Source organism: Emys orbicularis, chromosome 13 (genome assembly GCF_028017835.1).
Source record: "Emys orbicularis isolate rEmyOrb1 chromosome 13, rEmyOrb1.hap1, whole genome shotgun sequence".
NCBI classification, from domain to species: domain Eukaryota; kingdom Metazoa; phylum Chordata; order Testudines; family Emydidae; genus Emys; species Emys orbicularis.
The window spans coordinates 30,515,725-31,669,157 of record NC_088695.1 but is presented as its reverse complement, the minus strand read 5'-3'; the positions used below and the strand labels follow the sequence as shown (position 1 = coordinate 31,669,157).

The following is a 1,153,433-nucleotide window of genomic DNA, read 5'->3' as shown; positions in this document are numbered from 1 at the left end:
GTAAATAGGTTAACATAATCCAAAAATAATTGGAAACAAATAATTCATGTAAAATTCCACTGACAAGTACTTGTATTAATATAACTTCAGTGAAAATGAAACCATATTTGTTGTTTAGGTTTCTGAAGGTCACAAAAAAAGCACCTTAATGATCATTGTCACATTACTTTTCAGGCTGGCCAACAAGAAGAATATCAAGCGTTTACATAATGGTGCTGAGACATTTTTGATCCCTTCTGGTTTTGCTGTGAGGATGTTATTTATTATGGAGAACTTATTGTAAGTTGTAGTATAAAATTCCATGTTAATTGTCAAGCAACAAATTAAAATTCATTAACTGAAACTTCATTGTGGTATGTTAACATTAATAAAGAGTGTGGAGTGTACTATTTCATTATGGAAGTCCATAATGAAAACTGCATCAGGGTCAGACACGGCACTTTAATGGGAAAGAGAAACAGCAAACTACACCAATACTAGTAGAATAACTTCTGATCAGCTTGAGAATGATGGCTTACTTTCTATAACCTTTGAACATTTTATTCACACACAAATATGTGGTGACAATGTTCAAATGACATTCTAGAAGCGGTGGTACCATCTGATGTTCATGTTTTCTTTCCTGTAATTTTTCCCCCGAAAGTCCTCTTCTTATGGAGCAGGTTCAATACATGCCTGGATTTTCTGCAGAGAGGCTGTGCACTGAATGATGAGTTTTGATAGCTAGTGATGACATGCATGTGCAAATACTTACTTTGATAAATTTCAGTGTGTTAATTATTTTGATCACTCATGTATTAGTTTTCATTTTATTAAAACCAAAATAGTGCTTTTTGAATCTTTACTTATGTTTCAGTTACAAAGGCCGTATCAGCATTGAACATCACAATAATTATTAAAGCTCAATAGAGTAGTATTGATTCTGTATATAATTGAGAGTTTGTGTGTAGTTACTAAATATGAATAATCCTGGAAAGTTTTCATCTGGCAGTAGTGAACTAGGTATGTGTGTATGTTCAATATGTGTGTATAAAATGGCTTGGATAAAACTGTGAGCCTAATTGGCCAAAGAGAATGAAGTCCTATAATCTTCCATCTAACACACTCATGGGGATTTATGTGTTGATACTGCATCCTTCAAGTCAATCAGAGCTTTTCCATTGACTTGAATGAGACCAGGATCAAGCCCTGGTCTTGAGACAAACTCTTCCAACTAGACCATTACACACAATATGCTATTTTTTAAAAGGCACTTTAGTTCAGCTGTTGTTACAAAGCAAATGCTACCCCTTTTTCTTTAACTCTTCTTTTGCTGGCTTTGAAGTACGGTAACACTGAGGAAATTCTGTGTCTTATTGAATAATATAAAATAACTATTGTCAAACGTTACATGGGCCACCAACTTGTTGAAATAAAACAGAAAGGGGTGGTATTTGTTGGAAACTTTCTATTGAGAAGGAATGTTTTAGCACTTTATATTATATCTTTCTCTCTGTTCATTCAAAATTGTGTCCCTGGCTGCCTGATGTTCAGTAATGCAAGCCTAATTGCTGACTTAGTCTGGCCTAGAAAAAATGGCATCTTTACTGGTGGCAGTCACTTCAATGATGAAAGAGTTTAAAGGAAGGTTTAGTCTTCAACTTAACTTTGTAAGTGGCATCATAGACAAAGGATTCAATGCTCAGTGTGGGTGAAGCAAAACATACAAGGTCACCCTAGTGCACATAACTATAAAAGAGAATTTTGTCAGGGAACTCTGTCCCCATGTGGTGGCTGAGCACTGAACTACCATCCGCTCTTTCCAGACCTTATGCATTATAAATACATAATTGAAATATTTATACTGTTAAACTTATTATGGAAATAGACTGAAAATCACATACACATTAAATCTTCAGTGTCAAGTTAAGCAAAATAATGGCCGTTTGGCTGATGGATAATATCTAAATATAGTATGGTCCATACACTTTACCTCACCTTACTGGTCAATTTTTCTTAAATTTCTATTGTAGAATATGCACTTGGAGTTGAAGGAAAGAGTAGATATTGCTTCATATTTTCTTCTGGACTGTTACAATATACTGTGATTATCTCTAGAAGTTGATACATAGTTGAATACTTTAAGTAGCAGGTTTTGGAGGGTAGAATACTGGACAGTGGTTTGGCCCAATGCATCAAGTAGAACAGTAAACTAGAGTACATGTTTAAGTACGAGGGGAAAAAAATCTTATCTGGCTGTAAAAGTTAGTTCTGCTGTTGTGCTACCAGTATATTAAGTAGAAAAGATTCATGGTCAAATGGCCATTTGAGCCAATATGTAACTAGCCTCCCAGGAATATTAAATGTAGATATATGACTACAGAGAACTTGTGAAAGGGTGGAAGTTTCATCCATTTCTTAGGTATTAGTTTACAGTTGAAGTACCTAAGAAATGGATAAAACTTCCACCCTTTCACAGGATAGATCATCAAATGTGTTTAGTTTAGAAAAAATTCTGAAGTGTTCCATTTCATATGAACAGTTATTTACCTACAGGGCATAGCCACCACCAGTATGATTTTAAACAGGAAAAAAATGGTTTGCTATAGAGTGTTGGTTTTTTGAATGCAGCATTACTGTTGCAGTTGCTTTCTGTGTAGCCATAGGTCTTCTATTTCCTTTACTGGAATTCAGAAAGAGATATTGAATCTTTTAAATGTAAGCGTTCTAGCTGTATTTAAACTGGGATACATTTGGAAACCTCCTTATAAATGCAGGTACACTTACCACTCATTTACATGGGAATTTGAGTACAAAAATACAGAATTTCATAACTACTAAATTTGGTAGTTGTGTTCTTTCTCCTGTTTGCATTGGCAAATAATTTTTTTCTTGTTTAAAACCATAAAATCTGTTGATATGAAATGGAATACTTCAAATATGCTTAGTTTAGAAATAATTCTGATAATCTGTCCTGTATTTTATGAGATTTTCTTTTTTGGTTAATTATTGTAAAACTTCATGAGAACAGTTTTCTTTTTAATAGCTCTTGCCCTTTATTTAAAGTGTGAAATGATCAGCCCTGTAACATCACAACTGATGTCTGTATAGAATGGGAGTAGTTTTCTTTTATTTTCCCAACTTTAAAATAAACATGTTTGGATGTCTACATTGTAGTTCTTGTGAGGAATAAGCAGTGGGAGCAGATATACCTTGGAGAAATGCAGGCGTATTCCTTTATACAGTAAAGAATAAAGAAAATAGGGTAGTTAATCAAAACTGTTTTTTATATAGAATGTACATCCATTTTTTGTGACACATTAACAATTCTGTTTCTATTATAAATGCCTATATTCAGGATTTATCATGCAGTCATAAATCAACAAGGGAAAACTAGTCACGCACATTACTTAGGATATATAATAGAGATATAGAAGTCTTTGGTTCTAGTTTCAGCTCTTCCATAGACTTGCTGGGTGATTTTTGTGGACGTCAATTTTCTTTCTGTGCCTCCATTTCTTCATCGATGCAATGGGAAGAATACCTACTATAGAGGAATTGTGAGGTTCAAGTGTGTTTTGAATCTTAGAAGAAAGGCACATTAGTACAAAGTATTTAGTAAATAAGGCTGAGCTCTAACCATGATTATTGTAGAAGGGGAAGCCAAGATTTTCCAAAGGTTACTAGTGATTTTCTTCGCTTTGATTTTTTGTGTACCCAGCTCAAGATACCTTAAAAGAGCCCCTTTAAAGTGTGTCAAGTTGAGCACAAAAAATCGCTAGTCACTTCTGAAAATCTTGGTCAATGATTTTCATGTTCTAAATGTATGCTTGATAGGCCCTTCAGGATTTTTGTTATGAATGGCTGGATATAATAACACTTTAAAACAAATTTCCTTGCAAAGTTCGTGCATGGAGGAGAACTGGTGGTTAGAGACAGCACTGCAGCTGTGCAATAAACCAGTTTACTTAATCACAGTGAGCTCTTAAATTCTAAAAAACTTTTTTTGCATGCAGGAATTAAGTAAAAGTTAATGTTAAGCAGGGAGTAGAGAGGAGGGAAAGGCTGTTTTTTTGCAGGGGCAGGGCGGGGGGTGATTGGTGTTGGGAATAGTGGCGAGTTGGCATAGTAGGAAGTTTTGGACGGGGGGGCTATGATTGATGGCATGAGAGGAGAAGCAGTTGTGTGTGAGGGTCAAGGAAGGAGAGGACTGTATGGGGGATCATTCTGTGAGGGCAGTGGGGTTTCAGTTTGGTGGGGTGGGAGATGAAGTAGAAGAGGAATTGCAATCTGAATATTTTTATGGCTTGTCCTAAGCCACAGCTACTTTCTAATTCCACTTCCTCTCCCTGTTCCAGAAACTGCTCTCCCATCCCCTCCACTCCTTAACAGAACTCCAGTTCTCCCTCACCACCATGATACCCAGAGTCTATGGTGAGTGGACATGTGTGTGGAATTCACCTGGGGTGTTGAGAAATAGACTAGGCAACTTCTAGGAGTGAAAGTAGCTGGTGGATCTAAGCAGTTCTCATTTCATTTCTTTTCAAATGTAATTTACCTTATATTGAATAAGAGTAATAACTTGGATGTAAAATTTAAAAACTGCTCTACATGTGATGTGCCATCAAAATGTTTGTGAAAGAATTTTGGAGTTTGTGGTGATGCTGGTTCTTTAGTAACAAGACTCAAATGTTTATATTGAAATGCTTTCTCTACTGAAGTTACTAAATCTTTGACCAAAAAGTATGGAAAATTCACTTGTCCTCTGAAGTTGTTGTATTTTATATATGGAACTAAATCAGTTATTAATATGTGAAATGCAGCTGTTTTAGTATTGCTTTATGTGCAATAGTCAATGAAACGATAGGCTTGTTTATTTGTGTATAAACACACTCCAATTTCTTTTATTTTGGAAAGCTGGAATGGTTTTACAAAGAATAGGATGCAGCATGTGCACTCATCTTGCTTTACTATATCTTTTCTCTTTGCCCTTTTCACCACTACTGTAACAAAGTTTTAAAAAAAAGACATAACTTGTCAGCATAGGAGTAGTTTTCTTTTATTTTCCCAACTTAAAATAAACATGTTTGGATGTCTGCATTGTGCAGGTATAAAAAAATACTGAATTTAGATACTTTTTTTGCATGTGCACAACAAACTGTCTGCACAAGTATATGTAACAAGTGTTTTATGAATTTTCAGATATACTGCAAGGGCCTTAATTTCCCAGGCATTTAGGGAGAGCATGGGCTGCGCTGGTTGGGGTTGAATACAATGTCTGCTGTTGAGACATCTTATTTTGTTTTTAAGTATATTTGGTGCATTGATTATTCCACATTTATATCACTGTGAAAACTGTGTAGGAGGTCACAGAGCATGGGGTTGCATACCTTGTTATAATATCTCCATATTTATATGGATATGGAAATATTAATGATATAGTGTAGGTTGATTTCTCCTTACATTATTTCATCACATTCTAACCACAATAAGTGGAAACTTGCATGCAGGATCCTCTGCCAGGACAAAACTCTTTCTAGGTAGTTTAAGGAGAAACTGGCCAAGGCATTTTTGAAACATGGGTGTTCTGACTACTTGAAATTTCTTTATTTTCCCCCTTTACAGCTCAAAGTCATTAGAATATCAGAGGGAATTTCAAAAAGGGAGAAGCACTTATGACTAATTTTTGGGTGGATGGAGGCTCTAACTATTTTGGGGCTAGATTGTAGATTGCCCCTTATGCAGCTGTGCAGTGTGGTTGGAAGCATAAGTTACTTCTTCCCCCTTGCACTTCCTGCATGGGTAGGATAGAGTTGCAACTCCCATGCATGTGGGTGTGCAGGTGCTATTGCTAAGTGACTTCTGCCTAGGGCAAGCTCCCCCTCAAAAAAGGGGGAGGAGTAGGGAAGATCATGGCTTTGCCCCCATCCACGCCTGCTAGCTTTGCTGTCCAGCCTTAATGGGAGAGGGGAGGGAGGGAAAGATAGGAGTGTGACACACCGCTTAGTGGGGTGTCATAGATTTCACTCCCTCTAATACACCCACAGAGGTCTCGGAGAACGCTTTACAATGCTGTGCCAACACAAGGCTATGGCTTAATGCCACAGGTGAGCCCTTATTTAAAGGGTGAGGGAGTCCAGCTTGATTTTGGTGGAGTTCTTATCTGGCACATATAATGCAAGCATTATACATTCATAAACGTACATGGATCTGATGCAAGCTACAAAATATGTGCGTAGATCCGATGCATGTATTGTCTGTGCTGGGTGCATGCATGTATTCTAAAAATGTGTGTAACGCTGCATGTAACTTTATGCCCGAACATCAGACAGCTGCAATGCTAATAGTAGGAACTATAAATCCACAAAAATAAGCTTTGATAATGTAGGTAGAATATATCACACCAAATGGTCCTTAATTAACCCACTAAAATATTAATATATCCACAGATTATGCTGGAAGAGCTAAAAAGCCTGCCTATTGAAATCCATATGAATGCCTTATACATGGGCATAACCAATTCCAAATGAAAAAGTTGGATCATTATCTTGCCACATCCTGAACCTTTTGATATTGTATTGACACTTTAATAGTTTATGACAACTGTGGAAGTATTCAGCTTTAATTTTGTACATGAATAGCTTGGCTAATTACTTGTTGCTTGTGAACTATGAAGTATTGCTTAGTTCAAGATAGCTGCAGTAGCAGCAACATGTAAGCTTTTCAGAACAGGGACTTCTCTTCAGATATGTGTAGAAAGCACTTAGTACATAGTGGGTGGTGCTGTAATCCGTATAACTAATCTTTCAGGCTATTTATACAGTAGTCTGTAGTTGAAAATACACTGGATTTAAGATGTCCACAGGAAATTCTGTGTGCTCTTCTTACAAGACTGAAAATAAGTACAACTGACCTATCAAAGCGTTCAGCGTATTAGATGGTGACAATCTGGTGTATCACAGATGCTATATGTGAGGATCATGTACTTCTATTTAAGATACATCTACAAAAACCACAAGCTTGAGTCTTAATAAAAATTCCAGGGAGATTCTTAAAACAGTTTAGATTTAAGATATCCAGAGTTGGCAAACTTCTTAAAATCCTTAGTTACACTTTCAAGATTGACTAGGACCAATCCCCTGAGGTATAAGACTCTCAGGATTTGTCAAACTGAGATACAAATATCAAACTTGCATGTGCCACAAATGGCGGGGGCCTAGAGTGCTGGTCATAGGGGATAGAGCAAAGGTGGTTTGGATGACTCCAGCTGTGCATTTCCAGATTTTCAAACTTCTTATAATTGAACCTTAACTTGTTGCTTCTTGACATTACACATTTTTTTTTAATTCAGTAGTGCTCTCCAAATTGTTTTCCTCTTAATTTTGTTACTTTTCTTTTTAAACCATAACTCCAGTTTAGGATTTTTTTGTCTTGTCATTTGATATAGTTCCTTGGGTTTTTCGGTTCTGTGGAAATATACATTCAGAAAATTCCAGGGTACACTCTTCTGATCTTAAATATTGTTATTGCATATGTGCACAATATTTCTATAAGCTTCTACTACATGTAGCATATGCTCTGTAATTATGCAAGCTATTGTCTTAAGGTAAGATTTTAAATTATGACTATTTAATATTGTCTAGATAATGCTTTTTTTGTAATAAAAAAAACCCCTTAGTTATTCCAGTCTAAGATAGTTAACGCCAAACCTTTCAGTCATTTACAAAAACAATTGGAAGGAGCGGTAGCTTAGGTAACTTTTGTATTGTTGTGGTCCTTTAGACCAGGGGTTCTCAAACTCCATTGCACCAGGACCCCCTTCTGACAACAAAAATTACTACATGACCCCAGGAGCGGGGACCAAAGTTTGAGCCCACTTGAGTCCGCCGCCACGGGCGTGGGGGGCCAAAGCTCAAGAGCTTCGGCTTTAGCTCTGGGCAGTGGGGCTCAGGCTTTGGCTTTGGTCCCGGAAAGTCTAATGCCAGCCCTGGCGACCCCATTAAAACAGGGTCACGACCTACGGTTTGAGAACCGCTGCTTTAGACAAATACATATGCTAACTTTCAGTGACCAATTAAAAATAGTAGTAGAAACTTAGTACTATTAAGGATCCGATTTTAAAATGACAAACTTCAGGAAATAAAAAGAATAATGCTGCCTTTTTCTGAGAATTATGAGTAACAGATGAAATGCTGACAGCTTGTATTAACCAGGTTGCATAGGGCATTCAGCAAAGAAATATCTTAGCTAATTTTTTTGTAATTCCTTTATTTCTGCCTCTTGAAATCCTTTGGCAATTACTAATTTATTAAAGACACTTTAGATCGTTCTGCATCATGAATTGCACAGGATCTCTGGTATCAATTAAGTTAATGAACTGTTTATTTTAGTGTCTTGATTAAACTGGGAAGTCAGAGCTCTTGGAAAGAACTTAAGTTAATGAACACTTTGTGCTAAATGACCCTTTCTCTCCTCCCACCCTCCCCTGAAAAAAAAAAAGCCTGGTTAGTGGTGCAATTCAGTGGATGTTTTAGGGTTTAAGTCAACTTTAATTTCAGCTTTCCAGATCCCCCTTTAAGATTGGAATGTCAATTAGATATTTATTATTTAAAGAGGTAGGATGATTTCCAAAATTCAACCTCCCCCCTTTAGAAATGACACATTTTGTTCTAAAATATCTTCCTTGCATTGTAAAAACATAAAAAAAAAAAAAAAAGTTACAGCAGTGTTAACATTCCATATCAGGAGTTGGGCAGCTCAGACAATAACAAATCCAGGATGATGTTTATAGATGAATGCACTCCCATTGCACAGTCCATCAACTCTCTGTTGTCAGCTCCTTTCCTGTGAACCAGAAGGGAACTGAAACTGACTAAAATCCTGCTTTTCAAATGTCTGAATGTAAGATTCTTACCAACTTCAGCCCCTGCTGGCTCTGAATCATGGAGCCAGCAGTGATAAGTGATAAATGGTGTAGCATGTATCTGTGATCCTGGTACATACTGAGTTTTGTTTGTGTTGCTTATTAAAGCCCTGGTTTAGGAGAAGTTATTGCAGCTCCTGGTTTGGAGTAATAGTCTGCCTTTCTTATAAGAGAAATTGTATCTAAAAATGTAGAATTTTGGGGGGTGATTTTTTTTTTTAATATTAGATTTTTGGGTCTGTTGACACTGATGGGCTTCTAATATTTTGTGTATAATAGATATACAGCATATGGAACATGATATGTATGTCTAAGCTTCAGAAAAATAAAAAGTTGTGAAAATCCTAAAGCAAAAATGGAATGTGTAAAGATAGCCCGAAAATAAGTCCTGGGTAAAAACTATGGTAAGCATGCTCTTATGATTTGTATCTCTTTGCTTTTTGTTTAATCAAAACAGAGCATGAATGAAAGAGAAGGAGCATGCACAAGTCTTGCAGTAGCATGCACAAGACTTTATATGGTATGTCTACACTGCAACGTAAGCCCCTGCTTGAGCTTGGGCTCGGGCTCAAGCCTAACTCCCCTTTGCATCTGCAGTGCAATTGTGCTAACCCAGGGTCCCAGGGCTCAGACCCAGGGTCCCAGGACTCTGCAGGGCTGGAAGGTCCAAGCACAAGTCAAGCTGAGATCCAGGGTCCCAGCCCTATTGATTTGTAGTGTAGATGCAGCCCCGCTTTACTCAGGTCCTGGGAGTCTGCCAGAAGTACCACAATTCCATGGGACAATTTCCTTAAATCCTCTCTTAGTCCCAACAATCTGCAATCCACTGTATTGAAAATGGAAGCCACACCCCTTGGTGAATGGCAGCAGCTCAGCTAATCGTTAACCCAGGGGTCGGCAACCTTTCAGAAGTGGTGTGCCGAGTCTTCATTTATTCACTCTAATTTAAGGTTTCACATGCCAGTAATACATTTTAACATTTTTAGAAGGTCTCTTTCTATAAGTCTATAATATATAACTAAACTATTGTTGTATGTAAAGAAAATAAGGGTTTTAAAATGTTTAAGAAGCTTCATTTAAAATTAAATTAAAATGCAGAGCCCCCCGGACCGGTGGCCAGGACCCGGGCAGTGTGGTGCCACTGAAAATCAGCTCACGTGCTGCCTTCGGCACGCGTGCCATAGGTTCCCTACCCCTGCATTAACCCATTCTCTTCTGATCACCAAACTGAAAGCACAGTATTAGAGAACCTCCTGGGTTTGCAATGGAAAGTAAGCCAATCAAGCTTTTTTCAAAGTGAGCTGCTTCATGGTCATGGGATCACAGCCAAATTTTGGTGAATTTCTGATGTAAAGCAAGTAAAACTGTGGACTTCAGCAAAAGCACCAAAAATGACCACACATACTAGCAGATAGCTAGAAAGCTAGCAGATCTGCAGATTGTCTGGACAGGCGATCAATGCAGGGAGCGCATTAAGAGGCTGAAGAGCGAGTAGCAGAAGACCAGGGACTAGAACCACACCTTGGGCAATTGTTCAACAACATGCCCACTTTATGATGACTTTGACAAGGTTCTGGGCACTGTGCCCAACACAGAGCCAACCGTATTTCATGAAGATCTTGTCAGTCAGGATGGTGCCCTCTTGGTCACTGAATCCAGCATGGAGACTGATGGGAGCCAGCATTAGGCTCCCAGTAAGGAGCATGAAGTGACTCTTTTAATGAAATCATTCCGAGAGCAGGCTGTGGATCAGGATCAACAGCAAATTCTTGGTCCCTACTTAGAAGAACTGTTTGATTCCCCCCTGCCCTCAAGGAACAGCCCTTTGCTGAATCTATAGAAAACTTGGTGGAGAGAGAAGCCACCCCAGAGCCCGGTAAGTGTATGACTGAAACATACAGTTTATTATTACAGTAGCGGGAGGGATTTCTGCTGTAAGAAGCAATGCAAAAATGATAAGCCCCGGCTAGCAGTGTGCAGCCACCAATGGCAGATTGTCACAGTGCCTTGGTGTCTCCACTTCCACCACTACGTGGAGTTCAAAATGACAACTTGGAATTTCAAACTTCATAAACAGCTGTTATTTTAACTGTTAAGTCACAGATGTTTGCTAGGGTCATTCATGTTTTCCTTTCAGTAATAAATTTGCCACTCTGTAATCACTCCTCCGGGGTCCATGGAGCAGCCTTTAAACAGTGAACTGAGTGTGTTGTATTTGGGAAACAGTATTCTATTTCCAAATTTAGTCCATTTCAGCTAGAGGTAATCCATGCAGTATGTGGGTCACAAAATCATTTCTCCAAAGTATGAGTGGGCTGCCAGTTTTTCCCCAGAACTATGCCGGGTGCGGGCTGGAGGAAAGCTGCAGATTTCAGAATGTTCGCGTGCAGCAATAACAGAGTAAGCCATATGTGAGCTAACACAGCATCATATTAATTCCCTCATGGCTTATGACCCAATCTTGGCTGCTGATAGCTGCAAACTTTTCCTGAAGCAGGACTCCAGATAGTCAATCACATTGCAGGGAAGGGTGTATTTTCTAGCCCCCCCCCTTGTATAGCTGACTAGTCCACTCCAACAACAGATTTGCTGTTTGGTCACTATACATTTGAATACTTCAGCTGCATACACTGCAGGTTTCCCTCCAGGTGCTTGGAGTAACATCTCCCTCTGCTAATAGGGTACCACAAGAACAGTTGTCTTTCACAATATGGAAGGCCTGAAATGACAGAAAAAGCCTTTTGCAGCAAGGGCACTATATACACCAGCCTTCCGCCCCCCATGGAAATTAAGAAAATTTTATGAAACACAAAAAAGGGTTATAATTTTAAACTTACCGTTGTTTCTGCACTTCTGTGATTGCGATTAACAAGGCTGTATCCAGAGACAGTCTGAGGACTGAAGCATCCCCTTCACATTATGTGTTAGTTCACTTTAGAAATATTACGTTTTGTCCTTGAGATTCCACAAAAATTAATTCTGTGCTCTAGCTTAGACAGTTACCCCCTATTTCATGTCCTACTTCAGGACCCTCAACCTATGTACCGCCTGCTCTTTTTCAGGAACTGGATCCCTGGCTCAACGTACCTTCACATTCCAAAAGGAAGTGTTTCCATGATCAAGTTGATGTTCTTGAGAGGACAGACCAGCAGGTCCAGTACCAGAAGAAGAGTGACAAAAGACTGGAACAATGGCATGTTGACAGGCAGGAGGACAGGCTGAGGTTTGCTGTCAGGGGGAGGACAGGTTTCAACTAGGGAGCAGGCACTTGCAAAGCAGTGCCTGGCATAGGAATGGCGGCTAAGGGAGGAGGACAATGCTCAACAGAGAGAACTGTTTCAGCAACTCCTGTCCATACTGGCTGCAAGAGTACTATCTCCAGCTGCCTCTCCAACTCCATGGCATGATGTTCCTGCAACATACCCTCAGTCCAGCAGTAACTTAGATAATTCTGTCAGGTGGCCTATGCATTCAGGACTCGTGAGTGGCTGGGCAGGGCAACTAAACCCTGTGCAGCCTTCCTTCATCAATCCCCCCTCTGGAGGAAACCTCCACCACCCCTGCCGCCGTCAACTGGTGGAAATCTTCCTCTCCCCTCCCGCCCCCCCACACCACCACCACCACCACCAAGTGAGGGGGAAATGTGTAAAGAAGGGACAGGAGAATGTTGGGCCAGGGAACATGTAGTGATAGGGGGATTATGTCGTGTATTAACTATTTCCTGCCCTTTTGGGTGTGTAGTTTTGGAATGGCAGCTGGCCTGCCCAACGCTGTGTGTTTTACTATTTTAGAACATGTTTAAAAATAAAGCATGTTATATTTTCGAGAACGTTTATTGATATTGCATTGCATCGCATCATAGAATTATGGCTTGAGATAGTAAAGCTAAAATATGTTCAGGAGCAATTAATAGGTTTGCTTACCAATGCTTCTTTTATTTAGGTAAGGTACATCAATTCACATTTCAATAAACTGGCTGTACACCCATTCTGGTCTCCCCCCACAACCAAGTTCATTATTCATCATGTCATTCAGACTTACATTGCATGTGAATCAAGCCTACACCCCTCCCAAGCGCTGCCCACCTTCAAAATAATTAATAAGCCACTTTTTCCTCACAAGCACATTCCTAAAGGTACTATTCCTCCTCTTCCTTTGGGCCATGCAAGTTCATAATGTGAGAACACAAAGCATCTGTGACTTCTGCTGCCCGGTGCAACCAGCTCCCACAGTGGTACCTGTACTTTCTGGTTGAGGGTACTGATCCAGTATCCCCTTGCTATCAGAGGTCCAGTCAGGGGGAAATAGCTCACCTCAGGCTTCGCGACGGCTGTGAAGAGCACAGCAAGCCACAGTAATTGACATCGTTGATGACACTGGCATCCAAATGAGATTGTAGACACCTCCAATGTGATTTTAATCTGCCAAAAGCACATTCAACAACCATTCTACACGTGCTGAGTGTGTAATTAAACCTTCTTTTGCCAGGGTCTCTGAAATGGTTTCAAATGCCAAGGCAAAAGGGAGTATGCGGGGTCCCCCAGAATAGCAACGGGGAAAGCAACATCATTTCTGTCAATGTCATTTGGTGGGAATAATGTCCCAGTGTGGCCATGAATGCAGACTCTCAAGTGGCGAGAAACTCTGGCATCACAAACTTTTCCAGTACAGACAACGATGACGTTCGGAAATCTCCCTCTATAGTCTACTAGTGCCTGCATAACTGAGTACCCTTTGCAGTTTAGGTACTCGCGCTCCTTGAGGAGGGTAAACTATGGGCACATGAGTCCCATTAATGGCCCCAGCACAAGTAGGAAACCCCATTCTCCCAAAGCCAGCAATTACCTCTGGAATATCTTTAATGCATGCCACCTTGGGGTAAGCCACTCAGTTGCCTCTGCCACTACTTTACTAACAGTCAGCTTTCCAACCCCAAACTGTAGATGCTCAAGCCCAGGGTTCCCTAACATGAGTCAACCAACTGGAGTCCCACTAACCTTGGGCTTACAATGCAGTGTAGACATGTCCATAGTGAGGTGTTAAGATCATACCTTTGAAACACAAAGATGACGGACTTAAAATGCTTCTGAGAAAGTGTTTTCCCAGGAAGTACTCTGATTTCTGTTGATACAAGATCTCAATACCTAGGGATCCCTATTTTGACCATTAGCTTTCCCACCTTTAAAGCTCTCTGCCATAACCAAGATCCTAGCTGAGAACTGGACAAGATTCAGCCATGTATTTCTTGATCTGATTGTTAAACCAATATAAAAGCAGGATGGAAAGTGATTTCTTTTCTTTCATGTGGCAACTTGAAAAGCAACATAAAAGATTGACATTCAAGTTTCTCATCCACTCTGTGGCTTGTAGTGACATGGTGTGAACCAAGGTTGTCCCTCCAGAGAAGGATCTTGGAGGACAGCAGTTGACTAGGTGGTCCATAGTTTGGATATCTTCTCCACATTCACATATTGGTTTGTCCTTCTTCTAGTTGTATAGTAGATAATTGCAACACCTGTGTGAGGTTCTGACATGGTTCACTGTGATCCATATCTTAGATGGCACAGTGAAGCCAAGTTGTTGGTCTGTAATATCCATAATCTGTTCTTGATCCTGCTGTCTTCTCACAGCCTCAGCCAGTTGTCTTTTGATGACAGTCCCAAGTTTTAAGAGCTTTGGCTGCTACTCAGACAGGGTTCCTGGACCTAAGACAGCATCGTCAGGTGGGCGGGGGGGAAGGGGAGGGCAAGTTTAGAGATCTTCATAAATGGGAAAATCTGGGTTTGTTTATTGCATTGTCATAGTGCTGTATTATTGCTGCTCCTCTTTGGAGGGATGATGGTGAGATATGTGCAATGAAGTGAGACTGTTGGTGTTGACTTCAGCACTCCTGTGACAATTCCCATAGCAGTGAACAATTGCATGTTGACAAGTTTCATATGTACTTTATCCATACTAGTGCGCAGTATTCAGCTACTGAGAAGACAATGGCCAAGATGGCTGTCTGCAAGGTGTGAGCATCTGCTCCCCTATTGGTCCCAGCTAATTTGTGGATTTTATTATCCTTAGGCTTTATTTTGACAGTGGTCTTTGTCAGATGTTGTATGTGAGGCTATGATCCAGAACCACTCCAAGGTATTTCAGGAAATCCTCGTGCCTAAATTTCATGTAGCAGAAAGTGACATTTAGGTGCTTCTTTGCATGGTGGTTGCTCAGATGGAATGCGGAGACAGTTGTTTTTTTGAAGGTTTGGTCAGTCTCCATAATCAATAATACTCCTCCAGTGTTTTCAGAGCCTCTGTGATTCATTCTGCTTGGGTAAAAGTGCTCACTTGGATGGTGAATGTGAGATCATCCGCTGTCCAAAAGTCTGGGTCTGGGTCAATGGCATATTGCTGATACAAATATTAAAGAGTGATAGTGCCAAGATTAATATCTGTGGGAGCCTATTGTTAGTAGACAGGGTCTGCTAGTCTGTTCCATTAGTATACAGAAATCTTGCAGTTGGTGACATGACTGTCAGTACATGCAGTGTTGTTCTGCATACACTATTTTGACAATTTCTAAGCATTTAAATGTTGAACAACAAAAGCTTTCAAAATCCTAACACAACTGCTACCAAGAGATCTAGTCAGCATTATGGGGGAAACTACACAGTCATAGAGCCATTTGAGAGCATTACTGCAATGTGCTCTACCTTGGGCTATGTTAGAAGACCACTTGGAAGATTCAGCTAGTATAAAATGCAGCACCCCACCATCTTGGTAGTATGTATTAGCATAAAAAATCACACCTGTGCTTCATGAACTGCACTGATTTCCTTTTGTGGTGAATCGTTGGTGTAGATTTTGTGTTGTTCAGTGCCATCTTGTTCCAGAAAGTGTTCTGATGGTGAGAAGTGTGTTGCAGAAATGTTTGTATTTAAAAATGCTAGTAGTGAAAACTGACTTTTTTAGATTTTGAGTTTCTGCGCTTGGAACAGGAAAAACAGTATTTTAGATTCTGCAGATAGCACATCACCTTCATTTTTGCTTCTTCAAAATTTCTTATTTCTTGAGTCAGAAAATGTTAGTTTCTGTTTCACCCAGCTTAATTACCTCGGTTGCTATAATTGTGATACTATATTCTCAAATGGAAAACTGCAAAAGTTTTTTAGTAGCAAGATTTCAGCTCAGGATTTGCACAGATATCTTTTGACATTAGCCAACAAGCCCATAGCAAACAACAAATGTACAAACATAACTAAGAAGCTTGTAGACATTGCAGCTATCTTTTCTGCTATTGCATTTCTAAGAGTCGAGTACCTTTTTAAATTAAGGTTTCCACTCCACCTTTACTTGCCACAGATTACACACAGTGAGGAGGATTTTTCATTATGTGAACTCAGATTGTAGTGCTTAGCAAAATGGGCACTTTTCTTCTAACATATATGTATGTTATTGGGAAACTACATGTAGCAAGGTTATTTAATTAAATGACAATTTATTAAAAAAGTGAAGCACCTTTAAAAATCAAACTTAAGTGAATTGTTCTACGTTTTTCTTCTGTTCAGCTTAATCTTGCCCCAGAAGGGCAGTTTCTGTTCTCAGGGGATTGTTTCAGAACATGCTAGGTGTAATAAATGTGTGAAACATTTGCTTGCTTACCTTTATTTGTTGGCTGCAATCATGACAGGGTCAGTATCTATTGACTCCAGCAGCTTCTGTTGCATCTTCTCTCCTTTCTGAAAATCAAATGTAAATACAATAATACCAGCTAAAAATAACAACAGTCTAATTTAATTAACACAATACACAAATGCAGGTGGGTAGGATGAAGGCCAGGCAAGAATACTTGAACTCCTGCAAGATGACAGGATTATTCTGCCTTTTATTGGACATCTGTCACTATTTGTTATCTTTGAACATCAGTGGCATTCTGAACACACAGGCATTTCTTGTTTTTAAAACAGTTCCTTCTGCAGTGGCCTCTTTGATTGCTGAGATTGATCTGATACTTGGAGCTGCTCCTGGTGTTTTAGTGGTTAGTGGTTCTTACATCTGGTAGAACAGGAGCTCTGCCAGTAGTGTTCTAGATCAGAGGTTCTCAACCTTTTCTTTCTGAGGCCCCGCCAACATGCAATAAAAACTCCACGGCCCACCTGTGCCACAATAACTGATTTTCTGCATATAAAAGCCAGGACCAGCATTAGGGGGTAGCAAGCAGGGCAATTGCTGGGGGCCCCACGCCACAGGGGCCTCCATGAAGCTACATTGGTCAGGCTTCAGCTTCAGCAGTGGGTGGCAGGACTCAGGGACTGGGCTTCAGCCCCATGTGGTGGGGCTTCAGCTTTCTGCCCTGGGCCCCAGTGAGTCTAATGCTGGCCCTGCTTGGAGACCGCCCTGAAACCTGCTCGAGGCCCCCTACGGGGCCCCAGACCCCAGGTTGAGAACCACTGCCATACTTGTTTTTGTTTGGGTGTTCTCTGTTTTTCTCATGAGACTTTTAGGGTGATTATGACATGTGACCTTGGTGAATATGATACAAATGATATATTGCCTGCTTTCTGTTTTGGAATTTAACATTCTTCCCCATTTGCAATGGGGGTAAATTGTACGACATTTTTGTCATAGTATGCTTATCATAAAATATTTCAGTACTGGTGCTTCTGTGACCGTTCTTAATTTCCAATTTTTTTCTCTTGCTGATTATCCCAGTGCCACTGTTTATTGTCCTCAAACAGAATTCTGAGTGGAGTACTTAATTGTGACAAACTAGGTATGTTAATGTGCCCATGAAACACTGAAAGGCTCCTGTATTTTGAAGTTTTTACAGTTGTCCAATTTTCTCTACCTTTCTGGGTCTGGTTGAAATCCTTTGTCACTGAGAATATGTGTTTCCTGCATAACTAATCTCATTCAAACCAATTTGGCATGTGTTCCTTTTGATTTTGTTAAGATTTTTCCTATGGCTTGCTCCAGATCATTCTGTAGTCTTGTACTGTGTTCTTATTTTCTCCCCAAATCACATCATCAGTATGTTTACCCTGTCCAGATCTTTATAAATCTGGGACATGTAGCTTTGGTGTACCACAGGTGCATTCAATCCCAAATGAAAGTTTCTTAAACGCATACCTTCCAAAAAAAAGGTTGAAGATGCAGAGTTTTGCACATTTTCTATCTAATTGGACTTGTCATAACGCTTGTCATGAATTCTGAACTTTTAGACATGATCTTTCTTCAATTGTTCCCATGAAATAGCACCGTTTGGCCTTATTCAGAGGTTTTGAATCATTATAGGAACATAATTGTCATACTGGACCAGACCCAACGTCCATCTAGACCATTATCCTGTCTCTGAGAGTGGTCAGTACCAGATGCGTCAGAGGAAGGGATCAGAACTTGCAATAGACAGATATGGGATAATTTCTCTTTCCTCACCTCCTGAAAAGCACTCATCCGGGACTCTAATAGTTACTGTATATTTGTAATTGCTGTAGTATCTAGGAGCCCTAGTCATGAACCATGACCCCATTATGCTAGGCACCATACAAATACAGAAAATGACAGTACCTGCCCCCAAAGAGCTTACAGTCTAGAGACTGGCTTAAGCCCTGAAGCACAGGGTTTAAGATATCTCGTAGAATTTCTTGTCATTTAATTATAACAACACCAGTAATTCTTGATATCCACATAACTATCAAGTCCTTTCTTGAGTCTTTAATTCTTGGCCTAAACAACTTCCTGTGGCAATGATTAGTCACATGTTGTGTGAAAAAGTATTTCCTTTGATTGGTTTTTAATTTCCCACTTTTTAATTTCATTGAATGTCTCCTTGTTCCTGAGCTATGAGACAGGGAGAAAAAAAAAGCTCCAGATCTACCTTCTCCATGCCATTCATTATTTTATATACTTGTGTCCTGCCCTCTTACTAATTTCCTTTCTAAGGCAAACAATCCCAATCTTTTCAATCTCTTCATGGAGCTTTCTCATGCCTTTGATAGTGCTTGTGCTCTTCCTTGACATCCCTTTAGTTCTGCAATATCCTTTTTGAACTGGGGTGACCAGTTCTGCACATGGTATTAAAGAAGAGTCTGCACCATTGATTTTACATAAAGGCATTATAATATTCTTTGTATTATTCACAATTGCGATTCTTATGTATACTAGCATCTTGTTTGCTCAATGCGCATCTGTTGAAAACTTTTTTTTTTTAATTGAGCTACCTACAGTGATGCCCGGGTCTCTGTCTAGAGTTGATACAGTTAATCTAGAACCCTATATGGTGTATGAATAGTTCCCTCCAATGTGCATTGCTTTGTATTTATTGACATTGAATTTCATTTGCCATCATGGTGCCCATTCACCTAGCTTGTTTAGGTCTCTCTGAAGTTCTTCACAGTCAGGGCCGGCTCTAGGATTTTTGCTGCCCCAAGCAAAAAAAATGTTGGCTGCCCCCCCCCTTTTTTTGGTGTCCCCCTCCCCCCGCCCCAATTCCACCCCTTCCCCAAATCCCCAGCCCCGCCTCCTCCCCCGGGTGTGCTGCATTTCCCCCCCCCCCATTGCTTCCTGGGAGCCCCTGCGACCTCCCACCCTAGCTCACCTCTGCTCTGCCTGCTCCCCCGGGTGCGCCGCTGCTCCGCTTCTCCCCCCTCCCTCTCAGGCGAGGGAGGGGGGAGAAGCGGAGCAGCGGCACGTTCAGGGGAGCAGGCAGAGCGGAGGTGAGCTAGGGTGGGGGGGGGGGGGCGCAGGAAGTAACGGGTGGTAGAAGAACCACTCCCCTCTCGAGCTCGCCTCCGCTCCACCACCGCCGCCCTGCTTCTCCTCCCTCCCAGACTTGCTGCGCGAAACAGCTGTTTCGCACGCAGCAAGCCTGGGAGGGAGGGGGGAGAAGCGGAGTGGCGGCGGCGCGCTCAGGGGAGCAGGCGGAGGCGAGCTGGGGTGGCGGGGGCACTTTTTCCCCATGCCCTGGAGTCGGCACCTGTGATGGCCGGCGCCAGAATGCTGCCCCTAGAAATGTGCCGCCCCAAGCACCTGCTTGTTTCGCTGGTGCCTGGAGCCGGCCCTGTTCACAGTCCTCTTTGGTCCTGACTAACCTGAATAACTTTGTCATCTGCAAATTTTGCTACCTCATTACTCACTCTGCTTCCAGATCACTTAATTTGGCTTTTTATTATGGGGTCCATGTTGTCTGAATCTGCTCAATAACATTTAATTTTACTATCTGGTTATGTTCAGGTTTTTATCTTCTATTACTTGGTGCTGCAGACACTTTATGTGGTGCATGTATTATAGGCAGCACATTGGGACCTCTATCAGTGTGATGTTTTATATCCTTAATGCATCCCAGTACATTAAACACTTCATCACATAATTTGAGAACATGTTTTGCATCCTGCTGCGTACATAAGTTATACACACATTTGCTCGTCTGCATTTGTAGAATGCTGTCCAATTCAAGCACATATGGAACTTCCTGTTGAACTATTTTAAACTCCCAGAGTGATAGCCATCCTTACACAGACATACTGGTGTGGTGTTACCACTTGGGATCATTTTTGTAACTGCCATATGAAAAAAGTTTGGCTTTTTAAAAATTCTAATATTGGCATTAGATAATCTTTTTATATATGATTGCTATGTATATGTTGCACTTAACTCCATTCTTTTTAAATTCACTTGTCATTCATTTTATTTCTGATTTCACAAACCAATCTTTGGGGAACCTTACTTTATAAACATATTAAGTTACTCAATAAACAACTCCTGTTGCTGTGTTATCAGAAATTTGCACTCCAACTGTATGTTCATTAAATGTATTTTGCTTTTGTATTTGCCTTTGTGCTGAGAGCAACACACATTTGTGAACTGATTGTTTTTGTTGCATATATTACTCAGCACCCCTGTTTGGACACTTTTGTGTCATGATTTCCTCTGTTTATTGCAAACAAATCTGGTTCCTGCTGCTTGTTTACTCTTTTATGCTGTCTTTAACGCCTTGGTATGTATTTTTAATCAAAAAAAGTGAAATGATTGGAGTGCATCTAATACCTTGTCATGAGGGAAGTACAGTTTTCATTAGTCCTACCAATATGCACCGTCCTTTGCAAAATCCAGTCCATTTTCATCATAACCTTTCTTTGGTCTGGTTACTGGTTTTACCAAAAAATAATTGGTAAAACCAGTCTCCAACTAGTCTGTGTGTTGACAAGTCAAATTCCCATGACTTAGCTTTACTACATAGGCCTGTAATGGTCAACTGACTCACCTGGGAGTTGGTTTTGAAAATATGTCTTTCCCAGATGATATTCTTGCATCGATCAGAGTATTCTTCAAATATTTGAATGACTTTATCAAGCTGTCTTGTAGTTCCTTCATGCTCCCACAGAAAAGTATTATAGATCTCAGATGCCTCAAGGCCTTCCACTTACAGCAGTTGTAGAGGGGTTCACCCTATCTAGTTTCTCTTTAACACCATTAGCTTCCAAGAAAACTGGGGCATGTCTATGCTAGGAAGTTATACTGTTTTAACTAATATACTGGTATAGTCTACAGTGGTATAAAACTCCCCTGTGAAGGCCGTTTTATTGGTATAAAGATGCTTTAAAGTTATAGCTTTTCCCATGTGGGAAGGGGAATAATTTCACAGGTATAAGGCACCTTTATACTAATATAACTACATCTACACTAGGGCTTGTTGATCTATGACACTATTGGTTAAAACTGATATAATTATACTGGTATAACCTACAACCGCTACTTCTACTTTCTTCAATTCGGTCAGGGACCCTTACAGATTGAGTGATGTATGCTTCATTTACTCCATTTTTTGACCAGGTTTAATTTACGTCTGACCCCATGTAATAAGGCTGTGCTGATAAGAGACTGAAACTTTATTACCTGACATGGGTCAGAGTTATGAGAGGTTAAAACCCCTGTCACATGGCCGGGTCAGCACCCACTTACTCCAGTGGTTACTGTTACAATGGGGGAAGATCCTATCAAGGGTTTAATACAGAAAGACTAACCATTCTTAATTCTCATAGTGCATCCTGCCATGTTACTCAAGTCTACTGATTTGAGGATATGTAGAAATTATTCTAAAGAGTGCCTAAACATTTTAAAATAGTTGTTTAATAAGTCTCAATATATGATGTTTCCTTGAAGCGCTTTCACAATACAGTATGATTAAGGCTGGTTAATTCTTACAGAAAAAATGCAAAAGTCATAATTTCAGTTTAAAGAAAGTTATGGCATAATATTTTAGTAACTGCTTATCCATAGGTGTCAATAATAATTATTAAATTTATCTAATTAGCAAAACACCAAATTAATGTAAATGGCCAAATATGGTTACAAAATAATGGAAAAGTTTTGCTCAGTAGCAAGCTGATTGGTGTGAACAAGACTAGCATATGAACAAAAACACTGAAGTTCACTTTTGTCAATGGTTGTGATAAGCATCCAACCTTAACCACGATGATAAATACTAAATACAGGCAGTGCTGCAATCAGTGTGTGTTTTGCTTCTGTGATATTAAGACTTGTTTTATGGGACAACATTAACATTTTTGCGGTGTAGAAATGGAAGAAATACCAGATTAAAAATGCCTTTGAACAATCTATCCCCATCTTCAATGAATTGTTAAAATAGCAACAATAAAACAGAACAGTGAAAAATTTATCCTATTGCCACTTTATTTTAAATCCCATACTAGGTTGAACTACAAAAGTAATGAACAGCGGGGTTAAAATTTCCAATTAAAACATAATAATCCTACGCATTGTTTTAAAAAACCCTATTGTTGGGTACCTTTGAGTGCCTATGTGGATCTGCAGGTCTTTTTAAACACAGTTATTACTCTCTATGGGTGGGGGATGTTGCATATTTAAAAATCATACTCCCGTCTGAATGTTTTAACCTTCTGTTTCTTGTAACAATTTAGAAATGAGAAGACCATTTCCCCCCCTATTTTTTAGCTAACTTTGCTTTTGCGTTTGATTACATTTTGGTTGGCATTAGTTTCACTGTCTTATTTGCATAATAATTTCTCCCTTTTTGTGTGGGTCTTTTACACCGCAACAATGGAGAGGAAATATTTTCAAAAACAGGGAAATGAGATTGTAAAACTACAAAAATTGGCATAGGAACTTGGGGCTGGTATAGCACCTGAAACGACTTAACTTATTTAACAAAAAATTAACTAGATTTCAAGTTGACAGTGTCCCTTTGAGCTGCCCTTGGCTCTGCTACATCACATGGTTTCTTTCATTAGAAACTGTTGTAATCTCTCAAAACACATACTGTTGCCTCTGAAACAGTCTCTCGGGCAACTGCAGGCAGTGTTTCATAGACATAACTGACTGGTGTATGCTCAGGTGGTGATTGTTCTGCCTGCCCCACCCCCAGGGCCCTTCTCACTGTTTACAAACACACACTGCCTAGGTCACTGCCCAGACATTGCTGATGATGTCATCTAGAAAGCACATGTCTCTCTGCAGTTTCAAAGCTTGCAAATTTCTCCCAGCAGGGTGGCGTAAAGTGCAGTTTGAAGGGGCAGGGGTTTAGCTTGTACCCTACTGATGAAGCAGACATCTCCATACATCTTATTCGCTGTTCCCATACTACATGGTTTTGGTTAATCAGAGATTATTGCTCTGCACGTTGCAACCTCCATAAGCAGCTTGGGACCTAGAGCATGCTGGGTAACATGGTTTGTAAACCAACTGCAGACATTTGTGTTGGATAAAATAACTGGCGTGGATTTCTCAGTTTGCTGGACTGGAGCTAACCTAGGGTTATAAACTACCGCAGAGAAAATCCGACTTGTCCTTATTCTCAGCAGTACCATATAATGCTTAGCTTTAAATGTTTAGTGATGATAATTAGCATTTACATATCAAAGACAGCTGATTAGTTTTGTTCTGTTTTTTTTAATAACTAATGACATATATTTTTGGAATTTATTATAGATTTTTTCCCACCTATGTTGTTGTTTCAGCACCAAGTAGATTAGTACAGAAGCATGATGCAGATTAGAGGGTCTGGTTTAAAAACCCTTCCCTGCCAAAAAGAACCAAAAACAAATCGAAACTGAGTGTGCAAGCAAACTAGAGGAGGGAGGCGTGTTTATTTGTGGCTTTTAAATTACTTTTAAAATGGCCTAAAAATTATCACACCTTTTGATGAAGATTTTTGTACTGTTTTTTAAGATAGTTAAAATCTATATTGTGAAGGCTAAAATTCCTGCCTTCAGAGAGAAAGTGCTGTTTTTCGAAAGTTGTATGCAATTAATTTATTGAAAATAAAAATAACTATTTTGGGATGACAACATTTTTTGATTTTGCTGGATTTCAAGTCATTGCAACAATTTATAGATGTTTAAGTGTACACATGGCAATTTTTTCTATTAAAGGAGAGATTTCCACACCAGACCTCACCCCGTTGGATTTTTTTTATAGATTTGTTTAGAATTACACCCATAATTTTAACTTTAAAAATCTTGCCTTTCACCAAAATAATCTGCCATTTGCAAAGCAAACCATTAGACTATGGCCTCAGTCCTGCAAAGACTTAAACAATTAAGCATGAGAGTAGTTCCATTAGTCAATGGGATCACTTGCATGCTTAAAATTAAACGTGTCCATAAATCTCAGCAGGACTGGGGCCTGGGTTGGGGAGCTGTTATTACTCCTTACAATGGCCTTGCAAGATGATAAACAGAGAAAATGTGTGTGCTCCTCAGGGAAAAACTCACATAATTTAAGGAAAGAGAGCTCTTGACAATTTAAGGATCATCAAGTTTCTCTTCATCTCACCCGCATTTTACATGAGGCCAGTGTGAATGTTTTTATATTTTGTAAAATGAGAACTATGTGAAATAGTATAATTTAAGGATAGAGTGCAACTTCTGAATTTGAAATATTTTGTTGTATTGAATTGGATCCATAATGTTACTTACGTGGGTTTATATGTCAACATTTTTTGTGAATAAAAACAATCTCAGTGGAATTATATGAGAGACTTCTGTAACACAGGGATTATTGATAGATCATTATGGTTTGGGGAGCTGTTAACTTCAGTTGCCAATGTGTACTTTTAGGGACTCTTAATGCACAGATCAATTGGGCTGCTCTATAATCCATTTTGTCATGTCAGTGGAAATATGTATTTCTAGAAAATGATACTTTATCCATAAATAGGGCACGTGCATACAGCAAGAATGCATGAGAGAAATCCTCTAACTTTTCTTTAAATTATTTTTCTCTGTCTTAGTAATACAGGCTTGGACAGGGCTGGCTCTAGGATTTTTGCCGCCCCAAGCAGAAACAATTTTGGCCGCCCCCCCCTCCCCCCCGTTTTTTTCTTACCCCACCCTCGGCCCCGCCCCTTCCCCAAATCCCCAGCCCTGCCTCCTCCCCCCAGGCTCTCAAGCCTAGGAGGGAGGGGGAGAAGCGGCGCGCGTGCCGCGGCCACTCGGGATCTCCCCCTCCCTCCCAGGCTCTCAAACCTGGGAGGGAGGGGGAGCAGCGGCGCGCGTGCCGCGGCTGCTCGGGATCTTCCCCTCCCTCCCAGGTTTGAGAGCCTGGGAGGGAGGGCGAGCAGTGGCGCACGAATCAGCTGTTTCGCGCGCCGTGGCGTGCGAGCGGCAGCAGCGGAGGTGAGCTAGGGTGGCCGGGGCACATTTTTAGGGGCGGCATTCTGGCGCCGGCCATGCCGCCCCTAAAAATGTGCCGCCCCAAGCACCAGCTTGTTTTGCTGGTGCCTAGAGCCGGCCCTGGGCTTGGAGTATTATAGATAATACTGTCTATGAAAATATATTGTTAATCATACCCATTGTGTGTTGAGTATAAAACAAGATCCTGAAAAAAAAAATCAGAATTATTTTAATTAAAAAATGGATAGTGTGTGTCTTCTTGGATGAGACCTTATATACCAAGTATCAGTTAGTTCATTTTAAGGTTGAGTGATAAACACTGAAAATAGGGCTCTTTAACAGAATTGCTGACAGACCCTTAATTACAGTGATACTAACAGGTGCTGCTATAATATGTCAGAGTGGATTAGACTACATTCAGCTGTTTAGCAAATCAGGCCCAAGCCAGTGAGGTGCTATGCACCCACAACTCCAGTTGCCTTCAGTGGGAGTCACACATGCTCAGTCCCCTCAAAAGATTAGATTTCTACATATCTACAGCCCAGATCCTGGCCTAAATAGTCAGGATGGGCATGGGGCAGATGAATCTCCCCGCCCCCCCCCCCCCAAGGCTGTGAAGCAGCTGTGGAATAATTTGTGGTCCCTTATGTAGCCCCCCACCTCCAGACAAGAGGATATATGCAGTGATGAATCTTTTGGCCCCATCTATACAGAGGCCAAGCACAGAACTGCTGAGCTCTGTGCAGAGGGTATGGCTCCACTGTGTCCAGCCTCTCTGTCCCATTTGTGGAACAGAATGCGGAACCACAAATGGGAGTCAGAATGCAGAACCACAAATGGGAGTCCTGTTGTCATGGGTCCCTCTTTCCCTACAGAGAAGGGGGATGAATTTTTTCCTCAGTGAGGAAAGCACTGGCAGTAAAATTCCTCCTGTCGCCTCATTAAAATAGCTGTTACCAATACATCATTACAATGACTTACTCCTGAATGTTGTGTATAATCTTTTGCAGAGTAGCATACTGGTTACAGGACATTTCAAAAGATAATTTATGATTGCATTTAGTAATCTATAGTCTCATTTAGTTGTTGATATTTAAATAATTTTTCTGTACAGTCTTTATGCAAAGGAAAAAAACTGAATTCAGTTTGTATATTTCATGTTTTCCACCATGTGAATACTAACTGCTTTTTAATGTTTTTTCTCAACAGTTTTAATTTGTGAATTAAACTATTAAACTAGCATGAATAGATGAAAAGTGCAGGTATAAGAGCAATGCAAAGTGAAGTGGCTGCAGCTGGCCAGTTGGGAATTTACCTGGCTCCTATTCCAACCTTCCTCTTCCCTCCATCCCTGAGTGTAGGTAGTGTGGTGAGGAGGAGGAGGAGCTCCTTTATGGCAACTCTCAGCTTACCTTAAGGACCATAAGGTATTACCTTAAGGACCATAGCCAGCTATTGTAAACTAGAGCATCCCCTAGGCTGCTCTAATTTACATCCAAGCCAGTGGTGGGGCAGGTTGAGAATCAGGAGTCATAACTGCGTCCTTGAAGCCCCCGCTCTGTCTGTACTTAGCATATCTTCACGTAGGAGAAAATCTGTCCCTAAATCCCAAAATATGTGCAAGATTAATCAAAAGAGCTTAACCCTTACCCACTGCAATATATTACTGTATGTCTGACTTTTTTTTTTTATTTGGAACTGGTAATGCACATATCTCTCTGAACATCACAGAATAACAAATATGTGAGTGTCTAATGAACTCATTCACTGCTGGTGTAAGCAGGCAACTCCATTGGCTTGAAAAGTGTAGCACCTACATACACCAGCAGTGAATTTGATCCTACGATCACAGAACATTGGCTTGATATTACTTTGCACATAGTATGCAATGTGGGTTTTTTTAAGCAAGTTAGTTAATATATATTCTTAGTATCCACTTTTACAGTTAAATACCTGTTAATTTAAACTTAAAAAAACCTTTAGTTCAAGTCTTCAAATTTTGGACTAGATATCTGCTATGCCTTTTAATAAGTGAATTGTGTTTTGGTTAGGACATGAAAAATACATTTCCAAATGTATTTTAAGTTCTGTAGAGAAGCATACCTATGTCTCTAAACACCTTGACATTCTGTTTGGAAATAAAATGACTTGTTAGCCACTATTTCCTCAATATCTACTGGAGTCATCTAACAGCCAAACAAAAATCTCTTGAGGACTTTTTCTGTTGAAGTATTTGTGGGGATTATATCTATGTATAAATATAAATAGGCTTCATCTTCAATGTGCAACATCACGCTGCTAATTATAGAAACTAAGAAATGTATAGCTATGCTATCTGAAGTCCCAATTCAGACTTTAAGTACACAGGTGTTGTTCTTTTGAAGGCAAAGTATTGAGTGCAATTAGCGAGGGCCTTTCTTAATATTTTCATATTGTTATACTTCAGGTCCTTCCTCTAATATATTAAAACCATGAACAATCCTTAGCAAATGTCCTGGTTCATCTGATATCTGCATTGTAAATAGATGGGAAAGAGATGGTGGTAACATATGTAGGAGAAACTTGCATCCTTTTGACATACCTAAAGATACAGCAGAGCCCTCTGTACAATTTTTTAAAAATTGAAGTAACTCCTTTATGAGACAGACTACAGGCAAAACCATGGCCTGAGTGTGAGGATGCATGTGGGAAAGTTAGTCTCTTTCACACCCTACTTAGCTTCCTCTGGAATCAACAGAGCAAAATCTCTAGTGTGTTGAGGGAGGAGGCTTAGCTGCTGCAGAATGTCTCTGCCTGCTCTGATCCATCCTGCCCTTCAACTGTTGGGAGATATGGGAGGTGCAGCTGGTATCACCTCACATCATATGGTAAAGACAGGCTTTCTGCTCATGGTGGTGTATGTATTGTACAATACAAGATAGATTGTCTTCAGAAATTGAAAAGCCTGATTTAATTTAAGTAGTTTTTGGTAGCAGCCTGACTGGGGGGGTGGGGGTGGGGGTGGGAAGGGAGCGGTCTTGTGCTTGAATCATTACCTTGGCGCACAGGAGTCTTAGCTCATCCAGTCTTTGCAAGGTCAAGCAAGTCACTGGCCTCTGTGCTTTAGTGCCTGTCTGTAAAATTGGAATAATTGGGTCTTGTTTACATCTAAAATTTATACAGATTTAACTACATTAGTTTAGAAACTTACTGAAAGTAGTGCAAGTGCCTTATGTGGACACTCTTAAATTGGTTTCAGTGTCCACCAGCGGGTTGTACCCATGAACTAAATCAGTACCTAAACTAATTTAGCTAACATTGTATACCTTTTGCATGGAGAGAGAACCTTATTTTTTTCCCTTGGGACAATAAACTCATTTGTGCTGATAGAGCACTTGGCCATCCTTACAGCCTAGGAGCGGTAGGCAACACATTATTTCTCAAATAGCACTTACAGTAAACATAGCTTGGGTATTTCTATTCTTGTTGTTTTATTTCCTTTTACTAGTGCTTGGTGGTGAAAAAGAACATCCTGTTTCTGAAAGCATCCATGGAAGGGGGTAACAAAGGCTCAAAAACTGATGATAGTATTTCTTCTGGATTGGCTGCTGTTGTGTACTAAAGGACAGGGGATGGCTGCTTAATGATGGTGTAGCCTTAGTCAACCCCCTGGGGTTGTGTGGTACTGGGCAACTCCCCCCCACTTCCCCAGCATCAGACTGGGGTTCAACCCAGGCTGTTGGCTGGGAGAAATACATCATCATCCCTTTGGAAGTGTCCTGGTGTGTGTAAAGCAGGGCGTCCCTGCAGGTGACAGCAGTCCCCTTTAAGGCACAGGGTAGCGTATCCCCATGCCTCATGGGTATCCAGTGCCAGTTGTCACTCTGGGGCTGAAGCACTTGTCCCGTTGCCTTAAGGAGAAAGGTTTGGGAGGAGGAGAGCAGCGGGCACAGTGCCCTCTTCTTGCTGGGGCGAGGGGCTGTTAGCTGGACTGTTTCGTCTTGCCCCGGGCGGCTCGGGACTGGCCTACTTGTGTCTCCCTTGTCCCTGCAGCAGCCTGGGCTAAGGCTGGCCCTTGCCTTCCCTAGAGAGCACTTCGCCTTTGCTTTCAGTGTGGCTGGAGCTGGCAGTGGAGGCGCCTCGCTGAGCCGCTCCCGCTCCTCCCATGCGCTCCGCTCCGCATTTTCCCGGCCTCCGGGTGTGTGCCTTGTTCTTGGGGCTAACACGCTAACCTGTTGAGCTACGCTGGTCCCAGCGCCTCTCGCCATTGGTCGGCGCGGCATAGCCGCATGGGCGTGCGGGCCATGCATTGGCCAGGCCTGGCTGTCCATCAGCGGGCGGCGGACTGCGTCAGGTTGGGTTGAGCGGCGTCCCCTTCCCTGCTCAGTGTCTGGCGGCGGCGGCGGCTGCGGCGCCGGTGCGGGCGGAGGGGCGCAGGGAGGGCGGCCCGTTCGCTCGCTCGCTAAGATGGCGGCGGCGGCGGCGGCGGCCGTGGCCCGGCTGGAGGGCCGCGAGTTCGAGTACCTGATGAAGAAGCGCTCGGTGACCATCGGCCGCAACTCGTCGCAGGGCTCGGTGGACGTGAGCATGGGCCACTCCAGCTTCATCTCCCGGCGCCACCTGGAGATCTTCACCGCTGCCCCCCCGCCGCCACCGGCCGGGGCGGACGGGCCGCCGCTGCCTCAGGGGGACGCCACCGGTGGCGGGGCGGGAGGAGGCGGCGGAGGGGACTTCTACCTGCGCTGCCTCGGCAAGAACGGGGTCTTCGTGGACGGCGTGTTCCAGAGGCGGGGGGCACCCCCGCTGCAGCTGCCCCGAGTGTGAGTACGGGGGAGCGGGACGGCTGCAGCCCGACATCCTCTGGCCTGGCCGCCCCGGGGAGCAAGCCATGCCCCAGCCTCCCCGGGGACCCCCTGCTGGAGGGCGGGTGGTGCTGCCTCCGCACGCCGGCTGCCCCGTTTCCATTTTGCTGGCACATGGTGCATGACAGGCAGGGAGTCCTCTCGGTGCCGGGGACACGCATCATGAATCCCATCCGTACGTCCCCCAGAGCACCCAGCCAGTGCTCGCTGCAGCCATCCCTGTAAACTGGCTTCGCGGTGGGTCTTTGCTTCCTTGTCCAGCATGCGGGGTGCCCCGGCTGGTGCCCCTGAGCTGTATCCATTCCACCAACATTCATCTTCCTTTGGGTTGGCCTGTAAGATACAGGTGGCAAGCATAAAATCACAGGAGCATTGGGGCTGTGTTTTGGCGAGGGATAATCCTTCTCCCTCTGCCTTCTCTCGCACATAACAGTGTGCAATAATAGTACCTTGTGGGTATAAATCAGCCTGCACCACTGCTTGGAGCTATTACTGTTGGTAAACAGAATCGAATACACTCTTGCGTATTGTTTGTGTGTTGCAAAGGAGAACTCAGTTATGTGTTTATCCACGTATCTGGGATTTCAGATCAGCGCTAAGCACATTTTGTGGTACCATTTGTCCCGTTTTAATAAGTTTTTGTAGTATTTTCTGCATCTTCTGTGTAGTTTAAGACTAGTTTTATATTTATGGTTAGCTAAATTGAGTTATGTCTAAAATATTAATACACTCAGAATTTTAACATGTAGTTTTTTAGGTAGTTTAACAATGAAGAGAAAGTTGGCAAACAACAATATATTCCTTCACTTTTAGCAAATATTAATCTTTTTCTGCAGAATATTTTTCTGGTGAAGTGTGTGAGGCCTGGTATTTTTAAGGGTGCATTGAACTACAAATATACATTCCATCCTTTGAGGAGTTATGTGTGAAAAGTGAGGTGTTTGTCACAGTCTGTGCATCCAAAATATTTCAAAAACATAGCGTATCTTCACTAAAATATATGAAAAAGTTGTTTTTCATTATTTCTGGAAGAGTAGTTGTGAAATGTTTTAGGGGTGTGTTTCATAGAAAGCATTCTGTCACTGACAGAATCTTGATACCGCGGAGGTTTTTAACTTTATTTTGGAGACTGAGAGTGTGGCTTAGCTATTTAACGTTTTTTATGTAGTTTAAGCAGTTCACCTATAAAAATCATACTATCTTAAACCTGTGCTTTCTAGGAAATGCTATAATTCTGAAAGGGTTTGTTAAGGGGCTGTGTGTCTAGTGCTGTATAATCCATAAATACAGTTGGATGACTTGTTTGACCTCTAACAACTGTAACTTCTATTTTTGCTTTTTTTTTTTTTTTCTATTGTAATAACCCTGTCTGTCATATGGCTAATCTATTTTATCTTCCTTTTATGACTGGCTTTTAAATATTATTTTAAAATATTTTTATCTAAGGATATTTGTTAAATACAGGAGCAAGAATGCACTATTTTTAAAAGAATCTATGTATTTAATTTTAAACAAGTCTTTAAATTTGTATATGATGTACTGCAAACAGACTTAAAATTAATTTGAGCAACTTAATCTGGTAGCAAATTTCCACTAAATACCTAAGGTCATAAGAAGCAAAACACATTACATTTACTGTGTGCTTCTCCTGTTACCCTATCAGTGTGGGTCTTGAATTGTATTTTGCTTTAATCCTTTTAAATCTGTAATTTTGCCACATAACATTTTCTGCCCCCATAAGAATTAACTTCTGTTCAGGGTAATTTTACACACATCAAAACATTTTGCTTAGTGAACAAAGGGAAATTTTTACATAAGGTTAAATTGTCTCGTGAGCATAGGTGGAGTTAAGTAAATTAATATTTGTTTGAAATTGATTGCATCAAATGATTGCATGATTATTTGGACTGCATACTTTTAACATTAACTTTTAAGCTTTGTAAATTGGTTAAAGTAATATTTCCTGGTTACAGAATGTCCTTAAGTTGAGCCTTGTAAACAGGGTAGTGCACTTGCAGCCATTATCAGAAATTGTAGAACATTTTACACTAAGGACTGGTCTACGCTGGGGGGGATTGATCTAAGATACGCAACTTCAGCTACGTTATTCGCGTAGCTGAAGTCGAAGTATCTTAGTTCGACTTACCTGGCCATCCTCACGGCAGCAAGTCAACCGCCGCGGCTCCCCCATCGACTCCGCTTACTTCTCCTGCCGAGGTGGAGTGCGGGTGTAGATTCGGGGATCGATTTATCGCGTCTAGATGCAACGTGATAAATCGATCCCCGATAGATCGATTACTACCCGCCAATCCGGTGGGTAGTGTAGACGTGACCTAAATAGATTGTGATTTCTTTGAGAGATGTGAGGATAACTTTTAAAACTGTAAGAGCAGGCAAAATTGATAATGTCACCAGTAGGCTGTTGAACAAGATCTACTTTCTGCTAAATACTGTTGAATGGCTTATGATCTGTATCATTTCTGAAATATTTAAAAGCCCACTTTTGTGGAAGTTAAGCCTTAAAAAAATGTATAGCGTAGTCGTACCTTTCTAAGTTTATCAGTTCTTTTGCAGCAGTGCTTAGGCAAATCCAAAGCAGACATCAATTGCTTATACCAAGTAATTACTATGAAATGTTGATGACTAATGTTATTCATTGAAGCCATGTCCTTGAATTTCACTATGGATTTAAACTGACACATTGAACGTTATCTGCAAAGATTTAAATAAAAATAAAATTACTTTGAGTCCAGGTGAGCTAAATATATTAATTAGCAAGTTATGTATTTGAAATTAAAATATATTTTAAAATTAAAAGTGAGTGATGCAAGTTTCATATCTTCCCACCTATGGCCAAGGTGATTACTCAGACTTAAAAAAAATATATATACAGTAGTAAATTGCCAGCAATATGACTGGCTTGTGATAAAATTATAGTTTTAAAGATTGTCCAGTGGCAAATATGCTTAAGCAAATCTGAAACCTGCTTGTCCCCTCCTTCATTTCAATTTTTAAATATTTCTCAACCTAATTAAGAGGCTGGAGACTAATCCTAAATTTTAATTGTTATGAAGAGTATTTGTAGATGTATGATATTCATTTCATAAAAATAAAAAATACTGCTGTGAACTTTTACACCAAGGTGGTATTCCAGTAGTTAAGGCCTGGAAGTTTACCTGTATTTAAACTGTTACACTTGAATATGAATGTCTTCTGGAATTAAGCTTTCGGGTGCTATGGGATAATCTTCTGAATATACGTGTGGGGTTTTTTTGTTTGTTGTTTTTGCTGTTAATGGCCACTGTTTTTGTAGGATCTGAACACGTGTGTGTGCAAGCAATTGCAGTAGTTAACTCAGCAACCTTATTCCCAGAGCAGTTTAAGTGCTGGTGCAGTAACAAGGAAGTAAACAAAAATCCTGTCTAGTTTCAAATTCCAGTAAAAGGCCAGGGAAATTGGTGTCCTAATGGTAAAGGGCACAGTTAGTAAAGATGAAAGAAAACCTTTCCCAATTTCTCAGCGGTAATGCAAACAATGACGCTTAAGACAAAAACTAAATACCAGAAACCCATTTACTCTTGAAAAAATAATTGAAATGTCTAATTTTTGTCACTGTTCCTGTTAAGCATCTAAAATTACAAGGTTCATGGCCTCTGACTTTAGTACAATTAATATTTGAACATGATATAATTAAAATTTTAATGTTACAGTCCTACCTGTTCCTGGAAGTGGGGAACTGAAATAAAATTTGTCAATCTCTTGCAGAATACAAACCTTAAGAATCTGGGAAAAGGGAAGCTTTGACAGTTTGGTAAACAAAGTGGCATATTTGTTTCAATAATAAAGATTGGTACAAAGATGAACACCATGTAATGTTTAATTACTGTTGATTAGTTGACTGTCTTAGTCACTGTAACTTTGTTTTGATTACACTTCTCTGAAACTTTCAATCATAATGTAAATGTCTTTTCAGTCAGGAGGCACTATTAGTGGGAGCAATGTGGTTTTTGTTCCTAGGCCTAACAGATTTACATATACACAGACTGCATGTCGCTTTGCTAGATGAACAAAATGGGGGGAAAAATTAGTAGCAACTTTACACTCAACAATAAATAGCGCTTCGCTCAATCTAAGCATTCTGAAGCATGACATAAAGTGTTCAGAAACCAGTTAAACTACTTGAGTTTGCATAGCTTTAAGTAAAACCTGTTGTAATTACCTTTGAAAGACCCACAGTTTGACATTTTTTATTAAATACAGTTTCTGAATTGGCTCCAGTTGAAGTCTGTGTCAGAACTCCCACTGGGTTCATTGGAAACCAGATTGGGCCAATAAATAGTAATGAAATTGGAGAATTGGATTTTAAAGTACAGTATGTATTACATATATTTCTCTCATTTTGACCAGAAATAGACGGTAAATCTATAACAGTAAACCTCTTCCACCTGACAAGGGTAGATTTCACCATAGTGCAGTACAAATTTTTGTTTTATCTGATGAGGACTACTACAGCACATCTAGGACATTGAAAATAAGTGTGATGTAATAGCTGCTTATAGCATGTCTTAAGGAAGTAAAATCAGTGGTTGTACTTGTAAGAGTTTACAAATCACAGTTTTGAAGGAGCCACGAGTTCAGTCCTTCTGTCAGCTGGTCAATAGGAACTCAAAGTACATTACAGAATTTCAGCAGTGCATTTGAAGAATGAGAAGTATCTTTTTTGCTGGGAGTAGAAGCAGTTGGTAACAATGCTATTAAGTTTTTATAGTATTTTTTTCATATTGCCATCAGTAGTTAGGAATTATTTTTTAGAAAGGCAGTAATGCACACTTGAGTGCTTGAAGGTACCTGAAACTTTGGCCTTAAGTGTCCTAATACACCACCTCTGGTATTGGGGTATTTTGATTAAACCACAGACTTGTATATCAAGGATTACTGATGGGTTTTGGCATCCTAAAAATGAATTAATAAAAAATACCATTTAATATGCAAAATAGTAGTATGAAAATAATGTAGCAAGACATATAATACTTCCAACTCACTGGAGAAGTACAGATATTCAGCACACCACGTAACTCAGGGTCTCCTCTTGCAACTGTGAAATAGAACCCCCCCCCCCACACACACACACACAAACTCGCACCACTCTGAAAATTACAAATGTTAAATATTTATATGCCAGAGTCTCACTTATTCTGTGGAGACGACTAAGTTACACTTTTAGTTATGGTATGTTGTCCAGGTCTACAAAGTTAGGGCTCTATTAGTGCAATTAAATTACAGCATCTCTCCCACTTATTAAAACTAAGAGGTTCTGTACAAAGAACAAGCTTCTGTACACTACCTGAACTTTTACTTAGTGAAGTTACTGTTGTGTTCAGCATCAGTTTTTTAGGGGGGAAAAAATGAGGCACTCCAAAACCAACACTATTTCAGTGCCCTTTGTTTATTTGGACACTAGTGAATGCAATTGCTTGATTTATGTGCACAAGTCCAGTTATTGTATAAATTAGGTTCATAATTGCACACATGCGATGTGAAAAGTGTCACCAGGATTGAGTTAACAATTGAGATGGATGGGAGGGTAACCTCGCTCTCCTGGAGCTGTTGCCCAGTGTCTGCAGATTCAGAAAGACAATTCTTCTAGTTTTCTTGGCATATGTTCAGTTCATGTTTTAAAGGCTTGATGAATATAAGAAGTGGATACTTTTATTTTTTACAAAAAGCTCATGTTCTGAAAAATCTGAGTGTCACAGCAACTAGATAAATACCTCAAGCAAGCTGTATTTGACAAACGGACAGGGTTTTTGATACCACTGCCCTAGATAAAATTTTTTGAAAGGGACACAAAGTTGAAATATTGTTGAAGCCTGTGGTTGAGGTGCATTTGAGGGCTTGATGGGGTGGCTGAGAATTTCATACAGATGACCACTAAAGTAACTTATCTGTTTAATAATTTTAAGCATAATATTAAGAAAAGTGTGGGTTTTGGCTGCAGCCTATGAATCAGACTTCAGAATTTTTTAGTTTATGTTCTAGAATGGGTAACGTGTTGTCTATTGACAAAAATGACTAATGTTAATTGGGAATATATTTAATTGGAGTTTGTGGCTACTTTAAACTTGTGTGTAGCAGAAGTAGAATCTCAAACATCAAGCACAGTGAAGCCACACTGCATTGATCATTAACAGATTAAGGTACAAAAGAATGTGTTGTGAGTAAAGATAAAACACGTGCTCTTTGAAATGAGACTACAAAAATGAATGTGATATTTATATAAAGTCTTTTATGTAGCAGTTGTCTTTTGCAATATGCAAAAGACAAAATTTCACAATTCTACACTGAGATTATCAATTTGAGTATCAATGTTTAAAGTTTTACAGTAATATAAATATTCAGACACTAATCTGTTGGTATGGAGTGCAGTATGCAGTCAGACTAATACGATGCTATATTTTCTGTATATGTAAACCTGTTTATGGTGCCGTATATCCGCCCTCAGTATCTCTCTGTAAAATGATTTCACATAGGAGAGTTTTACTGCCTTTTTTAGTAAGCTTACTAATGACCATACACCTAAGTTAACTATAAGAGGAAATATATTCTCTGTATTGTTACATGAATTAGTAGAAACCAGGAAATACATTTAAGAATTGGTAGTTTTTCTGTCACATTATTACAATTCTAATCATGTGAAAGAAGAGAGATGTTCTTTTGCTTTAGAAGCAGTAAATGTTACAAGACAAATTGAAAACAACTTATATCAGTTTTATAAAGCCTGAAAAATACCTATTTCCTTTCAGAATTGACCAACATACTGTAGAAATACAAGAACGCTTTTGAAATCCCTACTTCACAATTGCATACATGGTGTAATACATGCATATAGTAAACATGATGATTTCCTACAATTTGTCTCTTGAAATTAAACCATAATGTGGTGGGGTTGTTTTGTTTTTGGAGGGAGGGGAGAAGAGTAACAAACTGTTATGCATTCTATTTCTTTTGCTACTAAGATTAATATGGGGAATTTAAGATGAAAATAGGGAAAATAAGCACCGTGGTATCTTCCACTCTCCCTTCCAAAATGGAGTAATATTGTATTGTTGGGTTGTTATGCTTCATCAGGAGAATAGTTTTGGCCAATTATCAACAGTTGTACATAATATACCACAACCCAAAGATGTCAAAGTAATTAGGACATGCCATGTAAGTTTTAAGCCTGAATCAAGGTTGTATTTTAGAAAATTGTCCTCTCCTGTGAAGTAATATTACATTGTAGGGATCTATCCTGTACTTCTGGGAAGTGGTAATTGTGTAGTGCACAATACAAATATTTTTTCCTCATATCAATACCAGTACTAAACCAGTCAAAGTATGAAATTCAGTTGTCTTGTGCCTCTGCTACATTTATTGAAAAATACAAGAATGTCTTCAAGAAATCCTAATCCTAACTTTCTTGTCTAAAAGTGTATAAATATTAGAAAATCAAAGGGCATATATTTTGAAAAAAGCTTCAACCTTTAGGTCATGCAATAATCTGAGGTCATCTCTTCTACTACATCTAATGAGTTTATAACGGACTAAGTAATAACTAGCTGACATCTCCCATGAAATTTCATGCTGAGTTTTTGAGAAGGTGATGGCTTTATCAACTGCCTCACTTATTTTGACTATACAAAGTTGAAATGTAATGACAGTTGTTTCCTGTGATCTTCTGCCTCTGAGGAGTTTTTAAACCTAGTTATAGCTTTTGGGGGGGGAGTAAATTTGTTAATTCTGCAACTATTCCTTGTTGGATGGTATTGGAAATGAATGTCATATTCCTTAGTTGAGATTTCATTACTGTTTTGGAATGATTGGGATTTCATGGCTTTGATGGGTGGGTGTGACACAGGCCCATTGGTGGTTCACTATTCTGTCAGCAACTCTTGGAAGGCCTGACATACTCACTATACCTAACACACTGTTGTCACAATCTGTGTCTAACAGGTGTCATATAAGGTATCGTATACAAACTGTAATATGCTGGTCTCGGAAATCATTGCATGGTATATGTATGGGTTGCGTACAAAAAGTCATAAATGTGTGCTGAAATTAAATCCTTCAAATGTGTTTGGCAAGCAGTGCATAAGACCAGTCTGCCCTAGACAAAGGAATGTGTATTTGTTTCTCAGACCAGCGTGGGTATCAGGCAGAGACAGTGAAGGTATATTTACATATAAGGTAAACAAAGATATCAAGCTAAGAAGTGGGGGCGAAGGCAGTATAGTATCTACACCACAGCCACAGAGAAATTTATGTATTTCAAAGGTTTACTGGACTAGAAGAAGAACGGGAAAGAACCCTATAGTTACCCTTTACCTGAGTTGTCAAATAAACCAAACACTTTGAGCTCTGTGTGTTGGGGTTATGGCTAAAGAGCAGGTTGGCCATGCTGAAAGGATTGTCATGAAAAAAACTTCTTTGAACAAAAGATTCTAGTTTAAGTTTTGATTTAGTCTCAGGCTATGGCTACAGTAGATAGCTGCAACTGCACCGCTGTAAGCTCTCTAATTTAACCGCCCTAAGCTGACAGGAGAGAGCTTGCCTGTTGACTTAATTAATCCATCCCCAATGAGTGGTGGTAGCTAAGTAGGCGGGAGAAGCTCTCCCACTGACAGAGCTGTCCACATCGCCGCTTTAATAGTTGTAACTTACGTAGCTCAGAGGGTGGCTTATTCACACCCCTGAGTGCCTTACGTTAGACCGACATAAGGGGTAGTGTAGACATAAACTCAGAGGTGTATTTTTACTTTTGTTTGTAATAATTTCTATCCTTATTTCTTTTAGTTGGTGTCACTTAAACCTATGACCTTTTGTTAACAAACTTGTTTTACTATAAACTAACTCTGCTTTGATTTAAGTGGAGGGTTTGGCAACTCCACTTAATAAGCTATGTACTGTCTCTTTAAAGGAACAGCGCACTTGTTAAGGTTTAGTGGGTGCTACAGTAAGGAGGGGCTGAACACTACAGAGAAAAGCGTCTCTGAGGAACTTGAGAATTGGAGTTCACTGATTGTTATCTTCTAGGCAAGATTTGGACTTGCAGAGTCTTGAAGAGTTTGTTGGCAAGGCAGACAAGCTGGTGTGTCAGGAAGGTGACACATTGCTTAGCTGCCCCAAAGCTCTCACTTGCTGAGGCTGAGAGGGGTAACATAGTGCCTCACACTTCTGGGAACCCCAGCAGATCATCAAAGCAAAGTACACGAAATAATGATTTTTGTAGCACCTCACATTTCAAGGTAGTAAACAGGTTCAAAAATTCTCTTCAGCTCGAACAGTTAAGATCTTCTAAGTCTCTTCTCATTTGCTTGTGTTATTTGTATCACAGCTTTTAAATGTGCTTCTATTTTGTACTTTTTGCTACAATACTGGAAATTGTATATAAGCTTCTTAAAGAAGCACTGTCAAGTATGGTTTGTTCCACAGGTTAGGTTTCTGTGAGGGATGGGAAATAAGATTAGATATGTCTTCATGAATAGCTAAACAAATTTCGTAATTTATACATTTTTCTTAATCATGTAATTTGGCTTACACCAATAAATGTCAAAGATCAGTTGCTTATTAACAGTATAAAAATACATCAACTCCTGTGCAAATTCTTGAACTGAAATACAGCTGGTAAGGCCAAAACCTTTCTGTTAGTCCTGATACTGATAGTAAGTCAGGTCACTACGTAAACAGACTGGAGAAGGTTATTTCTTTTTACACATTTAATGGAAATTAAATTTGGATTTTCTAAAAGTAAATAAGAAAATTAAAAAGAGAAGGCAGCGTGATCTGGAGGTATGAGCACGGGGTTGGGAATTCTAATCCTAGCTCTGCTACTGACTTCTTGTTTGCGACAGTGGGCAATTTGTTTAACCTTTTTTGTCTTTTTTTCTCATCTGTAAAATATGGATAACGACTTACCACAAAAGGGTGTGGGGGGGAGGGGAGCGAATGTACAGTTCTTTGAGCATGTAAACTGCTATGTACATGCTAATCATTTTTATTTATAATACCAATGTTTACAGAATCGTAAATCACTTCCTGTGCTTGTTCAGGTCAGAAGAAAAATATATTTGTGTGTCTGAGAGCGGGAATAGAGTATTTGATTTAAAATTTTGTTGGTTAGAATATGTAATTGGATTAAGAATCCAAAACTACTACAGCACAAAAAAAAAAAAGTGAAATTGCTATTTAAGCACAAATATTTCTGCAAAAACTTGGACCTGGAATTTTGATATTTTAAGGCTATGGATCTCAGTGTTATAAAATGTTACTGTACCAAGCTGAAGCTAAAAATCCTATATGGCTGTGGAGCTACAAGCACTTAGTCAGCTTTTTTTTTTTTTTTTAAGAACTAAAAATGAGTGTGCTAAATAAAGCCTATGAGTGAGAAACATAATTTGTCATTTTATATGGTAATATGGGGGTGCTTTATGGACAAAACTCTTGCCCCAATAAATTTTCAGTATAAATCAGACAAAAGAGGCATATGGCACACAAATCAGATAATTTGGACTTGCACAAATATGTTGGTTCCAGGTGTTACATTTCTTTTAATTTTGTAAATAAAAGTTAATGTGTTTGGGTGTAGGAATGGTGAAGGATGAAGCAATAGTGATTTTTGTAGGAAGTCCTTGGAGGAGGAGATGTAGGAAGCTTGGAACACGGGGGGGTGGGGTGGGGTGTGTGTTAACGGGTAGAGGCCTGTATGGAAAAAAAGTCACATGTGAGAGGGAAGAGGCAGAAGGAGTTAATAGAGCACAGAATATGAAAAGGGAAGTAGTGAGAAATAAGGACAGCTCAGAGTGAACATCCTCATGCAGAGCCTGAATGTAAGGATGAGGAGTTTAAACTTGATTTGGAATGAGCTGATAAGCAGCCGAGGGAATTTGAGCAAGTGGGAATATTATAACAAAAGCATCAGACAAGGATGTTGATTTTAGCCTCATGGTTAGTGTGTGTGGATTAGAGAGGGGAGAGAGGAGGTTGCTGTAGTCATATGATAAAGATAAAAACATAGCCCAATATTTTTACATTGGGGATGGAGTGGAAATGGTGGATTTTTGGAAATGTTCAAGAGGGAGATGTAGCAATATTTGATAAGAGGTAAAGATGGGGGAAGAAGTTGAAGATGATGAGAGCTTGGGTGACTGATGTGCGGTTGTCAGCCTATAAGAGAGTAAAGAGGCTTCTGGTTTTTGGCATTTAATTTGAAGAAATATCATTATTGAGGAGGATCTGGAGTCTCATCAGTCATAAAGGTGGTAACTGCAGCCATAAGAGCAGGTAAGCTCACCCATGAGGCAAGTGTGGTGAGACAAAAGGAGATGCTGCTGATAGGCTGCGGAGGCACCAAAGGAAAAGGGAAAATAGAGTAGCCACTGAAGGCACGTTGGCCATGCAAGAGAAAAACAGAGTGCAAAGTCATGAGAGCACTTGGAGAGCTTCTCAATGTGATGGGGGTTATAAATATTTGTTTAAACTATTAAAATAGTTCAAAAAGGAAATGCAAGGAGCATAGATCCTAGGTGTGTTCCTCCTTACCTATGGCATTCAGTCAGAAGAACATTTTATGACTGTTCCTCCTTTGTGTGTCCCAAAAGTCAGCTCCTCAGCTGCTTCCTGGCTTTGGCTGAGATTTTTCCTGCATCTTGGCCTAAATCTAAATACATGGAGAAGATCACTGGAAGAAAAGGCACAGGTACCCTGATTGCAACTCCCCACCACTGACTGCCCTTTGTTGTAGGGCCTGTTTGTGCCTTGTGCTCCAAATCATTGCAGATCTAGCTCAAATGCAGGCTTTGCTTCAAGATGATGGCAACATGTTATCTTGGTATGCTCCAGGGCTTGTACCTATCCTGTATCCCCAGTGCAGACAGTGCTTGAGCATACTGAAGACTGGAGGAAAATGACAACCTACAGGAGTTGTTGAGGAAGTAGGATGCAAAGGAGGTGGGTGGCCCTGGTTTCTATTTTAGAACACTCATTTATCACAGAAGGGAGATTTTCTGCCTACGGGGCAAGCAACTGAATAAGGTTTATGCCACCTGCTTACTTTCCTCCTGAAAGGATCCATGTCCTCCACCTGGAAGAAGCTTCTGGAAGTCCTTTAGGATTCTCCCCTCACCCACTTCTGCTTGGTTGGTGCAGGAGCCACACACATCCATTGACTTTCAGCAGGAAATACCTGAAGATGCTGAAGTGGTTTGGATCTAGATGACATGTGCTTGCCTATCTTTTTGTCATCTGAATTCCTGTTTGGTGTCTTGAATAACTGGGTCTTCAGGACCACTTGAAGGACAAAAAATAAAAAAAAAATGCAGGAAGAATTGACACTGCTTACCTTCTACATGGGTGAGGAAGGGAAGAAAAATAAGAGAAAATTCCTCTTCCACACCCCTCTGTGCAAATGGTAGAATCAGACTGCCACTTCTGAAGCAGATTTGGCTATCCCCTAGAAATTTTAGAAGCTTTATAGTGGGATTTGTCCTTGAAGGACACCTGGTTAGCAGACCCTAAGGACGACTGCATCATTTCACTGCCTTGTGAGCGAGAGTAGTGTCACTCTCAAGGATCTTTCAGACAGGAAAATGGATGGAGCAGTTAGGAAAAATCTTCGGTTTAGAGGGAGCTCAAATTGCATCAGCCAGCATCTTTCATTTCTATAGCCACTATGAAAGGATTTTGGACTTTCAAGCTGGCAAATAAAGTCAGCAGGAGTTTAATGTAAATTAGTTGGGAAAAATCTGTCTAAATGCAGTTTGCTGCCTCCACAGACATGTCAGCATACGTACACAGAGCGCTGGTAGCCAGCAAGAAATGCCCCAAGTGCATCAAGAGTAATGCCCTATTGAAGGAAGCAATCTATCTCTTATGATGTGTGAATGTTCTGGGCTGACTGATGGGGTCCATCGGGGGACACTGTCCCGTGACGCTGTCCCATGGATGATCTCACAACTTCCACAGCCATCAATTCACCTCTTTTTGTCTTGGAGCCGGTCACCAACTGCAGCAGATTCTGGTTGCAAAAAGCATGGACCCGGGATGCTTTTTTGTTCAACTAGAAAGGATTGATGGTGCAAGCATTTCCATCTCCCTTTTCTGCTTCTTTTTTTATATATAAAATTAATATAATTTTATGGAAGCACTCAAGAGGCCCTAGGCAAAATGTTGATCCGGTTGTGTTCTATGCTGTACAAATACATATAAAGAAACAGTATTGGTCTTGAAGAGTTTGTAATATAATCTTAGCTAACTTTTATTAAAATGACCTGAATTATGGAACCCACAGTCAGACAGTCTGACTTACAATGATGTCATTGAGTGCTAGTTTACTGCCTTTTCCTTACAGCAAGTTTGCAGCCACATCACCTAGATCAAGAGTAAATACTATGGTTTAAAATAGTTACCGTTTCAATATGAGTATGTGTTTTGAAATGAAGGCAGAAATGAGTTTTGAGTTTAGGGTAGGCTTTTCAGTTGTAGTTATTCATTCAGGTTTCTAGATATTGATAATCCCAACAAACAGATTTTGGACCTGAAAACCACAGTGCATTTGTCAGTTGAAATGATCAAATAACAAGCACATTGGCAACATACAGGAAAGAGATGCAGTAGGTAAAAACCACAGAAGAGCTTCAGTTGTTTGTTCTCTTAAAAATTGAAGTGTAGACCTTTCTGCTTTTAAAAAGTGTTGCTGGTACTGGCCTGTTCATAAGATTGAGAAATGCAACCAATTCATATTCCCAGCATGTCCCAGAATTATTCAAACACAATGTCAAAGTGTGCAGTGAATAGAGCTGGTCAAGAAACAGTTTAGTCAGAAAGTGCTGATTTGTCAAACCCAAAATGTTTAGAGAAAACTGTTTGGGTTTGACAAATTGTCTCCGTTTCCATATTGAAAGCTGTGAATGTCCAATTTTTCAGTAATAACGTAGCTATCTTCCAGGAAACAGCATATTTAAATGTTATTGAAACTATATTTTGATCAAGCATGCTTGCTGGATGAGCCTTTTTCTTCTCAACAGGAATTTTTGCAGGTTGGAATGGCAGTTAGGTGGTGGCATGATTCAGCTAGCCATACGCTACAGAGATGGTACTGGCACTGTATCTCTGGTGGCAATGCAGGACTCTCTTCAGACACTCCATTAAGAGTTTCAGCAACAATGACCCAATATGTTTGCTGTGTCTTATTACTTATTAGCCTTGGCTTGGAATATGAAATAGGGCCTTTATTAAAGGATTTACCAGTTACCTGTTCTTAGAGAAACTAAAATAAAACTGCCCCCTTAAATGCAATCCCTCACCCTCAGGAACAGGGACCAAGTTCCCAATACATAGTCTCTGCTTTTATCAGGGCCCAGGCAGACACTCACCTTTGTTTCCAGAGGCAGGGAAAATTACTTCCAAATAGTCTCCGACTGGCTTCATTCTTCAGTAAAGTCCACTTTCTCTGAGTCATCACCATGTTGGGCTGTGTAGCTCCTCCCCAGAAGTTTCAGGTTCTCCCTGTTGGTTCCAGGCTTTCCTTTATCAAATCCTTCCTTGGACATGATGGAGGGAGGTTACATTTCTCAGCCTAGTACGGTTTCCTCTTTATATCCTGTCCCGTAATAAGCTCCTGTTAAAGCTTTCTGCCTCTATGATTGGGAACTGGCAGTTTCTTTAGATCAAGCGAGGTACTCTTTCCACTTCAAGGAAGTCCTTCCTTGCTTGATTGGGTGTGGGGTCTGTACAGAATGAGCATCAGCTGGTGGAGATGGGCATGAGTATTCTAGATCTCTGATGACAGAATCACAGAAGATGAATAATTATATTTGTGGAGTATCAGAGGGGTAGCTGTGTTAGTCTGGATCTGTAAAAAGCAACAGAGAGTCCTGTGGCACCTTTAAGACTAACAGATGTATTGGAGCATAAGCTTTCGTGGGTGAATGCATGCATGCATCCGATGAAGTGGGCATTCACCCACGAAAGCTTATGCTCCAATACATCTGTTAGTCTTAAAGGTGCCACAGGACTCTCTGTTGCTTTATATTTGTAGAGTTTTCTCAGTTTTAGGCTCATCTGTGATCATTGTAATATCTTCTCACTTACGTTAATTAATTTGGCCTCACTATCTATGAGGTAGGGAACTATTATTACCCCTTTTCTGATGGGGAAATTGAGGTAGTGAGAGGCTAAATGACTTGCCTGAGATCACACAGGAAGACTGGCCCAGATTAGGGTAGAACCCCGATCCCCCAATTCCCTTTCCAGTGCCTTTAACACACAGCTCTCCAGTTTTCCCAGTAAACCCTTTGGAATACTCTAAAGTTACTAGCCCCAATCTCGGACAATTTGGAATGGTTTTCGTCTTTGCTGCCACTAGGTAGAGTCAAACCGAACCTTAATATACACCACCTTGTCCATGAGTATGTTTAGTTTCTGTCTCAGTAGGACAGTCCTGCTTATAAGAGTGTTGTTTTTCTGAGGTTAGAAGATTGGTGAGGCTGGAAGTGATCACTAGCCCCAGCTTACTACTTGACTATAAATAAAGCTGATCTTGCGAGGACTGAGTGGCAGTAATAAGTAACCAGGAATCTTGTTTGAGAGAATTAAATATTATCTTGAGTTACCGCCAAAATGGATGTCCTTTAAACCCTCTAAAGAAAGAACTAGTAGAAGTTGTTCCTTATATACTCTGCTGATGCTAGTTATCACTGCTGTTAGCGTTTGCTTCGCTTTTCATGGAGCAAGACATCAGCCTTTATAAAAATAATGGTTGTTGCGGAAGTCTGTTTCTCACAAAAACACACATGCTGATGCAGCTGACTCAGCTCCCAAAGGGAAGTGTAAAAGTATAATCAAAGAAAATGTGGTTTTGTTTCTGAGTATGGGAGCATTATCTCTAGCAATCCCTCTGGCCTTCTTAGTAGCAGCTTTGACAGGGACCAAGAGGGATAGTGTTCTACCCTATCTACACAGAGAGGATGGTCTGTTGTTGGTATACACAATATGCTGTATTGTACGTGAGGTTTATGAAACAAAACCAGTCCCTGCCCTGAGGTGCTTACAATCTAAAAAGTGTGTATAATAGAGAAGAAAAGTAGTGAGATGAGAGAGAACGTGGTTTGACTATTTAAGGTATCAAGCTGAGGGACAGATTGGAGGCTGAGGGGAGCAAATCAAGGAAGAAAGTATTTCATCATGATCATCTTTGGTAGTTTAACCAAAATTGACAGTTGCACGTAGTAGTACACTTTGGAATTTCTAAAGTTACTATTAAAGTATAGCCAAAACCTGCAGTTATTGAAGTGAAGGAATAACTGTTGAAATCGTTTCCTTTAGTCTCTGCTCTTGAGGAATTAATGTAATAAAAAAAAATTCTAACCATAAACTGTTCTACAAGTAATATTTACTGTGACTGATTCCAGATGTGTAACTAATGTAGAAGACTCTTCTAGTATTAGTTTTAAGTCTACCCTATTTCAGAGATGTTCTATTAGATTTAAAACTTTTTTTAAGTAGTTGTTAGTCTGGTTCTGATACTGGATTTAGCTTCTTGTTCCAGTTGGATTTCATACACTGGAAGATTGAGTAGTGCAGGGCTAATTATTTCCAGATAAATATAGGTAAATACCCTGGGGGTTGGGTTGCTGCTGTTACAGTGACATTGCATTTCAACTTAGAGGTCCCTGGGCTCTGATTAAGGAACCATTGGCTGTTGGATGTGTTAATACTAATGCACTTTTGTCCTACTTATTATTAGTCTTTGTAGGAGCTGCCTGCTCAAACTGCAGCCCAATGTGTCCCTAAATCTGACTGCCAGAAGCTGGGACTGGATGACAGGGGATGGATCGCTTGGTAATTGCCCTATTCTGTTCATTCCCTCTGATGCATCTGACACTGGCCATTGTCAGTGGACAGGATACTGGGCCAGATAGACCATTAGTCTGACCCAGTATGGCCATTCTTGTGATCTTATGGGACTAACATAGCTACAATAACATCACAAACATCTATATAGGAAAGGTAGGACCCCCCCCCCCCCCGAAAGGTGTAAAATTGCAGAGAAGTGAAACTCAAATACTATCATGTGGGGGAATTCGTAATAGGTCCTTTCATCAGTTCTGAATCCAGAACGGGCCCAAATTATCAAAAGTTACTATCTGGTGGCTAGTTGGTGATCTCTGTCTATTTGCAGTGGACATATGTTCATATCACTGTTGGCACCAACTGGCAAGGACCCTTGCTGGCAGCCTCAGATTGAATTGGTTATGTATATTGAAGAACAAAGTCGATTGCTGCAGAAATCGGTTGTACCCATATTGCACACGCTCTTTCTGTATTTTGGAGTTGTACTGTGTTAGAAGAGTGAACTGATTGATGGTTGATCTGTGCCACCTTTTATATTGTCCTGTTTGGGGGCATGAGGACAAAGGGAGGTCGTGTGCCCAGCCAGAGGTCACTACTCTTCAAAAGTTCTTAGCTCATGCACCCTTCCTGGATCTATGCAGGCAGTCGCCTCAGAGATCATTAGATACTATAATAGCCATTTTATATAATTGAATCTAGCAGTTGTAGAAATTAGTTTAACTGCCGCCACACGTAATATTTGACAGAACTCCTTCAAATGAATCCATGCCAAGCAAAGCCATTGTTTGGGGTACTGTGGAATAACAGGCAAGCCAAACGAAATTAGTATATATTCATCTGCTGAGTGACATGTATGTCTCATTTGGGCTGCCACATACTTCCTATGTGACCTCCAGCAAATTATTTAATATCTCTACCTCAGTTCCTTGTCTGTGAAATGGGAATATTTTCTTTCTCCCATCCTTTGTATTCCCTGTTTAGGTTGTAAGCTTCTTCAGGGTAAAGACTCTCTCTCTTTGTCTCCATACAGTGCCTAGCACTTGGAGGCTTCCAGGTACTGCTGTAATACATACAATTCTGTTGAATTTTGCAGTCAGCTAAGGTAGTGCATGTTACTCCTTGAATTGTGTATGGTAAACCCTGAAGGGGATACATTTTTGCTCCTAGTATTATGTGTTGCTGCAGTAGTTCATTCCTCTAAGTTTTTAATAGTTCTTCTTCGAGTGCTTGCTCATATCCATTCCAGTTAGGTGTGTGCGCGCCGCGTGCACGATCGTCGGAGAAATTTCTACCCTAGCAACACCCGGTGGGTCGGCTGTGGAGCCCCCTGGAGTGGCGCCTTCATGGCGCTGGATATATACCCCAGCCGACCCAGCGCCCCCTCAGTTCCTTCTTACCGCCCCTGACGGTCGTTGGAACTGTGGAGCGCGGCATAGCTGTTCTCCACTCTCCTTAGCTTATCCTTCTGAAGTTACGTGTAGATAGTTGTATTATTGTGTTAGATTCTGTAGATAGTGATTTATTTTACTTTGTTGTAGTTGTAAGTAGTTAGCGGGGGTGAAGGGGGTTGTTCTTCCTCCCTTTTTCCCCCCGGCGCACAGCCGGGCTCATGCCCAAGGCTCCTGGCTTTAAGCAGTGCGCGTCCTGCGCGAAGCCTATGCCGACCAGTGACCCGCACAACTCCTGTTTGAAGTGCCTCGGAGAATCCCACCAGGCAGATAAGTGCCAGATCTGCAAGGCCTTTAAACCTAGAACTCGAAAGGAGCGGGACTTCAGGCTTCGGCAGCTCCTGATGGAGGCGGCACTTAGCCCGGATCCTCCCTCGGCGCGCCCAGCCCCGGCACCGAGCGCCTCGGTACGCAGCGCCTCGGCGGCGCCTACCGGCACTGCAGACAAGTCCGCACGGCACCGGCCGACTTCGGCACCGCGGCCGCCTCAAGGGACTCGGCGCCGGTCTCTTTCTCCGGGCCACAAGAAAGCCCGTAAGGCGCAGGAGACTGCTGCCCTGAAGACGCCGGCTCCCCCGGTGCCGGGGGTAGAGCCGCGTCCGCCTTTGGACCGCCCAAAGCAAGGGCCAACAGCACCGTCGACTCCGGCACCGAGGCCGTTGAGTCCGGTGCGGATTGAATCTCCACCTCGGTCGGTGGTGGAGCCTTGTCTGCCTTCCACCCCGGAGACGTTCGCAACGGCGAGGGACCTTATTGCCCTCACGGAGTCGGCACCGCCTCTACTTCCGGCACCACCGGCACCCCGCGCAGTGCAATCCAGGGGCAAGCCTGCCCTGGTGCGCCCACCATCTCCGGCCGGGGACTCTCGGCACTGCTCCAGGTCCAGGAGTGGGTCCCGACGCCGCTCGCAGTCCCGGCGCCGACTATCACCTCGGCACCGGTCGTACTCGCGGCCAAGATCTTCGTTGCGGCACCGGTCTACCTCTCGGCACCGGCGCGGCCACCGGTACCGATCGGGATCCCGGCGGAGTTCTCGGCACCGGTATGAGCGCCGCTCGACCTCCAGGGGCCGCTCCCGGTACCAGATTTCGTCGCGGTCATCGTCCCGCTCAAGATCCGGGTCTCGGCACCGACGCGGCTACCGGCACCGATCTCGATCCCGGTACCGCTCACCGGCACCGCGCAGGGACCGATCCCCTTATGACCGGCACCGATCGGCACCGTCCCATCAGGAGCCGATTGCATCGCGCTCAGCACTGCCTTGGCCGTCGAGATCAGCATCTCGCTCCTCTGAGGGGGCCTCTAGATCAGCCTACCCTCCTCAGGGGCAGGCGGCTTCGGCGGATTTCGGCCATTGGCAGGAGACGGCCGAGGACCCTGCACAGGGACCTGCGCACTGGTCCTTTTGGACTCCGTGGGCCTACCATCAAGCGCAGGGGGCTCCACCATCTGCCTCCCGCTCGGCACGTTCCGAGCCCAGGGCCCCGGAGGCCACCGTCTCCCGCCCCCCCCCGGGGGCATGGAGGCTCCAGTGCCCACACCTGCGGAGGCCCTGGACCCGGGGACAGGCGATGCCCAGCTCCATGAACACCTGGAGCAGGATCCGCCATTGGACCCCTTGCCACCGGAGGCATCCTCCTCCTCCTCCCCGATGAGGCGGTGGCGGGTACATCCGCCATGGGCCCGCCCCCTATAGATTTTCGGGCCCACCAGGACCTGTTGCGCCGGCTGGCTCGCAATATGGACCTCCAGGTGGAGGAGATTGTGGAGGTGCAGGACCCGGTAGTGAGCATCCTCTCCGCGGATGCCCCATCCAGAGTGGCGTTACCACTCATACGGACTATCCAAAACAATGCCAATACGATCTGGCAAACTCCGGCCTCCATTCCACCCACAGCCAGAGGGGTGGAAAGAAAGTACTTTGTTCCTTCTAAGGACCATGAGTACCTGTATACCCATCCCCAGCCATGCTCACTGGTCGTGTCGTCAGTGAACGCACGGGAGCGCCACGGCCAGCAGGCTGCGGCGCCCAAATCGAAGGACGCTAAGCGCTTCGATTTGTTTGGACGCAAGGTTTATTCGGCTGGGGGGTTACAACTTAGAGCGGCCAACCAACAGGCGCTCTTAAGCCGATATAATTATAACTCATGGGCATCGATGGGGAAGTTTAAAGAACTGGTTCCCCAAGATTCCAGGGAAGAGTTCGGGGCCTTGGTAGAGGAGGGTAAGAAGGTGGCACGTACCTCCTTACAGGCCTCCTTGGATATCGCGGACTCGGCCGCTAGAACTTTGGCCTCGGGCATAGCCATGCGGCGAATCTCCTGGCTCCAGGTGTCAGGCTTGCCGCCAGAACTGCAGCAAACCCTGCAGGACTTACCCTTTGAGGGCCAGGGCCTGTTTTCAGAAAAGACTGACTCTCGGCTCCAGAGCCTTAAGGACTCAAGGACGATTATGCGCTCCCTGGGGATGCATGTCCCAGGGCCCCAGCGCAGGCCCTTCAGACCACAGCCTCAGAGGTTCTACCCTCCCCCGCCTCGTCTGAGACAGGACTTTGCCAGAAGGCGGGGTCGGGGTGGTAGGCGTAGGTCGACTGGCCCTCAACCGGCCCAAAACCAGGGACCGCCTAGGCCACCTTCAGGCCCTAGGCAGAACTTCTGAAGGTGCGGTCGAGGACGGCACCACAACCAGTACCCAGGATTCAACTCCCCCCTTTCGGGATCGCCTCTCCCGTTTCCACCGTGCTTGATCCCTTATAACCTCGGACCGTTGGGTCCTTCGCACGGTGGAGAGGGGATACGCTCTCCAGTTTTCCTCGCCCCCCCCCTCCCACTCCCCCTCCCCGTCCCTCTTCAGGGACCCTTCTCACGAGCAACTCCTTACACAGGAGGTTTTTGGGCTCCTCTCTATGGGGGCCATAGAGGAGGTTCCACCAGAGTTAAGGGGCAGGGGGTTTTATTCCCGCTACTTCCTGATCCCCAAGTCAAAAGGGGGTCTACGGCCCATCTTAGACTTGCGCGGACTCAACAAATTCATAGTAAAGTTGAAGTTCCGCATGGTATCTTTGGGGACCATTATCCCTTCCCTGGATCCTGGAGACTGGTTCGCCGCCCTCGACATGAAGGACGCATATTTCCATATAGCAATCTATCCGCCTCACAGGCGTTTTCTGTGATTTGTAGTAAACATGGTGCACTACCAATTTGCAGTCCTTCCCTTCGGCTTGTCCTCAGCTCCCAGGGTGTTCACAAAGTGTGTGGCGGTCGTCGCGGCATACCTTCGTCGACAAGGGATACAGGTGTTCCCGTATTTAGACGACTGGCTGGTACGCGGCCGCACCAGAGACCAAGTTCAAGCTCATGTCCACATAGTGACACAAACTTTCCATGAGCTGGGCATTCTACTCAACAGAGAGAAGTCCACGCTAGTGCCAACCCAGAGGATAGAATTTATTGGAGCAATCCTAGACTCCAGATGTGCCCGAGCCATTCTACCAGACAACCGCTTTCATACCATCACAAGCGTCATTCAAGGGCTCAGGACCTTTCCGATTACCACAATACGGTCATGCCTCGCCCTGCTAGGTCACATGGCCTCCTGCACTTACGTAACCAGGCATGCCAGACTGCGACTTCGCCCACTTCAGGCCTGGGTATCATCGGTATACCGTCCTCATCGAGACAACCTAAACATGGTGGTCATGGTTCCGAACTCGGTCCTGGCCTCCCTCACCTGGTGGTTGGATCGCCGGGTGGTTTGCGCAGGAGTGCCGTTTCACGCCCCGCAGCCCTCCCTACACCTGGTCACGGACGCTTCATCTCTAGGATGGGGCGCTCACCTCGGGGAGCACCATACCCAGGGCCTGTGGACCGCACCCCAACTCGCCCTGCACATCAACGTTCGCGAGCTGATGGCGGTGCGCCTGGCTTGCCAGGCCTTTCTCAATCTCCTACAGGGCCGTTGCGTGTTGGTTCTCACGGACAACACCACGGCCATGTTTTACATCAACAAACAAGGCGGAGCCCACTCATCTCTCCTATGCCAAGAGGCCATTCGCCTGTGGGACTTCTGCATCGCCCACTCGATACATCTCACGGCATCGTTCCTTCCTGGAGTCCAGAATACGCTGGCAGACCGTCTCAGCAGGTCCTTCCAGACGCACGAGTGGTCAATTCGTCCAGACGTCATCTATTCCATCTTCCAGAGGTGGGGATTTCCCCAGGTCGACCTGTTTGCATCTCGAGCCAACAGGAAGTGCCACGCATTCTGCTCCCTACAAGGGTGAGCGCTGGGCTCTCTATCGGACGCGTTCCTACTAACCTGGAAAGGCCACCTGTGCTATGCTTTCCCTCCATTTCCACTGGTCCACAGAGTACTGCTCAAGATCCGCAGAGACCAGGCACGGGTAATTCTCGTCGCTCCAGCTTGGCCGAGACAGCACTGGTACACCACACTGTTGGAACTCTCGGCTCAAACACCGATCACGCTTCCGTTATGTCCCAATCTCATCTCTCAGGACCACGGCCGGCTGTGTCACCCAGACCTGCAATCGCTCCACCTCACAGCGTGGATGCTCCATGGCTGAATCGGACAGAGCGGCAATGCTCGCAATCTGTCCAGCAGATTCTGCTGGGAAGTAGAAAGCCCTCTACACGGTCCACTTACTTAGCCAAGTGGAAGCGTTTCTCCTGTTGGTGTGAGCAACGAGCTACGCCCCCCTTGCAGGCGCCTATTCCTCTCATACTGGAATATCTCCTGTCCCTAAGACAGCAGGACTTGGCGATATCTTCAATCAAGGTTCACCTCGCCGCTATTTCGGCGTTCCACCCAGGAGAACTCGCGTCCTCGGTCTTCTCTAACCCGATGGTCGTTAGATTCCTCAAGGGCTTAGACCGGCTGTACCCACGGCAACGCCAGCCGGTTCCGACGTGGGACCTCAACCTCGTTCTCCCCAGGCTCACAGGGCCTCCATTTGAACCATTGGCGACCTGTTCGCTCCTGTACTTATCCTGGAAGACAGCCTTCCTCGTAGCCATCACCTCAGCACGGCGCGTTTCTGAACTCAGAGCGCTCACGTCCGAACCCCCATACCCGGTGTTCCACAAGGACAAGGTGCAGCTTCGCCCCCACCCTGCCTTTCTTCCAAAGGTGGTCTCACCTTTCCACGTGAACCAGGATATATTTCTCCCGGTCTTCCATCCAAAGCCACACGCTACTCGTCAAGACCAGCGTTTGCATTCTTTGGACGTACGCAGGGCCCTGGCTTTCTATATTGACCGTACAAAGCCATTTCGGAAGACGACACAACTCTTTGTTGCGGTAGCCGACCGGATGAAAGGCTCACCGGTCTCCTCGCAGTGCCTGTCCTCTTGGATCACGTCCTGTATTCGTGCTTGTTACGACCTAGCCGGTGTCCCGACTCCGCGCCTCACCGCTCACTCCACGAGGGCCCAGGCCTCCTCGACTGCCTTCCTGGCTCAGGTCCCGATCCAGGACATTTGTAGAGCTGCAGTTTGGTCTTCCGTACACACATTCGCTGCTCACTATGCGCTGGTGCAACAATCCAGAGACGATGCTGCTTTCGGGTCAGCGGTTCTGCGCACAGCGATGTCTCACTCCGACCCCGCCACCTAGGTGGGGCTTGGGAGTCACCTAACTGGAATGGATATGAGCAAGCACTCGAAGAAGAAAAGACGGTTACTCACCGTTGTAACTGTTGTTCTTCGAGATGTGTTGCTCATATCCATTCCACACCCGCCCCCCTTCCCCACTGTCGGAGTAGCCGGCAAGAAGGAACTGAGGGGGCGCTGGGTCGGCTGGGGTATATATCCAGCGCCATGAAGGCGCCACTCCAGGGGGCTCCACAGCCGACCCACCGGGTGTTGCTAGGGTAGAAATTTCTCTGACGATCGTGCACGCGGCGCGCACACACCTAACTGGAATGGATATGAGCAACACATCTCGAAGAACAACAGTTACAACGGTGAGTAACCGTCTTTTCTGTTCATAAACTCTCTTCCTCTTGTTTGTTTTAACAGGGAATTTATGGGTTTCTCTTCTTACATAAGTTAGCTGCTTACATAGGACAAGAAATATTAAAACTTCAAATATTAAAACTTCTGATATCTGTGTAACATTATGAAAGGAGAAAATTGATGGAAGGTTCAAGCAGTGGAGATATTTATAACTGAGGGGGATCCACTACTTTTAACCACTAAAGGAGAATGGAATTTTATCATAATTAAAACGGGTCTCCTTGAAGTACTTTACTATATTACTTTTATAAAATGTTTTTAATTCTGTTTTTTTCATTTACAACATAAGTGATTCAGAAATTGGCAGCATATTTTAAAAATATTTAGGTGGTACAGTCATCCTTTTGAACTTCAGGTTCACCAATCATTTCCAGTGCAAAGAGTCACCCTTATTGTCTTGTCTAAGCTTTGCTGTTTGGCTCTGTTTAGTAGAGCCCTGCGCAGATACAAAAATGTGTATCTGCATCTGATCTGCATCTGCCAAGATCGACCTGCAATCTGCTAGCCGTCTTTTACTTGTATCTGATCCGCACCTGCAGCAGCAAGCGGTCTCACAAGGGCTAGCAACGGAGGGGAAGAAGGGAGCAAGTGGGGGGGCAGGGTCTTGCAGGGAAGAGGCCGCACGAGGGTGAGGACTGGGGGTAAGGGGCAGCGCAGTGGCTGGGTCTCAAGGAGAAGGGGTGTCGCGGAGGAGGTGTTGGGGGGGGAGGGACGTCTCATTACATACTGCTCCCAGGGCTTGCGAGTAACGGTACACAGAAGCAGCAGTGCGTATTGCATCACAGTGGGGTGGGGCGGCGGGGCCCCGCCCACTCCAATCCCCATGGCCAGGGGCAGGCCCTATCACTCAGGAGCCAGTGGGCCAGGTCTGGGAGCGCGGCCAGTGCTGCCGGGTCAGGCCATGGTGGGGATGCTAGCGCTGCCCAAGGGGCCTGAGCTGCTGGACAGGAAGCGGCGCAGCGAGCAGGTGCTGGACAGCCCTGACTCAAACCTGTCTGCTGGCCCCTAGCAAACTGCTCCGCCCGGGTTGCCTGAGCCAGACGCAGCGGCCAGGCGCAGCCAGTGAGCAGAGCCCTGCGTGGTTGTATCTGCATCCAATCCACTATCTGCAAAAATGGTCCACAGATATGAAGCGGATATCCATGGATTTTCAGGGCTCTACTGTTTAGCTTTTTGCAATGAACTTTGTAATGAAAGTGGCCTACACACTAGGGAATCACTGCTGAGGACAACCAGCAGCAGCACATTTCAAAAGCAAAAGTGCCACCTGTTTACTACTACTACCACAGTCCCTGCCTGTCTTCAGTAGTGCTTTATGGCAACCATGGTACCTTGAACTTTGAGGGCCTGATAGTATTTACGTTAAGGCTACTTTCCCCCACTCTGGCAGCATAAGGGGGGGGTGTAAAATTGATGTAAATGACATTTAACCATTGTACACTGCCAGAGTGCTGTAAAGTTGTCTTAAAATAAATGAGAATCAGACCCTTAATTCCTTTCATGGTCTTGTGTGAAAGACACACAAGCTGCTATAGCCATGGCAGCTTGGGGAAGGAACTTCATTGTGGGGAGACGGAGATGCTTGATAAACCTAGATCAATCACTAAGATGTGTAGACATGGCATGAAAGGTATTCATGAGAAAAGTCTGTGAGGAAGCTCTAGTCTTTGATGTTTCAGATAATACTTTAGTGTGGCAGTGCGTTTAAGTATTGCAGTTCTGTGGCTTACCAGTTGGGAAGTGATTAACAAGCCCACTGCACTTGTTTAGGGGGAGGCATCTTGTTCGTAGTCCTAGTCACCAAACTCCTGATTCCTGGCCTGGAGGAGGGGGCAGTGCATTGATGATACTGCTTCTGTGAGGAGTTGTCAAAGTCCACAGTCACACAGTCCTGCAATTATCTGAAGATGATGCTCAGGAACTGCTCCGTTCAGGAAATCTCTGTTCAGTCTTGGGAGAAATAGCTTCCCCTTAGGGTCTGTATCCCATTCCATGAGAAAATGGTGAGTGAGACAAGGAGCAAACACGATGTACATCCTGCCCTTTCCAAGGCAGTGTAGCATTTCTCTTAGCTTCCAAAATGCTGCTATGCCTGGGGCCCCTCTCACACTTAGATGCGACAATAACCTTGTTAGTCAGAAAGTCTGTGCTCTTTGCTGAGACGTTCTATGAAATTGTTTGGTAGCTTTCTAGTGGGGATTCTGATCCACTAAGAATTAGATTGACACAACTGATTTCATATAGGCCAACAAAAATGCTAGTAGATAAGGATTTTTTGTCACTACTAAACTGTGGTGGATTTGAATAGGTGATCTAAAGCTGAAGGGCTTCATATCCCATTGCCAGTCTTCTGCATCATCTGGTGGTCTCTTCCCTTACTGCCTTCCTAACCCTTAAATAAAGGTGAAAGTCAATGACTTTTTTTCTAAAATTGTTGGAATTATCTCATGAGAGTGCAAATTAGCTTTAAGATACAATTTTGTAACTGAGCTAATTAGTGTTCTAAGCTTAGTGATTGTGATTCCTGATGATAATGAAGGGAAAATTAGTTTTAAAATATCAATTAAAACTTTTTGACTCGTATAGAAAATAATGAAAAATAAGTTCTTGTTTTATGGCAAGTTTGTGATATATGGGAAAAGTTTGAAGTTTTACATACTGTTACAGATGTTAATTGTCTTTACAGTTAGTCTTTAAGTAGTCCATGTGTCTGTAGTCTTCCTTTTCAGCTCCCATTTGATTTCAAAACCTTTACCACTTTCTCTAAATGCTGGAAAGGATATATATGGTCATAGAGAATAGCTTAATACTGGATAAAGCCACACAAGTGCCCCCAACAAATATACATACCATTATTATTATTTTTGTTTTTTGTATTTCTGCCTCTTCTCCCCCCTAGCTCTCCCCCCCCCCCCAACTTTCTATTGGAACTAGTTCTTGTAAAGTCTACAAATAGAAATAGTATATGGTCTTTCACTGTTCCAGGTACCAATATTAATTGAGATCATCTTAATGTATAAATACGTTGTGAAGTATAAGTTTAAAAATGAGGAAAGCTGGGTAAAATGGATACTTATTGGTTGGTAGCATTTACCTTTGCCACTGTATTGTGATATGCTTAAACAGAACTGCCATAAATAATGTGGTAAATATCCAGTTTTCAATGGCACCTACTTTAGCAATTGTAAGGGTTTTGTTTTCCTGGAATGTCTTCAGGATAGAAAGTTTTTGCCATCAGTGAACAGTAGCAGGTGCTTGGAAATTAGGAAGCTTTAAGTAACTGAAGTTTTTATTGCTAAGGTGTAAGTTTTCTCATCACCATGGCATCTGGCTGAAACCTAAATCAAGCTTTCTAAATATTCAGACATTGACCATCTTCATGTCTGAGCGTAAACATGACACTATATTAATATGGTGGTTGTGGGGCATATTGTAAAGAATGACTGCAATTCTGGTTTAAGTGGTAGTGAAATATATGCACAAACCTTTTTAAAAGTATAATTAAAATGCTTCCATGTTCCTCTGTTCTGACATAAAGGTAAATTCTGCGGTGGAATTTTGAAAGGAACATATGAATGGTGACATTTTTTTTAAAATAGGCAAATCTATTTTTGATTTCACTGTTTGTAGTACAAAGTAATATGAACTGTTACTTTTATATTATCCAGTATTTGTGCGTGGAAAAAATTAAATAATGGTATTACATTTTCAGTTTTTTCTTAAAAGGTTAAAATCCATCAGGTGTCAGCTGTGAAAAGTTAGGAAAAAGAGATTTCACAATATATGAAAACTTTGAGAATTCAAGATAACAAGTGGTTTACATGTCAGTTTGACAGTCCCATTCAGTGAAAAATGAAGTCCAGTTGATATGCTGGGGAAGCTGGACTGAGCAAACTTTGCTGGTTTTTTTTATAGCAAGCTCTAATACATTTAGAGCAGATTTGCAAATTTTTGCTCACCTGAGGCAACTTAATTGTTGGAGTAAGTGAGCAAAAATTTTCCCTTTTGGTCTAGTGGTGCTATGATGCCCTTCCTGCTGCAGACTTTGTATCTTGCATTTTTATAGTGTTTCTTGTCTAAAAGGATCCCAAAGTATTTTACTAACTTAAATAGCTATACCAACTTGGTTTCCTCAGAAGGGAAGGGGGGATTCTGTGCTACAGGGTTAGTTGCTGTTGTGGAAGCTTTTAAATAGTACAGGACTAATTGTCATCTACCCTGTAATTTTAAACTCTGGTTTAATGGAATTCCAATCTTGGATTAGGTCTAGCATCTGCTAAAGAGGGACAAGAATTTAAAGGAAATTGATTAAAAATGGTGGAAATCCTCACACCTTCAGGTTAAAATTCAGAGATTCTTCTGATCCTCCAAAATGCCTTAGGGGAGACAGTAGAAATTCAGAGCTTCTAGTGTGGAAAGCTGTTCTCCATTGGCTTTTAAGGGAATGTAATGGATCAGCAAAGCTAAGTCACAGTATCAATTTTTTTTTGCAGGCAATCCTGCAATAAAACCAAAAGAAACTGCTCCTAAAAGAGCACAAAATGTATGACTTAAAGCAAAAATGTCTGTTGGGGATTCATCATGTCTGACTGGACTAAATGTTATCTTTGAATATGATTTCATATAGAACCTTTCATCCTGGAGGATCGCTCTGAACACTGTATACCTTGCTACCCACCTACTGAAATGCATCTGCCTCCGAAGCAGAACACAGTTAATGGTGAATTGTGTTCAGTCATTTACGACAGGAATTGAACACAGTTTATTTAAAGATACTATCAACAAATGAATCCCAGTGTTAAATCTCCACCTTCCAGTGTAAGACAAGCTAGGAGCTCTGTTTTTGGCTATCTGAAGCTGTTCTAGTTTCATATCACTCACTTCTTCCCACACCAAGTATCACTTGCTTAGCTAGCTGAAAAGATATTGGGGAATGTAGGTAGCAGAATGTAAATACTTTAATTACAATTTAGCCGTGACACAAGAGTCTAACATGACTGGACTTGTGAAAAGTGTTCTGGGATTTTTAATACTTCCAAGTGGTTAGGATCTCAGTTACATGCCCAACAACCTGTGTGTTAAGAGTAATACTACCCCCCTAATATTTTAGATATTTACTTTTAAGGATATAACTGCATTTTTAAAAAAATATCAGCTAGTCTTAGAGATACTAACTTTAATTTTGTTGTCTTGGAGAAGGTTCCATTTTTAGAGATACTGTCAGCTTGAATTTTTTTAGATGTTTTTAAATGCTGATGAGCCTTTCCTTTATTGCTAGCTGCCCCTGACAGAAGCAAGTTCTGTTTCTTTAGTCATTTTAATTTAATATCAAAGCTGTTTTAAGCAGTAGGTTGTTTGATGGCTGTGTCTTAATCTGATGCCCTGAATTTTTACTTTTACTTTTATATTTTGAGAACGCATTCCTGATGTTAGCTTTCTCTCATTGTCCAGACAAATTTCTCCTATTCCTAGTTCATCCTTTTTACAGCAGTGAAGTTCTTTCAGAGAGGCAGAAACAGTAGCAAATTCAGCGTGTAGTCATCTCCCCAATTTCCCAGAAATTTGTTGTGTAAGCTCCAATAGATGCGTAAGATGTCTATGTAACTGCTGTACATGAACATCTACAGCCCCACAACGCAAGCAGAGTATGTACAGATCCTAAAGAGAATGCATGCACCTGATACGTAGCTTTGCCATCATGCTCACTTTGCCTGAGGGCGAAGTGCAGGAGACTACAAATTCTCTCAGCTGTGGTTTTGGGAAGGACATGGTGGGAGAGGTAGTTTACTAACACAGAAACAAATCTAAGAGAATAAATCCATTGATCTGAAAGTGCAGGTCTTACAAACTTCTGACTGACTTCAAGATTTTTTTTTCACCTTGCTGTCTACAATCTAATGACTTTTAACTGCTTTGAGACACTCTACTGCTCTTGTGCAGTCAGTTCGTACATTATAAATTCTTTAACCTGATTTAAAGGAATTTTTCAGCTAGCAGGACTGTAGATAAGTTTCCCCCCTCAAAGTGGCATCAGGGAGAGGTTGGGAGGGAGGGGAATGATCATAGGGTTAAAGCAAAGACCAGGAGTTGGAAAATCTAGTTATAACACTTCAGACAAGTCACTAACCTCTCTGTGCCTCTTCCCTGTATCTGAAATGTGGGGTTAATACCCACCTTACATGTGTGTTGTGTGGCTTAATTCATTATGCTGATTCTTGTAGTGCTTTGAGATCCTCTGGTGGGAGGTGGTATAGAAATGTAAATGGATGTTTGTTTTTATTACATCACAGATGTGACAGAGAAGATAGCATGTGTGTATGTAGAAGTATATGGTTGTAGATCAAAATATATTTCATTTTTTCTCTTTAATTTAGTTTGATTATAAATTTTATTCTTAATCTGATTTCTGCTACTGGCGGGTGCTTAGACTGGCCCAGGTATTTTTGGGTGTGTTATTTCGTTTTAAGAGATGTGACTGCATGTCATTAACATCTTCACATTGGCTTCGACCAAGAAAGCAGGATTCTCAAAATGTCTTAAAGTAACTAGGCTCTGTTGTTCAGCATTGAGCGTAGAACCTGTAAACAAGGGTGAAGACTTCTTTTCACAATTGGTCACTTCTAGGAGCTTGGACTTCCTGAAATCAAGGCATAAGTTTCTCATAACTTTTCCAAGCATATGGTTAGAGCAGTCACATAAAGTAGGACATTCTTACAATATGGTTTTTAAATTAACCTGACATATCATCTGGTCATGGATTCTAACAACTTTACTTTGTTGTCTTAGAGAGAAGATGGGTATGTGAAGATGAAAAGCTTAGAACAAAGGGTCACAGGCCGCAAAGGGCCTCTCTGTTTCATGAGCTCATGGGTATAATTAGAATAAAAGAATTAAACTAAGAGCTCTAAGAATTGGTTTCTAGATGATAAGTTTTAAGTTGGCATCAGAGTACTGGGTTCTGTTTTTGACTCTCCCATTGACTCTTGGCAAGTTACTTAACCTCTCCATGTCTGTCCATGTACTCCTGTTCTTTTTGCGGATACAGACTAACACGGCTGCTACTCTGAAACATGTCTGTTTCGTCATTTGTAAAATGGGGATAATGAAAGCTCTTCAGAATACTCGATGCAAGGGTCTATGTCTGTAGTATTTATTCTTTCTGTGCAAAAAAGATTTCCAATAACATGAATGTCTTGTTAGATTTAGTAATATGATTACTATATATTTACTCTTCATTAATCTTTCCCATATTGTACTTTTCTGTTGCCTGTTATTCATACTGTAATTATGAACTGTGACTACGCATACTTACGGTTGTATCTTCTCAGGACCTCTCTTGAGGCATGTTTCCTGAGTGAGAATCCATACATTGTACTTGGATCTATACCAGTGGTTCTCAACCTGTTTACCCATTGTTGGCCACATATGCAGCTCTGTGTTATGTCATCTGCACCCACACAATATATATACTGCTTGTATGGCCCTGGGGATGTTACGTGGGCTAATTGGGCTGCAAGCGGCCTGCGAGTTGAGAACCACTGATCTAAACGCATCCATTAGCAGTACAGTTATGTTAAAAACATAATGCTCAGAGCACAGCTAAAACCATGGATGTCCTTTAGCACTTCACGCTGCACTGCATGGCCAGTTGTGGAGTAGACCTAACAGGGATGCAGCTGGGAGAGGAGTCTGACAAAATTCTGTAACATTTGTCTGCTTGAAGTTGGGATAAATGTGAAGTACTATACCTCTATCCCGATATAACACGAATTCAGATATAACATGGTAAAGCAGTGCTCCGGGGGGGGGGGCTGCGCACTCCGGTGGATCAAAGTAAGTTCGATATAACACGGTTTCACCTATAACATGGTAAGATTTTTTTGGCTCCTGAGGACAGCGTTATATTGGGGTAGAGGTGTACTTGTAGCCTCTGGCTCACTTTTTCAGTGGGCTGCAGTAATCATGGATTAACAGATGAGGTAATGGACAGTATTACCAAGGATAGAGAGACTGGGCTTCTCAGAAGCTTAGACATGGCCTATACATAAAACTTAGGTTGACCTAGCTGTGTCACTGAGGAGTATAAAAAATTAGACATCATTAGGTTGACCAGCTGTTGACCTAGCTACTGCCTCTCTTGGGGGTGGATTAAATACAGTGATGGAAAAAATACTTCTGTTGCTGTTGCGGCTGTTTACATGCTATGGTGCTACAACAACACGGATGCAGCGCCATAGGTGTGCCGCTGTAGCGGGTATAATGTAGACAAACCCCTACTGTTAAGTAGACCTCATTCTCTTGATTCAGAAGTAAAGTCCCATATATGCAGACTTGCCTCTGCAGGTAGCTGTTTTAATGATAAGAGGATTTTGGCATAACTTGTGATAGAATATGGGTATCTGGTAAGGTAATATATATACCCCTTTGTTCTAACCTGTGAGTCATAGATGCCTTTTATAATTATGCAGACATCTCAACATTTCATGACAGCACTCTTTCTCTACTTCCCCCTTCTGTTTTTATTGTAAGGGATACTACAACACTCAAGTACTCTGTTTTAAAGTATTTGTTGGTTTTAATAGGGTTTTGCAGGCAAATCTGTTGCTGACAGTTTACTTAGAAGTGAATGATTATATTGTTAGAGTGTGGTGTTTCCACATGTTCCTTTGCAGCCAAGCAGTACCCCCATGATATGCTGAAGGGGGGAAATGCTGAAGTGGATATCTGTGGCTGGCCCGCACAATAGTAAAGGAATATAGTACTGTTATTTTGTATAGTGTCTACTTCCTTTAGCTTTTTTATAAAATGTGTTATTTTTAGTAAAAGTGTTTCAGAACAGTTGAAAATGTAGGCTTAAATATTTGGTGGTAATAGGAGAATCATTCTAAAATGCAACTGTATGAAAGGAAGAAATAGGAATTGATTTTACTTTTTTGTTTTTAATTAGAAGCTATGGTATAGTGCAGTGATGTATGACTTGAAAGGTGCTGAAATAGCCATTTGTAAATCTGGTACAGGTATGGGCATATTAAGTATCTTTTTAAAGAAATGAATTAAACTTTATCAGTTTAGGATGAAATTTACTGATGGAGACCACACAACCAGACTGCACACTGCTTTTGTATACAGAGATGCTAAATACTTGAAAATGCAGTATTTCCATAGGCGGAGTTTCTTTTGTATTCACAGACTGGGGAGCCTCAAATTCCAGAGGCATTACATGAGCAGTTTTAATGAATTAGTGTCTGGTTTTGCTGCAGCAGATGTGACAAGCAGCTTTATAAGCTGCTTCCCATCGATCGCTGTTTCCAGCTCTTTTGTCTCTTTCTTTTGCTTAGAGAAAAGCAGTGAAGAGCTTGGTTTCTACAGTAACTGCTGCCTACATTCCTGCCTGCAGGCCAGTTTCTTTCACTATTCCTTGCAGCCTGTGCAGGGCTACTGTATTAGGTTTCTTTAAGGTTGTTTCTTTCCCCACCCCCTTGGTGGCTTTAACATTTTTCAGAATCAGACGATCTTGTGGTGGGAATTTGTAGTTTCAGTATATGTATTTCTATTTCAGCAAAGCACACTTCCAAGAATGTAGACTAGCATCAGTATTACTTGCAACTGATGAATGCCAGTTTTTGTATGGCTGATACTTGAAGAGCATTAAATGTCTGACTGCAAAAGAAGAATTATGGTGCTGGCTGAAAATTTGGGATGCCACTATATATTGTTTGTGGTTTAATTACCCCTTGAAAGGGAAAGAGGTGTTAAATACCTATATTCATGTTTGAAATTTATTCATTCCCAAGTATGCATTAGCTGATAAAGGTAAACGTGTTTGTGAATATTTATTTTTTTCCTCTTTCTCAGCCACCCTCAATATCTGTGTGTCATGGTGACATCCTGTTTCTCTGGCAGAGGAGAGAGCTAGTTCCAGATCCTTCTGGAAGTAGTCAGTAGCCAGTAGCCATTTCAGAAGTGGTACTGAGATCTCTACAGACTTTCAAGGTGCTCACTTCCCCACTCAAGCTGCAAGATTGTACTTTGAATCTCCAGTGTGGTAGCGTATGGTTTTACTGGCACATTTCTGTGCCTGCCCTTGAGATTCTGCAAAATTATGTTGACCAGATTGGGAAAATATGCAACTGGAGTATAATCTTGTCATAGTGGGACACCCCTTTTGTGCTGAGTCCTAATTTACATGAAAGTTTTTGTATCACAAATCTGACACTGTGGTAGTTTTTTTCATAGTTGTTAGAGCATGTGAACAATAACAGCATATGCTAAAATACTTAAATGTTTAAGTGGAAAAATGTTCCTCATGCAAAAAAGAGCTACTTGTAAATTTAATAGTCCTGACGTCTTGCCCCCCAAACTATCTTGAAGCTGATTGTTGCAGAGGCATTGATGCTCTGATATTGGTGGGAGAATATACTTTGCAACTTTCAGCCCTTCGCCAATTAAGAGGTAGAGATGATGGAAACTTGTAAGGAAGTTTCACTAAGGCAGTGGTTTACAAACTGTGGGTCGCGACCCAGTACTGGGTCGTGGAATGTAAGGCACTGGGTCACAGCGGTTCTGGTCAGCACCGCCGACCGGGCCATTAAAAGTCCTGTTGGTGGTGCTGCCCGGCTAAGGCAGGCTAGTTCCTACCTGTTCTGACACCGTGCTGCGCCCCAGAAGCGGCCATCAGCAGGTTTGGTTCCTAGGCGCAGGGGCGGGGAGGACCAGGCTCCACACACTGCCCAAGCACCGGCTCCGCACTCCCATTGGCTGGAAACTGGCCAATGGGAGCTGGGGGGGCAGTGCCTGTGGGTGAGAGCTGCATGGACCTCCACCTAGGAGCCGGACCTGCTGCTGGCCGCTTCCAGGGCGCAGCGCGGTCCGCAGCACCAGGACAGGCAGGAAGCCTGCCTCTCCACCCTGGTTGCGCCACTGACTGGGAGCTGAACCTGCTTCTGGCCGCTTCTGGGGGACAGCGCGGTCTGCAGTGCCAGGACAGGTGGGAAGCCTGCCTCTGCACTCTGGCTGCACCGCTGACCGGGAGCTGCCGGAGGTAAGCCCGCACCCCAGCCCCACGCCCCAATCCCTTGCCCCAGCTCTGAGCCCCCCTCAAACCCAGAGCCCCTTCCTGCACCCCAAACCCCTCATCCCTGGCCCCACCCCAGAGCCTGCACCCCCAGCCCAGAGCTCTGACCCCCTCCTGTACCCCTACCCCCCAGCCCTGAGCCCCCCTCAAACCCGGAGCCCCTCCTGCACCCCAGAGCCTGCACCCCCACCCCAGAGCCCTGAGCCCCTCTGGCACCCTAACCCCCTCATCCCCAGCCCTGAGCCCCTCCTGCACCCCAAACCCCTCATCCCCAGCCCCACCCCAGAGCCTTGACCCCCCTCCTGCACCCCAACCCAGAGCCCCCTCCCACACCCTGAACCCCTCATTCCTGGCCCCACCCACACCCCAACCCTCTGCACCAGTCCTGAGCCCCTCCCACACCCCATACTGCACGTCCCCAGCTCCGTTGGGTCGCAGGCATCAACAGTTTTCTTCAACTGGGTCACCAGAAAAAAAGTTTGAAAACCACTGCACTAAGGCATATCAGCATGTGGAGGTAGTTGAGAGAAGCATCCATGAGGACATGCTTTCTCCCCATTTCCCCTAACAGCTAGTTGCCCCTACTTAACGTGCAGCTGCTCTTGATGATTTCATTTAGAAAAATGAGTCATAATCAGTAAATGGCCAAACTTAATTGAAGTGGAAACTGGTGGCAAATTACCCAAATCAGGGTTTATTTAAAACAAAACACACATACTAAAAACCTCACCCCATACCCTGATCCAAAATTTGTCTTCCTGTTTATAGGAAGCAACACTGCTCTCCTGCTTGAGTAGTTTTTTACATTGCCAACAAAGGGTGTGGCCTAGAGCAAATAGAAGAGGCATGAAAACTTCCTTTTTAAAAAGCTGTTAGTGTTTGAAATCTTCATGTTTCAGTACTCTTGCGTTTGACTTGTAATATTTAGTAAACAAATTTTGTGAAATCTTATGAAAAAATTCACACTCTCTCTTCACACCATACGTGAATTTTTACAACTTAGTCACAAAATCCCTAAAGCTGGAATTTCTAGTGGGGAAACATGGGTATAAATGGTACTGATTAAAAAGCAGCTTAAAATACACCAAAACCTCCTCATTTAGGGCGAAGATTCAATGTCATTCCCTTTTTTATTCCAAGAAAAGAGTACTCTTTCCCCCTGTAAGTGTCCATTATAGCATTTTTTACACTGTTAGTGATTGTCTTATTTGGATATTCTTAGAAGGAATTTTTATGAGAATCTCTGAACCATTATTTGTTTTCTTTAAATATATTTAAACCTTTTGAATAGCTTGCATTTCAGTTATTAACATAATAAAAACATTTAATGCTGAGGAATTTGAGATAAAAATCTAAAACAGTAATGGGGATTGTTTGAATTAATTTTATGGAACTGTCTAGATGGATTTACATATCTACCTATAGTTTAAATTGGGAGCTGCTTTGGAGCTAGTGTTAAAGTTTACCCTAACAGTTTTATAGAAGTCATTACATTATTAAATCCAAACTTTTTAAAACTACCTTTGCTTTTTACAAATAATTTTTAGTGTCCAGAGAAGATCACATTATTCTGAAGACTGACTGTATTTGTGACTTAGTTAATTGTTTCTGCATGTTTCATATGAATCATATTAAGCAGAAATACTTAAAGCAACGCTGAATTTGTAAACTAAGCAACAGTACTAGAATGTAAAATCTTGCTAAGAATATCTTGTAAATTTAACTGTAAAACAAAGCATAGTATCTTAGTTCCTGTTTTTCATACATTTCATTTATGTTGGTTCCATTGAGGGCCGAATTAAAAAGAACAACTCTGCTCTTTAAGTCTGTTTGAGTTGATTGGTGTGTGACTTGCAAAATGTGTCAATTTGGAATTCTCTTAAACATAGTCCCAACTTGTTTACGCTGATGTTACAAAATGTTCTGGGAGTGAATCGTTCCGTTTGCATATGCCAAGCAAAGTGCCCATGAACCTGAAGTTTCATGGTACAAAATTTAGCTGATGGTATGTTATGTTTTATACCTACTTCTGTTGGAGGTGTGGGATGGCACTGGTGGTAAGGATAAGTGAAGGAACAGACTCTCTTTCTCACTGGGGGATAGACTTGTTACTCCTCAAGTTGACAAACATTTATCACTTTTAAGTATCTAAAAATGCAGTGCTTTACCCCATCTCTGGGGTTTCTTAGTGGTTTCTATGCTTCGCTTTGGAGTTTGAAGCAAACTGAGCACAACTCTTTGAATCCGAACAGCCCTTCTACTCTTACAGGTCTAATTTAGGTGATAACTGAACAGTATATTCACTGTACCAAACTGAAAATTTAAATGGGGGGGGGGTATTTTGTTTATTATGTAATATGTTTTCTGTCAGCCTTTTCCTATCAAACTAATAATCAATGAAGCAGCAAAAGGAGAAAAGACTCAATTGTGGCTCTTTATATATACTATTTTCATGATGAATTAAATATCTAAACAGCTTACAAATGTTTTAAAATCCTATCTTCCTAAATTTGTAATGTTAAGTAAGACTGGATGGCAGCCAATTCTACACCTTGATCATAAATTTGGTAGCAAAGCTTTTCACTTAACAGTTTAAATATTGCTGTAGTAATAGGGAAGAAATAAAATGCTGTGTAACATTACAAACTTGCTAGAACTATTTTGGATAAAACAGTTGAGTTGCTTTATGTAAAATATAAATGAACAACAGTTCAGGTCTTGAAGTGGGCAAGCATGCACTGGAACATCTTAATAGCAACTGCCCCATCTCCAGGCACACCCTCCCCCCAGCTATGTATATCACACAACATTGTCAGCCTGTGATGGAAGTGCTGTCTATATACAATGCGCCTTTGAAAGGTCATGCTTCCTTGTAGGCTGAACAATCTTCAGTGAAGATCATGGTGGTTTTCTGGTAGAGTGAAGGGTAGACAAGGTAAAAGAAAATTGTGTAAAAGAGGAGAGGAATCAAAACTGGGGAAGAAAGTCTAAGTTATTGAGAAGCCATCCTGAAACCAAAAGAAAAGGGGATCCTTTTTATGATGTAAATGACACTCCAGGGGAAGGATGGTTTTATCTTGGGAAATACTGTGATCTCTCTCTCTCTTGGTCAGTTCAACAATCATAGAAGGGGAGGAAGAGAGACTGTGGATCACATTATTGGTGATTACGTTGCAATCAAAGAAATCCTAAGTGAAAACCTACAGAGTGACCCAAGATTCTTGTTGTTTACTTTCATTTCTATTTGAAATAAAGTGCAATGGGGAAGATAGAGGATCCTTGTCACTCCCATTCCTTATCCCTTTATTGTTCCTACCCATTTTCCAGATTTTTTTTTTAGTGAAAGTTTTACAACGTCTTCTAAAAGGAATCTCCCCTGAAGATTTTGAAACCAGGATGATTCGTAGAGTTATCAGTGCTAAGTCCTTATAATATACTTCCATTTGAAAAATGGAGGTGCTGATAGAAGGAATTGACTTGTTCTGTAGGGGCAAATGGTGTTGCCAAACCATGTCTTGATCACTACAAGACAGCTTCAAACTGAATGTTCTAGGGCAGTGGTTCTCAACCTTTACATAAGAATGGCCGTACTGGGTCAGACCAGAGGTCCATCCAGCCCAGTATCCTGTCTACCAACAGTGACCAATGCCAGGTGTCCCAGAGGGAGTGAACCTAACAGGTAATCAAGCGATCTCTCTCCTGCCATCCATCTCCACCCTCTGACAAACAGAGACTAGGGACACCATTCCTTACCCATCCTGGCTAATAGCCATTAATGGACTTAACCTCCATGAATTTATCTAGTTCTCTTTTAAACCCTGTTATACTCCTAATCTTCACAACCTCTTCAGGCAAGGAGTTCCACAGGTTGACTGTGCGCTATGTGAAGAAGAACTTCCTTTTATTTGTTTTAAACCTGCCCATTAATTTCATTTGGTGGCCCCTAGTTCTTATATTATGGGAACAAGTAAATAACTTTTTTCCTTTTTCACTTTCTCCACACCACTCATGATTTTATATACCTCTATTATATCCCCCCCTTAGTCTCCTCTTTTCCAAGCTGAAAAGTCCTAGCCTCTTTAATCTCTCCTCATATGCGACCCATTCCAAATCTCTAATCATTTTAGTTGCCCTTCTCTGAACCTTTTCTAATGCCAGTATATCTTTTTTGAAATGAGACCACATCTGTACGCAATATTCAAGATGTGGGCTTACTATGGATTTATATAAGGGCAATAAGATATTCTCCATCTTACTCTGTCCCTTTTTTAATGATTCCTAACATCCTATTTGCTTTTTTTGACTGCTGTTGCACACTGCGTGGATGTCTTCAGAGAACTATCCACGATGACTCCCAAGATCTCTTTCCTGATTAGATGTAGCTAAATTAGCCCCCATCATATTGTATGTATAGTTGGGGTTATTTTTTCCAATGTGCATTACTTTACATTTATCCACATTAAATTTCATTTGCCATTTTGTTGCCCAATCACTTAGTTTTGTGAGATCTTTTTGAAGTTCTTCACAGTCTGCTTTGGTCTTAAGTATCTTGAGCAGTTTAGTATCATCTGCAAACTTTGCCACTTCACTGTTTACCCCTTCCTCCAGATCATTTATGAATAAGTTGAATAGGATTGGTCCTAGGACTGACCCTTAGGGAACACCACTAGTTACCCCTCTCCATTCTGAAAATTTACCATTTATTCCTACCCTTTGTTCCCTGTCTTTTAACCAGTTCTCAATCCATGAAAGGATCTTCCCTCTTATCCAATGACTTTCCAGACTACTGTACCCCTTTCAGGAGTCTGATTTGTCTTGTGTACCCCAAGTTTCACCTCACTTAAAAACGACTTGTTTACAAAATTGGACATAAAAATACAAAAGTGTCATGGCAAACTATTACTGAAAAATTGCTTACTTTCTCATTTTGTCTGTATGAAATTTTAGTTTATAATGACTTCACTAGTGCTTTATGTGTAGCCTGTTTTAAAACTAGGCAAATATCTAGATGAGTTAAGGTATCCCCTGGAAGACTTCTTCGTACCCCCAGGGGTACGCTTGCCCCTGGTTGAGAACCACTGTTCTAGGGGATATTGAAGCACTGGGTCTGACAATAGGACTTGAAATACTGGTGCCTCAAAAGGACACATCAGTGAGAGCTAGGAGTTCTAGCCTGTTTCATGCTTGGGTGCTGAGACAGGACTGGGAATCCAGTCAGGGGATAAATTCAGAGAAGAGGACTTACAAGTGAGTAATTCTGCCCCCCCTCCCCCCCCAGTATGGACAGAGCTGGTGAAGCAAAGAGGGAATGCTTTAAATGTGGATGTGACAAGTACAACCATACTGTATACATTTGCTCCTCTAATGAGACCATTATCTAGCAGCTTATGAAATTATTTTTATTTATTTAACACTTACATTGCAGTAATGCCTGCCCAGTCCCATTTTGCTAGGTGCTATACAAACAGATAGTAAATGACAGTCCTTGCTCCTAAGGAGTGATTGGAAACAGTCAATCTGTGGATTCACTTTTTTTCTCTACCCCTCTGGCCTCCCCAGCTTCACTCAATGCATTCTGGATTTATTTGTTTGAATAGAAAAATTGTATGCTGCATCTTACTCCCACCCTCTAGTCTGTCCTCGGTATGTTTTCTGTTTAGATGATAAGGGCTTTAGGGCAGGGACCTGTCCTCCATTTGGAGCTGTGTAAATAATAAATACAACACAAGTACTGTTGTCCTGATTCATTCTTCTTTTTTTAAATGACCAAAAAGTGGATGCTATCAGTTACAAATTTTGGAGCTGGTAAAACCATGTTGTTATATAGGGTTACCATATTTCAACAAGCAAAAAAGAGGACGGGAGGAGCCCCGCCCCCGTCCTGCCCTAGCCCCGCCCCCGTCCTGCCCTAGCCCTGCCCCCTCAGAACCCCCAACCCTCCCCCTGCTCCTTGTCCCCTGACTGCCCCCTCCTGGGACCCCTGCCCTTAACTGCCCCCCAGGACTCCACCCCCTACCTAAGCCTCCCTGTTCCTTGTCCCCTAACTGCCCCCTCCTGAGACCCCCCCCCACACCCTAACTGCCCCCCAGGACCCTACCCCCTACCTGTACCCTGACTGCCCAAAACCTTATCCACACCCCCCCCCCCCAGAAAGCCCCCCCCGAACTCCCGACCTCCCCGTCTCTTGACTGCCCCCTCCAAAACCTCCCTGCCCCTTCTCCGACCCCCTGGCCCCCTTGTTGTTGGCCTTCACCTAACGTCTCTGTGAACTTGCTCAGGAACGGCCTGAGCCGCTCGTCCCGGCACGCTGGGCAGCAGTGGAGGAGGAGCAGGGGAGGAGCTCCAGACTGCCAGAGGTGATCTGAGAATGCAGGGAGGGAGGGAGGGAGGGAGTGATCTCTGCTGCAGGGGAAGCGGAGGAGGGGCTCTCTCTGGCTGTTGGAGCCCCATGTAAGTGGCACCATCCGGCCGGCTGCCCTGTTAGCCGCGCACGCTCTGCATGGGTGGGGGGGAAGTCCGGACATTTACAAATTCCCCCCGGATGCTATTTTTAGCTCAAAAAGCCGGACATGTCCGGGGGAATCCGGACGAATGGTAACCCTATGTTATGTAGCTTTTGGAAATATTTATTTTCACCACTTAGAAATATGACACAAACTTTTCACCTTGTTACGGATGGTTTGAAAATATCTGAAAATATTTTAAGTGTTTTTGATCAATCCCAAATGTACCCATTTGATTTCTCATTGTGAACTGCAATACCTTCCCATGTGTGATAGAGCAGGAAGGTTTCAGTGGTACAGTAAGATGAAATGCAAATATTTAGGTGTTAACATGTTTAACTAGATTAGAAGTTTAGCTGGAAGCGTATTATATCCTCCTTATAACACCATCCTTTCAGAGCCCAGCATTTGAAATGTTGAAAAGTGTGTTGGTAATGCTCCCACAGTATAAATATAGTACCTAGCTTGTAACAAGTGGTGATAAGCTTGGCACAGAGTTTAATATCCAGTACAGAGCTTTGATTACCCAAAGCTCCTATCTTCTCACACTTGACCAACACTTGAGAGCCATAATGGTCTCAAACATAGTTTTTTGGAGTCAGGGCCTTGGACTTGGCAGGGGAGAAGCTGTTCCGTATCTTTGTGTATGATGGCCAGGGGGCAAGAAGTGATCAGAAGATAGAATGGCAACACAAGACGGGAGAATTTTTAGTGGAGTGTAGATCGATATGTAGGAAGAGGGGGTTTGTGCTGAAGTTGACCTGGAATTCACATTTTGTGGCTTTGGATTTGCCTGTACTTCAGTTTAGGTTATGAAGCCTCTCTCCCACCCCCCAGTAAAAGCCCAGCAGCATTTTGAAGCATTGCCTGCTTATTAGTAGATGGTATCCTTTACTATGCAATAACCAGTCTGACCACTGAATCAGCACTTGAAGTTATGTACAGCTGCTTCTGTATTGCTCTTCAGTTGAAATGAGTCTTCTCTACAAGGTATTCAGTCATTGAGACTGAGGAGTAAATACACTTGAATCTGGAAAATAGTTACATAAAATATGTAGAAAAGTCTATCCCACAAAAGTCTAAATATTTAGGTCTCAAACATACAATATTGCTACTCAATTTCTGTTATTAATGTTTACTTAAAGTAAACATTCTGGCTTGTTCTTCTGTGCTGACAAAATGGATGCCTTTGCTTGCTTTCTACTTGTGTGCTCTTGAAGAGTGATGATGTCATTGTTGAGAGAAATGTTGGTTGGGATAACATTGGCTTTGACCAACAAAACAAACTTTATTCCTTCTATCAGATATTTAAGGAAAAGACAAATGATGGAGGAAAGATTTTTATTTTCTATAGAAAGAGCAAGGAATTCCAGCTTTATGGTGTAGCAGTAATGTCTTCATTACTGTTTACTCAAGTTTTTCTACATTTCTCAGCTACAGTCCTTCATTGTGGCTGTTAGTATAAAAACAATTAAGTAGGATTGCATAGTGAAGGAGGGAGAGTCTAGTCCCTTTCACTTTCCTGCTGCAACCCATGTGCAGTGTTTTGGCATAGATTCTGTTCCCAATTTAGTACATCAAGCATGCTTCGGAATCAAGTTGTCTGTTAAACTCAGACATGGTCCTTATGAAATGAGATTGAAAGGAAGGTCACAGTCACATTCCCCCCCACCCCCCTTACTCTTTAAGCATGTAACATAGGAAAACATGATCCATGGCCACTAGCAGTGAATGTCCATGTTTGCATTAGATGCATCTATCATTAAATGTTGTGTCAAAGTTATAGTGACACTTGAAACAAATGCTGCTTGCACCTGTTCCAAAGCAGCTTTGTTTCCTTTCTTAATAAAACTACAGTAGAACCTCAGAGTTATGAACTGACCGATCAACCACACACCTCATTTGGAACTGGAAGTACACAATCAGGCAGCAGCAGAGATTTAAAAAAACGCAAACATAGTACAGTATTATGTTAAAAGTAAACTACTAAAAAATTAAAGGGAAAGCAGCATTTTTCTTCTGCCTAGTAAAGTTTCAAAGCTATATTAAGTCAGTGTTCAGTTGTAAACTTTTTAAAGAACAACCATAACATTTTGTTCAGAGTTATGAACATTTCAGAGTTACAAACAACCTCCATTTCTGAGGTGTTCATAACTCTGAGGTTCTACTGTAGATCTGTGTAAAAGGATCACTTCACAATATGGTTTCTAAAGTTTGTTTGTAGATTGTCATTGGCAAAGCCTCTCAGTGAGGGGCATGTAAATATGGCCCATACATTGGGTCCTTTGCATATCTAACATGGGTTCAGTCCTGTGCATATCTGACAGATTTCCAGGGAGGAGAGGGCAGCAGTACATCTAACATTTATTAGATTATTGCTGATCATGAGCAAAAGGTAAAATTACCTGAAATGGTTTTTGTTGGTGCCATGGTTAGTAACAGAATTAAATTTAGGTATGCTCAATCTGTTTGTGTACAGTTAAACTATAAATAGCCTATTCTCCTGTTTAATTGGGTTAATTTCTGTATGCTGTAGTGCTTGCCTAATGAAGGAGGGGGGAAGGAAATGTTTTAAAAGTTCATTAGAGATGGGTTTTTAATGAATATATACAAAAATTAAACATTTTTGCATATTTATATAACTGGATTTTATCAAATTTAAAACAGTTAACAGTTAAAGCAAACATACAGACGTATGGTTTAACTTTTTGTTTATAAGTGACTATTTTTTGTGTTAAATCTGTTTTAAACAGTCTATTTTTCTGAATCTAAATTAAAGCTACATTTGCCATGACTGTTCATTTCTGTAGTACCTATTGCTTTTACAGTTAGGCACCATTAGCTTTGCTGTATGCATAGTAAATAAAGTACTTTAGGAGAAAAAGAACAAAAATTGCTTTTAACCTCTACCCCTATATAACGCTGTCCTCGGGAGCCAAAAAAATCTTACCGCATTATAGGTGAAACCGCATTATATCGAACTTGCTTTGATCCACCAGAGTGCGCAGCCCCCTCCCGCCGCCCCGGAGCGCTGCTTTACCGCATTATGTCTGAATTCATGTTATATCAGGTCGCGTTATATCGGGGTAGAGGTGTACTAGTGAAATTACATAAACCCTAATCCTACAAACGCTTATGCACCTGCTTAACTTTACTTCTCTGAGTAGTTTCACAATAGGACTACTCAGTGAGTAAAATTAAGTAACTTCATAAGTATTTGCAGGATCAGGGCCAGAGTGAACAAAATTCTACGGATGAATGGATGTTGGAGGACTTGTTAGCTCTCTTAAGTAGTTAATGACAGTTCAGTGTACTTGAACTGAGGTTTGAGATTTTTCTGTGGCAATACTGATTGTCAGGGATACTATAAAAACCAATTTACAAGTTAATGCACAAAACCCATTCCTTCTGATGTCATTGTTCAGATGTTTTCAAAATAATACCCCATTTGGAGTATATTTTCAGTTCATCTCAAGATGGACTACAGGAAATCTAGAGAGAGCTACAGCGTTAAAATAATTTATATACTTAATACAATTCTATTTGTATTCTGAAGTCTAAAATTGACTTTCTAGTGTTTACTAGATCTCTATGCCTGTGTGTAAAATGAAGATAATTGCAAATCATTACCCAAGATACACTGTTTATTACTTTAATCAGGGTTAAGTATTGCTTGTGAGTTGCGCAAAAAAGTCTGTTATGTATTACCTGTAAACAAGTTGCATATATATTTGTTTTTATTTTTCAGATGTACTTTCAGGTTTCCCAGCACAAACATCAAGATAACATTCACAGCTCTGTCCAATGAAAAGAGAGAAAAACAGGAGTCCCCAGAGTCTCCAGTGAAACCTGTGCAACCCCAGATCTCTCCCTTAACAATAAACATTCCAGACAACATGGCGCACCTGATCAGCCCTCTCCCGTCTCCCACAGGAACTATCAGGTATTTAAAACTTGCAAAATTGCATGTAGGGTAATATATGGTTACAGAATCAGTACAGAGATGTAGTTCATTTGATGTTGCTTTCCTTATGTAATAATGCTTACATTGGAGCTCAGAGCAGCCTCAGATGAGCCTTGGAGTAAAATTATAGCATTGTGTTTTTTCAGTGGCTACCTATTCATATAAATATCCAAATCTGTTACTGTCATTAAAGTCTGACTTTAAATTGACAAAAGCAATAAAATTGTGTTAGGGCTGTACTCTGAATGCATCCTTTTGTTCCTAGTATTCTAGGACGGTTAGAGCAGTGAATGAGCCCACATTTCCCAGTGGCTGAAATATTTGGACACACTAGAGTGAGTTTAAGAGTTAAGCATCAATCTTAACTTACAATTTTCTTGCCTTTGTTGGTCTTCATTATACCTGTGACAACACTTTAATGTAGTTTCTATTTTTATTTCCATTGTTAGTGCTATTCTTAAGCAGCTGACTAAAATCCAGTGCTCTCAGTAAGTTTGTCAGCAGAAAAATATGTTTTAGCAGTTTGGCAATGCTTACTTTGAAAGCTAAGGATTAAAAAAAGTCTCTTACTGACTAGTGACTACAGTCAGTAAACTAAGTTTCTTATTTATAGTATTTCAATATAGCATCAGGAGAAGTATAGTGTTGAGAAATGTTATGGTAGGTGTGGTTAATTTGGGTCTGTCAGTTTAGCTGTGTTGATTAGAGACTCGCAGCCATCATTTGGCTTGTTTGTTGGGTTGAAGTTCAATTAAACAAAAAGCTTAATTGCTCTTCTTGCAAACTATTATAAAAGCATTTTGAATAGAATTTTCAGAAGCACCAAAGTCACTTAAATATTTTGAAAATTCCACCTTTTCCTCACAGATTCTGGTAGATCTGCTTGATTCAAGGAATATAAAGCTAGTGTGTCTAATTCTGTTGATCTTTACATTTGGATCCTGTTATGAAGTTTAAATTCAGAGGTAAATCTGTTGATACTCAACAAGAGCAGAGATCTTGATTCCAGTTTTGTGATGGTGTTTGCAAATTGTGCATTTGGAAAAAGTGATTTGATAGTATAGCAGTCTTGGATTTTTTACTTAAACCAAGAAAAATTTATCTTCCCCAAGAAATGACTGCATTCATAAATATTTCAACAAGTATTTCACCATTGCTTTTTGCATTATCTCAGCTGTTGCAATTATCTCCCAAGGCTACTAAACAACTATTAAACTATACCATTAAAAATCACAGCAGTTCTGAGTCTATTTGACTAGCTTGACATTTTCTTCTTTAATTCACCAGGTTGTGTGGAGGATTTGTAAACTTGCTTTGATTATACCATATGTGTTGCTGTGTAAATACATGGTACAGTGAGCTAAGTAAAGGGATACTGTCAGTTGATATGCGCAAAACTTACATAGCACAGCAATGACCAACACTTTTTAAAAAGTGCTGATCCTCTGACTCTTAACCCTCAAAACAAGGCCTGTTCCACACAACATTAACAACATTCCATCTTAACTGTTAGTGGACTGTCCAACAGGGAACTTCAAATGTTGGAATTGTGGAGATAAGAAGTTTCTCTTCAAGAACAGTGTTTTTGTATGTTACTCTGTCTACACGCAAGAACATGGCAGGCACTGCAGAGGGAGACAGCAAGATGTTCCTGTCTGCTTGCAAAGCAAATTTTGGCAGATACAACTTTTTGTCCCGTCAGTCCAGATGGTATCCCTTAACTCTAGTTTTCCTTAAAGTTTTAAATTTTATATATTTTGATTAATCTAAAATAGTATCTTTGATTTGTAACAAGACTAGTGGATGGGGACCTGGCAGACTTCTCAGATTCCTGCTTTTATTTTCATATATGTGTTTTTTTTTTATGCTGCTGAGGGCAGAATTGAATCCTGTCATTATGTAAACATTTTTGGGGCTTATTGGTTTACATGAAAATATGTAAGCAGTGAAATGATTGCTCACTGACTGTTGCTCAACTGTAAAGGGACAAAAGGGAATTCTGGAAGAATAGCTCTTTATACAGCTATGATTCCGGGTGCACTATAAAAGGTGGAAAAAAACATAAACTTTCAAAAGATATGGTAGAAATTCATTTGAAGTTTAGAGTTTAATATTTTATACCTTCCCAACACTAATGAGCCTTAGCAAACTGCCAATTATCAAATTTTACCTTTGGCTACTGTTTTGTTGGTGTCTTTTCCACTTATGTCGTCATCTCCCCAGTCTTTGACCTATTCGATTATTACGTTACATGAGGATTTATAGTGTTCATACAGCTGAGTGTCTGTATATAATTCTAAGTCAATTTACCTGAAGTATATATTGGATTAAATAAGAATCACCCAGAACTCTTTCTTGTAGCTTGTAACTTTATTATATTTTCACAAACATGCTGTTTTGTCCAGATACATTATCAGTGTTTCTGACTAAGCTAAGAACAAGCACGTGGTGGAAATCTCACGTAGACCTATTTTCTGAAAACTTTCAGATCAGAGGTTCAGACGAGTATCCAGAATTTTTGGTTGTATAAGTAGATTGAACCTCCAACTAAAATGTACATATTGTCAGCAAAGCTAACATAAATACAGTATAGCCTACAAAACAGTTAATCTTCTTTCTTTGAAGAGAGAGGCTGAAACCTCATTTGACAGGTTTCTTCCTGGAGTGATTTTGATTCTTACAGCAAGTTATAAATCCCATTTTCCAAGCATTTATAATGGAAATACTGACAGACCCTTAATGACAGTCTGGGAACACTAGTGAGTTTTCCTACAACTAGAGCTATTTGATTAGACATAACGTGGTGATATACTGTATAACAAAATAGTAGGATCCTCTTTTTATATTCTACAGTGCTGCAAATTCCTGCCCATCTAGCCCGCGTGGTGCAGGCTCTTCAGGGTACAAAATGAGTCGTGTAATACCATCTGACCTACATTTAATGGCTGACAATTCACAGTCAGAAAATGACAAGGAAGCATCGGGTGGTGATAGCCCAAAGGTAAATGTTGCACAGAATAAAACCATAAATAAAAATAAAGCCTTGAGCCCAATGTACCAATGTTGCAAATTTGTTATCCAAAGTATATGAACTTAGACATGATTTGGCATTTACAAATTGAAGCCAGAGATCTTTGTGGTTCAATGTGCCTTGTATCTTGATATTTTTTTTTTTTTTTTAAATATAGATCTCCATTGAAAAGTTTCATGTCTGTACTGGCTTTTAGTTACTTGCATGCTCATCGTTTTTTAGACATTTAGATTCGTGGTCCTTGGTTAAATGTTGTATTAGTTTCTTTTGATTTTTACTGTTCTCTTAAATCCTTCTGACCGGAAGATGTAAGTTTGGTTTTAGCTTTTCCTTTTTAAATCCTCAGGTCATCCAGAAGTGTTAAAAAATGAAGTTGATTATTGCATTTTGTAATTTTAGAAAAGAGGTATACTACTGTAAAGTTTATGGAGGCAAATATTTTAAGGGTTCTTTTATTTTTTTATAGGATGACTCAAAACCACCTTATTCCTATGCACAACTAATAGTACAAGCAATTACAATGGCACCTGATAAGCAGCTTACACTAAATGGAATTTATACGCACATAACTAAAAACTATCCATACTACAGAACAGCAGACAAGGGCTGGCAGGTAAATTTCATTTCTAGTATTTCTTTTAAAAGTCATGAATAAAAACTACTATTAGTATGATAAATGAATGATAGTAAATAATCCAAGTCAACTTGTTTTATTTATACTGGTTATATTAAGTGACCATGACAGCCCTTCAGTAGATTTTTGGTGGACTGACTGGGTCATAAATTCATATGTAATGGATTTCTAATCTTAAAATCTCTAGGTTGGCAGGACCTTAGGTGTACTATGGCAGCATCGTTCTCTAGCCTTAGTATTCCCTAGAGTTCCAATAGGGGAATTTACAGGACTTCCATTGGAGAAAAATATAAACATAGGTAGAAATGGATTTACGTGTGTTTTTGCCATAAAAGAATTAATATTTTATTAGAATTTCTGCTTGCGTTAACATGCTTGTGTTACCTCAACAAGCCAAAATAAGATCCCAAAATCTCGGAATACAAGCTTGTTGAAAGCTGTGGTCTTGACCTTACAGCTCCTTAGCTACAGGTGTACATATCTTGCTTTATCTTGCACTGTTGACTACCTCATTTTTGATTGTGCTCACACAGGTGACTAGAAAGTTCCATTTGCCCACTTAACTGCTGATGAGAATCTATCCCTGCTGAGTGTGGAAGGCTAATCCATCTATTTCTGCAAAATTTTAAGCTTTTAAATAAACAAATTTCTAACCAGAACTTTTACCAGGATAACCAATTGAATATAAACCAATGCGCTGTTTTTTCCCCAAGTACACAGACATACAACTACAGTGCCTCTGCTGCTGCTTTTAGTTTTACCAAGGGACAGCAGAGAGCAATTAGCAGGACTGATCAGTTTCTCTGCTGCTCTTCAGAACCCTGTGCATGCCTTTGAAATCACCATGTCAATTATGTAATGTCAATTTCACTGCTTCTGTTGCTTAGAAAAGTTGGTATCTGCAACAGAGGCAGATACCAGAGTTTATTTTCAGGGACGGTACAACCAACGCAAGCTGAGGAGGGGTAGTGGCAAAGAGTTACTTTTCACATTCACAACAAGTAGAATGCTTCCACCTTCCCAGCAGTAGGGCGGACAGGCGTTTCAGATTGATCACCTACTAGCAGGAGGGGTATATAAAAGATGGATCACCCTGGTAGGAATCCCAGTACCCTTTTCAATCCCAGGAGCTTGAGGATACCAGGTTTATGGGCTTCTCAATAGGGACTTGGCTGGCAGAGAGCCTCACACTTCTCAGCTCTTGCTCTGGCTAGGTGTCTAGTAAATTGTTCAGGCTATGTATGTTTTTCCCCCCCCCCCTCTTTCACACACATAATATAGTATTCTGTTTGTGTGTGTGTGTGTGTGTATTTATATGGTCAGTTCTATTCTAACAATAGTAATTGGGTTTTAAAATATTTTTGCACGCCTTGTATAAGATATATTTCAGAATTTTGTCTAAAGTACATATATATTTGTGTGTATTGTACTCGTGTTTTCCATAGACTCTAGTTGGTTGATACAGATGTGCATTATGGCCTCTAGTTTTAAAATTAGGTGTTAGATCACTGAATGTTTAGATGCATAATACTTTGCAAAAACAAAATGGCAGGCACAGCACACCCCTTATGTTTCAGAGAATTACGTAAGAATTACACTAATGCATAACAACAATAGGAAAATATAATAAAACAGAGTGGCTGTTTTGGTCAGTAGTCATGTAAAATATTGCCATAATGGTAGGTAACTTACCTCATTTGTGAACAATACTCTTAGCCTCTGGCTTCAGGCAGTAGATGACAATTTTGGTAACTAACCTATATGCTTCAGGCTATGTTTTAGATAATTGTTTCAATACCTAATGAGGCTATAGATATATTCATGTATATCCTAGAACTTTTTTTGAAGATCCATCATGTTGGACTCATTCTGTCGTGTATTTTTCCTCCAATCTAGAAAAGTTGGATTTAATCTTTTCTTCTAGCAGATGGAGACACAAATACAACTGATAAACTTATATTCTTCACACCACCTGCTAGTTCTGTTTGTCACTGGCAGGGGAAACAGCTTTTGTTTGCAACAGATTGCATTGAAGAAACTGTACAAGGGTAACATTGCCCTAAATTCTCTAAGCCTGCTGTAAAGGTCATGAATCGCATCTGAGGCTGACCTGTGACTAGGATTGGATTAAATTTTGAGGATTTTGAAGAGTCTTGATTTGGAATGTTATGAAAATTTTCCCCAGATATTTCAGTGCTAACATTCAGTGGATCAGAACTGGACAGTTAAAGTTAGTACAAACTTGAATGGTTGTATTTGTTTCCCTCCACCTGAGTTACCAAATTCTGAAAGGTCTCAGTGTGGTGTGTGAGTGTATATATATAAATATGAAGCATATAAAGTCAACAATAGATTTTCCCCTTTCATCAGAACACTGGTACCTTCATACATTTCCATCCAAGTCCTCTATGAAGTGGCAACAGATTTTAGTCTTCGTGCCACTGCATATTGGGCATATGGTAATATGCAGACCACAGCATGGTATGATGATCACCCTAGAGAACTGCATTTGGATCTACCGCCATTCAGAGTTTTCCTAGGCCCACTGAATCCTTGGCCTCTGTTGAGACTGTCAGGTGATTGGTATCTTTCCCTGTTTTGGGGAAGAATAACTGGGAACTGAAGTTGCCTAGAGAATCCTCCTCCTTTTGTGTGGCTTCTGGTAAGGAAAGGTGAACTCCCAAGTATCTAGCTGTATCTGAAATTTCTCTAATAAAACCTTTCCTTTCCTTACTATGAAATAATGATAGAGTATTATTGTACAAGATCAGCACCAGAATCAGTGAATATAGCATGTTTTAGCAGCCCAATGGGAACAGTTTTGACTTTCATTTGAGCAGTGGAGGAAGGTATGGTGTTTCAGGTACTACTAATTCTTCTTTTTATCCACTGCTTTATGTCCACACAACTTTTGAAACCATGCGTTGTGACTACTGTCCTTCTTGCGAGAGGATTGAAATGAGATTCCCTTAGGAGCTTGTTAGCATTGTTCTTTAATTGCTGGGAGAGGTTTGAGCAATGCCAAGGCTCCCTTCCCCAGGCTTAGTTTGCTGCTTTTATAGCGCTACCAGGGACCTGCTACCCTAAGGAACTGGAGACCTGAACCCTGAGTCTCCCGTACTACAGACCACTGCACTAGGCCACATTCTGACTTTTTAGTAAAAATATATATGAATTCTACATATTTTTTTATGTTCCATAGAATTCAATACGCCACAATCTCTCTCTGAATCGTTATTTCATCAAAGTACCACGTTCCCAGGAAGAACCAGGCAAAGGCTCATTCTGGAGGATAGACCCTGCCTCTGAAAGCAAATTAATAGAGCAGGCTTTTAGGAAAAGGCGGCCTAGGGGAGTACCTTGCTTTAGAACCCCTCTGGGACCACTCTCTTCTAGGTAAGGAAAAACAGATGAACAAAAAGACATTTAATTTTCAGAAGTTTACCTTAAATGTTAAATTTCCTGCTGGAAGTAAGAGAGAACAGTACTTTAAATAGTAATATGTTGGTACGGTAAGACTGAATTATAATTCTATAACAGAACCAAAAACAATGGCTGTTTTTAACCTTCAGGCTCGTACAAACTAGATAGTTTTGTATACAGTACTAAAATCACAAGTTTAGTTATTTAATTTAAAACACCAGTAAAAGATTGCCCTCATGCACGAGGTTTGTTTTCTATTGCTTTTTTTAGTGCTAATGTACTGGCTCAGTTTACTTAAGTAATTGTTAGCTTGTTAACATATGAAGGGCTTTCTGTACTTCAGTGTTACACAATTACAATTTTAATTGCTAACTTTATCCCTCCCATGCCTTTAAAAATTGTGTTTAGTTTGATAATGTTTTACTAGTATTCTTAATGGTGAAATATACAGACTTAATTACTAGCTATGTAATGATTGTGTCCCCTTTCTGCTGCTGCTGGCTTCCTTTGACTTACCCTTAGATAGAGCCGCTCATTATTCTGCCCCCCTAGAAAAAACATTTGTACTGTTGCATGGATTGCTTGGAAACACTCCATCAGAAAATGTTCAAATGTTTCTATTACATTAACCTTAGCCAAAGCCTGCCTTTGAATTCTCCCCTTGGTTATGACAGAGGCTTTATGCAGAATCAAAATCATGGATTTGGTGGGTACTTGTTTGGTAGTAGGCAAAGGGTTCCCCCTTGTGGAAAGTAGATATATTACAATTTTTTTAGAAGCAAGGTCACTCATCTTTCACAATTACTTAAAACATACCAGCTGCCGCTTTCATTTTCTTAAAATACAGAAGTGCCCCAGCTTCTCCTAATCATTCTGGAGTGTTGTCTGCCCACTCCAGTGGCGTACAGACCCCAGAGAGTTTGTCAAGGGAAGGATCTCCAGTCCCAATGGAACCTGAGCCTAGTGCTATCCAGCCAAAATTAGCAGTAATACAAGAAGCACGATTTGCACAGAGTGCCCCAGGTGAGAATTTTTAAAATATTTTTTTGGTGTGGGGTGATGAGGGAAAATTTGTAAAGTATGTTGCCTGAAACAGTCTTGGTGGAATTCACACCTAAATTAAGAAATCAGTGAATGTTTTCAGATAGATAATTAACTTTTAAGGCAAAGCATGGAGAAGTGCATAAACTCGGTGTGTGAAATATTTCCTGAAAATGGCTAATACGGTCGATACATTTCCTTCCTGGTATTTATGTATGTTCATTCCAGCACAGATAGATGCTTACTTTGCTGGTAAGCAGAGACTGTACTTCTATCTCAGTTAGGAAAATAGTGGCATATCAGTGACATCTCTTCTTCTGGAAAACGATTATATTTTTTTGTGCAAGACAGATTCTCCATGTGCAGAACATGAATTTGGATAAAAAGCTCAATTAAGAATGGTTGGTGAAAACCAAAGTGATTTCCTGGATCAAGGGTTGCTATACTAAATAAATAAATGTCTTACTTATTTACAGTACACATTTGTAGCCATTTTGCTCTTACCCAAAGCAGAAGGCAAGAGAACCAGAATTGGGAAGGGTTGAGGAGTTGAATGGTGGGATGTTTCTTTTGTATTGATTCATCCTCCCTACTCCCCCATATTTACCTGTGTTGTATTGGTAGTTTTATTTGTATTCTAGCTATCAAGTTTCCTAATGATATCCCTTATGATAAGTGAAGGCCTGTGTAGGTCTTGTGACAAGATGCATGGAGTCAGCAACAGCAGTCCGATCATTCCAACTCTACATGCTAAAATTGTAAGGTGTAATTGTAAGGTGCAATAAGAGTCTTTATTTTCCATGTTTTAGCTCTTGTAGCAACCAGTGAAAGGGAGTGTAGTGAGGGTTGTTGCTTTTACAAGGCTTCAGTGTTCAGTGTGTTTAAGAGGATGATTAACAAAAAACATATACATGATTCAAACTTCCAGTGTAATTTATCTTTGCCTTTTTTGATAGGATCACCTCTATCTAGCCAACCTGTTTTAATTACTGTACAACGGCAGCTACCACAAACTATTAAACCCGTCACCTACACTGTTGCAACTCCTGTGACAACATCAACATCCCAGCAGCCAGTAGTTCAGACAGTTCATGTTGTTCACCAGATACCAGCTGTGTCAGTCACAAATGTGACTGGATTAGCACCAGCAAACACTTACACGGTAGCTGGACAGGCAGTGGTTACACAAGCTGCAATGGTAACCCAGCCCAAGGTAGAACCTCAAGAGAATGGAGATCACAAGGAAGTAAAAGGTGAGAATTGGCTTAGTTCAGTAAGTCTTATATCTAAATATGTGTCTTATTTACCTTTAATGCCTTATTTGCCTTTAAAAAATCACTTCATAGGTGCAAGTGAAATTTTTTTTTTTAAACTTAGGGCTGTTAAGCGATTAAAAAAATTAATTGCACGATTAATCGCAATTGTAAACAATAATAGAATGCCATTTATTTAAATAGTTTTGGATATTTTCTACGTATTCAAATATATTGATTTCAATTATAACACAGAATATAAAGTGTACAGTGCTCACTTTATATTATTTTTTATTACAAATATTTGCACTGTAAAAAAACAAGACATAGTAATTTTCAATTCACCTAATACAAGTACTGTAGTGCAGTTTCTATAACATGAAAGTTGAACTTACAAATGTAGAATTATGTGCAAATAAATAACTGCGCTCAAAAATAAAACAATGTAAAACTTTAGAGCCTACAAGTCCACTCAGTCCTACTTCTTGTTCAGCCAATTGCTCAAACAAGTTTGTTTATATTTTCAGGAGATAATGTTCAATGTCACCTGAAAGTAAGAAATGGCTCTGTTGTAACCAGTGTTGCAAGATATTTATGTGCCAGACGCACTAAAGATTCATATGTCCCCTTCATGCTTCAGCCACCTTTGCAGAGGACATGCATCCATGCGATGACGGGTTCTGCTCGATAACGACCCAAAACGGTGCGGACCGATGCATGTTCATTTTCATTATCTAACTCAGATGCCACTAGCAGAAGATTGATTTTCTCTTTTGGTGGTTCGGGTTCTTTAGTTTCTGCCTCAGAGTGTTGCTCTTTTAACTCTTCTGAAAGCATGTTCCACACCTCATCACTCTCAGATTTTGGAAGGCACGTCAGATTCTTAAATCTTGGGTCGAGTGCTATAGCGATCTTTAAAAATCTCACATTGGTACCTTCTTTGGGTTTTGTCAAATCTGTAGTGAAAGTGTTTTAAAATGAACAATATGTGCTGGGTAATCAATTGAGACTGCTATAACATGAAATATATGGCAGAATGTGGGTATAAAAGAGCAGGAGACATGCAATTCTCCCCCAAGGAGTTCAGCATCATCAGCATGGAACCATGTCCTCTGGAATGGTGGCCGAAGCATGAAGGGACATACAGATGTTTAGCATATCTGACACATGAATACCATGCAATGCCGGCTACAAAAGTGCCATGCGAACGCCTGTTCTCACTTTCAGGTGACATTGTAAATAATAAGCAGGCCGCATTATCTCCCATAAATGTAAACAAACTTGTTTGTCTGAGCTATTGGCTGAACAAGAAGTAGGACTGAGTGGACTTGCAGGCTCTAAAGTTTTACATGGTTTTGTTTTGAATGCAGTTATGTAACAAACAACAAATCTACATTTGTAAGTTGCATTTTCATGATAAAGAGATTGCACTACAGTACTTGTAAAAGGTGAATTGAAAAATACTATTTCTTTTGTTTATCATTTTTACAGTGCAAATATTTGTAATCAAAAATAATAGAAAGTGAGCAGTGTACACTTTTTGTATTTAATAAATTTCGATTAGTATTCTGTTTAACAGTGTGGTTAAAACTGCAATTAATTGCAATTTTTTTAAATTGCAATTAAGCTTTTCGAGTTAATCACGGGAGTTAATCGACAGCCCTAGTTAAAATAGAATTTTTATTCCATGTTTTTTCAGTTGCTTTGAGGTTATTAGTAAGATTAATTATGTTCATTGGAGGGATAAAGTAACTAAATCACTTTTTTGTCATGTTCTGTTTTAAGCCGTCTTGTCTTAACATAACATATTAAATAACTTTTGTTGTTTTCCAGTTAAAGTGGAACCTATACCTGCTATTAGCCATGCTACAATAGGAGCTGCTAGTCGTATCATTCAGACATCTCAGACCACGCCCTTACAGACAGTTACTATAGTGCAACAGGCACCTCTAGGTCAACACCAGTTACCAATAAAAACTGTAACGCAGAATGGAACGCACATAGTACCTATCACCACAGCGATACAAGGACAGGGCAACACTGGTAAGCTTTTGATCAATATTGCCTATAGCCACAAACATTTCCAGTGTAGGAACTGCCTTCAGAATGAGCAAATTTGTACAATTTCTCAGAATGTCCATTGTAAAATCTCATTTGTTGTATGTGTGTGTGTGTGTGACAGACAGACAGACAGACATTTGGTGTTTCCTTTCACTGGTTGTTACCAGAATGGGAATTTAATCTCTGGAATTCTTAAAGGGGCACTGTCAGGGATTACAACTCCCAAATTAAACCCAAAAAACTTTTAAAATGTTTTTTTAGTTCTTGAAAAGCAAGGGCTGCAATAGGACTGAAATGGACAACCAGTCCTCTGGGTGATCAAGAACAAACTGGGTGCAAGGCTTCTTTGTGGGTCAGCTTTTTAGGTCATTCTTCTGCTCTACTTTTCTCCAAAGCTTGTGAAGAATAAAAAATATTAAAATCTACAAGAATTCTAAAGGATTCTTTTAAAGCTTCTTGCCTGTCTTAATACCCTCTGACGTCTCAGTTTTTGAGTAGGCAGTCTGATTGGATGGCAGGACAAACGTACATTCATATCAAATACAGCTTTTGGTTTGGTTTGCTGATAAATCTAATTTCATGCCTATTTGTTTTGACAGTTTCCCTTTGAAATAAATATGCCCAAGGTGAATTAAAAAATTATGATTTAAAAAAATCAACAGTTGATTATTTAAAGAAGATTAATCTACATGGTTGCTAATTCTTTGCTTTCTTCTCAGTTTATACTTGTTTCTTTAATTAAGTTTCCTAATTGTTCCTGGAATTTCAGATTTTACATAGGAACTTCTTTCTAAGAAATTTTCCTACTTAACTTGTTCATGTATGCTTGGAAAAGTCAAGTCCAGGCCTTTGTGAACATCCTTACTATGAGAAGAACACAAACGCAAACATAAAATGCAAAGATAGCACAGGCTATTGGGGTTGTCAGACAACAACTCCTTCCAACATAATGAGCTTCCACAAGTCAAGATATCTGGAATGCTTCATCAAAGCTATATTCCTCCATCAAGGTTTGCAGTTTGAAGTCCGTTAAGAGTTCTTGAAAATGCCATTCTTGGGTGCCTGGCTTTGTATTTCGGAACCTAATTTTAGGCTTCTATTCTTAAAAATATTGGCCTTTGTATACAAAAAAAAGTTTGCGATAACTTTATTATTATTGAAAATCTGAGTAACTTTTCATTGTTATCACTGAAACCATTTTGTTTTGAAATGACAAAGATTTTATGTCACTAGGAGAAGTTTTTAATAAAAATACAATTTTAGTCCCTGATGCTATAACCATTTAGATGCATGCTTAAAGGTAAGTACATGAGTAGTTCCATTGAAGTCAGTGGGACAGTTCATGTGAGTAAAATTAGATGTGTATGTACAGTATTTGCAGAATCAGAACCTTAATTTTCAATTTTTTTTTTTTGCCCACAGCAGTTTTATAAAATTCAAATAGACCCCTTTCAGTTAAGGCATTTAAAAACAAAAACCACTTCATTTATAATTCATTATAAATCTAAATCTAAAATTGCCATAGCACACATTTTCAATTAGTTTTACAAAGCTTCAGCCTGATTTAATCTTTGATTTAAATAATTTAAAATTACCTTAACTTTAATCACTCCACCCTGAATTTGCCATTCTGGAACAGACGGGTGATCCATTTATTGTGAGCATCTTTATTTTTGACAGTGGCCTGTACCAGGTGCTTCAGATAAATAATCCTCTTAATGGACAGTTCTGGAGTAACTACTCAAAAGGGAAGTTGTGTTCTTAACCCAAGTATTTGCTTATGCCCAGAAGCATGGGGGCTTATATCTCATAGATTTTCTCTTAACTGTAACTCGGTGGTCATATCCATATGACTGTCATTTTTTGAATGCTGCCTTGTCTTCTGGCTAGTAGTTTGCACAAGTTAATACCTTATTTTCTAAACAAAACAAAACATTTCCTGTTAGTTTAAATTTTTGTTTGACATTTAGTTTAATTGGATGTATCCTTTTGAATTATGGTAATAATTTGGACCATCTTCTTTATTTTTTCTGAACAATTTACTATATGCCCCCTCTTATTTGTCTCCTCAGTTAAGCAGTCCTAATCTTTTCAGTGTCTTGTATAGGAACCTTTCCATTTCTCTGTCGTAGCAGATCATCTTTGTGTCCCTTCTGTATCTGCTAAATTTTTCTGAGATGGGATGGCCAGAACTAAAAGCAGTATTCAAGATGAGGATGTAACATCATTTTATATAATGGCATGATAGTATTCTCGATATGAGCAGGTATTTTATTGAAAGCTAGGTCCTTTTTGTGAGTGGTTTCAGTTAAAATAGAATGCTGTAATGTTTATTAGTTTAAATTATTCTGTCCAGTGTGCACAATTGCAATTTGGAAATATGCAAAGTAGAACTACTATCATGGTGTCCATTTGCCTGGCTTTGATAGGTCCGTCTGAAGTTTAGTCTTTTTTTGAGTGTCCTAAATTTTGTCATTGTGACACTTCAGTTTTCCCTTCATTTTTGCTTTTGAAAATGTTTTTGAAATTAAGTTCTTAAATCATAGGAGTTTTTGAAAATTTTACCCCAAATCCAAAGTCACCTTTCCTCTTGTGTGTGCTAAAGCTAGTTGTTCCAAGAAGCAAGTATTTATGGAATCAAGGGATTACTTCTCTAAACAGGCTTATATGCAGGTGACTGAAGTCGCCTACTGTTGCTTGTGTTTAGAATACATTACTTTCTCCATAGGAGCTTTTTCATGTAGAAACTGTCATCTTTAAAGTAAGGCTCAGACTTTTTATACATCTGGGTTTTAAAACCGCTTTTTATGTAATGACAGTGGTCTCTCTTTTTTTTCTTTTTCTTTTTTTCCATCTGAAGTATCTATCTTCCTTGCTAGCTATTCAGAGATCAGATTAGGAGTTAATCACAGTGCTGACTAGAAAGCAAACGATATGTGCAAAACCAAGCAAAAAGAATATAGCAAGAAAGAAGTCTCTTCACTGGGAGAAGAGACTTTGTGAAGTATCTGCTGTATCAGAAAAGCGTCTTGACAGTATAGATGGTATCAAGCTGTTTGCTGGCCACATAAAATAACTGTGAACAGGCATTCTCTACTATAATTTAGTAAGAACAAACTAATCTGAGCTCTGTAAAGGAAGTTTAAAATCAGAGTATCTATCAGAAATGCATGTTTCTATTGTTGGAACGAACAAGTAGCTTTTAATTCTTTTTAATAAAGTGTTAATGAAACCTTGTCTAGTCTCCAAACCAAATTTCCGATAGGCACTCATCCCTGTTTAATTTTCATTTTCCATTACAACCATTAATGTCTTTCCTGAATGGGTAAAAGCAAAATCAGTCTTTGAACAGTCTTTTGTTAGTTTAAATTACAGTGTTGCAGGATGTTAAATTGATCTTGACTAAAATACTGATGCTGATATTCCAGATGCTGGTGATTCAGTCGCTATATACAGGAATTGATTTTACAAAACATGGTGCTGCATATATTGTCTAGCTTCCTTTTCAAGGTGATGCTGAAATTTATTTTCCTTTGCCCATTAATTTATTCTGGTTGGGAGCTGGATTTTTCTGCTGCAGAAAACATTGCCCTTAGATTCTTAATCCTATTTTTGGCCAAATAATTTTTTTTTGTTGTACATTGCCCCCATTCCTGGCCATTGGGTTCATTGATTGTTGTAGTTTAAACACCAAAGAAGAATATGAGCTGTTTTCTAAAAATCTACATTTTGTCATCTTTATAATGTCATCCTTTTTCTGCAAGACATATTTACAAAGGTCAGAGGTGTATTGTGTCTATAAAATTAGAGTAGCTTGTGCACTTTTCAGTCACATTTATTCCCCCCTAACTGAAATTATATTTTCACTAGAGCTGTGAGAGTGCAGAAAGGAAGCTCTTGTATGTAGCCTGATGGTGTCCTTGTTAAAGTCAAAGTTCTCACCTATCATTTCCAAGTCCTCGGATATTTCATTGTCTAACATAATAGTATTTTAGTAGTATTTGCAGTGGACGTTATACAGTACTACTAGGACCTGTGATTTTTTCCTAAACGCTGACAAGTAGAGGGACAACTGCTTTGGGAGAGAGCTTCTTAGGACCTTGGCTCCTCTCTGGCCACATGACTTCAGATGAGGTTTATATACTGCTCCTAGGACAGCTAGGTCTCTCTTCTATCCCTTTTATTCATATATTCCAACAGGAAATACAATATAATGTGTAACAATTAGGGGTTTCTCAAGTACACCCACCACCAACCTAAACACTAAAACTTAGGAAACGCTGGATTAGTCAAACACTCTACACAGCAACAGTTCAGCCACTTATAGAATCCCCAGTCTTCAGCAGGCCCTACTCAGTACACATACATCATGCAACAGAGCAAAATCTCCACCAAAATAACGTTGGGGCACGAACAGTCAGATATCAGCTACGCAGCTTTCAGACCACAGTAACTTATGCTGTGAACCAAAGGTGGCCTCAAGATTTGGGAGAAGTAAAGGTGACTTAAAGCTGTCTTCCCCATCTTCCCATGATACTTCGCTGAGCACAGCTCAGCCAGGTCAACAAATCTGGTCCTTTAAATCTAAAAATTGAACTAAAATACTTTTAGTCTGAGAGGAAAAACATTTAAAAAAAAAAAAGCACCAGATACACATTTCACTTATTCAGTATGGTGCAGAATACTTTGCTAAATTTCTTTTACGTAGCATTAACTGTTCAGTCTGCTAAACTGTAACAATGCACTTAATCAGCTACCCCCTAATTTAGCTATACAGGACTGTGGAACTTTGCTCTGTATAAGATCCTGCTTTCAAAAAGGAATTAAGCAATATGATGATAGGTTTTGTACTACAGTGCATCAGTGTTTTATTTGCTGTATACATTACACTATTGCATACAAAAACTGCCCCCATGCAACCTTAATTTAGCCCTCATATGCATTATGATACGGTCTTTAATTACATGATCACATACTACTTTTTCTACAGGACCCCTGCCTCATTCAGTGTTAACTGAATGAACAGCCACTCAATAGTTCGTTTTATCCTTCTTGTTCAGTGTGTGGCCAGCATTGCATTATTTGTACACCATTCAAACCCTGCTCTCAGAACAGTGAGTTTTGTTGTTTGGTTTTGGTTTTGTAAATATTTTTCTGGAAATTCCAGATTCTGTTCATCTGGCTTACATCAGTATATTGGGGAAATCTTCAAATGGAGTGCAGAGAGAAGGTTTAAAATATAACTTCAGCATAATATGCTAGTCCCTTGTTGCCAAAGAAAGTAACTAGATCTGAGAGCACTTCCCAGCTGTGCCAGAGACTCCATGTGTGATGCTGGGTTAAGTCACTTAATCTCTCTGTGCCTTAGTTTCCTGGCCACAGAATGAAGATACTTCCTTTCTCCCACCCTTTTTCTTGACTATTTAAATGGTAAATGCTTCAAGGGCAGGGATTCTAATCTTTGTACAGTGACTAGAAGAATGTGCCCTGAATCCAGATTGAGGCCTCTAATGCGCTGCTGTCAAACAAATAATCAAGGAATTCATAATGTTCATAATGTTTAACAACAATGCTAGTTTGACTCTTGTATTGTCTATTTCAAAATTAATTTGGAATCTGAAGTTTTTCATTATCTTTCTTACAGCTGCTGCAAGTCCTTTGCATATGTTAGCAACCCATGCATCCGCATCAGCATCTCTTCCAACAAAACGCCAGAATGGAGACCAGTCAGAACAACAAGAACTTAAACGTATCAAAACAGAGGATGGAGAAAGCATAGTCATAGCTGTTAATGTGGACACCCCATCTGTTGCAGTGAGTGATCAAGGCAGCCAGAACTAGAAACTTAGTGGAGTTTTCTTTTTCTTTTCTTTTTTTTTTTTTTTTGAAAAAAAAAAAAAAAAATCAACTCCATGGTGCCAAAAGGAGACACTTAAATATAACACCTAAAACATTGGAACATGTTCTCACGCAGTGGGGAAAGGGGCCCTGTGATCAGACTTCAACTTTCAGCACTGAAAAAACAACACAGGTGGCCTTAAAACTCAGTAATTTAAAAAAATCAAACTGCAAAACATCTTGTTCCAGAGGCTGTGACCCTGCTCCTCCCCATCCCCTACTGAACTAACTCTGTGTACACTGAGGAGAAATCCAGTGTTGGGGAGGTCTGCAGCTTTATAAAATCTTTATTGGATTATTTTAAGGACTGAGTATCTCAGTGTAACGGCAGCATGATAAGCGCTTAGTGTGAACTGGTTTCAAACGATTGTATATTCCTTAAAGGGAACAGAGGCAAGGAGCCATTTCCTACATCTTGGCAGCTAGCCTTTCATAATGACCTACCCAATGCAGTTGTTGGTAGATATGCAGTATTTTGTTGTTCACATGTGGAATTAGAAATTTTTGAGGTGTATTTTCATTTCTTTGCAAAATAATGGGGTCTTTGACATTTCAAATCACTCCATTTCTACTCCGGAAACTTTGGAATCACACAATACTTTTCATGTGAAATTTTGTTTCGTAAAAAACTGAATGTAGGGTTTTTTTAACCAATGGAATGATTTACTTTTGTCTGTCCTGTTAAAGTTCAGATAAAGCTACTTTATTACATCTACAAATTTTCATATTTTAGCAGTTGCCTGATAAATTTAATCAAATTTTATTACCATGTGTAGTGATCAAATGCTTCTTCGGGCTTGCATGTAACTGATTAGAAATTACAATGTAAATGAGCCGTTAACTGACGTAAAGAACTGCTATGAATTTGACCAGAGCTGCACTTACCTGTTTCTCTTTCTTGCTACCTTTTGCTGTTTGTTACTTTGTGTTGACTTTGACTGTCCCTGGCATATTTTTCCAGTCTAAAGTAAAACAAGAGTCTCGCTTAATATTGTGTATGTTTAAGATAACAGACTGTTCTTCATTTAGAAAAGATAAAATTCTTTATCACAAGTCCTTTTAAAAAGAGAGTAAAAATTATCTTGTCAGAGGTATAATCAGTATTTTTAAGCTTAAACACCCATCTGTAGAAATTAATCTGACCAGTTTATCCATAAAACTTTTGATGTCATACACTGACCCTCTGGGGTCTCCATTAAGAGTAGCTGTTGTGGTTTTCTAACAGTGGCTACCATATTATTATAATAAAAGGTTTTTTTTTTTAAAGTGTGTGTTCTGCGGTTGAACAGTTTAAAATGTATTGGTAATTATTCACTTTAATTGTGGTAATAGATTCCACCTTACATTTCCAAATTAAACTAAAAGTTTAGGCTGCTGTTCAGTCTTTAATTCACATAATGTCTTGTTCCTTCATACGGTGAGGTGAGTGAAGGCTGGAGAGTGGGCTTAAACTTTGAATTCCAGTTTGTTACTCTCTGTTATTATCATGCAATTATTTATATAAGTATTTGTTTTCCATTTCAAAAAAGAAAAATGTGTATTTTCATGATGGACTGAAACGGCTTATATTTAGGCAGCTTTAGGAAACTCTATTTACCTGAAGACCAAATTGAGAAATCTGTACTGAGTATCATGTTAATCCACAAAATGGAGCTGTTACAATGTCAATGCAGATAATACATATTAAAAATTATGAAAAATACTGTACACTAGCTGAGTTTATAAGAGGCATTTTTAAAAAATCCATGATGTAAAACTCCAGAATGATATTCAGAGTGTTAATGGGAGTTTTAAAAAAAAATGAGAACAATAAGCATCCCTTGATAGTAATCTGTTTTTTGTTATTGGACACTTTATAAATTATACACAGCCATGTAGATTTAATTTAAAATCAAGGCAGTAGTTGGATATAAACCTACTGATTAGAACTTGGTTTATATTCAGAAGTGAGTCTGTTCACAACTAGAAATGAGTGAATGAAATCTTTTTAATAAATTGTTAAATTATTCAAAAAATGTCACTAAGTTAGTCTAACAGTTACTCCCAAGTGTGTTTATGAAGTGTTCACTTAGGTCTGCTGCTTGACAGTTTATACTGGCAATGCCAATATAGCTGCTAATAGCAGAGCAAGTGGTGACTTGGTCCTGAATGTTTAAGCAGAAAAAGGCTGTGCTTGCAAACTGTTCCTGATCCTGCTAGTATGGAACAGATTTGGCTCTATCTCTTTTATACCCTGAAGGTTCTGCAAATGGAAATTTGGTAGCAGATCTTGATTGAAACCATTTTGAGCCACATGGAGTTTGTCACAGGAAGTTGCCTTCATTAAAGGAGATAAATCCTGTGCATGAACTCCGTGGGATATATTTTTCTTTTAATGTATGGGTTTCCAAGCAATCTTTAAAAATACTCAAGTAAAAAATGCATAACCTCTTCCACGGATGCAGTACAGGATTGAACTACTTAAAATTCAAACCTAAATGAATTGACAGTGTCATATTAAACTACCAAAGGAACAGTTCAATTTAAAAATAATCTATTATACTCGCCTTAATGTCAAACACATTTGGTGGTAGAAAGCACCTAGATGATACAATGATGCATGTGGTAAGACAGGTTTGGTGAGATTCTGTATTTATAACAGTGCTTCTCTTGATATGGTACTGATGACCTTACTGAGTCAGAGTAGAATCTTACAGCCACCTTGCTTTTGCTTTGACTGACCAAAAACTTCCCCAAATGTGCCATAAATGTGGGGGTTTGGCCTCCCTCTAATATTGATTGGTCTCTGATCCAATTGCCTCTATGACTGTGATGTACTGTATTACGCTAACTGCCTTCCCTTGGATTCCTTCCAGTGTCCATCTCTCCTTTTTAACCCTGCTTTTATGAAAAAGGCTGTGAAAGAGTCTAATATAAGCAACCCAGCTTGTAGTACTCTAAATGGGATTTGACCAAAGCATTTTATAACTTCCTGCCTTACTTAGAGCTTGTTTACAATTGGCTATAACTTTGCTGATTCAAATATGGAAGATTAAAGTGTTCACTAGCAGCCAGTGCTAGTAGTCTGTGTCTTGCTCTTATGCTGACTTCCCTGTGTGATGTGACTCTTCATGGCAATGTCTCCAAAACCCCACCACTCCACTGGCACTCACTCCAGACAGCAAGACTTTAACCCAAGCCCCTGGGAGATAGGATCCTCTTTTAGTCCTTGAACAAGAATATTCTCAGGCCTCTCCTCGTGCTGGCCATATGATGCCAGCTCTCATCTATTGTATGGTGCTGCAAAGCCATATTCAGAGCCCAATACAACCAGAAAGGACTGCTGGTACAGTGGGATAAAACACTCATTTTTTCTAGTAAGTGAAGTTATCTGAACATTGAGCCTTCACACAGATTTTTGTCTGTTTGCCACTTTGCATAAATGCACAACAGTTTACTATTACACTATTCTTGATTTTACTGATTTAGGTACAGCAGCCTATGCTAACCACAAGGATATCTGTGAAAGTGTTTGGGTGAGTAAATCCACGTTCCAGTTTAGATAACTAGACAGAAGAGAAAACTGGGATGGGAGTTTTTTCGATTTTCCTTATTTTTGTTTGTTCGAGAGTGAAATTATTTAAATCACCAATTTTAATCCTGATTAAAATCAGAAAGTTGGAAATCTTGATTTAAATATCAGTTTTGTACTTTAGTTATTTTTCTAAAGAAATGTTGATTCTCATTGGATGTTAACCATTAAACATGTGGATTTGCAACTAAACAGAGCCTTCACACTAAATTTGGTACTAATTTGGTCACCAAGAAGGTAAAGCATATTTATACAAATTTATGTAAGCCGTTATATAGCTTAACATACATTTATTCAGATTTTTTTATTGTTCCAAAATGGTGAATGATGCATTTATTGACTGGATTAATTTTTTACTTGTAATTTGTGTCAGTCTGCAAGTGTATGGAAGTTGGAATTCAATCAAAAATGCACATAAACAGCAACTTAAAATTGTTTTTTATTAGTTAAATAAACCTACCTTAAATGTGCTGGACATAAAAGGGGAAACAGGGTTATCAAAACATCTTTTGAATTTATGTGTAGTGAGTGAGTTGAACTGATTTGTTTCTGGTCGTCATGTCCTTTAATACTATAGGACTAGTAGTTCTTATCCTCATATCTTATTTTTATTCATAGATTGGAAGAAAAAAAATGAGCTTTCCTGCTGCTTTAACTTATGCTGCTTTCTTAGTTTTGAATGAACTAGTCATTGAACTGAAATGAAAACATTCTCTCTCAACCTGCAGAAGATGATACTGCTATCAAAAACCAGATTAGTGCTTCAGCAACCTGATTCCAGGTGTTCGCCACTGTCATCCAGCAGTTTGGCTTTCTTTAATTTAGATTTCAATAGATTACAGTAAGTCTAGGCCTTAATATAAGTTGCTATAATTTAAAATTTATTTCTAAAATGTAAATCAGATTAGTATGATCTCCCCTGGTTTGTTCGTTGATGGGAGGTGCAAGGACAATATTTATTTCCTTTCATTCTTGTGCTGAAACTGTATAAAAAACAGCAGTATTCCTAGCATCATAGTTGAAGAAGAATGTGGGAAACCTTGTTACCTTCTCATTTTGAAAGGAGACCTATTGGAAATGAGTACCCCACTCTGAAGAAAATTAATTCTTAATTATCCTTTTATGGTGTAATTTTTGCTGTTAGCAAATGTGTAGAAATTTCACGGAAGACATTGAATTAGGAATGCCCTATTATTGCATTTATTGTACTGGCTAACATAATTTTTCTTTTCAGGATTTTGGACTGTCTTGTAGATGTTAGGATTGCACACAAAAGGAGGAGGTGCTGGTAATCTCTATGTCCAAAGTCAAGATGGTATCAGAGCATTTCCTGTTCTCTGAAGTTGTAATGGGTATGCAATGTCTTCTGGATTAAGAGTATACATATGCTTTTGATCAGCAATAGATTAACATCTGTAGGTCTTGCCTATGACAACCAATACATAAGCTCCTCATTAAGTCAAGAAGGCTCTCTTTATCTACAATCTATTAATATCGGCTTCATGAGCTAGCTATACCCCTGGGATAATTCTGCGCTACTGTGTGTGTGCATAATTAGTGAGCCCATAGATTTATTTTTTTGCACAGAAAAAAAGCTTCTGTTGAACTGTTGCTGTAGTTCTGCCTTTTCCCCACCAGATGACGCTGTGGTGCAAGAACAGCAGCAGCTCCCAGCAGAAAATAACTGCTGCGGTTCCACCATTTGCCCACTAGAGGGTGCTGTGGGGACAGAACAAAGCTGCAGCTCCTGGCCAGTAGTGCAGGAAGAGAGAGCCTGACTTCTTCACAGTGCCTGTTAGGCCAGGTCAGGAGACGGGCTCATATGGGCTAGTGGGAGGGGACAGAGTTGGGCAGGGGCTGAATGGGAGTGGAGGTACAGGGCCAGAGTGGGGGAGGGAGAGGCAGGTCCACATGGTGATGGGGGAGGGAGGTGCAGAGTTACAGAGGGACAGAGAGTGGCTGGGTAGGGGCACAGATGACATGGACAGGGGAGTGGCTGGGTGGGGGCACAGACACATGGGGATGGGGAGGGAGTACAGGGACACAGGCACAGCAGAGTGCCTGGGTGGAGGCACAGAGACATGGGGATGGGGTGTCTGTGTGTGGAGGGGGACATGTTGGTGTGCAAAGGCACATGGGGGTACAGGAACACATTGGGACAGAGGCAGATATGCCTGACTGAATGGGAGAGGTGAGGGGTCAGCCAGGGTCTGCATGGAGGAAGCTCCCTAACAATCCCTCCCTGCACTTCAAAAAAAAAAAAAAAAAAAAAAAAACACACACACACAAAAAACACTATTCCATACTCTCTTCCCCTCCCCCTCCCCCCCCATTACCCAACAACCTTCCAAGTTCACACCGAGGCCTTGGCTACACTTGAGAGTTACAGCGCAATAAAGCTGCCCACAGCGCTGTAACTCACTCCCCGTCCACACTGGCAAGGCATTTGCAGCGCTGTATCTCCGTGGCTACAGCGCGGCAGGTACTCCACCTCCCCGAGAGGATTAACAGCTGGTGCGGAGTGGCTGAGATGTGTAAACGGGGAGTAACCTTATTACGCAGTGATTGACCTCCGGAAACTCCCCATAATCCTTTTAAGTGAAGGTTCCTCTCTTTGTTTTGTTGTGAACTCCGGATGCTCCGGGAGCTGCTTATCATCAAAAAAACAAACACAGCTACTGTTTGCTTTGGGCTCCCTTTGGAACACTCACAGCTAATGTTTGCTTGAAGAGAGAGGCTGCGCGCGGGGGGGAGGGTTCCGTTTCGGGAGCGGCTGCTTATCTGGTCTGTGAGAAAAAAACGAACAGCTGCTGTTTGCTTTCAGTGAGTGAGAGAGGGGTGGAGGAGGGAGGGGGGTCGGAATTTGCAAGGCAGGGTGCTGACACAGTGTCGGCACTCCAAAAATCCACTCTCTCTCCCCCCACGCTCCCTGTCACACTCCACCCCACCACCCCCCTTTTGAAAAGCACATTGCAGCCATTTGAACGCTGGGATAGCTGCCCATAATGCACCGCTTCCAATGCCGCTGCAAATTTGGCCACGACAGTGCACTGGCAGCTGTCAGTGTGGACAGACTGCAGTGCTTTCCCTACTCAGCTGTATGAAGACAGGTTTAATATTCAGCACTGTACAGCTGCAAGTGTAGCCATACCCCCAGTCTCCTTCCCAGCAATTTACTTCCCCCTCCCTCAGCTCCTCTGTTACTCCTGACTCCCCCCAAGCCTTTGCACTGCTTCTGAGGGGTGTGGGAAATATGGTTCTGTATTGTAGTTTAAATGAATTACTCAGAGTTCTGTATTAATATGCCGAGTAAGGAATCCATTTGTCAAAAAACATTTCCTGAATCTTTTCTGTTGTCTGTATTGTTACAGATATACTTGCTGACAGGTAGCTTGAAATAAATGACCAAAATAATTGAAACTGCTGTGATTATATTGTTGTTTGGACAAATAAAATATGCAGAATTTTTAATTATTTGGCACAGAATTCCACCAGGAGTATAGCTACTTTTAACTAAGACAACATGCTCTACCATCTTTTAAAGATTAAATACTATTTAGATCTATTAGTTATGGTAAAGTAACCTAAAACCTTTCAAAATCTTAAATTTAAACCTTGGATTTTTAACCTGTACTGAGTAGACCTATTAACTGGTAATGGAAAGGTGTGAGTTTGTTGGGCACTTGATTACTTCATATCCTGGCCCCTATTACTAAAGTCAAGATATACCACATCATCTGCTTCCCCCCTATCCACAAGGCTTGTTACTCTGTCAAAGAAAGCTATTCAGGTGGTTTGACATGATTTCTTCTTGACAAATCCATGCTGACTGTTACTTATCACCTTCTAAGTACAGTATTTGCAAATTGATTGCTTAAATTATTTGCTCCATTATCTCTCCAGGTACTGAAGTTAAGCTGCCTGGTCTGTAATTCCCTGGGGTTGTCCTTATTCCCTTTTTGATAAACGGGCACTATATTTGCTCTTTTCCCTTCCATGACTCTTCAAAGATAATCTCCGCAGTCAGCTTTGAGTATTCTAGGATGTATTTCATCAAGCCCTGATAACTTGAAGACATTTAACTTGTCTGAGTAATTTTTAACTCCTATTTTAGCCTCTGACCCAACTTCATTTTCACTAACATTCACTAAGGCCTTGGCTACACTTGCAGATGTACAGCGCTGTGAGTTAAACCTGACTTCGTGCAGCTGAGTAGGGAAAGCGCTGCAGTCTGTCCACACTGACAGCTGCCCAGCGCACTGTCGTGGCCACATTTGCGGCAATTGCAGCACTATTGGGAGCGGTGCATTATGGGCAGCTATCCCACAGAGCACCTCTTCCCATTCTGGCGCCGTGGGTTGTGGGAAGGGGGCGTAGGTGTGGGGCATTCTGGGTCCTGTCCCAACGCCCCGTGATGCATCACTTCGCATCCCAGAAATCCCTTTGTTTCTGTCCACCTTTGGCACCATCTTTCAACGGTTTCTGTGCAGCGCGATCTGTCTGCGGGAAATGGAGCCTGAACTGCTGAGGTGTATGCTGACTTATCTCGCCAGCACGTCACGTTTGGCTGTTGAACTATTCCTTAAGATCCAAAGTGACAGTGAGACTGAGGAGTCCGACGATGCTATCAAGCCGCGTAACGCGTACGACACGAAATTGCTTGTGGCATTCACGGACATGCTCAGCACCGTGGAACGCTGCTTTTGGGCTCGGGAAACAAGCACCGAATGGTGGGATCACATCGTCATGGAAGTCTGGGATGACCAGCAGTGGCTGCAGAACTTTCGGATGAGAAAAGTCACTTTCATGGGACTGTGTGAGGAGCTTGCCCCCAACCTGCGGCGCAAGGACACGAGATTGAGAGCTGCCCTGCCAGTGGAGAAGCGGGTGGCTATTGCAATCTGGAAGCTGGCAACTCCAGACAGCTACTGCTCGGTCGCAAACCAGTTTGGAGTGGGAAAGTCGACCGTTGGAATCATGTTGATGCAAGTTTGCAAGGCCATTAATCGCATCCTACTCAGAAGAACCGTGACTCTGGGTAACGTGCAGGAAATAGTGGATGGCTTTGCACAAATGGGGTTCCCTAACTGTGGAGGGGCGATAGATGGGACGCACATTCCTATTCTGGCACCACCCCACCTAGGAGCCGAGTACGTTAATCGGAAGGGGTATTTCTCTATGGTTCTCCAGGCGCTTGTGGATCACCGTGGGCATTTCATTGACATTAACACAGGCTGGCCCGTTCAGGAAGATGCAGGCCGGGACTTTTTTCCCAAAGCGGAAGATCACGGTAGGGGAAGTTGAAATGCCCATTGTGATCCTTGGAGATCCCGCTTACCCGTTAATGCCGTGGCTCATGAAACCCTACACAGGGAGCCTTGACAGCAGCAAGGAACGGTTCAACTACAGGCTGAGCCGGTGCCGAATGACTGTGGAGTGTGCCTTTGGCCGTTTAAAGGCCCACTGGCGATCTCTGTATGGGAAGCTGGACTTGGCCGAAAACAGCATCCCCGCGGTTATATCGGTGTGCTGTGCCCTCCATAATATTTGTGAAGGGAAGGGTGAAAGCTTCACTCAGGCATGGACCTCTGAGGCTCAACACCTGGAGGCTGAATTTGCACAGCCAGAGAGCAGGGCTATTACAGGGGCCCAGTGCGGGGCTGCAAGGATTAGGGATGCCTTGAGGGAGCAATTTGAGGCTGAAAACCAGCAGTGATATCTGGTGCCCTGCACAGGAGTGAAGTGCAGTAGTTCCAATCTTTAAGAATCAGTGTTTGCTAAGCAGACTTGCAGTGCCTGTTTATTTCCTGGGCTAAGGAGTCTTTTACTTTATGCAATAAAAAAGAATGTTTTCAAAGCCAAAAAATCCATTTATTGAAAAGAAACAAGGGGGTGGAGTGGGGAACGGTACAATCACAGATTCGCATATGTCCTGTCTGGTGTGCTGTGCAGTGAGTGCTGCACTTCAGGATAGCTATACTGCATGGTGATGGGAGTTGAGTGCAGAGGGTAAGGGTCGTGGTTTTCAGGGCTGGGTGGTGAAGATACTGGTGTTGGAGGCAGCGGGTGGCGTGAAGAAAACAGAAGTTGGGGAAAGTGGGTGGGAGGTGACAGTGGGGCACAACGGAAAGAGTTTTGGGACAAGGGCTGTGGGGTGTTGGCGTTTGCGGTACTGCTCCTCTTTCTGCATGGCTACGAGCTCCTGGATAGCGTCTGCTTGGCGCTCCAGGCTGCTTATGAGCCAATCCGTGCTTTGCTGCCGGTGCTCGGTGCTTTGCCGCCGATGCGCTGCATTTTCCTGGCGGATCCTGCTTTCTCTCTCCCTCCAGTTCTGTGCTTTCTCATTCTCTTTAATAGATTGCCGCATCACTTCTTGCAGCATGTCGTCTTTGCTTTTTCCTGAGTCTTTGCAGTCTCTGAGCAGACGATAAGAGGGACGGCTGAGGTCTCAAGGTTGATGCAGCTGTATAGGCAAAATGCAACATTTAACAGGCAGCATTGTTTATAGCAGACAGAGTAATGATTCCCCCTGCACTTAAGGAGTAGAAAACACACAGGGTCTACACAATAGCATAATTTTCCCGTCCGAAACAGAGCACACACATCCCACGGGAGCCTCAAAATGGTGAGTTAGGGGGTCTGATTGTTTCAGGGCTGCACTGTCCTCTGGGTTTCTGTGCCTTGGGGAGAGCCAACCGCTTCAGGGGGCACCTACACTGAACGCTGTCCCAACATTTTCCACAGGAGTTAGTCTTGGATGCTATCTCGCTGCTGAGGGTGACCTGGGAAGCAAGGGAGGGTTTTCTACTGCAATGCGGCTTCCGCCCTGGCCCCTATGCAGCTTGCCTGTGTGCAGCAATGGTCCCCCTGCCCCTTGCGGCACAGTGGTGTGGACACGTTAGCCTGACTGGGATAAGGACCCCGGTGGCTCTCCCGATAAACCTACGCAAGCGCATTGCACATGTTCTGGATGAGACATTCGAGGAGATTACTGAGGCCGATTACCGTGATGTGATAAACCACATCAATGCACTATTCCGCATCTAGGCATGCATGCCTAACCCTCCTCTCCCAAAGAGCCTGCACCAAAAAAATTCCTTCCCGAAAAAAAAAAACTGCTTACCAAAACTGCTTCTGTTTGTCCTCCACCAAGTACGGGCCGCTGCGACTGGCTACCTTCCTCCTGGCTCAAGAAGAGCTCCTGGCTGCATGGCTCCAGGGAGTCAGGGGTGTCTCCATCTGGCCCACCACCATCACTCCAGTTTTTCTCCCCCCCCCAGGCTCTGAAGTGTCCATGGTGGTGCTCGGAGTGGAGGCGGGGTTAACCCCAAGTATCGCATCCAGCTCTTTGTAGAATTGGCAGGTCGCGGGGGGAGCACCCGATTGCGTTGCGGGCTTTGCGGTAGGCACTCCGCAGCTCCTTCACTTTAATCCTGCACTGCAGGGCATCCCGGTCATGGCCCCTTTCCATCATGTCCTTTGATACCTTCCTGAAGGTATCGTAATTTCTACGGCTGGAGCACAGCTGGGACTGTACAGCTTCTTCCCTCCAAACACTGATGAGGTCTAGCAACTCGCCATTGCTCCATGCTGGGGCTCGCTTGGTGCGTGGAGGCATGGTCACCTGGAAAGATTCGCTGATAGCACGCCATGCCGGGTTGAGCAAACAGGAAGGGGATTTTTAAAATTCCTGGAGAATGTAAAGGGTGGGTCACATGGTTGGTTACCTGAGGCCAGGGCAGTAGAGTTTGAACTGATGACCAGAGTGGCTAGAACAGACATTGTGGGATACTGCCGAATAATTCTGGAGGCCATTCACAGCGCATTAGGTGGCTACACTGGTGCCGCAGCAGCAGCGCAATACTCGCTATTCCTTTCGGGGAGGTGGAGTACATGCAGCGCTGCAACCACGGAGATACAGCGCTGCAAATGCCCTGCCAGTGTGGACGGGGAGTGAGTTACAGCACTGGGGGTGGCTTTACAGCGCTGTAACGCGCAAGTGTAGCCAAGGCCTAAGTTAGATATCCAATTGCTACTAAACTTTTTGGTGAGAACTGAAACAAAAAAGTCTCTTAGCACTTTGGCTCCAGCTAGTTTAATCTCATTTAGTGCCTTTGCCATCCTAATTTTATCCCTATATATATATATTTTGTTTATAGTCATCCTTTGTAATTTGATCTAGTTTCCACTTTTTATAGGGCTTTTTTGAGTTTCAGATCATTGAAAATCTCCTGGCTAAGACAAGGTGGTCTGCCACACTTCCTATCTTTCCTATGCAGTGGGATAGCATGCCCTTATGTCTCTCTGAAAACTGTCAACTCTCTTGAACGGTTTTTCCCCTTAGACTTATTTCCAATGGGATCTTACCTACCAACTCCCTGCATTTGCTAAGCCTTTTTGAAATTTATTGTGTGCAGTTTTCCCTCTTATCATTCCTTAGAATCATGAATTCTGTCATTTCATGATCACTTTCAAATTCTCAACCAGTTCCTCCCTATTTGTCCAAATCCAATCTAGAACAGCCTCTCCTTTAGTAGCTTTCTCCCCCAATACATTCCAAGAACTTGTTGGATAATCTGTGCCCTACTGTGTTGTTTTCCCAACAGATGTCCGGGTAGTTGAAATCTCCCATCATGACCAAGTCCTGTGCTTTGGATGATTATTAGTTATTTTAAAAAAGCCTCATCCACCTCTTCTTCTTGGTTAGATGGTCTGTAGTAGACCCCTACCATGACATTACCCTTGTTTTTTTTTTTTATCCCTTTTACCTTATCCAGAGACTTCCTGCAAGTTCAAGTGTATACGTCTTTTGATCTATAAGGCAACACCTTTTTTCCCTGCCTAGCCTTCCTGAGCAAGCTGTACCCTTTTCTACCAATATGCCAATCATGTGTATTATCACACCATGTCTGATGCCAACTGTAAGTAGTTATGTTTATTAACTAGCATTTCAAGTTCTTGCTTCTTCCCCATACTTCTGGCCTAAGATACTGATTTGATTCTCCTCCCCCCCCCCCCCCCCCCCCACCCTACAGTCTCTCTTATCCCTGCTATGATTCTGACCCTTCTTCCAGGTCTGCATATTTTTAACTTAACTGTGGTCTTTTATCTCCTGCCTTCAACCCTAACTTAAAGCCCCCCTCGCTTGGTTAACCAGTCTGTATCCAAATATGCTCTTCCCCCTCTTTGAAAGGTGGACCCCATCTCTGCTTAGCAGTCCTCCTTTCTGGAACAGCATCCCTTGGTCAAGGAAGCCAAAGCCACCCTCACACCTAGACATTCACCTCCATGATGCAGCTGTTTCTGCATGGGCTCCTACCTTTGTCCAGAAGGACTGAAGAGACCACCACCTGTATCCCCAGCTCCTTCACCCTTACTCCCAGAGCCCTGCTCAGGGTCATACTTTGCAATATATTAGTGCCCCCATGGATGAGTAGGCAGAGGGTCAGATAAGCCTCAACAATCCTACGTGGAGAGAACATTAGAGCCTGTTCCTCTGTTTTGTTTTAATATGAAGTACTTGAGTTTGTGTAAGATTTGAAACTTAGCCAAAAAGTTAACCATTTTTAGCCCTAGGCCCTTTATTAAAAGGGACATCAGCCATTCTTGACTTTGGGATGGATAGTATAAAACTGCTGCCTAACGTTGTGCTATTAATCTGCATAAGTTTTTCTGAACTCAGTGTGTGTGAGAAAAAGTTAATCCAGTGCTTACCTTAAATGAATACAGCAAAATTAGTCATTTATTTAAAAGAAACATTACAAATAAGTGTGCAAACCAAATGATTAAATACACATAAAAGCAACATGCAAACTTGACCACACAATCTGCATAAAAGCTAGTCCTTGGTCCGTTTTATTACCAGATACTAAAAAAAACTTGTCAAATTTAGATAAGATTATTTAGCTGAAAATTAAGAGTGAACTAGGACTTCAACTTTGAAGCATTTGTGAAATTAAATCTGAGGCATTGTATGAATATGCCTCAGCTAATTAGTACGAGGAATTGAGAACTTGTGTTCTATTTCATGTTTTTCAAGAAAATGGCATATGCCTTATTTCCAAAAAAAATCAATGATGGGGGGGGGGGGAGAATGGATGCAAGTCAGGTGATAGCTGTTTGATTTGACCTAACTGCACCTAGGCAAATACCATTCAGTATGCAAACACTTCAAAAATGCTTTGCAGATTTAGAGTCATCACAAGGTGTACTTCACATCACCTACTTTAAACTATGTGTTAAGTGGCCTGTAAAGTCTTCTGGTTGAAGCCCAGAGAGTTGGTTTAACAGATGCATTGGATTGCTTCTAAAATACCAACTTAAATTTTTAGTTGGAATGGATGTTTCATTATAGAAGCAGCAGCCTCCCCTTCAAACATGAACTTCATTTGCCACAGTATCCTATGCAATTTACTTCATGTGCTGAGTAGTGGTTAACCACATCTGCAGTACCCAAATGTGCCTGTGTCTCTAATATATACAGTTTGGCACCACTGAAAATTAGATTAGTGCTGATAGTTAATTCAACTTAACCAAGAACATCAGTGTGTACAGGACTGACAATCTATGGCCACAAGACAACTGCACCACACTCCAGCCCAGAGGGCAAGTGCAGTTCAGATTGGGTTTATTATAGCAACCTGTGTCCTCTCTTTCCTTCTGCATGTTAAGGTGTGTGAAGAGGGAAATAAATCCCTCCTGTTCTAAGGCAAGCTGCTGGTATAACTATTCTAGTTACCTAGTATTTACAGTTATTTCCTGCCCCCACAGTGAGGTTCAGTGGAAGTGATGTAATATGATGCCTGAAATAAAATTTTTACATCCTTGCCTGAAGTTTGTACAAAACACCTCAGACATGTGGCAGGCACTCATCTGCACTCTAATTTCACAGTTTAACTAAAAAGAGAGAGACCCTGTAGGCACAAGCTGTTGAAAGCCACTTCTTGAAGATTGAAGAGTTGACAGAAACCCAATTTTTTTCTGATATTGAAAAAAATAGCGTACGAGTTTAACATAGGCAGAAGTCCTCTACATCAGCGCTTGTTCTGCTCACGATGGGCCAAGCTTCTCAATGAGGTCTGTTACACATCTTGATCAGTATTGGACATACATACCCAGTCCTTCTAAAGAAGCAGAATAACCAAGGCAGTAATTTGACCAAAACACTTTCTTCCTCAGTTTAGTCAAAGCTTGTCATCAGTCATTTCTAGAAACTGAGCATAGACATCCCTTGAGCATTCCCCTTTTTGGTTGAATAAGAATTTGTAGTAGCTACCATCTGCACATATTGCTGAAACAAAAACACAAAACAAAACAAAAAAGACTTGTTTTACAGCCTAAAAAAGCACTAGCACATTACTTCCGTGTGCACCTTTTTGGAAACTCACTGTTCTCAACCCAATAGGACACACCTTGTTCAACATTAGTTTGGCTGGCAGCCTGGAGAAAGTTACTGTCTATAAGATGTTTGTCCTAAACAGCAATCAGTGCAAGGAATCTTCTGCTGTTTGCTTAAAGCCCACATTATTGGTCACACACCCTACATCAGGGGTGGGCAAACTACAGCCCACCAGCTATTTTAATCCAGCCCTCAAGCTCCCTATAGGCACCAGGGTCTGGGGCTTGCCCCACTCTGGTGCTTCAGCTGGGGAGCAGGGTAAAGGGCTACTCTGTGACTCCCAGAAGCAGCAGGTCCCCCCCTGTCAGTCTCCTACATGTAGGGGCAGCCAGGGGGCTCCACACACTGCCCCCACAGCTCCTATTGGCCAGGAACCACAGCCAACGGGAGCTGCAGGGGCAGCACCTGCAGACAGGGCATGTACAGCAGAGGCCCCTGGCCATGCCTCCACATAGGAGCCAGAGGGGGGACATGTTGCTGCTTCCAGGAGCTGCTTGAGGTAAGTGCTGCCCAAAGCCTGCACCCCTGATCCCCCTCCCACGCTGTTGTCCTAGCTTAGAGCCCCCTCCTGCACCTGAACTCATTTCTGGCCCAACCCCAGAGCCTGCACCCCAACCCCCAATTTTGTGAGCATTCATGGCCTGCTATACAATTTCTATACCCAGATGTGGCCTTCAGGCCAAAAAGTTTGCCCACCCCTGCCCTAGTTCTCATTAGCACAGATCCTATGCAAGCCTGAGGGCCTGGCCCACGATGAAGGTTTGCTTGCTCACTTTTCCAGACAGCACTGTCAAAGTTGTTACCATGATCCCTCCCTCAGACTGACAGGCTCCAGTGTCTTAGCCAGTCATCCTTTACAGTATTAGATAGATTAAAAAACTAGTCAGTTGTGGAAGAGCTTGCCAGGGCTTGCATTTCAAACAGAACCCTTGGGGAAGTTCAGATAACTTACCTATGACAGCATTTGGCTCTGTTCCAAAGGCACAAATGCATGGAGAGCCTGAGGGAACCTGGAATTTGGAAAAGCTCCATTTGGAACTGAAGTATTTGGGGAGGAAGCTGGCTGAGGCCAAACTGGAAAAAGAAAAAAGATGTACATAAAAGATCCACCACAATGATTCTGATGCCACTTCCTTGATTGTTATGGTACAGATCCAAATAAAGACCTGTACCCCCAGCAGAGTCTGTGTCCCATAAAAAGGAATACCAGAAACACCATGAGGTCCACTAGTGCTATATAGATGCTTTGGGAAGCACTCACATATTTGTGTTTGTTAGGTGGCAGTATAAAAGCATACAATACATAGATATCTTGGGTTTCTTATCTGCCTCTTTTATTCATGCAACATAGCTAGGGTTACCATTCGTCCGGATTCCCCCAGACATGTCTGGATTTTTGAGCTGAAAATAGCGTCCGGGGGAAATTTGTAAAATGTCCGGACTTCTCCCCCCCTATGCAGAGCGCGTGCGGCTAACAGGGCAGCCGGCCGGATGGTGCCACTTACATGGGGCTCCGACAGCCAGAGAGAGCCCCTCCTCCTCTCCCCTGCAGCTGAGATCACTCCCTCCCTCCCTGCATTCGCAGATCGCCTCCAGCAGTCTGGAGCTCCTCCCCCCCTGCCAGCCAGCCTGCTGGGACTAGCCTGCTGGGACGAACGGCTCAGGCTGTTCCTGAGCAAGTTCACAGAGACATTAGGCGAAGGCCAACAACAAGGGGGCCAAAGGGTCGGAGAAGGGGCAGGGAGGTTTTGGATGGGGCAGTCAAGAGATGGGGGGGGGGGGGTCGGGAGTTGGGGGGGGCTTTCTGGGGGAGGGTGTGGATAAGGTTTTGGGCAGTCAGGGTACAGGTAGGGGGTCTTAGGAGGGGGCAGTTAGGGGATAAGGAACAGGGAGGCTTAGGTAGGGGGTGGGGTTCTGGAGGGCAGTTAGGAGCAGGGGTCCCAGGAGGGGGCAGTCAGGGGGCAGGAGTGGGGAGAGGGATCGGAGCAGTCAATAGGACAGGGAGCAGAGGGGTTTAGATGGGTCGGGAGTTCTGGGGGGGGGGGCTGTCAGGGAGTGGAGAGTGGTTGGATGGGGCGTGGGAGTCCCAGGGGTCTGTCTGGGGGTGGGGGTGTGGATAAGGGTTGGAGCAGTCAGGGGACAAGAGGCAGGGAGGCTTAGGTAGGGGGTGGAGTCCTGGGGGGCAGTTAGGGGCAGGGGTCCCAGGAGGGGGCAGTCAGGGGACAAGGAGCTGGGGGGAGGGTTGGGGGTTCTGAGGGGGCGGGAAGTGGGAGGGGCAGGGGCGGGGCTAGGGCAGGATGGGGGCGGGGCTCCTCCTATCCTCTTTTTTGCTTGCTGAAATATGGTAACCCTAAACATAGCAATGATTACTCTTCAATGTCAGTGAACTGAGTTTTTGCCTCATTAAATGCTTCTATGGGGCAAAAAAAAAAAAAAAAAAAAAAGCATTCTGAAACAACTTGGGGGAGGGGGAGAAACAGTCTTGCTAGCATGTGTTTAATACTGACCAATTAAAACCTAAACGATCTCAAACCAATAGGCTAGAGGATGGATGAAAGCCTACCTAGACTGCTTGTTCCTTTTGGGGTCTTCTGCAGCAAAAATATGCACTGTGCCATGGTCACTTGATACACAAATTAGGGAAGCATCCTGATTGAAGTTAATGCTGTAGACACAAATAATTGCAACAGATTTTTATTTAGCCTTCATACACCATAGTAGCTTGATTTGTAAGGTGTGTATGTATTGCATTTAACCTAGAGTTAGTCAGAAAAAGGAAACACTTAGCACTTCACAAACACTAATTAGGCCTGCACACACAACCTAAATTTAAAAAGGAACAAAATGTAGTTAGGCTAGGCACCTTCTGCCTTTGAAAAAATCTTCCCTGTGGTGCTTTGTGCAATCTCAGCACAAAAAAAAAAAGATACCAGACACATCAAAAGATGGAGAAAGTACATTCAGAAGGGAGAAAAAAAATTTAAGCTTACCAGTAGATATTCGCTGCTTGTGAACCTCTTCGTAACTCCTGGATTAAATGCCCTGATGAAGTATCAAATATTCTTATGAGAGTCCCCTGGAAAAGTAATGAAACATTTTATTAGTAAAGGAGGAAGAAGTCTTTATCCTGTATTCATAAAGTATTGCAAGTGCATCCCATGCAATCCAACATCCTGGAACACTAGTATCTTGCTAAGAATATCAAATCCTAATTGATTTGTGTGTGGATTAGTTTTATCCCATTATGAACCAGGAGGATCCCTCATTAAAGGTTATACTTAAGATTTGAAAGTCCTGGAGTGTTCTGTTCACACCACGGGTCTATTTTATGGCATGGTGCCTTGTTTAACCAATGTCAGCAAAACTATTTAGTAATGTACAGATGACCAGTTGTAACATTCTGAAATGTTACTGGAGTCCTGATATTGGTTTATTGGAACAGATTTCCAATAAGCTGGGCAAACATGCCAATCATCCATTTCTCACATTCAGAAATCATCCTCCTCAGTCACTACTCTGCATATTTCTCAATTAAACCAAGGCCAGACAGCATAAAGCAGGAAAATCCACAAGTTTAGTTTATTGTGTTGGAATCTTCTGGACGGATTCCCTAAGTACTGTTCTCCAAGCTAATATTTCTCACACCACCTGGCATCAGGCAATCCCCATTGCAAAGCATTATCCCATTTCAGTAAACCAAGCCATTCAAGAGACCCAATAAGAAAGCCAAACTGCACTCCCTCAGAATACCACATTCATGTCAAACCAACCTCATAGCTTATTTTGACAGTGTAACAAGCCTTGTGGATGGGGGAAGGCAGTAGATGTGCTATATTTTGAATTTAGTAAAGCTTTTGATACGGTCTCACATGACCTTATAAACTAGGAAAATACAACTTAGATGGAGCTACTATAAGGTGGGTGCATATCTGGTTGGAAAACTGTTCCCAGAGAGTAGTTATCAATGGTTCACAGTCAAGCTGGAAGGGCATATCAACTGGGGTCCCACAGGGATCAGTTGTGGATCAGGTGCTGTTCAATATCATCATCAGTGATTTAGATAATGGCATAGAGAGTACACTTAAAGTTTTGTGGACAATACCAAGCTGGAAGGGATTGCAAGTGCTTTGGAGGATAGGATTAAAATTCAAAATGATCTGGACAAACTGGAGAAATGGTCTGAAGGAAATAGAAAAATTCATTAAGGACAAGCGCAAAGTATTCCACTTAGGAAGGAACAATCAGTTGCACACATACAAAATGGGAAATGACTGCCTAGGAAGGAGAACTACAGAAAGGGATGTGGGGGTCATGTGGATCACAAGCTAAATATGAGTCAGTGTAACACTGTTATGCAAAAAAACCCCAACCATCATCATTCTGGGATGTATTAGCAGGAACGTTGTAAGCAAGACATGAGAAAAAAATTCTTCCACTCTACTCTGTGCTGATTAGGCCTCAACTGGAGTACATGTCCAGTTCTAGGCACCACGTTTCAGGAAAGATGTGCTCAAATTGGAGAAAGTCCAGAGAAGAGCAACAAAAATTATTAAAGGTCTAGAAAACATGACCTATGAGGGGAGATTGAAAATATTGGGTTTGTCTAGTCTGGAGAAGAGAAGACAGGGGGGACATGATAACAGTTTTCAAGTACATAAAAGGTTGTTACAAGGAAGAGGGAGAAAAATTGTTCTCTTTATCCACTGAGGATAGGACAAGAAGCAATGGGCTTAAATTGCAGCAAGGGTGATTTAGGATGGACATTAGGAAAATCTAACTGTCAGGGTGGTTAAGCACTGGACTAAATTGCCGAGGGAGGTGGTGAAATCTCCATCATCGGAGATTTTTAAGAGCAGGTAAGACAAACACCTGTCAGGGATGGTCTAGAGAATACTCAGTCCTGCCAAGAGTGCAGGGGACTGGACTAGATGACCTCTCGAGATCCCTTCCAGTCCTATGAAAACATGTATTTAGTCTTAAATAGAAGACCAATTCAAACATGTACAATAAGACCGCTTTTAAAAGAGAATAAATAGTGCTAGTTACTTTGTTTCGAAGTACTGTACCACTTTCATCTGAGAGAAGCCTAGTACATAACACGGTCCCTTGAAAATGGGAGTTACAGCCAAAATTACTGCATGCATTTATTTCTCATAGCCCACATCAGTAAAGGGTAGCCTCCTTTTATCAAGTTAATCTAACTTTGTAAGTAATACTAACTTTTAGACAATGCTTATAGAACATTCAATAAGCAGTGTAGTTTGAAATGGTTGCCTACCTCATCGATCATTATTGACAGTCCCTTACGCATGCTCTTACCTCAGTTTACGCATATGGATTAGCCACTTAAAGTTATCAGGAGCTATGCTGTCAGCCTGGAGGAGAACAGTAGTCCCCCCGGTCTACATTCAATCACTAACTTTCATCTCACTCTTTGTCCCTCTGGCTTTTCATCTCTGTCATTCTCCTTCCCTTTAGGGACAGGATTGGATTTTTAATAATTTTTAAAAGTTTAATCTTAATTTAGGAAAGACTGTCAGTTTTTTTTTTTTAGCATTTGGCGCTACTGGAATGTACATTAATACAGCCAAGATTCTAAAAAGACAGTGGTTTGAGAGCTTATTTCAGTTGAAGGGATAGGAGGAAAGGTAGCAAAGAGTATAGCTAGGATTTGGCTTTTCATTCCTCCAGTTTCTTTAAAGTGGAGTTCACCAGACCGTATTTAGTCTTCCTGCTGTCTCCATATACATGGGGCCTCTTGTGAAGCACTCTGCCTTGCATTCTTTCCACTCTGCTCTTCAAAACGGTAGAGGAGATATAGGTAAAGAGCAGCACAATCCACAAATGGGAGCAAAGGCAGAGATATGACAGGAAATGTGCAGCCAAAGTATTCAAAAACAGAAGAAGCTTAAGGTTAGGATCCTAGGTCTGTATTTAGGAGCCCACAGGTGAGATTTGAGTGTTTAAGTGAATCTGGAGCACTGAACTCAACATTTTTTTAAAATCTCATCCCTGAGATGCCTCACTGTGGCTCTAGGGTCCTAACTTTAAGCTCCTGTTTTTGAAAGTGTTGTCCCTGCAAAGTTAGAGCTATACACGACCATCTTCTGAAAAAGACATCCCTTGACATAGCAGCATGAAAAGTGTCCAGTGGAAATCTGCTTCCATGCTCCTCACGTACTGGCTGACTTTAGAGAGCTTTTGAAGCTTAAACTGATTTAGGAGTACAAATCCTACTTTCAGTGAAAACGGTTCTGAGTCACTTGGGTGCTTTTGGAAGCCCGCACCCAAAAATTATGTAAAAGAAGTGATTAGCTGTTATCTAGTAAAGTTATTCTGATTGTGATACTTATATTAAAACAGGATGGCCAAACAGGTTTACATTCCTCCAGTCCTAGAAGTTAAAAAGGTTTTACAATGAAATGATGATGGTCCTCAAGAGCAGAGCTCCTGGCATCATGCCAAAAATGAAAATCCATTGGTATCCATATAGCAGTAACTTCTAAATTATGCAGTTCAAAAGGGTCTGGTAGAGCTGTAAAATATTTTCTAGGAATGTATAAAGCTTGGAAAACATTCTCCAACATTTCAACATAGTGATCAAATATGTTTCTGGATCTGAAGCTAAAAATCAAGTTCAAGCTGAACTGAAGCCTAGATAGTAGACTAGCTAGTACAGCACCTGACAGACTTGTAGAATGCCCTCCCTTCCAGAAGTGAGCTTTTTAGTTAATAACAATTTGACCAGTTACACATTTGTATGTCCATGTACAAGACGGTCAGGGATAGTGGAAGATGACAATTTTCTGAAACTTTAGGCTCAAGGAGGTTGTCTTTCAGTAAATCCATGGATTCCTTAGAAGCAAATTAAGACTCCAGTCATGGGTGGCAGGTATCAAAGGCAGGGGAAGGCTAAGCCTACCCAAACTGCCTGCATGGCCCCGCCCACACTCCACCCCCAGACCGCCTCCTGCTTCCCACTGCGCTCTGCTGCAGCTCTTCCTTCCCATGGTGGAGCCCGGCCAGGGAGCCCAGGCAGCTGTGGGGAACCGCAGCAGCCTTCCATCTGTCCAGGGTGCAGGGGGACTGACAGCAGCCCCCAGCCTGTGTCCCTGCCACCAGGGCTCCCCAGCCACCCAGGGCAGGAGGAAGGTCTGTGACTCCATGCTGGCTCCCCACAGCTGCCCACGCGGCTCTCCCTGACTCAGCTCTGGACGGGGGAGGTCCGGGGGCCTCAGAGCCGCAGCCCGGCCACGGTAAGAGCCTTGCAGGCAGCTGTGAGGAGCTGTGGACCCTCCACCTGCCCTGGATGGGGGACCCAGGAAGCAGGGACATGGGTCGGGGGCTGCTTGGGCCCCCCACACTGTGGGCAAGTGGAGGGTCCGCCGTGGCTCCCACAGCTGCCCAGCTCTTATCATAGCCGGGCTGCAGCTCTGCGGCCCACCCTGGGCCGAGCCAGGTTGGGGAGAGCTGCATGGGCAGCTGGGGGGAGCCTGGGTCCCTCCATCTGCCCTGGGCGGGGGGCCTGGGACATGGGCAGGGGGCTGCTTTTGCCTCCACCTTGGGTAGGGGGTCCCAGCCTCTCCCACTTTTGGGAGGGCTGGAGCTACTGGGGGCCGGTCTGCAGCCAGGGACTCTGCGCTGCCTGCCCGCCAGGCGCTCTGGAGGGTGGAGTCCTCTGGGCTCCAGTGGGGGAAAGGGGTCAGCCGGGGGATAGCCTACCCAAGCCTGTGGTTCACCTGCCGCCCATGAGTCCAGTCTAATAAACAAAGCCTGTTCTTGGCTCAAGATAGCTGGACTCCATTTGAATAAGTCCATTGGGTTACTGAATGAAAATGTCTCAGCTGAGAGCTGCTAGAGTCATGCCAGATCTCTAGGGAAGTATCCAGTTTTGCTGAGGGAGCAGTAAAAATCAATGGGAAAAATTCTGTGCACACTAGGTTCCTTAAGACTTAGTTTTCCAGTAGTTGCAGTGTAACAAAGCATTTGTGCCATTAATATTAGGACCATATAGTGTATTCATAAATATAGCCACTGATAATAGAACATTTGATTATTTGCTTACTTTTTCTGATGCTGTTGCAATTCTTGTTCCCTGCAGGTTTAAAGCTATACAGCTCAAGACTCCTTCATGAGCTGGTATGTCTACAGGAGGCTTTTCTGTATTAGCCAGATCCACTATCTGCACATGCCCAGTATGTGTTCCAGGGAATGCAAGAAGGGAATTATTACTATTTGGACAGAGGACACAGAGACCTAAAAACAAAATTGACAAAAAAGGAGCAATTTTTTTTTTTTTTAAAGGCTTTGAAAATAAAATAAAATAAAATAAAATAAAATAAAATAAAATAAATAAACCACACCACACACACACACACACACACACTAGTTCTTACAATACACTACAATAATTTTAACAAAGGGAAATCCTAATGTCACATCTTAAATTTAGAAATACAGTTTTGAAGTTTACTACAAAAAGTGAAGACATAAGGTTAAACAAGCTTCTAGTATCTCCAAATATAATCCAGCAGTAAGTGCAGTGCATGTACAAGCGAATGGGCGGTGGGGGGGGGGGGGAGGGGAGGGTTAAAAAAGGAGCATTGCAAATTAACAGAGTGATCTCTGGGACTGCAGTTCATCCTACAGTACAACCAGGATAGCCCATGCTATGTCTAAGAATCTGGCCAGAAGAGGGAGGGGTATTTATTTCAGGATGTGGTCCCCATCGAGTATGGTTTGTAAGTGCTTAATGATACCCATATGGGTTCCACTGTGGGGTGGTAGGTGACAACTGGGACTGTGCAGTCGGGAGGGGGTTATTTCCATATTGGAACAGGTTCTCTTGGTATTTGGGTGGCCTGTTCCATGATGTGAGCTTTAGTAGGAACTATCCTTGATCATTAGTATTCTGTGCTAGAAAACTCATCTATTTTCAGAGCACACAGATTTGTAACTTTACAAGTACTGTGCAGAAAAGGGCAGCACCATCTTTCTTTGACAAACCAAACCCATGTATGATAAAAATGTAGATTAAGTGAGAGCTTTCCTGCAATAAAGTGTTATGAAGCATTGTGAAATAGACTTCATGCTAACAGTTTGCAACAAAAGCATCATTCCACAAGTGTATGATTGTAATGTTTCAAAACAACTCATTGTTAATTAAATTAAACAGAAAGTGAATAAAGCAAGGAATTTGAACTAGATGAGTAATGTAATGATAAAAATGGGACAGACTCAAAAGAAGAGTAACAAGGGCCAAAAAAGAACACCTACCTTCCCCCACTTTAAGTACACTACTAACCTTTAGGGTTGTAGCAGGTTTCAAAGACATGCAACTGGTGGGGATTGTGTGTGAATGTGAAAACTTTAATCATGGAGTCCAAAACTACCACAATTCTGAAACAGATAAAAAGGGAAGCACTTATGTCTTTTCAATCAAGAGCAGGGAAAGGTGACAGACAGATACACACAGAACTACTAATGCATAATTATTTCAATTGTACAATGCCTTCAACATACTTGAATTAATTTGATTCTTACACTTTTACCCTCCCAACCAACAGGAACTGCAGTTCCTGCAAAACCACTTTGTCATGGCTGAAGGTTAATTAACAAGACAGAAAGCAGATAGGTGCCAGCTGTTCACAAATTCAAGCAGGGGTTCCAGCTACAGACCAACAGGAACCCCTGTAACACTCTTCTGTACATGGCAAAGCAGAAAGTTTCAGTGGTAAGCTATACACCAATCTACTTGAACTCTGATCCACTCACCCTTTAAAAAGCTTATCCAAAAGCCCCATTTTAAATAGATTTCTAGTTGCAGACATATGCTTTAAAGAATTTCCTTTCATAAACTGAGAATATCTCAAAAACACCTTTACACATAACAGACAAATAACGCCTTGCACATGATAAATTTTTACTTATACCTACCTATCTCTTCGCAATTTAACTGCTTTGACTTCTGTTGAAAATTCTATTTCAATAACGGTCTTCTTTTTCAGATCATCCCAGATCATCACTAAAATGGTGGAAAAGATCCCATCAGAACAGCAGTAATATTTCATTTCAGATTTCTAAAAAGTTTGACACAATCTCTTCCTAACTGGAAAGCACTTGTATCAGTTTGATAAAGTGACAAGAAGAGCTATTTGTTGGACATTGGTCCTAGTTTTGTATTCAGCCTGGGCTTACCGCAGTGGATGGTTGCTTTTCCCCCCTAAATTAAGTAGTAAAGAATTAAGACGGAAGCACAATTGTCGAGGTATTACTAGAACATTAATATCTCAAGTGTTTCCAGAGTGCTTTACAAACTATGTACAAACCAACCAAACAAAAAAAAATAAACTCACTTTACTGATCTCTGAAATGCAACCAACTCTGTAGAGCAGGGGCAGGCAAACTTTTTGGCCTGAGAGCGGCATCGGATTTCAGAAATTGTATGGAGGGCCGGTTAGGGGAGGCTGTGCCTCCCGAAACAGGCAGGCGTGGCCTGGCCCCCGCCCCCATCCAACCCCCCCCGGGACTCCTGCCCCATCCAACCCCCACTGTTCCCTGACAGCCCCCCCAGATCCCTGCCCCATCCATCTGCCCTTCTCTGTCCCTTGACTGCCCCCCACCACCCCATCCAGACCCCCTCCTTCCTGACTGCCCCCCCCGGGACCCTTGCCCCATCCAACCACCCCTTCTCCCTGACTGCCCCCAGACCCCCCACCCTTCACTTCCCCTCACCCCTAACTGCCCCCTGCCGCACCAACACCCCCTCTCCTTCCTGACTGCCCCCCTGGGACCTCTGCCCCATCCAACCACCCCTTCTCCCTATCCCCTGACCGCCCCCAGAACCCCCACCCCTGACTGCCTCCCGCCACCCCATCCAACCCTTCCTCTCCTTCCTGACTGCCCCCCCCAACCTCTGCCCCATCCAACCACCGCCCCATCCAACCACCCCTTCTCCCTGACTGCCCCCGGAACCCCTGCCCCCATTCAACCCCCCTGTTCCTCACCCTCTGATCACCCTGACCCCTATCCACACCCCCAACCCCCCTCCCCTGCTCCCTTACCGTGCTGCCTGGAGTGCCGGTGGCGCAGCTGCACCAGGACAGGCAGCCCTGCCACCCAGTGGGAGCCAGCCACGCACCGCGCAGCACAGAGCACCGGGTCAGGCCTGGCTCTGCATCTGCGCTGCCCCAGGAGCTCGGAGCTCCGCCGGCCAGAGCATTGCATATGGCCCGCGGGCCGTAGTTTGCCCACCTCTGCTGTAGAGGAACATTGCATCTGTTTAAGAGTATACACCAGCATAAAATACTTTAGGATAGGAAGTGAATACAATCAATTGAAACCACAGAGAGGATTTAGGTAGCTAGATTAATTATGGAAATGAAACACAACCAAGACACTAGGGCAAAAATGACAAGTGGTCAAGACCTCCATTGTAAATGCTATCTAAAAAGACAGCATCTCCAGTACAACAGTAAATTCTAACACCAGTGGATTGGTTCAACATGAACTGAAAGAACTCCATGCACTTCAAACCACTTACTGCATTACCATGTGTTTTCTTTTGTCGTCTCTCATCAAATTGAGCTTTCTAGTTAAGTCTTAGGTGGTATAGTTGCTGAATATAATACAAAGGCTGACACTTTAAAAGAAAACTAAGAACATAAGAACGGCCATACTGGGTCAAACCAAAGGTCCATCCAGCCCAGTATCCTGTCTGCCGACAGTGGCCAATGCCAGGTGCCCCAGAGGGAGTGAACTTAACAGGTAATGATCAAGTGATCTCTCTCCTGCCATCCATCTCCAGCCTCTGACAAACACAGGATAGGGACACCATTCCTTACCCATCCTGGCTAATAGCCATTAATGGATTTAATCTCCATGAATTTAGCTAGTTCTCTTTTAAACCCTATTATAGTCCTAGCCTTCACAACTTCCTCAGGCAAGAAGTTCCACAGGTTGACTGTGCACTGTGTGAAGAAGAACTTCCTTTTATTTGTTTTAAACCTGCTGCCCATTAATTTCATTTGGTGGCCCCTAGTTCTTGTATTATGGGAACAAGTAAATAACTTTTCCTTTTTCTCTTTCTCCACACCACTCATGATTTTATATACCTCTATCATATCCCCCCTTAGTCTCCTCTTTTCCAAGCTGAAAAGTCTTAGCCTCTAATCTCTCCTCATATGCGACCCATTCCAAATCTCTAATCATTTTAGTTGCCCTTCTCTGAACCTTTTCTAATGCCAGTATATCTTTTTTGAGATGAGGAGACCACATCTGTATGCAGTATTCAAGATGTGGGCTTACCATGGACTTATATAAGGGCAATAAGATTTTTCAGTCTTATTCTCTATCCCTTTAATGATTCCTAACATTCTGTTTGCTTTTCTGACTGCCACTGCACACTGCGTGGACGTCTTCAGAGAACTATCCACGATGACTCCAAGATCTCTTTCCTGATTAGTTGTAACTAAATTAGCCCCCATTATATTGTATGTATAGTTGGGGGTGTCCCCCCACCAATGTGCATTACTTTACATTTATTCACATTAAATTTCATTTGCCATTTTGTTGCCCAATCACTTAGTTTTGTGAGATCTTTTTGAAGTTCTTCACAGTCTGCTTTGGTCTTAAGTATCTTGAGCAGTTTAGTATCATCTGCAAACTTTGCCACCTCACTGTTTACCCCTTTCTCCAGATCATTTATGAATAAGTTGAATAGGATTGGTCCTAGGACTGACCCTTGGGGACCACCACTAGTTACCCCTCTCCATTCTGAAAATTTACCATTTATTCCTACCCTTTGTTCCCTGTCTTTTAACCAGTTCTCAATCCATTAAAGGATCTTCCCTCTTATCCCATGACAACTTAATTTACATAAGAGCCTTTGGTGAGGGACCTTGTCAAAGGCTTTATGAAAATCTAAGTACACTATGTCCACTGGATCCCCCTTGTCCACGTTTGTCAACCCCCTTCAAAGAACTCTAATAGATTAGAAAAACATGATTTCCCTTTACAGAAACCATGTTGACTTTTGCCCAACAATTTATGTTCTTCTACGTGTCTGACAATTTTATTCTTTACTATTGTTTCAACTAATTTGCCCAGTACGGACGTTAGACTTACCGGTCTGTAGTTGCCGGGATTGTCTCTAGAGCCCTTTTTAAATATTGGGGTTACATTAGCTATCTTCCAGTCATTGGGTACAGAAGCTGATTTAAAGGACAGGTTACAAACCATAGTTAATAGTTCTGCAATTTCACATTTGAGTTCTTTCAGAACTCTTGGGTGAATGCCATCTGGTCCCAGTGACTTGTTACTGTTAAGTTTATCAATTAATTCCAAAACCTCCTCTAATGACATTTCAGTCTGTGACAATTCCTCAGATTTGTCACCTACAAAGGACGGCTCAGGTTTGGGAATCTTCCTAACATCCTCAGCCATGAAGACTGAAGCAAAGAATTCATTTAGTTTCTCCTCAATGACTTTATCGTCTTTAAGTGCTCCTTTTTTTAATCTCGATCATCCAGGGGCCCCACTGGTTGTTTAGCAGGCTTCCTGCTTCTGATGTACTTAAACATTTTGTTATTACCTTTTGAGTTTTTGGCCAGCAGTTATTCAAACTCCTTTTTGGCTTTTCTTATTACATTTTTACACTTAATTTGGCAGTGTTTATGCGCCTTTCTATTTACCTCACTAGGATTTGACTTCCACTTTTAAAAAGATGCCTTTTTATCTCTCACTGCTTCTTTTACATGGTTGTTAAGCCACGGTGGCTCTTTTTTAGTTCTTTTACTGTGTTTTTTAATTTGGGGTATACATTTAAGTTGGACCTCTATTATGGTGTCTTTGAAAAGTGTCCATGCAGCTTGCAGAGATTTCACTCTAGTCACTGTACCTTTTAATTTCTGTTTAACTAACCCCCTCATTTTTGCATAGTTCCCCTTTCTGAAATTAAATGCCACAGTGTTCGGCTGCTGAGGTGTTCTTCCCACCACAGGAATGTTAAATATTATATTATGGTCACTATTTCCAAGTGGTCCTGTTATAGTTACCTCTTGGACCAGATCCTGCGCTCCACTCAGGACTAAATCGAGAATTGCCTCTCCTCTTGTGGGTTCCTGTACCAGCTGCTCCAAGAAGCAGTCATTTAAAGTATCGAGAAATTTTGTCTCTGCATTTCATCCGAGGTGACATGTACCCATTCAATATGGGGATAATTGAAATCCCTGACTATTACTGAGTTCTTTATTTTGATAGCATTTCATAGTCATTATCACTGTCCTGGTCAGGTGGTCGATAATAGATCCCTACTGTTATATTCTTCTTATTAGAGCATATAATTAGAATCTCTATGGATAGTATGGAACATGTGGATTCATTTAAGATTTTTACTTCATTTGATTCTACATTTTTCTTTCACACTAAGATGTGGGGACAGGATGCCTTAATTGAAGAGAGAGTCTTTCACTTTCAAGTCAACTGGTTTGAGTAGGTACCTCAGTGTTGATGGTTTTTATCAGATTTAAAGACATATGAATGCAAATAGCTGAAGTTGCAGCAATTATGATGAAATACAGGCCACTTCACTGCTACCACATTATGAGCATTCATTGTAACCTGACAGTGTCAAAAATAAAAATAAAAAAATAAAACACACACTAAAATGGCCAGCACCTTATAATTTGGCACTGAGAGCAGGCCAGCTTCACTGACTTGATAACAAGGGCTTAGCAAACAATTGAAAAACCTCCAAAACTAAGTGCCAATCTTTCAGTCTTTGTGCATCTCAGACCACCAAGTCCTCCAGTTCAGAAAGACTTGGTCACAGAGGAGGGGCTTAATTAATATTTTGTTAGTTTTCGTCCAGTTCTCTAAACATGGCAGGCACAATAATGAATATAACTATGGCTTCCAGGAAAGTTTCCAATATTGTCAAGATTGAAAGTGAATTGTAAAACCATTACTGCAAGAAATCTGTGAAGATTTCCCCCAGCCCAGCCCTCTCAGACAGAGGTTTTTAAATTGTTAAAATGTATTAGAAAGTTTTAGCCAATATACAAATCATTGGCCAGGCTTGCAGCTCTGTCAGGGTTCCTTTCTATTTTTGCATGACTGATTTTTATTGGCACGCAGATCTGAGTGATGGTGAAATTTCACCATCACAAATGCAAGCATTCCAGAGTAGGTTTCTTTAGTGTTTATTTTCAACATCTTAGAAAATGGTGAGCAAGCCATTCACCAAGTAAAATGATGTAGAAAGAGCCACAGATGTTCCAAAGTAAGCATGACAGAAGTAGCGATATAGAGTCTGGGGTCAAATTCACGAGCAGGCACAATTCCCATTGGCTTAAGAGCAAGATACACATCATTAATTGAACTTAAAATACTAAAACAATTTTAGGCAGGTTGCAACTCAAAGGCTACACACAGACTTTCTGGATTCTATAAAAAAAATTTAGTTTGAGGTTTCTTGTTGGACACAAAGATGCCAGAAACATTTATGAAATATGTTCCTTAGTGCTCAACACTGTACCTTTGTTAGGTGGATATTTTGGCTTTTTCCCTCCACCAACTAATGCTAAATAGTTGCACCGAAACAACATTTCAACATGGCCAACGCCTCCTTCTAGAAATTCTGTAAAACAAAAAAAAAATGAAATTTGTAAATATACTCAGCACTTAATTTCACAGCAGAATTGGTCTAAGATAGCATTGGAACATTTTCTTCTTTACAGAAAGTGTAACATTTTAGAATTTACTATAAAAGTGCAAAATACAGTTGAGGTCAAGCCCATGTTAACAGGCCTTTTACTGCATTGCCACAAGAAAATGCTTCATTGTATGACTAAGGCTACTCCATAATGTAGATAACTGAGAAAGATACTCTGTGGAGATCTCCTCCTGTCCCCATCTGCAGGGGCGGCTCTATGTATTTTGCCGCCCCAAGCACGGCAGCATGCCTGCGGGAGGTCCACTGGTCCCGCACTTTGGCGTACCCGCCGCCGAATTGCCGCAGGACCAGCGGACCTCCCGCAGGCATGCCGCCGAAGGCAGCCTGACTGCCACCCTCACGACGACCAGCAGGCCTCCCCCCGCGGCTTGCTGCCCCAGGCATGCACTTGGTGCGCTGGTGCCTGGAGCCGCCCCTGCCATCTGGATACTAAGAGAATCAAAAGAAGAGTGATTATTCTTAGCTACAATTAACAGCTTTTTCAGCAGAGACCACCACACAGGACACTTAGATATTCAAAATTGTTTATGATTACAAAAAAAAAAGTATGATGTCCCTCCCCCAACCAAATACTGAAGTATACTTTTTAAAATGAAAAACAAGAAGTTACTCATTTATGGTACGTATATATCGATGATCCCATTAAAATTAATTTCTCTTTTACGGTATGTTAACACTTCTTGCAGACAACAAGAAAGAAGAGGCTTTTTAGGAAGGATTTTGAGTGAGAAAAAGTGGCTTAGTAAATATAGATTAGGTAGGCATGCCATGTTTATGGGCAGTATTGAAAAAAGCAGAGGAGATGATGAGGCATCAAAGCTAACATCAGATGTGATGGGAGAGATGTAAGAGAAAAGGGCAGAGGCACTTGTTACTATTTTATGCCATTTACTTTTTTATTTCTTCTCAGTTTATGCAATTAAACTAAACAAAAGAAACTTTATTCTAGCCAGTTTCACTTTTTGGTTCTCAAAATTCTATCATCCTTCCATACAGTCTTCAGGGGCAAAATTGAGCGGTTCTTAAATCTCACTCTGCACAGTGAGCTATATGGTCACCAATATCTGGTGGAAGAAAGTTCCATAGCTGTAGGGCAGCCACTCAAATTCAATCCCCTCCCCCCATGAGTCTCATTTTCAAAACTATTAATTTTATTGGCTCCAGTCTCTGCAGTTAATACTAACCAGGGCTTTGTACTTAACAGTGCTATAAGCGCCTCAATTCTAGTGAGCTGTGAAACGTTACTTGGCATATGTAAGAAAGTTCTCTTGGGCAGGGCACAGTAGATCAGCATGTTGACCTGGATCTGGTATTGGACAGGTAGCCAGTACAGCATGCAGAACAATGGGGTTGAGGAGGAATGTGCTCAATCTATTTTGCTCTGAAGATTAACCAACACATGCACATCCATCTGGAGCTTCTTCATGGCATTCACTTCCATCCCCAAGTAGCAGTGAACCATCTGGACTAGGAAATAATGAATGCTTTGGTCCAATGGGAAGGAACTTTTAGCTAAAAGCGCCATTTGGGTATCCAAGAGTAGGAGTCCAGAAGGACACTTTAGACCAGCATCACACTGATGGTCAGTGGACAAGTGCCCTAACATTACGGTTTTAGACAGTTAGGCAATCTGTATTGGGGGGGAATTACCAGCTAGGACCAGCTTTACCATTTTTGCTGCCCCAAGCGCTCCCCCCCCAAAAAGCCGCTCGGACTGCCGCCCCAAGAATGGACGGAATGCCGCCCCTTAGCACGTGCTTCCTCCGCTGATGCCTGGAGCTGGCCCTGTTACCAGCACCACTTCTGTCTTGCACAGATTAAGCTTCAACCAGCTGCTTTTTAACCAAGTGTCTCTCTGACTCAGATACCAGGAAACCAGAGTGATGGTGCTGTCTATGTTTAATGTAAAGGAATGACAGCCACTATGCTTGAGGGCAATGTGAAAAGTGTTGGATTATATACAATTCAAATTTACAGACAGATATGGAGGAGCATGCACCACCAACAAGGCCTTCATGACAGGAGGTTTAGAAAAGAGAGACCTCTCCTTTGGAAGTCTCAGACAAAAGACGAATGAGAAGCAGACACCGAGGTTTCAGAGAAAGAGAGGAAATGGAGTTTAAGAAGTCATGAATGACAGTGAGCTTTCTGAAGGCAGACTTGGAATTCCAGAAGGAATAGAAAGAGGAGTGGGATCAGAAAGGCTAGGGACGGGACAGATTAAAGAACGTAGAGCCTGAGGGATGGGAAGCAAAATAGGAATGGTAGGAGTATACTCAGCAGGGATGAGATTAAGATAGATGTCGCTAGCAGTTAGGAGGAGCTACATCCCTCTTAGGACAACTGAAGGATATGTGGACTGGAACCAGAGACCTCCACACTACTTTAAGTTACAAGAGAATGCTTAAGAAAGATGACTGGAAAAGCAGTGAGGCTGTTAGGAAACCCTGGAGGCCTCACTGGCGGTCAAACAGGAGGGTATGAGAAGAGAAGGGGTTATATTTGAGGTACAGAAAACACTGCCATTCCTCTCAGAACAGATGCAGTCTGGCTCCCTCCACTGGTTAGAAGAATGGTTTTCGCTAAGTTTCTGTCGAGTTTTATTCTTGAGCAAAAACTGTATATAGGCTTTAACAGAACCACCAAAGCAGTTTTTACATGACAGGATTGGCTGAAAAAGCCCAATACAGATTACAACCTAGTCCTCTAGCCACTTGATGTGGAGTTCTCCCTTATAAAACACACCCCAATCTGTTGTTTAGGCTGTGACCTTAGAGAGCTACCTGAGTTTTTTCATACTTCCAATGTGTTGCTGACCCCCCTCTACAAAAACAACAAGGAGTCTGGTGGCACCTTAAAGACTAACAGATTTATTTGGGCATAAGCTTTCGTGGGTGAAAACCTCACTTCTTCACTTTCACCCACGAAAGCTTATGCCCAAATAAATCTGTTAGTCTTTAAGGTGCCACCAGACTCCTTGTTGTTTTTGTAGATACAAACTAACACGGCTACCCCTGATACTTGACTCCCCTCTAGTGACCAGTCCACAGAGGTTTCAGTCTGATGCTAGCTTCAAGATCACACACCTGAGTCCGTTAGCTCAGGCAATAGAGGGTTACCAGAAGTTAAACTGCCAATCTAGAAGTGGCATGAATGAGACTCCTTGTGGAGCCAGTGGAGCCCTTCTTGACTGGAAGGAAAATCATTGGGCAAGGGCTCAATGCAGGAAGAAAGTAACCCAGGCAAGAGCCCTGTGGAGAAGACAAGTAGGCTGGACTTTCAAAACAGAGCTAACATAGAAAAATGAGAAAGCATCCCACACCTTGTTTCTCTTTTTCTTTGAGAGGATCTGCATTATAAACTCTGAATCCATTTTCCATTCCACATGCAAAGCATCCTAAAACATAAAATGAAAAATATGCATTAATTATGAAATACAGGCAAAACAGAGTAAGTCAGAGGGCTGGGGGTCACTATTCAAGAGCTTTAACGTCAATGAAATTTATTTCAAGAAGACTGTTGCATGTCTTTAGTAGTTCAAAATAGAAAACGTGAGTGGAAACTGTGCAAAGTTGGTTTTTCCTCACTTTGTTTCAAGGTTGGAAGTCCCTGGTGTTCTGGTTAAACAGGTGGTGAAGAAACAATGGAAGGAAAGGAGATATTATATCACATAGGAGGCAGTTTGATCACGAGTCAATGTGGGAGAAGGAAATCACAGTTTTGGTGTATTCTTACTGAAACTTACACTCCCCAGTAATAGCTAGCACAGAAAACCCCTATATTCACTTCATGTACTAAAAAAGGAGTCCTATTTCAAATATTCAGATTCCTAATTAAAACTTTACTATATTGTCTAACATGTTCGTTCCTGAAATAGGTGAGAATAGTTCTTTAGCTACCACGCTCTGAAGTCCTTTTCAGGATAGTGAAAGTTGGAAGTCCATCAGTTCCAATTAACTGTGGGGAACTAGTATCAGAGGGGTCCGTGTTAGTCTGGATCTGTAAAAAGCGACAGAGTCCTGTGGCATCTTATAGACTAACAGACGTATTGGGGAACTAGAGGAACTCAAGCAACTGACCTTATAAACTAAAGAGTTTATAATATACAGAGATTTTACAGATCTGACCATTTTTTTAAGCTGAAGTCCAGAATTGAGTTATGCAGATCTCTTAGATGGGGGGGGGGGGGGAGAGAAAAATGCCTTTTTAATGGATTCCTTCATACTCCCAGTGAGAGTTCTTCTGCTGTTTTATTTGATTTAAGTTAGTAAATACTAATGGTTCCACTTATCACAAGTAAGTAGTGAGTCATACTACCTGCCAGTATTGGACTAAGGCAGAACACATAGAAGCCATTAACAAGCATTCAGAGGTGGTAATTATTGTGCATGCAGAGATTGTTACAGAAAAAAATTAACTTGATAAAACAAATACACAATTTAAAAGTGAGATAAGGTGGGTGAGAAGAGCTCTGGGTAGCACAAAAGCTGGTCTTTCACCAAGAGAAGCTGGTTCAATAAAAGATATTACTTCATCCACCTGGTCTATTGTATCCTGGGCCCAATCCAACTACAACACAGCAAACAATAATTTACAAGTGGCATACCAAAATTTATAGAGAACTTTGAGATACAAGGTCACAAAATAATTGGAACAAGTTTGATTTTATTCCTCTGAAATTTTTTTAAACAACCTTTTATACAAAAGTTGAAAACTTGTGTATTAAGTGTCTATCCATAAGGAACATGATTTGCTGATGTTTATTGTCCTGGTAATGTATGTGGCAACACTGTATGTAAAGTTATAAGATTCTACTGTATGATGTTAGTAAAGGCTAGTCTACACTAGAAGTGCTACAGTTCAGTTCTGCTACTGTAATGCGTCTGGTGATGACACTCTATGCCAACATGAGAGCTCTCTCCTGTTGGCATAATAAAACCACCTCCGTGAGAGGTGGTAGCTACATTGGCAGAAGCTCTCCCACTGACAAGCACTGTCCACACCAGCACTTAGGTCAGTGTAACTTGCGTCACTCAGGGGGTGGCTTATTCACACCCCAGAACGACATAAATTGTGCGGAGATAGGGCTTGTCTACGCTACAGGTTAAGATCTATTCCAAATCTGGGGAAGCAGCCACAAACCAGTTCCTCAGAGACAAAAGGCAAACTGGTGTCAACGAAATCAAATGGACCATCACCTGGTTAAGTGGCCATTCTTTAGCAGGAAAAAGGGTATGAGTGAGAAATTTACATCTTGTCAAAGGAACAGTTGGAGGTTCCCATCCCCACAGACTATGTCTCCTGAAACCCAGCAGGAGAAAATTCTCAAAGAAGAGGAAAAGGCACAAGAAGGGGAATAGATGCCTCAAAATATTCCTCCCTCTCTCTCTACCCACAGCAGCCACAACACCTGAGTAACAAAGAAAAAGCCTAGGACTGAGGAAGGGATCCTTTCTGAAAGGAATTCAGCCAGTAAAACTGCTGAATTATGTGGTGAGAGACTTTTGTTTTGGATTCACTTAGCTTGTTGCATGCATTTTACCTTTTATTTCCTTGTAACCAATGATGACTTTTATGCCTTGTTATTTTAATCACTTAAAATCTCTCTGTAGTTAATAAATTTGTTTTATCTAAATCAGTGTGCTTGGATTGAAGTGTTTGGGGAACTCCATTTGAATGATATGCACAAATCCTGTAATTTCTATTAATAAAATGACATTTATATGAGCTTGTGCTGCCCAGGACAGGGCTGGACACTACAAGATGTGCATTTCTGAGGGAAAGTCTGGGACTGGGAATTTGCTGATGTTGCTCTGCAGCATAATTCAAGAGTATCTGTCCATAGCACTCACACAGTATAGCTGGGAGTAATTTACATGCTGGAGGCTGTGTGCGAGCAGACCAGGTAGCAGTGTAAAAGGCATGCCAGGTTGGAGAATTGAGGGGAAACTGCTGTTCAACAGATTGTACCCCAGGTAATGTCACAAACATCTACTCCAAAATAATAAAAACAAGGGTCTTGTCAGGCTCTGAGTTAAACACCCCAAATTAATATCCACAAAATTAATGAAAACCTTACTTCACACTTTCCTTCATCTTGCCAAACTATTTGCTCAGATCCCTATGTCCAATTGTTCCTGTATGTCAAAATAGCTTAGTTGTTCTGCAGCTGAATGGCAGAGAGAGCCTGGAAATAAGGTTCAGACTGCATATTTTTCTCACTTTTGTAAACCCTTTACAGCAAGCAGACATCTTATGATAGCTGTACTTTATCTATAATGTTTATTATGGATACCTACAATTAATGAAGCGACATATCCCCAAAATGATTATATCTGGTACTCTAGATCAGTGTTTCTTAATGACTGCCCCATGGACTGTCACTAGACCCTGAGATCTCCCTGACACAGTTTAGGAAGGCAGCAAGCCAGTCCCTGGGATCATTATGCCGCATAAATATATGCGGTGAAGCATCTGCATGCCACCAAGGATATTCAGAATCTTTTGACTATGGATCATCAACTATATACTGGAATTATTTTACAGATAATTTTAAGATAGGTATGGCTGATATGGCACAGTCACTGAAAAACAAATAGATTCAACATTTTTGTTTTTCCTGAAATTTTAACTAGCTTGCATCAGCAAATTATAAATTTCAGGAAAATAATTTGTTGAGGACTGACAGCATCCTGTATTTGTTTGCATGGACCTTCCAGGTCAGCAGTCAAGATAGTACTTGGTATACGGAGAAATCCCTACCCTTCTCACAGAGGGCTGAAATACTGCCAGAATTTTAAATTAACCCAATAGCCTATTAAGCTGTTTCAGTCTAGGCCAGCGGTAGGCAACCTATGGCACGCGTGCCAAAGGCGGCACGCGAGCTGATTTTCAGTGGCACTCACACTGCCCGGGTCCTGGCCACTGATCTGGGGGGCTCCGCATTTTAATTTAATTTTAAATTAAGCTTCTTAAACATTTTAAAAGCCTTATTTACTTTGCATACAACAATAGTTTAGTTATATATTATAGATTTATAGAAAGACCTTCTAAAAACTGGCACGTGAAACCTTACATTAGAGTGAATAAATGAAGACTCTGCATACCACTTCTGAAAAGTTGCCGAACCCTGGTCTAGGCCAACAAAAAAGTTTGAGGGAAAAGAGATGGACGAAAATGACATTAGAAGTTTGTGCTGAGAACTTTGAATTGTTAAATCACTGGATTTTTTAGGGTATTCATTCTCTTTTCCTCAGTTTTATTGCCATCTTACTTTAAGAGACAGTTTCTTTTCAAATATGATCATCCACCAGCTTGATTAGTTGGAGGGGAGCCATTATACCATGCACAGGATGCAAGTTTGGGAGTGTCCTTAGGATTCCTGCTGACTGAGCTCACGGAAAGCAACAATTACAACAGGTGCACTACTCCTCACATTGATGTCAGCAGGTGCTTTGCCACAGATTTTCAATAGGTGTAGTATCAGGCTTTTATTTCGCAAGCACTCATAGCCAGCACACACCCAGGGCAACATAAGCAGCTACCTCTGCATCTGCTTTCAGTACTACAAAAATCATCAGAAGAGAAGAGAAAGGCCAATGATTTTCTTCACAGCTACTCATGTACTAGTTTGTAGAGCACAACTTCAAGCTAAGCTTTGATATTTCTGCTTGGCTCAGTTTCTAAAAAAGTTCCATATGTGTGAGAGTGTATACACATGGAAAAGGGCAAATGCCTAATATTTACCAATCAAAAAAGTCTTTTTACTAACTATAATATTAAAGATGCTTTAATGTGTTGAACTGAGAGGATTCTAGTCAAGCTAGATCCACAGCTTCATTTTGCCAGGTGTCATTGATTTGCAACATACATCAAGCTGACAAAGCAAAGGGCTAGTTCCATGAGCTGCAACTATGGAGTTAATAAATTGATAAGTTATCTGACAAACCTTACAACTGGCTCTAAGGCTCTGTAGTTTTTTCCCCCACAAGGGAGAAATTCTCTTTCCAAGGTAATGGCAAGCATGGTATGGCGATGATATAGTTCTGGATGAGAGCTGATATTTCTTGGAGGCTATTTTTGCAAATTAAATTTCCTTTTGACGAGAGGCTCACTATAGAATGATGGATATATTTCCCGTGTACGGTGGTCGTAAAGTAATGCTTTTTTTAAAAAATTGTTAGATACTAAAAAAGGCTTTTAAATGCTGCTTTATATTTGTGAAGTACCAGCATTGTATGACAAACCCGAATAGACTGTAGGTTAGCAGACATTAAAATTTGCTATAATACCACTGCATGTTTTCTACAAAGGCAGACTCCCCAGGGTAAGGGAACTAGAAGGAAAGCGCAGACATTCCCAAGAAACTTAACTGAACACACTATATTTAGGGTATGTCTACTTTGCAGCTGGGAGTGTGCTTCCCAGCCCAGGTAGACAGACTCCCACTAGCTTTGCTCGGCCTAGCTCACTCAAAATAGCAGTGTGGACACTGCAGCATGGGCAGCAGCTCAAGCTAGCCACCCAAGCTTAGACCCAAGCGGTCAGATTGGCTCAGACTAGCCACCCAAGGCCAAGCCTATGCCCATACCACAATGTCCACACTGCTATTTACAGTGCACTAGCTCAAGCAAAGCTAGTGTAAGTCTGCCTACCTGGGATAGGAGGCATGCTCCAAGCTGCAGTGTAGGAATATTGTCAGAGACCACCTCAGCAGTTGCTGGAGTGGGAGAAGGAAGGAAACAAGAATGAGCTTCCATATTTAAGGGTTTTGTTTTTTTCTCGACAGTGAAAACTATGCAAGACAAGAGGACTCTAAGTTCATAGTCCAGAGGTTTGAGGAGGAGAGAAGTTTAACAGCAGTTTATTCATCACTGCTACAAGCCTGATCCAAGAACTTTGCAATTATTGTATTTATTTGATTCTTTTAACCCTCACCTTTCTTTCTTTTTATAAATAAACCTTTAGATATTAGATACTAAAGGATTGGCAACAGCGTGATTATTGGGTAAGATCTGAGTTATATACTGACTGGGGTATGTGTCTGGTGCTTTGGGATCAGAAGAACCCTTTTGTTTGATGAAATTGGTTTTAAATAACCACTCATCATTAAGTCTAGTGTCTGGGTGTTGAATCCAGGACAGTAATACCTAAGGAGGCTGCATTTCTGACTTCTTGTTAGCCGGTGTGGTAAGACAGAAGTTTACTTTTGTTGCTGGATTGGTATACCTCATGGAGGAATAACCACCGGTTTTGGTGTGTGTCCACCCTTTTTCCCAGCAGCTTGTCCTGAATTTGGTATTCTCAGTTGTGACCCACGGAAGCATGGTGACAATCTCTGCTTCACATGACAAGCTGCTCTGAACCTTTCAGGTGAAAGACTGGACCAAGCAAAAGATACAGATGTTGACTCGGACAGGAGGTATCATTACTACACTTTCAACTCTGTAACTTGTGTTTCCATAACCTAAGAATAAGAAGAAGCTCTTATTCCTGTGACAATTCCAAGTGACTTAGGAGCCCAAATCCCATTTTCAACAGTGGCTTAGGCATACAGATGCCTAAGTCTCACTGAAGAAAATCAAAGGGACTTAAATGCTGTATAAAATTTTCAAAGGCACCTAGAATCATAAGTATTATTTTCTTTACTTTTATCCTTTCTTATTTAAAGAAAAAAGTAGTACATTGTTTAATCTGCAACTATAACTTGAATTTGACTATTATTGGTGGAATGAGTACAGTCTGCCCATATTGACTCAGTGGTACCAAAGTAAAAAGGGAGGGCTTGGAAGGGGCTGAAATGCTTGCCCTAGGAAGCGCCATGTTGCATAGAGGAAATATTTTTACTTTAGGATCGAGGATACATAGATGTGTTGTTATATTGATGTCTAACAGCATCCTCCGATCTACGCACATTAGCTAAGACTGCACGCTTTGTCTAAAACCTGTCAGCTGCAAAGTCAATTCTGCATCATGAGGTCTAACCATTTTGTTTTGCTCTGTTAGGCTTGAGAAAGGGAGAACAGCCTAATAGCTTGAACACAGGACTGACAGACAACTTCTAGATTCTATTATCAACTCTGTCATATGCAGTATGACACCTAGGGGGCAGGGGGCATGAAAGGAGAGGAAACCCTCAGTATGTGAAACTACTCCTTCCTTAGGTGACAAGATTATGAGGTTTCTTTCATTTGTTCATTAATTTGTGAAGTGCTTTGAGATCCTTGGACAGAAAACACTACAGAAGTGACTAGAATTAAGATTATATCAAACTTTAAATTAATAAAAACTTTGAAAAAAATTTTGTTGTGAACTACTTGACAGCACTTAGTCTTTTCTATAAGATAATTAAACTTCAATGCAAAGGGATAGCTCAGTGGTTTGAGCATTGGCCTGCTAAACCCAGAGTTGTGAGTTCAATCCTTGAGGGGGCCACTTAAAGATCTTGGAGAAAATCAGTACTTGGTCCTGCTAGTGAAGGCAGGGGGCTGGACTCGATGACCTTTCGGGGTCCCTTCCAGTTCTATGAGATAGGTATATCTCCATATAAATATATATATAAAAAAATAGTAGTAATATTGCTCGAAGCATAAGAGGAAAATATGGATTTCTGATACTGCAGATGAAACATGCTAGTCACAGAAGTAAGGTCTTTTCCAGCCCTATTAGATCATTCCTGTGAGTACAGGATTGACTATTCTTGAGCTATGAGAAATTAGGTTATTGCAAAATTATATGCAAGCACCCACACTAAGTTTCAGCACTCCAGTGACTCAGATTTCTATTTTTGGTTAGTAGGAAAATGGAAGAAGTAGTGAGGTTTTCCTCCTAACTACTGTTTTTAGAATTACATTCAAAATGACCAGGAAAAAAAAAAAAAAAAAAAAACCTAATAAGGGCTAGTCTACATTCGCAATGCTAGTCTACGCGGCAGCGCTTTAACATGGCTTGTGTGGTTGCGACAGAGTGCTGGGAGAGCTTTCTGCCAGCACTCTTTTTTTGTTTGTTTGTTTTTAACAACACACCTCCAGGAGGGGCGCTGAAACTTGCTGAGCTCAGGCAGGTGTTTTTTCACACCCGAGCGAGAAAGTTGCAGCACTGTAAATTGCCAGTGTAGACAAGCCCTCAGATAAGCACTTTTGCATCCTAAATGTTATCAGGTATCATAATGGTTAGGCTATTTTTTAAATGTACAAATATACCACATATAACTGGAAAGAGTTACAATAGCTTGCAAACAGAACTTCCCTCACTTTCTTTGCCTCTATAACTAGGGGACTGTTTAATTTACCAGTTTAATTAGAATAGGTACCTAACAATGCAGTTAAGGGAAGCTCCTCAGCTCAGGGACTATCTTCCTAAGAGTCTGTACAACTCCTTCATACATTTTGGGGTGCTACCATAATTAAATAATGCTCAGCATCAGGGGTGTCATTTCAGACAAATGCAAGGGGTGGGGGCAAAGTTGCATCAGCATATACAACATTCTCTGTCCCAATTGGCATCATTAAGAATTACTACTAGGCGATTATTTCTTTTCTAATGACACATAAAAAGTTGTGTTACAACTTAAATATCTTTCACTGCAGTGACTAGTGATTTTAGGTGCCTAAATTTAAAAGGGAACCTGATTTTCAGAAAGTGCCAAAGGACCCGCCAACTGAAAAGCAGGGACACCCAAAAAAAAAAAAAAAATCACTAACCACTTTTGAAAATTCTGGTCACAGACTTTGGCTCCAAAGCATTCTTCTCAGACTTGATGGCTGAGAGAAACACAAACAAATGAGGGCATGGCACTGCAAATACCATATAGAAATATCCCTCTACTTTAAGGGACACAATAGCTGCATCTACACTGGTAAAATCCAGATAAATAATGCCCCACCAGCAGTAGCAAGAGTGGAAAATGTAGTGTACACAAGATGGTAGCAAAAACACTGGCACTTTGTCGATGTGATAGCTTTCACTGTTCTTAGCATGTATAGAACTACATGCCAGATTTTTCCTAATATACAAAAAGCATCTCTAAACAGGATTATTGCAGAAGCCACACTATGAAGTGGTCCTAATTCTAACATTTAATTTCCCTAACAGCACTTAAGCTAAAACGGTTAACCACTGTCACACTCCAAAATACAAACCACTTCCCAAACCTGCTTTAGTATTTGAAGATTTACAGTTGTGGTGCCCTAGAGTAAAGCCACACAGCCCCTGAATTTAGTCAAAAGAACAGAAGTACTTGTGGCACTTTAGAGACTAACACATTTATTTGAGCATCAGCTTTCGTGGGTTACAGCCCACTGCTTCAGATGCATAGAATGGAACATATATTGAGGAGATATATATACACATACAGAGAGCATGAAAAGGTGGAAGTAGCCATACCAACTGTAAGAGGCCAATCAATTGAGATGAGCTATCATCAGCAGGAGAAAAAAAAAACTTTTGAAGTGAGAGGTCAAGACAGTGCCTAGGGCTGCAGCTAAACAGCACAGTGTGGTGTCACCAGGAAGGCGAGGAGGACATGCTTCCACACACAAGCTGCCCTGGAGTGGCATTTCAGCCCCACTCCAACCAACAACAGGTCATACTCCCCTTTGCTTCATGGTGAACCCCACTCCCTCCGCAGCCGGGGGGGCTAGTTTGTGTTGTCCCAAAACTTTTGGGGTTTTTTTTGGGGGGGGGGGAGAAGAGGAGAAGAAAGGGAAGGATTGAGGACAAAAGGAAGAAATATTTCCCCATTGCAACACCCTCCCCCACTACCCTCCCAGCCGACTCCTCCCCCGACCCCACACAACCCCTCCACTCCTAGCCCCACGCACCCGCGGCCCCGCCACCCCCTCACTCCCAGACACCCCCCGTTCCCCGCCCCCGCGGCCCCGCCACCCCCCCTGCACCCGCAGCCCCGCCATCCCCTCACTCCCAGACACCTCCCCGCCCCGCACCCGCAGCCCCGCCATCCCCTCACTCCCAGACACCTCCCCGCCCCGCACCCGCAGCCCCGCCATCCCCTCACTCCCAGACACCTCCCCGCCCCGCACCCGCAGCCCCGCCATCCCCTCACTCCCAGACACCTCCCCGCCCCGCACCCGCAGCCCCGCCATCCCCTCACTCCCAGACACCTCCCCGCCCCGCACCCGCAGCCCCGCCATCCCCTCACTCCCAGACACCTCCCCGCCCCGCACCCGCAGCCCCGCCATCCCCTCACTCCCAGACACCTCCCCGCCCCGCACCCGCGGCCCCGCCGCTCCCAGACACCTCCCCTCCCCGACAAACCCCACAGGAACCCAACCTACTCCTACGATGCCCCCACACCCGATTCCCCTGGTTCGGCCGCAGCTCCCCGCTCCCTCCGGCCCCTCACCATGGTCCTGGTTGAAGCCGGCGTACAGCAGCCCGTTGCCGTGCGGGTTGGCCGGCAGCAGGTTCATGGCTGCTGCCGGATGCGTGGCTGGCCCGGGGCCTTTAAACCATCGCGGCCCCGGACGGACTGAGCCCCGCCGCAGCCCAGACGCCGACACTCCCCGCGGCCAGCGGGCGGGCACAGGGACAGGCCAGCGGCTGCTTCCGACCCCGCCAGGCCGCGCGCCGAGCCAGATACCATCCACCCGCCAGGCCGGGGAGCGCCGAGCAATCGAACCGCCGCCCGCGGAGGCCGCCCCCTTTCCCCACACGGGCAAGGCAACCCCTCCCCCACCTCCTCCGGAGACCCACCCCGGACGGGCATGTGGGATCCACTGCCCCCCTCCTGGGGCAGGGTGACCCGGGGCTGGCATGGGGGGATCCAGTGCCCACCCCGGGGCTGCAATGGGGGATCCACTGTTCCCCTCCCGGGGCTGTCATGGGGGATCTACTCCCCTTTCCTCCAGGACTGCCTGGGGAGTCTTCTAGCCCCTGAGGAATCTCCCCTCACTTCCCACCACCCCAGAGGGAAGCTCTGATTTAGTTGGGGTTGGTCCTGCTTTGAGCAGGGGGTTGGACTAGATGACCTCCTGAGGCCTCTTCCAACCCTAATCTTTTATGATTCCTTCTGGGGCTGCTTTGAGGGAGGCTCACATATGGGGTTGGCAAAGGTGGAGCCTGGATCTGGGTATGCATTGAGGACCTAGAAGTCCTCTGTGTAGCACCCATGCAAACTGTGCTAAGGCAGGAATTTTCTGTTTCTATTGTGTTATTCTCTGTGCCCTCCAGCTCAACACATTTCAGTGGAGTACTGTACAAAGGGGTGCCCTGCCTTTTCTCCCCTCCCCCCCCCCATGTCCCTGATTACACCATTCAAATGGTGGCAGGTATGGAACATTCCCTTCTCTCCCTGGGCATTGCTACAGCTCTCCAACATGCTGTGCCCCATTCTCAATCCAAATTCTGCCCTAGGTACTGATGGGTCATCACCCATCTTGATCTGAACAATGGCTGTATCTCAATACGGGTTTGTGTGTGCAATACCCCATTGCGATCTAAGTGCTACCGCCTGGCCGGTCATAACTGAATGCACAGTGGTCACTTGAACTTTCTGCCAAATAAATCACGCCCTTCATAGCCTTCTACATAGCCACAGGGGCACCAAAACTTTTCATACTAGAGCCATGTTAGCAGTTTGGATGGGAGCCTCAAGGGTTACCCTTAATTTATATAAAATGGAGCAGATTGTTGCAGCTAAACTCATCTTTAATAAAGAGATGCAGCCCACAGAGGCTCCAGGTTGTGACACTGCCTCCCTTTGCTCAAGAAAGAGTGTCGCATTCAGGACCTCGATACTACTGATGTTTCTATTTAGGTACAGCCTATAGACCCCATTCAGGATAGGTATCCAACTGTCCTAGGCACTGTACAAACATAAAAAGACACAATTATTGCCTCAAAGAGTTTGTAATCTAGTTTAAGACAAGGTGCAACAAGTAAGTGTAACAAACAATAGGAGGGAAAGGGGATGAGGATGGGAAAACAAAAAGATGAAATATTAACAGTGTAACACTGTTCTAACCATTTTTCAGCCAATCACTGCCTATTTCAATTTTATTGTTATTCTTTTGTAACCACTGCCTGTTTTTTTTTTTTTATTGTTACTAGCTATTACTATTGGGTTTGTGTGTGTGTACTACAGAGGATGCAAGCTACATGACCACTCCCAAAATAGCTACAGCTGAGGATATTGAGAGCAATACATTTAAAAAGAGGGAAAAGGGAAAACATTATTTTGCTTGACTGATCTCAGTATATTTATTATTACACACACACACAATAAGTGAAAATAATGTTACTAAGTAAGGCCCTGATCCTTCAATGACTTTTGCACATGCTTAATGTTATACACTGTGAATATTCCCAAAACAAAGCCACTGTGAGCTCAATGGGACTGCTCACAGTCCATAACATTAAGCATGTACCTGAGTCTTTGAAGAATCAAGGCCTGAGACTAAAGTCAATCTCTCAAAAGTTAGACAATGCCAGAATCAAAGTGGCATGGGCATGTGGTCTCCTTGTGTAGTCTTATACTTACATGTTCATGTACTAATTTTTCCACAGAGACCCAGCCTCATTCAGCAGTCAGGATGAACAGTACTTACTGAATGAGGTGGCCACTCAAGATTTCTTTTTATCTTTGTCATGCACTGTTATGGCACAGGCCTTATTGATTACACTCTAAATTGTGCCACTTGGCTGCAGCCACAAAGGACCATTATACCAGTTGGGGATCACCTGAGCACAGGGACATTCTGTCCATGTACTCTTTTCCTCAACAATGTCCCATACACAGGAGTTCTTAGCTAGCCAAATCCACTGGTTTGGTTCCTTTGTACTGACAGAGAGGCAGAGTAGAAATCTGACTCTGAGAATGCAGAAGAGGGACCCATATTTAATTTTATACTCTCCTATTTGTATCTTCTCTTGCTATGCCATATCAGCCCCCTTGCCATGTAATGTATGGACTCTGCAGTATGCAGTACTAGGGCAGCCTTTACCAAGAGCATGAGAAGTGAGGTGAATTTTTATCCCTCTTATCGAGAGGCTTTGGCTACCATTTGCCCAAGAGATCCACATTTAGAGAGTGCCCAGCTTCCCAGGATATCCCAGAAAGAGCTTTTTATCATCTGTGACCCTTCCTTTACAATGTGCTCTATTGTAGGCCTCTCCTTAGAGACCATTCTAGAGCTACTAATGCAGAATCTGACTGCTTACAGGTTTGGTGGTGGTAGATACTGAAAAATCTATTACACCATTTCTCTAAAAACTGCACTGACTACCTGTTAATTTCCAAGTGCAATTCAGGATGCCTGCTTTGATCTTCAACATCCTGTGTGGTTTGAGCCCTGTCTCTTTGGGAGACTCTCTCCCCCATGGTATTGCCATTGTTGAGATCTCCTAGGGAAAAGATGTTCTCCGTAGATGGCCCCCAACCACTGTATCCTCTTACCTCCACCCTCCAACTACTCAAACTATCTGTTAGTGTTTATGGCCTGGTGGAAAGTTTATCAGCCTCTTTTCTCTGATGTTTGTCTATGGCAGTGGTCTCCAAAGTGGGGTGCGCAAGAGGATCCTTGGGGGTGCACGGCAGGAGGAGGAGCGCTTTTTTTTTTTTGCTTCGTCAGTTCGGGCGGGAGTCTGAGCGGCTTTTGCTTTTTTTTGCACTTCGGCAAAAATGGTAGAGCCGACGGCAGGGGGTGCATGCTAAATTTTTTTTACTGATGGGGTGCGCAATCAAAAAAGTTTGGAGATCACTGGTCGATGGGGTAGGATGAAGTTGGATAAGTTGGTGTGTAATGTAATTTGAGGGGTTAGGTAAAAGTCTTTTGTTTTTAAGAGTTATCTATGTTGTTAAATATCATACAGGCACCCAGCAAAGTTGCATTGGTTGCATTTTACACATTTTTGAATAAGCATGCACTGTGAAGCAAATTACCTCTCTCTGCCTACTAGCCAGCACACCCTGTCTTCTTGAAATTACAGTTGGGAGGTGGAACAATAGCCAAAGCCTCTCCTAAGTGCTCTAGCTTTGCAGAGGGAAGAGAGAGACACACAACAAGACACTCCTCATACAGATAAGGATATTGAATGGCCTGGAAACACCCTTCCTTTGGAATAATTAAGACAAGTATAAAGTTTGCAGGAGAACAAAAACTGAACTTTGCTCTTTTGTGGCTAATTTTCTCTTTGGCATCCAACTGCAGACACACCCTTGAGCAAATCAATGTTTTTCCTCTCACCAAACAGGATCATAACTTTCCTTTTTTTTTTTTATTAAATAAAGAGCGAGCAAAAGAGTTCTAGTCACCCATGTTTTGGGAAACAATTTATTTATAGTTGAAGGGAAAGAATTTGTATAGGACAAAAGCATGGAATTTTGTGAGATCTGAGTTCCTCTGTCCCAGACTTGGTGCCATTTGGAGCAGGCATGTTACTTAACCTCTTTGTGACTCAGTTCCACAGTTTGTAAGATGGAAATGATAATATCACCACCCCCACCACAACTCTGTTCACCCCCCTGCCTCTGAGGTCTGTCATCATTTCTCATTATGTTCGCCAACAAATTCAGAGTGTAAGCTTCTGGGGACAAGGAACTTTTTTAAAGGTTGTCTATAAAGTGACATGCACACTACATAATAAAAATGCCACTACATAAAAGAAAATTGATGGTTTGTGGAGGAAGGATTCTGCCATCACTAGTACTTAGCTTTTTCCCATCTAATGTGATAAAAAAAGAGAATTTCTCTATAGTTTTCTTTTTTGCCAGCCTGTAGCATTTAATTGAAAAATTGTATCTCTGCTATAGAGTTTTATTGGAGGGTTCAAAAAAAAAAAAAAATCCACCTCAGGAAAAAGTTGTTTTCTATTAAATTGTGTAGATGGAATAACTTCTACAGTACTAATAAGGATGGAACTAATAAAATTATGTAGGACTTTTCCATAACACTATGCTCAAATATTATAGTTTTGGACATCTAGCTAGCAGTTTGAGCCTGGTAGCAATGAACCTATTGGAAGCAGGAATAGGTCCTAGAATGCGGATGATTGTTACGGATTTGAGGCAAGACAGCCTGTTGTATTAGGTATGGAAGCTGAGAAAATTGGTTCTAGGCCCAGCACTGCCATATTCCCTTTGTGACTTTGGTCACATCAATTTGGCCAGAGATTTTCTTTTTAAATGTATCCACTATATTTGAATGCTCAGTCTGAGCTACCTAGATCATGATTTTCAGAGGTGTTGAACACCTGTGGCTTCCACTAACTTTTATTTCAGTTGCAGAATGCAACAGCACAAATTGCTTATGTACAGTAATTAAAAACTACAATGAGAGATGAGTGATCTATTACCAATTCAGATAATGCTTTAAACTGATCCCCTAAAATAAACATACCATTAAAGATACAAGTAGAAGTCAGTTGTACTGCTTACCATTTAGGGTTTCCTTTGGGCACTTGGCTTTACATATCAAATCTTATTCTGGAAAATGATCTCACAGTCCAAACTTTCCATTTCCCTCTTGTGCTTGTTTGTTTACCCCTTATTTATTCTGATGAGTAAGGGTAGAGACAGAGCGGTGTTTCAGGATCCAACTATAAATTCATTTGGTGTTTTTAAGAGAATGAAGATTTTACACTTTTACTATTGGACCAAAAGTAAAGAATGTCAACTTGAGGGAGTGTCAGAGCTAATAATAACCCCACTGACCTGCCTTGGTGTAAGAGTTCTAGCAGAACTTGCTCTGCCCTTGCAAAATAGAGACTTTGCTTCTACCCACATGCCTGCTTTGGGATGCTCTGTTTCTGGCTGCACCTGCAATCATTCAGAAGTAATGATTCCCAAAAAGAAAAAAACGGAGTGTGTGTTTCCCCCCACCCCAATTTAATCTTTATAACAGAGCCCCACTTTACTTGAGTGTTACCATCTGATCTTCTAACACATCTGCATCTTGTTATCGTTTATTAATCTTTTTGTTGTGCATAACCTATTGGCTAGAATCCCAATATAGCCTTGGCATTTTGTACCTGATAGACTTGCACCACTAGTGGTCTGTTGCTATGGAGATGTAGGGACATCTATGATGATTCAGAACTACTGCTACTGCAAGATGTTACCAAATTACATTTCAACAGAGGCACTTGTAAATGCTGCAGTGAAGCTACATACCACTCTCACCAAGGGTGCTGGAAATTGGTGTTATCACTCCTCTGCGCGTCAATGAGCCCAGGAGCATGGTGTCACACCATTTCCATCACTTAGACACCTTTCCCCACAAACTGAGGATTTAACTCATACTGCTCTTCAAAACTTCTTATGCCACTTTTGAAGATTTATGCTGTAAGAAGAGCATCCCCATGATCTATGGAACAGCCTCGCCATAAAAGGAGGGCAAGCCACCTACTGAAGAATAAACAACAGGCTTTGTTTTTCCAGGAACATTTATTTTTAAATAATATTGTTCTTTCCCTATAAAGCAGCTCTTCAGTCACATTCTTCTTATGCTTGTTGCAACTATTGTCTTTGGCATTTTCTTCCTAGAACTACCTTGTAGAACATCTGGTACAAAAAATGTAGATTTACAGAAAAATAAGAATATAAACCACAGATTAATCCCCAGAAGTATTAAATAACATAGCAAAAACTTTATCAAATCTGCTTCATACACTAATGGGACAAAAACATGTTGTGCATAATATTCTATATACACATTTGCAGCTTAGTTAAATTAGTGCTTCGAGGTTACCAAGGAAGTTGTACAAAAAATAATCATATCCACTACTTCAATAGTACTAGAATGTCTCACCATTTGTAAAATGTACAATGTATACAATACATTGCATTTAAAAAAAAATCTCTGCTTTAATCTACAAACTGACACACTAATTTTTGCCTATTTGTAAATGAAGTTTGTGATAAAATAGATTTTGATCTAGTGAATTACACAAGTCACTTCCAAGATCTCTTGTAATTAACAACTCAATAAAATGATAATTATTCCCTTTATAAAAAACACATCTCAAAACACAGGCATTGTGCACATCAAAAATTCCAATCTAAAAGTCCAAAAGCAAAGTGTCACATCCACTTCTGTTGCACAGAACACATCATTCATTCCAAAGCAGCATTGTTATAGTGAGCACACTGTAAAATAAGTCTTTCCTTATTTTTGTCAATGTCATGTGATACACGGAGCATGCTCAGCTATTCAACAGGACTCCTTGTGTTCAAGGCTCCACGTGAGGAAAGTCAACCTTGTTTTTCAGCCACATCAGGTTTAGGAAATTTTACAGCTGTTTCTCGTACAGTTTTTTGGTGGGCTCTGTGGGGGACGGATAATTTTAGCTTTCTTTAGGCTGTTCCTTTTGTTGTTGTTGCTGGCAGTGAGTGAGTAGGAGCGTCCATGCATCATCCTGGCATTAAGGCCATTGGCCATAGAGAAAGATTTGAGATGACTTCGTAAGGCAACAGGGAGCGGGAGTTTGTCAACAAGATGCACAGGGGTGCAGGAAACTATGGCACGGCAGCAGAGATCTTGCAGACTCAGTACTTAAAAAAAAAAAAAAACATTATAATACATAGTATGCTTTTGTAAGCCACCTGGTGGCAGCACACACAGTATCATGCGTGTCCATTGTACGTTTAAAACCAATCCTCTAATTTTTCCTCTCTTTACAGTTCATTATACCCTTTCTCAAGTACTAGATACTTGCCCATAACTCTAACCTGCCCAATCTCGCAAGCCCTACACACATGGAACTTTCATTGGTTCAATGAGAGATCTTGCAAAATTGTTCCCCTCTCACCCAAGTTGAATAGACCAAGGGTACCATAAACACCTCAGTGACTTAGAAGCTTAAGTGCCATTTTCAAAAAATTACTTTCATTTCAGTCTCATTGAATGGCAAAGATTTTGAAAACTTTTACCCCAACTCTGCCTAACACTCATACTGAACTCTCATTGCACTGCTTTCCAGTCAGCTGGAATCCCATCGGAATAATAAGACTATTCTTTGAAGCTTTGAATCTCTCACTCTGGTACCCTTATGTCATCCAGAACTGGAGGGAATCATTCAAGCTCATAAGTAAATGTTACTGGTTAAATTATACTACAAACTCCAGCAAAAGACAATTTCAATCTATATTTTTCAAAAAATTAAATTAGCTGCATATTAATTGCTCAGAGCCAGGAAATACATTTAATTTGGATAAATCCCTTGTTGGCATTTGGCAAGGAAAGAATGAATGTTGGAAGTGATTAATATTTTTACTCCCCCCTCCTAAGACTTAAAGCTTAGGAAAGACAGCATCTAGTACAAACTCCTAAAAACGCCACTCACTGCCGCCATAACCCATTCATACATCTCCAGACTTTTCTTCAGAGACTGGGATAATTTGGGATTCGGGATCTGGTGCTCTTGTATGATTTTTGGGATGTCCAATTTTTTTTTTTTTAAGGTTGTGAGGAATATTCTTGTCTTACTGCTTAAGTGAATAAGGAGCGTGATACTGCACAAATCAAAATAAACCTACACCAGTTTGTTAATCTAGTTTTTGGTAGGGTACCTACTTAAGTTAAGGAAATATAAAGCTTCTTCAAAGCCAGTAAGTCCTTTTAAAAGACACTTACATTTTGCTACAATTTGTATCAAAAAACCCCATCCCATTTTTATTCCAATAGAAAAACCCTCTTTAGATATCCAACAATGAGGTCAACTGAGCCCATTTTCATTTAGAAAAACAGTTATTTGTACTCTATGATCCAGTTTTCATTAACCGTCTTAAAGGTTTTGAGACATTTATTATAGACATCAGTTATATGGTAGGTTGGTGGATATCCCTCACAGCAGTACAACCTGTGAAAAAAAAAGCATGACAATCTACCAGCCCAGATACCAAGTCTGCTCTCTCACCTTTACAATGATAAAGAAAAAAATTCATCTGCTCCAGGTGAGAGAGCAAGGAGAATTTTCCAATACTGCAAGAATAGTTTACAACAACAAGTCAAACTAAAAGATCCAGAACAAACCAGAACTAACATTTACTGACAGGTAACCTAAAGGAGTCATTTAGAGGGCGAGGACAGCACTGCATCAATATTTGCTCATATACTTCTTATATCCAAGAAACGTATTGCTCTATTACCAATCTCTTGTTTGTGTCAGAATAGTGAGAAGGTCCAGAGTATACACTTTGGGGAAACATTTTAACAACCTGAAAGAAAGAAAACCTTGGGGCAGATCCACAGATGGTATAACTGTCTTAGGTGGTGTGTGTTTTTGTTTGTTTCTCTGCTCCTCCTTTTCCATGCTTTTTATCTTGGAATCAGCTGAGGTGAGTCATCTAACAATGTACCTGTTCCAGAAATTACTTTGTCAAAGCATAAATTGTAGTAATCCTCAGACAGAGTCCGATCCTGCGAGATGCCGAGCATCCTCAATTCCCGTCGACTTCAAATGAAAATAGAGAGTGCTCAGCACCTTGCAGGATCAGACCTCTACAGTCTGATTGCTATTAAAAATGAATCATATAAGCCAGTGACTCAATGAATTACTTAATAGACCCAAATGAATCAGTAGATGTCTGTCACTGCACAATTATTTTCAGATGCTTTTTTAAAAAAGCTTGTAACAAGAAGTTCATCATAACGAAGTAATGGGAATATAGAATTACCATACTTGATTAAATCAATGGGTTCCTCAAGTCCAGTAGTCTCTCAGCAACAGCTGCCACTACCAATGCTTCTGAGTAAAATGCAAGAAACCCTCCATTAAGTAAATATGGCATTATCTGTCTCCAAGGAAAGATTCCTCCTTACCTTCAATAAACGGAGGCTGGCTTAAGTCCTGAAGCATGCAGGTTTATATCTCTTCCAAACATTTTTTGAAAGTAAAGTATTTACTATAACAACTATGCATATTCCTATTGTTCCTAAATAATCTCTTTTTGAATCTTGCTCAGCCCTTGGTCTCAGTGATATCCTGTGGCAATGGGTTCCACAGGCTAATTATGCATTGTGTGGGGAAAGTATTTTCTTTTATCAGTACTGAATCTGTCACCTTTCAGTTTATTGAATGTTCCCTTGTTCTGGAATTATGAAAGGGTGAACAGAAGCTCTCAGTTTAATCTTCCCTAAATGATTCATTATTTTGTACACTTATCACATCCTTATTATCCTTACCTCTTATTTAGGGTAAAAACAAGAAACAAAAAAACCCCAATTTTTTTCAGGTTCTATTCACCTTGTTTCACTGTCAGCATGTGTCATTTAAGGAAAGATCAGCTAATAACATTGTGAGCAAACGTAGTCTCTTTACATTTTTATTTAACAAAAATAAATTAATAAAGCATTTAAGGTACATGTCTCAATGTTTTCAGCTTTTCACTATTACTTTTAAGGCTTTAGGAGGTTCAGTCTGAAAGGTCTAAGAGTGATGAACTAGAATGAACAAATGCGTATTGTGTTTTGCTTACCCTTGTTTGGCCTCCAGAGCCGGTCCATCCCATGTCTCATTAACACTATTCTTGCCAGCTCAGTAAAAGACTCTGTGATGTTAAAGTTACAAAGTGGGCTAACTTCAAAAAAAGTCATGCCAAGTCTCTCGGCATAGGCTTGTGCTTGTTCAGTGGAGACTTGACGCTTGAAGGCTAAATGAAGGCGGTTTCCAACCAGGATTTTAGGTACACCGGGAGCATGCTGAGTGAAGAGAAGCAATAATAGATTAGTGTTATAACCCTTCACCCCATCCTCCAATAAAATTTGTAAGCTTTCCACAAAGATTCAGAAACAATGCTCTACTCATGAAGCATGTCAAGCGGCAAAAGGATATATGACATGATGGAAAAGGCAGCATCCTCATATCTACAAGAGACTGGGTTGGGATGAGAAACGAAGGGACTATGCTTAGTTCTTGGGAAATGGGGCAGTAATTATTTTCTCCCATCCTTGAAACCCGTCTTTTCCCAAAGCTTCCTCATTCAGTTTATTACAGAGAACAAACATTATAAATTTTCATTGTTAAGCTGCTTCTTTAAAAACATAAGTACTGTATCTTCATGGCTAAATTCAGGACAGAATTCTCTCTTTTGGGGGGTATGTCGACATTGCAGAGAGGGTGTTTGATTGCAGCACAGGTACGCATACCCAAGCTAGTTTTAATTTAGCTAGCTCAGGTTCCAATAGCCGTGAAGCTTCTTCAAGCCCACCTGGGACTCTGGGGTGGCTGGCCTGCACTGAAACCTGTGCTGCCACAGTTTCACTACTCTCAATATTCAAGCTAGCTAGTTTAAAGCTAGCTCAGATTAGTGGCATGCTGTGACATTTTTAGTCTGGCATGCAATTCTACACTTGCATGGAAAATGGCATTTCCTCTATTCGACACTGGTGAGGCCACAACTGGACTATTGCGTCCAGTTTTGGGCCCCCCACTACAGAAAGGATGTGGACAAACTGGAGAGAGTCCAATGGAGGGCAACAAAAATTATTAGAGGCACATGATTTATGAGGAGAAGCTGAGGGAACTGGGCTTATTTAGTCTGCAGAAAAGAAGAGTGAGGGGGGGATTTGATAGCAGCCTTTAACTACCTGAATGGGGGGTTCTAAAGAGGATGGAACTAGGCTGTTCTCAGTGGTGGCAGATCACAGAATAAGAAGCAAAGGTCTCAAGTTGCAGTGGGGGAGGTCTAGGTTGGATATTAGGAAAAACTATTTCACTAGGAGGGTGGTGAAGCACTGGAATGGATTACCTTGGGAGGTGGTGGAATCTCCATCCTTAGAGGTTTCTAAGGCCTGGCTTGACAAAGCCCTGGCTGGGATGATTTAGTTGATGTTGGTCCTGCTTTGAGCAAGGGGTTGGACTAGACCTCCTGACGTCTCTTCCAACCCTAATCGTCTATGATTCTATGATCCTCCATGTGGTGTGACCTTGCACAAAAGGTGTGTGCAAGATCATGATGTGCGGAGGATGCAATCTTGTTCTACAACATGATGTCCTCCATGCGCATTTGGGGGCCAGAGAGAATCATCCCTTGGGCACACCACGTCCTGGGACATGCAGTGCATGCCTGGCATACAAAGACAGCACGCCACCGGCTCAGATATGTGAGATTAGATATTTTTCTACAAGATATGCTCTAGTTCATACAGAAATTAACTCAGGGAAGTTCTATGACCTGTGTTATGCAGGAGGTCAAATGAGATGATCGAAGGGATCCCTTCTGGATTTATAATATGTAACTCTATGAACTAGGAGTGTTGACAAATAGCATTAGTATTATAGTATCAAAATCCCACATCACATGTGCAGGATTTTAGGCCCATTTTCCTCTTTTACAGAATACATATTTTCACATTATACAGGTAAACTGCTTTTAATTTAAGACAGTTTGTATGTATCAGAGAAGTAGTCACTTGCATTCAAAAATCCAAGATAGTCTTTTGAGATCTTTGGATGAATGCACTATAACAGTGCTTAAGGCTTTATAAATAGTGACTTAAACCTCATAATCCCCATATGAGATGGGAAAGCATTTTTTTTTTCATAAGAGGAACTGAGTCAGAGGTAAAGTGATTTGCTGAAGTAACAACAAATCTGTGGCAAAAGTGGTTATTGAACCTAGGAATCTTGATCTCCATCTCCATTTTCTTCATCTAGAATTGACACCTTTTTAAATAAGTGGGCAGTTCACTTGTTTGTTTCAGTCTAAAAGTATAACAAAAATAGAAGACTGTCATCTTGGATTCCTGTAATGAATTCTGACTGCAGTTACATAGTATAAACCAGTAACTGGAAAACACCATGAGCAAAACACATGCTTAATCACTAGTCTTGTTATACATAAATGATGTTTTAGGATGCACCTTACCTCATCTATCTCCTTTATCCATCGATCAATACCATCAAATGACCAGCGATTTGTAATGTCATATACCAGTATCACCCCCTATGTGAAAGAATATTAACGTGAATTTCACTTAACATATACAAAATGCATAACATACTATCGTACTCTAACACCATTCTATTATCTGTATCAGGATTATGGGGCTTACAATCCTGCCAGATGCTGCATGCTCCGAGTGGAGTGGAATCTCACAGCATCTTCCAGAATCAGCACCTTTGTCCCGATATAGAACTGGGAATTGAAGGACGCATGGAGAGTGGAAAGCACTCAGCAACTTGCAGGATCAGGCCCAGATTTAGCAGTTTGTGGTCAATGTTAATTCAACTATAAAATCAAATTATGAACACGTTTGGGTGATGTATACATCACAAGTCACTCAGACATATTGCTTCCAGTAACACTGTATAGTGTCCAATAGCTAAGGGCCTCAAATTCTATGGAGATCCAAATACCTCACTACCAGAAGTAACCAATGCACATTATCATTGTTTACAGCAATACTTTTAGGAGCCTACCCCATGTTTTCAACCTGCAGCTAATAAACTGGTGTGTCAGAATGCAAAAATACTAAATATAATGTAGCTGCACAAACATCTGAGACTGTGGTAATAAACTGGATTTATAATTTCCCCCAATTCTTGACCAAGTTACATTAACTATTTATCCTTCTAGTTACACTCAATTTGAGAAAGTTTAGCATATACAGTACACTTGGGAGTTTTAGTCAAGAAGCAAACGTCCATTATGCTTCTAGTTTTTACTGCAACCTCTATTCCAGAGGTTCTCAAACTGGGGGTCGGGACCCCTCAGGGGGTCGTGTGGTTATTACATGGGGGGTCACGAGCTGTCAGCCTCCACCCCAAATCCTGCTTTGCCTCTAGCATTTATAAGGGTGTTAAACACTTTTTAATATATTTTTAATTTATAAGGGGGGGTCGCACTCAGAAGCTTGCTATGTGAAAGGGGTCACCAGTACAAAAGTTTGAGAGCCACTGCTCTATTCAGAGGTGTAATGATAAGAAGGACTGGATATGTCTGTAGGGCATATACATCCTGCCCTCTCTTTTGGTAGAGATGTAGTGGTTGCTAGAGGGCAGTATTAGGCGTGTAATTCCTCTAAGGCAGGGGTCGGCAACCTTTCAGAAGTGGTATGCCGAGTCTTCATTTATTCACTCTAATTTAAGGTTTCACGTGCCAGTAATACATTTTAACGTTTTTAGAAGGTCTCTTTCTATAAGTCTATAATATATAACTAAACTATTGTTGTATGTAAAGTAAATAAGGTTTTTAAAATGTTTAAGGAGTTTCATTTAAAATTAAATTAAAATGCAGAGCCCCCCCGGACCGGTGGCCAGGACCAGGGCAGTGCGAGTGCCACTGAAAATCAGCTTGCGTGCCGCCTTTGGCATGCGTGCCATAGATTACCTATCCCTGCTCTAGGGGCTCCTCCCTTTCTTACTGTAGCTTCAGATTGTGGCATCTTGTTAGGCCTGATACTCTCCCTCTCAATGAAGACAGCAAAATTATGACAAGTAGGACACCAACATGAACACGAAACTTATAAAAGTGCTTTATTTATACAGCACATTTATACGTACACCTCTACCCCGATATAACGCTGTCCTCGGGAGCCAAAAAATCTTACTGCGTTATAGGTAAAATCGCGTTATATCGAACTTGCTTTGATCCGCCGGAGTGCGCAGCCCCACCCCGCCCCCCCAGAGCGCTGCTTTACCGCGTTATGTCCGAATTCGTGTTATATCGGGTCGCGTTATATCGGGGTAGAGGTTTATTTTTATAGCAGCCAAAGGTGGATCTGGCATTTTAGATGAAACTCCCCTTCTTCTGAAATATACAGCTCCAACCTCAAAGAGTTTACAATCAAAGCCCTTAATCCTGCCAGGGGAACCATGTAGACAGAACCCTGCATCCAGATGGAGTCCCACTGATGTCAATGGGGGCTCATCTGCATGGGTCTTGCAGGATCAGGCCCAAGATTAGATTTTATTATCCTGGCTTGTTACATCAACACTATGGAGTGGGGAGGAAGGCCAGTGTTTACAGCAATATGATCAGGCAGTGACTCAGGTCAGGCATATAAAAATCATGATGTATTTTTTAAATTTATAATTATGATTTATTTGACTTGTGGCTATTGTGGAAGGAGTGAGCCTTGGGGGATTTAAATGAGGAAAAGGTGGCAGATTAGAAGACCAGAAATGGGAGGGCATTCTATGCATACGGGCAGCACGGAGAGTGTTGTGCGGGAAGCAGATGAATGGTGCATCAATACTTGCACTGAAGTTGGGGTAGGAGGGGCAATGTAGTGCAATAAAATATTTTGGACGGACGGACAGAAGGAGAAGACAAGAAGTTCAAACTTGCTGTGGGGGTGAAGGTAGGGCCCAGCGGAAGGAGTCAAAGACAGGGGTGACACTGCCAGATCAAAAGGCAACCAAGACCATTTTAGTGACTGCATTTTGAATTGTCTGAAGGAGGCCACATGGGTGTCCTAGGGGCGGAAGAGGACCAGGCTACAATAATCAAGATGGGAGATTATCAGGGAATGGATGATAGTTTTGACTCTAGGAACACAGAGGAAGGACTGGAATTTAAATTAAGTTTAACTGATTCAAAGAAGCCCCGGGGGCAGTTCCGATCCTGAAGCGAGGCTAACACTAAACAGAGAGAGTCTGAGGAAAAAAACAAAGATAAATTAAAGCAGACTAAGGACCTGATTATCTCCTATAGCATAAAATTCTACGCAATATAATGACATTCTGCTACAGCAAGTCATACCTTCCCTTTTGGGATCAGTTTCCCCTCTTTTGGCATTAACTAATCTTCTTGTTTTGCATACTATGCAAATTTACAATCTTCTTATAATTTCCCCTCTTTTAAGCACATGCTTAAATCCATCCCTATTCAACAAAGCACTTAAGCATGTGGTTAACTTTAAGCACATGCTTTACTGAATAGGGATGGACTGTTGAAATAGGGTCTAAAAGTACAAGTCCCTAGTGCAGTGATTCTCAAACTTTTGTCCTGGTGACCCCTTTCACATAGTAAGCCTCTCAGTGCGACCCCCCTAATAAATCAAAAACACTTTTTAATATATTTAACACCATTACAAATGCTGGAGGCAAAGCCGGGTTTGGGGTGGAGGCTGACAGCTCGCGACCCCCCATGTAATAACCTCGCAACCCCCTGAGGGGTACCGACCCCCAGTTTGAGAACCCCTGCCCTACTGCTTGAGCTAAAGGGAAAGCTACTTTAGCTTTGGGCAATAACAGGCTGTTGTAGTAACGGGGGCCTCCTGGGAGGAGTAAGACATAAGATTATGCATCAAGTTAGTGTATTACACTACCATTTCCTAAGTTTAGTCTTGTTCTTCATTTATTTAATAAGCAAGTAAACAATACTGTCACTTTGCTGAGGTTGCTCTCATTTCTTTCCCCCCAAAAAACCCTGTGTTGTATTCAGGAATATTACAGTATCTGTGTGCAAATTTACTTTATACAGTGATCTTTAAGAGCCAGTGTAATAAGGTTCGCTACTCTTGTGATATATCTTTACCAGCTCTACATTCATTCATCCATCCATCCACCAGCAATTACATATTAGAATAAAGATAGCTTTGAGCTTACCTGAGCACCTCTTGAATAGGAACGAAATATGGTGCAGAATCTCCCTTGTCCCGATGTATCCCTAAACGAAATAAGTTACAGGCTATTAAGAGAAGCAGGGCAACTTCTTATATTAAGAGTTTGATATTAGCAACTCATACACACATCAGCTCATACTAACTGGACAGCATCACTCTCTTCCCATCTGTTAGGCAGTAGCAGCCACCAATACACAGAAGAGCTTTTCAGCGCTCAGCAGTTATTTACACACTAACTTGCTTTCTGTGTTAGCGTTCTACCCCTTGCTCTAAAACAGGGGTTCTCAATCTTCATGGCACCATGACCCCTTTCTGACATAAAAAATTACTACACGACCCTAGGACGGGGGGACTGAAGCCAGAGCCTGCCTGAGCCCCATTGCCCTGGGTGGGAGGGCCAAAGACTTGCTGAGGCCTGTAACCTAAGCCCTGCTGCCTAGAGCTGTGGGGCTCGGGCTTCGGCTTTGGCCCCAGGCCCCAGCAAGTCTAAGCCAGCCCTGGCAACCCCATTAAAACAGGGTCGCGACCCACTTTGGGGTCCCGACCCACAGATTGAAAACTGCTGCTCTAAAAAGAGAGTTGCTCAGCTTAACCAAAATAAGAGGACAAGAACTTCCAAGCCTTACTCAAGCCACTGGCAGTGGAAAATAAGGAATATGAATATTATTAGTCAAATATATTTTACAGCACCCTCCCTTGAGCTTACTTCATCTCAAAAGAAAGTTGTCTCCTGGTTTATGAAAGAAAAGCCCTTCTTTTGCAGCAAAAGAAAACAAAGCAAATGAGGGCTGTCTCCAGGGGAACTGAATGTGAATACAACAGGTTCTCAATGAGGGGCACTCAGCACCTAACAATCTTTTGTTTATTTGTCCTCGCAACACCTCATAAGGTAGGAAAGCATTATTATCCCTACTTCATAGATGGGGAAGTGCGACTAAGTGACCTGCTGAAGGTTACAAAGGAAGCCTCCGGTGGAACAGGAATTGAATCCAGATTTCCCAAGTCCTAAGCTAGCATCCTAACCACTAGACCATTTTTCATCGCTTTGCTCCGTGCTTTCAGAGTGCAGAAGACATTACCTGCCTTGAAGAGTTACAGTCCACTGACTAATACTGTTTAAAAAGCACTGAGGAAGAACAATGGAACAAACACTTACCACAGCTGTAATTTTATTCGACGGCCATCCAGAAGTATTGTTGTCGTCTTGTAATCAATACCTGGAAAATAAATTTTGTTTAGAGTTAGAATCTTAGACCTACTGCATTAAGTACAGTGTCTAGATATTTATATCTTTAAAAGAAATTAACAGGAAGGAAAAAATATTTCCATTAGTGCAATGTGTATGGGTCAAACACATTCTGTGGATTTGAAGTTATGGAGACCGCTCAAAGTATGAGTGTGGTCTCCTCATTCAGGAGCACATTTTCCCAGCTCCGTCTGATGGGCCACCTCTCTTCCCATTCATGATTATACAACATTCTTGCAGCAATTATCTCCACTGTTCCATGTAAGCAACTGGTGTATGTTCAAAAGAGTTTCATCCTTTTTGAAAAACAGAAGATGACACTGTCCTCTTCCCTCATCCCCCTCCACAGACTTTGCTGCCACCTTGTCCTCCTTACCAACTGCAGATGCTGCCCAGCTAAATGCTATTCCTTTCCTTCTGTTCCCCTGGACATACTGCCTTGTTCATCTCTCCCCTGGAAATTACTCTCCCATGGTAGCTCTAGACCCACTGGCAGCTCTGGTTTCCAAGGACAGCTCCCATGTTCTCTCTTCTTATAAAGCAGCTGTAAGAAGCTGGGCTGGCAGCTTGTTTCCAGCTCTTTTCGCATCCTTATTGATACATTAAGGTCAGAAAGGACCTTTTTAATCAAGTCTAATTTCCTGCATAGCACAGACCAGGCAATTCCACCTAGCAAGTCCTGTATCAAGCCCTTAACTTTTGGTTGAGTTCCAGCGTCTTTTAGAAAAAAGTGAGTTACCACTCTAGGGGTTTAAGAAATAGCTCTGTCTCCATCCCAATGGCACCTGAGACTACATTATGAATAGTACTTGAGGTGGTATGTTTACAATGCAGACACCAGTCTGCTATTAACTGGATCAAACGGGACCAAAACCATCAACCCCATTACACATGAACGACATAACAGGTTGTCAGATGTTCACTCCTTTTGTTCATTAGTAACCTGAACTGAATGGCCTTGGGGTAAAATTTGACCAAGTACAACAATATTAAGCCCTAGCTATATCACTTTCCGGGGGGGGGGGGGAAGTGTAAGAGTCATAATTCATTAGCTTAGAAAATAGTAGTCAGAAGTGGCTATGTGGTTGTGGGTGGCACTACAAAACCCCACCATAATGCTAGCTAGCATCAGTGCTCTGAAACACAGGGCTTGGGTACTACATCTACAAAGCATACAGTTAAGGACCTTAATAGACCCCAAAATTCAACAGATCTTTCAAATTCAATTATTAAACATTTTTACAAATGTGTAACAGTCTGACCACTGAGCCAAACCATGCAGTAGCACTGGTAAATGCACTTCAAGTGTTCTCTAAACATTTGGCTTTGTCGTAGGTCAGTCATTTCCTATTTAATTCAACATGCTTATTCAAGAATTCCCCCAATCAGTGACAACGGTGGAGACTAGCTCTGAGAACTTACCCAAATGTGACTTGACTCATATTTATGAAGACTAAAGATGATATATTTTATTACCTGACGGCAAAGTACTAGATAAGCAAAACAAGACTGAAAAGAAGGGAAAATGTGTTGCTGTGGAAAAAACAAACATGCAAAGAATAGGGTTTATCACAGCTGAAATCTTCAGTAAATCCTTATCAGAGGAAGAAAAAATGGTAGATATAGTATTGTTATCTGCCAGTTACTTAGACACACAGTTATAAAGCACTATTTTGGGGGGGGTTGGGGTAGGAATACTGCACATTGTACTTTTCTGTGAATGGGCAGAAGGAGGGAAATACCAGGCGTCACAAACAGCTAGGATGGGTAACACTTCTGTGAGACCAGTGCCATCTTGTCCCAGCCTTGTCAACTGCATGAGCATCAGAGCTGCTCCATGTGCTGGAGAGCTGCTCCCCCAGCACATGGATCAACCAGTGCTCCCTTCTGCCTCCATCCTAACTGCAGAGAACTTGAGGGTGCAGGCAGGGGAGCAGTGGTTCCTCACCCATTCTGTTCCTTACCTAGTGTGTGTATATCCATCTCCCAATGCTGCTGTCCACCCAGGCCTGAGAAGAAAGGGGTGTAACAATTGTATGTGGTCCTGTGGCAGGGAGGGGAGAGCCTTTTGTTGTGTTGTCTGTATCCCTGTGTGTATGTTGGGGGAGATCTGTGGGAAGGTCTGTAATCTGTATGGTGTTTATCAGATGCGTGTGTGTGGTGTCTGTATCGACTGAACTGCAATGTGCAGGGATTGCATCAATTTTGCATGTTTGGGGTGGGATTTTCTTGATTTTTTAAAATTTATTTTTGTTTACATTGGCAGCAGTGGGTGGGGAGGGAAGGAAAAAGCTGTTAGGTAAAATGAAAACAAAAGAAAGAAGAGGGGACATTTAGGTGAGGGAGATAAGGACAGAAAAAAGCTTGGAAGGCAGATAGCATGAAGCTGAAGTGAAGCGACTGTAAGAAGAGGCAGGAGAGAACTGGAGCAAACAGCTGCTACTCAGCAGAAGATAAAGTGCAGAATTTAAGAACGGTAGAAAACAGCCTGACTGTCCAAAGGATTGGTGAAGATAACAGGTCATAATAAATTAAAGCAATGATATCAGTTATCTTTCTATTTTCACAAAGAAGGAAGAGAGAATATCTACTAAACTAATTCCAACTGCGACCTTCGCATTTGGTCGCATCCAAGTACTCACTACGCTCAACACTACTTTTCCTATCAGATCTGATCAGATTCCAGCCAAGGCTGGAGTCATGCATCTGGGTTTGGGACATTAGGATATGTTGCTGTGAAAATGCAGAGATATCTCTAAATTTGTTGTGCTATAGACTTCTTTCCAGTCTCCTTCCTGGAGTTCAACTGAGATGAAGTGCATTCTCTATGAAAAAATAACAGGAGTACTTGTGGCACCTTAGAGACTAACAAATTTATTAGAGCATAAGCTTTCGTGGGCTACAACCCACTTCTTCGGATGAAGTGGGTTGTAGCCCACGAAAGCTTATGCTCTAATAAATTTGTTAGTCTCTAAGGTGCCACAAGTACTCCTGTTATTTTTGCGGATACAGACTAACACGGCTGCTACTCATTCTCTATGAAGTTATATTACATATTTCTGATTTATAAAGGCCTACCTAGATACCATTTTGACCTGCTCTAACAAGTCAGAACACTGGCTGTACAAGACTATGTAGGAAAAATAAACTAAGGTATGAATTTAGCTTGTGTATACAAACAGCTAATAACAGAATCTGAACTTATCAGTTAGCATTAGTCACTGTGATGTGACTTTTAGAATGAAAGGCAAAGGCTTTTGCCATGAATCATCAGAAACAGCATGAAACCATAACAATGAGACCAAAAGATGTCAATTGTGTGGTTGTAGAAGTCTAATGTTCTTCTGAATGAATAATGTTCTTCTATGGAATAGCTTTGTCTGGCTTCAGCTTTAATATACACAACCTGAAATCTATTTCTATGGCGTAGAGGGAGATGAATGAGGCTGTTAGAGCAAAAGGTACAGTTCGTGTCAAGAGCCTACTGTAAGTGCAAGCAACAATAAGGTAATCTGTTTCTTCAGCTTCCTATTATACAATAAGGATTACAGAAGAGTTCTACATAATTTCTACTGAACCAATCTGCATTTATTAGAAGACAAGAAAATAAATCCTTTAACTCTGCTGGGAGCAATATTTGAGTTTTGGTTTTGCTTTTGTAAAGCACAACATTTTAATTTGTTGTAAGTTCTAAATTGTTACGGCTCTGGCCCAATTTGTGAAAGAATGTATTTGAACTCCAAGTCACACTTTGGAGTAATTATGCCTTATTATTATTTACATCTGCAAAACAGTAAAGAGAGTCTGGAACAGTAATTATAATATATCTACCATGGAAAATTCAAATGAAGCATATCATTCACAGATGTGGGCATCAGAGAGGGTCACTGACAGAGGGACAAATTAAGGACCCAATTTGGGAAGGTGCTTAATGTTAAGCATGTGCTTATATACCTTGCTGAACTGGGACATCCAGCTGAACAATTTCTTTGAGGTAATTATTTGTGGGAAACACATCCCTTTCTTTTTGTAAATCATACTTGAACTGCTCCCAATTTCGATTAACATTTATTTGTAACTATTCACCAGATAGTTTGGAACAACATTTTTCAACCAATGGGTTGTTTGTGCTCAACTTGAATACTATATTTACTATTTGTGGCCTGTGAGAGATCACCTAAGCTACACTGTACTGTTTCTGCTCCTTGGCTGGATGGCAAACTTTTAAATAGAAGGGAGAGGGGGGGAAAAAATCAGGTAACTAATGAACACTCCTGTCTGCACACAAATGCCCTTGCTCACATACAGACATGGCTATCCATATATAGAGTAGCCATTTTTCTCCAAACAAGAGTCACGTGAATTATTTCAAAAGCAAGCAAGGCAGAACAAACATAGTCAAAACAGCATTTCAGGACTGAAAATAAAATTTGACCTGCTCTAAAATCAATTATGGTTTGATAAATATGGCACAAAAGAGATGCATTAGTCCCTTCATATAAAGCTTCATTAAAGGTGCAGTTGTCTGAGAGTATATTACTTTTGAAGAATACCTTTTATTTTTATAAAACCAAGGAAAAGCAAAGTTAAGGCTTCACTTAAACAAGTATCTTAACTCCACTCCTGTAAGAGATACCTTTAGAAAAATCAGGTCATATTATTGTCTTCAACTATAACCTCATTTTATCCATGATCATGAAGAACAGAATTCTTTAGTATTACAATGCTTGTGCCACTTTACAGACTTATGAGCCTTTTGAAGGAAAAATTCTCTCCCATGCTTCACTGACAATCACCCTAGTGACTGGGTTACATTTTGAAGTCTACCTCTATGGAAAGGGGTTAAACTTTTTCCCTCTACAAAAACTGAATGTCAATCTCCAGCAATCATTGAATGTGCTAGACCAGAGGTCCCCAAACTTTTTTTTGCTGAGTCCCCTTTTGGAGATTCGTGTCCCAGGCACAGTCCCCTTGGCACAGGGCAAAGGGGGGGACCTTGATGGTGTCCAGTTTGGACCAACACACACTGGCTACCCTGAAGAAACAAGAAAAAACTCATAACCAGTCAAGTCCTTCAGCTTGTTGTGCCCCACCAGGGGGAGCACCCCACAATTTGAAATGTTTCCTAGCTGACATTCCCTAGAGATGTTACAAATGCAAGAGTTAAACTTCCGAAGTTAGCACCGAAATTTAGTTGTCTTAAGGTCTATCTTCTAGATCACTGCTAGGGAAATCCAATAAAGCAAGTTTTATTTCTTGCCTGATTTCTGCTACAAAATGGCTAAAAAAAAAAAAAAAAAAAGTGCATATTTTTCTTTTTTTACTCCACGGAACACCTGTAAGTTTAGGAACTTATAATTCAGGGACCCCTTGTCAATTTCACTTCAAATTTGGTAAAAAAGTTTTACCTTAGCCCCAGATCCAATCTACCAATGGTGAGGCCACTGAGATTTTTGTGCTTTTAAAGGAGTGCAAGTCCCCCCTCCCCCCAAAAACCCCCACCAGGCTTAAAATAGTAACTGAGGTTGTACATTTGTAACTATAGTGTGACTAACATTGCTTCATAAGCTAAACTAGCATTACTGCAGTCATTACCAGTGCCATAAGAAACATTTCCAAGTATAGAGCTATAAAAATGTTTGTGGCTATTTCTGATGATATTCAATACTGGCCTCGTATACGTTTACCAGTGCAGCTGCTAATATTAATGTGTAGGAGTTGCTACTAGCAAGCTTTTTTTTTTTTATTAAATAAAAGCATTATATAATATCTTTTGGGTCTCAGTAACAAAGTAGTTTCCTAAAGATAATAAAAGGCATATTTACAAAAACCAACCAAGTAAAGAGAAATTGATCAATAAATGAAACATAAAAATACAGAATGCCACCCTGAGACACATCACTGTCTGTTAAATGATATCCTCATGTAAATCCGCCAAAGTCTATTCGTCAGCAGAATTGCTTAGGTACATTATTTGACTTTCTTCAATGAACATTTTCCACACAGAGTGGATTTTAAAAAATACTCACATTTCATTCATATAACATTACTAAAAAAGTTTAATTTATCATTTTCAAAAAATACTTTTAAGTCTTGTATTTCAAATAACAGCCCCACTCCATTACTGCTGGACACTACATAAACAAGTTCAGGAAATTGGTTATCATATTGATGTTCACAAACAACAGAGAAAGATTGTGTGACTGTTTTCTTTTAAAACTCATCTGTTTTGTTCTTATAGGCAAGACTGATTTATAATTTAAAATGTACAAGAAGCCTGCTAAGTATATATCCTCCTCATAGGAACAAAAGACAGAGTACAAGGCAAATAACTACCTATACCCTTATTGTACACATAACCAGTACCTTGTAGGACACGGGTTTGCAAGCTTTTTTTTTTTTTTTTTTTTTAAATGATGAAATGTTATGTAGGTGTATTAAAGTAAGTCACACAACAACCCCAGTGAAGTAGTGTGAATGAAGAGGTTATTTGCATAAAAAAAGATTGCTACTTCCTTGAGCTTAAATCTTTGCATTTCAGTTTTTATGGCACAGCCACTAACTAATCTCAAATCAGTTCCACGTTTTGAAAATGAACTTTGACACCTCCTGAATGAAGCTGATGTTGACAAGCCTGGACAGATTCTTAATTATCCTCACAGCTGCATTTTGATGAGAATGGCACAGAAAGTGTCTCAATTATGTCAAGATAAGAGACTTACAGCAATATCAAATGGATAAAAAGCTATGCATTAGGGTAAGTCAGGGATCCGCAACCTTTGGCACACGGCTTGCCAGGGTAAGCACCTTGGTGGGCCAGGCCGGTTTGTTTACCTGCCGCGTCAGCACATCCCTCGGCCCGCGCTACTTCCCGCAGCCCCCATTGGCTTGGAGCGGCGAACCGCGGCCAGTGAGAGCCCTGATCAGCCAAACCTGCGGACGCGGCAGGTAAACAAACCGGCCTGGCCCGCCAGGGAGCCGCATGCCAAAGGCTGCCGATCCCTGGGGTAAGTATTGTGTCACTCTTGCTTGGATTTAGGTAGGTTATTAGGGAAAAAAAAGTTAGCCACAACAAGAATATGCATGCTTTCAATAAAAAAGGTTTCAAAAGACAAAATCCTCTCACTTGCAGGATCACACACACACACACACACACACCCCTCAATATTCTGTTCTTCCACTAGGAATGGTCTAGATAATACTTGAGTTGCCACGAGTGCAGGGGACTGGATTAGATGACCTCTCAAGGTCCCTTCAGTAGTGAAAGATTTTATTCAATGCCATATTTGGGCTTGACAAATCCAAAGAAACCAATTTTCTGTACTTTTTGAGATAAAAATTAATCCTTTAATCTTTGTACTTCACACACAATAATATTTACATTTTACTTTTAAAAATAACTCCATTTTCATTAGCTTACTTATTTCCCTCTTCCTTTAACTGTATGCATATTGTGTCAGCTAAATTCACACACCGGTGTTTGTCAGACCCCAATCACCCATCACAGTACTGATCAGCAACTTTCATACTTACTACAGTTGACACAAGAGACCATCACCTAGTCAGTGAATTCAACATTATGACTGAAAAAAAAAAAAAAGTTACCTAGAACAACTTTATCAGATCCTCTGCCCATCTTCCATAAGCTTCTGGATTCCAGCAAACCAAGCCCCACCCTAGCAGTGCACAACTCCATCAACTTGTACATCTTCAACAACCAGTGATAGCTGATTCCACCCACTAGCCAAAGCCTTTTCTCCTGTCACCACTACCACCACCCATTCCTCACACATACACACACTTACTTCTAGACATTTCAATGTTTTATTGTTTCCTAAAGAATAACAAGAACTTGATGTGCCCATCATTTCCGTTCTAAAATAGCTGGAGTTTTTATTTACACATTGAAATTACAGTCTGTTTTTCATAAGAGAGCCTTTCACGTGTGTTTATGTATTTCAAAGTGACGCAGGAGTTCAAATTCCATCCATTACCCCTTACCCCTCCCTCCAAAAAAGACCACACCATGACAAAAGCCACTGATTCATAATTCAGTATTTTTTTATTTTAATAAGATGTAAAAAACCAAGTCCTATACTTATGAATATCATTCCACAGAGAGTTTATAGCAAAAAAAATCAAATTAAAATAAAATAAAATTGGGCTGCATCTCTTAACGTTAATGTAAAACAAAGGTCCGGTTTAGTGTCAGAGCCATTTTTGCCTTCTGCTTACTTGTCATTCAGAATGATCATTCTCTAACTTTCAATCCCTTCTGTCGAACTTAATTACTGTACTAAAAACTATCTGTTTAAAGTGTACAGACTGTACACATACTGAGAAAAATAGAGTCTTGGCTCCCAAGTTACTGGATATGTAAAATGAAGCCAGGAATTATAATACACTCTCTCACACTTTAAGGGAAGCTGTTGTTTCAGTCATCCCCCGACATGCTAAAGATCCCAGGCTGCATGGTAAATAAAGGTGAAGCTCACTCATCAATTGTGACACCCAAATATTAGCTACTGCACTTTCAAAGGGCTTGATAAAATCCTATCCCAAATTATTCATGTAAATTAGAACTAAAAAACTTTCCACTTCAAAAGGAAGCATCAGTTACAAACTTCAGTTCAGCATTTCCTCTCCTCCGTTCATCTAAAGGAAAGGATATCAGAGGCAGGCAGTAGCTCCTTAACTGAATGTTTACTACAGATTTCAGTTAGCATCCTCAGATGAAAGGTGCTATATATAACATGTTATTGTGTATAAGTATTATTAGCATTACCGGAGGAAAAAAACATGCTTCCCTTATTTTGGTGCATTTTAGTCATGGCTTTCAGAAAAGCAGAAGGGAATCTCACCCTGCAAGTTTCAGAAATCTCAGAAAACTCATCAAGATTTGTTTTTTAGAAAGATACAGGATACTATACAGAAATAGTATTTCTCTCCCCTCGAAGCGAATGTATGAAAGGTGGTCCTCCTTCAGTTTATTCTGTAGGAGGTTGGCCCTGTTTCCTCATGGGGCCTGCTCCTCATTGGGAGATTTGCCATTGACTAGCATGGGAGCAGGAACAGACCTTAGATACTCTTACCTTCTACCCTGGGAAACCATTTGCTTATGGTTATGACCACTGGATTTTATACTACCCCCTCCCGCATGAGTGAGTGAGTGAGTGAGTGTGTGTGTGGCCAATCAACACCAACGGAGAATCTAACTCTTCACTAGTTATCTGCCTCTCCACACAAATGTGTTTTGCCAATCCCAAAGCAGTTTACTTCAGCTACCCCTCTGGTCAGCAATGCTCAGAATTAAGTTTATTTCAGAACATGTTACAAATTAGAGAAAATAATGTGATTTTTTATAAATCTAAGAGTTTTTTTAAAATCCTATTATCTGGGATTTTTTAAAATCTTTTTCAAACAGCAATTCTTCCCCTATACAAAACTGATACAAGATCTAATATAAGAGAGTGTCAGTGTTGCCTTGGAATGGTTTTCTGACTAAGACTGTCAAGTATTCGTAGGTCTCAATCCTTTTCTCAATTTCACATTGGCATACCAATGGCTGGTTTTGCGCTCATTTTTGTTTTTATAAATTTACAGTCCTGTATTTGTTGCTATAGGCTGGGGGAGGGGAGCCTGGGAGAGGGTGAAGGAAGAAAAGAAAATTGTTTTACACAATAAGATATATGGAACTATATGGGCAAGTATAAAGAGAATTTGGAACTGTGTACACCCGCATGTATGCTTTTATGGTGTTCTGTTTTTTAAATCCTCCAGCAAAGTGAATGTATGTGACAGTTATTTGTAATGGCTTTGAATGCACAAAATGCTAAGGGGCTTAGTCTCAGAGAGTCATTATTACATAACAGCAAACAAACAAGAAGTGCACAATTTGTCAGCGCTAGACAGACTACTAAGTTTGTTCCTGATCTGCAAGGAACTGAACACAATGATAAGAGTGCCAAATACTGTACTGAAGTAGCAGTAGGCCAATAGGTAGATTTTGTCTTTTTAACAGGAGGTCATGGGATTTTTAGTGATGGCATTTATATAATAATAACAACAACTTCTCAAAACACCACAGTTCCTTGTTTTGCTTTATGTTGGTAGAACAACTAGCACAATGGGGTCTGTGTGTGATAGTGCAAAGTAACAACAACATTCTGAAGAGTAACAAAACAGAGGTGAAGTTATGGATCTTACCTACCTCCTGTACACCTCTACCCCGATATAACGCAACCCAATATAACACGAATTCGGATATAACGCTCTAAAGCAGTGCTCGGGGGGGGGGCGGGGCTGCGCACTCCGGCGGATCAAAGCAAGTTCGATATAACGCGGTTTCACCTATAACACAGTAAGATTTTTTGGCTCCCGAGGACAGCGTTATATCGGGGTAGAGGTGTATTGCACTTTTCATCTAAATGCTCCTCTGCTACCTCTTTATTTCCAAATGATGTTAGTCAAATGGTATTATGATGCTTTCACCACACACTTTGCCAAAGCACAAGGACATATGCACACTTACACAGGATTTGGTTGGGGAGAGAGAAAGAAAATCCTTAAGCTAACATAGTAACTCAGCCTACAAATATATTTTATACCCAGATGGTCCCAGCTAAAATCATTGTTACTTATAAAATAGTAACCGCATTTTAGAGTAATACATGAAGGTAGTTCACATTGCCATTTATTTTTTTAAAAAATGATGCCAGCAGTTTGCTGGTGTGCCAAAACCACTGCCTTTAATGCTGACCAATACTGTCTTACTGTTTCCCTGTACTCCCCTGTTGACCTGTCTGTATCCATCTGTTGTCTCTTATCTTATATTTTGATTGCAACCTATTTGGGACAGAGACGATCTTTTTGTTCGGTATTTGAACAGCGCCTAGCACAACAGGGTCCTGGTCCATGACTAGGACTCTTAGGAGCTACAGTAATGTACACAAATAGTACATTTAATGGCAAAATTAAAGACAACTCCACTCCAGGGTTGCCAACTGTCTAATCATACAAACCCAAACACCCTTGCCCCACCCAGCCCCATCTCTGAGGCCCCGCCCTGCTCACTCCATCCCCCCTCCCTCTGTTGCAGGGGGTTGGGATGCAGGAGGGAGTGTGGGCTCTGGGCTGGGGCTGAGGGGTTCAGAGTGTGGAAGGGGGCTCTGGGCTGAGCCTGGGGCAGGGGGTTGGGGTGTAGGAGGGGGTGCAGGGTGCAAGCTATAGAAGGGAGTTTGGGTGTTGGAGGTGGCTCAGGGCTGGGGCACAGGATTGGGGTGTGGGAGGGGGTGAGGGGTGCGGGCTCTGGGAAGGAGTTTGGGTGCAGGAGGGGGCTCTGGGCTGGGGTAGAGGTGCAGGAAGGGGTGTGGGGTGCAGGATCTGGGAGAGAGTTGGGGTGCAGGAGGGGGTGAGTGATGTAGGCTCTGGCCGGGAGGCGCTTACCTCGGGCAGCTCCCAGTCAGTGGCACAGAGGGGCTAAGGCAGGCTCCCTGCTTGTCCCGGCCCCGCCCCGCCCCCGGAAGTGGCCGGCACGACCCCCTGCGGCCCCTGGGGGGGGGGGGAACCTGGGGACTCCGCACGCTGCCCGCACCCACAAGCGCCGCCCCCACAGCTCCCATTAGCTGCAGTTCCCGGCCAATGGGAGCTGTAGAGTCACTGCCTGGGGCAGGGTACCATGAAGAGATCCACTCCCCGCCAGGGGCAACAGGGTCGTGCCAGCCACTTCCAGGAGCGGCGTGGGGCCAGGGCAAGCAGGGAGCCTGCCTGAGCCCTGCTGTGCCGCTGGATTTTTAGCGTCTAAAATCTCCTGGTTTGACTTCAGTAGCCTCCAGGAGATAGGGTCTGATTCCAGGAGACTCCAGGTGAAACCGGGATGGTTGTCAACCCTGCGCCACTCTGAAGGAAAACAATTTGGTTTAGAAATTAAAGTGTACTATCAGCTGAAAAGCCAATCCAACAGGATTACTCGGCTTTCTGCCTTCCCTACACCTTCTTCCATCTATTGCTGCCTTATGATCATAGTGGATGGTGGAATTATGACACCAGTGGAGAGTCAGTCCTCCCCTTTAGTTCATCTGCATACTGCAAGTCTGTTGGTAAAAGTGCCTTACAATTCTAAAACCTCAATTTAAAAAGAATATGAACTCTCCGGGGCAAAGTCTGTCTTCTTTGTGCTTCTATAGTGCCTAGCATGCTGTGGGTCTTACTGGAAACACACACAACTTCAACCTCCTTATCTTCTGCCCCCCTTTTTGTGGTATACACAATCTCTATGAACACAATTCAAGCAAACAATATAAGATCAGGCATTCTGTCCATCCAGGAAAGAACAGTAAATGGACGCTTGGCAGATGTGAAGTACTCTGACACCACAAAAAGTACCATGACTTTATGAAAAGTTGTCTTATCTAAGCTTCCCTAAGTATCTGTTTTTGGATTAATGTGCACACCCAGTTGGTTAGGCGTAATAACCGCTCATTTGCCTACTAACCGTAACCTAAGTTCCCTGTAAGCTGTGCAGCCACACGGTCACATAGCAGCCTAGTTAGCACCGCGCAGCCGCAGATGGGGCAGGGGCGCCCTTCCCCCAGCCCCAACTCAGCCCCAGACCTGCTGTGGCCAGGGGAGAGACAGCCCGAACCCAGATCCGGCCCAGACCAGCCGCGGCGTCCCTCCCCTGGCCTCAACTCAGCCCTGGCCCAGCCCTGCCGCAGCCGGTGGAGGGGCGCCTATCCCGCGGCCCCAGCCCCGGAGCTGCCGCGGTGGGGAGAGGCGCCTCTCCCCCCCAGCCCAGGTGCTGCTGCGGGGAGAGAGCTGGGGGGAGTCCTCTCTCCCTGCCGTAGCCCCAGAGCACCCTCCTGCGCCCCAAATCACTCATTCCCGGCCCCACCGCAGAGCCCGCACCCCCAGCTGGAACCCTCACACCCCATACACCCTGGTCCTGAGCCACTGGCCCTGAGCCACTCATCCCTGGCCCCACCCCAGAGCCCACACCCCAACCCTCTGACCCTCAGCCCCACCCCAGAGCCTGCACCCTCAGCCGGAGCCCTCAAACCCCTGCACCCCAATCCTCTGCCCCAGCCCTGAACCCCCTCCCACACTCCAAACCCCTCGGCCCCACCCCCGCCACATGAATTTTGTGATGTGCACCAATATGAAGGTTATGTGTCACACATCCCCTCCATATTGATGCACATCACAAAATCCATTCCGCACGGGTGGGGAAAATTAGAGGGAACAAGGACTGTAACTGTTCAGCTGCTTCTTGTACATTTACACTAAGGCAAGGTTGGAAGGGATGTACACAGAGCTGTTACAATAACAATAAAAGACTGCTTTCCAGTTCTTACGAAACTTTAGTTTACTTACTTCTCAAAACACAAAGTTTAAACACAGTCAGAGTTTGTACTAGAGAATAGCTTCAAAACTCAAATAATATTGAAAACAGATGCAATACTTCACATTGTGCAACATATTCCAGAAGAAAAACACAATGGCCTCTCACATCTTGGCACTTAATAGTAAACAAGTTTAAAATATTTGGCTCAAGAGAATCATGTACTCTGAGTTACTGAAGTCATCGAGAGTCTTTCCAGTGATTTCTTCAGGCTTTGGATCAGGCCTCATATGAAGAAGCTGATCCTAAAGGAAGAGACAAACCCATTTTAGTTAAAAAGATCAAGCTATGTTTATGAAATGGGACAAGATGCAGCCAAATTTCGTAATTTGTATTTTGTAAATCTACACTGTGCTACCACAAGCACTCTCAGAGGTCGTGATGACCTTTGCTACAATGCAGCAAGCTTTGACAGAGCAAGGGGAGATCCAAAGTACAGCTGTAGTGTCAGAATGACAGCATTCTCCTGAACCTATATATTGTACATTCAAATGGAATAAAGAGAATATTTGAAAAATGTTTCTTCAACCTGAAAGAACTGCACATTAAGTTCATCCTCTATAGTAAAAGAAGGCCAAAGTTGGTATTCCCAGCCAGTGCATATATATACAATGGTCATTTAACTAAATACTAGCAAACAAATTCTTATTGATGAATTCATAATTCACTCATGTCCCATCCAGTAAGCCTTGTCATTGATTCAGTCTCCATTGAGGAGGTTTCTTTATGCCCTGAAGGTTTCATGACCCCGAGACAACACCTTTGCATCTAACCTTGGAACCATGACTCCCCAGGCTAAAAGCTACTGCCTGAAAAATCAGAGACACCACCCATGCAGCATTGGTACTTACAAAGACAGAGATTTCACCAGAAACTGTATGTTTCCAAGCGCAGTAGAAAAACTACTTTGGCACTTCTAAAATGTGAGATTCTAAGTCACTTTACAAATATTAATGAATTCAAACACCCAATGAGGAATGTTATGGGGATAAAACTTGGCTGCCCCACTTTACAGATGACAATCCTGCAAATCTCAGAGTTCAAAAATCATGAGACCCCCCCTCAAAAACACACACATACATACATACAATAAATCCCACACATTTGGGTTCTGGCTTCTGATTGAACTTTCAGCAGAAAGCACCAGTGTGTGCACTCATCTTTCAGGACAAAAACGCAACACAAAATGCATGCAAAAAATGGGGTTCTCCTTTTAACAAGGACTTCTCTATCATAACCTATGGTGTGACAGCCTCTCTTTCATGGTCCCCTGTTCACACTCCAGTCCCTGGATCTCCCAGTTTCTCTTATCCCTCTCCAGCACGCTCCAGCTTGCCAGCGAAACTGTTCTGCTCCTGACAGAGTAAGCAAGATAGGTATTTTTTCCAATACTTCCTGATGTTCTACATGGATTACTTCCCAACCTTCCTTAGTACAATGGAGAAAGATCCAGCTCCCTTGTGCTCTCCCATACTGCTGTTTCTGCAAGATTCCCCTTCTCTGTAACTACTCTGAGCACAGGAATCACAGTGAGCTGCCTGCTCAGGAAATGGAACCAAAGTCAGCAGCAGAAACTGCAGGCAAATGAGCCAGAAAATCCAAGTTGCTCACAGCCCTTCAGGTGATCCTGGATAGTGTGGAAAAAAAGCTGCCCCAAAATTATGGTACAAATAATAGTCATGCAGTGCTGGCAACTCTGATGACACTGTCACACACAGGTTAGTTTACTTGTTCATGATACTGAAGAATCCATGGCAGAACCAGGAACACAATATGTAGATCTCTCAACCCCTTCCCAATACAACAAAATCATCCTTCCTATTAAGGACGGAACTCTCAGATCAACTGAGATCTACAGGGACATATTAACAAATAGGTGCATGAAATCAGGCCTAATGCACAGCAATTTTGGAGACTTTGGAGAGGATGCCACATGAGCAGAGAGAAGCAGCAGTAAAAAGCTGAGTCTTCAGATTCGCCAGCATTGCATGACTATTATTTGTACCCTAATTTTGAGGCAACATTTTTGCAGCTGAATGGTGGTCATAGAATCATAGAATACCAGGGTTGGAAGGGACCTCAGGAGGTCATCTAGTCCAATCCCCTGCTCAAAGCAGGACCAATCCCCAGACAGATTTTTGCCCCAGATCCCTAAATGGCCCCCTCAAGGATTGAACTCTCAACCCTAGGTTTAGCAGGCCAATGCTCAAACCACTGAGCTATCCCTCCCCCAGTGCACAGTGAAGGAGCCACACGTCCTCTCCTGGTGTTAATGGGGGTAGGGAGGGCATGTATAATCGGGGAAAAGCCGCTCAGGGAAGATCTGCAGAGCTAGAGGAGGACATTTGGCGTTGTGGAAAGATCATCAGGATCTTGACATGCCACTTCAGAAGTGTATCAAAACTAAAAGGTTTAAAGACACCAATGGAAAGTGAAAGAAAGCAGAAATATGAAAACATTTAATGCACTCAATGGGTTAATCTGGCCTGGCGGACTGAATGTATATCCCAGGGGTAGGCAACCTATGGCACGCGTGCTGAAGGCAGCACGCAAGCTGATTTTCAGTGGCACTCACACTGCCCAGGTCCTGGCCACCGGTCCGGGGGCCTCTGCATTTTAATTTAATTTTAAATGAAGTTTCTTAAACATTTTAAAAACCTTATTTATTTACTTTACATACAACAATAGTTTAGTTATATATTATAGACTTATAGAAAGAGACCTTCTAAAAACGTTAAAATGTATTACTGGCATGCGAAACCTTAAATTAGAGTGAATAAATGAACACTCGGCACACCACTTCTGAAAGGTTGCCGACCCCTGGTATATCCTGTCATGACCCACCTAGTCGGAATAGGTTATAAACAGATTTATATATTTACCAAAGCAAATTTTATCACTTATCCATTACAAACCCTACAGTTGTTATTTCCATTTAATGTGTAGTGCAACGGCTGTCATTGCTATGTTTAACTTTGAAGGAAACATTGATGTCAGCACCCTAGCATTCACAAGTAATCCACAACAAAAGCATTGCTGCACAGAAATAGTGCTATACTTCTCTTACACCAGCTGAGATTTATTAGGAAGCAAAGAGCCAAAAAGATTTAAGTGAAACCATAATGCTGCCCAAGAGAATGTGTCTTTTCCAGGATGGGGAAAAAAGGTGAGATACAAGAGACATCTCAAAAAAGAGTACAGCAAACAATTACAAGTATTAGGAAGTATATAGAGTGTGGTCTTTAAAGCAAGATAATAATTTCAGTGTAATTAATTATGTGTACAAGCCTTAATGCAAATTTCTATTAAAAATGCTTTACAAGCTAAGAAAAAAGTAACTCTAAAATCATGTATGGCTATCATTGCTACACGAGCACGTATATTTCCAGAGCAAGTTAATGAAAATGGTCTACAACACCAATACACGATCTTAAAATTAATCACAATACAAACTCTGTGTATCCATTCAAGCAATGAAGTCTGATGAGAGACAGTTACTGCATGAAAAAACAGATACTACCTTTAGCTACAAGTACTTGTTTAAATATTGTTATTTACTGGCAGAAAGCCTAAAGTTTCCCATTATACAGAGTATAAACAATGTATATATACACTCAATATATATAAACATGTATAAACAATTTCTCACTACCAGTAAGAATCCTACTTTAGTGGGTTATGTAAAAGTAGACATTTTTCATATCCAAAATGGAGGTTTGTATTTTTATATTCAAAACATTTAAAAGAAAAAAGGTTATGTATGTGTCAAGATGGATGAAAGCAGAGAAAACTGAAAATGTCATAAAAGTAAACTTGCTCTTCTGCCATTCTCCCACCATCAAATAAAGCACTGCTTTTGAATAGAGCCGAGATCTCTGTAGTGGAGAACACATTATGCAATATGCACACATTTGTTTTTCCTACAGTGATCTGTGTTGTCCTCTAGATGGCTAAACAAAACCTCTTATCAATCTGAAGGAGTAAAAAGAAAGAGCCTATACTTCTAGGCCAGTGGTTCCCAAACTTTAACAACCTGTGAACCCCTTTCACTAAAATGTCAAGTCTTGCAAACCTCCTCCTAAAAATGAATATTTCCAGGGATTTTCTCCTTTACCTGAGTATAAATTATAAAAGCAGTGATCTTGGAAATATAAAATTTGTTTTTATGACATGCGTATTACACACTATTATTAATTATTTATCATTACAGTATTTTTATTACATTATGAAAACAGCAACACTCTTCCAAGATCTCACTTTCGTAGCTTGTATCACTTTGAATAAGACAAGGCTCCTATGTTTTTCATCAAAGAGTATCAGATGTGAAACAGCATGAAGGTATTTAAAAAGCCAACTCAAAGAGTTCCTCCTACACAAGCATTCAGGTTTTGAGCAGTCCAGGAAAACAACATACGTTACAACAAAGCTTAAACTTGTTCTTCATAATAATTTTAAAAACAATACTAGCTGCCTATTTAATTTTAAAAACAGCAAAAAATATCCACCTCCCTTTCCATTTCTTATAAAAGGAGTCTTGAAGTTTAAATCACCTCAGTGTGATAGTTACGATTGCTTTGATCTGCTTAGCTCTTGGAAGTCCAGGGGCTCCAGGGCTGCTGGCCCCGTGCTGTCCAGGGTCCCTACGGACAGCTCTATTCGCCATTAGGGAATTTTTTCCTGGGAACCCCCTGTAACATTTCACGAACCCCAGTTTGGGAACCACTGTTCTAGTGTAAATGTTTATAAAAAAATTTGTGTCATTCCCCAATCAGTCTGCACCAAAGGATTTTTAATTAAATTCACTGGTTTCCAGTTGAATAGAAAGATGATGCAAGTCTGTGTTCTGCTGGACTTCAGTATAAGTTATTAGAATTGCAGCTTTTTAGTCAATCAAAGACCATATAATTATTTCCCATGTAATTTTCTACACTCAACTGTCTGGCTTGCAAACGTCAGAGAAAAATCCTATGTAGGCGGAAATGAGATAGTAGCTGTCAACTAAATTACACTTCTCTCAAATACTTTAAGCAAAAACACACTCTGCTTGGAGATAAAGACTAATAATTAAAAGAAAAATATTGCATTACAGAGTTTCACTAGCAATGCTATCGTTAAAGGGTGTTTGTATTCTCAGCCTCTATTTAGAATATACAGGCTTTAAGTTGTTTTTTTAAAGACATTCTTCACGCTGAAATCTTTCACACTTTGTCTCAGTCCAGAGATGCACTTTTCCAGAGAGTGAAGAAAATCCATTTAAATTATTTGAGTCTTTAAATAAAAAAACAACAATTTTTCATGCTTTAATAAAAGTTATCCACATGCATTTTTTGCACACCAGTAACTCAAAAGTGGTTTGAAGAGACAAGGCTGGCCTGTATGCAGTCCTCAATAAGTATGTGTTAGTAAGTGTGAGGAAAGATTGGATAAGAATTAAGTCAAGAATGATTGAGATAATTATTGTGCACACTGAACATTTTTCCTTGCTGACGCAACTGTGCACTGAGTGTGGCTATCCAGATACCAACACACTGGGTCTTCATCCACAGGACTCTCTCCAGCCTGAGTCAATCAGCCCCTTCACTGCATAGCCCCTTGTATCTCCCTTCCCAGATCTACCCTTAAAAGGCTGACAGACTTGTTGAGTCCCTTCTGGAGTTATGTGGCTGCGGCTTTCACATTTCATGCATGGGAAATTGTAGATTAGTTTGTGAAGACATATGGACACCTCTCCTTTCCCCTTTTGTTTAGGGACAAGGAAGTTACATTCATACAGCGTTGTCGCAGATTTTAAAGGGATATGGTCAACTTTAATTTTACATTTACTAATTAAAAAATTCAATTTTCTGATAAATCTACCTTTGACAAGCAAGTACAGAATTTCTGTTGTGGATTAAGTTTTGTAACACTTTTCTATTCTCATGCAGTTATTAAAGTTTTTTTCCAGCAAGGATTTCTGGGCAGACCTAACCATATTACCACTAAAAATACTTTCAATATTTTCCTTCTGTGCACATATGTACCTGCTGCCTTTTCAGTTCTACTGCTGCAGTTATTGGGAAACACCTATTTACAGAGCCTGGGGAATATCCTGCATGCAACCTCACTCCACAGCAGTGGATGAGGGTGATGCAACTGACCCTCAACAAAACAGTGAAACTGACTATACACCAAGTGCTGCTGACTTGCAAAGAAAGGTGAAAAAATAGAGAAGCGTTTCTCTGTTAATCTCAGATGCTATTTGCAACAACGGATGGAAATGTGATGTTCAAGTTTATAGTGTCCTTTTAGAACTACAGAAAATTAGTTTGGCTTTCCCCACAGCAATCATAACTGAGCCACATTGCATATATTTAATCACACCTAGCCAGAAACCAATGTTGCTAATGTGACGGTTGATACAATAAATAACAATGTTAGGAAAAATACTGGGAAACTTACTTAGAAGAAATAAGTTAAGACAGTATACGTAAAGATGTAAAAACCCTTTGTTCAGGCATTTGCCAACTAACATCTAGACATGCAAAGGTTAAGTATAGGGACTCTGGAAACCAAAACCATTTTTTCAAGTATGCAAGGGGTTAGTTAATTTAACTACTAACTTCAAAACCATCTAATTACTTCCTTTTTTACGTTATATTCCATCCTAATGGTAATTACAAACATTTTTAGCAGAGTCTTTTCCGTCTCCTACAATAAACAAAGTGAAAGATTGGATTTAGAATACAGGCTTGGTCTCATCCTTATGACAGACGGACAAGGTTGTCTCTCCACAGATTTAAAATTTTTATTAAAGCTAATGTTAAAATTATATAATACACAGGTTGAGAAAAGAGTGTCTGTACATCTGGGTATAGTGCTTAAATTATCCACAAATACAAAGTTTGTTTAAAAAACTCATAGGATACATATAGTACATAATCTGCAATAACCCCAATTTAGATAAATTTAACAATATACTTTGCATATTAGAAACTGAATACTCGGGTACATCACTCATGAAAAGTTATACAGACAGTTAGTTATAGAAAGCAAATATAGGAATGAGTGTAGATTGTCCCTTAGTAATTGAGCATTTAGGATGGGTTGTCCCTTAGTAGATACAATACGTCAGAGAAGTATGTTAGTTACTTGCACTTCAAGAGTGCATGGCATTTTTACAGAAGCTACTGTGGTTAACAGGCAGATTTAAGGCATTGAAGTTCACACTATATGAATAAGAATAAACTGCATATGTGAAGAGAGACCCTAGTTACTGGTGCTATGGGAAACATAACTTTGAATCTTCTGACTTTGGGGTATTCAAAATCTCAATATTGAAGCTGCATTAATGTAGTGTGCATTTATGAATTAGGATCACAGGAACGGCTACACAAACTAACCAGTCATCCACTTACTCTGGTCAATGTTGAATGCTCCAGAAGAAGTAATCAAATTCTGTTTTTTCTTGTATTAAAGAAACCAAAGTGGCTTTTTTATTTCATTATAATTTTATACTGCTCTTCCCTAAGAGAACAGACCTAGGTAAAACCTTCCAAAAGCACTTAAATGAATTAGGAGCCTAAGTCCACTTTCAAAAATGAACTAGCCACATAGTCACCCAAGTCCCATTGAAAGTCTATGAGGCTTAGGATCTCTAGTCATTTTTTACCCTGAGTCTTGTTACCCTCGTGTTGGATAGCAGCCCTCCCAACACAGGCACTCCATCCAACCCTAGTTGCTTGTTTGGAGAGCTTTTATAGAAAATTTCTGCTACAAGATGACAGGTTTAAGAATCACTCTGAGCTCACTCATTTCACCTCATGGAGTAGGTTACCAGCAGCCTTGAAACCAGGATTTCTTCATGCTCAGGCAAGATTTTAATGTTCACTTATGATTTTGAAGCAATACTATTGGTCGACCTAAACTGTGTATATTTTCTACCCTTGGCTCACCAATTATTGCTTAGTTACCATCCCCTTTTGAAATTGATTTATTACATTTATTTCAAACTTCTGTCACATTTGTTAATTATATGTAGGGTGAGAGAATTTGCTTCTACCATGTATTTCAACATCAAAAGCTGTGAACAACTCAAGTTGCAGCAAAGTGTTAAAGTCATACTATAACCAGAAAGCCAATTTCTCATGAGAAATAAATAGCTCTCCCATTTCCCGGTCCGCCCCAACAACAAAACTCAACGCCCTTTATCACAGCTGTGTCTCTGCCTACACAGCAATCACAAATTACTGTGCTTGCAGAAGGTGCTTTTATATGGAAATTAGGGTATTTACATTTCTAAATCTTGCCCCTCCCTGTCACAGTTGCCAAAGACTCACCTTCTTCACCCTGCAGAGACTGCCCTACCGACCTCACCAATCTCCACATTACATGTACCTGAGAACTCACCAGTTCTCTAAGGATTTGCCTTTTTGGTTTAAAACCCATGTTTTAATGAAAGCGGCACGAATACGGTACTACTGGCTAAAGACAGCTGACAAATATAAGCCCATGACCAGTGTACAGACAGATTAACAGCCTAATTAACATGTCAGACAGGAATGTAATTATACCAAGAGTGGGTAGTACATGTTATAGCCCGGGGCCTTTGTATTTCAGCACATTGGATCCAGCTTACATAGCCCCTCCAAATTCTGCTACCAACACAATTTTCTCTCTCCTCCCTATCCCAGTCCAGATGAGACACCATCTTCTTGTCCACTGCCACAAGCTGTTGTAAAGTATTAAGACAGTTTAACTATGCATGAGATCTTAACTCTCCTCTCTTTCGTGAGATATGGAAGAAAGGGAAAATTGTGACAGTGGGTGGGTGGAGCATTTTGTGAGTTAGTGTGTGTGGACTCTAGGTGAAAGTTTAAAGTCACCCATGTTTAAAGCCACAAGCCTCCAAATTAAAGGTGAGGCAGAGACTATATCTACACTAGCACTTGTGTCAGTAAAACTTTTGTTGGTCGGGGTGTAAAAAAAAATAACACACCCCGATCGACGTAAGTTTCACTGACAAATGCACAAGTGTAGACAGTGCTATGTCAGCAGGAGACGCTCTCCCACCAATATAGCTACTGCCACGTGTTAGGGGTGGTTTAATTATGCCAGTGGGAGAGCTCTCTCCCGTCAGTACAGAGTGGCTACATGGGAGACCTTGCATCTGCAGCGGTACAGCTGTGCTGCTGTAAGGTCTCTAGTGTAAACATAGCCAGAGATTGTCTTTTTGTTCTGTGTTCATACACTGTTTAACACAATGAGGTCCTGGTCCATCACTGAGGCTCCTAGGTACTATTATAATAAATAAAGGTTTAAAGGCTATCAATTCATATTCAAAACTATGCAGAGCCAATTTTGTAGATCTCATTTAAACAAGCCAAACATTAAAGTAGTATGTACTTGGTTATAATTTATGGCACTGAATGTAAGACTGGGCATTATGGGTTTTTGTATTATTACATTATACTACTTACAATTTTTCTTTCAATACTAATAAATAAGCCATAATTAAGATGTATGAATATGGAGCAAGTTAGTGTTAAACTTCAGTCTTAACTCTGGAACTGAGTGTTTTCTTCTCAATCATAATTCTGCATTAACAATAGTTGGCTAGACTATGATACTTATTTATTACAACAGATGAAAACAGAAAAGAGAAAAAACTATTATTTACTTGTCCACTTAATCACTAAACAGTTTTGGGTTCCCAATTGAAAAATTCAGCCACCTAGGTGGTTTTCACAATAGCCAACCAAAAAGAAACATGTTGGGACTATTATATAAGTAGATTCTCCACACCAGGTAAAAGTGCAAATGTTCTTTAAAAAAAAAAACTAAGGCAAACACACCCAGCTCATATTGGGTAAATATTTAACCCAGTATTATTTCTTCCTCACAATTCTCAACCTGAGTTTGAGAAAACAAACAATCCAGAGAATCCGAGTAAGAGCCTGACACAAATAAAACATTCTAAGGCCTTGTCTACACTGCCACTTTACAGCGCTGCAACTTTCTCGCTCAGGGGGATGAAAAACCACCCCCCTGAGCGCTGCAAGTTTCAGCACTGTAAAGTGACAGTGTAGATAGTGCACCAGCGCTGGCAGCCATGCTCCCAGCGCTGGTAGCTACTCCCCTCGTGGAGCTCTCCCAGTGCTGGTAGCTACTCCCCTTGTGAAGCTCTCCCAGCGCTGGTGCCGTGACTACACAGCCACGTTAAAGCGCAGTCACGTTGCTAGTGAAGACATAACATTAGTAAGTTGATTTCTGCTTTTCAAGCCAATGATCTCAGATATTTTCCATTCAGAGTTCAAATCTGAAAACAAATAGGCTCCAGCAACACATTAAAAATTAGCCAATACACTGGCCCACATTCAGCCTGAGTCAGAGTTCAGTCCTAGTTGGTTTAATGGGACACGGTTAGATTGAAGTCTGATTATTTTTTTAAAAGTTCAAGATACTTTCAAATAGTGTACCTGTCCTAAGCCCCTTGCCAATTTTGTGTTTTTACAACTGCTTTTCCCCCATGTTTTTCTCTCTCTTGCAGCTGTGAAAAACCTACACAAGCAACAGGGAGACTGACTGCACATGACAAAAGCTGAAATTGGCTACATGCAGAGAGATGTTGAATGCACAAAGTAAACTGGGGGAAAAAAGAAAACTACTGTATTTTTCTTTAGTGTCTTTCAGTTAAAATAACCTTAGGTGCTACGTGTAATAATAGCAAATTAAAGTCACTTGTGTGAATTTAGTAACAGAATCTGAGATAAGAAACACTACACCAGTGTCAGATTTTAGCACCTCATTATTCTTCTAAAATACTACATCATGTAGAATATATTTGATCAAAGACACATTTCATTTTGAAAAAGGTAAGTTAGGGGAAAAGTCAGTTAAGTCATAAAAACGATATTCGTGAAAATCAGGTATTTTAAAGGTTAATCATTTAAATGATCCACTTAAACAAACTACCATGTTTTTGAAGGAGGCACAGACAATATAAGCCTACTGATCAATTTGGTTGAGAAGCATTCGTCTAAAGATCCTGTCCTATGCTGAAATATGGTGCTGTGGCATACATCTAATGTATGGAGGAATAGATACTATCACACCGACGTACCTGAGCTACACCATGTCAGGACAGATAGATGATCAACAGAAGAGTCAAAGTGGGAAGAATGTGGTGTGCAGTGAAGCAACAAAAAAACTAGTCTCTGCACAAGGCTGGAAGAGATATGGGTCCCTGTGACTACCTTGCCTAAGTAGGATGAAGGTCTGTCTTCTATTTCCTTTAGTAATGAAAGCTGAAGATACAGACATGATTCTGTTACAAGGTCTGTAAAGTCTATTGACCTGCATAACAGCTATAGATTGTGTCATGTTGCTTGAAGCCTGGAATGAGGAAATGCCAAAGCCTTCTTTGCCACGTGGCTTAAGGAGGGTTCTGGGAATTGGGACATCTTGAGTTTTCTCTATGTGTTGCTGCATATCAAATTTTGGAAAAGACCAATCAGGTTATGTCTGAGAAATAAAAAGTGAATTAGCAAAAAAGTCTGCAATCTTCAAAATATGACAAAAAAATTTCAAACTAGATTCCAGTCCTGTTTTGAGAGTAGAAAGAATTTGTAGCAACTCAGGCAAGAATGACAGGGATAGGTTTGGATTAAGGTTCCCATTCAGCATCATCCAGTTCCCCCAACCCATGCAGATGCCAACTGCTTGCACCTGATAATTTCTTAATGGTAACGACACCTAAATGCTGGGCACTTTTCAAACATTTAGGAAGGATGGTCCCTGCTCCGAGGAGCCCATGATCTTAGGACAGATGGAGGTTATGGGAATAATAGACAATGTGATATGAAATTAAGGAGAAAGGAGACAGTGATTGAGGGAACAGAGCAAGAGGGAGAGAGAGTCAAAGCTCATAGATTTTAAATCTGATGTTCCATATAGAGAAGGATTTAGGAGGAACACAAGTTTGGATGAGAATTACATTAGCTTTTCATGCCAAGCAGTCTTAGTGCAAATTCAGTTTTCTCTTTTCTAGTATGAAAGCAAAACTAAAAATACAGTGGATAAAAACTAAATGCTAAACACCAAAATATTGGTCAACCCAATGACAGCAAATCTGAGGTTTCATGTTTCAGTTTAAAGGCAATTATCTCTCTTAAATTTAATTCTGAAGGATAATTTAATGACACTCAAAAGCAGATTTAAATCTCTATAAACCCGAATTTATAGAATTTCTCATAAGTTCTTTACTGGGTGAGACTGCTTTTTTGAATCTAGTGCAGAGTCAGTCTGCTGGGAATTGCAATTCTGATTTCAAGGAGGATTTGGAAAATCTACCAGACATATATTACCCCAAGAATTAAACCTACTAACTAGCCCTCACTATCCCTGACTCTGGGAGAATGGGAGGTTTTCTACCAAGGAGTTCTTCGTGGACCATACTTACATGCTCCATCTTTCATGCCAACCCTTTGCTAGTATGGTTCTGATAAAGCTCCCTTCTCTTTCCTTTCCAGATTCTCCCTGGTGCAGAATGAGGGCTTCTTCATTATTCTACCCCTTCCTCGGCCTCAGGGTTGCTGTGAGGGGAGGGGAGGAAAGGAAGGGGATTTTGCAATCCTGCCCCAACCCCAGCCTCCTCTACAGTGAATTAGAGCCTGCATGCACTAGTCTGTTTTCCCATATTGTAGCAACCATGTAAAAGTGTTACATGGTTGCTACATGTCTCATTTCTTTTTTCTAGTTAATAAACTTTTAGAAAGTTTATTACAGGATTGGTTACAGGCATTGTCTTTGGTGTAAAATCTAGGATACCAATTGATCTGGGGTAAGTGACTAGTTTCTTGGGACTGGGAGCATAGGCGGTGCATGACTCCCTCATTTGGGGAGGTTGGGCGGGAGCGCCAGAAGCTTCCTAGAAATGGGGTGCCACAACCCCTGCTCCGACCCGAGGCCCTGCCCATGCTCCACCCCTGCTCCACCCTGAGGCCCACTCCTGCTCCGCCCCCTCCCCTAAAACCCCCCTGCTGCTCCCACCTCTTCGCTAGAGCCCTGTGTGTATACAAAATGTATATCCACAGATATAAATTGGTATCTGCAGAGCTGCAGGGCTCTACCAGGAACCAGGCAAAAGCAGCAGCGTGTCGGGCTGCCGCTCCCAGGAGTCAGTGCCCCGTGCCGGCACCTCCTCCGGCGTGGCCATACTGCTCCCAGCCACACCAACTGGGGCGGGCACCAGGCTCCCTGGCACTGTGTCGTGCTATTGTGTGCGAGCTGCTCACATGCCCCCAGACAGGAGACTCAGACCATTGCATGGAAGGGACTCCTGTCCAGGGGTGTGCAAGCCGCTTGCACACACTAGCGCAAACAGGGACAGCTGCTGGTGAGCTGGTGCCTGCCCCAGTGGGCAGGACTGGGGGAGGTAAGACCACGATGGAGGAGCTGCTGGCACAGGGCGCTGGCTCCTGGGAGCGGCAGATCTGGGGGAGGGATAGCTCAGTGGTTTGAGCATTGGCCTGTTAAAACCAGGGTTGTGAGTTTAATCCTTGAGGAGACCACTTAGGGATCTGGGGCATAAAAACAGTACTTGGTCCTGCTAATGAAGGCAGGGGGCTGGACTTGATGACCTTTCAGGGTCCCTTCCAGTTCTAGGAGATAGGTATATCCACAGACAGATAGATAGGATCGACATGCTGCTGCTTTTGCCATTGTGGTTCCTGGTTCACTCCACTTCGCCCCTTCCCTCAAGATCCCCCCTGCTAGCGCCTCTTTGCCCCTTCCCCTGAGGGTGGCCCCCCTGCCACTCGCGCCTCTTCGCACCTTCCCCCAAAACCTCCCACACACACTTGCTGGGGACAGAGACGTGTGAGTGGCCAGGTGGGGGAGGCCTTGGGGGAAGAGGCAGAACAGGGGTGGGAAGAGGAGCAGCACAGGTGGGACCACAGGGCGGAATGTGGGTGAGGCCACAGCCTGAGTGCCCTTTCAGCAATGGTGCTCTAAAGCCGGCAGGCTGCCGCACTTCCAAAGGGAGGTGCACCACGTCCTCTTTAGAAATGCTTAGCCTCCCTTGGCCTATTATACTGGCTGCCCACAACTGAATATGCTGGGATTTTTGGTGTAAGTGACCAATTATCACTAGTGCAGTTTGTCTGGGTGGCAAGATAGACTGGAGAGTCTAAAGGGACTGTCTGTGACTCCATGGTATGACTGTTATAATGACCCAGGAGTTGACATTTGTCACTGGGTTGGTGAAATCTAATTATAGAACACACCACTAGTTTTGGGTGTCTGCCCTGATTTTGACAGTCTGTCCTGGGGTAGGCACTCACAGGCATGAACCACTCCAGACAGCATGACAGATATGTCTGCACATTTTGCATCTGTTGTTCTCGCAGGATCTGGTGCTGCTTTGACTGATGTGTCCTGGTCTGTGTGGAGCTTGCTTCTGATGAGGAGTCTGACAATGTATTAGGGGTGGATAGGTGAAAAAAAACACCCTATCACTTGTGGGTGAACACTTTGCACAAAGTGATCACTCTATATCTGACCTATCAGTCCTCATCCTCAAAGGAAACCTGCACAGCACTTTCAAAAGATGATCCTGGAAGCTTAAATTCGTAACTTTGCTAGACATTAAAAAGCATGTTCTTAATAAAGACACAAATTATGGCTTATTACAACAATTTTTAACCCACTAATCCCACTTTTTTTGTCCTGTGACTGCACAGGTCTTAATGGCCTAATTCACCTTGAATGGTCCCTTAGAATATGCACTAACTACTTATGTGAAACTATCTGTTTGACCTAGTATTTAGCCATGACACTCGTACCTTTCACAGACCTGAGGAAGAATTCAATGTAGCTCAAAAGCTTGTCTCTCTCACCAACAGAAGTTGGCCCAATAAAAGGTATTACCTCACCCAGTTTGTCTCTCTAATATGTTCATTTAACTCTGCCACTATGAGCAGCAGCAGAGGCACCTGAGTCCTGCAAACTCAGAAAGACATCACTGCATTCATTTACATTTGGAAAGGGATCTATGCAACTATAGTGGCTAAGAACTTCTTTTTAATAATGAAGATTTATGTTCTGTAGAAATTAAGGCTTAGGTCCACATTCATTCGTGAGTGGATTTCTCTCTTTGTGCCCTCCCTCATAAACCCTCATTTCAGATGCAAGAGTATTAGAGTCATACCTAAAATACCCATAATGCAACCTTTCATTTGTTTGTGAGTCGCTGAAAATGTCAGTCATGCAAACAGTCCAATTACAACATCAGCAACATATAATTTACACTAGTTCATGAGCAAGGCTCTGTGTAAGAACATTGATGTTTAGGCAACAACAGAGAAGCTCTCCTTTACATAAAAAGGGTAATTAAAAAAAATAAATAAACACGTGGACTAAGATTTCTTTACAATGGTTTTAGTAGTTTCTTGCTCACAGACACACTCCTGGAAAAACTTTTAAACTCAACCCAGCAGGCTGCATCCACAACCCCGCTAAGCAATGCTCATAGGAATTCAGGAGCATAAACTGAAAGCTAGTTACATAAGTGGAAAACACTGCAGTTTTATTTACCAAAGATCGTTCTAATACAGCACAGGCAGAATCAGTAATGTATTGCCATTCAAACCATTTGCATTTACTCCCCCAGTTTTAGCAGCAAGTAGATCAGTTCTAATAGAGCTTTGCTTTCTTTCAGAGTACTGAGAAAGGAACAGCTACCAGGACTTTTAGAATTGTTTTTAAGTTTGAAATTCCCCACTAATGAAGAGAGAAACATTTAGGATTGCACTGATGTAAACAAATGGAATGCCTCTTTAAACATACTGTTAAGGCAACTCAGGGCCTCACAATACATCTGTCCTTCAGGACAAAGTGCAAAGACAGCAGGGAAACTAAACTTACTATGACTACTTAACTACAGGTGCTCTAACTGACCTGTGGACCATGGGTGATCTGCAGAGAGCTGGCTGCTCACATAATGCCCATCTTCCCAATCCTTAAAGAATCCACCCTTCAGCCCACCTCTCTTGCCAACTCTTGCCCCAACTCCCTTCACCTTTAAACTTATCAAATGTGCCATTACAACCAATACCTCAACTTCCTTTCCTCCTGCTCACTCATGAATCCCTTTCACTTTGACTTCTGTCCTCGCTACTACATTGAAACTGTTCTCAGAATTTCTATCTATTTTGCCCTATCTCAGAGCCTCTACTCCTATCCTCATCCTTTTAGACCTCACATCTGCTTTTGACACTGCTAATCACATTTTTAAAACCTTGGTCTTCCCTCGTCCATCATGACTTGTCCTCACTTGGTTCTTCTTCTTCTACCTCTTTAATCATACCTTCAGTGTCCCATTTGGAGTCCCCTCCTCCTCTATCCATATGAGTCACATAGGACTTGATATATGGCCCCTTCCTATTCTCATTTTACAAGCTCTCTGGGCAATCTCATCTGCCCATCTGGTTTTGACAATCTTATGTCAATGACTTACAGCTCTCCCCTGTATCTAGTGTGGAACTGCAGCCTGTCTCTCTGACATCTCTTGAAGATTACATGGTCAACTTAAACCTAACATGGCCAAGACAGAATTCTTGACCTTTCTTCCCACACCCTTCCCTTGCTTTTTGTTCTGTTACTTTTGCCATCAATGCCAGCCTCTTCCACCATGTCATCTTCACGCAAACCTCTCCATGCCTTCTAGCACATCACCTTTACCCAAGGAACACCCTCTTTGAGCTGATCCATCAGCTAACCTCTCTTCCCTCAAATCCAATCTCAGGACTCACCTCTATAGTTATAGGACCCACCTCTATTACTTATCAGCCTATTATACTCCAGGTGCTTACAAACTGATTGTTTAATAATTTTTCCAATATCTTTCCATGTATCAAAGTTGCCTGACTGTTCTATAATTCCTTAGGTCCTCTTTGTTCTCCTTTTTAAAGACAGGTACTAAGTTTGCCCTTCTCCAGTTCTCTGGGACCTCACTCATCCTCTATTAGCTCTCAAAGATAACCATTAAAATAGTTCCATGGTTGCTTCAGCAAGTTTCTTAAGTACCATAACATGAATTGCACTAGGCCCTGTTGACTTAAATACATGTAATTTATCTAAATAGTCTTTAATATTTTCTTTCCCTATTCTGGTTTAAGTTCCTTCCCCCTTGTTGTTGCTAATACTCACCAACCACACTCCTTCTTCAGGCCCACCTCTTCAAGCATTCTCTCCTTCTTATATCCAATAATTCCTTCACTCTCCTTCTGATTTATTACCCTTGTGTGGGCACAAACCACTGTGTTTGTTTAATCTTTATAATTTAGAGTGCAATTTCTCTGTCAAGGTGTCTTATCTGTTTGTGAAGTGATATGTAAACTTACTGCCTTATGTGCATTTGTGTATGATTATTATTAATAATAAACAACGGATTTCGAAATGTGTTCAGAGTGCTAGTGAAATGCTGCAAGAGAATATTTGTATTACTTGATTGCCAGGATCTCTACTCACAGGAAAGCTATGCTAGTTATATTATACAATGTAGAAATTTTTTACCAGCAAACCAAAATCAATGGAAGTTTTACATAAAACTGACTGATGCAAGATTGGTGACACTGGGAGCTATTTCAACATTCTCTCTTACTTACATTAAGATACATTCAGGGACGGAAGTGTTGGCCCAGTGTGGCCTTCTGTATGTAAAGACACAGTATACAATGAGTGCTCTTAAGAAAAAAAATGCTGTTTTTGCCTTGGTTGAATAGGTATTATTATCTTAGTATTTAATATCCCAAATAATATGGGCCTGATTCAAAACCCACGGAAGCCAATGGAAAGACCCATACAGACTTCAATGCTTGTATCAGGCCCATACTAAGGGCTTGTCTTCATGTACAGCACTGTAGCAGTGAAGTGTGCCATTGTAGCACGTTAGTGAAGACACTCTTATGCCGATGGGAGAGCTTCTCTCGTTGACATAGTTACCTCCTCTCGCGCCGCGTCGGTGGATTAATGATGCTGACAGGAGAAGCTCTGCCGTCGGTGTAGTAGCATCTTCACTAAAGAGCTAGAGCGGCACACTGCACTGGTGCAGTGCTGTATAAGAAGACAAGCCCTTAGTATGGGCCTGATACACCGAGCATTGAAGTCTGTATGGATCATTCCATTGGCTTCCATGGATTTTGGGTCAGGCACATATTATTTGGAATATTAAATACTCAGTTCTCCTCTTGTCATAGCACTGTCTTCACCGGGGGGTTAGGTCGGTATAACTGCATCACTCAGGGATGTGGATTTTTCACACCTCTGAGTGACGTAGTTATACAGATACAAGTTTGTAGTGTAGACCTGAGGTAAGATAATGGTAGTCATTTAAGGCAGTCAGCAAATTTGCAAGGTGACCACTGCAGTTCTAACATATAACATACCTTTATAAAAGAGCTAAATTGTGAAGCGGAGTTGGGTTCTATCAAAACAAAACATCAAACAAAAAATCCACAAAGGACATCTCTTTTGCCTACACACAACCCATCAGAATTCAGTTTTGAATCAGTTTACGTAGCTCACAATTCTCTGCTTTGCAAATATATCTGGTATTGATGGGGGCTCTTCAGTCTCATTCCTTAAAAGGTTAAATGAAGGAACAAACTACAAATAGAAACCCCATCTTAGAGGGCCACTATTCTGACGTCACACATTTTTTATACACCAAAAATATAAAACTGACATATGGTAACATTTCATTGCAACTTATCAGTCTTACATTACCAATTTGAGTGATTTTAAAAGTAAGGGACAAGGGAAGAAAAGGGTAATCCACCTTTTTGGCTTTTTGCAATCAGTGCATCATTTGCTGACTATTCATTTTAGAATAAGTATTTGCAGCTAAAAGAAATAATATATATCAGCTTATTTAGTTATACTTTTAAAAATATATATACCAAATGCAACCATGTTAAATATGTGATGAATTTGTAAAAGGGAGGTTGGTTCAGAGTGTTATAGCCCATCCCTTAAAAATGGTTTGCTTTTAATGGCAACACTTCCACAGAGGAACAAACACCCCAAAAACATTCTGCTGCAAATGACTAATTTATAAATAAAGAAGACTCTACCAATGCTCAACGCCCCTCTTTACTTATTGGTCACAGGGAACACGGAACAGAATGTTATTAGGACAGCTTGGGTAGGGTGACCAGATGTCACGATTTTATAGGGACAGTCCCGATTTTTGGGTCTTTTTCTTATATAGGCTCCTATTACCCCCCACCCCCTGTCCCGATTTTTCACATTTGCTGTCTGGTCACCCTAAGCTTGGGTAAGATGATCCCTACTTCTTTGACCAGTGATCTCTACTTGCTATTGATGAAGCATGTCTCTCAAGTCTTAGCTCCCAAAGTAGTTTCGAAGTAGAGACTTGCTGGCATGGGATTTGAAACCAAAATAAATAGTGATTCTACTCCCTTCTTCAAGAGCATAGGTGCAGGAAAACATCACACCTCCTCTACTTTCCATGCACCCTTCCCATTCCAACTATGCCTGGGAACATCACAGTCATATCAGGAGAGATATGTGGAGGCGGCCGTTTCAAACGTGTCAGGCAACTGTCAGTCTAAGGATTTAGGTGCACCAGATAGTACCTCTGCCTCCCATTCAATTGTTAGTTCTCTAATTCACACTGGAATTTGATTGCTGGAATCTGGAATAGCCTAATGGTGCCTTTGAGCACACACTGTTAAAAGGGAGGCAGGCAGCAGCAGACTGAAGCTCCAGAAGAGAAGTTCATCGTTGTCATAGGGAGGGGAAGCCTAGCAGCACTGAACAACGGAGGCTGGGAAGGGAACTAGTGGGAAACGAGTTACCATCTCAAAAACCACTTGCAGGAGTGGTATAGCCTCTGTCCTACTTACCCATGTTGTACCCATAGGGTGATTCAGTGGCTCCATCCTGCAGGCTAGCCAGGATCTCTCCTTTGCCCACGTCGCTGTCCCCCACCAGCAGAAATTTCAGCAAGAAGTCATAGGCTTTCACTGGGCTGCCCACGTGGCTCATCCTCTTTTTCCCTTACCCCCCGAAAAAAATCTCTCCGGCGAATCAGCTCCCAGAGCCCATCACGGGAACCCAGGAGGAAAAAAGTCACCGTGGGAGCAGCAGCAGCAAACAGCAACAGGAGACAAACAGAGGCATGTTCAACAGCACCACCGCTCAGGGCAGGCTGCAATGGGGCAGGGGGCGCCAGCCACGCACGGAGGAGGTAACAGGTGGTGCAGGGCTATATACTGCGACATGAAAACGCATCTGGTGCCAGGGAACGGTCTCAGACTGCGTGACCCTGGGGACATTCGCTACAGCCCAACTTCACACAGGCACGGGGGCTGGCTGCTGTATCACAACAACACAGGCAGTAGCAGCAGCAAGGGAGTTGGGGACGCGCACTCTATGGCACTGGGGGTCCAGCACCCCCACTAGCGGGGGGTAGTTACTGAGCAACGGGGACACCCGTCATGTCATGACAGAGTAGAGGCAGGCGTCTATCGCTACAGGAGAGGGGGTGGCGACCTATCAGGGAGACGGGCCACTATCACAGGGGGCAGTCGCGGGGGGGTGGCCTATGGAAGGGAGGAGGCTCCTGTTGTCGGAGGGGTCACGGGACAAGCCCGGGCCACAGCGGGATCCAGTCGCGGGGCTCCAAAGTGCAGGTGCGCGACGCCCCGTCCCGGCACCACCGCCCTGGCTCCCCAGGGGATCGGGGGAGTCGGTGCCCAGCCCGGGCTGGAGCTCGGTCCCTCCGGCCGCGAACGAAGCGCGGGTCTGGGTCTCGCACTGCTCCTGGCCGCGATCCTAGGTCCCCGCTACCTCCCCTCAGCTCAGCGAGCTCGGCACTGCAGTGGCCCAGACTCTCTACCCCCGCTTTGCCCCAGCACGCAGCACCGTGACAGCAGACCCGGCCCGGCCCCACCCAACTCGGCTCCCATTGGTGCCTCAGGATCCTGGTCCCCGCCCATCTCTTCTTCTATTGGAGCACTACACTAAGGGCCGCGCCCACCTCTTTTTCCATTGGGCAACGGATCTCCCAGCCTCGCCCGCCTCTTCTTCTATTGGGCTATCGAAACCCTCAGCCCCGCCTTGCTCTTTCTCCATTGGGAGCAGGGTATTCGGAATCCCGCCTCCTCTTGTTCCCATGGGGGCACAGCGGTTCAGTTGCTAGGCTAGTTCTCCCGCGCTATTGATGCTGTCGCCCGTCGATCACGGATTTCCACGCCCCCTGCAGGAGCGGGGCGGCCTGTTTCATTGAAAGTAGAGTTTTGGGAGTATTTAAACTGGAGCAGAAGCCGTGGGTTCGAATCCAGGCGCCGCCCCTGGGATCCCAGCCTACTCCCATGCCAGCGATTTGAGGCTGCAGGGGGCTAAGCCAATTTACAGCAAAGCTGGGTCCCATGCAGCTGAAGGGTTTGTATCTGCAGCCATTGGCTTCAATAGAGCCCTACTCCCAGGGCTGGGCAGTGCAGGGCAGTGCTGTGACCACATGGGCAGCTGGCCCTGGCCATTTAGAGTCTCCAAACAGCAACTGTGGCATGAGGCCTGGGCAGCCATTGGTCCTGTCAGCCCTGATCCTGTGGGTACGACTCCCGAAGGGCTGGGTACTGGCTGCTTTTCTGAGCGCCTCCCCCCACTAGTGTGACATATTACCCTGTTCCCCCCTGCCCATCAGGTCGGGTAACCAGATGTCCCTATTTTATAGGGACCATCCTAGTATTTGGGGCTTTTTCTTATATAGGCATCTATTACCCCTGTCCCGATTTTTCACACTTGCTGTCTGATTCCTATCCTCAGGTCATTTCAATGAACAAGCCCTAAGAACAACATAACAAGGAGCCCACTGGTTTGGGGAGGCAGGAGACCTAGGCTTTCATCTTGACTCTGTAACCCAGGCTGCTGGCCTGCTCACATCAGGACTGAATGAGACCCAATGGCTCTCCTGGCTCACACCTCAGAAAGCGCATGTGAGAATTCAGCGTGTTGGGATGTCAGCACAAGAGGCATTTCTACCTTTCTAGGGACATTGGAAGGGCTAATGAGCAGCAATGTAGCCAGGTCAGGCAGAAAGTCAGAGGAGAGGTAGCTTCAGGCCCATCTAAAATTTCAAAGTAGACATTACGAAAATTCATTTTTTTTCACTGACCGAGTTTGTCTAGAGATGGTTCCCCTGGAGGCTAGAATTATTAATTATTTATATAGTGCTATAGGTGATCCTGGCACAAATAAGCAAGTTCTCTCTGTACAACAAATGTCTATCTTTGGCTATAACTGATTGCTTGCTTATACAATCAAACATGAACACACCAAAAATGCATCACTAATTTAAATAGAATGGCTGGGATTCTATGTAAAATATTACAAATAATATTAGTTCTTAGACATAATGCTGTTTGTCAGTACACTAAGGTATTCAGTAGTTAGAAATTAATGGTTTCATGGAACAAAAATCTAAAATGGTGTTTAGCTCATTGCTATGGTCTGGCACTGAAGAGTCAGCACTAAACATAGATGAAAATGGGCACAAATGGAAATTGGAATGAGGATTTTAAAAAATTGAAGTTGTTTAAAGTTGCCTGTAGCCATATTCATTTTAAGTGTGATTTTATCAGATCTCACAGGCTTAGGCTGGGCTGAGCTAATCATGAGCCAGGAGACCACCAAGCAAAATCTCTATGTGGCTGAAAAGAGTGGTTGTAGTACTCATTTTGGTTCAGTACTGAACCAGTATCTCACCAAGGTACTACAAGACAGTATGGTATTGGAAGTATCCTGCTGTGGAATGAGTGCTCACCCTCCTCCTCCTTCCCCCATCAGTAATATACCTGCACATCTACCATTAGAGGTTAGCATTAGTGCAGCTAGATTAGTGTCACTAGACCAATGCAAAAAAACAAAAAATCAGAAGTAGACAAAGCCTTACAGTTAAAATTTAAGTTTTATATGGTTTGTTTGCAGCATTTCATAGCAATTAAGTACAGTTTTGATAAATCACATGTTCATAAAAAATCCAGTAGCATTCAATATAAACATGTTTCTCTAACATGGAGGACAAATATAGAACTGCCTAGATGGCATAAATATATATTTTTAAAAGCAGGAAGACATACAGTAGCATTAGAGGTGACATTAAGATAATAAGGGCTTTGGTAAACACAACAGCATAATGCTGTGCAACTACAAAATATAACAGCATACAGGGCCCTTTGAACTGGAAAAACAAGCAAATCTTGTTTTGCTCTGTTTTGTTGGAAACCTAAGCATCATTACCAAGAGCATATTGCTGTTGGGAGCAGCAGCAAATACAGCCAGTCAGGGTTTACTCTGGGTCATCTCCCTTATCATACTTTTTATTGATAACAAAAGAACTTTCTTCACTGCTAAATCCTGTGCACATAGGTATAGCAGAAAACCAGTCTATAGGAGCTGTATTTCAAAGCTTCACCCCAGTCCCGAACCAAACTATTTAATTGCTTGTTTAACCCCTTTGGATTAGATGCACCCAACCTTTGCAATGCATACATACACCTAAAACAGCAACTTGTCAAGAGCACAGGGTCTACATTTAGGCCTGTTTCTGGGCAGTGCTGAGTGCCTTCACCTTCCATTGATTAAGGTGGAAGTTGAAACTATCCAGCATCTTACAGGACTGGGCTCTTCATTTGTAAATACATAATAGGATTATACCATTATACTGATCATGTAAATAATTGGTTTAAATGGGTTTTACTTCTAATTTACACCTTTTTAAATTAAAGAAAAATCTAAGCTACTTTGACAGGAGATAGGTGTGTGACACACTAAAACTGTCAGATATAAGTAACAGCAGAGCTCTGTAAGGTCTTGAAGACAAGGATGAGAAGTTTAAACTTGATGTGGTGAAAAAGATGGAGCCAATGGAAGGATTCAAAGGAGTGACATAGACCAATAGGTAAGTGAGAACGTTTTAGCAGCCCCATTTGGAATAGAGGAGAGCATGTAGGTGTTGGGGAAAGGGGTCATTTACATTTGTATAGCACATATAGACTAGTGAATGGTAAGGGTTACAGGTTAAAAATTAAACATCCAACTTTTTTTGTAATATTTACAAAGTACATGAAATTCACTGTGCATGTACATATATCTTGCTGTGTGTATCCATGTCAATCTCTTGGTGCATACAAATGTGCAGCTGTGTTGCTTGATTTGCAGAAATAGGAATATTCAGAGGTATTTTACCAGCTTTCCAGTTAGTAACATTCAGTTAGAATTATTTAAAAGAGAGAGGTTACTGTATAGCACTCTTTGCTCAAGTTTTGGCTATCAGCCCCAATCAGAGGAGCACAATTGGAAGCTGAGGTCTGAAAACTGGCCAACTTAAATTCACAGCAACTTTTGTTTTCAAACTTTTTTTTTTTTAAATATACGTATATCAGATTTCCATAGGAACTTCTAAGACTGTCAGGGAATGGTCCAGAGTCATTCACAATGTGAACATAGTACAACCAGAAACATTTGTGTTTGTAATATATGTACTTTATTTCTTTGACATGGCACAGAATACTGCACTCCTATCTTTCATTTTAAATCAGGAATTTTCATTTAGTGTAATCACTCAGATGATAGTTATTGCTCTGTGTGCTCCATTCATTACTTTATAGGCTCAAAGTCCTTCCAAGAGTATTGGAAATTTGTTTTCTGCAATAAATTCTAGTTTCAGTGGTGTGATAATGTGATCTTTGGCTTAATGCATGAGCTAACCGTGGAACTTCATCATATAGTAGCATGTTGCTGGAACCTCTCTCTCTCTCTCTCTCTCTATATATATATAGAATGTGTGAGAAGTGTACTTTTTTTTCCCAGCTGCTCTCTGTGTCAGATCATGTATTTCTAATTTTTAAATTTGAGCTAACAGACATATACTGCTGTCTTGGTAGTTTTCAATTTTTTTGCTATGCAGGCAACATTCTGTGCTGGCTAGAGCACAGCACTGGAGACTAGTGTTCTAATCCCACTACTAACGCTAACTTGTCTTGTGATCTCAGGCAGGTCATTTCAGTTCTCTGTGCCTCAGCTTTCCCATCTTTAACATAAAGGAAAGAAATTACTTAACACTTCTTTACAGTAGGTATGGTCTGAGGTTTAAACCACAAATGGTTGTAGAGTGTTTTGAGATCCTAATATGGAGATTGTTATACAAATGCTAAGTATTAATTATGATAAATTATATACATTACATGTAACAATTGTGCATGTGTAGGTTTTTTTTTTTTTTTTTTTTTTTTAATATATATAGTGGTAAAACCTTCATGCTGGTGGTAATCTGTTCATTCCTTACATTTCTTCAGGTTTCGTTATGGCAGACAGCTAAAGGAAGGACAGGAGCTAAATTCTTGAAGTGGTAGAACTGATGGTTAAATTGTACTTCACTGGATTGTTACTGTTTGTTGGGGTTGTTTAGCTTATTATGAAACATTGTAAGAAATATGAAAACAAAATATTAAAAATAATCATTTTTATAACAGGGAATGGGAAACATAGTGGGTGGGTTCTGTTAATCTGTTCTATTCCTTAAATTTGCAATGGTTGTTTTTCAATTGTTTCTAAGTTATAGCAATAAAACTTACACTTTTCAAATGTTTATTTTGATATCAAACTATGAAGCACTGGAGTGTTTCCCTTTTCCTGAATATTTCCACTTACCTTTGACATTTACTTGTAATCATGTTAGGAACAAATGCTTGGGATGAGCCCAGGTTTGTTTTGCACAGCAGTTCATAGTTACACTTTATACAGGAACTAGTGGACTAGGAATACGCCCACAGTTCCTTAACCCATTAGTTGTTCAAGTAGATGTAAAAGTATCTGCTAATCCACTTTAAAGTATCATCATTGCCTGGTTAGTAACAGTTGAAAATAATGGTTTTAAAAACAGGAGAGGAAATAAAAAAATTCCCCAGATTATATATTGTTTTATATATAGATCAAGTCTGAAAACAATTCTGAGTTGCAAAAAAATGAACTACCTACCGTTCAAAATAAAGGAATAACTCACAAACATTGGTTTCCAAAAGTGACAGCTTTGCAATAAATCCTTTGGTTTATTTTTTGCCTTTTGTTATGAAAAACTTAAACAACTGTCCTGTTAATTACCAGGTGCAGTTTCAAAACAGCAGTCTCCCTATTAGAAGTGAGTCAGAACATGAAGATTTTATCTAAACTTCTCACCAAAATGTGATTTGGAAAGAATGGAACCTAATGGGGTAGGGTTTGCCACACATGAAATGGACCATGGGACCAATGCCCAAACCAAACTACTCTAATTTAGACTGGGGGCCAGGGACTGAACACAAAGGGGTGGCAAGGTGATTTCTCCTCTCACCAGTTCCTGCACTGACTGCACCTCAGCCAGATAGGTCTTCTGACTTTAGTCCCACTTTCATTAACATTCTGCCTAAAGGATCTCTTTGGAAGGCTGCAGAGAGTTAGAGTGTTACTAAGGCCTGGATCCTGCAAACAATTATGCATCTGCTTAACTTTACTACCATGAGTAGTATGTTTGCAGAATCAGGGTGTAAGTGCCGAGTCATTTGATTTTCTGCTTGTTTCATTTACTCGTTTGCTCATAGAGCTAGTCAGAAGCTATAGCTACACTAGAGAGCTTACAGCAGTGCAGCTGCACTGAATCAGCTGTGCTGCTAGTGCAGAGGTTCTAAGCCCATGGGCAAGAGTCTCCTGTTGACTTAATTAATCCACCCCCAATGAGTGGTGGTATCTATGTTGGCAGGAGAAGCTCTCCCACTGATGTAATACTGGCCACACTGGTGCCTAGGTCCGTGTAACTTACATCAGTCAAGGGAGTGGCTTATTCACACCCCTGAGCGACATAAGTGGTAGTGTAGCTGTAGCCTTTTTTTTAAAAAAACAGGTTTTGCCTTTTTTTTGGTGTTATAGAATTAAAGAATGATGAAAAGAAGCATTAACAGCAAATCTGTGACCATGTTAAATAATTTCTTTCTGGAATGGAAATTCCTACATCCTTCCGGCACCACCATCTATGGATGGGGGGGAGTGGAGCCCAAAGCGTATTTGCCTTACATTCACACAAATAGAGACTTGGAGTCTGAAAAAACTGTGTGTGTGTGTGTGTGTGTGTACACAACCCAACCAATAGAAAGCTCCAAATGCCAATTACCTTTTCTTTTTTTGTACATACTGTCAAGCAGTAAATAGAAATTAGCAGCTGCTGCAGTGTTTTATTCAGGATGTATTAACTGATGACTCATCAAATAATTCACAGCCCAGGGTACCAGTTGTCTTCTCCTCTACAGAGGGAAACACTATTTTAAACAGAAAGTTAACCACCAAGGACATCACAGGAATGCCAACATGTATCAAAAAAAGAGAGATGCTTTGATGAAGAACTCCCTCCAGGGCTTAGAGAAGGGCAATGTTTAATTTGTAATGAAAGGTGCTGGAGCTGAATAAATTTGTTTACATTCATAACTGATGCAGGAAGCCCAGAGGTGCCGGGGCTATCAACTGCCAAGCCTAGAGGTGCCGGGGCTCAGCCCTGGCATCAATTAAGCACTGCGGATGGGTGTGGTCTCAAGAATCTACAGCAAACGTTTTTTTAAATGTTCAAAATCAGGAGCAAGCAATCTACAGAAGAGGAAAAAAATGATTATACACTATGTCAACCCACTCTTTTCCCTCCACAGCATGGCCTTGTGTATCATTAACTTCCTCTTTTTCATCAGGAAGAATCTGCATTGTATTACTTTAACATCAGTATTTGGTTAAGATTTATTTTGATACATCTTTATGAGAAGATTGGAGATATGGTCTGATGGTTTCTTTAGATTCTTTTCAACATGTAATTAATGAGGCTACCACTACAGCTTTGGCCAATAGGCAAGCACTTGTTATACCCACAGCAACCCAGTTTGTCCCCCCAAATTTTGAGCTAACTGCACTCCAATCCCTTACGATTAAATATTAAACTATTCTCCAGTACAGCTTGCTATACAATTATTTACTGATGGCATTATGGAGGAGTGTATTGCAACTCCATAATTAAGACCGTCAGCAAAGTGACTCAACACCAGCTGGAGCACTGCCTCCTGGCTAGGAGCAGCATTGAAGGGTTTTGTTCTCTGTAGTCCTACTGCTCAGGTCTACTAGTGGTCCTATTTTGCATTGTGACTCAGCCTTCCAGCTGGGTCACCTTTGGTCTCACCACTTTTGGGGTAAATCAGGGTTTTCATCTAGTACTCCCAGGCCCTCACACATGTTGATAGACCTCATCCAGGCCCAATAATGCTTCTAGCCTCTTGTGTCTGGGATCTTCTGGCTAGGCTTCCCTGTGAAGAGGTAGGGGAACCCATCCCTCCCTCCCTCCCTCTACCGTGGGTTCAAGCCCAAGGATCCTTGTGGCAAGTGATTAAGGTCTGTTTGGTCAGACCTCTTGTTTCTTCCTGGGACTACTTCCTACAGTGCATCTACCCTCTCCTCAGAGGGCTCGTATTCTCAGCAACAGCTCAGCCCCTAGTCTCAGTCCTCAAGGTAACAAATTAAAAGAAACTAAATTAACCCAAATAAAAAGCAGCTCCACCTTCTCTGTCCTACCTTGAGCCTCCAGCCATCTGTCCTAGTGTTTGGTTTTTGCATTCAACCTAAGCTAGCTTGGTGCTCTACTATACTCCTTCCTGAGAGCTGAGGATGAACACTCTGTTCCCCTCCCCACACTAGAGCTTTCTGAAGTGAGCTTCTTGCTTTTGAAGGCTCCTCTTCCAAGACTGGCATGGTCTCACAGGTATGGGGTTGTCTGAGCCCAAAGCTACTCTGTAACCTCTTCATGCCTGGTGCAGGGTTGGTACACCTGTCACAAAACCAAATGGAATTTCCATTCTAAGCTGCATTTTCTAGCTTCCTTTAAATTTTGGTTGGCATAACCAATTTGTTTTCAAATTGCTTGGCTTAAAAGTCAGGCATGAGCGGAATTTTCCCTGAGAATTTAGGAAGTGCTACTTAAATAAAAATTACTCAAGGTTTAAGTTTTTCCCCAGTCTTGTAATTTTGCAGCCCATGTGTTCTCCAAGCTCCCAGTGTCAAACACAGAGACAGCATCTCATACACCTGACACTGGGCATTTCTCAGGTCAGTTTTATTGAGTGGTCATATGTCCTTATGGCTTGGAGCCATAGAGAATAGGGAGAGATCAGACTGGACAAGTTAGTTTAATTATCCTGGAAAGTGCCCTGCCTGTTTGGTACTATTCTTTCTAATTCTGCAGAGGGGAAGCCAGGGAGGAGGGGAAGATGTGTGGATTGTGGAGGAGACACTTCCCCATGCCTCCTACTGCTCCCTGCCTCTGTAGAGAAATTCCAGGGGAGTGAAGACTGATTCCATCCTCCATTCTTCCTGCTGTTTCCCAGGCTCCATGCAGGGGGTCCAGACTTCCTCCACATTATCTCCTCTCCTCCCCATAAACCACAGTAGGCTCTTCAACCTACTGTGGCTTCTGGGGAGGAGAGGAGATAATGCAAGTTGTTGGGCTTGATAACGTCACTTATGTAACAGGGAAGCATAATTCTCTCCACTGCAGGAATCACTAAGAAATTCTCTGGTCTGTGATACACAGCAGGTCAGACTAGATGATCAAAGTGGTGCCACCAAATCTAGGAAAGCCATTCAATGTTCCACAATAGGCTCATCAAGGCTTATGATCCTAATTAGGCTTATGGGGTGGCCGACAAGTTGGGGGTAAGGTAAGAAGCAGATTCCTGGGGAGTGAAGTATCTCTACCCTTCAGGGGCGGCCGGTTTGTACAATTTTTGCTGGTGCCCAGAACGGGTCCAAGTCCCGTCCCCCCACACCTGCCTTGTAAGCCGATATATATTTTTGTAAATAATGTAAAAATGGATTGGAAACAGTAAGCATTTAACAGTTCCTATATTGCACAATGTGGGGGGTGTAGGGGGATGAGGGCTCTGGCTGGGGGTGAGGGCAGTGACGGAGCTGGGGCCAGAAAGGAGGACTCCACAGTCCCCCCAGCAGCACACTCACCCAGCACCGTCACTGCATGTGCTCCTAGGGGCTGGGCCCCTCTCAGGTCCAGGAAGCCCCCTCGCCTCCCCTGTGGTGGGTGCCGGGGGAGGAGGGGGAAGGCTGCTGTCATGTGTGTGCACCTCCTCCCAGGAGCGACGCCAGGGTTTTTGCCGCCCTAGGCGGCAGTGCTCCTCCTCTGAGCATTCGGCGGCGGGGGTCCTTCCGCTCCGCGTCTTCGGGGCACTTCGGCGGCGGGTCCCAGAGCGAGTGAAGGACCCGCCGCCGAATTTCCGCTGAAGACCCGGAGCAGAAGGACCCCCCACCACCGAATTTCCACCGAGGATGGCAAAATGCCACCCCCCAAATCCTGCCTCCCTAGGCGACCGCCTAGGGTCACCTAGTGGAAGCGCCAGCCCTGCCTCCTCCCTCCACAGGTGGCGGCTGTGCTGCCACCTCAGCCTGCTGCCGGCGCCACTCCCTTTTGTAGCTGGCAGTGGCCGGCGAGGGAGCGCAGCATGGAGCAGCAGCAGGCCGCCCACTGCCCAGGGCACAGGCAGGGATGCTCCGGGGAAAGTGTGCGGAGAGAGACCCAGCCCCAAACATTGGTGGAGCTGGGCCCCTGTGCCCTGAATTTGCTGAAGCTCGGGCACTACGGGCCCATATAACTCGCCACTCCGCTACCCTTCCAGGGGTGAAAGTAAGCCGGTACGGCGTACTAGTAAAAAGTGGCCACCAGTACCAGCCCGAACTCAGCTGATGTTAAAGCGCTGCTGCGGCAAAGGACCCTGCTTAAAATGCTGCTGTGGCAGTGCTTTAATGTCGTTGCCCCTTTTGCCCTACCCCCACCCCAACCGCCAACTGGGGGCGGGGGAGGGATGGGACAAAAAAAGCATTTGCCCTGGGGCTGTAATTTAAAAGGGTCTGGGGTTCCGGCCGCAGCTGCCGCTAGTACAGCACCACCCAGAGCCCCAGGGCCTTTCAATCACCGCTGGAGCCTTGGGCAGCATGGGCCAGGCAGTGCAAATGGGCTGGCTGGATGACGCTGACCCCCAGCCCCGCCCCTTCCGCCTGAGGCCCCGCTCTTTCCGGGAGCCGGAGCCGGCCCCCGTACCAGTAAGTGTTGAATGTTACTTTCACCCCATATCCTTCCCACCTGCCAAGTACTCCTGCTGCCCCAGATCTTTGTTGCAGAGGGCCCCAAGCTGTGAAGAAACTATGGCACGCTCCCCCTACATTGGGCCCCAAGAGCATAAACATTTCCAAATTAAAAATAAAAGAAAAATTACCAGGATAAAAACATTGCTAAGGATGAGATTACATACCAGTAACTTTGAGGTTAAAAAAACATTAATTACATTCTGGCTTTAATATAGGAAAGATGAAAAGAATTAAATATGTCTAGTTTAGCTAAGCTAGTCCAAAGCAAGGAGGTAAGTTTCTACAGATACTGTATCAGAAGAGTTTTCACACAAAGTAGGGAAGGTTTTTTGTGTGTGTGGTGAACCAGAAATAATGGGATTAAATTAAGAAAGGGAAAAATAGGCTGAATATCAACATGTCATCATGACAGTAAAATGTAGTCAAGTATGGAACACTATCCCAAGGGAAGCAGTGGGAATACCATCACTTGAAATATTTAAGACTAAACAAAATACTAGAAAATAAATGGAAGGGTGCAATCCTGCACTGGCAGGGAGATGAATGGAAGATCTAAAGCAGTGGTTCTCAACCTTTTGGGGCTCATTACCCATTTGTAAATGTTTATGGCCTGTTGCAACACAGTAAACAGTGTGGGGGGTGGAGGCCCTTTCTGTCCAATCCTGCCCCCGAGGGGATTGGGTGCAGTTGCTGCTTGGCACTCACCCCACAGTGGTGGCTCCTGCAGCTTCTGTGCTGTTGGGCTGGCTGGGTTTGTCTCTCCACTCCGGGCAATGCAGCCTCCGAGGTTGCAGTGCCGCTCAGGTTTGTCCCTGCCCCCCTGACTGGACCAAATGTGTGTGATTGGAGTTGTGACCTGGCTCATGGGGTTGCAGTGCCACTTACTCAAATTCGGCCTATCTGGATTCCTGTCATCGTGACAGCGAGGCTAAACCTGAGTGGCGCTAGACCCCAGAGGTTGCAGTGCCTTGGAGAAGGGAGGCAAGCCCAGCCATTCCCCTGGGACAGGAGCTGCCCATGACCCTTGGAAACATTCTGGTGACTGTGATGGGATGAACAAACCCCAGACTGGGCAACAAGGGGTTAAGGGATTATTTTGGGCCCAGCCAGTCCCGCCTCATCACACCTGAAGCAAATGCTCCATCTGGTGGAGGAATTAAAAAAAAACAGGAAACAGCTCATTTGGTGGTAGACCTGCAGTGGGAAGGTTGAAGTCTCTAACAAAACTAGTCCAAAGGGCCATCCCTGAGGAAAGGGAGGACCTATTCCAGAAACAGTCAGAGAGGGAAGTATTCCCCTCTCCCTTATATATGGACATGGCATGGACTATTTATTTTCATGGTTTCCCCAGCAGAGGAAAGCCTTGGACTGAGTTGGGGGGAGGTTGCCCTCTCTAGAAAGTGGCCTAGAGAGGGCAACCTTAAGCAGCCTCGGTTGCCAGGCCACCCTGGGTCAGAGCCTGGTGGAGTTGGAGGTCCTGCACTCCCCTAACAACCACCCCTTCTCCCTCCCCTCCACCCCTGCTGGTCACGGGGTTGTGGCCCTGACTGTTCTGCCATGCTTCCTGACCAACTGCTGAGTGAGGATTGTTACACCAATCTAATTTGGAGTCCTGGGTGGAGAAACCCTGATTTAAAGGATCTTTTCCACTTCTAAATTTGGCAATTCTTAGTTGCCATAGAAAATTCTTTGTGAAATAAATTAACGAAAACAATTTCAGTAGGAAAGGAACATTATCATTCTGCATCATTTCAGACAACATATTGCTATAGCTGCTCTGGTTAGTTCCTACTATTAGCAAAATATTCTTGTTGGAAAAATCTAATATATTATTCTGTAATAACCAGAAAGCACTGAATCCAAATATTTTTAAAAGCACAGTATTTTGCTATTATCTTGTTTCACTGACACTAGATACATATTTCCCTACAAACTGTTTTCCTGTACATGTGCTTTCTTTGCACTTATATTAGGAAAGAATCTAAACACACCCTAGGGAAACGAGTTGAAAGAGAACCATTTTCACATTCTGTTTGTGAAATAACACTCCAAAACAGGAGCAACTGTTGGCAATATTAACTAGACTAGCGTGGGTACCTGCCCAGTGTGGACCAAACAACCAGGGAAAGATCCAGAATTATTTGGCCTAGTCACTACATTGACAAGGGGGTGGGGGATGTGGAAAAACAGTGGCTCCCCTTTGGTCCTTATCTCCTGCTGGGCCACGATTCCCTCTCCTCTCCCCCCTGCCCCACACGCAAAGCAGTGACTACTCTTTAGTTCACATTTTTTTCTGGGGTTCAGCTTTCTCCCCCATGCAGTCTGTAAAGCACAGGGCCGGCTCTGGCTTTTTGGCCGCCCCAAGCAAAAAAAAAACGGGGCGGCCAGAACGGCAAAGCAAAAAAAAAAAACAACCTGCGGCGCGGCCGCAGCGCGGATACAGGGGGACCGGCTGGGGGGGGGGGGGAGCGGACAGGAGAGAGAGAAGGGGGCTGCCAGGGCTACAGCAGGGGCGCTGCCACGCGGCCCCTCCCGCTGCGCTGCCGCCTGCTGCGAGGGCTCCGCTCCGGTCAGCGGGGAGGGAAGGAAGAGGACTGCCCTGCAGGGCGCTCTGGTTCTCCGCGCCGCCGCCCCCTACAGGGCGGCCAGGACGGAACAAAAAAAAAAAAGGGGGGGGGGGCCGTGCCGCCCTAGGATTGGGCAGAATGCCGCCTCGAACAATCTTTTTATTGTTTTCATTGTTTTTATTTCAGAAGGTTGAAAAAGCTACTAGGGGGGAAGCTGTTCTAGACTTGATTTTAACAAATAGGGAGGAACTCGTTGAGAATTTGAAAGTAGAAAGCAGCTTGGGTGAAAGTGATCATGAAATCATAGAGTTTGCAATTCTAAGGAAGGGTAGAAGGGAGAATAGCAAAATAGAGACAATGGATTTCAGGAAGGCAGATTTTGGTAAGCTCAGAGAGCTGATAGGTAAGGTCCCATGGGAATCAAGACTGAGGGGAAAAACAACTGAGGAGAGTTGGCAGTTTTTCAAAGGGACACTATTAAGGGCCCAAAAGCAAGCTATTCCGCTGGTTAGGAAAGATAGAAAATGTGGCAAAAGACCACCTTGGCTTAACCACGAGATCTTGCATGATCTAAAAAATAAAAAGGAGTCATATAAAAAATGGAAACTAGGACAGATTACAAAGGATGAATATAGGCAAACAACACAGGAATGCAGGGGCAAGATTAGAAAGGCAAAGGCACAAAATGAGCTCAAACTAGCTACAGGAATAAATGGAAACAAGAAGACTTTTTATCAATACATTAGAAGCAAGAGGAAGACCAAAGACAGGGTAGGCACACTGCTTAGTGAAGAGGGAGAAACAGTAACAGGAAACTTGGAAATGGCAGAGATGCTTAATGACTTCTTTGTTTCGGTCTTCACCGAGAAGTCTGAAGGAATGCCTAACATAGTGAATGCTAATGGGAAGGGGGTAGGTTTAGCAGATAAAATAAAAAAAGAACAAGTTAAAAATCACTTAGAAAAGTTAGATGCCTGCAAGTCACCAGGGCCTGATGAAATGCATCCTAGAATACTCAAGGAGCTAATAGAGGAGGTATCTGAGCCTCTAGCTATTATCTTTGGAAAATCATGGGAGACGGGAGAGATTCCAGAAGACTGGAAAAGGGCAAATATAGTGCTCATCTATAAAAAGGGAAATAAAAACAACCCAGGAAACTACAGACCAGTTAGTTTAACTTCTGTGCCAGGGAAGATAATGGAGCAAGTAATTAAGGAAATCATCTGCAAACACTTGGAAGGTGGTAAGGTGATAGGGAACAGCCAGCATGGATTTGTAAAGAACAAATCATGTCAAACCAATCTGATAGCTTTCTTTGATAGGATAACGAGTCTTGTGGATAAGGGAGAAGCTGTGGATGTGGTATACCTAGACTTTAGTAAGGCATTTGATACGGTCTCGCATGATATTCTTATCGATAAACTAGGCAAATACAATTTAGATGGGGCTACTATAAGATGGGTGCATAACTGGCTGGATAACCGTACTCAGAGGGTTGTTATTAATGGTTCCCAATCCTGCTGGAAAGGCATAACGAGTGGGGTTCCGCAGGGGTCTGTTTTGGGACCGGCTCTGTTCAATATCTTCATTAATGACTTAGATATTGGCATAGAAAGTACGCTTATTAAGTTTGCGGATGATACCAAACTGGGAGGGATTGCAACTGCTTTGGAGGACAGGGTCATAATTCAAAATGATCTGGACAAATTGGAGAAATGGTCTGAGGTAAACAGGATGAAGTTTAACAAAGACAAATGCAAAGGAAGAAAAAATCACTTAGGAAGAAAAAATCAGTTTCACACATACAGAATGGGAAGAGACTGTCTAGGAAGGAGTACGGCAGAAAGGGATCTAGGGGTTATAGTGGACCACAAGCTAAATATGAGTCAACAGTGTGATGCTGTTGCAAAAAAAGCAAACATGATTCTGGGATGTATTAACAGGTGTGTTGTGAGCAAGACACGAGAAGTCATTCTTCCGCTCTACTCTGCTCTGGTTAGGCCTCAGCTGGAGTATTGTGTCCAGTTCTGGGCACCGCATTTCAAGAAAGATGTGGAGAAATTGGAAAGGGTCCAGAGAAGAGCAACAAGAATGATTAAAGGTCTTGAGAACATGACCTATGAAGGAAGGCTGAAAGAATTGGGTTTGTTTAGTTTGGAAAAGAGAAGACAGAGGGGACATGATAGCAGTTTTCAGGTATCTAAAAGGGTGCCATAAGGAGGAGGGAGAAAACTTGTTCACCTTAGCCTCTAAGGATAGAGCAAGAAGCAATGGGCTTAAACTGCAGCAAGGGAGGTCTAGGTTGGACATTAGGAAAAAGTTCCTAACTGTCAGGGTGGTTAAACACTGGAATAAATTGCCTAGGGAGGTTGTGGCATCTCCATCTCTGGAGATATTTAAGAGTAGGTTAGATAAATGTCTATCAGGGATGGTCTAGACAGTATTTGGTCCTGCCATGCGGGCAGGGGACTGGACTCGATGACCTCTCGAGGTCCCTTCCAGTCCTAGAATCTATGAATCTGCCGCCCCAAGCACCAGCTTGCTCAGCTAGAGCCTGGAGCCGGCCTGGTAAAGCAGCAACCCCTTCCCCCACCCACAGCACCTATCTGCCCTCCAATTCACTGACCCCAGCATCAGTCACTATCTGCCTGCCCCAATGCAAAGCAGTTTCCCCTCCCCCTCAGCCCTTCTCTTCTGCCCCACAGCAATGATTCCCCCTCGGTCCCTCTCTGCCCCCCCAATACAAAGCCGTGGTCCCCCAGCCCCGGCAGCTCCCACAGAACAGGCAGCCTCGCGCCCTAATCCCCAGCGCCCTCCCGGGGACTCAGATCCAGCCGGTGACTGCCGAGGCGGCTGTCACTGCGCATGCCCAGTGATAGCAAGGGAGGAGGCTCCTGGCGCCCTAGCGGCCGGGCTGCTGCAGCTGCTCTGCTCGGCGCGCGCCCCGCCCGCCCCGGCTCGTGAGGGCCGCCAGGGGAGTAGCATGGAGGCCGCGCTGAAGCGGGAGCTGGGCACCTCAGTGCTGCGGCCCACGGGCCACTCGGGCGGCGGCTGCATCAGCCAGGGCCAGAGCTACGACACCGACGGGGGCCGGGTCTATGTGAAGAGCAACTCCAAGGCGGAGGTGCAGGGGGACTGCGTTAGCGGCGGGCCCGGGGCTCCCCTGGGGGCTGGGTTAGCGGCGGGCAATTGGGCAGGGGGGTTCACTGGGGGCTTGCATACTGAGCAGGGGTTTCACTGGGAGCTTGGATGCTCCTGCAGTTCTTTTGGGTAATGGGACTAATTGGAGGGCTGTTCGTGCTAAAAATGAGCTGGCTTCACCTTTCAGGATTGGATGGAGAGAGCATTGCTTAGGCTCGGGTGTAAGAGTGAGTAGTTGCAGAGCTGGCTGTACCACGCAGGAGGTTGCTTAGGGGCAGCAAAATGCCTAGTAATTCCTGTGTGAAGGACCGTGCTGGGTGGATGTTTGCTAGCCTGCCTAAGGCAGTACTATTCCAAGAGCTGGGTTGGGGCATAGTTAGGCTTATGCCACATGCTTGGAGATACAGACTCCATCTTCTGGGTGGGATGGAATTAAGTATCTATCTTCATTGACCGCTAGGGTGGGTGGCAGCATCTGGTGGTCCTTGAGGTGAGCAGCTGTATGTGTATCAGGCACCTGGCAATATCAGCTAGCCATAGACTGCAGCACAGTGGTATATTTAATGTCCTTCATGATAACATGGCAATGGTAATGCTCGCTACAGATATTATTGTGCCCCATCACTTTACTACAAAGGTCTGAAATAGACTGCTTTATCCTTTCTAATGTATTGGGGATGTAATCATAGAATTATAGAACTGGAAGGGACCTCGAGAGGTCATCTAGTCCAGTCCCCTGCACTCAAGGCAGGACTAAGTATTATCTAGACCATCCCTGACAGGTGTTTGACTAACCTGCTCTTAAAAATCTCCAATGATGGAGATTCCACCACCTCCCTAGGCAATTTAGTCCAGTGCTTAACCACTCTGACAATTAGGAAGTTTTTCCTAATGTCCAACCTAAACCACCCTTGCTGCAATTTAATCCCATTGCTTCTTCTCCTATCCTCAGCAGTTAAGAAGAAAATTTTTTCTCCCTCCTCCTTGTAACAACCTTTTATGTACTTGAAAACTGTTATCATGTCCCCTCTCGATCTTCTCTTTTCCAGACTAAACAAACCCAATTTTTTCAATCTTCCCTCATAGGTCATGTTTTCCAGACCTTTAATCTTTAATTTTTGTTGCTCTTCTCTGGACTTCCTCCAGTTTGTCCACATCTTTCCTGAAATGTGGCGCCTAGAACTGGACACAATGCTCCAGTTGAGGCCTAATCAGCGTGGAGTAGAGTGGAAGAATTACTTCTCGTGTTTTGCTTACAATAATCCTGGGTCCTGTACTAGTCAGTATTTTTGGATAATGGAGCAAGAGTATGCTTATAACGTTTGCAGATGACACTGAGCTGGGAGGGGTTGCAGGCACTTTTGAGGACAGGATTAGAATTCAAAACAACCATGACAAATTAGAGAACTGTTCTGAAATTAACAAGATGAAATTCAGTACTTCACTTAGGAAGTAAAAATCAAATGCACAACTACAAAATGGGGAATAATTGTCTAGTACTGATTAAAAGGATCTGGGGGTTATAGTGGATCACAAATTAAACACGAGTCAACAATGATGCAGTTGCGAAAAAGTCTAATATCCTTCTGGGCTGTATTAACAGGAATGTCATATGTAAGACAGCGGTACTTGGCACTGGTGAGGCCTAAACTGGAGTATTGTGTCCAGTTCTGGGCGCCACACTTTAGGAAAGCTGTGGACAATTTGGACAGAGTCTAGGGGAGAACAACAACAATTATAACAAACCTGATGTATGAGGAAAGGTAAAAAACAACAACAACTTAGTCTTGAGAAAAGACCAAAGGGGACCTGATAACAATCTTCAAATATGTTAATGGCTATTATTAAGCAGATAGATGGTGGTTGATTGTTCTCCATGTCTGTTCGTTGAAGGTTGGACAAGGAGTAATCAGCTTAATCTGCAGCAAGGGAGATTTAGGTTCAATATTAGGAAAAACTTTCTAACTTCAAGGATAGTTAAGCTCTGGAATAGGCTTCCAAGGGAGGTTGTGAAATCCCAGTCTTTGGAAGCATTTAAGAACAGGCTAAACACCTGTCATGGTGTTTGGTCCTGCCTAGCGCAAGAGGCTGGATTAGATGATTTCTCTAGGTCCCTTCCAGTCCTACATTTCTATGTTTCTGTGATTCTTTAGGATGTAAGTCAGTCTGTAACTGCCTGCACTTAGGAAGAAACTTCCCTTATGGACCAGGGTTTTCCATAATTGTGTTTGATGGGGTTTCTTGCATATTCTTTTGCAGTATCTGGTATAAGCCATTGTGTGAGACAGGATACTGCATTAGATGAAACATTGGTCTTATACAGAATGTTAGTTCTGTGTTTCTGTTGGAAGTGAGGAAAATTATAAGAGGAAGATATTCTAAGGGTACACTTGATTTAGGCCCTAGGTGGAAGGAGAACAATGGGCATATGCAAGAAAGCACGAACTATTTACCTGTAGTACAACAACTGTCCACTATGTCTGTTCCCAGTCTTTCTACCCTTTCCTGCTTGGCTGTATGAGCAGCAGGGTAACAATGTCACTCAAGTATGCTGAGGTCCCAGCTAGAAAGGTGATGAAAGGGCTTGTTGTCTAGTAGTAGACTTAGAGCACCTAATAGTGATGGCAACCTAGTACTTCCATTTGGGCCTCAGTTAATACATACAACATTCTGTTTGGCAATAATTCTTTCAGCACATTTGGGAGTGCTTGAGAGAACTAGGAGCAGGATGGTGTTGAGTAACAAAGGAGAGGTGTTATTTTAAACAAAAAAGTCAGAAGACCTGGATTAATTTGCTATTCAGTTGGCCACTGTTTTCTATGCTTTTGCATGTGTCTATAAATGCAGAGTGCTGATGAAAGCAAACTTCACCTGACCGTATTATAATGCTGTGCTGTGTATGCAGCAACGTGCTATATCAGCAGTTGTATTATAAATGTTTGTTTTTAGTTATTTACTCTATCAAAATTTGCAACTGGCTTAAGCCTGGCATAATATTTCAGGCAGAGATACAAATGCCTACATTGGTTAAATAAAATTGTAAGTCATAAAGTATCAAACTCCTTAATAGATAATCCAAGAATTCTTACTTGCCTCCAGTCTGGGGAGTTTGTAATCAATGCCCACTGCAGTTTGTCCTGTGACTTTAATTCCTGTATCTGGCCCCAAACTGTTCTGTTGCTATTTTATTCACTAGGCAGTTATATTTAATTAGTTTCATTAATGCTTATAGCATAGACTGCAGCTTCTCTAAGAGACCTTTTGTCCAACCCTTTCTCTCTTTGAGTAGTATTTACTTATGTGATTAGTCCCATTGAAGTCAATGGAGAGTAAGTACTACTCAACATGTATGGCATTGGCAGAATAAGGACCTAAAGTTATAACTTGACGAGATTCTCACTTGAAAGAACATCACAGCTGCAGGTTAGCCACAAAGTCATTCTTTATATTTCTGCTGAGAACACAAACTTAAGGGATGGCAGCAGCTATTTTAATATTTGTAGCTAGACTTTTAGGTAGACTGTTAATTTTGTGCAAAGCTACACAGAATACCAACACCTAACACCGTCCTTTTAATGTATCTATTGATTGTATCCATTTTTCTACACAGATGCTGCACATCACGTTAACACAGTATTTTTGTCAGCAGTATGCATGTGAACTCTGTTCCATGAATGGAGATGGACCCTCCGATGTGTGACCCAGGCTTTGATTCAATTGTTGAGTTATTTGCCTGACCCTATAAAATGCTAGACGCCACACTGCTTCTATAGGGGCAGGTTTATGGATAGGAACTTCTGTAATTCTGAAATTATTATAGGTCAGACTTAGCAGTGTAGGTATCACAACTCTGGACCGCAGGTATCTTGTATCTGCTCTAGCCAAAAACAAGCTATTCTCTGTTTAAAATGTTTACTTGGGGAAAGACCCTTCATTTAGCCATAAGAGCATTCAAGGGGAGTGACGCTTTTCCTTTGTATTTGACAGGCCAGAAGAATGTTTGAGGGAGAAATGGAAAGTTTGTCAGCCATCCTACAAACACAGACAGTAAAGGTGCCCAAACCCATCAAAGTTATAGACGTGCCAGGAGGCAGCACTCTATTTGTGATGGAGCATTTGGAAATGAGGAGTCTTAACAGGTAAATTCTAATTGTGTCATTGCTTCTTGCTGTGACCAGAAATTTAGATTTAAGGGAAACCATTTAAATTACTTGTTTTGGGGATGAAAATCCATTTTGATATGTTGTTTTTTTCGCTAGATCTGGGACAGGAGGGGAAGCTGCACTCTGTATATGGTGCCCCTTAGTATCTCACAATACTTTTATACCATGAATCAATCATAAACTGAAGAGAAGCTCCAGTTATTGGGAAGAGACAGGTAATAGTTATGGGGGATTCAATCATTAGAAACATAGATAGCTGGGTTTGCGATGACCGGGAGAAACATATGGTGATTTGCCTGCCTTGTGCAAAGGTTGCGGATCTCTCGAGACATGTAGGTCAGGGGTTGACAAACTTTTTGGCCTGAGGGACACATTGGGGTTCCGAAACTATATGGAGGGCTAGGTAGGGCAGGCTGTGCCTCCCCAAACAGCCTGGCCACCACCCCCTATCCGCCCCCTCCCATTTCCCGCCCCCTGACTGCCCCCCTCAAAACCCCCGATCCATCCAACCCCCTCCTGCTTCCTGTCCCCTGACTGCCCCAACCCCTATCCACACCCCCACTCCCTGACAGGCCCCCCAGGACTCCCACGCATATCAAATCACTCCCTGTCCCCTGACTGCCCCCTGGGACCCTCTGCCCCTTATTCAACCCCCCCACTCCCCGCCCCCTTACCATGCTTCTCAGAGCACCAGGACTGGCAGCCGCGCCGCCCGACAAGAGCCAGCCACGCCGCCGCGCTGCCCGGCAGGAGCTCACAGCCCTGCTGCCCGGAGCGCTAGCGGCACAGCGAGCTGAGGCTGCGGGGGAAGGGGGACAGCAGGGAAGAGGCCGGGGGCTGGCTAGCCTCCCCGGCCGGGAGCTCAAGGGCCAGGCCTTAGTTTGCCCACCTCTGACCTAGATAGACTTATGTGTAGTGCTGGGGAGGAGCCGGCGGTCGTGATACATGTAGGTACCAGTCTCATGGGGAAAGATAGGAGAGAGGTCCTGGAGGCAAAATTTAGGCTGTTAGGTAAGAGATTGAAGTCCAGGACCTCCATGATAGCATTCTCTGAAATGCTTCCAGTTCCCTGTGCAGGGCCAGTTACATAGGCAGAACTGCAGGGTCTCAATGCGTGGATGAGACAATGGTCTAGGGAGGAGGGGTTTAGATCTATTAGGACCTGGGGAAACTTTTGGGAAAGGGGGAGCCTATACAGAAAGAATGGGCTCCACCTTAACCAAAATGGAACCAGATTGCGGGCACTTATAATTAAAAAGGTCATAGAGCAGTTTTAAAACTAAGGGCTGGGGGAAAGCCGACAGGTGCAGAAGAGCAGGTGGTTCAGACAAACACATCCCTTAGGGGAGGATCTATTAATGGAAATTCTCTGTCATAGTAAGGAGGAGAGGATGGAAGATGATAAAATACGGGTAGGATCTGATGAGAAACAGTCTAATGAAAAAGAGTCCCATTCAATTACATCATGTAATGACAGACAGCTAAAAAGTGACAAGTTTTTAAAATGCTTATATGCAAATGCTAGAAGTCTAAATAATAAGATGGGTGAACTAGAGTGCCTTGAATTAAATGAGAATTTTGATATAATAGGCATCACAGAAACTTGGTGGAATGAGGATAATCAATGGGATACAGTAATACCAGGGTACAAAATATATTGGAAGGACAGAACAGGTCATGCTGGTGGGGGAGTGGCACTATATGTGAAAGAAAGCGTAGAATCAAATGAAATAAAAATCTTAAATGAGCCAAACTGTACCATAGAATCTCTATGGATAGTAATTCCATGCTCTAATAATAAGAATATAGCAGTAGGGATATATTACTGACCACCTGACCAGGATGGTGATAGTGACTATGAAATGCTCACGGAGATTAAAGAGGCTATAAAAGCCAAAGACTCAAAAAGTAATAGCAAAAATTTTTTTAAGTACATCAGAAGCAGGAAGCCTGCTTAACAACCATTGGGACCACTGGACGATTGAGCGGCTAAAGGAGCACTTTAGGCAGATAAGGCCATTGCGGAGAAAGTAATTGAATTCTTTGCATCAGTCTTCATGGCTGAGGATGTGAGAGAGATTCCCAAACCTGAGCCATTCTGTTCAGGTGACAAATCTGAGGAACTGTTCCAGATTGAGGTGTCATTAGAGGAGGTTTTGGAACAAATTGATAAACTAAACAATAAAAAGTCACCAGGATCAGATGGTATTCACCCAAGAGTTCTGAAGGAACTCAAATGTGAAATTGCAGAACTACTAACAGTAGTTTGTAACCTATCATTTAAATCAGCTTCTGCACCAAATGACAGGAGGATAGGTAATGTGACTCCAATTTTTAAAAAGGGCTCCAGAGGTGATCCTGGCAATTACAGGCTGGTAAGCCTGACTTCAGTACTGGGCAAACTGGTTGAAACTATAGTAAAGAACAAAATTGTCAGACATATAGATGAACATAATTTGTTGGGGGAAAAGTCAACATGGTTTTTGTAGAGGAAAATCATGCCTCAGCAATCTACAAGAATTCTTTGAGGGGGTCAAGAAGCATGTGGACAAGGGGGATCCAGTGGATATAGTGTACTTAGATTTTCAGAAAGCCTTTGACAAGGTCCCTCACCAAAGACGCTTAAGCAAAGAAAGCTGTCATGGGATAAGAGGAAAGATCCTCTCATGGATTGGTAACTGGTTAAAAGATAGGAAACAAAGGGTAGGAATAAATGATCAGTTTTCAGAATGGAGAGGGGTGAATAGTGGTGTCCCCCAGGGGTCTGTACTGGGACCAGTCCTATTCAACATATTCATAAATGATGTGGAAAAAGGGGTGAACAGAGAGGTGGCAAAATTTGCAGATGATACAAAACTACTCAAGATAGTTAAGTCCCAAGCAGACTGCAAAGAGCTACAAAAGGATCTCACAAAACTGGGTGACTGGGCAACAGAATGGCAGATGAAATTCAGTGTTGATAAATGCAAAGTAATGCACATTGGAAAACATAATCCCAACTATACATGTAAAATGATGGGGTCTAAATTAGCTGTTACCACTTACAAAAGAGATCTTGGTGTCATTGTGGATAGTTCTCTGCAAACATACACTCAATGTGCAGCAGCAGTCAAAAAATGAACAGAATGGGAATCATTAAGAAAGGGATTGATAATAAGACAGAAAATATCATATTGCCTATATATAAATCCATAGTATGCCCACATCTTGAATATTGCGTGCAGATGTGGTCACCCCATCTCAAAAAATATATATTGGAATTGGAAAAGGTTCAGAAAAAGTCAACAAAAATTATTAGGGGTATGGAACGGTTGCCATATGAGTAGAGATTAACAAGACTGGGAATTTTCAGCTTGGAAAATAAATGACTAAAGGGGGATATGATAGAGGTCTATAAAATCATGACTGGTGTGGAGAAAGTAAATGAGGAAGTGTTATTTAATCCTTTTCATAACAGAAGAACTAGGGGTCACTCAATGAAATTAATAGGCAGCAGGTTTAAAACAAACAAACGGAAGTATTTTTTCACACAATGCACAGTCAACCTGTGGAACTCTTTGCCAGAGGATGTTGTGAAGGCAAAGACTATAACAGGGTTCAAAAAAGAACTAGATAAGTTCATGGAGGATAGGTCCATCAGGAGCTATTAGCCAGGATGGGCAGGAATGGTGTCCCTAGCCTCTGTTTGCCAGAAGCTGGGAATGGGTGACAAGGCATGGATCATTTGATGATTACACTGCTCTACAGCCAAAATGCTTCTGAAATAAATGTAGTCAAACTTTACCAATTCTGGGTCACTGAGAACGAAAATGATGCTTAAAATTGTTGATTGGCTCTAGTTTTCAAGATATGCTATTGGGTCAGTATATACGACCCTTGACTTGGGAATGGCGGAGGATAAGTGAGTTATAAAGGGAAGGGATCTCAGTTTAAACCAGAAATGACTAAAATACATCTTTGACTGGATCTATGAATAAATCTATGACTGGGTTTGGACAGTACTTGCTTTTTAGGCAAAACAATGATGCAATCTGAAGCTGGTATTGCGTCATACATGATATGAATTGCATCATGTTATTCCTAGAAGTCATGGATGATGCAATCATAACGAAGCTTACATCACTCTGCTGAACAAATTGCCCTATATCAGCTCTAGAAATCATACAGTGTCGTGCTCTCTTATTTGTCAGTGTTTGATTTTGCAAAGGGACACATTTCTGTTTAGCCAAAGTGAGCAGAGATGCCTTGTACTTGTGTGAACAGTGCAGTTAATTTCTGCTATGTTTGTGGTGAAGTGACTTTTGCATCACAAAAGCGCGGTATAACCACTATGGTTAAGAAAGCCTATCACCTTTATTTTGGCTGCAAAATTGGAGATCAGGACAAGAGGTGGGCCCTACACATATGCTGCAACACTTGTGCAACAAATCTTCGCCAGTGGTTGAACAGGAAAAGGAAATCTATGCCTTTTGCAGTGCCAATGATTTGGAGAGAGCCAACAGATCATACCAGCAATTGTGACTTCTGCATGGTGCCTCCAGTTGGGAAAGGTGTGTCAAAGAAGAAAAAGTGGACTGTGCATTATCCAAACATTCCATTAGCTATACGCCCAGTACCCCACGGAGAAGGACTGCCGGTTCCTGATGCACCAGAATCATTCTCACTTGAGTCAGACGAAGAAGAGGAAGAGGATGAAACTTCTGGTCCTGAACCATCAATGTCACAGGACCCACATTTTCTCCCATCCTCCTCCTCTGAATCACACCTCATAACACAAGGTGAACTGAATGACCTTGTCAGGGATTTGGAACTACCCAAGAGTAAGGCAGAGCTGTTGGGCTCCAGACTACAGCAGTGGAATCTCCTGGCAGGTGATGTTAGGGTTTCCATGTTCCGTGACCATCAAAAGGATCTTGTCCCATTCTTCTTCATGGAAGGTGATCTTGTAGCCTGCAACAACATCGATGGTGTGATGGCAGCCCTCAACATCGTTCACGATCCAGATGAGTGGAGACTGTTCATTGATTCATCGAAGACGAGTCTTAAAGCTGTTTTACTGCATAATAGCAATGTTTTGCCATCAATTCCAGTTGGTCATGCAGTCCATATGAAGGAAACCTATGACAACATGAAACAACTTTTGAGGTGCATAAACTATGACCAACATCAGTGGCAGCTTTGTGGCGATTTGAAGGTTGTTGCTCTCTTGCTTGGTCTGCAGACTGGATACACAAAGTACTGCCGTTTTCTCTGCGAATGGGATAGTCGTGCAAGAGATTCCCACTACATCAAGAAAGATTGGCCACTCCGACAGTCATTGGAGCCTGGGAGGAAAAGTGTTCAGCATCCACCACTTGTTGAATCAAGGAAGATTTTGTTACCACCCTTACACATCAAGCTGGGTCTGATGAAGAACTTTGTCAAGGCCATTGACAAAACACAAGCAGCTTTCAAGTGCCTCCGTGGAAAATTTCCAAGGTTAAGTGAAGCTAAGATAAAGGAAGGTGTCTTTGTTGGTCCTCAGATTCGTGAACTTCTTCGAGATGATGCATTTGACCATGCACTGCGTGGCAAGGAAAAGACGGCATGGAAAGCCTTCCAGTTAATGGCAATAAATTTTCTCAGAAACAACAAGGCAGACAATTACAGGTTGTTGGTGGAAAACCTCCTCAAGGCATACAAAAGCCTTGGTTGCAACATGTCACTAAAGATACCTTTTTTGCACTCTCATCTAGATTTTTTCCCACCGAACTGCGGAGCAGTGAGCGACGAGCACGGCGAGCGATTTCACCAGGACATTGCAACAATGGAGAAACGCTATCAGGGCAAATGGAGCCCATCAATGCTTGCAGACTATTGCTGGACAGTGACAAGAGATGCTCCATTTAATGAATACAAGAGACAAGCCAAGAAGCGCCGAGTAGACACTGAATAGGACTAAACTATGTACAGCATAGTTTTTTGCCTTTTGTTTCATAATAAATTTTATTTATATAACCCTTTTGCTGATTTTTAAAGTGTTACATAAACAGGACAGGTGAAATATTATCATGTAAAGCAACCATAAACACATGAAGAGACCTAGGTTTACAATTTAAAACTCTACTATCTACACAATATACATAGACATAAAATGTAAAAACTTAAATATCTTAGAAACAGTAGCCAATCAGTTGTTTTAATTGTCATATTTGAATTCAGCACATCAAAATACATAATAAATAGAACATTTTATCTCTGAAGCAGACGACTTCTCAAAAATTGTAGACCAGTGTTATCTGTTCTGTTCATTCCCTCTGGGGCACCTGGCATTGGCCACTGTCGGAAGACAGGATACTGGGCTAGATGGACCTTTGGTCTAACCCAGTATGGCTGTTCTTATGAAGATTTCAGAGTAAGAATTGTGGGAGTTAGGGAAAAGAACTATGAGATCATCTTGCCATGTGATTCTCACCTTTGGGGGATATGAAGCACTATTTATTGTTTCTTCTATAGCACAGGAGGGGTGTACATTGCACTTCCAGATAGATAAAGTTTGTGTCCTGAATATTGATAGCTTAAAATCTGAGGGCCTGATTGTCCCCTTTCCTGGAAGAAAACCCACTATGGAGGTTGTTCTCAGTTGTTCCATCAGGGAGCTGAGTTGCGCCCTCCTCACCCCTCTGGGCTTCTGCAGCTGGCTTAGAGAGCTCATCAAGTAGCAGGGCTGCAGAAATGTAATAGTGTTTGGTCGCACTACAGATCCTCCTTGATCTGTGCTGGGCTCAGGCGATAGAGATGCATGTCTGCTCAGTTTGCTCACTCCTCCTCTTGCCCCCTGCTGTCTTGGCGGATGCTCAGATTCATGGGGAGCCCACCGTGAGGTCCAGGGAATCAAAGGGATCCTGCTGCAAAGGTGGCTGAACTCCCTTTCTGTGAAAGTTGGGGAGAGATGAGCATGAATATGACCCTTGATGTACTAATTTCAGAGGTATGATCAGGCCCCGTGTTAGAACAGGAACAACGAGAAGAGATGACAATGCACTGGATTCAGGGAGATGATGTGGCAGGTGAAGACTAAGAGAGTGAACATAAGGTAACTTGGGAGGCTAGTATCTTGAGTATTACATGGTAGGTTTCTATCTTGTGGGAGGAGTTGCAAAATTTTCTAGAGAATATGAGCTTGTACTTGGAAAAAGTCTAAGAATGGAGGGTTAGAATGAGAGGGCAGAGGAGATGGATATGAGCTCAGAAGTCAAGAGGAGCAAATTCATATGGAGTTTTAAGCAGAAGGATAACTTTCAATTCTGTTTGGAGATAGATAGGAAGCCAGTGAAGGTGCTACAGGAGATTTGGTCTTGTTTCCTGGAGGGTGAGAGCAGTCTAGCTTTAGCATTCTGGTCTCTGATGTAGAGAGGAGAGGTCTCGGAGAGCCTTAAAATTGCAATAAATGAGGCATGAAATGATGAAAAGAATAGACACTTTAGCAGAGGTAGAGCCCAGGAAAGAGTAAATCCAACTTATCCCCTGCCTCTAAAATGTATCTGGAGGTACAAAAACTAATAGGCTATATGATGCATGATCTTCTCACAGGCTGATGGTCTACAATTTTTGAGAAATCGTCTGCTTCAGAGATAAAATGTGCTATTTATTATGTATTTTGATGTGCTGAATTCAAATATGACAATTAAAACAACTGATTGGCTACTGTTTCTAAGATATTTAAGTTTTTACATTTTATGTCTATGTATATTGTGTAGATAGTAGAGTTTTAAATTGTAAACCTAGGTCTTTTCATGTGTTTATGGTTGCTTTACATGATAATATTTCACCTGTCCTGTTTATGTAACACTTTAAAAATCAGCAAAAGGGTTATATAAATAAAATTTATTATGAAACAAAAGGCAAAAAACTATGCTGTACATAGTTTAGTCCTATTCAGTGTCTACTCGGCGCTTCTTGGCTTGTCTCTTGTATTCATTAAATGGAGCATCTCTTGTCACTGTCCAGCAATAGTCTGCAAGCATTGATGGGCTCCATTTGCCCTGATAGCGTTTCTCCATTGTTGCAATGTCCTGGTGAAATCGCTCGCCGTGCTCGTCGCTCACTGCTCCGCAGTTCGGTGGGAAAAAATCTAGATGAGAGTGCAAAAAAGGTATCTTTAGTGACATGTTGCAACCAAGGCTTTTGTATGCCTTGAGGAGGTTTTCCACCAACAACCTGTAATTGTCTGCCTTGTTGTGCATGGTCAAATGCATCATCTCGAAGAAGTTCACGAATCTGAGGACCAACAAAGACACTTTCCTTTATCTTAGCTTCACTTAACCTTGGAAATTTTCCACGGAGGCACTTGAAAGCTGCTTGTGTTTTGTCAATGGCCTTGACAAAGTTCTTCATCAGACCCAGCTTGATGTGTAAGGGTGGTAACAAAATCTTCCTTGATTCAACAAGTGGTGGATGCTGAACACTTTTCCTCCCAGGCTCCAATGACTGTCGGAGTGGCCAATCTTTCTTGATGTAGTGGGAATCTCTTGCACAACTATCCCATTCACAGAGAAAACGGCAGTACTTTGTGTATCCAGTCTGCAGACCAAGCAAGAGAGCAACAACCTTCAAATCGCCACAAAGCTGCCACTGATGTTGGTCATAGTTTATGCACCTCAAAAGTTGTTTCATGTTGTCATAGGTTTCCTTCATATGGACTGCATGACCAACTGGAATTGATGGCAAAACATTGCTATTATGCAGTAAAACAGCTTTAAGACTCGTCTTCGATGAATCAATGAACAGTCTTCACTCATCTGGATCGTGAACGATGTTGAGGGCTGCCATCACACCATCGATGTTGTTGCAGGCTACAAGATCACCTTCCATGAAGAAGAATGGGACAAGATCCTTTTGACGGTCACGGAACATGGAAACCCTAACATCACCTGCCAGGAGATTCCACTGCTGTAGTCTGGAGCCCAACAGCTCTGCCTTACTCTTGGGTAGTTCCAAATCCCTGACAAGGTCATTCAGTTCACCTTGTGTTATGAGGTGTGGTTCAGAGGAGGAGGATGGGAGAAAATGTGGGTCCTGTGACATTGATGGTTCAGGACCAGAAGTTTCATCCTCTTCCTCTTCCTCGTCTGACTCAAGTGAGAATGATTCTGGTGCATCAGGAACCGGCAGTCCTTCTCCGTGGGTTACTGGGCGTATAGCTGATGGAATGTTTGGATAATGCACAGTCCACTTTTTCTTCTTTGACACACCTTTCCCAACTGGAGGCACCATGCAGAAGTCACAATTGCTGGTATGATCTGTTGGCTCTCTCCAAATCATTGGCACTGCAAAAGGCATAGATTTCCTTTTCCTGTTCAACCACTGGTGAAGATTTGTTGCACAAGTGTTGCAGCATATGTGTGGGGCCCACCTCTTGTCCTGATCTCCAATTTTGCAGCCAAAATAAAGGTGATAGGCTTTCTTAACCATAGTGGTTATACTGCGCTTTTGTGATGCAAAAGTCACTTCACCATAAACATAGCAGAAGTTAACTGCACTGTTCACACAAGTACAAGGCATCTCTGCTCACTTTGGCTAAACAGAAATGTGTCCCTTTGCAAAATCAAACACTGACAAATAAGAGAGCACGACACTGTATGATTTCTCGAGCTGATATAGGGCAATTTGTTCAGCAGAGTGATGTAAGCTTCGTTATGATTGCATCATCCATGACTTCTAGGAATAACATGATGCAATTCATATCATGTATGACGCAACACCAGCTTCAGATTGCATCATTCATTGTTTTGCCTAAAAAGCAAGTACTGTCCAACCCAGTCATAGATTTATTCATAGATCCAGTCAAAGATGTATTTTAGTCATTTCTGGTTTAAATTGAGATCCCTTCCCTTTATAACTCACTTATCCTCCGCCATTCCCAAGTCAAGGGTCGTATATACTGACCCAATAGCATATCTTGAAAACTAGAGCCAATCAACAATTTTAAGCATCATTTTCGTTCTCAGTGACCCAGAATTAGTAAAGTTTGACTACATTTGTTTCAGAAGCATTTTGGCTGTAGAGCAGTGAAAAATGTACAGGCCTCATGTAGAGCTAATACATAGCAGAAATGTTGTATTGCAGTAATTACTTTGTGTTAGGGTTTCTCTCACTTTCATTTCAATGTCACATTGTGAGAAATAGCCATTGTGTCCTAATAAATGCAATTTTCAGAACTTGTTGGTCTTAAGCTTTTTTCCCCTCCTCAAAAGGATGTCTTTGCTCCAGATAGAGCATGTGGAAAAGTTCTCAGCAAATGTACATGAGTAATTCCCTGCATATCAAGATGTGAATTCACTGCTTACTATATGATTCAGTGATGCTAAAAGAACTTATTTTGGTTTCTTAGGCATTCAGCAAAGCTTGGAACACAGTTGGCTGATCTCCACCTTCACAACCAGAAACTTGGAGAGAAGATGAAGAAAGAGGGGAACACTGTTGGTACAGTACATAGTTGTCTGTAAATTTAATGACATGAAGCTAGTTAATAGATAACTTGTAAAACAGGCAGTTGCTAAAATGACCTTGTTATTTCAGGAACATGTATTTGGCTCCAATAACACTGTCATGCAAATAAACTTGGAACAAATTCCTTTTTGTATTTGAAACAAGATTCACAAATAGCAAAAAGCTCTTTATCTCTTTCGTGGGTAAAATATTTCTTAGACTTGCTGTCCCCACTATTTATTCCAGATCATTACCTACAAAAGCTTTGTTTCAGAGGCGATATATCACCAGATGATGTGATTAAGATTAAAATTTAAGCATTTCAATCTTGTCCTAAAGTTAACTGAAGGCAGTTTAATAAAGATACTGCAGTGTAAGCTGTCTGCTACCAGCAAACTACTGTATCTCCATCTGATTTAAAGCCTACCTACACTGCAAATACTTATAATCTTTGTAATCTATGTTTTTATTTTTTTGGTTTGCAAGGTAAAAGTGAGGGGCAAACAGACATCCAGTTCGTGGATCGATTTGGCTTTCATACAGTCACCTGTTGTGGCTATCTCCCACAAGTAGGTTCTGCTTAAGTCTTGGAATTTATTTAACCTATTGGCATTTCTGTTGTTTTACATTCTTAGGGATTTAAATGTAACACTTTAAGATTTTGCTATACATTTTTCTAATTGTGGAAGAGCAAATGTTTGGATTGTAAGAGATGAGTTTTTGCTTTGCTTTGGAAAACACAAAGGGCCAAGATTATTCTAGATGTAACTCCATTGATTTCAGTGGAGTTACACTAGGAATTAATATGTTCCAGATAGCTTGGAAAGCAAAAGCCCAAGACAGGGTTTGGTGCTACAGGGTTTGGGTACCTGCGATAATATCTGCTGTTGCTTTTATTCAATGAATGAGATTTTAAAGAAGACTTGAACCTTTCCTGAACACTGGTTAGAATAGACAGCTGAAATAGTAACACCTTGCACTAGACAGACATCAAGGGTATATCTACACTACCCACCGGATCGGCGGGTAGTGATCGATCTATTGGGGATCGATTTATTGCCTCTAGTGTAGACGCGATAAATCGATCCCTGATCGCTCTGCTGTCGACTCCGGAACTCCACCATGGCGAGAGGCGGAAGCGGAGTGACGGGGGAGTGGCGGCCGTCGATCCTGCGCCGCGAGGACGCGAAGTAAGTGATTCTAAGTCGATCTAAGATACGTATTCTCATATTCTCGTAGCTGAAGTTGCGTATCTTAGATCGACCCCTCCCCCCCCCCCCAGTGTAGACCAGGCCTAGGCACAAATTGTTTTATTTCCTCAAAGGCTATATTTAAAAAATGCTACCCTGTCTTATGTTGTGTGTCCAATGCCTAACCTCTGCTCCTGCTTTTCCAGGTGAATGACTGGCAGAATGACTGGGTAACTTTCTATGCCAGGCAGCGAATCCAGCCCCAGATGGATATGGTTGAAAAGAATTCAGGAGACAGGGAGGCAAGAGAACTTTGGGCACAGCTTCAGGTAGAAGAGCTCCCTGTGACTCTTAATTTATTGATAGCTAGGTGATCCATCCCCTGTCACCCATTCCCAGTTTCTGGCAAACAGAGGCTAGGGACACCATCCTCTGCTCATGGATAATAGGAGGTTTCTTACCCCTTCTTCCAGTGGAGCAGTATCTTTGAATTTGTTTGCAACTGGCTAAATTTGGCGTACTGAGTGAATTTTTAACTTTGGACTTTATAACACTGAAAAGCGGTTATGACACATACTGAAGTTAGGAAGAAATGACAAACATACAAGATGGAATCTTTAACTGAGACATTCCCCTGTATTGCAGGCTTGGGGATGGGATATACGATTGGATGACTATGGTCTTCAATCACTAGTATCTATGATTCTGTAAAAGTAGAAACCATGTTGATCCCCCTCTGAAGTTTTTAATTTTAAATGTCAAAAGGCACCAGTCTGTTTTGATTGGCAGTTAACCAGCTAATTTTTAAGAATGTTGAATTCATATTTTTAACCTTTATGTGTGTGTGTATGCTTACTCTGGTGATTTCAACATCTGCTGTCTAAAGTAACTCACACCCCACCATTCTTCATCTTGAGGCATTTCACTGGTAACTCTTGCTTTCTTTTCCCTCCCCAGCTGAAGATACCCAGTTTGTTCTGTGACTTGGAGATCGTTCCTGCTCTCCTTCATGGGGATCTGTGGGGAGGAAATGTAGCCGAGGATGACTCTGGCCCCATTATTTTTGACCCTGCCTCCTTCTATGGTCATTCAGAATATGAACTTGCGATAGCCGGGATGTTTGGTGGTTTCAGCAACTCTTTTTACTCTGCTTACCACAGTAAAATTCCCAAAGCTCCAGGGTTTGAGAAACGACTCAAACTGTATCAGCTTTTCCACTATATGAACCACTGGAACCATTTTGGATCAGGGTACAGAGGGTCTTCTCTAAACATCATGAGAAACCTGGTAAAATGACTTCACCCTCAAGCAGAGTATCTCACCCCCCACTTAGGAAAACCCACACTTGTTGGTGAGGCACCTACAATAATATTAAAACAGATTCTTGACCCTCTCCCTCTTTGCACAGCTAAAGATCTAGAATCAGAGAGTCCTGCTGAATCCCAACTGTGGCATTTTCCATCCCTTTAAGATATAGTCACTTGTTGCAGGAATAATTTATTAGTTTGCTATCCAAGGCAGTGCTAATTCCAGAGTTACATGAAAGAACTTGCAGGGTCAGGGTGTTGTTGTACAATTCTGTTTTGGCAGATTGAATCAGAGAAGAAAACTCTTGAGTGTAAATAACTTGGAAGAGGTCCTATGACTGAGACCAACTGTGCCACATATTGTTAAGTATTTGCACTTGCACATTGACTCAAAAATCAACACGAAAAGCTTGGTGAAATGGAAGGATGGCCTTTCCTCACATACCAATGCAAATGGCTGAAGGAGTTGCTCATTGAGACTTTTCTTTCTGGTTGCTTGTTCGGCCAAATTCTTTTCAGCCATGCATTTCTAGGTACAGCTACCAAAGCAATAGCATGTTAACATGAAATCCAGAAAGGAATAAAAAGTGATCAGGGCTACCCATGAACAATTTTAATATGGTTCAAATGGGTGGAGTCCTCTGCCCATCCTATTGCATAGTACTGTGTACAGACTTCTCAAATGTTTCATGTTTTGTGTGACACCATGTGTTTGGGTTTTGTTGTCTGTCCCATGTCTGCTAGTCAACCAGCTTCTAGCTAGAGCGTATTTAGAACTGATACCATCCTGCTTTTTGAATGGAGCTGTTTGATAGGGTTTCCTCTCCTGCTGGATGTCTTCAGGCAGGGCTGGCTGCATGTACACTTCCTCTGTGGAGGTACTGCTGACTGGCACACACAACTGATGATCATTTTTGTGGTTGCCATCTCCCACAAGTAAAGAGAGGGCAGTTCAGTGCCATTAGATCAGTGGGTAGTTTCCACATAATTTGTCCAGAATTCACACTGCAGGAGCCATGATGTCTCTTTTTGTATTTCCAAGAGCCCCACAAACTGCACTACTTAGCTGTTGGCACTAGGCATTCAAGACCAAGGGAAGTCAAACTTGGACTGTTGATGCATGTAAGAGCATCTCACCACTTAATATCTGTGTCACTAAAATTTCTTCAAAGAATTAATGCAGGAAAACATTAGGTTGCAGGATAGTAGCTGTCCCATGTGTGCTTGCAGGACAGTAACACTAAAACAATAGCTCTGCTGTCTAGTTGTGGGCTTCTAGTGATGTTTCGACGAAAGGACGCCAGGTAGGTGAGAGAGATGCATGATTCCTTACATGCATGTTAAGAATATGGGAGTGATTTTTATTGAACTAAAATGTTTTTCACTGGATTTAAGTTGGTACTCTGATTTGCTGAATTTCTCTGACTGCTGGTTTTGCTGTGAGTACTGATATGAATTTTGGTGACTACCATTAGAATATTTCTCCTCCCCTAATCCTAGTAGTAGTTTCACTGGCTGTTAATTGTTGGCTGAAAAAAAACCCAAACCTTGCTTGGCAGCATAGGTTTTTACTCATCTCCTGCTGTTTAAATAAAATATTAGTTTCCTAATTGATTGTTGTGGTCTGTCTCTTGTCTGTATGAATAGCTTGCGGCTTACTTTCACGACTGGGAAGCTGCTCTAAACTCCTGGAAAATAGGAAGGTCCTATATCAGGGGTAGGCAACCTATGGCACATGCGCCAAAGGCGGCACGTGAGCTGATTTTCAGTGGTACTCTCACTGCCCGGGTCCTGGCCACTGATCCGGGGGGCTCCGCATTTTAATTTAATTTTAAATGAAGCTTCTTAAACATTTTAAAAACCTTGTTTACTTTATATACCACAATAGTTATAGAAAGAGACCTTCTAAAAACATTAAAATGTATTACAGGCAGGAGCGCCGCCAGCTTTTCTGCCGCCCTAGGCAGCGGAAGGTCCCGCCCCGAAATGCTGCCCCCCACAGAGGCGGCGGAAGGTCTTGCTGCCGAAATACCACCGCGGTCGCCGCCCCCCAAATTGTAGTGCCCAGGCGACCGCCTAGGTTGCCGAATGGGTTGCGCCGGCCCTGATTACAGGCACGCGAAACCTTAAATTAGAGTGAATAAATGAAGACTCGGCACACCACTTCTGAAAGGGTGCCGACCCCGTCCTATATCCTTCCCAATAAAAACCCAGTGTGATGGTTCTTGGGGCACCCAGGACAGTGAGTTATCGTGTTACCTCCTTCCTTCAGCATTGAGGTAGTCTTGCATGTGCCAAGGTGGGTGTCAGCTTCCTAACACCACCAGCTCTGTCATTCAGGCCCTTTCCTGTGGGCCTTGCCTTGCAGGTTAGCAAGAAGCACACCCCAATCTCTGAGTTTCTTTGAAGTGTTCCCCTGTGCTATACAATCCCTGACACTGGTTACTCACAGAAGTCACAGATCCTCTGCCCCCAAAGGTGCAGCGTACCCCAGCTTTACCTTGTACACTGTTCCTGTATAGCACACCGCACTTGTAATGACACAAAAGGAGGTTTACTTAGGAAAGAGATTCTACTAGAAACAAGAGGGAATGATGGAAACAAATTGTTACAAAACAAAAGAATAAAATGTGAACCTGGGTCTATACTTACTAACTGTTAAACCTTTCCTATCTAATAAAGTAGGTTCTGCCCCTCTACTCCCAGATCAGTCTGTTACAGAGCTAGCTGGCTGGCTTCATAGCAACCAGGATCCAATTTTTCACATGAACATCCCTGCTTCTCAAGATGTCTCCTCAATAAAAGGATCAAGAGTGCCTTTCCCCACCCTGTGTTGTACTGAAAGAGGCTTTTGTCTTATTCATAGGCAGGGTGATTCTTTGTTGGTTGTAATTTTCCTTTTTTTTTTACCCTGAATGGTTTTGATTGTTTGCAGTTGTCTCTGGGGGTTTTCCATTTAAAGTCTTGGGATGGAGCAAAGCTAGACAGCTGGTTCTGGCTACCCAGGGTAGGGTGACAACTCCTTCCTGCTTAAATGTGCCATCACAGAGACATTATTCCCTGATGACTAACTTTTATTTCAAGTCCATAAAGCATACTTTCAATATATTATTACTCAATTATTACCTGTACGTAGATTTCACAATGATTATGAATCTTGACACATTGTGATGTGGCTGGTGTAGTGAGTTTGTCAGGTCTGAAGTGTTGTTTGCACAGAACAGGGGACCCTTTGCCAAGGATTCTGTGTCACACCTGATCCTGCTTTTACTCAAGGACAAAACTCCCATTGACATCAGCTGGAGCTGAAGTAAGCTCAAAGAGATCATATTTGTGGAGTCTGTCACTGAATAAATTAACCTAGATACAGTGTAGTTGGGGGAGTGCCTGCCCATGTTGCCAGACAGTGCAAGTGACATTGACCTGTTTGTTTCTAAGGGGGTGATATGTTGTCATGCTATTACTCCAGGTGGTTTACAACATCCACCCAAACTTAATGTTTGCTTTCTGGGTAGTGGTGGGGGGCAGTAATGATGATTGTTAGGCAGTGGCCAATGTGGCTGGAGCCCTCACTGTTCACTTCCAGACTCTCATGTTAAGGGTCATATTATTTCTGGGTGTTGTTGGGACTCAACTGCAACGCGTTTCTAACCTGAGCACTCTTTAACTTTTGTTTACAAATCTCTTCAGCAAATTGGGATTTTTTTTAAGAGTGTCTCAGACTGATAGCCTGCAACCAGAAGGTCAACTCTGATCTGAAAACAATGGCAGATTTTGGATCAGTCACTTTCCAGAGCGATCAAACTCTCCAGAGCGAGTAGCCCTCCCACACGCAACAGAATTTTAGAAAAAAATGATTATAGTGTATGTAGTAGGCACTGAACAAAGATTGCAAATATAAATGGAGATTGAGCAAATAGAAGTAATCACGTTGAAAGCAATAAAATTTTCCTAGCATTTGGTTGCTTTTTTTTAATCTACATTTTGCTATAATTAAGGACCAAAGTATATTATACAAGAATATACATGACATGCAAAGTGGCATCAGGCTCTGCTGTACCACTAGTCCTTGGGTGCAGTGCTTCCTTCACCCTGTAAGTGACAGCAGAGTCCCAAAGGGTGGCTAGAGTCTCTTCTGGAGAGAGGCAGCCAGTGGGTTTTCTTAGGAATTGCTATGTCCTATAAGGTGAAAAAGTGTTATCAGATATTTTCTTCCCCAATGTGTAATTCTACATTACTGTGTTATAACTCTCCTCTTTCCTGCCCTCTTTTACTACCCTTTCCCTCCCACCCACCCCCCATGCTCCTAAGTTCTCCTGTTGCCTCCTATCTCCCTCCTACATGCCTGATCAATATCCTGCTCCTTCCATGCTTCCCTCAGCCTTTCTGCAGTCTGACACTAGGGAGCCTGGTTCATTTTGCCTTTACCCTCATGCCATGTTTCCTGGTTCTATACCCCCACTTCTTCTGGGGCTGTTTCCAATCCGTGCCCTTGCCCACTTTGCTCAGCAGCTGGAGACAGAAAATCAGTTGAGAGGTATAAAAGTTGCTCTTTATACTAGTACACTTCAAAATAACTTATCTTTTCGCATCCACCCTCCATCCCTTTTTTTTCTCAACAAGGTCACCACCCCCACAGAATCATTATTTCTAGGCCAAATCATTTTGGAAATTCACTGAGAAAAGTTCTTTAATTTTTTAAGAAGTGAACAAGTAAATTTTCAAAAAACCCAAAATTCAAAATGAACTTTTGGAATTAAACTCCCTAGAACAATTCCACCCTGGGGTGAGATGTGATCTGCACAATTGCAGAAAGTTAAGCTTCTCTAGGAGGAAGTTATAGTGGAGGAAAGAAGACTGGGCTTATAAAGGGAAGCTGGTTTCAACCATCAATGTGAACCAGTTATTGAACCTTCATAGTAAGACCAAGAGCCTGAAAATCAAGTAAAACATTTCCTGTCTGGAAATAAATTTCAAAGGAGGGTGTGTTAGGCAGGAACAAACTGAAAAAATGAATAATGAGGGGTTTTATATATTTATAGTGGGGTAACATGTAAGACCCCCAGTCAAGGACAGGACCCCAATTTGCTAGGTGCTGTACAAAGACAGAAAACAAATGCCACCAAGAGTTTATAGTGTAAGTATATGACAAGACAACAGGTGGTTACAGATAAACTGATCGTGGAGCGCAAGAAATAAATGAGATGCTAACTAAAAATGTTATCATGAATCTGTGGTTAATGCATTTTCTGACTGCTTTTAATGCCATTTACAACCCACTTCCCATGTGCATAATGATTAGCGTAGCAAAAAGTATACAGCGAGCGTGCACACTATCTTCAGTTTAACATAGTTAAAAAGAACAAACGCTTCCAGGACTTGCCAAGTCTGCCTAGCAGTCAATCATCTGGGCCTCCAGGATTACATGCTCCTCAGGTTACAGGCTGCTATCCCTTCGTGTTAATAACTGGAAGAAGGGTAAAATGTGTTCTGCAGATCACGGCTGTGAGGGTGGAGTATATATATCTATATATAAGGTGTGTTAAAAATAGACCTATGGTTTTGAATGTCAGGCTGAGATGGCCCATTACTGACGTATCCACATTGTGGAGTCATGCAGGGACCCTGGCAAACAGGTGTGTGAAAAGCTTGTGGGCAGGGGGATAGCTTTTAACTGTATATAATAATCATAGAAATATAAGGCTAGAAGAGACCTGAAGAGGTGATCAAGTCCAGCCTCTGCATTGAGGTAGGATCAAGTAAACCTAGACCATCCCTGACAGGTGTTTTTTCCAATCTGCTCTTAAAAACTTCCAATGATGGGGATTCCACAGCCTCATTGGGAAGCCTATTCCAAAATTTAACTACCATTAGAGTTAGAAAGTTTTATTATAGTTGCTGTTTTAGGGTGGGATTTTCAAGAACTGATTGGAGTAGAGAAAGGCCAATGCTAAGTCAAAAGTAGAGAGAGGTCAGTAAAGAGTGTGTTTGAAAGTCCTGCCTATAATATCACTCCCTAATCCCAGGACTGCATCTCTCTTGGTCACTGACCTGTGGACTCATCTTTATCCCTGGTTTTCAGTTTGATCTTTTCACTCACACAGACCTCACCCACCATCACAGTTGCAAAAACTGCCTGGGGAGATAAATTTTGCAGTTCCATGCTGCTTTTCTTCATGTGCTTCATCTCTACTATTCTTGTTTCAGTATGGATCCCACTCAGTGATCTTGTTGGCCACTGGTTGTTCTCGTAGAAATAAGCAAGACTGGTTAAATCCAAGTTTAATGAGCTAGTCTGCCAGATGCTTTTCATGAGAGGAGGAAAAAAAAACTTTTCTTCATGACACCAGACTGCCTGTATCCTGCCACCAGAATAACTTCTCTTTATTCTTTTACAAAGCAAAAATATAGTCTCTTACATTCAAGAGAGTTACCATGTTCTTGGTTTAAATCTTCCATCGCTGAGCAGGGCCCAAATTATATGCTGAGCGATAGCCTGCACATCTTCAGTGAAGTCCAGGGGGTTTACAGGATTAAAGGAGTGCTGATTTCTTTGGCCCTGAAAACTTAGATGAATAATTGTAAAGGCTCTCCAGCACGAGCATGGATTTTCTAATGAGAAATTGTTGCCCCATAGGCTCATACAGTTCTCAGTAGTGTGTTGATGACTAGTCAGCTTTCTTATGGTTCTAGAAATCATTGTTATTCCCAGGAAGAAAAATGCATCCCTCTCAAATAGAAAGTAGAGGGGCCTCTGCATTCTTTCTGAGTGGCCCTGAGACTTGTGTGAAGATAAAATCTTTTTGCAAACACTTCTAGAGCTGTCATTGCAATTAGAGCTGGCCAGAGGACAATTGTTCTGTTTTGTGACTACTTTCAACTCGTTGAAATTTGTTGTTGTTTTGCATTGCAATGAAAATAAAACCTTTCAACAGTTTTTGCAAAACAGAATTGTTGAAACATCCATTTTCAGATCAAAAAGATCAGGTTTTTTATTTGGGTCTCTCTGTCGAGTCAGAGCACCCTGGAGCTCAGAAACTGTCCCATCAAAATTGATATTTCTCCATGAAACATTTCAGCTTTGATGAAATGACATATTTTGATGAAAATCTGTTTAGTTGGAAATGTTCTATCCAGCCCTAATTGTAATTAAGTAGAGGTTACTAGAGGTCAAAACCAGATTTCTAAATATGATCTCACACACCTGTTTTACTAAGATTACAGTATGTACCTAATCTTCTGCTCCTTGATAGGACAAAAATGTCTTCAAATCAAATTGGCAGTTTTTTTATTTACTTCAACTAGGTTAATGTTGCAAGGAAAATGGCTCTGCTAGGATGTGGATGAAAATAGTGAACATGAAAGACAGCTGGAAGAGTTGTTTTGGGCCTGTCATTTGAGCTTTGTTTTGGGAATACAACAAAATAGACAAACCCCCGAAACCACAGTGAAAAAGGATCTGTGCAAACTCGAGCTGGTGGGGAGATCATCAGTTCTTGAAACGTATCAACCTGTAGCAGTACTATGTACATAGAAGTGGCTGAAAATAGAGAACAAAATATGTTTTCCTCCATGCCACACATTTATGCATAAACTCTATTCTCCCTTCCCAAAGACACCAAAGCATCAGAGGAAAGTATCTGTTGCTTATGCTGCTGAAATACATTACTTGGTAGTGTGACATTTAATTTCCTGCAATTCAAACAGTGGCCATTCCTCTCCAATTAGTGATTAATTTTATTTTATTGTCCTAGTTTATGCAGGTGACTGAAAGATACTGTAGACTTGAAGACTGGATGTTTTCCTGGCTTCTCTATCCTACAAAACCAAATGGAAATCAGAAGCCCTTTCTTGGCAGGGGCTCCTTTTTAAATATAAACACAGACTATACATCCAGAGCATTAGAGGTTTCAAGTTTTGATGGGCTAGAAATTATTTTTTTTTAAATGACAAGCATGGAGGGTTTGGGGCAAATCTGTTTATACTACAACTACCCCTGATCAGAGACAATACAAGTTCACAGCGATAGGGCATATCAGACCTGAAATGTGTTTTGTAAGTGGTTTAATGACTTGGATGTGTCCCGAGTTTCCTCTCACTCTTGCATCTAAAGACTTGAATGGAATTACACCTGACTTTCACTGGTGTGAGATCAGAATCAGGCCCTATATCACTACCCATCACAGCCATGATAATACCTTTATTTGTTTCTTACAGTGGATTGTGTTCTGCCACCCTTACACTGAGCAGTGCCTTACTCCCCAGTGGGATTGCCTGACAATTAAAGTATTACTCTACCTTAGTAAGGGCAGCAGAATTTGGCCCTGAATTTGCTGCTTATTAGTGATAAGTTAGTGTAGTGATTTTCCCAACCAGAGAGGGAAAAATAAAATAGTGAAAATCTACAGTATATATCTAAATGCAAAGCAACACTTATGAGTTTCAAAAGCAGCCTTTAAGGAAAATATACTTTCTATATAAACAAGTTATATTTTATGTTTTAAAGGGTCATTCATCAAACTTCAAATCATTATTAATATTCAGTGCAGCCATTTGCTTTCTAACATTAAGTGATAGCCACTAGAAGGTGTTACTACAGTTGCTGTTTGCTGTTCTGTCTAGAGCTGGCCTATTCTGCACTCATTTATTCAGGTGCAACTCCACTCCGAGCAACTTCAGCTGGGCCCAGAGTTTGCAGTTTGATCTTGTGAAGTGTTGTGCCTCTGTTTTATCTCATAATTGTAATTATATTTTAATTCATTAATAATCATACATCTTAATAAAAGAAAAAAGTCACCCATGCATTTAGAGGTATAAGTGAACAATATGGTATTAATCTATAATGTACAGTGCAGAAAATACTTCCGACGTCCACTCAACAACCTTAAGAATATATTTCATGTATATCTTAGCTATACGTAAAATAAAATAGCCTTGTTCTGTGACCTTGTAAGCCATATCAAAATCACCCTAACCTGCAAGGTTACTTCGTGTTTTAGAAGACACTATATATCCCAGTATATGAGATTATGACATATGCATCTGAGAAAGGTGGGCAAAATTAATTACATTGATCTGGTTTAGTTCTTTGGAAAATGTATTTTTGTAATCCTACTGAGCTCTTATTCCACTGGAACATCGCTGCTGTTACAGGCACTTACTCCATGTTGTCAGAATTAATCCATTGGCAGAAATGGTCACCAGCACAAACTAATATTTCTCTCAATATGATAAGAAATGTAGTTCAGTGGAATCATCCCCAAGAGTGCTGATTCAACTGTCAGCTTGAATGGTTGTAGCCAATACCATTGAAAATAAGCACACTTCTGGGCAGCAGCCCATGTCCCTGGGCTTTGCAGTCACTGAAACTGCTCCCTTTTCTGAGGGGGTCTTTTCCCCTTTGCAATGGCATGCCAATTTTAGCTTTATGCATCTAGCCATCTGCCTCGTTCCTCTCATCTGATTACCATACACTTATGAGGCATAATACTTACACGTAAGCTTCAAAATGTTTGTTTGAGGGTGGGGGGAACTAAACTACTTAAGTAGAAGGCATTACATCTGAGCTGAGCCAAAATACAAGAGACGAAGTGTTATAAGTTCTATTCAAGTTCTTATACTGCCCTCATTATCACACTCAGCAGATGTATACACCACATGCCTATATAGCAAATTAAAACCTACAGCACTGGGGCCTCTCCAGATCTCAAACAAGCTAGTGTGTTTTAGTCTGTCATTGTATGTGCGTACTGTACAATAATAACCCCTCTTACCTGGCCTTTGTTTATAAATGCCAAACAAAGTGAAAAATGTAAATACATGTTGGGAGGGATTGAGGGAGGGAGGGCCGGTTTGCTTGCTTGCTTGCTTGAAGTAAAAGGGGTATGTATCACTGTTATGAATGTCATTCTTACGGTAGAAAGGCCTTTTTGAAGAGGAAGGTTCTGGAGTGTTTTCCTAAAGCTGGTCTGACTCTGGATTCACATCATCTCTTCAGGGAGTTTGTTCCATAGCCAGATCCTTTGAGTGAGACTGCCTTTCCCCAGCTCTCATGCACTTAGTCCTGGACTTTGTGAACTGCTGATGCTTTGCTATTTCAGTGTCTCTAACTTCCAGGTACATGGACAAGGTGCACCCTGGTGCAGCCACTGGAATGTCCCTTCTACATCCCTGTTGAACTCCCAATATGTAGAAGAATATTGCCATGTTCCACTGTACTACAAACAACAATGAAGGGGTTAAAGGAATGTGTCGTAATATACCTTGAGACTTTTTCCCTTCTCCCCATTGTCTGTCTCAGTTCTTTGTCCTGGAATAATGAACAGCTGGTATACATAGCTCCTGGCTGCTCTGACTGATGGATGCATGGCCCTTCTGGATCACTTCTCAGGGAATTGCTGGAAAGCCTTTTTCCTCCGCTTGCTCAATACAAACAGGTTGCTTGGTGATTGATCATGAAGCATCATACTTTGCAGAGCAACCTTTAGATTTCTGTGTCTCAGGTAAGCTGAATGATATGATGTAACATCACATGTTTGTATCATAAACTGACTTTCAAGCTACTGAATAGAGCCAAGGCCCACCACCCTTGCTACAGCTCAGTTTTCTGTTCAGTGCCAGTTAGAACATCATAGGCAACAGCAATAGGAGACGAACAGAACTACAGCAAAAGGATAAATGGACACAAATCAGACGTCAAGAATTATAACATTCAAAAACCAGTCGGAGAACACTTCAACCTCCCTGGTCACTCAATTACAGACCTAAAAGTCGCAATTCTCCAACAAAAAACATTCAAAACCAGACTCCAATGAGAAACTGCAGAATTGGAATTTATTTGCAAACTGGACACCATTAAATTAGGCTTTAATAAAGACTGGGAGTGGATGGGTCATTACACAAAGTAAAAACTATTTCCCCATGCTAATTTTCCCCTACTGTTACTCACACCTTCTTGTCAACTGTTGGAAATGGGCCATCCATTTTTTTTCTCCTGCTGATAATAGCCCATCTTAATTGATTAGTTTCGTTATAGTTGGTATGGCAACATCCATTTTTTCATGTTCTCTGTTATATATATCTTCCTACTGTATTTTCCACTGCATGCATCCGATGAAGTGGGCTGTAGCCCACGAAAGCTTATGCCCAAATAAATTTGTTAGTCTCTAAGGTGCCACAAGTACTCCTCGTTCTTTTTGCAGAGCTACAGAACTTGCAGGAAAACAAAACAGCTTGTACCTACCTGCAGCTAACTCCACTCCAATCTATGGCAGCATAATCCAGAGGATAGACTCTGAGCTTTGGAGTCCAGAAATGGTCCAATAAATAACCCCTTCTCCCAGCTCCTCACGGCTCTCCTTTAATTTCCCCCTCATATTTCATTGTTGTTTAAATGTTAGCCTTTGTGATCTGACCATGGTGCTGAACTGCTGATGGGACAGGGCTGGGTTTACTCCAAGGTGGTTATTGTCAGGCACTTTTGTTATTAAAAACCCATCTGGGACATTTCTGAGTTGGTTTGTTTCCAGTGTATTAAATCAGGACGATTTAAACATGTTGATTAAAAAAAAACAACACAACTTAATAATAGGTTGTGAAGCCTTTCACCTCTAGGTCATCCATTCAATTCCAGCCCAGGTCAATAGCAAATATCATCTCATGGATGTTCCATAACCTATGTGAAATAATTGGATTATCTCAGTCAAGTTCTGAGTGGATAGAGGTCCACAGCACAAAAAGACACCACAATTGGTAGCAATTGGAAACCTTGTTAGAAATCTCACCAAAGAAGCCAAAGACTATTTGGACTGTGGAAATGGAAAGTGAAGTCCAGGGCAGGATTCAGGAACAGTCATTGCAGTGTGGGTGAAATGTGCCCTGCTGCATCCTTTGCTATGCCTATTCAGTGGGTAGAGAGAGGATTTAAGTCTCCAGGCTTGACAATCTGGCACTTTTCACTGGCACCATTTGATGTTCTCTGCTCAGTGTCCCCAATCGGTTCCCCTATTTTTCCCTATAACCACACTCCTATTCCTACCATTTTTTTAGTGGTCCCAAAACACTCACTTGGTTTCCATATCATTGTGGTCCCTCTCCTCCTGTAAGGGAAGGGCCATAGTTGTTCCAGTGGTGGAGCCTTCTTCAGGGTCTCCACACGCTCCTGGAAGTCAAATAGTCTGTCCCTTCATTAGCCACACATCACCGCTAAGTGATTTTTTAAATGCCCACAAGGAACAATCCAGGATCCAGGGAAATGGAAAATAAACTGTTAAATTTTATCGGTCTGAAAGTACAAACATCTTTTAGAATAACACTACTGATGTGATCTCAGTACTAGCATCCGGCACTGAACAATTTAATTCTAGTAAACAGGAACCGTTGACCCTGTTGGATGTTGGTCAGCATCATAAAGCCTCTCCATAATTTGGAACAATTAATTTCTACTGTCCATTTCTGCTCAGGTGAGGCCCAATACTGAAATATCAGGGATTGCTGCCCCTCAAGATGGAAATGTGTTGTCAGAGCTTTGTGGGGACCCAGGATCTGGAATAGCTACAGAGGTTGCAACTTTTAAGATTGAGATTTATTGGCAGAGCTGTGTTGAGGTCCAGCACTGGCATAGCAGAGGATGACATCTCTCACTCAGTACTGAAAGTTCAACTCTCACTTTGATGCCAGCCTCCATCACCCCCTTGTTAAATTTTCAAAAAAGAGTCTGATCCTGAGCATTTCCTGAAAAATGCTCAGTTCCATTAACCTCCATTGTCTATAAAAGGGTTTGGTGGCACTTGGCTCCAATTGAGGGCAATGGGAATCTTTCCATTGACTTTAATGGGAGCAGGGCCAGGCCCTGAAGAAGGCATGCGGTCTAATGTGTGACACAATGGTTCCTAGTCTATACAAAGCAAGTACGAGCAGGGAAAGATCATTGCTTTTTCCATATCCCAATTTGCTGATTTGTGGTTATATTGTGGCCTTTGAGTCTCCTGATCTTAAACATTTACATGTACAACACCACCACCACCAAACTCTGCCTCTTGCACAGTCTTTCATAAAACACAACCAGTTTATGTTATTGTGTGTAGTTTTCATTGCTGAGCTCCCTCTGGTGGTTGATGATTTAAACTTTATCTCTTTGGTACTCATGTGAGCAGGGGGGAGGCAAAGAAGAGGTCAGTCCATACTGATTACTCAGCGAGAGGAACTACAAATACCAGAAGCTCTCGGGACAGCCATCGAAGGACCCCAGGATATTCCAACAAATTCAATATTTCCTAAATATCTATTTTTAAAAAAACAAGTAAAGCTCTAATCTCCAGAAATAAACATTTTGGGGAATTATTGACTGATTTGATTTTTCTAACAGCTGTTATTTTTCTCTTTGGTGTGTGTCAATTTCTATCTCATAGCAAAGACACAGCAAAAAAGGAAGGACCCAGACCTTTAATCCTGTTTTGCAGTGGATTTAGGAAGAATCAATTGCAACAGGCTGGAATTAGCCAATGGAAAAGCTCCTGAAAACTGAATTGAAGACCTCCATTCTGAAGGCATTTGGGAGCTCAGGAGGAGGGTATATTAGCAGAGGGCAGAGCTATGAAACTGACAGTGGGCGAGTGTTTGTGAAAATCAATCACAAGCCTCAGGTTAATGCTGATAATATTGCTGCATGTTCACTGCAATGTGCTTAATTGTCTGGAGATGTTTGTTGATGATTGTAAATTGTGTGTTTTCAAGATTAATGTATTTTTCTCCTTTTAAGAACTGAAATCTTTTTAAAGCACATTTTAGACAGCAGGCCCAGTTAATGTTAATTTGTAATGCTGTTGTAAAGCAACTTGACATTCCTTCGCAATACCAGGTGCAAAAGAATTTACATTGCTGCATAAAAAAGCATAGAGCAGAGCAGTTGCCCTTGTGCTTAGAATTTGTTATTGGGCCAAATACCATCCCTGAAATGGCTATTCCCACACAGGGCTGGGGAACAGCATGAGCTTCCAGTAGCAGAGAACATTCTTTTATTGGGGAAAGGGTTTTGTTGAGCATCTGCAGTGCTTCCTGGCACCATGGCAACATAACTCCTACAGGAGATATGGTCCCATCGGCTTCCGTATCCATCCTTTCTCCTCAATCCCCCTTAAGAAAGTGGTTTCACTTGATGTAGTGGAAACTGAAATATGTTAATGCTGACAGTATCAGGAATCCTTGAATGGTTGTGGGAGAACGAGGGACTACTTCCTAAACTCCACTTCCACCCATTCTGATCCTACCCATAGAGTCTGTTCCCCATGGCATGGGGAGGAAGAAGGGAGTGTGCTGTGGTGCTGGCAAGCCACTATCCTGGATCTTCTAATTTTTCCTACCCTCTGTTCACAGAAGCAAGGGAGCATGTGGGCCACTGTTATGTTGTATAATTATTTAAATTGTGTCATATGAAAGGAGAGAAGGTTAGCACTCACCTTGATAAGAGTGGGAGAGTTGTAGTGGCCCTTTCAACACACATAAGGTTAAGGCATTGCCACTTACTCATAGCACCTAATCACTTTTGGGGAGGATGCCTAGAGCCCTGCATACGTATCCCTTCTTATGTTTTGTACAATTCCAAAATAATAAACAATTGTTTCATGTTAAGGCAAAACTAAAAAAAAAATACTTGAACTAAACCTCCAGCTCCAAACACCCTATAAGTTTGGGAATATTGTTATTCAACTGTGATGTTTGTGGATTGGGTCGTCTGCTAGTCAGAACAAGACTATCGGTCAATTTACAGTTGAGAAATGGGAGTTTAGGAGGAAACGTGTGGAATCCAGATGCACAGAGGAGCTGAGGGAGATCCAGCCTAGGGGCAACTGCTTGACCACTGTCTGCTGGCTGGTTTTTAACACAGAGTTGCCATAGACTCCCCTGGAACCTGCTTTCAGGTAAGAGGTATTGATGCCGCATTTGTGGAGTCTGCTTTAGAAAAACAGAAAGACTGCCTCAGCCAGGAGAAGAGAAAGAAATCAGTTTAAATGTGCATCTTGGGATTTTTGTTTCTATCACATTTAGGAGATTTTTGAAGTGGTTGGTAACATTTTGCTGAGTTAGAATGTTTTAGCCAGGAGTCTGAGAAGGCTAAGTCATCAGATCCCAATTGTTTAGGTTTACCAGATGGTTCTGTGTGTGCATGCGATAATTAAATCAGCTATCAGCTGATTGCTGTAAAAACCTTGATTAACACAGTACAACCCAGTAAGAGTTTAAAAATTCTTTAAAAGATAATTGAAATATAATTGGAAAAAAGTCTCCAGGCTATCTAGAAACCTGTTTTATTCTTCATCTTCCTTTTTAGGAAAACATTAATCTTTCCACAACCCAAGGAACTTAAACAAGAAACCCCAAATTATATTGCACATGCAATCTCTGTATTCCTTACTAATACCTGTGCCTGCAGCTTGTTGCATGTCAATGAGTTCCTCCATCTGTGTGGAGCCCCACTGACCTCAATAAGGCAATCACAATAAGTAGTAGGATTGGGGGCTAAAGGCCTGATCCTGTCTATAATCCTTACTGAAGCAAAGTGTCCATTGACCTTAATGGGGGTTTATCTGTGTAAGGAGTGTAGGGTTGGGCACATAGGCATTTTACAATAAGGAAGAGACTGACTTTCTATACTGTTATTAAGGATGGTCCAGTGCCTAGGGCAATAGTTTAGGGTTTATGAGACTTGGGTTCAAGTCTCTATTTTGTTACAGAGTTCTTGTGTAACCATAGGCAAGTCACTTAATCTCTCAGTTCCCTATCTGTGAAATGGGGATATTAGCACACCCTTACCTCCCAGGAGTGTTGTGTGGATAAAGATTGTGAGCTGTTTAGCTACTATGGTAATAAGAGGATGTGAGAACCTAAGACAGACAAACCCTTTCCTTATCCTCCTAAAAGAGAATAAAAAGTAACATAAAAGTGCTCAGAGATTTCTATTCCTGAACCCAGAAATCAAGTATGCAGCAAGCATCTAGCAGAAAGGAAACATTTCCTTACAGAAGAAAATGTGGGAGCTGCAGTTTTCGCTCAGTGGGATGTTTGAAGGAAAAGGCTTTAATTTTCCAGGACATACTCTTAGCTCTTCTGTTACTAAATAAAGGCAGAACAAAAAATTCAGCCATTAATTTGTATTTCAGTATACGGGAAACTGATAAGTCTGGGTTATTTCATTTAAAAATATACAATTAAAAATGGGTGGAAAGAGTAATACTGTCACTTTGAAGGTCAAACTGTTCAGCAGTACACAGACTTAATTAATGTGATCAATCTCCATCTAGGGGCTTGCTGCTTAGTCACAGTCTAAGGATTTACTCCTTTATTTCAAGTGGCAGGGGTTTGTACTTTTGTTGTTGAAAGTTTTGGGTTCTAACCCCACTGATAACCCTGCTGTACCTAGGTAGGAGGCCTGGCCAGAGATTAACTACACATAGATGCTTTGAGCATTTACAGTGGTAAGTTGTGTAATGTGTTGTACTGTGCTGAACTTGCAAGAAAAGCAATAACAATACAATCAAACAAATTTATCCTGGCTGGGACTGAAGCCTTGATAATTTGCTGCTACATTTTATTATGAAGGATGAATAGATTCACAGATTTATAAACAACAAATATTTTCCAATACACCTATTGCAGAAATCACATAATTTAGGCCAAGGATATTTGCTCCAGTGAAATTCTTGTTTCTGAACAGGCTAGAAAAATGTTTGAAGGTGAAATGGCAAGTTTAGAGGCTATCCAGAAAACCAACATCCTGAGGGTGCCCCAGACCATTAAAGTGATTGATCTTCCAGGAGAGGGTGCAATGTTTGTCATGGAGTACCTGAAGATGAAAAATCTCAACAAGTATGTCTGAACTTCATACTTTTTTTGTTACTATGATTTTGAGAGAATCTGCTTATAATGCTGTTGTGTCGGTGGGAATCTCTGAAAGAGTCTATTGACTATCTTCTGCAAATGATATCACTCGTGAGTCTGATAATTGTAAAAATAAAAAGTAAAAGTGAAATTCAAATCAACAATCAAGCTTCTAGGCCAAATTCTCTGCTGAATTTGGCCCTTTATCTCTTTCAGCAATATGTGGTCTATACCTGACTGTTCACATTTGTCAGAGCAGCTTTATTGACAGATAGCAGCCATGTGATGTACATTTCTCAGACGATTAACTTGTCTTTGAGAGGTACCTACTGTTGAGTTAACCTATTCCATTGCTTTCTCTTTCTCCTGATTTTTAAATTGCCTCCTGCTTTAGAGTTGCTCCTTGCTTTCTCTGGTCTTTAATTCTTTCTTATGTAATAAATGGTGTTTAAAGGCATATTTTAAATGAACAGATAAAGAATGTATGGTTTTGTTTCTCTGATCTTACAGACACTCTGCAAAGTTTGGAGAGCAGATAGCAGATCTTCACCTTCACAACCAGAAACTTGGAGAGAAATTAAAAAAGGAAGGAAACACTGTTGGTAGAGTATAGATTTAAAGTACTAGTGCAACACTGTGATAATCTCTTCTGGATATGACACAATATTTAATACATGTAGCATTATAATCCTTATTAATGGAGAAAACCAGTCTAAAGGGCCACTATCTGCTAAAATACCAAATATATATACAAAATATCTTTTGATCCATAGAACACTAAACTGAAATAATTTGTAACTCTTTACTTTTCCGCTACTTTGCTAAATTAAAAAAACTGACAATAATAAAAAGATTTCTATTGGTTTTAGTTTTTGTGATTTTTTTTTTTAAACAAAATAAAAAAATTGGGTCAGATTTACCTTTCAGTATCCCTGTAAGCCTTTCATCATCATGTACTATCAAGATATAATCCTCTGAAGGTTTTGGAACCAACAAAGTAAAAAAACAACAACAACTATTAAACATGTCTGTAGGTCAGGTACAGCTAACTTGTTATTATAACATGTAATACCATTTAATACAAAATATACAGAAATTCACATTTACTTACACTAGAGATATTTTACAACTCACACTTGCAGTAAAATACATAGCACTTTTTATTAAAATAATAAAGGAATGTATCCTTAGCTTAATAAAGAGACAAATTAGTTCTGCTGAGTATAACTGCTCTTCTTGAAGGCAAAGTTAATTCAGTAGGGTTCTGATCCAGTTTCCACTTAAGTCAATGGGAGTCTTTTCAATGACTTTTTCTACAGTTTGATCCAACTCCCACTGAACTACACATGAAGCAAAGCAAGATCATTTGCTATGTCAGGGTCCGTAGTATTCAAATCTAATGCCCAGATTTTGCACCTAGTTGTGTTTGCATGGTTTCAATTGATTTCTGGGGAGGACAGAATGTGCCCTATAGTGGTATGCCTATTACCAAGTAATTACAATATTTGTGAGTGAGGTGGTAGATTGCTGATCTGTCTGAAATAATGTACAGTATGAGACACAGAGTCAAAAGTTTTGGTTAGGAGGCAGCAGGGTAAAGTGGTTAGAAAATGGTGAGTACAAATCAAGAGACCTGGGTTCTGTTCCTGATTCTAACACTGACTTGCTCTGTGCCCTTCATCAAGTCAATTAACCTAACTGTACCTCAGTTTCCCTAGCTGAAAAATATCGTAGGTTTATTACTTCCATCTTTAATAGGTCTGTGATTCCCCCAAAGAAAAAAGCTATATATACATGCACAGAATTAGTACTATTAGTGTCTTAAAGTATTTAGTTAACCTATTGTTTAATTATGTTTGTTCCCAATTTTTTTCTGCCTAGTCATATCAGAACTGGATTCATAAACCTATTGCTTTTGCAAAGTTCAGGATTGGAGGGGAAAAAAAGCTGGTTTGCCCTTTGGACATGATCAGTCTTTTTGTTTGCTAGGTAAAGGTGCAGGACATTCTGAACCTCAGTATGTGGATAAATTTGGATTCCATACAGTTACATGCTGTGGCTTTATACAGCAGGTAAGTCCCAGCTCTGTGAAAGTTATTATTACACATTAAAATCAAACACAAATTCTATATTCAGTGGCTTATTTTAACCACCAGTTTTGTTCTCACTGTTTAATTTTCATCTTAAAAGTTTTTAAAGTATAAACAAAATATAAATTTTACCTCCAATGTGGGAAAAGATGGGGTTTGTTTTCCTGCACAGGACTGTTACTTTCCTGGACTGACAAGGTTTTGTTCCTATTTCAAGAATGTAAGAGTTCTGATAGACAAAAAACGTATTAATTACATTACCCTTTCTCAGTCACTGAGCAGTGCCTATTCTGTGTAATCTATAAGGTGGGAGTCCTGTGGAAAATATAGTATATAATTTTTTACATGATCCTAATGCATATGCATGAGGAAGAAGAATTAAAGTTACATGGGCTTTCTTAGATTTGGCATTTCCCAACTTTTGTTTGAGCTTCCTAATATTTTTGAGTGCTTAATTTTGCAATTGTAATAATACTCCTTTAAAGTAGTTTATTTGTGTGTGTGTGTGTATATATACACATAAAAAAACTGGAATAATTTAACCATTACTGAAATATAGCCACTTCTGAGGTGGAACCTGGCAGCACAAAGCAAGCCTACACAGCAGTTTTGGACAGGAGGTGAAGACTACTAATTGATTCTCCACTTGCTAAGAAAAGGATTCCTTCACAAATTACCATACTTCCATCCTCTCCCAAAAACCACTACATAGTTCTCAAAAGGTGAAATTCCCCCCATCCAAAGGGCCAGTGGCAAAGTCTATGCAACACTTAAATTCCATTTAAAACCCTCAGAGCAGGCTTTATATGGTGCATGGGCCTTCTTCTGGCTCTCTGCACGGGGTGAATTTCAACCAAAATATTTAACCGTGCAGACCATTGAGAAGGACTTTGTAGACTACTAGTTGTCCCTGAACCACAATTTGAGAACCATTATCTCACTGAAATGTCAGGGGGAATTTTGGCTATCCAGAGCTAATATAACTTGGATAAAGGGTTAAGAGATGTTTAATATCTGCAAGTGCCCAGAACCTTAAGTTTATTTCTCATATCAAAGATAGCTCCTCTGTAATATGGACTCAGAAGGAAGAATAGCCTTAAATGAATGATCAACAAAACATTTAACAGCATCCTAAATTTTTCTTGGTGGTCACCCATCCAAGAACTGACTAGGCCTTGATCCTCTTTAGTTTACAAGCACCCAGGTAGCAAGGCAACAGGCCATAGTATCAGTAATATACAGTTTAATTTTACAGATATATCAGCAGAAAATCTTTACAGTGCTGTTTCCTCTTCAACTGATCATGATCAGCTGAATCTTGATATCTTATTTTTCAGGTGAATGAATGGCAAAGTGATTGGCTTACTTTCTTTATACGTCACCGACTCCAAGCTCAAATGGATTTGATTGAGAAAGTTTATGGAGACAGAGAAGCAAGAGAACTGTGGTCACAGCTTAAGGTAGGTAAATAAATACACGAATGTGTCTCATAGAGATAAAAGGTCCATTGTACTTATAAAAAATATACAAGAGAAATACTTCAGTGGAATTTTACACATTTTTTATGGCAAACTTTATATGGCTTTTAGTAAACAGGTCTAATTTCACTTAAGGTCCAGATGCCAGAGTTAAGAAAAAAGGGTGTATGTCACTGTACTAGCCTTTTAAAATTAGAAAGTGAGTGTAATCTGGTGGCTGCTTGCTTGGTTTTCAGAATCACTGTTCTGTTCTGACACTAAAGCACCAAGTTTATTTGTTCCATAATGGTACATCAGTGAGCACAGGAGACTCAGGATTTTGGTGCTAAAAGTTGTTTACTTCTTAGAACTGTTCTAATGAAAGGAAGTTGTTCTTTATTTATTGTGATAACCTGTATTGTCTATGCCTGCAAGCAATATGACAGTAGCGAATGTGGGTACTAGTGAATGATTAAACTCTGCGTGAAGTGAATCAGAATTATTCTTGTTGATTAACACTTTTGACCTGCTTCTGCATGCATTGACTGTAGTTTTAATAGGACTTCATAATGACTGAAAAGAGACAATGACTTTTATTTATTCTGTTATTTGTATTGTATTGACTTTTAGTTTTTTTCCTTGGTCAAGTTATAGTTTTTGCTTGATTGGTCATGCTTTTTCCAGTTGAAGATTCCTGAGATGTTCTGCGATGTGGAGATTATTCCCGCTCTTCTTCATGGGGATTTGTGGGCAGGAAATGTTGCCGAGGATGATTTTGGCCCACTTGTCTTTGATCCTGCTTCCTTCTATGGCCATTCTGAATTTGACTTAGCGATTGCTGTCATGTTTGGTGGCTTTAGCAGCTCTTTCTTCTCTGTCTACCACAGTAAAATCCCCAAAGCTCCAGGTTTTGAGAAACGAAACAAGTTGTACCAGCTCTTTAATTATATAAACCACTGGAACCATTTTGGGACAGAGTACAGGGGATCTACTCTAAATGTAATGAGAAAGCTCTTAAAATAATCATTCAGAGGGTGTTCCTCAGAGAGAATCTATTACAGTCTCTTATTAATTCACATGGCCTACTTGTTGATAGCAACACAAGCTAGAAAGAGTGAAATATTGATGAGAAACCCACACGGCAGATGTAAAAGACGAGGGGGCCTTTGTACACATTTGAGCCCACTAAATGCTTGCAGTGGTTGTGTAATTTCTGCATCATGTTCTAGTTTACTAGCACATATCCACACTGGTGAGTTAGGAGATTGTGTACAGTCTGTTATTTAGTTGGTGAAACTCTACATGTTTGAAAAGCAGTCTGATTGACAGCCTAATCTCATTCTCCATGGGATAACCCAGTTTTTCCCACTCTTTCATCACTCTTTGCCCTTCCTGCCCTATAAGGATTTTATTGTGGGGTTATAGTATTGGAAGTAATCACTAATTTATCACTTCCTCCTCCTCTGCTTTTCCATTTGACTTTTCTCCTCTTTCTCTATTCTCCTCTGTTCCCCTCTACCTACCTTCTAAAGGATCAGCTCCAACATCTGTTGAAGTCAGTGGGAGACTTTTTTGGCTTTGAGGGCAGTTGAACTGTGTCATAATTCATTTGCATAGTGTTAACACTGCTATTATGAATCACAACTTGAAAAACATCATCCTTCCAATGAAGTAAATCACAGCAGCTATTGAAACAATGTAGATTTGTTTTATCTATTTTTGTATGCCTTTCATTTTGTTTAACTTATATAATTCACTTTAAAGTCTCAGAAACTTTGGACAGTAATCAACTGGATTTTCTTTCATTGTTCACAAATATAATGGCAAAATCAGAAGGTTAGATTAAAAACCATACTGCTTCTGAATTCAGTTAAAATGATGCCAAATTATCACAAGTAATGAAAGTGATTATGCTTCTGTGATTGAAATGGAAAGGTGGAATAATCTTGTTTATAACTAAATTGATTGTGTAGTTATTAGATTGAGAATCCAGATCTGAGATAACAAAGTCCACGAGAGCTAATATGTATTACCTAAAATGTGAACTAAAATACATGTACTGCTTTGTAAAATGTGAAATTAAGATATGTGCACATCAAATAAAATCTTGATACTTGCACTGCATTAACAAGATCCTGATGTTTCTATATCTTGTGATTACAGCTTTTCTGGGTTAGTGAAGTTGAAACTAATGATGGGACTGTTATTTGGGAGGGGGTGGAATTGTTGGGTAATGGGACTCTCAACACCAAGAGGCATGGCAGAAGGAGAAAGTGGAAGATTGGATGCTGGGTTCTTGGAGGGAACACAGCAGTGGATGGGAATAAGGTCCTGGAATAGAGCTGAAGTGTGGCTGGAGGGTGAACTATTGGTCTGGAATTAACTGAGGTGGAGAGTTTCTGGGGATAGGTAATAGCCAGTGGGAAGGGAAACATTCCTAACATAAGTGATCACTGTCATGGTAGCAGCCATTTTTAGTATCTGCACAGTGACACTTGTTAGAGGGCTTATTCCTTCACCCTCCCACTTCCCTGGTCCTTCTTGTGAGAACAGAGAGCAACAATACCCAAAGTCTGAAGGTGCAAACAATTTTGATGTTATTGGGGTGAACTTCCAGCAAGCTTAAATCCAAGTTCCTTTTTCCTTATTTTTGAATCCCAACTTACTTCCTGTTTGCTCCTAATTTATATAGTAATAGTCTCAGCTATACATTAACCAATCATTTTACTGAAATTTACCTAACCAATCCTAACATATTGTAACATGATTAGTTAACCAATTATATCCCACCACCTTAATTAGTTTACACCCAGCAAAATTAATTATACAGCAGACAGAAACAATCACAGAACCGGACAGAGACCATGCAAATAAACAATAGCAAAGTGGGGACTATAATGACAAAATAATACAGAAGTGAGGATTTCACAACTACATCTATAAAGATAAGGGTTTCCAAACTATGTCTATCGATAAATGTGTTCTTACCAAACAGAAAACTATCAAACTAAATTTCCTTTTACATCTTCTAGGCTCTTCCCTTTATCTGAAGATGATAGATTGGATCACCTTTCTAACAGTCCCAGATTGCCTTATTTCAATATGACTGGTTTGAAATGTGTCCGGACGTGACCGGATGCTTTCCAGCTTATGGCTGCTCCCACTGCTTAGCCAAAGGCCTTAGTTTAAGAACAGGGCCTCAGACTGTCACAGTGAGAAAAGGCCCTTACACAGGCAGACAGTGATTTTGATTCTTTCTTTTATACTTTTATAACTAGCTAAATGATAAACATATACCTAAATTCTTAAAGTATACGCCTTTACAGACAGGCCTGAATATCTATATCCTAACACTCCACCCCCTTTTTAAAAAAAATTTCTTTTGGGATCCTCCTGCCCAGGTATCCCTGGAAAAGCAGAGAACATATGGCGATACACTTCCTGATAGGACCAGGCTTCAAGGTGGAAGGTGTCGACTTTCCTAACATAGATGATCACTGTCATGTGGTAGCAGCCGTTTTTAGTATCTGCACAGTGACACTTCTTTCCCTCCCTCCCCCCTGGAATGACTGTATGAAAACAGTTCATTTTATTTCAAGGACTGAATATAATTTGGCTCAGGATTGGGCATTGTCTTATTCTGTGCTAAAGCATATACTGCATGTTTCTGTAGACAACACGCAACTGCTCATGAAATAGGATCATAAATGGAGTGATCTGATGGTTTGCTAGCCATTCTGCTTACAACCTATGCAGAGTGACTCCTAAGACAAACTCAGTGCAGCTCTTACTGGCATGAGCAGGGTTCTGCATTTGCTGAGCTGGACAAAGCTGCTATCTTGGGACCACAGACATCCTAGAGTGAATTGAATAGTCTAATAATGCATAGCAAACAGATCACATGCACCCAGAGCAAATCCAAGGCTTGATAGGGAAGCTCTACAAGTAGGTTGACTACCAGCTGACTACTAGGCTGGCAGACACTACAGTCTTTTTATTGGAGTGTAACAATATTAGTCAGAACTGATTAGCTCAATCACCTCATATAGCATGTGTACCCATTTCCAAAGGCTGTCAAAGAAGGGTTCTCACTGATGAGTCTGCTTTCTAACACCTGGTGTAAGTGCTAAACTAGAGGCAGATGTCCCCCAGGACTAGGGGCCAGGAACACCTGAGTTCTAATGCCTGCCTTGACAATGACCTCCTCTGGGCCCTTTGGCAAGTAATATAGGCCAAAATTTTCAAAAGGGTCAGTGAATGTTGGTGCCTCAGTTGTATAACACCCAGCTTTGAAATATGTAGGTCCTGATTTTCTGAGGTGCCCAGCGCTGGCAGCTCCCACTGACTTCAAATGGCGGTGGGGATGCGTGATGTTTCTGAGAACAGGGCCCAAGGCATCTCAAACTGGGCATCTAGAACTAGCAAATGCTGGATGAAGGGGCCTCACCTTGCATGTGCTGAGGCGGGGGACACCTGCCTGGCACACAGACCCAGTGGGAGGACTACATAGCTAATGGGGGGGCAGTGGAGTGGCTGCTAGCTCCCCAAAAGTCATCAAAATTTCAGACCCTGGAACTCTGATACAAAGGAAAGGTCACAGCGTGAGGAGACATTTAACACCTCCCCACAGTGCTTTTGTTTGGCAAGCCACTGTGGAGCTGAGGCTAACAGACAGGCTGTTCCCACAACCCCACCATGCTTGAGAGTGGAGCTCATGGAACTGGGTCTCTGCAACGCCCGCTTACTCCCCGCCCTCTCGGCTGCAGCGGCAAGGAGAGGAGTGGCCGCGTTCAGAAACTGAGTCGTGCCTGCGTTCTTCTGTGCCGCGCGGCGCCCCGTAGCCGAGAGGCAAGTCGGGCAGGGCTGAGCACGGGACAGGCAGGTTCAGTCCGCTGAGAGGCCCCGGTAGCGGAGCAGCGGTTGCCAGGGTAACGCGGCAGCTCCTGGGCCCCTGGTTCTGCATTGCCCCAGCCAGCGGGGACGAGAAGCCCTGCACGTGGTTCCGGGTGCAGCAGCTCCGCGTATGGATGGCGTGAGGGGTCCCCGGGGAATGGGGTAGCTGGAGATGGAGCTTCCTCTCCAGCAGTGATTCCCAGCCTTGCGGGGGAGCGGCGGGATGGGGCCTTGCGGTGGGGCGGGGCTGGGATAGGGCGGTGGGGCATCCGCATCCCGCGTGTCGGGGCTGACGGGCGGGAGGGGCCCACGAGAGAGTTACCTGCAGCGTGGGAGTGGCTCCTGGTGTAAGATGGAGCGGGAGTCAGCTAGGAGAAGAATGGCCCCTGGGGAGGATGGCGTCTCTTTCAAACCTCCTTCCCCAGCTGTGGGATGCTGGGTCTCGGGAGAGTGGGGGTGGCATAGGTGCAGGAACTAGGGGTGCTGCCACACCCCTTGGCTTGAAGTACATTCCGTTATATGTTTGCTCTTATGTTACCAGGGAAGAATTGGCTGCTGGCTTTGGAAATGGCTTTGAGTGAGATGAACGGGGATGGCTCTGAACAAGAGGAAGGCGGATGCCAGGAGCCAGATGTCATTGCCAGGGGAAATATACTGGAGAGTTTTGCAGAGAGTCAAGAAATCAGAGGGTTAATTAACAGCCTGAAAGGCGTGTATGGGGATCTGGGAACACAAGAGGTGACAACTGAAAAATTTATAGGTAAGATTTCTTGGTTTGAGGATGTACAATCTATAGGGAGTGTATTTTTATGTTGGTTGAAATAACCTCATAGGACAGGGGTAAACAAATGTTTTTAGACCAATTCTTGCTTTTACAATTATTCAGAGGAAGATTAGTTTTATTATTTATTCACTTTACCTTCCAGATAGCTATACCAAGCTTATTAGTTGTGATAATGGGAGACAGTGCTATCTTGGCTGTCTGAACTATCATATAACACAAGATCCTCTCAGTGTATCAAGGAAACCATTCCAGAATGAACAAGCAGTAGGTTTAGATATATTTTTTAATAATTGACTTTAAGGGTGAATTATCTGTCCTTGGGCTCGGTCCTAGTCCCATTGAAGTCAATGCAAGCAGGAAGTGGACCTTTTTAGTTAGTTCCTGTCCTTGTAATACTGCTGTTTGATTATTGGTTTCATGAAATGAAGTGTTGCTATCTAGCTGTTAAAGCACAGGTCTTGGAGTTGGAAGATCTGAGTTCTGATCCCAAGTTAGCTGCTTGTCTCCTGTGTGACTGTTGGCAAGTAACTTAAGCTTAAATTATCCGATGTGTTTACCAGCTTTGTGTGCTCAAATTGAGACATGTAGGCCCTGATTTTTTTTAGAGTAAGAACAGAGTAAAACTATGTTCAATAACTTCTCCCTTAGCTAAAGGGCACTTGCGGTTTTGTAGGGAGTTCTGGGTTAGTGGACAAAGGCTGGCAGTGGCCTGCTTAGGACTCTGGTCTTAAGTACAACTGTAACACAGTTACAGAAATCATGATAATGGTGCATAGCAGACCAGAAATGGGCTGGTCACTTTAGGACTCCTGAGGGACCTCTCTCCTCTTTTTAGGAAGAGCTCTTTGAGAGCTGCTAACTGTGCCAGGAGTGGTGGGAGCTAATCAAGCAAGAACAGTCTGTAGACACCAACAGCTCAAAGACAGTGGCTGTTCCCTGATTCCTGTTTCTAGACTATGCTGACTGAGTTGTATCATGATTGGATTATTCTTGTCTGCCAAATACTGACAGCATGCTTGTGACTGTACAAGACAATTGACAACCTGTGCTTTGAAAAGCTTAGAGTATGTCTATATTACCCGCCGGATCAGCGGGCAGTGATCGATCCAGCGGGGGTCGATTTATCGCGTTTAATCTAGACACGATAAATTGACCCCTGAGCGCTCTCCCGTTGACTCCTGTACTCCACCAGCATGAGAGGCGCAGGCGGAGTCGACGGGGGAGCGGCAGCAGTTGTCTCACCGCCGTGAAGACACCACGGTGAGTAGATCTAAGTACGTCGACTTCAGCTACGTTATTCACGTAGCTGAAGTTGCGTATCTTAGATCGATTCCCCCCCAGTGTAGACCAGGCCTTTGTCTAGGAGGGGCATAGAAAGTAGGTAGTGTGAGGCCCTGAAGAATGAGTTGCTTAGGTAACTTTCCTCAAATTTTAAATTCTGTTCATTTGTTTTGGAGGCTGATTCCTAACAAAAGTAGGTCTCTCGGAGGGATTTGAGGAAAGGGTTGTTGCCCTGGTATCTGGGGAGTGGGAGGGAATTCAGTGCATAGAGGATATATATAGAGAGAGATAAAATGATGAACAAGGAATAGAAGATCAGGGTGGAAAGAACATGGGAGTAAGAGTTCATGGTTGTGCTAAGCAAAAGGAAAAATATGCTTTAGAAAAGAGCCTTTAGAAATATCATATTGCCTCTATATAAATCCATGGTATGTCCACGTCTTGAATACTGTGTGCAGATGTGGTTGCCCTATCTCAAAAAAGATGTATTGGAATTGGAAAAGGTTCAGAAAAGGGCAACAAAAATGATTAGGGGTATGGAATGGCTTCCGTATGAGGAGAGATTAATAAGACTGAAACTTTTCAGCTTGGAAAAGAGATGACTAAGGGGGGATATGATTGAGGTCTATAAAATCATGACTAGTGTGGAGAAAGTAAATTAGAGTTGCTGATCATCTGCAACTTCCATTGAAGTCAACAGGAATTGTAGGTGCTCAGCAATTCTGAAAATCAGAACCGTGTCTCAAATTAGACACCCCAAAATTAGTGGATGTTTTCTGAAAACTTAGGCCTTAGGTCTTGTGTGCGTTTCCCCATGTGTAAAATATGACTAATATTTAAGTATGTCACGGGGTATTGTGAAGATTAAATCACTGTTATATGTGAAATGCTTTGAGATCCTTGTATAGAAGGTCCTGTAGGTGTACAGAGTATATTAGGCAGCTACTGTGATGAAGTTAAGAGAAGTATTACAGAGAAGTGACAGTTACCAAAGGTGATACCTGCAGCAAAGATACCTGAGGGAGATCTCAATTGGGTGGGCCAGATTGTCATGATACATATTCAGCTCTGAACAAATATGGAAATAGTGAAGAAGTGACTTATTTTCTCCAGCAATTATTTAGATAATGTCAAGAAAACATTATATTTTTGGCTTTTTGAAATATTATTCCTGAGGTTGTATGTTGTTTTGACATAATTACTATTGAACATACATTTCATGGAAGAGGACTTATTATTAGAATGTTAAGATTGTGTGATTAAACACTCAAGTCAAGAAATGCCCAAGTTAAGGTTGTGTGTGTGCAATCTTAACTTTGCTTTCTATGGGTCACAGTAGTCTCTAATTATACAATTGCGTTCTGTTTTTCAGATACCGTAGTACAGTGTATCATACAAAAAATCTAGGTCTACAACCTTAGATGCGCATGTGTTATAATGTGATATGTTCAATTTTTTAAATCAACAAACATCAGTTTAATTTTTATAGTGTGCCAGTCTATCATCTTTTGTATTAATTTTATATAATGGTCTTTCTGATATTTTAGTTATTTTATCATTACCCATGTCCTGTATATTTTCTTTTCACCAATAAGCGTAGCCTTCCCAGAGTGTAATTTTTAGGGGATGAGGCAGTAAGCTACAAAACTAATTTAATTATGTGTTAGCAAATTTTCACAAGTACTTGTGAACTTTGTACAGTGTACTTGGGAGTAGGCACAATGTCTATGGATCCTTCAGGGTAGAAAGGACTGAGTAAGGGTTACTGCATGCTTTGCGTGGTGCAGAGAGGGAAACCTCACTCTGCTGCTCTATAGAGTCCTATGCACCTTACAAATACTAAGTATGCAGCTAAGTGATCCATGTGTGAAAATGCAGTGAAACCTTACTCAGCTGTGTATTTCAAGAGTTTACAAAAAGTCTACCATGCATGTTCAATTTTTGATATTCAAACTAAAGCCAGTTTTTCATCCATTAAAAGGGATAAAATGACACTAAACTTTAGAAAGGGAGACTTCAATAAAATGCAGACTAGTCAAAAAGGCCCTGAAGTTAAACGTAAAAGAAGTAAAATCTTTGAGATGACATGGATGCTACTTAAAAAACACAACCAAACCAAGAAGAGCCTCAGAAGGTATGCATATTGCTGAACAGAATGGGAACCAGGCAGGCAAGTAGTAAAGCAGTGTGGCTAAATGGCAAGGTTTGAGAGGCTATTCAAGCCAAACAAATCCTTTTAAACTTGGAAATGTGATCCAGGTGAAGCCCACAAGTAGGAACATAAATTACAGCATGTGGTATATGAGGGAAATTAAAGGACTGGAATGGATTTTGAAGAGCCAGTAGCTAAAGCTGTAAAAACAAAGATTCCCAAAGTATATCAGAAGCAGGAAGCCTGCAAAAGAATCGGTGGGTCCACCTGATAAAATTCAGCACTGCCAAATAAAAGATAATGCACTTTGGAAGGACTTAACTAGAACAACTCACGGATGCTTGCTGGGTTCTAAATTAACTGTAGCTGCTCAGGAAAAAAGACTTGATCATCACTGTGTACAGCACACTGAAGCGATATTTTCAGTGTGCTTTGGCAGCCAGAAAACATACCACAAGAACAAGTGGTTGTCCTGTGAATCTGAAAGGTAACACACGTAACACTGATAAAAGGAAATATCTTTTTTACACAGTGCATAACCTGTGGAACTTACTGTCAAAAGCTATCACCTAATCCAAGAATTCACCAGTTTTAAAAAATGGGTTAGACACCTTTATGTGTAAAATGAGAATTTTCTACAGTTACATTAGATCCCATATAATGTTTTTCCTACCTAAACCTTCGTGCTTCAGGGCATAAGCCAACCAATAACTGCCTAATAATAGGAAGAAACTTACCATATATACCCGTTCATTAGCCCGTTCATTTATAAGCCGACCCCCCAAGATGGTTAGGTAAAAATAGCAAAACCTGTATGACCCTTTCATAAGCCGACCCTATATTTCAGGGGTTGGCAAACTTTGGCTCCCGGCCCATCAGGGTAAGCCGCTGGCGGGTCGGGACGCTTTGTTTACTTGGAGCGTCTCCAGGCACGGAGCCCGTCGGCTCCCAGTGTCCGCGGTTTGCCGTTCCCAGCCAATGGGAGTTGCGGGAAGTGGCTGGGAATGGCAAACCGTGGACAGTGGGAGCCGACGGGCTCCGTGCCTGGAGACGCTCCAAGTAAACAAAGCGTCCCGATCCGCCAGCGGCTTACCCTGATGGGCCGGGAGCCAAAGTTTGCGAACCCCTGCTATATTTTAAAAGCTGGCATCACATGAAACACTCAAAAGTTTTGTTGGAATTATTTTAATGAAAAACCTGTTGTTATAATAATAACTGGACAAGTATGTATTCATCTTCAAAATTACAGTCAATATTTAAAATCAGTAAATGGATATTTAAAACAAGTAACTTAGAACAATATGAGACTTAAAAAAGTCTTAAAATCCTTCAAAGTCTGAATCAGTCTCTGATTCACCAAACAGTTCATTAAACTCGGCCTCAGTCACAGCTGCACCTGCATTGTCATCGTAGATGTCGTCAGTGTCGTCTTCAGAGTCAGATTCCTTCTCATCATCAGCCTCTGTTGTGTCATCATCAAATATGGCATCATCTTCTGACCCGTCGAGTGCATTGCTGATACAGCATTTTCTAAATGACTTTTCTACCATTTCCGAGGGAATGGACACCCACGCGTCCTTGATCCACTGGGCAACCAGATTGATTTCGGGCTTCATAAGATTCCCGCCTTTTGTCAACTTCACCAGGCCTGAGCACATCCATTCAGACCACATTTTGCGTAGCCTGTCTTTAAAGGGTTTGTTCAGGCAGACATCAAGCGGTTGTAGAACTGAAGTTAAGTCTCCAGGTATTACAGCCAAAGTAGTTTTCATATTTTTGGCCACATTTTTCACCTCATCCGTCTTGTGTGCCCCGAACATGTCCCAAACGAGCATAGCAGGTTTCTTGAAAAGTGCTCCTGGTCTCTTATTCCACACTTTTTCCAGCCATTCAGTAGTCCCACTTTCATCCATCCATCCCTTTTCGTGTGCACGTACGATGACACCAGCAGGAAATTTCATGTTTTTAGGCAAGGTTTTTATTTTAAAAATAACAACCGGAGGGAGCTTTGATCCATTTGCCAAACATGATAAAACCACCGTAAAATGGATTTTTTCATGGCCAGTGGTTTTAATTAAAACTGTTTTTTCACCAACACCGGTTACTGTTCTGTTGCTCGGGAGATCGAATGTCATTGATGTTTCGTTCATATTTCCTATTTGTGACAGTTCAAATGCATATTCCTTTTGATATTTTATAATAAACCTTTGGAAAGATTTGATTTTTTTCTTCCCGATCTCTAGGCAGCTTTTGCACTATCTTTGTTTGCTGACGAAGACAGAGACTATGAGGGTTCATGAAGCGAGTACACCAACCCGCTGATGCGACAAACATTGGCGGCTTTACTGACTTGTATTTGTCGTCTTTCGACATTTGCAGAGCACGCACACGAATTCCGGTTCTAGTGACAATGTACCCATTTTGATGACATTCAACAACCCAATTATTGAGATCTATCTCTAGCTCAGGAAAAGAAGTGCACCTTGTTGGACATTTTTTCTTGTTTCTGGCGGGACGTTTTGTTTACCTGGAGCGTCTGCAGGCATGGAGCCCCTCGGCTCCCTGTGGTCGCGGAATGGCGAACCGCAGTCACAGGAAACTGAGGGGCTCCATGCCTGCAGATGCTCCAGGTAAACAAAACGCCAATGTATTAGATATTCAATTCAATGATTCCATAGAGTTTAAAATCATCAAATTTTGGTGTAGACCCGTTTATAAGCCGACCCCCACTCTTTGATGCGTCACATTTTTACCAAAAATATTCAGCTTATGAACGAGTATATACAGTAATCTGTGGGCAGAATATTCCATAATTGTCCATTACAGGGTGTTTTGACACTGTCCTCGAAAGCAGTGGCTCTCAACCTTTCCAGACTACTGTACCCCTTTCAGGAATCTGATTTGTCTTTTGTACCCCCAAGTTTCACCTCACTTAAAAACTACTTGCTTACAAAATCAGACATAAAAATACCAAAGTGTCATAGCACACTATTACTGAAAAATTGCTTATTTTCTCATTTTTACCATATAACTATAAAATAAATCAATTTAAATTTTAATTTTGTACTTACATTTCAGTGTATAGTATATTGAGCAGTATAAACAAGTCATTGTCTGTATGAAATTTTTAGTTTGTACTGACTTCAGTAGTGCTTTTTATGTAGCCTGTAGTCAAAGTAGGCAAATATCTAGATTAGTTGATGTACCCCCCCTGGAAGACCTCTGTGTACCCCCAGAAATACGTCTGCTCCTGGTTGAGAACCACTGCTCTAAAGTGTCTGGTACTGGGCATTGTCAGAAGCAGGGTACTCACTACATGGGCTACTAGTCTAATCTGGCGTGGGAATTCCTATGAAGATCTGTCCAGTGGTACCAATTTAATTTATTGAACCCTAAAGAGTGAAATTATAGCATGAAAAAAACCTATTTTCCCAGTTCACTTTTTCTAACATTATGATCTTAGGGCTTATTTCAAGTTGCTGGATAGTGATGGGCATGCAATTTGTCAGGGTACTGAGACTATGTACATGCTACCACTATCTATAGTATAACTTACGTTGCTCAGGGGTGTGAATAAGTGTGTGCCCTCCCCCCCTCCCAGTAATGCAAGTTACACTGACCTAAGTGCTGGTGTGGACAGCGCTATGTCAGTGGGAGGGCTTCTCCCACTGACATAGCTACTGCCGCTCATGGGACTGGAGTAATTAAGTCGACAGGAGAACTTTCTCCCTGTTGGTTTAGAGTGTCTGCACTAGCAGCGCTACCTGTAAGCTCTGTAGTGTAGCCATAACCTGAGTTGTAGTTAAACCCCCTGGGGGACTGCTTAGTTGCCTTCCTAATCCCCTCCTGGGGGAGTCAATAGAGTTCATCAGTTTGCAATTGCTTAGATCTAATTACACAGTCCCTTCACAGGTAAAGCTACCATTGACTTCAATAGGATATTGGTCTTTGTAAGAACTGGAGAATTGTGATTGTTGCTAATAGATAGCATTGTGTTACCCATATCAGTGGAGTTATGGGGATGAACATAACAATATTAGTGAATTGGTTTAAGTTGGTTCCATAGTGCCATCTAGTGGTATTTTTAGTACAATGCTGTTAAACTTGCATTGCATCTGGGTCCTAACAATTGGTATGGTGAAGAGAGGAAAAAACAAAAGTGGAGGAGCAAATGAATAAAGAGCAGAATGATTTGCATAGGAAAAGAAATGCAGGAAAAAGGAAGGGTTAGAAGGATGTTGTTTTGGTTTTAAAGGACAAAAGAGTACGTTTTTCCTAAGAGAGATAAGGTATACAGAGGAAGAAGAATAACCCGATGGGGTGAGAAGGAAACAGACAAAAGAAGAAAGGATATGTTAGAGTGTAGTGAGGGGGAAAAACGTCATCATTTAGGCTATAACTTGATTTCCCTGGCAGTTATGTCCTACAGTAATATTTATATGTTACACATCTCCATCTCAGCATGGTTCATTATTGCTGAGATGATGCAGTTTTACTTGGACTTGCTTTTCTGGGACTTGCTGTTGTTTAATTGCTTTTCTTGTCATTGTGGGCAAGACCTTTACTACTTAATCTTGATTTTTTTTGGTCCATTGTTGATAGGACATTTTCCTACTTGAGTAAAATTCTAAAATGACGCAGGTTATCATTGATGCAACACTTTTTTTGCTGCATGATCTTTTCTGAAATTTAATTCTTATTTCTCGAGATTCTTTAGATTGGCTTTTACTTCTTTAAATTAAAGGTGCTTTATTTGTAGAGGTTGTGACAGGTTGCATTCCTGGCATTACAAGTACTAAAATGCATAGTACAGGTTGTTTGGAGTCAGAATTTCCCTGAATAAAAAAATACATTGCTGTGACCACAATATAGTAGGTAACATGGAAATCTCTTGCAGGTGTACAGTATTTGATGGTAGAAAGGGTTTCTTTAGAGGTTTTTTGCAGTGGTTTCAGTTTGTAGCTGTTCAGGCAGGGCATGAGAAATCCATTTGCCAACAGTGAGTAGGAAACTTCCCTGGCAAGTCGGGGTAGCGGCTTTACCTGTCAGTTTCTGAAAAATGCTAGCCCTTATACTGGTGAAGAATACCTTCCAAATGTGAAACGATGCAGTATTGTCTTCTGAAGTCTGCAGTCAGGCAGGCAGCTTGAAATAGTAGAGAGGTGTGAACTCCACAAGGCCCCACATCCTGGCTTCAGTGCATAGCCAGAGTAGCTGAGCTGTATGCTGAAGAGTTTCTCCAGTCCTGGAGAGAAGAAATGGTGGAGCTGCTCCATGGTTGCTTTCCTGTGTCCACTTCCCCAGCACTGGCGTAGCCTCTCTAATGTGATCCATTGGTTGCTGTTGGATATGCATGATAGTGGCTCCAGCAGCCTTTTTCCTACCCTGCTTGGACTCTAGAAGTCTGTTTATGAGGATTTTCAGCTGGAATCAGCAGCTGTTGATGGTGAAGGACAGAATAGATTGCAATAGCTTGAAGATGGGTGGGAAAAGGAGTATGTCAAAGGGACAAGCAATGGGAGGGGTGAAAGGGGAATAAGTCCGAGCTATTGGGAGTGCAGGATAAGGCTGGACTACTTGCAGCAGCTACAGTCCATACTCAGTATAATGGTGTCCTTCATTTGCAGTGCTGTATCAGAAATATATGACTGACTGCTTGATCTTGGGAATGGAGAGCTACAGTGAGATCAGCAAGTGGAGCACAGCAGCACACAGGGTGGGGAGGTATAACAGTGGCCTCACTCACACCTCTTCATCTCTGTGCTTATAGGTTTTCCCTTAGCAATGTGGAAGAGGCCTAGAGGAAACTATGGGTCTGTGGGTGCCTTTACTATGAACCTCATACTACATTAATGGACAGGATGCATGATACGCGTAACCTCTCTGAGAATTTTGTACTCTTTGGTACTCTGATATGCAGTGGAGGGCAGTGTCCGCATTTAGCCATTAAGGTGGAAAAACTTTAGTATAAGTTTTGTAGCAGGGAGTATATTTAAATAAAATTAACACTGTCTTCACTCTAAAGATAACGTCTACACTACAAGCTAAGGATATGATTCCCAGCTCACATACACATAGTAGCACAGGCAGGTGCTGAGTATGTATCCGAGGGGTTCAGGCAGGTTTGTACTCAGCAGAACTAAGCTGTGCCTCTGCTATCCATGCTACTGCGGCTACACTAGTATTTATACAGGTGTGTACGGAGGTGGAAGTCACACCCCTACCTCACAGTGTAGATTTAGCCTAATTAAGGACATCACACTTGAATAATTTAAATCTCTTTTTTCAGTTATTATGGACAAGTACCAGGAACAACCTCACTTGTTGGATTCACACCTAGGTAGGAACATTATCTCTGTATGTTTTTTGTGAATATTTTTTGACACAAGCTGCTAAACTTAAATGATTCATGTTTGCCTTGTAAGCCTGCTGTGGCTGGTGTTAAACAGTATGCTATGTACTGTTGTACAGCCACTTCCTAACTTTTCATGATTAGAAACATGCAAGCTAATTCTAATGCTTCCTGTGTTTTATTTCTCCCCCCTCCCCTCCTTCTTCTCTAGAGTGGATGATGCACTTATTGCTGGATATAGTGCGGGATAAAAGGTCTCCTTCTCCACTAGTACATCTGGCTTTTAAATTTCTTTACATCATTACAAAGGTATAAATGAGTTTTTTAATAAATGTAAAAACTTTCATCAACTTATTTGTTGGTTAAGAATGACTTTCTTTTTAAAATATTTGGAGTGATTTTATATTTCAAAATATTGCAGTTGAGTTTTGAATTAAAAATAACACAATATAGCTTTCTGACTTACACTGTTGTATTTTAGAACACATTAAAATAGATTTTAAAATATTGTATAAGATATTCATCCTTTTTATTGTTTTTTTTTTTTTATAGTGTTGATCACAGCTTAATAAAGAGCGATTATCTTATGGGCACCTCCTCTCCCATTTGTGGCCATGAGGATCACTTCCCCCATTTGCAGTCCCATAATGTATCTGTGGCTGCTGCTGCAGCAGCAGTTGTCTACATGCAAAATATTTAGATACATTTAGCTGTCTTTTAAATGTGATAAGTGTTTAGTCTCGTTTTGAAAAAAGATACATCTACTGTGTGCTTTTGTTCTTCATTTTTATCTCTTGTTCCCATCTGTTCTGTTTCTCTCTTTCTATCTCCACCATTGCTCATGTTTTTTGCCGCATTCCCCTCCTCTTCTCTCCCTGCATATGTTTTTCTGCTGCTTGGACCCTTCTCTCATAGACATTCTAGTCCCATTGGTGGCTCTGGTCCCAGCATGTGAATTTTGTTTCCTCTCTTCCTCCTTTTACTTAGCTTTGGCCCCTAGTGCAGGGAACTAAGTAGGCTCTTCCTCCCCATTTCCTGCTACTTTGCCTGTTTTTACAGGCCTCTTGACTCTTCTTTGCATTGACGACACTGGACAACTGTAGAAGCAGTTGGAAACAACAAGTTGGTACCATGTGACCTATCACCTCTCAGTGTTGAACCATTGCAGTAAAAGATCTTAAAATCAGAGAAGACAAAATATAAAACCTTTGTTCAGCAAAAGTGTTAGTTGCTCATGAGGCTCAAAGTGGTAATTCATATGCTTTTCTCACCAGTAGGGTTGCAGACTAAGTTAATGCTGAAGTAGTCAGGGCCAAATCCTGGTCATGTGGAGTTCACCCTTGACTTCAGTGGGGCTAGAATTTGGAGATTCTAGAATGGTGTCCATTTTGTGTCGCAGTGGCATGTCTCCCCATTACTTGAATTTAAGAGCCACCTTGAGACACCTACTCAGTGGGTGATATCATGTAGGTAGTGTTCTGACTGCTCATCTCTTTGGTTTGCCTGCTATCTTATTAGCAGAGGGGCAGTAATGGTATTCTCCTAGTTCTGGATGGGAAGAGTGGGGTGGAGAAGAAATTTTGCCATAAAGGTCGAGCAAAAGAAGGGATGATGAAAGAATGTTGTGGATCTCACAATTACATGGTTGGTTTAGTCATATGGGGCTGTTTAGTTTCTGGACTACTGAAGTACTAGTATCAACAGCAACATTAAATGCATTAGGAGGGTGCTGGGCATTTCTTGAGCAAATTATTAGAAGTTAATATTTTAAAGTTGAGCTAGTTAAATTCTGCCACTGACTCTAAATTAGTTGGTGATAAATCAAGATATCCCAGCTTGTCACCCAGTAACAGTTTTAGTTTGTGACGTGTAGTATTTTAAGATATTACCAGTTTATTTGAAAGTTAATTCATATCACTTCTGTATGTACTGAACATCAGATATAAGATGCTTCCAAAAGTTGTCTTTGTATTATTTTCCTTGAACATGTTTTATTAAATTATGAAGTCATTTCTTTGGTAGGTACGAGGGTATAAAATTTTCCTCCGACTGTTTCCTCATGAAGTAGCTGATCTACAGCCTGTTTTGGATATGTTTGCAGATCAGAATCCTAAGGACTATGAGGTGAGATTCTCCCCCCCTCCCTTTTGTTTGTTTTAAAAGGGAAAAAAGCCAAAGAAGGTATTGTGTAGAAATGAAAATGGCGCAACATAGCTTGATGCAATTAATCTCAAACTGGATATAAAAGTATATATTATATGTCACTTCATATCATGAAACACTTAGAAATGTCAACCTGATAGCTAGATTTAACATTCTGAAGTGTCCTTTTCAGAGGAAAAATGTGGTCTTACTAAAAGATGTTCTGTTGGATTTTTCCATTTTTATTTTTGGGAGTAGGGAGGTGTGTAGGTAAGTGAGTGTTAGTAAAATTGGTGTAAACACCAACAATAGAAGATGCAAGGGCTAAAAATAAACTATAATGGACAAGGGTTAAACTAAATTTAAAGGGGAAATAGGAAAGGGTTAAATACTGAAAAAAAATTAAGTAGGGGGGAGAGAGAACATAGGCAAGGGACTAAGGAACAATTAAAAAAACAACAACAAACTTTCTATCCCAGATCTCCCCAGACAAAGGGGGTTATATTATAGTTTGTTACATTGAAATGATGAAAAATTGTGAAAATAAAATCACAGAAGACAGGATAGTTCAGTCCTGTCAGATTTTAAGGCCTTAATTCCTGTCCAGACAACTTGGCATCAAGTGAGTATGTTTTAAGCCATGTGCGGATACAAAATGTATATCGGCAGATATAAAGCGGATATCCACGGAGCTGCAGGGCTCTACCTGGAACTGCAGCATGTTGGGCACTTCTGCCGCTCGCAGGAGCCAGTGTCTCGTGCGGGCAGCTCTTCTGGTGTGGCTGTACCGCCCTCAGCCCCACCTGCTGGAGTGGGCACCAGGCTCACTGGCAGCTGTCCCTTTTCACGCAGGTGTGTGCAAGTGCCTTGCACGCTCCTGGAAAGGAGATGCAGACCTCTCTGTGGAAAGGACTCTTGTCTGGGAATGCGTGAGCCCCCCCGGCAGAAAACAAGTTATATTTTGGGGACATTGAGGAAAATCATAACGTATCTGGGCAAAACATATCAGTTACATTTTTCAACTGTTGAGTGCCCAGTCCTGAAAAAACCCCAAAACATTAAACTGTTTGTTTGCTGACACCTTTTGCCTTTTCACTGAGGAGTAAATTCAGGAGACTGAGTTATGAAACTGTGTTATGAAAAGGCAAAAAATGATTTTGCCATGTAGCCAGCTGCTGTAATGTTTGAGATGGCTGAGAATGTTCATAGAATCATAGAATATCAGGGTTGGAAGGGACCTCAGGAGGTCATCTAGTCCAACCCACTGCTCAAAGCAGGACCAATCCCCATACAGATTTTTGTCCCAGATCCCTAAATGGCCCCCTCAAGGATTGAACTCACAACCCTGGGTTTAGCAGGCCAATGCTTAAACCACTGAGCTATCCCTCCCCCAGGGGTTCTAGGTAGGAGAGTCTGTTTGCTTAAATATTTTTTTTTTCTATCCAACAAGATGACATGGTGTGAACTGTAGTTCTTGAATTCCTGCTAAAGGTGGTGATTGAGTCCAAAATTTGTGGTGTTTGACTACTCAGTGAGGAAAACTATACAAATGTCTTGTTGAGATTGAATTAAAAAAAAAATACTTCCTTTATACTGCTCAAGCAACAAGGCTCATCAGTATGAAACGGTGAATTGCACTGCAGTTGGGGCTCAAAATTTACATTAGCCAGTTGCTAATTATGAATACCCTTTATTGTTCCTGCCTGTGGTATGATCCAATATACCATTGTTATTAATAACCAGCACACAAATGGTAAAACTTTCAAACATAGATGTGGGGTTTTTATTCTATCAATGTTTTGATTAAAATACAAGAAATATTTTCTCTCAAAATTGGCAATTTCTACTAAATTATTCAAAGATACTTTTCAACACTTTAATCTGTGAATAAGTATCTTTCCAGACTGTAGAAATGCGTATATAAAGGATGAATTTGCTTGCACAGTGAAACTTTGATTTCTCAAGTGATTATATTGGGGAAGCATAGACATGAGAAGTTATGAAAAAGTTGCAGATGCTTTCTCTTGTTGTTAATTTAAAATGAGTATGTAGGAATTGCCCTTCAGTGTTTGAGGAGACATATCAATTTAAACCACACTCCTGTCTGAAAATCTACTGTTGTTACAAGTAACATCTAAAAATACTGTTAAGAGATTAAAGTAGAACACATTTCTCTTTTTAGTTTTGTGCACGTGACAATGTCTACAGTAAGTTTCACTTTTACTCCTGTATAGTCAGTTTCCCCATGTTTGTGTTGGTCTTTCACACAACAAGAATAGAGAGAGAGATTTTTTTTAAAAAGACCCAAACAAACAGGAAAATGGCAATAGCTAATTTATGTGATTTTTTTTTTTTTTTTTTTTTCCCCCCCCCAGAGACTCTCAGGACAGGTGTGGTACCTGACACTTCTTTTAAACTAATTTTTATAAGTTTGCTAGATTTCAAGTTGACGGGGCCACCCTGAGATTGCTTAATCAGGGCAGACGATTCCGAAAACTGGTGGTTATTCTAATACTTAGATTCACCAAGCCAGCAACAAAACAGCTTCTACAATACCTTACTAGTTACTCAGAAGCCAGAAATAGAGTTCCCTTAAAACAACCGAGCCTTGGGCTCCCACCCAGACAGCCAAGTCAAATATGAGGATTACTGAAAACCTTGTTCATCATATAAAAAGTTCTATCAGTCCCAAAGGATCAGATACTTTACCCACCAGGTCAATGAATATTTCAGATCTTACCCAAATACACGCTTACGGCCAATTCTTATTAACTAAACTACAATTTATTAAGAAAAGAGCGCGTATAGGTTAAAAGATCATTATACATACAGACATGAATAAAATTCTTAGGTCAGTTTCATTCTGAGGTCAAAGCTTAGGTGAGCTTTAGAGTTGCAAAGAGTTCTTTCAGAATTAGTTCCACAGGTTATAGTCCAATATCAGGGTGATCCAGACTGGAGCCGGAGACCTCAGTCTTGTGACTGAAACTTCCCCTGATAAAGCTTAAGTAGATCTGAGATAACAGGATCAGGGCCCCAGAGTTTGTTTTATAATTCTCTGGGAGCCTCTTGACAGCAGGCATTCCTTGGGTGAAGCATTGCGGCTTTGAAGTAAGACTTCCTATTTCATCTTCACCATCGGTAATTAGCTGCATGGATTAGCATAAGGCAACTTCCCATCTCCAGCCATTTACAGGTAGTTTACTACAGACTTCAAAGAGAAATAAAGACAACGATATTGTTACACCCAAACTTCATCAAAATGTTAATATTCCCTTTTGATCTTTGAATCAATAGAACATAGTGACAGACAGGAACCATCTGATTACATTGTCAATATCTAACAATATGAATGTAAACACACACAAAATTACAATCATTATCTATTAATATGTCTCGAAAGGTTCAATCTGGGTAATTTTATCCTGCTAGTTGCTTAACCCCTTCTGGCTCAGTGTCACAGCAGCTCTTAGTATTTGGGTGCTGCCACACTCCTATCTCCTGTGATATTCTAGGGCATCTCGCATCTGAATGGCTTTCCCTGTATACTTAGGTTGCACACTCCTGAGAGCATGGGCTGTGTCTTTGCTCCAACAACATACTTGGAGCAAACAAATAAAGTTTGTTTTATTATAATTTTTTCCTAGACGTGGGAGACTCGCTACATGCTCTTGTTGTGGCTCTCCATGACATGTCTGATACCTTTTGATTTGGCTCGTCTTGATGGAAATATCCTTTCTGAAGAAGGATGCACTCGGATGCCAATAATGGATCGCATACTCAATGTAGCAAAAGTAAGTGCTACTTGGTTTTCTACACAAAGACCTCACTGTATTTTATTATGTATGATACATTTTGACCTCTTAATGTCCAGGCCTCATTTTGCTTGTGTAATACGAAAGGGTTTAGCCCACAGTTGCAAATCCTGCGTAAAGTTTTTTCCATTCTTTAATGTTAGAAGGAAATTAAGTTTTTCATTCTTCTAAACTGGTAGACTATTTAATTTTAAGACACTATATGGTATAAATGGATATCTTGTTAGACTAGTTGATTTCAGAAGTAAATGGCTAGTGTTTTCATGCTATAAACCCAGGTTAGTCAACTTACAGTCCCAAAGGAAATTAGTTTCTCTAGAGCGAACAATGATATATGAAATAGATGTGAAAAAGTGCTCAACAGACTACAGCCAGCTTGTCTGAAAAGTAGCATCTGTGCAGATGCTTTCCCACAAAGCTTAATCTGATGTAAAATGAAATGGTTAAATTACAAATCCCTTCAGGATGGTTTTATAATAGCATCAAAAATGAATAGCTGATGTTATTGACATTAGTCTGTATTGCTTTAATGCAACAGTACAGAAAAGATGATCCCACTTTGAAAGACAGTGAGATTTCTGGCATGTGGCTTGCTAAATGGAAGATTGTTTAAACTTCTTACTTTCGTAGGCTTAGTCCAATGTTCATAAGAATAAACATTAAGAAGTGCATATTTTCAAACCTGTTGTGTAGTTTTATTACTAACTCTGTCTCTGCAAACTCTGACAGTTAATTTTCTTTTTACCTTTAGACTTACCTGGTTGTCAGTGATAAGGCTCGAGATGCAGCTGCTGTACTGGTTTCCAGGTAAGTCTTGTGCTGATCTTGGCAAAAAAAGGAAATTTTAATTTCTTAGCTTGAAAAAATTTCTATTGGTAGTACTGGGTGGATTTACAGTATTGGCAGTAGTACATGGAATACTTTACTTGTATGAATGTAGCCCCAATATATGGTGATGAAAAGTCATTGCCATCAGGCAGCTGTTTGGCCTATCTGAAATAAGCATATTACTTTCTCTTTATGAGGGGACGGGTGTCTATCACAGTTGATGCTTTTAGCAGTCTTCGTCAGTACTGCCAAAAAAATGGAATTTGAATTTCATTTTCTTGCCTGTAAGGAGTGCTCTTTAGTATAGGATTCAGAAAGGGTGGAAAATCATTCCCTACTGCTGCTGATCACATAATATATTATGTGGATTATGAGAGGATTTCTGTCATCAGTTCTGTTAATTGGGTATGTTCTTGGAACACTAAATTCATGCAGATGGACTAGTAATATTTAATTTCATTCTGTGTAACAGTCCTTTTGTCATCTTTCTTTTCCCCTCTCCCCCCCCCCCAAAAAAAAAGTAGTGCTGCTATTTTCTTTGTTTTTTATTATTGTCAAAGAAGCCTTAAAGTGAGTTAGACTTAGGATGTTGGAACATCCTAACCACTTATCCTACATTACACGTGTTCGAGCACCAAATAAACCTGCCTGTAACAAAGTTACAATAATTCTCTGTCACAGAGCTGTAAGATCGAAAGTTTGTTTCTCTCACCAACAGAAGTTGGTCCAATAAAAGATATTACCTCACCTACCTTGTCTTTCTAATAGGCCAGTGGATATATATTTGGCGCTGTCAGCAGCCTGTCATGTTTTCTTGTTCTAGTCCAGGGGTCGACAACCTTTCAAAGAAGAAGAGCCATTTTTTTGTTTTTGTCTTTGACCAAAATATTTTGAGAGCCGCATCACACGCAAAGCTACTTGTAGAGTTAGAATTTATTAACTAATAATAACTGAACATATTAAAATTATTGCTACTCATCCATACTTGTAATGTAACTTCTGCAATTTGAATATAAACAGGATGGGGCAGGGGTCTGGGGTGCGGGGTCTGGGAGGGAGTTTGGGTGCAGGAGGGTGTTCTGACCTGGGACAGGGGGTTGGGGTGTGGGAGAGGGTGTGAGGTGTAGGCTCTGGCCAGGAGGCGCTTACCACAGGCGGCTCCTGGCCAGCGGCACAGCAGGGCTCTGGCCCCACGCCGCTCCCGGAAGTGGCTGGCTGCTGGCACGTATCTGCATGCCCCTGGCGGGAGGGGAGGTGGCTCCGCGCATTGCCCCCAGCACTGTCCTCACAGCTCCCATTGGCCGGGAACTGGCCAATGGGAGCTGTGGGGGTGGGCAGCGCACGGAGACCTGCTGCCCCCCTTCCTCCAAGGGGCGTGCAGAGATGTGCCACAGCCAGCCGCTTCCGGGAGCAGCATGGGGCCAGAGCCCTGCTGCGCTGCCGGCCCGGAGCTGCCTGTGGTAAGCGCATCCCGGCCAGAGCCTACACCTTGCACCCCCTCAAAAAACGGCTCCCTGCAAGGGGGCAGCCAAAGAGCCGCATGCGGCTTCGGAGCTGCAGGTTGCCGACCCCTAGTCAATTTTTAATGTGCGCTCCCACCCTGTCACTTCCCAAAAAAACAAACCTAACCAAACTCTTCAAAAGAGCTAATCTGCATCTTTTTTTATCTTCTTCCCCCCCCAAAAAAATTAAAATTCCATCCACCACTTTGTATTGTAAATTCAGTTACTATAAGGCATTCATAAAGATGAGTTATTCATGAAAAGAGAGAAGTTTAATAGCTGGACTGAATCTAATGTCCAATCTGACTCGCCAGTAATACTGTACATTAATGTAAGTTTCAAGCACTTGCTAACAAGATGACTTCACAAAGAAGCCCTGTGTTTCTGTGCAGGGTGCTATTCTGCCACCTTGTTGTCAGTCCCCCACCGCCTTTTTAGTTAAAATCTAATTTGCATATGGATATGCACTCATAACAAATACCAGATAATTGAACTGGAGAACAGTCTGAAAATATTTTGATACACAATTGGATCTATTGATTCTTAATGTAAGGTTGTAACATTAGCAAAATTATCCTTTGGCGATAAATTCCAGTGACTCTTTGCCTTAGGTTTTACTTGGGAGGGAATTTGATCACATGGTTAGTGTACAAATCAGGGAACCAGGACCCCTGGAATTCATCTCTCTTTGGGACTGTGGCTACTTTGCTGTGTGGCCTTAGGGAAATTGTTGTAACTTTTCTAAGTCTGTCTGTTTTCTCTGTAAAATGGGTATATTACTATATTTCTCAGAATGTGGTGAGGATTAAATAATAAAATGTTTTTCATATGCTCAAATAAAGATGCAACAAATACAGATGATATATTCCTTGCAATATCTAAGACTAACATGACTGTACTGCTGGTGATTAACACTGAGCAGTAGTGACACATCTTATAATTTTTGAGCAAATTCTTCAAATTTGCAGAGGTTGATCATTTTTATTTTTGTTTTGTTTGAGTGCAGTGGCTTCCCATAAAATTGAAACAGGAAAAATAATGGAAAGCATCTTTTTGGGGATTCCTGAAAAAGCTTAACAATTTGTAGTTCCCTACAGTTAAATTGATAAATTTCTTAAGAATTCCAGTTACAGGACGCTGCATTTATAAATGAAATGAAATATTCTAGGCTAGGAGTTCATTTGGAAATAGCAGAGTTAAACATCTGACATTTGGAATGTCCCTACCAAAAATGTCTTGGAAAATGTCCATTTGACAGTTGCCTTTTAGGAACTGAAACCAGTTTGGGTAACAAGCAAAAATAGTTATTAATTGGATTGCTCTGAATGGGTAACTTGCAATGTGTTTTTCTGTGACAGGTTTATTATCCGCCCTGATGTCAAACAAAAAAGAATGGCAGACTTCCTGGACTGGGCCCTTTCAACATTATCTAAGTCCTCCTTCCAGACCATGGAGGGGACTATTGTAATGGATGGCATGCTTCAGGCCCTGGTAAACACCTGTTGATACTATAAAAGATAGTCCAAGTAAATTAATGCGTTTATGGTGTTTTGTTCCACAATGTGCTAGTACTAAGGCACATTCCTGTTAAAATGTTCAGCCTTACAGAATTATGTTTGTATGATACGTCATTTGGGTTTTTACTAGAACACTTCTAAATACGTGCAGGTTCTCTTATTGGAGAATTACTCTTTTTGCCATTGAAAGATAAAATATAAAAGTTGGTACCCATCCTAATTTTTAAAATATGCGTTTGAATACAAACTGGTCACTTCCTAATTCATCATTTATTTCCAGTTTGGTACAAAAAGCTGAAAATGTGGCATAATGGTGATATTAACTGACAATGTCCAAAACGGAAAGGACAAGATTTTCAAAAGTCTGTATCCCTTGTAAGATCATTCAGATTGGATATCTAAAATTGCTAGTGATTTGTGAAAGTCTTGGCCCAGTGTTCTATTGAACTGGAATAATGATCTAACTATTTTTAACAGGCTATTTTATTTCGACTGTCTTTGTATAATCCAAAAAACCCCAAAACCAACAACCCATGTTATGTAGTATTTTTGCATTAGTCTGTTTTTCAGCTGTTGCTTCCTCCAGTGACATTGCTTGCATTAAATAGTACTAATAGAGCCTATAAATCAGAGGTTTATTCCAAGATTGACATTAAAGACTAAAATAATTTTTCTCCTATGAATAGTGTATTAATTTCATATCGTGTCTAACTGTAACCACTCTCCATCAATGATCTTTTGGGTGATTGCACTCCCCTTTCATATGTACAAATGTCCAAGATGTCATATGTAAATAAGATCGTGTTTGTGGTTTGTCCTTATTACATATAGATAACTTTAAGGATGATGTACATGCTTGATGCAACACTTTATAATATATTGTATCTAGCATTTATTGTGATGTTTTTTAGTGCCCAAATATATCGGAGTGTGCTTTTGTTTTGGTTGGTTGTTTTTCATCAAAGCTGAAGTAACATAAGTGCCATTAAATAAAGTGTATTCTTGCATAGTCTTATTGGATTCAGGATTTGCTAACATGCAGTGAGACTTTCCATAACTTGCATAAATTTGCCACTCCCAAATAACAGCGTTGTATGTTTGTTGTGGTGCATTACTAAACACTGATGCAAGTTTCTGGGGCTGTAGTTGACTTTTTTTGGTCTTCACTAGCATCCCCAAATCAGAAAAAATGACCATGAGCTACATTTAGAATAACTTGTCTTAAGCCTTGTTGTTCAAGAAAGGGGAAGTGTATGTATTGCAGTGCTTTTTCAAAAGAGTTAGAAAACAATGTTTCATCATCTCCTTGTCAGATCTGGAAAAGCAGACTGTAGACTGTTCTGAGGTGCTTGATGAAACCTGCAGGGTGTATATTACATTAGTGTTTTGTCATTCCTTTGAGTTTGGCTTTGGTTTTATCCACCTGTTCATTAATGCGTGTTAAGCGAAACAGGTGAACACTTAACAAGTAGAATCGAAACCAGAGTGTGATTTAATCCCTGGAAGCAACAGGTTTGATATGATGATTTATTTTCTTCCCCTTGTGGGAAGGGAGCAACTGTTTGGCAAATTTATGTCATTTGTGTGTTCTACTGTTGGTAACTCACATTCAAGTCATTATTGGCATTAATTGTTTAAAATGCCCTTAAACCTTTACTTGCCTTCAATCCTGAAGGGTTTCATATCAATTATAGAAATGAGAAACAAATGGACTCAAAAGGAAGAGAGGTTTTATAAAAAAAAAAAATTAATATCTTAAAAGTAGAGTAGAATATGAGTAAATGAGTAATTATTTCTTTCAGGAAATTCATTTTAGGAAGCTCTACTTTTTTTATACTGCACACCTGTTGAAGTAAAATCATTAGTCAAAATATAGATTTTTTTTTTTCTTCCCTTCTCCATTGGAGAGGCTGTATGGATTACATCGTACTGTTCACCCTAGTTAGAATTTTGAATAACTGATATTCAATAAATCATTGAGTGGTGTGGAACAAAATGCAGCCTTGGCATGTGAGCACTGAGATTTGTTAACAATCTCCAGAAATCTTTACGCTATCCTTTTTGACCCTTATAGTACCTATTTTGTGATGATAGCCCCACCTGCACAGTCTCCCTTGACTGTGAGTCTGTCCCATCCCAAACAAATGAGCAAAGACCACACCCCAATCATGCTGAATTAGCATGATAGTAATTGATTCTGGTAAGGGATGGTCAGAAATTTATTACCCTCGTGGAGCAAGGGTGAGAAGAGACACAATTTCTTCCCTGGGCTGATTTGAAATGCTTTCTGAGATTGATATTCAAAGAATGTACTTTGGAACTTGCTTTTAGTGAGCTTGGATATGGCAAGACTGTTTTGAATTAGAATGAAACTCACAAATTGTTTCAGTGCAAGTTTCAATTCTGGTTATAGTGGATCCTCCACCTACTGCAAAAACTTTCTCTTTGTGTGCTGGAAAACCTTGGCTATAAGAATATTCCACTGATCACACACAAATGCAGGAGTTCTACATTGCTTCTGGTTAGTCTGCCTCTTCCTCGGTTTAAATTTCAGTGACTGGTTATGTTACTGTTTAATCTAACTCAGCATTTTAAATGGAGCAGGTACTATTGTGTCATGATTCTTGTTGAAACATGCACTATGCATTACACATCTAAATTCCACTGAGGGGCTTGGTTTTTTTTACACCTGCTGACAGTAATACATCATTTCACAACAGGTGTGCCTTAGCAGGAAGCACTGCTTGTAGTATTTCAGATTCAGTTTTTAAAAGCTTTTTTTCTTTTTCTGTAACTAAAAATGCAACATTTTAAAATGTACTGTGTATATATATATATATGATTTTCTACTTCTATAGAATAGGCAAGGTCACAAAAGCTGAATTATGAGGAAATGATTTATAAAATCTTAATTTATGGAAACATCTAATGTATTTCAAGGATCTGCATTCTAAATTATCTTGGTCTGAAGGTTTGCTTTTAAACCTGCCATTATATCAAGTAGCCTTTTAGTTATTGCTGCAGGGTATAGCACTCCCAGTTCTTGCGTGACAAAGATGACATAATGTTGAAGTAGCTTAGGGCATTGAAACTTATTAAACCTTATTTAATTTGTTTTATAAGTGACTCAGTATACAAACGTGAATAATAATTAAAAATAAAACACCCTACACGGTGATTTGATGAAACTTGGGAACCTGAAGAACGACGTTTATTTGTATCTAAGAACAGGGCATTTCCCTGAGCTGCCTCTAGTGTAAGGATTGCTTGGTAATAGTTTCACACTTATATGAATTGTGCCTCAGGGAAGAGTCAGCTCTTCTACACTGTCCTTTCTGACCCAGAGGCACAAAAATAAATATTTGGTGTAAACATTGCCCAAGTCTTTTTATATTTTTGGTGTTATCAGATAATTAGTGATTTTGGGGCTGTCTATTGCTCTTAGGGATTTTATCTTTTAAAAGAAAATTGCTTAGTTCAGGGCTATAAAAAAAACAAACTGCACAAATGTAAGGAGAATGAAGCTGTGGGGGAGGGGGGAGAGAAGGGCATATCTTTCCAAACCCTGTAGATGGGGAGGCCACTGGCTTCTTCGCTGCAGTAATATCCCTGTCCCCTTCCTGATGGGCTTAAATGTTCCAATTTCCCATTGTGTCACCTTTGCAACTTTTCCCATTTCTCTTTCTCAAATAAACAATTCGTTTAATTAAACTTTTTATAGGAGTTTTCATAGTGACTAGTTTGAAGTTCAGAATTTTAAGTATCAGAAGCCTGCTTCATTTCTTGCCAAGCCTTTATGCTGCCTTGGGCTGCTGATACTAAAGTTGTAGACGTTCAAATCTGTATGTGCTCAGTTAGTCTCATCCCTTGACCTCTGTGTAGTTAACATGGACATGAGTTAGGCAGATAAATTCCCTCCGCCCCCAATGGTTTTAAAATGTTGCTTGTATCGTCAAACTTCTTGTGGGGGACAACACACTATAACTTCTGCTTTGCCCTGGATCTGTTTCGTGTGTTCCTATTAATGTATGAAAAGCAGGTAGTTGCATACTTTATTATTACCCTTTGAATTAGTTGCTGTGCAGAGTTTCACACAAGAATAATTTGAATGCAATGTTGAGTGTGGTGCAGAGCCAGACGGTAGCAATTCCTGGTGGTAAAGATTTGGTATTAAAATACTTTTATACTTCAAACCAAGAATCTTTAATAAAATATATTGCATGAGGACATGATTTTAAGGATTGTCTTTTGGAAAAGGTTCTATTATTTTCTTGCTTTACTGTCTGATATAGTTATGCTATTGGGAGGTAATGAGACAGTTCTAGCTCTTCCTTATGTACTTACGGAGTCTTTGTATAGGACCACGCAACTCAAAGATTTAAAAAACCACGAAGTCTGAAGTTTGAATGTAGATGAATACAAACTTAGCTTTCAGTTGATCAAAATTTAGAGAACTTGTGACAACTGAACTGTTTTGATCACTCTGCATAAAATTATGCTACATATTGAAGTTTGCATGACAATGTACTAAACAGCAAGTTCAAATATGCTACATATCGCTATATGTAGCATATAGAGATAAATGTGAATGCTCTACTGAAGGAACACATTTATGAAATATGCTAGTTTCCCATCTGATGTAAACAGAAATTATATGAGGAATAAAATAATAAAGGGTCATAATTGAGTTACTTTACCATAAATTACATTAAATAATCTTTTCGTTTCGGTGAGGTCCATTATTCTGACTGTTTTTCATCTTAATGTTTTGTCTACATTATTGTACCTAGCCCAGAGGTTGACATAGCTGATTGTTTTCTGGATATTATTCATTTGACCTCTAGGGGTTGCTCCAGAGTGATAGAATATACTGTTTTCTCGCCTCCCTCTGAAGGTTGGGATTATCCCTCCTCATCTTGGTTTATTAGAGCCGGAGGATAGCTTCAAACTTGTGTCTCCTGTTTGACAGCAAGACGTGCTTGTTGCCAAGCAGTCAGGCCACCCTTAATAGTGATGATTTGTATAGCTTGGGGAATATGTCCCAGAGGTAGTACTGATTCATACATCTCATAAAGGCCAGGCCTAAATGGGATATTTAGACAATTGGAAGGTGAGGGGTGTGTGTGTGTGTGTGTGTGTGTGTGTGTGTGTGTGGTGGTTGTTTTTTTTCTTCATGATTGCTAAAACTAGTTTTTGTTTGTACCTTACACCATGTTGTTTCTAAAACAACAAAACCAGACTTGACAGTCAGATCATTAGTTATATGGCAATGATCTTCTCTAATTTGTAGGTGGCCTAATTACTTAAAGGAGAGGGAGTTACATACCTTTCAACAGGTTGGTTAAGTTGGCATATATTTTATGTTCTTATTAAAGTGGAAGGAACATGGCGTAACTTTATGATTACCTGGTACATCCAATAGGCAGCTTCCTTACGTTCAATATTATTTGTTGCTGACCTTAAAATTTTCTAAATAGGAGGAAAACAAAGAATATTAATTGTTTCCTTTGTATCATATTTTTCTAAGAATGATGTGCCTTGATGTTTTTCTTGCTTAAAGGCAAGAAAACTGAATCTAAATCTTATTTGCTCTCTGTTTACTCTCTGACTTTTCTCCTTCTCTTTTCTTTTCCATTCTCCTTTCATTGGAGCGAAATTTAATCTTTTTTTAATTTTTAAAACCATCCAATGTGTGCTCTAGGATTGCAGAGTTGTTCTGAGTCCATCACTATATCTTGTACATATAAACAACCAATCCTGTATGCCAGGAAAAAATATGCATGCTACTTTTTTGAGACCACCATGCAATTAAAATGCCTTTTATTTTCCCTGGAAAATAAATCTTGTACATTTGAAGTTATTTAGTGGTGATACAAAAAGGATTTCTTTAAAAATTGGGCCTGTGCTTGGTTTTTGCTTTTTTTATAATGTATAAAGAAAGCATGAAATTTTGTTTTTTGTTTGTTTTTTGAATGTCAGAAATATCTGGAATATCAAGTCAGGTTTTCCCTACCTCTTCTGGAAGATCTCTTGGGCATCTAAGAACACATTTATTTGGAGTTCTCACAACTTGGTTACTACTTCACCTGGCATCTTAAAACATAATTTGCTGGGAGAAAGTAATATGGGTGTTTGTTTACTTTGAGGAGACACATTTATCTTAAACATCTTTTACAGGAGCATAATAATTTAGTGGAAGGTTTTATCTGTCCCTGTATTGTATTTTTGGTTGTGCAAAAGAAGTCTTTTGATCTTTTTGACTTACTGCATCTCTTCAACCATGACCATTTTATCTCCTGGTGAAAACATGCTATCCGTTAAGTTGGGGTTTCTTTAGGTGGACAGATATTTTAAAAATGAATTGTCTGGTTGAAAGTTTGCATTTATATATTTATATAACACCTGCTCTAGTGTTAACTAGTTGTCTTGTAGTTATATTAAAAACAACAAATGTTTGTCAGCCTTGTGTCACTGCTGCCTACTTGTGTTGGTGCCGTTAAGGGGTGGGAAGGAAGCCTTGCCTTGTGTCCAGAAGCTTGCTAAACTCAGAGCTGCTGTGGACCTCCAGGAAAGCTGATTCTCTAGGTATAGCACCCAATTTGAGTGCCCTACCACTGGTCCTAAAGACTTCAGGAACTGATAGCAGTAGTGATCCAGCCAGTATCAATACATGAAACAAGATATGGGCAGATAATCTCATCTGTAACTAGTCCCAGACCATTAGGTCTTCAAAGACCATAGCTAGTTCCTTTTAGACTGTTCCATGAAGTGAATGGGTCACCAATGCAAAGCATGGAGCTTGGTGTTATGTGCTCAAAGCCTCCAACCCTATTAAGCAGGTGAGTCACTGCATTATGTACCAGCAGGAACTTTTGGATGCTTTTCAAAAGGAGCCCTAAGTAGAGCACATAATTATATGCAGTGTATATTGGAATATACATATATATTAGAATATAGAAAGATCCTCTCATAGGAGTCGACATGAAAAATATGTTCTTTATATAGCGCATTGTGCTATAGACCCACTACAATGATTATTTCATTCTATTAATTGCTGGTAATTATAGTGGATTAACCTCCTATTACTGAATGATCCAATAACTCAATACTTAGAGTAGATGCAGGGTTATTCTTTTCAACATTCATGGTAATATTTGTGTGTATGGGTATGTCTACACCGCAAATAAAAACCAGCGGCTGGCCCGTGCTAGCTGGCTTGGGCTAAGGGGCTCTTTAATTGTGGTGTAGCCTGAGCTCTGGGATCCTGCAAGGTGGGAGGGTCCAGAGCTTAGACTCCAGTCTGAGCCTGAACGTCTGCACTGCAGTTAAGCAGCCCCTTAGCCCAAGCCCCATGAACCCAAGTCAGCTGGCACGGGCCAGCTGCAGGTATCTAATTGCAGTGTAGACATACCTTTAGTGTAATTTGCCTTTTGAAAAGAGGCAGCAGCCATCAGGTTTTCTAGTATAGCTAACAGTTCTACAGCAGAGCTGTCTCAGTGATTTTATTAACACTTGAGTATGTACTGTAAGTAGAAGCCTTCCTTCACTGCTGTAACTAGTGGTGGAGTGGTTCTCTACCGGAAAGTAGGGAATAAAGTAGTTCAGCTTATTTATGTAGCAAAATCTTTGTAGGAAAATTGTTGCATGTTTTATTCCACTGTTCACCTTTCAGAGAATATGATATGAAGGAAAGCATTACAGAGAAATTGTCAACTTGAATTTTTTAAAATTGGCTATAGGAAAATCAAAATAACTTTTAAAAAGTTTCCTTTAAATAGTATGTGCTGAATAGTTTTTAAAAATCCTCTAAAATATTTTGTTTCCCTGCTCTCCTTTTTATGTCTAGAAAGATCTTTTTTTTTTTTTTTTTTTTTTTTTTTGGCCCTGAGAGCAATGTCCCCAAATATTATCTAACTTAAAATTGCTCACCTATTAATTACTTGCTGCTGCTTGTTTATATAGGGGGAGGTACCTTCTAGTTGCGTTTCCTGAGGGGACAGGATAAAACTCTCACAGTGGCCATTGAGGATGTGAAACTTAAAGGCTGGTTCACTTTCTCTCATGGAGAAGCCTGTGGGATGAGGCCAGAATGGAGGGACTACAAAATCCAAGTTTCAATTCAAGGACTTTTCAGAAAATTGTTCTAAATGGGAGGATTTAGGGGTGCTGTGGAGAAGATGAGGGTGAAAGTAGGCTTCCAAAATCTAGACATCATGGCGATCCATGGAAAAGGGCAACCCCAGAGTTTCATGAACAGCTGCCCATCTGTACTCCTGCAGGAATTGTACTGCCCTTGGCTTGAGTCCCCTTTGCTCACTATAACTCTGTAGGAGTTTATTGCTTGAAACAGCATTTGTTCTTGCCTGTATTTCCACACAGAAATAATGTATTTCTGTTATGGTAGTGTCCAGAAGCTATAATCAGAATATAAGGACGTTGTGCTAAGATAATACAAAGATAGATGAGTTGCGTATTTTGGTGAGTAGAAGATGGTGCTGTGGTTAATGGTTGGTCTAGTAATCTGCCCCAAATTCTGCAGAATGGCTTCCTCATGGTCTTGTGGACTTGGTGGTAGATGGCAGATGGTGTAGCAGAAGTGTCCACACAGCCAGGGTGGCGATGAAATAGGCCTAAGTAGCTTGCTGCAATGATCTTTCTTTAGTAAACATAGAGACAATCTAGACTAGTTTGTCGTGATAGGCGTTTGAGCAGAATTGGGCTGTATATTTGAAAATAAATTATTTTTTATACAGATTTGGTACCTTTATACAATGTTGTTTATGATGGTAACTATATTGCTACTGACTACATTTTTGAGGGAGTTTGCACTTCATAAGTTATTTAGGGCTCAATCATGTGCTTGAAAATTTCCCTAGTACTAATGTAAGCTGTCCGGGACAGGATATTGGGCAAGATGGACCACAGTCTGACCCAGTATGGCAGCTATATGTTTAAATATAAAAATAAACTGATATAAATCTTCAAAGCCCACTGTGTAGCTTGTAATACAGTGATCAGAAATACTAATTTAGGATCCTAAAATGCAATTTAATAACAAACTAAAAGCAGGTGCCTAGCCTGAGGGTATTTTTGTTGCTTTTAAACTATACTTGAAATGACATAGGCATGTAAATAGTTGGTGTGTGTGTGTGGAAATATTTCTAGGGTAGGGCTGTGTTCCTATTACTTTAACTCCTGGCCATATTTACCTTGGAGATTTCTTTCCTTGTGAATGACAGAGGAAAAATAAGGTTCTCGATACAGTAGCTTTGCTGCATATTTAGAGGAGTGTTTACAGATTGTGCAGAAAAATTCTTTGGATACCTTTGGTCATTTTTGTTTGGCTTAAGTAGCTTTCTCTTGATTGTAATGCTAACTGAAGCCTAATCCTGTTGAGATTTTTAACTGTAGCTCTAAATATGCCTCAGCAAATTCTGTTTCCAGAATAGATTTCATTTTTATGTGGGTCAGTATTGTGTTCTGATTTTCAAAAGGTTTATCTACATTGTTGACTGGGTGGGCAAAAGGATAAGATAGGAAGGTGAATTATGTGTATTTGTGAAGTGACTCAAGTTTTTGGTTACTCCATCATTTTCTGTTTTCTAGAATTGACCTCTATATAAGAGATATAGACTATATTAAAACCTTAGCTAAATCCTTCATTTATGGGAAATGCTATTTTTCTTCATTTTGGATCCTTGATTATTGCTATGTATTATTGCTGTAAACTGCTAATAGCTGCTTCATATCACTCTAGTTCAGGGGTCGGCAACGTTCGGCACGCGGCTCGCCAGGGTAAGCACCCTGGCGGGCCGGGCCAGTTTTATTTACCTGCTAACGCGGCAGGTTTGGCCGATCGCGGCCCCCACTGGCCGCGGTTCGCTGTCCCGGGCCAATGGAGGCGGCGAGAAGCCGCGGCCAGCACATTGCTCGCCCGCGCCGCTTCTCGCCGCCCCCCCCATTGGGCCGGGACGGCGAATCGCGGCCAGTGGGGGCCGCGATCGGCCGAACCTGCCGCGTCAGCAGGTAAATAAAACTGTCCCGGCCCGCCAGGGTGCCGAACGTTGCCGACCCCTGCTCTAGTTGTACAGTAGCTGCATTTCAGTAGTGGGTAGAATCTTTCCTATAACTTGTTACATTATAGAGGATCCCAAAATAAAGCAATGAAGCTGAATAAATACAAGGTTGTTATATTCTTTTTTTTTTTTTCTGTGCTACCATCCTAAAGGGCCCAGGACACAGCCACAGTTCTTGTGGCTGAAGCTGTGTGTGTGTGTGTGTGTGTGTGTGTGTGTATAATATATATTCTTGTAGCTGTATATTGCACAACACCTTGGGTGTAGCCACACATTTGAAATTAGTGTGCGTGCTGGCCAGCTTTTCAGTTGTAATTTTCTCAAGCAGGTCTGCTATTCATCCAAAATGATCTGTAACACAGTGGAGGTTGTTACATAGAGATGACTGTTACATGTGATAAATGGCATAAACAGGCACCCCCCACCCACCCACAACTCTTGCTGTTCACTACAAGATAATCTTCCCCATAGAAATTAAAACTGAAATATGCAGCAAGTGTCATTTATTGTGTGAGAGACTCACAAATTTCAGTTGTTGAGCTTTAATATAGCAACAGTCTAAAACAGTAAGAGAAGGAAATTGTAGCTAATTGAAACTAGTTGGGTGCTTTTCTCCTGCATTATTTTTTTCTCAGAAATCAAAACTATCTCCTGATTTAAAAAAAAAGGTTGGAGAAGTTCACTATTCTGACAAAAAATTACTGTGCTTTGAATATACGTGTGGCTTTTGTTGTCATTATAAATTTGTAATGAGTTTAGATACTAAGGCTGGACTTACTGAAATCATATAGAATTGATTAATATGGTGTTAGTGAAAGTGTAAAGGGAACACATTGTAATAACTTACTAGCAAAAGAAGATGAAGAGCAAGAATGTTTTTTAAAAATATTAATGAGTGATGTAAGATTTTATATTCCAGTATCTCTTTGTGAGCTATTAAATGTACAACGTTGAGAAATGTAATTAGGCAATGACCTTATGCCCTCCAGACACGTAGACTTTGCCCATCATTTGACATAGCACCTTGTTTTGAGATGTCTTTATTCTACTTGGCTGACCATAAGTGAGCACCCTGTGCCAAATTCTGTCTTCTGATACCCATAACTTTAACGGGAGCCCCACATGCATATCAGATGGCATAATGTGGACTGCACTATATTTTTATGGTGTCTTGTCTCATAACAGATTTTGTTTTCCTTTGTAGATTGTCCTCTGCCCTCAGCTCGCATTTCACCATTTCAGCTCATAGTATATGTCCAGGGAGAGAAGGTTCTATGATTGTCAAATTGTTTAGAAAAAAATGCATTTTGAGTGTGTGGGAATATATAGGCTGTGTTGCATTTTATGCAGAAAGACAGAATATTTTTATAAATTACTCCAATAACGTACACTGGTCTACAATTTTTGAGAAGTCGTCTGCTTCAGAGATAAAATGTGCTATTTATTATGTATTTTGATGTGCTGAATTCAAATATGACAATTAAAACAACTGATTGGCTACTGTTTCTAAGATATTTAAGTTTTTACATTTTATGTCTATGTATATTGTGTAGATAGTAGAGTTTTAATCATAAATTGTAAACCTAGGTCTTTTCATGTGTTTATGGTTGCTTTACATGATAATATTTCACCTGTCCTGTTTATGTAACACTTTAAAAATCAGCAAAAGGGTTATATCAATAAAATTTATTATGAAACAAAAGGCAAAAAACTATTATGTACATAGTTTAGTCCTATTCAGTGTCTACGCGGCGCTTCTTGGCTTGTCTCTTGTATTCATTAAATGGAGCATCTCTTGTCACTGTCCAGCAATAGTCTGCAAGCATTGATGGGCTCCATTTGCCCTGATAGCGTTTCTCCATTGTTGCAATGTCCTGGTGAAATCGCTCGCCGTGCTCGTCGCTCACTGCTCCGCAGTTCGGTGGAAAAAAATCTAGATGAGAGTGCAAAAAAGGTATCTTTAGTGACATGTTGCAACCAAGGCTTTTGTATGCCTTGAGGAGGTTTTCCACCAACAACCTGTAGTTGTCTGCCTTGTTGTTTCCGAGAAAATTTATTGCCACTAACTGGAAGGCTTTCCATGCCGTCTTTTCCTTGCCACGCAGTGCATGGTCAAATGCATCATCTCGAAGTTCACGAATCTGAGGACCAACAAAGACACCTTCCTTTATCTTAGCTTCACTTAACCTTGGAAATTTTCCACGGAGGTACTTGAAAGCTGCTTGTGTTTTGTCAATGGCCTTGACAAAGTTCTTCATCAGACCCAGCTTGATGTGTAAGGGTGGTAACAAAATCTTCCTTGATTCAACAAGTGGTGGATGCTGAACACTTTTCCTGCCAGGCTCCAATGACTGTCGGAGTGGCCAATCTTTCTTGATGTAGTGGGAATCTCTTGCACGACTATCCCATTCACAGAGAAAACGGCAGTACTTTGTGTATCCAGTCTCCAGACCAAGCAAGAGAGCAACAACCTTCAAATCGTCACAAAGCTGCCACTGATGTTGGTCATAGTTTATGCACCTCAAAAGTTGTTTTATGTGGTCATAGGTTTCCTTCATATGGACTGCATGACCAACTGGAATTGATGGCAAAACGTTGCCATTATGCAGTAAAACAGCTTTAAGACTCGTCTTCCATGAATCAATGAACAGTCTCCACTCATCTGGATCGTGAACGATGTTGAGGGCTGCCATCACACCATCGATGTTGTTGCAGGCTACAAGATCACCTTCCATGAAGAAGAATGGGACAAGATCCTTTTGACGGTCACGGAACATGGAAACCCTAACATCACCTGCCAGGAGATTCCACTGCTGTAGTCTGGAGCCCAACAGCTCTGCCTTACTCTTGGGTAGTTCCAAATCCCTGACAAGGTCATTCAGTTCACCTTGTGTTATGAGGTGTGGTTCAGAGGAGGAGGATGGGAGAAAATGTGGGTCCTGTGACATTGATGGTTCAGGACCAGAAGTTTCATCCTCTTCCTCTTCCTCGTCTGACTCAAGTGAGAATGATTCTGGTGCATCAGGAACCGGCAGTCCTTCTCCGTGGGGTACTGGGCAATTTGTTCAGCAGAGTGATGTAAGCTTCGTTATGATTGCATCATCCATGACTTCTAGGAGTAACATGATGCAATTCATATCATGTATGACACAATACCAGCTTCAGATTGCATCATTCATTGTTTTGCCTAAAAAGCAAGTACTGTCCAAACCCAGTCATAGATTTATTCATAGATCCAGTCAAAGATGTATTTTAGTCATTTCTGGTTTAAATTGAGATCCCTTCCCTTTATAACTCACTTATCCTCCGCCATTCCCAAGTCAAGGGTCGTATATACTGACCCAATAGCATATCTTGAAAACTAGAGCCAATCAACAATTTTAAGCATCATTTTCGTTCTCAGTGACCCAGAATTAGTAAAGTTTGACTACATTTATTTCAGAAGCATTTTGGCTGTAGAGCAGTGAATGTGCTTTGAATATATAGATGATGTGCTGCCAGAACTAGATGGCAGTCTACATGTAACTTTTAATCTCCTAGGCATTCAGGATTACTGTTATCTTTTGTTCACGCTAGGAAAGATATTGCGACTGAAATCTTCACCCTGGCTCTGGCCCATTTAAGCTGGGGAAAAGGGCCAGAGCGGTGTAAAGAGGTTCTAAAAACCTTGGTTATGGTTGGAGAAGAATTCCTCTGTTGCAGGAAATGTGAAAGCTAGTTGTAAGATTGCTTGTGAGAAACTGCCTTCAAGTCCTGACATAGGGGCTGGTAAGGGAAGGCTTGGGGTGGGGGTGCAGTACATAGACCGGCATAGATTCAGTGCAGCACTGTGTCACATTGAGTGACCTGGAGTGACTGGTGTAATTTAGACAGGCCCCCAGGGTATGTCTGCACTGCAATAAAACACCTGCAGTTGGCCTGTGTCAGCTGAGTCGGGGCTCTAAGTGTAGATGCAGCCCGTGCCTGAACATCTATACTGCAGTTTTATAGCCTCTCAGCCTGAGCCCCACAAGTCTGAGTCAGCTCCCATGGGCCAGCCGCAGGTGTTTTATTGCAGTGTAGACATACCCTAAGTTAGGTCATGGGCCTCTTCAGCCCTCATACCAGCCCAGGTCAGAAGGGCACAGATGTGGCTTAAAGCTACATTAGGCCTCTCCTGTGTCTGCAAGATGTGTGCTTTGCTTCAGGGTACATCTAAACTGCAATCTGGGTGTGTGATGGCTTCACTGCTATATGTGCTGCAATGGCATCACTGGCTTCAGTATGGGCTGTACAAAGCCCACCTGGGACTCTGAGTATGTACTTAGGAAGCTAGCCCACGCTGAAGTCTGGGCTGCTGCAGCTTCACTACTACACCTCTACCTGGATATAACGCTATCCTCGGGAGCCAAAAAATCTTACCGCGTTATAGGTGAAACCGCGTTATATTGAACTTGCTTTGATCCGCCGGCGTGCGCAGCCCCCCCACCCCCCGGAGCACTGCTTTACCACGTTATATCATAATTCGTGTTATATCGGGGTAGAGGTGTATTTGTATCCAAGATAGTTAAATTAAAGCTAAGTCAGGTATGTCTATATGTGCTGCATTCACACCTCCGATTGCAGTATAGACTTACCCTTTGAGGTGCATCACAGTATCTCATATTGTATGTTTATATATTATGGTGAAATATGTATTATTGCAAGAACATTGAGGAATGCTTTGGATCCATAGGTTGGTAAATTGTGCTTTATAAGTTGTAAAGTTTATAAGTTACCATGTTTCACAAACATTTTTCCTTATTTTTTTCTTAGGCGCAGTTATTTAAACATGGCAAGAGAGACGATTGTTTACCATATGGTAAGGCATATATGCTCTGTGATATTTATTCTTAAGGGGAACTATTATCAGTTCAAGTAGTTAAGAGAAATTGTTTAAAAAAAAGAAATGTTATATAGTCCGCTTTCAGTGCTTTTTAGTGTGACACCTTGAATCTGCTTTTGGGCTCCTTGATTATGCAGGCTTACAGCAGCCTGGCTAAGAGACGTTCCTCTTAATTCAATATTAAATACTCTTCTTTTTGATCGCTAATCCTGGACCAGTGGTTGGGAAAAATTTTTTGGTCTTGAAAACATTTTTGTTGGGCTACTAAAGACTTGGTTAGATTCATCCTTAAAATTGTCATTATGAGTTTCCCAACTTGAATTTTGACATGGCTGACTTCAGTAGTCTCTCTCTAGAACTGCTAGAGATGAATTGTTAATGCAGTTGTAAAGCTGGAATGGTCTCAGGCTTTCAGAAGGCATAAAGCATTAATTTCTATAACTGAAATAGGAACCACTAAGACAGTGGTTCCCAAACTGGGGTTCACAAAATGTTACGGGGGTTCTCTGGAAAAAATTCCCTAATGGCGGACAGAACTGTCCTTAGGGACCCTGGACAGCCTGGGGCCAGCAGCCCATAGCCCCTGGACTTCCAAGAGCTAAGAAGATCAAAGCAAGCTTATCTATCACACTGAGGAGATTTAAACTTCAAGACTCCTTATAAGAAATGGAAAGGCAGGAGGATATTTTTTGCTGTTTTTTAAATTAAATAGGCAGCTAGTATTGTTTTTAAAATTATTATGAAGAACAAGTTTAAGCTTTGTTGTAACGTGCGTTGTTTGCCTGGACTGCTCAAGACCTGAATGCTTGTGTAGGAGGAACTCTTTGAGTTGGCTTCTTAAATACCTTCATGCTGTTTCACATTTGATACTCCTTGATGAAACATAGGAGCCTTGTCTTATAACAGGCTTATTCAAAGTGATACAAGCTACGAAAGTGAGATCTTGGAAGAGTGTTGCCGTTTTCATAATGTAATAAAAATACTGTAATGATAAATAATAATAATAAATAGTGTGTAATAAGCATGTCATAAAAACAAATTTTATATTTCCAAGATCACTGCTTTTATAATTTATACTCAGGTAAAGGAGAAAATCCCTGGAAATATTCATTTTTAGGAGGGGGTTTGTGAGACTTGACATTTTAGTGAAAGGAGTTCACAGGTTGTTAAAGTTTGGGAACCACTGCACTAAGTCCGTGGTAGAATTAAAGATAGTGATCGGAAAGATGTGTTTTTTAAGACAAACTGTTTTGAAATTTGCCAGGGCTGGAAAGAGATGCTTTATAGCATTTGAAAGTTAGGAACTTGTAGATGGCTTCCAAATTGGATTTTGAAACTGTTACTATTAGGTGAAGGGATTAGTATCTTTTTTTTTTTTTTTTTTTTAAATCACTTTTATACAGGACTAGTATAACAAGTTGCAGAACACTTAGGCCAGTGTAATGTTTAAATCATTACACTTGTAGCACATTCTGTAAGAATTAGGGCTGTCAATTAATCACAGTTAATGCAAGCGATTAACTCAAAACTAATTAATGTTTTTTTTTTTTTAACAAGCGTTAATTGCACACCAGGGCGTCATTCTCAGGGGGGCACTGCTGTGTGCCTCTGGGGCAGGAGTGCCCCTCTTCCTGCTGCCTTGCTCCACTGCTGCTCCCACCGCCTCCTCTCCCCCTTCCCCCCACATGGAGCTTCCCCGGCCAAGCTATTCTGGACCGGGAGCCTGTCTGCTGCGCAGAGTGGGATGGGGGGCAGGAGGGCTGATGTCAGGGTGTCCTCCTCCCCCGCCCAAGGTCGCTGCTGAGTTGGGGTCGGGGAACGTGAAGCCTGTCTGTTGTTGCTGCTGGCTCAGGAGTGAGTGCTGCCCGGCTCTAAAATGTTCAGGCTCCTGAGTGCTCTGCTTAAAGAGACAGCTCACCCCCAGAACCCAAAATATTTCAGTAAATGGCTTTCTATTATTGTTTAACAGTATGTTTAAAACTGTGATTAATCACAACTATTTTTTTAATCTCATGATTAATTTTTTTAATCATTTGACAGCCCTATTAAGAATAAAATAAAAAAATATATGGGGATATACCTATCTCATAGAACTGGAAGGGACCCTGAAAGGTCATTGAGTCCTGCCCCCTGCCTTCACTAGCAGGACCAAGTACTGATTTTGCCCCAGATCCCTAAGTGGCCCCCTCAAGGATTGAACTCACCACCTGGGTTTAGCAGGCCAATGCTCAAACCACTGAGCTATTCCCCTCCCCCCCCCCCCCCCATGATAGCTGCATGGGTCATACATCAAAGCATTCAGGAATCATTTCAGGTTTCAAATATAAAAGGCTTTGTTTTTATTTGTAATCAAAAATGAAGTCTCCATCTCGAGTACCTTTAATACTACAACTTTATACTGAGAGAGTTTTGAGTTACTCATTTATGACAAGAGCCTCCCTCAGCTCTCACTTTCCACCAGTTTTTGAAACTTGTGATACATGAATGTACTGTATGTCAGTGATTAAAGATAAACCTTGTAACAATACTTTTGGTCATATATATGTATATGTGTCTATATATATGTATATATAATGTATGTGTGTGTGTATAGAGAGAGAGAGAGAACTTGTCATGTTCAAAGTGCTTTACAAACATTAATCCTCACAAAACTCTCCTGGAGGAGAGGTAGGTAGGTATCTCCAATTTATATATCGGGAAAACAGATGACTTGCTCAAGGACACAGAGAGAGGCTGTGTTGGAGCCAGGATTAGAATTCCTGACTCTGTTCTGTTCTCAGATCACTCATCATAATATTTCGCGCTTTTCATGTTCAAGGCTCTTAACATACGTTTTTAAAATGAATCCTTCATGACATCCCTGTGAGGTATGTAAGTAATGTTACCCCCATTTTATCAATGGGGAAACTGTTGCCAGGGCCGGCTCCAGGCACCAGATGAGCAAGCTGGTGCTTGGGGCGGCAGATTGTTCGAGGCGGCATTCTGCCCAATCCTAGGGCGGCACGGCCGCTTTTTTGTTTGTTTTTGTTTGTTTGTTTGTTTTTGTTTGTTCCGCTCCGGCCGCCCTGTAGGGGGCGGCGGCGCGGAGAACCAGAGCGCCCTGCAGGGCAGTCCTCTTCCTTCCCTCCCCGCCGACCGGAGCGGAGCCCTTGCGGCAGGCGGCAGCGCAGCGGGAGGGGCCGCGTGGCAGAGCCCCTGCTGTAGCCCTGGCAGCCCCCTTCTCTCTCTCTCTCTCCCGCCTGCTTCCCCCCCCCCCAGCCGGTCCCCCTGCACCCGCGCTCCGGCCGCGCCACAGGTTTGTTTTTTGTTTTTTTTGCTTTGCCGTTCTGGCCACCCCGTTTTTTTTTTTTTTTTGCTTGGGGCGGCCAAAAAGCCAGAGCCGGCCCTGGCTGTTGCATTGTGGTTAAATAGTAATAATAAGTTATTTGCACTTCAATAACACTGTAAGATGAGGATCTCAAAGCACAAATATTCATGAATTTTGCTACCTGACTCTCCTGGGAGATAGGCGTGATCCTTTTCTTTTGCAAATGAGGAACGTGAGCCACAGAGAGGTTAAGTGACCTGCTTAAAGTCAAATAGGAAATCGGTGGTGCAGCCAGGCATATAACTTAGATCTCGTAAGTGCAGTCCTGGCCCTTAACCAAAAAAACATTTTTCCTCCTCTAAAACCAAAGTGAGTTAGTGATGGAACCAGGTTTTAGAACTTGGAGTTCCTGGTTTCAGATTCTGTTGCTCAAACCATTAGATCACCTTCTCTTAATTATAATTATGCTTATGTATTAAACATTTGTTGTTTCAGGATATTGATGGGCAGCAATATAAGACTGTAAGGTAGATGGATTAGATATAGACATTTTAAATAAGATTGAACTTTATTAACAGAGAAGCATTTTTGTTCAGCACATTTCCTTTCTCTTTTACAGCATCTACTGTACTTGAATGCCTTGATAATTGCAAGCTGTCAGAAAGTAACCAGACGCTTCTTCGTAAACTAGGGGTGAAACTTGTTCAACGACTTGGATTGACATTTCTAAAACCAAAGGTGGCAAAGTGGAGGTTAGTTTAAAAGAAGTAGAGCAAACTTACATGCATTAGTCCTTTAAACAACAGTATTGGATTTTGCTATTCAGATTTACTTATACAGTGGATGAGTAATAAAACTGTACATATTCATTTGATTACAAGATTGTCTAGTTTAAATGTTCAGTTAGATATCCTTCATCTAAGTTACTTGAATACAGTAGATTTTTTCTTTGTTGCACTGTGAATAACTTCTTGTCAGTGCCTGGAGTTAATGTGTTCTATATTTAACTTAGCAATTATATAGCAGATTTCAGTGTAAATTAAAGTCCTGTGATGTACTATATGTAACAAAAAAAGGGCACAAGCATAAACATATTCATATACAGTGGAGAACTTTTCTAACCTGTTGCAAAGATGGAAATGTAGTGACCTCATCACCAAGTTTGATTTAGTTCAGTGTACTATAAAAGTTACACCCAATACTGTATTACAGAATTTTTACTCCCTGATCAAGTGTAATGCCCATTTGGGGAAAAAAAACTATTCATAAACCGACATTATTTAGTTTAACAGTTTAGTCAAATTCTATTGTCACCTTTCCTCTAGTGCCTGATTTTATTTATTGCCACAGGGCAGACCCTTTTTCAGATTTCTCGCACTGATATTTTAAAATTGCAGGCTCCCTTGTCAGCTATTTTTATCATTTTGGATTGTATCTTTCACCTTTGAGAAAGTCCCTAGGCTTAGGAAATTCTTTTTAGTTGTAGAATGTTCCCTCCTGACTGCCAGAAACATATACTTGTTTAGCAAGCTGAATACTTTCACTTCATTGCATATCGTGTTTTCTCTAAGGCCTGGTCCACACTAACCCCCCACTTCGAACTAAGGTACGCAACTTCAGCTACGTTAATAACGTAGCTGAAGTCGAAGTACCTTAGTTCGAACTTACCGCGGGTCCAGACGCGGCAGGCAGGCTCCCCCGTCGATGCCGCGTACTCCTCTCGCCGAGCTGGAGTACCGGCGTCGACGGCAAGCACTTCCGGGATCGATCCCAGAAGATCGATTGCTTACCGCCGGACCCGGAGGTAAGTGTAGACCTACCCTGAGTTGCACAAATGGTGGTGGTAGTGGCTTTGAGTAAATTGTCTTTTATTAAGGTTTTTTTAGAATTGAACCTTTTCAGTTTCGGCAGTAGTGGAAAACTGTTTATATTTTCAGATTTATTTTAGTCTCTAATATATTTTGTAATCTTTCAGTTAATCAAATTCCCTTTCTTGTGTCTTTCCCTTTTACCATCTTAAGAGTTTGCTTTCAATGATAAGGGTCAAAAATTGCCTGCTCACCACACTCTTTGAGTTTGATGGGAGCAGGGAATTTGCATGTAAGTGCAGAACTTATCCCTATTTTTTTTTTTTTTCATTTTAAACATGGACGTGTCAGATGTTGTAGCATTATTTACTTTGTTTTGTGTACATAAATTACAAATCTAGCTCTCGTGAAGAATAATATCATCTGTAATTGTTGTGTTGTATATGTCTGAGTGTACAAAAAGTTAAATTGTCAGTCATGTAGTGTGTGTAATCATATTGGCCTTTGATAACTTCATTATTTAATATTACAGTTTAGCTCTTACCATGGCTAATTTCTATCTAATTAACCTTTCATAGTAATAAAATGCAGTGACTAAAATGGAAAAGTTCTAATATACATTTCTAAAGTTCTATACCTTTTTCTCACATTTGGCATGATTTTCAAGCACCATGGAATACAAAACAAGCCAAGTTTTGAAGCTTCAGTTATTTGAGATATTGGAGTATAAAATTTCTCATTAAAAAAAAAAATAAGAAAAGTATGTGTATATGCTTGAATAAGTGAAAAAGTGAAGTTGCATTACAGCTAAGACCAAGCATGGAAAATTACTGCCCAAAAGAAACTTGTTTCAGAAAGTTGTGAGCAACTGACGAAGATTAGAATTGAATTTGGAATTCAACTTTAACTATACTTAGTCTCTTTAGGTCTTTTATAATAATGATTTGCATTTGTTGAGTGACTTTCCTAACAAAGAAACTTTGATCACTTAATAAATGTAAACTGATAGACATAACTCGTATAGGAATCACTTCACTTGCTGCTGAGTTAGAGCTATCTCTGAGTTAGTATTTTGCAGTTGTTTTACAGTGCACAGCAATTTAGTGCAGGAAGTGCTGATAAACACTACGTCCATGTGAATTGAGATGGGGAATTTGAGGCAGAAAGTAGTCATTCAGCTTGTAATTTTTCCAGGACGCTGGAGTTAACTAACTATCTTGCTGTTGCTATAGGTGACATGGGATCTTAATTTTATTTATTGTTTGTTCTTTCTATGAATCAATTATCCTACACTATGGGTGTACAAGGTGGTTTACGGGCAACAAAAAAGATATGGTCCCTTTCTGCAAGAGACTCGTAGTATTGTTGAGATAAATGTCTAAGTTAAAAAGTAAATGGAGGAGAAAAGGAGAGAAATTATAAACTCTCAAATTCTCTAGTCTTTGCATGTTCAATTTTTTTTTTTAAATATACAAATGTATTTAAGTTGGCATGGAAGTGGAAAGAGGTGAAGGAGGTTGTATGGCATATAGTTTCATTTCAGGGATTTGGAGAAGTATAGAGAGCTTGGCTGATGACAATTGTGAAGGAAAGCAGGGCTGGAGGAGTACAGGGTCCAGATGGGGAATAGTATATGCTGAGAGAGAAGCAGGGATTTGAGGAGTAATTAGAATTTGAAGATGGAAAATAATTACCACACTTAACCTGATACTTACATCTTGTCCAAAAGATGATACCTTCAGTAGCACAGTGCTTCCTGGTACTGTGCTGGAGAATTGATTTCTTGTTGTCTTAAGCTATGCCTACACTATGAGCTAGGGCTGTGATTCCCAGCTAGCATACACGTTCTTAAGTTATTGTGGGTGTAAATAGTAGTATAGCTGTGGTAGCATGGGCAGCGGTGACACGGCTTAGCTGTGCTGAATACAAATCCTTCCCGACCTGTGGATATGTATTCAGCAATCAACATTGCTAAGCTTTTCTGCTACTGCCTATGGTACTGTGGCTACGCTGCTATTTATACTTGTGCTAGTTCTCACTGAGCTACCGCTGGTACATGTATGCAAATTGGGAATCACACTCCAAGCTCATAGTGTATATAGCTGTAGAAGGAAGGATGCTACCTACTGAATCTCCAGCATATTTTCTGAGGGAATTAGGTGTTTAAGGAGGTATTTCAAAGTGCATCTGTTTTGCTTGTGAAATCTGATAGCTCACAGCATAAGGTGCTGTGAGAACACAAGTGCTATTATATGAACATACATATGGTGTTCTTTGCGTACTAGAACAGTGTTTTTCCACAGTAGATAAAAAATACTACAGTGAAAATGTACTACACTGGGAGAAGGTTTTGAGGATGGCTTATGCTGTGTTCCAGGATCAACTTAGTAGGCACAAACTTAGACAAAAAATTGCAAATAAACTTTGTTTCTTGTACAGGTATCAACGTGGTTGCAGATCTTTGGCTGCCAATCTGCAGTTTTCTGCCCAGGTTCCAGTTGCGCAGAACCTAGTAATTGCTGCTGATGATGAAGAGGAATATGACATTCCAGGAGAGGTTGAGAATGTTATAGGTGTGTTGGATCCAAATAGAAATATTTTGTTTAGCCAGCAGGCATTACAACTGGCAACAACCTGGGTTGGGATTAAGAAGGAATTATGGTTACACAAACTGCTGGTAAAGTAATGGAGAAAATTATAACATAATGTGTCTGTATATAATTGGACAGGGTTTACCATATTTTGTAAAACTATGTCATGGTTTTCAGATTGTCACTTTTCCCACAAACAAAAATGAAAAACTCCCATGTAGGAAAAAACAATTATTTTACTTTGAAACACACTTTCCCAATCTTATCCACTAACATGATTCAGATCTTTCTGCTTTTGGAGTGGGACAGGATGAATTATATTGTTATGTTTTTAAAAAAGGTCCAAATTGTGTTCAAATAAAGTTAAAGGTGTGGTAGGTCTGATGATTGAAATTTGAAGCTGTGGTAGCACCAATGGGACAGCTTATTGTAGCTAGGAATCCTAGCATATAGGGTATGGTCATAAACTTAGTGCTCAGTTCATTGATTGGTATTTTATAAATATCTAGGCATTAACAGCAATAAAGGGCTCTCAGCACTGGGCAATGTAACAAGCCACTCAAAATACCAAATTTTGTTTAAAAATGTCTTTTATTTAAAAAATACCAGTACTTCTGCTTTGAGTATGTGTCAGCGTAGATCTCATTTTAGGTGCTTATAAGCCTCTCACACAATTGGAGTCTTTCGAATAGCCATGTCTGAGCCTGTGCATGCTCCCTGTATCACCTTGTGCTCCTGTACAAGGACATAAAAGGTGGGACAGTTATGACTCCCTGTACAAGGCAAGCTCATCACTCCTGGTGTACTCCAACCCTTTAGGCTTCAAACCTTGCACTTCCTCTGATGGGCTAATCCTGCAAACAGATGAGTATAGCACATGCCTGTTCTGCTTGGATGAGACTTGTATACCACAAAGATGCCCTAGGATGCTGATCATTTTCTTCTAGGACTTGAAAGTCACAGAATGCTCAACTGAAGCTTCACTTACTGGCGCAGTCAGTGAAGGTTTCTTTGAACTGAAGAAGTCAGGTACCGGAGAAAACAATGTCTGCAAACACCCCCTCCAGCAGACGAGTGACACCCAAGGCTAGCACAGAGAAAATCCTGGAAATGAAAAAAGGCCTGGTGCCAGTACTGAAGTCCAACATGGAGAGAAATCTCTCTGAGCATAAGGACAGAAACTCTAAATGGAACTCAATGCCTTCCAATAGAGAAAGATCACATAAAGCCTCTGGGGGAAAAACTCACTGAGCCCCTCAGTGAATCCAGGGTTATTGAGAAGGTGCCATCTACTATCATGGCACCCATGAAGTTTACCATGATTCTATCTCCTCTGATCCAGATGACTGCAGTCATCTGCGTCATCTTAATTGGCAGTTGCTAATGGTACCAATGTGCATGTCATTGGAGTCTCTCGCATGTCCTTCTGAGACTGTCGGAAATTACCCTGTCACCAAGACAACTACTGGTACACTGTGGACCTGATACCAGGAGTGTCATATGTATCAGTTATCAGAGGGGTAGCCGTGTTAGTCTGAATCTGTAAAAAGCAACAGAGGGTCCGGTGGCACTTCTGTTAGTCTTAAAGGTGCCACAGGACCCTCTGTTGCTTTTTACATATGTATCAGTGCTGCCCTTAGAGGAAATCTATTCTTCCTTCTTGTCACTGGGACATACTTTCTTGCCTTCCTTGAGCAGGGAACCCTCTCCCCTGAGGTCAGCAGGTGAGACCATGGACAGACAAGGCAGTTCTCCCTATAAGGCCATACTGCAATCCCTCTGGAACTGGTATTGGATTGGCAACCATCACACAAGCCAGCCGTACCCTTTTGGAATATCACCATGGTCCTATTGGACTCAGTGGGTGTTACAACCCAGTGGCCCCCTCCCTTACGGGGTCCCCTGGGGAGGAAAATTAGCATTGTATGTTGCTAATGCTGTTGCAAGCATTGCAAGGCATTTAGGGAAGGGTTAAAGGTGTGAATGTGGAGTAGAAGATTTTTTTGCAGGTTGCAAGAGGCCGAAGGGGGAGGAAGGAAGAAGAGTGGGTTAATGTGATGCCTTAGCTTAGTTTGAAGATAAGACACTGGCTTTAGTTTGAGGTTACTGCACTTGAATAGATTTTATGCCGCTAAGAAGCTTGCAGCTGCACTTGGAGCTTATTTAACCCCAGCCAATTGTGTTCTTAAAAAAAAAAAAAAAAAAAAAAAAGGCAAGCTGAACTAGATTGCAGGGGATTGCAAAAAGATAGGGAGATGGTGAAGGCCAGTGAGGGGGGGAAAAAACCGTTTTACGTCCCTAAAGCTGGTGTGTTTTGGGAATGCTAAGGAGGCCACAAAAAGCCGATCTGAACTGGTACAAAGAGCACGGGGGACAGAGGTCCCTGAATGAAACGCCCCTGAAAGATCCCAGGACTTAAAACCCTCCCTAGAGCTAAAGCAAATCGAAGATCACCAGCGGACCCTGGACGGCCTGTGCACAGGACAGAACTCTCGTCCACCCTTCCCCCTCTTCTTCTTACGTTACACCCAGGCTTGGCCAGCCTTGGGTTGTCTGTGTGTGAGTATGAAAGTGGGTTAGGGCACGGACACTAACGCTTTCTTCCTTCCTTTTGAGTGACGTGGGGAGCCCCCGCACTCACCGCTGTAATTTTATTAATAAAGCTTTAAAACTTAGACCCTTGGTGTGCTCCTTCATCTCCATCTCCTTCCCTAACAATCCTGCGGCCTCAGCCTAATCACCTAACGCCTCAAGCAAATTAATAACAAAAATCTGCCACGTGGGGTGGTCCTTCACATACTTCCAGGAGCATCCGCATCTGGAGGAGGAGGTTGTGCTGCCTGGTGACGTCCCTGGCCAGACCACTGTCGCTGGGCCATGAAAAATGCCAGGAAATACCAGACATGGGACCAGAGGAGCAACACAGTCCTACTTCACCTTCCAAAGATTTGTTGTCCTTGTTACCAGATGAGGTAGTAGCCCCAGCACTGATACTGGTGCTGAACTAGTTTAAGATGTTCCAAGATCTGCTTATGAGAATAAAAGACAATCTAGAAATAGAGATGTCAGTTATCTAAAAAGATTCTCAGGTTGTTCAGTTACACTGATGACATCCATGACGAGGGCAGTGATGATGTGAGGGGCCTTGTGGCTTCACATTTCAGGCATTCCCAAGGAGGTGCAAGCCATGATAGAAGATCTACCCTTCGAAGGGAAGGAGTTGTTTAGTAAACACACAAAGCTCTGCATTCCTTGAACTCCAAAGCTACGCTGTGCTCCTTGGGAAACCATACCCAGCCCCCTTACTGAAAACTGTCAACAGTAACCATGGATGATAGAGAGGAACCAGGCATGTCACACATGCTTGATTATCCTTCCAAGAAAAAGCTCAGAAATAGCAGGGATCTTCCTCCTCTGGCACATGGTGCTAGCATCACATCAACAAATTTGATGGGACTGTCAGGAACCGCATCAGAACCAGTTCCAAGCATGTAACCGTCGGAAGCCACCTCATCCCATTCTGCTGGGTATGGTCCGCTATACCTTCAGACATACGTCATTGTCCATGGCTACCCTATCCAATTTAATTCCTTACTACCCTCCATTCTTTCCCTTCCCTCTTCAGAGGCCCTTCTCACGAGAGTCTACCATAAGTAGAAGTGGCCTTGTTGCTTTGGCAAGGAGCCATAGAAGAGCTGCCACCTGAATACAAGGGAAGAGGCTTCTGTTTCTGCTATTTTCTTACCCTTTCTTCTTCAGAATATTTTTGTCCTGGGGAGACTCAACAAATACATAACCCACCTCAGGTTCAGGATGGTAATGCTTCCCTCCATCACCCCATCTCTTCAAGTTCAGGACTGGTTTGTGGCTCTGATGTGTGTGGCATGTACTTCCACATAGCCATCCTACCCAATCCAGAGGAAGTACCTAAGATTCACAGTGAGGCCCAACTATTACCAGTACAAGGTACTGCCATTTAGACTCTCAATGGCACTCAGATTCTTCATGAAATGGTTAGAGGTGGTAGCAGTATGTTTAAGGAAACAGGGCATCCACGTCTACCTGTACGTAGATGATTGGCTGGTCAGAGGCAGGTCTCTGCAGGAGACAGAGATAGCCCTAGAGTATGTCGTCCTCTTGTTTGTCCAGCGGTCCCTTGTTGTGAACTACAAGAAATAATCTCTGTCCCCATCACAGTCAGGTGAGTTAATAGGGACTGTGATAGACTCTCAATTGGCAAAAGCCTACTATGCATTATGTATATAAGCAGGAAGCAATCCTGTGGATGGGGAGTCATCACCCTGGGATAACCCCATTGGCTCTGCACCTTCCATGAGTCAGCAACATCCTGGCAGACTTTTTGAGCAGACATGCAGCAATCAACCATCAATGGTTACTGTGGAAGTCCATCATAGAGCTGATACTGGCTCATTGGGGGACTCCCAGAATAGACCTTTTCACCATGAAAGACAATACCAAATGCCTGACCTTTTGCTCCAGAGAAGGCATGAGCCTGGGCTCATTGCCAGACTCCTTTCTGATACAGTGGATTCAAGATGTCCTATATCCCTTTCCACAGATCCCCCTGAACTCCAGGGTGATATCCAAAGGACAGATGGGACAAGGCCACACCTTATTGACCAAGGCAGTTTTGGCTGTCAGACTTATTGTAGATATCAATCTGCTGTGATCGGCTTCCCTTCCCTCCTTCCAGTCTCCCAACCTGTCTGAATATAATATCCCAGAATCATGGTCAGATACTGCACCTGGACCTACAGTGATTAAATCTGAGGGCTTGGATGTTGGCTGGTTCAGCACTATTCACAGAGACTGCTCCTGACAAGTTCAGGAAATTCTCGTGCAGAGCAGAAAGCAATTTATGAGAGAGACCTATTAACCAAAATGGAAAAGGTTCTCTATATGGGCAGTCCAACATGATCTAGATGCAACAGAGGCCTGGATACTGAAAATAGTTGACTGCTTGTTTCTATTGAAGCTTTTAGGAGTCCTCAGCAGCTAGGGTCTTTGAATTGCAAGGCAACTGACAGAGGGTTGCAGCCACCCTGCCCTTTTTGCTTTCAGTGGGAGCACAGGAATATTGCGCGTGTGATCCAGAGCTCCCAGGTATTAAAATGTTTCTGAACTTGCATGATTGAGGTGCATGTGTGCCTATAATGGGATCCATGTTGACTACAACAACATCTCAGAGAACCACAGTTACTGTAGGATAAGTAACAGTTCTGTAAACATTGCCCCAGCCTAGTCCCCTGCATCCCAGGGACAATTAATTGCATAAGAAGACAGGTGGCAGCACCACTGATTCCCCACTTTGGGAGATTGCACAGCGGGAGCTGCTTTAAATTATGGTCTGGGTTCTGTAATAGCCTAGACAGTATAGGCAAGAGAGATGTGCAGATTCATTGTATTCCCTGAGTCATTTGGCCATATTCTTCTCTGGCTAGTGCTGGAGAGTGAGTCTGTCTGTCTGTCTGGTGCTGACTGATTTGTAGGCTCTCTGGCAGGACATTGTAGCCTTCCATCTGAGTGCCTGTTCCCCCCTCCTCTCTTTCACCTTTGTCTCAGGGCCTCAGCCAAGATATGCAAAAGCAGACATAGGGTTAAGTGTGCACTGCAAGCAGAAGTATGGCTGAAGCACCTGTAGACATTTCCCAAGCTATCTTTGAACTATCTAGCTTGGGTAGCAATACCAGTGACGCTGTGGTATCATAGGCTAGCTGATGGGGCTGTACCAGCCTGCCTGGGACTCCATCCTGGGTATGTACTCAAGAGCTAGCCTTTGCTGCCCTGGCTTCTCTGGTATTGTTATCCAAGCTAGCTAGATCAAAGCTATCTCAGGATGGCTGCACATGCTGCAGTCACACATCCGGAGTGCAATGTAGATCTATCCTTAGTCTTTGTGCTAAATTACAGAGCTACCATCTATTCAGAAAGCACTTGTATCATCTGTTTGATTTTTGTGTCTTCACATTTCATTCTTGTCACAAACACAAGTAGTATGGATACAAATGTTTTGGTTTAAATTAAGAGCTGGTTTTGATAATAGGGAAATGAGTTTTGAACATTGTAGGAGAATTGCTCTAAAGAACTTGGAGTAATCTGCTTTGTTTAAAATAATATTCTCTACAGAACAATTGCTGATTGGATTGAAAGACAAAGACACCATTGTCAGATGGTCTGCTGCAAAAGGGTAGGTTTCTTCTATTTAATTTAAAGCTAATAGATTAACATAATAGCTGAATGTTTCCCAGGGCGAAATAATTGCATGTTGTTTTCTCAGTGTTATCAGTTACTTATGATGGTTGTAGCACAAGTGATGACATGGAGCCCATGTCTGCTAGTGTTCTTGGATGGAGGTGGAAGTGGGGCAGCGAACTAGGAAATTGTAACTAGGGTTGAGACTGGAATGGTGTGAAAGGATTTTACTTGGGGCTTTTTTGCAATAGTGCTTTTCCCCAGTTGGCTAGTCCACGTTTTCTTCTTTTCTATTTGAAAATCTCATTTCTTTGTTAGGCACGTTATTTTGTAGCTTTTTAGCTTGTAGCCTGACATTTGTGTCCTAGTGCGACACCGTTGAAATAATGCATTGTGTCATCTGTAGTTTGAATCCTGTTATCTTAGTGTAAACTTGTATCTTAAATTACTGTAATTATACAACAAATCACTTTTCTTCTCTTTTTTTGCAGGATTGGTAGAATAACTGGAAGGCTTCCAAAAGAGTTAGCTGATGATGTGGTTGGGTCTCTGTTGGACTGCTTTAGGTAATGCTATTTTGTATTTATGCAATGGCTTGCATCCTTGGATCTCAATATGCTCCTGTGCTGTGTACATAATTTTACAGCTGCCATGTGGCCATTTCTGGAGTGGGAGGGCAACATTCAGGCAGGCACCTGGCCCAGAGCACATATAAAACGATAAGGAGAATTTGAATTTTGGCCAAGGGCATGGGGCAAACACCTACACATGTGAAAAGTACTTTTGGAACTTTAACGTCCATGCAAGTTTGGACCTCATTGTTAGGGTCTCCTAGAAAGAATAGAACAGAATTTTGTGGTGGTAGGTGGTGATTTGGATTAGTGCACTAACTTTTTCATGACAGATCTGTGTTCAAGTTGTGATATGCTATATGTGAAATTGGTGGTCTTTCCTATCCTAGGTATCTAGTGAATATTTCTTCACACAGCTATGATTTGCAATGTGGCATGTTTCAGGTCAGGGGTGAGGTGCATTGGCAGAGCAGTGTGGGAAAGTTTGAACAGTGTCCTCCTACACTGTTTGTGGCTCTGTCTAGTACTGATGTAGTTTTAATTAATTAATGGAAATATCCTATCTCCTAGAACTGGAAGGGACCTTGAAAGGTCATGGTGTCCAGCCCCCTGCCTTCACTAGCAGGACCAAGTACTGATTTTGCCCCAGATCCCTAAGTGGCCCCCTCAAGGATTGAACTCACAACGCTGGGTTTAGCAGGCCAATGCTCAAACCACTGAGCTATCCCTCCCCCCGAACACCACAAAGTTGATTCAAAAGTATAAAAAGAAAGATGGAATGTTTTCTTGTAAATGTAAGAGCAGAATTGTTGCATATGTGAAAACTAAATTGCTATGAAACCCTTTTCTTCCCATTCAAAGTTGCCTATTGTGTTTAAAATCAGCAGAAAAGCTGAGGAGTACATGTACGTTTGTTTTGCAGGTTACTTGTCCTAGAGTTAAAAGTTCAGAAGTAATGCTTGGCTTCTTGATGTGGAAGTGTATGGTCATGGTTGTCTTGCTAAAAACTATATCAGCATATTGCATACAGGATCCATACCTACCTTTTGTTACTCAGTGTAGGCAACTTTGCAAGCATCTAGTCAGTATTAAATGTTCCGCCTTAGATGTGTGTTTTTTTTCTTGTATGTAGCCTCTAGCATGCCCAGGAACAATTTAAGGAGTGTAGTAACTGTGTGTCAGATGTTGGCTTGCAGATTATCATTTGTAACCTAAATAAAACATATGTAAGAATTTCTTGTAATGGGAGTATTCCAATAAAGAAATGTCTAAGAATGAAACAGCAGTAGTTCAAAGTGGGGGAGGGATAGCTCAGTGGTTTGAGCATTGGTCTGCTAAACCCAGGGTTGTGAGTTCAATCCTTGAGGGGGCCATTTAGGGATTTGGGGCAAAAATCTGTCTGGGATTGGTCCTGCTTTGAGCAGGGGGTTGGACTAGATGACCTCCTGAGGTCCCTTCCAACTGTGATATTCTATGATTCTGTGAAAGGACACTACAGAACTTTTAGCGCATGATAGGAGGGTATACGCAGCCAGTTAGTCTGCAACAGGCTAGAGCATTGTAGCTTTACACCCCAGTTTGCTGCACACTAACTCACCAAATAGACATTCCCTTTGTGTAGCAGGAAACTGAGTCTTATCTGCTTTATTTTTTGAATGTTGGAGTAGATTTGGAAATATTTTATACTCAGATAATCTCACTCTGGGGACGAAGAACTAGATGTACCTTTTTTAAAATCTCTGAGGATACTCAGAAACTGTTAGCAATAATGGTCTCATAGAATGTCAATCAAAATATGTAGAAAATGTATTTTTGTCTGGATCAAGAAGAGGGAAACCACATTATATATTACACCTCAGACCAGAGAGTAAGTGACTAAGAAGAAGAATAAAAAACAGGAGGAACTAATTAATACACATGATTGATGCTGCTTTTTTCTATGGGAGTCACAAATTCTGTGATTCTTCTCCCCCCTCCCTCCATCAACATTTATTTTTAAACCACCATCATAGTTGATATCCTGTGGGACTTTTTTTTGGCCTGTAGATTAATGTGATACTAAGCATGTGAACCAGTTTCACTTAGAATCTTGAGCTGCCCAATTAAAAAATTGTCCAGCTTAGGTGGCTAAGCAACCACACTGTGTCAACACAAAGAACCAGACCAGTGAGATGTTTCATTGCTCCAGGGTTAGAAAGCTTTACCTTCCCTCAAGGTTTAAAAAAAAATAAAAAAATACAAAACCCAACCTCAAAACATTTCAGAAATCAAATTCAGAGAGAGATGGGCTTGGGTGCAGTATTACAGCTGCCTGCTATTAACACAATACAAGCATGGTTAGTTAATTGTACTTAATTGTATAAATGTATTTTAGTTACTAATTTGCACTTTACTTTGACTTTTTTTCACAATTATTCTCCCATGGCTTCTCCCAAAATACTAGAATAAAAATGCCTTATTTAGGGTGGTTGACACAATGTTGGAATATTGACTTCAGTCAGCAATGGCAATAATTCTAGCATTCCTTGGCTGATCTCATCTGAAATTGGTGTAGAACGGACACATGGCAAACTCTTCCTCTGTTTTGTATTGTAGCAAGGAAAGTGCTATGGGGGAGCACCCAGTAGGTACGCATCCAATTTGTGCTGGAGGATATAACTAGACCTTATGCAGAGAGGCCAGGACTTGTAAATCAGCACTAGGTGTGGCAAACTGGTTAGCAAGTAGACCCAACAGAAAATTCTTCAATAAGTCCAACTTCAGGCTTGGTATCTTTAAGTTCTATTTCAGCACAGCCTGTTTGTATGTTTTAGATGTCTAGATGAATTCTAATTAACAACTAGATTTCATAAACTTAAGTGTACATTGAAATTCATAGAACTATCCAAAGTAATAAGTAGCTTCAGTTGCTTCCTTGGATTCTCTTTCACAGGATTGCCATCTTGGATTTTGTGATGAGCTGGCAATGGTGAATAAATTAAATTGGAGAAACATTTACTTGAATTGAAGAGTAAAGATGTGAATACAAACTGCAGTAGACAAATAATTATTTGGATTACACATGATAAAACCCAGAAAGCTCAAGTTATACTTAAGTGTTTCTGTGTTCTAAAATTAGTTTCCAGGAAACGGACAATTCTTGGCATGGCGGATGTCTGGCTCTGGCTGAATTAGGCAGGAGAGGATTGTTACTCCCTTCCCGAATCACAGATGGTAAGTTTCTTGAACCCCAATAAGTCTACACAGTAATACTATATAATAGCATGACAGTTCTGTATTTGGCAACAGACTTGTATTCACCGACATAAGTGGGACTAGTAATGGCTGTAGCAACATCCATGAAAGACATTTAAGACATCTTTGTCAATAGAATTCATTGTTCTTTAAAACCAAATAAATAAATTTGCTCTCCAAAATAATTACTAGGATTTATTAATGTGACTGTATATAATAGTTTTATATACTATATGTCTGTTAATGCATTTATTCTACTTTTAAATTATGTGTATACACAAGTTAACTAATTGATCGTTAACTTGCATATTTAGGTTGAGAGTTTGCATTAATCTGTACTACTTAATCAGAATTGAAAAACCTGGTGTAAATTAGAATTTTAGTAATTTATGTTAGTCATTATTTGACTTCTGCAATCAGTAACATTGGCATTGGTTATTTTGTAGAAATATCTTTGCATGCATTTCATACACAGTAATGGTTGCAAGGATTTTTTGGGCACCATGGGACAGGGTAGAGTACAAGAGTCTATGTGCTTAAAATCTAATACCACAAGGGTATTAGATTGTAAGCACTTTGAGATAAGGACGCTCTTTTTGTTATGTGTATTTTAACTACTAAAAAGTGCTATATTCTTCTAATCTACCAAGTGTTGTTTTAAAGAACTTTGGCAGTGTTTATATATAGGAAAATGTAAAATACAAATTGAAACAACCTGCCTCTACCCCCCCCCCCCCCCGAAAACAAAACAACCTGCCTCCACCCAGCAACTGAAAATGATTATCAGATGTTGTTGAAGTGCTTGTATTGGAAGAAGGTAAGGCTGGCTAGAAAAGCTTGCCTACTTTTCTACGTTAACCAATTTTTGTGCACTCGCCTAAATTCCCAGGCACCAGACTTTGGTTTTAGTTGCTTAGAGTAGAGGACTGACTTGAAATAATTGTCTTGCCTCACTACTCAAGTAATTTGCCGTATAGTTGAAATGATTGAGACGGAGTGGACAAAGGGTTAATTTTCAAAGCTGTATATAGTATATGTATAGAAAAGCTCCAGTATCACATCAGTGAAAGCTTCATGGCCTCAATCTTTTGTCCTGTTTTGAAAAATCTATTGATTCTTTATATTCTCTTTATTTCAGTACTGCTTCTCTTCATTCTCTGTCTCCATGAAATGACAAAGGCCAAAGCTGTATAGGTCAGGAATACAGGAGGTCTTTTATCATTGCTTAAAATAGTTCACTTATCATAAATTGGCAGAGCCTCCTTTTTTTATTTCTGTATAATTTGAGGTTTTCCTCCTACACAGAAAATCTTGGTACCATGCAAATATCTTTCTGCTGATACCACTACCTAATTACTTTGGCCCCAGTCCTTCAAATTTATATATTATGGTTAACATTAGGTACATGAATAGCACCATTGAACTCAAAAAGTTAAGCATGTGTGTAAGTCCTTACAGAATTGGAGTCTTAGACCTTTTATATCTGGAATCTGATAGCCTGATAATGCAACATTTTTCAGTAATAATATGGAGAATGTCAACTGTAAATTAAGGGGTTCCAGGAAGTTTGGAATCAAATGTGGTTGGTTGGAATCCTGGCTCTGCCAGTAATTTGCTGTATGATGTTGAGCCACATCACTTTACCTCTTAGCCTCAGCTTTCAACATGTATGAAGTGGGGATGACAGTTATACCTCCCCTACATAGATGTTAACAGTACAAACATCAGTAAATCTCATCTGAATATGCATGGGCTATATATGTATTAATCTGTGGGTTTTTGACCATCAAATTTTTTCATGGACATTCTGAGGGGTAAAGAAAGATGGGGAAAAAAAAACCCATTATGCTTTGCAGCAGCCTGTTTACTTTGATTGCACATCTACATTTTGTGATCTGAGAATGTAATGACTCTCCTGCAGAATTCCTGCTTATGATATAGTTGTCTTTATATCTCTGTCTATGATACTCTTATTTAAACAATTGAATACCTATATCCTCAAAATGAACCTTGATAAAATAATATAGTGGTAATCTTTAACAGGGCCCTGTAACAGGTTCACAACAACACCAACCCCCTTTTTCCTCCCCTCCTTTCCATTTAGGGCTTTATACATCAAAACCCACATTTTCAAACTCCACCCTGAAGGCAGCCAGTGCAGGATATGCAGCATAGAAGTCATGCTTTCTCACAAAAAATTCTGCTTTATAAGTGGGCTGCTCTGTCTTGCCACTTTGATGTAAGGTGTATCCCCGTATAAGAGTGCATTACAGTAATCCAGTCTTGAGGTGACAAAAGCATGGTTTATGGTAGCAAGGTCTACATCTGAAAGAAATGGTCACAATCTCTAGGTAGACACAGATTAGAAAAAAAAAAAAAAATTCCTGGACACTGCTGCTATTTGATCATTTAACAGCAACTAGGGTCCCAGTCCTACCCTCTGGGTTGCAAATATAAGTCACAAATGAAGGGTATGTATCCTCAATTAAAGGAAATGTTGTTATTTCCATATCTTCCAGTTGCTTCTCCCAACTAATCAGTGTCACAATCTCAGTCTTATCTGGATTAAGCTTCAGGCAGCTAGCTCTCCTTGATGCCCCACTGTCCCCCAAACATTGGGCCAGGAACTCAACAGCACTGGATGTTTAGCAGCATACTGAAAATATCAGATTCTGTATCTCTTCAGTAACCCTTTAAGCAGCTCCCTGTATGCACACCTCACAGGTGAGGGAGACAAGATGCACTGCATACAGTTCCTTTAGGAGGAAGAAGCATCTGTCCTTTCCCACCTTCTGTGAATACTCATTGAATAAAGAGTGGAATTGCTCAAGAGTATCATCATCCACTCCTACTGTGATCTGCTTGTGCAACCATACTTCTGAACCAACTCCTGGGTGACTCAGACTAAGTGCATGTGTACACGAGCACTTACTGCATGGCAAGCTGGGATATAAATGTACATTGCTTCAGTGTGCTATGCACTAACTCTCCATATGGACTGTTCTGTTGCCATATAAAAAGTTCCCTAGTGTGCATTGACCTACTGCAGTTTCAAACAGCAGGATGCAAAGCACACTTAAGAGCTGGTTGAAAAATTTGCCATGAAAAATCACCCAAGTGCTTTGTTTATATAAGGCTGAAGCACTTCATTTTGATTTTTTGTTTTGATATACTGTAAATGAAACACTTTGATCTTGTCAAAACAGCGTTGTGGGAAATTTCAAAATTTTGACTTTTTAATTTAATTAATGGAGATATCCCATCTCCTAGAACTGGAAGGGACCTTGAAAGGTCATCGAGTCCAGCCCCCTGCCTTCACTAGCAGGACCAAGTACTGATTTTGCCCCAGATCCCCAAGTGGCCCCCTCAAGGATTGAACTCACAACCCTGGGTTTAGCAGGCCAATGCTCAAACCACTGATTTAGGATGAAAGAAAACTTCAAAATGTCAAAATTTCTCCTGGATTGGAAATCTTGAATTTCAACCAGCTCTAGTCAAGAGTAACCTCTCCTCTTTTAGGGCCCAGAACAAACTGTTCCAAGAAGCAATAGCTGATAGTATGGAGACATAACTTCTCTAAACCGTGTCCTGGTATGACATTCAACAAGTTTATACCAGTAATTGAATTGCCCATTATTACTGTCTAGTAGGTTGTTGTCTCTTTCTCAACTTTCTGCAATCACCATCACTTATCTGATACAGAGGTTAGTAGCATGCATAAAATGTTCCTGTGTCTCACCCCCTGTGTGTTATGCTACACCAGGCTACCTTTAAAGAGGACTCCTTACAGGGACTGAAGATGAGGCACTATCTAGGGTGGGTGGATATTAAAGATGTAGAATAACTTGAGAAAATAAATTACACCACCCTGAGCTGAAGGGCATTTCATACAAGAGCTTTAATGATCTACGGAGCGAAGTATCTGTTCTACTTACAAAAAACATATACCTTATCATTAGAAAAGAGCTTATCTTCAGGAAGGCGAGTCAACATTGTACTCATCTATTGTTAATGAAAGTGCTGAGGGTGGTTTGGGAAATTGTAGGTTGGTAAATCTTGCTTTAAATAACCAGAAAAAAAAAAAGAGAAAAGTTTAGCTAGTAAGTTATAAAGCATCAGTCTGAATATAGTGGGCAAACTAGCATTTAACCTCCTAGTATGAACCATGCCTCTGTTAGAACACTATTGAAAATTAAAACAGGTAAAGGAGAACGGGTGGGTGTAGTTTAAAATGGCCTTTGATGAAGTTCCTCACAGAAGGCCATTAAGCAAAATGACTAATAGGTGGGTGGAAGATGAAGTCCTGCAATGGATTTTTTTTTTTTTTTTAAAGGCTTGGGATAAGAATAGCTAGAGTAAGAATAGACTGTTTTCAGTGTGGAAGGAGATTCTGAGAAGGGCAGTGGGAATTTTGGAGGCATGGTGGTAAGAGAACATGTGGTAAAGAGGCATGAGAACATGTTTTTATAAAATAAGATTATGAAGTTTGGCTATGAAAATATATGAGTCAGTAATGAATGGGATGGAGGAGATCAGCCAGTTGCTCAGGTCTGTCCTTTCCAATAGGTGGACTTGTGAAGAAAGCTGCAAGCAAGCTTGCACAAGCATGAAAATGGGTACAAGGAATCTTAAAAAGTATCTCTGGGTATGTCGACACAGCAATGTAAGCCGAGGGTTAGTGGGACTTGAGTCAGCTGCCTGTTTCAGGGAACAATGGGCTTGAGTGTCTACGTTGTATTTTAACCCTAGGTCTAGGGCTCTGGTGTCCACAGTGCAGTGCCCAGACTGAAGTCAAAGTAGTCCTATCCCAGAGTGCCTAGCAGCCTGTGTCTCACCCCCCACTGTGTCGACACTCTAGTCCTACGAATGTGTTGCACTGTGGGAAAATGCTACTGCTATTGATGGGACTCAGGTGCCCATAAGGAGCACATGAGTACATAAACTGCATAATTAGCTCCTTTCATGGCTGTCTCAGTAGAATGACTGCAGTTTGAGAACACTTTAAACTGAACTACCATGTAATCTGAGAATTGGCTCTCCACCATTAGGTTGAGTAACATTCTGCTGGAAACTCTGGGATACATCTGGAGAACTTCCAGGACCTGAGTCTAGCTGGGGCCGCATGCACACAAGAAAGCAATAGGGCTCAGGATCCTAGGTCCCAGCTTAACATGGGCTTGGACCCTCCAGCCATACAGGGTCCCGGGACTCTAGGTCCAAACTCTAGATTAGCACAATTGGTGTGTGGATGCAAGGGTGGTTAGGCTTTAGCCTGGGCTCAAACCTGTGTAGACATACCTAATGTGTAGCTAATCTATGGAACTTGCTGCCTTGGTATATTACATCTCTACCCCGATATAACACGAATTCTGATATAACGCGGTAAAGCAGTGCTTGGGGGGGCGGGGCTGCGCAATCTGGCGGATCAAAGCAAGTTCGATATACACGGTTTCACCTATAACTCAGTAAGATTTTTTGGCTCCCGTGGACAGCATTATATCGAGGTAGAGGTGTATTGATGAAATTGGCTTAGTCCCGCTCAAAAAATAAAATAAAAATTGGGCTCTAGTAACAATGGTATGTACAGTACTAAGGACCCTTGTCATTTATCTTCATACTTCAAGGAATTAAACTGAATACCAGCTGGGATCAGGGAGAAATTCTCCCTACTCTCTTCAACATTTGGTATTATACAGTTAGGTACATTATAGGTATCTTACACCATATTCAGAAATAGCCAGAATTCATGACAGTTGGATTTCATTGGCCTCTTCTGCTTGGCCTGGTTAGCTTTCATTGGCCTAGTTCCTCTGTTCAAACTCAAATTGGTATTCTGTTTGAAAATCTGTGGGAAAACTTTTTGTTCCTCATGAAGGAATGTAAATTAGTAACCAAGTTATTAGTGTCGGTTGTTAGAATTATCAAACATCTAATTTCTGTAGTCTGCAGTTAATATTATATCTAGCAGAACCTTGCCTAGCCAAATCCATCTTATCCCAAGATACCATATTATCTAGAAATTAGATTATGCCCCCAAAGTGCATCAGTTGCATTGAAAAGCATCCGTTCTTCTTTAAATGCATTTTATGGCCATTGCTGTCTTTTGTATAAATGGGGATTTCCTGTATCTGAGTAATTAGTTGATGTGAAAGGTGTACATGTGATTTAAATTGGTTTATGATTGATCTTTCTTTGTTTTACTCGAACTGATTGGGCAGTTTCAATTTTTTAATACCAGTTACATTAGCAGCTGCTGTACAAGTCCAAACATGATGATTATTTATGAATCATAAGTAGTACAGTTTTTTGTTAAAACTTTGGCAAAGCTTGTCTGGATAACATCTTTGTGGGATTTTAGGGAGTGCCTGTAATTTCCCAAATGGCTGGGATGTACAGTATGCAGATTCATTCACCTGTAGCTTTCCAGTGAAGGAAACTCATCTTAATATAATAAGATAAGTGACTGATATACTAGGCCATGATTTACTTTAATTGCTAGCTCAAAAGCCAATAGTTATGTTTAATCTGCTATTGATTATTTTTTGTGCAAAACACACTTTACCAACAATAACAACATAGACAATTTATTCCTTAATCATTAACATATATGGAATTGGTAATTAAAGTACAGTACATAGCTTTATTTGAAAAATGAGAAGTTCTTATACACAATTATAGAATTAGAAAATAGTTTGTCTGCAAAAGCACATTAAGATCCAGAATTAGTGATACATATGTACTGAAATTGAAACCTTCACCAGCAGTGCTTTCCTCAAGTGGAATAAATTATTGGCATAACTATCCTTTTAGGCTGGGATTTCCAAAGGCGCCTAGGGGTGTTAGGTGCCCAAATCCTGTTGAACTTCAATGGAATTTGGACACTTAACTCCTTGGAAAATCCCAGCCTTAGGGCTTGTCTGCACACAGAGTTGTACTGGTTTAATTCAAGCTGTAAATTTAAACTGTTTCAGTTAAACTGGTGCAAACCCTGTGTGAGCACTTATATTTCAACTTGAGAACTTATTTTGGTTTAAATTTAAACCTGTTCTTAGCTGGCTAAATTGGTTTCTGGGCCTTTGCTATGTCTGTGTTCTCCTGCAGGACTAATTTGATGAAGAACAGGTTTAATTTAAACCAAAGTAAGCCTCAGAAGCTGGAATAAAAGTGCTCATGCAGAGATTTGCACTATTTTAACTGAATTGATTTAATTAAACTGGTGCAAGCTTGTGTGTACCCAAGATCTTAAATTTATGAATGTTTCTTCAGTACAACCATTGTGGTATATTCACATTCAAAACAGAGTTTTCAAACTAAGGTCTAAATAACAAATTTAAATTTTAAGCTGAATTTAAACTACTGCAGAATTAAAGAAAAATTATTTGCTAGGAACAAAAAAATTAGATTAATTAAACAAAATTAAGTTAAATATGGTATCACAGGACATGATGAACAGTATATTGTTTCTAAAGTTTATAAGTCTTGTAGTAAAAGCAGATGTAAAAGGTATTTTACCATATTGCAATTCCCAAAAACATTAAACATCCATCTCATGTACTTTGATTGGCTTAAGTTATGAATGCAAAAGGTTTCTCATGAAAATCTGAGTTTACACATAGGAAGTTTCAATTACTTAAAAACATTAGTACAAAATTATAAACACATTCTATTTACATGGTAGTTTATACATAGCTTCTTATGGTCCAAACAAAAAAGTCAGCCAAACAAACAAAAAAAGACGTCAGTACAGAGAAACTGTGTAATCTAGCAGATAAGTTTAACAGTTGCTCCATGATGTAAAAGGAAATATATTAGCAAGTGAAATAATATTATGATACTCGTGTTCTCTTTCTTAGAGTAAACACTCTGCTGCAGTCATTGGGTCTTACTCTTTTAGACCCTTGCTGTGCTTTTGCGGATTCTTTTTGATTTGTTCTTTTTTGTCCTTTTGCTTTGTGATTGCGGTGATTATCCTGAGTATCTGAAGAACTGAGGGTAGGCTCTGTACATGGAGTATTACAGTCTTGAGAACTTTGCTCTTCCTTGTCCAGTCTCATTTTACTAGGACTATATGCAGCTAGCTGACAAAGAGCAACAGCTGCTGTTTGTTTTTGTTCATCAGAATTGTCAATTACTCTTAAATCTTGAGCTTCAGTACTCTGTGCTGTGAAAGAAGGCTTGTCACAGGCACTGTTAGGATTCATTGTGTTGTATACATCTTCAGAATTTTCATTTTCATTGTTTGGAGTGGTGGCAGTCCCAGCATCATATGATGAATGCTGAAATGAAGTTTTCAGGCTGACGGTGTTATAGGAATCTTTCACTGAGAGATTCAGAGGCATGTCTTGCAATTCAATAAAACTCTGAATTTCCATTTTGGAAGCATTTTTGTACAGGTGTTCATGAACAACTCCTGTGTGTGTGTCAGGCTTCTTTGAAAGATTAAGCGGAGTTATCCCTGTGTCGTCCTCTGTGTTGGACAGAGAGGCCTCATTCTTTGCTTGACATTCAGTCTGAACATGTGTATCTTCCCCAGTGACGTGAATACTGAAAGAAATGGAAACAAAAAACATAATTCACTAAGTTTTTTATTTTCTGATGGGGGGGGGGAGGAGAATAGTTTGACCAGAACTCTAACTACATTGGGCACCCTTTAAATGTGAAAATCACTGTAGCTAATATCAGATTTGGTAGTGTTCTGGATATTTCTTTAGAGTAGGTATAGGGAAATGCAGATAGTAATGAAGTTATATATTTAAGGAAAGCTGGCAAGCTCAATTATATAACCACTGTACTTACAGGTTTTATGGGAGCTGGTATTATACTTTGCATAGATATACATAGAATATTTTAAAACATTTTTTAAACATCCCAACAGTGTAATATTTCATATACTAGACATTTAAAATATGAATAGAGTTGTCTTTGTTTTCCCCTAGTAAATCTTGAAAAAGCAATTTGCAAAGGTTTTTTTTTTTTTTTTTTTATTACCTGGTAGATGAATCTCTATCTTGCTGGTTCTGCACATTTTGAAGTAGAGTTGATTGATCTATGCTTTTCCTCGCAAGTCTGAGGGCTGAGAAATTTTCTTCCTGTTGGTCATACTTCCCAATTACAGTGGAAGATGATTTGTTAGAGAGGTCAAACAGGCCTTCACAAACCTGGCTTGTCTGAGTGAAGTTAGTTGGGCTGGGTCTACCAGGTGAGCCTGTTGCTGCGCTCCCTGCACGGGGGCTCATTTTGGCATTCTCTCTTTCATTTGGGTCTTCTTTTGAATGGTTTTTGGCATGCAGCAGTGGAATTTCTTTTTCATAATCAGTCTGCTTTTTATGGGAGCTTAATGAGTATTGTTGAGATGGACTTGAAGAAGTTGGGTACAGCAAGGTAGTTTCCTCCATTAGATGAGAACTTGTATCTCTACTAATACCAGCTACATGTGGAAATCTATAAAATGGAGGATCTGTTGGTCTGCAAAATCCATATGGCACTGGGGGACTGGAATGATATTGTGGAAGTAATCGGTAGTGCTCATATGATGATGGATTTATTGGCTTTGGGAGTGGCCCAGGGTGGGGAAGAAAATGTCTTTGATCTTGGGTCCCATAGACAGACAGCACAGAGTTTTCACACTCTGGTGAGTTACTTGGAAGCAAGTAAGGTGCATAGATAGCCAGTCCATGCTCATAAAAAGGGGGTGAATACTCTGGAATCATTGGATGCATGTAAGGTGGAATGGGACCAAAACCTTTTGTGGGAGGAATTTTATGTGGAAACTCTGGTGGGATAAAAGTAGAACCTGATTTCCATGGGTGGTTTGGAGCATGAAATGCAGACTTTGCATGAAAAGGCAAGCTTTTGTTGTTCGAATTAGACAGGGATATCATTTCAGCAACCTCATTAGTTTCTGGGCCTTTACTATGTCTGTGCTCTCCTACAGGAACAAAAGCTGAGGGCCTTACAATGCCATCCAAACCAGGCTGCATGTTGATTACACTTTCTGCGGTAGTACTGGCAGGAGTTAATTCCTTCTGTATTACAAGCTTTTGTCCTTGAGCTGATTTATTTGTTGTCTGATTTTGTAATTCTACATTTTCCTTGGCATCATCTTTTGCAAAAGCATATTGAGGCTTAGAATCAAGATTTGATAGACCGTTTGTGATAGATTTAGAAGAAGTTGGTTTAGCTGTAGGTTCTATCTGATTGATCTGTTTGGGCTCCAAGGAACCAGACTTTGGGCACTTGATAACTCTATCCTGCTCTGATACTAAAGTAATTGAGTTTTTGCAGAGACCGTACTTCATATGGTTAAAAAGGTGGGATTTCTCATTGCAAGTAAAGGGGCACTGAAAACACTTATATTTAAAAGGTTTTCCTGGAGGCCTTGGGATATAATGAGGTTTCTTTGGTTTACGCTCTTTGAGGAGACTCATTTTTCTGCTTTAATGCTTATATTTAATGTTCCTTTATAAAATATTTTTGCAGTTTTCTTCAGTTTCAAACTTTTGATGTTTTCAGTTTTTCAGGTTTCAAGAATCTCTTCTTCACATTAGAAAGGATAATTTGATTTGAAGCCAGCTCCTCTGTTGCAAGATGTCAGGGAAAAATCAACACTCCAGTAACTTATAGTACAGGAACTGTAACAGAAAAATTAAAATCAAATATGCTGGCACACAAGAATTAAATAAAAAATGAATGCATTCTTCTGACCACATCTATCTGAAGTTTTTTCCCCATTGAAATGTGTCAAGCACATGTATTACCCATATGTAATATCAAGTGGGTGCATAGAAAGCTGAAGTCCAAGTTTTCGGACTTGGATGCCTGAAGTTAGGCATCCATGTGCATATTTAGGCACCTAAAGAAGTGGCCTGTTTTTTGGGTTTTTTTTTTGTTTTTTAAGAGATGCTCTAAAAAAAAAAAAAAAAAGCTCTTCTGAAAGCTGAGGGAACATTCACCCAGAAGGTAAATGGGACAAAAAGAGTATAGGTAGGTGGAGCTGTAGGGAGGGATGAAAGAAGAGGGGGAAGAAGGCAAAGGGTAGGTTCTGGCAGCAGCAGGTGGTATGGGGCAAGCCTGCCAGGCCAGCTGGAATCCCTCCTCCTCTTTCCCCTGGCTGGGATGTTAGGGTGGAGAGTGGGATTGGCTCCACCCTTGAGAGCTGACCCAGTCTTTCCAGAGACCAGCCAACACTCCCTCCTGCCTGGCATAGCATCTCCTGGCAGTCTAAGCAAATGTCTGAAAGCTGGTCAGTCTGAATGGGTATGTTAGGACTGGCTAGTGTCTCAAGGATAAAACCAACTCCCATTTTGGGTCTGTCTTAATTCAATTAAAAGACATGGGCATTAGAATCTCTAGTTAATAGAAGAATGGTCTGCTTGACTAACATTTAACATTCTTCATCTGTGTAGGGGACTGTGGGGGCAAGGGGAGTGAGTATGTGTACAGTATTTAATATTCAGGTAGAAACATGTGTCAGACAGCCATTGATTTATAGGGGTATGATCCACTTGCCTTCTTTCAGAAAACTAAAGAAGTGGATACTTTATATAGTCTGATGATTTTCGTGGTAGATAAGTCAGGAGGGCTTGTATCAGCTTGTTCCAGTATGTTCACTGATTCTGAAGGCGTGAGAACCTCTCAGAGTCAAGTTCTCATGATTTTATAGGATGTGTTATGGCAGAGATCTAAAAACGGATGATTTCATCACGAACTATAAGCATCATTATCAAAATGATGACTGTTGCAAAACCACGTACTGTATCTATTGTGTTGCCCGAAACTTCAGGAATCCTAATTGTGAGTGACTAGTATAGTTTGATATTTTTCTAAAAGCTTTACTTACATAAAAGGTTGAATTAGAAGTATTAAAATATTAGATTTAGGAAAATAATTACTGGTAACTACATGCTGTTGAGATTTTATTTAAAGTATGAAGATGTCTTGCATTTCTCAAATCGGACACTTTATTAATAGAAAATGATGTGCAAGACATTAATATTGAAACCTGAAGGCAAAGCTAGAAAATTGCTGCTTATTTGAACAGGTATAGTAATTCTAGAAAAATGTTCTTATATTAAATATATTTTGTGTTTTTGCTATCATAGAAATTTAAGTATTTACTGTTTTTAGTAGAATTGTAATCTTAAAGGCAGCTTGAATAAATTCAGCAGCACTTTATGAAAAAAAAAGCTACATTTAGATTTATCTATAAGAATAAGCCTGATTTTGATTCTTACAAACATTTAGTTAAGTATGTGATTTAAATATATAGCTTTACAACAATTTAAATAACTAGAAACCAATAACAGCATGGTAATATTTAATGTATTTCTCTACATCAGGAAAAAAAATTCAAAGCTCTTTCTGTTTTTTTCAGACATAGATCCTAGTCATCTCAGCATGATGTTAGTAAAATACATGCCAGCATGTTAAGATTTTGTCAGTATCAGTCACTTGTTAGAATTATGATTCAGTACACAGAAAATAAATTGCCAGACAAATGAAATTTATCTAGAATCTCTATGAAATGTGCAAGCATTGCTCTTGCTAAAATAAGAAATGGAAAAAAAAGTTGTGTGATTTGCCCTTGTTTTGACTGAAATAAAGTTTGCTGCATTTTTGACTAATGTATAACTAAAGTGGAGAGCTTATAATAACTTGGTCAAGTCAGTTTGGACATGTTAGTCTTTGTGCTTTCTTGAAAGTACCAGAAATAATTGTGCTTGAAGATAGTGTTGTCAAAACAAACCACCCCGGGCATGCATACTTGAGCAGTTTACATCAACAGTTTGAGTTTGTATTTGAATTTCAGATGACAATATTTATTATCAAGAGAATGTTAATTAGTTTTTCTTGTTTAATAATTAGTTTCTCTTTTGATTAATAACGTAAATTCTCATACTTTCCTTTTTGTGTATGTTTTTTTTCCTGTTGTTGAACAGGAATATTTTGAATAATATTTTAACTATCCTTTCTTAATCATGTAAGTGGATTGCTGCACCTCTCAAAGCTAAAAATTCATATTGTAGGAGTTGGCAATGTCTTTGCAATGTGCGTATAAATGGGCGAGAACTATAAAAGCTTTATATATATATTTTTTTAAAGTTTATTTTACCCTAGTGTGATTCTTACCTACCCAGCGTGATGCCAGTAGTGCTTATAGAGGAAGATGCCCTGACACCTCAGGCAACGAATAAGTACATTGAGGGTTATTTTGAGGTTTTCACCCCTCTTAATTTTAGACCAGTGTCTGCCTGTTGTATCTGTCCTCTCCTTATTTGCAGTGCTTCCCTGAGCACTAGCTAAACCTCTTCTGGTTGAAAATGCCAAGAATAAAATGCTTCTGGTCCCAGCAAAGACTGAGAAATCCAGTTCCATTCTCTTAAGTAAAACCCAAAAATATTTGCAGGGGAATATATTTCATAATTTAAAATAATTATTCACAAAATAAATACAGCTAGGAAATATATTAGATGGTCTAAAATAGCTGTAAATTTTTAAAGTTGCTGTATGCACAGTACATGAAAAAAATAATTACCTCATAGCTGCACTATATGTTGTTTGTGTGCTGGGGATATTAAAAGTTAAACTGTTAATATTAGAATAGCATTGTCAATGTTTTCATGGGGAAAAAATATCTAAAATTTATCATAATCTTCAGTAATAGTCATAATTTTAAAGTAACACTTTATTTCATTATTACTGTGGTTATCTGATTTTTAAAATTCACATTGTTATAATTACATAATTATCCAAAGTTCCTATCCCTAGTTTCCAACCTTGCTGGTATTTTTAATGGAAAATACATTTGGTTATTGTTTGGTGAAACTAGAACAGAAAGGTTCATTGGCCTTTTATGAATTGCTTGTCTATGGTAGGTCTTTTAATGCAAACCGGGGTAGTCAATTATTTTTTTTGTCAAGGTCCAAATTTCTTGGTCAAGGACCAGACTCCAGAGAAACATTTTTCATACTACAATAACGATAATAAGTAAATAAAAAGGTTTTGAGGTCTGTTCAAAAGCATCTGGTGGTTCGGATTTGGCCCATGGTCTGCCTGTTGAATATCCCTGTACTAGACTGTCCTTTTGCATAACAGCCCCTTACTCCTACCCCTCAGCCTAGATATGTGTAATTTTGGGTGGCCACAAGTTTTTTGTCCTGGTTTTTAAAGAGACAAAACTGTTACCAGCCTCTTATTTTCATACTATGCTAGCAAATCCTACAAGAAAGAATATTGTGAATTTGTCACTATATAAATATAAATAGTTGGTATCGGGGTTCTAAATGGTAAAAGTTATTTAAAAAGCCTAATCTACCAAAGGGGTAGTTCCAGAATTGCTTTTATTGCAAACAGTGGTGGTAATTATAATCTTTCTTTGTAGGACATTGCTATGACAGGTTGCGTAACAGTTTGTCATACACATTAATATATATGCTCAATTGTTGTTGCAGTATTCCTTTTGCTGATGTTGATTTTACTGACCAGGAGTACTCATTGGGGTGGAACATTTTGAAGGGCATGCTATAATTAAAATATTGTGATGTGGCATTATTGCATAATTCAAGGACATGCCATTGTCACCTAACTTGTCTGCTGCAAGAACAAGATTTGTGAGTTTTATTCCAGTTGAGATTTTTCAGTGATAAACTGCCACTCCCTCCTAGACTTTCAGTTCTTTTTCAACTGAAAAATAAATGTTAGCACAACTATTAGTTGATTGGGAGGAAACATCGGGAAGAGGGGTGGTTTGGTGGGTAAATAGAATAGGACACAGGAGGTTGGGGAGAGAAGGATTTAAGGCTGCATGAATAGCTCAGCCAGGAAGCACAATATAGTACCCCAAATCTGTGGTGTAAATACAAGGTTAATAGCTTCAAACCTCAGTTAATCAAAGACAAAGTAAACTGAGTTCAGTCATTTTTATAAATCAGTGATGCACATTTAAATAATTTAAAACTGAAGTTGTTACTTTGTATGTACTTAATCTGATACATTTTAATTAACCAAAGAGACAGATGATTGTGACTAATAAAACTGCTGTATTCTCTCATACTGTGTAGAATATACCTCCTAGAAGCTTAAAAAAAAAATTGAAACAAGTGCTCAAGATCTTATTTTGCACAAATTTTTCAATTGGTCAAAATATTAATATTTTATAGTTAGAGAATAATCAAAAGAATATCTGGTAACTAAAATATTTGTGTTGTCATAATTGTAAAACAGTTAAAATTGTTAATGTGCTTGGTAAACAGGTGCTTTAAAATATTTTCATTGGAAAAATATAGTAATTAATGTAAAAAGTCAATGGGAGCTAAAATGAAGAAAAAATCCTTTCTTTCTCACAAAATAAAATCACTATTTCACTTAAAAAGTCTTGTTAAAGTTTTATCATAAAATGTCTATGCAATAAGTGCACCTGCTAGAAGAGGAGTTATTTTGCTTACAGAGATAGTGAAATATAAATGCTAAAAGAATGATAAGGGAATACATTTTGATCACTTTGTATTGGGTGTCAGTCTGATTACCATTAATTGAATTTACGTTTAAAAAAGTACTCACCAGATACGTAGATGGCTGAAGTATTCAAGGTGTTCACTGTTGCTAAGCTGTAGCTGTCAGTGCGGAGAGAGAAGTACCTGTTCTGTGCTTGATGGCCAAGTGAAACTGAAGGAGGCTGTTTCAGTGGGAGGGATTTAAAAAGTGTAGGAGTTGAGCCCTCAGGGTGTAGAGATGCACCTGATATTACTCCAGCCTGAAGCTACGATTCATGTATTTGTATCCACTGCTTTCGTTCAGCATTACCTCAGCGTCTGAGCTATCAAACAAAACTCTTGTCACTTTTGTGCCCTCCAACAAGCACATTTCTCTGTTCCCACGGACTGTCATGTTTGTGCCACTGCGTAATGATCTACTGTGTAAGTGGGGTGAAGCATGGTGTAGATGTGTGTTTAGCTTATGATCTTTTAAATCCGTTTAGGTGGGACACAGATCATAATGATTAAGTGGTTGGTAAACTGTAGAAAAAATTGCATGTAAAACACAGCAAGCTGCAACAAACAATATTTGGTTTTAGTTCTATAGAAACCATAGTTTTCTATGAATGCCTTTGTATGGTCGGCTTTTTAACACACTTGCTTATTATCTTTTTTCTCTCCTTTTATTGAAATCGCGTTGTCCTTCCAGAGTCTCTTCTCTGGCGAAGGCGGGACTCCGCTAACCCCAAGCTTGCTTGCCACAGGAACCTGCCAAAGCTTGCTTATGATCGACAGCCAAATGCACAGATACTGTAAATGGAAAGGAGACTCCTCAGTAGGAAATTGATTATCACATCCATGCATTCACTCCTTTTGCAGTTTAACTTTATGGCTGTTGAGCAAACCAAATTATAACCCTTTGCTAGCACTGACACTTGCTTTTAGTTAGATTTATAAATATGACAAATTTATTACCGTGTTTACCAGAACTAAATTAGACACCTAAAAGTTAACTTTGCAAAGCTATTAAATGAGGGAATGTAGCTCTTATATTCTATCCCTTTAAAAGTCTTTATGATGCTTCATATTTTCTCTGAAATAAATTCCTTAGTTTTTGAAAGTCAGAACTGAATATAGGCAGAGTCAAAGTTCATGTAAAAGAGGGCTATGAAACAGCTCTCCACATTTAGTTTAACAAATTCCTTCATTTATTTCCCCTGTGAATTCATAGTGTAGTCAGGCAGTCAGCTTCAGACTGGGCACAAATTATTTTGTCTGATTTCCCCCCCTCCCCCCCCCACCCCCCAGCGTGAGAATCAGTTGTGGAATTTTGAAAGAGTTTCTGCTGATCTGAAAGGGAAGGGTGGGTTTTTCTCACTGGGTGTGTTACTTCAAGAAAGGAAAAACCAGAGGGAATGTTTCTGAATGAATATGAGTTTGGTAATTTGCCATTGAGAGAGCTCTTTTGACAAGAGTGTTGTGTCAGGCCTCTACAACAGGAATATGGAGACCAATAGAGAATTAGTTCTGTAAATGCTGTTTCTTAGTGTGTAGGCCATATTCACTGCTGGCATAAACAGGCATGGTTCTGGGAGTTGTTTGTTTACACCAACAGTGATTTTTGCCTTCCATAGTTGTTTAAAATCTATGCGCCAAATCCTGTTATCAGTCTGCACTAATGTTTCCTATGGACTAAAATTGGAATTGTGCATGTGCAAGTTAATTTCATATTAGGCAGTAAGGTGTTTGGTTCAGGTATGGGTCTGTCTTCGTTTGCACAGCATTTCACATGATAGGGTGCTGAGTCTCACTGAGGCACTCAGGTGCTACTGCAATATAGATAAATAATAAATTTTAAGGCCCAGCAGACAACAACGTTATGTTTGTATTACAAAAATCATACAAAATACAAAACTATACTTGTCTAAAAAGGTATGATTTCCTTGTACAAGTATTGCTAAGAAAAGGGACACAGTGTATCCTGTTTTGGCTTAATATGGGATGTAGGACCTTGTGCGCAAAGTAAAGGTCATTAAAAAAAAATATTCTAAAACTGAAGTTTTCAAACTTTTTTTTCTAGTGGGACCCAAAATTTAATAGATGGATTGACTTGTGGATGTCTCCAGTTCTATTCACAGTTGCACAGATCAAGTCCCTTCCCTTTTTTCAATTGCACAGCATCTCTGTGGCAGTTACAGTGGAGGAGTAACATTAGGAAAACATATTTTTAGGTTCTTTTATTGCAATTTAGCGGTTTGAAAAGGAGTATCATCAAGCTCTGCCTGCACCATTTGTCTGTAAGGACTGTTATTTCCCCCACTCTACCCCCTTAGGTAGGTAGGAGAGGTCTTAGAAGATGGTCAGTCTGTTTGTACTCTTAAGAAAATTTTAATCACAGGGGAGTTTGTCATGTTTCTGAAAACACTGTTCCTGAAAGGAGAGTCCTTTGTTTCCTCAAATATTTGGGAGGTTTTCCTTTAGTATTCCTTTTCCCACTGTAGGAAACCTTTCTCTTGTGCTAGTGAGACTGAACGATATACTTGCCAGTCTCCTTGTGTCTTCTCTAAAACTTGCAGCATTTGTTTGTTTTTCCATCCCTTTTCCATGGCATGAGAGGATACATTTTTTTTGTCTTTCATTCATTCCCTTAAGAGAGATGGGCCTGTTTGACTCTTGGGAAGCTGAGGTATGTTTTCCTGGATAGATTCTGATAAAATATTTTTAAGTACCTGAGAGAACTTTCCAGTTTCTGAGAGTTAAAGGAAACTTGGGAAGTTGAGGACGTTTTTGGGTATTTTGTTAATACAGGGTGACATTTATTGAGCTGGGACAGAGAGGCAGTTAAGTTTTAGAAACTACTGATTTTGTTTTGTTTTTCTGGTCCTGCTCTGGCAAGTGTGAGGGAGGCAGTGAAGTGCTGTCCTCCTGCTGCCTTGATCCAGATATAACATGGAGCCTATTAAACACTTAGCCACTCCATAGAAATGGCTGCTGTTAGGCAGGCCAGCCCAGCTCAGCTGTGGCTGAAGTACAGCTGCAGCAGGGAACAGCTAAAGAAATTGGAGTACTATTTGTATGTTAAAAGGGTATAAAAGACATGAAATCCAAAGCCTTAAGAAAATTCCAACTGGTAGAACCTATGTGATAGGATAGCTCCTGTATAACCTCTGCTAGGAATAATAAATTCCGGTAACACAAAGACCTAGTAAAAGCTGGTAACCAATATTTATTTTATTGTATTTTGTTAATTCATTGTACTTGCAGCTTCTATCGTTATTAGATAAACCTAGCCAGTCACCTGATGCGTGACACCGCTTAAACGACGATGAGCACAACAGTCATATTAGATGGTATAAACTCCAGGACTGATGTAACACTCTGGTGTTTATCACTGGGCTGTCCTTTTATCATTGTTTTAAATGGCCTTTTATTTCTGCAGAGGTCTGTATCTATAGTTTAAGTCCTGCCCCTTCTGTAGGCTAGGAAATGATTCCTATGAATCTTAAATGGAATTTAGACCAGTCTTCCTAACAATCAAATAAGTGTTACCTAGTGGCCGTAGTTGGTTTCCTCTGACAATTGTACTGTAGCAAATAGCCTTTCTTTAAGATGCCTAAATACTAGAGTATTGGTGCTCTCTATGTAGTAAGGAAGGTAGCTAAAGATCTATGTTTAATTTATCCCTTTATTTCTGAGACTCAAAAGTGTAGTTGACTTGGTCAGAGAAAAGCTGTAGGGAATTTTTGTAACAGCCTATGATTTCCTCACCTAAAAACATGGAGGGTTTTTGGTCTGTCTTTGATATAAAGAGCTATTTTTAATACAGCAAATTGTTCACCTACATTTAATTTCCCTCACCAATTTTCTCTTATTTTATAACGCCACCCTTCAAGGTCTGTGTAACAATGTCCACTACCCTGCTGATGGTTATTTTTCCCCACAGTCATTTTGGCCTTTGCCATTGTTGGGGCTCCTCTGAAAGCAGGAATGTAAGTTCCCACCTCAGATGAAGCAGAGTCAAAAAGGGTGTAATAGTTTAGGCATCTTGTCCAGGGCAAAGGGAGTTGTGAATCCCCTCCCCAAACAGAGCTGCAAAAGAGATGGCAATCTCCAGCATTAAATTTCTGCATCCTACTAAAGTTGTCTTAAAAGTATAAATATATTGAGCAGCTAGTACAGATAATGTAGAGAATCATAAAAGATAACTGTAATGTAACTCATCTGGTTGGATACTACAGATGCTTTCATTTAAGAATGGAAATATTACCTGAAAACATAATCACATGTCCAGGAAGTCCCCGCTTTCCACTGCAGAACCTGTCGATGTAGTTAAGTGTTGACAGATCCAGTAACAATTAGCATGCTTTGGATTACATTACCCTAGCCAATCCCAAAATAGCAGAATCTTCTTTTAAATCTATTTGGTATAACTCCAGTGTTATGGTTCCTATTGTGCCCCAAAACATGCATGGATTTTACACAATATCCTCTTAAGTATCCTCTTCCAGTTCCATATGGATAGTTATTAGTTTTAATGATTCTCCAGTAACACCTTTTGAGACATATCTTTGTTCTTCCTAACGACTTCGAGTTCCTGACTTTGGAGATATGTCTGGGCATGTTAGGTTAGCAATCTTTTATAAGCCATTTGTCCAAGCTCACTAGTTCAACATATTCATACAGAAAATATATAAAAATTCTGAAGTTTAATACCAAACTACAAATGATATTTTCAGATGTTTATTGTGGCCTATATTGTAACTGCCTTTTTAGCATTGGAAACTAGGATTCTTGTGCTGGCTCCTAACGTCTCCCCTGGGTAGTGAACCAGCATGGGGGAAGCAGGTTACTTTGGAAGTAGATGCTTGGGGCAGTGTTATAGACTGTTTATAATGAGGGGTTTTAATAGTCATTGTTTTCTTTGCGTACCAGTCCAGCAGAGAACCAAAATATGCCTTGCTTCTATTTGTGGTTGGCACTTGTGTTTTTTATTTTGCTCCAATTTCCATGTTTGCTTAGGATCGCTCCCACAAATCCATTTGCTGATATACTATCTAGTGTTTCATTTAGAATTAATTTGTACATACCTTAATTGTTCCATGTTCAGTCCTACTATACCTAAAATTGTTTTAGACACTGTCAGAATATTAAACTCGAGGGGCTAGTCTTATTAGTTATATGTGATATATTCCAAGTACGATTCTAGGTATAGTTTATTTTGTGTTTTTCTCTTGAAATTTGACTCCTGCTTCCTTGAAAGATGTTAATAAGTTAAAAATTTAGGTAGAATTTTTAAAGACTTTCCACTGGAGAGAGGAAATATTCCTTATGGTGTGTTTTCTTACCTGCCTTAGAAATCTGTAATAATAAAGCGCATAAATCAGCAGCTAAATCATATTTAGTTGAATAAGATATTTGTCCTGTTTCTGAAAAAGATTTTAAGAGTGAAATTCCTGTACTATTCTTACTAATTGATTATATTATGTTATCTATTCTAAATATTTAGGTATAGGTAAACATTGCATGTTAGCAATTAGCCACATGACTTCCATTAACTTTAACTTTAGTTGTGAGGCTAAATTCTTGCACACTGAAAATTTACTCCTTCAAGCAAAATTATTAGAAGTAATTTAGGCAGATGAGGTGATTGAGGCAATGTCTTTTATTGGACCAACTTCTGTTGGTGAAAGAGACAAGCTTTTGAGCTCTCACAGAGGTCATCTTCAGGTCTGGGAAAGGTAATCAGAGTGGCACAGCTAAATATATGGTGGAACAAATTAACAAGTTAACTTGTTATAAGAGACCATTTGAGGAGAAGTGGGCAGTTAAGACCTCTGCAGTCATAGGATGAAGGAGGGTTAGTGGTTTACAGATTGTTGTAATGAGCCATAAATCCAGTGTCTTTACTAAATCTGTGGTTTTTAATATCTAGCAAAATTATGAATTTAAGCTCCCCGGCTTGTCTTGAAGGTGTTGTGCAGGTTTTCTTTGAGGATGAGGACTGATAGGTCAGATATGGAGTGATCATTTTGTGAAAAGTGTTCACCCAGAGGTGCTATGGTGTTTTTTGTCTTTTATCATTATTCTTTGTGAGTTCACTTGAGAGCACAGTGATTTTTTTTTTTTGTCTGGTTTCACTCATATAGTTGTTATTGGGGCAGTTAGCGCACTGGAAGCGGTACACCCCATGTTGTGATAGGCATGTGTAGAACCCCTGGATGTTGAAACTGTGTTATGGGAGGTATTGATCATCATAACAGTTGGATGTATGTCTGCAGGTTTTGTGTCTGTTGTTCTGACAGAATTTGGTGCCACTTTGAGTTGGTGTATCTGGTCTGTGGGGAGCTTGCTTCTGATGAGCGTAGTGAGATTGGGGGTTGTTTGAATGCTAAAAGAGGAGGTTCAGGAATGGTTTCTTTCAGGATGTCATTTAAAATGTTAATACCAGGAATCATTGGAGAACTAGCGTGGACTACTACACTGAGGATTGTAGCTCTCTTAAATGAAAAGCTTCTTACCGTACAGCATTTGTAGGTGATGAAATCTTAATATGCGAACTTGGTTGCTGTATGATTTAACATCTCTTTGGTCTTGCTGCTGTCTTTGTGGTTTTGTAGGCTTCAGCCTTTTTTTCTTTCTTTTTTTTTTTTTTAAGTTAATTGGGTGGGGATAAATACTAAACAAACAAGAGAATCCTCGTTTACTTGAATTTCCGGTTTGCTTGTGAAAGGACCTTATTAAAATTTCTCTTGATGACATTACAATATAAATTTTAAAATGCCGAGGGTTTCCTAATATGCCAGCAGTGAGATTAAAAGTGTTTATACCGAACTCTCCACAGCTTCTTGATCACTGCAAATAGTCAGAGCTATATTTAATTAGCAGCTGTAAAATTAGGGGGCTGATCTTGCTCCTATTAAAGTCAATGTTAGTTTGTAATTGATTTCATGTTTGCAGGTAACTTAATTTTTGCATAGTTCACTATGGTCCAAGCACATTCTTACTCTTTTTTTATTTAAACATACTAATTGTTAAAGTAAGATTGGAAGCAGTTGCTTCATGGAGATTAGAGGAAATGAAGCAGAGGGGAGATGAGAGGCTCAGCAGAATGACTTTGCATGGTTGAACATGAAACTGGATTGGTGTTAATTTGGCAGGATTCCAGTAAGGAAAACACTTTTGTTGTCAACCAGCCTACACATTCATACTCACTTATTCACTCGCAGAGGATGAATTTCATCTCTTCCTGTACTGCGTCTAACAATGAAAGCTGCTTTTTATACAACATTTTATATGGAAAGCATTCACTTTGATATACGTAAAGAGTTGAATATGTGGTTGGCTCAGAGGCTACTGACAGTTCAGTGTAGGTGATCCAAGTTCAAAACTTGGTTTCTCACTCCCAAACTAGTGGGATCTGGGAACATTATGGATGCAGTAGAATCAGTTTCTGATATAGAAGGTGGAAGAGAATGCTTTGCATACCTCTTTAGCACTCAGTGCATAGTAGGAGGAGGGAAATAACTTACAAACGGAAGCAACTATTTTCAGGAGAGGGAGGGAGGGAGGTGGGGAGAAGGGGTAGAGGACAGAAGGAAGGAGGAGTGGAACATGGAGGGCTGAGAGGAGAGGGATTATGAGAGATGGGGTGGGAAGCAATCATAATAAACAGACAGCACATAAAAGAAAAGTCCAGGGACTGAGAAGGACATTCAGCTGCTTCTGGGGAATGGCTTTTCCTCCGATGGCTTGCTCTGCCCCTGGGAGTGCCTGCTTTTACCTTTGTAATTCCATGTAGCTGGGATCAGGGTTCCATGGGGCTTGATGTCTCTCTTGATCTCCTATAGGAGGAACCTTGGCTGACCTTATTTCTTGCCCTTGCTGTGGCTCAGGTTGCTGTTTGGAGGGAGTCTCTATAGCTTCCAGGCCTTGCTTCATCCCCGGGGCTCCTTGCTTTACTGCCTCCAAACAAGAGCATGGAATCTAATGCTGTCAGTACAGAAAAGACCAGTGTGCTGATTTAGTGGAATAAATTGACTGTGTACTGTTCCAGTGAATGGTAATCATGGCGATTGTTTCTGTAAGAGGCATAGAGGTATACACTATGTAGAAGTACACTAATAAATATTTCTGTAAGATATTGAAAAGAATGGTCTAGGTCCTCCGCCAGTATAAATTGGCATAGCACCATTAACTACATCAATTTACACCAACTGAAGGTCTAGGGTAGAATTATCAAAAGAACCTAAGACACTTAGCCTGAGTCCCATTTTCAAAACATTTGGAAGCCTCAGTCTCACTGAAAGACAATGGGACTTGTGCTTCTAAATTCCTTAGGTGCTCTTGAAAATTTTACCCTGGACCACTATTTCAGCAAAGATTTATGTAAATTAAGCAGCCTTTCAGTCCTTGCAGCCACCTTTCAGTTGTCATTTCTGTTCTATTCCCGAAATGTATGCCATATCCATCGCCAATTAAATAGATACATGAAATGAGAGCTTTTTATGCTGCCATCATCGCTGTGCTGAGGTTTCACTAATCTCAATGGCAGACATTCTGGCTTTAAAGAAACATCCACCTATGTGTAACCTGCTGTGTTTATATTATACAAAAGTTCCCAGCTACTGTGAATGGTCTTATTAATTTGATTAAAGTGGATATGTCCTTTGTGACCTGTGATAACAGCAGAATCTTTATTGGTGTTGTTCGAGGCACAGAGATACCAGCATACTTGTTGATGTTGGTAAGGTAACAAACCTCCATGTGCTTTGAACTGGTAGTACGCAGAATGGTGACCCTTGATGTTAGAAGCAAGCTTTATTCAGCAATTGGTGTCAAGGTGTGTGTATATTTATGCAAGGTCACTATCAAACTCTGTAGCCAAGGAGAGCAGGAGCCAAGAGTGAAATAATCCAAGAGAATTATAGTTTCTGTTGATAATGATATACTTGTCTTTACAGGCAATTGAGTTGAATGTTTAAAAAAATTCTTAAAACTGTTTCATTGAGAAGGTCTAGCACCTTCATGCTTTGGAGCAAGGACTTGAAATCTTGTTAAGGGGATTGCCTTTGTGTCAGGAATGTGCCTTTTGTTGTTCCTATGTAAGAACTGCCAGAATTTGGCCAAGTTAGAAGTATTAGAAAAATCAGTTTGCACATGCTCAGTAGAGGCTTGTTAGAGTTTGGCAGCTAAATTCCTCAAAGATTCCATCTGTACTGAGCATGTTCCATCCTGGGTCTGGAGGGCTTGAGGAAGACTTTGCCTGCCCTTGTTACTCCTGGCAGCCAGGGGCCAATGTGGTTCAGAATGCCAAAAGTGAGAACAGAGTAGTGTCTGTGGTGCTCTCAATACTGACCCCTGCTGGTGTCCACGCAGTGTGGAGGAAAAGTATCAGAGGGGTAGCCGTGTTAGTCTGGATCTGTAAAAAGCAACAGAGAGTCCTGCGGCACCTTTAAGACTAACAGATGTATTGGAGCATAAGCTTTCATGGGTGAATGCCCACTTCGTCGGATGCATGCGACGAAGTGGGCATTCACCTACGAAAGCTTATGCTCCAATACATCTGTTAGTCTTAAAGGTGCCACAGGACTCTCTGTTGCTTTTTAGTGTGGAGGAAGAAACTGGCTGTGGGGAGTTAATTGGGACAAGGAACCTGTAGAGATGGGCAGACTGGGACCCAGTTGGCGGAAGTGGGTAGGTGCAGGAAGACAAATTGGACAAAGAGGTGGCATGGGCAGAGAGACTGGAACAAGGAGGATGGGGAAAGGGAGGAAGATGACAGGGATTCAGGTGAGGATCGTGGAGGGGGACATTGCTAGTGGTTTGGCAAGAAAACTAGAACTGGGATGAGAAGCCAAGAGTGGTGGTGATGTTATGGATTGGTATTCTGTTCTTATGGAAATTGATGATATGTTCTATATATATGTACTGATTACTTTCTCTCTTCTGCCTCTAGAGTAGGTTGTTTAATAGAGTAGGTGGGTTTTTTGGAAAGAGAACCCATCAGGAAGTCAGGCTACTGAGGTGTATTATTATTCTGCTTTGTGGTGTTAGTTCATTGTGAGGCTTTTGGCAGGTGTCCAGATACTTTTAATCCTTTTCATCATTAGCAGGGTGGTGAAGCACTGGAATGGGTTACCTAGGGAGGTGGTGGAATCTCTGTCCTTCGAGGTTTTTAAGGCCCGGCTTGACAAAGCCCTGGCTGGGATGATTTAGTTGGGATTGGTCCTGCTTTGAGCAGGGGGTTGGACAAGATGACCTCCTGAGGTCTCTTCCAACCCTAATCTTCTATGATTCTATGATAAAAGAAGAAATGGAAGATAGATTATTTTAATTAGGAAAACAAAGAACACAAGGACTTACAAAGGCTAATTACAGAAGAGTAGCTTTCCTTTAACTCTTGGAGGGATTTTAAAAATGATATAAGGTTTCAAAAATAATACATTGAGGAAAAATTATTGGGCATTGTGATGGGATGTACAAATCCCACACTGGAGAGCAAGGGGTTAAGGAACAGCTCTGGGCTTAGGTGGCCCTGCCTAGCCACACCTGCAAAGCCTGCACATGCTGGAGGCAGTGCTTTAAAAAGGAAGCAGAGAAGCTCAGAGGCAGGCAGGCAGTGGAACAGACCAGATGGCTGCTCTGAGCTCTTAGAGGAAAGTACTACCCAGGAGCTCATTAGTTGAGACTTGAAAACACAGACCTGTACAAACCTACGAAGGAAAGGCAGGTGACTGAGTGTACAGGTCAGAGACTTGATTAAGTTTCTGTGATGCTAAAGGAGACTGGGGTAGGAAGTGGTCCGGGAGGCCTGCTGCTTTCATAGCTGTAGTATTTTTAACCCTACCCTCAAGCCCTGTTTCAGGACATCCCTTAAGCACATAGTTAAATGTTACCCTGAGTAAGATGCTTTCCTAAATCTGGGCCTAAAACCCAAATATTCAAAAGTAACCACAGCACATAAATATTAAATGCATTCTTTTGCTGGACACTAAAGTGAAAATTTCAAACCTAGGTGACTGAAATAAATATAAGTGGCCTGATTTTCACAGATGCTGAGCATCCACAAATCCCATCAAGGACACTGAGAGCTGCATGCTCGCATCTGTGAAAATCAGGCCTCTTAATTTTAAATGTATAAATATGTATTTAGGAGCCTAATTTTAGGTACCTTGGTTTCAAAATTTTGGTCTTAATCCTGAAACTGCTTGTGATCGCAAAATTAAAATTGCTTATGATCTAAAATGAGAGAACTTTCTTTGACATTTGAGTAATGATGATGGATATGCCCTATGTAAAATGTGGCATGTTGACTTGGTGCACAGAGTGCATGATCTTTTCACTCCTCATTATTGTCTTAGGCTCTTAAACAAGTTAAACCCACCTAAGGATACATCCACAATATGTTTGTTTTGAGGAGTAGTATTTTTGTGCTTCAAATGTATGAATTTAGTATGGTTCTTGAACAAAATTAATTCTACCTACCTATGTTTACAGCTTTGTTTTATACTTTGTGATTCATTAATAATCCTGACATGCTTAGTCTCTTTAAAAGTGTATTTTACACAGTACTTTACTAGTAGTAGCCACCTAACTTTTTGTTAGAAATAATTATATATCCGTTTACTATTTCCATCTTATTTATGATCCTAAAATACTAGGAACTTTGCTTACTATTCTTACACTAATTTGGGTTATCTGAATTACATAATCCCAAGTAAAGTAAGAGAAGGAAGTTGCACCAGCTGAATTCAAGTTATTTTTTAAAGAGTGGTTTATTTTAGGTTAGCTTAAACCAGTTCCTAACTGACTTAAGCTAAACTGAAATAAACATGGTTTAAACCAAAATAGTGTCTGTCAACACAGGGGTTTGCACAAGTTTATAATCAGTTAAACCTGTGCAAGTTTCTCATGTAGACGAGCCCTAAGGCTAAAGGAGGTTTTTTTTTTTTTTTTAAAATTGCACTATCCCTGTGTCTTATATACTAAACATTGCAATGAATGGAAAGCACATCAATGTGTGATAGTGAGGTCTAATTGCATTTGTGATTCTTGATGATATTTGCTATATTCCATCTGCATGCAGAACACTTTTGGAAAAATCAGTTGATTTAAAGACTGAAGCTAGAGGTATTTTTTGTTCATTTAGATTGAAATGTCTGACTTGACTAATATTGCTTGTTAGTTTCATTAATTGTAAAGTGTTTTAAGATTTTCTGTGCAAGTTGTTGTTATAAGGTATTGTCTAAAAGGTATTGTGTTAAAAAGCAAAATATTTTTTATATTCTTGTTTCCCTCCAGTCTTTGAGAGAATCTTCTAATCTATGTAAAGATGGGAGGACAGAAGTTGTTTCTCTGTTTTTCACAGGACCTGAAGAAAATGCTGTGTTGCAACCTGCAGTTATGTTGTTAGGTTAGGTAGGGTGGAGTGTAACAGGTGCTTATTAATACCTCTAGGCTATAGCTAAAGGTGACTGTATTTTCTTGAATGTTCACAGAGCTCAGCAGGTGGATACTATTTTAATAACTGGATCGAGAGTGGATTCTGTTTCCTATCTGAACAAGATGATGTACATCCAATACATAGCAATTTTACAAATTCAAAAATTGTTCATTTCAACCACGTTTGTTCAGTTACTCAAAATAAAGTAGCATGTTCCCAGTTTTCTCAAAGTATGATGAAACACACTAGCTCCTGCATTTCTAGTCCCTTCTTGTTTTTTCTTTTGGAAGTTGATTTTAGCTACAAGTTAATGAAATTCTTTTGAATTTGTGAAAATTGGAAGTAATGTAGACATACATACACACAGCAATGTAAAAATAGAGAATATTTGACAGTTGACTGCATAACAAATTAAAATTACATCACTGATCAAATACAAAAGCTGATTGTAAAGCACTAGAGTCTTTTACTGCTCAACACGCCAAACAAAGCTGTAGGAGAGAATGAACCTAATCTGTTTACTCTTAGAAAAAGCTTAGGCAAGATTTAATTAATTTAAAAAAAGTGTGTGCTTGTGAGGAAGTATGAATAATTTCCACATAACCACATAATAACAAGCTGCACAATATCAAGAATTTTGGGGAACAGTATTATGAACAAAGGGCCAGATGCTGCAAATATTCTGCCCACACTACTCTCTGTTAACTTCATATGGAATCTCATGTACGTAGCAGCTATACCACCAGTCTTTGAGTGGTTTCTGTGTTGCTAGAACTGTGGGTTAAAAAGTACATCAATATACTAAGAGTAGTTTTGATATTTATGGTACTTGAATACCAAGATAAAACACTCTTAATGCAAGCTTTATAATTTATTCTAAAGTTTGATCATGAACCTGCAAATGCTTAAGGCCCTGAATAATCCTGTTGAACTAAATCAGGTGGCATATGTTACCCACAGAAATGGAAGAATTTGTAGCATTGGGTCCTAAGCACTTAAGACTATCTAGTAATGTATTTATGTAATCTTGTGGGTATTTTTATGTTACATTTCATTGTCAAAATTATATGATTTTGACAATGTCAAAACTAGTACAACAAAAACATATTAAGCAGATGTAAAGGTGTGGGGGAACAAATCATGCCAAACAACCTAATTTCCTCCTTTAACAGGGTTACTGGCCTAGTGATACAGCACTTCAGAGGACAAGGTTAGAATTCAAAATGACCTTGATAAATTGGAGGATTGGTCTGAAATCAATAAAATGAAATTCAATAAAGACAAGTGCAAAGTACTTCACAGCTACAAAATGGGGAATAACTGATAGTACTGATGAAAAGGATCTGGGGATTATGGCGGATCACAAACTGAATACAAGTCAACAATGTGATGCAGTTACAAATAGATTAATATTCTGGGGTGTATTAATAGGGCTGTTGTACATAAGACATGGGAGGTAATTTTTCTTATCTACTTGGGACTAGTGATGCCTCAGATGGAGGATTATGTTAGGGTTTGGGTGCCATGCTTTAGGAAAGATATCAATTAATTAGAGAGGGTCCAGAGAGAGCAACAAAAATGCAGGGCTGGATTAACTCTTTGTGGGACCAGCACCAAACGTATTTGTGGGTCCCCATGGGGAATGATTGTAAAATGAAAGAGTTGGGTGGGCAGAAGGCTCAGGGCTGCGGGTCGGGAGCGAGGGGCACCGGCAGAGTGTGTGGGGGAGTCCAGGGCATGGCCTGGCTGCAGGAGGCTGCCCAGGTCAGTCCCCGAAGCGAGGCAGAGGCTGGGGGTAAAAGCACAGCGGGGCATGATGATGGGGAGGATTGGTCTCTGCTGGCTGGAGTGAGGCAGGGGCTGGGGGCAAGAGCACTGTGGGGCATGGTAGGGAGGATTGGTCCCCAATCAGAGAAAGGCAGGGGCCAGGGGCAACCATAGGTGCTGGAACTAGGGGTGCGGGGGGTGCTGCAGCACCTCCTGGCGTGAAATGGTTTCCATTATATCCAGGGTTTACAGTTTGGTTCAATGGCTCTCAGCACCCCCACTATAAAAATTGTTCCAGCACCTCTGAGGGCAAGAGCACAGCGGGGCAGGGGGGAGGGTCAGTCTCTGAAGCGAGGGAGGGGCCGGGTGTAAGCACAGCAGGATGGTGGTGGTGGGGGGGGAACAGGATTCCCCCTCCTGGGCCGCACAAAGTTGGTACCTAGCTTTCTCTGCTGGAGCTGGTCCTAGCCAGTTCTTTGTCTCTCTTTTCTGCTGAGTTGCCCCTCCTCCAGCAGCTGCTCTTCCTGCCCTCGGGGTGTGGGGGGGAATGGGATAAAATGCGGTTACTCCTGTAACCGCGACTTTTAGTTTCCGGTCAGCACTGCTAACTGGACACTGCCAGGTCCCCTTTTCTACTGGAGTGGAGTTTCCGGTCGACAACTGAATACCTGGCAACAGGGGCGCCAGAATAGCCTCCGAGGAGGGGTGGGGGCCATTATTTTTAAAAGGTGAGCAGGGAGGGGGTGGAGCCAGTGGTGGGAGAGGGGAGGAGCTGGGGGCAGAGAAGCCCTGGGTAGGCTGGCCAAAATGAGCAAGTGATGGGAGGGAGCCAGGGGATGGAGAGAAGCTAGCGGGGAGGGCCCTGTCTGTGCTGCCCAGGTAGGTTGGAGACTGTGGGGATCAGCTGACAGCGTGTCTCAGCACATTGTTGCGTTTGATGCCCCCCCACCTCACACCCAGGGCTGGCTCCAGCTTTTTTGCTGCTTGGCGGCGAAGAAAAAAAAGAAAAAGAAAAGAAAAGCCCGATTGAGCGGAGCAATTGAGCTGCTGCCGAAGAGGAGGCGAGGCACTGAAGGACCCACCACCCAATTGCCGCCGCAGACCCGGACGTGCCGCCCCAACAACAGATGGACTGCCAGCCCTTTCTATTGGCCGCCCCAGGCACCTGCTTCCTTCGCTGGTGCCTGGAGCTGGCCCTGCTCACACCTGACCCACCAACAAAGTGCGAGCGGGTCGGGAAAGCTTGGGTGCACAGAGTGGCCCCACCCCCTCAGTAGCCCCGTTCCTGCCCACCACAGCCACTGCCTGCGGTGGAGTTGTGACGCAGGTGGAGGAGGAGATGTTTCAGGGAGCCCGGGGGGGGAGGGGCCCCGCCCACCCACCACTATTCCGCTGCAGAGCTGAGCAGCAGGCAGGGGGGCTGCCGGTGACGGTCCATGGCTTTCGGGCTCCCTGGGAGAACCCGAAGTGGCAGATCATCTGTCACCGGTGGCCTGGAGGAGCGTCAGCAGCTGTGGGCTCCCTCCCCTCAGTCACTGGCAGGCAGCCTGTGGGTGCTGTCTGCTGGTGACGAAGGGTGGAGAGAGGAGCCCTCAGCTGATTGGCTGAGAGGAGCGAGTGGGCGGGGAAAAGCGCAGGGCTGGAGGGGCTGGAGAGGAGAAGACCAGGAGAGGAGCCAGTGCTGCAGCCGCTGGGCTGCAGTGCAAATGAAGTGAAGCCCCGGGCTGGGCTGGCGGGGCCCCAGCCGAGTGTGGGCATGGCGTGGTACTGCAAAAATTATTAAAAGTTTAGAAAACATGACCTATGGGAAAAGATTATTTAAAAAAAAAAAGGGGGGGGGGAAGACTGGGAGGGGGGAATCTGATGATAGTTTTCAAATATAAAAGATTGTTATAAAGAGGATAATGATCAGTTACTTTCCATGTCCGCTGAAGGTAGGACTGGAAGTAATCAGCTTAATTTGCAGCAAGGGAAATTTATGTTGGATATTAGGAAAAACTTTCTAACTATAAGGATAGTTATGCACTGGAATAGGTTACCAAGGGAAGTTGTGGAATACCTGTCATTGGGGATGTTTAAGAATGGGTTAGACAAACACTTGTCGGGGATGGACTAGGTTTACTTGGTCATGTCTAGGCGCAGGGAACTGGAGTTGATGACCTCTCGATGGCTTTTTCAGTCCTACTTTTTTATGATTCTATAATCCTGATAACTGGGTACCACAGTGAATAGGTGTCTTAGAGACCGAATGTTGTCTATGGTGTATAAAAAGTCTCACTGAATTTTGGAGTTATCAGATTTTGCAGATACCGACATCTTGAATGATTAAGTACAAATTGTTGTGAACTAAATACTGTTTACAGAGTAAAATAGATAAAATGTACTGTATTTTATACTTTCAACAAGTATAGGCCTGTGAATAATTAATTGTTAAAAATTATAGGGTTTTATCTAATAATGGAATTATGTTATGACTTTATTCCAGAATAATTACTCACTTTCAAAAACCCATGATATATCTAGAGGCTTTGAAGAGAGGACAGAATCACTGTAGGTCCTCAGACATGAGAATGCAGTACTTGGTTCATCTGCTTTGGAAGGATAACTGGCTGAATTCACCCAGGCAGGAATAGAAATAGTAACTTTTTTTTTTTTTTTTTTTTTTTTTTTTGGTATAGTGACAAATGTGTCCTCAGCTGGCTTTAGGGAGTTTACATGATAATATCAGAAGATGACACTCATTTTCTTTTAATATACTTGAGATGTATCTTATGTCTTTCTCTGCCAGGTTAAAGAGCTCTCTACTATCAGAAATGTTTTCTTCATGAAGCTGCTTCTAGACTTGTAACATTCCTTTTGACAAGTTTAAATAGTGTTCCCTTTGATAAGTCCTCAATTCTTTCACTGTAAGGTGGGTTTTCCAGACCTCAGATCATTCATGTACCTCTTTTCTAAACACTTTCATGTTTTTCAGCATTCTTTTTGAATTGTGAGCGCCAGAACTGAACACAGTATTCCAGTGAAGGTTTCACCAGTGCATTATACAAAGATAATACCACCTCCTTATTCCTGTTCAGTATTTTCCTGCTTACTCATCCTAGGAATGCATTAGCCCTTTTAACCACAGCATGGCATTGGGAGTTCATGTTCAGATGGTTATCCCCCATGACCCCTAAATCCTTTTCCGAATCACAGCTTTATAGGATATAGTCCCCCTGTAATTGGGACATGTGTTCTTGTTTCCTAGATATTTGACCTTGCCTTTGGCTGCATTAAAACACTTTTGACTGTGATCCAGATAGCTTGTATAACTGAATTGTCATTATTTATCACTCCACCAATCTTGGTTTCATCTGCAGACTTACTCGGGATCTGGAAGAAGTAATAAAATCATTGCTGGTAAATTTGAATGGCATTGATCCAAGAACAGATCTTTGTAGGACCTCACTGGAAACATCCCCATTTGATGGTGACTTAAACTGATGAAAATCTTATCAAATAAATTATTGATATCTATCAGTTAGCAAGCTTTTAATATGTGTTACATTGATTTTGTATGAGCTATTTTTTTAACTGGAATGAATGTCAATGTGGTACTTAGTCAAAGTATCAGAATAAGTCATCAGCCCCCATCCTCATGTTCTGTCACTCAGCCTTTCTGTGACTTTCAGTCCATCAGCACTGATAACTTTTACTCTCACCATTCTACTCCCTGCCATCTCTTCCCTTTCTTCCATTGATATGGCTGTTGAGTCTCTTCATGCTTCTCTCTCTCTTCCACCCTTGATTTCTTTGCTCCTCTCTCTCATCACAAGGTTTGCTCTGTCAACCCGCAGCCTCGGTGCACCCTCAACACCTGCTTCCTCCATTCCTGCACTCTCACTGTGGAGCATCTCTGGCAGAAATCTCTTGACCAGGGTGACTTCCTCCACTATAAATTCATTCTCTCCTCCTTCAGTTCTTCCATCTTCCTTGCTAAACAGCTCTGTTTCTCCAAAATAATTGAATCCCATATATGAAATACCGGTGTCCTTTTTACTACCTTTAATGCACTCCCCACACACTTCCTCCACCTGCCTCCACTTCTCTTTGCACAAGAACTCACCAATTTCTTCCAAGAGAAAATTGACAAAATACAATGGGACCTTCTCCCTCCCTCCCTTACCCCCCTTGGCTTGCTTTCCCTTTTCCACCTACAACTCTCTTTTTTTTTTTCTTTTCCTTCTCCACTGTCACAAGTGCAAAATTTCTTGCCCCTTCACTTGCCACAGGGACCCATGCAAGCTTCTAATCTCCTTCATGCTCACTTTCATCCCACCCTTACTTGTATCCTTAACCTCTAACTCTCCCCTGGCTCTCTCCCCTCACAATACAAGCATGTTTTAGTCTCTTCCATCTTACTCACCCTTGACTCCAGTTGTCTTTTCAACTACCACTCCATCTCTCTTCTCCCTTTAATCCATAAGCTCATTGAACATGCTTTTTACAATCACTGTTTGGAATTCTTCTCTTCCAAGTCTATCCTCTCCAGTCTGGTTTCTGCCCCTTTCACTCCAGTGAAACCACTCTCACCAATGTCTCTAATGACCTCTTCCTAGCCAAATCTTAGAACCATACTCAATCCTCATCTTCCTTGATCTGTCAGCTGCCTTCGACACTGTTGACCATGTTGTTGTTCTGGAAATCGTAGCTTCCCTTGGCCTCTGTGGCTCCATTGTCTTCTGATTCTCTTCCTACCTCTCTAATCACTCCTTCAGCATATCCTTTAGCGGATCATTCCCCCCCTGGAATGGAGGGGATTCTGCATGGCTCTGTCCTTGGCCCTCTTCTTTTCTCTCTACACCTCATCTCTGGGTATTGTCATCCATGAACACAAGTTCAGCTACCATCTCTATACTTATGACTTACAGACCTACCTATCTACACCAGGCCTGTCTCCTGTCTAAACTAAAATCTCAGCCTGTCTCTGTCTCCTTGTGGATGTCTAGCCATCAGCTCAACCTCAACATGGCTGAAACACAGCTCTTAATCTTTTCTCCCCAAAGCCCTCCACGATACCTACTTTCTCGATCAGTATGGACAGTGGCACCATCCTGTCTGTCACTCAGATTCTTAAGCTGGTCACCATCTTTTCATTCGGACCTTTCTCTAGGTCCTCACATCCATTTTGTCCAGGGATGATGTTAGGTTAACGGGCCTAGTTATCCTGGTTATTTTGTTTGCTCTTTTAAAATATTGGCACGATGTTAGCTTTTTTCTAGTTCCATAGAACTTCCCCAGTATTCAAAGAGCTATTAAAAATCAATATCAGTGGTTCAGAGAGCTTTTCTGTAAAACCCTGCACGGATACAAAAATTTCCACATCCAATCCGCAAAAATTGTCTGAAGATATCCCCAGGTATCCACAGATTTGCAGGGCTCTACAAAAAGCTCCATAGGACACTGTGCATCAGTGACACAGGGCTGCGCCAAACTCCTGCCCCCCACTTCTCCCCAGAGACCTCCTGCTCCACCGCCCGCCCTGCCTCCGCCATACCACCTTCCCTGCTCTAGGCAGGGAGGCTACATCCTGGGCCCTTGTGTGCAGTGCCACCTTCCCAGCGGGGGAAGGGGGAACTCAGACACCCCAATGCAGCCGCAGTGGCTCTAACGCACGCAGCGCTTGGCTCACTGCGCAGGAGTACGCAGTTGTGCTCCCTTCTGGGAGGAGTTGTCCCCATCTTGCTCAGATGTAGGAGGTAAAACTACAACTCCCAGAATGCCCAGCGGGCTATTGCCACATATCACAGCCTACTGCTGCGTGATTCAGAGAACCGAGCTGGTGTCTGAGTGCTGGATGACAGCTGGTCCATTTGGATTAGTGAAGTGGTTCCCAAACTGTGGGGTGCTCCCCTCTATGAGGTCGTGGAGGAACATTCAGGGAGAGAATGCGGCAGGGCCCAGTGGCCAGCTCCCATGGAGGGCGGGGAGGGAGTGCTGCCCCGACTCTGCTCCTGCTCCCACTCCACCCTCAGCCCTTGGCCCCAGCTCCATCCCCAGCCCCAATCTTGGCTCCTGACTATGGCTCCGTTACTGGCCCCATCCCCACTTCTGGCCTGGCCCGGCAATATTCTTAGATTCTCAATTATCTCTCTCCTTTTTCTATTAAAATTATTTCTTCCAGTCAGAGTTGCTCATGATTGTTTTCAGCTTTGGGAAATTGGCCCCAAGTATCTGTATTGCTAGGTGCAATTGTATTGTCTTTGCACATAATTAATGTAAGCAAGTCATAATAACTTGTACCTAGGCAAGCACTGATTTTTAGTTCAGTGATCAATTCATATTTATCCATTAGAATGAGGTCGTCTTATAGAATTTCCCCAAACTGGGAACACTTTTGTGTTAGGAAGCAGTTTTGTATTAGAAAATTCTCATCTCTAATCTGTAGAAACACTAGAAATGCTATTGGCATTATAAGACTTCCAGTACGTGTTCCCCAGTTTGAAATTGCACAGTTTTTCTTTCTACATATTCTAGATAGATGATTAAGGAGCCACTTTTTCCTTTCTCTAGTCTTGTTCAGTTAAAGGGGGAGGACAGCCATAAATGTCCAAAGTAGGTGGAGTAATCAGTCTTTGCTGAAGGAAATTTGTAGTAATTTTGTAAAAGTGCCTCTGGGAGCTGTTTCAGCGTTCTTGTAGAACCAGCTAATTCCATTTTTCCATCAGTTAATACAGCATTTTTCAAATCGAGTTGGACTGCATTTTTGAAGATGGTGGTTGCTGTTTATATCAGAAATGGAAAAGAAAATAGCAAAATATCAACTTTGCTGTGCCATTTTCCTTTGAAGAGGGGTTGTATGCCCCATATTTCTTTTATGTAATATTTGTCATCCTATTGGACCTTGAATACTTTTCTGATTATGACTATTTTATTTATCAGGCTAAAATCCATTTTAAAAGTTGTTTTGAATACATCCCTTTCCATTTGTTGTGGCTTTAGTGTTTTCCAACAGTTAGTGACTGAAATAAAGGTCATAAATGGACCTTATGTATATTGACATTTAATTAATTACTATTCAATTTTTTTCTTCTTGTGATCTAAGGGTAATTCACTAAGGGTAAGTACATTGACCTAACTACATCAACTTCAGTGCTACGCATCTCGCGGAGGTGGAGTTAAGTCGGTGTAGTGGGCAAGTTACATTTTAGTATAGACACTTACAAAGTTAGGTCCATAAGGACCTTTGGACCCATGTATTGTGAGAAACAGTGTGGTCTGCAAATCTGATATCTCAAAGAGAGGATTAAGAGTTAAATTACTTCTGTTTCCCCATAGGCTGTTGTTTCTGCAGGCGTTATTAGTTTATTAAATTACACGCTGTCTAGAGAGAAATGTATTTAAATTTTATTACTGGACTCATTGCCAAAAGGAAGCCCTCCAGGAAACTTAGTAGATGTGACAAACTTTGACAGTATGTTACAGGAACTGTGTAAAAAACTTCATTCAAAGGCATTCTGAAGCTTCCTCATTCTTGAAAGGAGTGAAATTAGGACCTGAGAGCTGTAAATTTGTTTTTAAAAGCTGTTTTTCCCCATACATAACAGAGGCAGTACGGTTTAGAAAAACATGCATCATCTCTTCCAGTTTTGTTTGTGACGGGGACCCCCACAGACATCGGAGCTGTGATTTTCACTTGCCCATTGTCTCAACCATATTCTCACCACTTTACTGCTTGTGACTGCAGGATCATTTGGCCAGTCTTGTTAGGTTCTGGGGTTTTCATTTGACTTTCCCTTTGGTGATATGTTTTACTGTAACTCAGTAGTTACCACTTTTCCCATGTGACTAAGAAAGCAAAATACTTTTCTGTGGCTGTTATGCACGAAGTATATGATTTATTTTATTCAGATTGGGAATCAAGAATAGAAGCCAGAACACTTCAGCTCCTTATAGTAAACTGACACTTCACTGTTGATAGTTTTATTTATTTATTTTATGTTATAAAACAGACCAAAAAACCCCCACATATCATAAACTCTGAGCGAATATAACCGTTATCTAAAGCCACAAATAACCATGAAGATAAGACCAGCAGCAGTTTTTACTGTATCCAGGAATAGTTGGTACAACCTAACAGTGTGCCTCTTTCTCAAAATTATGCCTTACGTAACTTCCCCATTCACAAAGCCCTGCAACAAGATGAACTTTTAAGTGTGCCCTGAAGGTCAACAAATTCTGGCTCTTTTGGACCAAATGCTGTGGCTGTTGGGTGTGGGGTAGGGTGGTGAGCTGCAAAGTTTAGTTGGAGGGGTCTTATGGAGAATACTCTGTCTGTAGTGTCCCCATTTTTATATTGAGTGAGCTCTAGCTCGAGTGCCTTCGCAATATGGCAGAGGGAGAGAGGTGGTATAATAAGTAGTCAGGTCCTAGGCCTTTTAAGACTTTATAGGTCAAAACAAATACTTTCTGTTCAACCTGGAAACTCACAGACAGCAGTAAATCAGGAAGCCTTGGTTTAACTTCACAGTGAGCTGCTCCAGTTAACAAGCCCCTACAGGCAACCCCATCCCATTCTGCCCCCAGAGGTAAGCAAATAATATCCTGCAGAATACTTCTGGACCATAAATAGCTTTCTGAACCCAGGTTACCTCCCTCTACCCCCAGAACACAACTCATGCTGTCAGGAATCCTCTTATTCTTCTTCGAGTGCTTGCTCATATCGATTCCAATTAGGTGTGTGTGCGCCGCGTGCACGACTGTTGGGAGATTTTTACCCTAGCAACACTCGGTGGCGCCGGATATATGCCCCAGCCGACCCAGCGCCCCCTCAGTTCCTTCTTACCGCCTGTGACGGTCGTTGGAACTGTGGAGCGCAGCTTAGCTGATCTCCACTCTCCCTAGCATTCACTTTAGTACCTGTTAATAGTTCCTGATTAGTTGTTTATAGTTGTTAGTAGTTGTTAATACTTAGATTTAGTTTTCTTAGTGGGGGGGAATGGGGTCTTCTCCCCTCTCCCCTGTCCCGGTACCCAGGCCCATGCCTGGGTCTCTGGGCTTCAAACCCTGCTCGGCTTGCCTGAAGCCGATGCCAACAGGAGACTCCCACGACTCTTGCCTAAAGTGTCTGGGGGAATCCCACCAAGCGGACAAGTGCCGCATTTGCAAAGCCTTCAAGCCGAGGATCAGAAAGGAGCAGGACTTTAGACTGAAGCAGCTTCTTATGGAGGCGGCCCTTAGCCCAGTCCCTTCCTCCGCGCGCTGGGACTTGGCACCGTCGTCTTCATTGCGGAGTGCCCCTGCAGCACCGACTGGTCCGGCACCGTGTTCGGACTCTGCTAAAGACTCGCGGCGCCAGATCCCCCCGGTACCTCCCTATCTCCGGGCCAGAAGAAGCAGCAGCCCAAGCAGGTGCCGGCTGCTTCTTGTTTGTTGGTTCAACAGCCACCGATGCTTCCCGCACCGCAGTTGGAGCCGTGTCCATTGCCTGAGCGCATAGGTCAAGTAACGGCTCCTGCACCGTCGACTCTGGTGCCGCAAGGACCGTCAAGTCCGGTGCATGTAAGCTCCCCGGTTCATACCGCGGTCGAGCTGAAACTGCCCTCCACACCGGAGACCTTTTCAATGGTGCGGGACTTGATCGCGCTCACAGAGCCGACTTCTCTGCAGCCGGCAGCACCTCTGGTGTGGGCGGTGCTGTCGAAGGGAAAACTGTCCCTGATGCGACCGCCGTTGCCGAACGAAGAAGGATGGCACCGGTCCCAGTCCTGATCTTGGTCCTGGCACCCATCACGGCGTCGCTCGCAGTCCCGGCACTGATCTCGTTCTCGGCGCTGGTCGTACTCACGATGCCGCTCCGGCTCGCGGAGTTCCGAATCGCGTTACGGCCGGTACCGATCGGCCTCCCGGTACCGGTCAGAGTGGCAGTCGACCCGGAGCTGATCCTGGCGCCGATCTCGCCGGAGGTCGCCATCGAGATCCAGATCAGGCTCCCGGTACCGATACGACCGCAGGCACCGATCGACCTCTCGGTACCATTCTGCATCACGCCACCGGTCCCCGGCCCACGGCACCATACAGCACCGGGGGACTCAGCGCTGATGCGTACAGCACCGCCTTGGCAGTCTCGCTCTGCCTCTGTGTCGTCTCGCTCGCAAAGTGGCTACCACGCCCAAGACCAGGGCGACGGCGGTGCAGGCCAGTGGCTGGACGAAGGCCAGGACCCGGGCCAGGAACCTCCACAGTGGTCTTTTTGGGCCCCCTGGGCCTACCATCAGGCCCAGGGGGTTCCTTCAGGGGCTTCCCGTTCCGTGCCTTTGGAGCCCCGAGTACTGGAGACCACTGTGTCTCTGTCCCCCCCCCCCCCCCCCCCCCCCCGGGGGGGCGCTGAGGCGACTGCTCCAGCGCCAATACAGGCCCACGCTCCTAGCGTGATGGACCTTGAGCAACAAGATCCTCCACAAGAGGACCTCATGCAGGATCCCTTAGTCCCGGGGGTATCTTCCTCGTCCTCGCCTGATGAGGCGGTGGAGGGGACTACGGTTTCAGGCCCTCCTCCTATGGACTTCCACGCCCACCAGGAACTGCTTTGCAGGGTGGCACGCAATATGAACCTCCAGGTAGAGGAGGTGGTGGAGGTAGAGGACCCTGTGGTGGACCTTCTGTCCGCGGAGGCACCGTCCAGAGTGGCCCTCCCCATCGTACGAACTATACAGGCCAATGCCAAGACAATCTGGCAATTGCCAGCCTCTATTCCACCTACGACCAAGGGGGTGGAAAGGAAGTACTTTGTCCCCTCAAAAGAATACTAGTACCTCTATACACACCCCCAACCATGCTCCCTTGCCATGGCTTTGGTCAATGAGAAGTAGCGGCACGGTCAGCAGGCCCCGGCGCCTAAATCAAAGGACGCTAGACGCCTAGACTTGTTTGGGCGCAAGGTGTATTCGGCCGGAGGCTTGCAGCTGAGGGTGGCCAACCAGCAGGCACTCCTGAGCAGATATGACTATAATTCGTGGCACTCTATGGAAAAATTCAAAGAGTTGGTTCCACAGGAGTCCAGAGAGGAATTTGGGGCTCTAGTAGAGGAGGGCAAGAAGGTGGCCAGAACTTCCCTACAAGCCTCTCTGGATGCGGCGGACTCGGCGGCTAGGACCCTGGCCTCGGGCATAGCCATGCGACGCATCTCGTGGCTGCAGGCCTCTGGCTTACCACCAGAGTTGCAGCAGACCCTCCAGGACCTGCCTTTGATGGCCAGGGCCTATTCTCCGAAAAGACAGACTCAAGGCTGCAGAGTCTGAAGGACTCGAGAATTATCATGCGCTCTCTGGGAATTCATACCCCAGTAATGCAGAGAAGGCCCTTCAGACCGCAGCCTCAGAGATCCTACCCGCCCCCTCGGCCAAGACAGGACTTCTTTAGAAGACGTGGCCGAGGTGGTAAAAGAAAACAAACTGGGCACCAAGCCAGCCAAGGCCAGGGCCCTCCCAAGCCATCGGCAGGGCCTAAGCAGAACTTTTGAAGGTGCACCTGAGGACGGAGCACTAGTCTCCCATTCAGGATCCTTCCCTGCCTTTCCAAAATCGTCTCTCCCATTTCCTCCGTGCGTGGTCCCATATAACATCAGACCGTTGGGTCCTACGCACGGTGGAAAGGGGATACTCCCTCCAATTTGCTTCCCCCCCCACTCTCCTTCCCCATCCCTCTTCAGGGACCCTTCTCACGAGCACCTCCTTCTACAGGAGGTCCAATCACTCCTAGCTTTGGGAGCGATAGAGGAGGTTCCGGGAGAGTCAAGAGGCAGGGGGTTTTACTCCCGCTACTTCCTAATCCCCAAGGCCAAGGGCGGGCTTCGGCCCATCCTGGACCTACGTGGACTCAGCAAATTCATGCTAAAGTTGAAGTTGCGCATGGTCTCACTAGGGACCATTATTCCTTCCCTAGGTCCTGGAGACTGGTATGCCGCCCTCGACATGAAGGACGCATACTTTCACATTGTGATCTACCAAGCACACAGACGCTTCCTTCGCTTTGTGGTCAATCAACAGCACTTTCAATTCACCGTCCTTCCTTTCGGCCTGTCCAGGGTGTTTACCAAGTGCATGGCTGTTGTGGCTGCCTCCCTTCATCAACAACAGATCCAAGTGCTCCCATATCTCGACGACTGGCTTATTCAGGGTTGCTCCAGGGATCAGGTGCAGTCTCGTGTTCAGCTCACCATGAACATGTTCAATCGACTGGGCCTCCTGCTCAGTGTCGCAAAATCCACTCTGGTACCAACCCAGAGAATAGAATTCATAGGAGCAGTCTTAGACTCAGGCCTAGCCCGAGCACTTCTGCCGGAAGCACGCTTCCAATCCCTGGCAAACATCGTCCACAGCCTGCAAAGCTTCCCGATCTCGACCGTGAAAACATGCCTATGCCTCCTGGGACACATTGCCTCTTGCATATATGTGACCAGGCATGCCAAGCTGCGACTACGTCCACACCAAGCCTGGCTATCAACAGTATACCGCCCAGGTCGGGACAGCTTGAACACGGTGGTTACCATCTTGCCAGGGATATTAGCCTCTCTAGGCTGATGGCTGGACCCCAAATCAGTGTGCGAAGGGGTGCCATTTCACGCCCCGCAGCCCTCCGTGTTCCTAGTCATGGATGCGTCATCCCTGGGATGGGGAGCCCACCTTGGAAACCTCCGTACACAGGGGCTATGGTCGGCAGGAGAGTTATCCCTGCACATCAACATACGGGAACTCAGAGCAGTGCGCCTGGCGTGTCAAGCATTCCGAGAGTGCATTCAAGGCCGTTGTGTTGCAGTCCTCACAGACAACACAACGGCCATGTTTTACATCAACAAGCAAGGGGGAGCCCAGTCGTCCCCCCTCTGTCAGGAGGTCACTTGTCTGTGGGAATTCTGCATAGCCCACTTGATCCATCTGGTGGTGTCGTTTCTCCCAGGAGTCCAGAACACCTTAGCGGACCACCTCAGCAGATCATTCCAGTCTCACGAGTGGTCGGTTTCCCCGGACGTCATCCACTCTGTCTTCCTCATAGACTCATAGACTTTAAGGTCAGAAGGGACCATTATGATCATCTAGTCTGACCTCCCGCATGATGCAGGCCACAAAAGCTGACCCACCCTCTCCTGGAATAAATCTCTCCCTTGACTCAGCTGTTGAAGTCCCCAAATCATGATTTAAAGACTTCAAGTCGCAGAGAATCCTCCAGCAAGCGACCCCTGCCTCATGCTGCGGAGGAAGGCGAAAAACCTCCAGGGCCTCTGCCAATCTACCCTGGAGGAAAATTCCTTCCCGACCCCAAATATGGTGATCAGCAGAACCCCGAGCATGCGGGCAAGATTCTCCAGCCAGACCCACATTGACCATTGATAGTAATTACCAGTGATGGCACGTTATTGACCTATTGACTAAAATCACGTTATCCCATCAAACCATCCCCTCCATAAACTTATCAAGCTTAATCTTAAAGCCAGAGAGGTCTTTTGCCCCCACTGTTTCCCTCGGAAGGCTGTTCCAGAACTTCACCCCTCTGACGGTTAGAAACCGTCGTCTAATTTCAAGCCTAAACTTCCCGACGGCCAGTTTATATCCATTTGTTCTCGTGTCCACATTAGTACTGAGCTGAAATAATTCCTCTCCCTCCCTGGTATTTATCCCTCTGATATATTTAAAGAGAGCAATCATATCAGTAAAATACAGTGTATATTAGAGACTGACTTTGATACTGACCATGGATGTTTTTAAAAACTGGAGGGTTAGCTCAGTGGTTTGAGCATTGGCCTGCTAAACCCAGGGTTGTGAGCTCAATCCTTGAGGGGGCCATTTAGGGATCTGGAGCAAAAATCTGTCTGGGGATTGGTCTGGCTTTGAGCAGTGGGTTGGACTAGATGACCTCCTAAGGTTCCTTCCAACCCTGATAGTCTATATCCCCCCTCAGCCTTCTTTTGATTAGGGTAAACAAACCGAGCTCCTCGAGTCTCCTTTCATACGACAGGTTTTCCATTCCTCGGATCATCCTAGTGGCCCTTCTCTGTACCCGTTCCAGTTTGAGTTCATCCTTTTTAAACATGGGAGACCAGAACTGCACACAGTACTCCAAATGAGGTCTCACCAGTGCCTTGTATAACGGAAGCAGCACCTCCTTATCCCTACTAGAAATACCTCGCCTAATGCATCCCAAGACCGCATTAGCTTTTTTCACGGCCACGTCACATTGCCGACTCATAGTCATCCTGCGATCAACCAGGACTCCGAGGTCCTTCTCCTCCTCCGTTACTTCCAACCGATGTGTCCCCAGCTTATAACTAAAATTCTTGATAGTCATCCCTAAATGCATCACCTTACACTTCTCACTATTAAATTTCATCCTATTACTATTACTCCAGTTTACAAGGTCATCCGGATATCCCGATCCTTCTCCGAATTGGCAATACCTCCCAACTTTGTGTCATCCGCAAACTTTATCAGCCCACTTCTACATTCGGTTCCGAGGTCAGTAATAAATAGATTAAATAAAATCTGACCCAAAACCAAACCTTGAGGAACTCCACTGGTAACCTCCTTCCAACCTGACAGTTCACCTTTCAGTACGACCCGCTGCAGTCTCCCCTTTAACCAGTTCTTTATCCACCTCTGGATTTTCATATCGATCCCCATCTTTTCCAATTTAACCAATAATTCCTCATGCGGTACCGTATCAAACGCTTCACTGAAATCGAGGTATATTAGATCCACCGCATTTCCTTTTTCTAAAAAATCTGTTACTTTCTCAAAGAAGGAGATCAGGTTGGTTTGGCACGATCTGCCTTTCGTAAAACCATGTTGTAATTTGTCCCAATTGCCATTGACCTCAAGGTCCTTAACTACTTTCTCCTTCAAAATTTTTTCCAAGATCTTGCATATTACAGATGTTAAACTAACAGGCCTGTAGTTACCCGGGTCGCTTTTTTCCCCCTTCTTGAAAATAGGAACCACATTAGCTATTCTCCAGTCCAACGGTACCACCCCTGAGTTTACAGATTCATTAAAAATTATCGCTAACGGGCTTGCCAGTTCCTTTAATATTCTCGGATGAAGATCATCCGGTCCGCCCGATTTAGTCCCGTTAAGCTGTTAGAGTTTGGCTTCTACCTCGGATACGGTAATGTCAACCCCCCCTCCTTTATTCCCCTCTGTCACGCTGCCTCTATTCCTAAACCCTTCATTAGCCTCATTAAAGACCGATGCAAAATATTCGTTTAGATATCGTGCCATGCCTAGATTATCCTTAATCTCCACTCTATCTACAGTCTTCAGCGGTCGCACTTCTTCTTTCTTTGTTTTCTTCCTATTTATATGGCTATAAAACCTCTTACTATTGGTTTTAATTCCCCTCGCAAGGTCTAACTCTACACGGCTTTTGGCCTTTCTCACTCCATCTCTACATGCTCTGACCTCAATAAGGTAGGTTTCTTTGCTGATCCCTCCCCTCTTCCAGTCTTTGTACGCTTTCTGTTTTTTCTTAATCACCCCTCTGAGACGCTCGTTCATCCAGCTCGGTCTAAATCTCCTGCCTACGAACCGTTTTCCCTTTCTCGGGATACAGGCCTCCGACAGCTCCTGCAACTTCAACTTGAAATAATCCCAGGCGCCTTCCGCCTTTAGATCCATAAATATGTTAGTCCAATCCACTTCCCTAATTAGTCGCCTTAATTTATTAAAGTTAGCCCTTTTGAAATCGTAAACCCTAGTCTCTGATTTAATTCTGTTAATCCTTCCATTTAGTTTAAACCGAATTAGCTCATGATCACTCGAGCCAAAGTTGTCTCCTACAACCATTTCCTCAACGAGGTCCTCACTACTCACCAAAACCAAATCTAAAATGGCATCCCCCCTCGTCGGTTCAGCAACTACTTGATGAAGGAATTCATCAGCTAGCACGTCTAGGAAAATCTGAGCCCTATTATTGTTACTAGCATTTGTTCCCCAATCTATATCCGGGAAGTTAAAGTCTCCCATGATTACACAGTTCCTATTAGTATTTACTTCCCTAAAAACATTAAATAGTTCTCTGTCCATATCCAGGGTAGATCCCGGCGGTCTATAGCACACCCCAAGCACTATCCCAGGGGAGGCTCTAGTAGTTTTTTTACCCAATGTGAGTATTGCCCAGACAGACTCCGTCTTATCCATTCCATCACTTATTATTTCTTTACAGTTTACCTCATTATTGACATACAATGCTACTCCCCCACCTTTACCTTTGTTCCGGTCGTTCCTAAACAGCACATACCCTTCCATACCTGTACTCCAGTCATGACTACCGTTCCACCACTTTTCGGTTATTCCTACGATATCCGGTTTCATTTCTCGGACCAGGAGCTCCAATTCCTCCATTTTGTTACCTAGGCTTCTCGCATTGGTGTATAAACATCTTAATTTATGCCGTTTAGCCTCTCTCACATTAGTTATCCAATTTGGTACGGATACTGTACCGCCAGTATGACCTATTAGTCTAGTATCCATCCCCCCCGTCTTCCTTATGTCCAATCTCTTCCCCCTGGCTATATCAGTTCTTGTCTCGTCACCCTCCTTCTCAATGTTGTAATCTGGCGTGGAGATTAACTGGACATCTCCCAACTGTCTCCCCCGAATTCCTAGTTTAAAGCTCTTTTGATGAGATGAGCCAGCCTCCCTCCCAGAAGTCTATTTCCTTCCCTACTTAGGTGAAGTCCATCCCGTGAGAACAGTTGTCTGTCCCCGAAAGCCTCCCAGTGGCCATACATCCCAAAGCCTCCTGAAGTGGGGCTTTCCCCTGATTAGATCTATTCGCCTCTCGCGAGAATCGGAAATGCCAGGTGTTCTGCTCTCTCCAAGGACGCTCTCCAGGTTCCCTGTCGGACGCCTTCCTCATACAGTGGAAGGATCACCTGTGCTATGCCTTTCCTCCATTTCCATTAGTCCACAGGGTCCTGATCAAGCTGTGCAGGGACAGAGCCCGTCTGATTTTGGTCACCCCGGCGTGGCCCAGACAGCACTGGTATACCACTCTCATAGAGCTGTCGGTGGGCACTCCGATTCCACTCCCGCTGTGGCCAGACCTGATCACACAGGACCACGGATCCCGACCTGCAATCTCTCCACCTCACAGCATGGATGCTGCATGGCTAAATCAATCTGAGCTGTGCTGCTCTCGCTTGGTTCAGCAGATCCTTTTGGGTAGCAGGAAGCCCTCTACCAGGTTCATATACTTAGGCAAGTGGAAGCTTTTTTCCTGCTGGTGCGCTCAGTCATACGGCCCCCCTACAGGCGTCAGGACCTATAATCTTGGACTACCTCCTGTCCTTAAAACAGCAAGGCTTGGCAATATCATCCATCAGAGTGCACCTGGCAGCTGTTTTGGCTTTCCACCCGGGTGAAAACGGGCGTTCGGTCTTCTCCAATCCCATGGTCAGCAGATTTCTCAAGGGGTTGGAGCGCCTGTTCCCACGAATTCGACAACCGGTCCCTACGTGGGATCTTAACCTGGTCCTATCCAGACTCATGGGTGCCCCGTTTGAGCCGATGGCCACCTGCTCGCTCCTGTACCTTTCCTGGAAGACAGCCTTCCTCGTAGCTATCACCTCGGCAGGTATCTGAGCTCAGGGCACTCACATCAGAACCACCGTATACGGTGTTCCACAAGGACAAGGTACAGCTGCGACCCCACCCGGCCTTCCTCCCTAAGGTGGTGTCTGCCTTCCATGTCAACCAGGACATCTTCCTCCCTGTCTTCTACCTGAGGCCGCGCGCCTCTCGACGGGAACAGCAGCTGCACTCTCTGGACGTTCACAGGGCCCTGACCTTCTACATCGAGCGAACGAAACCTTTCAGGAGAACGTCACAGCTGTTGTTGCAGTGGCAGACCGAATGAAGGGCCTTCCGGTCTCCTCCCAGCGCATCTCGTCCTGGATCACATCATGCATCCGTGCGTGCTATGACTTGGCTGGTGTCCCAACTATGCACCTTGCCGCCCACTCCACGCGGGCTCAGGCTTCATTCTCTGCTTTCCTGGCGCACGTGCCCATACAGGAGATATATAGGGCAGCGACTTGGTCATCGGTGCATACCTTCACTGCCCACTATGCGATAGTGCAGCAGTCCAGGGGTGATGCTGCATTTGGTTCAGCGGTCCTTCACTCCGCGACGTCTCACTATGACCCCACCGCCTAGGTAAGGCTTGGGAGTCACCTAATTGGAATCGATATGAGCAAGCACTCGAAGAAGAAAAGACGGTTACCCACCTTTGTAACTGTTGTTGTTCGAGATGTGTTGCTCATATCCATTCCAAACCCGCCCTCCTTCCCCTCTGTCGGAGCAGCCGGCAAGAAGGAACTGAGGGGGCGCTGGGTCAGCCTGGGCATATATCCGGTGCCATGAAGGCGCCACTCCATCGAGTGTTGCTAGGGTAAAAATCTCCCAACGATCGTGCATGCGGCGCGCGCACACACCTAATTGGAATGGATATGAGCAACACATCTCGAAGAACAACAGTTACAAAGGTGAGTAACCATCTTTTTCACAGAAACCATTGCCTGCAATCAACATGGCCTCATAAATGAGAAGAACAAGCTGAGAGCAGGACCAGAAACACAACCGGATCCTTTCAAGAATTTTGCCCAAAAACCAATTGCAGAAGCATTGATGGCAATAGGAGCCACTTACCTGTAACCCTGCCCTTCCTGGAAAAAAATAAAACATTTGGTACACTTCCTTTGATGATGGGACTCTACCACTCACTCTCTAAAGCATGCAGTAGTATGACCATACTAAGAAAACAAAAACCCCATTGCTGAAACTCAGAGACTTTGCTAAATAATGCCTTGTGTCTAAATTCCATTTTCTAAGAAAGTCAACTGAGAAGTAGCAAAAGGGTCTCCAAAGATGACACGTAGCTGCTGGTGTCCTAAATTTCTCTGCCAGGCCTTATTGCAGGACATGCTGATGAGACAGCACTAGTTAGCCTTGTGGGTGACAAGGTAGGTATATTCATGCTCGTTCTTCTGGGCACCTCTGTGGCATTTGATAAGGTTGATCACCGAATACTCCTGTTTAGCTTTTGGCAAGCTGCATGGGTGAAAAGAAACTGAAATGCCGGAGGTCCTCCCTCTGTGTCAGAATATAGAGATAGTTGTGGATAACTACACTCCACCTCCACAAGACTTAATCTTCAACATTGAAAATTTCTGTGAAGCCATTCTGAGAGCTGGGGGGACGTGGACTGAAGCACCAACAATGACAGACAACACCTGGCTCCACATTTTTCTTATGTCAAACATAAACAGGATTGTCTTTCATCTTTCTCAGTACCTGGCTGAAATCAATATTAGGATGAAAAACAGGTACTTAAAGCCTAACTGAGGCAAGATTGCTGGCAGGAAGAGAAAAATGCATTGAAGAATTTATCTCCTTTATAACATCTCTCTCTATCAAGGGCCCCTGTCCTCACATTGTTACAGTGCAGCTTTAGGTGTCTTGTTAGACTCCGTAGTGCTCTTGGAAGCCCAAATAGCTATGGCAGCAAAAAACAAAAAAACCCACCTGCTTCTATCTGCGTTCTATCCTGTCAGACATATTCTGGTCATGGTTTAGTCCAGGTGATCTGTGCTTTCATGACAATGCTGTTTGTCGCAACTTCTTATATCTTGGAATGAAGTCCCACACAATGGAAAAGCTCCAAATGGTACAAAATGCAACTACTCACCAGGCTTCTGTTGTATTCAGAGGCTATCCACTCAATATAGTATCCAGTTCATGATCTGTGTTCTGATTGATCCAAAGCCCTTGTTAATTAAAAAGTGTCAGACAGTTCAGAACATGTGTTGCAACAGATATTGGCCAACCACAGGTGAACTGTGTTGTTTTTATTTTATAGTATTCACAAGCCAGTATTTATTTTTAGAATTAGCTATTACTTTGTAGTATGATAGACAGTGCTATAGCAAGAAATAAACAATTGTATCCTAATGTCTACTAGTGCTAAATTGTGTTCAGAATTGTTCTTAATAAAAGTAAAAATCCACTGTAAAATCTCATTTAAAAGAAAAAGTATATGTCTGATGCTTGAATGCATCAGTTTTAAAACTCTGTATAGTTTCATCATTCTTAAAGCATGTTGTCAACTTCACAGCCATGATACTTTGTACCATCCAATTTCATTATTCTCTGCTGTAGAAGCAGCTTTGTGGCCACTGAAATTATAGAAGGGGGCAGAGTGTGAAATTCAGAAAACATCGAGGAAGGGGAAAATAGATGCACAGAAACTAGCAGAGGGAACATCAAGAGTATGAAGGAGACCTCAGATCCAGCAGGAATTGGTGGAACTATGGGGAAGGGAGGATGAGAAGAGGGGAAAGGAGAAAATGCCAACTATGCTTCTTACTTAAAATGCTGAGAGAGAACTTGTGTGGGTAGATAGAGAATTTCATTTCTGTTTGGCAAATTAAATCCCAGAGTTAGTCGTAAGATTGTGTTCGGAACAACATGTCTGTCTGTGTCTTTGCTAATACTGTGTATTTTGTTTGAATGTTCATGGTACTGGCAGCTGAAGAAACAACTTAGATGGATCACAGTATGCGCCTGCTCAGTAGTCTCTCACACTCTCTCTCTCTCTCATATATGTCTGGCAGCTGCATAAATGACTTGGATGAAGATCTGTCAGTTTCACATGTCTGCTGTTGCCACAGAGAAATGTTATACAGGAATTACTTGCAATGTTAATATGTTCAGTTGTGGAATGTTTAATACATAATTCCCATAACAAATGGGATCATGGTAATTATTGGTTAAAAAGATCTCATTAACCCACCCTGAAATTGTACGATGTAGTCCTCCAACAAAGGGTACACGAGATACACTTGACCTTGGCTAAAAGGCCAAGAAGCAGAGAGAAATTGATCCTTAGTTGCTGAATGGAACTCTCCATTACCCAGAGTTGTCATGCAAACTGTTCAGAATGTATTCTGTGGTTCTCAGTGGTATTGCACAATTTGTGGAGTTTCTGTGGGCAAATTAAATTTTCAGTGAATCTCCTTCCCCATAGTTGCAAGCTAGTCTGGGTTATTTAGAGAGGTTTAGATTATCTTCAATACTTTTAAAAGTTTAGGGGAATTAGGGACAATTTTATACATATGGTTCTAACTGTTCATTTGGATGGCAACTTGGAAATTGAATGTTAATAGGTAGGTGTATTTTTAAAACATTAACTATTAAGTGTCACTCGTCTCATAAAGATTACCATATATACTCATTCATAAGCCGAATTTTTTTAGTAAAAAAGGGAAGCACCAGAGAAGGGGGTCGGCTTATGAACGGGTATAGAGAGGGAGTGGTGGGACACAGCCCCTCCCCCCAACAGAGGGAGCAAGGAGAGGCAGCACAGCCAGCAGAGCCAGAAGGCAAGAGGTGGGGCCAGAGTCTCTCCGCTTCTGGCCACAATGTTCTCCCCCCCCCCCCCCCCCGCCTCCAGGGCTGGCAGGCTGCAGCTGTGCTGCTCAGTCCCGCCTCCCAGAGCAGGCTGTGGATATGCCACCCGGCCCAGCCCGCTGGAACATACTGTGGCCGTGCCGCCTGGTCTGGCCCGCTGGAGCAGGCTGCGGCTGCGCTGCCCAGCCTGCCGGAGCAGCTCCAGCCAGGCCAGAGACATCCTACCCTGGCCCTCCCCAGATAAGGTGGAGTGGGGGTCATGTGGGGGATGGTCACAGGGGTTACTCCCCTAACTCCCAGCTTCTCCCCTAACTCCCAGCTTCTCCCCCCCCCAAAAAAAATTCCCCACCAGTTGCTGTCCCGCCTGTCAGGGTAAGCAGCTGGCGCGCCGGGACACTTTTTGTTTAGGCTCGAGGTAAACAAACCATCTTGGCCCACCAGCGGCTTATCCTGATGGCCCTGGAGCCAAAGTTTGCTGACCCCTGAATTATAGGGTCGGCTTATGAATGGGTTTTACTTATCCATCTTGGGGAGGGGTGGGGTTGGCTTATAAACGAACTGGCTTATGATTGAGTATATACGAATTTGCACTTTACTAAACTCAGTGGTAAATTAGAGAGACAAGGTGGGTGAAATAATAGCTTTTGAGCTTACCCTGAGCTCTTCAGTGTTAAATGTTAAGTCAATATTCTATATACAATTTAGGGCACGCTGTCAAATATGATAGGTCTAAAAATATACCTACAATACTATGAAAATAGTGCCATTTTAGGCATCTGCAGGCAAAATGTCAGACATGCCATTTTTACAACAGGCAATGCCTGTTGTAGTTCACAGGTGGTGGTGGAGTAGGTGCATTTAAATGACATATAGTGCAACTCTGTCAAAGTGGAGCTTGCATATTATTTTATATTCCATGAGTAAATATTTTACCTCTCACCACACCTGTCTTTAATCTATGGTGTGTGTAGGTTGGGGAAAAAATATACACACTGTACTTTGAATCTTCAAAGGAAAGTCTAGGAACGAAAGGTTATTGCCAAAGCCGTACAGTGTGTCAATTTTAGGCCTACCAGTCTGAGCATCCATTTTAATTAATAAAACAAACCTGTAAAAAGTTTTATCAACTTTCTTTCAGCAATGTAAAAAGACTAGAGAGTCAAGCTTTTTATCATTTGAAGCAGCTTTCTGCTGTACTTCCTTATTTTGTTAATATCCCCTTTCTAACAAGATACTTAGAACAGTGCAAGATATTCCTTATGTGGACTCACTAATATTTAATCCATGAACTGTCTCTTAAATCTTTGCTAATCTAGGGTGTTGCCTTCTATGTACTTTTGAGTATGAGAACAATGAAATACAGTTGAAGGGGATGAGAAAAGAAACAGAGGTTATTAGTCAAGAAACAAAATGCCATGTTAAGTCAAAATCCTGCTTTTTTAAATTTAGTCCTAGAACCACAGCCTTTATCCCCTGAGAACAGCATTCAATTTGTTCTAGTGAACACAGGCAAATAAGTACCTTTCCTTATGTCTTTTCATTTAAAACTTATTGAATGGCCTTATATTTTTGTTATTTACTGTATGTTCATATTCCTAACTCTTGTGAATTTCTTCACTCCACAGTTGTTCCTGTTATTTTAAAAGCATTGACATATGACGAGAAGCGGGGAGCCTGCAGCGTGGGTTCCAACGTAAGAGATGCAGCATGCTATGTTTGCTGGGCCTTTGCTCGTGCCTATGATCCCTTAGAACTGAAGCCATTTGTTAATCAAATTTCAAGGTGGGTTGCAACAGCGAGAAACTGAGAGAATTCATTTTTTTTCTTTAGGCTATTTACAGTACAGAAAATGGAAGACCGCTAATAGAGATTTCAGAGACTTAACACCTGGGTTAATGTTACAATTACTGCACATCTAAAAACTTTAAGGCAATCTTTTAAAAATGAAGTAAGGATAATTTGTTAATGTTGTTCAAGAGGAAAACATCTGGTCAGGGGAAGTATTCTCTCCATTAAAAAATTGCTTTGTTGTCACAGGTGATGTCAATGAGATTAGATGAGCTATGAAAATCCTCACTTTTTAATCTTTGTATTCTGTGGAACAGATCTTTGTATTCTGTGGCTGTCCAGAATTTTTTTTAAAAAAAGGCATAAACATGATCTGCTCTTGGTGGTACTAACAATTATACTGGACATCTTAATCAAGGTACAGCAGCAGTGTAATGTTTGGTCCTTAGTTCTGGGAGGCCCTCCCTCCCTTTTTCCTTCAGATTTTCAGAGTTTAAGGATCATCATTGAAATCCTAAATGTTGTTTGATTTTTTTTTTCAGAGAACACTGTTAAATCAATTTTTAATAGACCTAAATGTTTTCTTATTGTGTGTGATGACTCATTTTCTTATATTTCCCTGTTGTTCCAAACAAAGATCAAACCTAAAGAAATCCACAAGCAAAAATGACTGAGGGACTGATGCTGCTTGGTGTGGAGGCTCCTCCCATCTCTACTGCTTTTCTGCCCAGTCTTCAGCTCTAAGGCAGCGCCACTCCAAGGGACTGTGAAACCAGTGCTGCTTCCTCTGCCTCAGATCAAAGCGAAGGAGAGGTGGAACTGATATTCTGTTCTAGAATTGGGTTGCAGGTTTGCAGAATGGTATGAGGTGGAAGCAGTAGCAAGGGGGAAGGCTAAGGCATAAAGCTGCTTCTTCCCCTTACTTTCTCAGACACTCACTGAGTTCTAGTGATCCAAGGATTTTGCTGCTTTCTCAGATGGTGAGGTGCAACCCACTAAGCACTCCCTCACAACCAACTTCTAGTTTGCAGCCTGCAGGTGGAGCAGCACTGGTCTAGAAGACTCTTGCTCTCAATCTAGTGAGCCATTTTTAGATCCTTTGGGCTTTTATATACCAATATTTCTTTTGATTCTCCTTTGAGTGATCCAGTTGAAGAATAGCTGATGCAGGCTTCTTAAGTAGCCTTTATGGGACAATTTTTTGCTTTAGATACTAGACCTGGCTTAGTTTGGAAAAACTTGTACTGGAAGATAGTGTCAAAATATCTGATTGAATTACATAATACTCTCCAGCAATATTTCACTCTTGTTTCATTGAACCTGGAGAAATGATAGTCTAGCCATAAGCAACAGAGAGTCCTGTGGCACCTTTAAGACTAACAGATGTATTGGAGCATAAGCTTTCGTGGGTGAATGCCCACTTCGTCGGATGCATGTAAATCTTACCTATTTGCACTTCGTTTATCCATCCACTTCTTATATACTACATGTTTCAGCCGTAGTCTCTCCCCGTTTCTCAGAAAGGTTTAAGAACTGAGTGTTGTCTTGTGTTAGTAAAAATTCATTTCTTTTGCAGAATATCCTGTAGAGTTTTACTACTGGTAACAGGAAGCTTTATCATAATTGAAACCAAACCAAAATTACAAATAAATGAGCAAAATATGTTGTGCCTTCCAGTTCTTTTGTTTTCATGGAATAGCCCTCTGCCAGTCCAGAGTCACTACAGGAGTAAACTCTGCTCTCTGTGGTTTGGATGGAGAAATGTGCCACCTCCTGTTCCTTGGGGTATATCTGTGCTGCAGCTGGGAGTGAGCGTCCCGAAGTGTGGTGGATAGACATGCCAGTAGGGCTTGAGCTAGTGTGCTAAAAATAGCTTCATGGACATTGCAGCTCTGGCAGAGACTAGGCTAGTCAGCTGAGCTCAAGCCCACGTGGTCCCCTATGCTTGAGCTCAGGAGACTAGCCCAAGTCTCTGCTGGAGCTGCAATAGCCACACAGATGTTTTTAGCATCCTAGCTCCGAACCCTGCTAGTGTGAGTCTGTCTTCCTGGGCTGAGAGGCTCGCTCCCAGATGTAGTGTAGACGTATCCGTAAAGACCCACCCTTGGTGCATAAAATAGATTAGAAACTTCTAGCAGTAGACTAGAAACTAATGCAGCTTTCCTCTTCCACTACTGGGATTGTTTTTCTGCTACAACTCTTGCCCTTCCTTCTTTTGCTTTTGTCTTCTTTCTGCCTGACTTGTGAGATTCTCTCCTCTGGGATACAGGTTTTTTCTCCCTGTTGCCCCCTGACTGGCGGTTTAGGAGTTCTTTAATGGCTACTCTGCATCATAAGCTTGTAGCGGTAGCTCCTTTTGGCTTGCTGGCAAATTTCCAGTGCTCCTCATCTATAACAACAGCTCAAGCAGCTTTGTTCTTGTCTCCACTGAAGTAGCTTTTGACCAGCTCGCATTGGTCTCCAAAAGTAGTGTCTGTTTCTTTAATCCTAGGCTTCCCTTCTTGGCCCTGGCCTGCTACTACTTGATACCTTCTCCAGTCACATTAGTCCTTAGGGCTCTGAAGCAGTGGTGCCCAGTTGGGTTTCAGGTTGTCATCCAGGATTCCTGTGGTTGCTATACTAATGTCCAACTGAAATGAACTATAGTTGTCGTCCCCTCCAATTTATTTCCTATGCTGAAACACAAGGCAAAGAAAAAAAGCACTTGAAAATTCAGAGATCAAAGGGGTCACTGCTTTGTAGATAAGGAAGTTTCATCTTGTTCTGATCTTCTGCTCCTTTAATTTGTAGGATGCTTTTGATGAGGGAAGAGTGCCTATGGGGAAGCCTGATAGACAGTCCAATTCTCATGGATGTTTTTCAGGAGGTGGTGAAAGTCATCTCCAGAAGGCACTCTTTCAAGCTATGGAAATCTATAGAGGAGCTGGTCTTTCCCATACCAGGTTCCCAGAGGGAAAACCTTGAGTCCAAGGGCGTCATATGTAGACCTACGAGGTCCAACTGGACCTGTCACAAATGGTATGTGGTCTAGAAAGACCAGTATGCCAAATTTGCCTCTTAGTCTCAAGACTAACTAAAAAGATGAGGATCCTGGTCAAAGGTGCTGCCTTCTTCAAAAACCTGGTCAACAATCTTAATTTTTATTATTTTTTAGTCTGAGGCCTCTATCTCTACCCCGTGGCCTGGGTGATCACATCTAGGATCTCTCTTACTTGATTCCAACTAACTCGTCCCTTGTCAAATCTAAAATCAATGATAGCAAAACTTCTGAGCGCTCCTCAGTCTTCCTTTTTATCATACTTTTCTTTTGTCTATGATGTGACATGTACTTGTGCCATTTTCTCCTTTGCTCTATCATGGTACAATAATATCTGGGTCTATATGTGGGATGCAGATTCTCCATTAAGATTTTATCTGATTAATGCTCTATTTGATGACATGAAACTGTTTGGCAGAACCTTGGGGCTGAGTAAGCTCTAGTTCCCAGACTGGCAAAAAATTTTTTTTTTTGGCTTTCAGGTCTCTGGGAACGGTTTCAGAAGGGATTGAAAGGTATCCCTTTTAATAAAAGGCCAGACCCAAATAGGCCATCTTTTGTGCCTACAATACTAACACCAAGTAACAATGAGATTATGCTAGCCCAGGCTAACCTCAGCTGGGTGGGAGGAGGTTGAGGAAATTCCTGAGGGTCTGGATTGGTTTGAGCAGTGAGAGATTGTACACAAATAGCTATAGACTGAGTTTGCTAGCATAGCTGACAAGTATACCATATATACTCATTCATAAGCCGAATTTTTTTTAGTAAAAAAGGGAAGCACCAGCGAAGGGGGTCGGCTTATGGACGGGTATACAGAGGGAGCAAGGAGAGGCAGCACAGCCAGGAGAGCCAAAAGGCAAGAGGCGGGGCCAGAGTCTCTCCGTTTCTGGCCACGCTGCTCTCCCCCCAGCCTCTGAAGCAGGTGCAGCTCCGAGGCTGGCAGGCTGCAGCCGTGCCACTCGGCCCCGCCCCCCAGAGCAGGCTGGTGTAGAGGCACAAATAGCAACCCTCCACTTTTGCAACTAGTTGCAGTTTCCGCCACGCAAAAGCGAAGGTTACTGGGCATGCTCAGTTTGGGTGAGCATGCTCAGTGCACCCAAAGTAAGGAATTGGGAGAGGGAGCTTTTTGTGTCGTCACGCACCGTGTGGCCATGCCACTTGGCCCAGCTCGCTGGAACATGCTGTGGCCGCGTTGCCCGGTCTGGTCCGCCGGAGCAGGCTGCGGCCATGCTGCCCAGCCTGCCAGAGCAGCTCCAGCCAGGCCAGACACATCCTCCCCTGGCCCTCCTCAGATAAGGTGGGAAGGGATGGGATGGGGAGAGTGTGGGGGTCTCGGGCTAGGGGTGAGGTCATGTGGGGGTGGTCACGGGTTACTCCCCTGACTCCCAGCTTCTCCTCCGCCAAAACATTTCCCCACCAGTTGCTGTCCCAGCCCGTCAGGGTAAGCAGCTGACGCACCGGGAAACTTTGTTTACTTAGGTTTACCTCCGTGCCTGCGGATGCTCAAGGTAAACAAACCATCTCGGCCCACCAGCGGCTTATCCTGATGGCCCGGGAGCCAAAGTTTGCTGACCCCTGAATTATAGGGTTGGCTTATGAATGAATCATAAACATTTTCCATTTTTACTTATCCATCTTAGGGGGGGGTCGTCTTATAAATGAACCGGCTTATGATCCAGTGTATACATTTAGCTAGTGCTAGTCTCGTAATAAAGTTATGATGAAAGGTTCTTGTAGTTAGATTTGTCAGTGTCTTTTCTGAATATATTAACTTAGTTTGCGCTCTCTCAGAAGTAAAGTTGCCACTTTGATTAGAAACAGCTAATAAGTATTCAAATACAGCATGACACACAGTTTCACCTACTGTGTCAGCACACTTTGGTTAGGGGCCAATGCAATGATCACACACATTTTTTTCTTTTGTTGTTTTAAATCTAGCCTTAGGTGTGTCGCTGTTTCACTTTAAGAAGAGTCATACTTTTAGCCACAAGCAAATTGTTGGCTAACTTGAAAATGAGAAACTCAGCATCTTAGAACAAAGAACTTGATGTTCATTGTGGGTTCAGTTACACAGCAGAAACACGTTCTTTCTCTCTGTCTCTAAAAATAAGCAGCTAAATTGTTACAGAAAAAGAACACTGGCTAACTTACTTTTTTTTTTTTTTTTTTTTTTTAAAGCACTCACTTTAAAATGCTGTACTTGAATCTTTTCAAACATACGAGCCCTGCATCACAAATACTATCTGTCTGGGTAACAAAGGTTGAAAGAGTTGTCCTTCATGGTCCTTTAAAACTACTTAACTGGATGGAGGTGCTCACGTACTACTGTACTGGGAGGAGTGTAGCAACATAGGTAGGTATCAGCCTTGAAGGACAAGGTGGTGGTCATAGAGTAAGTGCATTGAAAGATTGGTAATAACCAAAAGTTAATACTGTCTGATGGTTGTTGACTGAATATGCAAATTAAGTGATGATCCATTGCATGTCTACATCAATTTTGACATAAATTGATGTTCTTGTTGAGCGTCTCGGGAGAGAAGCAGCATGTGAACTGAACTACATTTTTGCCCCATTACCAGTTCAGGTTGTGGTATTGAGATTACAGACCAAAAGTGTGGGTTTTTTGGGTTTTTTTACCCTTCACTGGTGCCTAAAGCATTACTGGTTCAAACAAGCATTCCCTTTACTTCTAATGAAGAGCATTGATAGAATTGATAACATCTTACCAGTTGGCAAAAAGGGAAAACTTTTTAATTGAGCCACTCTACATTGGTAGGGCAGCTTGCTCAGTCACTTTGTCTGCTGAACCTGGTCAGTAGTTAAATAGGGGACTTAGGTTTATCATCTTTCACAAGTGTTAATGTTATTTTAAACAAAAATATATAATAATCTTCCTTTATAATGAAGTATTCTGCTATACAGGAAAAATCCTTTGATTCACAAAATGGTGACTCGTCTCTGCCTTTTTGTGGGCCTAAGTGCTGTGTTATTAAAAAGTGTTGTTCAGCATACTGATGTGACAAATTTGTTAAGGTGCCAATAGGACCTAGACTACTTACTCCTACTCTGAGCTCAGTACTACTCCTCTTAACTAATCAAAATTGCCGATGAACAGTCTTTGCCTCAGAATTATAATACTTTTATCTTGATACTTATCTTGACTATTTTTATTTCTGTCCTTATTTTGGTATCTGAACCAACACAAATGCCCTTTGGAGTGTTTATTTTTTTTAAGTCCGGTTTAACTGGTTTCTAAAGGAACAGTAGTTCTAACCCTTCCCTGCACTATCCAAACTACGAGCCCACATGCAACACAAAAAGAAAATTGTTGGGAGCATAGATAATTTAAAAATTAAGTAATTGCTGAGTTAATTGTAGGACTGCCTTACCTTCTTCTGGAATATTTGCATGTACCAAAAGTATCATATTGGACGTATTTTTTAGGTAATTTACCATTTGTTTATAATGCTTGATTTAAACCCTCCCCCCACTATTTTACTTAAAACTAGTGAATGTTTCTTCTATACTAGGAGAGTGTAAATAATGTGTAGTTTAAGAACTGTGAGGCATGTGACGATAATTCTATTCTCATTCCCCCCAGAAAAAATCCAAAGAAATACATTCTAGACTAAGAAGCAGCTGTGCACTACGAAGTAGAGATGTTCTGCCAGTTTGTCTAAAGCCACTATGCAAAAAGAGAGTAGGGAAATGCACTTCTACTATTTGTATAGCATTTTTTGAGTAACTTCTAAATTGTGCTTCGGTTGTAACCTTCTAGATTTATTACATTGAGCAGTTGGAATGCCTTTTCATGTCCCTAACTAAAATGACACAAGTGATCAATAAATGAATTGTTCTTAGCATTTGTACCTCTTTTGTTAACTTATGATGACTGACTACTCTCTCCCCTTCCTCTTCCCTCCCCAATTCAGCATAGCACTGTACTATACAAATAATGCGTGCAGTATAGGAGTGTAAGAAGTTTAGTTTTCCCTGCGGTAGTGTGTTGTTTGTGGTAAGAAGAAAAAGAGGGTGTGGCTATCTGATAAACTGAGGTAGCTTGCTCCAGGGCAAGATTGTCATGTAGAATCAGGAAATTTGAAGCATTGCTCTGAGCTACATCTTGTGCCCGGATGAAACAAAGAATAATTTCCATGTACAAAAATCTATTTGTTGATTGAATACTGTCTTCAGAAGAGAGTTGTTGGATAGAATTTGCACTGTTTGATGGTTGGTCTTGCTTTTCTATAGTGTAAAGCTGTTTGCTAAAAGTTAATCTTGAATTTAAATGCTGTCGCCTTTTTTCTTTTTTATTCATTTACAGTGTGTTGTGTTTAAGCCCCATTACTACGATCTCTACTAATAGTATTCTTTCAAAAGATTTATTTACTGAAATACACAAAGTTTTCACATAATATATCTGCCATTGCTATGGCCTCTTGAAATTTTTATTTAAGAAGTGATGCAAAGCTCTTTACTTTTAACATTGAGGTGTCTTTTAAAAGTTAGACACTGCTAAATTCTGAGTTCTGGTATGCTGCCACAACTGCTTGGGACTAAAGTATCATTAAAGATTCCAACACAGTTCTTTCTAATAGTTAAATTAAGTTAAGCTAAAGATAGTACAGTATTGTAACAAAAAGTTAAATATACTTGGAACTACAAAAGGTGTCTCCTGGAGACTCAAATGAGTGAGCTATTGTTTGCTCTACCTGTTAGAAATCAGGTGCGGTAAGTTCCAAACAAGTCAAGACAAGTTTCTTTACCTGCCTTAAAAAAAAAAATCCCATTTTGTTTTACATGAGCTGTTCCTTTACATTGTTTGTATCACATAAACTCCCACAATGAAAGCAAACAGGTGAAACATTTTAAGGCGTCTTCATCTTAGAAAGACTGTTCTCATTGCTAGTTGTATTGCATATCACAGCAGAGTGTCTGCATGCACTTATTTAAAATATGAAATGAACTTGAACAATTTATTAACACAGCTTGATGAGTTTTAAATGTTCTTAGTAAAAGGATTAACACACAACTATGATCATAGAGAAAAGGCTTGATTTGTGAATGTAACAGTTAAGGGGCAATAAACTCTGTTGTACTGTTGCTCAGAGTTATTCACTTCTAAGCATGTAAAATAGTATATAGTCTGCTTCATGGTTTCTCTTGTATGGTCAGTAGATCAATTTCCCCTTTTGTTTGTGTGGGTCTTTCATACACTAACAGAGGAGAGGAAAAACGTGTAAAAAATGTGATTTGGTAAAGCTACAAAAATTGGCTACAGGGCCTCTGTTAGGTTTAGTAACCTGAAACTATTTTGAATTCAGTTTTTGGAACCGATTAGATTTCAAGTTTACATTTTCCCTTTTAATTACAAAGCAGAAAGAACAGGACTTGCTCTCAAGCTGGTAGCTGAAAACTTGTAATGTTTGATTCTAACCTTTAAGATCACCATATTAATTATGAAGTCATTGGGAGAGAATAAAATGACGTGTCATATTTTTAATAGAAGCTGCTTTTTGCATCTTAATCTCACCATTGTTACAAGAGAAACTGAGGATAGGGTAGATAACTAAAAGCTAAAACTGATACTTAGTCTGTAACTGTTGTTTTAGCAAAACTATCCCACAGTTGAGTTAAGGACAGCATACGTAATGCTGAACTGCCTGGCTTGGATAGTTCATGTCACAAAAGTACACTGTCAAAATGTTTCATAATTTACAATTAATGTTTTCACCTTATGATGGTTCATATTTAACCCTTTGGAAACTTGAAACAGAAATCTGGTTCTTTTTCTTTACCAGCATAATATTTTCCTAATATTGTGTATACTCACTTTTATGTTTAAAGGGTTGCTGGCACCAAAAAACACACATCCCTCAAATTCCCTTCTTTGTCCCCCAAATGGGGAAATGTTGTTTATCTATTCCAGGGACTTTCACACTGTTTTGTAGTGTAGACCACATTTTAATAGAGAGTATATTGTAGTCACCTATTCTCCCACTCATCATTATACAGATCGTCACCCCTCCTAGTTCATAATCACATAAATTCTTGTGGTGACAGCAGTTTTGTGCACATGGAAAAGTAATATTAGGAAAGTATTTAATATATTTCTTTAGCTGTCTTCAGTGCAATAAGAGTTATATCCTCTATAACCAAGAAGCTGAAGAGAACCATGAGGGGATGATCCCCCACTTCCCGTAAGGGAAAGGACAGGGCTGGAAGAGAGCCAAGACCCGTGCCGGGCAGCTCGACACCTCCATCAGGGAGTCGGACCCCAGCTCAAGTTGAGCTGTCTAGCCCATCCCGTAGAATGCCTGCCACCCCGGACAGTAATGAGGGCCTCCGTCATTTAGCTGTCCCATCGACATCAGAGGCCCTGCAGGCAGTGCAGGAGATCCTGACGCTACTGGTGCTGCCCACACTGGTGGTACCCCGGTCGAAGGGCAAAGCTGCCTGATCTGTTTGAGTGAAAAATGTATTAGTCTTCTAGCCTTCAATTGAGAGTGGCCAACCACCAAGCTCTCCTTGGCCGCTACGATTACAGCATGTGGCAGGCCATGGCCAAGTTCGAGGTTTCACTTCCTCAAGGTCCCAGGAAGGAATTCCGGGCGATCCTCGAGGAGGGCACTGTTGCGGCCAGGGTGGCCCTCCAGACAGCTTCAGACACAGCAGATTCTGCGGCTCGCACCATGGCCTCGGCCATCTCCATGCGGCGGGCATCCTGGCTGCTCCTCGCTGGCCTGTCGACAGAGGCTCAGCAGTCAATGCAGGACCTTCCCTTCGATGACCAGGCCCTGTTTGCAGAACAGATGGACAGTAAGATGCATGGACTCAAGGACTCCCGCATTACCCTGAAAACTCTAGGACTGTACGTCCCTGGGCCAGCCTGTAAGCGGTTCAAACCGCAGCCAGCTCAGGGCCAAGGGAGCCAACCCCATCAGGAGCTGCCCCACAAAAAGAGCAGGGGCTACAAACGCCACCCAAGCCACCTACCTCCGTCCAATCGGGCTCGACCCGCAATAAGCAGGGGAGCAAGTGGGCGTTTTGAGGGTGCGCTTGAGGGCAACCTACCAGACTATACCCCGGATCTATCTTTCCTGCCTTTCTTTTTTTCTTCCGGCATGGACCACCATAACTTCGGACCACTGGATCCTCAATACAGTGGCGCAGGGTTATACCCTCAGGTTTGTCTACCCCTCCCTACCCCACATCCCCATCCCTCTGGAGGGACCCCTCTCACGAGAGTCTCCTCGCGTAGGAGGTAGAAGGGTTGCTGCAGCTGGGTGTGGTGGAAGAGGTTCCTCACGAATACAGGAATAAGGGGTTCTATTCCTGGTATTTCTTAATCCCAAAGGCTAAGGGCGGTCTACGGCCCATTCTGGACCTACGAGACCTCAACAAATACCTAAAGAAGTTAAAGTTCTGCATGGTCTGGTCTCCCTGACCTCCATCATCCCCTCCCTGGATCCGGGACACTGGTATGCCGCCCTTGACTTGAAGGATGTGTGCTTTCATATAGTGATCTTCCAAGGACACAGGTGGGATCAGACCACCACCAGTTTGCGGTCCTCCCTTTCGGCCTAGTGACATCACTGAGGGCGTTGACCAAGTGCATGTCGAAAATAGCAGCTTACCTCAGGCATCGGGGTATCCAGATCTACTCGTATATCCACAATTGGTTGGTCAAAGATCCAAAGGGATGTCACGGTGTTGCAGGCCACGTGCTGATCCTTTGGCCTGCTGGTAAACGACAAAAAGTGGACGTTAGTTCCTGTGCAGAGGCTAGAGTTCATCAGAGTGGTGCTCGAGTCCACCTGCACCAGAGCAGTTTGTGCCGCAGGAAAGGTTCCAAGCGTTGGTGGTCCTCATCGTGGGAGTCTCCGCATTCCCCCTCACCATGGCCAGGATTTGTCTGCACCTGCTGGGACACATGGCAGCATGTATGTATGTTGTCTGCCATGCCAGGCTCCGGATGTGGCCCTTACAGCAGTGGCTGGTGATTGTCTATTCCCAGTCCAGAGATCACCTGGAAAAGGTCGTTACCATCCCACCGATGATACTTACCTCACTGCAATCATGGACCGAACCCAGGGCAGTCCCGGAAGGAGTTTCATTCGACAGCCCTTGTCACTACATCGAGCTGATATCGGATGCTTTGGACCTACGCTGGGGAGCGCATCTCTGCGACCTCCAGACCCAGGGCATGTAGTCCCCAGAGGAGATGCCATTGCACATAGATGTCAAAGAGCTCAGAATGGTACAGGGTCTTTCTACCGCACCTGGCGGGCAAGGTGGTGAGAGTGTTGACAGACAATACGGCCTTGATGTTCTACATCAACAGGCAAGGAGGAGCACGCTCATTGGCTCTCTGTCAAGAGCAGGGCCAGCTCCAAGTTTTTTGCCGCCCCAAGCAAAAAAACTTTCCTGCGCCCCCTGCCCCAGCCCCAACTCTGCCCCTTCCCCGTCCCATTCCAACCCCTTCCCCAAATCCCTGGCCCTGCCTCCTCCCCTGGGCGTGCCACATTTTCCCTCCTACCCCTCCCTCCCAGGCTTGGGGGGGGGGAGAGGCGGAGCGGCGGCGCGCTCGGGGGAGGAGGCAGAGGTGAGCGGGGGGGGGAGTGGTTCCTTTGCCCTCCCCAGGGTTACTTTCTGCAGCCCTCCCCGCGCCCCCCACCGCCGCAGCTCACCTCCACTCAGGGCCGGCTCCTGGCTTTTTGCACCCCAACCAAAAAAAAAAAAAAGGAGCCGGAGTGCCGTCCCTTGGAAAGTGCCGCCCCAAGCACATGCTTGGAGCGCTGGTGCCTAGAGCTGGCCCTGGTCAAGAGGCTCTCCGCATATGGGATTTCTGCATCGAGCACGCAATCCACCTGGAGGCCAGTCACCTCCACGGTGTTAGGAACACGCTAGCAGATCCTTTTTCTCTCACCACAAATGGTCACTCCATCCGGAGGTAGCCCGGATGCTCTTCCAGAGGTGGGGAACTCCCGAAGTGGACCTGTTTGCCACCAGACAGAACAGGAATTGCTATTGCTTCTGTTCCCTGCAGGGTCTTGGCAAGGACTCCCTCTCCGACGCCTTCCTCCTGTCATGGTCAGGGGGCCTGATATATGTGTTCCCACTTGTCAGCAGAGTCCTGTCGAAGATCAAGAGAAACAAGGCTCAAGTCGTCAGGCTCGCCCCGGTATGGCCGCGCCAACGTTGGTTTGGCACGCTGATGTACTTGACGGTGACCGCTCCCTGGCCCCTTCCCAACTGACCGGATCTGCTCTCGCAGGATCACGGGTGTCTCTTACACACCAGCCTCGCCCCCCTTCACCTCATGACGTGGATGCTGTGTGGTTGAACTCAAAAGAGCAGGCCTGCTCTAACGAGGTCCAGCAAATCCTCCTGGAGAGCAGGAAGCCTTCCACTAGAGCAACCTACCTGGCCAAGTGGACGAGGTTCTCCCACTGGGCGTCTGAGTGCAACATTTCCCACAACACACTCCTCCTTACAATCTATCTTAGATTATCTGCTCCTTCTTAAGAACCAGTGGCTGGCCCAGTCTTCCATCAGGGTGCACCTTGCGGCTATCTCCGCTTTCCACCCGCCGGTTCAAGGTCAGACGGTGTTCTCACATGACATGTTGGTCTGCTTCCTGAGAGGCCTTGAGAGACTCTTCCCATCAGCCCGAGCCCCTGTCCCACAGTGAGAACTTGGTTCTTTCTAGGCTCATGGACCCGCCTTTTGAGCCTGTGGGCTTCTGCTCCCTCTCCTACCTGTTATGGAAGGTCGCTTTCCTTGTGGCCATAACATCCATGAGAGGAGTGTCTAAGCTTAAAACCCTGACATCGGAGCCTCCATATACTGTGTTCTACAAGGACAAAGTTCAACTGCGACCCCATCTGGCTTTTCTGCCGAAGGTGGTGTCTTCCTTCATGTTAATCAGGACATCTTCCTCCTTGGGTGTTTTGTCCCAAGCCACACACCACTAGTGAGGAAAGGAAGCTACACGCCCTGGACGTCAGACATGCTCTGGAGTTTTACCTGAAGCGTACCAAGTCCTTCCGCAGGTCGACCCAGCTCTGCATCGCGACAGCGGACAGGATGAAGTGCCTTCTGGTGTCCTCGCAGAGGATTTCCAACTGGATCACCTCCTGCATCCGGACCTGTTACGAGCTTGCACAGGTCCCGCTGCCGCCGATTGTGAGGGCCCACTCGACCAGGGCTCAGGCATCCTCTGTGGCCTTCTTGGCACACGTCCCTACCCACGACATTTGCACAGCCGTGACTTGTCTTCAGTTCTCACATTCATGGTGCACTACACCATCACTCAGCAGGCCAGAGATGACGCTGGGTTTGGCAGAGCTGTGTTACGATCTATATGTCCGTGAACTCCTACCCACCTCCAGGGGCACTACTTGGGAGTTACCTAATATGGAATGGACATGAGCAAGCACTCAAAGAAGAAAAGGTAGTTACCTTTTCCGTAATTGGTGTTCTTCAAGATGTGTTGCTCATGTCCATTCCATAACCTGCCATTCTTCTCCACGGTCAGAGTTTCCGGCAAGAAGGAACTGAGGGTGGGGGGAGCTGGTGGCGCCCCTCATACCGCGCCATGCAGGTGCCACACCCAGGGCCGGCTCTGGCTTTTTTGCCGCCCCAGGCAAAAAAGCCCCTCACCCCCCAGCGGGGAGCGCAGCAGGGGAGGGCGCCGAGCCCGGCCGCGGCCCCGCTCTCCCCGGCCGGCCGGAGCGCCGCGGAGAGGGCGGCGAGCCCGGCCGCGGCCCCGCTCTCCCCGGCCGGCCAGAGTGCTGGGGGAGGGCGGCCCCACTCTTCCCTGCCGGCTGGAGCGCCGGGGGAGGGCGGCGAGCCCCCTGCGGCCCCGCTCTTCCCGGCTGGCCAGAGCGCCGGGGGAGGGCGGCGAGCCCGGCCACGGCCCCGCTCTTCCCGGCCGGCCAGAGCGCCGGGGGAGGGCGGCGAGCCCGGCCACGGCCCCGCTCTTCCCGGCCGGCCGGAGCGCCGGGGGAGGGCGGCCAGCCCGGCCACGGCCCCGCTCTTCCCGGCCGGCCGGAGCGCCGGGGGAGGGCGGCCAGCCCGGCCACGGCCCCGCTCTTCCCGGCCGGCCGGAGCGCCGGGGGAGGGCGGCGAGCCCGGCCACGGCCCCGCTCTTCCCGGCCGGCCGGAGCGCCGGGGGAGGGCGGCGAGCCCGGCCACGGCCCCGCTCTTCCCGGCCGGCCGGAGCGCCGGGGGAGGGCGGCGAGCCCGGCCACGGCCCCGCTCTTCCCGGCCGGCCGGAGCGCCGGGGGAGGGCAGCGAGCCCGGCCACGGCCCCGCTCTTCCCGGCCGGCCGGAGCGCCGGGGGAGGGCGGCGAGCCCGGCCACGGCCCCGCTCTTCCCGGCCGGCCGGAGCGCCGGGGGAGGGCGGCCAGCCCGGCCGCGGCCCCGCTCTCCCCGACCGGCCGGAGCGCCGGGGGAGGGCGGCGAGCCCGGCCACGGCCCCGCTCTCCCCAGGTGAGCGCCGCCCCCCTCCAGGTGCCGCCCCAAGCACATGCTTGGAGGGCTGGTGCCTGGAGCTGGCCCTGGCCACACCAGAGGGCGCCAGAGCTGGTCCCCTACGGATATTGCTGAGGGAAATACTTGCGTCACTTTTGCATGTGGTGAGCACACACCCCTAATATGGAATGGACATGAGCAACACATCTCAAAGAACACCAGTTATGGAGAAGGTAACTGTCTTTTCAGATATTAAAAATTTGCATTGCAATTAATCTTTAGGGAGCATGGCTTACTCATGCTTTTTGTAGCAAAGTTTTTACGACATCTTGTGGTTCTGTAACCCCTTCTAAGCTTCAAGGTGTAGTGTATGTTATTGCAATGTCTTGTATGGTTGTCATTACTTCGGTTTGTTTTACATATATCTTACATAATACATTTGACATGCTGTGTTGACCCGTGGGATAGTTTGTAACCTATTACTTTTTCATATTCTTTTAAAAAGGTGCTATGTTGATTCCAACTCCAGATAAGTTAGGCACTTGTGTGCAAGCCTAATGTCCTGCTAAATTAAAAAACCGAAAACTTGTCAGAGAATCAGGGCATAATTTTAAGTGTTTGCCATTGACAGCTTAATACATGTATTTAAAACAAAAGTAAATCTAACACTTACTACAAAAAGGTATATATTCATAGACTATTCATCAAATATTTTGATACAATGTGACTTTATTCATTTGCATTGAGTGGGAGATCTATTGCATATTAGGGGAGTAATATGCACACGGATAATGTATCAAAAGTTGTATTTTTGTCAATTGTAGTACAGTTTTCAGTGTTTGATACTACTAAATGGTATACTAGTAAGTGTATTGGACCATACTTTGTTTAAAAAAGTCATCTTAGTGACTTGAGACATCGGAACATTGTCTTCTATCAAATCATTACTGAAAGATGGGGATTAATCACCAATTGCTGAGCTCTATAATCTAAAACATAGCAGAGCAGAGCAGAGAGTAATTATTTTATGTTCCAGACTTGTAATCTTGCCTATCACCGTGTCTCAGAAGAGATACTACACTGAGAATGGTATCTGATTCTTTGTTCTAGAATTGACTATGAGATGCTATTGAACTGACACCAATGACAAGTAGAGCTTTGATTTTAATTGAATTTAAAAGTTAGTCTTTTTAAAATGTCTTGAAATCCTAATTTAGTTTTATTTTCATGTATGTCTAAATATTTTCGGCATAAATATATTTAAAGACGTGTTCATGTAATGTGAAGGTTATACATTAAAATACTGAAAAGTTTGGTATTGAAAAAGCAATGGGATAATATTAACAATGTTGCAGTTCTTGTTGGTTGCTGGTCCATCATCCTTAAGCTACCCAGTGGATTCAAATAAACGGTATCTACTGTGGATGAGCATTAATCAGAATTGCCAGTGCAGGCCAGTTTCTGGCTTTTCCAATTTGTGTTCCCCTTAATTCCTGCTGTCCGTTGGCCAAGGTGGGATGAGAACTCGATTATTTTTGAACTGTGAAATATTATATCCTATGCTGCAGAGAATTAAACTATGCCTAATCATGTCTCTGGATTGTTTATCCCCCTAACAAGCTGTCTTAAATAAAATTCACTTGTGCATTTGTTCTTATTCAGTGTATCAAAAGGAGTAAGGAAGTTCGTTCTTTAAAATATAGTCCTGTCCATGTGTAACTTCCATTCATCTGAGAATCTCAAGACACTGTTTGTTAATGAAGCCTCATGAAACTCCAGAGATTACATGCTGCCATGTGTCTAAAGTGTGTCTTTAATGCTCTAGTCTTCTGGCTGTCGGTATGCAAATAGAAAGAACTCTGTACTGCGAATTGACTAGATATGCTATTGCCTTTAAGGTTTTCTACTTATCAGATATTCTTTTATGAATGTCTCCAGTCTACAACTAATAACAAAAGTTTGCAAGACCTGTCTAATAATGTGTGCATATTGTGGATTGTGTCAATACTCTCTTTTGCCAACTCACTATAAAGTAATGTCAACTGTGCTTGAACCGGGCTTGCTGCTTGCACATTTCCTTAATTTCCAAAAATGTGGGAAACAATTCTATGAATACATAAACTATAACTCTGATTTTCATTAAGAAATTGTAACTTCTTTCCAGGGAATACTGAGTATTCAAATGGAAGGTTAAATGTTGGCATGCTGTTTGTAAATTGTTAATTTTTATATTTTATTACTTATACGCTGTGTTTTTCTTTTCCAGTGCATTGGTAATAGCTGCAGTGTTTGACCGTGATATTAACTGCAGAAGAGCTGCCTCTGTAAGTTACTGGTTTTGTTTATGCCTTTCTTTTTTAAAAATTCCTTTATAGTTTGCTTGCAATACAAACTAATTATGTAGAGCTAGAGTATTTGAACAAAATATTGTATGTCATGAACAGTAAGTACTTTGTTAAACCCCTAAAGAATATGGTCTGAGTGCATATTAAAAATACAAAAAACACGGCTTTACATTTCATATAATGGGTCCATAGTTAAAATCTGAGCTATTGTTACCACATTTCCATAGTGCAATATATGTCATGTCTCAGAAGAGCTATTTAGTAATATACTGTGACTATGTAATATACATAAGGGTCACTACTAATATATAAAACTCTACTGAATCTTAACTATGCTATATGGCATCTAGTGTGAAGTTGTTCTGTTCTCATTGCGTGTCCATTCTCATTTTCTAACTGCAGTAAATACATTTTTAAAAATTCATTTATGTAGAAGGAAAGAGGTTGACTTGTAAAGATGAAGCTCTTTCTGTAGAGCTAGGACATTTAAGTTAGTCACCTATGTAAGTATCTAGGCTAGGATAAGAAGGAAGGGCCAGGAACACCAAAGTGTGCCCTATAGAAACTCTATGCAGGACACTGATGGTGGCAAAAAGATAGGAAGAAAGCTTGACTGTCGAAGAGGAGGAAGTGTATGGAGGGGAAGTTATGATATTCAAGTGGGGTGGGGGGAAGGGGAGGAGAGGAGAGGCTTGTTATGCCTGGGGATGTAATTCCGTATGATGTAATGTATATGTAACTTGATTAGATTGGATTTTTTACTTCTAAAGATCCTAGCCCTGAGGAAGGAGTCTCAACCTTACAACAACTAGAACAAACAATATCTCATGGAAAAGTTAAAAACCTATAACATATTTAATGAATAGTCTATATAAATAACACAAAAGACATAAAAATATCCATCAACAAACCCATATGTCCCTATCACATGAACCATCTTTCCAATGCCCAAAAAGAACAGTGGGCTCTGTAGCGTACCCAGAAAGTTAAGAAATCTAGTCTCTTAATGGGGCTAATGTATTCCAAAGCCAAGAAAGATTCCTCACAGAAAATGCTCTGATAGCATCTCTGTCTCTTACAGTCCCCCTCTATTTAAAAGCTCAAGCTGCTGACTGAAGCTGCCGCATTACCGCTTAGAGAGGGAGTTAGTTGTCTGTGTGACCAGATCCCAAACCATTTGTGGCTTTATAGGTTAAAACCAAAACCTTGCACTTCACCTAGAAGTTAATAGGAACAAGAGCAGAGCATAGAGTACTGGTATAATATGATCCCTGCGTAATGTCTCTCTCAACAAATGGTTGGCAGCTACGCTCGCTGCCCTAGTTTCAGCTTCTGTATAGTCAGAACATGTTGCCCCATGTAGAGTGCATTGTACTAGGCTAATTTCAAAATCACAAATTATTGCAGTAAGGTCTGTGTATGAAACTAAAGGTTTACACCCTCTTTGTTCTAGGCATAGATGAAGAAAAAGCACTGAGAATGAAATTGTCTAGAAACTAATTACCAGTAGTTAATTTTCATTTTTCAAACTGAGAAATATAGGGGAAAAAACGAGTAGTATAAATGGTGAAAAATGAATTAAATTTTAAAAATGTTGTTTTAATAATCCAAAGAATTTGTTGTAACATATGTATAAAAACATGATTTTCAACCTGACTGAACCTTTGAGTGCACTGCTAAAAAGAATTTTGTATGAATGCTCCATACACGTTCTTTATTCATTGATGCCACTAATTAACTAATTTCAAGAGCAAAGTGATTCTCAGCATTCTTTTCTGAAAGAACATTTTGTACTGACTGATTGTAGATTGATTCCCAGTGCCATTTCTACATCTGAACTGGTCCACATAAGCCTTGGGTAAAGTGAAGCTGTTTAAATAATTTTTTTCCAGGGTATGTACTCTGTCCTTGCAGATGATTTGCTTGGTACTCTAATGGGATTTTTTTTGTCTCTAAGTTTTATGATTCTGTGTCTAAATAGTAAAACTGATAGTTTGACTATGAATTAAGGTGTCAAAATTAATACTGATTAGAACAATACTTACTAATTAGGCTCAGTGTGGATTGCCTTTCTGTATTTCAAATGGATACAAATTAAAATACAGTGATTTGGTTGTTTTTGCTATTACTGTATACCTAGCAGACAGCTTGAAAACATGATTTTAACGTGGTTCATCACTAAAAAGTTAGTGTATTATATAAGGCTTTGGCACATTTTTATTGTGTGCTGTTTATCTCCTTCCTTGGGTTAGGTGTGGTTTTTGTAGGTGGATATGGAAAGCAGTGCTACTGTCTATTGATGGTAAAGTGTACCTTCTGTGCTGTGCTTTGGATGGAAGATTACACTAGTTTCTGGATGGAAGATTACACTATTTGAAGGAATCAAAGACTTTGGTAATTTAATCATACTGATCCTTCCCAGTTCAGATTGTGCTGTAATCATAGCTGCAGGGTAACGTTGCATACGGTATGTCTGTTAAGTCCCACCCTAACTGCACTCCTCATTGCACCAAAGAATTGCTTCTCGTAGAGAACTGAAACTATTTTAAGAGGAAGTCTGTAGAAAATAGTCACCCAGTGCAGTAAATGTCTTTATGAATATGCTCTAGTTGATATCAAGTAGATTCTTGAAACTCTTGCATTTTTAAGCTTCTACAAAAAACAAACCAACAACAAAACAAATACATAAATAGAATTTGAATTTTTTTAATAAACTGAGGGCAGAACCACAATTGCAACGGATTTGTGTAGTATCTAAATTAGTGGGTTTAAAAAAGTATACAAATGTATCATTTTGAAAATGTGTGTATAAGGTGGGTTGTTTGATTTGTATGTTACTAATGTCAATTCAAATTGGAAACCCTGTAAAGAATGTGGGAATATGATGAAGCATATTTCTCTCTCAAAACAAATTAAATTGTGTGCTCTGTAAATGTATTTCAATTTAAAAAATGGTATCTACAGAAAGTCATTCAGAATATTGTGTTGCGTTTATAGTGTGCTGAATTAAGAATTTTTTTTTTTTTTTAAAGTATGACCAATTCATAGCTTGTATATTTCCACTTCCGTTATTTTCTTGCCAGTTTTAACTTGGTGTAATTAAAAGGCCATTTCTTTTGCTTAACTTGGTGGCTTGATAATACCACCTGGCATAATGTTTTTTAAATTAGCCTCTCCTTCTCCTCTTGTATCAGTGGTTGGTTTAAGGGAGGACTGGTACCACTGATTTCACTGTTTGGATTGCTCTATTGCATGAACTAGAAACGTATAGTTATTATAGCTTTTTAATATATCTGTAATTAGATGTTTCTGTTAGCATTTTCTGCTTTGAATTTGGAAGCAGGGCTGAGAAATATTTTCTTGAGACACAAGATGGGTGAGGTAATCTCTTTTATTGGACTAACTTCTGTTTGTGAGAGAGGTGTTAGTGTATGTGAAAAAGTGAGGTCAACCCAGCTACATTACTCAGGGGTGTGAAAAATCCACACCTCTGAGCGATGTAGTTAAGCTGACATAACCCCCAGCGTAGACAGTGCTAGATTGAAGGAAGAATTCTTCAGTTAGTGTAGCTATTGCCTCTTGGGAAGGTGTATTACCTATGCCTCATGGAAGAATCCCTCCTGTTGGCGTAGGAAGTGTCTACGCTGAAGCACTACTGTGGTGCAGCTCCCTTTCACCCACTAGATACCTGTAAATTCAGTTTCTTATATGAAGGATTTCATCCCTGATGTCAGTGACTTCAAGTCTGTTCATAAGAGAATTTAAAATTCTAGTGACTTGCAACAAATTATATTTTATAATGATAGTTGCTTTGTGTTTGTCTTAAATTGCTTACACAGAGCTTAAGCAATCCTTCCAATCAGTGGCTGTGGGGCACCAGTTAAAATTGGGAGGCATGGAAGGAGGCAGGGCCGGCTCCAGGGTTTTTGCCGCCCCAGGCAGCCAAAAGGAAAAAAAAAAAAAAAAAAGCTGCGATCCCGACCGCGATCTGCGGCAGCAATTCGGCGGGAGGTCCTTCGCTCCGAGCAGGAGTGAGGGACCGTCCGCCGAATTGCCGCCGAATAGCTGGACGTGCCGCCCCCCTCCGGAGTGGCCGCCCCAAGCACCTGCTTGCCAAGCTGGTGCCTGGAGCCGGCCCTGGAAGGAGGTGTCAGTTCCAGCCCCTGGTGGGGGTCAGAGGTACCAGGATGGGGTTGAGTCTTGCTGTGGATGGGCAGGGGGAGAGTTGAAGAACAAGCCTGCCTCAAACTCACCCTGCAGCGTCTCCTGTCCTGCAGAGCTGGCTCAGCTCTCTACTCTAGCCCCTTGCGTCTCAACGCAGTGTGCAGGCAGGCAACCTCCCACAGTGGGGGAAAATAATTCCCAAGGGAGATGATTTATACCAAGTTTTAATTTTTAAGCCCAAATTTTGTAGAACTCCAGAAATCGGGCTATCTAATGGAAGTGCTGACACAATTTAACCAGAGTAATGTGAAAAATGAAGCTCATTTTAGAGGTACATGCAGTAATGTTGGTAGTAGCCAGGTGGTTTCTGAATATGAAGTTGAAATAAACTTCTGGAGACTATCGTTGTTTAACATGCCTTTCTTTCTTTTGGCTTTTTGTTTGAATTCTGTTGACAGTATTTTCTCATTAAAATGAGTCACATTTCCCTGAGACTTAACAAAAGATAGTAGGTACGAAAGTATCCATTGGCTTTTTTGGATACTTACCAACAGTTCAAGCTAAGACAGGTTCAACTTGACACAAATACAAAAATAATAAAAATAAAAATTAATCCTAAATAACCACTCCCCGCAAATGAAATTGGCTGTCATAGTTTTAACCAAATTTAACTTACAGTTATGGAAAGTTTCAAAGAGCTGTTGAATTGTGTGTGGCAAATAAAGCAAATGTTTAGATATTTTACAAATTGTAATCTTTATAGAGTCTAATGCTTGTACAATATATTGAAACATACATTTTTTCAAAGGCTGTTGGACTGAAATGTTAGATTGTTTCATTGAACAATAAAAACTCTTAATGCTAACATCTAGACTAAGAAATATTAAAAGAAAACTTTTTGAAGTCAGTGGGAATTGTGCATGTTTACCTGAAGGCAGAACTGGTCCTTAGTAAGTCATTTATGAAGTTTAGTAGTCTCTTACTAAATTATCCTTTGTTGAGGGCATTTCTTTTCAGTTTACCTAATTAATATATTTAATGAAACCAATTTATTCATTATAGAAGGCATATTTTACTTTGTTAGACGAATGATGTTTCTACCATGTTTACTTTAGCGAATTCTGTTTAGATTTTCATCTGCATGTTGTTTTTTAAACTGATATAGAAAATGCAAAAGTAAAACAATAGCAGAATGTAAAAATGTATAGTACATTAAGGATGGTTATTCTGTAAAGGCTTCACTTATAATAGCTATCTGGCTAACGTGTTATATTCAGTGTAAAATTCCTCTTTCCATTAATGATTAGTTTATGGTTATACTACAGTATATTACACTGAATGGAGACTTATCCAGACAGTCAGAATGCTGGTTGGCTGTTAATTGCAGATATTTTATAAATAAAACAAAAAAACTTCAGCCAGTCTGAAATCAATTCTGTAGAGCTTAAAAATACAGATGTCCAAACTCTGTTATTACTGAATTTGGTCCTGTATATTTATGGATAATCTGGCCACTTACTTGATTAAAATACTTCCTAAGCTAATCATAATGCAGCTGGTGAGTGATTGAATTGCTGAGTCACCTTAGGGGTATAGGCATTAAGGGTGAGAGCCATATCCTGTTGCAGCCCCTTTATGCCAGGGAAAAGGGCCTGAGCAGTGTGTAAAGGAGCCCTATAAAAGCCCTGTATCTGACCAGGAAGAATTACCCTGATTCAGGCACTGAGAGAGGCCACTGTCGGTTGTCTTCTGAGGACCTCTTGCAGGTCATGGCATAGGGGTATGCTGGAGGATAGGGATGTAAAATAGTAAACGGTTTACAGGTCAACCCAGGGGTCGGCAACCTTTCAGAAGTAGTGTGCCGAGTCTTCATTCATTCACTCTAATTTAAGGTTTCGCGTGCCAGTAATACATTTTAACGTTCTTAGAAGGTCTCTTTCTATAAGTCTATAATATATAACTAAACTATTGTTGTATGTAAAGTAAATAAGGTTTTTAAAATGTTTAAGAAGCTTCATTTAAAATTAAATAAAATGCAGAGCCCCCCGGACCAGTGGCCAGGACCTAGGCAGTGTGAGTGCCACTGAAAATCAGCTCGCGTGCCGCCTTCGTCACCTGTGCCATAGGTTGCCTACCCCTGGGTTAACCGGTAAGCATTAGTCTTGCCAGTTAACCACCCTAACCATTAACCCCAGCCGCACCGGCCGACAGCCAGCTGGTCAGAGCGATACCAGCCCCGGGCTGGCCGGAGTGGCCCCGGCCCCAGTGATTAAACAGTTAAATGATATAATTTTAATTGTTTAAACAGTTAACTTTTTAAAACAATATTTACATCCCTACTGGAGGAGAGGCTGAGGGTGGAAGAAGCTTGTCAGTATTAGGGCTACAACATGCAGTTGTGCGAAGATGTCAGGCAGCACTATAGCCCATGTTCCTGCCCTGGAAAGTCGCTGTAACCTAGACGTGCTCTCAGGGCTTTATAAGCAGTTACACCAGGGGCCTCTCCAGTACACTTAGATTGCTACCGCATCCCTGTGCTATGAGTTCTCACCCGTTGTGTGGCTTACATTGACTCCTTGGAACCATAGGTTACTCCAAAGGGAATTCTGCACCTCTGCGCAATGCAGAATTTGCACAGAATTAATGTTCTGTGCAGAATTTCATTTTTTCCTGCAGAACTGGTGCTGAGGAACTGCTGGTCCCCAGTAGGGGCTGCTGGACCCAGCAGAGCCTGGCTTCCCAGTGCGCAAATAGAGGACACTGGTCTGGGGGAGAGACGGGGAGCTGGAGTGTTCCTGGCAAGTGTGGTTCCCTGCATGCCCTGAAGGAAGGAGCCGATGTATGGGCTGTGGCCCCACAATGAGTGGAGCGCCCGGCCCAGTGGGGATGGAGTCCCTGCTCAGCATCAGCTCTGCACAGCCCAACACTGAAATCACCACAGGAAACTCCATACAAGCCTGGTTTGATCAGCATCAGGCTATTTCTGCCTCTGGATCTCTGGGGGGAGGGGTTGCAGGTGTCTGGCCCGTGGCTGGGCTCTGGAGGGGTGTGCGGGGGTCTTGGCTGAGGGGGGCCTGTAGCTGGGTTCGGGGGGAGGTATGGGTGTCTGGGCTGAGGGGCTCTGTGCAGCTGCCTCCAGCACCCCCTCCAACACCCCCAATACCCCCTCCAGCACCCCCTGAATACCCTATGCCAATACACACAGACCCCTCCAGAACCCCCCCAACTGTACCCTCCTCCAGCTCCTACTCCCCCCTCCCCCACTTCCTCCCGGCAGTGTCCTGTGTTTGGGAACCTCTTGGTAACCCTACTGGGGCAGGATGAAAAAATGAGAATCGACTAAAAGACCAGAGGGGCAGAATTTCCCCCCAAGATGTGTCCAGCTGGCACGTGTGACACACCCAGACAGGGACCCAACAAAAGCATAACAGAGAAACAGAAATTGTGTTGTCGGGGGAGGTTCCTTTAACTTTCTACTCCTGGGGGAATGTTTTTTGTTCCAGACATACTTGCTAAAAGATATTTTGAAATAAATTACGAAAATAATTGAAACTGGCATGTTATATTGCATTATTTTCACAAATTATATATGCAGGTTTTTGCAGAATTTTAAAATATTGTGTGCAAATTTTTTTTAATTTTTTGACACAGAATTCCCCCAGGAGTAACAGGTTCAAATCCAAGCAAGCCAACTCAAACTTTCATTTTTCCAGAGTTGAGTATTTACTCTGTGTTTCTTTTGGAAGGAACCTTACAAACAGGTGCTCTCTATCTATGTGGCAATCCAAAGATCCCACGGTATTTTTGATAAGAATAGGATTTTTACCCCAGTGTTCTTGGCCAACATTTCCCATTGTGTTGGACATCAGTTGTCAGCTGGCTGCTGCTGTCTCTTCCCAGAAATTTTGTAAACATAGTGTTATTACATAAATGAGTGACAAGTTATTAGTATCCAGATAATAGTGATACTTACTTTTTGTTGAACAATTTAGAAAACCTTTACCAGTATTTGTACTTCTTGCTTTTAAAACAAAATTGCCTCTTTAAAAAAAGCAATTTTAAAATTTTTATGTAGTATATATCAGGGACAGTGCTACTCCATACTAGTGGGTAGGGAGTGGGGGGAAGATACTGGAAAAAGTAAATACTATGTGGGGAACTATATACTGCATTGATGCAGATACAGGGGAACCCCGCTATAACGCGCCCCGCAATAACGTGAATTCGGTTATAACGCGGGGCGAGTCTGGCCCCGGTGGCTGCAGCGGGCGCGGGGCGAGTCCGGCGGGCGCGGGGCATTTGGGATCCGTTCCCCGGCCAGGAGAGTGGGGCTGCTGCGGTCCGGCCGGGAGAGCGGGGCGGGGCTGCGAGGCTGCCGCACTCCGGCCAGTGGTCCAGCCGGTGTCGCGGGGCTGCGGGGCTGCCGCGGTCCAGCCGGGAGAGCGGGGCTGCTGCGGTCTGGCCGGCGCTGCGGGGCTGCCGCGGTCTGGCCGGGAGTGCGGGGCTGCTGTGCTCCGGCTGGCGTCGCGGAGCTGTGGAGCTGCTGCGGTCCGGCCGGGGTCGCGGGGCGGGGCTGCCGCGGTCCGGCCAGCAGTCCGGCTGGGAGAGCGGGGCTGCCGCGCTCCGGCCGGCGTTGCGGGGCTGCCGCGCTCCGGCCAGTGCTCTGGCCAGGGGAGCGGGGCCCCCGAAGACGACCGCCGCCGGGGCGAATCGGCCTAAAGCTGGCCCTGTTGGCCGCCCCCCTTCTCTCTCTCCCCCCGCTCCCTCCCTCCCGCTAGCCAGGGTGCACACTCTGCTGCAAACTGAACACAAATACAGTGGAACCCCGCTATAACGTGACCCTGCATTTACCGCGATTGAATTTTTTGGACCCCAATGATCGCGTTATAGCGGGGTTCCACTGTATATATGTAGTGCTCTAATTATATGTATTCTATTTTCTTTATGATCTGTTTATTGCCAGGCATTAGGAGTGTACATCAATTAAGATGCCTTCAAGTTTTACAAGCTCAGAGACTGATATTTTAACATGCTTTCACACCTGAATGTTTCAAATATCAGTGTTCAGTACTCAAGAATAAACAGCTAAAGCAGTAGGATCCCAATCATGCTGCTCTCAACAGCCTCTAAGTATTGTATTTAACTAAGCTTGGCAGAATTAGATTTTTATTTTTTATAATTTTAATGGATAATATTGGTTTATTTTTAAGCATTTTTTTCTATATATATCTAGTTAAATTTTCACAGTTATGAAAAATTATGGGGTGTGTGTCAGGCAATGAGGGGGTCAGACAATTATTTAATGACAGTTGATGTTGCGATTAAAAGAATTAAACCTTTATAACTGTTAAAACACAAATTGCCAACATCACATGTCAAAATATACGAAGTAAATATCCTTAAATCAAATTCTAAGTTCTTAAGCATAATTTTTCTTTCTTTGTCTATCTGTAAAATTCGATTATTATGGATGGAAATTTTTGTTGGTTTGTGTGTGTTTGGTGAAACTGACATTTACCAACATATACTGATAAAACGAATCCTTCCAAGCCTATACATCACATAAATAAGGCATTATAACCGTGATATTATCTAAGGCTATGTCTACACTAGCTGTTTTGTCAGTAAAACTGTTGTCAGTCAAGAGTGTGGGGGGAAAAAGAACAAAAAAAACCCATCTCCGTGGCCAACATAAGTTTTATCGACAAAAAGGTTGGTGCGGACAGCGCTATGTTGGTGGGAGGTGCTCTCCTGCCAACATAGCTACGGCTGCTCGTTGGGGGTGGTTTAATTATGCCAGTGAGAGAGCTCTCTACCATTGGCATAGAGCTGTGCCGCTGCAAGATCTGTAGTGTAGACATAGCCTAAGATTCTTTACGGAAGATATCTGAAACTTTCCTAAAGCAGCTAAACAAGACAGAGCTGTCCTGATTCCTTTTGTCAAAGGGCACTGACTTTTGATTGTACTGTGAAGCCTTGTCTTAGGAATCAAAGGCTACTCTTATGGCTGTGATTGTTTTAGTCAACTTGCATTCTTAATCTGTTGTCATGCAACAGACAGATTTGAAAGAGTATTGGAACATAAAGCATCAGTGACACCCTCCCCCATCCCCAACAAAAACAAAAAACCAACCCTTGAGGGCTTATTCAACTAACAAAGCTGACTTTATTTTAAAAAGTAAAGCCATGGGTCATTTATACTGCTGTGTGTTTGTTTTGAATTCATCCTCTGGTGTTTATCAAAAAGCAAACTGACTCATTTTTGTATGTTTGTTCTCTCTGTTCTTTAGGCTGCCTTCCAGGAGAATGTTGGAAGACAGGTATAGTAACTTTTCTGATTCTTCATTAAACAAACTTCTTATATGTACATTGTAACATGTAACTCCTAAAACCAAATGAGTAAAAGAACAACCAAATTTGGGGAACATTGTTTCAAAACAATCATGTAACATATTTTCTTCATTTGAACCACAGGTTCTCATGTACTTTTTCCCCCTTTAAACTTAATTATGAGCTTTTAGGACATTAGTTCCAGAAGAGCCTTTTAGCAAGTTGCTTCTAAAAAGCAAAACCTTGATGTAAAGTCACACAAGATGCCTTAACTTGCATTAAGGTAAGTTAAGTGAACTACACAAGGCCTCACAGCAATTTGATCGCATAGCTAGGACTAGAACTCATGAGTCCTCACTTCTGGTCCTGTGCTTTGTCCAGTAGGTCATGCTTTTTCTCAAATCATAATCTGAATTTTCCAAGAAATTGGTTAGTTTTGAAGAAGTATGAGTTGCTCAAGTAGAACAGTCTGCTTTATTTCCATGTCACTTGGGAGGCAGATATTTCACGGCATAAAAGACTTAGAACAGTGGTTTTTCAACCTTTTCTCATTTGCGGACCCCTAAAAATTTTTGAATGGACAGACCCCATTGGAAATCTTAGACATAGTCTGCGGACCCGCAGGGCTAAGTTCCCTCTAAGCTGCGCAGCTGGGTGGCCGCCAAGCAGGCTATCAAGTGCTGCGCGCTTCAGGTGTAGCACTTCAGGTGTCCCTCCCCCAACTGCCATGCTGCTCCTGGGAGCCTCCTGCTTGCTGTGCAGAGTTGGGGTGTGGAGGGGGACACTCCCTCAGGGTGTCCCACTTGCCCCCTACCCCTGTACCCCATCTCCACAGAGAAGGGTGGGGTACACAACAGGGCTCAGGACAGAGGAAGCTTTCTGGCAGTTGCTGTTGTGTCTGAACATGCTGATCTACTTAAAAGGGCAGCGTTCTCTCTCACTCACACTCACTCATTCACTCTGTCTTTCACACTCACCTCCCAACACATATTTGTATTATTGTTGTTGTAACTTCTTGATTCTTCTTTCAAAGTGTGTTATTTTAGTTTTTTGACTGGTCTATGCATTTTATAATTTTTATTTCTCTCTTACGCTTAAATTTAATTCTTTGAGTAGTGAGTTCTAAAATGCCCAACCTCTCCTGGCTGGAGTAATTATCCCTATGGTAACTTCTTAAAAATATATATTATATCTAGGTTTTTGGTTTCTACTGGTGGCGAACATCCGCACATTATCTCGATATGGTGCACATAACAAAATTCATTCCACACATGGATGGAAAAAATTAGAGGAAACACTGCCCCAGGGGTCCATTGACCCCAGGTTGAAAACTACTAACTAAAAACATCTTCATCTATGTGCTGAATACACTAACTGCTAAGGTTTCTAGAAGAAAGAAAAAAATTAGCCATGCAGTTATTTCCCATTTACAGTGCTAAAATAGTGTAAATACATTAACAAAATCTTTGAGATTGCAAATCAGGTGCATGACGTATAAAAAACAAACAAGGACATTTAAGGTGATCTGAGAAGCTTCTTATCTGCAGGAGTCTGTGTTCAGGCACTCATGATGTTTTTTTTCTCCTCTACGAGCTGACATCACTGACACATACAGCAGAGCAGGAGGCTGTGTTCCATACACTAATATAGGTGTTAGTGATGTCATGTAGGTAAAGAAGCGCAGAAGCTTAAAAAACTATGTTGTAGTGCCAATATACTCCTGGCACTTTGCGTTCTCACCATATCACATTTCCAGTATCTTGTTAAGATTATCTGGAGTGTTCATTGGTATGGTATTTTCTCATTGCATGGTGTTATCTTGATTCTCATTTTACTAAGATTCTTTTATGCCACTTTGGCAGTGTAAAGAGGCCTTATAGTTTGTGTAAATGTGATACTGTACTGGGTATGTGTTGGCTGCTGTATTAAGGTCAAAACAACATGTAGCTAATGATGGTCTCATCTTGCCTTCATTGGCTTTCATCAGAAATAGGGGTGGGGGCAGGGGGCCATGGGCCCATTGCTTTTAAAAGTGGGAGGGGGCAAACAGTGATGTGATAAAGTTTGCAGGCGTTACAGAATTACTCAAAATAGTTAAGTCCAAAGCTGACTGCAAAGAGTTACAAAAGGATCTTACAACTCTGGGTGACTAGGCAACAAAATGGTAGATGCAATTCAGTGTTGATAAATGCAAAGCAATGCACGTTGGAAAATATAATCCCAACTTTACATAAAAAAATGATAGGTTCTAAAATTACTGCTACCACACAAGAAAGATATCTTGGAGTCATTGTGGCTAGTTCCCTGAAAACATCTGCTGTGTGCAGCGGCAATAATAATAATAATAAAAAAGGTAATTTAAGAACCATTAGGAAAGGGATAGATAAGAGAGAAAATGTCATAATGACACTACATAAATCCTTATTACACATATTATACTGTGTGCAGTTCTGGTCACCCTATCGCAAAAAAGATATATTAGAATTGAAAAAAGTACAGAGAGGAGCAACAAAATAATTAGGGGTATGGAGCAGCTTCCATATGAGGAAAGATTAAAAAGACTGGGACTGTTTAGCTTAGAAAAGAGACAGTTAAAGCGAGATATGATAGAAGTCTGTAAAATCATGAATGGTGTGAAGAAAGTGAATAAGGAAGTGTTATTTCTCCTTCACATAACACAAGAACCAGGAGTCACGCAATTAAATTAATAGGCAGCAGCAGGTTTAAAGCACACGTAAGGAAGTACTTCTTCACACAACTCATAGTCAACCTGTGGAACTTGTTGCCAGGGGATGTTGTGAAGGACAAAAGTATAACTAGGTTCAACAAAGAAATAGATAATTTCATGGAGGATAGGTTCATCAGTGACTATTAGCCAATATAGTCAGGGCGGCAAACCCATGTGACACGAGCTACTGTTGGAAGACAGGATACTGGGCTAGATCAATTACTGATCTAACCTAGTATGGCCATTCTTATGTTCGTATTCAAAAGGCCCCTATTCTAAGGTCAGTTTTCAGTGTTAGGCTTTCTGCACTCCAGCTGCCCCAAATTCTCTGTCACACCACCTGGGTGTTCACTCCCCTAGTGATGGGAGGGAGGCAATAAGGAATGTGTCCAGAACTGATGTGTGTTTCAGGATGAAGTTAGGATAATAGTGGAGGAAAGCTTCAAGGGTTTTGTGATGGTGGCCCAACTAGGGCTGAGGTAAAACAGGAGGACATCCTGATTTCCTTGATTCTCCAGAGTGTCTAGTCATTGCAGAGCAGTTCACACTGCCTCCACGTCATGTGGTACTGGATAAAGCAATAAAACACCTCCCTATGATTTCAGCTTATACCAGATGGGGTGCAGCCCAAAGATGATGCAGGTTTTAAGCCAGCCCTGCATATATATGAATGAGTCAGGTTCGTTTAAATGACTTCTCAAAAGTATCCAGGCAATTCCAACAAACTTTGGATGACTATGCTGCTTAAAAAAAAAAAAAAAAAGTGTATGAACTGTCAACACCTGAAGCTAAGAAAATACATACTTGTCTTGGTGAGATGATAATTTTGATTATGCATACTTATTTTATAATGGAAGTGATTGTATAAATGGCTAAAATTATTTTTGCCTTATCCATAATATCGAGATTTCAGGATATTCTCTATCAGATCTAGATGTTTTCAATACATTATAACAGACTTCGGCTGAATAGATAGAACCACATATCCACGCAATTTGTTGTAGAATGGCCTGTGGGTTAAGTATTCATTTATGCTCTTCTTTTTCTGAAAATGTCAACTTTATTCCACCCTTTTACTAGGGAGGTCAAGAGAACTATACACAAGCTTACACTATCTGACACTCTCATGTCCATAGTACTAAATTTACTAAACCAGTTTCAATTTCCCCTATGAGAGTTTATGCATTTTACATGTATGCCACATCCAGAAAATAAGAGTTCCCATTGCAAATCTTAGCATTGTTTCTTTGGTTTTTAAAGATGTGGGCAAATTGAATGAATATTTGGCCACACATTTTCATTCAATGAAAGATTTATAGGGTTGTTTATAGGTCAGTCAAAGAGGTTCAATCCCAAATTAATCTATAGGCAAAAAAGGTCATTGCCAGGCGTATGTTGATACATAAGGTCTGCATTTGAACTCATTACAGATTTAGCTAATGCACAGATAGACAACAGATACTGCATATGTTCTGGCATTTTCTGGAGGGATCTACAACAAAATAGTAAATTAGCATGGCACAGACCTGACGGTGAAATGGAACAATATCCGTGACTCACCTTCTTCCTGTGGGAGGAGTAGTGAACCATTTCTTGCTGCCTAGGAGAATGGCTACTTCAAACCATCAGATACACCCATTATATCTCTTTATCTCTGTATAATATGATGCAACAGACATCCTTTCTCTGAGTAGGCGGGAAGTAAAGTACTTATTCTCCATCCAAAGCACTAATACTTTTAGTAATTAGATGAGGAAAAAAAGTGCTGTTTTGTTGCTTTCTTGTTCCTGACTGCATCAGCTCTGTAATGTGTCCTATCCTGGAGGTAAGAGAAGTATATGTGTCCATGCCACAGCAAATATGTTGCTGTTCACTGTTACGGTGGATTTAAAGATTCCATGTAGGTGAAAGGTTTTTTTTCTTTAAAAAGTCCCAGAATATATTTAAGAATAAATCAAAGTAGCACTTTTTAAAACAAAATTAATTTTAATATTGAAGTGCACTTTTTAAAAATCCTTTGACAGAATGGACACTTTCTAGATTATTTTGCATTCCTGTAGCCCCAGTGGAGAAGGAATGTAAACCAAAGAAATTCTCCAGTTTTCCCAGAACCTGTACTCCTGCACAGCATTCATTGTTTACATATCATGTGTCCTATCACTTTTGTAACTGGGTGTGTTGTGTTTGGTTATTGGCTAGTTTGTTTGCCCTTAATTATGGGTCAAGTAGGGCATGCTATCTCCTCCATCAGGAAATATAACTTTGTATCAAAACATGATACTAAATGAAATCGGGGTCAGCCAATCAAAATTCTGAATATCTGAGCTATGTATGAGCAATTAGACATGACTGGCGGTGAATTTACAGCTGACGACTGCATGCATGATCATATGTTATGAGTGTCTTCTGAAAAGAGCAATAATACATTTGTATAGCACAATCAGAAGTGTGATTGCTGCTGTGGAATTAAATTTGTTGAAAAATTGCTGGGTTCTGTGAAAACTTTCTTTAGTTAAGGATAAACACATCATGAAATATATATAAACAGAGACTAGTAAATAACTCTTACTTTTTTATATGTGGTGATTTTCTTTCCACCTGTCCCCTCCTACACAGTCGATACTGGGTGTTGTTCCTTTCATATGATCTGAAAACCTGATTCTGCTTATATGTAAAACTTTATAATATTTGTGTGATGTGTATATAGACAACATATAGTATGTGTGTATGTCTGTATATACAAGATTTATACAACATTATTTTCTGAAATAGTAACAATATTGCTAGTGTGGAACAAGTACACCTCTACGCCGATATAACGTGACCCGATACAATACGAATTTGGATATAACGCGGTAAAGCAGTGCTCGGGGGGGGGGGGGCAGGGCTGCGCACTCCGTCGGTTCGATATAACGCGGTTTCACCTATAACGCGGTAAGATTTTTTGGCTCCCGAGGACAGCGTTATATCGGGGTAGAGGTGTAATTGAAGGAAAAGCTCTTGTTTATAATGAAATTTGTCTTAAATCTAAATATCTACTCCCTCTAATAATGCTCACTGCCTCTGTGACCACTTCATTACAATGGAAGGTGTAGTTAATTAGATTTCTGGAATTAGGCATGACTCTGATAAGCAGTCCCCTCAATTCCAATTGATGACACAGGAATTGAGGATGTCGAGGCAGTCAGTGCCTCACAGCATTGAGCCCATTGTTCCTAATTTCTAATACCACCTTCGATTTTTTTTTTTTAAATAAATCCTTTTACAGAGATGAAGGAGTTTAAGAGACTTTCTGTGTTATTGGATATTCCAATCCTACCATTTTTCTAAAAATAATTTCAGCAAAAACACATTTTGATATGAATTTATTTACTGTGCATTCTAATTGATGCAGATTATACTTAGTAAACCTATGGCATTTCCAGTTTGATAGAAATCCTAAGAAGTTATGCATTGATCTGTGTGATATCACTGCTCTGTGTCACTGTATGATATTTTCTCCACTGTGTTATCTTAGCCATGAAACCTAGATCACATCGTAAGTTACTAAATTTGCTGTAATAGAATCATTTTGGGTGGTATCTTAAGAATAATGTGTTGTAAAAAGTTTAGCATGTTCTTAACACATGAAGTTTATACAGTATGAAGATGGAGGGACTTTATTTCTTATAGCAGTGTTAATAGGTAGGTTCACAATAAGTAATGCTGTTAGCTTTTCCATTATAATTTACTATTTAAGAAGTTTACTGTATCCTCCTGAAAACAAACTATTTCTGTCCATCAGAGACAATCTGAAGAGGCTACCATGAAAGCAAATTATAATGAATGCAGGTGGCAAAGGGAGTGACTTGGGGCAAGGAAACTTCTCCAAGGCCAAATGGAAGTGGTGTCTGAAATACTTGGTTGGTCAGTGATGGATAAATTGGATGCCATTACGGTGCAAGATTAAGATGATAAACCTATTTCTGGGAAAGTAGATAAATATGAGATATACAGTGTTGTTTACGGGAGAAATTTTAAATTATAAAGTGGTGGGCATCTTGTTACAATGTCTGTATCATTCTGAGTGTAGCTAGAGGTATAGGTCTAGATAGATACACATGGTGTGAAAAAGATGAGTAACAAAACAAAGGAAACAAACATTATGAATCCACATACTGGTGCAGACCCTTCACCTTCAAAGTGAATCTACAAACAATTACGGCTCTATTCTGACTTCGGATACACACATGGTTTCCATTGAAATTGGCCACGTATCCAAAGCCGTATTATGGCACTTTTAAGGAACATGGCAATGAGCTAGAAAAATGCAAATATGAAGCATCCAAACTTGAGGACCCACACCAAAATATATTTTAAAAACATTTTAAATTAATCATTTCAAGTGATACTTTAATATTACTAAATTTACTGCCTGCTATTGTTTACTCTAGCTCTTGGCCATCCTCTTTTAAGTGGAGTCAACTGTTCAGCACATCAGTTATCTCTTTTGTGTAGATATACTTTCCACAAAATCAGGAATTAGTGTGTATAGGTGGTGCCTGTTGATATAGGTGATATTTTAAACTGTTGTTGACCATTAATACAAAATTTGATCAGTCATTATAATTTTTTCTCTTCTATTAATATTGATAGGGGACTTTTCCACATGGCATTGACATTGTGACTGCAGCTGATTATTTTGCTGTTGGTAACAGAGTTAATTGTTTCCTTAATATAAGGTAAGTTCCCATGCATTAGTTTTCCTACACTTAAAGTGCCTGCTTCATTTAATAGAGATTTATCACCTTATTTTATGTTGTATTACCTTATATTATCTTTTTTAATAAAAAGAAAACTAATTTTTCTTATTCCTATCTGTGAACACAGATTATGTTCGGAACATGGCAAAAGTTTGAGTGAGGTGGCCCAAGGTTCTAAACTAGGTCTGATGTTCTTCAGTGTTAATTAATGATCAGTAAAAGGGGGTAACAAGCAAAGTGGTAAAATTTGCAGGTGCACGGGCAGCATGATGGGAGAATAAATTTCATTGCTGACATATGCAAGGTAATGCCCATTGAAAGGAGTAATTTGAACTACTTGTATCATTGCTGAGGTCTTGTCTACGTGGAAAGTTACTGTGAGGAAGCCAGGTGTGTGAATCTACAACGCACCAGCTTCTTGTGTAGTAGTGTCCTGTGTGGACACTGCTTTAGTGCAGTGAAAGTCCTGGACTGTGGCTTAGTATGCTACTACTTCAAAGCACAGTACTCTAAGCTGAATTCCGAGACTTTCACTGTGCTGTAGAAGTGTCCACATAGGAGATTACTGTGCAGCAAGCTGGTACTCTAGATTCACATGGTGGCTTGCTGTGCAGTAGCTTGCCATATAGACAAGCCATAATTTCTATATTAACTGTAAACACTAATGATATAGACCAGTGCATCATGATGGACAGCTCATTGAAAATCTTGACTCAATGTGCAGCAGTAGTTGAAAAAGCAAACAAAATGTTGTTGTATAGGCTGTATAAAGAATTGGACGGAGAATAATATTTAAATAATTAAAAGTCTGTTGTAAATAAATGGTGTCTCTTTAGCTGGAATACTATGTTCAATTCTTGTAACCCATGTAAAAAACTGCTAGCACAGAAATAGAGGGGTTTCAAAGTCAGGTGATAAAAATGACTGGTAGCACAGAGACTTCCTTGTGAAGTGAGATTGAAAGACCAGGACTGTTTAGTTTAGAGAGGAGATGGATTAGAGAGGGTCTCCTATTAATCTTCTCCTAATACAAGAGTAAGGGGACATTCAGTGAAACAGAAAACACATTTAAAACTGATACAAGGAAATATTAATTTCCCAATACAAACTTAATTTGTGGTACTTACTGCCAGAAGGTATCAAGACCAAGAGCTTAGCAAGATTCAGGGTATGTCTACACTGCAATGTAAGCCCAGGGTTAGTGGACTTGAGTCAGCTGATCCATGTTAGGGAGCCCTGGGCTTGCACGTCTACATTGTATTTTAATCCTACATTAAGACTTTTCTAACCTGTATTTGAACCTAGGGCTCTGGCCTCCATGCTGCAATACACAGACCTGAGTTATAGTAACCATATCCCAGATTCACTAGCGCCTCATCCCCTTTGTCCCCAGCCCCCAAATGTGGTCGCTCTAGTCCTAGGACCCTGGTGTACCGTGGGAAAACTTTGCTGCCCGCCCTGATGTTACAGGAAATTTGAAGTAACTTGCTTAGCAAAAGACTTGGTCGGTTCGCTCTCCATTGCAAACCCAGGAGGCTCTATGATAGTGTGCTTGTGGATTGGTGATCAGAAGAGAATGGGTTAATGCTGACCAGAGCTGCTGCCATTCGCAGAGTGAGGGTGGATTTCGTTTTCAATAGAGTGGATTGCAGATTGTTGGGATAGAGAGGACTAAGGAACTTTTCCCATGGAATTGTGGGATTTTTCCCGGCTGACTCCCGGGACTCAAGTCAAGTGGGGCTGCATCTACACTGCAAAGCAGTAGGGCTTGGACCCTACATCCTGGCTTAACTCAAGTTCAGACCTTCCAGCCCTGCAGGGTCCTGGGACCCTGGGTCCAAGCCCTGGGTTAGTGCAATTGCAGTGTAGACGCAAGTGGGGCTATGCTTGAGCCTGGGCTTAAGCCCAGGCTTATGTTGCAGTGTAGACAATTAACTTCTTTATATTGAGCATATTTTTTTTTGTTTGCTTCAGGATGTGTTGCTCTGCTATGTGCACTGTATCTTGACTTGAGCCTACTCAGCTAGCAGCATAATGATTTAAGTATTCCCTTATCTCTGTGACTACACTTCTCTTTACTGTTGCATTATATGGAGTGCCATCTTAAAGTCAGAAGCATGTTGCAGTTTTGGCCACCCTGTATTTCCCCCCTCTCTGTTTCAGTCTCCTGTTGCATCTGAGTAAGGGGAGGTGAAAAAGAATGGCTGTTGCACACATCATGCAAGGAATTATGCATTAAAAAATATAACAGATATAACAATGGGGTGTCGTGCCCACTCAGACAGTATAGGGCTACAGACCAAATGCTAGGAAAACAAATGGGGAAACGGCACTCTCTGTACACGTACCTGCTTTTTAATTCCCACAAAGCAGAACAACAGGCTTAATATTTTCCAGTCATCTTACTGTGATCCTATTCCCTTTGCTTGGGCTATATAGTGTTTTGTTTTGTTTTGTTTACATTTAACTGATCTTTCTTTGTATTTGTACATAATTCCCACCTTATGCCTACTCTTTCCTTTCCCTAGTCCACATCCTTTTTTTACACATTGCTTATATCCCCCAACTAGCCTATCTTCAACCAAACCAAACTAGGGAAATGCAATTGGTCATATTCTCTGAAGTCTGTGGAACTGCACCAATTTGCACCTGCAGAGCATATGGCCTACTACTTTTAAACTTTAAAAATGTACACAGCCTTAAAAGAAATAGTAGATTTTTCTGGCTTGGGGGTAGCGAGAAGTTTGTTTCTCTTCACTTTTTGTTTTATTTTGTTGATGCCTATGCTGTTGTCTTTTCTTCCAAGCTCTCTGGTTCAGCTCTCTTTTTTTCATTGTGACTTTCAGTGTGATGTTACGCATAGGTGATAAAAATGTTTCTTTTGCTTAAGGGCAAAAATATTCTAAATTAAAAAGTCCTTCTTTATTTTGCCTGCTTACCAAGCTGATGATAAAGTATTTCACAGCTCACTCTAGATCCTATGGCTGCGCTTTTCTTTCCTTAATTGCTGCTGCACTGATCACTTTAAAAGGAATTTCACCTAGTTACTAAAGTGTGATTCCTTGAAACCATATTCACTATTCTTAATCAAGTTTTTGTTCATGAAGTGAGTTTGTCATCACATCTGAGCTGTAATTAATTGGGACAATACTTCATTAGTTCCTTAATTCTTTGTGTGAATGGCATCAAAACACAAGGGGATAGGTATATATTAAATTGTCTATATAGAAAATATGCACCATTACGTTATGGATGGAAGAATGGACCTCTCTGACAGGGCCTGTCTCCTTGATTGCTTAGGTATAATTGCTTAGGTAGTTTTAAAAAGCAGTAACATGGTGTACAGAGTCCATAGTTCTGATTTAGAATCTCAGCCCTTCCCAGAGGTCTGTCACATGACTCTTATGCCTGCATAGATTCCCTTTAACTATAAAAGGACTGTGTCTAGGTGTAAAAGTCTGTACATAGCTTCCTTTTGGCAATCACAGCATTAATAAAGTTCTGACTCTGGATGTTTATTGTTCTATGCCTTTGAACTGATAGAAATAATTTTCTGCATTTGACTATTTTAATTAATGAAGGCATATTTCAGAGGTACAATAGCATATATACGAAGTTGTATGGATATTGCCACATTATAATTTTTACTATATTATTAGATGGGCTGGTAGCCCTGCATATTATTAAAGTTGCCCAACACTTCCAATAAAGACCCAGTTTTCAGTTTCTTATAACTTTGCTAGACTTAACTATTTGGGCAGAAATTTTCTATGCTGAATGTCTAATTTCAGTAGTAATGCTTCGGCCATTTCTGAGAACAATGAAAAACGGTGTTTTGTCTGGCTGGTCAGGGAGAGTGGGACTGGGCAATGGGAGGTTGGGAATGGCTGGGCAAGGAGACTGGTAGCCAGGTAGGGGAACAGGGATTGGAGAATGGGATTAGGGTGGTCAGATGAGGAGCTTGGGGAACTGGAATTGACTGGGCAAAGGACTGGGACTGAAACCAGTGGAACGGGAATGGGGAGGTGGACAGACCTGAAGAGGTGTAGAGGTATGTGGGTGTCAACATGATGCCACATGATGGAGTTCGTGTTTTCAGTTTGCTTTTTTGACACCTATGTGGGTCAGCAGTAGAGTTGGAACCTTTAGATCCACTGCACAGATCTCGGTCACTTGAGCTAATGGAGTAACTCATAGTAATAATAGACTGTCCTCCATGTACACCAGCACTAGAGGGGGATGATGCACACACTATGCCAATATAGTATAATAATACTGTACTATATACTTGCAAAAAAAGCACTTTTCCCCAATCTAATCTTGTAAATAATTATAAATGTAGAATGTATTAATCATTTGATTTAAACAGTAAAATCTATAAGCAGTTTATTTTTTCTAGTATTTATTGATCATATAATTCTTTATATGTGTATACAATGGTTTTCACTGATAATCTCAAAATATTTTACAAAAGTGTTGTAAATATTAACATAATGAATTTTACATAATATGGAATATCATGTTTTTATGCACCCCTTTAAATAGACAAATAGGTAGTACATTTTGAATGTTTTTTTGTTTATTGCATTAAAAGCAATTGGGTCAAAATCTTCAAAGCAGTACAGTAGAACCTCAGAGTTACGAACACCAGAGTTACCAACTGACCAGTCAACCACACACCTCATTTGGGACTGGAAATATGTAATCAGGCAGCACCAGTACTATACTTTACTGTGCTAAACGTAAACTGCTTAAAAAAATAAAGGGATTTTTTTTTTTTAAATTGACAAGGTAATGAAACTGTTTCTGTGCTTGTTTCATTTAAATGAAGATGGTTAAAAGCAGCATTTTTCTTCTGCATAGTAAAGTTTCAAAGCTGTATTAAGTCAATGTTCAAACTGTAAACTTTTGAAAGAACAACCATAGCATTTTGTTCAGTTATGAATATTTGAGTTACGAACAACCTCCATTCCTGAGGTGTTCATAACTCTGAGGTTCTACTGTATATGCCAAAATTCAAACTGATATACATTCTGTACTCTTTTATATATATATATATATATGGATGTACTTATTTCTTTTTCAGTGTGTACATTGCTAGTTTTCCTGAGTATACACAATCAATGATTGACCACCTGGTTAACATGAAGATCAACCATTGGGATGGGTATGTTTCAAACATGTAACTTATATTATCTGGAAGTCAAATATTCTGTAAATTTTACTTTTCGGAACTCTTTAGTTCTTTCTTTAAAGGGAGAGGGTGGTTGTTGTCTATTTGTTCTTATCTGTATTGTGGTAGGAACTAGAAGCCTCGATCAGGATCAGATTCCATTGTGCTGGGGCTTACAAATGCTAGTTATATTTTCCTGAATCAGGGATTAAGGGTCTGAATCATATTCCTTAGAACTTTTAAAAATCATATTTATGGTAATTATTTTTTAAATAAAACAGGCCCCTTTGAAAACTGTTTTTAAAAGTATTAGCAGATTTGTGCTCCTTTTTAATCTTGGAAATTTGTAATAACTCTTTTCCATGAATGATAACATTTAAAAAAAAGAAATGTTAACATATTAGAATTGCTAATATATTTGATTGGGCAGGCAATGGCTTACCTCAGTGGTTCTCAATGTGGGGAGGGGCCTCAAAACTTTCTAGCGGGGCATGAAGAGCACTCCCACTTACTCATGGAGTCACAGCAGCACTCAAATTTGGCCCCTCTGTAAAGACATCATGGATTGCGTGGACATAATGAAATTATTCCAACACTTTCGATTTTTTCAACAGCAGGGAGGTGGATGTGGACACTTCCCCACTGTTGGAAAGCTTCACTTAAAACATGTTTTTAGTTTTCGTGACATTTAAACCTAGTTTTAGGAGATGAATAAAACGCATCATTATTTATTACATTACATAGTACATCTGAGTGTAAACATAATCACCATATAATTATCATTAATTAAGTAGACTTAATACGTGAAGATAAATGTTGAATTGTTGCATGAAGATTGAAATGTGTACGTATAACACAAATGTGATGAAACACTACTATAAACTATTATTATTGCTCATGATGATGTTCCTGGAAGATCTGGGATGAGCCCTGAGGTGCTACCATCCATATTTGTTTTGCTTTTCCTCTTCCTTTGTCTCTTTCAGCAGTAAGTTTTTATTCATGTAGCCAAGAGCTAACTGTAGGCTGCCTGGTTTGGGCCACTAGTGTTTGGGAAAATGCCATATTCCGTAACATTGAGTGGTGTCTTTATTTGTGGTGTGGAAATAGACAGTCATACACTGTAGCCGTGCTTTTTTACATGACAACTCTCAACTGGATTGGATATTTGAATTAAGTATCAGAAACATTTTTTAATGGTAATTTACATTCAGGAATGCTAAACAGTGTTCTCCTTAAAATCTCTCATTTTGGCATAGAGAAATGAAGGGGGAAAAAACAAAGCACCCATTTATCTCTTTGTGAGACTTATTGTCTTAGTCACAGTTTTGTTTAAGTTCACATTGATTAAATGTTCATACATGTGTCTGTGTAGGACACTCAGAATTCAGAAGTTTGTCCTTTCTGTTGTAATTTCACTGTGTTGTAAGTGTTGCAGAATCAAGAAATGTTAGAAGTAGAATAAGAAGAATCTTCTGTTAGAGAATTGTGAGGGTGTATTTTAAGGCTTGATCTTTAAGAAAAGCCTAAGGATTTTCAATTGGAGTTGGGCACGTAACTCTTCTAGGCTCCTTTTGAAATCCCAGTCTAAACCAATTCTGAGATGTAAACTAGTTGATTAATTTCCATGTAAAGTAGTATTTTTAAAAATAGGTTGCACAAAATATGTTGATTGTTACGGAACCTTTGATACTTGGAGCCAATGAATGATTTTTTTAATTAAGATTTCCAATATTTGACCTATTATGTTTAAAAAAAACAAACTCAAGTGTTTATTCGTCTACAATGATTGCACAAAACAATCTGCTAAATGTTCTTTTGCAAGTAGAATGACACACATAAGTGAAGCCATAATAGTTTGTACATGTCTGGTGTATGTTGGATTTCCTTTGACTTCCCCCTCACCATTCATCAACTTGTAATAATTATTGGTATTGCGCGATGTGGTGAAAATGTATATTTAATAATATATATGTTACACAGAGCTTTTGTGATTAATCGTATTGAGTTTGTGAGCTGTTAGATATACATATTTTAAAATGAGTCTAAGCTTATTTACTAGGTTTTTCAATATTCTTTCTTTTTTAAAAAAAGAAATAAAAACCAACAACACTTGAAGTAAGAATGAGGTACCTGTAAATTTAAATTTAAAAAGCTGTAACTATGGTCTTGCTGCTCTGGGACCACAATTATCCTTTTCTTTTGCTAGACCATGACACAAAACATCTGCAGCAACAAAATGTTTTTCTTTTTTATTTCTGATTTCCTTACTCTTAAGAAAAAATTAATTTAGCCAGTATTCTGTATAAAAGGTAGTTTGACTCTCCCTGAATTAAGAGTAGTAATCAGCAAGGGAGAATAACAGCGTTAAAAATGAAGGTAAAACATTTCTCATTATCTGTGGAAGGCACCTGTGGATTTCTTTAACATGGTTTTCATAGATTCATAGATTCATAGATTCTAGGACTGGAAGGGACCTCGAGAGGTCATCGAGTCCAGTCCCCTGCCCGCATGGCAGGACCAAATACTGTCTAGACCATCCCTGATAGACATTTATCTAACCTACTCTTAAATATCTCCAGAGATGGAGATGCCACAACCTCCCTAGGCAATTTATTCCAGTGTTTAACCACCCTGACAGTTAGGAACTTTTTCCTAATGTCCAACCTAGACCTCCCTTGCTGCAGTTTAAGCCCATTGCTTCTTGTTCTATCCTCAGAGGCTAAGGTGAACAAGTTTTCTCCCTCCTCCTTATGACACCCTTTTAGATACCTGAAAACTGCTATCATGTCCCCTCTCAGTCTTCTCTTTTCCAAACTAAACAAACCCAATTCTTTCAGCCTTTCTTCATAGGTCATGTTCTCAAGACCTTTAATCATTCTTGTTGCTCTTCTCTGGACCCTTTCCAATTTCTCCACATCTTTCTTGAAATGCGGTGCCCAGAACTGGACACAATACTCCAGCTGAGGCCTAACCAGAGCAGAGTAGAGCAGAAGAATGACTTCTCGTGTCTTGCTCACAACACACCTGTTAATACATCCCAGAATCATGTTTGCTTTTTTTGCAACAGCATCACACTGTTGACTCATATTTAGCTTGTGGTCCACTATAACCCCTAGATCCCTTTCTGCCGTACTCCTTCCTAGACAGTCTCTTCCCATTCTGTATGTGTGAAACTGATTTTTCCTTCCTAAGTGGAGCACTTTGCATTTGTCTTTGTTAAACTTCATCCTGTTTACCTCAGACCATTTCTCCAATTTGTCCAGATCATTTTGAATTATGACCCTGTCCTCCAAAGCAGTTGCAATTCCTCCCAGTTTGGTATCATCCGCAAACTTAATAAGCGTACTTTCTATGCCAATATCTAAGTCGTTAATGAAGATATTGAACAGAGCCGGTCCCAAAACAGACCCCTGCGAAACCCCACTCGTTATGCCTTTCCAGCAGGATTGGGAACCATTAATAACAACTCTCTGAGTACGGTTATCCAGCCAGTTATGCACCCACCTTATAGTAGCCCCATCTAAATTGTATTTGCCTAGTTTGTCGATAAGAATATCATGCGAGACCGTATCAAATGCCTTACTAAAGTCTAGGTATACCACATCCACAGCTTCTCCCTTATCCACAAGACTCGTTATCCTATCAAAGAAAGCTATCAGATTGGTTTGACATGATTTGTTCTTTACAAATCCATGCTGGCTGTTCCCTATCACCTTACCACCTTCCAAGTGTTTGCAGATGATTTCCTTAATTACTTGCTCCATTATCTTCCCTGGCACAGAAGTTAAACTAACTGGTCTGTAGTTTCCTGGGTTGTTTTTATTTCCCTTTTTATAGATGAGCACTATATTTGCCCTTTTCCAGTCTTCTGGAATCTCTCCCATGATTTTCCAAAGATAATAGCTAGAGGCTCAGATACCTCCTCTATTAGCTCCTTGAGTATTCTAGGATGCATTTCATCAGGCCCTGGTGACTTGCAGGCATCTAACTTTTCTAAGTGATTTTTAACTTGTTCTTTTTTTATTTTATCTGCTAAACCTACCCCCTTCCCATTAGCATTCACTATGTTAGGCATTCCTTCAGACTTCTCGGTGAAGACCGAAACAAAGAAGTCATTAAGCATCTCTGCCATTTCCAAGTTTCCTGTTACTGTTTCTCCCTCTTCACTAAGCAGTGGGCCTACCCTGTCTTTGGTCTTCCTCTTGCTTCTAATGTATTGATAAAAAGTCTTCTTGTTTCCCTTTATTCCCGTAGCTAGTTTGAGCTCATTTTGTGCCTTTGCCTTTCTAATCTTGCCCCTGCATTCCTGTGTTGTTTGCCTATATTCATCCTTTGTAATCTGTCCTAGTTTCCATTTTTTATATGACTCCTTTTTATTTTTTAGATCATGCAAGATCTCGTGGTTAAGCCAAGGTGGTCTTTTGCCACATTTTCTATCTTTCCTAACCAGCGGAATAGCTTGCTTTTGGGCCCTTAATAGTGTCCCTTTGAAAAACTGCCAACTCTCCTCAGTTGTTTTTCCCCTCAGTCTTGATTCCCATGGGACCTTACCTATCAGCTCTCTGAGCTTACCAAAATCTGCCTTCCTGAAATCCATTGTCTCTATTTTGCTGTTCTCCCTTCTACCCTTCCTTAGAATTGCAAACTCTATGATTTCATGATCACTTTCACCCAAGCTGCCTTCTACTTTCAAATTCTCAACGAGTTCCTCCCTATTTGTTAAAATCAAGTCTAGAACAGCTTCCCCCCTAGTAGCTTTTTCATCCTTCTGAAATAAAAAGTTGTCTGCAATGCAGTCCAAGAATTTGTTGGATAGTCTGTGCCCCGCTGTGTTATTTTCCCAACATATATCCGGATAGTTGAAGTCCCCCATCACCACCAAATCTTGGGCTTTGGATGATTTTGTTAGTTGTTTAAAAAAAGCCTCATCCACCTCTTCCACCTGGTTAGGTGGCCTGTAGTAGACTCCTAGCATGACATCACCCGTTTTTCCCCCCCTTTTAGCCTAACCCAGAGACTCTCAACACTTCCATCTCCTATGTTTCTCAGAGCATGTTTGTTTCTTACATAATTGTGTGGCCTATAGTTTAGTCAACATTTCTATCCTTTTGTGCCCTCTGAGGGTCTTTTAGTGTGTGTGTGTGTGTGGGCTAGTGTGGGATACAGTATCTACTGAAGAGTGTCCCAATATATATAATTCAAACAATATATATGAAGCTGATTCATTTTTCATTCCTCCATTTAATAACACAAATACATTTCTTCACTGGAAAAATGTTAAATTCTCTCACACGCAAAAAGATAGAGGAAGCTTGAGGTACTGAAATAAGCCCTGAAACAAGGGTATACCACTAGGCCTGTATGGAGCCTATTGAATTCAGCAGGATTCTGTGCTGTGCAGGGATTGGTCTGTGCAGATCTGATTGGGGTCATAATATGTAACTGCTTTTGCTATGAAGAGCAGCAGTCAGTAACTGATACTACAGTGATTTATGGAAGCTGAACAAAAAACGTTCTTTAATCTCCACAGTGTTATTCGAGAACTGTCAACCAAGGCTCTGCATAACCTCACACCACAAGTCCCTGAGTATATGACAAATGTGGGTAAGTAGCAATATATCTGTGTTTTATATAGCACCCCATATCAAGCGTCTCTGGGCACATAGCAAAAACATACCAACAAAACAAGACTTAAACAAAATACAAGTTAATATGGCTTAATAAGAGATTAAGCAAGATTTTCCCCACAACTGGGTATAGTAGTGCTGTAATTCTGATGGTGTTAAAACTTTCTTTTCATGAATTACAGTGACATTTAGGAAATGGGGAGGGGAAAAGGCAGCAGAATTTTCAAGTTCAGCTTTAAGCCACTCCAAAATGTAAAGTGACTAATGTTTAAAACAACAAAGCAACTGAAAAACTACTTTATGCATAAACTAAAAAAATCAAGAAATGACTGAGAGCATCTTGAAATCCAAAGATATCTCAACTAGCACATGTAGCAGCTAGCAAGCTACAGATTTCTATAAATCTTTCCAACATGTGTGGTTAGGGTAGATAAAATGAAATACATTGCATTTAATATGTGGCTAAGAGAGAACTAAAGGAAGTATTTGCTCATAGTGTGTCTTTGGGCGGGGAACCATTTTTGTTACACCAAACTGAAAAATCTAACTGTGGAATAGTGGTGTATTTTGATAACACAGGAAAATCTTATTCCCATTTTTAAAACTGATTTTCAGATTTAGGGATCTGAAAATGTTCTTGCTCTATATCTCTCTAAGATACAGCTCTGGGGAAGATGACTTTTCTAGAAATGATTTTTCCACATTAATTTCTAGACAGAAGTGTTTATATGTAATTACTATTTTTTATCTCATTTCTTGCAGTTTTGCCAAGACTGCTACCATTAGCAGTGGGCACAGATTTACACACTCGCCATGGGGCCATTCTTGCCTGTGCTGAGATCACCCATGCACTGTACAAACTAGCAGCAGAGAATAATAGGTATAAAGACATTATATAAATTATCATGTTTCTTTCTACTGTATAATCTTTCAGAAACCTCTCCAGTATAATTATGAAAATCTCCATCTTAGAGAACTTCTCTTCTGTTGTGATTTGTTTTCATCAGTGCTGCCAAGCCTTCACACTTTACTTGATGAGGTTATATACCTCAGATCTAAATCCATGAGTAATCATGAAAGTGAGACCACCTGTTGTCACTCTCAAGCAAGAATAGAGAAGACATTGTCAAAAGTGTGGTTTAACCACGACAGTTTGCCAGACTACTACTGAATGAAGCATCTTTCCTCCTTTGCTGTGAGACAAATAATCCCTCACATTGCTATTTGAGTTGGATTAATGTAATTTTTCACTTATTTAATTTTGGTCCAGAAATGCAGTTTATAGATATTAAATTTAGCATATGTATCCAGCATGATTGCCATAAATTAGTTGGTGGAGTTACTTATTCTCTCTTCAACCTTCACTGGAATGGGTGGTGTTGTGTACACCTGTGCAAAATGATTGTAAAACACTACTAAATTGTAATTTGCCACTCACTCACACTATTAGTAGCATTTTAAATTTACTCTGTACTGATAGGTATAAATAATTACACAAGATCAAAGCAGCAGATAGTTAGGCCTTTGAATGTAAAGCTGAATAAAAGTAAAGAAACAAAATTCTGTAAAATTTTTAAGGTGTTTATTAATCAAATGCATTTACAGAATTTTGTTTGTTTAGTTTCTCATTTCTTCTGAAGCTCTGATATCCAACCTAACTCTTGTATCCCAGGGGAGCTGAATTTAAGAAGGGGAACAAGAGGTAACTAGGTAGTAAATAGGTCTGCTTTTTTGACTCCTGAAGTTGTTCAGACGTACTGTTACGAAAAGTACTTGTGCATGTCAGCAGTATAACAGTGGTACTTAATGTAATTATTTTATTAATGTAATGATTGTACATTGAAGCTAAGTATGTTTTGTAAGAAAATCTATTAAAGGTAGTGAATTTGGATGAATTAAATAAAATAATAGGAATTAAAAGAATAAGCAAAACTATCAGTCTTGAGCTGGCTTATGTTTGCCACCAATGAAAATGGGACATGGCTGGTGAGTGGAAAAAAATCCTCTTTCTGGAGGAGTATGCTTTCTACTCAGAGATTCTGAGAAACCTGTCTCATGGTCTGTAACTAAAGTGAAAATCTAGAGAAAGTGTCATTTGGCAATTGTAGTACTAGAAACTAGAAATTGAGGCAGACAATTTAAGTATTACAATAGTGGGAATGCAAAAATGCTATTGCCTAAAGGTAAAACCAAATTGGAAAAATGTTAGAATTATGTCATTACATATAGCCTTATTCTGTTACAAAAATGTTATTTTATAATTCTGCAGAAATAATACTTCTAAGTGCTTGTAGGAAAATAGGCTGTTTGTATGTTTCCTAAACCTGTTTAATGAACATGAATGAATGTTACACATTTGTTCCGAGAATCACTTAGTCCTAAACTTTTAAGTTTTTTCTGTCACTTTAAAAGTACAACATATGTCTGTTAAGGCGAGGCTGTTTCTGAATATAAGTTCAGGAAATTGCCATGTTTGGACTTAAAATCATTTTGTAACATTGCAGATCAGTTACGAATTATTTCAATGAAAAATCGTTGGAGGGACTTAAGCAGATCCATTTGGAGGTTTGTGCCAAGTATAAATAGCTGTTGGAATCTTAAGTGTGTTGTTTCATTTTTATACAAAGGATGCTGAAAGGTGTTTTTTTTTCCTTTTAAAAAATTGCCCCAAATCCTGCATATGTTTGGCCTCCTCCTGACATCCTCTTCTTCCGCTTCTGCTCTCTCGCTGCTGAGTGTGTCTGGTGGGAATCCTATGATCATGCTGGCTGACTTCACTACAGATTTGTTCTCTCCACTTTGACTTCTGCCATCTTCCTAGTTAAGCAACTCTACTTCTTTATTCTAATTGAATCCCATATTTGAAATCTCAGCTGCCATTTCACCACCTTTGATTCCCTCCTTGCACCCTGGCACCCTTCTGCCCCCACTTCTCTCTCTGCACAGATTCTCACTTCTTCAATAAGAAAATCTGCAAAATACCACATGAACTTCTCCATCTCACCTCCTGCCCTTCCTCTCCAACAATTCTTCTCTCTTGTTTCTTATTTGCTGTCCTCCTCAAACCCCCTCCATTTACTCCAGTAACCCCATCCGATCGCCTCACCTCCCTTGCACCCACTCTCATCCCCTTCCTTGCCCTTCTCTTTAATCTCTCACTCTCTAGTCATTCTTTCCCCTCACAACACAAGCATGCTTTAGTCTCTCCCATCTTTTATGGAAAACCCACCATTTGACTCTGCAACTATTTGACCCCATTTGACTCTGCAACTATTGCCCCATCTACCTTCTTCCTTAAACTCACTGAATGAGTTCTTTTCTTCCACTTCCTTCTTAGACCCTCTCCAAATCTGGTTTCTGTCCCTTGCATTTAATTAAAATGGCTGTTACCAAAGTCTCTAATGACTTACTTTTCTTTAACCTGTCAACTGCTTTGACATAATCAACCACACTCCTCCTCTTGAAATCTTATCCTCCCTTGCTTCTGGGACTCACTTTTTTCCTGGTTCTTCTCTTACCTCTCTAATTACTCCTCCAGCATCTTCTTCAGAGGATCCTCCTCATCTGCTCTCCAACTTTCTGTGGGAGTTCCACAGGGCACTGCCCTTGGTCTACTTCTCTTCTCTTGCTACACTTTGTTTTTGGGTTATCTCCTTCGCAAATACATTCAGCTATCATCCATAGGACGACTCACAGTTCTACATCTATTCTAGACCTGTCTCTTTCTGTTCCAGACTAAAATCTTGGACTGACTTTTTGATATCTCCTTGTGGATGTCCAGCCACTAGCTCAAGCTCAGCATGGCAAATAGATCTCCTAATCTTCCCTGCAAGCCCTCCCCCGGCCCTCCTTTTTTGATCTTCAGTGTAGGCCTCTCTAGATTCTCATATCCAGGCTCTCTCTCAATGTTGCAGATTCTTTCTGTATAACATCTCTGGGATATGGCCTTTTCTGTCCATCCACACAGCTTTAATGTAATTCAGGCTCTCATCATCTTGCAACATTTTCTTCCCTGGCCCTGACAAATGTAATTTTGTCCCACCCACATCCATTCGAAATGCTCCCTCAAAAATCACTTTCCTGGCTCATCGCTTTCACCCTCTCTTTTCATCACTCCTCTTGCTACCCTTTCTCCATTGCATCAAATGTAAGCTGCTTGTTTTTACTTTAAGGACATTTCACAGTCTAATTACATGCTGTCTATCATCTTTCATATGCTTTGAGATGTCAACTCCTACCTCCGGTCGGCTAATACGGCCAGCCTTCATTGCCTGCGTATTAAATTTTCAAACAAACACCTTTGTACCTTCTCGTATGCTGCCCCTCATGCATAGGAATTACTGCCCATAAACATCCATGAAGCTACCTCATTGTCCTCCTTCTGATCCCTCCTTAAAACTCTCTTTGCTGTGATGCCTACGAAAAAACTTGGCAGTGGTTAGGCAGCCGGTGTGATGAGACCACAGCCTGTCATGCTGTCTAGTATTGTTTTCTTGTGCACACCTTCTGTTTCCACTTGTCCCTTGTAAGCTCTTTAGAGCAGAGGTTTTTTTCTGTATTCTTTCAAACTCTGCAATGTAGAGTCTTTATTTAAAAGGACCAAATTTTTGAAAGCAAATGTTTCAAAAAAGTGCACCTAGCTGCCAGTGTAAATACAGAAGCAAACAGATTGTGGAATGATGGTAATGAAGAACTATATTTGTTTGCCTTGAGTATGAATTCTGACTAGATCTCTAAAGTTTATATTTTTTTGAAAATTAGTTCTGTGAAAGAATACCAACATTATTTTTTTTCAAATTATGCCTTTGAATTCCCAAGTCCTAAAGAAACACTTTTGTTACATAATACGTATTACACAAGAATCACATTAGGCTGAGGGGAAAAGGCTCAATTTATAAATCAAATGTTTTCATCTGTTTTATTGCAGCTTTGCAGTCGTCAGTTGTACAGGTAAGAAATTTGAAACCAAAACAGTTGTTGTCCATTGTGGCAATTAATATTGTTTAAACCCAATAAATATTTGAAATTAAGCTTTTTAAAGTTGAGTAACTTAGGTATGTTACATCTAATATACCTTAGAACCTCAATTCACGGAAGGGAAAACTCAAATTCTTTTTGACCCTGCCCATACCTAGGACTTTGTTCTTACTAAACCAGTGTTGTTGAGCTGGAATTGGGATTGTTGATGTATGTTATGTGGTCAATCCTAATTAAAAGGTGGTGAGAACTGCATTTGATGCTGTATTGTAGATGGGATTGGGATAGACAGAGCCAAAGAGTGAGGGGGAAAAAACTCCAAATAAAGCAGCATATTTGCTAGTCCACAACTTCAGTAATTTGTAGTTTTTCTTCCTCATTACTATGCCTGAGCTCTGCATTCCTGAACTTAGTCTAGAGAAGTGATTTGTAATCTCTCCTTATCCTACAAAGTGCTAAAATGGCCAAAAGGTTGCCTTATAATCAAATTATATTTTTACTTTCTGCATCCTCAAATCCTCAAACTTTTTATCAATACATTAGAAGCAAGAGGAAGACCAAAGACAGGGTAGGCCCACTGCTCAGTGAAGAGGGAGAAACAGTAACAGGAAACTTGGAAATGGCAGAGATGCTTAATGACTTCTTTGTTTCGGTCTTCACCGAGAAGTCTGAAGGAATGCCTAACATAGTGAATGCTAATGGGAAGGGGGTAGGTTTAGCAGATAAAATAAAAAAAGAACAAGTTAAAAATCACTTAGAAAAGTTAGATGCCTGCAAGTCACCAGGGCCTGATGAAATGCATCCTAGAATACTCAAGGAGCTAATAGAGGAGGTATCTGAGCCTCTAGCTATTATCTTTGGAAAATCATGGGAGAGATTCCAGAAGACTGGAAAAGGGCAAATATAGAGCCCATCTATAAAAAGGGAAATAAAAACAACCCAGGAAACTATAGACCAGTTAGTTTAACTTCTGTGCCAGGGAAGATAATGGAGCAAGTAATTAAGGAAATCATCTGCAAACACTTGGAAGGTGGTAAGGTGATAGGGAATAGCCAGCATGGCTTTGTAAAGAACAAATCATGTCAAACCAATCTGATAGCTTTCTTTGATAGGATAACGAGTCTTGTGGATAAGGGAGAAGATGTGGATGTGGTATACCTAGACTTTAGTAAGGCATTTGATACGGTCTCACATGATATTCTTATCGATAAACTAGGCAAATACAATTTAGATGGGGCTACTATAAGGTGGGTGCATAACTGGCTGGATAACCATACTCAGAGAGTTGTTATTAATGGTTCCCAATCCTGCTGGAAAGGTATAACAAGTGGGGTTCCGCAGGGGTCTGTTTTGGGACCGGCTCTGTTCAATATCTTCATTAACGACTTAGATATTGGCATAGAAAGTACGTTTATTAAGTTTGCTGATGATACCAAACTGGGAGGGATTGCAACTGCTTTGGAGGATAGTGTAATAATTCAAAATGATCTGGACAAATTGGAGAAATGGTCTGAGGTAAACAGGATGAAGTTTAAGAAAGACAAATGCAAAGTGCTCCACTTAGGAAGGAAAAATCAGTTTCACACATACAGAATGGGAAGAGACTGTCTAGGAAGGAGTACGGCAGAAAGGGATCTAGGGGTTATAGTGGACCACAAGCTAAATATGAGTCAACAGTGTGATGCTGTTGCAAAAAAAGCAAACATGATTCTGGGATGTATTAACAGGTGTGTTGTGAGCAAGACACGAGAAGTCATTCTTCCGCTCTACTCTGCGCTGGTTAGGCCTCAACTGGAGTATTGTGTCCAATTCTGGGCACTGCATTTCAAGAAAGATGTGGAGAAATTGGAGAGGGTCCAGAGAAGAGCAACAAGAATGATTAAAGGTCTTGAGAACATGACCTATGAAGGAAGGCTGAAAGAATTGGGTTTGTTTAGTTTGGAAAAGAGAAGACTGAGAGGGGACATGATAGCAGTTTTCAAGTATCTAAAAGGGTGTCATAAGGAGGAGGGAGAAAACTTGTTCACCTTAGCCTCTGAGGATAGAACAAGAAGCAATGGGCTTAAACTGCAGCAAGGGAGGTCTAGGTTGGACATTAGGAAAAAGTTCCTAACTGTCAGGGTGGTTAAACACTGGAATAAATTGCCTAGGGAGGTTGTGGAATCTCCATCTCTGGAGATATTTGAGAGTAGGTTAGATAAATGTCTATCAGGGATGGTCTAGACAGTATTTGGTCCTGCCATGCGGGCAGGGGACTGGACTCGATGACCTCTCGAGGTCCCTTCCAGTCCTAGAATCTATGAATCCTTTTGTAATTGATTGTCAGCAGTGCTACAAGAAGTTCAATTCTGTTTTTCAATTCTTGGGCCAGATGGAAGCTTTATTGAATTGTTTCTTTCTTTTCATTCAGTTCTTATTCAGTAAAGCCTCTAGTAACTAAAGGGTAATTTGTGTGAGAATTTGGATAAAAAGTGAGTTAACACTGAAATCAGACTTCAAGTTTTGGCCCTTTGATCTCAGGGAATCAAGATCCAAATAAACAACTTGTGTTAAGTAAAACTGCGGTGTATGTTCTTGATGTTTGTCTTGCTGAGCTCTTTGGACATGGTGTATCTGACTGTAAGATGCTGTATTATTTCTGCTGGTGCATTTGTAGCGTAGAATTGAATATCTATGACAGTAACATTACTTAAAATGTTTCCCATTCCATGAAAACACATTAGGATTTGTCAAAGTTTCAAGATACTAAAATTTGCTTTTTAAAGGTCGTACTTGTTGATTTGAGCTAGCTTCTACTAGTTCATGGCTTAATGTGCCTTAGTTTATAACACTGATGCTACATGTTATAGTGGCTTTGTGGGTGGCTGTTTTGGCTGTTATAAATTCTTTAATGCCAGGGTGGAGCTTGGGTATAATTTTGTTTTTGTCACAAAGTGCACATCTTGCACTTACTGGTGTTATAAGATGCCTACTAATGTTTTCATCACAGACAAGGCTTCTAAATTTGATTCTCTGTCAAGTAGCATACCTGATTAACCATAATTTGCCCTAAGCAATAGTTGTATACAAGACAGATATGCCTAATTTAATGCACATTTTAAAAATATTATTGCTATGGATAAAAAAATTCTTTAAAATTGCCTAAGAAAAAATAACCTTTGGTTCAGGTTCTAAAAGCAAACCAGCAATTTGACTTAGGTATGACTAGGCAAGCACTTGGTGGAACAAGTTGAACTTGTCTGATGATGAGTAATTACTGCACATAATGCTTTCCATTTGAGAAATGACTCCCTGGAATCTTCAGGGTATAACAAGACCCAGTAAGAATGTTGAAAATGAAATTGCTTCACCTGAGTAAATTTTATTTCCATCTTTCTGGTTCTTAAACTTAAACTACCTCAAAAGATTTTTTATACATTCATGAATGTCATAAATGTATATTTAATACTAGACAAAAGTGAAACTATAATAAAGTATTTAGTTTTTCTGATGCTAATGAATTTTAACATGTTGAATAAGCTAGTTTCACAATAAAACTTCAAAGGCCTGCCAGAAAATGAAGTTGAGGTAAAGTGTAAAGAGTTGCATGTTTAAAAAGTGGTAATTAACAAGTTTTAATAGCTGTAAAGTACATTATGAGAGGCTATGAGCTTGCTAGTCAGCTATATCTCAAGGTCTTTTCATACACCTAATATCTCCCATCTAGGATTTAGTAAAAGTCCTAATGCTGTAAATGGGGCATTGATTTACCTAGTATTACATGTAAATTAGCCTTTTATTAATGATTACCATTAGTGAAACTGACCTAATTATGAACTGTGGACTTAAGTTATGCCTGAAAGAATTATAGGGCAGATCATGTTTTTTAATATGCAAACAAGATTTTGCATTGTCTCAGAAATTGAGATATTGTGTAATACATTTGCTGTAATCAGATCTTTATTTTTATATGCTGTTAAGACAGATCTCCCTGCCCTCTGGTTCATTAATCATTTTTTCATACATTAGTTCCTCCCTTACCTCCTACTTAAATGTTTTTGTAGATTTACTATTGTGTCGTGAAAAAGTTAAAGTCTATACAAATTCAGTATTTGCCTACATGAGATATCCTTTCCTTTAGACATGGTATTGACTAATTCTGTCCAAAAGCTTTCTTAAGAGTGTTGGTTGGCTGAAGAATTTTCATGTATGTTTTTAGTTAAGCATGAGATACTATGGGCTTGGTTTTGATTTCAATCTAATGTAAATCAGGAGTAATTCCAGGGAAAGCAAATGAAGTTACATCAGTGTGAGCCGAGCATCAGGTCCAGTCAGGGCTGGCTCCAGGGTTTTTGCTGCCCCAAGCGACGGGGGAAAAAAAAAAGGAAAAAAAAGCCGCGATCGGCGGCAGCTCCACCGCGCCGCTTTCTTCTTCGGCGGCAATTCGGCAGCAGGTCCTTCCCTCCGAGAGGGACAGGGACCCTCCGCCGAATTGCCGTCGAAGAGCCCGACGTGCCGCCCCTTCCCCTTGGCCGCCCCAAGCACCTGCTTGCTCAGCTGGTGCCTGGAGCCGGCCCTGGGTCCAGTATACCTTTTTGTGTGTGTATGATATTTTGTAGTTTTGGAAAAATTTACATGCCCATACCTACTTTAAGCATTACCTAGTGCAAACAAAAGCTTCAAACATGACATGTGGAGAATTATGTCTTAAGATATCTCATGTGGGAAAAGAGGTCAATATCCCAGCCTAATTATATTTGAAGCACTTTAAATCCACTCTGTGTGGTGGTCACCTTGAAACAAGTATGGTTGATGCCTTTTCTTGTTAGCTGGGACGTTATTGTAATGCACTTGAGGCATTGTAGTAGCATTCATTATCAAAGAAGCTTTGAATAAGTTACATTTTAAATAATGATCCTTTTCTTTAAAAGGCATATTTTTGCATATGATTGAGAAGGAAACATCAGGTTGAAGAGCGATTCTGAACATTAACTTGTATCTCGTTTCTTGACTCCAGTTCTGAAGCTGATATATATCTTGCCATAAAGACTGGGGTAACATGGTGATTTAGAGATGAGTAGAGTATTGATACAAGCTGAAGTTGCTGTGCCTCTTCCAGATAGTTGTCTCTGGCTTTTATACTACTAACAGTGGATTTATTAGGCCTTCAAGGTTTCAGTCAGTGCTGAATATGCCATGATGCATAGTGTTAATCATAGAATTATAGAAATGTAGGGCTGGAAGGGACCTTGAGAGGTTACCAAGTCCAGCCCCCCGCACTTAGGCAGGACCAAGTAGACCTAGACCATCTCTGACTGGTGTTTGTCCAACCTGTTCTTAAAAACCTCCAATGGTGGGGATTCCACAAGGTCCCTTGGAAGGGAGAATTTAACTACCTTTAGAGTTAGAAAGATTTTCCTTATATCTAACCTAAATCTCTCTTGCTGAAAATTAAGCCCATTACTATTTGTCCTATCTTCAGGGGACATATTTGAAGACTGTTACCAGGTTCTTCCTCAGTCTTCTTTTCTCAAGACTAGACATGCCCAGTTTTTTAATCTTTCGTCCTAGGTCAGGTTTTCTAAACCTTTCATCATTTTTTTTGTTCTCCTCTGGACTCTCTCCAGTTTGTCCACATCTTTCCTAAAGTGTGGCACCCAGAATTGGACATGGTACTCCAACTGAGACTTCATCAGTGCCGATTAGAACAGAAAAATTACTTCTCATGCCTTACATATGACATTCCTGTTAATGCAGTCCAGAATACTAGCTTTTTTGCAACTTCATCATATTGTTGACACACATTCAATATTTGATCCACTATAACCCCCAGATCCTTTTCACCAGTACTACCACCTAACCAGTTATTCCCCATTTTGTATTTGTGCATTTGATTTTCCCTTCCTAAGTTAAGTACTTTGCACTTATCTTTATTTAATTTCATCTTGTTGATTTCAAACAAATTGTCTGATTTGTCAAGGTCGTTTTGAATTCTAATCCTATTCTCCAAAGTACTTGCAACTGCTCTCAGCGTGGTGTCCATACATATATTTTACCAGCATATTCACCACTACGTTATTCAAGTAATTGGGACCCCACTAGATATGCCCTCCCAGTTTGACAGCAAACCTTTGAGTACAGTCTTTCAACCACTTGTGCACCCACCTTTATAGTAATTTCATCTAGCCCACATTTCCTAGTTTGCTTATGAGAATGTCACATGGATTGTGTCAAAAGTCTTACAGAAATCAAAATACATCATGTCTACTGCTTCCCCATTTCTCCTAGGCCAGTAACTCTGTCAAAGAAGGAAATTAGGTTGGTTTGGCATGATTTGTTCTTGAGAAATCCATGTTGGTTATTCCTTACAACCCTAATATCCTTTAGGTGCTTACAAATTCATTGTTGAATAATTTGTTCCAGCATCTTTCCGGGTATTGAAGTTAGGCTGACTGGTCTATAATTCTCTGGGTCCTCTTTGTTCCCTTTTTTAAAGATAGGTACTATGTTTGACTTTTCTCCAGTCCTTTGGAGCCTTACCCGTCCTCCATAAGTTTTCGAAGATAATTGATAATGGTTCTGAGATTGCCTTAACTAGTTCCTTAGGTACCCTAGGATGAATTTCATCGGGCTCTGTCTACTTGAATACATCTAACTTATCTCTATATAATTTAACCTGTTCTTTCCCCATTTTGGCTTGCATTTCTTCCTCCTTGTTAATATTAATTGTGTTGAGTATCTGGCCACCATTAACCTTTTTAGTGAAGAGCAACTCCCACTTCCTTGAGTCATTTGTTGCCACATACTGCATGTTGTTTTGCTTTGATCTCATTGCTGTGAATTCAGAGACTGTCTGTATGTTGTAGATGGCTACATATATAAGAAGGTATTTCACATTGTAATATGGTAAACATGGAACTTTGAGTTTAGACTATCGTGTTCTGTGTTGGGATCGTTCCTTATGTGTTAACTAATGTGTTCAGCTGTTGTTGCAGCATCCTTATGCAACAAAATGTGATGACTTGCCTAACTTTTAAGAACTGGCTGATCAAGCACAGCTGTTTTGCAATGAGTTGAAATATAAGTATGTATCATGGCTCTGATTACTGGGGTGACAACTTCCAAATCAAGTATTCCAAATCCCACCCTTTTTTCCCTAACAAACCTCCTAGACATGGCTTAAGTGTTGCAAAAGCTTTGTGCTTGCAATGAAAAGTCTAGGATATTTCAACCTTGTTGAGAGGGTAAGACAGCCTGCAGGTATCAGCAAGTACCAGGCTAAGGATAATAAGCTTGCCTCATTGTTAACAACCTCAAAGGTCTTTGAAATCTCAGTAGTTTCAGGGCAAGCATGTCTCTTGGCATGCATCCCAGTGAAAGACTCTGAGGCATATAAACTTAGTGGGAGGCAAATTCCAGTCTTGCGAAAAGATTGCTCTTTCAATTCCCACCAATCCAAATAATTTTCAAATAATTTTACACCCAGCAACACTGGTTCTTCCTTATGTCTTCCAGAACTGCTTTTTGTTTAAACTGATATTCAGATGGTGGTGATGTATTTTATATCTACAAGCAAAGTATTTTATATCAGCCTTCAAGTTTTGAAATAGGGTAATGTCTAATGAGACTTTAGTGGTTGCTAGAAGGAAGAATGATTGCAAATAGATTTAGTAGCTATGAAAGATAGGTCCCTCTACTAGCATGTAGGTCAGCTAGTTCTCAGCTTCTTTGTGTTCAGGGAAACCTATTTTTTTGTCAGATGTCTGAAAAGGAGGCAAAAAGTGAGGACTCTGTTTACATCATTTTCAAAATTACTATTGACTTCAGTAGAGTCAGGATTTCACCCATAGCCTTGTGTCTACAGGGGGGAAAAAAAAAGTGTTTTTTTTTCTATGATCCAAATTCTATGATTCAGTGACCTTTGGTTGGTTCCATGCTGGTTGAGCCTAATTTAGTTTCCACATCATTTGAAGATGAGCATAACAAATCCCATCAGATTCTCAGCTATTCCATCTCTGACCACTGAAAACTATTTCCCTCCACCTCAGTTTGGAATATTTTATACAGATGACATGATCACTGAAAATATTATTGATCACACTGTTTTGTATTTCTGCAGCCCTGCAATGTATAAACTAAACCTCAAAATATTCCCGTAATTCTATTTGGAGTGGACAAAGTCCCTTAAGAAGCTGAATGTATATAATTTATTTTTGTGATGAACCTATGTTTTAAGAGATTCATATCAAAATGCTGTCTGCATTTCTAATTGTCAGATTTGTTCTGCCTATTCTATAAATAACACTTCAGAGCTAAAATGTCCAAACTTGATTCCAGTCTTAATCTGGCTTGATAAGTCTCTTAACGTTTTTCAGTATAGTACATTTATGTTTTATACTTGTATTTTATAGGTAATGGTGGCCATCATATATATTGGTAGTGTTTTTGTACCACTTGAGGAATTTGTGCACATGAGAATGCTACTAATGTTTTAATTCTTATTGTTTAAGTATGTTTAATTATCCTCAGTTGGCACTCTAGGTCTGTTAGCAAATAGGTGAGCTGCAAACTTCTCTGAAGAAATTCTATGTGTAACATGTGAAGAAAAGATTGTAAATTCCTTTCCACATAGAGGTTCATTAACAATCTAGCCTAAAGTCAAAACAGAATCAACAAATAATATGAATATCAGTGAGCAGTTGCTTTATATAAGGAAAGTATGAAATGTTTTGGTATTGTGTATATGTGCATGTAAAGTTGGAAATCAGATAGCAGTTTTTTAAGTTTTGGGAAGGGGGAAGCATACTCTTTGGGATTCTGGTGTTGTGAAAGCATGGCAGGACTTGTTTAATAGTTTCCATTAAACAAAGACCATGTAAATCACCATTAATCCAAGACTAATGCTAATATGGAATACTGTATGTCAGGAGAGGTTCTTGACTTTCTGGAAAACTTCCAGATTGATGTATTCAGACACCTGAATAACACTTACTGCTTATGATGCCATAGAAGCTGTTCAGTTCTAAAATACTCCATGTAACGTTATCCTTGTAATTTGAAAAGGAGATTCCTAACTTCTTTCAAAATTATGACTTTAAAAATAATTCTGTGAAAGTAATTTGAATTTGCATGTAAATTAAAAACAAAGTACTGTTACTTGGTTCTAATCAGGGTCTAAATAAAGTGGAAGTAAACATTCATGTTCAAATAAATATTAGGTCTGCGATCTGGGAGCTTTACCATTCCAACTCTCCTGCAAGGGATTTCCTACCCCAGTGTGTGAATTTCATTGAATTACACTGAGTTCCTATTAAAAAGTCACTTTCTGTAGAACTGAGTTAGCATTTTAAGGCTCCAGAATTGTATGGAAAGTAGTTGGTTAATGGAAACTGGTACTGCAGCAGTCAGTTTAAGGACTGAATTTGATCTATAAACCTTGAAGGAAGCATGTTCAGGTAGGTCATGAAATTTGCATAGTGTGTGGGTTTTTAGGGGGGTGGGGGAGGGAAATAGGAAGTGCCAACACTACAGTAACACTTAGAATAAAAGTAGGTTGATACCTTGTGTCAGTTTAGTGAAATGCTGAATAATGAATTGATTGCCCTTCCTTAGGAGGCAGGGGTTATGAGGAACAGCAGCCAAACCCAGCAGATTTCCCCATAGAAAGGTCTGCAAATCCATAACTTATGGGAAAAGCTGTAGGGTTGGCAGGTCTGCATTGCCTGGACTACCAGTGTAATTGTGTTGAGTGGTATATTGTAGGAGAGCTCTTCCAAAAATCCATCCTATGTAGAAGGCATGTATCTGTATTCTAAAGCTTTAAACTTTGTTTTTCTATTACCAAATAACACTAAGCAAAGAGGCTTTGAAGCTTTATGCTCTGATATAAAAGAATAAACTAGAGAATAAAGTTCTAATATCTTTTGAAAAGATTTTCAAACAATTGCTTCTCAAGTGGAAAGACTCTAGGATGGTGACAGATTTTTGTGACTGAAAAATCCTGTGGTAAATTCCACAGGGCCATAGTATTTCTAAAGTGAGGCTAGCAGAAAAAAGCATGAACCTGAGTGCCTTTTATTTTTCAAATAGGATTAGAGAAATTAGGTCTGTGTTCTTTGGAAAAGAAGGAGTGTACAATAAGGTTTTGTATAGAGCATTTTGTAGTGAATTAAGGCAGTAGATGGTACAGTGCTGTTTGAGAGTTGGTCAAACATAAGATTGGAGGGATTACAAACTTAATCTTGGGAAGACTTGAGTGTTACTTGTTGAACTTCTGTGGATACTTTTCATCTGAAAGCTGCTTGTGTTCCAGTAAGCAGCATACCTAATTGTATACAGTAATTGATCATCTGAAAATAATACCTTTTCATTTCTATTTTCCAGGGGTTTAGGTGGAGAACTAATGAGACCAGCTGGTAGGTGTCCCTCTGCATGTTAACTGGCTGGTGCTATTTTCATTGAATTAAAATAGCAAATATATGTTAGTTCATTTACTCTATTTACCTCAACTTTTGCATCTCTCAGCATTCCATTGTTTTCTTGCAATATCAACACTGTATATATAAGATCTCTCTCTCTCTCTCTCTCTCTCTCTCTCTCTCTCTCTCGCATGCACATCCCACCCACCCATCTACACAACCTACATTAAAAGAACATTAAAGTTGCAAAGTCAAGTATTCAGAATTTAAGAAATGCCAGTATTCAGGTTTCAGAGTAGCAGCCGTCCTGAATTTTTGAGTATTCAGGTTGTCGATGCAATCTTAAATTTGGCCCCTGGTATCATATGCATTATGACCGTGTCTAATTACATGATCACATACTATTTTTTTGCACAGGACCCCTACCTCATTCAGTGCACAGGATAGAACCACTCTGGAGATGAATCAGGGTAGTGTAGTGAAGGAGACATCATTGGTATTGGGGTGGCATCTGGCACCGGAGCTGGATCTGAGGCATTATCCTATGGCACTGCTATTCAAAGATCTCCCAAACTACCTGGAGCTGATCTTCTGCACTATGGCCAGATGCTTCATCCAGACTTGAAGTCATTGCACCTGAAGATGTGGCTGTTGGGTGTTTAGTACCATTGACCAAGACTGCTCCCTACAGGTCCAGGAAATCTTGATACAGAGCAGGAAAACTTATTCTGTTAAATGGAAGAGGTTCTTGATATGCGAAGTCCACTTTGACTACTGATTGCACTTATAGCAGGCTGGCCTTTTGTTCAACATGGATTAAGATCCATGTCACAGCAATTTCAGCTTGGCATGCACCTGTGCAATTGTGTTTGGTCTTCTCTCACCCAATGTTACCAAATTTTAAGCCACCAGTGTGAGAACCCACCCCTGCCTGGGACCTCAATAATACTCTAGAATTTCATGGAGCCCCAATTTGAACCTCTATCAGAATGCCCCTTGCATCACCTCACTCTGAAAGATGATCTTCCTTGTGGCTATCACTTCAGCCAGAAGAGTGAGGGAGCTTCAGGCACTTATGGCTGAACCTTGCTATATGACATTACATAGGAACAAGGTATTGCTGAGACCTCACCTGAAGCTCATTCCTAAGGTTGTCCTCAGAAGTTTACCTAAACCAGTTAATCAGCCTGCCTGTCTTCTTCTTGAAGCCATGCTTGGCAATGGGGGAAAAGAAATTACATACATTAGATTACATTGACAGGATGAAACCATTCAGATTTTTTCCCTATCTACTTTTAGCCCTAGTCAGGTGTTCTAGAGATCTAACCATCTCATCACAAAAGCTATGGAAATGGATAACACACTAAGTCTTGCCATGGCTTGTGTACTCTCTCACTGAACATCAAGTGCTCCCTCCACCAGAGCACAAGCAACATCTTCTGCCTGCTTCAGGCATGTGCTATCAGAAATCTATAAGGTGGCTATGTAGAGTAATCCCCCTGGCCTTCGTCAAACATTGCTCCTTGGTTTTAGTGGATAGGTTGGATGCCAGTTTTGGGAGAGCAGTACTACAATCAATGTTTGACCGATACAACTGAAACTCCTCATTCATTCCCAGTGTCCTATAGGGATACTGCTTGCCAGTCACCTACAATGAAGTCCACACTGACACATACTCAAAGAAGAGAGAATGGTTACTTACCCTACAGTAACTGTCCTTCTCTGAGATATTGTAGTCAGCGTAGATCCCATTACCCGTCCTCCAGTCCCCACATTTTGGAGTCTTCAACCAAGATGGGCTTTGAGTTGTGAGGGAACTATGGGAGGTTCTTGGCCACTCCACCCTTTATGTCTTCGCATGGGAGCATGAGGAGGCACAGGATGCATTTATGGCCCCAACAGACACAGCTATTAAAAATAAAATCTGATCTCACATGCCTAAGTATCTTACAGTGGGACTACCACGTCTGGAAAGACCCCAGTTACTGTAGCGTAAGATCTTTTTTGGTGTTGGAACCACAAGCATAATTCCATTTCAGTTTCCTTGTTGCATATTTATTTTTGAGCTATAATGTTAGAATATTTTTATTTGCAACATTTTTTTGCTCTTCTGTTTTAAATACACTCTTTTATAACCGTATTTATTACATCAGTACTGGTATGTGACTGCATTTTGTCAAAATTATTGCAATTTACTATTTTTAGAAATGATATAATTGCCTTTTTTTCCCCCCCACAGTCTGCACTTTAATTGAAAAGTTGTCACTTTCAAAAATGCCATTTAGAGAGGATCCCATAATCGGTATGTGATACTTTCAATGGTCTTATATTATGGCATAATTCAAATTATAATTCTCTAAGGTTACATAGTATGAGCCAATGATGTTATCCAAGGAAACTAAGTTTTGATTACAAGATGTTAGTGTGTTAGGGTAGGTTAACAAATCTCAAAAAGGTACACAAATCTGTGGTTGAAGATATTGCATTTAGCAGTGTACTAACTTTTGTTTGTGTCACCCCCAAACAAGCCTCTTTCTCTTAAAGTTGTCAAAAAGTCTCTGAAAATCATAAAATGTAGCAGTGGGAAAATAAGAGTCTCCTTTTCAGCATTTCTGCTTGATTAAGGGTTGGTCAGTAACATTTATTATTTTTTCTTCAAATAGAGGGTTCCTGATGAAATGCCCTTTTTTTGTACTCCCCACCTACGAAATCCTGCATCATGGTGACTGTTTTTGACTGAGGGTTAGTCTACACTAGAAGCGCTACATCGGCACAGCTGCATTGATGTAGCACGTCTGATGAAGACACTCTATGCCAATGGGAGAAAGCTCTCTTGTCAGCATAATAAATCTACCTTTGCGAGAGGTGGTAGCTATTTTGGTGGGAGAAGCTCTCCCATTGACCTAGCACTCTCCAGACCAGCGCTTAGGTGGTGTAACTTATGCTGCTCGGGGTGGGTGGTCACCGCTTATTCACACCCCAGAACGACATAAGTTATCCCAAAGTAAATTGTAGTGTAGACCTGGCCTGAGAAGGGCTGGACCTTTAGCAGCATCTGTCCTGAATAAGTTGTTACAAATTGTTTCTTCCTATGTGTTCCTCACATTACAGGCTCAGGAGAAGAACACTGAGCCCTATGGCTTGTGTATTCAGTGAATTGAAACAAAATAACTACATTCATTGTAATTCACACCTTCAGTTATTTTAGAAAGAGCAACAAAAAATAAGTAGTTTTTAATGAATTGGTGACCACTATAAATAGATGTCAATATACCTAAGATTATATCACTAAAATTATACTGAATATCTTTTCTACTGCTCCAGATGGCTGGCAATGGTTGATAAATGACAGTTTAAGAAGTCTGCCTCTTGTTTCAAGCACTGCAAGACAGCAAATAAAGGTACAGTAATTCTATCCTCTTTGGCTTTATTAAACAAATACTCTGAAGGCAAACATTCCTGATGATATATTTTCCTTGTTGCTCTCAGCAGCGTTGTAGCCTTTGTTATACTAGAAGTTCTCACTTCCTGATGTGGGATAGGAGAACTAATGGTTTTAAAAAAACAGAAATTAACAGTGGAGCTAAAAGGACTAGGAAGACAAATGGTTTTGTCCTTTTTGGAATTCTGTCTCCTGCTGTTGTAGAATGGTGTAACCTGACTGTCTGAATTGCCTTGTGTGGAGTTTATCAGAAATGCTTTCGCAACTTTAAAACCAAGCAGTATCATCTTTGCTTTTGTAAAATTTCCCCCTTTGTGATTATTTATTCTGTAGTTCTCCAGTCTCCTTTTCTCTTAATACTCTGTGTATTGTATTTGTTTGCATGCACGCTTAAACAGACAACTCTTTTGTAGGCTCTTAAGTGGTCTGTGTGTTTTGCCTTGTGAAAGTTTCATTTTCTTTTCCTGAGGGATATGAGAGATTCCTGAATGTTCATCTCTTAAGTTGGCTAAAGGAGTTCCTTTCTTGTAACGATACAGTCTCCACAATTCCAAAAATCATCTTTTGAGTGATACTTTCCACCTTCGACAGTTGATATTGTAAAGGTATTCTTATTAGCACATTTGAAGAGAGTAATACTCATGAGCTAACAATGGCAGTTACTGACAGTATTGCTTCAAGCTGACGTCTCCTATCTGTCTGCCATTTGATGATTGCCTTTGAAGTTATCTTGCTTTGCTGATTTTATTTTATTTAAGGGGCTTCACTTTGCCTTTCCTGCTGTTTTATTTTGTATGTCTCAATTTTTATTATGGTAGTGGCAGTTTAATGCAATGTTGTTATGCATACAGTTATAAATAGTATGTGTTGAACTTTCTGCCCTGCTTTCCCAATGATTGGAGAAAGGATGACATTTCATATGTCTTTCCCTCTTAATACCAGGAGACTCTGGTTTGAGATTGCTTTATCTATGCTATGTATAGAATACAGTTTGCTGACTGGGGAATTATGGGGGCGGGGGGAGGGTTCTTAGGGAATTCCTTTAAAAGCTGCCACAATTATCCTCTCCTGATGACTTTTTCAAATCAGATTTAATGTGGTTGTCCAATTTACCAGGACTACCAACTCAGCGATGTAAAAATCCAGCTGTATTCCTTCTACCTCTAACATCATTCTGAAAATGTTACTGATGTGTGAAGCAGAATAGTATCCAGCTTGCTGGAACATAGTTTTGTTGACTCCATAGTGCTAACCTGAATAAAAAAAAGTTTTTGTCAGTAAAGCAAGCAAATATAACTCAAAACACACACGTTACATTGAGTAGAAGGTAGCATTCTTCTTCGAGTGATTGCTCATGTGTATTCCACAATAGGTATGCATGCTCACCATGTGCACCGGTGCCAGAAGTTTTCCCCCTAGCAGTACCCATAGGGGAGCGCACTAGCGACCCCTGGAGTGGCACCTCCATGGCACGGTATAAGGGGCGCTGTGGATTCCCCCCACCCTCAGTTCCTTCTTGCCACCAGTGAAGGTGCTTCGGAACTGCTCTGCTCCAGCTTTGCTGTAGCTCGTGCCCAAAACTGCTTGTTTGTTCAGTGTATGGTACCTGTAGGTAGTTAGATGTTTAGTTAGTTTAGTTTAGCTAGAACACCCGGGCCAGGGCATGCCCCGTGCCCTGGGTTTTAAATCGTGCGACACTTGTAGGCGATCTATGCTAGTGAGTGATCCGCATGTGGACTGTTTACGCTGTTTGGGGGAAACCCGTCTCAGCGATCGCTGCAAGATTTGCAAGTCGTTTAAGCCTCGGATGAAGAGAGAAAGGGACATTAGGCTCCGGGCTATTCTGATGGAGTCAGCGTTAACCCTGGCTCTGGAGCGTCGCTCCGAGTCGGCACCGGGCACCGCAGTGTTGGTGTGCGGCGACCCTTCGATGCCATCGACTAGTCAGCACTGCTCCCCGTCCACGGGGCATGCCAAGAATGCTAGAAAGAGGGCTTCTTCTTCGCAGCACCGGAGTAAACCCAGGACAGAAGCTAGACCCATGTTGGGCAGTCCTCGATCCCCACCGGCCTCTAGGCCTCCGACTCAAGTCGAGTGGAGTAGACTGGCCCATTTGGAGCAGGCCTCCCCGGATGTCTGGATTCCCTCCACACTGGAGGCCCTGCAGGTGGCCCAGGACGTTATGTCCATGCCGGTACCAGGAGCACCGCCGATGTTGGTCCCGTGCTCCAGAGGCAAGCCGCCGCTGTGATCTCCGTAGTCACCCCCGGCTCGGTACCGGTCTCAGTCGAGGGAATGTTCCTGATGCCGTTTGCCGCCCAGCATCCGTTCAGGTCAAAGTCCATGTGGATCGCCCTCGACGCCCACCAGGCTGTCTGGTTGGGTTCCGTCTGATAGAGACTCTCGGCATCACTCCGCCTCGAGGAGCGAACACCGATGGGACCAAGGCAGACGACGCCAAAGGTCCTCGTCTCGGAGCGGCTATTGCAGTCGGTCATGGCATGAACATTGACATCGTTCCAGTTCGTCGTCCCGCTCCAGGACCCTGCCATGGCACTGCCTCCGCAGCCCTGGACGTCGATCGTTGGCCTCTCGCCATCGCAGGTCTGCCTGCTGGAGCCGATTGAGGAGCAGCTGTTACCGACGGTACTGGTCCTCCATGTAGGGATCACGGTCCCGTGGTCGGCATTGCTCCCAGCGCCATCGCTCCTCCCGGTCCAGGGACAGCGGCAGGTTGTATGTCAGCCCGACCTCCCTTGGTAGTTGTCCATCGATGGGCCAGGCCGAACAGCCAGCTCCGCCGGTGCCACAGCAGGTGCAGTGGCACCGGGCCCCGTGGCCAGCCCAATGGTATCAGTGGGCACCATGGCCCCTGACGCAGGCCCTGGTGGGGGCTAGCTCGGTGGCCGGAGCCTCAGAGGGACCATCGGCCTCCCTTTCCAGACCTCTGAGGAAGGAGTCAGTGGGACGTACATCCTTGGTACTGGGCCTGGAGACCCACCAGGTGGTTGCCAGTGGACACACACCGTACCGCGCTGGCCTCCTCACTCTCCCCGGATGAGGCGATTATGGCTCCTCCTCCCTCTGTCCCACAGGAGGACTTTAGGGCCCCCCAACAACTCTTAAAAAGGGTGGCATCAAGCCTCCACCTCCAAGCAGAGGAGATGAAAGAGCCCTCGGACTCCCTGTTTAATGTACTGTCCTCCTCGGCACCGGGCAGGGTGGCCTTGCCTCTCCACGAAGGGGTGGTGAAAATTTCAAATGCCCTGTGGCAAACCCCGGCCTCATTGGCCCCCATCTCTAAGAGAGCAGAACGAAAGTATTTTGTAACCGCCAAGGGGCATGAATACTTATACACCCACCTTGCTCCTAACTACCTGGTGGTCGAGTCGGTCAACCACAGGGAACGGCAGGGCCAACCAGCCTCTACCCCGAAAAATAAAGATTTAAGGAGGCTGGACTCATTTGGAAGAAAAATGTATTTGTCCTCAAGCTTCCAGTTATGTGTGGTGAACCACCAGGCTCTCCTGGGCCACTATGAGTTCAATCTGTGGGGCTCCCTGCCCAAGTTCGAGGACTCCCTCCAGGAGTGTGACAGGAAGGAGTTCAAAGCACTGGTGGAGGAGGGCACAGCGGCTGCCAGGGCAACCCTGCAGGCAGATTCGGATGCAGCGGACACGGCCGCACGGTCCATGGCCTCCGTGGTGTCCATGAGAAGGGCGTCATGGCTCATGCTCTCTGGGCTGTCCAGCAAGGCACAGACCTCTCTGCAGGACCTCCCATTTGATGGCAAAGCTCTGTTTGCAGAACAAATGGATACAAAGCTGCATGGCCTGAAAGACTCCCACACGACTCTCCAGACTCTGGGTCTCTATGTTCCAGCTCCGGCTAAACCAAAGTTCAAGCTGCAGCAGACTCCCGCTCAGGCCACCCATTCAAAATACGAGACCGCTTATAAGAAGTCGTGAGATTATAAAGGCGCCCACAGAGGCAGTCTCGGCCTGCCCCCCAGCCTGGGTCCTCCAAGGGCAAGCAAGCAGGAAAAAGGCGGTTTTGACGGGATGTCCAGGGGCGCTCTGCCAGTTCTCATCAGGGATCCACCCTCAATAAAGTTTCCCTTCTCCAATCTGTTGGGTGTTTTCCTCCTGGAGTGGTCGTGGCTGACCTCGGACCGGTGGGTCCTCAACACCATCTCCTGGGCTACACCCTCCAGTTTACTTCCTCCCGGCCCAACCACCCCCCGCCCCCATCCCTTCTGGGGCACCCCTCGCACGAGGCTCTGCTTGAGCAGGAGGTGGGGCAGCTCCTGGGCCTAGGAGCGGTGGAAGCGATACCGGGGAAGTTCAAAGGCAAGGGGTACTACTCCCGCTATTTCCTTATCCCAAAGGCCAAAGAGGGGCTCAGGCCCATCTTGGACCTGCGAGGCCTGAACCAATACATGGTGAAGCTCAAGTTCCGCATGGTCTCCCTGGCCTCCATCATCCCCTCCCTGGATCCCGGGGACTGGTACGCTGCCCTCGATCTGCAGGACGTGTACTTCCACATTCATATATTCAAGGGGCACAGACGCTTCCTCTGTTTCATGGTGGGGCAGGAACACTACCAATTTATGGTCCTCCCGTTTGGCCTGTCCACTGCCCCCAGGGTATTCACGAAATGTATGTCGGTGGTGGCCTACCTCAGGCGCCGGGGGGGGGTCCAGATCTTCCCCTATCTGGACGACTGGTTGGTCAAGGGCAGCTCCCGGTCACAGGTGCGGGATCACGTGGCGCTCCTTCTGTCCACGTGCACCACTTTGGGCCTGTTGGTAAACAACACCAGGTCCATGTTAGTCCCGGTACAACGCATAGAGTTTATTGGGGCGGTCCTGGACGCCTCGTTGGCCAGAGCCTCCCTCCCACCGGACAGGTTCGAGACCCTGAATGGGCTCATCGACACGGTCACAAGGTTTCCGGTGACAACAGCCAGAGCATGCCTCCAGCTCTTGGGTCACATATGTGGTCCGTCACGCCAGACTCAGGATGAGGCCCCTCCAGCTCTGGTTGGCCACGGAGTTCTCCCAGGCCAGGGACAGGATGGACAAAGTCCTCACGGTGCCCGAGCCGGTAATCACCTCCCTACGGTGGTGGTCCTCCACGAGAAACGTGCTCCAAGGGATCCCGTTCAGGGGCAGGGTCCCGTCGCTGGAACTGGTGTCCGACGCGTTGGACCTGGGATGGGGAACATTCAGACCCAAGGTCTGTGGTCGGCACAGGATCTGACCCTCCACATAACCGTCAAGGAGCTCAGGGCGGTACGGCTGTCGTGCATGGCCTTCTGCTCGCACCTGGAGGGCCGGGTGGTCAGGGTCCTCACAGACAGGTTCCACATCAACAGGCAAGGCGGGGCACGATCCTCTGCTGCGAAGCCCTCAGGCTGAGGGACTTCTGTATAGCCCATAACATCTGCCTACAGGCCTTCCGTCTGCTGGGCACCCGGGACACATGTACGGATCGCTTGAGCAGGGATGTCTCCTCTCAGCATGAGTGGTCTCTCCACCCAGAGGTGGTGCACAGGCTTTTGCAAGTGTGGGGAACTCCCTAGGTGGACCTGTTCGCGACTCGGCAGAACTGTCGCTGTCCCTGGTTCTGCTCCGGTGGAGGGCTGGGACAGGGCGCTATCTCTGATGCCTTTTTCCTGTCCTGGTCAAGCCAGTTACTCTATGCCTTTTCCCCCCCGTTCCCGCTGATCGGCAAGGTCCTGGAAAAGATAAAGATGGACAAGGCCGGTGTCCGTCTGATTGCCCTGGCAGCATTGGTACGGGACCCTCTCTCAGGACCAGGGCCGCCGCCTCCACCCCAACCTAGCGGCACACCACCTCATGGCATGGCTGCTCAATGGTTAGGTAGGGAGGAAAGGACGTGCTCGGAAGGGGTTTAGCGCATCCTCCTAGAAAGCAGGCGCCCCCCACGAGCCGAACCTACTTGGCAAAGTGGTCTTTCTTTTCCAGATGGGTGGACGAGAGGGGCGTTTCCCCGGTGGCCGCCCCGATCCAGCTTATTCTGGACTACCTCCTTCACTTTAGAGCCCAGGGCCTGGTGCCCTCATCAGTCAAGATGCACCTGGCAGCCATATCGGCCTTCCATCCGCCGGTGCAGGGCCACACGGTATTCTCCCATGTTATGACTGGCCGATTCCTCAAGGGGTTGGATCGTCTCTTCCCATATGTTAGGCCCCCAGTCCCACAGTGGGACCTAAACCTGGTGTTGGCCTGTCTCACAGGGCCCCCGTTTGAGCTGCTAGCCACGTGCTCTTGGTCACACCTCTCGTGGAAGGTGGCCTTCCTGGTTCTGATCACGTCAGCTAGGTGGGTCTCGGAACTCAGGGCCCTGACCTCCGAGCCCCTCTACACGGTGTTTCATAAAGATAAGGTTCAGCTCCGCCCACACTCTTCATTCCTCCCAAAGGTGGTCTCCGCCTATCACATGGGTCAGGACATTTTTCTGCCGGTCCTCTGCGCCAAGCCCCATGTGTCCAGTGAGGAGCGCTGCCTCCACACATTGGATGTGAGATGGGCTCTGGCTTTTTACCTGGAGTGGACTAAGCCGTTCAGAAAGTCATCGCAACTGTTCATTGCCTCGGCCGAGTGCATGAAAGGTCGGCCAATCTCCACTCAGCGGCTCTCAAACTGGATCACCTCATGCATCCGTACCTGTTATGACCTGACGGGAATCCCTCCGCCACCAATTGTGAAGGCGCACTCGACTAGGGTGCAGGCTTCATCGGCTGCCTTTTTGGCCCATGTCCCCATTCAGGACATTTGTAGGGCTGCCACGTGGTCCTCAGTTTACATGTTCACCTCGCATTATGTGATTGTCTCTCAGACCAGGGAGGATGCCGGGTTCGGCAGGACCGTTCTCCGTCCCGAGAGTTTGCGAACTCCTTCCCACCTCCAACTGATATAGCTTGGAATCACCTATTGTGGAATACACATGCACAATCACTCGAAGAAGAAAAGACAGTTACCTTTTCCGTAACTGGTGTTCTTCGAGATGTGTTGCTCATGTCTATTCCACATCCCACCCTCCTTCCCCTCTGTCGGAATTGTCTGACAAGAAGGAACTGAGGGTGGGGGGAGCGCACAGCATCCCTTATACCGTGCCATGGAGGCGCCACTCCAGGGGTCGCTAGGGCGCTCCCCTATGGGTACTGCTAGGGGAAAAACTTCCGGCACCAGTGCACGTGGCGAGCACGCACACCTATTGTGGAATAGACATGAGCAACACATCTCGAAGAACACCAGTTACGGAAAAGGTAACTGTCTTTTTTTCACATGGCTACTTTTCTAACCACAGACAAGCTTAAGAAAATTCCCTTCTCTAGCCCCTTTTAATTACAAAAATGCATGGGTACTGGTGGTCCAGTTTTTTAAATACATACAAACTCAGGAGAGGAGGAGAAGAGTGGAAGGTATCCAAATCATTGGAGAAGAATCTAAAAGCAGAAATTTGGGAGTTCTTGATTTACCCATGAAAACTGTAGAGATGTAGCCAAGAAGTTTGACAGGTGATTTATTGCAGGAAATTGACACTGAGCTCATAGACAATTGATCATAGACTTAAGTCAAGAGAATTTGAACCAAAACCCTTGATTTTAAAGCTAACCTTAGTTGGATGTTGCCTATTGGGTGAGTATCCTTCCCCTGATTTAAAAAAAAAAAGATGTTTCAAGGACAGAGAGTTAATCTTTTTTCTTGGCATGCGAACATCTACTTTACATATATAATGCAGTTTCATGCAAGTAAACAGTGAATAGCGATGGTTTTTACATCCAGGTATTTTATGTGACGCTAAGATATGGCTCCACGTTGGTGAGAAGATAATTTTTCATGTTTCCAAGTACCTGCCTAGTACAGAGTTTTAGAGTAATCAGCAATATTAAAATAAATACGATTCCTTCTTCAAAATCTCTGGCTCAGCATGGAGATCAAATCTGATGAATATTTTTGAGGCGTTTGTAGTGTTATAGCTGTTTTGGGTCCAGGATACTTGAGAGAGCGGAGGTGAGGTCATATCTTTTATTGGACCAACTTCTGTTGGTGGAAGGTACACGCTTTCAGGATACACAGAGCTCGTCTTGACCGGAAGGCACAAGCTTTCATCCTTGAAAGCTTGTACCTTCCACCAACAGAAGTTAGTCCACTGAAAAGATATTACCTGATCTGCTTCATATCTCAAATATTTTTTTGAGTAGAATTGCGAGATGACAGAGAAAACTCTTGTCTTACCAGTCCTTATTATTCACAGTTGAGAACACCTATGTTATTATGAAAGTATCATTATTATTATTATTATTAATAGGGAATGAAGAGTACATGCTTCTTTTCTTTTTATATCCTGTCAACTTTATTATTACGTTGGTCATCACTATTTTATTGGCTGAAAAATGTAGCTCTACTGTGAATTTTATGAGAAAAGTTGCCATTCATTTCTCAAGCAATGTCTGTGTTAGAATTGTTTGCTGCACCTGTCACAGAGATCAGTCATCTAAAGGTATGGAAGTCGATGTGTACAGTACTGCTCCCCATCCCCACTCTAAACTGAAATTATGTAACCATGTTGAGGGACTGTCAGACAAAAGCTGTGCTTTATATTCGGTTTCTATGATTTTAAATATTTTATACCCCTTAGCATTTCTTAGATGTTATTTCTGAGTTCATTTTACATTTTTTGAGGAAATACAGTTGTTGCATATGAATTTGGAAATAATGTAGATTATAGAATAGAGAAAAAAGATTCCCATATCATACACTTCTAGGTACAGCAAGAAAACTCTAAAATGAACTGAGAACATGGTACACAGAAGTCAGTAATAATTTCTTAGATTTTAATCAGTATAATCAGGATACAATTTATATAATCAATATAATTCATAATGTCGTCTTAAGAAAACATGACAATTGTAAGGATACATTGGTTTAAAGATACTCACAGAATAATGTACAAGCGGTTTAATCAAAATAAAAAAGAAGTTGATTTCAATAATTGTTATTGGGAATAGTATAAAGAATAATTATAAGTAGGATTAATATAAAAAATTCAGTTCTATTTTCTTATCCATTATCCTATCTCTGGACACAGTTATATTAGAGTAGACATTTAGAAAAATATTTTATCAAATATAAGTTGTATTAAAGCTTAAAATTTTATTTCAGGAAGCTGCAGTCTCTGCACTTGCTGCATTGTGTAATGAATATTACATCAATGAACAGAGAGAAGCCAATCCAGCTCTTCAGGGTAATGATTCATATGTATTGTCTCTGTTTCCATTAACAAATGTCTGTTAATTATTCATGTTGGTTGTACAGGTAGAAGAGATTCACAGGAGGCAAAATAGGTTGTTTAAAAAGCACCACAGTGGATTAGCAAATTCTGAAGGCCCAGCCCAGTTCTGTACCATTTTAAAGTACACTTAATTGGATGTACATATTTATATAATTAATATACACCATCCCTATGTTCCATATAGAAAAATGCCTTGGAGGGATGAAAGAAAAAGATTACATAGGACAATGTTGTTTATAATGTCTTGGTATTTACTTTTTGAATTGCTGCTCTCAGTATACATGCTCATCATTTGTGTGCACTCCTGAAAATACCCTTTCTTCTATTTAATTCCATGTAATTTGAACATTTTACCTTTAATAACTAAACCAAGGTGCTTAGAAATACCAATAATTTACAGTTCAGGGAGAGATGCATAGATACCCAAGAACTAGTTTACATCTCTCTCTTTTTTTTTTTTTTTTTTTTGGTCATAATCTTTCTAAAAAGAAATGATGGAATGTGACTATTTGTAATTCAAAGGACTTTAAAGGGGTTCAGAGAAGAGCAATGAAAGTGATTAAGGGCTTTGAAAAACTCCCACATGAAGAGAGATTGAAAAGAGTGGAAATGTTTATTTTAGAAAGGAGGTGAATACAGGGGAACATAAGTGTACAAAATAATGACTGGAACAGAGAAGGCATATAGCTTTTGTTCTCTCTGTTGCAGACCACAAGAATAAGGGGACATTCTGTGAAACTGAAAAATGGCAAATTCAAAACTAATAAAAAGAAATACTTTTTCACATAACATTTAATTAGTCTTTGGAACTCATTGCCACAAGATGTTGAGGCCAAAAACTTAGCAAGATTCAAAGAAGGAATGGCGATTTGCAAGTTTAACAAGGTTAACCAGAGTTGTTATAGTTAATGCTTTATTTGTTTAATATAAAACCTCATGCTTTTAGGGTTTAAACCAATCACTTATTATTAGGGGTTTGGGTGAGACATTCATTGTGGGGCAAAGTATCCTATGGTTGCCTAATGTGAGGTTTCTTGCACCATCCTCCGAAGCATCTGGTGTTGACCATCATCAAAGACAGGCTGTTGGACTAGATAGATCACTGGTCTTATCCAGTATGGCAATTCCTACATTCCTGTATTTAAATAAGATAGTTAAATTGCATACATTTTGCACAGGAATTATGTGAATATTTCCCCATATTTATTTTCTTTGTCATTCCTATATCACATATGTAATACAATAGTTCATTATTTATTTCCATTCCAGTAGTTCCCAGAATGTGCTGTACTGCCCACCTGTACAGGAAGATGCAATCCTTTCCCCAAAGAGCATACAATCTAAGCGTACATACAAGCAGCATATAAAGAGTAGAGAAGAGAGATGCACTTAAGAAATGTATAGTTATTAAATATACTTTGGGGCTTTTGTTTTTGTTAAACAAATGCATGTCAACCATACTTTGTTGCCTCTCAAACAATTCATTATTAATTGACCGGTTACTTATAGGGGTCTTTTGGGCAATGTTGAAGGAGAGGAAGTGGTAGTCAAAGAGGGCAGAAATTGATAGATTAAAGAAGGAGTAATGTTTACTGATGACAATGTAGAGTGTTTTGATCATTTTGGAAAGTGGGAAGTTTGAATGTTGAAGGTCAAAAAAAGGAGAACTAATAGGTCAGACTGGACATAAACGTTGTTGTTGAAGTCTTGGTAGATGAGGGTAGGGGACTGTGTGGAGAAGAAGATAGGAAGGTGTCAAAATCAGAAAGGAGAGTGGACATGGTAAAGTAAGAGGGCAGCAGATGACTTAGGTCTGGTCTACTCTGAAAAGCTATATTGACATAGTTGCATGGGTCGGGGATGTGAAAAAAACACACCCCAACCAACATAACTATGCCGACATAGCTGCGTCTACATTGGGGTTTAGTCAACGGAAGAGTGCTTCCATAGATGTAGGTAATGTCATTCGGGGAAGAGGTGTTCCTACACTGGCTGTGTCTACACTCACACTTTTATCAGTATAACTCTCCTGCTGACATAGCTACTGCCACTCGTTATAGTCTAATTATGCCAATAGGAGAGCTCTCTCCCGTTGACTTAGAGTGGCTACATTGGAGATCTTACATTGGCGCAGCTGCATCGGAATACCTGTCGTCTACCAAGGTTTTCTGGGCATCCATACATATGGTGATAAAAATTGCTCCAAGAATGTAAACAATTTTTAAAAATAAATGTCAGTATGCCTAACTTTGTATATTTCTGTGGAAATTATCGTTTTCTCTGTACTACCCATAACATGTACATACTATGTATCTGTAATCTATTTTTAGGAACTTCCCCAGAATTCCTGAAATGTTATGTGGGCAGAGACTATATCATACAGTGTATCCACTGAGCAGCATAGGTACCATGATAATAGATATTCCTATTAGGTACCATGATAATAGATATTCCTAAATCCAAGCAGCAGTGGGGGGGTTAAGCAAATGGGATTTTGATATATTGCGCCAGTGTTACATGACTGCGTGGTAGCTAAATAATACCATAAACTTTAGTGGATCAGAATCTGAATTTTTTCACAGCAAGAAAGTCCCAACTAGCCTGTAATGTTGCTATCACATCACTTCTTTCATTTCTCTTTATTTTCTACTTTCTTTTCTCTGCACTCTCACTTCTCATCTGCTGTATCTTTTCTTTCTTCTGTGTTTTTATTTTCACTCTGTTTCTCTTGTATGCCTGCAGCTCACTTTTGAGATTTTTCTCTTCTGATCTCCTCTCAGTAGCTGCAAGTCCTGTTTAATGAAAATTGTAGAAACTTCATGGGCTGTGCTATTTTACCAAGCACACATCCGTAGGGGGCATGTAATGTCACATTGCTGGAGGTAGAGTAATTACTACTGCTTAGCAGTTATCAGTAAATAGCTGCTGGTTTGCTTTCTGTCACTTCTGAATTTTCTATCATTTGGCTAAGACTGTCAGTTTGAAATGAACATCAATCATAGCAATGCTACTGCAACCCCATTGTCTGAGGAGATGTCATTGAGTGCCTACGCAAGCATGGTATCTGCATATGGCCTCAGGGCTCTCTATTATGGGCCTGTGGTTAGGAAGGTTTTAAAATAATAAATATGTCTATATGAAAATGTGTTAGCTCTTGAATAGGTAGCTAGTTTCCTGTTTCCTGAAGAGATACAATAGTTAAGACCTGCTGACTGTATGGGGATTTAAAAAAAAACCAGAATGGAGTCATGAGTTGTGATTAAATGCATTGTCTTATGGCAAACTGTCTTTCTTCCTCTAGCAAATATTGCCTAATCATTTAACCCTTAGATGACAGGTAGCAACTTCACTGTTTTGATCTTCATAGCCATTCTGATTTCTATGTCCCTTGCAAACACTAAAAAAAAAAAAAAAGAGTACGTATCTAGTAAAGCTACTTATTTTTGAGACCTAACTCTTTTTTTTTTTAAAGAGATTATGTAAATTGCAACTCTTAATCGGAAGTATTTTAGTTGTGCATAGTTACAAGTTACACAGGTTTTACTTGATCATATATTTTGCTCTTCATTTAAGAAAAAGTTTGGTACAGTAGCTGAAATCTGGTCAGTCAAGAACATCTCATTTGGTCCATGATGTCTACAGTAAGAAATACATTGCCTACACATACAGTTTATTGTGGCAATAGGCTGTGTGCAGTACATTGTATTCTTTATGCATGGACAACATGCAATAAAAACACAGATGGAAGGTTCCACATACCTCTCTTCCCTATCTCCATTTTCTTTGTTCTCTTTTTTTAGTCTAGCCTCATTTTGATCTGCATGTCACTTCCCCCTCTGGTTGGATCCTGTTTTTCTCCAAGTCAGTTTTTTCCCTCCCTTTCCTAGAATCTAGCCAGTTCCTCTTCTCAGTTTGTGGGTTCATCTTCTCATTCCTCTATTATCATTAAGGCCACTGTCCCTGCCTCTTCAGACTGCAGTATAGAGAATCCGGAGTTCTGGAGGATGAGGATTTCCATCTTGAATGTACTCTGTGCCTCAAGGAAGCCCTATGGATTTTTAAAAATCTCGAGCACAAATTGTGGCTAGACAGTTACCATGATCAGAGCAGCAGTGACGGAATCATGGAGAGGATTCAAAGAAGAGACATGAAAATGAATAAAGGGTTAGAAAACTTGCCTTATAATGATAGGCTCAAGAAGCTCGATCTGTTTAGCTTAACAAAGAAAAGATTAAGGGGTGACCTGATTACAGTTTATAAGTACCTACATGGGAAAAAAATATTTGATAACGGGCTGTTCAGTCTACCAGAGAAAGGTATAATACAATCCAGCAGCTGGAAGTTGAAGCTAGATAAATTCAAACTGGAAATTAGGCGTAATTTTTTAAAAGTAAGAGTAATCAACCATTGGAACAATTTACCAAGGGTTGTGGTGGATTCTCCATCACTGGCAATTGGTAAATCAAGATTAGATGTTTTTCTAAAAGATATGTTCTAGGAATTATTTTAGGGAAGTCCTCTGGCCTATGTTGTACAGGAAGTCAGATTGGATGATCACAGTGGTCCCTTCTGGTCTTGGAATCTATGGTACTGAAGCTGTGTTGGGTATAAGAGAATGTGTACCTCCGTGCCTGCATTGAGTGTCCTGCTTTATTATAAGTTCTGTTTAAGCCCTTGGTTTTGGATAAAAAACCAAAACACGCAGAAACGTTAATATTACATAAACTTAACCTGTGTCACTCTTTGGAAAGAGCAGGGTTAAAAATCAGTCTAAACTGACTTTGTTACGTGAATAGTATTCAGAGAACTATAACTGACAACTCTTAAAATTTTTGTTAAATCAATACTTTTTCTGACAAAACAGACTATCTTCCATTTTAGGGTTATTGAATTGAAGAGAATCTTCATCGAGCCTCCCTGTTCTTCTATTGGTAGCCTAGCTCAGTGGTGTCCAAACTTTTTTGATCGCGCACCCCTATCATTAAAAAAATTTTGAGCACACACCTCCTGCCGCACCGAAGCAAATAAATAAATAAATAAATAAATAAATAAATAAATAAGCTGCTCGGACTCCTGCCCGAACTGCTGAAGCAAAAAAAAAAAGCGCTCCTCCTGCCGCGCACCCCCAAGGATCCTCTTGCGCACGCCCTGGGGTGCGCGCACCCCACTTTGGAGACCACTGGCCTAGCTAATGTAATGATGCAGTAGCTGGGTTACACTTTGCAATTATATTTTTCTAGGTGAACTGTTGCAGCAATATATTTCAGAACTTCAGAACACAGAGGAAATGATTCGTTGTGGGTTTTCGCTAGCCCTGGGGGCCCTTCCAAGATTTCTGTTAAAAGGCAAGCTCCAGCAGGTGAGAGAAAGTGTGGTCCTTACCACAAAAAAAAAAAGTGGGGGCTACAAGTTTTATCTGATTCAGGAAATAGTTTGAGTGAAGTCTGAATGCTTAATCAAATAAATGATAGAGGATCATTGCCATGGGTGTTGATGTGAAGGGGTTAGTTTATAATACAGTAACCCAGTCAATCTTAATGACTTTGGCTTAACATATATTCAGATAATTAAAATTGAGACCTTTCTCCACACTCTTAGTATAGAAGCCAAAGACTGACTGGGCATGGAGAATGAGCTATCTTTTTGCTAAAGCCCTTTGTTTTCATTTTTTTAACAATTGTCCCTGAAAAATTCCTGGCTTTAAAACAAAACAAAACAAAACAAAAAAACCCATTGTTCTTCTTCGAGTGCTTGCTTATGTCCATTCCATATTAGGTGCGTGTGCTCGCCACATGCACCGGTGCCGGAAGTTTTTCCCTCAGCAATATCTGTAGGGGACCGGCTCTGGTATAAAGGGTGCCGCCGGCTCCACCCACCTTCAGTTCCTTCTTATTGCCAGTGACGGTGCTGGAATGTCTGATGCTTTGGCTAGCATTGATTCCTTTTCTGTTCTTGCGAACTTTGAAATCCTGTAAAATAGTTATACGTAGTTAGTAGTTTTCTTAGTTACCCTTAGTAGTAGTTCTCAAACTCTCCATTAGTCCCAAACGGCACCCCGCTGGGGGTCTGGGCATGCCCTGTGATCGCTGCAAACGGCCTATGCCCGTCAGCAATCCCCATACCAGCTGCCTCAGGTGTTTAAGCAAAGGGCACATAAGTGACAAGTGCCATATCTGCCATATCTGCAAGTCCTTCAAATCTAGGACGAAGAAGGAGCGCAATATCTGTCTAAGAGTGCTCCTAATGGAATCAGCACTAACTCCGGCACCGGAGCAACGGTCCGACTCCACACCGAGCATTGTCGCCTCTGTGCGCACTGCTCCCCCGGTGCCGGCCATGAGCCGACACTGATCTCCATCCATGACTCTGGGGAAGAAGCTGAAAAAGACTGTGAGGGGAAGCTCTCCTGCCTCCTTCAAGGGAAAGGAGAGGGCAGGGAGCAAGCCAACACCTGTGTCTGGCAGTTCAATATGCCCCTCGGGCCCCAGCTCAAGTCGAGCGGTGCGGCCTATCCTACGCTTTGCCTGTGACTCCAGATAGCGATGCAGGTCCCAGCCAGCTTCAGGTGCCATCAATGCCCAAAGCCCTTCAAGTAGCTCAGGAGATCCTGACACTCCTGGTGCCACCCTCACCAGCTCCTGTGGTACTCCGGTCTCAGGGAAAACCCACATTGGGACCTATGCGTGTGTCCCCGCCTCAGCGGTACTGTTCCCCATTGAGAGGGACAGCCTGCCAGCGTTTGCCCACCCGCAGCCGTCACATCTCTGACGAAAGAGGCAGGCTCAGCTGAGCCCTCTTCGGCCCCCACACCGGGGGCACTGATGGAGGGACTTGAGGCGTACCTCGCCGGTAGATTGGCGCAGACCATCTGAGGCACGTGTGACCCGGCAAGAACTCCAGGACTGGCCCCGACCATCTTCAAGGGCCCGGTACTGATCGGGCACCAGAAACCGCTGATTGCCGGGTATCTGATGCAGATCTGCCGAACGCTGTTGGTCCCCGAGAGCCCGACCAAGACAGTCTCGCTCAGACAGGCAGCAACCGGCACTGATCAGACAAGAGCCACTGCTCAGCCCTATCCTGGTTGCCCGGGACCGACCAGTCTGCTAGTAGTTCTGGCTCGGAGTGAGGTTCCCTGACTGCGGGACAAGCCCTGGTACCGACGGTGCTGACTACATCATCAGCATTGAAACCTGTCCCATGGCACCAAGCACAGTGGCCAGCGCTATGGTACCCATGGAACCCTTGGGGGTTCACCCTGCCTTCCTAGGCTGCCCAATCGATGTCGGGAGCCTCGGAGAGGCCAGCGGCCTCGGTATCCCGTCCCCCTCTGCTGCTGGAAGCTTTGCGGGGTAAGACCCTTCAGGCCCAGGAGGACCCATGGGAGCAAGCTGCTGGACCACCAATGGACGTGGAGGTTCCCGCACTGTCTTCGTTGTTGCCAGGCGAGGCTATCATGGGGCCCCCTCACCCAGTTCCTCAGGATGATGACAGGGCGCACCAGGAACTTTTGAAGAGGGTCACTTCTAACCTGGGGCTTAAGGCAGAGGAATTGGAAGAGCCCTCGGACTCTCTGTTTGATGTCCTCGGCTCCTGCCAGAGTGGCTCTACCCCTTCATGAAGGGGTTTCCAAAATCACTAATGCCCTGTGGCAGACCCCCTCTTCCCTGGCCCCTATCTCTAAAAGGGCAGAATGCAAGTACTTTGTGTCAACCAAAGGGCATGAGTACTTATACTCCCACCCAGCCCCCAATTCCCCTATGGTCAAGGCGGTTAACCACAAGGAGAGGTAGGGACAACCTGGGGCCACCCCCAAAAATAAAGACTTGAGGAGGCTGGATCTTTTCGGATGTAAGGTTGATTCGTCTTCCAGCCTTCAGCTGGCCAACCACCAAGCCCGCTTTGGCTGATATGACATCAATATGTGGCAAGCCATTGCCAAGTTCGAAGGGTCGCTCCCTGAGGCTTCCAAGAAGGAGTTCCGAGCGATCTTCAATGAGGGCATGAGTGCGGCCAAGGCGGCCCTCCAGGCAGCATCAAATGCTGCGGATGCTGCTGCCTGCACGATGGCTTCCACTATCTCCATGCGGTGAGCCTCTTGGCTGCTCCTCTTGGGGTTGTCCACCGAGGCTCAGCAGTCAATGCAGGACCTGCCCTTCGACGGCCGGGCCCTATTTGTGGAGCAAACAGACAGCAAATTGCATGGCCTCAAGGACTCCTGCAGCATCCTAAAAACCCTGGGTCTCTACCTCCCAGTCCCTGCGCGTAAGTGGTTCAAACCACAGGGCCAGGGGAGTCAGCATTGGCAGGACCAGCCTCATAAACGAGCCAAGGGTTATAAGCGCTGCCCGAGCCACCCGCCACCAACCTCTGCCCAGTTGGGCTCGACCCGTAATAAGCAGGGGCCAAACAATCATTTTGAGGGTGCGACCGAGGGCAACCTACCAGACTATTCCCTGGATCCATCCTTCCCTGTGTTCTCCAGCCACCTTTCCCTCTTCCTCCCTGCCTGGATGGCTATAACCTCGGACTGCTGGGTCCTCAACACGGTGGAATGGGGTTATACCCTCCAGTTCCTTTCTACCCCCCCATTCCCATCCGCCTTCCCATACCCTCTTCAGGGACCCCTCTCACGAGAGTCTCCTCATGCTCGTTGCGGTGGAAGAAGTTCCTCTTGAGTACAGGAACAAGGGGTTCTATTCCCGATATTTTTTAATCCTGAAGGGTAGGGGCGGTCTACGGCCCATCCTGGACCATAGACCTCAACAAGTACCTAAAGAAGTTAAAGTTCCGCATGGCTTCTATTATCCCTTCTCTGGATCCAGGAGACTGGTATGCCGCCCTCGACTTGTAGGATGCCTACTTCCACATAGCGATCTTTCAAGGACACAGACGCTTCCTCTGGTTTACGGTGGGGCCCCACAACTACCAGTTTACGGTCCTCCCGTTCGGCCTGGTGACAGCACTGAGAGTGTTTACCAAGTGGATGTTGGTGGTGGAGGCTTACCTCAGGCGCCAGGGTACTCAGATTTACCTGTACGTCAATGACTGGCTCATCAAGGGCACTCCAGGTCTCAAATCCAAAGGGATGTCATGGTGCTTCAGGCCACGTGCTGCTCTCTGGGCCTACTGGTAAATGACAAAAAGTTGACGTTAGTGCTGGTGCAGAGGATAGAGTTCGTTGGAGCAGTCCTTGACTCGACCTACGCCAGGGCGTTCCTGTAGCTGGAAAGGTTCCACATGTTGATGAACCTCATCATGGAAGTCTCCGTGTTTCCTCTGACTACAGCTAGGGTCTGTCTGCACCTCCAGGGTCACATGGCAGCATGCACTTACGTGGTCCGCCATGCCAGGCTCTGAATGTGGCCCCTGCAACAATGGCTGGGGATGGTCTATTCCCAGTCCAGAGACCCCTGGAAAAGGTCGTTACCATTCCCCAGGCGATACTTGCCTAACTGCAATGGTGGACCGACTGCAGGACAATTCTGGAGGGGGTTCTGTTCGACAACCCCCCTCATTTGATTGAGTTGGTGTTGGACACCTCGGACCTCAGCTGGGGTGCGCATCTCAGCGACCTCCTGACACAGGGGATGTGGTCCCCGGAGGAGGCGAAGTTGCACATAATCGTCAAAAAGCTCCAAGCAGTCCGGCTGGCGTGCAGAGTCTTCCTGCCCCACCTGTCGGGCAAGGTGGTACAAGTACTGACGGACAACACAGTCTCGATGTTGTACATCAACAGGCAAGGGGGAGCGCGCTCGTCGACTCTGTCAAGAGACACTTCGTCTATAGGACTCCTGCATCAGCCATGAAATCTACCTGGAAGCCTGTCACCTTCCCAGTGTCAAGAATATGCTGGTGAACTAGCTCAGCAGGGACTTCTCCTCTCACCACTAGTAGTCGCTCCATCCAGGGGTAGCCTGCAGGATCTTCCAAAGGTGGGGAACTCCCCAAGTGGACCTGTTTGCTACCAGACAGAACAGGAAATGCCACTGTTTTTGGTCTCGGCAAGGTCTGAGCAAGGCCTCCCTCTCCGATGCCTTCCTCCTGTCGTGGTCAGGGACCCTGATGTACGTGTTTCCTCCGATTCTACTCATCGGCAGGGTCCTGGCAAAGATCAAAAGAGACAAAGTGCAGGTTGTTGTGATCGCCCTGGCATGGCCTCGCCAATATTGGTTCGGCACACTCATGAGCTTGTCAGCGGCCCCTCCCTGGCACCTGCGCGACTGCCCAGACCTGGATTGGATTACCTTGTGCATAAGGACCTGTTACGACCTGGCAGGGGTTCCGCCGCTGTTGATTGTCAGAGCCCAGTTGAGAGCGCAGCCGTCTTTGGCGGCCTTCCTGGCACACATCCCTATCCAGGATATCTGTAGAGCCGCAACATGATCCTCTGTTCACACGTTTTACCGCTCATTATGCCATCACTCAGAGGCCAGAGACGACACTGGGTTTGGCAGAGCTGTGTTGCAATCTACACGTCTGTGAACAACTACCCATCTCCAGGGGTACTGCTTTGGAGTCACCTAATATGGAATGGACATGAGCAAGCACTTGCAGGGTCCCCTCTGAATGGCACAGTACACCTGTGCAGAGTAGAGTAGTTACTGGTTGATGGCTGCTGTTCTGCAGTGGGGGGCGGGGGGGAGGGGGGGGGGATGGGCAGGGAGCTGGGTCCTGGCAGCCAAGACTATATCTGACTGCTGCAGTGACAGGCCTTCAGGAAGTGGAAGGCTTCTTCAACTACTACATCATGGTGAGTACTGGGCATCCCTTACCCCCACCCATAGGTCCCAGTGAATGCTGGGCACACCCCATCCCCATCCCGTTGCACCCTTTCCCTCCCAATCTGCTGAACTCCATCAGTACTGTTCTCTATGAATAGACCCTGTGAGTAGCTTCACCTTCAGCTCAGCCCTGGGGACGTGTCACCACCCAGAGAGGAGCCTCGTCAACTTCCCCTTCCAGACAGTGCTCCCTCCTAACCCTGGCTCTTCTGCCCCCGGGCTGGGAACTTGGCGTCTCAATCCCCCTGCAACTCAGGGGAATGGAGCTGAGGAGCAGTGATGTCCGCCCTGTTGCTGGTGGGTCTGTGTGTCAGCGTGACTGGGATCTGTGGGAGCAATGTTGGGTGTCAGTGGCAGGATTACTTCCTGTTCATTCGTTCCCTTCTCTGTCATGGCTCCCAACCTCCTGCTCTTCCTCTCCCCTCTGCCCATTTTCCCCTGCTCTCTCCTGGCGCCCACTCCTGGATCCCAACTCTGTGACAGACTAGATGATGACTTGGAGATAGGGGTTCTGTTCAAGTAATATTTTTTGTCACCAACAGTAAATGATTTTAATGACACTTTGTTTTGTAATGGGGATTAGATATAATGGTTTCACAACCCTTACTTTTCTCTACTTGTTGTTTTTTCCTCCCCCGTCCTACCATCCCACAATATTAACTCCAGTATTTACCTGGAAAACTGTAGTTAATCTTTTGCACTGATTTTCATGCAAATTTTAATTTTTGTAATAAACACTGATAAATTTCTGGAAATTTAAAAAAAATGGAAATGAAGCGCTTTACCCTTTGCCCAAAGAAGTTGTCTGTCCATGTGGGAGGTATAGCGTATTGAGGGGGCAGCGTGTAGAAGCTTGCACTGCCTACTGCTTGTGCAGCACTTGTTATATGGTTAACTTCATTCTCCAGTGTTTTTAAATCTAGTGTCCATCGTGAACGTATCGTAAGTATGTGTTTGTCTTTTTTCAGGTTTTAGAAGGTTTGAAAAAAGTTATCTGCATTTCCCGCAAAGATGTGAGCTTTGCAGAATCAAGAAGAGATGGTCTGAAAGCAACTGCAAAGTATGTTTTGTTGGCTTTATTTTTATCTGACTTTAAATCACTGTATGTAAGAATTTCAGTGTTCATGTCATTTTCTATTCTAACCTGGCGATGTTGGGTTACATTCACTCCCAGAGGGGTGATTATACATTCTTGATGGGGTCATATGGATCCCTACTATTTGTCTCACTTAAATCCATCCTTGATGCCACATGTCATCCTATTCTTCAGACTGAGGAGCACTGCGTGGAACTACTTTTGGAGGTTGTCAGCATTGTTTCTTAATCAGCCAAATGCATGTCTATTGCGTGTTGGGAAGCTCTCCCTTCTCATGAACTGGAAGTTAGTGAGCTCAGTGGTACGAACCTGGGCTACTAGAAACCAGAATTAATTTGAGTTTCTTCATTTCACTTTCAATAATATATGAAGCCCCAAATAATACAAATATCCTGCATTTTCTTTCTTTCAAGGGATATTTTCAAGGTTGATGAGTCCAAAATGTTACCAGTTTTAAAAGTATCATCCACATATATTATATGTTCTTAACCTGTTGGTGTAATTCAGATAACTCTATTACATCTTTCCTCAGTGTAAATTAGGTGTGCAGTGCATATAAAAACAAAGTTAGCTATTAATATCAAATACATGGCCCTGGATTTCTTTGTGATCATATGTACAGACATCACATTGGTCCTCTGCTCTACCTGTTTGATCCATTATAGTAAATAGTCAGGATGGTGAGATGTAAAATAATCCTGCTTCTTTTTGCATTTATCCTACAAATAAAAACCAATCTGTTAGGCCAGGTCTGCACTACAAACTTACATTGGTATAACTATGTCACTCAGGGGTGTGAAAAATCCACACCCCTGAGAGCTGCAGTTATACCAACCTAACGCCCAGCGTAGACAGCACTTTGTCGGCGGGAGAGCTTCTCCCATCAACATAGCTACAGCCTCTTGCAGAGGTGGATTAAGTATGCCAACTGGAGAAGCTTTCCCATCGGTGTAGTAGCATCTTCATTAAAGCACTACATCAGCACAGTTGCACCACTGCAGCACTGTATGTGTGGACAAGCCCTTAGTTTGTTTAGACCTACAAGCCTTGATACCATGTCACTTTAAGTCCTCCAAATATATTGTTTATGTAACTATTTCAGTGTTGAATCAGAAATGATAAAATCAGAATGCAACAGCCGCACACAGAGGATCATGTCTTTGTCCTTCTGTGATGGGTATTTTTAGACATTTTCTGAATGTATATGGCAAGGAAGTTTGTATGCCCAAAATACTGAAGTGTAAACAAAACAAAACCTGGCATGATTTTGTCCTTTTTCTTTAGAATTTCTTCTGTATTTCTCTGTTACAGAGTTTGTCAGACAGTTGGTGTGAAGAGAAACGGACCACAGGATGAATTTGTCTGCAAAGATAATGTTGTTCAGATCTATACAATGTTACTTAATGGTATGAGTGACTATACCACAGACAGCCGAGGAGATGTTGGAGCATGGTAAGGCATCACATATTCTGAGACAAAGAAATGAAATTTCTTTCTACTTGTTCCAACTGATGTGGTCTACTTTAAGTCTGTAATTAGGAGCCATTGAGACTCAGTGGTTTTCCAAAGGCTACAAAGGGAAAAATTGGATAGCCAGACACATGGAGATTCAAGTAAGGCTAGAAATAAATATTGTGTAGAAAATTAGGTCAGTAATTATTTCTCCTTTGCCTCAGAAAAAAACTAACCCCACACTGGGCCCTTCTCTGGCTTATACTATCCTCTGTTTCCAGGTGATGAAATAAAGCATCAAGGTAAATGAGAGTTACTTGTGAGGGTGTTATCATCAGATGCAGGAACAATTAAAGTCATGACATCCAGCCAGTGTTCACTTTCTGTTTATAGTTACTTTAAAATATCATATATGCTCTTAGTCATGCCTCTGACTAAAAGAGTAGCTGAATAGGAACTCTTCCTATCACAGTTTCATATGTGGCCGACTGACCAGCAGATGGCGCCATTGTATAATTTGTTAGGTGCTCCTATTTCATTATTGAGTTTAAAACACCCATTTAAAAAAAATTAAATAGTATATTTCTTAAAGGCATAGTAGTCTTTGGCTACACTGACTTTATGGTTTCAATGGCTTCAGCTTTTGCGTCTAAAAATAATAACTTTAAATGTATACTAATCAAAGTTTTGTGTTGATTGTGTGCTTTAGTCTTCAAATCCTAATATGTACAGAGTAACAACATGGTGAGAAATTATTCAATACATATATTTACATTAGAGAAAAGAGAAGATTATGTGCTATTCCCTCAGTGAGATGGGACAGAAAATCTGTTTTTTAAATTGACAAAAGCCAAAGACATTGTAAGAAGCTTTCTCCTTAATTGAACTTGAACTTAGACACTAAAGTACATAGAATTTGGGATATGAGATCCCTCAATGGTTGGAGATCCTTGAGTGCAATGGGCAATAAAAAGGGGTAGGGGCTGCATGTTGTTCTCCTTCATATTGTGAAATCCAGAAAGAAGTATTGGGGGAAAAAACATGTAAAATGTGAACCTTAAGGGATAGATACCCAGTAAAGAAACAAGCAAGTCATCTTGCTAGGCCTAAGTGTGCATGACCCAAAATAATAATAATTCTTCAGGAATTAAACAGCTGTCCTCTGAATTGGGGAAAAAATAGTATCAACCAGTGCAAATGTACATGACCGCTTCTGCTTGCAGGAGGACATGTCCCTTTAGCTTAGTTTCTTTGAATATGTGTCAGGATGGATTCCACTGTAAGTGTGCATGTTCCTCATGAGTAAGGCTGCGAGTCTGTCTTGGAAGTTGTGGAAGTCACAGATTCCATGACCTCCGTGACTTCTGCAGCTGCAGTGGCCAGCTGCTGGGGCGGGCCCAGGGGCCTGCCACCCCGGCCGCTGCTGGGGCGGGCCCAGGGGCCTGCCGCTCCGGCCGCTGCTGGGGCGGGCCCAGGGGTGGCCCTGGGGACCGTCACAGCAGCGGCGGTCCTGGGACTGCCCCAGAGGCGGCCAGAGCAGTGGCCCCAGCTGCGGCCGGAGGCACTTAACTCCCACCGCCAGAGCAGGGGTGTCCCGGGGGCCCCGCAACGGCACCCTACGAGCAGCTAAGATTTTGTCAGGGGTATTTATAGTACAAGTCATGGACGGGTCATGGGCAGTGAATTTTTGTTTATTGTCTGTGACCCGTCCATGACTTGTACTAAAAATACCCATGACTAAATCTTAGCCTTTCTTATGGGAAGGGGTAAATGACACTTCCCTATTCACTTTTTCCACATCATTCATGATTTTATTGACCTCTATCAAATCCTCCCTTAGTTGCCTCTTTTCCAAGCTGAACAGTCCCAGTTTTTTTAATCTCTCCTATATGGAAGCTGTTCAATACCCTAATCATTTTTATTGCCCTTCTCTGTTCCTTTTCCAACTCATATATCTTTCTGATGGGGTGACCAGAATTGCATGCAGTATTCAAAGTGGGGGCATACTATGGATTTATATAGTGGCAATATGGTATTTTCTGTCTTATTATCTATCCCTTTCCTAATCATTCCTAACATTCTGTTGACTGTCACTGCACATTGAGTGGATGTTTTCAGAGGACTATCCACAATGACTCCAAGATCTTTCTTGAATGGTAACAGATAATTTAGACACCTCATTTTGTATGTATAGTTGGAATTATGTTTTCCAATGTGCATTACTTTGTATTTATCAACATTGAATTTCATCTGCCATTTTGTTGCCCTGTCACCCAGCTTTGTACTTAACTATCTTGAGTAATGTGTATCACCTGCAAAGTTTGCCATTTCCTGTTTACCTCTTTTTCCAGTTCATTTATGAATATGTTGAATAGTACAGATCATTCTGAAAATTGACCACTTATTCCTACACTTTGTTTCCTGTCATTTAAGTAGTTACTGATCCATGAGAGGACCTTCCCTCTTGTCCCATGACTGCTTAGTTTGCTTACGAGCCTTTGGTGAAGGACATTGTCCAAGGCTTCCTGAAAGTTCAAATGCACTATATCCACTGGATCACCCTTGTCCACATGTTTGTTGATCCCCTCAAAGAATTCTAATAGATTGGTGAAGCATGAGTTCTCTTTACAAAAGCAATGTTGATTCTTCCCTAACAAATTGTGTTCATTTATGTGTCAGGGTAATTCTATACTTTATTTTAGGCCTGGTCTACGCTGGGGGGGTGGGGTGTCAATCTAAGTTATGCAACTTCAGCTACGTGAATAGCTGTACTTAGAGCGATTTACCGTGGTGTCTTCACCACGGTGAGTCGACTGCTGCCGCTCCCCCATTGACTCCGCCTGCACCTCTCGCGGCGGTGGAGTACAGGAGTTGACGGGAGAGCGCTCAGGGATCAATTTATCGCGTCTAGACTAGATATGATAAATCGACCCCCGTTGGATCGATCGCTGCCCGCCGATCCGGCGGGTAGTGTAGACATACCCATAGTTTCAGCCAATTTACCTGGTACTGAAGTTAGGCTTAATGGTCAGTAACTGCTAAGATCACTGCTGGAGCCTTTTTAAAATTTTGGCATTATTTAGCTATCCTCCAGTCATCTGGTACAGAGGCTGATTTAAGTGATAGGTTAGCTACCACAGTTCTTCAATTTCATATTTGAGTGCCTTCAGAAACCTTGGGTGAATAATATTTGGTCCTGGTGACTTGTTACTGTTAAACTTATCAATTTGTTCCAAATCCTCTGCTGTCAAAACCTCAATCTGGGACAGTTCCTCAGATTTGTCACCTAAAAAGAATGGCCAAGTGTGCAGGGCCGGCTCCAGGCACCAGCCCACCAAGCTTGTGCTTGGGGTGGCACCTGGAGGGGGGCAGCCCGGCGCTCCGGCCGCCGGGGAGAGCGGGGCCACGGCCGGGCTCGCCGCCCTCCCCCCGGCGCTCTGGCCGCCCTCCCCCCCGGCGCCCTCCCCCCGGCCGCCGGGGGGAGAGCGGCGAGCCCTGGCCGGGGCTCGCCGCCCTCTCGCCGCCCTGCCCCCAGCGCTCTGGCGGCCGGGGGGAGAGCGGAGCCCCGGCCGGGGCTCGCCGCCCTCCTCCCAGGGCTCCGGCCACCCTCGCCCCTGGCGCCCTCCCCCGGCCGCCGGGGGGAGAGCGGAGCCTCCGCCGGGACTTGCCGCCCTCCTCCCAGGGCTCCGGCCACCCTCGCCCCCGGCGCCCTCCCCCGGCCGCCGGGGGGAGAGCGGAGCCCCCGCCGGGGCTCACCGCCCTCCCCTCTGGGGGGGCGGGCGGGGGCGGCCGGAGGCTTTTTTGCCTGGGGCAGCAAAAAAGCCAGAGCCGGCCCTGCAAGTGTGGGAATCTCCCTCACATCCTCTGCAGTGAAGACCAATGCAAAGAATTCATTTAGCTTCTCCACAATGGCCTTGTCTTCCTTGAGTGCTCCTTTAGCACCACAGTCGTCCAGCGGCCCCACTGGTAGTTTGGCAGGCTTCCTGCTTCTGATGTACTTAAAATAAATTTTGCTATTAGTTTTTGCCTTTTGCTAGTTGCTCTTCAAATTCTTTTTTTGTCCTGCCTAATTATACTTTTACACTTGATTTGCCAGAGTTTATGCATCTTTCTATTTTCCTCTGTAGGATTTGACTTCCAATTTTTAAAGGATGCTTTTTTGCCTGTAACTGCCTCTTTTACGCTATTGTTTAGCCATAGTGGCATTTTATTGGTCCTCTTACTGTAATTTTTTATTTGGAGTATACATTTATTTTGAGCATCTACTATGGTGTTTATAAATTGTTTCTGTGCAGTTTTGCAGGCATTTCACTTTTGTGACTGTTCCTTTTAATTTCTAACTAGTTTCCTCACTTTTGTGTAGTTTCCCTTTTTGAAGTTAAGTGCTACTGTAGTGGGTTTCTTTGGTATTTCCCCACCCCCCCACAAGAATGTTAACTTTAATTACATTATGGTCACTATTACTGAGAGGTTCAGCTATACTCGTCTCTTGGATCAGATCCGGTGCACCATATAGGACTAAATCAAGAATTGTCTCTTCTCTTGTGGGTTCCAGGACTAGGTGCTCCAAGAAGCAGTCATTTATGGTGTCTAGACATTTTATCACTGCATACCTTCCTGAGGTGACATGTTCCCAGTCAATCTGGGGATAGCTGAAATCCCCTCTTATTATTGGTTTTTCTGTTTTTGTAGCCTTTCTAATCTCCCTGATCATTTCACAATCATGTCACCAACTTGGTCAGGTGATCGATAGTATATTCCTGCTGCTAAACTTTTATTATTCATGCATGGAATTTCTATCCATAGAGATTCTATGGTACAATTTGATTCATTTAAGATTTTTACTATGCTTTCTTTCAAATACAGAGCCACTACCCAACCAACAACTTGAGCTAAAATAACACAAAATGCTGCAATTCAACAGGACATTATAGTTCTGAAATGCTTTTTTTTCTTTTGCATTTTTGCATTTTATATACCTTCTGAAAAACAAAAAAGTACTTCAAAGGTTGTTTGAAAGCCTTATTTCTGACTGAGTGGGCGAGTGGCTCCCCCAAGACTGGTCCTTGGATTTCTGCAACCACACTGATGATTGAGTTCTTGAAGACTGACGTCTGTGATGTGGTTGGCTTCTGCTGACCTTTAGCCCAGCAATGCCAGCCAATTTCTGAACTCAGTACTCATGTTGTTCAGTATTGTGTAAACCTTTGCTAGCTGCAATTTTAAAAGAGGGGAGAAGAAAACTTCTGTTGCTTTTCTGCCATAAAAGCTTACTTCCTTTCTGTTTAAGTAACAAAAAGTTTTTATTAATAGATTTCTTTGTGGTGTTCGTAAAGTTTTATACATGTCTGAAATAGTATGATACATTTATGGAAGAGTCTCCTGTCTTATATTGAATTGGAGGTATTTTTTTATAAGGTTAATGCTGTATGCAGCGAGTTGTATTTTCACTGTGGGTCTTTCTAATACACATAGAATTATTTTGGCTTATATGGATTCTTTATTATACTCTCAAATTATGCATACCTAAATCAGGATTGCTAATGTAATTGTCTGCTGGATTTCAGGTATACATGTCAGTTCTTAAGCCATCTCTTCAGCTATTGCATCAAGGCACTACTACTGTCTACCTAAATATAACTAAAACAACCGAATTCTGTAGACAGGTAAGTGCTAAGCACTATCCTCAGAGGTCTGACAAGCTGTCTACAGAGTTCTGTTTCTTTGTTGTTATTCAGATTTGAAATTTAGTGTCATTCTGGTCCTGAGCGTCTTTTGGGGATCACCTTCTATTATCCCCACCTTTAAAAGGTCTTGAATAAGGCTAACCTGCACTTCTAGCCAGGGAGCTGGGTCAGCTGAAGTAGGTTGTTATGAAATATTGTAAGTTGCTCACTCCTATTATGGACTGTTCATGATGCTTCCACAGTATTCAGTTCCAAGTAGGATATTTCTCTGTATGTCGGCAATTTTCAGTTTATTCAGTTATGGATACATTCCAGATACACAGAGTTAACTCACTCTAAATCTCCCTGTTCATTTAGTGGATTTGGGTGGCAAGATCCTATATACATTGTGTTGAGATGCACCCAAATAAAGCAGCAAGAGATGATTACGGGACCTGAGTGGCTCCAGGAGGAATGTTGTGACCGTTAAACCTGAGCCCTACCCAGGTACCAAGAGTTCTAATCCAACTCTGTGCAGAAATCTGAAATAAAAAAGGAGGCTTGTTGCTCCAATCTGCTGTTTCATTTGCAAATTCTACAGCTGCAAAAACATGGCGTGTACAGAATGCTGGTAGAATGCATGTTAAGCATGCTTTTAAAAAATATACCAAAATTATGTAAATTTATATTGGCAATGATTAGGAATGAGGGGAAAGTAGTTTGAACATTTCAAACTATTTTTTTGCTCATCCATACTTCGCAACCTACAGTACTACACTATCTAAATAAACATTAGTCTGTCTCCCATACTTTGTCAAGCAGCCAAGAATCTGGTTATGATTTAATAAAAATCAAATTCATCCTTAAGAACCTTAAACATATTAGCTTGAACCCAAAGGCAGATGCCTTAAGCTAAATATGTAATTGCCATCATGAATGGTAGCACAGCCTATAACCAACTACATAATCTAGATATGGAGAATGACAATCAAATTTTATTTGTAAGATTATATATTATCATGATAGTGCTTTTCATCCCAGCAGATCACTGTACAGTTTAAAACAAGAACAAACCCACTCTCTTTTCCTCCTTCCCCTGCCATATACAAGCAGTGTACAGGGATCATATAATTTGCTGCTGAGATCTAGCCATCTCTGGGATGAACCTGCAGCAATTATTTAATAGTGTCCAATAACACTACACCTCTGTTTAGGACAAGAAGTGAAGAATAAGTCATCTAGCCTAAACTACAAGCAGAATTTTAGACAGACTATTTCCTTGAGAGCCATGATAATATGGAGTCAGTACGCTTTATTAATTGACAGATCTAATTCTACAAGATGCTCTGTCACAATGCTTAGTAATCTTCTTGTTGAAATTCAGTTTTGTTTCCTTGTGTTTGTCAATACATGTTCTGAGGTGAGAGTGCCCAGCTCTCCTATCTCCTATATTCACCTTCCAAACTGTTGTGAAAGCTTACCATTGCAGGCACAGTATATGCTCCTTATGATGATGGAAAGGAGGGGAAAGAAAATAACTTGTGACCATAAAAAAAAAAAAAAAAAAGTTAAAGGGCAAGTAGACATTTGTAAGGCTGTCCTATATATGGTAAGGATTGTAAATATTTTAGTTGTGATATTTCTGTGTCATAGTTAGAAAACTATGCTTGCCTACCAGTGACTGATAACCTGCATTTGATAGTTTTTCCTTGTGGCTGGTGTTCATTTTACTATAGTGACCATCCCTGGAGCTTTTTAGTAATAACAGGTCTACACACTCCCAACCACCTTCTTGGCAAAGGTGGTGATGCATATTTGAACCTTTTGAGCAGAAAAGGAACTAACATACAGTAAAACCTCAGAATTACGGACACCTCGAGAATGGAGGTTGTTCGTAACTCTGAACAAAATGTTATGGTTCTTTCAAAAGTTTACAACTGAACATTGAGTTAATATAGCTTTGAAACTTTACTATGAAGAAGAAAAATGCTGCGTTCCCATTTTTTTTTTTTTTTTTTAGTAGTTTACGTTTAACACAGTACTCTACTGTATTTGCCTTTTTTTTGATTGGTCTCTGCTGCTGCCTGATTGTGTACTTCTGGTTCCAAATGAGGTGTGTGGTTGACTGGTCAGTTCCTAACTCTGGTGTTCATAACTCTGGTTCTGCTGTATGCTGGTGGTTATTACACTTTCTCATAGAGGTGAAATGTAGCACCTCCTGAGGGTATGGCATGAATAGCTGCCTTTAGAACTCTCTTCACTTCCTGCTACTTACGTGATGAGAGCATGATCCCAGAAATCTGCATTTGCTAATATTTCTTTTCTGAAGGTTTAAGAGTAAATAATTTTCTCATACACAATCCTCCCTTTGTCAGCATCTACCATTCAGCTGTTGATATGCTAGCCTTATGGCAAAAGTATTTACGACATGCCTCCTAATGTGCTGAAATTTTCAGAGGCCATTTTAAGTACATTCAATAGTAAATGCAGCTGCAGAGACATTTTAATAGGAGTTTTACCAAACATTGCAATTTTAATTCAATGCCATAAGTTTAGGACATGGGTTTTCACATCCAGAATGGAACACCTCTTCATAGCGATTGTCTTGTGAACCAGTTTATTTCTCATTCACAATCGCATAACATCTGTGTGGCAACTACATTAATTGCTTATGTGGAGAAATTAATATTAGGGAATTATTTGATGATGATTTGTGCTGCATTAAATATGATACAGCAACTGGAAACAAACAAGAATCCTCCTTCCTACACCTCCTGAAGACTCACCACTGCTGTGATGTTACAAATCCCTGACTGGTAATCATACTTGGGTTAGTGATAACCTGGGCCTGTCCCTTTTCCCTCCTACTTCCTTGGGCTTGTCTACATGGGGCAATTACTGGAATAGCTATTGCAGAATAAGCTATTCTAGAATAGCTCCTTGTGTGTGCAGCCTCTTATTCCGGGATAAGTGTGTCCGTGTGCAGTAGCGTATTCTGCAGTAGCTATTCTGGTCAATTAACCCATCTAGATTCACCGATTAACTTTCCCATTCCTCCCTCTACTTTTGTCTTTAATTAAAAATAAAATCTTCAATAGAGCCTGGGATTTTCAAAGGATCCTAAGGGATGTAGTTGTCATTGAAATTCAAGTGAGATTTGGGTGCTAACCTCCCATAAAGCTCCTTTGACAATGCCAGCCAAAATCAACAATAACATGTAACTAAAGAAAGCAGTTCTCAGTGGGGACTGTTGAAAGCTGTGTACTTTTGAAAAACTGGCCCCTAAAGTGTGAATATTTCCAGTTTAGTTTCTTTCAAACAAATAGATTTAGCTGGAAGAACTGTAGGGAAAAAAAAACCTCAATTTCTGCGTGAAAGAGACCTTTTCTTTAGTGTGTGATTTTTTTCTTTGAAGGATTTGTGGGAAAGTTAATCAACTTTACTTTTCATATGAAAACTTAACATTCCTTATGACAGATTGTTTGCTGGGACTTGTCCAATCTGTCTACAGATGTTAATAATGAATATCTAATAGCAAGTTACTGTATGAACAAGAGAAAATACCCCACGATCAGGGCCGGCTCTAGGATTTTTGCCGCCCAAGGCAAAAACAATTTTGGCCGCCCCCCCCCCCCCCCCGTTTTTTAATTACCCCCACCCCCGGCCCTGCCTCAACTCCGCTCCTTCCCCAAATCCCCAGCCCTGCCTCCTCCCCCCAGGCTCTCAAGCCTGGGAGGGAGAGCAGCGGCGCGCGAAACAACTGTTTCGCGCGCCGTGGCCGCTCGGCATCTCCCCCTCCCTCCCAGGTTTGAGAGCCTGGGAGGGAGGGGGAAGACTCCGAGTGGCCGCGGCGCGGGCGCCGCTTCTCCCCCTCCCTCCCAGGCTCTCAAGCCTGGGAGGGAGGGGGAGCAGCGGCGCGCGAGCGGCAGCGGAGGTGAGCTAGGGCGGCCGGGGCACATTTTTAGGGGCGGCATTCTGGCGCCGGCCATGCCGCCCCTAAAAATGTGCCGCCCCAAGCACCAGCTCGTTTTGCTGGTGCCTAGAGCCGGCCCTGCCCACGATGAAAGATTTTCAAGCTGTTGTATTGAATTTCATCATTTGTTTTCCAAGGCCTGGTCTACACTGGGGGGGATCGATCTAAGTTATGCAACTTCAGCTACGTGAATAACGTAGCTGAAGTTGACGTACTTAGATCGACTTACTGTGGTGTCTTCACCACGTTGAGTCAGCTGCTGCCGCTCCCCCGTTGACTCTGCCTGCGTCTCTCGCAGCACTGGAGTACAGGAGTCGACGGGAGAGCACTCGGGGATCGATTTATCGCGTCTAGACTAGACACGATAAATTGACCCCCGCTGGATCGATCACTGCCCGCCAATCCGGCGGGTAGTGTAGACATATCCTTTGTAGTATAACTTTCTTACTAACACTTTATAAGTGGATCACCCATTTTTAGACTTCATACACAATCACCTTGTATTGCCCTTGGAAATTCTACAGAACCACTAGACTATGTTGTCTTCACAATATACAGGTGCAATTCTCATAAAGCTTGAGGAATTATGATGAGTTTTGTATTGAGAAGGGAAGATGCTGCCAGGAGGGTTGATGTGGCAAATTTGATGGGGTAGTTGGTCCTTGAGAGCTTTTAAAATTTATACCAGCTGAGGATTTACCCCTGTATTTCCCATATGCTGGAAAGAAGTTAACTTTCAATACCTGTGAGTTTATAATGATGTGGCTTTTAGAGATGGTGACATTTTGTTCTTTAAAATTGTTACCTTATTGCCTTTATATTGAAATGATCACATTTAAATCATTATGAAGACGGAGAACTTTTACAGCATATTCAATATACTTAAGATATAGAAAAGATAAATATTACAAGCACCTTGTAGTGTTACTGTACATAATAATCTGTTAAAAAATATTTTCTGGTATTTATAATTAAGCCACAAAACTAAAGAGCTCTGCTCATACGCAGTTAACATGTTTTGAATTGTAGATTTTTTTTTTTTTCTGGTTGAGAAGATTAAAGTTAGAACTTTACACTTCTTTGAATCCTTTAAATACAAATGATAGTCCTATGTTTTGAAATGAGAATGTGCCTGTTAGTCTGTTTGCAGGAAGATGGTGAACTGAAACAGCCAAAATATTTCGGTTTAAAACAATTTACTAGGCCTATATACTCACTAATTTCCATGAAGGTTACACTGGGTATTAGGGATGTATAATACACAGTAAATGATAGTGCAGACTGTATTCTATATTTTAGTACTGATACATAAACCCCACCTAAATCTTTAAATACTTGCATGATAAATAGAATCACAGAGGCTCACTTCCCTTTCTCTATTAGCCAGGATTTCAATAAAACATACACTGTCAAGACAACCACCACAAAAAGATAACAAAAGGAAATGATGCTTCAAAAATTACTTTACATTTCCTTGATTTTTTTTTTTAAAAGAAAGATTCTAAACAATTAATAATCAAGTTTAAAATACTTTCCCCCTTCCTTCTGAAGGTGGGAAAGGTTTTGTCTATAAATATTCCACAATACCTAGGCATCTGTGTATGTCAGATACTTCCAAATAGCTTAAGACAATTAAGTGCTACTCATAGAAGTGACATAAACATATATGAAGCTTATTGATATCAAACTAAACATTATAAATGGCCACAGTTTTCGACATTGGGTGCCTAAAGCTAGGTATTTAAATCCATATTTTGGCAGAAGTCAATGGGAGAGCTCATCCTTTTGAATTGAGGGGTACTCAGCCATTTTGATTATCATACCATTTATTTAGGTGCCTACTTTCTGTACTCACGCTTGAACTTTTTGCCAACATATCTGTTTGATTAGATGAATTGTATCTGTGCGTTTATTTTAAAATTGTTGTACTTAATTTCCACAGGGTACGAGAAGCTGCTATGACAAGTTTAATGGAGGTGACACTCTTGTTGGTACAGAATGAGCCTGAGTTGCTGGATGCTAACATGTAAGTAGCTTGTACATTTTGTATGCTGTTCTGAGAGTTCATGTTTAGTAACTTCCAGTCCCTACAAGAGAGTATGTGACCATACGTATAATATTGCCTGCATACTGTATGTAATACCTCTTACCAAGTATTACAAAGCTTTTCACAAAAATGTATGTATTCAGCTTCACAGATAGGGTGACCAGGTGTCCGGTTTTCTACTGGAATGTCCGTTTGAAACTGGACTCTGGTGGCTCCAGTCAGCACCGCTGACCGAGCTGTTAAAAGTCCGGTCGGCGGTGCTGCGGAGCTAAGGCAGGCTAGTCCCTACCTGTCCTGGCTCCATGCTGCGCCCCGGAGGTGGCCAGCAGGTATGGCTCCTAGGCAGGGGGGCATGGGGCTCCACGCGCTGCCCCCACCCCGAGCACCAGCTCCGCTCTCCCATTGGCCAGGAACCACGGCCAATGGGAGCTGTGGGGGCAGTGCCTGCGGGCGAGAGCAGTGCATGGCCAGCTTCCTGGCCCCCCCGCTTAGGAGCCGGTCCTGCTGCTGGCCGCTTCTGGGGCACAGCGCGGTCCGCAGTGCCAGAACAGGCAGGAAGCCTGCCTTAGCCCCCCTGCTGCGCCACTGACCGGGAGCCCCCCAGCCCTGAGCCACCCCCAAACCCATAGCCCCTCCCATGTCCTGAACCTCTCATCTCCAGAACCCGCATCCCCAGCCGGAGCCCTCGCCCCCCTCCCCCAGCCCAGTCCCCTCCTGCACCCTGAACCCTTCATTTCTGGCCCCACCCCGGAGCCCATACCCCCAGTTAGAGCCCTCACCCCCTCCTGCACCTCAACCCCATGCCCCAGCCCAGTGAAAGTGAGTGAGGGTGGGGGAGAGCAAGCCACCGAGCGGAGGGGGAATGTAGTGAGCGGGGGGCAGGGCCTCGGGTAAGGGGGCGTGGCCTCCGGAAGACTGGTCCCCGAATATTTCCTTACAGAACCTCTCTGTTCCTATCCCCAGTTCTCTTTTCCTCAGAGAGACTTTCTTACCCTTTTATATTTCTGGTTTGGTGGCAATAAAACTCACCTGGTCTGACACTGGGATGAGCCAAAAGAACAGATTTGCATATCTGTGTAGGGTCTTAGAACCTAACTTGGTAGAAGGTTGTTAGAAGAGCATTGCATCTCTAACCAGGGTCCTAGAACTTGACAGAGAGCATAGCTGATTTCGTATTGGCTTAATTCTTCTTTTTTAATATAATGAAAAAGGAAACACAAACCAGAAACACAATTTCTCCATATTTTGATTTATTTTGTGTAGTAGTCTCAATAACCCACAGAATCCAGACATTAGAGCTGATGTAGGTTCACCTGCAGCGGAACCTACATAAGAACTTTAGAAATCAATATGGATCTACAGAATAGAGTGGATAAACCAGTCAGCTAAATATGTGCACTGTTTCCTTTATTTATTTATTGATTGATTGATTGAGAGACCTGTAAAGAAAATTCTTGGTGCTGTAGTAAGTGAACTCTTCGAGACAGTAGTCATCATATGCCTCAACCTGATTCTATGCAATAGTTCGTTGTCCCAGAAGTTAAATTTTAGATGAGACTTAAAACAATAAGCCTGATGGCTTGACAGAAGATGACAAAATCTTGTCATATTTGCTAAAATAGGTGTGTTAGCCCGGGTGTCCTGATTAAACTATAATGTGAGTAATTCTAGTTATATTTACTACTACTATTTGCAGTGGTGTAGCCGTATTGATCCTAGGATATGGGAGAGACAAGGTGGGTGGGGGTAATATCTTCAATTGGACCAACTTCTGTTGGTGGAGGAGACAAGCTTTCAAGCTTCACAGAGCTCTTCTTCAGGTCGGAAAAGGTAACCAGAATGTCACAGCTAAATACAGGGTGGGACAGATTGTTAAACATAAGGAGTTAACACGTGGCAGGAGACTAAAATGAAGTGAGCAATTAATACCTCTGCAGTCAGTGTCTTTTTTGAGGTCATGATTTGTAGTGTTTAACAGAGTGATTCATTTATGTTCCGAGGCTCGTCTTTTGAAGGGGTTGTCCGGGTGTTTTTGTCTTTTATCATTTTTCTTTGTGAGTTCATTTGAGAGTGCAGTGATTGTGTGCTTTCATGCACATAGTTGTTGTTGGGGCATTTGATGCCCGGGATGAGTTGTGCCACATGTTGTGATAAGCATTAGTAGGACCCATGGATCTTGAAAGGTCTTGTGGGGGATATTGATTAGTCTAGCAGTGGAGAAATGTCCACACATTTTGCATCTGTTGTTCTGGTAGGGTGTGGTGCTGCTTTGAGTGGTGTGTCCTGGTCTGTGGGGAGCTTGCTGCTGAGCTTAGTGAGGTTGGGGGGTTGTTTGAAAGCTAACAGAGGCGGTTCATGAAAGATTTCTTTCAGGATATGGTCCATATCAAGTATGGGCTTTAATTTTTTGTTGATACCCCGTATGGCCAGTGTGGGATGGTAGGGGACAACTAGGGTTGTGCGGTTGGTTGGGTTCCCCCCTCCCTCCCCCCCCCCCCGTATTGAAGCAGGTTCTCTCAGGGCATTTGGGTGGCCCATTCCATGATGCAATCTACTTCTCTGGTGGAGTGTCCTTGTATGGTGAAAGTAGTTTTAAGAGTTAAGTGTATATCCCAGACTTTTTCCTGGGAGCATATTCTGTGACATCTGAGTGCCTAGCTGTAGATAACAGATTTCTTGGTGTGTCAGGGGTTGTTACTGGATCTGTGGAGGTAAGTGTAGTGTGGGTTTCTTGAATATAGCTGTCTGTAGGGTTCCACTGTTGACGCTGATAGTGGCAGCCAGGAAGTCAGTGGTGGTATGTGAGTGTTCTAGAGAGAATTTGATGGATGGGTCAGTTGTGGTTGAAGTTGTGGTGGAAATCTATGAGGGAGTTTAGGTCACCTGCCCAGAAAATGGAAATATCTTCAATGTATCTCAGGCATATCATTGGTTTTGTGTGGTTTTTTTCCAGAAATTCTTCCTCAAGGTGGCCCATGAAGAGGTTGGCATATTGGAGAGCCACCCTAGTGTAGCCATGGCTGTTCCCATAGTTTGGACAAAGTGTTTGTTGTTAAAAGTAAAATTGTTGTTGTAGATGGGGATGAAATGGAAGTGTGTGGCGATGTGTTTGGGTTGGATATATAAGTGTTGTCTATTGCCTTGTAGATATTTGAGACAATGCTGTCATGGTGAGGGATGCTGGTATATAGGGAGGGGACATCCATGGTAGCAAGGATGGTGTTCTGCTGAAGATGGTTAATGTTGTGGAGTTTCTGGAGATAGTAAGTTGTGTCCTGGAGGAAATTGGCCCTTTGTGTGCTGAGTGGTTTGAGGATGGTTTCTGAAGAGTGCCATGGACAGACATGATAGGTTTGCCTGGGTTCTCTTGTTTGTGTATCTTGGGAAACATGTAGAAGGTCTTTTGGGTTGGGTTTATTGGGGATGAGGTTGTAGAGTTTCTCTTGAAGTTTTGGGAAGGATTTGATAATATCCTTACATTCCTGGGTGAACTGAGGTTTGAGGTGGTCTTTGAGTTTTTTATAGTAGGTGGTGTCTGACAGTTGTCAGTTGACCTCATTGATGTCGTCATAATTGAAGACTACAATGGGTTCCCCCCTTTGTGTGTTGTTTGATCACTATCAGGTGTCTGGATTTCAAGGACTGTATAGCTGTCCCGTCCGCAGTGGAGAGATTGTGGTGGATGTGATGTTCTGTTAAGGATTTCAGTTGTTTTTTTCCCTAAGCAATTGATATAATGATCAGCTGTGTAGTTTTGTCCAGAAGGGGTGTCCAATGAGATTATTCTTTCTTATGATTGTTGGTGGGGATCTGATAGTTGTGGGTGGTGGTATCTTTGTGGAATAATTCTTCTAATTCTCCACATTCGTTATGGTATCAGGTTCTGTGGCTCATTACAGCAATTTGTAACCCACTAACCCTCCTTTGTCCTACGACTGCACTGGTGTCAATTGCCCACTTTATTTGAAGTGGTCTCCTGCAACATGTTTTAACCGCTTGTGCTTAACAAGCTATCTCATCTTGTATTTAGCTGTAACACTCTGGTTACTATTTCCAGACCAGAAGAAGAGCTCTGTAAAGCTTGAAAGCTTGTCTCTTCCACTAACAGAAGCCAGCCCAATAAAGGATATTATCCTCACCCACCTTGTCTCTCTCATTTACTATTGTAATTTGTGCCATGCCCAAAGGTATGGTGGAGCCTCATAGAAGGGAAAGTTCTTTTTCCTGAAGGACTTACAATCTAGATATATGAGTTAGGGGGGAGAAAAACAGGTGGGGTTGAACAGACACATTAAAAAGGTGAAGTAATTACTCAATGAAACACAGTTGTATCAGGGTTTTTTCTACATTCCCACCTTAATGGTGGCTGAATTTCATTGGTGATCCATATACAACATCCAGTCGATAAAAAGCATCTTGGTATCTTTCTGGATGGAAGGTGCTACATGAGTCCAAGGTATTATTAATATTACTATCATCTAGTTCAGAGGTGGGCAAACTATGGCCCGCAGGACCGTCCTGCCCGGCCCCCGAGCTCCTGGCCCGGGATGCCAGCCACGGTCCCTCCCCCGCAGGCTCAGCTTGCTCGCTCCGCCGCTGGCGCAATGCTCTGGGCGGCGTGGCTGTGAGCTCCTGGGGCAGTGCAGCTGCAGAGCCCGGCCTGACCTGGTGGTCTGTGCTGCGTGGTGGTGGCGGTGGCGTGGCCCGGCTCCAGCCAGGTGGCGCAGCTGTAGCGCCGCAAGCTACAGGTGCTCCAGGCAGCGTGGTAAGGGGGCACTGAGTGGGGGGATTGGATAGAGGACAGGGGAGTTTGGGGTGGTGGTCAGGGGGTGGGGCTGTGGATAGGGGTTGGGGTGGTTGGGGGAAGAATAGGGGGTTGAATGGGGGCAGGGGTCCCGGGGGGGCAGTCAGGAAGGAGGGGGGGTTGGATGGGGCGGTAGGGGGCAGTCAGGGGCAGGGGTTCTGGGGGCAGTCAGGGGACAGGGAGACGGGGTGGTTGGATGGAGCAGGGGTCCCGGGAGGGCCATCAGGAATGAGAGGAGGGGTTGGATGGGGCGGAAGGGGTCCAGGGGCGGTCAGGGGACAGGGAGAGGGGTGTGTGTGGATGGGGCAGGGGTCCTGGGGGGCCATCAGGGAACATGGTGGGTTGGATGGGGCCCCGGGGGGGGGGGAAGGGCAGATAGGAGGTGGGGGCCAGGCCACGATCCCCTCCCCTAACCGGCCCTCCATACAATTTATGAAACCTGATGCGGCCCTCCGGCCAAAAAGTTTGCCCACCCCTGATCTAGTTGCTTGGATCTGGAGGTGTGTTACAAATTAACTTGTGGCTGTTCTTAAAGATTCTGTACCACAGTAGGTAATTCATGCATCATCTAAATGTTCACTATAAAACGTCAAATAGAGTAAAACAGCAATCCCATTCCACAGTTCAGCGGGTGCAAGAAATTATTTTTAACCATTTCTTTAAGCAATTTCTGTTTAAAGTATGTACATTTATTTATGTATTGTGATGTGATGGATTGAATTATTTTTTTGTCTCTTAATTTGTAGCTGTAAACAGATGATGTGCTGCGTGGCCCAGCAATCGGCTGAAAAAATAGATAGATTTCGTGCTCATGCAGGATCTGTGTTCCTCACTCTTCTGAACTTCGACAACCCTCCGATTCCACACATACCCCACCGGGAAGAATTGGAGAGGATATTTCCAAGGTAATCTAGATCTTTATCACCTTCTTATTTATTAAGGAAGGCTTGTGGGTTGGATCCTGTCTGTTAAAATCCTTCCTGGTCTACGTCAATGTAATGAATAAATCAGTGTGTAAAAACGCCCAAGCAAACTAGGATTTCTTTCTAGTTAAATAGAATTAAGAACTAATTTTTTTTCCCCAAAGAAGATATTGATGTAAATGCCAATAGAAAAATATATTCCAGATAATTGGGAATGTATTTATTGTAAATGTCTGTTCGAATCCATCAGCTATTTAATATCTCTAACGGGTGGTTAGGAGCGTTAGGGTCTGGTTACACTTAAACTGCTACAGCAGCACAGCTGCAGCAGTTCAGGTGTAGGTAATCCATTTCCCCAAGACACCAGGGGTTAGGTCAGCATAGCTGTCTCTCAGGTGTGTGTATTTTTCACACCTCGGAGAGATGTAGCTATGCTGATGGAAGTTCCCAATTGTAGACCAGCCTGTAGAAATTTCCATACTGGATTAGTTCAGTAGTCTGTCTAGAGCAGTATCCTGCTTCTGACAATAGTTGGCACCAGATCGTGCAGTGAACAGTTACTGGATAACCTACCCCAGGGAAAGTTTCCACCTAACCCACAGTAGTTAGAGGTTGGTTATGTGTCAACAGTTGAGAGAGTATATCCTTTCCAAGTATATCCTTTGCAGTTTTTAACATTTAAATAAATTAATATTTGGTTTAGAGCAGTAAAAATCTTCCTCTCTATTCGGATAGTATGAAACTGGCCAATCATGACTGAATAATCCTATGCTATAGTGTGGTTGGTTCTAAGATTGTTCAATATTTTGAAAGTTCTAAACTGAACTGTCCTGGACCAGCATTAAAATGAAATCCAGGTTACCTACTTGGTTGCCTGTGGCTGTCAGCATATATAATAGGGACAACACCAGTATGGTTTTGGGGATGTTTGTTACATATCCTGCTGTGTCTTTAAAGGCTTGGAGGTATGCCATACTGAAGGGGGGAGGAAAGGATATGATTAATTTCAAACATAGAGGAATTTTGTTGAAATAATATATCCTGTTCATTTTCCTGATTTTATTCTCTTCAATATGGCAAGTGGCAAACAAAAAATACAGTGAACCACATAATCTAGCTGGAATTAGGGAGCAGATCCCTCTCTTCCTGCAATTATATGTGTATGGGGGAAGGGATCAGCTGCCTATGTGGTGCCATTCTCACCCCACATTTTCTGTAATGATGCTATGAAAATAATTCAAGGGGATTCTTGCAGGGTTTTCCAGTCATTCAACCCCATCACCTCCCACGAGCAATTCCATTGGAGGAGGTGCTCTATGCCAATGGAAATTTAAAATATATATAGCAAAACTTACTTAATTTAGCTACTGTATGCAAATACACAATGAGATTTTATAGAGTATTTAAGGAGGAGTTGGAAATTGTGGCACGTGGCTGAATATATTGTAAGGATTGAAAGAATGTATAAAAATTATGAAATATAGACAAAATAAAATAAAATGGGCATTTAACTCAAAAAGTGTTAGTTTTGTCATATGATTTAATTTGTTGCACCCTTAATGATATTGCAGTGATTGACGTTCTTCTTTTAATGCTGGTCCCTATGGGCATTCACTGTGGATGTACATGCACACCATGTGCTTGAAGCCAGAAGATGTTTTTCTGTAGCAATGTCCATTGGTCTGTGTTTGCACCGTCTGCCTTCCTTATGCTCCGAAGCGAGGGCATCAGGGAAGACAAAGACTCTCCAGTTCCTTTCTACTGCTCATGGTTTGAGACCGAACCCTCCAGTGTCCCTGGCTTCTGCTAGCTTTTCTGCCCGAATTTCATGTATGTAAATATTTTTTTTTCTTAGTTAGCTGTTGGTGTTAGGTAGTTTTCTTTATTGGTGGGGGAAGGGGGATTTCACCCTTTTGTTACCCTCAGTACCAAATGAGACTTCACACCCAGGTACAGGTGTGTCTAGAGCTCACGGAGAACATGTGCCAGCACTGACAGTACCAAGAGCGGTGAACACTACAAAAGCATCTACACAAGGGGCAGGACCAATCGCTGCACCATCTAAGGACAGAAGGAATTGTTCAGCTTCTGCAGCAGCAGTACTGCACTGCAAGAAGACTGCTGGACTCAAACCTGCAATGGCAGATCCACCTATATTACAAGCCCCTCTCATCCTCTGCCTGTTAAGCCTCGATATGCCCTGCTTGCAATCCACATGGATCCAGAATCATTGAGCCTTTCAGATCCAGTTTTGTACAGGGACAGCTGTACACTGATGCCATGTCACTCACCAGCCCCAAGTCGTGGAGTAGAGGTGCTGACATTGGTATGCTACTCGCCAGTTCCTTCCTCTAGTCCGAATGTTATAAGATGAATAGTACCACTGGCTCCATCAGTAGACTTAGGTGATTCTTATTGCTCCAGTGGTCACCATCGGCAATACCAGCAGCTTCCCCGTCTGTCCAGAGACAAGAGACATGCCCTGACAGGGATTTCAGAGCCTTCCAGATGCTATCTCACCCCCATGGAGCACATTAGCCCAGGGACCTATGGTACCCCATGGGTCTGTCTGCCATACCCATACAATCCTACCCACTGGCCATACGGGGTCTCTGGGACCCTTGCAGTAGACCAGAGACCCCTGGATGATGAGGACCCTGGACAGTACAACGGATAGAGGTCCCCTTCCAGGGAGGAGTCTAAGAGCATCTCCCCCTCCAGAGTACCTCAAGGAAGTAGAACAGCCAGTCCTGCCAGATCCATCATCAGCTCTTTCTTCCTCCTCTCTAGACGAGCAAATGACACTGGCCTCATCCTCACCACCAGATGATCATAGGCAGTATTAGGACCTCTTAAGGAGGAAACCCTCGAGATCCCACTGTAGGACATTCAAGATGCTACACATAAACTCCTGGACATCCTTCAGATTACAGGCCCTAACAAGGTAGCCCTCCCTATTAATGAGGCAATACTGGACCCTGCTAAGGTGGTTTGGCACACCCTAGCTACATGTGACCCCATCCTGAAAATGGCAGAAAAGTATTTTGTTCCATCCAATGAGGTGGAATATTAATTTTCCCATTGTAATCTGAACTCTCTTGTGGCCCAGGTTGTCACAGAGTGTAACAGACTATGCCACCTAGCTCCACTTTTTTGGACAAGCATACCAAGAGGCTAGATCTCTTTGGCAGAAAGAACTTCCCATCTGTTAGCCTCCTTTTCTGTGTAGTGAATTACTAGGCATTAATGTCCAAGTATGACTTTACTAATTACAATAAACTGTCATAATTCGCTAATAAACTGCCACATGAACTTAGACACCAGGCCATCCTTGATGAAAGGAAACTAGTTGCCAAACCGTCCTTTCAAGCATCACTCAGTGCAGCCATGAAGTCTGCTCATGCTCCATGATGATTTCGGTTATCATGAGCAGACTTCATGGCTGCAATCCTCAGGATCCCCCAGAGAGGTCTAGGCAACAGTGGAAAATCTCCCCTTCAGGGGTAAAGATCTATTTCGTTAGAGAACCGGTGAATCACTCCATTGCCTTAAGGACTGCCATGGCATCCTCAGCTCTTTGGGAATATATCCCCCTGCATCCTGGAGGAAATATTCTAGGCCACATTCTCATAGAAACCATCCTGCCTCTCAGCCCTTCTATCATCAAAGGGTCTTTGAACCATGTAAGATGTTCCAGAGGATGCCACACAGCAGGCAGAATTACTGCACCGCCATCCTCCTTTCACTCCCAGCCTCCCACCAAGAAGTCAACCTTTCTCCACTCAACCACTCACTGCACACTTTGGTGGCCATCTGGGCTGTTTCCGTCTGATGTGGCAGCATAACACATTGGACAAATAGGTTCTGGAGACCATCTTGGCAGCGTACACTGTAGAATTCCTTTCTGCCCCTTCTCCAAAACCCCTCTTCAGGGACCCTTTTCACGAGACATTTCTCAAACAAGAGGTGGACTCCCTAATTCACCTAAGGGTGATATAGCCTGTATCTCTGCAACACTGGGACAAGAGCTTTTACTCTAGATATTTCCTGGTTCCCAAAAAGAAGGGCTGGAAACCCATCCTGGACCTCAGATGGCTGAATGTCTTCATATGTCATTCACGATTCAGGATAACCATCTTGGCCTGAGTCATCTCCCTAAATGAAGGCAACTGCTTTGCAGCCCTTGATTTGAAGGATGCCATATAGGCATTAATCTAGCACACCGGTGATTCCTGTGCTTTATGGTGGGCCTGGAACACTTTCAATACAGGGGTCTTCCTTTTGGCCTCCTGACAGCGTTTACAAAGGTACTCTCTCCTGTAGCATCCAGTGTACATCAACAAGGCGGTCTGATATTGCCTTACCTCAACAATTGGCTGCTCACAAGATGATTGAGAAATTGGTTCAAGCTTCATCCTTGGATGTGTCCTTTGGTTTTGTGATCCTGTGATTGGTGGCGCAGCATACATCCTCACACTCTCCTTAATGAGTATTGTTTAGGGATCACCCACAGTGAATGCCTGTAGGAACCAGCACCTGAAGAAGAAATGAAGGTTACTTACCTTACAGTAATGAGTTCTTTGAGATGTGTAGTCCTTATGGGTATTCCACGACCCACACTCCCTCTTCTCTGCTCAGATCACGCTTGATTTGTGGTAGAGCGGGAATTGGAGAGTCCCTTGGGCTGGTGGTGTAGGGCGCAGGCTTGGACCAGCGAACATGGCTCCTGAAAAATCTTCTGGTCTCAGGCACCTGGAGTGGGTGTGCACCCCACAGTGAATACCCATAGGGACCACACATCTCAAAGAACACCAGTTACTATGCAGAGAGGTATTAAGATAAAAACATATGATCATTTTCTTTTCTCTGGACAGGTCAGAGGCTGTAACTTTAAACTGGAATGCTCCCTCACAAGCCTTCCCTCGAATCACACAGCTTTTGGGTTTGCCAACATATCAGTATTATGTACTGCTGGGTCTCACGGTGTCTGTCGGTGGATTAACAGAGACAACGGTAAGATATCAGGGCACAGTCTGTTTATTTGCTAGAGGTTGTTTAATTCCCCTATAACTACATGCTGATTAAAATCCATACTTTCAGTGGACATTGTACTTTTATTAGTGAATTCCAATTACAAGCTTTTAAAAGTTGACTGGGAAGCATATTCACTTTATAAATAAATATGTTCTTGGTCCATTGAGCATGCAGGTGATAAGGAGTGAGGACACCTGTGACTCACTCCTTTGGCTCACAGAAACTAGGAATGTCGCACAGGTAGGTAGTGCAGTCAGACCTAAAGGAGATTACTCAGTATCGTCCGTCTCTATCTGACCAACAGCATTGAAGAGCATTGGAGGAAGTCCTCTCCTGCTCTTTGTGGCTGGGATGATAGATTCCATTGAAGTAAATGCTAAAACTCCCATAGACTTCAAAGGGGCTGAGATTCACCCTTAATGACACTGAAATGACAGTATGGTTGGGGTCTTTGATGGAGTCTCTCAAAAACAGAAACAATGTCTGGGATTTCTTTAAAAAAGCATATTCTAGATACAGTGACCAGAAAAAAAACATTCTATCTAGTCTGACGTTCTTTTTTGCACTTGCTACATTATTCACATAGACAGTACATTTATCATTGTCTATTCCTCTGCCACTATCATTATGTTAACAATATTATTCTATCCTAAATTTACACTTTAGGCCATTACTACTTGTCTTATCTTCCAAATTCTTAATTAACAGGTAGAGGTGTGGTTGAAATGTGTGGGGTTTTTTTTTTAGGGCATTTGTAATTATGATTTTATTATTTTCCTATTTTATTTTAGCACAACTTGGGCTTTCGGGGGGTTCTCCATGTCACGTTATGGGGTTCAACCCAGACCAGTTAGAGGTTGTCACTGCTTGTCCTGTAACCCTGAGTGCCTTAAAATGCTCTGCTCCTGTAGCTCTCTCTTTGGACACTCCCAGCCATCATACAAGCATGCACTGAGACTGTGTGTGTTAAGCAGCCCTGGTTCAGCTGGTTTGACTCCAGCAGCCTGCTTGTTACACCACAGCCACATACTCTGGTCACCACCAGCCTTGGTTACTCCTGGCCATGGTGACTCCAACACTTTCCCCAGTCCTGAATTTCCCCCAGTATCCCAAAATGTCTGCCCTGAAATGTCCAGCCCTTTCCTGGAACATCCAGAGAAGTTATAAGGCTTGTTGCTCCTTTAAAGAGATAAAAGCACAGCTGCTTGTTGCTTTAACGGGAGTTAATCATCATTCCAGTTCAAACACAGCACTGGGTTGATTTAGATTAATAGTAAACAAATGTACTGACAAACAGAGAGAGGTTTTAATTGAGTTCAAGTATAAGGGATAAAATCAGAAATGGTTACAAACAAATAAAAATGAAAACAGACACAAAATTAATCTAGCAAGATGTTCAAGATGTTTTTTCTCTGACCCACCAACTTTTTACTGGCTGGCCCGGCTAAGATCTGTTCACAGAGGTCAAATTGCTTGGTTTCTTTGTCTCCTTAAGGTGTAGGATAATGTAGGTGTTTGTTCCCCCTCTTTATAGTTCAATGAACCTTTGAGATATATTCTCTGAAGGGTACTTCTAGATAAAGTGAATTAGTTCCTGCTTAGTAAAGGAGCCATGAGGTCTGGAAGATAAGGCTTCATTCTGGTTTGTCCTCTGCTGGTGGTTGCTACTATACAAATTATCTCTTCCTACTGCAACCCCTGATACAAATGAATAGCACATTGAATTTAGTACACACCTCATTTGAGGTGTCAGCATCTTTCCATGGTCCGAAGAAAACCTATTTATCAAATCCCCCTGATATATCTGGTTGAAACACTTTTTTTTAGTCACAGACTTTAAAGCGTAATACTAGTGAGTATCCATAATTTTACACACGGCATTGTTACGTATATTTTATAATGATGTTATTGCCAGTGTGGTGTTTGTCAAATGTTACCTCACAAGGCATATTTTATATAAAAATCACTGCAGTAGTGTATAGGGTGTGAGTGCGGGGGTGCCTAGAGTCATGCTCCATGCTTCCTTTTCACCTGCTCAGAGCCTAGGCTCCAGTTGATCTCTTTATCTGCAGCCTTTCCCACGGGATTATGCCCAAGAGCCCAGGCTTCAAACTCTGCCAGACCTGTCACAAGACCTTCCCCCTCAGCAATGGGCATTGTAGCTGCCTTGGAGAGACTCATGTCCTCTTCAAGTGCTAGGTCTACTCCAGATTCAAAAGCACACCTAGAAAACAGAGAGGACACACTGAAACTACTGCTTTATGGAGTGCTTTCTGAGATCTCCCTCCCCCCACCCCATTACATCAGCCTCAGCCATGCAGTCTGCTCCAGTGACTGCACAGAGCTTGACTCAGGTAAGCAAAGACCCTGGGGGGCCTACAGAATCTTCAAGACCAAAAAAGAAGAGACCTCATTCTCCTGAAAGAGAGACCAAAAGAAGGGGAAAGCCACCTTCTTGACTTTGGAACAAGGAGAACTTGCACCCTGGTATGCGTACCACAGAGGCTTGGTACCTCTTGTCACGTACCAAGAAACCTCACAGCAGGTAATCTCGAGTGGCATCAGTGGTGATACCAGAATTGGTACCTTCTAAGCATAAGGATTCCTCTAAGACCAAGGTCTCAAAGTAATCATCCTCTTGCCGTCCTTCTCAGGCTATGGTAAAGAGAGCATGGACTGCCCCTCTGTCCTGTCCCTGGTACCTACCAACGTGCAGACTCCTGAGGCACGCTATCCAGGTTCCCCTCTCAGTAGGGCCTCCAAATCCTGAAAGAGCCTGAATCCCCTTCACTAAGTGGTACCAAGAGAGGTTTCCCACTGGTACTGACTTTCCCTCCAGAGCAAGCTTACCCTCTGGTTCTTCTGCATCCTTGCACAAATGCTTGACCGCTAATTACTGATACCTCACTAACCTCTGGGTATTGACACTTCTTGCTCCTCCTCTGGATGTAGGTGAAGATGCTTCTTCTGACTCAGATGTGTCCGTACAGGATTCCACCACCTTTCCCTTCCAGCCTCCCTCTCTTGAGGTGCATCCTGAAGAAAAGCCCCCCCAACAGATGACTGACATGTCAGCCCGGCAAGAGCAGCCTTGGGGTCTTGCCCCCTTTCTTATGTCTCACCACAGTGGGTGTTTTGGAACCTTTGGGTCCCTTATGGTGAACAGTTCTACAGGGTGCCCTCACATAGGAGGTCCCACCAAGAACACCAGCACTGGCTCCCTTTTTGCAGAAGAATCCCCAAACAGTAGGAGCGAGGTGCAGAAGAGGAGACACCACCTCACAAAGCCTCCTTCTCTCCAGATGAGGCTCTTATGCCCCCCCAGCCCTACATGAATGATTTCAAGGCCTTTCAAGACCTCATGAAAAGGATCGGAGAGGCCTTACAGGTCCCTGATGGAGGAGATACAGGAATCTCAACATTTTTTGCTGGACATTCTACACACTTTCCCCAGGGCAAAATTGTTTTGCCTATCAATGATGCTTTGTTGTTGCTAGCCTGTACGATGTGGCAAACACCACCTGTAAGCAGGCTGATTAAAAACAACTATATCCTGGCCAGGGGTTCGGACTTTCTTTTCTCCCATCCTACCCCAACTCGGTTTTTCATACTGTCAGTGAAAGAAATAGACAGTATTGGTCTAGATCAACACGTTCTGATGAGGAACTTAAACACCTGGACCTTCTCGGCCACAAAATCTACTCCCTAGTTAGTCACTTTATAGTTCTGAATGGCCAAGTATCAGGTCTTAATGGCAAAATATGACTATACAAATTATTCAGGTTTTCTCATTTTATTGAACATGTGCCACAAGATCAGAGGAAACAGTTTCAGGTTCTCATTGCAAAAGGCCAGATGATTGCCAAGGCTTCCCATAAGGCCTCACTCGATGTGACTGACATAGCTTTATCCTCTATGGCTATGTCGGCGTTCTGTTCAAAGGGATGTCATGGTAACAACTCCCTGGGAGACACCCTCCTTACCACTTGGCCTCATGCCCTACTGCCGCTGCTTCTCAAGGTCATGAACAAATTGAAACAGGAGAGATTGGTGGCCATCCTCAGGGCTCCATCTTGACCAAGATAGATACAGTTCCCAGATCTGGTCTGCCTCTCTCTGTGATCGCCGCTTCACCTCCCTCTGACAATAGACCACCTGATCCAAGATCCACCCCAACCTCTTGTCGTTACACCTCAAGGCCTGGCTCCTCGTTGGCATGCTGGCATAGAACAGGATTGCTCTGCAGAGGTACTTAAAATTCTGTGGAATCACAAGGACAATTTACCTGCAGAAGTGGAAGTGTTTCAAATCATAATGTGCCCAACAATTCATACCTTCTCTTGAGTCTCCTCATGCACTTTCTCGATTACCTGCTAAATTTAAAAAACATGGGTTTATCTATGAACTCAGTTAAGGTTCACCTGGCTGCCATTTCAAAGGTTTTCAGTCTTCACTCACTCCACCACTGAGAGATTAATTAAGGATTTGTTTAATCTTTTTCCTCCCATCAAAGAACATACTCCACCATGGGACCTCCATTTAGTCCTCAATGCCCTTGAGAACACCCCATTTGAACAATGGGGAATTGTTCCTTCTTCTTTGGTCCTTTAAGACCTTGTTGCTCATAGTCATCACTTTAGCCAAAAGAGGAGGAGAACTAGGAGCTCTTATGGTTGACCCATTGTACATGGTGTTCTATTGCAATAAGATGACATTGTGTCCCCATCCTTGCTTTCTACCTAAAGTTTTGTCAACATTTCATAATAATCAGGACATTCACCTACTGGTGTTTTACTCCAAGCCTCACTCCTTGAGAAAGGCAGCTAGTCTCCATACTGAATGTAAGAAGAGATGTTGCCTTTTACTTTAACATGACTAAGCCCATCCGAGCTTCTTCCAAAATCTTTATATCCATTGTGGAAAGAATGAAAGGTCAACTCATTTCCACCAAAAGACTGTCAAAATGGGTTTCAGGATGCATCTTAACCTGATATGATGTCTTACGAGATGCATCCTCCACCTAGGGTGATTGCCCATTCCACCAGGGCTCAGTCTACCTCTTTGCCTTACTGAGGAACGTTATTCATCTCAGACATTTGTAAGGCTGCCACCTGGTCTTGGGTGCACATGTTTTCCCAAGACTGTTATTGTGTGTGCTTGTTGAGCAGACATGGCCTTTGGTGAGACTGTTCTGTGATCAATGCTGAATCCACCTCCTCAGCACCCTCCTCCATATTGAGGTACTGCTCAGGAATCTCCTGACGTGGAGGAGGAGGAGAGGTTATTTACCTGGACAGTAACTGGCGTAAAATGTTTTGTCCCTATGGGTGCTGCAATACCCACCATCATTCTCTCTGGACTTGGTGACTGAGAAGGAACTGAAGCAGTGGTGGGTCTGTCCCTCCCTATGTACTCTCATACTGGATCACAAAGTGTTGGGTGTGCAGGTGCAGACTCATGGACACTGTTGACAAAGTCTCCACTCAAGAGGGCATGGGCACACACGTTGGATGTGGAGCACACACAGGGACACAAAATCTAGAAAAACTCCAGTTACTGTACAAAGTAACTAACCTTTCTTTCATCTGTATAGGTAGTAGAGGAGGATCATAGAATCATAGGGTTAGAAGGGACTGTAAGGGTCATCTAGTCTAACCCCCTGCCAAGATGCAGGATTTGTTGTGTCTAAACCATCCAAGACAGATGGCTACCCAGCCTCTTTTGAAAACCTCCAGTGAAGGAGCTTCCACAACCTCCCTAGGCTGTACTAAAGGAGGATTGCCTACCAAGCAGAGACAGAGACGATGAGTGTAATAGTAACATAACTGAGCAAAGAATGAGTTCATGAATGATAGTTAGAAAATATTGGGAATAGGTGATTTGGTTACATGAATGAAACTGCTGCAGTAAGGTAACTGACTATAACCCAAATCTATGCTTTTCATAAGGATGATTGGATGTTCAATGAAGTATGTACAAGGTTTCAGACAACCAGCAGCTACTTTTATATGAGTGAGCCAGTTATCTCAATGCTTAGTATACATTTCTGGGTGGCTTCCATTCTTGTGAAGGTGGGCAGCACTGTTTTATGTAGTCTTTGTGTTTGTTCACTCCATCTTTAAATGTAGTGGTAAGGACATGTGCTTGCATTAGCTTTAGAGGTTGGGGAGAGGAGCTGAGCCTGAGTCTTCCTAGCACTGTTGCTATAAAGACCAGACAGCCACATTAAGAGGTGTTGTTCAGCAGCTGATAGGTTTGACAGGGAGCAGGTAATAAGAGAGCGAGGGCTTTCTAGGTAGAATGGCATATTACCCGGAAGGCTGAAGTTCTGGGATGACAAGGGGAAGAGGAAAATAAATAACTTGGGTTTCTTCTTGAGTTTGGGTGTAAGGCAAACTAGGGAAAACTGAGGGTATGTCTGCACTACGAAATTAGGTCGATTTTATATAAGTTGATTTTTAGAAATCGATTTTATACAGTCGATTTGCGTATGTCCACACTAAGCGCATTAAGTTGGTGGAGTGTGTCCTCACTACCATGGCTAGCATCGACTTACGGAGCGCTGCACTGTGGGTAGCTATCCCACAGTTCCCGCAGTCTCCGCCGCCCATTGGAATTCTGGGTTAAGCTCCCAATGCCTGATGGGGCAAAAACATTGTCGCGGGTCGTTTTGGGTATATGTCGTCAGTCTCCCCTCCCTCCGTGAAAGCAATGGCAGACAATCGTTTCGCGCCTTTTTTCCGCACAGACGCCATACCACGGCAAGCGTGCAGCCTGCTCAGCTCAGCTCACCGACACCGCCGCTGTTGTGTCCTGGGTGCTGCTGTCAGCAGATGGTGCAGTAGGACTGCTAACCATCGTCATACACTGCTTCCGCTGGCGCTCTGCTGCTATTGCCTCGATAGCGAATTTCTCCATGTTGTCTGTCATGGGCTCCCGGGTACATGTGTTCTTCCTCGGGAAATGTGCACGGTGCTAACCGTCATCCTCCACCGCTTCCACTGCAACTCTGCTCTCCTGGTGCCATGAATCCACCTCGCAGGTCCTCTCATCGTTCTGTATAAATATCTATTTTCGTGGCATCCGTTGTCATCCACCGATTCTGCTGCAACTCTGCTTTCCTGCTCTCCTTCAGACGCCAGACCACGGCAAGCCTGGAGCCTGCTCAGCTCACTGCTGCTGTTGTGAGCATTGTAAACACCTTGTGCATTATCCTGCAGTATGTGCAGAACCTGCAAAAGCAGGCGAGGAGGCGACGACAGCGATAGTGATGAGGACATGGATACAGAGTTCTCTCAAAGCACGGGCCCTGACAATTTGGACATCATGGTGGTAATGGGGCAGGTTCATGCCATGGAACGCTGATTCTGGGCCTGGGAAACAAGCACAGACTGGTGGGACCGCATAGTGTTGCAGGTCTGGGATGATTCCCAGTGGCTGCGAAACTTTTGCATGTGTAAGGGCACTTTCATGGAACTTTGTGACTTGCTTTCCCCCTGCCCTGAAGCGCAAGAATACCAAGATGAGAGCAGCCCTCACAGTTGAGAAGCGAGTGGCGATAGCCCTCTGGAAGGTTGCAACGCCAGACAGCTACCAGTCAGTCGGGAATCAATTTGGAGTGGGTAAATCTACTGTGGGGGCTGCTGTGATCCAAGTAGCCAACACAATCACTGAGCTGCTGCTATCAAGGGTAGTGACTCTGGGAAATGTGCAGGTCATAGTGGATGGCTTTGCTGCAATGGGGTTCCCTAACTGTGGTGGGGTGATAGACGGAACGCATATCCCTATCTTGGGACCGGACCACCTTGGCAGCCAGTACGTAAACCACAAGGGGTACTTTTCAATGGTGCTGCAAGCACTGGTGGACCACAAGGGACGTTTCACCGACATCAGCGTGGGATGGCCGGGAAAGGTGCATGACGCTCGCATCTTCAGGAACTCTGGTCTGTTTGAACAGCTGCAGGAAGGGACTTACTTCCCAGACCAGAAAATTACCATTGGGGATGTTGAAATGCCTATAGTTATCCTTCGGGACCCAACCTACCCATTAATGCCATGGCTCATGAAGCCATACACAGACACCCTGGACAGTAGTAAGGAGCTGTTCAACTATAGGCTGAGCAAGTGCAGAATGGTGGTAGAATGTGCATTTGGACATTTAAAAGCTCGCTGGCCAGTTTACTGACTAGGTTAGACCTCAGCGAAACCAATATTCTCATTGTTATTGCTGCTTGCTGTGTACTCCACAATATCTGTGAGAGTAAGGGGGAGACATTTATGGTGGGGTGGGAGGTTGAGGCAAATCGCCTGGCGCTGGATTGATCGCTGTCCGTCGATCCAGCGAGTAATGTAGACAAGCCCTCAGTGTTTCCTTTTAAATGCAAAAGAGAGTCAACATTTAGCTTTGGATCCTACATAAGATGATTACCCTTGACCCAGTCTAAAATTATATAGGGTCAATACCTTATTATTCCAGTTATGTGAAACAGTTTTAAATATTTTTCAATTTCAGGAATCCCTTATTGCAATTCTGGGGCTAACTTTTTTCTATGTGTAGAATGAATAACTGCATTTGCAGTTATGTGTGGTTCTCAAACTGCTTTGTGACTGGAAGTTGTACCTAAATAACTTGTATGTGTTTGAAGTTTTAGTCCATGAGATTTTTTGAGATGAGAGAGCAGTCAGTGAAAATTTAGTTAATTCAGAGTATACCCTGTATAGAGGAGACTCCAGTCTTCCCAGAAATTGTTGCTATAAATACAGTAGAATCCTGGTAGAACCATGAAACACCTGGTAACTCCTGCTGTAAAGCGTTCAAACAACTGCACAGCTCATCATCAGAGCTATTAAATATTCAACCTGTGTAATGTTGCATGTACCACTTTTCCCTCTGTTTAAAGGGTCCAAGTGTAATAACTTCAGTATGCTGTGAATGAAAGTCACATTTCTAATGAGGGGGGTTCTGGCTTCAGAATGCCTTATTTGAAAGGGTAAGAACATGCTTAATTTATCAGTAAGCTATATTTGTCAGGTAGACTCAGCTCATCCATGAGTTCTTTACACAAAGTTTTTATTATTATTAAGGTAGTGATTCCCAACCTGTGGGGTAGGTCCCTGGGGTGAGACCATTTGAGGAGGGCATATTAATTCCTACTTATGCTACTCTGCCTGTAGCTCCAGAGATGAAAAAACTAAGCAAAGCAGAGCTCCAAGAAGCTCCCTACCCCCTGTGTCTAAATAACCTCTCTGTGATGGGGAGGAGATGGGGCAATGAGCAAAGCAGCAGAGAGATGAGAGGAGTGGTGGGGTGAGGGTGGGGAAACTACTGTAATCCTGTCTTCTCAGTAAAAGGGTGGTTGGTAACTATGGGAATGTGCTACTTTTTAGCTTCCGCCCTGGTTAGGAGAGAAGGCGGCAGCTCTTTAGAAGCCACCTGTTTGCCTCTTCTTGGTGCTTCTGTATTCCAATACAGCAAAGTCATGAAGCAGCCATTCACCTGGACTAGTGCTTTTCTGTTCTCAAGAGTAAACAGGCAGACAATGAATTTCTCGCACTAACTCAAGTGGCTCCTCCCAGGACTCTGTGTGTGTGTGTGTGTGCGCACATACTGTGTGCTGTGTTCATATGTAGGTACGGGTAGCAAAACTTCACTTAACTTCCATCAGTTATTTGTGAGCACAAGTTGAGGCGATTCTTGATGGGAAAGGAAATAGGAACTCTGTTTCTTATGAGTAATAGCTTTATAGAGAGTGAAGATGGGGATATTTTGAGACTTTTGGTTGTGGTATTTTTACTTGATTTCCAAAAGAGAGTTTCTCTATCACATGCAGTTAAAATAAGACCGAAAAAAGTTTGTTCTCTCTCTGTCAGTAACAGAAATGAGCACAATAAAATATGGCATCAGCATGTAACATTTGTCATATAGAGCAGACAGGCTACAGTTTCATTTTTTTAAAACGAAAGACAACGGCTTAGAGGAACTGTGTGGAATATGTCTCACTCAGAAGCATTTTGGTAGCAGATGTTTTCTTTTGAAATAATTTTAGCCCAAGTAATCTGAAAAAGTAGTTGTCATTTGGGGTTTGAGTTTTGGCATTCTGCAGCATTCCTTTGGTTCAAAGGATATTTTGTATAAAAGAATCTTCTAATAGTATAACTGACTTATGATAATGCATATTTCTTATGGCTATGTAACAGAAAACTTCCTGGTGTATGGGGTCTTGAGAACAAAATGGTGTACTCTGCAGTTCTCTAAAGCTGTAATTTCAAGCATGTTGCATGATGATGTTACATGATTATTATCAGTCTCCACTAAATAACAGAATGTCCTCATGGGATTTGTTCAGTACTAATAAAAAAAGTACAGTGTGAAATGTTATAGATGTTTAATAAGTAAAGACATATCTTCAAGAAGATACTATTTTGTAAGACAGTCTCATTGGAGGACTGCAGGTTTTTGCCTGGCCACAAATATAAAACAATTCTAGAGAGCTGTGCTGAAGTACAGCAACAAGATTTATACCAGCCATTGCCGGATCTGTCTAGCTATTAAGTAAGTTAATGAGTCAAACGACAAAACATAAAAATTGTAACTACACCAGATTTATGTCCGTGTTCTGTATGCACAGAATCTATTGTGTGTGAGCATTAATCTTTCTCGAAAGTAAAGTTCTGAAATAGACTCAGAGCTTGCCAAACACTGTAGTGACTTCTTAGGCTGCTTTGGAAAAACTGCTGCCTCTTTGAACAGTTTTGTCTTAGTTGCCTTACTAAATTAAAATACAAGGACATAGTTAGATGGTTTGAAATTTGAGAAAATAAATGTGGTTCTACAATATCCAGTTATGCTGCCTGACACTGCAATCCACAATCAGAAGAGAATCCTTTACCCTGACAAGCAGTCTACTGGTTTAGAAAAGTTTGCAGGAGTGGGTCCATGGGTCTATATTCTGAATTTACAAGTTTGTTATCAAGCAGAATGCATTTGAGACTGATTTCAGGCAACTTTAAAAGAAAGTATTGTGAATTGTTTATTACTTTACATTAAATGTCCCTGACACAGAACTTCAGAAGGGTTATTTGCCTTTGAAGATTGGGAGTATTAAAAGAAGTATTGTGAGCAGAACCATGCAGGCATGGGCTCACTTTTACTAACTACTAGACTTTATTATTTTTTAGTTCTAAGGAAAACACCCTGCTGCCACTTAAGTATAGTAAATATGTCAGGATTTGAAATGAGCCAGGAACAGTGCTATTTATTGAGCATAACATACCCTAATGTACATTTCATCTTTTTCCTGCACATGTGCGGGAACGTTCTGACTCTGTGAATAGGACTTTATCTGTACAATGAAATGTATGTATATCAGTTATATGAAAATTGTAACTTGGAGCAACTCTGATAAAACTGTAAAAGGCTCATGTATTTTTAGATTCTTTTGGTATGTATGTGTATCCTGTTCCCTTTACCACTTTTGATTAAGACAGTCTTTTTAGTAGCCATTACATCAGCTCGAAGGGTAGGGGAGACTCAGGCTCTCGTGGCAAGTCCCTCTTACACAGTGTTTCATAAGGACAGTCACTCTCAGGCCTCATCCCAAATTCCTGCCCAGTTTTGTCTCTGGTCTGAGTTCCATGTGAACCATCACCTCCCAGTTTTCTTTTAAGGGTACGTCTTCACTTACATCCGGGTCCGGATGTAAGCAATCGGTTTTCTGAGTTCGATTTATCGCGTCTGGTTAAGACGCGATAAATCGATCCCGGATCGATCCCGGAAGTGCCCCGGATCGATCCCGGAAGTGCTCGCCTTCGACGCTGGTACTCCAGCTCGGCGAGCGGAGTACGCAGCATCGACGGGGGAGCCTTCCTGCCGCGTCTGGACCGCGGTAACTTCGGACTAAGGTACTTCGAATTCAGCTACGTTATTAACGTAGCTGAATTTGCGTACCTTAGTCCGAAGTGGGGGGGTTAGTGTAGACCAGGCCCAAGTGTTTAAAGGGGACTCCTCCTACCCACCTCCAAGCAAACACTTTACTGCTTGTTAGTCACCAAGAATGGAATCGATGAGGACAATCGCTCAAAGAAGAAAGAATGTTACTTATCCTATAGCAGTGATTCTCAAACTTTTGTACTGGTGACCCCTTTCACATAGCAAGCCTCTGAGTGCGACGCCCCCCCCCCCCCCGGTTATAAATTAAAAACACTTTAAAAAATATATTTAACACCATTATACATGCTAGAGGCAAAGCGGGGTTTGGGGTCGAGGCTGACAGCTCGTGACCCCCTGAGGGGTCCCAAACCCCAGTTTGAGAACCCCTGTCCTCTAGTAACTGTAGTTCTTTGAGATGTGTTGTCCATGTGGATTCCATAATCTGCCCTCCCCCATTTCTATGGAGTCCTATTCCATGCATTCTCTGTTTTGTTATCCTATTCTACATGCTTATATTGACTCTGCTCACTGTTGTCTTTTAATGACATTTCTGTGGAACTGCATTGTTAATTTTTTGAGACTTTCAGGGGAAAACATCTGGGGACTTGGCTCTCTTCAAAATTATGGTGGTAATCTGAGACAGCTGAAAATTAGTCAGTATGAAATATAAATTAGGAATGTGGCAAAAAAATGTATGGTTAGACACATGCTTTTTGAAATACTGTATTTCCATGAGACTTTACAGATTTCTTCATGTCAACCCTCTGCAATATTTGGATAGGGAAAGTGCTTGATTTATTAAAATTTTATTTTACTCAAAGAAAGGGGAACTGTTTGCAATTGTGTATCATTTCTTTCCTTTGCAAAAAGTCAATGGAAATATTTCTTTATAATGTAGTATAAAATAATTCCTTGGGTATTGAATTTTTCAGTAAATGTCTTGTACCTTAAATCTTTTTATATACTGTGAAGACCTTAAACATAAGCATGCAGCATAATTTCAGCATGTGAAGAAACTCCTTTAAATTACTTTTGACATATGAAAGTACAATATTTACTCAATTCAGTTCAAATTTTCTTTGAGGGCAATTGGCTTTTTCAAACATCTACACCTAGGTACTATCAAAACTTGATTATTTGTTTTGAAACTCAGCATACCTCAGTAATTATCTACTTAATTTGAATGACCTCTATATGTAGATAGTCCAACTTTTGCTAGTTTGGGGGAACTGCAGTATGCTATTTCTAATGTGTTGTATACTACTGTTAAAACTTATTAAAATACATTATAGAAAAGTGTTATTTACATATTGACTTAAGTATTTGAAAACTAATTCTGTCGGATAAATATTTAAAACACTGTAGTCCTGATGCTCCAATGCAAGTTTGAAGTGTAGAAGTACAATAATGGGTTTTCTAGGTTATTTTGGTCTAAATGTGAATCCTTTACTGAATCTTTTTTTTCCCTTTTAGTTAAGCTACTACAGTGGCAAAACTTTAACTGGAAAAAACAATACAGCTTAAATGGAAAGTGAAATAGCTGTCTTCCTGTCAAATGCTGGCAGTGAATTTGTACACTCAATCACTGTTGGATATGATGTAAAGGAGTATCTTTTCATGGTCAAAATGTGCAGCTCACATAGTCAGGGATGAACATTCATATCCAGTTCATGAATGTTATCTTTTTAATTTATTTCAGCCACAGCCAGGTATGTTTTGCACACTGCTTCACTTGAAATATTTCTCTTTTGTAGGTCAGGTACTCTGCACAGAGTCTGTTTGACTATATGAAGAAAATCCAAAATGATCTAGGTGCCATGAATAACTTTTGTGAGACATTGCTACAGGTCTTTGAGGATAACCTGCTGAATGACAGGTAATCTTTCTCTCATAAAGGAGTTAGTTGAAACAATGTGCACTGAGCAGATCTTTCAGAGTATGAACAGTTGTCTAAAGTTGTACCATGTAAATGTTTTAAGATATTGGGGAAGAAAGAAAATACTTTCAACAAAACCCCCAGAAAAGATGGAATTATGGTATGGTATCGAATATAAAGAAGGAAGCATTTACCTTAGTGCAATACTGAACTTATTGTGATAAGCTGTAATATTTTCATGTAATGCAATATTCCGGGGACCTGATATTCACCTTGATCGATCGGTCCATCAGCCGTCACAGAGAGAGCGCTGATCACAGCACGTCAGTCGTGTTGTTTTAGCCAGTCCTTCAGCCACTTGCTGGCCAGGCTGTCAGTGTCACCGGACATCCGATCAACATAGCGCACCGCAGTCCAGAACCCCTGAGTGATCCACCAGCCTCAGCCTCCCAAGTAGCTGGGATTACAGGCGTGTGCCACCATGCCCGATGGAGCTGATATTGATGAGATAAAATAAATATATGTGCAATTTGTAGTGCAATCCACCATGTATTTATTTAGGAAGGGTTTCTTTAGGAATATGCAGATTGTAACTCTGTAACATAAAAACAGGCCAGTTGAAAGACCAGGTTTTTTACATAACAAGATTTATTCACCTAAACCCCACTTACCAAACATGTTTGCAAGTTAGTTTATTTTCATAGATTCATAGATTCTAGGACTGGAAGGGACCTCGAGAGGTCATCGAGTCCAGTCCCCTGGACTCGATGCTTTAACCACCCTGACAGTTAGGAACTTTTTCCTAATGTCCAACCTAGACCTCCCTTGCTGCAGTTTAAGCCCATTGCTTCTTGTTCTATCCTTAGAGGCTAAGGTGATCAAGTTTTCTCCCTCCTCCTTATGACACCCTTTTAGATACCTGAAAACTGCTATCATGTCCCCTCTCAGTCTTCTCTTTTCCAAACTAAACAAACCCAATTCTTTCAGCCTTTCTTCATAGGTCATGTTCTCAAGACCTTTAATCATTCTTGTTGCTCTTCTCTGGACCCTTTCCAATTTCTCCACATCTTTCTTGAAATGCGGTGCCCAGAACTGGACACAATACTCCAGCTGAGGCCCAACCAGAGCAGAGTAGAGCAGAAGAATGACTTCTCGTGTCTTGCTCACAACACAACTGTTAATACATCCCAGAATCATGTTTGCTTTTTTTGCAACAGCATCACACTGTTGACTCATATTTAGCTTGTGGTCCACTATAACCCCTAGATCCCTTTCTGCCGTACTCCTTCCTAGACAGTCTCTTCCCATTCTGTATGTGTGAAACTGATTTTTTCTTCCTAAGTGGAGCACTTTGCATTTGTCTTTGTTAAACTTCATCCTGTTTAACTCAGACCATTTCTCCAATTTGTCCAGATCATTCTGAATTATGACCCTGTCCTCCAAAGCAGTTGCAATCCCTCCCAGTTTGGTATCATCCGCAAACTTAATAAGCGTACTTTCTATGCCAATATCTAAGTCGTTAATGAAGATATTGAACAGAGCCGGTCCCAAAACAGACCCCTGCGGAACCCCACTCCTTATGCCTTTCCAGCAGGATTGGGAGCCATTAATAACAACTCTCTGAGTACGGTTATCCAGCCAGTTATGCACCCACCTTATAGTAGCCCCATCTAAATTGTATTTGCCTAGTTTATCGATAAGAATATCATGCGAGACCGTATCAAATGCCTTACTAAAGTCTAGGTATACCACATCCACAGCTTCTCCCTTATCCACAAGACTCGTTATCCTATCGAAGAAAGCTATCAGATTGGTTTGACATGATTTGTTCTTTACAAATCCATGCTGGCTGTTCCCTATCACCTTACCACCTTCCAAGTGTTTGCAGATGATTTCCTTAATTACTTGCTCCATTATCTTCCCTGGCACAGAAGTTAAACTAACTGGTCTGTAGTTTCCTGGGTTGTTTTTATTTCCCTTTTTATAGATGAGCACTATATTTGCCCTTTTCCAGTCTTCTGGAATCTCTCCCGTCTCCTATGATTTTCCAAAGATAATAGCTAGAGGCTCAGATACCTCCTCTATTAGCTCCTTGAGTATTCTAGGATGCATTTCATCAGGCCCTGGTGACTAGCAGGCATCTAACTTTTCTAAGTGATTTTTAACTTGTTCTTTTTTTATTTTATCTGCTAAACCTACCCCCTTCCCATTAGCATTCACTATGTTAGGCATTCCTTCAGACTTCTCGGTGAAGACCGAAACAAAGAAGTCATTAAGCATCTCTGCCATTTCCAAGTTTCCTGTTACTCCCTCTTCACTAAGCAGTGGGCCTACCCTGTCTTTGGTCTTCCTCTTGCTTCTAATGTATTGATAAAAAGTCTTCTTGTTTCCCTTTATACCTGTAGCTAGTTTGAGCTCATTTTGTGCCTTTGCCTTTCTAATCTTGCCCCTGCATTCCTGTGTTGTATGCCTATATTCATCCTTTGTAATCTGTCCTAGTTTCCATTTTTATGAGACTCATTTTTATTTTTTAGATTATGCAAGATCTCGTGGTTAAGCCAAGGTGGTCTTTTGCCACATTTTCTATCTTTCCTAACCAGCGGAATAGCTTGCTTTTGGGCCCTTAATAGTGTCCCTTTGAAAAACTGCCAACTCTCCTCAGTTGTTTTTCCCCTCAGTCTTGATTCCCATGGGACCTTACCTATCAGCTCTCTGAGCTTACCAAAATCCGCCTTCCTGAAATCCATTGTCTCTATTTTGCTGTTCTCCCTTCTACCCTTCCTTAGAATTGCAAACTCTATGATTTCATGATCACTTTCACCCAAGCTGCCTTCTACTTTCAAATTCTCAACGAGTTCCTCCCTATTTGTTAAAATCAAGTCTAGAACAGCTTCCCCCCTAGTAGCTTTTTCAACCTTCTGAAATAAAAAGTTGTCTGCAATGCAGTCCAAGAATTTGTTGTGCCCCGCTGTGTTATTTTCCCAACATATATCCAGATAGTTGAAGTCCCCCATCACCACCAAATCTTGGGCTTTGGATGATTTTGTTAGTTGTTTAAAAAAAGCCTCATCCACCTCTTCCACCTGGTTAGGTGGCCTGTAGTAGACTCCTAGCATGACATCACCCTTGTTTTTTACCCCTTTTAGCCTAACCCAGAGACTCTCAGCACTTCCGTCTCCTATGTCCATCTCTACCTCAGTCCAAGTGTGTACATTTTTAATATATAAGGCAACACCTCCTCCCTTTTCCCCCTGTCTATCCTTCCTGAGCAAGCTGTACCCATCCACACCAACATTCCAATCATGTGTATTATCCCACCAAGTTTCAGTGATGCCAACAATGTCATAGTTGTATTTATTTATTAGCACTTCCAGTTCTTCCTGCTTATTACCCATACTTCTCGCATTTGTATATAGGCATCTAAGATACTGGTTTGATCTTTCCTCCCAGTTTTGTCCTGACCCTCCTTTCTCTCTGCCAATATAGCCCACACTCCCTCTTGTTTCCGACCCATCTCCCAGGTCTCCATGTTCCCCACTTACCTGTGGGCTTTGCTCACCTGTCCCCGTCGAACCTAGTTTAAAGTCCTCCTCACTAGGTTAGCCAGTCTGTGTCCAAATCGGGTCTTTCCCCTCCTCGAAAGGTGAACGCCATCTCTGCCTAGCAGTCCTGGGGAATTTTTTCTGTTCATGACATTTAGCAGAATTTTCAGTCTTACTTTCAGAGTTAACTCAGCAGTGGTAGCTGGGAATATGTAGCTGTGTAGCTGTTTTGGCTGTCATACCATGTGCTCTAATCCATTCAATAACTAGGCTAAATGAAAAGTTTTTGCAACTTTTAATAAACTCAGTGAAGTACGTTGTTCAGATTCATAAAAATTATCCTACAGGTTTTAGTTGGGTTTCCAGGCCCCTACAGGCTTACATCCATGCTAGCTGTTGACCAGCCTCTTCCCTTTGGCTGCAACAGAATGCAGCTGTGTCAGCCAACTAGAATGATTTAGCCAACTCACAGAAGTTACCTGGCAACCTTCCCCTAGGGTGGAGTGCAATTCTAATTTAAATAGCTGTATGGAGATGGGAGGTCCCCCCTCCCCCCTTGCTTCCTATAAAAATAAGTGTATACATGAAATCTGTGCCAAGAAATGTCTTTACGGTGTGTACTTTTTTTACATTAGGGTGTCTGTGCCCTTGCTAAAGATGCTAGATCAGATGCTGGCCAATGGCTGCTTTGATATTTTCACTGCTGAAGAGAAGTAAGTGCTAATTATTCTGCTTTGAAATTGCTGTTTTATATCAGAGGACACTGAAGGGGATAGCTGCTGCTGTAGCTAATTTACGTTTGTGTTGTGTTACTAGTGAGAATGTTGTTACCAGTTGAATGTCAATGTTCTTAAAACCAAAATCTGATCATCTCTACCTTGACAGTGGTGCTTTCTCAGAAGATCTTTTCTTCTGTTGAAAAATGCATCAGAAAACCTGATAATTATAATTGCTGGGGGAGTTTTGGTTTCACAATATGCTATGTGCTTTTTTAAATCTTGCAACAAACTAATGTACATATAGTGGTAGTGCCAATGAACAGCTGCCTTAGACTGAGGTGCATGCTACGCTGTATATTAGGCAACTTAATAATTTTGTTTAATTTTCCCTGAAGTTACAATAATCCATTGAGCAGCTATCAAGAAAGGTCAAATCCAAAGGTCAAATATTGGGGCTAAGAGCCTTGGCAGTATCCCTTTAACCCATTTTAGCTCTCTCTTTATCACTGTTTTATGACCTGCAAATGAACTAGATTCAATCTGCATATTTTCATCTGGAGAAGGTGTGGCAGTGACAGATTCATACAATTGCTGAGAATTGTTGTATAGCCATAACTAGCTGTACATATTCTTGGGAATAAATATATATTGTTCACCACGCTGTGTACATTTCACTGGCAGTGTTTCCCAATGTGACATGGTGAGGCAAAATGCCTCTGCTGGCCTATCATTTTTAAAAATACATTCTTCTGTGAGTTGCATGGCAAGGCCCAAAGTTTCCAGTCAAGTTAAATATTCTGGAAGGACTGAATATTTTTGGGACTGAATAAATGTGAATAAGCATTCCATTTGAAGTCTGACAAACAGTATGTCTGCACATCTGCAGATACCTGGCAGAGTTTTACCGCAGTCAGTGTGCTATATGCAATTTTATACTGGATTTGGCATCTATTTTAAAAAGTTTCTCTTTATTTTAATGTTAAAATCACTCACAGTGGATGCACTTTAAAAGTTTCTACTGGTCTGAAAGTTTTAACTAATTATTCGAATATTTCCAATTATATGTATAGGGTACATTTCTTAAACTGGTAACATACTTCTAAATGGTAGAAATTGGAATATTAAAGGTTAATAAACATCACCACTCTCAAACAAAATAAAACCATATATTAATCTGATGAATTCCTCTCCCTTCCTTATTTAGAGGATTAAGACTCCAAGAAGTTCATTTAGAAATCTTGCAATGCAGATCTAATTTATCTGGGAAGAGCTTAGAGGGTGCTATAGAAGACCCTAAGCTAGCTAGAAAGAGTTCCAGAGTGCTGCCCTATGTTTGCAGTAATTATAGTTTGTTCTGGGAAAATCTTCCTGGGATGGTTAAAAAATAGTTAAATACTGGCCCTGGCTCACCAATGCCTGCTGCATTGCAGTGTGAAAGAATATGGGAGTGTGTGACTGCTGGAGCGGATTGCTTGAGCAGAACCACTTGTATGCCCCTTCGGCCAAAGAAACGTGCCAAAAAGGATGCGAAAATACAATGCAGAATGAGTTTGACTGAATTGCAGACACACTGCCCTATAACATGCAGCATACAATTTCAGAGCTAGAATGTGTATAAAAAGTGCTGGGGGTTAGGTGGCGGGGAGACAGAGGTGAATGCTTTGTCTCATTTTTAATGTCAATATGTGTGTCCCACAAAAAATCGGCTATGAATTATAGTGCTGGTTGATGTTTTCTTTTCTTTTTTTTTAACATGAAAAATGTCCTGATATACAGTACATTACATCTGACCTATAGAGTATGCAACTCTTGCTCAAAAGCCTGGAACATCAGCCTGTAAAATTATTTGTTGGGGTTTTTTCTTAATCTGGGCAACTACGTCTTGGCAAGATCCCCTTGGATTTAGAATGTTCCAACACCTATGATTATGATGCCAATGACTGCTTAGCCTTCAGCTGACTATTGTTAAATTCGTTATAAAAAAATGAGTATTTGCAAATGCAAATTTCTATTCTGTTACAGTAAAAAAAGAGGTTTGTATACAGTATACTAGACTTCCTTTTTTTCCAACAGCAGTTGCAAAAAAATATTGGCTGTCCACAGCAGGTAAATAATATCCAAATTGTTGCTGAATTCTGTAGTTAAGTTATAGCTATTGGATTAATGGTTTGATACCCCTTGGGACATAAATACTTTGCATTAGCCTGAATTGCCACTGGATGTCATTCTTGCTTCACAGGAACAGAGCTTGGAGTGCATGTTCTTGTCTGTTCACAAGATGCCCCCCTAAAGCTGGGTTTGGAAAAGACAGTGGAAAGCATTCTCATAGCTCTGTCTAACTGACTTTTAGTGCTTGTGAAATGTGCTGGGCTGACAATGCTAGGATTCTTTACTATATACTGGACAAATACATCACTTGGCAGTTTCCCCAGAACTGTCCTGTCAGTATGCTTCAACCCTTACTAGATTGGTAACCTATAAGGTTGAGAGCGGAGCTGAATCTTCATAATCCATTCAGTCCTTTGCACCTCTGCTGAGGTTGCCAACAAGGAGGCCAATTACCTCCTTGGACACCTGCTTAATAGGAAATGGCATAACCCAACTCTTTCCCTAGGTGACCAAACTGCTGCCAGTAACAACTTTCATTTGCTCTTGCCCTTGGCCAGGTTTGAATCTGTGCTATTGAGGTGAAAAGTCTGTTTGCCATTTCTCATTCACCATCTAGTCGCCTTTTCCCCCCTCTAATAGCTGCAGTACTTTTCCATTGAAGTGTAATGGTTCCTCTGTGCAGGCACACACTGTTCCATAAAACTCTGAATTTTAACCTAATAAAAATTGTGAATTTGTATGGAATTCATATTCACCCATATGGCCTCTTCACCATTCCTCTTCATTTTAAAGAATAATGTAATTCTGGCTGGACCATTAGTTGGTCAGGAATGGTGGCAGAGGCCAAGGCTAGCACATTTGAACAGTGTTTTTAAAGTCCATTATAGTCTAGGCCCTGTGTGGCAGGGTTTTCAAAATGCTTGCTGAAGGCTGATCCTGCAAGATGCTTAGTGATTGATGTGAGTGGGAGATGGGGGGCATTTGGCATCTTGCAGGACTGGGCCATAATACAACAGGCTCAGATTGTGAATCTCTTGCCCTCAGGAGTAGTTCCATTGAAGAAGTATCTAATTCCTGGAGTTAAAAATACTTAGACGTATTCTAGCATACAGTACCTACTAAGTTTGAACAGAATAGTCTCTAAATCATCGTTCTATTGCTATAGTGTGCACCTGGCAACATCACATAAGTAGTATCTGTACAGTAACTCCTCACTTAAAGTCGCACAATGCTCCCTTATAAGGTTTGTCCACTGCTTGGAGAAAAAGCAGCCCATTGGAGCTAGCTGGTGGGGGCTTGAAACCAGGGTGGACCGGCAGCCCCCCTATCAGCTCCCCGCTCCCCTAAGTTCCCTGTGCGGCAGCCGCCCAGCAGGCTATCAACTGCCAGCAGTTAGCTGTCCCTCCCCCCACTGCCATGTGCTGCTCCTGCCCTCTGCCTTGGAGCTGCTCCTGGGAGCCTCCTGCTTGCTGTGCAAGGGGGGAAAGAGGTGCTAATGGCAGGGTTTCCCCCTGCTCCTGCCCCCACTTACCCCATCTCCATAGAGCAGGGGGGGACACGACAGGGCTCAGGATGGAGGGAGCTTTCTGGCAGCAGCGGCTGTCTCAACTTGCTGATCTACTTAAAAAGGTAATATACTTAGAGTGGGGTCAGTGTACTTAAAGGGGCAATGTGCATCTCTCTCTCTCTGTCTGCCATGCTGTTTCCCCTCCCTCCATTTGTGCTGCCTTGTAGAGTGTGAGGCTACATTAACAACAATGTGTTAACCCTTGAGGGCTCAGCCGAGTGCTAGTTCATCATTTAGCCAGTAAGGCATTCCCTGGGAAATATCCCACCCTCTTCCATCCTCTGACTTCACCATCTCAACCAAGCTTCACAATCATCATTGCTGTGCACAGTATTAAATTGTTTGTTTGTTTAAAACTTATACTGTGTGTGTGTGTGTGTGTGTGTAATATATATATATATAAATATATTCTTTTGTCTGGTGAAAAAAATTTCCCTGGAACCTAACTCCCCCCCATTTACATTAATTCTTATGGGGAAATTGGATTCGCTTAACATCCTTTACTTAGTTGCATTTTTCAGGAACATAACTACAACATTAAGCGAGGAATTACTGTATATGTTCAGCTATTAGGGCCTCTCATTTCTAAAACCATCGATATAACAGTTTGCAGAAGGTTTTATAAAGTGCCATAAGATGGCATGTGTCATTATTGATGTGGCTCTTAGATTTTAATACTACAGGCGATTCTTTAAGTAGTGGTAATTCCATTCCTTAATAGAGCCTAAGCTGAAAAGGGCACAGCATGGCTCTCCTCTGATTTCAAGACCACCCCAAGTATGTCCTGACTGATCTAATTGAAATGCAGCTCACCTTAAAACAAAAATTCTTTTTGCAGGAACACGTGTGCCCAATTTGCATAATGTAAAGACTTCAGACTGATCTCTTTTCCCCAGATACTGATTCTGTTTCTGCTGGAACCATGCCCACACAGAAGAAGGAATTTTCTCAATTTCCTTTAAAGAGGCCAAGCTATTTGAGTCATCTGAGATCACACATAGGTTAGGTTTAGTTATTACAAATGTGAAATTGGCAGATGACAGAAAGGAAAATGGGTCTGTTTTAAACACCAAATGCTGCACATAAGGTTACATGTACTAAATTTTTTCCAGATGCTCTGTTCCAATTGGCCTCTTTGTTGCTGTGCTTTTCAGCAATGTCTATATTGTTGAATCAGTTTAAAATCTCACCTAATTCACCATATTGCTGTTATCCTGTGCTGAAAGGCAGGCACGCACTGCAGATAATGTAATTAAACTCCTGTAACTTTCAGCCAGTCTGGAAAATAGCCTTGTGTAATTTGCCAGCCCAGGAAAAGATACCTAGCCTTTATTATTTAACAATACACACAGTTCACCGCACGCATACAGCCATACACATGTAGCTAGGGATTAATACACACACCTACCTACCTGCCTAAACATACACCCTTGGACATTGATACACATGAACTCTCAAACTCATGCATGCATGTACACCATCCCCCTCAAATGTCTCACACATGCACACTTCTCACCAACCTCACTCTCTTTGCAGGGTTGGAGCAGAGCTGATGCGACTTGTGGCTATGGTGGTGGCACAGAACTTACCACTGCACGCCTCTGAGTTAGAGATCTTAGCCACTTCAACATAACTACACCAGTACTTTTTCTGAAATTACCTTTTAAAATAATGTAAAGCACACTGACGCCTGTTGTATGGAAATTATAACTTTATCATTCCTCTCACCTTTGTATTGTTGCAAAATAGATAAATTATATTGTACACCTTAATCTTATTTTTAGATCCACAGTTTAAATCAACATAACAGAGATAAATGTCTGGATTTTGCTTTATGCTTTTCATATGTAGTACAGTGGAGGTTTCCTAAATGCACAATCTAGGAATAAAATAAAAGTATTTCTTTGCCAGTGTTATTTTTTACTAAACAAATATGAAATGGTTTCATGCTACATTTATGACACAGCAAATTACTCTGCTGTTTGTTTTTTTTATCAGATGCCTAAGAGTATTGAGCAGAAGATTAAACAAGTTATGCTGCAAATATAAGGATATATTCTAAGAGCCCATGAAATATGAACAAACAGAATATTAAACAACACTGTTTGTGTAAGCATCTGGGAAAGAACTGTGAGAACCATATTTCCCATATGGTGTGTGGAAAAAACACACTTCCTAAATATATTTCAAGATGGCGTCAAACTGTACTGCATTTAGCAGTAAAGCTTTGGAGAACTGTAATCCGAGGAATCACTAAGAGATCATGACAGTACAATAGTTTAAAGTGCATTGATCATCACTTGATGCAAAAAAAGTTTTCGATGAATTTTAAAACAGCAGGGGATGATTAAGGGCTAGGTAACATACCAATGCATAACATAAATAGATTTTTATGTGGCTATAGAATGTTTTCTCTCTTCCTTTGCCATTTCTGATCCAACACAGGTTGGTAGTAATAACAAGACATGGCATCTAATTGTTTGGTGGCATATGTGGAATGAATTTGGTTATAGTTCATTCCCCCAGTGGACAGGTAACCGCAGCACAAAACAATTAGCATTTATTTCTCCCTTGTCACTATAGAGGTCAGTGATTGAGTAAGCATTGAGGCTGAAGTAAATTCTCACCATTAGAAAGGAGGTCCTTCAAGAAAGGGGTGAATCAGATTGGCAGAGCATTGTGGGGGAAGCTTCCTATACTGCTGTCTGTTCTGTATTTGTTCTATGAATAATACTATTAATCTGGCACCCTCCATGACAACTATATTCATTTAGAAATAGATTTTAACAGAATGTCAACCTAAAAGAGTTCTGTTTGCCTTTTAAATTAATAACTAAAATAAACTTTTAAAAATTTCAGCCATCCGTTTTCTTTGAAGTTACTTACTCTTTGCAAAGAAGAGATCAAGAAATCCAAAGACATTCAGAAACTTCGCTCCAGCATTGCAGTGTGAGTTTGTACAAAAATCTTCCTTTTTTTAATTCAGGGAATGGAGATTTAACTTCTGAACATAGAGTGGTGGGGTGGGGGTGATTGGAGAATTGTTCTCCTTTTTCTATTTGTCATTAAATATATCTGAAAAAACACATGTGAATGAATGTAACTGAAAGTTTCCATGATATTTATAAGTGTGTTTTAAGAAAAACACACACAAAGAATCAGTAAAGATTTGATTCCAGGTGTCCCCAACCCAAATGATTAAACTGCTGGTGCCCTAAGGGGTGGGTTAAATCATTAGCTTTTTACTTCTGGAGAGCTTGATTCAAATGCTGGCTAGATAACAAACATAATTAAATAATCACCCTAGATCCTATTTGTGTTAGAACACAAAACCAATTTGGATGTTTCTGCTCCAGAGAAAACTACAGCTGGAGTAGCAGGGAGAAGTTGCAAGTCAGGATTAAGGTGCTTCAGCAGCGTTGTAGGTGGGTGGGTGAGATCATGGGGCTGGAAACAGTGATGTTAGTCTGGATTGACGTTCCTTGGCAGAAGTTCGTATGACACTGTCAGTTGTAACTCTACTGAAAGCAGAGGATACAGCTAAGGATATTCTTGACTCAATGTGTCAATGCTCTTAGTCTACCACTAGTTCACTTTTTCTACTCCAGTATTTGAAAGTGTTCTAGAAAGCTTAAAATGAGCAATAAACCACATATCCAAACTATCCTTTACTCCTAACCAAATCATGCATTAGCTTACACTGTGTCCTTATTTCCCTGTGTGAGAGCTTGTTTCACTTTGTGGTGATTTTCACACACATTCTTTGGTGCTGCCTGTCAGTAGTTTTAAAACCATATTTGTATTTGGCATAGCTGTGTGGCACCCCAGACATTGTTTACTAACCCTTAATGATTTTTACTATACTTTCCTTCAGTTTGCTTTCCCACGGTGGTTGGAAAATAAAGTGATACTTTTTGAGGGAAGCAAAACTTTTATTTTATTTATACATATTTATACATCTTTATTATTAACCTCAACAATAAAATGTACCTCTGTGATTGACTAGTGAAAGGAAACCACTCAAGCTCTATAAATTGTTATTTTTCTAGGTTTTGTGGCATGATTCAGTTTCAAGGTGACATGAGAAAGAAAGTTTTATTTCAGCTGTTTCTTCTTCTTTGCCATCCATTTCCTGTGGTAAGTATTGGAGGCGTTGCCATAAGGCTTTTGGAGAAAAGAATATTATCTTTTTACCAAGAAATAATGTTGTTAAATACTACTTCAAGTGAAAAGGGATTGAAAGTACATTTGACATGTACACATTTTTTCACAGATATTTAAAAACCATATACTTTTGGGTAGGTTTTTCTCTGGATGTTACTCATCTGAAATCTTAGTTCCTGCTAGTTCTTTACCTTATTGATTTGCTTGTATGTTGTTTCCATATCCTTTCCCCTTTGTCTGAGTCTTTACCCCAAAGCATTTACGATCTAGAAATTGCTGCTGTTCTGTTTGTACAGCCATAATAAATTCTTCCTTGAGTTACTGGCCCTACTGTTGCTCTGTGTGTGTGTGTCTATGAGCTTTTTGTTAGCAGTGCTTTGGTATCTGCTAGACTGAGCACTGAGTCCCATTGGGTAGATAGAAAGATTAACATAAATAATCTATACAGAAGCCCCTGGAACCCCATAAGATTGGGTCCCTAATCCATGAACTATTGGAATTCATTTACAAAACTTTTCTTAAACATTACATGAATATATTGTCTCATATTATACAATTAGAATTTATAATCCCTATTCCATGATGAGATATCTTTGAGCTATAATGTATCTTAATTAAAACTATCTTTGGATAGGTTTTTCCCCTCAAAAAGCATTTTATCAAAAAAAAAAAAAAAATCATTGTTATCCACCCTGCTGCTGTCTTCTCCAATCAGACTTGGTGGGGTTAAGTCTGAATATTTCCCCCACCACTGTCTTGTCTCTTCACATCTGCTCAAATGGGAAATAGTCACTTGGCAAGGAGTCTGGTGTCCTCTCCAACCCCAACTCAGCCCACTCAGGAAGGCCCCCTGTATTTCCTCCACATTGGACAATGACTTGCTCAGAAACCCCCTGTGGGTTAAGACTCAAAGGGGAGCATTGTCCTCAGAAAAAGGGACCAACATCCTGATCAAAGAAAACTAAAAGAGAGGTGCAACCCCTATATCTCCAAGAGGGGAGAAGTCACTCCCAGAAAGGAAGTGATGGAGCTGCAAACTTTCTAATCAGGTTAATCGTCACATCTGTCATGACCTTTGTAATACAAATAAATAAATAGACATAATTTTAATTCACCTCCTGAAAGTAAATTCATATGGCAACATTTCAAAAACAAATGCCTTTTTTTAAAATTGCAGATCTGCAACTATACAATAAAGACACTCATCCAAGGATCTTTGGTGTAACTTTAAAATGCAAACAGTCCATACTAAATCTAAGAATCTAAACCAACTCCAGTGAGAACTGTTAAATACAGCATAAGATGGGGATTTCAAAAGCACACCCCTTTGGCCTAAGTCTGCTGCCATTGAAGATGATGGTCAAATTCTCATTGACTTCAATGGGAGCAGAGTTAGACCAACACTGAGAACTTTTGAAACTTGCTCACACAGCTTGTATGTCAGTATGTTCATTATAATCCCGTATTTTTAAATACCATATTAACATATTATCAGTATCATCAGTAACTACCCAGGTATACCCATCTTACCTATTATCAGTTACCTATTTATCTCTCTGCAGATTTAGGTCCCCATTCAGTATGGTGTATGCCAAATTTTAAGCATGTGAATAGTCCCATTGGAATTGAGTAGAACTACTCATGTGCTTACAGTTAAGTACCTGCTTTAGTAATTTTCTGAATTGGGGTGCTATCTATGTATCTTCCTATAAAAACAAACTCCTTTTTAAACATAAATAAATGTTTAAAAAACCAACAACCCTAAACAATACTTAGCAGTAAAAGTTGAATGTAGGCTGAAATTTAGCTTACAAAATCTTAAACCCAGGGTGATCTAAAAAAAAAAAAAAGAATCAGTTTAGACTGTTTTAAATTGATGAGGTTAATAATATTCAAGTGTAATCTTGTGTCTCATAACTCCAAAGTGGCTTAGATTTTGAAAAAGAAATTTAATTACTGTTGCTGTTTTCAAAAATACAGTCATCTGAATCATTTAACATACGACGTTTCCTACTGTGTTTGCACAGGACATAGTTTTCATAAGTAATATTACTACATATGCTTAATGTACCTTCCAAAATCTATATTTACAGTACACAGTATATGGTGATATAACAGTTGTAAAGGAGTCATTATAATCTGTTGTGTAAATAATATATGATTTTAAAATGTTTTAAACAGGTATTTACATGGTAAACCAGAGTAGCGTATTGCAATAATACTTTCATATTCCCACGAGACAGTATTTTGTGGCCTCTAGTTACTCAATATTTAAATAAGCAAGTAAGTGCAGAAATCCCTCTGCTTAAACACTGAGGTTGTTATGCAAGTCAAAAGTGAAGAAATTCAAAGTTCTTTCAAATTGCATCCTTCTGTTTTTGTTCTCTGCCCTGAGAGGTGCCAGAGTAGATGGATGAGGAACCATGCTGGCATAAAGGGAGTCATTTGGACCTTACATATACCAGGAGATAGGGACTAGCTGTTACAGGGATCTCCAGGTGCCTTGATCAATGCTTGGACTTCATTGATGAAGCAAGGCAGTGTGTGTTGAATAGATACTGGATGGAGCAGATTGGGAAGCATCACCTATTGCAATAATTACTTCCAAACAAGCTGGGAGGTTCCCTGTCTTCTGTAGTAGAAAATAAGGTATTTATGGTTCTGAACAGTTAGATTATCTAAAAATGTATTGTCTTCTAGACTGTTGGCTGTGTATTTGGCTAATTTGTCCACAATTAAGTATATACCAGCACAGAATAGAAGGCAAATAATATGAACCTTTTTTTTGGTGCCCTAAAAGCAAGTATATCTGTCTGTACAGTAGTGTTCTACAACATTGCATGAACATGCTAGAGAAGAACATGATATATTCTACAATGAATAAGTGAGTATGCATCTATAGAATATAACACTCAGAATTTTAAGCCACATTTTGGGGAACTACAGGGAATATTAAGGAGACTTTTCATATGAAAATCCAAATTATATTGCTAGTTCTGCCAAAAAAAAATGCCTGTTTGACTCTCTCCCTTGGCATTCCTGTCTGTAAAATCAGGGATGTACTTCTCTGCCTCATAGATTTGTTGTGAGGGTACTATTTGTAAAGCACATTGCAATTCTTTAGCATCTTCCGTCTGAGGAGCTCAAAGTATTAAAGTAGAACATAAATCATCAAATAGCCATCTCTGAATAAGTGATTTCATCTTAGGAGCTCCACACATTTAATAAACATTACACTCACAACACTTCTTTGAGATACAGAAGAAATGCTAGAATATCAATGTGCAAATTACAGCAGGGAGGTGAAGTCACTTTCCCCAGGTTCCACAGCATATCACTGGCAGACTCAGGAATATCACTCCCAGTTCTGCATTCTGAACATTTATACAACTTTCTCCACTGAAGTATTCTGAAAATACTGTTAATAACAACTGTAACTAACACGTAGCTCTTACGTAGCAGTCTGGATAATTTCACTGTTTTCAGCAACTAAAAATTATCTCTCTGCCTTCTCTCTAGATAAGGAAAACAACAGCCAGTCAAGCGTATGAAATGTTGATAACCTACAGTGATATTGTCGATCCTGATATTCTGGATGAGGTCATGACAGTACTTAGTGACACCAACTGGTAAGTGAATTCATTGTTAGAGAAATGTTTAATAATAAGGCCAATTTTAATAATTCTCATATCTATAAAATATATGTTCATGAGGAAAAGTGGAAAAGGAACTGTAAACGACGTGGTATCTGTAACAAGATCCACTTATCGCTTTATACATGTTTTTTAGGCCAAAAAGGGTGTTGCTGAAAAGGACCTTCCTGCCCTGAAAGCTTGTATATTATATATTGGGTGGTAAATAAATGTGGTATGAGTTTTATTTTTACTTGTCCAATGGTGTTTACTAAAATACCCATAATTTCTAATAAAAAAGGGGAGGAAATCCTGGCAGTTCTTTGTGATACAAAAAAGAAAAGGATTGTGGAAACAGACAAACTTCAATTGCAGACCCATTTTCTTAGCATTTTTGAGCACTTGCAGTACTCTGAGAAAGGGGTGGTGTGTGGGCAAAGAGTTGAACAGTGTCATCATGAGAAGAATTACTCATATTTTCCTATGAAATATAGGCTTCAGAAATGTTGAAACCTCCTTCAAACAAATATTTTGAAATAGAATCTGACATTCCCCAGTGGAACTTTCATATTGTAGTATCAATTAAGTAATTACATTAATAATATAATTTAAACTACCTTCTGTTGTCTTTGTCATTAAATCTCTTCTGGAAAGAAGGCCTTGCATACAATCGTGAATTAATATAGCTGAATGTACCACAACTACTTGCCAGGATTTTGAGTCATTTCTGTTACTCTTATTAGAAGAACTCTTGTATCAAATGCTCTGCTGTAATGGCAACATTGTCTTGTTCATGCCAGGTGCAGTGGGTTATCACTGACCCAAAGGTAGTAAAAGAGTCAATCAGAGGTAGTGTGTGGGCTCAGTTTCTGGTTGTAGTCTTTCACTTAAAATTCACCTAGTGGTGAAAAAAGGGACTTCTAGCAGTCTTCTTACACACAGTAAAACAGGGGTTCTCAAACTGGGGGTCGGGACTCCTCAAGGGGGGTCGCAAGGGTATTACAGGGGGGGTCACGAGCTGTCAGTCTCCACCTCAAACCCCGCTTTGCCTCCAGCATTTATAATGGTGTTAAATATATAAAAAGGTGTTTTTAATTTATAAGGGGGGTCGCACTCAGAGGCTTCCTATGTGAAAGGAGTCACCAGTACAAAAGTTTGAGAACCACTGCAATAAAATAACAGAATAGAAACACATGACTATAGGAAAACTGAATGCTATAAGAACTGCTGATTATATTTATGCTTAAATGTTCATTTTTTCACAGCTTTATGTAGCGTTGCATTATAATGAGCCTGAAATATTAATCATTAGGAGAGATAAAGACTCTGACTATATAGTTCTAGATCCACAGAGGGTGCAGGATAGGTGTTTTAAAGGTGTCACTGCTTAAAAGATAAATTAGTTCATTTGCTTTGAGTACCATTTGATGCCCTTTTCCTTAGTTCTGTCAATGCAACAAGTTATGTTCGCATCATTGTATTACAATAGATGTGTTCATGACTTAAACATTTCCAAACTCTCCCATTTTAGTGAATTTTGATGTCTTCAAGGAACAAGTAGACTTAGGGCACTCTGACGCCATGTAAAAACACACTGGCGTTAGTCACTGATTTTGGATAATTGTTCTGCATGAACTTAAGTAGATTTTCAGTTTGCACAGCTTGTTTTTGGCAAGCTAAATGGTGCTGGATCTGAAACTCTGGGGAATTATTTTATGCCACAGTTTAATCTCATTCTGCTCTGAAATTCCTGACTGGTGATAGATTTTAAAGTAAATGATGTGTCAGTATTTAAAAGCTGTCAGTATAATGATTGGCTGCTACTACTTTTCTTAATCTTTCAGTGCAGAATTAGAACTACTATATGAGCTTTTCTCAGATTTGCAGAATCTTTCAGTCTTTCTTTTCAGTCTTATATTTTGGTTAAATTACCACATGAACTCTACAGTTAAAATAATTTGTTTCCACAAACTTTTGAAATTGCTCCTCTTGTGTTAATATCTTTCAATATTCACTCAGAAAGTTAAAGATTGTTTAGCTATTTTGGCATTAAATCCCTCTTTCATCTCCATAAATTGTGAAGAAGGGAGGGAGCAGTGGCTGTTGCTACGTCATATACAGAAATAATGCTGAGACAAGCAACTGGTTTGAGAACAATGTTGTTTGTATTGTAGATTCCCCTTTATTAATTTGTCACTGAAGTAATCAAACTAAAAGAGGAATATTTAAATCAAAATCATTACAGAAAATATGGTTGTTACAGGCCTGGTCTTAAATTAGTTAGCCATCAGAACCCTGCCCTGTACTCACTAAAATCATGTGGCTACCTGCCTGTTCTATTCTCTGTTGGTCCAGTGCTTAGTATACACCCCAAATTCAAATACACGTCTAATACTTTGAGATTTAAGACAGAGTTCTAGAGTAGTTGGTGTGCGCTTGTTTCATCTGGGGAGACTTGGTAGATAAAGCAGTTGAAGAATGTACTGTAATGTTTATTAAAGAAGACTTATGACACCTTGCAGGGGATCATCAAGAGTATGTTAAAATTCTCAAACTCTCTGGGCACTACAGGAATGACTTTATACTTCTGAATTAAAATAAATCTGTGTTGACATCAGGAAGCTGAACCAGCCTCAAATATTTGGTAAAAAAGACAATAACCAGGATATGCATGTTTGAAATATTCTCCCTGTTAGAACTATCATGGGTTTAGGGTACAATTGTTTAATTTATAATATAACAAAATGTGCCTTTTGTTTTGGCTGAAAGCAAGTTTGCAACTTGCCAAAGTTGTCAAGTATCTTTGAAAAAGGCCAGAGGTATTCAACATGTAGATTGTGTGTACCCTTTTCTGTAGTACTGGAATCAGTTTTTGTCCTCCCCAGAGAATTAAGTCACTGGGTATGAGACTCTATATACCATGGCTACCTTTACAAAATCAAAATGATGTACATGGTTGTGTCAGAGGTACCAAAGGTTTCCCTTTATTTTGGGCTCGGAAATACCTTCAGTATCGAATAATCATTTAGGGACAATGACACTTCTAGGAGACATACTGTTAAGAGTCCTCTGGTTTAATGCAGTGCAGTAAAAATGTTATACTTTTTTTGTATCAATCAAATCAGAATTTATTAAGAGTAAATATGTTTCACTATACTTTGAAAGGATACTGTATTAAGAATACAGTTAAACAGTAAATAGTATTGTCAAACTGTTCATTAAGCTTTTCTTTTCATTGCATGTTACAAATTGAGTTACAAAAATTATTTTCTTTTTAGATGGACTGAAAGCATGAACATTAAAAGGAATTCTCTTATCTTCCCTTGTAGGGATGCTGAATTACCACTAGTGAGAGAGAAGCGCAACTATCTCTGTGACCTAATGAAAGTGCCGAAACCGCAACTAGTGTCCAAGGTAGAGTGTGGAGTTTTTGCTATAGAATTTTCCTGAAGAAACAAAATTAGAAGCATCAGTTATTTTACTAAATATTCTGTACTTGTTAATGACATCTAGAAATCCAAGCCCCATGGGATTGTGCTACAAGCCTAAGACATAAGTACAGAATGTATGGAATTGTCTAAAACACTTTTTATAAAACCCTCCAATCCCATTCCTTGAAAACATTCCAGACTTCTGGTGTAAAGCTCAACTTACTAAGACAATGCAAGCATGAAATAATGTAGCACAGATGCCTGTGTGTACAGTGTGTGTGTCTGTGTTTTGTGGAAAAGAATGGTAAGAATTTCCCCTTCAAATTTAATAGCAAAACTAAAATTCCATGACTTATATGACTTCCTATAAATTGATTCTGCATTTAGGACAAAAAAGGTATTGAAAGATTCAGGAAAGTTATATTCTAAAACCTCATAATAAATAAAGCACTCCTGAGAAGTGACGACATGTAACCTTAGGAAAGAATTTCCTTACTCAGTTTAATGTACATATGATGGGCCAGATTTGCAGAAGTATGCAGCATGAAGCCAGCACAGTTTTGAGTACAGCTCATCTTCCACAGGAGGAGAACTCTGTTTTGACCACTGTGACCCTAAGCCAGAGAAGCATGAGAGAAGTTCTTTTCCTCCAGATATGTCAGACAACGGGGAGGAAGATGTTGGCCACCAGGATAAGCAGGTTAAATAGAACCAAGGACAAATATTAAATACACTTGTCCTCCCCCCTCATTCCTTCTTCATGCAAATTGTTAGGGAGGCATAGAAAATGGTTCAGGTGGCAGGCCCTGAAATTCTACAAGGTCACTCAAAGCTGCACTCTTCACTGTCTAAACTTGATGCAACAGGTAATTCCTGCAGAGGGAGTTTTCTTACTAAAGGACCTTGCAGGCATAAAGATAGATGCCGTTCTTAGAACAGACTTCACAGCCTCTTCAGCAGCCCTACTGTCACTAGGAAGCACATGCTTGATAGTGCTACAGTGTCCTGCTGTGATGAATTAAAAACTTCTACCCTCAGAACAAAGAAGAACTCACTGATACCTAAAGAAATACCTGTAGCTGCTGCATTCATAAAAAGAGGATGCATGGACTCTCAGTTGTCCTGGCCCTAATTCTGGACTTAAGCCCTGACAAGTGTAACATTTATCTGTATCTCAAAAGTCTTAGTTGGAATCCCATTCATGGAGAAGCTTGATAAGATGGTAACTTATTATATGAACAAAGTATTCGTTTCCTACTCCTGTGAGATCAGAGACAGACAGGGCAGAATCTCATTTCAGTCCTATTCACAGCAAAAGTAAGAGTAGAGATTCTTCCTGTTCCAGGAGAAACACCTAGGCTCAGAGTTTGGATTTTATGGAACTCTTCTTCCAATCTGAACAGAGTGACTGCGATAGGGCCTGCTTCCCTTCAAAAATAGGATCCAGGTTAGGATATCCTGTGTTGCAGGCATCAGATTCCAATCCAGTTCAGAGAGATGATAGTGTAAGATGAATATTATCTGGAGCTTCAGGCTCTGCAGCTTCAATAGATGAGAAACAAACCACACCAAAAGTAATAGAGCTTGTCCCTTAAGGCACTTCCAGGGCTCTCTTCTATCATCATCATTGAAGAAAGGTATCAGGAAGAGTATTGGACTGCAAGAGTATGAACAGCCTGATGAAGAAAACAAATTTCAGGACTACTGTAGTCTTTCTGGAAGATCTAGCAGACATTTACCTCCATATTCCAGTGAGATTCTCAAATAGGGTGGAGCATGCATTGGGACATATACTTGAAGTATAGCTAATAGTTCTGAACAAAAATATCCAGCCAAAATGTAAAGGCGAAGTTCTTCATCAGGGAAGCGGACCAAAAATTGCTGGGACTAGACTCTAGTTCACAGATGGTCAAATCTCTCCTTTCCCCACTTCAACTATTGAGAAGATCAAGGGACACCAAGAATGCTGGGATAGTTGAGCTTCCACAGAGGTCTCCACTCCATTTCCCCAATTGGTAGGATTTCCTACACCAGAGCTGTATGCTGCATCTCATTGTAGACAGCTAGGTTTTTAAGACTTGCAGGTTCTCCATCTCTTTTGCCTGTGTGAGACTTGAGACAAAATGCTGTCACTTCAATATTGCAAAGTCAGAGCAGTGGCTCTCAATCTTTCCAGACTACCATACCCCTTTCAGGAATCTGATTTGTCTTGCGTGCTTAAAAATTACTTGTTTACAAAATCGTCACAGCCCACTATTACTGAAAAATTGCTTACTTTCTCATTTTTACCATATAATTATAAAATACATCAATTGGAATATAAATATTGTACTTACATTTCAGTGTAAACAAGTCAATGTGTCTCTGAAATTTTAGTTTGCACTGACTTCGCTAGTGCTTTTTATGTAGCCTGTTGTAAAACTAGGCAAATACCTAGATGAGTTGATGTACCTATCCCCTAGAAGACCTCTGTGTACCCCTGGTTGAGGACCGCTTTCTTAGAGGATGGCCTAGACTTGGCCTGCAACCTCTTTCTATTGCATTTCAGCAATCACTTTGCATTCAACACACTATCTCATCTACATTTCTAGGTACATCACCAAATGGTATTGAGGTTCCATAGAGTAGCATATGTGTCCAACCAGCAGTCAAACCTCTTCCCTAGCTAGATTCGGTCTACAATGCAAAGACTCTCACAATCAAACTTATGGCATTTTATTCCTTTTCCATAACGATATGCTTCTTCGTTGCAACCGTGTGAGCTAGAAGAGTTTTCAAAATCTTCATTCTCAGATACTACCCATAATGCATCTTTTGTGAGGACAAGACTGGTCTTAATCTTGAGTACAGATGACTCTAGGGTAATTCTTCTTTTGTTTTTCCCAAAGTCTCAACACCATGTGGCAGATCTGAGAAGAGCAGTTCAAGTATTCCTTAGTAGACTCAATTAGCTTAGTAAAACATCATTTTTATTCTTCTCCCTGTAAGTTACATCCATGTGCTTGAAAGTATCTAAAATCATCCATTCTTAGCTAGATTAAATACTGTTGCTGAAGCACATTCATCAGCAGAAGAGGTTGGAACCTACTCAACGCTTCCATGGTCAGCAGCCAGAACAAAAATCTGTAAAATGGCTACCTGGTCATTCATCAACACCTCACATGCTTGACCCTTCATTCTTCTTCAGAAGAAAATGTCAGCAGGAGCATGCCCTCAGCTGTGGATTTAAAATAGATTAACACTACTTACTTTCGGGAAAGGGTAACATTCTTCTGTCCCATTTGTCATTCAATCCCTATTCATTTATTGCTCTCTATGCCCCAGACTGGGGGAAAGATTGTGATACAGAAATGTGTTAAAATGGGGCAAACTGTGGGAAGTAAGGATTTGCTGTTAATTTATACTTAAGCTCTTACTTAAAATGCAGAATTTCCCCCACAATTTTGGAGGTATTCATACTGGAGGAAGGGTTGTGGCCAAGCCCTGGAACATCAGATAAGACGTAACTGCCTCTGGTGTTTGTAAGTAGAGATACAACCCAACTGTGTTGAGCTGTAAGAAGCCAGGTTCAGAATGGAAATAATCATGTAACACATTAAGTCACAAAAACCAGTTATTTGTTAGTAAAAGGGCCAAGAAAACCAGCTGCTGAAGTGATTCTTACTCCCCTGATATACAGTTAGTTAATTTGTACAGCAACTGGAACAGATAATTTTGTAAATTTGATAAAGAAACATTCTTAAAGTTCTCATCTGGTAAATCACTCTTGTTTAAAGTGAAAGCCAAACTTGTGAGAGCTGGTGTTTTAATGAAGTGGGAGATTAAGAATCTTGTTTTACTATCAGTGTTAACTGCTCTTTGCTTCATCAGTTTTATGATTAAGCATTTCAAAATGTAGAGGGTATAAATAATTGGTAAGAAAATTGTCTTGAGAGCCGGGTGAGTTTTATTCTTAAAACTTGGAGACTTAGATGAAAGATTAGAAAGAAAAGTGAATCCTTTGATATAAACAAGATAATATGATGCACCTACATGTGTGTGTGTGTGAAAATATTATTGCAAATACTGTAATGCAAATCTTTCCTTTGGTATCCCATCAAAGTCATTAAGGTTTTAGGGCAGAATTTGGTGCTTTACTATTTCCTACGCATGTTTTCTAGTAATGTTAATTAAACACTTGCTAGAACAAATAGAAGTTTTCAAGTAAACTGCAAGCTTATTTTCATTTTTGCTGGTACACCTCTACCCCGCTATAACGCTTTCCTCGGGAGCCAAAAAATCTTACCGCGTTATAGGTGAAACCACGTTATATTGAACTTGCTTTGATCTGCCAGAGCGCGCAGCCCTGCTCCCCCGCCCCCCGGAGCACTGCTTTACTGCGTTATATCCGAAGTCGCATTATATCGGGGTAGAGGTGTATTAAAGAATGACAATCCCACCTGCAACCTACGGTGTATTACTAGTGGACGAGTTTCACAGCAGTGAAATCCAGTGACACAAACACTTTTCAGTAGGAAGGGGGGAGGGGGTATGAGAAAAAAGACACACCACATTCTACCTTTCTCTGAGAGCTCGCTTCATAAAAGTAGAGGAAAATAACAAACTTGATTAGATAAAGCCAGGCATAACATTTGAATATTTTCATTTTACAAGCCACTTGAACTTTATTTATCTTTTTGAAAAACGTGTCAGATGAATAATATTTTAAATGTTGATTCAACTGTCTTTTTTTTTAAATCTAGCAGTTGTGATATTTACCATCTGTTAAAATACAATTCACTTTTAAAACGTAAAGTCCTATTTTCCTTTAGTTTGCTTTGGTTGATAACATGCATTCAGTTATTAGCTGGATTAAAAGTAGCTGAGTACCCTACCTAAAAGGAATTTCATAAGTTCTTCTTTTTTTGTTTCCTGTATGTAGAGTGCAGCATAGTAATGCAGTCAGTGTTCTCTGTTGCTTTGAAAACTGAAGCTCTCTGGCACTTGCGTCATGAAGAAGGAAGTGATCTGTGCTGCAGCATCTTGATAAACTGGAGTTTGACTGAGCTACAAAATATGATTAACAAAATTAACGTAAAGAGTAAAAGCACGTGTTCAAAAGCATCACACAGAGATATACCACTGAAAAAGCAGGCTGTTTATCTGTCAGTATCTCTGACCACAATATAAAGAAGGCAACAAAGGTCCATTATGTTTTCAATTCTTAAATTTATCTGTAGCCACAAGATGGCAGTTTGTCCTCATGATCTTTGTCATAATTGAGCTGCTTTTGAATGCCAATGTCTTGCATTCCCCTCAGTAAACCTGAATTAGTGTCTCTCCTCTAAAATCATTGAGCTTGTACTTGTGTATTATACATTTACAGTTGTGGATAATGCTTGTGGTCAAGACAAATATTTAAGATGATAATGTAACCGTTCAGAGTGGTAATACTTAATGGTAATACCTCTCTCAATAAACTGTTCTTTTATTGCCTTCAACCCTGACTTATAGTCTGCAAGCAAAAGCAGACCATCTTCATTCTGGGTAAGGTCAAAGCCTAAAATAAACAGAGACTGTCGACTAGTGTAAATGAGTGGTGACTTTGTGTTATAAGGTAGAATTCAAGAGACATCAAGCAGAACCTCACTTTTCCAACGGCGGAGCACAGAGGTGACAGGTCAGTGCTTCAGCCACTGCCCTTACTGTTAGACATTTTTAAAAATCAATCATCCATTCTCAGCAGCCCCCTGGGCCTCTAAAATAGATCAGTGATTGCAGGCTACATTAAGAGTTGACAGGATAGTACAGGTAAACCTTTTTATTTGTTGTTTCATGTAAACTCCACCCCCTTCATGTGTGCGTTATGCCAATTTCTGAACATGAAGATCCAAATTCAGAGATGCCATTAATGGCATGGTTATCGAGTAGAAGAACCACATTTATTATTCAGTTTGTGAATATCAGAGATGGTTCTTTTTGAACATTTGTTCAATTTAAAAAACCCTTGTTTGTTGTAAGCAAGCTGCAGTTCTCCAATTAACTTAACATCTACATAAGTGCTCGCATATCCAAGAACCTGGCCAGCTCTCGAGCAAAACTAACACCTGCTAAAATTGCTCGCTTTGAGCTTAATGTTCAAAAATTAATTCCACAAAACAAGTATTACAACATACTAAAATAAACTCTCAGTATTGGTGCATGCAAACCAATTGTTTATCTGTGGTATACATGCAGCACTATCACTTTATAAAAAAATGAACTGTAGAGTTGTATCTGCACAGGTAATTAAAATAACAACCTAGGTCTCCCCAAGCCATGATTCTAGTGTTGGTAACATGGTGATCTGAAAGTGGATGAGAAATAGCCACTGTTAACTGATGATACCACTAGCACTTTGCAACTGATGTGACATCACTTGAAAATAGACAGCCCATTGTTTTTCTGGGTGCAAGCACAGGACACAAAGTGATGAACTACATTATTCTCTGTACAGAGTGAATCAATTCATTCCGCATTTTCAAAACCAAAATTGCAACCAGTCATTCTCCATAAAGAGGCACCTAATAAGAAATGATACAACAGCTGATTTTTTTCCCCTACAGAAAGGCCAACTATAAAAAGCCATAACTGCATTTGATGTTGAGAAAACCTACCTCTACCCTGTCACTCACTTTTCTTCTACTATACAGTAAGCACTTGCAGCATGCTCTGCTCTAACAGAAGGGTGTGTGAAAACTGATTTTTAAGCTTATGTGACATACAACAGTAGAAGGACAAACAAAAAGATAGCACAGGCTCTTTTGACTGGGTTTATATAGCATACTAATTCTTTCTCTAGATTCACAAGGGAAGTTAAATATATGAATTATTTGTGACAAGTGTATTAAATTGTTCTCTTCCTGAAGCAGAAGGGAAGGCGAAATATCCAAATGCTAGCGTGGCATGATTTTCAATTTTGCACAAGTGAACAAGCCCAGAAAACTAGCTTTTGTTAATATTCATACCAAAATGACTTTGGGATAGATCTCAAATACACACACACTGCAAAGAAGTGGCCCGCTATCCTTGAGGACCTACCTTCACAGGTGTAGGAATGGCTCACACCTCAAATGCCACTCCTTCTAGAAGGTGGCTGTGTAGCTTGTAGAACAGAGGTTTTTAAACTGTGGGGCGCATGCCCAGAGGAACATTGCAGCGGGTGAGCAACCATGACATGCAGCTTGGGCTTCAGCCCAGCATAGCAGGGCTTGAGGAGGGAGCGCAACCTCCATCCCCTGACTCACCTCTTTTTGTCTGGGTTGGGGGTGGCGCAACCAAAAATTGTAATTCCGGGGGTGCATTTCAAAAAGTTTGGAAACTGCTGTTATAGTGGCATCTTGGTCCTATCCCAGACATATCTCAAATCTCCACTGATTAAGGGTACAGATGTCAAGATCCCTTTAGACCATTACTGCTCATGTAGCAACATTTGTTCCTTGCTTGGTGCAAAAACAGCACTGGGCCAAATCAAGACAGAATAGTTCATTACTAGTAACAAGACAGGACCTCCTCCCCCACAAAAGGGTGAACTCATTCATTTAAAATCTATGAAAAATTAAGATGGATTGTAATACATCAGTACAGACGTGTCAAAATATATTTAAATCAGAAAAATTAAACTAAAAACAAAAGATTACTAAAATGTTTAGACTTGGCACTTTAGAGTTAGTCATGGCTATAGACCATTTCCACTGATAACAGAATTAGACAAAATCTTCATCTGTATCATGTATTACTAACTAGTCCTTTAGAGAGCACTTTATTACTAGAATCTAGAAAAGACTTTTACAGAAATATTTCTTTTAAATTGTTGCCCAAGTATAATCAAACAATTGACAATCTTATGAAGGGTTCATCATTATTGAGATGTAGCTTGGAAAATTCTAGGTTTCAGAAATACAGGAGTATGTTCCTTCACAGTCTAGAATGGACATCTCTCTTCTCTCATGCCTATCCTTGTGGGAAGTTGTGTACCAACCATTTTTTGCTCAATTATACACTACCTGAATGGTTATGGGCACTACTGGAAACAAACAGCAAGTAGTATAACCACTGTTTGAATTGTACCAGCTGAAGATAATAGTTGGCTGTAAGAATAACTTTGCAGCCCAGTTTGGCAGGTGGCTATATAAACCTGACATGTTTCCTTTTCTTTCCAAGTAGACTCAAAAAAACCCTATACTACTACTGTTTCATTACCAACTCTCATCCTTGTACTCCCATTCTTAGCATGGGACTTTTTTGTGTGTGTGTGTGTGTGAAGATTTGCTATAGGGTATGTTCCGAAGTAGGAGTGTGAGCTGTGGATCAAGGTCAAAATGGATAAAGCTCCAATGGAATCCCCACACTGTCAGAAGCTTTCGTTTTATAAAGATTGTGGTATAAAAATATTCAATCATCATTAAAAAACAGTCATATGAAACTCAAATGAGAAATACCCTCTGTGCTATGAACCTCAGCATTGGCTCTTAAAGGTAATATTCCCAAAATGGGGTTGGCTTCACAGCCATGCAGCACAAAACCCTGTATTAATCCACAGAACAGGTACGACATGGAAAATGACAGGACAAAGTATGCAATCCTGAACAGGACCCACCTATATGAGTGACAAACTTGGTCTCCATAGCTCTCACAATCTTTAGCTTTGCTGAGATTACCAAGTCTGGTCACAATTGAAATTCAATGAATAGACACCAATCTGCTGCAGCATAATAGTTAGGGATGCTGCTAATTGGAGTGAGATCAAAACAAAGCCACTACTCAAGCAGGCTGGATTTAAAATGGCCATTTAGAGCCAGATTTTCAAAAGAGCTCAGTACCCCAATCTGGTTTTAAATAATATGCAGTTACAGAGATCTTTTGTGCAGTCACCTGTAGATCAGTGGGATGAGTATAAAAATTGAACCATTTCATCTCTCTACGAGAAACTGACAATGCAAAATTCTAGTGAAGGGATCACCCTCTCTTGAAAATCTGGGCCTTAGGGGTTTAATTACCAATCCCATGGTGTGAGAAGCCAAGAACACCTTTTTCTGTACTATTCTAGAAAAAAAGCTACAGCCACTTTTTTCATGTAAATATTACATTCTGAGCAGCAAAGGATAAACATTGTGAATTTATAATAGCCTTTTCCTCAGCTTCTAGCTGGTAGGCATAGACTGCAATTTCAGGCTGTTTTACATGTAACTGGGAAATCAGAAATATTTACCAGAAGCACAGAACATGATCAGCAACTGGGGAGGGCAATGGAATGGGGGTCTCAGTATTGATAATCTATACATGGAATTATAAACACTGAAGCAGGGATGGGGTCCTGGGAACAAGAGAGAAGTGATGCACATGATTAATCAATTCAAAACAGGGTATGCATGGCAATAGCAGGGAAATGGAGAGGCAGGCTCAAAGTTACAGGCCTCTTTTCTGAAAGGAACCATTATTAACCAGGAGTTTTGGAGGTGGGGAGGCACTCTTCTCCACACAGATTTTATAATTAAATTCTGCACAGCTGGTCAAGGAAGCAAAGACAGCAGCACCCTTTTACTAAACAGAGTGACAGCACTTGCTGGAATTCTTTAGAATTTGAACTTAGTATATTTTTGTATTAAATTTGAGTATATTGATGGTATAACATACAGCCTGATAGGGAGTGGCTCTGGGTGCTGTGAGCCATTACACCAGCTCAGACCAACTAACATTCAAGTAGGCAACACTTCTTGGCGTCCAGCCTTGTATCATGCAGACAGTGTATACTGTATGGCCCCTCAGTGCTATGCAATTCTCAGGCTGTCAGAATCACCCAACGAACAAGAAAGATAAAGATACTGATAAGGGAACAACAGTAACTAAGACAACCCTTTATTCTGTGATTAAATAAGTAGCGTAACTAGCAACCAAAATATCTGTTACTTAACCAGAGTAGAGATTTTCCAAAATAATTAGTGATTTTAGGTGGCCTACTTAAGAAACCTTAAATGGGTCTAAGTTTTATAAAGAGCTATGCAATTAGAATCAGACCCATCTAATGTGTCAAGCTCAGGTCCCGGAATCCCTAGGTAAAGTAAATTACCTCTTGATTATGTTAATTCACATATAATAAACCACGAAGTGGCATATTTCACTTGAGGGATAGTCTAAAGCAGAAGCTGACCTGAGGTTTAGTTCCTTCTTGAGCAAAGTTATAACTTGAGGTCCCCAGTGCAAGAAAAATGTTACTTCCATGTTAGAAAAAATCTACTTATTTTTAAGCATACACAATAGGAGGCTGCGTGAAAGCTCTGAGCATCTATATACATTACCCTCTGGCTTCCAAATCACTTCCCATATACACTGTACTCCTAAAACGCCTGAATCACAGGGATGCCATAATTTAGGGCCTCTTTAATCCCTCAGCACTAGCAGTTCACATAGATACAAAGCAGTAATGCAAAGATTTTACCTCAGGAAACACCAGCTGCTGTTGTCAGTAGCAGGAGATTAACCAACTCCAGGGAATGGCTTGGGGCCCCTGACCACTCTGGACAGAACCTGAGTCACCAAGGTCTCTAAACACTTTCATTGTTGTGAACATTTAAACTGCTGTGTACATTGTTTGCTATGGCTTTAATGTTTTCTTATGGTAGCAGCTTGCTCTGTAATCTAATGGATAATACTGGATGGGCTACTTATACCAAGAGTATAAGCAGCAGTAACAAATTTTGTACACTTAAAATTAGCAACAAAAATAGCACTTTCACTATTGTTTTTGTGATAATAAGCAGGAAGAATCACGATTATAAACTTACTGCTAAGCCAGTAATGTGCCATATTAACAACTGGTAAATATAGATATCAAAGGTATAACTTTATCCTGCCTTTAGAAAAGAATAAATGATTAGAAGAGATACATTGGGTGAAGTTCAAATTACTAACTACAAAACCTAACCCTCTCTGGACACAGTTTTGCTTTTAACATACATATCACTCAGGATACATAAAGCACCAATTTCACTGCTGTACCTCAGTGTTCAGTTGAAATGATGATAATCCAGTCCCTCTTTCAAGTCTAGTGTGGACAAGTTTTCTTCAAATCCTCCACCTGTCAGATCCTGTGGGATGAGAGACAGCATTAGTTCATTCAGTTGTTGATCTACAAATTAATAAAAAAACAGTTGAGAAATCTATCTGTGCATACATCCCCCCACACCCTTCTAAAATTATTGCATTAGTTTAGAAACTCATGACCCTAGACAGCTTATTTCAAGAGAATAGAGAAAGCAAAAAAAAAGTTTTACTTCTATCTCTGAGTTCAAAGTCTGTTTTGTTCTTTCCTTCCCTAACTGGTCATGTTCTGGATCAACCCCCAAGGCACCCCCCTGCCAACCCCTGGAAACAAAAACCTTGTAGCTCCAGAGAGAAATACTGGCAGCTTTCAGACTCTCTTTTCATCCTCAGCTCACGGGGTGAAAGCCGGCATGTTCAAGAACTTTTCCAAGATAGCCCAGGGGGGATGGTCACCAGTTCAGACTGCTGGCAAACAGCTCATTCTAACTGCTAAGCACAACACAGGATTTGCACTGAAACCAGCTCTGCAGAGGACTATGTGTGCGCTTTTGTTTTGTTTTTTAAGTACACACATTTTAAGAGACTGGAACGAGGATGCCATTTAACAAAATAGTAATAATTGTGGATTTTGCACAATGTGCTTGTCTGGTGAAATACACCTTTCAACAAGCAACTGGCATATTAACCATAGTTACAGGTGTTTCCTTCAAATCCTTTTTACTGTCTGGACAAGAAACTCTGTATTTTTGTTCCATGCACAATATTGCAAGGCAGTGATGTCATTAGGTAAACACGCCAACCTCAGCATTTCTGATGTGATACTTCGCCCTCCTATAGTCTTTAATTTCACAAATCTTTAAGCTGTTCATAAATAATTTATTAATCATGACAATACCCTAAGATGTAAGTAAGGGATAAACCAGGATTGCTGCAGCATCCCTTTGAGTGAAACACAGCAGCTGTGTTAAGAGCTTTAACAACACACACCACCACTATGAAATCATACAGGAAAGAAGTGAAGCATAATACGTACAACTGAAATGGACGGAGGAATTCAGGGAGGCAGAATGTTTAACTGTCCTGGTCAAAATCTGATGAAAAAATTGCTGTGGGATCTTTAATGACCACAAACTGTCAGAACCTCAGCTTTACTTCTCACCCAGCTGAGGACATCTCCAACTTCCCATATCACCGAGGGGCAGTCAAGGAAGAGAGCCATCAACAGAATCTCTTACAAACACGACTTCCCTTAGCATCTGAGTGTTCCCTGGAGGTCTCCCATTCAAACAATGAACTGCCCTAATCCTGCTTTAGCACATGAGATGTGAGAATGCTAACAAAAGTATCCAAGTAGTGCTAATGTCATGTCTACAACCTGGATCATTGCTGCCTTTGGGGAAATAAATGTTGGATTCTGTGAGCATCAGTAAAGCTGTGTTACTCCCTCCTTTCATGTTCCTCCACTTCTCAGAGGGTCAGGTTTGTGGTTCTGACTTTTTAAAGAACAACTCTTCATTCTTTCTCCTGCTTGAACTGACAGATGAAAGGAAACATCTGCAGGCACATTGCTTCAGACCTCAAACCCACCCCAGCGAACTGTGCCTCAAAACCATATGGCTCTAATTACCTTTTTTCAGTTCTTCCACTTTAGTCTGCTCGGCAAAAAGTATTAAGAAAGCTGCTGCTGCTGCTGTGCTATTTCAGCAACATGGTAACCACAAGTCCTAGTGCTAGTATTTATTGAACTCTGATGCTTTCTGTGCCTGAGAGTGATATAGTGGTAGCTAATACATAATTTACATAGCACCTTTCATCCCAAAAGAGTCTAAAGCAATTTACAAAGTGCTCAACAAAATACTGAAATAGGTTATATGCCACTCACCATCCAAACACTGCTAGCTCTGGGGCAGAATGTGGCAGCTGGACACAGCAACACTAAACCGTTTAGGACAATAAGTACAGACTATCACACCTAGCTGGAAGTGTGAAATAAAATGAAATGTGACTATTTACACATGGACACTAAACACAGAATCTGCAGACTTCAGAAGTGAGAAGCTTTTTCAAGGAAGTCCTTGCTTTACAAAAATAACGCCCAATTGCTCAAAACCGTTTGACAGGTTCATTATGTTTCTTTAGAGACTGCTGAGCTGGGGTGTTGGGAAGGGCCCTTTTTGTGTGTGATCTGTCCATCTCCCATTCCCTTGGAGAGACACACACCCCCAACTACAGGGACTGCAAGTGTGCCTGTCCCTTGCACAAGGAGCCCAAGATGTGGGGGAAGCTGTGCTTCCCCCTGGCACACCTAGATAAGAGCCAGGCACAAGATACAGTTAATTCCCATGCCACCTTCCCCAGTCATTGCCACAGCATCTCTCCTCCCACTCAGGAGACAGGATAGTCCCCATATCCACAGTGTGCGCTTTATAAACAGAGCGGACTCTTCCCCTTCGCCACAAAACCCCACTTCTTTTTAGAAGACCAATAGCTTCAGGGCCCCGACTCTCTCATTTGCTGAGCACCCGCTTCACCTATTGCAATCAGTGGTAGTTGAGGGCATTCAGCAGTTTGATGGACTGGGCCCTCGTTTTGTGATTCGCTTGCGACCACATACGTCAGTGGTCTATGTGCAAGACTCCCCACTCAAGTTAATGTGGAATTCTACATAACAACGTATGGCCAAGTTATGACCCATGGTCTTCACCTCTCTCAAGCCAGGACAGAGGGAGCTGGATGAGCCTCCCACTACGTGGTCAGAGTTCTGGGTGTAGGTTTATTTTCAAGTTTTGTTTTGTTCTTTAAAACTCAGATGCTAAATTAAGCAGTGTGGTTAAAAGGAATCCCATCATTCCCTGAGCAGCAGGTTGGGGAGCTGAAACGAGGCATGGCTTTACACAACTGAACTAATGCAAGAAGCTGCCAGGAAAACCTACTGTATTTCTCACACACTAGCTTTTGGCTTCTTAATTGAGATTTGAAAGTAGAAAAGCCCTTTTCACTTCAAGCACTTGGAATCCAACCTGAGCCACAATACTCTGTGGAATAGAACTGGAGCAAGAAAGAGCATGCTCCTCTCTCCTACTCTGGACAAAGTGAGAAAACATAAAGAATGCAAAGCTGTAGGTGAAGCAGGTTTTAAGATTTTGGGATAGAATTTGGACCATCAAGAGCAAAGATTTTAGTCTCACAATGAGCAAAACACGCAAGTGCACACACACCCCTTTTCTACCTCCACAGAATTGCAGCTGTAGCTCTTTGGCCTAAATGCACTGAAAGCTTTTTACAAATGGAGCAGGGACTGCATAGTGTAGCTTTTCCTTTCAAGAACTAATTTTAAACGTTAATGACAAATAATGCCAGCATAAGCCAGAAAGATGCTGCCTGCAAAATCCAGTGAGCAAGCAAGCACTATACTGAGTAAATGGCAGTCACGGAAGTTCCACAAAAACAATCCATTTATTAAATTATCTAATCTTCTCAACTGAGCAGGCACAAACCAGGCTTGTTTCGCAACAGCTTTAAAATCTACACTGGAACTGAAAAGAAGCTCTTCTTGTCCTGGATCGCAAAAGAAAGGAAAATAAGCCTATGGAATGCATTCTTGGACAATATTTTAAATACTAGGACAAGTCTTCAGGAGAAATGCCATCTCATCCCAGAGCACAGGATACTGAAGCCCAGCATGCAGAGACCTTGCCATGATCAATTCTCTCAAACTGATACCACTTTTACACAGTAATTCGTCAGAACAAAACTGCTCTTTAGTTAGTGTGAGACCTCTCTTGTAAGAGCTACTGAAGGAATCATAGATAGGTAACGTGCTTAGCTTCACAATGCTAAACAAGTAAGATGAATGGGTGATTAGTCCTGCCAAGTTTTTGATGTAGGGATAATTGTTTCATATTTGGTTATGTAATTTATATTATGCCCACCCTGTACAGCAATATATGGGGGAGAATCTGTCCATCAATGAGGATGTATGGGTGCAACAGCCCAGGATGTTTAGAAGTCTGTTAATGACTTTTATTGAAGAAGAACTTGTCTAAGAGCTGAGAGGATGTGCTGCTAATTCTGCCTTCCAGAAATCTCTGACAATTGCAGGTAACAAGTTCAGCAGGGAATATCTGGCTGGGTCATACTTGTTGCATGAGCACATATTCAGATTTGGGAACTGCTACCCTTAAGCGTTTCAGAACAGGGCATGTAAGGTTGTTTTATTTGTCTGCGTGACCTGAAACACACACCTGGGCAAAATGATTTGCCAAAATGTTTGAAAATTTCTCTAAAACATGCATTTTGTTTCCATATGGCATGCACAAGAAAGGTGTTCTTTTAGAGAGGAATTTCATGTCTCAAATATAGTAAAATTAAAGAATCTTCCTCCTCACATCGTAGTGTGACTCATTAAATTAGCACTTTTTTTGCATTGTTCCAACTGATTAATTTGTGTCAAAAGGACTACAACGCCAAAGATATCCATGACTATGGAAAAGGCTTCTCATTTAATCAGCCTTAATATCAGTTTGTGTTTGTCATAACTATAAAGGGAAGGGTAACAGCTCTCCTGTGTACAGTACTATAAAATCCCTCCTGGCCAGAGACTCCAAAATCCTTTTACCTGTAAAGGGTTCAGAAGCTCGGGTAACCTGGCTGACACCTGACCCAAAGGACCAATAAGGGGACAAGATACTTTCAAATCTTGGGGGGGGGAAAGGCTTTTGTTTGTGCTCTTTGTTTGGGGGTTGTTCGCTCTTGGGACTGAGAGGGACCAGACATCAATCCAGGTTCTCTACATCTTTCTAAACAAGTCTCTCCTATTTCAAACTTGTAAGTAAACAGCCAGGCAAGGCGTGTTAGTTTTCCTTTGTTTTCTCAACTTGTAAATGTACCTTTTACTAGAGTGTTTATCTTTGTTTGCTGTACTTTGAACCTAAGACTAGAGGGGGGTCCTCTGAGCTCTAAGTTTGATTACCCTGTAAAGTTATTTTCCATCCTGATTTTACAGAGATGATTTTTACCTTTTTCTTTAATTAAAAGCCTTCTTTTTAAGAACCTGGTTAATTTCTCCTTGTTTTAAGATCCAAGGGGTTTGGATCAGTATTCACCAGGGAATTGGTGAATGTCTCTCAAGGCTACCCAGGGAAGGGAATCAGCTTTGGGATGGTGGCAGCGGACCAGATCTAAGCTGGTAGTTAAGCTTAGAAGTTTTCATGCAGGCCCCCACATTTGTATCCTAAAGTTCAAAGTGGGGAAGCAGCCTTGACAGTGTTAATTCCCCTCCCACTCCATGACTGATTATATCACTGTTTTTCTGGCTATTGCACCTAGTTTATTAGTTGTTTTTGATGAGCTGCATAACTGTGTCTACAGGTTGCTCTGCTACCTCCAACTCCTTTGTGATCATTAGCAGAGATGGGATTGTGAAAGCTCAGATCTGACAGCACGTTCTGGGGGGAGGTGAATTAAATACATAGCAGTGAGGTAGGTTTGTTGTTCAGCTCATTTTTCAGATGTGGGCTGCACAGAAAACAAAGCAAGTTCAACCAGTCTAAAAATATAACAAAGACCGAATCCTCAGCTTTATACTTAGTCTGCACAATATCATCACAGATCAATGAAAGTTCAACATCTCTGCAGATTTCAATCAGTTTAGAAACCATTTCCTCTAGTGGTCAGGCCTAAAGTTTGAGGACTTCTCCACACAGGAGACCTAAATGTTTTAAACCACAGTCAGTTACAGGCTTGTTTTGTTTTTGGCGTAGGGCTGCTTTCCAGAGCAGATTAAAAATGACTACCGAAAGGTATGGTCATTCAAGTCCAGCCACAATAGCACAGGCAGTAAGAATGAGATTTCAATTTAAACCAAGCTCATGCAGCCTCTGCGAAAACGTGTCATACTAACATAAGTTACACTATGTGTATTGTTGGCAGAAAGGGGGATTGATGGAAGAACACTACATAAAGGTGACCTGCAAAGGCAAAAGGGGAGAGAGAGGAAAAAAGAGAGGCAGAATGGTCCAGTGGACAAGGCCCTGAGGTGGGACTCAGGAAACCACTGAACCTGCTGGGTGACTTTAAGGAAAGCCATTTCACCTCTCTGGCTCTTTCTCTCCCCCCCAACCTTTGTCTTGTCTGAGTAGACTGCAAGCTCTTTGGGGACAAACCCTTGTTATATATTTGAACAGTGCCTAGCGTCGGGGCCTCTGGGCACTATTATACTACAAATAATAATAAATAATAATAAACATGGCTTGAGATCAGGTTTCAATTCCTGGATCTACCACAGACTTCCTATGTATCCTTGGACAGTCATTTAAGCTCTCAGTGCCCCATTGTTAATGTGTACAAATCGATTTGAGTTCCTTAGAAGAAAGAAATCTGAAAAGAAACCCTTTCCCTTTTTAATTTAGTCCTTGTCCACTTGGCCACTATTGTATTCTCTTATGTTTTTAATATTGCTAAAAGCCTGCACAGTGGCCTCTTTCTCTGAATAACAGAGACTTGGTGGGATAACTCACATGACTGGAGTACTGTCATGGATGGGTATAAACTGTTCAGGAAGGACAGGCAGGACAGAAAAGGTGGGGGAGTTGCATTGTGTGTAAGAGAGCAGTATGACTGCTCAGAGCTCCAGTATGAAACTGCAGAAAAACCTGAGAGTCTCTGGATTAAGTTTAGAAGTGTGAGCAACAAGGGTGATGTCATGGTGGGAGTCTGCTATAGACCACCAGACCAAGGGGATGAGGTGGACGAGGCTTTCTTCAGGCAACTAACAGAAGTTACTAGATCACAGGCCCTGGTTCTCATGGGGACTTCAATCACCCCTATATCTGCAGTGCACAGACAATCCAGGAAGTTTTTGGAAAGTGTAGGGGACAATTTCCTGGTGCAAGTGTTGGAGGAACCAACTAGGAGCAGAGCTCTTCTTGACCTGCTGCTCACAAACAGGGAAGAATTAGTAGGGGAAGCAAAAGTGGATGGGAACCTAGGTGGCAGTGACCATGAGGTGGTCAAGTTCAGGATCCTGACACAAGGAAGAAAGGAGGGAAGAGAATACGGACCCTGAACTTCAGAAAAGCAGAATTTGAGTCCCTCAGGGAACTGATGGGCAGGATCCCCTGGCAGAATAACATGAGGGGGAAAGGAGTCCAGGAGAGCTGGCTGTATTTTAAAGAATCCTTATTGAGGTTGCAGGAACAAACCATCCTGATGTGTAGAAAGAATAATAAATATGGCAGGCGACCAGCTTGGCTTAACAGTGAAATCCTTGCTGATCTTAAACACAAAAAAGAAGCTTACAAGAAGTGGAAGATTGGACAAATGACCATGGAGGAGTATAAAAATATTGCTCAGGCATGCAGGAGTGAAATCAGGAAGGCCAAATCACACTTGGAGTTGCAGCTAGCAAGGGGATGTTAAGAGTAACAAGAAGGGTTTCTACAGGTATATTGGCAACAAGAAGAAGGTCAAGGAAAGTGTGGGCCCCCTACTGAATTGGGGAGGCAACCTAGTGACAAAGGATGTGGAAAAAGCTAATGTACTCAATGCTTTTTTTGCCTGTCTTCACGAACAAGTCAGCTCCCAGACTGCTGCACTGGGCAGCACAGTATGGGGAGGAGGTGACCAGTCCTCTGTGGGAAAAGAAGTGGTTCAGGACTATTTAGAAAAGCTGGATGAGCACAAGTCCATGGGGCCGGATGCACTGCATCCGAGGGTGCTAAAGGAGTTGGCGGATGTGATTGCAGAGCCATTGGCCATTATCTTTGAAAACTCATGGTGATCGGGGGAGGTCCCGGATGACTGGAAAAAGGCTAATGTAGTGCCCATAGGAGGATCCAGGGAACTACAGGCCAGTCAGCCTCACCTCAGTCCCTGGAAAAATCATGGAGCAGGTCCTCAAGGAATCAATTTTGAAGTATTTAGAGGAGAGGAAAGTGATCAGGAACAGTCAGCATGGATTCACCAAGGGCAAGTCATGCCTGACTAACCTAATTGCCTTCTATGATGAGATAACTGGCTCTGTGGATGAGGGGAAAGCAGTGGATGTGTTATTCCTTGACTTTAGCAAAGCTTTTGATACAGTCTCCCACAGTATTCTTGCCAGCAAGTTAAAGAAATATGGGCTGGATGAATGGACTATAAGGTGGATAGAAAGCTGGCTAGATCGTCAGGCTCAAGGGGTAGTGATCAATGGCTCCATGTCTAGTTGGCAGCCGGTATCAAGCGGAGTGCCCCAAGGGTCGGTCCTGGGGCTGGTTTTGTTCAATATCTTCATTAATGATCTGGAGGATGGCGTGGATTGCGCCCTCAGCAAGTTTGCAGATGACACTAAACTGGGAGGAGTGGTAGATACGCTGACAAGGTAGGGATAGGATACAGAGGGACCTAGACAAATTGGGAGGATTGGGCCAAAAGAAATCTGATGAGGTTCAACAAGGACAAGTGCAGAGTCCTGCACTTAGGATGGAAGAATCCCATGCACTGCTACAGACTAGGGACCGAGTGGCTAGGCAGCAGTTCTGCAGAAAAGGACCTAGGGGTTACAGTGGACAAGAAGCTGGATATGAGTCAACAGTGTGCCCTTGTTGCCAAGAAGGCTAACGGGATTTTGGGCTGTATAAGTAGGAATATTGCCAGAGATCAAGGGACGTGATCATTCCCCTTTATTCGGCATTGGTGAGGCCTCATCTGGAGTACTGTGTCCAAATTTGGGTCCCACACTACAAGGAGGATGTGGAAAAATTGGAAAGAGTCCAGTGGAAGGCAAGAAAAATGATTAGGGGACTGGAACACATGATTTATGAGGAGAGGCTGAGGGAACTAGGATTATTTAGTCTGCGGAAGAGAAGAATGAGGCGGGATTTGATAGCTGCTTTCAACTACCTGAAAGGGGGTTCCAAAGAGGATGGATCTAGACTGTTCTCAGTGGTACCAGATGACAGAACAAGGAGTAATAGTCTCAAGTTATAGTGCGGGAGGTTAGGTTGGATATTAGGAAAAACTTTTTCACTAAGAGGGTGGTGAAGCACTGGAATGGGTTACCTAGGGAGGTGGTGGAATCTCCTTCCTTAGATGTTTTTAAGGTTAGGCTTGACAAAGCCCTGGCTGGGATGATTTAGTTGGGGATTGGTCCTGCTTTGAGCAGGGGGTTGGACTAGATGTCCTCCTGAGGTCCCTTCCAACCCTGATATTCTGTGACTCTATGCTGCCTCACTAGCAGAATTTATGATCTCAGCTCCAGTAACATCAGTGTTACCATCAGCCAACAAGACACCTCAGACAGTAGGGTGCAAAAGTGTAAATGACGATGTTACTTGGCCATGGTCTCTGGGTATTTGACACCAAAATTGTGACTATTTTCATTCTTAATTTCACAGCAACAGAAAGGTGATTAAAAGATATTGAGATTCCAGAGGCCATTCCACAAAGATTCCATCTAAGTAGACCAAATTGTGGCTCCAAAAACATTGTCTTTAAAGGTGCTATGCAGTATAATGTAGTCTGCACACAGAATACAGTCACTGATAGAGAAAAGTACTGTAAAATTGCAGTTGAAATCATGGACCAGAGTTTTCAGAGCAGACAAGATATTGTATAATAGCTTCCTTGTCAGGGCTTCAGAAATTAGATGTACTTTATAATGGGTTATGCAGCTGTTTTGTCCTCGGTCTTCCATCCACCATTATGTTTCATATGAAAAATTAAATTAGTTGCAATATTACTAGCCAATGTCAGGCTTATTACCAACCTGTCTATATGATAATGCCCTGGGGTACTTGCAGTCTGGTTTTACAACTGTGAAGTACTTTGATCTCTGCGCTGACCCTAACTTTGGGGGTGCTAAGGTCAAAGGGGATTGTAGGGGATGAATTTCAGCTAAACAATCATAAAAACCAAATAGGTTTTAAATGTCTTTGTTTATATGAAGGAAACCTGCCAATATGGTTTTTAAATATGTAGCGTTAGTTGCAAGTTCCAGTAACTTTTAGTATTCACAGTGAGAGGGTATTTGCTATCATGCCTTTCAGCATCTGATCTGATGCTTTTGTGTTGTTCCTTATTTGTGTTGTGCTATGTTGTTATTTTAATGTAATAGCAGAAGATCTGCTGCTCATCTTTTAGTAATTCAGGAGTCAACCGAATGAGTGAAAGAGAAAGCAGTTGCAGTCTTTGGCTACATCTACACTACGGGGGGGGGGGTGTCGATTTAAGATACGCAAATTCAGGTACGCGAATAGCGTAGCTGAATTCGACGTATCGCAGCCGACTTACCCCGCTGTGAGGACGGCGGCAAAATCGACCTCCGCGGCTTCCCGTCGACGGCTCTTACTCCCACCTTCGCTGGTGGAGTAAGAGCGTCGATTCGGGGATCGATTGTCGCGTCCTGACGGGACGCGATAAATCGATCCCCGAGAGGTCGATTTCTACCCGCCGATTCAGGCGGGTAGTGTAGACCTAGCCTTTGACTCTCAGCAGTACTCAGACGCAGAAGAGGCTTAAGGATGGGCATGTTGCACACAATGACTTAAGGGCCTGGTTTATAAAATAAAGTCTCTGTTTCTGCACCCACAGTTTCTGTGCCTGAACACAGTTATGTTTGCAATATTTTGGGTACAAACAAGGGCAAGTGACCAACCATGTCTGCAACATGCAAGGACATTTGTGCCCACAAAATGGTACGTCAAAAAGGGAGAACAGATTAAGGACCCTTTAAAGATATCCTTGCTTTTATTACTCTTAATATTACTCCAACATTTCCATTCCCTCCCTGCAATAATCTCTAAAAACAATTTCACAAAATTGGCCTCTACATTTTAGGATGAGTTTTGACTAAAAACTAGGGCTGTCGATTAATCGCAATTAACTCACGCGATTAACTCAAAAAATTAATTGCGATTAAAAAAATTAATTGCGATTAATCACACTGTTAAACAATAGAATACCAATTGAAATTTATTAAATATTTTTGGATGCTTTTTTATATTTTCAAATATATTGATTTCAATTACAACACAGAATACAAAGTGTACAGTGCTCACTTTATATTATTTTTATTACAAATATTTGCACTGTAAAAATGATAAACAAATAGCGTTTTTCAATTCACCTCATACAAGTACGATAATGCAATATCTTTATCATGAAAGTGCAACTTACAAATGTAGATTTTTTTTGTTACATAACTGCACTCAAAAAAACAAAACAATGTAAAATTTTAGCGCCTACAAGCCCACTCAGTCCTATTTCTTGTTCAGCCAATCGCTAAGACAAACAAGTTAGTTTACATTTACGGGACATAATGCTGCCTGCTTCTTATTTACGTCACCTGAAAATGAGAACAGGAATTTACATGGCACTTTTGTAGCCAGCATTGCAAGGAATTTACGTGCCAGATAAGCTAAACATTCATATGCCCCTTCATGCTTCCGCCACCATTCCAGCTTCCATGCGGATGACGCTCGTTTAAAAAAATGCACTAATTAAATTTGTGACTGAACTCCTTGGGGAAGAATTATATGTCTCCTGCTCTGTTTTACCTGCATTCTGCCATAGATTTCATGTTATAGCAGTCTCGGATGATGACCCAACACGTTGTTCGTTTTAAGAACACTTTCACTTCAGATTTGACAAAACACAAAGAAGCTACCAATGTGAGATTTCTAAAGATAGCTACAGCACTCGACCCAAGATTTAAGAATCTGAAGTGCCTTCCGAACACTGAGAGGGACGAGGTGTGGAAAATGCTTTCAGAAGTCTTAAAAGAGCAACACTCCAATGCGGAAACTACAGAACCCAAACCACCAAAAAAGAAAATCAACCTTCTGCTGGTGACATCTGACTCAGATGATGAAAATGAACATGCGTCGGTCCGCACTGCTCTGCATTGTTATCGAGCAGAACACCTCATCAGCATGGACGCATGTCATCTGGAAGGGTGGTTGAAGCTTGAGGGGACATATGAATCTTTAGAGCATCTGGCACGTAAATATCTTACGATGCTGGCTACAACTGTGCCATGCAAACACCTGTTGTCACTTTCAGGTGAAACTGTAAACAAGAAGCGGGCAGCATTATCTCCTGAAAATGTAAACAAACTTGTTTGTCTGAGTGATTGGCTGAACAAGAAGTAGGACTGAGTGGACATGCAGGCTCTAAAATTTTACATTATTTTATTTTTGAGTGCAGTTATTTTTTGTACATAATTCTACATTTGTAATTTCAACTTTCACGATAAAGAGATTGCACTACAGTACTTGTATTAGGTGAACTGAAAAATATTATTTCTTTTGTTTTTTATTGTGCAAATATTTGTAATAAAAATAATATAAAGTGAGCACTGTACACTTTGTATTCTGTGTGGTAACTGAAATCAATATATTTGAAAATGTAGAAAACATCCAAACATATTTAAATAAATGGTATTCTATTATTCTTTAACAGTGCAATTAATCACAATTATTTTTTTTTAATCGCTTGACAGCCCTACTAAAAACACTTCTATAAACCACTGGAAAATGTGTTTTATAATAAAACAAAAGCACATCCTTAATTAGGGTGATGCTAGCAGATACAGATGTGGTTCATTTAGCTTATGCCAAAAACTGTACTCACCAACTTTACACAGATAATGAAAGGTGGGGTTGCATCTCTGAAATGTTGTATGGGAATTTGGGGTTTTGGTCTCTCCTGCAAACAGTGAAATTTCATTAGAAGACATAAAGGGTTATTTTTAGCTCAATAATGGGGGTTGTTTGGCATTAAAGAGTGAAATTGTATTCAAAGATCATGTATTAGAATGTCTCATTATTTTGCCTTTCACTTCAAATACAATGTAGTTTCTGGGTCACCATAAACAACTACTTTCTGTAACACCCAGTAACTAATTTCATCTGACCATTACTCTTTCGTACAATCAGTTTTCTTAACTCCAATCTACAGAATGTTGTTTCCAGTGCACTTTTTTATATGACCACTGATTTGAGATGTGTACATGCCTTAGATAGATGCACACATGGATTTCAGGCCAGAGCTTATTACACAAATATTTCAACTGTATCATCAAGAATGAAGACCCTGGATACTACAAAGTTACTAAACACCCTCAATTCCCATTGCCTTCAGCAGGAGCTGATGGCATACATCAGCTTCTCAGAGTCCTGAGCTCCAAGGGTCTGACTGCCCAGTGAAATCAAGAGCACTGAATCTGGCCTTATGCTTACAGTAGATTCTCATGAGTGGCGCTAAACTGTTTTATTACCATAAAAATCAATATTGCTCCAGGACTGTGACACTTTCTTTTTAGATGGTTCATTTACTGCCATTTAAATATCTTCTTCCTTTATCTTGAGTAACACAAAAACCTACTGCCTACATTTGTCCAGGTGATTCCCAGCTGGGCTAGTGAGAGACATGACACCTAGGGAGCATGTTACAATCTATCCTTTGGACTCTTCTTCAAAGAGAAACACTGTGCTAGGTTGAATATAGCTCTATAAATAACCACTAAACGTTTCTCTCTTTCTTTCTTCCTTCCTTTCTTTCACCATAGATTTTAGCTTTTATGCATCATGGGCCAAATCCTGCTCCCACTAAAGTCGGTAGCAAAACTCACTTCAACAGGAGTTTGGCCCCATACACAGAATACATTAAAAAGACATTTGTTTTTCTTCCCCTCTAAACTGACCACATTTTCAGTGACTGCAGTGTGCTCCTGGCTCCCTCTCAACTACAGTACAAAGAACTTCCCTTACCTTAGATCTAGAAACTGACCTCTCTCCCACACAGACTTGCTGTGATCATGCTTTTTATTGGTATAATTTATTGACGCAGGAGATGCTAAGTCATGAAACCCCACATCATTCCATTTCCCCTCTCCTACTAAAGAGCAGTTGAATCTTCATGGAAAACAGTCTTCAGGGAAATAATTCTGCTTCCATAAATCTCTCCCCCCCCCCCAACCCAACCCACGTAATTCCCTTTCTTATTCTGCATTTCTAGAGATATCTACATGAAAACAGGATCCTTGTTCCTGAAGAGTCTCTGTTCCTGCCTGCTTCCCCACATGTAGCAATATCTATTGGTGAGGAGACTGGAGGGTGCAGGATTGCTAACATAAGAGAGGCCAATGGTTTCATTCTAGCATGGGTTGGAACTGACCAAAACTTACCACCATCTGTTCTATGCACTATGTGAAATGAGTTGCTGCTCTCATTTGGTTCTCATATTACAAAAAAACACAATCACAATTGGTGCTAAATGTCACTCTGGCTCCCTACTGTATAGGAAGAAAAATTCCACACATTCCATTACCCATCCCCAGCCATCTAGACCCCTAATTAAATAAATATAATATGGACTGCATACTATAATTCTTCACTATATTTAAAATTAGTGACACTCTTTTTGTTGTTGTTTGTCTAATGAGCTTAGAATGTCACTTCTCACAAGACAATTCTAGATGACAGTAATGGAAGTGACACTAATTGTTACTAACCTTGGATTCTTGGTAAGTGTAGAAACCTTTCGCTATTTTATTTTCATCAACATCACAAAATGCAGCTACCTGGTGAAAACAGAAAAAGGAGACAAAGGATTTAATAAAGCTCAGTACTACCAGCAGACGTCTCACATGCTATCATATCCCCACTAAACTTGCCCCTCTATTCCCTTTCTCACCTTCACAAAGCCCTCAAAAGGAATCTGATCTTCAGCTCCTCACAAGCCATTCTGAAAAGAGTGCAGGATGGTGGATTTCAAACTGTCTATGAACCACCATGGTTCACACAGCAACTGCTGGTACGTGGAGGAGTGCAGGCTGGTTACATGGGCCTTTATCCTGAAAATGCTTATTCCTATGAGTAAAGTTGAGCACATGTGTGAGTGAGTGTAAGATTGGGGCGACGGTTCTGGCTCTCCTACTTGCTTGGAGCTGCTGAATCACATTAAAGACAACTTTCCCCACACTATTCTTGAGGCAGACAGTTGCTGTAGTTTGCCACAGGGGTGTAATGCGCCTCGGAATGGGAAAGCAGGTGCTCTGTGTGATCGCCAGTAGGAGGGAAGGTATCCATGAGACATGCACTCTACTTACATGATGAGTAGGGCTAATCAAATTATTTCTGTTTGAAACTTTTCTCCAGTGGAAAGCTGGATTTTCTACTGAATGAAAAACCATCCCATTATGAAAAAGTTTGAGAACTCCTGATATAAGCATTGTCAAGTTCTAACAGGTTGTCCTTTCTAAAGTTCTAGAATAACCTCCTATGTAGGCGCGTGGTGAAAGGAAAAACTTAAATGTCCCCTGAGAGATGTCAGTTAACAAGAAGCATGTTAAATCTCGCTGATAACAAATCCATCACTCTATCCCATTCCTTGAAAAAATGTTTAAATATTAAAGATTAATTAAAGACTATTAAAGATTACTTTAATGTGATTTAGTAGTTCACTGCACACACACATTTTCTGGGACAGATTTCAAACATTTTGCTCATACACAGAAAAAAGCTACAGAAAATCTTTGACATACGTCTGAATTAAAAAAAAAAATCCAGCCTAGGAGACTTCCTGCTGCTAAACACACATTCAGAGCCACAAGACAACTAAGAATATTAATAGCAGCATCAGGTGAACACATCACAACCTTATGGCTCAGAATAGGAAAGCTTGTTGCTACAATGTGGCTCAACAATAGACCAGAAATACAAAACACAGAACAGACCATAGTTCAGATTGGACAGTCTCAATTCTAGGTGGGAAGTGTTGTGCCTTATAGTCACTTGCAATGCACAAGGAACAAAAGCAAAACAAGAGGACCTTGAGCTAAAATTACACTATAACACCCCTACACAAATGTACCTCTCATTTACATTCTGGATAACCAATACCTGCATATTTGCCTGAGTATAACAATTCTGAACTAAATATCCATTAACCTACATATGTTAAAACACTACAGAAACTACCTGTGGAGCTAGTATATTTCACCAGATACCTGTGTGCAACATGGCTGCAATAATACCTGAGAACATTTCTGTAACAGTACAATACATTCTTAACCACAGTGCACCAAAATTTGGGGAGCCTGTATTCTTACCTGTATTTTATATTACACCTAAATTCTACGTGTGTGTTTTGTACATACACACCTATGTACTTGTAAACTGCCTTACAAAATGCAAACAGATTTTTTAAAAATGGCCGAGTTAAACAGATTTAAGGAGCATTGTAAATTACCACAGAAATACTTTGGTTTCTCTTATTGTACGCTGTAATGAAGCATTATTTCTGGATGCAAACTTGCCAAATATTTCATATGTTTACTTATTTGCACTCCTCACAAATATGCCTGTGATCCCAGTTATATGGTGGCTCCAAAATAAAGCATGGGTTGCCAATAACATTTTCCAGAGAATTTTACAAATGCAGCCTGTTTTCCTTTGGTTTCCATTGCCCCGTTCATGTTACCCTCTCAGGCCTGTCAGAATGAAGCAGAGCATTTGTTTGTAGACATTTAGTTAAGGCCTCATAAAAATCAGTTATTCTGTGGAGGGCATTTTTCTACCCTTTTTATTTTTGCATTAAAAATTGATTAACAAGACTTAAAAACTAGAAAACTTGAAAATTCAGACAGCTGGGTTTTTATTTCTTAAAGTCACATAATGTTGCAAAAGGCTGGATCCTTTTCATAGCAGCAGCCACCTCATTTTCTTCCTATGATTAAGATAATCATTTCCCTTAACCTAGTGATCCCCACTCCCTCTGAAGACAATGAAAGTCTTTTCATTAATTTCAGTGGGAGTTACATCAGTCCCATCGGCTATGGCTACACTAGAGAGCTTACAGGGGCGCAGGTGCACCGATACACTGCGCCCCTGTAAGCACTCTGGTGTAGCCGCTCTAAGCGGACAGGAGAAAACTCTCTCATTGGCTTAATTACTCCAGCTCCTGCAAGTGTCAGCAGCTACATTGGTGGGAGACACTCTCCCATCGACATAGGACTGTCCACACTAGTGCTTAAATCAGCATAAATTATGTCACTCAGCAGGGTGGCTAATTCACATCTGAGTGACATAAATGACAGAGTAAATCAGTCAATCTCCCATTGTTAATCTACTCTTGGTCTGAAGGCTAAAAGTGATATGGAATTGCCAGCCCTCTGCCCTTCCAAGCCAGGGCAAAATTCCTTAGCAACAGAATTAGGCCCTCAGTGCCTTCAGGCAATTCTCAGACTGAGCTTTTTTTCAGTTACAAAATAAAGACTGTCTAGTGCAAAAAACCTTTGGGGTGGAGGCCAGGTACTATCAGTTGGGGCTCTTTTCAAGCCCTAGGTATAATCAATCTTGTATCAGCCCTTCTAGTATAGGCCAATCCGTGAACAACAGAGACAAAAGATAAATAATAAAGGAACACAGAGTGACTAGAAACATGAGCAGAAAATAACAAACTGAGACTCAATGGGGAAAAATATAGCTATTAAAATCTGGAGGAAACTAATCAAACACACCAGGGGAGGCAGATGTTTGTGCTTAGAAAGCAGGACTGCTGGAAGAGTGTGAGGATGACAATGGACTGCTAATTAGATGAGAATGGAAAATCAAATTAATGGAGTTTCGGTCTGCAAGTACAGAGGCATCACATCACAGACCAACAAGATGAGAGTCCCCCACCAATGCTGGTTGTGAGATCACACTGAGAATATTGCACTGAGAATATTGTATTGCAGTACAAGAGAAAGATCAACCAACTGGACGGAACTCAGAGTAAAGTAGAAGTGATTAAGGAGCTAGTGGAATCGATGTCTGCAAAAAGAATTTACACAGTGACTGACGGGGTGGGTAGGACATTGGCATGTGATAACCACAATCAATTATTTGAAGCCAAAACACTAAGATTCTAGCTCTTTGGGTTACTCTCTCAAATGGCACAAATTAACATGTTTTTCATTCCTGTGAGTTCTGACCCAAACACTCCTCATATGTCAACATGTAAAGAGCCGATGGCATGTCAATTACATGTTATAGGGGAGCCAGGATTGGGCATGGTAGTGGCACCCTAAACTTTCCCTCTATGCCTCTCTTCTGACATATATACGTGCGGACGAACCATGGGATGGGAGCCATCTGACTGTGCAATAATCTTCTAAGGTTCCCCATTACATCAGTCATTTAAAATGGAAGTGTACAAACCAATGGAGAATACTTGTAGGGAACAATTATGTGTTTCCCATCTCAGTTTGTGTGGCTAATGTTTCCTTGCTAAATTTAGGATGCACATTTTTTGTATCAGTACTTTGCATGCTGCATTTATCTGCTTTCAAACTCTTCACTTCCCTGCAAGAGTTAAGTTTCCCCACCAATGACTTTTTTGCACTATCCGTGGCAATGATGAATGGTAAAACAACATTTAACAAATATAAAAGATGTTCCATTACTAGCAGCAGATCATATTTGTTAAACTTTGCTTTACTATTATCCCATTATTGTTTCCACTCCTAGTGCAAAAAAGTCATTGGTGGAGGAACTTAATTCTTGCAGGGAATATAAAACAATACCTTGGATTTCTGTTCCAAGGATCCGAGCTATCTTTTTAGCAATATCAATGCTGTTATGGATAATTTATTTAATTATTTTTCCAACTTTGTGACCAAAGAATAAACTGTTCACCTTTCAGCTAAGATAAAAGGGAAAGCTTTATCCAGGCTTCATTCCCAAGGAATTAAGTTGAAAATTCAATTCCAGGCCCTGAGATGAAGAACATTATTGTGCTGAGCATCAGCATGATTTTGTTCTTAAATAACTACAAAAAAGTCTTGATCTGTCCATGGACTGTATTTATAGCCACTCAATGTTGTGTACCCAACGACCTTTCCTGTATGACTAGGACCTTGACCACCATATTACCTCCCCCATGTACCAACTACGGCCACTACCTGCTGCAAAGTATAAACACCATGTGTTGGCCACCCTACACATCCAATCCTGAGGTCATCTGACATATGAAACTCCCAGTAAAGGCAATAAAAAAAAGCATGAAAGAATCAAGCAAATACAACATATGTTTTTACATAGCAGGTAAGTATATGAGACAAATTTCCCTTGGAAGATGGGGTTGATTCAACCTGAGTTAAAGTTTTCTTATCAGAAAGATGAATGCCTAACACAGAGGTATCTTTATATGTAACTTCCAATGGTTTTAGGCAGTTTAAACCCGATAATTATAGTACTGTAAAACACATTAGCCTAGAATAGGTAATTCTTCCACTGGATTATAGGCCATGTGGGTGGTCCAAGAGACAGTTGATTATTTTTCTGCCACCACTATTTATTTTTTAATTTAAAAAAATGTGTGTCCGGAAACTGGATACAGAACTTGCACCCAATTGTTTATGCAATAAGCAGAACTCAGAGCATCAGGCTTACATGACCTGTTTACTTTAGACTAATAGGCTTAACACAGTCTCTCTTATTTATTTTCCTCCACCAATTAATTCCAATCTTGTGTCTTTTATGAAGACTATCCATGTCTGCAGTACTGTATCCTGGGGTGAAACCTATGAATTATAAAATAATGCAATGACTGAAAAATACTCTCAAGATTCTTTGCTGCAACTAGAACTACACGCTGGATCATAAATAAATGATTTAGTAACTCTAAGGCTTATTTACTGCTTTCAGTTGGCTCGAAAGCCAAAATAGCCACTATTAGGAAACAACAGAATGCAATATTGCAACGGCGTCTGAGTATCTGTGATTGATACATCAGATCACTCTTTGGTTGAAGGAAAATGAATAAGTGGCAAAATATTTTTTGTTTTGATACTGTTTTACTCAAATCTTCACAATGCCAAAAGAAAAAAGAAAAAAAGATTGCTACTTTTCCAAGCTAAAATACAGCAAGGGAAAAGCACAATTCCAGCAGCTACCCATAAGTCATCAGTTATACAGTTATTATGAGAAACAGTGCTTTATTGGCATGGCTCACACAATATGTAAACAAATGTAGCATTAAAACCAAACCAAAACAACACAACACAACACTCTTTCACAACAAAAAGTCTCTCTGGACCAAATTCCAAAATCCTAACTCTGACAAATCTCCCTCTGGGGGAGATATTCCACATTTGGGGAAGAAGAAAACATTTTTCTGGCAGGTTGTTTTTAACAAAAATGGAAGCTGTTTGAAGATGGTTAGAGACTAGAAATGTTAGATAGTGCTGCGCACCCACCTTCTGAAAATTAGGCCTCTTTAAAGTCTCTCGATTTGGGGACCCCAAAATTGAGGAACTCCAAATCACTAGCCGCTTTTGAAAATCCATCTAGGGTGGGAGTTTCCCGTGAAGTCAATGCTTAACTCTGCTGCCAATGAAATCAGTGGGAGTTTTACCATTGATTTCAATGGGAGCAGAGTTAGGCCAACATTGAGCACTTCCTGGAACCCCCAATACTAATATACAGTACAGGAAATCAAGAGGATTCACCTTGGAATATATTATTATTATTTTTGCAAAACTAGTTTTTTGAAAGTGTCTAATAGTTGTAACAAGAGGAACAGTAGCTCATTTCATACTTGATGTGCCTTCTGATTTCTTGTTCACTACAGGAAATGGCTTTTTACACTTTCTCCTCTGCTCATCATTGTATTAGAATTTCCAGTGGTAAGGCCTATGCAGAGTTTAGCAACCTAAGAATACTACTTTTGATAGCAGGGTCTTCTTCACAGTATTTTCTTCCCTCAAGATTATATTTCACCTTGAAAATGAGCTTGATATCAGTTGCAATGTGCTTTACATGTAGGCTGATGATTTATAGCATGCTGTGGAACCTGATTATAGCAAACTGAGACAGTGACCTCTACAATGAAGTACAATGACTCTGCTACTTGATTTTCTCTACCACCTCCCTAAACACTGTGATGCACAAAATGCAATGCTAGCTATCATGAACCTCTACATACAGTGAAGCTGTTATTTGAAAAAGCATACTTTACTGTAAGCTAGTCCCATGTGAATAAGCCTTAGAAAACTGTACAAAACACTTACCAAGTCCTCTCTAGCACATTTTCCCTAGACCATATATTGCAGAATTATGATAGGGGATTTTATTGCCTGGGCTCATGTATCCTTCATATATTTTAAATCTCTGATGAGCGTCATGATCCTTCTCTTTGTTCCAATTTTTTACATTGATAGTTGCTTGAAGGCCTAGGGATTATTTTAATATACGTTTCTGGAAAATTAAAATCTATTCTTTCAAAGCACCTCAGAAAAAAATAACTCAGAGTGTAAGCATCATAGTGTAAGGCCTGGTCTACACTACGTGTTTAGGTCGACTTTAGCAGCGTTAAGTCGAATTAAGCCTGGACACGTTCACACGACGAAGCCCTTTCTTTCGACTTAAAGGGCCCTTTAAACTGGTTTCTTTACTCCACCTCCGACGAGGGGATTAGCGATAAAATCAGCCTTAGGGGGTCGGAATTGGGGTAGTGTGGACGGAATTCGACGTTATTGGCCTCCGGGAGCTATCCCACAGTGCTTCATTGTGACTGCTCTGGACAGCATTCTCAACTCAGATTCACTGGCCAGGTAGACAGGAAAAGCCCCGCGAACGTTTGAATTTCATTTCCTGTTTGCTCAGCGTGGAGAGCACAGGTGATCACGCAGAGCTCATCAGCACAGGTAACCGTGATGGAGTCCCAGGATCGCAAAAGAGCTCCAGCATGGACAGAATGGGAGGTACGGGATCTGCTCGCCATATGGGGAGATGAATCAGTGCTAGCTGAACTCCGAAGTAGTAAACGAAATGGCAAAATATTAGAAAAGGTCTCCAAGGCCATGAAGGACAGAGGCCATAACAGGGACGCACAGCAGTGCCGCGTGAAAATTAAGGAGCTAAGGCAAGCCTACCACAAAGCCAGAGAAGCAAACGGAAGGTCCGGGGCAGAGCCGCAAACATGCCGCTTCTACGCGGAGCTGCATGCCATTCTAGGGGGTGCAGCCACCACTACCCCAACCGTGTGCTATGGCTCCCTCACTGGAGAAACACACAGGGAAGCGGGTTCGGGGTACGAGGAAGATGAGGATGGAGATAATGTAGATAGCTCACAGCAGCAAGGAAGCGGAGAAACCGGTTTCCCCAACAGCCAGGATATGTTTATCACCCTGGACCTGGAACCAGTAACCCCCGAACTCACCCAAGGCGTGCTCCCATCCCCTGAGGGCACACAGGGGACCTCTGGTGAGTGTACCTTTGTAAATATTACACATGGTTTAAAAGCAAGCGTGTTTAATGATTAATGATTAATTTGCCCTGGCAATCGCGGCCAGTACAGCTACTGGAAAAGTCTGTTAACGTGTATGGGGATGGAGCGGAAATCCTCCAGGGACATCTCCAGAAAACTCTCCTGGATGTACTCCCAAAGCCTTTGCAAAAGGTTTCTGGGGAGGGCTGCCTTATCCCGTCCGTCATGGTAGGACACTTTACCACGCCAGGCCAGTAGCACGTAGTCTGGAATCATTGCATAACAAAGCATGGCAGCGTATGGTCCTGGTGTTTGCTGGCATGCAGACAACATCCATTCCTTATCGCTCTTTGTTATCCTCAGGAGAGTGATATCATTCACGGTCACCTGGTTGAAATGGGGCGATTTTATTAAGGGGATATTCAGAGGTGCCCGTTCCTGCTCTGCTGAACAGAAATATTCCCCGCTGTTAGCCACGCGGTGGGGGGGAGGGGTGAAGTGATCATCCCAGAGAATTGGGTGTGGGGGGGAGGGGAGTTAGTTGGGTTTGTGCTGCATGTTAACCCTGAAACCGCAGCCCCTCCTTTTACATTGCAAACCCATTTTAAATGGCCAACCCAACGGGTGCTTGGTATGGGAAATGAGAGCGCTACTGTTTGAAACCATTCCCACATGTTAAGAAGGTTAAAAAAGCCAAAAGACTGTGTCTTACCATGGCTGCCTGCAAGCCGAAATCTGTGGCCTGGCACTGCGTGAGTGATCTCTCACACCAAACCGGCAGGCCCTCAATATAAGAGGAAAAATGCGACCTTGTAACGAAAGCACATGTGCTGTGTAATGTGAACAGCAAAATTTAACGTGAAAGAGTGTACCCATTGTTCTCTAAAATGTGTCTTTTTTAACCACCTCTCCCTTCTCCTCCACCAGCTGCAAATGTTTCTCCTTCACAGAGGCTAGTGAAGATTAGAAAGAGAAAATGGAGGACGCGGGATGACATGTTCACAGAGCTCCAGATGTCCTCCCACGCTGACAGAGCACAGCAGAATGCGTGGAGGCAGTCAATGACTGATTACAGAAAAGCACAATATGAACGAGAGGAGAGGTGGCGTGCTGAATCGCGGGATGAACAGAGCAAGTTGCGGGCTGAAGATGATAGGTGGCGTCAGCTTGCAGACAGAAGGCAAGAGTCGATGCTCCGGCTGCTGGAGCATCAAACTGATATGCTCCAGCATATGGTTGAGCTGCAGGAAAGGCAGCAGGAGCAGAGACCGCCGCTACAGCCCCTGTGTAACCAACAGCCCTCCTCCCCAAGTTCCATAGCCTCCTCACCCAGACGCCCAAGAACACGGTGGGGGGGCCTCCGGCCACCCAGTCACTCCACCCCAGATGATTGCCCTAGCATCAGAAGGCTGGCCTTCAATAAGAGTTAAAGTTTTTAACTGCAGTGTGTCCTTTTCCTTCCCTCCTCCCCCACCCATCCCGGGCTACCTTTGCAATTATCCCCCTAGTTGTGTGATGAATTAATAAAGAATGCATGAATGTGAAGTAACAATGACTTTATTGCCTCTGCAAGCGGTGCTCGAAGGGGGGAGGGGAGGGTGGGGTGGTTGGCTTACAGGGAAGTAGAGTGAACCGGGTGGGGGGCGGGGGGTTCATCAAGGAGAAACAAACAGAAGTTTCACACCGTAGCCTGGCCAGTCACAAAACTCGTTTTCAAAGCTTCTCTGATGCGCACCGCGCCCTGCTGTGCTCCTCTAACCGCCCTGGTGTCTGGCTGCGCGTAATCAGCGGCCAGGCGATTTGCCTCAAACTCCCACCCCGCCATAAATGTCTCCCCCTTACTCTCACAGATATTGTGGAGCGCACAGCAAGCAGCAATAACAATGGGGATATCCTTTTCGCTAAGGTCTGAGCGAGTCAGTAAGCTGCGCCAGCGCGCTTTTAAACGTCCAAATGCACATTCCACCACCATTCGGCACTTGCTCAGCCTGTAGTTGAACAGGTCCTGACTCCTGTCCAGGCTGCCTGTGTACGGCTTCATGAGCCATGGCATTAAGGGGTAGGCTGGGTCCCCAAGGATCACAATAGGCATTTCAACATCCCCAACGGTTATTTTCTGGTCCGGGAAGAAAGTCCCTTCCTCCAGCTTTCGAAACAGACCAGAGTGCCTGAAGACGCGAGCATCATGTACCTTTCCCGGCCATCCCACGTTGATGTTGGTGAAACGTCCCTTGTGATCCACCAGGGCTTGCAGCAGCATTGAAAAATACCCCTTGCGGTTTATGTACTCGGTGGCTTGGTGCTCCGGTGCCAAGATAGGGATATGGGTTCCGTCTATGGCCCCACCACAGTTTGGGAATCCCATTGCAGCAAAGCCATCCACTATGGCCTGCACGTTTCCCAGAGTCACTACCCTTGATATCACCAGGTCTTTCATTGCCCTGGCAACTTGGATCACAGCAGCCCCCACAGTAGATTTGCCCACTCCAAATTGATTCCCGACTGACCGGTAGCTGTCTGGCGTTGCAAGCTTCCACAGGGCTATCGCCACTCGCTTCTCAACTGTGAGGGCTGCTCTCATCCCGGTATTCTGGCGCTTCAGGGCAGGGGAAAGCAAGTCACAAAGTTCCATGAAAGTGCCCTTACGCATGCGAAAGTTTCGCAGCCACTGGGAATCGTCCCACACCTGCATCACGATGCGGTCCCACCAGTCTGTGCTTGTTTCCCGGGCCCAGAATCGGCGTTCCACGGCATGAACCTGCCCCAGGAACACCATGATTTCCACATTGCTGGGGCCTGTGCCTTGTGAGAGGTCTATGTCCATGTCAATTTCCTCATCACTCTCGTCCCCGCGCTGCAATCGCCTCCTCGGCTGGTCCTGGTTTTGCTTTGGCATGTCCTGGCTCTGCATATACTCCAGGACAATGCGCGTGGTGTTCATAGTGCTCATAATTGCCGCGGTGATCTGAGCGGGCTCCATGATCCCAGTGCTAGCTATGGCGCCTGGTCTGAAAAAAGGCGCGAAACTAGTATCTGACGGACCAGGGGAAGGAGGGAGGGAGGGAGGGGCGAGTGACGACATGGCGTACAGGTACAGGGAATTAAAATCAACAAAGGTGGCTGTGCATCAGGGAGAAACACAAACAACTGTCACACAGAATGCCCCCCCCCAAAGACTGAACTCAAAACCCTGGGTTTAGCAGGCCGTTGATTTCACGGAGGGAGGGGGAAGCTAATGAATACAGAACAAATCTATTTTTTACATCTTAAGCTGGCAGCCGACGGTGCAGCATGACTGATAGCCACTGCAGTATGATGACGATGGATACCAGTCGTAATATACCATCTTCTACCAAAAGGCAAGGGGCTGCTGCTGTGTAGCAATGCAGCCCCACGTCTGCCAGCCCCACGTCTGCCAGCACCCAGATCGCCCTCGGCCTCTTCTGGGTGCTTAGCAGAAAATACTGGGCAATTGGCAGAAAACAGCATACTACGACTGATAGCCATCATCATCAAGACAGTTTGATAGGACTGAGCATGTCTGCCCAGGTGCCCATGATTGACAGCCACTGCAGTACGATGACGACGGATACCAGTCATAATATACCATCTTCTACCAAAAGGCAAGGGGCTGGTGCAATGCAGCCCTACGGCTGCCAGCCCCATGGCTACCAGTCATGCTGCACCGTCTACCGCCAAAAGGCAGTTAGCTGCTGCTGCTGTGTAGCAATGCAGTCCCACGTCTGCCGGCACCCAGATGACATATGGTGACGGTGAGCTGAGCTGAGCGGGCTCCATGCTTGCCGTGGTATGTTGTCTGCACAGGTAACCCAGGTAAAAAGGCACGAATCTATTGTCTGCCGTTGCTCTGACGGAGGGGGAGGGGCCTGACGACATGTACCCAGAACCCCCCACGACACTGTTTTGCATCATTCGGGCATTGGGATCTCAACCCAGAATTCCAATGGGCGGCGGAGACTGCGGGAACTGTGGGATAGCTACCCATAGTGCAATGCTCCGGAAGTCGACGCTAGCCTCGGTACTGTGGACGCGGTCCGCCGACTAGAGCACTTAGAGCATTTTATGTGGGGACACACACAATCGGCTGTATACAACCGATTTCTATAAAACCGGCTTCTATAAATTCGACCTAATTTTGTAGTGTAGACATACCCAAATAAAAGAAAGTGAAGTTAATGTCAAACAAAAAGAGACACCATGTCAGATGTACAGGCCTTCCAGTCTGTCTCAACTGGAACCACAAAGCTAATGAGCATGACCATTCTTACACAAGATCCAAAGATCATAATCAGCATCAAAGTGCCAATCTCATTCCACCTGTTCATCTTTACTGCTGAACCACAGGAAGTGGGTGTGCCTTTTAATTCCAAGCATGTGCTTCATTTATCAGATCTGAGACACTGCTCAGTTAGAGACAGCATTACTTTCGCTCAATACACACTGAATGCCAGAATCCAGTGCCTATGTTATAGCCAGCATACAGTGTAAACACCTCTAATCATACACACAATCCCTTATTACATGCAACAAATAGCTCCATTCACGGAAAAACAGCTTGGGATCCATTTGTAAGTTTCTCTTCTCCAGAAATGGAGGATGGCCTTTGGTCATTTCTTTAGCAGCCAATTCCTATTAAAAATATTGAGATTGCTTCTTGTGCCTCTGTCTGTCATCTCCTCTAGTTTGTTTTAATTGATTCAATAGCTTGAAAACCGAAGCCTGACATGCGATGGCCAAAATCATTAACATGCTTTGAAACAGATGTAATACCTTCTCTAAAATTACACTCTTGTGGTCTGGTATTAATCACTGGACTACACAGGCATGTTACCCTATACAGGAAGGGTCTGTCCAGCATAAAAGTTGTACCAGTATAGTACAGTTAAAGTGGTAAAACTCCCCTAGTGTGAGTGCAGTTATACAGGCATAAAAGTGCTTATTCCATAAAGGATGGGAAATAAGCTACACGAGGTATCTTTCTACAATTATAACTGCATCCAGATTACGAGGGGCTTGTACAAGGATAACTAGTTCAATAAAAGAATCAGACCCCAAAACAAGAGTTATGCCAGTAATATTTTCAATTGCAGACTAGGTGTAAACTGCAGTCACTGTGCTGCAGCATCTGTCCTGCAAGTGCTTAAGGTACTGAGCATCATAATAGCTTTCAGAACGGGAATGGCAAAGAGATTTCCTTGCTATCTTTAATTCATAAGTCATATTTCTGTTAAGTCAATAACGTGGCTGTTGGAGGCAGGGAGTCTCCATTTACAGGCTCTCTACACCTGGGTTTTACTGAAACTTGTACTTCTTCCCCACTCTTATTTCCTTGTTGCCTTCTCTCTTTGAGCTCTCCTGTAAAACAGGTTCATAACAGCGTGATTTGTTGCTTCACTAAAAGCAGGGGTGTAAGATTGGTTTCCTCTACTTATATCTCTAGAGTCTCAGTTCTCCCATCTTCAGTCCCTGAGGCCCTTCACATATTTTAAGTATTTTGAAACCACTGCAAAAGTTAGAAGTTTTCTGAACTTGTAGTACAGGTACAGGACTGTAGTCTCAGCACAGACAGATGACCCTGTTACTGATAAACCATAGTACCTTGCAGATACAAAAGGTCAGTATCAGACTCAAGCATTTGATTTAAAACTATTAAGTGGATAGATAACATGCTACAAAAGGGGGTTCACAAGATACTTTCCTGATATGCTATTGATGGAAAGGGTTGTCATTCAGAGGCTTTTATGGGGTTGGGTTAGCCATGGCATTATGGGCGCACTTCTAGAGATGCTATCCCCTAGTAGCTTAATTAGCATAACTAGAGCTAGAGCTTATTCATTGCTTCTCTCACTGTTTTTCAGTTAGCTGCTTATGTGCTGTTCTCTTTGGAGCACTATTTCCAGCTGTGGTTTAGGGGAATGGTACAGAAACAGAGCAAAAGTATTCCTTTTAGCTGAGGTTTGACAAACAACAATAGAATAGACAAGACAGCACCAAAAAAATCCCTCTAGGCATACATAGCATCCCAGAAACATTTGGTTTCCATCTTCAACTGCACATTACAGACAAAACGGATGTGTTTTAAACAAAAAAAGGTCTGTTTAGTTTCACTCTTGCAGAAATGCTAACACTACCCCACTGTCAACTGTTTGAATCAAGAAGGGTACAGTCAGGAAGCAGCATTTCCTTAAGAATACTGAGATACTGGCAATCAATTCATTAAAAAAATACTAGTTAAACAAGTATTGTTCCTGCTAGGTTACTATCAGGCTAGCATAAACACTGAGCTTGGAATTCATGCCTGGACTCTTTGGAGACAAAACATTATTTCTTTTAATCACCATCACATTCTTAGGGAGGAGAGGAGGATATTAGCTAGGTGTCCTTTTTCTTTAGAACATAGTCTGAAATGGCATTGTGGCAATTTTCAAAACACACTTGGATAACATTTTGCAAGTATCTCTGAACAAAGGAAGACTGATGTTTCCAGAAAATGCCAAGTTCTGTTTCTGAAGCAGTAGTGCTATTAAGTACACAATTAGTATACTTTTCAAATACTTCATATACATCTAATAAATATAGGATATCCCGCTCCTAAGTATATCAGACACATCCACTGTTTCAAAAGGGTCAACAGCTCAGGAGAGGCTGCATTATGCTTTCCACTGGACAAACCGATTAAAGTTTGGAAACTTACAAACCGATTAATCCCCATAATGAAATTCAGACACATTTAGATTTTCGCATTGCTCCAACCAGAATCTAATCTATAAATAAAATGTTCACAAGTGCCTACGTGACTAAGGAGTCTGAGTCCCATTTTCAACATTGAATTATGTACTACAGAGACTAATTTTTAATGAGGCACTAATACTTTGATAGTAATAGGATACAGCAGTAATAAAGTTGAATATGGGTACAATTTTTAAAAGCATCTAAGGCCTTAGGCCCTAAGCATATATGTCTAAAAGTCATTAGCATACAAGTGATGTACCAGATTCTACACCTGTTTATGCTAACACAACTTCATTGAAGAAAATGGTGTTGCATTGGTCTAGTATAACAGATTTTGTTGTTAATGTTCTATACTAAAGTAGGCAATTTTCAATAGGTGACACATTTTCATTTGGGTCCTTGGGCCTTCACTTAGTATTGCGGTTCAGTACCTGACTACTTGTAGATTCAAGAACATGGAATACCACTTTCATGTTTTTAATCTAAACCATACTAAATCTTTCAGATTACCCTGTAAAGATAATTTCCCTATATCACCCTGAAAAGCTCATTTTATGATTTTAGGCTGTAAAAGGTGAAGCAAGAATTATTTAAAACCTCTGAGCATGTGGAATTTTGTTGTTTCAAGTCTTTGGCACCAGTTAGAAATTAGTCATACAATACTTGACAGATTTCTGAGGAAAAGTAAAGATCAGATACTTTGGGTATTTTTCTCTGTTGATTTAGACAGAATTTGATCTGCTTTGAGTCAGATATAGCAAACTATAGTAACTTGTTTTTTTAAAGGCAGGCGGTATGAACTCGTATGGTATGAATTGCTTGGTATTGGGAGCCAGGAGACTTTGGCTTTGTTCCAAAGCTTTGCCATTGACTTGCTGTGTCATCCTGAGCAAATCACTTAGACCCGAAGTTTGAAAAGCATCCACTGATTTTGGGTACCCAGTCTGAGACACCTAGGGCTTGATTTTTAAACATGCTGAGAATCTACAATGACAACGGAAACCAACTGAGATAGCTACAGAGACTTTGTTTTAATCGTTAGTTGACACTCCCTCTTAAAAACTGCCGTGATATGCCTATATTTTACCAGAATTTTTCTGCAGAACACCACTGAAAGGAATCATACAGCGGTGTGCATTTGGCATGTACACCTGCAACAGGCAAGTGTGTTTCCCAGATGTAGCTGGTATAGCATTTAGTAACCAATGGGTTAATGGCTAAAGCCATGTTCCAGTACCCAAGTACAGCATACTGAAATATGCTTAATTACAACCTTGACAGAAGCAAAATAATATCATGGTCTGAAGCATTGCCAAAGCAAACATTATACAAAGGTCAGATGGAAAGAACGTCAGGATCCCAGTTAATTAGAAGCACATCATCAGTGCTAGAGTATTGCTGAAGCAGGGCTGCTCCATATTGCACAAGGGATAAGTCTTACCCTCTCAGCAGCAAAACAGCTCAAACAATACCATGACACTTTTCTTGCTCTTTTCATTTACTTTGTGATGGCATCCTCAAGTTATCGCTGTTTACTACAGCACAGGATATTAACTAGGTGTCACTTGCATCACAGAATAGAGAATCATTCTATCTTAAATACAGCTGCATTTTAGATTGGTGTATATATACATATTTAATAAAGCTAAGGAGGTGATGGGTTGCAACACAAAAACCACAGACTGTTTTCTGGTTTTCATTTCAGAAGTTCTTGCTTGTGTAGTGTCACCAAACACCCTCCCATCTCTTACCGATGAAATTATTTCCTAATTCATACAGGACCATCAGCTGGAAAGTGTGGTGAACTTGAGAGAGTTAGGGGAATTCACACAGCACTTTGCAAAATACTGACTACATACAGAGTGCCTTTTTATAGAAACCTCACAGACTCATGCACACTGCATCGAGGGGCCAAGATGACTCAACACTTCGAAGCAAATTGTTCTGTCCTTTTTACTGAAGTAATTTTTCTTATGTGCCCAGCATTAAACTTCTCATTACTTGCAGTTACTTTACCCACTGCCTCATTCACAGATAAAGAAGGATGGCACTGGAAGGACATTCAAGAGATTGCGGTTCAATACCTGCTACCACAGACTCCTTATGTGACTGTCTCCCATTTCCACCCAATGAATTCTACTGTGGGTGTATTCATTTGTTTTACTTTCTTACTGGATGTGTGTGGTCTGAGGACCACTGGATTAATCAGGTTCTCGTGTCTTCATTCTCCTGCCTTTCTCCCATATTTTTCATAAAAAGACATTAAAATGGATGTTTCAAGACTATTTATAGGAAACAGACATATGACATTAACCCTGGAGCCTTTATCTCACAAAGTTATAAGACAAGAAGAAAATGATATGAGAGCAAGGTATTTTAATTCCCATACAAATCTCTTCTGAGCAAAATTCTCTCATTGCCAATTCTAAGTAACTACCATGTTCAGAAAGAAATGCGTTATAAATTAAATCCTATATTCATGTACAACATTTTCTCCTCTATGTTTAACAGTCACGATTTCTACTGGGGGATATAAGGTGTCTATTCCATACAACACAAACCAGATTACTTAGCATGTCATGAGGACCTTGTCCAGCATTCATTTACGTCATGAGGACTTTGTCCAGTATTCACTTCAGGACAGAGATGAATGTTATGCACATATGAAAAATTTCAAGCCAAGATATTTTAGTGCTGTCCCATACAGAGAGTCCTTTTCCTTTAGTTCACCTGGACCTGCTAGGTGGTGTGAAGCTTATACAGCAGCAAGGCCATGAGCTGTGACATACGGTATTTATTACATGCAGTCACCAGCAGGCAAACACAATATAACAGTACATAGGTTGGAATAGAGATGAAGTCCATGATTTAAAAAAAGATAGCAGCACAGCTGACACACACAGACTTGGAAACTAAGAACATTTTTGAAAAATGCTAGGGACACACGTTATGCTACAATGACCTTAACTATCAAGGAGCTAGTGAGCGTAGGAAGGAGAGAAGAAACTGCTCTTTTTACAGCTTTTACCCACACTTGATTTTCTTGACATCTCACCTTTTTCTGATTAGCTGGTGATAAGCTTCTATAGAGCTTCCTGCCCTGTTTGCCAGCATTCCAAATGGTGAAAGATGTCCAGTGCTTGAGGGCTCTGTCTTCCAGAAACCTGACTCGGTGATTCCAGATGGTTCCCCTGGGAATTGGAAAAGAGGTGAGTCTGGCCCCTAAATGCATTAACAATGTAAGAAATAGCACTGTCAACACAGACTCACTCTTGATGCAAAAAGCACACAAAGATCACCCTAGCAACAATTCCAGTGGAAATTAATGCCGTGGCTGGAAAAAAACATCTCTTGTTTAAACATTAAACTTGTTGTGTCTGCCTTTGGGGGTGGGAGACTATGTTCTATTTACAGTATTCAGTTCATATGACATGCTCTTTCAATTAACACTGAAAGATTTTGAACAAACTAGAGTCACAACCTACATTTCTTCTTCTCCATCTGCTAGCTCTGACGAGCTGCTCTTCCAGAGAATCCTGCAAGTAGTGGACAAAGTACTGTACTAGCAGATGGCAGCCAGACAACGTTATAAGCAAACATTGTGCAACTTTAAACGAGTATGTTCTCTAATAGATCAGCGATGTAACAATGAAACGACGTTAACCAGGACGACGTTAAGTGAGGAGTTCTGTAGTAGGAAAAACATTGCCATAAAATTCCTATAAGGGTAACATTTTCAAAAGCACCTCAGTGATTTAGGAGCCTATGACCCATTTTCGTTAATGATTTAGGCACTTAGACGCCTAAGACCCATTAAAAGTCAATGAGATTTAGACTCCTAAATTGCTTAGGCGCTTTTGAAAATTTTACCCTAGGTGATTTATCCCTATGTGATTTACGAGCCTAAGTCCGATTCACTTTCAATGAGACTTAGGCTCCTAAGCATCAGGGCCGGCTCGTGCTTTTTGGCCGCCCCAAGCAAAAAAACAAAACAAAAAACCTGCGGCACGGCCGGAGCGTGGGTGCAGGGGAACCGGCTAGCGGGGGGGAGGGAGAGGGAGTGGGCGGGAGAGAGAGAGAAGGGGGGCGGCCAGGGCTACAGCAGGGTGCTGCCACGCGGCCCCTCCCGTCACGTCACGCCACGCCACCTGCCCTCCGCTCCGGTCGGCGGGGAGGGAAGGACGAGGACTGCCCTGCCGGGCTTGCTGCAGGGCACTCCCGTCCTCTGTGCCGCCGCCCCCTACAGGGCGGCCGGAGCGGAACAAAAAAAAAAAAAAAAAAATGCGCGGCCGTGCCACCCTAGGATTGGGCGGAATGCCGCCTCGTTCAATCTGATGCCAGAAGCACCAGCTGGCTCGGCTGGTGCCTGGAGCCGGCCCTGCTAAGCATCTAAGTCACTTTTGAAAATGTCACCCTAAATAATTTGTAGCATTTCCCAATCTGAACAATTCACTACACTAGCATTCTCTTACATGGCTACAATTTAGGATACATTTTGTAAAGGCTGAATTACTGGATACTATAAGGGATTCAAAAGATGGATATTTATGTTACTAGAGAGAGTGTGCATGTGCACACACATCTATATACACCCCCCCCCCACACACACACACACCCCTTTATCTGGATGGTACACACATATAAAGTTGTTATTGACAGGTTTTAAATAAATAAAAAATAAATTAATGGAGATATCCCATCTCCTAGAACTGGAAGGGACCTTGAAAGGTCATGGTGTCCAGCCCCCTGCCTTCACTAGCAGGACCAAGTACTGATTTTGCCCCAGATCCCTAAGTGGCCCCCTCAAGGATTGAACTCACAACCCTGGGTTTAGCAGGCCAATGCTCAAACCACTGAGCTATCCCTCCCCCCATGACTACCATGATCTCAAACTCCTGCAATCATGTCATTCTTATCCCCTTGTTTTTAGGCCTGTACAGCCTCCCTATCTGCGCCACACCCCAACCAGTAGTGGAGCCTACTGTCATTCTATGCTCAGTCTATGCAGCATGAATGTTACAATTTTAGGAGTAATAACAAGTGACACTGACTTGAGGTAATTCTTTTATAAGATGATTTTTTTTAAGATAGCTCACAAAGATGTTAGTATCTTTAAAAAACATACTATTACAATTAGGAATACTTAAGTTTGAAACCATACTGCTGAGCTGAATCCAGAGGTGAAAGTGGGCCGGTATGGTATACCAGTAAGAAGTGGCCACCGGTACGGGCCCATACGCAGCTGATGTTAAAGCTTTATGGGCCACCGAGAGGGGGAGCAAAAGGGGCAGCTGCCCCGGGGCCCAGCGATTTATAAGGGTCTGGGGTCCCGGCCTCTGCCGCCGTGGCAGGAGCCCTGGGCCCTTTAAATTGCGGCTGGAGCCCCAGGCGATGTGGGCTGGGCAGCGCTGAAGGGCTGGCTGGGGGAGGCTGACCTCCAGCCCCACCCCTTCTGCCCTGCCCCTTTCAGGGGCCCAGAGCGTGGCCCCCACACTGATAAGACTTTTAAGTTACTTTCACCCCTGGCTGAATCAAAATAATTGAAGAGACATCTGGATAGTGAAAAGCTATATTTAGAAAACTGAAATGTTGATAGCTCTCCTGAATATTACAGTATATAAAACTCCTTCTAAATAATAAACTTTTACATTTCCCTTGACTAGTTTCCTAAAACCCTAAAATGTTCTAATTGAAAACATGACTCGGATGTCAAATGTTCTGGTTATATATAGGTTTTCCAGCTATCTATAATTTCTTTCCATGTTACTTAAATATAAAACCACTCCTTAGCCCTGACCGTATCCTTGGTATTTTTTTTAAATATAAGAACCTCAACTTTGCCTTTCAAGATGTTGTGCCTCTTAGCAGTGCTAAAATATAGAAGAACTAATCGCACCATATAAATACACCATCTTTCCAAGTACTAGTTTCCCACAAATGAACACCATGGACATTTTCTAGGGCTTTTAACGGATTTATATTTTAGTGTTTTAGATATGTTAGCCTTAAGAAGTCCAAAAATATCTCAAAGTGCAGAACTGAGGGATAAAGGAGCTTTTAGTGCTTGTACTCTGGTCTTTATCTGAAAATATGGACTTAGGCCTGTCATTCCCAAAATGTAAGTGAGTACGGCGTGTGTGTGTGTGTGTGTGTGTGTGTGTGTGAGTGAGTGAGTGAGTGAGTGATACTCCTAACAAAACATGTTCTGTGTCATAAAATACAGGTCCCTGTTACTAGACTGTTTCAATGAGTGAGTTGCTGCGGTATAGTATTAAATATCTTGAGAGTCACAGTAACTTCTTGCATTAAAATGGTTTCTTTAAAATTATCTACAACGAAGAGTTGAGCTATACCATAATCCTTCCTGAGTTAAGTGTGACTCACTTTCTGTTTTAAGTGCAATTTTGAACTACGCCCAACTTTGCCAAAACCAAATTGACTGACCAAATTTCTCAGGTGTGTAACTGCCTAAGGAGAGTGGATTGTTGTTTGTTGAGGGAAGATGAATTTTGATATTTACTGGACAATGAATTTGTGACTTGTTCTTTTGCGGGGGAGACAATGAGGGACAGGGCCAACATAGCTTGAAATGGCCTGGTCTAGAAACCGCAGATGTGATTTGTTCATTTATTCTCAATGAGAATCCATGCCCTGGAGTTTGTTTTTTTTGGGGGTAGGCTGGGTGATTAATTCTCAAATTATTCATTATAGGATTTTGTGCACATCTGGGAACTCTGAATTATCTACAGACTCTGCCAGGCATATGCTTAACTTGAAGTGCTCTGATAAACCTGCAGGATCAGCCTGACAATGATTCCTTAAAGTCTAAAGCCAAACCTGTCAGGTTGCAGGACGTGAAGTTCAGCTTGAAGCAAGCTTTGAGGAAAAAATGGTTACTTATCTTCTCATAACTGTTGTTTCCTGGGCTGTGTTGCATATATCCATTACACTGTAGTTGTGTGCACCTCTTGTGCACTGGTGCCAGAGAGTTTTCCCTAGCAATACTGGTAAGGGGGGGTCCTCCACACACCACCAAGCTCCTTGTGTCTCAAAGTGAGGGAAATAGAAGGTGGCGTCGCCCTGCCCTTCTTTCAGTTTCTTCACACTGGGAACCAATGATAGCCTCTGCGATGTTAGGGAAGGAGAATGGGTGCGTAATGGACATATGCAACACATTTTGAAGAACAACAGTAGCAAGAAGGTAAGTAACTATTTTTTTCTTTGAGTGCTAGCGTGTATCTATTACACTGTAGGTGACTCCTAAGCCATTACCCCAGGCGGTGGGTCTCAGAGTCTCATCAGAAGAGGGACTGTAAGACTACCCTGCCAACACTGGCATCTTCCATTGATGCGGCAGATAATGTGTAATGTCTGGTGAATGCATGAATCGAAGGCCATGTTGCTGCTCTACAAATGTTCATAATTGGGATGTTTGCCACAAATGCTTCTAAGGTCGAATGTGCTCTGGCTGAGCATGCCATAAACTTGCCAAAAGGCATTAACGGTATTCCTTTGGCAGCATAACACACTGTAATGCAGCTGGTGATCCATTTTAAGAGTCCCCAAGTTGTGATTGGATGACCTCTCATGTTCTGCGTAAGAAACAAAGAGCTGGAAAGAAATCCTAAAAGGCTTTGTCCTATCTAGGTATCAAGCTAATGCTCGACGAACATGTGAAGACTTCACTCATCCTTATACATATGTGGCTTCAAGAAGAAAACTGGGAGGCAGATGGACTGATTCAGGAAGAAATCAGAGACCATCTTCAAGAGAAATTTAGGATATGGTCTAAGCTGAACCTTGTCCTTGTACAAAACTCTATCTAGCGGATGAATGACCAATGCATTCAGTTCTTTCAATCTCATGGCAGAGGTGATGACCACTAAAAAGGCTATCTTGGCTGACAGGTGTAGAAAGGCACATGATGCTAAGGGCTTGAAAGGAGGATCCATAAGCACAAACACCACCAAATTCAAATCCCAGGAAGATGGTGAGTCTCTGACAGGTGGGAATAATCAATCTAAACCTTTCAAGGACCTGGCCATGATTGGGTGAGTGAAAATATTTCTCCTCTCTATGCAAGGGTGCCGCCAGATACACTGTAACCGCCAAGATGGCCGCCAGATGCACTGTAACAGAATGCCCCTCTGTCATGTACATTGGCCAAACTGGACAGTCTCTACGTAAAAGAATAAATGGACACAAATCAGACGTCAAGAATTATAACATTCAAAAACCAGTTGGAGAACACTTCAATCTCCCTGGCCACTCGATTACAGACCTAAAAGTCGCAATATTACAACAAAAAAACTTCAAAAACAGACTCCAATGAGAGACTGCTGAATTGGAATTAATTTGCAAATTGGACACCATTAAATTAGGCTTGAACAAAGACTGGGAGTGGATGGGCCATTACACAAAGTAAAACTATTTCCCCATGCTTATTCCCCCCCCCCCCACTTCCTCATATCTCCTTGTCAATTGCTGGAAATGGGCCATTTTCATTACCACTACAAACAGTTCTTTTTCTCTCCTGCTGATAAAAGCTCACCTTAACTGATCAGGTTTCAGAGTAGCAGCCGTGTTAGTCTGTATCCGCAAAAATAACAGGAGTACTTGTGGCACCTTAGAGATTAACAAATTTATTAGAGCATAAGCTTTCGTGGGCTACAACCCACTTCTTCGGATGCATATGCATATGCATATCCGAAGAAGTGGGTTGTAGCCCACGAAAGCTTATGCTCTAATAAATTTGTTAGTCTCTAAGGTGCCACAAGTACTCCTGTTATCTTAACTGATCACTCTCCTTATAGTGTGTATAGTAACACCCATTGTTTCATGTTCTCTGTGTATATCTATCTTCCTACTGTATTTTCCACTACATGCATCCAATGAAGTAGGCTGTAGCCCACGAAAGCTTATGCTCAAATAAATTTGTTAGTCTCTAAGGTGCCACAAGTACTCCTGTTCTTCTTGTAACAGAACTGAAGACTTGACTTGACTCTAAGTTGCAAAACGATAGTCCAGAATTCTTTGAATATTAGACTGGGTGGGGAAGACACTGTGAGAGCCCATCCAGATGGAAAAATGTCTCCACTAAGGTAAGCAGTCTTTGTTGAAGATTTTCTGCTATTAAGGAGAACATTCTGGACTGCCACCAAGCAGTGTGCCTCTTTTGCATTCAACCACTAATGAATCACGCCATAAGGTGCAGCATTTGTGGATTTAGGTGCAGCACCCGGCCCTGGTTCTGTATTTGGAGGTCTCTGGTTATTGGTAACAGCGTTCTTCAGCGGACAGTTTATGGACATCTGAATACTACATTTGTCTCAGTCAGGTAGGAGCTATAAGGATCATTCTGCCATGATCTTGCTTGAGCTTGATAATAACCCTGGGAATCAGGGGAACAGGTGGGTATGCATGGAGGAGGTCCTTGTTTCATGGAAACAGGAAAGTGTTTGATAAAGATCAGGGGCTGTGATACTCTGGTACAGGACCAGGAACACTTCCTGTTCTGCCAAGTTGCAGACACATCTATTTATCGATAATCTCCTATGCAGAATACCCAAAGTAGGATATCCCTGTTATAGGGGATAGGGGATATAAGGGACCAGTCATAGGCGGCGCGTGACTCTTACATTTGAGGAAGCTGGGTGCGAGCGCGGGAAGCTCCCTATAAGTGGGAAGAGCCACTGGTGCCTTGCCCCTGCTCGGCTTCCTCAAGCAGAGGCCAAGCCCACGTTCCACTCTGGGGCCCCACTCCACCTCTTCCCCTGAGGCCTCTCTGCCTGCCGCTTACTCCTCTTGGCCCCTCCCTTTTCCCCTCCACTGTGCTTAGTACCCATTTGTGCAGGGTGATGGATTGCCCCGCACGTGGGAAATGGGATAGCATGTTCCAGAAAGGTGGGGAATGGGCAGTGAGAGCCAAGTTGGGTAGCGAGTTGTCCTTTACATAAGAGGAAATCTGCTGCTTTGAGGCCTGGAGATGCCTTGAGACCAACAAGGCACTTGTCTTCTCCTCTGTGGCCTTTGCCTCCTCTTAGAATGGTAAGCCTTATGGAAGAGTTAGTATTGTTCTCTAGGCTGGTACTGAAGATAATATTTTGTCCTCTTCATCACTGGGGTGTAGAGGCTCAAAGACTTCAGAACCTCCTTAAAGCTGGGGAAGATTCATCCATTTTGGCTGAAAACAAGGCACATCCCTCAAAAGGGGGGACACCCCTAAGGGTACTGCTACGGAAAACTCTCTGGCACTAGTGCACAAGATGCTCACACACTTACCGTGTAATGGACATATGCATGCACTCGAAGACAAAACTCTGCTACAATTCCAGCATGCAGAAGAACAAGTTTAACTATTTAGCACAGTTAACCTATCTAATGTATATTCTTGAGAATAAGTAGATTTAAATAGCAGGGATGCTGCTACTTTCTCTTGACAAATGTATTAAAAACACTAATGAAATTCCCAGACAAAAGTTCGTTAAGTCAGAATTAAGGTTATATTTAAAAATCATTTATTTAAGAAAAGCCTGATTAGAAAATTGCAGTTATAAAAACAAAGAAAAGATTCAAAATCATGGAATTCTGAATCAATGCCAGCACTCTACCTAGCCATCAACAACCCATTTACACCCAGACACTATACAAACATAATACTGGACCACAAACTCACAGCTCAAATACTGTAAATACATAATTGCAAACTGCCTCCCACCCATTACATATGGGCCACCAACCCTAAAACAAATCCTCCCTTCTCCCAACTTCATCTGCTCATACATCCACACACTGACATAGCATCGCTTTTAACTCTTTATAGCCTTCCTTCCTCAACCTACACAATTATTTCCATGTCCCTTTTTCCATTAAATTACAAAACCACATACATTTACAATGCAACAAACCAGTGTGCATAGCCCAGTGACACAAGAAAAGTCAGTTTGCACCCTGGTGCTCATGAGCTTGCCTACAACAACAAACCAAGTAGGCAAAGCTTAGAACTTATAAGCAGCCCTGCAACAAAAAACAGTCTGCCATGACAAACAGTAACAAGTAACCCCTATAACCACAAATAGGTATGTGTAACCCAACATTCATGATCAATCATACAATAACAAAACAGTGTGCCTGTGCACTCACACCAGAAAAAAGGAAATTGATCCAGAAAGTGACAACTTTGAAACTTCCTATGGATTATTTAAGAGTAACACCAAGAAATCAACTGTTTTCTCTTTTTTTTTGTTGGTTTTTGGTTGGGTTTTTTCTGTTTGTTTTTTCTGAAGGAAACATTTATAACAAACAACATTTCTAAAAGAAAAGGAGCAGTGGAAGAAATAATTGGAAAAACAATCCTTTCAAATAAAGTTGTAAGGCTGACAAAATGACTAAAAAATGTGCTCTAAAATAAAATCAGCAAGCTAGCAGATGTCTGTGTGTCCGAGTGCATTTTTGTGTCTGCACATTTGAAATAAATTCCACAATGTAATTTATACAAATCAGACAATGTAAACAAATGTTAGACTGATACTAAATGTTGAGTCCACACGGCTGTGGGACCGTAACAAGGAAACATCTGTAAATGCTGAGGATTGGGTGGGATTATCAATTTCAGCAAATTCAAAGGGTATTCTCAACAAGAAAAGGCGATCCAAGGCAGGCGTTTTGTTCTTGATCCCTTCATCCCGATTTGGCTGAATCACTTCTGTTTCGTGCTTGCAACAATTTCTTTTATTTTTTCATTTGTTCTCATTTCCTACTGCCTTCAATCATTTTACTTAGATTTTTCAAATAACTATTCCCACTGTATAGTGTAATATTAAAGATTGTATCATTTACAGTGGTTTAAAGAAAATGTATTGTGCTGAAAACATTGGTTTATGTTCAGGATTCTTTTAGTATTTAAACTAGGATTCCACTTCACATTTAAAAATATCTACTCTACTAGGTACAATACAGGCAAGTCTCATCTTACGCGGGGATTCCGTTCCGCAGTTAGCGCGTAAAGCGAAAACCGCGTATAGTGAAACACTCATTGAGTTCAATGGCGGGCAGAATCGCCCGCACTACAGATGCAGTTTTTATATTGTTGTTTTTCTTTTTTTTCTCCGTTTTTGCCAACTGCGCAAAGCTGAATTCGCGCATGTTAAATGCGCCTAAGATGCGACTTGCCTGTAAATTGATTTCCAGTGAATTTATGTCTCAAGTATAAAGGTAGTTGAAAACTGGCACATTAAAGCATGCACTACTTTAATGCTACTCACACAATTAAAAAAAAAACATGGTCCCTGTCTAAGAGGCCTTATCCAAAGACCACTGAAGACAATGGAAAGACTCCTATTGATTTCAGTGGGCTTTGAATCAGGTCTTAGGCTAACATATTCTGGAGCACCGTAAGTGTACAATGTCTGTACATGGTGGTGTGTTCATACACAGCAGCCCTGCCAGGAATTTTACAAGCATTAGTGATGCAGATTGGTTGCAACACTTGAGCACGGTCTTTAGCTGAGGACTGACTGACCTGATATGGGAAACAATGACTTTCTCCCGAGCGTGGATGGGGAGTCAAAAGCACTGTAGTCTCAGCAATTCAATTGGTCCTCTTAACTCCATTCTACAGTGTAGCACACAGCATTTGGGAACTTACAACAGTTCTCTATTCCCAGCAGCAGTGCTTGGTAATCGGGGGTAGGTGCTTTAAGAATCCCAGAATACAGTGTTACAAACATGCTTGTAAGGTTCACAGCATGTGGGTGTGCCAGAATAGTTGTCAGAAACACTGTTGCTGTATGCAAGTGGTAAAGCACTGCATTTAACAAGCAAAACCACCATCCATTTTGTACAATTTGCAATGGCCCCCTCTCTCAGTATAGAGACACACTTAGGAGTAAATTGGGCAAATTCTGTTAGGGCTCAAACCTGCATTTCTAACACTTAAAAAAATCCAATTTATCTGAGTTTTGCCTGAGTTAGGACTGTATTTCTGCCAGTGAGAGACTAAGAGTGCTATCTAGAACCAGGAACAGCATGGAATAAGGATGAGCGAACTACCCACACACAGTACTGGCAAACTGCTTTGATCAGGAGTAGTAGACACATCCTAGTGATCACATCCTAGCTAAACTTGGGCCTCTTGTGACCAGAGACTGTTGATTGTGCCAAATTATTTGGTGTTTTAATTATGTGGACAAATAGGAAATGGGGTGAGAACAATCAATTGCTTTTTCTTTTCTTTCCTTTTTCTCACCTAAATCAAGATTTGTCGTGAGGTCTCCAGAGATGAAAGACCAGTCACTAACTTCCTATGCACTGAGCTCTCTCATCTACACCTTATGAAAAAACATATCTGGAGCTGAAAATCCAAAATCATTGGCAATTAAGTGCTGCGTGGTACTTATTTTAATGTCACATCTGAAAGAAACCCCCACGCCCTTTAGATTTCATATTAGCTTCGGCAGAATAGAAAGTCATATAGTTAATAACAACTTGTCCTTAATCTCCCAAATTCTTAAAATGCTAAATTTATATACAAGAGAAAATAAATGATTTCACTAGCACACCCTGCAGATTTAACCCTGAAAAAGCCAAACTAGCTATTTTTTCACATCAGTCAGCCTGACTGAGCACCAGCAGAAATGGACACCTCTATCAAGTTACACAGACCTGACAAATCAACATGTTACATGGGCAATGCTTCTATCTGCCTGAGTTTTGGATTAATGTTTATACTGATTCACACGCACGAGGCAAATTATATGTAGGGAATATGTGCTGGGGATTGTATCCCAGAGATCAGAAATGTTTTAAACAAATGTGTGGGAAAACATTTGTGCCTAAATATACAGTTAACTGTAAAAAAAAACCACCAACCCCCCCCCCCAAAAAATGAATATTACTATAATTTTTACTATATATTTATGAGAAATCCAGATTGTTCTAATTTACAGTATTTGTAATACACTCATCATCAGATTATACATGTATGAAATGTCAGATCTTTCTCTGGAATTGTAGTTAAGAGTAATGGTACAATAAGTAATTTGCTCACCGTATCCCCAAGCTGCCTGTTGTTTTCCCTGCATTCCTAATGGAATCTTGGGAAGAACCTGCTTTTCCTCGCAAGAAATCGTCCTTACCTCTCATCTTTGAAACCTCATATTTTCAACCATCTTTCTGACCCTGTTCACTTGGTGTGTAAGTGCCAAATATGCCAAAGATCTGGAAGAGGAGATACATTTCTCATCCTATTTTAACTTAGATTTTTTTTTATTCCTTATTCTGCTTCTCGGTGTGTGTTATAGCAATTCAGATTCACTTATAAATCTGTAAATGGTGTCAGTAGGTCTACAAGAATGTGTGTGGGGATAGAACTTTAACCTCATTCCTGAATTTGGCATAACATTTCTAACTTTTCCTCCTTATAGTGGGATATCAATGACAAAAAATATGAACTGAGTTGTTCCAAATTATTTTTATAAAGTGGGTAATGTTAAACTATATGCAAAAAAACTCAAAAGTTTTAATGTACAGAGGCTACACTGAACCTACTATTTCCCTTAATCTGGTCCTGGCATTTTGTTTTTATAAACTTTTCTAAACTTTAATACTAGGGAAATCTGTATTTTTATTAGAGTCTTGATCATGTACCAGCCCTGTGATCTGAGAAACTTAAAACCGGAAGTAATACATGTAGCACTGAGGCGTGAGGATTTCAGCTGGGGATTATTAGTTGGCTTCAGAGAGCTCAGTTAACATTAGCATCTATGAGTTTTTGAGCACAGCCAATCCCATATATGGCTACTTAGCACTTCATCACTGGTGGTGGTGTCATAACTTGGAAACACTTCATAGCCATAAATAAATGAACCCACTAGGAATAGCCATTCCATATGAAATTTCAGCAATGTCTTGAAGGCCAAGGGGTATACTCCCAACAGCCATGCCAGCAAATGAAAAGAATCTTGGATTTGGCACAAAGTATCTTTTAATGCAATCACAAAGGCACATTCCTGACGCAGGGCTTTAGCTGTTGCTGTCATTCTTTGACATTTGCCTTTTTCGTATTCTTCATAGCATGCTATATTCCCAGAAGGAAAGTTAATGGCGAGAAATATGAAGGTTAAGTATTTTTCCGGAATTAGATGTTAGTGGAAATTCTAGACTTCTGCTAGTTTCTCAAAAAGAGAGGTTAAGTGAAAAGTGTGTTTTTTTTTAATGATTCTACGCTGAAAAGTGACTGTGTAGAAATGGCCCCTTAACTCATCAAATCTGCTCTCTGTAAGTATTCAGAATCAGACCTCACTTTAGTGATACAGAAAATTTTTTACTCGTGTCAGAACTGAAGAATCAACACAGCTAAAGAGAACGCAAGCCAGAGTAATGCTGGTTTACACAGCACCAACAGAATTGTTAATTATCTTCCAACTGCAGGGTCAAATTCTGCCTCCTTTTGGATCATCACAACACCAGTGAAGATGCAGCAGTTATAGGGCTGCTGTGAGGGCAGAATATGTTGCAGAATCATTATTACAAGAGCCAGGCCCAGAAAGAATCCAGCATGACTCTCAGAACTGAGGTAGTATGCATGGCTGGCAGTTAAGGAAAAAACCCTCAAAAACATCCATTTGGTTCAACTGCCAGTTTCTGCTAAAAAGAACCCTAAGCACTGTATCAGAAGGTGATACAGGTCAAGACTGAAAGGCAGTCACTTGCACTGTGGAGAAGTCACTTTAGTGATACCCAATACTCTAATTTGATAAGATTTGCTCTGTAGAAGACACCCTGAAACATAAAAATGCTAAGAGCTAAAATGATAGTAATGGTTTCTTTAGTAACAAGAATTACAACTAACCATATCCTAGTATATTTTCTGTCCATGTACCACATTGCCAGGCTATTCTGAATGCACAAAAACCCCGTTACTGTGATTCAGTGTTAATAACATGCATAGTAACATGTAATTTGTGGGATAAAACTTCTCAGGACTGTCAAAGTAGAATACCAATTTTATTTTTGTGTTTAAAATTCTTCATAGTAAAATAAAAAGAGTGATGTTACGATCTGGCAAGCAGATACATGGCTTATTTCTGCACACTTGATATAAAACAGAATTTATACACCATATAAAAAGCAAAAAGTCAGCAATGATCATAAAGGAACAGTGCATATATCTATATACAAACACTGTTTTATGCAATTTTGTAGCTGTGTTGGTCCCAGAATATTGAAAAGACAAGGTGGGTGAGGTACTATCTTTTATTGGACCAACTTCTCGAAACTTTGTCTCTTTCACCAACAGAAGTTGGTCACATAAAATATATTACCTCACTTTCTTTCTCTACCTACAAACACAGTATATACATATTATACATACAAACAATACATTACAAGAATGTTATTTAGGTGATGGCAGGCAGGGGGAATATAGGAGTTTTAGATGGGGACAGGATTTTCAGGGGGAACAGATAGCATGGAGAGGAATGGACAAGAGAGGAGCTGGGACTGGAAATATGGGATGCCAAGGGGTTGTGGAATGAGGGAAACAGGAGAGGCAAGGAAGGCAGCAGGAAATTTTGGTGGTATGTGGGAAAGTAGTAGAATTAGGCAGGGAATATAGGGTTGGTGGGGAATATAAGGAGTCAGGATGGGAAAGAAGAGGAGCAGAGACAGGGGCATGAGGAAACAGGTAGATCGGTAGCTCAAGGAAGCACCACTCTCTATTGGGCAGCATTCTCCTGTGCTGAGGAATCCTCATCCATATTTGGTGGGGATCACCCTGCACAGAGAAAGCACACCCAACAGCATGCTCAGTCTGCACCAGCTGTCCCAATGCCCCACCAGTGAGAGAAAGGCAAATGGCCCTATTCCTAAAGACTTTGATGACTGTCATGGTATAGTGCTTGGGCTCATTTAGTGACCATTCCCAAAGACAGATGATCGGAGTGGTCTCAGTGGCCAGCCTCAGGAGACATGGGAGGGGATGGGGAACACCTGCCAGGTTGCATCTCTCAAAAGACAACTCCAGGGATGTCCTTTTCTTTTAATTTCATGCTTGCTATGAACTGCCCTACATCAGTGTTGTGTTCAGGATTGACAAGTGTGGAAAGTTCAAAGTATGTGAATAGCACCATTTACTAAATCAAGTAGATCCCAAAATGCATTAGATTCCCAACTAATTGGATCATTGTCCTGGACACAAGAAAATTGATAACTAGCTTCAGTGACAATAAGATGTTTTCTCGAATACCTATTTTAGGCTATATAAATAAGGTGAATAAATATAAAAACTATAATCCCCTTTGTCTGTATCATAGTTTATGGGAGATCACTTTTATGGCATCTTTTGAAGATTCATTACCAAAGAACAACTATTATGGGCAGATCCACTGATCCTCAAAAGACAAGGCAAACAGGTAAATGTTTGCATGGCACCACCATATCCTACATGCCCATTTGTAGAAAATTTAAGATAAGCCAGAGAGTTTGCATTGTGTGGTGTAACCTTGAGATTCCTTTAATAGTTTCAGGCCGCATCATATGAACGAACACTAAGTGAATGTGGGATTGAAGGGGAGAAAAATGTGAATGACTTCTAATCAATATGATAATTAAAGACTTAGTCTGTGTGAACCAGCAATGAACACATAATGTAGCTCACCTATTTCAGCAAAATGTAGCGTAAGGAGTGTCAAAAGAGATAATTTCAGTTATACCCCTTAGGTTTCCGGTTCACCTAGGATGCCCCTTATGTTGGGATGTTCCCAGAACAAGTAGCTGGGATTCCTGCCTTGGGGGATAAAGGAATGCCATTTTCCCAGACTTCAAGAGCCAGTGCAGGTGCAAAAGAAGGGAACTGTAGCAACTTGCAAACAGCAATTAAAGGAAGTGCCTGAAACGAATAAGACTAAAAGCAATTATTTTAGCTATACAAACCACCTCCCAAAAAAGATTCTCACACAGTTATTTTCAGTCTTTGCATTACGCTACATGTTCATAGCCATCAGCAACAACTACAAGGTATGATTATGCTCAGTTACTGCCAAATTGTGGTTCCCGTGATGGAAAGGATTAAGCTGCACTAGCTGCACTAGCAAAATAGCAAAACTGCTTTCCCAGTGGCATTGAGTTGCATTTCCTACCTTTTGTTCAATTTGTGAAAGATGGACCTGAACAGAAAGGCTGGATCCAAATATCCCTGACTGTGAAGAAGTTCAGATCTGGATTCTAACTTGCCATCTTGGGCCAAATTCTTGAACTAGATTTTATTTCTGTTTCTTTCATTTTCTGGTGACTTTCTTGTACTGAAAATCTGTTGGCAGTGTATATTTTTCCATTTGGAAAATTATACCTAAGTCTTTCATAATTTTCCCAAGATCTTTCTTGCTATGCCTCCTATGCACGCATCAGTCATGAGGGATGGACGAAAGTACAGGAGCCAAAATTTTGCAGGAGTGAAGTGGGGGCATTCATGCAGAGTGGTAATGTAGCTATGTAGTATGTTCCTCTGCTCCTGAACAGCTATAACTATCCCATCCACACCAATAATGCAACAATGGAGCTCTGTGTTAAAATGCGCAGTGACCGGCTGGGTGAATGCAGGAATCAGGGAACATCTGCTCTATGCAGCATATTTCTAGTCTGAAATGGCAGACAGAGTGACAATAAAAGCCATATGATTTAAGCTTTCTCTGAGCAGGATTAACTTCTCCTCCATGTTGTTTGAGCCCCCCACTAACCCCTTGGATGGGGTTACATAAGTGAATCAACAGAGCAATACCACCAGATGCACAGACGTAAGTCCCACATTTGGCCTGACAGTCTACCCATGGATGCCTGGCTTTTTATGCAGAAGAGAATCATAGAGGCCTATAACAGAGACGAATCCAAAAGTGTAAAGAATTCAATGAGGGCTGGAGAGAGACCTTTTCAAATATAAGGTTTTGAAAGAAAAAAGTAACACCTTTCAATCTAAACTACAGATGGACTCTATCTCGGACTCAGGATCCAAGCACCCCAGGATTTGCAGTAAGTTCAGAACCTGATCTTAACCTCGCAGAAAGGCCCATCTCTCAGTTGAATCCTACGACTATACTGGTGGATGAACTGATTTGTTTTTGTTTATTTGTTCTGTTGAACTTCGTGTGAACTTCATTTAATTGCTGGATTCTAATGTCCCACTGAGTTACTACATTTATATTGTTAAAAGGTTCTATTACTGTCTGAGTTCACCATCAGGTCACGGGTCATTGACTGAGACAGAGTTTGTAGTGCGGCCTCTTTTTCATGAAAGACTTATTAAGCAAAGACACAGACCATCAAATGTTAGTGTCGTCTACTTTTCAAGACACTAATGAGGTCATTAGTTCCTATGGTATTTAAAATGCCAAATGCAGAAGTGGAAGTGAAAGTTAAAAACGTAACTGACCTCAACTTTGTTTCAGTTCTACAAATATATGTTACACTAATCTTTTTGTATGTTTATTGTAGGATGAATATAGTATTGTAAGAAATGAGCTAACTAACTACTCCTATGATCATCACTTAAATGAGGTCCCTTCCTCAGAAAACCACTAAAACTACCCAATCGTGTCTGTTTGGTACTGAATATTCTCTTTTCCTTTGCTTGGATAGCACTGCAAGTCTATGGGCTCTGAATCCACGTGGCGTCTGTGAGCTGTTATTTCTTTATACCTATTTCTTTTCAAGGGTGCAGAATCAGGATCTATAAAGCTAATTTCATTTTCAACATGCAATATATCATGAAAATTCTTTGATATTACTGTAAACCATTTGCTTTGGTCTGTCTCATTGTTTCTGGATAAAAATCCTGACTTGTCATTTTTCAGTGCAAAAAAGGTGTGCACTGGTAGTGAAATTTCTCTTAATCAAAATTTGCAGACTGGTAAAAAACAATAACACCTTACATATAAATATCAGTCTTCATGTGTAATACTGCAGAAAAGGAAAATTGTAAGGCTTTATTACTGCTCTCTTTTACTAAGCTGATTTTATTCCACAATGAATTCAACGGGTTAAGGTATGGCTCATTTTTCTCCCCTTTGGCATGCTAAAAATCAATGCTTTTTACAAACTGCCTTAACTGCCTTACTAGATAGAATACATCTCATTAATAAACTACCTCTGATATTCCATGAGATTGGAGAATCCTGGCTCTGTAGCACAAAGCATACATAACCAAAGAATATGTCAATGAGAGCTAAAACTGTTTGGATCCCAGAGATGCAGTTTGTGGGATTTTAATACATTTTATGTATTAAACTTTGCAGAAACACTGAAGAACAATTTTGTGAAACTTATGCTGCTTGCAGGGCCGTCCCTAGCCATTTGGGTGCCCTACGCAGCCCCCCCGTGGATGGGCTGTGTGGGGCCCCAGGCCTCCCCCCCCAGGGCCTGGGAGGCAGGAGCTGTGGGGGGCCACTTTTGGGTGCCCCACAGGCCCAGAGTGGCCTGGGGGATTAGTGGGGGGCCGGGAGCAGCCCGCTCCACTTCCCTCGCCCCGGCCCCAGCCATGTTGCTCGGGGGAGGGGGGTTGGGGGAAGAGATCCCCCCACACCCACTGGCAGCGGCGGGAAGCAGAGCAGCCCGGCCCCAGCCCGCTCTACTCCGCCAGCTCCCAGCCGCGACGCTCCACTTCCCGCTGCCGGTGAGAACCTGGGGCAGTCCTTTCCCCAACCCGTGTGACATGGCTGGGGCCGGGGCAAGGGAAGCAGAGTGGGCTGGGGCCGCGTCTCTCTGCTTCTCACTGCCAGTGAGTGCGGGGGGCGATCCTTTCCCTGCACTCACCGACGGCGGGAAGCCGAGCGCCGCAGCTGGGAGCTGGCAGAGTAGAGTGGGCTGGGGCCGGGTTGCTCCACTTCCCGCTGCTGCCGGTGAGAGCGGGGTTGCTGGGGGAAGAGGTGGAATGGGGGCAGGCCGGGGGCAGAGCAGGGGGGAAGGGTAAGAGGCAGGGCAGAGGGAGTTGTCTGGGGCCCCACACCTCCCTAGGGACGGCCCTGCCCCTTGCTGGGGGGGCCGGCCGAGGGATAAGGCTGGTCGCTGGGGCTGGTGCTGCCGCGTATGCAGCACGCAGCTGCCTAGGGAACCATGAAATTTGGGGCAATTTGGTGCCCCAAATTTCATGGTGCCCTATGCAGCTGCATATGCCTAAGGATGGACCTGGCTGCTTGTTCCTACAAATAGCATGTGTTTGCCATATCTTTTAGCTGATAGTACGATGAGAACATTTATAACCATGTATCAAAGGGGTAGCCCTGTTAGTCTGGATCTGTAAAAGCAGCAAAGAGTCATTTATAACCATGTTACTATTTTTGTATGAAATGGAATAACATATTTTAAGTGCATATTGCACTTCATTGAGACTCTATCCTTACACAAAGAAAGTTACTTACTGTAGCTGTACTGTAACTGTGGTTCTTTGAGATGTGATGCAGACCTGTATTCTACTGGGGTGTGCATGCCCAGCGCACCAGAGCTGGAGACATTTGCCTAACAATACCCATAGAGCAGCATTCATGTCTCATGGCCATAGTCCCTCCCCTGGCTATATGAGGCAGCACTGCCTCGACCCCTCTCAGTTCCTTCACATTGAATGCCCAGAAACTAGGCTCTGATGTGGAGGGGATAGAGGGTGGGTTGTGGTATACACGTCTGCATCACATCTCGAAGAACCACAGTTACAATAAGTAACTTTGTATTCCACTTAGACTCCAAGCCCTGCCTCCTAGGGTGGGTGCTGCATGTGAATCACCTATCTAAACTAGGATTGCAGGACCACCCTACCAAAACCTATATCTGCTCTGGAAGATGCAGTAACAGTATAATGGTTCGTAAATGTATGTATGGACAACCATGTAGTCGCCCTGCAAATGTCCAGTACTGAGATGTCACCAAACACCGCAACTGACGTTGCTTGCATTCAAGGGCGCCGACTCCATGAGTGCTCCGGGGCTGGAGCACCCACCGGCAGCCCCCCTATCAGCTCCCCCACAACCCCACCCCAGCACCTTCCACCCGCTGGCGGGCCCCGTAGATCAGGACCGCCCCCTCCCTCCCTGCTGTTTTGTGGTGCGCAGGAGGCTAGGAGGGAGGGGGAGGAGCGAGGACGTGGCGCACTCCGGGGAGGGGCACTACTGAGCAGAAAAAGGCAGGGTGGGGGTGGAGCGAGAAGAGGCAGGGCGGTGATGGAGTGGGACAGGAAGAGGCGGGCAGGGGTGAGGCCCTGGGGAAAGGGGTGGAGAGGGGGCAGGGCCTGGGTCAGAGCCAGGGGTCGAGTACCCCCCAGCAGTTTGGAAAGTCGGTGCCTCTGCTTGCATTCTCATAGAATGAGCTCGCACCAACTGAGGAGGTGTAGCCAAAGCTATTTCATATGCAGTCTCGATACAGGATGTTATCCATTTAGAGATAGTCTGTGAAAAGACTGCTTGACCCTTCATACGATTGGCATATGACACAAACAGGTGAGGCAATGCACAACATGGTTTAGTCCTGTCCAGGTAGAAGGCTAGACATCCCTCAGCCATACCAGAGCAATGAAAATGAGCTTTGTCTGATCCGCCTTCAGCTTGAGGATGACCTGTGGGATGATCAGGATCTGGGGAAAGACATACAGGAGAGCCAAAGGCCAGCTGAGATGGAAAGCTTTGGACAAGGAGCCGGGACGGAGGCCCTCTCAAGACCAGAACAGACAGGATTTCCTGTTGTCCCTCATAGCAAGAAGGTTGAACATCAGAATGCCTCAAACTGTGAAAATGACCTGGAGGACACTTGTCTTCAGACATCACTCATGACTAAGGGAGAAATTCTTGCTGAGATGGTCAGTGACGTGATTCTGGAAACTGGGCAAGTGGGTCAGCTAATGGAGTGATGTTCTCCTCGATGCATAACTGCCACAACTTGATTGCCTCCTGGCAGAACATCGTGGAGTGTGGTTCCCCCTTGCTTGTTCACATCGTAGTGGTATTGTCAGTAAGTATGTGAACCACTGAGCTCCTGTTATGGTCCACAAAAGTGTGACATGCATTGCATATGGCCCAAATCTCCAACACGTTGATATGCAGTGTGGATTCCTGCTCTGACCACATACCTTGAAATTTCAGTGACCCCAGATGTGGTCCTTAACCCATGAGGGAGGCGTCGGTGACAACAGACCTGGTTGGTAAGGGCCGGATGAAGGAAATGCCCTGGAAAACCTTCTCTGGATATGTCCACCACTGCAAAGTGTCCAAGACCAGGTGAGGAAGATGGACTAGTCTGTCCAGGGGGTGAAGAGTCAACAGTAAACCATCCTGAGCCACATCTGTAAAAGGGTGAAGGTGCCACCTTGCAAACTGGACCACATGTTTGCGAGCAGACATGTGACCCAAGAGCCTCAGGCACATCCGAACTGTCATGGAAGGCTGAGAATGCAGACTGAGGCAAAGGTAGTGAACTGCCTGAAAATGGTTGGTCAGCGGAAACACTCTTGAACTCGTGGAGTCTATTAGGGCCTTGCTGAACTTGATTTTCTGAGTGGGAACCAAAGCTGACTTCCTGGTATTTAGGATAAGACCCAGATGGTCAAGTGTAGAGTAGTGCAGCACAGAGTCAACATGAGCAAGAACTTCATCTTGGACCTATCCCTCAGTCACCAGTCATCTAGTTACAGGAAGGTATGGATTCCTTTCTTTCTGAGATATGCGGTGATGATGACCATGTGTGACGAACTGGGACTGTTCTTACTGTGGTCTGTGAGTGCTGACAGGGGAGTGTGGCTAGGATAGTCTGCATTTGGGGATGGGAGACTGACTGAAAATACCTGAGCCTGTAACCTGAGAACCCAGGAGGGGGCTGGGGCGAGGTGACACCTTTGCCCGGGAAACTGAACAAAGGCTGTGGGAGGGGTCGCTGAAGGCAGAGTCTGGGAAGCTAGCTGGTGAGGTGGCTGGCAGGCAGGGAGGGCTCTGACCTCTGGAGGGGGGCTGGGGTGCCCGAGGACCCCAAGATGGACCTAACTGAGGGGTATCCTGTTGTCTGTGCCTGCAAGACCTGTCTTGGACTGTATTCCTGTCGTCTAAATAAACCTTCTGCTTTACTGGCTGGCTGAGAGTCATGGGGAATCGCAGGCCGCCGGGGGTGCAGGGCCCTGAGTCCCCCCATACTCCGTGACACCATGCATTTGGTAAAAACCTGAGAGACTGAATGGAAGCACCATACACTGAAAATGGCGCTCCACTATGACAAATGGAAGAAATTTTCTGTGACCTGGCAAAATTGCCACGACAGTAGGTGTCCTGAAGGTCCAGAGTAGCAAACCAGTCATTCTGAGACAATGCGGGGAGGATAGCCTCAGAGCCTCATGTATCTGATATATTTGTTGAGACTACAAAGGTCAAGAATGGATCTTAATGCTCCCTTGGATTTGGGCACCAGAAAGCACTGGGAATAGAAGTCGTGACCCAGTGTTCTGGAGGAACCTCCTGTCATGCTGTCTGGAGTGGTTCATGACCCTGAGTGCCAACCTCAGGGCAGACTGTCAAAAAGCTGAGCTGATACCCCAAACAGGTACGTTCTATAATTAGATTTCACCAACCCAGTAACAAATGTGAACTCCTACAGCATTATACCAATCTTACCATGGAATCACAGACAGTGCCCTTGGGCACTCCAGTCTATTTTGCCACCCAGGAAAGCTGGACTTAGTGATAAATGGTCACTTACAGGAAAGATCACAAAATATTCAGGTTGCTCCTAGACCCAAGAGACCAGTCACTTACCCCAGATCAATTTGTACCTTAGATCTCACAACAAAGACAATGCTGGTAGCCAGTCCTATAGTAAACTAACTAAGAATTTACTAACTAGGAGAAAGAAATGAGAGAGTTATTTACAGGTTAAAGCAGGCAACATATATGCACAAATGAGGTGACAGAGATGTAGTAAGCTGTCAATTCAAAATGTCTTTCAGGACAGACCCAGAAGTAACCCTGGGGATCTCTGCTCCAGTTTAATGTCTCTAGATCTGAGAGAGTTCAAACAACAAACAGATAGCTATTTCTTCTTATGAGCATCTATACGCTTCCCCCAGAGTCAAATCAACTGGACGAGTGCCCCTGCACATAACTTCTTCATAGGCAGATGGGGCAATCAACTAAGTTTTTGTCTTAGAATGGCCCATTTAGTTTTGATAGTCCTTCTTGATGGGCAGGGGAACCACTCTTCCTGCCAAGGTTCATAAGTAGAGCAGGCACTTTTACAGTTATAAAGCAAACTTATATTTTACCTTGAAGCATAGGATATAGACATTACAAGTCAGATTAATGCATGCAACAACTTACAAGCATTTTAGAGTCTGAACACTACACACATTCTTACAAGTCTAATACCTATCTTGAACAATACTAATATATAGATGAGCTGATCTGGCTTCCAGCTATGAATTTGTCAGTGCTCAGCTGATGCCTACAGCCTTGGCCAAAGCTGGCACCTGGTCTGCCGGTGTCACACCTCCTCCATTGCTCCCAAAGCCAGTAGAGAGTGAACCTGTTTGAGGAGCAGTTTCTCAGGAGAGGGGTCCCTGAAGAGGGATAGTGGGAGGAGGGATGGAGAGAAATCAGATAGCATAGCCTGATCTGATGGTGTTTAGAACCCAGCTGCCGCTAATGATCGAGCCCCAAGCATTGTGAAAGTAGGCTAGCCTGTCCGCAAATGGAGGGGATAGAAAGAAAGGACTGGAATACTGTTCAGGATGAAGGAGTCAGATGGGCTCTTGTGAGGCACCGGGGAAGTTTGTATAGACTGGCTGAACCCCGGACCCAACTGCTTCCTCCTCTCGGATCTATGCCCCTTTCTGGGATAGTCCAGCTGTCATAGGTTTCACCCCCACTCTGCACTTCAGAGTACAGATATGGGGACCTGCATGTGAACCCCTAAGCTCAATTAACAGCTTAGATCTGGTCTGGCTGCCACCACCCAAATGATTTATGAATTATTTGGGAAACTCGGTCTTCCCCCCCAAAACCTTTCCCTCCCTGGGTAGCCTTGAGAGACTCCTCCACCAATTCCCTGGTGAACACCGATCCAAACCCCTTGGATCTTAACACAAGGAGAATTTAACCATCCCCCCACTAATTCCTGGTGAGTTCAGACCCAATCCCCTTGGATCTTAAAAACATGGAAAAATCAATCAGGTTCTTAAAAAGAAGGCTTTTAATTAAAGAAAAGAAAGGTAAAAGAAAACCCTCTGGGAGAGATTAGCATACCAGCTACTCTCACAGACAACAGATTCAAAACACAGAGGATGTTCCCCTGGGCAAAAACTTAGTACACAAAAGAATACCCAATTTGATTATTCCCTAATTGCACAAGACAAGTTACAAAAGAAAATAAACATAAACCTATTTATTCCCTTCACTAATACTCACTACTTGATAAAAGGCTGAATTCTGGAGCTTTCCCACTCCGGTCAAAAGTGAAACTGACTCAGACAAAGGGAACTTCCCTCCTTCCTTTTGAACCATCTTGTCCTCCCATTGGTTCCTCTGGTCAGGTGTCAGCTAGTCTAGGTGAACTTCTTAACCCTTTACAGGTAAAAGGGGCATTAACCTTAACTATCTGTTTATGACACCAGCTATCTCGGGATAGGAAAAGGCTGCCCAAACATATGCTGTGGATGATACTGCTACTGCTGCTGTTGAACATGGTAGTGGCGCCTTTGCACCGCCGACATGCACTGCAGACATGTATACCCCCAAGGACCATAGGATACCCATTAAGTCTTTGAAGCAGTGCAGAGTTTCATCCGTCTTGACTGAAAACAGTGCTTGCCCAACGAAGAGCAAATCATCTATGGCCTGCTGCACATCAGGAACAATGCCCTAATTCTGCAGCCAGGAAGCCCTTCTCATGGTCACCGCCAAAGCCATCACTCTGGCCAAAGCATCCGTGATGTCCAGTGTGAACTGCAACAAAGTATTAGCCACCAAGCAGTCTTTGGTAACAAATGCCCAAAATTCCTGTGTTGAGACTTCAGGCAGCTGGTCTAACAAACTCAGACATAGCCATCCAGTTCACTAAGTCGTTTCTGGACAGCAATGCCTGCTGGTTGGCAATCTGCATTTGGAAAGGAAGAGGACATGTAAATCTTCCTACTCATCAGCTCCATTAGTTTAGAGTCCTTATCCTTGGGAGTGGACTTAAACCTGCCCTGACAGGCTCTATCATTCACTGCAGTTGAGACGAGGGAATCTGGGGCTGGATGGGAGTAAAAACCCTCAAATCCCTGCACCGGAATGAAGTAGCACTTCTCCACGTGTTTCGCTGCAAGTGGAGTGAGTGTGCTCCAGAGGACCTTAGCAGACTCAAAAAGTGCATCATTAATAGGGAGAGTAACTCTCCTGGGGGCAGATGGCTGCAGGATATCCACTAACTTGTGGGTGTTGTTCTGCAGGAACTCTGCTTAAATACCTAGAGAAGCAGACACATGCCACAAAAGGTCCTGGTATGCCTTATAACCATCCAATACCAAAAGGGAGAAAGAGCCAGGGACCGTGGAATCGTCCAGGGATGAAAATGAAGCAGTCAACTGTGCCAGACCTGGATGCTGGTGCCGATAGGGCACTGGTGGTCAGTAGGCATTGGGCCAGGGGCCCCTATCCTGACCATGAGATGATTGCCAATCCTGGCACCCATAGTGCTCCATGAACGATCTCTGATGTGGGTCAGGTGATGGAGAGTGAGAGGAGGAAGATCCCTACCTGAATGCCAACGAGTCCCAGGCTTCAGGGGATAAAAGTGGAGCCAGCCAGTCTGACTCGTCCTCAGCCCAGAATGACAAGGGAGCTGGCACCAACATTGGAAATAATACTGGTGGTGCTGAGTATGCCTCCCTCATTTCTCTATGCTGGAAGCTGTGTTGACCTCAAAGTTGGCAGTGGTACCAAGGTAACTGACGGTGCCGAAGTGGAGGGTAACATCAGTGGCACCGGTCACAGGGGTGCTGAAGACACTCCTGATGCTGGGGAGGTCTTTTGCGCTGAGCCCGGCACCAGTCCCACTTCCACTGACTGCAAAAAGGAAATATTGGGGTATGCTGATGACAGACTCAGCAGCCCACCCAGCCAATGGGGCTATAAAAGACATAGCCCTGGCAAAGTCCTGGACTAAGGGCGAAGTTGGAACAGAAAGGCAAAGGAGATCTGTTGCCGTCTAATATCACCCTCAATGGACACCCCGGGGCCAGAATCAGAGTGTGACGGGTTGGACCCCCCTTATGGGATGCCACCTGATGTACTGTGATTTCATTGAGCCTGCCTCCTCCACTAGCCTGGGCTCCTTCTCGATGTTTTGTTGAATTAGGCTCTCCGGCCTCTGGCAGCGCACACACACACACACAGGTATGGATGCACCAGCTGTAGAATAACACAGAATCTGCAAACAGCTCTCTATGAGAAGACTCAGCTAGGAAATCTCCCAGCACTCAAGTGCAGCTCCTCTCTGGAAAGTACACCCAAAATAATATTGTCTTGCGCTGTAGAGAAATCTATACAATGTAAGCTCATAAATTCGCCCCCTCCCTCAATGTGGAGGAAGATATGCACAACTTCTTGCCCCCCCAGTTAGAAATTGCACAAACTGGGTTTAATAATAAACAAAACAAGTTTATTAACTATAGAAGGCAGATTTTAAGTGATTATAAGGGCTAGCAAACAGAACAAAGCAGATTACCAAGCAAATAAAACAAAACACGCATACTAAGTTTAAGATCTTAAAGAGACTGGTTTCAAGAAGTAATTCCTTGCCCTAAATGTTGTTTTAGGCAAGTTGCCGAGTTTCTGTAGCTTAGAGTTCCAGTTATTTCTCTTTACAGACTAGTATCTTAGTCTGGACCTAGCCCTCGCCTTTACCACTGCTCAGTTCCTTTGTCTCTTCAGGTACCTTCAGCAGTCTTTCTTCTTGGGCAGGAAGGCAATGGAGACCTGTTTGCGTTACTCCCCAGCCTTAAATAAGATTTACATAAGGCAGGAATCTTTTGTTTTCCAATCTTGACCTCCCCCTCCTTTTGGTGGAAAATTACTAGAAGTCCAAGATGGTGTTTAGTACCACGTGACAGGTAGTGTCACAGCTATGTTCCAGAATGCCTCTCAGTAAGGAGAGAGATTAGTATCTTCAAAGTCTTATTGTTTCTTCCTAATGGCCCATCAAGGCTGATGGCTTGTTGTCTGGTGGGTGTCTCCCAAATACACACACAGTTGTTATTGTTACATAGTCAATATTCCTAACTTTAGCTACAGAAATGATACATGCATACAAATTGGATAATCAAATTCTGTAAATTATAACCTTTCCAGTGATATCTTACAAGACCCATCTTGCATAAAATATATCTCAGTTATGCCATATCCATATCTCAACCATATTTCCATAAAGAATATGGGGGTGTAACATCACACAGAATCAATGGTACAGGATCTCTGACCTCCTTGTGTGGTACCGGGGAGTGGTTGAAGGGATCTGCTCCATCCCAAGCACTGGCAGTCCTCGCAGAACCTAGAATGGCCTCGGTCAGTCTTATGCAACCTTTTCCTCTGTGCACTTGATGGGAATGACTCCTCTGTCTCTTCAGAGAGGCACCAGCTCCAGCAGGTGAAGTAGCAACTCTCTCAGAACCCCAGGGCAACCTCGGATCTGACGAGGGACTTGGTGCCGAAGAAGGCTGCCTGGCCTGTTCGACCAAGTGCAGTTTCAAATGAAGTTCCCTCGCCTCCCGGGTCCATTAGATGAACAAACTGCAAATCGAACACCGCTCCTTGATGTGGGCTTTGCCTAGACACAGCAAGTACCACGTATAGGGATTGTTGTTGGGGATCGCTCAACGGATAGTAAAAAGAAACTGAGGCGGGTTGGGGCAGGGCCACCTCATATAGCCAGGGGAGAGGTGTGGCCACGAGGTGCACATGCCACCCCCATATGAGTACTGCTAGGCCAAATTCTCCAGCTCCGATGCGCTGGGCACATGCACACCGAAGTGGAATACATGGCTCCCTCTACTCAAAGAAGAACCAAAACATCTAATAATGTAGTCTGATGCCTCTAGTATAGAAGAGGGTAAGCGTTTTTTTCCCCAACTTCGCAGCTACTTCCACCCTCTAGTCATCTGGACTATAAAGTATATTAATAATTGAAAGTGACAAAAGATCATTAATGCCTACAGTTAAACATCATCAAATGTTTGGCTAACTGCCATTGGCCAGTTGCTTTTTTTTTTTTCCTCTGTGTAACAAATAGGGAGCTGCAAAAGTCAGCAAATGTTGCTTTTTTCCCCCCTGAAGGGTAAAAAGGGGCCTCACACACTCTGTGATCAGCCCCACGGAAGATTCAGAGCGATTGCTACCTTTGTTGAAAGATTGGATGACACACCTTTACATAAACAAACCATATTCTTCATCTTACTGAAGAATTATTTCTTCTTCTTGAAGTCTGGGACTAAGTTACAAGTACTAAAAAAAAAAAATCTACTCTTGTAAATAACTTTTTGCTCTCAGACAAAAAATATATTCTTGTTTTGTTGCTTACTGCTTCAAAATTCATGCCAACTCAGATAATCCATAGACAATTCCTGCAAGCCAATTTTAAAATTTGAGTCAATTGGTTTCTTTGCTCATAATTTAATTGTACACATTTATTTCTTTGGAATCTGAAAACCACTAAAAGAATGGAGGGATGGATAGTATTATGGAGAACCTGGAAAATTTCTGTATTAATGTTATGTGTAATTCAGTTACCACACTCACTTATGTCTTGCTATCCACTGCGTATGAGTGGTTAATTTCTTTCCAGAAACAGAGGAACAAGCGATGAATTGACTGTTGGTCACACAGACATGTCAAGTTTGGTGTGAATGGACTATCCAGAACTGTCTGACACGTGAATGGAGATATCCTGGAGACACAATGGAGACCAATGACCAGAATATTAACTTTTAATGACTCTAGCCAAGGGGACTTTTTGGATGTGGATGGGCAAATTACCTGTTTGACCACAAACCCTCCCCTACCTGAATACATGGGGAGGGCAGTACATGTGAAAACAGCATGGCTGGAACTTGGGACAAAGGACTGAGGTGTTAGGAGCGGGGGATAGGAATCCTGCTCTCTTAGGGGATGACACAATTCAATCCTGAATGGTTGGGCAAGGCCAGGGAAGTTGGGTGCAAGGCAAGTCCTGCCTACTTAAACAAGGAAAAGCTGGCAAGTTAGGCAAGACACATTTGTTCAGGCTTTGCTTTATCATTTTAACCCTAATAGTGTGTGTGACAGATATTGCAACCCCATGCAATATCTTTGGGGACCATACAGTATTAAGTTTACAAATGGTTTATATATTACAGTGGGCCTGGGACTTTATGCAACTCTGGGCGGGTGTGTGGGATGGTTGCCACAACTCCTCCAAGAACCAAAAACTGTGGGTGGGGTGATTAAGGTTGTAAGTTGTAAACACCTCCAGAGAGGTAGCTACACCCCAGAGAGGCTTAAATATGCTGGTTCAAACTAGGTTATTCAGAGACCAACAGACAAAGAAAGGGCTTTTGATATAAAAAGGGTAGGTTTAAACTTTAAACTGACTCAGGACCTTATTTCTGATCCAGAGAACAGAGGACCTTCTAGCCAAAGGGTGATCCCAACCCTTGCGGAAGGGTTGGAATGGCTATGGCCTGCTAAGACCCCAGTAGACTGATGGATGTCTCCAGGTATGTTTAGTGTGCATTTAAATCTGTTTATTGTTTTTATGATGTTTTGTCTGTAATGCTTTGACCTTAAGAATAAATGAGCTTGTCTAGAAGGAGCTGTGTGGTTACTTGTAACTGCCGGCAATACACTGTTCATAGCCCTAGAAGAGAAAGCAATGCACAGATACTGGCTGTTATCTCCAGCAAGCCAGTCTCCCTGTCACAGTGAGGCAGGGACCTGTGCAGCCTAAAAACCCTGGGTCAGAAAGGAATGGGACAAGGGTTGCTGCCTAGAGACAGGTGATGCTGGAGACCTGAGACCTGACTGGGGCACTCCTGGAGTGGACCGTGGGGGATACAGGTGCAATTAAACTGAAACTGGGTCACTATGTTCCAGTTGACTAACAAATAAAGTCTTATTTTGAAAAGGCTGTCCTTTGTCTCTGAAAACATCTGCTGGTTGCGGAGCTTCTAAGAGGGTAAATCTCCACGGTAGTCTAAGCTCATCAGGACCTGATGAAGGAGCCACAGTGAGAAAGAGCCACAGACCCAGTCTGGGTATAACATAGCCAAGAGGATCCCCTTTAGCAAAGTGGAGGCCCAGGGTTGTCATTAAGAAAGGTACCCCAGAAAGACAGTATATAGGATGGAGGCATAGCACACCCTATGGATCTTGGAAACTACTCAGACGGAACACGGAGGGATAGGCTTCTTGAAGAGGTGGAGGATACTGTGAGGCAACTTATGAAGACCTGATGTTACTAATAAGGTTAGGCTTTTGCGCAGGTGACAATGAACTTCTGTTTTTCACTGTTTCCACAACAACACACCTTGAGGTCATCCGCATCAAGTGGTTCCCAAAGTTATTTACAACTTTGGCACAGCATAGTGTAGGCATCCAAGAAAAAAGATATTACACAACTTCATGTTAAAAAAAAAAATCACATAAAATAATACTAATAGCAACAATAATAATAATGGGGTGGGGAAGCCAACAGGAAAAACAGCAAGACAGAAAAATGAGACAGGGAAGGTGCCAATTTGGATGCCTAAAACTGCACATCTGAAACAGTTTATAGAAGTTCCACATTCTCAGTAAATGTTGTAATCCAGGATGCTTATGCCACACAACCTTGCACATTTGAATAAGCAATAGCTTGCAATAAATTCAGAACATGTTCATTTCCAAAAATAAGATGCTTTCCCACAGAAACAAGCAACAATCTTCCAAGAAGATTTAGCATCCTGTGGTGCATGGCTGAGAAGTCTGTAACTAGCTGCCAAATTGGTCATACATATGAACAGAAAGAAAAGCCCTTATATTTAAATAATAGTAAAAGGGAAGTCATTCACATTATATTTATTTGCAAAATTAACATTTTTTCTATCTGATTTAAACAAATGCTTCAGCTTTTATTATCTATATTAAAAAATAGCATATAGTTGCACCCTACAGCTTACCATAAGCAACTCTTTAAGAACTAACCAATGTATGGAGACAAAACCAGGCTTTTAGTTTTACTAATTAACCCTGTAGAGCCCATACAGCTAAGACTGAGGGTATGTTTAGACTGCCACAAACAAAGAAACAAAAACCCTTGGGTTAGCTACCTGCATTAGCTAATTCAGGTTAAAATCATAGTGAAGACATGCAACTCAGCTTTTAACTTTGGTTAGTAGCTTGAGTTAAAGCTTATAGGAGAGCCTGGGGCTGAATTCAAGCTGCTAACCCTAGTTAAAAGCTGAATTGCTACATCTTCACTCCTATTTTAACCCAAGTTTGCTAAAGTGGGTTAGCTAACCCAAGTTAGGAACATACTTTTTTTTTCCAGTATAGACATACCCCAAGTGAGTGAAAATCCTATTCTATTTCATGCATCTACAACAGAATGATTTAGAGTACTGCTGCAACTGCAATGAAGGAACAGGTCTCTCTGAAGAAATAACTTGGCTCACAGAGCCCTTTATTAGTAGGTATGGATTATTACTAGTCATGATGTACAAGAAGGAAACAGCCCAGTTTGCTTCTCAGATCCCAGGCTGAGCTTACCCGACTGTCAATTAGGAAGATCATCTTTTGATGGGTAAGATGATACAGGGAATTACCAATAGCATTTTACAGAATTTCTTTTCAGGATACAATAGCACTCTAAATGCAGTGACTGATGAGAAAGGTCTTGAAATAATTATTCTGCAACATCATGTGTTTTTCAAACTTCAGAAACTGAATCAGTTTTTTAAGTTGTTTGAGGGAGGGAAAGAAAATAGACCAGTAACAATGAAATTATCAGATGAGAAGTTCACTGCCAGCTCAATTTTTTACTTTTTTAAATCATCTTTTTTGTTAACATGTGACAAAACTCAATATTAAGTTTGGTAGTTCTTTTTTAAATTAAAATTTCAATTACTCCTTATTCGTTTCCTATTTCAGGACTCTCGTACCAACTTTTTATCTGAAGCAAATTAAAGAAGATTAGTCATAAAAGCCTAATACTAACTTGCAATTACAGAGCACCTTTTGTTAGAGGATCTCAAAAACACATTACAATGATTAAGTAATTAAGTATAATTTCGTATGGTTAGGTATAATTGTCCCCCTTTTACAAATTGGTAAACTGAGGCACAGAGCGATTAAATGACTTGGCCAAAGTTAAGCAGTGAATGAGTGACAGCATTAGAACCCAAGAAGTCCTAAGAGTTTGAACACCAAGATCCCACTACTTCTCTCAAACTGGGATTATAGTGAGAAAAGAAAAGGTAAGCAGCCTGCCACTGTTAGAAGATTCCATTACCGGTATACTAAGTTATACTCTCCATATCATTGCAACATTGATGCATAGTTATAGCTAATTATCCTGTCACTAAGTCCCCTTATAAAAGTGCTAAAAGGAACAAGTGTCTTGACCATCTACACTTGGGAAAGTGATTAACCACTTCACTTCCACTGCCAACAACCCAAGAAACAAGCAAGTTTTATCTATTGCAAAAATACAACTTACTCTAGAACAGAATGAGTTGCTGCCTGTGGATGGTAGCGATACTGGAGGAGGCACTGGTCAACTCGAAAGACTCCACCACCCTTTCGGATATGTTCATAAAAGAACAGCAAGTCTTCTGGAACACCCTGTAGAGAGAGAGCTCATTCAATACAAAAGCCACTGGCATTCCTCATTAAAATATTACAAGTGACAGAGTGCATATTTCATTGTTTTGCCAAATAGATAGTTTTAAAATTTGTCTCCTAAATCTCTTTTTGTGTAGACCCAAAAGTTGTCTAATGGGTCTTTAAAGAAATTTACCCAAATATAAGATAATGCTATTTGAAAACCAGTCAATACTGCTTGAAACTGAAGCACTGTGAGCCAATGCTGACCATGGGAACAAGAATGGCAAAAGAAAGGTCTTTTCATTTTGACCAGGCTTGTAAAGCTTTATGCATGATAGCCCCAAAAGAGGCAAACCTAACTGCTTAAAAGTTCATGAAACCTAAAACGTTAAGTAATCAAATAACTTATTTAATGGAATCTGTGACTTTATAATAGTGTTATTTACAAAGTTACAGTTCTTTCGTTGGCTGCCATTCAAACTTTCATATTGGTCCCCACTAGGGACAGGTTAACCAGGTCCAATAAAATGAGAACCAAACCTTTACTCAAACCTTAGACTGATTTAAGGTTTGAAAAAGTTCAGTGTTGTTTTCTTTCCTTTTAATTTTCATGAACTAGTCTCTGCTTCTGACTAGGATTGGAAGCAGCAGTGTTGAAGCAATGCAAGAAAAGTTGTTTTCCTAGAACTCCTGAACCAACACCATCTAAGAAGTATCAGAAGTCTTATGAATAAGGCTATGATTATGTCACGGAAGTCATGGAATCCGTGACTTTCATTGACCTCCACAACATTTTCTGCCCCCGGGCTGGAGCTCCCAGCCAGCTTCTCCTTCCCCGCAGCTCCTAGCCCCCGCACTGGTGGGGGCACCCCACAGCTGTCCAGCCGGGGATGACGAAGACTCCCTGCAGCTGGCGGTGGGGGGACTCCCCGCAGCTGCCCAGCTGTGGCGGGCAGCTGATGGTCCCCGCAGCTTCCCAGCCATGGTGGGCGGCTGACCAGCCATGGTGGGCAGCTGGGGGACCCTGCAGCTCCCAGCTGCGGTGGCTGGCGGGGGACTCCCATGAGTGCCCAGCTGCCCCAGGGTCGAGGGTACCCTGCAGCAGCCCAGCCCCGCAGGCAGGATGACCCCGCAGCTTCTACTCCCCACAATGACGGGGGACCCCAGAGCTCCCAGTGACCGCAGCAGTGGGGGATCCAGGAGCCCCAGTAGCAGTGGGTGCTGAACCCACCTCCCCATTTTGTCATGGATATTTTTAGTGAAAGTCAGGGACAGGTCACGGGCTGCCATGAATTTTTGGTTATTGTCCATGACCTGTCCATGAGTTTTACTAAAAATATCCATGACAAAAACTTTGTTTTACTTATGAATAGCTGCAATATTTCTAACCTGCTTTGTACAGCAATGAATTTGGGATAAGCAGTCCAACCATACTCCAGTGATTGAATTAGAACCTCAAACATGACCAATGAGACAACCTTGAATCAGACTTAAAAAAAGTAAATGCCTTAGACAAAGTGTAAAAGGGGCAGTGATATGGCCAGTGGTACTGTATTACATGTCAGCCATCCCTTGGATTATAAAACCACCTTGAATAGCATGGCCCTATTCTATATGCCATTATAAAGGATGGGAAGAAGAGTATGTGTTTGTACTTAGCAATGGTGCAACCATTTGAAAAAATTAAAGTAAAACATGGTTTAAAATATATAATTGTCACACACATTTTCAAACACTGTTTTTCTCTCCTCCCACTCATTGTTTCTGAGAGATCATGTGACTACCATGCAACTAAACATATAATACAAAGAGTATTCATTCAGTATTTGAGTGTGGCACCTAATAAAAGCTGAAGAGGCAATATAACAATGACAAGCACAAACAAGAGAAAGAAAAAAATTTACATTAACTATCTCAGGTGGTGACATTAGGTAGGCAGAAAGAGCCTAAAGCTTATGTATTTATTGCAGGTATTTTATTTCTACAGAAAAAATTATAAATACACTAACTAAATAAAATGATAAAAAATATTGTGGCTATTGCCATAGCTTGTGTGCACCTCAAAGCATTAAGAAAATACAATTAAAATAAAAAATGTCTACAACCTTGGACCCTACCCTTCACTCAAGTTCACATTATTGGTAGTATGTGGGGAAAGAGGTGTAAAGTTATGATTAGAGATGGAACTGTAGTGTCTGTTGTAGCAGAGAAGAGACAATTTGGTTGTAATGAGTAAAAAAGGGGTTCCTGGTGAAGGCTGCTCTGTGGTCCTCAGCCATGGGTGGAACAGCTTACTGCAGTAGAGGCTTTCTAGCTCCCAAAGTGACTAACACAGTTTAATATGTTAATGTCACCACATTTAGAGTATCCCTAAAAACTGGCCTGGACTAAGCAGCCATGGAAGAACAGTATAGTACACTAAAGGATGACTCCAGAACACTCAATGCAACCCTCTCTGCATTCTGGGAGAGCTCAGAACTAGAACTACACCTCTACCCCAATATAACGCAATCCAATATAACATGAATTCGGATATAATGCAGTAAAGCAGCGCTCCGGGGGGGGCAGGGCTGCGCACTCCGGCGGATCAAAGCAAGTTCGATATAACGCGGTTTCACCTATAATGCAGTAAGATTTTTTGGCTTCCGAGGACAGCGTTATATCGGGGTAGAGGTGTAGTTCTAAATTTTGCAACTCTATAATTGGTTGAGCTGGAACACTGAATCTGATCCCACTCCCAAACTCTGGGGAAGTGTGGATTCAAATCCAATTGCTGGGTGACAAAGGCCCATCTCTAATTGGTATGTTTATATTATGAGACACTTGTCCAGTTTTCTCATCCTAGTGCTCAGATGCCGGAGCAAGCTTTCACAGAGCTTTGTGCAGTTTGCAATTTACATGGATATCTAATGCTTCAGAGGTCACTAAAGGAATCTGGGTGAGGGTGCAGGAAGAGAAAGCAGCTGTTCCCATCAGAAAGAAAATAAAATACCATTTAGACTGAAATTCTTTGTTCCCCAAATCACACACTAAGTTGAGTTAGGCTGAGTGCATGGTTTTATTAAATATCAGTCTACTGCACTTGTCAAATTCTGGTTTGGAAATATCATTACACCACTTACAAGTACTGGTAAATCATTTTCATGTGGAGTCTCATTTTCATGCTTAAAATTGCTACGGCTGAAACATTTAGCAACATATTTCAGCATAAACTGATTAAAAACAGTTATTGTCAAAATAAAATGATCCCTCTAAAACTGGGATTTGATTCATGGACCCTATTTTCTATTTCTTCTGCTGAAAGGAGCATTTCAGAGCAATGTGCCCAGTTCCCAGGGGTGAGCAGATGCCTTGCATTGCTCAGCAGTGACCTCTCAGCTAATGAAGGAGCAGCATTGCCGAAGGAAATGCATACATTTTGCAAGGGATGGAAAGATATGGACTATGCCATGGGTCCTGCCGGGATAGGACTACTTAGGGCTCTGGGATACGTATGGGGCTTGCACTACGGCAGTTTCTTCCATTTTGAGATATTATCAGTTCCAGCTGTATTTCCCATTTTAATCACCAGACATCCATCTCACACTCGTACCACCTTTCAAAGTAGAAGAATCTGCAACCACTCTAGGGATATTTTTTAATGCTCTTTGAAACTGATGGCTAGATATAAGTACAGAATAACAAGATATAGAGTAATGCAGCTAAAATGTATCTTGCAAATAATTTTCATGCTCCACAAAGACAGTTGAATAGCACAGTATCACAAGTCAGTGAAATATGTAACAGCAACCCAGAAAATAAGCAAAAAAATAACTTCAGATGCTCTCTAGAATAGTTTGTCACTACTAACATTCCACCTGGACTTACACACGCCATGGCCCTTTCTACTTCTACTAGGGTTTTGTTTTGTTATAATTCTACTACTGCTACTCAAAATGATCGCCACATTTTTTTCAAAAATTGCTCAAGACTCCAGATCACTATAGAAAAGCCTTAAATTCTATAAAAAAAAAACTAGTGCAGAATTCTCTCCTTTACCTCAGAAACTGCAACTGGAGGGCCCTGGCTAAGAGAGATATAATGCATTATCCTAGGATTTTCATTTCAATAGCATGCTTCACAAATTTCACTCATAATGGATCATCAGCAAGGAAACGTCACATGCTTTATAAAAGGTCTTCAGTGTATTTTTTTTTAATTACACAAAACACAAAATAAAAACATTTTTTTCATGTATTAAATAAACCAACAACTAGTTGAAAAGGCAAATGAGGAGTACTTGTGGCACCCACAAGCACTCCTTGTTCTTTTTGCTGATACAGACTAACATGGCTACCACTCTGAAACCTGTCACCATGCTAGTTCAAAAGGGGTTTTCAAGTGACAGAATCATGCAGCTTGAAAGATCGTCTCTTTCACCAACAGAACCTGGGCTAGTAAAATATATTAGCTTGCCCACTTTACCTCTATCCTGGTATTTAACATCAGGAAGAGCATTTTGGGGGGCAATTTTCCAACAGCAAATAGAAAACAAACCCTCTATAGCTAACAATCTAGACTCTTGCAGAATTTTTAACTACTCAAAATAAACCTAAACAAAAACAAACAGAATTTTGGCTGCAGAACTCATGGTACCTATAGCCTGGCTGAATAGCAGTTACTGTACTTTGTTTTTCTTGTGCAGTTGCTCAAAACAGATTATCCAAATTACTATTATTCCATACAAAACAAAAACTACATTAAAAAACCATTAAGGTTGCAAAGTGAGGCTCTCAAAAGTTAGGTAATGTCAAAATTACAGTAGAAACTTTAATTCTGCCTCTATGTGTATGCATTATGATACAATCTTTACTTACATAATCACAAGAGAGTTTTTTCTCAAAGGACCTCAGACTCATTAAATGAGGCATCTGTTCAATATTTCTTATTATTCTCATCATTTGCTGTATGACCCTATCTGTTAAGTTACTAGAACATAGGAATTGCCAGACTGAATCAGATCCGTGGTCCAAAGTCCAGTATCCTATCTCCAACAATGGCCAGCAGCAGAGGCTTCAGATAGTACATGAAATCCAAAAGTAGGTAAATGTATTGCCAGAATGTACACCAACTTAAACCTGAACTGAAACAATAATATTTTTATTTCTTCAGAGGTTTCTCTATGGCATTCATCACAATGGTATTTCAAGTGTCTCAGAAACGTTAATGAATTTATCTTTACCAACACCTGTGAGAGGTATTCATATCCACATTTTACAGATGGGGAACTGAGACAGAGAAAAAGAACAATATTTTCAATAGTGTCAACCAATTTTGGAAGTCCCAATTTCCAGATGCCCAACTTGAGATACCTGGGGCCTGATTTTTCACATATAAAGTACCTATTCCTAGACCTATGTCACAAGACATACCAATGGTTCAGGATGGAACACCTCACACCACTGAGCAATATACTTTGGGGGCTATTTGAAGGGGAGCAGAAGGGACTATTTTTCTGGCAGGCTGTTTCTGTTTAAAATGGTTGGCGTTCAGATGCTTGAGGTGTTCCAGGCTCTACTGTGGAAGATGGATCAGTGGGTATAGGGCAGGTGAGGCAGACAAAGTTGCATGAAGAAGGCAATAAATCACTTAATTCTGTAACTTATCACATATCTCTACATATGTACCATAGGTACATCACACATACACTGGTTAATATTTTCAAAGTCAACTGGGGAGTTAGCCACACAACTCCCGTTAAAATTAATGGAAGTAATGTAGCTAAATTTCCTAGCTGGCTTTGAAAATCTGAACCACACTTCACATTTTCTGCTCTTCCATTTTTATAAAATGAAGAAATAAAAATTGAGACCTTTCCCTAAGAATGATGGTGCTTGCCATTAAAAAGAAGCTTGCATTACCACAGTATTAAGTATTACCTTTATTTGAGAGGAAATGCAACAGAGGGTAATACTGAGTATAGGTCTGACGCTCTCCTAAAAGCTCTTAAGAGAACTACCCATCTTGCATTTTGGGCTCAATTCTTCATTGTTCCTGAGCTAAACATAGGTATAGTGAACAGCAGGGAGAGGTGCTACTGACAATTACTCCCTAATTCTTAGCTGCTTGGCTCCAGTATAAGCTAAAGCTGGCAAGAAAGCTGCTTTAAGTTAAGGTGCTGGTGGATCTTCTGCCAGCTGAGAATCAGGCCAACATGCTCCCTCCTCCCCTGATGCATCCACACCCTTCCGTAACTTTGACATATGCCCCGCTTCTTCTGACTATGTCTTCTTCCTTTCCTCTTTACACCTAGCAGTATAGTTCCAATGTAGGAGGTGGTGGTGGGAAAGTTGGTGTGGGAGGCAGTGGAGCTGCGTCGTCTGTTAGCCTTGTGCCGAAGAAAATTTGCCCTATATTATGGAATCTCCAGCTGGCGAAACTGGAGAATCCAGCCCTATAGATTTTATAATTAGGTTTTACATGCCTTGTTTAAAAAAACAGGACAAGAAAGGCAAATCTACCATTACAACTATGCTATTAAGGTAATATATTAGGAAAATCTGAATTGTGGGGGAGAAGAGCTAGCCAAGTCTCTTGATCAGAACTCTCAAGAGAAATCAGGCTGTAATTGGGAACACTTTTTTTTCTTACCGATAAGAGTATGATGGAAAAGGCTGGAACCAGAGGGAGCCAAATTTATCTCAGTCCTCAGAGGAATCTCAAAGTGCTGAGAGAAAGAGTGAGTGGAAGAGGAAATAACTTTTGTCTCCATACTTACCTGATTAATGCAGTATTTTAGCAGGATTCTGTTGCCGAAGTTTTAAAGCCTATTCATTCCATACCTTGTACCGTAGGCCATGCCTTTAAAAACAACAACCCCAAAACACTGCAATAGTAATATTACATTGGAGTTGCACTAAAAGCCGTTCAAGTGATTAAATGGAAATAACATAGTACAAAACAGTTATAGAATGAACTTCCAAATCCTTATTCCTAGAAAGACCCAAGAGTATCTCATAGAAGGTTCTGAGCTAAATTTTAAACTTACAGCAGCAGCATGTGCTGTGGTGTTAGCCACATGTTGCTGGATATACATCTGGCACAAGAGACATCCTGTCTCAAAGAAAGTTCTCTCACTTCAGGCCAACACACTGTACTGAAAGGGACTTTTTATGGCTCATATCAGCAACAGGAACATGCTTGCTAAAACTGCTGCCTTCTAGAGCAGTGGCTCTCAACCTTTGCAGACTACCGTACCTCTGTCAGGAGTCTGATTCGTCTTGTGTACCCTCAAGTTACACCTCACTTAAAAACTACTTTCTTACAAAACAGACATAAAAATACAAGTGTCACAGCACAGTATTACTGAAAAATTGCTTATTTTCTCATTTTACCATATAATTATAAAGTAAATCTATTGGAATATAAATATTGTACTTACATTTCAGTGTATAGTATATAGAGCAGTATAAACAAGTTGTCTGTATGAAATTTTAGTTTGTACTGATTTCGTTAGTGCTTTTTATGTAGCCTGTTGTAAAACTATACAAATATCTAAATGAGATGCTGTACCCCCTGGAAGACCTCTGCGTACTCCCAGGAGTACGTGTACCCCTGGTTGAGAACCACTATTCTAGAGTTTACTGCTGATGAGAGCACATGTGCTTGTGGACCGCTATCCAAAGGCTGGAAGTTGAAGCTAGATAAAAAATTGCAGCTTGCCGAAATGTAGCCGTTAGGGTAATTAACAATTGGAACAATTTACCAAGGGATGTGATGGATTCCCCATCACTTGAAGTCTTCAAATCAAGATTGCCTGTCTTTCTAAAATATAAGATCTAGCTCAACCACTAAATATGGCCTTGAGACAGAAATTATTGGGTGAAATTCTATGATCTGGGGTATACAGCAGGTCAGTCTAGATAATCACACGGATCCTTTCTGGATTTAGACTCTATGGAATTATGTCCCATTTGTAGCTAACCATGGATCTATAGCTACACTGCACTCCACAGTATGTCTGGTGGGCCTAACAGCTGGCACCACATGCACTGCGGCAGACTGCCATCCGTTATTTCATGCCATCTGGGGTAATTCCATCTTGCACACCTGGCTGTAGCTTCTTATGGTATGTCTACACTGCAAAGCGAAGGTGTGATTGTAGCATGGGTAGGCAGATCCATGTTAGCTTTAATCTAGCTAGCACAGATGACACAATAGACACAATAGCATTGCAGATGTGGTATCATGGGCTTCAGTATGGGCTACACCAGTCTGATTGCTAGCCTGTGCTGAAGCCCGTGCCACCATGTCTGCACTAAAGCTAACACAGGTATGCAATCCCATGCTACAATCGCATCTTAACTTTGCAGTGTAAGACATAGCCTTAGATGTTTCAAGCAAGCTAGATTTGTGGGTGTGGGTGTGCACTGAAATTTTTTTCAATGCTGAGCATTGACTGACAGAACATAATCTGAAATCTCTAGGATCTTACAGGTTTGGTACTCTATCTTTGCAAATTTTACATTAAATTTTTCTGTCTTAAGGAAATCTTGTTAATTTTACTTCATGAAACTGTTTTTTAATCGCCATTAGTTTGACTTCCATTAGGACAGTCACCAGAAATAGGCTGGAGGACCCATTAGAAGCCACCCCATTAAATTATTGCACTGAGTAATATTTGAATTGGCTTCTCTTCAGAATTATCCAAAACACTCTTAAGCCTCTTAATCTTTCTTTAAATCTGTGACTCTGTCCCTTTGCTCATACCCTGATAAGGCCTTTAAATCATTTTGCCCTGATTATAAAACAGGAAACCTGTGACAATGTTATATTTGCTTCAGTGTTTGTGAAATAAAGTTGAAGGGTTACTAGAGACTCTGCACATTTTCTTTCTTCTAAAAGAGAAATGTTTCTGCTCTTCTGGCAAAGAGCAATTAAATTAAACAAGGAAAAGGTGAAAGCCAAAGGGTCAGGGCGGGGTGAATTCTAAAGGGCGCTTAATAATACACTAGCAAGAAATGTCTTTAGAAGTGGGGGAGGAGGTGGTTTTTCAAATACTATGTAAGTATAATTTATCATTGGCTCCAGCACTTTCTTTTCTTCCTGGATACTACTCAAATACTGATCTCTGTTCAGCTTTAACTGTACCATGCCAAGAATATCAGAGCCTGTGTTTTGTCCTCATTTTTCCCCAGAGCACCTTGACAGCCTGACAATATTCTAATTCATGTTCCAAAACCCCACAAATTTCTCCTTAACCTTTCAGCTTCCGGGGCTTATTATAAATGCTTGTCAAGTATCAGAGGGGTAGCCGTGTTAGTCTGAATCTGAAAAAGCAACAGAGGGTCCTGTGGCACCTTTAAGACTAACAGAAGTATTGGAGCATAAGCTTTCGTGGGTGAATGCCCACTTCATCAGACGCAAGTAATGGAAATTTCCAGAGGCAGGTAAATGCTTGGTTTCTTGAGGGAATTCTGACAGCTCTCTTCTGGCCCAGAGAAATGGAGAAAGGTATTAGCGAGCCCCACAAAGGCTATAAAGCTCCTTTAGACATTTGGAGTACTCACTGCATTCTCCTGTGCACCAAGATGTATATCAACACCACCTCAGTTCCTCCTTTCCATGACCCTTTATCACAGGAACAGATCAGAGTTGAGAGTCAGCCACTGCATTCTAAACTGCAGTTTGTATTCAGAAATGCTAGCTGCTCACACTACATGATTACACCTGGGGCTCATTAAAAATAATTTCCCTTTGTTTGCACTTTTAGATACATTTTAAAAAGTGGCAAGACTTATGTAAAATTCTAGTCTGGATACACTTAAAAAGGAATGTTAAGGTTGGGGGTGGGGTTAGGGGGGCAGGATAGACAGAGAATTTAGTTAGAGCAGAAAATATTTTACACTGATCTGCCCTGGGAATCAGGGATAAAATGATTGTGGTGTTTCTTATTCTAATCTTATGGTGAAGTTAGTCTATATAAAAGCACAATTATGCAAACTGCCATTTTTGATTCTCCTTTGTTCAGTAGAAGTTTGAAGAAAGAAGAGGAGTTTGCTGGTTAGGCAGGCCAGAAAAGATTTTGGTGTTACCTATGGCTTATGTGCTTTAAGTATCTCAAAAGTATTTACCAAGCAGTAAATTAGGGTATCTTAGTGTAGTAATTGTGTAGCCATTACACACTTACAAATAGTTCACACAAGACATTAGAATTAAGAAAATGTTGGCCAGAATGCAGGTTATTTGTTTTTTCCAAAAACACCATAGGAACTTTTACTTGGATGTCCACAAGAGACAGGGCAAAGCTCTGTAGTCTAATGTTTCATCTGAAGGAGGGAGGATATGTTTAGGCACAGCTATGTGCAGACCCATAACTAGAATAGCAAAAGATGTTGTTGGCCAAAGGTTGAGGTGCTCTGATAAAGATATATAGTGGAAACTTCACATAGCACCAGCCTCCACTATATCTGTCCCTGGCCAAGGCTATCAGTCCCCCACTCTCATGGGGGATCAAGTTTTGAAATGTACCAGTCATTTAATGATACACTAATGTACATAAGGCTGGAACCCTTCATTCTCTGTGTGTGATATAAGTGAAGCCAGTGATGGCTTTTTAATAACATTTCTATGTGTTGGAATAAACTTAAAGCAAGGTGCCACAAACTTGATCAAATAAATTAGATGGCGTCACACACACAAGTTTCCCAAAGAGAAAACTTTCACATACTAAGCTCACAAAGTGTAAATAAAATTTTGCCACTCGTTCCAATAACAGAGGTCTCTACATTTAATCTGTGTGGGATGGATGCACTCCAGGAAGATTCTCTCTCTTCAGTTTTCTGATAAAGTTCCTCAAAAATACGTTCATTATATCACCATCCTTCTACCTCTGGATGTACTGTAGAGAGGACACTATCCTAAATAAAGTGGTTGTCATTAAAATCTTTACACTCTTGCCTAGATTTCAGTGGTATTCCAGATAACTCAGTATACCATGAACACATATTAAAATCAGTTACTTGCAAGGCAATTATATAAAAGTTAGTAGCGATCACTTCAGCTTTACCGGATAACTTGCTTTTTCTACTTCAAAATATTTCAATCCTGACTCTTATAATTAAATAACTAAATATTCTCCTCACTTATATATAATTGAACTGAACAAACATAATTAAATACATATCACAGTGACAGCCATTCTGCTCTCCTTATTTACATTGTGTAATAGGATTTTTATCATTGTACTTGGATAGTGCACAAAGTATATTTGTAATTCTGGCCTTTGAAGTACTGTCAAGAATTTTAATCACAAGTAGACAAGTCCCATTTCAGAAGAAGTCATTTATAATTCTGTTTGGATATTGCAAAAATGCTAATGCAGAGAAAATATGTCTTCCTAGTGAATGAACATCTTGAAGGAGAGGAATTTTGTTAATAAAATGGAGTCTTTGTAAACAAATGCTTTAAATCTCCCATGAAGTACTGGGACAATTACATATACTTTACCAATAAGAAGGATTTACACATTGGTTAACATTTGATTATGTTCCATCATTCCATGTGCTCTGTTTACTTAGTTCTTCAAATCACAACCTCTCCAACATTTAACATATGAAGAACAGGTGTTCAGATTTAATTCCAAGTGAGAAATGCAGCTTTTTGGTATGGAAACAGTTTTGCAAATGGAAAGACTAGAATCTAGAGATTTCTTGATCTATTTCTCTGTTTATTGGCAGCATCATGACACCTGTAGACTGCATAATTAATACTAACTCAAGAAGGTGGAGGGATGTGATTAACAAGTCAGATGATGAGTCAGGTCAGCATATACACACACAAAGAGAACCCAGTGTTGACCAATAACACTGTTCCCATTGATGCGTATAGCAAATCTCCCATTTATTCCAAAGGGAAGAGCTAAGCCAATGCTGTGCACTTCTGAAAATCCCACCTCAATGGTTAAGGATGAGATGACTTGGAAAATTGGTGCTTTCCTCCTTTGTCACAATCCTGCAGTTGTGGGCAGTGGAAGTGTTTGAACGAGAGACTCCTGGGTTTAGAGATGAGGGGGCTATTAGCAGGGCATTTTCTTTGAAGGTCCCTGGCCTCCAGAACTCAATCCCCTCTGTCTGCCAGAGCCTGGATTTGTTGACCTCCTGGACACCCCAACAAAGCTACTCTTATCCCGCCAGGAATTTGGGGAGGGAGTAGACTGTGGGAAATGAGGCCAAATTTAAGGATTTTTTTATTATTATTGATTGGCAGGTAATTATTAGAGCTATATGTGCATGACCTATATTATAAATCCAAAACCCTTTAGACTTGGCATTGACGCCATTTAAGCAGATCACATTTTACTCACAGGAGGCACGTATGCCGTAAAATAAAATTTAAAAAAAGTAGGAAGGCACAAAACCCAAACCAAACCAGCATGGTTACATGGCAAAGTTCAAGAGGTGATTTAAGTCAAATGGGTATTCTTCAGAAAATGGAAAGTCAACCCCAGGGTAAAGCGAGCGAGCAAGAGAGAGAGTGAAAAAAAAAAAAAAAGTCAGTATGGTCTGTCTATTGGATAGAGCATTGGATTGACTCAGGAGACCTGGGTCCTATTCCAAGCTCTGCCACTGACCTGCTGTGTGACCTTAGGCAAAACATTTCACCACTCTGTCTTTGTTTCCCCTCCCACCCTTCTCCGTCTTTTCTATTTGGACTGTAAACTCTTTGGGATAGCGATTCTCTCTCACTATATATTTTTACAGTGCTTAGCACAACGGGGCCTCACTGTCAGTTGGGGTCAGTAGGTGGTACTGTAAATTCAATAACAGCAATGATAATAATCTAGTATTGTAATAAGTAGTATATAAATTAGATTAGGAATTACCTTCAGGAGTACTGCAATGCTACGTCTGGCAGTATTAGATAGAAGAATTCAGAAACAAAGTGGGATATAAGTGTGCTTGTTAATTACCAGAATGTCCTTCCATCACACAGGATATATCTACATAGCAGCTAGGAAGTGTGACTCCCAGCTCGGTTATACGTACATTGCAAGTTCAGTGTGTTCGCAGTGGCATAGGCAGTAGCTCAGGTTAACTGCCCAAGTTGTACCAAGGAGGTTGGGCAGGATTATACTCAGGTGGCTGGCCTGAGTTGCTCTCTGTGCCACTGTGGCCACACTGCTATTTTTAGGCCCTACTTCGAGCACAGTTAGTGCATGTATGTCTATCTGAGCTGGGAATCACACCCCTCAGCTGTTGCATAGACGTAACCAAAGTGGTTTCAGCGCTGTGCGCAAAGCCTTAACTCTAGAAACATACCAAAAAAACGGAGGAGTGTTTGTTGATGAACTGAAGACTTTTCTGAAATTTGCAAGCCAGAAGAGGAAATGCTTTTCCTCGGTTTTATCCCCTATAGTATTTCAGTTTAGTCCACGCATGAACTAACATTCTAATTGTAAACACTTTTCACTGTGGCCCATTTAATAGCAATAGGAAAAGACCACTTGAGAGCATAACACTACCAATTGTCCTGCTAACTACAACTTCTTAACAAAATGGAATCAAGAATGGAGTATCAATTTTGTTTCTATCAGTTGCACTCACCTTCCCACCCTCATCAAATTTGCCCACATGACAAAACCATTCTCGGGAGCAGAACCAGGTAGGCATGATCACAGTGGGTCCATGGGAGGTAAACACCTAGGGAAAAAAGGTGATAAGAAAAAACCTTAGTGAAAAGGACGAATAGTTCCTAACAGATATACTCTTTGATAATAAAGTTTATTTTCATTTATTAACTTATGCCCTGGTCCTGCAAACACTTAGCCTTAACTTGGACTTAAAACACATCAGAAGCCCCATTAAATTCACTGAGACTACTCATGTACTTAAAGTTCAGCACAAGTCTTTGCAGAATCATGGCCTAAGAGATTAAATCTAGTATTTCCTACTTCATATACTGTAGCACTGTGACTGTTCCTATTAGTAATAGCAAGTTTTACAGCAAATCCAAAGATCTTGAAACTATAATTCAAGTTTTGAGAGATCCACCACAACTGAAAGTTCTACTAGTTTTACTAAAAATACTAATCTTAATAATGAAAGTACATATATAATGGAAAGTCTGTGTCCAACTCTAGGGCTCCAGTGTGCTTTCAGAAAGCACAAAATTACAAACTTTGATCTATCTTCTATGATTTTCTGTGGAAAATTGGGGAAAGTGAAGTACACCTTGATTTTAAACCAGAACAATATGTATACAGTATTTAATGCTACCTGGTTAAACTAAAAGTCTTGGAAAGAAACATATGATTTGACAGACAACATGAAAGTAGTTATTTTAAATTTTTGAATGCTCACAGCTTCAGTGACTAGCACCAACACAGCCAGGAACTGTACATAATCAACCTTTGCTGCCTTAAACAAACCTGCCATAAACACAACTATGAAATAAACCAGAATATCCGGATTATGTCAGATAAACAAATTATCACTTTTATTACAAGGAAAAATATCTAGCAAATCAGGAGACTGAACTTGTCAAACAGAAATCTGAAGTTAAAAAGGCATATTGTGTCCAGCTCCAAAGAAAGTTACCTGTACAAGCAGGTTTATGGAAACAGAAAAATAAAACACAAATGTATTGCCAGTTTCAATCACTAATGAAAATATATTGGTCTCCAGAAGATCATTTCAAAGTATGCTATAGATGAAATAATTAATATTACTCTGCAGCTAAAATTCTCCAACTCGGTTGCATAAATTTAGCCTTCTGAAACCATAGTTAGATACCTGTTGCTCTTATTAACTTCAATATGAGCTGGGGTTGCTCAGTTCCTCAGGCCACTTTTCTTTTTAGATGGATAAATAGGGATTTAGGATCTTAACTTTAGGCCCACAGATTCAAATCTTTTAAATTTAATTCCGTATTGAGGCACCTAGGGATGGTATTTTCAAAAACATCTAAGTGACTTTGTAACACAAGTCCCACTATAAGGGCTTGTCTTCACTACTGGGGTAAGTTGACCTAAGTTATGCTACTCCAGCTCTGTGAATAACATAGCTGGAGTTGACGTAGCTTAGATCGACTTACCCCGGTATCTTCACTGCGCTGCATTGACGGGAGACACTCTCCGGTCAATTTCCTTTACTCTTCTCAGAGAGGTGGAGTACTGGGGTCGACCACAGAGTGCTCTGCAATCGATTTAGTGGGTCTTCACTAGACCTGCTAAATCGACCCCTGCTGCATCAATTGCAGCAGCATCGATCTCCCCATAGTGAAAACCAGCCCTAAGTCAATAGTCTTGTGCTGAGATTTGTGCTGCTAAGTCACTGAAGCATATTTGAAAATCCCATCACTAAACAGAAATGGCCTGCCTTTCAGAGGGGCTAAGCACCAGACACTCACAGTGAAGACACCGGGAGCTGAAGGGCACTCAGCATCTCTGAAAAATCAGACCACTTTTATTTAGGTGCTTAAATATGGATTTAGTTAGGCACCTAAGTCGGAAAATCATGGCTTATATGTATAAGAGTGTAGTATGCTGCCAGTATTTTCCTGTGAAACAACCTGTTAGCAGGTGTTGATTCTGATGGGACATGCTGAGCCTGGTAACTGATTAGCAGGTGTTGATCAGCTGACTCATTATTGCAAGTACTTATTAGCTTCACCATAGATACCAAGGAAGTGGGAGTGCCCACAGTGGAACTGAAGGATGAAAAAAGCGTAGGAAGAAAAGTTGGACTGCAACTGAGTGGAAACTTCTTTGTCAATAAAGCAAAATTCCAGAAGGGGGACAAGTCCTGAGCCTGTTTGGGGTATACTAAATGTATTTGAAGGTGAAGGAGACTGGAAAAGCCACTTGCTCATTAAGGCCCTGATTCAACAGAGCACTTAAGCATGTGCTTAACTTTAAGCAATGCAAGTAGTCCAATTAACTCCAATGAGACTAATCAGATACTTAAATGCTCTGTAAAGAGAACACTCTCCTAAGGGTTAATGCTGATATTTTGGACAAGTTTTATTTCATCACAACATATAGAACACCTAATGAAACTGGTTATAAGTAAGGCTATGTTTTAGTCATGGATATTTTTAGTAAAGGTAATAGACAGGTCACAGGCAGTAAACAAAAATTCACAGCCCATGACTTGTCCTATATACCCCTGAATAAATCTTGGGTGCTCTGGGGCAGGGGTGGCCCAGAGGCGCCACCGCAGGCACTCGTGTGTGTGTGTGTGTGTGTGGTCTGGGGACCCCTGCTGCTGCTGCTGGGGCGGGAGGGGGTTGGTGGGGCTGACAGGTTCCCTACCTGGTTCCACGGGGCTCCCCGGAAGCGGCGACATTTCCCTCGGCTCCAAGGTGGACGCGCGGCCAGGGGGCTCTGCACACTCTCCACGCCCTGAGCGCTGGCTCCGTATCTCCCATTGGCCAGGAACCACGGCCAATGGGAGCGGTGCCTGCAGGCAGAGGCACCGCGCAGAGCCGCCTGGCCACACCTCCATCTAGGAGCCGAGGCACATGTTGCCGCTTCCGGGGAGCCCCCCAAGGTAAGCACCGCCTGGAGCCCTCACCCCCTCCTGTGCCGCAACCCTCTGCCCCAGCACTGAGCTCCCTTCCGCATCTAAACTCCTGCTGCTGCTGGGGGAAGGGGCACGGTGGCTTGAGATTGCCCCAGAAGCAGCCAGTGCGGCTGGCCCCAGGTCGCCCCAGCTGCTCAGGTGGCCCCTGGGCCAGCAGAACCGGCTGCTGCAGAAGTCCCGGAAGGTCATGGAATCCATGATTTCCGTGACAGACTCGCAGCCTTATTTATAAGCCAAAATAAATCCCTTATTATGTGTATGGACAGAGCAGGAAAATGTTCTTTGCATCTCTTGCAAGGATTTGTTCTCACATATGCACAGTAATGCAGATATTTTTATGCAATTTATATAAACTGAACTGTAAAAGTACAGTACTGTCAATTTACATGGGCATTCAAGCAACATTTTAAGGACAAACCAATGTTCTGTATTTTTCTTTGGAGATGCAAATAATTTTTACAGGGTTAGGTTGAGAACAGGACTAAAATTAATCTAATGATAGATGTATTAACTTGAGCAACACCTGGTCATGCCAGTAAAGTTATTCATAGTGAAAACAATGGGGAGTGAGTTGGATGACGACTATGGAAAAGGAGACAAAGAACTTTATTATTTATTATCCTGAAGGAAACTGTCCCAAGCAATCACTGCATGGAAGCTGTACAGTTACTGATGCATAACTATTTTTTGTTCTTAGTTCTTTAATTCTCTGCATCATTGCTCCATAAGAATGGCCATACTGGGTCAGACCAAGGTCCATCTAGCCCAGTATCCTGTATTCCGACAGTGGCCAATGCCAGGTGCTTCAGAGGGAATGAACAAAACAGGTGATATATCCCTTGTCGCCCATTCCCATCTTCTGTCAAACAGAGGCTAGTGACACCATCCCTACCCATCCTGGCTAATAGCCATTGATGGACCTATTCTCCATGAACTTATTTAGTTCTTTTTTGAACCCTGTTATAGTCTTGGCCTTCACAATGTCCTCTGGCAAAGAGTTCCACAGGTTGACTATGCATTGTGTGAAGAAATACTTCCTTTTTTTTGTTTTAAACCTGATGCCTATTAATTTCATTGAGTGACCCCTAGTTCTTCTGTTATGAGGAGTAAATAACACTTCCTTATTTACTTTCTCCACACCAGTCAAGATTTTATAGACTGCTATCATATCCCCCTTTAGTCATTTATTTTCCAAGCTGAAAATTCCCAGTCTTATTAATCTCTCCTCATATGGCAGCTATTCCATATTCCTAATTATTTTCATTGCCCTTTTCTGTACCTTATCCAATTCCAATGTATCTTTTTTGAGATGGGGCGATCACATCTGCATGCAGTATTCAAGATATGGGCATACCATGGATATATAGAGAGGCAATATTATATTTCCTGTCTTATTATCTATCCATTTCTTAATGATGCCCATCATTCTGTTAGCTTTTGGGACTGCTGCTACACACTGAGTGGATGTTTTCAGAGAACTATTGACAATGACTCCAAGATCTCTTTCTTGAGTGGTAACAGCTAATTTAGGCCCCATCATTTTATATGTATAGTTGGGATTATGTTTTTGCAATGTGCATTACTTTGCATTTATCAACACTGAACTTCATCTGCAATTTGATTGCCCGCTCACCCAGTTTTGTGAGGTCCCTTTATAACTCTTCGCAGTCTGCTTTGCACTTAACTATCTTGAGTAGTTTTGTATCATCTGCAAATTTTGCCACCTCACTGTTTACCCCTTTTTCCAGATCATTTATGAATATGTTGAATAGTACTGGTCCAAGTACAAAACCCTGAAGGACACCACTATTTACCTCTCTCCATTCTGAAAACTGACCATTTGTTCGTACCCTTTGTTTTCTATCTTTTAACCAGTTACCGATCCATGAGACGACTTTCCCTTTTATCTCAAGATACCTATTTTGCTTAAGAACCTTTGGTGAGGAACCTTGTCAAAGGCTTTTTGAAAATCTAAGTACACTATATCCACTGGATCACCCTTGTGCACATGCTTGTTGACCTTTTCAAAGAATTCTAGTGGATTGGTGAGGCACGATTTCCCTTTACAAAAACCATGTTGTCTCTTCCCCAACAAATCATGTTCATCTAAGGGTCTGACAATTCTGTTCTTTACTATACAGTAACTTCTCACTTAACATTGTAGTTATGTTCATAAAAATGCTACTTTAAGCAAAACGATGTTAAGCGAATCCAATTTCCCCATAAGAATTAATGTAAATAGGGAGGGTTAGGTTCCAGGGACTATATATAGTCTTTTGTCTGGCAAAAAAAATTTATATATATATACACACACACACACAATAAGTTTTAAACAATTTAATACTGTACATAGCAATGATGATTGTGAAGCTTGGTTGAAGTGGTGAAGTCAGAGGGTGGGATATTTCCCAGGGAATGCCTTACTGCTAAATGATGAACTAGCACTTGGCTGAGCCCTCAGGGGTTAACCCATTGTTGTTAATGTAGCCTCACACTCTACAGGGCAGTACAAATGGAGGGAGGGGAGACAGCATGGCAGAGAGAGACAGAGACACACACCCTGTGTGTGAGAGAGATGCGCATTGCCCCTTTAAGTACACTGACTCCACTCTATGTACATTGCCTTTTTAATAAGTAGATTAGCAAATTGAGACAGCAGCTGCTGCCAGCAAGCTCCCTCCATCTTGAGCCCTATCGTGTCTCCCCCGACCCCCCGGAGATAAGGTACAGAAGCGCGGTGGGGCAGGAGTGGGGGGAGAGGGACATCCTGACATTAGCACCCCTCTTCCCCTCCCATCCCCCCGCACAGCAAGCAGGAGGCTCCTGGGAGCAGCTCCAAGGCAGAGGGCGGGAGCAGCTCCAAGGCAGAGGGCAGGCGCAGCACACTGCAGTGGGGGGAGGGACAGCTGACTGCCCAGCAATTGATAGCCTGCTGGGTGGCTGCCGCACAGGGAACTTAGGGGAGTGGGGAGCTGATGGGGGGCTGCCGGTCCACCCTGGTTCCAAGCCCCCACCAGCTAGCTCCAACGGGCTGCTCTTTCTGTAAGCAGTGGACAAAGCAGACGGCTGCCAAACGACGTTATAAGGGAGCATTGCGCAACTTTAAACGAGCATGTTCTCTAATTGATTAGCAAGGTAACAATGAAACAGCATTAACTGGGACAACTTTAAGTGAGGAGTTACTGAAGTTTCAACCGATTTGCCCTGTACTGAAGTTAGGCTTGCCAGCCTGTAGTTGCTGGGATCGCCTCTGGAGCCTTTTTTTTTTTTTTAAAGTGGCATCACATTAGCTGTCCTCCAGTCATCTTGTACAGAAGCTGATTAAAATGATAGGTTACAGACCACAGTTGGTAGCTCCATGTTGTAGAACAGATTTTGACACAGATATATAATCAGCTTGATGAAAATAAAGTTAGTTTAACTGCTAAAACTTATAGAGCACACAAAGTTTAAATAAAAATGATATAAACAAAAAGGACAGTTACCTGTTCCGTAACTGGCGTTCTTTGAGATGTGTTGCTCAGGTGTATTCCACTCTAGGTGTGCATGCTCGCCACGTGCACCGGTGCCGGAAGTTTTTCCCTTAGCAGTACCCGTACTGGGGGAGCACCGCTGCGACCCCTGGAGTGGCGCCAGTACATCGTGCCATAAAGGGGGCTGCGTGCTCCCCCCACCCTCAGTTCCTTCTTGCCAGACAACTCCGACAGAGGGGAAGGAGGGCGGGACGTGGAATACACCTGAGCAACACATCTCGAAGAACGCCAATTACGGAACAGGTAACTGTCCTTTCTTCTTTGAGTGATTGCTCATGTGTATTCCACTCTAGGTGACTCCAAGCTATACCTGATGGAGGTGGGTAGGAGTTTAAGTCTAAAGTTTTAAGGGTTACCCGGGCAGAGTACTGCCCTACCAAACCTGGCGTCATCCCTTGTTTGGGAGACGATCGCATAATGCGAGGAGAAGGTGTGGACCGAGGACCAGGTAGCAGCCCTACATATGTCCTGAATAGGGCCATGAGCCACATAGGCCGCTGACGAGGCCTGAGCTCTCGTCGAATGAGCCTTCACGATAGGAGGCGGGGGAACCCCTGCCAGGTCGTAACAGGTGCGAATGCACGAGGTGATCCAGCGGGAGATCCGCTGGGTGGAGACTGGTCGCCCCCTCATGCGCTCAGCGGATGAATGAACAGCTGGGGGGCTTCCTAAAAGGCCTGGTTCTGTCTAAGTAAAAAGCCAGCGCTCTACGCACATCTAACATGTGCAGGCGTCGTTCCTCACTGGAGGAATGGGGCTTCGGACAGAGGACTGGGAGGAATATATCCTGATCCATGTGGAAAACCGAGACTACCTTCGGCAAAAAGGCGGGGTGGGGGCGGAGCTGAACCTTCTCCTTATGGAAGGCCATATAGGGCGGTTCAGAGGTCAGTGCCTTAAGCTCGGAGACCCTGCGGGCTGAGGTGATAGCCACCAGGAACGCCACTTTCCACGATAAGTGGGACCACGAACATGTGGCTAAAGGCTTGAAAGTAGGCCCTGTGAGGCGGGAGAGCACTAGGTTCAGGTCCCAGAGCGGGACCGGGGGTCTGGCATAAGGGAATGCCCGATCTAACCCCTTTAGAAACTGGGACGTCATGTCATGTGAAAACACCGAAAAGCCTTGCACCGGGGGGTGGAAAGCTGAAATGGCCGCTAGGTGTACCTGGATTGAGGAGGGAGCCAGCCCCTGGGTCCTAAGGGACAGGAGGTAATCGAGGACAAGCTGGATAGATGCAGAAGAGGGAGAGGAACCTCTATCCCTCGCCCACATAGAGAACCGATACCACTTGGCCAGGTAGGTTCAACGCGTGGAGGGTTACCTACTTTCCAGGAGGACCCACCTCACATCCTCAGAGCACCTCCCTTCCTCCTCATTCAACCACGGAGGAGCCATGCTGTCAAGTGGAGCGGGGCCAGGTTGGGGTGGAGGAGACGACCTTCCTCCTGGGAGAGGAGGTCCGGGCGGATTGCCAGCCTGCGCGGGGGGGCCACTAAGAGCTGCAGTATTGTCCCGTACCAATGTTGACAGGCCCAGTCCGGGGCTATGAGGATAACTCATGCCCCGTCTGACTTCACCTTCTGTAGGACCCTGGCGATCAGGGGGAAGGGCGGGAAGGCGTATAACAGGGGCCCCGACCATGGGAGCAGGAACACATCTGGTATCGCCCCGTCGCCCTTTCCTGCTCTGGAGCAGAATCGGGGACACTGGCGATTCTGGGCGGTGGCGAGCAAGTCTACCTGGGGAATACCCCACTGTAGGAAGATCCACCTGGCCACCTCCCTGTGCAGGGACCACTCGTGCTGTTGGGAGAAAACCCTGCTCAGGCGGTCCATGAGTGTGTTGCTCTTGCCAGGCAGGTAAAAGGCCCGCAGGAGTATGTTGTGGGCTATACAGAACTCCCACAGGAGCTGGGCTTCCTGGCATAAGGTCCGGGAACGCGTGCCCCCCTGGTTGTTGACATAATACATGCGGTCGTATTGTCCGTGAGGACTCTGACCACCTTCCCCTCTATATGCTGGCAAAAGGCCACGCACGCCAGGCGTACGGCCCTGAGCTCCCTGACATTTATGTGCAGGGTCAGTTCCTCGGGTGACCACATACCCTGGGTCCTGAAGGCCCCCACGTGGGCTCCCCAGCCCAGGTCCGAGGCATCCGACACTAGATCTAATGAGGGAGGGGGCTCTCGGTAGGGGATACCCTGGAGCATGTTGCTTGGGAGGGACCACCATTGCAGGTCTGCCACCACGGTTGGCGCCACCGTGACTACCTTGTCCAGGCCGTCCCTGGCCTGGGAGTACCGGGAGGCCAACCAAAGCTGAAGGGGCCTCATCCGGAGCCTGGCATGTCGCACCACGTAGGTGCATGCTGCCATGTGGCCTAGGATTTGAAGGCACACCCGTGCCGTAGTTACCGGAAAGGCAGTGACTGAGTCGATGAGAGCTTTGAGCGTCTCGAATCTGTCCCGTGGGAGGGAGGCCGTGGCCACCCGGGAATCTAACAGCGCTCCTATGAAACTTATGCGCTGAACGGGACTAACGTGGATTTCTCCTCGTTCACCACTAGGCCCAGAGCTGCGCAGGTGTTTAGCAGAAAGGTCATCTGCTCCTGCACCTGAGAGGGCTGCCACCACCGCCATACACTTTGTGAAGACCCTGGGGGCAGTAGAAAGGCCAAAGGGGTGGACCGTAAACTGGTAGTGGTCCTGACCCACCAGGTAACGGAGGAAGCGCCTGTGATCCTCGAAAATGTGGATGTGAAAATACGCATCCTGGAGATCCAGAGCCGTAAACCAATCCCCCTGGTCTAGGGAGGGAATAATAGAGGCCAGGGACGCCATGCGGAACTTGCAGCGAATCAGGAACTGGTTGAGATTCCGCAGGTTGAGGATGGGCCGAAGCCCACCCTTCACCTTGGGGATAAGGAAATACCTTGAGTAAAAACCTTTGCCCTGGAATTCCCGAGGTACCCTCTCCACAGCTCCTAGGGAGTGGAGGCGCTCTACCTCCTGGCTGAGGAGGAGGGCATGCTCCGGGTCCCCAGCAGGCTCCCGGGATGGAGGATGGTGGGGAGGGAGCAAAACGAACTGCAACCTGTACCCTTGGGAGATGGTGCTGAGGACCCATCGGTCCGACGTTATACGGGACCATTGAGTCGGAAAGCCGATAAACGGTTGGCAAAACTCAACTTTATTAACTGGGGTGGGTACACTGGCAACAGGCCCGGTGACCCCCCGCAACGAGTCAAAAACGCCGTTTCCCAGGCCTCTTGGCCTTGGAGGGGCCAGGTCGTGGGGCCGAACGGGATTGGTGTTGGGATCGACGCCTCTGTTCCCTCTGCCTTTTCGGCGGGGACTCGTATCCGCGGCGGTCTGAGCCCTGGCCTTGTCCTTGGCGGGCGGGACATATAGGCCTAGCATCTGCAAGGTCGTACGGGAATCCTTCATCCCATGCAGCTGCGTGTCCGTTTTTTCCGCAAACAGAGCCCTGCCGTAGAATGGTAGGTCCTGCATAATGGACTGGGACTCCACTGAAAGGCCCGAGAGCGCGAGCCACGACGCCCTCCACATGGAGACGGCCGCAGACATCGAACGGGCGGCTGTGTCCGCTGTATCCGAAGCTGCCTGAAGTGCCGCCTTTGTCGCCGCAGCACCTTCGTCCACTAAGGCCCGGAACTCCTTCCCGTCCTTGTCTTGGAGGAGGGTTCGAACTTGGGAAGGGATCCCCAAAGGTTAAAATCATAGCGGCTCAGTAGTGCCTGGTGGTTGGCCACTCTGAGCTGGAAACTCGCGGAGGAATAAACTTTTTTTCCAAAGGCATCAAGCCTCCGAGCGTCCTTGTCCTTGGGGGTGGGCGCAGGCTGGCCATTCCGCTCATGGCGGTGAACCGACTCCATCACCAAAGAGTTGGGAGCTGGGTGGGTGTATAGGTACTCGTGCCCCTTCGTGGGCACAAAATACTTTCTTTCGACCTTCTTGGAAATGGGCCCAAGAGAGGCCAGGGTCTGCCAGAGGCCAGTGGTGATATTGGCCACCCCTTGATGCAGTGGGAGGGCCACATGCCCCGGTGCCAAGGAGGTGAGGACATTAAACAAAGTGTCCGACGGCTCCTCCATCTCCTCGACCTGGAGCTGGAGGTTTACAGCCACCCTCCTAAGCAGCTCCTAGTGCGCCTAAAAGTCCTCCTGAGAGGCCGGAGGCGGCACCGCAACTGAATCGCCCAGTGCCGAGGAGGTAGATGGCGCGGTGCCTTCAGCAGCCGATGGCATCGGTGGTTCGACGTCCAGGCCCTGTCCCGGGGTCGGTGCCGGTGGTTCGGAGCCCGCAGCCGGATCACGGTGCCGAGGAGGTGACGCCGAGCGGCCATGAGAGGCTCCCGCCACGGAGCGGGGTCCCAGCTGTGCGGGTGCCTGAGGCCACAGTGCCCACTGGCACCATTGTCCTTGCCAGGGAACAGCCTGGCACTGAGACGCATGGGGCCCTGGCAGAGCCGGTTGCTCCTGTGGTGCGGAGCGGCCCGGGGAAGGATGGCTGCGCACCAACGCCGAAGTCCTGGACAAGCGCACGGTGCCGTACGAACGACTGGAGTGGTCTCTAACATGATGTCTCCGGCCCCGAGACTTCGACCTGGACGACGAGGACAGGTAGATGTCTGAGGAGCTGTCTCTGGACTCCCTTCGGCGCCTGTGGCCACGGCGCCTCAGTGCCAGGGATTCTCGGGACGCACTCCGAGCACTGCGTCTCTGACGGCGGGCGCTAGAGTACGAGCGCCGGTGCCGACGGCGGCAAGACCTGTTCCTCTCAGGCCGGCTCGAGGAGGAACGGCGTCGCCTCTTATCACCTCCTCTACGGTCCCGGAGACCGGAGGAGTTAGAGTTGCTCGCAGAAGATCCAGCTCGCGGAGTAGAAGTGCGATGCGGGCCTCGGCTCGGCCCTTCCACCCGGGAAGGTACCACAACATCCGATACCTCCAGGGAGGGCTGATGGGCGCCCAAGGGCGGCTTTCCACGGGACCGGGGGCCCGACTGAGGTGGCGCTCCCGGCACCGGAAGGGCTAGGATGTCACGTGCGGCCTGGGCTGCCTCTGGTGTCGAAGGCATCCGCACTTCTGGAAAGGCTCGCGCGGACGGGACCGGACTGTTCCGCTCAACCCGAGTCGGAGGTCTCGGTCCCGACGGGGATCGTGGGCTGCCCAACTTGGGTCTGGCCTCACCCCTGTCCTTCTCTCGGCGCCGCTGAGTCTTGCCCGGCTTCTTATTCGGGGAGTGGTGCCGAGTCGTCAACGGTGCCTCGCTGCGCACCGAAGAGGTGGTGCCCGTCACGGGGTCGGGTTGACGCGCAGGTGCTGAGGCCAATGCCAACTCCATTAGTAAGGCCCGGAGTCGGATCTCACGCTCCCGCTTCGTCCGGGGCTTGAAAGAGCGGCAAATCTTACAACGCTCACTAATGTGAGTCTCGTCCAGACAGCGAAGACACTGAGAGTGAGGATCGCTTCTGGGCATAGAGTTGCGACAAGAGTCTCACGACTTGAAGCCTGGGCTACAGGGCATGCCCCGAGCCAGGCAATAACGAAAGAAAAGTTCACCGAACTGGATACGACTAAAGGCTATAAATGCTGCAGCCAAGGCTGGAGCAAGTTCCAACTATCTTCACTGGTGGCAAGAAGGAACTGAGGGTGGGGGGAGCATGCAGCCCCCTTTATGGTGCGATATACCGGCGCCACTCCAGAGGTTGCAGCAGTGCTCCCCCAGTACGGGTACTGCTAAGGGAAAAACTTCCGGCACCAGTGTACGTGGCGAGCACGCACATTTAGAGTGGAATACACATGAGCAATCACTCGAAGAAGAAAAAAATGTTAGCACAATATGAAGCAAAAAAAGTGTCCCACAACCCAAAACATTCTGTTCCAGTGCTTTTAAAAGCTAGAAGCTGAATACCTGACATCAAACCAAATGACAGACTGAAATATTTTGTTTCTCAAACTCCTAAAATTATAGTGTAGCAATTTCAAACAAAAGATATGATGTGCAACAGAAAGGATGCATTGTAATTTACAACATGTTATTACCAGGATCACATCACTACTGATTGACACACTGTATCTGCTTTTAAAAAGAAATCCAAAACTAACAAACAAAATCAAATCACTCACTTAAATCAAACAAGCCGACTTTTTGTTCCATATGGTGCCATTTAGAAAAGTCTAGCTCTATGATGGAACAGATGTCTAGCAAGTTGAAGGGCACACATTTCAATGCAATGTTTTTAAAACTTACTATTGCCATATATAAGAAAAATATGAAAACTATTCAGATGCTTGCCTGTCCCCCACAGGAACTTTATCAGTACGATATACAGCAAATGTAAAGAACAGTGACAAAAAATGACGTTGGTAGTTCTAGATCAAAATTTTACATGGGTAATGTAAACCCTTCCACTCATGGATGTGTACTTATTAATGAAAGAATACTCAGTACCTTGCAAGATCAGAATCTATGATTCTCTGTGCGAGCCAGCTGCATTAGCTAGAGATAGTATGTACAACCCTCATAGGTAAGGAAAGCACCATTGTCTAGTGAATAGGGCACTGGAGTGAGGGTACGTCTACACTTACCTCCGGGTCCGACGGCAGGCAATCGATGTTCTGGGATCGATTTATCGCGTCTTGTCTAGACGCGATAAATCGATCCCGGAAGTGCTCGCCGTCGACGCCGGTACTCCAGCTCGGCGAGAGGAGTACGCGGCATCGACGCGGGAGCCTGCCTGCAGCGTCTGGACCCGCGGTAAGTTCGGACTAAGGTACTTCGAATTCAGCTACGTTATTAACGTAGCTGAATTTGCGTACCTTAGTCCGAAGTGGGGGGGTAGTGTGGACCAGGCCTGAGACTCAAGAGACCTGGGTTCAATTCCCAGCTCTGCCACTTCAATTCCCAACTCTGCCACTGGTTTGCTGGGTGACCTTGGCCAAAGTCACTTCCCTCCCTGTGGCCTCAGTTTATCTATCTATAAAATGGAGATAACAACATCTCTCCTTTGTAAAGTACTTTCAGATCTGTGGGTGTAAAGCACTATGTAAGAGCTAAATATTATTAGGTCCAGATGATATATTACAGCACACAAAGGTTAGAGTGGCTGCAAAGCATCCTACATTGGATCAGAGACATGTAGCTATGGAATCAATTATAAAACCAGTGCCTGCAGGGGCACATTTTTAATGCTACACCTGTAAAGAAGAGAAGATATAGGAGGCTGCTGTCTCCTTGGAGGGCAACTGAAAGTAGGTTGGGTACTTTATCTTGGAATTTCCATATTTTCAAATGTTGGGCGTTTTAAGTTTAGTGCTAATTTTTTAAGATGTTTTTTTAAAACAACATTTTTGCTTTCCCTGCCTTGACCCCATAAAACAATTCCACAATCTAAAGTCCTTCCCAAACTAAGCAGTGCTCTAGAATTAGAGTTGGTCGGGAATTGTGCCAGTTACTCAAAAGAAACTTTTTGTGGGAATGTACCAGTTTCAACAAAGCTTTTATCGGGAAGGATTCTCAGGTCCAGGATGGAATTTTGGGCAGGCAGGCAGGCACGCATACACACATTCCTACCTCACCCTAGAATAGCCAATTACCTGATGGTCATGGCACTCACCTAAGATATGGGAGACTCAGGTTCAAATCCTTGCTCCAAAGCAGGCAGAACGGGGACCTGAAACTGGGTTTCCCACATCCAAGGTGAGTGCTCTAACCCCTTTGTCTATGCTAGGGTTTCGCTCTTTTTCTCTCTCTCTGATTTTTTTTTTAAGTGAACATTTTGTCCCAATGCAGAAAAGAAAAAATATTTGAAATTTTTGAAAATTTTTGTGGAATGAGAAAACGGTTTCCCATCCAGCTTTAACTAGAATCCACTGCACATGTCAGGAAAGCAGTGCTGAGTGAGAGATCACAGAACAGACTCAGAGCAAGTAATAAGACTTTGACATCTGACTTCAGGCTCAAGGATTTCCTTCAAAAACAGGACCAAGGGAGAGAAAGGGACATTGGCTGGAAATCATAGAAGATTAGGGTTGGAAGAAACCTGAGGAAGTCATCTAGTTCAACTCCCTGCTCAAAGCAGGACTAACCTCAACTAAATCATCCCAGCCAGGGCTTTGTCAAGCCAGGCCTTTAAAATCTCTAAGGATGGAGACTCCACCACCTCCCTAGGTAACCCATTCCAGTGCTTCACCACATCAAGGAAGAGGAGAAGGGATGAGACAGCTCTTTAAGTAGCAGTGACAGAACATTCAGACTGCAAGTACTGGCAATGATGGGAAGGAGAGTTGGGTGGGGAAAAAGCCTTTTAAAGCACAGTAGCACTTATAATTACTGTAGCCCCTGCAAGCCCTAGTTATGGACCAGGACTCCACTGACCATTACAATGGTTCTGACAGTGTTTCCCAAAGTTTTGAAAGCTGAGCCTGCGTCAGGAAATAAAAATCTATCATGAAATCCCACCATGTGCAGGTAAAGACCTATCCATTCACATATACATCTCCTGCAGCATTGGAACACTGGGTTATGATTTGGTTCAGACAGATGTGAGAGCCTTTGTTTGGCCTGCTCTGGATTTTTTCCAAACTATTTTTCATATTCCCTGTCATTGTACATTTGTTGAAACACTGCAAAGTTGGTAGAATGGATTAATAGGGTCTGCAACAAAAACATTCTGCAAGTTACCTGCTCCAGGTTTTATTGCTGAATTGTTGTTTTATTTCTTTTAGACCGCAATGGTTGCAACCAGAGAAACAAACAAGACAGTCTCACCATAACCAGAATGTTAACCAATAAAAAATCTCCACAGCCTGCATTACAGCCATACTAACCAACACATTATAAAATTAATGTCAGAGAGATTTGTGACCCCCTTGGTCCCAACCCAAGGCTGCAGCATAGCACCCTCTCCAGGAGCAGTCCACTCCTCCTTGGCTCTGTTCCCCCACTCCTTACACATCTGCCACCCAACAGGTCTCATGCCACTTGCTACTGTGCCTCCTCCTGGGGTGCCTCTCCTGACTGTTTCCCCTGGGCACCACTTGCTGAGCAGCAGCCACAGCCTGGCATCCCTCCCCACTTCTGCTTGCAATGGAGAAAGCACAGGTGGGGTCTCCTGTGGGACTGATTGCTCGCAGAAACCCTGATGGCAGGGAGAATTTACTCAGCACTGATTGTCCGGGGTTACTGTGCTTCTGCCACCCCTGTGGTATCAGGAATGCAGGTACTAGGAACAGAGGCCCAGCAGCTCACCGCACACCAAGTGCCTGTGCTGCGGTCAAACACAATGATATAACAGCAGCACCTGTGCAGGGAAGAAAGGGGCAGGGCTCAAGGGAAAAGGGACTGGATGGGTTGACAGGGGGTTAGGACTCTGGAGAGAGAGGAGATTTGGTGCTACCTCTGCCAGTAAATAACAATTACAAACACAGGAGGCGAGAGTTTTTTGGTTGTAAACAGGAGTAGTCTCTCTGGTATACTGGGAGACTTGGTCAGTCTCGTTAAAGCAGAGCTATATAATAACTAGGTTTGGTTTTCTCAGAGACCTGCCTACTTTTGCTTACCAAACAGCTTTTTTATAATTTCCTGTATTCTCTCAGTTCCCAGTCCTGCCTCCCTAATGGACCCTGCACGTCTGTGTGAGGTCTACATAAGGAGTTAATTCCCTGCTTACAGGAAAGCAAGCAGAGACTTTGTGTTCTATCACAAACATCGTCAAACGTCTTGTCATGTTTATACTCTATATCAACTAAAGCTGCTGTTATTTATAATGTATTATATGTATTATAATTAGTTATAAACTGGCCAAAACAATAATTTGTTAAAAACAATGGTACAGGTTAATTATCAGTGAAGGTATAGATCTTAACCAGATTTTAGAATTCCTAAACAATATCATCAAGATTCTGCATGCATCATTGTCATAATCAAATTGTAATCCAGTTACATAAAGTTCCAAACAGAAAATGACATAGTTGTACAGCAATCTTCACAATTTAATGAAGTAATCTGTTAAACTATCTACACCTAACAATCTTGTATTGTCAACAGGTTTTGTTCTTAGTGGTAAGTTTCTGGGTTTAGTTTAATCAGATCTGTGCACACTAATTATTCTTAGTGGAATCACTCTAAATTCCAAAAGAAAATGTTAGGAACAAGGGCTGAAAATGTCATAAATTGTTTTACTCCTCAAAACCAGATTGAGGATGTAGGTCATCTGATATTTTTTAATTACATTAACACTGTCAATAAAATCACATGTGATTTTAGGCCCACAGAGGCGTGTGCTTCAGGTGATGTCAGTGTCTGATGAGAAACAAATTCATGTTCTCTGAGTGATGTTCATCTGTTTACGGTGGTCTTCAAGGAAAGGATTATCTGCTTAACCAGTGGATCAGAATCCAACACATAGGTGTCAAATGGATAAATGCAGCTGGTGGGATACTTTATCATATTCTCTCATGCAGGAGCAAAACAGGAAACAGGAGGATAGTTCACAAGTTCACATGAGTAAGATATTGAGTCAGCAACTCTACCTACCATCCAGCATTTGTGAAAAATATATAGGTTTAGACAAAATAAAGTGATCTTCTCTGATACTTTAAGAGGTTAAGGCACTACTCCAGCTTGTGAGCATACTAGCCTTTCACTTCTGGTGTTCATGTCCACAATCAGACACGCATCATCATCCTGCCCCGAAGTAGGGAGGAGAACAAAGATTTATCAAACAAAACCACAACACAGTTCACTGAAGCTTTAAAAACCTAAACATTGATTCTAGTTTGGTTTGGCTTGTGCAGAATGAGGCCTGAATTGGTTCTTATGGTATCTGAACTGATTTTGCCCATTCCTATTCCCTTACAGACATTTGTCAGTATCACCAAACCAATGCTTGCTTCACTTTGGCTGTTAATCCCTGTTCCAGAAAAGCCCCAGACTGGAACAAGGCCTGCTGAAATGTATATGGAAAGCTGTTGCTTGTACTGCATATAGCAACTGCCTGATACAGGTTTGATTCAAGTCAGCACTACTAATCCTTCAGTCTCAAGACTATGTGCACCTGAAAACAAATTTGGGGGGGGGGGGCGGGATTCTTTCTTTTAGGCACTAGAAAATTAAGTGATTTGTCATGATATAGTGAAAGATAAATAAGATAAATCTATTACAGGCAAAGTCAGCAAAACGAATACAAAAATTCAAGAGACAACAGCAAAAAGATGGGTCCTGTCCTGAGAGACACAGAAGCCAGTGAAAGTTAAGAGCACTCCACCCCTTCCAGAAACCAATTTGGGCCAGATCCTGGAAGACTTGATCACTCACACTGACTTCTTCACCAATTGTGGACTGACTTCATCAGGAGTTGACGGTGCTCAGTACCCCAACGGAGGCATTTAGTATCTTGCCAGTAGTGCCCAACTTTAGCAGTAGATTAATTGTGCACTGTGTTGTCAAGGTGATAACTTGAAAAGTTATTGTGTGGTGTTTCACACAAGATATAACTTGCTTTTAGTTTTGTTTATTAAACAAGCTTTTGAAAAGCACGGTATTCGCCAGTCATCAGTTTTACCTTCAGTAAAACCAGTGTTTTAATTTATCATTGTATAAAGCTTATTATCTTGAACACTCCAGTATAGTCACCATGCCAAGACGTGTAGTATTTCTTACTCAACAGCAAATGCACAGATCCAGTTTTCACTCTGCATATAGGTGTGCCAGCCCTTTTCTCCAATATAAGCAAATAAGCAACTTATCGTAGCCTTTAATAGCTAGTTCTTGTTGAACATTCCCAGTTCACATGCTGTGTGTGAATACTCACAAGTCCCAGGTATTTCAATTAAATCAAAGCAAACTATTTTCAATTTGTAAGCAACTCCCCCTACCCTCTTGCAACTCAGAGGCAGAGGCCAGGCATAATAGCAGTCCCCATCCTCTCCCAAAGGCAGGCACTGCTCCCTGATGCAATAGCCACTCCAGAGAGGCCAGAAGAGGAGAGTGGGGTCATAGCTGCCCAAGTACAAGCCTGCCTGATCTACAGCCCATGCTGCTATCCATGCCACAATGTCAACACTACTATTTTTAGTGCACTAGCACAAGCGGAGAAAACATGTGCCTATCTACTCAGGCTGAGAGGCATGCTCCCAACTGCAGTGTAGACACACCCTTTGTGAATCAAGCCCCCTCTCCATGGAGACCACTGAAACCAGTTTGAAGAGACCCTCAGATATAAGATGATTTGGGCTTGCTAGAAGAATTTAAGTTGGTTTCTTTTCTGTTCCTGCAACTTAAGAGGAAAGCATGTCTAACTTAGCCTGTAGTGAAGTACAAGATAAGATAAGATAAGATTAAATATGCAAGTAGGCTGTTTGTTTTAAAGTCTCCTTTTCTCTAATTCTTACTTCCAACTTCTAAATAAAAATCCTTTGTTTTAAGGAGGCTGATGGCCAATATCACTGGTCCCAGCTTCCCAAACCCCAGTCAGAATTGCAGTTTGATAAGCACTGGGTACAGAATAGCATACCTGGGTCCTGGTCTAAGAGTGGAAGAATTGAGATTCCAGTCTGAGACAGGTAAGAGCAAGAGGCCAAACACCTGTGATGAGAAACCAGACAGGGGACAAAGATGCAGTTAGCCCCATAACCAAGACACTTATCAGTCCTAAGTAAGCTGCTTCCTTTTTCCTTGCTGTAGTAGTGTTTTTCTACTTTAAGTGAAGATGAACGACTTCACATGACAACAACAACCCAGCCAATAAAATATTTCTATTTCTACAGCCAAACCCTGGATTGGTGGGAACTCTCTTTGTTTGGTGATCATGGGATGACAAGAGGATCATATACACATATTAATGCCAAGATTTGAAATTTACTGGACAAACTGGTAAAACCTCATCAAGAACTGGTTCAAAAATTAAGCTGTAAGTGCAGATCTGGCTTCTCGGATGAGATAATGAGTTTATTCTTCATTTTCTGGCTTGCCTTAGGGAAGCTTAAGTCATACTTTTAGCAATCTGTGGCTTTTGAGTCAGTCACATCAGCTTGATTTCCAAAAGCTGTGGGGAGAAAATGCCAACTGACAGGGTGTTTCAGAGCATTCTTAACTAAATGGATAAATTGCCTCGTGTCTCTAAAAGACTTGCGTGGGTGTCTTTATTCAGTGGCACAGTGCAGTATGATGCATCAGTCTATTGAGTAAGTTCACATTGCTATGCAAAAATGTTTATGGAACAAAGCTCCTTCTGTCACTACTCACTGATGCCTCTTCAGTTCATTTGATTCTGTTGCTTTACGTTACTGATGTTGAGAACGAGATAGCACCATGGTTTTTATGCTGAATTTCTCAGAAACTGAGCACTCCTCCTTTACGGGCAGCTTTCTTTGGTAGCCTCTAGGATAGGGTTGACAACTCTGACTGAAGCTATTCCAGGAGATTTTTTCCCCCCGCAACATGACAATGTCATTTTCTTAAAATATCCTATTAAAATCTCCAGGATTGCTTTCAGTAGTCACCAGGAGATTGATGGGGATTCTGGGAGACTCCAGGCCAATCCTGAAGGGTTGGCAACCTACTCTAGGACAGAAACCTTCTGAACAGCAAACTAGTAAGGTTGTGAAGGCTTCTGCTATATTGGGAACAACACTGTGACACTGTAGCCTCAGCCTGATACTCAGACTGCAGTCTTTCCCTTAGTTAGTGTAACACTATTCAAATGTTTTCCCAGATGAGTCTCTACATAAGCTTTGGCATATGCAGAAAGGTGCAGCCAAATTCTTTATCCTTACTAAGATCATATGTGAATCCCATGCTTCAGTTAATAGTTTGGATGCTGTTTAACCTGATTTGCACAAAATTTACCACTACCTAGGATATTTTCCATAAACCCATTTTGATTTCCTAGAGACACAAATTTCTTTTCTCCACCATGTCGTGTCATGCAGTTTGAAGATGTAGCATTCTCATGTGCTCCTCCTGTTTTTGTCTTTATTACTTTTGCTACTAAATGGAAAAGTGAGTCAAGGCAACCTATACCTGTACCGTCCTGTGACCTCAGTAATAGGGCTTATTGCCAGTGCTTGGCATAGATGGAGGGGTGTCCTCCTTCTGGCCATCATTGGTGTTTGTCCAGATTAAAGTTAAAAGATCTCATAGCACTGTGTCAGTGATAAGTGATGTTCTAGACCAGGGGTTCTCAAACTTTTCATTGCACCGCAACCCCTTTCTAACAACAAAAATTACTACACGACCCCAGGAGGAGGGAATGAAGCCTGAGCCTGCCCGTGCTGGCAGGGCTTCATCCCCAGGTGGGGGGCTGTAACCTGAACCCCACGAGCCCTGGCAACCCCATTAAAACGGGGTCATGACCCACTTTGGGGTCCAGACCCACAGTTTGAGAACCATTGTTCTAGACAATTTTCCCCTTGTCAGTAAAATACGCTTGAATGTCCAAAGCTGTATGTGAGCTATAGCTGAGAATTTTACAGCTGATGTTTTTGCTTACACAGTATTGTTGGCATTTCTTTGTAAAGTACTTGGGGATAGGTATAAAAGGTACTCTATAAAACAAAACTTTAACTATTCACAGGTTCAGCCACATGATATCTCTGCATTGGACAAAATATCATCCTCATCGCTGATTATTTACAGAGTGCCATAGATGTCCATTAATAAACAAAAAAGACAGGGTCGCTGCCTCAAGTTGGTTACAATCCCAGTTAGATACTATTTACAACAGCACATAGGAATTTGCAAGCAGCGGTGAATTTATTACATTTCATGCATGGACTTTTTTCTGCAAGCATATATAGTAACTTTGACAGGTTTCAGAGTAGCAGCCGTGTTAGTCTGTATCCGCAACTTTGGTTAATCTTAGCAGTAAATATTGTGACATAAAAAGCTGATCTTTGGTTTTTATTTTATCTTGATGTGCAGTTTAAACTATAAGTTTAAAAAGAAAAATGATCACTAAATTTTTAAGTACATTTTAACACTGTTAAGTATATCTAACCCAACTGCCTTGAGGGACATGTTGCATGAATCATTCAATAAATCCCTGTCTCCCTCCTCTCCCACCCTCCCAACACTTCCCATTGTAATTATGTGACTAGAGGAATTGGTAGGAGGGTAAAGCAGAGAGAGATTTGCTTGTATCAGTTGGTGTAACAAACTCTCTTGTCCCTTACTGTTTATTACCTTCTTAGTATGCCAACCTAGGACAACAATTTTAAGGACAGCAAACATTGTGGTCCTTTGTATGATGATTTTAAAATATGAAATATTACATAAATAGAAGTTTCTATCCAGTAAAAATGTTAGATATCAAACTCCAACATTTGGGGTAGGGGGAGGGTGAAATAGTAAGTTTATTTCCCTAAATTAGTCAATTGCTGACTATCCAAATAATTAGTTGCATGTTCCCAGTATGAGCTAACAGCAGATGCCTTTCCTTCCCCCTCCTCTTTCTCTAATAAAGCCGGCTTCTAATGATGATAACATATTAACCTACTGCTTAGTGCTGAAATTAAGAGACTCTCAGCTAGCAAAAGGAATTGTGTGTATAGTTTCAGGAAGTTATCACAGGTCTGGTACCCTGTTATTTTCCTGAATAAACTGTTAAAAAGTCATCTTTTAGCATTCATGCCTCAACAAGTGTCTCCGATTCTTGGAAAGGTTCCAGTGCTTAAAGAGTCAAGTGTTTATAAAACAGGAATTATTCCAGCCAGTAGAATGAAACACTCAGTACCTAAAGGTTATCTACACAACTTCTAGAAGTTTTGCGGTTTATGCTGGACTTGTGCCTCAGAAAGGAAAGGAAAGAACCTGTTTAAAGTCATATTAACAGACAAACTGTAAAGGAGAACAAAACAAAAATCTTTATGTTAAGACATCACAAAGACCAATGTTTATGTAATCAATCTTTAAGAATGGCCTTAATATTTGACTTGCTTTCATTTTGTGCAACATGGCCACATAGTTATTTACAACCTTAGCATGATGAAAAATAGATAGACTGAAATAGCAAGTAATAGCAAATAACTGAAATAGCAAGTAATCTCAAGCTATTCTAGATCACATAGAGTTAGATTTACAAAAGGATGCACCTCTGATGAAAGGCTATGTAAAAATGGCAATTGGACAGGCAACTGACTTTCACATACTTAGTTTCTCAACAGGTGGTGCTAAGGAGTGCCACAGTGCAGGGCAACTGCACCTGTATTTCCCCTCAAAGGTCCAGCAAGGCCACTCACTCTCGGGCTTCCAGCTCTCCAGCCATTGCCTTTTTGAGCAGAGGCCTACATCTCTCTCCCTTCTGAATGGGAATTTTATGTAATGAAAGAATTTTCAAAGACCTTGCAGATCCAGTATGTGGCCAGGTTCATGTTTTCATCTGAACTGAACGATACATAACTAGTTAACAGACTGCTTCAGTGTGCCAAGACATAACCCAGAGACCGAGGAAGTTCAGGAAACAAAAGGGATTCAACTCTCACTCTGAGATTCAAGTTAAAATAACTCATTTTACATTGGAAAGTTGGTATTTTTCAAAACTGTTTCATGAAAAGGAAAATGCTTAAATTCCTCCAGCCCACCTCAAATCAACACACTTTTCATTGTAATAAGTGTCAGTGTAGATTATTTGGTAGCACTTTCATCTCTGGGGCAAATTGTCTCAGGATCTTCTATTATAATAATCCACTGAAATGCTGTCTTTCAAAAGATATCTTAAACCAAGATTCCTCCGTTTCCATCTCTGGTGACTGTTTACATTAAAGTTAAAGATCCTTTGATATCTTGTCTAGAAAGAATAAGAGATAACTCAGGATTCCTGGTACACAATCCTTCTGTCTGTAAAAGAGATTCTAATGTTCAAGGTTGTGCACAATGTTAAATATCTGTATTAATTATTCTGCAATAACTTAAAAAAAAGACAACCTTTTAGTGTAGCAAAACTGAGATGTAGTTCAAAATAAAGTGCCATCACTGATGTCTCCTGGGCTAAGCATAACAACTGGTAATTTCAGATGTGGCAAATGATGATTTTTCAGTGGCAACCATTGCTGCTAAGCATAACCCAATAAACTGTGTAACCTTCATTTATACCGATCAAAAGTATTTTTATTGGCTGGTTATGCCAGGAAAAGGTTTCAAGAATAGAGAAAATAGTGAAGAAAAATCATTGATTTTTAAGTCACCATTTCTCTCCATATTTCAATTTTCTGAGAGTTCTGAGTAACCACCCAACATATAGGCATACATTTGAGAGATCAGAATTAAGATGCTCATGGAACACTGCTAAACAAGTAGAAAATGAGATGAGGTGATATCTAGAAAAAAGCAATTATCATACATGATCTGAGAGACTATATCTGAGGAAAAAACAGCATTTTATGCTTTGGTCTTAATCAGTGTTTTCAGTTACTGATGTTAATCTGTAAAAGCACGAGGAACTCTTTATACATGAAACTCATATATTTCTTTAGAATTTATTTGCAAGGCGAGCAAAGCAATACTTGCCAACTTTGGTCATTCTGCTTTAATTTATATAATTTGTATTCAGAATTTTTTTATAGTCTTAGTATGACTACAATACAATTTGCATTTAATGCATCATGAATATTAAAAAAAAATCACATATATTTTGCTGATTTTTTACACTTAAGAATTATGTAACCGTTATACCTGTTAAAAAAAATGATAGTGACCAACAGAAACCGAGACTGGAGCTCACTGTAGGTAACTTTTTACTGACTCTCTAGTCCTGGTCAATCCAACACAAAGTTAGAGACAGTACTGCAAAAACAGAGTCAGGAACGAAAAGTATGAAAAAACAAATACAAAACCTCTATACTTCCACCAGGAGCAAGTCTCTGGCAGGTTCAAGTTTGGTAGCATGGTTGGCTGGGGACTAGAATTGGCTAACTATCTTTCTCCTGTCCCCTTTTGCCAAATCACATTGGCCTTTCAGCTAGACTCTACATCCTGAGGAGAGTTGCAACAAGGGGGCTCAAAATGTCCTCAGATGGAATAACACTGCTGATAAGGATGGATAACAATAGATTTCAGGTCAATTATTCTATAGCTTCATTTTTATTCTCTCTGTTTATGGATAAATCTTATTCCAGTCTTTTCACAAAAAGTAACTGACCTCTTGTAAAAGGAAGCTATGACCCCTTCAATAGTTCAAATGCCAACAAAATAAAAAATCAGCAGAACAGCCAACTGATACAAAATAAATTTCCTGTCCACACATGATTAGATAGCACTCAGTCTGTTTTTCATTTACCCTAAAATAAATCCTATTCTTCGCAAGAACACCCACTTTTATGACATCACATGCAACGTATTAAGTAGCTTTCAGACTGCAAAGCTGCATAACAACATATAGTAACTTTCCTTTACAGAGCCCAGAACAAAACAAATCTCTGAATTATGCTAATAAAATCTACAGATTCAGTAAATTCTAACAAAGCTTATGATCCCCCTGCTGACAGAACCTTCATGGGAATAACAATAGCAAGATCTTGCTAGGTCTGAGTTTCATATATTGAGTCTGCAATATTTTTAAAATCTGCCACAATAGGTTCATAATAACTCATGAGCTACTTTGGTTGTCTGTCCTATCTGAACTGGTCAATTTGGCTAGCAGCATACAACAATAAAATAGTGAACAAGCTGTCACTGCTTCAATTCTTGCTCAAACAGTGACCCCCTATTTACTGACCTCTATAAACTTAGCCTGGCTAAAGAGCAACTGTAACAGCCTCTTCTTGTAGAAAAATGGTAGCTACAAAATGGGACGGAAGGGAGGTCTCTACAGTTAGTGAAACTCAAGGGAGAGTGGAAAATGCTTTTAGGGTGTGATAGGAATGCTGAGAAACCTAGAAGGTAGAAAAGGAAAGGTAAAGATGATCTTCTAAAAATGAAGTCCCAGGTGTATAGGTGTATACACATAAATGGCAGGCCACAAAGTTTCTAATGTGAGACTTCTTTAGGACAAGTCATTCACATTTTAAGATAATCCTTCTGACACCGATCGGGAGAAAGTAAGTGAAGCTGAAAGGAGAGCTTGTTGCTATATTGTATTTTACATTTATATAGCATCGTTCATTCTGAAGAGCTTTACAAGAAACCCAAAACCAAAGAACAAAACCCAGCCCCCCAACAACATAGAAGCTCTAGGAGAACAAAACTCAACTCTTATCAAAAGACTGATGTGGTCTTTAATGTTCATACAAGGCAGGTAAGGATTGTTTTTTAAGGTGTCAATGATTAAGCTGTTTCATTTTGTGACTTAAAGCTTTTGAATTATTTTTTCCCCAGGTAGTATATCTCTGAAGAGGACACTTGTTTTGAAACATCAGCTATATTTGTTATTTGTTAGGTATTAATTTTATTTATTAAATGTTTATTAAATATTTAATAAAGTATTACATATTCTGAATTTAAATACTTTTGAGTATTTCTTCATTTTGGAGTTGTGAGCCAGAGCCTGGCTTTTGGTAACTTATTCAATATAAAAAATTATCATAAAACCCCATCATCTTGTATTCCACATGGAACTTAACCCTGGTCCACAATACAGGGTAGGTTGAATTTAGCCGCGCTAGGTCGATTTTATAATGAATGCGTATACACAAGCAATCTCGTTCCGTCGACCTAAAGGGCTCTTAAAATCGACTTCTGTACTCCTCCCCGGTGAGGGGAGTAGTGCTAAAATTGACTTTGCTGGGTCGAATTTGGGGTAGTGCGGATGCAAATTGACGTTATTGGCCTCCGGGAGCTATCCCAGAGTGCTCCAATGTGACTGCTCTAGACAGCACTTTCTACTCCGATGCACTAGCCAGGTACAAAGGAAAAGCCCTGGGAACTTTTGAATTTCATTTCCTGTTTGGTCAGCATAGTGTGATCAGCAGCACAGATGACCATGCAGTCCCCCGAGAATTGCAAACGAGCTCTAGCATGGAGCGAACGGGAGACACTGGATCTGATTGTTGTATGGGGAGAAGAATCTGTGCAGGCAGAACTTGGATCAAAAAGAAAAAATGCTATATATATGCCAAAATCGCACAGGACATGATGGACAGAGGCTACAACAGGGACACAGAGCAGTGCGGCGTGAAAGTCAAGGAGCTCAGGCAAGCCTACCAAAAGACAAAGGAGGCAAACGGTCGCTCTGGGTCAGAGCTCCATACATGCCACTTCTATGATCAGCTGCCTGGCATTCTGGGGGGGGACGCTACCACTACCCCACCACTGTCCGTGGACACCTGAAAGGGGGGAGTTTCACGCAACAAGGAGAGGATTTTGTGGATGAGGAAGAGGAGAAGGAGGAGAATGCGCAGCAGGCAAGTGGTGAATCTGTTCTCCCCAGCAGCCAGGACCTTTTCATCACCCTGGAGCCAATACCCTCCCAAGGCAGGATCCCCGACCCTGAAGGCAGAGAAGGCACCTCTGGTGAGTGCACATTTGTAACTACAGTACAGGGTTTAAAAGCAACAGTGTTTAATGTTTGATTTGCCCTGAACACTTGGGATGTATTCGCAAACAGTACAGCTACTGGAAAAGTCTGTTAACGTGTCTGGGGATGGAGCGGGAATCCTCCAGGGACATCTCCATAAAGCTCTCCTGGAGGTACTCTGAAAGCCTTTCCAGAAGGTTTCTGGGGAGGGCTGCCTTATTTCATCCTCCACGGTAGGACACTTTACCATGCCAAGCCAGTAGCAGGTAGTCTGGAATCATTGCAGCACAAAGCATCGTAGCGAATGGTCCTGGGTTTTGATCGCATTCAAGCAACATTCGGTCTATATCTTTCTGTGTTAGCCTCAGGAGAGTGATATAATTCATGGTCACCTGGTTGAAATAGGGGAATTTTTGTAAGGGAACAGTAAAAGGACCCCATTCATGCTGGGCTGTTTGCGCTTGGCTAAAAGGGATCATCCCTGAGAATAGCCACGCGGGGGGAGGTGTGAAGGGATCATCCCAAATAGCCACGCGGAGGGGTGGGGAGAGGTGTGTGCTGCACATCCACCTGAAAACCGCAGCCCCTCCTTTTAAATGGCAAACACAACCAGCATTGCTTGCTATGGGAAAGGAGGGCGCCGCAGTTTGAAAACATTCCCACATGTTATGAAGGTGTTAGAAGCCAAACCTGCTTACCCTTTGGCTTACCATGGCTGCTGGAAACCGAATTCTGTTGCCCAGCCGTGTATGATGTGTCACCATACCAGCAGGCACTCAATATAAAAGGCAAAATGCGACCTTGTACCTAAAGCACATGTGCTGTCTGCTGTGAATTGCTTGATTCACTGTGAAAGAGTCTCCCTTTTGTTCTCAGAAATGTATCATCTTAAATTTTACTCTCCCTTTTTATCCCCCCCGGAGGTGCAAACATTTCTATGTTCCCCTTATCATCTCCGTCCCTGAGGTTATCGCAGATTAGAAGGCGAAAAAAACCGCACTCACGATGACATGTTTTCCGAGCTCATGCAGTCCTCCCGCACTGATAGGGCACAGCTGAATGCATGGAGGCATTCAGTATCAGAGTCCAGGAAAGCATTAAGTGAGCGCGATGAGAAGAGGCATGATGCAATGCTGAAGCTAATGGGGGAGCAAACGGACATGCTCAGGCATCTGGTGAAGCTGCAGGAAAGCCAACAAGAGCACAGACTGCTGCTGCATCCACTGTACAACCGCCTGCCCTCCTCCCCAAGTTCCATATCCTCCTCACCCAGATGCCCAAGAACACGGGGGGGGAGATTCCGGGCACCCAGCCACTCCACTCCAGAGGATGGCCCAAGCAACAGAAGGCTGTCATTCAAACAGTTTTGATTTGTAGTGTGGCTACAATAAGCAATGTGGCCTTGTCCTTCCCTCCTCCCCCACCGCACCCTACCCCACACGGGCTATCTTATCAGTTATCTCCCTTTGGTTTTTTAATTAATAAAGAAAGAATGCATGGTTTCAAAACAATAGTGACTTTATTTCCTTTGCCAGCTGTGATCGAAGGGGGGAGGGTGGTTGGCTTACAGGGAATTAAAATCAACAAAGGGGGCAGGTTTGCATCAAGGAGAAACACACACAACCACAGGCGCCAACTTTTTTCTGCGCCGGTGGGTGCTCGCACCCCCGGCCCCGCTCCGACTCCACCTATGCCCCAAAGTCCCCGCCCTAACCCCACCCCTCCCTGCCCCTATTGGACCCCTCCCCAAATCCCCGCCTCCTCCCCCAAGCACGCCACGTTCCCCCTTCTCCCCTCTCCCTCCCAGGCTTGCCATGCGAAACAGCTGTTTTGCGGCGCAAGCATTGGGAGGGAAGGGGAAGAAGCAGGCGCGCTCAGGGGAGGAGGTGGAGCTGAACTGGGGCATGCGGGGAGCTGCCGGTGGGTGCAGACCACCCACCAATTTTTCCCCATGGGTGCTCCAGCCTCAGAGCACCCACGGAGTTGACGCCTATGCACACTACTGTCACACCGTAGCCTGGCCAGTCATGAATCTGGTTTTCAAAGCTTCTGTGATGCGCAGCGCGCCTACCTGTGCTCTTCTAATCGCCCTGGTGTCTGGCTGTTCAAAATTGGCCACCAGGAGATTTGCCTCAACCTCCCATCCCACCATAAACGTCTCCTCCTTACTCTCACAGATATTATGGAGCACCCAGCAAGCAGTAATGACAATGGGAATACTGGTTGCACTGAGGTCTAACTTAGTCAGCAAACAGTGCCAGCGAGCTTTTAAACGTCCAAAGGCACATTCTACCACCATTCTGCACTTGCTCAGCCTATAGTTGAACTGCTCATTACTACTGTCAAGGCTGCCTGCGTATGGCTTCATGAGCCATGGGAGCAAAGGGTAGGTTGGGTCGCCAAGGATAACTATTGGCATTTCAACATCCCCAACAGTAATTTTCTGGTCTGGGAAATAAGTCTCTTCTTGCAGCTGCTCAAACAGCCCAGAGTTCCTAAAGATGCGAGCGTCATGCACCTTTCCCGGCCATCCCACGTTGATGTTGGTGAAACGTCCCTTGTGATCCACTAGTGCTTGCAGCACCATTGAGAAGTACCCCTTGCAGTTTATGTACTGGTTGGCAAGGTGGTCCGGTGCCAAGATAGGGATATGCGTTCCGTCTATCGCCCCACCACAGTTAGGGAAACCCATTGCAGCAAAGCCATCCACTATGACCTGCACATTTCCCAGAGTCACTACCCTTGATAGCAGAACGTCAGTGGTTGCATTGGCTACTTGAATCACAGCAGTCTCCACAGTAGATTTGACCACTCCAAATTTATTCCCGACTGACCAGTAGCAGTCAGGCGTTGCAAGCTTCCACAGGGCTATCACCACTCGCTTCTCAACTGTCAGGGCAGGTCTCATCTTGGTATTACTGCGCTTCAGGGCGGGGGAAAGCAACTCACAGAGTTCCAGGAAAGTGGCCTTATGCATGCAAAAGTTTCGCAGCCACTGGGAATCATCCCATACCTGCACCACTATGCGGTCCCACCAGTCTGTGCTTGTTTGCCGGGCCAAGAATCGGTGTTCCACTGTATCAACCAGCCCCACTGCTGCCATGATGTCCCAATTGCCACATCCCGTGCTTTCAGGAATGTCTGTGTCCATGTCCTCCTCACAATCATCCTCGTGCTGCCGTCTATTAGCCAGGTTCTGCAGATACTGCAGTATAATGCGCGAGGTGTTTACAATGCTCACAACAGCAGCGGTGAGCTGAGTGGGCTCCATGCTTGCCATGCTATGGCATCTCCACGGGTAACTCAGGAAAAAAGGTGCAAAATGTTTGTCTGCAGCTGCTTTCACAGAGGGAGGGAGGGGAGACTGACGACATGTACCCAAATTGACCCATGATAATGTTTTTGCCCCATCAGGCATTGGGAGCTTAACCCAGAATTCCAATGGGCAGCGGAGACTGCAGGAACTGTGGGATAGCTTCCCACAGAGCAACACTCCGTGAGTCGATGCTAGCCACGGTAGTGAGGACACACTCCACCGACTTAATGCGCTTAGTGGGGACATACACAATAGACTGTATAAAATCAATTTCTAAAAATCGATTTCTATAAAATCAACTTAATTTTGTAATGTAGACATACCCTTAATTTATTTACCGCATAGGACTGAAAGGCTTGGATTTGAACCTATGGCCCAGTTTGTCATATTCTGTGTTTGTACAACACCCAGCACAATGAAGTCCTAGTCCATGAATGGAGCTCCGAGACATTACTTCAATAAAAATAATGATAATAATATGAAGGTTTGAAAAATCCATAATATGTGTTTCTCCTAACTGAAACGTAGCATGGGTTCAAAAACTGTGCAAACAAAAAAGCCATCTATTATCAATAGGTTTTTAACAGATCAACATGATGTGATTTGAATAGTAAAAAAGGAACAGCATATAAAGTAATCTTTCTCAAATCAGTTAGAATTTAATGAATATATGGGGGGAGGGATAGCTCAGTGGTTTGAGCATTGGCCTGCTAAACCCAGGGTTGTCAGTTCAATCCTTGAGGGGGCCACTTGGGGATCTGGGGCAAAATCAGTACTTGGTCCTGCTAGTGAAGGCCGGGGGCTGGACTCGATGACCTTTCAAGGTCCCTTCCAGTTCTAGGAGATGGGATGGGATATTAAGCTTAATCTCCATGCTCAGAACACTTCAGGCTTTCTCCCCAGTGACTGAGTCACAGTACACATTTTCTCCACCATCTGGAGCTACCAACAGCATTTACAAGAGGTATTTCACCCTTTGAGAGTCACTTAGTCTGATACTCATCTGTTATCCCTCCTTTGGAATGTATAACTAACAGTCATCACTGAAGATTCTGGTCCTCCCATCAATACCATATGTACTACTGACTCATTGTCTGAAGCCTACCAAATCTGACAGAAGTGTCTCATTTCCCTATACAGCAATCTGCCAATGATATGTGAAGTTATGGAGGGGCTGATGATAAATTCTAATAGAGAGGGGGGCTCTTTTCCTGGCCGACTCACAGGTTCATTTCTGCCATTCATCTAGATTTGGAGATGTGCTTCTACTAATGCTAGGACTAGTGCAAACTTTTATTTAAAAGTTAGGCTTGGGGAAGAAAAAAATAAACAGTTCAGCCAGAAGGGGGAAAACCACCTTCTACGGTGTACTGTTAAAATGACAACTTATCACTTTAAGAATAAGGGGTTTACTGGCCCTGTTTGCAGGGAGGAGGATCTGTAGGGAAGTGTGAAATCATCTGAGTCACTCTGCAAATCAGCAAGTTGGGCTGAGTTGTGTATCGCTGCCTTAGGGAGCAGACTGCTTTGTCTCTCTCTGTTTTTGGTTCTTGTCTGTTAGGATTCTGGATTCTAAGAAACAATGTAGTGAACCTTCCAAAAAGAGTATTTTATGTCTTTGTCTAATTTTTCTGTGTGAATGCTGTGAACATAACACTATCCACCTCTGGCAAGGTAAAAAGATATTTTATCAGCACTGGTTTTATGAGCTGGGAGCATTTGAAAAATGAGAAGCTTCTCAGACATCCAAAAAATTCAAATGTGCAGTTTCAGAAGGACAAAAACTTTTAATCAATCAGATGCTGTGAGCTACAGAAATCAGATGATTCATGCACAAGTTGACCACCTTGGGGACCGTTCTATGATTGCCACTTCAAAAAATTGCTTTGTTTTTAAACAGAGCTCTAAAACATATTCAAAAATGAAATTTCAATACGAACATTCCCATTTCACCTATCTTAACCTATTTACCATGGGCCTGAAATACTGGGAAGCATGTTCTCCAATTGTGAGATTTAATCATCGCCTCTTGAAGTTACAAAAGAGAAGTCGAAATCAAAGGCAAATATTTACACATTTACAATTTAATTTCACTTAAATGCTGTGCCTGTGCTAGAAGTATGTAATTAACTTTGTTTAAATTTGTTTTGTGCTTCTTCATAGAGAGCTTCACAGTCAAATGCAAGTTTCATGAGGAAGTGTAAAGACAAATACATCCAAGTTCTGAAATCACACACTTGACTTCAAACAGCTCTAAGTTAAGACAAGATGCATTAAGTTAAATCTGTGCTGGCCCATTCCATTTATTTTGAGTGTTTCTACGTGTTCTAGATTTATAGCTGAAGATTCATTGTAGCAATCCATGAATTTATATTCTGCAGCACAATGTGATTCAGAAAGCCCATTCCTTACACAAAGGCACCTATATTGCACCTCAACAATACTGTATTTTATTGGCATCAGCACATTCCTGATTGAAATTTAAATGTATCTGATTGGAAAACAAAATGTTTTCTATCTTTTATGGTGGACATTTTCGGGGTTCTTCAGTAAATTATCCATCCCTACTTCCTGTATGCCAGACCTTTAACATGTATCAAAGATATAACTCAAAAATAATCATGGGAATTTCACAATCATTTTTTTAAATCTTCAAATTAAGGTGAAGACAAGAAAAATCTCACTGTCACCCAAAATATAACGTACTGATATAAAACATATAGTTTCACTAAGGGAAGTTAACGGTACTTCTCAGAACAAAACTCTCTTATATAATTTATGTGATGGAACACATTGTCTGATGGGACTACAGGGGAAAAAAACACATCCTCTGGATTTCTGCACAAAATCAACAGTACATGGTAGCACTGAGATCTGGATATGAACCATGGCAATGGCCTTATGTTTTATTATGTGTGGAACATGAAAAATCTGATGGGACTTAAAAATATCCATCCCTTGATGGAGAAGTCAGCATGGTAAGCACTGAACTCTGGATAGGTGCCATAACAAGCTATGTTATTGCAACATATTGCAGCAAGAAGAAGCTAGTGTTTTAATATTCAGTTGAACTACATTATTAGCCTTCAGGCTAACAAAATAACATATTGTTTTTGTCCTTTTCCTGGATTAGAGCATTGGCATTAACTCCTCAGAAATGCTTCAAAATTCTTTATTCTCTGAGACCACAAAAGCACCCCCCCACACACACACCAACAACTCTTTCTTAATACACTGCTTTTTAAACATTTTTTAAGCATGGCTTCTTTCCTAGAAAGAGGGAAATGCACAATTATCATAACTCATTATATTGAAGGACATATTATTGTTTATTATTTATATTGCAGTAACACCTAGAACCCCAAGCAGAAATCAGTGTCCCATTGTCCCAGTCACTGAACATGCATATAATGAAAAGACATTCCGTGTCTCAAAGTGCTTATACTTTATCTTCCCTGCATCACATTATGAAGTAGTGTACAAGAAAAATAAAGGGGGGTGAGATAACATATTTTATTGGACCAACTTCTGTTAGTGAGAGACAAGCTTTCGAGCCCCACAGACAGAGCTCTTCTTCAGGTCTGGGAAACTTATTCAGAGTGTTACAGCTAAATACAAGCTGTTCCACCTTGTATTTCGCTGTGACACTCTAAGGGTATGTCTACACTTACCGGAGGGTCCGGCAGCAGGCAATCGATGTTCTGGGATCGATTTATCGCGTCTGGTTTAGACGCGATAAATCGATCCCGGATCAATCCCGGAAGTGCTCGCCGTCGACGCCGGTACTCCAGCTCGGCGAGAGGAGTACGCGGCATCGACGGGGGAGCCTCCCTGCCACGTCTGGACCCGCGGTAAGTTTGGACTAAGGTACTTCGAATTCAGCTACGTTATTAACGTAGCTGAATTTGCGTACCTTAGTCCGAAGTGGGGGGTGGTTTCCCAGACCTGAAGAAGAGCTCCACGTAAGGTCGAAAGCTTGTCTCTCACCAACAGAAGTTGATCCAATAAAAGATGTTACCTCACCCACCTTGTCTCTCTAATGTCCTGGGACCGACACGGCTACACCACCACTACATACAACAAGATGAAAGTTCCATCTCAAGCCACGAACACCAATCTCAGTGTAGGTGAAAGAAAGGTATGATCCAAAGACTTGTCAGTGCCGCAGGGATTTAAAAATAACATTATTAACCTTGACTCTTTGCATATAACTAGATAAGATTTCTCTATAATCTTTTCTCCACAATCCATGTCTTTCCACATACATGGCAGCTGACCTAGCTTGGCCTAGACTAGTGACATTTGTATCCATATTGGAACAAAATCTGCCTATAAGAACAAGATAAACTAAATTTTCTTCATTAATGAATAGATTTATATGTTTTTTTGTTCAGTCACGTTTTATATACTATTGGACCTAACTGCTGTAGGATGTAACACTTCTGTTGACCTTTACAATTTACAGATGCCTTAACTTAGTCACTCTTATTTTGAGGTTACAGCCATATGTTTTTCTTTAAACTACTGTTATTCTTGAAGCTGTGCTTTATTATAAAAAATCCCAACCCCACAGCTTTATACTTATCCTGTTACATACATGCTATCCCCTTTCATAGCATACGTGCTCTGGTGTTCCTAGAGTGAATCGTGCTGTCAGATATTTATTATTTATGTAATAGTGTACTATTGTAAGGCCAGTCCTGTACAAAACACTGGGGGTAAAAACACAGTCCCTCTCTCAAGGAGCATACAATCAGTATCAGACACACGGTATGTCTACATTGTAATCAGAGATTGCAGCTTTGATCCACCTAGCTCGAGTAACAAAGCTGTGGCAGCACGAGCTGTCCAACCCTGCCCAGGATCCTGGGTACGTACTTGAGCAGCTATCCTGTGTTGCCACGGCCTCACTGCTATTGTTACTCAAGCTAGCTAAATCAAAGCAAACTTGGGTATCTCTACACATGCAGCAATCACACCAGAGATGCCAGAGTCCAAATAAAACTCTGTACAGACATTTTAAAAGGGACTATATCAATCTTAAATTTAGTCATTTAAAGGTACCATACCTCTTCTTCAATTCATCCTGTTAATTTCTGGGATGTATAATCACAGTATCCAATTTCTTAAAAATGTCTCTCTCTCTCTCCTGCTGCTGTGTGAAAGACCCACACAATCAGCAGTGGAAACTGAATGACTGCGGGGGAAACAATGAAACTAACAAGGTAAAGTTCTGTCACATTAACTGAGTAAAATGAAAGAACAGAGAAAAATACTTTTTCATTTATCTTTGGTGTCGACTAACTATAATAAGTAAAACATTTTCAAACAGAAGTGTAATTTTTTAAGTTAATAGCTTGCTCCCCTTTCAACAGTCTTACATAAAGCACACATGATGCAGAAGATAAAATGGGGAATGCCATGATTCAGTAGTAGGTGGGAAACCACTGAAAGGCCTCATGGAAGAAGGGTGTTTTAAGGAAAGATTTGAATGTGGACAGGGAGACTGTCTGGTGAGCAATAAAAGGGAGTACATTCCAAGTGGAGGGTGATGTTATAGAGGCAGTAGGAAACAAAAGGAATGGTAGTACGGTTTTATACGACACAGTCCCTGCTCTAGAATAATTGATAGTTACTACTAACTGCACAAAGTGTTGTCAATGTACTTATACTAGTGTATGTCTTTGTATAGTGCAAAGCCAATGGGATCCTGATCTTAGCTGGGACCTGTTGGCAGTAAGCACTGACATAATACCAAGAAGAAGAACAGCACATCTGTCAAGATGGGAGCAGGAAGAATTAAGAGCAGATATATCGGCAGGAGCAGTTACATACTGCCTTGAAGATAAGGACAAGAAGCTTGAATTTGATGTGATGGAGAGTGTAAACAAGTGATGGGGTTTAAAGAGGGAAGGGGACGCAGTCAGAGTGCCAGGAGCGGAAAATAAGTTTAGCTGCAGTTCTTACCAAGACTGGAGAAAAGCAAATTAAAAAGCAGGAAGACCAAGAAGGAAGTCACAGTACTAAAGGCAAGAGATGCCCAGTGCAGAAATATATAGATAAGAAAGGACTGATTTTGGTCTTATTTTAGAGGGAGAATTGATAGTATTAGGTGACGCTCTGAAGGGGTAGGGAGGGACAAAGCTGAAAATAATTGCCTTAAATGACTGCTTATTGGAACAGCTAGTTATACAGTACACAAGAAAAGAGGATATACTCAACTTAGTCCTAGCTAACACACAAGAGTTAGTTCAAGAAGTAACTTCAGTTGCACCACTTGTAAGTGGTCACAATATAATTAAACTCAACATCCTTGGGGAAGGAAAAGTACCAGAAACTAGCATGATGACACTAAACTGTAGAAAAGGAGATTTTTTTGAGTGGGGTGGTGGTGAGGAAGTTGAGAGAAAGAGAGAAAAAAAGCTAGTCAAAAAGGCCCTAAAGTATAAAGCAAAGAAATAAAAATCCTTAGATATGGCATGGATACTGCTTAAGAAAACAGTAACAGTTTAAAAAGTAATGCATACTTCTCAACACAAAGGGAAGCAGGTAGGCAAGAAGTAAACTAACTTGCAAGGTTCAAAAATTTACTCAAGCCTTCAGAAAATGGAAATCCAACCCTAAAATAAGCACAAGCTACAGAAGGCAACATATATGAAGGAATTAGGAGGGCTAAGATGGAATTTGGAGAACAAATAGCTAAGGGTATAAAAATAAATAAGAAATTCTTTAACTATATGAAAAACAAAGATGGAGATAAATGGTGGGTTTGCTGGATTACCAGGGGGCACAGGGAGCAATTAAGGAAGAGAAAGACATGACTGAGAAGCTAAACAATTACTTTGCATCAGTCATCACCACAGAGGATGGTGAAGAGATATCTACCTTAGGGCTTTTCTTTTCTAGTGATATAAATGAGGAACTAAAAGTAATTGATGTGACAAAAGTTTTAAGGGAAGAGGGGCTGGAACTAATTAAAAATAATGGTGAATGGGCAACAAAATGGCAGATGAAATTCATTGCTGACAAGTGCAAACTAATGCACATTGGAGAGAACAACCTGAATTACTCATACACTGGGTTCTAAACTAAGGCCATCTCTACAGTACAACATTATGTAGACTTAAGTTATGTCGGCATACAGCCACCACAGTTATTACATCACTTGTGCGTGTGCACACTTGGCTCCTTGTGTTGGCGATGCACGTCCTCACTAGAAGCACTCGTATTGATGCAGAGTGCAGCGCATTGTGGATTAGTATCCCACTGTGAAACTCGTCACCATCCAGGACAGGGTGTTTGGGGAGGTTTTTGCAATGCCTAATGAGGCCGAAACAAGTTGTGCAGGAGTGACTGGGAGCATGGGGTCCACTTCCCATAATGCAGTGTTCTCCATCCATAATTTCATCTGCATCCAATAATATTTTGCGCCTTCTTTCAAAATCCCCATAAATCTACACATCCCTCCTCACTGTCTGCTATCTTTAACAGAAGCATGGCGCTTGCACAGCGCTGCACTATTGTCATGAGCATTGAACGCACAAGGCACATGATCCTGAAGTATATGTAGAGCCACAAGAGGAGCCACAGGGAACATGATGATTCTTTGGAGGCTAGATTGCTGTGGTACAGAGAAAAACAATTTGAGGTTGTTGTTGGCATTCATGGAGCACCTGGAGATGGTGGAATGCCAGTACTTGGCCCCAGAAACAAGCACTGGCTGGTAGGATTGTATTATCGTGCAGGTTTGGGATGCCGAGCAGTGGCTTCAAAACTTTCAGATGAGGAATGTGTAATGGACCAGGTCATAGGTGCTCTTGCCTAGCAGTCACAACTGGGCTGAGGTTTACCCACCAGGGACGGGAGTAGGGTGACAAGATAGCAAGTGTGAAAAATCGGGACAGGGTGGGGGGATAATAGGAGCCCATATTAAAAAAAAGCCCCAAATAAAATCGGGACAGCTGGTCACCCTAGACAGGCAGTACCAGGTGAAAACTGAGAGGCAGAAATTGGGGTCAAAGTCAGGCTGGAGTCAGAGACCAGAGATCAGGTGATGAGGTGAAGTCTGGCATCGCAGGAGGCCAAGGTCTGTGTAGTGGCCCAGATAACTTCCTGAGGCAACCCCTGGGGTTTACTAGGGGCACTTAGCAAATCAGAGGGCCGCAAGGTACTGTCACTCAGGGTCTTGTGGGCGGTACTTCCTGCGGTGCATATTCTCCACAGTGCTCCCTGGCTGTGCCACTGTATAGCCTCCTGGTGGCAGTGTGGGAATATCAGCTGCCCTAGGCTCTGTAGACCTGGATTCTAGTCCCTGGGTCTTTACACAAGGCCACGTTTCTGGATCTGTGCGCCAAACTCACCCTAGGCCTCCAGTGCAGGGACACCAAAATGAGATCTGTACTGACAATTAAGAAGCAAATGGCAATTACACTGTAGAAACTTGCAATGCCAGATTGATTCCTGACTGACCAGTAGCGATTGGAGTAAGGAAATCCTCATCAGGGACTGTTGTTATGCAAGTCTGCAGGGCCATTAATTGCATCCTGCATAGCACTGCATATCACTATTTTAGCACCAGACTACGTTGCCATCAAATACATCAACAGAAAGGGCTACTTTTCTATTGTAATGCAAGAGCTTGTGGATCGCCAGGGGCGCTTGACCGACATCAATGTGGGCCGATCAGGAAATATACATGACGTGTGCATCTTTAAGAAAACCTGACCGTTCAGAAAGCTGCAAGCAGGGACTTTCTTTCACAACCTGCATATTACCACTGGGAATACTGAAATGCCAAGAGTAATGCTCTGAGACCCAGCCTACCCCTACTCCCACGGATCACAAAGTCGTATACCAGCCAGCTTGACAGCACCAATGAGCACTTGAACTATAAGCTCAGCAGACGCAGAATGACAGTTGAATGTGCCTTTGGTTATTTGAAGGGTTGCTGGCATGGTTTACTTACTAAATTGGACCTCACTGAGAAAAATATCCCAGTGGTTATAACTGTCTGCTGTGTCCTGCAGAATATCTGTGAAGCAAAGGGGGAAAAGTTTCTGCAGGGGTGAGGGTGGAGGTGGAGTGTCTGTCTGCTGAATTTAAACAGCCGATACAAAGGCTATTAGAAAAGTTCAGCGTGGAGATATACAGCTCAGGGAGGCTTTGAAAGAACATTTTAATGGTGAGCCAGAGTAGTGTGTGTTGCTGTATTGTGATCTACCTGGCCTTGCTCTTTTGCATGAATCTTTTGAATGAATCTTGTAGTGATTGCTGAGTATGTAGGAATATAATATTCTCAATGCACCTATTAATATTGTCTGTGAATGATATTATGGGTTCTGTGTCAGACCTGCTCAGCATTAGACAGTGTATATTCTGAACTAATAAAGATTAATTTTGTTCCAAAACATACAATTTTATTCTGTAACATGAACCAGGCAATTAAAAAAAAATTAAAACTTTATAAATTAAGAGAACTGATCTTATGGAGGAGAAAGAACATTCATTTCCATTTCAGGTATACAGACACCAACTGTGGCTTTCACAGGTCATTTATGTGACGCTGTGATTGTCTTTAATGTCTCCTCTCCCCCCCGCCCCCCAGTGGAGTGGTAAGGGTAGTGTACCGACCCCTGATGCCACGTAGAATGTTTGGGGGCGGGGGGGGGAATAAGGACGTCCCGATATTGAGTTCTCTATGAGCTGCAGAGGTAGGTGAGCATGGGATCGTTGAATCTGCAGGCTCTACCAGACATCTGCAGCATGTTTGCTGTCCTCTCCACTCTATCATTCTCCATGTTCTCTATAAGGGTGGTCGTCCAAGCCCTGTGCTCATTCTCTGATGCAGCACTGGCTTGCAGGATCTCCTGGAACATGTCATCCCAAGTCCTTTACTTTCTCCTCCTTATCTGGCTCAGGCATTCCACTTGTGTGGAGGGGGAGACCCTGAAGGCCACAATGGCAGCACCTTCAGATACAACACACAGAGGTACCACTGTCAGTGTATTCATGATGGAAACTGAAACTTAAGATATTGAACTCACTCCCCTTGGTCCCCAAAAGTTGTAAAGCATTACATTCTCACTTCTTCTTGGGATGATAGAGCACGGTGCCATGGTGAGTATGGCCCTCACGGGGGTTGGGGAAATGAGAGGGGGGAATAGCTTGCTGGCATGATTATAGGCGTATATGGCAATGGAACTGAATACAGGCACAGTTTTCCACAGGCAATGGTGATTGTAGCTGATATCTCACTCCGGAGGGTAACAGAGGCAGAGAGCACAACTGCTGCTGTTGTCCAGGTGCTGATCGTGCGCTGCTAGCCTGTGTACTGCAGCGGTGCCAGCTGAAGTAACTGCTGAATGGTGTGGGAGAGTGTCCTAATTCAGCGTAAGAAATAAGACAGCTCTCTTCAGAAATCTTCAGCAGAGTATTGCAGAGTACCTCCATGAAAGTTTTATCAACATCTCTATAGATGGGACATCCTGGTGCATATAAACAAGCTGCTCTGCGTGGCCCCCTTTGTCTAACTCTAGAGGGGAATGAAAAGCAGATAGCAACTCTACCTCTCTTGGTTGTTCCACTACCTCTGCTAGCACAGCTAAAAAAGAGTAACTAAAATACATGTCCTGCTACTTGGGGGTTCCATCCCTGTAATTTCAAAAGCAAACTGCGTACTTACCAGAGGTTCCTTCCCCTGCATCAGGCTGCCTGTGCTTGACTGTTGGGACTGGCTGGACTGAGGTGGAATCAGAAACATATGCTGGCTCACTACGCAGCTGAATTCCCTGGTCGCCTCTCCCCCTTACTACTCCTCCTCGCTGTTTACGGCAGGGGCCTGTGACTCAATCTCAACGGAAGTATCTATGGTGCTCTTGGGGGTGGTGGTGAGGTCTCCGCCAAAAATGGCCTGTAGCTTTTTGTAAAAGTGGCAGGTCTGTGGCTCTGCAGCAAATTGATTGTTGGCCTCCCTGGCCTTCTGCCCACTGCAGCTACTTGTCTTTCATGCAGCACTGCTAGTTGTCCCTGTTGTGGCCCTTTTCTTACATCCCCCAAACAATCTGCTGGTAGATGTCTACATTTCTACAGCTGGCTCGGAACTGTGCCTGCACAGTCTCTTCTCCCCATAGGCACAGGAGATCCAATACCTCCTGTGTACTCCAGGCAGGAGCATGTCTGCAATGTATAGCTGGCACAGTCAGCTGTGCCATTATTCTGAACAATGGAGAGCTGCTAGGTGTGCTTGTCAAGCTGGGCAATTTAGAAAAGGAATTTCAAAAATTTGAGGGGCTTTAAAGGGGAGGGATGGCTTCCTGTCTACCTGACCCCTGGGCAGTGGAATTCACAACGTTGATTAGAGCAGTCAGCATGGGGCAGTGTGGAGCAGACAGCTCCTGGAGGTCAGTAACAGTCAATGTAAGTTATGCAGTGTTTATATTATTACTGTGTCACCTAAATACATTGACCATGATTCTACGCTGCTTGGGGAGGTGGTGTTATTAATTTGGCATAGTGGGGCACTTACATCAGTGGGAGCCAAATTTATGTAAAGACACATCCACAACTAGCTTGAAGTAAGCTGTCTTGCATCTATATAATCATTTAGCGTAGACCAGGCCTAATTGTATCAACAGGAAAAAGTTCTGGGCATCCATGTAGACAGCTCAATGAAGACCTCTACTAAGTGGTTAAAAAGGAAAGGAAATGTAAAGATGTATAGGAAAGAATGGAGAATAATATGGAAAATGTTATATTACCCTTATTAGAAAGTCTCTCTAATATCCTGGGACCAACACGACTACAACAGCACTGCAAACAACATATTACCCTTATATAAATTAAAGGTATAACATCAAAATATTGCATTCAGTTCTGGTAACCCCATTTCAAAAAGGATTTAGCAGAAACAGAGAGGATTCAGAGACAGGCAACCAGAATGATTACAGGCATGAACATTTTTTTATATGAAGACAGACTGAAAGACTGGGACTTTTTACCCTAGAGAGGAGAGGAATAAAATTTACCAAATTAGAAATTAATCAAAGTTAGAAATAAGGCGCAAGTTTTTAACAGTGTGGGTGACTAACCATTGGAACAAAATATCAAGGGAAGTGGTGGATTCTCCATCTCGATGTCTTCAAATCAAGACTGGAAGTCCTTCTGGAAGATATGCTTTAGTCAAACACAAGTTATCAGGCTCAGTACAGGGGTAACTGGATGAAATTTAATGCCCTCTGATATACATGAGTTCAGATTAGATGATATAATGGTCCCTTCAGGCTTAAATGCTATGAATCTATAACAGGGGAGATGATGAAAGTATTCAAAATAATGAATGAATGATATAAAGATGGCAAATAGGGGGAGTAGAAGTTCTCAATCTCATAATACACAAATTGTGGGACATTCAATGACACTGAAAGGTGACAAATTCAGCACTGATAAAAAGAAATGCGTTTTCACACAATCCACAATTGGTCTGTGGAACTCACTGCTATGAGATATGATTGAGGCCAAGAGCTTAGTAAGATTAAAAAAAAGACTTAAATATCTACATCAATAATAAAAATATCCAAAGTTATAACAGTATTCTTTCTACAGTAAGTGTTTTGGAAAGGATATAAGCCTTCATGCATAAAGGCATATGCCAAGCTCTAACTAGAGGGGTACAAGATTAAAATTTCCTTGGGGACTGGTTCTCCCTTAACTGCTTATTGCAGGTTTTTCTTGTATTGTCCTCTAAAGCAGACAGTACCACCCACTATTGCGACAAGATCCTGGATTAATTGGACCACTGGCTTGATCCAGCGAAGTAATTCTTACTGTGACGGGTTGGATCACAGAAACCCTCTTGGGAGCTGCCACCCAATGTGCAAAGACTACCCCTGCTTCTGTTTTCCCTGCCAGCTCAGGACTCCAGCACCCTGTCTTGCTGAGTTAGACACTCCCGTCTGGCTCCAGACACAGACCCAGGGTCTGAATCACTTGTCCCAAAGCTGCAAGTTTACCTGAAAACAGCTCACAGTAGTGTGCTTGTCTTTAGCACTCAGATGCCCAACTCCCAATGGGGTCTAAACCCAAATAAATCCATTTTACCCTGCATAAAGCTTATGCAGAGTAAACTCATAAATTGTTCGCTCTCTATAACACTGATAGAGAGATATGCACAGTTGTTTGCTCCCCCAGGTATTAATAGATACTCTGAGTAAATTACTAAATAAAATGTGATTTTATTAAATACAGACAGTAGGATTTAAGTGGTTCAAAGTAGTAACAGACAGAACAAAGTAAGTCACAAGCAAAATAAAATAAAATGCGCAAATCTATGCCTAATCAAACTGAATACAGATAATCTCACCCTCAGAGATGCTTCAGTAAGCTTTTTCTCAGACTGGACACCTTCCAGGCCTGGGCACAATTCTTTCCCCTGGTACAGCTCTTGTTCCAGCTCAGGTGGTAGCTAGGGGATTCTTCATGATGGCTCCTCTCTCTCTCTGTTCTCTTCCACCCCTTTATATATCTTTTGCATAAGGCGGGAACCCTTTGTCCCTCTGGGTTTCCACCCCCCCTCACTGGAAAAGCACCAGGTTAAAGATGGATTCCAGTTCAGGTGACATGATCACATGTCACTGCAAGACTTCATTGCCCACTTGCCAGCACACACATATACAGGAAGACTAACAGGTAAACACAACCATCTGCAGACAATGGTCCTGGTTAATGGGAGTCATCAAGATTCCAAACCCTCATTAATGGCCCACACTTTACATAATTACAATAGGCCCTCAGAGTTACATTTTATATTTCTAGTTTTAGATACAAGAGTGGTACATTTATACAAATCAGATGATCATACTCAGTATATTATAAGCTTTGTAATGATACCTTACAAGAGACCTTTTGCATGAAGCATATCCCAGTTACGTTATATTCACTTATTACCATATTTTCTCTAAAACTATCCCAGTTACATTATATTGACTTATTATCAAGTTTTTATAAAACCATATAGACTGCACAACGTCACACTTATATTACTATGTGAGGTTTAGAGCTTCTGTGATGAGGATTGGGGAATCTTCAATGCAGATGGATAAAGAAGGGAAAGGAGTAGAAATTAGCAAACAAGAAACCTACTTGGTCATGCAAGACATCTTTGGCTAGTGCAGGGTCATTCCCAACTGTGTATTTCCTATTATTGTTAATTATTCGTATTATCATAGCACATAAGAGCCCCAGTCATGAACCACATCCCCATTGTGCTAGGTACTGTATAAAAGAGCATAAAAAGACTGTCCCTGCCCCAAAGAAAGCACTACTTAGATTGTAAATTATCTTGCTGCTGAAAGGAGTCATTAGAAAAAGATTAAGATAATTAAAACAAGAGTAAACAGGACAACTATCTGGTACTTTAGATTAATGTTAAGGGCCAACAAGCTTGACAATTAAGAAAGGAGCTCAGTGGTTTCAAAGGTAATGGGAAGTTTTCTTTTATAGGAGTTTGCTTACCTTCTTTCTTGGATTTCCCTTTATTATTCCTTTCATATTCTGTCACTCTTTTTTATAATGTGTGTATATATTTATATAAAGTCCTTCCCACAGTGCAGCTTCCATAATCAGGCCTAGATCAAACACTTATGAAAATCTTTCCTCATTTATTCTGGTCTCCCCTCAACTCCCTTCTGAAGCCTGTTTATGCCACATGAAAATTAAATGCATGTTGCCAACTTCTGCATGTGTTCATTTTTGTGGTCAGGCTGTCCTGTTATTTTAAAGGTGTAGTCATGCAACAAAAACAAAGAAAATCTCTTCCTTAGTCTCCTATTCCTTTCTAGCATTTGCCATCTGGCCACAGAAGAAAAAAAATGAAAGTAATTTAAAGCATTTAATAATAAATATTACATTGTTTTCCCCTTCACCCATATTTAGCTTGCAGCCCAGAGTAAAGACTCTAGAGAACAATTTGCTGCCGTTAGCTGAGCACTTTATTAATCAGAGTACTATGTGCTATCAAGGATGATTGTTTTCCCACCTTTCTGCATTCTTCAACTCACACAATGTCATCGCTCTAGGAGGTATGAAGCAATGAACTGGGATTACTTTGGTGTTAAAAGTGGATGCCACCATTTATGCATTTCATGGAGTACTCAACTGTATCATGTTTCAAAACCTGCCTGTTACAATGAAAACCCACTAGACAGAATACAAGATGCTTTCCACGTGAAATAAAATAAACAACACCTCATCATAAAAACAGACATGGGGCATATTCTGGTCTTTATTACATTACTGTAGGTCTGAAGATTCTCTCTATTTAGACCAATGTATGAGAGATCAGAATCTGGCCAAATTATTATTTTCCAGAGTACACAGCTAATTTTGACCATTTTGAATCAACTATCATTTTATGAGACCATTAATTGTGCTGCTTAGTAAAGCCATTTAATCACACATAATAAAGAGAGTAATAAGAGGTTGACCAAACACAAATGGTTATTTTAAAGCTAACAAATACAGGTTGTGAATAAGATTTGTTAAAACTAGTATGGGAAGTTCATTAATTTTATTAATGATAAAATAGTTATAAAGGACAACAAAAATCTCATAATAATATTAACCCTAACTGTCCCTCATTTGGCAAATACATAACCTCTTGAATATATCTGGCAGTACACTGTGGAAATTAACACAAAAGAACATAAGAATGCCCATACTGAGTCAGACCAATATCCTGTCTTCCGACAGTGGCTAATTCCAGATTCTTCAGAAAGAATGACCAAAACAGGGCAATCCATCCTCTGTCATCCAGTTCCAGCATCTGGCAATCAAAGGCTTATGGACATCCAGAGCGTTGGGTTATGTCCCTGACCACCGTGGTTAATAGACATTGATGGACCTATCTTCCATGAACTTTTCTAATTCGTTTTTGAATCTAACTGTACTTTTGGCCTTCTCAACATCCCATGGCAATGAGTTCCATAGGTTGACTGTGTGTTGTGTGAACAAGTACATCTTTTTGTTTGTTTTAAAAACATGCTGCCTATTAATTTCATTGGGCGACCCCTGGTTCTTGTGTTATGTGAAAGGGTAAATAACACTTCCTTACTCACTTTCTCCACACCAGGCATGATTTTCAAGACCACTATCATATCCCTCCATAGCTGTCTCTTTTCTGAGCTGAACAGTTCCAGTCTTTTTAATCTCTCCTCATACGGAAGTTGTTCCATACCCCTAATCCCTCCTCTGTACCCTTTCCATTTCCAATTTTTTTTTTTTAAATCGGGCAACCACAACTGCAGGCAGTATTCAAAGTGTCGGTGTACCATGGCTATGTATAGTAGCATTATGATATTTACTGTTTTATTATGTATCCCTTTTCTAATAGGCCCTAACATTGTCATCTTTTTTATTGCCATTGCACATTAAGCAGATGTTTTCAGAGGACTCTCCACAATGACTCCAAGATCTTTTTCTTGATTGGGAACAGCTAAGTTAGACCTCATCATTTTGTATATATAGTTGGGATGTTTTCCAATGTGCATTACTTTGCTATTATAAACACTGAATTTCATTCCAATTTTGTTGCCCAGTCACCGTTTTGTAACATCCCTCTGTAACCCTTTGCAATCTGCTTTCAGCTTAACTATCTTGAGTAATTTTATATTATCTGCAAACTTTGCCACCTCACTGTTTACCTCTTTTCCAGATCATTTATGAATTCATTGAACAGCACTGGTCCCAGTACAGATCCTCGGGGGATCCTGCTATCTATCTCTGTCCAATATTAAAACTGACCATTTATTCCTATCCTTTGTTTCCTGTCTTTTAATCAGGTACTGATCCATGAGAGGTCCTTCCCTCTTATCCCATGACTGCTTATTTTGCTTAAGAGCCTTTGGTGAGGGACCTTGTCAAAGGCTCTCTTACATTCCAAGTACACTATATCAACTGAATCACCTTTGTCCAAATGCTTGTTGACCATCCCAGAGAATTCTAATAGATTAGTGAGGCATGATTTTCCTTTACAAAAGCCATGTTGACTCTTCCCCAACATATTGTGTTAATCTGTGTGTCTGATAATTCTGTTCTTTACTATAGTTTCAACCAATTTGCCTGATACTGCAGTTTGGCTTACCGACCTGCAATTGTCAGGATAGCCTCTAGAGCTTTTTTAAAAAATAGGTGTTACATTTACTACCTTCCAGTCATGTAGTAGAGAGGCTAATTTAAGTGATAGGTTATATACCACAGCTAGTAGTTCTGCCATTTCATATTTGAGTTCCTTCAGAATCTGGAGTGAATACTGTTTGGTCCCCGTAACTTCTTATTGTTTAATTTATCGATTTGTTCCAAAACCTCCTCTATCGACAACTGAATCTGGGACAGTCCCACAGACTGTTCCTGATACAGATATTCATACAAATAGGATGAGATATTAAAAGCAACATAGGGGATTTAGACATACATATTCCTCGAAAATGAATGATCAACTGACGTGTACCTAAATCCCCTGCACTGCTTGGGAAAATCTCAGACTTTGTTAACTTCTGTAGATTATCAAGTCAACAGACTGGATTTTAACTAGCCTGTGGAGTCAGGTTAACACTTTACATCATATGTAACGTGTTTAATTGGTTCTGAATTTTAAATTATTTTTGGTATTGTTACATCAGTTGCAATATAGAAATATGGGAGAGAGAGGAAGTACTAGAGTGATTCATGGAGGGTAAGGGGAAATGTTAAAGGGAAGCCATTTAATTTTTTTTAAATTGGTGCTAATAGAAACAAACTATAAGGCAAGGTAACACAAACTGAACAACAGCCGCTAGCCACACTCAAGGTACGTACAAGATTTATAGTCCCAAAATTCCCACTTCCTTCAATTTAGCTCTTAAGGATCCTTTTATTATTTCTAGCTCATTGTAAGGGAACTTTCAAAGTCTACAGATACAGATACAAATACATATTACCTATCCTGAGTAAGAACAAAGTTAACAGAACAGTGAACTAATGTCTTTAGGGGATGAAGACAAGAAAAGTAAGTAGCAATGAACAATGTTTTCATTTTCTAGTGTTAAGGGAAAAGGTTTGGTTTTCTGCAAATAAATATTTGCACGTCTCTGGCCCAATTCAGTTTAAAGAAAAAGATCACAATGTGGCATCTGTAAATGCTTTGGGAGCTATGGAAAATTGGCTTTTTGCACCACTGAAGCCCATGCCAGGCTATAAGAGCCAAGTTAAACCATACAATTTAAAAAAACTGACCTGGGCTTGAATGCTTATATTTCAGACAAATATATAACGAACTCTGGACATATTCACTTGTGAAATTGAATTGGCCAACTAAACAGTACTTGCAAATTTCATGCAAAAGATCCACAGCAGAATCATTAAACATTCATGTAACCTGGCTGAATTTATTTTAATATATATAGCATTGCATTTCATTTCATTTTCTCTCAAAGGCCTTTAGGATTTACAGAAGATAAATAAATTAGGATCAGATCTGAGACTCTAGATTCTGAGTATTTGACTAGTAACCTCACCAGTAGAATGTTTTCTTTAGGAAATCAAACCAACCTTTAATTTAAATCTTTCCCTGATGTCTTTCTATCACAAGTCTTTGGGGGATGCCAGAGTACTGTGTGCATTACAGTGACCTGAGGGAGTTTAATTTACTTTCTATGATCACTTAAAAATCAGAACTGCAAGAACAAAGAAAAGATTGAAAATAAAAACAAGAGTTGCTTAAATTTTTCTAAATGACATAGTTGGCTCACAATAATAAAAAGTAGCAGGTTTCATGTAAAAGACAAATACTTCCCCCCCAACAGACACTATAATTGTATGCAATTGGGAAAAGCTCAATACTTCTGCAGTTTATGTTTCAAATTGTTTCCCTTGAAATATACATACAATGATAATTAAAAAGTTGGGAAAGGAGACATCAGCACCTTAAGAAAGGTAGGAGAGTGTGTCTGCATGCGTGATATAACATGCCAGAATGCTCTGATGTCTTACTGTAATTTGTTCGGCAACAGAGCAGAAGAAGTTTCCCAAGTCCTCAAACAATGATGTGAATGTACAGGAAATAAAAATAAAGTGTCCATTAAATTGTAAAGTTCTGCAAAAACACAGGGCTAAGAGGAATAAAAGGTTTTTCTCTTCTATTAACACTTGCCTGCGTTAGCTTCCCATGTAACAGGTTGATAGGTTTACACATAAGATTAAACTTTGCAGCTTCATTCACTAATATTCGCCCAGTACCCTGCTTAAGAATCCTGCTATTTATATTTGTTTACTCCACCACAAAAACCCTCATAGCATCAGGACAGAAATTGGAAGACACCACCTAGTCCAATAAAATCAGCTCGAGTCTACATCCACCTCTACCTCGATATAACGCTGTCCTCCGGAGCCAAAAAATCTTACCGCGTTATAGGTGAAACCGCGTTATATCGAACTTGCTTTGATCCACCAGAGTGCGCAGCCTCGCCTTCCCCCGGAGCGCTGCTTTACTGCATTATATCCAAATTCGTGTTATATCGGGTCGCGTTATATTGGGGTAGAGGTGTACTATGACCAGTCTTTGTTCCTGCTTTAATCCTGTTTGCACTTGCTGCTCCCTATCACTGGCTTGAATTATTTACCATCCACCTATCAACTGAGTGTGTTAAAATCATTTCAGAAGTCTTAAAATCCTGAGATCGGAAGGAAGATATCCATACTTTGAGATCATCAAAAGGATGCTCATAACCATTAGTTTTAGGATCCTCCTACTCCAATTTGATCAAACAGACCATTAAAATTCAATCATTAGAATTTAACAACATGAAGAAAGGGTTAAATGTCATTTGTCTAAACTTTATGGATATCTGTGGACTACAACGTCTGCAAGTGTGGATTTATCAAATGAATTCTGTATAGTGTGCCTGCACTCTAGGGGCTGACAAAACTACTCGCCCAGTGGTGAGTAGGGAGCTTTGTTTAGTGAGCCCATCAGTCCCTACAGAATGTAAGATTTAATTAAAAAAACGTGCCCCTCCAAATGTGAACTACTGTTGCAATGCATTCCCGAGTCTGCAAACAACCACTGCTGCTGCTTGTAGTTTTTGGGAGCAGCAGAAGACTCTAAATCAGTATCCTGTGCAAAGCAGTGAAACGACAAGAAGAAGATAGATGTGGTTGCTTGGGAAAGCCTTGAACAGCAGGGGCAGGTGGCATTGGAGTTTTTCACGAGGAGGGTACCGAAGCATATAGTTTTGGCAGGTTCTTTGTATGAAGTGACGTGGCTAAGACTTGGGGCTGTCATATTAAAGACTGAGATTCTATTCCCAGTTTAAACATAAATAACCTTCTACAACATCCTCAGTTACTCCTTCTGTAAAATAGGGAGTCTGGATGCTAGCCTCCATTGTAGGATACTGATTACTGAGCTGTGCCTCATACCACTAAGTGAAGTGCACAGAGTTATTAACACCAGTCAACAAAGAAGTGAGACTTGAATTCGTCCCCTGGTTCTCAGTCTACTGCAGGGGTAGGCAACCTTTCAGAAGTGGTGTGCCGAGTCTTCATTTATTCACTTTAATTTAAGGTTTCGCGTGCCGGTAATACATTTTAACGCTTTTTAGAAGGTCTCTCTCTATAAGTCTATATTATATAACTAAACTATTGTTGTATGTAAAGTAAACAAGGTTTTCAAAATGTTTAAGAAGCTTCATTTAAAATTAAATTAAAATGCTGATCTTACGCCGCCTGCCTGCTCAGCCCGCTTCCAGCCTGGGGTTCTGTTCACCTAGGCCTGCAGCGGGCTGAGCGGGGCCTGCAGCCGGGACGCCGGCTGGCAAGGGGCCGGCAGCCAGGACCCCAGACCTGGGGGGGGTTCCAGGGGTCAGGGCAGAGGGCTGGGGGTGTGTGGGGGGTGCAGGGCAGAAGGCTGTGTGTGGGAGGGGTTCAGGGGTCAGGGCAGAGGGCAGTGGGGATGTGGGGGGGTTCAGGGCAGAAGGCTAGGGGTGTGGGGGGTTCAGGGGTCAGGGCAGAGGGCAGTGGGGATGTGGGGGGTGCAGGGCAGAAGGCTGGGTGTGGGGGGGTTCAGGGGTCAGGGCAGAGGGCTGGGAGTGTGGGGGGGTGCAGGGCAGAAGGCTGGGTGGGGGGGTTCAGGGCAGAGGGCTGGGGTGCTCGGCTCGTGGGGGTGCTCCCAGCCCCCTGCCCTGAGCGGCTCAGGGCAGGGGGCTGGAAGGGATATGCCCTGTTCCACCCCCTTCCCCAAGGCCCCATCCCTACCTCTTCTCTGCCTCCTCTACAGAGCAGGGAGCACGCTGCCACTCCTCTCCCTCCCCCTCGCAAGGGCCATCAGCTGATTGGCGCAGGGAAGGAGAGGAGGAGGGGCAGGAAAGCACCACGCTGGGGGAAGAAGCGGGGGAGGGGGGAAGCTTGGCTGCCGCAGGACCAAGCTTCTGCCTCCTGCCCCCGCAGGGGAGAGCGGTGGGCGGTGGGGGGGGCTGAGTGAGGCTGGGGGCCGGGACCCCCCCCACACACCACTCTCCCCTGCGGGGGCAGGAGGCAGAAGCTTGGTCCTGCGGCAGCCAAGCTTCCCCCCTCCCCCGCTTCTTCCCCCAGCGTGGTGCTTTCCTGCCCCTCTTCCCCACCTCCTCCTCTCACCGGGCAGGCAGCAGTGTGCCACTCAAAATCGGCTTGCATGCCGTGTTTGGCACGCGTGCCGTAGGTTGCCGACCCCAGTCTACTGCATCTTCCCATAGGCCAAAACATATTTTAATGGCGAAAAGAAGCAAATGTTATTTTGTCTGTGTCCTGCCCAGAAGTTCTGGTCCATGTGGTTGCTTCAGCAGGCTCTACGGAGCATGACAGCAAGTGCAGTGCAGATGGAACATCCAGAGAATTGGAGAACAAGTTTCTAAGACATTATACTGTGGATATGCAAATCATACGCATTTTCCCATCAGACCACTATCTCACTCTGTCATAGATAATATATATGCTCAACATGATGCAGTTAACTACCACTACACTGACACCATGCTAATATCATCAGTAATGATGTTGCACAAACATGGAAGTAAACAAAAAGAGCTGTAATAATAATTCCAACTCCTTCAGAAACACAAATGAAAAAGCTTCAATGTATGTCAAATGGAAGATAATTGAGTTAAAAGGGAAAATGCTATTTTTTCAATCTCCTTTAAAAAGCTGAAGGACAGTAGGGAAAATATACGGTAGACCTGTATTTAATTTTAATACTAGAAACAAAACAGCAGTTTTGGTTGCATTTAAACTCAACTACACTCAGAGCAACAGCTGGCAAGGATCTGCTAAACAGTCCTTCTGATTTACAGCTTCAGAACTTTCATGGGTCATTCAACACAAACACCTTTGTTTGTCACACACAACCTACTAAAAAAAATGATTACCATTTAAATGAGGCTTTAAATCTCTAAATGACATGTTCTGAAAGCTAGGACATTGTTCGTACTGCTCCCTCTCTTAAAAGTAAAAATGCAAACTTTTATGCAAACTTTATTATCAATATTTTTGGAAAGAAATAACAATTTAAGCTATTCCATTACAATCTGGGGCAATTATGACTTACCTTGTTAGACAAATGTTGACATTTAGCTAGAAACTAAGCTTTGCTAACTTTCAACCCATCAAAACTCATTTGGTGAAAATCTAAGTACAGGAAAATAACGTGAATTTTGATAGGATGTTCCCATAGATTATCTGGAAAAGTAAAACTAGAAACCCATATTTAAGATAATTATATAGCCATATACACCTCTACCCCGATACAACGCGACCCGATATAATACGAATTCGGATATAACGTGGTAAAGCAGTGCTCCGGGGGGGGCGGGGCTGCGCACTCTGGTGGATCAAAGCAAGTTCGATATAACACGGTTTCACCTATAACGCGGTGAGATTTTTTTTGGCTCCCGAGGACAGCATTATATCGGGGTAGAGGTGTATAAGGTAATTATTATTTGTTTCTAGAAGCACCTGCAATATTCTTGGGGCTGTTCAAATACAAAAAGGCATGTAAATGACTATTTAAACTATAATCTCTTTAAATAGTTATTATGATATAGAATGCATATCTTCCACCCTGAGCTGACTCCACTGAGATACACCAAGCTAGTTCATTATTTTTATTTAAGAACATAACAATGGCCATATCGGGTCAGACCAATAGTCTATCTAGCCCAGTGGTTCCCAAACTTGTTCCGCCGCTTGTGCAGGGAAAGCCCCTGGCGGGCCGGGACGGTTTGTGTACCTGCCGTGTCTGCAGGTTCGGCCGATCGCGGCTCCCAGTGGCCGCAGTTCGCTGCTCCAGGCCACTGGAGCGCTCCCATTGCCACAGGACCCTCTGTTGCTTTTTACAGATTCAGACTAACACGGCTACCCCTCTGATACAATTCTAACCTGATACTTTTCTACTAGTTTGACATTATAAAAACAAATGAGAGAGTTTCCCCTTGCATCGCTCATCAGTGGTGTCACTATAGTCTCAAATGCAAAGTCCTGGAAACTGTAATACTCACGGCGACTCAGGGCAACTGTAATAATAAATTTAGTGCTAGTGAAGGTCAGACTGCCAACAACAAAGAGAAAATCCTTCTCTATACATACTTTTAAGCTTCCTGTTTCCGGAAGTTAAAAAAACCAACAGTACTGTTCTTTGTGCAATATGTTCTGTATAGAGACACACAATCCCCCACAGAGGCAGAACATCCATGAAATACATTGTTTTCTTTCTGTTATCTACATCTATATATTCTAATACATATTTCCTCCCAAATTCCTATTTTATTATAAAAAATTGGAAGATAATATTTTTCAAATGGGGAGACAATATTTACTTTTAACATCTTGTTATACTTAAAACAGAATCTCAGTAGAATTAAATATTGTCATCAAAAATGGCCTTGTTGCTTGATAAATGCTGAAGCAAAGTCAACAAAGAGGAAGGATTGTCTTGTGGCTGGGGTGCTAACCTGGGACTCAGGAGACCCAGGTCCAATTTTCTGCTCTGCCACAGACTACATGTGGGACCTTGAGAAAATCTTTTAGTGTCTCTCTGTGCCTTACTTCTCCATCTGTAAAATAGGAATAATAGTACTTCTCTATCTTACAAGGGTATGCTGAAGATAAATACACTAAAGACTGTGAAGTGCTCCAATACCACAGTAGCAGCGGCCATACCATAGATAACTTAGATACAACAGATTAATATAACAGAAGGCCAATGGATAATCTCTTTGGCACTGATTCAGGAAGCCATTCTTATATAGCAGAGCGCTTAAGCACTTGAATAGGGATAGACTTAAGCACATGTCGAGTTTTTAGGTGAATTGGGATATCTATGAACAGTTGTAACCTGCCACAGGAAGTCCTGTCCTGCACCAACAAAATCCTCCTGAGACTTCAAAATCAAGAGGTTGGAAGGGTACAGGACAGGATCAGAAACGCAGTGGGATCTACAAAAGTAGCTTTTTTAAAATAAGGTGATTGATCTATAAAAGCTACATTTGTGTTATGTTGTTTACTTGGGTCTTCTTTGTTGATTACAGGTCACTGTTGTTAATCTGAATGTGGAGGAACAGAAATTTGTAAACTTTCAAAAGCAGCTGAAAAATTTTAGTCATGCACAGAGTGCCATGATAGCAAACATGTTCCTCCCCCTCAAAAACTTCACATACTGCCCCAAAGGCTGTAAAACTAATCAGGTATAATGCCTTTAGGACTTGTTATTCTGGCACACTTCACCCAACACCCTATGAAAAAATGACAGACATGCTGGACCAGTGAAATATAACCTACTCTAGCTCAATACTGCTGCTGAAATATCAGTCAAGGAAGAAAGGAATGCCATGCAGCAATTTTCTGGATTCAAAATTTCAAACTAAGCAATGTTTTTTTATTTGCAAATATACACAATTACAGGCTGGCAAAGCTTTCCAGCCTGCCAATGACAATGGTTAGGAGGAATTTGTTCTTTAAAGGTCACATTGGAAAAGGGAAATGATCCTATATAATCTTTTGAATTAGGTTCCACTTCTTTTTCTTCTTTATGTCAGAAATTTTAATTTTGGTGAGAGGTGAAGAATGTAGTAATGTACCTCCTTGCTGCTATTTGTACTGTACTGTACTTTTGCCTTTTAGGACAAAGTAAGAAAACACCCACTTGGCTGAGGAAAAGCTCCATTTAATGTAAGTATTGGAGGCATTCAGTGAAATGTACTTATTTTAAATCCACATATATGCTCCAGCTGCTTCCCTGCCCCTGGTGTGTCAGCTTTATAATGTTGAAGCAAGTGCGACCTTTCAGACACTTTAATTTCAATTTTGTTGCTTCTAATACCCTTTATTTCTAAGGAAAACTTCTCACATATTATTCCATGTTTATTCCATCTGCCCCTTAAAAGAGACATAAGCCAGGTTTATGTACAGTATCTGCAAAATGTAAAGTTAAAACATTTCATCGAGATGTTGTACAAGCACTCCGCTCTTTTTAAAGTTAAAAGGGGAATGTGTCTGTTTTCATTTAGACCAATGAAAATACAGAATAACTCCATAGACTTCAGTAGAGTTATTCTGGTGCATGTGAGAGCAGTCCAGTATTTGTATTTCCTGATCTATAGTGCATTTAGTTAAAAAAATACTGTAGAAGGACTCATAAAATGACCTACCCTACTGACATTGGCATCAAAAAGGTCTTGCGTGAAAGACTTCAAGCTTCTATATTATTTTGAATCTTTGTTGCAACAGGAAATTTAAATACACACACAGCACGTGAATTTTCATGCCACTCACTGTAACAAACCAAGACAGATGAGTTACGATATGACAAGAAACTGAACGCAGCCCAGTTTTGTGTTTTGAGTAATAAAAAGTTAATTATAGGGCTTTCCTGATACAACAAAAGATTAGGCAAGAGACTTCCTGCCTTCCATGACATTCACACAAGGCAAAGATGATAAATTTTAGGCCTTACAATGTTAAATTTAATCACCACCAAAAACGATGTAGGTAATTTTCTTCCTAATCATCATTGTGATCTTTGTATGTCAGACTGAAGGTCTGGCCTCAATTCCCAATCATAATAAAATTAAGCCATCAAGCCACTCAATTACTGTTACCATCCAGGGCAAGTGTACCAGTATTTATCCTCAGTGGGCCAGCAAGGGCACCCACTCTCAGGCTTCCAGCTCCCCTGGCCGTCACCTCTCTTGGGTGAAGACATACGCCTCTCTCCCTTCTGACTGGGGTATCTCCAAGCTGAACAATTCCCTGCCTTCACTATATTATTCCCAGCAGAGACAGGCCGCCCAAGCAGACCTGCTTGCTTTCTCTTCAGACTGTTAATAGTGTAACTGCCCATGGCCATAGACACAATACAGCTCTTTTTATGCAAGCCTATTTTATTCTTAAGGTAAAAGCACTACAGAGAAAACAACTTATTTAACACTAAAAGAACCTACATGCATTCTAATTAGTTTACCAGAGATCACTCCAACCCTAACATGGCGTATGGCAGGAGCAGTCCTTCAGCACGCCACCTAAAGGGTTTCCTTGTGGTTTCAAAGTTCATCATAGCTAGGGTTACCATTCGTCTGTATTTCCCCAGACATGTCCGGCTTTTGCGTCTTTAAATAGCCGTCCGGAAGGAATTGGTAACAAGGTTAAAAGGTCCGGGATTTCCCCCCCTCCCCTCCCTCCCATGCAGAGTGCGGCGTGGCTGATTGGGCGGCTGGGCTTGATTGAGCCGCTCCCATTGGCCTCCAGCAGCCAGAGCCCCTCCCCTGCTCCCCCCCTGCTGCCTGCAGCCCGGTGTAACAACACAAACAGCCCCACCGGCAGCGTGTTTTGCCTACACGTGGAGCCAGCAACTGACCAGCATGGGCATGGTAAGGGGAGTCCTGGGGGGCAGTCAGGGAGCAGGGGGAGGGTTGGATGGGTCCCCGGCCTCCACCTGCCACCTCCCCTCCGTGCGTTTCCCCCCCCCCCACGGGTCCCTCCCCCCTGCCTCTCCCGTTCCTGCTTGTGCTGCCCACATTCCTACGCCCTCCCGGCAGCAACTGCTGTCTGCTGCCCCAGGGTCCTAGTGCCCCCCATCCACTAATGGCAAGGCAGGCTGCCCTTACCCTGCCCTTCCACCCTAGCCCTGAGCTTCTCCAATGCCCCAAACCCCTCATCCCCAGCCCTCATCCCCCTGCACCCTAATCCTCAGACCCACAGCCCTCACCCCTGCACCCCCTCCTATCCCCAAACTCCCTCCCAAACCCCCTCCCTCTTCCCACATGCCCCCTCCTGCCCGCAAACTCCCTCCCAAAGCCTGCACCCCCTCCCTTTGCACCGCCTTCCACCCCCAAACTCCATCCCAGAGCCTGCACCCCTCACCCCCTCCTGCACACCCACCCCCTGCCCCAGCCCGGAGCCTGCACCCAGCACACAAACTCTATCCCTGCACCCCTCCTGCACCCTAATCCCAGCCCAGGACCTGTACCCCAGACCTCCTCCCCCCACCCAACCCCCCTCCCAGAGCCTTAGGCAGGTGGGGGGGCGGGTTCTGGGCACCACCAAAATTTCTACAAACCTGCCACCCATGCGAGTGGATAAGGGTTGGGGCAGTCAGGGGACAGATAGGGTCCTAGGGGGACAGTTAGGGTGGGGGGTTCTCAGGAGGGGGCAGTCAGGGGACAAGAAGCGGAGGGGTTGGGGGTTCTGAGGGGGCAGTCAGGGGGTGGGAAGTGGGAGGGAGTGGATGGGGGCGGGGCTCCCCCCCCCAGTGTCCTCTTTTTTGATTGTGGAAATATGGTAATCCTAATCACAGCTTCAGTTCAGAACGACCACGCAGTCTTATAGGGACTCAGGCCCAGTCCTTCTAAACATTCCCTAAAGATTGGGGCCCTCTGTGGGCCAGGGATCCTGTCCATTTGCTGGATCAGGAAGAAGGCCCTGAGCCTGTTTAAAACCAGGCTATTTATTTAAAAATCCTTTCTTTCTCTGTTGGTCTCTGGAGAATCCAGTCTGAACTAGTATATGCAACCTTTTCAGGGGGTGGCTTCAAAGGGCTGATAACCAGAGGAATTACATTAGCATCTCCCTCCTCACACATACAATTCCACAATCATGCATACACAATTGCATATTTAATTCAATGGACCCCAAAGGTGTTAAACCTAATTTAATAAAGTTTAATTTAATTCCATAAATTTTATCTCAGTTCCATAAGGTTTGTCCACAATATTGCCAGTCTTGCCACAATTACTATTTACCTTTCAAAACAATCAACAGACTTGCACTGATACCATGCTTTATTGGATTTCCTTGGGAAAAGTGTTTACACATGCTTTTCTATCTGCAATACCACTACACAATTGCATTCTCACTTCTATCAGATAAGATACACTGGACTAAGCTGAAAGCAAAATCTGACTTTCTTCTAACTACCTTCAACTTTATATTGAAATGGTGTGATGGGTGCCTTTTATTTTCTTTCACCTACAGGAAGTCATTACTTAGTTGGAAAGGCCTACCCTTCTGGATGAAACGTTAGAATCACAAAAATACAAAAGTAGAAAATGTTGTATCCCCCTCTTAAAAATGTGCTAGTAGTTATCCTAGACATTACAGATCAATAAGACTTGCGTTAGTATCCCAAGCTGGTTGAAATGTTAATGTAAAGCAATTTTAAAACACATATTCATCAGAAATGCACACAATAGCCTTCATCTGTATTGGAAAGCAAAAATGGTCAGGTCCATGAACACTTAATCTGACTCAGACCTGTTCCTTTTCCCCATGTGATCCTCTGACCACTGAAAATTATGAAGGGGAAAGGTATATGCAGAGAGGTTGTGAGATTCAGCCTCTCTCAGTATCCTGCTCCTATATTTCCATTGGCTCTCTTCAGAGCAATATGTACCCTCTGGGTCCATTCACGCACACTTGCTCTTACAATTACCCAGCACCGGGATTACTGATTCAGTGCCAGCAGATAGTATTTTGCCTTTCATGCCTGCAACTCAGAATAAAAAAAAGGAAAAATGTGGCTCTCGGCTTTGTTTTTGGGGACACAAAATAAACAAGTAAAAGAAAGAATAAGAACTTACAGATACAAAGAGAAAACAAACTTCTCAAACTGCCCAGCTGTCATCACAGCTCTAGTTTTGGTGCTTGCATTCTGTTTGAATATTTTTATTCACTTGTTTACATAACAGTCAAACAGTTCCAAATAACATAATGCATATGCTCTAAAACTACTATAGTTGTTGCTCCACGGCAGCAACTAAACCTGCCTGAACCTGTCATTCAAACAAAGTGAATTAAATAATAAATAATAATAATAATTTATAGTTAAAAGAAAAAAAACTGTCTTTCAGACCATTTCCTTGACATATGATTCAGATCTCACCCCTCTTCTTGCCAAATTTCAGAAAGCTAATTGTTTCTTTTGATTGCAAAATGTTTGTTGTAGCTCAAGGAAAATATTGTACTTATGATCTAACATTTTTGGCAGAAGGATGCTTGTACATATTGCAACAGTATGATGCCAGTACACATTGCAGTAAGTGTGTATGTTTTAAATAAAACAACACTATTATTCTTGGGGGATTATTTGTATTTTTATATTTTTTCAGCTAGAAACAAAACATCAAGTAGATTGCTATCAGGGACTTAGACTGTAGTTCATTTATATGAAAGACCACACGTTTCAAAATACCAACTCCTCTTCTCTTTCCACAAACCCACACCCATATTTACTAAAAATGACACTTTAAATAAAAACTGGAATTTAGTTCATCATTACCATTAGTGGTTCACTAAAGAGAAGGTAAGCCAAAGTTTGTCATAATGTACTGACAAACAAACCCTATCATAAATCAAAAGTGTTATGAAACAAGAATGGACACCAAAAATCACACAGCTGATATTTTCATGAGTTCCTAACATTCTGAATGTTGAGTTACACTTATTAGTGAATTAAATTCACACAAAGGTTTCCCCTTTTAAGTAAATTCTTTGTGTTCCTAATAAAATGGTTCGCTGTTCCTGTTTTTAAATCAAACTGTACAGAGCATTAACAAGATCTTACAGTTTAACTAACTTTCCCAAGCATACCATCTGTTGTCACAAGACACATTTGTAAATGTTTCTAGACACAATTTGGTTTTTTTTAGCTTAGCAAGAATCATCCATACTTGTTTTAAGATAAACAGTTAGCCCCCTACATTTAAACATCATTTCTCCCCTGCCAGCTGTAGTGAGAAAACACCCTCAGTGCTGCAGCTGCTTACCAAAACTAACAAAGATTTTAGCTGGAAATATTTAACAGGACAATTGAAGTTTACATCCAAAATTTGACCTACATAAAAATCATCATCTGCTGAGCAACATCCTCTGGGCTCTGTATATATATATATATTTGTTTAAAAGAAATTAATCTGTCAGCAAAAATGTAAAAAATAACCATGCTTTTGTAAGACCTACGAAATTTTGTGTCTTGCATTTGCAAAACACAGACAGAGCATAAATCAACTAACAAATGCTAACAGAAATTTACTGCTGGGCCCACCCAAGAAAGTAAACAGAAGTGCCATGTTGATTTCAAATTCTAGAAGAAACAAAGGGGATAAGTGTATAAAATGAGAAAATAAAAAGCATTGAGGGCCTGATTTTCTGCTGCCTGGCACACACTCATCATTTATACCTTTGCAAAGATGTAGAACTCTGCTAGCAACAAAGGAAGTTTATGATTTGGTAATGTTTTTTTGCACTAATTCTGCAGAATTATAAATGAAGACAGGGTAGAATCAGGACCTTAATTTTCAAACTTCCTTGAGGAGACAATGGATGCATTTAAAAAAATTAATAGTTATAGACAGTATCCCTTTAAAAACGTGCATAGAATGTATGGTATAATGTTAGGTATTGCTACTATTAGGGCCTCATGTATCATATGCACATGATTTTTGTGGCTGCTTAAATTGACACACTTGTGTTTCAGAATCCAAGCTTTCATTTAAAAAAAAACTAAGCTGTAGGCTTTTGTTTGCGAACATAACCTTCAGAATATAAATGATGAGATGATATCTGAGTACGCCAAAGGCTCAGAGAAGAGTGAATTGGCCTGTTCTCAATGTGATGTTAGCAATGAATTATAATAAAAATACTTTAAATGTTAAGTATTCCACTGCTGATAATTTTATACGTAATGTACTTATTCATCATTGTTGGACAAACTGGCATTTATTAGAATTCAGTGCAGTGGGGCGGCGAGCTGAGGTTGAGGTTATGCTGGAGTGGAGAAATAAGTAATTCAACCATCTCCCAAAATTTGAAGTCATCTGCAGGGCTGCCAAAAAGAGAAAGGGAAAGGGAACATGCATTCCTTTCTCAGAGCCAAAATAATCAATGTATTGTATTTTCAATACAAAATCTTGCAGCACATTGAAAATTGAGAATTTGGAGGCAGTGTCAAATAAACTGAATTTAATATCAAAATAAACAAGGGATAAAGTGCTGATTGTCAGACTGAACTTGAGGGATTAAGTGACATGGAGAAGGACTAGGGAGGTTAATGCTTCTTAATTCTGGGGCTCCTGCTACATAGCTCAGGGGTCCCTAGACCAGGTGTGGGCAAACTTTTTGGCCCGAGGGCCACATCTGGGTGGGGAAATTGCATTTAGGGCCATGAATGTAGGGCTGGGGCAGGGGGTTGGGGTGCAGGAAGGGGTGTGGTGTGCAGGAAGGGGCTCAGGGCAAGGGGTTGGGGCACAGGAGGGATGCGGGGTGCAGCAGGGGGCTCAGGGCAGGGGGTTGAGGTGCGGGGTGCAGGGGGTTTCGGGGTGCAGGCTCCCTGCCTGCCCTGGCCCCGTGCCGCTCCCGGAAGCAGTCGGCACCACGTTCCTGCGGTCCCTGGGGGAGGGATGGGGCAGAGGACTCCGTGCGCTGCCCTTACCTGCAGGTACCTCCCCTGAAGCTCCCATTGGCCACGATTCCCTGTTCCCGGCCAATGGGAGCTGCGGGGGGCGGTGCCTGCAGGCGAGGGCAGCACGCAGAGCCCTCTGCCTGCCCCCATCTGCCAGCAGCTGCAGGGATGTGGTGCCGGCCACTTCTGGGAGTGGCGCGGGGCCAGGGCAGGCAGGGAGCCTGCCTTAGCCCCACGGCGCCAGGGGGGTGGCAATCCCACGGGCTGGATCCAGCCCGCATGCCATAGTTTGCCCACCACTTCCCTAGACTCATAATATGCAGCAATGTGTAACACTAGCCAGAAAACCTCGGCAACTTTCAATTCTCTCCTTTGCATACAACATAGATTGGGTCCTTCACAATGCCTCACTAACTAGAATTTGGGGAAAGTTTTATTTTCCACTGCAATGTCACACATGTAGAATATTTCCATTTTATTCACCTACCTTTAATAAATACATGGCACCTTGATACTATGGCCACCCGAGAAATATCCAATATAGGTAAGTTTGTTTCATCTTTCAAACTATCATCTTTACAGACTACATTTAAAAAAGTTAAATCTGTTGTCACGTTGCTTAAACCAAATCCTGCAGTCCTTATTTCTGCAAAATTTCCGTTGAAGTTTATGTACCTAAGGAATCAGAATTCGGTCCTTAATTTGTAAGAGTTAAAGTATCTGAAATCCCTTCTAAGTTCAGTGTCAGTTGGAAACAGAGCTATGAATATCAAACAATAGCATTTTTCACGGGGGAAAAAGCCCTGTGTTTTTCTTGGCCACTTGACTATTTTAGGATGGAAAACATCCCTGTAAAGGGGCATCCATATATAAGTACGTTATACATTTTGTCATTCTAATGCTGTTCATTTGTAACTGACATCATAACCCTGGAAAGACATGCATCTAGAGGTACACAGAGCTTTGGTGTGCCAAGCATACACTACTCTACATTTCTGTTCCCGTTATGCAACTATACTTAGTTGGGATTTTTCTGAATTTTAGCTACAAAATTATTTTAGCCTACTGCCTCTTCATTAGTCACTGTTTCAAGAACTACAGCTCTATAAGCAGCCACTTAATATATAGAAAGAATTTGAAAAGCAACTATCTAAGGACACAAAAATTAACAGCAAAAACAAAATTTAAATAAATCAGAAGCAGGAAGCCTGCCAAAGAGTCAGTGGGGTCACTGGATGACCGACGTGCTAAAGGAGCATTCAAGAAAGACAAGAACATAGTGGAGAAGCTAAATTAATTCTTTGCATCAGTCTTCACTGCAGAGGATATGGGGGAGATCCCCACATCAGAGCCAATTTTTTTGGTGACAGATCTGAGGAACTGTTCCAAAATGAGGTGTCAATAAGGGAGGTTTATGGACAAATTGGTAAATTAAACAGTAATAAAGTCACTAAATGGTATTCACCGAAGACTTCTGAAGGGACTCACACATGAAATTGCAGAACTACTAACTGTGTCATGGAACCTATCGCTTGAATCAGCCTCTGTACCACGTGACTGGAGGATGGCAAATGTAACATCTATTTTTTAAAAACGCTCTGGAAGTGATCCTGGCAATTACAGGCCGGTAAGCCTACCTTCATTACCAGGTAAACTGATTGAAACTATAGTAAAGAACAAAATTATCACACATAAATTAACATGATATATTGAGGAAGAGTCAATATGGCTTTTGTAGAGGGAAATCATGCCTCACCGATCTATTAGAACTCCTTGGGGGAGTCAACAAGCCTCTGGACAAGGGTGATCCAGTCGATATAGTGTACTTGCACTTTCAGAAAACCTTTGACAAGGTCCCTCAACAAAGGACTCTTAAGCAAAGTAAGCTGTCATGGGATAAGAGGGAAGGTCCTCTTATGAATCAGTAACTGGTTAAAAGATAGGAAACAAACTGGGGAATTACCAGTTGGAAGCGACAGAGGAGGAGAAAAATCTAAGTGTATTGATTAATCACAGGATCACTATGAGCCACCAATGTAATGGAGCCATGAAAAAGATTAATGCAGTCCTAGGATGCATTAGATGAGCTATTTCTAGTAGAGATAGGGAAGTGTTATTCACCATTGTACAGCGCTGGTGAGACACTGGCCTTGTCTTCACTACTGGGATAAGTCGACCTAAGTTACACTACTCCAGCTATGTGAATAATGTCGCTGGAGTCGATGTAGCTTAAGTCGACTTACCTTGGTGTCTTCACCACGCTGCGTCGATGGGAGACGCTTTCTGGTCTACTTCCCTTACTCTTCTCGGGGAACTGGAGTACTGGGGTCGACTGGAGAGTGCTCTGCCGTCAATTTAGCAGGTCTTCACTAGACTTGCTAAATCAATCGCTGCTGCATCGATTGCAGCAGTGTCGATCTCCCTGTAGTGAAGACAAACCCACCATCTGGAATACTATGGGCAATTCTGGTCTTCCATGTTTAAGAAAGATTAATTGAAACTGGAATAGGTGCAGAGAAAGGCTACTAGGATGATCAGAGGAATGAAAAACCTGCCTTACAAGAGGAGACTTAAGTAGCTTAGCTTGTTTAGCCTGACAAAATGAAGGCTATGGGGAGATATGATTGCTCTTTATAATTACATTAGAGAGATAAACAACAGGAAGAGAGAGGCATGATTTAAGTTAAGGGCCAATGATGGCACAAGAACAAATGGATATAAATTGGCCATCAAGGAGTTTAGGCTTGAAATTAGATGAAAGTTCCTAGCCAATAGACGAGTGAAGTTCTGAAACAGCCTTTCTAGGAAAATAGTGGGGGCAAAAACACCTAACTTGTTTTAAGACAGAGCCTGATAAGTTTATGGCAGAGATGGTATGATGAGATTGCCTATAATGGCATATGGCCCATTCCCATTTGCTATTAGCAAATATCTCCAATGGCTGGAGATGAGAGGTGTCTGGCTGGTGGGTCTCACCTACATGCTAAGAGCCTAACTGACTGCCATATTTGGAGTTGGAAAGGAATTTCCCCCCAGGTCAGATTGGCAGAGATTCTAGTTTGGTTTTTTTTGCCTTTTTCTGCAGTGTGGGGCATGGATCACTTGTTGGTTTGGATTAGAGTAAAAGTTACAGAGAATCCACCATCTAGTCTTTAAATCAAGATTTGAGGGCTTCAGTAACTCAGCCAAAGGTTTTGGCACTACTGCAGGAGTGGGAGGGTGAGGTTCTGCGATCTGCAATATGCAGGAGGTCAGACTAGATAACCATGATGGTCTCTTCTGGCCTTAAAATCTATGAAACAAAGGGTAAGAATAAATGGTCATCCTTCACAAACAGAGAGAGGTTAGTGTGGTCCCCCAAGAATCTGTACTGGGACCAGTGCTGTTCAGCATATCCATAAATGATCTGGAAAAAGAGATAAACAATGTGGTGGCAAAATTTGAAGATAATACAAAATTATTGAAGATAGTTAAGTACAAAGCTAACTATGAAGAATTACAAAGGGACCTCACTAAACTAGGTGACTGGGCAACAAAATGGCAGATGAAATTCAAGGTTGGTAAATGCCAAGCCATGCACATTTGACAACATAATCTCAACTATACATATAAAATGATGGTGTCTAAATTAGCTGTTACCACTCAAGGAAGAGGAGATCTTGGATAGTTCTCTGAAAACATCTGCTCAATATGCAGCAGCAGGCCAACAAGCTAACAGAATCTTAGGAACGATTAGGAAAGGGGCAGATAATAAAACAGGAAATATCATAATGCCTTTATATAAATCCATGATATGCCCACACCTTAAATACTGCATGCAGTTCTGGTCACCTCATCTTCAAAAAGATATAATTGGAAAAAGTAAAGAGAAGGGCAACAAAAATAGTTAGGGGTCTGGAACAGCTTCCATATGAGGAGAGATTAAAAAGAACTTGTTGCCATGGGATTCTCTGAAGGCCAAAGGTATACAGTTTAAAAAAAGATTTAGACAAGTTCATGGAGGATTGATTTTGCTTCCTTCTTCATGTTGTGGAGTTTCTATTTCAGACCAATACAAAATATTACCTCACCCACCTTGTCTCTCCAATATCTTGGGACCGATACAGCTACAACAATGCTGTATATGTGGAGGATAGGTCCATCAATGGCTATTAGTCAAGATTGTCAGGGATGCAACCCTATGTTCCAGGTGTCACTAAGTCTCCAACTGTCAGAAGCTGGGACTAGATGACAGGGGATAGGTCACTCAATAAATTGCCCTGTTCTGTTCATTCCCTCTGAAGCATCTGGCTCTGGTCACTGTCATAGACATGATACTAGGCTAGATGGACCGTTGGTCTGACCCAGTATGGCTGTTTTTATGTTATGTTCTTATAAGAAGGATACTTCATGCTTCTGCCAAGACTTACAGAAATGATGATTAAGGCTAAAAGTTGGTCATGGATTCCATGATTTTTCATAACTGCTGCGACTTCAGCTGTGGGTGGCAGGGCTTGGGCAGTCAGTTCAGAAATACGGAATTCCTTTTAGTTAAAATCACTGCTTTTTGACTGCATATATGAACAAAAACTGGGAACGAAGCCTCAAAGCACTTTTTCTGAATGCAGTGTATGCAACATGCACTGCATATCTTCTCAACTTAGTGGGCAATACCTGGAGAAAAACATTTGGAAAAGTAAATGCACTTGTCATTGCCGTAAAACGTGCATTCACTGCTTCCCCTGTCCGCAAAGCATGGTTCTGTCAATTGTTGCAGGAAAATGGGAAAGTGCCTGCAATTCCACCTTTCCCAGTAATCACATGGTGGAACAGCTAGTTTGAAGGTGTACATTTTCATACCAGCCACCTGCAGGATTATGTGGATTTGTTTGATGAGGAGTGGGAGCGAAGCTGTAGTTCATCTGTTGAAGATGTCGTAACGTTAAGTAAATCAATAGAAATAAAAGCAGATATTGCAGCAATTGAAGCGTTTGTACCAAGAATAATGGCAATTTTCACTGCTTATAAAAAAACAGAAATCAGATTGTATAAAGTGGCAAATGATTTGGCCAATCTTGCCAGTTGGGCAAAGTCATTCAGTGGCATGACTGACAACCTGTTACCTTAGAAAGCCCTTCGCAAAAACAACGATAAAATCAAAGTCTACATGACTGGTTCTGAATGGTTTTGTCAACCCACTGCCAGTTTTTTTTTAAAAGCTTGCCAAGTGTTTTATCCCAATCAGGCCAAACTTCATGACCTTGCATCATTAAATGTATTTGAGTCTATTCCCATGTTTGAAGACAATGAGTTAGCAAAAGCCCAGTTTTGTATCTACAGCAGTGCAGTTTCTAAAATGAAGTGCCTTGACATTGTGGAATTTTGGTGCAACTTAAAAGATCGCTTTCCAAGTCTGGCGTGATAGCTCTGAGGTTTTTATCAGTGCCGGTTAACAGTGCAGACTGCTAGAGATCATTTTTGTCTTACAAAGATATCTTGCAAGATGACAGATGCTCTATAAAATATGACAATCTGGCAATGTACAACATGCTGTTTCAGAATCATGGAAAGCTCTAACTGTTAGTGAATGACTATTTTACGCTGTAACAATTAATCTTGTCAGTAGTCAAAATTATATAAGGTTTAATAGGCAATTTAAAAGCTTCTGTACTGATGTAGTGAAAACTGCGTTACTGTGTCACATTTCCATTATTTTATTGTTTATTGCCCATGTCCTGTCTGTGACTTTTAATAAAAAAATACCCATGACAAAATCTGAGCCTTAATGATGCTGTATATTTAAAGACATAATTTGTCCTTTCTGGCAAAGGACCACTGGGTCAGTTGCTTCGAGGCTAAAAGATGACAAGAATAATGTGACTGGGTGCAAGGACACTGAACGGTTCTAGACAAAGAATGGATTGACTTCAGCTTGTTGCACTATGTCCTGTGTACAGGTATTCGGGGAAGATTGACAAGTAGTGGCTGTTTGAGGAGACAGAAGAATAAAACACAATATTTTAGGCAAGTTTGGCTCCACACCAGAGGTTATAGGACTGGCTGTGAACTCCACACTGGAGACTTTGTCTACTTACATTCTGGTAACGTTAACTTATTTTACTTTATCAGAAACATTAACTCTTGAGCAAAGACCTTGCTGACTACAATTGATTTTTTTTCTTGTTGAGTTATTCCACTGTCTTACAAAACAACACTCAGGCCATCAAAAATGGGGCCTAATGGCACCTGCAAAGTTTTCAAAAGTGTTGCTTTCATTACTGATAACATTGTTAAGTATAATTGGAATCTAAGTTATCTATTGTGAGTTTTCATTTATATGTCATTAAAAACTCATTATTTAACCAAACATTACCAGTTATATCTGAAATGCTAATTCTTCAGTAGCCACTGAACAGTAACGATTAGTGAATACTGACTTTTTAGTGGCGTCTGTATACTTTTTGCCACATTAATCAAGAGATTGTGTCTTACTCTGCCAGAACATTAGGCTGCAATTAAGGCAGTTATACTTCTACTATGTTCAGCTTGCATACTACTCAGCTATTTACTACTACTGCTCAAGAAGGTAGGAAGAATGGCTTCATGGAAAGTCAGTGTCAGTATTGTTAAAAGTCTAGACTAGAAAATATCATGACTTGAGTCGTTGTAGACAAATTGGTATTGCGAATAGCATGATCACACCATCTCTGAACTGAGTTCAATCCTCTCCATCACATCTCCCAAAGAGCAGTATATTACTGCAGACACAGACACACACAAAACTGGGCCAACCCTTAGTTACCATTTGATTAAAGACCTTTGGCCTGTATTAAATCTGAGTCAAAAGAGAAATGGAAAGATGTCTCTAAACATGTGAGACTACTCATTAGAAGGACAGCACATCAAGTTACATATAAATCCTAAGGAAATCTGGAAAAACCCTGTGAATGGCAGTGAAGGAGAAATTTAATTCTGTAAAACACTAGTAAGAATTGAGAAAAATATGCAAGTATTCACTATTTGAAAACATGCCCCAAAATGAATAAAATAGCAAAGAGATTTATGAAACTTCACACAGAGTTTTAACTCCCAAATCCTAGAGGATTGATCATCCAAGCCCTTGAACTTGCTGTCATGTGTCAGAAAAGACATCCATCATTCAAAAATATTGGTCTTCCCTTGCTAATAGAATAAATATATTTTACTTAAGCATATTACATATACACTATATATGCACTTGTGCAAACATGCACATATAAAATCCTCAGAAACAATTTTGTTAACTTGGAGTTTAGACTGTGCACCTTTCCCCCCCCCCCTCCTTTTAATATGAACATTAAAAATCTAGGAAACCACCAGTTAAGGCATCACTAGCAACCAGACAAACCTTAATTCCTGGGCCTTGCCGCCCAAGTGCTCTCACCCACTCCTCTCTCCACAACAAATTCCCTTTCTCCTCCAACAACCACTCAAAATGGAGCAGAGTGGGTAGTATGTTCAAGGGCAATGGTAGTGTTGAGCATGGGAGGCACAGAGCTAGTAGGGGGTGTGACGGGTTCACCCCAGGGTGCCACCTGGAACTTCTTTTCACACTGTACTGCTGTAACAAGCTACAAAGCCCTCCAGCCTGCACTTTCACTAGCATACATACAGGTAGGGACACACCCAGCTGCAGTTATAAGCAGGCTCTCTGACCAGCCCCTGCATGGGAAGGCAACTCCTAGCTCCTCAGGCATGCACCTCCTCTGGAGTATAAACCCAAAATTATACTGTCTTGTGCCGCATAGGGAACTGCACAGTGTAAGCTTATAAAATTTGCCCCCTCCCTCAATGTGGAGAGGAATATCCAACAGCTTTTTGTCCCTGAGTTATGATTCCCATACACTTCACTCCAACTCACTGGTTTAGATAAAGCAAAAACAAGTTTATTAACTACAAAAGATAGATTTTAAGTGATTATTAGTGATAGCAAACAGGTCAAAGCAGATTACCTAGCAAAAAATGCAAACTAAGCTTAATATACTAAATAGATTGGTTATGAATAGCAGATTCTCACCCTAAGAAATGATAAAAGCACGTTGCAGATTCTTAAGAGGCAAGATGCACTTGCTTTACAGCTTGGAATCCCCAGGTGTTTCATTCACAGGCTAAAATCCCTTTAGCCTGGATCCAGCACTTCCCAGTTCAGTCTTTGCTCCTCAGGTATTTCCAGGAGTCTTCTTGTGTGGGAAGCGAAGAACACCAGATGATGTCACTCCCTGCCTTATATAGCTTTTGCATATGGCGGGAACCCTTTGTTCCCAAAGCTTGGTTCCCAGACTGGTCTGTGGAAAAATACTGACTTCTCAAGATGAAGTCTAGAGACACGTGGTCTCATCACATGTCCTTGTAGAGTCATAGCAGCCATCACTCACAGGCTGTTTGGAGTGTTCACAGGAAGGCTCACCAGGTGGGAGATAAGCTTCTCCTAATGCCTATTGTTTTTTCCTAATGGCCCATTGCTCTGAATAGGCCCTTCCCCACCCACTATCTAGACTGACAGGTTTCAGAGTAGTAGCCTGTGTTAGTCTGTATCAGCAAAAACAATGAGGAGTCCTTGTGGCACTTTAGAGACTAACACATTTATTTGGGCATAAGCTTTCGTTGGCTAGAACCCACTTCATCAGATGCATGAAGTGAAAAATACAGGAGCAGGTATAAATACATGAAAGGATGGGGGTTGCTTTACCAAGTGTGAGGTCAGTCTAACGAGATAAATCAATTAACAGCAGGATACCAAGGGAGGAAAAATAACTTTTGAAGTGGTAAGAGAGTGGCCCATTACAGACAGTTGACAAGAAGGTGTGAGTAACAGTAGGGAGAAATTAGTATTGGGGAAATTAAGTTTAGGTTTTGTAATGACTCAACCACTCCCAGTCTTTATTCAGGCCTAATCTGATGGTATCTAGTTTGCAAATTAATTCCAGTTCTTCAGCTTCACGTTGAAGTCTGTTTTTTAGTTTTTTTGTTGAAGAATTGCCACTTTGAGGTCTGTTATTGAGCGACCAGAGAAACTGAAGTATTCTTCTACTGGTTTTTGAATGTTATGATTCCTGATGCCAGATTTGTGTCCATTTATTCTTTTGCGTAGAGACTGTCCAGTTTGGCCAATGTACATGGCAGAGGGGCATTGCTGGCACATGATGGCATATATTGCATTGGTAGATGTGCAGGTGAACAAGCCCCAGATGGTGTGGCTGATGTGGTTAGGTCCTATGATGGTGACCCTTGAATAGATATGTGGACAGAGTTGGCACGGGGGTTTGTAGCAGGGTTTGGTTACTGGGTTGATGTTTTTGTTGTGTGGTGTGTAGCTGTTGGTGAGTATTTGCTTCAGATTGGGGGGCTGTCTGTAGGCAAGGACTGGCCTGTCTCCCAAGGTCTGTGAGAGTGAGGGATCATCCTTCAGGATAGGTTGTAGATCCTTGATGATGCTCTGGAGAGGTTTTAGTTGGGGGCAGTAGGTGACGGCTAGTGGAGTTCTGTTACGTTCTTTGTTGGGCCTGTCTTGTAGTAGGTGACTTCTCAGTACCCTTCTGGCTCTGTCAATCTGTTTCTTCACTTCACCAGGTGGGTATTGCAGTTTTAAGAACGCTTGATAGAGATTCTGTAGGTGTTTGTCTCTGTCTGAGGGATCGGAGCAAATGCGGTTGTATCTTACAGCTTGGCTGCAGACAATGGATTGTGTGATGTGGTCTGGATGAAAGCTGGAGGCATGTAGGTAAGTATAGTGGTCAGTAGGTTTCCGGTATAGGGTGGTGTTTATGTGACCATCACTTATTAGCACTGTAATGTCTAGGAAGTGGACCTCTTGTGTGGACTGGTCCAGACTGAGGTTGATGGTAGGGTGGAAATCATTGAAATCTTGGTGGAATTCCTCAAGGGCCTCTTTCCCATGGGTCCACATGATGAAGATGTCATCAATGTAGCACAAGTAGAGTAGGGGCGTAAGAGGACGAGAGCTGAGGAAGCGTTGTTCTAAGTCAGCCATTATCTAGACTGAAAGCATCTTGTCTAGTGGGTGTTACCCAGGTGTAACTACATTTGAAATAGTTACATAGTCAATATTCATAACTTCAGATACAAAAACGATACATGCATACAAATAGGATAATCATATTCAGCAAATCATAACTTTTCCAATGACATCTCACATGACCCATCTTGCATAAAATACATTATAATTATGTCATAATCATATCATAATAATATCACTGTGAAGAATATGGGGTGTAGTGTCACGTGGGAATCAGGGGTTGCTGGGGAGACAGTGGGGCATGTCAAAACAGGGATAAGGGAAGATGGCAGTCATGGATATTTGGTAGGGATACTGGAAGCCTCATCCCTCTGTGGGCAGGGTTTCCCTGTACCGAGGGAACAGACTCCTTCTTGAAGGAAGTGAAAAAATAGGAACATCACATCAAAACAGAACAGTAACCACTACTTCTATTTTGAGATCTGAGGAACTACATGAAGAAAAACACCAATAGCATAATAAACAAAATGTATAGCAACTGTGGGGATTTCAGGGCTCCTAGTGAGAATCCTTAAGATGGACTCAAAGACAGCAAAGTTTTAGCAGGGCTTTTCACAGACAAGATTAAGCTTTAGGATCTCATCTCACTTTTGTGTATTTGGAGAGTTTATGATTTTTTAAATAATGATTACTACAACAACTGTCGATGCACCTTTGCCAGGCCACAAGTGTATGAGCAGACTACAGAATTGCAGAGTATTATTACTGTAAATTAAGATCTGTTCCCAATGGATTTAAATCAGTCACATTCAGCGGTGGTGCAAGAAGGCACAACACTGTTGACTCTAGAATTGAACTTGTCTCTTACAAGAAAATTCCATGTACTTAATGTAATATCTGGCATTCTCTTCTAAGCGTGTTCATATGACAGAAAGTAATGGGGTTAATCTGCAGCAAGGGAGATTTTTGTTAGATATTAGGAAAAACTTTCTAACTATAAGGGCTGGTCCTACACTCCGGGGGGGGGAGGTCGATGTAAGATACGCAACTTCAGCTACGGGAATAGCGTAGCTGAAGTCAACATATCTTATTTCGACTTACCTCAGGTCCTCATGGCGCGGGATCGACGGCCGCGGCTCCCCCGTCGACTCCGCTACCGCCGCTCGCCCTGGTGGAGTTCCGGAATCGACGGGAGCGCGTTCGGGGATCGATATATCGCGTCTATGCCCAAATAAATGTGTTAGTCTCTAAAGTGCCACAAGGACTCCTCATTGTTTTTGCTGATACAGACTATTACTACCCGCCGATTCAGCGGGTAGTCTGGACGTACCCTCAGAGTAGTTAAACTCTGGAATAAGCTTCCAGGGGAGGCTGTGGAAACCCCATCATTGGAGATTTTTAAGAACAATTTAGATAACACCTATTAGGAATAGACTAGATTTAGTTGGTCCTGCCTCAGTGGAGTGGGCTGGACTTGATGACTTCTTAAGGTCCCTTCCAGCCTTATATGTCTATGATTCTATGACATTACTAATGTGCAAGCACTGTAAGGCAGAAAGTAAAAGACTCTGCCTCCATCTGGTTTAAAATATACAAAAGATCCAAATTTAACTCTCAGGGAGAAAACAGATCCCACTGAGTACACTTAGGAGCAGAATTTGGTGCTTAAATCTCTAATAAGTAACAAGCCGTCATCTACTGCTGATAGATTTCCCACGTCTCAATCCTCAAAAGAGAAAATCACAACTAACATTGTTTGCAATAAAGAGTAGCCTCTTACATCACTGTGTAAGTAATTTTCCTAATGAAAGAAGAGAACTATTAGCACAATCACCTAATGAAAGGTACTACGACTATGTCTATACTAAAAGCTCTATAATGACACAGCTGCAGCACTGCAGCTACCCCACTGTGTTGCCATACAGTAGACACTTACCATAGCAATGGAAGAAGTTTTTCTCATCACTGTAGTAAAGAGGTGGTAGCTAGATTGGCAGAATTCTTCACACCCCTGAGCGATATAGCTAGGTCAACCTAAGTTTTAGGAATAGACCAGACCTAAATCATCTTCAAACAGAATACAAATTTTACCTCTTCCATTGAAAAGAAAGATAAAACATCAGTATCTTTTGAATGTATCAAACTAGTCTGAATTATAAATTAAAAGATTGGCGGATGAAGGAGGATTAAAATGTAACATAACTGATAGACACCCTCTGTCAGCCCCCCATGCACATACTATACATTATACAGTACACACGCACAGATATAAATATGTTTATACATGTGTAGACCGAATACCCTTCAACATGTTCCAACACATCTCATTATTCTACCGTTGAATCTAATTCACATGAAGTCATCTTAAAGAACAACAAAAGTAACAGGATATGCTGATGTAATTTATAGCTGTCTGTTTTTACAGACTAAAACATATGGATTTAATTTTAATCTACACATTTTTACTGTTGGGTTTACTTTTTCCACCCAAAAATCACCGTCCATCACATAGATAAACAAAACCAAATTTTCCTAAGGTTTCTCACTCTTTTGCTTATCTGCAATAAATATTGAAGATGATCATAAAATCCCTTTTACAGTTTTTGTGTTATATATGCTGCATGGATGGGATCATTTTAAAAACTTATCCTTCTCCAAAAATTAATCCTTTGTCATTAGTAAAGCTTTTACTCTTTTTTTCCTGACAATTTTCGAGTTTGAAAAAAATTTCAAGAGTTAATGAGCAAGGTACAGAACCACACTGAATAAAAGGACTGACTAGTGAAAGCTCCAAGACAGAAACTTTTCAAAAAAGAAGACTCGTTGCTTGCCTTGCACAAAATATCTTTGTCTCCCAATTCAACATCCCTTTGTGATTTTAGTTGCATAAAACATTTACTCTTTTGAGATATTTGAAAATATAACCCCCTAACCTTTCTAAAATCTACACTAAAGTCTGCACTGTGAAAAACACAAATGCTAAGCCTCCGAAGAAGTGGGCTGTAGCCCACGAAAGCTTATGCTCTAATAAATTTGTTAGTCTCTAAGGTGCCACAAGTACTCCTGTTCTTTTTACAAATGCTAAGCAAACCCTCAAACTGTTACTTTTCCATGTTCTCTAACCACAAGAGAACCAAGAAAAACACGATGGTTTTAAAACTTTTCTTCCTCAAAATAAGGATAGGCATTATTTTAATCACGCCATATTTATTGCATCACAGTGCATTGTTTCCGTATTGTATTTGCTCTCCTACAGCACTGAAGACAAAGGACTGTTCTATAGTGCTTCTGTGGCAAGTATTCACAATGAAATGTCACAGGCATGTGACTTTCACTCAGTTGTCCCAACACTGAAGGTCCAAGTTTATCTCCCTTCTATGCAAATATAATTTAATCTCCCTTTTTATTACAAATTATTTAAATCATTAAAACAAGATTACAGAAAAAGATAGTTTAAAAATATTCCAGCATAGTTCCTCACATCTTCTGACACTATTATTGTTGAGTTCCTTATTTCACACTGATCCCATAAGTTTGGGCCTTGACAGACTGAAGGCCATATACATGAAAATGTATGAGTTGTGCCAGAAAGATTTGCTTTAGGAACCGTTTACATCCTGGCCCTTTAAAATTCTTCCTGCTCCTTGGGCTGAATTACCCCTCCTTATCCCTGCTCAGCTACTGTTTTCTATTCCTTTTTCCCATTATGCTCCACCTGAGCCAAATTTTTTCTCTCAGTTCCTAATCCTTCTCATATACTCCACCTATTCCTCCCATACTTGTCTGTTGACCTACTCATTGTTGCTTTCCTTTACAATCTCACTTTTGTCATTTATTCACTATTTCTGCCTTTAGGCTCTCTAGTCCCCAAAATTTACCCTTTCCCTCTAACCTAACCTTACTCATCCATCAACCAAACTTCCTTCTCCCATCTCACTGACTTCAACAAGTTTACATCTACCCCTTTCCTGCTACCTGTGTCCTCTCCCTCATCCAATCTCCCTCAATCCAACACAATCATGCAAGTTATAACCTGGACCTGCTGGCCTGAGAAGCATGATTGAAAATTGATTACAGGTCTCCTCCATAGCAATGAAAAACAAACTTCACTGTCCTGTTATTTTAGATATCTACAGCACACAGTACTACTAGTATTATAGAGAGGATCTAGGCTCATTAGAATTACAGATGGGAAATCCTGTTGAGTCTACCAACTTGATACAAACGGATGTATCAAATATTAAACTTCTACTACATTTATTCATCAGACACAAGAGTAGATACATAGGGAGCAGGAAACTGAGTTAAAGCTTTAATTAAAAAATCATACTGAAGCTGTTTGTCTCTTCATGAATGCAACCAATGGATGGAATTATTCTGAAGCTCAAGGCTCAGACCCTTTATGGCGTACCCCTACTAAAGAGGAGGGATACTACACTAACCAATAGGCCATTGGTCTGACTCAGAAGCCTGCATTAGCAACCTACCAAGAGGGCTACACATAAGCATACATTACCAAAATAAATGCATACAACCATACTGTCTGCTCACAATTGTACCTTGCTTCATAGATTAATATAAGTAGATGTTTGAGTTCACCAACTTTGTCCTACTTTGTCCAACTTTGCATCTGCAGTGAGAAGATAATGTAACAACAGACTTGAAAACTATCAACTATTTCACATAGCATGGATTGCACATGAGAACTCATGGTTATCAGTTGAGAAAAAGCCTGGTAACTTCTGCTCTCAAACTCAGAGCTAAAGAAGAATCTCTTCTGGCCTGTACCCTCTGTCAGAAAGCCACAAGCTGCCGACATGATCACACTTGCTTAAGTCAACATTCCATTCAATGGGAAGAAGTGGTGCACATACAGTTACAGACTACAGAGGCCACAAGCTTCATGTCATGACTCTGTAGGCCACAGCTGAATGTCAAGCATCCCTGTTTTAAATTAGCATTTCTTAACCAATAATTTTAATTCGACATATTTTACCATGGAAATGAACTTACAAAAACATCTCATTTGCATGTTGTCATCCTAGTATGTGATTTTATTGTTGCCGACCAAGTTATGCTTCACCAGACACCAGGCAGACCTGTGTGGAGGAAACAGCCTGCCAAATCTAGAATTACGGTTTAAAAAACAGACAACACGAAAACGAACAGGACAGGATTCATAAATCTCAGGTGCCATTAAACTAAATAAGGTTTATTATTCCTTTTGATCTCAGTCTTCAGAGCAGCCAGACCTTTCCATCTATCGGTACCTGACACACTGAGAGAAGACATACAGAAAAGTGGTCACTTTTGTAATTTATTTCCAATACTTACACTTCTTTATTGGTCTTTCAAAGAACTGATATTTAGAAGCAACTGCAGAGGAATTTAGAGGAGTTGGATAGTTAATCTACAAGGACCCCAAAGAAACCGATTGTTCTTTGCCCTTAAATTAATGCAAGAAAAAAATATTTACAAATGCAAACTGATTTACAATAGTGTGAGTAAAAAGCCGTATCTATTAAGAAATGTTTTAATCCACTCTTCTAACCCATGCAAAGCAAGAAACAAGCCAATTGTGTCCTAGTATTTTGGCAACGATCTTTGTGTAGGATAATGTTTAGCTCTGAAGCAAGTACCATAACATCATTTACACTGGTTTCCATTTCACCTTAACAAATAAAATAATAAATAAAGCAAGAACAGTTGTAAAACGAGCTTTAAAAATAAGTGAAGGAGAACTTTTACATCTAAATTTCTTCTGGGGACTCATTTACATGGTTGGTGGTCTTGCCCTCAGGTCAAAGTTTTTGGAAACGGTTTGAATAAATTTCCTATCTATCTCAAACGCCAGTGGAACTTCATCACAGGTTGTTCCTATTAAGATAGCAAACTAGTTAGGAGCATAGCAGCCCAGTTTGATCAACAACTGGCAGGCACCATTATGGTCAGTAGTGTTGATATGTACCATTAGGGACGTTTATACATGAATTACTGAAATTCTGTTGTTTGAAGCAGATGAGGGTCTGATTCTCCAGGGGTGAATGTAAAACACTACCATTCTGATTTGGGAGTACTTTACACATACTTGGTGTAAACAGCTATACAAGGTGTAAGGCATTTACATTCTTGCCAATTTCTCAGCTGAGAAGGTCACCAACAACCAACGCAAGAAAATGAGTTTTAACAGATTCTCGTCAGTGTCAATATACCACATGCTGAAAAGAACTGTGAAAGAAAATGAAAAAACAGCATGACAACATATCCTATTGATTATGAGTGGGTCACTGGAGTGAGGAACTGGGATTTTAACAATGTTGCAGTGCTCCATTTGGTTAACCTACTGAAAAATAGTTTATGAGGATGCATTTCAAAATGAATTTTTTGGAAGTTACATTTTGGGTTTATTTATTTTGATTTAATAAAAAATCCATCCATCCAGTGCCTTAGGCATATATTCAATATTTATTAACAAAAAAAAGAAAATAAAAGAAACACCACACCCATATCAGATAGGCCCAATGACCAAAAACTAGGTTTGATGCCAGAGAGAGCATGCCTATAAGCTGTTTAAATATATTTTTACAATTTCTCTTTTTAATACCATGTAAAAGTAGTGATTGGGATGGAGGAACAATATTCACTATAAATACATTTGCAAACTTACAGTATGTGAAAATACTCAGATGCACCTTACTGTATAAAAATACAGCGTCTATGACAAAGACTCCTATTTCATGTAAATTTCATTTATTTCATGGAGAGCACTGGGAAATGTGCATTTTTATGATAAGGAATGAAATCCCATAGAATTCCTGCTTGAGAGAGAAAGTAATATGACCAAACAGTCCTAAAATGTTTTTGTCATTTTACTGGTTTTGCAGAGTTAATTTCAAAATAATAATTAAAATTTTGTCAGATAAATAAAAGATCCTACCCATTGATATACAGAAAACAAGAACATTATAAAAAACCTAAACATTATACAGTAATTTAAATCTGTATTAGAAGCTAGAGACAGTGTTTTAAAAAGCAGTATAGTATTTCTATTGTTCTAGGCATTCTTTGTGTAAAGTAGAAAAATCACATCCAGACGTTCCATTCTGGCCATAATCTAGCTGCCTTTGCCTATTTCCTAATTATCTAGAGGAAAAGTGCCATTTTTGAATTTTCGGAAACAATTAATATGAGCCAACTTACAAAACTGTTTATCCTTTGTGGTTTTGTTTTGTTTTTTGTTTCCAAAAAAATTGTGAGTCAATGTCATGCTCATGAAAATGAGAGGCATGGGGCCAGCTCCAGCTCCTACTGAGGTCAATGGGAGCTTTGCCATTGACTCCAACAGGAGTAAGAGCAGGCCCATAATGGGGATAGATACTATGCAAGTTTTATAGGTCGTAGCTTAAGCCATCAAAAATGCTGATTGTGGCGAGTGCAACAGCACCAGTTTGATAAGAGTGACTGACATACCATTTGGTAATCTGCCCTCCCTTGACTTTCTCTCTCACTTTATCTGTCCATATCTCCTGTTTCCCCTGGCCCCTTTATGTCTCCCTGACAATTACACTTCTAGTTTTTCTGTGAAGACCTGGCCTAGATAAAGTTACTCAAAAATCAATGTCTTTTTAAGAGCAATTAAATAATATAATTTTTTCATTTTTAAATGCATAATATTTCTCGCTGTTTAAGGTGTTTCTAGCCTAGAAAGCCCCCTTGTGAGACTGCATTACAGCAACTGGACACATATCCTTCAGTTTAGTTAAAACACAGTACAAATCCAGACTGGGAGTGGTTGGGTCATTACAAAACCTAAACTTAATTTCCCCAATACTAATTTCTCCCTACTGTTACTCACACCTTCTTGTCAACTGTCTGTAATGGGCCACTCTCTTACCACTTCAAAAGTTATTTTTCCTCCCTTGGTATCCTGCTGTTAATTGATTTATCTCGTTAGACCGGCCTCACACTTGGTAAAAAGAACAGGAGTACTTGTGGCACCTTAGAGACTAACAAATTTATTTGAGCATAAGCTTTCGTGGGCTACACCCCACTTCTTCGGATGCACTTGGTAAAGCAACCCTCATCCTTTCATGTATATATACACCTGCTCCTGTATTTTTCACTTCATTCATCTGATGAAGTGGGTTCTAGCCAACAAAAGCTTATGCCTAAATAAATTTGTTAGTCTCTAAGGTGCCACAAGGACTCCTCGTTGTTAGTACAAATCCAAATAATCATCTATGCTGAATTGCCCTGGCAATTATTCTTACACAAAAAAGTAACGGTTGCAGAATCTAGCTCAAAATTAGTGACAATGTTTATAAATGAGGATAACTAGTTGTCTAGTGCAGGCTCCCCACATTTAAATCCTGTGGATAGCCGCTCATAATTGAATTGTAATAGTTTTATGATGTCTCAGTGGACCAGCAGCGGAGAACAGGTAAGGTGATCAAATGTTAATGATAAAATGTATCACTCGCATGGATATCTCTTCCATACATGATGTGGGGTGTATATATACACACCTGTACACTTTCCCCAGGATTATCAATCAACATTTTTCAAGTAAGAACAAGGCCAAGAGAGTCTTACTATCATTTTTATGAAATGGAGACAGCATATTTTAAAACAGCTAATTGTTCTTTGGCTTAAATTCAGCTTGAAATACATGCTTTACCTTGAAAAGGCAATTTCACTTCAAAAAATTAGATACATGATTTATTATTTACCACAAAGCACACAAGTTGAATAGTTCATATACAACTGTGCCCAGGTCAACTCAAAAGTATGGCTCCCCTTCATAACCAATCCAATGTTATGATTACGGACTGTAGACTTTGGCAGCTTCTCTATGTCACACTGTTGCAAGCATGATTTGAAAGCACTGCATATAGCTCAGTACTGAGACAGGAAAAGAGATTAGAAATGAAAATCTTGTTCAAAGTTGTTATTTATGCCAGACCTACCAAGTTGCCTAGAGAGAGCATTATTCAGAGAGTTAAAGCCCCTTTGTTATGCAGCTTTGGCCATATTTTGTTGAGCTGTGGGAACTCTCCCCTACTCCATGAGTACTTTTATGACCCAGAAGCCAATTCCAAATGCCTGAAAGCTTACAAGAATGTTGAGTTGTCTGCAATACAATATTTAATTTATATGCTTTCATTTTGTAAAGTAAATTTCCCCATGCTACAGCAATCTGGACCTCCTACACAATGAAAATGATTACTTTTGGTGTAATTAATTGATCCCAGACAAAAACTTTACTTACTGTGGCAATGTTTACTTCTGCCATAACATGGAACCAAAAAAGAATCACTAAATAATTGACTAAACTAAAGTGAACACTAGTTAGAAAGAAGAAGCTCCAGGGAGACGAAAGAGGTTCGCATTCATTTTTGGCATGTGATGGGAAGGAACTGAGGTGGTGAGGGCACTCTGCTCCTTTATAGCCTTGCCCTCAAAATGGCAATCACATGGAGGGGAGGGGTTGGGGGTGTGAGAGCACTCTAGCAGACACTGCTGGGAGAAGGTTCTACCACAAGGCACCACAAACTGGTGCAATATCTCATAAGTAGAAATAGGCAGAGCCTCTCAAAGAAGTAGTTGTGGGGGGGTTTCAGCCAGAGGAAAGGTGTCCATCAGACATCCCAACACAAGGACATACAATAACAAGTTGCCCTTTAATCTTAGAGTAATTATTTTACACAGATAGCTCATTCAACTTTTGAGTGTCTTATGCAATTTCTTTTTCTGAAGCCACAATATAGTCCTAGAAAAAATGAGTCCCAGCAGTCCCAAGAAATGTAACAGTTGTAAGAAATACTAGTTTCAAATATATGTTTATTCATCCTGGTTCTAGCTGAAAATTGGACAGGATTTAATTTAAATTTAGACACATTTCAAGGGACAAATTGCAAAATTCTTCAGATCAGCTTCCAAACAAAAGCCCCTTTAGCAAGCAGTCATCCTCTCTGAATGATTCACAATGGTTTTGTTTCTGGGGCTGTTTTCCACATGTATTTTTGGAACTAAAGCTTGTACAAAAACTCTAACTCCAGTGTTTAAAATGAATTTATGTAAAAAGCCCCAAATCAATATTGGTTCAAACCAATCTCCTCACACTAAAAATTTACTTGTTTGTCAGTTTTACCACATTATTTTACCTATGTTGGTAAATTGCTCTCAACTTTCAACCTCCCTTCCCTTTCTTCTATAAATGCAGATGGGAATGCAGAACCCCCTAAATCATAATCTTTATCCTTCCTTTCTTTCAGCTTCTTTAGGTAGAAGTTATGCATGTTCCTAGTTCACTTTTCACCACAAACCCAAGTTTAGCGTATTTTTAGGGCTTGCCTTAACACTTATTATGCAAAACGAAGAGTTGATAAAACACAGGTATATAACATACTCTTTTCAGACTGCAGTCTCTTACACTGCTAATTTCTTGAAATTACTTAGATATAATTCGGAGTTTTCTTTCCCTCAGATACTTACACGCAGCTTTCACTGGAAGATTTCATGGCAGAAACCCATTGGAGTACAGCAATTAGAATGAAACACAACCACCACCAATAATAAAACAGTTACAACTTAAAAATGATCACATGGGAATTATGGCAGGGCATAGATGTTTTCAAACATTTAGAAATGCTGTCAGATTTAATTTATATATAGCAAGATTTTGACTAATGCAATAATGAATGTACAGCAAAAGCTGAAACTACAGTATAATTAAACTTTTTTCCAAACACAAAATATTTCTTGGCAAAAGAGCTAAAATAATTCTCCAGTGTAATCATAGTGAAAGCATCTGGATTTTGGGGCTGGTCATTTGTGCTTTCAATCATCTTTATTGTAGATGTTTAACTGTAATGGTTTTATACATGTATTTATTTCTTTTTTATACAAATTATTAATTATATTTCATTTGTGACAGATTTGCCCTTTCTTTCCCTCCACATTTTTCACTCAGAAGTACTTTATTTTATTCAGGCAAGGTCAAGTATTAAACTAGACATAACACACTTTTAACTCAGTACTATACAAGCTTTATTGTATCTCATATTTAGTTCAAAACACAGAGTATCCTAGTAGAGGTAATTAGAGTAATTTCTTACTTGTTTTATTCTGTGCATTAGCTGCAGCAATCCCTATGGATGAATGTAAACTCTGAGCAAAAGTAAATGATTACATATTTATAATTTGTATTCTGGTGGTGATAGAAACCTTCAAACCAGCTTGTGTCCCAAATGGCTTCCAATCTAAAGAGACAAGACACACTGCATGAGGAAACACATCAAGTGTCATCCAAACTGAGTAATCAGAGTGATGGTGTCACCGAGTGTGGGTGAGTCAGGGCCCTGCACACACACACCCCCCCCCACACACACGCACTTCCTGCGATTCACCGTGACTCTCAGCCAGCCAGTAAAACAGAAGGTTTATTAGACGACAGGAACACAGTCCCAAGCAAGGCTTGTAGGTACAACCAAGACCCGTCAGCCAGGTCCCTCTGGGGGGCAAGGATCTTAGACCCCAGACTTGGGGTTCCCTGCCTCTTCCCAGCCAGCCCAAAACTGAAACCAAAAACCCCTCCAGCAGGCTCTCTCCCCCTCCTTCTCTCCTCCTCTCCCTTTGTCCAGTTTCCCCAGCAAAGGTGTCGACTCGCCCCACCCCCCTTCCTGGCTCAAGTTACAGGCTCAGGTACCGTCCCTCACCTAAAGTCATCCCCTGCTCTCCCATCCCCCATGCAAACAGTCCCAGTAAAACTAAACGACATTCCCAGGTCAATCCATCCCGCTCCCTACTGCATCACAGATGGATAGCAAGCATCATATGAGTTCTACTTCCACTAAAGAAGAAAGGGTAGAAAGTTTAGGTCTCCTAGCTGGCATACAGACACAAGGTATATTCTGAAAGGGAAGAATCTTCTATCCTCTTTTTCTGATTCTCCCTCTACTGCTTCCTACTTCTACAAGAAGGACTTAGGAGCCTGAAAATGAGCCGCTTTCTACAGTCCCATTTATATAGTTCAGTAGAGCTAACTTTGTCCTTGCCAGAGCCAAGGTCCTGTGCCACCTCCTTGTGTGAGCCACGGCCTCTCAGATCAGGTGCACAATCATCAGGTGCTGCCAACACTCGGGTTTTTTCATTTTTTGTGTGGTCTATGGCAGCGTGCTTCTCTCTAGCACACTGGGAAAAGGCTCATCAAAACAGCGGCCACTGAGGATGCCTTCCTCCTTGGTTAGAAGCAGGACACAAACTGGGGATGAGAAGAGGGTCTCCCTGCTTAGCATGAAAAACCTTTAAATTCAATCAATCATCATCCAGCTTGCAACACAAGAAGGATTCTTTTGCACAAGTTGTTACAGAACAATCCACAGAAACAACATTTTCATATAAACAATTACCCCTCCTGTACACTAAAATCACTAATACTGAATTCAAATCAGTGAGCAACACTAGGCATAACATTTGGGTGGAAAACAACACAGGGCTTGATCACAAACACCAGCACCCCCAGGGACCAAAAGTCACACTTGACGCATTCCCAAGCATAATAAAATAAAGCCTTGTCCCCTTCAAACTGAACCAACGATTTCTGATTGATACAGCTAGGATAATAAAAGATGGAACTTGGCTATTTGCTGAGACAAGGATTCAGAAGATGGGCATTCTATTTTCTTTTGAATGATAATTTCTGACCTGTTACAGACTTTACAGCTTGTATTTCACAGATACAAACAATAGAGCTTCAGTACACCACCACAACTTGCAAATAGCTTGAAAAACAAAGGATTATTGATAGATTTCATTCAATGAGGATGACATTAACTGTCAACAAACTGAAGACTAAGAATGAATTGGGATTCCTTTACTAGATTAAAAGCCCCTAATTACACAATTACTGCTTGTTAGGACAAGTCCTCTGTACAGTCCTTCTGTCAACAACAGATAATCTGCTTCACCCACCTGAAAATTATGATGCCCTATCTGAAAAAAGGAGGGAGACCCACATGAGTCTGCTCTTTGTCTTCAACCAACACAACACTGCTAAGACATGTGAAAAGCATAGATCAATTTGCCTAGTTCTGAGTGGGAGTACTCCCTCACAGATTGCTCAATTATGGCTCCAGGAGTCTGAGATGTTTTGGGTGGGCCCCCGGGGCACTGGCCCAGCAACACTGGAGCTGTAGGAACACTAGTAGCATAATTACTTCTGTAGAACAAGTGTAGCATGTACTTCCTCAGAGAAGCCTTAAAGCAAATAGCCACAGTGGGATGGGGCCATGGCCAGTGCTGAATTAAGCCTAACTGGAGTCTAGTTCCAATACAATAAAGGGATCCCAACAAACCAAAGTGTCTGTGGTACTCCTGGACCCTTATCTTGGCAAGGCCATTTCCTTCTCCCCAGCCTTCATGGTAGTTTCCAACAATTTCAGGTGGCAGATCCTGCTGACCCTGGATTCTTGGATAGTCTGCATAGTCTGACTCATTGGATACAATGGTGGTTGCAGTTCAGATGGTGGAACCTTATCATAACAGCACCCGTTAGAGAAAAGACGGGTTACCTTTTCCATAACTGGTGTTCTTCGAGATGTGTTGCTCATGTCCATTCCATATTAGGTATGTGTGTGCTTGCCACATGCACTAGTGCCGGAAGTTTTCCCCCTCAGCAGTATCCGTAGGGGACTGGCTCTGGTGCCTCCTGGAGAACAAAACTGATGGCATTTCTTGTTCTGTCTGGTAGCGAACAGGTCCACTTGAGGAGTTCCCCATCTTTGAAAAATTATGCAGGCTACTTCTGTATGGAGCAACCACTCGTGGTGAGAGAAGTCCCTACTGAGCTGGTGTGCCAGCGTATTCCTGATGCTGGGAAGGTGACAAGCTTCCAGGTGGATTTCGTGGCTGATGCAGAAGTCCCACAGATGGAGCGTCTCCTGACAGAGAGACAACAAGCATGTTCCCCCTTGCCTGTTGATGTAGAACATTGAGGCTGCGTTGTCCGTCAGGACTCGTACCACCTTGCCCAACAGGTGGGGCAAGAAGACTCCAGACGTCAGCCAGACTGCACGGAGCTCTTTGACGTGTATGTGTAACCGCGCCTCCTTTAGGGACCACATCCCCCGTGTCTGGAGGTTTCAGAGATGTGCCCCCCCAGCCAAGGTCCGAGGCATTTGACACCAACTCGATAGAGTGAGGGTTGTCGAACGGAACCCCTTCCAGGACTGTCCTGCGGTTGGTTGTTCCACCATCTCAGCGAGGTAAGTATCGCCTGGGGAATGGTAACGATCTTCTCCAGGGGATCTCGGGACTGGAAATAGACTGTCCCCAGCCCTTGTTGCAGGGGCCGTAGCCAAAGCCTGGCATGGCGGACCACATAAATGCATGCTGCCATGTGGCCCAGCAGACGCAGGCAGACCCTGGCTGTAGTCAGAGGGAACGTGGAGACTTCTGCGATGAGGTTCGCCATCATGTGGAACCTTTCCAGTGGCAGGACCACTCTGGCGCAGGTAGAGTCAAGGACCACTCTGATTAACTCTATCCTCTGCACTGGCACTAACGTCAACTTTTTGTCGTTCACCAGTAGGGCCAGAGAGCGGCTTGAAGCACCGCAATATCCCTTCGGACTTGAGACCTGGAGCTGCCCTTGACGAGCAGGTACGGGTAGACTTGGATACCCCGGCACCTGAGGTAAGCCGCCACCACCGAAATGCACTTGGCAAACACCCTTGGTGCTGTCGCCAGGCCGAATGGGAGGACCTTAAACTGGTAGTGGTGGGGCCCCACCATAAACCGGAGAAAGCATATGTGTCCTTGAAAGATGGCTATGTGGAAGTATGCGTCCTTCAAATCAAGGGTGGCATACCAGTCTCCCGGATCCAGGGAGGGGATAATAGAAGCCAGAGAGACCATGTGGAACTTTAGCTTCTGTAGGTACTTGTTGAGGTCTCGCAGGTCCAAGATGGGCTGTAGAACGCCCTTGGCCTTTGCGATTAAAAAGTACCAGGAATAGAACCCCTTGTTCCTCTATTCAAGAGGAACTTCTTCCACCGCACCCAACTGTAGTAACCCCTTTACCGCCTGCGCGAGGAGACTCTTGTGAGAGGGGTCCCTGAAGAGTGATGGGGAAGGCGGGTGGGAAGGGGGGCTAGAAAGGAACTGGATGGTATAACCCCATTCCACTGTCCTGAGGACCCTCCCACGCCAGGAGGAAAGGCGGCCGGAGAACACTGGGAAAGATGGATTCGGGGAATGGTAGGTCGCCCGCAGGCGCACCCTCAAAACGACTGTTTGGCCCCCTGCTTATTACAGGTCGAGCCTGACCAGGCTGAGGGTGGAGGCGGGTGGCTCGGATGGCGCTAGTTACCCTTGGCCCGTTTATGGGGCTGGTCCTGCCGAGGCTGGCTCCCCTGGCCCTGAGGCTGCTGCGATTTGAACTGCTTACACGCTGGGGCTGGGATGTAGACACCCAGGGTCTTCAGGGTGGTGTGGGAGTCCTTGAGGCCATGCAACTTGCTGTCTGTTTGCTCCGCAAATAGGGCCCCGCCGTCGAAGGGCAGGTCCTGCAATGCCTGCTGGGCCTCGGTGGACAACCCAGAGAGGAGTAGCCAAGAGCCATGGTGTGAGCAGCAGCAGCATCTGATGCCGCCTTGAGAGCCACCCTGGCCGCAGTCGTGCCTTCATCAAGGATCGTTCGGAACTCCTTGGAAGCCTCGGGGAGCGACCCTTCGAACTTGGCCATGGCTTGCCACATACTGAAGTTATATCAGCCAAGGAGGGCTTGGCGGTTGGCCACTCTCAACTGAAGACTGGAAGACGAATAAACCTTACGTCCAAAGAGATCCAGCCTCCTCGAGTCTTTATTTTTGGGGGTGGCCCTGGGTTGCTCTTGCTTCTCCTTGTGGTTAACCGCCTCAACCACAAGGGAATTAGGGGCTGGGTGGGAGTATAAGTACTCGTGTCCTTTGGTCAGCATGAAGTACTTGCTTTCGGACCTTTTAGAGATGGGGGCCAGGAAAGAGGGGGTCTGCCACAGGGCATTAGTGATTTTGGAAACCCCTAGCAGGAGCCGAGGAGCAGAGAACATTAAACAGAGAGTCTTCCAATTCCCCTGCCTTAAGCCCCAGGTTAGAAGTGACCCTCTTCAAAAGTTCCTGGTGCGCTTTGGTGTCATCCTGAGGAACTGGGTGAGGAGGCCCCGTGATAGCCTCATTCGGTGATGACAAGGATGATGCCGGTGCCGCAGGAACTTCCACGGCTATTGGTGATCCAGCAGCTTGCTCCCCTGGGTCCTCCTGGACCTTTGGGGTCTTACTCCCCAATGCCTTGAGCACCGGAGGGGACAGGATACCGAGGTCACTGGCCTCTCCGAGGCTTCCGACACCTATCAGGCAGCCTGGGAAGTTCTGGGTGAAACCCCAAGGGTTCCATGGATACTATGGTGCAACCCACTGCGCTTGGAGAAATGGGACAGGTTTTGAGCAGATAATGTAGACAGTACCGCTGGTACCAGGGCTTGTCCCGCAGGCAGGGAACCTCACTCCGAGCCAGAGCTACCAGTGGAGTGGTCGGTCCCAGATGACCAGGATCAGGCTGGGCGGTGGCTCTTGTCCAACCAGTGCCGATCATTGCGTCCCGAAGTTGACCTGTCCAAGCGAGACTGTCTTGGAGGGCTCTTGGGGACCGATGGCATTCGGCAAATCTGCGTCAAATACCCAGCAATCGACGCCTCATGCTACTCGACTAGTACCAGGACGTGGAACGGGACCGGAAGCTACTACGGGCCGGTGGCTGGGAGGATCGTCCTGAATAGGGCGACCTCCTTCTTGGAGACAGGTGAGGACAGCCCAGCGATCGGCAGTCTCTGGTGTCCGATCGGTCCCGGGCCCTTGGAGATGGTTGGGGCCGGTTCCGGAGTTCTTGCCGGGTGGCACAAGCCTCAAAGGGTCTGTGCCAATCTACCGGCAAGGTATGCCTCGAGTCCAATTGGTGCCCCGGGAGCGGGGACCGAAGAGGGCTCTGCAGAGCCTGCCTCTCCAGTCCTGAGGCGTGACGCTTCAGACAGGCAAATACTGGTGGGATGTCCCTCTTGATGGGGATTGGTACCACTGAGGTGGGGACAGACGCAGTCCCAACACAGGTTTTCCCTGAGACTGGGGTACCACAGGAGCCGGTGAGGGCGGCACCGGGAGTGTCAGGATCTCTTGAGCCACTCGAGCTTCGGGCGTCGACGGCACCTGAAGCTGGTTAGGGCCTGCACCTCTATCCGGGGTCGCAGGCAAAGCATGGGATGAGCTGCACCGCTCGACTTGAGCTGGGGCCCGACTTCCCAAAGGGTGTGTTGAGCTGCCCAGCATGGGTCGTGGCTCACCCCCAGCCCTCTCCTGTCCCTTACGGGAGGTAGGAGATCTTCCCCTTACAGTCTTTTTTGGCTTCTTCCCTGGAGCTAAGGTACGGGTGCTGGATCATGGATGGCGCCGGCGGAGCACTGCACACGAAGGCTATGGTGCTCGGTGCAGAGTCGGACTGCTGCTCCGGTGCTGGAGTGAGTGCAGACTCCATTAGGAGCACTTTCAGACGGATATTGCGTTCCTTCTTCATCCTAGGTTTAAAGTACTTGCAGATACGGCACTTGTCACTTATGTGCCCTTCGCCTAAGAACCTTAGGCAGGTGGTATGTGGATCGCTGATGGGCATAGGCCGTTTGCAACAATCGCAGGGCTTAAAGCCTGGGGACCGGAGCATGCACCATCCCCCAGCTGAGTCCGAAGACTCAGAAAACAAGATTTACAGTCAAATCCCAAAAATGGGATTACAGCAGTGGTTCTCAAATATTTACCATTGTGGGCCGCACATGCAGCTCTCTGTGCGTTATGTGGGCTACATCCACACTATATATATACTACCCGAATGACCCTCAGGATGTCCCATGGGCTGCAGCTGTGTACTGACTGGGCTACAAGTGGCCCACCAGCTGAGAACTATTGGATTACAGTTATCATGCAATTGTTTTATGAAGGTCTTCAATCCAACCTGTTGTCAAGGTTGTTTAAGCAAATGTGACTCAAATGATCCTGCTACCTTTTATACAATAGCATTAACACCATTTAGTATTTATTGTATATAGCACTTCATGTCTTCCAAATGCTTTATAAACATTGATTAATTCTCACAACAACCTTGGAACTATTTTTGCACTTTTAACACATGGAGAAACAGACAGAGCATAAGTGAGTTGCCCGAGGTCACACAGTGAGTTTGTGGCAGACTTAGGCATTAGAACTTCGGAGGCTGTCCCAGTTCCTTGGTCAGTCCACTAGGACCCTCCTCCAATACCCATAGTTTTATGTGAGCGATAGAAAAACGAGCAAATAAATTTTTAAAAAATCCATGAAGAAATTAGTGGGATTTTTTTTCAGTTAACTAGCCAACATTGTCTCATACAATGTCAAAGTCTACAGTGCTCACCAAAAAAAGGCATTAACTGAAATTTGTTTATCTTGCCAAAATGTGAAGTCAGGTCTTTGCACAACCACATCACTGTCTGTGCTGCTAGTAACATTTTATCAAACTTTCTGTTATGTTTTTTTCTCTAAGCTATTCAATGTCTTATCCAAATCAGAATATTATGAATATTAGTTTTCCTAGGACTATTTATAAAAACTATATGAATTTTGGGACTCCAGAGTAAGAAATATGATGCAAGATTTCAGTCATACAACAAATATTCTGAAAAAACCCAAGTCTGCAGGTGCAAAATTATACCTGCTGTGGATTATTTTTATTATTAAACATCAGCAATGCTGAGCTGTATAGACCACTATATTATGAGTATTTATTATTTGTATTACCATAGTGGCTAGGAGCCCCAGTCATGGACCAAGACCCCATGGTACTAGGCACTTTACAAACACAGAGCAAAAAGACAGTCACTCCCCAAAGAGCATACAATCTAATAATAAAACAAGAGATAATAGATGGATACAGAGAGATGGCGGAGTACAAGGAAAACAGTAAGACAATATCAGTCAGCATGATACGCAGTGGTCTCAGCACAGCAGAAACCTAACCTATCATGCAGAGAGATAATCCATGCCTTGAGGAATTTAGGCTGTGATTTCAAAGGTGCCTGAGAGTTAGGCACCCAATTCCCATAGAATTTGAATGGTATTTGAGTGCCTAACTCCTTTAGGCACCTTACAGAGGTTGTATTTTGTTTCATTTTCTAGATTTAATTCTCCTCTTACCTAAAGTAACACTGGAGTGAAGAAAGGTTTCACATAGGTCAGTGTTTGCAAGTGTCACAGGAAAAGTATGCCATTGAGATTGGTGTAACTGGTGGAGTGTAAGGATACAGGGGACATGATAAGAGATCAGGGATAACATTTTTAAAACTGCCTAAGTGAATTAGAAGTAGAGCTGGGTGAAATTTTTTTGGCCAAAACATTTTTTTGCCCAAAAACGCAGATTTGGGTTGACTGAAACATTTTGTGAATTCAAGTCATTTCAGAAAATTCTTTTGGTTGAACTTTTTCTTTTTTTAAATGATTGTTTTGCTGGTATAAGCTGTGTCTCCTCTAGTGAGGCTTGCTGGTATAGTTCTACCAGAACATATATACTTAAGTGTAGACAAGGCCAGAAACTCTTAGGAGCCAAAGTCTCACTGAAAATAATGGGACCCCCTGCTGCAAAGACATTTTAAAAACATATTTCCTTCCCTTACATCTTTATATATTCTCCTTATAAATCTGCATAATACAAGTACTTGTAATACAATAATTAAGAACACTTCACATGAATGCAAACTGTAGTGTTTCTGCTACTTTCTGCCCTCTCTCAAAGTCTAACTTTTCCTCCTTTATTTTCCAAATACAGCCTTTTCTTCAGAAAGTTGTTTTCCTGCCCTTGACTTTAACAGAATTTTATGGTATCTACTGCACAAAATACATAAACTAAAAATAATTCATAGCACATGGGGACTTTGGGGTAAGCCTTTCCAATACTTTTAAAGTTATTTAAATTAACTTTTGCTTTTTATCTAATGGCTTGGCTATTTGAAATGATAAAAGTATTCTATTCACAGATATGTATCACAGAGTACTGTAACATACTTGTTAATTCTATAACCTCTTTGTTTCAATCACTTCACATTTTGGCAAGCAACAACAATGGTTTAGTTTAAATATTGAATCATGATTGTACAAAGTGAAGTCTTGAAGCTTGCTAAAACCGACATTTAATTTCTCATTGACACACTGTAACGTAGGCAAGCCAATCCAGTAGCTCAGCCACAGCATTAAAAGTGGCAGTCAGCTATTTAATAAAGGCTGGTTATAGTCAGTAGCCTCTTGGAAGTGACCCAGTGTGCAGCATGAATAAGGGCCTGAGCCCTTCAAAATCCCACCTTCTGTATGTACTTCATAACTTCTTCACAGATCATACCTGGTGTCTAGAGGCCCCTCAAATTCCTGGTGTGCCCTGGTGGCCTAGGAGAACTTTTATTGTTTAAAGCTTCATCTTAAGGCAGGAGTCCAGGTTCGGGGCTGCCAGTGAGTCCCACCAGATCGGGGCTCCAGCTCTGCTTCGTCTCAGGTTCCCACTCAGACCTCCTTCCCAAGGCCTTCTGCCTCTAACACATTCAGCCTGTAAACTCAAAACTCCTAGCTCCCCTGTATTTTTGAGCTGGCATACCCCTCAGCCTACATGGCTTAACTCTGACCCGCCATATGGCCCATTGCCTTGGGCAGTCTCTCCCCTGCCCGCCCTTGTTTCCAGTTGTCATTACTACATAAAAGGGCTTAATTGCTCATTCCAATGTGCCTGAAAGTGAGTACTGTACTTGATACACCAATTGGCTTTAATGAGGTCTGTGATTGTTGCTGGATCAAAGACTCACTTAGGGTACGTCTTCACTACCCGCCGTATCGGGTAGTGTTTATATTGGTTCATTAGGTGTGATTTACAGTGTTCTTTAGTAATCTATTTGTCATTTCCCCCTTAATTTGTATTGTATTGGCGGGTAGCAATCGATTTATCCGGGATCGATATATCGTGTCTCGTTAAGACGCGATATATCGATCCCCGAACACGCTCACCGTCGACTCCGGAACTCCACCAGAGCGAGCGGCGGTAGCACAGTCGACCGGGGAGCCGCGGCCGTCAATCCCGCGCCGTGTGGACCTCAGGTAACTCGATCTAATTACGAGTCAAAGTGGTTACGAGTCAGAGGGAGAGAAATTGTTCTCCTTAACCTCTGCAGATAGGACAACAAGCAACGGGCTTAACTTGCAGAAACGGCGGTTTAGGTTGGACATTAGGAAAAAATTCCTACCTGTCAGGGTGGTTAAGGATTGCAATAAATTGCCTAGGGAGGGTGTGGAATCTCCACCATTGGAGGTTTTAAAAGGCAGGTTAGACAAACACCTGTCAGGGATGGTCTAGCCAATACTTAGTCCTACCTTGAGTGCAGGGCACTGGACTAGAAGACCTCTTGAGGTCCCTTCCAGTCCTATGATTCTATGTCTATGTCTGTATCAAATCCCCAACTCTGCCACTCCAGCAAGCTTTGTAGCCCGTTGCTTGTTGTCCTATCCGCAGAGGTTAAGGAGAACAATTTTTCTCCCTCTGACTCGTAACAACTTTTTATGTACTTGAAAACTGTTATGTCCCCCTCCTCAGTCTTCTCTTCTCCAAACTAAACAAATCCAATTTTTTCAATTTTTCCTCATAGGTCACGTTTTCTAGATTTTTAATCATTTTTGTTGCTCTCCTCTGGACTTTCTCCTATGTGTCCACGTTTCCTGAAATGTGGCACCTAGAACTGTGCACAATACTCCAGTTGAGGCTTTATTAGTGCGGAGTAGAGCAGAAGAATTATTATATCTTGCTTATAACACTCCGGCTAATACATCCCAGAATGATATATCCTTTTTTTGCAACAGCGTTACATTGTTGACTCATATTTAGCTTGTGATCCACTATGACCCCCAGATCCCTTTCCATAATACTCCTTCCTAGGCAGTCATTTCCCATTTTGTATGTGTGCAACTGATTATTCTTTCGTAAGTGAAATCCTTTTCATTGTCCTTAATGAATTTCATCCTATTTACTTCAGACCATTTCTCCAGTATGTCCAGATCATTTTCAATTTTAATTCTATCCTCCAAAGCACTTACAACCCCTCCCAGCTTGATCTTGTCTGCAAACATTATAAACTGTCTAGGCCATCATCTAAATCATTTATGAAAATATTGAACAGAACCAGACTCAGGACCAATCCCTGCAGCACCCCACTCAATATGCCCTTCCAGTTTGACTGTGATGCATTGATAACTATTCTCTGGGAATGGTTTTGCAACAAGTTATGCACCCACCTTATAGTAGCTCCATCTAGGTTGTATTTCCCTAGTTTCCCATGAGAAAGTCATGGAAGACAGTATCAAAAGCATTATTAAAGTCACGATATACCACATCTACCGCTTCCCCCCTCCCCTATCCACAAGGCTTGTTACCCTGTCAAAGAAAGCTATTAGGTTGGTTTGACACAATTTGTTCTTGACAAATCCATGCTGATTGTTACTTATCAATTTATTATCTTCTAGGTGTTTGCAAATTGATTGCTTAATTCTTTGCTGCATTATTTTTCCGGGTACTGAAGTTAATATGTCTGGTCTGTAATTCCTCGGGTTGCCTTTATTCCCATTTTTAGGGATTAGATTTCTGACCAAGGAAACTGCCTGCAGTTTCTTTATACTGTGTTCAGGGAAATAGGATTTTGTGACATTTTTGGTAAATAAACAATATTACACCAAGAACATACCTGACCCATATTATCAATTTCCCCTTCTAACATGAACAACCCTGCAAGGTCCCAAATACTGAATAACTGTTCAGGCCAGAGGGACAACATTATTTTCAACAGCTTGGACCTGTGAGGCAGAACTACAGACTGATAGGAAATATCGGTGACTCAAGTAACTTCTGGACACCAGAGAGGCCTTAGGATTTACAAAGTGCACCACTAGGTTGGAAAGACATTCTAAGAGGCCTATCACTCACTGCCATTTCATAATATTTTCCATCAGGATTTGATTCAGATACATGTTTTCACAAATTTGTGGGAGATGGCTGAAATCCCCAGGCTTCTTCCTATTTGGTCCAAACATCAATCTAATCTCTAATGTGCAAGAAATCATATTCTGGAGAAGGGTTGGTTTTTTGTTTTGTTTTTGGGTTTTTTTGGGGCGAGGGGGGGGATTACTTACTTGTAAGATACAGAATTTTGCTAATAGAAAAAATTCTTCTCATGGCAAATATAGCATATTTCACTACAGCTCAAGTCACAAAAATGACCTTTCCAGGTATGTTCAATGGAAATGAGCTATAGAGAAAATAAAATAAATAAAAACCAAACAGGCCAAGAATAAGGATAAACTATATTGTAAAGTAATCGTGTTTTCCCTTCCTGGGCTTTAAAATACTGCAGCAAGAATTCCAACATTTAGAGAGCTAAATGAAGTAAGAATGACAGCAAATAAAACATTACACAATGCAAAGAAAGACGGATTAAGAAGATCCAACTCCCTTTTACATCTAAATAGTGCTTAAAATGAAGTTATAAAAATGAAGCAAGCAGCATTTTGCTTTCTGTTCTGCCAACACTCCAGGCTTGTGAGATTACTCTGTAAACCAGGGCCAACAACACAAATAATGGCTCTTTTGACACAGTCATCTGGAATTGGATTTAGCCTCTGAAAATAAATTTTCCAAAGGATTGACTCAGTTGCTAAGGAATTCCCCTCTTAATTTTTATAAATGTACATTTCAAACTAAATTATACAAGTTCCCTAAGAGAAGTTTCTTAAAAGAGAGGGCTTTTGTTATCAAGGGATACCACATTGAATGGAGGCCAAATCTAATGTATATTATTCTATCTTCCAGAACTTTAGCTCCTATTGTAATTTATTGCCCTTCTAGGAAAAATCAAAGCAATTGTCTGTATTGTCCAGATTTACTATTTTATTCCCCAGTAACTGACAGTAAGAGTCCTTCTGCGTCAGATTAGTATGAGGGTTGTTAAATGCTGGAAGACAATAGAAGACCCGCAGCATGGCCGCTGCTGGCCCACATCAGCTGACTGGGGCTCATGGGGCTAAAAATTGCAATGTAGTTGTTTGGGCCTGGGGTGGAGCCCGGGCTCTGAGACCCCGTGAGGGGGTGGGGAGTGAGGAGAGTAGTACATAGCTTGACAATTTTGATGATAAAATGTAGCAGAATAATATCTGAGCAAACTAGTCTGATGGCCTGGTTCACAATGACCTTAAGATTCTTACTCTTCATCCTGGCAGGAACTTGGTGCAATGTGAAGGTGATATGTTTATGTTCTACAGGGGTGTTCATATCCTGCATATCAGCAACAACCTCTGCTGCCAATTAGTGGAGCAGGATGTCTCTGATTTCATAAGACAGCAGCAGCCTTGCGTTTCTTTTTTTTTTTTTAATATGGAGATATACCTATCTCACAGAACTGGAAGGGACCTTGAAAGGTCATCGAGTCGAGTCCAGTCCCCTGCCTTCACTAGCAGGACCATGTACCAATTTTGCCCCAGATCCCTAAATAGCCCTCTCAAGGATTGAACTCACAACCCTCGGTTTAGCAGGCCAATGGTCAAACCACTGAGCTATCCCTCCCTCTCCCAATCTTTCCTAATCAAAGATGAACAGAATCAGCAACTACACTTGGAAGAAACTGTCTGAGTTTCCTAAAAGGTCGGAACTGAGCTCAAAATAAAGTAAAAAAACAAACAAACAAAGGAAGCCATTTGGACTAGACTGGATTTTTCCCCATGAATTCTTGCATCAGGTAGATGGACACCTACATTGTAGACAAGGTCTACACATTACCCAAGAGAAAAACAGTTCATCTTAAAAAGATCTCAGCACTGGTTGCTGCTCTTAATGCCGATGGAAAGCCCAACTATCAGCAGGACAGCTAAATTTATATTTAGTCAGCATTAATCATACATGCACGTATTATTCCCACATGTTTTCCAGGGATATAAAGATAGTTCCCAGTAGTTTTTTTCCCTTTCAGGTTCATTTAATTTGTCATGTAAACTGCCATTAGTAGCACCATTCCCACTAGCAATATTACTTCCTTCAAAGAAACTTCTTTTCGCATTGTCATACTGTCTTTCTGAACAGGAAAACTCCTATAACTTATATTGCAAGATCTCATGTCTCCTCATTTCTACATGTACCTATACAGAATTTAGAGCACATCTGATTAGAATACCCTGACAATGTATAGAACATAGCATTTTACATGCTTTCTCTGAGTATCCAAAACAGACCCAGGTATCAGGCACTCTCCAAATTTTCAGATCATATAGAAAGTTTATGTTTGGTTAAAATTAGTTTTTAATATAATATTCCAAGACAGGGATTTCTAAGAAACACCACCATTAGTTGCTGCGATATTAATCTGAAATACTATGTATTTAAAAAACAGTTTTTACTTAACACTTTGTTGAGCTTTAAAGAAGCTAATATTGCAGACCCCAAGGACTGAATTTTTCAGAGAGGTTCACAGTATTCCGAAAGGACCTCCTAAACCTTTGAGTAGGTCTGCAAGCAAAGGCAGAATGACTGAGTGATATTAAAATCTGAATGTATCATGCATAGCTGTCTATAGAATCTGCTAAATGGAGCTCTCTCCATTTTCCCATATTGGCTTTAGAAGAGGGGTTTTTAGCTTTCATGGCATGTATTCTATCAGTAATGAGCACCCCCGACAAAATTCTTGCCCAAACTTTTACATAATGTACATGGGACCTCTTGCGTGAGTAAAGTTGTACATCCAAGTTTTAATAGTGTTTTACTTTATCGATTACAGCAATCTAAGTAAAAATCCAGTCCACTGAGAAAAGTGCAATCCCCTCATAGCCTGTTAAGTCTGGATTTCTGTTTCGCCAGCTTCAATATTTTTGCATTGTTTTGGCTTACTGCGTATGCTATCTGCAATAAGCAGATTGTCTCAGCTTCATTAATGTAACCTCTTTCAGTCTGACCTCCCAGACTGTATTGTACTCAAACTCTACAACCTCACCTTCAAGACTCTACCATAAATTGTGCCCTCACTTATACATTCTTCTCTTATTTCCTCTATACTCCTAGTGATTATGCCCCTTGCCATGCTTCCTCACATTCTTGGCTTTGCATCTTTTCTCATGCTAACCTATATACCTGGCCCAGTATTCAAGCAATATCTTTTATCTTCTTTGTCCTCAAACAATCCCACATGCTCCCTCTCATGAACTCCTTGTGCTTTGTCCTACTTAGACTGCAAACTCTTTGGGGCGGAGAACATATGAAGCTTTGTAAAGCACTGGGTAAACTTATGGGACTATGTTGTTATGTTCAAAGATAATATAGTATTACTTACCATATCAAATAACGCTGAACAATTTCCCCCCATATTAAAAATATGTGGAACTTATATGGAGAAGGGCTCTGTCAACTGTAAAAAGCATTTGCTGAAAAGCAATTAGACTATTTGTGCATTGATCCATAATTCCAGCCTGAAGCCCCTTCACCACAAATCATTTTCATCAGTGTGACCTCACTGATTTTTATCTGGAGACACTGACATGTTGCCAACAAAGCTCTCTCTGTGGAGTTTTCTATCATCTCTTTCTACTTGACAAAAGTATAGGCTTGGTGTTTAAACAGTATCATTTAGTATCTTGAATATTTGCATTAATAGAATTAATTTCTTATTTCTATCTTTGAAAAGCATTTGCCATGCTAATTTGATACATAGCAACTCTATGTAACCACAGTTCAATCAACTTTACCCATGTCCTTCTCTCTCTACCCCTCCAATCATTGTTTACACCAATTTGTCGTCTGTTTGTGTTAAACTAGTTATAACCTCTTTGGTGCAGGAACTGTCTCCTATGTGTTTGTAAAGTGCTTAATACAATAGGGGACCAATTATGTAATAATAATAGTAACTGTAATAATAATTAGGTGTTTTCTACAAAATAAATGCTATGGTGATAAGGGCATTGTAAATTATCGAGCTAGCTACAGAGCTACTCGAAAATATGGTATAATAAAAACCAACTGATACAATATTTTCAACAAAATAGGTCTGTTGTGCACATGTGAAAAAAATTACAACTCTAAATAGGAATTCAGTTGTACATGTTTTACAATTTTCAGCAGATGGTACTTAATAGAAATAATTGGGCATATTAAAGAGAAAAGAAACAGCAGAACAGGCCTGACAGTATAGTAACTGTCTAATCGTACAATTGCTTTTTCAAAGCAGTCACCTAAATGTTGGTGTGCAATTAGTCAATGCATTTGCAAACACTTTATATTTGCTTTGTTCTCCATTCCTTCCAAATGAAATCAATGAGAGAAGTATTTCATTTTGAAGTTTGTTTAAATGTCCTTTGGATTAATCTTTACCGAGAAGAAAGACAATCATTGGAAAATACTGTCAACAAGATAAAAGAAAAGAAAATACAACTTAAGGGGAAAATGACAAATAGATTACTAAAGAACACTGTAAATCACATAAGAACATAAGAAAGGCCGTACTGGGTCAGACCAAAGGTCCATCTAGCCCAGTATCTGTCTACCGACAGTGGCCAATGCCAGGTGCCCCAGAGGGAGTGAACCTAACAGGCAATGATCAAGTGATCTCTCTCCTGCCATCCATCTCCATCCTCTGACGAACAGAAGCTAGGGACACCATTCTTACCCATCCTGGCTAATAGCCATTTATGGACTTAGCCACCATGAATTTATCCAGTCCCCTTTTAAACATTGTTATAGTCCTAGCCTTCACAACCTCCTCAGGTAAGGAGTTCCACAAGTTGACTGTGCGCTGCGTGAAGAAGAACTTCCTTTTATTTGTTTTAAACCTGCTGCCTATTAATTTCATTTGGTGACCCCTAGTTCTTGTATTATGGGAATAAGTAAATAACTTTTCCTTATCCACTTTCTCAACATCACTCATGATTTTATATACCTCTATCATGTCCCCCCTTAGTCTTCTCTTTTCCAAACTGAAGAGTCCTAGCCTCTTTAATCTTTCCTCATATGGGACCCTCTCTAAACCCTTAATCATTTTAGTTGCTCTTTTCTGAACCTTTTCTAGTGCTAGAATATCTTTTTTGAGGTGAGGAGACCACATCTGTACACAGTATTCGAGATGTGGGCGTACCATGGATTTATATAAGGGCAATAATATATTCTCAGTCTTATTCTCTATCCCCTTTTTAATGATTCCTAACATCCTGTTTGCTTTTTTGACCGCCTCTGCACACTGCGTGGACATCTTTAGAGAACTATCCACGATGACGCCAAGATCTTTTTCCTGACTCACACCTAATGAACCAATATAAACACATTTTCAAATAGTGAGACACAAACAGCAAATATTTATTAATTTTTCCACCTACAGATGAATTACCATTCTTGTGATGCCTTTGGTGTATCTGTGAGGAATCGGATGTACAGACAAGTGCCATCAGTGTATGATTGGCTTTGGAACCTGTAATGTCTCTCCTCTGCTCCAAATGGTCTCATGCAATAATTGAGTGGGACCCAATGGCATGACTGGAGCCATGGTAATGCTGTCCCATCGATACCTGCTATGTCATTTAAGTGGGTCAGTATCACCTTCAGGATAACTGTCTTAAAAGCCACATAGTGGTATGAGCACTGAAATGTATTAGAGCTGGTCAACATATTTTCAACTAAACTTTTTCCTTCAAAAATGCTCTTATTTATTGAAACCTAATATGATGGGTTAGATCACAGAAACCCCCTTGGAGCTGCCAACTGATGAGCCAAGACTACTTCTGCCCCTGCTTTCTCTGCCAGCTTGGGACTCCAGCACCCTGTCTTGTTGAGCCAGACACGCCAGTCTGCTCCAACACAGACCCTGGGTCTGAACCACGTGCCCCAAAACTGCAGACTTAACTGAAAGCAACTTAAGACGTGTTCCTGTCTTTAACACTCAGATGCTCAACTCCCAATGGGTCCAAACCCCAAATAAATCCGTCATACCCTGTATAAAGCTTATACAGGGTAAACTCATAAATTGTTCGCCCTCTATAACACTGATAGAGAGACATGCACAGCTGTTTGCCCCCCCCCCCAGGTATTAATACATACTCTGGGTTAATTAATAAGTAAAAAGTGATTTTATTAAATACAGAAAGTAGGATTTAAGTGGTTCCAAGTAATTAATAGACAGAACAAAGTGAATTACCAAGCAAAATAAAACAAAACCTGCAAGTCTAAGCCTAGTACAGTAATAAAACTGAATACAGATAAAATCTCACCCTCAGAGATGTTTCAATAAGTTTCTTTCACAGACTGGACACCTTCCTAGTCTGGGCACAATCCTTTCCCCGGTACAGCCCTTGTTCCAGCTCAGGTGGTGGCTAGGCGATTTCTCATAATGGCCGCCCCCTTTGTTCTGTTCCACCCACTTATATATCTTTTGCATAAGGCGGGAATCTTTTGTCCCTCTCTGGGTTCCCACCCCTCCTTCTCAATGGAACAGCACCAGGTTAAAGATAGATTCCAGTTCAGGTGACATGATCACGTGCAAGGGTTCTCAAACTGGGGGTCGGGACCCCTCAGGGGATCGTGAGGTTATTACAAGGGGGGTCACGAGCTGTCAGCCTTCACCCCAAACCCTGCTTTGCCTCCAGCATTTATAATGGTGTTAAATATATTTAAAAGTGTTTTTAATTTATAACGGGGGGTGGGGGGGCATCGCACTCAGAGGCTTGCTATGTGAAAGGGGTCACCAGTACAAAAGTTTGAGAATCACTGATCACGTCACTGTAAGACTTCATTACCCACTTGCCAGCACACAGGTATACAGGAAGACTTACAAGTAAAACAGAGCCATCTACAGTCAATTGTCCTGGTTAATGGGAGCCATCAAGATTCCAAACCACCATTAATGGCCCATGCTTTGCGTAACTACAATAGGAAGTCACAGTTATATTTCATATTTCTAGTTTCAGATACAAGAGTGAGACATTTATAGAAATAGGATGACCACACTCAGTAGATTATAAGCTCTGTAATGATACCTTACAAGAGACCTTTTGCATGAAGCATATTTTAGTTACATTATATTCACACTCATCAGCATACTTTCATAAAATCATATAGAGTGCAACGTCACACCTAAATTTTCACTGACAATTCTGTTGGGAAGGCTTCTCAAGTGCAGGATCAAATCTGATTTTGAGCAGGGACTTGAGCCATCAGTCTAGGGCACACACATTCTCTCTCTCTATGCAGCATAATAAAAACAATTCTGAATCCTTGAAATGTTTCCAGAAACAAAAGCATTTTCTGGCCAGCCCTAGATGTGTCTGATATCCACTGCCGTGAGGGTGTAACTTTTTCGTGTTACTAGGGCTGTCCCTATACTGTGCCCCAGCCTAAAGCCCAACTGTGAAGTAGCCTGAATGTTGGCAGGAGTCACAAGTATGAAGGAAAGAATTTAAAATGCTCATTTGCCCATGGATAGGTATGTGTAAAATCTGTATTTTTCTTATTTCATCCCTTATTTTCCTGTCTCATCTTCATTCTGCACTTGGATTTTTTTCTAATCACATGCTAGAGGGAAATTCTATTGCACAGCCATCAATACACATAGTTGAATAATGAACTGTGGCGCTACTCTGAAAACTGATTATGGAAATATGGTACCTTCTTAGTCCATAGATCTTCTCTTTGTGTAAATTGAGTGATATCTGCTTACTTAAGTGATAAAACTAGTGATTTTACCACTTTATTCTCCTTTCATTGTTTAATTGCTTACAAAATTCCAATCAGAAAATCCTGTGAAAATCTACTAAAGGCAAACGGGTTTGCATGGGTGTTACTAAGGGAACAATTTGAAGAAAATGGTATTGCAAAGTTGTAATTAAGCACTGAATTGGAGTCATCGAGAGACAACAGACATGGAGCACAACTACCAGTATGTTTTTTTTATAAAGTCAATTTTTGGAGTGGAACTGTACTTTAAAAGGATACTGGTAGGTCCAAAATTAGATAGCTCTTGAACAGTCTGCTCTTCACTCTCTGCCAGCTCCATTCATGTGATTTGCTATACATTCCTACTTCGGGAATTTTGTGCTAGAGCAGGGGTAGGCAACCTATGGCACGCGTGCCAAAGGCGGCAAGCGAGCTGATTTTCAGTGGCACTCACACTGCCCGGGTCATGGCCACCGGTCCGGGGGACTCTGCATTTTAATTTAATTTTAAATGAAGCTTCTTAAACATTTTAAAAACCTTATTTACTTTACATACAACAATAGTTTAGTTATATATTATAGACTTATAGAAAGAGACCTTCTAAAAACGTTAAAATGTATTACTGGCACACAAAACCTTAAATTAAAGTGAATAAATGAAGACTCGGCACACCACTTCTGAAAGGTTGCCGACTCCTGTGCTAGAGCAAAGGATTCTTGCAGCTCTTGTTGTGATACCACCTTACAAGAATGGAAGTAACTGACAGAAGCCTGGTGTAATGTGAACAGTATGTATTTATTTGTATAACACCCACAAACCTAAACAAATCTGGTTTCATATACACTTTTAACTGCTATTATCCTTTAATTAAGTGTTTTTTAAAGTATATTCAAAGGCTGGCAATATCAAAATTGTTCAGGTAATTTTATTTGCAAAAATGAACTGAACAAAGTTAGCCCTTCAATATCGTAGCTCAGCCATGTCCATGCTGCATGGCAAGATATATATGCTAAGGTTATCTCCTTTGAAACTGGTGGCAGAGGATTTGGAGACTGTGGAAAAAATAAAAAATAAGCCATGAGGATGTGGGTCAGTCTTTTCAGGTATTATAGAGCTCGGCATGATCTCCTATAATTGTTGTTGATGCCTTACTTGTTAAATGTTAAAATTTTATTTTAAAAGTTAAAAATCTTGAAATTGGCTTGATTTGGACTTGCTCTAAATATAGCATTTTGTTCTGTAATTGAAAGTACCTCAGCCATGCAGAGATTACTCTTCACCCTAGCTACCCGCCCACACATATCAATATACCAAAATAAGGCAAGAAGAAAAGCAGAACTTTCCATACAATCATAAGACAATGAGTCAAAATCTATATTTAAATGTATTAGTCATTTTTTGCACAAGGGCCGTATAGACAATATCAAATACAAAACAGGAAAGTCAAAATGCAATTATCAGGCCAACCCCAGTTTATCGATCCGATCTTGATGTTCATTTAGGACAGACAGATTCTTTCTAAAGGGGTGGGGAGAGAGAGGGAGAAGTTGGAGAAACCATCAAAAGGGAAAGCAACCTGTTGAGGCAGCTGTAATGGCACTCCGACAGTTTGGTGAGTCATCAGGGAAAAGAGGGGTTTGCACAAACTTGGATAACTAAAATGGGGTGTGTCAGATTGTCTGGACATCTCTGATCTGTCTTCAGTGGAGGCTTAAAAGCAACAATTAGCTATTTAAAGTAACAGACTCTAGATTTCACTGAAGTCAGCTGGAAATCTATATTCGCTGCAAGACACTAACATGCTGAATGATGCTTCTTAAAAATAAAAACATGTTGCCTGGTTTGAGTAATAGAAGGCAAAAACCAAAAAGACAACAGTCACACCCACAATATTCACACTTACTCAACTGTGAAGATTGGAATATTTTCTGCGTGTTTGTTTCAATATTACCATTTACTGGAAATCTTCTGAGCATCCTCCCCCATGTCTTTCACTTTATTGTTAAAACAGGTAAAGAAGCCCCACACATCTATAGACTAAAAGGGATCTGAAACACAGGCAAAGTATACTGGAGCAATAATGCTAATTATCTTCTGGGTAGCAGATGCACAGATGACAGCCATTAGCTTTTTTGAAGACATTAAATGTCATATAGTTTTTGTACACCATGACTTGTCAGTTGACAACAGCTAGAGATAGTTTCCATAGTTAGTGAAAGTTCCCAATAATCCACTACACCACAATGATACTACCCAATAACATGCAGAAATATCATATTTCACTGCTGTATTTTGGCCAAGTTGTAAAGAACAAAGGACTCCGTGATCATGTCTTCAATTTCCAATGTTCAGATGTTACCTAAGAACAGTGGTGACTGAGCTCAAACTATGTGGCAGGGTGAGGCTGGCAAATAGGTAACACACAATCATTTCTGACCTCCCAAATAAAATCTAATAACTAAATAGCGTGGGGCTCTTCCTCCTTCCTTTACCCAATATTTCCTTTACTAAAACTCCTAACACTGTTCCCCCACTGCTCCTGAAAATGATCAGGCAGTTGGGCAGACCCATTCTGCTCTGTTCCCTCCCATTCCTCCCTGACTTGGGCACAGAATCTCCCTGCTCCCCATTTCAATCTCCCCTCTCCAGTCAGAACCCCCACACACCTCTTTGTAAGGTCACAGGCCGACAAGTCTCTACAGAGCATGTGCAAACAGTTTTTTCAAAGGCATATAACTTGGTCAAATGTGGGCAGTCTTTCATGGGAACAACAAAAGGCATATCCCTGACACCAGGGCAATTCCCCCCTTTCCCCCTCTGCTAAATTTCAAGTTCCTGCTCCAAAGCATCCAGGAACTACAATGTCTCAATGGAATGTCACAGGGACCACCTGTGTGTGTCCCCTTATGGCCCAATGGAGCACTACTCACTTGTCACAGGGCCTCTGACATTTGGTTACCACCTCTCACAGGGCGCAGTGCAATAGTTCTTTAGCCCTCTAAGGTATTGTAGTGGGTATTGTGTTAAAAGCAGCCCTGGAAAGAGCTGCGGCTGGATATAAGGGGAGTGAGAACAGCTGGGGGAAGCTGATTATGTTGCTGACCACAGGTGTGGCCAGCTCAATCAGGGCCCAGCTGGCCCTGATAAGAGGGCTGTGGAACAGGAGCTGGAGGAGACACTCTCTAGCTTTCTTGAGAGAGAAGGACCTGGCTGCCTGGGAAGCTGAAGCGGGTACCTAGGGTGGAGCAGTACTGGGGAAGGGCAGAGGGAGCTGGGGAGCTCCAGCCTAGCAAAGCCCCCGGCTGCAGGCCAAGCTAAGGGCCCACAAAAGGGTACTAGGGCTGCAGAGGGGCAGCCCAGATACAGGAAGAGGCAGCTGGTCCAACCCCCCTTGCCGATGATGAGTGGTTTACAGACTGCAGTCTGCCCCAGGAAGCGGGGGCTAGACGATGACTGGCAGTAGCCACTGAGGCAAGGGGAGGATAGGGGGTTGGTGGTTCCCCTGGGAGGGGAGATCCAGACAGAGGGGGTACTGCAGAGAGCAGAACCCCGAGAGAAAGGGTACCGGGGTCCAGGAGGGACGCGGGGGCCAACAGCAGGCAAGACATCAGCCGGCAGAGGGCGCTCCAGAGCTGGAAAAGAGCTAATTCCCTGGACAACCAGCAGGAGGCGCCGTGCCGGTGAGTCATCGCCCTGCCACAGGTATGTTTATTTTCATCCCTTATAAGGTATTCAAGTCTAAAAATACAGGAATGCTACAAATGCAAAAGCAGGTTTGTCTGATCAGACTTTGACAGGACCTTGCCCTTCTACTCAAGGCTTGTCTTCTTGCAGCCAGTCCTTTGGCCAGTCTCCCTGGGCCCAGCCACTGGGAGGTTGGTCCTGGAGCAAGCTGTCTCTAACTCTTGGCTGAAACCAGGCTTCCCGGACTGAGCTGGGACTTCTCCTCTTAACTTCCCTCTCCATACCAGATATCTGTTGCAGGTGTAACAGGGTGGGGTTAATTGGGTTCAGAGGCCTTCATTAGACCCCTCCTTGCCAGCCTGGGACTTGTATGCCCTATTTCAGGGATAGCTGTAAAAATATTATTTTAATCACAGGCAAAACAATGTTTTTTTTCCTAGCCTTGTTCTCAGAAATGCCTGAACAATTTTTCCTGAAACTTACCTGGCATGGAAAATTTAACCTAAATGGTTAAAGTTTGGTAAAGTTATAAGCAACTGAAAACAGGGTATTATAATGGGACATGTCAGACAACCTTAAGTAGGCATTGCTACCTCTGCCACTTATAATACATTAAAAAAAAAAGAGAGCGAGAGAGAGAGAGAGAGAGAGAGAGATTATGTTGGATAACAACGTAAAGGGAACACTGTAGTGCATCTGAACAATCCTTCATTATTCAGCCTTTGGTGTACACTACAAAATAATGGTTAACTTGTATGATCTACATTTGGCTCTATAGTGATGTCATTGGCACTCATCCCATACTATGTAAGTACAGTAGCTCGTTACAGTAGCAAAGAAAATAAAAAAATTTAGTGATACTATGGACAAAATATAATGGATAAATGGTACTTTAAAGAACAAGTTTGCATTCATAGTCAAAGCCACTTAAGGAAACCATAATGAACTGCATCAAATTCATTCTGAAGGCAAGTTTTTTGCTCTAGTGTTACACTTAGTTGAACATATCTCAGAACTGCAGGTACTTTTCATGCTTTTCTGATCTTCACTTAATATGCCTCCAAAAAACCCTCCATTCTGAAGTCAAATTCTGAGCCATTTCCTGAAGACAAAACTTTATCCTTAATTTTAAGCAAATATCAGCCAGCAGACCACAAGTAACTGCACTGTGCCTTCAGCAACACTGAATGTATACCAAGAACAGTCGCTTGCAAAGGGCAATGTTTATAACTACAAAACAATTTCATTGTGAGTTTTCACATTAATTCCAATATTAATTGAATACCATCCCAGTATTTCTGCACACTTCCAAACAAGGTAATCTGCTTTCTGTAGTGTATAATATCAACTCAGTGCTTGGTGCTATACAAATAGCAAAGAAATACTTAGGCAGTTAGAGCACAGAGACAACCAATTTGCTTTGCAATAGAATAAATGATGGATACTTCTCTCTCCTGGAATTTCATGAGTAAAGAGTTGCCTTTACTGTATCTTCTGTTTCTTTTCCACTATAGAAGTGGTTCCAACAACACAACTTTGCCAGAGAATTACTTTTAAAGTGAAATAAAGTTATTCTACCCTAGTTCTTTATTCCACTTTTCAACATCATATGCCTCATTTTTACTTACTTTTTATTCTTTTTGGGAAATTTAAACTACAGTTTGAAGAGCGTAAGCATCTTGAACATTTAGGACAAAATGGCTAAAAGAAAAACCTTCATGGTTTAACACATTGGCCCCAATCCTACAATCCTTACTCAAACAAAATTACTATTGACTGTAAGTAATGGGATGAAATTCTGGCTTCCCTGAAGTCAATGTGAGTTTTACCACTAACCACTATTTGCAGGGAGCACCTGGCTGCCAAGGTGTTCTCCTCCACCAGGGTGCCAAACTCCTGGGCCAATCCCTGTGGGAGGGACTCCTGGAACTTGTGGAGGGTATCCCACAAGTTGAAATTGTACCTGCCCAGGAGGGCCTTGTGGTTTGCCACCCAGAATTGCAGGCTGGCAGTCGAATAAATCTTTCTCCCAAAGAGATCCAGTCTCCTGGCCTCTTTCTGCTTGGGAGCAGAGGAGGAGTGAATTTGCTTGTCTTTTTCATTGGCCGCAGAGACGACCAACGAGCCCGGAGGTGGGTGGGTATACAGATACTCGAACCCTTTGGCTGGGATAAAGTACTTTCTCTCGGCCCTCTTGGAAGTGGGAGGAATGGAGGGGGGAGGGGAGGTCTGCCATAGGGCTTTGGTGATCTTTAATACCCCTTTGTGGACTAGCAGAGCGATGCGGGCAGGGGTGGAGGCCAAGAGAACATTAAACGAATCTGTCTGCTCGGCCATTTCCTCCACTTCCAAGCCCAGATTTTCTGCCACCCTTCGGAGCAGAGCCTGATGCCCTTTGAAGTCATCTGGCGGGCTGACCCTTGAGGGTCCCGCGATCACCAGGTCTGGGGATGATGAGCATGACTGGGTTACCGGAGGGGGTTCCGGGGCTTCGTCCACCACTGGGGAGGGAGGTTTAGAGGTGGGGACCGCTTTCTCTACCCAGAACTCCAAGCGATCTGCACACGCCGAGTCCAGTGCCACCAATGCTTTGAGCAGGGGGTTGGACTAGATGACCTCCTGAGGTCCCTTCCAAACCTGATATTCTATGAATGTCACTGGTGCCGCCAGCTGATGCTCTGAGGTGGCAGCCAATGAGCACTGGGAAGGGGGTATTGCCATGACCAGCATTCCACATGTTCCTCAATAAGGCCACTGGGTTGGCCACCTGGCCTTGACGCATCCTCGGGGCCCCAATCTCACCAGTGGGACCTGGGCGAGGGGCTAAATGCGCCTTCTTCTTAGGCACCAGAGATGTTGAGTGGTGCTGGGTGGAGCCCAGTGCCAGGAGTGCACTACATACCGATGCCGAGGTGCTCACCGATTCTTGGCGGGAGGGTTCGGACACCGGGCGAGGGGCTTATTCCATTAGGAGAGCTCAGAGATGGATATCCTGCTCCTTCTGAGTTCGTGACCGAAACTTCTTACAAATACAGCACGTCTCCTTGAAGTTCGAGTCGCCGAAGCACTTGAGACAGCTGCTGTGGGGCCTGCTAACAGCCATAGGCCTGTTACAGTCTGTGCAAGACTTGAACCCGGGGAACCGGGGCATGCCCTGCCTGGGGCAAAGTCCCACTGGGACTCTAACTACTAACTATCTACAACTATAGCTAACTATTAAGAACAATTAAAATATTTACAAAGCCCTAAGGCTGAATGGCTCTTAACGAGGCAAGAAAAACCACTAACCTCTTGGGAAGCAAGGGAAAGAGGTGCTGAGACTAGCCACCCTGGGCGGTAAGAAGGAACTGAGAGAGCGCAAGGCCGGCAGTGCCTGATATACCTCGGCATGAGCGCAACACTCCAGAGGGCACCACAACCGGCCCTACAGATAGCGCTAAGGCAAAAGTACCTGACGGCTGCACGTGTGGGCGCGCACACACCTAGAATGGACTCTACATGAGCAAGCACTCAAAGAACTATGCATCTTCCATAACAGAGAAAATCCCTCTTTCCTGCTTTAAAGAAATGAGGGATGGTCTTGTAGCACAGAGAGGCAGAAGTTAAGCCAGAATCCACCCTGGTCAAACCAGTGCCCTGATGAGCTAGCCAAGGTGTGATGGACTCCATCCCTTGCTCCCTCTCTCTAACCCTTGTATAGTGGTGGTACTGAGAGTAATTGAACCAAACTGTAAACCCTGTCTATGATGGAAACCCCTTCAAGTCAGGGGGTGCGGCAGCACTCCCAGTGCCCCTAGTTCCAGTACCTATGCTCCCTTACCTGTCTTCCCAGAGTTTTCTGCTGTTAGGTGTTGATTGTTTAGTCATTGGGCATCACTTTGCCTTGCTGGATGCTCTCTTGATTTGGGTCGGTTCAGCCAGTTGTTTAACGGCTCTATTCACTCCACCCAAACAGCCAGGTGACACCTATACCCCATGCTCCAGCTGTGTTTTAGCAGGAAACAAACTTTTTTTTTTTTTTAAACAATTCAAAGTGTAGAGGGATACTGAGGCACACTTTGGATTCATAAAAATATGACAGAAAATTACCACTTCACCACAAGATTACTATAATATCAAACTGTAATGTCAAGTGCCTCAAAATTTCTGATATGTTTAGCATCATGACACCCCTGTGAGGTTGGGAAGTACTTTTATCTCCATTTTACAGATGGGGAACTGAGGTACAGAGAAACTAAGACTTCTCCAAGGTCACACAGGAAGTCTGTGGCAGAGCAGGCAACTGAACCCAGGTCTTCTAAATGTCAGACTAGCCCTCTCTCCCTCCAGGCTAGCATACTTCCGCTCTTTAAAAAAAATACCTAAAACATTGCCTTATTTTATCCCCTGGTTGTACGTGAAGGTACAGACCAAATTGATCTTGATTCACTATTCACTGATTGACCACGGAAGTCGCTTAACCAGTAAAATGTCCAGTAGATGGTCTTGATAATGCCCTGACAAGTAGCACCTGAATGACATAAATATAAAAATCATTAGTACATGACCCCTGAGTGAGTACATTGCAGGAAATCACAATAAAAAAAATTATGAAAGTTTTAACAAAATATGTACCAAACAAGGGACCCCAACGCTGAGCTAAAAGCTCCTTTTTTCCCTTCCTAATTATAGATACAAGTATTTTACCCACAAACCAATGCCCACTGTTGTCAGTTTCCTCTGGAGGCAACAGAAGTGTAACAGCAGATCCCTAGGTATGAAAAGCCAAAACATTTAGAAGTTCATTATATCTGTCACTCCACCGGAAACTTCCTTATAGTTATTGTATATGCTATAAAAGTATGATCTCAATCATTTTTCAACTGAAAGTCATTTGGAAAAAAATACCACAAATCACATTTGCTTTCTGTCAGATAAAGTAAAGGATAGAAGAAGTCCAAATGAAATTCTTGCATACTTTCCAGTGTTCATTACATAGTGTACAGTAACTGGCTTGGTGCCATTGCCAGAAACAAAATCTTAATCAACGTACTTCATAATTACTATTGTGCCTGAATGTGGCTAAAGCTTACTGTTGAACTCCATGTTAATACAAGCTTCCCAATATTACCCCTTTTCTGAACTGCTGGTAGAACAGGAATGAAGCAGGGTACCCAACATTTATCAGAAAACCTGATCCCAAGATAGAACAAACCCACTGTAGTCTTAAAATTCATTGTATCTTTAATTTGGCTTTGAATTCTATGCAGCTGGCAGAATTAAGAATAAACATGACTACTTGTAGAACACTGACACCAAAATACTAAACATTTAGCAGCTGATCTTATGTGCATGCATAATAGTGCATTCCCTGATGCAGTTTTCAACTTGGAAAACCCTGAGAGTCTTTTATTTTAGATTCCCTTTAACAGTTAACTACTGAAGGCCTTATTCATGAGGGAAATTTATCTTGGGAAATGCCCTGAAAGCACAGACTGTACTCTTCCTATGTACAATAGTTACTATTTTCTGCAGATTTAGCACACATTTCCCCAAACAGATTACCTCTTAATTGATACATGATAGGTATCTCCGGAACAGAGAATAAACTCAGGTAAGGGAGGGCACAAAGGGAAGAATAAAACACAAAATGGACAGCAAGTATAACCGTATATTTTTTTTCTACTTCAATATTTCCAAAATTTAAGGTCAGAATATTTTATCCACTGCTTTAGTTAAAGATGCTCACTTTTTCAATTAACCTTTTATTTTGGACAGATTTACCTGGCTGAATTTATCGTTTCATTAAAGAATTTATGGCAAATCATTTTATCTTTCTCTTTGTTGTCTTGCTTTTTATTTATTGGCACAGTGGTAGCTGAAAGTAAAGATCCCATAAGGTACAAAATTCCTGTTGACTTTGACACTATACGTGTCCAGCCAACCTCTCCATAATCACATAATGAGTAGTGAACTATGGTGAGCCATTTTTAATTTATTACAAGATTTCTTTTCTTGGCAACATTAGATCTCTATTCAGAGAATCATGTCCAAAGTCTAGATGGCACTGGATTCTGGTTTAAAGTTCATTCTTTACTTTCGCTAAGATGAAAACAAATAAATAAAGTGGCCATATAATGGAGTACAGTTGTTGTCTACAAAGATTTCTCTGATACTGAGAAGGCAGGGATCTGACGGAAGAAAGTCAAACAGGAAAAATGAAAGGATACATACTGAATATGTGTAAGAGAATTAAATTTTATGTACTATTCTTCTCTTTTGCTGCTAAGGAGGTAAACTACAGCTAGACGTCTCCTGAAAAGACCATCCTGTTCATGAATGGATCACAAAAGTAACAAATTACAACTGTCTCTGCACTAGATATGCATCCGAAGAAGTGGGTTGTAGCCCACGAAAGCTTATGCTCTAATAAATTTGTTAGTCTCTAAGGTGCCACAAGTACTCCTGTTATTTCTGCACTAGAAAATGTAACAATGGGAAGTTATATATAATCACATGCATTGTATATCATATACAATAAATGCTCTGGCTGTATTGTACTCTGGGCCATATATCCTCTCAGGAAATGACCAAAATTAAATATGTTGTTGTGATGCTGGCAAACCGGATGACAGCTCATCCCAAGACCTACAGGCCTCGCTGAAAACTAAAAATGCATAGCTGGAAACCAGTCTAACTCACCTGTGTGTTACTTTTGTAAAAATAGATATTAGAGATATAAGAATGTGTTTAGTCTTTATTAAATGCTTGTAAGTTACTATATGCGTTAATATCACTTAGGGCTTGTCTACACTGGCATTTTACAACGCTGCAACTGACTCGCTCAGGGGTGTGAAAAAACACCCCCTGAGCACTGCAAGTTTCAGTGCTGTAACGTGCCAGTATAGACAGTTCACCAGTGCTGGTAGCTACGCCCCTCGTGGAGGTGGCTTTTTTAACGCTTTAACATTGCCAGTGAAGACGTGCCTTTATAATATCTGTATCCTACCTTATAAGTAATATTTAAGTATTTGCTCTGTAACTAGAAAAATGTTTGCTATGAAACTGGAAACCCCCAGTCAGGAGAGAAGCATTACGAGTGTGAAATACTAGTTTACCACAAGAAGTGTAATCTCCTCCCAACAAAAGGTGGTCTACAAACATCAGACAAGCCATTGTGTAACACCAGAGAACAAAAGACGTTGTTGATTGCTCCCCCCACGCCCATGAAGAGGATATATGCACAAATGCTGGGTCCATCAGTTTGAACTCTGAGGGAAGGGAATAAAAAATGTCTCACTGGAAAGAACTTTATCTTTATGCTGTTTGGACTCTAGGTTTAGGAATCTTTGCCCCTTAAAGAACCCAGTTGCTTAGCTTGGGTTATCCCTAAAGGACATAAAAGCTTGCTTATTATAGAAGCTTTTATTACCTTCTGAAATTAAGATTGTATCTCATTGGAGTGTGTATGTTTACCTGCTTTAACCTTGTAAATGACTCATTTCTTTTTCCTAGGTAATAAACCTTTAGTTAGTTTATTATAGGATTGGCTATAAGTGTTGTCTTTGGTTTGAGATCTGAGGTGCAATTAAACTGGGGTAAGTGATTGGGACTGGGAGCAACCTGAATATTTTTGTGATTTGTGGTGTAAGGGACCATCTATCACAAAGGCAGGCTTGCCTGGGTGACAAGATAGACCTGAGTGCCCAAGGGGATTGTCCATGTTAAGGCTCTTATAGTGCTTGAGGAGTTCACACTTGTTACTTGGTTGGTGAAATCTAAGTAGAGAACACATAACCAATTTGGGGTTTGTAGCAATCTGCTCTGATGTTGGCACCCATGTTTGTGAGGCACTCCACACAGCTTGACAGTTGTATGCAACAATGAAGGTAAGAAAGTTAGGAAATTCTCAGGATCTCTTACTGGTTATAATGCATGAGTTAATGTCCTTACCTAGAAGTATTTTATTTGCTTTAGGATTTGACATATTTTCTAACAGATGTGTAAGGAAACATATTAAGTACACCAACCTTTACAAAGTACCTTTTGTTTAGATAGATCCTTCAGAATTAACCCCACATGCAAATCACAGCACCATCAATCCTATGTGGCTTCCTGCGCAGCAGTGACAATAGATAGTTTAAAACCAATTCTCTCTCACTCTCTGCCTCTCCACCCCCCACTCTCCCATCTTGCGAAAGATAACTTGCAAAGGAATTTAACAGAATTCCAACATCCTTTACCAACAGCTAGCCAGAGAGGCATTCATTCACTATTATATGTGATTAAATTAAAACAGCCTTTTCTTCTTAAAGTTCTGCAAGGTCCAACCCCACCACAGATCAGCAGCTCCCACTTGAATTGTACTATCCTGGTAATGTCACATCAACCATGTAAACCCACTCAACCAGTGTTGGCTTGCTGCTATTTTATGCTGTATTTGGCCAGATCTGAGAAGTTGCTTTTCTGTTTCCATTTAGTTTAGCCCTAAAATAATGACGGCTTTCCAAAGCCAAACACACCCAAAGTAACTTTTAGCAGATTTAGATATCCCAGACCTGACCTCGTTTTGCACTCACTTCAACCTATATTTCATACAAATGTCCAATTTTGAGGCAAAAATTAATCTTTAAAATGTTCTTCCTACTTAAGTGTTTATATTTTATTCTATCTTTATGCACTTTTAACAGGTGCCCTGATTAAACCTTATGCTGAGGCCCCTTTTACACCACTCCAGTCACTTAAGGGGACCATAACGGGGGTATAGATTGACCCACTATATGGGGTTTTCTATCTAGTGTAGAGGCTGTATGCCAGAGTAGGGGACATACTGGGGACAGGCTGGAATGCACTGTACTGAAGCTATTTTGTGCTAGTGTAACAGCCCACAGAAAGCCATTGCAAACTGGTGCTACTTGGTGCAGCCTTGGAGCTGCTCCAAGTTGTGCACGGTCCAGGCAGGTGCCTGGCCTGGGCCACAATGAAGAAGGTTGCAAGATGACTTAAAGCAGTGGTGGGAAAACTTTTTGGACGGGGGGCCACATCTGGGTATGGAATGCTCATGAAATTGGGGGTGAGGGCTCTGGCTGGGGGTGCGGGCTCTGGGGTGGGGCCAGAAATGAGGATTTCAGGGTGTGGGAGGGGGCTCTGGGCTGGGGCAGGGGGTTGGAGTGCAGGGGGGAGGGCTCCAGCTGGGAGTGTGGGCTCTGGGCTGGGGGTGCTGGGAGGGAGATCAGGGCTGGGGAAGGAGATTGGGGTGCTGGAGGCGGTCAGGGGCAGCGCTTATCTCAAGCAGCTCCCAGAAGCAGCAGCATGTCCCCCATCCAGCTCCTATGCAGAGCCGCGGCCTGCAGCTCCCACGGGTTGCAGTTCCCAGCCAATGGGAGCTGTGGGAGCAGCAAGCAGAGGCCCCCTGGCTGCCCCTACGTGTAGGAGCTGGAGGGGGGACACGCCGCTGCTTCTGGGAGCCGTGCAGAGTGGGGCAAGTCCCTGACCCCGCTCCCCGGCTGGAGTGCCAGAGTGGGGCAAGCCCTAGATCCCACTGCCCAGCGGGAGCTTGAGGGCCGGATTAAAACATCTGGTGGCCCAGATGCGGCCCCTGGGCCGTAGTTTGCCCACCCTGGCTTAAAGCCACCTTTGCCTGAAGGAAAGGAGTTATGGAGAATCTAGCTCTTAGTGAGAATTTTTATTATTGATTTAAGATGTTCTTATTAACAATATTTTTTGCTAACTGTCACAGGTTTCTGGTCTTTGATATGCACATGCATTGTGAAGTGCCCATGTTCAGGCCCTTGACTGTTTGATACCAAGAATGCTGGAATGGTAGAGTATATGATCAGAGAAGATCATGTGGCTAGGAGATCATGTGACAGTATATAACTAAGGAATGTTATAAGTTTAGTCTCTAGGACCCCAAAGTCAAAGCAAGACAACGCATGGGTGCTCCTTAGCGTACATCTACACTGCAGTTAGACACCTGTGGCTGGCCCATGCCAGATGGCTCAGGCGAAGGGGCTGTTTAACTGTGGTGTAGACATTTGGATCAGGCTTCAGTCGAACCTCTGGAACCCTCCAACCTCCAAGGGTCCTAGAGGCCAGAATCTAGCCCGAGCCCAAATGTTTACACTGCAATTAAACAGCCCCATAGCCCAAGTCAGCTGGCGTGGGCCAGCTGTGGATTTTTAATTGCAGTAGACATACCCTTAGTGACCAGGAAGGGGGTGAATGAAATCGGCAGAAAATAGCCCAAGGAAAGATGGTAACTGCCAGGGTGGCAAGCAGATAACCACTGCATACTGAGGGTCTTTAGGCTGGAACCTACAATAGACAAAGGGCCTGGATCTGTCCCCCCAGTGTCTCTCAAAGGTTCCTGGGTGATCCCTGAAAGAGGGACTACAGAGTGATAGAATCTGGAGAAGGGTGGAAAAGTGCGCTAGAACCCAGAGAGGGGCCTAAAAGATGGGCGGCTGGATACAGAAGCAGGCTGGGAGAAAGACTGGTTCTGTTGAATTTTTATTACATCAGAAGGGGACAGACTCTGTTAAGACTAGCTGCTAAGGCCTACCTGTTGGATATTTCTTTTATCACATCCAGATCTGCTAACTTGGACACATACATTTTGCAGAGATTTACAATAAATTACCTGCAGAGAATTCCTCTGATCACCAGTACAACCAGCTGTTAACCACAGCGTAGCATTCTGTGGGTGAAGTCCTGTTTTCTTTTTAAACAAACATTTGAAAGGAAAAGGTTTCCTTTGGAAATAATTTGATATAACCTCTGACACACAGTTTGTTTCAAGCATCGAGATTATTCTATCTGGCCTTCATCAGCTCGAAATGGGAAAACATGCCCTTTGCCAATTATAAATATTTCCAACTAAGCATTTTTTGGGGGGAGGAGGAGAGGGAGGAGGATTCAAAGAAAACTGATTCATACTGAGAAAGTAGGGTAATCGGCTAGTTATCTTAGGTGCCTGTACATGAACGCAAGAAGCCTGGGAAAAAAGCAGGAAGAATTGGAAGTCCTGGCACAGTCAAGGAACTATGATGCAATTGGAATAACAGAGACTTAGTGGAGTAACTCACATGACTGGAGCACTGTCATGGATGGGTATAAACAGTTCAGGAAGGACAGGCGGGGGAGAAAAAGTGGAGGAGTTGCACTGTATGTAAGAGCAGTATGATTGCTCAGAGCTCCAGTATGAAACTGGAGAAAAGCCTATTGAGAGTCTTTGGGTTAAGTTTAGAGGCAAGAGCAACAAGGGTGATGTCATGGTGGGCGTCTGCTATAGACCACCAGACCAGGAGGATGAGGTAGACAAGGCTTTCTTCGGACAACCAATAGAAGTTTCCAGTTCATAGACCGTGGTTCTCATGGGGGACTTCAATCACCTTGACATCTGCTGGGAGAGCAATACAGCAGTGCACAGACAATCCAGGAAGTTTTTGGAGAGTGTTGGGGACAACTTCCTGGTGCAAGTGCTGGAGGAAACAACTAGGGGCCGTGCTCCTCTTGACCTGCTGCTCACAAACAGGGAAGAATTAGTAGGGGAAGTAGAAGTAGGTGGCAACCTGGACAGCAGTGACCATGAGATGGTCAAGTTCAGGATCCTGACAAAAGGAAGAAAGGAGAGCAGCAGAATACGGACCCTGGATTTCCGAAAAGCAGACATTGATTCCCTCAGGGAACTGATAGGCAGGATCCCCTGGGAGGCTAATATGAGGGGGAAAGGAGTCCAGGACAGCTGGCTGTATTTTAAAGAAGCTTTATTGAGGATGGAGGAACAAACCATCCCGATGTGCAGAAAGAATAGCAAATATGGCAGGCGACCAGCTTGGCTTAACAGAAAAATCTTCAGTGAACACAAAAAGGAAGCTTACAAGAAGTGGAAACTTGGACAGATAACTAGGGAGGAGTATAAAAATATTGCTCGAGCATGCAGGGGTGTAATCAGGAAGGCCAAAGCACAACTGGAGTGAAGGGTAATAAGTAGGGTTTCTACAGGTATATTAGCAACAAGAAGGTGGTCAGGGAGTGTGGGACCCTTACTGAATGGGGGAGGCAACCTAGTGACAGATGATATGGAAAAAGCTGAAGTACTCAATGCTTTTTTTGCCTCGGTCTTCACAGACAAGGTCAGCTCCCAGACTGCTGCACTGGGCAGCACAGTATGGGGAGGAGGCGAGCAGCCCTCAGTGGTGAAAGAACAGGTTAAGGACTATTTAGAAAAGCTGGACATGCACAAGTCCATGGGCCCGGATCTAATGTATCCGAGGGTGCTGAGGGAGTTGGCTGATGTGATTGCAGAGCCACTAGCCATTATCTTTGAAAACTCATGGCAATCGGGGGAGGTCCTGGATGATTGGAAAAAGGCAAATCTAGTGCCCATCTTTAAAAAAAGGAAGAAGGAGAATCTGAGAAACCACAGACCTGTCAGCCTCACCTCAGTCCCCGGAAAAATCATGGAGCAGGTCCTCAAGGAATCCATTTTGAAGCACTTGGAGGAGAGGAAGGTGATCAGGAACAGTCAACATGGATTCACCAAGGGCAAGTCATGCCTGACCAACCCAATTGCCTTCTATGATGAGATAACTGGCTCTGTGGATATGGGGAAAGCGGTGGACATGATATACCTTGACTTTAGCAAAGCATTTGATAAGGTCTCCCACAGTATTCTTGCCAGCAAGTTAAAAAAGTATGGATTGGATGAATGGACTATAAGGTGGATAGAAAGCTGGCTAGATAGTCGGACTCAACGGGTAGCTCGATGTCTCGTTGGCAGCTGGTATCAAGCGGAGTGCCCCATGGGTCGGTCCTGGGGCCAGTTTTGTTCTACATCTTCATTAATGATTTGGATGATGGGATGGACTGCACCCTCAGCAAGTTCGCAGATTACACTAAGCTGGGGGGAAAGGTAGATACCCTGGAGGGTAGGGATAGGGTCCAGAGTGACCTAGACAAATTGGAGGATTGGGCCAAAAGAAATCTGATGAGGTTCAACAAGGACAAGTGCAGAGTCCTGCACTTAGGACAGAAGAATCGCATGCACTGCTACAGGCTGGGGACCGACTGGCTAAGCGGCAGTTCTGCAGAAAAGGACCTGGGGATTACAGTGAACAAGAAGCTGGATACGAGTCAACAGTGTGCCCTTGTTGCCAAGAAGGCTAACGGCATATTGGGCTGCATTAGTAGGAACATTGCCAGCAGATCGAGGGAAGTGATTATTCCCCTCTATTCGACACTGATGAGGCAACATCAGGAGCACTGCATCCAGTTTTGGGCCCCCCACTACAGAAAGGATGTGGACAAATTGGAAAGAGTCCAGAAGAGGGCAATGAAAATGATTAGGGGCCTGGGGCACATGATTTACGAGGAGAGGCTGAGGGAACTGGGCTTATTTAGTTTGCAGAAGAGAAGAGTGAGGGGGGATTTGATAGCAGCCTTCAACTACCTGAAGGGGGGGTTCCAAAGAGGATGGAGCTAGGCTGTTCTCAGTGGTGGCAGAGACAGAACAAGGAGCAATGGTCTCAAGTTGCAGGGGGGGAGGTTTAGGTTGGATATTAGGAAAAACTATTTCACTAGGAGGGTGGTGAAGCACTGGAATGGGTTACCTCGGGAAGTGGTGGAATCTCCATCCTTAGAGGTTTTTAAGTCCTGGCTTGACAAAGCTCTGGCTGGGATGATTTAGTTGGGGTTGGTCCTGCTTCGAGCAGGGGGTTGGACTAGATGACCTCCTGAGGTCTCTTCCAACCCTAATCTTCTATGATTCTATGAAAACTAGTTGTAGGATTCTGTGGTTTCAGCTGTCATTCTATAACTTGTCTACAAAGTTACACTAGAGCATTCTAACACCATACAGTGAAAATAGAAGCTTATGAAAGGCTGTATGGAACTAATTCATGAAATTCACTGAAATCTCACATCACTCATGTTTTCCCATCAGACCAAATTGCAAGCAACATAGTCTAATGATAGAAGTAAGTGCATCAGTAGCATTAGTGAAGCAGGAGTACTGGACATATCTATAGCTCAGAAGAGGTGTTTTTAAAAAATGTGTCCCAGGGCAAGGCTTTTTGAAAGAAAATATATAAGGTATAGAGAGCAGAGTACTAACTCATTTCAGAAATGGGTAAATGGAGCCACAAAGTGTTTTGCTCAAGGTCACACAGTCAACAATAGCAGACCCAGGAGTCCTGATTACCATGATAATCCCATATTCCAGCCACTAGATCATATTACTGTACTTTTCTATTCTAGCATGTAGAATAGAATATTGTGTCATTTGCCTTATTCTTACCATTGCTTTACTCATACCATTAAGAACAAAAAAACATAAGAACGGCCATAATAGGTCAGACCAATGGCCCATCTCACCCAGTATCCTGTCTTCTGACAGTGGCCGGTACCAGATGCTTCTGTGGGAGTGAACAGAACAGGGCAATTTATCCAGTGAACTATTCCCTGTCATCTAGTCCCAGCTGCTAGCACTTAGAGGTTTAGGGACACCAGAGCATGGACCACTGAGGTTTGGCTTTGCAGTGTGGCTACTCACACCAAAACTAGCTAACCCAGGGTTCTGATCACCCAGGTTAACTCTGCAGTGAAGATATGCCCGCAAAAGATAAAGATACAGAGACTCCATACAACATATTGTACCAGCAGCCCCCGACTAGGAGATTCAGCTACATGAGTTAATTTAGCCTATCAAAAGCATCTTTGTATAAATACAGAAACTCATTAAACTGTAGAAGGTATCCATGAATTCAATCTCACCACACTGAAATGGGTAAGTGTAGATCTTGTTTTCTGTTCAAACAAATATAGTTGGATTGTTTAAAACCCCAAAGGTTTGGCCTCTCTTATTTTCCTGTTTAACGGTTCCTGGATAATATCACTGACTGTTTAACAAAGAGATACATGACAAAGCAAAAAAACTATATTTATATACACATACATACAGAGAGAGAGAGAGCGCGCGCGCGCGCATGTGCGGACACATCATACATGAAGGTAAACAAAAATACAGAAAGAACCTATTATCATGTTTTATATAAAGGAAATAACACACTTTTAGGTAAATTTTATTCAAACCAGGTTGATGTATGTTAACTCTAATGTTCATCCTTAATGAGAAAGATACAGATAAGCATGAATTTAAAACAATATGACTTTTATCCTGTTCCGTTGTTCCTCCTTCCTGTCCACAAATCCTTCATCAGCATATATTTAGTTCCCCTTTATAAAGGGATGGTTTCAAATAAAATAAGCCCATAATTTGGCACACTGCACCTTCAAAAGTCACCACAGTTTTTTTCCAAATACACTGATGCTGAAAATTCTTATTTAAATAAAAAAGCAAAAACAAAAAAAACACCCCAGCAGTGAGAGAATGAGAGTTTCAAAGCCAACTATATAGTAAAAATAAATAGACTGGGAACTGGATTCAGCCCTACAATAACAAAACAATGTACAGTGAATGCAGACAGATGCTATATACACAACATGAACTGGGGTATGTCCATGTCCTACCATGATGATATTTTTGTGCAGTCAGTAATATGAAATATATCTAAGATCATGATTCCTCTGAGCATTTCAGAAAACAAAAGCATTCTAATTTTCTCTTTGCTGCCTATAGATTAGAACAGGGGTCTCAAACACGCGGCCCATGGGCCACATGCAGCCCGTGGGGTTCTTTCGTGCGGCCCGCCAAGCTCCCTCCACCCCTCCCCCCCGCCTACCCCGTGCCGCCGCAAGCCCCGCGCCGCTCCCTGAAGCGGCCGAACTACTGTATGTCCCTGCAGCCCCGGGCAGGGGGGTGGGAGGCGAGTAGAGGGCTCCGTGCTCTTGCAGCTCCCATTGGCCGGGAATTGGGAACCGCGGCCAATGCGAGCTTTGGGGGAGGTACCTGGAGGAGCAGCAAGAGCAGCACATGGTGCCGTTTCCCCTCCTCCCACCCCCAGGGACTCCGGCTGCTTCTTGGAGCGGAGCGGAGGCGGGAGCGGAGGCGGGGACAGGGCAGGCAGGGAGCCTGCCCTGGCCGCGGTGCACGGCGCTGCCACCCCGGATCCGCTCTAGGTAAGCGGCGCCGGGCCGGAGCCCATACCCCACACCCCTTCTGCACCCCAACCCCCTGCTCGGAGCCCCCTGCCGCATCCCACACCCCTCCTGCACCGCAACTCCCTGCCCTGAGCTCCCTGCCATACCCTGCACCCCTCACCCCTCCTGAACCACAACCCCCTGCCTGGAACCCTTTGCCACACACTGCACCCCAATGCCCTGCTGCACCCCTCACCCCTCCCACACCCCAACTCTCTGCCCTGAGCCCCCTGCCGCACCCTGCACACCTCCTGCACCCCACACCCCAATTCCCTGCCACACCCTGCACACCTCCTGCACCTCAACTCCCTGCCCTGAACCCCCGCCACACCCCACACCCCTCCTGCCCCCCCTGGGGGCAGGGAGGGGGCAGAGTTGGGGTGAGGACTTCAGGGAAGGGGTTGGAATGGGGGCAGGGAAGGGGCGAGAAGAGATGAGGCGGAGCAGGGCCTCATGGAAGGGGTGGAGTGGGGGCGGGGCCAGGGGCAGCAAGTGGGGGTGTAGTGATGCGGCCCTCGGGCCAATGCACTAGTCCTCATGCGACCCTCGAGGTCATCTGAGTTTGAGACCCCTGGATAAGAATGTGGCAGAGAAGCACAATAGAGAAAACAGGTGATCAAGCGCACTATACATTTGGCCAACCAAACTCAATAATGTTCCTCTAAAATACAGTAGTTTTCCCTGGGAGAACAGAACAAACACAGTTCAAAGTCTCTGCCAGAATTACGTTATCATATCTTCCTACGCTGCCACACACTGCCTCATTTGGATTCTTCTGTAAATATACACATCATGGTTTTTTTTTTGTTTTTTTTAATAAACATCACTTTCACATCCATTTTGAGGAGCTGTCTCCTGGGAGAAGATGTTTACTTAGCAGAAACATCAGTTCTCTATGTTGTCTCTGCATAAAAGCTCTTGCCTCCCTTCCAATTGTCAGCTTCTCATTCCCTCCTAACCAATGCTTAAAGACTCAGAAGAAGGGAACCAGAGGGAGAGTGAATGTAAAAGCAACAGAGAAGTCCAGCTAGTGACAGTGGAAAAATGGTCTTGCGGTTAAGCAGGATGGACAAAAATCATGATTTAAAAACTTTTAAATTGATATTTCTGTAAATTATTATTTTTAAAATTTATATTTTTTCATTTACTTCTTGCTAGTGCTTTATTTTCTTCCCCAAATTGATGATGTAGATATTTTGAACTTGTTTCTTTAATTAGTTTCTTAATTGTAACTAGTATTTCAGATTTTACCCAGAGATTCTTATAGATTCACAAGTTTCATACTTAAAATGCCCATCCTATGCTGAAAAAGACATTCAGGGCCTCATTAACACCACAAACTCCTACAAAAAACAGACCACACTATCATTGCAACCAAAACCACCTTCCAATATACTGACCCTCCACAAGTCAAAAAAAATTAAAATGCTTCAGCCAAACTATACTTCATCATCAGGGTTTGTAGGATGGAATCAATGGGACACATGCTCCCCAGTCCCTTAGGTGCTTACAAAAATCCCACTCTAAGGTGCCTAAATATGGGTTTGGGAAGCTAACTTTAGGCTCCTATTTTTGAAAATGTTATCCCGTGCATATAAAAAGTTCACAGTCCTTTGTTAAGGCTTTTCACTGTTAACATGGAAGCAATTTTGTTTTGAAGTGACAAAAATTTTATGTCACTAAGAGAAAAGTTTTTATTAGAAATATTTTAGCCCATGGTGCTGCCCCATTTGCTGTGCCTTCCCTAGGAATAAAGGTGTGTTCTTAATTTGAGTTAGCTAACTTGTGTGAAAACTACAAACTGTCTTGGCTACACTAGGATTTTACCTTGAGTTAGTTAATTCAAGTTAAGAACACACCTTTATTCCTAGGGAAGGCACAGCAAATGGGGCAGCAAGACAAGGCCATTGAAGAGATCATGAATTCAAGGCCATTCGGTTCCTAGCTCTGTCACTTCCTATATGACATTGGTTCGGCAAGTCACTTACTCTATGCCACAATTGTCTATCTGCCATATGGGTTAATAATACTTCTTTTCTCCAACTCTTTGTCTGTCTTGTCTATTTAGAATGTAAGCTCTTTGGGGCTGGAAGTGTTTCTTATTATGTGTTTGTTGACGCCATTGTGCTAGCATTGTACAATCTTACTTTCTCCTTCATTAAATGACTTTAAGACATCCCCACTGTGGTAGACTAGCAAATGGCAGTAATCTCTGGTAGGTGGCTCAGGAGCCATGTGAAGAGAAACTGAAGCACTATATCAAGCATCCAATCTGGTGCTGGAGAGTAATAGTGTGGATTAAACTCCCAATGGTAGCTGTACAAATTTCAGAGATCTAAATGTTTTGGGCACAAAGAGCAGAGGCTGCTGCAACCCAGTAGAGTGAACTCCAAGCCTTTCTGGGAGTGCACATTTAGCTAGTTCATAACAGGTTTGAATGTACATTTTAATCCATGCAGATAGTCTCTGAACTGAAATAACCTGTTTTTTTGTGTTATTCTCCATAAACCACAAATTATCAGAAGAATGTATGGAATATCTTGGTTCTAACCAGGTAACAACTAAGCATCCTTTTTTACAAACATAACCTGGCTTCTCCTGACAGGTCATGAAATCTATGATTAAAAAGACTGGGGATGACATCTGGGCCTCACTGAAGTCAATGGGAGTTTTGCCACTGACTTCAACAGAGACAGGATTTCACCTAAGGACTGTTAAAGATTGGTTCAAATGAAATTCTTAAAATTCATAAAAATCTGGAAAAAATTCTGAAAAACTTTCCAAAGACACTGGAAAGGTGAGTGGACCATCCACCAAAGATTCCAAGAGTGTGTAGCAGAACACTAGTCCTTCTCCACAAAACACCACCACCAGGCACGGGTGTGTAGCAGAATTCTGTGGGGTCAGTGGGCCATATGGCCAGGTTGGCATCCCCATATTATTATGTAATATATGTAACTTATGGTTCTACAATCACATTTTGGTTATACTGAGGTTAGTTTACATCATATTTTTATGTGCAGTGTAGCTTAATTGAGGCTGGTTTAAAGTGTGTTTTTACACGTAGTTTGACAATAATTCTGGGGTTTCCAATCTGAGGTTTTTTATTTTAGTCTTCTTGTCCTCACATTATACAAGTCACAAAATCAGTGAAGACTGGGCTCCCAGTAGAAAGCAGGCAGTTTTAGCTGCTATCATACCACCAAGTTTTCCCCCAGTTGTGGAATTTCTTCTTCAAAATTACTTAATCTAGTGCTAATAAAACCTTTATACCACATGCTAAAGGGACTACTCTACTTGCAGTATGAGAATGGATTTAAAAGCATGCACTCTTATATTTTTAATGGTTTATTTTTAAAAATATTTCAGCATCTTCAAATAAAAATAAATAGAAAGCAAATAATTAAACTTTCCTTATAGTATGTCTTTAACATGCAACATACATACATTAATCTTACATAGCATAAAAAATTAAAATAGACTTAACTAAGCTTGGCATGTGCAATATAATACCATACTAGACTCCTGGGACTCATTATAATTATTTCTAAATGTTATTTTATGAGATGACAATTTTTGAAGTTTATTAGAAATTTTCTAGAATTATAATATTCTTAGTACTCACATAACAAGCAGGACCAGCTCCAGGGTTTTTGCCGCCCCAAGCGGCGGGGGGGAAAAAAAAAAAAAAAGCCGTGATCGCAATTGCTATCGGTGGCACTCCGGCGGCAGCTCCACCGCGCCGCTTTCTTCTTTGGCAGGAATTTGGCGGCAGGTGCTTCCCTCCGAGAGGGACCTGCCGCCGAATTGCCACCGAACAGCCCGACGTGCCGCCCCTTCCCCTTGGCCGCCCCAAGCACCTGCTTGCTGGGCTGGTGCCTGGAGCTGTCCCTGATAACAAGGACAACGTATAAAATCAAAATTAAAAACTACTGGCTTCAGCAAACTAAGCAACATAATATAAATATTTCTCTTTAAATAGCTCATAAGAAATTAAGTAAATGCAATGCCTAATAAAAAATGCATGTTTCAACAGTCAAAAGTAGCTATTCAGTTTTTTTCCCTGCTGATCTAAATCATAAAGGCTGGTCTACAAAGAGCAGTTTTGCCAAAGGAGTGGACACCAGTTTGCAAATTATAGGATTAAAAAACTCAGGAGTAGATAGAACAGGCAACAGCTGTGCAAATTTGTTTTTATAAGGGCTCAAATTCATGGGAAAAAAACCTAAAACTCAACCAGCTTTACTAAAAAAATTATTCAGCTTAGTTTTTTGGCCTGAACAAAACGAAAAATCACAATACTATATATACAGAATTCTGAAATAAAGGCTACTACTTATGGTAGGGTTACCATATTTCCACAAGCAAAAAAAGAGGACACTGGGGGGGAGGAGCCCCGCTCTAGCCCCGCCCCCATCCACTCCCTCCCACTTCCCACCCCCTGATTGCCCCCCTCAGAACCCCCAACCCCCCCCCTCCTTGTCCCCTGACTGCCCCCTCCTGGGACCCCTGCCACTAACTGGCCCCTAGGACCCCACCCCCTATCTAAGCCGCCCTGCTTCTTGTCCCGACTGCCCCCTCCTGAGAACCCCCCACCCTCACTGCCCCCCTACGACCCTACCTGTCCCGACTGCCCCGATCCTTATCCACACCCCCACCCCATATTCACACCCCCGGGACTCCCATGCCCTATCCAACTACTCCCCGCCCCCTGACAGGACCCCCAGAACTCCCAACCCATCCAACCCCCTCTGTTCCCTGCCTGCCTCGACCCCTCTCCACACCCCTGCCCCCTGACAGCCCCCCCAGAACCTCCGACCTATCTAACCCCCCGCTCCCTGTCCCTGACTGTCCCAACCCCTCTCCACACCCCTGCTCCCCTGACAGCCCCCCCCAGAACCCCAGACCCATCTAACCCCCCCCGCTCCCTGTCCCTGACTGTCCCAACCCCTCTCCACATCCCTGCCCCCCTGACAGCCCCCCCCCGAACTCCTGACCCATCCAACCCCCCCCTCCCTGTCCCCTGACCAGGGCCGGCTTTAAAGAGCCCAGGAATCGGACTGCGTTCCGGCCAGAGCTCCGGCCAGTGCTGCTGGGGCCCGAGCTGGGCCGGGCCCGGGGCCGGCGCTGCTGGGGCCCAAGCCGGGCTGGGCCCGAGCCGGCGCTGCTGGGGCCCGGGCCGGGCCGGGCCGGGGGTGCTCGGCTGGAACCGGGGCCGGCGCTGCTGGAGCCCAAGCCGGGCCGGGCCCGAGCCAGCGCTGCTGGGGCCCAAGCCGGGCCGGGCCCGAGCCGGCGCGGCTGGGGCCCGAGCCGGCGCTGCTAGGGCCCGAGCCGGGGCGGGGCTGCTCGGCCGGAACTGGGGCCGCCGCCCTGGGGCCCGAGCCGGGCTGGAGCCGCTAGGCGCCGCTCGGCCCGGGCCGGAGGGAGCCGCTCGGCCAGGGCCGCGCCTCCCCGGAGCTCTCCTCCTCGCGCCCCCCCACCCCAGCTTACCTGCTGCTGCCTCCCACCTGCCCCTGCTTCTTTTCAGACTTCCCGCGAAGATCTGATTCGCGGGAAGCAGGAGAGGTGGAGGAGCAGGTGGGCGGAGCGTTCAGGGGAGGGGAGGAGGGGGAAGACAGCTGCGGGGACGGACGGCGTGGTAAGGCTGCAGGGGATGGGGGGAGCCGGGAAGGGGCTTTGGCTGCCCAGTGGCGCTTGGCCGCCGCTTTTCTATCTATAAATAGCCGATCGGGGGGAAATCCCGGACATTTTTAGATTTTTAAAAATCCCCCCCGGACGGCTATTTATAGACCGAAAAGCCGGACATGTCTGGGGAAATCCGGACATATGGTAGCCCTAACTTATGATCTCCATCCACAAACCAGTGTATTCCACCATAACTCAATGACTGCAATAATCTCTCTTTCATGCACAAGTCCTTTGGTCCAAATCCTCAAGAAGTTCATGAAGGAAAGAATCACAGAAACTAGAAATTTAAATGCATCCTTGGGAGATGGTGGAATCTCCATCCTTAGAGGTTTTTAAGGCCCGGCTTGACAAAGCCCTGGCTGGGATGATTTAGTTGGGGTTGGTCCTGCTTTGAGCAGTGGGTTGGACGAGACCTCCTGAGGTCTCGTCCAACCCTAATCTTCTATTATTCTTCTATGATTCTATGAAACACAGTCCTATAGTTTCTTCTCTTGATTGGAGGCAACTGACATTCTTCAAAAAGAACAGGAGTACTTGTTGCACCTTAGAGACTAACAAATTTGGCTGTAGCCCACAAAAGCTTATGCTCAAATAAATTTGTTAGTCTCTAAGGTGCCACAAGTACTCCTGTTCCTTTTGCGGATACAGACTAACACGGCTGCTACTCTGAAACCTGACATTCTTCAGCTACAGTCCAATGCATTTTCCCATTTATTATACATATTCTTTGAGTACTAACATGGCTGTAATGCCATTTTAACCAGTCCTTGTAAGTCATGGTAGACAAACCTTAATGGGGTGGAAAGGCTCTGATGATTTCAAAGATTAAACTAAACTATCTAGTACACTGGGAGATCTTTCCCCTTCATCCTGTTGCATTCATATTCCCTTTTTTATCCTTCTTTTTTTCCTCCCTCCCAACATGATTCTTAACTTCCAGAACTCCCAACATGACATGCAAACCTGTGCAAATTCCTCAGGAAGCTCCCCCAACCCTTTCCCTTTTTCTGACCTTCCCAATATACACACTTTTTTTTATCCTAGTCTGGCACCTGGCAGTTTCTCTGCTGTCTGATGGATGTAAGGAACTGTTCCATTCAAATCTGACATGCTTTGAGGATACCTGAGCATGTCTGTGTGCCTATGGTAGGTCTAATGCAGGGGATTTGAAACAGCATGCTGGGCCCAGCAGAGAGACTGCTAGACCTTGCAATTGCATCAACCAAGCTAGGGAGGGAGGGAAGGAAGCCTGTTAATGCTTACAGAGAACGATGAAAATATTTAGCCTTAAAAATGTTGTTTTAATTCCAACACTGAAAGACTGCGGTTTGGCCACTCCATTGCCTAACTGTAACCCAAATTCTGTAAAAAAAGGATCTACTGATCGTAAAGTATTTTAAAGTTATCAGTCCTATGCCTTACCATATCTTGTTGAAATGCTTAACTTGTCACCAATGTGGAAAAGACTGCTGAAACGCGGACATGTAAACTCTTCTGCCATTACTTATGGAGGAAAAGAATCGGCCAGCAAAGAGGGAAATTGGATGCACAACAAGGGGAGAGAGAGAGAGAGGTCAGTAGTAAGGACAGGAAAGGTGACAGGCAGGAAGGACTGTGAATCATATGGAAAAGAACCAACAGGAGTGGCCTGGGTATTGGGAAGAAAATAGGAGTCAGAACTGGGAAGCACTAGGCATCAAGAAAGAGAAGCATCAGGGCAGGGGGAACAAACCTATCTGCTATTACCACTAATTCAAGAGAAGAACAAAGGAAAGAGAGAAAAGGAAAGGCAAGAAAAGGTGCAAAGGCACTCCTGCAGGAGTGCAGCTTTTTGGGGGTTAAAGAGCTACCGATACTAATTATACTACATATGCAAGGCTGGAGTATGTCACCTAAGCTGCTCTTTCTGGTAGGTGTAAAGGTCAGCTGCTTGTGTGAACTCAGTGCCAGGTGACATCAGGAACATCCCTATTTTGTCTCTATTTAAGTCACAAGTTACACTTTGTTTTCAATGATTTGCAACAAAGCATCATCTGCAGGATTCTCTGAGGCACTATAAGGGTAAACAGGTAGTTATTAATCCAGTGCTGACTGGCTAAACAAATGTAATTTGAAATGCAGGAAAAGGCTGTATAAGAAATCCATTTTGCTTTATGTAAAAAAAAAATCTTCCTTCACTTGAGACCTAGAGGTTCTCAGTCCTTCCACTACAGCTTCCAGATGATCCACAGCTGTTTGGCATCTGTTGCAATATTCACCAGTATACTCATTCTCTTACTGGCATTATACAGCTACTCCAACATGCTCATTGGAGTCCCATCATCATCAATGTTATCCAGAGTGTTCTTTCTATAGCCAGAGCATTGCAGCTCACGGTTCTGTATGGGTACAACAGTGCAGAAAGCTGGAACCAGAGATCTACAGGTGTGATAAATGAACTATTTTGCTTCCTACAACAAAATTTTATGTTGTATTATGGAGCAAAATATCTGCTTAACAGAGCTGTAGAACAGACATTTTCACCTTGTACCATATCTAGCATTGAGAGAATATAAATATATTATCTTCTAAAATAAACAAAACATGCTTGCACTAATTGCCTTCAGTAACCAATGAACCTGCATGCAATTAAAAAGGCAGCAGAGTAGCAGTGCTTTCAATTTATGACTAGATAAGCTTCTTGTTTACACTGTGATTCAGAGAATACATTTGTGACTCAGCTAGGTTATTTTGCAAGCACAGGATGAGCCAAACATTTGGTTGCTTTGTTTTTAAATGAAAAAGTCTTTCAGCATCTGAAACTGATTATATGTTCTCAATTAATTTTAACGGGCTAGAGAAATAAAAAATGTTTTAAAGATTACTTCTGGCATCAGTTTGTTACATAGGACTGTATGGGCAACAGATCTCACTTGAAACAGCTGTGTAAAGTTACTCAAATTAGCTTGCTTTTTCTCTCTTTGATAAGTGTCTAGGCTGCATGGGAATTCCAATTTATTCCAAATCTCATTCTGGTAGAGTTTATTTGCCAACCCTTTCCCCTTCACAGGCAGACTCTCTCATTTTCAAGCAGCTGCTGACATGTGAACTTCTATAAATTCCACCCACACAGACATATAAGCCACCTCAACATTCTGATACGCTTAGAAAACTGGACTCGAAAACTTTAAATTCATGAAAACAGAAGGGGGGGGGGCTGTGGGAGAAGTAGTACAGGTTGAATTTAATTAAATGAATTGCAAAAAGACAGCAAAACAGCTACATTTATTTCAGTGATCGTAGACCTCACTGAGGGAAAAGGAGCTGTGACAAAGTTTTTGAGATAGAACATCTATCAAGTATCAGAGGGGTAGCCGTGTTAGTCTGAATCTGTAAAAAGCAACAGAGGGTCCTGTGGCACCTTTAAGACTAACAGACCTTTAAGACTTCTGTTAGTCTTAAAGGTGCCACAGGACCCTCTGTTGCTTTTAACATCTATCAAGATTTCCTCTGATACCTGTAAAAATAATATGTGCCTGTTCTGTAATGGAGTCTAATAGCATCATAAAGATTTATTTATGTTCACCATGATGTCATAAAATAAACAATATGAACACTAACCTCACGGTCAAAAAAAGGAACATAAAAATAGAATAGACATGATAATATACCTGTAAGAACAATATGTAAGATTGTGTGGGTGGATCCAATACTATGTGCATCTGTAAATAAAATAACCTTGAGCTCTCATCACTTGCAAATCCCTGCCATTCACAATCTCTAAAGCAGGGAATAGCAAATGTTGAATTCCATACAGTAAACCTATGCACTCTGTCCAATTGGGTATGGATTAAGGCAATCCTGAGCTCTACACACTGTGCAACTGGAGCACATATGGCCCCACCCTCAAATAGCTGTAGAGATGCCTGCCTTTCATCCTGGGTGGGTGGTGTTGGCAGGGCACACCACGCTAGTAAGCTCCCCATTAAAATTAATGGGGTAGTCCACACCTTTCAGAGCTATAGTTTCATGCTTTCTGCTAATTCAGGCAGACATCACAGAAGTACTTACACTTGGGTAACATTTTCAAATTTTTCTTCATAACATTTTAAAATGGAAGCTTAGATTCTGACAGAATCACATGATTCTAGGACGGAAAGCCCCTAAGCACTCACCTATAGCTACTATGCCTTTTTTGGCCTTGTTATCAATATCCTGACTTCTCCTAGGCACTGACAATTATGGTTTCTACTAGCAGACCCAATCGTACAACTCACTGATAACAGTATTTACAAGTTAAGGCAGGCAGAAAGAAAACACATTTTAAGAGACAGTCCTGGAAAGCATGTTTCATTGGCAGTGACTCAACATACGTGATACTCAAACTTTTCTGGAAAGCCCGTCCAACCAGAGGACCAAATTCGGTGATGAATCCTGGTCACATGCTCCCTGAAGCATGTTGCGCCTATGCTAAGAAGAAGATGGTACAGAAGGTGGTAAATTACATAGTGTGTTAAGGAAGAAAAGTAGCAACTCTGCTTACTATTACCACAGGCTCTGCAGCTCAGAGGAACAGTCCTTGGATTTTCACAAAGGAACTGTATGTACGACAAAATTAATCTTCAACAAAAAATTGATAGACGCTGCAGAACTGGAATTAATTTGCAAACTGGACACCATCAAATTAGGCCTGAATAAAGACTGGGAGTGGATGGATCACTACAAAAACTAATTCCCCCCTGCTGATACTCACATCTTCTTGTCAACTGTTTGAAATGGGCTATCTTGATTACATGCGTCTGACCAAGTGGGTATTCACCCATGAAAGCTTATGCTCCAATACATCTGTTAGTCTTAAAGGTGCCACAGGACTCTCTGTTGCTTTTTACTTGATTACATTGGCCTCATTAGCACTACAAAAGTGACTTCCACCCCTTCTTGTCAACTGTTGAGAATAGCCCACTTCCACCCAGGCAGCCACTGAAAGACCCACTCATACCAATATAAAGTCAAGTGACACAAACTCTCTCTCAAAGTCGGCACAGCTATCAATCTTCTTGCACAGATGCCAGAATCCTTATAAAAAGAACAGGAGTACTTGTGGCACCTTAGAGACTAACAAATTTATTTGAGCATAAGCTTTCATGGGCTACATCCCACTTCATCGGATGCTTATGCTCAAATAAATTTGTTAGACTCCAAGGTGCCACAAGTACTCCTGTTCTTTTTGCGGATACAGACTAACACTGCTGCTACTCAGAATCCTTATAATGTTCCACTGACATTTCAGAGCAGTTTTCCAAAGTTATGCATTTCATTCTAAGATTAACTCTATTAGCAGACAAATATCCTGAGCTGCCATTAAAAAAATGTAAATACAGATTCTCTCTCTTTTTCCTACAAACCGTATACATCTGGGGTGGCCAACCTGTGGGCTCCGGAGCAACATGCGGCTCTTCAGAAGTTACTATGCAGCTCCTTGTATAGACACCGACTCCGGGGCTGGAGCTACAGGCGCCAACTTTCCAATGTGCCGGGGGTGTGTGCACACTGCTCAACCCCTGGCTCTGCCCCAGGCCCTGCCCCCATTCCACCCTTCCTGCACCCTCCCCTGAGCCTGCCATGCCCTCACTCCTCCGCCTTCCCCCAGAGCCTCACACCACGAAACAGCTGATCGGGAGGTGCGGGGAGGGAGAGGGAGGCGCTGATCCGCGGGGGCTGTCAGTGGGTGGTAGGCACTCGGAGCAGGGTGGGGGAACTAATGGGGGGCTACTGACATATTACTGTGGCTCTTTGGCAATGTACATTGGTAAATTCTGGCTCCTTCTCAGGCTCAGGTTGGCCACCCCTGGTATACATCATCTATTGCAAAACCGAAAACATTTCCTAAAGTACACCTCTACCGCAATATAACGCTGTCCTCGGGAGCCAAAAAATCTTACCGCGTTATAGGTGAAACCGCGTTATATCGAACTTGCTTTGATCCACCGGAGTACGCAGCCCCGCCCCCCCGGAGCACTGCTTTACCGTGTTATATCCGAATTCGTGTTCTATCGGGTCGCGTTATATCGAGGTAGAGGTGTATCTCAGTATATATATTTTAATAGTGGGAGTAGCAGCCAGTTTATAAAGACAGATGCTTGTTTGGAACCCTTACCTTAAGACTTCAGGCCTTGACATCAATAACGCTAAATAATTTATTAAACTATACCTTCATTAGTTACCTGCATAACTTATGTGCATAGTTATTTAAATCCCAGCAAATATACATTTAGATTTAAAATACATACCTTGATAATATCCATTCACTTTACTTACTGGATTTTTTGTTTCTATTTTGTTACTGGAATATCACTTGTAATTGCTGACTCGTACAAAGTTTAAGGAGTAAAAGTTAAGTCTACAAAGTGCTATTCCTGTTGCCCCACTGAGTGGTAGTTTATTGTTGGGTAAGTCACCTCACTTCTCTGTACTGCAGTTTGTCTTTCTGTAAGATTGGTATAATAATATGATTGCCTCAAATTCATCACAGCAGTATTAGAAGAGTTACTTAATTCCTGTTTGTAACGTGTTTTGAGATCCTCAAATGAAGTACACGATATTGCTATATTGATAGAACACAATTATGAAGCATTTTAATATAAATAAATACTTGGAGTTTGAAAACTGAATTTTAAAAATTGTGTAGAAATGTTTTGCCTTAACAAAAATTGATAGTGTCACTAAAAATAAAATAGTATTATTCCACAGGCATTCTTTCATCATTTCTAGCGGTACCCTTCATTTTAAAGTCACAAGCTATAGATTTATCCAAAAAAGCAGCCAAAATTACCAACTATTTTAAAGAAAACTGTCCTGTAGTTCATTATGCAACAGGGAGCCAGAAACATGATTTTTAATTAATTTAACAAATGTTAAAAATGTAATATATAGAGTTTGATCAATATAGCCCTGAAGGACAAAAACATGACATCTGGCCTACTGTTCTCAGAGGCCAAAAATTTAAATGTGCAATTCACAGCAGGTTGATGCTGGAGCAGAATCTAAACTGAGATACACAGGTCTGCATTGCCATTGCTTACTGTATTGGTGCAGCTTTCAGCTGATCCCTACATGTCAGAAGGAAAAACAGAGGACTGGGAATCAAGTAACTTGAGCTCTGTTCCAGCTCTGCCACTGATTTGCTTTATGACCTTGGCAAGCCTCTGTTAGCTTTTACAGATGAGGAAAATAAGGTATCACACCATCCAGACACAACCTTCCCACTATTATTGACTGTCCATACTGGACACATACAATTAAATTTAAAAACGTTATTTAAAATCTGGGATTGAGGGGGGTAACAGAAGGGATCTGGCTTTTATATTTGTTTGGGGCATACAAGTGGGGAGTTGTGGACTGCTTTATCACTTATGATTACTGAGAAATTACTGTACTGCCTTTATACAAATGAGAATGCTGGTACAAGGAACTGCATAACTAAGAAAAGAGTGTACAGCTATGACCAGAAACCCTATCATATATTGTTGACTTGTGGAGATAATTTCATTTCAGTCTAATATACTAAATGGGATAATTTAGAAATTGAAAAGATAGGCTACACAGACAAAAAATATTTCAGCCTCACTGTGTGTAACACTGAAGTGTCAGCTATCACTTAAAAATGGTCAACAAGAATGCAGGTAAAGAAACTAAATTTTCCGGAAAAATGTTTTGGCTAAGTGCTGTCTTCACTGTTACACTCATCAGAATATTTATCCACAAGTTTATAACTTTTGTTTTAGTCAGCTATAACATACAACAATATGGTCTAATATTTAGCTCTGCTTATACCTACACATTTGGAATGACAACATTTTTCAGCAGGCTTATAGGTAAGCATTTCAGCGTAAGCTGTTCCAACTTTGCACTCCAGCACATGCATCTGTGTATTTACATGGTAAGTTACATTAACATTTCCTGTCCTTTGTTCCTGACAAATTAGTACAAACCTTGTAACAACAATGGCAATTTGCCCTAATGGCTGTAGCCATTCAATCATTTCGACTTAAAAGGAAGTTCATTTGTGCCCCTATCTAGCACCTTAAATCTAATATAAAATGAGTCTTTCTTCTACACTGCATCTTTCATAGGCTAAACCATTTGAGTGTAGAACCTGAAGCTCAGGAGTTGAGGGAAGTGAGACAAATAAATTATACCCGCCACTGAATATGTAATTTTTTTGCCCCCTGTTCTATTACATAGCTCCCAAAATGATTCACACTTATTAACCAAAGCATAAAATTCCAAACACAGAGATATATCTAGCACCTGGTGGATGCTACCCAGAATACTGGGAGGCTATTGCAACATCATCATACATGGGCACTGCATACCCTACCAGTTATTTAAAATAACAAGAAATCTTTTTATATTGCACTAGATTTTATCAGTACTGTTTCCTGCCCTATATGATACCTTATTCTGCACAACTGTAAAGATGCAGAGCCTAATATAATTATTAGACAGAAGTTAATTGTCTCAGATACCATGGTTATAGGTTTGGTGCAAAAATCTAGGTAGATTGATCAAACAGTTCAATTTCAGAACAAAATATCAACATTTCCTGCAGAGCCGAAATTCCAATTTTTTTGTTTGAACAAGTCATTTAGCTCTTTTCTAACATGTTTCCAAGGCTTCCTGAGTTGCCCAGAGTGCCAGCAGCCCCACCAGTCTCTGGGAGCCTTGCCTCTGGGGCAGACCACCTGGCAGGATGCCAAGGAGCCCAGAGGCTGGAACTGCTGGGAGCCATGACTGATGTGGTCTGCCTTGCCTGCTGCCCTGGAGCAAGGGAGCCTGGAGTCAGGGCTGGTGAAGAGCAGCAGAGCCAGAGAACTGGAAATGGTTTTTCCAATGGAAAAAAAAAAAAATCAGAATTTTCCAGCAAAACTGAAATTTTGTAGAAAGTCAATTTTCCATCTGAATGGTTTTCCAGTGGGAAATTCCCAACCAGTTCTACAGAACATACTTTCTGAATCTCAAAATATCCCAACCCAGGAACTCTTTTCTTTTAGAGGTACTACCTTTTAAAAGAAACAAAACAGAATGAGGGGAAAAACTGCCAAAGTTAACCAAAGCATATCACTAAAAAACAGTACCCTAGCTGGTGGTCACAGCAGAAAGAATAGGCCAAGAAGACTGAACTATCCTCTCATTCCACTCCACTGAACTAACCTTTTCCCACTCTACTCTTCTCCATGTGAAGGCCATGGCAGGGTTGCGGTGTGTGAGGGAAGCTTCCTCCATCACTACTTGTACTTGTTAAAGGACTTCAGCCTCTAAAGCTCTGTCTACACTAGTAATTATCATAACATCTCCCACCATTATACCACCAGCCATGCAGCACTACCAAGGGCAGAAACCAAAGTAGGAATTCTAGTGTAGACAATGCACTGGCATTTCTAAACACCAGACCATCTAACTCTGCTTTCAACACTACATGGTGGTTAAAGTGCAGTTGAGGGCAGTGGTGGGGAGGTGCTGCCTATACTAGCACCCCAGCCTTCGCTGCTAGCTGTTGGGCTGTAACAGTTATGTGCAATAGTGGGAATTTTTAAGAAAATTGATAATATAGACAAGGTCAAAGGCCATGTCAATCCATCACCTTCAATCAGCACTAAGTTCACAGAAAATAATCATTGTTTGAGCTATTGCTTAAAAACACGTTTTTCCCCATTTTAGATTGTGCTCTGAATATGGATTAAATCAAAGCAATTAAAGAGGACTCTCAGAGGGGAGGCACTTAATTAGGCAGGGAATCACTTGGGCACGATAAAAGGCTAAGGATCATAGTTAGAGGGAGACACCTGAGAAGAAAGGAAACTCCAGAGGAGGGGAGCTCCCAGAGAGCCTGAAACAGGCAAAAGCCATGCTCCTAGGATGTAGAGCCTGAATTTGACGAAGCTGTACTCCCAAGGGAGGGAGACTGAGCTAGGCAGAATCTGTGCTCCTGAGGCAGGGAGCCTGAGTCCAAGAGAAGCTGCACTCTTAGGGCAGGACTCCTGGGTTAAGCAGAACACAATCTCCTAGGGCAGAGAGCCTAAAGGAGGATCCTGGAAAGAGAGAGCTCTCTGGGGAGCCTACCATACCACAGAACCTGGAAGAAATGCTTCAGAGAAGGGGAGTCGCTGTCAACAGAAAGCCCGCAGGGCTTGCCTAGTATTTGGAAAAGCCCTTGAGAGACCTCAATGGACCTCAAGTCAGAGGAAGCCTCTACCCAGATGGCATTAGGAGACCTGAGGTGAGAGCAACCAGATGGAGAGCCTCAATGGAAACGAATACTGAACTCAATACAGGTGACCGACAGACTGAGTGACTGAGTCCCTCGGCCAGGAAGTCGAGATAGAAAGCTGTCCTGTATGCCTGTGTGATGTTTTCTGTTAAACATTTTCTGTTCAGTAAAGCAGACCATCTAGGGAGGGTGGTCTTTATTACCTGAAGCTGGTCTGGACTTGTTTATACTCTGGTGGAGGGAACTTGGGGCAGGCCTCACCAGCCGCACCATCTCCAACCAAAAGGAGGTGCTCTGGCTGCACTGAACTACAAAGGGGCTTTTACTCTGAATTTAAATTAGCACAGTACTGAAAGGATAGTATGCTCCCTCTTTGTGAAGGCATACCACAGTCATCTTGCAAAGAAACTCAAAAATGTACACAGTAAGAGGAAAGCAATAATATTTTATGCACCAGTTGGCATACACCTTTTAAAAGGAGATACTGAACCTTCAAGCATTATTATCCTCTCAGCTATGAAACAGAACCAGACCCTCACAAAAGTGACTTTGTACAAGTTAACTGGGGTATAACCCACTAAAGCTGCTATTGCTGTCACCCAGCGTGCTGACAGGAAATAGTTGCTGCCTTGAGCCTTGATCTACCCACGTGAAACAGAGCTTGCTGGCTGACCACAGACCGGCCTCTGTTCCCTTTACAATTGTCAACATCTGCTGTGCAGATCTATGAATAATTTTATGACAAAAAAAATTCTCTCCTACTGATTCCAAAGCTTTTTTACACACGTGTAATCTGAGGCAGACTTTAAAAGAGACCCCGTTTTGTTCACAGGTTAGGATTTACATTCTTTTAAAAACACCATAAAAATGGAATTCATGGTGGGACAAGACTCTTTGTTGGCTGCTAGCTTTTAAAATCAGGCGGCTGGATAAATGTTGGCAGTGGCTATAATCACCATTTTCAAACACTGTAAGTACGGGGGCAACCCATTTGTGGTGGGGCTCCATGGTAGCAGAAGCCACTGGCTGCAGTTCCACGGGCTACTGCAATTGATCCATGCTCAGCTGAAGCAATGTTGAACTCAGAAACATCTTACTCTTGAAGGGCGAGCATGTAGAACTGCAGGTGGCAGGCATCTAGCATGGGGATGGTGACTCTACTTTAAGTTACAAGAAATAATAAACTGGAAAACTGATTGCCAGAGTTATCACTTGGGAGCTATACTGTTTCTCTAATTTCAAGTGTGCTGTCAGATTGAGACACTCTAAGATTATAAATTTTAAGTCATCAGAACTAATCAATTTCATTATTTACATTTGTGGTCCTCCCAGAAGAAGTGGGTCATTAGCAGAGATGTGGATGGAAGTGTGGGGATTCTGTTGCACTGAGATCACAAATTCATTCCATGCTTAAGAGAGCTTTATGAAAGGAGGAAATGAAATAGGCACTGAGACTGCTGTCATTGGCTGAGCAAATGATACTAGAGTGGGAAACATGAAAGACAAGATTCAAGAAGTATGCCAAAGCACATTTATGTTAGGCCCTTAAGGTTAAGGGTGAGAAATTTAAATGTGATATGGAAGGCAAAGTGAAGTCAGTGCAAGTCTAGCGTCCCATACTTAGCACAACAGCAAAAATTAGGGAACAGAACTGTTGTCAGAGAAGGTTAATTACAAAGGGTAAAATTTTCAAATGTGCTTAAGTTGTTTATGAGCTTAAGTTCCATTTTCAAAAATGAGTTACTTTTGGGGACTACCCAGATCAGTAAGGGGTTCTCTCGTGGCTAGCCTTATAACTTTGGGGGCCTTAATGCTATGCTGCTATGGCTCAGAGTCTTGACACCAGTAGCCAGTCTACAAACATAAAGGTCTCACCCCTGGCTTTCACCAGCCTAGTTACTTTTTGCAGAGTGAAACCAACAGCCCTTCTGGTCCCAAGTCTCTTCAAACCAGTCTAGCCCAAGTACTGAACTACCAGAAGCTTGGACTTTCCCCTCCCCCCTCCCACACCTTTCATCACCCCCAAAGGAGTGAAACCTGTTCCCCAGTTATCAGTTCACTTTGGGACACATGCACCACACAGTTTGAATAACAGAGTCCTGTTTGGAGTAAAAATAAACAAAAGGTTTATTTAACAGAAAAGCCAGATTCAAAATGAAATGGCTAAGGGGAAGCAAACACACACAAGCTACACAGAAAATAAATAAAAATGCAACCTCAGATTTTACACTTATATTGGAAAAGGGATTTTTATCTAATATATAAAGTACCTATTGCCTTTGCTCAGTTTCCCAGTGTGCCCTCTGTCAGAGGGGATCCAGTGTTTCACAGATAGTATCCCACCTAGATGCTGCCCTTCAGTTTCTGGATAGCCTTCACTTCAGTGCAATCAAATTTCTGTTCCTCATTTAGGTAATTATAGACTATCAAGTCACCCTTTAAGCCTCTCTTTATTAAGTTAAGGAGTTCGTGGACTTTCTCACCGTAAGGCATGTTTCTCAATCTTCCATCAACTTTTAGCTCTTCTCTGAACCCTCTCCATTTTTTCAGCATCCTTCTTGAATCGTAGACATCAGACTTGGACACTGTATTCTAGCAGTGGTGACACGGTGCCAATTACAGAGGTAAACTAATTAGAAGATGCTATCGAATACTAGTATAAGAGCAAGAGAGAGACAAGCAGAAAGAGAGAGAGGGGAAAATATAGGACAGCTGAGATGCACAGTGGCACTGACTGGCTACCTAGTTGTGGGGTTTGTGTTAGCAGCTCTCCACAGCAATAGCATTAGAAAACAGAGAGAAAATGAATCAAAGAACAGATCAAGACTGGGAGTGGTAACGTCAGAGAAAATTTTGTTTGGAATTTTTCCAAGACTGGAACATAAAGTGGTGTGAAACTTGGCTGAGGGGTTTTTCCTCACACAGTCCTAACCACAGCACAGGTGGAATATTATCTTTTGTATTTGCTGCACAGTAGACAGTTATCAACCTCTGTTTAACCATAAAAGCCTAGGAAATTAACTAGCCTCACTGTTATTTCTCTCTTCACTATCTTTTCTGATTAAAAATTTAGTTGTTTAAATTTAAGTATTTCCCAGGATATTCCAGATGCTAATTCTCTTGCAGTAAGCCGTTGCTCCTCCTGGCTTGAGACCAGAATTCAGAGCACAGTTGCCAGGAAAATATTTGCCCTAATAAGCCCATTATCAATGGAAGACTGAGATAGCACAGATATTAATCTTTTAGCCTGGGTGCATTCTATATAAAGGGAGTCAAAGCCCAACTTTAATACAACAGAATGATTTTTGCTTCTAGTGCTTTTTAGAAAGACATTTGTCCTCAGCAGGAAAGCCCTCTGCAATCTGGTTACCTGCCACCTGATGACCAATTTACCGCTGATGATTTTGGTGTCTCCCAAAATATTAAGGAGACACCTCAAGAATCCCAACCATTATGATATAGAGGCAGAGAGCTTCATGGATACTAAATATTCAGGAGAAAAGAATTAAATCTGAAATTCTCTACCATCCGCAGAGTGTGCCTTATTAGAAACTGCCACACAATTTGCTCCTTGCAGAATGAATGCTGAGTTAAGTTAGTGGTAATCTGTGGCTGATTTGTGGGATATGGGGGGGAAGACACTGAGACACTCTGTACCTCAAAGTAGCACCCTGGAACCCCCATATTCACCAATCTCACATGATTATGATGTGTTTTGTACAACGTATGCATTATGAGGTATCATTTAAGAAGTCTAGATCTGTTGAACCGTAATATCCTGTTGAATTGTATGTGTTATAATTGTATCTGAACTTATGAAGTATTGATGTGTGTGTTACTGAAATATGTTGTGAGGTTGGGAAATGCCCACAGCCAGCCTTTCAGTAGGGACAAAGGAGCAGCCATCAATGGCCAGACAGGCTTTAGTGGCTCATCAAGACCCATTCCACTATCCCAGAGGTTTCTCAGGGCTTGTCTACACTGGCAATTTACAGCGCTGCAACTTTCTTGCTCAGGGGTGTGAAAAAACACCCCCCTGAGCGCAGCAAGTTTTAGTGCTGTAAAGCGCCAGTGTAGACAGTGTACCTACGCCACTCGTGGAGGTGGGTTTTTTTAGAGTGCTGGGAGAGCTGTTTCCCAGCACTCTGCAGCAACCACACAAGCCACGTTAAAGCACTACCACGGCAGCGCTTTAGCGTTGCCAGTGTAGACTAGCCCTCAGAGAAGGCACCTATGCCATGGGCAGATCAGCCCACATCACTGCAAGGAACTTTCTAGCAGCTGGAAGAAGGTATAAAAAGAGTGAATGACATCATCACTTGGCTTCTTTCCCCCACCCACATCTCAACACCTAGAAGAATGTCTGGAGGACAAAGACTTTGAACTGGGAAAGATTGGTCCCAGGCTGGAAGGGGGTCCAGTCTGTGTATTGAGGAACTGTAAGCTGACTGTACTATCCTGTTAGGGTGAGAAACTGTTTGATTCAAATCTTGCTTAGTCTAAGTTAGAATTTGGACTACACATTTATTTTTGTTTCTTAGATAACCAACTTTGATCTCTATGTCTACTACTTATAATCACTTAAAATCTCTTTCTGTGGTTAATAAATCTGTTTTATATTTTACCTAAAACAGTGTGGTTCTGGTTGAAGTGCTTGGGAAATCTCACCTCAGACTACAAAGGCTAACATATGTCCATTCCACACTGAGGGAATGGCAAACTAATTAATGAATGTGCACTGCCCAATGAAGCCTTGAGCAGGGTAAGATGGCACAGTTCTGAGGTGTAGGGCTAGAGCTGGGAGGAACTGGCTGGAGCCTCTCTATTTGCTGGTTCATGAGTGGCTAGGAGATCATTCATGTAACTCAGTTGGGTGTGTCCCTGCCTGTGAATGGCTGTGTAAATACAGTGCCTGTCAGAGGTTTGTAACTTGACATTAGCATCACAGTGTGAGAGACAACTCAGGCTGGTGGATTTGGAACACTCAGCAGTCCCACAGTCCAAGTTACATGCTGGGGACCCCAGCACAGACACACAATCCTGTGAGGGAATAAAGGTGAAACCTAAAAGGAAAGGTGGGAGTGAAATCTGATAACTGTTGTCGTAATCCTAACAAATGGCATAAAAGACTGCTGTGGAATACACTGACAATGATTCAACACCACAAAGGAGAACACACAGTACAAAACCTGAGGCCAAATTGTTGAAAAATAAATAAATAAAATGCAAAAACTAAAAAAATAAAAAAATAGCATAATAATCATACAGACGGTTAGGCAGAAGTGTCTCCTGCAGATGAAAGAGTTCAGTTTTGTGGGTTTGGCATGTATTACTTTTTAAAGTAAATTTCAATTAAGCTGTGAGCAAGTAGGTTTTCATATTAACCAAGACGTTTCTCACTGTTCAGCTAGTGAGTGAAGGTGTGAAAAAGTAGCAGTGGATATGATGCAAATTTTCCAGTCATTGGCTCAGAGTTGCACCTAACTAGTGTTTAAAAAAAAAAAAAAAGCAATTCCTTTGGGAAGTAACATAAATGTCCTATTCTGAGCCACAGTACAGGTGGGAACTGAGATAGGGAACTAGGACCTACATTTCAGTGCATCACCTTGCAATATTCCTAATTCTGACATAAACCTGAATCCTCTAATCATTTCACCAAGCATCTATTTTGATGCAACACCTCTGCTCAGTAAACATTTATCACATCTTCTGAATCCCCCTTGCAACAGGATTGTTGTTGCTTAGTATCCAAGCTGATGAACAAAGCTAGGCCACAAAGAAAATTAGGCCCTGCTTGAAGAGAGTCAGAGATTGAGTTCTGCAGAACACCAAGCTGAGTACATCTTCTGAACCTTGGTTGGGATTTTCAAAGGAAGCTAAGGGAATTAAGTGCCCAACTCTCACTGGCTTTCAATGGGAGCTGGGCACCTAACTCCCTTAGGCCCCTTTGAAAATTCCAGCCCCTATGTCTTCATCCAGCTGAAGGTTCAGAAAGGTTTCTATTTTGTCATCGTTGAGTCTCTGGGATTCAGGGTGTTGGAAACTCTTTCATGGAAAAGGAATCAGCATTGAATCTTCAATTCTAGCAACCTCAATAGCTAGATTCCTGACTTAGATTTGTGGTGCATAGTTCTGGCTGACCAACAACTGACTTTCTAGTCCCCAGCCACTCCTGATGCCCCTTCATTTTTGACCAAATACTACAGCTCAAGTGTCATTGTAGACAGACTATCCCATGAAAATAGTCCCTTAGTTAATTACTCAAGTAAAAGATAAAAGGATTGATGCCACATTTCCTCATTGCATGGAGATCACAGTCCTTGAAATGTTAAATGCCCACTAGTAGTGGTACTCACCAATGCCAGCAACAGGTGGAGTAAAACAAAAGGCAGCTTGGACCCACCTCATTAATTATAAGTATCAACAATCTATTTGGTGTTGCACAATACACAAAAAAAAACAAGAACCTGTCCCAAAGAGTTTATAGTTAAATGTCTCCAGTCTTTCAGAAATGGAGACAAAACATGACAAAAGGGAATGGGGTGAAGATCTGTATGGAATGCCATTATATGGGTGCCCAAATCTCAGCATAATAGCCCTTCTTTGTAAAGTTGTAGAAAAATTGCGTTCCACATGTGACGCAGTAGGGAACGAGAGATGTGATGCAGTAGGGAGCGGGGTGGATTGACGGGGGAATGTCGTCTAGTTTTACTGGGACTGTCTGCATTGGGGATGGGATAAGAGGGGATGAGCCTGTAACCTGAGCCAGGAAGGGGGTGGGGCCAGGTGACACCTTTACCCGGGTAACTGGACAAAGGCTAGAGGAGGAGCTGGGGGGAGGGGGAGAGAGCCTGCTGGAGGGTTTTTGGTTTCAGTTTTGTGCTGGGTGGTGGAACGCAGGGAACCCCAAGCCAAGGGTCTAAGCTCCCTGCCCCCCAGAAGGACTCGACTGAGGGGTCCTGGTTGTACCTACAAGCTCTGTTTTAGACTGCGTTCCTATTGTCCAATAAACTGTCAGTTTTACTGGCTGGCTGAGAGTCACGGTGAATCCCAGGAAGAGGGGTGCAGGGCCCTGACTCTCCCACACTCCGTAACACCACAATATTAGCTTTCATTGTTTTAAAATTGATGGGCCATTGGCTATAGCTACAGTTTGAGCTGGGAGTGCAATTCCCAGCTCGAGACGACATATTAACACTAGCTCTCATTGAGATAGCACACTAAAAATAGAACATAGCCATGGCAGCGCGAGTGGCAGGAGAGACTAGCTGCCTCGAGTGTGTGCCAATCCAAGACCAGAAGCACGCACTGGGAATGGCTAGCTCCTCCCTCCATAGTGCTGCCGTGGCTACAATCTATTTTAGCATGCTAGCTCAATGAGAGCTAGCACAAGTATATCTCGTCAAGCTGTGACACATCCCAGCTTCAATCCCAGCTCCAAGTGTAGATGTGCCCTGTGTCTCAGTTACACCACTCTGGCAATATAAAGAGGCCAAGTGGGTATAACTGGCAGAGTCATGTAAAGGGGTCTTGTTATAATTGAGAAACCCATTCCCATAGCTTCTTGTGTCCCAAAAGTGCCAGCTGTCCCCTGCCCGGCTGCCATAACCTCCAACTTCCCCATCTCTCCAACATTTTCTACAATGCATTTACAATGCAAAACTTTGTGACACACTGAAAATTGATATTTTGGAACTAATAAAATATGAATGGAATTTAATATCAAAATAAATAACACAATGGAGACTGCACTGATTGCATTTGGTATTCATTTTCAAATTTCTCTCTCTAAAAACACTTTTTATACTAATACATGTTATAAAAAAATCACACCCCTAACTCAAATAGTTATACTAGGAAAGCTTTTAAGAGTAGATCAGGCCCAAGTGACAGAGAACAAACTTGAAGTAAAAATTTTAATATTAATCAGTACTCAAACACTAGGATTCCTTTTTTTTTAAATTAGTTTTACTGGTCTAAGAAACCTAACAACCATTCCATCTTGAAAACGACCACTACTATAATTTTTAATGTTTTAACATCACATTTTAAGGCCTTCAGCTGGTTAGTGAATAATGAAGAGTGAAGAAAATCCTGTGAGCAAACTGGGGTGTACACACCACTAGAAGAAATAATACTTTGCACTCATACAAAGCCTTCCATAGGCTCTTACAAATATTCATTCTTTATGTTAACAGGTGCACTTTATGGCCAGTCCAGTAAGCTGAACAGGTCCTAGAGCCATAAAGCATGGGAAATTATTTAAAACACTTTAAATCTGTCAATTAAAAAACAAACTCTCAACATTTTGCAGAGTTTCTATTTCACTAGATCTTTAACAAAACAAAAAAACAGAACTGCAGCTAGCAGCAGCAACTAACGTGTGATACTTCATTTAGCATAGTCAAAATTAGCCATTTTGGTAAGATATTTTTTTAAATAAGTTCATGAAACATGCCGGTTGTACACTTCTCTCCCCACTTCCTTTTTTTAAACTTTGTAGGCGGTAGGCATTGAAAGTGATGTAAAGGTTAAATCCACCCACATCATAGCTAGCGAGGTGGCAAAGGACCAAGAGTTAGACTAGCAGCCAGATGCAAGACCATTTCCTTCCTCGTTATACACCCCATGCACTGCAACTGCTCAGATTTCCGTTTGGGCCATGGCTTGGCTATCCTTCTGCTAACCACATGCCTGCCCCACCTCCTCTGATATCCTTGTTCTCAAAATGTGATCTGCATATGCAGGCTGTACTTTAGATGAACTAAATGTATGCTAATCCATCCTTTAGATCAAGCTATCTACATATTTTAACACACACAAATATCTACTACCTTGGAAAAAGGACACAGCATTCACAGCTGCATTTAACCAGAAATTTAACTATTAATCTTGATCCAAGCCCTGCATGGTACTGATCACATTCACATTGAAAGAAATTAGAGTTGCTGAAAAAACACCCCACAGGACCAGGCTTTTGTGCCCAAAAATTTTAAGACTGGGTCAGAACTTGTTTTCTTTACCACAGGCAAAAAAAAATTACATTTTTTAAAAACTGCATTGAACTCTTAGAACTGATGAAAGGAACAGGTTGATGTAACTGTGCCTTAAAAGAAAGCAACCCTGACTAGCCAAGCAATTAAAACAGTGAGAACTTCAAAGACAGGTATTAAATCTGCTAAACTGAGGCTACTTTAAAGGATTTGAGTATGAAACTAAAATACTGTTTGCTACAAATCAACTCAACAACTTCAGGTGTCTCTGCTTTTTTGACCTACTGTCCAATTTGGCAAGTGATGCTCCCTACGCTCAGATATTATAGTGATTGACACCACAGTTCAAGCTAGATATCTATGAAGACACAAGCTGAGACAAAGGCCTCTATATACCAAATTTGTTTTCAACAGGAAAGTAGTTTGGTGATTCTAATTTAATTTAGAACAGTGAGCTTTGCTGAAAAGCACTGTGCAGCAACATAGCAGGAGCTGATAAAATCATCAGAACAGTTTTTCAACTGCACTCAGTGACTCCAATGAAAAATACAGGAAGTACCGGGCACTGAGCTCTTCTGAAAATCTGGTCCACTGATTTTTATCCAACAGAAGCTGAAATGCAGACTAAACAAGCATGGAAAATGAGTTATCTTCCACTAAGGAGTTAACCATCACTAAACAACTGTTAGGTGTCGGGCTCCTGAAATGCAGAAACCTTGAAAAAAAATAAGCTTTGAAACTAGACCAATTTTTTGGCTGATATTTTTCATAAAATCGAATTATTTTAAATATTCATGCATATTATTCAATGTGAGAAAATGCACTTTACTGTGCCTGGTTGCAACAGGTAGAATGAAGTATTTTTCCTCTTAGTCAAATTAAAATAGAGAGCTTCAGTAAAATTAAAAATAGTGAACTCATGGCTGAAGCTAGCATTTTTCATTAAAATTAACTGTGAGGCTGTTTCTGTTATCTGTGGAATCAGCATTTTGACTTTCAAACTCATGATGAAAGAAAATTACAGGAAGCTTAGGGTGTATCTGTACTGGGCTCTCGTAGGAGAACTGACTGAAAAACAAACAGCATCAGTTTATTTGGCAACTTTTGGATTTACAATAGCTTTATCTTTTGAAGATAAAAATGTTAGGATCACTTTATTATTCCAGCTATCATTTGAAGACAAACTTATTTTTAAGTCATTCCTTATCTGTTAGGCAAAATCCTCAAGCTACAGAGGCAATGGGATAAGAGCCCAAAAATAAGATTAAAGTCTGTTTACTTGTAAGTAGCCCTGTCAATTAATCGCAGTGAACTCATGCGATTAACACAAAAAAATTAATCGTGATTAATCTCAGTTTTAATCGCACTGTTAAACAATAGAATACCAATTGAAATGTATTAAATATTTTGGATGTTTTTCTACATTTTCATATATATTGTAGTCTGTGTTGTAACTGAAATCAAAGTGTATATTATTTTATTACAAATATTTGCACTAAAATGATAAACAAAAGAAATAGTATTTTTCAATTCACCTCATTCAAGTACTGTAGTGCAATCTTGTTGTCATGAAAGTGCAACTTACAATTTTATTTTTTTTTGTTACATAACTGCACTCAAAAACAAAACAATGTAAAACTTCAGAGCCTACAAGTCCTCTGGAATGGTGGCTGAAACATGAAGGGGCATACAAATGTTTAGCATATCTGACACGTAAATACCTTGCAATGCCAGCTACAAAAGTGCCATGCAAATACCTGTTCTCACTTTCTGGTGACATTGTAAATAAGGAGAGGGCAGCATTATCTCTTGTAAATAAAAACAAACTTATTTGTCTTAGCGATTGGCTGAACAAGAAGTAGGACTGAGTGGACTTGCAGGCTCTACAATTTTACATTGTTTTATTTTTGAATGCAGTTTTTTTCTACATAATTCTACATTTGTAAGTTCAACTTTCATGATAAAGAGATTGCACTATAGTACTTGTATTAGGTGAATTGTAAAATACTATTTATTTTGGGGTTTTTTACAGTGCAAATACTTGTAATCAAAAATAAATATAAAGTGAGCACTGTAAACTTTGTATTCTGTGTGGTAACTGAAATCAATATATTTGAAAATGTAGAAAACATTCAAAAATATTTAAATAAATGATATTCTATTATTGTTTAACAGTGCGATTAATTGCGTGATTAATCGAGATTAATTTTTTAATTGCTTGACAGCCCTATTTGTAAGGTAACATATCAACAAGCTAACTATGAAAGATCAAACAACCATAAATGAACACTCAGTAACATTTAACGTTTCAAAAGCTGTAAGTTATTTAGTTCAGTTCACAAAACATCCAAGGTGTAATGCATTCCTAGATCTAGGCCAATTAGAAGGTGATGTTCAGAGTAGTTTAGCTTGTTGCAGTTTTTGAATCATTTATAGTTACATTTTCAAAACCACGTAAGTGAATTTGGAGCCTAAATTCCATTTCCTAAAAGAATTTAGGCACTTAGGCTCCCAAGTCCCATCGACTTTCAATGAGACTGAGGCTAAGCACCCACATCATTTAGGCAAATGAGATGTAGATACTTTTGAAAAGTTTACAATTGGTCTGTTTCTCCTTACTTTTAGCATCTGCTGCCCCAGAACACAGCTCCCAAAGATTCACCAAAATATTTTTTGGGGGCGGGGGAACCTACAAAATGTAAACCTATTTGGTTCTATACTGTGTAAGATTAACATTTGAAGATACCAGGGCAGACACTCAGCTGGTATAAACTGATCCATAGACTACAAGCATTTCAGTGTCCATCAGGTTCATTTCATAATCCTTTGAAACTTCACATCATGCATCACGCCAATATGTCACCGCTACCAAGAACCTTTCGGAACAGGGAGACAATTTAAAGGGATTATATTGAGTTGTTTTCATAGTATATTGCAATGTTTCTATTATTAACATTTAAATATTAAATTATAGATCAAATTCAAAGCTGGTTTAAGAACTGATAGCTAATTGAAGTTAATGGGTCTGCAAATAGTTGAAAATGACTTGATTTTTTTTAAACAATAAACAAAGAAACCTTACAAAGGCAAAAGATTTTGCAATACCCATATTTTCTCTGTAGAACATCTTTAGGTCCAAGCAAAAATGTTGAAACACTAAGTGAAAATTTAAATAATTTTGAGCAATTGCAGATCTCTTTCTAAAAGTTCAAGAATATTTAACCCGGAGATGCCTTTATACAGCACCTCAGTAAGAAGCTCCAATTATGCTTTCAGTCCACAGATGTGGGTAAGTACTTCTCATTAGGTGCTCTGCACTCACTAGGACTCCTAAGAGCCCCTTGGACATATTGTTTCTGAAGTAAATATAAAAGCACTGACAATCCTGTGCACTTTTTTTCATGCTGCTCTGCAGGTGAGAATAAAAGTGAAGCTCCTAAGGGCTTGGCTACACTTGCGAGTTACAGCACATTAAAGCAGCCCCAGGCGCACTAGCTCACTCCCTGTCCACACTGGTGAAGCAAGTAGAGCGCTCTGACTCCGCGGCTACCAGGGCCGGCTCCAGGCACCAGCTTAACAAGCAGGTGCTTGGGGCGGCCCAGGGAGAGGGGCGGCACCTGCGGCAATTCAGGGGCGGCAGGTCCCTCACTCCCTCTAGGAGCGAAGGACCTGCCGCTGAACTGCCGCCGCCGATCGCGGCTTTTTTTTTTTTTTTTCCCCCTAATTGCCACTGCTGATCACAATCGCGGCTTTTTTTTTTTTTTTTTTTTTTTGCTTGGGGCGGCAGAAATGCCCTGGTACTCCACCTCGGTGAGTGGAATAACGTTTGCTGTGCCCCCGCTGGAGCGCCGCGGTGCCAGTGTGGATGAGGTGTTGCATTACTGCGCTCTGATCAGCCTCCGGAAACATCCCATAATCCCCTTACGTCAAGTGGCCACTCTTCTCATTGTTTTGAACTCGCTGTAGGAATGCGGATATGCCATTTGAAAGCTCCGTTTCTGACAGACAGCTGCTTATCTGCTCCGAAACAGATAAGTGTGCTCCAAGACAGATTACTGTGGAATGCTGTGTGAGAGAGAGGGAGGCAGGGAGGAGGGGGGAGTCTGCTGCTGTCCGAATTTACAAGACAGCATGCTGACACGCTCTCAGCCCCCCCAAAGCCCATTCTCTCTCCCCCCACATACACACAACACACTCCCTGTCATACTCCACCCCACCCCCCTCATTTGAAAAGCACGTTGCAGTCACTTGCATTCTGGGATAGCTGCCCATAATGCACTGCTCCCAATGCCGCTGCAAGTGCCGCAAATGTGGCCACGCCAGTGCACAAGCAGCTGTCAGTGTGGACAGACCGCAGAGCTTTCCCTACTGTGGTCTCTGAAGGTGGGTTTAACTCACAGCGCTCTACATCTGCAAGTGTAGCCATGCCCTAAATAATTTTCTTTTATTGTACATGTTTAGTTAGGCCCAGACAGTTTAATGCAATGCATTCTAACCATACAGTTTGTAACTTCAGCAGTATTTGCCCAGGCCAAAACTCATAGGACTTCACTATAAACTTAGTTTTTGGATACATCAGAGAACGGAGAGGGCAGAGGGGAACAAAATAAAAACAAACAAAACCTTAGCTGACCAAACATAGTAGTTGTCTGAAAGCCAATGTTAAACGTTTCTGTTTCATGTATACCTTCTCCTGAGAAAGTCCACAGTGGTCTAATTTTCAACAATAGTACCATTGTTAATCTACAATCAGAAAGTCTCTTTCTCAGCCCCATTTCAGTCTTTACTAGCAATGATGAGCAACACCTACTGTGAATAGCTATATGTTTTCTTTCAAGCTTTCAGCTCATTTGCTTCAATTCTGGCTCTAAAGACATACCTGCAATCATTCCTCATCATTAATAAAGCCACTACTTGGCCTCCAGAACATATTTAAGACAGACACAATGGCTTAAATAAATAAAGGCACCATGTTTTAATTCAACCCAATATCAAAGTTAATTACAAATATGTCACACTATGACTTTTATTCAACAGTAATTCAGAACTCCCTAGGATCTATAGCAGGATGATGCACAAAAAGCTTCTGGATTCAGATTGGCAGCTTTAGTAACCTGTTGGGTGAATCCTGCAGTTGGCTCTAATGGAACAAAGTTGCATGTTAAGGAATCCCAATGTGCGACATCCTTCCCCTCTGGCAGATGATCCAGAGAGACCAGAAAACTACTAAATTGTACCCACGAGCGTGGTATGAATATACTGTTAAAAGTTACAATCCACGAGTCATCTCTGAAAAGATTCTAAATCCAGCCAACTCAGAAAGAATTTTCTAAGATAAGCATCCATATGCATTATGTTCCAGGGAGCAATATTGAGCTGTTAGGGTCCATGTAGAGATAGAGCCACTATAACTTGTTCTGTCAAAGATCTAACTGGGCAATTGTTGAACAGGCTTGGATTTGAGTTAAACTATATTGCTCAGAGTCAAAAACAAACTTTTAAAAACTACTTAGACTATTTGCATACTTTAAACTAACAGTAAAAACCACTCAGATAGGTGTTTTGACTTATAAGGTTCAGTAAAGTTTTCAGTTTATGTTCCTCCAGATCAGACTGCAACAAAATTTCATAAATGGATCAGATTTAGAGATCCAGTAGGATTCTTTTTAATCTGCAATTTCTTCTGGTTACCAAAGCAGCATATTAAAACAACCAAGTCCCTTTAATATTAATTTGTTTATGTGTTTTGTCCTGTTGCTGTTAGTGTGAGGCAATTACATATATGGCCATAACAGTTTAAAAACTTGGCATCTATTGGGTCAGAAGGAAACATTACAAAAACCTTCTATAAATGTTTATAATCCATGTAATAATGTGTCTGAAAATGCATATCTACAGTATACTATTTAATCCCTTAATTACCATCTCCATCCTTAAATTACACTAAAAATAGTGTACAAATCTCTTTTAAACAGAAGTAAATGCTGATCTACAAAAACAGAAATGAAAACTAAATTAATCCCAGATTTCTGCGATGACTACCCCCACTAAAGAGGCGGTGGGGGCAATTAGCAAAGAAATAAATATTAACTAACCTTTTAAAAGGTGTTTTTCACCATCGATTGTGCTCTCTTGGTACTCTCTGGTTCCCTGAAAGTAGCCCAGAACATATATTCTGTGACATTATAAATACCATGAAGTATATTGGGATTCAATTACATTTATGGTATTTGGAATGTCACAAAATGATGCACTGTGGGATATATTTAGTGAATCAAGAGTACATCACAAAGGGGAAAACAAAAATTAAAATGAAAAAGCATTTTTGTACTGAATGCCTCCATCAGACTGAAAAGAGAGGGCACTCAACCCAGAAATCTGGGATTAACTCACATGATACAAAATGAAAACAGCTGACACTCATGCACAAGAGAGAGGTGAAGTTTGAATTTCAGCTTGCATCCTGAATTCCTTGGCTTTTGTCTGTTTAAAAATCAGACCTTTAACATAAACATATTAATTTAGAATGCTATTTGATTCATTTCTTTAATGGGCAAAGCTTGCATGGCTCATAAACATATTTCAGAATTCCCATCACAAAACAAATCTATTAAAATTGCAACTCTCTCATCATGAGCATGACTGGAGAAACCATTTATCTGAACCACCCGGGTCAGATTCTCCTAATAAAACATCTACAATCTATTTGCAACTGGACTCAGATCATTGTGGAGCACTGGAGTAGATAAAGCAATTGCTTTCAAAGAGGAAGTTAGTTTGTTTTTTCAAAATCATGAATGCTATATAGACAACTACATGGTAGTGACAGCATGGACCTCCACTTTGCAGTTCAGTGGTTTAATTTCCCAATATATGGCACAATTAGTTCATCTCCATAAAATACAGTAGTGTAGCGGAAACAGCTGAAAAGTGCTAGCACTGAGCGCAGACACAGATGAAAAGAGCCCCTCAGTACAGGAAATTGCTGGAGACAATATACTGTAAATCAAAGCCAATTTTTCTGAATTCCCTGAAGGATTGCTCATCTCAGAGATTCAACAAATCTCTTACTAAAGGCCCAGAAGTGAAACTATAATTTTCTTGAAGTTTATTTACTTTTTCAAAGAAAATAAAAACAAAAAACAGACAAGGCATACATAACAAACTAAATCCCATAATAAATAACAGAATCATACTGTGAATATTAGAAAAGAGCTGGCTTGCTTTTCCCATTTCTTTTTCCAACTTATAAACGAATGTAAAAACAATACGAAGAGAGAAAATGTTGAGGCCCTAATTCTACTCTAATTGAAATCAATGGCAAAAATTTCAGTCATGTCAATGATGCGATATCAGGGCCTGAGATAAAAGGAAATTTGACACAATTTTCAATAATCATCATCTAGTTACAAAATCTATCAGCACAATCATACTTTGAAAAAAAAATGATGGTACTGTATACACCCCTTAAGCTGTTGCAGTGGGCTTAACTTTTTTACCAGTTCATTAAGGATTCAATCCAAAATTCATGGAAAGATTTCAATGGGTGTGGAATCAGTCCTTAAGCCATGAGCCTTTTTCCCCATCATTTTCAACTGTGTGTTGTGAGCATGCATCCCGTGGCTGAACTGTCAGAGGCATACGGTATTTCTCAACCCATAAGCCTCTTCTACTGCCAAACCCAACGTCAACACCAAATATTCCATTGGTAACTGTTTTTCTTTTACCATTTTTACTTGATTAACAATCTGAGACTAACATTTTATTATTGCAGGACAGGACCACCAAACATGTATGAATGATCCCTATAACCACATCCCTTCCGAAACAGAGTTGAGCAATCCACATGCATCTTTTTTTCAGACAAGCTGATGATGATACCATTGGCACTTTACTTCGTAGTTCTTTATAATAAAATTATTGTCCTTCAGAATAAAATACTCTGTTTCATATTTCAAACCTATGATTATCTGTTATTGTGCATTTCAACTGTTTCCACTGCAGATTTCAACTGTTTCCACTGCAGATTTCAACTGTTTCCACTGCAGATTTCAACTGTTTCCACTGCAGGTAGGGGCCTGGGCAGAGACCGATGCATCATGGAGGTGAATGCCTGGCTGCGAAGATGGTGTCGCCAGGAGGGCTTTGGCTTCCTAGACCACGGGATGCTATTCGAGGAAGGACTGCTAGGCAGAGATGGCATTCACCTTTCGAGGAGGGGAAAGACCCGATTTGGACACAGACTGGCTAACCTAGTGAGGAGGGCTTTAAACTAGGTTCGACGGGGACAGGTGAGCAAAGCCCACAGGTAAGTGGGGAACATGGAGACCTGGGAGATGGGTCGGAAACGAGAGGGAGTGTGAGCTATATTGGCAGAGAGAAAGGAGGGTCAGGACAAAACTGGGAGGAAAGATCAAACCAGTATCTTAGATGCCTATATACAAATGCGAGAAGTATGGGTAATAAGCAGGAAGAACTGGAAGTGCTAATAAATAAATACAACTATGACATTGTTGGCATCACTGAAACTTGGTGGGATAATACACATGATTGGAATGTTGGTGTGGATGGGTACAGCTTGCTCAGGAAGGATAGACAGGGGGAAAGGGAGGAGGTGTTGCCTTATATATTAAAAATGTACACACTTGGACTGAGGTAGAGATGGACATAGGAGATGGAAGTGTTGAGAGTCTCTGGGTTAGGCTAAAAGGGGTAAAAAACAAGGGAGATGTCATGCTAGGAGTCTACTACAGGCCACCTAACCAGGTGGAAGAGGTGGATGAGGCTTTTTTTAAGCAACTAACAAAATCATCCAAAGCCCAAGATTTGGTGGTGATGGGGGACTTCAACTATCCGGATATATGTTGGGAAAATAACACAGCGGGGCACAGACTATCCAACAAATTCTTGGACTGCATTGCAGACAACTTTTTATTTCAGAAGGTTGAAAAAGCTACTAGAGGGGAAGCTGTTCTAGACTTGATTTTAACAAATAGGGAGGAACTCGTTGAGAATTTGAAAGTAGAAGGCAGCTGGGTGAAAGTGATCATGAAATCATAGAGTTTGCAATTCTAAGGAAGGGTAGAAGGGAGAACAGCAAAATAGAGACAATGGATTTCAGGAAGGCAGATTTTGGTAAGCTCAGAGAGCTGATAGGTAAGGTCCCATGGGAATCAAGACTGAGGGGAAAAACAACTGAGGAGAGTTGGCAGTTTTTCAAAGGGACACTATTAAGGGCCCAAAAGCAAGCTATTCTGCTGGTTAGGAAAGATAGAAAATGTGGCAAAAGACCACCTTGGCTTAACCACGAGATCTTGCATGATCTAAAAAATAAAAAGGAGTCATATAAAAAATGGAAACTAGGACAGATTACAAAGGATGAATATAGGCAAACAACACTGGAATGCAGGGGCAAGATTAGAAAGGCAAAGGCACAAAATGAGCTCAAACTAGCTACAGGAATAAAGGGAAACAAGAAGACTTTTTATCAATACATTAGAAGCAAGAGGAAGACCAAAGACAGGGTAGGCCCACTGCTTAGTGAAGAGGGAGAAACAGTAACGGGAAACTTGGAAATGGCAGTGATGCTTAATGACTTCTTTGTTTCGGTCTTCACCGAGAAGTCTGAAGGAATGCCTAACATAGTGAATGCTAATGGGAAGGGGGTAGGTTTAGCAGATAAAATAAAAAAAGAACAAGTTAAAAATCACTTAGAAAAGTTAGATGCCTGCAAGTCACCAGGGCCTGATGAAATGCCTCCTAGAATACTCAAGGAGCTAATAGAGGAGGTATCTGAGCCTCTAGCTATTATCTTTGGGAAATCATGGGAGACGGGAGAGATTCCAGAAGACTGGAAAAGGGCAAATATAGTGCCCATCTATAAAAAGGGAAATAAAAACAACCCAGGAAACTACAGACCAGTTAGTTTAACTTCTGTGCCAGGGAAGATAATGGAGCAAGTAATTAAGGAAATCATCTGCAAACACTTGGAAGGGGGTAAGGTGATAGGTAACAGCCAGCATGGATTTGTAAAGAACAAATCATGTCAAACCAATCTGACAGCTTTCTTTGATAGGATAACGAGCCTTGTGGATAAGGGTGAAGCTGTGGATGTGGTATACCTAGACTTTAGTAAGGCATTTGATACGGTCTCACATGATATTCTTATCGATAAACTATTATTAATGGTTCCCAATCCTGCTGGAAAGGCATAACGAGTGGGGTACCGCAGGGGTCTGTTTTGGGACCGGCTCTGTTCAATATCTTCATCAATGACTTAGATATTGGCATAGAAAGTACGCTTATTAAGTTTGTGGATGATACCAAACTGGGAGGGATTGCAACTGCTTTGGAGAACAGGGTCATAATTCAAAATGATCTGGACAAATTGGAGAAATGGGCTGAGTTAAACAGGATGAAGTTTAACAAAGACAAATGCAAAGTGCTCCACTTAGGAAGAAAAAATCAGTTTCACACATACAGAATGGGAAGAGACTGTCTAGGAAGGAGTACGGCAGAAAGGGATCTAGGGGTTATAGTGGACCACAAGCTAAATATGAGTCAACGGTGTGATGCTGTTGCAAAAAAAGCAAACATGATTCTGGGATGTATTAACAGGTGTGTTGTGAGCAAGACACGAGAAGTCATTCTTCCGCTCTACTCTGCTCTGGTTAGGCCTCAGCTGGAGTACTGTGTCCAGTTCTGGGCACCGCATTTCAAAAAAGATGTGGAGAAATTGGAAAGGGTCCAGAGAAGAGCAACAAGAATGATTAAAGGTCTTGAGAACATGACCTATGAAGGAAGGCTGAAAGAATTGGGTTTGTTTAGTTTGGAAAAGAGAAGACTGAGAGGGGACATGATAGCAGTTTTCAGGTATTTAAAAGGGTGTCATAAGGAGGAGGGAGAAAACTTGTTCACCTTAGCCTCTAAGGATAGAACAAGAAGTAATGGGTTTAAACTGCAGCAAGGGAGGTCTAGGTTGGACATTAGGAAAAAGTTCCTAACTGTCAGGGTGGTTAAACACTGGAATAAATTGCCTAGGGAGGTTGTGGAATCTCCATCTCTGGAGATATTTAAGAGTAGGTTAGATAAATGTCTATCAGGGATGGTCTAGACAGTATTTGGTCCTGCCATGCGGGCAGGGGACTGGACTCGATGACCTCTCGAGGTCCCTTCCAGTCCTAGAATCTATGAATCTATGAATCTTAAAGGAGCTCTATGGATTCCTCTTTGTGTTATGCTTACCACTCCAGAGGCTGTATGTCTGTCTTTAGGGTTATGGCAGTGGGGAATGCAATTGAGTTTACAATATGAAATCTAACAAACAAGGGTGTATTCATCTCTTGAGCCATTTAAACCTAGCAAAATTAAAAACAAATGTCTTCCTGCTATAACACCACAAAAACCAAGCCTAAAATATGTGCTTTTTAATGCACGCTAAGACAATCTTTCGCTAACCACCGATTAGACTTCTTATAATACTCAGCACACACATTCTTCTACAGACTGGACTGATTTCTTCCACAGTTTAACTTGTTTTTGCCAAAGACTCTTTTAGTTCAGTGTTGGCCACCCGCCTAATGAAACAATCTCTTTTAAAGCCAAGTCTGCTGTCTTCAGTTGCACAAGATGCGTCGTACTTAAAAACAAGGATAATGCAACCTGTGTTTAAGCCTTCAAAAAAATACTATTTTAAAAATATCTCCAGCAAGAGTTAACTAAATATATACATACATATATATACACACACATTATTTATATTATCAGGGTGTAATGTTTACAACTAAAATCTCCTCAGGATGGAGGATTTTTTTCTCTTACTTAAATATGTTTGCTAAAAAAAATCCTTATTTAAGTACTAGGACATGACAAGGTATGAAGTTAACCACAGTGTAACTACCACGCGTATACGAGAAATATGAAGCATACTGGAAAGGAAAAGTGAAATAGCTTCAACCTTCTCAAGAGTAAGGTCATCACTATGCAATAACCATACGCTCCAAAGGCATTTTTTCCAATTACAGGCACTAATATTATACTTTAAATGGGTATATTAAAAGAGATTTAATAATATATTTCTATTATTTACATTCAGTCAAATATCTGGTGGAGTTTTTAAAAGTATTTTTTTCTTTAGTTTCTCAAAGAACAACTCTGATCAGCACCAAGTATGATTAGTGAATGGGAAAACATAACTAAACAAGCCTCTCTGACTACTGCTTTAGCAGCAGATTGAATCACAATTGAAACAAGAATACCTGTGTAAGAAGTTGTCCAGGTGTCAGATTATTGATCCAACGAGTATATCGTTCAGTAGAATCCAATGGCTCTCTCCTGACTTGGCAACCTATAATCTAAAGCAAAATAAAAATCACAAACTGTCAAACCTTAGACATTCAAGCATCAGTAAAAGCATCTGAAGTTAAATAATTACACACAAAAATCCCTCCATTACACATTATTAAGGTTGCAAGGTCAGGCACTCAAAAGTTAGGAAATGCCAAAATTACAGTTACCTTGCAACCTAAATTCATCCCCCATGTGTGTAAGCATTATGATACAGTCTTTAATTTACATTAACACATACTATTTTTCTCAGTCCCGGTCCCAGTTTCCACCCCCTCTCCTTCCCAGGCTCCTTGTCCCAATCTATTCCCCACCCACCCATGTCTGGCTCTTGTCCCCTCTGCATTTGACTCAAGCAGCTTCTTCCTCCAGGCTGCCTGAGCTTGGCGGGGGGGTGTCATGGAGAGCACAGGACAGGCAGTCTCCATGTTCCCAGTCCAGGTGCCCAGACCAAGCATGGCCTGCAGCAGCCCAAAACTGCAATTGCAAGGAAAGTCCTGCGCCATATGGACAGAATCTTTGGGGAATATAGCTGTTAAAATCTAAGATGTCTTTACTGAGCATGTGCACACTGTGATTTTTCAAAGGCTGATAAGTAGGGCCCTACCAAATTCACAGCCATAAAAAACATGTCACGGACCGTGAAATCTGGTCTTTTGTGTGATTTTACTCTGTACTATACAGATTTCACAGGGGAGACCAACATTTCTCAAATTGGGGGTCCTGACCAAAAGGGAGCTGCGGGGGGGGGGTGGTCACAAGGTCATTTTGGGGGGGTTGCAGCATTGCCACCCTTACTTCTGTGCTGCCTTCAGATCTGGGCGGCTGGAGAGCGGCGGCTGTCAGCTGGGCACCCAGCTCCGAAGGCAGTGGTTCACCAGTAGCAGTGCAGAAGTAAGGATGGCAATACCGTACCGTACCATCCTTACTTCTGTGGTGCTGCTGGCGGCGGCGCTGCCTTCAGAATGGGGCTCCCGGTCAGCAGCCACTGCTCTCCAGCTGCCCAGCTCTGAAGGCAGCTCCGCTGCCAGCAGCAGCGCAGATAAGGGTAGCAGTACTGCAAGCATCCCTACAATAAGCTTGCAGACCACACACACACACACACACACCTACCTCCTTTATGGGTCAGGACCCCTAAAATTACAACACCGTGAAATTTCAGATTTAAATAGCTGAAATCATGAAATTTACTAATTTTAAACTCCTATGAACGTGAAATTGACCAAAGTGGACTGTATATTTGGCAGGGCCCTACTTATAAGTTGACCAAATAGAGGTGGGGATTTTCACAGGGATGGCAAAAGACATAGCTCTTCCACAAAGGTCATCCCCTGCTACATTTCAACTTCCTGCTCCAGTGCATGGGGTACTTGAGCTTTTCAAAGAAAAAGTCACCAAAATTTTTTTACCTGAGCAAAACAATGTAGTTTTCCCTAGCCTCATTCTTGGACGTCTCTGAATAATTTTGGCTGAAAATTTTCAAAGAAAACTCTGCCAGATGCAAACATCTGGCATGTAAAATTTCAGCCCAAACAGTTAAAGTCTTACAAAGCTATAGGCAACTGAAAAGAGAGTCTTATAATGGAGAGTATTGGGCAACCTTAATAATAGGGTGTGCTATTAGCCTTGCCTATATACTGTAATGTAGAGTGGTTTATATCAAATGAGGGACTATTCTCTGTGAATTTAACAAGACAAATCAAAGCATCAATATAGTAAAAAAAAAAATCTAGATACTGTATTTTAATAAATTAAAACTGTTAATTCAGGCAAGTATAATATTCCCATAGCATTAGAACAACATTCTCTTCTCTGATTCCCACTACGTAGCTCTATTGCATACTATAAGTTTGTTAAGTATGCAGAATTCTTTGATATCAAGAAAATTTTTGCTTTGAGTACGCAGGTAGAGGGCAGAATTTTACAGGCACTTTTTAGCTTTTATTATCTTCACATGCATTAATGTGTATCCCATGGAATTTCATGTGATCATTTAATTGTTTGCTTTAGAAATCCTTGTTCAAATAAAGACAGTGAGAGAACCTGACAAAATCAAGTAGGTTGGAGAAGTAGACAGACAGACAGACCTCTCAGTTTACTAATCTGTGTAGGCCTCTGAGCCCCCAAAAATGTTCTCATTACCCCACTAATTAATTATGTATCCAACAACGTTGCTGACATTCCACATCTGCTGCACCATTCCTTTTCCAGATTTTGACATACTTGTCACTGTGGACGTGATCATTATTTACACCAGAAATTAATACCAACATTGCTGTAAGTAGGAATTCTGAGCATTGAGTTGGGATGATAGGATTTTGTTTGTTTGAGTCTGGGAATATTTTTAAGTCGCTTCTAGAAGGAGCTATAACTGCACATATTGAGGACTGATGCCGTATTAAATACTCAGTACTCTTGTATTCATGTAAACGTCTTTAAATTCACACATGCGAGTGGTTGGGTTGGAATTGCTTGTGTGCACAGCCAGAACAGAAATAATACCATGTGATTTATCTGGCCAATCTTAACTAATCAACACTGTTTGATCACAGAAAACTTTCAGAGGGCTGTTGGCGATCACCCAACAGTTAATAAAATTCACAGAAGAATGTGATGAATCAATTTTTTTAAAGTAACAAAATCATGATTTATGTACCCCACAGAAAGAGAAGCCAGAAGCTCAGATAAACTATTAGAATTATTTGTTCAACTCTACTTTTGACTTATCACAATAAAGCTTAAAACACTGGTCTACAATTTTTGAGAAGTCGTCTGCTTCAGAGATAAAATGTGCTATTTATTATGTATTTTGATGTGCTGAATTCAAATATGACAATTAAAACAACTGATTGGCTACTGTTTCTAAGATATTTAAGTTTTTACATTTTATGTCTATGTATATTGTGTAGATAGTCGAGTTTTAATCATAAATTGTAAACCTAGGTCTTTTCATGTGTTTATGGTTGTTTTACATGATAATATTTCACCTGTCCTGTTTATGTAACACTTTAAAAATCAGCAAAAGGGTTATATAAATAAAATTTATTATGAAACAAAAGGCAAAAAACTATTCTGTACATAGTTTAGTCCTATTCAGTGTCTACTCGGCGCTTCTTGGCTTGTCTCTTGTATTCATTAAATGGAGCATCTCTTGTCACTGTCCAGCAATAGTCTGCAAGCATTGATGGGCTCCATTTGCCCTGATAGCGTTTCTCCATTGTTGCAATGTCCTGGTGAAATCGCTCGCCGTGCTCGTCACTCACTGCTCCGCAGTTCGGTGGAAAAAAATCTAGATGAGAGTGCAAAAAATGTATCTTTAGTGACATGTTGCAACCAAGGCTTTTGTATGCCTTGAGGAGGTTTTCCACCAACAACCTGTAGTTGTCTGCCTTGTTGTTTCCGAGAAAATTTATTGCCACTAACTGGAAGGCTTTCCATGCCGTCTTTTCCTTGCCATGCAGTGCATGGTCAAATGCATCATCTCGAAGAAGTTCACGAATCTGAGGACCAACAAAGACACCTTCCTTTATCTTAGCTTCACTTAACCTTGGAAATTTTCCACGGAGGTACTTGAAAGCTGCTTGTGTTTTGTCAATGGCCTTGACAAAGTTCTTCATCAGACCCAGCTTGATGTGTAAGGGCGGTAACAAAATCTTCCTTGATTCAACAAGTGGTGGATGCTGAACACTTTTCCTGCCAGGCTCCAATGACTGTCGGAGTGGCCAATCTTTCTTGATGTAGTGGGAATCTCTTGCACGACTATCCCATTCGCAGAGAAAACAGCAGTACTTTGTGTATCCAGTCTGCAGACCAAGCAAGAGAGCAACAACCTTCAAATCGCCACAAAGCTGCCACTGATGTTGGTCATAGTTTATGCACCTCAAAAGTTGTTTCATGTTGTCATAGGTTTCCTTCATATGGACTGCATGACCAACTGGAATTGATGGCAAAACATTGCCATTATGCAGTAAAACAGCTTTAAGACTCGTCTTCCATGAATCAATGAACAGTCTCCACTCATCTGGATCGTGAACGATGTTGAGGGCTGCCATCACACCATCGATGTTGTTGCAGGCTACAAGATCACCTTCCATGAAGAAGAATGGGACAAGATCCTTTTGACGGTCACGGAACATGGAAACCCTAACATCATCTGCCAGGAAATTCCACTGCTGTAGTCTGGAGCCCAACAGCTCTGCCTTACTCTTGGGTAGTTCCAAATCCCTGACAAAGTCATTCAGTTCACCTTGTGTTATGAGGTGTGGTTCAGAGGAGGAGGATGGGAAAAAATGTGGGTCCTGTGACACTGATGGTTCAGGACCAGAAGTTTCATCCTCTTCCTCGTCTGACTCAAGTGAGAATGATTCTGGTGCATCAGGAACCGGCAGTCCTTCTCCGTGGGGTACTGGGCATATAGCTGATGGAATGTTTGGATAATGCACAGTCCACTTTTTCTTCTTTGACACACCTTTCCCAACTGGAGGCACCATGCAGAAGTAACAATTGCTGGTATGATCTGTTGTCTCTCTCCAAATCATTGGCACTGCAAAAGGCATAGATTTCCTTTTCCTGTTCAACCACTGGCGAAGATTTGTTGCACAAGTGTTGCAGCATATGTGTGGGGCCCACCTCTTGTCCTGATCTCCAATTTTGCAGCCAAAATAAAGGTGATAGGCTTTCTTAACCATAGTGGTTATACTGCGCTTTTGTGATGCAAAAGTCACTTCACCACAAACATAGCAGAAGTTATCTGCACTGTTCACACAAGTACGAGGCATCTCTGCTCACTTTGGCTAAACAGAAATGTGTCCCTTTGCAAAATCAAACACTGACAAATAAGAGAGCACGACACTGTATGATTTCTAGAGCTGATATAGGGCAATTTGTTCAGCAGAGTGATGTAAGCTTCGTTATGATTGCATCATCCATGACTTCTAGGAATAACATGATGCAATTCATATCATGTATGACGCAATACCAGCTTCAGATTGCATCATTCATTGTTTTGCCTAAAAAGCAAGTACTGTCCAAACCCAGTCATAGATTTATTCATAGATCCAGTCAAAGATGTATTTTAGTCATTTCTGGTTTCAATTGAGATCCCTTCCCTTTATAACTCACTTATCCTCCGCCATTCCCAAGTCAAGGGTCGTATATACTGACCCAATAGCATATCTTGAAAACTAGAGCCAATCAACAATTTTAAGCATCATTTTCGTTCTCAGTGACCCAGAATTAGTAAAGTTTGACTACATTTATGTCAGAAGCATTTTGGCTGTAGAGCAGTGAAACCTCCTGTCAGCTTTCCCCTGAATCACAATCAAATACAGAGCCCTGAGGATCAAAGCTACAATTTTAATAGATATTTTAATAATGCTAATCCCAATTTTTTGTAAATTAATATTGAATGGAAGTTTTCTAACTTGCAATTTTTTTGGAATTTAACATTCCATATTTTTAAATGTTTCACAAAAGTTGATTAGAAGTACATTCACACTATCTTTCTATAGAGGGGGTTATTTTTAAGCAAACTATTTTAAAGCTAATGATTTACAGAGGCTTTTGCTAGTATATATTAAGGCAAGATAGACTATCTTTCTTGTATTGTAAGAACTGTGTGTGGAAGTTCAGAAGAAAGCTGACAAAATGCAAAGTGCTGTGCTAACACAATCCTGCCTTTCTGAAAGGTATTCCATAACAGAAAGATAAGGAAGCTTAGCTTATATACACAAATACCCTGACCCTAAGCTCTACAAATACAAATTAATGAACAGCTGTCATGAGGTGAGAGATTAGTATGGGAGCCCAAACTTGTTTTCTAAAAGATTGGTTTCCAATTAGAGGAAAAATTGGTCATCTCCCCCATCCAGCCTGAAACCTCAGAGAGGAGCAGGGCAGGTTTTTGTTTTTATTATTTCTACTTTGGACTGCTTCCAGCCCACCCGGACCATTACCAGCAGCACTCAAATGTGCTGTCTGTTTAAGGCTGCTTCTTAAATCTGGAACGCTGTTGGGTACAGGCTCTCAGATAAAGGTGAGAGGTTAACATGTAAACCCCTAAGCTACACAGAACTACTGGCTCAACTCTCAGCAGGACTGTCAGCCCTTTATTCTTCCAAGCAGGGCCGGCTCTAGGTTTTTTGCCGCCCCAAGCAAAAAAAATTTTGGCTGCCCCCCCGTCCCAGCCCTGGGCTCCTCGCTGCACCCCCCTGCTGCCCCAGCCCTGGCTCTCCCCACCCACCCACACCCCCTGCCGCCCCAGCTCTGGGCTCCCTCATTCCTCCCCACCATTGCCCCCCACACACACCTCCTGCCGCCCCAGCCCTGGGCTCTCTCCCCCGCCCCCACCTGCACCCTCCTTCCGCTGCAGCCCTGGGTCACTGGTAACTCACTCCCACGGCAGGTCATTCAGCAGGAATTTTAGATGTGCACAGAACACAGACAGGATTGGTTCCCATATGGTTACAGAACTGCAGTAAAGTGGAACAATTTTCAGCTTGTGTGATTGGAGGATATGTGGATGCATATTATAAGACTGTCCTACATAAATGAGGAAAAGTTGAGGTGCCTTTATTATTCTTTTGTTCCACTCTTTCTTTCTATGGGGAATTTCCCAATGCCTTCCTTTTAAACAAACAAACAAACAAACAAAAAGGCAATGGCTGTTGAAAATAGCAATTCCAGTCCTAATAACCACTGGGAAGCATTTCTTGCTCAATTTTATCCTACTTTTTCTACAGCAAGTTACAGTGGATCAGTATATTTGATTTGGGAGAAATGAAGTAACAGCTGCCCAAACTGAGCTTGAGCACTCCTGAATTTTGAGGTGTTCAAATCTGGAAGGCAGGTGCTGGGGGGGGAGGAAGGGGGCTGTGGCTCTGCGGGGGAGCACGGCAGCATGTATGCAGCAGTGTGTCTGGCGCTGCGCGGAGCCAGACACGCTGGTCTGAGTGGCACGGTAAGGGGGCTGGGGGGTTGGATGGGGCGGAGGTTCGGGGGGGCAGTCAGGGGCAGGGAGAAGGGGGGGTTAGATGGGTCAGGGGGTTGGGGGGGCAGTCAGGGGACAGGCAGCGGTTGGATAGGCATGGGAGTCCCAGGGGTTTGTCAGGGGACAGGCAGCGGTTGGATAGGCATGGGAGTCCCGGAGGTTTGTCAGGGGACAGGTAGGGTGTGGGGTCCTAGGGCGGAAGTTGGGGGGGTCTCAGGAGGGGGCAGTTGGGAACAAGGAGAAGGGAGGCTTAGATGGGGTCCCAAGGGGCAGTTAGGGGCAGGGGTCACAGGAGGGGGCAATCAGGGGACAAGGAGCAGCGCCGCTTAGATAGGGGGTGGGGTCCTGGGGGGCAGTTAGGGGCAGGGGTCCCGGGAGGGGTTGATCAGGGGACAGGGAGCAGAGGGGGTTGGATGGGTTGGGGTTTCTGTGGGGGGCAGTCAGACGGAGTGGATGGTGGCAGGGTGGGGCTACCCTCCCTCCCTGTGGAGTGTCCTATTTTTTGAACGTTAAAATATGGTATCCCTGCCCTTCCCAGAGCAGCTCTCCATTCACAGCAGGCTGCAGCATGAGGTCTCAGCTTCCTCACTCCCTCCCCCTCTTTCCTGTTGGTAGTGGCCAAGGGAATGCTGGGAAATGTAGTTCTTTACCTGCTCCAGGGCTGGCTCTATAGGCAGGGAGCTAACCAAGGAACAACAGCTCCCAGGGCCCCCTGTTGGTTCTCAGCTCCCATGCTGGATCCCTGCTGCCCCTGCAAATGGGCTGCCCAAGCACGTGCTTCCTTTGCTGGTGCCTAGAGCTGCCCCTGCTTCCAAGACAGATAAAATGAGTTCCATGAACTTTACTGTGTGTGTGTGTGTGTGTGTGTGTGTGTGTGTGTGTGTGTGTGTGTGTGTGTGTGTGTGTGTGTGTGTGTATGTATGTATGTATGTGATGGAGGGGTGGGGGAGGTATCATAGATTGAAACCTTTAAAAATGAGGTTCCAGTTGCTCTTCTCTTGAATGTATGTCATTTTTCATAAAATGAAAGTTTGGCTCTGTGTCCCTGGCTAAAATTTCCCCTTCTTTCCATGCTGCTATACAGGGTGCTGTACAATGGTTGGTTGCTGCCGTCCCTCCCACCCCAATGCTGGTTGCATTTCAGTGGTACATACTGTATACTAGGGTTACCATATTAAAACATTTAAAAAAGAGGACACTCCACGGGGCCCCAGCCCCGCCCCTGTCCTGCCCCAACTCCGCCCCTTCCCCAGCCCCGCCCCAACTCCACCCCCATTCCAACCCCTTCCCCAAAGTCCCCGCCTCAACTCCGCCCCCTCCCCTGAGCGCCCCGCATTCCTCCTCCTCCCTCCCAGCCACGCGAAACAGCTGCCCGAGCGCTACCGGCTTCACGGTTTGCCGGGCAGCCCCCAGACCTCCAGACCCTGCGCCCCCGGCCGGGCGCTTCCCCAGCGCAGCCAGAGCCCGGGGGCGCAGGGTCTGGAGGTCTGGGGGCTGCCTGGCAAACCGTGAAGCCGGTAGCGCTCGGGCAGCTTGGCTCTTCAGCTACACAGAGCTGAGGTGTCTGGGGGGAGCAGTAGCAGCCGCCACTGCCGGAGCTGCTCTAAGGTAAGCAGGGGACAGGGATGCCAGCAAAGCATTTTGCTGGACATGTTCGGCTTTTTGGCAATTCCCCCCGGACGGGGATTTGAGGACCAAAAATCCGGACATGTCCGGGAAAATTCAGACATATGGTAACCCTACTGTATACAGTTTGTAAAATGTTTTGGATCCTTTTGGATGAAAAGAATCATATTAGCGTAGAATATTCTTTATCCCCCAACAGACAGAACAAGGTTTCAAGAATTGCTCACTATTTCTTACTGTAACAAAGCAAAGACAGTTGCCAAAGCAAATTACTTCATTCCTGATGGGCAAGAGAGGTGTACTTAACAGAACATTTTGAACTTTCATTTGAAAATAGTTTGGTTCAGGTATGGTTCTAGGGATGGCAAAGTCTGGCTGAGGAATCTAGGCCAAGGCAGGCTTCTGAACCCTGTTAACTTATCCCACCTACATACCAAGATGGGTGGTACCAGGACCCGCCCCAGAATATGAAATTCATCCTCTGCCACATGTTCTGCTAACTCCTCGCTTAACGTTGTAGTTATGTTCCTGAAAAATGCTACTTTAAGCGAAACAATGTTAAGCAAATCCAATTTCCCCATAAGAATTAATGTAAATGGAGGGGTTGGGTCCCAGGGAATTTTTTTTCGCCAGAAAAAAGACATACATACATACATACATATATATATATGTGTGTGTGTGTGTGTGTACATATACAGTATTAAATTGTTTGTTTAAAACTTATACTGTGTGTGTATATATATACACTTATACTGTGTGTGTGTATATATATATATATATATATATATAAGTGTATATATATAGCCCCTTGAGGGCTCTTACCAACTCTGAGAGGCCAATTAAGTAAGAGAGAAAGGAAAAAAAAAAAAACTTACTTAATTGGCCTCTCAGAGTTGGTAAGACAACTCCCACCTTTTCATGTTCTCTGTATGTGTACATATATCTCCTCAATATATGTTCCATTCTATGCATCCGAAGAAGTGGGCTGTAGCCCACGAAAGCTTATGCTCAAATAAATTTGTTAGTCTCTAAGGTGCCACAAGTACTCCTGTTCCCTATGCATAAAGAAATCTAACACATCACAAATGTTATAAAATCAAAAGAATGGTCCACAGTTTCTTTGACATTTTACGGAAACATGGACAAGATTTTAAAAAATGACTAGTAGATTAGAGTGCTTCAACTTTTGGTGACAATCTTCTTAAGGCCTTGATTTCAGAAAGCGTTGATCACTCATCCTCTGAAAAATCAAGCCTCTTTAAATTGTCAAGTTGGGCACCTAAAATGGAGGCATCCAAAATCACTGTCACTTGAAAGTTTTGGCCCATATTTTTAGCAGGAACCTGCCCATGCCACAGTTTGTGAACTAAATATTTGTACTTTGCAATGCTGAAGTGGAAGAAGAAACGGGAACCAGTTTTTGCAGCTTTAGCCAAGTAAAGGAGAGGTGACAGTTTGCAGCTGTCAGTCTTTTCCAGTATAAATCACTTAATTTCTCCATTTCACACATTTGTTTCAATTTTGTGTTTCTTCTTTGCTTCCATTGTGCCCATGGAGAAAAATCTGAAACTATTAATCCACAAAGAGAATACATGGCCTTTGAGTTCAGATACATTCAGTTTTTAAAAATGTTTGTTTCAAAATCAAATGCACACACAAAATAGTATCAGAATTTTTAAAAGTCCAACATACTAAAAAGAGAGTTTACTACTCTGATCATTTAGACAAAACAGACCCTCAGATATCTGGGATGGACTCGCTTATCTTACAGTCTTTTCACTGTCATATATGCCCACAATATATACCTTCCGAGTCAGAAGCCTTGTCTCCACAAACAAATAGACCGCTGCAAATCTACCCTGTATTAGCCTGCCGTGGTCTAACGGTTCATATGGACCCTGCTGATGCCCGCTAACACTTCATTAAGTCACTTTGATCTAGTCCTCTTTGAAAGGGAACTAGCTCAAAGTGCTCTAACAAACTGTTAACATGTATCAGCTGGATCCACATGGACAGTTAGACCCAGGCAGGGGTAGTCTCACACCCCACTTGCCACAGCAGACTAGCTTGGAGTCTCTCTAGAATCTCCTCGAAGATGACTCCTTTGGTACACATCCTAACATAAAATCAGTAACCTTCCACATAGCAGGCTCAATCTGGCACCATGTAGGTGTGAGAAGTTGTAGTATCTCTTGGAGATGAGCAGATAATCAAAATAAACCCTATTTATCAGTTTCTGGAAATCTTACAAAAAAACAAAATCAATTTAATTTCCAGCAATTAAGTTCATATAGGAAAAGCACAGAGAAACAAAAGAAAACTAGGTGACTAGGCAACAAAATGGCAGATAAAATTCAATGCTGATAAATGCAAAGTTATGCACATTGGAAAACAGAATCCCAACTATACATATAAAATTATGGGGTCTAAATTAGCTGTTACCACTCAAGAAAGAGATCTTGGAGTCACTGTAGATAGTTCACTGAAAACATCCACTCAATGTTCAGTGGCAGTCAAAAAAGCAAACAGAATGTTGGGCATCATTAAGAAAGGGATAGATTATATCATATTGCCTCTATATAAATCCATGGTACACCCACATCTTGAATACTGCATGCAGATCTGGTTGCCCCATCTCAAAAAGGATATATTGGAATTGGAAAAGGTATAGAAAAGGGCAACAAAAGTGATTAGGGGTATGGAACAGCTTCCATATGAGGAGAAATTAGTAAGACTGGGACTTTTCAGCTTGGAAAAGAGACGACTAAGGAGGGATATGATAGAGGTTTATAAAATCATGATGGGTGTGGAGAAAGTAAATAAGCAAGTGTTATTTACTCCTTCTCATAACACAAGAACTAGGGGTCACCAAATGAAATTAATCGGCAGTAGGTTTTAAACAAACAAAATGAAGTATTTCTTCACACAACGCACAGTCAACCTGTGGAACTCTTTGCCAGAGGATGTTGTGAAGGCCAAGACTATAACAGGGTTCAAAAAAGAACTAGATAAGTTAATGGAGGATAGGTCCATCAATGACTACTAATGAGGCTGGAGCAACAACATGCTCTGAGTGTCCCTAGCCTCTGCCTGTCAGAAACTGGGAATGAGCAACAGCGGATGGATTACTTGATGATTCCTGTTCTGTTCATTCTCTCTGAAACACCTGGCATAGGCCACTGTTGAAAGACAGGATACTGAGCTAGATGGACCTTTGGTCTGACCCAGTATGGCCGTTCTTATATTGTAAAACTAGAATTTAAACACAATGCATAAGCAAGCTATCAAAAATCTTGATTTCAGAGATGAATGAAATTATACTATCATCTCACATGGTATTTGCTGGGGAGAAAAATCTCTCCTCCCCTCTCTAGCATGGGCTGGAGTGTATTCATCACTAAATACAGATTTATATTATTAATATGAAATGGATCAATGTTATGCCAACATTATTAATAACGGCAGAGAGCGCTCAGAGACTAGTGAAATTCACCTCCGTTCACCCTTTTTGATGAATCAGTAGAGAAACCAAAGATTACATAGATATGGGCCAGTAGGACTCTGCTACCAGAACTATGAAGGACCCACTATTAAAAGTGCTAGAACTAGGGGTGCTGCCATACCCCCTGGCTTGAAGTGGTTTCCATCATATACAGGATTTATAGTTCGGTTCAATGGCCCTCAGCACCCCCACTATACAAAGCGGCCCGCGCCGCTTCCAGCAGCTCCCATTGGCCTGAAGCAGCGAACCGCAGGCACTGGGAGCCGCGATCGGCCAAACCTGCGGACGCGGCAGGTACACAAACCGGCCCGGCCCGCCAGGGGCTTTCCCTGCACAAGCGGCGGAACAAGTTTGGGAACCACTGGTCTAGTCTAACCTCCTTTGATGAAATATAATGGGGCTCCGCAGTTGCCTGGAGACTGCACTAGCTGCAGAGATGATCTCCCTAGATCATGAATAAAGCATACTGGCAGGGCACTGTGGGAAAGTTTGTAGGGCCACTGGCCATACTCTGTACATTCTGCAGATAAAGGACTTGTTTGCATGATTGCTCATATGACAACTTTTCCAAAAGCTAAATTTACTTTAATGACTAAAAATAACTACTTTAATAACTAAAACAGTTAAAATGTTATTTGTGGATCTACTACAAAGACTTAGAACAAAATGCTCTTTCTTATCATCATTCCAATGCAAAGGAAATTATATGGGGGAATTTCTATTAACACTTCAGTAAATCAGCAGAGTAGGTGTGTCCAGAGATAACGAGGTTAGTTCAATCAGGGAGGATGAGGCCCTTTTCTAGCAGTTGAGGTGTGAACACCAAGGGAGGAGAATAGCTAGCCAACTACAAAAGCAGTTTCTCCTCCCTTGGTGTTCACACCTCAACTGCTAGAAGAGGGCCTCATCCTCCCTGATTGAACTAACCTCGTTATCTCTAGACTGATTCTTGCCTGCATATTTATACCTGCCTCTGGAAACTTCCACTACATGCATCTGAAGAAGTGGGTATTCACCCACGAAAACTTATGCTCCAATACGTCTGTTAATCTATAAGGTGCCGCAGAACTCTTTGTCACTTTCTAATTAAACAGCTTTTCAAAGCTGGATTCTGCAGGTCATTGTTATCTAAAGTCTTGATAAGTGTTTGTATGTGTCTATATTTTCTTCCTGCCCTCTTTGTGATTATGAGTGCTACTTAGTCAATCCCTATTTCTAGTAATGTAATATGGGTCAACATAGCAGAATGTTTCCTTGGAGACCAGAATGTAGGGATACAAAAGCTATGATAGAAATGAAGTTAAATTTAGTATCCTTTCCCAAATGTCCTAAAAACACCAACATACATACACACAGAAAAGACACACTGGAGATCATTCCGCTGCACACATTAATTTAGTGGCTGAAATGTGGTTCAAATTCACCATGGCATTTTGAGAAAAAAGGTGAGACACTGGTCCAGACCCTGTAAAACAGAAAATTCTGATGCAGCCTTAACTGTGGTATCATTACTGCAAGACCATAATAAACCAACATAATAAATACTTACCAATCCTTTATTTATATTGACTTACCTGATATTTCTTTAACACATAAGTAGAATGCACTACCCTATAAAGTGGTGCCTTTTAGACTCTGTTACTTTAAATTGTTTAAATATTGAAATTTAATTTAAAAAAATTTAATCACATATCTGAGAATTCCTGTGATACTTGGGGAGGTAACAATAGATGTGCACAGAGTGTTTTTCCTTCCTGGTGGATACTCTAATTGCCACTAAGACCTGCCCTCCCATAGAATTTCTTCAATTTCAGCCTCTGTCCTTCTGGAAGAAGATGACATAACTCCTTTCTGAGCCCATGAGTGCCAATCCTTCACTGAACAAAGAAGCTCAGCTATCATTTCACTACCAGTTACCTACCAGACCAGCAGAAGACAGTGTTTTAAATGGGAAATGTTACAGGTTTAACGATGGTCTTCAAATTATAAATGAAACTATCATGATGAGTTTATGTATTTATCGACAAATGTAAACTCATGTTGTTGAGTATGGCCTCTTTGTTCACAGATGTCTTGTAATACACAATAGAATGGAAATGTTCATAAGAATTATGATTACAACCAATTCATAACAATGTTAATATTTTGTAAGAAGTGAAATTTTCAAGCTTCTCTCTGCACTGACATGACAGAAATGCTTTGCACACACAACTTCCTGCTTTCTTCTCATTTTCAGAACCAGCACCACTCAAGATATATTTTAGCAACGTCTTACAAGATGCATTTTCCAATACATGTGTCTTGGGGTATGTCTACACTATGAAATTAGGTCGAATTTGTAGAAGTCGGTTGTTTAGAAATCATTTTTATAAGGTCGAATGTGTGTCCCCCCACACAAAATGCTCTAAGTGCATTAAGTCGGCGGACTGCGTCCACAGTACCGAGGCTAGTGTCGACTTCCGAAGCGTTTCACTGTGGGTAGCTATCCCACAGTTCCCGCAGTCTCCGCCGCCCATTGGAATTCTGGGTTGAGATCCCAATGCCTGATGGGGCAAAAACAGTGTCGCGGGGGATTCTGGGTACATGTCGTCAGGCTCCCCCCCTCCATGAAAGCAACGGCAGACAATCGTTTCGCGCCCTTTTTCCTGCGTTACCTGTGCAGACGACATACCACGGCAAGCATGGAGCCCGCTCAGCTCACCGTCACCATATGTCATCTGGGTGCCGGCAGACATGGTACTGCATTGCTACACAACAGCAGCTAATTGCCTTTTGGCAGTAGACGGTGCAGTATGACTGGTAGCCGTCATCGGCTATCTGGGTGCTGGCAGACGTGGGACTGCATTGCTATACAGCAGCAGCAATGCCTTGCCTTTTGGCAGCAGATGCTGTATTACGACTGAATCATAGAATCATAGAATATCAGGGTTGGAAGGGACCTCAGGAGGTCATCTAGTCCAACCCCCTGCTCAAAGCAGGATCAATTCCCAACTAAATCATCCCAGCCAGGGCTTTATCAAGCCTGACCTTAAAAACCTCTAAGGAAGGAGATTCCACCACCTCACTAGGTAATCCATTCCAGTGCTTCACCACCCTCCTAGTGAAAAAGTTTTTCCTAATATCCAACCTAAACCTCCCCAACTGCAACTTGGGACCATTACTCCTTGTTCTGTCATCAGGTACCACTGAGAACAGTCTAGATCCATCCTCTTTGGAACCCCCTTTCAGGAAGTTGAAAGCAGCTATCAAATCCCCCCTCATTCTTCTCTTCTGCAGACTAAACAATCCCAGTTCCCTCAGCCTCTCCTCATAAGTCATGTGCTCCCGCCCCCTAATCATTTTTGTTGCCCTCCGCTGGACTCTTTCCAATTTTTCCACATCCTTCTTGTAATGTGGGGCCCAAAACTGGACACAGTACTCCAGATGAGGCCTCACCAATGTCGAATAGAGGGGAACGATCACGTCCCTCGATCTGCTGGCAATGCCCCTACTTATACAGCCCAAAAGGCCGTTAGCCTTCTTAGCAACAAGGGCACACTGTCGACTCATATCCAGCTTCTCATCCACTGTAACCCCTAGGTCCTTTTCTGCAGAACTGCTTCCTAGCCACTCGGTCCCTAGTCTGTAACAATGCATGGGATTCTTCCGTCCTAAGTGCAGGACTCTGCACTTGTCCTTGTTGAACCTCATCAGGTTTCTTTTGGCCCAATCCTCTAATTTGTCTAGGTCCCTCTGTATCCTGTCCCTACCCTCCAGCGTATCTTCCACTCCTCCCAGTTTAGTGTCATCTGCAAACTTGCTGAGAGTGCAGTCCACGCCATCCTCCAGATCATTAATGAAGATATTGAACAAAACCGGCCCCAGGACTGACCCCTGGGGCACTCCACTTGAAACCGGCTGCCAACTAGACATGGAGCCGTTGATCACTACCCGTTGAGCCCGACGATCTAGCCAGCTTTCTATCCACCTTATAGTCCATTCATCCAGCCCATACTTCTTTAACCTGCTGGCAAGAATACTGTGGGAGACTGTATCAAAAGCTTTGCTAAAGTCAAGGAATAACACATCCACTGGTTTCCCCTCATCCACAGACCCAGTTATCTCATCATAGAAGGCAATTAGGTTAGTCAGGCATGACTTGCCCTTGGTGAATCCATGCTGACTGTTCCTGATCACTTTCCTCTCCTCTAAGTGCTTCAGAATTGATTCCTTGAGGACCTGCTCCATGATTTTTCCAGGGACTGAGGTGAGGCTGACTGGCCTGTAGTTCCCCGGATCCTCTTTCTTCCCTTTTTTAAAGATGGGCACTACATTAGCCTTTTTCCAGTCATCCGGGACCTCCCCCGATCACCCTGAGTTTTCAAAGATAATGGCCAATGGCTCTGCAATCACATCCGCCAACTCCTTTAGCACCCTTGGATGCAGCGCATCCGGCCCCATGGACTTGTGCTCGTCCAGTTTTTCTAAATAGTCCCGAACCACTTCTTTCTCCACTGAGGGCTGGTCACCTTCTCCCCATACTGTGCTGCCCAGTGCAGCAGTCTGGGAGCTGACCTTGTTCGTGAAGACAGAGGCAAAAAAATCATTGAGTACATTAGCTTTTTCCACATCCTCTGTTACTAGGTTGCCTCCCTCATTCAGTAAGGGGCCCACACTTTCCTTGACTTTCTTCTTGTTGCTAACATACCTGAAGAAACCCTTCTTGTTACTCTTAACATCTCTTGCTAGCTGCAACTCCAAGTGTGATTTGGCCTTCCTGATTTCACTCCTGCATGCCTGAGCAATATTTTTATACTCCTCCCTGGTCATTTGTCCAATCTTCCACTTCTTGTAAGCTTCTTTTTTGCGTTTAAGGTCAGCAAGGATTTCACTGTTAAGCCAAGCTGGTCGCCTGCCATATTTACTGTTCTTTCTACACATCGGGATGTTTTTTTCCTGCAACCTCAATAAGGATTCTTTAAAATACAGCCAGCTCTCCTGGACTCCTTTCCCCCTCATGTTATTCTCCCAGGGGATCCTGCCCATCCGTTCCCTGAGGGAGTCAAAGTCTGCTTTTCTGAAGTCCAGGGTCCGTATTCTGCTGAAAATTAATGAATGGAGATATCCTATCTCCTAGAACTGGAAGGGACCTTGAGGTCATTGAGTCCAGCCCCCTGCCTTCACTAGCAGAACCAAGTACTGATTTTGCCCCAGATCCCTAAGTGGCCCTCTCAAGGATTGAGCTCACAACCCTGGGTTTAGCAGGCCAATGCTCAAACCACTGAGTTATCCCTCCCCGACATCCGTTGTCGTCGTACTCCTCAGTGAGTTCGGTCAGAGATGCCTGGGCAGACATGTTTTGTCTCCTGGAGACTCAGTCCTGCCGGCAGTCCTATTGAACTGTCTTGACGATGATGGCTAGCAATTGTAATGCAGCATCTTCTGCCAAGCACCCAGAAGATGCCAATGGCTATCAGTCATGCTGCACTGTCTGCTGCCAGCCTAGGATGAAAAAGCTAGATGGAGTGGATTCAAACAGTAAATGGACCAGATTTGTTCTGTATTCATTTGCTTTCCCCTCCCTCCGTGAAATCAACAGCCTGCTAAACCCAGGATTTTGAGTTCTATCTTTGGTGGGGCTATTCTGTATGACAGTTGTTTGTGTTTCTCCCTGATGCACAGCCACCTTTGTTGATTTTAATTCCCTGTAGGCCATGTCGTCACTCGCCCCTCCCTTCCTCCCTCCGTCAGACAATAGTTTTGCGCCTTTTTTCAGCCCAGACGCCATAGCACTGGGATCATGGAGCCCGCTCAGATCACCGCGGCAATTATGAGCACTATGAACACCACGCACATTGTCATGGAGTATATGCAGAGCCAGAACATGCCAAAGCAAAACCAGGCGAGGAGGCGATTGCAGCGCGGCGACGAGAGTGATGAAGAAATTGACATGGACATAGACCTCTCCCAAAGTACGGGCCCCAGCAATGTGCAAATCATGGTGTTACTAGGGCAGGTTCATGCCGTGGAACGCCGATTCTGGGCCCGGGAAACAAGCACAGACTGGTGGGACCGCATCATGTTACAGGTGTGGGACGATTCCCAGTGGCTGCGAAACTTTCGTATGCGTAAGGGCACTGTCATGGAACTTTGTGACTTGCATTCCCCTGCCCTGAAGCACCAGAATACCAGGATGAGAGCAGCCCTCACAGTTGAGAGGCGAGTGGCGATAGCCCTGTGGAAGCTTGCAATGCCAGACAGCTACCGATCAGTCAGGAATCAATTTGGAGTGGGCAAATCTACTGTGGGGGCTGCTGTGATCCAAGTAGCCAACGCAATCAAAGACCTGCTGATATCACGGGTAGTGACTCTGGGAACGTGCAGGTCATAGTGGATGGCTTTGCTGCAATGGGATTCCCTAACTGTGGTGGGGCGATAGACGAAACCCATATCCCTATCTTGTCACCGGAGCACCAAGCCACCGAGTACATAAACCGAAAAGGGTACTTTTCAATGCTGCTGCAAGCCCTGGTGGATCACAAGGGACGTTTCACTAACATCAACGTGGAATGGCCGGGAAAGGTACATGATGCTCGCGTCTTCAGGATCTCTGGTCTGTTTCAAAAGCTGGAGGAAGGGACTTTCTTCCCGGACCAGAAAATAACCGTTGGGGATGTTGAAATGCCTAGTTATCCTTGGGGACCCAGCCTACCCCTTAATGCCATGGCTCATGAAGCCGTACACAGGCAGCCTGGACAGTAGTCAGGACCTGTTCAACTATAGGCTGAGCAAGTGCAGAATGGTGGTAGAATGTGCATTTGGACGTTTAAAAGCGCGCTGGCGCAGTTTACTGACTCGGATAGACCTCAACAAAACCAATACTCCAATTGTTATTGCTGCTTGCTGTGCGCTCCACAATATCTGTGAGAGTAAGGGGGAGACATTTATGGCGGGGTGAGAGGTTGAGGCAAATCGCCTGGCCACTGTTTACATGCAGCCAGAGACCAGGGCGGTTAGAAGAGTACAGCAGGGCGCGGTGCGCATCAGAGAAGCTTTGAAAACCAGTTTTGTGACTGGCCAGGTTACGGTGTGAAACGTCTGTTTGTTTCTTCTTGATGAACACCCCCCCCCCCGTTCACTCTACTTCCCTATAAGCTAACCACCCTCCCCTCCCCCCTTCGAGCACCGCTTGCAGAGGCAATAAAGTCATTGTTACTTCACATTCATGCATTCTTTATTAATTCATCACACAACTAGGGGGATAACTGCCAAGGTAGCCCGGGAGGGGTGGGGGAGGAGGGAAGCGCCGGGTGGGGTGGGGGAGGAGGGAAGGACAAGGACACACTGCAGTTTAAAACTTTAACTCTTATTGAAGGCCAGCCTTCTGATGCTTGGGCAATCATCTGGGGTGGAGTGGCTGGAGGCCCCCCCACCGCGTTCTTGGGCGTCTGGGTGAGGAGGCTATGGAACTTGGGGAGGAGGGCTGTTGGTTACACAGGGGCTGTAGCGGCGGTCTCTGCTCCTGCTGCCTTTCCTGCAGCTCAACCATACGCTGGAGCATATCAGTTTGATGCTCCAGCAGCAGGAGCATCGACTCTTGCCTTCTGTCAGCAATCTGACGCCACCTATCCTCTTCAGCCCGCCACCTGCTCTCTTCAGCCCGCGATTCAGCCCGCCACCTCTCCTCTCGTTCATATTGTGCTTTTTTGCACTCTGACATTGACTGCCTCCACGCATTCTGCTGTGCTTTGTCAGCGTGGGAGGCAGTCTGTAGTTCAGTAAACATTTCATCACGCGTCCTTCGCTTCCGCTTTCGAATATTCACTAGCCTCTGTGAAGGAGAAACATTTGCAGCTAGTGGAGGAGAAGGGAGAGGTGGTTAAAAAAAAAAGACACATTTTAGAGAACAATGGGTACACTCTTTCATGTTAAATTTTGCTGTTCACATTACACAGCACATGTGCTTTCGTTACAAGGTCGCATTTTTCCTCTTATATTGAGGGCCTGCCGGTTTGGTGTGAGAGATCACTCACGCAGTGCCAGGCAACAGAATTTGGCTTGCAGGCAGCCATGGTAAGCCACAGTCTTTTGGCTTTTTTAACCTTCATAACATGTGGGAATGGTTTCAAACAGCAGCGCCCTCATTTCCCATACCAAGCACCCGTTGGGTTGGCCATTTAAAATGGGTTTGCAATGTAAAAGGAGGGGCTGCGGTTTCCGGGTTAACATGCAGCACAAACCCAACTAATCCCCCTCACCCCCCCCCAATTCTCCGGGATGATCACTTCACCCCTCCCCCCCACCGCGTGGCTAACAGCGGGGAATATTTCTGTTCAGCAGAGCAGGAACGGGCACCCTGAATGTCCCCTTAATAAAATCACCCCATTTCAACCAGGTGACCGTGAATGATATCACTCTCCTGAGGATAACAAAGAGAGATAAGGAATGGATGTTGTCTGCATGCCAGCAAACACCGGGACCATACGCTGCCATGCTTTGTTATGCAATGATTCCAGACTACGTGCTACTGGCCTGGAATGGTAAAGTGTCCTACCATGGCGGACGGGATAAGGCAGCCCTCCCCAGAAACCTTTTGCAAAGGCTTTGGGAGTACATGAAGGAGAGCTTTCTGGAGATGTCCCTGGAGGATTTCCGCTCCATCCCCATACACGTTAACAGACTATTAACCAGTTTCCAGTAGCTGTACTGGCCGCGATTGCCAGGGCAAATTAATCATTAAACACGTTTGCTTTTAAACCATGTGTAATATTTACAAAGGTACACTCACCAGAGGTCCCTTGTGCGCCCTCAGGGTCTGGGAGCACAAGGTACACTCACCAGAGGTCCCTTGTGCGCCCTCAGGGTCTGGGAGCACACCTTGGGTGAGTTTGGGGGTTACTGGTTCCAGGTCCAGGGTGATAAACAGATCCTGGCTGTTGGGGAAACCGGTTTCTCCGCTTCCTTGCTGTGAGCTATCTTCATTGTCTTCATCATCATCTTCCTCGTACCCCAAACCTGCTTCCCTGTTGCGTGCTTCTCCATTGATGGAGTCAAAGCATGCGGTTGGGGTAGTGGTGGCTGCACCCCCTAGCATGGCATGCAGCTCCGCGTAGAAGCGGCATGTCTGCAGCTCTGCCCCGGACCTTCTGTTTGCCTCTCTGGCTTTGTGGTAGGCTTGCCTTAGCTCCTTAATTTTCACGCGGCACTGCTGTGCGTCCCTGTTATGGCCTCTGTCCTTCATGGCCTTTGAGACTTTTTCTAATATTTTGCCATTTCGTTTACTGCAACGGAGTTCAGCTAGCACTGATTCGTCTCCCCATATGGCGAGCAGATCCCGTACCTCCTGTTCGGTCCATGCTGGAGCTCTTTTGCGATCCTGGGACTCCATCATGGTTACCTGTGCTGATGAGCTCTGCGTGGTCACCTGTGCTCTCCACGCTGGGCAAACAGGAAATGAAATTCAAAAGTTCGCGGGGCTTTTCCTGTCTACCTGGTCAGTGCATCTGAATTGAGAGTGCTGTCCAGAGCAGTCACAATGAAACACTCTAGGATAGCTCCCGGAGGCCAATACCGTCGAATTCCGTCCACACTACCCCAAATCTGACCCGGAAAGGCCGATTTCAGCGCTAATCCCCTCGTCGGAGGTGGAGTAAAGAAACCGGTTTAAAGGGTCCTTTAAGTCGAAAAAAGGGCTTCGTCGTGTGGACGTGTCCAGGCTTAATTCGATTTAACGCTGCTAAATTCAACCTAAACTCGTAGTGTAGACCAGGCCTGAGAGTGTTAATTTGACTGTTCAGCTCTAAAATGTATGTCTGGGCCTTGAGTCTGCTACCTGAATCCCCCTCATTTGTCATTTCCCCATTATACCTGTCAGGATCCTCAAAGGGCTTGGGGATGCCATTTACACTAAGGCTTTTTTATATCACGCTCTGGCAGTGTAAAGGGACCTTAAAGTGGGTGTAATGTAATTTACAGTGCCAGAATGAGAATCAGGTAGAAAAATCTCTCTTACCTAAAACACAAATTGTTCAACATCACATGTCAAAATACATGAAGTAAATATCCTTAAAGCAACAAATCACACCTGCTTTTACTATTCCTTCACTAGCCTATTTGTAACAATCCTAATTCACAAGTCTGAAACACTGGATTTTCACTCTAAATAAAGTTCGAAAGCAGCATTTTTCTAACTTTACCTATCTATAAATTTTGATCATTACAGATTAATATATTTTTTCATCGGTTTGTGTGTGTATGGTTAAATGGACATTTACTGATAAAAAACCTAATTCTTTCAAGCTTAATTATGATCTGCAAATCAGATTATAAGAACTCTGTTATCTGAAGAAGATTAAGATGAACACCTCAAATTGTGAGTGGCAAGGGTCATTCAGCATATTCATTTATTTTTAAAGTTATTTTGTACTTTCGGGTTCCTTGAGGTTTAGTATCTCTGGTGCCAGCTGAAAATGGCCCCCTGGAATACTCTGCTGTCATCACCACCTACAACAATACCAGGCTCACGACCAAAACCAACCTATAGGGAGGGGGAATTGTTAGGTATTTGCCATTCATCCCTCCTTCTCAACTTTGTAATATGCACTGAACTTACCTCAATTCCATCCCCTCAACACCAGGCAGCTCCATGTTTCACCAAGTTTCCTTAGTGGGGGTGAAGTCATCAGCAGAGAATGGTGAAGCCCTTAGCACTTCAGAGCCTTCTACACTGACTTTGGTAAAGGTAAAGTGAATCCATGACCTCCCTCACTGCTCGTTCATGCTTTTTTCCCTTAAAAGCCAGAGGCAATCAATTTTTCCCTCTTCTTATCAAGGATGGTGTCAGATTAATAACAATAATTTTTGATTGAAGGTAATAAATGTGGATCAAAATGAAACTGTCTCACTTTTACAGTTAATACTAGAAGTTCCATGTCAAACTAAGCCACAGAATACGATGAAATGTGTGTGGGGAAAACAATAACAGCCATAAATGTAAAACAAATGGATGTCAGACAAGGAACCATGTCTAGTTTATTGTGAAGTTAGGAAATTTATACCAGCTTCCATTCAGTTTTCCCTCTGCTAGAGTGTAAATAAACCCTCAAAAACAATAAAATTAACACACACAACTCAGATTTGCTTCCCACAGGCTGCAACCATGGTACTGCAAGCCATAATGACTTTTACTGGTGTTGCACAGTGATCACAGCAGTTAGTTTTGCAGACATAAAGTTGACTGCCTGATTTGAAAATGGGACTTAGGTAGTTTTGAAAATTTGATCCCTGAGCTTCAACACTGTCATAGTGAATTTCAAAAAGCAAAGGGAAAAGAGGGGAAACAACTATTAAATTTGTTTTATCATCTCTCCCCTTTTGCTCTAGGAGAGAATTGATAAAAAAGACTTCTTTCAAAATATGACATGATACAATTCTGTGGAATATGAATGATGCTGCAAGTTTAGCAATGAATTTTCATGTTGCATTTTTTCTGCTTATGAACTTAAAGTCAACCAAAATGTGAGTCACATTTTTAAATATGACATAGGGTCACTTAATTTCTAACTTAATGAAACACTGCTGCCAGCACAAATCTCCTGCATAAATCCAATCTCTGCAAGCACTCAAAAATCAATATTTGGTTTCCTGTTTAAAAAATTAAACAAGCACTGTGAGGAAGTTTAAGAAAATACACAAAGTAGCCTCCTCAGAAGTAATTCAGCAAAAGCCTACACATAACAGCAAATTTCAATATATTTTGCCTTTCCATTGCCAGAAAATTTGCAAACCCAATATATGAAGTTACTATGATAAATTTATCTCTGATTTTACAGACTGCTTTTCCCCCCTACTTAATGTTTTCTTGGTGTAACAAGAAAAACTTAACTGAAGTACTGCTGATTCACAAAGAGATGGAAATGGCAAGTTAACCACTAAAAGCTAGGCAATGAAACATCCTATCTGACCATTTGGGACAACCAGAATTCCAGTCCAGGCAGACAAGATGTACTTACTTACTCCCTAGATAGTCTGCTGTCTTCCATTTAAAAATCCTGGATAGGCTGACTGACCAAGAAGTTCAGTCTGAGGCTAAAAATTAAATGATTCTCTTTGTGAGTTCTACAAAGTTTATTTGCTTTGTACCTGATACTTCAATGGTTAAGCAGAGGCAATAGAAGAAATTAGGGGAGTCCCGTACTGTACATTGGGAAGAGTGCATATTCATAATTGTTTACGGCTTAAAATAATGGGACAACCATTTTTAGACAAACAGAACTTAAATTCTCGCAAAAATCACCTTTAAATAATTTTTCCAAGCTTGCAGGTTACAGCACAGTAATACACAGGGCCACCAAAAAACAACCATTATTTTGAGTTTGTCTGGATATTTATTTAATAAAGGGATTTTCGAGTAAAGAATACTTCTCTAGATTTCTTTTCACAATTCATGATTACCAGTTGGTAGATTCGTGGATTTTAAAGCCTTATAAAGGCAAGTCACCACTTAGTCTTATAACATTCTGGCCTATCAATGTGTTTTCATCTGGACACATCAGTACAACTCTACTGGCCAGAAGACTAAATACAGAGACCTGGAAGCTGAGAGAGTTTAAAAAGAAAACTTCACTTGAGACTTGGTCACCTCAGTAGCACAACACACATGCGCTGAAGGATTGCAGGTTTCTGGCAGGACTTCTCTCCCAGAGTCAGCATGTCATATTATTTATATAGTGCCACCAGTGTGCACATGCTCTACAATAAATGGTTTATGCCAGACATATAACAGGTTCCGCATAAGCCTTTCGGGGCAGGACACCTGTTATTATCTGGCACAGCCCTCCTTTTGTACACCCAAGGTGAGCAGTGTGTCTGTCAGTAAAATGCACAGAGTATTATTATACAAAAGAATCCATTCAACTAGAGAACCTTAGAATGTTTTCATGATTAGTAATTTTTTCTCTCTGACAAAGCATCTATTGTTTTACTTTTAATTCATAAAGATTCTATTTTCTATTGCCATTATTGGCAGTAGGACATCGCAATGACAGTGTGCCACTGCCCTATCTGTCCCAGCCATTAGTTCTAGGCTGACAAAATATGATGCGACCTTCACCCCTCCTCCAACTCTATCCTCCTCTTCCTCTGTTTCTTGTTTGTTCTCCTCTAATCCCTCCACTTGCCCAATCCCATTTCATTTCCTGATTTCTCTCTCCCTCTCTCACACCCACACCCTCCTTTACTCTTCTTAAACTTTCACTCTCCTCTGGCTTCTTCCCCACACAATACAAACATGACTTAGTCTCTCCCATCTTTAAAAAACAAAACAAAAAAACACTTGACCCCTATTTGCCCCTCTAACTACTGCCACATTTCCCTTTTCCCTGTCATCTCTAAGCTTATTGAATATGCTGTTTACAATGTCTGTCTGGAGCGCCTCTGCTCCAATCCCATCCTAAATCCTCTCCAATCTGTTTTCTGCTCCTTGCATTCCACTCAAATCATGCTTCCAAAGTCTCTTATGATCTCTTCCTAGCCAAAGCTCAGAACGAGTACTCCATCCTTCTCATCCTTGAGCTATCAGCCGCCTTTGACACCATGAGCCATGCTCCTCTTCTTGAAATCTTGTCCTCCCTTGGCTTCTATGATTCTGTCCTCTTCTCATTCTCCTCTTAACTCTCCAATCACTCCTCTGGTGTCTCTTTTGGAAGATCCTCCTCATCTGCCCTCCAACTTTCTGTGGGGTTCGACAGGGCTCTGCCCTTGATCCCCTTCTCTTTCTACAGTCTCATATCCAGGCTATATCTAAATCATGCTGATTCTTTCTGTGTAATATCTATAATATAAGACCTTTCCTATTCATTCCCACAGCTTTTAAAACTCTCATCCAGGCTCCCATCATCTCACATTTCAATTACTGCAACATCCTTTTCTTTGGCCTTGAAAAATACAATCGTGCCCTGCTCATATCCATTCAGAAAGCTCCCCAAACATCATTTTCCTATCCTATCGCTTTACCCTTGTCACCCTTCTTTTTGTATCTCTCCACAAGCTCCCCCTTCTCTATCACATCAAACGTAAGCTACTTGTCTTCACTTTCAAGGACCTTCACTGCCTATCATTCACTGTCAAAAAATTGACTCCTGGCTCCGATCAGCCTGTGAAGCCAGCCTCCATTGCCAATTGTTAAATATTCAAACATGCACTTTTCTACTTTCTCCCGTGCTGCTACTCATGCTTCACACTCCGTAAACATCTACAAAGCTATTTCATTATCTTCCTTCAAAGCCCTCCTTAAAACTTTCCTTTTCCACGCCAAGAAAAAATTTCACAATGGTAAGGCCTGGGGTATGCTGAGACAGCCTACCATACTGACCAGTACTGTTTCATTATGCTCCTTCGTCTGTCTGAATCCATCTGTTGTTTCTTGTTTCATAATTAGACTGTAAGCTCTTTGGGGGAGGGACTGTCTTTTTGTTCTGTGTTTGTACAGCATCTAGCACAATGGCATCCTGGTCCATAGTTGGGCTTCTAGGTGCTATGACTAACACAAATAATAAATAAAATAATAATATAAACCACGAGTTAAACAATACTGACATCGAAAAACCAACCCTGCCATTCTATCTTGCCTGCTAAAAAGTGTGGCCCATTTAACCATTTTCTCTCATTCAATCAAAATGAGCTAATTTAAAGCAAAATATAAGTTGTTCCTTTTACATCCTCAACATATTGCACAGCATCAAATACAAGTATTTTGTGGTTGATATTCTCCACCCCCACCCTCGGCATTCCCCAGGGTTCTTCTACTTTCACTTCCCTGAATATTTACTCAGAGTTTGTTAAATTCAAGTCAAATCCTGCTTCATTACAGCTGCTTTCACTACTTAGTGTTAAAAAGGCACCTTCCACTAAAACCTCACTATCCCTTGTTTGCCTCCAACTAGACTCCCAGCAAGTAAGAGACATAACCCATTATTACGAACAGTCTCAGTACTTAAAGTCCTAATTCCACTAAGTATTGTCAGAGCACATACAGTACTTCATTCCCTTCCTGCTTGAAATGGTTTGATTCACATGAGAGTTTCAACAACCTAAACTTTTAAATACAAGCTTTAATTCAACTGACTAAGCATTTTATTTGTTCAGTTATTTACCATTTCAATGGTAACTTTATGTTCCAGTGGCTTGCCAGTGAAGTGGAGAATGAATTAGACATAACAGATGCAATGTACCACAGATCCCGGGTGGAAACTTACTAGACTGCACAAATTATTTGACTTCCCAAAGAGGTAGTAATGTTGGCTGCAAAAGGAACAAATCATTTATCTGGCTGGCTGACATTAAAAGGCTATGGAAATTCATGGGGAAAAGGGGTTGAAGAGAGAAGATACTTTGGGCAGGAAAGGAAAATACAGGAATCTTTTCTGTTGCTGTACAGCCCAGATCCATCATTTTACAGCAGAAACAGTGGCAACTATGTTGTACTTTAACTCCTAAACATCAAAGTGGCAGATGCCAGCTCAGAAAGACACCAAAGATCATTTATAATTTAGAGCAACAGGAGGAACTGATGGGTGAGAAATGTTAAATACACAAAATATTTATTCAGTTCTATCTTAAATACCAATTCATGCTACAAAAACACAACAGCAACATATTTTATGGAAAAGACACTAGCCTACTGATTACATGGTCTGATGTAATCCTGCATTTCAGGGTAACAGAGTGGAGTCTGGACAAGTATTTTAATTGGGATAATAAGAATTTAAGTCACAGATCTGATTCTCCATTGCATTACACCTAGTTTTATGACAGGTTTCAGAGTAGCAGCCGTGTTAGTCTGTATCCGCAAAAAGAACAGGAGTACTTGTGGCACCTTAGAGACTAACAAATTTATTAGAGCATAAGCTTTCGTGGGCTACAACCCACTTCTTCGGATGCATATAGAGTGAAACATATATTGAGGAGATATATATACACACACATACAGAGAGCATGAACAGGTGGGAGTTGTCTTGTGGTAAGACAACTCCCACCTGTTCATGCTCTCTGTATGTGTGTGTATATATATCTCCTCAATATATGGTTCACTCTATATGCATCCGAAGAAGTGGGTTGTAGCCCACGAAAGCTTATGCTCTAATAAATTTGTTAGTCTCTAAGGTGCCACAAGTACTCCTGTTCTTTTTACCTAGTTTTATGGCACTGCAACTCCATTTACTTCAGTGGTGTTAAAACAGACGTAATGGAGTAGAGAATCAGGTGTTTCGTGTACTAACATTCTAAAATGGTCACAGTACATTGTTCTAAAGTTACAGCAGTGAATTATGTATCTAACTATGGCTTAGTAAACATAGTCCATGTATTATAAATTCTTAACTTGCTGCTAACACACATCAGTTCAAGATAGTACCCAGGCTAACTCAAAACTGGTGGTTAAAGTGACCTGCCTCCACTAACTCAGTGACCTCCACTTTAAATAAAAATTGGTTAAAACAGGGAATGAAGAGCTGTTGCCTATGTAAGGTTGCTTAAAAACAAAATGCACAGCACACAGTATAAGCCGGAAATTTATTTTACTGAAATACAGGGGTATATCTACATCACTTCCTCACATATTTGGTTTGCATAAAGGTGAATGTGCCATTTCAGCAGTGACAGTTAAAGCCTTATGTGCCATAACCTTTTTCAATAGTTCACTAAGAAATTTTTAAAATATGATACATAGTGGGAGTAACTTCTGATTTTCATCGTATCAGCTCTTATCATTTTCCCTTGCACAGTCAAGTGGAAAAAAAAACAGGGTGGGAGGAAGTATAGATTAAATCATTTGATAACTTTTGAGCAATTAAAAACACCACAAATTATGCCGATGTGGCATTTCTTATTGCTCCACTTCTCTTTAGCACAAACATGTTTCTCTCTCTCTCTCTCTCTCTTTCATGAATCAACTTATGGGCCAAATCATCCCTTCTTACAAAAAAACCCACAGACCAGGAAAATCAGTTTTAGATACTCATGTGGCCCCCATTACTGTAGCATCTGAGCACCTCACAATCTTTAATGTATTTATCCTCAATACTCAGCCATGAGGCAGGGCAACTCTATCATCCACATTTTATAGAGGGGGGAACTGAGGTTCAGAAATACTAAGTGACTAACTCAAGGTCACACAGCAAGTCTGTGGTGGAGCAGGGACTTGAACCCAGGTGTACCAAGTCCTAGGCTAATTACTCCTGAGGGAATTCTGCACCAAAAAATTTAAAATTCTGTGCCAAAAATTAAAAATTCTGCGCACAATATTTTAAAATTCTGCAAGTTTTATTTGTCAATAAATAAATGCAGAGACTCCAGCACGGCAGTGGGGAGCACAGGCCACTGGCTACACGAAGGTGGGAGATCATCCTCCAGCCTCCCCACCTACCACCCCGAGGACACGGACTCAGTGGTGAGGCTGCACCCAACCCTGACATAGCACAAGGCCTGAGCTGCCCCAGAAACACCCTGGGGCCCTGCCACTCTGTGCCAGGCGTACCAGGTGTGGGGCAGGCAGACTCAACCAGGCAGGATCCAAGTGAGGAGAGGCTTATTGTCGAGGGAGTCAGATGTGGGGTGAGGGGAATCTGTGTGGAACAATCTGGGTGAAGGCAGCTCAGTGGGGGGGGTCTAGGTGTTGGGGATCTGGATGCACAGAGACTCGTTGGGGGGGTTCCAGGTGCAGTAGCAATGGCGCTCTGCAGGGGCTTCCAGGTGAAAGTAGTTGGGGCTCAGCAGGATGGTCTGGGTACTGGGGGAGTGGGGCTTGATGGGGTGGGGGTCTGGGTGAAGCTAATTGGGGGTCAGTGGCATGGGGGTTTGGATGTGGGGACTCAGCATGGTGCAGGGGGTGGGGTTCATCAGGATTGGGGTTTGAGTGCAGGGAGCTCAGTGGGGGGTGGTCTGGATGCAGGGGTGGGAGGTCCAGAGGCAGGGTTTGGGTATGGAGAGCTAGGGGGGTTCTGGGTGTACAGGGTGAGGCTTGGTGGGGTGTCTGGGTATGGGAGGTCCAGATGCACGGGGGTTGGGCGGATGGAGGAGCAGCTCCCTGTACAGTGACACCTCCCCCTGCAGCTGAGGAGCTATGGGGGCAGAAAGCAGGGGAGGATGCTGAGCTTCCTGCAGCTGGGAGAGGTTTCTGGGGGTGAGTCTGACAGCCCCAGCCACTCCTTGCAGGGGAAGAGGAAGTCCTGTCCTCTCCTGCCTCCAGCCCAGCTGGGATTAGCAGCTGATCCTGGCTCAGGATAGGAGCCACTGGCTGGGGTGTCCCCAGCCCTGCAGTGATTTGCCTCTGCCGGCTGCTCCAGGTACCTGAAATGATGTACCTGCGCAGCTAGGGAGTGGTGTGTGACTGTTCTTGCAGTTTTCCTTTGCTTCTCTGTCAGAAAGTCATTTTTCTGCTGGGAGGCAAATAAATCTGTGGGAGACATGAATTCTGCGCACGCACAGTGGCGCAGAATTCCCCCAGAAGTAACTAATGCACAAACTATGAGACCATCCTTCCTCACTCAGGAAGCATGGCCTTCAAATCCCAGAACCCAAGATTCCTAGGAAATCAGTTTCTAAATCCTACTCCCCAGGATCCCTCTGTGATGCACCCAAATCCCTTCACTGCTTCTGGAAGCCTGGCTCTCTTAGGAGCCATTCTGCCACTCTCCTGAAGATTTTCACTAAGATAGCTATGCTTTATATTTCAAAAGCCTTTACATGCACTTGTAGAAGTCTATCAGGTTGACATGGGAGCATGCTGTGTACAGCAGGGGTCCTTCAGGCTCACCCCTTCCCTCATCATACTTCATATCCCAGAGCCTGTGATACACCAGATGAATGATGGTCACTGGAAGGGGCTTTTTGTGGATTCACAGCAAAGGTGAGGAGAGTTGTGACTGGCTGTCATTTCCCCTTCATGAGCTCTGGGATCTTTGAGCTTGTGTTCCAGTTATGAAGCAGACAGAAGCACCTGGCTCTATTCAACAGGCACTTAGAAATAACTGTGGCCATACTACTCTGCCACAGACTTCCTGTGTGACCACTTAGCATTTCTGGGCCTCACTTCTCCATCTGTAAAACAAGGATAATAGTACTTTACAGGGGGTGTTGTGAGAATAAATACTTTAAAGATTGTGAGGCACTCAGATACAGTGATAGGGGTCAGATAAGTACCATAGAGATAGACAGACTACATCAGCTCTATCAAACTATTTGTACTTTATTGCTTATGGTCATGTCATATGCCAGCATTCTCTACCCAACCACCTGTCAGCTGCAGTGGGATTTCTATGCATGGAACAACAGCAGCATTAGGCTCATGGGACCAGATTGTCAAGAGATAAGGTCAGACTTTCAAGTGTTCAGCACTCACAACTGGGGCCAGATTGCAAAAAGGCTCAGTTTCCAACATACTGAACTTTTTTGAAAGACTGGCCACTTATTTTGGTGCTTAAGTGGGAGCTGAGCCCTTTGAAAAATCTGACCCTGATTTAGGGTGGTGAGCTCTTTTGAAAATCTGGCCCTTAGTGTCCAACTCATTCATAAAACAGCTGCAAAGATGAAAAGCAGGGCAGCTCTATAGTATTCTTGTTTGCGATAGAAATAAATGAACTTGCATCTTTCCATTTGTTCCCAGAGCTTGAAAAGGCTGTGAGAAATAGATATGAATTTTGGATAATATGCAGACTACTATACAAAAATTCCTATTTTGTTTATAGCATTTCTATATCCAGTGTTGCCACAGCACCTAGCTTTTAAGGTGAAATGAAAAAAAGCACCCCCAAAAATCTAAAGTTTGCATCTTTTACCATTTACGAAAAAACATGAAGGTTTTTTGAAAACAAAAAAAATTAAAAACCTCTTATTTCCCTTACTAGAAAACTAGATCTTTGATTTACCTGAATAGTGAGGTCACATGAGGCAATAGCCTGTGCTACAGGTCTCCCTCCTTCCTAAATAGGGCAGAAGGAAATCCATTTTGTGGACTGTAAGAAGCAGGAAGGAAAAGGAGCCGCGCATGTGACTAAGTATTTAGGTCTGACAATAAGTAAAAATGAGCAAGACAGTAAGCATCAAAAGTGAAACCGTAAAGGGACAAACCAAAGCTGAGTCATATCGCTTTACAGTTCAGCTTTAAATCAGAGTTGTGTGCTTTGTAAGCATTAATAGCGGAAGTCTCTCTCCATTTGGAGCCATTGTGCCTTTAAGAACATAAGAACGGCCATACTGGGTCAGACCAAAGGTCCATCTAGCCCAGTAGCCTGTCTTCCAACAGTGGCCAATGCCAGGTTCCACAGAGGGAATGAACAGAACAGGTAATCATCAAGTGACCCTTCCCGTCACCCATTCCCAGTTTCTGGCAAACAGAGGCTAGGGACACCATCCCTGCCCATCCTGGCTAATAGCAAATGATGGACCTATCCTCCTTGAATTTATCTAGTTCTTTTTTGAACCCTGTTATAGTCTTGGTCTTCACATCATCCTCTGGCAAGGAGGATTTGTAAGTAAAGCATTGACTCCAGACCCAAATAACAACTATTCTAACCCACATTTGTGTGTTGTGTAGATGAACTCCAACAGAGTGAAAAATGCAGACAGCCCAGGAAAACCCTCCTCTAGTTTCAAGAGCCATGGGTCATGACCTTATTGGACACTGAAATTCCAGAAGCAAAGTGGGATACATGTTGCACATCCAAGTAGCAGAAAACCTTACTGTTCACAGCTATTTCATTGGGGCATTGGAATTAGAGCTCTGGGAAGAAACCTAAACAACTGGATGTAATGTGCACTGAGCTCGTCTGCAGTGTCTGATTCTGTCTCCCAAGCCACCATGGTCTTTTCATTCAAGAATGTATAGCTTCACTTAATTTAAAAACCAAGATGCAGATGCACAGTTATCCCTCCACCTCTGCATTTCCTGCTGTCCTGGCTCTTGTGTTTCTACCCTTTAGACTGTTAGTGCTGTGAGATGGGGACTGGATTTTAGGGTAGTACACAGTGCCAAGCACAGTGTTGGCACTACCCAAATAACATTTTAAATTATTTATATTTAAAAATGTAAGTTGGAAATGCATATCTTTATCTGATAAGAGGTTCTTTTACTTAGGAGACACTACAGTCAATAGAGAGAAATGGACACGATGTTCTTCTTGAACTTGATATCTGAATCCTACAAGAACACCTTAATGCATTTTCACTGCATGTGTGGCTTTAAAAGACAGTCTCTAAGCACTCCTCTCATTAGAGGACAGCATGCAGTTGAGTAGCTGGCCACATTTCAGTGGTTTGGCGAGTAAAAACTTTCTGAGCAGCTCCTCTGCCAGAGTTTACCTCTGATTAAGGGCTAGTCTACACTGGAAACATTAAATCGCTGCCGCGGCAGCGCTTTAATGTGGCTTGTGTAGTCGTGGCAGAGCACTGGGAGAGAGCTCTCCCAGTGCTCTGAAAAAACACTTCCACGAGGGGCGTAGCTACCAGCACTGGTGCACTGTCTACACTGGCGCTTTACAGCACTGAAACTTGCTGCGCTCACGGGGGTGTTTTTTCACCCCCGAGTGAGAAAGTTGCAGCGCTGTAAAGTGCCAGTATAGACAAGCCCTAAGAGAAGTAAAAGCATGTACGTGGTTGGGTTGCCAACTTTAATTTGGACCAAAGGTTACCTATTGGAGCCCCACCCCTTTCCATTTGGACACACACTTTTTCCATTTCAGTAGAATAGGAACTGTCAAATCACAAGGTTCCACTGAGTTAAAATATATCTGGGAGGAGTGGGGGGAGGGGCGGGACTACTTCAAGTAAATGATTAAATTATTGTCACATATAATAAAACAAGCTAAATTAAGATACTGAAAACCTACAGCACTGCTAGGCTTTCAGGATATAGATTTATTTATTCCATTCATTAAACTTGGCATTGTCCATTCATGATGAATGAGAAACAAACAAAACAAAAAATAAATAAAACACCTATTACACAAAACAGTAACTTATACTTATATAGTCACTCCAAAGTCCACAGAAACTGGGAATGGATTCACAGACTAAGATAACTTTTGTGTTGTTGATATACATATGCGCACCTAATACTTGTGTGCTACTGGGTGAAACACAATATGTTTTTCTGGCATGATCACACCAGTTTGGCAACTTGTGTTTTTTGGCTGACTTTATTTTTTAAATAAGCAGATCATGACAGATAAAAGAGTGAAATCAATTCTTCTCTCAAATGGCTCTTGATGTCCCCTTTTTCTGTATTTTTTTTTAATTGATACTAAGAGCAGAGAGGGGGAGAAAATTTACTCCTACTTTAAAAAAAAAAAAAAAAAAAAAAAAAGCTTACAACTCCTGTACAAAACAGAATGCTTACAGTAATCTACACTGTTAAGTGATCTGCAAAATTAGAAACTAGGGCTTTTATATAAGAGCAAAGCTTCCCACAGTGTATGTGCCAAGCTTGTAGCGTAATTAACTGAAAAACGTGTACTGGTGTGTTGAGCCTGAAAATAGGCATAAGAATGGAAATTTGTGCACATTTACGACAAGGGTATATGATTAACTCTCTCAATCATACGCCAGGTAAGTGCATGTAGCATTTAACAAACAGAATCATGAGGCCTGATCCCAGGTTGTTGAGTGTCTTATAGGGAGTAAGACTAGGCAAATGTAACCACACATTAAGTAGATAATGTAGAGGAATACATCAGTGTTACTCTGCAGATCTTTTCTGATGCATGTTTGTTCACACAAGACATCTTCTCATTTCATGTTCTAATACAGACAGACAGCAGGGAATTTTCAAGGTTAGAAAGGCCATAGGCCACGTTGGTTACCTTTTATGCTACATGTTCAAATCCAAGATTGACTAGTTCTGACTAAAACTTGATGTATGAGGGAGAAAAATAAGGCCTGGTTGGCTGATGGGTCATCTCTGTGCTGTCGTCAAACCCTATTTCTATTATTTTTGGTGTATTCCAAGTGTTCTGAACTTCTTTTACTGATGTGCAGTTGCCAGTTACGGTACAGGATTTTGGAATTTAGTGAAGCAAAAAGCGAAAATAGTAAGAACAAAAATAAAAAAATATTTTTTCACTCCCCACAATTTATACCCATATCATATTTTATGTACTACAGATGTTTTGTTCAAAGGATTTCCTATAGTTATTTTCTTTTATAATGTTAGTGGGTGGGAAACCCCCATCATATCTTTTTCTTTTTCCTTCCTTATTTTCTTATCTTACTCATTCTGAATTATTACTATTGAGTCTTTGTTTACTTACACAAATGATATCTGAATTTCCCCATCCCCATCTCATACAATGTTTTTAAATCAAAAGAATCAATAAAAAAATAAATTGCTCACTAATACATGTGTTGCAGATGGTGGTTTTTTACTGTATATGATGCAATGTTTTTCTGCATTCATTTGGAAAAATATAAGATGGAAGTGAAGAAACTGGAGATGATACTTGAATAGTAGAATAACTCTTCCTGGGCACTTTTAGTAGCAATCTCAATCTATACATGATAATCTTGTCCAATAAGCAAGAGGTGAAGATCAGGTGCACACTGAACTAAAGCAGCTGGACAGGTGGAGAAGCATGAGGATAATGTTCAGGCTTCAAGTGAGCAATGAGAATCTGCATGATGGTGCAACAGTTCTACAGAGCAGACTGGAAGCTCAAGACAGAGGACTATAATTCAGGACCAGCAGCGTCCCAATGTGTTTTATTGTGATTATAAAGTGGATCTATGTCATTATAAAAGGAAAAACAGACAGACAAATGGAATTTTTGATGGATGATAAACTCTTTTCAGATAAATTTATGATATAAAACTTGTACAATTACCTTACTATAATAGCACAGCTGTGATTCAGCATAAATTAGTCAGATCACTCAATTTTCATATGAAACATTATAATTACCTCTAAGTCTTCTGCAGGCCTTTACATGTACATTTATAATTTAACCAGAAATTGGTTAAAACTTAATTATGTTAATTAGTATGATTACAGAACTAAGATGCTGTCATTTATGATTTCTTTGTATAGGGCCATATGTCTTGATGATGTAAATCAGCACTTCTCCATTGGTCCATTTCTGTGTTTTATTAAAGCTGCACAATGATCAGAACCAACTTTACTACACATAAGATTTGGCTTCAGTTGATTAAGAAAAAAAATCATGTAAGGATAAGAGGGAGTTATTTGTTCAAATACGTTGCAGAATTAAAACAGCCTCACGCACCAAGTACAAGTCTGAAAGGAAGGAACTTGTGAGTCGTATTTCCAGCTCTGTTACTGACTCTCCATGTTTTGGGGCAAGTCTTTGCGGCTAAGTTCCCATTTTCATAAAATGGAGATATTACTTAATGGCCTTCTTCGCAGATGTGCTATGGGATGTAAGGGAATTAACTGATTGCAAAACACTAACTATTAAATAAATACAATTGTGTCAATCATCTTTTGTTTATGCATAATCTAATTCTGTATCATTTAAGTAATTTACATTATGTATAATGTGAGACACAAGACATCTTCTCATTTCATGTTCTAATACAAACAGACAGCAGGGAATTTTCAAGGTTAGAAAGGCCATAGGCCACGTCGGTTACCTTTTATGCTACACTGAGCACTGGGACTTTTGCACTGACACACTATGAGCATTTTGGGCTGTGCCTTCACTAGGCACAAACTCAGAATCTAGTTATAAACATATTTAAAATCTGTTTATACAGTCAATGGCTAAAGGGTTTGTTTTATGTGTGGGAGAGAGAATTTTGGTAGTGGTTAAAGGTATAGTAAAGTGGCTTTGAACAGGATCCTACTGACCTAAGTTCCCTGTAAGTTGCACAGGCCGCCACGCAGGCACTCAGGGAACCTGCCGCGGCCAGAGAAGGGGCGACCCGAACGCAGCCCCGTCTGGATCTGCCGCGGCTGGGGGCGGGGCACCTATCCCGCAGCCCCATCCCTGAGCTGCCACAGCGGGGACAGGCGCCTCCCGCCCCCCCCCCCCCAGCCCAGGTGCTGCTTCGAGGAGAGAGAGAGCTGGGGGGAGTCCTCTCTCCCCATTGTAGCCCCGGAGCACCCTCCTGTACCCCAAACCCCTCATCCCGCACCCCCAGCCAGAGCCCTCACCCCCTGTGTCCCAACCCTCTGCCCCTCATCTCCAGCCCCACCCCAGAGCCCGCACCCTCAGCAGGAGACCTCACCCCCTGCACCCCAACCCTCTGCCCCAGCCCCACCCCAGAGCCCGCACCCACAGCCGGAGTCCTCATCCCCACACACACAAACCCCAACCCTCTCCCCCGCTCAGAGCCCCTCATCCCCAGCCCCAGCCCTGAGCCCTTCATCCCCAGCCGGAGCCCTCACCTCCCCACACCCCAACCCTCTGCCCCAGCCCTGAGCCCCTCTGTCCCAGCCCCACCCCAGAGCCCGCACCCACAGCCGGAGTCCTCATCCCCACACACATACCAACCCTCTCCCCCGCTCAGAGCCCCTCATCCCCAGCCCCAGCCTTGAGCCCTTCATCCCCAGCCGGAGCCTTCACCTCCCCACACCCCAACCCTCTGCCCCAGCCCTGAACCCCCTCCCACACTCTGAACCCCTCTGCCCACCCGCGCCACATGAATTTTGTTATGCGCACCAATATGGAGGTGATGTGTCACACATCATTTCCATATTGGTGCACATTACAAAATTCATTCCACACATGTGTGGGAAAAATTAGAGGGAACATTGCGTACTGAACATCACTTAATGCAATTTAAATAAAAAAAGATGAATGGAAGGAATATATTCAACAAAACAAGTTCACAATACCCCCTGCAGATAGCTTTGGTGGTAAGGGAGGACTGCACACAGTTCCTCTTCTTTCCACTTCAATAGGAGAACAAGTACTCATTGGAAAACACCACATGAACTCAAGCATTTCGCACCTAACAAAAGCATGTAGTCTCCAATTCAACCCTTCACTACTTAGCAATAATAAGTGTATCATATTTTACACACACACACACACACACACACACACACACACACAAGCAAAAGTGGATATTTTCTAATAATATATTTGCTGTGAATATTTGAAGATATTTGCAAATTCATAAGAAAATGTTGCAGCAGAGACCTCTAAGAAGTCTTTCAACACCAATCAATGCCCAACTCTGCAGATTTTTTCAACTTGGGATAATCCTTGCTTTAATTAAAAGAAGTCTCTGTTAAAAATTCAGTTGACAGTAGAAATAATAATGAGCCATTACAAGATTTCGTATCTTCAGTAAATAAAAAGGAAACAAAAAATGAAAAATTAAGAAACACTGAATTGCGTGCTCTAATTTGATGAAACCTTGTGAAAACATGTAAAACCATAAAATTGTAACTCAAAAGTGCACAGTGGGGCATTTGGCCTTCAAGTGTGTCTAAAAAACAGAACATTGCACTACAAAAAATAATGAATCAGGAACACCACCTACTTATTGGAACCATAGTAAAGTAACATCACTGAAGAGGCAATACGACGAGTCTCAATGGGGAAGTATGAAATTGCAAGCTGTATTAGAATATCATGGAATGCAAATTAAATGAGTTTCAGAAGTACTGCTTGAAGATAAAACAAAAGAAAAACTAAAGGAAGCTCTAAAATTTCCACATACTAGCTTCCCTTCCGAGACCATTTTGAATAACGCTTTGTGTTCACAAATGTAGAGCTGGGACTGAACCAAAATCACATATTATGAATATCCAAAACTTTGGGGAGGTTTGGATGCAGATCCACACTTTATAGCTGTCACTGAAACCACCTCTGTATTCACACCTACACACTACTGTAATAATCTTTGTGCAAAATATACCCTGTATCACTGAAAAAACTAGTAACACACTGATCAATATGCTCATGTATGTACAAAGTGCATATTAAGAGTTATGAGTATAAGCCTAAATTATGACTACAATGCGCTTATCAGACAAGTCTGGTGGGGGAGTAAACTGGTTTCTCAAACACAAAGTACAAGCTAATACCTCTAGCCGGGTGCCATCAAAGTTGATTGGCAATCACCTGTCAAGTGGTCATTCTTTGGCAACGAAGGTGAGGCAGGAATAGATCAATCTGCATTTTAGCAAAAAACAACATAGACCCTCTTTCACCATGAGACTCCATGTCTCCTTCCTCATAGATGGAATGAACTTTATCTAGGAGTAACGCTCAGGAAAATGTATTTCAAAAGGTGACTGGACTACAAAAGTGAGGGGCAAAAACACCACTGGTTCTCTCTCTCTTTCACCTAAAATGACAAAGGAACCAGCCCTTTGACTCCGGGGGGAGATCCTGACCTGAGAATCTGGTCAGCCCTGTTGCTGGGAATAGGTCTAACTTGTTAAGTTTTAGCTACTAGAAAGTGTTTATCTATTTCTCTTGTAACCATTTCCGACTTTAATACCTTGTACTTGTACTCACTTAAAACCTCTCTCTTTGTAGTTAAACAAACTTGTTTATTTTTAATCTAAACTAATCCAGTTTATGGTTTGAACTGAACTGTTTGGTAACTCCAGTTAAAGTAGCAAACTGTTGAATATTAACGCTTTACAGGGGCAACGGACCTCTAATATCTGAACTGTCCAGGAAAGAGCTGGACAGTGCAGAACACATATTTTTGGGAAAATTCAGGACTGGGAGTGTGCTGGAGTCATCCTGCAAGTTGTAACCAAGGCTCGTGGAAGGAAGCCAGAGTGTGACTGAAATGTTGCTGACAGGCTGCTGGGGTCAGAGTAGCTGGACCAGGGCTATAGCTATACACAGACACTCAGGGTGGACTTGCATGTTGTTTGGCTGTTTGTGAGCCCAAGCTGGGACCTCAAACAGAAAAGCATTGTGAGGCACCCCAGGTTGCGGGGCAGGTGGTGACAATCTCTCGCTGGTCTGGATTGCACCCCAGAATGTGACAATAGCTCAATCCCTACTTGTGAATATGGTTATTTCAGCATCTCTGTTTGTTGCAATTAGGAATTTGATCTAACAACTGCTTTAAATAAATGTGAATAAACTCCTCTTCTCTTTGTATATGATTACTCAAACATATTGGTATAGCTCATGATATAGGGCTTGCTTCACATCTTTCTGAGTGGTAAGAGCATAATTACCCCCAATGGTTTTCACTATATAACTGAGCTGACACTTAAATGTTATTGTATTCAGCCCTTTTTACAGTAGAAGTTAAGTAGATATGAACTGGAGGAAGACAGGGCATGAGAACCAGCCTTGGAAAGCCCATGGCTTCACAGGAATTTACAGAGCTCATGAGATGTTTTCAGTTAACCCTAAGAAATTTTTAACATACCCAATTTTGCACACACACTTGCAATTATGCATCACCACAGATGCTCTCAATATGATTCTTCCCTATAAAAGTACTAGAGAAGCATGCTAAAGCCTGAATTCTGTAGAAAAAAAGATGAACCAAGAGTAAAAACTAAACTGACAGTTCTTCATAGCAGGCACTAACCTCATTTTCCCTTGCTGTAAACACTGAAAGCTCAGCATAGAACTAAAGAGACAATGTATCCCAAATTTCCAAGTGGACAGCCCAATTACCTTAACTCCTTTCTGCTCTGGAAATACATTATTGGGGGTTTAGGTTTCCACTTTTCAGTAAATGTGAACTTTCAATAACCTTTTTGATAAGGAGGAAAAACAAATTAATGAGAAACTTTGAAGACAAAGAATGGTTCAATTTCAGATTGTGCTAAATAAAATCAAAGTTGAAATTTCTCAGGGGACTAATTTTTCATTTTTCAGTCAGCTCTAGTCTAAAATATTCGGCAGCCACTAACAGATACATTTCTAAATAAGTTTCTTTTCTTTTCTTTTTTTTTTTTTTTTGCTACTATTTATCACAGTTTCTACTCTAAATCCTCAGCTAAAAACAACAGGCATATGGATTTAACTATACCAGTATAGAAAGGGGAATCAGTTAGACTGGCATAAAGCACTTTTATATGAGTATAATTGATCCACAATAGGTGGGTTGTACTGGTAGAACTACTTCAATAACAAAAATCATACCCCTAATCAAAAAAAGTATACCAGTACAAGATCTGTGTGTAGACCAGGCCTAATACACGGAGTAAGAGCTGCCAGTATGGACTAGAAGCTTCAGCTGCCAATCTCTCTCTCCATTAGATTTCATTACTCAGTAACATTTCAAAATTTTCAAAATTCTTGCAGCTATATCCTCTACTACTCAGCTATTCATTGTTTTCCAGGAGTGGAGGATTGAAAGTGGTTTATTTTGCAACTTTACACATAGCCAAAGAAAATGCATTCAGGAGAGCCTTGAATTGGTCTATGAATTTCAGTATATGCTGAGCACCGCATTCATACCATAAATCAGAAACCATAGGAAACTCACACACAGTAATAATCTAACCAAGATCTTTAAACAGATTTGATCCCTCATACATTAAGGGTAATTGAACAAATCACTGCTCAAGACAAAACTTCTCCCAAATATTTCCTTTACTTAGCCCCTCTCCATTTCAATTTAATGTAGGGCCTTTAGCCTTTAATCCTTTTGGGGAAAGCTGCCTACCCCCAAAGTGCATGTATGATTGACTCAAATTCAATGTTAAATACACATGCAGAAATGAAGGCCTCCTTGTTGCCTGCTCATACAGAACCGCCCTCACTATGGGGCTGGGGAGCTGGCATTCTCTCTCCATCCCTTCCTTACCATTAACCTGTTTAATTCTCTTTCCCATCTCCCTCCCTACCCAACTCAGTCTCCCCCACCACACTTTTATTCTCCCTTGATACTCTCCCACAGTCTCCTGTTCCCAGCCCACTGCTTACAACCACCTGCTCACACTTTTCTCCTCATTTACAGTTGTCTACAGCTCACAAATATCCTCTGACACTTTCTGTTCCACTGAAACCACTCACTACCTTCCTGAGCCTCTTCAGTCTTCCACCTTCTCCCAACCACTGCACTCCCTGTCTCCTGATGCACCTCTTCAGCCTCAATGTTCCCTATTCAGTCCCTAACTCTGGACAGGCAGCCTGGATTCTGTCCAATTTAAAAACAATGGGAGATGGCAGCCATCTCTACTAGGGGCAGCTTCAAGCTGCATTCAAATACTGTATTGAAATCGTAGCCATCTCAGCTGTGGGCAGGTTTGCTTCAGCTCAGTACGCTGAATAAAGGAAAACTTGTGATTTTGAAGCCAGGAATCATGAGACCATGTGAAACTTTAAAAATAAACTAAATATTAGTATTGCAAGATTTGTGGTAAAATTGCAAAAGCTGGCATCATGTATGACATCTTACACATTTCAGCAAATGGATGAATCTTTCACACATAAAGGCTGCAAAGACTTTAGATCCCAAAATGTGATTCTCTAACTTGACCAGAGAAGCCCTCACTCTGAACAAGACAGACTGTGGCATGCTGGGACCAGCAGTATCTAAAGGCTATACTTATATGTTAAAAATAAGGACAAATGCAATCTCAATTTTATGCAAATTATACGTGGTTTTGGAGTCCCTGGCAAAATACCAATATACCCCTCAGTTGCACAAGGTAGGGGAGGCCCCTCAAGTGAGCAATGGGGCAAGACAATTCATTATTAAAAATAGGTATTACTGTTTCTCCTCTCTCGCGCGTTCATGTGTGTGTACTAAACACACACTACACACACATTGTTTCAGCAAAATATATCACATTACCTACATTGTTCATGGCTAATTGTCTGGCATATGAGAAAGAGAAACTGATTTTCAAATATTTAACACTGTGACTAGAGTTATTATGCATAAAGTATAAAATATGATTAAAGTCTATATAACAACCATACTGTGGATCCATAAATATCATGCCACAATAACAGAGTGATTGTTAGATGTGGTTGTTGACATGTGGAGGCCATACTGAACATACATTTACTTACAAAGCTGTATAAGTAGGGATGTTTTTCATTTGTGATGTTTGATTAAATGTAGAACAGACTTAAGCTAACACTATAGCTTCGAAAATCTACTGTGGTTTTTCAAAAACACTAAATTGAAAAGAATATATAAGGGAGCTGCTTAATGGAAAGCAAAGGCACAGCTGAACTCCGGTATATCCAGAGTGATTTATGTATAAATGCCCAATTGATGAAAGCTGTCATAAGAACAGTGCTTTCATCATCAATGAGAGTATTTCCTTCTCTGCCCTACAGAATATAAAAAGAAATCAGTCTGTTTCTTATGGCTTTCCACTCTCATCATTTTGGAACAACACATTTACATAACCACTGCTTCATTCTCCAACCATCAACTCCATTAGGATTTCTGAAACCTCAGATTATTTAAAAATCTCTAATATTCATTTGCCTGGTCAGACACAGTTATTTATTACTTATGATGCTTCACAAACTGGAAATCCTTAATTTAAGAAACACCAGAAACACTCTCAGTATACCTGTGGCTGGATAAAGAGAAAGAAGATCAAAGAAGTGTGGTCTGTCAGTATAGCAGAAGTGATTACTGAATATCAAATACATTTAATTAAGGTTCTAGTAGCCAGAATGCTAACCGAGACAACTTAAATATACCAGCTCTACTGAACTTAGACCAAGGACAACTGACAGCATTAACTTCACTTCTGAAGCTGATTATGCTTAGTCTTTATAAAAAAAAAAAAAAAAAAATCCTTAATGCTTGAAAGAATCATATAAGGACTTGTTTACACTAGTTTAACAGTGATGGTGCCAGGCATAAGCAGACTAAGCAATTGCTTAGAGCCCCAAGCAGCTCCAGGGAACCCCAATTTAGTATTACCACTTAACTTATTTAACATGGACTTTTTTAACAAGTGTGTTAGTATGTATTATGCTGGTTTGTTTTCTGATTTGTGGAAATAATGCAATTAGTATTTTAGGGGGTGGGTCGGGGTAAGGAGGGCCCTCCAAATATTCCTGCTTAGGGCCCCAATGGCCTAGTACCACCTCTAAAACCTTGTCTGGATGCAGGCCTTCTCTACACTAGAAAGAATTTGCCAGTACTGTATAGCTATCCAGGAAAACCTTCCTAGTGGAGACTCAGTTTACCAGGAAAAGAGTTTCTTTGCCAGTTTATACAATTCTCCAAATGAAATTAGCTATTCCAGCAAAATAACTTTTTGCCACTATAACTGCATCTACACTAGGGCTTTTGCTGGCATAGCTATGTTGGGTAGAGGTTTTTCTTGACACTCCTAACCCACACAACTATGCCAGAAAAACTTAAGTGTAGACCAGGCTGTAGTTATATCATGATATAAGTGTTTATACCAATATAGCTTATTCTGGTTCAGTAAGTGAAATAAGCAATATTGGTATAAATGAAGCATTTGCATTGGCATAATTACTGCTTCAAAAATTCACACCCCTAACTGATATAGTTATACTGGGTGTAAAACTTTTTCAGAGTACACCAGGCCATAATCTCTGAAGTAGCCAGAAAGCACACAATTTATACTACCTATAATGGTTTTTTTTTTAAATACATACTGCATTCAAACTCTGTGTAGCTCAGATTTTATAGTAGCTTAAAAAGTGGGGCGTCTGTACAAACAGCTTTCATTCTACACCCTGATAAACAATTTGGGCAACTTTCCAGTTTCACAAGGGATAATGCGCATCTCTAGTTTAAGGTAGAAAAGGGAGAGTACTGGTTCAAACAAGCAACTTATAGAATTTTCTTTTTTTAATTGAAGTGTTGGAAAAATTAGTTGCATCACTTAAAGTTATCTTGAGGGTTGGCACTTACTCGTCTGATTCCTATATTTATACATTTATCCTTGGCATCATTACTGAGCAACATTTTCACACAAATTAACTATTCTTGAGTAATACTTTTCAGTGTATTAAGCATGAAAACAGGATTTTCTGCAAGCTGAGAAATGTGCATATTTTCAGTCTAAGCCATATTCTCGGACACCCCAATTAGTAAAATCTGGGATTCTCCCGCTACAATAAATGAACTTTGTGCTCTCCTCCCCTCATCAATGAAATATGAGCTCACCCCACAGCCTATCAATAGATTCTGGGCTCTTTCTCCTTTTCCTAAATAGGCGAATACCAGATCATGCTGTTCTTTACAGAGCCCCTCCAGGAAAAACAGAGGCTTTAGCCACTCTGCTTCTCCCTCTCCCTCTCCTCCCTCTTGAAGTGGTAACTGCATCACTGCTCCTCCCCTCCTGCAAAAGCACACTGACTCCTGCCATTCTGCTACTTTCTTCTCATCATAGAAGAAGCCAGTGGCTCCTCAGGTCCACTTAGTCCATTCACTTGGACAAAGTTTCTGCTCACGGTGGTTAAACAGACAAGTGAGTTTTTTCAAGCCCTTTTATTATCTAGCTCATGTCTATTCAATATCTATTATATGAATAAGTCTTACCGGTAATTTTTAGTATGTTACTTTACATCAGTGCCTGCCAGGACATGTCCAGATAACATGTTCAGGTCTGTCTCAAACATGCTGAGGAGGGGAGACAAAAGGGCAGCTGACAGAATAATTCAAATGGAAACAAAGATTACCTCATGGTTTAGCCCATGAAGATTTATAATTGTGTTTGTTTCTAAACAAAGGTTGCAAAAAGAAAATCTGCTTATGTGTATGCACTGACTAGAGGATGACATAATAAGTGCCAGGGGAGACCTGGGACATTTGAACTTCAATATACAAAAAAACAGAGTTACAAATGAGGGAGGTTTACCCACAGCCAAACATTTTGTGCCACAGAAAAGATGGACAAGTTTAGGAGGTAGGAGAGTAAGGATTTTTCTACCATGCAGATATTTCAGTACTCCATAACTATACTTAATGGCACTCTAGCAATGCTTTCCATAGTATAGACATAGACTTAATTATTTCTATCCATCTTCCATTTTTAATTTCTATAAAGTTATTCATAAGATACTGCGTTCTTTCAGTTAGGCCAAACAAAAGAGATATCTGGCTTATCTAGGGCACAGAAAAGTGAGTAACTGCTTGGGAATAAGGAAATCAGGCTTGGAGGAAACTGATGTCTCATTACTTATATAACGAGGAGTCCAGTGGCACCTTAAAGACTAACAGATTTATTTGGGCATAAGCTTTCGTGGGTAAAAAAACACTTCTTCAGAAACCCACGAAAACTTATGCCCAAATAAATCTGTTAGTCTTTAAGGTGCCACTGGACTCCTTGTTGTTTTTGCGGACACAGACTAAGACGGCTACCCCTTTGATACATTACTTATATAATGACAGATGAAGAACGGCAAAGGCCAGTGGAGAAATGGAAAGAATCAGATGGTATACAGGATACCATTTGTTACAGGTGTATTGTCAGATACAAAATACTGAAGTTCATCTATTATTTTCCAAAATAAAAGGCTGAAACAATCCTTTGATCTAGCAGTATTTGAAAATGTTTCTTTTACATGATTCTAAAAAGTCAGCCACATTACAATATAGTCATGGTAGCTATCCGATAAACACATTACAGTAGAACCTCAAAGATACAAAAAGCAAAGTTACGGACTGACCGGTGACCCGGACACCATGTGAAAACAGAAGTAACCAATCTGGCAGCAGCAGAGAGCGCCCTCCCCCCCAAAAAACCAAATACTATACTGTGCCTGTATTGCATCTTAAAGGTAGGCACATCTGGGCTACCTGTCCCCACCCACACGCGCGAGGCAACTACTTATAGAAAGACGCTCGGGCTGCCAGCCCAAGGCAGCCGGAGCCAGCCAGCACAGCAGGAGCAGCGCGGGGGTCTGCACCACTTTCACCCCTTCTCTACTATAACCCCCCCCCCGCCACTGAGAGGGGGATGCGCTGTTTTTACCCCCCACCCCCGGGAAGGGGAACCCGCTGTTTTCACACACACCCCTGCAAGGAGGGGGACAAACTTGCAAACTCATGCAGGGGCTGAGTAGGGAGCTCAGGGACTGCTGAAGCCTTGCGTGGAGCGTCAGCTGCTGGATCTGGAGCCCAAACTGCACTTTGTTCAGTTATGAACATTTCAGAGTTACGGACAACCTCCATTACCGAGGTGTACATAACTATGGGGTTCTACTGTAATTTGTCCATAGTAAGCATCAACTATATCTTGTATTTCAATTTGCATGCAGCCTGTGGTGTTTCTCCTTTTCAAGGTATGGCAATTATGTTTTGGCAACCAAAATTAGATAATTACCCTGAAATTCAATGGAAGTTGCATATACAGTTTGGTATTAGCATAACTCTTGTCTTAGCACCTATGTGGCACATCTCATCCATAGATCTCAAAACATTCTTCAAATGGGGATAATTATACTTATCCTCATTTTACAGATAAGCCAACTGAGTCACAAAATGATTAAATGACTCATCTAAGGTTATTCACAGTGTTGTTGTAGCCTGAAAAAGAGCGTTGTGTAGCCTGAAAGCGTTTCTCTTTCACCAACCGAAGTTGGTCCAATAAAAGATATTACCTCATCCAGCTTAGGTTACACAGAAGATCGGTCACAGAGCTGGGAATAGAACTTACATCTACTGATTCCTAGTCTAGGTCCCTATCCACTGGACCATGCTACCTCCAATAAATGAGAACTGGTCTAAGCTTTTAAGCCATTTCATACAAAATAGAGACACAAGTTGTGCTCCTATTTTAGGCCATACGGAAATCCAAGCACGTTGAACAGAAGTTCATCAAAATGTTTAGATTTCGAAGTAGTCCCGCTTTTTAGTAAGTTTTACTTAAGTCTTGTAACTCCAATAAAACACTAGAACATCTAATAAACTGCCATTTTATATGCTTTCTGGTAAGAAGAAGTGTGACTTCAATTTTCAAACGAGTCTCCAGCTGTGTGGAACTTCATATGGTCACATGTTCTAAAGCTATTCTTGCTTCCAACTCAGTATTAACAAACAGGAGAAGGATATTTTTAAAAACAGGACATAGCTACGGTAGACAAATTCTCAATTTTGCCAACTCTAACGACACTGCAACAAGGCTACCTTGTTCAGAAAACTGTTAGAGCAAATCCATGTCTAAGAGTAATGTAATTACCAGACTATGTAATAACTGTTTCAGCTCCCAAGACAAAGTATATGGATGAGGTGTAGTGTGTGGTTTGAAGGGCAGACAGAAGAGAATCTTAAATGGCAATCTGTATTTACTGCCCTACTCTAGCGCTAGAGTAGTAATAATATGACACAGCAAACAAAAGCCTTTTAGTCGTACACTGGCGTGACCAAACTGTTGGCATGTGGAATGCAATCATTAAAAATTGAGGTTCTGGGCTGCAAATGCCCCAAGTTTATTACTATTTGCTGTCAGCACATCAGGTGGCCTGACTCTCTGCTTCTCTACCTATTTTTATCTCACACTCCATTTCACCATGAAGCTGTCTGCCTGGCCCAAGGCAGATAAAACAATCTCCTAACTCCATTCCAATTAACTTGCAATAACAACAGAAGCAAATGGAAGCAGGTTATACCACATTCATCTGATACAATGTGGCACAGCTGCTGAGCAGAAAGCTGCACTGAGAAAGTTTCTGTGGTACTGCTCAGTATTCTACTGTGTGATTGTAGTATTAGGAGAATATCATGACAGTTTCCAAATGCTTGGAATCTTGTCCGTCTCAGATTAAATGGATGTAGCAGTCAGACAAATGCAGCTCTCCTGATGCTTATTTCACATCTCTCTAGCAGTGCTAAAGAAATGCAGTCTTCTTGCCCATTCAATCTTTAGTCCATGAGATCAGTCTGTCAACAAGGCTGCTAATTTTCTTAAAACAGTTCAGGAACTCTGAAGTATATGAAGTTGTCAGAAGTGTTCTGTTTTATTTTGTTTTTCTAATTGGGACCAGTTAAGGACAATCAAAATGCTTTCAGGGGACCATTGAACTGCCATGCCAGTTCTATCTCCTAGTCTTTGAAGCCACCAAACTCGTCTGTTTGGGCTCTAAATGTAGGCAGGAGTGAAAAGAAATGCCTCTCCCGACTTCTGAGCCACCGCCCCAGATGTGGGGTCCTGCAAGCCTCAAATCTTCCTCCCTTCATGAAGCCATTGGGAGAGCTGGTGAGAGACATTACCACCCAAAACACAGGTATATTTACAACACCCAGTTCTATATCGCCTTTACGTCAACTGAAAACACCTCCATCTCCAATGCTTTCTGAGCATTGGCCTGAGGGCCACATCTGGGTATGGAAATTTTATGGGGGGCCATGAATGCTCATGAAACTGGGGGTTGGGGTGCAGGAGGGGGTGAGGTCTCCAGCTGGGGGTGCGGGCTCTGTGGTGGTGCCAGAAATGAGGAGTTCAGGGTGTGGGAAGGGGCTCCGGGCTGGGTGCAAGTGTGTGTATGTGTGTGTGAGGGCTCCAGCTGGGGGTGCGGGCTCTGGGGTGGGAATGAGGGGCTGGGGGTACAGGAGGGTACTCTGGGCTGGGACTGAGGGTTTTGGAGGGCAGGAGGGGGATCAGGGCTGGCACAGGGAGTGGGGGCACGGGAGGCGGTCAGGGGTGCAGGCTCCGGGCGGTGCTTACCTCACGCAGTGCCTGGAAGCAGTGGCATGTCCCCCCTCCGTCTCCTACGTGGAGGCATGGCCAGACAGCTCTGCGCACTGCTCCGTCTGCAGGCACCATCCCTGCAGCTCCCATTGGCCGTGGTTCCTGGTCAATGGGAGCTGCGGGGGCGGTGCTTGGGGTGGGGGCAGCATGTGGAGCCTCCTCGCTGACCCTACACATAGGAGCCGGAGGGGAGACATGCCGGGAGCCATGTGGAGCCACAGCAGGTGCAGAGCAGGGCAAGCCCCCAACCCCACTCCCTGGCTGGAGCACCAGAGCGGGGCAAGCCCCGGATCCTGATCCCTGGCAGAAGCTCGAGGGCCGGATTAAAACGTGTGAAGGGCCAGATGTGGCCCCCGGGCTGTAGTTTGCCCACCCCTGTGCTAGTGGGAAGAGAGAAATGGTTTGATGAACTCTTCCCCTCCATAACAATCACTTTTAGCAAAGATTTCCTCTGTAATATTGGTCACAGCCTGGGTTTCCCCCTTGACTCAGCATGGTACTAGGATAACCAAGTAGCTAATGCAGCAAGACACTAACAACCCATCTATGACTGGCCAGAAAATGGTGCCTATTGAACGGAGACCTGGCCACAGTGATTCACACATTTGTAATATCTGGACTGAACTAATGCAATTCTTGATATCGTGGATCTCAGACTACGGATTGCAACGTCCCTCCTTTTCTTTATTTGGCTAGTAGGAACAGGGTCTTGAAACTGTCAGGGAGGTACTGGAACTTTTTTCTATTGTACCATGCGATCATAGTAAAGAAAAGGCCTCATTCCCTTTCTTTACGTGCCTATTGGGAACAGGGTCTTGAAACTATGGCAGGGAGATACTGAAATTTTTTTTCTACTGTAACATGCAGTCACAGTAAAGCAAAGGTTGAGAATCACTGCTCTATATCTGGAAAGCAAACTACATGCCCTGGGACAGTTCCAGCTTGTTCAGAATGCAGCAGCTTGACTATTCAGCAGGAACACATGACCCTAACAAACCATTCTCTGGATTGGCTCCCCACTGTACACAGTTCAAAGTCACTGTTCTGATTTTCAAAACCTTGCATAGAATTGATCCAGGCTATCTGAGAGCACATCTCTCCATCCATGACCATGTCCCCCCACAACAGCTGAGTTTCACTAGAATAATGATGTTGCCAACCAAAAGGAATAGGTTTGTGTTTGCAGAAGACAGAACCTGCACAAGAGCTGCATCAAGAATATGGAACTCACTGCCAAATGAATAAGAATGACCCTTAATATTGCTGCATTCAGGGCAAAATGTAAACCCCACCTGTTCGCCCAGTATTTTGCACAATAGTATCCTCATTCTCATAAATTCATTAATTATAAAATAAAATATAAAAACCCTAATCCTGCTTCTAGAGGCAGAGAAAGGAGGAAGAAAACACAATCATATTTTAAGCAATTAGATGAGTGATGAGCGTCATATAAATACAGTGGAACCCCGATTATCTGATCTAATTGGGATCCGGGTCAGATCTGATAACCAAAAATCTGGATAAACCGAAAAATGGGTGGCTGGGTTCTCACTGTCAGCCCCAGGCAGTGGGAGCCCCCGCTGCTGTCAGCCCCGGGCGGCTGGTGGTTCAGTTAATATGGAGAGCTGGATAATGGAGGCTCAGTTAAACAAAGTTCTACTCTACCCAGATTGAAAGTTGGGCTTTTAAATGCTATCTTATGTTAATATCTACTTGGCACATCACTAAGTTGCTCTAATATTAAATTATCTCCAAAGAAGCAGCATTCAGTTAGCTTCTTATACTCTTTCCTTCCTACCTTCATTCACTCAACCTCAGTTCTCACTTGAAATCTCAGGTGTGGGGTCAAATTAATTATATGGATACTAGTGAGGGGTGTGTACCCCACAAAGGCCCTGAATGGGTTAATGTGGGCCTGAGAGGCCAATTATGTTACCTGGCTGCACCTGGAGTCAGAGCCAGGCTTAACTGACAATGAAGCTCAGCTGGGCAGGAATAGGCTGGTTAGTATAAAGAGACAAAGTTTGTAGCAGAAGAGGGGCTGCAGGGAGAGTGTCTGCAGTCACTCGCTGGGAACAGAGAGGTGGTGAGGAGGAAACCCAAGGGGACGAATAAGCTCTGGGACCCTACCTTGACTGGAGAAGTTGGCAAACTGCCAGGGAAACATAAAGCAGCTACTGGGGTGCAGCAGGCCTTGTGGTGTGCCCTGAAAGAAGGGAAGGATTTGGACTGCCAGGGACAGAGAGACCTGGAAGATGTTCTGTGGAGGAACAGAGTAAAGGGAACTTAAGAAGCTTGAAAGGGCAAGACTGAGAAAGATTGGGTAAGAAGGAGCCAAGGGAAACAGCAGCAAGGAGAAGGACTGTGCGGACCTTGGCTGCTGGTTATAGGTTCCCTGGGCTGAAATCTGGTGTAGTGTATGGGCCCAGGTTCCCCTACCAGACACTGCGAAGGTGGCCTGAGTCCAGAGAATGGTACAAGGACATTGGAAAGCCCTAAGGCAAGGGTGTGAGGACCAGGGGCCTGGAGATGGGGAGTCTGAAGAAATCTGACTGTCTTATGTTGGGTTTCTGTTATCTTGAAAGGGGCAACTAAATCATGACCTGGTGAGAAGGCCAAGTTACAGGGAGAGAGACCACTGCAGCGACAGAGCAAGCATCAGCATATGGTGCCATGTGGGGGAGAGAGATGCTATGCCACAACTAGCCAGATGGAGGTTCTCCTGCAGTGTGAACATCCTTTACAATGCTCAACTGATCAACATCAGCAGCAATGGAATCCAGTAATTCTACCCACAGATAAGGAATGAAAAAAGTTGCTGCAGTAGGCGAGAGAGAAGCTTTAAATCAGCCATGGATTATTCAAACTACACGCACACTGCTGACTAAGGAGTAGGTGAGGGCACATCCAAGGTCATGAAAAAAAATCTTTCCTTTGTGCCAATCCCATCCTTACTGACATATATCACTATTACACAACAGGTCCAGACAAGCAAAATTAGGCTTTGTCTTCACTACCCGCCGATCCGGCGGGTAGCAATCGGTTTATCGGGGATCGGCTTACCGCGTCTAGTGAAGACGCGGTAAAATCGATCCCTGATCGCTCTGCCGTCGACTCCGGAAATCCACCTCGGCAGGAGGCGGCAGCGGAGGCGGCGGCAGCGCGGCAGCGGTCGACTTTCCCGCGTCCTCACCGCTAGGTAAGCCGACCTAAAATACGCAACTTCAGCTACGGTATTCACGTAGCTGAAGTTGCGTATCTTAGGTCGGACCCCCGCTGTAGTGTAGACCTAGCCTTAGACAGAGCAAAACATGAACACACATTTATCTACTACACAATATATTTTCTATTAGGAAGAAATGTATGCATTGAAACTTGCCAACACTGAATAAAAAACAATAATTCACTTTTGAGCTCAGTTGTTAGTGGGCCTCTTTTGAATAAAGATGCTTTGCCAAATTGTGCATGGTAATGTTGCAGTGTGGAGTCATGCCTGAAGGAATTAAACTCAGACAACTCTGTTCTGTAAACAAATATTGTTCAAGCATCAAATGAACTGTTTTCCCAGAGGTAAATGAACAGTACTATGAACTAATGCATTACTCTAATTCACCCAATCCACTAGCTACTTGAAGGTTATATCAATCGTCAAAGATGCATATAACCAATCAAGCTGGAGTTCACTCACATTCATAGAGTGAAATAATATTGTGTAAAAATGGCTTTAGGCATTACAACTTTTGATCTAAATCCAAACTACAGTATTAGGCAAATTTTTGCTTTTAGAGCTGGAAAATACTTTGCAAATCTTGCTGAGGAAGTAAAAATGATAACAATATATTCAGTTTTGCCACCTGATAAATAATGTCAAATATACCATACACACATTTGAGAAAAGGCAAGTAACTGTGCTACAAAGACAGGCTATGACTGACATTGGCACATATTAACAGCCCTTGCTTAGCCATGCAAATACTGGGGAGCAAAGCCCTTTTACTCCCCTGTCCAGATTGTTCTCCAGCCTCAGGTGAGGGAGAGCAGAGTCTGCTTGCTAGATACTAATCCCTGAGAGCAAGTGGCTGGGGAGTGGAAAGGACCAGAAATGAGAAGCCCTGTCTCTTCTGTCCCAACTCATTTTTGAGCGCTGTTGCACCTCCCTACTCTAGAGACTTTGATGCTTTCAGACACTGATTTTTCTTGATGTGACTTGTTTTCCTAATTTGTGTTGTGATTATAAAAACAGTTAGGTTACAAGCTACTATTTAGCAGTAATCATGCTAATAAAGATCAATGTCTAAACACGCATAAGTCTATTCAGTAGAGGATCAGGACAGTTCTCATAAGTCTTTGCCCGGAACAAATTTACAGGTGCCACTTATCTTTCAATTTCTGGTATCTTAATATAACATTATATTGATTTCTACATATCAGAACACAAATCCCCCACACAATCTTCCACTTATCTCTATTCAAGTATGCTTGTAGTACAAACTACTACTCAATAGTAGTCCCACCAATCATATAGAAAGGAATATCATATTTCACAAGAAAGCTAACAGCATGAAGCTTTGGAACACACAGGTGTGGAGAAGAGCAGGTGCACGTCGCAGCACTGAACAACAGGTTTTTTAGCAGACATTCCTTAACTGAAAGAACCACAATGCTCTCTATTCTGGACTGTGTGTGTTTGGGAGGGAAAGTTCAAAGGTGATTAACTCTCAGAGTGGTAATTTTAAGAATGTCTATTTTGTTCCCAGACCTCCTCTAGTAAATACCTTTTTGACAGATAAAGTCAATTGACCTTCGCTTTACAGAAATCCCTTGAACGCTCCCTTCAAAGCTTTAACATTTTCTCTTGGGAGGTTTATTGCACTGTGAAATCTATTTTTACCAAAAATTTTTGACAGAGATACAACTAGTTTTTAGAGGCAGAATTCTTCATGTCAACCACATATGGACAAATAAAATTGATATTACACATCAACATGTTCATCAAGTTTATCATTTTCAGGAAGCTAAGTGGAACATATATAAGAACTTCAAATGGCCCTCTACTGCTGGTCCTAGCCATTGAAATATACTTAAAATTCTGCTTCTAACAACCACACTGTTCATAAAACCTTAATTTCACTGAATAAACACATTTTATATCACAGGAATAAAGAACAGTTGTTCTACAGACTACTTTATTTTAGAGCCAGTATTGGGAAAAAACAAATTTCAATATAACTATAGGTTTGTGCAACAATTTATATAATAAACCATACATTCAGATTGTTTGAGGACGTGTAAACATTAACCACAGTTGTTTAAATCATTGTTGTAAATGCTCCTTTGTAGTTTTTCATATTACATAGTGTGCTACATTAAAAAGTGTTCTAGTTTAAAAGACATTCTGTTCTAATACTGGTTTGGAGAAACCTTTCTAACCTATTTGAAACTAGTATATTACTGTCAAAAAAAGGGTTTGGTTTGCCTAACAGCGAACAAGTATAAGAAAAAAATTCAAAGTAACTATTACATACAAGGCTCTAGCTAAAGGAAAACTGTATGTTGAGAATGCTTAGCCACCACCAGCCCAGTGAAATTTTCCCATCCTTTTAAAGAAATGTATCCGGTCACACAGTTTTATGGTGGTTTTTTTTGTTTTTGTTTTTTTTTAAAATGAGAGTGAAAGTAGTACTCACACTATTTGGGTGCTGAATGGCAGCTTCATGCTGCAGTCTCACCCTCTGTGGCATCATCACATCATCCTGTAATAAATAGCACACTGTTACTGAACAGAAAAAGGGTCACAGTACAGTTCTCAAACACACACTAGACTATGTTGTTAGGTTAACAATCATTTCACCAGCCTGCAGACAAAACCTTTTTTTAAATACAAAGGCAGAAAATATTAAAACCACTTTGACCACTGTTTGGTTTCTTTTTAACTGGACTATAACAGAGATTAAAGATATTTTAAAAGGAACCAAATTAAATTTTGCAGAACTAAAAATTAGACTTTAGGCATTATCCCTCTCTTGGGGGTGTCTAGGAACACGCTTGAGTGAAGATCCTCTATCTACCACCCCCTCCTGAGCATTTAGACCATTCAGCCCACTAACCAGCCCCTCCAAACAGTTCTGAGCCCTCAGACTCCAGCCATAGCTTAAACACGCCATCTCCCAGAACACTACCTGAAAGCGAGTGTCTTCTGGTTTACCTCTTCAAGGGACACATGGTAGGTATAATGCATTAACTGCACAGACACTTTGCATAGGATTCTAGCACACTATTGCTCTTTACTTAAGCATGAGAAATACAAAGAGTACAGATGGTATAGGGGAAAAAAAACAAATATCCTAAATGTAATGCCCCTCACTCAAGTCTAGCTCATCCATCCATTGGGAATCCTTGGGGGAAGTAATCGGTGTTCAGGTAGGCAGATGTTCTCCCCTGCCTCATCAGGCTCTGGAAGCAGCTTCCCTTAGAACAGCGGTTCTCAAACTGTGGGTCGGGACTCCAAAGGGGGTTGCAACAGGTCACCAGGGCTGGCTTAGACTTGCTGGAGCCCAAAGCCAAAGCCCAAACCCCACCGCCTGGGGCCAAAGCCCAAGCCCCACAGCCTGGGGTCAAAGCTGAAGCCTGAGGGCTTCAGCCCTGGTTGGTGGGGCTCAGGTTACAGGCCCCCTGCTTGGGTCTGAAGCCTTTGGGCTTTGGCCCCCCAGCTCAGGGTGGTGTAGCTAAAGCTTTGCCCCCCTCTCCCCGCGGGGCAGCAGGGCTCGGGCAGGCTCACGCTTCGGTCCCTCCTCCTGGGGTCGTGTAGTAATTTCTGTTGTCAGAAGGGGGTCGCGGTGCAATGAAGTTTGAGAACCCCTGCCTTAGAGAGAGTCAGTGAAAGTGGCTGAAGACCTAGTTCTTCGGGGGGGGGGGGGGGGGGGAGGAGCGCACCCGGTCTAGGACATTTGTAGTTGAATAGAGGGACATCCCTAGTTAATGAGTCTCTTTGGAATTTTAGTCCAATATGGAGGCAAAGAGACCTCAGAGAGGCAGTTAGCTCCCTCATTCAAAATGGAGTTTGCATCTTGGTAAAGATACATACAGAGTTCACAGTCTCACACAGAATTCATAAGTTGTACACACAAATCTCCCAAATTCCCACAAGACCTCTAATGGTACAGAACAGGGAGTTATAATGTTCACTGTTTTGTGAAGTCAGAGAAATAATCTGAATAAAATTTTATGGTACCTGCAGTCTACAGTTCCGTGGTCATTCATTTGGACATTTACTTTGTTATTTTTAAGTAGATTTTTGAGAGGTGACAAGCCTTGTAATTGAAGATTGTACACTAGGTGCACAGTATGACAGAGATCATGACACATATGTATAAAAAAGCCATGTATAGAAGAGCTCCTCAACTCCACAGGCTAACTACAAATAAAATAGATATTGTTGATAAAGTTAAAGTTATAGCTGATAAAGTCCTTCTCTCAAAAGTCCTTCATCAAGAGGTCTATAGAGTGGAGTATTGGAAAGTAATAGGACAGAATTAAGGCTGCTCGGGTTACCTTAGCTGAACATTTCCATACTTTCCATTGTTTTGTTTCATTTTGTTATTAAAATGTAACTTTAACATTGAAATTCCAGACTAACTACAAGATTCTCTCAAGTAACTGATGAGTATTTTCAACCCTTTTTTATGGTATACAGAGTTAATAAATGCCTAGGACAAATTCTGGCTCTAAAGCTCTGACCAAGAAGGAATTCCAGAATGCAGGAGTGGTGTCCAACCTGGCTCCCACAAAACAAACAGAGCTGATAGTCCACAAGCCTGTCCAGGAGTGCTCTGTGTGGTAGGGTGAAGAGATCAAAGTTCATGTTTTTTGGCATGAACCATCTGATTCCTTATGCATCCTTCACTTCTTGAATTATTTGTGCTCCTGGCATGAGTATTCTGCACAGACAGATGTGAAAGGATGGCGTGGGTTCTCTCAGGCTGGCCAAAATGCAGGTGCAAATCAGCACTGCTTTTGTAGAAGAAAAGAAGTCTAGAATTTGGCCTTTGATATTTTTGTGAATGCCTTTAGCCATAGCAACTATTTTGCAATTGGTGGTTTTATTTGTTTAATATTGATTTGAAAAATTATCAAACTTTTCAAACCTTTATGAAGTTTATTAGCAAACCCAACTCAGCTTTCTTTTGAAACAAGCTTTTTGAAAAAATTCCTTTCAACTCCCATGATCAGCTTAGTAAGCAGGTATACTAGGAATATTTGTACAATAGATAGCTACAGTACACCCCCAGATATATGGAGAGTAGCATCAAACAGTCTAGAACCCATGCAGAAAACAGCAATATAAAATGCCCATGGTTTACAAGAATCCATGAATAAAAGTAAAATGCTGCCTTCCTGCTCAACCAGTCAGGTGCCCTAGCTGTTGATGTCACTCCATGGCAGATGCAATGAGGCGGGAAAAGGCTAAATTATCATTGAGTGTTACTAAAAAAATAGCAATCTCAGAGCTATAATTCCACCTGGAGGGTCTGGTGAGTACACAAGCCTCTTGACCTTTGGTTTCAAGATTTGAAGATAACAACAGAACCCCTTGTTGAAAGTGTAGTCCCATGACTCATAGGAGCTTGTTTTTTAAAAATTTTGTATATATAACGCATGCACCTGTCAGTCTTCGTATAAAAAAAAATAGAAAACCCATTACAAAAATGTTTTAATTCTACAGTATTTTCAGCATGCAAGTCAGTAACCCAGTGAGCTAAGAATTGTTACCAAATAAATACAAAGAACAGGGCTTTTGTTTTCTTAGTATTAGAAGTATGAGAGTCTATTCTCCCATCGACTTATGGGGGGAGTATCACAGAAAACGTGTGTGTATGAATAATAATTACAGGTACAATGCATCCCACATATCAGTGATGGAAATACAAACTGCGCACAGTGTAATCAAACAAAGGATATTCCACTGGAACACTAGAGCAATCTAATTCTGAAGGAGAAATCCAAAAAACTGTGAAGAGGTTACACAGAGTCTGTAAGCTCCATCAGAAAGACACAAAACCCAACAAAAAACAAAAATTCAGGAATGTGGTAATAATGTGATATGAAGCTATTTACTTCTAGGTCAGTAGTTTGAATACCAGGTCAGTAGTGACCAAAAGTTACTGTCTGAAAATTGTCTTTTCACTTCAGTACAATTCCTGTAGATACCCTATACATCTTAGACCCCTAAAAATACCCACCACCACCACAACTGGAAACCTCATTAGGAATATCAGCAGAGAGGCAGAGGACTGAATAGGAGAATGAGCTAACCTCTCATCTTGAGAGGCTCTCACTGCAAGTCAGAATTAAGAAATGCTGGCAGCATGAGGAAGTGTTCTTTGCTGCCTGTTTGTTCTTTACTTGTTTTGTTGGTAAGTAAAAGACTTCAGTCTTCAAGCTTGTCATGCAGTATCTTTCATGATCACAAAAAATCATGTTTGTAAAAAGATTGAAGAAAACTAAAAAGAAACCCAAACAGAGTCTGTAAAACATCAAACATTCCATATACTCTAACATTATTTTACAAAAATATTACTCCTAGCAGGACTTTTAAAACAGAATGCATCAGCAATTAGACTGTACTTAAAACATACTCCATAAATTTAGATTTTGAATTCATTCTTCTTTCCACTATAGCATAAAGAGACAGTGTTTTCTTAAACAAGATAGACAGTCTTGTAAAACTGGGGTAATTCCCTTCCTGCTCTGAACAGAGTACAAATACCTCTTACATAGTCCAAACTTACCCTCTTCCTGGGGTATGGTATTAATGTTTTAAAAATATTAATAAAATCAAACTTTAGCCCGAGCTTTCTCTCCAAGATAAGCTGTTCTATAGAGTTTCCTCTGTTCCAGCCCCTTGTTCCCTTCACTTCATAGAAACATTCCAACTTTTCTCATATGTTGGTTGGAGCTAAGAGATCACTCACCTATCACCCTGAATGAGCAGTATCTACTTCACTTATCTATGTGAAGTTCTAGCAACTGAGCTAAGTGTGAATGAACAGAGGAGCCCTGAATCCCTATACTGTGTCCTAGACGCTGCCATTAGAGCTGGTTGGAAATTTTCTGATTAAGTTGAGTTTTGTCAGAAATGCTGGTTTGTCAAACCAGAAGTGTCTCCTGAAAGCAAGCCTCCTCAAATTGCAGGCAGGCTTCAGCAGTGAAACTGACAAAAATGTCAGTTTCAGTCAGCAGCTGCCTATCTTAGGTGGCATATTTTGTTTCCCAAACACCATGTATCAGTCAGTGTTTCCTAAGCTCAATTTGGGCAGGGGGTTTCCAGTTCGTGGGAAATTTTTAAAAGTTTGATTTGGGGCTGTTTCAGACCTACACAATTGAAATATTGAAATATCATGCGAACATGAATTTGTAATCTCAAGTTTTGGCCAGCTCTAATTGCCATCTTCTTGCATTTCTATACAGCAATGTCATTTTTCAGAGATCTCTACTAAGAACAAGTAACAAATATTCAACCAACCTTTCTTCCTTTCTTATTAAAAGTTTAAGTCAGACCAATGCCAGTAGGAGTGATCTAATTAACACCCAAGGAGTTGAATAACCTTGGTACAAGGGTGACGCCGTACTTTATCAAAAATGAAAACAAGAATTGAAAAGTTCCTGGAAGTGGATCCAACTAATTAATGCACTTCAAGGTTAAAGATAAACTAATTAAATAATAACAGAAGCTGTTTCTTATCACATGCACACAAGTTTCCAAAAAATATAAGATATATAGTCACAAGTATTTCTTTGTATTTAGTCGTTAGGCAACATTTTACAACATGTAGGAAACATGACTGATTTGAAAAGACATTGGGGGAAAAACTCTTACTCATCAATCCTCTAAGTACAGTCCAAGTGGTACAAAATATACTTCTGAGGGCATTCTGCGTCAAAAAATTAAAAATTCTGCGCCAAAAAAATAAAAATTCTGTGCACAATATTTTAAAATTCTGCCAAATTCTGCAAATTTTATTTGTCAAATAAATGTGGAGGCTGCAGCGTGGCACTGGGGAACACAAGTCACTGGCTGCACAGAGGTTGGAGATCACTGTGCAGCTTCCCCCTGGGACACGGACTCAGCGGTGAGACTGCACCCAACCCTGACACAGCACAAGGACCGGGCCTGCCCCAGAAACACCCCAGGGCCCTGGCCCTCTGTGCCAGATGCACCAGGTGTGCGTAGGCAGGCTCAGGAAGGCAGGATCCAAGTGTGGAGGGGCTTAAGTGTGGGGGGATCCAGGTGTGGGTTGAGAGGGTTCTGTGTCGGGCAATCTGCGTGCGGGCGGCTCAGTAGGGGATCTGGTTGCAGGGGGGATCTGGATGCACAGGGGCTTGTTAGGAGGTTCTGGGTGCAACAGTAACGGGACTCTGCAGGGGGGTCCAAGTGATGGTGGTTGGGGCTCAGAGGGGAGGGGTCTGTTTGTGGGAGGAGTTCGGCAGGGAGGTCTGGGTGTGGGGAGTTCAGTGGGGGTCCAGATGCTGGGGAAGTGGGGCTTAGTGGGGTGGGGATCCAGGTGCATATGGCTCATTGGGGTGGTCCAGGTGCAGGGGGAGTGGGGCTCATTGGGGGGGTTCTGGTAGCAGGGGCGGTGAGGCTCGGCAGGATAGTCTGGGTGCGAGCGGGTCTGGATGCATGGGGGTTGGGTGGATGGGGGAGCAGCTCCCCATACAGTGATCCCTCCCCCTGCAACTGAGGAGCCATGGGTGCAGGAAGCACGGGGGTGGGGCGGTCGGAGGGGAAGGGCAGTTTGCAGAGCTTCCTACAGCCAGGGGAGAAATCTGAGGGTGGGTCTGACACGGTCCCGGATGCCATCCAGGGGAAGAGGAAGTCCTGTCCTCCCCAGCCCAGCCGGGACTAGCAGCTGATCCCGGTGCAGGATAGTAGCCACCAACTGGGTCTTCCCCAGTCCCACCCCATGCCCCACAGTGATTTACCTCTGTGCCCTTGACACCCAAAACTGCAGGAGAGGGTTGCATGACCGCGCTTGTGGCTTCCCTTTGCTTCCCCATCAGAAAGTCATTTTTCTGCGGGGAAGCAAAGAAATCTGCAGGGGGTACACATTCTGCACAAGGGCAGTGGCGCAGAATTCCTCCAGGAGTAAAAATAGGGAAGACTAGAAACTCCATAGATCATAAATACTTCGAAAGTATGACAGCTCTATATACCACCTAGTTCACAGGTATTAATATAGCATGGTCCCAGTGAATCCAGGTACACTATTGCGCAAGTGTTCCAGTAAAATTTTACTCTACTGTCCTGACTAAAAAGGTATAAATTGGGGAGGAGGAGAGGGGAAACAGGCACATTAACAAATGTAGGCTCAAGCCTGAAACAAAGCTTGGTAAATCACAAGGCAAACTATATGGATGACAGAACAGGGTTCACTCTTCAGTTAGATTGTTCATTTCATCTGCTAAAGAACCATCACCTTAATTCTTTATGCCAAGAAGAGAGATGGGTCTTAATACAAAATTTTACTTTATAGAGGCTTCAGAAGATATTTTTAAAATATTAATCTTTAAATCTACTGCTTATTGGAATTATATAGGGCTTATTAACTGAGTACTTGTTAAACACAAAAGAAAACAAGAGTGGTAAGAGACAAACCCACTAAGAAGCAAGGAATTTTAGTGCCGTCTTTCTCTCTCTGAGCCCTTCAACATATACTCTTGTTCTAAACAATTTCAGTGCTTGTGACTCCTTATATATGGATCCTGCACAATTAATATTCTAGGAGCATAATTAACAGAAATTGATTGATTTATGTTCAAATTAAAAAGAAAAAATGGGCTACCTGAATAAAATAAACACGATTAAACCAAAGGACAAAACCATTCAGATAAACATTGCATGGCCTTGTGCACATATATCAACTATGACTAGATTTAACTTTTTATAATCAGACTGATAACTTGACAGCTAAAGTCTACATAGTGAGATTTGGTTTCAATACCAAAAACATTTTGGAATCTAAATGCAGGTCTGAAATTAGTTAAACTGCCAAGTGCCTTTACATGAATAATCTGATTATATTCAGCAGGGAGGGACCAATAAATAATTCAGCTACTATTACATTTGAAACTAATACTATTACTGCTGGGACACATCAGTCTAAATTGCTAACTGCACCGAATTAATGTCAATTTCATGCCAGAGATGAGGAAAAATACAGTGCAATAAGTGGAAAGGTAACAAGCTGCAACTTTATTAGCACTGTTGACAAGACAATACTCACAGACACATACATCTTATATAAAGAGCCAGCTTAGTTTCTGTTGGGCTAATGCCTCACTTGATTCTCTCATGTCCTCTATTTTCCACTAAAGTGCCAATCACCAATTGTGCCATTAAACAGTCTCCAGTCAAGCCACACATGCCATTCTGTCAGTGAAATACTCTCACTGTGTCCCCACCATGCCCATTTCCATGCTAGAATTGGACCAATCAACTCAAGTATAGCATTCCCCTGCATACACTTCTAACTCAACAGTTGTATGAAGTGGGTGTACATCATATCTGTATCCTTACTGTATTCTCTACTACTCTTCGTGGTAGCAATAATTATTCATTAACATTACAACAATGCACAATTACAGATATAGAGCTGGATTTTCAAAATCACTCAACGGTGGCCTATCTCTGCTCCGATTGAAGTCAATAATAAAATTCCTATTGACTTCAAAAGGAGCAGAGTTAGGCCAACACTGACTGCTTTTGAAAACCCCATCCATAGTACCCAAATGTTACATGCTATGAGCTAAATTTCAACCATATGAAAGTAGTTACAGTCTGAGCATTTGTGTCTGTACCAACTAGAGTATTACCTAAGAGACAAATAAAATGAAAATCCATACCTCTACCTGACCTGATATATTCCTTCCAGTTTTGATATTTGAAAAATAAATACATGGTTTGCATAAGAAGAATGGGTCCGTCCCAACTAATCACTTCAAACCCAACAGGAATATATGGTATTAGCATGGTTTAACAAGTGGCAGAACAAGAAATTACTGGTTCCTCACCTGATAGGCACCTGAATGACATAGCTCTTTCCCCACTGGCAGAGGAACCAGGTTGCAGATTTTGTCTTATGCCTTCACAGAGGTCAGCAACATTCTTAATTAAAGTGCCTATGTTAGCTTGTTTAAAAGGGGGCAGTACCCAGGGAGACAGGTTCAAACTGTAACCCAATTTTAAAATACTCCTCCCACTTTTTTCAAACTTCCCTCCTAATGCTGAAAAATCCTTCCAAAATGAGGGTTAAAATACAAACTTTTCTCCTAAGTGACCCTTGCAATAACAACTCTAGTGGAAGAGGGGTTTTTGTTTTGTTTTGTTTTTTGCTATCACAGATATGAGGATGTATGATGCACTTTAATTCAGTTCTCCCCTCCTGCTCTGTTCTTGTGAACAGGAGATAGGTAGAGAAATGTAGCATTACACCACAAAACAATGAGACCAAGAGGCTTTTACGTGTCATTATCTTGCCTGTTCAAAAGAATGGAGCAGACAGGAAAAAGCAAAAGAACATGACGACGTACATCTATTTGTAACCACAAACCAAACCCCAAACCAGAACCATCAGTATTCTCTGTAAATTCACCTCTTCAGACTGTATTTGGCCAGATAGAGAAGGAAACTAACCCAGCTGCTCATCTTCAACACTTAGACATTTACTGTGTACAATCTTTTGTTCGTAAAACATGCAGTGAGAAGTACAAAATAAAACAGTACAAGAACGCCTTTGGATCATTTTGGTAGCCTTGTGCTGTGGTTGGTTGGTGCCAATCTTTTTATTTATTTTTTTAAACAAGTTACTGTCCAAATAATACCTAAAGTACTCAGTACTACATACATGAGATTTCTCTTACTATTCCACAGTTCATATGCATTCAAGTTTTCTCCACTATCCAGTCAAACAACAGAAATCATTGTGTACCACACACTATAATAGTGAAATTAAACTGAAGTTCTGAGAATTTTCAGCAACTTTGGAAATTCTAGTTCTCTAATACTAATGATTTTCTTTATGCAAAAATAGTTATTGTACATTTACAGAATTGTTATGGGGCAATCCTATAAAAATATAGTAATTAAGATAATGAATATAACAGATGTGCTGTTTAAGATTGGTTTCTATAACTACAGACACTAGATTTTATTTTATTTTTGGCTTAAAACTTGGAACAAAAAGGCAGTGACTGGACAAACATATTTTAAAGAAAATATTTCACTTATGTTAGGCACATTTTGTTTAAAAATCACATCACTAAATAGGGAGGCCTTAATTTTCCCCCTTAACTTCATATTTCATGGGGGCATTTTATAAATGACATTGAGAAACATAATTTTAAGTGTAATTTAGAAATAATGTTTTATTTTAAAAACTAGATCACATTATTCAATCCACATTACTAAACTGGTTTCAATTAAAAACAAAGAGAGTGCATCCAGACTAATTTTTCAGAAAAAAGTAAACCAGTTTTTTTCTGATTTAATCCATAGACCAAGTTCAATTGAAAATTTAATGTAGTTTAGTTTCACTAGTCTACGTAGTCACTAGACTACGATATCTATGCGATTCTCAGAGGTACAACTAAAGCAGCCAAGAGCTTGTGATCATGTCCAAATTTGCTTTCAAAGGATCAGAAAGTAGAGATGGGAAAGACTCATCAGTGCATCTTGTAAATCCATCAACCACTGCAAGATTGTTCTCTACAGTACATTTCAGTTTGTCCAGTTTAGATTTAAATGACTTAAGTGATGGGGCTTCGACCACTCCCTTAAGAGATTACTGCACAGTCTGAGATCTCATTTTCAGAAATATTTTCTTTACAGCCAATTTAACATTTCCTTTGCTCAGTTTCATCCTATTACTCCTAGTTATATCCCTAGATCACTCCAAACAATTCCTCTTCCTCATTACTGTTTTCAAACTTCAAATACTGGTTTTCATGTCCTTCCAATAACATTACTGCATCCATCATTGATGGTCCATTTTTTATTTTCTAAGTCAATCCTGTAGCCCAGGGGTGGGCAAACTACAGCCCACGGGCTGGATCCGGCCCGCGGGATTGCCACCCCCGTGGCACCGCGGGGTTAAGGCAGGCTCCCTGCCTGTCCTGGCCCCACGCTGCTCCCAGAAGCAGCAGACACCATATCCCTGCGTCCCCTGGGGGAGGAGGTGGGGCAGAGGGCTCCGCACACTGCCTCGCCTGCAGGCACCGCCCCCCGCAGCTCCCATTGTCTGGGAATGGGGAGAGGGATAGCTCAGTGGTTTGAGCATTGGCCTGCTAATTCCAGGGTTGTGAGTTCAATCCTTGAGGGGGCCACTTAGGGATCTGGGGCAAAATCAGTACTTGGTCCTGCTAGTGAAGGCAGGGGGCTGGACTCGATGACCTTTCAGGGTCCCTTCCAGTTCTATGAGATATATATATTTATATGGAGATATACCTAACCGTGGCCAATGGGAGCTTTGGGGGAGGTACCCGCAGGCGAGGGCAGCACGTGGAGCCCTCTGCCGCCCCCCCCCCCGCTCCCCCCAGGGACATGGTGCCGGCCGCTGCCGGGAGCAGCGCGGGGCCAGGGCAGGCAGGGAGCCTGCCTTAACCCCACTGCACGCCGCTGCCACCCCAGAGCCCCTCAAGGTAAGCGGTGCTGGGCCGAAGCCCGCACCCCGAACCCCTCCTGCACCCCAACCCCCTGCCCTGAGCCCCTTCCTGCACACCGTACCCCATCCCACACTCCCTCCCGCATCGCAACCCCCTGCCCCAGCCCTGCATGGAATTTCCCCACCCAGATGTGACCCTCGGGCCACAAAGTTTGCCCACCCCTGCTGTAGCCCCTTCGGTTGCATATTTCTCTGAATTCCCTCCAATTTGCTGACATTTTTCAGTTCTGAGGTACCCTGAATTATATGCAATACTCTAAGTGATTCAGTTCTAATTGTTGACAGGATAACTAGTTTCAAGGCTACCCCTCTGGAGTTGCCATTGAAAACTGTTTTTCAACTACAGTTTTAACCTAGGTTGTATGGTTATGCCAGAAGATTTTAAATTGACTTGTGCACATCAAACTAATTCAACAATGGACAGAAGCACCTTCATCCTCTCCAGGACAATAGTTTGCTACAAGTCTCACTGCACTTTCCAAATGTATGTGTTTACATTCCATATTCAAGTCACTGCATGCCTCTCACCTGCTCTCTGCTGATACTGGCCCAGATTGTGGCCCCTCCTGTGCAGGAGTGCAAGGGAGTACAGAGGGTATAAAGCACCCCTTTACTTCCTTGTATCAGTGCATTGTACCACTACCTCCTGAGTGCAACAGGAAGCAGACTATGCACAGTTGCACATGCCTCCCTTGTGCAGATGGGCAGAAGGAGGCAAGGAATGCATGGAGTGGGGCCTTAACCCTACCTCCCTATTGCGCCTGGCAGTGTAGTAAAGCCAGCATGTCAAAGAGTGGTGGGGAGTCTGGGAGAGAGATTGTGACTCTCCAAACTGCTCTAGGAGCACTGCAAAATTCTCCTCATTGCTATGGACTGGATCATAAACTGATACACAGATCACAGTAAACAATTAAATTAGTCCTTAGAACATGTTACAGATTCAAAACAGTAAGGGCTTACAAGGAGTAGATTAACTATGAGAAAAATCTCACAGCAAATATGGCAGTCATATTTTACTTCAGCAAAGCGATATGTGATGCTCAATGTGGTCAAATCCATCAATATCATTGGTGGGCATTAAGCATCTCAAGCCACTTTTTTCCAAAATGGAACTAGTGTCATAGTCAAAGTTAGTATTAAGATTCTACCCATTTAAATTTTCCCTGCACTTTCAACCAGATATGAAATTCCTCACTTCCTGTCCTAAAAACTCTTACGTGCTGTTAACCAAATGCCCCGTTTTACTTGAATGGGTCTGAATTTAAGTTAAATGACTCCAATTTGCACGCACCACGGAATCTTTTGGGATGAAATGTATATTACTAATGTAAGCTCTTAGTCATAACATTCTAATAGTGCTTTTCATACCCTTTAGAAAAAAGTTCACAAATTAATTTTCCCTGCTAAAAGGGAAATATTTATACATTGCTTCTTAACAAATAAAATGGAAACAATAGAAAAAGAATAGTTTCCAGCCCTGAGGGACATTGCACTTTCAATTATGTCAATAGTGTACACCTTGATTTATTACATATTCACAAAATGGTTGCTACAAGTTAATAAAAGTCTCACATAAATATCTGAAAATGTTATTAAAAATAATCACATATAACAAACTGACAAATTCAATGAAAAGATGTCAGATAATATGTGGTTTATTGTAAATGTAAATATATATAGGTATATAAAATATAAATGCTGTCAAATAACTATTTAAGTAGCAATAAGCAAGGCATCAAACCAAAAATAGAATCCTTTAATAGGTGCTCAAAATAACCCAGAATTTATATGAATTTTGTTGATTACAAACATGCTTCCTGTTCTCCATAGTCCATTTTAAGCAGAGAAGCAATTTGCTGAAAGATGGGAGAATGAAAAGGTCTTTATTCCACATGAAAAGCCAACAGGGATTTCTAAACAAGCCCAGATGTGTTTCTGCCTTTGGGGGGCCCGTGATCTCCATCACCTTTCAGACAGACAGGCACTCTGCTTGCTCGTGCTCATATCAGCTATATCCCTTCCGCAGAAGGTTGGCTTGCTTCAGTCAAATTCCACAAGTTCTTACACTTGGAATACTTACAGATGCTGCTAAATATCCAAAGCCAGTTATAGCAGATAACTGTTTTCCTTACAGCAAAAGACACTGCACTTAAAAACAAAACAAACATTGCTGACTGAGCAAATTATTTGTTTTTATTTCACTGTTTGGTAGAAAAAAGAAAAACTTCAGAAAAAAAAGTCTGAACTTCAGGACATTATTTAAAGTTGTCTCTGTTTAAGTATTTGTTTCTTAAATCAGTCTGGACAAATTCAAAATGACAAGCATTTATTAGCCACATCGATACATAATCTGCCTGGACTGCACTAAACTACAGAGTGCTAACCCGCTGAAGAATTTAATTTTTCTCCACTTTTTTGATTGAACATAGCAATTCAACATGTAAAATATATTCTGTTTTGTAATACAAGGTCAATCTTAATGAAGAAGGAACAATTCCATTTTAAGTGCTAAATTAAGAATGAAACCAAAGGTTAATGTTAAAATAGTCACTTACAAATTCCACTACTTTCATTTGTTTAATTAATGTATTTTATATTTTGCCTCCTACATTTATTTTAGTGTTTAGGATAAGGTTTGAATTTGCCTAATTAGCATATGGGAAAATCAACTACACCCTCCTCATAGTATGTACTTAAAAATAAACTGAACTTCATATAGGCACTAAAAAACATCTATAAATCTATGAGATTATTAGAAAGTATTTTAAATAGTTGAACTAAATGTTTGCTTTTTTAATTGTTTTAAATTATATGGTTAACCTCTTACATTCTAAACCAGGGGTGGACAAACTTTTTGGCCTGAGGACCACATCGGGTTTCAGAAATTGTATGGAGGGCCCGTTAGGGGAGGGGGTTGTGGCCCGGCCCCCATCCCCTATCCGCCCCCCACCCCGGGACTCCTGCCCCATCCAACCACCCTTTCTCCCTTGTCCCCTGACTGCCTCCGGAACTCCTGCCCCTGACTGCCCCCCGTCGCCCCATCCAACCCCTCCTCTCATTCCTGATGGGCCCCCTGGGACCCCTGCCCCCATTCAACCCCCCTGTTCCCCGCTCTCTGACCGCCCCAACCCCTATCCACACCCTCGCCCCCTGCCCACACCCCCGAACTCCCCTGCCCTCTATCCAACCCCCCCTGCTCCCTGCCCCCTAACCGCGCTGCCTGGAGCACAGGTGGCTGGTGGCACTACAGCCACACCGCCCGGCTGGAGTCAGCCACACCGTTGCCACCGCGCAACACAGAGCACTGGGTCAGGCCGGGCTCTGCAGCTGTGCTGCCCCAGGAGCTCACATCCCCGCCGCCCAGAGCATTGCACTGGTGGCGGAGCGAGCTGAGGCTGCGGGGGAGGGGGAACTACAGGGGAGGGGCCGGGGGCTAGTCTCCCCGGCCGGAAGCTCAGGGGCCGGGCAGAAGGGTCCCGCGGGCTGGATGTGGCCCACGGGCCATAGTTTGCCCACCTTTGTTCTAAACAAAAGTATTTCAATTTTAAAAACATTTGAAAAGTTTTAGTAAAAAATTTATTCTTTTATAGATCATTGAATGCATAATGTGTCCTCAACTGACCTTTCTTTCTTAATGCTTATGAGTAGTGGCAACAGTATACAGCTCACTCCATATCGCTGCACAGGTAATGGGGATTAAAATTGCTTCCACCCTGTCTTCTGTCTATTTTGAAATGTAGCTTGCCTTAGCACATGTCAAAGTTTTGTTGTTGTTTTTTGGTGGAGGGAGAGTGAATAGATTACAAAACCCCAAAAAATAAATGAATCTACAATAGAAGTCTGATCATTAGCAAAAATACTTACTCCTGAGGGAATTCAGCACTAAAAAGTTAAAAATTCTGCACACAATATTATAAAATTCTGCAAAATTCTGCATATTTTATTTGTCAAAATAACACAATATAATCATCAAAATAACACAATATAATCACACTGGTTTATATTATTTTGGTAATTTGTTTAAATTACAATACAATGGATGGAGAATGGGAGTGGAGAGCATTGGAGGAAATCCCCAAACACCCTCTGTCTAATAGGAATGTAGCTAGTATTGACCCTTTACTGCTAGTTAGTCAACAAATATATGCAGCCATATGCTCAGTGTTACATGGAGTCCTGCCATCATAGCACTGCATAGAGGGCCCTGCCAAACCGCCACCTCTTCAGTTTCTTCTTGCCGTCTGGCTCCGACAGAGGAGTAGGTGGGTGGGTCTTGGAATGGACATGAGCAACACATCTCAAAGAACAACAGTTACGAAAAGGTAGGTAACCATTTTTTCTTCAAGTGCTTGCTCATGTCCATTCCAAGTAGGTGACTCCCAAGCATTTCCTAGAAGGAGGGGTCGGAGTTCATTGATTCGCAGATTGTAGTACTACTCCGCCAAATGCTGCATCATCTCTGGCCTGCTGTATGATGGTGGCCTGCAGATCTCCTGTGTTGGGACCTGCGCCAGGAATGCTGCTGAGGACGCTTGTGCCCTTGTGGAGTGTGCTGTCAGTGCACGGGCTGGCACCTTTGCCAGGTCATAGCATGTTCGAATTCAGAAGGTGATCCACAAGGAAAGCCTTTGAGAAGACACTAGGAGGCCCTTCATCCTATCTGCTACTGCAACAAACAACTGGTTCAATTTTTGAAAAGGCTTCATCTGTTTGATACAAAAAGCCAATGATCGCCAAACGTCCAGAGCATGGAGCTTTTGTTCCCGGCTATTAGCGTGTGGCTTAGGGTAAAAAACTGGGAGAAAAATGTCCTGATTGGCATGAAACTGAGAGGCAACCTTTGGAAAGAAAGACTGGGTGAGGTCGAAGCTGAACCTTGTCCTTATAGAAGATAGTGTTTGGAGGTTTGGATGTTAGGGCCTTAAGCTTGGACATTCTCTTAGCTGAGGTTATCGTCACCAAGAATGCTACTTTCCACAACAGGTAGAGTAGCGAACATGTCACTAGGCTCTCAAAAGGGGGGCCCCCCCATCAGCCTCAAAAACACCAAGTTAAGGTCCCATGCAGGGATTGGTTGTTGAACTTGAGGGTATAATCTGTCCAGTCCTTTAAAAAAATGGCCAACCATCGGGTTAGCGAAGACTGATCAGCCTGCAACCCCTGCCTGAAAAGCAGAAACGGCAGCCAGTTGAACCTTTATTGATGATACCGACAGACCTTGTTGCTTCAGGTGCAACAGATAGTCCAAGATAAAGGGTACTGATGAGTGCATGGGAGAAGTATTCCACTTAGCCAAGTAGGTGGCCCTAACACATTGGCTGGGAACGGCAAACCACGGCCACTGGGAGCTGCAGGGGGGCCGCGCCTGTGGACAGTCAATGTAAACAAAATGTCTCGCAGCCCGCCAGCGGATTACCCTGGTGGGCCACTTGCCGAAGGTTGCCATCCTCTGCCCTAGTGGATGGTTGTCTACTACCAAGGACGACCACCCTAATGGGTCCCGAGCAAGCGAGCTCCAGTGGGTTCAACCAAGAAACTTCCATGCTGTGAGATGGAGAGATTCGAGATTGGGGTGCTGAAGGCAGAGGCAGGGTGATTGGAGGTTCCACCGACAGTTCTAGGTGTGTGGCGTACTAATGTTGACAGGGACAGGCTGGTGCTATTAATATCACAGAGGCTCTGTTCCTCCTGATCTTGAGCAGAACCTTGTGAATGAGTGGGATGTGCCAAAACGTGTAGAACAGATGGGAACGAGGAATGCATCTGCGATCGAACCCGGGCTGTGATTCAGGAAGGAGCAGAATTGCAGACACTTCCTGTTGTGCCTCGTTGTGAACAAATCTATCTGGGGAGCTCCCCACCATTGGAAGATGTTGTTCATGACGTCCAGGCGTATGGGCCACTCGTGGTTGTGAAAGGATCCGCTGAGATGGTCCACCAACTCGTTCTGAGCCCCCAGGAGGTAAGATGCCTCCAGATGTATCAAGTGGGCTTTGCAGAAATTCCACAGCCTGAGGGCTTCTTGGCATAGGGGAGAGGAGCAGGCTCCACCCTGTCTGTTTATATAAAACATTGCTGTTGCATTGTCTGTCATGACTGATACACATCTCCCTTCCAGGAGGGTCTGGAAGGTCTGTCAGACTAGAGGAACTGCTCTCAGCTCCCAAACGTTGATGTGGAGCAAAAGCTCCGCTTGGGACCAGAGGCCTTGAGTTCTGAGCCTTCCTAGATGTGCTCCCCAACCCATTGCCGATGCATCTGTGACCAGAGAGAGCGAGGGTTGAGGTCTGGAGAAGGATACTCCTGCACACACCGCTTGCGGGTTGAGCCACCATAGGAGAGACTCGGTCGCCTTTGGAGAAAGCGTGACTATCTTGTCTAGGCTGTCTCGGTTTTGACGATATACCGCTGCCAGCCAAGCCTGGAGGGGCCTGAGCCTCACTCTGGCATTTTGTACTACATATGTACAGGCGACCATGTGTCCGAGGAGCTTCAAACAATTCCTTGCTGTAGTGGCAAGGTATCGGCTGAGACTCTCTATGATGTCGCAAAGCATCTGGAACTGTGATTCCAGTAGGAATGCTCTGGCTTGCTCCGAATCTAACACTGCCCTTATGAACTCTATCCTCGGAGTGGGGGACAGGGTTGATTTCTGCACATTCAGCCGAAGGCCAAGCCTGTCGAAAGTCGACCTTATCGGGCTTACCTGCTCCCTGGAACGGCCCTTGATCAGCCAGTCATCAAGGTATGGAAACACCTGCACCTGCCGTTTTCTGAGGAATACGGCCACTACTGCCATACATTTGGTGAACACCCAAGATGTTGCTGCTAGGCCGAAGGGGAGGACTGTAAACTGATAATGGTATGGTTCACCACGAACCTGAGGAACCTTCTGTGGGATGGGACTATCGAAATATGAGAGTACATGTCCTTCAAGTCAAGGGTGGCATACCAATCCCCCGGATCCCAGGAGGGAATAATGGAGGTCAAAGAGACCATGCGGAACTTCAACTTTTTAATGAATTTGTTGAAGTTTTGCAGATTTAGAATGGGCCTGAGACCACCTTTGACTTTCAGGATTAGGAAATAACGGGAGTAAAATCCCTTTCCCCATAGCTCCTGAGGAACCTCCTCTACTCCTCCCGCTCTCAGGAGCATCTGCACCTCTTGCATTAGATGTTTTTCATGAGAGGGGTCCCTGAAGAGGGACCGGGGAGGGGGAGAGCTGAGTTGGAGGGAATATCCCAGTTCTACCGTGCAGAGCACCCAGTGGTCTGATATAATCTGGGCCCAGGCAGAGTAGAAATGGGATAGTCAGCATGAAAAACACAGGGCAATTGGATCTGGTACTTGAACTGGTGCACAGCCCTCGAGCACACCCTCAAAAGGCTTGTATCTGTCCGGAGGGCTGTTTTGCCTGGCCAGAGCCCTGAGCAGATAATGGGAGGAGACTTCCTCCTATGATTTCTGCTAGGCCTCCTAGAGTAGTCCTACTTGTCCTGAGGCTGGTAAAAATTGAGACAGGGGCTACAGCTTAAAATGCCTTCGTTGCAGTGCCAGGATATGCATGCCAAGGGACTTGAGTGTGGCCTTTGAGTCCTTAAGGTGATGTAGCCTTGAGTCTGTCTTTTCAGAAAAAACAGTGAGGAGCTTTCGAATGGGAGATCCTGAGTGGTCTGCTGGACCTCATTTGGGAGTCCTGAGGCCTGCAGACAAGAGCTCCTTCTCATAGTAATGGCCGAAGACATGGTCTAAGCGGCCAAAACAGCAACATCCAGGGCTGCCTGTAGTGTGTGGCCCGTGCCACTAGCTTGCCCTCCTCCACCAAGATGGAGAATTCTGTCCTAGATTCTGATGGCAGTAGCTCAATAAACTTTGACATAGCTCTCCAGGAATTGAAACTATATCTGCTGAGGCTTGAAATCCGAAACTGGAGGCCCCCGGTAGAGTAGACGTTCCTCCCAGAAAGGTCCAACTTAGCGTCCCGGGCTTTGGGTGAGGGCCCTTGTTGCCCCTGACACTCGCATTCATTCACTGCTGCCACCACTAAGGAGCCTTGGGGCAGATGCAAATAAAGATATTCAAACTACAGCTGTCGATTAATCGCAATTAACTCATGTTTCTAACACAAAAAAATTAATCGCGATTAATCGCATTGTTGAACAATAGAATACCAAATGAAATTTATTAAATATTTTTGGATGTTTTTGTACATTTTCAAATATATTGATTTCTATTGCAACACAGAATACAAAAAGTACAGTGCTCACTTTATATTATAATTTTTTATTACAAATATTTGCACTGTAAAAATAAACAAAATAAATAGCATTTTTCACCTCATACAAGTAATATAGTGCAATCTCTTTATTGTGAAAGCATAACTTACAAATGTATATTTGTGTTATATAGCTGCACTCAAAAACAAAATGTAAAACTTTAGAGCCTACAAGACCACTCAGTCCTACTTCTTGTTCAGCTAATCGCTCAGACAAACAATGATTTGCATTATTTTATTTTTGAGTGCAGTTAATTTTTGGAAATAATTCTACGTTTGTAAATTCAACTTTCATGATAAAGAGATGGCACTACAGTACTTGTATTAGGTGAATTGAAAAATACTATTTCTTTTGTTTTTTACAGTGCTAATATTTGTAATAAAAAATATGAAGTGAGCACTGTACACTTCGTATTTTGTGTTGTAATTGAAATCAATATATTTGAAAAATGTAGAAAACATCCAAAAATATTTACATAAATGGTATTCTATTACTGTTTAACAGCGCGATTACTCGCATGATTCACGATTAATTTTTTTAATCGCTTGACAGCTCTAATTCAAACCTTTAGAGGGAACAAAATATTTCCTCTCAGTCCTCTTTGCCGTTGGGGGCAGTGAGGCAGGGGTATGCCTATGGGATTTTGTGGTGTCCTGAATCATTTGAATTAGTGGCAGAGCAATACGGGACAAGCCCAGTAGTCAGGATGTCCACCATAGGGTCTGAGGACTCAGTGACTTCTTTGACCTGGAGCACCAGGTTCTGGGCCACTCTCCTCAAAAGCCATTGGTAGACACTACTCTCGAGTGCAGGGGTCGGAGAGATCCCTGCTACAGCTTCATCTGGTGACGAAGATGATAAAGTCAGTACGGGAACAAGCTCTTGCTCCTGACCTTCTGTACCAAGTGGGTCTCACGGTGCCAGCTCCTCTGGTACTGTGGCCAGTTTGGTGCCATGCGGTTGGTCCTACACCGAGGGAGGCGGAGGAGGTGCATGGCTCTCAGAGATCACCGACTGAGACCTCCTGGAATGAGACCCTGGGGCTTGATGGAATGTCCATGGGGTCCAAAAAGGCCACTGCACCCGTAACTGCCGCTGCGCAGGCCAGGGCACAGTACAGAATTGCTGACCCATGTCAATTCTTGCGTGCCTCCACTCCCATATGTGTCCGCTCCGTCTGGACATGTAAGATTCCGGCTCCAAGTCTGATTGGGAGGACTAACTGCACAGCTACCAGGGAAGAGCAGTGCCAGTCTGTGCTAGGGAGCAATCAGGCAACCATCGCTGCGCCATAGCCCGATTAACCTCGGGCGGTGCTGAGGAGTGGTGCCATAGCGAAGGAGACCAGCGTGGCACCATAGCTGGGTTGCCATGCAACAGCGCCGGGGGGGGGGGGTTGCGGTGCCAACACTCGTGGGGCCTGACGCACACTCGCATCTGGAGGGCGAAGCCAGTGCCATGAAGGCAATTAGATCTCTGGCTCCCTTTAATGTCTCCGGCCTGGAAGGCATATATAGCACCTCTCCGCAACTCTCCCAGAGAGGGGAGTCCATCGTCACCTGACTCGACTGACCCTTCGCTGAGGCTGCAGTCAACAGCACCATGCTGGTTAGTGCAGTGCCTGAGTGGCCCTGCACGGGTCACAATGCACTCGGGGCATTTTGCCCTGTTCTTGGCGTGGATGAGTGCCCCCTCTCCAACTTCTTATGTTTTTTACAGGGTACTGGAGAATGGGAGTGGTGCCAGACTGAGCCGTGGATGGAGCCCCTCTGTATCGGAGAACCCTATCGGTACCGAGAGTCTCTGGAGCTAGAGTCCCTTCTCGGTGCCGAGGTCTCCCTCGTAGACGCTGGTGCACGCCGCACTGATGTTGATATGCTGGGTGCTAGTTCAGCCGAACTCAGCTCCGAGTGAGGGCAAAGGGCTGCCTCCATCAGGAGAAATTTTAATCTTTGGTCCCTCTCCTTCTGGGTTCTGGGGCAAAATCCCCTGCAGATCTTACAGCACTCTTGTTGATGGGATTCCCCGCAGACACTTCAGACAAGAAGTGTGAGGGTAGCTCCTTGGTATAGGCTTATTACAAGCCATGCACTGTTTAAACCACGAGACATACCCCAGTTCTGGGGAAGAGGGGTTGCCCCCAATGAACAGGGCTGTAATTAATCTAACAAGTACACTAAGACTAAATAAGAAACTAACTATTTTAACTATTTACAGGTAACTACAAGTAAACCACTAGGGAAACCCTTGCAGAAGCAAGAGAGAAACAACGTTCCGGCTAACCGTCACTGGCAGTAAGAAGGAATTGAAGAGGCAGCAGGTCGGCAGTGCTATATATGCGGCGCCATGATGGCACGACTCCAGGGAATGCCTGGACTAACCCGACAGATATCGTTAAGGGAAAAACCTTCCAGAAACTGTGCACACAGTGCACACACATCTACTTGGAATCGACATGAGCAAGCACTCAAAGAACAATGGTTATAGCAGAAAACAAAAACATATTAGCTTTTAGTCAAATAACCAGCACTTAACACAAGAATGGGCTGATCAAATTCTAAAAATTTTGAGCCTTGTATCCTCTTTTGTCATGTTTCTTCCCAATTCACTGTCATCACAAAGCTATTGGTGCTTTGAGATATAAGCAGCTTGACTCCAGCTGAGATAGCAAGTGAACAGTTCTCTCTGGAGTCAATACTTCCTCAAAGATACACAAGCAAGAAGTCCTAAAAAACACAATACATTCTCTCCTCACATACACCAAATGCATAATGAATTATGTAACCTGCTCTGTATTAACCCAGAACCTGCAACTATGAATGCAAATCTGAAAATCAATTTCTTGGCAATAATGCAGCTCATTCCACATGCCTGATATCAACATTCTTTTCTAAATAACTTGATACTGGGCTGGTGAACTGAACCTAAGAAGTGAGGGGGCATATGGAAGCAGACACAGACAGCTCAGTCACACAGCTGGAAACATCTGTGTTTGGGTTATTACCACATAGTATCTAGTAACTACTGTCAGACAGAATACTGATAAATTCCTAGTTTTGTAGCAGTTTTTGCAATTATTTTATCCCCTCTATATTAATCTTTTTTAGCCAACAATAGCAGCCACAAAGAAAAATAGCAGAACATTATCTTTAACAACACATTTGATGTATAATTTCTAGGATACAGGGACATGAGTTTTGCTAGCTCAGAATGATTTCACCTTTGAAACATCTAGTTGTTAGTGCAAATATGTAGAAATTAAACAAAGAACCAATATTCTCTACCTATTTTCAATTATTTTTCAAGCTGGGACCATAAAACTTTTGTTTGGAACCACTTCAAATGGTCCTAAATGTATACAGCACACATTCATTTCAAAATTAATCTTTCACCAAATCTGAACCATCCATTAGAACATCTGGGGGAAAAAAATATTATTCAGCCGTAATATTTGTGAATGATTGCTACAGATTACTTTACCCTCTAGAGCAGGGGTCGGCAACGTTTGGCACGCGGCTCGCCAGGGTAAGCACCCTAGCGGGCCGGGCCAGTTTATTTACCTGCTGACGCGGCAGGTTCGGCCGATCGCGGCCCCCACTGGCCGCGGTTCGCCGTCCCGGGCCAATGGGGGCGGCGGGAAGCGGCGTGGGCGAGGGATGAGCTGGCCGTGGCTTCCCGCCACCCCCATTGGCCCGGGACGGCGAACCACGGCCAGTGGGGGCCGCGATCGGCCGAACCTGCCGCGTCAGCAGGTAAATAAACTGGCCCGGCCCGCCAGGGTGCTTATCCTGGCGAGCCGCGTGCCAAACGTTGCCGACCCCTGCTCTAGAGCTAACCAGTGAAGGGAAATTATGCAGCAGTGTAAAGGTACATGACATACATGCAATCATGTAAATAATAATTCAAACATTTAAAAGAGATTTTTACACACACACACTTTCTCTCCTCTTAAATGTCAAATAAAAAATATAAGTAATGACCTGATTTATAATCGCCTGATTTATAACCATGTTTGTCTGAACTGGAAGAGGCAGAATAATCCCCTCTGATATTTACCTCAATGAATCACATATATATGTATTTTGCACTGACGTGACATTGCACTACATGGTGCAACAGACTTTTTACTTCTGGAGACGTGGGCTTTTGCTGGCTAAGCTCACAAGAAAAATTGGTGCGGTGGTTTCATCCTAAATCCCCAGCATTTAACCACGCTACACACTGTGGAGCAATTGTCTAAGGCTGGAATACCTCGGGGTTTGCAAATAACAACTGATTTTGGGTCACATCTTGCTTGCTTCACTCATGCAAGCAGTGCCATTGAACCCCAAAAGTCAGTTGGACTCAAATTCATGGAACTATTCACAGGAGTTAAGATGGGTAAGATTTGGTTATGCATGGAGCAGTTTGCATTGAACCTGCCCACATTCATACAAATGGAGCCTGATCCTAAGCCCACTAAAGTCAACTGGAAAACTCCCATTGACTGCAATCGTGCAGGATGAAGGCCTTAATCAGTCACTTCATGAGTACAATTTACATGAAACACCTATAACCTGATTAAAAAACAAGGTTGTTTAGCAAGTGAACAAAATCTAGAACAATGAACTTATCTCCTCAGACTTACTTTTTTAACATTCGCTTCCTAATGAAACTGTAAGGAAACTAATACTGAGATCTGGTAAACACACTTTTGCACTGTACTTGGGTACAAGCTACTGAAATGAATAACTTTGTGCTATGTGAATGAAATGAGATCTCCAAACACCCAAGGATTCGTATAAGATCTGTAACTCCGACTGCTCAAACTGTCACTTCTGGAATGTGTGTGTGATATTTGACATGCACATTCTGAAAAGTCACTTTCCACAACCTTCCTCAGGTACCAAACTCCCTTTAAAAAAATCTATTTAGGCGGGAAATTGGAACAAACCTTAATATAATGAAATTAAATAAAAAAGGCAACATGTAACTATGTCACTAAATATGGTACTAAATGGCATTAGCAATATTTCAACTAGTCAAGCAGGCTACTGCCAGCAAAACATATTCCACACTTAGTTCTTGAATGGAAAGGCAGAGAGAGGAAATCACTGGCAGACTCCTTGGACCATAAACAAATGTAAAACATATCAGCTGTTTAATAATATTTAGCATCAAGAGTTCAATATAGGATATTTTTTAAAAATACTGCATCCAATTGACATTGCAAGAAGAATTTATAGAATCAGAATGTGATTACCTGAGTTAAAAATCTAGCCAGGACTCTAGCATTAACATCTCCATTCTTAAAAGATCTCATGACACTTTTTATAAAAGACCACAAGCAATCAGGACTTTGATTTTACATTGTATCAAAAAAACTGTAGCATAGTGCCCCTATTACTACACAAAGGCCTGGTTCAGTTCCAACTCAAATTCAATCAAATGCAACCTTGACTACATTCAATCTGAATCATCAACACCATCTCTCCTGCAGCACATGGGACATGAGAACTCCTAAAGAATGCCTAAATATTGACCTGACCCAGCCTTGGGATTTAATGGGATCAGAGCAGAAGGTAAAGAAGTCTGCAGCCATATACAAGGTTGAAAGATTAATACAAAGTTGTAATTAGTACTTAACATGTGTGAAACAACTTGACTTAAGAAAACATTTAAACATCTTGACTTAAGAAAAATCAACCACCATATTAAAAACAATCTACGGTAAGTGTTTTGTTGACAAAACTAAATAAAATGTAAAGAGTCAACTTACAGAATCCAGAAAGCAGAGGTAGGTCCCAGAGCTCTGTATTACTGCTTGGTTTTTAGCAAAGCCAACTGAAGAGAAAGTAAAGAGATAATGTTAAAAATAATTCTAAAGATATGTGTATCACAACATATATTTTAAATTATACTGTAGTCAAGATTAAATGAGAGACACAAGTGGAGATCTACGTTATTATGAAAAATGTTTTGTTTTACATGCCTTAAACAGGAATCTTTGAAGTATTGTGGCTACCTGGTCCAGTCCTGCTCTCTCAACAGACACCAGTCTGTTGTGATGTGATCCAAATACTGCATCTCACATGCTGCTAAGATCTCTAGGTCTCGGCAGTGACTGATCACTGTTCCTGATTCTGGGTCCTTCAGGTGTACTCCCCAGGCACAGGCCCCAGGTCTGACATCCTTCTTGAGCAGTGGAATCCTGCAGTCTGGTCACCTAGACACTGGAAGCCTGGGCTCAGCTCTCAGCCCACCCAAGCCCCCAACTGCTTGAATGCATTCCCCTGAGACTACCTGGCTGTGAGTGCTCAGGTTTCTAGTTAATCCCTCTATGGACCATGTGGCATAAAGCAAGGAGATAAAAAGCAAAGCAAAGGAATTTCTTAAACACACACAACTTTACTCTTTAAAAGCACAAAACATCTATGAAAAACAATCTCCTGAATGCAATCCCCCTCATTTTGATCTCTCCACCTTTAATGAGCCCACAGTTTGGTCCAAGTCCTTCATGCCTGCACTCCTCCTTCTGGGCCTTCTGTTTCTGGTGATGGAATGGCTTCCTTTGCTTAGAGAAGCATCCCATTTTAAAATAGATTTCGTCCCTCTTTAGTCTGCTGGAGAAAACTGCAGCTCTACTAGTGTTAACAATACGGCTCCATAATTACAAGCCACAGGCACTCAAGTAGTAATAGTGGGGCAATCTTTTTTTCCCACCTGTAAATTACATATTTTATAGCGTTTATATGACCAAATGCTAGACCGTCAACCAATGCGTGTAAAAATATATTTCTCCAGGATAAGGCAACTAAAGGAAGAAAAATATTTGACACTCCACTCTTTGCCTTTATGGGTGTAAGTGATTTCCTCAGGATTTGGTGAGGATATTCTGTACAGTAATTTGCAGTTCTGAATAGCAAATAGACAGCCAGGAATTTAACTCTTTGAGGGGTTTGGATTTCCTTGGGGGTGGGAAGTTGTTATTCAAGTTGAAGACCAAGTGGACTGCAGAGAAACATTTATTTGTACATGATAAGCTTTGGATGCAAACTTGACTACATATTTTACATGGGTGCTTCCTTTTTGCCTATGTACACTCTGCTCTAGAGCAGAAGTTCTCAACCTTTCTCCTTATGAGGTACCCACACACGTACACAACATGCTATAAAAATTCCATGGCCCACTAGTGCTACAACAACTGTTTTTCAGTAAATTACTAGCCAGGGCCAGTGTTAGGGGTAGCAAGCAGAGCAATTGTCCAGGGTCTCACATCACTGGGAGCCTCACGAAGCTAAGTTGCTCGGGCTTTGGCTTCAGCCCGGAGCAGTGGGGCTCGGGCTTCAGCTTTCTGCCCTGAGCCCCAGTGAGTCTAATGCTGGCCCTGCTCTCTGGTTTATTTCAGTGGATGCCCTAAAACCTGCTCGCAGTCTTTCCTCCTCCCTTTCCCCCCCCACCAGGGATTCCCAGACCCCTGTTTGAAAACCACTGCTCTAGTTGTCTTTACCCTAAGACAATAAAAATTGACACACAGGAAAAGATTATTAATCCATCTAGGCCAGTAATCTGCCTCCAACAACAGCCAATGGCAAATGCTTAAAAAGAAGGCATATACAGTAGCATACCATGAGGAATATTTCTTACTGACTTCAACTGGTCATCATCTTATGCTCTGAAGAAAAAGATAACACTTATTTGTTTCCTAACTAGTGTAACTGTTGGTGCTGTTCTCTCTGGATTCTTCAGTAAAGCGTTAAAAGAATGCTCAGGGATTTTTTAACTTAAACTACAGTTGTATTGATTAGAAATTTAAAAATTCAATAGCCACAGTTTTCATAATCTTCCTTGTCTTAAATAGGATTGAGCATGGATAGTGTACTCTCTACCTATGGGGACTGTAATGGACTTTCACAATACTAGTTTAAAACACTGGTCAATCTACAATATTAGTTCAAACCCAGAAGCAAATTAATAATGAATACAAATAACCACCACTTTATGGCTCATATAATCACCATTTTATGCTGGCCTACATGAAATTGGACTGAGCCTACCAACCTGTTCTTAGTGTACACATCACCCTTATTTAGCAGTTTCACCAGCTGATCACAACTAGGCAAATACTGAACTACTTCAAGTGTACACTGTATGCACATCTAGTCTATGGTAGAACACTCTGGTATTATTGTTACATTGTCCTCCCTCCCGCATTCCCACCTATTGTTTCATCAGCCTTTTGTCATTAACCAATACTGCAAGTTCTTTAGACCAGGGACTGACTTTTACTGTGTTTCTACAAACCTACACAAATCAGGGCCTCAATCCACATCTGGGCCCTCTAGGTGCTATTCTAATATAAATCATAGACAAACTAAACCCCAAAAGGGCAAGAATGTGCAGACCAGCCAATCTTTTTGGCCTGTGGTATGGGCCCTTTAGAGGACTCCAGCAAGGCATAAGAGAAAAAAAGCCTGCCTGTTCTGTAATAAATAGAAAAATTTCCTGTGCTGCAAAGACTATTTCAGACAGACTGCCTCTCTCTCTCTCTCAACAGGAAATAATATAATATTGGTTATTCTCTTTATCTAGGGCAACATGGAGTGCTGAGGGGAGCAAATCAAAAGGCATATAGTAACAATGAGCATAAATATGGAATGCTTACATGGAAACCTCTCCACAGAAACGCAGACACACAAAAGTGTAGTCAAATTATAATGCTGATATCATGGATCCATTGTGCCCACCTTAACAGTGCAGCTGTAAGAGAGGAGACCCAGGCTCTTTCTAAAAGTGTACAATGATTTTTACTAAGGCCTTGTCAACACAAAAACTTTCAGAAGTTTAGTTAATCCACTGAAAACCTGTGTGGATACTCTTATTTCTGTTTATGAGTGTCTTATTTCAGTTTAGCTTAAATCTATTCCTAATGGAATGAAATTAAAGCAAAATAAGCTTGTCTTAAACTGAATCAAAAGTGTCCACCCAATCTATTGCATCAGATTAACTAAATCTGTTTAAAAGTCACTTGTACATGAAGACAAGTCCTACTAATAAGCAAAACTATTTCAAAAAAGATGTGAAGCCAAGAAGCAGCTACACCAAACAGCTGGTGTAGTCATTCTTAACTCCCCCTCCCCCAATTCTATCATCCCCTGGAAAAGAAGAGAGAGAAGAAAAAAGGACAGCATGGCTTTTCAGTGCGTTCTCTCTTAGGTGGAAGAGGGAGGATGAGGAACAGCACAGGAGTGCTTAACATGTATACCCTGAAAGATACAAGAATAGCACTGGATCTTCCATAGATCACTAGAGTCCATAGGGTTTCAAAGTTGCATGCCTGTCTCTGAGCATTTGCAAACTCTTTCCCCAAAGGGCCAAATGTGGTGACAACTCCAGGAGTTAACATCTAAGATGTTGTCTACATGAGAAAGTTGTACTGGTTTAACTTAAAGTGTGATTTTAACCAAGTCAATTAAACTGGTATGACTTTCCAGTGTAGACGAGGCTTAAGTTAACAGCCTGGTACCTGTACTTTTCCTCCTTCTACAGTTTGTTCTACAGGAGGCAAGCACAAGGGCACCTAATTTAACCTGAAAAACCTTTTGAGTCCCATTTAATACTGTACCTGTCATTTAGGCCTTGTCTATGCCACAAGTGCAGCTAAGTCAGGAACCTCGTTATAAGATGGTTGTCACCTGACCTAGTTACAAGATTATTCCACTGTATAGTCTAGAGGATATGTGTAGTATATCTTTAAATCTACAGCAGGTAGACATTAATGGCTTTAAAGTGAAGCACAGACACAGAGTATCTTTAAGGATAATACCTCATCTTATTCTAATAAAGTTCCTTGATCAATGTTTACAGAAATTACTTTCTATGGGACCTTAAGCATATTCCCTAACCAGGCTAGAGCTCTGAACTAGTAATACAGACAGATTGATACTGAAAGTCAATCAAGGAATAACTGTGCTTTTACAAACTTCCATGAGTCAATTATAGTACAGTACAGATAGGTCCTTCATCATTCTTCCTGAGAATTCAGAGCGAAGAGATCATTTCCTGTCTGCATTTTCCACTACCTCCTGGGAGCATGTTGGCCCACCCACCAACAGTACAGTAGCACTCAAGGTTACACCTAAATGAGTTGTTTTTAACACCTCATATATGTAATTGTAACTCATAAGACAAAACCAGTTGGTAAATTCAACAGCTCTCACAAGACTAGAGTTGAATTTCTGGCATCCGCAGCTTCAGTAAGAAACAGCTAAAGCAAATTAGCAAGTCTGGACATGCCAAACAGGAGAATCCATAGTTTTTAAACAGTTCTCTCCTAAGGGAAAGGGAAAAAGAGTAGGATGGAGTTGACCTTGCACTCGTAATCCCCGCACTGGATCAATAACTATTCTACCAGGATCAGCAGTAACTAACCCTATATACATATTTCATTCATTATTAATATGATATTTCAATAGTCATCACTGTAAAATGACTGAAGTCGAAGGAAGCAGTGATCAAGAAAAAAAAAAAGGCAAGGTGACTCAACTTCAAGATGAAAGTTAAAAGATTCAAAGATAAGGAACTTTCTGAAATCTTTAAGATTCTGCTTTTAAATCAAATCTTTTAGGGAAAAATTTGAAGTATAAAATGTTATATCAAAAAAGGTATAAAATATTTTTTCTAGATTAAAACACGTCTGGAATTTTATTAAACAGTTACTTATAACAACAGTGTCTTAAGAATAAAAAAGGTATGTTAATTTTGTGATTTAAGAAGAGATTTAACTCCCTGGGGAAACTAGATATTGAAAATTGGTTTCCCACAATGAATCCTGTGTTTGGCATAAGCAAAGAATTTGCTTTAATATTACAGTACTGAAGAAAATCAAATGTTTGTGCCAGAACTCTCTTTTGTAATGCCTGCTTACTTGGTGAAAAGAGCCTGTTACTATGGTCACAACAGTAAAAACTTAAGCCTCAGTGAGATATTAACATTCCTTGCTCTTGGAAAGAAAAAGGATTTTTTTTTTTAAGCCAGTGACCCTTTCTTTTTTTAGTCCCCCCCCCCTTTTTCTTTTACATGATAGAAAAGAATCAGAAATGAATTTTAATCCCATATAAATAGTCCAAGACTTGAATACCGACTGCCACATTGTTTCTGTTTTGGGGCTTTAACCAGGAAATATTCCTTCCAGTTGTAACTACTCATAAACATACCAAAATAAATCACTGAAGACAAAAGGATAATAAAGATTTCAAACTATCCTGACTCCCCAAATGTAACAACCTCTAAAACAAGAGAGGTCCTTATTTGAATAGTGATCTAACATTGATTCCTACATAATACACTTGGTTTTAAAAAACAGGTTATTTTGTTTTATTATTATTTAATGTGATGTACATGAACACACCTTTTGCTTACGTTTTGTTTGCTAAAACTAGAGGAGTTTTTGTCATTCATAGATAAAATTTTGTTTGTACAGTGAATTAATTTATTTACATATACTGGCACCAAAATTGTTTGGAAATTAAAAATTACCTGAAATAAAATCAGGCCTTTCTTGAATGGGACTATATCACCTAGAATGAGTACAGGTTTCTTTTGGGCTGCAAACAGGTTGCTTCATCAAAGGAAGTAGAAACGGTTTCAAAATGTTCCAAAATTATGCCTCTCAAATTATTGGCAAACAAATGTCCTGCAATATAAGGTCAATTTTCTGTCCCCAGCCCTCCATCCATCCAGTGTCACTAAATCCTGCCTTACAGGGGTGTTGCCTATTCAGCTCCCACAGAGACTATCAGCACACCATCCTCCTCCTCCCTGTTCTTCTGACCAGTCTTCCACTTTGTTCTCTGCTCTTGTGTGTTAGTCAAACTGAAGAAGAGATCAGAAAGAGAAGTGAACTGCCAAGTGTGGGAACAGCATGAGCAAAGTTATACATAGTTGGGTGGAACACAGAAGAGGGAATGGACAGAGAAAAGTGAGGGGGAAGACAAGAAGAGTAACAATGATGTGAACTGCATTGCAGGGATCAATGTCTCATTCTACAATGATGGAGGGCTGAGCGGTACATCTGCAGGTGATATGATTAAGGTTTACATTTAAATACAGCATAATTAGATGGGATTACTTTGCTTCTTTCTTAAGCAGTGTCTGCATCTCTTCCAAACAGAACACACAAATTGCAACGCTAAAAGAGTATCCAGATGCAATGAAATAGGGATGTTTTAAAAACTCTACTCAGTGACACAACAATCTATCTTTGGAGGGTAGTGTGGCTAACTCATCACACATGAGAATGGAAAGGGAAGAAAACCCAATTAAGAATTATATTAATGGAGGAGGAAGGCATTACTGCTTGCCATGCAAATAACCAATGGCAATTTTTACCAACTCAATAGAGTTGGATGCTGACTGCAGACCTAGAAGGTTGCTCCCGTACAAAAGGAATGAATTATATATCTACTGAGTACTTTCACTACTGGGGTAAATGCTCTATTAAAAAATCTTGTAAAACATCAGTCTGTGGTAAATAAAGCTACAGTCTTTTAATTTCCAACTGTGATGTAACCTGGGAGCATATGGGTAACAGGGAAGGGGGTGGATACCGATGTTAGGATTTTAACCCACAAACTAAGCGGTACAGAACCTCTTCAGCAAATTTGAAAATTAGAGATGTATCTTGAAAATATTATCAACAAACTGGAATCCTAAGGAGGATTTAATTCTTAACTTTTATAACAAATTATTAGTCAAAAATTTAAAAAAACTGTATTTGATAAGAGAAGCAAACTTTGATTCTACTGTACACCAAAAGCCTCACACAGCAACATGCTTAAAATATAAGAATTGGACAAAAAGTAAGATTGTGTGCAAAAAATGAACTGTGAAAAAAAAAAACAGTATGAGTAAAAGAAAAACAAACTACTAGGAGACTGCTTCCCCACCTATATAATGTGTACATTTAATTCATGTTAACAATGATGACAGATAGATACGCAGATCAATCAGAGAATACACAGTACCCCTATAAACATTTACACTACAGGCTATAGATGTACAGTTAGTGAAATTAGATGGAATTCCTAACTAACAAATTAAAACTTTCTTAATGAACAAATCAACAGATAAATTTTAGAAGACATTTATTAAAAGGTATTTTGTTCTGTTCCCCCTCATGAAAGCAACTACTCTGTCTTTTCTTCCACATCATAGAAAAAGAAAGCTAGGTTTAAAACTCAACTCAAAAGCTTTACAGTTCATACCCTAAGGGTATGTCTACGCTACGAAATTAGGTCAATTTTATAGAAGTCCATTTTTAGAAATCGATTTTATACAGTCAATTGTGTATGTCCCCACTAAGTGCATTAAGTTGACGGAGTGTGTCCTCACTACCGTGGCTAGCATTGACTCACAGAGCGGTGCACTGTGGGAAGCTATCCCACAGTTCCCGCAGTCTCTGCTGCCCATTGGAATTCTGGGTTAAGCTTCCAATGCCTGATGGGGCAAAAACATTGTCGTGGTGGTTTTGGGTACATGCCGTCAGTCTCCCCTCCCTCCCTCCGTGAAAGCAACTGCAGACAATCATTTCGCGCCTTTTTTCCTGGGTTACCCGTGTAGACGCCATAGCACGGCAAGCACGGAGCCCGCTCAGCTCACCGCTGCTGTTGCGGGCATTGTAAACACCTCGCACATTATACTGCAGTATGTGCAGAACCTGGCTAAGAGATGGCAGCACGAGGACGATTGTGAGGAGGACATGGACACAGACGTTCCTGAAAGCACAGGATGTGGCAATTGGGACATCATGGCGGCAGTGGGGCTGGTTGATACAGTGGAACGCTGATTCTGGGCCTAGCAAACAAGCACAGACCGGTGGGACCGCATAGTGTTGCAGGTATGGAATGATTCCCAGTGGCTGTGAAACTTTCGCATGCGTAAGGCCACTTTCCTGGAACTCTGTGAGTTGCTTTCCCCCGCCCTGAAGCACAGGAATACCAAGATGAGACCTGCCCTGACAGTTGAGAAGCGAGTGGCGATAGCCCTGTGGAAGCTTGCAACGCCTGACTGCTACCGGTCAGTCGGGAATCAATTTGGAGTGGGCAAATCTACTGTGGGGACTGCTGTGATTCAAGTAGCCAATGCAATCACTGACATTCTGCTATCAAGGGTAGTGACTCTGGGAAATGCGCAGGTCATACTGGATGGCTTTGCTGCAATAGGTTTCCCTAACTTTGGTGCGGCAATAGACGGAACGCATATCCCTATCTTGGCACCGGACCACCTTGCCAACCGGTACACAAACCGCAAGGGGTACTTCTCAATGGTACTGCAAGCACAGGTGGCTCACAAGGGACGTTTCACCGACATCAACGTGGAATGACCGGGAAAGGTGCATGACACTCACATCTTTAGGAACTCCAGGCTGTTTGAGCAGCTGTAAGAAGGGACTTACTTCCCAGACCAGAAAATTACTTTTGGGGATGTTGAAATGCCAATAGTTATCCTTGGAGACCCAGCCTACACCTTGCTCCCATGGCTCATGAAGCCATACACAGGCAGCCTGGACAGTAGTAAGGAGCAGTTCAACTATAGGCTGAGCAAGTGCAGAATGGTGGTAGAATGTGCCTTTGGATGGTTAAAAGCTCGCTGGCGCTGTTTGCTGACTAGGTTAGACCTCAGCGCAACCAATATTCCCATTGTTATTGCTGCTTGCTGTGTGCTCCATAATATCTGTGAGAGTAAGGGGGAGATGTTTATGGCAGGGTGGGAGGTTGAAGCAAATCGCCTGGCTGCCAATTTTGAAAAGTCAGACACCAGGGCGATTAGAAGAGCACAGGTAGGCACGCTGCACATCAGAGAGGTGTTGAAAACCAGTTTCATGACTGGCCAGGCTACGGTGTGACAGCTGTGTGTTTCTCCTTGATGCAAACCCACCCCTTTGTTGATTTTAATTCACTGTAAGACAACAACCCTCCCCCCTTTGATCACAGCTGGCAAAGGAAATAAAGTCACTATTGTTTTCAAACCATGCATTCTTTCTTTATTAATTTTAAAAAAAGGGAGATAACTGATAAGGTAGCCCGGGTGGGGTGGGGAAGAAGGGGAGTAGGGAAGGACAAGGCCACATTACTTATTGTAGCCACACTACAAATCAAAACTGTTTGAATGACAGCCTTGTGTTGCTTGGGCCATCCTCTGGAGTGGAGTGGCTGGGTGCCCGGAGGGTCCCCCACGTGTTCTTGGGCATCTGGGTGAGGAGAATATGGAACTTGGGGAGGAGGGCAGGCGGTTGTACAGTGGATGCAACGGCGGTCTGTGCTCTTGTTGGCTTTCCTGCAGCTACACCAGACGCCTGAGCATGTCCATTTGCTCCCCCATTAGCCTCAGCATTGGATCCTGCCTCTTCTCATCATGCTCACTTAATGCTTTCCTGGACTCTGCCACTGAATGCCTCCATCCATTCAGCTGTGCCCTATCAGTGCGGGAGGATTGCATGAGCTTGGAAAACATGTCATCGTGAGTGCATTTTTTTCGCCTTCTAATCTGCAATAACCTCAGGGACGGAGATGATAGGGGGACCATAGAAACATTTGCACCTGAGGGGGGATAAAAAGGGAGAGTAAAATTTAGGATGATACATTTCTGAGAACAAAAGGGGGACTCTTTCACAGTGAATCAAGCAATTCACAGCAGACAGCACATGTGCTTTAGGTACAAGGTCGCATTTTGCCTTTTATATTGAGCGCCTGCCAGTATGGTGACATCACACACAGCTGGGCAACAGAATTCGGTTTCCAGGCAGCCATGGTATGCGGGTTTCAGGGGCGGCTCCAGGCACCAGCGCAGCAGGCGCGTGCCTGGGGCGGCAAGCCGCGGGGGGTGGCCTGCCGGTCGCCGTGAGGCGGCAGTCAGGCTGCCTTCGGCAGCGTGCCTGCAGGAGGTCTGCCGGTCCCGCTGTTTTGGCAGCAATTCGGCAGCAGGTACGCCGAAGGCGCGGGACCGGCAGATCACCTGCAGAAACGCCGCTGAATCCGCGTGACCGTGGGCATGCCGCTGAAAGCCGCCTGACTGCTGTGCTTGGGGCGGCAAAAAACATAGAGCTGCCCCGGCAGGTTTGGCTTCTAATGCCTTCATAACATGTGGGAATGGTTTCAAACTGCAGCGCCCTCCTTTCCCATAGCAAGCAATGCCGGTTGGGTTTGCCATTTAAAAGGAGGGGCTGTGGTTTTCGGGTGGATGTGCAACACACACTTCCCCCCACCCCTCCACGTGGCTATTTGGGATGATCCCTTCACCCCTCCCCCCACCAAGTGGCTATTCTCAGGGATGATCCCTTTTAGCCAAGCACAAACAGCCCAGCATGAACGGGGTCCTTTTACTGTTCCCTTACAAAAATTCCCCTATTTCAACTAGGTGACCATGAATGATATCACTCTCCTGAGGCTAACACAGAAAGATATAGACCGAATGTTGCTTGAATGCGACCAAAACCCAGGACCATTCACTGCCAAGCTTTGTGCTGCAATGATTCCAGACTACTTGCTACTGGCTCGGCGTGGTAAAGTGTCCTACCATGGAGGACGAAATAAGGCAGCCCTCCCCAGAAACCTTCTGGAAAGGCTTTCAGAGTACTTCCAGGAGAGCTTCATGGAGATGTCCCTGGAGGATTCCCGCTCCGTCCCCAGACACGTTAACAGACTTTTCCAGTAGCTATACTGGCCGCGAATGCACCCCAAGTGTTCAGGGCATATCAAACATTAAACACTATTGCTTTTAAACCCTGTACTGTAGTTACAAATGTGCACTCACCAGAGGTGCCTTCTCCGCCTTCAGGGTCGGGGATCCTGCCTTGGGAGGGTATTGGCTCCAGGGTGATGAAAAGGTCCTGACTGCTGGGGAGAACGGATTCTCCGCTTGCCTGCTGCACATTCTCCTCCTCCTCATCATCATCCACAAAATCCTCCTCCGTGTTGCGTGAGACTCCCCCCTTGCATGTGTCCACGGACAGTGGTGGGGTAGTGGTAGGGTCCCCCCCCAGAATGCCATGAAGCTGATCATAGAAGCGGCATGTATGGGGATCTGATCCAGAGTGACCATTTGCCTCCTTTGTCTTTTGGTAGGCTTGCCTGAGCTCCTTGACTTTCACGCGGTACTGCTGTATGTCCCTGTTGTAGCCTCTGTCCATCATGCCCTGTGCAATTTTGGCATATATATATTAGCATTTCTTCTTTTTAATCGGAGTTCTGCCTGCACAGATTCTTCTCTCCATACAGCAATCAGATCCAGTGTCTCCCATTCGCTCCATGCTGGAGCTCGTTTGCGATTCTGGGGGGACTGCATGGTCACCTGTGCTGCTGAGCGCACCACGCTGACCAAACAGGAAATGAAATTCAAAAGTTCCCGGGGCTTTTCCTGTGTACCTGGTTAGTGCATCGGTGTTGAAAGTGCCGTCCAGAACGGTCAAATTGGAGCACTCTGGGATAGCTCCCGGAGGCCAATAACGTCGATTTGCGTCTGCACTACCCCAAATTCGACCCAGCAAGGTTGATTTTAGCACTACTCCCCTCGCTGGGGAGGAATACAGAAGTTGATTTTAAGAGCCCTTTGGGTCGAAGGAACAGGGTTACTTGTTTAGACACATTCATTATAAAATCGACCTAACACGGCTAAATTCAACCTAACCCTGTAGTGTAGACCAGGGCTCAGCCTATCTTCATTCTATAGTAGTCGACCTTGGTAATAAAACTTGAATTTGTTATTTACCAGCCAATGATGACTCCACTTCAGAGCCACTTCTTTATTTCTGACTTGGATCCAAATGTAACCATATTTAGAGTCATTCAAGTACTGGAACTAACACACAAAATAGGCCTAGCATCTTCATGCTCTGCAACAAAGGCTGTGGAAAAGGACAAATCCCTCCCATAACAAAGCCTTTAAATTAAATTACATTATACATGAAAATAGTCTTTGTTCCCAAGAACACATACTGAAAAAATAAATTAGTTCAACTAACTAACTAAAAGAACTGTATTACTGCCCAGCATTATAAGATCCAATGCATCTGACTAAATGTATACAGTACTGCAAACCCCAAGTGTTTAAAAATCATGAGTCTGGCTGCAAAACAACATGAGATAGGTTTAAAAATCATGATATTTTAAAAACTAAAATTTGCAGTTCTTTTTACTTTTGCCTTCTGCTTTCTAAACCTTTTGGGTACACTCAGGTCACATATTCAGGGTTTTCTCTGCAACTCTGCAGCCTAGAAACTTACTTTTTTTTTAAATGAAAGCTGAGATACTCATGTAATCATCTCCATGCATCTGAAGAAGTGGTGTTTTTTACCCACGAAAGCTTATGCCCAAATAAATCTGTTAGTCTTTAAGGAGCCACCGGACTCATTGTTGTTTTCATGTAATCATTTGTATCCAGGACCAAGGGTGTTAAGAACACCACCACGTATCACCAGATTTATAAAAAATTGCAGGAGTTGGCAACACTGTTAATTCATTATAAACAAAAAACTTTTGCTGAGTAAAGTATAAATAATTAAGCCATATTCCATCTTCCTGCATGTACAGACAACTTCCACTAACATCAAAAAGTAGGGACAAATTCTGTCTTTATTTGGGCTGTGCCTCTGAATGTGGATCTCCAGAAAATGATTTTCTATAGCAATTCCAGCTTACTGCAGAGACCATTCTTAAACTAACAATAAAGTGTGCCCGCCAAACCAAATTATTTAGCCATTCTTTAAAATCACTATTCAACAACATACCTCCTTGGGGTTGAGGTGAATCATGACCACCAATGACAACCCGAATACCCACATCTTCTAACTTGAACTTCCATTTTTCAATTATATTAATTGAATTGTCCTGAGAAAGTGATGACATAGAGGCATCAATTTTAACTTATAGGGTAAGCGAAAGTAAATAAAAATTCTTACAAGAATTAGGTTAGATAATATTTTAAAACTAAATATAAAATATACATACCTTACTAGCATCATTAAACACAGACAACTCCATGGTACCTTCAAAATCTTGCTCCACAACTGACTTCAAGCATTCATCCAACCAACATTCAGTATTGTGAACAGGCAGAATAACAGACTACAATGAACAAACAGAGAACACACAAACATTATAAAACATGAAAGCATCCATTCTCCTTGTTTATTTGCTGTTTAGCCAAAGAATATTCATTAAAAAAAGGAAAGGGCCTGATCCTTGCATACCCTTTCACCAAATATGTACATTGGCCATAAAAAAGAAAACTGCTATTTCCTTCACAAGTAAATGGTATTTCTTCTCCACCAAGCTTTAATTATTTTTTTACTCCTCAAAACCCATTATGTGTTAGTTTCTGTGGCTGTATTTCTTTGAAAATTCTTTGAACAAAAAGCAAACAAAATGTCTACACCACCAGTTATTTACTCGCAGCACTACTTATTGTCGTCTCCAGTCTCTTAACTTATCCTCAACCTCACCATTTTACCTCCATCTTCTCTCAGTTCAGAGGGGTCCTCTATTTTTCTCTATCCCAGCTACCCAGTTTGAATTTTTATCCGTAATGTAGGCAACTTACATATCTCATCTCAGAAATCCTTTGTAATACTTGGCCAACGTACTGTTGAGAGAGGCTACTTCTAAGTACATATCAAAGAGACTTCTTCACTCCACCAGTTACAAAATTGCCTCTCTCATTGCATCAACTATTATATGTGTGGGCCATATATGTATAAAATGTAGAACTTATTTAAATTTTTTAAAATTATCTGTGAATTACAAATGATGAGAAATTAAATTGTATAGGTGTATAATGATGAGGCAGAGGATTGCAGGAAGAGAAAGGAGATGAAGGTAGTTGAATGATGCCCTGGAGAACTGGATTCTATTCCTGCCTTTACCACAGAGTTCCTGCGTCATACTGGCAGGCGCTCAATATAAAAGGCAAAATGCGACCTTGTACCTAAAGCACATGTGCTGCCTGCTGTGAATTGCTTGATTCACTGTGAAAGAGTCCCCCTTTTGTTCTCAGCAATGTATCATCTTAAATTTTACTCTCCCTTTTTATCCCCCCTCAGGTGCAAATGTTTCTATGCTCCCCCTATCATCTCCATCCCTGAGGTTATCGCAATGACATGTTTTCCGAGCTCATGCAGTCCTCCCGCACTGATAGGGCACAGCTGAATGCATGGAGTGCTCACTTAAAGCTTTCCTGGACTCTGCCACTCTGAGACACCTAGAACCTGATTTTTCAGAGTATTTAACATCATAGAAAAGTCTACGAGGAAATTAATAATTCTGTCTTCAAAGCATGGTTTGAATAGTGTGCAGTAAATAAGATCTGGGGCCATACTTTCAACATTTGAACAAATTACTGAATAGCTACTCATTAAGTGACTACCATTCACTCTGTGCACTGAATGAGACAGGGGTCCTGTGGAAAAAAACGGTATGTGATCATGTAATTAAAGACTGTATTGTAATGCAATACACACAAGAGGACTGAATAAACTCTGGCATTTCCTAACTTCTGAGTAGTTTTTTTGAGTAATGCAATATATGTCTACACAACAATCATGTGTATCATAACTTTGCACTTCACTAGCACATTCCCTCCACAGACCTAACAAAAATTACTGAACTTTACCACATAAGTGAATTAATCCTCTCATCACTTCTGGGAAATAAGTATTGTCACCATTTTATCATTCTATAGATGGGGAAACTGAAACAAAGAGGTTGAATGACTTGTCCAAGGTCCCACAGGAAGTCTGTGGAAGAATCCAGGAACAGAATCCAGATCCCCGTGATTTAACTGCAAGACCATGTTTCTTTCAAATATTAATTCATGTCATCACTATATTAGAATTAAGAAGAAAGCAAAAACATTAGAAAAATATTAAAATGGAATTAGCAATGGTCTGGGTTATGTGTATGGGGGAGGGGGGTGTTTATCTATACACACATCTCTATATGCACAAAATGCATCTACAAAAATAACAGGAGTACTTGTGGCACCTTAGAGACTAACAAATTTATTAGAGCATAAGCTTTCGTGGGCTACAACCCACTTCTTCGGATGTAGCCCACGAAAGCTTATGCTCTAATAAATTTGTTAGTCTCTAAGGTGCCACAAGTACTCCTGTTATTTTTGCGGATACAGACTAACACGGCTGCTACTCTGAAACCTGTCAAAATGCATCTACTTTAGGCTTGATAAAGCGTATGGCCTGATATTATGAGTGGCAAATATGAAGTTGTCCAGTATTTCACAGCAAAATACAAAGTGATATTCATTTCAGACTTTATATTTTCTAAACCTAATTCTAAATTCCCAGATGCTAGGGAATCAAGCTCTATGAATGAACTCACCTCCTAGTTTTCAACAGGGTGTTTTACTAGGGAATAGTGGTATTTCAAACAGGTGGGAGGGCTGTGTTTGCACAATAATGCCTTCTCTGCTTTTCTTAAATTTTTAAAAAAATAAGTTTGGTCCTCTGCTTTGATAAAATTATTAATAATATCACATAGAAGACAAAGAATTATATGGCATGCAAATTAAGAAACGAAGTTTTGAGATTAAAGAGCTTTGCTTCACATTAGTACTTTGAGACTGCCAAGCACATAAGCAGAAACCTGAGATTGTTTCAAAAGCAACTGCTAATGCTACACTACACAGTCTGACTCAGTCAATACATCCAATTCACTAAGGATTTTAGTACTCCCAAGATGGCAATTAGAATAAAACTTCATAGTTTGACACCACATTAACCCATTGTTGTTATATTTTTTAAAAAGGAAAAGTACTCTCCACAAGTCTTCTGATAGGCTTAGTGGTAGCATTAACTAGCCACAATACATCCATGCAAATCAGTGGTTCTCAAACATTTTCTAACCAACTAACCTCAACGCAAAATTTGTTTGGCTGACTACTCTATCACCACTAATTTGACTATTTAAAAAAATTCACATAAAATGCATTAGCTGAATCTGTCTATATTTTTCTTGGATTTTATGTTTAAACAAAAGTAGAAAGGCAAGGTGTTATATTACCCAAACACTCTTACATTCAATATGAACAGGCAAAAATTGCAAAAGCAGCACTTCAATGGTGAGGCCTGTATTACAAAATTTGTAAACAACCACCAGCACCATCAAGGTGCTTGGCGCTCTGCACAATAGTTTATGTTTATGTTTTTAAAATACTATTTTAAAAAAATCACTGTGATCAAGTTTCCTGTCCTCAGAACCACCACAGCAAAAGCAAGATAGATGCCTGCCAAACTAAGTGCAGTAGTGGAATCCCTGAGGATACCTCTGAGCAAAAGGCTCAAGAAAGAAGTATTAAATGTATGTGTATATATATAACAGTACATACATGATTATGAACCAGTTCACAGTGACTACTGACTTTGGGGTTTTGTGCCATTGCTTCAGGTCCTATCATCCCTACTCAGTTTGCTGGTTTTCTGTGGTTGCCAGGACCCACTCAAGTCCAGAGACAGAGGTTACAAATATCACAATCCAACGCTTTCATTTTTCCCTCAGTTCATTTTTCTCAGTTTTTAACTTGGTTTACAAGTTGAATTTGGCAATGACCCCATACTACAAATGCTAAAGCAGGTGTTCCAGTTAAAGTGCTTCAGTTAAAGTGAGAAAATAAACCATGCAAAGCAGCAAATTTCATTCAGAGGCTCTAACATTTCTCACTATAGGAATACATTACATGCACTTTCAAAGTAATTATATGGGAACATCTCTCCAGGGGCACATACAGGAGTCTTGCAAATAGCTTATACATTCATTGTCATCTCAAGTTCAGTTCACAAGTGTTTAAATTGTAATCAGCCATATCATCATTAGTTGGCATTGATTTGTAGCAGAATCCAACAAGAGAGTATTTTAAGGACCTGTAAGCTTGAAGAAACTTCACACCACATCCAGAGGATAGGACACAAGACTGGGAGTCAAGAGACCTGAGTTTCACACCCAACTCTGCCACTTATACAATGCGGAACTTATCCAGAGCCTTTTAAGACAATATGAGTTTTTCCATAGACTTAATAAGCTTTGAAAAAGGACCTGTGTGGTTTTGGATTCTAACTGCTCTAAACCTCAGTTTCCCATCCCTGAAATGAGAATAATGAAACTTAACTCCTTGTAAAATGCATTTTGATCTATGGATGAAAAACACTAAATGATTATTATATGATAAGTCCCCACTACTTCTACAAATGTCACTAAACCAAACAAGTCATGTTTTCATGAATTAGAATACTGAAAATAATACACCTCTTACAAAACCAAAGAAAAGCAAAGGAACTGAAAAAATGGCAGTCTGTTCAAGTGCCCCTGATTCTGCATTAAAAAAGCCTTATTTTCCTGTCCCTATCCTCTCTTTAAAAGTTGAGATTTAAAAACAGAGAGTAACAGTTCAAAAGTGCCTAGCTGATTTAGGAGCCTAAGTCCCATTGACTTTCAATGACACTTAGGCGCTTTTGAAAATTTTACCCATCAGAAACAAATGTCAATTTTTGAAAACAAGCATGGGTTTTCTTTAACACATCATTCTGTATTCCAAGCCACTTCAGTCCTTCACCCTTGGAAAGAATGCATGAGTTGTGGCAAATGTCTTCCACAGGTCGGCCATTTATTTCAAATTAAGTTAGTAAGGTTTTTAGGCCTCAACATTTGATCTGACTTTATATTGTTAGAATCAGTGGGGAGAAGAGCTTTTAGATGTCTAAAGATCTTTGTTTTGTTTTTTTTCCTAGTGCACTGTTTTGTTTCAGTAGAGCAAAATACAAACTACTGTTATTTTTTAACCGAAACAGCTATGTCAATAAAAGAAAACACTTCCCCCCCCTTCAAAACAAACAAAAGAAACACCTTACAAAGAGTACAGAATACAAAATAAACAATTGCTATAAGAAACTTTGGGCAACGTCCTTTCATATTCAGTGATGAGACAGGGGTATGTCCAGCCATAACAGAGCAATTCCTTTTCTCTGTAAGTACAAATGTTGTAAAAAGAGAGGGCCAAAATCCTGCTTGCTTTCCGTAAGTGAGTACTCTCCCCTTCAAAGGGACAACTGGTGTAAGTATGCAAAGAAGGATCTGGACACAAAAGGAATAATTCTTTACAAATTCTTAGGATGACCACCAAGAATAGAAGACTCAAGCGTGTAAGTGTAAGAATGAGAAACATACCACTTGAATTCTACATCCTTCCCCGATTATAGAGTCCAATGATGCTCTGGACTGCAGCTGGGGATTGTCTGGTACGGGAGGTGATGGAGCTGCTGGCCATTTACACTTGGCAGGTACAGAATCACGGTCACACAGTTCTTCGTGCAGAAAGGGGACATGACCTCCAGCTGCTGAGGCGGGGCTCCTGGGAGCCCCAACTTCTTCTGACATTTCTATCTTTCTCACCCCTTGGACACACATAAGGCAAGCTCTGGGGAGAGGAATGAAGTATACCACCAAGGGGGTACAACCGGTTAACTAGAAAAGAGGCCCTCACACTGCACCAGAGCACGAGAACAACAGTTTCATTCCTGCTTCCATGGAGTGGCTCCTAAGTAAGAGCAAAGGGAACACAAGTCCAGTTCTAGCCTATGTTCCAGAAGGGATGGAAGGCCCCATTCCAGGCAGCTGCTAATGTGAGAAAACTACAGAGTTTACTGCTAAATGCCTCTGAACCAGTCAAAATGTTCAGGTCTCAGGCTGAAAGTACCCGGGGTTGGGTGGGTCAAGGCCACAATTAGCATTAATGCACCCACTATGCCCATAAAATGCACAATCACTGCCACTTGGGGGGTTGCTCCCCCTCTCCCCCCTCAGGGTGCGGTTTTCCCCTCCCCACCTTGGGGTGTCCTGCTTCCCCACCACACACACACTCGCCCTCAAGGTACTGCTCCCCTCCCCCAATGCTGCTCTCCTCCTCCTCAGGGTGTTCTGCTTCCTCCCACACACACACTCTCCCTCAAGGTGCTGCCCCCCCGCCACCCCTTCAAAGTGCTGCTCTCCTGCCCCTCCGGGTGCTTCAGCTGCCTGCTCTCCCCCCGCGCCTCAGGGTGGTGCCGCTTCACAGAACCTTTCCCCCCCCGTTCGGCTCGCCCCCACGCGCGCGGCCCCTAGGTGTTCGCGGCTCAGCACTAACTAGAGCCAGGCCCCCTGCCCCAGAGCTGACACGCCCCCAACGTTCTGCGCCGCGCGAGGGGACTCCCCAACTCCGCGCCCTGGCTAGCCAGCCAGGGAGAGGAGTGCACACAGCGGCTAGAGGGGCCGGAAGTGAAGATGAAGAGGCGGGAAGGTGATAGTCTAGGGAGTTAGAGGAACCATAGAGCAGGAAGATTTTTTTTTGAAGGTGATGGGGAGGGAGCTGTGATTAGACTCAAGGGCAAGGCTGGAATGATGGAGGTGGGGGTGGCCTTGGGTGGCCGAGGATGGAGGCTTAGGTGCTGGAACTGGGGGTCTTGCTGCACCCTGGCTTGAAGTGGTTTCCATCATATGCAGGGTTTACAGTTTGGACATTCTACAACAGATTTAAAGGTCACTATTCTCAAACAAAAAAACTAAAGAAACAGACTTCAAAGAGAAACAGCAGAACTAAAATTAATTTGCAAATTTAACACCATTAATTTGGGCTTGAGTAGGGACTGGGAGTGGCTGGCTCACTACAAAAGCAGCTTTGCCTCTCCTGGAATTGACACCTCCTCATCTATTATTGGGAGTGGACTACATCCACCCTGATCGAATTGGCCCTGTCAACACTGGTACTCCACTTGTGAGGTAACTCCCTTCTCTTCATGTGTCATTATATATTGCCTGCATCTATAACTTTCACTCCATGTATCTGAAGAAGTGAGGTTTTTTACCCACGAAAGCTTATGTCCAAATAAAACTGTTAGTCTTTAAGGTGCCACCGGACTCCTTGTTGTTAGTTTGGTTCAATGGCTCTCAAACCCCCCCCCCCCCCCACACACACACACAAATTGTTCCAGCGCCCCGGATGGTTTTAGACCTAGGGTGAGGGAGGAGGGTGGAGGAACTGTGGTTCGGATTATTGGCAGCAGAGGTGGGTCTTGGATTTAGGGGCGGGGGAGAGGGATGGGTGGTGTTTGGGGTTTTGACAATGGGGGTGATTGTCTCTAGCTTGATTTTCAAGTTGTCTTTGGTATCTGGCAGGGGACTTGTTTGTTTGTGTAAGGAAAGCTGTTTCCACTGTAAACTGCTTTAATTTCATGGAAACTTTCTCTTGTTTTCATTAGCCCCAGGCTTTGTTAAACACTGTTTTTACAATATCTAAATTTGCGACCCTATTTCACCCGACAATGCGCCTTTAAATATACCAATCATATTACTTTCCATGATGTAATGAAGCTTAGGTGGCTGTGCATGTAAATGTTGTTTGTTTTAATAGTAACATTGGTTCCTATAGTTAATCATCCTACAGCTTATCTAGTTCTGACACTTTGAAACTTCTAATTTTTTAAAATTAAAAAATACTCCCTGTGTCTTTTTAGTCTATTATTGTGTCTCATTAAGGACTGGTATTTCAAATGCAACCAGAATCACATTTTTAAAATAATAATTAAACTGGCTTTAAAAATGACCCAACAACTGTATTTTCTTAATGATATCATCAGTAAAGATAACTTATTGATGAAAGCAATGATCCTGCAAACATTTATGCAGTAGGATAGCTTACAATTATAAGTGATTGCAAGGTTGGGACCTATATGGCAAGCTGTTTAGAATATATAATATTTATACAAAGTAGGGATGTAAATAACATGTAAAAACAATAACGTGTAACTGATTAAAATTCTATCGGTTACACAGTTAAACATTTATCCGGGGAACTAAGGGGTGTGGGGGGTGCTGCAGCACCCCCCACCTTTAAGGTGGGATCCCTGCTGCTGGCCCTGCACCCAGGAATCCCTACTGCCAGCCCCGCGCCCAGCACACCCGGGGTCCCCGCTGTCAGCCCCCCGTGCCCAGGGTCCCGGCTGCTGGCTCCATGCCCGGGGCTCTGCTGCCCACACCAGGGGTCCTGACTGCCAGCTCCGTACCACAGGTCCTAGCTGCCGGCCCGCCCCGGGGCTCTGCACAGGGCAGCAGCTGGGACGCCGGGCCCGTCAGGATGCTGGGCGCTGGCAGCAGCAGAGCCCCAGGCATGGCAGCAGCCGGGACCCCAGGTGCGGGGCTGGCAGCCAGGTCCCCAGGCATGCAGTTCGGCAGCCGGGAACCTGGGCAGAGTTGAATCGTTAATAGAAACCGATAAGCATCAAGCTTATCGGTTACCCGGTTAAACTTTTACATCCCTAATACAAAGTCATCTTTGGCAACCTAAATCTTCCAATTGTCCCTGGATTATTTAAAGACTCTATTAAACAGTCAGTTCAACAAGCAAACAGATCAAAGTTATCTTAAAATGTTTGTTGGCATGCAAATATGAAGGGGTGGAGGATGTGGGGAAGACAGCCAAACAATAATAATTCATCATCGGAATTCATTTAAAATTATCTGTCCAACTTCCCCCCACCCACTCTGTGGGCAATGTTGGGAAATGTAATATTTTTTCATCTGATAACATAGACTAACTTTATACTTCCTTGTTGCCTTCATGACTTTTTTAAATCCAAAATAGATGTAGCAGTTGGTTATTTATTTATATGTATTGCAGTAGTACCTAGGAGTCCCAATCGTGGACCAGGACACCCTTGTGCTAGGTGCTGTGCAAATATGAACCAGATTGTTCCTCCCCCAAAGAGCTTACAATCTAATGGCTTTTCTTCACTATAGACACTATGGGGGCACAGCTATGGCACTGCAGTAGTGCCACTGTAGCACTGTGGTGTAGACATTTGCTACAACTACGGAAGGGGTTTTTCCCATCACTGTAGTTAATCCAACCCTCTGAGAGGCAGTAGCTAGGCTGGTGGAAGAATTCTTCCATTGCCCTAGTGGTATCTACACTGGGGTTTAGTTTGGATTCACTACCCATCTCAGGTGTATGAATTTTTTCACACCACCAAGCGAGGTAGCTAGGTCAATGTAAATTTTAGGTATACACCAGGCCTAAGTAATTGAAGACCCAAACAAGGCAATTGGAGATGCATTTTGAGTTATATTCCACAGGTAGCTACAGAGGGCAGCTAAACTAACTTCCTTTCTAAATATATAATAAAAGCTTTTATTTTATTAAATTATTATAATTACTGTTGGAAGGTTGGGCCAGATTTGTAAAGGTATTTAGGTTTCAGAGTAGCAGCCGTGTTAGTCTGTATCCACAAAAAGAACAGGAGTACTTGTGGCACCTTAGAGACTAACAAATTTATTAGAGCATAAGCTTTCGTGGGCTACAACCCACATCCGAAGAAGTGGGTTGTAGCCCACGAAAGCTTATGCTCTAATAAATTTGTTAGTCTCTAAGGTGCCACAAGTACTCCTGTTCTTTTTTTTAAAGGTATTTAGGTACCTAAAGATGCAGGGAGAGGCCTACATACCTCTCTGAATCTTTAGACACCTAATTATCTTTACAAATCTGGCCCTTTGTTACATAGTTTTAAACTCTATCCTTGTTTTATTTTTTTATTTTATGTATCACGGTGGAGAGAGGTATAATAATGAACTGTATCAAGTTCTTCTTTCAAATACATAGTGTGCCCAGCTTTAACACAATTGATAGTGAAGGAACTGTTTTACTTTAAACACTGTCTCAGAAAACCGTGGGAGCAGTAACATTGTACTGAAGCAGTGTTGCACATAACAATTACAGTTTCTTAGAGGAGTCATGTCGTGTTGGTATAACTCTTACTTTGTATTATATTAACTTGCAAGGCTGGCAGGTAAAATAAATCATATTTTTACTTGTAATGTGAGCACATTTAATTTGGATGAAATCACTCAAAGACAGTGTCACCTTTTAAACCACACTTGAATATGTTTTAAACCACACTTGAACATGTTTTAAACCACACTTGAACATGTTTATAATTTTATTTAATATGTTACATTGTCATAATAGAATACATCAGGGTTACATGTTTCTTTTCTTTTTTTTTTTAAATGACTCAATCCTGAAAAGATTGTGGTTGCTTTTATGAGCTGATAAAAGTCACGAATGTGCTGCTATCAGCAATGCTGACCTTAGGCCCCTGTGTGGGTGGAGAGGACCCCACTCATTCCAGTACCTTTATTCACGCTCTTCTTGACACACCAACTACCATCCCACTAATAGTACTCTTTCATTTCTTGTTGTCCTTCTCTGAATATATGTTGCACAACTATCATTTTAGGTGGCTCTCCTTTGTCGCACTTCAGCTGTTGTCTTAGCTGGTTGTTGTTTAAGAAGTTGAATATATTTCCTTGCTGTTGCCTTTTCCCTTTATAATGTTTTAGATGCATCCATATAGGAGCTGGTTCAAAGCCTTACAAGCAAATTAAGAGAGTTACCTCCTCACCAAGGCCATGGCATCAGAGGCAGGCAAAGAACTGGGATTTTAAAGTTTGATTAAGATATATTGAGGGAGTTACACTGGGGCACCACAGGTCTTTCTTTGTATAGGGTCCTCCATAGTGAGGGAGTCTTATGCATAGTCAAATGATCAGACTTAGTTGATCTCTTCCAGATGGAAGGTACATGTCTTCACAATAACTTAGTTAATCTTTTTTTAAAAGAAAAACAGTGACATTAAGGAGACAGTTTTTTACTGGAGAATTTTGTGCAGTTTATTGATAGCACTTTATGGGATATCCATCTGGGGTAGTGCAGTATAGTTTTGTAAGTAATTAGTCCTGAATCCACTAAAGTAAAAATAGTGTTTCCCCAATTTACCAAAAATCCTTTAATGGTTGAATTATTTGGAAAGATGTTATTTACAAAAGGCTGCAATATTCAGCTGGTGGAGACAGCTGAAAGTTAGCCTTTAAATCCCATTTCCCTATTCTCAACAAGTATCCTGTATGCCACAAGTGGTAACCCTTGAGAATCAAAGCTGCTCCTTGAGTAAGAATAAATCTTTAGAAAATTCAGTTTGCGTTCTTTGTTTTTCAAAGTCATGCATCCTTTTGATCTTCTTAATGACCTTAGTGCAAAGCACTCATAAAATAGATTTATGCTGGAGAGCTGAGGAGAGTGGGTGGAGTAGAATACCTTTCAAAAAGTCATTGGCAAATGTGTAGTGTATACAGTCAGAATTTTCCTGAACTTCAGTACCTTTTGGAAGTTAAACATTTTTGTGTATAAGTGCAGGAAATAGCTGACATTTTAAGATGGGAGAGTGTTTAAAGAAATAAATCATACTCTTACAAAGGAATGTAGATGTAACAGGAACTGGAACATCTATAATATACAATGATCCACAAGACAATGTATTTGATGCCACATCTTTTTATGACACATGAACAGGAAGGAAAATGAATAACATTTTGAGTTATAGGTTAGTCATAGGCCTCTAAAGAAGAGCCTTCAAAAACTGTCTCACCCCAGAGACCAATACAACCTTCTCTTGATCCACCTTCCTTGGAAAGGAACACAGTAAGTTGTTTAAATCTTTCCACTTCAGTATATATGGCTTATCTATTCTATTATTATTAAAGTGTGGTTCTGCCCTAAAAAGGGACTTTAAACAGTGGCATAATTGGTGCTTGTGTCTGACTCCATATCAGATCTGCCCAGTCTTAAAGGTTTTGTTCCTTAAACTCATCCTGGGATCTGACAGTCAAACCCTCTTCTTTCAGGTTTGTGGATAATCAGTAATAAAGATTTTGCAACTAAACCTAAGTTAACAATTCTGTTGATAATGCATGAGCCAGAATAAAATGTAGCTCATTCTCTTGTAGCTGTATTGGCTCTGCATTGTTAACAGGAGTAAAGAGTTATTTTTTGCCCCAAAAGTAAGCAGATATGAGCAGAACAGAGACAAAAAACTGTTTTGTTTCAGTAAAAAGATGCTATTCCATTTTTACATATTTTCCTTTCTAGCCATAACTGATCTTAAAGAAGCTCTTTGAGTACTCTGACAAATGCAGTGGCATCTAATGTATGGCCATCTAATGTGCTGCTCTAATCTGTGAGTCTCCAGTTCCATATGAAAATAAGCAAACAATCTGGGTAAATGGGTATTTGGTCATAATTGGGTAAATTATATTTATTATTACTTCACACAACACATAGTCAACCTGTGGAATTCATTGCCGGGGGATGTTGTGAAGGCCTAAACCAGTGGCTCTCAAACTTTTGTACTGGTGACCCCTTTCACATAGCAAGCTTCTGAGTGCAACCTCCCCCCCCTAATAAATTAAAAACACTTTTTTATATATTTAACACCATTATAAATGCTGGAGGCACAGCAGGGTTTGGGGTGGAGGCTGACAGCTCGCGACCCCCCATGTAATAACCTCATGACCCCCTGAGGGGTCCCAACCCCCAGTTTGAGAACCCCTGGCCTAAACTATGAGCAGATTCAAAAAAGAATTAGATAAGTTCATGCAGAGTAGTTCCATCAATGGTTTTAGCCAAAATGGTCAGGGATGCAACCCCATGCTCTGTTTGTGTCTAAGCCTCTGATTGCCTGATGCTAGACCTGGGTGATAGGGGATGGATCACTTCATAATTGCCCTGTTCTATGCATTCCCTTTGAAGCTTCTTGCATTGGCCACTGTCGGAAGACAGGATACTGGACTAAATGGACCATGGGTCTGACCCAGTATGGCTGGTCTTATATTCTTAATATATCTTAACTATTTCAAAGATCAGTTGAAATTTGGTACACATCAGTTTGCAATAGCTGTATTATTTTTTTAATATATATTTCACTCTATGACATGAAGAAACAGTGGCAAAATTGCTTTAACGCAAGCTTTATCTGACACGATTAAGGGCCACTTTTAGGCTAGTACTAAGTGAAATTTAGTTAGCAAAACTATTTCAGTGCAGGTCCATGGAGAATACAATAAAATGATTGAATTATGTAGATACTCCATGGTTATATAGTTCTGAAACCTTTAGGATATGAGACATGGTAAAACAAGATATGCATGAGGCTTTTCTGCTCCCTCACGGCTCCTACTTAGATGAGCCCCTGCCTGTGACAAACTATATACTCATCTACTCCCACTGTGACTGTCTAATCCTCCCACAATCAATCCAGCTACTCTACTTCCACTGAGACACTTTTCTCTCAAGCAAACTCCCAAATAAAGTTTTTCTTATTTTCTACTACAAGAGATATATTTCATTTCACCATCTAAGGGTCTGGAAGCCTCATTTTAACTTCAAGTAAAATAAACTATAAATAATATATAGCTTAGATCAAGGGTTCTCAACCACAGGTACGTGTACCCCTGGGTGTATGCAGAGGTCTTCCAGGGGGTACATCAACTCATCTAGATATTTGCCTAGTTTTAAAACAGGCTATCTGAAAAGTACTAGAGAGGTCAGTGCAAACAAAAATTTCATACAGACAATGATTTGTTTATACTGCTCTATATACTATACACTGAAATGTAAGTACAAATATTTATATTCCAATTGATTTATTTTATAATTATGTGGTAAAAATGAGAAAGTCAGCAATCTTTCAGTAAGAGCGTACTGTGACACTTTCGTATTTTTATGTCTGATTTTGTAAGCACATAGTTTTTAAGTGAGGTGAAACTTGAAGTACACAAGACAAATCAAACTCCTGACAAGTACAGTAGTTTGGAAACGTTGAGAGCCACTGGCTTAGACTGCAAGTCCCTTGACTTCCTGTGTTTTGTCCAATGACCAGCTCTTTGAGACAGATTTTCAGCTGGTGTAAGGGGACTTGATTCCACTGACTTCAGTGGAGCTATATCTCATTACAGCAGCTGAGGATTTGGCCCACAGGGGTCAATAATTATGATTAATGGAGATTTATTCTGTTTTAACATTCACTTTGTTGTATAATAGACACTCAACTAGGCTTTGATCCTGCAAACATTTGCACCCATGAGTAACTGTATAGGCATGTGAATAATCCCATTGAGTTAAATATGACTCCACATGTGTAAATTACATTTGTAGGTGTTTCCAGCACTGGGGCCTAGCTGAGTTATAGGTATAATCAATAACCCACGTGCCAATTGTAGTTATTCTGCATATTAAATTGAACTTTGACAATTCAGACTGAGAGCATTGATGTGTGCATTCTTGTACCTTTCCACCTCCTCAGCCATGATTTGTGTGTTGTTTTTATTGCTTAGTAATTGTGAGACGATTGAATTACATCTGGTTTGGCCAAAGAAAGGAATGGAGTGAGGAATTTAACTGAAAACCCCAACTCATTAAACACCACCTGCCACCGTCTAAGGCTTTGCTTAGGAAACCTGAACTCAGGTGAAATGTGCAAAGTAAACAAACTGTCTTTCCCCAGTTGACCAACTTAAAAAACTAAAAGCAGTACTGATTGACCTCTTCAGAGCATGAGTGTTCAGTTGGTGTATGGCACGTGCAAATTGGTTCACTAGAAAAAGCATTTCATTGTGCAGCCAGATAAATCAGTGTTGTAATAGGGATTATTACTACATTTGCACTTCATGTATATATATGTCATTTATTTAGGACTGTATCTTTCTAGATATGATGGAAGAAGAATACCAACAGAGGAAGCAGTCCTTGTGCTGCTTCAGTATTGTGACTTGCAGCCTGTCTGAAAGCATAACAAAGGCTTAATTGTGTGACTGCCCAGCTGAGCCAACAAGCAATGAATAAGCGAGTGATGGTCAACAGTGCAAGTACGGGATATCACAGAGGGCAATTCAAAGGGTATATAACTGTGAAATGAGTGAGGAAGGTGTAAAGCAAAATACAGTAGAACTAGAGAAGCATTTGTAGCAAGAAAAGGTAGTGTCTCTTTTACTGAAATGTCTAGTTTTTCATGGGGAACAGGAAGAAATTACAAAGAGATTTATAACTTGGTGGAGAGGCAGGGATAACCCTGACATAGCACTTCTTCAAACATGTGGAGCTACAGGAAAACAGTCCTCTGCAGTCTGAAAGGAGGGAGATGTAAAACTAGTGTCTGATCTAAGTGATGAGTGAGAGGTACTCTCTGTGCTAATCAGGGTCGGCTCCAGGCACCAGCTTGGCAAGCAAGTGCTTGGGGCGGCCACTTTGGGGAGGGGCGGCACGTCCAGCTATTCGGCGGCATTTCGGCGGACAGTCCCTCACTCCCGCTCGGAGCGAAGGACCTCCCGCCGAATTGCCGCCGCAGATCGCGATCGCGGCTTTTTTTTTTTTTTTTTTTTTTTTTTGGCTGCTTGGGGTGGCCAAAACCCTGGAGCCGGCCCTGGTGCTAATCAGAAGATTTGTAAGCTGAGATCTAAGTAACACCAGATAGAGAGTTTGTTCACTGAGGGAGAAGGAAAATATTAAAGCCTGTGGGGAGATATTATCCAAGTAGTTTTGCTAGTGTACAGTAGTAACGAATAAGCCAAATTCTGCTTTCTAATAATAATACACAGCACGTACATAGAAATCATAGAACTATAGGATTTGAAGTGACCTTGATAGGTCATCTAGTCCAGTGCCCTGCACTGAGGCAGGACTCTATATTATCTAGACCAGTGGTTCTCAACAAGGGGTATGCATACCCCAGGGGTTATGCAGAGGTCTTCTGGGGATACATCAACTCATCTAGATATTTGCCTAGTTTTACAGCAGGCTACATAAAAAGCACTAGTGAAGTCAGCACAAACAAAAATTTCATATGGACAATTATTTGTTTATACTGCTCTATATACTATACTCTGAAATGTAAGTACAATATTTATATTCCAGTTGATTTATTTTATAATTATATGGTAAAAATGAGAAAGTAAGCAATCTTTCAGTAAGAGTGTGCTCTGACACTTTTGCATTTCCATGTCTGATTTTTGTAAGCAAGTAGTTTTGAAGTGAGGTGAAACTTGGGGGTATGCAAGACAAATCAAACTCCTGAAAGGGGTACCGTAGTCTGGAAAGATTGAGAGCCACTGATCTAGACCAGTGCTTCTCAAAGCCGGCCCGCCGCTTGTGCAGGGAAAGCCCCTGGCGGTCCGGGCCGGTTTGTTTACCTGCCACATCTGCAGGTTCGGCCGATCGCAGCTCCCACTGGCCGCGGTTCGCCGTCCCAGGCCAATGGGGGCTGCGGGAAGCGGCGTGGGCTGAGGGATGTGCTAGTCGCCCTTCCCGCAGCCCCCATTGGCCTGGGACGGTGAACCGCGGCCAGTGGGAGCCACGATCGGCCGAACCTGTGGACGCGGCAGGTAAACAAACCGGCCCAGACCGCCAGGGGCTTTCCCTGAACAAGCGGCGGCCCGACGTTGAGAATCCCTAATATAGACCTCCCCTGACAGTGTTTGTCTAACCCAGGGGTCGGAAACCTTTCAGAAGTGGGGTGCCAAGTCTTCATTTATTCACTGTAATTTAAGGTTTCGCGTGCCAGTAATACATTTTAACGTTTTTAGAAGGTCTGTCTCTATAAGTCTATATTATATAACTAAACTATTGTTGTATGTAAAGTAAATAATAGTGCAGAGGTGAGTGGGGCCAGCGGCTGGTATCCCAGGTCGGCAGCGAGCTGAGCAGGGCCAGTGGCCGGAACCCCAGACCAGCTGCGGCCTGAGCAGGCTGGTGGCCCGGACCCCAGCTGGCAGGGGGCCGGTGGCCGGAACCCCAGACTGGCTGCGGCCTGAGCGGGACCGGCGGCCGGTATCCCAGGTATTTATCCTTTCTATAAAAACCTTTTACGTTCTTGAAAACAGTTATCATGTTCCTCCTTAGGCTTCTCTTCTCCAGTCTAAACAAACCCATTTTTTCAATCTTTTCTCATAGGTCATGTTTTCTAGACCTATAATAATTTGTGTTGCTCTCTGCTGGACTTTCTCCAATTTGTCCATATCTTTCCGAAAGTGTGGTGCCAGAACTGGATACAGTATTCCACCTGAGGCCTTATCAGTCCTGAGTAGAGTGGAAGAATTACTTCTTGTGTGTTGCTTATAACATTACTGGTAATATGTCCCAGAATGATGTTTATTTTTTTTGCAACCGTATTGCATTGTTGACTCATATTTAGTTTGTGATCCATTATAACCCCCAGAGCCTTTTCTACAGTACTCCTTCTTAGGCAGTCATTTCCCATTTTGTATTTGTGCAGCTGATTATTCGTTCCTAAGTTCCTAAGTAGTACTTTGCATTTGTCCTTATTGAATTTCATCCTGTTTATTTCAGACTATTTTTTTCTAGTTTTTCAAGATCATTTTGAATTCTAATCCTGTTCTCTGAAACACTTGTAACCCCTCCTAGCTTGGTATCATCTGCAAACTTTATAAGTGTCCTTTCTATGCCGCTATCAAAATCATTTATGAAGACATTGAATAGACTCAGAAGCAGGACAGATCCCTGTGGGATTCCACTTGATATGCCCTTCCAGCTTAACTGTGAACCACTGATAACTATTCTCTGAGTATGGTTTTTCAACCAGTTGTGCATCCATCTTATAGTAGGGTAGTTTAGATTATATTTGTCATAAACAAACTAGGGATACTCATGTGAGAGAGTGTCAAAAGCCTTACTAAAACATAAAACTTTTCATCCATAAACAGCACTCTTTACAATGGTGGCAATCATCTCATTTTAAAGTTAGGAAGCAGAGATACTGTTGTAATTCAGTATAAAGGATGGAACTAGAAGATATTTTTCCTTTTTAAAAAAATCCCTCAATAATAAGCAATTATATATAATTTTGTTTTTGTTGGATTATAGTATTCTGAAGGGATCTGAGCCCATCTCTGTAAGCACTTGAGGAAAGCTGAAGACAGAAAAACTTTGAGTCAGATTAAAAAAACTTTTATGTATTTTATAGGGCTGTCCATTAATCACAGTTAACTCACACGATTAACTCAAAAAACTTAATCGTGATTAAAAAAATTAATCGCAATTAATCGCACTTATAACAATAGAATGCCAATTGAAATTTATTAAATATTTTTGGATATTTTTCTACATTTTCAATATTGGTTTAATTTACATCACAGAATACAAAGTGCATAGTACTCACTTTATATTATTATTTTTATTACAAATATATGCACTGTAAAAATGATAAACAAAAGAAATAGTATTTTTCAATTCACCTCATACAAGCAGGGCCGCCCAGAGGATTCAGGGAGCCTGGGGCAAAGCAATTTTGGGGGCCCCTTCCATAAAAAAAAGTTGCAATACTATAGAATACTATATTCTCATGGGGGCCCCTGTGGGGCCCGGGGCCTGGGGCAAATATTCCCCCCCCCCCCCCCGGGCAGCCCTACATACAAGTACTGAAGTGCAATCTCTTTATCGTGAAATTGTAACTTACAAATGCAGATTTTTTTTGGTTACATAACTGCACTCAAAAACAAAACTGTAAAACTTTATAGCCTACAAGTCCACTCAGTCCTACGTCTTATTCTGCTAATCAGTAAGACAAACAAGTTTGTTTACATTGACGGGAGATACTGCTGCCTGCTTCTTATTTACAATGTCACCTGAAAGAGAGAACAGGTGTTTGCATGGCACTTTTGTAGCCGGCATTGCAAGGTATGTACATGCCAGATATGCTAAACATTCGTATGCCCCTTCCATGCTTCGGCCACCATTCCAGAGGACATGCTTCCATGCTGATGGTGCTTGTTAAAAAAATAATGCGTCAATTAAATTTGTGACTGAACTCCTTGGGGGAGAATTGTATGTCTCCTGCTCTGTTTTACCTGCATTCTGCCATATATTTCATGTTATAGCAGTCTCAGATGATGACCCAGCACATGTTCGTTTTAAGAACACTTTCACAGCAGATTTGACAAAACACAAAGAAGGTACCAATGTGAGATTTCTAAAAATAGTTACAGCACTCGACTCAAGGTTTAAGAATCTGAAGTGCCGTCCAAAATCTTAGAGGGACGAAGTGTGGAGCATGCATTCAGAAGTCTTAAAAGAGCAACACTCTGATGCGGAAACTACAGAACCCAAACCACCTAAAAAGAAAAACAACCTTCTGCTGGTGGCATCTGACTCAGATGATGAAAATGAACATGCGTCGGTCTGCTCTGCTTTGGATCATTATTGAGCAGAACCCATCACCATCATGGAAGCATGTCTTCTAGAATGGTGGTTGAAGCATGAAGGGACATATGAATCTTTAGCGCATCTGGCACATAAATATCTTGCAACACCAGCTACAACGGTGCCATGCGAACACCCGTTCTCACTTTCAGGTGACATTGTAAACTAGAAGCAGGCAGCATTATCTCCTGCAAATTGTAACCAACCTTGTTTGTCTGAGTGATTGGCTGACCAACCACAAGGACTGAGTGGACCTGTAGGCGCTAAAATTTTACATTGTTTTATTTTTGAATGCAGTTTTTTTTTTACATAATTCAAAATTTGTAAGTTCAACTTTCATGATAAAGAGATTGCACTACAGTACTTGTATGAGGTGAACTGAAAAATACAATTTTTTTACAGTGCAAATATTTGTAATCAAAAATAAATATAAAGTGAGCAATGTACACTTTGTATTCTGTGTTGTAATTGAAATTACTATATTTGAAAATGTAGTAAACATCCAAAAATATTTAATATAAATGGTATTCTATTGTTGTTTAACAACGCAATTAATCGTGCTTAATTTTTTTAATCGCTTAACAGCCCTTTTAATCAATACTTTTGACAGTATTTTAATCAACCTTCTAAATTTCTTTTACTCTTCTGTTTATTCAGAGTCTCTTTTTTAATGAACCTTTTGCTTAAGTGTTTTACTAACATGTCTCTTTTTGATCAGAGTCCTAGTTAACCTACTTGTAATCAGAGGGCTCTCTATGCAAGTATTAAAGGAATGCAGACAGAAGGGTGCAGAGGGAGTGAGAAATGGGAAAGGAGGATGACTTCTTGGTTTTGAAAACAGAAGTCTAAGGATACTGGGTTCTGAGGCTCACCAATGCTTCTTCCTGTCTAAGTCAGTATCAGGCATGTCTCAATTGTTCATGGCACCTTGGGTTTCTAACTGGAACCTCAGCATTTTTTTCCCTCTCCCCTGCCCTTTTTCACATACCAGCTTCAATGTGGACACCTCTATTTTGGCTGCCAGTTCTTTAGTCATTTGGAGCATTAAGGACCTCAAGGTGAGGCTTGGAATCCAGTGGGAGTTGAACTGGAAAAAAAATAGGATATTGTGTGTTTGATGCACACCAGGAAAGGTTCTCCATTTTTTTGCCGGAACCCAGAATGTACTATTGCCCTCAACAAAGTGCAATAGGATGAAGTAACATGATTTGTCCTTTTCCCCGTGATCTAGTCTTGTCAGACTTTCATCCAGAATCCAAGCTGAGGAAGCAGAAGAAGCATGGTAAGAATGACTTCCCTCTCTCTTTAGGTACTTCCAGAGTGCCTGTTGACCTGGTATCTAAGCACTGCCCCAGAGACTGTTCCCAGAAAATGTCTAAAAGGAGGGAGTTTAGGTGATTCTATGCATTCTATGACTTAGTTACAGTCCTCGGGACCTCATTATCGTTTCAACTAATGCTCTTTTAGCCTCAACAAGGCCTAATATCTATCCAGGTTTCCATGTTGCCTTGTCTTTACCACTGTTCTCACAATATACTGGCAAGTCACCATAATGTTGCACCACTCTTTTTTCTAGACAAGAATTTTGAAATTTCTTGTATCAGCCAGATTCAATATCATAACACGAACAATAAGTTACTTGCCCAAGGTCACATAATGAGTTGGCAGAAGAGTTGGGCATAGTGTCACGGTTGGCTGATTCTCAGTCCCATGCTTAATCATTGGACCACTATCTGTAGTGGGAGTTGCATCTATGTAACTAAGAGCTTAATTTGGCCTAATAAAGATATTGTAGGTAAGACAAGGTTTAAAACAAATCAAAATGATTGAAAGACACATCCATTTCCCAGCAGATGTACTGCTTATGGCCAGGCAGGAGGAAAATATGTAGCCTCTAGTTTTGGCCCCCACCCTCTTCCTCACCAGACATGAGGTTCCAGACCAGAGTCCCTCTACAAGCTCTGAGGGAAGGGGGTAGATTACCATAAACATGACCCACATATTCTTACTTACATGGACAGGTGTGGAGGGGCCTCTCCATGCACGGCTCTGAGGCACATTGTTACGTGATCTGGACCATTGTTTTTCTACAAGTTTCTCCATAAATATCCAACAGACTTAGGACACGTGGGTTCATTAGAAAATCCATAAAAGAATTGGCTGGTCATACAGTTCCTAAACCTGCTTTAACCATAATTAATTGCATTAATCCCAAAATTTCCCTTGAGATGAATGTTATCACATCCCCTAGAGATTGGATTGTAGATGTAAAATGTATTTATGAATCTTTAATCTCTCACTCTGCGTTAATGGTATGTTGTTTGTTAATAGGTCACCAGTAAAAGCACCACCACCCTCCACCCACAAGCCTACATTTAGTAAATGGATTTTAAATGAGTCTCTGAGATTAATAAGAAATGAAAATCCAGGTACAACTGATAACATTCTAGAAAGAGCTGGCCAGACCCTGCTGTCCTTACTCAAGCATAACTTCCACAGAACTCAATGGGAGTTTTGCCAAACAAAGATTGTGTAAAGATTTCAGAACCAGGTTCACTGTGTTTACACACGGCTGCAGAATCCTTGGAGGACAAAAACAGAGGAGAGAGGCCATTTGTATATTAGTTGTATGGAGGTGCTGGCCCAACTCCACAATTAAGGTTGAGTTCTACTTTGCACTGAAGACAGGGATCCAACTTTATATATACAAAAGTACAACATGTCCAGTACATCCTGCATATGTAGTGATACTATACATGGGGGGAATGTGAAAAACAATCTGACTTTAAAAATCAATTTAATCTCTTCTGGGACCACAGCCACTAATATGCCTTAATTCTGATCATATTGTTATTGTATGGTGTCACTACAGGACAACGTTAAGGTTATTTGGGTGCCTTAACCGTGCATTTCTGTACTTTAACATGTTTGGATTTCCTTTAAGTGTAACTTTAACTGAATTTCCCAGGTTTGCAATTCTTGGTTTTAGAACACTTACAATATCCTGTTAATGCATTTATCCTATAAATTACTGATGTACTCTCAACTTTAAGTCCATCTTAACATAGTTTTTGTCTAAGAATGGCCTATAGACTTGATATTTTTGAACATGAAAATTAAGAATCTGATTAAGACACCATGGAACTGAATCTATAGTAAAGTACTGAGGTGAAATGGCACCTTGTAAAGAAAGAGGATGTTGAGAGTAGATTTTATATGTTTTGAAGTCCCAGTGAGAGAATAAGGGCTGGTCTACACCCACAGTTGCACCAGTTTAACTAAGGCATAATAGTAAACCAGCTTAGTTAAGAAGGTGCAATTTTGTAGATGCTTTTAAATTAGTTTGAGTGTCTGTGCTGGGTGGGGAGTGGAGCTCCAATTTAACTAAATCAGTGTATAAATTGTGTATAGACAAGCCCTTATAAAAAAGCCCAGAGAAAAGTTGCACAGTAAATGACAGCACTGAACTCCCCTTATACTAGTGTTCAATGGAATGACAAGAAACAAGAGTTGACAATATTTGAAAAGCAGGAACCAAAGAAGTTTCCTGTTACTATGAACACATTTTAACACTTGGGTCACTTTGTACACAAACACACCTTGTATTATAAAGGTCATGTTTTCCTCAGGTTGGTGATCATCATATTACACTATTTTAAAATATCTTATCATTAACTAATTCTGGGTAACAAAATTACTTTAAAATTCTGATACTTCCTGAAAGCTACATATCTGTGAGCTCTCCAGCTGCCTATAAAGAATGAGATTCTCATCTGAGTAACACTGGTGTCCATCCAAGTTCTCCATTGACTTCAGTTGAATTACTCTTGGAATACCCCAGTATTACTGAGATCAGAATCTTATCCTAGCTCTCAAAAAGACTTGCTGTTGAAAATTACGTATGAAATTTGAAAACTATTGAGCTGATTTATTTACCTTGTTAGCTCATCATGTCTGCAAAAAATATCTTCTTCCCTCCCAGTAACCTAGCAACGAATACACAGTACAAGATTATTTTTTCACAATTTATAGTAAAGATGCATTAAAATGCATTGCCTGGCCTTAGTTCCATGACAAACATGTAGCAAACAACACTGCAAATGTTTGTTTATACCGGCAAGGGTTGCATTTGTTCAGTGTAGTGTGACATTTATTTTGTCTAAATATTGAAGCAGAAAAGAAAATAGAACTGTTATAAATATTGTGCTTAGCTTTGTTTTTATGTGAAGTGACTATGGATGGCTTTGGACCTGTCTTTTGCTGTCATATGCTCATGCTGTGTATTAGAAACCTTTGAATAATATTTAAAGTATTGCTGTTTCCACATGCTGAGTCCACAGGTTGCAATGTGCGTGCAGGCTGGAGAAAATGAAAAAGTAAGCCAGCCAAGAGGATATACATGAAGATAAATATCAGCTTTACCAGTGGCATAAATTAAAAGTTTTCTAAAACAGGAAATTAATCTTTTAGATGGTAGAAATAAACAAGTGTTCCTCTTCAGAAGTTTCAGATTAAATAGAATTTTTCCTGAAAGCTGTGTTTCTGAGAACTTTTTGGCAAATGTATTAAAGACCTAGGTTATTGTGAAAGGAAAGGAAACACTAAAAGTCACGGATGAAATGCGTAGAACTACCTTCCAAATAACAATATACTGAGAGCTATTCTCAAAAATTCCTTTTCTGCTTTAATGGTACAAAGTCCCAGACATCTGAGCATGTTTTCATTTGTGCAACCCCTGGAGGGTTAGGCACCAAGTCTTCTGCCTGGGTCCCGAGTTCCCTGCGGCAGTGTCATTGTGTGGGAGGGGAAGTGCTCTAGGTTTTTCACCCATCCTTTGAACTTTGGGTCACTTTTTTGATCCATTCAGTAGAAGCTGCAATCAACTGTGAGTATATAGGTCCAACCGCCACTATCTTTCCCGTTCCTTCATGCTGAGTGTGATTGGGGAATGCAAGTTCTGTGCTCGCCTATACCTCTGATGCTGCAGAGCAGCTCAGCAACCTAATGTTTGGGGGGGAGCAGAACAGTAGGGTTTCATGACCCCAAGCCTGGCTTCTCAGACTTGGCTGGAGATAGGGTTTGTCCCATGTTACCATTTTAATCACTTTTTAACTGTCACTCTCCCTTCACTCCAATACCATAGTGATGGAGGCCATTCTCTGAGGTCTGGAAGGATGGATGGTCCAGTGGTTAGGGCACTAAGATGGGACTAGGGAGATCTGGTTTCAATTCCCTGCTCCTCCACAGACTTCTTTATCACCTAGGCCAAGTAATGAAACCTCTCTTTGCCACAACTCTCCATTTGTAAAATGGGGATAATATAAGAATGGCTATACAAACCAATGGTCCATCTAGCCCAATATCTGTCTTCCGACCGTGGCTGGTGCCAGATGCTTCATAGGAAATTAACCGAACAAGGCAATTATCGAGTGATCCATCCTCTCATCCAGTCCCAGCTTTTGGCAGTCAGAGGTTTAGGGATAACCAGAGTATGGGGATGCATCCCTGACCATCTTGGCTAACAGTCAATATCCTCCATGAATTTAGCCTTTTTTTTTTTTGTATCCAGTTATGCTTTTGGCCATTACAACATCCCATGGCAACAGGTTCTACAGGTTGTCTCTCTTTTCTAAGATGAACAGTCCCAGTCTTTTTAATCTCTCCTCGTATGGAAGTTGTTCCATATCCCTAATCATTTTTATTATCCTTCTCTGTACCTTTTCCAATTCTAATACACCTCTACCCTGATATAACGCGACCCGATATAACACGAATTCGGATATAACGCGGTAAAGCAGCGCTCCGAGGGAGGGGGCGGGACTGCGCACTCTGGCGGATCAAAGCAAGTTCGATATAACGCGGTTTCACCTATAACGCGGTAAGATTTTTTGGCTCCCGAGGACAGCGTTATATTGGGGTAGAGGTGTATAACTTTTTTGAGATGGTATGACTAGAACTACACACAGCATTCAATGTATATGGATGTACCATGGATTTATATAGTATCATTACGATATTTTCTGTTTTATTTTCTATTCCTTTCTTAATGGTTCTAACATTCTGTTTGCTTTTGTGACTGTCGCTGCACATTGAGCAGATGTTTTCAGAGAAATATCCACAGTGACTCCAAGATCTTTTTCTTGAGTGGTAACAGCTAATTTAGACCCCATCATTTTGTATATATAGTTGATTTTTTTTTTTCTAATGTTCATTACTTTACACTTAGCAACATTGAATTTCATCTGCCATTTTGTTGCCCAGTCACCCAGTTTTGTGAGATCCTTTTGTAACTCTTTGCAGTCAGCTTTGGACTTACTATGTTGAATAACTTTGTATTGTCTGCAAACTTTGCCACCTACTCTTTACCCCCTTTTCCAGATCACTTATGAATTTGTTAAACAGCACAGATGCCAATACAGATCCTTGGGGGACCCTGCTATTTACCACTTTCCATTGTGAAAACTGACTATTTATTCCTATCTTTTGTTACCTTTCTTTTAACCAGTTACTGATCCATTGAGATGACTACGATTGTGAACTGTTCAAATACTATGGAAGTGGTGGTAACGGGTTGTATAAATGCCAGTATCTAGATAGGCAGATGATAAAGGATATTTGTCTCTATAAACAACAAATGGTTTGTCTTGTTTGCCTTTATAAATTCAGAGTAAACTGATTTTATTTCATTCAGATGTAGTGCCACTCTTCACATTTAGGTTGTATGTTTGGTAGCTGATGTATGTTTTAAGATACATCTGGTTTTATTACATCCCAAGTGTCTCCATTGTTTTTGGTGTGTTACCTGTCGTAACTTGCTTGCCCAAACATTGAAATTTCATGGGGTTCCTGTTTATTGGAGAATTGGATTTTAAAACTCAAGCTTCACTCTTGTGTCCTCAGCAAAATCCATTGATTCTAGAGGTAGCTGATTGCGATCCTAATTCAAACATCCAGAGAGGGAAGTTCAATTGTGCTTGTAGCATGGGCTGCCAGTTCAGTGGGTAGTTGTTTGTTTATCTAAGAATGCTGCCTGTGTGTTCTGGGGGACAAGGCAGCACAGCTCAAAGCAGTTTTTCCCTTGGCCTCAACACTTAGTGAATACCATCTTACTCTTGTTAAACAGCAGAATCCGAACTGACTGCCTTGCACTAAAAATCGTGATGCCTGTAACTAGAGTTCAGTATAAACTCAGACACTCAGTCGAGATATCCTCCCCTGGGAAAGTTTGGGGTGTTTTTTGTTTTTGTTTTGTTTTGTTTTTTAAATACAAGGCCTGTCATCTGCTGCAGTCTGGTACATTCCAAAAGCAAAAAGTTTGCTCTAACAAACACCTTTGAGCCAAGGTAAAAGTCAGCCATGAGCAGTGATGGCTTAGGAGTGACCAGATCTATACTCAGATCCCTGGTGCTGCGCTCTTCTAATAGACATGGACAGATAGAAGTAATCCAAGAGATGTGATTCTGGCTGAGTTCATTCCCACGACTCAGATTAACTCTTTCAGAGGCAAGGATGTGCTCTGCCCCAAATCCCTCAGTTCAAACACTGAATCTCCCACCTACTCCATTATCTCAGACCCTCTCCTGTCTTCAGATATGTCAAGTCTCACTCACTGGGTGTGAGACTCACTCATTAGCATGCTATCTCACTCTCTCACATACATTCCTAAGCTTATCCCTCATTTTGAGTAAATATATATAGATTTAAAATATTTTTACTCAGGCACTGCAAGAGACAACAATAGATCTGAGGCCTGAGGTATGGGGCTTAGAGCCTGGAAAGCTGCTTTCCAAGCTTGTGTACTGTCTGACTCTGTGGTAACCATGGAGCTACAGGCCAGCATTCTATATGCTTGCGAGAAGATGCTCTGCGGGGGGTGGGGGTGAATATTTGAAGGTCAAAAAAATATGAGTTTGCCCAAAAAACGAGCAGAATTTGACTGAAAGTTTGCAGGTTCTGCAAAATACAGTTCAAAATTTAAACCACACTGGACAAATTCATGTTCTCAGGGATCTCCAATTATCCAGGTTTTTGTTCCAACCAGCAAATAATTGTTTTTATTAAAATCCATTGGTTTGCATTGCATGTATAATTCTCACATGCCCTAGACTTTAATATGAATTAGGACATTTAAGTGTTTCATTTCAAAACAAGCTATTAAGTGCTGGTTGGATTAAAACTCTGGACTACTGGATGTTGCCAAGCACCAAAGATGAGAGTCCCTGTCTTAAGCAATGACCTAACATAACACCTGGAAAGTCTCACTCTTTGTCCTTGAATTTCACTCTTTGGGGCTGTAAATCTCACTCTTAAGGACTCCAAGTCCTACTTGTTTAATATTTATCTGCTTTTATTTCTATCCTCTGTCCTCCTTCTAGCTTTTATATCATTTCTTCTTCTTATGTTATCTGCACCTTCCTCTCTTGCTTTCTCTCCATGCCATCCTGTGCTGGCCTTGACCCTCCATAAAATGTTCTTTCCTCTTTCCTTGAAAAATATGCCCTCCGTTTATGTCACCCCTTCAGGTCTCCTCCTCTGTCACACCAATCTAGGACTGAAGATTATCCACAGTGGCTAGAGAGGATCTGGCAGATTAGCACAAGGGTCCCCCTGCAGGGGGGAGGCTGGATTTACCTCCTCCAATGAGAATAGCATGCCTGTCTGAGATTGAAACAAATCAGCAGAGCAAGATCTGGTTGTGGGGGTTGCAAAACACATTGTCACAGGCCCCGAGGAGCCCGTTGGTTACATAATCAGTAGTATGGCTCTCAAGGATTTTCCTACATATGTATTTCCTTCAGAATAACAGTGTTGAATGAGGCCTTTCAATGCATTCACTCTGTCACGCTGTTTACACCAGCTTTGTATGTTCATCTGAGATGCATTTAAACCAAAATCCTGGATCTGAATGTGCCCTTATTATGGTTTCTATCCGCTAGTACACAGACATCCTTTGGAGAAAGTTTAAATCCAGATCTGACTGTGAGCCCATCACCAATAATCAATCAATCAATTGAACCGTGGATTTTTTTTTTTTTTTTTTTTGGTATTGAAACAAATTGCTTATCTTCCTCCCAGATAATCCCACTTTCTGCAGCTTCATATTCTCTGAATCTTTTAAAAATATAATCCTTTTTTGGCATGGATACATAACTGTGAACATTCAAGCAAGTTCATCTAAATGACAATGTAGTAGCATCCAGTCAATAACTAGGCCTCGATCCTTCTACTTGCTCTGCATACATGGACCCCCAGTGGAAGGCAATAGAGTTTACATCGGCTCAAGTGCCTGACTGCAGGGAGTAATATGCAGCACTGGAGACTATAGTTCTGTTTTACAGAAATTTCGCTTATTAACTTCTGTTTTCAGGGGTTTATAAATCAGTCCCAAAAATAAAATGGCTCCTGCTAAAAACTTGGTATGCTGTGCACAGGAATTATTTTATATGTATAGCTCATTATTATATTGTATAATGTATCTTATTTATAAAAAAAATTTCCCCAAAAATGAGTGTTCAGAATGTTTTCTCTTGAAACGATATTTGCTTTTCACAGCTCAAACAAAAAAGCTCAGTGCATCCAAAAACTGCCTCACCCATTGAGTGTGTTCCCAGATCTCAGCCAACAGCACTACTATGGACTAGCTGTGAGTAGCCGGAAGAGCATTCTGGGTTTTGATATGCAAATGAACACACCAAGCATCCCACTTTGTTACAGAATTTCTATATCTAGTACTGCCAGTCACTTTTGAACTGGGAAAATCTTAACTTAGGCGTGGCTTGCAATAGTGGATCCTTGGTTTGCCCATTTTTGATGTCCATCAGCATGCAGTAGTGCTTTGGTCTGGCGGAGGTGAAGTTGGTAATAGGGGACAACACAAACACCATAGAGACATGGAGGTTAGAAGTGGGGCTTTGGGCCTCCATGTCTTTATTGTGTGATTGAGTTTGTAGAACTAATTGCCACTGGAATTTTTGAAATAAGCAAAGATAGAAAGCCAAAGCTAATGGTCATTTCAAAATAGCACTCATTACTCCAGGTTCTTATGTGACAGGCTACCTGATCTTATTTCTTTTTTCCTCAACACACTGGGTTGAAATGAATGTATTACAAAGGCACTCACTCATTATAGTGATGGCCTGATGGGGTTATGTAAGGAGGTACACAGAGGGACAAATTTAAGACTAAAAGAATACAATGCTATTTTTGTATGCTTTCCTTTCCAGTACTATTTGCAATCAAAATGTCCTCACAAACAAAAACTTCTTATAAAGAAGGAATTGAGGTTCTGAACTTTAAAGTGCTACTGCACATGCTCAGTAGAATAAAGAATTTTGTATTATGACATGTTTTATTACATTGCTCAATGTTGCCCTGCATGTAAATTACATATTTACATGCATTGTATCATTTGATGTAATTACAATAATTTTGTTAATACTTTATAATGAACAATAAATACCCCTAATTTCCAAAACAAAAACTACATAGAATGGAAATGGAAGGGAATGCACTGTTAAAGGTTCTACCTTTCATACATAGGCAGAATGGAAGCACCACCTCAAAACTATAATATATTGGTTTGTGTCTGATGTCCCCTTACGTAGCACCCTGACACTTGTGAAGGGTGCTTTATAAAGCAATAGCAATAATGATATACCACACTGCAAATAAGATTTGAATGTTTAATGCTTATCTGTGAACTGCTGCCTAGAAAAACTGGTGTAGTGCCCTTCACAAAATCTGTGAGACTGATAATTTAAAGGACACAGTAGACCAAGAAGCTCAATGATCTGGAAATATTTTAACCCCTTTCTTATCTATAGAAGTACCTTATAATTCTGCCATTCCGCTGCTGTTTCATTCAAGAGAAATGCAGTGCCTCAAGAATGAAAGAATGGTTTGTGTAGCACCCCACTGCTGCTAGACCCAGTTTTCTCCCCCCAACCATTTGCATTCATTTCTCCTCTTGTCTCGGTTGTTTTTCTCTCAGGCCTGGTTCTTCTCTTGCCACCCTGTTCAAATTCTTGAATGTATTTCCCTGCTGCTGGCTTCTTTCTCAGTCACTTGCCAAATATTAACTGGGTATCTATCAGAAAGGGTTTACAATCTAAAATCACCACAGGTAGGGACATTACAAACAAGACAAGAAGGTATCCAGAGTGTGGTCTGCTCATTAGAGTTTGAAAGTTTTACAAATGAGGTGGGATTTGAGTACTTCCTTGAAAGTGGAGACAAAGGGAATGTTGCTGCAGAAAGATAGGGCCTATCTCTATTAAGGAAACTTGCCCTGGCCCAAATAAATCCCTAATGTAAACCATGTGACTTACTCTAATAAGTTACCACAGTAAGTTGCACTGGGACACATAGGTGCCAACTCCGTGGGTGCTCCAAGGCTGGGAAAAATTGGTGGGTGCGAAGCTCCCCTCCCCTCCCCACCTTGCCTCTGCCTCCTCCCCTGAGCGTGCCGCGTCCCCGTTTCTCCACCTACCTCCCAGTGCTTGCCACCGCAAAACAGCTGTTTCGTGGCGTAACAAGCTCCGGGAGGGAGGGGGGAGGAGTGGGAATACGGCGCGCTCAGGGGAGGGGGCCAGGGCGGGGATTTGGGGAAGGGGTTGGAACAGGGACAGGGAGGGGGTGGAGTTGGGGTGGGGACTTTGGGAAGGTGTTCGAATTGGGTCAGGAGGGGGAGGGGCCAGGGGCAGAGGGGGGTCGAGCACCTCCTGCGTGTGGTGTTCTGTCCCATCTAGTGCCACCGAGACCACTTAGAGCAGGGATTCTCAAACTGAGAGTCAGGACCCCTCAGGGGGTTGCAAGGTTATTACATGGGGGGGTTGCGAGCTGCCAGCCTCCCCCCCAAACCCCTCTTTTCCTCCAGCATTTATAATAGGGTTAAATATATAAAAAAGTGTTTTTAATTTATAAGGGGGGTTGCACTCAGAGGCTTGCTATGTGAATGGGGTCACCAGTATAAAAGTTTGAGAACCACTGACTTGGAGAGAGAGGTAAAATGAGTCTGCTCTACAGCCTTAGCTAACAGCCAGTTGGCTTTTAGCTCACGTGGTAGAGGCTCATGCACTAAGCTCCAGAGGTCCCTGGTTCAAGCCAACAACTGGGGTCTGTCAGCATTACACTTTTACCAGTGTAGCTGCACGTGGCCCAACTTCCACAATGTAGACAGGCCCTTAGGATGACAACAAACCTCTTGTCTTTCCAACAGAAATGTAAACTTTGCTGCTTCAACTTTGCTTTCCTGATAAGCAACATGGAATGTATTAACCTCATACACACCCACAGTTGAAAGGGGGTGGCAGGATGGAGGAAGAAAAAACACATTGAATGTAACTTTTCCCTCTCATGAGAGGAACAGAGAGGAAACCTCAGATGATAGATGCTGGTCTCTGCGTTTGTACTTAACTCTGGAAGGTGTTCTAATACCACCAGTTTTTAAAGAGAGGAGGGGAGGGGCAGGGCAAGGGGTTGCAGACCCAACAGCAATGCTTTTGTTTAAATCAAGCTGGGTAACTGAGGGGTGCATGCTAAGTGCTGTTTTACCACCACTGCTGCTCCCAGATTATGAAAGAGACCCCCACTTTTTTCAGACCACTTCAAGCATTGAATACCAGTTGATGGGTGTGGCATAAGGATTTAAGTAGAGTAAAGGCTCCTATTTATGGGGTGGTGATGTGGGGGAATGGGTAATAGGAAAGCCAGGACAGAGATGGAAATGGACAAAACAGAAAAAAGGGGTAATGAGGCTTATGCTGGTGGGTGCCAGTGGAGATGAGGGAAGCGATCAGCAGGGGCAGCAGTAGGGAGAGATCTGAAGGTGATGCTTTACACTTTTTGTATTACTTTTTGGTACCTTTGAAGTAGCTGCTCTTTGTCCTGTGGTTTTATAACAGGAAGGCGAATGTGATACTGAAGGAGGGTTACCTTGCCTGGCATATGCCCTATTAGGGGAAGGGAACACATCTGTAGCACTGTGGGGGGGCCACGACGCCACACAATGAGAACTAGACCAGTTCATGTGCTGCAAGGCCTCGAACTGTGCCAGGAGTGCGCAAGGGAAGCAATCCGGTGCCGGGTTTTGCTAGGTCTTAACTGCAGGCCCCCGTTCGGGAGGAGCCGAGTTTTGTGGGTGGCTCCGGGAGGCAAGGCAGCTCCCCGCCCCTCAGCTGGGAGTCTGGAGAGCTGGGGGAAGGAAACTTCAGAGTAGAGCCGAGCGGCTGAGCGAGGAGCAGCCCGCCGGGATGGGCACGGGGTAGCAGCTCTGCCGGCATCTGCGCTTCCTTTCCCAGTGGCAGGCTGCCCGTGCAATCCCCCCCTCTGGCCCCACCATGTAGGGAAGCCTCCTTGCACGCCGCGGATTCCTCCCCTCCACCCCTCCCATTGCATCGCGCCGTGTCTCGCTGGGGTTCGCACCAGAGCAGAGGGGCTGCTGCGAGGGACCATGCTGAGCGCTCCAGCGCCCGGGCTGCTGCCGCTGGTCCTGGGGCTGCTGCTGCTGTGCCGGGGGGGCGCCGGGCAGTACTCCAGCGACCTGTGCAACTGGAAGGGGAGGTAAGGACGGAGCCATCCCCCCCTGCCCCGCCAGCCGTTTGGGGAGAGGAGGAGGAGCCCGAGCGGGACATGTCCCGAGCCCCAGCGGGGCATGTCCCGAGCTCCGGGGGAAGGAGACAGTCAGCGCTGCCGTGTCTCCCCCGGATTTGGATTAAATTTTTAACGCGCTTTCGTTCAGTTTCTCCGTTCCGGGGCAGCTCAGTGTCCAGCCCGGCCATGCAATGGGCGGCTCTTCGTTAACATTCCGGCATCCGAGGGAGGGAGCGGAGGGCTCTTTGCGGGATGTCTGCCCCGCTTTTTAAATCTGGTTGAAATCGTCACAATTTGGCAGCCCCCGACCATAGCAGATTTAACCTCCCGGATGGGATCTGTCCCATCTGTGGCAGGATTTCACCCTTTCACCCTCTCTTCTCCCCCCCCCCCCCCCCCGTGGCTGAAGGAGAGAAAAGGGACAACTTGATTTTGAACAGTGTCTTTCCTTTTAATGATATCCCCCTCGGCTCCCCCTCCAAATAATTTTTCATTCCTACTGTGTCGATAGAATGCCGCTGCCTCTCTGCAGTTATTTAAGAGCTACGAGGCCAAGGGTTACGTTTTCGGGCTTGATTCTCCTTTCCTTGTCTCGGTTTTGCCCCCATGTCACTTTCTGATTTCAGTGGACCGATTCCTTATTTACACTATTTCTTTGGGGGGTTCTCCTTCCGGACCCCCCACCCCCCGTCTGTCTGCCATTCAATATCTGTGTTTTGTCAGCAGTTTAATATTGAAACTAAAAGGCACGAAGGTCTTGATCAGATATGGTGAGGTGGATCTATAAAATGGATTTACATGTCCCCAGTCACTTTCTCAGTGCCTCTCTCCATAGGCTTGTGTGAAATTTTACGGAGTAGAGGCCCCGATCCTTCTTCCATTGACGTCAATGAGAGTTTTGTCCCTGATAGAGGGAGGAGGAAGGAGTTGGCCCAGATATCTGTGTGTATGTGGAATTTGGATTTGGTTATAGCAAAAAATCTTTCCCCTCTTTTGGTCTGTTTTTTGAGGCGGGATAGAGAGAAGGGGGTTGATTAACATTCCAGGAGTAACTATCAGCATTACCAAAGACGTGCCATGGGGAGGTAGCCTTAGCAGGCATAGGAAGAGTATTTCTACTGACCACAACACCTTCCACATCTGTGCAACCTAACACCGAAATAACCCGTTTGGTAACTCATGTCTGGTGACCTCCTACACTTGGCATTAACTTTGTTGTAATGCAATACACCTGCAAGTCATTTTTGTGATGAAAGTTGACTGTGTGTGTGTATACCATACACACACACAGAGAGAGAGGTAATCTGGCTCAGATATTTTGTTTTAATTACAGGTTTCAGAGTAGCAGCCGTGTTAGTCTGTATCCGCAAAAAGAACAGGAGTACTTGTGGCACCTTAGAGACTAACAAATTTATTAGAGCATAAGCTTTCGTGGGCTACAACCCACTTCTTCGGATGCATATAGAGTGAAACATATATTGAGGAGATATATATACACACACATACAGAGAGCATGAACAGGTGGGAGTTGTCTTACCAACTCTGAGAGGCCAATTAAGTAAGAGAAAAAAAACTTTTGAAGTGATAATCAAGATGGCTCAGTACAGACAGTTTGATAAGAAGCAAGTGTGAAAATACTTACAAGGGGAGATAGATTCAATGTTTGTAATGGCTCAGCCATTCCCAGTCTTTATTTAATCCTGTGTTGATTGTGTCTAGTTTGCATATCAATTCCAGCTCAGCAGTCTCTTGTTGGAGTCTGTTTTTGAAGTTTTTCTGTTTTAAGATAGCCACCCGCAGGTCTGTCATAGAATGGCCAGACAGGTTAAAGTGTTCTCCCACTGGTTTTTGAGTATTATGATTCCTGATGTCAGATTTGTGTCCATTAATTCTTTTGCGTAGAGACTGTCCGGTTTGGCCAATGTACATGGCAGAGGGGCATTGCTGGCACATGATGGCATATATCACATTGGTAGATGTGCAGGTGAACGAGCCCCTGATGGTATGGCTGATGTGATTAGGCCCTATGATGATGTCACTTGAATAGATATGTGGACAGAGTTGGCATCGGGCTTTGTTACAAGGATAGGTTCCTGGGTCAGTGTTTTTGTTCAGTGATGTGTGGTTGCTGGTGAGTATTTGTCCTCGCTTACAGACAACCCCCCAACCTAAAGCAAATACTCACCAGCAACCACACATCACTGAACAAAAACACTGACCCAGGAACCTATCCTTGTAACAAAGCCCAATATATGTTTCACTCTATATGCATCCGAAGAAGTGGGCTGTAGCCCACGAAAGCTTATGCTCTAATAAATTTGTTAGTCTCTAAGGTGCCACAAGTACTCCTGTTTTTTTTGTTTTAATTTTTGGTGGTTATCTTGTTTATATTTCATGTTTATTTCAAAGCACCTGGATAGTTTTGTAATAGGGTAAAGATTTTAGGCCCAATTCTCCACTTACTTTGGTGGAAATCAGGAATATTTCTGCTAAAGTCAATAGAGTTACACTGGTGTAAGTGAGAGGAGAATCAGGCTCTTTGTGTGTTCCCATTAACAGTTTACCTAGCTTCATTCAGATTTCACCTGTATGGAACTCACTGCTTTACCACACTGATATATAAAGCTATTGGGCCAGATTCTGCTCTTAATTACACTGGTGGAGTAACTTCATTGCAGTAGCTCTGGATTACACCAAAGTCATTTAAGGCAAATTCTAGGCAATTGTTCTTTGGCTGCCATAACTATTCTAATCACCCTAGTTGTGAAACCTCTTGAACGCTCAAGTGTATGGCTCCTAAACTTTAATCCTCTGTAATAACTTTAATTTGTCTTCATGGTTTTGCAACCTCTTCTACTGTTTATAATCTAAAAAATCTCTCATTTATATTCACAATCAAAATTGTTGCTAAATTAAGTACACATGTAGCATATATTTGGTTTTTGGTTTGGCTAAACCTGTTTTTAATGGGGTACCAATGTAATACAGTTAATGTAATAAATTCATGTGTTTGTTTAATCTGAATTGATTAAAATAAGAGTTTAGTTTAACTTGAAATGGAAGGATGTTTTGGAATGGAGATTGTTCAAAGCAGTGAAATGTGGATTTATTATGCTATATACTCTTGGTCCAGATTATTCTGTACAATCTGAAAGATGCATACAATTGGCAACTATTTATGAACTTCTAGTGACTCGTGGCAATTGGTAAAATGTTGAACTATAAATCCAGTTGGGGGTGTGTGTGTTTGCAATGTACAACTGATATGGGACAAAGCCTACAGTTGTCAATTTCAGTAGCAAATTCCTAACAATCTGCTTTTCATACATAGCTCTGTGGTTCTATAGTTTGGGGGCAGAGCCTGTCATCTCTTCTCCACCACCATGAGCGTTTCAACTTTGCCATCCATGTTCTAGGCCTTGTTTATGCAATGTCATCTGTACACCCATACAAATCCAGTTTGGTTTTTTTAGGGCTCTTGCCCTCCTCCTCCTCCTATCTGAGCCGGTGACCCTCCAACTGACAAGGCAGGGTTGGACATGGCTGTGTCCTGAGCCACTCAGTTTTTTGACTGCCAGCCAAAGGGGATAGTTGAGAGAAATGTGAGTCATTTTTTGCTACAAAGAGTTTGGAGCTGAATTGGTGACCCAGGCTTGGAATTTCCCATTGTCACCGGTCAGCCCCATTTTTGCTTATTAAGGAAATGACACATCCTTGGTGATCCTTCCAGTTGCACAAGAGCAGAAGGGCTGACTTCTTAAAAATAGGTGGAACTGCCCGTATTGAGCAGCTTATGTGTCACTACTATATCCAGAATGCAAATGAATTTGGAGCTCAGGGTGAGACAAAGGCAATTGCATATAGATTGAAGCTGACTTCTTACCTCTTCTGAAAAGAAGTAGTGACCCCAGGACTGATACCCTTCAATTATCATCTAATTGTCACTTTATGGGTACTGTTTGTGTGTCATCCACTCTATCCATAAAAGTGATTTTGCTTCTTAAGAATAAATAAATACTGTAACTAACTTTTTTTTAGACAGGGCAATCAAATCCCATGCTTAAAGGCACAAGCTGTTTGCTCCCTGGGGTCAGAAAGGAATTCTTTGTTTAAAGTATAGCATTTTGCAATCAATTAGTTGTCTTTATAGCTGTCTGTCTACATTAGCAATTTATAAGGTGCCTATCATCTTGGTGTCTAAGTGCCATTGGAGGTTCAGTCTTCTTCTTACAGACTAGTTATAGGCTATTGCCAGATGCAAGTAAGCAGACCTGATAGGTCAATGCGTTTTCGGAATTGGTGAGATTACACACTTAATGTTTTGGACACCCATTTTCCATTAATGAAAATTGCCTGGTCCATATAACTTAGGCATCTTTGAAAATCTCAGCTATGATTTCTTTCAGTGTCTCAGATTTGCCAGGGAAAGTTTTCCATAATGTACGATCTGATTACTTACTGCAGGTGTCTTTAGCAAGGTCTTGCACTGTCTTAAAAGGCCTAATGGAGAACCCCAAGCCCCTGAGGAAATTTGAAACCATACCATGGTGTGGTCCAATCAGAATTCATAATTATTTTGTTTATTCTAAAAATGTCCCATTTTATTTGGGTGAAAAGTGCTGCTTTGACTCCACTGAAACCTAACCAGTGTAGCCTTTAACTCAGACTGTGGGCTTGTCTACATGAACGTTTAGTTTGTGACAAGTGGGGTGTAAATCTACTCCACACTAACCTGCTGTGCTTAAGTGTCTGCATGAAGCCTGCAGCCATGCACTAACAGTTCCCTAGCGTGCTTTGATCTACTCCCATTTCAAAGCGGGGTATTTCAAAGTGCACTAGGGAACAAGTAGTGTGCTGCAGCATGCTTTGCAGATACACTGTATGGCAGGGTTGTGTGAGGTCCATTTTTACACCTTGGCTTGCCACTAAATAAGTGTTTGTTTAGACAAACCCTAGGAGTAAAGACACCTCCGTCCAGCCCAGTTCTTCCATGGACTGGTTGTGTGACCTTGGGCAAGTCACATTGCCTCTCTGGGCATCTGTTTACCTATCTGTAAAATGGGGATAATGTTGCTTTCTCCTGTTTTTAAAAGTGCTTTGAGAGCTACAGATGAAGATCGCTGTATAAGAGCTAAGTGTTCCTATTACAGCCATCTTTCCCGCAGCTATGGTGGACACATTCTCATCTTATAAACATCGCCTGTTGCATTGTCATATATAATAATTGGTTTCACAAATGGCAGTAATGGATCTTTCAAGACATGCAGTTATATGGCCCTTTGAGACTTCAGGAAGGCTAAACATCAGGCAGACAAGTTCAGTGGCTCAACATATGTCTCTTGGGATCTGTAGGAGGAAGTATTGTTTATTAGGACCTACTCCTAGAACAAACAGTACAACGGGGGTGCCTTATTCATCAACATAACCATAAAACAACTGACCTCTTGCTATGTCATATATTTAAAAAATAAAAACCTCAAGTTAACTTAAAAATAGCTTTTATGGCCTCTGCATTATGTGCCTGTGGGACAGTTTATTACTGGGTACTGAGAAGTAAAAAATGAAATTGAACAAACTTTCAGTATGGTGATAGATGGCAGTATTATAAAAGTTCCATTTCATTTGGACTAGGTCTTTAATATTCTGCAGGTTTACCTCAGGTTTTGAAATCTGCTCAATTTCTGAGTCCTCCATTATAATAAAGCTTGATGTATACAGCAGGTACCTGTACATAAGAACGGCCATACTGGTTCAGACCAATGGTCCATCTAGCCCAGCATCCTGTCTTCCAACAGTGGCCAATGCCAGGTGCTTTAGGGCAGACAGTACTCACTGTATCTGTCTAACAGCATCACTTTGTTGCCTGTGGGATATTATTGGCTACATGTAAGAATTTTAGAATCAGTTTTCTTTCATTTGAACAATAGCATGAATGTGTATATATATTTTTGCCATGCAAAAATTCACAGTCTCAATATTGGGATCACCTGCAGCAGCAGTTTTATTGTGTTTGAGCTCCCTATTCTGCCCCTCACCTTTCCCCATATGTTTTAACTGTATCCTTCTAGGGCAGTGGCTCTCAAACTTTTTTACTGGTGACCCCTTTCACATAGCAAGTCTCTGAGTGCGACCCCCCCTTATAAATTAAAAACACTTTTTAATATATTTAACACCATTATAAATGCTGGAGGCAAAGCGGGGTTTGGGGTTGAGGTTGACAGCTCGCGACCCCCCATGTAATAACCTCGTGACCCCCTGAGGAGTCTTGACCCCCAGTTTGAGAACCCTGTTCTAGGGTGAAATTCACCCCGGTGCAGAGGACCAGCACAAGTCCTATGCATCACCTAAGTCTTAGTTTGAGGGTTTATTTGATATCTCTGTGATGCATAAGCCTTCTGCCCAAAAGACCAACTTCTTCATTTCTGGTTTTGGCTGAGTGTCATCGCACAAAATCAGTATTGAAAAATTGATTTTTGCGGACAAGATGTAAATAGGCAGTCAATATGAGATATCCCATTGAAACTTCTGTTTCTTGAATATGTCAAGTACTACCGTGTGTCTGAGGGCAAGAGAATAAAGGTCAGGAACTGGTCGCTCTCCCCCATCCTTTGTGCTCTTGATGTGGCTTTCAAGATTATTCAAAAGCACATGTTTGCAGACAGTATTATTAAAACTGAGTTTTTCTGAGCTTCCTTGTGTAACCTCTATCAAGTGGGTTACATTGACACTAACAATAATGAGTCACATCAACAGTAAATGCAAACCATATGTTGGTTTGTTTTTTTCCTTTTTTATACATGGCTTCTTGTAACTTGTCTAAATGCTGACTGAGTTTAAATCCAGCATCGTTTGTTCTGTACCTAAATATACTGAAGAAGTGGGGAAGAGGGAGATGTGTGTTGGAGATGTGTTGAGAGACCAGAATTTCATGTTCATAATTTATGCCACGTTAAAATGAGTTCTGTGTCTGACTCTGCCACAGACTTCCTGTGTGACCTTGGACAAGTCTCTGTGCCTCAGTTTACACATCTGGGGGGGAGGGATAGCTCAGTGGTTTGAGCATTGGCCTGCTAAACCCAGGGTTGTCAGTTCAATCCTTGAGGGGGCCACTTAGGGATCTGGGGCAAAATCAGTACTTGGTCCTGCTAGTGAAGGCAGGGGGCTGGACTCGATGACCTTTCAAGGTCCCTTCCAGTTCTAGGAGATAGGATATCTCCATTAATTATTATTTATTATTATCTATAAAATGGAGATGTTATGAGGCTTAATTACTTAATATTTGTAAAATACTCTTGAGATTCTCTCATGGAATGTGCTGCAGAAATTGACTTTTTTTTAAGGCTTCCAAGGACGAAACTGTACAGGGAAGCTGAAGCTCTTAAACTTTATTTTTCAATACCAGATCTCCATTATAATGTTTCATGATCTTGCTTATTCAGAATCGTTCACTGTATTTTTCTGCCTATACAGTACTGCCTTAGAATAAACATTATTAAACACCGTTGTTGGTTTTTGTTCTTAAATCTCACTGCCAAACTTTTAATTATTTCTATTCAAGGAGAGCCTTGGGGCCCCAGCTGAGATCAGGGGCCCACTGTGCTTATAGGCTGCTTAGCACAGAGGGAGAGGCAGTTTCTGAGCATGGGAGGGGAAACATAGGGTACGTCTATACTTACTTCCTGGTCCAGATGTAAGCGATCAATCTTCTGGGATCGATTTATCGCGTCTTGTCTAGACGCGATAAATTGATCCCGGATCGATCCCGGAAGTGCTTGCCGTCGACGCCGGTACTCCAGCTCAGCGAGAGGAGTACGCAGCATCGACGGGGGAGCCTGCCTGCCGCGTCTGGACCCGTGGTAAGTTCGGACTAAGGTACTTCGAATTCAGCTACGTTATTAACGTAGCTGAATTTGCGTACCTTAGTCCGAAGTGGGGGGTTAGTGTGGACCAGGCCTTAGGCACAGAGTCAAAGTGACTTTCCCATATCTGTATAAGTTAGTGGCAGGGCTGGGACTAGAACCCACATTTTCTGATTACCCGTCCAGTGCTTTTCCCACTAGACCACACACTTCCTTCGCAACCATTTTGAATGCTGAAAAATTTGGAAATGTACTGTATATTTTGGGCCATATCTTACAAAACCTTTAGTTACTCACATGTGTACAGGTTTTCAGGATTGTGCACTATATCCAGTAATACCAAGTGACTATACATTGGTAACATAGGGTAGATATCTTTTAGGGCTGTCCTTAGTTTAGGCCTCATTCAGGCCGTTGAGGCTCCACAGATCATACAGTTTAGGCTATGCCTACTCGCAAGCAAGTGAGATACTAGTCTGTTATTTACCTTTCACTGGAAATTAACTCTAGGTTTTCACCTTTTGTCTACCCTCTTTCCGATGTCACTAGATTCTGCTGCAGTTCTTGTTGTGGGGTGTTTTGCATAGGCAATGGAAAAAGTTAAGGTTTAATTCTGAATTCATTTTGAATTGTGATTTAACTTCTTATGGATTTGTCTGGAGCTGTTTTAAAGCCCATCCCAAAATATTAACACATTTCACAGTCTTGATCTTGCAAGATGATCTCTGTCAACCACGACAATGGATCAGGCCCGTAGTGCTATAAAGCGTTTTGCTGACTTACCTGTTTTCTGAGAATTATGACCAATGTTTAAATAGTTCTGCTACTCATCTAATTTCCCTGTTCTCTCTATCCCTAGTGGCTTAACTCATGAGTCTCACAAGAAGGATGTTGAACAGGTCTACCTCCGCTGTTCTGAAGGATCAATAAAATGGATGTATCCCACAGGAGCACTCATAGTCAATCTGCGACCCAATACATTATCTGCCTCTTACAAACACTTGACTGTTTGCATAAAGCCTTTCAAGGACTCCGCAGGAGCAAATATTTATTTGGAAAAAACTGGAGAACTGAAAATGTTGGTCCAAGATGGAGATCGCAGCCCCAATAAAGTGTATTGCTTTGGTTATGATCAAGGGGGCTTGTTTATTGAGGCTACCCCTCAGCAGGACATTAGCCGGAAAATTACAGGATTCCAATATGAATTGATAAACAAGGGGACGGCATCTGATTTGCACACAGTTTCTGGTGAGTTTTGAGCAGTTGGCTGCATTTTCATATACTGTGTTGGATATATGACAGATGGTAAAGTTAATAAGTGGGAACATATCAAGATCTGAATTTCATCCACTTTTAGGGCATGCTAATAAATTCTTCTTTATGTAGAAGAATAGCTTTGTGTGAAAGCTAGTAACATGGATTGAATTCCAAAGAACTGACCCAGAACAGCACGGAGTGACTGATTCTCCCCTCACTTACCGTCTACACTATGGGCGCTGCAGTGGGACAGCTGTGGTGTTGCCACTGTAGCTGTAGTGTAGATGCTTCCTACAATGACGGAAGTGGTTTTTCCATCCCTATAGTTAATCCATCTATCTGACTGGCAGTGGCAGCTGGGTCAATGGAAGAATTCTGACCTAGCTGCCTCTAAACTGGGGAGGGGGGTTAGGTCAGTTTAACATAATGTTTGGGGTGTGTGAATTTTTCACACCCTGAGTGACATAACAAGGTTGATCTAAATTTTAAATGTAGCCCAGGTCATAGTGGTAAACAAAGTCAATGAAGTTACACCCATTTAAAGCCAGTGTGAGTCAGAATCAGGCTCCAGGATTCTTGCTTAAAACTATTTCCCAGCTTTTATTGTTTTAAAAGACCCCAGTGCTGCATGTTTTGAATAGTAAACATTTTAACAAGGAGAAATACCTCGTTTTTGTTTTGTTTTCTCTCTACAGATACTCCTACTCTGCTGACCTAATTACGCTTTACAGAGACAGAAAGTGGGTGAGGTAATATCTTTTATTGGACCAACTTCTGTTGGTGAAAGAGACAAGTTTTCAAGCTTACACAGAGCACTTGAAGCTTATCTCGTTCACCAACAGAAGTTGGTCTACTAAATAAAAGATATTACCTCACCCATCTTGTCTCTCTAATATCCTATGATCAACTAGTCCTGTATTTCTTGTCCACTGAGACCACTCATTGCAGGTCCCTGTCCTTCTAAAACCTATGAGATGAGATTTGCAGTGTATCCTGGAGAACAACAGATATAGGTTATTTTGTACCAAATGGGGGGAGGGATAGCTCAGTGGTTTGAGCATTGGTCTGCTAAACCCAGGGTTGTGAGTTCAATCCTTGAGGGGGCCACTTAGGGATATGGGGCAAAATCAGTACTTGGTCCTGCTAGTGAAGGCAGGGGGCTGGACTCGATGACCTTCAAGGTCCCTTCCAGTTCTAGGAGATAGGATATCTCCATTAATAAAAAAAATATAAATAAATAAAAAAAGTTAAGACCTCCATGGGGAATATCCTGCTGGTAGCCCCCCCCCCCCTCTTTTAAACTGATCTCTACTGTGGCAGTATCACAGGAAAAGAGTGGTGTCTCTGAAGTAGTCAGGTCTCAGGTCACTTAGGGCAAGTTAAAACTCGCATCTTAAACTTACTAAACCCTGAGAGCAATACGCAGTCAGTACAGATTCTGAGGCACTGGTGTCATGTGCTCCCAGTGAAGGACACCACTCAACAAGTGGTGGCATAGCTGATGATCTTCCATTTTCTTATTCTCCATATTTCTTAGATTGCATATATAATTTATTTCTGCAGTGATTTTATGCCAAATAGGAAAAAACCCTCTAAGAAAAGACTCCTGCTTTCCTTTTGTGTGTAAATACTTTCTATACTGTCAAGTAATTCTAGTATTTGTATGTCAGTTGACATATTGCATCTCTGAATACAGCTGTTAGTTTATGACTGTATTCATGATGTAGTGAATTGTTAGCTTAGTGATATAGTAAGCTTATAAATCATGCAACACCCATAATAACTGATAGGTGGCGCATTTGCCATTAAAACCAAAAAAGTTAACGCAATTTTATTAATGATGTTTTTATTTCATTATGTTACTTGTGCAATTTTATAGCTGGATGTCTAGGATTCATTGTGTCTACAGAGAATTATCTAGTGAGTCTTGATTGCTAAAAGTGACACAAAAGAAGTCACTTAAATATACACAGAGGAGCTGTTTCCATTAAGATCACCTCTGCAAAGACTGATATACTGAAAACAGCATATGTTAACTGCATAGTAAAATCCCCCTGTGGAAAACATTAACTCTAAATACTCTTTAAATCTGGTGTTTGAAAACCACTGAATCTGAGAATTTTTCTGTCTTAATCAAAATTGTAACAAACCACTCCATGCATTTTATGCCTTTTTTTTTTTTTAAGCTAATTTTTGTGGTACGCAAAGTTAGAACATGAAAAATAATTGCCCTGATCCTGCCATTTACAATTCACTATCAGAGTGCTGAATCTGTGTGAAGTCGGGCTTCCTGTCTGTGTAGCAGTTCACCCACATATTGTAAACTGCAGAATCAGGACCAAATATACTAAATGCATAAACTTCTACATTTTTGGAGAATTAGCTATGTTAGTGCTATTAGTTCTTAATAAAAATATTTTGTTTGTTAAAATCTTGGAGATATTTTGGAATTCGGAGTTGATCTCATTTTGAGCCTTCCAGAAGCCAAACCGGTGACTGTATGTGATCATATTCTTTTCCTTTGATAAGGATATTAACAGTCACTTTTTCTAAGACTACTGCATCTTTAATTGCTATAGCCACTGGTTGAATCCCAGTGCTGTTTTCCAGAACAATCTGATACGTATGTGTTTTAGGCCATGTCTACAGTTACAAGCTTATAGTGGCACAGCTGTACAATCGCTTGTGTAGCTGTGTTATGCCAATGGGAGAGAGCTCTTCCATTGACATCATAAAACCAGCTCAGCAAGCGGCAATAGCTTCTCCTGCTGACATAGCACTGTGCACACAAGTGCTTACGCTGGTAAAACTAATGTCGCTCGGGGAGGGGGGATGTTTTTCACACCCCGAGTGACAAAAGTTTTGCCGACAGAAATGCTAGTGTAGACATGGCCTATGTGCGTGCATGCATCAGATAGGCCATAAAGTGTCTGTGTGATTTGGAAGAACTTTTTTCCCTTGGTGCTAATCCCACGACAAAATCTTCAGATCAAACTCAAGGGATCTTCAAGTTATATTTTAAATTATCGTTGTCTGGTTTTGGAACCCCTAGCCCCTGGAGGCATTCTACTCATATGTGTTCACCCTGTGTGGCTCCTGCCAACAGTCAAATGAACCTGATTTAAATTCTGTGAATACCTATGTCTGGTGGAGCTGCCAAATAAGTAGCTGCATACACCTGTAATAGATCAATATGTCTTGGGGGTCTTGACAGATCCTGGACCAGCCATTCTTCTGTAGCTGATTCTGTTTTTCTATAAAATCATTGATTGAATGCTTGCTAACTGGATTGCAAACTTATCTCCAGACAAACAGAAACCTAATAAGCAATCAGTTGATTTCTCAACTACTGTTTCTTCAGCTGAGAAAAAAGGCCCAACCAGAGCCTTTACCTTACATAAATTGAAAGCCTGATGTGAGGGACTGTTTCTAGCTGAAGGGACTGTTTGTTACTTTGGCACATGCTTGGATTCTGATTGTGCGACTGTTGCAAATGGAAAAGTGAATCTGATCTTCTGCTAGTTACAGTCTGGCAGAGTTCAATGTAGTTGGAAAGTATCTACTTGAAGAGTAGGTTGAGGTGCTGTTGCAGATCAAGGCTGAGATTCACTGGCAAAACTGTACAGGGAAACTTTCCCTTTTCCTGGACCCAGCCAGTGCACTTTCAGGTGCTCTAAACCAGGGGTTCTCAAACTGGGGGTCAGGACCCCTCAGGGGGTTGCGAGGTTATTACATAGGGGGTTGTGAGCTGTCAGCCTCCACCCCAAACCCCACTTTGTCCAGCATTTATAATGGTGTTAAATATATAAATAACTGTTTTTAATCTATAAAGGGGGTCACACTCAGAGGCTTGGTACGTGAAAGGGGTCACCAGTACAAAAGTCTGAGAACCCCTGCTCTAAACTAAGCAGTGTATTTTAAAAGATTAAGAACAATAACAAAATAAAACAAAAAAAGACTTAAATGACAAATACCCAGGTGCAGTTATTCTGCACTTTCCATTCCTCAAGCTAGAATATTTAATGAAATCAGGTAGTCTAAAATTTCTGTGCACTGTTTCCCTACATAGTGGTGGTGTTATTTACTGGTGATATTATTATACTCTACCCTTGAATTTATTCTCTCTTCCTAACCTGGCATCCCAGCACTGATTAAAGAGCACAAGTCATCTGTTTAATACTTTAGTGACCTATTGTGCCCCCAGAATCCTGACATTGCAGGGTGCATCAATAAATCAGCAGTACTTGGCAGGGTGCCAGTGATTTAATTAGAGGATCCAGAGTTTTATTAGTTTACCATCATTCTTTCTCATTTAATTGGAATTTAGCAAATAATACAGTGAAAAATGTAGATTCTGAACAGGCTTCTTAATGTGCTTAGAGCAGTCAAAAAACATTGTGCTTTAAGATTTCCTAAATCTGAGTTCAACCCTTTCCTTGGCTGTAAATCTGCGATAGCTTCATTCATCATATTTTCTAAGGCTGCTCTGGAGAGCTGTAGAGTCTCCATGTTGTACAGAGACATGTTGTAATCCAGATTATATTAATTCAATACTGGATGATTTATAGCATGGCCTTTATTGTTTTAGTGATTTTTATCATGTGACCACTTGTAAAAATACCATAGTGCTTTTAACTAATTGGAAAAAAGTAGCACACAAGAGGCCAAATGCATCCATGGCGTAAATCAACCTTACTTGAGAGCATTTATGCCGGGGATGAATTTGGGCCCACATTTCTAATGAGGAAAACAGGTTTTCCGAGATTGGCCATCCCAAGTTTCTAATTTAGCATTGACTAAAAGTGTGGACTATCTTATTAAACAACGCATCCCACAATCGTCTGTAATATGCGGATGCAGTCTACATAAACTACAGGCCCCACAGTGCTATGCTCCAGGTTGTGTTGAGAGGCCATAGTTTAGATCAGGCTGGACGGATCATTACACACTGGGACCTGTAGGCGCTGCACGTTGTACCTAATATTAACAAGGAGGATAGCTACAACAAGTGGCTCCGTCTGATGCAAATTAGCTATGCCCAAGAAAGGTTACCTTGGCCCTCATGTAGTTCGTTAAAGTTTGGCGACCTTCGTTTCATACATTCTCCTCTAGATACATAAAGTAGTAGCTGAGTGTATTGCTGATTCTCCTGGTCTAAAGGGGCAGATGTATTATGCATTTTTGCTCACTAGCAGTTGGCAGTGAAGCAGCATTGCTGCCTTGAGCCCCTAGATATGCAATTTTCATCCATTTTACACTGGGATCATTGAGTCTGATCCAAAGCTCAGTTAAGTCAATGGGAGTCCTTCCATTAACTTTAATGGACTTTGGATGAGGCCCTATGTTCTTAGAAGGTTGTTTGCTCAACTGCAGAATTGATGCACTGTGACGTTCTGGCCAATGGCCTTTGAGAAGCAGGAGAAATCTCGTTTGCTTGGGTTGTTAAATGAGATTCTTTTAATATTTACACTTACCCCGATAGCCACAGGCGCCGACTTGCTCAAAGTCCCACCCCTGCTCCATCCCCTCCCTGCAGTGCCTCCCACCCACTGCTGAAAAGCTGATCAGTTGGGCTCACTGAGCAGCTAATCGCGGGTGGCTGGTGGGTGTTGAGCATCCACTTTTTTTTTTTTCTGTGGGTGCTCCAGCATCGATAGCCCTACAATAGATGCCTTGACTACATTAGAAAGGATTTTCCAGTATAGCTATACTGACAAAGCTTCCTAATGGAGATGCAGCCTATACCAGCAAAAGGATTTCTGTGACTGTTATAACTCCTTCTACATTAGGGCTTTTGCTGGCACAGCAGTGTCAGTTAGGCCATAGGACTTTTTTCCCCCTCCATACTCCTAACTGACATTGCTATGTTGGCCAACGTTTTTAAGTATAGTAAAACTAAATTTTCTACCATAACAACATCATACATTCAGTTTGTAAAAGCACGGAGGTCTATTTAGGACATTTTACTTCTCAGGACCCTGATTTTTAGTAAATAATCCAAAGTAAGAAATTACAGTGATAAAATGTATAGAACTTACTTATCTTGGATCTTTTTTGGGGGGGAGAGGGAGAATTAAGGTATTTTCAGCTGAAAAATAATTACTATTACAGCTGTCGAGTAAGGACCAGGTTTGGATTCACTTACTCATGTTGAGAAGCACCTCACTTAAACTATTGGTGTCTAGCACAATGTCAGCTGTATAGTCAAACTTGAATAAGGAAGTGTTTACCACTTCACATAACACAAGAACCAGGGGAGGTTACCCAATAAAATTAGTGGGAAGCAGGTTTAAAACAAACAAAAGGAAGTACTGCTTCACACAAGACACAGTCAACCTGTGAAACTCGTTGCCATAGGATGTTGTGTTGGCCAGAAGTATAACTGGGTTGAAAAAAGAATTAGTTAAGTTCATGGACGATAGCTCCATCAATGGCTATTAGCCAAAATAGACAGGGATGCAACCCCATGCTCTGGGTTTCCTAAGTCTCTGGCTGCCAGATGCCGGGACTGGAAAACAGGATGGGTCACTTGATAATTGCCCTGTTCTGTTCATTCTTTCTGAAGCATCTGGCATTGGCCACTGTTGGAAGACAGGATACTTGGCTAGATGGATGATTGGTTTGACCCAGTGTGATCACTGCTTGTTTGTATGTTATGTTCTTGTAACTTGATTGCTGGAGTTGACTGAAAATATTCATGTGACTGAGAGTTCTGTGCTACCGAAGTCAAACTTTAACAGAAATGTTCTTTATCTTGATGACATCTATCCATTATAATGCAGGTTCTGCTACCCATTTTATGAGTTTCCTTTATTAATGCCCGGTGGCTAGCTGAGAATGTTTATAGATAACTGAGGTGCAACACTCAAATGTTTAAAAAAAAAATTGGATAAATCCAGTTTTCTAATTGAGAACAATATCCAGCTACTTCCTGTAAGCTGTTAATTCACTGGCTCGAGCTGGTAGAAAGTGTTGGTACAGTGCAAATATTTAGAAGCTTTCTTAACTCCGAGTCAGCTATTTCCTGTGCCTCCCTTGAGCACTATAAGGGGTACAACAAGACCCTAGAAGTGGGTCACCCTTCCACCCTAGCATTATGAAAATGCTAATAGCCTTCAGTTACTGCAGCACCCTAGGGCACATCTTCACTGGCAACGTTAAAGCGCTGCCAACATGGCTTGTATAGTTGTGGCACTCTAAAAAACCCACCTCCACGAGGGGCGAAGCTCCCAGCACTGGTGCACTGTCTATACTGGCAGGTTATAGCGCTGAAACTTGCAGCGCTCAGGGGGGTGTTTTTTTCACACCCCTGAGTGAAAAAGTTGCAGTGCTGTAAAGTGCCAGTGTAGACAAGCCCCGACTCTGGGTCTATATTTGGGAGCAATCGTGCCTTCTGCCTCTTGAACTAGTGGTGTTGCTGATTCTCATTGCCTAAAAGGGCAGGTGCATTTTGCATTGTTCATTGCCTAGCAGTTGGCGGTGAAGCAACATTGCTCTGTTGGGCATTAATCCTGCAAACACTTAGGGATGTGAGTAACTTTAGGCTGTATTTCTCATGTGCATAAGAATTTGTGGGATCAGAGTATTGGCGTTGGATTACTTTCCCATCCACAGTGTGCGCGCTCATTGGCTATATTGGCAAAAGAGGTGGTGGAAATGAGCACAGCTCCCAGAGCATTTTAACTAAAAGCTCAGTGATCTATGCATTTTACAGGTCCTGGCTTCTGAGTCACTGTCATCATTGAGAACCATTGGTGAGGAAAGTTATGGGGACTGCTCTTTAATTTCCAGTAGGGCTGTCGATTAGTTGCAGTTAACTCACGCGATTAACTCAAAAAAATGAATCGCGATTAATTGCACTGTTAAACAATAGAATACCAGTTGAAATTTATTAAATATTTTTGGATGTTTTTCTACATTTTCAAATATATTGATTTCTGTTACAACACAGAATACAAAGTGTACAGTGCTCACTTTATATTGTTATTTTTGATTACAGATATTTGCACTGTAAAAATGATAAAAAGAAATAGTATTTTTCAATTCACCTCATACAAGTACTGTAGTGCAATCTCTTTATTGGGAAAGTGTAATTTACAAATGTAGATTTTGTTTTGTTACATAACTGCACTCAAAAACAAAACAATGTAAAACTTTAGAGCCTACAAGTCCACTCAGTCCTACTTCTTGTTCAGCCAATTGCTAAGACAAACAAGTTTGTTTACATTTACGGGACATAATGCTGCCTGCTTCTTATTTACAGTGTCCCATGAAGGTGAGAACAGACGTTCACATGGCACTTTTGTAGCTGGCATTGCAAGGTATTTACGTGCCAGATATGCTAAACATTCATATGCTCCTTCATGCTTCAGCCACCATTCCAGAAGACATGCTTCCATGCTGATGATGCTCATTTAAAAAAAATAGTGTGTTAATTAAATCTGTGACACAATTCTCCCCCAAGGAGTTCAATGTCTTTTGTTCTGTTTTACCCGCATTCTGCCATATATTTCATGTTATAACAGTCTCGGATGATGACCCAGCACATGTTGTTCATTTTAAGAGCACTTTCACAGCAGATTTGACAAAACGCAAAGAAGGTACCAATGTGAGATTTCTAAAAATAGCTACAGCACTCAACCGCAGGTTTAAGAATCTGAAGTGCCTTCCAAAATCTGAGAGGGATGAGGCTTGGAGCATGCTTTCAGAAGTCTTAAAAGAGCAACACTCCGATGCGGAAACTACAGAACCCGAACCACCAAAAAAAAGGAAAATCAACCTGCTGGTGGCATCTGACTCAGATGATGAAAATGAACATATGTCAGTCCGCTCTGCTTTGGATCGTTATCGAGCAAAACCCGTCATCAGCATGGATGCATGTCATCTAGAATGGTGGTTTGAAGCATGAAGGGACATGTGAATCTTTAGCGCATCTGGCATGTAAATATCTTGTGATGCCGGCTACAACAGTGCCATGCGAACGCCTGTTCTCACTTTCAGGTGATATTGTAAACAAGAAGTGGGCAACATTATCTCCTGTAAATTGTAACCAAACTTGTTTGTCTGAGCGATTGGCTGAAGTAGGACTGAGTGGACTTGTAGGCTCTAAAGTTTTACATTGTTTTGTTTTGAATGCAGTTTTTTTTATATAATTCTAAATTTGTAAGTTCAATTTTCATTATAAAGAGATTTCACTACAGTTCTTGTATTAGATGAATTGAAAAATACTATTTCTTTTTTTACTGTGAAAATATTTGTAATCAAAAATAAATATAAAGTGAGCTCTGTACACTTTGTATTCTGTGTTGTAATTGAAATCAATATATTTGAAAATGTAGAAAACATTCCAAAATGTTTAAATAAATGGTATTCTATTATTGCTTAAGAGCGTGATTAATCGCGATTAATTTTTTTAATCGCTTGACAGCCCTAATTTCCAGTGAACATCAGAAGCTTATGAAGCTACCATAATAGGTCCAATAGAAATATGTTCTGGAATTCAGTAGGTTAGCAACCAAATCCTTTGGTGGGATTTCCTAGCTCTCCGCACAGGATTAATTCCAGTGAGGAATCATTCAAATTTCAAAGCATTCACTATTGTAAATCAATCATTTCTTTTCTTTTCTTTTAATTATTATTTCTTCTTTCCTAGAATCATCTGTTTGTCAGATCTGTTAATTTTTACTAAATAACCTCAGAATAGAAGCATTAAAAAAAATTCTCTGTCTCTGGGATTAAGGCCATGTCTACGCTAGCACGTTTACAGCAGCACAGCTGCACCGATGCAGCGGCGCCCTGAGATCGCTCGTGTAGCTAGCTATGTTGGCAGGAGAGCATCTTCTGCCGACATGGCGCTGTGCTTGCTACCACTTAGGCCAGTGAAACTTATGTCGTTCAGGGGTGTGGTTTTTTTGTCCCTCCCCCCCCATCTCTGAGCAACATAAGTGGTATTGTAGACATGGCCTCAGGTTTGCCAAGAAAAAAGAACCACTTGCTGTGGTCCATTTGTGTCCACACAAAGCAGTGGAATATGTTTCATAGCACTTCATCAGCCAGTATTCATTTGTTGATTGCATAATTGGCTTCAAACAAAGAAAGCTGCATTTCAAGCCAAACCAAGGCTACACCCAGAAACAATTGCTTGTGAGTGAGCTGCCTCCAGCTGTGAGGCTTTTGAGGCAGATTTTCTGATAAGAGTAATAGGTTATTAGGAAAACAAAATTGTGCTTTCTTCCCTTTGTTCATCCCCTTCGCAGACATACTCTTAAATAAAACTAGTTTTTGTTACCTGTGCCCAAAAGATGAGATCCACCAGCCAGATGCAAATGAATGGCTAAAGAACGAAGCAAAATCCAATACCACATACTTTAAAAAAAAAAAAAGTCAAACAAAAATTGAAAGATGGAGGATTTAGTGTGAGCTGCAGTGAAGCTGTTGTTACTGGCAAGCATCTAGTTTGGCTTGATTGGTCATTTGTAAAGTACATGCTCATCTAAGCAGGGAAGCTACAATGGGATTAGATCTGAGAATCCAGAAACTTGTTTGAACCATTTATGTGACTCTGGAAATTTGGGACAAATTTGCAGTAGATGACAGAGATGTTGAGATTGAACGCACAAGAACCCCTTGCTGAGAACTGATCTCCCCCAAAGTAGTGGTAACATATACAATCTTAAACTATTTAAACTGGGTGGTGGGGAGGAAAGCTTGCAAGGCCTAAGATCAACACCTTTAAAACTTTGGAGAGGAGACCCTGGGTTTCAAAATGGACTGTTGTGTAACATTTTTTATTAACAAAGTTCCATAGAATGCTTCACCCCATTACCTGCTTTCATGTTTCCTGAGTAATATATAGGGAATTTGGTACTGGATCCCCTTTCTTCTTTACTCCCTGTACTCCAGTGTAGTATACAGCTGTGGCTGCCCTTTGATGTCGCCAGCGCAATACAGTCTGCTTCTTCAGTGAGCGGAGGAGGTGACAATAGAGTTGTAATGATAAATACACAGCTACAGGGGGAGAGGGTAGAAGAAAATAGCTTATTTTTGCTAGACTCACCATGAATGTACTTAACTTATTTCTCAACTCAGTGGGCAGTCAAAACCAATAAGCAATCAGGTATATTATGCAGGCAGCTGGGGTTCTGTTTGCTCTGACCCTTATGTATAGCAGAAGATAGCCCCACAAACAGATTTGCGATCCAGCGGAGTTGCTTGGCAGTCTCTAATAATGCTCCTTGCTTGCTCTGCAAAACTGTTTAGTTTGCTAATTCCTGAGGCTGTAGTGAAAGAAAGGACTGGTGATGGGGGCTGGGGAGGGGGATTGCATTCCCCCCCCGGAAGGAACTCTGTTACTACTGAAATGTGGGCCAGGTTTTCACATGTGGGGACCTGGTTTTAATAAACTGCAGTGTAGAAAACCTCTTACGCTTTAATCTGCTACATTATTTACAGTAAACACAAAATATACAATGTAATACAGTACAAATACTTGGAATTTGTTTAGGGCCTGACTTTCACTGCCTTAAACCTTCCAGAGTCACTTGTGCAGTTAATGGTAGCAGTTTATACCCATATTGCCCAGGTGTAAATGCCTGTAAGTGGTGCAAGGTAGCAAGCTAGCCCCCCATCTGGCTCAGAAGCATGATCTTATTACACAGAAGAATCCTGTATTGTTTTCCAGTATATGAATCTGTCAAGCCCTGCAATCAGAAATGAGCACGTAACTTCGAACGGGAAAATAAATGTGGCCATCAAGACCAATGATGTTTCAGAAAATGTCTTAAAAATTAGTTGTTGGTTTTTGTTTTTATAATTCCATACACAGACCCCAGAGTTCTCCCTCACATAGAGGAATTCCACTGCTAGAAATAGGACTTAAAAAGGGCTCTTATGTCTTTTTTTTTTTTTTTTTTTTAAAGGCTCACTTAATCTTTGATCTTTCACTACCTCACTTTCAGGTTTAACTTTAACCAGCTTCTTGTCAATTAATTTCATTCCACTCAGATCCATGCTGCATATGGGGGGCAGGAGGGTGGTTGAAAAATTCCTGGCAAGCATCCAAATTGTGTTAATAGGTACCAGCTCTCTTATTTTTTATTATACTGATACCAGAGAGCAACGGGGAAATTCTGAAACTAGAGCAGAGCATCTGATTTACCGTATAGTTTCATTAACACAGGAGCATGAAATGGGCGACCTATTGGGGAACGTCTACCCTACAGAGCCTATACTAGCATAGCTATGATGGCATAGGTCCTAGTGTAGATGCAGCCTATCCTGACAAATGGAGTTTTTCAGTTGATGTAGGAACACCCCGCTCCTGAAACAGCATTAGCTGTGTCGACAAAAGCCCTCTTCCATACACATACCTGCATTTACACTGAGGGTATTGTTGTCATAGGTGTTTCAGTCAGAGCTGTGTTTTTTTCACAGCCCTGACCAATGTAGCTACGCCGATATACCTTGGAAGTGTAGACCAACCCTTAGTCATATCCTGTCAACTGTAGATTAACATCCTATATGAGGATTTCTTTCTTTAAAAAAATATTTTATGCATAATTTCATGTTCCCCTCAGCCTGTAGCTAGCACATCATTCAGGGAAACTGAAACGTGAAATGTATTGCTACTACCAAGACGTTCCAACACCTACTCATTAGGGGAGGGAAGTGGCTGAATCATCAATTTCTGCTGAATTTAATCTTGTTTTAAAATAAGTTTTCCAGTCCTTCTGATGATAAAGATAACTTTGTGAGCTGTCTTCCTGAGTCTGCAGCCACACTGCTCCAATGCCACTGATACTGCTCATGGCTATTTTATGCAGCAAGGAAGAGCAAAGTTAATACTCTGGTCAGTTTCACTATTACTGTTCAGAAATCTGTAGAACAGACAAGATTTGTGTCCATATCACGCTGCTGCTCAGAGAAGATAAGAGTAGTGGTGGAGCTTGTTATAGGAAAGCAAGAAAGAAAACTGGATGCTATGCTATGGGCAGAATGTTCCTTTTCCCTTCCAGCAGCTAAAAGATGGAGGAGCTTCAAATGTCTCAGAGTCTTACTAGCCAGAGGCTGATATAAAAGATGGAATTGCTCATTTGGGTTCAGGGGTAACACTCTGTAGAAGTCCCAGCACCCTTCTGTTTTCCAGTATCAGGGGGTAGCCGTGTTAGTCTGTATCCACAAAAACTACAAGGAGTCCGGTGGCACCTTAAAGACTATCAGATTTTGCCCAAATAAATGTTAGTCTTTAAGGTGCCACCGGACTCCTTGTTCCTTCTGTTTTCCAGCAGCTGGAAGATTAGCTGGGCTACTCAGCAGGGCACTGCCTGTGTATCTCACTGGTGGTGGGAGCACCCCCTCTTCAATTTTTATAGACCTCAGGCAAGTACTGCCTTTTGACTGGTAAAAGCTACAAGCTCTGTCCATTCAATTGGTAGATGCCTGGGCTGCTCTAGGTCACTTGTGTGGAGATGATGCTTTTGCAAGGGGGCAGCTGCTATGCACAGGGGAGCAGAGAGGCTTGAACTGTGGGATAAATAAACACGTGGTTTTTTTTTTTTTTTTTTTATGGCTTCATATCAGTGTTTTGTGTACATACAGACGCAACAATTCCCACCAGCTTGGTTCACTCTCTTTAATGGAGTTGTGGGGAAAAGCAGAGAAATAACTGTTAAAGATTTGCCTCTACAGCAAAATGAAACAAAATAGTATCGGTTTTGTGGAAAAAAGCTTCTGCTAAGTCCTGCCCTCTGGGGTAGGAACAATGCAAGGGATTTAGCTAAAAATTCAGTCTGCACAAGTGATTTTAAGCACAGAAAAATATTCATTATGTGCAGCCAGCTCTGCTCCAAAGGGCTCATTGCAGGCAGGTTTAATAGGAGTTACAGGAATGGTGGTGGTGCAACGGCTGAGGCGCAAGAGTGCTGATCTGAATGAGTGCCCCTGCTGTAGTTCAGCCTGGCTGAGGCAGGAAAGCCCTGCCCTTGCTTGGCTGAGTCAGGCCTGCCTGGGTCTGAGGCTGGCACACAGCACAGCCCCTGCTCTTTGAAGGTTCCCCCGGGAATAGGTGGGCAGAGAGGAACAGGGAATGAGTTGAGTTTCGTCTCTGCCCTCCTTCCCTGGTGTGTGTACAATCTCTTGATGTGGGTGTGTACAACCCCTTGCTCAGGGCTGAGCCTGAAGGTGCAATTTAGCCCTATACAAAGCTGCTTGAATAAAAGAGCTGTTCTGCATTTTCTAAATAAATGCATGTTTGTGCATCTAGCTGGCCTTTGATCTGTTTTAATGGAGTGAGTGCTGTGGCTATGAACAGCAGAATGAGGTTAGCTTGCCAATTTTAAAAATAAATACTACTGAAGATTCATAGTTTCTTCTGCCAAGTGAAGTTTCATTTTGAAAATGATGTTTAAAAACCAGGCTCATCTAACACTAAATCCCTTTGTCAGGAACTGTTGATGTAAACCTGCTTCTTCAGTATTTAGAACTTTAATGCTCTCTTGGAAGAAGTTTCTATTAAAAGTTAAATTCTGATTTAGGAGCTCGCATGGATTTTATATTTCTCAGAGTGCAGAGGTCATTGTGTCTCCAACAATAAGGTTTAGATTGTGCTCCCCCAACCCCTTCTCTCTTTACCGGGAAGGAAGTGGAATGAACTCAGGCCTCTGGGCACAATCCATGACACAGCATCTTAAAGTCTGAATTTCATTAAATGTATTTGCAGGTTAAATTACTCTTGGAAAATTAAATACCATAGTTCCAGTACCTGCCTAAGGCTTGTAGATTTGTGTATGTTGAACTGAACATTGAAAGCGAGCTAAGCCAGGGAATCAGAGCTGATTTTTTTAACCTTGTCTTGCTGTACTTTTGTTGTTATAGAAGATAAGTGCCCTCACTTTCATTCTGTTAATGCAAGGCTAGATATTGTCTTATTTTGCTTTTTTGGCAGTGATCCCTTTGTGTAGACAGCATTCTGGAACCGTAACACCGAAGTTTCAGCAAAAGGCTCATTTGTAGGCTCTTTATGTATGCTTTAGTGCAGGGGTGGGCAAACTATGGCCCGGGGGCCACATCCGGCCCCTCCGACGTTTTAATCCGGCCCTCGAGCTCCTGCTGGGGAACGGGGTCCGGGGCTTGCCACGCTCCATGTGTTCCGTGGCTCCACGCAGCTCCCAGAAGCAGCAGCATGTCCCCCCTCCGGCTCCTACTTGTAGGGGAAGCCAGGAAGGTCCACACACTGCCCCTGCCCCAAGTGCTGCCCCTGCAACTTCCATTGGCCGGCAACCGCAGCCAATGGGAGCTGCAGGGGCAGCGTCTGCAGATGGGGCACTGCGCAGAGCTGCCTGGCTGTGCCTCCGTGTAGGAGCTGGAGGGGGAACATGCCACTGCTTCCGGGAGCTGCTTGAGGTAAGTGCCGCTTGGAGCCTGCACCCCTGACCCCCTCCAGTGCCCCAATTCCCTGCCCCAGCCCTGATCCCCCTCCCGCCCTCCGAACCCCTTGGTCCCAACCTCCTGCATCCCAGAGCCCACACCCCCAGCCGGAGCCCTTACCCCCTCCTGCACCCCAACCCCCAATTTTGTGAGCATTCATGGCCCGCCATACAATTTCCATATCCAGATGTGGCCCTCGGGCCAAAAAGTTTACCCACTCCTGCTTTAGTGTCATGATTGACAAGATCCAGGCCCCAACCATTGGTTCATTGACCTACTGTGTGTGCCAACTATTAGATTATCATAGGCCAGCTGTAGAAGGGAGGCATAGTGTTTAGTATCCTCACTCATGATCTTTGTTCTGGGCTGCCATTTATATCCGCTCTGAGGTTACCAGTTCTGTTCAGCTTCGCCCTGCTTAATGACACTAATACCTCCCAACAAAGACTGTGAGCTGAATTTATCCCACATGTGACTCCATCAACTGCAGTACAGTTCTGTATGCAAGAGTTTTTTCCAGTATGTCAAGTGCATGATTCTTCTCTTCTGCTGGTCAAAGAAGCAAAGTCATTCTCACACCTGCATCCTGATGTTATTTAGCTGAGCACATGTTCCGCTGCTGTATGTTTGTTACACAGTTTGGAACTTTCATAATAAAACGTTAGTATAGGAAAGTTGCAGTGGTTGCAGAGAGTCATGTAATACTATCCAAATAAGAGACAGGAAAATGCCATAAAGCAAGGAAGTGAGGAGATGCTCCTTTGTGTCATGTGGTCAGGAGTCATTAACTTCCGCCACAGCTGTAGAGAAGCTCTCTGCATTAGACCTCCATATTTTCTCCATCATGTGATTGAAATGTGATTTTTTTTTTTTTGTGGCTGGAGGTATTGTCTGTAGTGCAGGTGGCTTGGATGTAGTTCTGTTGACATGAGGTCACAGCTAGCCTGTTTGCGTCAGATTTAAGATGACTGTCCTTTCACAATTTAGGTCCAGGTGCATTGATGCCATTTCAGGCTGCATTTTGGGATGGGGTCAGGCGGGTCTTAGAATCCAGATCCAGAACGCTGATGGGAGGAGAAGAGTTGAAGGCTTATCTAGAACAGCACTTGAGATTTCTGTGATAAGTGATGCAGATTTCCCCTCCTTGGGTGTTCCTGCTCCACCACCCCTCAAGCTACATGGTGGGTGTTAGAGCTCCCCAAACTGAAAGAAAGGTAGGTGGTGTACTGGTTGATGCAGGCACAGTCATAGTCTGGTAAATGGAACACTTGTCCAGAAACCTCAGCTACCACTGGTGCAGAATAGTGGCTTTTTGGACTGAAGTTCATTTCCTGGGGAGATGTTGAACTCTTCCAAAAGGAAGCCTAAGAAGGCCTTGGGAAAATTAACTTATAAGGAAGGGCCTGCTCTGACTCGAGGCAGCAAGAGTGGGATTGGGCCATGGAATAGGAATATTTTGTTTCTCAAATACTCCACCACCAGCAGAATCATTGGGACAAAACTCATTTTGCTGAATCTTAAGTAGAAATGACTCCGTGAGAAATGCATATTAATCAGTGGCCACATCTGTGCATTTTAAAATTAAGTTTAGATCACAGGAATCATTGACGATTAATATTTTGAAGCAGTTTGTTCCATGTGAATTTGGTGCTGACATTCCCTGGAGACTGAAGCCCTCTGGTGGGGCCCCAAAATAAGCACAGTGCGTATTACTGCTGTGCAGAATTGCACTAACCCTTACCTGGAAGGAACACCGCTAGGAGTATAAGGGACAGTTCAGTCTCCCGGGCCCCTTCAGTCCTCGCTCTGTCGGCTGAGACTGCCAACAAGGGGGGGCAGTTGTGACAGTGTTTTCCTGGGCTGAGCTTAACTAGTAGGCATTATTAGGAATCATGTTTATTGTGGTAGCACATAAGGACCAACAAAGAATGGGACCCCATTGTGCTAGGCACTTCACAAACACAGAGCAGAGAAGTCCCTACCCTGAAGAGTTTGTGAACTAAACAGACCAGACAGACACAAGATGGGGAAACAGGCTGTTAACACAAAAGCAGAGTGATGACCAATGTGATGCCAGCAAATGTTTGGTTAGTTCCATAGTTTTTTGGGGGTCTGTATTTAGTTAGGAGGGATAAGAGCTTCAACCAGGCTCAGGTTCTCCCAATGGGTTTTAAAGTTAAAGCTAGTGTTCATCTGATTTATAAATAATCCTTTGAAGGATTGTAATGTGAGAGAATGGCATCTTCTCTGGGGAATGGGAAGTACAAACAAACCACCGTTTTCTCCCCCCCTCCCCCCCCGCACCGCAGGCACGCACTCCTACTTCTTGAAACCAAAGGATATGCCTCAGTAAAGTGGTTTTCTGCAAACACTTTGCATTAAGCCTTTCTATTTCTGCCTAAAGGGGAACCCTGTCTGCCTGCTGTTTACCAGCAGGGTTCTTGTACATTTCAACATGTAGGCTGCTGATGGTAATAGGGCAGAGGGATGGCAGGAGGTGGGCTCAGTAAACCAGACATCTTGGGCTTGTTGAGGGGATGTCTCATGAGAAGCTTGAATTTTTCACTACTGGACACCTGGCCTTGGCAAGATGTTTAAAGATGCATGGTTGGACAAAAATACAAGTGTGGCTGAAGATTCTGCTTATTCATGGTGGTTTGGAAATTCCTGACATCGGACTGATTTTGCCTCTTGTGTAGTTATTTGCCTCTATATTGAAGGGGTATGAAACAGACATTCTGATCTGGTAGCATTTGACACCTACTTTGCCCAGGTGTAAACAATGAGTTATGGTGCAAAGCATGGGAGAGTCGAGATGGCTGAGGATAGTTACTTATAAAACTTATGGTACATTATTGTAGGTAACATGGGTTGTATGTGTTCTGAAGGGCCAGTGTGAGGATTCTGGAGGGAAGCAGATTAGGGATTTCATTTTAAAATGTAATCTCTTCTGAACCATCTTCTCCCTCAATTTCAGGTGGTAGCAGCAGCTCACATATGGCCATATGCATTTTGGAACTGTGCTACATGTCAGGGGAAGAGGGACAGCCTCAGCTGTAGATTTGGAAGATCCCAAAAGCTGGCTTTGGGATTTATCTAGGTTGTTCCCCAGCACCTGCCCTTGACTCTTTGGCTCCCTAAATGGTGGGAACACCAGTTCTTTATCACAAGATGGTGTATTAAAATTGCACTTTAATCTAGTCTCTGTGTCGAATGATATCTCTTCCAAACCCATTCATCTTTATTTCCTTTCCAGCACATGCTGTTGGGAAGCCCTTTGAGCTTAGAAACACCAAGCAGTGATCACCTGGATTTGCAGTTTATTAGCAGTCTCTCTCTACTCCTGTCTATTTCCTCTCTTTCCCCCCCCCCCCCCGCCCCGTTCTCCCCATGGGAAGGACAGAGAGACAGGTTCAACAAGTCTGCTGGCCAACAAGTGCAATCTATTGTTAGTATCACCATGTCCTCCTCAGTAACATCAGGTTCAGAGGGCAAATCGCTCAAAGCAGCTGGGACATGACTGCTAGCTTGTGAGGAATGATGTAATTACATCCCCCTCTGCAGTGAATTGAATAGAGAGGCCTTCAGAGGCACTGGCTGGGGGGGCTACCTCAGGTTACTTCAGGTCAGGATACTGTCAAAATCCATCAGAGGAATTCCCAATAGATTTGGCAGCCGACATGCACAATGCAGGCATTATGCCATGAGCGCTATAGTTGAGTTACAGGCATCTGGGCTTTGGAGGGAACTAATAAAATGTTGCTTTTTTCTTCTGCTGCTGCATGAATTAAGGCTTGTTGAATTAATGAGTTTTAAAAAATCAAACTGGTTGAAGTTTGGGGTTTCTTTTGTCTCTAGTTCCGATAGCTCAGTGTTGAAAGTGAGAGAACCTGGTAAGCCACAAAACTTAGTCAGCAAGCAGGGGATGCAATGTGGAGTGTGGGGAGAATATCGTCCTGCTGTGAATTTGATGCTCTTCTCTAATAACTGTGCAGGTTTCTTCATAAAATAACTTCAATCAGATCCTAATTCTCCTGGGACAAAATAAATGTTTAACATTTTTGATGTAAATAAATATGCTGTCCGCATTGTAGGGTGGGGCCAGGGTGTGCATGGCATTCTGGCCTTGGATGGAGAAAACCTATCCAGCCAACAGCCTGGATCAGATGTTAAGTACTGTAATATGTGTAAATCAGCGCTAATTTAACACATCATATGTGTAAATCAGCGCTAATTTAACACATCATATGTGTTATACCAGGGGTGGGCAAACTTTTTGGCCCGAGGGCCACATCTGGGTATTGAAATTGTATGGCGGGCCATGAATGCTCACGAAATTGGAGTTGGGGTGCAGGAGGGGGTGAGGGCTTTGGCTGGGGCTCTGGGGTGGGGCTGGGAATGAGGTGTTTGGGGTGCAGGAGGGTGCTCTGGGCTGCGATCGAGGGGTTTGGAGGGCAAGAGGGGGATCAGGGCTGGGGCAGGGGGGCACAGGTGAGTGGCTCAGGGATGCAGGATCCGGGGGGCGCTTACCTCAAGCGCTTACCTCAAGTGGCTCCCAGAAGCAGCTGTATGTCCACCCTCTAGCTCCTACATGGAGGTGCGGCCAGGTGGCTCTGCTGTGCACAGCCCCGTCCACAGGCTTCGCCCCTGCAGCTCCCATTGGCCACAGTTCCCGGCCAATGGGAGCTGCGAGGGCAGCGCTTGGGGCAGGGGCAGAGTGCCAAGCGGAGCCTGCTGGCTGCCCCTATGCATAGGAGCCAGAGCGGGGATATGCTGCTGCTTCCAGGAGCCGCGCAGAGTGGCCCCCAACCCTGCTTCCTAGCTGGAGCAGGGCAAGCCCTAGATCCCGCTCCCCAGCGGGATCTCGAGGGCCGGATTAAAATGGGTGGCTGGCCATAGTTTGCCCACCCCTGTGTTATACCATAATAAAGCACATGTTTTTAAAAAATCCCTGGGATTTGTTGCTCTTCATGAGACTGTATAAAATTGAACTTTCCATTTTAATGACTTTGAATGTATTCTGCCTTTTATGGTCAGTTGGCCTCAGCAAGGATCAGTATTTATCTCTCCCCACCCTCATCCACTCATGCACACTCATTGCACAGTATACTTGGTGGTCTGAATGCAAGTGACAAAAGGGTGGTAGGGATACTGTGAAGGGAGGTGTTCTAGAATATGCTTTGTGTTGCCACCATTGGAGGTGCTGCAAGTAGTTCTGAATGTGCTTCAGCACCACTAAACTACTATGAGTCAGCTTGGAACTGGAAAGGACTTCTGAGTAATGGTTTAGTGGGAGATGTACTAAGCACTCCATTTTGACCTAGAATCAGAGGCGGATTAGGGGTTTGTGGGGCCCCTGGGCCAGAGCAAGTGGGGGGCCCCTCCCCATCCCTTCCGCCTGCAGTCCCCCTGCCCCATCCCCCGTGTTCCTGCTGGGAAATGGGGTTGTGGCATGGGGCCTTGTCCAGCGCCCCAATTGTCCCAGTGGCTAATCCGCCACTGCCTAGAATTTGAAAGGAAAAAGTTAATATAGTGCTCTCACTTTAGTATCCATGTTTCTGAGAGCCCACTGTTATAGGGACCTGGTTCCATATTTCAAATATACTAACAAATGTCCTTATCTGTTCTCTACCATTAGACTATTAAAATGAAAAGAACCTTTAATGTATCATTTGCTTTTCAGGTCTAATGCTGTTATTTGTATTGCACTCTGTTTTGAGAACTAAAATGGGCTGGTTGTTCTCATGTGCAGATATTTTGTTTGGGTTTGTAAGAGCCACAGAGAGATAACTGGATCTAAACACACAACTGTTTTCATTGACATTTTAAAAAATCATCAGAGCTTTTCCATTATTAGGTTTTACAAAATCTAATACAAGAAAATGTGGTTTTTTTGTTCTGGACTTCCTAACTTTGTCACATGCACTGAATTGGGGCCATAGAGGACTGTGTAAGTTCCATTAAAATCAACGGAATTAAAGTACATGCATAAGTGCTTTGCTAAATCAGCCTATGTTCGTTTTGCTAGCTATCAGAAGGTTTGGAAGTTTGGTCTGGATACCAATCAAAAGAAATTGTGTTAGAAATCTCCCATTCAAGCTTTCTTGTGAGACTTCAACTATTTCTTGGTTCTGGCTGGGTTCGGTACAGTGCTTCCAAACTTGACTGAAAAGTGGAATGGTATAAAATAGCACAAAAATGCTGGGTAAGGGAAAGTGTGTGTGTGGGTTTGATTGTTTTAATTGTAATCCTCAGAAGTTCTGTTTTGGTTCATGTCTTTGGGTAAAGGTTCAGGTCAGGGCCATTTTATCAAAACCACTTTGCCTATTTTCTTAGTCTGTAGCTCTCAAGAATTTCACAGCCTGTTTTGAGTTATTCTCTCAAATCTCTCCTGCCCAGAAATGTGCATTTTGTGTTCCAGTTAATCCTATTAAGCTGTGTATTACATGATGTATTAATCATCTGACTGGTAGTAGTAATTATTCTCTTTGGATCACTGCTTTGATGGGACCTTTGAAAACAAGACAGATTTGCTGTGTCTTATGTTGAAGAACGGTTATGCTGTCTAAAATAAAAAGGATAAAAGTTAAGCATTGAGGAAATAGCTAAGCTAAGGAGCCTTGTTCATATTTGTCTAAATTTACCTCTTAGTGCAATGGATGGATGAATTTGCCATCAGGGTTGAAAGTTGGCAAATCTGCTTATTCAGTGTTTCAGATGATGATTTTGGGTGACTTTAATTTGCCTTAATCTCGGATTGTCTGATCAACTAAACTTTGCTTTTTAACACTTAGCCTTGTCCCCATTGTGTGATCTCCATTTAGCTGTTTTAGCAGTTGTGATAATCCACAGAGAATAGCACAGTTGATATTTTTTCATTTTTCTTATTCAAGTGCAACCTTAAGATAATATCAAGCAACAAGAACATGCTCTGATCCTCAAGCATTCAACAAACAGACTTAATTAGTATTGCTAGATCGTGTAGACCCTGATAGTAAGCAAATTCCTTTACTCAATAGGGTATTATAGAAACATCTGTACTGCTACTACAGTATCTTCTTTTCAGAAGTAGCTGGCTGAGTACAAAGAGGAGCCACATTCTTGCATTGATTAGATTAGTGTAGATACTCAGATATTTCTAGCAGTACAGGAAATGGTCTTTGTACTACTAAGTTTTAACAGATATGGGCTTGAGTTTCCATTCTGTCTTGATGTCCTCAAACATATGCTCCCTTCCCCCAACACACTGGATCTTTATCTGTTGTTAGGCTAAATGGCTTGAGAAGTAACTCAACTACACTTATATAAATTATAGAAAGGAAGTTTTGCCCTAATAGTTTAAATCCAATGTGATCTTCAAAGCTTTTACAAGGGCTTTGAATTCTACAATGGATCATACTATAAACATACCCATAATAAATTGCATCTGCACATATATATGTATTGTATAAACCCTCTTTAATTGTGTAGGCATAAATATATATATATATATATAATATATATATATAAACATGCCTGTACACTTAAAGAGGGTTTCTACAGTACATATAATACATACACAGTATAATCACTATATAGTGAATCTCTTAAAAATTCCTCCTGGAATATACATTAATCTTAAAGGTCTGATTCTGCAAGGTGCTGAGCAGTGAGCACAGTCAGTTGCCATCGGCTTCAGTTGGGTTGTTGAGCATTCTCAGCCAGTTGGGTTACTGGACCCCGAGTGTTTAGTCATTTGAATGCAAGCCACTTGTTTACTAACACAAACAATCCCACAACTTGTCTTCCAGTCTCTCATTATCTCTGCCCCCTTTCTTTCTAGCTCCCTGCCGTCCCTGCAGTGATACAGAAGTCCTCTTGGCTGTCTGCACTAGTGATTTTGGTGAGTTTTTTTTTTTTCTTCTCTGCTGCTGCTCCCCCATTCTCTCCCCCTTACTATGGTGTTTGCTGGATTTGGCTACAGAAACCGCCGCAAACAATGATTAAATTTAAACACCAAATTGCAACAAACAGGGAACTTTCACCGGTTTCTGTAAACAAACTGTAGGCAAGGGACACACAAAGAACCAAGAGAGAACATTTTTATGGGAGGAGACATGAAGGGCCTCAATTAAAGCCATTGTACTTGGCTAGCTCTTTCTATAGAGGACAAAGAGAGACCTAGCAACAATAATAGAGGTAGAAGTTCAAAGGTTTCTTGGGGGCATGCAATAGGATTTTCCCCTTGATGTCCTAAAATGGGCCACTAACAAAAGACCAAAGCTGTTTTCTTGTCAGATTTCTGAAGGGGGAAGTTAATGTTCAGCTAATAGTTGTAATGGCAGCAACAAGCAAAATGTATAGACCAAGAGAAACACGAATATTCTGAACATGCTTTTGACTGTGGTGTAACTTTTTTCTTATAATTATTACATTACTACTTTTAATGCAACTTTCTCATGCTTGAATTTAAAGTAATAGAAGCAAGTGGGCCTGTGTAGTCCAGGAGATGGGCTGCAAAGATTATAAATATCCCTCTTAGTCATTTGAACTTACTGGGTCACGTTCAGAGGTGATGTAAGTGGATATATCACTCCTGCTTATATCTGCGCTGAACTTGGATCTAAGCCTCCAAAGCAGTTTCATGTAACCCTCCCTTTATTTTGTTTGTGTCCTAGTTGTCAGGGGTTCCATCCAAGATGTAACAAATGAGGCAGAGCAGCAAGAATCTGTAATAGATATCCACGCAAACAAACTCTACAGGCAGAAGAGCAAAGTCTTTCAGCCCACAGAGGAAAATGGGAGCTGGCGGGGACAAATAAAGACCCCACTGGAATGTGGGGTGAGACCAGGAGATGGAGACTTCCTCTTCACGGGACGCATGCAATTTGGGGAGGCCAGGTTAGGCTGTGCCCCTCGTTTTAAAGACTTCCAAAGGATGTACAAAGAGGCAAAGGACAAAGGGCTAAATCCATGTGAAATTGGCCCAGACTGACGCCCCCTATTTGGCTGAAGATTGCTCTTAGCGCTTGGCCGGAACTAATTCCTGGCCCCGGTGAACGTTCTGAACAAAACGGTAATTAACTAAAAGCATGGAGAAATCTGGTGTGCAGAGTGAGAGCCACGCGGAACGTGTCCATGGAAGCAACAGAGGTACGAGCTCAGAAGGCTGCCAAGCAACCAAGGCTGGATTTTTAACCCATCTTGTCCCTATGAACTAAGTTATTATATTTTTTTAGCAATTTCCTTAGGAAAACAAGCAAACAGAAAACTCCAATGTCTTAAAAAAACCCAATGAAAACCAACCTGCCTTTGTATCTTTTTAATACTAATGTTTAAAATGTCTTAAGCTGATGTAGCATTTGGTATGGCGTATTCTGTATAAATGGTTGAGAATGTGATAGAACATGGTAAAATCATCTTAACATTGATGCTTTGTAAAAAGCTTGGTGTACAATTCGAAGATGTTTCTTATGACAGAAATTTATGGAGCCAAATTCATCTTCTTTTTTATTTGAAAGAATGTACAATCACCGCCTGCAATTTTTCATTCAGGCTGGCGAATAGTTTCCATTCCAGAGAAATAAAGGTCCCTGGATTTGACCCACATTGTTACGACTTTTATTCTCCTTCTCCATAATTGTAGCCTCCATAGTTCCAGATGTGCATGTGGATTAAGCATCCATATGCTATAGATTACTGCTTGCGTATTTTGTGGCTGCTGAAGCCCAAGTGCCTATGTGGGGTTGGGAACTGCAGTGGTTTTCAAAGGGGGAGTAGGATCTATTTTTGGAGATTTCTTAAAGAAACATATCCCAGGCAAGAAGCTTTGAATGACTCTTGCTTTCACCCTTGGTAGGTCACTTGGGAAACCAGTCCAAAACAAGTATTTCCTCCACCTGGGGCACGTTCTAGCTGTAGGCAAACTGGGCAGCTGCCCAGGTCAGCGGATTCTGCCTAGAGTGGCAGAGGCAGTGAGGCCAAGCCTGAGTGGTACTTGACCCACTCATGATAGAGGGGGCAGCTGGGCCAAACCTGAGGGAGTGGCGCTACAACCTGGAGCTTCCCCCATCCTGCCACCCCTTCTGCCATAACTACTGAACCATCAGAAGGCTCATCGCGTTCCTCCAGAAACCCCTCCATTCTAGGGTATAGCAGGGGGGCAGCAGATTGTCTTGAGTGGCCTCTGCCCCCTCTCCACTCTTTCCATTCTCTAGGAACCTCAACTGGTCTGTGGTAGCTCTCTCTGACATGGGCACTTTCACCTGAAGATGTGTCGCCAAGGCAGGTTCATCCCCTCCTATTCAATTTCACCTGGAAAATAAAACCCTTTTAAAATGAACAAGAGGTTGGTTCCTTTGCAGTGAGGTGGTGTCTGAATGACAATATGGTAGCTCTCTCTGAAGCAGCGATGACATTCCACATAACCTGTTGCTACATATCTGCTTCAACTCTTTTTTTTCTGGTGCTGCCACTTTGGGGGTGCGTAGCTGTTATTTGTGTTCCAACCCCAATATTTCCCATTACCACCATCTCTCTTCCACTAATGCTTCCATGAGTAAACCTTCCATTAAGAGATAATCCTTCCTCTCACCCTGTCTTGCGAATCTCCTTTACCTCCATTTTAACTAGGGGAACTATTCCCTAAGGTTTAGCTTTGCCCCTTTGCATGTAAGTTGGGTTAGCTGCCAAGATTGGACATGTTTACAGTGGGCAATAGTGATTCTCTCCCCCTCCCCCCCCTTGAGGTTCTAAAATAGGCCACTATTGTTATGGAAAAGTCCTGTAGGGTTTAATAGGAATGAAGTCATTGGGGTTCTATTGAAATTATTGGCCAGGGTATGGAGGGGATTCTGGGAAAGGAAATCCCCACTAGGATCCTCTTGCAGAGATCTCCCCATGTCACAGGCTTTGTCTCCCTTTACCTGTTGAGAAAGCCATGGGGCCCACCCCACAACTCACACTTGGAAGACCCCAGCAAGAGATCCTCTGGAGGCTGTGGCTAGTCACACAAAGGCCCTGTACCTCTTCACAGGCTCTGGCGGTAGACAGTCTTACCTGCTTGGCTGTATGAGACCTGCACTGATCCCTGCATGTGGGGGTCCCAGGCAGTGAAGAAAAAAAAAATAGTTCTGTGCTGTTACCTTTTTCTGACATATCCGTGAGCTTGAGGGAGGGCAGGGGATGATGTGCTGATCAGCCTAACCCATCTATTCCCCCTCCTCCAGTACAGATGCTGGATCATGTGGATGAGTCTCTACACAGTGCCTGAAGGTGAAACAGTGTTGAAAAGGGCAGCTGAGCCTCACCCCGTTTCCACATATGGGTACGGCTTGAACCTGCCTTGGCGACACATCTTCAGGTGAAAGTGCCCATGTCAGAGAGATTGATGGAGGTTTGATCTAATCCACAGAATATATGGAATATCCTTTCTATAGTTCTTAACCTATAAAATTCTACGATGGGATAATCATTCTCTACTAAATCCTGCAGGATATTTCACAAACTCTATAGAAAATCTATCCCTTTCTATTCATTTCTGTGGGGTTTTTCCAGAAGGGTAACAAAAAGTCAATAGATGTTTTTTATGGCAGCTTGTTAGAGAGAGAAAATTGGATCGAATGTTCAGCCAGCATTTGTAAGAACAGCAACAATAAATAAACTCTATACCAAAGCATGGAGACTTTATTATTCAAAACATGGCTTTGGCTGTGGTTTAAGTTTTGCGACCAATCCCCTGCATTTCCCTCTTCCTCCCACTACAATGCTTGGAATTAAGCCCAGATTGTTCCCTTTCTCTACCCTTGCACTTCATTCCTCAAGCTGGGAGCATAGGGGGCAGAGTGCGTCACCTCTTGATATTGCAGCTCTGCTATCAGCTGAGTTAAAACATCTTAGTGCATTCTCCGGAAAGCTCCTTGCACCTTCTGCTACTGACAGGTGTCAGGGGAAATCACAGCGCTCCCTGCCCCTGCTGCTGTGCTGTGCCTCACCTCTCCTGCAAACTGCTGACATACTTTGTTAGAAAAAGCCTTTTGAGTTGGCACATGCTCATCACACTACTGGGAGTTGCTTAACTGAAATTACAAGGGAGTGAAGGGAGTGGTTGAATGAGCAATAATTTAGTACAAAGCCCAGCTCTTTGGGAGTAACACCTTTCTATGCAATGTTTTGGTCTTAAACCCAGGTTAGACGGCCAGTCATGCTGCAGCCTTTCCAGCATACCATGTGTAATTGCAGCCTGCTCCACCTGCAGGTTGGCCTGCTGCCACTTACATACGTATATAGGCGTGTGTAATAGGTATGGATTCTCTTCAGTGAAGGCTGAGTAAAGGTTTTTTTGGGAGGAGTCCACTCTCAAACTGAAATTACAGTTCTAATGTTCTTACCATTTAGGTTCTGAATCTGCTGAGTTAACCCCAAATAGGCCAAATTGTAATGTAGAGAGGTACATTTGTTGCCACCTAATGGGGATGATTTGGACGAAGATGATCCAGGTTATTAGATCAACATGGACAAATTAGGTAGTTGCAAAGTATTTTTTTCCAACCAGTATATTTTGCTGGAGAAGACACAGGGCCCCTTGTTACCTAGACCAGTAACGAATCAATTGTGCATGGTGATGCAGTAAAGTGGTGATCATGGGGTTAATTGGGTTACCCAGAGTACTTGGGGATGGAGCCATGCTGCACCCCTCCCCTACTTCCTGTTTTATCAGGGGGAGTTTTCCCACCAGCTCAGTTTGTTATGAGGCAGCTGAATAGAGCAGCGAGTTCCCCAGCCTCAGTCCTGTGAGTAAAGGGTTATTTTTGTTGCACTGTGTGGGCCCCTAAAAAAGTCCATTGCTGCTGTCTGAAGTGAAGCATGGGGGGAGGGAGGAGCATGCGGGGTCTCCGTGCCCCCCAGATTTGCTGCTTGGCTTGTACTGAGTATGCTCAGTGACGCTGCTGAAGCTGGTTGCCTGTCTCTCTTCCCTCTCCCCTCCCCTCCCCCCCCCCCTTATTGGCAGGCCCAGATCATCCCTGGCTGCTTTCCCAGTAATAAATGAATGGTGAATGTGAGTTTCTTTGCTGAGAGCCTTCTAGCTTGATGGCACTCACAATATATAAGACTAGTGATGGGGGGGGTTTGTGCATTTGCATCTTAACTCTGAGACCTACATTTAAATCATGGTTCAGGTTGCAAGTGAAAATTAAGTCAATGGCTTCCCTCACAGTTCCTGATTTTTATCCTCAAAGGGGTGTGGTGAGGAGGTGTGACGCTCCCCAGGGGAACCAGGGTTGTGAGGCATCTCATTACCACCTGCTCCTAGTGGGGAGTGGCTTTGTCTGTGCCTGCTGCAGATCAGCTCCCTGAAACCACAAGCACTGGCTTCCAGGCCTCTCTCTCTCTTTGCAAAACCCCTGAGCCCTCAGAGCATGGCCTGTTGTGTCCAGACCGTTATCCACCGAACACTCACAGAACTACCAGGCCTGCTGTTCCCAAAGGAACAGTGCACACCAGCTTGTAAGATCCAGCTCAGGACCAGCCCTTTGCTTAATACCACAGCACTGAGATATGTCTAGTGAAAACAAGAATATGTTTATTATCAAAGATTCAAGATGCAAGCAATAGTGAGTAAGAATATTGGAACCAAATGGTTACATATAAAACAAAATTGTAACATTCTCTCTAGAGACTAAACTAACAGGTTAACCTCCTGTCTAAAGAAGTTTTATCTTACCCAACATTCTCCTCAGTGTTTTCAACCAAGCCTGACTGAGACCACTTTTTCATGAGGTAAAAGCCCTCTCCTTTTATTCCCTCAGTTGGGGGGGTGGAGGGTGGGGGAGAGAGAGGCTGGATGCCTTCTCTGCCCCTAGATATAGTCCAGCAAATCTTTGAAGTGTTCCCTCCAGAGAGGGTTATTCCCTCCACTTGCTTCTTCCTGTTAAGTTTTTTTTTCTCTCTGAAGTCCTCTGCAATCCTTCATCTTCATTCAGCTCAGATTGATGATAAGCAGCCCATTGTGAATGAGACAATGCTCCGTTTACATGTGAACAGATAGATGAATAAACATCTCATATGACAGAAAACCTGTTTTTTGCCTTGGCAAGGGACTAGAACCTACAGACTGAAAACATATTTTCTGTATATACACATAGCTCCTTACATAGTCTTTGTACATAAATTGTATGACGATTATGGTGACCAGAGTGACACCAGCTTTTATTTAAGATCTCACATGACACTGGTGAACAAGAATGTACGCACCAGACCCGTGAGAGGCTGTAACCCTTTACAGCCCTTTGCCAGTTGTCACTGAGGATCTGGGGGGTCACAGGAGCCTATTACCCAATATAGTAAAACTCTAGACAGGACATGAGGAGCTTATTGCAGTAGGTGGGCTGGCAGATTTGTGTGGGTGCCCTTAACTGGAGTATTATGGCGTAGCAGAACATATGGGCTTGCGGGAAAGTTTGCACTGCCCCAGCCTGCTGTAGACATGGCAATTGTTCTTTACTTTAAGTAGCAAGTACTTTGGAAGGCAAAGGAATGCTATTGTGACTGGTGTGCCTGCAAGCTCTGATTGAAATGCCTGTTGAGCCTAGCTAGATACCAATAAGAAAACTCAACAGCTTTCATCTAAGTAACATTTACATTTTGTCTCTCAGTTCTTGGCTATGCTAGACTAAGGCCTGGTGTACACTGGAAAGTTGTACCGATATAACTATTTCAGTTAGGGGATAGGGTTTCTTACCAATATACCAATACAAGCGCCAGTGTGGAGGCAATTATACTGATATAAAGGTGCCTTATTCCCTGTCCTATATGGAAATGAGTATAGTGCTATCAAGCACCTTTATACCAATATAACTGCATCCGCACTAGAAGGGTTGTTGTACTGATATAACATACCAGGATAGTCAAAGTGATACAACTTTCTTGTGTAGACAAGGCCTTGTTTCCTAAAACCGCACCTTGTTGCTACTTCCCATGCAGCTCCACTTGTAGCAGTGACAGCAGCAGTACTAGTATAGACAGGCCGCTGGTGTTTTCAGCAGTATCCTCATTTTCCCATTGGAAGCATAAACTTACTCAAACCCACTTTCACGGGCGGAGGAGAAAGGATTAAAAGTAAGCCTCATTGATCAGAGCCAACGTGTGATCTGTTTACTTCCATGCAGCTCCTATGACTGCTTATGGGAGTTACCCCTGCAGGGTGAAAGTTCCCCCAGGAATTGCTACATTCTGGTGGGTGGCCTTCTCCTGCCACTAGTAGCCTTTTAAATGTACCATTCAGTTGCTGAATTGTTGTAAAAATCAAAACACTGACCAACCGTGTTGCCATGACACCCTCTAAAATAATGTGGGAGTTCCTCTCCCTGCCCATGATGTACTTTTCTTGGGGACTTTTGTCAATGATGCATGTTGTACAAAGTAGTAAACAAAAGGCAGATGCTGGCTCCTGCTGCTGAGGTAGAAATCAAACTAAAGCCACGTTTGTCAAATAGAGAATGACAAAATCATCAGGAAAGGCCCTTTCGAGCTTCTAAGAGGGGAGATGGTAACAACAGAGAGCCAAAATAAACATATAGCAAAAGCGGACAGCCGTGACTGGCAAGCTGGGGGTGGGGGTGGGGGTGGGTGAGGAAGTAAGAGGTGATGGAAACTTTCATCTCTAGCTCAAGGTCAGAAGCCAGCACAGGTTGGCAGCAACTGAAAGTTATCTCCATTGCCAGTCCACCAGCTCAGCATCTGGCCCACTGAGTTTTTCCAGGTACACCTCTACCTCGATATAACGCTGTCCTCTGGAGCCAAAAAATCTTACCGTGTTATAGGTGAAACCACGTTATATCAAACTTGCTTTTATCCACTGGAGTGTGCAGCCCCGCCCTCCCGGAGCACTGCTTTACCGCGTTATATCCGAATTCATGTTATATCGGGTCGCGTTATATCGAGGTAGAGGTGTAACTCTCTTTTCAGTAACTCCTGGTCTCATCAGATACCATGTGCTGAGTAGCAGCTGAGGTCTGTACTTTGATAGATCGGGTGCTGGAGCAAAGGTGGCTCTGTAAACCCTCTTTTACCCTTCCTACAAGGAAAAAGTCTAACTCCCAGCTTGACTGGAAGATCTCAGGGTGGAGCGCCTATGGGGGACAATGACCCACCGATCCAAGCATTGGCTGGATATGGAACAGGGATGAAAACGAAACAGCCTTGTGAAAAACGTTTTGCTTTTTCGCATCCACCTGTCTGCCAGGGACCCGTCTACCTTGATCGTACACCGAGCGGCATTCAGCAACCTTTGCCAAAGGGGCTGCAGAATGGCAGAAAGTTAAATGAGGTTGCTCATAAATAGTTCCTCTTCCTACATAGCTTTTTTTCCTGTGCTGCCCAACATGGTAGTGTTTTGTGTGGGTGAGGCAGAGGCCGAAACGCCCAGCACCTCCTGGCGTTAATCTGTGTGTCAGGCAGTTGATCTGTGTGTCAGGCAGCAAAACGTGGAGGTACAGGTTGGGCAGAGTGGTGTCAACACTGTTCTGCATTTTACTGGCAGGGCTGTGGAATTTGTCCCCAGGCTTGCTTGTTTTGTAATGTTGACAATGCCTCAGTAATTCTACTGAGACCAATCAGTGATTTTTAAAGAGATGGCTCTTCTCAACCACATCGGGTATGGAACATGGCTCCCCACCCATGCTCACGGGATGCTGATCATGGGCTAATTTTAAGAAGCACACCTATTCGTCAATTGGTTAAAAGAAATCTCTCTTGTTTCCCCCCACCCCCCAATCCCCCCAGTGGGAGAGATACAGGGCTTTTATCTATGTAATAATCTGGCAAACAGCCTTGGCATATGTGGGGATTTGCAAACCTCTAGAGGAGAGCACAACTATCATGATGTTATAGAGAGACAGAGAGGCAGCTCCTATGACAGGCGGGCCCCTGCCGATTGATGTGCTTGAACTTTAAGATCAGAAATAAGCACTCATTGTGGATGAGGTTCTGGATGGGAAGCCAATATAGCAGACTGAGTGATATGTTCTCTTTGACTAATATAACCAAGCAGCAGGGTTGCTGTGGGTTGAATTAGCGGGAGGCTCTTTGTGGTATACCCTTCCTTCCCACATTAAAATGTGTTGCAGCAGATATTAAAGGGGAAATATCTGCTGTGTATAAGTAAGGTCACACTCAGTTAAGAACATAAGAATGGCCATACTGGGTCAGACCTTATCTAGCCCACTCCCAGTATCCAGTCTTCCAATATTGGCCAATGCCAGGTGCCCCAAAGGGAATGAACAGAACAGGTAATCATCAAGTGATCCATCCCCCGTCGCCCATTCCCAGCTTTTGGCAAAGAGAGGCTAGGAATACCATCCCTGCCCATCCTGGCTAATAGCCATTGATGGATCTATCCTCTATGAATTTATCTAGTTCTTTTTTGAACCCTGTTATACTTTGGCCTTCACAACATCCTCTGGCAAGGAGTTCCACAGGTTGACTATGTGTGAAGAAATACTTCCTTTTGTTTGTTTTAAACCTGCTGCCTATTAATTTCATTTGGTGACCCCTAGTTCTTGTGTTATGAGGAGTAAAGAACACTTCCTTAGTTACTTTCTCCACACCAGTCACGCGGAGTAAGTAAATAAGGAAGACATTATCTAATATCTGTTCTTATCAGTTTACTCCTTCTCATTGAGGATGCTACAGCAAAATAAAATGTACTGTGCTACACATATGGAAATATGAAACCTGCGCCTGTTTCCTATTGAATTCAAAAGAGCAGCATAGTTCCTTTCCATAGGCCTGGTCAGGGCCGGCTCCAGGCACCAGCCTGGCAAGCAGGCGCTTGGGGCGGCCGCTCCGGAGAGGGGCGGCACGTCCAGCTATTCGGCGGCAATTCGGCGGAGGGTCCCTCACTCCTGCTCGGAGCGAAGGACCTCCCGCTGAATTGCCGCCGCAGATCGCCATCGCGGCTTTTTTTTTTGGCTGCTTGGGGCGGCCAAAACCCTGGAGCCGGCCCTGGGCCTGGTATGTTGCTGTGTTAGCAAGTGTTGCCATTCCGACAGATTCCCAAGCCGCCAAGAGTTTCGTGCATGTTCCCCTGTGTCCCCATTTTCATTGGCAAATCATGGCTCACAGCTATGGGCTCTCTTTGGTGTCCAAGGGTTTTTGATTTATGGAGAGCCCAGGAAGCGGGGACACTCCACTCACCTTGGTACTCTCTATGTGCTGACCAAAATGGCGATGTTGTTATTTAAAAAGATACCGGAGTCAGGGAGGAGGCTGCCTGCAAGTGCTCAAAGGGGAGAAAGCGAGGAAGAGGAGCAGCAGCCTGCACTCCCGGGGCAGCTGACTAAACATTTTCTCCTGCTGTTGCCAAGCGCTGACTCAGGCGTTCTGCCGGTTACTAGCTCCTTCTAAAGAAACAAGAAAAACCTGCAATCAGCATCAGATTCAGAGGCCATGGAGCTGCAGTGGGGATGAGCCAAAGATCCTTTCCTGGCTGGCTGCCTCCTGCATGCCTCAAGGGAGCAGGCAAGAAATAAAATGAAGGTCTCAGGGCTGCTTCTTTATGCAGATGTTACAATCTGGTTGTGGAACACATGCCGTCCGCCCGGGTGTAATTATTGGGGCAGGCCAGGTGTTACAGCAAGACAGCCTATGTAGTAACCTCCCCCAGCAAATGGGTGAATCAGTGCGTTAGGTTCTCCCTCTGATTTACAATGCATCTCTGACCCAACAAGAGAGTTTCCAGTATAACTAGTCACGCATGTGTTATAGCAAAACTACAGGGTTGTAGGAATACCTGAGTCTGAGCCACTGAGCATGTTGTGAGAGGATGACTGGCCTAGGAATAAACACACTCCTGGGCCTTGTCTCTTACTGGAGATGGATCCAAGCCACAACATTCAGATCCGGTTCTGCATTGCAAAGCTCAGGGGTGCTGATCATTGCAAAGATCTGGGATTTTGGTTCTTCCTGTTATAAAAATAAGGGCCATTTGAGATTAGGAGCTTGGTTTGGATTTGGAAACGCTCCTTGCACAAAGTTTGGGGGTGTTCAGATCAAGGGATCAGTCAGTCGGTCTACCTGTCCAATCTATCTGGCCACTCTCCCTGTGGTATCTGAGCATGGGGTTTTGGTTGAGGCTTTCTGCCAGGGTTCCTCTGAGACAACATCAGACTTCCCAGGTCTCCTCACAATGCAATACTAATGGGCTGCTCTGTTTTCCGTTGCAAATACCAATCTATCTTTTATCCCAGTGAAGCGCAGGCTTGGTGCAATTTGTAACATGAGTCTGCAAAGTATTGGATGCCTGAGCAATGGAAGTGGGGGGTGGGGAGACAGCCTCTCAGAAACCCCTCATAGCTGCTGTATCTCAAGTAAGAGAAAGTGGCTCCCGAAATGATCTGCTTCAGGAAGGAAGGGATTTCTTAGCCTGGAGCCCAGGACGTCAGAACCAAGCGAAAGTCCTTAGATAAATCAGTGGGGCATCCCTGGCAATATTCCCACTTGACTGAAGAGTGTCAGAAAGATGATTTTCCCTTGGAGGAGGAGGTGGGAGGAGAGGAGTAGACACAGCTTATGACAGTGAACACAAGAATGGCCATACTGGGTCAGACCAATGGTCCATCTAGCCCAGTATCCTGTCTTCTGACAGTTGCCAGTGACAGGTGCTTCAAAGAGAGTGAACAGAACAGGGCAGTTTCAAGTGATCCACCCTCTGTTGTCCAGTCCCAGCTCCTGGCAGTTGGAGGTTTAGGGAACCTAAAGATTTGGCAAAATGTTCTGAATCCTGCACAAACAATAATCACAAGCATCCAGCATGTAGAGCTTATTGCTACAAATATAACTGGAATCAAGCTGGCCTAGCCTGTGCTGCTCTTTTGGATTCAATAGGAAACAGGCGCAGGTTTCATATTTCCACATGTGTAGCACAGTACATTTTATTTGCTGTAGCATCCTCAGTATGCGGTAGTGCAAAATCGGTGGAGGCGGGGGATATCTGAGAGGCAAAATGGAAGCGTGTTCCTGAGCCACCTTACAGCACCAGAGGCAGCCCATCCTCCATGTAATGATGAACAGGGCAGGCAGTGACCAGCCTGTCTCCTGTGAGCCTCCTGTTCACAAAAGGCCAAATCCCAGTCCCTCTGATGGCAATGGCAGCTTTGCAATGAAGGAAGAGGAAGAAGAGGCTTTCTCTTACCCTTTGCCCTGTGTATTTAGATTGTAAGCTGTTTGTGGGAGGAAATGTCTATGGCTTTCTGTACAATGCCTGGCACAAAGGGTCCCTGATCTCGACTGGTCCCTAGGCACTACCGCAATAAACATGGTTCATAATAATAAGTTAAGAGAAAGGGAAGGTTTTAGTACAAGTTCGAAAGAGGGAGAGGGACCGTGCAGCTCGGAGGAAAGGGGAGACTTGGCCACTTTGTCTCAGATGAAACCTTCCTTTTCTTTTTCACTTATTGAACAGCAGGCGGAAGATCTCCAGCCAGATGTGGCAATGACCCCACCCAAGGGGAGGGACAGGCAAGCAGGCCAGGATTGTGGAGGGGTTGGAACAAGTGTGTGAGGGTGGAGGCAGATATGAGGTCAGAGAGGAAGGGTGGCGAGAGTCCCTGCTGATGTAGGGGATTGCTAAAGAGTTCAGAATAGCCGCCATCCCTGTCACAATAGGACTCACACGCCTCCGCACTAAACACAGAAGAGCAAGGCTGGGAATAAGGGGAGTTGTTGGGTCATATGCCCATCAGCTTCCCTGTGTGGTCATGTCTGTTGAGAACTGTCTATAATTGATGTGTGTTTGTGTGTGGAGGGGAAGGGGGGCATGGCGAATGGCCGCAGACTCACCAACCACTTTCTCCGGTTAATTAGGAAAGCACTGAATCAAATCAAAGTCCAGCTGGTTTGTACCCATGCTCTATTTGCATGGAAAGCAAAAGAAAAAGTAAGATCAAGTTCCTCGCCCTGGAGTAGTGATTGGGAAGTGTTTTCCATTTGGGAATGGATTTAGAGCTCACCCAAGTCAGAGTCCGGCAGCTCTGGCACTCTGCACATGGGCACTATGCAATCGCTCCTCTGCCAGTGCCCCTCAGTCCATTCTTGCCCTTCCTTTGCTCAAAAGGCGAAATCCTGGTCCCACTGATATCAATGGGATCTTTGCCATGAACTTGCATCCCTATAGCACCCCCCACTGACAGTCCACATATTCTTGTCCTGTCCTTTCCTTTAGCAGATATTAATTATATTGTGGTTTGAAGCAGAGGACAAATACTTAGATGAGATGCAAACAAACTTATTTTTTAATTATGGTCTAAGCTAACGATTTTCCTAGAAACTTGTCAAAACTTTGCACAGAGGCTGTCTATTGTACAGACAACAGAAAGCCAGTGTTGGATTCTGTGTGTGCATTGTCTGTTCTGCAACCCACACAGGGAGACATCATTCTGACACAAACAAGCCCTAGTACCAGCATTAGGCACCTGTGCACTTGCCCTAGCATCAGGGATGAATTTAGGTGTGGTTTCCAAGATCACATGGAAAGTGCAAAGTCCCCTGTAGCAAGGATCTTGGGGCAGCTCTGCCTAGATGAGGGAATGTTTTTCCTTTTGACTATCAAGTGTTATTGGTTTTCCATGGAATTTTTTTCCTTAGGACTCATCCTGAATCAGTCAATATTCAGTTCAATTCTAACGCTGCTGAGTCTTAAATTCAAAAATCCCAGCAAAAGAACAAGCCATTGACCTAACTAATGAAAATTGTCCTGTCGAAGTCTGGCCCACGTGCACCTTCCTGAAATTGTTTTCTTCCCCCTCAGGTGGATGCTTCAGTCTCTGACTCCCTTTCACCATGAAGGGCATCTTGAACCATTATTGGTACTGTGCCATGTTTTGCCTCTGCACATAGGTGTGTCTTGTAGACTCTCCTCCTGTACAAGTTGGGTGATAGATGACAGATACTGGAGTATTGGGTGGGAGAGCTGGAAAGGCAGGAAAGAATAACAATAAAGAGAACAGTGAAGGAACCTGACACCACTGAGCTATTCAAACAGAGAGCGAGCCAAACTCAACCCCAGTGTAAGTGGATGTGTATGCGGCTGCTGTGTTTGCCTGAAATAGATACTCTGTTAGAAGGTGTTGATCCTACTGGGAAAAAGTTAAGTGGGTTCTGCTGATGCACCAAGGCAGATGTCTTATTACTCCACCTGGATATAAGGGAGGTGGGCGTTTTTCTCCCAGGAGAGGATCTAGGGTGTGGGCTGAGCAGGCCTAACAGAGGAGAAAGCTTGATCTTTATTTTATTTTGTTGTTTTGTTTGTTAAATCCAAAACCCAGCAAAAGGGAGAGTTTGGACACTACAGAGCAGATTAAAAAAGGTACCTACTGAGAGAATAAACTTCTACTGAGGTCAGATGAGCTTTCCCCCTCTTCTCATCAGGGCTGAAGTTGGCTCTAGCTGCTGAATCTTAACATAAGGACATATTATGAGTGGGGAAGGGAAGCTGATGTTAAGCAATGCTTGTGTAACTAGCCCATTTTGGGGAAGTTACTGCAGAAGTAGTAGAAGTAAACTAAGGAGAAAAGCTGCTCTTTATATTGCACTTCAAAGAACAAAACACTCATGAGACTAGTTTTCAAAATTAAGCCTTCACTTGACTCACCTTCCATGCAACTATGGTCTTTTGAGAGATGAGGGCATTGCATTTAGCAAAGCAGGACAAGCTGAGGTATCCATTTCTTAAAATATTGCAAAATCTGCAGAATGTGTGATATTTATGAAGATTTGTGATTGAGGCTAACAGGGGTGACACAGAATTCAAACTGACACAACATTATTCGCTGAGTAGAGAGATATATCCATGGAAGGCTGGGAACAAGGAGAGTAAAACCCTTGTCCGTATGGCCTCATGACAGCCCTATACGGGGTTGATATATATGTATACAATATATATGTGTTGTACAATATACATGTCTGGCTTTGCAGATGGGAACTGATAGAGACTAACGGGCAATACTGCCCCAGACTAGCAGCACTCATGCACACAGAAGAAAGATGCTCGCCCAAACTCCCTGCTCTCTACTCTCAGTGGTGCTTCTTTATACATACTTCTTTTCCTTACATAAGGGACAGTTTCCCTTGAAATGTCATGGCTCAGCCATGCCTCCTGGAAACACTAGAGAAAGCTCCTGGAATCCAGAGGGAGTGTTAAAACAACCCCCCTGACTCATTCCCTCCTGTAACTAAGGATGTAAACGCAGCATCAAGATAAATAGACACCATGGGTGTCAGCTCACTGCATCCCTGCAGAGAGAACTCAGGTTGGTCAGCTGTAAAGTGGGAGGCTGCCCCTAGGTGAGAGCTGAAGGAGCAGCAGCTCCAGCAGAAATAAATGATATGTATGTACAAGCAGGACTACCACATCTTACCCCATAGGGAGGTAGCAACCTTTAGATTCATCTGCTTATTCACAAAACAGGATCTGTACAGCCAGGGCCGGCTCCAGGGTTTTGGCCACCCCAAGCAGCCAAACAAAAAACAAAACAAAACAAAAAAATACCGCGATCGCGATCTGCGGCGGCAATTCGGCGGGAGGTCCTTCGCTCCAAGCGGGAGTGAGGGCCCCTCCGCCGAATTGCCGCCGAACAGCTGGACGTGCCGCCCCCCTCCGAAGTGGCCGCCCCAAGCACCTGCTTGGTAAGCTGGTGCCTGGAGCCGGCCCTGTGTACAGCCCTGAGGAGCGTCCCAGCACTGCCCCTGAGCCAGAGAGCTCTGTCCCTCTGTACCCGTGGAAAATCTCTCTTGGAGTAAATTGTGCATACTGCAAACACTTGCTGTTATTTAGATGGATGTGAGATAGCTCACCCTGGACCTGAGTTCAGCTACTTAACTCTGTAAACTCAATGTACACAAATGCTGCAGAAGAGTTGATGGAAAACAGAGAGGGGGAGGAAAAGAAAGAAAGACCCTTCGAGGTCTGAGCTGCACGGAGTAATATTTGGGTTTGGTGACTCCCTGTATCTTAGTGATGGGAATGCAGGAAAGCTTTTAGAGTCCAGAATATACATGGAAGCTGGCAAGACCATGGACTAATATCAACAAACCTGTTGGAAGAGCAGATCCTGTCCCTTCCCACAAAGCCACAGTGTTATTTTTCTTTCAGCAAACGTATTGAGACAATGATAATGCTGTGCAGCTTGGCCGTCCAGGATGACTTGATTTATTAGGAATCAGAAACAATTGCAGCTGCTGAAAAATATGAGCCTTGGACACAGAAGGTTTTTAAATTTTTTTTTAAATCCTCAATCTTCCCGCATGAACTAAAAAAAAAAAAAAAGAAAAGAAAAGGCTCCTTTGCCTGGTCCCTGAGGAGGTTCTCCCCCGCCCAGCTCACGATTCATGGGAGGCTACCAGGCGCAGTTGGGCTTTCTGTTTGCTTTTTAAGTACTTTAATATTTGTCGGAGGAAGAAAAGAAGCAGGGAGGGAATGGGGAGAGGAGGCTACTCAAACAGCTGGTTAACATTCATAACTGGAGAGGCAGAGGATGGGGGAGAATTCCTCTGCCACAGGTACTGAGTACAGCTCCTGTCAATGGGCACTCTAGGCCCTATTGACAGCCCAGAACTGGAAGGTGCAAAGTGGCTCAGAACCTTTCCACCTGGTGTGTCTTCTGTACTGTGCCTTCTGGGGGTTCCCAGGCTTGATAACAGGATGCGCTCAGCAGGAGGGCCGCACCTCTGGGACTTGCCCCCTCTCATGGTCCATCACAGGCCAATTTTGATGCACTTCAGAGCATAGTGTAAGGCCCCTTGTTTGACCGGATGTTTATAAAAGGGAATCAGGGTTTTTTTTCAAATAAGCAGGGGGCTCCATTACACTCTGCTGATGTGTCACTGATTGTTTTATTGATGCAGAGGGCCCATGTGCCCTGGCAATGGGCTTCGATATGGATTTCTACATCAATGACTAACATCGCGTTTCTGTGTTAAAGGGTTAAACAGCTTGTCTCCAGTTTCCAGCTGACTTTGTGAGCCAAGTTTCACTGGGAAGCACACTGTTTACATCAAGACGTTATCGCTGTTCCACTCACTCTGTGAAAACTGGAGGTTTCTTCTACAGGTAAAGGGGCAGAAGGCCTCCTTGATGCCACCCAGTTTTGCTGTTATTAAATCAGAACTTTATGGGAATCTTTTATGTAGGGCTATCAATTACTCGCAATTAACTCACGCGATTAACTCAAAAAAATTAATCATGATTAAAAAAAGTAATCGTGATTAATCATAGTTTTAATCGTTAAACAATAGACTACCAATTGAAATTTGTTAAATATTTTTGGATGCTTTTTCTACTTTTTCAAATATATTGATTTCTATTGCAACATAGAATACAAAGTGTACAGTGCTCACTTTATATTATTATTTTTGATTACAGATATTTGCACTGTAAAAATGATCAACCAAAAAAATAGTATTTTTCAATTCACCTCCTACAAGTACTGTAGGGCAATCTCTTTATCGTGAAAGTGCAATTTACAAATGTAAATTTTTTTTGTTACATAATTGCACTAAAAAACAAAACAATGTAAAACTTTAGAGCCAACAAGTCCACTCAGTCCTACTTCTTGTTTAGCCAGTCACTAAGAAAAACAAATTTATTTACATTTATGGAAGATATGCTACCCACTTCTTATTTCCAGTGTCACCTGAAAGTGAGAACAGGCATTCGCATGGCACTTTTGTACCCAGCATTGCAAGGTATTTACATGCCGGATATGCTAAACATTCATATGTCCCTTCATGCTTTGGCCACCATTTCAGAGGACATGCTTCCACACTGATGACACTTTTTAAAAAAAATAATGCGTTAAATAATTTGTGACTGAACTCCTTGGGGGAGAATTGTATGTCTCCTGCTCTGTTTTACCCGCATTCTGCCATATATTTCATGTTACAGCAGTCTCGGGTGATGACCCAGCACATGTTCATTTTAAGAACACTTTCACTGCAGATTTGACAAAACGCAAAGAAGGTACCAATGTGAGATTTCTAAAGACAGCTACAGCACTCAACCCAAGGTTTAAGAATCTGAAGTGCCTTCGAAAATCTGAGAGGGACGAGGTGTGGAGCATGCTTTCAGAAGTCTTAAAAGAGCAACACTCCGACGCGGAAACTACAGAACCCGAACCACCAAAAAAGAAAATCAACCTTCTGCTGGTGTAGAGTGACCAGATGTCCTATTTTTAAAGGGACAGTCCTAGTTTTTGGGACTTTTTCTTATATCGGTACCTATTACTCCCCATCCCGTCCCGTTTTTTTACAGTTGTTATCTGGTAACCCTATGCTGGTTGCATCTGACTCAGATGGTGAAAATGAACTTGCGTCGGGCCGCACTGCTTTGGATCGTTATCGAGCAGAACTCATCATCAGCATGGACGCATGTCCCCTGGAATGGTGGTTGAAGCATGAATCTTTAGCGCATCTGGCATGTAAATATCTTGCAACTCTGGCTACAACAGTTCCATGCAAAGACCTGTTCTCACTTTCAGGTGACATTGTAAACAATAAGTGAGCAGCATTATCTCCTGCAAATGTAAATAAATTTGTTTGTCTTAGCGATTGGCTGAACAAGAAGTAGGACTGAGTGGACCTGTAGGCTCTAAAGTTTTACATTGTTTTGTTCATGAATGTAGTTATTTTTTGTACATAATTCTACATTTGTAAGTTTAACTTTCATGATAAAGAGAGTGCACTGCAGTACTTGTATGAGGTGAATTGAAAAATACTATTTCTTTTGTTTTATACAGTGTAAATTATTTGTAAACAAAAATAAAGATAAAGTGAGCACTGTACACTTTGTATTCTGTGTTATAATTGAAATCAATATATTTGAAAATGTAAAAAAACACCCAAAATATTTAAATAAATGGTATTCTATTATTATTTAACAATGTGATTAATTGTGCTTAATTTGTTTAATCGCGCAATTAATTGCAATTTTTAATCACTTGATAGCCCTATTTTTATGATTCATTCTCCAGATGAAACATGAGTGTGTTGTATTTGCCTGTAATGATGGAGCTGTTCTAATTCCTGCTCTTTTGGCTGGATTCTTCCTCAAATGGCGCTGGGATTTTTCTCCGCTTGAAGAGCACGATCATGTGGGGTGATGTTTTTCCCCTTGCTTTCATTACATTTCTATTCCGTTAGCATGAAAAGGCTGCAATGAATCAGTGCAAATTAGCTACATTCAATTACTGCAGCAGGGGCTATGCAAGGTCTATGGAATGGCTGTATTCAGTTCCTTTCCTCCTGGGTTTCACTGACATTTCAGATAGTAAATTAACAGTTCCTTCTCTCCACAGATGTTTTCTGTTGGTCATAGTTGGGAAGAGTCCTTAGATTCGAAATCCATGTGCTTTATTTTTGGTTTCCTTGGCTTGTCAGAATCAGACTAATGTACAGAATAAGTTCAGCATTGGCTGCTTCTGCAAAATAGGCAGTTGAACAGTGGAACTCAAAAAAAGAAAGGGAACAGAAACAGATCCTCTCCAGTCCAGGAGCCTATGGTGCTTAAGGGTACCTGGCACACTATCTTCATATTATCTCCCTGTACTTGAAAAGGAACAATGAGAGAAAAAGTGACTAACAATGGCCACACCTCTGCAGGTGTTTTTAAATGTCTCCTCTCTGGAAGATACCAGGTTTTTCCTTCCTGAGCCGGTGCCAAAGCCGCTAAAATACAGACCAGTTGGAACAACACAGTAGGTTCAAGCCACAGTGAGGTCACAGGAGGAATGAGCTGGATCCTGCTGTAACTGCTCCACTTGCTTTCATCATAAACCACTTTCTGTCAGAGTTGGAAAACTGCAGGCGCCGGGCCATGTAATTAAGATGAAAATGAAAACGTTCACAGGTGCAAACGGCCCTCCTCCAGCCTGCAGAGGAGACAGAGGCGCCCCTGGGCTTTATTTGAAGTTAAGAACTTGAATCTGAAATGGAACAGGCTGTTTTGCCAGAGCACTATGGGTATTTTTACTTTGATTGCAAGTGTGGAATTTGCATGTCTTCCACTGGGGCTTTGTGCGTCATGTTACCTTCTGAAATGCTATACTGGAATATTAGATTAGTGGTCCTTGAAAGGATTGGGAATCTGGATCTGATTATTCTGGCTCTGGCTCATCTCTGTGTGTATACACACACACACACACACACACATGCATGCATACGCATATGAGCACACACGCATATGAGCACACACACAATCAACAGTCAGTGTCAGTTTTAAGTAAGGTACTTTTCTTTTCCAATTTGCATTCATTCAGGGCTAGGCATGTGTGACCTACTGTGATGGTTCTCTGAGCTCCAAGAACTGTGAGTCACATTGTTACCCCCTGCCTCCAGCATGAGGGAGTCTTGCTTGCGGTACCTGGAGGTTAGCTCCCAAACACCAGCAGTCTTTCAGCCACTCCAGCACTCTTCTCTGGGCGGTGCCAGCCCTGTCTGCCTTGCAGGTTAACAATAGGTGCTCCACAGTACCTGATCCACTCGAATTATTCCCCTATGATATCCAGCCCCTGGCACTGGTAATTACAGAAATCCCAGATCTTCTGCCCCCACTGGTGCAGTGTATCCTGGTTTACCAGGTTTACCTTAAACCACTGCTCCTGTATAACACACCACACTTGTAATAACACAGAAGAAGGCTTATTTAAGAAAGAATAAAGGTTTCACTAGAAACAAGAGGGAGTGATGGAAACACATTATTACAGTGCAAGACAAAATCATAAAATGTGAACTAGGGCCTACATTTATTGATAGTCACCTTTCCTATTCAGTAAAGTAGGTTCTCTCCTCCCCCAAGTTCAATGTGTTGCAGATCTGGCTGGCTTCCCAGGAAACAGGATGGATCCAATCTTTCTTGCAAAACACCCTGCTCACAAGACAGTCTTCTCAGTGAATGGATGCAGAGGGTCTTTCTCTGCCCTCTCATACACTGAATCAGTCTTTTGGCTATTCACAGGCAGGGCGATCCCCAGTTGGTTACACCGTTCCTTTTTACCTCCAAGGTGTTTTGGTTGTTCCCAGTTGTCTTTGATGGTTTTCTATGAATTGTTCTGTGATGGGGCAATGATCGACAATTGAGCCTCGCATTACCTTTGTACTGACCGGGGCGTTGAGTGGGGAAGCATGGCAAAGCCCTCCTGCATGAATAGACTGTCATCAAGTAGTATTACTCCCTGGTGACTCCAGGGTCATAAACTTCAATATAGTTACATTATTCCTTAAGTATCATCCGTACACATGTCATGCCAGGATTATGAACAGCGACAAGTTGCAAGCTTTCAGTAGAGACCTTACACGTTGCTCTTTATGGACAAATGCCCTGTAAGCAATGTATTTGATGTAGTGAGTTTGTCAGGTCTGAGACGAGAGATGTTTGCAAAGAACAGGGGACCTTTTGCCAAGGGGCCTTTGTGTCATACTTGCTCTTCTGAGCTCATTCTGTTGCACTCTATGTGATTCCAAGGTCTTTAAAGTTAAATTACAAGGGGTCTTGCAATGGCCCCATATGCTGGATACCAATCAGGGGAGAGAGTGCTCAGTCTCTTTGGTGGATGGATCAGGAATCAGGCATCTTATAGTACAATTCTAAATACCTCCAGAGCTGGTTGGAGACTGGAATTCCCATTCCAAGGAAATTGTGAAATTAAAAAAAAATCATTCTGAAATAGAAAAAACCTCGAACTTTCCTGTGACATGGGAATTCGCAATTTTCACTTAGAAAAATATCTGAGGCTCCCTGAGCTTCCCAGAGCTCCAGTAGCCTGCCAGGTGGGGAGCCGGGCAGCTCGGGGAGCCTGAGAGCTGGGCTGTCAAGGAGCCAGGGAGGCAAGGTGGCAGAAAACCTTCCTTGTTTCCACTGGAATTTTGTCAACATTGACACAGTCCTGCAAAACATTCTGATTTTGATGAACTGGCATTTTCTGACAGAAAAAAATTCTGCCTGAAAATTTCTGACCAGCTCTACCTATTACAGTTTAATAAAAAAGAATGTGATCTAAGTTCAAAGTTTGGTGTTAAAGAATCGTAGTCTAACCAGTGGGAGGTTTTGCTTTCGGGATGGGTGGGAGAAGGAAGTTATTAGACTGGGGATGATGAAAGTAAAAAGAAAATTGACATATCTTCATGCCTGCAGAAGCCACTCAATTGCAGTATATTACAAATTTAGTTTTCTGTCTTATAGTAGCAGAGTCCCAGCTTCCCAGTATGAAGCAACTTAACAGTGCTGTGATTGGCTGAACGATCTCTATCATTAGACACATGAAAAATCCTGGCCTGTGATTGGCTGATGTGTGTGTGTGTGCATGATGTGCAGTTTTTAAGGCCTGGAACAAAGTTAACCAGAAGCAGAAGTGAACCAAGGCAAATTCTCTGATTAAGAGCCATTTGGCTTTTTGTTTACGGGCGTGACATAGCTCATGGGAGTTTAACCCCTCCCCTGAGGTGTGTCTCAAGCCTACGCCCTGGGGCTTCTACTTGCAGTGGCTTCTGCCCTTTCTCCATGGGTTGGGGTCTGGGTTCTTTTGGGGGATGCCTCATGCCTCCACCCAAGGTGACTCCTCACTGTGCCCAAGACATACGGGGGTGCTGACCCTTGGGAAAATGAATAATGCTACCACCGCTGGCAAGGAGGATATAGCCTGGTACACAAGAAACAATAAAGTACATCAGTACAAGCCCCACCCAAGAAATGACACACTCAGAAATGACAAGGGTGATACTTATTGGGAGTAGGATAATAGGATCTGGGGAAGGAAAGGGTTAGCATTAACTAAGAGGTACTAGCACCATCAACAAATCAACCAATCCTCCGCTTCCCACCACTCACAATTCTTCCCAACCCCCAGCTCCTTCCTCGGCACCTTCCCAGGCAGATGGTTCCCCGAGGATGAGTCCAGAGATGAGTAGTGCAGAGCTGTGAATGCTGACTTTCTTGCACAAACAAACAAACGGGGTCATCTTACAGTGTCACTTCTCTGGGTGGGGCAGGGTCCACTCCTGGCTCCCTGGTCTGGATTCTTGTGCGGGTCTCAGCTGGCTCTCAGTAGCCGATGCTGGGTCAGATCTCTGGTCTCTGCAGGGCTGGAACTGCCTGATCCATGCACTAGATCCCACAGCAGTGCAAAGACTCCCTTTGTGGGAAGGGGGAGTTAATCAGAGTCTCCTTGAGCTGTTCTGCTCAGATCCCAAGCCAAACTCAAAGCTCAAAACTGAAACTAAAATGAGTCTCTTTGCCTCCAAGTCAGGCTGTCCCCTCCCACTGAGGGGCTGAGCAGCACCAGCTCATCATTGGCCTAGCAAACCGGTAGTACACTTTACACCATGCAGAATCCTCCCTACTGGCTTCAGCAGGAGTTTCTAATCCGTTCTGTATCCACTCCTGACTCCAAACCTACTGGGAAATGTTGTCAGGGGGCTTTGGTAGCCATTATTGTTGTAGTCCATAGGGTAGTCCTAGAGGCTCAGTTCAGAGGTTCATGAGTTGGCAAACTCCAAGTGGTTATAGGAGCATAATTCAGTTCTGTGCTATCTCAGTTTCTGACAGTGGAAGCTTCTCTCCAAAAACTCAAGCTTGCTGTATAGCATCATGAAATGTTTGTGCCTTCAGGCTTCCATGTTGTTTCTTGAACTGCCGTGCTCCATCTTTACAAGACTGAGATTGGGGAATGCTCCATACAAACCGGCTCCGTAGAGATCTTTGGATCGCAAGAAAAGCACCTAGCACCCTGTGGGCACTGCCAGGAATAAATAATAAATAATTATATCAGGTGCAGAGGGGTCAGCACAGGCCCAGGCACCACTTACATCCTACTTATGTGCTCAAACTAGGGTTTAAGTGGAACTTAAGTTGGAATAGGCCTTGCCATTCATCTGGTTTTAAACCAGACAGTCCTCTTATTGGGTGTTTTGTCCCCTGTCCGGTACTGAGACAAAATCAGATGTGGGGGCACTCTTTTGAAAAGTGCACCACTCCATCCCTGTTAGAGTGCGAAGTCACACTGGCAGGGGACAGAGTGGCTCTTCAAAATGGCATCCTCTGTATGGTGTGACATCACACGCACCATACGTGCAAGGTCATGCTGGTGAGGTCACTCTGGTAGGGTGGGCCCATGCCCTTCCTGAAAGTACCGGAATGTCTGGTATTCTGGAAATGTGTCGGTGGCCACCCTAGGCCTTGCCTTGGCTCTCTACACTGTGGTGAATTTCACCCATTGTGAGGCTCATATCGGGGTGAGGATTGCAAAGATACCAAGGGAGCTACAGGTCAGAAGCCGCATGGTCTGAACGGCTTCAATGTACCCAAAGCAGTTTAACAGAGGAAAGAAGGACTAGGATAGCATAGAAATCCAGAGGATCTAAAAGTGTGGTAACAACAACAACAATAATAAAGTTGTTATTTGTATTGTACTACAGTAGCTCATGGACCAGGGCCCCATTGTGCTAGGTGCTGTACAAACACAGAACAAAAAGATGGTCCCTACCCCAAAGAATTTACAATCTAAGTAAAAATACATAAATAAGTGTGACATTACCCAGGGTACAATCGGGACTGCTGAACAGCTGTGTCCCTTCAGTTCTCCAATCTGGGATGCCTTTTACACTGCTTTGCTTTGAGAGCAACCGCTCCTGGTCCTGCTCACACAGCCTCTAGCATGCAAAATCAGTCCCAACTGAATTATAGTAATGCTTCTAGCAAGCCACTCCTGAATTACACTGCAGAGCAACACCAGCCAACTCCCAGTCCCAGATTTATCCCCAGAAATGTGTGCCTTGTACTGCCCAGCTCTCTCCTTCTGGACAATACAAGTGCATAGAAAGTCTGTCATTTCAGCAAAGAAAAATAATATGCACAAACCCTGTCATCTCAAGTGGTGGTTCCCAAACATTTCAATCCAAACACACACTGGTTTAGATAAAATAATAAAACAAGTTTATTAACTACAAAATACAGATTTTAAGGGATTGCCATTAATGAGGCATAAAAGTCAGGATTGGTTACAAAGAAAATAAAAAGATAAAACACAAGATAATACCTAACTTAACAAGTTAAGTGAATTTAAAAGCAAAAAGGGTTTTCTCACCATAAGCTTACAGCAGTCTGTCAGGATTGCTTCAGCCAGGACCTCCCCACACACAGTTCAATGATGCTTCCTTTTTCTTTCAAGCGTTGTAGCTGCCGTGATTAGAGATTAGAGGAGAGAGGTGATTTGGGAGCCTCTTTTTCTCACTCTTATATCCTTCTCCCCTCTTTGAGGATTATCTCCAGCTGGGGTTCAGGCAAGAGCTAGTCTGTTTATATAGAAACCCCCAGTTGTTCAATTGTCAGTATGTAAAGTTCTCTCTCACCCCTTTTCCCAAAGAATGGCTGCTTAACTAGGTGATCGTCCCTGATAGTCTATTTGATTATGCTGGTATGTAGGGTGGGTGTCAGTATGTCTTTTGTCTCTGAAGAACTGGTTTAGACCTGCTTTTCTAACTCTGGAACATGTTATAGAAATGTTATACAGTAGTGCCATATAACTTTACATACAATGTTGCCCACATATTTTACCAGGACAATAATGTTCAGCAAATTATGAGTTTTTAAATGATACCTCACAAGGCATACAAAATTCATCATAGTCTTGTAAAAAGGGTGAACATAATGGTGCAGACTGTCACAATAAGTAAATAAATAAAACATGGAATTCATTAACCTAGTTTTACGGACCAAGTTCACCTTTGTTCAATACCAGTACAAAGTGAATGCAAAGTGGTGGTAAGATGCTACCATTCTGATTGGGCGAATCAGCCCCCAAGTTTCTGAATGTTCTCATCCTGATCAGTAAGTTCAAACATATTATTAATATTTTTATTTGGATTCCAGTAGCACACAGAGGCCCCAACCAGGATCAGGGACCCAGTGTCCTGGGTACTGCATGTCTTTAAGATCCCCCAGCTAGATCTCTGGGAGCTTAAACACAAAACCAGACCGTGTAGAGATGACAAGACTTTCCAGCTACTTCAGTCCATCCAAAGGACAAGTAAGACATGGATTAAGGCTATGAACTTGTTATTCTCTGCGAGAATGTTGCTTTTACAATTAAAACCCACACAACCCCCTGGCTCTGGCTGTAGCTTGTGTTACCCCAACAAGAAATCTGACATTTGACACAGAATGGGAAGTCAAAGAATGCAAGGAATTTGGTGACTCAACATAGGATTTATTATACCAGTCCTGCCGCTTAAGCCCATGTAACGTAAGATTGTTTTACTGCATGTGGTGCAGTTCTGTGGAGCTAATTTATAAGAAAACAATAATTATTCAAATGGGAATTTTTTCTGAGCCTACATAAACTTGTTATCTGCTTGGCAGTGGGAGATGCTGCGGAGAAATGCACATTTAAATTTTTTTTGCATTGATGAGATTTACTTTTTCAGGAGCAAGCCAAAGTGCATACACACTATGATGCTTGCCATTGAATTTGAGCACCAAATGTTAAGAGAAAATGAGGCTTTTGTGAAATGATGCCAGTATATTAGGCCATACTATTGGTCAAACACTAGTTAAGAATTCACTCAAATAGATTGATTCTTCTGCTGAAATGTAATGATGTATATTAAAACCTGGAGTTGCAAACTGGCACACAATTATTTGTCAAGAGACCATGGAGACAGGACTGTGCAAGGGAAGGTTGTCAGGCAAAGTGGATTTTCTGTACAGCAATGGCTGCATTAACATGGCCTGTGAGTTGTTTGCAAAACTCTCCAGCAAATATGACAGGACAGAGAGATCCTTGCACTGAGGCAAAGTCACATACATTGCAGAAACAATCACCAGAACTCGAGCGCATGTCTGTCTTGATCCTCAGTCCAATAAATCCAACCAACAGAACAGAGCAGATGGCAGCAACACCATTTTTGCCGGAAGGTGCAGCCCAGGATTCATCAACATTCCTATAGCTCAGTTTAAGCCATTATCCAGGGTTTATGTGTTTCTGAGAATGTCCATCTGCTCTCCACAGGGTCGGAGATGCCTGGTGTTCTCAACATGGGGGTCATGAACAGGTGTCAGAGGGTTGTGACCACATTGTGCTCCCCATATTATTAAATGGAGGAGTGTCCCAGCTAGATCCTGTCTAGAATGGGGGGAGGGATAGCTCAGTGGTTTGAGCATTGGCCTGCTAAACCCAGGGTTATGAGTTCAATCCTTGAGGGGGCCACTTAGGGATCTAGGGCAAAATCAGTACTTGGTCCTGCTAGTGAAGGCAGGGGGCTGGACTCGATGACCTTTCAAGGTCCCTTCCAGTTCTAGGAGATAGGATATCTCCATTAATTATAAGGGGTCCCAAGGTGGTCCCATTGTTATGCTGGCCGACCAGGTGCCAGCTGTTGCCAAGGCTTTAAGCCTCTGCCAGGCACTGACAAATTCATTGCTGGAAAACAGTGTGTTTCACCTGTGTGTCAGAACGGTTAAGCTGGGTATTGATCTTATAACAATGTGTTTGACTTTATGAAATGCTTGTAAATTGCTGCATGTATTAATCCCACTTATAATATCTTTGTCCCATGCTATAAGGCAATATTTAAGTTTTTGCTTTATAACTGTAAAAAATGTTTGCTCTGAAACTGTAAACCCAGTTAGGAGGGATCATCTCTTGCTCATCCAGAAGGCCTTTCAAAACTAAATGTGCCATTTTGGGACATCACAATACAAAGACTTTATCAATTTCCCCTTCGCACCCATGAAGAGGCCCATGTGCAAAAGGGTTCATCCCATCAGCCTGAATTCTGGAAGAAGGAAATAAAAATAGCAGACAAGAAAATTTGTCATCTCTTTTGCTGTTTGGACTCACAAGGCTGGAGCTACATAACAGAATCAGAGATCCCCAGGGTCAACCTGGGTTAGCCCTAAAAGACATTCAGAGCTCAGATTACTACAACTCTGTCATCTTTTAAAACCATAGACTGTAATGCATTTGTATATATATGTTTGCCTACTTTAACCTTGTAATAACTCTCTCATTTCTTTTTTAATAAATCATTAGTTTATTACAGGATTGGCTACAAGTGTTGTCTTTGGTGAGAGATCTGAGGTACAAATTGACCTGGGGTAAGTGACTGGTCTCTTGGGTCTGGAAGCAACCTGAATATTTTGTGATCTTTGGTGGATAACAACCAACTATCACTAAGTCCAGCTTGCCTGGGTGGCAAGATAGACTGGAATGCACAAGTGGACTGTCTGTGACTCCATGGCAAGACTATTGTAATGCTTTAGGAGTTCACATTTGTTACTGGGTCGGTGAAATCTAATTATAGAACCTACAGTCAGTTTGGGGTCTCTGCCCTGCTTCAGGTGAGTTGACACTCACGGTTGTGAGCCACTCTAGACAGCATGACAGTCATAATATGGAAATGGTTAAGAATTCCTGCTCTTACTCTACTTATTCATAGATAACCTTTACTCTCTGGCTTCTTGAATTCTTTGTTGCCTGGCCTCTACCTAGACACATTTTATATCTCATCAGCTGAGTGGGGAATTCTGAAACTGACATGCAGATCTTCAATTAAAAGAGAATTTTCCTATGCTCTGCATTCTGAATACCTTGGAGAACAAAACTCTTTTGTGGTTTTGAAATTCTTCCAGGTGCCTTATATATATTTATGTAGGAATTCCATATGACAAATGTTTCTGCCAGACCGCTGAAGTCATTGAGTCAGATTCACCCCTCCATTGACTTTGGGGGTATTACAGCAGGATGAATTTGGCTCATTTTGTTGAGCAACCCTCAGAGAGAATGGCTTGGTAGCATTCTTAAATTTAGGCCAGAAGGCTGAGGGATTCAAATCTCACACCAGAATTTACACTCATGCCCGATGCTGATGGATCAGTGAAGTTCCAGGGGTGATGGTGGCGAGATCGTTCAAAATGAGATGTTAAGCTGATGATGGATATCTAATGGAAGTTAAAGATCCCACATGGTACTTTTAAAAAATAAAGGGATAAACCCAGTGGCCTGGTCAACATTTATTTTTTAACTATTTTTATTGAGAGCTTTTATGCAAAGCTGGGCATGCGCCATTACTGAGTGATCAAAGTCTGACTGAGGGTCCTAGAGAATTTAATCTTTTATTTATCTACAGAACAGTTGGCATCATCTGCCCTGATACTTTGATACTCAGGGTATCCCCGAGCACTTTATGAAAGCTTGATTTAAACTCACATTCTATTATATTATTCCATGGCTTTTTTTTACCTCTAATGTCAAATGACTCTTTTATATTTTAAAAAGCTTGTTTTCCTTAAAATGAATTGGAATCAATACTGAAGTCCTCTAGGTGTGATTGCAGGGTAGTAGTGTGACCTAATGGTTAGGGCACTTGACTGGCACTCAGGAAATACATGTTTTAATCCCATTTCTATCACTGACTAGTTGTATGAAGTTGGGCAAGTCACTTAAACTTTCTTTTCCGCAGTTTTCCCATCTGTAAAATGCGGGTAAAGAGACTTTGTGATCTGCTTGTGAACAGTGTTAAACATTGTTATTTGTATTAGTTTACTCCTTTGAAATCCTGTGTCTATGGTTGGAAGAAGTATCTGAGCTAATCCCTTGCCTATTCTTATCCCCTCCCGCCATCTGTCCATCTGTACCAAGAACTTCCTTGTAAATGTCATTGTAAAGACAGAAAATAACCTTCTCTCTTCCTTTTATCCAAAAACAGTGAGGCTTCCTGCCTTCATGTCTTTTCAGACCTGTCCACAGTGGGGAGATTTGCCCCTCCCCCCGAAATGTAACTGGTGTAACAACTGGTTCAGTTAAATCAATTTTAAAAGCGGTTGGAGACTTAGGCCTGGTCTACACTAACCCCCCAATTCGAACTAAGGTACGCAACTTCAGCTACGTGAATAACGTAGCTGAAGTCGACGTACCTTAGTTCGAACTTACCGCAGTCCAGACGCGGCAGGCAGGCTCCCCCGTCGACTCCGCGTACTCCTTGCGCCGAGCAGGATTACTGGAGTCGACGGCGAGCACTTCTGGGTTCGATTTAGTGTAGACCAGGGTTGAGCACCCTGAACCATTTTTACTGTAACAGTTTCAGTTCCAGCTCAGCAAAAACGGTTTGGGCCACCCAAGCCTGGTCTACGCTATGGCTCCAATCAGTTTTCAGACCATTTTAGCCGAACCAGTTTTAAAACCAGTTAGAACTTCAGGGGGAGGGGAATTCCCCAAGTAAAGACAGGCCTCATGTGTCTGAGTTTGGCCTCTTTTGACAGGGTCTCCACTGGTTCCACCACCAGCTGGGAGGGAAGTTCAGTTCCTATGTCCATTCATTTGCTGGTCTATCAAGCTGAGCCTTCCATCTCACGTGGAATTTGCCCTTCTGAAGACAGTTTTAGGTTTATATCAAACAAAGCCTAGACAGAATACCTCCAAGCAGACAAACCAAAAGGACCCAAAGTGATCTGGATATTTCCTTAAACACATAAAAATTCCAACTGTTTTTTGATCAGTGTCCCTGTACCAGATACAGGAAGTCACAGAAAACTTTACTGAGCTACAGCCAAGCTTCTGACCAATTCAGTGGCCATTGAGACCACTGACCTGTCTCATTTAAGGCCCATCCTACTAGCTTAACTGAGGAATATGTTAGATACTCCATGCTGCAGCCACTGGCTTTTTGATTTGGAGCTTGGATCAAGGATGGAGAAGGCAATTCTGAGTCCTGCCCTGTCCCTGAAGGATTTAATATATTTCACTGCCAAAAGAAAACAACATAAATCATCCTTATGAGCCCCAAACTGTCTGGCTGCCTTGGAGGAAAAGTGCAGAGTCAGGGTGGGGCATGAGGACACAAGGGTGAATGCTGTTTTTAATTGGTGGTGTATAAAAATCCCTCTCAAGCTGCCTTAAATGCAGTACAAACTTGGGAGGTGGATGGCTCTCTCTGGTCGCATCTGTCACAGATGTGCCAACCTATTTCTCAGAAATGCAGAAGTCCAGGGACCAGTGCTGGGGTGCAGTCTGCATGTCCTTTCAAGGAGACCTGTGTGTGTCTTTATAAAATCCACTGCACTGGGTGACGTCATGGCATGATGAGACACCAGGTGATAAATTTCAGGAGGAGAAAAGACCCCACTGTGAGTCAGATGCTGGCAGTAAATTCAGATAACAGCTCATTAGTGAATCTTCCCAAGGAGTTTTTGATTTTTAAGTGGGAGAATAGCTGGTGAAATGCAGCTGTTTTTCATCTGTTCTCCATTTGCATGAGCCGACATATCTGATTAGATAGCACTGCCTCACTTCTCTAGACATGGCTGAGGATTCTCCCAACCCCTTGGCTCTCTCTCTGTGTCTCGGGTGTCAATATGTTCAAGGTCTGTCTGTGCTTTGTTTCGTGAGCTGACATCATTATCTTCAGACGCTCTGAATGGATGGCACACAGAACTCCTTCATTATTGTCTATGTAGCGCAAAGAGTCCCATCTGGCTCCCTCCTCTGAGTGCAAGTGGAGGGCCCCAGACAGTGCAAAACTGATGTGGTTTCACTCTGGGGTCTGGGGGTTGGCAGGATCCGGGTTGCCGTGCACACCCTTGTACTGCTGGAGGCCGCCTCTGCATGGTTGGGGGCAATGAGGGTGGGGGCAGAGATCCTTTAGGCCTATTCCCTGCAGAACAAGGGAGCGGGAGACCCATGAGTGGTCATGGCCTAGGGCCATGGGGCAGCTTTGCAGCCAGGGAGCAGGATTCCTTCTGCGTTCGATTCCTGGCTCTACCAAACGCTCCCTGCGCAATCTTCTTGGGGAAGTCACTGACTTGTTTTGTGCCTCAGTTCCCCCTCTGTAAAATGGGGCTAATAACACTTCCCTACCTCACGGGGTGTCATGAGGATACACACATTACAGATTTTGAGGTGCTACAGTAATGGGGGGAGTCATATAAATACCTAAGATATGTAGCCTGCCAGATGCTTAGCAAACAACATTAAAGACAAGGGCCTCATTTATGTCATTGAGAAAACTCCCACTGACATCAATGGGCTTTGGATCAAGCCCTTATAGTGCAAACCTACAGTGTTCTGACTGGCTCCTTTACATAGTGATATTAATGGAGGGATTCTCATGTTCAGGGCATTCAGAAGGCAGATGTCTTCTTTCAGGAAACAGGGACAAACACTGTGTTCAGGGCAAGCAGACCCCTCTGATCCTGTCTCTCTCATTCCTTCCCATTGATATATGCGTGGGTCACAAGATTCATATGTCTCTTCCTTCTCTTTCCCTCCTGCTACCGCAGCCAATTGGTCACCACATGCTTAGAGCAGACTTAACACAATAGCAATGTTGGCTGGCCAGTGAATGGACAAGGCTCATGCTGAAACTAGGCTCTCATGGTCAGCAGCTCTACCAAGTGAACTTTACAAGCCTGTCTGATCAAGCCGATAGGAACATTACAGCTAAGCTCATTTTTTGGCATATTCTCCACATCCAGGAAAGGAGGGGGAGGCAGGGAAGTTTCCATTACAAAACAGTTTTCTCAGGGTAGGCTCACTGTAGAGGACTAGATGACTCCAGGACTTGCTAACAGGTTACATCATCTTTCACCATTAGACTTTTGGCTTGAATCCAACCCAGACTGGTAGCCACCAGAAATCACCATCTGAGCAGCTGTTCAGTGGCCTGTGTGAAATGATTTGTAGCGGACGGATATCCGTGTTACAGTTGGCATCCTTTATTGCTGTCTCAGTGAAGAAACTTAGTTCCCTTCTCACTCCTACAGTCGATCCCTCTAACTCATGAGTGAGACATATGGACGTGGTTGGATGGGGGAGGTTTGCACGGCTGTTGCCCAGACTGTGCTTTTTTGTGTTAACCCAAAAGACTTCACTTCTCCATCTGGTACATTTTGCAAGCACTAAATGACTGATAAACATTTAAAAAAAAAAAAGCTTCCAACATTTTGGCTACTTTGGTGTCTGATTGCAGCTGGTGAACAATAAATGTGTTCCCTCGTATGATGAATGTCTTCTGAGTAGGAGGTGTTGGGCTTTTTAGGCAGTGGATTGCTATGCATTTGCCTTGTCTAGCCATAACTAGACTGTCCCTCACAATCATGTTGTACAAGGCTAGTTGCAGATCATGTGACTTTTAGTAGACTAGTGTGGATGTCATGTGACTTTCATTTATTTTCTCAGGTTAGTTTCTGGGCACCAGGGGGGATAGTTTGCTATGGGGCAAGGGGAGCAGTTGCCCCTGACTTTTAATAGGTCTATATGCTCCATTATGTCTCCAGCCCGGAGCCCCCTCCCACACTCCAAAACCCTCATTTCTGGCCCCACTTTGGAGCCCTCACCCCCTCCTGCACCGCAACCCTCTGCCCAGCCCGGTGAAAATGAGCGAGGGTGGGGGAGAGCGAGCGACAGAGGGAGGGGGCGATGGAGTGAGCGGGGGTGGAGCCGCAGAGAAGGGCTATGGCAGGGGCAGGGCCTCGGGAAAGGGTAGGGCAGGAGGCGGGGCAGGGGTGTTCGGTTTTCTGCAATCGGAAAATTTGCAACCCTACTCCTGACTCTGGCTGTGACCATTGGTTCTGGCACTTGGCCGCTGACTCCCCCTTTGACCATGGACCTAGCCTCTGGCTCTGACTCCTGACTCTCGCTGTGACTCTTGACTCTGACAATGAACTCTGATTCCTTGCTCCCGCCACTAGGCATTTATCACCCATGTCCTGGTCTTGTGACACTTGTTACCTACATGGATCAGAGATCACAGTACAGGACATTGCTCCTTGGAGAAGAGAGAGAGAGGGATGCAACCCTCCTATACCTCAAAGGCAAACATGGAAAATAACATGGGGAAAATATGTGCACTTTTCTCAAAAACAATCTTTCTTTGGATCAGTTAAAGTTTTTGGCAAAAGTTCAGCTTAGATTTTATCCCACCTGGTTTATCCATCCTGACTGAACGCTAAACAAAATGGAAGAAATTAACCCTTGTGCAGAAGGACAGTACAATGTATATGTGCCACTTAAATCCAATTTAAGCTCTGTGGATTTCAGTGGGTCTTGTGTGATGCAGAGGCCATGAGCCGGACGTTTGTACCAGGGTGGATTTCAGCCTGCATGAATGGATAAGAATGAGGAGTGAATCACTTGCGCCTTGTGCAGCTTATATAGACTGCAGTGTGCTATTTCAATGCAAAATCCATTTGAATCTATAGCAACAAGTTTGGATTTGAGAATGAGGATACTTTGTCTTGTTTTACCAAAGCTTTGCAAAAAGATAGGCGTTACCAGATGGCATCTGCAGCTCTCAGGTTCATGTATCAGTTGCATAATTTCCTGTGTTATTCCACCACTGTAATCTTTTTTTTCCCCCAAGTCATCTTCTTTGCATACTAGGTAAGGCTTATATAAGCATATGTTGGGATATACATAAAAAAAAAATGTATTTTCCTTGGCACCTGATTTCTGGCACATGAATCAGCACTCAGAGCCATCAACTGTAGCTGTGATACAGATGTGCAGTGCCTATATAATCTTTCATTCCCATATCAAATAATTACATCAAGCCAATTTCTTTATCTCAAGCACCTTGTTGTGGGAACAGAGATCGGAATGCATGAACTGCTGAGTTCCCTTACAGTTTTTACAACAGACGTTTAAAAAAAAAATCAACAAGGTTCCTAAATGCAAAACAAATATGCAGAATGCTTTAGATAAGTAAGGAGAACCACTTGCACATAGTAAAAAACCGAAAGAGATACACTGGAGGAAAGCCAATAGCATATAGTCATACTGGGACTGAACAAAACCAGGTGAGCCTCCTGCTATGGTAGAATGTAAAATGTGATTTCCTTTGAGATGCATGTGGTATTTGCTTCATGATCATCCAGAGATTTTCATTCTTGCTGTATGTATTTTTGTTGGCTTGGCAAAAGGTGACAGAACAGTGTTGTCTCTGAGTGACTAAAGGGGACATTGCAGCAACAATGACATTCACAATCTGAGAGCAATAAGTCTATTAGATCTGTGGGGATGATCTCTCTCTCAGAGGACTTTGCCCTATGGAAAGTGAAGGTTACAGTATTGTATCAAATTAAAAACAAACATAAAATGGGAGTGTCTCACTTGAGAAAATAATTTGATGAGGCCTAATGCTACAAATAATTATTCCATACAAAAATAATCTGGATTATTCCCCAAATACCATTCAGGTATGGGGCCGTTTGGCATCAGCATGCCTCCAAAGCACTAAGGATGGGACCCAGCTCTGGCTGCTTTATACTTCTGAAGCTGTGAAATGTAGCAGTAAAATTGCCTTAAAAGGGCAGGCAAGGATTCTCCCTATCACAAAGGAATTGTTGGGTGACACAAAGCTGGTATAGATGGCTATAATTTCACCCACCCCTTCCTTGCACCAAGTGGCATGTCAGAGGCAGGAGGGAGCATTGCAGAGCATATGATGCTCTTGCAGACATTCAGCTGCTCCAGTTGCTGGTTTCAAATGGTATAATTTAGAGCAGTCCTGGAGCTGCTCTAAGCTAGGCCAGTGTCCATTTCATCTCCTGGCTGGCCCAGGACTGGGGCATCAGAAACTTGGTGTATCTGACAATGGAGCCCAGACTGTCTTTGCTCCCAGTAAATTATGCTCCCAGAGAAATCAGTGAGAAGATTTCCACTGATTTCACCTGGTCAGTTTGTGGGGTAAGGGCTAAGTGAGTAAATAACTAAAGTGCAGGGAATGTGGGTTGAGAGGCCCTTTATGAAGGTTTTAACTATACTGAGAGCCATTTTAAGCAACTACTCAAGGGACTACTCTTAGCAAGATTCAAAAAGAGGTTGGACATTTATATGGATAAAAAGAATATCAAGAGGGATGATAGTTAATGCTAGAAAAAATTTGGAAGGGATATTAAATCTCCTGCTTCAGGGCTTCAGCCAGTCTCTAACTATTAGAGAATAGGATGAGACCCAATGTAGAATGCAGATTATCTCCCATCTGCTACTGCAGCATTCTTACATCTTCCTTTGGAATGTCTGCTGTTGGCCAGTGTGGAAAACAAGATACTGGACTAGATGGATCTCAGGTCTGATCCAGTCTGGCATTTCCTGTGTTTCTATGGATGGACTCAAACTGGTTGAACAGAGATGCTCTACTAGTAAAGATGGAACATAATTGTAACCCATATGTCAAGGATACTTTGGGGAGGTCTCTTAAGCCAGGAGCTTGATAGTAAGCATGGCCTCTAGTCCAATGTCCATTGTAATTGAGAAGCTACTTTGAAACAGGCATATGTAATTACCTCTTGATAGCTCCCTTTCCAGATGCATGAGGCATTGCTTATATTAGAAAGAGATAAGTCACTAAAGTCTTTTTTCAACATCCATTGACTTAAAAAAGGGGGAGCTCCCGAGAAGAGTGTAAAATTCCACAGAATCCTCCCAAATTACTATCATTTGTTTTCTTGCCATGGAGCAGGCAACAGCCACTAATAAATAATCTGATAGGGGAGTGCACCTGTAGATTATAACAGTAGCAAAATGGGTTGGTGGAAAGGAGGAATCTGCCTGGCCTATAAAAGCACTAGTACGTGCAGGTGTCTATTAGAGCCACATAGCTCTGTAGCCATCTCATTCCCCAGCCGTGTTGGTACCCAAACCAATAATAATGCATCCTAGGAGGCACGGTGACTTGGGAACACTTGCCATTCTTGGGTGGATGAAGGCTTTTGTCATTTGAGCTCGTGCCTCACTACACACTTGATGCACGTTAGCTAAAACTGGCCACATTCCCTTCAGTTATTACTTACACGTAAGCTTTTATGACTCGGTCGATTTGTGCCATAGGGCACAGCCCCAAGGCATGCGAGGTGTGGCGGCGCGCAACCTTGTACTGCCTCTGGCACCCTTTTATAGGGTACCGCAAGTGCTCCTGTTGCGTGGGGCCAATACTCACAGTGGTGCAGAAGGGGACAAGTCCATGGCTCTGCCCTCAACACGAAGGAAGCACTGAAGCACTAAGGATGAGCAGGGATGAATGTTGTCATGTCATTCTCTCTATTGGATACACGGATTCTCTGTCTGTTATGACCAACGTCAGTGCATGTAATGATAACCCTGACACTGCTGCAGGTGGACAGTTTCTTTTGCTTTGGGCTTACTATGAAAGAAATTGCCTTCTGTGCTAAGGACCGAATTCCTCCCTGGCTGCAGAACAACGGAGTCCCTGATCCAGAGGTGCAAGTGTGAGCCCATTGAAGAAGAACGGCAGGATTGGTGAAGCCTGCTAAGGGTTCCTCACCTCCTGGTGGGAGATGCAGCTCTGCTCTGCTGGGGCTCCCAGTGCCACAGCATGTTGCTGAGGGTGAGGATAGGATAGGGGCATCAGCCAATGAGGGGCAGGGCCAATGAAGCTGCATTATGTGGGTCAAACAAGCATCCCCCCATGGAGGGAAGACTACCAGCTACTGGGACTAGTGCAGCACTGTAGCCCATTCTTTAGCTACCTTGTCTCTATCCATTGGCATTTGGAGTCTCAGCATCAGCCATTCTGGCTGCCTGCTGGTCCCAGGAATAAGAGATTTGTAAAGATCCAACATGTATCTGTCAGGGCCTGAATTCCCCCCATCCCTTTTGAAGTGATTTAATTGTCTCTGGAACATCGAGTCTGAACTCAGGCGTCTGAGAGATTCTGCTGAAGCATCTGTAACAGAGAGAAGTTATTCACTCCACAGAAATTCTCCCGGACTGATTGTCGAGGGCAGGTTCACCAGTATGCAATTGTTGGTTGTGTTTGATAAACAATTGCCTCTTTTTCCTCTCGTTTGGTAGACCACTTTATTCAGTTTCAGGGATTTCATTTACATGACTCTTCTGGCAGCCTGCTTCTTGCTAGATAGTGTGACAAAGTTCCTCCTCTATCTTGGTGGGTCCTGCACTTATTGGCGGATTTTCTTGCCTCAGAGATTCACCATGTGGGTTGGGGAACAGCCCAGAGACCTTCCCCTCTGGAAGAACCCACAGTCCAGGTCAATTGGGAGGTTTGGGGGGAACCTCAGCCCACCCTCTACTCCGGGTTCCAGCCCAGGGCCCTGTGGACTGCAGCTGTCTATAGTGCCTCCTGTAACAGCTGCATGACAGCTACAACTCCCTGGGCTACTTCCCCATGGCCTCCTCCAAACACCTTCCTTATTCTCACCACAGGATCTTCCTCCTGGTGTCTGATAACACTTGTGCTCCTCAGTCCTCCAGCAGCACACCCTCTCAGCTCCTTGCACCTCTTGCTTCCAGGTCCTCACACCACAAACTGAAGTGAGCTCCTTTTAAAACCCAGATGCCCGATTAGCCTGCCTTAATTGATTCTAGCAGCTTCTTCTTAATTGGCTCCAAGTGTCCTAATTAGCCTGCCTGCCTTAACTGGTTCTAGCAGGTTCCTGATTACTCTAGTGCAGCCCCTGCTCTGGTCACTCAGGGAACAGAAAACTACTCATCCAGTGACCAGTATATTTGCCCTCTACCAGACTCCTGTACCCCACTGGTCTGGGTCTGTCACAATAGAAAAGCCAAAAAATAGTCTGCTTCTTCTACTGAGTTCACCATTGCTTCATAGACATGACCTCATTTATTGCTCAATCTCTTTATACATTTGTTAAGCTTTTCCCCAGTTTCTCATATGGCTTTGTTGTTTTTAAGACGTGTTAAGACTGACCTGTTTGTATATTTTGTCCAAAAGGATCATTTAGTGTTCTGTGCCTTCTGAAATGTGATTCTGATTTTTTGTTTTGTTTTTAAGAAAAGGAATAAAGGCAGCTGCCCCTCCATGTCTGGAAGAGTTTGGTGGCTCCTCTGCCATCTTTATTCTTTAAATTTGGGGGGGGGGGGAATTAATCTCAGATGGAAAGTAGAGCTACACCATGGGTGAATTTAGGCCTTTGTGCAATAGTAGTGCAAAGACTCCCCCAGAACAAAACAACGCCTAAACTAAACAAACCCAAAGAAAGCTAAACCAAGAGACACTGCTGGCAAAAGGCCTTGTGTCCTACCTTTATTACATCCCTCCCAAACCCCACCACCTCCACTATTTGTGCCATATTGGCAGAGAAGTGATTGATTACATGGACAGGAAGAATAGACGCCTTTCCCAGTCCTAAACATGGTCCCTCCAGGACACGGTCAAGGCTCAGTGGTGGGGCCATCTGGGGTGTATTTGTCTTGCTACTGCCGATGTTGTGTCTGTTCCAGGGATAAATAGAAGACTTCAGTCTCTGGAGCTGGTAACTGGCTCCTTTATGAGCACTGATTCACACACATTTTAGTTTTGGAAAAAAAGCCCTTTCAGCTGGTTATTCGATGGGAGACTGATTTATGGGATGCTAGAATCCTGATTGGCTGAACTTGCAGAGCTGTGAAACTTAACCAGGTGTAGCTTGGTATGAACATCTGGTTCACCTGAAGTTGTGGACACAAGAGCATCGGCACACTTGGTCTTTGCCATTGCAATCTCCTTTAATGCATCTTTCAAAGGACATTTTGGATAAAATTTAAGGGGTATTTAATGAGAATATTTGAAAACAAACTTCCTGGAGCCCTCTATTTCCCGGTGCAAGTGCCTTGTCAATGGCAATCAGTGTTATTCAAGTAATTTGGCAACTTGCCGCCGAGCTGCTGAAGCCCAGTGTTTTCTTTGATCTTTCATACCTGGTGTCGACATAAATTGACGAGGGCAACTGAACAAACTAGTGAAAGGCAAATTTTGTTCCACATCCACATGCAGAACAAACAAGAGGGCACAAATGATTTTAGAAAAGTGAGCAATTTGCAAGGGTGGAAGGGAGGGGCAAAAAGCGGAAGGGGAGAATTTAATGATCTGATGGTGGAATGAGGAAGGGCCATATTTTTAAAGGTATGTAACAATGCAGAGAGGCACCTACTGGAATTTTCAAAAGCATGTAGATGAGCAAGGCACCTAAATCTCACTGACTTCCAATGGGGGTTAGGCACCTTACTCACTTAGATGCTTTTGAAAATTCCACCCCAGCTGACTAATTCACTTTTGAAAATCGGACTTTACATTAAGATTCCATTGATAAATGGTTTACAAAGGGCTAATAAATTATCAACAAATCTGATAAGCATGCCATTGACATCAGTAGAACGTGTTGTTGAGGGTTATAGACACTTGAATAGAAGGTGTCAAGTATCAGGGGGTAGCCGTGTTAGTCTATATCTACAAAAACAACAAGGAGTCTGGTGGCACCTTGAAGACTAACAGATTTATTTGGGCATAAGCTTTCGTGGGTAAAAACCTCACTTCTTCGGATGCATCCGAAGAAGTGAGGTTTTTACCCACGAAAGCTTATGCCCAAATAAATCTGTTAGTCTTTAAGGTGCCACCAGACTCCTGTTGTTTGAATAGAAGGTGTTAGGGATGGTTATAAGCCATGGTTATAAGCAATCCACTAACCTGCTGGACTCTATAACAATTGATTAACCATTTATTTAAACATATAGTAATCATTTATTAATCCTTAACCATTTAGAAATGGGATCTTAAGATAAAGTGTAACTGAAGAGTCACTATGCAAAAATGACACCTTAATCAATATCCACAATCAAACTTGTGGATATTTAGTGTCAGTCCTGCTGACTTCACTGGCTAAAATAAGTTTTAGTAAGTTGCTCAGAGCCAGTACATCCCTAGGAGAGGGGGCTAGATTCCACTCCAGCTTGAGCATCATCAGTAGAATATTTAAATAAGCAGCAACCAAATCTTTATTGCTGGTGATGTGTGAGCCTGAAGGAATGCTGCTTGGTTTTCAGATTCCAGGAGGAGTTTGCAGGGCAGGAGATTAGAATCACTCTCTTTTTACTTTTAAGATGAACAACTTTGCTCTGGAGTAAGGGAGGGACCATAAATATGGATCCTTAAGGTGCCATTTCTCCAAGTCACTTTTTAGAGCCGAACAGCATGAAGTGTGAAATGCATCTCAGTGCAGAGGTCCAGCAGAAAGGCTTATCATGGGCAAACTACTTCACCCCTCTATGCCGCTGTTCCTCCCACTTTGTCTTGCCTATGTAGATAGTCCTTGGTGTGCACATCTCACAGTCTCTCACTAAGTGTTTGTACAGCACCCAGCACTATGAGGCCACGTTCTCATTCAGGGCGTCTAGAAACTCCTGTAATTCTAATAATAAATTGTGGATAATTACACTGTTTCCTTTTAGAAGCCAATCAGACCACAGCTTAGTAGGCTGAGTGTGATGAGAAAGCTCCTGTTTGGTAGAGCTGCATGGGAAATGGTTTTCTCCTCCCACGAGAGTTTTGGAATTTGTTCCCAGCCCCAATTGAGTTGAAAAGTCAAAATCTTGGAAAAGTTTCACAAACCAATCATCATAAAGAAAAAAAAGATGGATTGGATCAATCAACACATTTTGTCTCAATAATTTTGAAACTTTTCGTTTTGATTTTGACATCTGTTTTTTTTAATCTTTAGTAGGAATTAACTAACAATTTTAAACAAAAAGTCATTGTGAACCAAACTCTGAAACTTTTCTTTCTGAAAATGTCAAAACATCTCATTTCTACAAATTCAAAACCTAAGAAAAATAATTTTTAGAATCAGGAGGTTTGTTGAAACAAAACCATCCCAGAAACAGTATCTGTTTAGACTAACCAGCACTTTCTGATAAAAAAAAAACAAAAAAAAACCCACTATTGGAATATTCCCACCTAACTCTATTTTTCAGTTCTGCTGAGATTGGTCCTGCTGGTGGTTCATTTGTCATGAATGGCCTCGAAGAAATAATTTAGTCTGCTAGATCAGGAAAGCCATTGGATATGCAGTTCTCACATAATGTGAATTGGACCCTATTATAACCCACAGTATACCATCTAGGCATAGGATTTTCAGGTTGTGACCATATGCATTCTTTGTTAATAAAAGCAAATGTCTACGAGAGATGTGGCACTTTAAACATAAACTTTTATAACCTGCAAAGAGTTGAGAGTGAAAATAATCTGTTGATGTTCAAGATGTTTTATACCCCCAAGTCTGGGGTCAATAGCCAACTCACCCACTGAGACTATTCCAAAAAAGTCCCCTCTGAGTCACAAGAAAGGATCAACTTTTAATTCCCAGAGACCAAAGCAAGACACAGCACTCACATCACATGTTCAAATACGCAGATTCTTAAAAGCTTCCTCAGTTCACTTTACAGTCTTGCTCTCTCCATACCTTGAATCTTCCAGCTCTCCAATTCCTCCACTTCTTGGATCATGCAGGCCTCACGTCCTTGTATTTAGAGCTTCTCAGTCAAAACCTTGGATGCTTTACAGTCTCTAGGTGTGACTCCTTGTCATGCTATAACCCGGCACAAAGGGCCCATGGAACTGGTGGATCCAGCTGTAGTGGAAGTCCCCTGATGAAGTGGGAGCCTTTGCTTGGTATAGAACTTGTGTAACATCTCTGTAGAATGTCCCCTGAATTGCAGCATGGCCTAGAAAATGGGGCGTGGCGCTCTGCTGTGCTGCAGCTCTTCCCAGCTGCCATCATGTCCACATTGAGGCCATAGGCAGTTGTGCCTAAGTCATGAGGCACAACAGGAGAGCTTCAGAGGTGTCATAAAGTGACTTTTGCTCTCTCCTGCTTCCGTCTTGTGCTGGCCATGTGTGAGAATTAGGCCCTCTGTATGAAACAGAAGGGGAAGGGTACCCAGCCAGTGCTTCAGACAGTACACTGAACTGCTTTTTTTCATATTCCTCTTCTCTGTTCATGCCATGCTTCTTTTACCCTCCAAAGACACAGAAAATTCCAATTTAATGTGGCCAGGTATAAAACTGTAAACCAAGTGTGATGGGGTGTCTACCCCACACAGGCAGTGGAAGGGTTAATGTAGGCATGAGAGGCCAGTTAACCCACCTGGTTGCACCTGGATGGTGGGCCAGGCCTAATTAGAGACGAAACCCAGCAAGGGAGGAGCTGGGTGATGCTGTAAAGAGAGGAAGTTGGGAGCAGAAGCCGGCTGCAGGGGGAGAGGTAAGAACTTTGCAGTTACTCTCTTGGCACTAAAGAATGGAGAGAATTGTGGGGAACAGAATGGCTCCTGCCAGGCAAGGAGGAAGCCGGGGCTGGGGGGAAGAATACCTGGAACATACAGGAGTGGAGCAAGCTCTTGTGGCTGACCCTGACACAAGGGTAGGAACTGAACCTCTGGGGAGAAGCCCTGGGTGGTGTTGCTTGTTACAAAGCGCCAGGAAGGGGCTGGGGAAAAGGCCCGAAGAAAGACTAATGGTAGGAAGGAGTCCAGGTAAGCAGGGGCAAGGTTACTGATGGAGCAGATGGTGGCTGCTCATCCTAGGGTACTGGATTGGAATGGGGTTTTGTGGATTGCAGTGGAACCTATAAAAACTGGGCTTAGTACCTTTGTGGATCCATGCCTCAGATGCCATGGAGATGAGGACCATATAAGTGCCCTGATTGATAACTGGATAAATAGAATATACTTTTTCTCTGATTAGATGCCCAGTACCCCCTCTATCTTTCTGATCCTCTCCTTGTGCTGTCCTGTATACTGTATATGAACTGAGATTACTAGGCCAGATTCTTAGCTGGTCTAAATCGCCATAGTTCTTTTGGCTTCAATAGAGCGTTTGCTGATTTACAACAGTTGAGGATCTGGCCTGTTATTTATAGAGGAAAAACATGAATAAAATTGTAAGTGGAGAAAAGTGAGAAAACTAAGCATTTCTTAGGACTTTTGTCATTAAAAGAAATCATGTTGTTCTGATGTGATTAGAGAATAGAAAAGTGAAAAGGTGATAGACATCACCAGGTTTGAACCAACAGAAAAGCGGTTATGTTTTAGGGGAATCAAAATAAGCTCATTTCTTGCAATAATAAGATAAATTACCATAAAACACTCCGTCTCTGAGCCTGTGTATCACAGGCTGGCGTGGTAAGCACTTATCAGCAGGGAAGCAGCCAACACACGCTGAATTGCTGGGCTGAATGTTATTTTGGTTTGGCTAAAGCAAATTGCAGTTTCCCTTCTCCATGCAATTTTTAAAACACAGGTTATCATCTTAAGGAAATAGTATATGAAGTTGATGAATGGTTGTTAAAATAACTTATTTGCCAGAAATATTTATGGACTCTGCAATTTAGTTGCAAATTGCAGGAAACCAAATCTGGATCCTGGATTTGGAATCAAAACTAACCAACTAACCTTCCCTTGATACTATAATGGGAATTTCTTTCTTTCTTTCTTTCTTTCTTTCTTTCTTTCTTTCTTTCTTTGTCAATTTTCAGGTCCCAACTTGAGTCATGTCAAAGGGAGATTTTCAGAAAATGTTGAGCACTCACTCTCTGAAAATCAGGGGCCATATCCTCAACTTGTGTAAATTTTTGTTCCCCAATAACTCAATGAAGCTATGACAATTTACATCAGCTGAGGATTTGGCACCAGGCCCTCTTCAAGGTGTTTCAAGATGGGCAAGAATGGAGTCACTCAAAATTGCTAGTCACTTTTGCAAATCTTGGCTATAGTGCTGGATGATGCTGAAGTAGGCATAGCGACAGGAAAAGAATGTTCCTTGTAAAAAGATAATCATGCTTTTTTGAGAACATGGAACAGTGAAGTTTGTTAAAGCAATCAGTAAGTGTCATAATGTTTATTTAACCGAGAGCAAGGACGATGGAAAAGCATTGCAGCTGGGGAGAAGCCCAAGAGTGCTAAGGAGTGGAAGGGAGTTTAGATTTAGTAGCTGTCTCCCTTTGAAAAGAAAAACAAGCCATTCTAGAGTTGGGGAGGACACAAAGTAGCAGTTGACTGCTGGCTCTTATAAAGGAGCAAGGTTAGGGTTTTATTATCTGAAGTTCAGCTCCAGGTTAACAGCTTGGAAGATGTGGTTGCAACCATAAAGGGAACAAAATTTAACTCTTTTCTAAACATACACTAATTTCGTTTGAAGGCAGATAATCTTTTTGGCTGTGTTTTTACCAGTGGTGGATTGCCTTATCGCAGCAGAGGAGCAATGTCTGAATTCTTTCAACAAATGAAAGGAGAGAATTTGACACCACACAGACAGTATGGGGCCAAATTCTCTTTTAGCTGGCATCTTGGGGAGTCCCACTGAAGTGATGTTATGGGGACAACTTGATTTCTTCTGTGGGAGGCCAAGACAAGGAAGGAATGGAGCATATTGTAATGAGGTGAAATCAGATACACAGACCTGACTCTGACAGTGCGATCTGATTGGCTCCCAAGGGAAGTGATTAGAATTGGTCAGAAAATGTTCTTTTTTATTTGTTTTTGTTAAAATTTTCAGTGGAAAATTTCAACTGTGCTGAAAGACAGAAAACCCCAAAACCTAAAATATATGGCTATACACAGGTCATTTTTGACCAGAACCAGAAAAACTTTTGGCTGAAAATAAATGTTTTTGGTTTCCTGATGAAAAATTGGAAATTTCTGAGGCAAGCAGACACTTTCTGTGAAAATATTCATTTGATTGAAAATCCAATTTTCCATCGACAAAACTTCAGACAAAATATTTCCAACTGGCCCTAGTTGGGATATTTAAAACTAGCTAGGCACTAGAAAAATGTGGAATAAAAAACAGGTCTGCATGGGCTGCAATCAACTGTATGAGGTAATTGGTCTTTTCCTAGTTCTGATTTCTGTATTTCTGCTTTATGAATGAATCCGAGCAAATCACTTAATGTTTCAGAATCAGGAAAGCAGTTACCTCCTAACCCATTCACTCCTCCTCTGAAAATGTACAGACCCTCTTAAATCTTACCTGCAAAGCTATAGAAATCCTACTTTAATGGCTTAAAAGGAGGCAGTAGGTTTTCTATAAGAGACCTGCCACCAGTTTCAGAGCTGCTCTTCAGTCTGTTTCACTGCCTTCTCGACTGGTATCTTTGCAACAGACATCCCAGTCCCTCTGCAAACATTTCAAACCCCATAAAGCCTATATCAGAGACCTAAATTGCCCATAATTTACATGCCTCTCCTCACTTTGAAACACAAGAAGACTGATGATAACATCTCGAGTGACAGATCTGGTATCTGTTGCTAATTACAAGCTGACATTATGGTCAAGCAAAGCCATGGGGACCGTAAAAAGCTTATTCAAGGTCTTCTACCATTTCAAACACAGGCTGGACACAATGCCATACATTTTCTATCTTTCCAAGGCATGCTCCTTCTGAATTATGCCAGCAGTTCATTCTTTAGGAGGAGGAGATGATTAAAGAAACTGAAGAAGCTGCAACAGTGTGTTCTTGTTTGTGGGAAACTGTGAAAGTGTAGTAAAGAAGTTTCTGTATCTTTCACTGAAGAATAATAATAATAATTTCCCCTTCTATAACAGCTTTCACCCAAGAATCTCTGAACACTTTCCAAACATTTATTGACTCAGAACACTCCTGTGAGACAGGTAAGTATGATCATAGCCATTGTACAGACTGGTAAACTGAGGCACAGAGAGGTTCAAGTGGCTTGCCCAAGGTCACACAGTGAGTCATAGCAAGATCAGGGAATGGAACCCAGGAGTCAGTTTACTTACTCTGACCACTAGGTAGGAATAGGGCCCCAAACCTGGAGGCTCTCGTTTCTCCTACTACCATGCTCAGGTTGGGGAAAACAACAGCCTTTCCTCGCGTGTTTTTTCAAGTGTTACTATCCCCTGTGCAATTGCTGCTCTCCATGTGGTACCTGGCCTGTTGCTACATACAGAGCTTCTGTTTCCAACGCTGTCAACTTCTATGAGCACAGACCTTTTAATAAAAATGCGTTCCCCAGGAGAAGTCATTGGGAGTTAGAAATAGAAACCTTCAGGAAATGACCCCAGAAGAACAACAGATAGGGTAACTTCCCTTCTACAAAATGACCCTGCCAGCAGGTAGGGGATCTTGGGGGACAATTACTGCACTGGTGGGGTGCAAAATAAACTTTATTAAGAAAATGCAAAAACAGGGAAAATTTAATAGTGAGGGGTATGGGGTTTGTTAAGGTAGACAATTGGGGAGGGGTTTTTTTTAGTAAAAAGGATAGGGGGTTTCAATAGTGGGGTACAATACAGTGGGGTACAATACAGTTGGTAACCAATTAACACTGAAGTATAAATGTAACAGGTAGCTAACAATTTCTATGTAAAGAGTGTGTCACAGCAGCATATAACCAACTAACAGTTTGGGTAAAATGTGTTAAATAACCAACAACTTTAGGTAAAAATGTGTCACAGTGGTGTAAATGTAAAATGTGAGGGGTGTTAGAGAGGAAGAGGGTAACCAATGGGGTTTTATGCTAGACTTCAGTAATACAATTGAGGTTTGGCAGCAGTAGGAGCGGGGTGAGCACGTGGGGGAAGGGATTAAGAGAGAGAGAGAGAGACACACACACACAGAGAGCAGACAGGCTGCAAGTTTAAACAGTAGAGAGACTGCAATGAGTGACTGGGGAGTTCGGGGGGAGACACGGGCAAACTCGGGGGGGGAGGGTTAGGGCAGCGGGAAGACAGACTTAACCACAATTATACAGAACACAGCAAAATCTTATCTATGATCTAACTTAACCAAGACTACACAAATTAGCAAGTAACAGAACACAATGCAACAATTTTTTAAACCTAACTTACAGAGCACAATACAAACAATTCTTTAAACCTAACTTAACCACAGCTATGCAAAATGAAATTACAACTTATCTAGACTAAGAACCTGATTCTAATAGGTGCACCTTACACTATGCCGCTTCTTTGATTGGGAGGGGGAGCAGTTCCGGAGGGCAGAGTGGTGTGTGCCCAGGGTACACCCCCGGGGGGGGGGGGTAACTAGTGGTGGCTGCAGCAGTGGGGTGGCTGCAAGCTGGCAGCCCAGGATACAGTCCAGGAAGGCACAGCCTAGCAGTGGCACAGGCTTATTTCTAGCAGCAAAGGCGCTGCGGAGCAAGAAACAGATTACAGATACAGACCAAGGAGTTAGCTTGGGTCTGTCTGCTGGGGAAACAAGGCCAGCAGCTAGGACAGGGGGAGTTTGCAAGAGAGAGTTCTTGCCAATCCCCAAAGCAGCAGCAGGAATAGCAGTTTCAGCATCAGAGGACGCAGAGAGGACTCGATTCGCTTACAATAATCAGGAGATCTCCAGGCACAAATTCGTCGTTCGTGGGAGGGGAGTTTAAAAACGGGGGTATGCTCAAAAACAAACGAGAGCGGGGGGAGGGTCCCCTCAAAGACCCCTAGCTGATCAGACCAGTTGGCAAAGCAAGGACCTTCTCCGGGGGTCTGATCAGAAAATGTCTGGTTTTAAAGGCAAACTCAGGCAGTTTCCCGCCAGTAACTCTGATTGGTTCCCCTTAATTCAGGGGAGGAGAGAAGGCAGGGAAAACTGCAGGTAGGCACAGGACATGTCTGGGCAAGTTCTGAGTCACAGGTATGACTCATATGCTCAGCTATGTGGCCACTTTAGGTCTTGCATACCTGGGTAGAGCACCCTACACCGAGCCGGGTCCGAACAAAGAAGCTAGACAAAGGAGCGAAAAGCCCCCCCCTCCCTGAGCAGAGCAATGGCTCCAGTCAGTCTGCACAAGCCATTTCCATGAGCAGGGCCAGGCTGTGACTTTGGTCAGTTCCATGGCCGGGGGCGGGCGGCCACTCAGCACAAACAGAAAGGAAGGGGGAAAAAGGGAATCCAGCAGAGGGACAGTTGTAACAGACCCAAAACTTCAGTGAAGAAGGTCCCAAATGCATTGATCCTTCTTTAGGGTGAAATTCACCCCTTTGCAGAGGGCCTGCACGAGGCCTATGCACTTCCTAAGGCCTGGTCTGTCCACAGAACTGCACCAGTTTAACTAAAGAGATGATTTTAAACTGATTTAGTTTAACTGGTACAACTTTGTGAGTGGACGGTAATGACAGTTTAAACCCATCTTATATTGGTTTAGGCTATGTCTACACTACAGCCTATGTCAGCAAAACTTGTGTCGCTCAAGGATGTGAATATTCCACTCCTCTGAGTGTTATAAGTTACACCAACATAAGCGTTTGTGTGCACAGCGCTATGTCGGCAGGAGAGTTCTCCTGCCGACATAGCTTATGCTGCTCCTGTCAGCATAGAGCATCTTCGCCAGATGTGCAGCAGCTGCACAGCTGTATCAGTACAGCTGTGCCGCTGCAGTGCTGTACGTATAGACATACCCTTCATTTGCACCTGTGAGGGTGTGTCTCCATGGTCACTGGAAGTGAACTAACTACTACATGGGTTGTGTTTCACACCTGTAGTTATTCTGGGGAAAGCCTGTGGATGCATATGTCAATGTAATTGAAGTTGATATTTTAATGATTTCTGTTATATTGCAATAGGGTGATCCTTATCTGAAATGAGAGTGTCCACGCAAACTAACCAAGGCCTTGTCTACACTACGAGAGTACTTCGATTTTAGTTAATTCGACTATGTGGAATCGATATTACTAAGTCGAACGTGTGTGTCCACACTAAGGACAGTAATTCGACTTTGTGAGACTTTGTGAGTCCACACTAACGGGGCAAGCGTCGACATTGGAAGCGGTGCACTGTGGGCAGCTATCCCACAGTTCCCGCAGTCCCCCCTGCCCATTGGAATTCTGGGTTGAGCCCCAAATGCCTTCTGGGTAAAAAAATGTGTCGAGGGTGCTTTTGGGCGCCTGTCGTCATCCGTCCGTCACTCAAGCCCTCCCTCCCTCCCTCCCTGAAAGCGCCGGCGGGAAATCAGTTCGCGCGCTTTTCTGATTACTGACAGCGCGGACGCCACAGCATTGCGAGCATGGATCCCGCTGCGACCATCGCTGCAGTTGTGGCAGTTCTCAACGCCTCGCAGCTTCTCCTCCACCTGTACCAGAGGCAGCTGCAGATCAATCATGAGAGGAGGCTACGGCACTACCGTGACGGCATGAAGTCGGACACTAGCTCCGACCTCTCTGAGAACATGAGACCCAGCGCCCAGGACATCTCGCTGTCACTGGGTCTTGTTGATACTGTTGAACGGCGATTCTGGGCCCGTGAAACCAGCACGGAATGGTGGGACCGCATAGTGCTGCAGGTCTGGGATGAATCCCAGTGGCTGCGCAACTTTCGCATGCGGAAGGGGACTTTCCTCGAACTGTGTGAGTTGCTGTCCCCTGCCCTGAAGCGAAAGGACACCCGGATGCGGGCAGCCCTGACTGTCCAGAAGCGAGTGGCCATAGCCCTCTGGAAGCTCGCAACGCCAGACAGCTACCGGTCCGTCGCTAACCAGTTTGGCGTGGGCAAGTCTACCGTGGGGGTTGCTGTTATGCAAGTAGCCAGGGCAATCGTCAAGCTACTGCTATCTAAGGTAGTGACCCTGGGAAACGTGGAGCTCATCAGAGATGGCTTTGCCGAGATGGGATTCCCAAACTGCGGTGGGGCTATAGATGGGACTCACATCCCTATCCTGGCACCGGACCACCAGGCTAGCCAGTACATCAACCGGAAGGGCTACTTTTCCATGGTGCTGCAAGCACTGGTGGACCATCGGGGACGTTTTACCAATATCTACGTTGGATGGCCTGGCAAGGTTCATGACGCTAGGGTGTTCAGGAACTCTGGTCTGTGTAGACGGCTGCAGGAAGGTCTTTACTTCCCGGACCACAAAGTAACTGTTGGGGATGTGGAGATGCCTATAGTCATCCTCGGGGACCCTGCATACCCGCTAATGCCCTGGCTCATGAAGCCCTACACTGGCGCACTGGACTCAGGGAAAGAACTATTCAACTACCGGCTCAGCAAGTGCAGAATGGTGGTGGAGTGTGCTTTTGGCCGTCTCAAGGGGAGATGGAGAAGCCTACTCACTCGCTGTGATCTCAGCGAGACCAATATCCCGATTGTGATAGCTGCTTGCTGTGTGCTCCACAATTTGTGTGAGAGCAAGGGGGAGACCTATATGTCGGGGTGGGAGGTTGAGGCAAATAGCCTGGCTTCTGATTACGTCCAGCCAGACAGCAGGGCGATTAGAAGATCACAGCGGGACGCGCTGTGCATCAGGGAGGCTTTGAAAGCCAGGTTCCTGACTGAACAGGGTCTCCAGTGACTTTTTACTTTGTGGACACAGATGCTGAACCTGCCCCCGTTTCTTTACCCAGTTACTGTTGACTATCCTTCCAAGTTACATACCCCCTTCCCCACCTTCCCAACAAATAAAATCTGTTCTGTTCTGTTAATGAACAAGGTTCTCTTTTTTACTGTTTTCGCGGGAATGTTTTAAACCGGGGACGCAGACTGTGGCGGGGGGCGGGCTTAGTGTTTTGATGCAAATGATGCTTCTAAAGTCCGGGAATGACAGGCTCCGCAGTGCTGGATTGGTTGTTTCAACGCAGCCTGCCAGCAGTCCTGGGCGGGACTGGATGTATGTGTCGGCCAAGTGACTTTCTGGCAGGGGGCGGAGGGTAACAGATCCCCTGCTGCGTGGCTCTGTGATCCAGGATAAGGACCGCGGCATAGGATCTCTAACTGCCCTCCCCCGACACAAAGTCACAGATCAACCCCCTCGCACCCCAGAACAAGAAAACCGCCTCCCAGACTGACCAGGGTAACTGGTGACTGTGCTGTGTATGTGTCCTGATGCTGGACCTGCCCCCGCCTCTGTAGCCTGCTACAGGTGACTGTCCTGTCCAAGTAACAAACCCCTTCCCCTCCTTCAGACAGAATCCCCTCCAAAAGACACTCTCGGAAACAGTACTTAACAGAAACAGATGTTTTATTATGAACCGCACATGAAAAGGGGGGGGGGGGGGAGGAAACTTGGACATGGGCTAGTGTGAGATGGGTAGGAAAGGACTTTTCAAACTTTGGAACGAGAGCCTTCCATTGCTGCAGCAGTGTGCAGTGGCCGACTGACAGTTTTAACGGCCCTTGCCACCCCTCCTTCTTTGTACTTTTGGTGAGGGGGGTGTGGGACTTGGTGGCGGGGGAGGGCGGTTAGAGATAGACAGCAGCAGTGCTCTGTCCTCCTGCCTCCGGTCTTGCAGAACATCCACTAGGCGCCGGAGCGTCTCCGTTTGCTCCCTCATTAGTCCAAGCAGGGTTTGAGTAGCCTGCTGGTCCTCCTGGCGCCACCTCTCCTCCCGTTCCATGACTGCTCTGTGCATTTGTGACAAGTTCTCCCTCCACTGTGTCGTCTGGGCTGCCTGCTCTCGTGAGCACTCCATAAGTTCATAAAACATGTCTTCCCGCGTTTTTCTCTTCCTTCTTCTAATCTGCGCTAGCCTCTGGGAGGGTGATGCCAGGCTGGGTTGGGAGACAGTCGCAGATGTGTCTGTGGGAATGGGAAAAAGGGAGTAAATTCCTAAGACAGATAAATGAAGTTGCTAACAAAGAGCATAGTCTTTCTCTGTGAACAACACCATGCACTGCACCTTTCACATGCGCACTCAGGACAAGGTCGAATTTTCGGCCCTCGCCTTATGTGTCTGGGGTCCTGCAGTTGCGATCAGAGAAGCGTTGCAGGACACCTCTACTTCTGCTGCAGGAAAACATGGTAAGCCGTAGACTTGTGGCAGCTTAAACATGTAATAGTAGCACTGGGCTCCTTTCGCACTGAATGCAAGGCCACTCTCTGCTGGCAGCAATCAGGGAAGCATGAGCTCTGCCCCTGTCCCACCACCTCGCGGCTGTCCCCGGGAAAGATCCCTGTATGCTGCCCCTCTGCCGCCTCCACCGCGTGGCTGTAAAGCAGTCCCAATACTAACATTCCCCTCCCTAATTTAAAGCAGGGCGTCATGTGTGACATTACACTCATGAGGATCTCGGAGACCGAGAGGGGAAGGATGCTGCGTGAGAGCATGCAGAGGCCTGGGCCGTATGCCGCCATGCTGTGCCGCGCACTGATCCCCGACTACCTGATGGACTCATGGCGTGGGAACGTGTCTTACCACGGGGGACCGAACAAGATCGCCCTGCCGTGGAACCTCATGCGCATGCTGGAGCGGTACCTCCAGGAGAGCTATGCCGAGCTATCCCAGGAGGACTGTCTGTCCATTCCCGGGCACATTGACCGCCTTTTCATTTAAGTTCAGCATAACGGACTACAGAGTGGAGCGTCCTGTGGTGGACTAATCATGAATATCCGGACAGTACTTGATTTTCTATACATAGTTAGGATTAAATAGTTCACTAAGCCAACTAAATCATGAACAACAAATTACTAATATAGATAGTTAATATTCCTGTTTTGTTATAAATAAAAGTTTCTATGTTTAAATGAGTGACTGAAAAGCCCATTCTTAACAATATAAATATTCCACTTATGTTAAAATGAAATGTTTAGATGTTTAAAGCACTCACTGCTTGATCCTTCCCCTGATTCGGTGTCCGGGGTAAGGGCTGTGGACGGTTGGTAGGGGATCTCGGTAAGGGTGATGAAGAGCTCCTGGCTGTCGGGGAAATCAGCGGTGCAAGCGCTGTCGACTGCCTCGTCCTCCTCATCTCCTTCCTCATCTTCCCCGTCACCTAACATTTCCGAGGAGGAACCGGCCGTGGACAATATCCCATCCTCGGAGTCCACGGTCAGTGGTGGGGTAGTGGTGGCGGCCGCACCTAGGATGGAATGCAGTGCCTCGTAGAAACGTGATGTGTGGGGCTGGGATCCGGAGCGTCGGTTTGCCTCTTTGGTTTTTTGGTAGCCTTGTCTCAGCTCCTTGATTTTCACGCGGCACTGCGTTGCATCCCGGCTGTATCCTCTCTCTGCCATGGCTTTAGAGATCTTCTCGTAGATCTTTGCATTCCTTCTTTTGGAGCGCAGCTCTGAAAGCACGGACTCATCGCCCCACACAGCGATGAGATCCAAGACTTCCCGATCAGTCCATGCTGGGGCCCTCTTTCTATTAGATTGCACGGCCAACTCTGCTGGAGAGCTCTGCATCGTTGCCAGTGCTGCTGAGCTCTCCACGCTGTCCAAACAGAAAATGAGATTCAAACTGGCCAGACAGGAAAAGGAATTCAAATTTTCCCGGGGCTTTTCCTGTGTGGCTGGTCAGAGCATCCGAGCTCGAAGTGCTGTCCAGAGCGTCAACAGAGTGGTGCACTGTGGGATAGCTCCCGGAGCTATTACCGTCGATTTCCATCCACACCTAGCCTAATTCGATATTGCCATTTCGAATTTAGCGCTACTCCTCTCGTTTTCGAGGATTACAGAAGTCGAATTTAAAAGAGCTCTATTTCGAACTAAGTAGCTTCCTGGTGTGGACGGGTGCAGGGTTAATTCGATGTAACGGCGCTAAATTCGATATAAGCTCCTAGTGTAGACCAGGCCCAAGTAACCAAAGATGTGAGTTAAAACGGATGTAGTTCTTTCTGTTCCAGTTACTGTATAGGATAGAGTACAGTTCCACTACTGTGCACTGTAATTAGGGACAACCTAACCTGATCTAAGCCAAATTTACACTGATATAAGAGTGTGTGCACACACAGGGGTTTGCACCAGTTTAGGTACATTGGTTCTTAAAATAGTTTAATTTAAATTGGTGCAGCTTCTGCATGTAGACAAGCCAAAGCCCCACTGGGCAGATTCAGCATTATGCTATGGCCTGTGCAGGCACAAACAGCCACAGGGCAGGTGCAAAGCCACTTGCTGAATAGTCAATTTCACCAGCGCTGCACCACGCCTGCTGAAACACCCAGAGAGTGCTCTGGGGTGGGAGCAGACCAGGCGTGGGAGAAGGTGTGACTAGTGAGGTCCTGTTGTCAGGAACGGTGCCAGGCTTTTTGCCGCCCTAGGCGGCAGTGCTCCTCCTCTGAGCATTCAGTGGCGGGGGTCCTTCCGCTCCGCGTCTTTAGGGCACTTCGGCGGTGGGTCCTGGAGCGAGTGAAGGACCCGCCGCTGAATTTCCGCCGAAGACCCGGAGCGGAAGGACCCCCGCCGCCGAATTTCTGCTGAGGACGGCAAAATGCCGCCCCCAAATCCTGCCGCCCTAGGTGACTGCCTAGGGTTGCCTAGTGGAAGCGCCGGCCCTGCCTGTTGTCCTGCAACTCCCTACTGCTGCAAGCCTGATACAGACTGTGTCAGTAAGGGCACAAGGACAACTCTCAGCATTACCCTAGCCTGTTCCAAGGGCTGATCCAGCCACTGGGAGACTCTGAATGGAGCATGTACCAGCAGCTTGCCTGCTGCCCTGTGTTGATGCTAGTATCAGCTATCTATCCCCGTCAGTCCCTACTGCCGTGTTGCCTGAGATGGAAGGAAGGGGGCCATGGTCTGCTCTCAGTTACACAGATGCTTCTGTGCTGAGGTCAGGTGTCAGACAAACAGACTGGCCAATGTGTGGATGATGAATTACAATTGGTGGGGTCACCTGCATATCACCAAGAGCAGAATTGGGCACATGGCCTTTTCTAAAACCCAGTGATGCAAACTGAATGAGAGAAGGGCTTAGATCAGCTTTCTATTCCCTCCACCCTTCCCCATGCCCAGGAATGGACAGTTACCACCCAGGTCTCCGAGTTACCACCCATCACTCACACTGGTGAGCCTCCCATATCATCCCAATTTAAGACTCCCAGTGACTACTGTGGGCTTTGGATCTGGCCCTAGGTGAGTTTCTTCTTTTGTCCTTTCAGGCAACATAAATACTGTGGTTCCAAATTGCTCGGTGGATCTTACACCTGCAGTGTAAACTTCTATTTCATTCCACAGTCTTTGGGCTCCTTGGAATTCTGCAACCTCAGCAGGAAATTTGATCCCAAGCACATTTACATGGATGAAGGTGGCGTTATGTGGAGCTTCAAAGAGGCAGGCAGGTGGGCTTAGGAGATGTGATAGCTGATGAGGAGGTCATAGACTAAGTCTGGTTTATGTAACAAATAAAATAAAATGTTTTCAACCAAAACTCATGAATTTTACACATACAGAATGGTGGGAAATGTCTGTATCTTATGCAAAGAGCTTTAATTCCATTTCTGCACCCCGCTATGTGCAAGGTTAATCAGACTGCTATACAAGGCTGCTGGCCCAAATTTTAATGCATTCATTGTGTTTCAGAGACTTGGAATGGCTAATTATGGATAACAAGCTCCTGGATTATAATAGTCACCCCAGCCCACAAGTACACCTCTACCCCGATATAACGCGGTCCTCGGGAGCCAAAAAAATCTCACCGCCTTATAGGTGAGACCGCGTTATATCAGGCTCGGTGCCGGACTGGACAGGCTTTCCCGGCAGTGATTTAAAGGGCCCGGTGCTCCAGCTGCTGCTGGGAGCCCCAGGCCCTTTAAATCACCACTGGAGCTCCGGCAGCCAGGCTCGGGCAGGGATTTAAAGGGCTTGGGGCTCCTCGCAGTGGCTGAAGCCTCTGGCCCTTTAAATCACCACCCGAGCCTGGCTGCCAGAGCCCCGGTGGGGATTTAAAGGGCCCGGTGCTCCAGCTGCTGCGGGGAGCCCTGGTCCCTTTAAATCCCCGCCGGAGCTCTGGCAGCGGGGCTCAGGTGGGGATTTAAAGGGCCTGGGGCTCCCCGCAGCGGCCAGAGCCTCTGGCCCTTTAAATCACCACCCGAGCCCGGCTGCCGGAGACCCGGGGCTCTGGCAGCGGGGCTCGGGCAGGGATTTAAAGGGCCTGGGGCTCCACATGAATTCGGATATAACATGGAAAAGCAGCGGGGCTCGGGTGGTGCTTTAAAGGGCCCGGGGATCCCCGCTGCTTTACCGTGTTATATCCGAATTTGTGTTCTATCGGGTCGCGTTCTATCGGGGTAGAGGTGTATGCATTTGAGTTAGTATTAGGAAGAGTATAATTCTACAGCAATAGCTCATTATCTTTCAGTGGTCTGAGCAGTTCTGCCTGCAATTAAGACTACAGTAACCTATAAAGGGCATTCAGATCTTTTGGGCAATACAAATAGTCTTGGCAGAATTCAATTTTTTAAAATAATTTTGACAGCTAATATCAATGTTTATTTTTTAGCAGTTTTTTCAGTCGTTATAGATTTTACATTTTCACAGTTGCAGGAAATTATGGGGGGGAGGAATCAGACAATTATTTAATGACAGTAGACATGAGATTCAAAAAGTTAGAGCTTTGCAAACCATTGAAACACAAATTGCCAACATCACATGTCAAAATATCCAGAGCAAATATCCTTAAATCAATATATCATACCTGTTTTTACTATTTGTTCGCTAGCCCATTTGCAACAAGCCTAATTTAAAAGTCTAAATCCCTGGATTTTGACTCTTAAGTTCTCAAGCAGCATTTTTCTCACTTTGCCTAACTATAAATTTTGATCATTATCAATGGAAAGATATTTTTGGTGGTTTATGTGTGTACGGTGAAATCAATGTTTACCAACATTTACCAATAATCTAATCATTCCAAGCCTAAATACAGGCTTGGGAGAAAGATATTGTGATGGGAAATTTGAAAGAAGCCAGTGCAAAGCCCAGCAAATGTCCTGCTAGGTTTTGCCACTAATTGTCAAATGAAAGGGTTTGGAAAATTTGGGCGACCTTGGTAATAGTGGAGAAGAGGCTTGCCCAAGGATTAACAGGACTTGAACACAGGTCTGGAGAGCCATCAGGTAACACTGCTCTACAGCCAAAATGCTTCTGAAATAAATGTAGTCAAACTTTACTAATTCTGGGTCACTGAGAACGAAAATGATGCTTAAAATTGTTGATTGGCTCTAGTTTTCAAGATATGCTATTGGGTCAGTATATACGACCCTTGACTTGGGAATGGCGGAGGATAAGTGAGTTATAAAGGGAAGGGATCTCAATTTAAACCAGAAATGACTAAAATACATCTTTGACTGGATCTATGAATAAATCTATGACTGGGTTTGGACAGTACTTGCTTTTTAGGCAAAACAATGAATGATGCAATCTGAAGCTGGTATTGCGTCATACATGATAGGAATTGCATCATGTTATTCCTAGAAGTCATGGATGATGCAATCATAACAAAGCTTACATCACTCTGCTGAACAAATTGCCCTATATCAGCTCTAGAAATCATACAGTGTCGTGCTCTCTTATTTGTCAGTGTTTGATTTTGCAAAGGGACACATTTCTGTTTAGCCAAAGTGAGCAGAGATGCCTCGTACTTGTGTGAACAGTGCAGATAACTTCTGCTATGTTTGTGGTGAAGTGACTTTTGCATCACAAAAGCGCAGTATAACCACTATGGTTAAGAAAGCCTATCACCTTTATTTTGGCTGCAAAATTAGAGATCAGGACAAGAGATGGGCCCCACACATATGCTGCAACACTTGTGCAACAAATCTTCACCAGTGGTTGAACAGGAAAAGGAAATCTATGCCTTTTGAGGTGCCAATGATTTGGAGAGAGCCAACAGATCATACCAGCAATTGTTACTTCTGCATGGTGCCTCTAGTTGGGAAAGGTGTATCAAAGAAGAAAAAGCTATATGCCCAGTGCCCCATGGAGAAGGACTGCCGGTTCCGGATGCACCAGAATCATTCTCACTTGAGTCAGACGAGGAAGAGGAAGAGGATGAAACTTCTGGTCCTGAACCATCAATGTCACAGGACCCACATTTTCTCCCATCCTCCTCCTCTGAAGCACACCTCATAACACAAGGTGAACTGAATGACCTTGTCAGGGATTTGGAACTACCCAAGAGTAAGGCAGAGCTGTTGGGCTCCAGACTACAGCAGTGGAATCTCCTGGCAGGTGATGTTAGGCTTTCCATGTTCCATGACCGTCAAAAGGATCTTGTCCCATTCTTCTTCATGGAAGGTGATCTTGTAGCCTGCAACAACATCGATGGTGTGATGGCAGCCCTCAACATCGTTCATGATCCAGATGAGTGGAGACTGTTCATTGATTCATGGAAGACGAGTCTTAAAGCTGTTTTACTGCATAATGGCAATGTTTTGCCATCAATTCCAGTTGGTCATGCAGTCCATATGAAGGAAACCTATGACAACATGAAACAACTTTTGAGGTGCATAAACTATGACCAACATCAGTGGCAGCTTTGTGGCGATTTGAAGGTTGTTGCTCTCTTGCTTGGTCTGCAGACTGGATACACAAAGTACTGCTGTTTTCTCTACGGATGGGATAGTCGTGCAAGAGATTCCCACTACATCAAGAAAGATTGGCCACTCTGACAGTCATTGGAGCCTGGGAGGAAAAGTGTTCAGCATCCACCACTTGTTGAATCAAGGAAGATTTTGTTACCGCCCTTACACATCAAGCTGGGTCTGATGAAGAACTTTGTCAAGGCCATTGACAAAACACAAGCAGCTTTCAAGTACCTCCGTGGAAAATTTCCAAGGTTAAGTGAAGCTAAGATAAAGGAAGGTGTCTTTGTTGGTCCTCAGATTCGTGAACTTCTTCGAGATGATGCATTTGACCATGCACTGCGTGGCAAGGAAAAGACGGCATGGAAAGCCTTCCAGTTAGTGGCAATAAATTTTCTCGGAAACAACAAGGCAGACAACTACAGGTTGTTGGTGGAAAACCTCCTCAAGGCATACAAAAGCCTTGGTTGCAACATGTCACTAAAGATACATTTTTTGCACTCTCATCTAGATTTTTTTCCACCGAACTGCGGAGCAGTGAGCGACGAGCATGGCGAGCGATTTCACTAGGACATTACAATAATGGAGAAACGCTATCAGGGCAAATGGAGCCCATCAATGCTTGCAGACTATTGCTGGACAGTGACAAGGGATGCTCCATTTAATGAATACAAGAGATAAGCCAAGAAGCGCCACGTAGACACTGAATAGGACTAAACTATGTACAGAATAGTTTTTTGCCTTTTGTTTCATAATACATTTTATTGATATAACCCTTTTGCTGATTTTTAAAGTGTTATATAAACAGGACAGGTGAAATATTATCATGTAAAGCAACCATAAACACATGAAAAGACCTAGGTTTACAATTTATGATTAAAACTCTACTATCTACACAATATACATAGACATAAAATGTAAAAACTTAAATATCTTAGGAACAGTAGCCAATCAGTTGTTTTAATTGTCATATTTGAATTCAGCACATCAAAATACATAATAAATAGCACATTTTATCTCTGAAGCAGACGACTTTTCAAAAATTGTAGACCAGTGTAATAGACACCACCACACCACCAGCTGTAACCCAGTTATTTCCTGTGATCTGCGCACTGCAGCAGATGTACACTATGGGAAGTCGCGCCAGAGAGACCTGATTGGCTGCTGCCCTGGAGGTTCCCAGTTGACCATTTGACCCCAATGGACATAGCAGGAAGTGTTCAGGCAACAATGTGGATCCCCAGTGAACTGCCATGACTGATTCTGGTCCTGAGCTCACAGCATTGACTTCGGCTCTGACTTGGATTCTTCTGACTTTTTCTCCATACCCAGAACCCTGACACAAATTCAGACCTTGAGCTGTTTGAGCCTTGCCTTAGCACACTGACTGCTTGTCAAGGAGCTGCCTGGGGAGGGACTAATTCCACGGGTTCAAATCGGCATCCAAACCAGACAATGAAACTGTGATTGCCTATCATGATAGGGAAGGGCATAATGCAAGTGGCTTTATCTCACAATGGCAGAACCACTCATGAGGCTTTCTCAAGTTCCAACACAGGCAACCTTAGAAGCATTTAGGAGGAATGCTCTACAGCTCTGAGCTTTTTGGTTTACATAATTAATTGCCAATAACTGTTTGAATTACAAGGAAAGGCCTGACAGGTACCAAATAGGAATAATTAGCCTGAGCCTGCTGCTTTGGATTTAGCTGCCACGAATAATATTAGTTCAAAATTATCTTCTAGCACTCACATATGAGAAGGTTATGACATGGGCCAGGGTCTACACTTAGAGACTTTTGACAGTACAGTGATGTTGGTTGGGGTGTGACTTGTGGGGGTGTGGGGGGGTCGACATTTCTATACCAGCAAAAGTGCTCGTCTAGATGCAATAAAAGTGCTTTTGCCAGGATAGTTTATTTTGCTCAGTGAACCATGATAAGCTGCATCTACACTGGGAGGTACACCTGGCTTAAGTCTATCAAAGTCACTATATAATGATAGCGTCACTAGAGCTGAACAAATAATTGATTGATTGGTCTCCTCTTCTCCCCCCCCCCCCTCCGTTTGGTGGCTGAACTGAAAAAAACCTGTGTTTTGTTTTTTTTCCTTCCTAAAATGAAAACCAGAAAAAAATTCATTCCGGTTGATCCGAAATGTCGATTTGAATCCATGTTCTCTAATTTTTGTATTCTTTTTATTTTCCAGCCAAAACTAGTTTCCATATCCACTGATAATTTTGCTGCCTCGCAAAATGCATTGTTTTGGGGGCAAAATTACTATTTGCTGAAAAAATATCATCCATCTCCCAGTGTCACTACATAGGGTAATAGATTCCACAAATGGAGGGGCTGGAGAGTCAATGAATTCCAGCTGGAGAGTGTGGAAGACAGGAAGAGTGCTTTCTCCATGGCATGGACCTTCTCTACCTTCCTTTGACACACCCGGAGTCTTTTCTGTGAGGTTCGAAACCTGCTCAGATGGAGGGGGAAGGCTGGGATGGTGTCTTGGGGTGCATGGTGGGATGGCTGCTCTCTGCAGCTTCATATCCCCTGGAAACTTTCTGGACTCAAGTAGGTAAATTAAACCTGAACCTGTCTGCAATAACTTTCCTACTTTCTGTGTACTCTCCTCCTGAGGAGAAAGGGATATTTCAAGGGAGTATAGGAGCGCCCCTGGCAGCAGTGACTGGAGGCACTGGGATAGCAGAGGGGGCCAGGAAGCACAGTGGAAGCCCAAAGCGTTTGGGGATCCATTGGTTTTTGGGTGGGATGTCTAATAGCCACTTCCAGGACGGGAAGAAGGGAGTCAAATCCTGAGAGGAGAATTTGTAGAGAATTCTGCAAGTGGAAACTCTCAACATTTCCCCTCCCTTATGGGACAGCAGCCCTTGCAGAGGTCACTAGGGCCTATGGGAATTACATGTTCTTTGCAAAATAAAGTGAGGAGACTGACGTAGTGTGAAAGGACTCATCACAATTACTTAGCTTGAGAGCATGCCGAGGCCTGGCAGGGGAGTCTTGGGGCTGCTTCCTTGGCGTGTATTTTATTTCCAAAGAGAGTGGTTAATATACGTTAGATCTACATAAACATAAGAACATAAGAAAGGCCGTACCGGGTCAGACCAAAGGTCCATCTAGCCCAGTATCCTGTCTACCGACAGTGGCCAATGCCAGGTGCCCCAGAGGGAGTGAACCTAACAGGCAATGATCAAGTGATCTCTCTCCTGCCATCCATCTCCACCCTCTGACAGACAGAGGCTAGGGACACCATTCCTTACCCATCCTGGCTAATAGCCATTAATGGACTTAACCACCATGAATTTATCCAGTTCTCTTTTAAACTCTGTTATAGTCCTAGCCTTCACAACCTCCTCAGGTAAGGAGTTCCACAAGTTGACTGTGCGCTGCGTGAAGAAGAACTTCCTTTTATTTGTTTTAAACCTGCTGCCTATTAATTTCATTTGATGACCCCTAGTTCTTGTATTATGGGAATAAGTAAATAACTTTTCCTTATCCACTTTCTCCACATCACTCATGATTTTGTATACCTCTATCATATCCCCCCTTAGTCTCCTCTTTTCCAAGCTGAAGAGTCCTAGCCTCTTTAATCTCTCCTCATATGGGACCCGTTCCAAACCCTTAATCATTTTAGTTGCCCTTTTCTGAACCTTTTCTAGTGCCAGTATATCTTTTTTGAGATGAGGAGACCACATCTGTACGCAGTATTCGAGATGAGGGCGTACCATCGATTTATATAAGGGCAATAATATATTCTCAGTCTTATTCTCTATCCCCTTTTTAATGATTCCTAACATCCTGTTTGCTTTTTTGACCGCCTCTGCACACGGACATTTTCAGAGAACTATCCACGATGACTCCAAGATCTTTTTCCTGACTTGTTGTAGCTAAATTAGCCCCCATCATATTGTATGTATAGTTGGGGTTATTTTTTCCAATGTGCATTACTTTACATTTATCCACATTAAATTTCATTTGCCATTTTGTTGCCCAATCACTTAGTTTTGTGAGATCTTTTTGAAGTTCTTCACAGTCTGCTTTGGTCTTAACTATCTTTAGCAGTTTAGTATCATCTGCAAACTTTGCCACCTCACTGTTTACCCCTTTCTCCAGATCATTTATGAATAAGTTGAATAGGATCGGTCCGAGGACTGACCCTTGGGGAACACCACTAGTTACCCCTCTCCATTCTGAGAATTTACCATTAATTCCTACCCTTTGTTCCCTATCTTTTAACCAGTTCTCAGTCCATGAAAGGACCTTCCCTTTTATCCCATGGCAGCTTAATTTACATAAGAGCCTTTGGTGAGGGACCTTGTCAAAGGCTTTCTGGAAATCTAAGTACACTATGTCCACTGGATCCCCCTTGTCCACATGTTTGTTGACCCCTTCAAAGAATTCTAATAGATTAGTAAGACACGATTTCCCTGTACAGAAACCATGTTGACTATTGCTCAACAGTTTATGTTTTTCTATGTGTCGGACAATTTTATTCTTAACTATTGTTTCGACTAATTTGCCTGGTACAGACGTTAGACTTACCGGTCTGTAATTGCCGGGATCACCTCTAGAGCCCATTTTAAATATCTGGCTGAAAAGATGCCAACTGAGGCTGTGCCACGGGCTGAGGAATTGGAGAAGACCAAGAGGTGGAGTCACAGTGTTGTTTGCCTTTGTGTGCAGAGTTATATCTCTATCCCAGTCTGTTTTGGATAAAAGTGAAATCCAGACAAGCTAATTGGCAGTGGCTTCCCTTTGAATTTTTGTTTATTGCTTTAATTTGTGGTGCCTCAAATGCTGCAAAACCCCGGGAAGTTTATGAGTAGAATGGTTTCATAAAGCGAGGCGGACACAAGCAGCCCACATCAGTACAGCTCCCATCCGTACCTCTGTGTAACAGGATAACTCAAGGGCAGCAGGGTTAAGGCCCTTGGTTTGTGCGCTATTAATGGCTCACATGATACCAACATTTGACTCCTATCAAGCAATTTGGCTTCTGTCAGAAAATGCTCTTGCTTTCCGTGTGCAACTCCCAGACAATGAATGGGAGTCTGAGAGACACATGGTACAGACAAGAGAAAGGCTGAGGGAGCAAATCCTCCTCTGTCAGGGCTGCTAAAAGCCTCAAGTGTGGTGGCTTTCAAACAGGGGTATGTGTACTCATGGGGGAACACAGAGGTCTTCTAGGGGGACTCAACTCATCTAGATCAGTATTTCTCAACCTGGAGGTTGTGACTTCTAGGGGGGTCACAAGTGAAGGGCCAGCATTAGGGGGTGGCAAGCAGGGCAATTGCCTTGGCCACAGGGAGCCCCACAAAGGTAAATTACATGCTTCAGCTCCATGTGATAGGACTCAGGCTTCAACTCTACCATCCAGAGCTCTGGCTTCAGACAAGGCTCACAAGTGAAAATCAGGCTCAAGTATCACACTGAAATGTAAGCACAATATTTATATTCCAATCAATTTATTTTATAATTATATGGTCAAAATGAGAAAGTAAGCAACTTTTCCAGTAATAGTGTGCTGGGATATTTGTATTTTTGTGTCTGATTTTGTAAGCAAGTAGTTTTTAAGTGAGATGAAACTTGGGGTACGCAAGACAAATCAGAATCCTGAAAGGGGTACAGTAGTCTGGAAAGGTTGAGACCCATTGCCCAAGTGCAGCAGAAATAGCAAGTAGGGTATAGGCAGGGGAGGTGCAGGCCAGTGGTTGAGTGTGGATCAAGTGCTCTGTAGATCTGCTGGCCATTGCCCTCTAAGGGTATGTCTACACTGGCAGAGTTACAGGGCTTGCAGTTACAGCACCGCTCAGAAAGCACTGAAGGGAAACTGCTGTTGTGTGTTCACACTGTCAGCTGCCTGCACAATAACGTGTTCACACTTGGGTGGGTGCGGAGCTGCTCAGTTTGCAGTGCTAGTATCCCCTGGAGCGTGTCCGCTTGGCGCTCCATAATGTTTAAGAGCCGCTCCGTGACTTTGTTCTGGAGCGCCACAGTCTCCTTTCGGTCCCTCTTCTCGCTGTCCCACCACTCCTTCAATTTTTGTTTTTCGCCCGCGGCGTGCATCATGACATCACACAGAAAGTCCTCCTTAGTTCTTCGTGGCTGCTTTCTAATTCTGCACAGCCGTTCAGCCGGCGATAACAAAGAGGGAGGCTGGGCTCCCAAGGTCATATCTGTGAAGCCAAAATGCAACATTTTACAGAAGCAGTATTGTTTGCAACACACAGACCACTGATTCAGTGATTTAAAACACAGCCACTATTCACATACCTGTTACTAACTGGCTGACCCCAGGCAAGCACACATGAGCCACAAGACCCCCAAAATGGTGAGTACTGCAGGGGCAGGGGAAATCAGTGTTCCAGGACCGTACTGTACACTGGGCATGTGGCTCTTGGGGAGAGCTAGCACTGTAGGGGGGGCATTATGATCATTACTGTCCCCACATTTTCCACAGGCTGTGTTTATTATGGAAGATATATCACTGCTGAGGATGAGTAGGGAATCCAGGGAGGGTCTTCTCCAAGATTGCGGCTTCCACCCTGGCCCTTATGCGGCTCACCTGTGTGCAGCAATGGTCCCCCCAGTGACAGCAGAGTGGCACGGGAAAGCTACCCTTAATGGGGCAAGAAACAAAGCAGCTCTGCCAAAGAACCTGCGGCAGTGGATTGCCCAGTATCTCCATGAGAGTTTCCTGGAGATCTCGGAGGCAGATTCCCGTGAAGTGAGGGAGTCAATCAACACCCTGTTCCGCCGCTCAGACTAGGCATGTGGAGGCAGGGCCGGCTCCAGGCACCAGCTTGTCAAGCAGGTGCTTGGGGCGGCCACTCCGGAGAGGGTCGGCACGTCTGGCAATTCGGCGGCAATTCGGCGGACGGTCCCTCACTCCGGCTCAGAGCGAACGACCTCCCGCCGAATTGCCACCGCAGATCGCGATCGCGATCACGGCTTTTTTTTTTTTTTTTTTGGCTGCTTGGGGCGGCCAAAACCCTGGAGCCGGCCCTGTGTGGAGGTACATGCATCATACAGACACAATCTTGCTTTCTGCAACCCTCTTGCCCCCAACATCTCACTTCAGCGATTCCCCAAAGCAAAGCCACTTACCAGGGGCCTCCTCTCCTGTTTGTGCTTCACCAAGCTCTGACAGCTGTGACTGGCTAGCCTCCTCCGGGGTAGAGAAAAGCTCCTGGCTGCATGCATCTCTGATCTCTGAGTTGTCCTCTGCCTCTGGGTCCCTCTCCACATCCTTGTCCAAGAATTCCTCCTCCTGACTCAGTCCACTCTCGACTGGCACGCAAGCCACCGAAGTGTCCAGTGGCCTTCACAGTGGAGGTGGGTTGCCACCGAGTATCGCGTCCAGCTCTTTGTAGAACCAGCAGCTCGTGGGCGCAGCACCGGAGCGGCAGTTTGCCTCCCGCGCCTTGTGGTAGGTGTTCCGCAGCTCCTTCACTTTGACCCCGCACTGCAGTGTGTCCTGGTCATGCCCCTTTCTGTCATGCATTGTGAAATCTGTCCGTAGGTATCATAATTCCTACAACTGGAGTGCAGCTGGGACTGGGCAGCCTCCCAAATGCTGATGAGGTCCAGCAGCTCGGCATTGCTCCAAGCAGGGGATTGTCTGGTGCGTGGAGCAGGCATGGCCACCTGGAAAGATGCGCTGAGACCACTGCATGCATCGCCGAGCAAACAGGAAGGGGACTTTCAAAATTCCCCAGGAATTTAAGGGGTGGGGCTGACGGTTGGTCACCTGGGGGCAGGGCAGTAGAGTTCAAACCGTTGACCAGAGAGGCGAGAACAGGCATTGTGGGACATTGTGGGACAGGCATTGTGGCCTCCCGGAGGCCAATTGCAGCGCTGTAATCGACCAGGGTGTCTACACTCGCACTGTGGCATTGTACCCTCGGTGCAGAAAGCTGTACGCCTCTCGGAGAGTTTTTTTTACAGCGCTGCAACTGTGCAGTTTCTGCGCACTAAGTGGCTTGGCAGTGTGTACACCTTGGGAGTTACAATGCAGAAAGCTGTTTTACTGCATAGAAACTTGCCAGTGTAGACAAGGCCTAAGACGGAGAGTGCAGGAGGAGCAGGGTTTCCCTAAGGCTGCAGTAGCAATTGTTCAGTAGCCTGGAGAAAGGGCAGTGAATTCCTTCTTTCCAGCCCCTGAGTTTCTCAGGCGTGTCCCAGGGGACAAGGAGTAGTCCTTACCCTCTAATTTATCTGGCTCCCTTGAATTAGCTGCATAGAAACATCCAGGTGCATGTTCAGAGGCTGAGAAGCCTAGCAAGGCCTCGGGCTGCTACTCCCCATTCACAACCACCACAGAATAGCATCTGTTAATGGAGCTGCTCCCCCAGTCGTATCAAATGATACTATATATGCATGACTGAGCTCTTCACACTACGTCTCTGCAGGCTAGGGCTGTGAAGCCATGGTCTTTGGAATAATGGGACTACATTGTGTGGAGCAGGGAGAGACAGACATCTTCTTGGATCAGATACCGTGGGCCAACCCAGTGCCAGGTACGGAGAACACAAACACTTAGCTGTGTGCCGATGTTCGGTTCCAAGACCCACGTTAAGCATGTTGCATAGAGTCAGCGCTGCCACAGTGCAAGGAGATTTAACATCCTTTTCAAGGAAGCAACAAGAGATGCGTTGAACCGTGAATGCTTTACTGAGGGCTTGCAGGAAGAGCTGGTTACCGGTTTGCATACATCTGCATTTGGTCCTCTGTTCCCCCAGGCAGCTGCTTCAGTCTGGTAGGGAACTGGGAGTCAGAAGACCTATTACCAGCGCTGATACTGACTTACTGGGTGACCTTGAGCAGGACTCTTAACTTACCTAGACCTCAGTTTTCCCCATTAGTAAAACAGGGAAAATTACACCAACCCATCGGTTAAAGCACTTTGAGCTCTTTGGATCAAAGGCGCCATGGGAGTGTGAAGGGTATTATTCTAATCAAACTCTGGAGTGGATTATGTAGTTCATTGGGCTGGCGTTGCTGTTACAGGAGTTGGTCCAGGAGAGTTCCCTTCCAGCCCAGATGATTCTACAATTAGGGTGACTTTGGTTTTTTTTTCGTGGGTGGTGATGGTGGTTTAAAACATTTCCTTAACCTTGGTTTCAGCTTTCTCTGCTTTAACCCCACACAGCTCACTAGGGTGGGGATTTAACTCCTTGTATGCTGTGACCCTGAGTACTGTGAAAGTGTATTAAGTGCTGAGATATCAGACTGACTCTGGGTGCCTCTTCTTTCTTCTCCAGGAAGGCTGCGGTGTGTCTCATGGTAAAGGCAAAGGAATGCAAATTTCTGCCACAGCTAAAAAAAGACTATTAGACCTAATAACAAATGTATATCAGCCTGTGCACACTTTCATGCAGTGTTCAGCTGTAAATATAACCCATGTTTATAACACTGTTCTGCTCAAAAGCATGAAAGACCATTTACCTCCACTTACTTTTTTTTTAGCTGCTTAAGAAATATATACACACATGTCTAATATGTTTACGTTAGCAGGAAGCAGGCAAATAGTTTTAGAGATAATGTTTCAGCCCATTGTGAGTTACATGCTCTGCAAAGATTGTTTCTTTTGTATCATAATTTACAATGGGGGAGGGCGGGAGAAGCTGAAAAAATCTCTCCAAACCCCTTTGGTCCTAGGAATGATCCACAGGAATTTCCATTATCCTCCCCTCCCCCAAAGAAACTTGAGATTGTTTGCAAAGGGAAAAGGAGATGAAACACTCCCGATCCTTTCCATATATTATGGGGATTAATTCTTTTAATCTTCTTGCAGTCATCACTCAATTCTGGTAGGCTGAGCCTATGTAGCTTATTTCCACCACTTGTGGGGAGAACTGTGGGGTGATGAGAGGTTGAAAGTCCAAGGAAGGAAGGGATCGGTTTAGAGGAGAAAACTTTTTAAGCTAAAGACAAATCCTATTCCCGGTTTAGGGTCCAGTGAAAAGCTGCGTCTGCACTGGCCTTTCCCCCCCCTAAAATTTCCCATCATCCATGGAACCAGTGCAGTTCCTTCATTGTCCCAATGGGGGCAGAGCTAGAATAGAGCACCCACTGGTGTTTTGATCACTGTGTCAGAGCAGGTCTAGACAACCTGGTATTTGGAATGTCAGCAGCCACCACTGCCTTGTCTACACTAGCGCTCCTGCGCTTGCTACTCATTGGGGCTGCACAGTTAAAGCTACTAAAAAGGCTAGTATAGACCAATTATTTCATACAGGCCAACAAACAGGAACCCAATGGTAATGAGTTCCAGCTGCTGTCAACCTGGTCTGGAATTGAACTGGTGAGCAAATGGGATGCCATATTCCTCTTATGTTAATTTAATAGAAACCTTTATTTGTTATCATAACGCTCTGGTATTGAGGTCTGCAGGTTCAGTGTTTATCTCATCCCTGTTCATCTGAGGCTCTGACCAATCACTCTAGAAAGTAAAGTCTCCAGGGCTTTGGTGAGCTTCTTAGCAGGAATGAATATAGCTTCCTTTGCCAGTAAGGTAGCTAGATTTATCCATGTATCCTTAATGCTTACACACTGGGAGTGGCCATCTAATGCTTTAGTGCACACCCCTTTCCACTATTTCAAGGACATAAAAGGTTGTTACAAGGAGAAGGGAGCGAAATTGTTCTTCTTAACCTCTGAGGGAAGGACAAGGAGCAATGGGCTTAAATTGCAGCACAGGAGGTTTAGGTTGGACATTAGGAAAAACTTCCTAACTGTCAGGGTGGTTAAGCACTGAAATAAATTGTCTAGGGAGGTGGTGGAATCTCCGTCATTGGGGATTTTTAAGAGCGGGTTGGACAAACACCAGCCAGGGATGGTCTAGATAACACTTAGTCCTGCCATGAGTGCAGGGGACTGGACTAGATGACCTCTCGAGGTCCCTTCCAGTCTTATGAGTCAAAACAACACAAAAAATAGCAATTATCTTAGACCTCCAAAACCCACCTCTAACCATCCATACACTAACAACTCACTCCCACCCCCTGATCCCGCCTTCATCCATTCCGACCTCAAATACTTGTCTACAAAGGAAAGCCCTGCAACATGGCTGGAAGGTGAACAAATCTGAGCAACGAGGGACCCTAGGGGAAGTATATTCCAGAGGATGCCCTGCCAGCAGCTCCCTCCTCTCTATATTGAGACAATTGCTCAGATTGCTGCTGTGGTAGTATGGAGCGAGGAGTGAGGCTGTCTTGCAGGTGACTGGGGTACAAACCGTTTAGAACTTTAAAGGTCAGAACCAACACCTGGAATTCTACCCATAGGCCCATTGGCCACTATTACACCTCACAGAACCCCATGAAAAGTTCAGCTTCTTAAACAGACTGCTGCATTCTGGAAACACTTCAGCTTCTGAATCGTCCCAAGGTGCAGCCCATTACATTACTCTAATGCATGGTAACTTCTCAGACTACAGGAGCCAGGCATGCACTGCCAGGAGACAGGGTTGTTAAATTCTTGGTCTAGTTGGCAGGGCTAAAGGGAGTCCCTTTAGGTCAAATTCTGCCCTTGGCCACACCTGAGCAACTCTAGTGAATTCATTAAGTCTTCAGCAGGGTTGGTCAGGACAGAATTATTCAGCTCTTTGTCCATAGCCAAGTGCTGGTACAGCAAAGCACTGGGAAGAAAGGATCCTTCAGTCCCACTGGTTCTGCTAGCTCATCTGTGTCCGTTAGACTCTGAAAATACAGGGAATAAAGGCAAACTGTTTAACTTCTAAGATGATTATATGGGATACAAATAGCCTGGCGGGTGTGTATTCTTCACACCAGTGCATGTCTTAACCAGTGCCATGGGAACCAGTAATGACCACTGTCTGTCTCCGTGGAAACTGCTTCTCATGATGTCATCACCCTCCCCCTCCCATTAGTGCAAGCAAAGCCATGGAGGGCTGTTGCAGTGGTCAGAGTCCACAGTGAGGGTAAGATGAGAAGCTTAAGACTCCTGGTGTCAGAAGTAAATTAAACTGGATAAAGAATGAGGATATGATTGTGGTCTTCCCAGCCTGGGATCCTGCCCTGAATCAATGGGGACTCTCAAAGCCTCAGGAACCGGTTTGAGGGGAATCTGAAATCTGACAGTCAGCTTCCTGATGGGCAAATAAAAGGCAAGGATACATAAAGAAATAACAGATGAGCCCAGTCAAACTAGAACAGGGGATTGTTGGCCAAAAAGTGAAAAGAGCTCTGTCTAAGAAAAGGCAAAGAAAAGCACAGAATGAACTCTGACCCTGCTGCAGCAAGAATGAGAGAGAGATCCAGTTCTGCTGCCTTACTTGGGTCGGTTAGGCTGGTAAAGCCAAAGAGTATGGTGGGCTTAAGAGCCAGGTTAATGCTGCAAGGGATATGAGACTAAGATAGAATTGAACAATTCCTCAACTTGCACTTTCCTAGCTCTGCTCCACTTTGAGACCCCAATTGAGCAAAACAATAAAGTATCAACTAAAATCCATCTCTATTTAGCGAAGCTTTTAAGCATGTTCTCATGTCAATGGGACTTTAGCATGGCAATTGGATATGCTTAAGATCCTTGGTGTATGGTGGGACTGCTGAACTGGGCCCTGAGAGCTTCTCTCTCTTTCTCTCTTCTCTTTCTTATTATCCTTTCTGAATGTTTCCTGTGGGTAATAACAGATGAGGTCTCCAAGTTACTAAAACTAAACTGGCTCTTTATTAAGAGAACTGTAGACAGAGATGCTGCAGCTAGCATTCTAGCCATGTGCACACAGACTGACTTCCTGATGCTTTCTCCACCTCTTCCCTCCTGCCACCTGTGCTCATCCTTCCAAGTTCCATGCAGGTTGCTACAGTTAAGGCTTCTAAAACAGAGACATGCATCTGAGGCCCTTTGGGACAGATCCTGTTTTTGCATGCATGACTCCTGTAGTCTTCTCTGAAAGCAGCACACTTCTGTCTGAGAGCAGGATTTTTGCTGTCTGATTGTGAATGGAATAAAGGTCACTTGAGAGCCTGATTTGCTATCGTGTTTCTCCAATTTTACATCAGTCTATGTAAACTCTTTGAGATCAGTGAAATTACACTGGTGTAAAACTGGAGGTATGCAGTGGTGAATCTGGTCCTTTCTTAAATGAACAGCAGGGAAAGAAGCTGAACAGTTAGTGGGGTTTTTCCAGTTCCACTTCTGATGATTCTACACTGCCTCCCTACTACTACTAATGTCTATGTATCCCAGAACTGACTTGGTCATGGGGTGTCATTTCATGAAGTTGCTGTTTCCTCCCTGGGACCCCATGCGGCAGGGCAGTGCTTTATCTCCATTTTGAAGGTGGGACACAGAAAGGCTAAGTGACTTGCCTAAGGTCACACAGGCAAGTCTATAGTGCAGTAGGGAATTGAACCTGGGTCTCCTACAGCCTTGCCCAATGCCCTAACCTCCTGGCCAACCTTCCTCCCATGAACTCTCCTAAGAAAGACAAAAAGGGACCGTGCACCCTAGATGGCCTTAACACTTAAAATGAGAACATAACAAAGGCTTGTCCAGTTACGATAATAAGTCATTGCTGGGTCCTAGTGGAAAGGGGGCCACAGCACAAAAGCCATGATCAGAACTGGCCTCCTTGTTGGCAGATGCAGCAATGAGGCCAAGGAATGAATGGGGCCTGGAGGCTGCACTCCTCTCACACCCGTGGGATGGTTGCAAAGCTATTTGGATTAGTCTGTCCATTGAAGCCATTTGTGTCAGGGATGGTTCAGAGAAAACAAGAACCGCTCCCCGCTTTCCTCACCCAACATTGGCCCAAAACTCAAATGCAACCCAAAATAGGACATGTGGTAGGGTTTGAGAAAGTTTGGTTAACTATTTTTTCATTAGTTTTTGGTTTAGCTGCTGAGCTCTCTCACTCTTGCATTCCAATGTGCCAAAATACAGCCAGAAAGTCTTCTCTCCTGCTTTTTCTGGCACCGCTAGACACCAGGCACACTGCATGTGACTGTTCCCATGGCATTTCCAGCCTGTTTCTGCACATTTGGAGAGTCCAGCTAAACCTTGGTGGATCGACATACAACCTTTGAGTGGTGATAAGAACCAAGCTCAAACACAGAACAATTCCTAGGTCATCTCTCACCAGTTTGTCTTACTGAATCAGGTCAGGGTTGCAGGGGATAATGGAGGCACAGGAGAGCACTCTATACTGATTTCAGATCTTAATGTTCTTACATCCTGAGCTTTCAGTCACTTCCAAACATCAACCAGGTTTGGAAAACAGGGTTTTATCTGGACCAGATCTGTGCTGTTGTTTCAGGTGTAAAGACATCAGGCCTGATTCTGATCCCATTTGCTCTAGTGTAAATGCAGAAGTCATTGGAGTTACACCAGTGTAAAACTGATGTAAGTGACATCAGAGTGAGTCCCTTACTGTGTAAAAGTAATTGCAGGGTTTGTGCAGAAATTATGGGCTCAATAAGGACAATTTGCTACTGATGTGGGAGTGAACTATGAGCAACAAAGGAAGCATCCTGATTCAAGTTGCCCTTTAAACACTGACCTTCCAGAGTGGGGTTTGGATTAGTTGAAGGAGCCAAGTAACTGACACTGGGTACAACAGCTGTGAAAGTGTTCTCATTAGGGCTGGTTGTTTCTTGCAGTGAACTGTGTGTCACATTGAAAACTGATATGGTGAAAGAAAATAGTCCCCTTCCTCCTTGTGTCCTCCTCCTCTGGAAATCCATGGGGTGGTGTGTATTTATTTCTAAAGATATATGATCAAACACATGAAATACCAAAGGAGCAATTAAAAAAACAAATGAATAATAAAATAAAAAATTCCAAGGTTCTCTTTTCCTGTTTTAGCTGAAGCTCAGATGTAAACCAAATGGTTAAGGACAGCAACTTTCCCTGTGCCATATAATATGCAGTTCTAGGTTCCTGGAGGTACTCATAACTGAGTTATAAGGTGCCACGTAACATTCTGGCTGGCATATATGAAACCACAATGTGAAGCCAAGCCATAGCTCTTAGTGGCTGGAATGTGAACAAGTCACCTAATCATTCAGTTGTTAGTCATTGACTATGTTATAATCCCACTGAAATCTGCAATGAGTGAACCTAAATATGTGGAGGTGCAATTTGGATAAGCACCCAGAATCCCTGGTCCTTATGGGATTGGAGTCTGCAAAATCTGAAGCCTCGCAAGAAACAGAGCCTCAAAAGATTTCTGGAACTTCCTGCTTCTGCTCAGATCACAGTTAGAAAAGTTCAGAGGTCACCAAAATGAAAACTGCTGGGGAGAGGAAATGTGACCCAAACATCCTCCAGTCTCAGGAATAATTTGGTTTGAGTTTTGGGCAAAAGATTTTACTGTATCCAGACCAATTTCTCCATCTGCAATTAAAAGTCCTGTCCCTTATCAAAAAATAATTGCTCCAATAATAGCTTATTGCAAACTGTAGTGTTTGGTGCTATTGAGCTAGGATTTTTCAAAGGTGTCAAAGGGAATTAGTTGTCCAACTCTTAGTGAAATTCACCCAATGCAGTATTATTTTTATATATAAACAGTAATAATTATTATTTGTACTACCACTGATTGTATGGAGCTCTGATTATGGTTGGGTTTCCTTGTGGTAGGCACTGTACAAACATAGAGTAAGGCAGTCTCTGCTCCAAAGAGCTTGTGCTTTAAACTGACAAAACAGAAGAAGGGTTGGGGAGAAGTGTGTGTGTATTCATAAAGGTTTCTAGTTCTACTTCACAGCCAAATTTTCCTTTCACTCCTGTGGAACCTTATTGAAATCAATGGAGTTGCACAGCTGTAAGTGAGAACAGAATTTGGCCTTCAGTCATTATTCAGGCAAAACTGCTATTGGGTCAGCACTCAGTTACACTGAAGTCAATTAAGTTACTCTGGTTGACACCAGCATGACTGAGCAGAATTTGGCCCAGTGACTGCGAGGGGAGTTCAGAGTGAGTAATGATTTGCCCTGCACTGCTTTTGCTTTTAAGACTTGTTTTTTTTTAATACAAACCCCTCATTCTTGTTCAATTCTTCCCCAGCCCCAGCCTTTTTTCCTTTCTCTGATGGTTGAGTCTGTCAGCCTTTGCCTGAGGCGCCTCATATTCTGTTTTAGAAGAGGTGGACTTAGCCGGTCTAGGGCTGTGATGAATTAGCTTGTGTTTGTTCAGCACAAAGCACTATATAATTGCTTAGCATTATTATTATTGGCCGAATGTTTCTTGCTGCTTTCTAATGCTAACCTAACCCAGTGGTTACAAGACTAATCCAATGGTCTCTTTGTGGAAAGTTCTGCACACAGGACAAAAATACTGGTTCCAGGCCTTGGCTCCCCTCTGGTTTTGCAAAGTGCCACTTTTCAAGGATAGATTCCTTGCCATGGAAAGGACATTGATTACTTGCATTACAAGACATGGGTGCTCACAGAGCAAGAATAGCTTTCTGGTTAAGCACTGGAGTGGGAGTCAAAAGAGATCCCAGATTATATTCCTGGCTCTGCCAACTACTGACATCCTGTGTGACTTTGGGAAAGTCACTTCCTTCTCTTGTGTCTACATTTTGACTCTGGAAAATGGGGATGAAAATTCTTACCTACCACAGAGGGATATTGCGAGACTAAGAGAATTAAATGTTTGTGCTGAGATCCTCTGATGGGGGTTGCCATATAAGAGCAATGTATGGATTGTTAGTATGAGATCCCTGCTGAAATAGGGCAAGTGTGCTCTGGTTTGTTTCTGACCTCAGTTTCGCAGAGATATCAACAGTGAGGGGTAGGCGTCTGCCTGGGTTGCTTTTCACCTGCACTGGGAAGGAGGAGAGAAGAGGGCAGATTTGTTGAGTTTAAGGGGACTTGGCTTAAGGGGACTTGGTGCCAGATCTTGCATTTCTTGAGCACCCAAAACTTCCTGCAATTTCAAAGAAAGTCGGGACCCTTGTGGAGGAGGAGGAAGCAATGATCTAGGATTAGGCCAATAGACAGCAGAAGAAAAGCTCAAATACTTTATTGACCATGGGCCAAATCCTGGTACCTGGGCACAGCCCAAGTGAATGGATTATGACATGCTCCATGGTGAAGGAGGGGTAGGAGTCTCCCTCTGCGATCACAGAGGGGCAGCAAAGCCTTACACTAATCATGGCTAAAATGGAGCCTCTTCTCTTTCCTCACTTTGTTTTGCCCCAATCCTGTGTGCTGGGGTGAAGCCCTCCAAGCAGAGATGTGGGAACCCCCATGCACTGGGAATACACGAGAGCCATTGCATTTGAATCTTCCTGCTGCAGCACTTTGGTCCAAGGATTCTGCCCTCACCATTTGTCGAGAGTGGAGATTAAAGTTCCCTTATATGAATTCTTTCATAGGTGTCATGTAGTATGCATCGTGTTTTCTCCCTGCCTTAAAAACAGAGGAAAAAGATGACTTTTTGGCTTTACAGCACTTGTCAAAGCTCTTATATATTACATTTAAAAAGCACATTAAACTTGGCTTCTGCAGCTCTGAAAACATAAACTATAAATCCACGCCTCGACGTGGAATCAATAATCGAGTCATGTCAGCTGGATTTTAAACATAGTTCTAAGCCTAATAAAGGAACAAGATTATAGTAAAAATGTGCTGCCCTCAGCAGGAAGCACCTGCCAGGCTGTGGGCTGCTTACGCCAGTATTTAGCAGCAGTAAATCTTTGCATATGGAGAGGCTCAAGCAATGAAAACTATTTGATTTCTTGCACTCACCATCTGAAATGGCACTTGATACAGTTTTCCTACCGGCCTTTAACAGCTGCAGGAGTGAATGCCGAAGTGTGAAGAACATCAGGAGTGAATGATTTCTATTTGGGATAGGCCAAGGAAAATAAACCTCAGAAAGGGAAGGCAAGCAAGAAAGTGGTGATTGTACTCTCCTTGTGGCTGCCCAAGGGGAACTGCCAGTTCTGTGTGTTGTTAAGGAGTGACTCAGGAGCCTGGTTGTTAAAACTGTGGCTTTTCCATGGAAACCCTGTTGCCATAGAGGGTCCACACACAGTTCATTTATTTAAATCATTTGACAGCATTCTGAGTAATAAAGAAAAAAAAAAAAAAAGATCAGCCCAAGTTTTCTTTAACAGTTGCACAGATGAGGTTGGATAAATGCTCCTCCAGGTGATGTAGTGTGACATAATGAGTTTTGCCCAAATCAAGGAAATCAGCATTTAGATCTGTATGGGCCAGTTTTGCAAAATCGCTCTGCTCCATTTAGACATCAAACTAAGTATGGGCAGCTTTTCAAAGAAGCTCAAATGTTGGGTGCTAAATAATTTTGTGGATGAAAATCATATTTTGCTTCCACTGAGAAATGAGACAGGAGTTTGTTTTCATTTTGACCTTTTTACTGCAAAGAACTCTCATATTCCATTTTTGAAACTTGACTGTCCCCTATAGCCTTGTGTGAAGCTCTTGTCTTTAACCAATAATTGCTGATACCTGCTTACCTCATGGCATTTGCAAGTCTAAAACAAACAGCATCCCCTCTCTAAGACGTTCCTTAAGGAGTGGGTTTACATGTCGGATTTTATGTGTAAATTGCAATCCGGAGTCACGGTTTGTCAGAGTGAAAGAGAAATGATTCAGGAAATGCAAAGGTGTGATAGTGTCCAATACAAATGTGATTTATCTGTTGAGGAGTAGCATCTAGATTTGAAGGGTCAAATTCTGCCCTATTGGGCTAAATTCATTGTGGGGGTATCTCTCTTGGTGACAATGGAGTTAACTCTAGATTTACAGCAGGAAGATGAATTTGATCCTTTGATTTCATTTGGGGTGTAAATCAGAGCAGACTTTAAAGCTAAACACATAGGACCAGATCCTTGCTGGGTGTGAATCAGCAGAGCTCCGCCCACTTCAGTGAAGCTATACCAGTTTGCACTAGCTCAGGATCCAGCCCATATAAGCTGGTTTTAGAGTCCATTTCTTCAGCACTAAGCAGTTTTGGAAAAGACAAAAAAAAAAAAATTAAAAAAAAAGTTCATGTAGAACCTACATAAACCAGAGATGTTGCTTTCTTAGGGTTCTGCAGGAGCAATTAATTGCCTGACCCTATTTCCACAGCTGTGTTGTCATCATTGCTAATGCACATATAAGGACATAAACAAGAAGCCATGTTCATTTCAAACTCCATTAACAAATCAGAAAAAGACCAATGCTTGGCAAATAGAACAGGGTGAAATCAGTACAGAAATATTTTATGTTCTAACTTCTAAGAGTGTCCCAAGCAAAGGTGAGCAAAATGAAAATATGAAAACTATTTGAAAAGAGTACTTTTTAAATGACAGTGGGTTTGGTTCCAAAGACCAGAGTGTGGTTAAAATAATACATTTTCTAATTCAAATCTATGCTAGTGGTGATTGTTTGTGGGGTTCACCCAGTCCTGTTGTTCATGATCAAATCCACAGATAAACAAGCCCTTCAAAAAAACAAACAGGTGAACCACTGTGAAGGCTGAATCTTTGGATTTATTCCATCTGCTCATGGACTTTCTGTGAGCGGGGGGAAAAAAAAACTAAATTGGGGTATACTACTTACTGCAAATTATTCACTCATTTCTAGTATGGTAGGTTTCATAGACATTTTTTTTTTATGTCTAGAAGGGACTATTAAATCATCTAGCCTGACTGCCTGTATAACACAAGCTGGGGAATTTCATTCAGAGGATGTCCTGTATTGAACCCAAAAACTTGTGTTTGACAAAAGCACCCCTTCCAGAAAGGCATCCAGTCTTGATTGAAAGAATCCACCTCTTTCCTTGTGAGTTTGTTCCACTTGTTGATTAGCCCCATTGTTAACATTTTGTGCCTAACTCTAATCTGAATTTGTCCTATTTTAACTTCCAGTTACTGGTTCTTGTTCTCACTTTCTCCACTAGATTAAAGAGCCTTTTAGTAGCTGGTCTTCCCCCCCACCCCATTTAAAATACTTATCTACTGCCAGCAACTCACCTCTTGATCTCCTTTTTGATAAGATAAACAGGTGTGCTTTAGTGCAGGTTATGTATATTCTCACCACCGTCTGGCAAGGAGCATCACTTTGTGACTAAGGATGCTGATAAACTCACAACCCTCTACAGTGAGAATGAAATATGCAAGGATGCTAGTGGGAGGGTGGCCAAATTGATGGAGTGCAAGGTCCACCTTTTACCAGTGTAATGGACGTGCTCCATGCATCGCTTTACTCCACATAATTGGAGTGGCAATTTCAACTGCTGTGCCTGTTTATCATCATGACTGATTGATTAGTTGACAACATAGCTAGCAGGAAGTGCAGAAGCAGGTCTATACACAACACTGCTAAGCTGTGCCTAACTCTCTTAAACTTGTTTGAAAATTCTAGTGGAATGTGGTTCTGAGGTGTTTCTTCATCTTTCTCACGCAGGCTTGTCTACCTTGGAAGTTTAGGGGCAGAGCCTCATCTGGTGCAGATTGTCATAGGTCCACTGGAACTGTCCAGCTGAAGATCTGCAAAAAATACCTTTGCTGTCCCTTGGGCAGCCCCACTGGTGGCAGCAGCAGCATTGGGACAGCTAGAGAAGACAAGGCTCCGGCAGCTGCTAGGGTTTTTAAAGGCTGTTATTAAGACGTGGTCTATACTAGAAAGCCAAGGTCTCTCTTTCAAAGAGGTTGGTGTCTGTAGTTCAAGACATCATGCTACTAGTGCCATAACCAAAAGCTTTATCATTATAAATCCTGGGTTTGTGTGTTTATTTTCAGGCATTTAAAAATTCTGGGGCCTGAAAGTTAAGAAGTAGTGTAGTCAGGCTAAGCGGAATGTCTGAAGAGTGAATTGAGAAAGGTGTCACGTTGATAGACCTTAAAGCCACGGTTCACAGCAGATGCAGTTCAAGCATCTCCAGACTGCTGGGGACCAGAACACTTCAATCCTGGCCTGCAGGAATCATCGCTAAGGTCCACAAGGTGGTCCAGGTTCTGTGCTCTTAAGAAGTACTTCAAACTCTCCGCCAGGCTGCCAGTTATGATGTATGACTCCTATATACTAGGATCTGTGTAAATGGACTGGGATGCCAAACTCAATGTAAAGCTGAATTCCCGTGAATCCATGGGTTCTATGGAGTTAGGAGGCTGATCTGATGATCCCCTCTCTCTCATGGCAGAAAGTCAGTGGTTATCTGTAGCTTTTAGAGCCACAGATATGAGGAAGGGGGAAGCATAAGGCAACATATTTTTGTACAGAAGGGGTTTTTTTAGATTCTTCTTGCATATAAACAAAGTTATACACCGCATCACTTGTTTGGTTCTTTGTTGAAACCCGAGCTGGCAACGCCTAGGAAGCAGGAGAACAATAGCTCAACAATAGGCCTGTGATTAATGATGCCATATTCTTTTTGTCCCAATTTCAAATATAAGGATAGTCTTGCCCAACAACCTGTAAGAAGCCCATGAGTCAAGGCATGCTAATCTCAAACGATTCCACAGGAAACAGACAGAGGGTTTGTTCCTATGCAACTGAGGTGTGGAGCATTGTGCATAAAGGCAAAAGAGCCAAGGAGGACCGGGAGTGCAGAGGAACTTGATCCTGAGTCAAGAGGGATGCCGAACAGCTGGAAAGTTATTCCTGCCTACTAGTAGGATTAAAATGGGAGTGCCTAGCTAAGCACCTAATTGGCATGCTAAACTCGTTTTTCCTGGGACCTGCCCATTCTCCATGCACACCCCACAGCTCTTTAACTCTGCACTTCTGCGAATAAGCTTGCAACGTACTAGCATTCAGTGCAGAGTATACCTGGTACTTTATTGTGTGCTTTGCCATTGCTGACAAAAGAGCTAAAATACTGGATTTTAAATGCAGGTTCTGAAAATTCATAGCTGTCAATTTTTACAACACTTTCTAACCTGACAAAGGCTAACGCTAATGAACCTTGTCTCTGGCAGTTGTACCAAAATCCAGTTGTCTAAACCAAACACAGTGCAGGGATGCTATACCGTTATTGACCTAGAACTGGGCATTTAGGGCCCGATTCACGGCCCATTGAAGTCAACACAAAGATTCCCATTGACTTCAAAGGAGATTGGATTGGATCTTCCATTCTCATTTATTCTCTTCTATACCCTGATTGACTGATGGGATCGATGATTGATTGTTGCCCTTTATCACTGTTCAGCAGTTGGATGACAGGATAAGCCATTAACAGAGGAAGCATTTAATTATTCGTTTCGTGATTGAGATATCAGTAAGTATCAGCCTTACAGATTCAATCCATATAGGTAGCCTGTCCTGATCTTTGTGGTATCTGAATCTTCCCATATCATATGTTTGTACAATCCAACCATTTTGTCACCCTTCCAACATTTGTCTATTTCTCTTATTCCCTCTCTGATATCACTAACTATTAAATACCCAGTTCCCAGGGTGTTCAGATACCATGGTGATGGGTGCCTAGAACAGAACTGAATACACTTGCTGAGAATTGTTACTTATTGACCTGGACCTTTAAGAAGAGGTGAAACTAATAAGTGGTATTTTCTTCTTCCCCAAAGTACAAGGATTTGAAGCTATTGAGCAGGAAAATGTCCAAGTCTGAGTCGGGTTAATACACTTCTGCTTTGTTGCTTAATAAGCCACATGCAACATGCCAGTGTGTTTGTTTTTTTCTTTTCTACATCTCCCTGCGCTATCCTTACATCATGTTCTATTATAGCAAACTTGTCTTTAGGGGATAGACAGGCATAGTCATGCTTAGCCTCATGACCTCACCGAAACCAGACACCACCTGATTACTAAGCAGTGTTATGGTACTCAGAGTCAAAAGCCACAAACCAGTTCTACATGAGGAGTTAATATCTTTCCCTCTCAACAAGGGAACTGACATTCAACTTTCCATCTAGTTTAAACCTATTAGGCCCCATTCTGCTCTCAGTATAACTTCATTGGAATGACTCCAGGTTTATGCTGGTATATAGTAGGAGAATTTGGGTCACTGTTTCTGGAAAGATACTTGATCGACCTATTGCCCTTGTCAGTTCTAGTGATGAATAAAGCTTTAAAGGTTCAGGCTGATATTTTCAAAGGATCATAAAGGTGTGATGTCCCCAACTCCCACTGAATTTCATGGGCACCTAACTCCTTTAGATCCTGGGACTTTCAAAGGAGCCTACCTTTTGCTTCTGACAAAGTGGGCATTCACCCACGAAAGCTTATGCTCCAATACATCTGTTAGTCTTTAAGGTGCCACAGGACTCTTTGTTGCTTTTTACAGATCCAGACTAACACGGCTACCCCTCTGATACTTTTGCTTCCAGTTTACTGATGCACTTGAAGGTTCAAAGGGTTATCCAGAGTTTATCCAAACTCATCAGAAGCTCTTACTATGAAAAGAGATCTGGAAATGTCACAAAATTAGATTCCTCTCGTGTCAGGTTTCCACTACTCCTTTGGTTTGGCCAGAGTGGAAATATGATGAGAACCGCTTCTCTTGTGGTTTTACTGCTTCAGGTACTGGCCAAAAACAAAGAAATGCAGAGACATGCAAAAATGTTGAAATAGAACAAGGCCAGAAATGTTCACTTGACATTTTCAAACCTCAGAAAAGGGTTGGGTTGAGCGTGGTTCAACTTTGGACAGGTTATTTCATCTGATCTAGCCAGAAGCAGATGCTTTTGTCCATACCAGGAACCGAACATCGATCACAAAGCGCGAGTGGCATTAGCAATAGCATTGGTTTGCTGAGCTGCTGTCAGAATCATCTGTTCCTCTCCACATGGGTGTAATGGGAAATTGCTTGAATTCTATCCAAATCATAAAAACAAAGCCAAACATGGGGTTTCGTTTGGTATTTGTGCTTCCAATCTTCGATCAAAACAATGGTGTTTGGAACCTGAGCTCTGGATTATTTCACAGAGCACAAAAAGTATTTGCATTGGCTCATCAGTGTGAGTTATATGCACACACCACACTAGCTATTTCATATATTTTAATCCACTGGTTTGGAGCCGCAAAAGCGGTGCGCCGGGGCACCAGGCAACATTCGCTGTGCCCAAATAGGATTGATATTTGAGTTACCTCAGAGTTTCCCTCTTCATTTCCAAATGCCTCAGCTGTTTCTGTAACCGTGCGAGGAATGTGCACACTGATAATTTGATCTAATTATCACCCTTTAGCCTATGGCTGTCACGTCAAGAGCTCTGCTTACTTGCCCCATTCCCTACATGCTTGGAGTGACTGCAAGACAAGTTGCAGTGGAAAGGTGAACACAAGAGAACTTTCTCTGGGACAATTAAGCTCTGGAATCTATGGCAGGCTGAATTTGGGTTCTTTATCCCAACCTAACAATGTCAGAGAAAGCTTGTTAACCCATCAGCCCTTAGCTTACATTGATAAGTGTAAAATAATCATCCCTCCCTCCTCCCCAAGATATGATAGTCATTTGGAGTTAACCATTTACAGCTGAGAGGACACCATTTGCTGGAGATGGGGACAGAAGAGTCATTCACTTTGTTGACTTGATGTTATTTTTAACAGTGCAATGCAATTTGCTTCTCTTACCTATGGGAGGGCAGTGTTGGGGATTATGTAACTATAACTGATTTCATTCAGTTTCTTCTCTGGCCACTGTAAATCCATTTGATTCCAGTTTGGAATGGTCAGGGGTCTGACCCAGGGCAAATACCGCTCGACTGGGTGATCCAGGGAAAGGGGTATCAGAATGGATCAGCCATCTGCTGGCACTGATTGGGACACAGAGGAAATGTAGCCATTAATACAGGATATCACACTTTCCTGCCTCCTACCATACAAGGCTCTCACAGGATTTTACCAAACGATAATCGTGAGATACGTAAATATTGTTGTGTCAGTTTCAGAGATGGGGAAACTGAGGCAAAGAGAGGTGAAGCAACTTGCCCAAGGCTACACAGTGAATGAATCATAGAATATCAGGGTTGGAAGGGACCTCAGGAGGTCATCTAGTCCAACCCCCTGCTCAAAGCAGGACCAATCCACAATTAAATCATCCCAGCCAGGGCTTTGTCAAGCCAGGACTTAAAAACCTCTAAGGAAGGAGATTCCACCACCTCCCTAGATAACCCATTCCAGTGCTTCACCACCCTCCTAGTGAAAATTTTTTTCTTAATATCCAACCTAAACCTCCCCCACTGCAACTTGAGACCATTACTTCTTGTTCTGTCATCTGGTACCACTGAGAACAGTCTAGATCCATCCTCTTTGGAACCCCCTTTCAGGTAGTTGAAAGCAGCTATCAAATCCCCCCTCCCCTCATTCTTCTCTTCTGCAGACTAAACAATCCCAGTTCCCTCAGCCTCTCCTCATAAGTCATGTGCTCCAGCCCCCTAATCATTTTTGTTGCCCTCCGCTGGACTCTTTCCAATTTTTCCACATCCTTCTTGTAGTGTGGGGCTCAAAACTGGACACAGTACTCCAGATGAGGCCTCACCAATGTCGAATAGAGGGGAATGATCACGTCCCTCGATCTGCTGGCAATGCCCCTATTTATACAGCCCAGGAGGGCTGAGAATAGAACCCAGGAGTCCTCTGAGATGAAGGGCAAAAGACTAGGGTATAGGAATCACCAGGAAGTGGGAGAAAGCATCAGGGAATGGAAACCTACTTTTAAAAAGCATAACAGCATAATAATGGGTGTGCAATCTTTAGGAAGGCAAAGTACCTATTAAAGTCAATGGGAGTTTTGCTTGAGTAAAAGACTGCCAAATCTGGCCCAGTAAATGTGAATATTGTAGGTTTTGTGGTTTTTTAACCATGAGCCCTTTTAAAATAAAATCTCCTTTTAAACCTCCCTCTAAAACCAAACCAAAAAACACCCAAACCCACAATCCCCAGCCCCCTTTCGCTGCCTCATCTTTTCAGTTTCAGTGAATAGTTTCCAGGCTTCATTTCCCTTTCTTCCGAACTGCTGTGTAGCATGAATCCTCCATCAGCAGCACATTGTTCTCATTGACGTTTATTACTCTGTGGGCTAAATGACTGTGTACTTTGATCTCATGTTGAATTCTTTCTTCAGAAAGGGGAGAAATCAACTTCTTTCGTTTGTTCCTCATTTCGGCAGAAAAGTCACAATATGAGGGGGTGGAAGTGGTAAGGAAAGGCTGAGAAAAGGAGTGTGTGAGCGCCCTGGTGGAGAGAGAGGCCAGCCAGCCCAGGTCTGCAAAGGACGATACAACCCCTCCCCCCACACCAAAGTAAGGTGAAGTCTCCGGGATAGAGCCGACTTATTTTTTCCTGCCAAAAACTTAGATAAACTTAGATTTTCTTCAAAATCTTCCAGTTTTTCAATCAAAACTCAACAGTTTGGGGTGAAATGTGCCATTTAGCAAATAGGTCAGTTTTTGTTGGAAAAAAAAATTTTGGACTAAAAATTTTCAGCCACCTCTACTCAGGTCTTACTACAGCTCAACAGAGCCCCAAAGCAAATCTCACTGACTTCTTGCCTGTGCTAAGAGGGGCTTGCAGGGCGTACAGTGCTACAGATGTCACAGTTCATCCTCTTGTTGCTTTTCAAGGAGGGGTTTCACTTTTAAAATTCCTCTCCCTGAAGGATTCCATTGAGCTGAAGCACAGCAGTGGCTCTTCTGTTGTCTGCCTACGAATCGTCGGCTCCTCTACCACGTGAGAGGCTGGGAAGAGACCAAATCTTTTACTCCTTTCATCTGCTTTCTAAAGTCGCACACTTTTTTCTCTTTCTCTCTTTTCAGGCTTCAGTGCAAGTCTAAAAAATCCCAAACAAACCCAAAGACCATGTCAGGAGCCAAGCCTCTTGAACAACCCTACAATAACAAACCACCGTGAACAGCACAGAAGCAACCCTACAATAACAAACCAGTGTGAAAATCCCACCATTCAGGACCAGGTTGCCAGGTTTCTCTAGGTGTTGCAGATATAGGTTCTGTTTGCAGATTTGATGATTTCTGGAAGAACTGAAGCTCATTAAAAATCTAAAGCTTCTAGCCCATCTGGTTGGGAAGAGAACTATCACTGTGTGTAGCACAAATTGATTGCTGTCCTGTTTGCCCTACATCCAGGCAAATGGAACCAGTGACTTTATTCACAGCGGGCCTGGCTTCTCACAGTGAAGCTTCAACAAATGAAGAGAGAGGGAACCCAGAAGCAGGACCTTGGATTTAATGTCAAGTTTCCAACACTCAGTAAGTTCAGCTACAGAGCTAGCCAAGGTTTGACTGTTTTCTCCATTCATCTCAGTTGAAAAAAATATATCACCCTAGTGCTGGAGATGGAAGAGGGACTTTCACACTTACCAAACCCACAAGTCATGGCCAGGTGCCTGTTCCCTGAACGCAAAATCTCTTACCCTTAACCTTGTGGCTTAACCTTGTTGTCTTGTAACTTTGTGATACCTCAACTATTGATGGCACTTTGAATTTTATACCATGGTGTACTTAGAAATCATTCTTTCTGCCTCTCTTAACTTACCCCTTGGTGAATAATCCCGTACTTTCCTCCAAAAGCCTGAATAACTGTCCTGATGAAGGCAGAAATTCATAAGCTGTTTTGATCTTATTTGTCTTGCAATAGCATCAGGATCGCAGCCCCATAAGGTGAGACACTGTGCACATGTAAGAAGATCAAGGCAGGGACTGTAACACCTAAGGTCCTGATTCAGCAAAGCACTTAAAAACATGCATTTGTAAGTCCCATTGAAGTGGGATTTACAAATAAGCCTAACTTTAAGTGCTCTGCTGAACAGGAGGTAAGCAACTAACAGCTCTTGTAAAAAATAGAAATGTATACCCGCTTTCCTATGGTCTAAGTTGCTCTGTTACTCCAGTGAAATCCCATTGCAGTCAATGGGATTGCATTGATGAAAGTGAAAATATTTTAGCTCTCTCTATATAGGGTCCATGATCCCTTTATATATCTCTGAGCAGTTTTCTGGTTGCTATTTCTGTCTGGTAAGGGAATCAAAGGTATAATGTAATCCAAATCCTGCATTTAAGTCCATGAAACCCTCTAGTGAAACCTTTTCATGGTATCTCCTCAATTTATTTTCCTGTTTTGATTTTGATCTTATTCTTTTCCTGGATGAACTCTGCTCAATGGACTCTCAGTGCTGTGTAGCTGCAGCAGATGGCGAAGGAAGTAACACTGATGTTATTCTTAACCTCTAACAATATAAAAATAGCCATGGTGAAATGCTGCCCTTGTCAGTAACACTTGTCCCGGCTTAGTTCACCCTAATTGCAGGGATAAGAAATTTACTAACAATAACAAAAATAAATAAAAATGTTTTTCTAGACTTTGAGAACTTTGGCTTAATAAAAGAATGTTCCATTTGTAACAGCAGGGTTGTATATTTTTAAAAGCCCAAAGATACACAAGTGTGGCAAGGAATCAGAGATGCTCTGCAATTCAATCCAAGTTCTTTTTTTTGACCTCCATTGGATTTGTGGAGATATAATTTACAACATGACCCCCGGCCTCAAATGTTGCTTATATTTTTACAGACTTCAGAAATGACCTCGCTAGAGTTTAAGGTGATGGATATACGGAAAAAGAAATCCATCAACCTCAGCTTTTTTTTTTTTTTTTGGCTGCACAGAATCATAAAGTCTGTAGAATTGTTTGGCTCATGGCTAGTTCAGAAAGCTACAAAAGGAATGAGGAGTATGCTATGGGCCTTGGAATATAAGGATTGGACATTGGACCAATGTACAGCTAAGTTAGAACTATGCAAAAAGGCCCCATTTCAGAAAAGCATTCAGCACATGCGTAGTGTAAGCACATGGTTACGTGTTTTCATAAATAAGGCTGAAAATGACCATTATAATCATCTAATTCTATCTCCTGCATAACACAGGCCCGAGAACCTCACTTAATAATTTCTGTATTTTCTGCTTGAGCTATAGCATATATTTTACAATCATATCTAAATCCAGGAAGTTTTTGGAGAGTGTTGGGGACAACTTCCTGGTGCAAGTGCTGGAGGAAACAACTAGGGGCCGTGCTCCTCTTGACCTGCTGCTCACAAACAGGGAGGAATTGGTAGGGGAAGTAGAAGTGGGTGGCAACCTGGGCAGCAGTGACCATGAGATGGTCAAGTTCAGGATCCTGACAAAAGGAAGAAAGGAGAGCAGCAGAATACGGACCCTGGACTTCAGAAAAGCAGACTTTGACTCCCTCAGGGAACTGATGGGCAGGATCCCCTGGGAGGCTAATATGAGGGGGGAAGGAGTCCAGGAGAGCTGGCTGTATTTTAAATAAGCCTTATTCAGGACGCAGGAACAAACCATCCCGATGTGCAGAAAGAATAGCAAATATGGCAGGCGACCAGCTTGGCTTAACAGAGAAATCTTCAGTGAGCTTAAACACAAAAAGGAAGCTTACAAGAAGTGGAAACTTGGACAGATGACTAGGGAAGAGTACAAAAATGTTGCTTGAGCATGCAGGGGTGTAATCAGGAAGGCCAAAGCACAATTGGAGTTGCAGCTAGCAAGGGATGTGAAGGGTAACAAGTAGGGTTTCTACAGGTATATTCACAAGAAGAAGGTGGTCAGGGAAAGTGTGGGTCCCTTACTGAATGGGGGAGGGAACCTAGTGACAGATGATGTGGAAAAAGCTGAAGTACTCAATGCTTTTTTTTGCCTCGGTCTTCACAGACAAGTTCAGCTCCCAGACTGCTGCACTGGGCAGCACAGTATGGGGAGGAGGTGAGCAGCCCTCAGTGGCGAAAGAACAGGATAAGAACCATTTAGAAAAGCGGTGTGACGGGTTTGGGCCCTTTGGGGTGTCACCTGATGTGCTGGGATGCTACTGAGTCAGCCTGGGTCCCCTTTACCTGGCCTTGCTGGGTTAGGCTCACAAACCTCTTCCAGCCAAGCACACAGGCAGGGCTACCCCAGCACTCTGGTGCCCACTCCCTTTAAGGGGTACAAACCCAAACGTTTTATGAAATTTGCCTTCCCCCTCAATGTGGAGGGAGATATGCACAACTTCTTGCCCTCACAGTCAGAAATCACATAAACTGGGTTATATTATAAACAAGAAATAAGTTTATTAACTACAAAAGGTGAATTTTAAGTGAATATAAGAGATAACAGACAGTGCAAAGCAGATTACTGGACCCCCCCCCCCAAAGCTGCAAGCTAAGCTCAATATACTTATGAAACAGGTTACAAAATGTAATTTCTTACCCTAAATGTTATTTTAGGCAGGTTGCAAAGTTTCTGTGGTTCAGAGTTCCAGTAATACTTCTTGTCAGACCGGACCCCTGTCGCAGTCTGGACTCCCCCGCTTTCCCTTCAGGTGGCTTTAGCAGTCTTTCTTCTTGGGCAGACAGGCCATGGAGAGGAGGAATTCCGTTTGCCTTCAGCACCCCTCCCCCCTTAAATAGCATTTACATAAGGCGGGAATCCTTTTGTTTCTCAAATTTGACCCTCCTTCCCTTCCAGTGGAAAGTTACAAGAAGTCCCAGGTAATGTTTAGTATCAGGTGACAAGACCACCTGACTGTGTAGTATCACAGCGTCCATGAGTCAGTGGCAGTATGGCGTGTCTGCAGGAAGGCCAAGCCTTTTCACAGTGCATTGTCCTCGCTGATGGGCCATAAGCCCCGTCTGGCTTTTTCATTGTTGTACCTGAAATGTTAGCAGTGGGCGTCACCCAAAGTAGCATAGTTGAAATACAGATACATAGTCAATATTCCTAACTTCAGATACAGAAATGATACAGGCATACACACTGGATAATCACATTCAGGAAATTATAACCTTTCCAGTGAAATTTTACAAGACCCATCTTGCATAAAGTACATTTCAGTTATGTCATATTCATATCATGAACATATTTTCATAAAGAATATGGAGTGAAATGTCACAAGCTGGACATGCACAAGTCCATGGGGCCGGATGCAATGCATCCAAGGGTGCTGATGTGATTGCTGAGCCATTGGCCATTATCTTTGAAAACTTGTGGCGATCGGGGAAGGTCCTGGATGATTGGAAAAAGGCAAATATAGTGCCCATCTTTAAAAAAGGGAAGAAGGAGAATCCGGGGAACTACAGACCAGTGAGCCTCACCTCAGTCCCCAGAAAAATCATGGAGCAGGTCCTCAAGGAACCCATATTGAAGCACTTGGAGGAGAGGAAGGTGATCAGGAACAGTCAACATGGATTCACCAAAGGCAAGTCATGCCTGACCAACCTGATTGCCTTCTATGATGAGATAACTGGCTCCGTGTATATGGGGAAAGTGGTGGATGTGATATACCTTGACTGTAGCAAAGCTTTTGATACAGTCTCCCACAGTATTCTTGCCAGCAAGTTAAAAAAGTATGGATTGGATGAATGGACTATAAGGTGGATAGAAAGCTGGCTAGATCATCTGGCTCAATGAGTAGTGATCAATGGCTTGATGTCTAGTTGGCAGCTGGTATCAAGCAGAGTGCCCCAGAGGTTGGTCCTGGGGCCGGTTTTGTTCAACATCTTCATTAATAATCTGGATGATAGGATTGACTGCACCCTAAGTAAGTTTGCGGATGACACTAAACTTGAGGGAGAGGTAGATACGCTGGAGGGTAGGGATAGGGTCCAGAGTGACCTAGACAAATTGGAGGATTAGGCCAAAAGAAATCTGATGAGGTTCAACAAGGACAAGTGCAGAGTCCTGCACTTAGGACGAAAGAATCCCATGCACTGCTACAGGCAGGGGACCAATTGGCTAAGTGGCAGTTCTGCAGAAAAGGACCTGGGGATTACAGTGAACAAGAAGCTGAATATGAGTCAACAGTGTGCCCTTGTTGCCAAGAAGGCTAACGGCATATTGGGCTGCATTAGTACAAGCATTGCCAGCAGATTGAGGGAAGTGATTGTTCCCCTCTATTTGGCACTGGTGAGGCCACATCTGGAGTATTGCATCCAGTTTTGGGCCCCCCACTACAGAAAGGATGTGGACAAATTGGAGACAGTCCAGAGGAGGCCAATGAAAATGATTAGGGGGCTGGGGCACATGACTTATGAGGAGAGGCTGAGAGGACCGGGTTTATTTAGTCTGCAGAAGAGAAGAATGAGGGGGGATTTGATAGCAGCCTTCAACTACCTGAAGGGAGGTTCCAAAGAGGATGGAGCTAGGCTGTTCTCAGTAGTGGCAGATGACAGAACAAGGAGCAATGGTCTCAAGTTGCAGTGGGCGAGGTCTAGGTTGGATATTGGGGAAAAACTATTTCACTAGAAGGGTGGTGAAGCACTGGAATGGATTACCTAGGGAGCTGGTGGAATCTCCATCCTTAGAGGTTTTTAAGGCCCAGCTTGACAAAGCCCTGGCTGGGATGATTTAGTTCGGGTTGGTCCTGCTTTGAGCAAGGGGTTGGACTAGATGACCTCCTGAGGTCTCTTCCAACTCTAATATTCTATGATCTCCAGTTTTGCTGAATAAGGATGGCATAGTGTTTTGCCACATCAGGACCATTTCCCTTCTCAGGAAATAAATTTTGGGTCTACAGGTGACATGTGTTGTGATGAAGTTAATAAATAATATATCTGTGTGGACATTCCAGTCTGTAATTTCTCTTACCACCGCCTGCAAGAATATATACATTTTGAATCCTCCTGTTGAAAGGGTGAAATCTCCCCCTCCCCCAGAGAGCCACTGTGAGGCATGTGCACCACTTAAAACCCTCTAATGCCTCAAATTAGGATTTGGCTGGGACTTAAATGGTTCACGGGCCTTGTACTGACGCGCAATACAGTCAGGAGTTTTATCCAAAATGAGTAGAAGAATAAAATTCAGCTCATCTGTATCACGTTTTTATGCTGGGATGGTACACGTGCCTTTTAGAGTAAGACCATCCAAAGCATCATGGGAAAGCATGCAATCCAAACAGGAGAACCTGAGTTTTATAAACTGAAGCCATAGTGCAAAACATTTGCCAAGTATGTTATCTCTACTGATTATCTCACTAATATATGCCACCTGACTTACTGCCAGCATTTACTTCCGTCTCTTACTAAACAACCCCGTTTCCCCACACATTGGGAATAAAATGTGTTGATATAACTTGCAAACCGGGCCTTTGGGACAGCTCCTGAAACCTAGGCAGTAAATCGCCCTTGATTGATGCAGATGGCCTTTGACTGCTTTGGAATTAGTTTAAATTTTTTTAAAAGGCCACTTCATAAAGCAAGGAATTAATGGTTTTATGTCTGCCATGGAGTGCAGAGACAAAAGGTAGCTGTTTCCTATTCCTTTCCCATACGCACTAGCCCTAATCTGTCTCAGAAGCTAACATTGACCCATAAAGAAATCTCAGTTTCTGTAATTTGGCTGCACATTGAGGGATAAGATGGCCTTGTGTTTAAAGCATTGGACTAGGATTCTGGAGATCTGGGTTTAATTTCCAACTTTGCCACAGACTCCCTTGTGACCGCAGGCAAGCCACTTCATCTCTCTGTGCCTCAGTTCCCCATCTATAAAATGAAACTAATAATCTGTGACAGACTGTGTCTCATTACCTGTATGTACATTAGGGTATGTATCAAGCACATTAGGGTCCCAGTCTTGGTTGGAGCCTCTAGGTGCCACTGAAATGCAAATAAGTCAAATTTTGAAACATTTGGGAAATTTTGAAACATTTTTGTTTGTTTTAAAAAACACTGTATAAAAAGTATGATTTTTTTTTTTTTTTTTGGTGACCCCCTATGTCTCTCCTACATAGGTGGTGGAAGAGTTAATGTAGGCCTGAGAGGCCAGTTAACCCATCTGGTTGCACCTGAAGGGTGGGCCAGGCCTAATTAAAGATGAAGCCCAGCTGGGTGGTGTTACAAAGAGAGGAAGTGGGGAGCAGAAAGGAGTTGCAGTGAGAGAGCGGGAAGAACTTTGCAGCCACTCTCTGGGTTATAGAGAGCAGAGATACATATGGGGAGTAGGAAGGCCCAGGCAGGGCAACGAAGAAGCCCAGAGGGTGGTGAGGGAAGAGACCTGGAAGACACAGGCTTGGAATTAACTCCTGTGACTGACCCTGACCCAAAGGGAAGAACCAGATTTTTGCGGAGGAGCCTGAGGAGGTGCTGATCCTTATAAAGACCCCAGGAAGAGGCTGGGGGACAGGCCTGTGGTAGGGGAAGGAGTATAGGGAGGCAACAGCAAGGGGTCTGATGAAGCGGACCTTGGCTGCTCTTTAGAGAGTCTCTGGCTTGGAACTGAGTGGAGAGGGACAGCCTGGGTTCCCCCACAGTGACGGGATACCGGGAAAAGCAGTATGGACATACTATTGCTCAAAGGAGAGAAAAGTACTATTGAGTTTGGAGCCAGGCCTCCGGGGAGAAAGCCCTGGGAAGCATTGCCCTGCACAAGAGCAGAAGGAAAACCCCAGAGCGCTCAGGAAGGAGTGAAGAATCAGCAGAGGAGTGAGCCCATGTAGGAGCAAGGAGCTATGCTCATTTGAGTTTAGGTCACTGGATCCTTTCTTTACCCCACAAGGGGAAAGACTTTAAAGTGACCTGGCTGGAGGGCTGAGTCACAAGAAGAGGCATACCACTGCAGGACTGGAACCACGGTCAGCGGGGGGCACTAGAGACGAAAGCACTGCTAGGCCATACCTGACCACGAGGAAGCACCATGGTGGGGAGTCCAACCTCTATGCCCACTCCCCAGAATGTTGAAAAATGGAATACTTGTGAAAGTTTTGAAGGAGGAAAAAGTTTTAAACAAAAAAAACTTCAGCCAGCTCTAGAAACGGGTTAGGAGCAGAAAGGCAGTCATTGGGCTAGTGGACAGTCATTGTTAGGTGAAGGCATGTGAGTGGATGAGATCACTCGGAGACCGGGTGTAAGAGGAGGGGGTCCAAACACAGGATCCTAGCAGTGCATGTTCTGCAGCACACAACCATCAGGCGCTTCCCCCTAGTATGATGGTTAGAACAGAATTTGGTTCAGACTTGCATGCTCAAGTTTTCCCATTGTGCTTTACAAAGCTATTTTATTCCAAATAAGTTTTCATACTAGCCTCATCACTGTAGTAACTGTGTGCCTTTGCAGTAGTGCATGAAGTGACTAAAGGTGTTAAACTTTCTTTCCTCCACTCTCCCGCGGAGATGTGTGTGCAGTGGAGTGTTTTGCCTTGTGGGATTATTCTTATTTTGTTTTGGTTTTGAAAAGCACAAATTTATATCTATGAGTTAGATCCTGGCTTTGCAGTGACGGTGTAGGCAAACAGAATAGCCATAGTGCGCTCAGAAATAGCTCCCACACAGCTTGGCTCCTGAGACTAGCTTTATTGACAGAAGGAATGTTGGCCAGGATGCCCCATTCTTAAAAACAAACGGTAATGTTATGGCTTTTTGACTTGCCACCTGGACAGCAAAGAGATGAGCAGATAGAATCTAAATTTAACAACTCCGATGACTGTATAACACACAGCTCCTCTCTAGCAGTGCATTGGATATGAGCCCAAATGCTGGTGAAGCACACTAGCATTCATGATCTCTACCCCGAGAAGGGAGGTGCCTGAAACCAACAGAGTTATACTAATGCATCAGGAATTCTGTGTAGCATCATGCCTTTGTTAGTCTTTGTGTGCTAGTCATGTCTCGGGGGGAGGGAAGGTGGGGAATGTGTAGAAAGAGAGGCATGTTGCTAAAATGAATAAGGGCCATGATCATACTGAATAGAACTAAAGTCTACAGGTAAAAAACAAACCTATATCATGATTACATGTATAAAGCCAAAAGCTTGTCTTGCCCAGGCCCTTTTCTAGTTACAAGATCCAGGGGTTTCCATAACCCCCCAGCCCAGTTATACAAAAAGCTGCCTGTTCTTACATTCTCCTAGCAGCATTTAGCATCCCTGCTAAATGCCATGGAGGAGTAAATGACTAACCCCAGAAAGGGAAAGCCTGGCAGTTGTCCTTCCCCATGATGACCATCTGCATCACTCTGCTTCCCCAGAGGCAGCAGCCTTTTGCAGAGAGCAGGTGTCTACAAATTTAAAGGTGCACTACACAGAGAGCAATCTCAGAACAGTTGCAGCAAAAAGACATGATCCATCTCCGGTCCAAGTTACAGACTCAATGCAGGAATCACGGGGTGAAATTCTCTGGCCTGTGTTATGCAGGAAGTCAGACTAGATCATAATGGTCCCTTCTGGCCAATTTCTCACTATGAACCACAGCCACATATGCTACAGGAAGCAGCTCTAAGTGTTAATGTTGCTGTATGAAAATTTTCATAAATCAAACCTGAGATCTGACAGTGTTAATCACAAATCCAACAGAGAGTTCTGTGGCACCTTTAAGACTAACAGATGTATTGGAGCATAAGCTTTCGTGGGATGCATGCATCTGACGAAGTGGGCATTCACCCACAAAAGCTTATGCTCCAATACATCTGTTAGTCTTAAAGGTGCCACAGAACTCTCTGTTGCTTTTTACAGATCCAGACTAACACGGCTACCCCTCTGATATTAATCACAAATCCAAAACTCGTGCCAGGTCTCTGAACCTTTCAGCGAAACTGAGGTGCTGGCAGAGTGAAGCGGAGGCTGATGGATAGTGTCAGGAGGAAAACAGGCAGAACTTCCCAGTTTTGACTTCAAATCAAGGAAAATATGGTGGCTTTGGCTAAAGTGGACTTTGTGGTTTTTGTGAATCAGAAGTTGTGTGTGTGTGTATGTGTGTGTGTGTGTATGTGTGCGCACGTGTGTGAACCAATATGAAATCAAACAAAAGTTTATGTGCCACGTTTCTCATTGCTCTGATAGAGAAGAGGTTGTTTATCTCCGTTATGTCCCTTTGCTACTGAAGAGCTCGGAAAGAGACACATGCATGTAGAGGAGCCGGCTCATTCTTTAGGGTCATGCTGGCTTTCCTCGCCCAAACTCCCTCCCTACCGATGCTCTCTGCTAAAAGAAACCAGATCAGATCAGCTACAACATCACTGGTTCATTCACCTGCACGTCCACCAATGTTATATATGCCATCATGTGCCAGCAATGCCCCTCTGCTATGTACATTGGCCAAACTGGACAGTCACTACATAAAAGGATAAATGGACACAAGTCAGATATCAGGAATGGCAATATACAAAAACCTGTAGGAGAACACTTCAACCTCCCTGGCCACACAATAGCAGATGTAAAGGTAGCCATCTTACAGCAAAAAAACTTCAGGACCAGACTTCAAAGAGAAACTGCTGAGCTTCAGTTCATTTGCAAATTTGACACCATCAGATCAGGATTAAACAAAGACTGTGAATGGCTAGCCAACTACAGAAGCAGTTTCTCCTCCCTTGGTGTTCACACCTCAACTGCTAGTAGAGGACCTCACCCTCCCTGACTAAACTAACCTCGTTATCTCCAGACTGATTCTGGCCTGCATATTTATACCTGCCTCTGGAAATTTCCATTACATGCTTCTGACGAAGCGGGCATTCACCCACGAAAGCTTATGCTCCAATACATCTGTTAGTCTTAAAGGTGCCACAGGACTCTCTGTTGCTTTTTGCTAAAAGAAAGTGACTCATTAGCTGTTGGTATCAAGGGTGGATATGTCAGGATCTGTGTGACCCCTGCTCAGGGCCGGCTCTGGCTTTTTTGCCGCCCCAGGCAAAAAAGCCTACGGCCGCCCTCCCCCCCCTGTGGCCGGCGGCCGGGGGGAGGGCGCCGTGGGGGAGGGCGGCCAGAGCCCTGGGAGGAGGGCGGCGAGCCCCGGCCGGGACTCGGCTCGCCCCGGCCGGGACTCGGCTCTCCCCCCAGCGGCAAGCTTGGTGGGCTGGTGCCTGGAGCCGGCCCTGCCCCTGCTAGCATTGGAGTCTGTGAATGATGTTGTAATGAAATGGAAATGGAAAAGCAGGGAATATGGGCAGTGTTGTGTGCAGGCACCAACTGTTGGCTCTCAGGCCTTGTGTGGAACCCACTGAGAAATGCAGCCCTCACATCCCCACCAGACCCAGAACTTAGTGGACAACAAAAAGCAATCCCCCAAACTAAAACAGCAAGAGCCCCTCGCTGTGCCCTCAAATATTCAATTTATTTAAAAAAACCCCTTTCCCTTGTTTATCTTTTGCCATCCCTCAATGGAACCCCATTCCTGCCAGGGAGCGTCCATAGGCAGCTAGCTTACTGCATTCTACAGTAACCCTGCTAACAGCAGTCAATAGAACCACCGCTCCACCCAAACCCCACTCAAAGTACTTTAGTGACTGTGCTCCTGTCTGTTTTGTTATCCTTGCATTAAGATTGCTTGTGGAAGAATATAGAGGAAAACCCTGCATATAGCGTCATTGATCTGGAGAAGGCTTGTGACCATGTTCTGAGAGAAGTCATCTGGTGGCGTATGCGAATGAAACAGATACCTGAAGATTATATCAGACTCATCCAGGCACAGGCGCTGACTTTTTTTCTCATTTCCCCGGGGGTGCTCGACCCCTTGCTCCGCCCTAGGCCCCATCCCCTTCCACCCTTCCCCCAAGGCCCCACCCCTGCCCTGCTTCTTTCCTCCCTGTTCTGCCCCCTCCCCTGAGCCTGCCCTGCTCTCACTCCGCCTCTTCCTGCCCCCGCTCCTGTCCCTCCCCTCCCAGCACCTCCTGCCCACCACTGAACAGCTGATCAACAGTGGGCAAGGGGTGCTGAGGGGGAGAGGGCGGAGCTGATTGGCGGGGCCCACTGGTGGGTGCGGAGCACCCACTTTTTCCCCCCTGGGTGCTCCAGTCCCGGAGCACCGCTGGAGTCGGTGCCTATGCATCCAGGACATGTTGAAGGGTTCTGCTACCACAGTTAGAAGGCTATGTGGGAAAAATGAACCGTATCTAGAAATAGCTAGAGTATGTCCAGGCTCTGCACTTAGCCCTTCTTGTTCACACTGGTGCTCAAGGAACTCCTAGGAAAACATGCAGAGGATAGCACCCCTCAGGTGCATGTTTTTTGCAGATCAAGAGCTTGTGGTGGAAAGCAAAGAGGAAGTGGAACAAGTTTTAGAGCAATGGAGGTGCATACTTGAAAGAAATGGCATGAAAACAAACAGTATATCGTCTTTAGATTCAATGGTATCTTGAAGGAAGACAATGAGATTTGTAAGTTTGGGAGGCCAGCCGCTACCAAGGTATGGAAGTTCAAGTATCCAGGTTTGATAGTACAGGATAATGGTGAACTCAATGATGAACTTATAAGCAGGAGAGGAAAGGCATGAACTAAATGGAGGTAAGTGAGTGGAGCACTCCAATCAAACTGAAAAGTAAAACCTACAAGACGGTAATTAGTCCTGCACTTTTGAATAGGTCCGAATGCTGGGCACTAAGGAAGAGATAAGAGAAGATCTTCAATACAGTGGAAATTAAAATGTTAAGATGGATGCTTGGAGTTACAAAGATGGACCCTGTTCTGAATGAATGAATGAATGAATGAAGGCAAGTGTGAAGGTGGCACCAATTATAGAAAAGCAGAGAGGAATTCAGGCTTAGATGGTTTGGGCATGTGAAAAGGAGATCGGAAGAATATGTAGAAAACAGGGTATTCACCTCCACTTCAAAGTTTAAGAGAAGGGCTGGAAGAAGATGGATGGATGTCGTACAAAAGGATTTGATTCGTTGCGGAGCTTCCGAAGAACTGCTTCAAGTCAGACTGGAATGAAGAAGGACTTGAAGAGCTGACCCCATATAAACGGGACTAGGACTAGAAGAATATGATTATTATAAAAATAAAGACATGAGCAAATGTGCACAAAAATATCAGTCACCTGGGATTCAAGTTGGGGCTCAGGTCTGGTGAGGAACTCCTCTTTTGAGGACAGTGGCATGACTGAGGCATCCAAATTGCTGCTTTTTTTTTTTATCCTGTTGAATTGTTTCCTGATTAGATACAGAAGTGGGATAAGGAGGCATCCTGCTCTCTGAACTTGTGTAGGGAGCCAGCTATGATCAAAGACTAGAGTTCAAATTCTGCCCTCAGTCACACCAGTACAAATCTGTTGTAACCCCACTGATTCCAATGGAATTACACCAGATTAGACCAGTGTGATTAAAGGCAGAATTAGGCCTGCTGACACCAAGGAGGCGGACATCCTGGCATGATGAATCTTTCCAAATCAAATATTCCTTGCGGGCCAGCAAACAAGTCTTTGATCAGTGCTGAGGAAGGGAGTAGACAGAAGGGAAGGGATTTCAACACTTCGGGGTAGACTCTTTGGGTATGTCTACATTGCAATTAAAAAACCACAGCTGGGCTGGCCCGTGCCAGATGCAGGGCCGCCCAGAGGATTCAGGGGGCCTGGGGTCTTCGGCGGCAGGGGGCCCCTGCTGCCGAATTGCCACCGAAGACCCGGCACTTCGGCGGTGGGTCCCGGGGCGGAAGGACCCCCCGCCGCGGGTCTTCAGGGCACTTTGACGGCGGGTCCTGGAGCAGAAGGACCCCCCACCGCGGGTCAGGGCACTTTGGCGGCGGGTCCCGGGGCGGAAGGACCCCCCCGCCGCCGAACTGCCGCCAAAGACCCGGAGCGGAAGAAGCTCCAGGGGCCTGGGCCCCGCGAGAGTTTTCCGGGGCCCCCGGAGCGAGTGAAGGACCCCGCTCCAGGGGCCCCGAAAAACTCTCGTGGGGGCCCCTGTGGGGCCCAGGGCCTGGGGCAAATTGCCCTACTTGCCCACCCCTCTGGGCGGCACTGGCCAGATGACTTGTACTTGCGGGCCTCAGGCTAAGGGGCTGTTTAATTTACAGTGTAAACGTCCGGGCTTGGGCTGGAACCTGGATTCTAGGACCCTGCGCATAAGGGCTGTCAGAGAAAATAACAAAGATCTCAGATAATTATCCAACACCTCAAGTGAAATTATTACAAACATGCAAGGGCTAATGGATCTGTATTTCCAGAAGAGATGTGTGTGTCTGAAAGCCTTCCCCAGCATGACCATCCTTCTTCAATAATGAGTTGACACTGAACACAGAACAACCCCTACATGGCAAAAACCCATGTAAGCTCCTGGAAACTCTGTGAGGTTCCCCTTTGCATTCACCACTTTGGGATGCCCCCTCCATGGGGGAACCCTGTGACCCAGAGTGGTGCAAAGCAGTCAGCGCGGACCCAAGACTTGGAATATTAGTATCAAAAATAAGATCAAGCCCCAAAATTTGGATGCAGGCCCAAATTGTGAATGCCCCGAAAGTGCAGGGTGTTTGGATTGAGGGTGTTTGGCTGGGCCCCTTTTCACGGTTAGTATAAGGGTGGAAAATATGTATACTAACAGATTGTGAGCAGCTGTTTTAATGAAGCATTCATGGATTATGCAAACTTTAAATCACACCAAATGGGATACATATGTTTTATAACTAACCAATATGAAGAATCAGAAAGTACGGTATTCTGGATCCAGAAAGCTAATCTTCTTGCATGACTCAATTTAACAATGAGTTTATATGCTGGAAAGCAACAATGATGCAAACAACAGAGTGGGGCTTTCCAGAGAGTAACCGCATTTTAAAACTGAAGAATTGGGAGAATTACCCTCCTGGATCTAAAATATGTTCCTTCCCAATTCTGCTTATCAGAGGATAGCCTCCTTTTGTGTGTGTGATTAAAATGTGGGATGCTTAGCCTATAAAGATAACAGGAGTACTTGTGGCACCTTAGAGACTAACAAATTTATTAGAGCATAAGCTTTCGTGGGCTACAACCCACTTCTTCGGATGCATATAGAGTGAAACATATATTGAGGAGATATATATACACACATACAGAGAGCATGAACAGGTGGGAGTTGTCTTACCAAGTCTGAGAGGCCAATTAAGTAAGAGAGGAGGGAAAAAAAAAAAAAAAAAAAACTTTTGAAGTGATAATCAAGATAGCCCAGTACAGACAGTTTGATAAGAAGCAAGTGTGAGAATACTTACAAGGGGAGATAGATTCAATGTTTGTAATGGCTCAGCCATTCCCAATCCCTATTTAGCCCTGAGTTGATTGTGTCTAGTTTGCATATCAATTCCAGCTCAGCAGTCTCTCGTTGGAGTCTGTTTTTGAAGTTTTTCTGTTTTAAGATAGCCACCCGCAGGTCTGTCAAAGAATGGCCAGACAAGTTAAAGTGTTCTCCCACTGGTTTTTGAGTATTATGGTTCCTGATGTCAGATTTGTGTCCATTAATTCTTTTGCGTAGAGACTGTCCGGTTTGGCCAGTGTACATGGCAGAGGGGCATTGCTGGCACATGATGGCATATATCACATTGGTAGATGTGCAGGTGAACGAGCCCCTGATGGTATAGCTGATGTGATTAGGCCCTATGATGGTGTCACTTGAATAGATATGTGGACAGAGTTGGCATCGGGCTTTGTTACAAGGATAGGTTCCTGGGTCAGTGTTTTTGTTCAGTGATGTGTGGTTGCTGGTGAGTATTTGCTTTAGGTTGGGGGGTTGTCTGTAAGCGAGGACAGGTCTGTCTCCCAAGATCTGTGAGAGTAAAGGATCATCTTTCAGGATAGGTTGTAGATCTCTGATGATGCGCTGGAGAGGTTTTAGTTGGGGGCTGAAGGTGACAGCTAGTGGTGTTCTGTTATTTTCTTTGTTGGCCCTGTCTTGTAGGAGGTGACTTCTGGGTACTCGTCTGGCTCTGTCAATCTGTTTTTTCACTTCAGCAGGTGGGTATTGTAGTTTTAAGAATGCTTGATAGAGATCTTGTAGGTGCTTGTCTCTATCTGAGGGATTGGAGCAAATGCGGTTATATCTTAGAGCTTGGCTGTAGACAATGGATCGTGTGGTGTGTCCTGGATGGAAGCTGGAGGCATGTAGGTAAGTGTAGCGGTCAGTAGGTTTCCGGTACAGGGTGGTATTTAAGTGACCATCGCTTATTAGAACAGTAGTGTCCAGGAAATGGACAGGAAACTTCAAAAACAGACTCCAACGAGAGACTGCTGAGCTGGAATTGATATGCAAACTAGACACAATCAACTCAGGGCTAAATAGGGATTGGGAATGGCTGAGCCATTACAAACATTGAATCTATCTCCCCTTGTAAGTATTCTCACACTTGCTTCTTATCAAACTGTCTGTACTGGGCTATCTTGATTATCACTTCAAAAGTTTTTTTTTTTTTTTTTCCTCCTCTCTTACTTAATTGGCCTCTCAGACTTGGTAAGACAACTCCCACCTGTTCATGCTCTCTGTATGTGTGTATATATATCTCCTCAATATATGTTTCACTCTATATGCATCCGAAGAAGTGGGTTGTAGCCCACGAAAGCTTATGCTCTAATAAATTTGTTAGTCTCTAAGGTGCCACAAGTACTCCTGTTATTTTTGAGGATACAGACTAACACGGCTGCTACTCTGTAGCCTATAAAGGTCACTTGGAAGACAATTTTGCTGTGACAGGTTTCAGAGTAGCAGCCGTGTTAGTCTGTATCCGCAAAAATAAATAAATAATGCTCTAATAAATTTGTTAGTCTCTAAGGTGCCACAAGTACTCCTGTTAATTTTGCTGTGGATCAGAATCAATTCACAATCGTTTCAGAACCGGAGGGTTTTAACGCTGCTTATAATCACCCAGGATGAAAGTAATGAAATGAATATAAATTATAGGCCTGACTCTCCACAATGGAATGGCGAACCAGGCCTTATGTGCCAAACCCACACTGCTTCTCCCAGGCATAACTCCCCATTGAGCAATTTCAGTGGGAGTTTGCCCGAGTGAGAGCTGAGTAAGGGCTTCTGGAACTGGCCCCCTGTCTCAGTGTAACTTGGTGCTTACATGTTAGCCCTACCTCCGGATTGAACACCAAATGCCATTTTTAAAACGTTCTCCCCTTCTCCGCACCTGAAGAAAATTTTTTCATTCATAAAAATAGTGACAGGAGTAGAGGCAAAATGTCTGGGAACACAGACAGAGCCATTTCTGCCAATTAAAGCCTGAGGCCCTGCCCAAAACTTGTTGAGAATTAAACTTTGCTTACTTATTCAAACAACACGTTGTGGGCCTGCTGATCTCGAGACGGTTGTCATGGTGATTCTGCACTAGCTGATGTCATCCCTCTTTTGTAGAAGCAAGGGCTTTTCAGCTGACCAGCTCTGGGGAGAGCTGCTTAAAATGCTAAGGCATCCCGGGGAACTCACTAGGGCCTCTGCATCAGAGAATACATAAAAGATGTGAATGAGATGGCACCACTAATGTTGCACAGGAATTGATGGGAACTGAACATGGACATGCCTGTATGGGGCAGACACCAAAGGTATTGTGGGTAAACAATGGTGGCACTGATAGGAGCAACAGAGATTGGAATCAATGAAGAAACTAATTGAGGCCGTTGAATAGATGGAAAGAGAAAGGCAGTCAAAAATGTACAAAAGCATGGAAAAATGAACCAATAAGTTGTTTGCATTGGGCCTTAGGAATTTAAAACCATGATAAGGGTGCTGAGTGATAAATGTCTTCAGGATGTTCAGTGTCAGATCTAAGGGTCTATGGCTGGCATCTTTATGGCCAGTGTTTAAGCCATGCATGAATAATGGCATTTTGCTAATAAGGTGCATTTCTGTATTCAGGGCCAGATTCTGACACACTTATTCACATTAAGTAGAACCTTATTCCTTGAGTAGTCCCATTGAATCAACTGATTTGCTCAACGAGTCAGATAGTACTCACCATGAGTCAGGGTATCCGAATCTGGCACCTCCTAATTCTTTATTTGAAAAGTTAATATGAGGTTTGGTGTTTGGTTTTTTTGGGGGGGCTTGGGGGAGCTTACACAACTCATGGAACTCACTGCTACAGGGAATCACTGAGACCAACAGTTTATAGCAGGGTTCAAAAAATGATACACACTTTTATATGGATAATAAGAAAAACAAAGGTATATGAGAGGATAAAAAGTACAGGAGATACAACTCCTATGCTTCAGGTTGTTGCCCCATAATTGGTGCATGAATACCTCATAATATACATTCTCTGAAGCAGCTGTTACTGGCTACACTTTGAACAGGATAAAGGTCTAGATAGTCAGGCAATTCCTGTGTTTCTATGTAGATTGATTTATTTTACTTGCTGTCTCTGTGTGTGGCCACTCCCCCCCCTCCCTCCCCGCTTCGTTTCCAAATTATACCTGGTTATCTGTTTTCCCCCCAAAAATAAAGTGTAAGCAATTTTATTAAGGTTCCATTTATGAAAGGTTGATAAATGATTAATATGTTATAGACATGGGCAGGGGGTGTTACAGATGGTTATAAACACTTCAATAAGGAAGTGTTATAAGATTATAAGCAACTTATTGGACTCCATAACAATAAGTGAGTTGATTAAACCACTTATTAAAAACATCTACTAATTGGTTATTAACCCTTTCAAAACTATTTATAAATGGAACCTGATCATAAGGTGAGATCAATCCTGCTGAGGACGCAAAGGATTAGATTTATGTTCTCATTTACCCCACTGTAAATCTAGACCTCAAAGGAATTGCTCCAGATTTATACTGGCATAAATGAGAGGAGAATTTGCAATGTTTCTCCTTTCCATCAGAAATGGAGACCTATGTGTAAACTTGCTCCTTCAGGCTGGGAGGTAGGAGATTTTCTCTTGCTGGTACAGAAACTAGACCTGACCCCCTAGAGGAAACATGATCACTCAAACAGTCTGACCTGCTCATGTGCGCACGCATCCACACATGCTTTATAGAAACAGTGTCTGCCAGCAGGGGCCCAGCTCATGGTTATTAAAATCTCTGGCAGAGATGATTTTTCTCTTTTCCCTCCCTGGAGTCCCAAAATCCACAGACTTCAGACAATACCTTCAGGAATTACTCCTTAAATGTGTCCTTAAATGATATTAGGATTCTTTTGATCATGAAGGGGTTGCACAAATGTAACTGCAAGCGGAAAATGGCCACATAGGTCTGATGTTCAGGCCCAGATCACATACTCTTTACAATGAAAGTCTAATCTGCAGCCTGTTACATTATCATACCTCTCTATTGCCTCGCGAAAGAAAGGAGAAGCATCTTTTCAACCGTCGGATCAGTAATCATTGAGGAAACGTTACCACATTGGGTCAAATCCTGAGTGGAGCTGAGCCCCCACAACTCATTGATTTCAGTGGGGCTTAGGATTGCTCAGGACCTCTCAAGGTTTTGCCTTTTCTCAGTAAAGTTCTGATCCTCTCCCAGAGGGCGTCTTGCAATTCACTTCAATTCCACAGCACACTTCAAAGTTCTTAGAATTCTTACAGGGGACATATGGACTTTATGCTGCAGATTGAAAATTTGCCCCCTAACATTTTAAAACCAGCCTCCATGTTCTGGTTTGCAGTTGGATCCATCCAGTGTTGCTAAACCTACACAGCTTCATAAGCAATCATGCCAGCTGGGTAACTGTGTGTCTAATGACCTGATTTGCATGTGTCTGCCCAAAGAGGATTCTTGCATACACAAATGGGTGCATTAGTGGAGGCCAGTTGACCCTCGCTATAATACCTATCACTTATCATCTATGGATCTGAAATTGCTTTACAAAAGAGGTCAGTGGCCGTGACTGAGTCATGGCTGGTCTGGCCTAATGGTTGAAGCAACAGTCCAGCCTACCAGTTAGAGCTGAATCCAGTCAGGGCAGGTCCTGGAGTGAAGGCAAAGGTCAGAGCCAAGAGTCTGAAGCCAAAGGGTTAACCAGGGTTACAGTCAGGAGATCTAGCTGAGGATCTGAGCCGGGAGTCAGAATGGAGCTGGATGCTGGGGCAGGAGCAGATACAGGCTGGGACTGGAGCAGGACTAGAGATAGCAGAGGCAGGGACAAGACCATGCACAGTTGCACGCAAGAAGCATATTGAGCTGTCACTGAACTGCTGCTTAAATATTAGCTTGCTGTTTCCTGTAGCCAGTCAGGTGGTGTAGTCAATCAGACAGCTTCTATCAGGGCCAGCTGCACTCATTAGGTTGCTAGGAGATTGGCTCTGCTACAAACTGGCCCCTGATGGTCAATATTATTATTATTATTTTATTATTAGTTCCATTTTCAGATGGGGAAACTGAGGTACAGAGAGGGGAAGTGACTTGCCTAAGGTCACCCATCAGGCCAGAGATGGGACTAGGTCTCATGAGTCCCAATCCAGTGCTCTATCTAATACGCAACTCAGTAGTTTTCCTTTTGATTTTCCTCATCTATGGCAAAAATAAAAATGAAATCAGAACAAAGGATCTGCATATGAAGGGAGTGGATTTCATTTTGCTAGATATCTTTCAGCCATGTCTTCACTGAGATTCCCTCAAAGAGTACTGAAACTCCCAGCAGGAAACATCAACAAGGACTCGGTCCTGTAGTTAATACTCAGGCAAAATTGCCAATGACTTTAACAGCTCAAGCTTTCTCCTGAGCATAGGAAGGATTCCTAGGTGGTAGGGTGGAATGTAGCAGCCTTACATGGCTCTCAGCTATATTAATGACCATGTTAATTTTCCTCATGATAAAAAGCAATAACGCATGTATTCCTTTATTCTGCCAAGATGCCTAAGATGGGCCAAAAAAAGGGGGGGGGGAAAGCGCTAAATGGTTGAGACAATGCTGCCCAGTGTGTACACTAGCATTAAAGGACTTCAGCTACCACTTGGGGCAGTAAGGGATGAGAATGAGCAGATTAGAGAGACAATTTGGATTTAAAGGACCAGATCCTCAGCTGGTGTAAACCTGCACAGTTCCATTGAAATCATAGAGTCATAGAAGTGTATGGCTGGAGGGGACCTCAAAGACATCCAGTCCAGCCTCCGGTGCTGAGGTTGCACCATGTGAACCTAGACCATCCCTGATAGGTGTTTGTGTAACCTGTTCTTTAAAACCTCCAATGACGGGGATTCCACAACCGCACTTGGGAGCTACACAATCAATATGGAGCTACCCTGGCTCTCACAGCTGATGGCCTGATGCAGGTTCTGTAAGTTAAGAACCCCACCCTGGAATGGAAACGTGTACGCAAGTTTGAGTTACAGTTCCATCAGATCTGAACCGAGCCCCCTGCAGATTGTGCTGGTAAGACTCTCGGTGACAGCAGAGGCAGCACCCCCCCATACTCTGGGAGTATAAAAACAATCAGGCGTGTTTGTCTTGAATTTCTGCTTTACATTGGGTCGCATCCAAGAAGCTGACAGAATTATCCCTGCCGCTGTGACTCTCTCTCACACTTGGATCTCAAAATAGAACATTTGTGGTTGGTTGTTTTTGTTTGCTTGCAGGATGCTCCTTGCACCTTTACTTTGTGTGCTGTTGATTTGTATTAATAGCCTTAGTATTTATATATCTTTGCAGAGCTAGAGGGTCTTATTTCAGAAATGCAATCGTGAATCCAAAAAAGCAATCTATCATAACATTGAGCTGGAGCCCGGATGGCCTTTGCAGAAGTTCAGCATAACTATTGAGTGGCATGACCTTATTTGTTTTCTTTTCATTTCCCACATTACCAAGATGCCTTAGAAAAGTGTCCATGAGTCATTCCTGGGTCCTGCTTTGTGCTCATGGACCACGTGTGGTTGCAAAAGTAACACTCCTGGAGTTCTATTTGCCTTGAAAAAACTCAACAGACAATACAGCAAGTCATTAGAATCAAGCTATTCTTGGTCCTGCTTTCATCCTTGTTCTCAAGTCACTTTCCTACTTGTTTTCCTGCATGACACACCAAGAGGGAATCAACAAAAGGAATCCCCACAGCACATTAGTACACAATGGCTTTTGGGCTGTGGCTTAGCCAGGGGTTTGCTTGAATAAATTTGGTGCTCTGTCTCCAGAACAGGTATAGGATGGAAGCTATGCCCACACCATCCTGTCCCTTAAGGATACACCATGTGTGATAGCCACTTACTTCACAGCTGTAAAAACACTCCTTTGTTACAAACCTACACGCCATGTTAAAGTCACCAGATTTTGGCACAAACTTTAACTCATCCCAGGTTCAATGGAAGCTTCCTTGGGGATTGCAAACCTTCTGAGGAAATCTGGGCCCAGTTTGGAGTGAACCTCTGGGACTCACTTTTGTATAGAAACCAGGTTCAATGCTGAGCTTTTGACGGAATTTTCCAGTGAGTTTTGGGTTGCAACCCAAACAAGCCAGAACTGAAGAAAAGATTAATCCAAGCCATTGTGAGCCGAACACCTTGAGTCCCAGCCATGTCTATCCTGTTGTGGCTTCCGTCCACAAAACTGCCGTTGCAATAGTTGTTTGTATGGTGTAGGCACCTGTCCACTAGGAACTGGGCTGGGATCACCAAGTTTCAGTCCCTATTAACTAGGGTCTGGTGACCTAGGAGCACAAGGCTCTGTGTTATGTGCAGTCCCCTGAACAGTCTAGTTCCCAAGGTCTGTGTTGGCTTTTGTAGCTCAAAACCCAGGCCTAATTTGTATTACATCTGGCCTCTGGTTTGAAAAGCTCCTGCTTTTGGCTGCCTTTCATTTGCTACCTCTTCAGACAAAATATGGGAATTTTTTTGTCCGATAACTTTACACTCTGAAACTCCCAATACGATTTTTCTTTCATTTGCCTAAAATATTCCAATTAGATACAATCAGTTCCTTGGCACAACACCACTTTCTTGAAACTGTAATCCCTCCATTTAGCTAAATTCTCTCATTGGGTTACCTAATTGGTGCAACACCCCCTCCCCCCCTTTGCCCTGCAGATTGTGTCAAAGTGCCTTTTCTATACATTGTTCTGTAGTGTCCCTGGAACTTGTTAAATTACTGAGCTATGTGGACTGTGTTCAGGTCCCCTGGGTCTCCCTTGAACTTGCCAAAGCATCTCCTGTTTCTGGGAGATCAAATATATCTTCTCCTGATCTACTGCCTTGTTAATTCGAGGCTCCTTCAACCTTGTAATAAATGTTTCTGATGTATGTTGTTACTTCTCAATTCTTGTTCTGCCCTCTGAAGAAATTCAATCTACGATGTAGGGCAATCTTCCCCATTCCTCCTGTGTGCACACGTGTACAGTACTCAGTGGGTATTTCTGTCATTCTCTGGATATGCAGGCTGCCACTGAGTGTTCACTTTCTCTTAATGACTATAGAATTTTTTCTCCTCTTTAAATTCCTCCTTGATGGCATAGAATGCAATGGTGTACTTACTTTGAGTTAAATTGCTTTGGTTTTTATTGTTTTGTAACTGTAGTGTGAATTTAGTGCTTGTGAAAGCAAAGGACTAGTAGCACTGCAGATAAAGGAGCATGGCCAGAGGATACAGCCCCTGGTTTCTATTCCTGGCTCTGCCACTGACCAGTTGTGTAACTTTCAACAAGTCATGTCAACCTTCTGTTTCCCCATATGCTTCTTTATAGAGCTATTTAGATTGTAAGATCTTTGGGGCAGGGATTGTCTCTTACTATGCGTTTCTAAAGTGTCTAGCACAATTGGGCCCTGATTTTGATTGTAGTCTGTGCACTCTACTGTAATAAAATGTAATTATTAATCTGTGCAACAAGCTTTCCATATCCAGCTCTGGCAATGCTCCTCATTCTAGCCTTGCAGCACATCCCTGCTATTCAATGCCTGAGCTCCAGAGCTCTAGCAAATTACAGCAGTCTTGATCTATAGCAACCACTGCTGTTTCAGTTCTGGCTCTGCTCTGGACAGAGACTTTCCCTGGCTGGAGACTTTGTTTTGCAACATTTTTGAGGCATATGAGGAAACCACCAGGACCCTCCATTTTAATTGAGATTTGTCATTAATTTAGTTGCCGTAAAAGAATATTTTAAAATCCTCTCAGTTTGATTTATGTTATAATATTCTCTGGGATTTTGAGCTGATGGGCTCCTTCCTTCTGAGTGCCACAGGACTACTCACACAAGCAAAATTACTCACTGGCATGTTTGTTTGCAGGATTTTGCCCAAGATCAGTAATGACCCAGACTCATCACCATCTGGGATCTGTTTGATAGCCTTTATAAAACAAATCTGGCGAGATTCGGTGCAGTTGCCAGTACAGAAGTGTCCGTAACCCCACAATTAGCATTAAGTGCCTTCTTGGCAGGCTATGCAGAAGACCCAAGGATTGAATTATCCATGGAAATTGGTGTTCAGTCCCACTCCTATAAGTACTCTGGCTGGATCAAAGCAGTAGCACATGGGAAGAGCAGCACAGCAGTTTCAACCATGGGTAAAATGCCTCATTCCCCTGAGTTGACAGGCCAGCCCCTTATAAATATAAAATTCACTGAAAAAAGGGAAAAAAATGGGCCAGATCTAAAGTGACGTAGCTGGTGTAAAGTGTCGTAGCTCTCTTGAAGTGTAAAATAAGACTCCATTGACTTCAATGGAGCTATGCTGCTTTGCACCAGCTGAGAATCTGGCCCTATGTATTTTTAAAGTATATAGAGTCTGATCCCTGTGGATATTTTCCACCAGATGAGCATTTAAAACAGCGGTCCCCAACCTTTTTCGTCTGGCGGGCGTCAGATGACGAGCCACGGAGGACCGTGGCAGTGGACGAGCATCCGCTGAAATGCCGCTGACAAGCAGCGTCATCCAGAGGCGTCGCCACCGAAATGCCGCCGAAAATCGGCGGCATTTCGGTGGCGACGCCTCTGGATGACGCTGCTTTTCGGCGGCATTTCGGCAGATGCTCGTCCGCCGGCCAGTACGCAGGCGCACCTAGACGCCCCGGCAGGCGCCCAGGCGCCCACGGGCACCGCATTGGGGACCGCTGATTTAAAATATAGGCAGTTGTCAGTGTCTGACTATGCTCCATGACCGTGTCATTTTCTGTAGACTTTACATCCCCTAATTATTCATATATATTTCTGTTATGAAGTTTCAATCTATTCCCTGGCACTAGAAGCAGCATTTCCTAGCTGGATCAAATGTCAATACACCTCGCTTGCATGCTGGGTATTGTGTATAGCTCTGTCCCCAGAGACCCCTACATTTCTAAGCAAAATTTCAGACATGGATGGCTGGGGCCTCTAGACACTACTGTAATACCAGTAAACACACATTTATTGTGAATATCACTATTGTTATCCCCATAGCACCTAGGAACCCTCATTATGTGGTCCATAAATAATAATTGGTAAGCATATTGCACTGTTGTAGAGCAATACTTGCCATTTATTTGCACCTATTGTCAAGGGGAGCAAAATTAAGAGTTATCCTAGGCACACAGTGGATCAGAATAAGGGCCCATCTAGTCCATCTATTTCTCACAGTGGCCAGATGCCTCAGAGGAAGGTGAAAGAAACCCCATCTGCCAGCTGTGGAATATTCTTCCATTTGGGGAAGGTTCTTCCTAATCCTACATACTTTAGAGGCTGGTTTATGCCTTGAAGCCAGGAGGGTTTACAACCCTCATAAATTTGGATCCTATCGAGTGTTACCCTAGATGTTCTTATTATCCATATAAATTCCTTTCTGAATCCTGATAAGCATTAGTCTCAATAAAATCATGTAGCAATGAGTACCAGAGGTTCATTACATGTTGTGTAAAAATGCTCTGCCTACTAATTAAACGGCGCGTGGGTTTCAGCAAGCAAGATTCTGAATAGATGTTAATTAGCATTTAGAACTTGTTTGTTGATGGAGATTAGGATCACAAGATAGGCTGCTATTACACAGCACATGGCACAGGAATTGTTTATACAAATATAGCGGAGGCCCACTGACACAACGTATGTATTTATAGATTGCAGGACTTGTAAGCTACTTGGGAGGTCAGCTGTGACTCTGGTCATAATCCTCCACTGTAGCTGGTAGCCCAGTGATACTGCAACATTATTGTTCCTGTGAGCTCTTTGGGGCAGGGAGTGACTTAATATGTTTATACAGCACCTAGCACAGTGGAGACCTGGTCTTGGTTGGGGCTTACGGTAGCCCAAATAATAAATAATTAGTTAAGTGCCAACAGTCCTGGAGCAGAGGCCAGAGTGACAAGTTAAACTTGACTCACTGTTGACTAAGTAATTTGAAGATAAAAGACCTGAGTCATAAGCACAATTACTATTAATGCTTTACCAGCTACGCCCAATTATAGAGTCATAGACTTTAAGGTCAGAAGGGACCATCATGATTGTCTAGTCTGACCTCCTGCACAATGCAGGCCACAGAATCTCACCCACCCACTCCTGCAAAAACACCCTAACCTATGTCTGAGCCATTGAAGTCCTCAAATCATGGTTTAAAGACTTCAGGGTGCAGAGAATCCTCCAGTAAGTGACCCGCGCCCTACACTGCAGAGGAAGGTGAAAAACCCCCAGGGCCTCTGCCAATCTGCCCTGGAGGAAAATTCCTTCCCGATCCCAAATATGACGATCAGCTAAACCCTGAGCATGTGAGCAAGACTCACCAGCCAGACACTCAGGAAAGAATTCTCTGTAGTAATTCAGATCCCACCCCATCTAACATCCCAACACAGACCATTGGGCATATTTACTGCTAATAGTCAAAGATCAATTAATCGTCAAAATTAGGCTATCCCATCATACCATCCCCTCCATAAACTTATCAAACTTAGTCTTGAAGCCAGATATGTCTTTTGCCCCCACTGCTTTCCTTGGAAGGCTGTTCCAGAACTTCACTCCTCTGATGGTTAGAATCCTTTGTCTAATTTCAAGTCTAAACTTCCTGATGGCCAGTTTATATCCATTTGTTCTTGTGTCCACATTGGTACTGAGTTTAAATAATTCCTCTCCCTCACTGGTATTTATCCCTCTAATATATTTATAGAGCGCAATCATATCTCCCCTCCGCCTTCTTTTGGTTAGGCTAAACAAGCCGAGCTCTTTGAGTTTCCTTTCATAAGACAGGTTTTCCATTCCTCGGATCATCCTAGTAGCCCTTTTCTGTACCTGTTCCAGTTTGAATTCATCCTTCTTAAACATGGGAGACCAGAACTGCACACAGTATTCCAGATGAGATCTCACCAGTGCCTCGTATAACGGTACTAACACCTCCCTATCTCTACTGGAAATACCTCACCTAATGCATCCCACGACTGCATTAGCTTTTTTCACGGCCATATCACATTGGCGGCTCATAGTCATCCTGTGATCAACCAATACTCCAAGGTCCTTCTCCTCCTCTGTTACTTCTAACTGATAAGTCCCCACCTTATAACAAAAATCCTTGTTATTAATCCCTAAATGCATGACCTTGCACTTTTCACTATTAAATTTCATTCTATTACTATTACTCCAGTTTACAAGGTCATCCAGATCTTCCTGTATGATATCCCGGTCCTTCTCTGTATTGGCAATACCTCCCAGCTTTGTGTCATCTGCAAACTTTATTAGCACACTCCCACTTTTTGTGCCAAGGTCAGTAATAAAAAGATTACCGGTAAATAAGACTGGTCCCAAAACTGATCCCTGAGGAACTCAACTAGTAACCTTCCTCTAAAGCAGTCCGTGCATCTCCTTCTGCATACAATGTGGCTTTAGAAGACCCCAATCCCTGCAGCACACTCTGCACCATACCCTGCCCTCAGTCTGGCTGCAGAGCGTCCACTGATGTCAGTGGAAGTTGCATGCCTGGTTCAGGAGCAGCATCTGGGGACATGGCCCTCAGGGGGCACAGCTCAAAAAAACCCAAAAACGCATTGAGAAATAGACTGAGGGAAAAACCTGGAAGTCAAGAGCTCCTACTTCTAACTCTGCCACTGCCTCCCTCTGTGTCCAAGGGCTGGCAGCCTGTGTCTTTAAGTCATCACTTTGCAGGAGGGAAGAAGGGGTTGGGCTGCAGTGGGAACCCCAGAAGGTATTTGGGTGGGAGCTCCTCCTTGAGGCTCCAGAGGAGAACAAGCAGCAGTGTCAGCTCTGTCGCCCTAGCAGAGAGCTCAGCCTACGCTCCCCTCCCTTCTGACTTGTGAGGCGGGGTGGGTGGGTGTGTGTGGCCCTGGCCCTGCCTGTGGAGACATTAGAACTCCTGGAGCGTGTTAACCAAGAGCAGTGACTTCTCTCCCAAGCCATATTGTGCCTAGCCTCTGGGCAGGGGTGGAAGTGGGTAGGAAATCAATGCCTTTGACCCTCTCACCATGCAACAGGGTAAAACATGTCTCATTTGCTCTTCGGGGTACTGATTCTCTTGGGGTGTCTACACTGCAATGAAACACCCACAGCTGGCCTGGGTCAGCGGACTCAGGCTCACGGGACTTGGGCTGCGGGCCTATAAAATTGGGGTGTAGATTCTCGGGCTGAAGCACAAGCTCTGGGACCCTGCAGGAGGGGAGGGTCCCAGAGCCCGGGCTCCCGGCCTAATGTCTACACCACAGTTTTACAACCCTGCCCTCCATCCGAGCCCCATGAGCCTGAGTCAGCTGACCCAGGCCAGCAGTGGGTGTTTCATTGTAGAGTAGACGTACCCTTACAGACGGTTGTGGAAAGACAAACAGGGAAGCACAGAGATTATCATTAGCTCCATCTCCAGCTCCATCTAACTCCACAATGTTTTCCCACTGTTGCTGGCGGCGAGAGGCTAACAGGACAAAGGCAGTACACTAGAGAATGGGGCATCAAAAGACAGGCACAATAATAGAGGGGGAGTGGGAGTGATGAATGGAGATTTCCTACACATGTTTACAAGGGCAGACACTGATACCCCCCCCTCCTGGGTGACTCCAGGGTCACTGACACAGAGATATTCGATAAAAGAGGGACTGTGATGCTAACCAAGCTCTGGGACAGAAGGAATTTCCACTAGGGGGACCTCAGAACAAGGGACTTGCAAACGCTTACAAAAGATATCAGCCCTTGCTAACTAGCAAGCAAAGTCCCAAAGACCCCAACAGCATCCCACCGCCCATGGCAGTGGGAGTCTGATGGAGCTGGAGACAAAGCTAAAGTGCCTGCCTTCTCACTGCTGTCTGTAAGGACAGTGCTGTAAGCAATGAATGAAAGAAACTGGAAGTTGTTACAGTTGGACAATCCCTAAAAATGGCAGTAAGTGTAAAACAAGAAACAGGTGCTGTTTGCTTTTTGATTCCAAAATCAGCACCTATCCCATGAAACTCTTGAGTATCCAGGAGATGAGACTTCAATGGGACTCCTCATGGGAGACAGCACTCTGCTGGGTATTAAGCATTTTCAGGCTCTGGCTGTAAGACAATGCCAGGCAGAGTGCTCAATAAAAACAAGGGACCAATTATGGCCTCTCATAGGCACTTACTTATATGCTGTCCAGTGACATAGGTGGCCTGTAAATGAGCTGCAAACAGGGCAGGATTTAGGGGCAGGCAAGCCAGGCAACCACCTGGGGTGCTGGGAGCCAGGCTGGGGGTGCTGTTTTTGTTATTAGGGACAAAAGGGAAAATAGAATGTTTGAAGTAACATGTTTCAAGTATTCGGTATGTAGATTCATTTTTCACTAGCCTCCTAGAATGTTCTGGACCTTTGTAGAATCTCATGAAACCTTCCAGGCTTTCTGAGATCTACATTTTCCTCGAACCTCCTAGAATGTTGTCAGCCATGCCCTTGTGTCGCCAGTCATTCAGTGAGATATAAGAACGAAGTAAAGTGAAAGCTCAGCTGTGACACTGTGAACCTTGTTTTATTGTGTAAATTGTGAAAGTGTACTTGTGTTTTAAGACTTGAAGAGTGTAAGGGGCGACTAATAAAGGACATATTTAAGGAGACACTAGAGATATCTATTGAACCCCTAGCTATGCAACAATTTAAAAGAAATACTGTTACTTCTTTTGCCATGCTTAACATGTAATGTTTGATGACTTTCTAAGACTGCTGAACATAGCTTTTGTTCTCCCTAATACTGTCTGTTTTCCCCCATAGAAAATAAGATGCCCCAGAAGAAGCCTTCAGGAGCTCAGTATAGGAAGTGAAAAGCTCAGTTGCAATCTAGTTTGCAGCAATGGGCAAATTTGATGGGAAACAAATGGATGGGGGGTGCCATTTGGTCTAGGGCCGGCCCTCGCTGCAAAAGCCTGAGCGAGAACGGCCCTTGTTTAGGAGCAGTAGAGGGCCAACGTAAGTGGCTCCATGCTGCCCTCTTGCAAGCCTGGGTATAGGGGACCAGGTGGAGGTGGAGCTACAGAAGGGGAGTAGCCATAGTGCTTGGTGCTACGGAGACTCTAGGCAGGGGTTCTCAAACTGGGGGTCGGGACCCCTCTGGGGGTCATGAGGTTCTTACATGGGGGGTCGCAAGCAGTCAGCCTCCACTCCAAACCCCGCTTTGCCTCCAGCATTTATAATGGTGTTAAATATATTAAAAGTGTTTTTAATTTATAAGGAGGGGTCGCGCTCAGAGGCTTTCTATGTGAAAGGGGTCACCAGTACAAAAGTCTGAGAACCACTGCTCTGGGCCACACCTCATCCCCTAGGCAGCCTAGGATAGACTGCTGTAAGTTGGAGCAGCCCCTCTGCCTTCCCTGCACTGTGTCTTTTAGGAGATGCAGTGCAGAATCTGGCCCATGGTCCCTTAAGCCTAGTGTCAATGTTGTGAATGATACATACAACTAACAGCATTTAGGGCTTATCCTCTTTGTAAACCTCGACTGATTTTTTCGCCACCACCCAGGCAGGTAGGTATTATTACTCCCATCCCACAAAGGAGAAACTGAGGCAGCAAATCCTCTCCACTGGGCTAAGCCTGTTCGTGCTGTGGCACTGCCATTGGTGCCTGCATGCAGACCGAACTGAGCAAACAAGTGGAACTGCAAGCACTTGGCTTCAGCTCTATTAGAAACCCAGCGAGAAAATGGTCAGGCTCACCTGCTAAATGGAAAGGGCCAAAAAGAGGAGGCAGAAAACTTTCAAGCTTTTATAATTTGTATGACAGCAGCATCCAGTGTCGTGCTAAGCAATGTAGGCCCGCATCCTCCAAGGTATTTAGGCACCAAACTCCCATTGATTTCAATAGGAATTAGGTGTCTAAATACCTTGGGGGACATGGTCCTGTACAAACACAGAGTAAGAGGCAATCCCTGTCCCAAAGAGCTCACAGTCTAAGGCAGGGGTAGGCAACCTATGGCACGCGAGCTGATTTTCAGTGGCACTCGCACTGCCCGGGTCCTGGCCACCGGTCCAGGGGGCTCTGCATTTTAATTTAATTTAATTTTAAAGGAAGCTTCTTAAACATTTTAAAAACCTTATTTACTTTACATACAACAATAGTTTAGTTATATATTATAGACTTCTAGAAAGAGACCTTCCAAAAACGTTAAAATGTATGACTGGCACGCGAAACCTTAAATCAGAGTGAATAAATTAAGACTCGGCACACCACTTCTGAAAAGTTGTCAACCCCTGGTCTAAGGAGACAAGACAGACTAAGGAAGTGGCATTATCCCCATTTTACGGGGAGCTGAGGTCCAGAGAGATTAAGGGCTGGTCTACACTGGGGGGTGGGGGGGGATCGATCCAAGATACTTCGACTTCAGCTATGCTATTCGCGTATTACCTGGGGTCCAGACGGCGCGGGATCGATGGCCGTGGCTCCCCCGTCGACTGCGCTACTGCCGCTCGCTCTGGTGGAGTTCCGGAGTCGACGGTGAGCGCGTTCGGGGATCGATATATCGCGTCTTAATGAGATGCGATATATCGATCCCGGATAAATCGATTGCTACCCGCCGATAAGGCGGGTAGTGAAGACGTACCCTTTGTGACTCGTCCAAGGTCACACAGGGAGTCTGTGGCAGAGATGGGAATTGAACCCAGGTCTCTAGAGGTACATCTACACAGCAATTAAATACCTGTGGCTGTCCTGTGTCAGCTGACTTGGGCTTGCAGGGCTCTGGCTGTAGGGTTGTAACATTGCTGTGTAGACATTTGGGCTTGAGTTGGAGCCTGAGCTCTGGGACTCTGCAAGGGAGAAGGGTCCCAGAGCTGGTTCTAGCCTGAGCCCAAACATCTACACTGCAGTTTTTAAGCCCGACAAACCCGATTCAGCTGACCCGGGCCAGCCATAGTTGTGCTGCAGGTCTTTTATTCCAGTGTAGTTGTATCCCTGGTGCGCTGTTCATTCCCCAGAACCAGAAGTGATTTCGCATGGGCATTTGAAACCACCTTTCACTGATTTACCTTATCCCTGACCCTGAGGGATCAATCCCTAGAAATAAGAGAGTAGATTGGGCTCCTCTGTTATGGCTGCACAAATCTTTAGTTTACAAAATCCAAAGCCCAGATAGCTTAGCCTGATTTCAGTTCATGGTATGAACTTTAAACTCAGCCAAGGGTTATGAAAGCATCGCTGGGCTTTGTCAAACCCCTTTGGAGAACCTGGGTCCAGTTTATGGCTGAACCTTCTCTACTAATTGATGGCTCTGCGCAGAAACTAGAGGGAAGATCCTCACCTAGTATAAATTGTCATAGCTCCATTGAAATCAGTGGAGCAGCAGCAGATCTGCCCCTACTTTCTTGTGAGCAAAACTTGGCCCAAATCCAAACAGTGAAGGGCAAACATTGATGGGGATGAAAACAAATAGCTGTGTGAACAGGTTCTATTTTTGGTAATATTTTAAAATATTTCCCCTTTCTGTTATAGTGTAACTCCTTAGATAGAGCTTAGCTTGATCAGGGTCATGTTAGGTATTTGACTCCAGGATGGAGAAGGAAGATAATTTTTGGCTTAAAGCAATTGGTTACATGGCTGATTAACAGCCTTCTATAACTTGCAGTGCAAATGTATTTGCTTTGGCTGCTGTGCAATCTAAACACTTCTCTGGGAGCCTCAGCTCCGTAGCTCATTGTGGCTTTATCTCCATTTGTTTCAAAAGTATTTCAGAGTAAGGCCCAGCGGCTCCTGGGGCATAGTCTCATCTCTATCTGTACTAATGCGAAGTGATATTCATCTGAGAACAGAGGGCCGGTTAAGCCCACCATGGATCCGGGTCCTGATCCTGTGAAGACTTATTACACTCACACTTCACTAGCTAGGGCTAGGCACACTGTCTTCATTGGGAGTAGCAGTAAGTCCTAAGGCCACATTTGGATTTGGTCTAACTAGGCCCAGCTTCATTGAAGCCACCTGGCTAAATGCACTCCTGAGGAATTCAGGGCTCCCAGCAGTGGTATATGTGCTGGGGAGGGGTGGGAGCCAGAATTGAAGCTCCATGAGGGAGGGGAAAGGAACTATAACAGGTGGCCAGAACTCCTGAGTATGCTCCTGCTTCCCTCTTCTCCTGCAACCCTCCTTAAGGGTGTTGCTAGAAATGCCACTTGTCCTGCTTTTGGGACAAGCACATGGGGTCATATTACATCTCCATATACCTGTATTACATCTATCCCTGTAGGATCTGAGGCCTAGATTCTCAAAAGTATTTAGGCACCCAACTCCCATTGAATCTGTCCCTGAATATCTAAGTGTCTGATACAAAGTACACATCCCTGCAGCAGTGCCAGGTGACTCTAGGCCAGGCAGGGCCGGCTCCAGGCACCAGGCACCCAAGCACGTGCTTGGGGCGGCACCTGGTAAGGGGCGGCGGGAGGAGCGCGGCTCGGCATTCGGGGGGGGGGGGCGCTCCGGCGGCGCTCGGCAGGGGCGGGCTCCAGCGGCGCTCGGCGGGGGGGCAGCGCGGGGCTCGTGCTGGCGGGGGGGGGGTTCCGGCGGCGGCGGCGCTCGGCACGGGGGGGCAGGCTCCGGCGCGCGGCAGTCGGCGGGGGCGGGCTCCGGCGCGCGGCGCTCGGCGGGGGGGGCGGCGCGGGCGCGGCGCTGGAAGGGGGGTTCCGGCGGCGCTCGGCAGTGGGCGGGGGCGGGCTCCAGCGGCGCTCGGCGGGGGGGGGGCGGCTCGGCGCTCGGCTGGGGGGGGTTCCGGCGGCGCTCGGCCCGGGGGGGCGGGCTCCGGCGCTCGGCGGGGGGCGGCTCGGCGCTCGGCGCAGGGGGGGTTCCGGCGGCGCTCGGCGCAGGGGGGGGTGGGCTCCGGCGCGCGGCGTGGGGGGGGGGCAGCGCTCTGGGGGGGGTTCCGGCGGCGCTCGGGGGGGGGGGGGCTCGGGGGCGGCGCTTTTTTTTGCTGCTTGGGGCAGCAAAAAAGCTAGAGCCGGCCCTGAGGCCAGGGGTAGGCAACCTATGGTATGTGTGCCAAAGGCGGCACGCGAGCTGATTTTCAGTGGCACTCACACTGCCCAGGTCCTGGCCACCAGTCCGGGGGGCTCTGCATTTTAATGTAATTTTAAATAAAGCTTCTTAAACATTTTAAAAACCGTATTTACTTTACATATAACAATAGTTTAGTTATATATTATAGACTTATAGGAAGACACCTTCTAAAAACGTTAAAATGTATTACTGGCACGCGAAACCTTAAATTAGAGTGAATAAATGAAGACTCGGCACACCACTTCTGAAAGGTCGCCGACCCCTGCTCTAGGCCAATGGAGTCCCACCTGCTTACACCAGGTCTGAATTTGCCCCCAAGCATTTAAACGTCCCCTAAAGTAATCCCAGCTGACCCAAGCCATGCTGGAAGAGCTAAGAAGGCCTCTGACTATTTTTATTCCTTGAATTTCATGTATTTCTTCCTTTTACAAATCATATCTCTAGTGAATCTTTAATTTTCTTATTTCTAGATATGGATAACTATGGAGTCTGTTCCAGTGGCATGAAACTTTCAAAGCCATGGCCAGCCAGTCTGTTCCTTTTAGCCTGCTCTTGAGGGTAAAAAAGACCATATCTGTTGCACTGTCGCTTCAGTTGAACGGTTGCTTCAGTTCCTTTCCACTTCCTGTCTAGGGTACGAAAGTCCATCTTTTTAGAGCGATGATGGCTGCCGGCCCCATTAGCAGTGTTCCACGTCAAACACAGGCACACCTCCCTCGCTTGCCCTTCTCCCCCCCAGAATTCACAGCACATGACTCAGAGCAAGGAAACAGACAGTACAAAATACCAAACTAATTATTTCACTTTGTCAGCTTGGTAAAAACACTGTTATTTTGGGAGGAGGCCATGTTTTCTTAAAGAAAAGCTCTGAGAAAAGAAACAGAAAAATCCCCCTCCTCAGCATCCTGACCTTGCTCCACTTCAGGACTGTTGAGTCATCAAATGCACAGGTGCAGTTAGAACCCTCCCACCTACAGCCCACAGAGTTTGGCTGAAGTTAGGTTTTACTCCTTCATCTTCGACTGGGTTAGAATTAGGAGCACTCCCAGGTTCAATGCCTTGCTTTTCACCACAAATAGGACTTCAGGCCAGATCCTCTGCTGGTGTAAATTGATGCAGCTGCATTGACTTCACCAGAGCTGTCTCTTTTCATTGTGTGTTCTTTCTGTGTACCAAAGGAAGTGACATTTTAGAAGATCCTTATTTGTTAGCTAGTCCACTAGATCTTGTCAGCATTCGTACATTTCCTGCCTTCCTTTACAAACATCAGGGGAAAGCAAAATACTTCAGTGCTGGATTGTTTCTAGGTTTTGTTCCCTATCTGTGTTGATATCCATTGTTTGCCTTGCTTCTCTCATATACAAAGCTAACACAGTGTGGTCAACTCTCAAGATTATATCATGAACCTTGCAATATTTGGTGGTTTTCTTAAAGCCTAGCTTCTAGAGGCATGTGATTAGTTGAGAATCGGAACTTTAAAAAAAAAAAAAAAAAAGTGTTTCTAGCCCTCACGGCTGTGGAGAAAAGCTTGAAAATGTGACACCCTAAATACTCGAATACTAGAAGACAAATAAAAAGGACTGCAAAAAATTTTTTTTTTAAATCTCATAATGTTGTGACAAATAATGCTTCAAATGCAAACAACTCCCACTCAAGTCAATGAGACAGATTCTGATCTCATTTGCCCCCAAATAATCCTGGAGTAACTCCACTGGAGTTAACAGGGGTAAGTGAGATCACAATATGGCTTGAATTCTGCCTGTTACAGGATTATAAATATGGCATAGTACCACTCACTGGAGCATATAGCAGCAGGACATAGGTTGGCTTGATGTGTAACTTACAACACTGATTAAGCCACAGCTGAATTTGGCCAAGAGAATTTAATGGAAGCTTCACTAGGTCCACCAGGAGTTGTACCTATGTATCTGAGGGTACATCTACACAGGAGCTGGAGATGTAGTTGATTGAGTGTGCTAAAAATAAAAGTGTAGCCACTGCAGTGGCATAGCCTAGCCACCAAGACTACTCACCTGGGGTTTGGGATGGGATTGTACTCGTGGAGGCTGTTACATGTTATTTTTAGTGCGCTAGCTGGATTGCAGCTAGTGTGGGAAATTATACCTCCTGCTCCAGTGTAGATATACTTACCCTGAAAGTAGATTTCAGTCTTAAATTAGCACTACATCCATTTGTGTGAGCTGCCACTAGGAGCAGAACAGTTCCAGTGAGAAGCATCAGCTTTTCTTTGTAATTACCAAGGAATTTCAGGAATTGAAAGATTCACGACATCATTCTGGAATTCAGGTTGAGCCTACCTTATTGAGACAAGTGGTTCAATGGAGGGTTTCCTCACATAGTAAGATGCTACTCTGTGTGAGTAAGGGCAGCAGAACTGAGCCACGTAGTGACAGCTTCTGTCCAGGAGCTCAGTTAACTGGCTTCTGTTTGATGCTTGCCTTGACCCTTTAACAAAATGATCTTCCACAATGGGAGTGAACTATCCAAAACTCCAAGTGGTGATCAGCTGCTGGGTGGAGAAAGAACTACATAGGTCAATCAATTCATTGCCTTGTTCTGCAAGAAACAAGGATGGGGTACCAAGCTAGAGCCTGGTTTCTGTATTCTGTGAAGTGCCAGAAAGCTATGAAGCCAGCTTCTGACCTGACTTGCAGCATTGTAAATCAGAAGTAGCACCACTGAGTCAATGGAGCTAAACTACAGTAAAACTGGTCTACATAAACAGAGAATAAGGGCTCTGGCTCTATTTTAAATACGTTCCGGACCCACGCCCATCCTTATTAAATCATAGTGCTACAGCCAGGTGTCTTATAAAAGAAAAATGAGTTGTGAGGGGGAGGGGAATAAGCAATTTCAGGCTGACTTTCTTGATGTAAAATGGCAAATGAACTGCCAACAACATCACCAATAAAGCAGGTCATTAAATCAAGTTTAATGGGGATCTGGATACAATTTTGGAGGAGGAAGAAATCTGGAGGTCCAGCTGTGAGCTAGATTTTTGTTCTTAGTTTAGAGATGAGGTAATATGGTCAAAAATGTAGCTATACAAATGATCTTCATTATTTATTCTCTTCAAGAGCTTTTGTCTCACATTTCCTCAGTTTAAAGTTTTTTTTTTTTTTTTATAGCAACAAAGCCAACCTGGCATAAGCCAACCAGCCGTTTTCCTTCTGCTGAGTACCTCATCGTTACCAAGAGTAATGAAACTGATAGACCTGCAATACAACTGCCGAGCCCTTTGATCAATGGCATTCCCACCGCCCCAGAGGAAGTTGTGATTGCAAATTGTCTCATACATTGCTATGCGCCCTTTATCAGGCAGTTTAGCTGAGAATGCATGAAACAGCCTAAAATGCAGCTGGGTTAATGCTGCAGTGCTTGGTTTTATCAGTAAACTAAGGCCTTAGCTACATGTGAGAATTCACAGCGCTGCCATGGCAGCGCTGTGAAGCGCGAGTGTAGTCGCGCTGCCAACGCTGCGAGAGCTCTCTCGCAGCGCTGCAAGTACTCCACCTATCCGAGGGGAATAGCTTGCGGTGCTGCGAGTGAGCGTGCAGCGCTGCAGGCGCTGATTACACTGGCGCTTTACAGCGCTGCACTCGCTGCGCTGGGGGGGGGGGCGTTTTCACACCCCTGAGCGCAGCAAGTTGCAGCGCTGTACAGCGCCAGTGTAGCCAAAGCCTAAGCTGCCAAGTATGGGAAAACACACAGGGCTACATTGTGCTTATTAGCTGCAGTCCCACATTGGGGGATGGAAACAGGGTGTGTTAGGGATGGACAGTACTTGAGAGATGCACAGACCCTACGTGACCATCCTGGCAAGCAGTCTGCACTATCTTTTAGGATTCTTCTTCCACAGTGCAGCCAGCTTTCTCTGCAGGCCAGTGGAGAGAAGGGTCCGGACACAGTCACTGTTTTCTCCTCACTCTTTTTTAAGGTGGCGTGAGTCCCTGCAGTGCATGGAAGGAGCTGTCTGCGCCCTCTCCCAAGTGCAATGGCTGCAATAATTCCTGGCCAGCCATGGGATGTGGAGTGGGGGTGGGGAAAGTCTCTTTGCATCCTAGCCCCCCATACAAGGAGGTCATGAACAGTCTGACCCATAGGGAGTAAATGTGTGTGGCAACACTAGGCTATTTTCAGTCACTTTTCTGACCCCACCTGTGTTGGAAGATGGTGATATGGATAGCAGGTAGCTTTTTATTTGTCTAGGCAGGTAACAGCCAGGTCTTGCTGGGTGGACAGTACTGAGCTGGACAAATTCTTCACCTACCAACTCAGGCTATGTGATTATGTACCTTCTAAATGTTGAATTTTGGGAGACTGGAAGGTTTTCCACATGCAAGCGTGTGAAAAATAACTTTGGATTGAAAGTAAGAGAGAGTTGGGAACCCAGGCTCACTTACAAGCTTTGGGTAAGTCCATTTGGGCCCAAGCCTTCAAAAATGTCCACTAATTTTAAGCACCTACATTTTTGGATGACATATAAGTCAAGTACATCTGTGCAAAGCAGCTTCAAATGCTACCACATCACAGTGGCTGCATTTTATACCTACCTTGCACTCACTTTGTAGAGGAGTAAATGATGACCCCAGGGGCATGACAATGGAGAATTACCCCACTTGGGTCTGATCTTAAGTTTCCATGTTAGAAAGTCAGGGACAGAAAACCAAAATGCATTCCTAGTCATTTTTTTTCTGCAAAAGAATTTGCTTTGTGATATCAGGGAACAAGCTAAAAAATGCCAAATTAGCCCTTAAAATCTCTTATAGCAAATTTCAAACTTAAATAGCGTGAAAGGAGAAATCTGACAAGTGTGGACTTAAAAAAAATAAATAAAAAAGAGAGAGAAATACTTGCCTGGATTTCTATTTTGTGAAAGACTCAGGGATATTTGGATTTTGGTAATGTGACTTAGAAGAGAAGTCAGACAAACAGAAGAGGTCTTTGAAATATTTTAGTGCAAGGGCTATTTCTTAAAACACACAAATCACTCTGATTTCCTGTGAAATTTACCCCACACTGAGCCTGGAATCCAGAGTTAGAAAAACCAGCAGAGTGCTCAAGTTTCTAAGCAGTTGGCTTGTCTGGCTTGGAATCACTGCTGGCTCTGGAGTCACATCAAAGTCATAAGAACATAAGAACACCCATACTGGGTCAGACCAAAGGTCCATCTAGCCCAGTAGTCTGTCTTCCGACTGTGGTCAATGCCAGGTGCCCCAGAGGGAATGAACAGAACAGGTAATCATCAAGTGATCCATCCCCTGTCACCCATTCCCAGCTTCTGGCAAACAGAGGCTAGGCACACCATCCCTGCCCATCCTGGCTAATAGCCATTGATGGATCTATCCTCCATGAATTTATCTAGTTCTTTTTTGAACCCTGTTATAGTCTTGGCCTTCACAACATCCTCTGGCAAGGAGTTCCACAGGTTGACTGTGCATTGTATGAAGAAATACTTCCTTTTGTTAGTTTTAAACCTGCTGCCTATTAACTTAGCTCCCTCTTCCCAATACTTCTGATGTCCTTGCTGTCAGGAATGGCCTCCTCCCATCCGCTCCCTGCTTAAACTGACTGATATGTGCATTGGCTGACCTGATGGACTCCACATTTGGGCTCATAAACCCAACCCCATCTCCCATCCTTGCTGGACCCTTGATGGTGAAGTCTTCTCCATAAAAGGTCCCCAGCAGAGGAGACTGCACCCTACTCAACAGCTTCCTGCTCCATTCCCTGATCCTTTCTGCTGGTAAATTCACCAGCCAGTCGCCCCTCCTACTGCCTGCCTGCTGGGACATGGAATCCCCCACCATCTTCCTGGATTTTTAGGGTTGCATGAATGGGTGATTTCCATTACTATAATAAACGCCCTGCATGGCAGCTTGAAAAATGAAACAGAAATTATTTAGGAAACATTTGAATTTTTTTCTTTCTCTTTTAAACTGCCCCTAACAAGAACCTAGATGGATACAAATTGACAAACAGACCAATGCAGTGACTAAGAAGGAATTTTTTTTTTTAAAGGATTTACTGTAAAACCCACCACCTGTTCAGACAAGGCCTTGATTGTGGTGGACAGAGGGGGAGGAACAAGTATCCGTGTTCTCCTCCATAAACCACAATTCCCTAGCTCCTGGGATTATTTTTAGCAGTTTTGCACTCCCCTGTTTATTTTCTTTACACCAGTGCCCATACTTCATTCCCTGCCTGTAACTTCCTTATTAGCACAACGGCAGATGGAGAGCTGAGAGAAGGACATTTCAGTGACTGAATGGCACTTGCAGAAAGGAAAGTTTAGACCTCAGTTCTAATAATGTGCAATATATACGGCATATAAATCCCAGTTCCTATTGAGAATTGTCCTCTCTCACAGATTCCACATCATGCTGCCTTTCACATGCCTTTCTGAATGTATTTGATGCTTAGGAAGGCTGTTTCATCTGCTTTTCATTTCCTCAGATGCTCTCGGCATCAGATTCTTTTTTTTTTATGGTGAGCCTGCAGCACTCAGTCTCTGTGACTAAGGAGGTGTTTAGTCTGTTGCAGGTTTTTTCCCCTGTGGTTAAAAGATAAGGAGGATGATAAAAATTGAGGTCATGGGGGCGTAAGAGGAAGGGACTTTACTGATGCAGAGAATCTGTCCAAACTGAAGGCATCTCATTAGATATGGGCAATCCTTCAAAGTAATCAAATCAACAGTGTAACACCAAATGTCCATGAACTTTCACATCCTTCTCATATCTTAGGTACTTATGTGGTCCCCATTACTGCAGTAGCTGAGCGCCTCACAGTCTTTAATATTTGTATCCTCACAACACCCCTGTGAGATAGAGAAGTGTTATTATCCCTATTTTTCAGATGGAAAACTTGGGCCCAGAGAGGCTAAAGGGGAGATTCACATAGGTGCTAACTCCCATTGATTTCAATGGGAGTTAAGTGTCTAAGTGACTTGTCTAAGGTCACAAAGGAAGTCTGTGCCAAGGCAGTGACTTGAACCCAGGTTTACTGAAGTCCTAGGGTAGTGCTTTAACCACTGGACAATCTTTCTTTCTTAGTTCCTACCTTCTGATGCTCTCTGTGGAGCTACTGTTGATTTGCTCATTGGTTCTTTTCTTCATCTCTCTGTTTTCCAGTATCAATTACTCATTTGCTCAGGAAGATGGGCTGTTTGATAGTTTATAATTTTGTTCTCCTCCATTGTGCGTTCTTCTTCTATATTGGCATTAACACTTGAACTAATGCATTTTCAGTCTGAGTCCCTATATTCCTTACTCTTAGTGTCTGGTTCTCTGATCACTGCAGCAAGGTCACTTGGGAAGCTTTAGTGGCCCGAGTATCAGCTTTGAAATATTAGATTCCTTAGCATAACAGTAAACTGGACCTGCCCTTTCAGTCTTTAATGGGGCCTGATTCTGCTCTGAGTTACACTGGTACTTTATAAGGGCTTAATCTTGAACTATTGAAACTAATGTGAGTTTTGTCATTGTCATTAGGATCATGCTGTAAATCCATATTAACTCTACTGGAGTCAGTGGGGTCACCCCAGATTTACACTGTAAGAATCTGGTCCATTGGTCTTTTTGGAGGAGATCTTAGAAACTGAGGCCCTGTCTTCTCTGCATGACATTAAAGACTCTGGTGCTTTTCATACACTTTTGCCCCAGTGTCTAAGGCTGAAATGTCCTCTCTCCTTCACTGTTGTGCCATGGTATCAACCGGTATGTCTCTCGGATGGGACCTACAATTCAGTGGTTATATGGTCCAAGTGCTTTGGGATGAAAGGTACTATATAAAGATCTATATGGTAAAAATAATAATCATGATGCTACAGACATCTGTGGCTTGCATCACTTTGTCCTGCTTCCAGAAGGGAACTATGCCACCTAGAACTTGCAGTGTCCTGGAAGCGTAGTAGGAAGTTATATTAATAAATTCCACATACTGCTTTAATATTGTTGGGCCATGAAACAATTTGCAGTCCAACCAGTTTGCATTATGTTGAACAAACACGGAGGCTCCTAGTCCTAAGCAAGAGCAGCGTGTATTAATCACATTGTTTATAATGTGCTTATTTGCTGATTTTGAGGGGAAGCGTGTTTGACATTCCCAGTGCTCACTTAGCAGTGAACTTTGCTTTACACTGGACACATCTCTCTTTTTCAGCAAACCGCAGTTACGTTTTCCAGAGAAATATTTTACTGCTTGCGGGTCGCTGACATAATTTTAAACATCTGCCTGAGCTCAGGAAAGGGGACAATTTTAATTGTTTTCTTCGTGGCCTTTTAAAGCTCTGGTTACTCTTTTTACACTCTGTCACACTTTTGCTTAACTCAAGCATCTTGAAATGCACAAAAAAAGCAGTTATTTCAGACCAAGTGAACGTAAACAGTGCAGAACCTGCCACTCACATGCTGTCACTTTGCTTTTACAACAGACATTGGAAATTGATTTGAGTGCTCATGAAAAGTTGACAGCCTTCGAAATAGAAATCTTGTAGAAGTACAGTCAAGGCAGTGACAGGACAAACTTTGCACACACCATCTCAACCACCCACCAAAATGCTTCATACCTGTTCTGAAGGGTTGGGAGGTGAGTGGGGCTTTATCTTTTGGGGGAGATTTCCCACTGTTTCACCAGCAACGGAACTACTGGTCAGTGGCTGGAGAGCTAATATAGTTAGAGCACTGGCAAACACTTGTCATCTATGCATGCTCTGAGCATGTACACATGGAGCTCTAGGATCCAGGTTTCATGCTTGGCTCTGCAGGACTGTGGGTCATTTGGTAGCTGTTGAGGGCTGATTTTGTTTTCTTTTGTGACTCCAGAAATTGCCAACTACAACAGTGTTCTGAAAATTTTGATTAGCTTGAATAAACTAAAGGGCTTGAAAATGGGCTTGGCTTTGAAATGCTTGCAAAGGGTCTCACATGGCTTCCTGTCCCTCTGTCTGCTAAAGGAATTGGCTTACGCCACGAAACCTGAAAGTGAGATAGATTTTGATGTTGTCTCATGAAAGAGGCTGTGGGATAGGGTGGATGTACCCTACACTAGGCAGGAAGGGGTTAATGAGAGCCTATGGAGCCCTGCTCCAAATTACAAGCTTGGAGGGAGGGGCTAAAAAGGGGAAAACCCAGCTCTCTTGGGGGCTGGCTGGGAGGAGAGGAGGTCTTCTTATGCCAGGAATATCCCAGGACTGCCCGAAGGAATGCCTCACTGGAGCTGGAGGATGACTAGATCCTGGAGCCTCCCTAGGGACAGGTAGGCCTGGCATGGGGCTCCTAAATATACTTTGTTCCCTGGGACTATGGGGGCTTTCCTTTTGGAATCTGTGGAGGAGTGTGCCCAGCCCCAGGAAGGGGCTGGTAAAAGGCCTAGAGACAGGCTGTGGTAGGAAGCAGTGGGGCAGCACTTAGCTGCTTATTACAGGGTAGCTGGGCTAGAACCCAGAGCAGAGGGAGGACAAAGGTGATGTTGAGGCCATGGAAATAAAGGCTGGAAAGGATGTAAGTCTGTAGTTTAGCTGAAGACCCTGTGTGAAGCTGCTGGGTAATAAACAAGGTTCGGTTACCCTGGAATGGGGGGCCATAGGTGCCTGGCCAGAGGGCTCAGTCATGAGGAGAAGTAGATCACCACTAAACTGGAGCGGCTGTTGGTGGGTGGTGCCAAAGGAAAAGCCAGGCTATGCCACACCCACCCATGAGAGCGTGCGCCAGGGGTGAGTCCACTCTTCAACAGGTTGATTTCAAGGGCAGGGATAGTGATTTGTTTTTAAAAACTGCTGCTATTTGAAAACTAGACCTGATCCTGTACCTGTAACGCCATCAAGCAGACAAGGCAAGAGAGGGGAATATTTTCACTATCAACCTTTGAAACAACCTGGGCAGCTTTTCAAAAGTGAAAAAGAACTCCAAGGCCTGGCAAAACAACTCCTGCTCTTGCATTCCTTACCAAAATGCCCCCTTAGCCTAGGGGAATGTATACAGTCTTCTGAGCTCTAGGTCCACCTTTTCTAGAGAAGAGCCTGAATAAATGTCTCCGTGGGTAGGTCTACGCTGCAATAAAAAAACCACAGCAATGAGTCTCAGAGCCCAGGCCAGCTGACTCATGCGTGGGCTGCAGGGCTAAAAATTGCAGTGTAGATGTTCGGGCTCGGGCTGGAGCCCAGGCTCTGAAACACCGTCATGGGGGAGGGTCTCTAATCCAGGGCTCTAGCCTGAGCCTCTACACTCCAATTTTATAGCCCCGCTACCCAAGTCTGCTGACCCAGGCTAGCCATGGCGTTGCCGTGGAGCTTTTATTGCAGATTAGATATACCCTGTTTCGCAATCCTTATTTAATGAGAGCTTATACCACGCCCAAAGGGAAGGAGCAAAATCACTACGCCCATTATCCAAATGGTCTGATGGAACAACATAGGGTCAATTTTTCAAAAGAGCTCGGGGGGGGGCAAACTTTCAAGTACTGAGAAACCACAATTCAAGCCAGACTTTCAAAACAGCTCAGCTCTTAGGCACCTAAATAAGGGCCAGATTTGCAAAAGGGCTCAGAAGTGCATGTTGGGTGCTGGCCCTAGTTGTGGGTGCTGCTGACCTCTGTTTAAATTCTGTCCATAAAATATAGAAAGTCACATAGGAAGGTCACATACCTGGCTAAAGATCACATAGGGAGCTGGCAGCAGAGCGGGGAATATACCCCCATCTTGTCCATAAGGCTAATAGTTTGTCATCCTAAAAAAATAGGAAAAGATGCATTTTAATCATGGCAAACATTCATGGGTTCAAAAATGTAATTTCTTTTAAAGAAGGAGAAGCTATTGGACATAATATATCATTACTGTAATCTTGTTTGTCCTAGGAAATCATGAGAAGTCAAATGAATACTCTTTTACAGCAAAAATTGTTTACAACCATTTCAAGTCTATACTCTACTTTGCGGGTTATATAGAGCCCAATTAACAAAAAAACCCATAGAGGTATGTTGAGTAGTGTGCTGGGCTGGGTGAGGAAGACCATGACTTCATACGACTACAAGATTCTAAAAAGGATTGCCTATTTCTAGATCAAGAGCTGTCATAATTAACTACAACAAATTCTGGAAGGGATATTAAACCTTGTGCTTCAGAGCTTTAGCTGATCTCTGACGATTAGAAGCCAGGCTGACACCTAAGTAGGGGCCAGATCCCTGCATAGGACTATTATGGTGTTCTGACAGTTTTCTCTAAAGCGTCTGGTGCCAGCCACTGTCAGAGACAAGACACGGGGCTGGACGGACCTCGGGTCTGATGCAGTCTGACAATTCCTGTGTTCCTATGAAAAAAGCAGTAGTAGCCATGATTTCTGTCTTAGTGCTGACAAAATCAGCGTTACCGTGGTATGCTGTGATGACTTTTCAAAAGTGCTCAGTGTTCGGTCAATTCTGCTCCCAGTGAAATCAGCTGGAATTTTACCTGACTCCAATGGGAGCCAGAGATAGGCCAAGCACTGGGTCCTTTCTAAGTCCTACCCCCATGAGAATCATCTGCTGCTGTTGACTATGTGGGCAGTGTAAGATTTTTGGCAGACTCAGATATTTATTTCCTTGTTTTTTATGTGCTGGTGTTTTGTAAATGATGGGATTACTAAATGCACTGTTGTCCTAAGTAACCTTAGCTGCTTCTTGAAATGGAGATTTTGGTTTTTGGAGTTACGATCAAAGTACAGTTTTCTCCTGACATATTAGCAGAACACATCAGCAGCCTCTAATTTTCCTGTTTGTCATGTCCACGTTTATAACTATTTGTACTTTTATGGATGCGCTGAGTGTCTCTAACATATTTTCACTGTTTCTTTTATTTATGACTGTTAAATGCAATTTATGAAACCTGGAAAAAATATCCAGCTATGTTGGCTGATTGCAACTAACAATTCCCTTTCTTGGTTGGAGCTGGGGAGGTGATGGAAAGATTGACAATTCAAACCTGTTTTTGTCATAAAAGATGCCTTTAACTTCAGACAGGCTCAGTAATACTTCTGCTGAAATCTTCAGTTGTTATAAATTCCCTTTCGCTTTGCTCTGTGCAATTGTTTATTTTATGGTGCAGACTACTTTGTATTGTCAGGATATCATCAAATCCAATATTTTACTTGGCAATGGCTCTCGGTCACAAGCTCAGCTGCTCAGAATTTCTCATCGCTAGCAATCAGCAAAACCCAGGCAGACTCTTACCATCTGCTAATGGACTTATGTGGAGAAGAGGAGGATTAACAAAGAGGTGATCTCAGCCACTCACGCTTTGCGTGAAGTGTGCATGGTAATGTAACATCAGAACTTCAAGAGCTGCATGCTGATGATCAAAAATCCTAACCAGTGGTTACAGCTGTAGATTGCTAGCTCACTGTTCTATTAGAAGCTTGATCCTGAAGGCCATTAGCGACTTGAAATGAAAACCTATTCCTTATCTAAATTATTTTCCATCCAATGGGTGTGAACAAACACACACACACACACACACACGTTTGTTATTTCAGGGGTTTAGGGGGGAAGGGAATGCTTGTGGGTGTTGGGCTGTACACATTAGTTTGATATACCTCTACCCTGATATAACGCAACCCCATATAACACTAATTTGGATATAATGCAGTATAGCAGTGCTCCGGGGGGCGGGGCTGCGCACTCTGGTGGATCAAAGCAAGTTTGATATAACGTGGTTTCACCTATAACGCGGTAAGATTTTTTGTCTCCTGAGAACAGCGTTATATCGAGGTAGAGGTATACTATGAGGTTCCTCATTCCTTTATTAGGAAATACTAAAGTGTTTGGTCTAGACACTATGGCCTAGATTCTCCAGCCTGGCAGAGGAGTGCTCATCAAGTCTGGAGAGGTGGATCCAGGAGGCCCCTGACCAATAGGGCAGTTGCCCTGTGTAAATTAGATCAGCCTGAAGGCTACTCTGACCTATGCTGGGTGCCAGTGATACCCAGGAACCATTCTGGCAGCTGAGCACTAGTTGGATGCAGGGATATCTTGCTCAGACCTTCTTTTCTTTGGCCATCCCCTGCCCCCTGGTCACGTGGTGGTGTAGGAGTTGCCATCATGACTCAGTGCATCCTGGGAATTCCCCTATCCTGGGAGCATCCTGTGGTGGCTGACCCCACTCACTTTAGGGAAGCTTTTCCCACAGGAGTTGTGCAAAGCAGCCACAGAGCACTGGCAAATAGAGTGGGTCTTACAGAAGCTATATGGCAGTGTCTAGTCAATTACTGTAGCAAATTGTAGTATCTTTTCTCAGGGATCTGAAGGCTGGGCTGCTGACATTGAAGGGCTTAATATAAAGAAGGCCCACAGAGAGTTAGATGGACTTTGCAAAGAGCGATGTGGAAATCTGTCACATTTTTGCCTTCCCAGCTATTTTGGTACCTGGTGACCCAGTGTTCCATCCAAGAACTACACCTCAAAGCCCTACATCATGGTGCTTCAGCTAGAAGCAGCCTAACTGTGGCTCCCCTCCTCCCTGAGAATTTCTCCAAGTTGATGTCACACTATCACATTCATACTTGGTCTCTATTTTTTTTTTAAAGGGCAATAAGAATTGATGGAGAGATTGTACGTAGGGGGATGATATATAGGGAATTGGATGGCTCAGGAATTTATTAATGGGCTATGGAGCCTTTGGCTACTAGGTCATTTGTTCCAATAAAGCCAAGATCAGTGTTGACAGAACATCATCTTTTGATGGACAGTCAATGTTCTAGGTGGAATGGGTTCATTGTTTTAATAAGGCTCCTAGTCAGCGGGTATCTACAGAAAGGAGAACCTCACTAATTTGGCCCCATTGCTGGGAGTCTGGGCAAAAAAGCCAGTGACTGAAAATGGTCCCTTGAATCTAAATTTCCCTATTGCCTCAACTGGTTGTCCCATCAGGGGTCAAGCGCAATGGGCCTGATTCTCTACTGCTTTGCACCTTGTGTCGTCATTTAGACCTGTCCAACATACTACCAAATCAGAATGGAGGCCTTGCACTCATTTGGCACAGGTGTGAATGACAACACAAATGCCAGGTAGTAGGGAATCCAGCCAAGGAGGCTTGCATTGCCATGGCTATTCTGTGAGGCTACACTGTGAACACTGCAGGGGCATCCATGTGGCACCTTTCAGTAGCACTTGGTTCCCTTAAACCCATGAAAACCCACATCCCTTCAGTAAAATGCTGCATTGTCGTGTGCTCCCAACACCTCTCCTACTTATCAGAAACTCAGCCAATCAATCTGTCTCTGGCCTCTCAACTTCCTTTCACCATCTCTGCCTTATTCAGCAGTTTTTAAAGGGCACCATCCATTGCTTCTTTTGCTGCACCGGGTTGATAATTGTGCTAACAGAACGAACACCAACATCAGGGTGATTATGCTGGAAGAAGCTGAGTCCAGCATTGTGCCATCGTGCATTTAGTCCCCTGGCCAGTAGGGAGACTTGCAAATTAAAAACACTGCACAGATGGGCTACCTCTGGGAAGTTGAGTGGGGTTAGGCCTAAATTTTAAGAGGCTTGTGGATTAGAGACTAAACCAACCAGATCAGCCCTAATTACCTTGGAATGATTCATTGCTGGTCACCGTTTTTTCAGGGGGAAAGCAAAGACCTATAATGGAGCTGCTGTAGCAGGAAGATTGGATTATACCTCATCTCTAGAGAGTACTATGGGGTATTTTGGCAGAGCGCAATGGAAAAAACATGGACTATGGCTGTCTTCGCAGCTCTTGGCCATGTGGATAACTTAGCTTGTTTCCAGCCCTGCCAGACCCCTTTGCCTTTATTAGCACAAACAGCAGCCCAGAGAAAAGAAAAGAAATGTCTCCCTCTGGCTTCTCCCTGTTCCATAGTCTACACGGATCTGAGCATCCAGCAGATTCTGGCATTAGTGAACTAGAAGGAGATGGTGCAAATTACAACTCATGTCATCTCTGGCTTGGCATTTCAGAGCTCTGGAGTCAGCTTTGAATTATCCCTGCAGGATTGATTTTTGTTTTATTCGTTAAGTGGCTTGGCTCACAACTGTTTGATTTTTCCAAATGGCATAAATCTATAGACGTTTGCCTTTGGCTCAGAAAGTTCCTCAATTGGAAGTCAAGACAAATGAGTTTCCCAGAGCCAAGGTCAGCATCTGGAGTCAAATAATGAGATAACGGCCCGCCCCCGCCCTCCCAGAAACCCCCTAGTCAAACAAAAAACCACTTTCATTATTTTTCACATGCATTGAAATTGCTGTTATCCATCCCATGCCCCCAACCACATTCCAGCCCGATCCTGTGAACCCAGGCACACCATTCTCCAGTAAGTCTGCCATTGCCACTAAAGATGAAAACCTCCTGTAGAGCTACACATGTGACACCCTGGAAGGATTCCCCTACCTTCCCTTCCAGCTTCCTGAGCTAGGCTTTGGAACAACCTGAGCTGTTAGCCCTTGGATAAACCCGTGTCTTGAGTGCAGGCTGGGAGTCCTCCGCCAGTGCTATCCAGACCTCCAGTCAGGATGGATGTAGTCATAAAGAATTAGCAAGCATTATCCTCTATTCCCAGCAACCAGGGGTGCACCTAGTGGTGGGACATGCTGGGTTAGGGGTTAGGGTGGAAGGGGGCATGACCATGCCTATTACTCTGGGCTATGGCCAGCAATCTGGGCTGTTCCAAGGGATAAAATAAGAGGGGAGGGAGGCGGGATGGGGTGAGTACAGCTTTTCCTCATCTGCTAGAGTCCGAGGTAGAGCTGCCCCTCCCACCTGGTGAGAGCTCCCTCTCCTGTTCAATCTGTTTAGCCATCAGATTGGTCTCATTTACATTGGGTGCCATGTTGATCCCTCAGAGCAGCTCAGAGGCTCAGAGCTGCAACCCTTCCTCTTGTGAGGTGAAGCATGGAGTTGAGCCCCCTGTACCTCACTCTGTGTGTGGTGGTTCCTTGGGTTGGGTGTGGGGAGGGGAGAAAGTTCCCCTATCTCTGGGCGGGCAGCTGGCTAGTTGAAAGCACTGTACTGGCTATGATATTTGTGTTCTAAACTAGTTCTGCAGCAGATTCTCCCTCTCCGGGATGTTGAAATGAAAGCATTATTATTTTGTATTGCTTCTCCCCTCTGCTATTCAAAGCCGATTAGCATGGAAAACAAACCTGCCTCCCTCCCAGAATAGGATCCTCCTGGGCCCTACCAGCTTATCACACCGATAGAACTCAAAACCCAGTAGGAAACGCTTGACTGACATTCTGCTGCCAAAAATATTAAAGGTTAAAATAATTCCTGGCAGGACAGCTCTCCCCTGCTGCTCCCAGGTGGAGGATACAGTGACTCCAGCTCTGCCTTTGTTTCTTGTGCCTCTTTTAAATTAGTGAGTGAATTTAGCGCACAAGAAAGTGAGGGATAAGTAGCCCTGGCTAGAGCCAGACATGATGTGGTAGGTGGTGTGCAAATTTCCTTCTCAACACACCTCTGTCAGCACACTCTAGTCTGATTAGAATTCATTATAATGTATCTGTATTATCATAGCGCCTGGGAGCCCGAGTCATGGCCCAGGACCCCATTGTGTTAGGGGCTGTACAAACACAGAACCATAAGATGGTCCTCGCCCTGAAGAGCTTACAATCTAAATCATAGTGTTGACTTGAAACATTTCCTAGTAGTCCCAATCTTGGGCCTCTCTTGAATTGAAATTGCCAGGTGTTTGGGGCTATAGTGGGATAGAGCTGAGCTCAAATTTGGGTGAAACAGATGGTTCGTCTGTGACATTCTAGGAGCGGGAGTAATTCACACACAGGCCAGGGAGTTGCAGACTGAGGTAAACAGGGTGAGGTAAAATATCCGGCAAATAATATACTGCAAACCACAGAAAAGTAGAGAAAGGAGCAGGGAGAATTGCCTTTCGATTGCAGCCACATGTTTGAGCTCTGGGCTGACGCACCTTTTCTTTTTCACTACGTGTAAGTCAATATTGAAGCTGTCTTTTGTAATCTTTAATTTGATTAAGTATTTCCCCCTCCAACTGCCTGGGTGCTGAGTTACATTTCATGGATAAACAATGGGCCCCATTCTGCTCTCATCTACCCTGCCTAAAAATCAGTCAGCAAAGTTACCGCCATGTAAAATCAGAGAGAGAGAGAGAGAAAGAGAGAGAGAGTGTGTGTGCACGAGAGAAAGTGGTTAGGGTGCTAGTTTGAGAGGCCCCTGCTCTACACAGACTCTGTGACTTTGGGCAAGTTACGTAGTTTCTCTTGGCCTCAGTAAAATAGGGATAATAGTTTCCACCTCACAGGGTGCAAGGGAGTGCTCAAATAATGGTAACGGGGGCCATATAAGTACCTTAGCAAGACAGAGTGACAGGCCCAATTTTTTGGACACTGCCATGTCTTCAGCTGGTGTACATTGGTATAGTTCAGTGATTCTCAAACTTTTGTACTGGTGACCCCTTTCACATAGCAAGCCTCTGAGTGCGACCCCCTTTATAAATTAAAAACACTTTTTTATATATTTAACACCATTATAAATGCTGGAGGCAAAGCCAGGTTTGGGGTGGAAGCTGACAGCTCGCCGCCCCCCATGTAATAACCTCATGACCCCCTGAGGGGTCCTGACCCCCAATTTGAGAACCCCTGGTATAATTCCTTTGAGATCCATGGAGTGATACTTCTGTTTTACACCAGCTGGAGACCTGGCCCCACAGTGTTTGTTTTGCATTTTGATGTTTATATGCTCAGTTATGTAGCATATTAATATAGTGCTAGATACATAGCTTAAACCTCTTGGGTCTTCTCACCAAGAAGTCTTGCGCATCATGTTTCAATTTAACACATAATAAAACTTTTCCTCTTCAAAACACTGTGTAAGCACTGGCTGATAAATCCTCAAAGTAACTCCCTGAGAAGCAGGCAAGCCTGATTATCCACATTTTACTTAACCTCTTTCATTGGGTTCCCATTAAGGCCAAACTTCTCAAGAGTGGTCTCTAATTCTGGGTGCCTGTTTTTAAGTCTGATTTTTCTGGCGAGCTGAGCACCTGCCACTCGAGTTGAAGTCAGTAAGACCTGGCACCTTTGAATATCAGGCCCAAATATGTTGAGCCGGGTGCCCAAAAACCGAGGATACCAGAATCACAGGTCATTGCTGAATATTCGTGTTTGCTGAGGAGAGGCCCAAGAATGGGAGAACAAGGTCTGGATTAAGACAGATGGATTGGCAGAACAGTAAGGGGCAAGCTGGTAGATCAGTGGTCAGGTGGGTCAACCATGTCCATCTTAGTTTCAGTTAGCAATGTCAATTACCCATGCCCAGGAGTACCCAGCTCTCCTCAGATCAATTTTAAGACATACTTACTGAGGAATGTTGAGTAAAAGTTGCACAGACAACCTGAGCAGCCTCCTTTGGATCCAGTGTCAAACTTCCAAACATCAGATTGTTTTTCTTAATGTCATAGTGCCCTACTGAAAACTAGCCTGAGAGGCAGGGAGTCTGGTATCCTTGGCATCTTGTGTGGTCACTTATGCCATTGCCACTGGGTGCAAGATGCTTCCCTTCTGATCAGGAGGCCTTTCACTCTCTCTTCGTGCCGGTATAAATGTTGACAAGAAGGTACAGGGCAATGGAGGATCAGGCCCAGGAAGTTTACAGGATCCTATGGTCTTGGATAGCTTGAATCATCAACTAGGGTTGCCAATTTTGGTCGGACATATTCCTGGAGGTTTCATCACAGGATATAATCTTTAATTAAAGATGAATCTTTAATTCCTGGAGACTCCCGGAGAATCCTGGAGGGTTGGCAACCCTGTCATCAACACATACTTTGAACCCATGGATCATCCCCTACCTGCATATCCCTGGAGAGTTTGATTGTTTTGTGCAGCTAATGTAATAGTGTCATGCACTAATGACTCTGGTAAATACTTAGCCAAAGAGAAGCTCTGTCTTTCATTTTCTTAAAGGCTTATGCCACACAGATTTGCTTAAGAGGGTGGGATATATACATCTTTTCTAAATATTAAGTTAGGCGCTCACAAGGTTTGCTTACTTCAGTCTGCCTAAGGTGTGCTTATTTACAGACAATGTGACTCCACAAGGAGCAGGTCATTGGACTCGATTTGTTTCAGATCAGAAACACAGAGAGTATTCTGCAAACTGTGGAGAGCAGTGCCTTACTTTAAATCTGAGTTTTGTAGGATTTCTTGAGAGGGTAATCTCTTGGCAAAGTTTGGCTACCTTTTGATTCCTTTTAGGCTTTACACACATTTTGTACTATAAGTAGTAAAAAGGGAGAGAGCTATGAATTCACAATAGTCCATAGCTTCAATAAAGCTGAAATTCACCCCATCCAGAGGTCTATCCAACACTTAGGTCCCACTTAAACTGTCCTTTGGAGACTTACGTAGTGCATAAGGCTTATGTTGGCTTTCAGCGCATGGATACATTTTACTCAAGGTGCATTGAGTTGTGCATGGGACTCATAAATGGAATAGCATGCAGCACAGCGTGTGCACCAACAAAGTTGTGTTGGAGCCTGGGGCTATTGTAACGGAAGCCACTCCAGGTTAGGATTCATTGACAAAGTAGGAGCCTAGTTCTAGGCAGAGGGTAATCTGGATTAGGAGTGAGACACATTGGCAGAGGTCTGCTGGGCCCAAGAATAGACTCACAGGAAAGACCACGGGTGACAAGTGATGTGAATTGGCAAAGCTATAAGTCAGGAGGGTAAAGTTGGAATAGTAGGGATGCTTTGGGTCATGGTTGAGGAGCATTGGCACCACCAGGATGGCAAGTTTGCCTTGTTCTAGTCGGTGCTATCTGCCCTACACATTCACAGAGGCACCAAGTTCATGCAAGTCAAATTAGCATGAAAGAATAATTCTCTACAAATAGTCTAGCATGCACTCAGTATTGGATCTGAAATAACTGTTGCTCTGTTTACTGAGTTCAGGTATTCTCCATCCTGTAAAGGACCGTGACTGTGCATACTCATCTCTCGTGAGCGCCTCCCGTGGGTGTGTGTGAACCTGCACTCTCTCTTTCTCTGTTCCCGGTGCCCCCTGGTGGCAGTTACCCTCGTCAGGTGGTTCTTCAGTGGCTCGGCCCTCTGGCCAAGTCTCACACAGTCTCCTCACATGGGGTAACCAAAGTCCAACAGGACCTATCACTGTGCCCTTGTTGGCATCTTTAGCCCTGTCTTTGGGCTCAGTTCTCAGTCCCTTCTGGGCTAGCTTGAAGTCTGTGTCTGTCCTGGTATAGAGCACCGCCCCCAGTGCTTTCTCCCTGGAGACTAAGTCCTGCCCTTAATTTGGGCTTCTAAACAAGCCTTATTCCCTTCTCGGGGCTTAGGCCGCCCTGCCACTACTCAGGGACCCTACAAATAGTAACCACATGCTGCTTCCTTTAATAATTGCTACTGCTGTTCCCTGGGCCACTTCCCACATAGCCCTTTCCTCCTCACCCTGGCCTCAGAGCTGAAGTTCTTCCTCATGGAATGCCAATGTCACCAGAACCCATCTTTTGGTTCTCCCTTGGGCTCCAGCAAGGAGCATCTTCCTTGTTCCTCTGGTTCCTGCCAGCAACTGACTAGCTCAGGCCCTGCAGCTCCTTTTAGCTGAGCCTGCTGAATTCTGATTGGCTGCTTTCCTGCAGGCTTTATAGGCAGGCCTGAAGGACCCACCTTAACTGCTCCTTTTCTGGGGCACAAGCACATAGCAAAGTTGTAGGGCCTTCTGAATCATCCTATATGCCTCTTATCTGTTCATTAAAGGATGGACCCTAAGCTTAGATGCATAATGCCCAGCACCACTTATCTCAGAACACCTGAGGTCCACTAACAGGACTCTAGGACTGGGCCCCTGCTAATGTGCCATGTCCGATTCTTTCAAGGCACCTGTGGTTAGATTCTACCTCTAAAAGCCATTACACTCACTTCCTGTTGTTTTTCTCTGTAGTGTCCTCTCTCGGTTTCCTGTCCAACATAAGATCCTGAATATTACCTAGTCTCTAGAGTCACAATGCAACCTGAGAACCATCATCAAAAATACTAGCAAGAAGGTGGAAAGAATTATACTTTTTTTAGGAAATCTGTCTTCTCTGCCATGGTGAATACTCAAATACACTTGTTTCATGCAAAAGAGGCCAAAGCAGCACACACATGGTCCACAGGCTGAAAGGGTATGAGAAGTCAGTCCTTCCCAAAAATTGAGCTGGGGGGTGGGGTTCACTTTTTGGGTGAAATCCTGGCCCCACTGAAGTCAATGGCAACATTCCCATCGACATCAATAGGGCCAAGAATCCTCACCCTCTACTTTCCACAGCTCACAAATTCTCTTTTCCAGGCTTTAGGGCAAGTCCAATGGTGGGGTGGTTTATGGTAGTCCAACTGAAGTCAATTGCAAAAGTCCCATTGACTTTAGAGGATTCAAAATTTGGCCCTAACACATTGTCTTTTGGGCAAGACAAGCATAGAATAAATCTAATGTCTGATTAATCATTTTCTTTGGGTAGTATTTTCTACCCTTGCAGGAGGATGTATTTGACAATCTAATAGACCTCTTCTTCCTCTGACTGCTATGATACTATCCATTGTTGTATGCAGTGTTATTGTAGCCATTTTGGCCTCAGGATATTAGGGAGACAAGGAGGGTGAGGTAATTTCTTTTATTGGATCAACTTATGTTGGTGAGAGAAACAAGCTTTCGAGCTACACAGAGGTACATATCCCAGACCCGAGGAAGAGCTCTGTAGAAACTTGAAAGCTTGTCTCTGTCACCAACAGAAGTTAGTCCAACAAAAGAGATTACTTCACTCACCTTGTCTCTCTACTCAGATATCCATCCAAACCTGGCAGCAAAGCTCAGAAAGGTGCTCTAAACTGTCATGCTCTGAGTGGCACTGCCATGTAAAAATAGCTGTATGCAGAAATGTTATTTTATTGCAGCAGTTGCTATGGTTTCTTTTCTGGCAGGGATTCCCTTCCAATAAACTCTGGCTTTCGAGGGGGTGTTAGAAGTCAGCTGTTTCAATTCACATCAGGCTGAAACTTGGCATGAAGACATGCATATGTAAAACTCATCCCCCTTAGCGTGCTCAGAACATTCTTGATGCACATGCTGTTGTTGCACAAGAGTTATCGGCTCAGATACAAAGTTCGTCTTAAATCGCTCTTTATTGAGTTTCCAGTACAATGGGACATTATTACAATGCAGAGGCAGCCAAAGGAAAAGCCAAGCACAGTAATGATTCAGCCACCCAGGTACAATAAATGAGCTCCAGTACGAACGCAAAGGTCGTATCTTGTATTGTTCCTTATTTTTTTTTATACCATGTTTTATTCTTTCCAAGGACTGGACAGAAAATGAGAAACATCTTGTGGGCTCATCTACCACAGTGCAACTTACATCTGTTCTGAGCAGCAAGTGCTGAATGAACTTGAATGCGAAGCTAGCAATTTAACAGGCTCTTATCCTGTGACACTCCTCCTTGACTTACAGTTTGGATGGCCGGTGTTATAACGTTGCATAGAGGTTACACAACAAATTGAAAAGGAGCTTGACATGGGAAATTCACCCCTGTACAGAGAGCCAGCTCCAAGTGTTATGCCTCACTTTCATCCCACTTAAGCCATCACGGTTGCAGTGGTGCATAAATCTTGTGTCTGCACAGGGATGAATGTCCCCTATGGGGCTTACACATCAGTAGAGCTGGCTGAGAAACTGGAAAAAAAATTCCCCAAAACGTTGGCACCTCTTGAAGTTATTTTCATGCTCCAGATTTTGAAAATGAACGTTTTGTTATTTATTCGAATGTTTTCACAAAAAACTCTTATAGAAAATTTGGGGTTTAAATTTTTTTGCTTCCACCGTTTGTTTTTTCCTTTTTCTATTCTACCATTGAAAAGGGGTGTGTGTGAAAACGAGAGGACAAACCCATTAGTTGTAGAGTTTCTTTGTTTTTAAAGGAAAACCCCCTTGGTTTGACAGTCTTAGATTGGTATCAAAGATAATTGTCCTTTTTGGGGGAAAAGAGAAGTGTTAAAGTCCAATCCTGTTTCATCCCAGGTGGTGGTTGGGATTTGGCTGGAGCCAGTGAAGGTGGCAATGCCATTAGGGTCCCTCTCTGGCCCTGTCTGGTCAGGACATATCTCAGGATCATGGTGGCGAAGGCTCTGGGCCCTAGGAGATGGATGAAGTTTGCTCAAGTAGCCAATTTTTCTCCCAAAATTTCTTTAAGGACCCCAAAAGGAAGTGATGGGCAGAATAGCCCATCCCATGATTATTTTGTCCACCAATTTTGATTAATTGATTCTGGTGCTCTACTCCTTTTTTTTACTGGGCATGATTTTAACACAGTCCTTGAGTTACATCAGTAGGCCTTTTTGTTTGGAGTAATTCAGTTCTTCTGTCTCACTTGTGCACCTTTTCCTATTAATGTATTATAGGTTAATGTGACATCTTATGAACTTACATTTATTCTTTACAGTTGAGCTCACAATTAGGGTAAACTTGGAGGCCCAATTATTACAACTCCTTTCCTACATGCAACTTGCAGTGTTCCTGAAGCTCCTTCTGTCCTCAGTATAAAAACGGCCTGTGCTGGCTTTCTGGCATCCCTGTAGAAAGTTGTCAATGATGTATGAGATGAAAAATCCCCTCTCAGGGGACATGGAATCTGTAGACAGTTCTTTGAAATCCCCAACTAGGATAGTCTCAGAGCAGCTCACCATGCCAGAGCCTCAGATAAGGGAAAGGACAGGGATCTATTTAAAAAATAAGTGTTTTCCCCTCCCTCAGTCCTCCCTTTCTTGTACCCTCTCTGTTCCTCCCCTATAGGAGCCTTTGTTGGGGTGCACACAGCCAGGAACTTTTTAACTTTCCCTGTACACGCATTCCCATTCAGACCCTCACCATGCCAAGAACTGGCCCTTTTAAATAATACTGTTTTAGGCTGGACAAGAAGGGAGCTGAGACGTGTTCTTTCATGCTGTTTTATTATCTCAGCCTCACTCCCATTTGCCTCTCGTCCATCTGCTTCCTCCTGTCTGATACCTAGATTGTGAACTCTCTGGGGTGAGGACCCTCTTTGTTACTTGACCGTACCTAGCTCAATGGGGTTCTGATCTTTGACAGGAGCTCCTAGGGCCAACCATTATAGAAGTAATGTCTCCCCATCAAAATTTGTGCTTTATTTTCCAAGTAATTTTGCTGCCTTAAACAAGGGTCAGAGTGAAATAGTGTCCTGTTTTTCTATTTAAAAAAGAGCTACCAGTCAGAATCCAAACAGCAGTCAGGCACCATGTTCCGGAACAGCAAAGCAGTTAGTTCTTTACATTACATTGTAAATACACCTCTGCTGGGGACTCGGTTACAGCACAGTCATTCCTGATGCAGGTAAAGCATGGCTTAATTTTGTCATGTAGACAGGACCTTAACCATGTCCCTGAACCACAATAGAGCCTTTGACCTCCAAGGCTTTAGGATGGGTCAGGGACATAGTCAAGATCCCATGTACGCTACAAAGATGGTGCCACATTTGGCCCGTTTCTGGGGACAGCCATGTTGTAGACGGGTCACAAACATGCTTTTATTTGTAGTTTAAGCACGGCTTGAGTGTATTAATTCTTGGTTCCTTGTGACAACTACATACCGGTCTCCTACCCAGCTGCATTTCTACCCAAACCATGTATTCCTGCTAGAGCATTGTCAGCTGATACCAGTCACTGGCCAACTCACGCCATGACGACTCAGTCGTACAGAAAGAGACAACTCAAGAACCCTGAGGCTCTGTTCCTGCCCACTTGCTGTTTCTGTAGAAGGTTTGATGCCCCTAATGAAGCACCAAAGCCAAGCTGGGTCCACACTTGTACTGGTGCCGTTTCAGGATATCATCCGGGGGGAGCCATCACAGCCCGAGTCTGAGAATAACTGTGCAGCTCATGCCTCCAGTGTTTGAGCCATTCAGAAAGGGTGAGTGGACAAGATAGCCATTGAGAGAAATCTGGAATTGCTTGGGGGGGATAATAACCTGCTGCTTGCTCCTTCAGGATCCAAGGTAGTGAGTGGGGAGAATAGGTGGCTTTCTTCCTCCTAGGCCATTGTTTATGAAAAATGAATTACCAGCTCCGATTCCTGCCACTGACTCCACTCCTTCGGGGTTTCTGTGCTTTGCGGTCACATTTTGCAGACATCTGGATTCAATAACCCAGTTGATACAGCCCATAAAATTAGAAGAAACTGAACACTCCAGAAGGCAGAGGTCAGTGAGTGATTCATCCCCATGTAATGTGTTGGGGGCCGAAGTGCTCTGTGATTAGCTAACAGACTGTGTGGGGTTCCGGAGGGTGTAATGGTGCTGAGGAGGTGCTAGCCCTGCCCATGTCTCTGAGCTCAGTGAGGAGAAATGGGAAAGGAGGGGGAGGCCATCATCTCTTTAAGAGTTTCCCTGACCTCAGAGAGTAGCAATGGGGACCAGCATAGTTATAATTGTAACTCTCAGCACTTCTATAGTATTCTTTATCCAAAGATCTCTATATAAGCTTGAGGAATGAAGATCCAGTGGTTAAGATGCTGGCCTGCGACTCAGGAAACCTAGGTTTGCTTCCTCTGCCACAGTCTACTTGTGTGACCTTGGGCAAGTCACTTAGGGTGGGATCCACAAAGGGACTTAGCTGTTGCAACATTGAATGTCCTGGCGCCTAGAAAATCACAGGGGACAACAGCACAATCCACAGAGCTGAGTTAAGGCCCTAGGTGCTCTATACAATGGCTGGGGGGCGGGGAGGGAGAGAGGCGCTTAAGAATGTGATCCACCCAAGCCAGCGTGCTAGGCGGGGAGCCACCTGAGCTAGCCAATGGGAGATGCCAATGACAGGTGTGTGTGCTAACCCCGGCCCCTATCTCAGACAGGCACCTAAGTCCAGGCTGCAGAGAGGTGGCCATCTCTCCTTAGCGATCCATGAATGGGAACCTGGAGCAAGGCAGCTTAGGCACCTAAGCCACTTCTGGAGGGAATGAGTTTGGCACCAGCTTCATTCCACAAGAAGAGCCTGGGGAGCAGGAGGAGGTGGTGGTGCTGCCACCACCCACCTTGTAACTTTGAGCCTACTGGTTAGAGCCTTCACCTGGGATGTGGGAGACTCAGGTTCAATTTCCTCCCTGCCCCCGCCAGAGAGGGAGAAAGGATTTGAACAGGGGTTTCTCACCTCTCAGGAGAGTGCTCTCACCACAGACTATGGGATAGTCTGATGTGGGGGTCCCTCAACCTCTCCTATTGAAGCTGTCCCACTGTGGATAAATAATGGAAAAGTGATTGGAGCAGGGGGACTGGACCCTGGGTCTCCCATGTTGGTGCCCTAACCGCTGGACTGCAGAGTCCTCTCTGCCATGGCAAGTGAGTTTAGGTGTCTATAGGGTTTGTTGGCAGTTTTGTGGATCATAGTGCCTAAGACCCTTTGTGGATCTGGGCCTTAGTTTCTCTGTGCCTCAGTTATCCATCTGCAAAATGGGGATAATAGCACTGCTCAGATAATCTCTGTGGATTGACTGAACCCAGTGCCCCTGGACTGGAGCAGATGAGCCCAATCAAGAGGGCTGGCCCAACCCCCTGAACCCCTCATCCCCAACCCCATCCTGGGGCCCACACCCCCAGCCCTGAGACCGTACCCCCTCCTGCAACCCAGAGCCTCCTCCCACACCCTGAACCCCTTGTCCCCAGCCCTCTTGAGCTGGACTCAATCCTGCAACCCAACCCCATGCCCCAGCCCAGAGCCCCTTGAGTGCAGGAGGGGGGTACGGGCTCTGGGCTGGGGGTGCGGGTTCTGGGCTAGGGCTGGGGGTTGAGGTGCAGGAGGGGATGAGGGCTCCGGTTGGGGGTACAGGCTCTGGGGTGGGGCCAGGAATGAGGGGTTTGGAGTACAGGAGGGGGCTTGGGGTTTGGGCACGGGCTTACCTCGGGCGGCTCCTAGTCAGCGGTGCAGCGGGGCTAGGGCAGGCTCGCTACCTGTCCTGACTCTGAGCTGCACCTCGGAAGCAGCCAGCAGGTGGCCCTGAAGACTGGGGCCAAGAACTGAATTAGGACTGTGTTCTGTTTTGTTGGCTGACCTCTGTTATGAAAACAAACCTACTTGGCTGAGACTGGGCATGGCAGTGCACGCTCTGGAGCTGGGGAGAAGCTACAGCCCTGGTGACAGGGCCACGTAAATACTATTGTTAGTTTGCAAGTTAACTAATCCTCAGCCCATGCTGGTGTGGAGCTGGAGCTAGATGAGGTATCATCTGCTCTTAGATCCAGCTCCATCCCTTCCATTTGCCAGGGCCGCCCAGAGGATTCAGGGGGCCTGGGGCAAAGCGGGGGAGCTTGTACTCACTGGGTGGCGCTCCGAGGCTGTGGCGGCAGTGGCATTTTGGCGGTGGGGGGCCCTTTAGTCACTCTGCGTCTTCGGCAGCACTGAAGGACCCACCGTCGAAATGCCGCTGAAGACCTGGAGCGACTGAAGGGCCCCCCGCCACCGAAATGCAGCTGAAGACCCGGACCGCCGCCGGGTGAGGAAAGGGATTCTCGGCCAGGGCTCGCGGGGCCCGGGGCCTGGGGCAGATTGCCCCACTTGCTCCCCTTCTGGGCGGCCCTGCCATTTGCCACTTCTGTCCTGGCTTGATGCCTCCTGCAATGCCATCACCGTCACTCTGGGGAGCTACCTTTCCCATCCTTCATTTAGCCAGGTAACTTCCTGAGTGGGGGGACAGGAGAGGGCAGTAACGGAATTCAAGGACAGTGCAAGCTCCCTAGCCGCTTGTGTGCTTGATCCCTACCCTGAATGGATGATCCCTGGCTGGCTAGAGGGTGGTTCAACTTTCATGCTCATTTAAGCTGAGGTTGCCAGCTGTGATGGTGGATTCGGTGGCATGGAGGCTTGTTTGTTAAGAATGGTTCTGTAGCTCCCAAACTCTTTTTGCATAGGTGACTTTGGATCACTGCGGACTGGGGCCAGATTGGAGTAGGTGACTCAGAGGTGAGAGCTTCCATCTACAGCATGCTGTTGTCAATCCTCCCACTTGACCTACTGAGTAGACTCCATTTCATGTTTCCATGTGACGTTCAGTTGCTTTTTGGGCTTCTAGGGACATCATCCTCATGCCCATGGTGCTCAAAACACAGTGAAACTCAGGAGGAGGGTGTAAACCTGCACAAGCAGAAATTAAACAAAATTCACCCAAGCCTTTGTTCATGGAAGCTACCAAGCTTTGCATGGCTTTAACCATACTGATGAAGTCAAACCCAGCAGCAATATTGCCAATGCCAAGTGTTCAAAGAGCATCAGTCACCTTTTTCCTCCCATCCAATCCTGATATTTAGCTTAAAAAATCATGAGACTTAAAACGTGGTTCTGTTTAATTACCTTCTGTTTATTGAGTCTTTAGGGTACTCTCTCGGGTCCCATTTTCAAGCTTTTTCTCTGCAAGCAAGAGGGCTGGTGAGAGTTGTAGTCCCCCACATTGCAGATCTGTCACAATTTTGTAACCGTCTGCAGTATCTTTGGGGGAACGTATTGTATAAAGTTCACATATCACTGTGGGCTTGTATGTATTATTGTGTTCTACCCATGTGGGAGGGTAACCACAGCTCTGTCAGGAGTTAAAACAGTGGGGAGTGATTAAGTCAATCACTCACATTGTAAACACCTCCGGAGAAGTACCATCCTCTGGGGAAGTTTGCATATTCTGGTTCAAACTGGATTGCCAGTGACTACAAAGACCAAGAAAGGGCTGTTGGCATTAGAAGGCTGCATTTAAACTGACTCGGCACCTTTTTTCGGATCCAGCAAATGGACAGTAGCTGCTGTCCAAGGGCCCCAACCCTTGCGGAAGTGCTGGAAAGTCTTTCACCTAGTAGGGCCCCATCAGACTGACTGGTCACCTCTAATAAGTTTTAGCATGCGCATAGGAATGGCTATTGATTTTTTTACATGTTTTCTCTGTAAAGCTTTCACCTTAGGAATAAATGTGCTTGCTTAGAAAAAGCTGGCTGGTAGCTTGTAGCTGCTGGCCTATGCTGTTGGTAGCCCTCAGAGAGAAAGCAAAGAGCAGGCACTGGGAATATCACAGTGTAAGGCAGTATACAGCCTTAAAGCCCCCAGTCAAGAGTGAGAGAGATGTGCATCTCTACCCATGGGAGGTGACAGTTGAGGATTTGGAAGCCTTAAGTAGGTGTCCTCAAGGGCCTATGGAGGGGGAGTACTGTGCAGTTACTCTGAAACTGTGACAACAAAAGGAGTGCAAACTAAATTGATGCACATGGTCCACTGTGAAGGACTAGGGTAGCACCCCCGTTCCAACGTAGCCAAAGTTGAAATCAAACACAGCACTATCATCATGGCAAATCCCAGAGGGACACAGCCTCCTTGCAGATCGAGTGCCACCCAGATAAATCTCTAAGTCCTGAAGGTGTTATAAGTGCAAACACATATAAAAGGAGAGCCGGCTGAGAGTTGTGAGCAATGGGAATATGATTGTTTGTACGTGTATAACTCTCCGAGGCCCCAGTTGAGAGCAGGCTTCACCCTGCGAGGTGCTATCCATTCGCATTGGAGGAGACTGCGCCTCTCCCAAAGAGTGTATAGCCTAAATGGACGGGGGGGAGGAGGAAGGAAGTATTATTTCCATTTTGTAGATGGGAACTGATGCCCGCAGAGAGACAGGGTATGTCTACACAGCACTCAGGAGATGTGATGGCAGCGTGGGTAGCCGTACTAACTAACTCGTTCACAATAGCTGCCTGCAGCAACCCAGGCTAGCCACTCGGTGACAGTCCTGCTCAGGGCCCCCAGTGGCTTGACTTGGCTACACTGCTATTTTTAAGTGAGTGAACTCGAGCAGGCCTACCTGTGCTGTACCGAGTGCAGTGTAGTCAGACCCTCAGTGGCTCGCCCCAGTCACATTGAAAGTTGGTGTCTGAGCCAGGAGTTGAACCCAGCCCTCCTGAGTCCCAGTGCAGTCAGTGTCTTAACCCCAGAGCGAAGGCTACTCCACCCACGTGTACGTTGGGCATGCCTGGAGGGCAGGACCAGTTATGATGCCCTGGAATGGCTTAGTTTTCTGCACCGAATGCCTGCCCTGGTCACTGATGCTAATTAAATCGGCTATGTACAGGACAGTCCAGCCCACCTACCCAGATGTACGGGCTTTACCGCAACATGGTCACCTGATCAGAAATCCGTTACGAAGCCTCTGGGAGCTGAGCTGATGCAGGAGCATAGGCATCTAATGCAACAGACTAGAAATAATGACCCTTTGAACTGGGTCTTTCTGCCTGAATGAATTTGGCCTCTCGGTGGACGAGTCCTTGCCCCATCCTTTCATCTTTCATCTCATTATCAAATGGAAATAATTGACCTGGGCCAGAGATCGCTGGGGTGAGCGAAAGGGGACTGACCAACGTGCTTTAAGTCAGCGTCTCTCAACCTTTCCAGACTACCGTATCCCTTTCAGGAGTCTGATTTGTCTTGCGTACCCCCAAGTTTCACCTCACTTAAAAATGACTTGCTTACAAAATCAGACATAAAAATACAAAAGTGTCCCAGCACACTATTATTGACAAATTGCTTATGTTCTCATTTTCACCATATCATTCCAAAATAAATCAATAGGAATATAAATATTGTACTTGCATTTCAGTGTATAGTATGCAGTATAAACAAGTCATGGTCTGTATGAAATTTTAGTTTGTTCTGACTTCGATAGTGCTTTTTATGTAGCCTGTTGTAAAACTAGGCAACTATCTAGATGAGTTGATGTACCCCCTGGAAGACCGCTGTGTACCCCCCCAGGGATACATGTACCCCTGGTTGAGAACCACTTCTCCAAGTTACTTCCTGCTCATTGTGTTCAACATGGCTCTCCACTTTGGCCTGGTCTACACTGGGGGGAGTGTCGATGTAAGATACGCAACTTCAGCTATGGGAATACAGTAGCTGAAGTCGACATATCTTATTCCGACTTACCTCCCGTCCTCACGGCGTGGGATCGATGGCCGCGGCTCCCCCGTCGACTCTGCTACTGCTGCTCGCTCCGGTGGAGCTCCGGAGTCGACGGGGAGTGCGTTCGGGGATCGATATATCGCGTCTTAACGAGACGCGATATATCGATCCCTGAAATCGATCGCTACCCGCCGATACGGTGGGTAGTCTGGATGTACCCTTTGTGTCTGGCAAACCCCTCCCTCTTCCCAGTGCCTCCAGCACAGTGAATCTACAGCCACTGATGCTGCCAGCTGACTAGTGCAGTGAAAAGGGGTGTTTAGCTTCTGTGTGGCTGGCCTGCAATGAAGGCACTTATGTTGCAAACACACAGCTGCCTTGTCTTAGCTTTCAAAAAGTGCCCTGCCTGACTTCCTGTTATATTTAGAATAGCAGGTATTGAGTAGGAAAGGGAGGTCGTCAAAGCTGGGTCTGATGACGTGTACTGCTGCTGTTAAAGCCATTAGCAAGGGAATGCAGGCTTAAAAGTATGATGCTGCAGCTTAGGGCTGGGTTTCTCCTTGCAGTTTGTCTCTGGGTCATTGTCATGGGAAGGCTACTGGAAAGGAGTGAGGTTTGGAAGGTATTCTGGTCCACTTGATTCCTGGAAGGAGTTCTGGATCCTTCTGCCAAGAATGTCAGTGCCCCACCCCCATGCCTGCAAGTTTCACCATGGTCACTGGCAGAACCATACAGCCCCTGATGAATGCAGCTTTCGGGGTAGGTGATGGAGAGAGAGAGCCTGGACTCTGAGGCTACGTCTTCACTACGGGGGGGGGGGGGGGTCGATTTAAGATACGCAAATTCAGCTACGCGAATAGCGTAGCTGAATTAGATGTATCGCAGCCGACTTACTCCACTGTAAGGACGGTGGCAAAATCGACCTCCGCGGCTTCCCGTCGACGGCGCTTACTCCCACCTCCGCTGGTGGAGTAAGAGCGTCGATTCGGGGATCGATTGTCGCGTCCCAACGAGACGCGATAATTCGATCCCCGAGAGGTCGATTTCTACCCGCCGATTCAGGCGGATAGTGTAGACCTAGCCTGAGCTAGCAAGGCTCCAGCCCTTTGAGGTGTCTGAAGGCAAACACCAGACAATTGGGTTGCATACGTTTAAAAGCAAAGGGTTGGCTGGGCAGCCTCGAAGCTCTGTGCCCTGACCAAATAGGAGAGCCGTGCTTGGAATCCCAGACCTTGCTTTGAGTTCTCTGAGCTGCTACGTCAGGGTTGGGAATTCTGCAGCGGTGGCAATTTCTGTTCTTGCTCAGTGATGATGCCTCTTAGCTGCTGGGAAAGAGGAATCAATGCAACCCTTCCAGCAGGGGGACAGTCCTGGTGACAATGATTGTTAGAGCTAGGCAAAAAATATCCAGTGAATAGTAAGCTTGCCAGCAATGCATTTCTCAGGGCACCGAAACTGTTTGTGAATTCGGGTCAGTGTCAGTGAATCATAAAGCCTCTTCCATATTTATTTCCCCACCAAACACGCTACATGCAATATCAAACAACCGAATTCTTTGCTGATGCAGTAATGTTTTTCTATTGCCCCGTGTCTGAGATAAGGATCCCTACAGCCAGGCCAGGACTTCCTGGGTGAGTTGTTTTATGGATAATAGTATGTGGTTCCCTAGTGAACGCAGCTATTTATAGCTCTTACAACAAGGATTGACTGAACGCTGCTGTTAGAAACAGGCATCTAGTCGTGCTCACCAAGCCCTAATAAATCAGAGACCTTTCCTCCCCTCAAATCTCTAGCCTAGGTGAAGTTGTTAATCTCACGGCCTGCGACACACTCTTTCACACCCACCTGGCCAAATCCCTTGCTTTGCTGCTACGCAGTTTGCTGACAGCTTGCAGTGTTTACACTGGAACACCTGAGAACTGTAAACAGCACTGGCTCCAGTTCTCTCACAGGAATCTAGCTTCCTTGGCTGGGTCTACACTGAGCTTGTTGTGAAAATCTTCCACCTGGACCAGTGCAGCTATGCCGGGGCTGCCTGTGTCATCTAGACAGCAGGCTAGTGGGTGTACTATGCTAGCACTCCCTGTGTTGCTGGGATTAGTGAGATGGCCCTTGTGCTACAACAATGGTGGGAGACTTTCATGAAACCCTAAGTGTAGATAGGGCCCTAGAGAGTTGGAACCAATGGAAAGAGAGTCTTTTGCAGTGAGTGTTGCAAAGGGGACCCTCCCAATCGTAATTTGATGGAGGGTGTTGGGGAGAGGGTTCTATAATCTGATCGTGATTTTTAGCGCTGGTGCATGCTGTTGGGCTGAGCACTCTTGAACCAGTAATCTTCTACACGCAGAACGCTGCTAGTGCAGACAGGCACTGCCTTGGCAAGGACCCCCCTCAGCCCGGGCCTGGAGGTGCCCCATTGTGCTGGGGGCTGCACAAACAAGAGTGAGAAGCAGGCCTTGCCCCACAGTTGTTATGATCTAAATACACAAGATGGATAAAGAGTGAGAGGGGAAACAGAAGATCACATAGTAGGTGAGTGGGGATGGAGTGGAACCCAGCTCTGAGCCCCAGTTCAGTGCTAAATCCACTGGCCTGTGCTGTAAGGTGACCAGATGTCCGGATTTTATAGGGACAGTCCCGATTTTTGGGTCTTTTTCTTATATAGGCTCCTATTACCCCCCACCCTCTGTCCCGATTTTTTCACATTTGCTGTCCAGTCACCCTACTGTGCTGCCTTTGAGCAGCGTGGTTCCCTAATTCAGCCCTTTGCCTGCTAAGAAGGGTTGCCTACTCCTGGTGATGGTTTTTGTGATGTGGGACCCTCCTCCCCCCCTGGGAACAGTGCTCAGGCCAGGTTATCTAGCCGCCAGCAGATGGGAACAGCTTCAGGTTATTATTGACCAGGGCTGGATTCAAACCGGTGCCTACTATGTGTTTGTGAGGATGAAATGTTGGCTTTCCATAAAGCTGATTAAAAACAACATGCCTGAAATGTTTCTCATACTGCATCACCACCCTGTAACACCATTCAGATCCTCAGGACATACCAGTGGGTCCTGTTCAGTGCATATATAGAGGGATGTTAGTCTCTCTGTAGCTTGCTTCCCTTCGTAAAATGGATTTTGATCCTCACCAATGTTGCCAAAAGCAAACTGACAAGTGTGATCAAAGCCAAGACTAGATATTTTCTGGAAGGTTTGGTGTGAAATGGACCGGGCATTTAGGAGGCTTGTGAGGCCGGTCACTAAGCTGGGTTTCATTTCTGGGATACCTTTTGTTTGGCTCATCAAGTCTCCAAAGTGACTTTGCTTTGCAATGCCAAACTCTTACTAGGTTAGATTTGGTGAGTTCTTGTGCTTGTAACTAGTTTGGAGAGGCTTGTTTTGTTATTAATAGCGTTTCACATACTCAAAGTCTGCATCGGGGCCATGAATGACTTTTGAAGCATGCACCTGGGTCATGAGTGCATGCATCTGCCATGCAAACTTAAATACGGCTGCACACAGAGGAGCTCCACAGGGAGGAGAAACAGTCTGGGGAGCTCCCAAGGAGTACATGGTTCTGATATAGTGGTTGGGGGTCTCTACTAAAATGCCTCCTACTCTTATTCTCCTTCTCCTGGCCTACAGCAATGAGTACTAGAAGGTCTGGATTTTTGTTTGCTCCTTTTTCACTGCCCTGCATATGGTATTTAGTTAGACCTCTTGAGGTGATCAGATATCCTGATCCTCATTTCAGTGGAGAGAAAACTGATGCACAGGGATGTTAAGTGACTTGCCCAGGGCTCCATATTGAGTTAGGCCCAGATCCTCAAAGGTGTTTTGGTGCCTAACTCCCATTTATTTCAATGGAAGTTAGGAGCCTAAATACCTTTGAGGATCTGGGCCTAGATGTCTAAATCAGCACTGCAACCCAGGTCTCCTGCCTGCTAGCCATGTGCTTCGTGTTCTAAACCGAAGTGCTCCCCAAGCAAGTCACTCAGACCCAAATCGTAAAATGCGGCTGCTGATTTTGGGTGCATACCCTGAGATAACTTGGGCCTGACTTTTCGGAGCCGCTGCATACCTGCAGCTCCCACTGACTACTGCTGGCGTCAGGGGCGTTTAGCGCTGCTGAAGCACCAGGCCCAAGGGGTCCCAGGCTGGGCATCCCAAATCAATGGCTGACAGTGAAAATGTTGGCCTTATGTTCTTTTGACTCAGTTTCCCCCTCTGTAGAGTCTGGCGAGTTGCAAATACTTTAGAGGATGCACAACAGCAACAGGGGTAATAGCAGGCACGCTGAGTGAGGCACAGAAAGGAGAGACACCCACTAAAGCAGGGGGAGGGAAAGCAAATCAGATGGAAAACGCTTTGTTTCCATAATTAATATTGTTAAAAGTAAAACACAACTACCGACAAACCTCTACAAAGTTCTCGGAGGGGCAAGAGTTCAATTTTGCCGTTCTCTCAGTTTCCCATATGCTGGGTTTTATCAGCCCTGATCTCAATGAAGGGGCAGAGCTCTGTGTTGTTAATGCCCATTTGTCCTGTAGGGAACTTGGGCAGATAAGCTGTCCCACCCTTCTGCAAAGGGGCACGGTGCCGTTCTTGCACAAGAGAAGATGGCCCCTCAAACAGACCGTTCTGTGGCAAGCTCAGTAAATCAGAGGAGCCTTTGTGTCTTGGGTCATGGAGGAAATCAGCCCTGGGGGGAAGGAGAAGTTAATTAGGCTGAATAAATCACATAGCAGGGCTTGCTGGTAACTAGCTCAAACAGAAAGCAGCAGCTGTGTGATGCTGTACTCCGCAGGACTCCGACAAGATGCCTTCCTCTGGTTCTCACTGGGCAGTGGAATGGTTAGAGGTGATGTTGCCCCAAAACGCTATTTGGAAGATAGTGCTGGGGCGCTCTGACTTAGCACTGAGGACCCTTTAAACAGAGCACAGGGGCGGGATGGCCTTTGCATTCAGGGGGTTTGAATTGTTTCTTTGCCAAGTCAGGACCAGGGGACTCCCAGCAGGTACCAATCTACCGAGGGGAGACTAACCAGACTGGTACGGAATGGACGAAGGGAGGACCAAAGAGAAACTGAGGCTGCAAAGATTTGCAATATCTTAAAGGAACATGAACAGTGTAGCTTTAAGGATAGCTCCCTGAAGGTTTAGCTACAGCATCATATGGCATGCAAATGTCACTTAACCTTGGTCTCAGTCCTGAGCTTTCAGGAAGTGCTCAGCGTCTGGCAGGATCAGGCCCTTGGTTCTCAAATATTTTGTTTGCATCCGTATTCATCCCCACGCGACCCCCATTCACTACCAGTGTGATTAGTGCCATGGGGGAGACTGGCCTCTGACACCATGAGCAGGAGCCATGTGTGGCCCTTTAATAGCTGCAAGGGGAGAGAGAAACATCAATGTGCTTTGGAGAGTCCTCCCCATTGTGTGCAAAGGCCTGGTGCTTTCTGCACAGGCTGAGTCACTAGGACATCATGCCTGTGGGCTAGCTCCCCTACAGAGACACATGGGAGATGTGGTTTTGTGCCCTGGGTCTGATCCAAGGGCTCTGGCCCAATTCTAGCTTCTGAGCTCCTAGGGTGTGGTGCAGAGACAGAGGCTGTCAGCTTCTGAATCACACTTTGGCTTCGTGCAGCTGAACCACAATGCACCCCAGAGCTGTGCAACTGGCACTTGCAGCAGAATTAAGGCAAATATTCACTATCTTTGTCACCCGCCCCCCTCCCCGCCCCCACCCCCAGCTCTGAAAGCAAAGGAGAGATCAAGAGTTTCACACAGCATCCAGTTTCAAGCAAATGTTTTCTGCAAAGCTAACTTAAAATACTGCCTGTTACTGTGTCCACTCAAATGAGTGTGTTAGAAGTCAGGGCTATTGTGAAACACCAGAAAATCACTGAAATTGGAGCTCAGGAGGCATCCATCTATCTATCTATCTATCTATCAAGTAATCAGAGTCTACAGCCTAGGTGCTGGACCTCAAGAGTGCGGGGCTGCTACCACACCACTGGCTTGAAGTGGTTTCCATCATGTATAGGCTTTACAGTTTGGTTCAATGGCTCTCAGTATCCCCACTATAAACATTGTTCCAGCACCCTGGGTCTACAGAGAGAGTCCATGGAAGCCCAGTGGTTACAGCAAGAGCCTTGGGATCTTGTCAGGACTCTTGGAAAGATTGGATTGAACTTTTTTTTTCCAACCAAAACTTTTTTTGGTGAAAAATGCAGATTCAGCAACACCAAAATGTTTAATGAATTTGCGCCAGTTTTTCTGAGTCGTTTGTCGGAAACCCCCCTCCCTCCACCAATCTGAAAAAGTTCCAATGTTTTGTTTTGACATTTTTGAAATGAAACATTGTCATTTTTTTGGGTTCAAAATGACTTTTCCTTTTGAAAATTCCTTCAGTTTTTAAAAAATTTGTTAAAAATGCTCAAAATCTAAATAAAATGTTTTGTTTGACCCAAAACGAATTCCTTCTGACTTTTCAATTCACCAAAATTTTTGAAAAATGTTGTTTGATTCAACCTAAAGCAATTTTTTTTTAATTTAATTTTTTGGAACTGCCAGCAAACTGAAACATCTGTTGTTTGTACAACTCTGTTCTTGGATTCTATTCCCAACTCTTCTACAAACTCCCTGTGACATTGTGCAAATTGCTTAAACCTGTCAGAATGTTGGTCCCTGGCCCAAAGAACTTACACTCTAAAAGTTGTTTTCAGCTTTTCAGAGGCCTGTGTGAAATGGCTTTGAGGGGCCCCAGAGGGGTCCACAAACAACCTCTTGAACTGCTTGGGAATTTTTTCCCTCTGGAAAAAAAATCAGTTTTTTTTTTTTTAATTGTCAACATTTTTCTTAGAAATTTTTTTTCAAACACAAAACTCCACTAAATCTCAAATGTTTGATTTGAAAACCAGAATTATTCTGGTTGAAATTTGGGTAGAGACCGACTTATTATGTTTGCAAGTGCCTGGTACAAGGGGATCCAATCTGGTCGTGGCCTTTAGGAGCTACTGCAATACAAATATTAATAACAATTTTTGTTAATGAAAGAGCTAGTCTGGACTTGAACTGATGGGATGGAGGAGGGAGATTCTACAGGCCCCCAGACAAGCCTCCCAGCCAGCCAGCCCTCCCATGCTGTTATAAGATTAGAACCTTTTGGCTGCTGCCTTCAATAGTTTTGTTGCTCTCAAGTTGCGAATATGTTGAGAATGTGGTGAGCAGCGAAAGTTCCAGGGAACATTCCTTCTCTGAATTGTTCCATTTGTGTCTAGGGACATGGAGGTTTCATCTTGCATATTAAATCCCAAAGCTGAGCGTATGAGAGGGCGATGCACCACAGCCGTTCTCAGAGCTCTGCATATTTCAGGCCTTGTTGGAGGTTTTTAAACGTTCAGTGTCTGAATGGACACAAACCCGTAAATCACAGGGTATTGTTTCTGTTTCTTGTTTGGATGAGTGTTCGCTCTAGTTCTAGGCCATGTCTACATCAGAGATTTCTGCACTGGTGTAACTACACTACAGTGGTGTAGCTGAACCAGTGCAAGGCAAACTAAGCTGTTGTGAAAAGTGGCATGCACTTGTTGAGTTCAGCTTGATTTCAAACTGGGGTGCGTTGCACCAGGGCAAGTCACTTTTTACCCAAGTGCAGTGTGCCTAACACCAAGGTTTTCACTTTGCACAAGGGTAGCTATGTCACTGTAGTCATGCTGGTGCAGACAAGGCCTAGGAGTCAGGCTTCTGGTGTGAATGCTCATGCTAGTGCTGTGTGCTTTTGTTACTGTACCTTTGTTTTCATGAGAGCTTTATGGTCCGGTATAATGAGGGTTCCTGACATTGCAAAGCTCGGGGACAGAGTAACACTCAGCATCCTTTCTTCATTCATATTTCTTTGCTTGCCTTACACTAGCAAAAGCAAATCAGCTTCTGAGTGTGTTTTGAGTTCCCACTGAGGAGCCATTGTATGCTGTTAATGTGGTCACAAACCACCAATACTTTTGCAGAAATTAAAGTCCCTTGGTCAGTTGAAAGTCTCATGGCCTAGCCCCAGTGGCTAGCTGTTTTTATCCACTGATTCATGGTAATTATCCAAGTAAGAACATCAGGTGGGAATTTGTCACAGCAAATCATCAATGGCAGAGAAGCCCTCAGTTCAGGAGAGATGTTTGACGCTGCAGAAGTTGTCACTGCAGCCTCAGATGTGCCAGGTCTGAATCTTTCCTTCTGGGCCAAATTATGTGCCCACCATTTTGGGCCTTCTCCCAATGAGACAGGTGAGGATAGAAGTGGTAGAGACCACCTTTGGGAAGTCTGCATTACTACAAAGTCCTGTTCCAGTGGCAATCCATGCACCCCAGTGGTAGAAGGGAGGTTGGGGGGCAGGCGGGGTGAGCTGGGGGATCTGTGACTAGCTGGATCCATTGGCCATTCTCCCCAGCGGGGGAGAACACCCTGGCCATGGTGGACACTGCAGCAGCAGCTCTGCAACTGATCTGCGGCAAGAGGACTGCTTCCCCAGCTCCCACAGTGATCCCCTACACACAGGCCACTCAAGCTGCAGACTGGTTCCAGGATTTAACCTTTTGAGTCTCATCAGCCCTGGATTGGCAGGAGGATTGAGATATGGACCACAGGATAACCTGATAAAACTAGTTCAGAGTCTACCACCTATGATTCAGTGCCCTACGGACGGAGACCTGAGGCCCAGGGGCACAATCCCTGTTGTCTTTAAGCCATGCCCAGGCTCTTGGATTGTCAGATGATACCTAGACAGCCAGAGAAACAGGATTATACCATCTAACTCCTGAAAGGTCTGATCCATTGTGTGGGGAGAGCCAGATTGTACCGAGACAATCTCTGCTTGGTCAAGTACTTGGGCTGTTCTTTCATCCCCACCTACTGGCTGGTTTGGGGAAGATCATTCTGGGGAAATGTCCTACAGCTGGCTTTGCAAACAGGCATCTTGGGAACAGCTCGGTAACACAAGCTCAAGTACAGTCCTTCCTGCATTTGGGAATGCACTGTGGAGGTGGAATCCAGTCTGTGTCTTGCAGTGGTGGTGGAAAATGCTGATACATTAGCTAGGGGGAGCTTTCCAGATTCTTACAAAGCCCCCTGCACAGGGGTGCTGGAACAATTTATGTAGTGGGGGTGCTGAGAGCCATCGAACCAAACTGTAAACTCTGCATATGATGGAAACCACTTCAAGCCAGCACCCCTAGTTCCAGCACCTATGCCCTTGTAGTCTGTATGTTAAAGGATGGTGGAAAAAATCACTGTGCTCATTAAGCTGATGTGTTACTGGGGTGATAATTAGGCAATCTCACTTTGACGTCAGGTCTTTATCAACTTGTTGAATCCAGTCCAGTGCATCACAGAAGGGAGAACAGGCAGCCTAATGCTGCTGCTGTAGTTAGTTGTAGCTGGGTTTTCTTCCTGGCTCTCCTGCTAATTCTCTGTGTGGCCTGGGGCAGATCACAAGCTATCTGTGCTCTCCTGTGTAGAACAGGTGCTATGGAGCTGTGTCTGCCTCAGAGGTGTTGTGAGATTTAATTGCTGGTAAAGCAGGTTGTACTGGATTCTCCTGTGTGTGTCATCACTGGCACCTGTTCAGAGTGGGTGTAAAATGTTAGCCAATCAGAATGGTTGTATTTTACACCTAGCTTTTGCACAGATGTAAATAACACCACAAGGTGCAGGGGCCGTGGAGAATCAGGCACTGTGGGCTGGTCAAATGCACAGGTTTTGTACTACTGCAGCGAAACTGGCTTAGCAGCTGACTAAGGGCATGTCTTCACTAGCAACATTAAAGCGCTGGCAGTGCTTTAACATGGCTGTGTAGTCACGGCACCAGCACTGGGAGAGAGCTCTCCCAGCTCTATAAAAACACCTCCACGAGGGGAATAGCTACCAGCGCTGGGAGCGCTGTCTACATTGGAACTTTACAGCGCTGAAACTTGCAGTGCTCGGGGGTGTTTTTTCACACCCCTGAGCGAGAAAGTGCCAGTGTAGACAAGCCCTACCCCTTAATGTGGATGCAGTGCAGTTATTACTGGGATAAAGGTGCTTATCGCTTATTCCCAGAACTAGGAACTAAACCAAGATAATGGTACAAAAATTGTGTGTAGACCAGACTGTGGAGCTCTGTGGCTAAAGGTTCTCTTGCATACATACAGGGTAAGGGTTGTTCCTGCTGGGTGCCTTGAACTGGCTCAGACTGTTCCAGGAAGTAGGTTGTACACAAGGGAAGGGCATCTATCCTAGGGCTGCCAGCCATGCCAGAGCTTAATGAACAGGAGGCTGCTGAGGAATTGACTTGTAAATTCTTAGGTGAGTCACAAACTTCAGGTGTTTAGGTTCCTGACTGAAAGGGGACCTGACTGACTGAAAAATCTACATACCTTGCCCCTGTCCTCTGGCAGGTCTCGGGTCCCTAGCTGTGGCTCTGGGAGCACCGCCCACTCTCCATTTCTAAGACATCCACTTTTGCAATTCGTTTTTTCATTCTTTTCTCCCCCCCCTCTCACCATTTGAAGGTAGAAAGGCAAAAGGGTAGAAAACCTTAAAGAGAGAGTACACCGGGGCTAAGCCAAAACCAACAAATGCCCTGCACCAGAGAGGAGAATTTTTGGAATTAAAATAAGCCCCTAAAAAACCAAACCCAAAAGGAAGCTTGAATCTGTTTTGTAGGCAGCATTAGAGCCTCGTTGCCTGATTACCCTGCAGTGTTTGTTGTAGTAAATAAATTGCCCTGTGATTCAAATGGGTAATTGCCTCCGTCCTAGCTGGGTGATGCCTACCCACTCATCTCCTGTTGAAGAGGCAGGTGTTTTGTCTTCAGTGCTCAGACAGATGCTGCAGTTTCCAAGTTGTTCCTCTTAATACCGGAGAAGCAGCTAGTTCCAGGGGCCCAATTTTCACCTTGTGTGCTGTGCTCTTTGAAAATCTGGTCATCACTGTCACCATCAGAGCTGCGGGACTGAAATCACCTGAAAATCTGGCCCATAATTAGATCCTAAATGGAGGCTGAACTCTTTGAAAATTTGGCCTTGATAGTTCAGTCATTTGGCCGGATTCTCTACAGCCCCATTGTGCTGCTCAGTTGATGTAAAGAGGCTTTAATCTGGTTGAAAATGCCCAGAATAGAATTCCCATGGCCCAGAGGAGCTCACTTGTGGGGAACACTGTGCCACTGCTGGGTCTCTGTGTCTGCCCCCATCTCGACATCCTGGCATAGGGGGCATGTTGAGGACGGGAGGAGGCAATGTCTAGAGCCAGAGGGTGTCTGCTCTGCTAAAACAGTCCTCCACTGGTCCAGGGTCAAGGACCCTGCATCAGCAGCACAGTTTAGAGCAGCCAGGCAGCAGCTTTTCAGTCACTGGGACCAGGACTGGCTCTCAGAATTGGCTCTCTGATGCCTTGCCGCTCTTCTGCACCGAGCAGGAGAGAATATTACGCATTGTGCAGCTATATTAGCTTCCCTGTGGAAGGAAGCACTGGAGAAAAAACAACATAAGGGAAGAACCATGGGGGAATGAGAGTCAAGGTTCCTTGGCTTTCTTCCACACTCTGCTATTGATTAGCTGCATGAAAATGGGAAGTCTGTTAGGCCTAAATTTTCAAGTGTTCACTGACTCAGCACATCCAATTTGAGACATTGTGGGCCTGATTTTCAGAACATCTGCAGCCTCCATTGAGCTCACCTGGAGTTGGGGGAGCTCAGCCCATGCTCAAGTCTGGCCCAACTTTGGCTGGTCAAAAATGTTCCACCAAAAATCTTTTTAGCTGGAAAATTTGGTTTTCGACTAAACAAACTTTTTCACGAACAGTGTTTGCTTTCTGCGGCAAGCTTGGACTTTTCGATGACAAGCCGAACATCTAAAAAATGAAAAGTGTCAATTTGGAAATGCCATCCCAGTGCCCCTGGGGAGCTGAAGGAGGCTTGAGGGACGCAAACATTCTGCTCTGTGGGCAAGGTTCCTCAACTGGACTGCATCTCCCATGGCACACTGTGGACAAGGGCTTGCATGATGCACCACAGCAGTCAGGGCCGGCTCCAGGCACCAGCCCACCAAGCTTGTGCTTGGGGCGGCACCTGGAGCGGGGCGGCGCGGCGCTCCGGCCGCCGGGGAGAGCGGGGCCACAGCCGGGCTCGCCGCCCTCCCCCTGGCGCTCTGGCCGCCGGGGCTCGCCGCCCTCTCGCCGCCCTGCCCCCGGCGCTCTGGCCGCCGGGGGGAGAGCGGAGCCCCAGCCGGGGCTCGCCGCCCTGTCCCCGGGGCTCCGGCCGCCCTCCCCCCCCCTTGCGGGGGGGGGGGGGGGAGGCTTTTTTGCCTGGGGCAGCAAAAAAGCCAGAGCCGGCCCTGACAGCAGTTCAGCAAGAGGAGAAGCGTTACCCTGGTTTACTCCAGCTGAGGCTCTGGCCCAGAGACAAGCACTGAAAAACAAGGTCAGGTTCTCCTCTCACTTCTACCAATATCATTTACTGACTTCAATCAGATTCTGCCTGACTTACACCAGGGTCAGTGAGAGGAAAGTATGTCCCACGAAGGAAGAGATTTCAACCCCTCAAAACTGAACTATGTGATCATTTTCATTGTGATTTTTTTTTTTAATACTAAGAAATTGTATATTTATCTACCCAAAAATATGCTACTGTTTCTGGCACAAAACTCTTGTGCGTTAAAAATAATCCCAGCTGCTTCAGTCATTTCTACTTCAAACCAAATACTAATATTGCCCTTGGCTGTTGCCGAGGAAAATCACTAATCTGATTGGAACTGGGGCTAACATGCTCTTTGGTGAGTTAGTCACTTGCTCGCTGCATTCGCATCAAATGGTTGAGCAGCTGGAGCCAGAGATGTCCCTTGGGTCCTTACTATCTAACCTTAATCTTACGGTTCCTTTAGATCAGCCTGGCATTCACATCCTCTCACAGACACAGCTCTGACAAGACAAGAGATCTCTGCGGTTTTATAGAATGGAACCCTGTATAGTTCTTTCCCCCCCCGTGACTCTCCTGATGTGCAAGGCCTAGTGCCATGGTGTCCAAGAGTTAGTGTACGTGTGTGTCCACACACTGCATGTCCACCCACACTCTCACTAGCTTAGTTATTGGAATCATCACAACAAGCTGAGCGCAACCATGATTAATTGCACGGTATTATTTCATCACCCTTGTACTATTTCCCCTCCCACTGTTTTCATCCCATCTGTCTGTCTGCCATTGTGCAAGGTGTCTTGTCTAAAGCCTGGCCTGTAAATTCTTTGGGGGAGGGGCCGTGTCTTTCTGATGTGTCCGTGTGGTGTCTAACGTGTTTTGTGCTTGAGTAACTAGCAACAACAAAAACAATAACCCTATAAAACCCCTATACTAATTCTTAAGTTACCTTGTACCTGATTTTTCAGCCACCTGTCAGCTTCTCCAGTCCTGGGCTGTCCAGGGGCTACACTGGTCCCAAGGTTAACAAGAATATTAATAATAATAAGAAGAATAACATGACCCCAGGGAGCTGATCCAGCAGCTGAAGGTGCTGGGGGTCCCTGGCCATGCCCCCTTGTCTAGTTATGCCCCCTCCACTAACCAAGAGAGGATGGTATTGGAGGCACTGGAGGATTCCTCTTCACAGGGGGAATTCCCCAGAGGAGTTAAGCTGAGTTCACAGCAGCTTTATGCTTTTTTGGATTGCTTAGTAACCCAAGTCTCGGGCTTGAAATGTTTGGACACTCGGGAACCATAGCTTCAAATTACAGTGGCGTTGACAGATAAACTGAGTTCCATGTCAAGTAACTATGCATGGCATGTAGATGAATGCTTAGAAACCAAGATTTCCTCCTCTCCACGTGTGTGGACATTAAATATCCTACAGCATTTTCTGTAACAGCACATTTTTGTCCCACTGCACTTGGTGAAAATTTCCCCTTTCCTCTTTCCCTTGACCTTGCATTGTGCTGTGTGCCAGGTGTCTGCCTGGGGGAAGGGAGTGAAGATGTCCTGGTACCTGATCCTGCTTCTGCTCAATAACAGCAAAACTCCCATTGACTTCAGTTGGAGCAGGGTTGGCGACTTGTAGCACTGCACATATGCATGATGCGCAAGTAACTGACCTGAATCATTAATAGGGATAGACAAATCATTTCACAACATATATCCCCCCTGACACCAATTTCTCTTCCCGCTGAAGCTTCTTTCATTTCTAGAGCCAAATTCAAGCCTAAACGTGAAGGATACTGATTTGTATCAGTATGGATCTTGGTCTCCATTATTGGGTGTATTTGTACTTCTGGGTAAGACCACAGAATTGGTGATGATGTGTGAGAGGCTATTCCCAAGTGAAAGTGAACCTGTGCCTGTGAGGTTTCCAGAAGTTTGCATCCCCAAGAGGTCAGATAATCAGGTTTAACATTAAGGTCTGGTCTACACTGGGGGGAGAGGGGGGGTTTCGATCTAAGTTACGCAACTTCAGCTACGTGAATAACGTAGCTGAAGACGACGTACTTAGATCTACTCACTGCGGTGAGTCGACAGCTGACGCTCCCCCGTCAACTCCGCCTGCGCCTTTTGCTCCGGTGGAGTACCTTATTTCATTAGACTGAAATTTGACCTCAGTAAACCTATTGATTGCACAGCTTTAAAACAATGCCCCCTCTAACCTCTAATCCCACTTCAGTTTCTAAGCTTTTGATCTTTAAGAAAAAAAGGAAAACCCTTCTAAAACCATAGCCAGACCAGGGATGATATAGTCCCTGGGCATTTGGCAGTGAGAGTATTGACTGGGAAATCTTTGCAGATTCACTAATTATCCCTAAAGGATTACATGCAGTTGCAGATGGGTTACTAATTGGTTGCTTCAGTACCAGGTATTTACTATCACCGGGAAAGTTAATCAGAAAGTAAGTTGTGTTGGTACCCATATGGTGTTCTTCAAACCTCAGGTAGGCGGCTGAGCTTAGATTTTGTTCCAACAGTTTGTTGTTGTTTGCTAAAGAATACTATACTCTAAAGAGCAAACTCCAGCAAAATAGATGTACAGGAAGAAACCCAGGAAGCACTGGGACTCTGACCGAGCAAAGCATTTAAGCCCATACTCAAGCCCATCTCTGTTCAGCAGAGCATTTTAAAAACATGTTTGAAGTTAAGAGCTTTGCTAAATATGGATGGATTGCTGAATTGGCACCTGGATTCTGATCCCCAACATACCTTATACACCTCTACCCCAATAGAACGCTGTCCTTGGGAGCCAAAAAAATCTTACCGCGTTATAGGTGAAACCGCGTTATATCGAACTTGCTTTGATCCGCCGGAGTGAGCAGTCCCGCCCCCCCGGAGCGCTGCTTTACCATGTTATATCTGAATTCGTGTTATATTGGGTCGCGTTATATCGGGGTAGACGTGTAGTTTGCATCACTATTAATCTCAACGACACTTGCTGTGGTGCTTGTGGTGGAATAGTGGAGTTATGGGGCAGATCATCGGTTGAGGTAAATTAGTGTAGCACCATTCACTTCAGTACCTCAATTTACACCACGTGAGAATCTGTCATGGGAGAATGAAACTATTGCTGCCAGTGACTCCTATGCAAGGTTGATCAGCTAATCTGGCCAAATGGCTTTAGTCTAAATGTCTAAAAATGTCTCTTGACCCTTCTTGTAGCATCACTGTGAGATGTTCCATCCTAGAAACCCACCTCAATTAATATTGTACCATAATAACCCCCACTATCATACCATCACATCTCTAGACTGTCGACCCTTTGGTCAACTTTGTAGAATTCTGCAGCATTTATTTTTATAAGAGCAGGTTCCGCATGCAGGCAAAAAAGTCTTCAACTTCAACGAGTTCAAAGCAATGTTTCCTCATTTGCAATGCAATTACTGGAAGGCATTACCCACTGAGAAGTTTACCATGGTGCCAAACACCAGTGAGCTCAGCTTAACTGAGCATTGCAGAGAGCATGAAGACAAATATAATGATTATTCTAGATGACCTGGAAACTTCAATATGGAGATCTTACCTTCACACCAGCTTCAAGAAAAGAGAGAAAGGGGAATGAAGGCAAACAAGGAGCAGTGCAGCACTTTGCTGTGAAGTGTGTCTGAGCAGAAAGCTAGTGGACAGTCCAGATCTTAGATAAGTAACAGCACTCATGAAGAAGGAAGCATCCATAATCTACTCTACTAGAGTGGAAACATGATCATCCTTCTAAGACATTATCTAAACTCTGTATGTAATTGTAACAGGAGGTCAGGTTTGCATGAAGGTGCAAATGCCCAACTAGCTTCTTATCCAGCACCCATCATGTCTGAGTGCCTCACAAAATGATGTGTACTGTCCACATAATGATAGAGTTCACTCTTTCTCTCCCCTCTACTCTCCCGGGACTAGAATTTTTGTTGGCATTATTGTGGAAAGGGCAAGACAAGAAAGTGGGTTTGCGTTTTGCTCTGCAGGTGCTGAGGTCCGTGGTCAGCCTAGGAACACAGGCAATGCCAGACTGGATCTGACAAATCCATCTAGTCCAGTATCTTCTCTCCAACAGTGATCAGTATCTGCTGCTTCAGAGGAAGTTGCCAGAAATCCTTCAGTAAAGTTTCTTCCCACCCCCATTCCTTAGAGCAGGGGTCAGCAACCTTTCAGAAGTGGTGTGCCGAGTCTTCATTTATTCACTCTAATTTAAGGTTTTGCGTGCCGCTAATACATTTTAACGTTTTTAGAAGGTCTCTTTCTATGAGTCTATATTATATAACTAAACTATTGTTGTATGTAAAATAAATAAGGTTTTTAAAATGTTTAAGAAGCTTCATTTAAAATTAAATTAAAATGCTGATCTTACGCCACCAGCCTGCTCAGCTCACTGCCAACCTGGGGTTCTGTTCACCTAGGCCAGCAGCGGGCTGAGTAGGGCCTGCGGCCGGGACCCCAGACCTGGGGGTGGGTGTTTCAGGGCAGAGGGCAGAGGGCTGGGGATGCAGGGCAGAAGGCTGGGGTGTGTGTGTGGGGGGGTTCAGGGATCAGGGCAGAGGGCTGGGGTGTGTGTGGGGGTGTGGGGGGTTCAGGGCAGAGGGCTGGGTGTGTATGGGGGTGTGGGGGGTATGGGGGTGCAGGGCAGAAGGCTGTGTGTGTGGGGGGGTTCAGGGCAGAGGAATGGGGCTGTGGGGGTGCAGGGCAGAAGGCTGGGTGTGTGTTGGGGTGAGGGGAGTTCAGGGCAGAGGGCTGGGGGGTGCAGGGCAGAAGGCTGAGTGTGTGTGGGGGGGGTCAGGGCAGAGGGCTGGGGTGCTCAGCTCGTGGGGGTGTTCCCAGCCCCCTGCCCTGAGCGGCTCAGGGCAGAGGGCTGGAAGGGATATGCCCTGTTCCACCCCCTTCCCCCAGGCTCCGTCCCTACCTCTCTCTGCGTCCCCTAGGGAGCTGTGTGTACGCTGCCGCTCTTCCCCCGCCCCTTCGCTAGGGCCATCAGCTGATTGGCCAGGGATGGAGAGGAGGTGGGGCAGGAAAGCACCGCTGGGGGAAGAAGCGGGGAAGGGAGGAAAGCTTGGCTGCCGCAGAACCAAGCTTCTGCCTCCTGCCCCCGCAGGGGAGAGCGGTGGGCGGGGGGGCTGGGGGCCGGGACCGCGGCAGGGTGCTGCGTGCCCAGGGCCGGCTCCAGGCACCAGCCCTCCAAACATGTGCTTGGGGCGGCACCTGGAGGGGGGCGGCGCTCACCCGGGGAGAGCGGAGTCGCGGCCGGGCTTGCCGCCCTCCCCCAGCGCTCCGGCCGGCCGGGGAGAGCGGGGCCGCCCTCCCCCGGCGCTCTGGCCGGCCGGGGAGAGCGGGGCCGTGTCCGGGCTTGGCGCCCTCCCCGGCCGCGCTCCCCGCCGGGGGGCGGGGGGAGGCATTTTTGCCTGGGGCGGCAAAAAAGCCAGAGCCGGCCCTGTGCGTGCCACTCAGAATCGGCTCGCGTGCCATGTTTGGCACGCGTGCCGTAGGTTGCCGACCCCTGCCTTAGAGGAAACTGATTTCTTCTGGTAGCAAGTTCTGTATTCGTGAGCCAGCTGCTGAAAAAATTCTGTCCAGCTTTTCTGGCTGACTGTTCCAGTGGAATATAGCTGTTGTGGAAGATCAACTTGAAAGACTTTCATAGGACTGGCTTGAACTGACCTCCTCACCTTGCATGAGCACAAAGACTGAAATCTTCAGCATCCTGACACCATGCCAGGTCTCAGGCTATAGGTTCTTGACTCTCCCTGTGTTTTTTGTCCTTCTCCCATACTATCAGACAGCACATGGCATTACCACTACCTTGGCACTTTGGTTCTTGGTGACCTTCCAGAGTTTAGCTCACCTCACTCTACTGAAAGATCTTTTTACTGACAGATCTTAATGTTCAGTTCCTCCAGAGGTGGTTTGTTGTATTTCTGGCATAGTGGGGTCATTCCCCATTACTCAGCTGCTGAATAATTCCAGGCTCTTATCCTTCAGTGGGCTATTTCTTTCAGTTCCAAGATTATGTAGTGTGTGGCAAGCTACTAAACTGGCATGGATTTCCCACTGTCCATCTGCCAAGCACCTCCTTGTGTAGCATCTACTTGGAAACTTCTTCCTATGGATGGCAAATGTTATTTCAATAACAGAGTGTGGAGATTTATGGGCTTCGTCGGATTATATTTCAAGCAGGTGTTGAGAGGTTAATAAAAGGTGTCATTTAATATGGCCTTAAAGGATATTTACTATCATCCATGTGCCAACAGACATAAATATAATCAGATCCATCTGCAGATCTGCTGTGCTGGAATTATGCATGCAACAGAATCTACTGACTGACTCACAGGCTAAGCAACCTTGTATAGGAGTCAATGGTTTTAATAGCCTTAAATTCTGCCATAGGTAGGATCAATTTAGTGTGTGAATCTGGGTCCTGTGCGTGTTCATATGGCTAACTATACCTATGCCACTACCCTGCATGTCTGTAATACAGTTGACACTCACACGTGAGATAGGTAGGTACCTCTGGTGTGACACCCACCAAAATGAAGCTGAGTGGATACGAGATACTCTGAAGGGATCTATTGGTTACCGTTAATTTGTTTACTATTATTCATCTTTTGTACATCAAGAGGGATTTTCACATGCTCTCAGGATTGGCCTACTCTTCCCCCACTCCACTATGACCATTCACTCCACTGGGGGCAGAGTTAGGCCAATGCTGAGCGCTTTTGAAAGTCCCACTCATGCTCTTTATTTTTCAGAGGAGACACTCTGCTGGGTGGCACTGTCATAGTGGATCATTGTCCAGCATCAACTTGGCCAATCAGGGACCCTGTCAGGTAGAAAGCTGCAGGAGGAGAGCTCTGAAAGCAGGACAAGAGTGTGTCTGAATGCTGGTAGTGGTGGTGTTACCCGTCTGACCCGAGTGATCACCCCAAGTGAAATCCAGGGTGTTATGGGTTGTTCCAGTTAGGAGGAAAACTTGAGGATAGTCAGGCATGTTCTGCAGTGCAATCTTATGTGTTTAAAAAGAATGTACATGCCATCCTGTTTCCCTGCATACAGGAGGAACCAAAGAACAGGAGAAAGTTTCTTGGCTTACAGCCCCATGCCTCTTCAGCCAGCACCAGACCCAGAAGCCTCATCTCTGGCTTCTCCCAGGGTCACATACCATGCTTGTCTAGGTTGTCTGTCTCAGGGTATGTCTACATGGCAATGAAAAGCCCCACGGCACTGAGTCTCAGAACCAGGGTCAGCCGATTCAGGCTCGGGCTGCGGGGCTAAAAATAGCAATGTAAATGCTTGGGCTGGAGCCTGGGCTCTAGGATCCTCCCTGCTTGCAGGGTCCCAGAGATCAGGCTCCAGCCCCGAGCCTGACTGTTTACACTACACCACAGCCTGAGCCCTGCAAGTCCGAGTCAGCTGAGCAGGGCCAGCCACGGTCATGCCCCGAGGCTTGTATCACAGTGTAAACGTGCCATCTGTGTTCCGGCTTCTGCTTCTCTTACACAGCCCCTCCTGCCAGTAATTCACTACCCAGCAAAATCTTCCCCAGGCAGCTGGCATTTCTGGGCACCCTTGGGTTTGTCTTTGTTTTGGGCAGGGACACGTGCCTGTGTTTTGGGTGTGGAGACTGTTATTTCAGTCACTTCTTTACATTCATCCTGACTGAAAGGTGGAATTTACATCCAACTTCAAAGAACAAGGTTTAACCCAAGCCACAACTTAATTTATTATTTGCACTGGGACCATGCCCACAATGCATGGGAGAATTCTGGATGTCAACTGCCTAGTGAGGAGATCATGGTTCATAATAAACTGTTTCTGTCTCTACCTAGACCCCTTCCTAGCCCACACGGGATTGTCTGCCAATTTTACAAAGTGGCCTATCTGTTCAGTTATCCATGATCCCTGGTGCTAGAAGAAGTTTAATCGGTGTTTCCTGATTTCTGTTCACATTAATTATCATCAGGGATGTATTTTCTATGATTCTCTTAGGACTATAGTCATGGGAAAGGGAAACAATAGCTCAGTATTTCTCTGTGGCTTGCAGACAAAGGGAATGGCATATGACGTAGGTGTGTGGCATCACTTTGCCTCAGGGCTACGTGACCTTAAGGGCTGTGCAAAGGACTGTTGCATGGATACCCAGCAGTTCGGTCATGCAGTTCTAACATGGTTCTGTTTTTAGCAAATAACATCAGTCGGGGCATTGCTCACTCACATGCTTATATTCTGCTTCTCAGGACGACTCCCCCCCTTTAGCATGGCCAGTGGAATCAGGAAAACCAGCTGTCCACACCTCGCGATTACTTTCCATGCTTCTTTCATCCATAAGTCTTGCTGGGGCTAATGTATTCCTTAGAGCTACACTAAAAATTAAAACTTGTACTTTGGACTAATTGCTTCCAAAAATGAATTTCGTTCCAGACAGGATACTTGGGTTCAAATGTCAGTTGCAGCCTTTGATTACCGAGGACAAAGTGATGGGCTGGGAGTGTTGCAGAAATGGAGCGCCCAGCCCTCGGCGCCTTGCTGCACACCTGGACAATGAAGGATGAGTGCAGGGGTCACAGAGGTTTGTCTTTTCATCCAGTCCTCCAATAGCAAGAGGCAGGATAGCCAGCGTGGAAGTGTAACCATGTGGGGGCCCTCGGTCTCAGTAGGAAACATGAGCCAGCGGTCAGGGTGCTAGCCTCAGACCCAGGAAATGTAGGGTCAGTTCCTTGCTGTGCCACAGACTTCCCGTGGGACCTTGGGCAAAGTCACTTAACCATTCTGTGCCTCAGTTTCCCTGTCTGCATAATGGGAATAATAGCCCTGCCCTGCCTCACAGGAGTGGTGTGAGGATAAATACACTAAAGGCTATGAGATGCTATGGTAATGGGGGCATATAAGGGCCTTAGGCCTGGTCTACACTAGAGTTAGGTCGATTGTAAACTGCCTTACGTCGACTTAACTATGGGAGTGTCCACGCTTACATTTCTCTCCCACCAATGTAGCTGCCCCACTATGCCGATTTAGCTCCTCCATGAGAGGCACATCCCATAATGGAATTAAAGTTGTTGCATTGAGGGCAGCAGTCTTAATGATTTTCATTGTCCCTTAACCTCATTTCGGAAGTGGTATGGACCTCCTGTGTTTCCTGTTAATGTGCTGTTTTGCTGGCAGCCGGACGAGCTGGAGGTGCAGCAGAGCCAGGCGGGTTCCTGCACGTGCTCCTTTTAGATGGAATTTAAATCAATCATACGGGGCAGATTAGTTCATCCCCAGCTCAGTCCCTGCAGACATGATGAAATCCAGCAGCAGATATCCCAGAGCGGGTGATACTCTGGTTAAAGGTATTTCTGACCAAAAATAAAGGAATAAAACCAGACCCTTCCTCTGAGTGTGAGGAGACTTCCCAGGATGTAGCACTGCCATGGTTCTGCTGCACCAGGGGGCATTTGTTTGGGCGGGGGGGGGGGGGGGATAGTGACACTCTCTCGGGGGCAGAGCTCAGCTTGGTGTGGAGGGAGGAGGCATGGGCTGTGTGTGTGTGGGGGGGGGGCCGAGGGGGGAATGGGGTTGAGGCATGGGCAGGATGGGAGAGGGGGAAGGCTCAGAGAATCAGCTGCTCCATGTATCTTCCTGTTCTAGCCTGCAGGAGGGCTGGCTGCATAAGGCTCATGCAGGTTATCCTAGTGATTGGGCTGAAGTAGCCTCCCTAGCTCTGTGCTCAGGGCGGATTCCTTATCTCCTGGGCATCTGCCCAGTCCTGCTGCTCAGGCTTGTGTCCTGCTCTGGATCTGAGAAGAGGATCAGGAAGTTTAATGATCAGCCCAAGAAGTGATGGCGGTGGTTATCCCAAATGTGGATGACTGCTTCCCAGTTTTCTCCTCTGCAAATTAAATGTGACATTCAGCAACATGCTACTGATACCAAATTTAAACTGTACGGGTGATGCAGCATGAGTGCTACTCAGCACTGGGTGCCTAGCACTAGCAGGGATTCTGCATGTGCAAACACCGTGGGCAAAATGGGAAAACATGACGCTGTGGAGAGCAGCAAAGCAAGATGAGGAGGAATGCTCCAGGGGACCTTGTTCCCTTAGCTGCCTCCAGTTTGGAACCTGAGGCTGCTACCTGCCCAAACATCAGCAGAGAGTCACTTCCGTGGCTCTCATCAGCCTAATATTTACATGATATTCTTGTTTTGATCAGTGGACCTTTCTCAGAGGAGTGTTTTTATTACCTCTGCGTGACATGCTGCTGCATCGCTTGATTTCACTCTCACAACCTCTACGTGCCCTGCAGCGAGAAGGACACAAAATCCTGCACTTTTCTTCCATGCAACATCAGGGAAATGTTGACATGGAAATTAACTCTAGCATGGAGATTAGTGTGGAAATATGTTTCTGTGATTGTTACAGCACCGACCTGCCAGCATGGGGAGAATAAACTGAGGCTCCCTAAAGACTTGTACAAGCGGAGGTTATGCCCCAATTATCCTTACTCGAGATGGACAAGCTCCAAGAGACTTGGAATTCATCAGAATTAATCCAAACCATAAGAAGCAGCATGGTCCAGGGAAGAGGCTAAGTCCTTAGACTGTAGACTCTTCGGAGAGGGCATTGCTTTGACTGCTACTGCTAATATACAAGGCTGCCTTCCACATAACTCTTCCAGGAATACGTTTTTCAATCCTCAGTATTCATAGAATCATAGAATATCAGGGTTGGAAGGGACCTCAGGAGGTCATCTAGTCCAACCCCCTGCTCAAAGCAGGACCAATTCCCAACTATTGTGGAGTGATAGGAGATATTTGCTGGTTTTGCAGAAGGAATCAATGATCTACAAGGTTCCCTACATGTTCCAGTACAATTGTGTTGCCATGGATTTAAATAGACCTTTGAAAGCATGGCTGGCGAAGGGTTTACTGGCTCTTCAGGTTCTGCTGTGCCAGCAGTATTCTGCCTTTTGAACACTTTCCTTCCCTCAGGGCAGGCACCAGCCATTCCACGCCTGCCCTCTCCCTTCATTTCACCTGCTGGGAAGGATGTTTAAGGGGCATAGAGCTGGCTGGAAAAGGGTTTTCTCCCCCCTGCTCCCCCCTGTGAAAAATTGACAAAAACAAAAATTGTGATTCTTTTAAAGATTTGGGATTTAAATGAAAAACCAGCTGAACATTTTGACTTTTGGTTGCTAGCCCCCCCCCTTCCCCTTTTTATTTTAGCTTTTTTTCCAATGTAAAGCAGGGGGGGGGGGGGAAATAAACAAAACTGGAAACTTTTCTTGAATATTTCCATTTGGTCAAAAAGCTTTTTCTGGCCAAAATAAAGAGAACGCCCTGCTCTGTCCTGGCCCAGATACCTGGCCAGCTTCATCTTGTGCCTCCCTCTCTGCCCCCCCTCCAGTAATGTTATTGTCCCCACCACCATGGGCACCCTGGCGGGCCGGGCCAGTTTATTTACCTGCTGACGCGGCAGGTTCGGCCGATCGCGGCCCCCACTGGCCGCGGTTCGCCGTCCCGCGCCAATGGGGGCGGCGAGAAGCGGTGCGGGTGAGGAATGTGCTGGCCGTGGCTTCCTGCCGCCCCCATTGGCCCGGGACAGCGAACCGCGGCCAGTGGGGGCCGCTATCGGCCGAACCTGCTGTGTCAGCAGGTAAATAAACTGGCCCGGCCTGCCAGGGTGCTTACCCTGGCGAGCCGCCTGCCAAACGTTGCTGACCCCTGCTCTAAAATAAGTATGTGAGATATACCATCTTGACTCTTAGCACACTTGAGACTCACAGACCAACCGTTTCTGCAGTTCAGTCAAGCAAGTTACCTACAATATGCCATGCAAGAGCCAACACGCTATGAGATAAACCGGCATTTATTCCTGCTGTTGAAATACAAGTACGTCCACCAAGCAGAAATACTGTACTACCATGTTCTAATTAAAACCAAGGCATTGTCCTTGGAGCTGGTCAGTGGCTGGAAAAGCAACTCAAGAATAGTGGCCTGAGCCTTTCAAAGGAGCTCCGCTACCTTTTTTTTCCCCTCTCCCCCTCCCCAAATATATAAAACGTTCTCCCAGAACTCTCCCTCTCACCAGGCCGGTAGCAGGTGAGCAGCGCTGAGGGGCTGGCGAATACAAACACCTTGGGAGCCACTGTGGGTTACAAATGTGTAGCAGAGGGCATGTTTACAGTATTTGCCATTCTGGGCTCTTCAGTAGCTGTAATAAAGCGACTCTGTTAATCTTTAACCCCCAGCACAGTGGGGTGGTGAGAATAGATCACGCTAAAGGGTATTTTTACAAAGCCTTTCAGCTGAACACCAGGTCCATTTACTAGGGTTTCAATAAAACTTTTAAAAATAAATTGCCTTTAAAAACCCTTAAAAACCTCTCTCCGTCTCTGCAATAATAATCCCCAGCTGCCCTTCTCGTACAGCAGCTGGGAGTGACAGGTTACCCTGTAAACCAGCTGAGGTTTGGCTCAGATAAGAGCCCAGAGGCTCAGATTAGGCATGGGTCCGTGTGAACACCAGATACAGTATCTCTCCCCACCCCTGCCCCATCTGACATGGGGGGCTTTTAATCCAGCAAAACCAGATCCCCTTCCTGTAAAACCAGGGCTCGAATGTGTATGTCCTGGGGCCGGCTAGCCCCTCCTGCTGCTCACCCTGCTGCAGCTATGAACTATTTTTAGTGCGCTGACTTGATCATTGCTAGTGTGGGAATGATTGCTCCAGCTGGAATTGACACCTCCAGTGCAAAGTGCAGACAGCCTTAGTCTGGCAGGCTAATACCATGAAAATAGCCTTTCCTGGCCCCTTTAGCAGCTCTAGCTTAAGTATTTATGGGGCTCCCATTCCTGTAGTAGCTGAGCACCTCACACTTTAATGTGAAGTAGGGCAGTGCTGTTCTCCCCATTGTACAGCTGGGGAACTGAGGCACACAGAGCAAGTGTCTTGCCTGGGGTCACACAGGAAGTCTGTGGCAGAACAAGGAAATCAGCCAGGGCCCTTCCAGGTCTCAAGGTAATGCCTGCCCCTAGCCACTGTGAAACGAGTGAATGGATTTTGTTTAAAGTCTTCAGCACTATGTTTTGGTTTCAGTTCTTGTTTGGGGTGGAGTGTGAGTTTAATCCCACTGAAATGACCAGTTTGGTAGCTGAGCTGCTTAGCTGCAGACAGTGATGAGAACCAGGAGATAGGTGTGTTTACTCTACTGTTAATGCCCCATCTTTTTTTGTTTAAATTTAATTTCATTTTATTGCATTCAAGATAAACAAAATGAGGACACGTTCCCATGGGAATCAGAAACTAGCCATTGCTCATGTCACTTTATGACCGACAGAACAGCACAGCCAGCTAGCGAATCCCTTCTTGGCACCCTGCTGCTAGAAGGAGGCCGCATGGTGGTAAAGGTCACGGTGTTGTCCTGCTGCGCCCTGCAGAGGGAGGCTGTCTGCACCAGTGGAGCTGGCCTTGTGTTGGGGTGCGTTGAGGAGGAAGCAGAGGGGGTCCCCACTTTTTTTTGAGCTCACTCCTAAGTGGATGACATGATGAGGTGTGGGCATGACCAGAAAGCTGGACTCGAGCATAGGAGCACCGAGAGGGCACAAAGTATGGGGAGAAAACACCAGGGTGATATGCTAGAGTGCCAAGGCTGAGCATTGAAGCACTTAAGGGGTAACCCGGGGCACCAAAGAAAAAATGCGCCCCTGAACTGAGGCAAGGGCCACACACTCTGAGCACCCACAGAGCCACTTAACGGAGTGAGGACACAGAAATGAGAAGTGGGGAAGAGCTGCTAGGGCTAAAGTCATGGGAGATCTGGACTTTTGCCCCCCCCGTAGCCAAGAAGGAGCCGACTAGAACATTGAGAGGGTGGAATTTGTACCTGGTAGACAGGTAGGGTGTGGCATGCACCAGCCTCAGCAGTAAGGAGCCTAACTTGCACCCTATTCCACACTACATCTGCCCTCAGGAATTAAAATCTTAGCACTCAGGGAGTTTCCCTGTTGTGGGCTAGAAAGCTAAGAACCAAGAGTGAGAATCCTGCCAGACGAGGTCGTTAGAGAAAATCTTTTCTGTGGTTTAGTCTGTGGGGAGCCAAAAATTAGTACTTGGATTGAGGCTCTTCAAAGGCACTTCTCGAGCCATTCTGCTCAGCAGCTGTGCTGGGTCACGTGCCCTGCAGAGCGCCCATCTCTAATTAGCACAAGCTGGGTCCTTGTGGCTAAGACTGAAGATGCCTTGTGTAAGTGACAGCAGGATGGGATCTCGTGCTGAGTGTATTAGGGAGGGACTGGCGCTGGTCTTTAGAGGTCAGGCTGAGCAGTAGAGTTAAGTGAGTTCAAGGAGACTGGTTGGGATTCAGCGGTGGTGGTGGTGGGGGGTAACTACTATGTACTGTAGCTGTTTTCCTTTTCAAAAGGTGAGTGGGTGGGACAGGTACTAGGAGACAGTTCATCACCTCTAGGTCTCAGCTCCAGGGGTTGGCTCCGACTGGCAGCAAGTGGGGGTTGTTACAGTGTTCAGTGACACAGTCAGAGGGGCTGGTGGTCTCAGTCCCCCTTTAATTAATAGGGCAATGTGAAGGTTGCCCTATTAATTAAATGTGACCGCGTGGCCTAATGGATAAGGCGTCTGACTTCGGATCAGAAGATTGAGGGTTCGAGTCCCTTCGTGGTCGATTTTTAGGCCGGGGGAGGGGGATAGCTCAGTGGTTTGAGCATTGGCCTGCTAAACCCAGGGTTGTGAGTTCAATCCTTGAGGGTGCCATTTAGGGAACTGGGGTAAAAATCTGTCTGGGGATTGGTCCTGCTTTGAGCAGGGGGTTGGACTAGATGACCTCCTGAGGTCCCTTTCAACCCTGATATTCTATGATTCTATGATTCTAAGGTAGTGGGGACGCCTGCCCTTACTGTCCCTGTTCTGAGGGATAAACAGGGGCTCCAGATCCATCATGCTGGCACCTTTCACCAGCACAAAATTCACAGTGAAGCTATAATGCTGGGAGCTGAGCTATTTGGGACGCCCTCAATGAGTCCCTAGGAATGGCTTGGTATGGTCAGTGCCACTCCCCTCACAGCTTCCCTCACACCCAGTTGCAGTTCAACCACTTGTCACGTAGTTCTTGCAAAATCCAAATGAGTGTAAACACCAGCTCCCCTCCCCCTGTGTTCCTTCTACAGGTGTTTGGGGAGGACACTGCCCCACACATTCCAGCAAGTCAATGCCTCAGGGACATACACAGGGCAGCCCCAACCTGTTCAGTGTAAAATACAATCTCCTTTCATCTGTGGATAACTTGCTCTCCCATCTCTTGGCCTGAGGCCTGGGTGGGGCTGCAGGAGGTTAATAGACTGTTACTGCTGACAGTAATGAAGAGATGTCTGAAATCATCATTCTCCTGGGTGGTGACAGACCTGGTTTGGGGGCAAGAGGTGGGTCGGGGGGGGGGGGCAGGGAAGGATAGAAACAGGTTTCCAAATCAAAGCACAGACACAATCTGTTGGGAGAAGAAACATGGGGCTGTTCTCACTGTCCTACTCCAGTTTATCTCCATATTCTCTGTACTAGTGAATTACATCTTATCTGCTTCGCTGCCATTGGTGTGGCTGAGGCTGTCTGATACAGCTCCTTCTGCTGCCATTGGTGGGGTAGTCTGGAATGGCACCTCCACAGTGCAACTTCTAGGTGATATTATTAGTAATTAACAGTACTGGAGACATAGATGGAGCTTTCCAGTGCTCCAGAGACCCATGTCACAGGTCACCTGGCATCCCAGATAGGTGCTGCAGTGCTCAGCCTTGGCATTCAGGACTCTCTGGCACACAGTCCTCGCATTTCCTCCAGCCCTTTCTCAGTGCTCCTCTGCTTGCATCCAGCTTTCTGGGGTTTTGGCACCCAAGCTTGGCTCTTGGCTGCAGCTCAGCATCCAGTTCCTCAGCACACCTAGCCTCATCACCTGCTTGAACCAGCCGCTCTTTCCTCCATCCACAGGAGAGAGCTGGCAGCAGGGCATTCTTCGTGTGTGCTCATTTCGCCCTGTTCCGCCCTACAAGGTCTGCCATAGCTTGGCTGTTTGAATGTGCTGGGCCACTTTTCCTGGGGCATGCTGGCTGGTGGCTGAGAGGAAAGTTGAGGTGACTGCTCGAGTGTGGGGTGCTCCGGGAGCTAGGCTACCAGATGGGAAAGATGGTGAAATTGGGTAGGGCTTTGAGGAGCGATACCAACGACAGGCACGCTGTCCAAAGCAGAGGAGGGGGCATAGAATAGGCCTGGGTTCAGCAGTGGGGGAGGGGCATAATGGGATCCATGTGGAGAAGGACTTGGGCAGAGCTCAGGAAGTACCAGTTAAGTTCCAATCTTCCAGTGATGCCCTCATAGGATTTCAGTAGCACACAGCAGCCCAAACAGAAGGTTAGAGACCATCTAAGGGAGTGTCCTCTTGCAGATCATTCCCCCCCCCCCGTGGGGCTCCATTACCCATCCTCCTCTCAAGGATCCCAGCATCCTCTATACATATTCTACACTCCTTCCTTAAACCTCACATTGGTCTAGCTGCAGATGGTCTGCTCTCAAGTCTGCTGGAGGGGCCCATCACCTACAAGATGAGGCCTCTGCTGCCACAGCACCCTGAAGGAACAAGGAACTGGGGATTCTGAATCCCAGAGGCCCCCCCCCCACCCTGAGTAGGGTTGCCAACTTTGGTTGGATGAATGCCTGGAGATTTCATCACATGACATAATCTTTAATTCTTGGAGACTCCAGGACAATCCTGGAGGGTTGGCAACCCTACCCTAGAGACCATCAGGTCAGATCCCCTCCTGACAGGCCATTTAAAATGGGGATGCTCTCATGGCTCCAGGGCTCACTCAGCACTTGGACTGGGAGTGTGCCAGTGTAGCAATGCAGGCCTCTGGCTTATACATCTTGCCTTACAGAGAGGGCCTGGTCCAAGGAACAATGCTGGGGGCCTTTGTAGGTGAAGCTGAGCATGACAGGGTTGCTTGCTTTCCTAAGCACTGATGTGCCGGCTGGTCTGAGTCATTATATCCTGGCCCTAAATCCCAGGAGATATTTCTGTTTCACCCCCTGAATCCCCTGGTGTTTGCTTGCTGTTACCTTGGCAGTCAGCTGCAACAATACCAAAATCAATTGAAACATGGAATTTGCCTTTAGATAGCTCCTTTCTCCCAGGGAGAGGGATGGTGCCCTCTAACCTAGCCTGGCAGTGATTTACCATTGGACGCAGGGATGTAAGCTGGTCTCAGTCTCCAGAATAACAGAAAAGGGTTGTTTGCCATGGAGGCCACACCTGAACATCTCAGAGGCTTTCCTTCCTCTCGTTCCCTCCCGGGGCCCCTCAGCAGCTGCAGCAGCCAGCACATGGGGCCTGTAAATTGCTGGCGAGGTGAATACCTTCTTTGACACCAAGAACTAGACCGAAACTATGTCAACGGAGGGAGAGCCGGGGCAGCTTTTCCTGCTTATCCTGTTTTGAGGCTTTGAACTGCATCCTGGAGGGTCAGTGTGTGGAGGAGACACCTTGGATTGGATAGAAAGGGAGCCTGAAATCCAAGAGCCTGGGAAAGAAGAAACCCCTTGCCTGGGAGAAGTATCGGTTATGATGCACTTCAGAAACCATCACTCTTAAAGGGATTAGTCAGGAGGGAAGAGGAGTTTTTGGCCACTAGTTCCAGACTGGGGGTGATTTGGAGTGCAAGGGGAGAGGCTGGGGGGCAGGGATGGAGGAGATGTTCTGGTGGCCCATCTCTGAAATGGTGGCTGGTATCTCGTACCGTGCACAAGTGTTTGTTAGGCCTCTGACTGAAAGGAACATCTGTCACAGTGACAGACCTTTACTCTCTCCAGCGCCAGAGATCTCAAAGCATTCACCAGCCTGTGCAAACTGACATACAGGGCCCAGAGCAGCCACCTTTGGATTTCGAAACATAGCTGCTGTTTAACAGTGATACTACACCCAATGGGCCAGATCCTCCACTGGTGCAAATTGGTGTAACTTTATTGATTTCAATGGAGCCATGTCAGTTACACCAGCAGAGGATCTGGCCCTACAGAGATCCGATTGAAACTGCAGGGTAGTAGCAGTTTCAGGGAGACAGAATTGGAATTTTCCCAGGACATCATGATGCCCACTCCTGCTCTGGTAGAAAGGGGCCTTCAGAGAGCAGGGGGGCCTTGGCTGTACATCTGAAAGGTGGAGGTGCGGGCAGGGTAACACCTTGACACAGGAGCACACCCCTTTGAAGTCTTAGGCCTGCTCTGTGCTCAGTGTCTGTATCACTAAAACTATGTGGGTTAGGAGTGTAATTTTTTTTTACCAATATTAGTTATACTGGAACAGCCCCTAATGTGGGCACAATTATACTGGTATAAAGGTGCTTTATGCTGGGAGAGTTTATGCCTTTTCCTGCACAGGAATAAGCTATCCTGCTATCAGCACCTTTCTGTGGTATCGCTGTGCCCCCAGGAGGGAGGCTGTACTGCTTCAGCTCTATTGGTATAGTTAAAACAGGACAACTTTTGTGTACACACAAGGCGTCTGCCATGCTGTAAGGAAGGCCTCCCTGCTAGAAAGAGAAACTTTTGCTTTGTGTTTCCTCTACGCAGTTTCCTGCTGCCCTCTGCTGTCTAATGTGCTTGTGTGCAACTGCAAATTGATCAGCATCTGGTTCCCTAGCTGAGAATTTTACTAGAACAATGGAAACTGCCAGGTCAAACTTGCCCAAAAGTTTTTCCTTTCTGTCCCTTCCTTGTCCTTGTAGTGGCACCTAGTGATCGCTGGCACCCAACACATCACTCCGAGCTGTTAAAGAAGACACTAAGGATGTGTCTTCTACACTGCAGCTGGGGGCGAGCCTCCCAGCCTGGGTAGACAGATTTGCACTAGCAGGGCTCAAGCTAGCACACTAAGAGTAACTGGCAGATGCTGTGGCTCTGGCAGAGGTTCGGGTTAGTCACCCGAACTCAGACTCAGGGGGTTGGGTGGGCTTGAGAGCCCGAGCTGCCACATCCACACTGCTATTTTTATTAGTGCACTAGCTGGAGCCTTGCTAATGTGAGGCTGTCTACCTGGCCTGCAGGCTTGCTCCCAGCTGCTGTGTAGACATACCCCAGGGCTTATCTACATGGGGATCCTCAGGAAAGTTAATGCAAGTTAACTCTTAAAGTAGATTAGTTAAACAGCGTTAAACCCCTATGCGGATGCTCTCAGTCAGAATTAAAGTGGCCTTAATTTGGTTTCGCTTAATTCACTCTGGCTGGCCCTAGTAGGCTCTTGTCCTTTCATATGATGCAGTCACTAGAAGGAACAATGACCCGCAGCCTCGTAATGCGGGTCTCACAGGCAGTGGGTTAGCTGTATTTTCACATCTGGAAAAGCATTTGCTATGAACTTTGCAGCAATCTCCCCACTCTGCTGGCTGCATCTGAGCCCTTTTCCCTTTCAATTTCACAACTCTCCGTTAGGCAGGTGCAGTGTCCAGGAGGGGAAGGCGATGGGAGAGGGATGGGATCTGTAGAACACAAGGGGAAAATCTATACACAAACCTCCTGCTTGTGCTTCATTTCAGAATATGTTACCCCTTGTTTGCAAATGAGAAAGCCATATCCTCTGGCCCAGTCTGTGTCGGAATGTTCTGTAACTTGAGTTTGAGATCCTCATGGAGCCAAGATCACGACCTTTTCCCAGGTCAACTCCTTTGCAGGGCATTCCTTTGAAAGGCTCACGTTTTAACTCATGACTGGCGGAGCTAGGGGGTTGCAGCCAGCGCTGGGCACAATATTTGCATCAGATTAAGCCATGGTTTGAGATTTAGTATGTGCCCAGACCGGGCACATACTAACCTCCTGCTTGTGCTTCATTTCAGAATATGTTACCCCTTGTTTGCAAATGAGAAAGCCATATCCCTGGCCCAGTCTGTGTCGGCAGGTGACACTAGATGCTCCAACTCGTTAGCTCCCTGTCTAGGTGACACTTGTAACATCAGGTGGGCACGAGGATGGCGGCGCTGCCAAGGCAGTGGGAGAACCGGGCCAGATTTGGGGTCTCGTGAGACCTTCAGTGGAGACAGGACAAGCTCCACCCAAGGAGAAGTGCCTCTTTGAGCAATGAAACCAGCGTAGCTAGTACAGGGCATTGTAATGGGAGGGGCTCCATCATCAGTTTCCAGTCAAAATGAAGGTTAAAAGCTCACTCCACCCATTGCCTTGTTTCAAATACAGTGCAGCCTCCTCAGACGCCTGCGGGAGCTGAGAAAGGAGCAGACCGGTTTATATTGGCAGTGGGATGTGATTTTTGGGAAGGGTGGGGTGGCTACTTTGAAGACAAACATGTCCTAAGAGAACTGTGTGTGTGTGTGTTAATGTGAGAGGTTAACGCCAGGGCTGTGGAAACATTGCAGGGTTTGGTTTGCAGTGGGTATTGTGAATTAATTGCATCTTGCAGTGCAGTTGGCTTCGCATGGATCAGAAGTGACCTAATTTTTGCAAACCAGTTTGACAAACATCTCTCCCCTCTCCACTGTAGTGAGCCCTGGCCTCCTTCCTGAAGGGATGTGAGATATGGGAGAGCACATGAGGCCTAGGAAAGAGGCCAGCTGGAGGGAGTGCTGTTTGAAGATGTGGCTGTGTGACCCGGTCTGGGCACATACTAAATCTCAAACCATGGCTTAATCTGATGCAAATATTGTGCCCAGCGCTGGCTGCAACCCCCTAGCTCCGCCAGTCATGAGTTAAAACGTGAGCCTTTCAAAGGAATGCCCTGCAAAGGAGTTGACCTGGGAAAAGGTCGTGATCTTGGCTCCATGAGGATCTCAAACTCAAGTTACAGAACATTCCGACACAGACTGGGCCAGAGCCTCCCCTGATGCTAATGGGCATAGTGCCATTGATTTCAGTGGAGCTGTGATGATTTACACCAGCTGAGGATCTGGCTGATGAGAAGCAGTGGGGCCTACTGGCTAAAGCAGAGATGGATTCCCTTCCTGACAGCTACTGATTGCTACGTGGCCTTGGACAAGTCACTTTCCCTGTTTCCCCATCCGTAAAACCATTCCCCCCCCCCCCCCCCCCCCCGTGTAAAGCACACTGAGATCACTGGATAAACGGAGCTCTAGGAGTGGGTCTATCATCATCCAGCATGGGGCTGAGTGCTTGAGTTTAGTTCAGTTTTCCATACACCCTCCAAAGATCCTCCACCTCCTCTGGGGCTGTGCTGTCACAGAGGTGACACCTGGAGGCTATCAGGCATGAACGTACAACACATGCATGCATGAGACTATGCTAGTGTACAGTGGGAGGAGGGGAAACTACAATGGCATCCTCCCTGTGACTGTAACTTACCACAGGTAGGAGACAGGAAACTTCCACCTCCAAACTTTGCATGGCAGGCAATACTACATAATGCCAAATGTATTGCGATGCTGACACCTAGTGGTACGAATGAAGAAGAGGAATAAATGTATCCTCACGAGGCTGCAAGCATGAAGGATTTTCATAATTATGTTGACCAACTACTCCTGAACCCGTTTTTTGCTCTGGCATGTGAACCAAAACATATGAAAAGTCCATAGGGGAAAAAGTAAAACAATCTGGTGTTTTAAAAAGAGAGTTGCATGTGAGTGCTGGGCTGTGTTCACGGCTTGAAGGGAAGAAGCATGGTCTAATAGTTAGCGCTGGCGACTGGGATTCCCAGCTTCTATTCCTGGCTCTGCCAATGACTTGTTGTATACTCTCAAGCAAGTCACTCGCCTGCTGTACCTCAGCTTACCCATCAGTAAAATGAGTGTTGCCATACTCATCTACCTCAGAGGGGAGTTGCAAGGGTTAATTAATCCAGGTTTGTAAAGTATACCGAACTTTCCCTCTGCAGTAAGTGTGAAGGGCTATTATATATTAGCCAGAGCTCTGTGGGCTATTTGAGAGCCTGAGTTTCCAGTGGAAATAATAGGAACTTGTGGACAGTTGCAAAGTTCAGGGCTGAGCGTGGAGCATGCCGCAATGCTCATTCCAGGTTTCACACCACACCTGCTGTTAGGTAAGAACTGTAAATGAAATCCCAAGTGGCAGCTAAATCAGAATTAAAATCCTCTTGAAAGATATCTATAAAGAGGGGTAGGGCACTTAAGAGGGCCTGTGTGCTGGACATGTCCTCCCCCTTCCCAAATGTGTGCGTGGACTGGGCAACATGGTGTGGAGGAGCTGACCAGGGATATGGCTTTCTCATTTGCAAACAAGGGGTAACATATTCTGAAATGAAGCACAAGCAGGAGGTTTGTGTATAGATTTCCCCCTTGTGTTCTACAGATCCCATCCCTCTCCCATCGCCTTCCCCTCCTGGACACTGCACCTGCCTAACGGAGAGTTGTGAAATTGAATGGGCAGGTGCCCTGGAATCTTCTGTTGATTGTCTGGAGAAACTCAGGCTGCATATTCTAGAAGCACTCTTTAGCTCTTTGCCCTACTCCCAATAAAGTTAATAGCAAAACTCCCATGGGGGCCCCTACAGTTAAGGTCACTGACCTATTTCAGATTGTTGGATAGACGAGAATGAGGGGGACTAGATGTTAAGAGAGTACATATGTAATGAGAATTTTAGAAAGAGTCATTTCACAGAGAGGAGAGAGTAGATAGAATGAACTCCCAGATGAGCGGTGGAGTCAAGTACAGAATGAGCCAAACCTGGATGACCATCTGCTATGTACTAAATGAATGGGGTATTAGTCCATTTTGTGCTTGGGGAATATCAGACCATGTGTAAGGGAAGTTTTCATTGATCGTACCCTTTGCACCATTTGGTTTGCTTTGCATGGGAAAGTTTTCCTTTTCCCTAGCACAAGGTATTTGTGGAAAAGTTTACGGATGTAGAGGATGGAGTTGGCAGAGTTTCCATCCAAACATTTCAGGTATGAAGGTTGTGTAGCCTGTTTGTGGACCTTCAACACTATCCATCTTAGGGACAAATGCCATCTGCAAATGGATAATGTTCATGTATCTTTTTATGGTGTTCTTATGACACCTCTGACTGGGTCATCAGGAGACTGAACTCAATCTCTGGAGCTAAAACATGAACCTCCCCTACCTGAGCCAAAGAACAGAGCTGGTCAGAAATTTTCCAGTAGGACAGTTTTCTTTAGCAAAATGCTGATTGGATGAAATTGAAACATTTCACAGGAACATACTGATTTCATCAACATTTTCAATGAACAATTATTGAAACATTTTGTTTTGATACAGTCGAAGCACTTTGGTTTGACATTGTTTAGATTTTATCACTTTGACTTTTATATGACATGCTTATAATATAATAAATATAATATACAAAGTGAATATTATGGCCTCACTGAAACTAAACATTTTGCTAAAGTCATTCAGCTATTTCTGAAATTTGCTTGGTTTGGAAATCGCATTAATCAGGAAATGTTGATTTTTATTTTGTTCCAGTTTGGGGCAAATAGAAATTTCAAAATGTCAAGATTTCCTGTAGAAGTGAAATTCTGTGTGTCGCCCAGCTCTACTAAAGAACCAGATCCCTTAGCTTAAAGGCAGGAGCGGACACGTCAACTATCCACCTGGCCTAGGCACTGGAGCTGGACAAGGACACACTTGCCGAGTGTGTTATACTGATATTATTGATTCCTTCTTGCATTCTATCTGTAGATATTGGCTAATAGCAATTGCCAGGCCTGGTGAGCCAGAACAAATAATAATTGTGAGAGCCGCCAGCAGCCCTTTATGGGGCAGCAGGGCTAGTGCAAAGGAGAAAGAGCCTGCTGGTTTCTTTAGGAGGGATTCAGAACTTCCCATGCTGCTTGATCCAGGAACAAATAATCACAAAAATATTTCTTCTCGTCTTTATCAAATGGCTCCTGGGCATCTGTAGCACATGGGCCAGAGACTGGTGAAGCCAATGGAGCTACAGCGATTTATCCCGGTAGAAAGGATCTGTCTCTATGTATCTACAACAGGTGAGGAGAGTAATGAACGGAGATCACACCTGAGCTTTCACAAACATGCCCACTCTGTTTGTACTTAGCTTCTGCTCTATCCTGTGTAAAGGTCATGGAGTATACGGGCAAACCCTCCGGCTGGAGCCTCTGGAGAACCCCACTGCTGAGAAATGAGACAGAACTGCCTATGTTATTCAGGGCTTCTTTTTTTCCTAATTAAACAACCATGTATCTGGCAGGCACTAAAGCTAACACAGCTGGCAAGAAATTGGAATTCCTTCCAGCACAAGCCTTAGCCAAATATCTCTGTCATCTGCCTTAATGGATGAGAGTGGGTGGGGACTGCGCAATCCCCTGGGAATGGTTCAGATTTGAAGATAGAAATCCTGGCTGCCCCCTCTTCACCTCCCAATGCTGAACTGAATGCACGAGCTGGAATAGGCTATGAGTAGAATAGGCTAGTCACTGGAGGTTTGGGGTGATGCTCTGGAGATCTCTGGAGATGAAAAATGAGTCATTCACCTATTGGCAACTGACCTCAGCTTTTTCCAGCATTATATTTTCCCCTTGGTTGTTCGTACTTGCTCTTCTGATTGCGGTTCTCATGGATTGTAATAATCATAATCATGGTTTTGAAACACTCATACCCAGAGGATTCTGAGTGCCATACAATAAGTAATCTGAAACGTAGGCAGTTAGGAAAAAATGATGCCTTTTTGTCTCCTGTGTACTGCATCCTTGAAATTACTGAGTGCTCTCTGTGTGCAGAGTTCAGCAGCCATCTTGTTCTCAGCGCTCATGGCACTTTGTTTCAGAGGAGACAACCCCCCACCCCCCATGTGCTTTCATGGAGACTTTGCTTTTGTGCTTTTCACATTGTTTTCCTTAATCTAGACGAGAGCTCATGGCAGATGTGGGTATGTGCCTTCCTCTTTCTGTAGGGAGTAAGGACATAGCCAATGCATCGCATTTTCTTGCTGTGGCACTCGCTGGTCCCTGAAACCAAATCCTAGCTCTTCTGTATGTTGCTTGTAGAATCTTTGAGGACTCTTCCTTCATTTGCTCTGCAGCCAGCTGCAGAATTGAAAAGCTGGTGAGGTAATTTATAGCACCTTTGGCTGCATGGAAGAGGGAGTGAGCTGCCTTCCTGTCTCTGATTCTAGCCTCAGGGCATGTCTACACTATGAAATTAGGTCGATTTTATAGAAGTCGATCTTTAGTAAGCGATTTTTGACAGTTGATCGTGCGTGTCCCCACTAAGCGCAGTAGGTCGGCAGAGTGCGTCCTCAATACCGTGGCTAGCATCGACTCATGGAGTGGTGCACTGTGGGTACTATCCCACAGTCCCCACAGCCCATTGGAATTCTGGGTTAAGCTCCCAATGCCTGATGGGGCAACAACATTGTCGTGGGTGATTTTGGGTACGTGTCATCAGTCTCTCCTCCTTCCCTCCCTCTTTGAAAGCAATGGCAAACGATCGTTTTGCACCTTTTTTCCTGGGTTATCCATGCAGATGCCATAGCATGGCAAGCATGGAGCCCTCTCAGCTGCACACTGTTTTTGTGAGCAGTAAACACCTTGCACATTATCCTGCATTATGTGCAGAGCCTAGCTAGGAGCCGCCAGCACGAGGAAGATTGTGAGGAGGACATGGACACAGACGTTCCTGAAAGCATGGGATGTGGCAATTGGGATATCATGGTGGCATTGGGGCATGCTGATACAGTGGAACGCCGATTCTGGGCCCGGCAAACAAGCACAGACTGATGGGACCGCATAGTGTTGCAGGTATGGGATGACTCCCAGTGGCTGCAAAACTTTCGCATGCGTAAGGCCACTTTCCTGGAACTCTGTGAGTTACTTTCCCCCACCCTGAAGCGCAGGAATACAAGATGAGGCCTGCCCTGACAGTTGAGACGCGAGTGGTGATAGCCCTGTGGAAGCTTGCAATGCCTGATTGCTACCGGTCAGTCAGGAATTAATTCGGAGTGAGCAAATCTACCGTGGGGGCTGCTGTGATCCAAGTAGCCAGGGCAATCAATAACTTTCTGCTAACAAGGGTAGTGACTCTTGGAAATGTGCAGGTCATAGTGGATGGCTCTGCTGCAATGGGTTCCCTAACTGTGGTGGGGCAATAGACGGAAATCATATCCCTATCTTGGCACCGGACCACCTTGCCAAACAGTACATAAACCGCAAGGGGTACTTCTCAATGGTGTTGCAAGCACTGGTGGATCACAAGGGACGTTTCACCAACATCAACGTGGGATGGTTGGGAAAGGTGCATGACGCTCGCATCTTTTGGAACTCCGGGCTGTTCAAAAAGCTGCAAGAAGGGACTTTCTTCCCAGACCAGAAAATTACCGTTGGAGATGTTGAAATGCCAATAGTTATCCTACCCCTTGCTCCCATGGCTCATAAAGCCGTACACAGGCAGCCTGGACAGCAGTAAGGAGCAGTTCAACTATAGGCTGAGCAAGTGCAGAATGGGGGTAGAATGTGCCTTTGGATGTTTAAAAGGGCACTGTCGCTCTTTGCTGAGTAGGTTAGAACTCAGCGAAAGCAATATTCCCACTGTTATTGCTGCTTGCTGTGTGCTCCATAATATCTGTGAGAATAAGGGGGAGACGTTTATGGTGGGGTGGGAGGTTGAGGCAAATCGCCTGGTGGCCAATTTTGAACTGCCAGACACCAGGGCAATTAGAAGAGCACACCGAGGCGCACTGTGCATCAGAGAGGTTTTGAAAAACAGTTTAATGACTGACCAGGCTACGGTCTGACAGTTGTGTGTTTGTCCTTGATGCAAAGCCGCCCCCTTTGGTGAATGTACTTCCCTGTAAGCCAATCCCCCTCCTCCCCTTCGACCACAGCTGGCACAGGAAATAAAGTCCCTATTGTTCTCAATCCATTCATTCTTTATTTATTAAAAAAAACTTGAGATCACTGACAATGCTGACTAGTAAAAGGTAGCTCAGGTGGGAGGAGGGAAGGAGGGACGGACAAGGCCACATTGCTTATTGTAGCCACACTACAAATCAAAGCTGTTTGAATGACAGCCTTCTGTTGCTTGGGCCATCCCCTGGAGTTGAGTGGCTGCGTGCCTGGAGCCTCCCCCCATCCCCGTCCCCCGTGTTCTTGGGCATCTGGGTGAGGAGGCTATGGAACTTGGCGATGAGGGCAGGCGGTTACACAATGGACGCAGCGGGGGTCTGTACTCTAGTTGCCTTTCCTGCAGCTCCACGGGGTGCCTTTTATATTGAGCGCCTGCCGGTATGGTGACACGTCACACATGGCTGGGCAACGAAATTCGGTTTCCAGGCAGCCATGGTAAGCCAAAGGGTACCCGGGGTTGGCTTCTTCTGTGTTCATAACATGTGGGAATGGTTTCAAACTGCAGCACCCTCCTTTCCCATAGCAAGCAATGCCGGTTGGATTTGCCATTTAAAAGGAGGGGCTGCGGTTTTGGGGTGGATGTGTAGCACACCCCTCCTTCCCCGCGTGGCTATTCTCTGGGATGATCCCTTTTAGCCAAGCGCAAACAGCCCAGCATGACCGGGGTCTAATGTGCCGGGCATCACCAAACAGAGGGGATTACTGTTCCCTTACAAAAATTCCCCTATTTCAACCAGGTGACCATGAATGATCTCACTCTCCTGAGGCTGACACAGAAAGATAAAGACTGAATGTGACCAAAACCCAGGACCATTCGCTGCCATGCTTTGTGTTGCAATGATTCCTGACTACTTGCTACTGGCGTGGTGTGGTAAAGTGTCCTACTGTGGAGGACGAAATAAGGCAGCCCTCCCCAGAAACCTTCTGCAAAGGCTTTCAGAGTACCTCCAGGAGAGCTTCATGGAGATGTCCCTGGAGGATTCCCCCTCCATCCCCAGACATGTTAACAGACTTTTCCAGTAGCTATACTGGCCATGAATGCATCCCAATTGTTCAGGGAAAATCAAACATTAAACACAATTGCTTTTAACCCTTGTAGTGTAGTTACAAATGTGCACTCACCAGAGGTGCCTTCTCCACCTTTAGGGTCCGGGAACAATACGCCCTGGGAGAGTATTGGCTCCAGGGTGATGAAAAGGTCCTGGCTGCCGGGGAGAACGGATTCGCTGCTTGCCTGCTGCGCATTCTCCTCCTCCTCCTCTTTCTCATCCACAAAATCCTCCTCCGTGTTGCGTGAGGCTGCCACCTTGCAGGTGTCCACAGACAGTGGTGGGGTAGTGGTAGGGTCCCCCCCTAGAATGCCATGCAGCTGATCATAGAAGCGGCATATCTGGGGCTCTGACCTGGAGCGACCATTTGCCTCCTTTGTCTTTTGGTAGGCTTGCCTGAGCTCCTTCATTTTCACGTGGCATCGCTGTGTGTCCCTGGTGTAGCCTCTGTCCACCATGCCCTGTGTGATTTTGGCATATATATATAGCATTTCTTCTGCTGGATTGGAGTTCTGCCTGCAAAGATTCTTCTCCCCATACAGCAATCAGATCCAGTGTCTCCCGTTCGCTCCATGCTGGAGCTCGTTTGCGATTCTGGGACTGCATGGTCACCTGTTCTGCTGAGCTCACCAGGCTGATCAAACAGGAAATGAAATTCAAAAGTTCCCGGGGCTTTTCCTGTGTACCTGGCTAGTGCATCGGAGTTGAAAGTGCTGTCCAGAGCGGTCACATTGGAGTACTCTGGGATAGCTCCCGGAGGCCAATACCATAGATTTGCACAGCGCTGCGTCTACAGTACCCCAAATTTGACCCAGGAAGGTCAATTTTAGCCCCTCTCCCCTCGTTGAGGAGTACAGCAGTTGATTTTAAGAGCCTTTTAGGTCGGTGGAACTGGGTTAGTTGTGTAGACGCATTCCTTTTAAAATTGACCTAATGCAGCTAAATTCGACCTAACTTTGTAGTGTAGACCAGGCCTCAGAATGGTGGCTCTGAGAGGGGCCAGCAGGGCCAAGGAGTCCAGTGCCACTGTTGCCACACAGGTCCGTGGGCATGAGTTGCTCATATAGCCATTCAGCTCAATGCAGCAGGGACCCAATAAGGGTCCCATTTCTGCTCCATTACTTAGGGTTCGTCTACACAGCAGACAAAGACCCGCGGCAGCCAGTCTCAGAGCCTGGGTCAACTGACATGGGCTCATGCTGCAGGGCTAAAAATAGCAGTGTAGACATTTGGGTTTGGATGGAGCCCGGGTTCTGAAACCAGGCGAGGGGAACGGTCTTGGAGCCCAAGTGCCTACATTGCTATTTTTAACCCTGAAGCGTTAGTCCTGTGAGCCGAGTCAGTTTACCCGGGCCCTGAGACTCGCTACCGTGGGGTTTTTTTTCTGTGTGGACATACCCAGAGCTTTTTCAAGAGAGCTGAGCCTATTCCTGGACCCAAGCGACCCCTAGCAATGTCTTGTCTCTCTGTGGAGTCCCACAGCTTCTCCCAGCATTTCACCTGATCCCTCCCCTGAGGCAGGAGTCTGGGCTTTGGGTCTGAGCAACACTCAGCAGAAGAGAGTCCATGTTAGAGCCGGCAGCTCCCAGGGTGAAAAGGAAGCACGGTCACTCTCCCCACAGCCTGGAGCCTCTGCTTGTGCAAAGGGGGTTTGTGTCTCACTCGCTCCGTCCTGGGCCAAATGGTAGAAGAAGGGGAGCTCTTGCTCTCCCTGAGCTGGGAGCCCCCCGTAGTGCCTCTTTAGCGAACATCTGTTAAGAAAAGAGTCACTGAAGTCAAGGAAAGTCACAGCCTTGCCCCAGCCTCACAGTGTATGATGAGCTGCACAACTGTATCCTGAACCCACAGTGGCTTTCCTCACCTCCACTCCCATCCATAACCCTCCCACACTGAATTAGGTGCAGCGGACAGAAGAGCCAGGGGAAATCCATAGCTGTGCCCCTATAGGGGTAGGTGGGAGGTCCCCATTGGGGCACAGCTATGCCTGGTTTTCATCCTCTCCTAAGGCCCCTCTGTTTCTAATCTAACCTATCCCTCGAGGAGTTCAGCCATCAGTAGGTATTGCATATTTGGACACACTTTGGCAGGATCGGGCCCCAGCTCCTGACTCAGCCCCATAGCACTTTTCTCAGGAGTAGAAATGTTGTTAACCCCAGTGTCTCAGCCAGATACCAGCTTGGGTAGCTACATTCTTCCATCCTGGAATTCCCGGGGAAGTTACCATAGGATTCAATATTCTTCATCCCTTCCTGTCTTAGCCTGCAGCTGTTAAACAGCTGCTGTGCTTCACCTAAGAGGTGGCTGCATGTTGGTGATGGATGAATGATCCCTATGTATAAGCTTAATATAGAATATTTACAAGCCACAACGAAAGGCATCATATTATATCTTAGCACTCGCACCTATATTCACACTACATTATCTTAATATCTTTTTAAAAAATCTCTAAAACCTTGAAAAGAACAGGTTGCACACCATAATGATTTCCCCTTCCCAAGAGAGTTTGCCCCTCATCACTAGATGGGGAGGGCTCTGAGTTACTACAGAGAATTCTTTCCCAGATGTCTGGCTGGTCAGTCTTACCCACATGCTCAGGGTCTATCTGATCGCCATATTTGCGGTCGGGAAGGAATTTTCCCCCAGGTCAGATTGGCAGAAATTCTGGGCTTTTTTCACCGTCCTCTGCAGCATGGGGCACAGGTCACTTGCAGGTTTAAACTAGTGTAAATGGTGGATTCTCTGTAACTTGAAGTCTTTAAACCATGATTAAACCATAACTCAGCCAGAGGTTAGGGATCTATTACAGGAGTGGGTGGGTGAGCAGGGCCAGATTAACTTTTTGTGGGCCCAGTGCCAAATTCTGGGGTACAGATGTGGGGACCCGCATGAAAGACCCCCTAAGCTTATTTTTACCAGCTTAGGTTAAAAACTTCCCCAAGGCACAAATCCCACCTTGCCTTGAACAGTATGCTGCCACCACCAAGTGATTTAGACAAAGAATCAGGGAAAGGACCACTTGGAGTCCTAATCCCCCAAAATATTCCCCCAAGCCCTGCACCCCCCTTTCCTAGGGAAGGCTTGAGAATAATATCCTCACCAATTGGTACAGGTGAACACAGACCCAAACCCTTGGATCTTAAGAACAATGAAAAATCAATCGGGTTCTTAGAAGAATTTTAATTAAAGAAAATGTAAAAGAATCACCTCTGTAAAATTAGGAGGGTAAGTACTTTACAGAATAACAAAAGACTTAAAAAACACAGAGGATTTCCCCTCTAGGCAAAACTTTAAAGTTACAAAAACAGGGATAAACCTCCCTCTTAGCACAGGGAAAATTCACAAGATAAAACAAAGGTAATCTAATGCATTTCTTTGCTATTACTTACTATTTTTGCAAGACTAGATGCTTAGTTTAGTTACAGGAGGAGGGATAGCTCAGTGGTTTGAGCATTGGCCTGTTAAACCAGCCTTGTGAGTTCAATCCTGGAGGGGGCCATTTAGTGATCTGGGGCAAAAATCTGTCTGGGGATTAGTCCTGCTTTGAGCAGCGGGTTGGACTAGATGACCTCCTGAGGTCCCTTTCAAACCTGAAATTCTATGGCTTAGGGAGATGTATTTTCCCTGCCCTGTTTCCTTGTTGACTCCAGGAGACACAGACAAAAAACCTTCCCCCACAGGTTTGAAAGTATCTTCTCCCCTTATTGGTCCTTTTGGTCAGGTGCCACCCAGGTTATCTGAGCTTCTTAACCCTTTACAGGTAAAAGAGTAATTAACCCTTTACAGGGTAAAGATGGATTTTATGCTACCCTTAGCTGTATGTTTATGACACCAGGTGTGGGTGAGCAGGCTCAGCCCGGCAGCAGGATCCAAGTACAGAGGGACTTAGTGTGGGGGGATCCAGGTGGGGGTAAGAGAGTTCTCTGTGGGGCAATCTGGGCGTGGGCAGCTCAGTGGGAGATCTGGATGCACAGAACCTCATTGGGCGGTTTCAAGTGCAGGGGCAATGAGACTCTGCAGGGGATCCAGGTGAAGGTGTTTGGGGCTCAGCAGGGGGTGTCTAGGTGCAGGGGAGGTGGGGTTCATTTGGGTGGGGGTCCAGGTGCAGGTGGTTGGGGCTCAGTGGGGAGGGTGTCTGGGGGGGCTCATCGGGGTGGTACAGATGCAGGGGAGGAGGGTTTGATGGGCTTGCTTAACAGGGAAGCCCCAGCTTCTGCCAAGGGGATGCCTCATGCTGGGCTCCAGCTTCCCCCATGCCCCCGCTTCCTCCGCCCCCTTTTCTTCCCCATCCCATGCCCCTTCCCCACTGCCCCATCTCCTCCCCACCCCACCCCCTTCGTCCCCACTGCCTCTTTCCCCCTGCCCCCTTCTCTTCACCATCCCATGCCCCTTCCCCACCGCTCCATCTCCTCCCCAGGCTTGAGGGGCAGGGGGGAAACCAACCCCCAGCACTCACTGGCAGAGCGGGCTGGGGCCGGGTCACTCCACTTCCTGCCGCCTGGTGATTGCAGGGCGGGCCTGACCCCCGCTGCAGTTCCCCGGGATGCGTAGCTCAGGGGAGGGGACTTGGAGGGAAGGGGTGGAGTGGATGCGGGGCTGGGACGGAGCAGGGGTGGGCAGGGGTGGGGGCCAGGGGGAAGAAGCAGGGCGGTGGCAGCTTTCCTGGCCGGCTCAGCCGGCTGGGGGATCGGGCTGGCCGGGGCCCCTTCTGATTGTGGGCCCGGTGCCACTGGCGCCATGGTAAACCCAGTACTGTGGGTGAGGTGCTGTGGCCTGCAATGTGCAGGTCAAACTAGATGATCATGATGGTCTCTTCTGACCTTAAAGTCTATGAGTCTTTTACAATAGCAAAGGATAACCCCCCAACCCCCTAAATAGTTTTGCCTCAGATATAGAGGCATGATGCTAACCATCCTGGAGTCACCAAAGATGCCTATCACCATCTTCTTCCTCCATGCCAAAAAAGAGATGACACCTGAGTGGAAGTTCCCTTATTTCACAACTCCACCATTGACTGGAAGAACCAGTTTCACTTTTTTCAGCCTTGCCTTTCTGAACAGAGGAAGGGGAACACAGGAAAAAAATCTTCATTTAGTGCAGCAAATTCCTCCAGTGCTCACATGATAAAACTGGGACTTAAACTGTATTGGCTGTGTTGCCCATGAGCAAAGGAGGGTCTAAAAGCCAAAATGAAGGACACGAGCTAATATTTTGTGCAGAAAGATTCCAAAGGGCATGTGGATTTAAATAATCTCTGCCCGATAACTCAGCCTCTCAGAGAGAAGTAGTTCAGTGGTTGCAAGATGAAAAGTGTGCCTACCTACAAGTATTAAATATGATTAATGGGCCGAATCCTGGCAGTCTCACTGCCTGGACACGTTCACACGACGAAGCCCTTTCTTTCGACTTAAAGGGCCCTTTAAACCGGTTTCTTTACTCCACCTCCGACGAGGGGATTAGCGATAAAATCGGCCTTAGGGGGTCGGAATTGGGTTAGTGTGGACGGAATTCGACGTTATTGGCCTCCGGGAGCTATCCCACAGTGCTTCATTGTGACCGCTCTGGACAGCACTCTCAACTCAGATGCACTGGCCAGGTAGACAGGAAAAGCCCCGCGAACGTTTGAATTTCATTTCGTGTTTGCTCAGCGTGGAGAGCACAGGTGACCACACAGAGCTCATCAGCACAGGTAACCGTGATGGAGTCCCAGGATCGCAAAAGAGCTCCAGCATGGACAGAACGGGAGGTACGGGATCTGCTCGCCATATGGGGAGATGAATCAGTGCTGGCTGAACTCCGAAGCAGTAAACGAAATGGCAAAATATTAGAAAAGGTCTCCAAGGCCATGAAGGACAGAGGCCATAACAGGGACGCACAGCAGTGCCGCGTGAAAATTAAGGAGCTAAGGCAAGCCTACCACAAAGCCAGAGAAGCAAATGGAAGGTCCGGGGCTGAGCCGCAAACATGCCGCTTCTACGCGGAGCTGCATGCCATTCTAGGGGGTGCAGCCACCACTACCCCAACCGTGTGCTATGAGTCCCTCACTGGAGAAACACACAGGGAAGCGGGTTCGGGGTACGAGGAAGATGAGGATGAAGATAATGTAAATAGCTCACAGCAGCAAGGAAGCGGAGAAACCGGTTTCCCCAACAGCCAGGATATGTTTATCACCCTGGACCTGGAACCAGTAACCCCTGAACTCACCCAAGACCCTGTGGGCACACAGGGGACCTCTGGTGAGTGTACCTTTGTAAATATTACACATGGTTTAAAAGCAAGCGTGTTTAATGATTAATGATTAATTTGCCCTGGCAATCGCGGCCAGTACAGCTACTGGAAAAGTCTGTTAACGTGTATGGGGATGGAGCGGAAATCCTCCAGGGACATCTCCAGAAAGCTCTCCTTCATGTACTCCCAAAGCCTTTGCAAAAGGTTTCTGGGGAGGGCTGCCTTATCCCGTCCGCCATGGTAGGACACTTTACCACGCCAGGCCAGTAGCACGTAGTCTGGAATCATTGCATAATAAAGCATGGCAGCGTATGGTCCCGGTGTTTGCTGGCATGCAGACAACATCCATTCCTTATCGCTCTTTGTTATCCTCAGGAGAGTGATATCATTCACGGTCACCTGGTTGAAATGGGGCAATTTTATTAAGGGGACATTCAGAGGTGCCCCTTCCTGCTCTGCTGAACAGAAATATTCCCCGCTGTTAGCCACGCGGTGGGGGGGAGGGGTGAAGTGATCATCCCAGAGAATTGGGTGTGTGGGGGAGGGGAATTAGTTGGGTTTGTGCTGCACGTTAACCCTGAAACCGCAGCCCCTCCTTTTACATTGCAAACCCATTTTAAATGGCGAACCCAACGGGTGCTTGGTATGGTTAATGAGAGCAGTACTGTTTTAAACCATCCCCACATGTTAACAAGGTTAAAAAAGCCAAAAGACTGTGTCTTACCATGGCTGCCTGCAAGCTGAAATCTGTGGCCTGGCACTGCGTGAGTGATCTCTCACACCAAACCGGCAGGCCCTCAATATAAGAGGAAAAATGCGACCTTGTAACGAAAGCACATGTGCTGTGTGATGTGAACAGCAAAATTTAACGTGAAAGAGTGTACCCATTGTTCTCTAAAATGTATCTTTTTTAACCACCTCTCCCTTCTCCTCCACCAGCTGCAAATGTTTCTCCTTCACAGAGGCTAGTGAATATTCGAAAGCGGAAGCGAAGGACGCGTGATGAAATGTTTACAGAACTACAGACTGCCCCCCACGCTGACAGAGCACAGCAGAATGCGTGGAGGCAGTCAATGACTGATTATAGAAAGGCCCAATATGAACGAGAGGAGAGGTGGCGTGCTGAATCGCGGGCTGAAGAGCAGAGGTTGCGTGCTGAATCGCGGGCTGAAGAGGAGAGGTGGCGTCAGCTTGCACACAGAAGGCAAGAGTCGATGCTCCGGCTGCTGGAGCATCAAACTGATATGCTCCTGCGTATGGTTGAGCTGCAGGAAAGGCAGCAGGAGCAGAGACCGCCGCTACAGCCCCTGTGTAACCAACAGCCTTCCTCCCCAAGTCCCATTGCCTCCTCACCCAGACGCCCAAGAACACGGTGGGGGGGCCTCCGGCCACCCAGTCACTCCACCCTAGATGATTTCCCGAGCAATAAGTGTTAAAGTTTTAAACTGCAGTGTGTCCTTTTCCTTCCCTCCTCCCCCACCCATCCCGGGCTACCTTTGCAATTATCCCCCTAGTTGTGTGATGAATTAATAAAGAATGCATGAATGTGAAGTAACAATGACTTTATTGCCTCTGCAAGTGGTGCTTGAAGGGGGGAGGGTAGGGGAGGGTGGGGTGGTTGGTTTACAGAGAAGTAGAGTTAACCGGGTGGGTGGGGGGGCGGAGATTTCATCAAGGAGAAACAAACAGAAGTTTCACACCGTAGCCTGGCCAGTCACAAAACTAGTTTTCAAAGCTTCTCTGATGCGCACCGCGCCCTGCTGTGCTCCTCTAACCGACCTGGTGTCTGGCTGCGCGTAATCAGCGGCCAGGCAATTTGCCTCTACCTCCCACCCCGCCATAAATGTCTCCCCCTTACTCTCACAGATATTGTGGAGCGCACAGCAAGCAGCAATAACAATCAGGATATTCTTTTCGCTAAGGTCTGAGCGAGTCAGTAAGCTGCGCCAGCACGCTTTTAAACGCCCAAATGCACATTCCACCACCATTCGGCACTTGCTCAGCCTGTAGTTGAACAGGTCCTGACTCCTGTCCAGGCTGCCTGTGTACGGCTTCATGAGCCATGGCATTAAGGGGTAGGCTGGGTCCCCAAGGATCACGATAGGCATTTCAACATCCCCAACAGTTATTTTCTGGTCCGGGAAGAAAGTCCCTTCCTCCAGCTTTCGAAACAGAACAGAGTGCCTGAAGACGCGAGCATCATGTATCCTTCCCGGCCAGCCCACGTTGATGTCGGTGAAACGTCCCTTGTGATCCACCAGGGCTTGCAGCAGCATTGAAAAGTACCCCTTGCGGTTTATGTACTCGGTGGCTTGGTGCTCCGGTGCCAAGATAGGGATATGGGTTCCGTCTATCGCCCCACCACAGTTTGGGAATCCCATTGCAGCAAAGCCATCCACTATGTCCTGCACGTTTCCCAGAGTCACTACCCTTGATATCACCAGGTCTCTCATTGCCCTGGCAACTTGGATCACAGCAGCCCCCACAGTAGATTTGCCCACTCCAAATTGATTCCCGACTGACCGGTAGCTGTCTGGCGTTGCAAGCTTCCACAGGGCTATCGCCACTCGCTTCTCAACTGTGAGGGCTGCTCTCATCCTGGTATTTTGGCGCTTCAGGGCAGGGGAAAGCAAGTCACAAAGTTCCATGAAAGTGCCCTTACGCATGCGAAAGTTTCGCAGCCACTGGGAATCGTCCCACACCTGCAGCACGATGCGGTCCCACCAGTCTGTGCTTGTTTCCCGGGCCCAGAATCGGCGTTCCACGGCATCAACCTGCCCCAGGAACACCATGATTTCCACATTGCTGGGGCCTGTGCCTTGTGAGAGGTCTAGGTCCATGTCCATTTCCTCATCACTCTCATCGCCGCGCTGCAATCGCCTCCTCCTCGGCTGGTCCTGGTTTTGCTTTGGCATGTCCTGGCTCTGCATATACTCCAGGACAATGCGCGTGGTGTTCATAGTGGTCATAATTGCCGCGGTGATCTGAGCGGGCTCCATGATCCCAGTGCTAGCTATGGCGTCTGGTCTGAAAAAAGGCGCGAAACTAGTATCTGAAGGACCAGGGGAAGGAGGGAGGGAGGGGCGAGTGATGACTTGGCGTACAGGTACAGGGAATTAAAATCAAGAAAGGTGGCTGTGCATCAGGGAGAAATACAAACAACTGTCACACAGAATGCCCCCCCCGAGATTGAACTCCTAAGCCTGGGTTTAGCGGGCCGTTGATTTGACGGAGGGAGGGGGGAAGGAAATGAATACAGAACAAATCTATTTTTTACATCTTAAGATGACGGTGCAGCATGACTGATAGCCCTCGGCATTTTCTGGGTGCTTGGCAGCAAATACTGGGCGCTTGGCAGTTAGCCTTCAGGCCTATTGCACGATCTGATACCCACTGCAGTATGATGATGACGGATACCGGTCATAATATACTATCTACTGCCAAAAGGCAAGGGGTTGCTGCTGTGTAGCAATGTAGCCCCACGTCTGCCAGCCCCATGTCTGCCAGCACCCAGATCGCCCTCGGCCTCTTCTGGGTGCTTAGCAGAAAATACTGGGCGCTTGGCAGAAAATAGTATACTACGACTGATAGCCATCATTGTCAAGACAGTTCGATAGGACAGAGCATGTCTGCCCAGGTGCCAATGATTGATAGCCACTGCTGTACGACGAGGACGGTTACCAGTCGTAATAAACCATCTACTGCCAAAAGGCAAAAGGTAAGGGGCTGGTGCAATGCAGCCCTACGGCTGCCAGCCCCACAGCTACCAGCACCCAGATCGCCGATGAAGGCTACCAGTCATGCTGCACCGTCTACCGCCAAAAGGCAGTTAGCTGCTGCTGCTGTGTAGCAATGCAGTCCCACGTCTGCCGGCACCCGGATGACATATGGTGACGGTGAGCTGAGCTGAGCGGGCTCCATCCTTGCCGTGGTATGTTGTCTGCACAGGTAACCCAGGTAAAAAGGCGCAAATCTATTGTCTGCCGTTGCTGTGACAGAGGGGGAGGGGCCTGACGCAATGTACCCAGAACCCCCCGCGGCACTGTTTTGCATCATTCGGGCATTGCGATCTCAACCCATAATTCCAATGGGCGCTGGAGACTGCGGGAACTGTGGGATAGCTACCCATAGTGCAATGCGCCGGAAGTCGACGCTAGCCTCGGTACTGTGGACGCGGTCCGCCGACGTAATGCACTTAGAGCATTTTATGTGGGGACACACACAATCGGCTGTATACAACCGATTTCTATAAAACCGGCTTCTATTAATTCGATCTAATGTCGTAGTGTAGACATACCCTCAGATTTTAGTCAGTCCTGGCTCAGTCACAATTCCATTTGAATAAAAAACTCATCAGGGCATCAAGATTTAGACCCTTCAACAGTTGTGCCATGGAATAACACTAGGGTTTGGCTCACTATTAATAGTACATTTTGTCAGGCTACAGGGAGGGCTGGTTGAAAATTTTCCATCAACACTTTTTTTCATTGGGAATCAGGGTATGTGACAAAATGAAAGTTTCTGCAGAAAGGGTCTCCTTTGCTTGAAAATTTTTGATTTTTTGTTGGAAACCCCAAAACCAATTTTTTGTTTATTTTCAGTTGAATTTTTCTTGGTTCCTGATGAAAATTTGAAATTTCCATTTGGGTGAAAAAAACCAACAACTTTCCAGCCACCCCCAGCTGGACGTACAGAGGACAGCAAGTCCGGGTGGAAGGTTGTAGATATGAGACAGAGGGACAGAGACAAGATTGACAGCTGTAAGGAGCAGCATTTATGTACAGCTCACACAGCCTGTCATTCGCAGAACAAACTCACTCACTGTTTGCTTCTTGGCTCTGATTGCACTCCTACTTCCTGAAAGGCTGGAAAGAGTTAACAGCTGCAGGCAGTTGGGTGAGTTCAGGTGTGTCACTTTCTTTCATTCCCCCTGCGCTGTGCAGTTACAGTGTGTGTTCCTTGGAAGGCAGAGGAGCTCAGAAATGGCTGACTGTGGCCCCGCTGCTCCAGAAGGGCTGCCCCAGGAATTGGTACTAGGTGGCCCTGTCACTAAGGCAAAAGGGCACAAGGTCTGTGAGGGCAATGACCTCCCAGGAGAGAAAACTGAGGGTGAAGAGTTGAATGGCCATGAAAGCCCAGAAGCCACTAGCCCAGGACCTGACCTGCAGGGCAGTTTGATTGTAAATGGCTCTGAGACGGCAATGGGCCAGCCTGGCCTTCTGGAGCAGGGGAACATTTTGGAGGATGGGCAAGAGATCCTGTGCGACTTCTGCATGGCCCAGAAGGTCCTGGCAGTGAAGTCCTGTTTGACCTGCATGGTGAATTATTGCGAGGACCACCTCCGGCCTCACCTGGAGAACAGCAAGCTGCGGAGCCACAAGCTGATGGACCCCGCAAAGGACATTGACTTGCAGACCTGTGAGACTCACAAAGGCCACTTGGGGTGGTTCTGCCAGACCGACCTGGCGTGTGTCTGTGAGGAGTGCCTGGCCGAAGAGCACAAGGGGCACAACTCGCTCACCTGTGAGGCAGCCAGGAAGGACAATGAGGTGTGTCACTGCCTGGTATTTATTGGTGTTCTTTGGGGTACAGAGTGATCCAGGATGCAGAGGGGCATAGAGGCAGCGTGGGGCCCAGGGCCTTCTCACTCACAGCCTTTATACACTGGTCTTACGCTGTTGGCGTCAGTGGGTTTACTCCTGATTGAAGCTGCGATAAGGGAGAGGAGCCCTGGGACCTGTCTGATTTGTAGCCCTGTAGGGCGCCTGGTTTCATTAATGAGTTACTTGTACTTTATAGCAAAGAGGGATTTGTTGTCCCTGGCTGTGGGCCAAATCCTCAAGTCTTTACTCAGGTTTGCCCTGTCAAAACCACCACTCACACTGGTGTAAAGCAGGAGTTACCCCATTAACATCAATGGGCCTGGTTCTCCAGGGCTCGAGATCGTGTGTCACCACTTCTCCCTGTGCCAAGTGGGTATAAATCGCTACTGTTCTGATTCTGAGCTCAGAATTGGGCTCAACAGAATCATAAAGGAGTGAAACCCGGTGAGGGGATGAATCGGGCCCACTGACTTGGTAAAGACTGAGTAAAGGCTCCAGGATTTGACCCTAGAGCGCACCACTGTGTAATGTGTAGCAGTGAAAGACTCTGGTTTGGGGAGTATATAGGTGTGTATGGGCTTACAGTATTTACACTGCACATGGAGTTTTTCTTCCTATACTGAGTGAGATACAAATCTGTGCCCTTTGCAGCTTGTGTTTACCTTCCCTTCCCACTCCCAGCTGGGGGGAAATGGGCTCCATTCCAGGAGCAGTAGCTGTTGCCAGTACCTGCACTGGAAGGTTTGTTAAAAATGCTGTTGATTTATCTGTGAATGGGCTAAAGGTTTCCTGGTTTAAAATGAGCCAGTGGTGTGTCTCAGTGGTGTAAGCTTTATAAAGGGAATTCTGGTTGTGCCTATAACCTGTCCCCCCTCGTCCCCCCCAAACAACCCGGCTTTAGTATGGTATGTGAGAATCAAATGGGCGATTTCATGTTAGTACTCTGGTCTTTTTGTTATGGATAAAATTTTCTAAAGGACCCACGGGATTCAGGAGCCCAAGTCCCATTTGCAAAAGTGACTTTTGAAAGGTTTCTAGGGGCCTAAAGATGCAGTTAGGTGTTTGGGGGGATTTCAGTGGGAGTTCGGTGCCTGGGTGCTTTTGAAAATTCCACTAAGCACCTACCTGTCTCTTTAGGTGCCTGAATCCCTTTCAAAACCTGGCCACGAGTCGCTTTTGAAACTGTGACCTAGGGCCCCAAGTTACTTAGGTGCTTTTGATAAATTTACCCTATGACACATTTAGGTGGATAAGGCGGGGAAGGCGTTGGGGGAAGGGGCATGATCCTGCAGTCCCTACTTGTAGGTGTCATCCTTACTAATACAAGACAGCTTGCATGAGGAAGGATTGGACTTGTGGGTAAGGGAACCCATTTTCCCGTTTGATTCTCCCCGAGGAGCCCCTCTCTCCTCTCCTGCTTTGTATCCACCCTTGGTGACTAGGCCGTTGCTGTGAGTAAAGTATATGTCCTGGCAGCTGCAGTGAATCATAGCTTGGATACTGGGTGGAGACGTGGTTCCCAGTTGTCCTTACCGCATCTATGAAGTAACCTTTCCTCTTGTTCTGACATGCCATCCTGGGATCTGACAGCCAGAGTCTATTTTTGAAGTTAGAGGTTTCCGGTTAGCATCCTGAAGTCCCAACCCCCTTCTCCTGCTCCCCTTTTCCACCATTGACTTCAAAGGGTTCAGAGCCAGTTTGAATTTAACCCCTTTTCTGTTATCCTGCAGTCAGCAGGTTCTTTCCCCGCTCTTCCTTTATCTAAAACCTCCCAAATCTCAATACCATTCACACACTCAATACCATTCCTCCTGGGGACTGGTTGCAACAAAGACAAAATATGTGGCCTGGAATGTGCTGTGGAATATATTTCTCTTTTGATGCATAAGGCCTGGCAGACACTCAAAGGACCAAAGGCTAGGATGCTTTGGTGAATAATCCCTATTGCTTATTTTATTGGGGTACCAAATTCTGAGTCACCCAGGGTACTCTTTGAGGAACAGTCAGCTTTGTTGCAGACATATAGGATCAGATTTCCAATGGAGCTCAAATCCCATCTAGGCACCTAAGTGAAGAGGTCACACTTTCAAAAGTGCCTAACACCTCCCATTGGAACCAGTGGGAACTGCTGGGTGCTGAGTAATCTCACACAACTGCACACGGTCTTATTTATAGATGTCTAATACTCCTTTGAATTTAACTAAGCTTTTGTCTTTGGTATCTTATGGCAGAGAGTTCCACAGGTAATTATACATTTCATTAAAATAACCAGACTCTCTTGTTTTTGTTACTCCTGGCTGAACCACAGAAGATTTGGAGTTTAGAATTGGTCTGGATAAACCAAATTTTGGCTTCTTCTCTGAATCTATGGGGTCTTCAAAATTGCTCTGGAAAAGTCATGAGAACAGCCTTTCTTGTGAGATTTTTAGCATTCTGACTCGTGTGGAACCAAGGGTCTTGGTTCTTCTCTCACCTACATGGATGTAAATCTGGAGTAACTCCATTGAAGTCAATGGAGTTAAACAAGTGTGAAGACCAGTATAAATGAGAGCAGACTCAGACCCTAGAAGTGAGAGGGAAACTTCTTTCAGAACCTTGGAAATTTTTGCTTCAAATTTGGGTCTAGAAATGTTCCAAGATTTGGGTGGGGTGGAGGGATTGGTTTTACGTTTGTTAACCATTCCATCTGTTCCTAGTCTTTGTATGAAAGATCAAGGCAAAATCCAAACCCCAGGCTCTTGTATTTTCCCCACTCATTGATTTGGATTCTGACATTTCCCTTCCACTGCTCTGGATGACTAACCTTCTTAGGGCTTAGTTACTGCAGCCATGTGTGACCAAGGATGTTTTATTTGCTGTTTCTGTTACTGTCATAGGCTTTCCCAGGCACTGAAGGTAGCAGGAGCTGCAGAGACAGCATTTTCTAATTTATTGTGTTGCTGGAAAAAATGACACACTCCCCAGATCAGACAGAAGCTAATAAAACTGTCCAGAGTATTGTGAGTCCGTGGACTGCTCTTGTCTGTGGGAAGTGGCATGGGTTCCAGCTGGCTGCTTTGGGTAACCAAAAATCAGTTATAGAGTTTCACAACCCCCTCTCTGCTATTCTGTCTGATCACTGAGAGAGTGGATTGTTAACACCTGCTTCATCCATTCACAGAGTGAACTTCTGCAGACGCAAGCAGAGTACGACTGGAAACTGAAGTCCGCTGAAAACGCAATTGTCAAGTTGCAGAATAATACACAGTCTATAGTGGTAAGGACAGAACTTGGGTTATTTCTCCTCCTCAGATTAAATTGAACCCATAATAATGGCATGAAAATGGATGTACGATATTTAACGGGAGCCTGGATAATGATTTTACACTCCTGTATGTATGAAGTGTATGCAGCCTCCATGTCTCTGTCATCCGCAGACATCTCCATGCCTGTTCCATGCCGCTGGCCTGCTCTCCCCTCTCTGGTTACAAGCTGCTACTCATGTTCCATTAAAAACCCTGAGAAGCAGGACAATAACATGCCAATGGGGCAGGTTGGATGGAAGAGTGGGTAGGACACTCACCCGAGACGTGGGTTCAATTCCCTGCTCTGCCACAGTCTTCCTGTGTGACCTTGGGCAAATCACTTAGTCTCCCTCTGGCTCCGCTTCCCACCTGTACAATAGGGAGAATTGCACTGCCCTGCCTCTCAGGTGTTGTGAGGAGCAATATGTTAAAAATTGTGAGGTGCTCAGACATGATAGTAATGGGGGGCCAGATATCTACCTCAGATAGAGAGATTTACACCACTGAGAATCGAGCCCACTAACTATTACATAAAAACAGCTTGACACCAAAGATTGAACTGGGAGCTCAGAGAGCTGCAATAGCTCAACTAAAGCTCCCTACATGGGGCTGTAACTAACACATTTCCTCTGTGTATTGCACACAGAAGGGGACCTGTAACAAACATTCACCTGGCAGTTACGCTGAGATACTGAATTCCAAGTTCTTTGGACAAACTCAGATCACATCTCAACGTCACAGCTCAACCTCACCTCCAGCCTTGAAGGGCAGTTCTACCCTGAAAAATTACTATAAAAAGACAGTGGGGTCCTAGCCTGGGTAGAATCACGACGTCCAGAGGCCCCGTGACAATTAAAATGCACCACTGTCAAAAGCTGAAAAACTCCACCGAATTTCAGGCTTGTTTTGAATTGAGGGGGAGATTTTTGGGCTGCTTTGCTTTTGATCCGAATGGGTTTGCTCATCTCGTGAGGGAACACTTGCAAGTGCCAAAAGATTTAGTATTCCAGGGCAGGATCCGCTTTGTGCCGGCTTCTGTTGTGGAGAATCCACCCAGAACCGTTGTTTGATGATACGATCCAGCTGCCTGTGTGAGGCATCTTTGGTGAGTCACATCTCCACAGGGCTTCCAAAGACCAGTGTCATGTTTAAACAGTTAGAAAAGGTGACTAATCATATTAATTGTTACCCTGTTGAAATTGTCCTGTGCTGGTGCCGTAATACTCACGTAAACCCACAGACTTCACTCCATGGGACAGCCTCCACAGCTGCTTCCCCGGATAGCACTGCTCTGATGTTTCTTTTCTGCATGACAATTCATGGTAATTCCAGGACCAATCCTCAGGACATGGCTGATGAGATATGAAGCCCTTCATTTCTAGGTGGCTGCTTCAAATCTAGAGGAAAGTTGTTACCTCCTGTTAGCCTCTGTGAGATAATTTGCTGGTCTGAGTCCAGTTTCTATTTCTGGATGAATTTTCAGATCACCCTTCCACTGCCATTGGCTCTGACTCACCTCTTTGTAGGCAGTCTGAGCAGAAATGGGAGTTAGGTGCTTAAATACTTTGAGGATCTGGTCCTCAACTCTGATAATCTGGGAGAATGAGGGTTTTTTGTTTGATTTACGAGGAAGTGTGGAGTGGATCCAAGTCAGCCTGGTTGTAGCCACCTTGCTAGAAAGATCCTGTAACCTCTTTTGAGTAGAAATCAGGGCAGAATTTTACCCTGTGATTCATTGAAGTTCTGCCTTATTTCCATTTCCAGCAGCAGGGCTCCAGCCCCAGAGCAGGTGGGGCTGCATCCTCTGTGCTTGTGCCATACAATACCTGTCTTCCTTCAATAATGAGAAGGGATCCTGTTTGTTTTCTCACTGTGTTACCTTCTCAGTTATCCATTGGAAGTGCTTCCATGTCTGTTTCTGTGCGTACTGTGCTTTGTCACATGGGAAGCTCACTGTGGGAACAGAGGTATTCCTCCTGTGGATCATCTCCCCTCTCTGTTGGTACTTCGAGAGTGCCCCCCCCCCAACTCCCCAATCCTCCACAGCAAGTCTCAATGCTTTGCAACTTGGCCACCAGCCTTATAAATAGGCTTGGCAGAATTTTATTTTTATTTTATAATTTCAGCCGACTGTGTTCATATTTATTTTTAAGCATTTTTATTTTTTATTCATTTAAACGTTTACAGTTGTGGGAAGTTATGGGGGTGTCAGTCAATGGGGAGGGTCAAACAATAATTATTTCAAGACAGTGGATGTTGAGATTCAAAAAATGAAAGCTTGATAACCATTACAACACAAATTGTCAGCATCACATGTCAAAATAGCCAAAGTCACTATCCTCAAATCAAACTCTGCCAAGTGCTCAGGCAGCATGTTTCTTCCTGTGCCTGTCTGTGAATTTTGATTATTGTTGATGGAAATATTTTTTTTTGCCGGTTTGGGTGTGTACGGCGAAATTGATCTTTACTGACACCTACCAATAAAAATCTAATCCTTCCATGTTGACTTATAAAGAAATGACGGGGATTAACTGGGGTGTCAGCACTGCGCCTTACTCATTCAGAAGGCTTGCTATTGGGTTGTTGGTGTCAAATCCCCCCATAGCCAGGAGCTGAGCTAGCTGGGGGTCTTATGTATGGGCAATGCATAACTGGTTCAGGCCTATGGTCCACTGTGATCAAACCCCATAACACAATGAACGGGAAGACACAGTGCTACATGGGCATTCTTCCTTCGTCCTTCCAATTCTCTGTTCTGAAAAGAAATGTCATCCCCTTCCTGGGTCAGCTCGCCACCGCTGCAACTTTGATTGGGATTACAGGTTGCCCTTTTAACAGCATCCAGTGGTTCCACAGGTCGAGTTCACTTAACCCTTCTGTCACAGACAGGGATTTCCCTGGCTATGACCCTCAGTCAGTCAAAACCCAATGCCCTTAACTGCTCTCAGGGTGTGTGTATGTGTGTGTGTGGAGGTGTGTTGGGGCATAAGGGAAGAGACCAGGATCTGCTGGAAATGGGGCCGTGGGTTCCAGTCCCTTGGTTTGGATTCACTGATTAGCTGTTGCTGCCACTGCCTTTGTGCTACGGAGGCATCTCCACAGTGATAAGAAAATGTTGTTTGCATATCCTGATGCATTTGCCAGGAAGGTACAATGGCGACACAGCGAGGCTGGTTGGAAAAGGCAACAGTGGTGGCTTTTGTCCCTGTAGAGTTCTATCTCTGAAGTGAAGAGCCTGGTGTCCGGGCAGTTTGGGGAGCTGTTGGAAGCCGTCAAGATGGCCCACTCAGATGTACTGGCATTTCTAGAGGAGAAGGAGCGTGTGGCGGTGAATCAAGCCAATGGGATAAAGATCCATCTGGAGCACATGTGTGCTGCCATGGAAGAGAATAAACTCAGGCTGGAGAAGATGGCTCTCTACACCAGTGACATCCTGTTCCTTAAGGTACCATGATGGACAAGGCCTTTCCATTATAAAGACCCGGGGGATGGTGTGTCTGTAGATTAGTGTCTGGTTTGAGGTGTTCAGGTCAAGTGTGCAGTACGATCAGACTGCATTGCGCCATTTTATAATTGAAAAATGGTGCCAGGCCTTCTTAGAACATCTCTTGTAACCTGAAATGGAGATTCTGACTCCAAATTCAGAACTGATTGGCCCTCCCTAGGCTGTGGAGTGTAAGATTGGGATTGTCAAAAGCGCCTCCCAGCCCTAAAGTGCTCTGAAATCTTCTAGGAGGAGAGAGAAGGAGAGATTTTTTTCACCTTTGCTTTTAAAGAAGGAAAATGTTTCAGACCTCTAAAGGCCACCTTGTTTGAGTCTAAACTGTGCAAAGCTCCTGGGTGAAGATGATAGAACTTTGCCCTACACCTTTATCTCTAGAAGTTGATAAGACTTCTCTTGATTCTCCCTGGAACTGGCTGAGATACATTATTAGCCTACAGCCAACAACATTGTCATTTCATTATAAATGCTGGGTGTGTTGTTTCCTTCATTATTTTATGACCATGGTCGTCTTTTTCTAATGCCCTCAGAGTACAGGGAAGCTTGTAGTGAAGTCCAGAGATTGCTGTTCCTCGGCTTTAGCTTTACAATCATAAAGTTTATCTGGTGAACTTCATATTCAGCTGATCTTAAATATCTCCCATAATATAGGTTCCTGTATCAGCTGAGTTTAAGTTCTTCAGGGCTGCAATGGAATGGAAAGGGTCAGAGTCTGCTCCCACTAAAGTCAATTGGGATTTTGCTAGTAACTTCATGGTGAGATGGATCTGATACAAAATCAGCCAAATATATGAGGAAAATGAGCAAAAATAGAATTGTTTTTTTGGCAGGAATATTGTGAGCTCAAGAAGAACACAGGGGATGACGCGCTTCCTAGTGTTTATATTGGACTCAAAGATAAACTGTCAGGGATCAGAAGGGTCATCTCAGAGTCAACAGAACACTTGCTACAGCTTGTACAAACCACCTATAAGGAAAAGCTCCAGGAGTTTGCAAAGGAAGGTGAGTCTCACCCTCTGCCTTGCAGCTGTTTAAATGCACATTTGCAGAGCTCTGTGTGTGTGTGTGTGTGTGTGTGTGTATGTGTGTGTGTGTGTGTGTGAACACTTTAGTCCTGTCACCAGATGGCAAAAGTGAGGCCCTGATAAAATGCATGTTTCCCGGGCCCCCAGGAATTGACAATCCCAAGGTCACAGTGGCAGAGTCAGGAATAGAACCCACCAGACGATCCTTCCTGTCTGCAATGAGATCATCATGCTGGATTTGCAACATCACACACTGATTCCTATGGTAACAGATTGTGATGTAGAGCTTGCGATTTTACTGGATGTCCAAGCATGAGGGAAATGTGGGTTGATTAAGGGGTGTGCATGTTGGGGGTGATGTTTCTATTTAAGCGCAATACTGTGATTAGAAAAGAGAGCAAGCAGAATGTATAAACCTTCCAGGTATTTCCCCCTCCACTCACTATTTAACTTTGTCCCAGTCTTTCTTTCAAATGATCAACCCACCGCAATCAGCAGTTAATGATTTACTATGTGAAAAGGCCTGGATATTACCTAGGTTGCATCCTAACGCCTTTTAAGTCCACAATAGAAATCTGATAAGCAATAGGACAGGATCCAGCTGAATTCCTCACCCTCCCATGCATTAACGTTATCAGCTGGCGCTCGTCAATTCCACTTGTTTATATGTAGTCACTCCTGTTTTCCCCAGCAAAGCAAAGGCTATTTGCTATTAGGTGCTAGTGCTTTATGGAGGCCACAGCATCAATCCTGCCTTGCTGGCAGTTTTGACTAGGGTGACCAGATGTTCTGATTTTATAGGGACAGTCCCGATTTTGGGGTCTTTTTCTTATATAGGCTCCTATTACCCCTCACCCCCGTCCCGATTTTTCACACTTGCTGTCTGGTCACCCTAGTCTTGACACAAAGTCAGGTATGAGCTGGAGGTGACAGCAAGGAAACCAGGCTCTTTCCCAGTGTGAATCAACTCAGCCACCTGGGGACTGAAGTTATTTCCTTGAGAAACATACGGACAGGGGAGGGAGCTGTGGAATCCATGGTGATTTAGCAGGTTTTAACTCCATATGAGTTGTGGCATTTACAGCAAATGTGGTGTTTTTTTTTTTTCCCCCTGGAATAAACGAGTACTGCAATTTAATAATAATACTTTGTCCTTCTCTACTGCTGTCCATCCAGGGATCTCCAAATGCTCTATAGACATTGCCCACAATTATCCTCCATGAGCTGGCTGTTTGGTGACACTCCGGCAATGCAAAGCAGCCAGAAAGGCAGCTTAACCAGTCACATGGGGATTCCCTTCATACCAGTGGCATAGGGCTGGTGACGCCCATCCTAGCCCCAGCATAGAAATTTACCTGTGTCATCTCAAGCTATTGCTTCTCCCATTCCCCCATGATTTCAGTCCTGCCCTTCAGTGGGTACAATGTGATAGCTGTTGCTGATTTCTTATAGTCTCACCTCTCCTGTTTTCTATCTTGCTGTTTATTGACTCTCCCTGAATGAAGGACTTTACTTTTATTGGGACTGACCTGCAGCTCTGACTGCTCTCATCTCCACCTGTTGCTTTGCAGTTTGATTCTGTTCTCCTCTGGGTTTGCTCTCCCTCCCATTTCTCCACGCTTGAGTATGATTGGGTTTATGCCAGAGAAACACCTGGCAAGGAAGGACATGAAGTAGCTGCCTAGGGTACAGAGTGGGTCTTGTGTTTTGAGTTTAGCTGATCAGAGAAACATCACGAAGCCCTAAAAATGTCCTGGACTGAGCTACACCAGCCAAGAGTGCCCTTCCTAGGGTGGTGTGCAGCAGGAACTGTGAGGCTGAAGCACTCTGCTGTGCATGCGCCTGCACAAATATAATCAAGCACCAGGCATTGTCCATTGCACTGAATAAGTCTCAACCGCACCTCACCCCTACTTCCCTAACACTTGAGTGCAAGAGGCAAGGCAGGCACCAAGACTAGGCATGTCTGAAGAGATGTGGGGTTAAGTGCAGCCCTTTTCGTGCGTTTGAGGCACTAAGCTACCCAATCCGCTCTTCAGCCCTTCTACTGCCTTTAGGCTGGAGTAACTTGCCAGGAGTATTCCCTAGCCATAGTTGAGACAGATGTAGCTCTGCAAGCCACCTAGAAGGTCTCGGCAGGTGACATTTTGTGCTTGACTCTTCTACATCATGTTTCCCTTTATTGTTTACACAAAGTCCCAGGAGGCCAGGATTCAGCGGGCCTCATCCTGATCTCACTCACGCCAGCTTCACACTGATGATGATATTGATTGTCATTTGTGTTACAGCAGTGCAGTGGTTTTCAACCTGTGGTCTGTGGACCTCGGGGATCAGGCTGTCTAAGATTTCCAAAGGGGTCCGCACCTCCATTTGAAAATGTTTAGGGGTCTGCAAATGAAAACCACTGCAGTAGTGCCTAGAAGCTCCATTCCAGGTCCTGTTCTGATAGGGGCTGTTCCACTGCTCTGACCCCAAAGTGCAGAGAGTCAAAGGATGGAGTTAGCAGTGAGAGATCAGAATCGGGCCCAATGTTTGTGTGTGCTCACGAAACTATTTGTTCAAATTAAATGTCCGTGGAACCAGACTGCTGGTTCTTAATCCTGATAACAATGTAATAGAACAGGTCTTCACACAACACGCAGTCCACCTGTGGAACTCATTGCCAGGGGATGTTGTGAAGGCCAAAAGTATAACCGGACTCAAAAAAGAATGAAATAACTTCATGGAGGATCGGTCCATCAATGGCTATTAGCCAAGATAGTCAGGGACACAACACCATGCTCTGGGTGTCCCTAAACCTCTGACTGCCAGAAGCTGGGACTGGATGAGGGGGATGGATCACTTGCTAATTCCCCTGTTCTGTTCACTCCCTCTGAAACATCTGACACCAGCCACTGCTGGAAGACAGGAAACTGGGCTAGAAGGACCATTGGTTTGCCCCAGTATGGCCATTCTTATATTCTATCCCTCTGTCAGACAGCAATGGCATGGAGCATATGCTCCATTCCCCTATGCTATTGGTATCCCACCTCGAACAAACTCACAGGGTTAGTTCTGGGAATGCTAATTGTCTTTTTGTTGTTGAAGAGGACTGTGGGATCAAAACGATGGTGTCTGCAATTGTACCATCCAGGCACCGCATGTCGGCTCCAGATCCAGAGACTAGGAGTGACTTTCTCAAGTGTAAGTATTGGAATTAATGACTCTAAAGCAGATGAGGCTCTGGGGGAGAGGGGAATGGGAGTTTGGAAGAAGTTTCTAGAGAGTGATCTGGTTATGTAGTTTATCTTGGATTATCTGTATCTTAGTTGTCTTAATTGTTATCGGCTGAAACATGAGCATGGCCATAGCTTCTTTCAATCCCGGTGAAAATCGCCTGGGCTATACAAAGGTATTCAGTTGCCCAGTGATGCTCAGGTAATGGAGTGTGTATAGTAGTGGAGTATGATCCATAGCTCATATTTTGGGCTAACCAACATGGAGAGTGCCCACTGGAGAGGCCACGTTAGCCATTTCAGTAACAATTTTCTTTTCTATTTAGACTCATGCCCGTTAACGTTTGACTCAGTCACAGCCCACAGATATCTCAGGCTCTTGGAGGACAACCACAAAGTGACTAACACCACACCCTGGGAACACTCCTACCCAGATCACCCTGAAAGATTTGAGCACTGGCGCCAGGTGCTGGCAGACAACAGCTTGTACATGGGTCGCTACTACTTTGAGGCTGAAATAAGCGGAGCCGGCATTTACATTGGTATGACGTACAAAAGCATTGACCGGAAGGGGTCAGAAAGCAACAGCTGCATCTCGGGGAATAACTTCTCCTGGAGCATCCAGTGGCATGGCAAGGGGTTCTCTGCATGGCACAGTGATGTGGAGACGCCACTGAAAACAGACACATTCAACAGGATAGGGGTCTATCTGGACTACCCCAAGGGCACTTTGTCCTTCTATGGTGTCACCTCGGACACCATGACTCTGATACACAAGTTTGAGTGTGAATTTGCTGAGCCGCTCTACCCTGCTTTCTGGCTTTCAAAGAAAGAAAACTCCATCAGAATAATCGAAGCAGGGGATGCTGATGAGAAGACTCCTGCCTCTTCTGCTTCCTCAGAGGAAGCTGCTCCTTCCAACACATGTTTAGTGTCTGAGGTGGAAGCATTGGCCAGTACTTAGGTTGTAGATCAATATTAGTATTGTGGCAGCAGAGGCAGCAAGGGGATACATGCTACTGGGGTTTTAATAAGAGGGTCCATAAACTAAGCTGGTTCTCAGCCTCCTATGCCTTAGAGATGGAAAAGTCCTTTTAGGTCATGTAATCCAACTCCCAGGGGTCAGTGCAGATTGTTTCCTGCTATATATTCTTGAATGCTTTATTCAGTAGGATTTTACCTTATTTCAACATGATGGGTATTCCTCCAGTTCCCTTAGGAAACTTTTCCAGCTTCAAGAGACCTGATTCTGCACTTGCTTACAGTGGCATAAACCAGGTGTAACTCTATGGAAGTTGGCCTTGGGGCCAAATCTGCAGGTCGTGTAGCTCTGCCTAGCTCTGTTGAACTCAATGGAGCTATGATGATTTATCCCAGCTGGAGATCTGGAGTGGAGTTACACCGGTGTACAACCTGTGTGAGAGGAGGAGCAGGCACTAATAGGTCAAGATCTCACTGTATGGAAAATATTCCTAATGTTCAGCCTACATTTCTTTTGCTCAGTTTCATTCTGTTACACCTGGTCTCATTGGAGGCAGAGTAGGTCAGTGGACAGGCAGGCTGGTCCAGCAGCTAGGGTGTTATCATGGGTGTGGGGGGACCAGTGTTTACTTGCCTACACCACCACAGTCTCCTTGTGTGATGCTGGGCAAGTCGCTCAGTCTCTCTGTGTCTCAGTTCCCTGCCTGTACAATGGGGATAATAGCCTTGCCCTGCCTCTCAGGGGTGTTGTGAGGATAACACACAAAAGATGATGAGATGCTCAGAGACTACAGCGATGAGTGCTTAAGCACCTTAGGTAGAACATCAGATTGGCAGGAGTTCTGTTCCTGAGTGGATGGGTGACCTTGGGCATCTTCATCTTTGTGCCTACATTAATTGATCTGTAAAATGGGGATAAAGATGCTTGCCCACCATTGTTAAGGGGGGGGGCAGTGCTGCAGTGCGCATTGCTATATAACTAAATATTATTATTCTTTTTGTCTCTGTCCCTCAAGTCTTCCCTACCTAATCTAGCCTTCTACTGAAACCATCTTTCTCTTTTTCACTTCAGCCCATCACCCCAGCCCCCCCTCCCGAACACATGTGCGCTGCCTTCCTATTTCATACTGCATCTAATCCAAGCTCTGTCTTTACCTTCATGCCTTTAAATAATCCTATTCCTGTCTAAATCTCTGAATTTCTAACCCCAACCCTTCTACTCCCTATCCTGTCTTTTCCTTGCTCCTTTTCTCTCTGTCTCGCTGGCAGCTTTGTACCTTCGGTCATGCTCTCTCCTACATTTGGAACAAATCTCCACTTCCTGTCCTCTAAATACCTCCTTCCAACAATACTTGAAACCCTCCTTAAACCCTCTTCTTCCTGAAACCTGCCTACCTTGTTGTCCTCGTTAAAAATCTCTCCACCTGAACTGTTGTCCTGTGTCTTTATTCTATTGGTGAGTGTAAGCACCCTGTGTTTGCAGGGTGCCATGCAAGTGTATGGTGCTTTATACACAGTAATCCCAGAACTCCCTTAGAATGCCAGTACTTCAATAAGGCTGCACCAGTACACAGGCCAGCACCATGATGTGTTTTGCTCCATGAACCTGATACTGTATGAAGCCCTGTGTGATGGGGTATGTACCCCACACAGGTAATGAAAGGATTAACAGGAGCCTGAGCCCAATTAGGCCACTGGGTGGCACCTGAGTGGGTGGTAGGCCTAGTTGGTGAGCAAGCCCAGCTGGTAGGGAGCTGGGTCTTCATAGAGGAAGGAGCTCAGGGTAGTGGGAAAGAGACCGGGGAGGCGACTCAGCAGAGGGGTAGCTGGATGTTTCCTCTCTTGGGCTAAAGGCAGAAAGAGGCCTGGGGCTAGAATTAGAGAGTTCTGAGTCAGGAGGAAGCCTGGGTATCTGGGGGCAGGTTGTTCTGAGACAGAAGGAAGCTGGAGGCAGTGAAGCCTAAGGGGTATCTGGGACTGGAGTGTGAAGGGCTGCAGGGGATGAGGGAAGAATTCTCCAGCCACTCTCTTGGCCCTAGAGAGGGGAGAGTGCTGTGGGGAACAGGGAGGCCTGCAGGACAAGGAGGAAGATCAAGGAGGGAAGATACCTAGAAGACAGAGGATTGGGGCAAGCTCCTGCGGTTGATCCTGACACAAGGGCAAGAACCAGGACTGTAGGGGGAAGCCCTGGGAGGTTGTTGCTTGTTACAAAGAGCCCAGGAACAGGCTGGCGAAAAAGATCCAAAGAAAAGCTAATGGTAGGAAGGAGCCCTGAGAGACGGCAGCAAGTGTCTGATGGAGCAGACCTTGGCCGCTTGTCCTAGGGTCCCTGGGACTGGATTCCCCTACCAGCTAGTGGGAGGGTGGGGTGATTCCCCTCTGATGTAGGGGGAATAAGGATAGGTCAGAGCCTGGAGAGAAGTATGTCCAAACCACTGGGCCAAGAGTCAGGAGCCAGAGACCTGACAAGGAATTATTTGTTGGGCTCTATTAGCCCAGAAGAGGTGAGACTAACCGTGACCATGCTGCAGTGCTGAGTTACAAGAAGAGGAGGACCACTTGGGACACTACAGAGCTGCTCTCCCATGCCCAGCTGTGAGGGGCAGCCCCAGCGGTGAGTCCACTGTTGCACACACGCTGATATAGACAAAGCCATTTTACAAGACACACCCTCCTTCCACTAATGCTAGTGAACCCAAGGCACAGTGCTCCCACATACGCCGTGATACCATCTGAATTGGCATTCCAGCAGCAAGCTGTAAGACTGCCTTTGATCTCCCTTCCTGTCCTGCCCCTATTCCAGACAAAAGGGTGGGGGAGAGGTCAGGTCTATACAGGGATATTGGGGTGTAATTGTAAATTAGGGGAAATGTGGGGTTTCCTTATTCTGTCAACTACAAACCTTCAAAAATCAGGAGTCTGGCTTAAAAAAAAAATGTTTTTAAAGTTGGGTTCTTTTCATTTACCTTCTGGTTTCTGAATGCTTCAGGTACACTTGCTTCACATCTTCAAGCTTTGCTCTGCTAACCGCAGGGCTAGACGCTTCTTTATTTGTATAGGAAAGCTGAGGCTTTCATGCAAATCATGCTTCCAGTAGCTGGGGCTTTAAGAGAAACATTAAAAATCACAAGAGTCACAATGAAATCATGAGAGTTGGCAATACTGGCTTCTGCACATGGAGCCTAGGACGTGCCCCAGCCAGGACCATGGCAAAGAGGAAGCCATCTTGATTTCTCTAGGGGGCCTCGCACTCAGCACAAAGTAACTCGCCCCACATAGCATAGGGGCATGAATGGTAAATACCACACTACCTGTCTCTGGTGGGGTGAGCACCCATGGCCTTACAGTCCCCTGCCAGTGAAGCATTCACCGCACAGTGCGAGGAACAAAGAGCCTGCATATGAAAACCAAGGTACGAGCTCTGGAAATACAGAGACTGAGAGAGGTTGGTTCCGGGGATAAACACGACTGAACAGAGAAAGAGTTTTGAGGATGACTCACATCCTGGGTGTGAGATTTATTTCTTAATCCCCTCCTGTTGAGGGCCTGGATACAGGGTCGGCTCCAGGCACCAGCCCACCAAGCATGTGCTTGGGGCGGTGCCTGGAGGGGGGCGGCGCGGCGGGGCGCTCCGGCCCGAGAGCGGGGCCGCGACCGGGCTCGCCGCCCTCCCCCCGGCGCTCCGGCTGGTCGGGGAGAGCGGAGAGCCCCGGCTGGGCTCGCCGCCGGGGAGAGCAGAGCCGCGGCGGGCTCGCCTCCCTTCCCCCGGCGCTCCGGCTGGTCGGGGATTGCGGGCCCGCGGCCGGGCTCGGCGCCCTCCCCTGCCGCAATGGGGGGGGGGGGGAGGCGGCTAGTGGCTTTTTTGCCTAGGGTGGCAAAAAAGCCAGAGCCGGCCCTGCCTGGATATTCCAGGTGACTGTAGTGGAATCTATAACCTTCCTCTCCTAGGCTGCAAGCCTGAATCTAGTGACTGCTTGGTGGTCTATGGGGGGAGATGAGTGTCTGGGTCTCTGTACTATCCCTATGGGCAAGTGTCCATTTCACAAAGCCAGCACTACATCCTGGTTGACAGGCCAGGACTGAATGAAACTGGAGTGCTGAACTACCTGCTCTCACAGCTCAAGCAGTGGTCCTTGCAGCTGTAGCTGGAGGCAGAAAGAGAGGCAGTGCAGATGAGACCTGTACTAAACTTCCTCTGCTGCACCTGTTCTTTAGATAGGGGTCTTGGGACCCCCCCAGACCTAGGGGATCAATCCAGTGCTTGGAGTCTGGGAGCAGAAAGGCTGCCCTCACCTCTCAAACTCCTGTACCAAGTGCAGCTCAGCAGAAGCAAGGCTTGGGGCTGATGGAGTGATGATGGTGCAAAGGAGGGGAGAATCCAGAAGCAGCACAAAGAAGTGAATTTGATGTGCAGCGGGAATTGGAGAGGTTAAAAAGCAGGGGGAGAAGGTTTTGGGTGAGCAGAGTGGGTGGGTGGGGAAACTGGGAGCAGAGGAAATAAAAGAGAAAATGAGATTGGAACAGAGTGAAAATGTGGGGAAGGAAATACAAGAGAATTTCAAAGGGAAAAGGATCCAAGTGATAAAATCATGACCTGCTGGATACGTAGATCTTGGAAAGCAGTATAAATAAACAATAAAAGCAAGGATGATAGAAAAGCCTGGTGAGGGAAAAGGAAAGCCTACCCTTTGCCCCAGGGAAATGACAAACAAGGGCAGGGAGTGCAAAAGAGATCCTGACTAATAAGGGAAGAGCGGAGAGTGGAAAAGAGGAATTAGAATGAAGTTGGTGCCACAAGAGGGCACTCTTCTCCCACAAGAAAGCTGCCATTGCTGCTGTGGGAGCAAGTAAGTTACTGTGTGGATTAAAAATAAATAAATAAATCCACCAGAAAGCCTGTGACTGTGGAAGGAATTTATATGGAAGTGCTCCCCAGTACTGGGTCAGTGAGTTTGCCTGTGGAGGCCAAGGTTCCTATCTGGGTCACATTCCCACATGAAAAGCAGGCCTCCTGCGAGTTATAGGGTATCACAGCACATCAAGGAAAAAAGGTAGTAAACTTTGATACCACTGGGGATTCCTGCTCATTAGAGGAGCAGGGCCTGGAGAGGAAGTGAAGTACTGTAGATTCATCTGCAGAGTGGCGTGGAAGCTCAGGGCTAGTGTATCAGGAGGTGGGGCATGTCACAAGTGAGGTGCTTCAGCAGAGCTGTGCGGGCCCCCAGAATGGGACTAGCAGGGGTGCTGCAGGTCAGGACTGAGAAGCACTGGCAGAGCGGCGGAGGGAAGCTCAGAAAAAGAATTGTTTTATTTGTACGCTGTTCCCATTGAATGAAATACGTTCATGTCCCACCAGGAGGTTGCTGCACCATCAGACCAGTGATGGTAATACTGTACGTTTGCAATACTGAAGGGCCTGATGCTGCAGTCCTTGGAGTCCCTGCAAGACCCCCTGGGGCCAAATGTATCTGTGGAGTCATGCTAAGGCTGAATGTGGGCCATATTGACTCTGTTGTGAGGGCTACCTCAGCAGGAAGCTTAGGTGCTGTCTCCAGTAATGGAATAAGACAACCAGGTCAAAGTGCCACATGAAAACCACACTGTTTATCATTTGCTTTGTGCCTCCCTCCCTCTTCAAAGCATCCAGTTCTTGTTGGCGTTTTCTCCATTTCTGTCAGATTTTTCATTAGCAAAAGAGCTTCATTTTAGCAGAAATAGATTGGGGGTGTGTGTGTGTGTGGGGGAAATCACGGCATTTATAATCAGAGGGGTAGCCGTGTTAGTCTGGATCTGTAAAAAGCAACAGAGAGTCCTGTGGCACTTTTAAGACTAACAGATGTATTGGAGCATAAGCTTTCGTGGGTGAATGCCCACTTCGTCGGATGCATCCGACGAAGTGGGCATTCACCCACGAAAGCTTATGCTCCAATACATCTGTTAGTCTTAAAAGTGCCACAGGACTCTCTGTGGCATTTATAATGAGGCCCCTCACCTCATCACGCAGCTCCACAGCAAAGCAACAGCTGGGTTGTCCTGCTGTGACTTTACTTCACTCCCTGCCCAGGGAATGCAGAGGCATTTGAGAACTAGGGGAGAGGAAGGAAGGATGAACAAAGAGCATGAAAGGAGGAGGCAGGGGCAAGGAAAGCAGGGAGAAATGAAGGCTGGATTCTTCTCTTTTGTGTTGGTTGCACAGGGGCTATAATTGCTGTCAGAGAGAACTGAGGGCATATTCATTAAATGAAACCATCTCCAAGGCATACTCAGCACCAGCCCAGTGACCAGGCAACGTTGCTGCCATGCAGAGGGTCAGAGGCTGGATACCCACTCTCTGGGGTGGCAGGTCTGTGGAGTTAACATGCTTCCTCCCTCAGGAATCGAGCATTTTATGTCACACCCCAGCAGTCCTCTTTGGCTGAACTAGCAGAGTTAGTGGGCACAGAAGGGATCAGCCCTACAGGATCAGGGAGAGGGAATTGCATAGAAACCTTCCTCCTACAACAACAGAAAAAGGTCTTGAAATGCTCCTGGGAAGGGAAAACCCTTCACAGAAAGATGGAGAGAAAACAGCCTACTAATGTGACTTGATAAAAGCAGCAAGGCTGGGAACTAGAAGGGAGCACTTCAAAGTCAGTGATGGAGATAAGCAGGTCTCAGATTTCTGGGGATAACCCAGTTGCCTCTCTCGATGTGGGGGGAACATGGGCTATGCATTGCCCAATTTGTCAGGTGGATATCATGAAGGCCACTCCTGGAGATCTGATACCAGACTAGATAGACCAATATAAATCTTCATGCTTCAGGTCATAAGCAAACCATTAACTCCCTGGGGTCAGGAAGAAAATTCCCCGGGGCTTGGGTTATTTCATCACTGCCTTAGGCAGGGTTCTTACACCTTCCTCTGAAGACACAGGTAGTGGGTACTGTTGGAGACAGAATACTGAACTAGATGGGCCATTGATCCAGTTGGGCAAGTCCTATGCAGCTGTCTGACCTGGTGAGGAGAAATCCTACAGTATCTTCTCACATATTCCACAGCAGGGCTTCCCATGGGGCAACAGAGTCCCTCACTGCATATCTGACAAGGGCTGAACACAAAGGCCTGCTGAACATGAAGGCCATCAGCGGGGGAGAGCAGGCACACCGAGCCACTGAGAATGTCCCCTGGCTGCCTTCTAATGCCCCCAGAGGCCGTCTGAGCAGCTGCCAGTTCTCCGAGCCCCAAGCCCTCGGTGCCATGATACAATCCCTTTAAAGTGTGCGACGACAGGAAGAAACTTGCTGGGAAAGGGGCTTCCTATCTGCCCCCTGTCCTCACACTCAGCCTCTTTAGAACCAAGGGGGGGTGTGTGTTACCATAAACCTCCCAGGGGAAAAAGACATCAGCTCCTAATTGTACAGCAAGCCTGGCACCTCCCCTCCCTCTGTGGCTAATTGAACCTGTTCTCCTGACAGGCTGCTCGACTGAGGCACACTGGCCCGCCCACCTAGCAGGAGGCCCTATGCTAATTAGCAGCCGGGCTGACAGCTTTGTCCACTTCAGTGATATCTTTCAACCTGCCACCTGTCACCTAGCCTCCCCCCTCCACTTCCCTTTGCCTTAAGGAATCATTACTGAGCACAGCTTTCAGAGCATAGAGATAAGAAGCCATATGGGGCAGGTGTGTGTGGGGAGGACCCCTGCAAAGACGGCCTTTTCCAGGAGCAGCTGTGTGCTAATTTAGCCTTGTCTTTTGTAAAGGGAGCTTGGCAAAGGCCCCTCGTTCCTGTGGCCAAAACCATTCACTAATGGTTGGGAAGGGCAGTGAGAATTCCCCCCCCCCCTCTCGCCACCTGCTTTTCAGAATGGATGGGCCTGATCCATAGCTGGAGTAAATCTTTGGAGCCCCATTGACATCAGTGCTGACAGATTTACCCCACCTGAGGATGTGGCCTGACAAGCAGAGGAGGAATACTTAGCTGTTATCTAATGCTTTTCATCCCTTTATCTCAAAGGAGGTCAGTATCATCTCCATTTTACAGATGGGGAAACCGAGGCACAGAAAGGAGAAGTGACTTGCCCAATGGCACCCAGCAGGCAAGGGGCAGAGCCAAAAATAGAACTCAGGGCTCCTGAGTCCCAGTCCAGTGCCTTATCCTCTAGGTCACACTGCCTAAAAGAAGGAAAAGGGTTCTGCTCCTCTTTGGACTGAAAACATCCAGCGTGGGAGCTGACCTGCTAAGTCACCTCACTGAGTAAGATGCGTGTCAAAACCTAAGGTGGAAAGGCAAGGACAAGAATGGAAAGCTAGCTGGCTGGGGGAGGGGGTTAGTTGAACACAAACTCCGGGGTCTTTTCTCCGTGGCAATTCCTTGACTTCAGATCCTTTTAACATCAGGGCAGGTCAAAAACCAGAATTTAATTTTTGTGCAAATTTTTGAACCCTCCCTGCAAAACCTTATTTTTTCATTTGTCAGAATGTTTCATGATTTAAAAAAAAAAAATTATACACACACACAAAAAAGAGCAAGCAACGGAACGAAACACAAAATGTTTCGTTTCATTTTGAATTGAATTTTTTCTCTTAAGAAAAAGGCATACTGAGATCCAGAGGCTGGACGCTTGATAAATTCAGAGTAGAAATAAGGTGCATGTTTTTAACACTGAGGTTAACTAACAACTGAAACAACTTATAAGCGACATGGTAGATTCTCCATCTCTTGAAATCTGTCTTTGTAAATAAAAAGATGCTCTAGCTCAGGTGAGGTGGCTTGGCCTGTGGATGCAGGAAGTTGGACACTAGATGATCGTTGTCAAGCTGTCCTGCAGTGGCTCAAAGGCATGAGTAGCAGCCTCAGGGCAGACTGTTAAGAAGCAGGGCACAGACCTGAATTGTCCCTGTGTTCTATACTTAGATTTCATCCACCAAGTAACAAGTGTGAACTCCTCAAGCATTATAACAGCCTTAACATGGAGTCACAGACAGTCCCCTTGATTACGCCCGTCTATCTTGTCACCCAGGCAAGCCTGCCTTTGTGATAGATGGTCCCTTACACCAAAAATCACAATAATATTTGGGTTACTTCCAGTCCCAAAGGACCAGTCACTTACCCCAGTCAATTGCACCTTAGATCTCACACCAAAGACAATGCTTGTAGCCAATCCTATAATTAACTAAATATGTTTCAACTTGGAAAAGGACATGAGAGTTATTTACAAGGTTAAAGCAGGTAAACAGCCACACCAATGAGTTACAGTCTTAAGTTTCAAAAGGCAATAGAAGCTTCTATATTAAGCAAGCTCTATATGTCCTGTAGGGCTAACCCAGGCTAAGCACTGGGGATCGTTTTCTTAGTAATCCTTGCCCCTCAGAGTCCAAGCAGCATAAAAGATACAGATTCTCCTTCTGCTTCAAGTTGCAAGTTCAGCTCTTGGGAGGAATTCAGTTGCACATCTCCTCTTCGGGGAGGGGGGCACAATCCACAAATCCTTTCATCTTCTGATGTTCCACAGTGGTGCGTCTGGTGTTGATGTGATTTATAGTTACCAAAGCAAACACTTAAATATTGCCTTATAACATGGGATACAGGTATTATAAGTGAGATTATTGCAGGCAGCAATTTACAAGCATTTCATGAAGTCTAAACACAAAACACATTTTTATAACTCTAATACCTGTTTTAAGAATACTAACACACCGGTGAGCCAGACTGGTTCCAGCTCTGTATTTGTCAGTGTTCAGTTGACACCTAGGGGCTCTGGCATGAGCTGGCACCTGATTTGCCAGCATCACAATCATAATGGTCCTTTCTGACCTTAAAAATCTATGAATCCTCAGGATTTGATTGACTGACTGGTATTTCTGTGATGTTCATCACCATAGTATCTCAGAACGATTCACTCCTAGCATAGCTATCACAAAGGGACTGCAAATCCCATCCAGGGATTGACCCCAGCACAGGATTCCCAGTTCAGGGAGCATCCAACAAAGGCGAGGCTGTGGTCAAAGCATTTCAATGCCCCATCTGTTCCCCGAGCGCCATAAAACCTATAGGGGCTATGGAAGGGCAGAACCGGTACTGGGGATTGAACTGGTCTCCTGTAACTTTAGAATTAGGAAGTTGCAAACTGCCTTCTCTCTGGCCCTGGATGAAGTCCCTCTATTCCTGTACCACACAGGGATTAGTTCCCCCTCAGTTTCCAGCTGGGCAACATAATTGGTTTTAACCCTGTTGGGTCTCAGCCTCCCCATCAGAGAAGCGAGATTTCATTTAGTTGATGATGGAATGAAGGTTCCACTCAGACACTGAGAAGAAGGTGTGACAACTGAGCTGGAGCAAACCCTTCCCTGCTACTTCAGCAATGGAAAGTGCTATTGCAGTGAGAGGCCCAAATCCAGTTAGGCCAGAACTTGGGTTAAAACCTAGACCTGAACCCAGATCTAGACCTGAACCCAGGATTTATGGGCTCGGTTGTGTCCCCACTTTTCCCAGGGTGCAGACCCACTGAGCTCAATGGAGCTGTGTTTCTATAATGGAATCTTGACTCTGAACATCTCTGACTTTGTGGAGTCAAATCCACACCCTAGACTGGATCTGAATGGCTTGGCTTGGCACTCATCTCTAATTTCTGCTCTGCCGCCTGTGCATAGAAATCTCTTTATTCCCAGAATGCAAGGACAGTGTATCCCTGCTATGTGTTCACAAAAAGCATTCTGGGTATCGCCATGCAACTGAGTCTATCACTGTGGCAGACTGTAATTATTTAAAGTTAAATTATAAAACAAACCACCTCAGTTTCACTGCACATCTCCTGCAAATACCACACTATTGGACTGAGAGGGGAAGCATTTTCAGCTAAACTCTTAAGGCCTGGAGAGAATACTAGGGAATTCAGCTTGTGCAGTGATTTCAGCCGTCTAAACAAGTTTTGTAGGCAACATAAAACTATTTGGACCTTGCATTTTTAATTAAGGCTTTTAATTATCCCAGTGTATTTTATTAGCTTTTATGAAGACAGCTGCTTTTTAATGCTGTATAAGCCAAATCTCTGCTCTGAAGCACAACTTGGCCAAATCAGGATTTTGGTCCCCAACAGTCTTCATCAGTGGTTGACTCGGTTATTTAATTTAAACTGTAATTTACCATCCCAGCTTGATTGAAACACCCTTGGCTGGAGTGTTTGTGCTATTATATGATGGACTGGGGCAATGTTCCAGTTACAGGATGATGAGCTTGTTGCTGAAGGTAGCTAGTCACCCCCCCAGGGACAAACACCAGGCAATCCTTGACAGGCCAGCAACAGCCCCCCTCCCTCCTCCTACTTTTCCCCCTTTTTTCTTTTATTGTTTTGCTTTTATTCACTAGCGTTGGGTCTAACCCACACTCCTGGGTGTGAAGTCCCTTGAACCTTGGGTGAATCCGAACTCGCATGCAAATACAAACGTCACAGCTGCCGCATCTCTCTGTAGTGGGAATTATAGCCCTCTCCAATGGAGGTGGAATGCTATGCGCTCTGTTAGGCAGGAGGTCCAAGCAAATTCTATGCTGTACAGGTTCTTGTACGATCCTCGTTACTGTAATATCTGAACAATGTGGTGATAATGGTTCCTGTCGGCTTTAAAATCTGGGTCTTGCATTTCTATACTCCCTTAATCACAGTACCTGATATCTTCATACGTTTTAGTGTATTTATCCACACAACACCCCAGGGAGGTAGGGCACGGGGAACCCAGGCTCTAAGACCCAGATCCACAAAGGTATTTGGGAAATCAATGGAAGTTAGGAATCTAAGTGCCTTTGTGGGTCTGGGCCAGAGACTTCGGGCATGTCTACACTGCAATTAAAAGCCTGTGGCTGGCCCGTGCCAGTTGACTTAGGCTTGCAGGGCTGAGGCTAAGAGGCTGTTCAATTGCCTGAGCTGCAGACTGAGCTCTGGGACCCTCCCACCTCACCGGATCCTATTCACAACTAACCACAAGGTGGAAGAGATTGTTTAGCATCAGTAGGTTTTGAAGGTCTTGTGCAGGTTTCTTTTGAGGATGAGGACTGAGAGGTCAGATGTGGAGAGATAGCTTTGTGAAAAGTGTTCGCTCACAGATGATAGGGTGTTTTGGTCTTTTATCGTATTTCTGTGCAAGTTCATTTGAGAGCGTAGTGATTGTCTGGTTTCACCCCCATCATTGTTATTGGGGCATTTAGTGACTGGATGAGGTACACCCCATGTAGTGATAGGTGTGCGTAGGACCTGTGGATCTTGAAAGGTGTGTTGTGGGGGGTGTTGATCATTGTAGCATTGGAGCTATGTCTGCAGGTTTTGCATCTGTTGTTCTGGCAGGGTCTGGTGCCACTTTGAGTTGGTGTGTCCTCGTCCCGGGGGGCGCTTGCTTCTGATGATGAGCTTGGCGAGGTTGGGGGTTGTTTGAAGGCCAGAAGAGGGGGTTCAGGGAAGATTTCTTTCAGGATGTGGTCCCCTTTGAGAATGGGTTGTAATTATTTGATGGTACCCATATGGGTTCCAGTGTGGGGTGACAGGTGACAACTAGGGCTGTGTGGTTAGAGGGTTTTCCCCCCCTATTGAAGCAGGCTCTCTTGGGCTTTTTGGGTCACACAGGCAGGCTGTGATGGAGTGTTGAGTTGAAACGAGGTCTCCTAAGTCTCAGGCTAGTTCCCTAACTACCAGCCTGTCCTTTCATACAGGCTAAACTGAACCCCTGGATCTGCACACCACCAAATGCCTTTGAGGGGGTCATAATTCCACTCTAAGGCTAAAATCAAACTTGGCTGCTTTGGGCCTGTGATGGGTTGTTGTGCCCCACATCAACCCTAAGAGGTTTAACAAGGACCTGGGAGGCCAGTTAGGACACCTGGCATCACCTGAGAGAAGGCGGGCCAAGATTAATTGAGAATGAAGTCCAGCTGGGGGAGGGTTGGGACAGCTCTATAAAACCAGGAAGCTGCAAGCAAAAGGAATGGCAGGGGAAGGAGTCTGCTGTTATTTCCTGGGAAGGTGGGAACCCAGGGGGAGAGTAAGCCCTGGGACCCTGACCTGGAGTGTGGTAAGAGGATAGCTCTGGGGTGAAGTTGCTATGGGAAGTAGAGTAGGCACCCATAGTAACCCCAGAAGCAGGTAAGAAAAGATAGAAAGGCTGGGTGGGAAGGAGCCCAGGAAAACCGCAACAGGGACCGGACAGACCAGGATTGCTGGTTATAAGGTCCCTGGGATAGAACCTGGTGTAGTGGGTGGGCCCATTGCCCCTGCCAGCCACTGGTCTAGGGGCACAGGGCCTGAGCTGGGGCTGAACATTGTCTGGTAACAGCATTTGGAGAAATGTCCTATTGGACTCTGCACCCCTGGAAGGGGTGGTCTAAATGGTGACCTGGCCAGAGGCTAAGTTACCAGAAGAAAGACTATTGCAGAGCAAGCAGCGAGGGGGTGCCCGATGCAGTGAGAATGAATTCCCAGACACAAGGAGGTGTGCTAGTGGTGAGTGGCACCCCCATTACAGGGCCCAGTTTGATTTCTTACCACTTCAGTGAGGTTTTGTTTTGTAACCATTTCCCGCCCCCCCATCCCAGCAACCCCTTCCTTTCCCAGCTTCTTTGCCTCAGGAGGTGTGGGAGCAGACTCGTGGCTTGCCAAATGTGCCGTCAACAGGATTGCCACCTGTGTCATACACACGGAGTAAAGGAGGCTTATGTCTGGAGGTCACTTCTTCTCTGATTTTTGAAGAATGCATGCCCTATTCAGGCAGAAAGGGGATAAAGCAGCTGCTATTGCTATGGCTGCTGTTCAGTAGCATGATAGTCATCCTAGAATAGCTCACATTTGATATGGTCCTTCATGGATGCCATGGGATCACTTAACTCACCTCTGAAAGGCAGCTTGCTCTGGGATGGAATGCTGATTGTTTAACAGTCCACCAGAAGCTCTTACCTCCTGGCCTGGTTAACAAGCTAGGGCAGAAAGTGAAGAATACTGTCTCCAGGTGAAAGTGCAGGGGGAGATTGCCTTGTTGGAATGCGGCCTCAATGTTGAGGTTAATAATACCCTGTCCCTTTTGAAAAGTGCTGTGGGATCTTTAATGAGCACAAGTGGTTGTGGGTCTTAGGCATCGCAACACTCAGCATCATGGCACCTACAAAAATCACAGGGACATCACTGCAATCCACAAGGCCTGGGTTAGGTACAATGAACAGGGGGAGAGAGGTGCCTAAGAATGAGGTCCACAAAGCCAGCATGCCAGGTGGGGAACTGCCTAAACTAGCCAAGGGGAGATGCTGATGACAGGGGTGTGTGCTAAGCCCTGTCCTTCTCTTGGAAGTAGGCACCCAAGTCCGGGCTGCAGGGAGGTGCCTGTCCCTGCTAGTGATCCACAAATGGGGACCTGCAGCCAGGTGGCTTAGGCACCTAAAATGTTTCTTGCCGGAGAGAGAGAGACTCCAGATCTAGTTGTTAGGGCACCCACCGGGGAGATGCAGATCTAGGCTCCAGTCCCCCAGTTACCTGAGGTTTTTAGAATCCCCAACTGGGGTAACTTAACTATTTTACTTTAGGCGGTGTCAGGAATAAATTAATAGGAACACAGCAATTTTGTTTGATCAAGGATTAAATGCAAGTAAGCGTGCTCTTGTCTAATACTGTAGTTTTAGATTTAAGCACGTGCATACATAAGCAATAGGTTTAGAACATTTCCGATATTTACCTAACATTTGGAACGGTATTGAGTAATTAACAGCAGGTTCGCAGTGGCCAGTTGCTCATCTGCCGAGGAGAAAAGGTGTCAGGAAAAAGTCTCTTAAGATGACTTGAGAGGACTGCTTCAAAGTGCACTTTATTAGCTAATTTTTTATAACTCATTTTTATAAAACACATAGGTTATGACCTCTACAGGATTATTACTTAAACAGTTATTAAAAATTAATATTGGAGGAGTCCAGACTTAAGGTCTTCCCTCCACCAAGGTTTTTAGTTTTGTTTACTTGTTTGTTCCCTCCTCCCATTCTGATTAGCAGAAACTGCCATCTAGATTTTGACCTTGCTTCTGAAAGCCTGTCTCCAAATTAACTCTTAATGATGTGGTGTTCTATTTTATTAATTTATGGGGGCTGAATGCACATAATATGGCTGCAATTTGCATGATCACTTTCTGGGGTACACACACCCCTCAAATCGAGGGCAACATCCCTGCTCCAATGACTTTCATTATTTATCCACAGTGGCCTGAAGAGCTATTACTCAGCTACAGAGTACAACAACACAGGCACACCCTTACATGGTATAATGAGGCTTAAACGCTGCTTAAAAAGCTGTCAATGGCCCTGATCCTCTCCTGCACTGAGATCTGCCCAGCACAGGAAAGGGGAGGGCATTGGGGCATGGTTACAGTTCTTCCATTCTTTGCTCAGCCCCACTGCAATTTAGAGCAGCCCAGGGCTGCTTTAACTAGGGCGACCAGAGATCCCGATTTTATAGGGACTGTCCTGAGATTTGGGGCTTTGTCTTATGTAGGCACCAATTACCCCCCACCTCCGTCCCAATTTTTCTCACTTGCTGTCTGGGAACCCTACCTTTAACCTGTGCCAGCTGGAAATTACCTTGCCTCTGGGTATTCCTCCTTGCACCCAGTGTGCCCCCTGCAATGGGGGGAAGGTGGTGTAGGAGCCAGCTATGCCGGTTCAAGACTACCAGCTTTTAGCTTCCTTTGACTAGGCCCTAACACCATTTTTTGATGTACCAATGGGGCACCAAACCATGTCTGTGCACTGTTTCACTAGGATGCCTTCCTACTTGCTGTCTATACGTTAGGATGTCCCAGAGGGCATTGCATGCCCCCTGTGCACACTCTACCCCGCTGAAGCACTATGGGAAAACTGTCCAATTTTTCCCAGAATGCACTGCTGCAATCATGGTTAGGCAATGCAATAGGTGCAGACACAGTTGACAAAGGATTGTGTTGTGCAAAAAAAGAACGCTGTATTTGCTGCAGCTGGCCAGGTTAGCATTTGCAGCAGTTTCACAAGGGAAATGAAAATGATAGGCTCTATCATTCCTAATGATTCAAGGCATAAGATCAGCAGTAGCAGTCAGGAAGAAATCTCCTCCAAGCTAATATAGAATAATGTACCTAGGTGCTTTGGTGGGCAGGTATGTCTTCTTCTGCATCTTATGGACCTGGCCAAAGTTGCAATCCCAGACCAGATGGAACATTGGTCCATTTTAAGGTGGGATTTGTGGCTTGTCACTGTTGAGGAGAAGAATGGTCTTGTAGCCACAGCCCTTAGGAGAGGTGGGATCAATTCCTGGCTCTGTCACCGGCTTCTTATGTAACCTTGGGCAAATCACTTTATCCCTCTTTGACTCAGTTCCCCATCTGTAAAATGGGGATGACACTTCCTTTCTTTGTTCAGTCTGTAAACTCTTTGGGACAAGCACTGCCTCTTACAATGTGTATGCACACACCTAACATGATGGGGCTTTGATCTCCCTTGGGACCTGTACATACAACTAATTAATAATAATCTTATAGACAGAGAGCCAGCGGTATGGAGCAGTGTGTGGCAGTGATTACCCCCCACCCCCATCTGATTAGAGGATGGGGCACAACTGTCTCTGTTTTACAGAACTAGGGAGATATCTCTGTAGTCATTTTGATTCTTCTAAGGAAATGATTGTGCTGTATTCTCCAAACACTGCTGTTAGCATCTGATAGAAACACCAGGGTGAAAACACATGCCATTCCATATGTGGGCATCTTAAAAGTAGCCAGTGTTGTGCTTGGGAGGGAAGCATGGTTTGGATAGCGTACTGCAGCAGATAAATAGTAACAAGGATTTAACCTGCCATCCAGGTTTCTAGTGAGGAATGCAAGACAGGCAGACTGAGCACTTACTATATGCCAGGCTGAAAAATGGAGATAAGAAGGAACGACATTAGATATACAGCTTGGGTGGGGTGGAGGAGGTGGAAACTGGTGACTTAATTCCTGCAGAGCATCAGCAGTTTAGGACAGACAGCTCTGCGTCTCAGAGCCCCTTATGTCCACGTGCATGTTGGGTTTAAGGCCCCAGGGAACCATGATGTTCTTGACCAAAGCTGTGACAATCCTTAAAGGAACAGGACTGTTAAGCACTGTACAGAACAGACAGGAGAATACTATCTGTTAACTCAGGGTGGTACTGGGGCCTAGTGGGACTCAGAAGCTGGTTCCTAGTGCACTGGACTGGGACTCAGAAGATGGGGGTTCTATTACCAGCTCTGCTACTAGCCTCCTGAGTGACCTTAGGCAAGTCACTTCCCTACTCTGTGCCTCGGTTTCCCCACCTGTAAAACAGGGGTTTTAATTATCCTTACCTCCTTTGTAAAGTGCTTTGAGATGTACTGATGAAAAATCATATACATGAGTGCAGTATTAATATTTATAGCAAAAAATGCCCAAATTATTTTCCCAGCTCCCCTTGATATCTTCAGCTTCCTACTGTAGTCAGCAGAGATGCTCCTGCTTCATCCTGGTGTAGTGAGGATGGAATTTGGGCCCATCAGCAATAGGTGTACCGAGGAGGAACAGCTAGCCCACGAGGTACGTATATCTTGTCAGCGGAGGTTGAGCCATGAAGGTGAGCTGTGAAGTGAACTCTTAGTGGGGTAACCTCATAAACCTTGCAGCGAGTCCCCCACTAAACCAGGCAGTTATAGGTTTAGTAATGAGGAGAGAGTGGCTGAAAATCACCCCATAGGTCTGATCCGGGGCCAATGGGGTTCTCCCATTGACTGCAGTACAGGCTGTTAGTAGACAGAAGAAGCCCATGACTTTCCTGGGGCGCTATGGGCTACAGCAGAATTCCCCAGTGATTGTGATGTCCCAGAACAATAGCCCAACAAACCTAGCACGGGGCAACAATCATGGGGGGGGGGGGGAGCCTGGACCCTTTATGTGCTCCACAGCCCGGCGAGAGGAAGCAGTCGGTGCAGATTGCCGTGGCTCACTGCATTTTCAGGCTTGCTATCATGAACTGACCTTCATTGAAAATGGACCCTATTGTTCCCCCCAGGGTCATGTGCAGAGGAGATCTCCCTCTGCCTGGGTGTAAGTGGGGAAACAGCTGCCTCCCCAAAACTTGCCTCATCCTCACAATGACCCTACAGAGAGTACTCAGGAAAATTCAGACTGCCGGCAGCTGCAGAGCTCCCTCTTTGCAGGGAAACCACCCCTTCCTTCCAAGGCATGCTGGCAAGTCCCAGGCAGCACACCTGCAGTGGTGCTGCACTGGGGTGGGAGCACAGCTGGTGCAGAGCATGAGCCCTTTAAGCAATGCTCCCCTGGGAGGGGAGTAAATTTTATTATTCAGATGAGGAAACTGAGGCATAGAGCAGTTACTGCCATAGACAGAGTTAGCACCCACACCAGGATTAGAACTCATTAGTTGCTGGTGCTGCAGCTTCTGCTTGGACCACTAGACCACATGCCCTGCAGAGCTTGATAATACAGGGAGTAATGTATGGTACAAATTGCTGTCAGGGGATGTGGTATGGGGGAAGTCTGTGCCTTTAAGGGATGAGCTTCCCAGATCTCAGACAGAGTCTAGGTGGGGTATGAAGGTCTTGCTGTAACACACAGTCAGTTGGAATCAGACACAGAATAAAGCAGCTCTCTTGCAAGCACTGACTGATCCCTAAACACTACAGGAGCCATAACCAGGCTTCAGTTACAGAGTTTCAGGGAACTAGAGATCAGGTCGGTGGGTACTGTACTGCATTTATTAAGGCTGGCCACAGAAACAAATAGCCACTTAAGATTTTTCTTGGTGTTAGGGCCTAGTCAAAGGAAGCTAAAAGCTGGTAGTCTTGAACCGGCATAGCTGGCTCCTACACCACCTTCCCCCCATTGCAGGGGGCACACTGGGTGCAAGGAGGAAAACCCAGAGGCAAGGTAATTTCCAGCTGGCACAGGTTAAAGGTAGGGTTCCCAGACAGCAAGTGAGAAAAATTGGGACGGAGGTGGGGGGTAATTGGTGCCTACATAAGACAAAGCCCCAAATCTCAGGACAGTCCCTATAAAATCGGGATCTCTGGTCGCCCTAGTTAAAGCAGCCCTGGGCTGCTCTAAATTGTAGTGGGGCTGAGTTGTTAAGTTCAGCTAAGCGCACACAACAGTACAAATATCAGACACAAACTGCAGTTCGCTTTAGAGCTGATTTAAAAACAAAAACCTGTATTTGCCAAAAAAGGTCAACATTTTGAATGTTTTCACATTGCAGTGTTTGAAACTGACCCATTTCACAATTTCTCACCAACTTTATTTTGGATTTATTTTTTCAATGGAAAATGTTATTGAAGTAGCAAATCAATATTTTTGGAGAAGCATGTCAATAACACTTCCATATAATGTCTTCAGTAAAAATGTAAACAAGAAGTGTTTAAAAGCACCACCTGCTTCATGCAAAATGAAGCATTTTGACAAAGTCCACAATATTTTTGGGGGAAAAATTCTTTTCCATTTTTTGACACACACAAAACCAACCCCCCAAAAACCTTTATATTCAAACAATTTTGACCTGTTCTCATTTGGACACTAAAGTTAGGTGAAGAAAAAGCACCAGAAGGATATGAACTCTTAAGAAGCTGCAGTGATCCTGTGTCCATGCAGAAGTCTTTGGCCAGGAAGAAAGTCACAGAACAAAATCCCTTCTGAAGAGAAGGGATGTGTCACCGAGATTTCTGCATTGCCTCAGCAGCTCTTTAAAGTGCTACCAGATGTTCTTATTGGGTTACATATGGAAGAAGCAGAGCCAAGATTTTGGTTTAAAATGTTTACACTTGAGCATCAATTTGCCACTCTGCTGTGAATGGCACAACATGGCTATTTGCTGTCAGCACAGCTGCAGCCAAGCTGGTGTCACCAGACCAGAATTCACTTAGTGATGATTAATTACTAGTTAAAGGACACATGTTGCAAACCCAGGTGCTACAGATCCCTCCTCCCCAATGCTCCCAGTCCCCAAAGGTTAAAGCAACGGTGTAATTTAAATTTGGGCTGGGCATTTAGTCATGTCAGCCATCCCCACTTGACCCCTCCTGGTGCTCAGTCTTGTTCCCCAGTTTGAAGGTCCATGGAATGGTCAGTTTGTGGAAAAGTCAGGCCATCAGCTCTGCACTGTCTTATTGCAACAGTGAACAGCCTCCAGAGAGAGTCCCAGGACTTCAGCCCATGGCTGTTGTGGTTAGCAAACACATGGTACTGTGGTTGATTGATTGCTGTCCATGCGAGGGAAATTCATGGCCCTTTGGCTCCTACTCTTTTTTGTTTTGATTTGCCTTGCAATCTATAGTGGGAGATTCCCAGAACAGGTGCTGTAGTCCATGTCAGTATCTGGGCCTCCTGGCTGGAGCTGATAGCTTTCAACATTGAGGATTTAGTGCAAATCAAATGGAATTTTCCTCTTGGCAGAAAAGTGTTTACATTATTTGCCTGTTAAATAGAAGGGAAAACCTGTAATTTCCCCCCCCTCCCACCTCCACTCCACTGCTACATAAAACGTGATTGCAGAAGACTTTTATTCAGACATTTATCAGCCTTTGGGATGGAAAACTCCCCATTTATATATAAAAATATATTGCTTTTAATTACACACAGCCAGCTTCAGTTTTACTCATCAGCTGGATGCCCTGCCCTGCCAAGTCATATAGTCGTGAGCCAGCTGAAATATTTTTTTGTGGAATGACACACTGGATAAGGAAAAAAATCTGCACATAGATTAAGAGACTTTTGTTTTGCTATGTTGGAGGTAAGGAGAGTGGATGAGGAAGAAGAGCTAAAGGAGGAGAGAGAGGGTGGTGGTGGTAACAGACCTAGGATGGATTCATAACAACATTACAGATTACATGTCATCAAACTGCAAACCAGGATCTTGGGGAAAGTCAAAAACTGCTGAGTAAGCCAAGATGAGCCAGAATATAAATAGGCCTCAATCAACCAGTGCTGCTGTTCTTAGTTGCCCTGACCAGGCAGGCGAACAGACTTTATTATTCATGGAAGGTGGATTGTTTTAATACAAGGCGACATAACACTAGAGCTGGTTGGGAATTTTTTCAAAAACATTTTTTCATTGGAAAATGCAGATTCATCTGAACCAACGCTTTTTGGGACTTGAAAAAAGTTGGAAATAAAAGTATCATAAAATGTTTCATCTTGACGATTGACATTTTCAAAACAAAATTCTGGTTTTCTGCTTTGAAATGACTTTTCTTTTGAAGAGTAAGCTAACTGTAGTAAAATAATTGTTTTTAAAATTAAAATGATTGTAATCAAAATGAAATCTTCCAAAATTATTGAAATGAAACATTTCAATTGGCCCAAACTGGGTTTTTTTTTCCTTCTGTTTTTTGATTCATGAAAAATCTTTGAGATTTTGACTTTTTGTCCGGATTTGGGACAGGAATGTTTTCGAAATCTTGAAAATTTTCATGGGATGAGAAAACTGTTTCCAGCTCAGCTCTACATAACACAAACCTGTTGGTCAAGGGCTTCTGCCAGGGCCGGCTCCGGGGTTTTTGCCGCCCCAAGCAGTGCGGCTGGTGCTTTGCTCTGAGAGGGACTGAGGGACCCGCCGCTGAATTGCCGCCGAAGATCCGGACGTGCTGCCCCTCTCCGTTGGCCGCCCCAAGCACCTGCTTGCTGGGCTGGTGCCTGGAGCCGGCCCTGGCTTCTGCAGCCTCGTGTGGTGCTATAATACACAATGAGACAGTAATTAGCTATAGATGTGATGTCACAAACTGGATGATATCCCAGGCTGTTGGTAATAGAAAGTTTGGGACAAAGAGCGAATATGTGATGGTGTAACACCATCCATCACAGTCAGTGAAGTTACACTGGGGCTGAAGTGGGCCCTGGGCAGGGGCGCTGGAACAATTTGTATAGCGGGGGTGCTAGCCTGAGAGCCATTGAACCAAACTGTAAACCCTATATATAATGGAAACCACTTCAAGCCAGGGGGTGCGGCAGCACCCCCCACACCCTTGGCTCCAGCACCTATGGCCCTGGGTTGTCACAGAAGATGATGCTGAGCCTAGAACTCTATGGGCTTGATACATGAAGTCTTGATTATGAATGAGATGCATTTTTAACACCATTTTTTAGCCAGAGTGAGCCGGTCCAGTGACAGCTGAACTTCTAGAAAGGTTTGGAGCTTCAGCTCCGATCAGCAGTTTTTACTGCCTGCCACTTTAAGAGCCAGCTCCTGCTGTCATTGAAGTTAATGACAAAAGCCCTCTTGACTGCAATGGAAGCTGGGCTGGGACCATAAGAGAGAGGGGTCCTGGAGTTTTGAGGCGGGAGGGGGCAGGTAACAACCCAATCCCTTTCCCAGTGTTCTTCTGACCTGGCAAGTAGCTCTGGCACATGAAAATAGAAAAAAGAAGTACTAACCAAGAGCATTAAAACTTGGATCTAGGCCAATGGCTGGATTAAAAACACCTCGAATTCTGAGTTGTTGGGCTCTGGACCTCTCTCTAGCTAATGCATGCACCCTCAGCATGCTCTCCATTAACAATGCAATGGACGAGCAGCACCTGATCAGTTGTCACAGCATTCCTGTGGGTCAGGGAAGGGTTATTATCCATCTTTTAAGATGGGAGTGGTTTAGTGGCCCAGAGTGGTTTAGTGACCTACCCAAACTCACCTATGGCCTCAGTAGCAGAGGCAGGATTAGAACTCAGGAGTGCCTTGCTCTGTGCTCAGACCACTAGGTAACACTGCTGCTGTTCAGTCAGCAGGATATTAGAGAGCTGCCTGGTGTGCAAATGATTGGTGACTGATTAAAAACTATGAGTAGGGCCCTATCAAATTCACAGTTCATTTTGGTCAATTTCTCGGTCATCGGATTTAAAAAATCATAAATTTCACGATTTCAGATATTTAAATCTGAAATTTCATGGTGTAACTGTGGGGGATCCTGACCCAAAAGGGGGCTGGAGGGGGGATCATAAGACTATTGTAGGGGAGTCGCGGTATTACCAGTTTTGCACTGCTGCTGGCAGTGGCGCTGCCTTCAGAGCTGGGCTCCCAGCCAGCAGCTGTGGAGCTACCTGCAGATGGGGGAGGTTTCCAGAGATGGGTCTGACCCGGCCCTAGGAACGGCCCCTGTGGGGAAAGAGGAAGTCCTGTCCCTCCCCAGTCCAGTTGGGATGAGCATCTGGAGACCAGCACACGGTAAGAGCCCCCAGCCCTGCACTTCCCCTACACTAGCCAGATTTCACAGGGGAGATTGGATTTCACGGTCTGTAACACGATTTTCATTGCTATGAATTTGGTAAGGCCCTATATATGAGATTCTTTTAAAAAGATTCAGCTAGCAGCCCTGCTGTAGGCTTTAAAGGGGCAAATGATCTATATGAGAGAGAACATGGAATCTAGCTGTCAGGGCTGCCCAAGGCCTGTTTTAGGTCATTTAATCTGACCCCTTCCTCGGACATTTCCCTACATCCTTCCCACTAATGCACATCTCCTCTTCAAATACCTGCACTGATAAGGCCTTACCTGCTACAGTGCCTAATCTCCCTTATTGCTAAAATACTCGTTCTTAATGTCTTGCCTGAAAATTTCCATTCATAGCTTCAGGCCACAGTGCTCCTTATTTTACTACTTACAGATCATTTGAATAATCCCCATTCCTCCTTTGATGGGATTTCCTTGAAGGTATTTATAGAGTTATCAGGCCACCCACTTAATCTTCTCTTTTTCCAGGCAGTATAAATTAAGCCCTTCTTCTGTGCCTGCCATGCCCTATGAGCTTGGTGTCTTTCGAGTGGCTTGCTTTTCTGTGATTTTTGTTGTTTTGCTGATTTTTGTGATCCTTATAGGAGGGAAAATGAAATGCTGTGCTCTGCTCCCAGGGCAATTCGATCAGGCCTATGCAAAGCAGAAGCGTTACTAGAACTGCCTGAAGATAACAGACCCACATGTGCGTGGAGGTTTGGGGATTCATTTCATGCCCCCAGAATCAGGCCAGGTTCACTGTAAGGTCCATAGGCTGTTCAGTGAGCCGGGGCTGGGTTTGTTGCAGGAGATCACACAGCCATCTGACTCCCCCAGTGTGGACTTGAAGTAGGAGGGGATTTAGCTTTGAGCTTTTGGGTTTGTCTAAACCAGTGGTTCTCAACCTGTGGCCCATTGGCCACTTGCAGCTCAATCAGCACACAGCTGCAGCCCATGTGACCTCTTCAGGGCCATACAGATAGTATATCTATTGTGTGGATGCAGCGCACATAACACAGAGAGAGCCGCACATGCAGCCCACAACGGTAAATAGGATGAGAACCACTGAGCTAAACCCAAAAGCTAGCTGGTGTGAACCCACCTGAGCTGAAACCTATTAAATTCCTGCGAATGGAAACCTCAAAGTCGGGCACAGAACTAATGACGATAGCACCTAGAAGCCCCAAATGAGGTCAGAGTCCCATTGTGCTAGGGACTGTAAATTAAGACAGTCCCTGTTCCAAAATTCTTGCACCCTAGACAGTGTCACCCTTTTATTTATACCTGTTTACAGGTAACACCTAGCTCTTCAACAGAAGATCTCAACGCACTTTACAACAGAGCTAAATAATTAGTATCATTGCCATTTAATGGGTGGGGAAACTGAGGCACAAGTATAGTGATTTGCTCAAGGTCACCCAGGAGGCTAAGGACAGCGGGGGGAATAGAACGGAGGTTTCCTGAAGTCCCAGTGCAGGGCCCTGTCCATTAGGCCACACTGCATCTTGGCCTTGGGGTAGGCGGGGGAGAGGGGAATTGTAACATAATGAGAGGAAGTGATCTAGCCAAAGTCACATACTGAGTGTGTAGCAGAACTAGGATGTGAACACAGATTTCCGGAGGCCTAATCCAGTCCCACCAATCTTCCTCTGCTAAATCTTTCTTCTATCATATTAGAGGCAGTTCCATGATGTATCCTATACACCTGATAATGATGTTGGTTTTTCCCACAATGGTGCAGCAAGGTGCTCTCATATTCATTGTTTAACCCCTGTGGCCCCAAGGTCTTTTTTGTGTGTGTGACTCTTGTCCCCTTCTCGATGTTGGCATGATTGTTATTTCTCCACCAACTAATTAATTTCACATGTATTCAGATTCAATCTCCTTTCTGTTCTCTAATCTCTCGAGGTTACTGTGCAATTCCCTTCTTTTTTTACTAGAGATATAGGAGCTGTCAGTTCTAGTGACTGACATGGTACACAGCCTCTGTGGGAGCACGTTCCTGAGGAAGATTTTGATTAATTTCCTGCTGATGCGTTATTATTTGAGTGGTACGGGGGTGGGGGGGGGGTTCCCTTGGTTCTGTGCGGGGCCAGGTCCTCTGCTGGTGTAAATCAGTGTGTCTCCCTTGACTTAATTGGAGCAAAATTGATTTGCGCCCAGTTGAGGGGCTGGCCCTAGGCCTGTATGCTTCACTGGGATGGTGCAGTGCTGTCCACTGCAAATGTAGCTGGAAGAATGTTTCCTATGGGTCTCAATATGCACTGCCCATTTGGAAGGGTTCAGGTGCAGCCATCCCACTGAGGCATGTGGATCATAGAATCATAGAACTGGAAGGGACCTTGAGAGGTCATCTAGTCCAGTCCCCTGCACTCGTGGCAGGACTAATTATCTAGACCTTCCCTGACAGGTGTTTGTCTAACCTGTTCTTAAAAATCTCCAATGATGGAGATTCCACAATCTCCCTAGGCAATTTATTCCAGTGCTTAACAACCCTGACAGGAAGTTTTTCCTAATGTCCAAGCTAAACCTCCCTTGCTGCAATTTAAGCCCATTGCTTCTTGTCCTATCCTCAGAGGTTAAGAAAAACCATTTTTCTTCCCCCTCCTTGTAACAACTTGTTACATACTTGAAAACGGTTATCATGTCCCCTCTCAGTCTTCTCTTTTCCAAACTAAACAAACCCAATTTTTAAAATCTTCCCTCATAGGTCATGTTTTCTAGACCAGTGGTTCTCAAAGCCGGTCTGCCACTTGTTCAAGGAAAGCCCCTGGCAGCCCGGGCCGGTTTGTTTACCTGCCATGTCCACAGGTTCGGCCGATCGCGGCTCCCACTGGCCGCGGTTTGCCACTCCAGGCCAATGGGGGCTGCGGGAAGCAGCGCGGGCCAAGGGATGTGCTGGCCACCACTTCCCGCAGCCCCCATTGGCCTGGAGCAGCGAACAACGGTCAGTGGGAGCCACGATCGGCCGAACCTGCGGACGCGGCAGGTAAACAAACCGGCCTGGCCCGCCTGGGGCTTTCCCTGAACAAGTGGCGGACCGGCTTTGAGAACCACTGTTCTAGACCTTTAATCATTTTTGTTGCTCTTCTCTGGACTCTCCAATTTGTTCACATCCTTCCTGAAATGTGGCGCCCAGAACTGGACACAATACTCCAGTTGAGGCCTAATCAGAGGCCTAATTCTCGTGTCTTGCTTACAACACTCCTGCTAATACATCCCAGAATGATGTTCACTTTTTTTGAAACAGCGTTACACTGTTGACTCATATTTAGCTTGTAGTTCACTATGACCCCCGGATCCCTTTCCGCAGTACTCCTTCCCAGGCAGTCATTTCCCATTTTGTATGTGTACGACTGATTGTTTCTTCCTAAATGGAGTACTTTGCATTTTTCCTTATTGAATTTCATCCTATTTACTTCAGACCATTTCTCCAGCTTGTCCAGATCATTTTGAATTTTAATCCTATCCTCCAAAGCACTTGCAACCCCTCCCAGCTTGGTATCGTCCACAAACTTTATAAGGGTACTCTCTATGCCATTATTTAAATCATCGATGAAGATATTGAACAGAACCGGACCCAGAACCAATCTCTGCGGAATCTCTTTCCAACCAGTTTTGCACCCACCTTATAGTAGCTCCATCTAGGTTGCATTTCCCTAGTTTGTGTATGAGAAGGTCATGCGAGACAGTATCAGAAGCTTTACTAAAGTCAAGATATACCATGTCTACCGCTCCCCCCATCCACAAGGCTTATTACCCTGTCAAAGAAAGCTATCAGGTTGGGTTGACATGATTTGTTTTTGACAAATCCATGCTGTTACTTATCACTTTATTATCTTCTAGATATTTGCAAATTGATGGTAGATGGGTGTCTCCCAGTTACCTTAAAAGCTTCATTTTCATTTTTAAATGCTTATTTCAGGGGCCTCTAAACTTTGCCTCTCTCAGCCCAATGGCTCCAGTTAGTGTAAGTAAAACATAGGAGACAACAGCTGCCTTCGTCTTTTATATTGAGGTCTGGCCCACAGAGACTACAATTCCCAGCATGCACTGCTCCAGTTTTATGAGGGAGCATGGCCCTTGTAGCCCAAGACACTACATTTCTTGGTAATATTGCATTTGCTTGTGTCATCAATAGAAAATGACTTTAACAAATCCCCTGACCTCCTACTAATTATCATTAGACTGTACATCATGACCTCTTTTGAAACTATAAGGTATAAGGCAATGGGGATAGAAATTAGATCCTCCCGGCCCTAAAAGCACAGGCCCTTACTCTTGATCAAAAGATAAATTGTCATTAGCTAGTAGCCCTTCACGTAGAGCTGAGCAGTTTCTAGTCCATCAATACAAGAGAAGTGGTTGCATATACACCCACCTACCCCAACTCCTTACAATAGTATCCATATTTGTACCGAAGGTGTGCATGTGGTTAGTTGTTTGCCAAGGGAGACTCCTGTGATGTGTAATTTACCAGGCTATTGTAATACAGTACTTAACATACTTGCATCTTCAAAGTGCTTTACAAATAATAATGAATATTTAGGGTCTGACTTTTAGGCTGACCTTATCTGAACCTCCCTTTATACACCTGCAAAGTTCTGGATGCAGTTTTTTGCCTGCAATTATTTTCATCCACAGTTCAGGCCATTTAGATGCCCAAGTACCTAACTTGAGGATTCAATTGAGGGATTCTACATGGGGATATATGGATATAATTATACTGGTATCCCATATGGACACTCTTATTCCAGAATAAAAATGTCAACACTGGGGAGTTATACTGGTATAACTCCAGAGGTATAACTACACCTGCTTTTTAACCTAGCAGAGAAAGGCATAATAAGAACCAGTGGCTGGAGGCTGAAATCAGACACATTCAAATTAGAAATAAAACACACATTTGTAACTGGGAGGATGATTAACCATTGGAACAAACTACCAAGGGAAGTGGCGGAGTCTTCGTCTTTTGAAATTGGAAATCAAGACCGGATGCATTTGTGGAAGGTCAGACACAAGTTACTGGGCCCAGTGCAGGGTAAATAGGTAGAATTCTGCAGCCTGTGGCTACATCTACACTACAGGGGGGGGTCGATTTAAGATACGCAAATTCAGCTACGCGAATAGCGTAGCTGAATTCGACGTATCGCAGCCGACTTACCCCGCTGTGAGGACGGCGGCAAAATCGACCTCCGCGGCTTCCCGTCAACGGCTCTTATTCCCACCTTCGCTGGTGGAGTAAGAGCGTCGATTCGGGGATCGATTGTCGCGTCCTGACGGGACGCGATAAATCGATCCCCGAGAGGTCGATTTCTACCCGCCGATTCAGGCGGGTAGTGTAGACCAGGCCTCAGGTAGACAGGAGGTCAGACCATATAATCTAATCAGCCCTTCAAGTCTATGACCTAAACTCAATCTTTCCCTGGCCTACAAAAAACGAGCCTCCCAGTCTGGGTCCACAGATTTGTGCTAGCAGGGACTAGCGTGCTAAAAATAGCTGTGTGGGTGTTGCTTTGATGTTGTGGCTCAGGCTGGGGACAAGGCTCTCAAGCAGACAATCTCCAACCCTTCTACCTGACTTTTCCCTGTTTATTTCTTGTTTATTTAGGCCTTGGTACTGCACCATTTAATCCAATGGTAGGTTTGGCCCCTGACTTCAATGACAGCAGGCTCAGGTCATTAAAGAGCTACCGGGGAGTCTCCAAAGGTGTTCATAAGAATGCTGGAAATAGAGGTAGTGGAAAATTTTCTGTCAAAACTCTTTTCCAATGGAAAATTGGGCTTCCAGTTCAATGAAAGTGTTAACAGGAAATGTCTGCTTCCCTCAGAAATTTTCTGTTTTTCTTCAGAAAACCAAATCCCCCCTCAGATTTTGGGGTTTTCAACAAAAAGTAAAAAATTTCCAGTGCAAATGAAAAATGGTGTGTGTTTGTAGGAAGTTACCATAAAGAACCACACCCAGTTCTCACTTTCTGACCAGCTTTAGTTACAAACTCCCCATTCAAGCTGTGTCGCTGAAGACTGCCCCTGTAATCAGCTTCTGCATTGGATGACTGAGGCTTTACCTCCTTGCAATGACAACTGCAAAGATGTCGTATTCTTTTGGTCTGCTTGTGACTGACATAATATCTAAAGAGGCCATCTGAAGCAGATGGGAAATAGCAGAGAGTAGGATTTCAAGCATACATAATCACTTTGCAGTTTTGTGAAGTTATTTATTATTTTTTGAGATCTAGGCAGAGAGCAGGGCAGGGTTATTGGAGCGTTCTGTGGATGAGGCCTGCATCCAAATAGGATTGTAATCCACATGATGCACAGAATCATGGGGGGAGGGGAAGCCCCTCTATAACATTTGTGTTTAATCAGTAACTTTGAAAATATGGCATCATCATACTGCCTGACGGGAGAAAAACTGAACTGGGGGTCGCAGCTAAGAGAATGCAGTCTGCGCATGGTCACGTCTTCAAGAGAGTGACAAAGCTGCAGGCTCAGTACCTGTGAGTGAGTGACTTCTAGCCCAGAGAAGCTTAGCATGCTCCTTACCTGGCCTAGTTAGAATGACTACTTCAATACCGGGAGGGGTCTCATTTGACTCTTGGTTGTGGCTATGTGAGCAAGTCATAACCTGGGGTCCATCTATGGGATCTATCAGTCTACCTTAGGTACTTAGGGATGGTTGATTCCACTCACAAGGGCCTGATCCAAAGCCCACTGAAGTTAAGTGGAACCAGCTCCCTACAGTGCTTGCAGAGGCTGTTTAAGTGCATAGGTCCAGACTGGACTAAAGGAGGAATTCACTGCTATCTCTGGAGACGCAGTGTCAGAGGCATCATGAGTGTAGCAAGCTTGCTGTCTATGTGACTGCACCACCTAATGCAGCCACTGATAGAGTTAAACAACCCGACTCCAAACTCCACCATGGAACCACTTATTTCTAGAAGGGCTTATGATTCTGCTTCTCTACAGGACTCTTGGTTCAAATCACCTGAGCCTATGGGGTGGGGTAGGGGCTATAATTTCCATAAGGGGCTTTTGTTTCCCCTTTCCCAGTTTTATAGGGTGTTTCTGTTTCTGCATTTCCAAATCTCTGGCTGCTTCTGATTCTAGTTTCCTGGTTCCACAGCGAGGCTTGGAGCTTTGGTTTTCATTCTCCTGCGTCTATGGGGTGCGTCTTGTTTCTTCTGATGCAGATCTGGGCCAAATTCATTTCTGATGTAAGTGGCTGGAAGATCAGGGAGGCCAACAGGATTGTACCAGGTGACATCAGGGTTGAATATGGCCTGTGGTCACCAGAACGGTTACGCGTCCCCTTAATGTAGAATGAATATTAGTTAGACTAAACTTCATCTCCTCCTCCCGGGCAGCGTCCCCTCACAAAAATTGAGCTGGCTACAGCTCTGCATCCAAGCTGTAAGCTGTTTTTGGTTCCTGTTTAAGAGAGAACAGAAGGCAAAGGAATAAACCACTGGGGGGGGGCGGTTCTCAGAATAATCCATAATTGAAAATTATAGGGAAGGTAAGTGTGTGAGTTTGAATATCAGGACAGTAGCCTGAGAGATCAGATCACAGCCAGTTTGTGGCTCCCGAAGCTAAGCCTCAGAGAGAAGTTGCCTGGCTCTGCCAGTAGATGTCTCTCTTACTCTCACCTAGATTTTCATCAGTAGGCAAAGCTGATGTCTGTCCCATCATTAATGATAATAGCAGAGAGTGGGCAGCTCTGCCTTGTGAAGGAGGTGTATATGTGCAGGGCGGGAGCTCAGAAAGCACGGCCACTTCTTTCTGGTTCATAGCACCCAACACCTCATGTCACCCAGCAATCTGTAATTAATGAGCCGGGTTCATAGTAGCATCATTGTTTGGCATGTGTGGGATATTTAAAGAGCTGCCCTCCCTTCTGCAGTTACCTCATTGACAAGAAAGCAAGTGACACTCAGAGCGAAATGAGGCTTCAGTCAAAACTTGGGGCATTTGACTGAGCAGTAAATAATGATCCAGTGACCTAGACCTGCAAATATTTACATTCCCTTGGCTTTGCCGATAGCAGGGGCTTGTTTTACCACCTCTCACCTAATCAGCAGAAGGCTGCAGTAATCCAGTGAAAGACTCTTTGGCTCTTTTTTCACCTCATTTGTAACGCATGCCTCTCTGCTGACATGTCTTTGTGGCAGTGGTACAGGGCAGCAATAACACATGGCAAGGTGTGTGATTATACCAGGGGGACCAGTAGGATTCAAAAGCATCAGGAGCTAGGAGGCCAAAGTTCAGGTCCCTACAACCACCCAAGAAGAGGGTTATTTTATTCCTCTTGTATGTCCACAGTTGAACATCCAGAGCACTGCCGGAAATGTAAAATTCAGAGTGGATTGTGCACACTCCAAAGTTATTGTTTACATGACTAGTGCTTAAAGGTCCCAATCGAAATCAGGGTCCCATTGTGGTAGAGACTGTGCAAACACATAGTAAAAGACAGTGCTGGGGCCAAAGAGTTTCCAAGTTAAATAGGCAGGATAGGATGAAGGTGGAACAGGCTCAGAGAGGTGAAGTGACATGCCCAAGGTCACAGAGGAAGTTAGTGGCAGAGATAGGACTAAAGCCCAGGTCTCTTGACTTAAGAGCTGATCAAATATTTTGAATAAATCATATTTTAAGACAGAAAAATGCCTTTTCAACCAAAATTAAATTTTCACAAAAAATTGTTTTGGTCATTTTTTTTAATGAAAATTTTCAAATTGATTTTCAAAGTTTCCTTTTGGTGGAGGAAAAAAATCCACATTCTCTAACTTAAAAAACAAAACAAAAACTTTTGTCCACTTTGATCCTGTAACAAAAGACTGTATCATAATGTACATACACAGTGGGGCAGAACTGAGGTTGCACAAGTGATCCTAATTCTGGCATTTCCTAACTTTTGAGTGCTTAAGTTTGCAACCTTAACATTCTTATAACATAGTTTTCTCTCTCTCTCTCTCTCTCAGGTCAATTGTTCTATATCATATCCCAACAGCAGAGTGAGTAGTAAAAGATGTTGTGAAGGCCAGAGGATGTTGTGAAGGCCAAGGCTGTAACAGGGTTAAAAAAAAAGAACTAGATAAGTTCATGGAGGATAGATCCATCAAAGGCTATTAGCCAGTATGGGCAGGGATGGTGTCCCCAGCCTTTGTTTGCCAGAAGCTGAGAATGGGCAACAGGGGATGGATCACTTAGTGATTGCCTGTTCTGTTCATTCATGGCAGGTGAGAGATCACTTGATCATTACCTGTTAGGTTCACTCCCTCTGGGACACCTGGCATTGGCCACTGTCGGAAGACAGGATACTGGGCTAGATGGACCCTTGGTCTGACCCAGCATGACCGTTCTTATGGTAAACCCACAGGAGGCTTTGTATGGTTCATCAGAGACTCATCAGCTGTAGTGTGGGATCTGTTGAAACTCCACATGTAGGATGTTGTCTGTCTGTGGCTCCTTGTTGATAGACCAGAACTCGAGCTGCCTCTCCTCCCATGTGTCTTTCAAAGTAAAAGGATGTCTGCATGACTGGTGCTGGCTGTACATATCCCACAGACAGACTGATCTTTGTTCATCTCTCAAGCTTGCCAAATCTTGGTTTCCATGCTTCAGAGGGTGTTGAACACTGGGGCTTCTTGCTCTCTGCAGTGGAATTCATTTGTCTAGCTGCCATTTTTTGAACTGCTCATTTCACAAGTTGTTAAAATCCCTTGGCCTCTGCTAGCAAAGCACAGTTTCTGTTCCCTGCCTGCCAGCATCTTAGCAAAATACATCCTGCTTGGAAGGCTGTAGGACATATGGCTTTGTTGCAGGACAATTATCTGCTGCAAAATGCAAAGGGGTTCCCTGGAGCCCCTTAGATTATGATTTTGGGTGCTCTAAGAAGTAGTCTGAGCAATTTCCTGGATGTTTAAAAATCGCCTTAATAAATTGCTGCTTGGGGAAGTTTTTCCTGGGGACACATGACTGGGGCTCGGAAAGCATCACTGTCCTGGTGATGGGGAGCAGGTGACAACTCTGCTTTGTTACCCTTTCACGTACTCCTTCCATCCTTGAACAGCTTGTGCCACCTAATGGGCAGTTTGCCCATGTGCCATCCTGTACCAGCCTTGTTACTAACACTGTGCGATGGCAGAGAGAGGACAACCTAAGAGTGTGTCTACACTGCAATTAGACACCTGCTGACTTAGGCTTGGGGGGCTCGGGCTAAGGGGCTTTTTAACTGCGGTGTAGAAATTTGGGCTCAGGCTGAAGCCTGATCTCTGGGACCTGCCTACCTTGCAGGGTCCTAGAGCTTGAGTTGGAGGGTCCTAGAACCTGGACTCCAGCTGGAGCCTGAATGTCTGTATCGCAATCAAATAGTCCCTTAACCCGAGCGCAAGTCAGCTGGCACAGGCCCGCCAGAGGGTTTTAATTGCAATGTAGACGTACTCAGTGCCATAAGATAATGGCCACCCATTCGCCTTCCCAGTATCTTTCCAATGTCTTTCCTCCCCTCCTCTGCTGCACCCACATTCCTTCAATCACCATTAAACTCATGTTTCCCTCCTACTTGGGCATGGTTAGCTCCTTAAATGTATCCTTGGAGCGAATGCTTCCAACATGCAGCTCTGTCTTCCCTGCACAGAACCTTTGCCAAGCAGCTGAGCTCCATACAGGTGACTGCGGACGGAGGACCACTGGGGAGGGCTGGAGCTCTGGGACCCCTTAGGTATTTTGTTAACGTCTTCCTTCACATTTAAATTTAAAAGCCACCTATCAAGGGCTCTAAGCACTTTACAAACCCTAAGATGCTCATTGTCATAACACTCAATATGAAGACAGCCCCAAATAACATCTCACAGCCTCTGTCTTTTAAATAAACACTAAGGGTTTGTCTACACTGGCACTTGGTCGGCAAAACTTTTGTTGTTCAGGGGTGTTAAAACCCCCTCCCCCCCCGAATGACAAAAGTGCCAGTGTGAACAGCGCTTTGTTGCAGGAGCGCTCTCCTGCCATCAAACCCCCTGCCGCTCGTGGAGGGTGGAATTTTTTTTGTCAGCCGGAGAGCTCTCTCTGGCCAACAAGCAGCAGCTACACTGTGCGCCTTTTAGTGGCACAGCTGTAGCGGCACAGCCGGGTTGCTAAAAGCCTCGTCGTGTAGCCATAACCTAAAAGTGCCCATTCCTCCAACAACCACCATGAAATTCCTGTCATCTTAGTCCATCTGTGCATCACCTCCCCTCCACCAACAGTGCCTGAGGAAAAACGGGGGGGCACAGGCAGTGTGTATGCACACATGCT

The 1,153,433-nt window shown here is 43.1% G+C and overlaps 10 protein-coding genes, 1 long non-coding RNA gene and 2 other non-coding genes across 14 annotated transcripts in view; 9 read left to right on the top strand and 4 right to left on the bottom strand.

Moving 5' to 3' along the window:
* LOC135888343 (uncharacterized) overlaps positions 1-316 on the top strand; it is a 5,761-nt gene extending 5,445 nt beyond the window's left edge. Inside the window, exon 7 of the long non-coding RNA XR_010561839.1 lies at positions 175-316. This is a non-coding gene — a long non-coding RNA (uncharacterized LOC135888343). The remainder of the gene's footprint in view (positions 1-174) is intronic.
* Positions 317-76,127: 75,811 nt separating this feature from the next.
* FOXK2 (forkhead box K2) lies at positions 76,128-93,589 on the top strand. Its single transcript, XM_065415470.1, has 8 exons — positions 76,128-76,266; positions 79,141-79,288; positions 79,785-79,931; positions 83,155-83,348; positions 84,223-84,398; positions 85,373-85,669; positions 87,503-87,712; positions 93,375-93,589. The coding sequence occupies exons 1-8, from the start codon at positions 76,220-76,222 to the stop codon at positions 93,569-93,571; spliced, it is 1,416 nt and encodes a 471-aa protein (XP_065271542.1). The 5' UTR covers positions 76,128-76,219; the 3' UTR covers positions 93,572-93,589.
* Positions 93,590-106,920: 13,331 nt separating this feature from the next.
* Positions 106,921-137,836, bottom strand: WDR45B (WD repeat domain 45B). Of its 2 annotated transcripts, XM_065415344.1 has the most exons (11): positions 137,694-137,836; positions 136,033-136,092; positions 127,653-127,727; positions 124,133-124,234; positions 118,534-118,621; positions 117,902-117,996; positions 116,663-116,853; positions 111,588-111,673; positions 111,161-111,262; positions 109,550-109,671; positions 106,921-108,489 (listed from the first exon to the last, which is right to left on the bottom strand). In XM_065415344.1, the coding sequence occupies exons 1-11, from the start codon at positions 137,758-137,760 to the stop codon at positions 108,383-108,385; spliced, it is 1,095 nt and encodes a 364-aa protein (XP_065271416.1). In that variant the 5' UTR covers positions 137,761-137,836; the 3' UTR covers positions 106,921-108,382. The 2 variants fall into 2 exon arrangements, with proteins under 2 accessions (XP_065271416.1, XP_065271417.1); XM_065415345.1 differs by lacking the exon at positions 136,033-136,092.
* Positions 137,837-143,911: 6,075 nt separating this feature from the next.
* Positions 143,912-189,083, bottom strand: RAB40B (RAB40B, member RAS oncogene family). The gene is made up of 6 exons (XM_065415559.1): positions 188,408-189,083; positions 155,015-155,075; positions 153,842-153,902; positions 150,156-150,233; positions 147,765-147,987; positions 143,912-144,839 (listed from the first exon to the last, which is right to left on the bottom strand). Exons 1-6 carry the CDS (start codon positions 188,547-188,549, stop codon positions 144,568-144,570), a joined length of 837 nt encoding a protein of 278 aa, XP_065271631.1. The 5' UTR covers positions 188,550-189,083; the 3' UTR covers positions 143,912-144,567.
* Positions 189,084-205,271: 16,188 nt separating this feature from the next.
* LOC135888118 (ketosamine-3-kinase-like) lies at positions 205,272-222,565 on the top strand. The gene is made up of 6 exons (XM_065415924.1): positions 205,272-205,412; positions 209,417-209,568; positions 219,965-220,056; positions 220,549-220,631; positions 221,459-221,581; positions 222,210-222,565. Exons 1-6 carry the CDS (start codon positions 205,272-205,274, stop codon positions 222,546-222,548), a joined length of 930 nt encoding a protein of 309 aa, XP_065271996.1. The 3' UTR covers positions 222,549-222,565.
* Positions 222,566-236,061: 13,496 nt separating this feature from the next.
* On the top strand, positions 236,062-244,004 carry FN3K (fructosamine 3 kinase). The gene is made up of 6 exons (XM_065415962.1): positions 236,062-236,202; positions 239,271-239,422; positions 239,945-240,036; positions 241,424-241,506; positions 242,862-242,984; positions 243,666-244,004. The coding sequence occupies exons 1-6, from the start codon at positions 236,062-236,064 to the stop codon at positions 244,002-244,004; spliced, it is 930 nt and encodes a 309-aa protein (XP_065272034.1).
* On the top strand, positions 236,982-237,104 carry LOC135888496 (U6atac minor spliceosomal RNA). Its single transcript, XR_010561843.1, has one exon. It is a non-coding gene; the product is annotated as a U6atac minor spliceosomal RNA (small nuclear RNA).
* A 4,420-nt stretch (positions 244,005-248,424) lies between the features above and the next one.
* On the top strand, positions 248,425-501,306 carry TBCD (tubulin folding cofactor D). The gene is made up of 39 exons (XM_065415052.1): positions 248,425-248,634; positions 258,381-258,431; positions 258,655-258,752; positions 260,466-260,567; positions 264,233-264,379; positions 265,152-265,207; positions 268,089-268,221; positions 283,118-283,163; positions 287,114-287,246; positions 290,742-290,875; positions 297,041-297,101; positions 297,598-297,672; positions 300,797-300,891; positions 353,660-353,816; positions 370,604-370,661; positions 381,137-381,166; positions 388,540-388,625; positions 393,733-393,813; positions 399,353-399,426; positions 400,212-400,329; positions 401,954-402,014; positions 404,377-404,399; positions 414,789-414,820; positions 417,063-417,125; positions 418,148-418,224; positions 427,459-427,540; positions 432,829-432,947; positions 439,341-439,432; positions 440,780-440,920; positions 452,502-452,585; positions 458,157-458,315; positions 463,208-463,346; positions 477,051-477,172; positions 481,350-481,427; positions 487,969-488,058; positions 489,159-489,246; positions 492,793-492,902; positions 496,235-496,319; positions 501,258-501,306. The coding sequence occupies exons 1-39, from the start codon at positions 248,442-248,444 to the stop codon at positions 501,267-501,269; spliced, it is 3,585 nt and encodes a 1,194-aa protein (XP_065271124.1). The 5' UTR covers positions 248,425-248,441; the 3' UTR covers positions 501,270-501,306.
* Positions 308,739-311,339, bottom strand: ZNF750 (zinc finger protein 750). The gene is made up of 2 exons (XM_065416212.1): positions 309,901-311,339; positions 308,739-309,456 (listed from the first exon to the last, which is right to left on the bottom strand). The coding sequence occupies exons 1-2, from the start codon at positions 311,337-311,339 to the stop codon at positions 308,739-308,741; spliced, it is 2,157 nt and encodes a 718-aa protein (XP_065272284.1).
* Positions 501,307-501,341: 35 nt separating the features above from the next.
* Positions 501,342-843,981, bottom strand: B3GNTL1 (UDP-GlcNAc:betaGal beta-1,3-N-acetylglucosaminyltransferase like 1). The gene is made up of 13 exons (XM_065415053.1): positions 843,772-843,981; positions 838,549-838,665; positions 838,329-838,428; positions 825,324-825,388; positions 800,256-800,321; positions 744,798-744,893; positions 584,796-584,891; positions 571,106-571,230; positions 539,442-539,577; positions 521,892-521,960; positions 520,010-520,084; positions 507,353-507,441; positions 501,342-501,382 (listed from the first exon to the last, which is right to left on the bottom strand). Exons 1-12 carry the CDS (start codon positions 843,979-843,981, stop codon positions 507,361-507,363), a joined length of 1,236 nt encoding a protein of 411 aa, XP_065271125.1. The 3' UTR covers positions 501,342-501,382; positions 507,353-507,360.
* Positions 843,982-871,127: 27,146 nt separating this feature from the next.
* Positions 871,128-905,379, top strand: METRNL (meteorin like, glial cell differentiation regulator). The gene is made up of 4 exons (XM_065415838.1): positions 871,128-871,237; positions 879,986-880,374; positions 903,629-903,688; positions 904,464-905,379. Exons 1-4 carry the CDS (start codon positions 871,128-871,130, stop codon positions 904,778-904,780), a joined length of 876 nt encoding a protein of 291 aa, XP_065271910.1. The 3' UTR covers positions 904,781-905,379.
* Positions 905,380-1,081,775: 176,396 nt separating this feature from the next.
* Positions 1,081,776-1,081,848, top strand: TRNAR-UCG (transfer RNA arginine (anticodon UCG)). Its single transcript has one exon. It is a non-coding gene; the product is annotated as a tRNA-Arg (tRNA).
* Positions 1,081,849-1,106,282: 24,434 nt separating this feature from the next.
* On the top strand, positions 1,106,283-1,118,893 carry TRIM16 (tripartite motif containing 16). The gene is made up of 6 exons (XM_065415848.1): positions 1,106,283-1,106,849; positions 1,110,064-1,110,159; positions 1,113,399-1,113,632; positions 1,114,520-1,114,691; positions 1,117,802-1,117,897; positions 1,118,256-1,118,893. The coding sequence occupies exons 1-6, from the start codon at positions 1,106,283-1,106,285 to the stop codon at positions 1,118,891-1,118,893; spliced, it is 1,803 nt and encodes a 600-aa protein (XP_065271920.1).
* Positions 1,118,894-1,153,433: the final 34,540 nt, after the last annotated feature.

Excerpts from the sequence above, each read along its gene's own strand:
- TRIM16 (XM_065415848.1), top strand. The coding sequence starts at position 1,106,283 with ATGGCTGACTGTGGCCCCGCTGCTCCAGAAGGGCTGCCCCAGGAATTG. Across the intron at positions 1,113,633-1,114,519 it reads GTGACATCCTGTTCCTTAAG|GAATATTGTGAGCTCAAGAA; the intron begins GTACCATGATGG and ends TTTTTTTGGCAG. Across the intron at positions 1,114,692-1,117,801 it reads CCAGGAGTTTGCAAAGGAAG|AGGACTGTGGGATCAAAACG; the intron begins GTGAGTCTCACC and ends TTGTTGTTGAAG.
- TBCD (XM_065415052.1), top strand. The coding sequence starts at position 248,442 with ATGGCTTTGAGTGAGATGAACGGGGATGGCTCTGAACAAGAGGAAGGC. Across the intron at positions 297,102-297,597 it reads AGATGGTCTGCTGCAAAAGG|GATTGGTAGAATAACTGGAA; the intron begins GTAGGTTTCTTC and ends CTTTTTTTGCAG. Across the intron at positions 404,400-414,788 it reads TGCAGTCGTCAGTTGTACAG|GGGTTTAGGTGGAGAACTAA; the intron begins GTAAGAAATTTG and ends TCTATTTTCCAG.
- FOXK2 (XM_065415470.1), top strand. The coding sequence starts at position 76,220 with ATGGCGCACCTGATCAGCCCTCTCCCGTCTCCCACAGGAACTATCAG. Across the intron at positions 83,349-84,222 it reads CTGGGACCACTCTCTTCTAG|AAGTGCCCCAGCTTCTCCTA; the intron begins GTAAGGAAAAAC and ends CTTAAAATACAG. Across the intron at positions 84,399-85,372 it reads ATTTGCACAGAGTGCCCCAG|GATCACCTCTATCTAGCCAA; the intron begins GTGAGAATTTTT and ends CTTTTTTGATAG.
- METRNL (XM_065415838.1), top strand. The coding sequence starts at position 871,128 with ATGCTGAGCGCTCCAGCGCCCGGGCTGCTGCCGCTGGTCCTGGGGCTG. Across the intron at positions 871,238-879,985 it reads CTGTGCAACTGGAAGGGGAG|TGGCTTAACTCATGAGTCTC; the intron begins GTAAGGACGGAG and ends CTCTATCCCTAG. Across the intron at positions 880,375-903,628 it reads TGATTTGCACACAGTTTCTG|CTCCCTGCCGTCCCTGCAGT; the intron begins GTGAGTTTTGAG and ends CTTTCTTTCTAG.
- RAB40B (XM_065415559.1), bottom strand. The coding sequence starts at position 188,549 with ATGAGCCACGTGGGCAGCCCAGTGAAAGCCTATGACTTCTTGCTGAAA. Across the intron at positions 147,988-150,155 it reads GGATAAAGGAGATAGATGAG|CATGCTCCCGGTGTACCTAA; the intron begins GTAAGGTGCATC and ends CTCTTCACTCAG. Across the intron at positions 144,840-147,764 it reads GCTCTGGAGGCCAAACAAGG|TACTGAGTCTGCAAGATCTC; the intron begins GTAAGCAAAACA and ends TTTTTTTTTAAG.
- FN3K (XM_065415962.1), top strand. The coding sequence starts at position 236,062 with ATGGAAAAGCTCCTGAAAACTGAATTGAAGACCTCCATTCTGAAGGCA. Across the intron at positions 240,037-241,423 it reads AAAGGAAGGAAACACTGTTG|GTAAAGGTGCAGGACATTCT; the intron begins GTAGAGTATAGA and ends TTTGTTTGCTAG. Across the intron at positions 241,507-242,861 it reads GCTGTGGCTTTATACAGCAG|GTGAATGAATGGCAAAGTGA; the intron begins GTAAGTCCCAGC and ends CTTATTTTTCAG.
- ZNF750 (XM_065416212.1), bottom strand. The coding sequence starts at position 311,339 with ATGAGTCTCCTCAAAGAGCGTAAACCAAAGAAACCTCATTATATCCCA. Across the intron at positions 309,457-309,900 it reads GATAGAGATTCATCTACCAG|TATTCACGTCACTGGGGAAG; the intron begins GTAATAAAAAAA and ends CATTTCTTTCAG.
- WDR45B (XM_065415344.1), bottom strand. The coding sequence starts at position 137,760 with ATGAACCTGCTGCCGGCCAACCCGCACGGCAACGGGCTGCTGTACGCC. Across the intron at positions 124,235-127,652 it reads CAAAGAAAAAGAGAAACAAG|AATTTCTAGAAGGAGGCGTT; the intron begins GTGTGGGATGCT and ends TTTGTTTTACAG. Across the intron at positions 108,490-109,549 it reads AGAGCCAAATGCTGTCATAG|CAATATGTGCAGATGGTAGC; the intron begins GTAAGTTATCTG and ends TTTTTGTTTCAG.
- B3GNTL1 (XM_065415053.1), bottom strand. The coding sequence starts at position 843,981 with ATGTCAGAAGAAGTTGGGGCTCCCAGGAGCCCCGCCTCAGCAGCTGGA. Across the intron at positions 800,322-825,323 it reads ACCTCTGCTTTCTGGATTCT|GATGATGTGATGATGCCACA; the intron begins GTAAGTTGACTC and ends TATTTATTACAG. Across the intron at positions 744,894-800,255 it reads CCATTCAGCACCCAAATAGT|ATTATAGGTTGCCAAGTCAG; the intron begins GTGAGTACTACT and ends ATTTTGCTTTAG.
- LOC135888118 (XM_065415924.1), top strand. The coding sequence starts at position 205,272 with ATGGAGGCCGCGCTGAAGCGGGAGCTGGGCACCTCAGTGCTGCGGCCC. Across the intron at positions 209,569-219,964 it reads GAAATGAGGAGTCTTAACAG|GCATTCAGCAAAGCTTGGAA; the intron begins GTAAATTCTAAT and ends TTGGTTTCTTAG. Across the intron at positions 220,632-221,458 it reads GTTGTGGCTATCTCCCACAA|GTGAATGACTGGCAGAATGA; the intron begins GTAGGTTCTGCT and ends CTGCTTTTCCAG.